General features: G+C 34.9%; 17 protein-coding genes and 1 non-coding gene across 45 annotated transcripts; 7 read left to right on the forward strand and 11 right to left on the reverse strand.

The window, feature by feature from the left end:
* Positions 1-8,682: 8,682 nt before the first annotated feature.
* On the reverse strand, positions 8,683-121,641 carry LOC118272940 (mitochondrial cardiolipin hydrolase). 5 transcript variants are annotated; one of them, XM_050693373.1, is made up of 9 exons: positions 121,057-121,641; positions 120,660-120,979; positions 120,237-120,337; positions 118,090-118,362; positions 79,835-79,886; positions 62,342-62,376; positions 33,739-33,772; positions 17,254-17,291; positions 8,683-9,675 (listed from the first exon to the last, which is right to left on the reverse strand). In XM_050693373.1, exons 1-3 carry the CDS (start codon positions 121,508-121,510, stop codon positions 120,308-120,310), a joined length of 804 nt encoding a protein of 267 aa, XP_050549330.1. In that variant the 5' UTR covers positions 121,511-121,641; the 3' UTR covers positions 8,683-9,675; positions 17,254-17,291; positions 33,739-33,772; positions 62,342-62,376; positions 79,835-79,886; positions 118,090-118,362; positions 120,237-120,307. The 5 variants fall into 5 exon arrangements, with proteins under 5 accessions (XP_050549330.1, XP_050549329.1, XP_050549333.1 ...); XM_050693372.1 differs by lacking the exon at positions 79,835-79,886; XM_050693376.1 differs by lacking the exon at positions 33,739-33,772.
* A 231-nt stretch (positions 121,642-121,872) lies between these two features.
* On the forward strand, positions 121,873-171,890 carry LOC118272939 (uncharacterized). The gene is made up of 36 exons (XM_050693377.1): positions 121,873-122,508; positions 124,160-124,327; positions 125,484-125,550; positions 125,629-125,857; positions 127,907-128,115; positions 130,585-130,733; positions 131,668-131,842; positions 132,518-132,608; positions 133,160-133,328; positions 133,885-133,954; positions 134,476-134,608; positions 135,299-135,408; positions 136,339-136,455; positions 144,916-145,112; positions 145,704-145,837; positions 146,232-146,383; positions 146,905-147,053; positions 149,516-149,723; positions 150,206-150,356; positions 150,878-151,080; positions 156,521-156,532; positions 158,976-159,077; positions 161,159-161,290; positions 162,651-162,859; positions 163,838-163,991; positions 164,519-164,693; positions 165,300-165,474; positions 166,008-166,101; positions 166,201-166,262; positions 166,634-166,877; positions 167,787-167,980; positions 168,577-168,861; positions 169,310-169,560; positions 169,985-170,149; positions 170,628-170,797; positions 171,483-171,890. Exons 1-36 carry the CDS (start codon positions 122,123-122,125, stop codon positions 171,573-171,575), a joined length of 5,784 nt encoding a protein of 1,927 aa, XP_050549334.1. The 5' UTR covers positions 121,873-122,122; the 3' UTR covers positions 171,576-171,890.
* LOC118271403 (uncharacterized) lies at positions 137,096-143,353 on the reverse strand. 4 transcript variants are annotated; one of them, XM_050693370.1, is made up of 10 exons: positions 142,725-143,353; positions 142,383-142,460; positions 141,239-141,947; positions 140,636-140,977; positions 139,931-140,357; positions 139,426-139,802; positions 139,111-139,318; positions 138,411-138,574; positions 138,118-138,331; positions 137,096-137,978 (listed from the first exon to the last, which is right to left on the reverse strand). In XM_050693370.1, exons 1-9 carry the CDS (start codon positions 142,832-142,834, stop codon positions 138,326-138,328), a joined length of 2,421 nt encoding a protein of 806 aa, XP_050549327.1. In that variant the 5' UTR covers positions 142,835-143,353; the 3' UTR covers positions 137,096-137,978; positions 138,118-138,325. The 4 variants fall into 4 exon arrangements, with proteins under 4 accessions (XP_050549327.1, XP_050549326.1, XP_050549325.1 ...); XM_050693369.1 differs by having other exon boundaries at positions 137,096-137,975; positions 138,118-138,574; XM_050693368.1 differs by having other exon boundaries at positions 138,118-138,574.
* Positions 154,339-155,920, reverse strand: LOC118272938 (glycine cleavage system H protein, mitochondrial). The gene is made up of 2 exons (XM_035589678.2): positions 155,634-155,920; positions 154,339-155,010 (listed from the first exon to the last, which is right to left on the reverse strand). Exon 2 carries the CDS (start codon positions 155,003-155,005, stop codon positions 154,466-154,468), a length of 540 nt encoding a protein of 179 aa, XP_035445571.1. The 5' UTR covers positions 155,006-155,010; positions 155,634-155,920; the 3' UTR covers positions 154,339-154,465.
* Positions 171,891-172,710: 820 nt separating the features above from the next.
* On the forward strand, positions 172,711-219,237 carry LOC118272389 (TBC1 domain family member 12). The gene is made up of 7 exons (XM_035588862.2): positions 172,711-173,575; positions 200,943-201,200; positions 207,636-207,842; positions 209,887-210,454; positions 211,667-211,795; positions 213,156-213,348; positions 213,647-219,237. The coding sequence occupies exons 1-7, from the start codon at positions 173,142-173,144 to the stop codon at positions 213,859-213,861; spliced, it is 2,004 nt and encodes a 667-aa protein (XP_035444755.2). The 5' UTR covers positions 172,711-173,141; the 3' UTR covers positions 213,862-219,237.
* On the reverse strand, positions 174,778-193,999 carry LOC118272390 (dehydrogenase/reductase SDR family member on chromosome X). Of its 3 annotated transcripts, none has more exons than XM_035588866.2 (3): positions 193,912-193,999; positions 175,406-176,294; positions 174,778-175,283 (listed from the first exon to the last, which is right to left on the reverse strand). In XM_035588866.2, exons 2-3 carry the CDS (start codon positions 176,111-176,113, stop codon positions 174,933-174,935), a joined length of 1,059 nt encoding a protein of 352 aa, XP_035444759.2. In that variant the 5' UTR covers positions 176,114-176,294; positions 193,912-193,999; the 3' UTR covers positions 174,778-174,932. The 3 variants fall into 3 exon arrangements, with proteins under 3 accessions (XP_035444759.2, XP_035444758.2, XP_035444756.2); XM_035588865.2 differs by lacking the exon at positions 193,912-193,999 and adding an exon at positions 183,389-183,494; XM_035588863.2 differs by lacking the exon at positions 193,912-193,999 and adding an exon at positions 176,530-176,692.
* A 3,794-nt stretch (positions 219,238-223,031) lies between the features above and the next one.
* LOC118272416 (facilitated trehalose transporter Tret1) lies at positions 223,032-280,341 on the forward strand. Of its 7 annotated transcripts, none has more exons than XM_035588919.2 (3): positions 223,032-223,200; positions 275,994-276,105; positions 277,569-280,341. In XM_035588919.2, the coding sequence occupies exons 1-3, from the start codon at positions 223,138-223,140 to the stop codon at positions 278,924-278,926; spliced, it is 1,533 nt and encodes a 510-aa protein (XP_035444812.1). In that variant the 5' UTR covers positions 223,032-223,137; the 3' UTR covers positions 278,927-280,341. The 7 variants fall into 7 exon arrangements, with proteins under 7 accessions (XP_035444812.1, XP_035444811.1, XP_035444813.1 ...); XM_035588918.2 differs by lacking the exon at positions 223,032-223,200 and adding an exon at positions 236,301-236,584; XM_035588920.2 differs by lacking the exon at positions 223,032-223,200 and adding an exon at positions 250,380-250,534.
* Positions 280,342-281,257: 916 nt separating this feature from the next.
* LOC118272925 (facilitated trehalose transporter Tret1-like) lies at positions 281,258-285,114 on the forward strand. Its single transcript, XM_035589653.2, has 3 exons — positions 281,258-281,451; positions 282,655-282,793; positions 283,265-285,114. Exons 1-3 carry the CDS (start codon positions 281,374-281,376, stop codon positions 284,659-284,661), a joined length of 1,614 nt encoding a protein of 537 aa, XP_035445546.1. The 5' UTR covers positions 281,258-281,373; the 3' UTR covers positions 284,662-285,114.
* A 3,356-nt stretch (positions 285,115-288,470) lies between these two features.
* Positions 288,471-291,625, reverse strand: LOC118272493 (mucolipin-3). Its single transcript, XM_035589037.2, has one exon. The coding sequence runs from the start codon at positions 291,329-291,331 to the stop codon at positions 289,523-289,525; it is 1,809 nt and encodes a 602-aa protein (XP_035444930.1). The 5' UTR covers positions 291,332-291,625; the 3' UTR covers positions 288,471-289,522.
* Positions 291,626-292,050: 425 nt separating this feature from the next.
* Positions 292,051-306,915, forward strand: LOC118272570 (lipid droplet-regulating VLDL assembly factor AUP1). The gene is made up of 8 exons (XM_035589155.2): positions 292,051-292,223; positions 295,041-295,207; positions 295,718-295,830; positions 301,354-301,427; positions 303,382-303,515; positions 304,100-304,299; positions 304,663-304,816; positions 305,163-306,915. The coding sequence occupies exons 1-8, from the start codon at positions 292,186-292,188 to the stop codon at positions 305,429-305,431; spliced, it is 1,149 nt and encodes a 382-aa protein (XP_035445048.2). The 5' UTR covers positions 292,051-292,185; the 3' UTR covers positions 305,432-306,915.
* Positions 306,916-308,214: 1,299 nt separating this feature from the next.
* LOC118272343 (pre-mRNA-splicing factor ATP-dependent RNA helicase PRP16) lies at positions 308,215-423,102 on the reverse strand. 4 transcript variants are annotated; one of them, XM_050693258.1, is made up of 21 exons: positions 422,616-423,102; positions 421,890-422,189; positions 421,164-421,373; positions 420,872-420,966; positions 420,177-420,379; positions 419,614-419,712; positions 418,992-419,121; positions 418,605-418,694; positions 417,904-418,041; positions 417,214-417,366; positions 416,543-416,736; positions 326,339-326,518; positions 313,926-314,009; positions 313,209-313,359; positions 311,623-311,720; positions 311,138-311,365; positions 310,548-310,719; positions 310,047-310,188; positions 309,660-309,820; positions 309,076-309,316; positions 308,215-308,457 (listed from the first exon to the last, which is right to left on the reverse strand). In XM_050693258.1, exons 1-21 carry the CDS (start codon positions 422,945-422,947, stop codon positions 308,271-308,273), a joined length of 3,588 nt encoding a protein of 1,195 aa, XP_050549215.1. In that variant the 5' UTR covers positions 422,948-423,102; the 3' UTR covers positions 308,215-308,270. The 4 variants fall into 4 exon arrangements, with proteins under 4 accessions (XP_050549215.1, XP_050549214.1, XP_035444638.1 ...); XM_050693257.1 differs by lacking the exon at positions 308,215-308,457 and adding an exon at positions 308,589-308,832 and having other exon boundaries at positions 422,616-423,101; XM_035588745.2 differs by lacking the exons at positions 308,215-308,457; positions 416,543-416,736; positions 417,214-417,366; ... (7 more) ...; positions 421,890-422,189; positions 422,616-423,102 and adding exons at positions 308,589-308,832; positions 416,427-416,467.
* LOC118272344 (uncharacterized) lies at positions 407,849-414,175 on the forward strand. Of its 3 annotated transcripts, XR_004783356.2 has the most exons (5): positions 407,850-408,404; positions 408,840-409,015; positions 409,803-409,910; positions 410,388-410,486; positions 412,989-413,135. XR_004783356.2 is itself a non-coding variant. In XM_035588749.2 (4 exons), the coding sequence occupies exons 1-4, from the start codon at positions 408,065-408,067 to the stop codon at positions 413,082-413,084; spliced, it is 720 nt and encodes a 239-aa protein (XP_035444642.1). In that variant the 5' UTR covers positions 407,849-408,064; the 3' UTR covers positions 413,085-414,175. The 3 variants fall into 3 exon arrangements, 2 of the variants coding, with proteins under 2 accessions (XP_035444642.1, XP_035444643.1); XM_035588749.2 differs by lacking the exon at positions 410,388-410,486 and having other exon boundaries at positions 407,849-408,404; positions 412,989-414,175; XM_035588750.2 differs by having other exon boundaries at positions 407,849-408,404; positions 409,710-414,175.
* Positions 423,103-424,723: 1,621 nt separating the features above from the next.
* LOC118272456 (adenylate cyclase type 2) lies at positions 424,724-635,630 on the forward strand. Of its 4 annotated transcripts, none has more exons than XM_050693259.1 (26): positions 424,735-425,053; positions 488,398-488,543; positions 506,072-506,278; positions 517,401-517,529; positions 522,101-522,295; positions 603,994-604,206; positions 614,473-614,600; positions 614,897-615,055; positions 616,759-616,891; positions 624,200-624,395; positions 624,695-624,853; positions 625,293-625,388; positions 625,813-625,940; positions 626,288-626,346; positions 626,586-626,747; positions 627,632-627,791; positions 628,188-628,271; positions 628,378-628,512; positions 630,370-630,536; positions 631,852-632,023; positions 632,285-632,350; positions 632,571-632,720; positions 633,053-633,154; positions 633,478-633,595; positions 634,152-634,296; positions 634,700-635,099. In XM_050693259.1, the coding sequence occupies exons 1-26, from the start codon at positions 425,005-425,007 to the stop codon at positions 634,812-634,814; spliced, it is 3,573 nt and encodes a 1,190-aa protein (XP_050549216.1). In that variant the 5' UTR covers positions 424,735-425,004; the 3' UTR covers positions 634,815-635,099. The 4 variants fall into 4 exon arrangements, with proteins under 4 accessions (XP_050549218.1, XP_050549216.1, XP_050549219.1 ...); XM_050693260.1 differs by lacking the exon at positions 424,735-425,053 and adding an exon at positions 455,465-455,659; XM_050693261.1 differs by lacking the exon at positions 625,293-625,388 and having other exon boundaries at positions 424,724-425,053; positions 634,700-635,630.
* Positions 531,605-578,513, reverse strand: LOC118272457 (probable E3 ubiquitin-protein ligase sinah). Of its 3 annotated transcripts, none has more exons than XM_035588985.2 (5): positions 578,297-578,513; positions 549,841-549,970; positions 538,871-539,004; positions 535,937-536,106; positions 531,605-532,780 (listed from the first exon to the last, which is right to left on the reverse strand). In XM_035588985.2, the coding sequence occupies exons 1-5, from the start codon at positions 578,318-578,320 to the stop codon at positions 532,204-532,206; spliced, it is 1,035 nt and encodes a 344-aa protein (XP_035444878.1). In that variant the 5' UTR covers positions 578,321-578,513; the 3' UTR covers positions 531,605-532,203. The 3 variants fall into 3 exon arrangements, with proteins under 3 accessions (XP_035444878.1, XP_035444877.1, XP_035444876.1); XM_035588984.2 differs by having other exon boundaries at positions 578,285-578,513; XM_035588983.2 differs by lacking the exon at positions 578,297-578,513 and adding an exon at positions 556,009-556,337.
* Positions 635,631-666,684: 31,054 nt separating the features above from the next.
* Positions 666,685-666,757, reverse strand: Trnar-ccu (transfer RNA arginine (anticodon CCU)). Its single transcript has one exon. It is a non-coding gene; the product is annotated as a tRNA-Arg (tRNA).
* An 18,473-nt stretch (positions 666,758-685,230) lies between these two features.
* Positions 685,231-689,574, reverse strand: LOC118281074 (osteocalcin 2-like). Of its 2 annotated transcripts, XM_050693264.1 has the most exons (3): positions 689,308-689,574; positions 687,611-688,493; positions 685,231-687,346 (listed from the first exon to the last, which is right to left on the reverse strand). In XM_050693264.1, exons 1-3 carry the CDS (start codon positions 689,395-689,397, stop codon positions 685,686-685,688), a joined length of 2,634 nt encoding a protein of 877 aa, XP_050549221.1. In that variant the 5' UTR covers positions 689,398-689,574; the 3' UTR covers positions 685,231-685,685. The 2 variants fall into 2 exon arrangements, with proteins under 2 accessions (XP_050549221.1, XP_035457418.2); XM_035601525.2 differs by having other exon boundaries at positions 687,204-688,493.
* Positions 689,575-729,682: 40,108 nt separating this feature from the next.
* On the reverse strand, positions 729,683-734,491 carry LOC118265261 (formin-like protein). 2 transcript variants are annotated; one of them, XM_035578067.2, is made up of 3 exons: positions 734,025-734,491; positions 732,687-733,629; positions 729,683-730,882 (listed from the first exon to the last, which is right to left on the reverse strand). In XM_035578067.2, exons 1-2 carry the CDS (start codon positions 734,263-734,265, stop codon positions 732,692-732,694), a joined length of 1,179 nt encoding a protein of 392 aa, XP_035433960.2. In that variant the 5' UTR covers positions 734,266-734,491; the 3' UTR covers positions 729,683-730,882; positions 732,687-732,691. The 2 variants fall into 2 exon arrangements, with proteins under 2 accessions (XP_035433960.2, XP_050549222.1); XM_050693265.1 differs by having other exon boundaries at positions 729,683-733,629.
* Positions 734,492-776,227: 41,736 nt separating this feature from the next.
* On the reverse strand, positions 776,228-893,657 carry LOC118272783 (protein embryonic gonad). Its single transcript, XM_035589460.2, has 3 exons — positions 893,031-893,657; positions 833,593-833,670; positions 776,228-778,916 (listed from the first exon to the last, which is right to left on the reverse strand). Exons 2-3 carry the CDS (start codon positions 833,668-833,670, stop codon positions 777,996-777,998), a joined length of 999 nt encoding a protein of 332 aa, XP_035445353.2. The 5' UTR covers positions 893,031-893,657; the 3' UTR covers positions 776,228-777,995.
* Positions 893,658-1,100,426: the final 206,769 nt, after the last annotated feature.

The following is a 1,100,426-nucleotide window of genomic DNA, read 5'->3' on the forward strand; positions in this document are numbered from 1 at the left end:
TCGTTGTAAACATTTCCTGCTTAGTTTTGTAAACAAAAACGTAAATTGATTGTTAATTATTGTATAAATCTAGCAGTTAATCCATGGCCCAAATACCCTCCTTCCCAATCTTGCCAATCTCCGATTCCCCAACAACCCTTAAATTCCTAACCTCCAAAATGCCGGCAACGCACTTGTAACGCCTCTGGTGTTTCAAGTGTCCATGGGCGGCGACGATTGCTTACCATTAGATGATCCGACGGTTCGTTTACCGACTTATTAGATAAAAAATGCATCGCAAAGTCTTCTACATATATTATATTTGGGAATAATTCAAACATTCCATAAGATACATATATACCTATTTTTTAATGATTCTTAAAACTAATCTTAGTACCCGAAGTAATGTCACGTGCTTAAACCATTTCAAACACCACGAAGTCTCCAGCCGATGTCCAATGTCCACAAACATTTACTTTGATAGTTAAACAAACAATGTTTTCTCATATACTTGTTTAATAAGACAGCTCAGTAAGTACTTAACAGAGAAAAGCATTATAATTAAAGCTTTGAATGCCGCTAGTGAAAGCATCACTTAAGTAGATTAGGCGACAATCGACATGCAATGTAAACAATCAAGTTTATTTATTACAATATTGAAGAAATTGCTCAACCAAAAATGGTAAGTTTTCACCATCTGGCAGTGTCAATCATGCCTTATTTGAGGGCAAAAAGTCGTAAAGTCAGCCATATCTAGCATTGTTGTATGTCCGTGTACGAAAAGGCAGTATGTATGAGTAGTGAGTCAGTCATGATCGATGGGAATGAGTCGGTGATCGAATGCTGGGCAGTTTCATTCATGAGCCGGTCAGACAATGGGTTTTTTCCTTAATAAGTTGTTCTGATTATGATTGAATGTATTTGTGATTTGAATGCGATTATTGAAATGATACTTACATAAGTAACTGTTTTTCTAAGTACGCGAAAGAATTCTGGAGCCTCATATTTCTTACTATGATTTGTGCGAAAGTTCGAAAATTCTCCTCGTGTTTTTTCAAGATAAGTAATTTATTTAGAAAACATTCAGGTATTTCAGTAAAAGCTTTTCAACATAGAAGTTAGGCAGAGCGCAAAACCGTGTTAAACTTAACACGAGCACCATCGTATTAAACATTCTCTGTTCATAAAAACTACACAAGTTTTCCATTTATATAGGCTACAATAATGGCTGAAATATGTCGAAAAGAATCTCTTTCTAACGAATTTACGTATCAAGTAACAATTACTATTAATTTCCTATTGAGTACTGAAAGCAGCCGTCCAATTTTCATAACAAAACTTTTCTAAGAATACAAACTCTTACTCACGCACCCAAACTGCAAATAAGAGTGATCCAAAACAAATGCGAGAGCAAAAATAAAAACATAAACAAACGGCATAATGTGTCTCTCGTGTACAAACTACAAACATACTCACCAAACAGCACATTAACGGAATTACATCAACTGACTTATCATGCACTCGTGATAATTCGGCCGATATATCACCTGATCACCATTTCGGATGCCCACAGGTCAACCACCCCGCTGCATCGCGCCACAATCGTGACACTGATTACCATACACGGTGCAGATAACGAGACCATTTACTTGCCCTCTGGATTGCTCAATTGGAGGTTATTCTTGGATGAAAGAACCTTAAGGAATGGAGCGTGGAGCTTTGAAGGTCAAACGAATGATGACGGTGTTCGAAGTGACTATGAGTCATGACGTCACGTCTTCTGGGGTAGTTTTGGTGAGTCATCAAGGACTTTATTTTTATATTAGACACACAGGTTTATTCCAACTTCGTGGTACGATGAATCATCCACCAAATTCGTTCTCTTCTAGCGAACAGTCAACTTAGATTTTTGGCCTTTATCAACCGGACAATGGAGGTCACAGTAAAAACAAAAGTATCTTCCAGACTACACCAGAAACCAGATTATGGTTAGGTAGACATTTCTGAGAAGTCTAGACTTTAATCCAGACTCAAGGCTATGCAATTTGGTGTTTGAAGGCAAGGTATTAGTGATCGGAGGTCAGCTCAGGCTGTTCTCAGTACCTATTAACTTATCACAGATAAATACCTATGTTAAAAGGCTATCGAAGATAATTAATCATGTATAGTTCATGTAGGTGTTTAGGTTTCGAAATTATAAATATACAGTTAGATACATGTTCAGTGGTTTTAATTTAATTTGACCTTGCTTACGAAAATGCTTATTGCCGTAGATCGTATTTTTATTTCACATGTCACCTTTGCATTTATTAATTTGTTTGGCGGTGGAATTTGTTTGGAGTTCTACGTTGCATAGTTTGGCAACATAAATAAAAAGTGCCTTGGTTACTTGATCTACATGTTGTTTTATTTTACTTACCGAAACGCGATCTTTATTTTCTAGCTCTTCAAGTAGCCAGCTTTATTTCTTCCTCCTTCTGCGAAGCATGCTAACTAAGAAGGAGGCGGGACGCGTAGAGGGAACGCACCTCCTCACATCCCAGCTGTGGCAAGAGATTGTTGCAGTGGGGCTGATGTCTGACCTAGAGCTGTGGACTACCTAGAGGGTTTACCGGGGCTCCGGCTCAAACAGCAGGAGTAGGAACCGGGTGGTTTTTAATCAGTAAGAGTCTGACACTCCCTCTCGCCTCACCCAAAGCGCGAGAAGTCATTAGGTGATTTTCCCCCTTAAAAAAAGCTTCATTTCTTATTAAACTAAATACTCTTTCCAATTAATTACCTATCAAATAAAGCCATATTAATAGATCCATCAGCTGATCTATTACAATGTTGTCAGCCAATGAATGCAGCGGTATACCTACTTATATAATTAAGTTGCACGCGTTACCACCGTTTCGTGCTTTCTCTTGCACCTTGCACAGTTTTGAAACCAGTGTCAGGTCTAATATAAACACTAGTTAACTACAAAATAAAGTATCTTTTTCATTGATTTATGCACTGAATACAAGAATATTACCAGTTTTAAACCTATCGTGAGACATACTAAATTAACGAAATCACGGTTTACTCACGTAAATTAATAGAGAAAAGCTCTACTAGTTTCGAGTCACAGAGGGACTCTTCATGATGAGCAGCGTGCGCAGACGCGGCGACGTCATGCAGCCTACTGATGAATAGTCCTTTTTAACTTGGTAGTAAGGATGCAGCACTTCAAAGTACTCCAATCTGTAAAAATCTTTAGGCAATTCTTAACTTTGTTCTGAAATAATAAGGTTGACAATCAATCAAATATGTTTTATTGAAAAGGATAGCTTGACGTGCGATTGTCTGTATATTGCAGTTAGGTTAGCGTGACTGCGTCCGCGTGACCATGTAGGTTAAAAATGTATTATTTGTTTATGTGTGTCATGGTCCATCTGTATGACTTAAATGCTTTCAGTGATTTCATCGTCAAATAGTAGGTACCTAGTACCGGGGGTGAACCTTTTTGCTAATAGTTATACTAACCACAATTTTTTTTGAAATCCAACTCCTTGCTACTACTGCGAAGTATTCGAACAATCCGAAATTCGAATAGTAGAGAAAATCTTTGAAATCCTATAAAACATTCGTAATATAATGATAACTGTGTTTGACAAGATTACGACTATCCAACCAGCAATTGATCCGGCGAACCTCCGAATATTCGCCACCAATGACCTCAGGGCTATTTAGGAAATTCCTGTTTTCCTACCTTTTCTTAATGTTTTCTCTGAATTTTCTTCATGCTATAAACCTCACGTATCTTTTTCATTGAGCCCGAAGATCAGTTTTTTTTTATAAAAACTTTCTAACAAATGCTAAAAACCAGTGGAAATCGAAATGTTCGTTTGCGTACATGGAGTTATAGCGCCTATTTAGGAAGGAAGGAACCATGACTCCTTATTTTTCAATAATTATGAAAGATTACCTTAATTTAAATTGTCAAAAATAGTGACATCTACAATATCGTACTTGACCATGTAGGTTAAAAATGTATTATTTGTTTTTGTCATGGTTATCCATCATAATGTCAAAACAAAACTCACAATCATATGAGAAAAATATCAAATCCCAATTCGTGGATCTACTAGAAAATGAACTCAAGTTTGTCTGACCCACCTATAACTCAAAATCTATTTTATTACAGGTACCAACTCTGAAATCACTCATCAAAAAATCTCGTATTAACTTGAAAAGGTCTTTAGGTCAAGGTAAAGGAAAAAATCTGAAAACTATGAAAGCAATTTTGATGACTAAAATTGGTTACGAAGGTTTGTATAGATTCCATTTAGTACCTCATTTATCATTACTTTACATTTGTCGAAGTTATAATACTTACCTATAAATATAAAACTTAATAAAAAGGCTAAAACGCCGACATGTTTCCTAACGGTTTAAAGTTATTTGCTAACAAATGGAAATAGTAGCCTGTAAACTGATAGGTGTCGAGTTCTTTGAATGAACTTTGTGCCATATAGCACTCCTGGGTAAGTGCAAATATGTGCATTTCAGTAACTATATTGAATCTATGTATTTTTATAATTTTGTTTTATATACTAGGTAAATGTAAAGTGAAATATGCTTATCAATTCGTCTTCATGTATAATATTAATGTCCATCTGGTATATTATTTGAAAACGTTAGACACGTATTTTTTATTTTCTGACGGAAATGAATACTTTCCACGACATATTAATTTAAAACCCATGACTTCACTTTTGTATTCGTTCAAAATGGAACAAATACGTTTCCAATATTTTTTCATTATCTAACTGACGGACTAAATAATTTTTAATTTTCATACCCCTTCATCATCCCTAAATGAAGAGCCAGTCTATTGCAGTGAAGTTGAGACCTAATACTAAAAATGTAAGTCTTGAATTTCTATAAACCAATGTAATTTACATAGTAAGTAAAACTCGCAATCAAAACTGAACTCTTTTTAACACTTCACTTAAAATCAACGATTACACTCAAAATGTAAAACTACCACTTACCCACAACCTCTGCTTACGACACTACGGATGAGATCACTCTCCAGTGTGATGTGCACATCAACGGGACAGTTATCTTAATTGACAACTTGATTGAAGGATAGCCGTACTCTGAAAACTTGTAAATAATAGTGCTACAGGACTTTGAGGACATCCATTTAAGTACATGAGAACTTTAAGTTAAGTAAGATGGTTAATTCTTGAACAACTTTCCCATTTTTATGGCTATTTTTTATTATGTACGATTTAAGTGCAACTGCTAAACACCCGATATACGAATGAGTTTCAATACCCATTCGACATTTTGTCGAATAGCAAACTTAATTATGGCTAATTTTTTATTTTTTCACTAATTAGCAAATATCAATCTTCATAAAAGAGCGTATTCCTTTTTATAGGCCGGCACCACACCTGTGACTCCTCTGGTGTTACTGGTGTCCATAGACGGCGCTCATCGCTTACCATCAGGTGATCCGTCTGCTAGTTTACTTCCTATTTCATCATAAAAGCAATAAATTGATTCATTGTCTTTCAACATTTCTTTTCTCACTCCAATACATACAGTTCACAGTTTTCAATAATTTAAGCTCGAAATACTTTACACATACTTACTCTTTTCCAATAGATAACCCATCCATTAAATTCCAACCTCCTTACCTTAACACCAAGATAGTACAGCACATAAAACTTCAAATAACAGTCTGCAGCTGCATTAAATCAGAATAAAAGTAAATTGTTTGTTTGAACGTCATAATGGATCCGGTTTCCTCCAAATCCTAGTTGCTATGACCTCATTTCCCTCACATTCTCCGTAGTCCATCTGCAGTGCGGTTGGAAAGTCCAAACTTCCCTCTTTTGCGATTATATCACCTGCAGTTCTGGCCAAATTCTATAATCGTTAACTTTATAAAAAGGAAACACATGTATGGGGATTCGTTTATGTTGAGAATATAATGGAAGCTCGAGGTTCAGATCATCAAAAGTAAGCAGGAATCGTAGTGGATGGAACTCTTTAGTAGATATACTGTCCATCTCCATGGTTTCAAGATTTGTATAGATATGTATGTAACTTAACAGCAACGATTTAATTCCTATAGGTACCTACTTAGATACATTTGTTGAGTTTCCATAACGATTATAATGGCTTGCCTAAGATTCTTAATGTCATCCATCTTTCGCCATCCCATAACAAAAGGCAATAAAAAGAGACAGTTTTTTAAACAAAAACAGTAACTTAATATAGTCGTTGACCTGTCCAGTACAATGTAATCGTTCAATCGTAAGTATATTTATCTTGGTGAAAAAACATCACACGAATACCGGGACCCGTGTTCGATGTCTGTGGTTGTAATGTAGCGCAAGATTCGCGAGGAAGAAAGCCTTGAGTATTGTGATTCGATAATGGAGAAATCGATTTAATCGTGATCAGTTTCTGTACCAAATCAAGTCAAATTGTCACTAAACTTGCAAAGATATTCTTAGTTGAATATATTGCGTCTGAATTGGAAATTAATCACAAAATATCTGCTCCAATAAATCATGCATCGCCTCGCACTGTACTGGACGTAACCCTAACATTCCATAACTGACAGGCAACCCAATTAAGTGAACAAATTTCGTAAGCATGAAAGTCACTGGTGGGACAACTTTTATTCATCGGCACAAACTTTCGACGGCCATATGCAACTGTGAAATGTCACTATGGCCAAGAATTGACCAGTTTGGCGAAATATTTGCTAGCGGGCCTGCTTGCCTGACATGTAACGTTTATGTAATAATAGTGATTCACGTGTCGCTGCAGTAATTAGTATGTTGCTACTTCCTGCAATTTCACGTCGGGTTGCGTTATTCGGTGTCAATTTACTGATACTACCTAATACTGCTGTGATTGCTGCCATAGATACTAACTTACCACGATTTATTTACACGCATTCCTGTGCAAAGACGATTTAGCAAATACACTTTGAAGTCTGTTAAAACGCCAAAAAGGTTGCGTTTTAGACTACAGACGCAAAAAAACAGTTCAAAAAAGTTGCCAAATCATGGGGCAAGGAACTGAGAGCACGACTGCTAATCAGACTCCACACAGCTGACTCGAGAAAAGAAAATAAAAACTATAGAGAACTCAGACGTTATTGCTCAAATTATCATTTCAATTAACATATTCCAGTGTCTGACACCTTAATTTACGGTGGATAAAAAGCCTTACACATCTCAGACGTCGCAACGAATTCCTCTTAAGATTAGTCATCGTCCCGAAGATCCACTAAGACTTAAGACTAGAGACCGCGGTCAATGTCCGAACAGATTGGTCAGATAAGATCCGATCCAAGATTACTACGGACGAATTAATTTTCACTCATCGTTACGTTAGGTGGTTCGTTAAAATTTTTCAGACATTTTTTTCTTTCTAGATCGTTCTTTTGAATATTGTGCTTTTTGCATATGATTGCATGACGTCCATTTCACACATTTGAGACCTGTAGTAGTAGCTCGCAACTAATTATTGTTGTTTTGCATTTTGGACTTTGGTCAGGCGTTTATAGAAGCCTGTAGAAGGATGTGCGTAAGTTTTGTAAACGCAATACCAAAGTTGCAGCGTCATGTTATTTGGAACAAAACACACATAGCCTACGTGTGATCGGTTTTGAAATGCTGACAAACACACAAGTTGTTATTGACTATCATTTAACTGTGTCCGCGAAAAATATTGAATTGTTTTATTGTAATGACTGATTTAGCAAATACTTGTGCGTTGAAGTACGTACTTGCTGATTGACCAAGCGTATCTATTACATCATTGTCATCATTTCATTCATGTCGTATGATAGTTTTGTGTAATGTTCTAGTTATTTCAGTAACACGATTCACAGCTCTCCCCCTATTTGTACCAGCAATGGCCCATTCACTGAAATTAATGTCTCTAAATCTTATAATCTCAGTTCGACGCCCGAAATAAACATCTCATAAGAAGTTAATATTTCCTTCAAGTCTTATGACAGTCATAAAACTAAAAATGCACGTCTTAAACTTGTAAATCATTCAGTCCATCAAAACATAGAAGATTTATAGAAGACGTAAAGAAATAAAACGGGTCAAAGAACGATGCTGGTGATACTTCAACGTGTAGAATTCATTTAACACCTGCATTTAAGCACTTGGATAGACCAACAAACAACAATACAGACGTATATTACAGAAGATGTGGTTTAGTGAAGCATAAACGAAGAGTACATCAGCTGGTGCGCCACTGACACACCAAGTGTGACCTATTTAATACAGAAATACTCGCAGCCAGTAATCTACTGAGCAATGCTCGCACATTTCCCGCGGCCACGAACACCTTTCCATGATCTCATACTCATTATTTAACCTGCCTTTACACAAGTTTGCCATAGTAAGGAAACAACTGTACAAATTTATATAAAGTCTATATTGACCTCGCTTGTGTAAGAAGAGGAATTCATCATTAATATTATACGTATAAAGTTTATTATCGTAAAGGAATTGTATGCCGAACATAGGTACTTAGCCGGTTCGGTGCAGAGGTCGCGTCGTCCTGATGACATTGGATTAATTGAAAAATGACTTTATGTCCGACCTCCAAACGTGCCATTCAACGTTCACAAGACATGCGAAATAATCGTGGGAACAGATGGAGCCACATGGAGACGCAATGAAACCAACATTCATGCCGAAATGTTTATTAAAATCTGTTCTTAAATCAATACAAATAAAACAATAACTTCGATATAACATAATTGAGTGATTAATTTAATTAACAGATTGCATAATCAAATTTTTCTTATCAAAAAAACTAGAAAGCAACCCCGGGTATTGCCATGCATGAACTAAAACTCGAATTTAAGCGATGAAAATTAAACGTAAAATCAAGTTTTATGGAGCAAGGCTAACATATACGATTGATCTCATACTGGTATAGAATTCAATAAACTTTACAAATTGTTGAAGTAAACACAATCAATAAATATAAACAATCAAATAAATTAAAATAATATAAACATGTCAGTGTAGCAGGTTGTCTAAGTGTTTAACAAAAAAATAATAAAATTAAGCTAAATTAACAACATTATTTGACGTCATGCATACTCGCGAGTTGATATAGTAAAAATAAGGAGTCATGCGTTAGAATTTTTTAGTATTTGTTAGTCAATATAATTCAAAACACGTATAGACAACACGAACATAAAATAGAGTAACAAAACAATAAAAATGCGTGAACTTAGAGGATCGCGGAGGAAAACAGAAAAACGTAATAAAGATCACAAAGTGTTTCAAAGTCACAGAACTTATAAACTAAAGGAGCATTTTTGTATTTTCCTCCGAGATCTTACCATAAAGTATGGTAAATGTATAAAATGTATAGCTAGCATTACTTAAGTAACAATATTGGACTTCAAAATGTTCTGAATCAACATATCCTAAGAACGTACGAAATTGCAATGTAGCGTCATCATGTATTGAATGTATAAGAACAATGAGACAAGTCCAGTGATGAGTGCTGACTGCACATTTCGTAATATTCCAGATGTAACTAGGATTGTAGAATGGAATTTACACAATGTGATTGCAACATAAAGAGTCTAATATAATGGTGGACTGCTAATATGCTAAACGCTAGATGGAACAAGGTCTCGGCATCGGACTGGTCGCGTTTGATCTGAAACAAGAATATTTAACGGATTTAAAATTTTGAAAAGTAAAGTAAAGTAATACACATAAATTAAGACATTATAAATATGTACGCAAAGAATAAGGATCACAAAATAAATATACAGATAAATGGAGCAACACAGAAAGTGAAGTCTCAAGAGGATTACATTTGACGATGTCGTTTCACTAGGTTTATTCAATATCAAATGCACAATAGTTGACAATGATTCGAAAGTCAATAATAATGAGATCCGTAGGGAGCATGTTCATAAAAGCGAGACATCTGCAACTCTCGACGAAAGGTAAGAGTAAGTAAACCGACGTCAATCATATTAAAATGTAGATACAAAATTGGCAAGTCACTGGAACTATTCCACAAGTCCACACCCTCGTACTTCAAAAGAAAATGATGACGTATCATAAGCTATTAAATTTAATAATCCAAGTTCCATTGTTATTTGCAGTAATAAAAACTTTTGCGATACGGAGAAGTGCATTGCCATTCTAAATTGGCTACATTACGCTGTGACGAATCCAGTAATAAATCCAGGAAGGGGTGAAGAAAGATTAATATAGAATGCATGAGTCAGCGTTTCGGTACATTTTGGATCAATAAGTGCACCCCGGGACGTGTGAATAGCCCAGTGAATATTTCCAGATTCATTTTGCGATCAATGATGACCCTGTTCAAATTTTTTATAGTTGCCATGTTGATACGAACTAAGTGATGCAAGAAACCGACAGTTTGCGTTTATAATACGTTGATAAATAATCACTATAATAAGTTTTAATTATGTCTCCGTACGTCAGAATTAAAATTAGGAATACAATCGCAGACGATCGCATGGAACTTACAAAAAATAGATTTTAGGTATATTAGTTCAAGGCGATTTGTTAAGACATTAACGTGTGAGTTAACTGTTTCAAAAATAATATATAGACAAGATTTCAGCGTCAGCCGACGTCGGTTATCACACCGCCGAAGACGTGGGTGACATTTTTTTAGTTCAGATAATTTGGCAGCCAGAAATAGATGGCGGGAAGCCGTTGACACTTATGGAAAACTTCGTTCTGAACGATTTGGAACCGCTTCATTCGTGACAATTAATGTAAACGAACTTAAAAGTATTTCATGGTGGAGATTTTGGCATTGTTCTCTTCTCATGAACCAGTATCGAACAAAAACTACAGATAAAGCGTCACGTTGTAACTAGTGTTTAGATGTTAAAATGTTTAATGATGACTGACGCAGGGCCTGGTGTTGGTGAACCGACATCGTATATACCGCCTAGAAATAACACTTTTAATATATCCTACACAAAAGTCCACCCACTGGCGATGGGCTCACCGACAGTCGTGCGTCCTATTTTAACATTAGAATACAATGAACAAAAAAAAACCGTAGACTCATATTATCGCATAGCAACAAGAAGCGAAGTTATCAGAATACGTATAGTGGAACGTTATCAATCAGAGTTTCGTCATGGCCTCGATTTCGCCCACGCCCCGTCGTAATCTTGACTATTTACCCCGTTTCTTAATCCTACATTGGCTCCAAACTAACCAGACCCTTACGCAGTACGGGTTTATACAAAGCTGGGGACCACACTAATTTGCTACTGCGTCCAGTTAGCGAAGACCTCGTTTTCTTTGGAATACTGTATACGGACGGTGTCACTGTCCTTGGTCCTGATATATAAAGCTTGTCCAGAATATCCCTTTTCCTGATTACGGTTCCCATTGAGTTAGACTCTGATTACCGCATGCCCTCAATAGTCGATAATATTTATAAATAGTAAAGCTGTTGCCACAATAAATACTTCCGATTTTATCTGTATGGTAATTCTATGAAGCGTTTCTTGAATGCTCTCTTGGTGGAAGCATGGGAATGTGGTTATCGTCCTTATAATCAGGTTGAGGTAAACTTTAAGGGATGGTCAACAGTAATTAGTGTGAATTAGCATTATGAAGGGGACCAGGAACAATAATACACCATTGACGTTATAGGCAGCTTGGGAACCATATCGGCTTTATTAAAGAAGTAACAGAACTATTTTCTATTTTTTTTTAATTCATCCTTGTCTTTCTTTTACATCTCTTTTACTATCTAAATTTTCATTGAGGGAATATTTTTTGTTTGTAGATTTTGCATGAATAAATATTCTGATGTTTGTATTGACTCCAGAAACTAATTTTAATAAGTCTGATTCAAGATACAAAATCTATCACAGGGTCATTGCGGTCTGGTGTGATTTGTAATTACACACGGGGTTCCGTATTCTTTGTATATGAGGAAAATTTTATTTTATAATCAACAAGTTTTATTAACTACAAGATAAATTAAAGAAAATAGTTTCTAGTTGTTTAAAAGACTTTTGAATTCGCAAAGCATAAGGGCGAACCTTTCCGAATGAAATGAATTTAATTTTAATCCAATTTTCATTATTGCTGATATAATACGATTATCATTAAAATGATTGTAATCTGATATTATTTTTGTTACATACTGTTATTAATTTAATTTAATACGATAAGAGATTATTGTATTTGGCTTATGTTAATTATGACAAATTAGAATGTTGGTTAAAATATTTTATTATTGGAAAGTATTGAAAGTTTTTTCTATCTATATTAAAATGTATTGCATGTAGGATTTACATTCAGTAGATGTCAATCAGGCTTTACTATTCTCATAAACAGATCTCTAATGTAACAAATGACTTGTGATTATTGTTATCAATACTCACATAATATTGTAGGTCATGTTCCAATTCAATAGTAAATATTATTCTCTAGTTTCCTAGCGTACATAAATATCAGCCGTATATTTATAGAGATAGATTTCATTATTTATTACACGCTTCCTATACGCTAATGTTTTATAACCTATACAATCTATTTGTAACTCAGCAACGTATGCCAAAATCGCCAGACAGTTTAATTACAATTTTATATCCGCAAACCAGTCTGGAACTTATTTACTTACACATTAAGTACATTTCGTAACGAACGTCCGATTTCATATTATAATCTAACATTTTTTTTCTTTCTTTTATATATACAGCGTGTATTTTATACGATTCCAAGTAAAAATTGGACCCAATTATTTTTTTTAGACTTATTGTAACATTATACAATTAAAATTAATGAACTGAGTAATGGCGGTTATAATTAAAAATGTTTCCTGCACGAATTAAGGCGCCTGCGCACTGAGACGAATACGTACATTATGTAGGAATTTTATCAGTAAGTTGGTACAATATTTGAAGGTTTATATATGTCACTAGCTACTTCCGCGCGGTTTCACCCGCACTGCTCGGTCCCTATTGATCGTGGCGTGATGATTTATAGCCTATAACCTTCCTCGATAAATGCGCTATCCAACACAAAAAGAATTATTCAAATCAGATCAGTAGTTCCGGAGATTAGCGCGTTCAAACAAACTAACAAACAAACTCTTCAGCTTTATAATATTAGTATAGATGTTAAAAGAACTATACCATTTCCATAGTAATTATATCTTTCTTTTGAATAAGCATTCTTAAATTTAATACATATAATAAAATGAAATCTATAATCGGATTGAAATAAAGAGACATACCGATACTGTTTAATTGACGTCATTACACAATCGTAGTTCATTAAATCCGTGGAGTGCGACCCGTTGACACACATTCATACATTTAGTATTATTTCAATGTAGAAACAATGGCTAGTACTTAGCAACAGTGGGGCAGCCGCAGCTGAACAAATCGTTTACAATGCCTGTACAAAACCTTTCAGTAATATAGCGAGTAGTGTGACGCAAATAAATATTATTCTTATTATTAAAATGGTCGCTCGCTGAATCCAAGGTGAATGTGGGGCATTAAGACAATTCAAACATTTTAGAAAATGTTAAAGGCAAATCCTGAGATAGTGCCGGTCATTTTTGCTCCCCAAGTCGTTTAATGTACTAAAGATTATATCACTTTTATAATTTTAGGTATGTTTTAGAAGCTTCGGTTTGCTAAAATCAATGAACCCTCATTGATTTTAGCAAACTAAGATGTCCCAGAAGAATGACTCTTATTATTTTGATAATTGTTGATTTTAAGTTTGGTAATACATTAGTGGATTGTAATATGATTTATTGTCTATGTCTCACCTGAACGTTATTGAATATTAATATGAATATCCACATTACACTATCCTTAGTACGAGTTTGCTTTACGTTAAACGAAAAAGAAACGAGAGCGCGTTCGGCGCTCTGATTGGCCGACTTGAATGAACCAACCAATCAGAGCACCGAACTTGCTCTCATTTCGATCCCGTTAAACATAAAACAAATTCGTACTAAGCCTTCAGGACATCACTTAAGGCATTTAGCGATTCAGTTTAATTTATTTTTACATAACCGCTGCATATACGTTATTTATTACTTTTTAGGTAATTAAACTAATCACTTACATTTTATACATAACACCTAGCGCCATTAACTAAACATTTTTGTAATAGTTATCATGCAATATTTCTTGTCCTTGTAAAATTATCAAGCGAATACGACACGGCGACATGGCGTTGCAGATATCGTAATTCGTAATTGAAGTAAAAAGTGTATTTAAGTATTTCTTTATCATTTTATCAGTTACAGCAAAGATCTGCAGTTTCACGTGCTTCGTGTGTACATTATCTTATGTAATACACACGTGCTTATTTATCAGTACATAGGTATTTACTGATTGTATCGTACCATTTTGGAAAATTTCGTATGTAGGTCGGGTATGTGCAATGTCAAAATAGAGGTATGAATTACCCGACTGCACGGTTGGTGCGGTGGCTGGGCAACCGGCTGCCGTGCAACGTGTTGTGAGTTCGATTCGCGGACTCACAACACTTTATGAAATGTTATATCTAGATCGGTCACCCGAATACTGAAATGTTACTCAATTTCAAGTTGTACTTAAATATTGTGCTATCTCTGTCATTTTATAGAGAATTGATAGGGATAGAACTAGTTTTGAGACCGTCTTAAAATTGAGTAGCGTTTGGACATTAGTTACTTATTTGTTAAGATTTTGCTACGAGAAATAGAAATATGTGAAAGGAAAGGAAAAAGACAACAGAATTCTATCTCTAGAAGTGACAGATCCAGAGTTTTTCTACGCTGTCTATTAATGCAATTTACAATCTGATTTACCGCAGTAAATATGTATGTGTATGTACCTACTACCTACTATGATATCAAACACCAAAAAATTACGAAATGATGACTGTACAAACTGACAAAATACCGCCTGAACATAACATTGTGCAATCATTGAGTAATTCAAACTCGTATTTATAAAACTGCTCCATCATTACGAGACGATTCTATTTTCCTCATTTATCTACAAGAACTTGTTCTTACTTATACACCAGTGTTTTCTTGCCACTTATTGGCCCTTTCAGTACCGACACCATGAAATCGAATTTTAATGAAACTTTAAATCGAATAAAAAATCGATCAATACGATTATCCGATTTAAAGTACCGATTCTAGTCCGAATGATTCATTCGTAAAGCGATTCTGTTAATCTGTTGAACGGTTTATGATATTTAACAATAGTAAACATTGGCTAGTGAAATAGTTGTAGTACACGGGTAATTGTTTAACTGTGAGGCTACTGCGGCCCCTTTTATCGATGCGTTATCTATCGATAAACCGGGACCACATCGAAGGCCGGGGGAAATTATCGATAATCGCGTGCGCCGGACAGCTCATTGGTCGATAAGATTAAAAAGATTTATTTTGGGATACGTGTCAATGTATAGGTTTTTCGACGGATTAGGTAGTATTTAATTAATTAGGTGTATGATATTAGGGCATAAGCTTTTAATTACTGGTTTGAATTAGTCCGTATTATTATCGCCTGATAAAGTAATCAATTCCTGTTTCGCTACGCTAAAACTGTATGACGGAAAATTTTATAAAACCAAGTAGTGGCTCACACCGTGACATCGGGACTGTAATGATATTGAAATATAATAAATAGTAATATGTTTATAGTACACGACACCGACATGCTTGTTGCCTGTAATAAATGCCGTTGCAAATCTTACTAGCCATGTACTAAACATAATCAATTGCAAATGGAATCAATAATAACTATATTTCATACATTAACTTGATTGAAAAATAAATGTAGAAACCACTAAAACATTAACAAGGTTGACAGCACTTGGTTCTCTATTAAACCTAATTACAAGTGTGAATAATTAACATAATTAGTTGCATCACACAACACTTCCACCAGAGATGTACTATGCTACGTTGCTATGGACGCGTTTGGCTTCCACCAATCATATTCATTGGTACACATAGCTTAGCACTGGTGGAAACGGACTCAGCTAAGCTATGTTTTTTACATGGAAAGATTAGTGCTATGGATGGCTTCCCTACTATCGATGCATATGCATGACATACTCGATCTGCACCTCTTGCTCGTGCAGCCTTTATAGCTTAGTATCAATGGAAACGCTCACATAGTTTTAAAGCTTAGCTATTACATCCTTACAGCATAGCTACATAGCATCTCTGTTGGAAAAGCACCCCAAATCACATAGAATCTGCCTACATTATAGCCTATCGCACAAAGTCTGTAACTCTATGTACTCGTAATTATGTACTAACAATATTAAATAACAGTTTTCATTGTGCATATATGAGAGAAAATGAAAAAGTATCGTGGTAGCACACGTGTTGAATGCAATCAATGTTGGACGTGGCGTTACTAAGGCCACTGATAACGACTAGAAATAGAAACAATCATATAATTAGAGTTCCGTCTGTTATAATGGAAACTAGACGAAAAGTATCAGTTTACATACTTTTCGTCTACATGAGAAGAAGGTAGGACTTTTGAAAATAATAGTTAGATGTTATAACGGGACTTTTTTATTATTGGGACAACCTCCCATACTGCAGCAACTCCTGTAAGCCAGGATCTACAGTAGATACAACCATCAAAACACCGGATCATTGATATTTCGGCTTCCCAGGGACATGAAGTTATAACAGGACTATAGAACCTTGCTTTTATAATGTTTGATTGGCCACTATCTCGCCTGATGCGGCCTACGATGGAGTACGTCTGCCCACAAGCAACCTATTTACTCGGGCCTTCAAGACACCCAGGTTAAACCCTTCTTTGGAGATCTTTTCCCCTACTCTCTTTTTTGGCATGTTTATATACTGACATGAAATTCCGTAGCCGTTACATAATACGTAATTCAATAAAGATTGTATAACTAGTAACTACTGATTTTAATTAATGGTTTAATGAATAGTTTTCAATTTATGATAACGAAATAAAAACGTTTTACTTTTTATTTCTTTCTACCAATATTGCAATGTACGGAACTAAGCGACGACGGCCGTCGAGATTTTTAAATCCTGATAATGAAAAATATGAATAATTTTATATTATTGGTGCAACATGTAAACATAGGTTACATCACTGGAGGTTATCGCGATTACTATTCGTGTCGCTATTATTACTGAATTATTAATAATTATTTATTTACAGTAGGTACGTGTAATCAATAAATGTATGAATATATTTACCGTTGCTGCAAGTGGTGATTGGTGGCGATGGTAAGTACCTGTAAATTGGAAAAATATGGAAATTAGTCATGAATGTAGGTAATACATGACAGACAAACTTAGGTATTTTGAAGAGAAGCACTCTTTAGTTCTTATACGTATTAAGCATCTGCACTAAATGTTCATAAAGACGAGAGAATTTTATACATTCAGATCAGAATACACTAAAATGTGAATGCACTAAAACAGTTACGACCTGCATCTGTTTATAAACTAGGGCTCATTAGACAACTGCGCAAAACTTCCATCTATTCTAAATACCACACGGTCACACACACACGCAGACCGGGCGCACACTACCTCGATTCATTCTACAACCCCCATTTTCCCTGCAGTAACGCGGCCCACTAAAACGTATTAAAAAAGTATAGGTACGTCAAACTGACAAGCAACTACTATTCCATTACTATTTCCCCATTCCCTTGCATCTGACGCGGAGCTAAAACGGAGCGTAATGAAAAAAAAATCAATAAAGCCGCAGTCCGACCTCAGACAGGGAAACATAAATACAATCTCCATTCACAGAGTATAAGCACACGGCACGCACACATGCAGCCGCTGCACTCCGATGCAGCACACACACGCGCCCCGTGCCGCCGCCGCACTCACACACTCGCACAATACTACGATAGTACTATAATGAGTACTATAAACGGCGCTTCATTTTCCGACCTAACTTGCAGCCTACGTAGCCGAGCGCTAACTGCCAAAACAAATCGAAGCGAACCTTGTCACGTTTGTTTACGATGCAAAATCGCTTAGCAACATCTCGCCTATGAAAACTGTATTTTATATTTTACAAGCTAGCGCAGGCATTGCAGAGTGAGTTCTAGAGTTGGTAGATAAGGTTGATTCTCGTTTGTGTAGAAGTTGTAGATAGGATGTTAGTATCCGTTTGTAGTGTAGTGAGACGTCTGCCGAGTCAGACGTGTCTATTTATAGATAGCGATTAAGTTTAGCGCTCGGTGCAGTTAATGGCTGCAGGGAGGCTCGACAGTTGTGAAGTTGTGCATCGACTGTTGGTTTCAGTTTAATCGATTGTTTATGTAGTGGTTAGATGGGTCCCCGATGGAGTTGTATGAGTTGTTAACTCATTTTTGTTGTACTGCGTGTGGCGGTTTTGACGCTAAACATTGAACTGGATTTGCTGGATAGACTTCGTTCTAAGGAAGTTGGGTTGAACCAAATGATTCGCTAGACAGATATAGACATCTGCTTACACACTTTGTAGCCAGTAATTGAGCGGTATTTGAATACGTGACTGTACTTATACCGTATACTTTATCGATCCACTGTAGACACCTGAAGTTGGCTCTAATGCAAAATCGGCGGCGTACTCCATACATTTATCAAAAAAGATACATAGCAATCAAACAGAATTTTAATTAAAATTAGACAACATAGCCAAACAAACAAAGTTGTTATCAGTTTAAATATAGATACTTCGGTAAACTTGAAACTCGAGTAAACAATAACAAAAATAAGGTTACAAACACATCGGCCTACATTCGATAACCCGTAATCACGGTTGCGCAAGCGCAGAGCGCGATGACAAAGATATCGCGATCATTATCGTACAACTATAGAACAGTTAGTTATGAAAACATTGTGCTAGCGTAGAAAATCAAGGATTTTATATACTTACTCCTATGAGACATTTAATGATTACTTGAACTATTCCTTAAGCAAAGATTTTGTTCCGAAAACAATTGCTAAGGATCAGGTTAACTAATCATTTAATGACTTTGAGTACTTCAGTAGTCTAACCTGATATTTACTTTCAAAACTTTACTTGGAAGAAATTCGATCAGTTTTCATTGGTCATGCCATAAGTTATTTATAGGAAGCAAGTTGGTTTACTTTATACACTTTTTAATATTATTTAAAATATTTCCAACATGATATTGCTACCAATACAGAACATAAAGTTTAAAATGAAAAACCGCAAATTGAAGCCCAGTTATTTGTGGTCTGGTATTTGTATCGTATCAAGGTAAAATGCACCATAAGGAAACACGTTGAAAGTGTATAGTAACCCTCAAAAATCAAAAGGAAAAAGAGGACTTTAAAAAAGTCGGTCAAAGTAAGGGTACTTGTGTGATTATATTCATTTCTTTGTGGGAACAACCCTCAATTTTGTCTCTTCATACTTATAACCCCCATTCTTAAATTAAAGGCGCTTTGCCCAAGGCTTAGTTTTCGAGGAATTCCCGCATCCCCTTTCTCATGGAATGTTCGAGATTTTCTTTCTTATTGTCATGTCAATACTGGCGTAATTTTCTTGTTTTATGGAAAGTTCTTATGGGGCCAATTTTTATGTAGTTTTTCGAGGATAACTACAACTATTATACGTTTTCTTACTACTATTTTTGTCGTGCTCCCACTGTCTTTACAAACACAAAGTCTGCAAGTCATACAAGTACTATTTAAGCCTGTCATCAAACCATTACGTAAACCATACATTCAACTTGAACCCAAAAATTATGTTCAAAAGATAGCTTTACTTAAACGATCTCAAAAGAGGCCAACGCCCATGGGAGAATGTAGCAACATTACATATTCATGTCAAGTCCGAAGGCCTTAAAATTGCAATAGTGCAGAAATAATGATGGGTTGTTGGACCACCGTTTACCGACGTCAAGTTTTTTCATTTCCCTCCATTATAAGTACAAATTGTGCGGAAAGATAAGCACTTAGTTCGCACTGTTTTTATTCAATCTAAAGGCGTCTATTGAATAATTTCTCACGAAAATTTATCGTGGAAATTGTTGAGGCGTTTTCTTATCTACGGCGGAGGGTAATTTTTCTCTTTATAGTGCTTTGAATAAGCTTATTAATTGATAAGATTAAGGATGATTTAATATCATTTATTCTAAAATCATTTTGGCAACAACGGAGACATGATGTAATAAAACTTTTTTATTTGCGTTTGTCTGATGTAACCATCGTTAGTATTACAGCACCCACTGATCTCTCCCGAATTATAATAATTAATTCTGTCTGGAAACTTAGTTTAGACAAATATTAGCACATTATAGTTGTTTCATGTGTTGAAGAATTTTCCGATTAACTGTAGCCTCGAGGGCCCAATGGATATCAACGCATTACCGCGCATACATCAGTTACAGTGTAAAATACCTGTACCATTAAGAATAACATGAAAAGCGAAATCAACTTAAATCATACAAGTTGATTATACTCGTATAAACGTTTTATTTGTTTCATTTTAGAGTTTAAAAGATGGATGGATGTGAATGGAGTGGATTTAAGATTTAGGATTTCGAATATTTGCTTTGGATGGACATCCTTCTGCATTTATCAACAATTTTCTTTGGGTCTATTAAAGAGCTTCGAATATTACCGCATATTGTCTCTTTGTTGATAGACCAGAACGAGACATTTTTAATGACGACACATAGTTTATATAAAGAACAAACACACAACCAATAAAACAAACAGGAAAGAACTCGATAACCTAAATAACACCATACCTAAGTAACATTTGCAGTAGTTTCAGGAGGGAAAATCCGTCACAAAGTTAAAAACATTTATAACTGTAAAACGCACTAGGCACCATTATCTTCCGACCGCAACCTAGACCCATGGGCAATACAACTACACAATAAACCTTTGTTCCACACCACTCATATAAAACAATATTGAAAATTGTCCTATCACAAATACTGCTCGCCCTACTTGCCGTACTAATGATATCCGTTAGCATTGTGAACAAATATATGACAATTGAGGAGTCAAAGCCTGCTATTAAGTCATACGAGGACATGGAGGATTGCTTGTAGACACTGCATTGTAGGAGAGCTAAGTATCACGTGGTCGATAATAATAAGAGAGAAGAAAAGTTGGCAACCATCTTTAATACTGTATTGCTTTTATCTTCTTTTAGAAGTTCTCTTGAACTCTCCAAGTGCTATCCTCTTCCCTCAGGCATTTCAGTTACATCTACGATCATTGCATATCTCCCAAAATGACCCATTAATTATAATTTCCTTTTAATGTTTTAAGGCGACGGAATAATCACCGCAGCGCAGAACTAGGAATCGTTGGAAATCCGAAGAGTTCAGCATAAGTTTATAGTCTATTTTAAGATATAGTCTGTAGCCGCTATTCCTATCCTATCTCCGTTAGGAATGTTAATAAACAATGGTACCTAGTCTCAAGAACAATATAAACCTGTTATACCGGAACAGAGGAGCGGGCTCAGAACGAGCAAACGTGATGAATCTCGACATCCAATCAGGAGACTCCATAACAATGTGTGAAACATGTCCGCACATAGTACACACGGTCGTCGACGTCAGCAAGCCCTTCATAAATTCGCAGTACACAGCAATCTGTCACGTCATCGCCATTTTTAATAGTTTTATGCAACTCTGACGTGCCCAAGGCAATCTAGATAAGGGAGATTAAAATGTCCAAGTGGTACTACGTCAGCGACTGGTCATGCTATGAGCACTATGAGCAGTGGAGCAGTCCGCTTCACTGGTTTTACGATATTTTGTTTTTCAAGAGCTCGCTAATTACCTACTGCATGTAAAGACCCATCACACTAGAGACTGCAGACTATAAGGTGCAGTGGAGTCATGTTTTGCAATATTTCGTGACTTTGTTGCAAGTTTTACGAGTAGTTTACGACTCCTGATTAAGTACTAGCACCGATAAAGTACTAGTGAGACTTAACTACTTTTTTAGTGTTTTCTGCATTTTTCATAATTAAAATGGTATAATTAAAGTTAAAAGCTATTCAAGGGCATTCGAGTCGGGTTTCGTTTGATGCGGGTCAAATAGCAACGGCAAATTAGAGACGCTGCCCGCATCCCGCGTCCTTCATAGAACGGTTCAGAAATATACAATACATTCCACGCTCAATCCTTATCAATAGTTGTGTGTGTGGTCAAATTCAGTAGAAACATATTATGTGAGTAGTATCAAACTTCCTGATAGCACAGGCAGAATTACAATGCGGTGCCTATGATCAACGGATGCTTGTTGATAACGAGCAGGAATAACATTTTGACCTTACAATATTGCTCAATTAGTTTAGTCTGGCGGTCGATCGTGGTGGGATCGTCACCGGATTCTGCGGTCACAGCCCACTACTGTTCCCTCGATGCGATACTACGTACTACCCTTTCGGATTTCAGTCGGATATGTCGAAATTATCCGTTGATGGGTGATATACTATCAGAGGCCATATCCGGTTCTTTATATCGATATCTGATACGAATGACGTTTAATTACTCTCATCTTATCGTAATTTATTTTCGTAGCTGACATTAAAATTTTTATCTTCTGGGTAAATACGATGATACGGCACATTCTTCCCGGAAAATTCGACGTCAAACAAAAATAGAAGATTAAATGATATTTCGAGGCCATTTCCACTGTCAAAAAGGATCTCGATATTCGATTCGTTTATCAAATACAAATACAGATTTCGCATATTTTGTTTATTGCAGTATGTTTGGTAGGTGAAATTCGAAATAATAAAAAATGTATCGCGCGTTCCGGCGGGAGCCTTAAATATTATAGTCGGGGAGGCATGAATGCGCAGTGCGGCGCTATCGTCGCATTGTGACACAGATAACGGCGGCACGTACGTCAGCTCTCTGACTAGATACTGCACAGATTAGTGACGCTGAGATTTTACTTCTGTACTACAACTTGTCTTTTTTATGGGATAGAGTGATAAACAAATAGACGAATCATCTGATGGTTAGCAATCAGCCCTACTCTTTAGTAGGTCCAAAGTGGATTTCTTTGGCGTCTAAAGGTTTTAGTAGCAGATTAAAATCACGCTCTTAAAACATTTTTACACCATTACAGAGTATATAGCATCATTCAGTTCCAACTACACCCTCACCACGACAACACATACAAGACAAACTAAACCAAAACAAACCGTAAACCACCCAACTTACTATACATGTCTACATCAATCAATATGCGAGACAAACAATGATCAATACAATGCAGCATCATAAACGGTCTAGTACTAAAGTACTAGTACTTCAAGTGCAATGACGATCATTAGTTGAGCACTAATGATATCCGTTGACCTTCCGCATACTGCACCTTCGGTTAATAGTTTTCCTTGTATAACTGGTTATTTTGTTAATAGAGGGACTGTCTGGGTTATATGAATTCCTTGATTAGATTTATTGAAAAGGTTAACAGACAGCTTCAGACGGATAACTTAGTACGAATGGGATAGGTTGACCGGAGTACCATGGCCTCACAGAAAACCGACGTGAAACAACGCTTGCGTTATGTTTCGTCGTGTGTGGTTACTGGAAGCCCAATTATGCCCCTCCCCAATGTCCCCAATCTCCCAATCGGTTTAAATCCCCCAAGAGTTTAAAGTCGCCAATGATGAAAGCTGGGAGAAACGCACAAATTATCACTAAAACCCTCTAACATGACTCAAAACCAAAAGAAATCGGTGAAGGCCTTAAATTAATCAAAGCTTCTAAGAGCCAAATATAACCCAGAAACAATATAAATACGTACTAAGTAGTAAGGCCCAGCAAAACAATCTCTCCACATAAAAGAACAGTTCCATTACACGACAATCGCGTCCATCAAACCACGTCACGGCACCGACTCAATTAACTACAGTATCCCCTTATCCATCACTAACAAGGACCACAACACATAATACCTACTTAACCAACACAACACCTACGACCTTTATTTCCATAACCATAAGATTGAATTTCGCAATACTTTTATTATGTAGGTAGTTGGAAATCCAGTATAATTGGAGCTTTTGTGAAGTGAGATATTGATATTGGGAGAGGTCAGGTTATATTGGTTGTTTCAGTACATGTCACGCCGTCATGATCCGAATAATACACAAGTGTGTATTATTGTTATTATTTTTTTGTATAGTATAATAAGTTAATTTTGGTGACCATGTTTATATTAAGGGCGTAAAGGACCGGCCCTTAATTTTTATACAATTATTGTCAGTTTCCATTTGTCGTTCTCACACTATGGAGTTATTTTTTCATTTACAAATAATAGGTTTGTGTTGTTGAAACAAATTGACTATCAATTTTGTTGGATTTTTAATAGTTTTATGAATATAGGTAATAGTGATTTTATTATTTTTTATGGTATAAGCCGGTAACGAACAGACGTATCGCCTGATGGTAAGCAATCGCCACTGCCCATAGACACGTGAAACACCAGAGGCGTTACAAGTACGTTGCCGGCATTTTTGGGGATTAGAATTTAAGGGTTGGTGGGGAATCGAGAAATGGTAATATTGGGAAGGAGGTAACTGGGCCTCCGGTAACCTCACTCACACAACGAAACACAACGCAAGCGTTGTTTCACGTTGGATTTCTGTACGGCCGTGGTATCACGCCGGTAGAGCCGGTCCATTCGTGCCAAAGCATGGCTCTCCCACCCTTAACAAAATTCAATATTCTTCTCCCTACCCTTACCGCTTGGGGTCAGTACGATATGTCATCTTTTTCCATTTTCCCCTGTCAAACATCATCTTATCACAAACTCCGCTTATCTTTCAGCTAGTTTTTATATCAAACCGACTACACTAACGTAAAAAAAAAAGAAACAAAATGACCCGAGACGTAATTCAAAGAGATCCTTTGAAACATTTATTTTCTTTAATATTAATAAAATATTTCAATATTGCTATATAAAAATGCCAGTGAGCCACTTACGTAATTATGTCGCCGTACAAAACCAAGAGAAAACGAAATTAAAAAGATTTCATTTTTTACAATAAAAAATAATAACTTTAAAATATCAAGTCCATAACTTTTTAATCTACTCAGCATGCAGTAGCTACAGTACAGAACTACAGTTCCTTAAATATATTATTAAACAAAAAATCCGTTTCAAAAAAAAAACACAATATATTTTTATTTTCAGATAGTTATGATAATGTTAATTCAACACCTCAAGAGAAATAAGATACATGTCCAACAGATTCATAAAAGAAAAATGAAATTGAAATTTAAACAACAATAACAGAATAAAATCCATATTTTAGGGTCAATTCTTTAGGTTTACGGTGACATTGATTTCATTGGTCCATATTCGTAATGACGTTTTCTCTTATTCAATCTAAAATGACGACTTCACTGACACCTTGTAATTTTACTGACCATCGTAACAATTTCGTTTTGGATACTTTTTAATAAAATAAAATAGTTACGAGTATCGCTTTAATAAAAACTTCTGTATACAATACCCAAAATAATCATACCGTACTTACTTAAACCAAAACTTTTTGTAATATATCACATTGTTGTTGACTAAAAATCTCTCAAAACTAATTAAGTAAACTCCAATATGAGACTAATCACTTTCTCTACCACAAAAAGCTTAGATTTTTTGTCCAAAAAACACCATTCTCACGAAACCTACCCCGATATTTCGTCGAAAAAAATTTACATTCACAACACATGCTCGTCTGCGCAACCCTTAATCATCAAAATGTCATCTGCGAGGTGGTCCAAAAAAAGTAAAATAAATCTTCGAACATATAAAAAAAAATCACTTAGCACTTTATACATTCAGAAAAGTGTACGAAGAACAAAAGTGTATCTACAAAATGACGGTATTGCTAAGTTCAACGTCCAACGCTGCGTCAGTATGTGTTAATTTGAAGATGCTTCCTTTTAAAGGATGGGTGTAATGTGAACTATTCATGTCTTCCGTGATTGGTGATGGAAGATGGTAGGGTGCAGGTCACTAACGGGGTCTCGTTGAAAAAACTAAACTCACGACTCCCGAGTGATTGGTGGCTAAGAAAAAATGTGCTAAGACAGAAGCGGAGAACGCCAAGGGTTCCGTAATTACCGACGCTATGAATATTCAGCGACGTTTATGTAGTCGTTCCAAAGAATTATTCGGATGCTCACAATTTAATTGGAACTTTGTTTCAAATTAAAATGCAAGGGACGCTAATTAGGAAGAGGAAACTGCATCAGTGGACTGCTAATAAAGATTATGTTTGTAGTGCTTATAAATTACTGCAAGTGGATGATTAAATCTAATGACTTTATTAGAGACGTTTAAGTTATAGTACACAAGCGTTTAAAAAGTAAAGAAAATAATGATCCATTAGTAAATGCATAACAATATCTGGAGCATCCTTTTAATATGAAAAATGGAACATATTGCTTTCCCATGCTACCATTACACATAGCGATTCACATAACAACAAAAGGAACCCTAAAACCTATTGAACTTTAGCGAAAAAACAAACCGGGCTTCTAAGAAGCGTCTCGCTTCGTGATTGAATCTTTCATCTAAGACCATCAGACATAGATAGATGTATACTTACTTAATATTTTTTATACGTTTATGACGGTTTATTACTTTTTTTATGTACAATATTTAGCAGCAGGCGAATCATCGATCCATTTTAAATCATCGCTGTGAATTATAGTAATTTTCCATTGATTTCATCGTTAGTTTTAATTAAAGAAACTGTCATGACATGATCCAGTATTAAGTTAAAAAGCAACGAAACTTGAAACGTAAACAGGTTTCATCTTAAATGCATTGCACCCGTGGAAAGAGGTTAAAACACCTTAAATGTAAAAGGAGTCTTTCCGTCTTCCGATACCTGTTTCAAAAGATGTTCTCAAAAATGTACAAGAACAGTTTTTTATTGTTACAATTCAATCACATGAAAATTGAGAACCGTAAGGAAGGGTGCACTGTATAAAAAGCTAGATTATACAAATTATACAGTATCTTTTAATCCCATTGAATTAAAAGGATAAAGGGTATTATTTCCATAACATTATACGTATACATTAATACTAAGCACTAGAGGATATCCGGTTTTTTTAATCGATCCTTTGGTCCCACGCCCACAACACAAGGAAAGTAAAATATTTTTTATCGATAACATTACAAAATTAAACCCCATGTTACGTTTATCTTTTGAAGAGTGTAGACAGTCGGAAACAGATCTTATCGAATTGAGCTTCGTTCACAATTGATTTTTTTCTAGTAAAAAATACTTCCACATTTCTACCTGGGTTTGCGCAAACAGCCTTCGGAGCTCGTCCTTTCACGTCATACCGTTGGTGGATAGCTCATTGCTGGCACCGGACATAGCAGTAAATCAATGGCGAGAAAAGCATTTATCTAACACCGATTGTCAAAACATGCACACAAATCAAATACGTTAGTGACCACACGACAGGCTCGACAATGGGACTTCCGCTCCTAAAAACCGACAAAAGCATTAATCGCTCCGGTCGGAGCAAATGAACCGTATGTTGTGGTAGGACCTCCATTGTCATCGTGACACATTGTTTTTTTATCTACGACTCGTATTAGGTGTGAAACGACTCCTAATCCCTTATTAAGTAAACGAACATGAACATACAAAAAGTTCTTGTCAATTTAAAAGCAATAAAATTGTCGGTGCACGAGTTATCTCGAGTGTCGAGCGGTAAAGAAAGCCGATATATCTAAAATGCGTAAAACTGGTTCTGATAACACAACTCGGTCCGGTAACGAGTGGCCCTTTCGAACTTTCACACGGAGTGCACATGTATGTACATCTCGTACAACGGATGTCGTCGCAATTACGAACGGCTGCGATTATTATTGCGCGGTATTGTGCGGCCAAATTACAGCATCTCGGCTTCCCATCCGGTCTAACGCTACCAGCATGACACGCGAGACTCGGTCTTAACACAAAAATGACAGATACCAAATTGTAATGTCGAACATTGGCACCGTTTGAGATGATGCGGCGACGGCTACAGGACGCGAGGACGTCGCGATAGACAGGCTAATAAGGGCCGGACAAATCGCAGGTGAATGAAATGGAACAATCGCGGCGCGCTCACAATGCAGTCTCGGCGCGATGATACTGCGTGGACACCTGCGGCGGTAGCGTGAAAAGGTAAACTTCTGATTTATGGGCTCAAACATAAATGCTACGCTTTAGCGATATGCACCGGAGAAAATCGCGCCTTTCTACATTCACAAAAGCGTGTTCGAACTTGTTCAGCGATCAATGCATCCATCCGACTGTGAGGACGAGATTTTGTTTTCATATCTCTGGAATAATGCAGCTGCATTCAAAAGCGACACCCAGAGATGGCAAATGTATGATATATTATTGTCTGAATGGGACGGATTTCTAGGATTTCTCTTTTACTTTGGACGTTGGTTCCTGTAATTTGCACAATGAATGTTGATTTAGCGCACCTGCATGGTGAGTGTATTTTTTGCATAGTAAGTGCAACAAAAGTGTCAGTTGCATAGTGGGACTGGGAGAGCAATCACCCCTGCAATGCAAGGTAGAGACTGGGGACTGAGTCAGAGCCCTCGGTGACCCGGTTCGCACGCAGCGTCGCCGCGCGCGCGCTAAGCTGCGTCTTATATGACGCGGAATTTATTGGCTTCATACAAGGAACGGGCACGTAACGTCTTTCAGATATACTCGCGCAGCATCGACTTCTTATCTGTCATTCCGTGACATAAATCGTACGCGAGGAACGATTCGTATAGAATTCTAGGATGATGTGGCATAAAATCTAGGCTTTTGTGTATGTATTGGTAGGATGGCTCATTAGTCTCAGGCGGAGTACTCCGAGATATTTGTACAACCAGTGATGGATGGCTAGTGCCGCAATAATAAGCTGCTATTGCCTTGGCAACTAATATTCGGTTAGGAAAGAACTATCACAATGATTCTCTTCTCGTGAATTGTGTATTGAGTGGTGCCAAGTATTTGACACGAATATGGGCTCTGGTGATTAATAGGTATCATTGACATTTCCTAGCCTATTGAATCAGTATTGCATTTTTGATTAAACTCAATATAAAAGAATGTAATGAAACATGATTGTTTTAGCTACCATAGTAAAATTGTCATGGGTATCGTCATGTAAACGTCGCAGAAGTGGAACACAGCCGGCGTCCGGTCGGGCCGGTACAGCAGATGCCGCGCCGACCTTGCGCGCACGCATACTCATACAACCATATATCACACGATAGGAGGCTCTATAGGAATGTAATGTAGGCTATGTTGTACCTGTTTTGACACTAGAACTGGTGAAGAAACACACAAAAACGTGTAAACACGAGGATAGCTAGTTTAATTTCCTTGTGTTAATCAAAAATAGTCCAGTTTTTGCTCTCATAACTTCACAAAACCAATCTACATCAAATAAACATTGTACACTACTTCAATGGCTCGAAAGCGATAAAGTATAAACACAAAACCTCGAATCGATATCCTTTAATCAATATTTTGACGATAAAAACACAAAACGACGTATCATTTACTCCTTTCTCGTTTGTAAATGTCATAATAAACTCCATAGTGGTATAATAACAAGGCGTTGCACGGGTTAAGGTCACAATATCCCGTAAAATATTAACTATAATTGGAAAAAATGAATTCTAAAAGTAAATGTCAGGCCGCAAGAGTAATCTTCGGCGGTGGAAATGCGTGCGGTTTTATGATAGTAAAAAAATTATTATTGTGAACGAAACTAGTAGTACCTGTAGCTATGGGGTTATTTTGAAAACAAGTGCATCGATTTTTGTTATTATTAAGTTATTTAAGATCGTTGTGGAAGAATGGGATATGACCTACAAGACAACATGATAACTAGCCCCATTTCGCCGCAGACTTGGGGCACACGTATAAAATCAAATCTTTGTACAAACTGTACATATCACTTGCTGTTTTAACGCGAGAACTAATTGTATTTCCTTCTTTTTGTTTCAATGTTATCAAAAGTGATAATTTAGAAGCTAAAGAGCTTCTTAAAAGTCTAGTTCTTTTCGTACATTCAACTATAATTCACATCAAAAATATCTTGACCAAAACTGTCCAATGTTTAGGTAAGTAATACAAAGGTGTTATGTATGCATGAGATGGCGTATGACCAGGGCTTTCATCAGGTGACTAACGTGCACTAATATTTTAGTAAACACGCGTAGTCAGGCTCAGCTTACCGTCCAATTTCCACAAAACCGTGACGTCACAGTCTGTGAATAACTTGGATTTTCGGCTGGTTCATATCGTGACTCATTCATACAACACAGCTGTATTATTTTGATAAAGATACTATAGTTTTTATTGGGTTCCAAAGTCTTGCCTTATCTCGGTAGTGGATCACGAATTGAGTGGCTCCGAACACGATGATAATGGTTTATTTAACTTTACAAGATCATTTTGTTAACACTGTGTGTCCATTTAGAGTGATACTCACGTGATTGTGTTCTTATGTATGTTAATAATCAGGTCTTAGAGTTCCCACTGTCGATATTGAGACCTCTCGAGAGGTTAGAAGTCAAGTAGGTCCAGTGCAATCAATTAGGCCCAGCGCAGCGACCTACATGATTGATTGAACAATGCGAAAGAAATATGCAAGGATTGGTACCTAAGTGAGATAGGCGTGACTATATTAAATTGGTTCTAGAACGTACCGGTTGCAGCATGTTTCAATTAGACCAGTCCAAGAAATCATTAAAGAATCTGTAATGATATCGGGTACTACAATTTCTGCGGTGGCCAAATACTTCTATAGTGAGTCACAATTCCATGAACACCGAAATACTAGCGCCATATTAGTTCTTGAATCACTTCCTTCTAATGAGCTACCAACGGATATTTTAAAACAGTATTAATCAGGAGTTAATGTATTTATCATTGCCCACAACGACCGCCCATTTGGGGCTAATCATCCGTAATTATTATCACGCAACGAAACAATCTTATGAAACAAAACGACTGAGTATTTTGTACGTTTAGAAAAAAATCTATCAGCCGGTAATGATTACGAGGCGTATAAATAAAAACTGGAGTACTGTGATGACTTTTTAATTCATTTTGGGATGAAACGACAGGGCTGTGTAATGACGAGAAGGTTGAAAAAACGCGGATGACGATGCTGTTATAGAAACCGAAGGGCCAATGTTGTGGGTAGATGAAAAAACTGTGGTGAGAATACTGATGTGGCTACTGCACGGGGCAGATGACGGATTCAAACTGATTTGCCTCAATCACGAGTCAAAGGAAGGGCCGAATACACAATCAATATCATCTACAAAAGCAACTAGAAATATTTATTACTTTCTAAGAATGGAGCCACTTAAACTAAACTGTCTGATTTGAAAAATGTCTCTTTTCTATATAAATAAGAATGGCGTTAAAGTTGTTATGATTTTTTGTTTTGCAACCTCAGTCCTCACCCCAAAACGTTCAAAGGCAACTTTTTATATGAGAACAAATATTTCAATGCCGCCAAACTGACATAGGCGCCCTCTCACCTCAACCCAAAATAAATCCCCATAAAGTTATCAACGAAAATCGTAAAAAAATCCGAAAAGTAGATACAAAACGGTACACAAATATACATATTTATGAATCGACATCCTCTGGCTATGTTGTTGGGTTTCATTCACCAAATGTCGCTATCTATTTACATTGTTATCGCCAGTTATCGAGGGTCGCCCTTCGAGGAAGACAGGGTTATCGATACAAATGCCGGCTCTTGTGATAAACCAATCATGAGAAGGGATTTCTGAGGATTCCGTGACGATTGTCAGATGGAAACTATAACGTGGGCTCCATGATAAATGTATTTACTTCAACAATTGAACTGAAATTCTCAGTTCAGATGCTGATTCGCGATAATAATTCAAATGGCATTATTTACTATTTACACCGTAATCAAAGAGAGAGCTAGTCATCCGTGTCTGGGTCAATATTCTTGTTGATAAATACAGCACCCCGTTAGCTGAAGACGCACAACCGTGACGACGTATCTACTAAACAGCATCGCCATTAGTGTACAATATCAAATATCCTATTTATCTGCCGCAAGTGTAATTAAGACGCGCGTTTTATTAACGTACTGCACTCGGGTCGTAAAGTCAACAGCAAAATAATTCACCTACGCACATTCTTCCGGGATCAAGGAGAAACATTACAACAGAGGTATAATTGGGAGTGCGATAAACCTCCCATTTCGCCCTCTAGACATTAGCCAGTTGTTCTAAATCTGCCCACACACTGTCTTTACGTTTATTTGCTGTTCAATTGAGATAAAGACGAGCAATAAAATGGTGGATGTGAACCCTTTATCCTCCCACCCGGTACATAACAATGGCCTGAGGTAATCGTACAATTTTTGAGAACCAGTCATATGAACACAGAACAAACCGAGGCTATAAACAAATGTTTCAATGGAACTGGATCATAAGGACGTAGGAACTTGTTTTCTAAGTCATTTGACTCCTTAAAAGGAAGCTTATTGGACCTACCGAACATTTGGAGGTGATGTGTAGCAGGAAAACGATATGTTAAAGCCGGAGGCAGAAAATAATACAATGGAAAAAATAAACAGTGTTGTAAATAAAGCAAACCGTTTTACTTAACAAACGTTACCGCAAATTATCTACACAAAAGAAGTAAATGAGATTAAATTGGACCCCTTCACCGTTTAGATACGTAGAGACTAATGCTTTCGTTTTAATTTCTGTAACTGTAAAACCTAATTGACAATTCGCAGAATTCGTTAGGCAATTCTATTAGGTCTTATTCTAGACCAAAAAACTTCTGTAATTATCTATTTCGCAGCGATAGTTGCTCCATATTTTGCATAAGAAATGGAAGGTAGTTAGTAACTAGGCAGCAAATTCTATGTAACTACTTTTTAGTACTTTTCCATAAATATTCTTATCGACACAATGAAAGTTAATTACGAGTAACATAGCACCATAAATCCACCGGTAACACCAAAATTAGCATCCGACTGAACTAGACCAACTACAAAATACACCGAAAACGTATCTCTTTGATCAAGTTTATATCTTTAAACAACGGTGTAAATACTTTAACTAACTTCCTAAACCGTTTAAAACACCAACAGACCGGGTTTTACAAATGGCGTCGCGTCGAGCGTCGAATTCAAAAACCGTGAATGAATCAACAACTGTTATTTAATTGCCAATATAAATTTGTCACCAAACATTTCGCGGTGTTTTGGCGAGAACAAACTTCAAACCGACATTTCTTGGTAAAGAAATTTTCGCTTTGAAACAGGAAAAGGAGAATTTAATTCTGCTTACGACTTTTTTGATGTTAGTGTGAATGAACGTGATAAAGTTTAATATCTTGTTAGTAACAAGGCATTACGCGAACAAGCACCTTAAAGTATACTGGTATAAAGTATTGTTGATCAAATTAGAAATGTAATTAAAAGTCACCAAGTGCTCGTGATAGCAGAAATACTCAACAAAGGAAAAATACAATAACAACTTCAAAAACCCAATCAGCTAATTAATCAACATCAACACAGATAAACAATTAACCCTACAGACTCAAATAAAAGCATACACCATATCTGTCATAGGATAAACAAAAGTAAAATGTTTGTAATGAAAAAAAAAAACATAACTCACCATGGTGTTATCAAGGGGCCGCCGTCAACCTCATCTGGAACCAAAAACAAACATGATTTCAAATTAAGGGATAATGAAGTGTCGGCGTTTTAGAGTTCTTTGGGGTAGGAGTCAAATCTGTTTCAATTGAAGTGTAAAAATAAATCTGAAAAGATATAGGTGAATTACAGGTAAATAAGTATAGTAGGTACATATAGAATGACAAATTAGAGGTTTCAAAGTCGCAATGAAGATTAATATTCATAGGTGGGTAAATAAATCAATACTTAGAAATATATGATATAGGTAACCTTCCAAATGTTTATTTTTTTTCCTATTTCGCTTTTCTTAGAAACTACCAAACCAATTTGGGTAGTTTTGGTATCTGTTGACGAGATTGAGCACCGAGCAGCAACTACAGTTTTTAATTGTATGATTTCTATCAAAATTGACCAGAACTTTTATTCAAAACGGATTGTTTATATGATAGCAAGAACCCTAAGCATAAGCGGTACATATCACAGATGACTATATTTTTTTTTCACAGCAGCGTGTCCACAGTTCACCGCCTTACTACCGTACCGTAACGATATAACTAGCTGTGTGCTTCCATCTTGATGCCGGTCATCATCACTCGACTAACTAGTTTACACTGGAACAGAACCACTACTCTATAATTGAAAATCATCAGACTAAAGGTGCACGATAAATCTTCAGACAAGACTTTTATTTACAAACAAAAAGGAGCACCCGAGACGCGGTCAACGAGGCATTTAAAAACGTCAACAAGATCGAAATAATATTTCATCATAATAAAAATATTTCGTCCGTAAAACACCGCAAGACTCACAAGTCGGAGGTAACAATTATAGGCAACCATACTACCGATAACTATAATCATAGGAACGTTCGAATTAATGAAACTCCGGGCTAAATCGTTGCAACGGTCATAAAACATAGTCGTAAAATAATATACAGAAATGCCATCACCGACGGTTCTCACGCTGTATAGATATAAAACCCATATTATGTATGAGCAATTAAGAGGTACATAATATAAAAATGATTGCCAGACAACACGATCCTTTTATAGACGAACACGTCGATGTGCCGCTAGTGCCAAAAAAATTATAAAAAAATAAGCGATCATTGATCTGCAGCATCACTAATCGGTAATGTATACATGCACGCGTTCAATATATTATCACGTCCAAACTGGGAACGTCAAATATATGAGATGTGATAATGATTACACAAAAAAGCCATCAGGACTGAGTCGTCAGGCTTGTGCATTGAGAACATTCAGATTGTTATGTGCAAAGAAGCAATAATGTTCTTGAAGACGTATCTTTTGAAAGGTTTCAATTCTCCTGAACATAATCGACATTCAATGAAGTAAATACATTAGAGTACAGTACCGTCAATACGTTTAAAGTAATCGAAACAAAATGCACTCTGATTGGTTAGTTTAAACCAAGGGTACAGTAATTAACTCCACCAAAAACACAAGTAAACATACAAAAGACGTTGTAGAAAGACTAGACAGAACCCCAAAACATTGAAATATAATGTCGCTGCTAATATGAATACATTACGTCAATAAATTCTAATTTATTACACAAACAGTCAAACAGCCTGCATCTGCATTTCATGCTCAGATCAAACGGATTCTGATGGTGATTTCATACATCATCGGAATTAAGAACCTTGTTAAAAGGAGCTATAACTCAAATTTGTGTAGCAACGCATATTATTAAACATTATTAATGAATTATCACTTGTTAGCGTTAAAGAAATATCATTTATCATATTTTATTTATGTATCTGTTTAACTAATATCAATAACATCACAAATAATATTTTCTCTACATGTGGGGACTTTCGAAAAGTCCTATACTCATACACGTTATGTCTGTTATGTTACAGAGAACATATCTAAAACTAGCATTTAATTTATAAGCGCCATGTTTTATGAAACGTCATCGATATATTCGCGGAAATAATAAAATGATGTATTTCTCAAAGGACAAGTTATTAACTGATTAGTCAGCCACATGCTAACATCCATAACACCATGCATTTGCATATGTTAGCAGAAACAATAAAATTCCATTTAATAGCCGTTTAAAAAACCCGAGATCACAGAAGACGCTTGTCTTGATTCATTTAAAGACTAAATAAATGTGTCATACGTTATCACGTTTAAAAATAACATAATTATTGGTATCAATTAGTATCAGACAAGTGTTTCAATGAGTCATGTCATGCGCACTAGAGTCCAAATGTCGAGGCAATGGGCTGCATATTAATGCTTCGCGGAAAACTGAATTTACCTGGACAAAAATATTGAATACCTATTGAGGAAAAAACATTTAGGACAACAGAACTCGTTTTGGCAAATATTGTGAAATGAGCTAATCTTACGTGACACGTCTTTTTTTATCATGTAAAGCAAATAGTTCTTAGGAGTTTATAATTAAATCCTCTCACATTCAACCCAGCAGCATTAGCTTCGAAATTCCTTCCACTTACGAACTCACGAACTGGACAGCCTGAGTCAGCAACGGCATTTGAAAACGGCTTCTAACTGGCTTCTCAAGTAACTGGGCAAATAGAGCAATTACTAAACTGGTACCCCAATGTCGATTGGACAAAAAACTAATTTTCAAAGACCACCAATTACTGACACATCAGCCTCCTTCCTAGATACAAAGAAAACAGTGAATGTGGAGTGTAACGGAAGCGAGAGGTCACGGCCGTCCGAGAGCGAGCTTGTTCCCTTCTTGTTTAATTAATTTATCAGGAAAGAGTCGACGAAATGTTCGAGGTATTTCTTCCTGGTGTACCACAACGGCATTTAATAACAGCTGATTCTGTACTTTTTATTGCGAAGCCGGAATTCGAAATGTTTATTGTTTTACAAGGTGATTATTGTTGGTGGCATTTATTGGAAAGTCTTCGAACCCTCTGAAGGGTAAATGAACTATTATCTATCTAGATTTCTTTCTCACAGCATCTGTCAGCAGCTTTCCTAAGGTCGACGGTCAATCTGGTCAACGAACTAAGAAGTGTAATTACTGGTATGTAATTAAAAACCAATTGGTAAACGGTGCTCATACGTCAAGCAATCAAGATCATAATTCGTGACACGATGCCTTCTAATTAAATTTCGGCCGTCTTCGGTCGTCGGCATAGTTTTGGTAAACCGATATGAACCTATGACCCTCACTTCCGCAGCCAAGCTTGAGGGTAGATACTACTTGGCTATGCGAGCTCCGACCTATGAACCGTGAGTCAAGCAATACAAAACAGTACGGATGTCAGAGACTCCCAGTTCGCAGAAAGGATGTAGCATGAACCGTCAAAGTCGTTATGATTCATTTGCAAACGAACAGTTGGTATGCATTCATGAATGATGATGTGATCTTAGATTTTTTTAAATAGACTTCTGTCAACTGTATCGGAGTAGATTCCTTATCGCAGGAAACAATTTTGCAAATTGAGTCAAAAATGCAAAAATGTTAGGGTCAAGTATAATTTAGAAGTCTGGGTATTTTATCTTAATTACAAAAAGTACATAAGACTCGACTTAGCGACTCTACTCTTGAAATAAAACGCCAGTAACTGCGAATTTATACTACACCAACGCCACTGAGGAACCTTCTAGAATTCGCTAAATGAGGACCACAACAAAAATAAAACAATCCGATTTTGAAAAATGCGGAAGCCATAACATTAGCAAAATTGTAAAACAAACAATATTAAAAGGACGAACAAAGTAAACCCCTAAAAAGGCCTCGCTCACCATGCCCATTAACTATATTTAGAGATACGGGCGAGTACGAAGCACCATAAAATTTTGATAGCCGCGTAGGTCTCGAGACGACCTTGACTTGAGTACTTATAGTGGCCGAGTGATTCACACGCCCACACTCCTCATAGTTTGGAGTTTTCAACCAGTTCGTCACCAAATATGCAGAACCGAGCGTTTGATACTGTACGTGTTAGAATTTCGATGTTTCACCAAAACGCCAAGTCATTCAATGTAAATTAAGCTGAGCGTATTTACGGTCCTTTCCTTGATCAAGGACAGGTGGTTAACATTGTTTATATCCATAATACCTTAGCTCTTGAAGGATAAGCAGATACACTGCCAAAGATCAGAGTTATACAAAGGTACTTCCATACCCAAAATCAAAAATCCGTTTACTAACTCAAGGCCGCATCCAATACCAGACCACTATTACATTCATAGACAAACACAATTACTACACATTCCTGATAGTTACCCAATAACAAGATACAAACACAAGGCGTTAAATAAAGGAACGCTTTCAAATCCTAATCCAAAATGGAAACAATTTCACCTGTACATGTACTCCTTTACAAAAAGGTGAGAAAGACGTAATAAGAGGCTACTGTTCTGTGTTTTTTAAATTAGAGCACGTCCATGTATTTTCTCTTTTTGGGACGTCGGTATCCCGGGACCAAGGAAACTGGTTACGATCTTATGAGAGCCGATTTGATTCGGAAGCCAACGAAGCTCATGTTTGTGTGTAATAAACATTGTAGTCGACGGCAGGGGGCGACACCAGCGGCGCCGGGAACTAAGGTGAGAACAAATAAAATGGTTTTGACAAACAAATTGCATACGTATTTATTCAAATAGAAGTAGTCGCCGAGCCACTTAGACATAATACTGCTGTGCGACTTCATAAAGTTTACATCGGCCAATAATTTTGACGCGAATAAACAGTTTCTTATAAACGATGACATAATTGTATGTGAATGGAAAAATAAGACGTTTGTAACGATTTTATAGGATGTTTTAGAAAGTCAATGTCTTTATGAAGCCGGCGATATAATGAATTAAACAACGACTGCCTAGTTACGTTCCTCGTTTATCTAGTTGCTAGTTGCTACGCACGTATAAATAATTGTATCGATACTAAGATATCTAAAAAAGAGTAGAACTGCCATACAAGACTTTTTTTTTGTTCAAAGCAATCTTGGAAATTGGGATAAGATTTCATGGTATGGATAAGATAAGACGATCCAGATCGATAGTAGACCGGGTATCATGCCCTTACTAATTAAAACCACACGTTTCTTCCTGTCTCTCGCCAGATTAAGAACCCTTTCCTTTATCTCCCAAAGATGAAATAAAGTGAATAAACATTATGTAACTCATTCGTATCGTTGTGCGTCTGATCCGGATGCCAAGATTCGTTCCGAACATGTCACAGCCACGATGTCATGTTTACATGGTTTACTCATCAATCTATGTGTCTGCTGAGGTATAGTTACGCAAACGCGCAAAAACCGAAGTGTAACGACCGGAGAACACGCCCTTGAACCTCACAACACGTGCACGGACAGACAGACATGACGACAATATTTAACATTCAATACATAAACTTACTTCTAGTGAGAGGAAACTCCACCACCGGCCGGTACACTGTTCGCTACGGAATGCATTATTATTAGATGAAATGTTGCTCGTTTCCATCCTACGATTAGAACCATTTGCGATGGACTCACAATGAGATTCTCGAAATTTATGCTTTACATTACTTCGGCACTAAACAGTCCTAGAGCAAAAAACTTCATTTAGCCGAGCAAAAAATGCAATGTACGGCGCCGAAGTTATATTGTTATTCTAGATTCGTTTGATATCTGCGAAAGATCACCAAAAGGACTCGTGCAGAATAAATGAGATACTAGAGCAAATTCCGAATGCATAGAACAACTGTAACGAGCCTTTAAGAGCACATTCGTTGTCCTCGGCACGACTGCACTGTTAGACATTTTTGGAATCCATTTTACGGTCCGCAATAATATAATCTAGCAAGCCATAACGCCCGAATGGACTAGGATACGACTCACTGGGAGGGATCGGAATATATCCTGGATCAGCACTTTATCTCGGAAGCCTGGGTATTTTCCAAGTAAGGAAGGGATATGATAGGATAGCATAGGACATATGAAGTACCTAGATTGTTCTAGTTCAAATTCTATACTGAAGTTATCTTACTCCGAGCATAATGATTGAAATGTGCGCATTTATAATATCAATAAGATAGTCCCCGATCCAGTAGTTACATCAGCTGAATGTTTTGACACGACCGACCTTGAACTGGGATGATGGACAGTTGGCAAGGCATCCGACGCGATAAACCGGCGCTTTCGGAAGAAACGATCGTTTTTCATGGATTTTCTCATAAAAACACGATGGATTAGCGACCGGAACGAAGTAATGGTTTTTGACATTACGCAATATTTTTCTGCGTATAATGGGTGGTCGTTTGACTGAGGTAATGTGTAACTAATAACTTTGTTGGGTGATAAAAACCGAAATGGTATTAGAACAAAATGGTTTCGTATAGTTATTGTATTTAAAATTTAACAAACTGCAATTTGTATAGAACCTCACTTTATTAACGAACGATAAGTCCAATGAACTTAACTTAAAACACGAGTTAAGATTCCGAATTACTTAATAAAATATATTATCAGACACTCTGGTATCGGAATCGAACGCTTTACTAAAATCTATTTTACGATCCTGTACAACTCGTTTGTGGATTTTTCCAAAGTCTTATATCATTTGGACATGACGTAAGCCCTGTTCAGTTCACCTTGGATCTGTCAAGGAATTTCTAACTCACATCGGAATTTTGGTGAAAATTCGCTATGAAATTCCCTTGAAGACGGAAGCCATCCTTCGTCACATTTCGTCTTAGTGTCGCTAAACTGATATGTCCTTAGTGGCATCAACGTGTAAACTATTAGTTTTGTCAACGAACTCTACAAGGCCAGGTACACTTAGACAATTATTATATAAGTAAACATGTAAATGGTATTGATGTAGGGTTTTCCAGAATTTGCGGTCAATCTAAAGTTTTCTTTGATCACGGATGTAACATTAATAGAATGAAAGAACGTATAAGCAGATTCAGTCACGATATAGTTATGCAAAACCTAAACCACAAACAAACTTCCTTAAATCGTGTTTCAAAGGATGGTTTCTATGAACTAAAACATGGATTATGAACATTCTGTGGAGAATAGAATTTATAAACAATAAACGCAAAAGCAATCTTGTGTTATTCGAAGCAACGCCCACGGGTAACATCAAATCTCTGATACTGAATAAAACATTCTGCAAATATCCATCAAAATGTTCAAAGACTTTAGACCAAGGCATGTCTAAATATCAATCTTGACGAGTAGGCACACTCAGCCAGATAGCAAAACGACAAATGAGAAATTCATCAGTGGAGTTGAAAAATTTGCGAATTTTCCAAGCGACGTAATGCCGCGCACCGGATTTTATACGAACGATGAAAGCGATTATTATTCAAAGAGAATAAGTACAAAGAAGACGGAGGAGGCGAGTACGGCCTACCTTGAACCCCGAGGGATCGATACAGTGCCATAATAACCGTATTTATAATAGCCGATCGATCCCCGTGAAGCCACTAACATTTTTCACGACCAAGGCCGCGGTGAAAACAGATTGATGGATTCCTTTAGCCGGAATTAAAGTACTATGTTCTCTGATCATCAATTTAAAATGGAACATTGATGCACAAATGTAACGGTTCTTGTTTATTTTTTACGCAGGAGAGCGGTTAAGGTTTTGATAAACTTCCAACGTACAAAAAGGGGTTCGGTAGTATTTTTGGATCGTGTGCTAATCTAAAAATAATGGAATAATGTAGTATCGCCAGCTGCCTCGTTTTCCACGCCAAGTTGAATGAACTTATTAGGTAATGAATGGATACGAACTATTGACGGTCTTCTCTTCTTTAGGGTTTCATTTAAGCTCTGTGTGGAGTTTTGAATTGGGTTTGGAAACGTTTACGCCAGGATTAGTGAAACTAGGTAGTTTACACGAGCCCTGCGGTCTGAACACATTAGGCGTCCACTCCCTACCGCATTTACTCAACAAGGTCCAGAAATATCTTACTAAAACGAGCTCGACAAATGACGACACGCAAGCCATTATTTCTGCTTCTTTATCAAATTTTGCATACCTCCGTAGATGGCTACCATTCATATCTACTTGTACGAGATACTATCTCAGTGAGTTTTCTATGTCGAGTTGTGCAATACAGACATAATAGTATCATCACATTTAAGCGATATGTATCTGTGACTTCCACATTGTAGCGACAATTGCCCGCAAATTATAACGCGATATTAAAATATGGGTTTGTTCTTGTAATTATGGTGTGTTGATTACATCCATTATGAAATGTTACATAGTAGCTTTGTGAATCATTGTTTATGTTTTTTTCGTAAGGATTTTCCCTGCATAAGTGAGTTTACGAAATAGCTATGAAATGTTTGACGTACATTTCTGGGTGAAAATTACCAGCTGTGTCCATTTTTATCATATCAACAGTGTTATATTTAAAGTTCTTGGGTCATAGTGGTGTCTGAATAATGGCTGCATCTCATAAAATTGTGCTTTATGTGGAACAATTGCTGGATTCCAGGCAGACATTACACTTAACGCTGAGATGACGCATTAATCTCTGGTGGGCCATATTTCACAGACATCAAGGATAAGGATCTAAAGGAAACGGTCGTCAGCGCGTGTTTTTCCCAGAACTTTGGGGGACAAACAGGGTCTCGGTCAGAAACGTGACCTTCGCAGGACGACGGACGTCGGAGTGACCTTGACCGCGTGTGTCAGTCTACCCACGTCCACGTACGTCGCACACGCCATAAACCACTCATTATGGTAAGCCAAATGTACTGGCACACAAAATTGTATTTGCCGCCGTCGGATATGCTAATGTAACTCCTGACACCGCCCGAATGGGTTAGATTTCGGTTGCGAACTGTATAATTAAGTTTGCGTCGGGACGTATACTGCGCTTTTGTATTCAATTTTGACCTTTATGCGAAGGGCGTTAAAGTTAGTGTTGTGTGTGGCTACTGTGTGTAGGTAGGTTATTCGGAGGACGGAAACTAACTTCCCTAACGTAATAGTGAAGTGTTTGATATGTCGGAAGTTATGACTAACTCACTAGAACTATGTAGGAGTACGGGTAGTCTGGCTGGATGTAACGACCTCTTTTGTGTCGCCGCCACGTTCTGGAAACGTGCATTATTTTGATAATTCCATATTCAGGCGAATTGCGAAACACGAACAAACTGCATTCTCTATTTAAATTGCGAATAAAACCGCTGACGATATGGAATGAAGAACTTTTTTGTAATTAAAGGATTATAAAGCACTTTAACGTGCATTATCATTAATGGACTTATACGATAACAATTCAGACACACTTTAATGGTAAATACATTGTAACTGTATAATTGAATCGTACCCTTGATATTTAAATAGAATAATTAACTAGTCCAAAACAGAATGGGGACGTAATCAACACTTAAAAATGGATCATGTTTTAATACATAACTTTGATTCGAATTCTAATCTTTTGTTACTTTTTTATATTAGAGTAGGAAGATAGCATTATCATCCAATTTCTCACCATTTTTAGTACCCGAGATAATATTATCTTTCTGTGCTCTCAAAATAAAAGACTAGCACCACTAATCACGGTCCCCCGGGCTTCCGACATCAAACGCATCACACGCGTTTACACCAGATTATGGAAATGCACTAAACCTGATCTCTCGCGGCGTCCTCAAACAATATTGACTCTCAGATCTAAAGAGGTCTGTCATTATTATCTTACAATACATTCTCTTCTTAATGGAGGTTCGGACAAGCGGATGCAGGAGCCAAACACAGCGACATCTACCGCCCGTCCCGACCGCCCGTCGTGTTTTTGCATTTGCCCCGTTACTAGGGTTGCCAGTTGCCACCTTCATTTATTTTATACCTTCACGTGCACGTAACCACGTCGCACGTCAAAACAAAAGGTCGTCAGTTAATTGTTTTGTCAATGTAAACGCAACCTACCATTATCGCTAAAGGAGTGAAAGTTCTGTCATTGACGTGTGTGATTCCACATCGAGTAAGGGCATTATTTCCATAAAATTAATTCAGTAGACGGCAATTACATTAAAGGCTTTAGATACAAAAACAAAATATAATTTTACTGCGCGTTCCACCTCAATCATTTTATTTCTAACTCCAGACTAAAGGCGGCTATAAATTGTTAAGTACATAACTTACGGCGCTATCATAAAGCTATCTTTATTAACGACTCACAAACGAAGTTAAACAATACTTTGATACTTGGGGCCATATATTGCGAGGTACTAAACATGTAAGTAAACGAGGAGGCCGATCAAAACAGCCATCTTCTGAACGCCCTTCAAACTTTTTATGACAACGTTAGTGTAAGTTATTTAATCTTTTGCCGTAGTGTGGCAGCCCTGGGTGAAGTTAAGCTTTTATTTCTGCGTTATTGTCCGTCGGATATCTATCGAATCAATCGGAAAGGTCAATGCCATCGCTTTGATAGCCAAAACTTTGCACGTGCTCAACTTTTTATAACACCAACAAAACTCATATCCATCAAGATCTTTTTGCCAAGAATTTTTGTACAGGTATAGTCGGTATAGTCTACATTCACCGGCTCGGCGGAGGATCTAAAGTGTTTTTGTCACTGTTGCTTAGAATAAAGGTGTAAGTAGAGCAGTTTCGTGTAAATATTTTGGGTAGAAAGCCATTCATTGCTTTAAAGTTTGTTATAGAAAAAGGTGTCTTGTATTTCGCTTGATATTAAAACTGCGATAATGTATGGCATATGTAAAGAGTTCAATGATCACAATGAATAACCACAAGCCAACGTTCAAATAAAGACTAATAAAAACTTCAATTAATTTACAGGTGAAGATGAACACTACCATAAAGTACGGCTCACAAAGTCTCTTCGATTACATGGCCGCTGATAATTTTATATTAGAGGTTTTCCCAAAAAACTTCTTACTTCAACAAAAACCGTACCTACGTTCCAACAAGACAATAATAAAATAGAACATAAAGATAACCCGACCGACTCGAAAACCGGAAACAATAAAAAAACGTAATATCATAACCGCATAAAAACCGACATTTAAACATATCACTGGAGGGAATCGTAAAATACCATCTTAATATCGGTACGTGTAGTTCTTAACTAGCGAAAAAACTAAACTTTATGTTAGTGAGAATTTAAAGGCATAGCAATAAACCCTCAGCGGAGAAACGATCGTAATTAAACTGATCATACAATTTTAATTACATAGTAGTTCCATACTTTGCGAATTTATCGTCTATTTTTATGATTTATTTATATTGACTTCTTATTCAAATGTGGGAGAAGATTTATTGAATTTCTGAAATGGAGTCGACGACTTCACACAAAAAACACAACATCAAATTATAAAACATTAGAAAATTAACAAACCAGTTCGGGACAAAAAGGCATCTTCTTATCTCATCGCTATAAGCGTTTAAAGTTTCATTTATATTGTAGAAATTAGAATTGCAATAATGTTTATTGCATTTCCTAGTGGGATCGCGTTCATTTACCGCACGTGCGGCCGCGAAAAACCTGCGCTCCCGCAACGATCTCGACAAAAACGCGTCTGCTCGCTAATGAAGAGTTGGAAGGGCATGTATTAATTAGTTGGCGCTCACCGGCGCGTGCGCCAGCCAACATGGCCGACCGGCATTCCTTGTCAACTATTCTAGTCTTGATACGGTTCGAGTAGCTACAGATATCTATTGTGGGCACAAAGGAATTAACTTAATGGACACTTCAGTAGCGTATTTATAACATGTTGTTGCACTTTGTGTGGATTCAAACTGTGCGCTGTCAAAGCTCTGATGGGGCTGATAATACTCGTAAAAGTCAAATAGATTGTCTCTTTTTAGATTGTCTTTTTAAGCTGCTGGCTCGGTTGTATCCATAAATTATCCTCCGAGCCATTGTCTTTTAATTACGCTTTGAGAATTCAAATGTTGAACACGGCACTTTACGTGGCCCATTCACAAAAGTACCATAAAACGCATAATGGGTGTACACACGTCGACATCCTACATTATATTTAATTTGTATTCACGCGATCGGATACAGCGGGAAGCGGTGGTGTCGGCGTTATGGTCACAATTACACGCCGAATCTAATCTCAAAATCTGTGTAACAAAAAGAGCTATCACACGTCGACTAAACACACCTACATCCTCTAATGTTGCCACCAACTCCCGTCTAGCAACATGACTAATACCACTTTCCAACTAGACGTAACGTTTCGTAATGAAACGTGCACAGTGCATGCAGCGTCGCGCGTCGTGTCACCGGAGCGTGCACTGTGTCTCATATTCGCTAAACGCTATCAATTGTATCGGCATTACGCAATAGGAAGTCGCAGTAGTATATAGTATGGGCGGCGTGGATAGCACGGAATTAGACCGGCAACGACCCGGCCCGATTTAGAATTGTCCCGGGGACAAAAAGTACATAGGAACCGGCGCGCCTAAACGTGTTTCTCTGTCACACCGAACTAAATTCAGACACCTGCGATAGGTACACTTAATAAGGTAACCCAAACACTAAAAACCCTTTATCAATCACACGTAATTCCGACCTTAACCCAGATATAAATAAGCTTAGAAAAAATTCTATTCTAAAGCCAGACTATTTATCGTATTTTCATCATATTCATTACCCAAACAAAAATGCTTTTAAAAATATAGCAAGATTTAACACTAAAAAAATACATAAATAAACGTAGCAAAATATTTACAAGAAAAAATAGCGAAAAGTTTAAAGGTAGGCAAGTAGGTAGATTTAATCAAATCTTTGTTTTAGCTTACTAAAATAACGAGGGAAAAGCCGCAAAGAGTAAACAAACGATACCCGAAGTCATTATTGTAAATGGAAACGGTTTCGTTTACAATAAACAGCGTACACATAATTATAATCGATTGTAAACCATTTTCCTATTCAAACTAAAGAGCTTTACGAGAACGGTGTTTTATGTTACGTATTTCAATTTGAACTTTTAAACTTTTTCTTTTTAACTCTTTTGTAGATCTTGTCAAAAGCGAGTTGGACGTAATGTCTTAAGTTTAAAGTCCTTTGTGTGTTAATGACGCGCACTTACCATTAGTCCTTTAGTAAACGAGTTTCAACTTTTCCTTTTCGCATACGGTTTTTTGTATTGACCTGTTAATTGTGGGAATGATGTGGGGTGATTGAACTCGCTAAATTACGCGTCGGTGTGAACGCGTCCAACGCTAAATAGCCAGATATTTCTGGACACACGACACCCTCCGCTCACACCGTAATAGACACCGCTACAATGTCTCTAACACATGACATATATGGTGTAGAAAGTTATGTCATCCGATCGTAACCCGAGCTTGCGGAAGCAACGTAAATCATTGTCGGCGAGGGAATACGTTTGAATCAATTTTAAGGTAGGAGTTATACGAGGATTTTCTTGTGTTGATTTATGAAGTAAGACTATTCGTCTTGTAAGCTCAGTAGCTCGCTCATACGTAGGTTGTAGCTCGTTCCAGTGTCGACTGAAAGCAGTAATTAATTATGGTGTTTTTAGATTTTTGTGGAGACGGTTCAGAAGAGCAATCATTGAGGATATTAATCAGTCTATCCAAAACAAACAACGACATAATATTACTCTCCGAAAATAGATCAGGTTAAGCTGAGTTGGACATAGACAAGTAGTGACGTTCATCACGAAACTAGGGCTCGTATAAAATCGGGATTTATTTTGACAAGCGACGAGAAATAATTGCTGGTGGGAAGCAATATACTGAGAGTAGCGGGAAACATTTTTGTATAAATATAACTTAAATAGATTTCATAACAAAATGTTTTAGGAGAAGATGCAAGAAGTTTCTAGGTCTTTAGTATTGTAGAGAGAAGAGAATAAAGACAAATGACGATGACGGTCTTGATAGAGATGTAAATTGTCATATAGACGAAGACTATCGACATCCAACTAGAACATACGCACTAGTACAGCTTAATACGAAGTGACAACACGAATGCACCGATGAATCATGACCCGAGAAATAACGTTCACATTTCACAGCGTTTCACAATTAGAACCATGTCATCCGTACCGCCTTTCTCCGTTGTCAGCCGTATCACTATCGCCGACCCTAATACCAACATTATCATAACTCGTTCATTACATAATTGCTTTGTATTTAGAATTAGAGAATGCAATCAAAGATAACTTAGTCCAACAGTATTAGATATTGAGATTAACTAACGGTACATGCATATCTCTTTGAAATGTTTTCCGTTCCGGGTTCACAATTGACAATCTTGTTTGTCCGAATAAATGTCTCGTTAAGTTTAATAAGTAATTCTGTTACGAAATGTATTATAGATTTTACGGCTGTCTTTATTCAATTATGCTTTCGAAACTTTCTTTAGTTTCAAATGGATAGTAAACAACACTTGTTTTTCGCCCGTCTACCTCTCGATATTCCTTGAAATCAACAAGTATCATTAACCCTTCACAAACTAATGCCTTAGCAATGGGCCCCAATCGTTCCAGAACGGTTCTAATTGATCCCGATCCAATTCCCCGCATCGCTTGTTAAATTGTCATATTAACCTTCAGACCGGACGTCGCCTAATCTGTGCAAGAGGCCTCTCAGATGTTTTAGTTAATTAATGCAACCCGGCTTCACCTTGACACGATCTAAACGAGCACGTAGACTGTGAACGACCGACCTTTGCATTGGCAATGAAATGTGTTGCTGTCTGTCAATTTGGAACGTTATTACCGCATAGCTCGAGCGTCAACGCCCGCCACTATACTCTGATGTCGCATAATATTATTATAAATACCATTAAAATGATAACCATATATCTCAATGATATCATGCTTTAATCTTTAACTCAAACGCTTTAGTGCATAAATTACGGTGGTAAGTCCCAAAAGCTGTTACAAAGTTAAGCTTCTAAATCGCAAAAAAATTAAGTTAGATTTAAATTACCACTAATAGGCTCAATAAAAAACTTAAGCGAAAAATCGCGAGCGGTGAAACGTAAGATTTCTGAGCGTATAACGACCTCCGCTATCAAAACATCGTAACAACGGAGGAGTAATTCTATCGTTTAAAAGGGAGCGAGCCTGGCCTAAGGGTTGCTAATCATCTTATTGTTCCAAACTTGGGTCAAAGGCACGCGATTTTTGTACCGCAGGAATAATCGCTTTCAAAAATGTTTTTTTTTTTTCTTTCCCGAAATATCTTAAGGGGATAACAATCGGAGAAAATTATACAGTAAATAAATATAGAGAGGAATGTTCGACGTTGGGAGTATTGAAAACAAATCGGTGTGCAAACGAACATGTTAAGAAAAAAAAGTATGGCAAATGAATCTTATGGGAATACACAGGAAGAAAGCTAAAGATACATACTTCACTTTCCAAGAATTACTTAATAATGATATTTCGGTAATTAAGTACCGAAACCTTTGAGGTACCGCGGATTGACACAAACAAATGATGTCCAGGTGCATAGGTTGCAAAAATTCGTACTTCAACCGCACCATACAATTATTATGCCATCAATTTTCGATCAAAGAATCTTGTCGAAATTTGTTCAACACTCACGTTATTAATCAAAGTAATGAATGAATACAAATGAAAACGCAATGCTCCAAACTTGTACCAACGATGTGAACAAACTCAATTTAATATGGGAAGGTATGGCCCAAGTTTGCAAGGAGATTAGATTAGAATTTTCGGCAAAGGCTTCATAGGAAGCGATATTTTATTTAAATTATCATCCTGAACTTACTTATAATGACAGGTCTTTTAAAATACACACAGACGCAGTTGTTTAATTTATTGATATACTTAATGGTATTTTAGTAGCAAAATCAATGTTCAGTGAAAATTTAGCCAAAAGTGTCTAAAATCGAATTAAACTAGCAAATCGCGGGCAGTGTAACCTCGGTCGTACCCGACAAAGCAATAAGAACAATAGTTATAATACACCCTCTCTAGTTTATAAGTAGCCACAGAAGGATTCCCAAGGCACCGTCAGACGTCGCGGTAGACCACAAAGGAAATGGCGAAATAATCTTACGACTTCCCAAAGGAGTGCCCGGATGATGTGATGAAGATGAGAACGGATCCCCACAATACGGTAATGTAATAGACTGTGGACTGCGTGGCCATGATATAAACTCTTTTGATACTTATGACATTGAATTTAAACAGCATTGAACATTTTGCAGTGACAATACTTTATTGGAACAAAGACATGCCGCAATGTATTGTCAAAAAAACTTTTCTTGTACAACGATATAAGCTTTCTTCCTGACAGCCTTCGGTACCTTTCAACTTACACAATAACCTGGCTGTTATCGCCATTTTGTGCAATCTCATATTTTCGCTATTTGCACCGAAGCCATTAAACACCAAACCGACATAAGATTCCTGTAATTAAAGTGTTTCTAATCGCTACACTGATCCATTCAGTCGGACAGATACAGCACGCACAAAAACGGACCAATACTTCGTTTATCGTTAAATTGTTAACCATCGGAGGGTTTTGTTCTTTGGTGCATCGGCACGTGAAGCCGTTTGTCGGTGAGGCGCAACTTTAGTTTATGGTTTTTTTCATTCATTCCCGTTCTGAGAACTGGCGGCTTTTTGGCGCCTACCTCTAAAGCCCTCAATTTTTTTGGAAGGAAAAAAATTTGGCGCGAATGCGGTATCAGATTGAGAGAACTCGTTTCTATTAGCTGTTGGTGCAATACTGTTTCTTTTTAAATTCCTTGAAATCATTGCCGATTTATGGGAATGCAATGTTGCGTGTCTTTGTTGCGTCTCTTATACTTTGAATACTATTCAACTTCAAGCACTTGGAATACTAAATGTGTTCAATGATATTTATTACCAACCAGTCAATTCATTTCGAACGGGAAAACCATAGTTCTTTAGTAAATGTTGTAAGAAAGCAATTCAAAAACTGTTGGTACTTGAAAAACAATTGGACGAACACACCGGGACTGACTTTTGTCGGCGTTGACATTGTTCCCTGGAGGTAAATAAAAATTTATTCATCAGTAACAACAAAAACGAATCCTCTTACCGGGAAGACAGGACCATTTCACCATCTACCCTTGACAACAAAAGATGAACGGAATCCATTGTGCTGGAGTCTTTTATGGTACTGGCGCACATGAATCGGAATCTATGGGTGGTATGTTGGCAGAGCTTATTTTTGTGTGTAATAACATTTTGTAGAAAGATTCCAAGTATTGTCTTGTCATTGGCTATTGTAAAACAAATATTATCCAAGGCGTCATTTATGACACTTCCCTTTTTAATGATGGCAGCTGGTGGGTTTGGAAAGGTGTTGGTAAGGTGGTCCGGTTTAATGTGGAGCTTTGTTTCATCCTCCATCTGTATCTATCAGTAATTGCCAGCACCTGCTCCACGTTTCCTTGTTACACGTAATTTTATAGCTTTGTGTGTTGGGAGTTTATTTCTTGCGGTGGACTCAATATCAAATTAGCGTTTGTAATTAAACGATTGATTCGCATCCGGTATTAGGCAATTTTGGACGATTTCAAAGTCCGAAATTTATGGGTTCCTAATGCACAATATAATCGGATACCCCACAATTAGTGGTTTTATGATGGATTAAAGAATTATTTGAAATTGAATTTATAATGATGGATATTTGTTAATCAATTGTGGGTATTTTGGATCTTGGATATTACTTTTGTAAATACAGATATTAGTTGTGGAGATGTTTATTGTTGGAAGCGCTTTCGAGTTGGGGGAGTAAAGCCTGCCGCAAACTTGAATGGTGTAGACGATAATGAAACAAATGCATTGCCACTCAATGTAAGTACAGTCAACAGTGTAGCGACAACTTATTCCAGTTGATAATTAGATGAAACTTCGCAGACGTCTAGAAAATTTGGTTTCAACAGTTTCAGCCAATCCGCGTCTCTGTTTAATTGTGTATTATGGTTCGGTTGAGTCTTTAATACTTTTGATTGTTTGAGGCTTTTCGTATATGGTTTAGGTTCTATAGAAAACAGTATGACAGTAGAGTATTGTTGGAGTGAAGAAATAAATACATGGTGTTATTTTCTTTGTCTCTTGTTGAAGTGTGAACTCACTCAAGGACTATCTAGACATGTTTAGTGCAGTATACAGGAATTATAACCTATAAACCCATGAAAAAAAGCCTTACACTAGACATAAACTTATCGAACTATACTTATTTCACTCCTTTGTGTCACTGATACACACTACAACATAAAACAGTCAGTAGAAAGTGCAATGTGCAATCTAAAAATACATGCAACTATCGTATTTCTCTAGAAAGTCATCATGATAGGTGGACAGTCTGTCCTTTGTATAAATGATAGGGTTTTTTACAATTGGACAGGTGTCGTGGCGTTGATCCTTATCATATGCAACCCTGGAGTCACCCTACTTTCCCGCCTCCACCCGTAATGAGCCCTTAAAACTCCTAAACATTTGTTAATATCCCTTCCGATGGCTTTTTAATGTAGGTCCTCGGATTGTTAAAGGTTTTTTGCTGAATTCGTGTTTTTGTGAGCGTTGTAAATCAGCGGCAGGTGCGTCTGCGTCACGTTGTCGATCAATTAATAGATCCTTGTGCTACATTTCTACTGATTACTCCGTGCCGATAGGGGTTTAAAATTTAAGGGTACAAATATAAATCAAGTTTACAAATATTTAATTTCTTCCTGATACATATTGGACAAACTATTTTATCTACATCTCTTTTCCATTTACAATATAATTACGTGCATAGTTCAACGTTTTCTTTTGTTTAATTCAGGTAGCCATTGTTTTTTTATACATCATTAAAATATATTCCACCTTCACGAGCCCACTTATTTGAACAAATTAAGATCATTACACTGTTCATACACGTTTCCTTTCATTACAAACAATTACGAATGGTGTAAGGCTGTAAGCAATTATTGTCTGTTTTCATAATGTTTATAAAAAAGTAAATAAAAAAATAATAATCGACCACCCAACGGCTCCGTAATGACCAATTCAGTGAGTTCCGATCACTCAAACATCAATTGTTCCTACACTAATTTAAACATGTTCACTGTGTTTGTACACTGTGCGCGTGCCCTTAGGTAATTGACCTGTCGATCAAGACATTTGTTGCTGCCCACACGCTACATCCTCAACCTTATTCCCATCACAATTAGACTCAGATTTCGACTCAACTTCGTAAAGGACGATAAACATAATTTTGTTTAGAATTAATTTCTGATCAAAATTGCTGTACTTTTTATCAAAGGTCAGTTTTTTCATCCTTATTTTGTATAGAGGAAAGTTTACTTTCGTGTGTTTTATTTATATAGGGCAAGATAATAACTTTTTCCAGGAACTATTTCCCGGGACATAGAACGGGCATAATGATAAGTCCGGGAGGCAATACAACTAGTAATTTTGTATAATTCGGTGCTTGTTTTAGTGAAAAAAAGTAACGCCTTTAATTATAAGCAATTCTTGTAATTACGTCAGTTAACGCACGTTAACTTTCAATTATGACAATTTGTGCGCCCTTTGTAGGGCCGAATATTTTTAGGGGCACGCAGATAAACACGGAAACCTTTGCAACACGAAGACTTTTATTAAAGTCTAAACTCACCGTCTTAATTGAGGGGATTAATTAGGTGGCGCGCGTTAATTATGTTTAACGAAACAAGACAGTCTCGTGATTAATTGGAGAAATATTATGCTAAATCTTTGTTTACACTTGTCGGCTTCTCATTTCTATGCAAGAAGCAAATAGATTACTGTTTTATGGGAGACACTGTTTACTGTTGATATTGATTACAAATTATCTCCGATGACATTGTGGACTATATTACAAAAATGAAAAGAACGACTTTTTAGACTACAAAGTTGCCAATAGAAGGATGATAAAAAAGACCGATATATGGCAACCAGTTTACCGCCCTAATCACATCACACATCAGTGGCCACTGCTGACCATGTTCTCACATGGAGAAGGTTTGAGAATAGCATCACCACGCTTGCTCAATGCGGGCTGGCGATTTCAAACTTATTATAAGAAATTATAAGACTATAAACTATAGTAAAAAGAACTAATATATAGGGTATACGAGAAAAATCACTCTTGATCAACCCACAGGAATAAAGCATTCGTACTTTGTAGTACAAAGTATCTTGAAACCAAGCATAGCAAGCACTCTAGATAAAATCAAGCAAAAATAATGAGCAACATACGGATCCCACACACAGAGTCTCCCCCACCTAATCGTTCAATTACTTCGACTACTAGAATTAAAACCAACGTTTGGGTAAAGAAAACCTGGCATTAGGAACGATCCTTGCTTTTAATAATAAGGGATAGTAATCACGAATCATAGCTAATAACATATCATGTAAGTTTAACTAATTCATACACGATTATTTCTGGAACTTTATGCTGAAGGGGGCTTACGCATGCGTGCGAGAAATGTAAATAGAAACCGGGATGGATTTAATTAGGTGCATCGTAGAACTTGGAAGTGTGTTATGTGTTGTCGCACTTATTTTGATACTTCCGGTTATGACGCACTTAAAAAGAAATGTCATCAGATGTTAGGTGGGGAGCGCCATGGCAGCCATTTTGACACACCACTGAGGACTTCACTTGACCACGCGCCGTCGCCGAAGCAACACTGGTGTACAGGTAGTCAGAAATAATGTTGTAAAACATTATTTCCTGACTTTTGGTTTATTTTTCTAAATATTCTAAATATTTTACTGTATTTTATTGTATTCTAAAATTAACATTAACGGAACTGATTTGTTGATATTGTAAAATGAAAATGTAACGGTTGATGCTTACTTGCTATATGTGTTTGTATGCTATCTTCATGCAATAAAGGCTTTTTATGATTTACTGACCTTGTTTCTTTTCTAATATATGATTATGCATTTATTTGTTGCGTATAAACAACCAAAACCATACATATATAACCTCACGCTAGTCTCCCATGGGGGTAGATAAAGAGGTACCTCTTTTACTTCATCAACCAAAACCACAATAAAACCTTCTTGTACTACCCTACTTACTGTAGATCCTGACTTAAAGAAGTTGCAGCGGTTTTGGGAGGTTGATTAGTTTAGATTTAGATTTTTAACAGAAACAAAATAGAACGATTTTTCTAACTTTGTATTGATATCGGCATATTAATTTCTTAATAAATCCACAAAAAAATCCACCAATCGCTAAAACCTTAATGTCAAAAGCTTGTCGAAAACAAAACGCGATACGATTAGGTAAACACGCAAAACAAAGCTCGTTTTATTTACAAAGATGGCGCCGGTGTAGATACCACACGTATCAACATATGATATAACATACAGAAAGATAGGACACGATCACAAATGACGAGGAATGCAGTAGAACAAACTTTTTTAAAACATACTGTAGTTTGTCGTATTGTATCGTCAAGCTTTTTATCCCCGAAGGGGTAGGCAGAGGTGCACATTACGACATGTAATATCACTGTAAAATGTACACTAACTTTTCACCATCTGTGTTATAAGTTCCATGTTATAGGGAATGAGCCTATTGCCATATACCGGACACAACTTCAGGCTCTACTGCTTTCGAACTTTCGAAAAACTGAAAAAGCCTTATAATACTTTGAATCGAATCCGAGACCCCTTGCCCAGCAGTTACGTTTGCAACTATTGGAGCCTAGTGGTTGCAATAGAAAGTATAAGAACGATCTAAGTTTATTACGTAATACGTAATACAACACTTATTACACCATCTATTTAAATGAATTGTTTTCCTTAATCAACAACGACTGTACTTTAAATTTTTAAAGACGCCACGCTATATGGAACCTTTTAAATTAAACTTAAAACATTTATTTAAGTATCAACTTTAATTTATTTTAAAAATAAAACATGGCTGCTCACTGCACACACGCGATCAAGAGCATGCAAGAATGACGGAAATCCAATGCACGCTGACCTTTAAGAAAGATATATAAAAAAGAAGGAATCGCTACCACCCAAAGCTAGCAAAAGATATAAATCTTGTTCCCTCCCCATTGTCAGCACGGCATCGAACCGGCGACCTTAAGGACCGCGAATTAATCATTCATTTATTCATAGTGTACTCGCATTAACATATTTTAATGCGTTCATTTGTTTTTCTATTTTTCCGAAGACAAACAAAAACAGGAGAATGTCCCGCGGGAGGAAATCGTAATTTCGGGAAACTCTGATTTAGTCATAATATGGAAATGTGGATAATGGAATATGGACCCCTACCCTACATAACAACTACTCGATGACAAAGACAATAATAAACTGCGTTTAAAAACCCCAATTGAACACTTTTTGAAGTCGGTTTAGTATATTAACCTGCTCCTAAAGTAACTATAACAAACACTTTTCTGAAAACCGCATCAAAATCGGTTCGACCAATCGTGAGATCATCGTCAATAAACAGAAATACACGTCAAACAGAGAACCTCCTTTTTTTAAGTCGGTTTCAAATTGGGTCGGCTTGCCTAGCGGGTTTGTCGGGGATCCGGCTCGAAAAGCAGGAGTAGGAACCTGGTGGTTTTTAGGCAGTAAGAGTCTGACACTTCCCTCTCGCCTCATCTAAAGCGGGTGATGGTCAATCATTAAAAAAATGTCCTCCTTCTAAAAAAACGTCCACACAAGAAAATGCTCACCACATATAAACATGCTCGAGTACCTCCAGTGTTCATACCCAAGTACCGTTCAAAACAGACATTAACTAGCTTCTAGATTTCTAGAACATAACATAACTAATATAATAACAGCAAAACTTAAAATATCCCAACGTAAATAACAAGGAAACCAGTAGTTTACTGATTGGCATACATATACGACTAATAAACTAAAGCGAAACGATCGGTAGTACCGACTGTATGACCATGGCATTGTTTTATGGATGCCAGCATAGTAACTCCACATCAAGTTATGCAAAACCAGTGTAAACTGACCGTCGAATGTAAAGCAATATCGTACAAAGCGAGACCATGATAGACTGGTTTTGATAGGTCAATGTGTAGTGTTTACATTGGAGCTCACTTGCATCATGCACAGTTACTGTAGGTTAAAATTGCTGCTAAACAGAGGTTCATGCAAATTGCTCCATCTTTAAGTAATGTCAAATAATGGAATTCGTGGTTGCCATGTGTTCTTGGGAGTAAATTGATACTGTAACATTAGAATATTCTTATTTCTAGTCGAATACACATCGTTTAATAGGATCAAGTTAGTGGACGAGACAAAAATTCAGTCGCTTCTCCCTCTATGGTATAAATGCGTATTAAACAAACCAGGATTACTATACCAATATCACTACAGTCTACTGATAATTTAGCTTATGTTATGCTTTACTTAAAGCATTAAACACCGAAAGAAAACTGTTGAAGGCAAATCCTCCGCTAAGCGTCGGTCACCAGTGTCCGACGTGGCGGTTAACATGTTAAACCTAAGAAAAAGTCATTATATTTTTCGCCATATCTTCATTCAAAGTAACCGTCATATACAAGCGTAACGTAACAATCGGCCGGCCACCACACTTGTTGTAGTACTACTCTATCGTGTGGCTACACGTGTTCCAAACTGATTTACACACGTAGTTTATACTACGGTAACAATGTAAATGTATTTGTAAATACAGATAAGGTTACTACAGTTGCCATGCGTCATTACGTTAATGGTTTGTTTCACGGCTAATACTATTCTTCCTAGACGCTGAAAAACTATAGGAAACAAATGAAAAGCCAGAAACCAATAACTTTTTCTTATAAAAAAATCCAAGTCTAAAAGAGATTTCAATAATATTCCGATTCCGATCGCAGCGCAAGGTAACTGAATAATACAAAAAGATTAGCACACTGTTCGAACATAATCTTAATTATACCGCAGACGTACACAAGAAAAGACAGAAAAACGAAGCTGAACGAGATCAAGCGAGTTCAGTTGTCAAAACCTCTGTGCTTCACTGAACAGCTGTTTATAGATTGCCTAGATATCGGCTTACCAGATTTATTGCCTAGCTAAATCTTACATATTAATGGATCTCAGTGTACGTTTCCGTGGAGACGTAAAAACAGTGCTATTTCTTTAACAATAGACACGCAAGAATGTTTACGATGTTTTTACTACGGACCACGGCATTTGTAAATAAATAAATATTGTACTGGCCGGCGGGTGTACATTTTTATCTGTGTGTTAGTACATCGAGTGGGGTACTAAAATAGCGCACGTACAAGGGAGCCACAGCCGGACCCCTCTCACGTCACATGCCTCAGATCAAAGTAGATGAGCAATGTGTGGACAGAGGTATGTGTATATCCTACTATGTGTAATGACCCTTAATGAACCCGAGCCTACTTGATGACAATCTAGGCACTACAGATAAAATACCCCACTAAGTAGATATATCAGATATCGAGAATCGAGAGTATCTCACAGCCCTAAATATAAACGAAAACAGAGCTCGTACTTCAAGCGCCTACTTAAACCTTATTGTATTGGCCAAGACTATAAATAGCTCAACCATAAACTTCCCCATTGAACTAGTGAAAGCCTCAATTATAATTTAACAAAAAAACTTAGCCCACAAACAATTCAAAGCTCACCCAGAAAAATAACTCATACACATCATTTTCATAACAAAAACACGCAATAATACTTAGGGAACCGTTAAAAGTACGTTGGCCAAAGATCTATGGAATTTATTCACCCCATGGAAGGAGATCGCATTTCCATTCACACACGACAAAGTGAACAAGGGGAAAATTGTAAGTACTTGAAGTAAATTGTAATAGGGCTGGCAGCATATGATTTGATGGTGCTATATATCACCAAATAAACGTCATTTGCCCGAACACAATCAGCTATCGATATGGCGGGAATAATAAGTGTTTTGCCAATTTGTTTGATGTTTGCATCGATAAGCGCCCCACTCTTGTTTAGGGCGTTTTAAAATATGCATGTCAATTTCGATATAAATCCGCATGCAGACACAAAATTAAATCCTATTACGAGCTGAGGTGAATAATTAAACAACAAAAGTCATTAGTGCCTAACCAATCTATCAAAGCTGACAAAGTGCGATCAATAACCATAATAACAGAGAATTTATCGACATAACATTGTAATTTGTGTAGCCACGAGGTAATTCTCCCATCACCAATCAATGGAAACATAGAAATTAAACAGTGGGCGATGACGCGAGGAATTCTTGGAAGGCGGGTGAGCTTCGAGCAATAAGCAATAGGCTTTTATATCATCAATGAATACATTATTCATTACCTTGTCAAAGAAAAATAAGGTACGATAGTGCTGACAGTGATGTTTTACAAATACTTAATGATGACATAACGCTGCGTGTTGCCAAGCGAACGTACTCACATAGCAGTCAGCTGGCGGTAGTTCAGTCACGTATTTTTTGTAAGTCCTAGGAATACATTCACTTGGTTGGCATAGCATGACGTAGAAGGCAGTAGTGAGTAGATACGATAAAGTAGTTTTAAAAGTTTTTGCAAATATTTCGCACATAAAGCAAACGATATAATGCAAAAACCGTTAGTGCTACCCCTATGTGACAGCAACGAAGGGAAACAATGCATTTGATACTTATCTGCGGCCCTCCCCACGCATGCCGCACCTAGCCAGCGTCCGGATAACCGCGGCTTGACAATATTGTGCTGGCGGAATATCTCAGATACAACGCATGCTATCGATTGGAAAGCTGCTTTATTTATTTTGCTCTTTTTTTTCAAGGGTGACTTTGCATTTCCGTTCTGTCAATTCCTTTTGGCTTATTGGTTTTTGCCATAGATTATGTTTGTAGAACTGGTCAAATACGATAGGTAGTCCGAGATGGATGAGAATGAGGACCTTACACGCTTTTAGCAAACCGAAAGACATCAGTTTACAGACAACAGGTTTAAAATAAATTCGCAACACACATGTGAGTCCTAAAAAAATTCAAAGTCGTTAACCCACTTGCTCAAAAAACTGAACATTCCACCCTCGAGTGGAGGGTCCTTATAAATTGGCACGTCCACAAAGGCAGACGTGCGGTGGTATCATGTAGAGGCTATTAGCCATGTACCCGTTATCCGGCCACCAGCTAGGTACGGCACGCTGCTAGGGTGACACTTGATAAAATCTGCTGCATTGTTTGAATTTTTACTTGAATCGAGGGAGGGTGTTATAAGGCAGCCTATAGTGTAGGACTAATCTTGCAACCATTATTTTCAACATATCATTGAATGTCATTGTTGCACTTGGAAAGTGCATATTGTACTCGTTGCTAAAAGGTTTGATAACTTGATTTTATAATACATTAATACTATACTACATTATACGCCATTCGCTAATTCTAAGACCTTCAAGTAATTACTCCAAAGGCAAAAATTTCTCCAATATTCACAACATTACCGTCATAACTGTAACCAATAAAACCGGGACAAATATGTTGACTTTATCAAGAGTACTTAAGAAAACGAGCTCAAACAACTTGATTAGGTGTTCGGGAAAGCCAGCACGGCTGCACGGAGCCAGTTCCTTGTAGCCCCACGGTAGTCATCGATCATCCACCACAATGGGTAGTTCTGCGAACGGCTAAATTTGCAGCCCCGGCTGATTTATGGCACGCCGAGATAACGGATCCAGATACCATCGGACTATTATTACTGAGAAAAAAGGCAATAATGCCAATTAATTTTATGGAATTTACGTGAAGGTATTTTTCGAAACTGTGGTAGGTTTGTCGTGTATCAGATTTCTGAATTTTTCCTTTAGTAAGTAGTACAAAAATATTGAACTGTAAAGATTTTTTTCGTATCTAAAGAAGAGTTCATTAAGAATACATTATACGATCTAGATTCTTTTTGATACTAAACGTAGGTTTTGAAATACACCAACCGCCTGGGAGTACTAAAATAATGACAGTATCAAATAAACGAATGTTCTGTTAACTCAGTAAATATCGGTTGAGACCTAATTTCTCAAAAAGGTTTTCCCATTGGGAATCGCTTTTGAATCATAGCAAAATCCATTTCATTATTAATTAAAATGAAGTTAGAAGTAAAATTTAGAGAGATTATTAATGGTGTTACCATAGCAACCGGTTGTTAGTGGAAACGTGACGGTAACTTCATCCTTTATTTGTCATAGTTTTAGATTGGCTTATCTTTAGCGGAAATTAACACCCAAGCTGTGGTTTTAGCATGCGTCCCCATCCCCATATTATATTTCCCACGACTTTTATACCATTCCATACATTTTATTTAACCTTTATAAATATTGTACCTCCAGTAAAAGATAAACAAACGAATTATTTTAAGAAGCGGCGGCTCAAGAATTTGGCCAAATTCAAACATCGCAGTTGGCATCAATCATGTTTCTAAAAATGTATGAGAAATAGAAATATGTGGTTTTAAAGTACTTACATTATTTATTACATGAAAAATGATTTGTAGTTGTCTCACAAAAATTACAAAGAAAGATAAATAATGGGACAATAACAAGAACTCATCATTTGTTAAATGGGTGATTAGAAAAACAGAAAAACGAGACCTTTATTAGTTTTGCTTACAGGAAATTCCCAAAAACCCATGAGTTTCTAAGATATCCTACAAAAACCATGCTCCTCGTCAAACCCAGCAATGTATTATCGTGCTTTGTCCGTCCGTCTGTCTGTCAATGAAAGTTTTTTTTATTACAAAGACAGTTTACAACGAAAACATTGTGTACAGTCTCGGATGGGCGATCTAATGGCAGGTTTTTTCAACAAATATGATATAATTTTATGAGTGAAATTATAGAGTACGAGTACATTGTTGTGGGTCTACCGTTTAAGTATCATTTAGTTTTTATAAGGAAAAGGGTTATGACGACACATGCTAGGTATGGCCCTATGTTTTGTTATTAATGCAAACTTTTTTTGAAGCCCATTTCTTTTGTAGAGTGACCTTATTTTTGGACTTAAGTTTGACTATAGCTGAGCCCTAACAAATGTGCGAACTGTCACGTAGAAGGAATGCGACAATGCCACACAACTCACATAAGTGTGAGCGAGAGATCTGATAAAAATGACTTATGACAGTTCGCACGTTTGTAATGGTCCAACTATAGTTTGGTATCTAAGCACTATAGATGGAAAATACTTTATAAAGGCGTGGTTCTGATGTTACACGAGTTACGTTTCTTTACCTTTTGTATATACAAGCATAAACATATTGACAAGCATTATCACAATACATAGCATACGCTAGCAAAGGGTAAGGCACTTTTTTTAAGAGGGGAAAATTATCCAATGACTTCTCCCGCCTTGGGCGAGGCGAGAGGGAGTATCAGACTCTTACTGCCTAAAAACCACCCCGTTCCTACTCCTGCTTTTCGAGCTGGAGCCCCGGTAAACCCGCTAGGTAGTCTGCAGCTCCGGACATAGCATGCCCCAGCAAAGACTAAATCACTTGAGAGTCAATCTCATCCCAATGCACCAAAGCATCACACAAAACCAAAAACGCTCTCACTCGACCAAACTTCCACATAGCAACAGATCGCCAAAAAATATATCAATAGGTACAAACAGTAAAATATGTTAAAAACTCACGTTATCACGAAGCTTATCGTTCACTCAACTCGAATCTGAAACAACCGAATGGAATATTACTGATCGATTACGGATAGTTACCGTTTGCTTATCAACTTGGCAACTGAAACTACTGGACTGTAGACAGACAATAGATTAAGAGGTTTACGTGCTTAGACAATGAGTCTAATTCTGTTTGTATTTGATTCGTACGATTATGATGAACAATACAATTCTGTAATACATATTATTTTGGTAAGTAAAGTACATTCAAAAATCAGTCGAACCAACATGAAAATAGGGCGTAAATCATCATCAACAGTCCGCGACAGTCCACTGCTGGAGTGTAAGACATGGGAGATGAGAGAGGTTCAGGTTTATCAGAACGTAGGTACTACTGGTGAGTCTCAGTCAAATGTGTAGACCCTTAAGTCAGTTCATACGGCACCCACGAAAGGAGATGAAACCAGCCATCGATTGGTTACCAAGAGCTCAGTACGAGTTTGTTTTACGAACGCGTTCGGCGCTCTGATTGGTGGATTCATTTGTGCTGACCAATCAGAGCGCCAAACGCGCTCTCGTTTCGTTTTCTTTCAACGTAAAGCAAACTCGTACTAAGGGTACTGATACTTTTAACTACTTGCCATAAAACTATCAACCTGTTTTTGCCATCAAAATTAAACCGAAAATAACGATGTAAATAAAATCCATTGATAAATGTGATACAATGTACCCTAATTTAATATTCAAAACGCGTAATTAAAGAACTTGGAATTCCTTCGAGGAGCGATGCCACGGGAACATTCCCAGTCGAAGAATTTATTCCAAAAATTACTCATAACTATTTATAAGTGACAATTATTTATTATACGACGTTAAAATAATACTTGGCTAGTTAATTTTAATCACTCATTACATTAATTATATAGGAACCTGTGAACATGGTATAAAAACCATTAGTTAATGTGTTTGAATATAATTTTGAGACGTAATCCCAGGTAAGTATATTATTTATTTTTCTTATTTACTGACAAGCCGCGTGTAAGAAAGGTAAATATTTACTCTTGAGATAAAAAGGAGCATTGCGAATCATTATGCAAGAAATTCAACAAAAAAATATACATAATCGGTTATTGAAATTCCGTTCGGTAACCGACCGATAGATACGTTATCTCGAAATAATCCGTTCACACAGTTCCATGCCGACATGATGGATGGATGGAGTTTCCACGTATTTGAACACCAGAGACGTTGGACCCGCGCCACTAAAGCGGAACATAAACATTTGTATGTGGACTAATAGGTCAACTTACACCAGTAAGCTAATGACGAAATCAAAGCTCAAGTGATGGGTAAACATCAAGTACGGCAACACCTACCACTCTCTGTGACGAGGCATTACATGCAAGATTCAACTTTAATCAATTAAAATTTGAGTTCAAAATTCCATTAAGCTTTTTACAGAGTTGTTCAATTAGGGTTCTCCGTGCGTTCGTGAGGCAGTTTTCCGTCATGTGACACGGGTGTTAAGGCTTAATTGGGCATTAGACGACGGGTGGATAAAATGATAATTAGAAATACATAATAAATTAAAGAAGGTACTCATTAGCATAAGAACTCGTCATAATGTTATTCTCTGAGGAGGTATGCAAAGGTGTAGTGCAGAGTACTCCTTCAAACACTGATTTGTAAAAACCCGAACTAGAAAACTCAATAATACATTTCAAATCAAAAGAAATTACAGTAAAACCTGCTAGTATGATGCTTCATATCCATATTATAATATTATAAATTGTAAAATGTGTTTGTTTGTCTTTTCTTCACGTCGCAACGGAGCGAGTTCATAACATGACTTTTTTTGGTAACTAGAATTAGGGGGCTGGAGAATGACATAGGCTACTTTTAGTCTCTTTCTAATCCCCCAAATTCTTAAAATGGGGGGTGGAAGTTTGTAAGGAACATTCGGCAATTTCAAGACAGAAAACAATTAGTACATGGATTACTTGTGAGTAACAAAACAATCGTGCATAAATATTTTTTGGAAATCTGCCCTCCAACTCTTCAAAAAAAGCAGGTGCGAAACCACGAGCGGAAAGCTAGTTAAAAATATAATAGAGATATGAAAAGAGAGTAACGAACTTTGTAGTATTTCCTTGTGTGCATAGTACACAGACAGAAACACGTCATAATGTGTGTGTACAGACTAGGTGTGTCTACATACGTCACACAGCTACAATATTTATAATCTGTTAACTCATGTACTTATAATTCTAATGGGCGTTGCATCATGCATGGTGATGTATCCTGTTTATTACGATTTATTATTTACTACTCGTATTTTAACGGCATAGATAAAGATTTATTTGTTTTATTGTCATTGCATTTGTTTTGATATTAGTCACGGTCATCTTAGACTTAAATTGGGTGAGAATGTGCCTGTGAGTTGTTTTTGTTGACGGGGGGGAAACCTTCAAAAGGTGCCTAGGTTTTAGGAACATTATTTATGTAATCTTTCTGTGGAAAGAAAAAAGTATTTAATTCATACCAAAACAACGTCCAGAATACAACAACTATGTTTACAGACGAATATTCTAATCACCATAGCATTCCTCAAAATAAAGTCTACAAACAAAACCTCAACATTAAACTCATATACAACACAATAAACAAACAATATTAAAAACAGCCCTATCAATGTTAGCGATTCAGTAAACAGTGCAGGTAATGCATCGTGATATAATTTCAGTAATGGCCGGCTGGGGCGCATAAAGAACAATTTTGCAACGGCCAACCACCCACAAGCACAGCTGCATTGCAGAATGCGGCTAGATTTTTAACCGAATGCGGGTTTTAGCGGTACGTGCCTAACTTCAAGTTAAGTGTTAGACGCCAGATTTTCGTTTTGATAATGTTCGGACATATAATTTTATGTGTATTGTGGAGAATAATGTGGTGTTTGTTATACGGTTTACGGTCTTTATTGCTTGTTTAATACAGTGCGGTTGTTTTTTTTTTATGGTATAAGCCGGTAAACGAGCATACGGATCACCTGATGGTAAGCAATCGCTACCGCTCATGGACACCCGAAACACCAAAGGCGTTCCAAGTGCGTTGCCGGCCTTTTGAGGATTAGGAATTTAAGTGTTGATGGGGAATTGTTAGAGGGGGCCTCCGGTAACACACAACGCAAGCGTTATTTCACGTCGGTTTTCTGTGTTTGTTGTACGATTATGATTTGTAATTGGTTAAATTTTTAGGCTCGGGTACAGAACGAAGTATAGTTAAAGGTTTAAAAACTAGACTGACATACGTAGCGTGCTAAGTGCAACTAAAACAAAATAATAAAATTAATTATCAACGAACCTAATCTAGCCCTCACAACTGGAACTTTGTTAATTAAAAACAACAGACGAATGATAAATAAATAAAAAAAAAAATGCGAACAGGTTGAAAGTCAGTCGCATGCAAAGTGTAATAACAGACAATTGAGAAACACCTAAAACGTAAAGCCGCATCAAGTCACGAACGTAGACTAGATAGACTACTTTATTTATATCGTGAAAAGTTGAAAAATCTAATTTTCTACGCAGAGGGCACCCCAGCAGGGTGCAGTGAACTTACTTTCTCAGAATACTAGACAAAAACAGTTTTGGCAAAGCTTGCGTGGCTGAAATTAGCGTGAGAAAATTGCGCCTAAAGTGGATTTGGGGACTTGGCTAGACCTGAGGTGCAAAGAAAACATTTCAAACTTATTTTCGTATGATAATATAAACCGTAACAAGTTTATTCATAGAGCTGAAGAAAATGTACATAAAAATACAATGAGCCATTTCGAGATGCAAAACGAATTTTTTGGGAAATTTAAATCAAAATTCTGTCTGTGTAATGAATAAACATAGTTGTGTTTTTAAGTCTATAAAGTTATATTTATTAAGCCTATAAATTAATTAAAGTTATTCATAAACAGTAATAAAACTAGTTAATAATATAAATTGTTTAAACTTTCATATTTTTGAGAAATCTCACAGTAATATTGTTTTAAATAGTAGCGTGCACCAGGAAGTATCCGCAGCCTAGAGTTCTAAAACAAAACATGATAAATTACGGTATAAATATGAATGTAGCAATACATTACAATGTTTAGGTGCACCATGACAATAAACTACGGAATAGATAAGGCGGCATTAATGAAGGTTAACTTTATGGAGGTCGAGGTGCAGTTATCCTAGTGGTTACAATATAGCAAATGTCTGACATTGTAGCCGACTGCCGACTGCCGACTTAAACATTCAGGTGTAGGGCCTCAGCCGGCGCCATCCGTATTAATCCCAGCATAATCGTGGCAAAAATCTCCATCAACATAACAAAGTGCGTCCGTTTCAACTTGAATGTTATTAACATTTTAAATTCAAATGGGAATCGTTTTGTGGTGTCGAAATATTCACGCATTGACGCACGGAGCCATACATTTTACACACCAATTTCCTTTTCAGATATCTGCGGAGACGTGGCAACGTGATAGCGAAACACTTATCCCACATTCTTATACTTTAGATACCCATTTTGCCGACGTCCAATCATCACGCACAAAACATATAATTTTGCATTGTCATTCAGCCCGACCAGTTTCAACTTTAAATATTTTGCCAGAAAATGAGATAGCAGTTTGAAGATTAACACATTATATGGCGTCGTATGTTGTAATTAATTGTCAATATGGGTACAACAATGGTCACACTGACTTTGCATATCAACATCTCATAAACTGAATGACGTTCAAGGTTCAATAGAGACGGAGTAGTTGCCTCACACCGCGACAATTGAATGATCATTGATATTGCTCTCACAGAGTAAATTATTACATTTCTATTGACAGTTTTATGCGTCTTGTTACACAGTGTACAAACAGCCTAAAGGTCAATCGTATGCAGTAGGCCGAGACTTGTGGGAACATGACTATGGAACGAGCCGTCGAATACATAACAATTACATGTCAGATGAACATGTCAAACGGAATCATGTCAATGTCAAGTTCATGTTGCGTACGACGTTCGTTTTCACAAACATTTAAATATTGTTTTGAATGGACCAGCTTTTGATATTGTCTCTGTAGTGGCAATTTGGAGATGACGTCAAACACCGGTCGGGCACAAATCACAATCCTCCCACTGATATTACTCACTGCCATACAAGGAGGTTCTGTGCAAATTCCTGAATATATATTTCCATGTTTGGGTCTACATTTTGAAATTTGCACAAAGTAATGAACAACCAGATTTCAGCGAATTGGGTGGTTTGTTTTTCTATTTGTTTTGGCGGCGACAACGTGCAAACAAGTTTTTCTGTATGTAGAGAACAGCATACGTTTTAATCGAGTGCCTCTTTCACATAACAAACCGCACTCCATTTAGCAATACGAGTATTTAGTTTATTTACCTCCCTCAGCCCAAAGGCAAATAGAAGTGACATTGTCTGTTGCCCTTGGCATCGACCCGCCAACTTCAGACAAACCTGTTCATTTAGGAGATTTAAGAGATCAGAGGGCTCATACAACACGGTCGGTTTATCTTAAAGAGATTCAATGTAAATCTCTTTACTTTATCGTGATTACTCTTCCGCCGAAGGAAGGTGAACATAAATTCGGCCCCTCACTTTAGAATGCCGGTTCAATTCTGTTAATAAATGACAGGTTGTTCGCGGCTCTTGTAGTATTCATCGCTCGTCAAACGCTGCGTTCGTTAGTCCTTCTACACATCGGTACGTTTGTGTGAACCACGCGATTACGTAGCAGACATGTTTTACAATTAAAGATAAGTACCCAATTTAGGGAGTCAGTGTTTGCTGTTCGATGACGTTGACAAGCTATTCTTTCTTAACTGCTTATCAAGTTCATTACTCTGTGACCAAACATCGAGTTATGAGTACTTGTGAGCGATGTCGTCAACGTTCCGACTGCGAATCTCGTCTCGTTTTATTAAGAACTTTTTACTGTAGGCCGTGATGTGGGAAATCGTTCGCAATTACTTTGAAAACACATTCGACCGGTCATCTTTTGAAGTCTTTACGTGTCACCCATTTTCGCCAGTCCAGCGTGTTGAAGCGGATAAATGTACCTAATAGATTCGAAGAAATATGCTTCGGACGAAATCTTCGTAATTTAGTTGAACAAATTCACAGAAACGAATAATGTCTTGAAACATTCTCCTGATGAAATACTTTTACAGGTTTACAGCGAGGACTCTCATTTTGATCTCAAAATTGAAAATTTAATAAGGCTCGTCAGTTTGCGCAAGTTATACCTATTACGAAGCAATTACGTAAACCCGAGAACAATTTGTTAGTTTAGAACATATTTTCTTATCAAGCTACGATTTTTTTTATGCAAATGAAAGATGAAAATTAAGAAAATGGAGATTTTCATAAATGTTTAAAACTGTTTTTACAACACTTTCGTTTTCATTTCATTAATAAATAGGTGCTTGTAAAGATAATTATGAATAACATACGCATTTAATCGCCTCATTCGAAAACAAACTTACTATATAAAAGATCTTACACACTAAGCACTAACACGCACAAACTTCTTACTTAATCAGTTGGTCCTTTAGCCAAACAACACAAAGTTAATAGAAACTTAACAAGTTGAAAATAAAGGCCATCTGGACGAGCCTTAGCCCAGTTATTACACGGAATAATAAAGGCAGACTGGCGGCAGAGGGAAAATATGCAAAGCCTGATAGACCACTTGTACTAAAACACTAATTCACTAAAAACAGGGTTTCGTTACAAAGTGATAGCGACCGTCCGCCTACTAAAGTATCAGTATCCATTTCTAAATTAGAAACAGTATAAATTTATTGGTTGTTACACAACGCCACCGAGCCTCATCATTTTCTGTTTTATCTCTAAGTCAATCACGCAAATGGTACCTACATAAAGCTCCCTATACGCCGTATTATTACAGGACCACCATTGAATAAGTCATGCATAGCTTTTATTACAGTTATGCGTTATACTGTCAATGAAATGTACATTTTTTATCATTTACAAGTGTGTTTTTAGAATGTCTATCTAGTATCTATCTTGTAGATTATTGAAGTGATGTAAGTAATCTGTAAATCGAATGATACTAATTTAAATATTTTCTTTACACTACGCGCAAACAACTTCATTTATTTCTGTTGTTACCTAATGTCAAATTCATTTCTTCGCGTATTATTATTTAATACAAGGACTTCGCAGATGAATCGTAATGTGGAACCATTACAAAATAGCAGCACCAAGACAGACAAAATGAAAATAGACGACATCGTTGCTCATCAAACACACAATATAGTAACAAAAACGCGTCTGTGCAACACAAACAAAATAGTGTAAATATCTCAAGTTTGTTCAAGCATGTCTTCCTAAATAAAACGGTCTAGACGCAACCAGGAAAAACCTAGTTTTTATCACCCAAAGTTGTGAAGGCGCCTAGAGATGGACCGTTAAAAATCATAAATCGTGATGAGGAGTCGAGTGACGCCCAGTTATCGGTCGTTGTCACATAACGCTATCGTTCAAGATAACAGTTATGGGAGGTCGCGACACTTCACCGTTTCGTCAGCGAACGCGATGGAAACTTTACGTACCTCCTTATCAGGCAAGAATGTGAGACTGACAAAAAAAGTGATATTAGTATTTGAATTTTGTAACTCCGTGTTGGTAATTCACAACACTTTGGGTACTCTGCTCGATAAATTTGTTTGGACTCGTGATAATGGAATTCGTTAAACGGGACATTACTCAACTGTTCACATTAAAAAAAGTATAACAAAACAAATCGATTTCAAACATTCTAGATTCTAGACTTTCTAGCACAACTAAATAAAAGCACTATAGATCGTATTCCTAGAAAAGTCGTTTGAATACTGAATAATAAGTAAAAGAAAAACTAAATTTATATCTGGCAACTTTTAATAAAAAGCGCCACCTCTAATAAATCTCTTTACAAAACACACTAAACTCAATTACGGGAACGTAAAGTTTAAAATTGAATAAACAAGATGTCAGGAGCGGTAAACCTTTTTCGGTGTTGTTTTTTCAATGATTATATTTACATAAAATGAAGTTTTTGTTGGCTAGCTAATTGCAGTTTCGCAGAAGGACTATGTTGACACTGGCTCTATAGTTTCCGGTTTAAATTTTATATTTTAGGGTTTGTTTACATACGTCAGAAACGTTTTGGCACGGTCCCGTTGAGTGATTCCCATGAGGGGCATAAATTCCCCATGGTTCGAATAAAAAACATATAAACGTCTGATACAAGAAATGTATCGTTTTAGAAATACTCTCAGTTGGTTTTAAGATGCGATAAAAATAATACTGAATGGATTGGAAGTGGGGAGCCGTTCGTGTCATTTGAAATAAACATTTCATAATATATTGTGTCAATTTACGTTATATAATGTCAGGATAAACAGCATTAGCGTGAAATAAACGTCAATTACAAATTAAATTAAGCAATGGCCCTACGGAAGCATATCTCTCCTGCTAACTGTGAGTAACATTTTCATTAAGTCGGAAAAAATACGACTCCGTATCGGAGACGCGATTGGGACAGATTTAAAGTGTCAACATCTTTTAGAACTGATGGAAATAAACAATTCTGTATACAAGTATCAAAACCATAAGAATAAATTCCTCACTAATTACATTACTGACATGAAATAAAAAAAAATATGAATAGCTGTGAGTTAATCTGTAGCTAAGGCGTGCCCACACGCAGTCAATAACAAAACGTCAGAAAAAAGAAATACAATATGGGGTCCGATTCCAAAATTCATTAGAGGCGCGTGCGCACCATGCGGGTACCATTTTACAGGCATACGTTACTGTGTATATTAATGACTTAATAATAATATTCGTCCACTCATTCTGTTTGGAATGATCCCGTATTGGCCCAGCAATGGGATTTGAAAAATTTCAATTGCCTGCGACTTTTTTTGTTTACACAAGTAAAAGATTAAAATGTGTATTGAACTACCCGCATGGCAACATTAACTCCGGACTTAAATACTCTCCGAATCCATAAAGTCAGCGCTTAATGAAGATACTTTTAGTTCTAAAGCCCCATAGTGACAAGGTGCTGTATTTTATTCTCATTTTATTAGAGATGGTTAAGACTGACCATCTTCTGCCATAAACAAACATGTGTAACCTTATTAACATACTGAGGGAATTAAACAGGAAGCGAATTAGACATTAATTTTATGGGAAGTTGAAAATATTTTAATTAGTAAGTAATGGTCAACATACTAGAAGACGATAGAATATTACGATTACATACGAACACATATTCTGATTTAAAGTATGACTATTAAAAGTAAATTAATTACTAAAGGAAACCTGATATTAATTCGGACTTTGAAGACCCCAACTGGTTAAGAAAACCATGTCAGCTGTACACATAAGATTCAATAACAAAGGAACACAAACTGTATCACGGGCTAAGAATAATACAAGAGGAGGAAATTAAGGCAGCATTGTGGATATAAGTCGACCTACATTTACTCAAGTGATATGAAATGAAAGAAAACAGTGTCAAACGCTTATCTCGCGAAATAGAAGGGAGAGACGTGTTGCTACGCGGCGACCAACGACCAAATGTTATTTATCTATGATGACGCTACCAACAACGACATAGGTTTACGAGCCCAACATTAGATTTATTACAATGATTACGATGAACTCTCAGATAAAAATAGACTTATTTAAACAGTAGTTTAAGATAACCTAATAATGTTCACAAGAATTTGATGTTCCACTTGAAATACGCCATTAGGTTGGTTACAACCATTAAAACACCATCGCAAAAACATATCGCACACCGGCCTTATACTGATACCATCTTCATTGTTAGCCTTATCATCGGACTCAATTTTGACATCATTAAAATCATTTGAGTCGGCAGCCACAATTATACATGAGTCAGAGAGCCGGAGCCCTTATGACAAAATTGGCAACGAGTACGTTGCATGCAACCGCAAAATGTGGGTTCAAATTGCTAACATATCATTATGTAGGGGCTGGGGGTAAGATTCCAGATAACATTTTAAATTATATTGACGACCCCACGCGTAAATGTAAATAGCCACAATTAAAATTATCACTAAGAATTAATGTCATTATTACTTTTTTCATCCAATTTACTTTGTTGTTCGAATGCGGTGAAATAGTTCGTTGACGAATAACGGATAGTAAAGAGGACCAGTCGTTACCTGCGCGTTGTCCTAATATCTTGACATTTTCCGCATCAACTATCAGCCTGAAAGCAAATAGCTGTTCACACGCATCCCTTCTATAATTGATCTCAAAAAAACTGAACAGGTCAGACAACATTTTGGCCGCAATATCACGGTCGCTGCCTCGGCTAATGATTCCAAAAATCGCATAAACAAATAGCTGACACACACATATTTTGAAAATAGGCTCTGTCAAGCTTGCACAGTTAAAGTACAACTATTAATCACGAAACCAAAGGACAATGTGTATGGTAATAGCGTCGGTCTTTCTGTACGGCCTGTGAGGGTCACAAAAGACCTTCTCTCATAATAAATTCATTTCGGCTTCAAAACAAAACTACAAAAAGAACTTTTTTGGACGCATCTTTGACAGAACGTTGGTTTTTGTTCGTTTGAGGTAAGTAGTCGTTGTTTGTAATGTGCGTGCTACCAGCGCCGTGTGTGTTTGTGTGCGTTCTGTGTATGTAGTCCCTGCTACCTCGTGGATACCATATTCCAATGTTTGTACGTGTCACTATCCTACAATCTGACCAAATATTATCAAGTGTTCCGTAATATTTCATTTTCAATCGGGTAGGCCGTAGAATGGACCGGAAGCAATGTTTTTAATGAAACATGTGTCAATTTGAGTAAGTAATAGCGCTTCCACCATTATTTACTTTATATCAGATAGGTATTATTATGGAATCATTTTACACGGTTCGACATTTCGATTAATATTTTAGGGTTCTTTAAATAGCTATTCGGGCTAAAGCTGCTATTTTAAAATATACTATGGCATGCTCCAATTAAAGTTTATTTATTTTTATTATATGGGAGAAAATAAACGCTGATATTCTCTATTCATAAATATAATATATTGTAATATCAATTCATAACACTAATAGGATTTAAATGGAACGAATCGCATTTAATTTCACACAATGAATGTTAAATAGTTGTGAGGTTGCCATACCTACACACATTTTATTATTTATTTTTATAAACAGTTAATGCCATGTGACGGGGTATTCATAACCACATGAAAACAAATAAAGAGCAAGCGCTAAACCACATATTTGCTTCTTGAATAAAGCGCTACGTTCTATGTGCTAGTAAAATAAAAAGCTAAACTCTATTTACATTGTGTCTATCTCCTCTGTCTAGAGGAAATACAATTCAAATATACGAGGAGATAATGTTGGCTTGCATTAATGTGAGAAGTCTTCTACTACTTATATACTCCATCTTTTTATTGAGGACTTTGATAATTAAACTCTCATCAAAATTTTGTTTGACTTAAGATTTCATGTCATCTCACTTGATTACGTAATTACAGAAACATGAGACATTTTTAAAACTATTTACTTAACACATCACAATAAAAACCAACTAGTAAAATAAAAAAAAAATATAGATGAGTTCTAATTCTAATATTATTTCTCCACAAAGCTTAGCCGCCGAAATAAACGCACAGATTATAAGTAAAGCCATTGTTAAACCAAAATGGCGGACCATGAAAGAGCCTGTATTCTGTATCTCCGATCTTTTGCACTCGTTTGCAAAAATAACCGTTAAACTATTAAAGAACAAACAAGTTATATTCGATTACGGCGACAATGGCTGGGGTGTTTTTTTCCAATATTGTACATCATTTGTCACTGGTCCTCTTTTGAGGGTCGCAACTGGAATAAAGAATGATGGTGTGTGGTGCAAGGTTAAAGAAAACGTTGCTATAACAGTTGTATTGTATGAGCGATTTAGATATTTTGAAGACGGGCCATTACTATTGTTATTAATTAAGTGAAACTATCCGTATTGTCTAAACTGAAATGCTAAGAAAATATTATTAACTAACGCTCTTAAAGCGACGTCAATAACTAGCGTGGATGTTTCAATATCTAATTTTATTCGAAATCAAACTTTGCCACACTATAGTATGTATAGCCACTATAACGTGAGTGCGTTTACAAACATACAAGTTTATATGACACCCAGATCCCAAAGAAAAATTTATGGATCTCAGAAAGAGTCGTTTCGTGCGGGAATCCGAACTCACTAGACGTTGCGTCGCAGCCTGTTGCCCAGCCACCGCATCAACCGTCATCTAGTGCAACAGACTACATAATCCGTAGTTAGCTGGGTTACTTTACTATACCATGATAACAATAAGGCCATTTCCCTTTAACAAATAACAGATACTTTACCTCCATATAAGTATGTATTTAATTGTAATAACAGCACAGTGCACATCCCACGCATTTGTTTGTCTGTGTAATAAAATTACGTCTGCATTATCGGACAGATCATTTATTGACGTTTTTATTGCCTACACGTTACTTTGTATTCACGCAAGGATCTTATAAAGGCGTAATTGATTTAATATTAAAGCCTTATTGACATACATGTATTACCTACGTATAATTATTTATTAACCCAAGATAACGTTAGTATGACTGCATTGTTGATCTGAGAAATAACATAACTCTTTACGAGTTCATTTGACATTCAATAACTTGGTTTTTCCTCAAAAACTGACAATAAATAACATAGATAAGTAAAATCTGATTCAATTTATATGTTTTTAACAAGGAAAGGGGTATGGGGATGTTACTATACAACAGCACTCGTATCATAAAATGACAATTTTAATAAATCTCCATAAGTGCGATACGATAAATGCATATTTTTGTAAAGCACTGAAAGCTAATCGCTCCCGCTCCCGCTCGGCGCTCGACGCTTGCACCACACAAAACTAGAGCAGCCGCCGACAAACCGACCGCCGATAAGTAGTGGATTTAGCAACCATTATACCATTTTCCCGACGTTTACAATGATTAATGTGGCCGCAGCACACTACACGACAATCTGCCGCAATTTGTACCGAGTCCGCCACGCGTGAAAACTAAACAAAACACCGTGTGTGAACCGCCGTCTACCATTGTCATACCCGATATTACGATTGTAAACTTTTTAATGACAATCATGAATAATCGGTGGTTGCGTATGAACATTTGTTACGATGATTCCTGTGCAGTCATTAAAATATTATGTTTATATACGGCATCTTCGTGTGTACACAACGGGCGGTAATTACGCGTTCTAAGAGATTATCATCATTGTTTATGTAATACAAGTTGAGCTGTTGATATGGTAGCTAAATAAATCTGCGGCTTCATTTGTAACGCTTATTATTTTATTTCGACTAATTGTATTGCATGTCTGGAAGACGGTTGTGTCGATTAGATGAAATTAAACGAAGCTCGTAAAAAATAATTAGTAAGAGATTTCTGGGAAACTGATATGGTATATAAATACATTAATAGACAATAACATGAATTTTCCACTTTAATACTAATTATTATTATAAATAACTTGTGTCGTCAATGAGTGTATTGAGAGCAATGAGTAACCGGTCTACTTAAGCAGTGGTACTTTATAAGGATGTGGACAATTTTCCTTACCGCGTGTGTGGTATTGGTTTTATTGATGTTTTAATGTGGCCCTTGGATATGAACATTTATTGGAAATGAATACCACCCATCAAGTTTAATACTAAACGTTAACTTAGGAAATCGGACAATCAGACAGGTTTGTGAAGGCCGTAAGAAGAAGGATTTTTCAATAAATATAGAAAAAAAAAAGGAAAAACAAACAAATAGATAGTAAATAAACGATAGGTGCCGCCTCAATCATGGCAAAAACTTCAAAGCTTTCCTAACGATCGAAAAACCACACACATAATCCCCTTTTCTTCACATTTTCCATCAGCTATTCAAAAAGCCGTGGTTAGTTTAAATCAAATATTGATGCACACACAATATGGAGCACATGAAGGGAAAGCCAGGCTTGCATGTTTCATGAGAACCCGTGGTGGTTTAAAATCAAAAGTTTACTTATTCATCAGGGTCACAGCGTGTTTACAGCGGACCAATTGGATGAATAGGACTCATCCCATGTTTGGGGAAAAACAAACGACAATTTGTATTGTTCGGAACGATCGCCTGCCAATTTAGGGGATCCACTGAAAGGTGAAATGATTCTTGTTTCGTTGAGTAAATAAATAGCTTTGACATTGGCTGTAAGCTTTATTAATTTATGAGCAGATTTTGCGATGAAAGAAAGCACCAGACTGGAATATTTGGGTGACGATACGCAATTACAAACACACGTAGACGCCTATATAACAACAGGAGTTTATCAAACTCTGGTGAAATATTGAACAGATTTATTTAGTGCTAAACTTGTAATCATTCTACATCTTACATCAATTACCGTGGACGAGTAAATAAAACATCGGCTACAGACAAATGAACAAGAATGATAGCCGATACAACGCTAAACAAAGAGAAATAAGACTAAAACAATGTAAGTCTGTTTAGGGATAAACAAAACATCTATCACATGCATCGTAATTTCATCAGTGAAGTCAAATAGTTAAACAGAACACGTGGATCCTGCGATTAATTCTGGACATGCACAATGACCTAAGGAGTAATGATAGCCAGAAACAGTTACCACAATATTAGTTGGCCTGCCAAGAATCTGAGTCTATTGACAGTTGGTAACACATTGCTACTTTCACTGCAAAGGACACGCTTACTCTTACTTATTCATTCTCATGTACCGGCCCTTTGCCAAGATCCGCTTTGGTTAAGACACTGATCATGTTTCTTGTGGTAACCGTATAAAAAGATCCGTTATCTAGGATTTCGTAAGAATTTCTACTGCACGTGAGAAGGCCGCAAAATATCTCGAACTATGGTATGCATGCCAAAACCAACAATTTATGTATGCATTTGGCATGACGTTCTACTGAACTTTGGATCACCCTACCACATACAGGAAAACATAATCATACTGTATACACAATGAGCTTATGGTAAAACCTTTATAAACAATACAATACAAGGATACCTCAAAAATATAACTTACAATGGATATGAAAACTAAAAGCAAACTGAATCCTCTCAACCCCAAACTGACCATTTCAAGTTCTTCAGCCATTTGATATCCAAAGCCACAAGTATACATACAAACGTCCCGGGGCCACGTTAAGAGGGTTCAGTTTGCAAATTTTCCCGGACGTAAGCCATTTTCCATGTGTTTATCCACATTTAACCCCGCTGGTGAATCAACAGGGTGTAGTTTGACCGGGAAGGGTATCAGTTATGGTATTATAAGGACCGAGGACATGGTCAGCATGTAATTTGCGGATCCCTGTTCATACTATCGCGAATAGCTTCAATTAAATGGAGGTTATACACACAAATCATTTCTAGTTATATCCAATGGGGTATTTTAGAGACTATTAGGGCAACAATGACGATAGATAGAAATTGAGAGTCAAGGTAAGTACGTTGCAAAATCAGTACTTTGGAAGTTTACATTAATTATGACGTAGGTTACTTGTCTATTTCAAAGACAGCACTTTTAGAAATCATATGCAATTCGTTTCATTATAAGATGGATGAATGCAAACATTTCTGTTACTACCCACGATATCCTGTATGAGTAAAAAAGCAATCCAAATACACCTTGGAACGCAATAATGCCAAGTAAACAAACGGCAAACGGTTGTAAATCAAACAGTTCAACACATTTCATGAATGATTTGTACTTGTTCTACAAAACTTTGGTTATTACTATCCTATACTATTACCAGAAAAACAAGGAAATATGAGTCATCACCTGATGGAAATAAGATTGAAGACAGCTGTACCGTTAGTTTTGCTTTGCACTGAACAGTTGCATGTCAAGGTCTGAATGATCGTAGATTTCAAGTGAAGAGCTAAAAGCGACGGTTTGAAATATTGTTTCAAGAAGAAAAATATATCTCTTTTTGTTTACGATTTTTATTTATAAATTGCATACTAACTAACCGTAAGTGTGAACCGTGTGTTAGTTTAACGAACGGAGTAATATGATTGTTTCGTAAGCAGAACAACTATTCTTCTGGCTATCGTCTTTTAATAATGTTCCCGCGCGCCTGACAAAACGCTTGTCTGCAGACCGCAATATATTTCACTAGTTTTATTTCGCCAATGAAATTTATTCGACAAACAATTCTGAATATTTTCTTTGCGAAAAAGAAATACAGGAATCTAGGTCAATAGTAGTAAACTTAAATGATTGTTTGAAAATGTTGGGAACAGTTTCAAAATATTTACTATAGCTGTTGCTATGTGTAGTCTACACGCGAACATTTTCCCGGGTCCGCGGCGACGGGCGTCGTATAACGAAAGACAAACAAAGCATCGGGTAATTTCCATTGATAACGTAACATTAACATTGAACCGATGATGACTGCTCATTATTATCACCTCCTACGCTAACCCAAAGTAGCTTTTAACATTCTTTACGACAAAGGCAATAAATAAATATCATAGCAGACATAATTGATACCGACTCCTGCCCTGTGGAGTGCCTTGTGCTAAAACTAGAACAACTCATGCGGACGAAACCGAAAGACATATTTATTTTACGACTTAGCGAAATACTACCGCGTTGTAAAGCACACGTGATCTTGTACCTTGCGTCGGGGCCAAGAATAGTGCGCATCCGAGTAAATCATAGGATACCGTCGCAATCATGTGGAGCGAGATACTCTTTACTAGTACGCGAGTCTTTGAACCTCGCGCTAACAACTGCATATAAACTAGGCGATAGTAAAATTTACGCTCAAAACACAAATAAACCAACCGTCCAATAGCTTGAAAGCCAACAAAACGTTTTCCAATTAGCTTCTGTTGTATCTCATACCGACAACGACTAATGCCTGCTCTAACATTTCTGTTAATGCAACCGATTTATGTAAATATTCGGACACATTAAACAAATACATAAAATTTCATGACCTAATTTAATTAACATAATTATAACATAGAATGAAGTATCTCTGAACTGGATTTCCCATATAAGTATGTATCTGAGACATAACTGAGGTAAAATATTATAATTGGTCGTATTAATAGGTTTACCGGGAACATCGAATGCACTCTGACTAAAGAGGGTCATACGATGACTCAATAAATGTAATGGCTGTTCTAATTTTAGCTACTTTCCCGCAAACGGTAATGGACTAATCATCATTTATTTACAAGTTTAATAAACCTGTCAATTAAACATGTCATTAGCTTTCAAATGAAAGAGATTGTAAATCTACCGAGACTGCGTTAGCCTTATGAGATAACTCAATTTGTACAGAATTACTGTCGGAAGAAACCATAGTTACGTAACAAGGATTACTTACAGAAACACCTCGGGCAAAGCGGAAATTCGCAAGCTTCGTAATGGTACTCACCCTGTAACAAAAAGAAAAACATCGTGAAAACTAGGTACACTAATTACTTACGAAGAAATACATTAATTACCACAAGTATACGGACAGAGAGCGCAAATAGGGGACCAAGTTAACGTCCACTTGAATTTCCCCAAGTGCCCCAAAAGTCTAGACCGGACGCTTGTTGGACAATTAATTGTCCTAGGGGTAAAGTCCCCTTACCATCACCAAGTATGTGCCATCGTAGGAGACTCATAACTGCATTATGGCAGCCATTTGGGGCTGGGTCATTTACTTGTTTGGAATACGTGTAGGGGTTTTATGATATTTCGTATATGGTCCATTACTTTAAGTTATTCAGAAGCACGTACTTCAACTATTGTTTAGTCAATTCAAACTTTGCTTTCATTACTTTCTCTTTAGCGTGATGTTTTAATCTAACTTAGCCCTCAAGTTTGGATCCCGAGACAATACATAAGATCAATAATCTAATTTCCGAAACATTAACATCATTAATTACCGCGCCTCGTTCGGAACCTTTTAACACAAAGTCAAATACTACAATGCAAACTTTTGGGAACAATGTCGACTTATCGGGCTCCGCACAAAATACGCATTAGAAAACTTGCAAGGACAAGTTGATCCAAGTTTCGGAGACCAGATAAAGTATAACAAGAACCGATAGGTATTAAGCTTTAAGTTGAGAATTTCGGATATTACGTTAAGCTATAACGGATGTTGTCCGGATCAGGATGTTTAATGTTGTAAACGTTTATTTCTGGACAAATTGCGGATGATCGGTTCCGAAGTTAATGACGACTGATTTGGCCGTTCATTCATAAGCACTGTTTAATATTCGGTAAGTTATGGTTTTTATTAGAATTCTAAATACATGTGCCGGTTGTGGCTACGCGTTTGCATTCTTTTTACACTACAGGAAAGCTACCAGGATAAGTTTAAAGAAGTGCTGCTTTAAGACGTACATAAATATACCTTTAACTACCGTTAATCATAAAACAAAACAAACGTAATCAACATGCAAATCTCGGCAACTTCATGACTTGCATTTCATCAGAACCGTGCGTCAATACACATCACAACGTATGAGTAACTAATTAATAACAATTAGTCTCATTAGCACACCAATGTGTATTTAAAAACAATGTCCTTCGACCGCATTTTTACTTGATGCGGGCCAGAATCGTAATGGAACCAGTAAAACTGACATAACTATAAAATCTGGCGTTCCACTTGACTGCAATTTGTATGATGTAATCGCAGTTGTAAAACCAAACTATGTTTAATAATGTGGGTTATCGTAAAAAATGTTTACGAATAAAAAGGGGACGAGATAAACCAATATTAAAATTCTGGCAACATAATTCCGTGATGGGGAAGCTTGGGTTACCGAATCAACTAAAAAATCTCAGATATTTTTCTATCAAATTGAAATTGGCGGACAAATCAATCCTCTATACGAGAACGCCATTTTATACCGAAGAAAAGGGTTTATCTTGTTGATGATATAAATAAACTTGTCAATAGCACCAAAAACTTAAAATAAATTGAAACAACTAAAATTTAACAACAAACACATTCAATGAAAAAAAAATGAGTCATGAACTCATTACTCACAGCACTAATTAAACCATGAAGGTAAGTAAATAAGTCAATAGTTACAACACGACAATACTGTTCATTGCTTATCGTATAAATAAATACTTCATGAATTTTTCATGACATCTGTTAGGACATGAGTCCTTGCGTCAGTACTTGGAGATGAGTCAGCAGAAACAGTAGCAACTGGTCAGAATTATGATCATATTGTCATTGATATAGAGATCCAGTCATTTGTAGACGATATCAAAGAGAATCACGTAAATTGCCATCAAGAAGTTAGACGCCAAAGCGATTGACATAATTCACGAGAAACTATGACAGAAATAAAATATCATGACCTAGCTAAACAGATTACAACAAATAAAATAAAATCAGATGATAAACATGAGGAATTTACCCAAACAGGATTAAAAACAGAAAAAAATACAGATAGGGATGAATTGGAAGAAATATTTTCTAAGCACAGTGAGTGCGCCCATGGCCATTAACTAAAGGGTATTATCGATGGCATAAAGCAATTTGTAGTAGATTTATCAATAGGAGGTATCTTGGTATCGCCTGCTAATGACAGTGGGGGACCAGACGGTACGATACAGATTATTGGAAATTGCTATCAGTTTAAAATATTGTGAGGGACGATTCTATCTTTTAACTAAACGAAGATATCGAAGATGTTTGGACTTGAAAGTAAAAGTTATAACTTCATTGATATCTGATTCCATAGGATGATTATGGAATCTTACATACAAAGGAATGTACATTTTTAGCTTCACTAGAGGATTGACCGACAGAATGACACTTAAAAATTTTTTGTTTGACAAAAAGTGCCAAAGTGCCAAAAGTGACTTCCTTTTCTAACTGATTTTGACATTGACATTGATTTTTGAAATTTTGGTGTAGTTTTCACGATACTAGGTTTTGTTACGTTATTAACTACGAAACATAACTTTCACTCACATTAATCTTAAGAACTTAGAACTAACTACTTAAGATGAAGGGCGTTCTTATTATCAATAGCATAGTTATTCCACCCGTCGCGTCGGTAGATTTAAAGTGCATTTATTACGATATGATTCCATTATTCTGCTCTCACATAAAGCATGATCTGTCTATGGTGTTAAGCCTACGCACTTTCTTGTCTGTAGGTGCGACATGAAAGTGAGTGGGGTCTGTCCCGTAGGCAGCATCCAACTAGTTGATACGCCCATATACAACAAAAAGCAGCACAATCTAGCAACGTTTCGAAACCTACACAAAACATTTCCGATTATGATTATTATAGTACTTAGTTGCGCATCCGAAAAATACAGTTACAATAAGAATGAAAGTTTTGTGTTTCATACATCTACATCCGACCCGATTTCCCAGCACCAAAAATTGAGTTTAGATATTTTTACCAATAACTAACTGTCTGGACATTCAAAAAATTCCAACGTTCTATCTCGTAAAACCAATTGGCAGGTAGATACGGAAGCTTGAAACACCTACCTCTAATTTAAAAATAAGAAGCGACCATAGAATTCCGTTGAAACAAATAAATACGTCTAGCCATAAAGAAGACAAAACACCACATTCACACCCACACGACTCCACAAATTAATATCATCTCACCACAACGATAAGTCAGAGAGGACGCCATTTTTCTCTATTAACTATATTAATATAAAAGCAAGGGAATCCACAACACGTCATAAAGCCGGCCCATACGGATCACTCATGGTGCCCTATCCCGTGGCCGAGTATAATTTGGGACCACGGATATTAGATCTGCAAATTGGTCGTGTTATCTGCCGCCCTACCCGAGGGTGACCATTAGGAAACAGGGACATTAGGGAAGTCAGTACCGGTAATAAAAATTTTCTTTCGCTATAAATAACCGCGTTTTAAGATTAAGCGTAGGTATATTTGATCTATTTTTCATTTGCTTGGCTTCATGCGAGTGAAAATGACCGGTTAATTCAAGCATGTAACACCGGATTTCTCGTATGATTTATCAAAGATCTTGTATTCATAGATACAAACAAATTGGGCCACACATGTTGAGTAACTAGTTATTGAACTAAATATGAAAATGCTAAGCTTAATAAAAATAATGGCAACAATAAGAGAAAATGGCTGCACTAATTCCTGCATTAGGATTTAGAAACTGCTTAGATTTATTTAAATGGTAAAATAAAATAATACTTATGTAGATGACCAGGCGTCTGATCTTGTATGTGGAGACACAGACAATTAACATTCACGTCAGCGCCACATAGGTTGTTGGAAAGTCAAAGTATAAACGGTCGTTTAGAACGAATACTTTACCTATTCTTATATTACTGCTATTGTTCCCACTCATGATATATTAGATACATATACTCCTAAAGCTTCTAGAAATATTCTAATTTCGCTGACGAAATGTCTCGCACGTGAGACTGGCGTGTGTACAGTGCAATTAACAGGATTTAAAGTCAACAATGAATCAAATCAGTCTAATGTTGGACGATCCAGACTAAACCTTGTCAGAGAGTTATTTTTAGTTTCAAATCTAAAATGCATACCCACATTTCAGTTACGAAATCCTTCTTAAAAACCATTCAATGCATGAAGACAGTCTTAACACCTATCGTACCGAAGCCTGTCTGTTAAAAGGTCAACATAAAATATTGGAAGATGTAGACAGCAAGTCATTCCCAATACATTAAAGCCATGGTCACTATACACCGCTCCCTTCTTGGCGGTCTGTAATGGCGAACACAACGCCATCTAATGGCTATATTGACCTACGGCCTATCCACGGAGCATTACTTAGGACGATATTTATTTATATCAAGCTGTCGTGATAGCCGGAGGTTACGAAACATGTTCCCGGTATTAAAGACAGGAGTTCAAAACCTAGGATGAACTATCAGAGAGAGAGAAAAGATAATAATTTGTGAAATACCTAATGACAATGAAGAAAGCCCATTAAATAATAGAACACACACTAGCAACGGAAATGCCATGCATGCTACGAAAAACTAAAAGCGAGTAAATGACTAACATTCAGAGAACTATTAAACATGTGGTGTAATTAATAATAATTACGGTCGACTGAGGCCACCACGGAGTGCATTTTTGACAGAGACTGATGCAAGACACGTCTTTTCTAAATCTAAACTGCATAACAACGTCTGCACCCAGAAGTTTCATAGAAAACAGAGTCTCATCGGACACAGATAATTATGAAGTATTGCAACAAGAGTGTCAACATATGATTTTTTTTATCGAAAAAACACAGCGTTGGATTCACTCCAATCTATACATTGTCACATAAATAATAAAGAATTGCGTTTCCTCGTACTAAAATAAATGTCTTACAGATAACTCCAGTCACCTTGGAAATCATAGAAAAGTATAGAATTGCAACATTTCGCAACAGGCGTTCGCACATAATGAATGTGACATTTGAAGTGAAAATAATGGTCTATAAATATAAGTAAAAATCAAGCTTCCAGTTACTGACTGCCGTTAATAAATAAGCATAATATAAACTTGTAAAATATTACTATGTGTAGCGAGCTGTAAATCTTTAGACAGGTTGTAAAATTCGGTGCTCTATAAAATAGAAACGACACGGGAGGATGCAACAGCGTTAAATTGCAAACATAAATTGCGAAGTAATAAAACTAATTGATTAGTCTTCTAGGCTGTTTAACAACTGTGAAACAAGGCCTAAAGTATTCCACCCAGTTCTCATTTATGTATTTTGTAACTATTGTCGAAAACCGTAATAAATGTTAAGTACAATAAGCGTGATTATAATAACAAATGATAGACAAAGTCAATAACACTTTGAGCCATTTAAATACAGCAAAGATCACCACAATGACCCTGCCGGTGACAATGAGGAAGTATTACGAACAAGTGTAAGTATTTGCAAATTTATTTCTAGATGATAAGAATTCCAACAAAAGTGACAGTGTTATAAAAGTGGCTATTATCTCAAACAACGTGTAAAATCTTCGTGAAAATGCGTAATCTGGTGTGAATCTGTGTGCGCGTGACTAGGTGCGTGCGCGCGTGGCACACTGACCGAGATGCGCGCTAGCGCCGCCGCCGGCGCCTACGACCGTATGACGCAACCATGTAGGGCACCCACTACGCTATCCGCAACTATATCTATCGCTGATGTCTAAAACGAGATAAATGCCGCGTAGCAACAGCATTTCAATTTGCATATTCCATTCATTATACGCCACACCGTTTTAGAATAGTTGAGAATTATAATAGCGCATTCATAAGCGTGACAACAGGTTAATATCTGTTAAAACAGACAGCAGAACATAAACACTTGGCGGACAGAAGCTCATATCGTAATGCAAAAGAGCATTTACGATGACACAGATGTCGGAAAATCTTGGAAAAATGATCACACGACATGCAAATGTTGCGTGAACGAGTATTCTAGGATTTTTGTTGCGACACTTTTCAGTTTGTAAAACTGTCTGGATTAGCATAACACAAAATGCAATTATCTGTAATGAGTACGAGCGGTTTGAGCATTGATTATGTACATATACATACACTAGTCTTTGCATACAACATTGTTGGTGTTTGAATAGAACAAGCATCTTGACCTATGGTTACGTTATCTAGTGACTCGGGCGCAGGCGATGGGTGCTAGGTCACCGATACATTGCAACTGTTGCAGCGGTCACGTGGATACAATGCGGTGGGACAGAGGTATCGTCGTTAATTACCTTCGACCGTATATAATTCACAATGGACGAGGAAAATCACCGTTTGAATATTAACTAAGTAATTAGCAAATGGAATTTGTAGTAGGGCGTAAATCCCTACGTACTGGTATAGCGTCTTCATGTATAATTTAAAAGGAATATTGTTGATTTTGTTGCCGATATCAGTTGCTTCTATTTTGTTAACAGATTTGCTATAGAGAACAAAACGATTTCAAGTTATTTTTAGGTTGAACTAGAAATTCAAAACTTTACCGCATACCATGAATAATTTTCTAGACTTCGAGGAAAAATACAAACAGATCATTTATTCAGAAAACAATTGTTTGTTGTAGTTATCTGTTGCCAAGCGGAACTCCGTACTGGCCACTGGCACACTGGATGGATCGCCTACGCCCTATGACTGGCAGTTCACTGACATTTTCACTCTTTTCCTTCAAAGCGAAAATATTTATGCACATCTCATTTCAATTACTTTGTCCCATTTAACAAATAGTTCCATGTTACAAAAATACCTCTACGGACGCGGATGCCGAGTATCAACTGTATAAGATCAAACCAAATAAATTCTTTGTAAGGTTCAATTACAATTCCTTTGATATCGTTCCGTATGAGAAATGAGCTGAAGCAAAAGAAGAAATATCAAGTTTAGCTTACATTTGAACAACAATTGGAGTAGCTACCATTGATTCTAGAAAATTCAACCGGAAAATTTTGACAAAATGTAGGTAATGACGACAAACTAGAATGTACCAAGATAGACAAACCTAAAGGGACAAGAATCGACTTACCAGATTTCACAAATTCAGAAACTGACAAACAAACCAAAATAGTTTCTCTAACTCCTTAAGACAAGATAACAATCCAACCGAACATAATAAGCCTAAAACAAAACGATAATGCCTATACAAATACGAAAAAGGCAAGCCTGTATCTAAACTAGTCTGCATAAGGAGAATGAATGCAATTGCAGCACTACCAATGAATCAAGAGTTATTTTGATCTATTGGAGTCCCGCATACATATCTTGGCACACGTAAGAATGCACTACATTGTATGATTGTCAATTTATTTATAGAGTTTACCGTTTCAAATTGAACGTGTGCTGCATTTACTGGTGCAGTTAGGTGTCTGGTTTAATCGGAGGCTTGGGATTGTTTCTGCAACTGCAATTTGATGTCAGGTGGTTTTATAACTAAGTTTTGCTTCAGTACTTTCGATGTCTAGTAGTTACGTAATGGGCGGATGGCCCAGGACGACAAATTCTGGGGGGCGCCAAAAAAATTACAAACTACTACTAACACTTGATATTGCTTTCCTCAAGTGGGCGTCACAATATTTTCGCCCGGAGTGTCAGTGGCCCTTACGCCGGCACTGGACAAAGTCTCTAACAAGTTATTATAGTCTCTAACATGTTTCTGCTTTTAGGCTTATCATTTAGGTCTAACGCAAATGCACCGAATACCGACCGGTGATCGGCGCGGCGAACAAAATCCTCCAAAAGATAAACAAAATATTCAAGATCGTATAATAAAAAATGCTTTTCCAAAAGTTTATTAACTATGAATTAGAAATATGTTCATTATTTTGCCCTTTTACGACTATTTTGTACCTATATTTCGATTTAAACTCTTACGCTTGGAAAAATACTAAAGTCCCCGTATACCGACCGACTGCCGACAGATGTCCGTGATACCGACTCCTCAGGAACCTGATTCCGTTCGACCCAAACGCACATTGTAAAATCAACTCTATATCTTAGCAATAGAGTAGAAATTCGTAAAACAACAATCTTTTTAAAACTATTCACGCATTGTTTTTGGATTCGATACTGATATTACGATAATGATTTTTAAATTTAACATAACATTACGTTTTTTAACACTCGGAGATGTAAGCAGAGAACATACAATGTGACGTCTACTTTTCAACCTACCGTGTAGATAGTTATTTATTTTTTAATTAAGTTTCCTAGTATTTCAGCATACGATTTACCTACATCATGTCGATCTTAATTTATTATGCCTAATAAAGAAATTGTTCGTATTGGTTAAATGCGAATGGTCTTTAAGTACCTATAGGTAGATACCTATTGTTAAGATACGTAATTAGGTAAATTCGTGACTAAACTTTTCTATGTATCTACCTATACATTACATACTATGTACTTATCGTACATATGGTAGATACTTATTTTATTTACTTTACTACTTGTAGGTTGTAGGTACAATAAACTTCCGTAGTTATTTTCGGAACATTATGTGTCGTAGGTATTACGTGCAAGTACTATACCTATTACTAACGTTTTTGTCGTTCATCCCGATGACTTACCGATGATGTGCTTATCATGTAATTTAAAAAAAACACCAAAACCTATATTCCCTTAGTTAGTCGGAACAAGGGACAGGGAAACAAATCGTATCCAGACTACGACCAAACCTGTATTTGTATAATAAAACGTCTTAACTGAGATTTATACCATTTTTTTAGTTACTTTCTACTCTACTATTACTTATTAAGTTGTAACAATATCGTATTCATGAAATTCTTCGAAATAAACATAAAATATAAAGGTTTACTTCTAGCAAAGTCTTTGTGAAGGAATCGTAAATATATCTGAAATATGTCAATTTGAAACGCAAATTACAAAGAATCCATTATAGTTAGCATAGGTCGGATACCGGTCTAATATCTAAGGATAGCTTTAAGAATAAGAAACTAATCACAAAACACTCCTAAAACAACCCACGTTACAGAAAATTAGTGTCATTCATAAACCTTAAAATTCCGTTTACCGACCAATTTGGTCGGTATTCGGTACGTCGTCATTTTGTAGGGCTCCTTATTCCGTCCAACATTAATTTATTGATAAATCTATAAAAACATGGAATTTCTGTATGCATATTGAAATTATAAGGACTCAATGAACCAATAAATCACATAAAGTAAATACATTCTTAGTTTACCCGAGTGATCATCGTTAAAATCGAGATCTTTTATTTCACTGATTTATGTTTTTTTCGCATGAAAATTTACGCAAACTGCACCTTTTTTATATTTCGCAGGACAGTCGGAATGTGCGTTAACCCCACAAACCCAAGTTTTGACTGAAGGTGAATGATGAATTAATGTATTGAATAAGGCGTATTTCAAGACTTTCGCGCGATAAATACACAAATTAGCGTAAATAAACTAAAATGGTCGGATAGAGGAGGCCGGTCGGTAACCGGTACCTTTGCGTTACTACATTTTCACTCTCATCAATAGAAATAAATTTGACATTATCATCAACCAAACTTCAACGTTTACTAACAGTGCCTCAACTCTATGCTACAATTAACACAATTTTCGCAGATATTTTTAACTCCTGTCGCTATGGCAAACCCGGGAAGAAAAATGAGCAAGTGGGCAGACCTAGGTTACTAGATCATGGCTTACCACCGCATTAACACTATTAACCCATTTCTCTAGCAATTTTACAACACGCGTGGGCACACCAGCAGCTGATTCGTTCAATTTACATAATAATTCTTTCGTCTCCACTTCCACAAAGTGCGAAATCTTTTTTTCTCCACCAATATTTATATCAGCAGCGTCCCACCTGATTTCGCGCGCGATTCTTGTATCATTTGATGACGCAAAATGTCAATAATAGAAACCAGAAGTATGAAATATAATTATACAATTCAATTGCATCAAAAGTAAAAGTAATATGATTTCAATATCTCTTTATTTAATAGATTATATCAATAGCATATAATGAAGATTAAATAGATACAGGATTGCAGATGAACAAACTTTCTATAGTGATGTCATTCTGAGAATATCAGAGCTATGCGTCGTTTTCTGTGTAATAATCCGATATTAGAGGCTTACATTAAGATGGTAATTAGGTATCTAGTAGATCTAGATACCTATTACCAGATACTCCACTACACACAGTCTAGAGACTAATAAATAAAATTGGAGTATCTATTTGTAATATTAATATAGTTAACCGTTTATTACTAAATAACATTTTTTTAAAGTTTTGTTTGTCTGTCTGTCTGTTTCTTCCGGATAAAATAAAAAAATCGGATAATAAATAAAATGAAATGATTGGAGCGAGCGAAGTCGCAAACATCAACTAGTTAAGAAATCTGAATGACATTTTCATTCGTTATTTAAGCCATATAAATTACATTAAGTATATAGATGACGATTAAGATAATGTTTTACGCAAGATCTATTCTCGATACTTAAATGGTAGGAATTCCCCTTGAACAGGACAACTACTATTTGTACATCACTTAGTACCTAAATAAATATACATATAATATATCTATCCTCTGTCTTTCTATGTATTAAGGAAAGACGTCCATGTACAATGTTTATGTTTTATCAGTCAAAGATGAATCTACTCGTAGAATATATTCGTTCAAGGTATTTATAAATATTTACGCTTCCTCATTAGTTCTTGGTATTTTAAATTGTTTGATTATGTGATCGGTTTCCGTGAACTGAGCTTGCAACTGAATTATTAGGAAAGTAATTCCGATGTGTTAATTTGTCTAAAACTATATTACGTCAGTAATTTATGATGTATTTGCTTTGGCAGAAATCAGGACAACTTGTGTTTAATTCGTAGCTGATTTCAATTAAAGACCTAAGTCCGGTACCGTAATGAAACGTGCCATCTTATCGGAAGATAGGCATGCCCTCCAATCACTCCATATCTCGTAGGCACACAAAGGCGACTGTAATCAAAACCAATAGCTTCCCAGAGCACACAATGCGATATCTTCCGACGATCCTACTAACCTATATACGCCCACTTATCAACGAACCTTGGAGCAAACTGAAGAAATTGGCACGTCCAACCTAAATACACGAGGCGTGACATTGAAATTCGTAATTTGTGAATCCCATTCATTTTTATAAGAGAATAATGTTGGAATTAAGTACGAAATGTCGTCTGGCCGGATAATTTACATTATGTATATGAATGTCGCACGAGTGTCGGAAAAAAACCGCAATATTTTACAATGTATTTAAGGAACTGGTTACGGCGTAGTAAGATGGATTCCGCAGAGCCTACGGCTGCGTAGTAACACATGCTTTATACATTTATAGTAGTGCCAAACGAGTATTGTTTCCGCGATTCTAACGCGTATAAATAGTAGTTTTTATGCGAAATGTTTCAAGAATAGTGTTGTGACGTCCTCAGGGTGGTACATACGAGCCTACGAGCTTCAACAATGTGTCACCTACCTACATAATCTGACCTTTGTATACTTGACAACATTTTGTTGGCCCCCTATTGTAGTTTAACATATTTATCCATTACGTGTTTACGATTTCCGTCTTTCCTCATTAAAATTAAATAATTCTAAGGTTAAGGTCGGTTTAATGCGTTGTTAGGGTGGATCTATAAAAAAGTCTATTGCGAGCCGTGAGTAATTGAAATCTATAATTATCTGAGGCAGAGAGCTCATGGTGTAGCGAACTAAATATATTTTTATTAACGTTTGGCCTTTAATCATACAATGAATAACCTTGCGAACATCAAAGATATTGCCATTTATTTAGCCTTGGATCTGGGTGATTAAACATTGAAATTAATTTTCTTTTTATGATAGAGTATGCCAGAAAAGTGGCATCTTCTATCACTTCTTATTATCTTTATGTCACTAATATTTACTACTTCTAATTCAATCGATTACTGTAATGGTAACAAGACCAATTTTACAATAAGTATGTAATTACAATATGACGCTAGCGAAGTCGCAAGTACCCAATGGAGATACATAATATACCATAGCTACCATAAACACATGATTCTCATCATACTTAATCAAGATTTGATGGGTGTGGCCAAACGTCTTCGTCATCAGAATATTAGTCACTTTTTATACCATATATCTCAACGCCATATTGTTTTGACGGTCTACCACAGACGTAGCACATCGACCTACACCAATCTACTAATTTTCGTCAATGAAATATCTACTTTAAAGCAGTAGGATAAAGTTTAAAGTTCATAACCATGTTGAAGTTGATTGACCTGCATCTGTGCTATGGTGAATTGGATGATGACAAGGAAAATTAAAGGAGGAAACCTAAACAATCCGTCTTGAATATCTTAAGTGATTATTAGAGGGTTATCCTGCTGATACTGGTTATAACTAGCATAGATTATCTTAATATTACAGGAAGACGTAGAACATACGTAATTTGGCTATTAAATTCTGCAACTAGATATAAACTAACATGTGATATTAATAAGCAAGTCCCAAAATCTTAGATCTCAATATGTACTTCACATCAACAGCCTATAAGTGGCCACTGCTGACCAAAGGCCTCTTTTCACACGGAGAAGATTTGAGCATTAATCACCACGCTTGCTCAATACGGGTTGGCAATATGTAGTTACTTACACTAAACAAATCATCGATATCAGTCGGTCATACTACAATACACTAGCGAAAGTTTTCAATGACTTTAGGCTAACCCATTAAAACCCTAAGAGCCCCGATAATTAAATGCCAATTAACAACTATTCTAAGTAAATTTCTCTCAACACTTTTACCAAAAATCGCAATGAAATGCAATAGCAGATGAGCAGTGGAGAAATAGTCGAATCTATCAGCTGTGTTCACATTGTAGGCGAGCTGAAAGTGGGCGTAGTCACGAGATTGTATGAATCAGCCGGTTATTCCCGACATCCTGGCCCAATTACATATAACGCTGGTTAAGGAGTAGACTGTGCTGGAGCGCACTGGATTTTATTGGTTCGTGTCTTCCCTTTTTTGTAATGAGGAACATTATCTGCGCGTTAGTGGCGCTAGTGTCGTTTTAGGACATCCTTAAGTAGAGTTTCTTAAACTGTTATAATAAATGTGCCTATATTGATTTGGGTAAGAATTTGATTTAGTTATTATTATAGCTGCAGGTATTGTAACCGATATTTGCCTGACCAATACATTGACCAATTTTGATAGTACAAAAATTTGAGTGAGCAAACGACTTACATCTCAATGGTCCAATCTAGTGAGATAAATACCAAAACTCTTATTGAGTAAGCTTTGATCTTAAGTTTACAAACAAAAAACCCTATTAGGAACACTAGAAACAATACGAAATTCAACAGTTTTTACCGAATGTTACCGAAATTTTAATACCTGACTATGTCTAGGTCGACCTAAACTGTCTATCATTGTTATGGCTTCATTCATAAGCCTGTGTTTAAGGTTACTAAACCTAGACATTGTTTAGGCACTAATTCGGTGTAAGCTAATTTAAATATTAATAGGTTTGCGGTTAGACAATGCTTAGAAAACTTACGTAAGACTAAAGGCGTAAGTTGTAATTAGTAATGAGTTACCTGAAGCATAAATTCCTCCCTCAAGCCGGACTACAAAGACCTACAAAAATTGCGTTAAAGCAAAAAAAGAAAAAGACCACCTGGCCGCATCATAATCTGCTCAGCCCAACGCGAGATAACCACGCACAAACATACATACATACAACAAAGAACCTCATATTTTTATGTCGGTTAAAATTACGTGCATTTTCCTTGAACATAATATGGAAAGGAAAATACCTAGATAAATAAGTTCTTTCTTAACTATTTATATAAGTAATTATTAGCATTATCATCTCTGTTTATATGTAATGTAAGAGTGATCTTTGAACAAAACTTCTATGAGTAAGTACCTAGTTAGTATTAGTAAGTACATAATGTTCTTGATAATATTCTAATACCGTCACACGTGGACCGATCGCCATTTTATATTCTAATTAATTCTCAATGATACAAAGTATATACTGAACAAGTAGAATACTAAGCAATTAACTAATTAAATTACCTAATTAGATTTGCTGTAAAATGAGAACTAAGTACACGGTACTTGGTAATAAACAAATTGTTTTAAGCATTTCGATTGCGACTGTGTTTGTTCAATTAGCAATTACATTGTACATACCAATCTCAAATGGTTAGGTAGTAAAGAATAACTCTAACTTGTAAACTCTTAATTCTAATAAGAAACTGATAACAGACTCAAAAAAGAATGGAGACAGTGTATAGAAAATTAATTAACCAACGCAATAAATAAACGACATACAACAACGACAGCAAATATGTATGCGTGTCATTATTTTTCTTTTCGCAAAAAAAGTTGACAAAAAATCTAAGATGCTTCGCCTTAAGTCGATGGCACGTGGGACGAAATGTAGACGATTAACTGAATCTTTATAGAGCCAATCTCTAGGAATGCGGAATACCAAGTTGATGATAATCCACTTAGCAACAGCTGAGTATAATACAATTATTGAATTAATCCAGTGCGACTGCGCAAACGGTTCACGGCGGCGTCGCCGACCGATGTCTCGAATTCCGTGTCATTGATGAAAGTCTGTAATTATACGGTTTTTGAGACGGTTGCCAACGTAAATAAATATGCTTTCGCTATCTATTGGAGGAAGTAAGGCCCGTTTTTTAGCAATCTCTTTTAAATTTTAAGGAACGCCTAAATTAGATATGTCACACATAACGTCATTTTAATGACACCTGTAAGTGACACATAAGTGTATAAGTACGATTTTTTTAAGTTTAGTATATTCTTATAGTTTTTAATTTAACTAATACTGTTGACAAGTTTTTAAAATGTCAAAGGTTCAATGAGTAATCTAACCCTGTATAATATACTAAGGTTCAACCAAATCAAACGCTTAAAATTCAACTTTAAACACAACAATGTAAATGTTACGTAAGAAACGTATAAAAACAATTGATACAACAACCACCAATTTCCCGATTATACTTTGACCTAATAAATTATTTGTTTGATTTATATCGATACTCGATACCGAATAACTCGATAATCGTGAAACACGCACTCACATTTAAGAAAAAGAAAAGTCAATCTATGAAATAATCAGTTTGTAATTTACTTTTACGAATGAATGTTTGTTATTTAATATTTACCATGGGTCTCCCCTATGGTACCCTATAAACAAATACTATAAAAATCAAGCACGTGCGTCTATTTACTACTTTTATTGTAGTGTGCAAGTTTATTGGGAGAGTACACGCACTTCCGCGGCCATTTTTATAAACAAACAATAAATTATTCAATAAACTTTCGATTGACTTGTGACCGGTAGAGAAATACATAGATGTGTCTCAAATGGAACACTTCTTAGCTCGTTCCAAAATTTAGATCCATCGACTCAATCTTTGACTTATCCAAATACACTGAGATAAGCCTCCGAAAACAGCTGCAACTCCTGTAAGCTAGGATCTACAGCAGATACAACCATTAAAAAACACCGGAACACTGAAGTCCGGCGCGTCTAAGGGACGTGAATAACTGTCTTGGATCCCGCAACGAAATAAATCAGAAGACATAGATATCAAAATAATGATGTAGCTACCACCAATCTCGTCTATCCCTCGAGAAAACCAGAGTCTAGACTTATAAATTAGTTATTCTATTACCTAGTCCAATATCATAAACACATGACTAATACCTAGTCTATTATTGTCGCATAACAACTCGATTAAAATTATCGGAATCGTTACTCGAGTAGTTATGATACCTAACTATTTGTTTGTATCTAGACTTGAAGAGCATGACTGTCAACTGTCTATCGATTGTTTATTAGAATCGAATGAGGAAAAACCTATAGTACCTTCTTAGATGTTAAGTGATGATCTTTATGTAGGTAGATATCATGTCATAATGTAATATCATTCCATTTAAATGAACACACATAATCATATAACAGAAGCATATAAAATAAGTCTTATGAATCTGGTAACTATTATTATGAATTGATCAACCAATGTCAAAATGTTGATCAGTCCAATTAGAATTATAGTAGGATTCGCTCAAAAACTGCTAATAAGATTGATCATAATTATGACAATTTTTCCTACCAATGGGAAGGTTTTTGTAATACAAAACAGAATAGTAAATCTATGATAGTTACGAGAATTTTCTTTTTAATCGTAAAAGAAAACAAAATAACACGTAGAGAACAATAACCAGCATCATAAAGAATAAAATAAATATAAAAAAAAAACAAAACAACAAACAGAACAAAGCATTGTTCTAAATTTAAATCCAGCCGGAATTAGTGTTTAAAACGTTCTGGTACGGAATGGCGGAAACAGGAGCAGCTGTTAATCTTCCCGCGCAAATTGTTAGTGTCAACTGAGGGCAACGAGGTCGGTACATAGTACATACTTATACAGCCAGAAGTACTGGCATTTAGTCATCGTCGTATAGGCCATATGATGTAAGACTAAAAGATTTGCTGGTATGTAATGTTTCACTTTGATTAAGGCAATTTAACTAGTGTAACGCCCGAATACTCAAATGCTACTCAATTTTAAGTTAATACTTAAATATCGTGCTATCTCTATCATTTTATGAAGAACTGATAGTGACAGAACTACACTAGTATTCGGGCATAAAGTTTCAAGACTTTAAAGTGTGGCTTCCTTTCGCCATAGAACATGAATCGAAATAGGATTGGTGAATGAAATGATGAGAAAGAACCAGTATGATTATAAAAATCCAGTTTTAAATGTCCACTAAAATGAGACCTCGTATCTCAAGCAAGAGGACATAATATGAAACATTATAAAGCAAAAAAACTTAATAACATAGACAGAAGAGACCCGTTTCTCACCGCAACATGGCTTTTAGTTCTTAATTAAAGCTATACGGAACATAACAGGCGATTAAAGTCCCGTGTACACCTATAAAAGGCGTCGGCTACATCAGCCGGCATACAAAAGAACATTCTCAAAACGATAACCACTTCAACGATCGCAATCACACGGCGATTCATTTAAAATTTATTGCCATTTCGAAAAAGATAACATACGGAGTCGAGCGCCCCCCTCTAAAGTCGAACAATAACGTGCCCATCGACAATAACCAATAACTCTTTTGAATACGACGCGAAAACGGCGCGCGAACAATAAATTCGTAAAGAAATCGCCTCCCGTTTACTCCATACGTTCTATATTCGAAATAATAGTGTTCGAGTGTAAGTAAAGCATTATGGCGACACCCAATTTATTTTTGAGTTTATCGCTCGGTTTGCCGTAATAAATTTCTTGCCGCATTAAAGATGGGGCGCATTGTATTGCAATATATTTCGCGTGATAGTTTAACCGTCTCTAGCCGACTGTTTATTATAGTTTAAAAGTTCGCATTGAATATTTAAAAGGTGTATAATATTACAAGAATTATTATCAATTAAATATAAAAATATTATATTAGTTAATTGGAAAACGTGCGGGCACGTGCAGTTTTTATTTTTATAAGTTTCATAACTATTAAAAAGAGTAAAAGTGAGCTTTAATTACAGCGCCGCAAGCGTTCTTTCGTACTAGGTGGGTAGTTATAGTTATTAATTTATCCGAGCCATTAATTGCAAGAGTACGCAGCGTTACGGTGACGTCACTTGTATATTTACAATATTACACGGCAATATGATTTTTACAACGTTTTATATTATGTTTTATTTGTGTGATCTGTAGCATAGAGCCTAAATGCGTCATAAAAGTCATTACAGGGTCGAAGGAGTATTAAAGCGATATCAGTATGCAGTCGAAAATAATTTCAAAACACGTATTACAGCAGTGCAGCCAATAAAAACACTTAATTCGTATTCATACTCCTTTACGATGGGAAATTGTAATTTATTCAAAATATTACCGTGTGCACGGTCTAGCGGGCTGGGCCACGGGCTGTAGACTTTCTTTAATGCGCAGACAACTTTGTTAAAACTTATTAACATACATCGCGATGCACATTTGATTTTAATGTTCGAAATTGCAAAAATCCATGTCAGCTTCACGCTTCGAGTGTTTACAAACAGTAAGCCTTTAAATGTTAATCGTAATATAGTAAATGGATATATTATTCCGCGATATGTTTTATACAAACTATATTGTATTAAATAAGTATCAGTATCCATTGTATAATGTATCAGATAATGACTTGTTTTTCTTACAAAACAAATGAATCAACGTCAAAGTGAAATAGAGAAGATTATTGTAGACCGACAGACAGACAGCTCACTATTTTAATAATAACACCGTAGTGTTTAACTCATAAAACCAAGTCTTACCTACAATCATTTTCTACCAACAACACACAAAATCCCCTAAACAACAGAAAAACCCATAGCAATAATCCATCACACACAGACATCGTGATGATCAGACGATCACAAACTGGACATCACATCACACACCTGCACAGTCAGCCCCTAACTGCCGGAACACACTGACGTCATAAAATTGATAAGCAAAAGGTTAACGATACTATAAAACTGTACAAAGACACCGCTAACCTTTGGAAACGTTTTATTAAACATGCACCTTGTGAAGATATTGTCAATTAATATACTCTTTTTCTCTTATTGCAACTAGTCTTGTCTCGTTTCATTAAATTTCTCTACGATTTTTCAACGTCATTATAAAAACACTGGACTTCCAAAACCAATCAAATCTTATGACTACTGGTACATTAACTAAAAATCACGGTTTACTCACGTAAATTAATGGAGAAAAGCTCTACTAGTTTCGAGTCACAGAGGGACTCTTCATCATGAGCAGCGTGCTTTGACTACTTAATTTAGTATGTTACATGATAGTTATTATAAAAATATTGGTATATGATTTTATTGTAACTTTCGTGAGACATACTAAATTAATTATTATGTTATCGGCTTACTCAGGAGTAGCAGTGCGACAATCGCCGCGTCGTGTGTCGCGTAATGCTGCTCATGAATATGAGCCTCTAGCATGGCTTGAAACTAGTCGAGTTCCTCGTCAAAACACTACGTGAGTAAGCCGATAACATAATAATTAATATTGGTATAGTATCAATATCGGAACAAAACAATAAAAAAATGGGTACGTTATCTACTACATGATCAAAATCATTCGCAACAGCTGACCAGCCAATACAAAACAAACAAATAAAATAAACAAAATAAAAAACAGATCAACCTGATCAAAATGTTAAAAAACGTACCCAATCACCAGAACGTAGTACTCATTAAAAAGCAATAAAACAATGTCATGTCAATAGCAATAGCAATAGAATATGCGACAATAAAAACGGAGAATACGTTTAATAACATTGTAGTGGGGTTCGTTTTACGATCGCCGCAGTAACGTTGCACCGCCGCTGTCGGCTCGTTGCAGTTATCAAATCATTGGATGTATGGGTTTGCGTGTCTGGTCTGACGGGCGACGCTACGTACCCAGTACACAGATCATAAAGCTCCAGTAATTGTGTGTAACGTGTACACATGTACAGGTATCCGTGTCTGCTACATGCATGTTTTTTGAAGCCCGTCTGTCGGTTACTCATTGTCGGCGAGGGAGGATTTGATGTATTTACTCTACTGTTATCAGTGAACAGTATCTCTGCAGTGAATTTAATTCAGAGCAATTACTTGCTAAATTATGATGACTTTAATGACCAAGATTCCGAGATAACTAACCCTGAATAGAAAGCACCGCATTCAAAAGCCAGTAAAATCAATAATATGTGACATTGTCACCATCCCACTTTCAAGCAACAATAGATATGCAATTTTGCTTTCTTTGGACAAAAAGTTGGAAAGTTTCCGAAATAGGAGACGCTTCTAAACATTTCTGTAGCATCCTAAAAACATTGTTCAAAGAAGGAAGGTTTAAAACGAAATAACAACAATAACACAGGCGGTCAGGTAAACGGCAGGTAGTGACCATCGGCAGAATATCGGAACCAATATCCAAACAATATGGCCGAACGGGCAGAACAGACGGACAAACAAAATTAATAAGGTTTTTTGTGAATCACTGATACGGAAAAGCTGAAGTAAAGCTGTATCACAACAACAAAAGACGTTTGAGATTTATAAACTGCCGAAAAGCAGATGAATAAAGAATAAAATAAATTGTTATTTGGTAAACCTGGGATTTAGTTGGTACACCATACAAACGAAAAAGATTTTTCACATAAATATTTCGCCAGTTAATTCAATTGTCCCATGAAATTGACAAGTGTATTTGGCCATAAATATTGGGTCTGAACAACTAAGAACTTCACTGGAACCCTGATCAATGAGGAGTTGTAAACTCAAACAATGATCACATAATATCAGGTCGGGCTTCGACCTTCTATGGCATGTTTACATTTGGTTTAAACGGTAAGCTTGTTTACTAATATTAACACAAAAACAAAACCGAATAATCTCCGGATATCATTAAATAGAAATAAAAGAGTACATTAATTAAACAGCACACCATACCCCGAACCGTATCCAATCCTACACCCTTTAAATATTTAAGCGAGCCTCCCTTCGCACGTCGTTTTACTGCGTCCAAATTCTCGGTATGCGCCGAACCAATATTTACTTGGAACATTAGATAAGCATGATCGACCGGTCGGTACGTTCACGATCGATAATCTGTCACATTCATTCATATCTCAAGAGACCTTGGCTTTAGAGAGGAGGACGCTAAAAATAGAACAGCCGTGTGGTATTTCAGATTTGAGAGTTTAAATCGGTTTTATAGTGTGCAAATAGAGCAATAAATGTGAAATGTTTCCATTTGCGTTCTGGAAAGCAAATATTTCTACTATACTAGGTCGCATACTAGTTAAATTGTATTGGTGTATTCCAACGTATCCAGAACATAAAACAGAAAGACCTTAAAAATACGATGTAAATCCATCCCTAAAATTGAGAACCATGTAGGTAGCAAAGCAATGTGTTCTGAGACATACTGTCTCTTCCACCCTGTGTACTTTTAGTGCAGAATGTAGACAGGATTACCATAACGATAAATCTGTCTCCGTCCAGTAATTTCCGGAACACATACGCGACTGCCATTAAAGAGTTAGGTACAAATAACATTAGTGCATCCCCCATGACGTAAGAAGCAATTGTAGCTAGAAAATAAGTTATAAAACAAAACACATAAAGGCAAACAACGCCATTAAATTTGAATCCCCTATACCTAGACCTCTGATATATTTATACAGTCTAGACGAAAATATTGTTTATTGCACATTAATAGAAAAGATTTAGAATACCCCTAGAGTCCTTGAGAGAGGGGGCGAAGGTGAAAAATGCTATTTGCAATTCAGTTCTGTATTAAAGCACTTAATACCATAAAACAAGGGGAAACTGAAATAAGTCACTGAATAACGGATGACAAACAAGCAATTAAGGTTTTCTGTACTTCTACAACAAAACAAAATAGACAAGCAACCTTACATATTGTCATAAAAGTTAAAATATGACCTGTTGTTAAGCAATTCATTCAAATAAGAATTGCTAGCCATTACAAGGAATGTTTAGTTGTACGGACGGAGAATATTTGTAGATGATACTTAGACATAACACAAAAGATTTCTAAGAAACATTGTCTGACTATTGTGTAATTGTAAAAGAAGATAATTCCTGTACTCGCTGTCAAAGAATGCGATTCTTGATGAAAATTTCAATTGAAACTCAGTTTCGTCTTATAGAAGCAGACAATTCGCACAATCTCTGTGCAATATCCACCTTAAAGCAAAACATTTTTTTTAATCCCATAAGGACGCTTTAAATTACTTGAATTATCGGCAAAAAGTGGCGTAAAATTAGATCGTACTACGGTCTACCTAGTTTACTAAAAAGGCAGTCTGGTAAAAATTAAAGCTTTAACTACGGTAAAATATAATTGCTCATACATCAACCAACCAACCGTTCACTGACGCTCGACCGGCGCATTTCGTCTGACCGCGGTTAGTTTGACACTAACAAACATTTTATAGCCAGTTACTACGTGACCATGGTGCTTCTATTGTCACCGATCCGCAAGTCAGACTTCCCAGAAATGTAATATAACCTCAATGGCCTTTCATTCCCAAAATATATTTTAATCTAGGTGTATCAGCGTATAAAAACAATAATCAAACCGAAAATGCTTTTTTAAAGAAGCAATTTTGTTTTTTGGCACAAACTCAATCTCAAGGAAAAATACATAAAATAGAATCTTTTGACAAAGAAAAAGAAAAGTCAACATGAGGACTACTGACTGACTTGAGATGGTTTAACTAATTCAAATAAAATAATAACATTCATTTCAGGCAGATGACGGAGCGTAGGAGAGAATGCAAATAGCTGTTCCGAATATCTGACTAGACTATAGCGACTTCCTAATTTCAAGTCTCCGGAAGGATCCATCTAGGCATGTACCTCATCAGGAAGGGGTTGACGCCGTCTCGTCGCGTAGTATTCAAATCCGTCGCGTTTATCGGCCCATAACTCAGAACTGGCGTTGTTATGAGCGTCCGACATTCCTCCGAGATTAAACTCAGCCCTCGAATGCTGAGATGCGCCTTAACTGTCCATACGTGACTCGAATCTAACGGGGGGACTAAAAAGTGCCCGCTAATTTTGTTAGGCACCAAATGGACAACTGATGAATTTAAAATAAAGACGTTGAGCAAGATTTATAACTCAATTGGGACATTTGGGCGATGCTTACGTCATGTTATGGGCGGAAATTGCCAGTGGAGCTTTCTATGAAATGGACTCGATATTGACATTCCGAGACATATGGCGAATAGTCATGGCAGTTTGAACACGTAATAAAATGGGACTTTAAAGAGATTATAGACTGATTTAATGATGAGCATTTTATGTGCTGTTTATGGAGCTCGCTGCCATTAGTGTCCAGTGAGGAAATGTCGTTGGCGACTGCGTTCTTATTACACGCATTAGGCGAGCGATCGATACTTTTACTTAGATCCCTTCGACTCTCTGAAATTGAGGACTAACAAAATTAACTTAAATCCTTTAAGACCCAAATAGGGCAAAATAGCAGCGAGCGAAGGTCACAAAATTGTGAGGCAAGGCACTCGGGTCGTTACTACGTGATCTGCTTGTTCGATACACTGAAATTTTAAAACACGCAGACGTAAGACCTTTTTACGGTCGACTTTTTGGAAGCACGGCTATAAAAATGTAGCACAAGAAGCACAAGTTTTTGCGGCGAACTGGCACAAGTAGGCCACTTGATTCTGAGTGTTTAACTCAGACACTTGAAACGCCAGGAGGGCTGCCGATGACTATTCAAAGGGTAGGAGTCCCTTTGAAGAAAAATAGAGCCGACGAATTTGTAATATTTAGCGTCGGACTATCTAAATAATGTTCAAGTGTTTCTAGGAGTAGCTATAAAAAGTCGTAAGATGGAAAGAAAATAAAACTTCAAATGAATGAATCATTTTGTTAAGAATTAAAATGCCGCAGTTCACCGTTGTTAACAAATGTTCTATTCACCATAAGTCAAACCGCAAAAACGATTATTTATTGCAACAGTTATTCAATAAATCAATATTAGAACAGATGTTGAATAAATACCATGGAACGTTTTCCAGTAATGTTAATTTATATTATGTACCCTCACAATGTCGTTGCCATTAGAGCAAAACGGGAGCTTTTAAAACTGTAACACAATACATCAAAATCAATGCTGCAATCGACATCTCACGATCGCAATCCCCATACTTTACCTGCATTACCCTCAATTCTAATCCAAAATCGCAAAAAGGTTCCCACCGATTCATAGAATTTGCAGAAAAAGAAAATTTGCAATATGCCTTAGAAAAGCCGAGAACCTAAGAATTTCTCCGTAACAATGCTGCGTGGTACAATGGATGTTACAATAGTAGTGATCACAATCAGTTTGGGGGCAAAAAATGGGTGCTTGCTGGAGATGGGCAATTGAAAAGGGAACGTCTGAGCCGAGCCATCTGCCGCACCCGGCGCTGCCTGCTCATGTATAATGTGACCAAACGATCCCATTACCGTGGACTGTGCCGTTACAAACGCTAATTCGAACAATCGCTCAACAAGGAGGACTGTCGTAAAAATTTAAGACTTACAAGGGGAAGGGTTATGATTAAAGCAAGTTCGCTCATAAATATGGCCATAAAGCGCAGGGTGAAAGTGAGACTTGTCTGCCCGCTCTCAGACTTACGTACCTTGGACAGACCTTATTGTTACCTATTCGAAACTTTCAAGGTGATAGTCAATGACACGAGTTCAACGAAAGTTAATTAAATAATTGGCTATGACGGAATCGTTGCATACCTATTTAAAATAACTACCTAAACAACAATGAAAGTGTCACTCCTATTCAAAACGAACATATTGAAATCGATTTATCCCTTGTCTAATTGTACAACACTTGGATGTATCCCACGAACGCCCATAAAACTGATGGCCACCGTACCACATACACACCCTACTCCGTGTCTAACTAAACTATACCGTACGTCTCCCCAAAACCCGTAATTTCTTGAAGACAGCACGTGTTCTGATTCTATAGCGCAATTTGATGGTAAAAAAAAAAACAAAAGCGTCCCCGTACGGATAAATAAGGGGATTAAATACGATTTTATTTTTTTAAACACAATGATTTGTGTCATAACAGCTCAGGGAAGTTTTATTAATAGTGATTTCGTTGAAGAAGTTAATTCTAAAGGTGTAAGAATACGTAATTGAAGCAAACGGGTTATGATACCGGGGCTTGCACCTTGGATGCGTTCACTTCGACAGAAGGCACTAAAGAGCATTGACATTTGATCTTCAACTTCTTACTCATAGTTCGTTTTATATTATAGACTTTATTTACCCATAGAACAGAACTATTTTGTAAGTTTCCTTATAATTTGTAAGTAAGCTAACAACCCTGCCGTTTATACCGTTCCACAGGAAGTTTGCCTGTAAAAAGCTATGTCCTAATGAAACCTCTTTGCTAAAATTATCACAAGTAATTTCTTACCGCACACAACATCCGTCAAGCGTGCTAAGAGCAGTTCGTCGACACAAGAGTCGGCTAGCCAGACCGCAAACATACTCTAATGTAGGTTCTTGACATGTACAATGACTTATAAATTGATTTACCTAACTACAAGGTAAATTTTTGTGCAAATTTTCCTTATCATGGCGGACCTAGAAAGTTTTTACTCCTATAACTACTTAACAAGCAAAAAGTTCTGAGTACTTTTTTTCTTTTTTTTTAGAGGCGTTCATTCACATTCCGAACGTCGTAATTCAAGACGGGCCGCGAGCGTTTTCTCACGCATTCTCATTTCAAATTTAGGCGCGAAGTTGCTGCCAGACTTGTAGAGATGGGCCGCCATGATGACTAATAACTCGTAATGGATTTATTTACCTCATAATTGTTTGGTTAATTATTCTGTTAGTGTTAATTGCTGCTTTGTAAAATACGTTAAAAGATTTGTGAGGTCACAATTAAGACGTATCTATCTACATATTTCATTCGATGACAAAATCAATGTTTACACATTATACAAATTGAAAAGGTCTTATGCCAACATGATCATAATAGTTACTTCATACCTAACAACTTAGACTTTGATCAAGACTCGATTAAACCATAAAAGTAAGTTAAACTAACACCATAAACATACGTTTAATAAAATCGACCATTTTAATCGATAATAGCTATTCGGAACTGCATAGTAGATTAGTCGATTATGCAAATCTTTCGTAATGGTTCATCAGTAACTCGTCAGTGATTGCACGACGCGCGTCGTTTCTTAACGCTTAACGAAGACCAGTTTATTAACACATTTGTGTTAATTTGATACCGAATCCAATATTTAGGTACCAGCACGTCAACGTACACCAACCTGAAGAAAATCTTCAATTGAAATTCAACCTTAATTCATTGCAATGAAGTTGAAAATGTGTTTAACAAGTGGTGGTCAGGTTGATGTGGTATTGTCAGTTTAGTATTTGTTGAGGTCCGTGCAGACCTCACGCAGTCTGCCAGAGATCACCGCCCACGCTATAATTGCGGATGCAAAATGAATTCCGAGCAAAAAATGTGGCTTGTAAATTCATTTCATTTGTAAATTGAGTTAGGCATCGTAATGGAGTGGAAGTTAGGTATTGTATGATTAAATACGTTAGCATTTGAAATGATGGAGTACTTTTAACAACATTTGTTAGGTACTAGGTATCTGTGTGATAACTTTCGTGAGAAATACTAACCGCCGTACTTAGTCATTTAATGGTTACTTAATCCAATCCTTAGCAATCGTTTTCGATACAAAATCGTTACTTAGGAATGGTTTAAGTAATCAATAAATATCTCTGCGTGCGGCTGTAAGATAAAAGTTGATTAAGTTTTTCGACTTAATCTCGTAACTGTTTGAGTAGCAGCCCGACAGTACTACTCATGAATATGAGCCTCTATTATGGCTTGAAACTAGTTGAGTTCCTCATCCAAGTGAATAAGGCGAAAAACATAATAGTTAGTTACATAATTTTGTTACGCTATCAAAGAAAACCAAACGTATATGGATCGAAAAGTATTTGGTGTTTTCAATAAAACTAAATTACGACAACGCTTATTTATAGAATCAAGACGTTTCTATAAAATAAAACAACTAAAAGACTTCTAGCTAAGTAGGTATTTAGCATAACATGTAGTTTTTAAATTTTCCTCAAAGGAAAACAACACCAAATATCGGTTAAGGGAATTTCCCTAAGTCAGATAAGTGCAGGTTCTAACTGATTAAGCATTAATTTTAGAACAACATCATGAGGATTTTCCTGTGCCTAACCTCATTGATATTCAACATAGGTATTACATGTTTGTTATTTAATATTGTAACTATTGGGGTCACATTTAGTACGAGTTTGCTTAACGTTGAAGAAAACAAAACGTTCGGCGCTCTGATTAGTTGGTCCATTCGTGCCGGCCAATCAGAGCGCCGAACTCTCGTTTCGTTTTCGTTCAACGTAATGCAAACTTGTAGTAAGGCTACCTACTGATTATGGTAACGAACGGGAAAAGTAATAACTATTTAATGAAATAAATACTCATCACGTGATTATTAGCAACGATATAAGGATAATACGTGTACACATGTAAATAAAATTGTAGTAAGTATAAGTATGCGGCATTTACTGCCGTACTGAGAAATATTGAATGATTGAGTATGTACTTTAAACTATTCCTTCGTAGCGATTTTGTATCAAAAACAATTGCTAATGATTGAGTAAAGTAATCAATAAATGACTGAGTACGGTGGTTAGTTTCGCTTGTACATACTTTAACACATTAAACGCGATAGGGGTTAATAGTGACCGACGCTAACGGAGGATTTGCCTTCAACAAATTTTTGTTGGCAGTCACAGTCTTAAGTTCTCAGTGGTAGCACGGAGTCTGGAAATGTGCCCAGTATATGGCAATAGGCTCACCACCTATTTACATGGGACTTACAACATAAATTGTGAAATGTGACTGTACATTGTACAGTGGCATTACGTGCCATAATGTGCACCTCTGCCTACCCCTTCGGGGATAAAAGGCGTCACGTTGCGTTCACAATCTTAAGTTTGGAAACCAAGCTGTAACCCTCAAAATTCGCGCATTGCAGAAGGGGCCGAGCCAGATTTTACTCAGTCCATAAAAAGCGGCTTTACAACCTACGTCCCGGCTAGACGCGGTCGCGTGTGAGCTAACGATCTCCCATTAATATTTAATACTACACTGGTTAGTTACATACATATTTGAGCTAACACGAGCCGACTCCCCCCCAATATCCCGTAAGACTAACGTATAGTTAATGCAAGCAGACGCCGCGCACGCGAACTTAATGCGCAGAAACATTAAAAAAGTTTTTATTCCTTAAATAAAGACGTTATATTTGAAATTCATTTTTACTATCTCAATCAACGGATTTCAATGAATGTTTTTCTTTAAAGAAAATTTTAACTAACTAGACATTTTTTCATCTTGTCTGTAACTATCTAAATTACGTAAAGTAATTTTCCGGAGCAGACTATCAGATGTAAATAAAAAAGCTAATCGTAATACCAATTATGTATATTGGTCGGAAATTAATCAGAGATGAGATAAGATCCCGCATTAATTAATTAAGTACTAAGAGATAAGTTTAAGATTACGCTAGAGCTAAAGCAGTAAGATAATTAGGTAGTCTGCGGCAAAGTTAAGACCTAAACTTTAGATTTTCTAGAAAAATACACACATAATTAATACTCTATTTACTTAATCTGTTCGCTAACCTAATCGAGATGAATTCCACTAAAATTAAAGTTTACTTGAGAACTACAATTAATTTAAAGCTTGTCTAACAGACATACAATCGATTACTAAAGTTTTAAGACCTAAAATACTTGTCCTAACTTTGAAATCGACTTAAGAAATTAGTCTAGACTGTAGACACTATAAAACACTGTAAAGACACCCAGGGTTGAAAACTAGGTTTAATATCCGTAGAAATGGTACTTTTTCAAAGTTTCTCAGCCAAGGGGCCTGTCCAAACAAGATGGGAGACAAGGGGAGATGAAATAAAAAAAAGTGAAAATATTGGAAAATTGTCGTGAACCGTTATTCTGTCCCTCGCGAACTCAGCGACTGTAGTGATTGATTTTATAGATCCCCTCCGATATACGAACATGGACAGTTCACTATTTGAAATTAAATGTTTTTGATTGACATATAAAAGGCTCATTTATCAATAACTTCATGTGACCCTAGTAACTGCACATGGGAAACATTGTGGGACGAATGATCAGAAAACGATTGAAGGGATTTAGATTAAATTTATAATGGTTTCCGGATGAAATATGACCTGGATTAACAGGTACAATATACAGGGATGTAAACGGAACGCTCCCGAAAAACATTTATTTTTCTTTTTTTTGGGTTCGTGTTATTTATATGCAACATCAGCCTTAAGCAATTGCTTAACTACAACTATTAATACATAATAGTTGACATTGGATTCATTTCTTTTTAATAACTATATCACTTTTTTTACTATCACTTGTTTGCGCCGTTTGGGGGCGTTCCGTTTACACCCTGTATTGTAAGCCCAGTGAGAAACAAAGTCGTGCAACACAAGTAGGTTCGATGCCAGTAACTGGAAAAGCAAGTACCGTGTGTACTCCAATGTTAATTACCCGTAAAGTCTAATACAATGTTTACATCCAGATGATTTTGAGGCAGCCGGCTAATTTCTACGAAACAACGTATTAACAAAAACTAATAATAGACCGGCAGACATTTCGCAATGTGCAATTACAACGTTTTTCTTTGATATACATTACAGTGTTAAAAAGATGGTGAATTTCATCGTGAATTGTTCGAGTAACCGCGCGTGCCGACCAGAGACCATACGTCTAAAATATCCGGAGATCGCGCGCTTGCATCAATAGAATAACGGACTTGCATTCCGGGCGAGGCTTTCTATGAAAAAAGGCTACTCGCATTTCTTCTTGTAACTAATACTATGTTAAAACTATGAACTAGTTACTAATAATAAGGTAACTATAAATTATCTACATTATTACTTAGTAGTTTTGTTACAACTATAAAATCTGAATTGAAAGTAACAAATTATATGAAATGATGACTAAGACTTTGCAGTTAATATCATTAAAATGCACCCTGTAAGACATCCCACATAAAATATATGTTCGAAATGCTCGACTAGCTAACTCCTTAATAGATTCAAAGGAGGAACTGTTATTATTAGACGTAATTTTTCATCAGCGGAAGCTACCACAGTATAATGAAGCGAATGATAATTATTATGCAAAATTTTACATTTAGATTCAGGTATGCATTCGCCAGTATGCAACTGAATAGAAAATAACATTTTAATGCACGAACAGCTGCAATAACAGGCTCATTATGGAAATCCTTACATAATTCCACATAATTACGATATTATTTTTGTCTGAAATTGTAGATAGGTACTGTTCGCTATCTAGATCTAATAGGTTCAATTTGTACATCTCGTGTTCTTAAAATAAGTACTTAATATCCGATTTCTCCATACAATAAATGAGGGTCCATTTATGTTGCAAACATCAAAGCTTACACCACAAAGACTCAATATTACATCATCATTTAAAAAGCAGCCAATCAAAAAATCATCAATAACCGTTTACCGAAGCACAACAAATAAATACAAAACTTTTTACGAACCACATCATTCAAAATCACACACTACAATAAAATATTTATTTAATTTAGTCATACACACAAGTACAAAGTCAGTCATCAACCGCCCGCAGTGATCCATTCATTCGTTCAATCATTCATCCCGTAAAAGCGCGGGAACCATTGTTGGGGGTATCAAACCGATTGACAGACTGTGTCAATTTTATTATGCTGTGTGAGGCGGCACAACTATAAACATACTCCCACACGTTCAGGAACTCGGTGCAATATTTAAACGTAAAATTCAAACCGTGTAACGCTTAGACGACTAATCAATTTAAGTATTTTTAGTGCCTCTCGTGTCAAGGAGTGTTTGAGAAAGAATAACACGCATTAGTCTCGAGATCCCGAGGCAACGAACTTTGGAATACGAATCGTCTTCACTGACTAATTGTTGCCTACGGAAATAGATAAGATTTTAAAGAATTTTACAGGATGACATTTAAACAGCAATCAATTTACTTTTGTCAGCTATAAAAAACAACAAAGACGTGTAATTCGAGTTAGTTTATAAAACAATATAAGGAATTAATCGAGTTGATTCGTGATCACGGAGACCGCGTCAAGCTGCGCCTTCACCTGGGTCTGGCGCAAAAAAAAACTATTAAATATAAAGCTCGCGGCACGCGACTACAGTCCAACGAACTAACGTTTGGACATTCTGCATAACCATAGTTTTTTCAACTACCCCCCTTTTTACGGCGCGTTTTTGTGCAAATCTCGCATCCATTGTAGTTTGAAACGAAACCGTCCACAATGCTATCAAGGAAAAAAGTACGAGTCGCACCTGGCGGGAAGACGCCGCCGCCGACAACTACAAAACGTCGCAACCGACAAAACGGAACACTCGTAAATCAATACTGCCCCACTATAAATAAGGGCTTAATTGCTTAATACGGAACTGGGGTCGCCCGCGGCAAAATTCGCGTCAGACAATAGTCTTGAGCACACAAAGGCACAAGACATTGAGTAACGAGACGCCAAATATATGGGGATGGGGATCCATTTTTTCACATAGACCAAATGCAGGTGATGCCAAACTCATAGAAGAAGGTAAAATTCAATTATTCGTGTATTGACAATGAGAATCTGGAGCGTTCCTAATCCTGTTGCCATGCGAAGCGGAGGAGCTCATTCAAAGTTTGGAAAGCTGCAACGCCCTGAGGCTGTGCCAACCGACGCGTTAACGTCAGCCCATTATATCCCGTGAAAAGTTATAATAACATCATCTGTATGATAATACGCACACGTAATAATTAAGTTCTATTCTCGAACCTAGTCTCCGCAAAAAATGGCGGACTTTATTCGATACTGGCTGTAGTGGCTGTGTGCGGGATAATAATTTGTTCTTTGTGTCCGTATGAATAAAACTAAAAATATAATTTCTTGTGTAATGAACACAGCATAGCAGAGTCAGTAGCGGAACAGAGCAAGTCATCATATTCACGCGACTTGCGTATAAAACTTAATTAATTAATAAAATTATGATATCAGCCGCGAAAATTAATTTTACTCGCGTTACATGACATTTTTACGTTCACTCTGATGTTTTTATCCGCAGATTACCGCTTTTGATATTAGAACAGTATTGTATGAATGTTATAGAACACACTTATTCATTAACTTTATTGATACTGTTAACTACAAGAAGAAATATTATCTAAAGCATCTCAGACAATGATTGTATTTACTGGCCACAATCTGTGTGCCTCCCCTTCACGTCTAACTATGCAGTATAAACAACACCCCTACATTATGTCCCTTTAAGAGCGTCGTAAACTAGCACTTTTGCAAATTGCTCGTAAATTATATATTTATATAGGTACTGGTGTATAATATGCAAGTATTTAAACAACATGTCTATTATGATGTGTGTTCAAAGGCAATAAACTTTATAGTAAGTGGTTACACAAAAGTTTTGTCAATTGTTATATTTTTATAGTTGTTTATAGTGTCGTTGAAGTGAATTAAGTGGTAATTTGAGTCGGAACGGTGGTGATGTGCTGGTGTGGTGATGCGGGGTAATAGGACGGATTATCTGTCGGATTTGTAACTGAATAATGTCGTTGTAGGACATGCATTGATCCTGTGTTGCGCCGTCCAGGATAAACACTCCCGTATCGATTTTAGACAACTTGTTGTTACTTTGGCTAGGTATTTGTTACTGTAATCACAAGGGCAACTAGGTAAAGTATAGAAAACTTAGCACCTAAGCCCTTATTAAGACTCTAAATAGGTAGTACGAAATAAAGACTGATAGCCTATTTTTTCAGTAGACATCTTCAATACACAACATTTAGTTTATAACTAACTACACAAAATATTGAGATATTTCACTAAAATCCAACAAACCGATGCACGAAATGAGATGTATTATCAAGCTGTCAATTTTACCGCCGCAGGGCAGATGGTAAGGATGAAACGGGACTTAATTAAATCTGTCAGTAACTATGATTTAAAATCAGGGATACATTGAATTATGTATTTATATTCGTTGATTTCTAATAGCAGTTGCCAGTTGCAATTTAGGTACATTTAGCTTAAAAATAAGGTAAAGACCAGTTTTGCGGTAAACGACGTCTTTAGTTTTAACTAGGTATTAAAATTACCGAATAACTGATTTGAAAACCATTGCCTGTATTTCTAAAATCTATATCATGGTATAAGCTAGTAATAGCTAATAAAACTAATAATGCTCAATAAACATCACATTAATCGATTTCCCGATCGCATTATCTAAATTTAGACTCTGTAATGATATGAAAATAAAGATCAAATTATAATATATGATATATCATAGCTGTAACATGTAAACAACCCGAAGGCAACGCGTTTAACAAGTCCACAACAAGGAAACATAAACATTGTTTTCGAAACAAACTTAAACAAAACAATGTGTTTGTAATATGTAACATAATATATTGCAGCATACAATCATTGTGTGTTCCTTAGTTACACATAAAATTATGTAATTAACAACAAAATGTTTACATGAAATGTAAACAATCTTTTTAATAAGGAAAAACACAATAAGGAAACTTTAAGCAGTTCCCCAACTGATACTGATACTGCTACTGCTAACTAAATAGTATACAGATTTTAATATTAAAATGAGTACGTATTTCAACATATTTACACATCCACGATAGTAAAACTACATAGTTACTACAGAAGACAAAAAAATATTTGCATAAACCTTGCCCTTGTCGGAGTCTGTGTTTCCTACAAAATATAACTTGGGTGTCTTTAAGTCCTGAGTGAACAGGTTGCTCATAGGTAGACGTGCTCCATCATCGGCCACATCATCGCTTACCACCAGGCGAAATGGTGGCCAAACGCCATCCTATTAAGTATATAAAAAAACCTGCATAGATAAGCTTCGGAATAACGCACAATAACCAAAACAAACGTAGATAGTGAACTCAACGATTAAATAATGACCTGTTAAGTGTTACCTCAAGTAACATTCGCCTCCATTAATTAGGTGGGTAGTTATAAAAAAGATTGATGATGTTACAACGTCATTACCGTATCGCGGACTCGAGCATGACCTGTTCAACTGGCAAGACGTGCGCCAAACAGTGCGTATAATAATTAATGAGCTTTACTTACTTACTGTTTATTTATTCGATTGCAAAAATACGTAGTTAATTTTTATTTAATTAAAAACTAGCGAAGTTCTGTGTAAACGTTATCAAGGTCATGGTTTGGTATCTGATCGAGTTATGTTAGGTAACTAATGCTAAATAGTTACCATCTGAAAGCAGCAAAACATAAAGATATACTATAATACTCCAGATAGCACCTATTACCTACTGGTTTGAGAATTATAGTTCGTTCAAATCTGTTAAGTAACTAATAAATCATTTTACCATGAACAACAAAGACCCTAAACACCATCATAATCGCACAAACTTTTGCGCATTTACGATCCTGGTTATTCCCAAAACGCTTTAATTAAGTGCTTCAGAGATTTGAAACACGGAATCCATTACAGCAACAAATTAACAATGCAGGCTCCATTCAGGTAATGCCAATTAAACGTAACAGATACAATGTGAACGATTCTCTTCGAATAACAGATGGACAAAATGGACAGGTAAACTGAGGCTGATTCCTTCATAACTGCATTCTATTTGTCAATATTCAATTGTTATGTCTCGAGTTATTGGACAGAGAATCGGCGTAATGAAACAACGGGCTATCCAGATCTACGGAGAATTCACGTCAGTCTGCCAGACGTTACTAACTCCCTCAATTCTTATAAGCGAGCTAATAGGATTGTGGATTGATCCAATTGTGAGCCTCCAACGCACACAAGAATGCGACAACAAGCCTCGATTATCAACACAATACAACATTTAAGTAATCGAAAAGTCAACAACACATTAATCGTATGCCCGGATCGACTATACGATTATATCGATTATGAGTTCCGATTCACCCGCCCTTTTTATTTTATCCACTTCCTTTAAAAGCGTTATATTCCATATCTGGACAAAACATCCGGTGCTGTTAACCCTTCAGTAGCTTTGTTTGTAAATATAAAAACATTTAAAATGTTAAACGTTACGTGAGTCACACGGCCGGGATTAGGACGTAAATACACGGCCAGCTAAGCGACAGAAAGCGAAACGAATACTATTTTTAAAGCGCACGGTTTCACAAACATAGGGAAGTTTCGTCCCACACCCGTAACGTAGGCGACCGGCGACTGGCGACTTTCTAACTGAAAACACGACACTGTTTTCAGATCATCGAACTTTCGTTTGATGTCGCTAATATTAGACTATACGAAATAAACGCTTTAAAATGTATCCTGATTGACTTTAGCGCAGCTGAAACTACGTTAATGACATAAGTGTTTGGTACTATTTTAGAGAAAGTGTATTTTGAGACAGTGACAATTTTATTGCGTTTTTAAAGGCTTTGGTTCTAATTTAACTTAACAAACATTTGATTTTGTCAATCTGTACTGTGTAGGTACTTTGATATAGTTACGGAACGCCTAAATTTCAATGTGTGTGGGTCTTAAAACGATACACGGGTCAAAGTGTCCCAAAAAAACAAATAAAAGCTAATAAATTAAGCACTTTGTATTCTCTTAATACGTTAGAAATGTGGCACTTGTAAGATCGTAGATAAGTTTTTTTAGCAGTTCGTATAGTTAGGACGTGTTTTATGAATTATTTATAGTGCATAACAAATGTATTCAGTCTTTAATGTTAAGTACTTAAGGACGAGATTTCAGGGCAGTTTTTATTGCTACATAAAATAACTAAGTCTACGACATTATATAAAATTTTATGTTTATCGTAACTACTAAAATCTTTATCAAGATTCTGAGGTTATTTAAAGAACACAGGTGTCACTTAATTGATGAATAAATGACTATGATTAAATTGGCAGACAATGTCAAACAGATTGGGTTACATTTATTAATTTATCTGGCTAATTATCTAATAAGCCATAAAGGAATCTTCTGTAACAAGCAAAGCTTTAGTTCCTGTACTTAATAGTTATAACACATCTTTAATATTGTAATATTTGCTTTGACGTTCAAAAGTGCCTTCCCGATCTAACTATATGAAATAAATAATTTTGACTTTGACTTGGACATGATTAAATGGTAACCAAAACTACCGATTAATCGTAAAACCAGTGTTGCTAAGCAACAGTATAAACTATAAAATGCTTAGACGTACCGTCTTCTTGGAACAAGACGTAGGTAAATGCAAAAATGTGACGTATAGGTAGGTACTATACTAAGTTTAATTAATTCTAAAGAATGTCATGTCCTCACGACTTCTGGGCAGGAAACGAACCAGGTACCATGGATGACGAACACAGACTTCCAGTTTGTGAATATATTTTCTATTTCATAGAAAAGGTGTACTTTTGTATGCCGCAGACATTTTAAAATACTTAATTTCTATGTTAAGAAGGTAGCAAGATAGTTCCTGGATAATATGTAGGTAGATTCAGATTCATTAGAAATAGTGGGTAGATAGATAATTTTACCTGCTTTCTTATTAGATTTTTTAATCCAAGAAGCATTAACTACTTTAGAGGGTGATTGAAAGATGTATATTAATTTATTTGTTAATCATGTGTCGTCATGTCATCATCATAGAATGTGTTGCTAAGTGCAAATCTCGAGAACAGCTGAACCGATTTCGCTACTTAATTATATTTTCGTTGTGTTTGTTATTGTTAGGAAAAAGTTGTTATAAAGCAAAATGCGCAGAAATATTGCCAATGCGAAACAAAGTTCGCGGAGTCCGTTAGTTTAAAATAATAATATTACGCATTAAAAGTATTTACCTACTCATTTCGGTGTACTTATTGAAGTCATCATACCAAACTAGGTACATATTACCTAAATAATAATTACCTATTACCTATGTTTGAAATAAAATCGGGAATAAGTAGGTACATCGACGATGGTCCGTCTGGGTGAGATAAATCCTACATATTTATGTCAATGATGACTACCAGTCATAAAATGTGTTTATAATTAATTAATTACACATTAATTATACCTAACCTAGCTGTTAATTTAATTTATAATACCTAATTTAATATTCAATTTCAAGTTATCATATTCTCGCCTCTACCTACATTCTTTCATAATTAAAAATCATTCTGTGATTCGTATTTTTTTAATTGAAAATTGACGGTAGAAGTTCCAAAACCCGAATAAGATTATCTAAACAGTCATTTTAACTAAAAACCGAAAGAATCTACCCATTAATAAGATGTGTGTGAAAGTACCAACCCAAGTCAAGTCAACGGTTGCGCCGAGAAACGTATTCAAATTTGAAAATAAGAATGGAATACTAAATAGTGATGCGTTCAAGCCTCAATGGAGTACGGACGCATTCGAATCGAATCAGTTTTCGGAAAGCCGAATACCGAGTATCCGACTAGTTTGTCTACATTACTACGTGTAAGGTTCAAGGCTATTTTATTCAAATTGCATATAACTGGTTATTTCACAACATTTCACATGCCACGGCTTGAAGCCAGACTGGCCTTGACCGTTGAAAGTGTTTGAAGCAGATGGATTAAATACGTCAAACGGACAGAAATTACCTATGTTAATCATGTATTATTTTCAAAAGATGTTAGATATCTCAGTAGCTGTTAAAACTAGTTATTTTAATGAAAAAATCTTTATGTTCCTGTCCTTTCTACCTACTTTATAACGAAACGTAGGTACTCTGTAACACATACCTGCTATCCTGATAGCTTAATCCATTATAAAATTAAAATAAATGCGGTTATAATAATTTGATTGCGGTTTTGATTTGCTAAATAGATACCTAGGTAATGTTACGAAATCAATCTAACGATTTCGTTTCGGAAAGAAGCGAAGGTAGGCGAATATTTAATTAATAAATGTAAAAGTAGGTTATTTGTCTTATTAGTGCAATTACATTTTAAAACTTTATCTTAAACTCTTAACTATTGTTGTCTAATATTTTTATCTATTTAAGTATAATAATATCATTCAACTATTACTAAACGTAAATTACCAATCGAATAAAAAAATCCGATTCATAAGTAACTCGCAATAATAGTAATTCTAATCAATTATATGAATTTAGACGTAAAAGAAAACATATTTACATATTAAAAAAAAAACAAATATACATAAAATAAACAATATTCCAAGTTGGACTTGAATTACTTTTGGTACTAGTAACGCCATCTACATATTTCGCAAACAATTTTAACTAACGCTACTCGCCACTAGATGGCACTGTTACACAAGCGCCATCTGGTGTCTTAATACAAAATGAAATTAAACTCACCGTTAACGCCACCTAGCGGCGAATAGCTGAACAAGTATCTCACTTGCTAAGCAACAATCCAAACAGCGCCATCTAGCGAAAGAACACTGCATCCAATGTGCACTTTATAAACACAACTGAAAACTGTTGACTTTCACACATTTCAATAATATTATTAATTTTTCACGTTTTATATTGGTCGTTGGCACAATTTTTGTTTAATTCGTTCACTTCATGAATATTTTTAACACATATTTTACACTGGCACATGTGGTATTTTTTTATCATATTTATCTGAAACAAAAAGAAAACATATTGTTAATATTCATATTTAAAACTTATTTATAACAAAACTAAAGAAGTTTAGTAGACAAAGACTATCAAAATCATATTGGTAAAGCATTCAGACTACAGTCCCGTACCAACCCTACAAGAATGTGTGACCTAAATACTCAATATACATTTTTAATCCTTCAACACCACACATTTTCAGGAATTACTATACACAATACATAGTGAACAAAGAAGAGTAACCTTATCAATATACACCACGGGACTTCTCAAATCTGATGTAATATAAGATTAATATCGGAAATGTGAAAACAAGCACATGGCAGAAACACTAATTAGACATTCATAAACTAAGCTTATAGGACTTAATACATATAATCATAGACTTTCTATAAGTATTATAATTACTATAAAAACCTTAGAAGCATGCAGTATGACAATAATTTTGATGACGAAACACTCAATATCTGATTGCAATGCCAAAAGTATCAAGATAAACGCCATCAATAATTGTTTTTAATCTTTCAATTTGAATTTAATTATATAACATAATATATTTATTTATGTCAGTACCACAATATAAAATACTGGTATATTGTTGTTAATTATTTATAATTATAAATTAATATTACGGATCACATTTTAAGTATTCTAAGCATAAAGAATGATTTTTCTTACTCCAAAATAAGTGATTTTGTTGTGTTAATGAATTAAGAAGTTGCCAAACATAATATTGCCTATGTGGCATATCCACATGTCTGTTAAATATTTCAGTAGTGAATGCTATTTATGTTAGAGGATGAATATGTAATTCCAAACCACACATCATGGTCATTTGGCATCCAAAACACCAACCAATAATCGATAATCAATATAATTGTTTATATTTATTTCATTAGTTTTATCACATTACCAGTTCTGTAAACTATTGTCCCGCAAGGTGCCATTGTAAATACAGATGGTTTATAAATAGAAAAAATAAATATAAACATTATGACCTTTCTAGAATGTCCTTCAAAATTAACTTGTTTTTTTCATGAGTACACTACAGTTTTTATAGCGAAAAAAAATTTAATACATACCACAAACACTTCATCCAGTGAAATACTAATCCAGGATACGAAATTCATGATGACACAGAGATGTAATAAAACAACCAAAGTATTTTCCAACCTAAGATTTGAAACTTATTCTAACACTCTTGTACACACGTTTTAAATAGGATACACCGAAAAACTGGGCTTGGGCGGTGACTGTTGCGTAAATAAGACAGCTCTTATGAATCTAAGGTCACCTTGCAACACACTTTTAAACTGAAACTTTACAATTAGCCTGAAAAATGCAAGCACGTGCACATAGAAATGCACCTATTATGCACTAAGTAATTTTGTCCCAAAATTTTACTAATTCACACAGTAGAGGGGCCTAATGAGCGTCTATATAGCACAACGAGCCGGTAATTAAGGGTTTACAGGCAATTTAACACGTGAACTTTATAACCAATTCGAATTACAGCGGCTGAAAAAACTACACAAAGAAAACATATGATCGATCGAAATTGAAGTGCACATGGACTTGTCTATGGTCGACCTCCTGTCAACTTTGAGGAACGGGAAATGAATAGACTATAGAGGACCACTCGAAAGATTGAAATCGTATTAAAAAATATTATTCGATAAGTAATAAATATTAAATTACTCTGTTTGATTTTATTAAACGTATAAATTTACTTTTGTACAAATACTTCTCCTTTTGAGTTCACGACTACACCGCAATCGGGTTATAAAAAATTCAACTAGTAAGTACAATAAGTATGGGAAATTACAGATAGCAAAACAACGAATGATATTCAGTAAAAATCTAATGCAGGTACTTACCATCAAGTTGTTAAAAGCATATGTGAGGTTGTAACACTTTACTTGTGCAGTGTAAAATACATGTAGGATAATCACGACGCATTCAACGACGACTTCAATATCTACAAAAATCGTAAAGTTTTACTTGGATTGAATAAGAATATAATTATTTTAAATAATAGGGCCTATTTCACAATGTTTTATAGATAGTATCATCAGCTTTATTATCGGGTAGAACAGAATAGAAACACTCTTTGTTGTACACGATAAAAAAACATAGGACAAACATTAAGAAAACTATAGTATGCAATGGACGATCTTATCAATAAAAAGTCATATCTTACAGACAAGCTTTAGATGGATAAGCAGTAAAGGAAAACGTGGACAAAATGAATACTCTTTCAATAGTGGTAAAATGGGCCCTCAAAGATTTTAAAAACTTACCGGGTCATTGTCCACCCACAAACTCGCAAACTCAGTTTCGAATTTATCAACAATTTTCGGATGTGATGTTACAATAACGCTTTCATGATTTGAAACCATTGCATGGGAGGACCAATTCAAAGAACCAGACATTACAAAACCTGTGACTTTGACCTTAGGCGGGACTTTCACTGGTTTTTTTGGATCTTTCGCATGAGAATTTAACTTTTCGGCTTGAGCTTTTAATAGTTTTTTACGATGAATGGCCTTTGGCCCGTCAACAATGCAAAATTTGTGGTGCATTAAAACAGTCTTTTTGCTGGGCTGCACTTGGATGAAACCTGGAATAAACACATTGATTTCAAATCATTATTTTAATACCCTTTAATGTGAAATTAAATAATAATATTCAACTTACTGTATTCTTTTAACTTTTTAATTTGTGATGGTGGTTTGAATGCCGTATCACTGTCAACTACTATTCTAATTATGACATGTCTTTGTCCTAATCGTATAATTGCTTCTGATATTTCTTTGCTAGTTATTAGATACATACAAACGTCCAAGGTCTCACGTGTAGCATTTATGTATGTGAGTAGTTTATAGCAATTTAAATCTCTACTTTCACATATCAAGATATCTTTCGTTGGCGGTACTCTTATTGCATGTTGAGTCGCGTCGTTTGAGAACACTATCACATCATTTATATCACGGTTTCTAAGATTTTGTGTAACTTCGCACATGTCGTCAACAGATATCGCAGGTTCATTTCTTGGTTTAAAAAAATAGTTGTAAGCTTTTTTTACTATTTGTGTCGCGACAATCACAGTAGCAGTTGACAAAACAACAAATTGTGCTTTTCTCCAATCCATCGTAGTTAACTTACAAGGTACTTTAAAACTAACAAATTAAAAAGAAGTTTTTAGAATATCAATAGTCCACCATATCGTCCACGCATGTAACGTAACTAATTTTGCTGGTCACAAACTGATTCGGTTTTTTTCTGGTACCCTCAAAATCAAAACAAGTATTTTAGAATATTTGAAATGTTTCTAACATTGTGTCCGCCTTTGACTTTTTTTCAAATAAGACTAATTTTATTAATTTAAATAACTGATTATTTATTGTTTAAGTTAAAATCAAAAAGGTTTTAAAACTTTCAGATTTTTGTATTACTTTGACATTATGGTATAGTTTATTCTTGAGGCAGAATGGTGTAATGTCCTTGGCCAGTCTGTTATCTTTGATTTAAAAAATAAATATACCAACAACAACAAACGGAGCAATTTGATATTTTTACGATAATATATTACAAATAAAACTGCCTCTGCAGTGTTCTATTCTTCTGTTCGACAGATTTTTGTGGAAATAAAGTGCTTTTATGTATAATTTATCTTGAAGTTTAAGTATAATATTAAATAACAAGTTCTAAAATTAGCTATGTGTTACACGGGTTCTGTGCGTCGCATTTAAGAAAAACTAAGATGCCAAAAATACCGTATAAACCTGAAAAAACACATGAGGACGACGATGATTACGAAATTGTGTCTTTCGAAGACTTCTGTGACAAGTCTCCTGGTTCTAAAACCGATCTATTGACGTTGAATGATAATATAAACTATCGTCTTTGTTACGAAAGTGATAAGAATTCAAAATTGAATGAATTGGAAGGCGAGAGCTCCAGAGCTGCAGATAGGCAGACGGAGACCTCTTTAAATGGCCCCACCAAAGGTGTCACATTTAAGAGGAAGCTTTCAAATTCGTTTGCCCCCTTTGGGCGGTACAACAACAAAGCAGGCAGGGCTCCACTGTTCAGCGGAGTTATTCCTAAGCCAAGAAATGAAGGAGAGTCAGGAGCCAGGGAGCATAGGTAAGTTAAAACAATTAAATTCATACACAGAATCCTTTGGTCCATGGATGGGTTAACCCCAGAATGCGAGCTAGTACAATATTTATATAATTTTCAATCTTCTTCATCCTGTTATCCATATTCAATCATCTTTTCAATGTAAGTGTACTCTACACCTAGTCTCTTTTCTAGGTACTTTATTTTTGGTATAAGTCAATTTTAAAGCAACTTCTCTAGTCTTAATTATTTAATCAGTTCAAAATGTACAACATTGAAATAACCATTGTTATCTTCTGCATAAATTATTATTTGATTTATTACAATAGTTGTCCAATGTTTATGTTCTACAAATTCCAACTAGAACCAAGAATGTTCTTATCTTAACTAGTTATAGAAATTATATATAAACCTACATTTCTATTGTGTCAGTTTACTATATGAAGAGAAGTGTAGTACATACTATGTGAAGAGTATGTTAATTTAGTACTTTCTGCACTACCACACACTAATATGTTTTATTCTTTGATTATATAAGTACATATAATCAAAGGATTCACAGGTAGGTTGAGTTTATTATTAGACCGCACGGTTGGTGCGTCAGCTGGGCAAATGGCTACCGTGCAATGGGTAGTGGGTTCGATTCCCGTACGGAGCAACTTTTGTGTGATCCACAAATTGGTATTCTGGGTCTGGGTGTCATGTGTATGTGAACTTTTATGTTTGTAAACGCACCCACGACACAGGAGAAATCCTAATGTGGAGCAATGTTTAAGGCGGTAAAACTTTTGTCTGTTGAATCACTTAGAATTAATTTAATTCTAAACACTTTAATTCTAAGTGATTCAGAGCATCAGAGCTGATATAAAAATGATTGCTGTTCGTTAGTCTCACTAAAACTCAAGAATGGCTTGATCAATTTGGCAAATTTTTGTCTTGATTTATTTGCCGAAGTCTACAGTTGGTACACTGGATCAGCTAGTGTGTGATAAAGACAAAGAACTTCAGTATTATTTACAACAAATATTCTTTGTCCATCACTATAATTTTTTTTTAATTAAGGCTATTTTTAACACAAAGTAATCACTAACTCACTGCAACTAGATTGAAAATTGAATAGCAAAATTAAGTCAGTGGGTCATTTTAAGTGCGGATTCAGTTAAGACTTTGTCACATGATTAATCATTCTTTGTCCTTTACTATTCAATACTTTTAATCTTTGATTGTCTAATAAATTGTCTAATCAACGTGATATAAATAGCAACATTATTCCCATTTTGTGCGATACTCTGTATAGCTCTGCTTGTTGGTTCTTGTTAGATATATTTTGTTCACTTAAGGAAGGAAATATGGAAAAGTTAGTGGGTGTTAATTTGGAATTTGAACCTACTTATTTGAGTGTTAATGTGTGATTTTGTGTGGCAACATATTTTACTTAGTTATTGATATTTATTTTACTACAAGCATTTTCTACCATTGTATGTGTGCAATGAACTAATGTATTCATTATTAACTATAAAAATGTAATGTCGTTTGCTGACTCTTTACTCTTCATCTACTCTACTCAACAAATCTTTTTAAGGAGGAAGTCGAAGGCTACTCTTCAATTATAAGAGGATGAAGTATTTACTTTTTATAATTGTTAAATATTTAAATCAAATTTTATTGTTCACAGATACCAGCGCTTTTCGGAGCGTCGCAACATATTCCAGCGAGTCTGGGAGCACTTGCCCGGGCTAGGGTCAGGCATGCTGGGCGTGGCACTGGTCTGTGCGCTGTGTGTGGGCGCCTGGTGGGCTGTCGGCGGCGCTGTGGGTGGTTCCTGGGGAGAAGAGCATTACAGGTTTGTGGTGAAAGAAAGAGAAACTTTTATTGCATTTGCTGCTACCGCGGAAGACCTGACGGGCTGCTGGGGTTACTGCTTTAAGAGCAGGAGTAGGATCGGGGTGGTTTTTAGTCAGTAAGAGTCTGACACTCACTCTCGCTTCACCTAAGATGGAAGAAGTAATTAGATGATTTCCCCCTCCCCTCCCCAAAGTGCAATCATTGGTAATACGGTCAATGTCGATCAATGCTGAAGATTTGCCTTCAACAATTACCTGTTTTTTTAAGCAGGGGGGGGGAAGGGGAATCATCCAATGGCTTTTCCCGCCTTGAGGAAGGCGAGAGGGTCAGACTTTTACTGACTAAAAACCACTCCGTTCCCACTAGTGCTTTCCGAGTCGGAGAAAATGTAAAGAGTAAATGACGAAAAGACACTAGGCAGCAGCACTCAAGTATATCATTGCCTTTTAAATTACCTACGACCTCCTATCCGGCCTGTCAAGCGTGTAAAATATATCAAACGCTTAAACCTTTGTTATACAGGAGAAGCTCATAGTTCAGCAGGGTAGGCTGACTGGGATGTTATTGTAGGGAAAGTAAACAGTTTTGAAAGTCAAGAGATAAAGTGTTTTTAATCCTTTGGTGCAGGACCGTTTTATCTAAGATAAGAGGCTTTTCACATTGTAGGTATGTAGCAAGATATAATGGACTTTACACATAATTATTTAGAAATTATTACTGATAATAGGTAATTGGTTTTGTATTATATTTTGAAAACTTATTAGAAGATTAATAGATATAGATAAGGACATCTCATATACTCTTGCAGAGTTTTTTTTTGCTGTTTGTATTATGCGATTTATTTATTTAAAGAATCCTTACAGAGAATACACACACATCTATACACATATTCATAAACACACTCAAATAGACTTGTGCTCAGTGCCGGCGTAAGGGCCACTGACACCCCGGGCGAAAATATTATGGCGCCCACTTGAGGGAAGCAATATCAAGTGTTAGTAGTAGTTTTTCATTTTATTGGCGCCCCCCAGACTTTGTCGCCCTGGGCCATCGGCCCATGTAGACCCCCCTAACGCCGGCACTGCTTGTGCTTCTTCAATTACAAGAAATCACAGCTAAAATATATTCTCACAACATTCATCATGTAATTACAGAAAACTCTGGGAAAGAACACATCCAGATGCGATTAAGAAACCCTTATCACCGATGCCATATGAAAAGGTACTTTATTTCAATTTACATACCAATCAAAATACAATACCTCAACACAAAAGCGATAGATATACAACTAATAAGTAGTTTCCTATACAGCAAGCTCCGGAGTACCGGTACCACGATCACAATAACTTGAGTACAAAGAACAAAAGTAATGCTACGGAGAGGAAGAAGACAGATCTCAATAAGAAGAATGTGTACCCTGAGAGGACAGTGGAAGTACTCCAGGATATGTGTTCGAAGGTAGATGAGAAGATGAAGTTCGATTGCTTTTGGCTCCCTGATGCCAATGAAAAGGATTGCGTTAAACGAGGTAAGTTTTCGTTGTGTTTATTACAGTATATTTTAAGTATTCAAGTATTTATTGCATCCATAATGTACACAGGTGTTAGAAAATACAGTATTTAGTCACTATTATGGACCCTGTCGGGCACAGCAAAATATAAAATTCGTAGTAGAGAGGAAAGACAAGTAGGTAAGCAAGGACTATTCACTTGAGTTGTCGTGGTTGGGGTATAAGTAGTGCGCTCGGAACTAATTGACCGTTCTTAGGTGGTGAACAGGGGTGAGGGGTTTGCCTGCTGCTTGCAACGCATATGAGATTAAACAATGATGATTGGTGACCAATCTCCAATTGAGATATCGTCAATAATAATTGTTCAATTATTGAAACAGTTTAATGCGGTCGACCAACTATGTAGTTCCATGCACAATATGATCGATAGCAACACGACTCTGATCATATTCAGTCATATGCTATTGCCTCGCATGAGGTGATTGGACAGGGCAAGTGTACTTTTGATTGATTGATTCTCAATAATATCTCGGAGTCCAGAATAAAATTCGGATTTTCGCTATACAAAGCTTTATTAATAAAAAAAGCAACATCACGCCTTATATCCCCGAAGGGGTAGGCAGAGGTGCTCATTACGACACGTAATGCCGCTTTATTAATAATAAAGCTTTTTCAAATCTTAATCATTGCAAAGGTGTTAATTACCGGCTAGATTAAACCAACCAATCAGAGCGCCGAACGCGCTCTCGTTTCTTTTACTTTATCCGTAAAGCAAACTTATACTAAGGACAATTGATAGTGAACCTCGTTTTAACTAGGATTGGTTTTCACTCTTAACCTTCTGCACGTTTTATGAACGTAAAATATAAATACCTCACATCCACTTTAATTAATTCTGTTGTATGATTTTTATTTAATTGGTTTTATAATTTATACCGCAATACACTCGCGTGTTTAAACGACCTTCATGTAAAGCGTGTTGAGTCTGTGTTGTTTCATGATAAATAAGATTTCGAATATATTTTGTTTTATTATAAAAAAATTAAATCAAATGTAGCTTTCTAATTATCTCTACCGAAAGACTGACCAAGTGATCAACCGCGCTCCTTATGTGCATCAGCATTTCTATTTTAAGATTAGAAAAATCAAATATTTCTTTTTATTATCCATTTCGGAATAGTAATAATTCAGTAATACTAGTAGTAATAGTTCGACACCTTCCATTACTTTAGGAAACTTAACTTACAATTATTGAAAGTCGAATTATACATAGACAATATAGGTATTTTAAATGGTACTGTACCCTACTGTATGTGGTACTTCTGGTCTATATCTAAAATATGTATGTATATATACTATACAATATACATAATTATCTACCTCTACCCTACTACCAAACGAATATGAAACCACAATCTAATAGCACTTAGGGAATGTCTACCTTCTAAACGTAACGATATGTATGTATGTAAACGTTCAAAAGTGCCTTCCCGGATTTGAAATATTTTTTTTGTCTTTGACTTTGAAACAATACATTTCCATTATCACAATTGCAGGATGCTGTTGGAAAACAACAGAGACGCAAGGAGTGCCGAGCTACTTCCATTCGACTCGTTTCTTCCTCCATACGGAAGATCACGGAATGGTGGCCTACGAGCAAGTAGCGCCACCAGAGGGCTGACTGACAGACAGACATTTTGTTTTTTCTAATTAAGGTGATATTTGCTGGAAATTTAATGCCCAGTTGTATATGGTAATAGGCTTATCACCACCATTACAAGGGATATAACCAACATATTAAATTTATATAAACTGCGGCGGTTGGGTTAATTAGTTTCCAAACCGATATGACCTTACAGTGAGCATACTACTTTGGCAAAGGCCGGCAACGCACTTGTGATTCCCTTCGGGTGTCCATAGGCGGCGCTATCGCGTGACATATGTATGTTTTAACACCTTGCTTTGATGTTCAAAAGTTGCCTTCCCGGTCTATTTGAAATTAAAAAAAACTACTTTGACCGTGTTGTGTCGAATACATTTCGAGGAAATTGTCACAATTTATTGCAGGATGCTGTTGGAAAACAACAGAGACTCAAGGAGTGCCGCACTGCTACTATCCATCCCACTTCGACTCGTTTCGCTTCCTCAACATAACTGAAGATAAGCACGGTATGGTGGCCTACATGGAGAAAGTCCGTCCGTCAGGATATCCAGGGGACTTCGACATCGCCAGGATGGACTTCAAATATTTGTCTGATGATGCTTTGCAAATTAAGGTATGGAGCGTGTTATGCTTTAACCCTTTAACCGCCGCAGTTGTATATAACTTAATATTTTATAGTTGCTTATATACAACTGCGGCGGGTGTATATAAGCAACTTAATATTCTATAATTATTATATACAACTGCGGCGGTTCAATTTTTTTTTTCACACTTTAAAATGATAAATGATAAATGATATTTATTTTGCAAATAGGTTATAAAATAACACTTTTACACGTCAATCTCTTAAATAACTAGATGAGGCCGGCATTTCCTATCCGACTACTCTGAGAAGAAATGCCGAAACAAACTCAGAGGTCATAGTCTCTTTTAAAGTCCAGACAAAATCAATTAAAGATGTCGGAGAACCGTGCAAGTTGATTCTGTAGTGGTCTTTTGAGGAAAGAACCACAGCAGTTTGAGCGGACCTGTTCAGATGGCAGCACGCATGTGTCAGTTTACAATCAGCTCAGCTGACGGCTGTTGCTGAATGATCCGACGAACAACACCAACCAAAAGAACATTTGGGTAGGCCACACAAATGCTCAAACTGTCAGAATATAATTTACTAAAAATAAAATGACTAGCAAAAGTCTCACACGGTCCTCAAACTAACAATTTTAAAAGGAAATATAAAAATATAAAAGGAAAAAAATATAAAACAATGTCAAATTAAGTTTATGTCAAATTGTATAAAAAATGTAACTATATGTTACAAACATGTCAGCAAGACCTGTGTGGACATTATAGCAGTTCATTCCCAAGCCTGACTATCCTCCAAGTAGTCTTTTATTTTATAAAAAGCTTTACTACAAAGTTTTTCTTTAATAACATTTTTAAATTTACCTAGGTTTAAACTTTGAATATGGCTGGGAACTTTATTGTAAAAGCGTATACATTGACATCTAAACGAACCGCTTATTTTCTTAAGTCTAGTAGTAGGAACAACATATTTATTTTTATTTCTAGTGTTGATATTGTGTATATCACTGTACTTTTTAAATAACTTTATGTTTTTATGAGCATACACTATATTTTCATAGATATATTGAGAGGCAACAGTCATTATATTAATTTCTTTAAATAGTTCCCTGAGAGAATGCCTCGGACTAAGATTATAAATTGATCGAATGGCTCGCTTCTGCAGCACAAAGACAGACTGAATGTCAGCAGCATTCCCCCACAGGAGAATACCATATGACATGATACTATGGAAATAACTAAAGTATACTAGACGCGCTGTATTTACATCAGTTAAATTTCTAATTTTTTTAACGGCATATGCTGCTGAGCTGAGCCTTTTCGACAACTTATCTATATGTGGGGCCCACTGTAGCTTAGCGTCTAGAGTTATACCTAAAAAGATAGCTGAATCTACAGGGTCCAACTCCCCGCCCTTGATTAGCACGCTGGTTTTGACATGCCTAACATTTGGTGTTGTGAATTTAATGCATTTAGTTTTTGATTCATTAAGTAGCAAGTTATTGGCACTAAACCAGCGTACTATTTTTGAGAGAGCACTATTTACATGATCACTGACTAATTGTCCACGTTTGAGTTTAAATAATAAAGAGGTATCATCAGCAAACAGTACTATCCCATGGTTATCCTTCTACAAGGTAAGGTAAGTCATTAATATAAATAAGAAATAAAAACGGACCGAGAATTGACCCCTGCGGAACACCCATCCTAACAACAGACCCGGCAGAAATTTTCCCGTTAATCTCAACTCTCTGAATTCTATTACTCAAGTAAGAGATAAGTAGGTCCAGAGAGTTGCCCCGCATTCCATAATGGGATAGCTTCCTGATCAGTGTTTCATGAAGGACACAATCGAACGCCTTGGATAAGTCACAAAAAACACCCAATGCGTCCCCTGAGTCCTCCCACGCGTCATATATTGATTAAGAAGTTCAACACCGGCATCAGTTGTTGAAAGGTTAATTAGTTTCCGAACCGATATGACCTTCAAACCTTCAAGGAAAGAGCATATTCCTTTTTAAAAGGCCGGCAACGCACTTGTGATTCCTCTGGTGTTGCGGGTGTCCATAGGCGGCGCTGATCGCTTACCATCAGATGACTCGTCTGCTCGTTTGCCACCTATTTCATAAAAAAAGTTAAGTCAATTGGTGGTGTTTAACTGTTAGGGTGCTTTTCCATCAGTGATGTGCTATGTAGCTATGCTACAAAGATGTAATAGTTAAGCTGTGAAACTATGTGACCGTTTCCACTGATACTAAGCTATGTAGCTGTGCGAGGAAAATGCGCAGCTCGAGTATACGTATATCGATAGTTCCATATAAAAACATAGCTGAGTCCGTTTCCACCAGTGCTAAGCTATGTGTGCCAATGAATATGATTGGTGGAAGCCAAACGCATCCACAGCAACGTAGCATACCACATCTCTGATGGAAAAGCACCCATACTCTCTTCTTGAGTCTTTCTAGCTCTGTCCAATCATCAATGCTATTTTGATTTCCAGATCTACGACGCGGAACACAAGAGGTTTGAGCCGATGCAGCCCGAAACATCGATAGTGTCGAAGCCTCTCTCTCAGAAAAAGTACAGGGTGGAAGTCGACGGGTCCCTTATGGGATTCAAAGTCATCAGGAACTCTGATAATGTTACTATGTAAGTTCATTAATGATATATTATATATCTGTTTCATTGCTTGTGTAAAATACGGGATAAATGCTGCGAAATATCGACTGCCAAGTTTTTTTGTTTTGTTTTGAAAGAACGTTGGGATTAGGATTTTCTCCTGTGTCGTGGGTGCGTTTACAAACATATAATTTCACATGCACATGACACCCAGACCCGAAACAACAATTTGTAGATCACACAAAGAGTTGCTCCGTGCGAGGATCGAACCCGCTACACGTTGCACGGCAGCCAGTTGCCCAACCACCGCGCCAACCGTGATTTATTATTGACAATGTTTAGTTAAAGAATGTTTGTCCGAATGGAATGGATTTTGATGAAATGAGTATATGGGTATGAGCTGACTTGGGTGATAGGATATTTTTATTCCATGGAAACGCGGGAGAAGCCGTTGGCAGAAGCTAGGTTTGTATATGAAGTGCACCATTGTATTCTAGTACAGCGTATAGGTCAATTAGGTCAGCTGGTATTTGATAACTCGATAAACGTATCTATAAGCAAAAACAAATATCCTGTTGCCCTACATACATATTCGTAACCAATATATTAGTATTTGTAACAATAGGAATGATGACGTGGTATGAAAATTAAAAACCTAACTAGTCCGTCAAAATATTATAGCCGCATTTTTTAATTTTATCATATAAGATAACAATACCTAGATACAACGAATCAAGGTTTAGGAGAGGGAGCAAATACGTAATTTCTGCGTATAAAATGTACCTAGAAGTGACGTCACGCGATATTTCTTCAAATCGATATTACCTTCGAAACTATTTGTTTCCTTTAGAAAAATAAAAAATACGTATCTAATGTTTTAAAACAATTTACAAGACGGGCATTCAAATAAAAATTAGTCATCTACCCTATTCAAATTGATATACCTTTTGTTCCCATTTTGCAGTGTAAACACCCAAGACATAGGCGGTTTGATCCTATCAGACAAGTTCCTGCAAATGTCGGCTGTGCTACCAACGAGCCATATATTCGGACTCGGAGAGAAGCGGGCGCGCTTCATGAATAACGTCAACTGGAATACTTTCGCACTGTTTAATAGAGACAGGGCGCCTACTGAGGGGGTTAGTATACTCTCAAGGTTCCACACTTAACAATAACCAACCCAGCAATTAACATTTCATTTAAATTTGAACTTTAAATCATATGTCGTATGATATATTTCATAACGTCAATAAAAAATAGCCTAAAACAGCGGTGGGCGCGCTTGCAGCTAGCTGTCGGCGCGCTGTAAGTGCGCGTTGTGTGAGTGAGGTTACCGGAGGCCCAATTTCCCCTTCCCAATCTTCCCAATCCCCGATTCCCTAACAACCCTTAAATTTCTAACCCCTCTAACACCTCTGGCGTTTCAAGTGTCCATGGGCGGTGGCGATTGTTTACCATCAGGTGATACGTCTGCTCGTTTAATGTGGTCCATAAAAAAAACTAATTTCCTCACATGTCGTCGCCCTCTCCGCTAACTGTCGTATCTCACAAACTGACGTATCTGCACTGACATTAAATAGATACCTTAGGGCTTTAGGGCGACTACAAAATTAAAGAATAAGCCAAGACCTATATAAAAAACATTTTAATTCATTGATAAAGCCACAAATAACGCATCTACAGTAATTTAACTGTAACGCCCGATCGAAAAACGGTTCCCTGGAAAAACATCAATTGGTAGTTGGGACAATTAGCCGGGAGGGTGACGATGTATCTCCTACTTATCTTTGTAAATAGTATCCCGATTATTCTAGGTGAACCTATACGGCACGCAGCCGTTCTACTTGGCCGTGGAACACGACGGGAACAGTCACGGCATGCTACTGCTCAATTCTAACGCTATGGGTATGGTACACCCTGTGTATATATTGCACTTTTGTTTGTAGTTGTAGTTGTAAAGTCGATCTTATGGTTGTGTTGTAAAGGTTTAGTTTTGTTTGTATAGTGTACAATGATAATAGTTTTGTTTCAAAGAGGAACTTATTTCAACATGTAAATTCATGGAAATTCCTAATTGTTTGTCGATTTCTATTTTAATATTAAACTTAACAAACAAATGTGTATAAATGTTATCATTGCAAACCTTAATCTATGAACTTAATCACTATAGCGTTCTTAAGTCTATGCAAAATACAATTCGAGGTTTAACAACAAGATTTGCGCAACATTCAAAGCTTCTGCTTTAGAAAACATCATTAACAGCTTCACTCTAGCAGTCATTTACCGGATATACTTAAACCAGATCCTTATAAAATAATTCATAACGAAAACAATTGCATGAGAATTTTTTACTAAGTAACCATTAATTGACTTTGAGTGTGGCAGTAAGTATATTATTATTTTTGACCTACAAACAACTTAAAAAATTCTCAAATAATACTAAAAACATCTTCCAGACGTGGTCCTCCAGCCGACGCCAGGCATAACATACAGAACTACGGGTGGTATACTGAACTTCTTCATCTTCCTCGGACCCTCGCCCAAGGAAGTAGTGGCCCAGTACACTGAGTTAGTCGGACGACCATTCATGCCGCCTTACTGGTCGCTTGGATTCCATTTGTGCAGGTAAGATTATGATGGTCATCGTTAGCGCGTTTCTGTCACACATCTAAAGTCAGCGAGAGTCCACTGCTTGACTGTGGCCTCTTGTTTGTACATAAGATTGGTTTGATATACATAATCTCCACGCTTGGATTGGAGATTTTTTTTTACGTTTGATGGGTCGACGTTTGGCCGCTATCTCGCCTGATGGTAAGTGATGATGCGGCCTACGATGGAGCACGTCTGCCCATAAGCAACCTATTCACTCGGGCCTTGAAGACACCCAGGTTATACCCATCAGGAAACACAGACTCCGACAAAGAATTCCACTCCCTAGCAGTTCGCTTAAGGAAGCTTGAAGCGAAGCACGAAGTGTCTACCATGAAGCGGTGACGCCTCGCCGATTGTCTTGTGGTTCGATGATGGAAAGGACTAGGGGGAATCAAGTTGTGCAATTCCACAAGATTGCAGTTATGTACTCACAAACTCAACAAAGTCACACTCGAATAAAAAATAATCTATAGACAATCGAGTAGCATCTGAATTTGAACTAAAAAAAAAAAATTTATTCTGATTCCAGGTTCAACTACAACACAGTGAATGCTACTAGGAGTGTGTGGAAAGCGAATAGAGATGCTGGCATACCCTTTGTAAGTATTTTAACTAGCTCATTCCTCTTATTTATAGACACTGATCTACAAATCTAAATCATACATTGTATTTATTCTACTAATACAATGCAGTAAAATCTATTATTTATTTAAATATCAATTGCTGTTCGGTAATTTCGTTGGACTGATTTGTCAAATTTTAGTCTTGAATTATTTGTGGAAGAACGAGGTTTAAAAGGTGAGTAAAAAAATGTTTAAGGCAGTACGATGTTTGTAGGGCCAGCTAGTTAACTTACAATTGGGTACTATCCTCGGTCAAAAATAAATTATTACTTCTTTCAAAAACTTATGACGTCATAACGCACTATTTCATCCAAAGTTCATAGAAAATATCGATTTTGACGTTTCGAAAAAAGTATTGAATTTGACTAGTAGGAAAGTAGCCTATTATTCGATATTGATAAGTTTGACATAATGATATAAGTTAGTCTTTCCGAACTAAGAAATAGCTCAAAAAGAACCAATCGTTTTTAAAAATCTTCTATATTTCTTATCGGTAGGACGTGCAATGGAACGACATCGACTACATGCAGGACCACAACGACTTCACATACGACACCAAGCGGTTCGCTGGACTACCGGACTTCGTGAAGGAAGTGCACTCCGAGGGAATGCACTATATGATTATTATTGGTGAGTCTTATTACTTTTTCGGGTCATTATAGCTATCAACAGACCTCGACAGTCCATTGCTGGACTATGGGCCTCGTTAGAAGAGGGTTTGCCATAATACATTTTTTTTTTTATGAATCGCGCCTGTCATCGATTATTGTCTAGACGTATTACCTGATGGTAAGCAATCGCCGCCGCCCATGGACACTTGAAACACAAGAGGCGTTACAAGTGCGTTACCGGCTTTTTGGTGTTAGGAATTTAAGGGAAGAATCGGGGATTGGGAAAATTGGCGAAAATTGGGCCTCCGGTAACCTCACTCACACAACGAAACACAACGCAAGCGTTGTTTCACGTCGGTTTTCTGTGAGGCCCTGGTATCACTCCGGTCGAGCCGGCCCATTTGTGCCGAAGCATGGCTCTCCAACACTTGAAAAATTTCGTTTTTGTTTAAATTTATTTATATTCTGATAACTGCAAATAGCTTTCGCTTACTATGACTTCAAACTCATGGTAGAGGTACTGTACACCAACTTCAAATATCACTTTTAATATCATTGAATACTTGAATAGTATGCACAATAAAATACAACAAATATACTTAACACGTTAAACGCCATGGGGGACACCAGGTGACCGACGTTAGCGGAGGATTTGCCTTCAACAGTTTTCTATTGGCAGTCAAAGACTTAATATTATAAATTGTTTCAGATCCAGGCGTAGGTGCGTCAGAGAAGCCTGGTACGTACCCGCCATACGACCGAGGCGTGGAGATGGACATATTCATCAAGAACTCCACCAATCACATTCTTATTGGACAGGCAAGTCATTATACAATTACAACTAAATCTAAACTAATATAGTATAGATATAAGCTGAACAGTTTATTTGTTTGAACGCGCTAATCTCCGGAACTACTGATCCGATTTGAATAAGTCGAGGAAGGTTATAGGCTATAAAACGCCACCCTTCGATCAATAGGAACCGAGCACAGCTGGTGACACCGCGCGGAAGCAGCTAGTATTACATACTAAGAAATACTTTTAACAAAGCTATACCTGACGTGCGAACCGCGAGAAAATACTTTATATATATAATTCTTCTGTAAGTGTGTATGTCACTGAACTCCTTTTAAACGACTGGACCGATTATGATGAAATTTTTTGTGTGTGTTCAAGGGGATCTGAGAATGGTTTAGATTCACAATTTTGTCCGCTGGACAATGTTTTTTTAAATAATTTTTAATTTATTAGTAGTTGTTGATTTTGGAATGTTTTACATTGGATCGGACAGACGGCGCTACCATCGCAGTGTCAAATATTAATGACGTTAGATATTGTCATAACATTTGAATAATAATTTTCATCAAAATGGTCCAGAATGTTGTAGCTTATTAAAAAAAGTTTAAAATTTTCAAATTAAAGACGTGTAGACAGGACAACGTCTGTCGGGTCCGCTAGTACTTTATAGATCTCTAATGCTTACAAATGTACTTCGATTATGCATGTCCTCATAATTTTGTAACTTTCGGTTCCCTTACTCTCGTAGTTTTTCATACATACATATATAACCTCACGCCTGTCTCCCATGGGGGTAGGCAGAAAAAATGGAATGCCAATTGCTACGATTCTTACATACCTCTTTCGCTTCATCAACAGTCATCAGTCTTTTCATGCATGCTCGTCGGTTAAAGGTATTTTTAATTTGGCCCTTCTTTAATATAGTTTTACAATAATAGTATTTGATTCCAGGTATGGAACACGGGACAGACAGTGTACCCAGACTTCACTCATCCGAACTCAAGCAGCTACTGGCTCGAGATGATGGCCAACTTCCACAAACACGTTCCTTATGACGGCGCTTGGATTGTAAGTAACTACTTAAGACTTAAGGTGAATGTTCCGAGCTCTTCATGGCTCGTTTCCCGATAGATGGCGCTGAATTGAACATTTTCAGTTTTATGTTGTTTTGAGTGTCATTGGAACAATATTAAGTAACAGAAATAGAAATGCGAAAATCAGGCATCCCACTTTATCGGAATAAGTCAAATTATCGCCTCAAAACCCATCCGATTTGCCATATGAGCGAAATATTAAAATCCAACTCTGTTTACAGTCATTTATACACACATAGACATAGCGCCTACTTTAAAATCAACCTTTCTTCAAAATTATCCACTAGATGGCGTGCATTTAAAAGTTAATAGGCTGGTACCTGTAGAAATTATGTCTTGGGGATTAGGAACTAAAGAACACCATCTGATGCTATTATGTTCTAAAAATAAAAGGTATAAGTAGTGTTATATTTAGGTACTTATTATCACTAAATAGCATAAAACAAAGTCGTTTTCTCTGTCCCTATATCCATATGTATGCTTATGGATTTTAATGCGGTTTTTTGATTCAAGAGGAAGGTTTATATGTGTATTATAGTAGGGAAACTGATAAGTGCTGACCCGTGCGAAACCGGGGCGGTTCACTAGTTTGGGAATAAAATGAATCTCAAGAATGCAATGTAAGACAGTTTTATTTTATTACCCTATATATGATAAAAATGTTTATTTCTGTAAGTAGGTTATAAAATAACACTTTTACACGTCAATATTTGAAATAGCTAGATGAGGCCGGCATTTCCTATCCGACTACTCTGAGAAGAAATGCCGAAACAAACTCAGAGGTCATAGTCTCTTTTAAAGTCCAGACAATGAAATAATGGAAAATAAATTATTACAAGTATTTATAGTGACATGAATGCTTGATACGTGACTGATTATTAAATAATAATCTCATTCAAAATATTTAGTCTCAATGCAATTTTGAAGTAATTCAAGGTAAAGGTACATTATTTACAACAATTTCACACCAGTACAAGGCAAACGCAAGAAACTATAATTTATAAACTAGGCAACAAATACACAGAATAATAGATTGCAATCAAAGCGGAAAAATGTTTGACAATATTTAAGCATCCATAATCACTTATTTAAATAAGGAAATAAAAAAAAAAAATAAGGTTTCTGACAACAAAAAAAAAATATGAATGTAAACATTGATAATGTAGGGGGCCATCCATTAATTACGTCACATTTCAATTATTATAATCTAATTGTTAAAACACGACCTTGAAACTATTTATGAAAAACTCAAGAAATTCTAGATGTAAAATTATAAAATGTGACGTCACACTAGGGAGGGGGAGATCCTACAAATGTGACCAATTGTGACAAGGACGGGGGAGGGGGTCAAAAATCACGAAATTCGTGTGACGTAATATATGGATGGCCCCTAGATTCTAAACACACTACTACAATAGTACAATAAAAAAAACAATTGTCGTGTTGTTTTCTCTCTTCCTTCTTCATTCTTGCCTGGAAACTACCGCTACACAGCTGCTGCGAAAGAAAATTACTATAAATAGTATATCTTGTGTGTAACTTTTGATGTGGATGTTAAAAAACAATATCCCACAAAAAAATATAATATAGACTGTAATTAATGGAAATTATGAAGTATATAAAAAAAATTGTGTACCTTTCATATCTATACATTTCGCATTTTTTTGAACACGTCTCAAAATTATTTCTGGCAGAATACATTCTTTAAAAAAGTGTATTAACTTTGGCATCATATTGCTGATAAAGTCATTATCTCGACAAACTTCTATAACAATCAAAGGTTCATTGACTGAAATAAAATATATGAAGTAGCATTTATCCATGTTACTGACACGCATTTGTCCTTAAACCTGAAATAGATTTAATATCATAGTAAGAAGATGCTAAAATAAATTATAGAGTGGACATGCAATAGAATTATTAATTTACTTGATAGTAATAATCATGCTTTTTATTCATAACTAGTGCATTATTATCCAATGTTAGAGCAAAATTTTTCTTCTCTACCGCAGCTGCCTCTAGACTTAGGTTTTTCCTCGCCAATGATGGAAAACATTTGATCTCAATTAAGGCTCTCTCATTTTCAATTACACCTATAGCAAATTTATACAAGATTATAAATCAATAAAATGGAGCTCTTTATGAAATTTGAAACAACTAATGTAATTGCCTATTGTAATTGTAATCCTTGGTCCCTTGTGCTTATAATTGTGTTATAATTTTCCTAAGTTGGATCTTACCTATTCTACTAATATTACCGGGCTGAAGCTAGTAACATCTAATTTATACACATAAAATACATGTATATTGATAAAGGACTGCCTCGTTGCTCAAGTGGTCGCAAGTGCGACTGCCGAACAAGGGGTCTCAGGTTCGATTCCCGGGTCAGGCAAAGTATTACTGGGCTTTTTTCGTATTTTAGAAAAATATCTCAGTAGTAGCACGGAGTCTGGAATTGTGTCCAGTATATGGCAATAGGCTCACCCCCTATTACATGGGACTAACACAAAATGGTGAAAAGTGGGTGTACATTGTATAGCGGCATTACATGCCGTAATGTGCACCTCTGCCTACCCCTTCGGGGATAAAAGGCGTGACGTTGTGTGTGTATTGATAAAGAAAAGCTTACCATCTGGACTGCCAGCTAAACAACCAAATTCTTCATCAATGAAAAGACCTGAGGGCCTTACAGTTTTATTATACTGCTGCATAAACATACTTTTTGCCACATTTTCATTTTGCTGTCCATATAACATATCTGTTGTACAAATATTCTTTTTATATAGAATATCCTTGACATGATTGTGACATGGTGTTGTAATACGGCGTTTGCAAACCTGTAAAAGGCAAAACAATTGTGTTGTCAATATAATAATACTGCATTACCTGCATAGGTGTTCTATAAAATACAGAAATTACACAAGCACATTTCTGATAACATTACCATTCCAAATTGACTTGCAGTCAGACGGTCACGCCTATGAGTAGTATATAAATCATTTTCATGCTGCCCTACTGTAGACATTTCAATGAAAGCTATATCTTCGGGTGACTTTTGGAATTCTGCTAACCGTTCTTCACACCATATTCTCAGTTGTGCTTCATCAATTTCAATTGGATCACTTGCTTCAGGTCCATAGTTCTTGTCTGGTTTGGTTTTTTCTCGTGGAACAAACAATCGTTTGCGTGTTGACGATTGCTGTCGTATTCGGCTCTGTTCCTTCCGCTTTATGTATTTTTTAAAATGTGTTCCTGGGCTCTGTGTGGTCTGCTTTTTCCATGCAGTCTCATGCCATTGGTGTCCAGTGGCAAGCGATAGCCCTGAAAACAAAATATAATTTTAACAGAAAATATAAAAAAAACCTTGTCCAAAAAAAAATTATAAAAAGCACTTCTTTTTGGTTCCAATTTCTGTATAATAGAAAACTAAATGGTTAAATATTATTTACCTGCCACATGAACACGGCGCTGGTACGATCCCGCTTTACCTAAACTAATTCGTTTTCCGCAGTTGAACTTATTTATTACACTCATAAAGTTTTCTGCCACATTTGTCGTCTCATTTGACAAACGACCTGCCTTCAATGCTATTTTTTCATTGGCAGCATAAATCAGAGCCCACACTTCTGGAGCATTCTTTTTTAGATCTTCTACGAGGTTTTCTTTCTTCTTTTCACTTCCATTGATATTGCAGTAATAGTCCTTGCAGTTTCCGTGAACTCCAAATACATGAAGTGGGCCATTTCTCAAATCTGCAGCCATAACAGTATTATCACTGCTATACATTATGATTTTCCGTGCCACTAATGTAAGCTTTAATACTTTTGGTTTCAAAATATTTCTCCCACGAAGTGGGAGCTTAGTGTTGGCCAAAACCTGAAAGTGTACAAATATAAATATAGAATATGATTTTGTGTTTACAAATATATAAATTCACATACACCCAGAACAACTAACTGAAGGCCATACAAATATTTGATCCTTGCGGGGATCAGACCCGCGACACCAACCAGATTAAAGGTATATTATTTATTCTGCACTTCTATTATGATGCATGTAAAATTTCATGGTAATCAGTTCAGTAGGATGTGAAAGCTAAACAAACAAACTAACGCACTTTTGCATTTACAAGTACAATATTAGTGAAGATTTACCTTGTAGAGTGCACTGGTATAGTTTTTGATTACATGATTCTTGCATTCAATTTTTTTTATTTTGTTTCCATAAGACACTTTTTCCTTCAAGTTTGCAAACACAGAAGAATCTCCGTCACCAATAAAATTCAAATAGCGAAGTTGATGTGTTTCTTCACTCTTTTGGAAACCCTCCACAATAATGTCCGATTCCATTCCTGTAGACGCTCCAGTAAAATTTTTGCAACAATTATGTGGTTTTATATCAATATTTCTTCTATCATAATATTGACAAGTATAACAATATTTATTTCGAACGCCAAGAAATAGACATTTCTTAGTTTCTTTCCCAATAATACAGGCCTGGAAGTGAAAAATATCAGTAGAAATATTGCACATAAGTGATTGTATACAATTCAATTACAGAAAACTAGCTTCTACCCGCGACTTCGACTATGTGGGCTTCAGAAAAAAAAGTCAAAGGCCATATGCATGCCAAATTTCATCCAAATCCGTTCAACCGTTTTCGCGTGATTGAGTACATAACAAACATCCACACTTTCACATTTATAATGTTTTGAAAATAAATTAAGTTGTGTTAATAAATAATATAATGTATCTTACCATACCAGATGATGAATCAAAGTTATGCCCATAGGATCTCTTCAACCATCCTCCATCTACATAAACAGTAACAAATGGAACACCATCAGAAGACACATGGCCTTTTTTAATAGCAATAGATTTTTCTTGTTCACCAGCAATCTTAATTTCCTCTGTCAAATGTTCTAACCAAACATTGCCTAATTTTTTTTCAATTCGTCGAAATTTATTAGGTGACATTGTTGGAATATCCATCACACTTGTTATATGAGCTGCTTGAGTGTAGTAGCTACCAGAAGTCACAGTTGCCCACACAAATGCAGTATTTATTTTGTCTTTGCTCTCGGTGCAGTGTTCCCAAACTTTTTCACACATGCTGCACTTGAAGGTTAATACACTTCGAAATCCATCATGTCTTTCATGAACAAATTCAATTTGTGATGATTCACAGATATTTCTGTGTCTTTCCATAAGGAAGGCCCACTCAATAACATGCCTAAGCTCTACAATGCGATACCCAGATATTTCAGATAAACATGTATTTGGAACACTTTCCACAGTCAACTGAAACGACTCAATTTCGGGATCTGCTTGCGGCCAATTAATGTCTACTACAGGTTCAACCGCAGGTTCAGCCGTCACTGTGCTAGTACTAGAAATACTGTAGGTGGCCTCTAAGTGAATTTTCGGTTTTACACGAGCATATGTTCTTGGTTGTGTATTCGAGGTACTGTAAGAAATAAATCAATAATTTACAGAGGGTTCCATACAGGTTATTTCAGATAAAGAGGTGTGATTCCTGAATAAGACTATGTGTTATGTGTACATTGTAATTGAACAAGAATAAGTAAGTAGGCAAACAAAAGGATGTATCTCAGTTACTGAGGTTTATGTATTAAATATTCATTTGCTGTCTCAGTTATAAAGGTAACTACGATGATAAATCGAAAGAACGAATCCGACATAAAGAGAATTGTTTTTCCCACTAATAGAGGTAATTCAGTGCCAATATGTTGGGTAACTCAGTATGAGTTCCAGTTGTGGAGGTTTCTCACTTATCTAGATCCCACCAAGTTTCAATGTATGTAATAAATAACATAACCGTTATGTACTTTTAAGATCGGCGATCAAAATAAATAATTATTATTTGATAGGACATACATACATTATAGAATTATCACGGATGATTTGGTCATTCATTAACTTTTTCTTAATTTCTTCAGAACGCCATATTCTCACGCGGCTGTAATACGATACGGATATAAATTTTTGTGAATAATAAAATGGCGCCAGTGACAGGAAAATTGAAAGGAAATCGTTGGTCTTGGTATTATCATGTGAAGAGGAGGGATGAAACGCATGTTACTAAAAGAATTCTAAGTTAACCTACACGGGAAATCCGTTGAGCCATCTACGTAGGTACTATACGTACTTACTTGAAAACTAAAGTTTGAGAATTTATTTACTATGAAGCTGGCAAGTTATAATTTACAGGTTTACTACTAACTTGTCGTGCCCATGTATCCGTCTGAATGCGCTTTTCACTCGTTTTGACGATTTATGGGCGCCTGAATATTCGTGGCGTTGATACGCCAGCTTTCTCGCAGGACCCGACATAGTAGGTACCTAGATGTAAACGGAATCTGAAACACATAAAAACAAATTATATACAAGACAAAGGAAATGAAATTATAACAAAACCAGATCAAATCGCTTGTAATTGCAGCAATATGCAGTCTCATGTCATGCAAATTATTGCAAAGTGAATATCCATAGATAAAACAGAATTTATTAAAAAATGACGTTCCGAATTACAGAAAAATTATAGCAGGAAAATTTTACTTACCCAAAATATGATATAACATCAATTGACAAATCGCTGCAGAACAACCATAAAAAAACATATTACATAATTATACTTTATTTACTATAAGATTAGAAATTTAAAGAAACTTGTTTTACCGTCCGTTCAACGATGTAACTGTATCGGAACGCGCGGTGCATTCCATAAATTCATGTATGAGACGTAATATAATGTGACAAATAAAACTATTTGTATTACTAATCAAGAAAACAATATAATATCGATCGGTGATTTCTACTATGAGGATTTAAGTTTGTAATAGCCAGCTAAACTCACGGGCTGGTCAGCCCGTGAGTTTAGTGTTCAGTGCTAATATTTATTAGTTGGTAGATATTTTTCTTTTAAAATAAAATTACTTATAAGCAACATATACTACAATACTTTGCAATAATCTTATTAAATTGGAAAGAAATACATACAAGAAATATTAGTTCGAATCAATGAATTTTCATTGATCAAAAACATACAAGAAATTCCGCGCATAAAACGAAACGTAATGCACGTAATGCTTCAAAATGTATTTTTTATTTCAAGTCAACCATCTGATGGTACTAAATAAGTTTGGCAACGTGTCAAAGGTCATGTTCGACGGAACGGCAACATCGTATTTTGTCTACGAACGAATTTAAATTTTTTTATTGTTGCCAGTGACAATAATAATAACTAACGCTAACATTTTTTTCACACACGACCACAATGTTTTATATTTTCGTTTACGATAGTTAGTTTTAAATTATTGTAATGTTTTTTAATGAAAACCATTGTTATAAAATTAGTAATGATTCTTCAAATTTACATTATCGGGTGCACGCCATCTAGCGTTTAATATTATAACCTATCCAGACATTTCGATATGTTTGATTGTCAAATTGCACTAACACAAGTAAAAGAAATGCCAAATTTTTCACGGTTTTCAAGACTGTTTTTCTCCATGTATAATGCGAATTATTTACCAAAAAGTTATATGCAGATTCTTGACCGTACAAAAGTGATAAAGTGATTAGTTTTGTGCAAAAAGTGTCTATGTACGGAGAGTATACCGCGAACGAAAAATGTATGAAAAGGCGATCGGAACATTCACCTTAAACTCGCCCTTTTGAGGACATTTTCAACTCTATTATTAGTTTAGGAAGTCTTATTTTGGATGAAAATAAAAAAATATTATAATTATCACAGTAACAGTTTGGCAGTAAGTTACGATGTAACATTTGAACTAGATTTCGACAAATTGGCACAGAGGTAGATTGGATTTTAGAGGTTTAGAATTGCTGGGCCGGCTCGACAAACCGACGTGAAACAACGCTTGTGTTTCGTTGTGTGAGTAAGGTTACCGGAAACCCAATTACCCCCCTTCCCAATCTTCCCAAAGCCTGATTCCCTAACAACCCTTAAATTTCTAATCCCCAAAAGAAACGACGCACTTGTTCATGGTCGCCGGGGATTGCTTACCATCAGGTGATCCGCCGACTCGTTTACCGGCTTATACCATAAAAAAAAGAATTATGTGAAGGTTTTAATCAAAAACTAAATGTTTATTTTTATATTAAATGTAATGTAGAAATAGAAATATATTTATTTTCTCGAAAACATGGTATACAAAGATCTTACAATTTAAATGGGATTCACATGTTTTGCTTAAATTATAAGCATGCAAATATTTAAAATTATCACAGAAATTTGAGTTTGTATCTACGGTAATACAACATGCAAAATACTGCCTAATTAAAAAACTAAAACTTATAGTCTAAATATTCCTTAAGACTATAAAAATTATGTTGGTGTTGAGCCATTTGTATACACTATACTATAAGTTAATATAACTCCCTACCTCCAGGACATGAACGAGCCGTCCAACTTCCGCGACGGTACCGCAGTAGGTTGGTGCGCCCCGGAGGACCTGCCGTACAAGCCGCGGACCAAGGACCCCGACCTCAAGACCCACACCATCTGTATGGACGCCAGGCAATACGCCGGCTCGCACTACGACCTACATAACCTGTACTCCTTCACTGAGGCAGTCGCTACTTATTTGTAAGTTATTTTTGTTATTTATACATACTTTTTTTTTGGGACAAGCCCGTCACAACCTCCCAAACCGCTGCAACTCCCGTAAGCCGGATCTACAGTAGATACAACCATGAAAAAACCGGAACACTGACGTCCGGCACGTCCCAGGGAAATGAATGACTGTTTTGGATCCCGCAACGAAACAAATCAGAAGATGTTATTAGAGGAGAAGAAAAAGAAGTTGTTATCTATACTGTAGAACATCCATTTATTTGAGCAGGGACACGGAAATAACAGGCGGTTAAACGTGTCTTACAAACCACAGAATAGTTGATTAAGTGATTGACAAAGTTTTTCGCAATATATACTTATTTTATATGTATACTTTATTTTAAGCTCCATATTTTTTCAAATACTGCACTGGAAACTGAAATGAAATGATTTGAAATGATTTTATTTTTCTGTAAATAGGCTACTAAAGAGCACTTTTACATGTCAAAAAAGATAACTTTCAGTGATAATGGCCATCTCTTTTGTACCCATTATAACAACAAAATTTTAGATAAGTTCAAAAAATGTAAAACAGTTTAACCAAACACCTTGTTTCCCCCACAGCTCGCTAGCAGAGATCCGCGGCAAGCGTCCGTTCATAATATCGCGGTCCACGTTCGTGGGCATGGGCAAGTACTCCGGACACTGGAGCGGAGACATCGCCAGCGACTGGCACGATATGAGGATGACTATTCCTGGTCAGTTATACGCACAACTTATTTGAATTTCTTATTAAGGCTTTCAGATTGTTAAGAGTTACGAATGTTACGTAAAACCTACGCTTTTGCAACGGCTCTGGTGCTTTGGGTGTCCATGGACGACAGCGATTGCTTATCATCAGATAATCCGTCAGCTCTTTTACCGGTTTATACCATAAAAAAAGTCTGGAAAATTGAGTGAGGACGTTTTTGTCAGAGAAAAACCTTCGTTAAACCTTCATTAGTGAACCAAACTAGACCACTTAGTTTTGCATATTAAAAAAAAAATCTTGTTGGAATTATGTACCGAATTTTTAATGTTATCTTAATACCAAACTTCCACATTCAGACAAAATTACCATTCTAACACATATTTCCTTCTCCCAACCCACAGAGCTACTAAGCTTCAGCCTATTCGGTATCCCGATGATGGGCGCGGACATATGTGGGTTCCGCGGCGACACGTCCACGGAGCTCTGCAAGCGATGGATGCAGCTCGGCGCCTTCTACCCCTTCTCCAGGAACCATAACGATGACACCTCCAAGGTAATTATTATTACTAGTGGTCGCCTAGTGGTCGAAATTCGACCATATACGATTTAATTTACAATACCACTTAACATACGTTCAAGGATAATTTTTATTTAACGGATTGCTTATTAGTTTTGTCAAATTAAAATTAATATATTTTGGCGCATCATAAACAGGAAAACTCTATCGATCTAAAGGCGATGTGAATATCATAGCAATATTGGTCGTTTTTTACTGTAGTGTGTGTAATGTTTTATTTATTCATGTAATGTATTTTATAAGTTATATATTATTGAAAAATTAACGTTCTGCACTTCTCCTACACATAAACTATAAGTGTGCCAAATTTTATGCTCCTGCGTCCGCGCAATTGGAGTCATACATACATATTGTATGCATGATAACAGCGTGCATGCTGCTCATGATATATGAGTCCAATAGAAGCTCTATTGGACTCATATCGATGAGCTCATTCTCGAATAATCCACATGAGTACCCCACAAAGTTGAATGTATAAAGACATGTTCCCCCCTTAGCCCCAGGACCCGGTATCCCTGGGCCCGGAGGTGGTGTCAGCGTCTCGTGCGGCGCTGCGGCTGCGGTACGCGCTGCTGCCGTACTACTACACGCTGTTCTGGAGGGCGCACGTCCAGGGGGACACCGTCGTCAGGCCGCTGTTCTTCGAGTGAGTTCTTCAAACGCTACTCAATTTTAAGTTGCACTTAAATATCGTGCTATCTCTGTCATTTTACAAAGAATTGATAGTGACAGTACTACATTTGAGAGCGTCTTAAAATTGAGCAGCGTTTGAGTATTCGGGCATTACTATTGTATTTGTGTGCTATGTATCTTGAACTGGTGACTGTTATTTGTTTGATTAGAGCCAGTTTTTATTGTTATTATGTGATTTTAGTGAAATTCTGTTGTGTGCGATGTCATCCATTAGACCTGTTTTTGAAGAAGGAACAATATGACTATGATTTGCTCCCTTAAAAATACATTACAATAAGTAATTTGATGAAGCTATTAATAAATATTTAAGGCGAGGAATCATTTCTACAATAAACAGAATCTCACACTTCACATAATTTTAGCTACATTCAACAAAACCTTGTAATACTAACATTAGAACTTAAGACGAGATATTTACCATGTTTATTAATGTCTATGAGTTTCCGATATTTCGGCATTGTTGCAAGCGCCATGATCACGGATGAACTCAAAGTCAAAGTCAAAATCATTTATTTCAAATAGACCAGGAAGGCACTTTTGAACGTCAAAGCAAATATAATAATATTAATAACGTCTGTCCTACACATACACAGCCCTCTAGTGAAGCTATTTGCTCATTCCAAAGTGTAGATTCCTATGGAGAAGAACGAGCAAGAAACTCCATAGGTTGGTAACTCCACTTGGTTACATTGTTTCGATTACTTCAACAATGTGAGAACAATGTAAAACTAATATACAGTCCAAGCGACAGAAAAAGAATTTATTTAAATACACTCACCGGCACGGAAACTTGGCCACGTAAGAATTTGACGATATTTCTAGATTAGAACTTATATTGACACTAAATTAAAGGTAGATAAGACTATTGACTGTTTTTCATGATTTTAAACGTCAGTTTTCACAAGTACACTACACCGAAAATACTGTTTTTAAAAAAAACACAGTTTTACAGAAAACGAAGAACTTTACACTATCAGTTTCAATACACTATGGAATTAAAAGTAACTGTATTTTTGTTGTGTTTTTTGTGTTTTTAATATCGGGTGTTCCCTCCTCTAGCTCTAATAACCGCCTGCATGCGCTCTGGCATGCTTTGGATGATGTTTCGGATATCCACTTGCTGTATGCTATCCCAAGCGACCAGTGCTGCACTGCGAAGCTGATTTAGAGTATCGGGGCGGTTGGAGTTCGTCTTAATTTTTCTTTTAAGCATGTCCCAGATATGCTCTATTGGATTTAAGTCCGGGCTACGAGCTGGCCACTGTAATTTTCTAATACCGACCTCCTCAAGGTATTCCTCGACACAACGTGCAACGTGCGGAAGAGCGTTATCATGCATTACGAGAAATTCGTTTTCTCCTATGAAGCCTGTGTAAAGCAAAACATGTTCCTGAAGGATTTCTTCAATGTATCGGGCTGCAGTCAAGCGGTTATCGACGATAACCAGCTCTGTGCGAGCGTCGGAACTTATTCCTCCCCAAACCATTATTGAGCCGCCATGAAAACTCTCAGTTTGTGTGGTGGTAATTGGTAAAAATCGCTCTCCTCTTCTTCTCCACACTCTTTCTCGACCGTCTGGAGCACGCAAAGCGATTCTACACTCGTCAGTAAACAGTACTTTAGCCCATTGCTCGTGGGTCCAGTTCACGTGTTCTCTAGCAAATTGAAGTCGGGCTACTCGGTGCTGTCTGAGAAGTAGTGGGCCACGTGCTGGTCTACGGGCTTTTAAATTTACTTCCTCCATTCGTCTTCTCACTGTACGCTCGCTTACATTGACACCCCTCGTGATTTGGAGCCTGTGGCGTATCTCAACCGCTGTAAGGTAGCGATTTCTTAGAATTGCTAACGTTATAAAGCGACCGTCCTGGACAGATGTGCATCTGACGCCGCCACTTTCTGGCCTACGTGAGTAGCGACCTGTCTCCTGATATCGTTTTAGTGCATACTGCATCGAAGAACGTGGTACATTAAGTACTGTAGCGACTTCACGCTGTGTTAACCCTTGGTCGATTAGTGCTACGGCTTGTGCAACCTGTGCTGGTGTTAGTGGCATTTTTATTGCTTTTAAAACACGGCTAGTTATTGAATTCAACACACAATATCACAAAATTGACACAACCGAACGGAAAAGCTTCACAAAACACGATTTTAAAACTTGAACTTATTCGCTTAAATGACCCGATTCGACTAAAACTTAAACTATCGTACAGAATGCACTCAAACATAATGAATTACCCTCTTGAACTATGGGTAAACATTTTTTGTACCCACCTTCATAAGAAATAAACACTAGAAACACTTAAAGCTCTTGTTATCGCAGAATACGCGCTTGGCCAAGATTCCGTGCCGCTGAGTGTATTTGTAGTCTCCTGTCTGTGCCTAATAAACGTATTTTCTTTCTTTCTTACTCGTCAGAGCGCCCGAGCAGAACAACCTGCACTCGATAGACAGCCAGTTCATGGTGGGTCCGTGGGTGATGGTGGCGCCCATACTGTCGCAGGGCGCCGCCACGGTCCGCGCCGAGTTCCCCGGCCCCCATGGATGGTACAACATCCTCGACGGACAGTTCATTGCTAGTGACAAGTCTTATGAGGTCATGGAGAACGAAACTGTTTCGGTTAAGGTATGGTTGGTGTTTTGATTTAGGATAAGTGTGTCTTTAAGTGGAGATGGGAGTGCAATTTTTAACTGAGAGTGCTGTACGTGCGTTCATTTCGATCTCGTTAAACTTAGAACTCTGACAGTCTTAATAGATTTGCGCAAGATAATTAAAATTGCACATTAATAGCCTGTATGCAGTACTATATTTTCTGCAAAAGAGGTTGGTAGGAGTTCGCGGTTTATCCGGAGTTGTGGACAACGTAAACGGTTGCCGGGGCTCCAGCCTAAAGCAGGAGAAGGAACGGGGTGGTTTTTAGTCAGTAAGAGTCTGACACTCCCTCTCGCTTCACCCACGGCGAGGGAAGTCGTCGGATGATTTTTCTCCCTCAAAAAAAGTAGTTCGCAGTTTTTATCTTGGTGGTGACAATGTATACTACTATCAGGCCATCACAAAGCAAATAGCGCATTATATCAATAAAATCAACGTTAATTTTCCTTCATCAGGGCGGAGGTATAATCCCGATGCAGGAGCCGCCGGTACAAGGCCCGGTGACCACGACCAACACGCGAAGCTCTCCGCTACAACTGCTCGTGGTGCCTGATAGAGATAACCAGGCTAGAGGAGAACTCTACTGGGACGATGGTGATAGCCTGAGTGAGTATTTAATTAGAGGCTTGATTTACTTAGTAGTAGGTTTTTAAATTGGTTGATAAACTCTGGAATGGATGGTTAATGTTTGAAGTTATTTACGTTTGCTTTACGTTTAACGAAATTAAACGAAAAAACGCTCTGATTGGCCAGCTGCGCATTCGTTTCAATCACGTTCAACGTAAAAAAATTACGTTTATTGAATAAACTCGTACTAAGCCCTTTGTAAATGAATAGATAGCAATGTGCGGAAATATTGATGAGAGTCAGAAATTAATATATGACTATTGTAGTTAGTTTGTCTAGTAGAGAAATTTTTTTTGTGAATTCATTAAACCTTAATTTTTTTTATAGTAAATCAATGGATATTGATTACATAAACAAGACCTCACTTTAGATTAGTGCCACCTGAGCATAAAACATTAGCCATCATAGAATAAAGATCAAACATGCTACAATTTTTTCTAGTACATTCGTAACTGTTGTTTAGTATTCGATTCTAATTAACTATGTATTTTCTTCCACAGACACCTACGAAGAACAGAAATACAGTCACATAGAATTTACACTAAACATAACGGAGATTCGAAGCACGGTGCAGTGGTGGGGGTACGGCGTGCCATCGCTCAACAAGATCTCAGTTCTAAACCAACCGCCGATCAAGATGGTCGCCATCAACTACCAGCCGTGCGTCAAGCCCTGCGAGTTCACGTACAACACGCAGACTAAGGTACTCCAAATTACTGCTAATCTGTCCCTAGACAAACCTTTCAACGTTAAATGGTATGAAAAGTTAAAGACACCCAGCCCTAATTGGAGAAGTTGGATGGGTAGTAAGAATAATCCTTAAGCTTGAAGTATACTGTAATTTTACGGGGATAATATTTTGGTACTTTGTGTGTGCGGTATGAGGATTTGACTAGTTTCGTTGTGTTGTAAAGGCCTTTCTGATGAGATAGATGGCCCATTAAAAATGGCAAGAATGATGTATAGGGAGTTTTACCAAAAGGAGGTTTTAAAGTAGTAATTTTGTTAGTCCAATTATAATGTCTCTTGTCAGACGGGCTTTTCCAACATGTATAAAGTACAGGCATCGTATGTCAAGGTGTAATGTACCCTTAGGTGTTTTTATAAGGATACTCCGATATAAGTAAGCTGAGATAGTAATGTACAATTTATAAACAATGGTTAATGCAAATACCTAGTCGAAATCCAATCAGGGAATTGGGATTTAGGAAAAGACATGTGTTTTCTAGTTGAATTGAGACTACTTACGTAAGTATTGAGAAAATATGCTAAATATATTTTACATAATATACATTGTATTAAGCCAATTATTCTCATACGAGTGGGCTTAGCTGTATTTAAAGTACACTTAAATTAAACCAGTAATTTCGATAAAAATACGCCATTTTTGCGTGTTTAGTATCCTCTACGTGTCTACTCAAATACATACGTTTGTATGTCTGTACATATTTAACAATACTCTGCTTCGCGAAGCATCTTAAAAATCTCAATTTTATATCATTTGGAAAGCTTAAGAGGCCATGCAAATTAGGTTTTTTAACAAACCTATAAGATTGAATATTGATTGTCAGTTTTTTGTACTCGAAGAGAATCTTAGATGTGGAAAGCAAAGATCTTATGAGAAAAGGCTATTATAAAAAGAGATCGGCTTGTGAATTGCCTAGTGGTAAGCTATGACCCAAAGATTGTAACTCTGATTTAACATTTATATTTTGTAAACTTCTGTACAGCATTATTCTTCCAATGTCATTTATTTTAACAATAATATAATTTTATGTTAACGTGTTAAACATTGTATTCCATGTATAATTGATATTAGTAATAATAATCTCTACTCAAGCTTTTTACCAGACATATTTCTAGTTTGTAAGGTTTTATTGTAACTTTAACATATTCAATACTGTTATATTAACCCTGGGCACAGTCCAATTACGTTAATCTATTGTCTATGATGTTAAAACTATTAAAATCTATTCTATTACTATGTTATGGGTGAAGTTAATATTGTAGGTTTTATGAAAAATTCCAAAATGTGTGTTTACTATTTGTGTTTAGTGTAGAAGTACTTATCACATTTTTCCTAGCTAAATTTTTATTTAAAGTTTCTCTCTCATTATAACTATCTGATTTTGTTATACTCATTTATTTTCATATTAACTGCCGCACTCGAATATTTAATTATTACTTTACCTAATCTTAAGTAACGATTTTGTTCCGAAAACGATTGCTAAGTACTGGGTTAAGTAATCATTATATGACTGAGTACAGCGGTAAGTCTTCTTATTTATGAAATCTACCTTCATTTCAATATTTCGTTAATGTTCTATTTTTAAAAGCCATTGTATTTGACTACATATTGGAATAAGTTTTTTTTATTTACGGTATTATTTAACAGTATCGTGGAAATAAGTATTGTAATTGATATTATAAAAAGGATTCAAAATGCTTCTAATCTACTTCAAAACGATATTATTGTATCAAAAACCAAATGTGTGGGTAAAGTTCAAAATTCAGTACTTAGGATTGATTGTTTACAGAAAATTATGTTTTAAACTATAATAAATTAGTCCTAATATCCTATGTGTACCCTAATATTTTGAATTTATCCACACATTTATCTATAGATAAAGTCTATGTGTATGTCTAGTCATAAGGTATATATTTACACGTAAATAAAAGCTCAAATCGCATTGTATTCAGTGGTACCCAATGTTCAACCACATTATAAATAATATTCTCTATAAAATTGTCCTTCAAAATAATTATGATGTAGATCTGTATGCATTTTTAATTCACAGATCTTTTTGGTCGTATTGTCAATGTAGGTAGTTTTATTTATGTCCATAAGGATTGAGGAGCCACATCAGATTTTTAAAATCTGATTTTACCATTATTTAGCAGCAAGGAAGCTGATTTTGCAGCACGAATTCTAGATTTAGCAGCAAGATATATAACTAGATATATTAATGCAAAAGTGGCTCCTCGATCTAAACGTTTAAATTGAGGAGCCACCTATAACTCGTTAAGTAATAGATGAATATTTTTGAAAATTTTGTATCATTTAGCAGCAATTTTGCATATTTCTACAAATTTCGCTTCTGTGGCGCTAAAATGTAAGAAAATACAATACTTTTAGTATGGCTCCTCTATCTAAATTTAACTACTGGATATGAGCGATCAATTATTATATTCGACATAATGATCATTTAGTAGGTGTTGTGTTTGTTTTTGCAGTATAGGAATAAAATAGTAAAACAGAGTAAATTTTGTAGATGAACGCATTTTCTTTGGCTCCTCAATCCTGACGTTCTAATTAAAATACAGTACTTAGGATTGATTGTTTACAGAAAATTGTTTTAAACTATAATAAATTAGTCCTAATATCCCCTATCTACATGTTAATGGGAGTGCCCTAAAATTTTGAATTTATCCACACATTTATCTATAGATAAAGTCTATGTGTATGTCTAGTCATAAGGTATATATTTACACGTAAATAAAAGCTCAAATCGCATTGTATTCAGTGGTACCCAATGTTCAACCACATTATAAATAATATTCTCTATAAAATTGTCCTTCAAAATAATTATGATGTAGATCTGTATGCATTTTTAATTCACAGATCTTTTTGGTCGTATTGTCAATGTAGGTAGTTTTATTTATATTCAAAAATGTACTAGCACCAATGACAATGTATTACAGCATTTATTTTTATCTGTAAACTTTAATTGGTCTAGTATTTTATAAGGAATTTCACATAGTACACATTTGTTTTGCCATATTTACTAATTTGTGATAGATTTTGTAAATTTTTGTGATAATTATGTTACTTTTTTGGCATACAAAAAGTCATTGTGATAAATATTAATTGCACTATTCGTGTGATTGATGCCAAAGTAGACATGTGTTTACCATTGATTTTTGTAGTTAAGATTGCACGAATAAAAATGATAACGCACAATATTGGTTTGTTGTTTTCATTTAAATCTTAAAATTGTAACAAAATTTGTTATTGCACTAAAATAACACAACATACTATCTCTAGTAACAGTTAATAAATTAAACAAATAAAGATTTTAAATGTACAACTATGCGTCCACACCCTTTTCTTTTTCATCTTTCTCTTTATTTTCAGAATCCATTTCAAGGAATTTATTATATTGTTCTTCTGTCATTAAGTTTTGTATTTCCTCAGCGTTAGTCATTTCTACTTTGAATAACCAGCCTTTGTCATAGTAGTTAGTGTTTATAAGTCCTGGTTTACTTTCTACTTCGACATTCTTTTCCCTGATGATACCACTGATGGGTGAGTATATTTCACTAGCTGCTTTCACACTCTCGAGGGTTCCACATTCTTCTCCTTCATGCACCATAGATTCTGGTTCAGGTAACTGTGCGAAGACGATGTCACCTAGAGATTCTTGTGCGTATTTGCTAATGCCTACAGTTCCAATATCTTTGTCAATTATAACCCATTCATGTCTGTCGGAGAACAATCTTGGCTGTTTAGTACTATATTGTTGGTTGAATTGAGTGCTAGTGTATTTCTGTTTGTTTGCCGACTGCAGTAAGCAATTCTTTGTTATGTATTGTCTTGATAGGTGTAGCACGCATCTTTGGAATGCCATTTTATCTGTAAATGTAAGTACAATAAGTATTAATAGAGGCTTTGCTAGATAAATCGTAAAACAACCTCAACTCATATCTATAAAAGTTATTTGAAATATTCTGATAACATAGTAAACAATTTGATAAGTGAATGTAAACAATGGTAATTATTTAGATAATTTGTTTACATTGTAAATGGGCAAAAGGTCAGCTTATCTTAAAATTTGACATCTATTTCAGACTATTTAAAATAAAGATGAGGTTAATTAAAACTGAATACTTTGCTTCAATATGAAACTGTAAAATTTCGATTTGAAATTTCACAATTATACTAATATTATATATGTGAAAGTTGATTGTTTGGATGTTAATCCGTCAAACACTCTGAAACTACTAAACGGATTTTGATGAAATTTAGTATAGTTACAGACAGGGTATGAGCTGACTAGTAGAATATTTTTTATCTCACTGCAAAGCGGGCGAAGCCGCTGGCATATAATATAGTACACTTTCTTGTACCCGTAGGTACCCGACACTAATATAACTAGAGAAGTTGTGTAAGCTGATTTTTACTTGAATGAAACCTCGATCTTATTCTATAGTTGTAATAACAAACTTATTGTGTGAAAATTATAGGATTTTATTTACCTGGCTAGAACTTGCTTTGGATCTAAAGCTTGTAAAATATTGTTCTGGCTGTTATATTTAACAACCGGCTGTCTGACTCAAGTATCTACTAAGATGTTAAGGTTATATTTTAAATATTTGAGAAATTATAAATGAATAAGAAATGAAATTGTGTAAACAGATGTACGTTAATTTTTATTCACAATTTTAAAACAAAAATGATTTTATATTATTTTTTTGATAAGATTTTTGTATTTTTCGGGAAACAGACAAATTGACAATCTGTCACAATTCCAGAATCAGAATTGACGTTTATTTGATTAGGTTTACTTTTTTCAATGATTTTAACAAAAATGCTAATTTAAATTGCATGCAAAGAAATAGTTGACGTATTTTTATGTAAATAACTGCTATTTGTGCACAGGAAATAGGTTTATTAATTGTTTCTGTTTAAAATTTTATTGTGTATTTCTAAATTACAAAAATATTTCTGAACGATTTTCTTGTTGCCAGTAAAATGGTAAGTGATCACTTGATCATTAACTAATTTGGTAAACAACGAGTTTATCAGGAACAATAATTACTTGCATCGTATAAAAGATCCCCGTTTTTTGATTCTTCAACAGCACCCATCAGACAAATTAAGTGGCGTTTATTTTATTTTAGAGACCACCAGTCTTTTTTCTACATTCAAGGCAACACTGCAGCTGTCAAATGATCACAAATTATACGTCACACAAACGTCATTATTCGCTTAGCCATGAGTGAAAGATGTCAAACGAAGCTTTCAGAGAAATTTGATAATAAAAATTATATTATTTATTTCGGTATTCTATGTACGTCGATCGCAGTTTTATATTTTTACAGGTAGTATTAATACTTTTCAATTTATTTGTGTACTCTGTGAGTTATATTGCAATGTTTGTTAACTTTATTTTCAGATTTCACTTTGCCACAATAGCATTTAGCTATGTGTTGGGATGTCTGGCTTGTTATTACGGGCTCAACTCGAGTATTTTACACGATTATATTGAAAAGTTAAAGTGCCATTTCGTCGGTGAGACGAGGAAGGATGAGGGGAAAGCGCCTGTCAAAGTGAGTGAACATACCTTTTGTTTACTGTTTACTTGTTTCTACTAGGAAACTCGTTATTCACTATTGAGGTCATGTACGCCTCCTTGTTCATCATTTTAAATGTTTGATAAGCAATTATCTTGAAAACAATTATTGGAAGCTAACAAGAAAACAACTAACTATTGTTTTATATTTTCTTTGAAGTTATGGAACTTTATTGATCGTAGTTATTGACTTATTAATTGATTAAGTCGTTGCTCGGTGTCTGTTTTCTAGTAGTATATCAAGTAATGTATTAAGTATGTAGGTGAAGCATAAAACTAGTACTATCTTCTAACTTTCTCAGTTAATCTGCTTATCAGTTAACTATCTAGCTAGACCTTATCTATAAGTATCTGTGTACAGATAGAAGCCAGTTTAAAGATACTGGTTACTGTAGAAGTAGTGCAAAATACAGTAGGGAGAAAAACTCAGAGCCACTGGCATTTTTTTCTTTGTATAATTCTAAAAAAATTATTTGCTTTAAAACTAAATGCTTTTAAAGTTTATTAAATGACCTTTCATATAACATAACCAGTATTTTCTTAATGAAAATACTTGTTTCAGAAAATATTTATCAAGTAAATGTAAAAGTAAAAATGCTAGAGGTTCTGTTTCTTTGCTCCCAAGTGTAGTTTAAGGACCTTTAGCATAAGACACAGATAACTTTGGTCTGAGTCACAATATTATTTTAGTTATTCAAAGTAATTAATTGGAAATGTCTTTCAGTCTGTTACAATACAAAGGACCTATAATAGTTTGTTTTGAGAACAAGTTAACTATAATAGTTTTTATTTAATAACATAACATGTGCCTTGCAGTCAGTTGTTTAAAAGTACTTATAATTACTTTTGGTAGGTTGTAGGTCTAAGCACTTGTTTCACAATGTCTGGATAGCCGCTATGTATCAGATAACTTTGAATTAAGAATGTAATTTGTATGCACTATCTGTCACATAAGTTTATCAGGCACTTATATGAAGGTGTTGAAACAGGTGCTAAGTATACTATCAATATACCTACTATAATATATTGTTTTACAACACATATCTGATTTTTAATAACAATAACATTATCTACATAATATGTGAAAGATTAGATAGCTGGTATGGCATTCTTCTCTATGGCCAAATTCATTAACATTAAATGCAGCAGTAGCTAAAAGATGAATATCTAGGTAAGATAATACAATGATAAATGTAATGAATAGGACAATAAATAAAAATGTTGAAAAGTTACATGACCCCTTTGTGGTAAGCAAAATTATTTAAACAATTTTTTAAATTGTATTATAACTTCCATGAGACATACTAAATTATTTAATATAGTTTTTCGGCTTAGTCACATCATAACTATTTGAGTTGGATCTCGTTTAGTTTCAAGCCATGTTAGAGGCTCATATTCACGAGCTGTATTCTGCGACATTTGTATGCAGCAACTGTTTGCTGCTACTGATAAATTAATGCTGCATTTTTTTAAATACATTAACAAACAAGGATATTTTACCCACAAGCCATTGAATAACTTCTACTAATAATAAAACATACATAACTTCACGCCTGTCTCCCATGGGGGTAGGCAGAGACAATGGACCGCCATATTCGTTATACTTTCCTCACATTCATCATTCATCTCAAAATACAGTATTATTCAATTGAATGCTTAACACCATGAGTCATAATTTCTTGAATAAATCGTAATTGACAGTTTCTTGAAATTACGAGGGGGAGGTATGACTCATGTCATATTCGAATTATTGAAACATCTTATTAGTCACTACCAAGTTTGTTTATTTTACATGACTAATCCTATTTTGGTTATTCTTAAGACTTTTGACTACCTATAGAAAATAGAATAGCATTTGTTTTTCTATTTGTTTCATTGACTATGAGGTTTGACTTGCTTACTATGTTATATTATGTGTTATAAAGTGATTGGACAACTAATATAATAATGACTGTACAAACTCTCTTCAGCACGGTTTTACCTACTCTGCTCGGCTCCTGTTGGTCATAGTGTAATGTGTTATAGCCTATAGACTTCATCAATAAATGCGCTATCCAACACAAAAATAATCATTAAAATCGGACCAGTAGTTTCGGAGATTAGCGCGTTCAAACAAACTCTTCAACTTCATATTGATATTAGTATAGATTACATATTTAATTTTCAGTGTATGACAACATTATAATGTTTTCTTTGGAGTTTTCCTAATTTAATAGTAATTTACTTGTATTTGCAGGGTTGCGAGACGTGTGGGTCGAAGGACTGTGAAAGACATGACTCCAGTGTGGGCACGGACCCCTGGGTGGGGTTACAAATACACAAACAGTTGGATCAAGCGATAGAGGATGTGAGTACTTTTAGATAATTTTATTTGAAGATGTTGTAATCGTATTCAGATAACAGTTCTTTAAATATTTATTTACTCTAATGTAATGTCATTACCAGAAAGTGACTTAAGTCCAAGTCGAAAGACGTTTTGGTTTTTTAATGACATTTATCAGTTTATGCCTCGCTTCGAGAAAATTACTAGCTACCCAAAACATATTAAGACGACGATCGAGAGCCTTAAAACTAGTTAACCTCATACTAGTTTTGTGTATGATTGAATTTACACTACCTTTAATATCAATGTGCCTTCAGTCCCAAGTTAAAAAAAAAACACCGAAATTGATTTAAAACTAACAATCTTCACCGTACCGTTCTTTGAATTGTAGCTTTCAGCAACACTTGTTTTTTATTTGAGGGGGAAAATCATCTAATGACTTCTCCTGTCTCTTGCGAGGTGAAAGGGAGTGTCATGCAGACTCTTACTCACTAAAAACCAACCCGTTCCTACTCCTGCTTTTCGAACCGGAGCCCCGGTAAACCCGCTAAATAGTCCGCAGCTCCAATCTCAGCATCGCTAGACTTACCTAACATGATTTCAACATCCAAATTTCAAATGCAACCACGCGCTACTAAGAATCTAGTATTATTTAACTCTAAAGACTAACTATGAAGGTCAAGTTGAATTAAATAGTAGATAAGCGAAACAATAGCGAGTCCAAACCAAAACAATTGAGTGCGAGCAGGTGAGGTCATCTCTAATTCTGAATGCGATGACACTTGCTTGTAATGAAATGTAATGATGGATTATGTAATTTGTGAAGTGGAGATTCATTCCTCAAATTTTTTAAGAGATTGATATTGAGTTAATAAGAATATGCAGAATATAAATAGGTAACTGTTTCTTACGAGATTACTCGACTAGTTTCAAGCTATCGCAAGGGCCCATAAATATGAGTGGCATGCCTGTCAATCGACGCGGCGAGTGTTGCGCACATTTACAAGTTTTTTTTTATTTTATGTACCTTACGATATTTCTATTACGAGAGTAAAAACTCTTTAATAATTATATTGGAAAGTGAATTTACTGAAAGAATACTTACTATGTACTCTTTCAGCAAGTTATATAATAGTTATTTTAAAATAACACGGTTTATGTAACAGCGACGTTTCTATACTTTAATATTTCCTTTGAAACGAATGACCGTGCATAATATGGCTATCAGAATAATGTATTGTAATATTCATAGTTACACTCGAACAAACTAAAGTATATTGTTGACATCATATTCACGGTAGAAATTACCGCGCTATTATAAACATTTTAGAAAGAAACTGACATTCTATCGCGGGACGATCTTCGGCTATCGCCAGTGGTTCTGTAAAGCGAGCAAGGGTAGCTCGCCGCCGTGCCGATTGTGATGAGGGACGGAGCTATACAACATACATAGCGCGCGCCTCAAACAGCCATTAGACCACCACAGATGGGGCTCCGTCAGACCACTACAGATGGGACTCAGTAGGGCTGATATCTGATCCGGAGCTGCGGACTACATAAACTTAATGATTATCGCCCTAAAAAAAAGACCGAGTGACTGACAGACTGACAAATAATGCACAGACGAAACTACTGGATTTAGAAAACCACCGAGCTAGTACTTCTTTCTTGCACTTAGCATTCAACCAGTTAGAGTCATTGAGCTAGATATTTATAAACTTACTAGCTACTTCCGCGCGGCTTCACCCGCTCTGCTTGGCTCCTATTGGTCATAACGTGATGTTTCATAGCCTATAGGCTATGATCACGCATTTATCGAGGAAGGCTATATTCATAAAGGCTTCCTCGATAAATGCAGTATCAACACAATTATTCAAATCGGACCAGTAGTTCTGAAGATTAGCGCGTTCAAACAAACAAACAAACAAACTCTTCAGCTTTATAATATTAGTATAGATTATAAAAAAAAATCTGCTCTCAGCATTCAACCCAAAAGAAAACCTGTCAGACAAAAATTCACTGAGAAGCAGTTCTATTACAATATCCCCATTTCAGTTTCTCCCAACTTTTGTCTAAAACTAACCCCTTTTGTTCGTCTATTCCAGTTCTACAACACGATCCTGGATCAGTTTATAAACTCGTGGTACAGTAAGGTGACGCTGCAGCCGTTCTTCGTGGACGAGCTGCGGTACCAGCTGAGATATGCCTCCGCTTGTTTGCTGCAGAGAGCTGTTAAGGTAAGCTATTCAATTCATTCACTGTAATAAAATTATTACGTGTAATAAACTTTATTAAATATCATTTAGGACAATTAGTTAAACGCTATCAGTTTGGTTTACCTCTTCGTTTACATTCACTGCCACCTATTTGAATAGGATTTGTTTTTAAATACAGTAGAACATAAGAAACCAACTCTAGTCCTTTTATTTTTATAATAACTATCGTGAGAATCACGGTTTACCTAGTCACGTAGGTACATTAATAGAGAAAAGCTCTATTAGTTTCGAGTCACGGAGAGACTCTTCATCGCGCAGTCTACTTTCAAGCCTCAAGTTGTTTTTATGTAAAAACTATCATTAGAACTTGAGACGGGATATTTACCATGTTTATTTATGTCTATGAGATTACGATATTTCGGCACTGTTGCAAGCACCATGATCACGGATGAACTCAATTCATGATGATAGTGTTAGTGACCATGTCAGTTTAAAAACTTTATGTAATAAAAATAAATAAATTAAAAAAATTAAAAAACCCGACTGCATAAAAAACACTTTAAATAAAAACTGAAAAGTAAAAAACAAGCTTAGTCTAAAAGTGTAGATAGCAATGCTATTAGACCCATTAAATAAACTAGACTAAAATCATTCAATATGGGTCCCGACTGTTGCACTCAATTATGTTTCGCATAAGATTATTATTTTTTGTGTATTGATTATGAAATTATTTAATTTTGTGGTAATAGCATTGCTATCTACACTTTTAGACTAAGCTTGTTTTTTACTTTTCAGTTTTTATTTAAAGTGTTTTTTATGCAGTCGGGTTTTTTAATTTTTTTAATTAATTTATTTTTATTTAACACTTTTTAGTTAGTTATAATACGGCTATGTGTTTCTCAAGATTTCACCCGCGACACGAAACGACAGTTCAGAAACCGCTAGTCAATCGCGTCGCGTAGTACCTATACGAGTATTTAGTTTGGATAATAAAGAACCTAATTGCACATAGTATTTTTTTTTCTATATATCAGTGATATACCATTTTGGAATCCTCATGATGAGCTCTTTAATTTGATACCCATATTGTAGCAAATTTTTTTTTTTACTTCTATCTAGGGCGCCTCACGGCCGCCATGTTGGTTTTTTTTTACGTCACATATCTAAGAACACTTGGGTAATTAAGACGAATCTAACGATGCCCTGATTGTCGAAATCCATCAAGCCGTTTCGAAGAAATGAGGTAATAAAGAATATTAGGCTCATACATACAAGATACGCGCGAAAAACATAACCCTTCCTTGGCAGTCGGGTAAAAAGGCAAATCTATATGTATTTTTAAATCTTTTTTCTATTTTAATGTCTAAATCTTCTCTTCCAGATAAACTACGCAAAATTCATAACGTCCCGGTTAGTACCGTGCGCGTTACGTCACTACTCAGTATGCGCGTCACGTCCGGGGGTGGCGCTGGATTCCAAGATGGCGCTCCATCCGGCCGCCGCCAATAGGAACGCAGAGCTAAAGTATTTAAGATGTATCACGAACGCCATAATGCCGTATTTATTGAAGAATAATGAGTTGCAGAATTCGTGAGTATTTTATCACTTACTTACATATTTATTTTACAGTTTATAGTTGGGCCATTACAAACGTGCGAACTATCTTAAGTAATTTTTATCAGATCTCTCGCTCACACTTATGCGAGTTGTATAGCATTGTCGCATTCCTTTGACGTGACAGTTCGCACGTTTGTAATTACCCAAGTATAAATCATAGATTAGAATAGGACTGGTAACTTTTCTTATACTAATCCACCTTTGGATACCACCTCTGTATAACTTATACTATTTAAATTACATCAAAATGTTTCACGGTCCTTTAGCCATATTCTTTAAATCTTTCCTAAGTGTAGACAGCAGATACCCGTAAATAAGAAAAAGCAAGTAACTCCATGATTACTCTTTAAATAGTAATTTAAAAAGTCTTTATTGATAGCACAGGTCGTTACACACTCGTTTAGCCAGCTGTAGCCTTATTAGCACACTTATATTACCTTTACAAGGTGCAAATTATCACTGCTTAGTAGCTGCGAGTGGTTACAATGTGATAATTGCATTCAAAATCTCTATATCTTTTTGTGAATAGTAGTTTATTGCATTTTATACCTTATGTTTATATGAGTAAGGTGCAATTTACATTTAGTATGTTTGTAAGTTAGGTTTTGATGTGACTTTTTAAACGATATAGTCGATACACTTTTATATAATTTAGTACTAAAAGGTGCCATGACTGCACGGTTGCTGTGGTGGCTGGGCAACTAGCTGCCGCGCAACGGGTAGCGGGTTCGATTCCCGCATGGAGCAATTTACTAGACAACATATACTAGATTAATCTGAAATCAACAACTTATTTGTTCTAGTCTACAACAAAGTCGAGTTCGATACAAAGAAAAATCGACTTTAACACCCTTTATCTAAAGTTGACATTCCCTTGTTCCAGTACATTTCGCGTGTAAAGAAAACTCAACTTTAACCTCTTTATCTAAAGTTCACATTCCCTTGTTCCAGTGTGTTTCGCGTGTTAATAAGAGAGATATTCGCGGGTTGGGTGCTATTGTCTCTAACAGACGTACTAGCCGAGCCTTATATACTGAACACTCTCATTATATTAGCCACGGGAGACGAAACTATGGCACAGTTGCCTACTACGCCTAATTATAAGGTAAGATTAATTTACTAAGCTACTTTTTATATTTTGTGTAGTTGAAATTACATTTTCACAGAGACTGGGTAGCAAAGCAATGCTCTCTAATAAACTTGGGCTTTTAATCACCTTCCACCAGAGATGTGCCATGCTACGTTACTGTGAATGCGTTTGGCTTCTACCAATCATATTCTTTGGTACAAATAGAAGAACGAACGAAAACAAACTCAACAAAAATACGTACTATGTATGGTTTCCCTACTAAACCTATCATCATATGCTCGAGCTGCACATCTTTCTCGCACAGCTACATAGCTAAGTATCTGTGGAAACGGTCACATAGTTTACAGCTTAGCTCTTACATCTTCCTAGCATGACTACATAGCACATCTCTGGTGGAAAAACACCCGTATTGTCCATATACCTGGGATGCGCTGGACTTGTAATGTTTCGGTGTTTTCATGATTATATCTAATTTACCTAAAATCTCCTGGTTTTGGGAGTTTTGTACCTATCAATAAAAATACATTAATCAATTTTTACAGGTAGAATTCCTAGAAACGTTCGTCCGTCAGACGGAGTCGATGTACAGCCAGCGCTGCAGGCTGCTGCGGCTGGAGCTGGACCTGGTCATCGGCGAGCAGGAGCTGCTGTACGCCTTCATGCAGTACATGAAGACCACCAGCCATCTGCATCTGCTGCAGTTCTATAATGACATTAGTGAGTCTTTATTACGCGACGTCTTGCGCGAGCGATTTAGACGCGAAGGCGATGCCGTGCGGCGCGAAAACAGCAAACTGTCATAATCTGTTGATGTGGGCTACGTCACCAATCGGAGTGGGATGCGGTGAACGATCAACTCGCTTGGTCACACCACATCGCGTTTAATTCGCGTGTCACCGCACCGCTTCGCGTTCGCTTCTAGATCGCTCACACAAGACGTCGCGTTAAAAAGATTGTATTATAAGCATCTAAAATTAACTTTGTGAAGTTGACAGTCGATAACTGAGAGTTTCGGGCGTGATTCCTAAACCCAATCCTTCTCCCGATCCCCAATTCTCAAATATCCAATCTATTTGTAACTCCTCTATTGTTGTATATTTCCAAGGGAGTGGCCGATGGCGTACCATCAGATAATCCGTCTTATCGTTTTTCGCCTTATTTCATAAAAAATACATGAATGTGATGAAAGCTATCGCTAAGCTATTAAGCTGTATAGCTAACAATTATCATAAACGAGTATCTACCACCGATTAGGACAAAGACTTGCGTTTTACCATATATAAACTATTTATAATTAATGAATCCCACCTTATATTATTACAGAATCATTCCAAACCAAGATCCTGAACCCCGAGCTGACGAGTTCGGAGGAGGAGTCCCTGCAGGCGGCGGCGCGCGCCATGTACTCCACGTACCTGGCGGCCGGGACTCCGCCGCTCGCCGCCGACCTCGCCGCCGAGCTGCAGGCCTTGATGCTGCAGGATAATAGTATTAACAAGTATGTAGTCTACAACAAAAACAACTACAAATTACCTATATTATTCTTTAATACTAACTTTTCTTTTTGCCCCATAAATATCTGTGTAAAGTCTGCACGTTATTTTTTAGTTTATGTCAGTATTGCTAGTCAGCGTAGTCCGTTATTTTTTCGTTTTTTTTTTTTAATTTTGACGTTTAAAAGTACTCTATTGTAGCCGTTATTGGGAAAATAACTTCACTGTTTCATTGTTTATAGGGCAAACGGAATGGTAAACAGTCAGTGACTTCCATAGATGAGTAGATGGTTCACAAGTGCGTTAAAGACCTTTTTTTATCGGTATTCTTAAGCGCTGTTTCACTCCGGTTGAACCGGCCACTTTGAACAGAAGCATAACTCTTCCACGTAAATAAACTTACTATATTGGACCTAGTTGGTCCAATAGTATTTTTGTCCTAAATAATGGGAGATATTACGGATACTCTATGTCGATCTCTAGTCTAAACTCTTTTAATAGTTTAACTAAAGCTTAACAAATGTACCTTTGTCTTCAGATTCCAAACCAGTCGAGCGCTGTACCAGGCGGCGCGACAATCTCATTCTTTATTAGAAAAAATATGGCTGCCTAAGTTTCTGCATAGTGAAGAGGTAAGTAACGATTAAAATTATCTTCTGGCTGAAATAACTTGAGATTTGTTAAATATCTCCATAGTAAAATATGTTTATAATTGTCATTATGTTTCACAGTTTTACAAATTACTTATCGGGAGCAGATTGCCTACGGGGTATCAGAAGCAAATGGTCAAAAAGTAAGTTGAATTTAATTTTATTTATAGCAAAAATGGTTGTTAAATTTCTCTGTTTAAACTTATTGAATTAGACTTTTACTTTGTGACGACATATGACAAGTGATAGATGACAGAAGTCTAATCATAAATATAGTAAAATTCAGTCTAATCATAAATATAGACCGTTCTTGAAGGCGGTCTCCGTTTGGGGTGACGCCAACTTGTTCAGGTTCAACGCTACCAAAATCCAGGCGGGTCTATTCTCTGCCAAACGGAGTCACTTTCCGAAATGTATCCGCTCCAATATCTCAAAGAAACCTTAAAAAATACTTTATAATTATTTAAAAAAACATTTTAGATCCTGGATATTTATGTTAATTTTTTTCTTCTAGACCCCACGAGAGACTTCTCAACCAAGCTTTAAAGTTAGGGCATCGTTTGAAAGGTGCCCTGAAGCCCCAGACGGTCGACGGGCAAGTCCTGGATTGTTACACAAACTGTGATGAGTCGGAGGGCGATGGAGTGGACAATATGGACATATTGAAGTATTTGGATAATCTGGCCGTTGAGGAGTCGCTGAGAGGACACGATCTGAGCACTTATAAGGTCGTGTTGACTAATGTTGAGACTAAGTTGGTGAGTATTAGTTTAAATATTATACAAACCTAAACAGTTACCACAATAAATATTATACAAACCTAAACAGGTTTGTATAATATTTATTGTGGTGTGGTGTTGGGTATATTGATTTGTGTGAACACAAATGTGTACTTAATTACGTCTCTAGACAAAGCAAAGAGTTAGATTTGAGTAGAGTTTTAATGAATTTATTGGACTGCGTAAAATGGCAATAGAATGATACAGGTTAGTCGGTTACCATAAACCTTTCATCATTCATGTCATTTTCTTTCACATTGATGAAGATTGATCACAGTTTTTGACACAAACTTCATACAAATGATGTCAGAAATCGATCATTTTAACCTACATCAAAAGAAGAGCTTCGGGACCATCCATAAATTACATCACACGTTAAGGAGGGGGAAGGGGTCGACGAAGTGTGACTTTATGTGACAAGGGGGCGGGAGGGGTCTGAAATTTTGTGACGTCACATTTCAATTATTATAATCTAACTGTTAAAACACGAACTTGAAACTATTATCTAAAAACTCTTATCTAGAAAATCTAGATGTAAAATTATAAAATGTGACGTCACACTAGAGAGGGTCTCACAAATGTGATCAACTGTGACAAGGACGGGGGAGGGGGTCAAAAATAATGAAATTCGTGTGTCGTAATTTATGGATGGCCCCTTCTCAGTTTGACCTGTATGTACGTACTTATGTGCGTGATTATCTCGAGTTTGGTTGAACCGATTTTGATGTGGTTTTCAGAATAGTATTTTTGGTTTTTAGCATAGTATTAATGGGTTGGCGTTTAATCGCTATCTATCAAACATTTTGGATTGAGATTAATTGCGCCGTAAAGCTTATCTTATAGAGTAGACATATCCCTCTTAGTAATATGTCTGGTCGTACCCTGTAGCAAGTCCCCCCTCGTCGCGGCGCGGTGCGCGTGTTCACGGTGACGGTGCACCGCGCGGGGGGCGTGGACGGGGCGGCCCCCGCCGAGCTGTGGGCGCTGCAGCGCTCGGAGCACGACTTCCACCTGTTGAGGAGCAAGCTGCACGAGTTCCACGGGGACGCGCTGCTGCACGACCTCTCGCTGCCTTCGCGCAGGTATGGATTTCTGAAATACATTATCAAGGCAATCTTTTCTTCTCCTCTAATAATATCTTCTGATTTATTTCGTTGCGGGATCCAAGACAGTCATTCATGTCCCTGGGACGCGCCGGACTTCAATGTTCCGGTGTTTTCATGGTTATATCTACTGTAGATCCTGGCTTACAGGAGTTGCAGCGGTATGGGAGGTTGTGGCGGGCTTGTCCCAATCCAAATATCAAGGCTAAACCTGTTCAGTTTAGTTTGTGTTATTTGATTCCCCAACAACCATAAATTCCTATCCCCCAAAAGGCTTGCAACACACTTGTAACGCCTCTGGTGTTTCGGCGGCGATTGCTTACCATTAGGTGACAACAAGTCTGTTCGTTTACCGACTTACACCAAAAAGAATCAAACTTTGTTATGTTTAAAAACTGTCCACTAGTGTCCAAACCACCTACTTTATGGAAATTATGACTAAAGCCACTCACGTTTGCATGCCACATACTTTTGTTTAGCAGTATACTTAATCTTACTGATATTGTCTCTTACCATCGTATAGTCCAAAATTCAAATAACTCCAGAACTAAAACCACATCTTTCCTCCTTTACAGAGACAACAGTCCCCTAGAAACTCTACGGTATAAATACGAGGACTTCCTCCAGAGACTACTGCAGAAGAGTCTCCTCCAAACCAGTGAATTACTTCGGATATTCCTCACAGAAGACGGAGACTTCTCAATAGTAGTCCAAGCGTCCACGTTGAATGCGACCAGCTCGGACCTGGGCAATATTTACCAAAGTGTTGCTTTGAGGCTGAGGAAGGAGAAAGGACAACATTTGGAGAGTTTTCTCAGGAATCTGCTGGTGTCTTCTGATATTGAGCGGTATCAGGCTTTGTGAGTATTTTTTATATTATATTATGGTGATTGGTTTTAAGGAGTTTTTGGTTTGAGCAGGTGTATTTGTGCTGTTGAATGCTGCAGGATGAATTAATAACGAATACGTAATTTCGGTATTATGCTTCATGACGTTTAGTATGAGTTTGATTTACGTTTAAAGTAATCGAATCGATCGAAAGTAATCGTTTGGTTGGTTTATTCGTGCCGGCCAATCAGAGCGCCGAACGGGCTTTCGTTTCGATTACGTTAAACGTAAATCAAACTTATACTAAGGGTATAGGAAATAGAGATTATTTCATTACAACATACATGCCATACTTATCCGTTAAAATAACCCGTTTCACATTAAATCAACGAAATGAAACAAACACAGTCAACAAAGGCTACTCTCACATAATTAAGATTAGATTTTTCTCAATTGAATGTATTTTATTCAAATCGCCAGTTTATCACAGAAGCAACCTGATCCCGTCCCTTCTGTCTCCAGGAAGCATGGAACAGCTCGTGACGTGGAGGAAGCACAAGAGATGAGTGAGGATGTGGCAGTAGAAGTCCAGTACAAACGACAGCGCCGCGTCCGCAACATTCATGCATCCGTGTTCCAGAATAACTTCGATGTTGAACCTACGTTCAGTAATGTTGATAAAGAGTATCAGACGTGTGTTGTTGGGTTTACGCAGTGTCTTATGTATTTGTGTGAGTATACACAAAAATACTTAAATATTATGTTCCTTACAGATTTTTTAACCAAAAATTAAGTATAAATCATGGTTTACTCACGTAAATTCATAGAGAAAAGCTGTACTAGTTTCGAGACACAGAGGGACTGACAGACGTGGCGACGCGTCGCGAAGCCTACTGGGTAGACCATGATTTTGAGTTAATTTAGTATGTCCCACGATAGTTATTATAAAAATATTTAACCAAAAAGTCCGAAAAGTCTTAAGATCACCAAAAACACTTTGCGTCAGTAGATTAACCTGTTTGTCGACCAAGGGATTTCTTCGGAAGTCCAGAAGCTAAAACCAAAATTTCTTCAGTAGCCTGTGATGAAATAGGTAACCTAAAAATCTCAGTGTAATATTATATGCTAAAAAATTTTTATTACATTAATTTCCAGTAATAAAAGTGATAAAAGTAAGCAGTGTGATCACCCGCGTGGTTGGTTCGATAGCGGCGCTGGCCCGGACGTTGGTCGACGATGTGTTCAATAGCTTGCTGGACAGGACGCTGCGCAACTTGCTGAACGAGAGGAGACTGGCGCATCTCATTAGGTTAGGACATGGTGGGTATTAGTTTTGTTGTGTTTACCTATCAATAGTATATGTATGTTATGTATGAGTTATTAGATTTTACTGACGACACTAACAATACGTTAGAAATAATAATATATATAATATACTCGACATATGTTTCGCTCCTCCATTTTCCAGGATGCTCTGTTTTATGTCATGTGTGTGTTTGTATGTTGCATCTCATGGTGCATTTAATTGCGGGTGGTGCTGCACACCGCATGTAAAAAAATACACGTAAAAGTGAAAATGAAACTAAAAATCAAATGTATTGTTAGTGTAGCATAGATTTCCGCAAAGTAACGCCTGATTCTATTCTAGTTCTCCTTAACTTTATATTATCCTTTTGTCAGTTTTATTTTAGTGAAGTTTTTGATCATATTGATTTCTAACTGACGACTTAACTTCCTCTTAGTTTTCTCCTACACAGTCAAAGAAATCCTAAATTTCAATTTCTAATATAAATTCCAGGCCTATTATTCGGCAAGCGTGGCTCAGTCCCCCGCGTGGAGGCGTCGGTGCAGCGCGTGCAGGCGCGCGGCCAGCTGCAGCGAGCCATCCCGCGCGCCGCGCCGCCCGCGCTACGGACCGCTGTACTACACGCCTTCGACATTATACAGGCGCCGCAGCTTAACAAGCAGGTACACACTCTTCATTCTTCATTATCACCATCATCATCATCATCATCCATCATCCATCATCATCCAACATCCATCATCATCCAACATCCATCATCATCCAACATCCATCATCATCCAACATCCATCATCATCATCAGCCGAGAGACGTCCACTGCTGAACAAAGGCCTCCCCCTTAGTCCTCCACGTGGAACGAACGAATTCATATGAACCGATAAATTAATAACTATTTGGTTTCGCCATGTAAATGAAGTCATCAAACCCCAATCTCCCCACCCCTGCCTTTTTTTGGGACTAGCCTGCCGCAACCTGCCTAAACCGATGCAACTCCTGTAAGCCAGGATCTACAATAGATACAACCATGAAAACACCGGAACACTGAGTCGCACCATCATCTTTATGCAACGCAAAACATCTAATTTTACTACATATTACTCATACATCTCAAGGATATGAAAATCCCATTATAACAAGTATATCAGTACTTGCCGAAAATGAATCATTCAAAATCTGTTATCTATATCTGATAAATCGTATCGCTATGTATTTAAATTGAAGATTACATTTTTGTATAATCTTGAAATGACTCAGTAGGAAGGTAATTTAATAAGGATGCAAGTTCGTATCACATTTCAATAATCATCATGATATGCATAATATAATTATTATTCTCCATTTTTGTTTCAGCTTGTTTACAACTTACTAGATTTATGCGTAATGGAGCTATTTCCCGAACTCGGCGCCACAGACAAGAGTCCATCCAAAGAACCAAAGAGTTGAGGATGTATATTAATCGTTTCCCGGCAAGACGTAATTTATTTTATAAATAAAAACTCAAATAGGCATTTTTTATTTTTGTAAATCGCCAAAAATACGCACGGTTGTCTGATGTAATGATGTTTAGTTAATTTATACGCAACTTATTGTGTAATTGTAAATATTTGTATTGTATAATAATGAATCTATTTTTATAATATTAGTTATTGAAGCAATATTCGTTCACTTGACCCTTCGAGGTTGTAATCGAAAGACCACAGAGTATTTTTAAATGTTTTCAGTGTAGACAAATACCAGAAATAAATTATTTTGATAATTTGTGATTGTTTTACTCTTATTTATGTACCTATTTGATGCCCTTTATTCCAAAAGCTAACAGACCAGTGCTCGTCACGTAGCGTTTGACTATTAAGCTGATTGCTTCTATAGTACTCTCCCTTTACAAGAAAAATAAGTCTCATCAGCTGCATATGAGAGAGATTTTTCACATCAAAGAATAAAAAATAATATTAAATAACACGTTTCCGAACGTTACGTCACATCCAAAAGCGTCATCAGTTTCTGAACGCCAGACGTAAACAACCCAATGTTGCCAGTTTATCAAATTTTGCAAATATCATGGGATTTTTTACCCTTAATCTCTAGAGATAATAAAAACAGATTTTTCCAAAAATATTACGGCCGTAAATTACGTTTACAATCGGAATATTTATACGATATTATAAAATGAACGAAATAAAAATGAGAAAATCGCTTATTAGGAAACCGAATCATTTAAATCCCGTAAAATCGGGTTTGTTTGACCCTTACTAGGTGTATTTTTGACCCAAACTTTTGAATAAGTATTATACAATTTGTTTTAGATTACTGTTGGTTATAGGATGTGGATCAAGATCACCCAAATGGGTCAAAATTACCCGAACTTACCCGAAATGCCTAGAACAGAGTACACACATACAGTAGTTATAGTCAATTATCGTTATTTATTCATTCAAGTCTTTTTTTTCGTGTTGTAATAGAGGTTTGTTGTGTTACCAATAAATGACGTTTTTAAAGCAAACGTTTCATAAGCTTACAACACTCCACTGATTTTAAGTAGGGTGGGAAAACAAAAAAATGTGCTAGCAATACTGGTTGTTATGTCAGTCTTAATTTACAGTGGAAAGTAAAAGGCGATGGGTGTGTTGCTTTGTGTTTATTTCTTGTTTTAGATAGAAACGAATGAATAAGTTAAAAACAAATTTAGTGTTAAGTTTATCTAAAATAATTTAAATACTTCAGTTTGATATTCACACCATTGTAAATATCTGCAAACAAATTCTTGTTTTGATTTGGTCAATGGTTGTGTTACTGATTGTAGTTAAAACAAAATATGAAACAATTGAATAAATTAGTTAGTGTAATGTTTGTGTTAAGTGATGTCCCATGTTTAGAAGTGTACAATAGTAAACACGCGTGTGCTTGATTGACTGATTAAAGTTTACAATAATGGCTTTCGTAAATAATTATTGTGTACATAAACATGGATATGAACTTTGATTGTGTTGGTGTTCGAATTTCGAAATCACGATGTCGTCGTCGCCGTGCCAAAAAGGCGGGATGCGCCTCAGTGAAGCGTTGGATAACATGCAGCTTGCGTACAACCCGATAACTAAGCAGTTGCATTTTGTGAGTCCTAAAGTGGAGAAACAGGTTGAGGATACGTCTGATGACATTGATAAGCTGTCAAAGAAGAGCAGTTTCAGTGATGAGGGTAACTTCTCCATATCAACTTGTGAGAAAAGTGATACAAGTGATTCCCCGAAGAGTACTCTGCAGTGGGGCAGTGTGAGTGGTCACCACCGAGGCAAGGATGGTGGGTCATTCTCAAGTACAGTCTCCAGTCTGTCTGAGTGTTCTCTCGGCTCTGCTGCCTCTAAAGACGATGAAGTTTCCGATGTGACTTCGCATGACCAGGAGCAGGCTAAACTGAAGAAGAAAGGATTGTCCGGGTTTTTCAGCAGGTAAGCCTATGTTATTACTAGATAATTATAATTAAACAGTTTTATTGTTATACCTAGTGGGAAATTTTCCTCTTTCCAAATAGAAAACATGTTATGTTTGTTTTAATTTACCAAACTAGTTATTATTATTTTGTGACAATGTTTAAATCATAAACATACTATTAATTCCTTGTTCGCACATGTGATAACACTCGTTTGAAGGAAATTAGACTCAAAATTCTTTGCAAGAAAGTTCAATATCCAATATTATTGTTATTGTCCTTTTTTTTATTCATTTTCCTAATGGTATTTGTAGCAGCCAGAGGTAATTCTTTTTTTAAATGCATTCTTTTCATGCCAGTATTGTTTATATGGAAAGTATTGCTTGACAAGCACTTTATACAACTATGTCATACCTACATAACATTAGGAAGTGTTTAGTTGCATTTAATTAAAATAAATTATAACATGGCTACTAGAAATATGTAATTACTGGGTTTAAAATAAAAACTTTACATAATATAGATATCTCTTTGAATACTTATGGCTTACAAATGTTTAAAATTAGTTTCCAATACTAATAGGTAATTATAAATTGAGTAGGTCATTTCAATTATCCCTAATATTTATATTTCAAATTGGTACCTAAATGTTAACAATAAACATATTATAAATATAACAATTAATAAATTAGGTATTAATGATATACAAGGAAAACAAACATGACTATAAATTAGTTACCTATCCTTGTCAAATCATGTTCATGTCAAGTTGCCAGTACTAATAATGTAGTTAAAATGTTGCCAGACAACATAAATATGCACATCATACTACATTATCATAGTAAAGATATCCAAATGAGGTAAAAGACAGACAAACAAAGCCTGTCAATGTAGACATGTCCATTATTTCCTTCCTCGAAAAAAAAACAGGTTTAGAAAATAGGTACCTACTCCATTGTCTACTATTTTTAGTAATACCAGGTTAAAGAAACTATCAAATTCCTACAATCTTAGCTTGCCAGTATTTCTTTGTTTATTGTCCATTGTGTTCTCCGATCAAATATCAAACAAAAAATATCTCATTTTAATATTCACCTCTCGGCATCACCTATGAATACCAATTGAGGACAATGAGGTTTTATGTATGTAGTCTGTATACTGTGTTCATAGTCATCGTAGATGGGATTAAAATTTACATAAACACAAAATAAAACAACCAACTAGTATGAGAATCATTTATTTTGAATCATATTCAAAGACAGTCATATAATTTAATATTATATATCATAAATAGTCTTTATATTGTACTTATATATCTAAAGTCTTTTGTTTTCCTCCCAGCGGGATTGTTTGTTTCATTAATATCGAAACTAGCCTCATGCTCTACCAAAATTTGCCTTATCGATGCCAACTAACTGGCATGAAAGATCATAAAGCTTTTCTTGATAATCTAATTTCTTTGAGAAACTATTGCTAATACCTTCAATACAGTTACTTATGTATAATCCTCCTTTTTTCTCTATATCTTGGTCGAAACAAGCATGAAGTATAGAAACTGCCCCTTTAGCCGGGGTTTTGAAGAATACTTTCATGAGCCAAGGGAAAGCTTTTTTGAACATGGTGTGTTCAAACAGATCTGTGTCCACAATGCCGGGGTGAACCGCATAACATTTCACCGGATATCCTTCTTCTTCCATCATCTTGTTGATGTAACGAGCACTCATTAACTGTAACAAACGGAACACTTGCTTAAAATATAACTTTTTATAACTAATTTAAATAACAAATCTCCTGCTATGAGAAACCAGTTAGAATACAGTTGTTAGATGAAAGTAGAACATTTCTTTACCTGTGCCAGTTTAGCCTGCGCATACGCCGCCGTCGTGTCGTAGTGCTCCTTCATATTGATGTCATCAAAGAATATCTTCCCAGGGTAATGAGCACACGATGTCACATTCACCACCCTGGCCGCCTCGCCGAGAGCGCCACCCTTTTTTAGTGCTGGCAACAACAAATGTGTCAAATAAAAGTGACCCAGATGATTGACCGCTAATTGATTCTCAAATCCGTCTTCAGTAACATGATAGTCTCCGTACATTATCCCAGCATTGTTGACAAGTAGATGAATAGTCGGGAATTTTTCCATAACAGTCTGTGCAAAATTCTTGACCGATTTCAACGACTGCAAATCCAATGGAAAGGCTATGATGTTATCACCATTCTCCATGTTATCAGCTAGCTTCTTCATAGCTTCCGGTTTCCTGACACCAGCGATGACCATCATATTTGCCTTTAACAGTCCTCGCACGACTTCGACCCCTATTCCGCGAGCTCCGCCCGTAATGACCGCAATTTTCCTCTTCGCGTCTGGCAACACAATTTTGTTTCTCCTGATATTAACCCAGTCATCAATAAGGCCACCGGCGCCTGCGCCCTGCATGTCTAGCGCGTACTTCAGTTCACTGAGGATGTGCTTCAAGGGTTTATGCCTGTTTATGTACCAATAAACAGCTGCGGCACTTGTCAGAATTACCGCTGAAGCGATTGCGAGAGACATGTTGAGGTTATGTTTTCGTCCGCTCGTCGCGACGCTACGGTTGCACTGGCAGTCGATGCTTTCACTCCGCTGGAAATCCTCAACGCTTTCTCTCGATCCGGTGTTTGTTTGGGTTTATACCGTTAGTCCTGAGGTCGCGCTACTCATTTATCATTAAATGATAGCGAATCCCCAATATTATCTGTAACAAAACAGAGAATTAAACGTAAACACATAATTAAATACAATGCGAGCAAAAAACGTTCCGAGGCGTGTTATCGTTGCGTGGCCTCCAGCTGTACTGAAAAGGATGACGCAACGCTACTACTATTGATATTAGAACAGACGGAAGTTATTGAAGTGTTAAAACATAAAACCTTAGATATCTTATTGATTTTTTTTATGTTCTGCAGAAGAATAGAGCTTGAGCCAAATACCTGACTATCTCGTGCACTCCACTGGTTCACAATAATATTTACGGAATGAAATACCATCTGTTATGCGATATGCACGGTGCACCTGACGGTACTGACTTGTTTGTTTTGCAAATTCAATCGGGGCGCATGCGCTGTACGTGCTGGTATTTATCGTTGTACCGTCCGATTTCTAATTATGGCATTAACAGGTTGCGGTGCAGTGGTTATCGCGGTTTCGTTAATATTCTTTATACTGTTGTGCTAATTTTGGCAACTCGTTGAAGAATGATATCCGATCGACGCTTCCGATTTCCTATCGGAGTGGTTTTTCTGCAGATTTCTTCGATTGTTGTGTTTGGTCTTAGAGTATTATAACCGGTCGATCATGAAATATCGCTTTATGAGCGCTTAGTACAACAGCCTTATTTAAATATTTTACGACTTCGGCCAGATGCCTTTACAACTCAACGTTTTATGGCTATTCTACAGGGCTGGATGATTGAGCTTCAGGGATGAGATATTATAAAAAATGTGTTCTCGTTATAATAGGATTAAGGGCTACCAATTTTTTTCAATACTTCTTCACTTAAGGAATTTCTTTTGTAGTCCCTATTGGTCGAGTTCTAAGCGACGCGAACGCGCAACGAATCTACTCCAAATAAATCGGGGTTGAGAATGTAAAGCGACCTGTTTATGTGCTCCCCTTATCCAACATCAATGTTTGACGCAGATAGAGATGGCGGTATATCGTCATCTTTTTCTAACATTCTAGCGGTACGGACTAGTTCCCGCTTCGAGATTTTAATTAAGGGTCTTTGAACTACTGAATGCTGATGGTGCGTGTCGTCTGTGCTATGACGCAACACGAAAACGATGTAAAAACGCAAATGCTTAATGTCTACTTAGTCGGAGTAGACTATGACGTCATTTACCGTTAGAGATTGATCCAAACAATATGGATCGTGATAATGAAGATGAATATAATAGTTCTTGTAAAGTAATTTAAGACGTCAAAGGACTGTTACGAAATTAAACGCTCTATCTCAACTCTATCTACGGATAACTCAACAATTTTGATTCCTCTGATAACTTAAGGCATTTTTGTGATAAGTACTTCAGTCCAATGAATGAAGGAACTAAGATTTAGAGACATTCAATCTTATTGTGCCAAAATATGACATCTGTTATCTCAAAATTGGCTGAAATAATTTACTAAGCACAATAGACAAAAAATAAACAAGGACATATAAAACATCAGCAGTGAGCTAATGGCGTTATGGACAGTTACGGTTATTCGATGACAAAATGCATTCAGGTCAAATTCCTGGACAACCGCAACACAAAGACTTTGAGGGATTTTTGAGCTGCCCACAACACCTCGTGGTTGTTGGGTTTCATAAGCCCTTCAAACGAATTGACGTTAAATAAACGTAGCTTTACTCACGCCTTTAGACTAAAGATCATTGATTTCAGAACATTATTGCAAGCGGAACGTAAAACAATAAATAGTCCTGCCAAGTTGATGCAATTAATAACGAATCTTTCGCTGAAGTCACTGTAGCAGATAAAATCGATGTGTTTACAACCTGTATAAATAAAACAAGGCTTTCAAACAACTCGCAAGAAAGCAGAAAATAAATTAAAAACAAAATACAAGCCCTTCGAGATCCGGTTGGAGAAACAATACGGCATTAAGCTAAAGCAAACTTGCTGCATACGTAATAACGTACAATGACCAATTCCATGCACTCGAGACTTGACCGGGGAAACCTGTTTTCAAAGGCGCTGTGCCCATGGACTTTGACTACCACTACGCTGTTTGACCTTGGATGCTTTAAAACTTACCCTCATCATCGCTGGCTATGCACATCGCGAATTAAAGACGTTCTACCTCGGAGCAGCGATGAAAACAACGTATTTGGTCATTAACGAAAGCTCGTCGGTTTTGTTGTTGCGGTTTTAAAGTTCCTATTAGCAGGCTGCATTCAGCGCGGCGAAGCGTTTGTGCGAAAGACTATGTAGGGAGATTTAAAAGTGTTTTCGAATTAGCACTTGGTTGAAAGCATGTGCTAATGTTACAGGTTTATCGAGCAGTGAGCTCTAAGGACACACGCTTAGCATATGCCGCAAGATACTCGATACGTCAGATGAAGCGAAAATAGAAAAAAGGGACAGGTTCCCTGAGAGCTGACATTTAAGACAAAGTAAATAAGCTTTATCGAAAGTGCCTATTCTGGGAAAAGTTTTAAAGTAACAATAAAATGGATTTAGGAGATCCTTTTACTGCCATGGTAGCTAAAACAAAATTGGCACTTGGGAATCGTTTCACCTTTTGAACAATATAAAGAGAATATCCACCTAATAAAGTGCTTTATGTATGGTGATGATAAAGTAACTGTTCATTGTACAGCTGGTGTTTCTAACCGGTTTTCCGGGTCATCCCTCATTAGTCGCAAGGCCCTCAAATTAACAAACTGCTAAATACGGAGACCAGTTATCGTCTGTACCGTGCACAGTATTGTCGTTTCGCCTTGGAGTTTTAATGGCAATGTCGTATGTATAAAAAAGTTGACATCAGCTGTTTAACCAAGGTTTCATTCATGAGCTGGTTTTTCACTTGTAGAGAAGTCACAATGTGTTAATTTTCTACGCTTTTGCTGTTAAAGTGAGAGTAGATTTTACCATCGTTAGCTTAGTAGCACCTTATACAACATGGTTTCTTCCCAAACCTATCATATTTGGTTGGGGAGTTCAAATCCGGTTTCCGCGCTTTATATGAACTAGGTGTTATAAAGATATTGTAAGAGCAAAGCACTTTGAAATGGCCATTGGCCACCAAATAGTTAAAGGTTACTGTTTTTCAAACTAACTATTATGCAAATGATTTATTATCTCAGACTGGTTTTTTTTTACGTTTTATGGATCGGTGTTTTCCTGGTGTTTGTCCTATGTTGTTTTTGTCGTAACTTATACTTAATCTTCTACGAATTTTATTTGATCTTACTTTGCTTTTGATTTTGCATTTATTAATGCTAAGTTGGGATTTATGAGTCTAAAATATTTGCAAAACTGCTTATTAAATTTTTATACAAATATGTTTCGAAATGCCAATATTGCTAAACCTCAAATGAGATCATGTGAAAGGTTTCTTACTTAGGAATATTTTTTAAAGGTTATTAAATATTTGTATGGCTTCTTCGACTCGGGTGTTATCAGGAAAGTTGTTTAGCTCAGCGCACCGTAGGAATGTTATAAGCACCAACCAAGCTAGTTCCCTATACACTAAACAACTAGCATGGTTCACTGATTTGAAAGAATACCTTTCTGTTCTTTTTTTAACTTAAATACGCACATCCTTACCACAGGCTTACCAGAAAGAAATTTCATGGTTGAGGTAACATTGACAATGTTCTATTACGAGCCGGTCAAGTTTGTAGTTAGTTATATTTGGACTCACTGACGTCAGGACAATTTTATCGACCATTCGTACCATTAGTTAATTACGTTCTTCTAATGACTAGCGTGGATTACCGGAATTCCATTGTCACCTGTATAATTGGCATATAATTCCACATTGTCCGTCGAGCCAGCTTTAGTGACGCCTTTGATTACGTCATTCTCTTACTCACATTTAAATGCACGTTGCAATTATGTCACCGGTAGTTTCAACGTATTTATCATCTTTTTAAACACACCGGAAATGGACTATTTAATGATAAAATATGAATTTTAAGTGTTCGTATTTAAAACTGGGCTAATCTATTTGTTTAGTTGTGAAACGAAACTAAACATTGATAAGTTTTGTAGAACAAACATATAGAGCAATTGTAAGCGGTCAAGAGATGGCTTGAATACTCGTAGATTAGATAAATGTTACGCCCAAAATTCTTTCCGTATCGTTACCACATCACTTATGGTTATTGCACAGCCCCCTCTGTCTAGCCATAGGGGAGATTAATCTCCCCTCAATTCAAAGCCAACGAAACCACTCGAAAAACAATAGGAACAAAAACAGGGATAAATATAGCTGTTGCCAACGCCTTGTGAAAATAGTTTGTTATGGGGAAAACATTCACATTCGAACTACGTGCCCCCAATATTTCGAAGAGAATAAAGGAAATAAATACCTCATTCCATTTATTGTTTGCCTTAATAGCAAAACAGTACCTTATCACATAGAAGAGAAAGATAAAAATTGCCGTAATTACGGTGATGAAGTAAAGCGTGATAAAGGCAGCGTAAACTTTCATAATGACTCAACAGATATTTATTTAGCTGGGTTTGCAGTGCAATGTTTCTTTGTGGACCCTGATTACGGCATGAAGAAAATATTTTTGAAACGGTTTAGTATTCAGCATGCAGTGTTCTTGGAATTTTAAAATGTGCAGTTTGAATTTCAAATCAGAAACCGAATAGCACGAGACACAAAGGCTTCGCAATTCTTTTTTATTGAATCATAAACTTTGAGAATGGTAATCGAAAATATTTCATATCCATAGTCCTGGGCCAAACAGTTTTAGACTTTAGTACGACTGAGCTATGATCTTTTCAGCAATAAAACTCTGAAGCAGATAAAATTCAATCTCAATATTTTCTCCAGCTGGCATTACCGAATCTGTATTTATGAGGATACGAGAGAAATGGCAATAAATCATCTCCTCTATGTTGAATAGTTACATAACATAAAATGATTTAGGTACTATCATCATAAGGTTTCCTATAATCATTTCTTGTAAGTACTAAAGCTTTTAAATTTTATTTATTCCCATTTGTCCTTTTCTTTGTTACCATAGCTTGAAAACTTGCATTATACAAGATTTTCTAAAGACTGGTTCAAAGCAAGGTCTTAATAGAGACTTAGTAAACAGTTTTTAATCCCATTAAGAAGTCCCAATTCAAGATGGAGTCCAATAATTTAATTAAAGTCTTTAGAATTTTCAGCTACGTTGAAATAGATTAATCAGGTAATTTCGTAATCTTTTCGATCGACATTTAGTGATTTTTGACTGTGGTCTTACTGTTAGACATCCAATCATCTGAATCATCATAGAGAAAGATCGCCAATGCGCAATTTATTGCTCTGCTCGCCCGGAAATAAAGAAAAAACTATCGATATTCTCAAACAAGTGAATCCAATATTCGCTCAGAGTATTATTTCGGAATGATTTTTTGGCTAGCATTTTTATTTCCGTGTTCTCGGAACTTGATGATTCATGTGCTCTAATGGTTGATATAAAATATCGTCTTGAAGGCAACATGACTAATATTACAATTTAATATGGAAACAAAGATGATACATACGACAATGCGCTAATGTTTTTAATTTTGCCAACTTTGTGTCACAAAGTTTACATTACAATGACTAGTGAGAAACGAACACTTTGTACCGAGTGACAAATGGTCTGTTGTTGAACTTTGCACGGCAATTGATGAAGATATTTTCTTTGTGTTTGTGAAAGATGGTCTTACAGTGTATTTTAAACAAATTGAACGATCTCATCTGAGTCATTTAACTTCGGGAAATATCTGAATGATACATTTTAAGCTGCAAATACACGTAACTTGACTTCAAATTTAGTTTAAAACGTCAGTGATGTAGACTTGTTTGCTTCAGTATTTCCATAATTAGATACGATCTTGAACTATAAACATGGTATCAGTGCACTGTTTTCAAGACCGCTAGTCTGCGTAGGAAGGTAAAGTCAGGCTGACGTCATCGCCTTTCACTGCACCGATGCCTATTTGAGGACTGCCTTTGAGGAACTTGCAAACCAGTGGGGGTGGTGTGCAAAGGTTAGATACTATTATAAATATTGACAAACACGTGCAATTACTATCTTTGAAGGCAAAGGTCGCTATCTGATGTTCAGAACATTTCACTATTAAAGATAACGGCACTAATGAACTCTGATTATCCTTGGTGTGTGTTTATGAAAACATATTACAATAATTTGAAGGGAACCTCACCTCCATTTAATATAAACTTATCGTTAAATTGAAGAGCTGTTGGTAAATACTAAAGAGTACGCTAAAGAAGATCGTTGATGAGTTTATGATTAAAATTGATGCAAGATTACCTCACCTTGGGGTCAGTGACTTTTTTATATAGTTACTCAGTGATTGTCTGGCTAGTGTTTTTCTCACATGATTATTAGAATTATATTTATAGAGTTCATAGCGGTTCGTTGTTCACTTTGTGTTCGAAAATAAAATCGGTGAAATGAACTTTAAAATATCCCCAGCATCGAAATAATTGGCTTGCTGCTGCAGGGGCTTAGGGTATAATTTTAGAACGATTGTTTTTACAGTAGCTTCTATTGTACTTAATTCTGTGATTAATAAGTGCTTACATATCAATTAGGTTAAACTCAACTAATTATATCCTACTTGGTGCTTACTCATGTTTATTCACAGTTTAGTAAACTAAAGCTTAGTTTGCTGGCTGACTTGGTTACTAAACAACTCTTTTACTTTCAGCAAACCTAAATCATCTGTTACTAAGTAAACTATATGGACATTCTCTTATTTGCTAATGAATTGGATCATTAATCATGCCTTAAAAGTCTAACAAAAAACGAATGACTAAGAAAACAAGCGGCATCATGAACAATCCTATCTTCTTCCGATTGGGAGTTAAACTTACTTATCCGATTCCGTTAGTAGCTCAATACCTCAATAATCTCATAAATAACCTACAACGATCCTTATCTATCGATGGACATACTCTTATCTTCAAAGATTACGTAAAAGATATGTGATGGTTGTTGTATTACCAAATAGAGATCCATCGTCTTCAAATCGCGTGAGAAGTACGAAATATGTATTGTTGCACGTAAACATTTTTGAAGTCCGTAACAAAATAGTGATTAAAATGATTTACCTGAAGTTGTTAGACGCGTTAGATTAATTATTGTTCTTTGTTCGTTCCAAAATGTACACACGAGGTAAAATTTTGATAGGAACAGTAAGTGACAGATGACAATTTTGACAGATATGGATAGTGGATAAGTACAACCTCTTTGCTCGAAAATTATTGGAATCTCTTTGTACAAAATGCTGTTTAGATAAATCTTTGAAACATAAAACAAGTTTAAAAGATTAATTTACTGCAAGATATTAATTGAACAAGTCATTACAACATTCCAATGCATCACAAGTTAGTATGGTCGTGTATAGCATTTCGATTTGATGATTCGTTCCGTAATGCGCGCCACACACTATTTACTTGGTATTACATATTTCTGGTGTCACAACATACCTGTAATCCGAAGAAACTGTTACAATTATGGCAATTTAGTTATGCGTATTGCAGAATATGCATATACATTGCCATGTAGGTTCACGCTTACCGATTCCATGAACAAACCTTGATGGTATATCTGTCTGTGAAACTTACTAAATTCGTTCAGTGAAAGTACCACACGGACCATAGTAGCGCTTACATACACCACTTACTTAATAATTACGGAAGTCAGTTCATATACTTTCTTTACGGTCCACAATAAAATCCGAGATTTATGTATTTTCTTTGGATTGAGAATAGCTGCGATTGTTTGGTCGTTTTATTGCTGTTCGATTTACTTCAGTTTTATAGAGAGAAATTAGATTTTATTGCCCTTAAAATTTGTTAGATGTCTTGCTGTCAATAGATATATATAAATTCAGAATAACATCTAACGTTTGTCCTATTATAAGTGGAGAATATTATATTTACGTAATGAAATGCTACATAAATTCTCCTTGGCAACAGAAATATGGACTAACATTAGTAATATTAAGAATACACTCCAAATAGAAAGCAATTTATGTATAAGAATAAATATTAATAGCTTCGGAGTTCCTCAAGGGTCTATTTAAGGACCGATGCCTACGTCATGTCAGTAGAGTGCTTGTCATTTCCACTCAATACTGTCGGTTTCTGTAATGGAAGTATATCTGAATTCGATAACCTTTTAGATGGTTTCTTTAGGCGACATTGGCTGTCATATTGTGGAAGAAATCATATTTCATTGTGTAGGTAAGTTGGGTGTGTATTGGGTTTATTTAATTCTGCGCGACGAAATCATTCTTCTTATTCCTATAATTGCGTAAAATGCAAGAAAGATACTTATATGCGTACATGAAGTGAAACTGGATATTTTTCTAGGCAGATGTTAAATGTTCAAGACTGTATATCAGTCATCATATCCGTTAAAACTACTGGTTCGTCTTCCTATGATGCTAACGATAGTGTTGATACGTTGATTGCTATCATTCACAACACATAATGAAAGAAAGTTAAGTTTCACATAAATGATCGATCGTGTACGAACAGCTCTATCCACACTTAATCTGGCATGACTGTAATCTTTTACTGTCGACAGGAAATTGTTACAATACGTAACCACTCACGTTTTTATGGTTTAACTTTAATTGTCAGTAAATGCAGCTGTTACTTGTGCAGTAAAAATTAAAATAATTACCTAGTATACCTTGCAGCTGTCAACAAAATCTAGGTACTTACTAAAAATAAAGTTGAAATGGAATTCGAAAAGAACCAAGCCGGATGGGGTATAAAAGTTATGATCTGAAAGAAATGTCTGCCACTTAGATATGACCCATTTCTGTCTGTGGCACCCAAACATGATTAATCTGTTCCCAACGATGTGTGTGCTCGCAAATTATACTCCGAATGCCTTGAGCATTCTCAAAGAGTCTTCAAACCATCAAAGAACACCTTTGTATAACAAATTCAATGCAAATATGGGTCATTCAACATCTTAACACAGACTCTTATTTAACTAACAAAGTACCCTTATACCACGTCGTGACAATTAAACCATTCAATTGATAAGGCCACAAGAATACATGGACTATGAATGAATGTCGACTATTTATAGAGATTAAATAGGCTTGATTGACACCATTACTTTTGGTCGTACTTTATATAATAATGGTGAATGTCGTAGAGGACATTTTGATTCTACCAATTATAGCTTTATTGCTAGCAATTGATCTTTGATCAGATTAAATATTTCTGGAATTGAAAAAGTTCGACGTATTGGAGTGTGAAGAAGAAATGTGTCCCCAAAACGAATTCAGACGCAAAGGTCGGATGTCACCGCGGTTTTAGTAAAAACATCTGGTTTTTTGTAGAATATTTTTGATGAAGCGGAAACAGGTTTGGGTCTCTAAAATGCTTGTGAACTTATATGGAATTTTCATCTGAATGTAACTTACGTGTATTCTCGAAGCATTTGGAATTTGTGAACGATACAACTTTCGAAAAAATATACAATGTGGTATTTAAATGCCTGCTTCATTGAACCGACTCTGCCCTTTAGCAACAACTAACTACTTTGAAGAAAACCTTAGTCATAGTTAAGTGTTTGAGTCATAGCCCTATAAAGAGCTCACCGGTCTTTTTATTGGTTAATCAACTGTAATATAGTCCGCTTTCATGCATGACCTACAAAACAAGAAGCCAGACAAAGGCAATATCGATTTGGTTACATATTATGCAAACGATTGATAAGTAAATTACTTTGGACTTTAAATTCTATTACTACCTATTATTGAAGGTAAGGTCACAGAGCAAAACGTCGCAGATATAATCGTGATGTAAGATTTTATTGTAGTAGATAGAAACGCTTGTGTAATTCTAATTCATGATAAAAATATTTAGGACAAGGTATGTATTGAATGATATACTAAGACCACGTATAAGCAAGAATGAAGATAAATCTCTCAATCTTTGTGAACCGAACTCAAAAACCGGTCTGAGATATTTATAAATTGTTCCATTTAAGCCAAAGGGGTCGGAACATTAAGTGATGTCATGACACCATTTCCAACACCATCTGATTGCTCACAACATTCAACGAAACAGTTCAATAATACCGGAATAATTTAAGCGTACGACGACGTCACTCCGACCTCTCTACTTATAAATAAATACTAGCATATATTGACGAGGCACCTACGTCACACGGCATTGACAAATTTAATGTCGATACAATTTCCAAACTCAAGAACCTGATCGTAGAACTGAAGGCCGGAATCAAGAATACGATTATTTTCGGAAAGAAATCCGGTACAAAATTCATACCGATGCAAATGTTTGGTGCAATATGTACACACATACTTATCAATACTTCGAAAGCGAAGACAGGTTTCCGTTTAATCGATTGCCAATTACGTAACGAGATCATCGTTCCTAATCGTGATTTAATTAATTCGATTCGTACGACTCGTTTGGCTAGTAATGCACCTTTGAATAAGCATGATGTCATCAGATTGCAGTAATGCCTGATTTAGTTCAGCTCTGTATGGTCAGTTTGGTTTGCTACGGATGTGTCAACAATAGTTGAACTGACTTTTTTTTCTTTTGATTTATGAATTTTAATTTACTGACAGGCGATAAAAACTTAACTACAATTGATTGGAAAACACTAGAAAGGCATATGCATCCAACAGTGTCTTCTCTTCACAATCGATTGGAGAGAAACCAAGTCACAATGGAAAAGCACTAGAAGACTAAAGTCATGTCGATTATGACGAAGCACGTCATTTCTTATGAGAAGTGAAACCAGAGCTAATTCAGATTGTGATGCTAAATGTGATTCTAAATCTTGGCAATGGACGCTGTTTAAAATTTCAACAAATGCTGGTGTTATACGTTTCTCAAAACATTTAGACTATAAAATTAGTATTGCACTCGTATGTGCATGAACCATGTAAAAGTCTATTGTCGGTCGAATTTTTGCGTGTATTACGTAAACAGATTTCTCGTATTCTTTCACAACTTTCATTCATTGCGACACATTATTTGCTATTGTGCGTGCTGTGGTGATGTTTAAAAAAACGTATTTCGATTGTTCGTAACCGCACGTGGACGATGCTGGCTTACATCTTCACATTTATGTAATGTGCATTATTTTGTTTATAAAACCATACCTATTCAATTTGAATATGGGGTTTTGAGCAAATCTGATATTTCAGCAGACTTAACTAACATCCCTCCTGCAGGCGATGGATTTCTTGAAATTATTTCCCGTTTTTCTATGTGTTTTTAACGAAATTCATCATTCAGTAACCCTAACCGGAGGTCCGAGTTTACATAAAACGTCCTTTGTTGCGTATACTTTGTGTTATAGCAGCTAATAGCCTTCTCTTCTCGCCATTGTCTAGAGAATTACTGACAATGTATCACCGGAAATTAATTTTCTGCTGGTGCTCCCTTTTTTGGCTTCTCAGTCACATTTAATTAAAACATCCTATTGAATTATCCCAACAAACTGATTTGCAGTCTTATACAAGTAACTTTGATCAGTGTTATTTTTATCATTTAGCAGAACGCTCGCGTCACTAAGAAATATGTTCGTAGCAAGATAATATCAGCCAACAAGTAGGAGCTCACCATTCGTTAGCTCTGGATAAAATCTTTTAAAGTTTCTTTGAGAACTGTTGACCTCATAATGGATCTTGATTCGAAGTTGCCGTTACAATAAGTAGCTGTCTTATCATTTTCAGATCATTTTGTATCGAAGAACAAATAACTTTCGCGTATTAGGTACTTTTAAGTTGAAGAAATAATCTAGTGTTGTTCATTAGAGTTTGATTGATTGCGTCTTACAGCTTGTGTTTATGTTTCGTGTTTATGTCGTCTTTAACTGAAATATGTGTTTCTTTATTACCTAAACCAAGAATGTTGAGATGCTTGGCAAGGTACTCGGAGTTCGTAACGAGTCACGATTCTACCGTATCCAATCGCAATGTTTGATGCTAACTGGTTCCAACATTGGTATGTAACTATGTAGCCGATGCACGTATCGATATCGCTCTCATTTCTGCTCATCCCGGAAACGAACAAACTTGCAGATAAAGCGACATTTGTAAATATAAAATGTTTTAAAAACTTATTACTATGTATTGTATTGATAACCCCATCTGGTTTCAGTCGGAATGTGTATTTGTCTGGAAACAGTGTGTCGTGTGGAATATATTTATTTCTACGTTTTGTTTGTTCATGTTTAATGTTTAATACGTAGTGTCTAGTTATGTGTGCTAAAGCTGTGTGAGTACTAAACATTGGTTTGTTTAAAACGTCATAGTAATAATATGCGTTTAACTATATTAAATATTTTATTATTGTTAAAGATATTCAGTATTAGTCACAATACTTCATTTTCCGTGTAAAAATGCTTCAGGCATTCATGTTTCCGCATGCTTCTCATAATCTTCAGAATAAGTTAAATTACTGTATACACATATTTTATTGATCAAAGTCATTAATCATAATGCTACGTGTAATGGTTCTTAAACATCCGTTGCGTCAATGATAAGGAAGTGCATTTAGATTTTCATTTCATTATCAGTACAAAATACACTACATGAGTAGAGTGCACAGAATAAATGATGTAGTAACAATGTGTGCTGAGCACAATACCGAAAAGGTTTTAGTAAGTTTTTTGTTAAATAATGTTAGAAATTGCATTACAGTTGACGCAATAACCAGCCTTTTCAGAATTCCAAGAGGTCATTTGCGAAATATTACGGCAACAATCCCTTGTCAGTGGCTTGTGAGAGTATTGTAATATGTCCAAACTTTCTTTTTTTATAATAGCAAACTCATTCAAATGAACGAGCAAATGTTTTTTGTTCCGTTCCCGTGACACGCATCCGTCTCCCATTAGGGTTACACCAGCTAGTGCGAAATAGGTCTCGGCCATCTATCCTCGCTGCCAAGCCAAGGCTACAATGACTAGCATTGCCAAATTTTAGGTTAATGCTCGCTTTATAGTTGCTTTTTGTACTATTATTTGGGTTAAGGATGTTTTATGGCATTTGGCATTAGTCTGTTATCCTCCAATAGCATTTAATTTGTTTTGGGGCCATGTGTTTGTACAACTCTAGCCAATATTTTAATATCAACATCCATTTGATTGTTACTCTACAGTTATTATCTTTGTTATACATAGTAGATTGTCACAAAGACCATCCCATTTTGCCCTTGGAAATGATATTGAGCAATTAAGGAATGGTTTCCATTAAAGTATCCTAACATTTATTATTGTGTCTAGTTCCATAATATCGTCTGATTGTCTGGATGACGGAAATTACTAGAGAATGAGACGTGGGCGCTACATCTGTCACTATTAATACACAGATGTGTTTTTATGGACTGGCACGTTGTGCCTCCACGTGTATCCAATTGGGACTAGTTCTTATTGTTTAATGTTTTCATTGCTGTCTGGAGTTTCTTGCTCACTGAGAAATTCATTGGATTGATTTTGTGGTTCAGAATACTCAAATCTTTCATTTTCTATTTTGTTCTGGATGCTTCCATCATTTACTTATTTTCTAAGCGTATTAGGATATTTGTATTGTTACGTGTATCTATCGTAATTGTAACACACAATATTTATACAAAGGCTGTTGGTTTATGCTTCATGTTAGTCGATTCGCTCGTGTAGTCATGAGATCTTTTATTTTCCTTATCAATCTTCCATTCTCTAACCTATGGCATGAACATTATTATTGTTACCTATGTGATTGTAATCATCTCGCTTTTTTATTTTACTTCTCGTTAATTGACTGGTCAGGTATTATTATAAGTTTTTCGTAACCTTGACATTAAATATTACTTTAACTATAATAACACTACTGTATAATTAAAATCCTTAGCTTTGTGTTCATAAAACCATTAATGGACGTTGTTACATGTTGCGCACAATTTTCGAGACTGCGGCAAAAATTCGGACCTGCTTATTTACGCTATTAGCTATTAAAGCAAACACGTTTCGGGTTTTTTATTTTCCTAGATTTTATGTTCGGCCTTGACTTGTATTGTAACGCAATGTACTAACTTTGTACTGATATGATCGCTAAATGAGAAGTTTCTACTGTTGATGGATGTAATTGTAGCAGCCTAACAGCATCACGCAATTATAATTGTGATATAACTATTAAGATAGATCTCATCATAGAGCTAGCATACAATAATGTAGGCAATGATAGCTATCCATGAATGTAATAACTATAGACGTGTAGAAATATTGGGAATACCCATAAATCATAATTATGAATATATTTTTTTATGATACGATATGATGAAAATATACATACAATGTGAACATGAAACCAATGCGTGTTTTTTATTATGACGATAGATTAGGTACAACAACGTAGTTCCTAGATTTTGACGCAGGTCAAGCAAGATAACAACAAATAAATGATACGCTAATGACATAATTAACAGATATTTAAATAATCTTATCTAAATAGTAAGCAACGATAATGGAGATTAAATCTACATCTTTATCAATGACGTTAAATTCACTGGAACGATGAACATACAAATATTTTCCTCGACCATTGCAATTTTAATTATTTTAAACTACTTCTAATTATGCGCTAGAAATACAAACTTGCCATTAGACTTATGGCATGAACGAATTAACTCGTCAATTAGTAACTAGACCTCCATACTAGCCTTTGCTGCTTAAGCAGAGGAAAGTGTACCTTATTAGCTTACAAGAAGGGCGTTAGCATATACGCCATGAGGTTGGTTTACTATCGTCACTCACGTCTTCTTGCAACAGGCCTTGCCGTTTCTCACGGTTCATGTCGCGGTGTCGTCTTGAGATTCGAACCGGAGGTTGGGCAAACTGTTGCAAAACTGTTATGGTATGGTGAACGGCTTGATACATACCCAGTGACACTATGGGAACCGATAGAAAATTTATTACTAAGTACGTGAAATTGAGGTTTGAGTTTGCGAGTAGTGACATCTCTGAACAGAATGATGTAATTAGACTGCTGCATTTTTTGAACTTGGCTTATCTTTGATTATCGCTTGCTTATATGTATGCATGTATGTATTCCGCATCAAAGTCCATTAAACGTCCATGACATGCCTACTGACTTGATTGTTAACAAGATTATCCTTTACAAGGGTTTTGTGTCATTACCTTATTACCTACCCAAGAACAACTCGAGGAAAATTGATAATATGTTAATCATAAGGAAAGGAAATAATACTTCTTGCACGAAAGCAGTGGTTTAATAAATGAAATCGCATTATCTGAATCCAAAGCGCTACTAATCTGGCCGACACGATCTGATGCGAACAATTTGTCTAGCCTAGATTGCAAGGAGATTAGCCATCCGAATGCAACTAATATATTCATTTAGGTAACAGAAGACTTTAGAAGAGAAAATAGACTCAAAGAAATAATGTTATGGTTGAAATGATATAGAAAACAGCCTTTGTTGAGAATTTAACTAAGACCAAAGATTTTATTAAACAAAAACTAAATAAACTTGAAGAACATTTTCCTCCTAAATCTCTTGATCCACAAAAGAATAAGATTGAACGAAATCCGAAACCAATCAACGTAACTTGCATTGCATAACTGTAGCTGGCACTGCAGGGAAGCCAAAAGTAAATTAATTAAATTATTTTGTAGAATGCACTTTAATTATTGAAATTGAATGAAACTTTCCGGGTAGAGGAAAATGACTGGGAAAAGAGAATAAAGACATAGTTTGACTAACTCCGTTCAGACACGACAGTTTGAAGTTGTCTTTTAGTGAGAAACGGAAAAGTTTAAGGAACTTTGTTAGTGAAGCATTTTGAATTCGTAGAAATAACTCCAATGTTTAGTCAAAGCTGAAGATTTGGGTTCGTTTTTTATGAAAGTCCTTTGGTCCTAAGCAATGCTAAAAGCATTAACTGTTCCCTTAGTGAGACACATACATACAGAATATAATACTGATGTAAATATGTTAGCCGTCAGAATAATGACATGGGTAGTAATAGAAGATAAAGATATAATTATACCTTTGACATGGAACCTGCTCAGGACCATGAAGGTTGACGCTCACCGTGTGAACTCAGACGCGGCCCTCCATCTTTAATTCATAAGCAATGTTTAACAATAAACCAAATCACTTATCTTCATTCTTGATACAGAAGTTCCTGTTACAAGCCACTATATAGTTACAAATTGTAGCTTTGTGATTTTTTCATGTTGTTTTCCATTTATTTTATCAAAGTTAAAGGACAGATTGGCAAATATACATATTATCATACTTATACAAACGTGTCACCGATAGTGCCATTTGGATTGTTATCATTGTCTATTTGTCCAGCATCATTATTAGCGTCAAGTACTTCTGAGTGTCAGAAAATTCTAATTTTAGCAATGAGTAATTCTACAATAATTGTTTTATCAATATGATACATATGTTTATTATGCTATTTATAGAACATGATTGATAATGCTGTAAATACGCACATGTATGTATGTATAAACATCATTAAATTGAAACAGCACATAATAAGGCAGCAAGCTATAATTGAGAATACCAGAGCAAACAGCTTCCTACATGAGACGTACTATTAAGTGTTTAACTAATCATGAGATACTGAGCCATCACGACTAGAAGTACACGAGCAAATTGACGCAAGTAATACATGTAAGAGGAACATTAAATAAGTAAAAAGAAGACTAGACATGGCATGCAAAGCTACTGTCATTAAACAGAGGCATTACCAAGGGAAGTACCCGTTTAAGTCGGCTTCTACACCACACTATGACAAAATATGGACGTCTCAAGTCAAACATCGATGTCAAGGCAAAAACAATTGCAAATATCGGCACACTATGTCGAGATCTCTAAACATGTGAACAAATGGTAGGTAAATCTAATTGCGGATGTAATTTCGTCAAGTGCTCCAATGATTGTTGCTGCAGATATAATATTTTACAGCATCGAAGGCCAATCCGGTAATCTCATCCTGCACATTGGAGCGTTACATTTAGTTTTAAAAGTTTGTATCTGGTTACAACATTCATTCTAAGAAGTGCCAAGCTATAAAAAATAAAACGACTACCATTTTCTTGATCGTGTGCCCCTTTGTGGGGAACTAAGCATTTTGCCGCAGTAGAAATCCATTTTATGACTGCTCCGTATTTTGGTCTTTCGGTACGGATTGCAGGATCTGCAGAATTATCTTGATTTAGGTCACGCAAACTGTTATAGCTTTGAATTTCTTTGAGGATATGACGCCTAAAGCTATTAATCATTATTCATGAATGAAACGAAATGATCGTCTAGACCACCTAGTCGTTAGAGCTTTTCCGGAGTATTATTTTGGGAAAATAATATCTCTTAAGTCTATTCTGAATTACGTACACACAAGCAGTTGATGGGCATAACACGTGCCTCTCGTCTTAAATAGAAATTACGCCTGCTGTAGCAAATTAAATTAGGATCGTGTTTAAATTTTAACGAAGGTAATTTCTATATTTGCTATTATGATCCGCACGTGATTATTAAATACTGCATGGTTATATGAACATGTTATAAAAAAAACTGGTATTGGTTTAAAAAAATAATGACTTCATTGCGACTTACTTGCAATATCGCAATCCATTCATTCACAAACTGTAGGATCTAGCACAAAAACTGAGTGAACAGGTACGTCTGTCTGTAGTCGCCCACTCGCAGCCAGTAATCTGTCCAGCATTCTATGATGCGAAGGTCACGACCACACAATGGAATGTTGCGATCGCAACAATGGATGGGCAGGCCGTGCCTCGAATAAATTAGTTTTGTGATTCGCTATTGATATTATTAGTATTATCATCGATTGCATTTGCACGTGAGTGTCGAAAATGTTTCGACATTTCAATGACGGCTGTAGCTTCCCAGGCATTGTTAGTTCCTGGTTTGTTTACGATACTTTGGTGTGGGATTTCATTAGCATATCGTTCCTATATTCAAATTAACTCTAATTTAATACTCAACTATGCAGTATGTAAATACTGTACTTCCATGTCATTCTGGTTTCCTGGGAATCTTTATAAGATGTCTTCTAATTATCATATCCCATATTTATTCATTTTATGATTATAGGTAATTGGCATTTAAACTCTTAGTATCAAGTGCTTTGAAATTATAGCCTAATCACTAGACATGATCAACTTGCTTTCTAAACAGACATTAAAAATATTTCTCTGTAGACTTAGATGCATTTATTTTATCTACATCTAGTGATATGTCTATTTCTTTACATTGAAGTACATACAATACCTGCTTCGGTATCATAAGGGTCACATCGTGCTCCCTGACCTCAAATAATTGTAGCTCGCACCTCGCGCCACATACCGCGCCTGATGTGAGATTCTTGCTCACATATACAACTTCGAAGAAGGTTACATATTTCTTATACACCTTATGCCCCGGATTGTGAGCAGAAATGCTCGCGTGTGGGAGTTAAAGATTAGCTTTGATTTATTGCTCCTGTTATTTCTCAGAAGGATGATACGAAAATAGGTGCTATTAATTCCAGTTTGCTTTTTTGTTTCTGCTCAATTCCATACATGGTCTGGTCTGAATTGTGACCCGTTATTTTGTGTAGGTATCTAACGGGAGTTTTATAAAATTAATCTAAGTTTTCGTTGCGATGCAATAACTAACATTCTACAAAACAATGCTCAGATTGGTAGACGTAGCAGTGCAGAAAGCAATTTAACCCAACTCACAATCAATTCGCCGTCCGTAATCAGAAACGTTGTGAACATTCGCTTCAGTTTCAATTTAATAAGGAATTGGGAATTCACTGAAATTGCTTTGGCATTTCCAATTTTGCATGTAACCTATAGTTTACATTTCAATACTGACATTTACGCGTTTTCTACTAGCTATTACTGACACTAGAAAAGATTTAGTTCGGCTTTCCATTTCTACTTTATTGGCTAGGTACATATAATTATATGTCGTTAGTGTAACAACATCAACCGATTTTCTGAAGTCTAGCGAAGCTAAATAAGATTTTTGCTAAACATTTAAAGACTGCGCTCTAGTTTTGCAGACTCGTTATTTTTAAGTTTCGGTATTTCGGACTTGTGTATTCCCGTTGGTGCAAAAGAAGGTTGGTAACTGTAGCCTATTGTATCTCGCCTGCACTTTTCTTTGTCTTCGATTTCTTTAGATGGAAGCTGCTGACTTTTAGTATTTGCTATAGAAGTTTACACGTTCGTCCCCAAAGACCAAAAATGTACTTTTCATCGTCACGTTGTTTAGCTTTTCACAGTGTTTTTATTTAACTGGCAGGTCAGTAAAGCAACGTATTATAATGAACGCTATTGTTTCCATATTTTCCATTGTCGCGTTGAAAGATAAATATGAATTTAAACAAACCTTGCCGGTCTGTACACAGCGTGTTTGCTAAAGTTATCCGTAATGTGCGCGAGCTCTCACGTCATTGTTACGTAGATGCTTCTACACAAGTGTATTTGGTATACCTATATTAACATTCAATATAATTCTTGTTCAATTATTGATATTATTTATCACGTCACAAGTTTTGTCTATAAATAACAGAGGCTCTAGTAAAAGTGCCCCACAATCAATAGAGTAAAAGAGAAGTGATTTGAAAGTGTCTAGGTACCGGCAAGAAGTTCTCACATATTTCCTTAATTACTCGACTTCCGTTGTCTACGCTTGTAATTGATTTACAAAATTGCTCATGGAGAAGCCCATGTTAATTATAATCTACACGTGTATACTTTACAACAGTTCTCAAGCATTAAATGTTGCTTCCAATTGTTTGTGGGATCTTCAAGATCTTCAGAAGTGTACTTTGTTATAAACTTTGTAATTTATATTACTTGTTACGTAACCATTATTATATTTTAATGGATGGTGACGGTGAGAAACTGCTTCGATAGTCTGCTGTTGTAGGGTCTTTGCTGAGTTAGGTAACTTGACTATTCTGAACATTAATTTCTTAGTTTTATTAGTTAGTTCACTCACAGAATTACTCTGGAATGTAGCGCAGTTTCCGTTTACACCATGACAGATGTGCGGTTCATTTTTGTGTCATTTTATTTGATGACATAACTACCGGTTTTGTAGTAAATTGCCATTTTGTTTAACACCGTTGTTTTGAACAGGATGTAATATTTTTGGACCTATTACACTTGATTAAGCCTTTATCATCCTTTAGTGTTATAAATAAAATACCTTATCTTGATTGTCGCCTATTCTAATGTCCCAAAATATTGCATTCATATGATACCTACTTAAGTCACAATTTTCATTAATATATGTCCTGCATGTATGTGGTATAAGTATACACAAAGTCTCGATTCGTCTACTAACAAGTGCGCCGGGTCGTCGTGATAATGTGTCGGCGCGAGCGCACGTTTCGTACCACGGTGTACCAAGCGCCGCCCGGCACCGCGCGCGCACCACAGCTGTTTTTATTCTGCACAACTAACAGATTAGCCGTAAAACAATTGTAGGAAACTTGCATTTCTATGGTTGCATAAGCTTTTGTTGTGGCGTTATGATTTCAAGTAGTTTGTCTAGTTCGCTGCGTGTCCAAGGTTTGACAGAAATATTGTAACTGCTTAAAAAAATATTACGCACTTCAATAACGTTCTACAGACCTTACAATGTGTTTTATAAAAATATAAATACTTACCATGTTTTATTTATTCGGCAAGGCCCTAACTAAGTGAGTACTAATACCTTCAGACAACAAAACGTGTCTTTATTTAAAAATTTTCCGTAAGAAAATCCAATTCTATTTCTGTATAATCCGTCCTTTATCCGTATTGAATGTAAGCTCAGCCAGTGGACTATGATAGTGATAGCGCTTTCTTGTCCGAGGTCGACGTGTATGTGTGTTTGCGGTGATTCAATGTTTGCCCTGAATGGTGGACGTAATCTCCTTTATGGTGTTTATTTTACGACGGCCCATTCTTACACACGCCCGGATTTTTGTCCAGAAATAAAACATGAGAGCTCTAAGAAGAATTTTGAAGACGTAATAAAATGCTTGTTACTAACCTCGTAAACTCACTGTCTGTGATTTTAGTATCCGCGTTTTTACGATTACTTTTATTAAGGATGAAAATCCTAATGGACTTCTCGATTATCCCTTCTGAAACTGTGTGTGGCTCAGATATTAAATCATCCATAATTCCGTGAGCAGCTGAAACATCAACTTTATTTCCTGGTCATTAAGTCGGGTTTTGATTGCTAATGTTGTACTATTTGATATTAATGTACTACGCAAATTGTATGAAGGCCGTACATGTGTTTGACGTTGATGCATGTTCATGCTTCGAATAATATATATTTTTTGTGCTCCATTAGTTTGTTTTCCTCTTTTTGCATATTGAAATATTGTTTAATTAGCTGTCGTATCACGAACAAATGAAGTTATTATTTTATTTATATACGTACGATGGATTTATTAATACTGCGTGTGTTTCTACACTTAATATTAATTGCAGTCAACAGTTTGAGTGTCATAACAATTAGTGCGGTTACATAAATCTGCCTGGTTGCGTTCCTTCTTAGATTTCTTGGTATACAGTTGATCCATATTAGCAGTTTGTAGCTAGCTGGTAACATTAGCAACTTTTCCATTACTTAAGAGGTTAGATAAGTAGTTTTACTAGAACCGCCACTACCACTCATTTTCGTTTTCCGTTCCATAAGTTCTCAAGTTTTCCAGTAAGTTACTTTTCTCTTTGAACCCATTCGTTCGAAGTTAAAAATGACTTTTGGAAGCAAATGGTACTTTATCTTCTGCGCAGTGTGTAGAGGCTATTTGCTCATTGTATCGACACAAAATACCCAAAATTGTGATTTGATTGCAACAAAAAGCCAAACAATACCCAGCTTCACCATCAATACCATATAGAGTGACCCAATTTATGATCAGTACCTGCCTGATCTATGGATCAAAACGTACCATGTACCGTCCCACACTGGTATAGCGAATTATCACACAATGACATTCCGTTCTGCGTATACGCCGGTTTGATGATTGATGTGTATTGTCAGACAGTATTTGTTATTGCTTACTGAGAAATTGGAAAGGTGAGAGAATGGCTCGATCTTGATACGGAATACCTGTTTATATCAGTTTCAATGGCCTATGTTCCGTGTTTGGTAAATAAAGCGCATTGGTTCGGGATTAATTCGTGCCTAAGTATCCATTTGTCCCGGTTGTTATACTCCAAGTATGATCATTATGGCAATAAATCATTCCCTAATGGATCGCGGAGGACAGATGACAGTTTCACATAAAACACTGGTATTCAACCGAATTTGCTTGCTGAGTAAAGCTTGACCTATTTGGGATAAAGCCAGGCAGGAGAAAGAAATTAATAAATCTTGCCTCTCTTTAGATAGGTCAACGTCCCGGTTTTGAGATTATAACAAAAGATACGCTACAGCTACAGAGTATCTACAGAGTTGTAAAAAGACCGTCGGGAGTGTTATTCAACTCCCAGACTTGGGTCTGCCTAGTTTGAAATTCTGTGCACTTAACTCCGTCCTTTTGTGCGCGCAAAAAGGCGGGCCGCTTTGTAAAAGCAATTCTCGTTAAAAAGGAACATTGAATTCTCAAACATTCTCGTATATTTTCTTACATTGTTTGTAATTCAGAATACGGTTTGGGAACACAGTTTAATGAACGTAAATTATGTGTTTGTTTTGTAACGAAAATTGATGACAATTAACTCCCCTTTGGTGCAGACTATTATAATTCCTTTGACGTTGTGTTTCACGGAGAAAGTAGAGCGAAATGGTTTAATATTTTGATTTATTTATAATAACTTTATGACGAAGTTAAGAGATTATTAATTTCCATCAATGTCTTATATTGACAAAAAGTATACGGCATATGAGAAATTCTCGCGACCGCGGCTCAATACGATTGAATTTCATATCAATTTCTTTTCGAATACATACTACATGCGGTTTCTTGTTAGTCTCTATGTATGTACATAATTTTACTGTCACAGCGAGTGGTCCGTACATTATTAAATGAATGGCAAATGATGTCCATATAAGTTACGTAAGTAATTATGTATAGTAATTGGCATCATTTGCTACACAGAATACTGGAATAAAATATGAAGCACTTAACATTTGGTAGTGTGTGTATTTCTGGGCCTTTTTGATGACGTGGGGAAACCTTCAATAGGCGCCTAGGTTTTTTGTAAAGAAAAACTAGGGAGTGTAGGCTTTTTGCCTCTCTAAAACCACCCCGGTGACCAACGTCATCACCTAAAGAAGCGACTGAGTCCTAAGATATTCAAAAACCACGTTTTGCCTTTCATGTTGTATTTCAATTATAATCGCGTCATCGATTATGTATTTTAAACAGGTTATGTAATTGTCTTGTACAACTGCTTGGCTAATGACAACCTCATTTCACTACAACACTACTCATCTTTTATTTACTTTACTATCGATTAAATATTCTCTCCACGATTTTGTGGTTTCTATTTTGATTCATGATATTGCCAGCATTGCACAATCATTTCATTCAATTATTCTATTGATTTAACTAGTTAGTATTATCTTCAAACATTATGATTATAACTTAGTTCTAAGTAACAGGTACTTCTATAGCCTGTTAGTCTGTCTCTCATGCACTGCAAACTAAATACATCCCACGATCCTTTGTACTAGCTAAACGAGCCATAAATATGAGACAGCACTGGCGGAGAGTCGCACAATTAATGCACTTGCAACATTAGCTGTGTTTATTTTTTTTTTTTTTATTTATTCATTTATTTCAGGCTTCATAGGCCCATATAAAATACTATAAACTAATACATTAAAATTTATAAATACTATTATACCAACATAGTCCATGTTTACAATCATAACTTATAGTTTGTCTTAATTGACAGCTACTATCTGCAATTATAATATAACCAGTCGGACACTTCCTCTTATATACTTTTACTTCTCAAATTAAACTCATTTAAACTAATTTGATTTAAGGTGTTAAATAAGCATAATTAATTTAAATTTAATGTGGTTGGTCATCCCTCGTTAATTACTTGGAAAGAAAGTTTAACCATAATTCGTTCATAAAGTCTTTACTTTAGTTGTTATGTAAAATATAATTTCGTAACGGTACTTCAGTATGATAATGCCTAATTGTAATAAGAAAGTCTGATTTGTTTAGATATGAAGCCATGACAATACGATTATGAAATATAATTATGATAATGCCACTTTCAACGGACCTATCATTCAAGTCTTAAGATTAAGTTAAAAGATTATTTTGAATGGACCCTCCATTCAACGTAATCTTTCGAAAGGAAATCCTAGATGTAATTTTCGAACCATTTCATAATAAAAACTTTCATCATGACTATGATTTAATTAATCGAGCGACAAAGTCGAAGTGGGTGTCCAACGTCCATTACAAACTTCCTTTTACCCATAAAGGAAGCGTCTGTCTACTCGCATTAATCACGGCTTTTATTGGAACTTTCAATGAGACGTTTTCTTGCTACGATAAAAGCGAAAGAGGATTAGTTTCGAATAGAAACTTTAATCATAACTTACTGGACATTTATTGCATCTGCACGTATTAAATCAATCTTTTTCTCTTGTTACAGAGGCGTATTTCCATGGAAAAGCAATTCATCGAAAAATCACGACTCGCCATCTTCAGTGGTGTCATGGCGGCTCTTTGGAAGCAAGTCCAGTGGGAACTTGGCTGCGAAGACTATAAATTCGGAAGCTCAGAAGACTTTGACTCCAGCGTCGTCTGTAGCTAACACCCCTCATCATCATAAGAGACAAGGGAGTTCTGCCAGTGAAAAGCAGTTTGAAGACTTGGTGGCTAGTTCAATAGCTCTTATACAGCATGACAGGTTAGTTAATTTTGACACTTAGGACTAAGTAAATAGATCCACGAATTATGAGATGTAATGTCAGTTTGTCCCTAAATCAAATTTTTACAATTAATCATCAAGAGCAATCTAATGGATTGCAAATACTCGTCTGTGGTCGTCAGACAAACTTTACTGACATTTTGAACTAGCTACAGAAAGAACACAGACATAATAAAGTAAGAAATAGTCTGTCGTAACTGTGTAGTACAGTTGACCTGACATCTGTTTACCTACGCGTAGGCAGTATCACGTCGTCTGATGACGTCTCCAGCTCGTAAATGTTATTGTTTTGTCCCAGTTACACGGAAAATAGTCGCTTAGCCGTAGTATCGTATGCGTGTACTAATTATCTTGGAAGCACAATGTACAATGTGGATGTATTTAGAATTCTTGGTCATTTACATCGACATTTTCAAACGATTCATCCTAGATTAGAAGTGCTACCACCATTAATCATCAAGGTTCAAAAGACGCATGAACTCATCAACCTGATGAACCCAAGCTTTCTTCATAAAGTTCAAAGTAATTTTTAAGTTCATCAACATCGTGCTACTTATCTACTACCGGGTTAATAGCCCTTTTGCCTACTTATGAACTTGATAAAGGTTCCACACCTTATATTTATAGTTTATGGGAACACGGTTCAGTGTTCGGAATTTTGGAATCAATTATGTTTGGATCTTGTAAAGGTTGCTCAAGAAGGTCTAGTTTCAAGCCATTGACTTTGCCCATTATATCTTCTTTGAAGATAATTTCTGCTCTGTTGTCGTACTCATTGTTCTTTCTTTCTCCTTCAAATGTGATAAGTTATCAATAAACAAGTTTCTTAATTATCAATACCGCACGTTGTTTATAAACAAGGCATTGATAATGTTCTTCAAGTTTATAAGTTTTGTTTATTCAAAGTTACTTCAAAAATAGATTCAATATCTTTGCGGTCAAGTTCTATGACCGGATTTATGACTTGACCAGTCAAATTCAGAGTTCATTTCATTGTAAAAAGCTCTCGACTACACCAAAAAACGTTAATCCGTCAATTTCGTTCAACAATTTCCAGTCGCGGATTTGGACAAAAGGCCATACAAATTGTCGTAGCTATCCATAACTCCACCACAATGGGCGCCGCTAGCCGGTGACATTTCCGAGGTTACACACAGGTGCTATTTGACCGACATTGCTTGTCCCAATAAACTGTTTTCACGTTTTCGCGTCACGGTTCGCTGAAACTGTTGGCTAATTAACATTCGCACTGAATTACTGAAATATGCTAGCTTAGGCCTCCATTCTATACAACAGCAATTTCCCCAAAATTCTTGGGTAGGCTAATGAAGCTTTATTATCAAAATTATTAAAGAGATTCATTTGTGTGACTGTAATTAGATTACAAGCTCTAAAAAGAACTCTGTAATGTGGTCTTTTGTATTAATGTTCTCAATTATATTTGTCATTATTTCAAATTACATACTTTTCTCTTAGTCTTACAATTTGGTCCTTTTGTACGCTCGTAATTATTTCCAGTTTTCGTGTACGTTTTTCTGTGAACGAAAGCCTTTACTAGTGCTTTATTATTACCTCTACTTTCTTAAGTACTTTTAGTTCAAAACCTTTTTGATTGCTATCGTGATTGATGCTAATACTTAAATAAAAACTGCGTATGTGGGTGCGTCGACATGCTCCAATAGTTTTCGACCCACCTTTCCTGTGCGTGCCAGGATATGCTAATCCTCCGAATTATGATACCATAATGGCGGACCTGCTAAATTCCTACGCAGCTGAACATATTATTTAGTTCAATAGTTTGATAGTTGGTCCTTGTTGGCACAAAATGAAGATGAGTTTATTACACCGGAATATTGATTATAAGTGTAATGTTCTCGTTGATCGCTTATATTAATTTTGTTGATAAACTATATTAAGTAGATAATCGTTCATTGAAACGTTGCGATATAGTTGTCCATTCGATATTTGGCAATTCATAATTTTATCATATCCGTTTATGCAATCTCTAATCGTATTAGTTGGTAATCAATTCTTGCATCGGGTTTTACCAAATGGCCAAGTAAAAAATCACATTTGAAATGACTAACAGCAGGTCATATTTTCCTTGTTAATGAAAAAACCTGAGACGTTTTTATATTTGACGTCAATGCATAAGGATGGGACCTGAGTAAAATGTATTTAAACAAGTTATTTCCATCACAAAATAAACAAAAAGTACTAAACGTTCACAAAAAGGATTATTTTACTTTGAAGGTTATAATCAATGAGCCCAATTACTGTTAATTGAAGCCATTTTGACTCCATAGTCCACTCAAACCTTTGAGTGCTTCTGTCCTCCTAGTTAACTAATCCCTATGCCCATGACCTGTTAGAAATCTACAAGCAAGTTTAGAACATTGACACTTGTAACAAGATTAGGTGCTTGAGTCGAAGGCCTAGCAGCTACTCTGCACTGATAAGAACCTTCCAATGTATCACGCATGAAGCCATTGTTATAAATCGTATTAACACGTGTAAACAGCTTCTGTTTTATTTCATTTTTAAATTATATTCTATGAAATAAACGTGACATGTACCTTATTACTTTCATAGTTTCTATTGATATAATAAAATTAGAATTATAGACTATTAAATCTAGAGAGTTGTTGTGAGTCTTGCGTGGACGAACTGGTTATGCACGTGTAAGAGTCACGTCTAGATTAATGAGACAAAGGGTTGTTACATTGTCAAGTACACAACAGGATTTTACCCACTGTCCCTCCAAGGAAGGAAAAGTTTAAAAGGAAAAGGAAGGAAAACATGCATGCACATAAATTATCCTCCAAAAGTCCTCACACTCTAATACAATCAATACACATAATCAATCGCATTGAAGTTACCTCTTCAAGCATAAACCCACAATAAATAAATATTTAATCGCCGTATTGGAACAAGCATTCCAACCATACCGTGCGTTTGAAAAACATACCTGCTTGCATTGCAAACAACACGTGTTATTGAGTGACGCACTAATATAAACGGGAAATACCTAAAAGCGTATAGATTGTTTGCAAGATCTATCTAACATTATCTAGAAGTAATCTTCATTAGAGAATAGAAAAACATTTTTGTAAAAACTGCATGTTTTCATCAGCGCATGTGTAAAAGAAAATTCAATTATGTGTGCTGCATCGTGGTATGTAGTTATTCTGCCAAAATTCCCAGACAGTTGTTCACTTCAACCATTTTGTCTCAATATTAGATAACAAAGGACGTGTTTCACGAAACATCTTCGCGAAATTCTAATTTCCTTTTTATTGCCAATTACACAAGATCTAAAGTTCTGTTTGGCAATCAAAAAGAGCTTTACAAGCTTCCTTGCAGACATTATCCTGGATATAAGCGTAATCCGAACGGAATGCCGCATTTAATTTTGAGCGGCTAGAAATAAATGTGTAGATATTTTAATATTCATTTTCGATGATCCTCTATATATCCTTCATAGCGTGAGGGTTTGACACTATCGTGCTTTATCTATCCACCGACCTCATTACTTGTCCGTGCTTTAGAATTTAAATGGCCAAATTAATATTCACAACACAACGCGAAAATTACCGGATTCACGCAATATCGTTGGCACTTGTGCTAAATTTTCATAATATCCGGGGGAATTTGGAGCGTTAGCCCTAATACATTAGTCATAAACAATATTGTTTAGTACCTGGTCTTCCCCTATGGGTGCAGAGTGGGAGCCGATCGATTATAGGCCACGTGCGGACATTACTCAAACTAGAACTTCAAACAACAACGCCTACCTTTTATAATATTACAAAATTATGTACAAACTTGGTATTAATTTCAATGTAATTAGTAAGTTTTGCCGTGACTGACGTGGAAAGCCTACACCGGAGCCGTAGTATCTAATTACATTCCTTGTTAGAGCCAACAATAGTCTATAGTTTGAAGTTTACCCAACATTATTATAGGAAAATGGCAGAGAACAGTTATGGGAGTCGTGCTTGAAGGTAGCTGTTTTACTTTTTCCAAGCACTACAGAGGCACAGAAGCGGAAATACCAGCGTAATGACAGACTTGCCCTCCGCAATTTGCTCGTTCGTGACCGCTCTAGGGCCTGGTGTAATAGCGAACTTTATTTAATCTGTGCTGCTCATCACGCTCCGGTTCACGGCACTCGGAATATTTTTCAAGTGCTCTCCAAATATCCCCGCATTCGCAAAGCAATTTTATATTTTTCAATATTCGCTGCTGCTATCGAATTTCCGTTCTGCTTCGGATTTGAAACGGATTGAAATTTGTAATATCTACACGGTTTTTTCTAGTGTAAAGTATTTCACATTGTTACTGCGCAATGTTGAGTAAAGAAACCTAGCCAACAATTGTCTGTTATTATAATAATTTAGAGAATTGCCCTTTGCTGCACTGTGTCGTCAGACTTATTTAAGTAAATGATGGTTTAGTGAGATCTCATTTTGGTCTTCCAGACGATTTCGTTACCTCACAGATAAATTCAAAGATATTAATGTTTTCACAATTCATCATTATGGATTTGGCGTATTTATGTAGATTGTCGGTCCATACGGTGCGTGCGTAGCTTATAAGCTAATACACTTAAGATTTAAATGCATGCATAATGTAACACACTCATACGTGCATTAAAAACGGAGACGCTTTTAACGGAATGTGACGATGAATTAAACATTATTCGCAATTCGCTTTCTTAATTCAATGTGCGCATTTAAATAAATTATCTTCTCTTTATTTGATTGAATGGCTGCAGAGGTTGTAAAGGTAAAAAATACAAGGAGCGTGGAACACGCAACTGGCCATGTTTTTATTTTAATTGCAATTTTGTAAGCTGATTATCAAACGAAGATTAGCGTGGCCGTTGTTTAAAGGTTGATTAGGCTCGTAATTTTTAACTCGTTTTTATTCGTTCGTGCTTGTCTTTAAAATGCTAATGGCTTTGGTATTTTGGCGTGTAGCTGTGCAAAATTAGGCATGTCCAAGGTGCAACCGTGGTTTTCGAAAGGTGCACCCGAAGTGTTTTTGGAAGTATTTGGTTCCAAAGATAATCAACATGCATCTGCGAGCTGCATTAATGAATATGTTATTTATAACAGTCAATTAAAGTTTATAGTTAAGATAATCGGTATGCCCCTGTCTTATTATTTTACATTGAAGTAATAACAGCATTATTCAAATGTTATCTCAAGTACCATATTTATGAAGGTGGAAACGTTTTACGATTGTTTGAATGTGAAGATACATACTGCTGACATTTTCCAAAGCAATGCTCATTTTTAGGAAAGGCCAAGGCTGAATTATTAGAAAAAGAGGTAGCTTTGTTTATTACTAGAAAAGGTTGTAGCAGATTTGAATTTATAATATGACATAGTTTGAAAATTCTTAGAAATTTTTGTTTGTGTTTTGCTGTGAAACGAACGTTTGGTCCTTCTGTACGAATCTGAATAGCGAGTTAGAATATTTGATTCTGTTGATAACGTTGGTAAATATAAATTTTTTTGAAAGTTCCCTTTAATGTAGATATAGACGTATAAGTAATTCTGTTTACGTTTGTAAAATACACTTACTCCAACTTCGCTTACTTTTCTCAAGTAATCTGTTTTGTATACATAAGTAGACGTATTTGGGTTTCTTAATATGGAGAAGGTTTTAGGTAAAGTCAAAGCTGCGGGTTGATACTAGTAAGTATTTCAATAAAATCAACAGTCAAGTCACCTACATACATTTAAAATACGTTTGTAAAACTTCTCCGAATTCTGATAGTAAACAACAATGTAACTTTACTCGTTCTAGATTCATAAGCGTGCACCTTTGATGCGTGCATACATAATGTAGCGCACGCGAGCCCTGCACGATAACATTTGAATATTCAATCGCAGCGCGATGCACGATGGACCGATCCTTTGTTATCTAATTGTATAATACTGCATAATTAATATAATCATTGGGAATTATAATTTTAGGTGCGTTTTTTGACTAGGTGTTATTAGCAATCAAGCTTGTTTGGTGATTCTGTACCCTTAGTACGAGTTTGACTCACGTTTAAAGTAACTGAAATGTGAGCGCGTTTGGCGCTCTGATTGGTTGGTTCAATCGAGCCGGCCAATCAGAGCGCAAAAAACGTTATGCAAATTCGTACTAAGGGTACAGAATTGTGGTTGTCGTATCACAAAACTGTTTGAATATTATTTCTACCTGGTTTCTCTACCTGATCACTTTCATGATTTTAAGTAAGACTTTCTAAGTATTTTATTTCTACCTTTCAGAGCATCTAATCTCTGAAGTAGCACGCCTACTTTAACCAGTTTAAATTTTTCAATTGAACCGTCTTTTAGGAGATTATAGCATGTATGTACTTATAAAACTAACCAACATTTTTTACATTTCCAGGCCATCAAATCTCCCAGCGAAATGTACGGAAGAAGCTCTCAGACATAAAGCTGAACACGCTCGGATGGTGGAAGCAGCGAGGCGGAGAGTGGAGCGGGAGGCGGCAGCCAGGCACGCCAGGATGCAGGAGTCGTTGAGGCTGGAGGAGAGGCTCGCCAGGCACGCTAAGGAGTGGACACAGAACATACTGCCGGAATGGAATAACACGTGAGTCAGCTTTATCAGTTTTAATGACTAATGAGATCTATAGTATGAGTTTATCTCTTAGTATGAGTTTACTACACGCTGAATTAAAACGAAACGTGAGCGCGTTTGGCGCTATAATTGGTTGGTTCATTCGAGCTAGCCAATCAGAGTGTCGAACGTGCTGACGTTTCGATTAATTTAAAAGTAAAGCAAACTCATACCAACAGAACTCGTTGTATGTCGGAATGCAGATCTACGTAAGACTATTGTGTCTCACATGGTGTAGGCTCAGCTCGCCCCTTGGATCTCGCCCCTGATTGCCTAAGTGCATCAACTCGCCCCTTAAATTATTAGATACTCCAACTCGCCCCCGATTGTTGGTTAGTTAAAAGGGTGTAGTATCAGCTCGCCCCCTGGATCTTGCCCCTTCCGATTAAAATGTTCCACTCGCCCCGTTTTTATTAATTTGGAGTTGTGGTTCGCCCCTTACGAAAACCCTTACGGGGAAAAAATTTAACAATTAAATAATTATTTTGATGCATCGACTCGCCCCTTGCGGCATTCCATTTGAAATTTAACTAAAAAATCGTATCCTTTTTCTTTATATGTCAATATTTCACTTTCAAAGATTTCTTGAATTGATGTGCTTGCATCTTCTGCTATCTTATTTTTACAAGTATTTATAATACTTTTGATTTCAGTTTGTTCAAAATTTGGGATACATGAATGTCGTGTTTCTTTTAAAATTGTTTCACCAGTAATGGTAAGTGTACCTTTACAAGTAGGCCTGTTAATACAATGCCAGTTAGAAGCACCGCTCTTGTAATTTCTTTTTTTATGGTTATTCAAACATTGAAAAGATTAGTATGCGTGATTTACATTATATATATTACACTTTTTTAACTCCACATGCAGTTTTATTTCAATTTTCACTATTAAATCCCAAGGCATTATTGAAGTTTTAAGAAAAAATATTCATTTAAATATTTTATAAACTTAGAGTGCTGACAGTACTTTTAACTAACCAACAATCGGGGGCGAGTTGGAGTATCTAATAATTTAAGGGGCGAGCTGATGCACTTAGGCAATCAGGGGCGAGATCCAAGGGGCGAGCTGAGCCTACACCAGATCCAGGGGGCGAGCTGATACTACCTCTCACATACCGACAGACAAGAGGTTAAGGAAAAAAACTGAGTAAACTTCCTTCGTTACGAATGACACTACTGAATTAGAATAATAGCATGGTTTCCTAGAAAATATCGCTTGCCTAGGCCAAAGTCTGCAACGCTTGATTATTGAAATCCACCTGCTCGTTTTGTCCTTTTATCGAAATATACTATAATGAACGAAAATAATATTTGGTGGTTTTAAAGAGAAAATGTTTTCAAGTGTCCTTAAGTATTGGAGCATTGTAGACGTACGTACTCGAAGACACGAAGGGAACAATAAAAGCGTTGTAGAAACTTCCCCACAAGTACTCAATTTGTGCGAACTTATTATTTTTATCCAAAGATTTATTGAAAGGGAGCGATGAGAGCTCTCAGCACCCCTCAGTACGAAATGAAAATACAAATAGACCTTTTATTACCAATCCTATTTGATATGAGAAAAAACCTGGTATTGTAAGTATATTTAGAACCGAAATTGTGGAAAAACGATTCTACTACTGTACATTTCTACTACAAAATTAAAAGGTTTTTTTGTATACTTTCCGCATCGTCATACGAACAGTGCTACTGGCCTTAATTCGTTGATTGCGGTTTACGCGTGAAATACCAATCAAATGCATTAATTACCGATAGTGGTTTACGTAGTACATATGTTGTCACACCAATCAAAATATTCACCATTAATTTACAATCATTTAAAGACCATTAAAGTTATCTCCGAGTTTGTACGGAGATATTTGAGGTAAAGGAATGAAAACAGTAATCTGTTAAAAGGTATTTTAATTTAACTTGTGATTAGTAGAAATGATCAAAGTCATAATATCTCACGATACCAGGTTAAAGGTTGAAAATACACGTTGAAGATTTAATTATTAATCAATGAATTTCTTCTACAGGAAAAATTCAAAACGCACTCTAGAACTGTGGTGGAGCGGGCTTCCTCCAGCGGTTCGCGGCAAAGTATGGCAGCTGGCGATCGAGAACAAACTCAAGATCACACACGACATGTACCAAGACTACGTAGCGAAAGCCAAACAGAGGTTACACGAGGCACAACTCAGGAGAAAGCGGTTAAAAGTCAACAGAAACGACACATGTAGCTGCCAAAAGGAAAAAGTCACTGAACAAAAGGAAAAACTTGGCAAACTAGACGACATACTAGCTAAAACGGACGACAGAATAAAAACCGACGAAGACAAACCACGTTTAGGCATACCACGGAATTACAGCGAACAGAATCTCAAGTCCCAAGCCAGTGATGCAGGGCCACAGAAGTGCTGTTCGAAATCCAACCCTAACCTGTTAGACTATAGTGACGAATGTTCCATGGAGTTGATCCAGTTGGACATTGCACGGACTTTCCCCCACTTGTGTATCTTCCAGCCCGGAGGACCGTATTTCGATGTGTTACATGAACTGTTGGCGGCGTACGTGTGCTATAGACCCGATATTGGATATGTTCAGGTGTGTATTATTAGTAATCATACTAATATTATAAACGTGAAAGTTTGTTTTGTTTGCGTGTTCCACAAATACGCTGAAACTCCTAAACGGATTTCAATGAAATTTGGTAAACACATAGGGTATGAGCTGATTTGGGTGAAAGGATACGTTTTATCTCAATGGAATGCGGGCGAAGCCGTTGCCAGAAGCTAATTTCCTATTAATTATCATCTGAATTGAAAATAATTAAGTAGATCTAGGATTTTCATATAATAATTTCTGAAAGAAATGGTGTGATAATTCCGGATGCAACTTGGCTCTAGCTTTTAAAAACATGATAATCATGAATGATCTTTTTGTGAGGAAATTCAGAGTCTTGACCATAATTTCACACTTCGCGCAAATATCCAAACAAACACAAACAATTATAATATTTAACGGTAAGTAGCGTGACCCATCGTCCCGCATGCACGGCTAGGTAATGATTACGTGATAACAATGCATGTGATACGCGTGATACTATGTGCGGGTAGCGGGACTTTGTATTATGTTGTGGATCAACTGCTCATATACTTTGTTTACATCTTTGTATTGAAAGGCTGTCTTTTTTAAGCCAAATTATGGCGGAATCGTGAAATCCTTTACTATATATTTATTTTTTATTGTAACGAGGTGATCTGACAGAGAACTAAATTATAGCCCAAAGGATTAGCAAGCCTAAGTGGCTATGGGCCGGTCACATTTGTCTAAGAACCGATGACCGTTGAGGTAAAAATGTTCTAGAATAGAAACCGCGTCTGGGCAAGCATAGTGTAGGCTGTGTAGGGCGCCCCTCCAGCTATGTGGAGTGGCGATATCCACAAGGTGCCTGGTAGTGATTGGATGCGTAGAGCTGAAGATCGAACTCAGTAGAGTGCCATTGGAGAGGCCTTTGTCCAGCAGTGGACGAGAACTGGCTGATGTTAAAATTGTTTGATATTCTCTGTGTTAACATTCCACATGAAGTATACGATCTACGTTCGCATCTATTACATTGAGCTTATAACTAGGGAAAAATGGGTGTGCCTCATCTCATGTAATCACGACGAATGTTTTCGATTTCCAAGCTGGTAGGCAATTTCTATGGTCAAATTGATCTTGGAATCAGTATTATTGATTTTTTGTTCCTTAGTAATTAACACAGAGTTTAGAACGATAGTTTCAATAATTAAAATTCTTTCTTTACTATTACAGGGCATGTCATTCATAGCAGCGGTGCTGATCTTGAACATGGAGGCGCCGCAAGCGTTCGTCTGCTTCGCCAACCTGTTGGACGGGCCTGTGCTCAGGGCTGCCTTCACTAGGGACGGAGCTACCATGCAGGTATGTTGTACCATGGTAGATATGTTCTGGAGTCTAGACACACGGCAGTGTGTCCGCCAAGTTCGAGCAAAAAAACCGACACACCGGCCGTGGGTTATATTACACGAACCATTTCAGGCCAAGTTCGACCCACCTATAACTCAAAATCTATTTTATCTACGCATATGAAATTTCTAGTATCTGTCGAAATCTACTTACTTATCTAAAATACAAAATTTCATTAATGTACCTATTGTAGGTCTTGAGATATTGACGTCAGAAAATCGCTATTTTTACTATACACTCACTGACTGACTGACTGACTGACTCACTCACTCACTCATCAAAAACCTAGACCACTTCCAATGGTCGTATTGACTTGAAATTTGGCATGGAGGTAGGGCTTTAGGTCAAGGTAAAGGAAAAAATCTGAAAATGGCCAAGTGTGAGTCGGTTTTAAAAATAATGAAGGTGTAAATTCATACCCCTATGGAACTAAAACAAAAAAATTATCTATATCTTCCAATGGTCGTACCGACCTAAAATTCGTTACGAAGGTTTGTATTTAGTCAAAGTAAAGTAAAATAAGAAAAAAAGAAAATAAACCTTACAAAAATAAATGAAATCCCACCCAAAACATAAATGTGAAAGGCTGCCAAGTTCGATAATATTGGAATGCTTGGCCTATAAAAGTGAGATCTAAATAAGTACCAAGTTCCATACACAGACCTCAGTTAAAAATGATATAACTTGGCAAGTTTTTATAGAAAATTATATACTTGACTCATTGCGTTTATTGGTTTATAATATAACAAAGTGTGTGAAAACTTGCCAACTTGTTATATCATTTTTAACTGAGGTCTGTGTATGGAACTTGGTACTTATTTAGATCTCACTTCTTTTATAGGCCAAGCATTCCAATATTATCGAACTTGGCAGCCTTTCACATTTATGTTTTGGGTGGGATTATTGTAAAACCAGGTGCATCGGTGGTTGAACAAGATATCTTGAGGAAACTTGAAGCTAACAATTAAAATATAAATCTGAAAATGAAACTTTCACTTACAGTTAAAATACATATTATGAAATATTTTTGTTGTGATCAATGCTCATTCTTCATATGAAAAAAGGCCTTTGCCAGTAGGACAGTTTTCAAGCCAATTTACTTAGGACTTGCTGAATAAAGCTCATATTATATTCTGAGGTTATTGTTAGTACCAATTTAGTTCCGAGATAATGATTAAGAATATTGTAATCCTGTTTGGCAAATATGTCTGCAATATGACAACCTAAGTCATTTTCCATTTTGAACTTACATAAAACCAAATATCAAAATCAATTATTCATCCTCATAAATTACATAAAACTTATAATATTCCAGCGACTATGGAAAGCGTACACAACACTACTGCGCCACAACCTACCATCACTAGCGGACATTGTAGCCCCCGAGCTATATCTCCTAGAGTGGCTATACACAGCCTTCGCTAAAGCTATGCCACTGGACGCCGCCTGCAGGGTCTGGGACGTCTTCCTACGAGATGGAGACACTTTCCTCTTTAACACTGCTCTGGGTAAGTTTATTTTGAACTTTATGGTAGGAGTTTTAATGTTCAATATTGACTAAATAGCGGCCCCAGAGTTATACCTTCTTGAATGGTTTTACACGGGCTTCGCTAAAGCAATTTCAATACTTTGATGGGTATTACTAACGTGATATTCATCGAAAGATGCAATCTCCTCCTCCCTAGTTGGTAGTTTTCTACAATTAAGAAAGCTACTGAGCAATAACAGTCACGTAAAAATCGAGTAACCTGTAAGACTCCACCTTAATAATTAAAGTTTATCTAATTAAACCATTTAACTTTCCAGGCGTCCTCCACCTATACCAAGAAGAGTTAAAAGACATGGACTTTATATCCGCCGCCCAATTTTTAACAAAACTACCAGAAGATTTGGACACAGAAGCCCTTTTCAAGAGCATATCTGCCGTGTCCTTGACCTTGGACGGAATGTCCTTTGAGGAGCTCGCGTCTTGCTGCGAGGTCGACACGACCCTTGATGATGACGTCACGGTAAGGTTATGATACAAAAGGTCATTTGATTTTACACTTTTAAGGGATTTCGTTGAAGTTCTGTCCTTTAAAGTAGGTTTATAGTGCTGTTAAGTGGCAACACTGAAAGTATTTTTGTAGATTTTTTTTTGTTGTTAGCAACATTATTCTGATCATGTAATAATATATTGGGTTTTGTTGTATATTTAGATTTTAGTATTCGCATTTTTTTTATATTGAGAAGCTAATCGATTTTAACTTGTCTTTCTATTTCTATCATTATTATGATGATAAAAATGGTTCTAAGAACATCTTAAAGTTCGATAGCTTATAATGCAGAGGATAAATAAACTGTTTGATTCTATTTCAATGTTTTATGAGAAAAAATCTATAAAAATACTTTTAGTGTTAGGAAAGTTAACTCTTGCTCATTGTGGTATAAAGTGGTGTTTAAGAAAACGAAGAGCTATAAGTATCATCTCGTAAATAAATATTTAATTAATAATTTCGTAGCGATTTTTCATGGATTTATTATAATTAAAACTAAAATAAAATCGTGTTGTACTGTGACGTGTCATTATTTATAAACTATCGTTTTTGAATAAGTTATTTCTATAATTTCCAACTGTAAATAAAATTAGATATTATTTTCATTAATTACATGTTTTTTTTATAATTTAATATTTTGAATGATTTATGTGAAATATTCGAATTTATACATAATAATTATTGAAACACGCGACTGGCAGTCAAAATGAAATCTCATACAAGATTTAAAACAATCAAGTAATGAGACTTAGTACCTCGTCTCCGAATTTATTCGATATAACACGAACTTCTGTGATTATATTATTAATTACATTTAAATAATATTAATAGCTTACTAATTACAATTTTCGAGTACGCTCGACTAATTTCGAACCACACCGGGGCTCATAACAGCACAGCTTGTAACTAGTCGAGGGTACTCGAAGAAGTCACGTTATATGAACTAGCTATTAATGTTATTTAAACCTAGTATGTCTCATGATAATTATTGTAAAGAAAAATAACATAAAATTCAATGTAAATAAGACCGGGGCGTGTAACGAACATATCATAATGTACGTTAGTTCTAATTAGTCACTTGAAGTTCTGATCTTGAGGTTGTGGGACTTTAGATGAGTAATTATACAAAAGAAAGGCTCTATTTTGCTGATAGACTTTATCTTTGTCAAAAAAAGTACAGACAGACGATTTTGATCCTTATTCTCAGTCTTTAAGTATGCAGTTTTCTTTGCAGCATTATCTGTAAGTTTGTAAAGAAAAAACATTTCATATTTCGGACTAAGCTCTCTATATTTAACACAAACTACTTACCGCCGTACTCAGAGTCAATAAATGGTTACTTTACCTAGACCTTAGCAATTGTTTTCGGAACAATATCGTTCCAAAAAACAGATACAAAACTACCGGTCACCGGAGTTTCTTTCAATAGCTTTTTGATGGCAGTCGAAGGCTTAATTAATCGTTAAATTTTTCTTGGTATGTCAGTCTATCAGCAAAATAAAGCACAATTCTATAATTATTTTTCGTATCAGCGACAATTTTACATCATTATTTATTATTGTTAATAATATAAAAATAAATAAATGTTGCAAATATAGTGTTGATATTACCGCTGCGACTACACGCGTCCAAAGTTACGCAACACACCCAATTACGGTTAAATTGTAGTGAAATCCTTTTAATTAAGTATTTTTGTTCATCTTTCGTTTGGTAAACGCGTGTGTAGTCGCAGCCTTATCCATTCCAGTACCTGTTTCTTCGATCTAGAATTGTCTAAGTACTAAAATTAAAACAGTTTTATTCCAATAAAATTTGAAAAATGTTTAACGGACTGTCTGGCTTACCGATTTCATACAAAAAACTATTTTTATGTTATCTGTTATAACTATCAAATGTTTGAAAAAATCCTTTTAAAAACACTATAGCTAAAAAAGTAAATGTTTTAAGAATAAGACTGTATTCTATTCGATATTCGTAATTATTCTCATGAAAGGAAATTCTCCAAGTTAATTACCTTTTTTTATTTGAAACATAATTTCATGTCCATAAAAAAACGTTTCTCAGATAAAATTAAATTTCGCTAAAGTTTTTGTCGATAGAAAAGGATGTTAGGATATTATACATAGATGTATAGTATTTATTATGTTTATAATTTGATTCATATTATATATACATAATTATATACAATGTATAATGTAATGTTATTTGTGTGTTTAGAATGTAATAAAATTATTGTAACTATAAAATGAAACTACGCGTATTCAAGCAATACGGTATCACATATTTATTATGTGATATGTTGTAGATTCCTAGATTTTTAATGTATTTAATTATAAAATATCATCTAATAATATTATTCCGTTGAAACATAATACCATAAAATTGTTATACGTCATTTTTACAGGATATTTACAACTGAATCCAAAATAATTAATTTTACAAGCTTTTGAGAAAGTTACTAAACTAAATTAATTATTATGTTATCTGCTTTCTCACGTAACTGTTTGATCAAGTACTCGCCTAGTTTTAATCTAGCTAGAGGCTCATATTCATGAGCAGCATTCGGCGAGGTACGATGCGACGACTATCGCGCTACTACTGCGTGCTAGAAGTTCGAGTCCATCACGCGTGTTCCTCTTAAATAGTTATGTGAGTAAGCCGATAACATAATAATTAATTTAGTATGTCTCACGACAGTTACAATAAACTAATTGACCATGTATACTTTTGGCTAATGCAAACACATTATCCAATATTGAAATTCAAATGCAAACAATAGGCAATAACTCAAATTATCTAACGAATATAAAAATAAAATTGTATATAAAATAAATAATTAATATTAATCAATTAATTATAATTATTATGATAGTCTATGTCAATTATATCTTAATAAATTAATATTGTAGTGGCGAGCTGATAAAATAATTCTCTTTTACCATCATAGATTTATATTTTTATATTATGTATACTGTATAATTTTATATTGCAGGAATACTAAGTTATACAAGTATTTATCTTGAAACGATCTTGAATTCTTTAGTGATTAATTGAAATGTTGTATGACTTATTCACAAAACAAGGTTCAACAATGTTACTCGACTAGCGTCAAGTTGTCGCGCATACTACTTATGATTATGGGCTCCTAGCGCAGCTTGAAACTGGACGAGTAACCTCGAAGAACGGTTTCGTGAAAAAACTGTACAAAATATTCAATTTTATATATACCATGATAGTTGCATTCTTTATATTTATTTTTTCTGCAAGCCACTACAATATTGTACTACTTATACATATTATTATCATTAAACTATTATCTATGAATAACAAACAACGAGTAGTAAACCGGCCTAATAGTTAGTGAACAAGTATCGAAACATTCGAGAAATTATATCTAATATTATATTATTATTAATTATTGTTACTGACTTGCCTTGTCATGCGAGGTCGGACAAAGTATAATTAAGTTTTGCGATTTTCGAAAATCTCAGTAAATAGCAAGTAACATGGTTTTATAACCATGTTTATAAAACCATACTTGGGCGTGCTTATGCACGCCCTCACATAATTGGGTGTTAATATTAAATAATAATTGTATATATGAAAAAAAAAATGGATGCAGAGAGTATGCTTCAGTATAAATAAATTAGTTTTTAATGATCTACTGATCTGTTATTTTGTCAGAGCACATGCGCGCGCGCAGATTCAGTTGTATAGTTATAAAGAGATAGATAGTGCAGTCACGTTGGCAATCATGCGTTCTACTGTTTATATCAAGTCATTGCAGAAAATAAACTATAATTATGTGTAAATCGTTCCATTTAAAATACTTCTACAACTTTTCTCAATTTTGTCAAAAACCTGTTTTACTCAAATGTTTTTCTGATTGATGTTTTTGTTAACGAATTTTCGGAAGACTAAATATTTAAAAAACTACGAGCACCTAACTTCACTGACAGACTATAAATTATTCCTTTATTAAGTTAACTTTTTAAAAGTACCATTTATGGTTGAATTGAAATAAATGCTTTGACTTTGATTGTTCAATTTCTATCAACACGATAATGCAAATATTGTTTATAGATTATAAAACACAATTACAAACGGTATATATAAATGTTATATGTATATAGTATAACTTAATGTAATTTTGTCTTGCCACGTGAATATAAATAAAATTAGTCAGTAAATGTGTAAATAAAATATCTAAAATATTATAATGGGAATCTGTGATTATTAGATTCCATGTTTTCTGTAAAATTTTTGTTTGATATTGTATAAAAGTGTTATTTCTAATGAACATAAAATATACTATAGATAAGATACATATAAAATAATTATTTTCTTTTCAAATGTTACTTTTTATACATATATTTATCGGTATAAAGTATGATATTTATGAAAATAACAATAATATTTATTTATAAATATAATAAAAAAAAACAATTTAACATCCTTTTCTATCGATTTATAAATGCAAGAATCTCGCTGAAAATTTTGAAATGAAGTAAATTCTAATAATACGAAATGAAAAATGAATCTTTTTGTATCTGATTTGATTAATTTGTAGGTAATTTAATAATAATTATGTAATTAAAATATCAATCATAATTTTAAATTAACGTTGGCGTACTCTAGTATTGTTTATTACAGTTTCGCTATGTCAAAAATTGCCAAAATGTTACTATTCTCTCTTCTATATAAAATACTGCTTGTTATGTATTATAAATAACGATAATACTAAAAATAATATAAATAAACACTACTAGAGTATGCCTTCATTATTTGTAAGAGTCGACACTGTTTTGTGACTAGAATTTTATTTCCTAAACTTCATTTATAAATATGAAAAAAATACTTATACTTGTTTCAAACTACTTATGACTATTGTTCAATATGTTTTCTGTAATTTTATGATTATATACATGAAACATAAGTATCTGTTATGAAGGTTTTCGATGTTATGCACCCTAGGTGGCGCTAGTGAGGTTTTAAGTCCTCCATAATAGACTTAAGCGCCACAATAATGCCTTTATTAACTCGAAATTCTTCAATATGATTATCAAAATGCTTCTAAATTGTCTTAAATTATTATATCCAGTATTTATTTAAACTTCTACTTAAAAATTCTTATTTCTTATGTATTTTATTTCTGGTCTCAATCATTGTCGACTCTAGAAAGCAGTTGTGATGAGGACTGATATTACTAATGATAAATAATGCCATCTCAATAGAATGTAATATAGTTATTCATTGTAAATAAATTGTTTAGTAAGTAGTTATTGTAATATTCGGCCCCAATACAGTACGAAAGTAATTATCATGTAATTTAATTGTAAAATAAATATTATATGAATCGAATCTTGGTTTTTATTGTTTATTACCTATAGACCTACCTAAAGATTGAGATTGAAGATGAGTCGTGGTGGCCCGGAGGTCTAAGACCTACCAACGGCAAGTACTAATGTGACTTTTTCCAAGTTATACATACTATCTAAGATTATTTCGACACCACTGACAAACGGTACAGTGATAAGTTTGAATGGATGAATCGCTAAACCGTATTAAGCAGGCATGGTGGTTAATGCTCAAACCGTCTCCCTGTGAGGAGAGGCTTTTGGTCAGCAGTGGGCGCTTATAGGCTGTTTATTTGTGTGATGTGACTTTTGACTAATAAAACAATGCAAAGGAAAACAGATAGATTTTAAATTGGATATCTATTAATGAAAAGCTAATTTGTAGTGCTGAGATATACCTATACCTAATTGCTTAACATTCAGCCTCGGTCACAAGCGTGACTGTAAGTACTCTAAACTGAAACTATGTCTCGATTACAGACAATGTAAAAACTTGAACAACAGAAACATTTGCAGTCAACAATGTTGCTTGTTGTAGGTAGATTTAACAACCTATCTAAGTAGATATGCTTTACTAACAAAAATGCTTTATTACTTATCTTTTTTTGAGGGGCAAAATCATCCAATGACTACTTCCGTCTTGGGCGGGGCGAGAGGGCGTGTCAAACTCTTACTGACTAAAAACCACCCCGTTCCTACTTCTTCTTTTCGAGCCGGAACCCTGGTAACCCGCTAGGCAGTCCGCAGCAAATGTAATTTGCCTAGATTTCTATCTGCTCTGTTAAGTTTTGAACCTAGATTTAGGTAAGACCAACAAAGAACGGTGGATTCAGTTCCAAACCCCCATTTTCTCAAGCCGATACCGAGATATTTTAGGAACCTAAATGACTAGTTTGACCATGAACTACTACTATTGATAATAAGTTATATAAGTACATATAATTACAATAATTCATATTATAACATAATAACTCATAATTTTGGTGCTTAAGTACCTAATTATATGATAATGTCGTAAAATAAGATTCGATTGTTTGTCGCTGTGTCGCGTCGACTGCGGGGCTCTCGATAAAGATTCAATGTCGTAAGGTTATCGTCAAACACACGCAAAATAATGGATAAGGCAGTATACTATAGTATAGATATTAGAATGCGTGCAGGGATCCGCAAACTATTACAAAAGACCACGACAAGTACCGCTGTTTGTATCATCAAAAGGAAGGTCCATGTTTTAGTCATGTTAGACGGGTATCAGGATTAACTAAATCGAGGGCAAATTTCGCAAGCATGACTTGTAATTTAAAAAGTAGATATTCCCTAGGAACTTTACAATTTTCATTTTGCAATTATTCACTCTCAATACTTATTTTAAATTTTGTCCCATATTATGATAATGTTTTTATTTACTCAGCCGCTATTGGGCTAGTGACGTAGCTCTATATTAAAAAATCAAAACATAGTGATCCTATCTTGAACTTTTTCTTGTATTACTCTAAACTCTGTAAACCTCCATAAAACTTCGCCTACTACTTCATTGATAGCAATTTTAAACAAAGCAACGCTGCACAATATCGACTGTCTGAATACTGATCGCTTCCTCTGGAAACAAATCTCTGACATTGCAATTTCAATCCAATAAAATCCCAGTAATTGTTCTATGATGTGAAAACTATACAACCCCAATCTTAGCTGTTAAAATACTAGCTTACACAATACGGAACATAAAGCTAAACTCAATAGCATTTAGTTGATTCAATATCCACGCAATACGGATGCAATGAGCAGGGTTGCAAGTCAAGAGTACGAAATTTAACAATATCAATGTCGATCAATCGGAATTGCATACAAGAGCCTCCTGGTGTCTATATACTTAAAAATTTGATGATAACTATTTTTATAAATCTGACTTGTGTCTATCCTATTAGTATTCTATCAGTATTGTCCTAGATTTAAATGTAAACTGCGTCATAATAGGGGGCGTGTCATTAGTCACTCGTTGCCGACTGCGTTCTCAAGTGGACCTAGTTAGGTCAGTGATTCTTAGTACCTATTTATTCCAACACGCAAACTGCGAAATATTAACAAACGGTTTCTAGCTAATAATATGGGTACAATGGGACCTATCTGCCTGCTATTATGACCCCCATTACAATAAGTTTAATCTAGAATTAATCTTAAGCAACATAGGTAGTTAACAGAACTAAAAATAACAGTTTACTCAAGTAAATATATCGAGAAAAGTTCTACTAGTTTCGAGTCACAGAGGCTGCGCGACGTCGTAGCGTCTGCGTACGTTGCTCATGATGAAGAGTCCCTCTGTGACTCGAAACTAGTAGAGCTTTTCTCAATAAATTCACGTGAGTAAACCGTATAAAATAAGACATACCAAGTCTTGAGGTAGTTATTATAAAAGTATAGGTAGTATTTTTTTGATTTAATAAATTTAATGCCTAGTAGGTACAATTTAGTATATTCAAATACCAAGTGAAGGTTGCACATCCTCGGGGGTGTGATAAAATACCTTTCTGGTTGGCACTGAACGTAAAATAAAAATACACCATCACAGACAAGTTAAAACAAAGGATAACGAAACACGAAACAAGATAAAATGTCCTAAAACCCATCTACTAAACACAAACATAATGTTTTTTCATGAGATAAAGCTAGTTCCCTAAAACGATCGCTTTCACCATCCTGCGCGTAGCTGATAACGCGCTGATATTGTTTGTTCTGCTCAGATTAACATTACAATTATGTACTTACTATACAATATTTAGGATTCCGTAAACAAACCTGTGAGGATGAAGAGGAGTGTCAAACTCTTACTGATTAATTTTTCGGTGTCCCGTCTCATAGGTACATGGGTAAGGGCCAAACTGGATCAATGTGAAAAAATATAAATAATACAAAGATGATTCATAGAAAATATTACGTGTACTTTTAAGATACGTTTCGTAGGGTGTCCTATAACTAGGTAGGTAGAGTGATGATATTCCTAAAGTATTACATAGTTAAATCTAGTTTGTTTTATGGTATAAGCCGGTCAACGAGCAGACGGATCGCCTGATGGTAAGCAATCGCCGCCGCCCATGGACACCCAAAACACCAGAGGCGTTACAAGTGCCTTGCTGGCCTTTTGGGGGTTACGAATTTAAGGGTTGTTGGGGAAGCAGGGATTGGGAAGATTGGTAACTGGGCCTCCGGTAACCTCACTCACACAACGCAAGCGTTGTTTCACGTCGGTTTTCTATGAGGCCGTGGTATGACTCCGGTCGAGCCAGCCTATTCGTGCCGAAGCATGGATTTCCCACACATTGGTTGAACTGAAGATCGAGCTTAGTAGCATGTGACTAGCTGTGGATGAAAACGAGGCTAATGACTTAGAAATCTACCTTAGGACTAAGTACCTTTACTTACGTGATTCATGTCGCAGACAAGCACCCAATGACGTCATACACCCAAGACTTGCATCAGAAAATTGTCCAATGATTACTCAAAAATATTGTGAAATTGTCTACTAACAAAATCTCTGAAGCATCTGTATTAACAAAAGTTTCATAGAGATTGAAATCCTAAAGAAGAATTAAGCTGTTCAAACGTGATGTGCGTCACGTATTTTTAGATGAATGAACGTACTATAAATCTGTTCCACCCAAAACATACAAGATAAACTGAACCCTATAACAAACACTGAAAGTTATAATTTGAGCGGAACCCGCGTCACTCCGGCCCGTAGACAGTGACCACGCGAAATAGGGGTCCGGGAGCTAATCGCAATCGCGCATGCGTCAACTGTGGGGTAACTGACAGTCTTTATTCATCCACGCGACCGGCAACCAAACATTCCCGGGAACGAATCGTAAAATAAATAATTTTCGTAAATTCCTGTGAGAAAATAATAAAAATGGCTGACGAGAAGAAAGTGAACGAAGCAGGGGAGAACATCGGTCTTCTAGATAAGAAAAAAGTAAGTGAGAATTAAGTAATGTCAAGTTAAGGTCAAAGGTTTTGGGGTGGTCGTGTGACGCAAGTTGCTTTTAAGGTTGAATTTCGTCTGTTTTTGTCAGCGTAAGCATGGCCGTAGTACTATTACTAGGATATTTGGAACTTCTAATTCGTAGTAAAAAATAAAATGATAATCGGTGAAATTTAGTCGAAATTACTAAATGAAGACACCCATTTAAGACGTAAATAAAATTGGTAGAAATTGGAAAAGATATACTAATCTGTCTACTTATTTACATTCCAAAAATACTACTCATAAATATTAGAATAGATTATTGAAGCTATTCTTAACAAACTGTATTTATTTTGTTGTTTACGCGTTTTCTATCAAAATATGGCGTGTCATTGTTATTTACTCGTGTTTATATAATAATTTGTTGCTTGTCAACGTAGAATAATCACTATTTGATACTAAATAATAATATCTTGTTTTGTCATTCAGTAATTTTAAAACTCATGACTAGTGAAAATTACATGAAGGATTCTTGTCATGTCATTCATAAAGTCAAATCATTTATTCCAATTAAACCATAAGTACTAGGTATTTTTGAAACGTTTATAGCACTATGATATATACTATTTACACATCAGCCACTATACCCTCAGAGAATAAAAGAAGAATACATTATTTATCAGTGTAGATATTTATAATTACATAATGCACAAGGTTTACACAGAAGCCATTCAGTGGTTCACAAGAATTAAGGGCAAATCGGACGTGTTTCTATTCTGTGGAACTGACACATAGGTTATTATCAATAGAAAACTGTTTATACCCACGGGGATAGGAACTTAAATATAATACAGATTATTCCCAGGTCCCAGACTAACTACTTAGTAGTTACTCAACGAATCATTGTCAAAAGGCACAACAGCCTGTCATTCTGCTGCTAGAAGAGTTGAGTTGATGAAAATTGTATTCTATCCTGACGGCTCCAAACGGCCTCAAATCTATTTGGTCAAGATCAGGCCAGCTGTGTTATGAAACATAAGGGTGTCACATCATTTTATCATTAATTCTTTGGCCATACTCTTCCTTTACATGCACCTATATTTAAGCGTCCCGGAGCTGCGGACTATCTAGCATGTTACCGGGGCTCCGACGCGAAAAGCAGGAGTACTAACGGGGTGGCTTTAAGTCAGTAAGAGTCTGACACTACCTCTCGCCTCGCCCAAGGCTGGAGAAGTCATTGGATGATATTCCCCTCTCAAAAAAACTTAGTCACGTGGTGTTTCTCCTTCTCTCATATGGAAGTGAATTCATAATGTACGTAGAAAAATGTTGCGGTTGGCGCAGTGTCTAGGTTCGTTGCTCTGTTACACAATATGTCGCTAAACTTGTTCCGAATTTCGTTCCAGCAAATTTTGTACGTGTATAAGCTACAGGTGGTTGCTTCCAGTTTGAGTTACACGTGTACGTGACATTTTGTAGCTTTGGGGTCAAACTCGCAACCTTTATTACTTGCGTACTTATTCCGAAAATAAGGCTATATTTCATTAGCCGCTAGCCCCGGTATTGTTCCGATCCTTTCGCCGATTGTCCAATACTAGGGTGGAAGACTCCGGCTTTGAAACGGCCTCTTAAAATCCTGACAATAATGCTCAGTGCTCACACCAAAAATAAAATTCCAAATTCGGTGCAGTCGTTCAAGAGTTATGCGCCGTACACACATACATTTCGGCGAATTTTGGTAAATATCGCACTTTAGTTAAAATCAACACAAGTTTAACCGAAACGATACCATACTTAAACACATTTATTTGCTAATCATATTTATACGCCATTTTTGTGAACTCCGCAATGGGAAAATACCGTCAAAATATTGTAAAAAAGTAATTTGCATTCAAAACAATTTGCGTATTAATTAACACGGGTATAGGAAAACTGGGTGGATCCGCTTCGAGACTAAATAATATATGATTTTTAGTAAACATAATATTTATCTATGAAGGTATGTAGTATGTTGTATAGTATACCTATCTACGTATAAACAATCTAACGCTACGAGATAAAAGCTTTCTATTTATGTAAAGAATATTTTATTAATATTCATAATTATCGTCTTCTTCGTAATCAATTATCCTTAACACATTAAACGCCACGGGGTCTAAAGTGACCGGTGCTAGCGGAGGATTTGACTTCAATAGATTTTTGTTGGCAGTCAAAGTCTTAAAATCATTTTAAGAATATTTCCTTATTTTATTTTCGTCGCGTTTATCACCAGAATGCTGACGTTCAGAATGATATTTATTTGTGAACTTAATTTTACTATTTATCCATTCAATTGATTAAATAGGTACAAAATAGTTTTAAAACTAGCTCTCTCCTAATTTTTCATTAAGCTTTAGTAAAGTCATTTAAGCCTATATCATACAAAAACTACAATATCGAACTTCTCCCAAATTCTCAATATCGCAGTCTTTATCATATTATTTAAGTAAGTACAGCTGCGAAACAGCACGCGGAAAGTTCACTCAAATTACGAAACCATGTCATTATCATTATCGTATCGTATCTTGGAAGGCAGTAGGTACAGTGGTACAGTCCCTTCATACCTCGTGCGAAGGCCCGGAGGTGTGTCCGACCAGTCCTCACCACATTCTGCAAGGAATGACGTCAAAACACGTTTGACCTCCTTCCAGACAGGCCTTTAATGTTAGCAGTTTTCTGATCGACGCAGATTCGCAGTTTTCGCATGTCGCTTGCGTTGCTAGTTGCGACGTGTTTCATCATCATTTGGTTTGCGATAGAAGGCACTTTATAATGTCTTTTTAACGTTGGCCCTCACTTGAGTTTCGTTATGTGTCGTGGGTGCGTTTACAAACTTATAAGTTCACATACATATGACACCTAGATTCGAAACAACGATTTGTGAAACACACAGAGTTGTTGCGAGTGGAAATGCAACCCGCTATACGTTGCACAGGAGCCCAGTGACCAGACCGACCCTGTAGTCGAAATTGAAATATTATTCATTATGTATGAAAATGTCTTAAAAACTAGTTACTAAAAACCTCAGGCTGCCTTGGACCAAAAATTTAATTTCAATTATTTTCAAATAATGTCCTAGTTTTCGATGTAACACTGATAGCTTGTCACAAAAAATCATTTTTGTCTGCCTTTTTGGGAAATACTGGCAATGTAGGAAATATCAGGATCATCATTTGAAGCAACAATTACCTATTTATCAGAATATCACAGCTTTCGAAGGTACAGAGCCACAAACTTTCTTATCTCAAGTGTTTTGACCGCGCCTCCGTCCGATTTTTATAGAGTCATTGTTTTATTACGTAATTTTGGACTTTGTCTCACTGATATTAAAGTTCGTTTTGGCATAAGGTTAGTGCTGACGTCATAGATAAAACTCCTGATTTAGTACAGCCACGTGTATTTTGTGTTTGCGTGGGTGTGTGTGGGTGTGTGTGTGTGTGGGGTGAACTGTTTTGCTTTGAAGGTTGAATTACGTTGCAAATTATTTTAATTATAGTCTCTACTAAAATTGCTGTGATACTTCATCTTAATTAACATTATAAAAATGATTTTTTATTATGAACTGATTTATTTCATTCTTTTATCATTGAAAAGTGTGAAAATGGCTGTGTTCAGGGTACAATAAGGGCTTTTTTAATCCTATTGCAATATTTCTACAGCATCGCAACTTTCCTAGAGGAACTTATTGAATACGTGGCAAAACCGCTGAAATATTATACTTAGATATTTAATAAAATCTTCCTGCAAGCTGAAAAACTCTAACTGATAAAGGCATGGTAGAACACAAATTATCCCCCTTTTTTCTTTTATAATGAAATCTAACTAAGTATATAATTATAATGACGCGATAAAAATCAAAGTTTATGAAAACTAATTAATTACAGCTAGATAAGATAAGATAAGTAACAAATGCAATAAAATTATAATTTACGACTTATTTTCAAATCAATTTAAACAAAAACTTGCCTACAATGAAAACTAGCCGCTATCTCTCAGGTCCTAAGGTCTACAATCTTTGATAAACAATTTTATCGGTGATTAGTATAATCATTGACCCTTTAAAGATGATCTTGAGGTTAAGTAATCGTGTCATCAGTTTAATGATTATTGGTTATTGATATCGAAAGGGGTAGTACCGTGCGCTACGTGATATTGTAGATTGTTTGTTTGTATGACATTACTTTACCGCAAAGAAAAAAGAAAATTTACTTTATAATTCAGTCTTTTATGGTTATTTTCATTAATCTAGAAGTTAACTAAAAATCTCGGTTTACTCACGTTCATTAATTGAGAAAAGCTCTACTACTTTTTAGTTAACCGTGATTTTTAGTTAATTTAGGTAGTTAGTAGATAGTTATTATAACTACTCCATTCAACCCCAAGATAGTAAAGGTCTCACGAATTCAGCTCCTAAAAGAAAGGCCTACTGCATGGTTGGCGCGGTGGCTGGGCAACCACCTGCCGGATATCGTGTAGCGCCATACCCACGGAGCAACTCTTTGGACGATCCACAAATTGTTCTGGGTGTCATGTGTATGTGAACTTGTATGTTGATAAACCCATTCACGACACAGGAAGAAATCCTAGAGTGGGACAAAGTATTTAAAAAAAGGCAGCAGCTCTTTGTGAAACCAAATAAATTGTTACATCAGTTACATTACAAAAGCAAGCAAGATCAATAAAGCAATGTATGAGCTAACTGCTAATGTAACCACTGAACGCATAACACAAATACCTGCACTGTATTGAATTGTGTTGTATTGATTTTTAATTACCTGCCTGTAGGTATGTGCAGTATGTGCTGCATTCATTAGGCTTGTTTCAACGGTAGTTGCTAGGCATTCTTTACTTAGATAACTGAACATAACATCATAAGGAAATCTTTAAATTAATTTGTAAGTGTGGGAGAGCCATGCTTCGGCACGAATGAGCCGGATCGATTTAAGTCTCGGCCGGAGGACTATGGCCTTATAGAACACACTTTCGTTGTGTTTTATTGTATAATTGAGATTACTGGTGGCCAAATTACGGCTGTAATTTCTCCAATCAATCTCCAATCTCTCCAATCCCTCAATACCCAAAAAATATCAAATTCTCTATCAGAGTGTGTTTTTGGTGGGTTGGAGATCACAGTTTATGATGGAGAGTTAATGCTTGGTCTGTTTCATACTATGTAGTCCATTAGATACATATTCACCTCTTACAACACCTGCAGGAAGACCAGTGGTGACAAATGTGTTTGCCCCATCGTCACTTGACTGACTCTGAACTTAAAACAATAACCCAATTACATAAAACAAAGAAATTCCTATCCGGACTTCTTTTTATCGCCTAGTGTACGTATGTACGGTACGCACACAATACGATGATCTTTAGTAAACATTGGGATAATTGTACGACACTTGTATGCTTATTGCTTGTATGCCATCTCAATGGTAACAATGATGCATTTTATTCTGCAGAATTGCCAACATCCGGACTTGGTAAGGTTGCTACGTTATTTATGAATTGTGGCTAACTTTTTATGGTCATGGTAGGAAGGAACTTAATTTTATTTAAACTGTCGGTCGACCTTCAAAGTTCAGAAACTTAACTGAATAAAAAAATATTTGTAAAGTTGAATTCAACTTATGTCTGACTAAAACTCTTGGTTCTTTTTTTCATATAACTCCAGACTTTCAAACCTTTAGGAAAAGAGCACACTCCTTTGTAAAAGGCCTGTTACGTACCTTTTCTGGTGTTTCATGTGTTCATGCGCCAGGCGATCAAAGGCACGTACGCCACTTGCCCTTTAAAAAAGATAATTTTAGTTCACACCATGAAAAACCCTTTGGCCCTTCGGTTCGGATTTATAAAATTAGACATTTTCTACCAATCTCTTATACAGCTTCTTTTAACTAAATACAACAGTAATAACATTTTAGATACACATAAAATTGGCTTTTGAGGAAAACATCTGCATTCTGCACCGTCGTGTCGCGTCGGCGTTGCAGTTGGCAGTCATTGAACTCGCCGCGGTGAATTACCCTGTACTTACTTGAAAAACCCGACAGCTTAGGATTATTACCATATCAATATAGGCCTGGTTGAGCCAACCTTTTACGTATTTCTTAGTAGGTATTACAGTTATACGGAAAATTCAGTGACGTTCCTTAAATCAATTAAATTAACGCTTGATTCAAAGCTAGAATCACTGGATTCAGTCACAGAAAACGAGAAGGAGTATCTAGTGTACAAATTAATTGGAATTGACACTCACCTTTTCATCAATCAGTGCTATCATAGTTTAACCACTTGTCTGCCGATATATGAGACACAATAGAAAGCTGATCGCTTACCATCAAGCGAACTGTCTTCTCGTTTGCCACCTATTCCATAAAAACCTATTGTGTCTCGTGTAGATCTGCGTAAACATTAGAATAATGCCTATCCTAAACCGGAGAATTTTATCAGTGCACAGGTTCGTTGTCTGATCCTAGAATAAACCCTGAGCCTCAGGGTTGGTAGAGAATACTCTTGTCTAACCTTACCTATCTCAAAAACCTACAGCTAACCAGTGACAGCCCTAACCACTGTTTGCAAGATCTGATGATTACAAGAAGAACGCGACGTATTGTAAAATATTGATCTGGTGGGGCGTCTCATAATTCCCGTGTTTTTACTCTCTGCCCATTCTCCGTTAGGCATAGCGTAAACATACTAAACTTGCCATACTTTGCCACTGGTAAACATCAATTGTTTACGAATATCCCTAAGTTGCTTGCTTGTAGAGGCCATAATATTGGCAATGGAATGTTTGGACAATTTGAAATTGATCGAAGGCCTTTTTTATGGGATAGGCTGGCAAACAAGCAGATGGATTGCCTGGTAGTAAGCAAACGGGCCATGGACATCCATAACAACAGAGAGGCTACAAGTTGTTGTTGTCATTCTTTTGGAGATTGAGGATTTAGTTAAGAGTTTCTGTAATTAGGCTGCCCGATTGATCCGGTCGCAAGTGCGACAAAAATTAGATGGGTTATTTATCAGTTACTGGTATAATTTTAATAATATTGGACTATATACAACCGTAGAATAGTGATTTGCAACACTCAATCAGACACACATTGCTAATGTATAGTCGTTCGTAGTTTGAAAAATATTTCAGATATTTCATTACCTAATAGGTTACATGTCTCAGACCCAAAGCTCAGCTCTCAAAAAATATGAAATCACAAGAATTAATTAATATTCATTATATATTAACGTAGTATTAATGCTTTTTGCAACTGATTAAGGGCACATAGCGGTAGGTTTAACAAATTCAAAAGGAAAGGTTACATAGGGAAAATGGAAAATACTTTTGACGATAGTTTTATCCTGTCTATCCAAGCAAATACTGCAAATCTAATATAAATGTTAATGTATGTCGTTCGTAACATTGTTATCCATCCATAGTTGATATAAGTAGGTTGTAAAATGGGTTGTAAAATGATTATCTCAGTACAAATCCTATGCAAGTGTAAATAACAGCTTAATGGAGCACTTGATTGGCTTCAGTTTGTTTGATGTACAATGTAGGTCGTAAGTGCATTTTATTTACCTACACTTGTTTAGAGATTTTTTATTGCTTGGTATGTGTGATTTTTCTATATTGTCTTAGGTACCCATATAAGTAGGGAATATGTAAGTTTGAAGGAGTGTATACAGGGTTACACACAAGGGTTATAAATTATAGCCAGTATCTACCTAAGTATTGGCTATAATTTCAAACTGTATACTATATTAACTTGATCCGGAGCTGCGGACTACCTAGCGGGTTTACCGGCTCGAAAAGCAGGAGAAGGAACGGGGTGGTTTTTAGTCAGTAAGAGTCTGACACTCCCTCTCGCCTCGCCCAAGGTGGGAGAAGTCATTGGATGATTTTTCCCCTGAAAAAAAAATACTATATTAACTGTCGAATTCTTTCATCCTAAAGGAATAAAGAAATTAAGAATTCTTATCCACTAGTTACATTATAAATCGGGAAAACACAAAATAAGTCCAAATGGATTACTGATAATTTCAAAATCGATAACCCCAATATCCACTACACTTACGAAGTATTTTTAAAGCAAAATAATTACAGAATTTCCATAGAAATGAGATATATCTAGTACGAAGGCCTGGAGCGAAGCTACCCACGCGATTGTATGAAAAATGCAAATATACGGCAACTTGTCCCGTGGTGGACAGAGATGGACTCGACAAGCTACATATTATGTTTATCGATTACTTGACAATTATTATTTAGATTTACATAAGTTTTTTTTAATATTTGCTTTGTCAACTATTTAAGTTTATTGTTCATATCTATTACCTATAGAGAATTCGTAGTTAGTCTGCAGAATCTCAAAACGGTACCTAGTAGTGTCCGCGAAAGACTGTCAAGCAGGAAGACCTGCTGCGGACTGCCTAGCATGTTACCGGGGCTCCGGCTCAAAAAGCAGGAGTGGGAACGGGGCGGTTTTTAGTCAGTAAGAGTCTGACACTCCTTCTCGCCTCATCCAAGAGTGAGAGAAGTCATTGGATTATTTTTTCCCCTCAAAAAAAGCAGGAAGACCTGCATGACAGTCTTAAAACAGTAACACTGTTTTTAGAAACTATTAGACATTGTTCACATTCAAATTCTGAGCACATAAGTACAGCAATTTCTTTATGTAAATATTTTTAAAGTACAAATTTTGAGGACATTCTATTGTCTAGAATTAAATCCAGTTACATTGGAATTCGTAGGTAAAATAACAACAGTTTTATAACGGATAGCTTTCTTTTTTCGAATCGAAAGCCTGAGGCGATAATTTTAATTCTAAATTCAAATGTTTAAATTTAAATATGTGCGAAGAATAGAACACTAGAGAAAAATATTATGTTCGATGTTTGCTTTATAATTTTGGTGCTAATAAAACGGGATTTTCGTTTTTGCGATGTAGCTATGTATATAGGTAATTGAACCGATTATTACAATAACGGTTTTACTTTATAGTAGGCACTTATAGCTTTTTCTGGTTGCCATCTAAACTTATTATGTAGCGATAAAATCTCAATAGGGCTGATGCCTGATCCGGAGCTGCGGACTACATAGGGGGTTTACCGGATTTTTCTCTCTAAAAGTAGAAGTAAGAACGGGGTGGTTTTTAGTCAGTAAGAGTCTCACACTCCCTCTTGCCTCGCCCAAGGCGGTAGAAGTCATTGGATGTCTTACACCCCTTAAAAAAGCGGTAATCAAATGTTTTTCTGATGTCATTTGTAACATGCACCTACTGATTATAAATAATTGTAATTTCCAGTTTCTAAAGCTCTACTTCATTTATCTCATTTACCTGAGTTATCCCAAGTACACCCCTGTAATAACAAAAGTGCATCGACCATTTAGTGTCGTGGAGTAGTAAAATCCCACTTTCCCGAGCGTTGCACTCGACCGGTCGAGATGTACTGTATCTGTCTTCGCTATTCTAGTAGATATATCTCATTTATTCTCGAAAATAGTAGGAGTTTTGTTCAATTACTTGAGCCTATTACCCAAGACTGTACTATAAAATAATAAATGTATGTAGTAAGTAATTTTGTAACTTCTTTATGCTATATCTACTCGAAACCCACTAATGGCAAGTACCAATGTGACTTTTCCTGAGTTATATGTACTTTCTAAGATTATTTCGACACCACTGACAACGACACTGACAACTGAAGGAAAAACAATTTCTAATTATTAGTTTGAAATCGCCAACCCACATTGAGCAAGCGTGGTGATTAATGCTCAAACTCACCGTGAGAGAAGAGGCCTTTGGCCAATTATACGCTGTTGATGATAATATCTACTCAACCAATCTTGAAATTTGCGCTCATAGGTATGGTTGGAAGTAAAGAACATAACCCTCCTTCTGGCGCAGTCGGGTAAAAATGACATAGGCTTGACATGGGCAATGTGGCTGGCTGATGTTCGTTTTCACAATTAGTACTCTGCGGACAAATTGAAATTTGGTTGGTTGAAAACTTATAGGTATGGTTGGGTGCACAGAAAATTATATAGGATTGACACGGGCATAGTAGCTGGCTGATGTAGTTTTTTTTTTCAATAGGCCTCTGCGGACAAAACTTCGGGTAAAAGTTAGTACTTACTGTTTTAATGCTTGCTTGCACGGCTAATCAGTTCAGTGATTAAGGACAGTAAGTCATTAAAAGATTAGTATGTAATTAATCGAGTTTGTTAGTTGATAGCGACGTGGAAACAACTGGTAACCTTATGTAGTTTTGTTTTGTGATTAACTACTAAATTAATCTTAAGTTTTCCTTTATCGTAGTTTTAAGAGAATACTTTCTATTAACCTAACTCCAGAAATCTAGCCTAACTTGATTCTTATCCACATCACATCATCACACATCAACAGCCTATAAGTAGCCACTGATGCTGACCAAAGGCTTCTTCTCATTCGGAAGGTTTGACCATTAATCACCATCGATTCATAATTATGCAGCACTTAATTCATCCGTACATTGCATTGTGAAGGTTTTCTATTTTAATATCTAGATCTATTGTAGCTTTTTTTTAGAGGGGAAAATCATCCAATGACCCGCCTTGGGCGAGGCGACTCTTACTGACTAAAAGCCATCCCGTTCCTACTCCTGCATTTCGAATCGGAGCCCCGGTAAACCCATTAGGTAGTCCACAGCTCATCTATTGTAACTTAGGTACTAAATAATATAGGAACTAGCAAAATTGCATAAAATCAAGTAAAAAAAGGAGTAAATATTAAAATCATAATGTCAAATGAATGCGACAAAACGTAATGTGCTTGGCATGTGCAAATATTATGAATGAAACTGGCTGATGTCATGTAATAAAACGTTTTTTTTGGTTTCCTGAGATTACAGTTAATGGCACTTAGTCACGTGTTTATTCATTGCTTTGTCAATTTTACGAACATACTATAAATAACCTCACGCCTGTTAGAGTTAAAATTATTTATTTCAAATAGACCAGTAAGGCACTTTAGAATGTCAAAGTAAATATTAAAGTACTAGCTTCTGCTTGCGGCTTCGCTCGGTCGGGCCAGTGGGATAAAAAGTGTCCTACGTGTTATTCCCGACCATAACTTACACTTGTTCCAAATTTCATCCCGATTCCTTCAGCCATTTTAACGTGATTGAGTAACAAACACACAAACTCACAAACATTCGCATTTATAATATTACTAGTAGAAAGATTTAAAACGTCTCTGTCGGCCAGTCCTCTAGTAGAGCTACTTACTCGTTCCAAAGTGTAGATTCGTATAGAGAAGAACGAGCAAGAAACTCTATAGGTTACTCTTTTTCAATCAGGTTCACAATACAATCTTTGGTTACATTGTCTACCATTGTGGTAGGCCTCTGCCTACCATGGGAGATATAATAGAACGCCAATTGGTACGACAATATTACTTTTTTTAATCTAGGGAGTTATAAGTGATAAGGTCATCTATTTAGGTCCTTAATTGAACGAATGATTGGGATTTTTAAACTACTTTTACGACCCAGTTTTGCGGTCCACATTTCCATTTCTTGACAAACTACGTAAGGCATTTCAAGTTTGATAATTTCTTGTAAATTTATGCATTTAGAATGCACTAATCCATGGTCTTATCTGGGTTGGCTGTACTTAATAATCACAGTACTTAAAATATTTATACGTTATCTGTTTAAGTAGGTAAACTTAAAGATTTTAAGTGCATTTTGGTTACGAGAAACCGGAGCTAACGTATTTTGCTTTCGAAAATGAAAATGCATTCATGAAAAGACTGATGACTGTTGAAGCGAAATAGGTATGTAAGGATCGTAGCAATTGGCGTTCCATTGACTCTGCCTAACCCAATAGGACACAGGCGTTTATGTATGTATGTATAAATTATTTTCAAAATGTATTGAACGACACATTTTAATAAGTACATAAATTATACTTATTCCATATTAATAAAGGACAAATATACTTGCATCGTTCTTCCTTTTAAAAATAATGCAAAATAAACAATTATCTCTACTCTAAAATCAGCATTAAGATAATACGTTCACTAACTTAACCTATATTTAAATCTAAGTTAATTTCTAAAGTAAACTACGTAAATCGTTTCCAAGGTTAGAACAACTGAGATCAATTTGTGTGAGCTGACGTAACGTGATAACAAATCAGCCATTATTGTATTTCATACTATCAATAGGCAATAGGAGTGCCGTTGTTAAAAAAACGGTTTAAATTCCGTATTTTATTTGTTGCGGATTTTTTTCTGGCAATGAGGTAATAATAGGTAGGTTTTACAGTTAGGTAGGTTGTTTAAGATGTGTAATCGTGATTTTGTTTTAGTTAGTTACTTTGGTATTTGCAGAAATGGAAGGATAAATCGGAAATTCAAATAGACCTACGTTAAAAATGAGTAATTATTTTTATCTTGAATGGCAACCGATTCAATGTTTATTTGTTTGTTTGTGAAATAGAAAAGGCTCTCTCTTGAACTATAAACGTAAAAGATTAACTCGGAGACTAGACTATTCCTTTAAAACGATTTTGTACTGAGAACAATTGCTAACGAATTCGTTAAGTAATCATTAAATGTCTCCGAGTGCGACGGTTAAACTATCATCCTATTGCAAACTCAACTCACAACACGAGTGTTCATTGTAGTTTTGTAATCAATCACAGGCAAACATTAAATACGAACCTAAATGCCACATATCGATTAGACATTAATTGCTCCCATAACAATTGACATTTTAGTAGGTTTCATCTTCGTTTAAACAAGTCAATTGTGAGACAAAAACAAAATAACGTAAACTTTGGTAATATACACAAAAACGCCTAAATATGATTGCACCGAAAGATCATTAAATAAAACGTTTTATAATAATTTTCCGTCGGAAAATTTTATTCGGACATTAGGGATTGTACGTATTTAGTTTGTGTTATAACAATCACAAAAATAACTGGAGAAATCCGGTGTGTGCATTTTTATTATTCTGTTTATTAGGCAGAACGTTTCAGCGCCGCGGTCAGTTTACGTCGAGAGTTTCCCGCGCGGTGATCTGTCAACGTTTGACAGCGGTTTCGGCGGGAAAGCATTTCTTCTTAACCCTGCCTCGCGTGTCACGAATGGATGTTGCGCTTTACAATCCAGTTACTTTCTTAAACGCATCGCGTTCAAGGTTTTCAACGCACGTATGTTCAGTAGTTTTCATTTGATTCAAGACTTTGTGTAAACTGATTAACTAAATGCCTCTCGCGAGTGGAAAAATGGATAAGGAAAAGTGTTGTTATGACAATTCTGCGTTTGTGTTGACTGAGAAAAATATTTGGATGCAAAATGAGGTACGTTATTATGTTGTATTTTGTAAAACCGAAGCAAGATTATTTTTATTCGTGTTCTGTTTATTACGTACCTTATTCACACACCATTTTTCATTTACAATACCAACCGACATTTACAAACAACTTTAATAGGTGAAGAAAAATTAATTTGAATTTGAGCTGACCATAAACAACGATGCAACTATTTTTTTAATTAAAGTAATGCAAGGATGGCCTAATCATTTCATTCTTACAGCCTTGTAGTTAGTGGAGTTACCGAGGCGTAAAGAGGTTCGGACGTAAAATACTTTATCGAGAGTTTATTATGTGAAAATGTATAATTTCCTCGCACGTCGTAAAATAATGGAGTGTGCAGTTTTTGTTGCTATTATCGCCATCTTGCGACGTGCAACGTTAGGATCATAAAAAGTAATGTTTACTAAGATTACTGGAACTGCCAGTCTTTCCTGCTATTGATAAGAAAATCGGAAATTGTTAACTGAAATTAAGACTAATTTTCTTCAATAGTTTCACTAGTCTTTCAGTATTAATTTCTCACGCGTTCGATCTTCATTAAATGATCATAAAATGCTAATGAAATAAAAGTAGAAATTCGTATCTAATTAATGTGTTTTTTTTTTGAAGGGGTGGAATTTATATCTCATTATTGATTATGTAATATAATACATAGAAACATTAATAGAAACCGTGTGAATAAAACAATTCAATTAAAAATTGCGTAATTTATGTAAACATAAATTACGTTTTGTAAACCTCATTTTTTTCACACCAAGAATAAATATGAAAGTATTAATTAAAAAATAAAATTGCGATGTTATAATACATATTATGTACTAATGAAATAGAATTCCTCATTTTCTTTTCAAAATTCTGATCTAGAATGTAAATGCCTGAAAGAAAGAGAAAAAGGACAGCGTTTCTTTTTAACATTCCATTCTGTATTTCCTGCTAAATACAACTTGGGTGTCTTCAAGTCCCGAGTGAGTGAACAGGTTGCTTATAGGTAGGCGTGCTCCATCGTCGACCACATCATCGCTTACTACCAGGCGTGATGGTGGGCCAAACGCCAGCCTATTAAGTATATAAAAAGAAAATCTCCCATTCTTTTCATTCTTTTATAGCTTAGTATTTTCTAGTAAGTTGTAAGTATAGGTCTATTAAGTAAATAATATTATTCTATAAAACTCTAAACAATGCAAATGATTGGACAATACACCTCATTGTTCCAGTAATTAATTATACTTACTTTGCATCTCAAGTTATTGCTAGTTCTTGAGAAAATATTCTACAATTCGTGTTGAAGTTACTTTTATTAGCAATAAATTATTCATTTCAGACTTAGTTCTATGTTATTGTGCTAGATTCTAACCCTGACGCGCTTTCCTGTTTTCTATGGGAAAAACGTGATTTCGAACCAAATCGATTAATTAATAATTGTCTATTATATTGACTTTTGAAAAAAATAATCTTCTTTTCCTATTTGCAATCGCTTTTTTTGACGGAGAAAATCATCCTGTTCCTGCTCTTTAAGCCGGAGCTGCTATGCGACCCAGGTCTTCCGTGGGGGTAGAGGTTATTTTAACATTTGCAAATCAACATAAGGGTACAATATAAAATCTCTGTTACGAGTAAAATAAATCGTTGAATGTAAAATACTAAAAAGCTAGATGATATTTTGGCATATAACGAACGTTCCACAAGAAATTCCTTAGATTACAAATGATAAATTGGGTATATTTAGGTATTTTTATTTTATACGGTTACAAAGCCGGAGAGCTATTGTATAAGAAGAATAAAAAAATGTAAGAACTTGCGTCATAGAACTAATAAAACAAAACTCTTAACTCATCTTTTTTATATCAACAAACGTCTTCAATGAATTTCATAAGAGTATCCCACGGGAATGCCCCGGGACTGTCATTAAAGCCCGGTTTTATTCTTGTTTTATACTTACAACATGCGCAAGCGACGAGCTGTCTCGTTCACTTTTCAAATATGGCCTGAAAAATGTGGTTACACTTGTTTTGTGATTGTACATGTTTATGAGTTTGTAGGGACTTAGGAATATGGTAGATACTATAAGGTTTTTTCCTACTAGTCATATTCAATACGTTTTAAAACTATATTTTCTTTGAATTTTGTATTAAATAGTGCGTTATGACGTCATCAGATTTTTACGTCAAATAGCAGAGTTATTTCTGGAAAATATGCTAGTAAATTGAAAAGATTATCAAATCTGTAAATGAAAAGTCGAGAAAATTTATTTTTGACTGAGGAATCTACCCAATTCAATCGTATACTTTTACATAGATCCTAGAACAGTCTCACTTATATACCTGCGTAGATAGGTATATGATTGTGGTTGCAAGCGGCTGTCTCGAGTCTCGAGAGTCAACCGGGTCAATGACTGCGGGTAAGCAAAAAGTATAATACATATTATTATTGTGAACTATAAAAAGTCCCCAGTTCTCAGATATCTAAAGACGTTTGTCCTTGATGATAAAATGAGGATCAGTGTTTACGAGTACTAGGATCAATTCCAGTCATTTTTTGTTGAAAACGCAATTTATTCATCATTGAACCACAAGACAACTCACTCCTTCCTTGTGCGCACTGCTAGGGAGTGGAATCCTATACCGGAATCTGTGTTTCCTGATGGGTATAACCTGGGTGTCTTCAAAGCCCGAGTGAATAGGTTGCTTATGGGCAGACGTGCTCCATTGTAGGCCGCATCATCACTTACCATCAGGCGAGATAGTGGCCAAATGTCGACCCATCAAATGTATAAAAAAACGATTTTCTGATACGACTATAGGTAATTGACTACATCAAATAAAAATACATAAACTGAGGTCGTTAATTTGACAAAAAAATCTGTTCTTCTATTAAAACAACAAAGTTGCAATAAAGTTTCGTGCTTAGGACAATTAGCTTAGTAAGTAGTCGATGGTGGTATTCGTGGCGATGGATCACCATTCCACCTACCCATAATTCTTAAGAAAAGGAAAACAAAAAAGAAACGTACTTTATTTAATGATCACTATGATCAGTATTACTGTCATATTTAATTATTGTATTGAGAACATGATAAGTTTTTAGTATCTGAGGTAAATCTATAGCGACATTATAACTTGACGGCCCATAATTTTATTACATTAATTTAATTCATACGTAAGTAATTCATTGCTTGAATAAAAGTCAATAGTTAACCTTTAATTTATTTACTGTATTTTCTTTTATCTCATGCAGACATGGAGGTAAGGAATGTTAACATAACATGTAACCATGGTCCCCAAACTATTCACAGCCTGTATCTTGGGTTTTATCCCGGACATGTCCTAAACTTGTGACCAGTTAACTAAGCCTCCTATGACAACCTCTAACTGCCGCACTCAGATACATTTAATGATTACTTAAACTATTCCTTAGTAACGATTTTGTATCGAAAACAATTGCTAAAGACTGGGTTTAAGTAACTATTACATAAATGACTTCGAGTACGGCGGTAAGCTCTTGGTGACTGAGTACCGGCTATTCCTGAGTGGTCTGCCAAGCGTGGGGATTATAACAAATTACCTTTGACCTCCCGTATATAAGACACAATAGAATATTTATTGTATCTCGCGTGGATCCGCATTTCGACACGCGACGTTTGGAAAGAGCAAGACCTTTGTTCACTAATAATGTTCATATTCCGACTGACTATGTTTATGATGAGTCATTTCGACCCATGTATGACTGAAAACATTTTAAATATATTATGTACTTCTGACAGGTAACTATTTAAATGACAGTTGATTACGGTTAAAGCGAGTGTGAAAAGAACATAATTCACTTAATTCGTTGGCTTTCAATCACAATGATCAGTCACAAACTATACAGTCTAGACTAGCCAAATATGCAATGATTTTCTATTATGGTAAATTGTAACAATTTTTTTTTTGTCTGTGGAAAATCATCCTATGACTTCTCCCGCTTTGGGCGAGGCGAGAGGGAGTGTCAGACTCTTACTGACTAAATCCACCCCGTTCCTACTCCTGCTTTTCGAGCCGGAGCCCCGGTAAACCCGCTAGGTAGTCCGCAGCTCCGGATAAAATATTGATGCACTATTTTTTCTATGACACTGTCATCAAACGATTTGAAATGACCTTGGGACACGATCGGTAAGAAGTCAAGCGCAGGGGCAACGGCATTACAAGCCCGAGGTACGGAGCTGAAAAGTTAAAATAAGTATATTTTAAGATATCCATTATCACTTTTAAAATTCGTGTACCTGGTGAATCATATCAGTGTACTGTAGGTTTTTTGTGGTATAAGGCGATAAACGAGCAGACGGCTCGGGCACCCGAAACACCAGAGGCGTTACAAGTGCGTTGTCGGCTTTTTGGGGTTTAGGACTTTAAGGGCTGTTGGGAAATCCGGGATTTGGGAAGGGGGTAATTAGGCCTCCGGTAACCTCACTCACACAACGCAAACGTTGTTTCACGTCGGTTTTCTGTGAATACATTACATATCACTCCGATCAAGCCGTCCCATTCGTGCCCAAGCATGGCTCTCCCACACTTGCAACATACCTACCGTATTACGTATTGTAGGTACCTATATAAAAAAAAAACTACAACAAATAGTTACATATTTAACTTTAAACTCACCTATTGTATGACTATACAAATACTATATACAAAATAGACCGTATTCACAGTTATGGCGGATCATTATAGCAACAATACATATAACTTTAAACAAACATACATTTAAGTATGTGGAAAACTACCGGTATCTAGGTGATCATGTAAATTAGAGTACCTAAGTACATTATACATATAGCTATATTCCTATGTACGTACATATTATAATGTATGTACGCTAAACGTTTAAGTAATTATTTGAAGTAAGATGATGAATGACTCATATTATGTTATATATACAGTACCTAAGGAAAATTTAAATAATCTTCCTAAGTGCTCAGCTATTGTGTTGAGAAGTAAATGTATTAGCAGCACTCCTTTATTTCTTCAAGGGTTAGGTTGAACGTCAACTTAGGTGTATCAAGTTCCGTATATTCTTTATTCTTTGAAATTAAAAAAACATTATGGGACTAAACTTTTCTTCTCTAGAGGAATTTACAGGTTAGACAAACCCATGCACGCTCGAAATACGAGAGGCTTTACAAATTCGTTGCCGGCCTTTTAGGGGTTAGGAATTTATGGGTTGTCGCCAAATCTGGGATTGGTAAGATTCGGAAGGCCCCTTCTAGGCTAGCTTAATTGGGTCTATATATATATATAGAATTATCATTTAAAAAGCATGTAGACGATTTTGTGGAAAACGTAAAATAAACTAATAGATAAATACTTTCTTTTCAAATTACTTTTATTAATCAATCAATCAGTAGACATCTCCAAACCACAATATAATAACCACTCCTCATTTTTAAACCATTCACAATCACGATCTAATTCACAAACCCTATCTAAATATATCTCTAACCTATTAAGTATTCGCAAACATATTATAAGACACATCGTATGTTTTTTATATATGTTTCCAATTATATGCTTGAAAGCATAACAAGGTTTTTGTTAGCGGGACACTGTGAACAAAGTTGATTTTTATGGCATTGTTAATGTGCTTTTCCACGCAGAGATGTGCTATGTAGTTATGCTACGAAGATGTAATAGTTAAGCTTTGAAACTATGTGACCGTTTCCACTGATATACCAAGCTATGTAGCTGTGCGAGTAAGATGTGCTATGTAGATGTGTCGCCGCAATGTAACCGTGCGAGAACGACGCGTAGCTCGAGTATCTATAGCACACATCCATTACATCCATCTTTTCATATAAAAACATAGCTTAGCTGAGTCAGTTTCCACCAGTGCTAAGCTATATGTATCAATGAATATGATTGGTAGAAGCCAAACGCATCCACAGCAACGTAGCATAGCACATTTCTGGTGGAATAAGCACCTTTAAGTTTAACAGATGAATGATCTAATTGACGGAAAATTATCATGAAAACGCCTCCATGTTGGCTGATAAATGCAGCAGTGCGATTGTTTTGAAGAATCGTTGACAAGATAATGGAGATTCATGTCCGTTTCTTGCTATTAGTACATTGTTAGAAATTGTACCGGTTTTTGTAATCTCAGTTACTAGGTATTTAATGGTATTGTTCGTGTTGTCTGTTGTCTAGGGCGTTTATTTATTGTTGAGATGATTACAAATTGCAATGTAAACTGAACTTCTTGTTCATTTATTATGTAATGTTTTTATATGTATTCAGTTGTAAAATACTTGTTTTAATAAACAATGTATCTTGCACTAGCGACTTCACCCACTCTGCTCGGCTTCTGTTGGTCAAAGTGTGATGTTTTATAACTTATAGTCTCCCTCGATAAATGCACTATCTAACACAAAAAATATATTTGAAATCGGACCAGTAGTTCCGGAGATTAGCGCGTTCAAACAAACAAACTGTTCAGCTAACCATACCTACTAAACTTGGGAAAATATCAGTAGACATTGAGCAAGTTTTCTACTGTTTCAAAGGTGTAAATACGTGTAAACAATCTTTACAACATATTTGAACTTAATGCTACTCCAAACAACGGAATACTTCGTCTATTGCTTAACCACTACTCATAGTGTCCATTAGCTACATATTAAACACTAGCTACTCCCGCGCAGTTTCACTCGCTTTGCTCGGCTCCTATTGGTCATAGCGTAATGTTTTAGCCTATAGCCTTCCTCGATAAATGCACTATCCAATACAAAAATAATTATTCAATTCGGACCAGTAGTTTCGGAGATTAGCGCGTTCAAACAAACAAACAAACTCTTCAGCTTTATTATATTAAGTTGTACTAGCTACTACCGCGCGGTTTAAGTCGCTTTGGACGGCTCCTATTGGTCATAGCGTAATGTTTTATAGCCTATAGCCTTCATCTATAAATGCACTAACCAACACAAAAAAATATTCAATTCGGACCAGGAGTGTCGGAGATTAGCGCGTTCAAACAAACAAACAAACTATTCAGCTAACCAAACTTACTCAATTAAGCAAGTTTTCTAGTGTTTCAAAAGGTGTAAATACGTATAAACAATCTTTACAACAGATTTTAACTTAATGTCACTCCAAACAAGTGAATACTTCGTCTATTGCTCAACCATTGCCTATAGTGTCCATTAGCTACATACGTAGTACTACATACTGTCTATTACTACATAGCACAGTAGCCATGTTTATCTAGGCTAGTTGTGAAAACAAACAGAAGCCACAAGCGGCTCACATTTCTATTTTCTATCGATACTTAGATTGATTGTGAAGCTTTACTTTAATCTCCTCTCTTCAAATGTCGATAGTGTTTGAAGAACACTGATTGGAACAGCGCAAGCTACAATATTGTGTAAGAATAGGATAGATGATAGGGTATGAAAATTAAAAATCTAATTGGTCCGTCAGTTAGGTAATGAGAAAATATTAGACACGTATTTTTTATTTGGTCATATAAGATAACAATACTACTATTGACTTTGATTTCGAAAGTCGATGTTTCTCATTATTGTTTGTATCTTATTTAACACTGACCTCCGAAATAAAAGTTATTTTGATTGAACATTATAGTGTTCTTTTTAACCGATTTTCTTCAGTGAAGTCGGTTATATTTTTTTAAATGTTTGAATGATACCCAGCTCTCAGAAAAAAAGGCCTGGTGAAAAAAAATCAGGCTGTATAGAACATTTTGTTCATCAAACAAGCTCAACATCTTAACTTAATTTTTCACACTACTTCAAACAGTAGACATGTGTATCACATACCGTACCTGGGTGACAAAATAACAGCGCAATTGTAAAAACGTGCACGTTACAACAATGTGACGTCATCTGCACTCGCGCCGCTGCGCACACGCAACCTTGACATAGACACTGCGACGACGACTGGATTGGTTCATGGACATGGACATATTTACCTAGTTATAAAGATATTTCTATATGTCCGATTTGTAAAAAAAAAAACAAAAATTAAAATGGCGTCAAACTGTCGCACTCATGAGACATTGAATGATTATTTAACCTATTCCTTAGTAGGGATTTTGTATCGAAAACAATTGCTAAGGACTAGGTTAAGTAACTATTAAATGACTCTGAATAATATGATAAATGCTCTTTTTCAAATAAGTAATCTGGTATTTATATAGTTAAAGTATAATGTTATAAAAGATAACTTTGACCGAATCCGAGTTATCAGGGTTCAAAGTCATTGATAATATTATTTTTATTCGAATTCAAGGTTAAAAAGTATAACTTCCTAGCGCTTAAGAACAACAGTTAAATTCTTACCCTCTCACCTAGTCTGATAAACTTATCTATAATATAGTTTATTCACCAATTAATTAAAAAAAAATTTCAACGTCTAATCATTTAAGTTTAAGAAAATTATAATCGAAGGCTGAATACAAGAACTGTCAGTTGCAATTTCCTGCGTAAACATCGGGCGTACTTTTTAAACCCCAACCGCGATCGCTAAGCAAACAGAAGTTAGGTTAGGTGCTGTGAAAAAAATTGAATTTTATCTACAAATATTACTTTTTATGAATTGTTTACTGACTAATATCAATCATATTATATTATTGTTTTTTCTGATGCCTTTCTGTAAAATGTTATATTTTTTTCACAGCACATCTTTTTTTCTCAGGTCGCTATATTCTTTCCTTAATCATTCAGCCATTCAAAAAACTATAATTTTAATATAGTTTTTTGAGTGAGTGAGTTCACGGTCAACGTATAAAAGTTCACATTTTTTGTTATTTATTTCTTAAAATTAAAACCAGTTCACGCTGCGTTTGTTCGAATGACTTTGTAATTACGCGAACGAAAGTTCTTTTCTTCCTGTATGACAAGTTTTGCGTCATTCCTGTACCTACCTACCTTAATTCTTATGAATGGTATGAATTACTCGATGACTCGTATCGACCAAAGAGTAAAGGCTGTGATTAATTTAATCGATGGACTGGACAAAGTGCTTTATTCGATAAAAGTATAACAGCATAGTGGAATAAATAATGAACTTTTGTTTAAAAAAGGAATTAATCGTCATATGTGTTTGCAATGCTTTGTAATTATTTCTTAGGTAACCAGTTAATTCCGGAGTTGCGGACTCGTAAGAGGTTACCAGGGCCCCGGTAAAGCAGGAAAAGAATCGGGGTGGTTTTTAGTCAGTAAGAGTCTGACACTCCCTGTCGCCTCACCCAAGGCGGGAAAAAACATCGGTTAATTTTCCCCCTTCAAAAAAAAAGGAACCATGATGACAGCATAGATAAAATAAATAAGTTTTAAATTTCTACATAAGTTATAATAAGACAACACTGTAGTGGAGTTCGGTTGCTATTCAAGAAAGAAAGAAAACGTTTCTTATAAATACTTCTGTGGATGACAGTCTTATAATTAGGTGCCTGCCAAAACTACTAGAGATAAAATAAGAGAAAGGCTGCCGAAACACCTGGTATAATAAACATATGGATATTAAGGGATATAATATTATAAAACAAATGCGAATTTACCTGTAATAATACCTAATAAATAATAACTCGGTCCTGTTTTGTATTTTAAAACTGGTTTAGTTTTAATAATTGTATTGTTTTCCTCACAGGCTAATTTTCAATTGCAGACAACTAGATGATGTCATTTGTTTTTAAATAGGTACATATTTATACCTGTGTTAAACATTTATGTATTTTATGGTGTATTTATGTACCACACCTTGCATCTAAATCATTATAGAATTCTGAAAACATTACTTTTTTTAAACAATATCATATATAGGTATTGATTTGTCTCTTTGTCATCATACTGCAAGAGAGCAAGATTATACTGTAACTATTAAACAAGCTGCGGACTACCTAGCGGGTTTACCGGGACTCCGGTTCAAAAAGCAGGAGTAAGAACGGGGTGGGTTTTAGCCACTAAGAGTCTGACACTCCCTCCCGCCTCGCCCAAGGCGAGAGAAGTCAATGGATGATTTTCCCCCCTCAAAAAAAAATTAAACAAAGAAAAAAAACGCAGTTTTATGACCAGTAAAAGAAATTGTTTATTCATCACCTGTTCAGTTGGGAATGTCCAGGTAATTTAAAAAAATGTATAAGATGCAAATTTTCCTTTTGGAGCTCGTAATCTTTGAGGAAAATGTATAGATTATGCAGTGCGCGTACGCACCAAGACTTGTCACTGAAACAGCTACATGGGTGCAATCACGTAGCTAACGTACGGTACAGGAGAGCCGTTTACGGGTTAGAATTTGATGAATGAAAACAAAACTAATAATCAGAGACCAATAATATAACCAATCAATTGAATAATCTGTTTTTCGGTTCAGAAAGAAACTTAATGACAATGCAATACTATTCTCCCCAAGAAAATGAATACATTATACTTATGATAATATATAATTACTATTGATATATTTAATGGAATTGATATATACATATATCTTTATGTTTTACTTAAGTCATGCTAATATCTGTTCAGCTATTTTCACGTAACTGAGTAACATACTTAGATCCATTTTTTTTGAGGGGGAAAATCATCCAATGACTTCTCCCGCCTTGGGCGAGGCGAGAGGGAGTGTCAGACTCTTACTGACTAAAAACCACCCTGTTCCTTCTCCTGCTTTTCGAGCCGGAACCCCGGTAAACCCGCTAGGTAGTTCGCAGCTCCGGATATACTTACATCCAAACAAGCAAACGTAGCTATTACATAGATAGAGATACAGATTCACCTAACTACCTACTATTATACAAATTATAGGAATTATGTATAAGTAAATTATAGGTTTACATACATAGCTATATATTTTTTACATAAGGTAGTTTACAATCCGGTTCTAAGATCTCGGATGGGTCACCTTAGATCAGTTGACCTGACTCACATACTTAATGTTGTCATCGAGGATTTGTTTACAATTTAGGATACGTTTTTGTTTTTAAAATTCTCATCTGAACGAATGTTAGTAACATTCTGTATGTTTATTTACTTTTACGTGCTTTTACCCTTAGGTTTTAGACCTTTATCTTCAAGCTTACGGTTGTTTTAAACAACCATTCTTATACCGTTTCTAAGCTAAAAATTGGTCGATGGTCATGTGGGTGTGCGACTGCCGGACAAGGGGTCTCGGATTCGATTCCCGGGTCGGGCAAAGTATTACTGGGCTTTTTTTCGGTAGTAACACGGAGTCTGGAATTATGCCCAGTATAAATATGGCAGTTTCCAGTATATAGTTTCACCCTCTATTATGTACATGGGACTTATTACACAAATGGTGAAAAGAGGGTGTACTTTGTACAGAGGCATTACGAGCCGTAATATGCAGGTGTACCTCTGCCTACCCCTTCGAGGATAAAAGGCGTGACGTTGCATAGTAGGTTAGTGAAAACGAAAATGTCGTTAGGTAAATGCCACCTATTTTAGCTTAGGCACTAGACTATCTGAAAACAAAAGCTATCGCTGAAATACATGTAAGCATAGTTTAAATTCTGTTAATACCATAGCGATTTAAAGTGTAGATAAATCGTCTAGCCCGCTTCTTGGAATCGTGCCAAACACGTTTATGCTACGTGCAGGTTTTCACTTATTAGGTTGAAGATGGATATAATAATCTTCTTCTTTGTTTAGTGAACATTTAAATATCCTTTTCTTACAATGTTAAATGACACTCGTTTTGGGAAATACCTGGGTTACTGTTAACAAAAAACAATGTCGATGGTGGTAAGGAGGTTTAAGATTTAACGTTTCAAAAGTGCCTAATTTAGGATTAATTTAAATAAATGCTTTGACTTTGATGCCCGGTACTCATCCAAGACGAGGGGTTCGAAACCTACCAACGACAAGTTACCAATGAAACGTTTACTGTGTTATATGATGTACTTTCTAATCTATAATATAAAAATAAGTCGGGTTTTCCTTCCTGACGCTATAACTCCAGAACGCACGAACCGATTTCCACGGTTTTGCATTCGTTGGAAAGGTCTCGAGCTCCGTGAGGTTTATAGCAAAGAAAATTCAGGAAAAAAAATTAAAATAAAGCAGGAAAACAGGGAAAATCATTAGTGGCGAAACGGAGTTCGCCGGGTTTGCTAGTATTATTTAGACACCACTGACAAAAAGCCGAGGAAAACATCGTGATGAAAGCTGAACTTTTAATTTCTAATTATAAGTTTAAAATCGCCAACGCACATCGAACAATCGTGGTGATTAATGCTCAAACCTTCTCTATGTGAGAAGATTAATGCTCAAACCTTCTCTATGTGAGAAGTCAGCAGTGGCCACAATAGCCTGTAATTGTAACTAACTAAAAGCTACAACCCCTTTTTGATGATGAGTCCATCGACCTTTCATATTTTATTATAAGGAAAAGTATACGGAAATAATTATCAGACGCCTCTCTTTAAATCCAGAGATAAAATAAAGTAAAATGGGAGGTCCGTACGTTAGTTTAGAGACGTCATTCGCGAGAGTTGACGTCATCGTTCATTACTTGAGTAACCAATCTACGTAGGTGCATAACTATTGAGTTATCAGCAAAAATCTTCAGTTAGTAAAGTAAAATGCACTTTCGCAATCTGCCATTTCTGTCGGACTCTCGTTATTATAATCTATCTTTATCGACTTTCTAGTTCTTGACCAATTAATTACTTTTTTAATGAGATAAGCCGGTAAACGACGCTGACGATTCACCTGATGGTAACTAATCAACGCCGCCCATAGACACCCGAAACAGCCCACTCACGCGAAGAACCACAAGCGTTATTTCACGTCCCTTTTCTGTGTTAATAAAACTAATGAAACATGATAATATGACAATGTTTCAATCGACTTCTAAGTTATTGTAATCTATACTAATCTATACTAATCTATACTAATACTAATATTATAAAGCTGAAGAGTTTGTTTGTCTGTTTGTTTGTTTGTTTGAACGCGCTAATTTCCGGAACTACTGGTCCGAATTAAATAATTCTTTTTGTGTTTATCGAGGAAGGCTATAGGCTATAAAACATCACGCTATGACCAATAGGAGCCGAGCAGAGCGGGTGAAACCGCGCGGAAGTAGTCTGTTATATGTAACGTACAATTGGATACGAAATAAATCTTATGTTATCCTTGTATAAGTGTAAGATCGATTTGCTCTCCTACGCATATGGTAAAACCAAGATTACTTTATATACCAACTTCGGATACTCTTTCCTGCTTACAAAAACTTTATCTATGTTTGTTTTATTACTAACTTTGTATATTCTATGTAAACACGTTTTATTTTGTTTGTTGTTTTGTTTTTGCAAAGTAGTTAACTGTAATGTACGTTTTTTAAATTACATAAATATTTCAAAGTGAGAATCAAGACGGAATAATGTGAAGCTATTATTAAGATGCTAGACGCTAGAATGACTTTTGTCAAACTATAAACATAGTCATATAATAATATCAAGTCTAACCTGTTTCCGAAAAATAAGTTTCGACGAAGAGACGACACAATCTAAGAAAAACATTCACCATTTAAGTATAAATTATAAATTGTTATATAAAACACGAATATTGTTGCCTATCTAGCCAAACCAGATTCTAAGATCAGTTGAATCTTATATCTTATAAAATTTGTTTACAAATTAACAGCTCAAGGAAAATGTCGGTTTATCCCTGAGACCATATATATGAGTAAACTCTTTGAAGGAAACCATTGTATTGCGGTCAGCCTTCAAGATACGCAAGGATTTCGAATTTTGAATTTGAATTTCGAAAATTCGATTACTCGAGCCATTCTGCATTTTTTAAGTGTTGTGTTTTTGTGCCTGATGTATTTTGAATATTTAAATTTGGAACTGTGATTTAAAAATAGAACAATGGTTGTGGAAAATGTTGTGTTGTTGTCTATTAAACGGCTTTCGTCTTTATATCAAGGGGTAAGCTTATTTATTAATTAAATTCTTATAAGATAAAGAAATATGTGACCTTCCGCTTATAATACCGAAGCCATAAGTCTTCTTAAAAATATCTTAATATAGTAATAAATAATCCTTTATAGTAATTAACCTACTCAACGTTATTTCTCGATTGATAACGTGATTCATTTAGATACATTATCTGGCTTTCTTCGTTAATATGGAAGCACTTTACCTACATTCAACGTGTCCTTGGAAAAAAGGGAATTTACCACGATATGTAAACAATATAATGTAAGTAAGCAGTCATTGTGCATATTCAGATGGCAGATATGAGACGAAGGCAAAATAATAACAGCAATTAGCTTGAAATTACGATAAGCGTATCTACCTATCAGGATATATTCTTAAACTAGCTTCCGCCCGCGACTCCGACCGCGCGGATGTCGGCCTTCGCGTGGAAGTTTTATTTCTCCATTTTGAGTAACTCTGACAATGACATCTTATAAATATCTATTGATTGGACCCAAATACGGCGAGGCCCATAATAATTAAGGAGAACCCTCTATTGAGCTACTGCTGTTGAGCTCGCGTTCTGTAGAATAAAACTGAAAAATAAAGATTTTTTTCTACGTATTTTTCCACGATAAAAAGTATTCTATTTTATGACCAGGATAATAAGGTAGATGCCTGAACGTACAGACAGACAGACAGAGAGACAACAATTTTTTTTATCACATATTTCAGTTTGGTATCGATCCAGTAACACCCCCTGTTATTTATTCTTTCAATATTTTCAATGTACAGAATTGACCCTTCTACAGATTTCTTATAATATGAATGAATGAATGAATGAATGAGAGTGTTCTACTCTTACGTTTATAATTATAAACGTAAGAGTAGACAAATATAATCAGAAAGCTCCGAACTGCTAAGCTATCGGGAGTTATACGTGTTATTGTGAGTCAACCATAAAAGATAGACATTTGCTGTCGTGGAATATTTTTTAAACAATTTTAAGAAGAACATTTCCGTCATACATGATTTCTGTGTAGCTTTAACCATTAAGGCTGCACACGCGACGGAAGCTTAAAAAATGGAGTAAATTCTCCTGTTTTCCCAACATTTCCCTTCACTGCTCTGCTCCTATTGATCGTAGCGTGATGAAAAGTATACTATAACCTGCCCAGGAGTATGAAGAACAATTGTACCAAGTTTCGTTGAAATCTGTCGAGTAGTTTTTATTTCTATAAAGAACATACAGACAGACAGACAGACAGACAGACAGACAGACAAAAAAAAATCTGATTGCATTTTTGGCGTCAGTATCGATCACTAATCACCCGCTGATAGTTATTTTGGAAATATATTTCATGTACAGAATTGACCTCTCTACAGATTTATTATAAGTATAGATTACGCTTATACAGAAAAATTCAACCATTTTATATTGTGCACATCGCATGATGATGTAGTTTACGTAGGTAATTATTTGTTAATATTTAATTTTACATTTTGTTCTCAAAATGTAACCTTTTTCTTAATTTTAATTTAGTTAAAAATTATAGACCTGTTAAGAAAAATATCAGATTTTTTATTCTGTTATTGTTTATGGTATTCGGAATTTAAAATATAGAGGAAAATGTAGGTACAGGTAAAACATTTTACTATCGTAAAACATTTTACGCGCCATATTTTCTCAGCAATAAAAAATGTGACGTCCAACAAAAAAAATGTAGGTAGGAAATAGGAAAAAACACAGATTATGTAAATATGAGTACCTAAGTAAGTAGTTATTTGTCTATTACCTACTAGTAGACAAAGTTAAGGAAAATTTCCCAGTTTATACACGTACGTAGACGTTAACATCATTGTTCGACATTGAAGATAAAATGAATCAGTTTTCGAAAGAAGCCGCACCTAAGACTTCAACAAACATTGGTCACCAACATTCGTCACCAAGTGTTTGACCAATATACAATGAGCACCTAGTATTTTTTTTGATGGGGGAAAATCATCCAATGACTTCTCCCGCCTTGGATGAGGCGGGAGTGAGTGTCAGACTCTCACTGACAAAAACCACCCCGTTCCTTCTCCTGCTTTGAGCCGGAGCCCCGGTAACCTTTTACGTTGTCCGCAGCTCCGGATAGCACCTAAAGTCTTCGTCAAAATTGGTACAATACATTTGGTGACCACTATTGGCCCAAAACTGGGGTAGGAAAGTATTTGTAGAGGACAAGGAGATGCTAGTTTCATGAGCCATTTGGTACAAGGTTTATGGGCAGGGTAAACGTCGTAATTTCTTTTTCATAACCGGATAGGGCAGACAGCTGTTTGGTAATTTGTGACTGATTGTTCCTTTGGTTCCTAAAAAAGATTTTTTTAGGTAGGTATAAGTTTTTAAACTGACGTGGTCACTAACAATATCATTAGAACCTAGTGAGTACATTAGGATATATCGTAAACTCATAGGCATAAATAATCATGGTAACGAAAAACAATATGATACTAATTATTGTTTTTTTTTAGGTTTTTAACAAGTTGTAATTTAGTTTTACCTGTCCCGATATTTGTCTGTCTGTCTGCATGGAATAGTATTTTAATTTATTTCAGTTACCTCATTACTTTATACTGATGATGCTGATATAAACATTAATAGCATAATGTGATATTGAGTAAAATTATTTTGAATTTTTAAATGCTTTTTAGTTAATTGGTAAATCATACTTACATAATCACATACATATCTACACATCAACAACTTATTAATGGCTTTTACTGACCGAAGCTTAATTCTTCTCGCTCGAAGAAGGTTTGAGCATTAATCACCACGCTTGCTCAATAGGGCTTGACATAAAAATCATACATACTTGGTTTTGTTTACGACAATTTTTTTCGTATCACAATAGTGTCCTCAATCCATTTTCATGAATGCAGCTGATGAAAACTGCATAGCAACTATAGTAGATAATTAAATGAGGTTTATCCACGTATTTATCTTTATTAGCACGTATTATGATATTGAAGGAATTTACTAGATATTGTGCACTACATTATAAGTTATCAAACGATATAAACCTAGGTCGTAATGACATTTCAGTTAAATCAGCAGATTTTTTAAACTACCTTTAATCTTATAAATTTAACTAGATAACCCAGCAAATGATGTTTTGCCTCCTTAACAGTGCCATGATAAAATAAAAAAAAATAAGTTTGAACAACTCGTAATCAGTTAATAGTTCGGAAAATAGATAAGCTTATTCTCAGACTGAATACACATATAAAATTTGGTAAAAATCGGTAAAGCTGTTTCGAAGGTGTCCGGTAACTAACATTGTGACAAGGAGATTTCATATAGATATTAGATTATAAAGATTTACGTGACGTGCTAATAAATATTTTACGTAATTGTAAAGTTGGAATGGGTAGTTATTGATTCTGAATCTGATGCAGTATGTAAAACCTTCACCCTGAATGCTGACAGCCAATCTGAACTCATACCTAGGTACTTATAGTTGTTAAAGCACGTGGCGACTCACATGAAATGGGTACCTTACATGTATATATACTTATATATTGTACTTATACAAATATATACATAACACATATGCATCTAGTAACTACCTATATAAAATGTAAATGCATCTGTACAATACATTGCATTGTGCCGGAAGCAATCTATCAATCTGATCTGAGGTGTGGCCTACATACAAAACTGAACTTATAGTTTAACATTATACGGCTTATAATAAGTATCTATTTATTTTACATTTATTTTAGATCCCAAAATAGGACTACATGGAAAGAATTGAAGGAGGCCTACACCAAATTGGTTAAAAATGGTTTTAGATGATTTTTGACGTACGTACCTAATAGATAATGTAACTGTATAGGTAAATACATACACCCTCCACTCCACCCCTTTTTTAAGGGGGAAAAATCATTTAATGACTTCTCCCGCCTTGGGCGAGACGAGAGGGAGTGTCAGACTCTTACTGACTAAAAACCTACTTCTGCCGGAGCCCCGGTAAACCTGCTAGGTAGTCCACGGCTCCGGATCAGGGATCAACCCAAGCTCCATCTGTAGTGGCCTGTCTGTCTGATGGCTCTTAACGCGACGTGCCGTACTATGTAGTTTTGGTTGGGCTGCGAGCTACCCTTACCGCCGTCCGCATACCCAATCTATCTACTAGTCTAGTTTATTATTTTTAAACTAGTTTATCAACGACCTGTAATAAAAAGAACTTTGTTTCAGTACTCTCTTTGTGCCAGTTAGACACATGCCTTGAAACAAGGTAGTACACAATAGTATCGATGTTTTGGTTCCTTTCATAACTAGACCATAAATATTTTACTATCCTCGTGATTGACTGTTCATGTACTTTTTACAACTTTACTGGCTACATATTATTTTGTAGTTCTTACCTGATTTATATGTGAACGTAATAGGTGGACTAACTAGTGTAGTCCGATATTAAGTCTAGTCTAGTTTTACAAGACTCTTTCATACTTCTATCACATCATGGATTTGATGTGATATGTGCACACATAATATCCATGAACCTGTTCCTAAGTGTAACAAACTTATTTCTAACAACTACATCAATCGCTTCAGCCAATGGCAAGATGATCGCGGACACAATATAAACCTACATTGAATTTATAGGTGGGAAAATCATCCAATGACTTCTCCCGCTTTGGGCGAGGCGAGAGGGTGTGTTAGACTCTTACTGACTAAAAACCACCCCGTTCCTATTCCTGCTTTCGAGCGGGAGCCCCAGTAATATCACTAGGTAATCCGTAGCTCCGTAACTCCATACTAGTCAAACTGAAAACCTCCTTAGTTGTTTTTATGTTAGTAAAAAAGGTACAAATGAGTGATAAAGTCTTAATTTTAATCACTTTGTACTCGCATCTAATCTGTTAGATAAATCACGCCGTGATTATAAGTTAAGTCCAGTTTGATTTATTGTATAACATTTTTATTATTACCTAATTGAAATATTATTACATTGAAGTATTATTTTTGGTTTTTTAAACTGTTACCATGGCGAATTTAGCTCCTTTGTTTTTTTGTGAGCTACGAACAACGTAACCGATTACCAGGGCTCCGGCTCAGAGCAGGAGAAGGAACGGGGCGGTTTTTAGTAGGATAAATAGTCAGATCACATACCCTGCCTGTATACAAAATTTCCTGTGATTGACGGACAAACATCCAAACAAACAAACTTTGTCATTTATTATATTAGTGTGATAGTGTGATGTCACTAGAAAATACTTATTGGCTAGGTTATGGCTTACCTAAGCACAGTTTTATCCCCATCGATACAGCAGATTTTGAGTTATTGAGCCATAAATTACCTTACAAACAGATTCAGGAAGTATTCAGGTCCTGTACTTGCTTACCTTAACCTTAGACAAAGTTGTTCTCGTACGGCTGAAGGAAAACATTACTATAAGTAGGAAAAAGTAATTAAATTGGCAACTAATTGTCTATTCCTACTCATAAATTATAATTATTTACTGTCATCACTGACATAAATTACTAAGATAAAAACATAGTTGAGAAAGTATGTTTGTCATACTTTTACTCCTAAACAGCTGAACCGATTTTAATAAAATTTAGTTACAGAGATAGTTTACGTGCGGCCCATGTTCATGAGCTAGTTACAAATGTAATATCGAACTTATTTGTATCGATAAAATTATATTAATATTATCGTTACATGTCTTATCTCTACGACTAATTAAAATACCTATAAATTATTGTAATGTATCGATAGTGCGCGTCCCTCTAAAGGAAATTTACTAGGCTGTAAACTCGATGATTTAAATCGGAAAATATTATCTGTGGTTGTTTTTACCTGATTATGTAGAATATTTACTTTAAAATTACGGCAATTAATATTTTTCAGCGCCTTTTTTCTCCTTGAGGAATTGAGTATCCAGTAGTCAGTTATTTAACGAAAGGTTGATATTTTGAAACTTAAAATTGTGAAACGCTTATTTTATTAATTACTAGTTTCTGCCAGCGGCTTCGCCCGCGTTCCTGTAGGATAAAAAGTATCCTATCATCCAAGTCAGCTCATACCCTGTCTGTATACCAAATTTCATCAAAATCCGTTCAGTAGTTTCAGCAGGATTGACAGCGCAAACAAACCAAACGTTCACATTTATAATATTATACGGAAAAATCAAAGTTCCACACTTAAAATTAATTTCAGTCCTAATTGGAACCCTAGACTACTAACCAGTAGGTTACCTAAAGTGTAACGTGCTAGATTCAAATAGATTTAGTATTTCAGTCCAATTATACCAAATAACTTGTAAACTAGGTACAGGTCACTGAAACCGGCCCTTTCCTAAGAATTCCTTTGGTCACGCAATTATAAAATACACCACAAAGCATTTTCTATGTTACCGTTAATTTTCTAACATAACATGAACATTGTTTTAAGTGAAATACCAACTATGTTTTGGAGAAGGAAAATGTAAACAAAAACTTCGGGCGAAACCGGCGGCGAAACCACGCATAGTTGTAAAACGCATGCGTCAGAATCGTACCTCTATAACATATTCGCATATTTCCTGTAAGTGCAGCTTTGTGCGAGTAGACACTCGGCCGAGTCGACGTGAGTCCCGCACTAGCCGTCAGTGCCGTACCGATACTCAGAAAAATAGGCCGTTGACAAAGTGACACGTGCGTGAAAAAAAAAATCGAAAGTAATCCTCTATTAGTTCGATTTTTGAAAAAAGCGCGCGTTATTTTCGGCGGTTTATTTTTGAATTTTGGAATATTGTGCCCGCAAGAGACGCTGCTTTTTCTATTTTCTCGTGATATTTAGGTAAGCAAAAGTTTTATTACTTTTTATAAATTAATTTTCACTAAATTATATATTTTTTATAATAAAATACGTATTTAAAATAAAATAATAATAGTATTTAACATACCAATGCACTGAAAGTCAGCACTGAACAATCACAAATAGCATTTAAAATGGAAAGTACCTTTGTTTTCACTTTCTTAATCAGTTAGTAAACACAGACAATAATTTATGAATCACAAACAGTAATTGTTTTCTCAATGAACGTATCTTTTCAAATACTTTATATATAATGTTACTCTTCAATGTAATTTAATTGTTAAATGTTAAATAATAGACTTATCGTAAATACGATACTTCTGACGCGTGGAATGTTAGTAATCTAATCGGTCAAATAAATACTATTGTTTTCATGAACAGTGTGAAAGACCTATTCACGTTAAAATATACTAGTTTATAATGTTTATTAAAACCGTAACTTTTAAATATAGACTTTAAATAGTTATCTATAGAATTCAAAGTATATTTATTCGTAAACCATGAGACATCATGTCAGGAAAATCAATTCCTAGATTTTTTTATTTGATACTTATGAATCAATTTCTTATACTTTTGATAGTCACATATACCTACCTAGATACCTAGCTAGGACTTACGTATGTATAACGTAATACTGCTTATGCAGTTTATTGGATTGATTACTAAATCATAATAATTATTATGTTATGGTCATTAAATACTGCTTTTACGCACCTCGTAAATTCAATTTACAACATTTGAAATTGTTGTTTTCTTCATATATTATAATGACTAGCTTCTGCCAGCGGCTTCATCCGCGTTCCCATGGGATAAAAAGTCCTATCACCCAAGTTAGCTCATACCCTGTCTGTATACCAAATTTCATTAAAATCCGTTCAGTAGTTTCAGCATGGTTGACGGACAAACATCCAAACAAACAAACAAACTTTCATTTTTATAATATTAGTGTAATTCTACTTACTTCCACGCTATAAGACTTCCAACCAGCTCATCTGGAATTCATTGGGGGAGGCCTATGTTTTGGCTATGAATATCTTATGCCTGATATATGATTATTCCTTAAAGTCTTTGACTGCCAATAGAAAACTGTTGAAGGCAAATCCTCCGCTAACGTCGGTCACCGGTCCGGACCACCACGGCGTTCAATGTGTTAAAACCTTAGCTCAAAAAAAATCCTTTGGTCTTTGATTAAGTTAGCCAATTAGGTCGACTAAACTGTAAAATAATTTAATGTTTTATTAGGTATTTGCCCTATTAGCCGAAATTATTATTGATAAATGATAAATAAGGGCTTAAGAAGATTATGAGTAAGCTAAAATATAGCCGATAAGAAACTGTAGGTGATAGGTTGATTAGCAAACACGTACTTATATCCTTTGTCATACAATATTAATATAAACGGTCCAAAGATTTGTTAGTAGGAGAATTCTCTAGTAACTGCGTCGTATCCTCGTGATTGGTAGTAAAAGTTAGTTTTAAAATGTCACGTTGTCTATTGCCTAAGTAGTATTTAAATCTGATGTCCAAAACCTAGAAAGTTTCTACATAGTGTAGTAGTATTTAAGTCTGATGTCTAAAACCTAGAGTTTCTAAATCGTGTAGAAACAAGAACATGTCATAAAATATGAATTTTAAATCAGAAGTGGTTTGAGCAACCCGTCTAGTGATACTAATCTGTAGATATCTAGCGAAGACTAGTAAATGTCAGTAAAAAAACTTAATTTTGCTACAAAATATACAAGGAAAGAAACAGAAAATAAACTAAAATATGTCGCTGACATTTCAAATTTAAAACACCTAATGCAACCGTCGCGCATTGCATAAGCAGACCACTTAACCTATTTCAGTCAAAAAACCTTGGTAGCTACTTAAATTATTTCAAAAATAAGTAATGCTCTTTTTGAAGCAAAAATCGACAAACACTTGAATGTTAGTATCAAAGAGATGACACAAGATGAGATAAATAAGATTATGTTTACAAAGATGTTGCCATGAATTCACTGTAGTTAAATAAAACCCTGCTTTAACCACTCGACGTGGCACGAGGATTAAATACCTGATGTTTATCTCAATGGCTTACTGATAAGGAATTTACGAGTTCTTTAGATACTAGATAGACAAGTAATCTTCAACTGTTATGAAATCTTTGACGGCTGGTGTGAGGAGGAGTTAATATTTTCTTGAGATGAGCTACAAAATCTCTTTGGTTGCCTAGAGATAGGAGTCATTTTGATCATAATCATCAGCATCCATCAAAACTTCCATTCTTGAATGACCCCTATATTTACTGGCTGGAAGCCATCAGCATCCTCATCTAATCATCCAAAGACTCCCGCCATATATTAGGCGAGAAGGAGTTTCAGACTCTTACTGATTCAAAACCACTCTGTTCCTACTTCTGCCTCTAGCAGGCGCCCCGGTAACCCGCTAGGTCATCCGATGCTGTGAGTCAAGCATCAGCCTTTCTTTGCCCCATCTGTGATGAATCCATCGGCTCCTGGCTACCTTAATTAGGTTGTCTGTTCACCTTGTAGGATTTCGATATTTCCCTCAAACTGCCTCACTGTTACTCAAAGGTTGTGTCGCATACGCAAAAGGAATGAGGAAAGGAATGATAAAGGAATTCAATGGAAATACTTCACGATGGTGTAAATGGCATATCTGTGCCGTAAGTCAAAACAATTGCGTCCATGTTTACATTAGTCCACACGTCTGATGTACACGAAGCTATACTGCCTGGACTATCACGGGTATTTAATTCTATAGTCACTTTTACTACTTACCTTAATGGTCAGGTCTAAAAATAGCGTGCATTAAGTATGTAATAATTTTGGCGATTTGCTATTAGATTGTCCTTATATCTTGCAGTGGACAGAGATGAGCTGATGATGCTTTATGTACACTTTTTTGTGGTATAAGCTGGTAAACGAGCAGACGGATCACTTGATGGTAAGCGATCGCTGCCGCCCATGGACACCTGAAATACCAGAGTCGTTACAAGTGCGTTGCCGGCATTTAAGGGTTATTGGGGAATCGGTAATAGGGCTTTAACCAGATAATTATGTATGTTAGTAACTAATTATGACATTATAACAATCAGGACCTGTAGGTTCGTATCTTTTATTGATTATTCTAAGCTCTTCAATATAGGAAGACTAAATTCAATAAAGTCTACTTTCAAGTATTGTAAGGTGACCTTACAGCCTTGCGTTGCCTAGGAAACGATTTCTTCAACATGATTATGATATGAAATATTTATTTCTTCTGGTAGGTAATACGATGACCTCTTCATTGTCATAATAAGGATAACAACTAAGTATAATAAACAGCATCAAAATGTAGTTGTCGGTAAAACTATTTGTCTTCTAAACGGACGTCTGTAAGGCTTCAAAAATCCTTTTAATATTTTAAAACTTTCTTTTTAATTCAGTGAATCTATTAAAACAATTTACATATGTAGATTGTAGATACCTTGCGGTGGCTGTGTGACTGGCTACAGCGCAACGTGGAGGAGGTTCGATTCCCGCACGTAACAACTCTTTGTGTGATCCACAAATTATTGTTTCGAGTCTGGGTGTCATGTGTATGTGAACTTGTATGTTTGTAAACGTACCCACGACACAGGAGAAAACCCTACAGTGGGGCAATATTAAAAAAAATGGTTCACTTTTAAAAACAATGGTTTAATATCGCTTTAAATTTTGACTAAACCTTTCCCAATCATACCTAGACATCAATCAATGTGGTCTTTATTTCATTTCCCAACAAAGAAAGCCTACAAACCAGTAATCATAGTAAACCTACCAAATAAATCTAGATCGTGATTATCGGTCAAGAGAAAAAAACTGCCTACAAGTCCTGTCAAGAGGTCATTGACCCGACACAGAAGGTCGCTGTACATAGGCATAGTAACTACGTAGGTAGAACATACGCATATACTAATTACTTAGTTATAGACACTCTGTAAAGGAAAAACTGTTGGGTTTTACTAAAACTAGTACAATATTAATTAAAATAAATGTGTTTATAATAAATCTGTAGCAAACAATGGAATAATAATAAATGTTTGCTTTGGACTGTGTTTTATAACTCTTCACTTATTTTAATTCCCAAATTGTATTGAAATTAACTTAATATTTATGTAGTTAATCTAATATGGACTTTATCAGCATTTATTTAAAATTCCTATTCATTTATTTCACGGTTTTCACAAAATCTTAGTACTTCCATACTTCACGCATCATTGCAATTTCTTTTTCTACCAATGACCAATCATCAACGTTTATTTATTGTTGCTCAAGTCATAATAAAAGTCATATTAAATCACTTAAACTAGCTTCGGTTTCGCCTGAGTTCCTATAGGACAAAATATAGCCAGACCATAATCTACCTCTGTTCCAAATTTCATCTCGATCCCTTCAGCCGTTTTGACGTGAAGGAGTTACAAAGACACAAACAAACATACAAACTTTCGCATTCATAATGTTAGTAGGATTAATAATTAAATCTTCAATTTCTAATATTTTATTACAAATCTTCTCATAAATTTCCTTTATTTATTAACCTAACAACTTTCCAAGACAGTAGTAGAGATATAAAACATTTTCCCATAAACTATCATTACGAGATGACGCAGACAACTTTGAAATGTATTTCCTATTACATAAAACTGTAAATCGCCAAATGATTACCATCCGCATTCTTAAGGTAAATAGCACTGTAAAGTACAATCGTTGTCATGTATGGCTGTCGTAGGCAGTCACTTGTTTTTTAGGCAATCACAATTTAAAATGTATTAGTCGGTAGTCGATAAACTTTTTAAACTAATTGGATGACTCTGTGAACATTGTGAGCTAAAATCTGCTACGGGATTTTAATGAAAAATCATTTGAACAATTTATCTGAAATAGTTCATTTATTAATGTAGGTAATTGAGTAAAAAATGTAGTAAACTTGCTACCAGGCTTACTAAAACGTTAGATGTCAAAATAGATATAAGTATTAAATTAATTATCATAATAATATCTCCTACATGTGTTAAATATCACGGTTAATATCGCGATTAGAAGATAATTAGAGAATAACATTGATAGCATTCGTTTTTAATCAAAATAATCAAATTCTTAAGAAGTATGTCAAGTGTAAAGCACGTAAATTACTTATCGAACTGTAATATTCAATGAATTTGCGAAAATTACTTTTACAATCAGCCAGTTCGGGTTTCATTTTAATATTTCTTACACCTCACAATAAAACTCCTCTGGTGTTACGGGTGTCCATGGGCGGCGCTGATCGCTTACCATCAGGTTACCCGTCTGCTCGTTTGCTCGCTATTCCATAAAAAGGCATGTCTTAATATCAACTGGCACACTATCAGAATCGTAATCAGTTAGAATACGTCCACTGCTGAAGAATAGCATCCTTCTTAAATCCTTCTTTAATCCCCACGCATGGCGGGAGCGACTTGGGGATCTTAGTTTAAGTCAATGACAGTTTTGAGAATGCTAAGTGTCAACTGCCCATCTTTTTATTGGCTGGCTATACCTGCATATAAAAATTCAGCTCCAAAAGTCATTGAATTCTCATTCTGTCATCTGAATTTCAGGCTTATAATAAAGAGGAAAATTACTTCACTTCTATCGAAACCGAATATTTCTCGACGCTGATGGAATCAACCGGTTCTGATATAATCAGCTTTTCGTAGGTAATTAGCGAAGAATTTGATAATAACATTCTTGAATGCTCACTTGTAAACATGTTCGTAAAGTGTTTTTACTTAATTAGATACCTAGTTACTTCGTTTTACTTCTGTTTTTTGCGCGCGCCTCAACTATGATATTGTACTTACACAGCCTTTGAGAGCAGGCAGACCAAGTTCTTTCATTGGCCGAGATGCCATATTTTGTATAATATGTTCCCAAACTGATCGATTTTTCGAAACTATGAAACCTCTTGACTTCTTGTAAACCCTATCCCACAAAAACATTTCATGTTAAATGTTGCCAAGACGAGACCATATAGCTCGCACTGTCAAAAAGTAATCAGATCCCGTGTAGAGAAGTTTCTAACCCTACATGCCCAGACCTAAATCGATAAGCCCTAATTTCACACTCAAGTTGGGGAAATTCTACAGCCATAGCTCGTACTGCGTAGTTCGTAGCGCGTAGCAGAGTTTTTACGCTATAATCTCGTAGGCGTGCAAACCTTGGACGTAACTGGCGAGTCGGCCGCACGGACTTTTTGCTATTCGTCATATATGGGCTTGAGCTTAAAAATCTATTCAATCTTCTAAACTCTTTCCGTGCGGCCAACTCGCCAGTTACGTCCAAGGTTTGCACGCCTACGAGATTATAGCGTAAAAACTCTGCTATGCGCTACGAACTACGCAGTACGAGCTATGGCTGTAGAATTTCCCCGTAACTTGAGTGTGAAATTAGGGCTTATCGATTTAGGTCTGGGCATGTAGGGTTAGAAACTTCTCTACACGGGATCTGATTACTTTTTGACAGTGCGAGCTATATGGTCTCGTCTTGGCAACATTTAACATGAAATGTTTTTGTGGGATTTCATTTCTTTTTGTAGGTTGCTTATGATAGAAAGATAAAATGAGCGACAAATACAAGTATTTTTTGTCGCTCATTTTTTCTTTCTTTTTTTTTGGGGTTCAAATTATTCTCACTAAGTCGTACCTACATAAACAACTATAAACATATTATACCTACTAACCTATACTACTTAATTGCAAATACCTACTTATTCAATCTTTGAATTTCTTAATTAAATTTGTGAGAAAATTGCAAACGTAATGCTAATACTTTTTATCAATGAAAATTAAAACACTAGTACCTAACTAAACCTTCACCTACTAAACTACTAAATTTATAAGAAAATTGCAAACGTAATCCTAATACTTTTTATCAATGAAAATTAAAACACTAGTATCTAAACCTTTACCTACTAAACTACTACAATTAAATATTAGGCAAATGGTTTTTTTCTCCGCGATAGCAAACTTTTAAATCACCGAAATATTCCGAAAATTTTTCATTCAACGAGACAACCGTCAACGACGTCTGCCCTCGCGCGTCTGCCCGCGTTCGGGTGCCGCGCTCGCTGACGGGCCGATTATTTTTAGCTACTGCGCGGGGACGAGGGGGCAGGCGGCGGGCGTTGGCGCATACTATACTTACGATGCTTATGTTCAAAAGTATAGGTTGATTAATAAACACTTACCGAAGTGAAGTGTAGTAATATTATTCATATCTAAGTACTTATGGGTAGGAAAATGTTTTGATTTGATGAAAAGTTTGTGTTCTATGTACTTGTGTATAATTTTCAGATCTCAAGCGGGAAATAGGGAATTAAGTTTCCCTATTTCAGATTTTTACCCCTCCGCGGCCGCATTCAGACCTCTAGCGTCAAAAGTTGCGGAAGTCTCGAACAAACTTTCACCCCTAGTTGAAGGGGTTGGGGGTAAAAATTCCAAGTTTTAGTATTTTTTTGTTGTTTGGGTATTAATTCTAGCTTACATACCAAATTTCAGTTTTCTAGGACTTCAGGAAGTACCTTAAGAATTTTGTTGATCATCAGTGAGTGAGTGAGTGACGAAATCGGGGTATTTTAGATATCAATAAAATCTAAAGTATAAGAGCTATGCAATTGAAACTTTAGAGGTTTATTAAGTCTACCACTGACATTATATCCTGAAAATTTTGTTTATCTGGTATAACCCAAACTCAAGTTATGAAGGTTCAAAAATACGACGAAGCGCTTCGAGAAAAGGTAGGTAGTGCCCCTGCGCTTGCGCTTCGCTTGGCTCGTCTTGGCGGGGGCACTACCGTCAGATAACTCGAAGTGGCAACCATTGGGAGCCAAACCATTGGACCATACGGCCGACCCGAAGAGTAACCGCCTAAGATTTATCTTAGGCAGTTACTCTTCTAAATAATAATATCTACCTATATTGCAAGTGCTTAACCCGGCTGGTGAATTTTCAATATTTTTCTTTCATGAACAATCAGGCAGGCATTTAAGAAACAATGAAAAAATCGATTTATCGAATTTTTTGCAGCCGTTCGGAAGTAATGCACATACATGCACACACTCATCGGCAATACACTTTTATTCAGGGCATTAACCGCTTAATCCTGCTCATCAGACATACGTGAGACATCATAGCCAAAAAAATATGGAAAAACATGGAAAAATAACTATACCTAATATAGATATTATATCAAAAATATCATAAATAACGGTGTATAGGATTATAGAGAATAATCCACAATACAATAGTTCGTGCGTTGGTCCCGAAGTTATCTCCTAGATGTAAAGATAAGGCGATAATGATAAACTTTGTTATCTGTATCTTTTGACAATCGCATTGTAATTGGACAGCGTGAAAAGTACTAGAATTGTTTGATTATCGTACCTATGTACCTACGCTACGTGTGTCGAATCTTGTCTATATTATTATATTCTCTTTTTTTATTTTTATTAGCTGTTTTATTGTTTATTGAGTCAATAAATTACTAATCAACTTTTTAAAGAATTCTGTATTAGTAGTAGTATTAGCATATGATCCGGAGCTGTGGATCACCTAGCGGGTTTACCGGGGCTCCGGCTCGAAAAGCAGGAGTAGGACCGAGGTGGTTTTTAGTCAGTAAGAGTCTCTTGCCTCGCCAAAGGCAGGAGAAGTCATTGGATGATTTTCCCTCCTCAAAAAAGCATTGTCATATACATTACACACTGACTGTGGTGTGGATACATAAATGAATTTAGGAAAATATTTGCTGTTTTTTTTTTTTGTAGAAGACAACATTTGATAGTTTGACACCTGTTTTAAAGCAGGTCAGTTCAAGTATTGTGTAGATTAATCTGACGATCTAAAGTATCATAAAATTTCTAAATACCTAAGTAATCACCAGAGTTTATGCTTCAATTATTACTAACAAATCTATAACTCAACATATTAAAAATAATAATTAAAAAACAATACACAATTTCACGCTGCACAAAGACTTGCCTCATATCCGTACGGAACCGGACATCGGGAAAGGTCGACTGCTACAATTACACTGCAGAATACGGGCAAAACATTAATTCTACCATCAACTTACACAACATATGCAAATTAACATAAATTACATATTTTCTATAGCTTTTCTAATTTTACTTTAAATCTTCTTTAATAATCCACCCAAATTTTTCCTCAAAAATCACCCCATCCATTGTTGAAAATCACAACAAAATATGCGCAGCAGTTTTTGAGATTTTCGCAAACAGACGCGTTGGAAATCTTTTTATTTTTATAACATGTAAGGAAGTAGCACTTCCTAACACTATGTAGGGAATTTATGTAGCTATTCTTTACTTATTAGTACTTAGTACTAAATAGGTTTCCATTAGTGTACCTAATTAGTACCTAGTACTAGTTTTTCCTTATTATAGGTAGCATGAATAAGGCATTATGCAAATAATCTAATCAGTGGTGATGGACTGGAATGTCCTTGGCTTTCTTTGTTTTGATTAACTTTCGAAGTGACAGACGCCATGTTGTTTTGTTTTTAATTTTGCTTTTTACAGATTGATTGATTTTTTCAAACAATTAATGTTAAGAGATAGGAGATTTGGAATTGCAGTCTAGGTTTTGTATTAATTTTATAGGTTACACTGAATTTTGTTGAGACCAATAATCTAAAAATACAAAATACCTTATCCGAAGTGTGTATTTATCCAACAAGAAAATTATCAAGAATATTCGTAGGTACTATTACACCTTGGCTTGACCTGACATGCCACAAAAAACACCTATAAATATTTCTTATGGCTCATGATGCACTTATAAAGTGACAGATCATAAAAATTTTAAAGAAAGGCCTTAAACGATTACCAGTAAAAATTAAATTTAAAAACCTCGTTTCAATCTTAATTATCGAGGAATAAATACAGGAACAGGACATACTCGATAGGAAGAACAGACAGTAATCTTGTTCATATGAAATTAACGGAACAAACGATAAGTTATCTTCTCATCTAACTGTGAAGGTAAAATGTAGAATGTACCTAGATAGACAATGCCGGGAGCCAATGTAACTTAGTTTTAATTTAAGTCTTAATCTAGATCAGGGATGGCGAACCACTGGCACGGATTTAGCTGCCTGTGGTGTGTGCCACCTTACGATTTAACCTGTACAGTTCGACTGTACAGTTAAAACTGCAACTTACGATTTAACTGTACAGTTTAACAGTACGATCCGACTGTACAGTTAAAACCGCAACTTATGATTTAACTGTACAGTTCGACTATACAATCCAACTGTACAATCCGACTGTAAAGTTTAAACTGCACCTTACAACAAAACTGTACAGTTCGACTGTACAGTTCGACTGTACGGTTCGACTGTACAGTTCGACTGTACAGTTAATGCATTATTGCACAACAATCGTAAGGTATGTAGCATTCATTAGGCCAACAAGGAAAATTATCTGACTCAAGTATGCTAACTCTGCATGACTTTCATCCATAACAAGTGACATATAGAATTGATCTGAAAAACAATGATAACACAATCACTATCTCAAAAAGATTTCTCTCCTAAGCTAAAACAAAGATAATAAATAATGTATTACTATTGCCAAATCCTTGTTGAAAAACGCGTCAAGATTGTTTTCACTTAAAAAACAATAGTTCAATTTTTAAAATAAATTATTATTATTTTAAATACTTAAATTAACATGTTTGGTTCCGGTTTCGGTTCGAATGTGTTCACTGTGATGGCGGTCCCAGTACTAGGACCTCAGATAGTGACGGGAGTGGTTTTAGCTAGGACTGTGACGTCAGTGACCTGTGCCGCCGGCCAGCCCTCAAGCTATGGAAGTAACTTTCGTTATAAGGTATACTAACACGAATGTGGTGCTCGGCGACTGGGCTTCTCCCAGTTGTGCAGTCTCTTTTGTGCCTTAAGGTTTAAGTCATTCTGTCTCCTGCATTTTCAAGTGGAAACTATCGTTTTCTTTGTTTGAGCTCTAATAACATCTAGCTGATTTGTTTCGTTCTCCAAGACAGTCATTCATTTCCCTGGTGACGCGCCGGACTTCAGTGTTCCGGTGTTTTCATGTTTGTATCTACTGTAGTTACTAGAGTTGCAAGTACGGGAGGTCGTGGCGGGCTTCTCCCATTAAAAAAAATACTAACACGACTAGTTTAATATAGAATAGCTCCGGCAATTTGTAAAAGTTGCCTGGTATTGTTTATGAGTTTCGTGTTTGTTTGAGTGTATGTTTGTTACTCAATCGCGTCAAAATGACTAAAGGATTTGGAACAGTGGTAAATTAAGGTCTAGAATAAAACATTGGACACTTTTTATCCTACGGGATCACGAGCGAAGTCACTGGCAGAAGCTAAGTAGTTCTGCATATAAACAAATTGTTTTCAGTGTGCTAATCGATACTTCTTTTGTCATGTATTTTATATGCAAAAGGATATGCATATATGTATCTACCTACTTATACATATACGAGTATACAGATAATGATTGCATAATCGTTAAGTTTCTGCATGCCATCATGAGATAAAAACGTGATTGGTGTATAATATATTTGTGCATTATTTCGATAAATTATATAAGTAGTGCTTAAAAGTGTATTTGATAATTGCAATTGGTACCCTCTATCTGATAGAATTTTAATGCTCCGAAATTTGTTTGGCATAACACACCTGCAGAATTTCTTTAAACGAATATACATATGGTAAAAATTGTTTAATATAATTATTGTTTGCCGAATGTTTATATGTCCGAATTTACAAAGGCATACTTTTAAGAGTAGAATTTTATTTGTAATTGTTTGGCAAAGCTTAATTTTCATAATTTTGTTTCACAAACGTTTATTTAGAGCGACGATTGTTTGGCATAATTTCACTTGGCATATTAAGAAGATGGTAGAATAAAAGTTAGTAAAGTGACAGAACCGAATGGCAAAACCGACTGCACGTAGTCTTGTTGCCCTACCCCTAGAGTGCAATTTAAAATCGCGTAGGCGCGGAGAGGCGGCCCGCGGGCTAGCAGGCGGCTATGAGCGAGCCGCCGCGGCTGAGGCTGGCCGGCGAAGCCGGCCAACAAAAGCTCAAAATAGCGAAAGCCGTTGCGACGATTAGCGTGCCATGCTTGCTTGCATGCTGTGTCTGCTTGTTGCATGCTTGCATGCTTACTTGCATGTGCATGCTTGGCATGCTGCATGCTTGCTTGCATGTGAAATTGTTGCTTGCATGCTGCATGCTTGCTTGCATGCTAAAAATGCTTGCTTGCATGCTGCATGCTTTTATGTGCTGTATCTATGCTAATCATAATGCATGCATTGCTTGCGTTAGACTGCTTGCTTGCTTGCTTGCTTATTGCTTGCTTTTGTTGCAAGCCTGCTTGGCATGATGCATGCTTACCTGATAGATGAGTCTTTCAATTATTATGGATATTATAAAGTATGCCAAAAGACGATTCTAACTGTGAACATTCTGAGATATGATGGTTCTACTTTTTAATTATTCTGGTTATGAAATTTATGCCAAAAGACGATTCTGACAGTGAACATTCTGCAATATGATGGTTAACCTTTCAATTATTATGCGTATCAATTTATGCCTAAAGATTATTCTGACTTATAAAATTATGCGTATTTAATGTATTGCAAGTGATGGTATACCACTTGATTTTCTGCGAAATGAAGTTTCTGCCATGCGTTGTTATGCAAATTAAAATTATGACCAAAAAAATTCTACTAATAAAGGTAGACCCAATTGCAATTGGTACCTACTTACTTTAATATCTGATAAAAATTATACTTGCACTGATTAACTTGACGATAATGAACTAAAAAACATCCTGAATTCCTTTTATTGATCCGAAATAATATCTATATGTATAATCCATTTGGCAATTATAGGTACATAATAGTGTTCGATGGCTAGGCAAGTGAGCAACTCTTTGTCCAATGACACCCAGACCCGAAATTTGTAAAATTTGTAAAAACAATTTGTAATTGTTGTTTGTAGAATTTGTAACTACAAATTGTTGTTAAGGGTCCGGGTCTCATAGGTATCAGTGTACGAGTATATGTGATATTGTATGTTTGTAAACGCACCCACATCGTAAGCCACGATACAGGAGAAAATTCTTTGACAACCTGTGCCATTAAACGTATACCATACTTATTTCTAAAATACAATAGGTATTTTATATTTTTTTCTATTTCGATAAGTAGATGGTACTCTGTAGTTTAAATTCCAAGATATAAGGTAGGTATAGTATGGACTATATCTACATAAGTACAAGCAGTAGTATCTAATCTTTACTGCACATCCAAAACTCGGCAAGTGTTGAATTTTATCTTGGCCGGGGCGGTAGGTGAAATTGCTATCAAAATATCTAAAATCTTTTTGAGTGTTACGATAACCAAGTATATCCATAGATATGTTTATATTATATCTGTGTCTCAGGTTAAATTATCTTACTAAGTACTTACGCGTATGTATTATGTCTTAGGTAATGTTTTTCCCCGAAGCATCATCATCATCATGATTTTATGAAAAAGTTATCAATACATAAATTGTAGGAAATTTTTTCTAGTTTAATTTTGTAGATAAATATTTTTTCGTAAAATGCGTCGGAACGGAGATATTAATAAAAAACCGTTTTTAGGCGCCATTTTTTCAATATGGCGGCGCGAGCGGCGGTTGTACGAGGTGGCAAAGTTGAAATTCGAAAAGAGCATACCCAAATCTATAAATTCACCAATTTTCAAAACTCCCGGAAAACTTTCCAGGTAAAACTACCAAATGACTGGACTATTTCGGCGACATAAAATGTTTATATGGTAACGAGACGAAACGACGTCCCACTCCTAAACTTAACTTCGTTTTATCTACTTCATGACAAAATAAAAAGTACGTATCTAAAATAATTTTAATTATCTAACTGACAGACTAATTAGATTGTTAGTTTGTATAAACTGTCAGCTACTTTATTGTATTTATTTAGAATAGGATATCTTAAAAAAAACTGAAATGTTGATAAAATCACACCATCATGCCCTATGTTCATCACGGTTATGGTTAATTAAACGCAACTAATTCAGTTTACATCTAGAACGAGAATAATTAATTATCTATTCTTTAAACCGGTGACATTAATTACTAGGACCTCTAATAGTTTATTTATTACTTTGACCGATTTTTACTCTATGAATATTTACTGGTTATTAGGATTTAATCTAATACTACTTTGACTAGATATTATAAAAACCCACCACCGGCCACATCTGTTGATTCTAAATGCGATAATCTCAAAAACGGCTAAACAAATTTTCATGACTTCGAACCGGAGTCCCGATTACACGTTAGGTTGTCCACAGCTCTGCAATTATTATATACCTAGGTTGTTAAATCGATACCTATAATATACTGTATACAGCTATTATTGTAATAATAATGTCATTATTAAATAATAACTTGGTGATAAGCCGGTCAAGCATAACAGTGTAGATACCCACAGCATATGGGAAATGAAAAAAAAATATCTGAAATAAACTTTTATAGTTTATCCCTACCTAGGTAAGGTACCTACTCCCGCGCAGTTTCACACGCTCTGTTCAGTTCCTATTAATCGTAGCGTGATGTTTTATAGCCACTTGAATACATAATTCCAATTAGACATTCTACATAAATCACTGAATGAGGACATTTGAAACGTATAAAAAATCGATTAGCCGTTTATGAGATCTACAGAGCCTGTATCCAAATGCTAGTATTATGTTATACATATAGCATGTATGTATAACCTTTCTCAATAAATGGACTATCTAACTTAAAAAGAATTATTTAATTCGGTCCAGGAAATCTGAAAATGAGCACGTTCAAAAAAATCTCTTCAGCTTTATGTATTAAAAAAAGTATAGATTTAAATTCATACGGACTACCTTCACGGTCACTTGTCGGTCTGATGTGTAACGAATATACACATAATAAAAGAAAGACATACGATCAATTGTTTTGCAAATATCTTTCAGAGTTTCAGCTACCGAATTGTCTGAAATTCGTCATAATATTGTTTCTTTCAAGAAAAAGATACGTGTCTTCAATGGGAAAATCCTTAACGATATGTTTTTTCTATGATACTTCTACCTTTACTGTCTGACTGACAAAATTACTACACTTAAATTACTTTGTTCTCCGTAGTCATACGATACATACACCAAAATATTTGTTTTTACGAATTGTAAATCTACGTGTGTGTTTATTTCGGCTAATCTCTGAAATAGCTGGACCGATTTTGACGGGACTTTTATTGGCAGGTAGTTGATGTACTAAGGAAGGAGTAACTTGGGCTATTTTTATTTTCGATAAAATATTTATAACAAATACCGAAATTCTGTCAATAGTCATGATACAAAATAAGAAAGTAAAAATGAGTAATGGAGTTCTGTAATACAGTAGAAATGTATAAAAAAAAAACTAAAAGAAAAAAAAACCAAATTCATCCGTGTCTCATTTTACATTTGCTACAATTTAACACTGATTAGGTACTAGGCATTAAGCGTTCGGTATTTCTATCTACTCAAAATACTTTATTATGATAAATCGAATTACGTTTCTACAATGCGATAACACCTATTTATTTATTAAGTAATTTCTAAGGAAATGTTTATGGCTTTATTTGCGTGTGATTATGTGATAGATTAATTTCATCGCCGCATTTTTATTACTAGTGGTTATTTATTACATAATAGTTGATATCATGATATGAAGTTAATGCCAAGTATTTCTTTTTTCATTTCTTATATTATTATTATCTATTTTGACAACTGAAACGTCTTTTATTGTCATAATTCACCTCGTTTAAAAAACCTACAAATCCTTTAAGTATAATTTTAACTCACATCACCAGTATACACGTGTAGACTACTTTAAGGCCAATAAGGCCCTAAAACCAAAATATGGACAAGAAAATCGTATAGAGAAATGGAAACTATAAGGACTTACTAGGTAACTCAAAATGGAGAAAAAAACTGAATTATTATTTTCCTCGAAAATACTCTAAACTTATGAACCACTTTATCATAATTTTCTCTCTCATTTTACGCCAGTGTCCCAATGTCAATTGAAAATCATGTCGAAACGCATTAAAATATTTCACAGCGCTTTTTGTTGGAGGAAAAAATAAATATTTTCGTACTTAATTCATTCGGAATAAAATAATTGTCGAGTCAAGGTCGGATACCAATGCAAAGTCATTGCTAACTGCGGTCGTACACCTATCCTCTACTGCAATGCATATGTAGGTAAATACGACTGCATAAAAACGTTTTGATAACTTTATAAAAGTATTATATTATTTGGAACAATAAAAAAAGACATTTAGGTACCTAACATACGAAAAGCAAAATGGCCTGATGCTCCTGACTATCAAAAAAAAGTATTGCTACCATAGACCAAAATAAGAATGTTTCCCGCCATTTAAGTAGGTATTTATAGTATTATAGGTTGTTCCGTGGTCATTAATCAAATCATCACAGCATAACATAAAATCATCAAACAAAGAGCCATAATAACGTCAAATGTAGGTAAACAATAAGAAATCATTACAAATGTATGGTAAGGTAGTGCTTAGGTAGGGAGGTATAATAAAAATGCACTCAATTATGTTCTTAATCGGTTGTCTCATCAAAACAATTCTGCAGGTCATTACGCATGACATGTGATTAATGACCTGTCCAAGAACCTATTATATTGTCTCGCTAAGTGGATTAAATTGAGAAAATTATTAACCAACAAAGACGCCTGATAATTTCTTACAAGCAACAAGTTACTAAACTAAACCTTGCTAAATTATTTAAGATGTTTTACATTAATGATTTGAACTTCTTATTTAATTATGTATATTATTGTACCTATTTTACACAAAAACACTTAATAATTTTGTATTAATTTAACTCGTTTAAAATAAAAAAGAAATCAAATATTATCCAAAAAGTAGAAAACCATATTTGTACACTAGCAACATCGATGTCATTTGTCACTGTCAGTTTGCGTTGTCAAATCACAATGTAACCGCAGCTGTTTTGCTGAGTGTTTGCGTACACTCTGTAAATAAACAAAGTATTTCATATTAGAAAGGCATGATAAGTGGTTGTGTTTGTGTTCAATAATAAATAAATTCCGTCCAAAATGAGGTCGTCACTGTATAGGCGTAGGGGAAGTGATTCCGAACGCGAACCTTTGTTAGCAGCTATTCCCGCCTCTGGATTGGGACATAGCTTTCGAGATGAGGTATTATTTACTTCTTTTTTTAAATACTAGTGGGCCATGCATATTTTAAAACCTTTTTCGAATTTCCCTTTGCTATCTGTAATAATTCTGCGTTCCATTAACTTGAATTAGTTTGATATTCCGTTTACGTAGCTATAATTTTTTTATAACTTGTTAAACACCGCGTACCGTTTCATAAACAGTGCAATTACTGAGCTGAGAATCAAGGTTTTGCGTTGTCATGCGGGTGATGAATGCTATTTATAATTTCATTTCAGAAATAATTTTGAGATTTTGTAGCTTATATTATTACCCTGGTATTTTGTGCAAATAGTCTTGAAATGATATGACTAGAAATGTCTATTTATTATTAATCTAGGTATATTATTTTACATGGTCTCTCATTTCAATTACTTTAAACATAAAGCAAACACCTACTAAGGGAGAGTGCTGCTGCCTGGTCTCTGTCAAATGAAAATGAAAATCATAATGTATTGTGTACATTACCTATTTATTACTTGAATAAGGCATCCTTCTTGGCCAAAAAACACCTAATAAACCTACTAACAATGTCTCCTCTAAATAAATAAAGATAATGACAAGAACACAATACTGTTAAGAGATTCAAATCTTGTTAATCAGTAAAAGCTTGACTGATAATGTGATAAGACAATGTAATACTGTCAAATTGTATTAAAGACAATACAGGTATTATGACTTAATGTTTACCACAAAAGTAATGGCTGACTCTCTATTGTGAGCAATCAGGTATCTTGGGAATGGATAAATGGGCATTGTTTGTGTTCAATTGGTCAAATAATTAGACCATAATAACAAAGGAATTAATTTGGTAACTTAATAAATGAATGCCTAAATGCCTAGAATTGACCACCAAAATCCACATATCCTACAAAAATTCTTTACACTTAAAATATGTTTGCTAAACAAAGACAATATTAACAACAAGATTGAAATTAATAAATTAGAAAACTTTCCTTTCTTAAGTCTTTGACTGCCAATAGAAAACTGTTGAAGGCAAATCCTCCGCTAACCTCGGTCACCGGTGAGCCCCGTGGCGTTTAAAGTGTTAAACCTGGAAAATAACTACCTCAATATCCTTAAACCTTAATAAAGATTAAGATTTTCATGGATAGCCCATTGGCTCGAAGACAGGCTGCTGCCATGGAACTATATGAGGGACTGACAAATAGTAGTTCCTCTGGCACAGGTCAAAATTATTCTTTGTCGGAGATTAGAAATCTTGAAAAGTTGTAAGAAATTGTGTTCAAGATATTTATTTGCCATATTTCTTTGTTTCCAGCGTCCAGAGGGCAACGGCACAATGGCGGACATGGGAGTGTCACAGGCAGAGCTGGTGGAGCCCCGGGGAGACAACGGGCGCAAGCTGCCGCAGTACCTTGCTGCCCTTGCAGGTATACAACTACACAATATGTTTATTAAACTATAAAGCAATCGGCACAGCCCATGCCCACCCGCGACACCAGTGAATTTAGAATTATATTATTTTATATTTATTTATTTTTAGCCATGGTCATCCCACTGCAGGGCAAAGGCCTCCCTACCCTCCTTCCACTCCTCTCTGTTCAGAGCTTTCTGCGGCCAATCCTTGTCGTATGTGTCAAGTTCGTCCCGCCATCTCCTTCTGGGCCTGCCACAAATATTATTTTGCCAATCCCTATTAAAATATCCCAATAGGACTCATATGTAGCAAAAATTGTGTGTCATGAAACTAAAAACGTGATGATAAATTCACATAAAAATGCACTTGGTAGATATAAATAACTAGCTACTTCCGCGCGGTTTCACCCGCCCTGCTTGGCTCCTATTGGTCATAGCGTGATGTTTTATAGCCTATAACCTTCCGCGATAAATGTACTATCCAACACAAAAAGAATTGCTCAAATCGGACCAGTAGTTCCGCAGATTAGCTCGTTCAAACAAACAAAATCTTTAACTTTATAATATTAGTATAGATTTGTCCTGTCGAAATCATGCACCAGAATAAAAATGGTCAATATTGTTATCAAAGCATGCTTGATAAGTATGACATTAAAGGGTTATTGTCCATTATTCTTTGTTGCAATATAGATATGTACAAAATATTGGACATATCATAAAAAATACAATATGGTCTCCAATATACTTAAGTATTATGAATAGTTGTCACTAAACTTTATTGCCACTGTAAAAATGAGGTTGATTAGATGCACAGAATGACGTATAAAGCGGTAAAACACGGAATAAAGTTAGATAAGTATTATATACTTAGGTAAAGAATTAAACTGCTAGTTACAAAGAATACATAGTGCTAAAACACCTGTCAGTGTTAGCTCCCAGTACTATTATACAAAAATAAACTTTGAGTTCATGCTCATTAAGTTCTTATTTGACTAAACTGGTACTGTAAAAACAGTCGTAAAAATAGTTTTAATGCATACTAAACTTTGACACTACATTCTAAAGTACATTTTGCATTATCACATGAATTTAGGTAGCTTAGTAGAAAAAATCAACAAACTGGATGGATTACTAAGTACCTAAGTGTATAGAACTGCGCAGTTTTGTATTAAATTGTTAGTTTAAACAGTTATAGCTATGCTAATTAGTCGAGTAGTGGTATTATTATCACGTAAGGCCTCCTACGTGTGGGCGACTGATGTTTCTATTTGAATGTCTATTTATTTTAGCACAACAAGGCTACGAATGCTACAATTACTGATAGAAATAAAGTACAAGGGTTTTCTAATTGACTTACCTTGTTCTTTTATTACAAAATGCTAGAGTTCGATTTGCAGAACTTTCCATTATACTGAATACTGTCTTCTAATGTTTTTGTAACAATACAAAGCTAATTACTTGAAATGTTTATTTCCAGCTACCCTGGGAGCGCTAGCGGCCGGTTCCATGCTGGGTTGGTCAGCCCCCGTGATGGTCAAGCTGACAGACCCCAACAGTACCGACTACGACTTCGCCGTGACAAAAGGCCAAGGAGACTGGATATCCTCCGTCATCAACCTTGGAGCTGCCTTCATATGCTTCCCCATCGGTCTCGTTATGGACGCTATAGGACGTAAAAAGACCATGTTGCTCCTCGTACTACCCTTCACTTTAGGCTGGCTACTCATCACCTTCGGCACCAGTGTGGGCATGCTCATCGCAGGTAGGCTCATCACTGGTATCGCCGGAGGAGCCTTCTGTGTCACCGCCCCCGCCTACACCAGTGAAATAGCACAAGACTCCATCAGAGGAACACTAGGAAGCTACTTCCAGCTGATGATAACCATCGGTATCCTGTTCGCGTACGTCGTCGGTGGATACGCCTCGGTGTTCGTCTTCAACATCCTCTGTACTTGCATTCCTATCATCTTCGGTGTCGTATTCTTCTTCATGCCTGAGAGTCCCAACTTCTTGGTGGTTAAAGGCAAACACGACGAGGCGAGAGAAGCGTTGGTCCGACTCCGTGGCAGCGCTTATGACGTAGACTATGAGCTCAACAACTTGAAGGCGAGGACGGAAGAAAACGAAAGGAACAAAGTGTCTTACATCGCCGCTCTCAAGAAAAAGACCGCTCTGAAAGCTCTCCTCATTTGCTACGCCCTGATGGTGTTCCAGCAACTGTCTGGTATCAACGCCGTCATCTTCAACACCTCTCAGATCTTCTCGGACGCCGGCGCCACAATCCCGCCCACTATTTCCACCATTATTATCGGAGTGATCCAGGTGATCGCGACTTTCATCTCCAGTTTGGTAGTGGACAAGCTCGGCAGACGTATCTTGTTGCTCCTGTCTGCGCTGGTGATGTGCGTGTGTTCGACTGCGCTGGGAGTGTACTTCTTCCTGCAACAGACGCACGGCGGCGACGCGGACATCGTGCAGGCCATCACCTGGCTGCCGCTGGTGTCTCTGTCTCTGTTCATCATCGCGTTCTCTCTCGGTTTCGGTCCCATCCCCTGGATGATGGCGGGCGACCTCTGCCAGATTGACATCAAGGCTTTCGTCGGCTCCACTGCGGGAACCCTGAACTGGCTGCTGAGTTTCACGGTGACGAGTACATTCAACTCCTTGAACTCGGCGATAGGCGCCGGCCAGGTGTTCTGGATGTTCGCTGGTATCATGTTGGTGGGCTTCGTGTTCATCTTCTTCGTGATCCCCGAGACCAAGGGCAAGAGTGTGGACGAGATCCAAGTGTTGCTGGGCGGCGAGCCCCAGCAGAGGTCCGAGGAGAAGAAATAAACGCCACGAACAGACTGACAGACATCACATAGTATTTTTGTACTGAGACTTACACTTAAAGGTTTCTTTGGTGTCGCAGTGCTTCGGTTTAAGCAATATTATAATTTTATAGAACCAAAGAGTTACGATGTATCATTTAGATGTACCGTAGGGTTTACCGCTGCGCTGTAATTATTTATTTGTTAAACTTTACGACATCCAGTCACTGGCAGCTTGTTATATTATAGGCGCGTGATGTGCATATTGTAACGAATTCAGTTGTAGCTAGAACGAATTTCCTTGAAGGATTTATTGCGAGTAACATGGTAACAATAATAATTGTAATGTTTAGGCTAAATATGTGGTTCATGTAATGTATGTACCGATATCAATTTGTGGGGGTTTGTGCCCCATTGGTCCACACACTCGTCCCTAAGAATGAGATTTTGTAGACAAAAAGATCGAAATATCAACTTTTGTAACTTTATATGGAAATTGAGTAATCTGTTTGGATATGTCTTGCAATATTGGATTGAAAACTGGTTTCAACGCAATGGTTTGGAACTCTCATGTTACATGAGTACTTTCTGTTTCAAGGAGTCGAGTGTCATTGCATAAGATGACTTTTCATTACAAAATAACAGTTGAGATGTTAGTACTTCATTGCATCGATATTTCGAGAGATTTCACAATAATTATATTCTTTAAGAAATATTCGATAATTGAAGTTTTAAATGACTAGATCTGTTTATTTGTGATGAAAAGTTGTCTTATGTATAAAATAGGTTTTGTAAAGGACCCAGTTGCCTATTTATGTAGGATTTTACTTAATTACATGTTAGGTATTGATAGTAGATTTGCTACAGAACTTTTGGCTCGACCTCAAAGACGTCTCTCATATCGAAATGCCATAATGTTGATATTATTATATTATACAAGTTTATATAGAAATTCATATATTTGCTAATGTTATATAAAAAATATTTATAATTATTATTTAATACCTGTTAAAACAATAACGAGAGTAGCGCAAATATTGTGAGATTTTTAATATAAATTAATTATTTAATAATATAATTTATTTATTGAAATAATTTATTGTAAATTTTTGCTCAAATGTCATCTGGATTTTTGGAATATGAAATATTATGTTTAATTGTAAGTGAATTATGAATGCATTTATTTATTGGCTTATGATTAATTAAATTATTTATATAAATAAGTGCACTATGCCAATGCAATTGCCACCTTATGCCATTAAGTAATTGGGCACTTATAAGAAAAACAAATTATTTTAAATGTTCCTGAAATTGTTTTCAAAATGGATATCAAGTATAAAAGACCTGTCTCGCATATTTTAAGAAAAATAATATTATGGTTGTATATATTGTTATTAGAATAAGTTTTATAGTGATAATAAATGTGGAAAATATTTATATTTTGTTTTTTTTTTTTATTATATCATCCTGACAGTTCGATAATATTGCCCGACCCTAGAATCGAACCTTGGCTTCTGATAAGTACCTATAGGGACACACCAGCTATTACATATTAACTTCAAATCTCCTCAGCGCTAGTTCAATATGTATTTATTTATATTTTACTAAAATAACAAATCTATAAATAGATTACAATACCTTTTAAAAAAATTGATTGGTAGTTTGCATTTGCATTGACTGCACGGTTGGTGCGGTGGCTGGGCAACTAGCTGCCGCGCAACGTGTAGCGAGTTCGATTCGGAGAAACTCTGTGTAATCCACAAATTGTTTCGGGTCTGGGTGTCATGTATATGTGAGCTTTTATGTTTGTAAACGTACCCATTTGCTGATAAGGAGAAAATCCTAACTTTCTAATATTTGCATTTGCCTGCTCTTTGAAAGCTGGTAAACAGAAATGCACCATCAAATCCATTGATTTATTCATGTAAACTTAAATGAATTGCCTTTCCAATGATACCTTACAGTCATATGTCTGCCATTGATTAATAGGGTTAAAATCTATGAAGGGAACTTTCAAGAGGTGCGATTTTTGTGACGCCTAGTGTATTTTACTAAAATAATAAATCAGTAAGCGGATAGCACTACACCTTTTAAAAAATATATTGGTAGTTTGCAGTTGCAAAACAGTTGAAGCGGTGGCTGGGCAAGTGGCTGCCAGCGCAATATGTAGCGAGTTCATTCTACAAACTCTTTGTGTAATCCACAAATTGTTTCGGGTCTGGGTGTCATGTGTATGTGAGCTTGTATGTTTGTAAACGCACCCACGACGACACAGGAGAAAATCATAGTGTAATATGTCCTTCTTTGAAAGCAGAAAAAGAAATGCACCATCAAATCATTATAACATGTCACTGCTAATATTTATTCTGTCACAAACATGGTGACAAACGGCAGGTTAAAATCAATTATTTCATAGATTACTTTTTTTAGTAATGCCTACCTAATACACTAGAAAGCATTTTAAATAAAATGCCGCGAATTGGAGCCCTATTTAAATTCAGTGCGATATTTCAAAAACAGGAAACGACTTGGAGACCCGGCCAGGACGTATGTAGACTCATTATACGCTTTGTTAGGGTGATTTTCCACCAGAGATGTGCTACGTAGCTGTGCTGCGAGGATGTAACAGCTAAGCTGTGAAACTAAGTGACCGTTTCGAACGAACCTGTGCGAATAAGATGTGGTATGAAGATGCGTTGCCGCACCAACACACAGAGTACCATAGTAGTTACTTACAGCTGTAGGTACTCTGCTCTGCACATAGCTGCATCACTCCCGACCATCTATAGCGCACAACGTCATCTCTCCATATAAAAAAAATAGTTGAACCCGTTTCCACCATTGCTAAGCTATGTGTACCAATGAATATGATTGGTGGACGCCAAACGCATGCACAGCAACGTAGTATAGCTGGTATAGCACATCTCTGATGGAAAATTTACCCCAAATAATTCCAATTTGCCTAAATTAGCATCCTTAAATGAGGTTGTCGCAGTGACTAGGCAACCGAATGCTGCGCAACGTGTCGCAGGTCCGATTCCCGCGCGAAACAACTCTGTATGATCCACAGATTGTTGTTTCAAGTCTGGGATAGCAGCGGTAAGTACCCTATTTGAGGAGTGGCTAGAGAGGAGTTACGGCGTCCTCACCTACCGCCTGATGCAGGTGTTACTTAAGTTTCGGTAGGTAACCTGTTTCGGATTCGGCGAAAGGAAAAGCCCGGGTGTCGTCATTGCGAGGACCACCCGGAGGACACGGTGAAGCATACAGTAGCATTATGTCCTGCACCACCGCGTCCTTAGGGATGTGATCGGCGACGGTGACCTCGCGCGTACGGCACTGGTTCCTTTTGCGAAACAGTCATGCTAGCTAAAGAGGAGGCGGAGCGTGTGAGGAAACGATCCTTCTCACGCCCCAGCCGCCGCAGAAGACACTCCGGGCGTCTGGGATCGCGTGATGATCTCCGGCCACCGTAAGTGCGGGTCTGCGGACGGCGAACAAGGGTGTAGGAGGTATATTTGTGTGTGTGGAGCAATGTTTAAACAAAGACATTGCAGTAATTAAGTTCGTAATCTGGTTTATTGCATTGGTATGAGTTTTCTTAGAATTTGGGTATCTTCTTATTCGGTAATATTTAAAACAGTAATATTCGAGAGGTAAAACAGTAGGGAAATTCTTCTAGGTCCCTATTCACCTCTTGATCCCTATTCACCCCGTTTTACTGTACCTAACGTTTTTGGTACATTTTAGGCAAATGACGACATAGAGGACTATGACGAACAAGAACTAGAAGAAATTCGGAAAATTCGAGAGGCCCAAAAGGCTGCTAAACAAGAGTCCATTATTTATTACGATGGAGCAGTGAGACAATATGCTGCTGGACTGGCAGGTAAGTGTTACCGTAAACTAGTGTTACTGTAAACACTAATAGCTACTTAAATAATAATACCTAAGAAGGCCCAATATCCTTACCTAATCCCATAAAAGGTTTTCATGGGTGGCGACGGCGCTGACTGCTTACCATCAGGTGATGTGTTGCACGTGTCGCCCTATGCAATAATAAAAATTAATAATTAAGTATTTCTAGTCAGAAAGACAGCCGCCAGTTCTGAAGCAAAGGCTGAAGATTATCGTACATAAAATAAGTGATATAATAATTGAGCAGGTTAAATAGGTAGGTATTTATCTTTTAAACCCTGAGGAAGACACTCGTAGAACTTTGTTTGAAAAGTGGATTAAAATACATGTACTTATCTAAATGCTGAGCGTTCAGATGAAGGTATCTACATATTACTTAGCCAGCGCAATTATTATAAACCTCTCCTTTAAGCAGATCTTTTAAGCTTTAATTTCGTTGCAGGTGGAATTGGCGCGCTGTCAGCAGGATCAAATTTGGGTTGGTCGGCTCCAATAATGGTGAAACTAGATGCTCATTATGGAGGTTACAGTTTCCCAATGACGAAGGCTCAGGGATATTGGATGGCTGCAGTGATAGCTCTCGGAGCCGCCTGCGCATGCTACCCGATAGGTTTCGTTATGGATGCTATAGGTCGTAAAAAGACATTGTTGAGTCTCACCGTGCCATTCCTAGTAGGTTGGGTATTTGTTACCAGCGCGAATAGTGTAAGAACGCTGCTTATTGGCAGGTTTATCACGGGGTTAGGCGGAGGAGGCTTAAGCGTTACAGGGCCTGTCTACGCCAGTGAAGTTTCTCAGAAAAAGATGAGAGGATCTATGGGAAGTCTCTTCCAATTGTTGCTGAGTATGGGAATTCTTATATCAGTTTCTGTACGCGGGCGTGCGAATATCTTCGTCTTTAACTGTTTGTGCACTTGCATACCGTTATTATTTTGTAGCATTTTTATCTTTATGCCCGAAAGCCCCAAGTACTTAGTTATGAAGGGCAGATACGCAGATGCAAGAGCAGCTTTAGTTAAACTTCGCAGCTCGAAGCACGATGTTGATGCGGAACTAAACGACATTATAGAGAAGCAGTATACTATGAGGAAAAAAATAGCAAAACATCCAACTTTCTGCAGCCGTCTAATGCACAAACCAGCTCGTAGGACTATGCTCATATGCTTTACACTGATGCTCTTCCAGCAGCTCGCAGGCTTCGGCATCGTGGTTATAAGCGCGCCACGGGTGTTTAAATTAGTAGGCTTTCCACTGCCTTGGACCATTACGACGCTCATTCTGGTCTTTAATCATTTGTTGGCAACGCTTTTGTTCACTTTGGTCATCGATCACGTTGGCAGACGTTTTCTTTTGCTTCTCTCTGCGAGTTTGATGTGTACTTGTGGCACTATTATAGGAACAATCTTTTGGCTGCAGGAAGTCTTAGACATTCAAAATACTGTTTTTAAGTACGTCACGTTTTTGCCTGTTATTTGTACTTTCGTGTTTGTTTATGCATATGCTTTAGGTTTTGGTTCGGTCCCATGGCTAATGGCCAGTGAGCTGTGTCGGATGGATATCAAAGCCTTCGTGATGGCTACGGCTGCCACCATATCTTGGTTCCTTGTATTCGTTTCAAATAACACAGTTTTCAGGCTGATCCGCATAATAGCGATATATCAAATGTTTTGGATATACGCCAGTTTTCAATTTACTGCATTCTTCTTTGTATATTTCGTTGTCCCTGAAACTAAAGACTTGAGCATATATGATGTTCAGCATCTTTTACGCCTTCCACTTGGACACGTACAGACTCGGAAAGGACCAAAATGGTCTGTGACGGTACGTCAGAAACATTAAGGAGCGTCAAGTCATAGCAGATGGCACCCAGTAACGGCGCCGCTCCAACCTAGCTATAGACTGACTGACAAACCACTGCGCGCCGTTGGCTTTTCCAAAGCAAAAAACCCTGTGCCGTTACTGAGTGCCATGACTTTAAGGCATTCTTTTTTTGTCAGTCAAGTCCATTCGTTGGTGCTCCGTAATTGTACAACTGTGTAATCTTCCATACAAGTACCTACTCTTACATAGTTACCTACTTAAGTACCTTCCTATCAACTGATCTTACTAAATTATAAATGCGAAAGTTCGTTGTTTGTGTGTAGATTTGTTTGTTACTCAATTGCGTCAAAATGGCTGAAGGGATCGGGATGGAAATTGGAACAGGGGTAGATTATGGTCTAGAATAACACATAGGTAGACTTTTTAGCGCACGGGAGCGCGAACGAAGCCGCTTGCAGAAGTTAGTAAAAATAATATTGGGCACCTACCTACATAAATATAATCACGGGCAAATTGTTTGGTGTCATAGTCACTATATTGAACTTCACTATAGCGATTTTCAGTCTTGACAGTTGTAACTACCTACCTATACATACCTACATGAAGAAGTTTTGTACTAATGTATACTGTAAAAAATCCGTAATTAACGTGTATAGGTATTTTCATAGCCCTAAAAAATTATTCAGCATGTGTAATTAATATGGTAGCTACTTACGTGTGTAGGTAATCCAAAATTTGTTATGGTCGACATTGTTGTTTTTTTAATAAACTTTTGTGTCTACGTACACATAACATCACGTGTTTTATTCATCCTAAGGTTAGATAAAGGTGGAATTAAAAGGTTAATTTCCTTCTTCACCTATACTTAGGTATTAGACTGGGCATAATTTTAAATCCTAATTATTAAGCTTCTACGAGAACTTTCGAACAACCAAATACCTACTTAAAACAACCACAACAACCTGGGAATCGAACCCAAGACCCTCGATCAATGAAGCGAGGCAATTATAGTTTATCCTAAGTACCTATGAAATAAAAATGATTTTGTGATGAATCGGTGCTATAAAAATATACAATACTCAAACGTCAACTTGCACATTACGGCACGAAATGCCACTGTATAATGTACACTCACTTTTCACCATTTGTGTTATAAGTCCCAAGTAATAGAAGGTGAGGCTATTGCCATATAAGTAGGTACTAAGCAAGACCTTCGACTAAGGCAGTCCTATATACTTACCTACTACCTAGTTTAAAATAGAATTGGCTGTACAGAGAGCTGTATGTGTTATTGCTAAAGCAAATAAGGCAAGTGTCTAGAGTGCTAGGTTACACAGGAGCGCCGCGAGACACGCGTGGCCAACTGCCCATAGAGTGGCGGCGACGCAAATAACAATAAGAGGCACCTAACTATGAGTGCGCGTGGCCAACTGCCCATAGAGATGTCAGTATGGAATGAGGAGCCACATCGGTTCACCTTTTAAATCTGATTTTACCAATTAGTTACCATTATTTAGCAGCAGGTTAGCTGATTTTGCAGCACGAATTCTAGATTTAGCAGCAAGATATATAAAAAGATAATAATATATTAATGCAAAAGTGGCTCCTCAATCCAAATGGGCTGACGACAATGAAGGGCTTGGGCACCTAACCCAACCTAACTATGAGTGCTTGCCTAGGCGCTCTCTATATTGGCTTAATCCACACCTGAATTTGAAGGAGTACATTGTAGGATGTTTTTATTATATGTACATACTAAGCCGGTAAGTACAAGCATTGACGGTTCACCTGATGGATTGAAGCCAATCAGATTTTTTAAATCTGCCATTATTTAGCAGCTAAGGAAGCTGATTTTGCAGCACGAATTCTAGATTTACCAAGATATATAACTAGATATATTACAAGTGCGTTCCTCAAGCTTTTAAATTGGGAGCCATCTAGGAACTCGTTAAGTAATAGATGAATATTTTTGAAAATGTTGTATCATTTAGCAGCAATTTTGGATTAGTCTACAAATTTCGCTTCTGTGGCGCTAAAATGTAAGAAAATACAATACTTTTAGTATGGCTCCTCTATCTAAATTTAACAGGTGAATTTCTACTGGATATGAGCGATCAATTATTATATTCGACATAATGATCATTTAGTAGGTGTTGTGTTTGTTTTTGCAGTATAGGAATAAAATAGTAAAACAGAGTAAATTTTGTAGATGAACGCATTTTCTTTGGCTCCTCAATCCTGACGTTCTAATTATATATGTTTGACTGTACCCACCTGAGATGACAACGGAATCTAAAGCCAGAGATACTAGCATTTAGCAGAAATGTCTGCTAAATATATCTGCACAGTTCAGCAATGTATTTAATTTAGATTCTGAAAAAACAATACTTAACTATTTTCTTGTAAATTCAGCGTGTAGGGTGACCATATACTCGTAAATGAAACCAAGATAAGTAATTTGTTAAATTTATATTTTCATAACTGGTTATATCTATTGTACCTACGATTTAATTATTTAGCAATCAATGTGGCTATAAGTTATAGAATGAATGAATATTGGTTGATCAGTGCTTATATGAATTTTAGAATCGTAATCATCGTAACAGAATATCTCATCTTTCGGTGTAAGATAGTGACATTTATAGTGGCCTGTGCCAGTTTCGATAATTGCTACTTAGATAATTATTACTTATCTTGGTTTCATTTACGAGTATATGGTCACCCTACACGCTGAATTTACAAGAAAATAGTTAAGTATTGTTTTTTCAGAATCTAAATTAAATACATTGCTGAACTGTGCAGATATATTTAGCAGACATTTCTGCTAAATGCTAGTATCTCTGGCTTTAGATTCCGTTGTCATCTCAGGTGGGTACAGTCAAACATATATAATTAGAACGTCAGGATTGAGGAGCCAAAGAAAATGCGTTCATCTACAAAATTTACTCTGTTTTACTATTTTATTCCTATACTGCAAAAACAAACACAACACCTACTAAATGATCATTATGTCGAATATAATAATTGATCGCTCATATCCAGTAGAAATTCACCTGTTAAATTTAGATAGAGGAGCCATACTAAAAGTATTGTATTTTCTTACATTTTAGCGCCACAGAAGCGAAATTTGTAGACGGTAATATGCAAAATTGCTGCTAAATGATACAAAATTTTCAAAAATATTCATCTATTACTTAACGAGTTATAGATGGCTCCTCAATTTAAACGTTTAGATTGAGGAGCCACTTTTGCATTAATATATCTAGTTATATATCTTGCTGCTAAATCTAGAATTCGTGCTGCAAAATCAGCTTCCTTGCTGCTAAATAATGGTAAAATCAGATTTAAAAAATCTGATGTGGCTCCTCAATCCTTACGGACATGGCTTGTTATATTGTTTTCTGTGGTTAAGATAAAAGGTAGGTAGGTACTAGGTAATGTACCAAGTACAATAATAAATTAGTTATTCGCTTTATATTCACTAACTAACAATGGGGCTACCATTCAAGTAATTATCTCGCAAACAGCAAACAACATAATAAAATATTGATGATGATGAGTAATCGCGTTCTTCGTAGCGAAACAAAACTACAATAGGTTCAACGCGACACAATAGTCATGATCACATTACATTGCTGGTTGTCTTCTCAACACTAATTACTTATTTCTTAACAAACGAGTAGTGTATTCTGACCAACTTAAGTTACTCTGTGCGATATGGTTTCAGTTATCTGAGCCCACGTGTCCTCGTAATAAAATACTGACTGCAAATAAATCGCTGCATTGCCATTCCCGTCCCGATTGTGGTGAAATATGATCAAAACAACTTTTAGTTACAAAAATAATGTATTCATTACATTTTATACAAGGTGTACTAAAATATACATTAAAAAATCACACTGGTCGTGTGATTGATTTGCAATTAGCTACTATAACTAAGCTAATTTATTGCCAATTTTTAAACAAAATTTATAAATTAATTGAGGCAATAGTGACAAACTTATGGATTAATCTCCAATTTTTTTTCGATTTTATTTGTTTGGTGATTTATCTTTGGTGACTTAGGTAACGTGGGCGTAAACAAACTTAGGTACTTACATGATTGCTTTAACATACAAAAATATAATAGGTATGTAAGTACTTAGACATCTATTGTGCTTATATGCGTGCCCATTTCATTATGTAGAAGAAATATTAATTAGGTAAAGTTAGTGAAGATCTATTATCATGAAAAAATATTGAATGTTTACTGATCAAACTATTCTAATTCATAATGTAATATCCCAGATATGTACCCTAATTGAGTCACATTTATAAAATTACTCTAATTCTTCATTTGACACACAAATATTTTAAATAATTATTTAACAAACTATTGAGGAACTTGACATTATTATTTATATTTATATCAATGGGTTTTAGATATAAAAATGTTGTTAAAACATGACAATAGGAAATAAAAAAACTGGATAACACGATTTGCGATATTGAACATTGAGTTTAAAAAGTCAAATCAAACTTTAGACGTCAAACCATTTCAAGACTATTTTTTTATATCAAAGGTGTGTCTCTAAAATAACTGTAAACAACCTATGTGATACACAATTAGGGTGCAGCGTGCCAGTTACCTTGCCCTAAAAATGGGACACACAATCAGACCTTGTTACACCCACAATTTCACTATAAAAATAAAACAGACAATACCAAACTCTAAACCAATAGCAATAGGGACCATGCTGCTGTAACATAGCTGCCTATCATATATTAAAATACATAGATAAATAAAATTTATCTAATACACTCTTAAGATAATAATATGAACTGATTAAATATTTACAGCATGGTGTATTTACTTTACACCATTAGACGAAGAATGAGTTTATAAGTTTAAGTTTGAACTGCCTCCGCCTATCTTTGAGTATGCACTTCTGTAGAAATTGCAACAGAAGAGAGAATTCATAATTGCGTTCAGGGACGTTGAACTTTGGGTCCTGTAAAGACCTGAGGAAACCTCCTCCAAGTTCGCTTCCCCAATAAACTGCTGCAAGTCACTCTTAGGGAACCCATCCTTATAATACTGCTTAATAGTATCATAAGCATCCATAATAACAGATATGAACAAACTGAGCACTACGTAAATATACAAACTTATAAAAGAATATAAGTACACACGGCTAAACCACCAAAGCATTGGTGATTTCTTTGACATTATCGAGAATGTCGCAAACATGTCATCTCCGTTTATCAAGGAGAAAAGACACTCGGAGGTTGTTGCTAAAGACCTGAATTTCATGTGGTACGGACCTAAGATTAGCCAACCGCAGAACATGAATCCAGCATACAGCAGCAACGCACAAACTGAGAATCTGAAGATCTTCGGAGCTGCTTTCTTCAATGTAAGTATCACTACGTTATAAGTCTTGAAGAATCCAAGATATCTCAATACTCCAAACCATACAAGGAGGTTACCAGTACCGAGGAAGAGGGAACAGACATTCCACTGGTCATTTGTAAACTGGTTTCGTTCAATCTGTTCCTTTATTGCTGATCCCATAATGATAAGTATGTCATTGACTATGATCATGATGTACCAGATATTGAGGAACTCCAGTCTGCCTTCCATACTCAAATCCCTGTTGTAAGCTCTCCTAAAGAACTGCACAGTTAACTCCTTCAATAACTGAGCTCTATAGATGGCTCTGCTGCACAAAATAAAAGATATAGCACATATCAGGATAACTAGAATATTCAGTATACTTCTCAGGACTTGATCTATTTTGTTATCCGTAATGTATGCGGTGTCTCCTTTGCAAGTCAATTTGTATGGCTCTGCCTCCAAAATTAGAGACATTTGTCCATCATGGTCTTCATTATCGAAAATGATTTCAATATCAAATCTGTAACAATCTGGAGGAGTGATCGGTCCTGCCGCTCTAAAGTTAATTGTTTTCAGTGAAAACATTAGTTTAGCCCGGACCAATGATGCAAAACTTATGTTTAAGCCTGCTTTCTCAATAAATGATTGGGAACGAAACACTTCATTGTCCTTTTTCGTAAAGTTCACGCAGTTTTCAACTATTTCTGAGTTGAATTCGTAACTCTCATTAAAGCCATTGATTATACCTTGTTTGTAGTTGTACTGACAAAATACTGGAGGAGGTTTGATGTTGCTTTCATCATTATAGGAGTATGGACCTATAGCATTTGTTAAATTGCTGTACCCATCATAAGCGTAGTCTAAGGTGTTATAGAACTCTTCAATTTTGTATACTGCGAGAGGTCCAGCACCTGGAGGGTAGGCGTTAATTTCTCTTGTGGAGTCCCAACCAAGGAGGAATAGATGTGAAAACGTGATCCTGTTGTCCCACGTGTAGTTGACGTGATTATATCTGTTGTGTGCAAACAAACAAAGCTGAAACGTAACTAGGACAATCTTTATGACCTGCACAACAAACTTGTAAGGGAACTTCCTCTTGGCCTTCCATTTCTCGATCGGGTTCATGAAGAAAAACTGTAGCTTACGTCGCATTTTTTCTTCCATTTGATTGAGCTCGTTGAAGGAAGTCGGTCGCTGTGGGGAATTACCTTGGTGATGGTTTACAAGGTTAATTTCACTGGTTCCCGCAATTTTTGGCTCATCTTCGCCCTCCGAGCACGTCGTCTCCTCCGTGGACGTGATGTTATCCATCGATAAAGCTTCTATAATAATTTTCGTTGATAATAAACAAAGGTCAGGTGATATACAAACATTTATTTTCGCGTTAAAACAACTCTACCTTTGCGTATGTGATTTCTATTGAACACTTATTATGAAAACTATTCAACGACTATCCTTACGTCGTCAAATATGTAAAGAATTTAATTATTCTTGATTCTTTTGTTCCAAGGTATTTTGTTGGATACCCATTTATTTTATTTGTCACTGACACAACATGACACCATCACAGATTCGAGTACGAAAATAAAATATGACTTGACTTGATAAGTTGACAGTAGTCAGTACTGTCATGCAACAGCAGGCTTTTTATTTTATTTTTGTTCAGTATATTAATTTCTTGATACTAAATATTTAATTATTCTTTAGCTAGTTCTTTAGAATGTGAGGTTTAGTAATGATAAAAAAACATAGAACTACATAAAACAGAAATACTACTTCTACCCAACTTTTACCTTGGACATTTTGATATTATTTTATTTAGTTAAATCATTGATCTATATCAAAAATAAACCATGTAAAACGTACTATGAAAGCCTCAGTTTGGTTTTTGTTTCAGTGAAAAAGGGGTACTGAGGATTTTGCTTGATTTTTGTTGAGTCTTTCTAAAAATTTTAAGGCGAGTTTACAATAGCGGTTCTCTATGATAGTGTTGACAGATGTGGCTGCTATCGAGTTGTCAAAATTTTCTGATGCAGTCCGTAGTCTATGGTCAATGTCGTAGATACACATCACGATATTGGAGAAAAGTTCGAAATTTTTAATTTTATGCAGTCAAAAATAGCACAGGAAGCAATATAGTAGTTTGTTTTGCTACACAAACAGCTATGGCTTTAACAGTGGACAAATTGATGAACGACGAAAGGTATAAAGTGCATTTTATTATCGCATACCTACGTGTTTGCTATTTTTTCAAGGGAAAGTTTGCAGTATAATCTGAAAAGTATTACATGTAAAATCCAATGAAATTTCGCAGTGTTCGTAGTTAGCATGTGAGGAAAATGTCGTGACGTAACTGAATAATGAAGCTAATGTGTTGTGCGAATATTATAGAGTGGTAAATTGGAGGAAATTGCAAGTGAAATGTAAATAATGTAAACTTTTGTAATGTTTACACATTCATTCTTTATCCAAGCATCACGCAGTGTTAGTGCCAGTATTGTGTTGTAACGCCTGATTTGTAACCACTGAAACACATTGCAGTGAGGATCGAAAATATTTTCATGAAAAATGTCATTTTTATTACTGTGACCATGACCTGGGTGTCATACTCTAATAATTTATATCAAGGATTGAATTAAAATGTAGTAGTAACTTGGCCAACAATACTATTATAATTAATTTACTGAATTTATTTTCTGTTTCCTATGTATTGTTTAATTTATATTTAAAATTGCTATTTACTAACAAAGACTTCATAATTGCATGCATTATAGACTAAACTTGCTGATTATAATTACAAATGAATTCATTAAGATTCAAATATAATCATATTTTTTTATAATTATTGACAATGACTTGCTTGCAATAGATATAAAAGTAAGATTACCTATTTTGTTCATTGTTATCATGAAATATTTCTTACTTGTTGTTTATCACTACATAATATGCCTATATAATGTTAGTGAAATTTCTAGAAAAATGCCATTTTTCTGCAGATTAATTTGTTTTTATGTCTGTATATCTTAGGAAACAATGAAAACAATGTCTTATTTTGTATCAGCTTCTGCCAGTGGCTTCACTCGCCTTCCCATGGGATAAAAGTATCCTATCACTCAACTCAGCTCATACCCTGTCTGTATACCAAATTTCATCAAAATCCATTCACTGGTTTTAGTGTGATTGATGGACAAACATCCAAACAAACAAACTTTCACATTTGTAATATTTGTGTGATACCATGATTGAATATTTTACAACAAACACTGCCAAACATCTGTGGATATCTTGTGGCTGATATGATAAATGATAATCAAGATGCTGTTTGGGGTTTAGTTAAAATATAAATAATTCTCTTTGTCAATAGTTTGATTATTCATGCATAGTTAGCTGTAAATGTTGTTGTCATATTGTTTTAAAAAATGAGATTTTGGGATGACTGTTAATTTAGTTGATAATCATGATAAACTAAAGTCATATTTAATAGCTTCACAAAGAACTAGGTAGAAGTATCAGGAAGGTTAATCAGGTGACATCATGGTCAAATGCCTGTCTAGTTTTAGAAAAAAAAAACAATGTTATTAGTTCATCATAGACAGGTTTTAAGGCTAACACAGGATAAACACACACCATCCTATTAAGTATAAAAAAAAACATTCTATGTTCAGCAGTGAATGTCTTGTGGTTAATATGATGATAATGATGATGACAGATTTTATTTTAATATGATAAAGTTTGTATGTATGTTTGTTTATTTATTACTCCTTCACTCAAAATCTGCTGTAGGTATTGGGATGAAAGGGGTTTGAGTAACTTTGTATGGACTTGTGGCGTCATTTTTTTTTTCAGCGGCCACCAATAATTTTCATGTTACTTTGTTCTGCTGTGTTCATTACACATATATGTTCAATTATTTTTATCCTAAGTTATATCGAAGCTGAGATATTTGAGTTTGAAGAATTTAAAAATATAGTCTATAAATACTTCAATTACCGTCCTGTGTGAAAAAAATCTTAGTTATTGTGTATATTATTAGAAGATTGATATTAGTTATTGGCTTTACTGTTTCTCGACCTCTCGTCTGTCAATGTGACGTTAGTATATGCCCGTTGGGCCCTAGGAAATAATAAAAACACAGTTTTATACCTAATTGCATTTTTTTACATGATTTTTAAAAACACATTTACATATTAACTTTCTTCGTCCATTTCGTTCTCAATGTCATGTCGAATAATGGTATCTAAAAATTGTGCCGGCTGAGTCAGATTATTTTGATATCTGCCCCATGCCATGTACCATATAATAGACATTATATGCGAACAGCAGCCTGTCAAATTATACGATCTACGACGAGTGCCGCCAACACGATTTAAGCTGCGTCGGCAATAGATACAAAATGCATCGTTAAGTACATCCATGGCGTTATACTAAATCGTAAGAATATCAGAGTCCAAAGAGCTATGCTGGGTCAGTCAATGAAATGTCAATGAAATGTCCAATGAAATGCCAAGTCGTTATAATTATCCACAAGTCCACGAGAGATTAGAAGCGTAAAAAGTAACACACAACAGTAAGGGACGAGCTGTTACTGTTACTACACACCATCGGCCCATAGATTTTGGGGGTCCGTTCGGTTCATCTACGTCACTGTATTTGAATTATTTTATTTAGCATTCCTAAAAAAATATGGCAGACACCCAAAAGAGTGCAATAACATATAATAACTTCTTCGATTTCAATGACCAATATAAAACCAAATATCTCAGTTCCGATATGGTTTAGAGAAATATGGCCATAATAGCTTTTGATCGCTGTATTCTGTTCATTCATAATATTTAAGTTTCATTACTGGCCGCTCAATTTCAAAACGACGCCAACTTTACCCAAACCCCATAGGGGTAGATTATGATCTGGAATAACATATAGGCTACTTTTTATTCCTTGGGAATGTGGGCAAAGCCACTGGGAGAAGATAGGTTTTTATAGGAATTTTTTCTAACAATTTTTTTCTTTTTGTTTTTAGATTTAGCGGTGACAGTGTCCTACATTTCCTCCTGTATCTACCGTTTGGTATATTACTATTGTCATTCAGAGTGTTCTTGGCGCTGGTACTATGGATCGCGTCAATTATATTGCCGAACAAATCGGCAGTCAGGCAAATGCTGTCTACACTTGCATGCTGGACATTTGGTATGAAACCTTTTTTTTATTTTTTTGTATTCTGTCTGTATAAAATTCTCTCATTCGAGAGGTAATTTCTCGTTACATTGCCTAAGAATTACCTATATTTGCGTTTTAAATCAATTAAAACTAAAACTTTAATATGCAAATCAGATAAATATATAATACAAATTAATCCAGTAATGTTGACCTCAATACACTAATGAACTTGGTGTGATATTGAAAATCAAAACATGATGTTGTATTTTTATTTTTTGTAAATAATGTTTTTACAAATTACAACATACAAATAGATATTAGATATTATTTATAAAGCAGATGAAAAGACCCAGAAATTTGTCTGAAGTATATTCAGTACATTCTACTCGACGACGACGACTCGACGACGGGCAGCGACGATTGCTTACCATCAGGTGATTCGGCTGCTCGTTTACCGGCTTATTCCATAAAAAATAAATTAAAATAAGTACTTGTATGTTTACAGTTCTATGGTATGAGTTAATTTTCTTTGTATTACAGGTGTTTATGTGAAACTAAAGGGTACCCGTGACCCGCGCTGTAGTGTTCTGGTGGCCAACTACGTGTCTTGTCTAGATTCTCTAGCTGCCTCCCATGTGCTTGGTACAATCAGCGTAAGTTTGCAAAATATACTTTTATTCAACTATGCATGAAGCAAGTACAAAGAGGAGATGCCATAATGTTATTGTGCACTGTGACTAAACAATGGGCCCTGCCCAAATGATATTATAAATCAAAAGGTGTAGATAGGTATTAGGTAATAAGCAAGTAAAAAGTAGTACATTAAAATATGAATAATTGGCAACATGTTTGTATTATGGGACTGTATGTTGGAAAATAATAATATAAACTTTATTGTACACCTTTTACAATTCAGACAATAAATATAAATAGCGCTAAGTGGATGGTAGGGTACAAAGGCGGCCTTATCGCTTACAGCGATCTCTTCCAGGCAACCTTTGGGTGGACGGAGATGGTGAATGTTAGTGGAGGTGGTTCTGGGTGTACTTACAACTTAAATATATGAATATACAATTACATACATACACAAATACATACATATACATACATTCATACATACATACATACAAACATACATACATACATACATACATACATACATACAAACATATATACACAAGAAATAATAATTATGTTACAAATGACAAGAAGATGTGACAGCAGAAAGAAAACGACTGCGACTGAAGGAAATAATGACGCTGTGTTACAGCTTGGAAAGATAGTGATCCTTCACGAGCACCTTAAACGAAGCGAGCGACTGTGCCTGCCTCACCAAAAGCGGTAGCGCATTCCACAGCCGCACGGCTCGAACCGTAAAAGATTGGTCAAAGGCTCTGCTTTCATGTTGAGGCATCTCAAGCTTGAGTCTCTCCGATGACCGTACTGGTCTAGAATGTGTGTCATGACAGAACCTGAAACGTTCCTTGAGGTAATGGGGGGTAGCAGGATTGAACAGTATATTGTATAGAAGAGATAAGATATGAGTATTCCGGCGAAGGCGAATCGGCAGCCACTTGAGTTTCGTGCGATATTCGGAAATGTGGTCATATTTGCGTAATCCAAATATGAACCATATACAAAAATTTTGGAGTCGCTCAAGTTTATCTAACTGCGCTTCGGTAAGATCCGGATAGCTGACATCGGCATAATCGAGAATGGGAAGGAGAAGTGATTGAGCTAGCGCAATTTTAGTAGCAGTTGGAAGAAAGTTACGAAGTCTGCACATAGACTTCGCAGATGCAAACATTTTTCGACTGACTTGTCCTAGTTGAGGTCCCCAGGAAAAGTCTTGGTCCAAAACAATACCCAAGTCCTTTACAGTATCACTGTATGGTATTGTAGTACCGTCGAAAACTATGGGTGGCATCTGTGTCCACGCGATCTTGCATCGTAAACGAGGGCTACCGACAACAATGACCTGGGTCTTCGTGGGATTCACCTTTAGGCCGTAGGCCGTACTCCATTCAGATATACGAGCCAAGTCAGTGTTGACCATCTTGACTGCTTCGGAAAATTCATCAGGAGGTGCTTGTGAGTAAATTTGCAGGTCGTCGGCATACAGGTGGTAGGAAGAGAGAAGTTCATTAGAGATAGAATTTATAAAAATTGCGAAGAGTAAAGGAGAAAGAACGCCCCCCTGCGGTACGCCAGCAGCCGTATCAGACCAGGAAGAGTATGAACCCTCAACGGCAACACGCTGCCGGCGGCCACACAGGTAACTACGAAAGAAATCAATCACAGTTGGAGATATGTTGAGAGAGCTCAGTATTCCAAGCAGTATGTCGAAATCGACGGTATTGAAGGCGTTGCTGAAATCCAGCAAGGTGAGGAGAGTTAAATTACCGTTTTCAATACCGGATCGTATGTCATCGGTGATGTGGACTAGAGCCGTAGTGGTACTATGTCCCGGACGAAACCCGGATTGGTAGGGATTAAGGAGACGGTGTTTGGTAAGGAAAGCACTAAGCTGGTTATAGATTAGACGTTCAAGGACTTTGGAAAGGAAAGGTAAAATAGAAATTGGACGGTAGTCGGAAAAGGATTCAGGGTTTGGTTTTTGGGTAGTGGTGTGATTTGCGCCTCCTTCCATGCAGAAGGAAAAACGCAACTGGATAAGGAATAGTTAAGGATATGGCAGATGACAGGAAGGATCTCGTCCAGGACAGGGAGTGTCATCTTACGGCTGACACTGTCACTCCCTACTGCATTGGAACTGATGGATACAATGCTCTTTCTAACATCACAAGCTGTGACTTGACTAAAGAAGAATGGTGAGTAGTCGGGAGAGGGAAGAGAAGAAAGATAGTGTAAAGTCTTAGACTTTATAGACCCATTAATATAGGGTGAAGAGGAGAAGTGTTTATTTAAGGATTCGATATCTAGATTGTTGGTGATAGGAGTTTGACGCTGTTTGCCAACTCCCATCGACCTTAGAAATGCCCAAACCTTGGCTGGGTTACCATTTTCTACGGACTCATGAATATGGCGGCGTTGAGCATCCCTACACATCCTGTTGCTCCGATTACGAGCTGCAATGTACTCATTACGGTTCAATGGATTCGGTTGACGTTTAAATTTGGCTTTCGCTGCTGCCTTTCTGCGAATCGCAACTCTGATCTCGTCTGTCAGCCACGGCGCTGGTACATGCTTCATTTTTACAGGTCGGATTGGGGCATGAACGTCATACAATTCATTGAGTTTTTTGCTAAACACCTTGATTTTGTCATCAATTCCCTCAGCAGCAAGGAGCTCAGACCAGTCAATGCTGCCGGCATCCTCACGAAGCCTGTCATGGTCCATGCCACCAAAATTGCGCTGAAGGAGAGTTTTAGGTTTAAATTTAGGAGGAGAGAGTTTGTAGGAAAGGAAGATAAGGTCATGGTAGGAAAAGTTGTCAGCAGAACATTGTCCGTGCTTTACAACGTGCTGGTCAGACGAGACAAGGATAAGGTCAAGAAGAGAAGGTGAACAGTTAGGAAAGTGGTGAGTGGCACTTAGTGGAAGAAGAGACAAGTTGAAGGATTGAGCGATGGATTGAAGGGAAGAGGAGCGAGAATCCTGTTTCAGGAGACAGGTGTTAAAGTCACCCATAATTATGCTATGACTGTAAGAGGGAGTTAATTTTAGAAGTAAATTTTCGAATGAGGAGAAATAATCGACGCGTAAAGAAGGACAGTAATAGACACCGAGCAATACTCTGGTATGTCGCAGAGTTAGCTCCAGGAAAAGATGTTCGCCAGCGTTCTGCGGCGGGGGCTGCGGTGACATATCAATTATTTTAAAGGAAATGTTTGCTCGAAGGTATATGGCAACACCGCCGCCGCCGCAGCTCGTACGATCATTTCTTACTAACTGGTATCCAGGTAGAGAGTAGGAAGTAGAGGGAAGACAGGGTTTTAACCAGGATTCAGAAACTAGGATTGCATGGATACTCTTACAGTCAAGATTTGCCAGCATATCGTGGTAATGAGCCGGAATACTCTGTGCGTTTATATGGACTACATTTAGATTTTTCGGTACATCGGAGAAATGTGATTCAAGTGTGTCAGAAAGTGAAGGAAAACTGGTAAAGCTGTAAAAATAGAGAGGGACGTGGTTTGTAACGTCACACGCTCCCCGTAAAGGGTTACGCATTATGTTGAAGGGAAATCCAGTTATGACATCTCGTAGGATTTGCTTCATAAATGTATGTAATACCATATTTGTTACAGTTTATAGGTTTAGGACAATCTATTTACTTTACGTTACACATATTTTTTGTCCATTATTAAATTCCGTATTTCTATACATTTAGCATAATTTCTAAACTCTATGCAATTTTTGATAATTTCCTAGTCGAAAAGTTTAGTTTTCCTTTCACGCGGGAAGTGGACATGAGTCCCCCCACTATGTAATTTCGTTATCAGCCATTCAATTGACGTGACCGGCAATTTATATTCAAGTTTAAATCAAAATGCTCAATCATTTGTTGCTTGGAGTTATCATTCAGCAATAAAATTCAATTAATGGGTCATTCAATTACATTCAACTTAATAACTGACCACATATTTGATTCAAACCAGTTTTAGTTTCATAAGTACTCAACTCTTTTATACAATGTTTGTTACTGTTGGTCATTGTATTATACGTACCATACCATTGGGTACACTGGGAATGTCACCTTTGTAAAAAAGTGCATACAAAAAAACTTTCAAAGGACAAACGCTGTCCAAATCTACCTTAGCCGAACATGATTTGACTAAAATGGCAGCATTTTATTTAAATTTTATCCTTATGCATTAAATATGTATAAGTTTGGTGTATGGAATATATGCATTTGTATACTTTTTTTGAGGAAAGAAAATACAAATAACTCCTATGTTAGGCGTGGCTTGCGCTCATGGAATTTAGATTTGTGTTTAGACTCTCTAGTAAATTTTATAATATAGGGATAAACAGCATTTTTGTGTTGTTCTCTGCAATTTTGTTCTTATCAATAGTAAAAGAATTTCTCAAATCTGTCTTTTAGTTAAGGAGCCTATGCAATGCAACAAAACAAGAAATAAAATCTATCTTCTTTATAATATTATTCTAGACTAACGACCGGCCTCAGCTTCGCATGGGTGCAATGGTGATATATTAAGCATCTATTATACATAAAAATCTTACTCTTGAATCACTTTATTTATTAAAAAAACCGCATCAAAATCTTTGCGTAGTTTTAAAGATTTAAGCATACAAAGAGACATAGGGACAGAGAAAGCAACTTTGTTTTATACTATGTAGTGATAATTATGTTTTATTACGATGCGCTTTTTACGATTTCTCTCGGTAAATATGACTAAACGATATTAAAAGTCAATGAACCACTATTTACATATGTTTATGTTTTTATTAGTGCAGATGTCCTTACACTTATATGCTGATATTCTTATATCTGTATATAATTATCATACATATGTTTTATACGCTTGTTTGTATGCCTTTCAAGTTTTTTTATAAAAGGAATTTCGAGTTGTCATTGACCTTTGGGACGTGAACAGTTAACGGTAAAATATCGCTGAATTAAAAAAAGAATTGATAAATATAATAACCCATAAATATTATTTTAATGGCGTTATAAAAATAGAAAAATGGGAGTAAATCTCTACTCTTTGATTCTTGTTATGGAGTCTATCTATAGAAACAGTTATTTTTCTTTTATATATTACTTATGATAATGGTCTGAAGGTCAATCCATGAAGCAAATACAAAGGGAAGATGTCATAACTAAATTAATTTTTAACACAATGCGTGACACTTACGGGGAGCGCGGGACGTTACAAACACACTCTATTTTCCATCTAGCGATTCCATACTACAAAAACGTTTTCAATTATCCACATTTCAGTGAGCCACTTTCTGAGCACTTATAACCTACCTTTTTACTTATAATATCATTGGGTAGTGCACAAACACATTATGGCATCTCCTCTTTGTACTCGGTTCACGGATGAAATGCATTTTGAGGGAATTAACTTCGTTCTACCTTTTGGAGTATTTCCAGTTCTGTTGAGGTAGCGCTTATTGATAGCCCGACTTTCACTTTAGTGTTTTTAATATTGTAATGTACTAAAGTTATATCTTTTTGTTTACAGCTCAGAAAATGGAAAGTACCGCCATTTTTTGCATCTACTCTGGGCATAAAGAATGCTGCACAATTTGTGAGGAAGTAAGTCTTTTTTATAGATTATATGGCCTATAAACCCTCTTTTAACACGTTCCCTGCGACACTGTTTTTCCTCGCCGCACTACAAGCGCTGCATAGATGAGGTGTTATAGGCCCTGTTCCGCACTTAACGTGTTAAAGAAGAAGTCTCATAGTCCAGCACAAAAAATATACTGAGAAATTATCGAAATTCTTTTTTGGCCGACCCTGGAATCGAACCGGGATAAGGGTATCCCCAATCGAAGACCCCTTGTCCGGCAGTCGCACTTGCGACCACTCGACCAACGAGTTTTTAGTAATTTACCACAACTATAATTATTACAACAAGAATACTTAAATATTAACACATATCTTTTACCTTTGGCATCGTCCTTATTCCTCGACATCATTGATTGTTTGACAACCATTGTAAAAATACTCCTATTGTTATCTGAAGTTGAGATGTAAAAACATCCGACTCTGATACTTCGGGTACGATAGTTGCATTTTAAACATTGTTATTATTATATTCGATTGTTTATTCTCAATAACATAATTTGTTCATATTCATACAAATGTAGTCTCTAAACATCGGAAATAAGGTTCATAATGGAGTGTCTTCTCGGGGATTTAGAAGGGCAAGACAGAAAGTCACAATATACTATCGCGAGATACCTAATAAAATGAGTTGACTGAATCAGAAATGCGAAATATGCAATTGATCCAGTTCTTTATTCGTAGTCTGTACGCTTAATACGAGCTTGTTTTGAAACTCGTACTAAGGGTACTTATTTGTACCATTATGTGATACCATGAAAGTTGTATTGAGCTTTTAAAATAAAATATTATTATGTAAGTCATCCCATTCCTTTCTGTAAAAATCCTTTATTCGATTTTTAAACTTAATAATATTAATATAAAGTCGAATATCTAATGAAACAAATCGTTGTCCTGCTACAATATTTTTACTTATGTAAAAAATACCTTTGTTCATTTTGTTTTGGAGATGGTATCGTGATTCACATTTGTTTGCCTGCTCATGTTTCCAAAATGTAATCCAAAACCGTTGTCATTAGTTCATTGAACTCGATTGATAAATGCTTCTTTGCTTGTTTACGTATCGTAAGTGATGATTGCTTACGTCAGTATTTTTTGATAGGTTTCTTATAAAAGATCCGTGAATCATTCGCCATTTTCTACATAAAAGAGAATTATTAAAAATTCTATGCAGAATTGCTGAATCAGTTTTGATTAATATTGGTGCAAAAATAGAGAGATATTAAAGGAACCCTTTTTGCTTTATAATAAGTTATAAACTTGGATATGTAGTACTTAGTACAATATTTATTTATTTCCAGATACAAGGCTTATACACTAGATTTGACAAATTAAATTTTTTCACCAATTTGCTATGAATTTATCACTTATAGGTGTATACAGCTAGTGATGAATGTCTTATTCATGCACGCAACTTTCCATATAAAAACATAGCTTAACTGAGTCCGTTTCCAGCAGTGCTAAGCCACATGTACCAATGAATATGATTGGTGGAAGCCAAACGCACCCAAGGCAACATAGTTACATATCACATCTCTGGTGGAAAAGCAACCTAAAGATTGAGTTTCTTAAAAGTCTTATTACACACTAGCTACTTCCGCGCGGTTTCACCCGCTCTGCTTGGCTCCTTTTGGCCATAGCGTGATGTTTTATAGCCTATAGCCTTCCTCGATAAATGGACTATCCATCACAAAAAGAATTACTCAAATCGGACCAGCAGTTCCAGAGATTAGCGCGTTCAAACAAACAATCAAACAAACTCTTTAGCTTTATAGTATTAGTATAGAAGTATATGATTGATGCAAGCCAAACGCATCCACAGCAACGTAGCATAGCACATTTCTGGTGGAAAAGCACCCTGAAGATTGATTTTCTTGAAAAATTTTAGTACACATGTTAATAATGGCGTTGTTTATTCCAGACAACACTTTGCCGAGAGTCCCAGTAAGCCGGTGCTGCTGCAGCCCGAGGGAGGCCCGACCAACGGCAAGGGCCTGCTCAAGTTCTCCGAGTGGCCCTTCCCGGTCGGCAACAAGGTGCAACCTGTCGCTATCAGTACGTATATATTTTTCTTGATAATATTTTTGGTTGATAAAGTTTGTACTGAAAAGGATTATAAAACGTTACATTTTGGCAACATTTGTGTGATAAATTAAGTTAATAAATAAAATAGGTATTATACATACTATATTGCCACTTTTTAATTTCTGACAGTCCTATATAAGTATATACAATATGTTTTTGGAGAGAGACATTACTAATATAAATGTGAATGTTTGTGAGTTTGTGTGTGTGTTTGTTACTCAATCTCGTCAAAATGGTTGAAAGGATCGGAATGAAATTTAGAACAGGGGTAGATTATGGTCTGGAATAACACATAGGATACTTTTTATCCTACGGGACCGCGGGCGAAGCTGCTGGCAGAAGCTAGTATATAGGGAGCGATATATGGCTCTAAATTTTGTACAGGGTCCCTGGAGTCAACTAAACAGCGTTGGAAGGGTAATTACAAACTTTAAACTCGTAGGACCAGTATGTTGCACCTTTAAGTCAAAGATAAGTTTGGTCACCTACAGGGCCCATACGAAAATTATATGTCACTTTTCCTACGTTATTAATCGGGGATTCATATATTGTAGGCGTGGAGCGCATGTTCACCAAGGTGACGGTGCACGGGTCGGGCGACAGCGTGTGTGTGTTCCCGTGGTGGGACGCGCTGTGGTTCCTGTGGTCGCCGCTGACCGTGTACACGCTGCGCCTGCTGGCGCCGCTGCCGCCGCAGCGGGACGACGCCGCGCTCGCCGTCAACGCCGCCGACGCCATCGCTGACGCTCTACAGGTATGTTTGTTAATGTCTGTCTTATCTGCGCATTTAAGGCTTTTCGAGGATATGATCATATTTAAGGGTTTTGACAAAACTGAGTAAAGAAACAACTAACAAAAACAACTATACTATCGCATGTCGATTTAGACAAGCAAATTAAATCTATTTTATATTGTCAGGTTTTATATGGCTTTATTCATCGAAAACTTGACTTCCTTGGTGTAGTGTAACCTTACTTTGCACTTTCAACTACACTTTATATTTAAAAAAAACTATAAGTAATAGACTAGTAAAATATTATATTTTACATACCATAATTAAAGCTTCTCACGTCAAATCAGTTCCACATAATTACACCTGTAACATTTTTACCAACAGATTGAAAAGACAGATTTCAAATGGGAGGAGTTGTGTCGCGGGCGGCGCCGGGCCCCGCGGCGGCGCGAGGTCCCGGCCGACGTGTCGCGCCTCGCCAGGCAGGTCAAGGAAGTCTTGCCACGCGTGCCCATCAATGACATACTCCGGGATCTCGGTAAGTTAAGGTTTATTTAGTTTTTAAACAAGTTGTTGGTTTTTGCAATCGGTAGATGGCGTTGTTGTAGTGTTAAGTCTTGTTGGATTAGCAAAGCTGTTAAAAGTTGTGTCCAATTGTTGTCAATTCAACTTGGTAAATCAATTGAATAAAAACTTGTAATTGGCAGATATTAGGGGGAAATAAAACTTGATATTCGACTAACTCGTGCATTTTCGTCGAAAATTATAGCAAACACTTAAAATAGCAGAGCAGTACCAACGACGTTCTACCTCAGATGATTTGTATTTGCAGTATAAATCAATTTTAAAATTAGGAACTAATCAACTCAATCTCTTTCCAACAGCATCAACACGTAGCGTAGACGTTACAATAACGAACTTCCTGGAGGGTGTGACTCCTTACACGCCGGAGCCCGAGCCGGCAGCGGAGCCCCAGGCCTCCACGTCGCAAGCACAGCCTCGCTACGTCATCCCCACTCCCACAGGCGTCTTCCCAAAGAGTGCGAAGGAGAGACAGCTTAGCTTCCAAGAGCGGAAGGCTCAAATGATTGCCGAAGCCAGAAAAAGATATATTGAGAAGAATGGGCTCAATGTGGCTTTGAATAACTGTTGAATGTAATTGTAAGTAGTTTGGTTGTTTATTGGGAGACTTTCAATTCATTTTAGGTGTAAATTCGCCATATTTTGGGGGAGAAATCATTTCTGTAGACGCAATCCAAGACAGTATACACAATGCCCATGGGTTAAAGTTCCAAATTATGTGAAAAAAATAGATCTCATTATTCAAAACTGTTTTGTGGGCAGCAGTTGAAAAATATGTGTAAAATCACGAAATAAACACGCTAAATCCACGTGGTATTGTAAAAAAGACTTACAGCATTAAGAAAATAAGGTCTTAAATCCAAAGAGGACGAACATACGTAGGACTTGATCCCAAATAAACAACTGAACTACATCAAAGGGTAGCAGAAAGGAAGGATAATGTTAATGAAAGGGAAACATAGGATAGTTTGTGCCTAAATAGGTTGATTAACGATAAAACTTAAATTGATCTAACTGCCCGTCTACATTACACTTATATAACTTTTTAAATCACAAACAATTAGTAAAAAATGTTACTCGATAATATATTTTTAATTAAATGTTAACGGGATAATTGTAATGTAGATGACGTATTAGTTGTGACGTCATAATTACGAGTCCTTCCAAAGTGATGACGTACTTGAAGTTTTAGTTTTATAGTGAAATGTATGGTAGATCCAATAATCATATTATTTTTAACATTTAAATATAGCTATTGACAGTTGTATGGAAATTATTTTATATTATTTTGTGGTAACATTGAAGGTTGTTCGATATTCTTTTTTTCTGGCAACATTAGCCATTTTTTTTAATAGTAAGACATTGTCTGCATATTGACGTGTGCTAGGTTTTTGATAACTTATCAACTAATGTTCCTGAAATTTTATTGCTATATTATTTTCATGCGACGTACCTAGGGCAAGTCAATGTAGTAGAATTTATATTTCCTTTGTTATTCTTATAAGTAATTAATTACATTTTGATTCGGGCTCAGTCGGAGTTGGGTCGCGGTAAAACAAGAAAAAGTAGATCGGTAATTTTTCTAATTTATTATTCGCAAACGTATTAAATTCATGACTGATATTACTTATTGAAATGTTGAATAATACTCTTTTTATTGAAGTTGGTAAATAAATTAACATTTTTTTACCTAGTCCTGTCTTGAAGAGGCTTTCGACCAGATTCTCAAACTATTTAAATACGATATTAATTTAAAAGTTAATACTATATTGTGACTTGAGAGTTTGGTAGTAAAATTATATAATTTTAATATTTATGCTCCGACTGAAGCCTTATTTAGGACGGAATTGAATATTTTGCGAAATATATAATTATATAATAGAAAAATCAAAGATTATTTTTCTTATGGTAATCGTATTAAACTTCCGTGTGTACATACTTCTTTATATATATGAATTATTATATAAATTATAAAATCACGCCTGAATGTAAGTTCAAACGTTATAGAACTGATTTTGATTGTGTTCTGTTAGAATAAAATACATTAAATAAAAACGGTTTGTTTTATTTTTCGAGTTGTTTAGTTTCCTTTACTTTGTGAAGTAAACCCGCAGGGCATAAATGCTTGTTTCATTCACTCATTAAGGAATGAACAGGAGAATTATGAGCTTGGTCCAGTCAACCATTTTGTTGGGAACGGAACAACCCAACACACAGCGCCACCGACTGTAGGACATTTATGTGTGCATGACGCCTCAACCCTTGTCGGGTGGGCTGACTTTAACAGAGTTTACAGAAGTCAAAGAGTTAACAATTATATAATTATGTATATAACAGTTATGTTATTATTGATGCTTTCCGCATACACATTACCTCCTGCTATATAAATTTTTATTTTAGTCCGAGGAACATTTCTCACCCAAAAGGGCAATCCCACAACTGCCGCGTCTCTGTGTTTGATGGCCATTTTAAGGTTGTAGTCCATAATCCTATGGTCGCTCTCTTCCGCAGCCCTTCTGATCAATTTGCTTATCGCGTCATCACAGCTGTCCGTGTAGTAGATGCAACTATGTGTGTGACGCGATATTGCAACTACTGCATGTGGTACGCTATCATGAATTTTAACCTAATGGTTTGGTACGTGATGATGGCAAGAGACCAGATGGTATGTAATTGCTGTCTTAAAAGATAGGTAGGCCGTTGGTGTGGGACGCTACGTGTGTAGACACCCTTGCGCCATCTCACCTTCTAAGTACTGCTGCATGGCTGGTGCGACTGCTTCCGCGGCAGAGGACCTCAAGCGGCGTAAATATTCAAACCTAGTTGGCAATTGAGCCGTTTGGGTTCGAAACATTTGGGCCACGGGGTCCTGGTGCCCATTATGTTTTTAAAGAGATTGCACGTAAGCTATTCGATTCTACACGACCAGAAGGCTGGCTATTTCTTCGGTCAGAAGATAAGCCATTCAACGCGGCAATGCGGCCAGTTTTCTGGGAACGTTGCCCAGTGACAGCGATGCGGACGAGTACTTCGATGCCTAACAAGATTTTTTTTCGTTATGTTACTTTTTATTTCCATTTTAGGTATTTTTATGTTGTAAGTAAAGATTAATCATATCTCTGGGTCCAAACAATGTGGGAATTTAAAACAAATCTAGCGTATACCTAAATTGTGCCGATACCTACCTATAAACTTACGCTTTTCCACATATGTTTGGTGGGTTTGACCCTGTCAATCAATGGGTGACAAGGACTTAGACTTTTTCAAGATATTTGAGGTTTTATGATATGTACCAAAATTTTCATTTATTTTCGGGGTTTAGAATTTAATGTAGAAACAATTAAAACACATGCGTATTTAAAAAAAGTACATTTATTGATTTAAAAAATACAAAATATCGACACTCGAAGTTACAGTCCCAGTCTATGCGGAGTTCTGCGCGGAGTGTTGAGCCCCGGTGTAGCTATCTCCTGCTTCACTGGTACATCTTCTTCTTTCTTCTTTCTCTCTTCTGCCATCTTCTGTTCAGCTTGCTTCATCTCTTCCTCCATACGCTGCAGATGTACGGCTGCTTCTTTACGTTTGTCGCGGTTTGATCTGGATCCGATCGCGTTTGTCGATATTTAATATTTTATGATACGAACAAAAATATACATTTTCTTTATTTTCGGGAGAGAGGATATTTATATCGGGACTTGGAATTTAATGTAGAAGCAATAAAACACATGCTTATTAAAAAAACTTTATTTATTGATTTAAAAAATACAAAACATCGACACTCGAAGTTACAGTCCCAGTCTATGCGGAGTTCTGCGCGGAGTGTTGAGTCCTGGTGTAGCAATCTCCTGCTTCACTGGTACATCTTCTTCTTTCTTCTTTCTCTCTTCTGCCATCTTCTGTTCAGCTTGCTTCATCTCTTCCTCCATGCGCTGCAGATGTACGGCTGCTTCTTTACGTTTGTCGCGGTTTGATCTGGGAATAAGAGGATAGAAATGCTTGTATGATAATTATTCTTATGAATTAGATAAGAGAGTACAGCTAACTCTACTTCTAGTTCGTCTCTAAAGACGAATTTGTTTCTGATCACCGCAATACATCACAATAATACTTTTGCCAACAAGGATTAGCGATAATGATAATATTTGCCACTTACTGTAAAACAACTTATATACATACAATACATAAAAAATACTATAAAACAAAACATCAACTCACTTCCCAGTTTCCTTGACCGAAAAGAACATAGGTCCCAGTTCAGCGAGCCACCTCCCGTCCACAGCAGTGACGCAGTGCATGTACTCCTTGGTGGTCATCATCAGCTCGTAGTAGACCACGTAGTCGGGCGAGTTGCCCAGCCCGAACAGTGCCGATGTGGGGTGCAAGTGACACGGCATACCCGTACGACAGTTCACGTACTCCCCTATACCTTTAAGACGAGCTGCTTGCTGGAAGTATGCTGTGGAGATGAAAAACGTGGTTAAAATTTATGGACCAAGAATGGAACCCTGTGGCATTCCTGACTTGTATACAGATTTATGCTACATTTGTATGAAAATGTAAATTGTTTCTACGTAATAACTTGAATTGGAAGAAAGTACAGTAGCTAAACTAATACTAGTTCTAGTCTATTGCATATTAGTAAAGTTTTATGGTTTGTTTTAACAGAGAAGGTTATCGAAAGCCTTAGACAAGTCGCAACAACACTCAACAAAAACTTTCTCAATCGAAAAAATACCCAATTCCTTCTAAGATAAGTCATATAATAAGAAATAAACCTCACAATAATATAGTTCACTTACCAGAGCAGATACATTTGCGTACAAGATCCCAGTCAGTCCCGCAGGAGACGAGTGGCAGTCTCTGTTGTTGCATGATGTCCTTCAGTTGTTGTCTCACCTCGCGTACTTTGCGCATCGCCTTACCATGCACGAAGTGCTCTGTGCACCACTGGCCCGAGTAACTGGAACAAAAATATTTTGTTAAGCACGATTTCTTGGTGTATTGATTACTTTTTTGTAGCAGCTAAATAACTCTTTGTCTGATCCACATATCGTTGTTTCGGGTCTGGGTGTCATGTGTCAGTGAAATTGTATGTTCGAAATCGCACACACGACAGAGGAGAAAATCCTAGTGTATCCAATCCTTCTGAAACGTTTAAAAAAAGGAAATCTATTACCACGACTTACTTGTTAGCCTTCCACTGGTTGTACAAATGCAGCAGTGTGAGGTGGTCAGACTCGGGCACCTGGAACTTCTCCTTCACAGAGTCAGCCTCCTCCTCGCGACCCTGGGGCCGGTAGAACACTGACGGTACTGACAGCATTGACACTGGAAGAAAGATCAAATGGATTTGAATTATGTAGTTGTATTACATACATAATATAACATATAAAAATGATAATTCCCCTCAAGCTTTGAGCAATTGTTAAAGTTTCAATGTGCCATGTAAGATGTACAAATTAAATAGAACAATAGTTTTGTTCACAGCGATATCCGTTGGTCGAATCGATCTTTACGCAGAATTATCGAAGAGAAAACCATGCAAAGTTGGCCAAGCTACTTATGTAATAACTACTGCTGATAAATCTTGTCACATTAGATGCTATTTTGTTACGCTCAATATATTTTCCTACTTTAACATATCAAAAAGAATAAACAATTACTAAGTTCCTAAGTATATAACTCACCAATAATAAGCACTTCTACACTGCATCCCATCTTGGCGCTGACAATGAGCATGTGACACTGCGGCGGGTCTAGAGGGAACTCTGCCATCTGTCGGCCGAGCGGAGTGAGGGCGCCCGTGCCGTCCAGTGCGCCCAGGATCCACAGCTGGTACATCGAGTTCAGGATCGTGTCCTAGACGTGAGAAAAAATACACATTATATATCTAGTATCTACCTATATATGTTTTAAGCCGAATGTTCAACGGCAGTTCAAATATTTTAATTTAGTCCGCATAGTTGAGTCAGTTTGGCTGTCATAGTTTGGGGTAGACAAAAAAGAAAAACAGAATCAATTTAAAAATAAGTATTGTGTATAGGGCGATTCTACATTAAGGACTTTTGCTTCGTTGAATGCGGCTCTTGAGCCTGCTGAGCTACTAGAGACCTATTACCATAGGTCTCTTTTGTGGAATCCAGACAAAGTATCATCATGGCATTTTCAGAAATTAAGCTTTGAATCGCACTTGGAGTGCGGTAACTTTGTTTTCTATTTACTGAGTCTCACAATCAGCAAAAGTTTACCTTACCTACGCACTTAAAACCATACTAACCTGTGGCGGTGGATCCATAAAATGGAAAGCAAGGAGATCTTCGACTCCCAAACTCTTCAGCAACAGTACAGTATTGGCCAGATTAGTTCTCTGTATCTCTGGCACTGTGGAGGCCAACAGTTCGTGTTGGTACTGTCTCTGGGTGTAGAGACAGAACGCCTTGCCCGGACCGGTACGGCCGGCGCGACCTGCGCGCTGGCGGGCGTTCGCTTGACTTACTGGGTAGATCTGGAAAGAATGTAGAAGTTGCAGTTATTTCTTGGGTAGTTATTTTTGAAAAAGAAATGAAAGAATCCTATTAAGGTTATAACAGATACCTAGCTTGGCTTCGGCACGGCGTTTTTTGTTTTGAAAACAATACAAAAAGGTTGCAAGCGCGCTGGCAGCGCACTTACCACCTTTTTGTATTGACGTTAAGAAATATATCATACCACATACGATTTAAAGTTCAATTTTTAATAAAATATTGCCGTGTGAATTCTTACCTGTAGGGCATCCATACCAATCCTTGGGTTGTACACCTTGAGCTTGCAGTACCCGCTGTCTATCACGTACATGATACCGTCCACCGTCAGGGACGTCTCTGTAAATATGACATTCAATTAGTAAATAGGAAATAAACTAGCATTTTCGATGCAGTTGGCATTTGTTAAACGATGCTTGAAGGAAGAAACAAAACTGCAGTTTTTTAAAGTCATGCGTAAGTATTTTTGTAATAATAATTATATTTGCGGTTAATTGTAGTGTGTAACATAGGTACTATAAAAATTGATTACACTTATTGTAAAAAAAATGTACGACAAGTGCACGAACCAAGAGTTCGTGGATAACTAATATAAATGGAATTAAAAAAAAGTCCGTGTTCATTTCCAAAGACTGTCTAACTGTTGCTGTATCACTCATAATGAGACCTCAGCTTCGGACCCGACTCCTGCGTACGGCGCGTCGCGTTCCGCAAGCGCCACAAAGAGCCATCTGACCACCACAGATGTGGCCCAGTAGGGCTGATGCCTGATCCGCAACTGCGGACTACCTAGCGGGTTTACTGGGCCTCCAGCTTGAAAAGCCAGTAGTAGGAACGGGGTGGTTTTTAGTCAGTAAGAGTCTGACACCCCTCTCGCCTCGCCCAGGGCGTGAGAAGACATTGGATGATTATCCCCCTTAAAAAAATCTTCGGATCCGGGGTTACGTTAGAAGGTAATTTTGTTTTGCTATCATGGTTTCTTCTGCCTTCCAATCCAAGGAAACTGGGTGTTCTTTTTCGAACTTCAAATCGAACACATGAAGCTCTTTAAATAATTCATTTTTTTCTGCTTTAACTATCGATTCATAAATCAATTATCGATCACTAAACCAACAAGACAGTACAACTGCCCCATATAACACAGCCATAACATTACGCCGACATTATAGTGCCGCTCACATTACCACGTTACCTGTATTTGTGGCAATAGGAGCATAATGCATCATTATATGTTGTGGCGAGACTGCGGTCGTCGTATTGTGTGTACTGATATGTTTTATTATAGCTTTATCAATGGTTGGGTAGTGAATTGTGGTTTTATTGTGCTATTAATATTATTGATAATTAATTGTAGACACGTAAAAGCGCCCTCTGTGGTGGAGCATGCATGAAGACATTAACGAATGTACACTTGGGAGCAAAAAAATTATCTTTTTAATTTTTTGATAAATATGTTTGTTTCTGATACTAGTATTTCATTAATTGGTAACACGCAAGAAAGATATTTTTATTAAACATAAAATTTTATTTTAAGCCTTTCACTGCCAACAAAAAACTGTTAAAGGCTATTCCTCCACAAGTGTCGGACAACGTTGTCCGACATGGCGTCTAATGTAGCTTTTTTTTAAAGCTATAGAGAAAAAAGGAAAATGCTAGTGCAGCTAGTAGGTCCGTTTCTTTACTACCACTAAGTATAGATGAAGCAAAATAGATTCGTGTCATTTGGAGCTTCATATTCCCTGCCGTAATATGAGCCAGCCGTAAAATTAGCTTAGTAAATGAGATACTAAAAGCTGTGGATAAATAAATAATGAAGCTACTACTTACCAGCAATATTAGTAGCGACGATGCACTTCCTCTGTCCAGGTGGGGCGCGCTGGAAGATCTTGGCCTGCAAGTCTGCGGGCAGCTGGGAGTATATGGGGAGCACGGTGAGCGGGGGCGCGCTGTCCAAGTCCGCTAGACGCTCTGTTAGTACCTGTAAAGAATAGAAAATGAAAGGTTGCTTCTCGTGCTATTTGCTACTGATTGACAAAGGAATAAAGTGAGGATGAACTGTCATGAGGTGCTTTATGGTAACAGACGAAGTAAAATACTTTTGTTGCCATGGCTCACTCTCTTCTCCACAATACGTAAGAGGCGTAAAGAACTACATATTTAATAGAGACCGGGCAGCAGCGATCTCTTATAAACTATGATCTTCAACCTACATGCCGAACTTGGCGAACATAGTAAATCTTTCTGATTAAGCCCAGTAGGCTCATGAGTCGTTGTGTCTCTTGCCCTAAGATGACCCACTGACCATGAGTCTCAATTTTTTTATGGGGCAATCCCGTCATGCCTCTCCAAAACCGCTGCAACTCCTGTAAGCCAGGATCAGATACAGTAGATAAAACAATGGTACGTCCCAGGAACATAAATGACTGTCTTGGATCCCGCAACGAAACAAATCAAAGATGTTATTAGAGGAGAAGAAAATGAGTCTCAAATTGTGAAAAACAATAATAGAAAATATATTATAGAAAAGATGTATTATGGTTTTACCTCACAAGTAACTTCAATGTCTTCTTGACCCGGCATGAAGATTAGGATGTCTCCTTCCTCCGGCTGCAGATGGATTTGGAGAGCCTGAAACGAAACATTTTTATTAAAATTGTTTGATTAGGTACCTATTGCTTAAGTAGTGGAAAGCTAACATTCCTCGGGGGATAAAACCCAGAATGCAGATGTAGATTTTGACACAATGTGTAAGACTATTAGGGACAAAATTTTTATAAAACTGTCATACCTTTTACCCCCGAAGAGGTAGGCAGAGTTGCACGTTACTTCCATGTAATAGGGGGTGAGCCTATTGCCATATACTGGACATAATTACTGAGAAAATTCTGGAAATTGAACCCGACACCTCTAGCCTGACAGTCGCACCTCCAACGAGGCATTTTCATAAAATCTACCAATTAATTGATAAATTAGGTGTTTTAACATTTTTTATACCATTTTCCTTCCAATAAAAATATGCCTCATCCTTTCCCTTTGCTTTATGTTTAAAATAGATATGTTTAAGAACTAATTATAACCATGAGTCGGTTCTATGGGAAAATATGTTCTATTTATGGAGTGAAGTTCATTGAACTCGTAAGCTTGACCCTTTTTATTTTTAGACGCATACCTATGATAAAATGTTTTGTTTGTTTATAAAACTGAATGAATAGGGTAGATGACTTATTTCAATGTCTCTCTTGTAGATTATTTTAAAACATTAGACACGTATTTTTAATTTTCTTACGCAAACAAATACTTTCGACGATATATTGATTTGAAATATCACATGACGTCACTTCTAGGTACGTTTTCTACGTAGAAATGACGTATTTGATCCCACACCTTTTCCATACACCTTTTTACTTATAATATCATTGCTGTTTTTTCAGTCACATTGCACAATCACATTATGGCATTTCCTCTTAATACTTTCAGTCGATAGTCATAGAATGATAAATAATGCAATGTATCTTAAAAAAAACAATCAAAAACGTACATTATGTAGGTATGTATAACCGTATAGATTTCACAATGACTTAGCAGCTAATACAGTTTCTACACATCACAGTACGGTGAGTAGCCGTGAAGATTTCCATATATCTCATGCATATTTAGCTGTGCGATGATGATCAGGCAATCACTATAAATCATGGTAACGTCCCGTCAGTTGATCCATTATGTGAGTGAAGATATTGAGGTATGCTGTTGTATCTTCTTGTAACGGGATTGTATAAATACAGTATGAAATGAACACATTTCTACGTATTTTATGCTTTTAAGGAGTAGGTAAACTGTAGGTACCATCTGATGGTAAGCAATCGCCACCGCCTATGGACATCTGAAACACCAGAGGCGTTACAAGTGCGTTGCCAGCCTTTAAGAGTGGCTGGGGAATCAGGGATTGGAAAGATTGGTAGTACTTTTCGCCCAGTTTTATTACACGTTTTATTTAAGGCTTAGGGACACCACGGATTCTTTAATTAAACGTTCATTAGCGTGTGTCTATTCGTGCGTCTTTTAGACCATTTGACATAAAAAATGGCAGCAATATCGGAAAAATGAGATTTGTTTATTTTAAATCACGATATCCAGCCATGAAAGCTGATCTGGAGTTGCAGATTATCTAGCGGGTTTACCGGGTCCCCGGCTCGAAAAGTAGGGAGCAGGAACGGGGTGGTTTTTAGTCCGACACTCCCTCTCGCCTCGCCCAAGGCAAGAGAAGTCATAGGATGATTTTCTCACTTTAAAAAAAAGCTGTGGAAAAGTGTGGAAAATATGACAAACTGTTACGTGAAAGAGGCCTTTATCGCAGTAGTGGACGGTCACGGGCTTTTGGTGTAAATGTAATAGCAAATAATTTAGTTCAATGGACACCTTTTGTAGAGGGCGCAGTGACCTAGCTACGACTTGTCTATAAATAACCTTTTAGGAAATTAATGCGTCTACACTTCTATAGGTCAGCCATTAGCCGATCGTATCAGCTAAGTAAATAAGTGCGTAATAAAAGGCTTTATATAAATACATGAGTTTAATTGGCATCGTGACGCCGTAAAATTACTATTATAATGCCTATGTGACAGTTCATGGTTATATTTTCAAAAGGTCAATGTTTGCAGGTAACCTATCATGTGAAAAATGTATTAGGTATTGAAAATGTACATTAATAATGTACAATTGGTCTGAGAGGTTTGGCATAGCGGTGAATCCACTGAAATGCCAAGCCATTATCCTGGGAAGCACCCGTACGCTGAGCGGGATTGACAGGGCCAACCTACCGGCTGTATCCTTTAACGATGTGGCTATCCCTTTGAGTAGTGAGGTTAAGGACTTGGGGCTGTGCATTGACACAAATTTGAAGTGGCATGCACAGGTCGCTCACGTATGCAAAAGGGTCACCGGATCACTACGGGTGCTTTACAGACTAAAGAATTTGCTTCCTTCCGCTACGAAAGCTATGCTGGTGCAGGCCTTGGTTTTTCCTATTATCGATTATGCTGATGTTTGTTACTACGACCTGAATGCAGATCTCCTCAATAAACTTGACCGACTTCTGAATAACTGCATTCGATTCGTATTCAACCTGCGTAAATATGATCATATTTCTGCACATAGGTTGCAATTAAAGTGGTTGCCCATTCGCCAGCGCAGGGAGCAAAGGGCGCTAACCACTCTATTCTCCTTTCTCAATACTCCTTCTTCACCTAGTTATTTATCCCCCCATTTCCAGTACATCTGCGCAAACCACAATAAACAACTCCGTTCGTCCCATAATCGTCTTCTCCAATGTCCCACTCATCGCACTGACTTTCTCCATTCTTCCTTTTTCGTGCAAGGCATTTTTCTGTGGAATGCGCTCCCCCAGGATATCAGGATGGTGTCAAGTCGTTTAACATTTAAGAGGAAGATTCGCGAGCTTTTGCTAAAGAGGTTGGCTGATTCATCACACTGACTATTCTCTATATGTAGTATGTGTTATTTATGAGTATATATATATTTATATAATATGTATCTATATAATATATATATATATATAATATATATATATATGTACTGGTATGTATTATTGTGTATATGTCAGAAATATATGTTATCATTTCCCATCGTAATGGTCTATCATGTTCCATGCACCCGCCTGTTATGTTCTCTGCACCACCCAAGGGTCAGACAGGTAGAAAATGCCAACGGCATTATGTCCGCCCATGTACCTACTTGTGCATAAAGCTTTTTAAATAAATAAATAAATGACGGAATTTTCTGCTTTGTGATATTTTACTCATGTTAAGTCATATCATAGTTTAAGTTAAACTAGTAGCAACTTCATCAGACATTTTGAAATCTTGGAGAGATGAGGCCCTTGGACAAATTATTTACTTGCCTTAAATAAATTATTACTTGGCAAGCAATCAGTACTGCCACTGGACACCCGCAACCCCGGAGGAGATCCCAGTTCGTTGCCGACCTTTAAAGGGGAGGGCGAGGAACTATTTTTATTATTATTTATAAAATAAACTTTCTAGAAGTAAAACCTCCGAAAAAATAATTAAGCGTACCTACCTACCTAAATTTCGGCGCCGCACAGACTAACGACTCGTAGTAATTACGTAAATGGTTGGTAAAATTAGTTACGTGCTACACGTACTAATTAGTAGGGGACTGTTCACGTTCATTTCTTATCGATATATTTATGGAATGTGTTAGATAAGGTTTATATTAATATTATGGAATTTCATATTTATGGGCACTGTAGGACTCAGGTATGGTACGTACACTTTGAAAAAGAAAAAATCAATAACACGGTTATATTATCTGACGGGTATGGACTACATTAAATACTTTATGCATTGGTTGCAGAAATCAGCTAGGTGCACGTACAGATCATGGGCCTATGTTCAATAGTGATGTTTGATTGAGCTTTTACATTCCTTAGTCAGGGTATAGAATACGGAACGTTTGATTCATTAACTATCTTGACCTTTTCTTTTAAACAGGTTATCATTCTCCAAACCTATCACATCCAGAAGGGGCGGACTGCCTAACGGGATACCGGCAACGGCTCAAAAGATAGGAGTAGGAACGGGGTGGTTCTTATAGTCAGTAAGAGTCTGATACTCCCTCTCGTCTCGCTGAATGCGGGAGAAATAATTGGATGATTATCCCCCTCTTAAAAAAAACCTATCACATAGATTATTTCACTCAAACTACCAAAGTAATCACTATAAGTACTAATGGTGACAAAATGGTCACGCCACTAGAGTTCAACGCTCGAAACTGTCCGTAACACTAGAATGTACAAATTCAATTAGCAGGCCAATCGATACGTGTCCGCCGCACCTTGCCAGAGATCATTCGGTATATGTCACTATGATTTACTTACAATCATTGAAATGGACTGTGTAAAGACTCCGAAATAGCTGTGCTAGACAGTATTTTCATAGCGGTTCGCATATCAAGCCACACTAAACGTTACAAAGATTTTCTGTATTTTCAACTTATATTTTAGTAAAGTCGTTGATTTATAATAGAGGCTAAAATAACTCGCTTCTACCAGTTATTTTCATAGATTATTAAATAAAATGTTATCAATCCTTTCAACTTTGTTTTGACATTGATCGAATAAAAAATCCCTTTAAAAATTAATAAAAAAACTAGTAAAATAATATTATACTCTGTTCGAATTCTAATTAAAACTTATTCAAAAAGAAATAAAATACCAAAAACGTTTCAATAGCCTCTAATAATTTGCATACTGGCCATAACGAAGGTGACACTACAGAAAAATAAAAAGATAAAAATAAATAAATTTAAAAAATTAAAAAACCCGACTGCATAAAAAACACTTTAAATAAAAACTGAAAAGTAAAAAACAAGCTTAGTCTAAACGTAATTGAGTGCAACAGTCGGGACCCATATTGAATGATTTTAGTCTAGTTTATTTAATGGGTCCCGACTGTTACACTCAATTATGTTTACCTAAGGCTTTGGTTAAGGTTTGATTAAGCTTGTTTTTTACTTTTCAGTTTTTATTTAAAGTGTTTTTTATGCAGTCGGGTTTTTTAATTTTTTAAATTTATTTATTTTTATTTAACACTTTTTAGTTAGTTATAATACGGCTATGTGTTTCTCAAGATTTCACCCGCGACACGAGAGAACTACTTCCAATACCAAGATAATAAAAAAATAAAACACGTCGATCCAGTTATTTTAGATTGATTGCGTAACACAAAGAGAGTAAAGGAATTAGAAAAAGAAGAAGGATTAAGGGCAGTAAAATTTACTATTTACAAATTTCGTAAACGCTCTAATTCTTTAAAAGAATTTTCGTTGTGTGGACTATTTAATATTTTATTTTTTTGATCTTTTATTGTGAGGGTTTTTGTCCGTAATAGTATTAATCCTTATCCTTTTAAATAGTCTATTAATTTTCTACATTAAATGAAGATAAAATTTGCTCTTTACGCTGTTTCAAAATTTCTACTAGTTTTAGACAAAAAACGGTCTTTACAGTTGACGCGTCGCATGGGCTATAGGTAAACGACTATGTAGATAGATTCCTTATTTAACGTTCAGCAAAGCGAGGGCGGGTCGCTAGTCCTTTATTTATAAATAAATTCATTGTAAATAATTTAGTTAAGACGTACTTTTATCATCACTTTTCACTTTTAAGTTCAGACACCGCTAGTCAATGGCGTCGCGTAGTACCTATACGAGTATTTAGTTTGGATAATAAAGAACATAATTGCACATAGTATTTTTTTTCTATATGTCAGTGATATACCATTTTGGAATCCTCATGATGAGCTCTTTAATTTGATACCCATATTGTAGCAAATAAAAAAATTTTTTTTTTTACTCCTATCTAGGGCGCCTCACGGCCGCCATGTTGGTTTTTGTTTTACGTCACATATCTAAGAACACTTGGGTAATTAAGACGAATCCAACGATACCCTGATTGTCGAAATCCATCAAGCCGTTTCGAAGAAATGAGGTAATAAAGAATATTAGGCTCATACATACAAGATACGCGCGAAAAACATAACCCTTCCTTGGCAGTCGGGTAAAAATTCTAATTACGAATTTGGAACTCGTTCATTTGTCTTTGAAATGTGCTTCGTGTTCTGTGTCAACTTCTGTCAATAAAAAAAATGGTGGAATTGAATCAATATGCTACTAAATTCTGTTAATTCACCATTTCGATTCCCGTAAAGAACAAATATTAGTTTGGCCTACTAGAATCGTGACAAGATTGGTTCACTAGTGCTGGGTCCGGCTGTTTGTGATTGTCAAATATGTGTGTGCAAACGCGCCCGCAAAATGTCGCCTGGAACGATTGATAAGTCGTAAGTTAGTAACCCCTAAGTATTTGGTAGTTTTGTTAGATGAAAGGTAGCTGTTTATAGATGTGTTTAGGGTAGTGTTTATTTAATTAGTGCTTAGTTAATTTGATAATAAATAAGTTATTTTCCAATATGTATAATTAAACTCTCTTTGTAGATGTTGTAAAAATATATTTTAATTCCATTTTACCTAACATTGGACAAATGGTAAAAGTCGATTTAAAAAATCTCAATCAAATTAATTATATACACACGATCCTTACGTGTGGATGAAACATTGTTGTTTTTTATACAAACAATGTTATTGCATAATCGTACTGCATTATGTAACTCACAGTACATAAACTAATTTATCTTTATTATTTTCCTAACTATAATTACTATCAATAATCCTAATGTATCTTAGCGCTGTATAATATCAACTGATGTAATGATGGTCAATTAATTCAACCACTTCATAAATAACTTTGTTATCGATACAGTTTCCGTGCGATCGCCACTAGATTGCGCTACTGGTCTTATTTAATTGATATCGATCAATATGGAAATGGCGTTTAGATTAATTTCTTCCCTTTTAACACTGGGTTAAGATAATAATTTTAATTGATTGCCGATTCAGTATTCGCATTTTACATTTGATTAATTTCTCAATGATTGAGTCAGATTTGAACTCAAACGTAACATTACCAACCTTTTGACAGATTTGATTTTATTTGTTTGCATCAAATATGCTCCAAAATTATTGGACCAAATAGAGTTTGTAACGAGAGAAACTAGGCCGTAATTTTCTCAATTTAAGGAACAATCCAGGATTTAGCGTTGGCGTAGTAATCACGACGACAGATCTCGGAACTCTTTGATCTGTCGTCTCTACCAATCGTTTAAAATGATAGTAAGCAAAATGTATAAATAGGACCACCACAGACAGGGCACAGTAGGACCGATACACGACCCGGGGCTGCGGACTACCTAGCTGGTTTACCGGGGCCAAGGCTCGAAGAGCAAGAGTAGGAACGGGGTGGTTTTTAGTCACACTCCATCTTGCTTTACCCAAGGCGGGAGAAGTCATTGGATGATTTCCCCCCCTCAAAAAAAGTAGTATAAAATACTTATCGCTCATGATTAGGTACGACGGTATTTATTTAGCTTAATTTACAATCTCAATTATCTCACACACCGACCGCTTAACATTAGATATCGGCATTAATTGCAAAAGCAAGTTTATCCGCGCATTCTTGCACCGTGCGGGAATCGAAGTTGTAACGCGGTCGGGGTCTGTAGTTCGTTGACACCGGCTCGTAGGATTACCACGCGAAAGGTGTATTTAGGAATTACTATCTGAATACCGTGGTGGTCCAGAGCTTGAGACGCTTCTCATGCATGAGGGTGCAAGTTTGAAACCTACCAATGGTATAAATATATTAATTTGTCCTCAAGGTTATCTTATTTTTCTATTTCTTTGAATGAATATTGGTGTTACATTGTTCTCACATAATTGAACCAACGAAACAAGGTATTCAAGAATTGTATAGTGAACCTGATTGAAAAAAGAGTAACCTATGAAGTTTCTTGCGTTCATAGGAATCTACACTTTGGAACGAGCAATTAACTTCACTAGAGGACACGACACGACAGACAGAAAAGTAATATTTTAATATTTGCTTTGACGTTCAAAAGTGCTTTCCTGGTCTAATCAAAATAAATGGTTTTGACTTGACTTTGACTTGAATAAATATTTATTAATATATGTTACTCTAGTAACACATAGGGACTATTACTAGTAAAGTAAACAAGTATCGTATGTAAATAAACATCATGAACCAAGGGTACGGTTATATCACGAACAATAATAAGTGATATCTACCAGACAGCCTTGCATGGGCAGGAAAGACAGATCACAGGATTTATAGCGTATTTGTTTATTTATTGTATAATATAATACATATAGCATTTTATAGGAACAATCAATTATGCTGTGTGATGTTTAGTCGTTTTTAACCGTGGGAGAGCCATGCTTCGGCTCGACCGGAGTGATACCACTGCCTCACCGAAAACCGACGTGAAACAACGCTTGCGTTGTGTTTCGTTGTGTGAGTGAGGTTACCGGAGACCCGATTCCCCCTTCCAATCTTCCCAATCCCCGATTCCCCAACAACCATTAAAATCCTAACCCCCAAAATGTCGGCAACGCACTTGTAACGCCTCTGGTGTTTCAAGTGTTCATGGGCGGCGGCGATTACTTATCATCAGGTGATACGTCTGCTCGTTTACCGGCGTGTAAAAAAAAGGCGTGGAGTAAATACAAATGTATTCGATTAAGGGACTACTTAATTGACAAAGACTGGACTGCCGTGGTTTCTGATTAAGAAGACACCCTCTTAATGCTCAGGCCACATTAACGGGAAATGCCATTAATTATCGCGATAATGGACGTGAACCGTAGGTGTAGCCACCACTTAACGGGATAATTTGACAATGGCATTAACAATGGCGTTTGGCGTTAGGCGATAGCTCAGGGGCGGTATAAGACAAAAAGCATATCTGTAAGTCCAGTAGTGCTGACAATGATGGCCTACTTGATGAAATATATATAGACTTTATATTTTGTAGTTGAGGAAATATTCTACAAAAAAACGTATTAATCCCAATTTTAGTGTCATATCAGGCGTAGTATTAATGTTTTTAAAGATCCCTGTGAGGTAAGGGAGACACCATGGAATTTTCGTGATCCGGTTCACTAATAGCATTTTCTAAAAGAATCCATTAGCACCTTTTTGTCATTAATGGGCTATCGCAAAGTGACGCCTAATTCTAAAGAACCAATTTGTAATCAATCTTCATTAATTCATTATTAATTCCTTGTGAGGAGGGAGCAGATGATTGGAACAAGGATGGCGAATCATTGGGGCTCAATACAAAATTTGGACACTACTGTATAATTGACTATCAACGGCTCCGACTAGGCTTTATCGTTTCTTTCTCTTAAGGCACCACTGCAGGGCAAAGGCCTCCCTACCCTCCTTCCACTCGTCTCTTCGTAGAGCTTTCTGTGGCCAATCCTTTTATAGGCATCGAGTTCATCCCGCCATCTCCTTCTGGGCCTATTTTTTTTATACATAATTTCTTTTTTACTGCTAATGATTAAAAAAATTTTTTATGACACCTTTAAGACGGCAGTAAACAATTTTTATACGTAAAGGTTAACCATACCATGCTTGAACTAGAAAATAGTTCAACAGTAACTTCAATAGATATTAATAAATAAAGACGGGTAGCGGACAGCCTTGTAACCTAGTTTCATGTATTTAATGTCAAGGGTCAACTTTACTGTTACAAATGGAACATTCATTTAGGGGTTGGTTTTTGACCTGAAGTTAAGCATTATTTATTCAAACGTTTCAAACTCGGCCTAAAACTGTATCTGTTTGCTGTAGCCACGTTAGACGACAAAGGAATTCTAGATTGACTTAAAATAACGGTGTCGACCGTTCGACGGCGACAACGCGCAGCGTTTTAGGCAGGCGCTGTTCATGATGTAAAGTCCCTCTGTGACTCGAAACTAGTAGAGCTTTTCTCAATATATTTAGGTAAGTAAACCGTTATTTTTAAGTTAATCTATGTAGTATGTCTCACAATAGTTATTATAAGAATTGTGAGTTTTTGCGCTTTTCATTCTTAACTTGTCGTAATGTTAAGTGAGATCTAGGGAGTAGTTTTCGTTAACATTCAAAGGGTTTTCTAATAGAGTAGGACATGCACCTATATTATAACAGTAGGTTCAGCTTTAATAAGCTTTTATCAGAGTGTGTACATATATCTTCTCTTGAAAAACTAAAATGTGTCACCTAACAATCTAACCGACTTCGCAGTCGCCGTTTTTTTTATTCAAAGATTTGTCACTAGAACTTACAGAAATAATAGTACGTTGCTTCAAAACCTGTTACACGATTTTACAAACATGTTCAAAATTGTAAAAACGTATGGTAACACTAGGCAGCGCGGGCGCAGTCTCAGTGAGCGGCATTCTAACAATTCGCAACGCTCGTGATAAGCTAGTTTGTGAACTATTTGCATTTAGGACGATTTTATTTACTTGTAATCTTTTAATGGATATGACCTAGTTCGTACGAGTATTGTTTACGCATTATATGATGTAGACCGTGAAGTCTTTGGTCTTAACGATTTTCACATTAATATGTACTTATTTTTATCCAGCTAGAGTGAGAGTCCATTCGGTTACCACTAATGAGATTCCGAAATCAATATTTTTACTTCTCTAAAAGCAATCACCAAATTTTTTTTGAGTGATATCATCCGATTACTTCTCCCGCTTTAGGGCAGGCGAGGGGGAGTGTCAGACTCTTACTGACTAAAAACTACTCCGTTCCTTCTCCTGCTTTTCGAGCCGGAGCCTTGGTAAACCCGCTAGGTAGTCCGCAGCTCCAGATCAGGCATCAGCCCTACTGAGCCCCATCTGCGGCCGTTTGTCCGTCTGATGACTTCTGGTCGTAACAATTACCAACTAGACTATAAAGCTATTTAGAATTGTCCCTCATCTATTTCATCTTGCAATGGTAACAATAAATCGAAGAATTATGAAATTAAAACGCTCATTATCTGTTTCCTTACAATTACGAGCTACAATTGCCAATGTTCACCAATTACAGTATTTGATTGTGTTAGTTTTTGCCGCAGTTTCATTATAGGAAGTCAGCGTTACTTAAGTTTACGAATAATTATTGTAATTGATTAAACGACGTCTAATTGTTATACTTACGGACTATGGACGGCTGTTATTAGTGGTTACTGGTAGCAGACGGTTATTGTTGGAATAATAGAGTTATTAACTGGTAATGTTTATGTATCTCTTGATTAATGGTCAGCTTATTTGATGGTGTTGTATAACATAACTATGAACTACTTATTATGCATGCTTTCAAGTAGAAATACTAATGTATTTCTCAAGATATCTGTAAGTTAACTTTAACTTTTTAGAAGGATATTGGTGGAATATCATACATATTATGTCAGAGGTCCCGTAATATGTCTCCAATCTCGTTACAAGTAACAATTGTATAAGTAATTCGCACAGCCAAATATAATGGCTTGGCAACAGACGTATTTAGACGTTCGCAACCTCGATAGCCAATTTCCAATCAAGTCAATTTGAAATATTTAAAGGGTTAACTAATGTGACTTCTGTCAACGACCATCCATTTTTTGCAAGCATTTGTAATGCTATGTTTTATCGACTTTGTATTTTGTATGTAAATTATAAGGTTATAATACAGTAACCAAAGAGGTTAAAAAACCCATAAACGTATGAACATTGAACCATCAATTTGGAAATTACCCTTACTTGTACGTTTTTGTTGCGTCAATTAAATACATTTCCACAATGAAAAATAATTTGGAAAAATACTAAAAGGTCGATTAAAAATGGCATGCCGATGTGGCAATTTATGGTAATAGCCGATTGCCTGGTCACGCGATGCGACATTGCCACCTTATTTATTAAGGAAAAGGCAGACAGAGGTGACAAGAAGTAAACATTTTCCACAATACCAAAGGCCAAGACCAGACCAGTTAATGAAGAAAGTATCGGTTTTGCCTCTATTATAAATTCATTATCTTGTTGACAAAGTGGTTGCAAGTCCGACTGCGGAATTAGAATAGAACACTTGATTAAAATCCCGAACTTGGAACCTAAAATTGTGGTTTTAGGATGCTCATGAATGCTTATTTTAAAAAGCAGATCTAATTCTATTCACATGGCTACATCGGTTTATTAAGATACTATGCATAATCACACTACCTATGTGAAAATGGTAATGTGAAAATGCGAAAATTATGAATGTGAAAATTTTTTTGTTTGTTTCTCCATCAATCACGTTGAAACTACTGAACGGATTTTGATGAATTTAGTATACAGACATTGTATGAGTTGACTTGGGTGGTAGGATACTTCTATACCACCATATTTCAATCAACAAACACGAATACTCAGCAAGTTCACAATACGATCAGGAACAAGATAAGGAGGCCCCTAATTATATAACTAGAAGAGTTTCATCAACATACCTGTTTAACAGCGCCATCAACATAATCTTCGCAGACGTTTTTAGCGAAGAATGTCTCGACCGGGAACGTTCTGCCGGGGATGGTGAAGGTAGGCACGTTGCCGAAGAACGTGGAGAACTTTGTGGAGTCCATCGTAGCTGATGTCACTATGAGCTTCAAGTCTGATCGACGGGCCACCACCTGAGGAGGAAAGAAGATTGTTTTTATTTAAAGATCTGCTTGATTTTAGTTTGTAATGACAAATGGAAGTAAAGTTGACACTTCTGACCTGCAGTCAGATTTAGTTAAAGGTTTTTTTTTGAGGGCAGAAAATCATCCAATGACTTCTCTCGCCTTCAGTGAGAGGGAGTGTCAAACTCTTACTGACTAAAAACCACCCCATTCCGACTCCTGCTCTTCGAGTCGCAGTCCTGGTAACCCGCTAGGTAGTCCAAAGTTTATTATGAGCCAGCGAAGTCAAAACTAATTTGTATAAATTGAAGATCCGACACAAATTATATTTTAGTTCCAGGGCTACTAAAAGGGTTTTTATGCAGTTTTTACAAATAGGTAGTAACTAACGAACTACCGATTTTACTATAAAAGAGATCGTCGACTGCCAACCGATACAACGAAAAAAAAGCAAAGAAAAATGCCACATCAATTAATCATTGCCTTTATCGACATAAACTGAAATATTTTCAGTCATTTCAGCATTTTCAGCGATCCAATAACTCAATTACAACACAATTATATTGTCAGTTACGAATATTACATAATTATTCATGTTCGCATTGTTCCGACTAATTATGGACTCGCAATTAATTTTTGATAGCTACAGAAAGTGACTAAAATATCCTAGTTTTTAGGTAATCGATTAAAAATTAACATTCGATAATTTCACGGTCGAATGGATGCGCGTGGGCAAGCTTGCGCAACAAATTGTATTCAGCGAAAAAAATATGCGAATGTTACAAGCAGTCTATTTGTGGATACTTGGGTAACAATAGTAGTTTTAGAAAAAATAAATAAGACATTCCTTGGAGTTAATTTATTTCTGCCAATGTTTAGAATTCAAAAGATTTTTTATTGTTTGGTATGTCCTTGCGTTAGTAAAAGTCGGGAAAAACTTGTATTAATAAAAACGGTTGCTATTGTGGTGTAACCTGATAGGCTTTTTGTGAATTATTTCTTATTTAAGTTTCTTACAACTTTAAAAAAATGAAGTATTTATATGCTTCCTAACAATTTTCTCTTTCATAAAATTAAAAATCAAAGTGTATCTTTATAATGGCAACAGCTATTTTACGAAATGGTAACCAAAAATAAAAGGTTTTCGAAATCCAAAAACCTATTTTTTATAAAGACCTGTGACCTATCAGACATTTCTCAATTTATTTTTTATTATAAAAAGTCAGTCATTCGTAAAATTGCGCCTTATATTTTCACAAGTGGCTCTGGATTTTATTCTGGCTAGATTTTGTGCGGCTATAAAATGTGAGAATATTTTATAATGGAATTTTCAGGCTTAAAGGTATGTCCTTTGAGGCAAGGTTAAAGGTTTGATGTCAATGAATGCTGGCAATTTTACAAACAATTTGTTACGTAACTTAAAACCGTTTTTATCTCCCAAATTATAGGCGAAGAGGTGTGTTTGCAGTAAAATAAAATTGTTCTATAGTAATTTTGTTAGTCTCATTATACTAATGAACATTGTTAGCATACATTAACATATAAATTTAATACAATATCTGCTTGTTTCAACATTTCTTTATGATGTTGTTGAAGCCTTTATTACGCGCTATTGTTTACGATGCGTACCTTTATCTACATTAAATTAATCGCATGTTTCTGCTCGAATAATTTTCAGTTAACAAATCGATTTATCTACGCGTTAACATTTCAAGTAGTTTCTTTATCTCGTTTCTCCAAAACAACATAATCTATTATCTAGGTACATTCAACTTCTATCAGTTGAGTTGAGTCCCTTCCCAATTCATTTAAGAGATAGTTTTGAACAAAGCGAGTGGGGTACACAACATACAGAATACGTCATTCGGATGACGTCAGAGCCAGAGCCCGGGGCCCGGGAGACATGTTAGGGTGTGACGTTTTAGGGGGGAGACAGAAATAGCCAAACATGTCTAGACTACACAGTTACATGGGATGGTTTTAAATGTATGTATGCAGTAAAGATACGAGATAATATTAAACACTAGCTACTTCCGCGCGGTTTCACCCGCTGTTCTCGGTTCCTATTGATCGAAGCGTGATGATTTATAGCTTATAACCTTCCTCGATAAATGCGCAATCCAACACAAAAAGAATTATTCAAATCGGACCAGTAGTTCCTGAGATTAGCGCGTTCAAACAAACAAACAAACAAACTCTTCAGCTTTATAAGTAAGTAAGTATAGTATAAATTTTAACTGCAGTCATATAAAGGTGCTGGTGTATGAATAGAAGTAATAAAAATGTCTGCAGAGAATACTTGTAGTGAATATTACGATTGTTTAAATGTTAATGGCTTAAGCAGATGTTAATTTTAGCCAGTGTTGGATCCGGTGATTTCATTGATATTGTATCGCGTTTTGGCGAGTTCCGCTGTTCTATCGTGTTTCAATGACTGGTTTGAAACGTTGAAATTAAAAGCAGTAATGTTACAGAATTGTTTTAATTTGTAATCTCAGAACACACGACTATATATGGATGCTTTAATTACAAGGCATATAATAGGATGATCATAATTTGTAATATGGAATAATTATTTTAATAACATACAGTAAAGGAAGCTACGATTTAATATTAACTAGTGGTCGCCTAGTGGCCGAAATTCGACCATATATGATTTAATTTACAATACCACTTAACGTACGTTGAAGGATAATTTTTATATAACTCAACTCTTTTATAAAACTCTTTTCATATGAGACGTGAAAATATCATCGCAATGTCTATCGATTTTGACGTTTTGTCAAATACGATCAGATACTATGCAAATGTTTTATTTATTGATTTAATGTTTATAAGCATTATTTTTGAAAAATATTAGCGCTATGCACTTCTCCTACACATAAACTATAAGTGTACCAAATTTTATGCTCCTACGTCCGCGCAATTATCGTAAAAAGAGGTCCAAAGCTTTTGCATCACGTATTAATATATAGATTTCGAAGACTTTTCCTTACATTACATATACATAGTATAAAATCGATATGTTTTGTACTTCAATTTGTGTAGTATAAAACATTGTAACACATAGTTGTGTTGTGTATAGTTAGTTAACTAACAATTTAGGACGTTACGCCTAAATAGAGCTACATTCGTATTGAGGTCGACCCAGAATTTTGAATGTAAATAGGAAAATTTAATTCGGTTGGTTGAAATTCAGTCTAAAATGGGAAGCACGAACGGTGAATATTCAAAATTCCACTTCACATGTATTTTTTTTTGAAGTGGGAAAGTTATCGAAATACTTCTCCCGTCTTGGGCGAGGCGAGAGTGAGTGTCAGACTCTTACGCCCGTACCTATACTCAATTTTAAGTTGTGCTTAAATATCATGCTATCTCTGTAATATTATAAAGAATTGATAGTGACAGTACTACATTGGAGTGTTGGAGTATTCGTGCATTACTGACTAAAAACTACTCCGTTCCCACTCCTACTTTTCGAGCAGCAGTCCCGGTAACCCGCAGTCCGCAGCTCCAGATCTTCACATGAATGAAGTTGAAAATAGAACTTTTAAAATCTATTTTCATACACCATTGAAGAGCATTCAAGCGATGGGAATTCCATCAAAAATGTATGAATAACAAACAAACGTACACAATGTTCTTACGTTACTCGTCCGTCAGTTTCACACTGACGCCATTCAAATCACGAGGTTTCCCGTCACTCACACAATATGTGTTTGCCAAATAATTTTCTTTTTTTTTTTCAAGTTTTCACTAATAATGAGCGTGATATGGTTCATTGGCGTTTCTGGGCTAAGGGACAGTTCAGACAATTGTTTTGTTTGTTATAATTGTACAGAAATAAGTAACGTTTTGAGTAGTAATTATTTTGTGGGGCATGTACACGTTATTGGCATCGACTGTGTGAAAATTGATGGATATAATGTTAATTGGAACTTGTAGACGTAGTTTTAAAAGCTCGAAGATGTTTGGTTATGACGCCAAAACAGTTACTTATAGACATCGTTAAGAACCTTGAAAAAATAAGTAGTCGTATCATCAGATAATAAGTTATTTGAAATGTTTCCATAGTCTGTGCCTACCCCCACAGGGGACAGGCGTGAGGTTATGTATATTATCATGAGATTACGTAGTCACAGCCGCAGTGTTAATTCTAAATCAATACCACGTACACGGCTAAATAAATAGACGTGTATAACATAAAGTTAACCCAACAATCCGCAACAAAGTATCATCGCTTTAAATACATAAATATAATAATGTACCTATGTATTACATGACTGATTACACGAAATTCCAGTATCTCAACAATTTCCTTGACGTCATTATTTACCTAGTCTAAACAATAGTTTGTAGTAAATAGCCAGGGTAGAGAATTACGCCGCTTAACACATCAACAGCTGTACTCTTATGTATGTACTGTAAATCTTTCACAAATAGCTTGCACTGAGCTCGCGGTGATAAAACCCGAACATATTAACTGAGATAGCGGTTTTAAATAGATTTCATGTAGTGGAAATGGGAAGAAGTCCCACTGTTATTTAATTCAACTGACAGGATCTTAAACGCTAGTGGCGCCATCTTGTAATTGCAATTAAGACAGCTTGTACTGTGACAAACTTACTTAAAAGTTTGATTGATTTATGAACAGATTATTGGAAGTCTTCGTCATTTGTGTATTTTCAATGTGGTGTTTGATTTAATCAAAGTAGATTTTATAGTGTTAGTGACCATGTCAGTTTAAAAACTTATAAAGTAGATTTTGTTTACACACTCTGTTCAATCAAATCAATGCAACTAAACAAACAATCGTTTGTCTGTCTAGACGTCAAAGACGAAACAGAAGCTATAAAAGAGATTACAGCAATTTGCGTGAACAATAAAATTAACATATTTGGCAACACCTTACCTTACCTTGTAAGTCATACAATTCGCACGCAGTAGTATTTCTGCGTGTGTTTACACAGTGACGTTTGTATTTCAAATGGCCAAGCCCCCGGCCACGTGACAATTTAAAATTAGAACTATCAGCCGTTTAAAATACGAATCATACGCGCTGGTTGGTCGATTTTGAATGTGTTCGTGATTATTGCAACGTCTGCCTGAGAGATTTTAAAATTATAACGGTTTTTTTAGTGTCAGTGAGCAATTCATATTTGCAGCTGAAATAAAAACTACTTTATGAATTTCAATCGAAAATCTTTCTGATTTATGTAGATTTTAATATTGGCCTTGATGGATTTCTGTCAATAAATCGATTTGCATAGAGATCGTTCTTTAATCTCGCCCGCTAAAGCAAAAGTTACATTGCATCTGTTTATTAGTTCACTTAAGTCTTCTATCTACTGATTCTGATGAAATTCATATTCATATGGAGATAGTTTGAAGAATGCGGAAGGTTATAAGGCTACCTACTTCAATTTAAATTGATTATGTGGCTGACAGATAGCCAGTTGCGTAAGACTGTAATTGAACCCATAAGTTGATAAATGGTACTTTGTTAAAGATTGGTACTATCTCTCTAAAACTCGAAAACATCTGGACCGATTTGGCTAATTTTGGTCTTGAATTGTTTGTGGAAGTCCAGGGTAGGTTTAGAAAGGGTGAAAAAAATGTTTGAGGCGATACGAAGTTTGCTGGGTCAGCTAGTTTCCTTATAAAAGTCGATAAAGGCAATATTTACGTATAAAGACTTGTCAAAAATGTACCTATTACATGATAGATTTTGAAACACATCGTCATATGCGCAACGTATAAAATATTTGTTTTAACAGCAATGTTTGATCGGTTCGAGATTAACATTGAGATTTTTTGTAATTCTTACACCATAACGAGTGTATGTGACTTTTGCCTTGGTACATGCAATATTCATTTGAAATACATTGCTTTGGTCTATTGGTCTCAATATATTGCTGTGTGTGATAATGCGAAGTGTTTCTTTCCAGTATTTTGCTCCAGTCCCCTTTATATTTTGATCCAGAGCTGTGGTCTACCTAGCGGGGTTATCGGGGCTGCAGCTTGATGACTTCTCATATTCCCCTTAAAAAAAGTTCCCTTTCTATTAAAAAAAAGAAATAATCATTTGAAATGTTTAAATGCTCATGTAAGATCAGATATAAGATTATCTTAGACGTGTCGAGAGAGAATTTTCCTTAGCAAGATAGATATTATCTGCACTTCTACAAGCACTTAAACAATAACCTCATAATAATCTTGATGCATCGTTTAATTTGACGCAGGTTCGTGATTCTACGTCAATATGCACAAATTGGAAAGATAAAAGATAGCTTATCTTATTTTATTCAATGGTTTCACGTCACGGATGGAGCTCATACAAATGAGTCATTTCGTTAATTAATATTAAGTACGTGTTTGTTAATTAGTTGTTTGAATTTATTATGTAATTTTATTAATAAAGGGAAATAAACATGTAAGTAAATGTAAATTTATTTTATTTATTTATTTTTAGCCGTGATTTTCCCACTGCTGGGTAAAGGCCATCCTACCCGCCTCTATACAGAGCTTTCTGCGAGCAATCCTTATCATAGGTGTCAAGTCGGTTGGCGTTGAGTGGGCTCCACTCAGTTGTGAGTTTTGCCCACCGCTTGCCCGTCTGTAAATATGTAAGTAAAATTAATTATGTATATCTTATCCGTTTTCTTCCCTCTTCCTTTTACCTAAAATTCTGTTCAGTGGATAGTTTTTGCGATTTACAAGAAAAACAGTTCAAAACATTTATATAGGGTTGCGGACAACCTGGTAGGTTACCAGAACTTCGGCTCGAAGCAAGAGTAAGAACGGTGTGGTTTTTAGTCTTCTCACTCAAGGTGTCATTGAATGATTTTATCCCCTCAAAAAAAGAACGTCTATAGGTACATCCGCGTTCGGAATATTTTTCTGGATCAATTCTATTAAGACAATTGTTTTTATAATCTAGTTTAAAAGATTCATGGACACATAAAATACACACATTGCGTGTTATACATGATCTAGTTAGTGTTAAAATAATTACTTTTCTTTTTTAGAGGTCACAAAAAGATTTATTGTACACACAACGTCTTGCTGCGTATGCGCACGTACGCGTGACGTAGAACAATTAAACCGTCTGCCGCTATTTCAGGACAACAATAAAAAACGATACAGACGGAAAATGCGAAAAACAAGGTAATTACAATACATATATAAAATAAAAACTTTTACACTGTAAAAATCGACAGTGCTTTTCAAGTTTTATTTTTTATGCTTCTATTGTCATACAAATAGGTTGTATAAAGGTTTCTATGAATATTTTTATTTATTTTTCCTGCTTTATAACTTAGGCACGTCTCCATTAAAGTTCTGAGAACAGTAATAAAATGGTGAGTAGCTTTACTTATGGTACTTGTTTTAGAATTATGACGTCGGTCGGTGTGTCTGTGTGCGTCAAACGGATTTATAACATTTATCATTTCTATTCTAGTTACTGACTTACTGCTGGTGGTTACTTTATTTTTCAAGATTTACATAAAATTTTAGATTTTACTGTTTCGTGGTTTTAACCATTAACAATAAACATGTCGTGGTGGCCCGGAGGTTTAAGACGCCCGCTCCTCATGCATGAGGATGCGGGTTCGAAACCTACCCACGGCAAGTACTCGTACCAATGTGATTTTTTTAGTTATATGTACCTTCTAAAATTATTTAGACACTACTGACAAACGGTGTAGGAAAACATCGTGAGGAAACCTGAGCTTATAATTTATAATTATATTAAAACTCAATCCTTCTTCATGCGAGAAGAGCCTTTGGTTAGCAGTGGCCACTTATAGGCAGTTGGTGTGTGTGTGAAGTAACACAGCATCTATTATTATATGTATGATAAATAGACAATAAGATAAGTATACATATTAATACGTAGGTAGATTTGCTCATGTTTGTTTATGAAACCATAAAACAATATTACTTTGTCATATTTTTATCTAATTCCTAGTCTGCAATGCGTCACTCGTCACTTTCGACGTCGCCAGTGGTGATCGAATCGAGAGAAACGAAGGAGTATAGAAAAACTATCAGATTTTGAATATGAGGGAAAAGTTGAGAATCAAAATCAAAACATCTTTTATAAGAAGAAATAGAAATGACTTTCAAATATTTATGTAGATATCCAAAACAATGGTTTGGGTTATCTAACAACACACGGGACTACATTCCGAAACGAAACGATAAATGTCAACATAATTTGAGGAATACGACAGTCATTACAGCACTTTTAGTCTGCCAAAATAGCTCTAACAACTGCATTCAATAACGTCTCCGTGAGTCCTTGAAAATTCCGCGTCGAATGTCTATCAACCAAGTTTCAGTTTAAAAATAATTCAATACGGATTTCTATTTATATGAAGCAGTCACGTGAACTAGATATAAACGAAAGGATAAGTTCAAGAACCGAATCCGTCTAAAATGAGAACTATTTTCTTTATTTTATGGCTAGTTTTTTTATTTTATAACCTAAATGAAGGTTAAGTTCAGTTTTTATTATGATATTAACGATTTTGAATGCTAAAAATGTATAGGATTTTAATCTCATTGTCTTTTATTTGCTCTCGTATAGATTTTCTTGGTACTAGCATGAAATAGGAGCTGTTTTGAATCATAGTGTGCTTATTTAGGAACGTATATATATAAAGTTTGTGTTTGTAAACAAATCAATCATCTAGTTGGTGAAAAATGATTGTGAAAAGCAACCCTCGATTTTAAATTCGCAAGGTACGTATGACTTCTAGTACAACAAACACCGTACCGTTCAACTTTTCTAGAAGTTGGTCAGACATGAGTCACCACTGATGATGTACAGACTACACTAGATAACTCGAGTGGAGTGGTATAAGCACGTACATACATAATTAGTGAACATTCCCAAACTTACGCTGTTGACGTGCAGCAGCTAAAATTCTTTAGTACTGAGTAATTTGGACGCGAGCCAGGTGTAGTAATTGTTTTTTATAAGTAAGTACCTATTAGCCCATAACGTGAGAATTTAGTATGGATTGATTTAAATGTATGGAAAAACAATTTTAGTAGATTTATTTGGTTGTAAAATGTCGATACCTATTTTTGAAAGGAATTTTATTACACTTCAAAGAGAACTAACATTGAATTTAACCGCAAAACAGATTACCAGTTCACCGTAGAATTTTATTTGACGTTTAACGTTAATAGTTGCGAGCATGAAAAATATGATTTAGAAAACTGACAGCTTTATTACTACAGACAAAGTTCCTGGCAGCACTTGAATAAATTACCGCGAAATCCTTTGCACAACAATTACCGAGGTGGCTTGTTCAAACGTCCCACGCAAAGTGTCACTGTAACAAGACTAGTTTCCTTAATCGTGGGCTGGGTAAAAGCACCGCTTTCGCCATTATTTATGACCGTAATACCTGGCTAAGGGTGCTTTTCCATCAGAGATTTGCTATGTAGCTATGCTACGAAGATGTAATAGCTAAGCTGTGAAACTATGTGACCGTTTCCACCGATACTAAGCTATGTAGCTGTGCATCTTCCATGCGCAACTCGAGTATGCGATGTAGCGATAGTAGAATGGCTTCTATGCCATTCATAGCACTCATCTTTCCACATAAAAAAAAAAGCTTAGCTTTAGTTAAGTCCGTTTTCACCAATACTCAGCTATATGTACCGATGAATATGATTGATGGAAGCCAAACGCATCCACAGCAACGTAGCATAGCACATCTATGGTGAAAAAGCACCCAAAGACCCCATAAACTACAGCAATGATTATAAAGTATGGTGACGTCAACAGTTCATTCTGTAATGGCAATGGAAATAGCATTTATTTATTTTAATGGAAATGGAAAAGTTTCAGCGTAATTGTGTAATATACTCCCAGGCTACATTGTTACGACAATACAAATGAAATGGCGACGGTTTTAGTAAGTAATTACGAAATGTGTTCACGAAGAATTAATAATAGGAAAAATTTGTTTAGAAAGTTGCGCAAAGTAAGTTGTATAAGTAAAGGTTTTAGGACATTTCTGCTATTTTTGTGTGTTATGAAAAATTGTATTAAAATAAATATCGCAACTTCAATGGGGGAAAATAATTTGGAAACTTTAACTTTCTGAAGCCTGTAATAGCAACATTGAGAGCTCACGGTTTCGATAACACGCAATCTTTTTTTTTAAACGTTGCCTCACACGAGGCTTTTCTCCTGTATCGTGGGTGCGTTTACAGACATACAATTTCACATGCACATGACACCCAGACTCCCAGACCCGAAACAACAATTGTGGATCACACAAAGAGTTGCTCCGTGCGGGAATCGAACCCGCTACACGTTGGCCCAGCCACCGCGCCAACCGTGCAGTCAAATCACAATCTATGATCGATCTTACGCTGTCAAACGTTGAGCAGAGATTGATGACTTATCAATTCACATGTAAATGGTGGATCGTATTGCAGTTTATGCAAATTTGATTACTCAGTACAACATTGAGTGCATCGCCCACGGGACATTGTTTAGCAATGACGGAGAAAGTGGCCCATGTGTTGCGAGACCCGTTGACTCGATAACTTGCTATTTAAGTTAAAATGTAATTTAGAGGATAAGGCACGAATGTATGTACCATCCTGGTTGTTTGCTCGGCCACCTTCTTGTGTATTGTTTAGTGTTGCAATCACGTTTCTATATGGACTTCTTTTATTCTTTGAAGCATTTTGGGCTGAGAAATTTTAATATTTTGCACTGGTCCACTGATCCAGCTCATTTTAGCATTCTGTATTGCTATTTTATTGTCCTGCAGTGGAGAATTATTGTCTTCAACAGAAAGATAAACAATTATGTGCAATATAAGTTTTTAAACTGGCATGGTCATTGACACTTATATTAGAACTAGATAAACATGGTAAATATCCCGTCTCAAGTTCTAATATTAGAATTATGTGGAAGTCTTAAGCCAAATTTTAAAGGTTCTCTGTGACTTTTACCAAATTACGTTTCACTCTATTTACGGAAGTAAATGCTAATAATTCTTGATTAGACCTGAAGCTTTTCATACCTTGTTACAAATTGTTTCATCACAATCGGCGCGTGCGGTGATGTTTAATACATGGTTGTCAATTGATTGATGGATTCATAAAAACAATACGATTCGTTTTTGATCATAGTTTCCTCACAAGGACAAGTAAAGTAGCTGATTTTATACATGATTGTCAATTGATTGATGGATTCATAAAAACAATAGCAATTATGTTTTCGATACAAAATAGTTACTAAAGAATAGTTTAAGTAATCAATAAATGTCTCTGAGTTGGCAGTTAAAGTGAAAAAGGCAGGTGTTCCGTGTTAGGAAGTAAAGAATAAAATATATACATCGTGTCTATCCATAATTGGACATATATCTCCGTTAAAAGGAGTGGCTTTGATATACGCTCGCTGAGGGCTTTTCCTTTATAATTGACGCAAAGAATTATTGTTTGTTTCCGCAGTTAATGTACTTGCTTCCTATTTATTTTTAGCTTCAACTTATGTAATGATCGTGGAGGAAGTTATTGTAGGAATTTAATTATTGATTTATTGTTTCAGTGTATAGTTGTTATCTTGTTATTTTTTTATTTATAGTTTGTAATTTCAAAGTAAGTACTAGAGTTAATAAAGGTAAATCTTCCGCTCTCTTGCTTGTTTGTTGAAATTGGTACTTTTACTTTAACACATTTAACGCCATGGGGGCAAAGGTGAACGGCGCTAACGGAGAGTCAACAGATTTTTGTTGGCAGTCAAAGTTTTAAAGATATAGAAGAAAATTATCTAGCATTCATAAACTCTATATGACAGTCTTCTTGATCTAATCGTGACCTAGTCAATATGCGCTGTTTATCCGCAAATACGTTGAGATATTTTGCCAAGAATAAAATTAGTTCCAAGTACTTAAAATATAGCATGTTCGTTACTTTCCACCATTTTATGAACAATTATGATAGAACTCAACAGTATATTACCCTAGTCAATAAATAAATCAATTTGAGTGTCAGATTGTAATACAAAAACGATTATATTTAGGTTTTATTAAACTTCATTGGGGGAGGGCCAGGTTAAAACACGTCGTTTGAACTTCTAAACATATAAAGTTTATTCATACATAGATAATAGTGCCAAAATGAATAAATATGTCTTCATTAGGGTAGTACGAGTAAGTGCTGAGCACGTGCTTTCCCCACGTTTCTAAACACATGCTAGAGAACGTGCTTTTGAAAGCACGTACGTAAAAATTAAGATAGTCACAGAACATATGCATTTCTACGCTTCATTTTTATATTACTTTGTTGTTGCATATGTTAAAAACAGGTGTTAAATCTATTGTAATATTGTAAAGAGAAAATGTTTCAATTGTTTGTTTGTATTCAATAGGTTCCTAAATTACTGGATTGATTAGAAAAATAATTTCATGATAGGAAAGCTTACTTTTTTTTATATAGGCTACCTTTTATACCGATTTCCTATAGGATTGGTAGAATATCTCTACCATGAGTTTGAAACAATAGTATTTGGACAGTCGCTAGTGACGAAGTAAATTTTTAAATTGGTAATTTTAGTATCCCAGGTGACCGGTAGAGGCTTTGTAAAATTTTAGTTCCACAGGTGATCGTTAGAGGCGTTCTAAAATTTTTGTTCCACAGGTAGAGGTACTAAATCCTGAGAGATAATTTTATAATTCCACGCGAGTCAAGCCACGGGTGGAGAGCTAGTAATTGTATCTATTTTAACTGTTGTTCTAAGAAGTCGGTCAGATGGATACTTAAAGTAGAATAACTTTTTGAGTGTTATTAGCAGTTGTGAGAGTATAATTGCGTATTGTTTAGTCTTCATAGTCTTAGTACATAGTATGTACTATATTTCTTACATTATTACATAGAATTATCAGAAACAATGTTGTAATTATGAAGTATGCATGATATTTCTAAAAATAGATTTGCTTATGATATTGTTGCACCGATTTCACTGAATCGATTGTTGAATACAATGCATTTATTTTTACGATGATTGTTAATTTGTATGTATCCGATTAATCGCTTGTTTGGTGTTACAATGTAAGGTTACATGTAGAGTGGATGCCACGTGTTCATAATGCAAATGAAGATTGACTTATGATGCTACTGAATAACGTAGAGACTTATCCTTCTTATATGAAACTAGCTTTTATCTGAAACTTAACCTGTGTGTTGATGAGCCTATTTCTTATCCACTCTTCCAACAATATGCAATATTAACGTATAATTTCAAGAAGATTAACTGACTATATAAATCATACAAACAAACAAACAAACAGACGTACTTTCATATTTACAACGATTGAACAATGTAAGCTGCATTTATAATATTTCATTATTTTTAATTGACTTTGAAAATACAATAGAAGATATTTTCACGCGTTTCAAGATATTATTATAAGTGAAACTTATAGACTTTCAACAAAGTGATGTCTTGACTTAGAAATTATTTGGAAAATGGTGCCAAACATGAGTTTACCAGTTAGTGTTCTCGGTTTTAATTGGAAAGTCCAAGTAAGTAAGTAAGTAAGTAAGTAGTGTACTACTTACTTACTTTAAGTAAGTTTAAGTTTAAGTTGGAAAACTAGTATTCGATATAAGTATGTATGGTCATCGATTTAGATTTCAGTCGAAGTAGATTTGTAGGTTGGAGTCAAACTCATTGTAGGCGCATAGGAACTTAGTTTATCATCAGATGTTTAAGTAATTTAATTAGTAATCGAATAATTATGTAGGCATGTTTGTCTGTCTAACAATTATTTAGTGACGAAAGTTGTAAAGAGGAAATTTCTATTACGTTTCTTTAAGTTTATGCTCATAATAGTATTATCACCAGTCATACTAAAACATCATTTCACAAACTGCATAGCATTACGTAAATGCCAATTTTCGCATGCCAGTGTTACACCTTTTTCTATTTGCAGATGGACTTGGAGCGATTGCGTGGGCGCCATCTTGGATCAGCACAGCAGGTGCAGATGACGTCATAACACGTCAGCGGATACTGTGACACTACCCTCCTCCAATTTTGTAAACAATGGATCCGATTACTTATAAGGCTGGGTGTTTGTGTAAGAAATATAGATTACTATGTTAGTCCGTTTTGGACATACAGATGTGCGGAAATTGAATTTAGGCGGATATAAAAGGATAAGTAGGGGTCTTTGTTCAGAACAAATGGGCTTTTAATAAGTGTCTTCTGGAAATGTTATATATAAAACTTCTTTTTTTAAATGGGAACCGCCTTCAAAATTGAAACTTTCGTGTGCGGACCTAATGAAACTAAATCAAAATCGGTTCAGCCAAATACAAGATGATTGCGCACAAACACACATACAGGTCAAAGTGAGAACCTCCTTTGTTTAAGTCGGTTAAAAAGGATAGAATTGGAGGATATCAAGAGTTCTATCTAAATGCAAAAGGTCTATAAAGAAATGAAACATCTAGTATAAAATTGTTTAGGTCAAATTGGGACGGATAGGATTCTAGTTTTGGATCAATATGAATGATGTCATTTCAAGATATTTTTTATTTAGTTTAGCTATTACCAAAATAAACGTTATCCTAAGAAACTTCATTTTCTGTTTCAGAAAACCCAAAGTAAGTCAAGTTTGAAATATTCGAAATTAAGTACTGGAATGAACAATTTCCAGAAGCACAATTTGTGCTCTTTCGACTATGAAACGTAACGTAATGGCCAATTCTTAGGGTAATTTGTATTTATCGTACTAAGTACGAACATTAATGCTGTAATGGGCAATTCGATGTTCATTTCGAGATTATCATCTAATCTTGGTTTCACGTCTCACCGAAATTCGAACTGGGTCTTAATTAAGCCATTAACTAGATTTGGCAGACCTTCTCCACTTCTCTAGTAATTGTATTATATTAATTTCGATCCAAAGCGAGTTAGGGATATAAAATTAAGACCTCGGCTCCAATTGTCCGTTGCGATGCGCGCATGTGCTCAACGCAGCGCAAAGGATAATTGGAGCCTCATTCGAAGCCATCTTGCAATTCCTCTAGTGTTGCAGGTATCTATGAGCTGTTCGCTTTTATTATCATCAGGTGATCCGTCTGTTCGTTTGCTCCCTATTTCATATAGGACTGTAAAAATATTTCCTTATCAGAGGGCTTAGTACGAGTTTCTTTTACGTTTAACGAGATCGAAACGATAATGCCATCAGCGCTCTGATTAGTTGGTACATTCGCGCCGGAAGAACGCAGAACGCAGAGTGCGTTTTGTTTTCGTTCAACATAAAACAAACTGGTACTAAGTATACCTAATTGATTTTTACATCACAATACTTTTAGTAAGAAGCTTATAAGTCTGGAAAAATATCAGATTATCTCTTAAAGACTCCGTGTAATTTGTCACCAGGCCTATGTAAGGTGGTTTAATTACCACAAAGCGTGTGTATGAGCATGTGCACCTCTACGTGTTTATAATGTTACTCCTCATTATGTGACGATGCTTATCCTTAATGGCAGCCATAGACGACATAACTACCAACTTAATTATAAGGCAGTTAAAATAACTATTATTACAATTACCAGCACCATGGTTATAATTATTATTGTGAATGTCTCGCACGGGTGTCGTATCTTAGTACCTTGATGTGTCAGTGTCAAGGCGACTTGTTTAAGTAAGGGATATGGTGAGTGAGCGAGTGTGACATTGCAAGGTAATTGTATGTATTTATGTCAGTTTGTGTATCAAATATCATAAGATAATTGTTTTTTTTTTTATCTTATAGATTTCTATCTTGAAAAATAGTCAATTCTCTTTAAGTTGAAAAGTTCTTGTGCAATTGGCTATCAGAGGGCTTAGTATGAGTTTGTTTTACGTTTAACAAGAGTGTGTTCGGCGCTTTCATTGGTTAGTTCATTCGCACCGGCCTAATAATGCAACTTCGTACTAAGGGCCCAGTACACTTTAGTTTCTTAAGGGTGATTTGTTGCTTTACCGTCAAATTGTTACTGACTAAAAACCATCCCGTTTCAACTTCTGCTCGCCAGCAAGTATCTCCTATGCTGCTGCGTCCTTTCATTCAGGTCAAACTAAGCAAAGGAAGCTTACAATCGTTGTCATAAACGTTTTTCAGGAAAAAATAGGTTGTCATTGAAAACATTCCTTATAAGTTTGTAAAGAATCAATTTTAAATTAAAACACGGATACAAGTACTTCCGAAATGTATCAAAAATATAGTTTTAACCTTTATGAAATGTTCAGATAACTTCGATCAGAGGTCGAACTATTTCAATCAGGAGATAATAAGTTCAAGAACTTTAAGTTCAAGCGAAATTGATGTGGTTTTAACCGTCAAGTTATGACTACAAGACTTAAGTTTGATTGTACTAAGTTTTACAATTTAAAGTTAGTTATGTTGGCGTTGAGGATATTAGAAATATAGTACTATGAATAATCTGCCAATCAATCTATGTATATTGAGTTTCAACTATGTGGTGTTATATCTACCCTGCTTAACTTCATTAAGTTCATAACTTAAGTTTCTGCGATCTCCAACCCGCATCACAAGTGTAGAAATTATGAGATAACTCTCTTATGTCGAGTAGAAGATAAGAAAACAGCCGAGTATTATACTATAAAGGACTTCAGTTAAAAAAAATATCAACAATAACTAAGTATCTTTGATTTGAAACTATACAAATATTTAAAAATAGATTAACAGAACATTAAAGTCACATAGTTCCGCATAGTTAAGCCCGCAGAGGTACATATGTAGTTAAAATAATTAAGGTAGATAACTACTTGCCCTTGAAAAGGGATGTCTACATGTACTGCTGTTGTTTACAACATGGATGACCTTAAAAAGACGGTGTTTCCTATGTGCAACACTATAATTATACGGTTATAGCTTAAGTTTCTTAAAATTTTGTGTGTAGGGAAATGGTAGTTTAGGGACCAGAGAGAATCGGTTTAAACCTCAACCTTTCCAAGCTCTACAAAATGTATTATTCAGCAAAATTAATGTAGATATCTTTAATAACAATATTATACTGCTGTCGACTGGGTAAACTGCCATGTTACGTATTAAAGTGTCAAAATGTCTCACAAACACGTTTTAGTAGCAATCTAACCGGCACGAAGACGATAGTAACTTTTCTTAAGATAACTTTCACACTTGTAAATGCTCTAATTATGTATTGTTTTCAAAGTTAAAATGCACTTTTGGACGTCAACCAAACGTCTGTCGGTCAGTCTAGTGAAGCTAATTGCTCGTTCTTAAGTGAACATTCCTATGGAGAAGAACGAGAAAGAAACTCCATGGTTACTCTTTTTCAATCAGTTTTACATACCAATATTGGTTATTTATCGGGTATTTATACTATAAATTATAGTAACATAGCGTGAGATACTTGTATTAATATTTAAGCTTATCCAGAGACCAATACCGACTAACAAAACCAAACTACATATAACAATACAAGAAAGAACTATACCACAAACATAATCTTGAGAGAGGTTTTACGTAATACTTGAATAGCTATAGATTACGATGGCCATAAACATCCAAGGAAGTTAGAAGCAATCAATTTACTATTTACATAATAACAAACGACAAATGGCGGAACACTGGGTGGTCCGCTGGTTAGCTGACTCGTAATCAACATGAGATTATAGTGGGCGATGTAATTTACTAGTAACATAATCAGCTGTACTTAGTAGTAGGTAGTAAAAAGTATGTTTTAGTATCTTGTTTAGAGGAGTAGAATGTTTTGTAACTCATGTATGTAGTCTTGAGAGATTTGTGATAGATCGATGACAAAGTTTCAATATTTTATTATAAAATTCTAAACAATAGATACCAGAGTCTAATGACGTAGTTGAACTGTTAATTGTTTTAGGTATAGCTAGATGGTATTAAGAAGAATAGCTAATATCTATATACCTAGATTTTTTGAGGGAAAAACTAAGCATCTCGCTTAAGGTGAGGCGAGAGACTGTTACTGCCTAAAACCACCCCGTTCCTGCTACTGCTCTTCAAGTCGGAAAAATTGAGGTAAAGGAGTCTTTTAAAATTACTTAGAAAGCTATTCTATATTACGACTTAATAATTCTAAAACTTATACTCAAACAATACCGAATAAAGATCTAAACGATTTATAAATTCCAAATGATAAATAAGACAGCAGATGTTTTCAATTCTATTAAGATATTGGATTTTAAATTGAATCCTGCCAATCCAATTCCAATTGAGATTTCTCCTGATTGTGAGCCTTCATTTTCAATTGGAATTTTAAATGTCATTTTGCTATTCGATACTGATGTGTTTTAAGATGATAGTTGTGTTCAAATTGATATTGCCAATTTTTTAAATTCATTGTTTTTCCTTTTTGTGAGCTATATAAGGACAATTATTTGGTTTTGATGCCTTAAAAAATGGTTAATCTTGAAGTTTACCTTATAATGTACATCGTCACTGAGTGAAATACTAATGAGTTTTTTTGAAACCCAGCGATATTTTATTTTTGCTATAAAAAATGACCTTGAATTATAAAATTCTCCGTAAGCAGAAAGGTGATCTCTCGTATCCTTTGAAGCCACAAAATTAACATCTTTAGACTTCCTCAAAAGTTTATTAGCCCAATCGTTTTAATAGAATTTCATCAAAGATATTGAGTAACGACAAAGAATTAGGGTTCTTTTTCCAGAATTTTAGACATTGTTAAGAACAATTCGCTCAGAATCCGTCAGTCCCAATTAGAAGACCATAAAAAAGTCAATCGTTTAGATAAAACATCATTGTATTTCAGGTCATCATCGTTGATAAATCGATTTATAATCTTTTGTCTACATTTACTATGTCAAGGTTGTGTGCCGATTACTATAGCCGATAGTGCACCGTTTATGGCATATGGGACACGGTCGGATAATCAGCGGTAGGACATGAAAGTATACTGGGTTTAGCACTTTTAGTAGGGTTATTATTAGCCAAATGAGGGTTTCATAAAGGAAAATTGTGTCACTGGTTTTTGATAATAGAAGTACTTTGATACAGAATTTGCGCACAAAATCGCAGTGACTATGAATGTAAAGGGTTTGTTACTTAAACATAAACAGATATATCCTTTTCGTTCTTTCATCTAAATAGACAATTTCAAACTTCAGATTGATTTCATTCGGAAACACCCGCTTTGCTATAAAACTACATACAAAAAGCCGAATTTAGGGTTCAGTCAAACTGCGGACTAATTAGCAGGTTACCGGAGCTCCGGCTTAAACCAGAAGTAGGAACAGGGTGGTTTTTAGTCAGTAAGAATCTGACACTCCCTCTCGCAGGCAGGAGAAGTCATTGGATGATTTTCCTCCCTCAAAAAAAGGACTCATCAATGGCGTGCTATTAATGTGGTCTATATCCAGTCATGGGTGGTAAAGACTTCAAAATATTGACCTACACAAAAGTGTAACAACTCTTGATTTTCGTGGAAGCAAATCTTCAATTGTCATTTGTCTTTATCCAGTAGGTACTGCTATTATAAAAATTCGCTGTCATCATGACTGGGACCTTATATGAGTCCAGTATGATGTCATCTGTCGCCGCCCGTCATAACATGCGCGAGTAGCACCACGATTTACAATTGAGGGAATCTGGCTTGAGAAACGAATGGCGACGGTTAGACATAACATCTCTTCATAACACGTAATGGTTGAGTAAATTCTGAAATAATAGATGTTTATTGTTAAATGTTTACTAAATCATCATTGTTAGATGAGAAATGATTGGATTTTTGATAAATTATAACGATTTCCTGATTGTACATTTGGATGGTGTAATCATCACAACATGTCTATTAGTCCAATTTGAAAAAAAGGTTTTGAAATTATCTTGATAGCTAAAAACGAGGTTCTGGACTTGTCTGGTCAAAGAAAAATAAAACAGTACAACTTAAGGAGACAGTATTTTGTGGAAATAACAGAACCAACTAAGGACACAGAATTTTATAGAATAAGGGTTGGTTCCGAATCAATGAACCTATAAAGAAACATATAGAAAGCAAAACTGGTCTATACCATAACAATAAATATTTAGGTGTTTGCTATAACCACAGAAGTCTGTTGCGTCTACAGAAGTATTACTATGACCTTACGCAATCAGAAACAGTAATAAGAAAAGATTTCTTTAACGATAATCTCAACAGATTTCTCTGTGTACGAGTATTACCTGATGATGAGGAGCATTGCGAATTACAACCGTAAATAAATCTTTTACTACCGTTTCTATTGTGCATCGTTATTATTACTGCTGACCCACTTCTAATAGAGGCCAGGCGACATTAATGCGGCGACACTGTGATTAGAGACAAACCGGCCAGACGAACTATTTTCAAGTGATTCGCATTTGCATAAATTATTATGTACGATCAGTATGTAAAATCGAAAGTGATCTTTGTGAAGGTTTTGTTATTAAAATGTATTGGGATATGTTTATTTTAAAGATTAGAATCTAAAGCACCTTTATAAATTGAATAATGTAAATAGAAACAAATAAATAAAAACTTAAGTATTAAGATTCATGAGCATGAATGATGAATTATTAAAACGCGATTGGACAATCCTCAATAGTCATGTCATCAGAATAAAATCTTAACACTTTTTCATAATATTATTATGTGATGCTGGATGCAGGTCACTTCTAAAAGGAATATTTGGAAGTCATGGCCCATCAGTAGTAGCGTCTTGTGGCTGATATGATATACACACCAACACAAGAAGAAGAAGTATAAAGTTCTGTATGTTCTCCAAAAACAGAAACAGTGAAAACCTCTGCATAGGTTAAATCTGAGGAATAGTAATAGATTATATTCTAAAAGAAAATAATGCACCCCGTGATTTGAAGTGAGCACATTTTAACAAGTATTATAAACAACAGCTTGATGTTATCACTACATCTACAAACTGTTACGATACGATCCATTGTCAAACAATACACAGAAGAAAAAAATGCTTCCGCGTAAAATGTCATTTCCTATAGAAAAAAAAGATAAAGTGTTTACTGCCTACACGTCTGTATTCAAAGCAGGCAATCAATTTAAATATGTATTCATCTTAAACGCTACTTCCTTAATAAATATTGTATGAAGTTCATAGAATTTAAAAACATCTGACTAAGATACATGATCTCCTTTGGAAATATGTATCAGTAACCTAGTTTTTCTATCTAGATCTCTGCCATTATTTAGTTCAGGCTTAGTTCTTGCACTGGGTTTATAAGGATCTAGTGCTACAGTTCTATTTGCCTTGCAAAGCTGTTTAGCATACATTATGGAATTATTAGCATCTAGAACTGTGTCGCGGTGAGCTAAATATTTTGCTATATTATGCTTTGTTAGATTAATCTTTAGTATGAGTCTACGACATGAGTGTGGAAAGTAATTATTGTGGCGCTGTGGTGTAAAAAAATGGAGTTTATTTGTTGTAAAACTTTATTCTTTAAATTATACGAACTAAAATCTTTATCGAAGTGGGCGGATGAGCTTAGAGGACAATATTACAGCAACAAAAATCTCAATTAACAACATGTCATATTTAGTTAATTATTTATTCAAGTGAAAGGAGGGTAGGGAGGCCTTTGCCCTGCAATGAGACAATCACGGCTAAAAATAAAAATAAATTTGTTCATGTAGTTAGTACAGTATTAGTCTTAAGCAAGGCGGTTGACATATGAGACATCGTGACGAAGCTGGAGTGGCCATGCGCCGGCGCCACCGCCTGGCGCCTGTGACCACGTGCGTGACCGCCACGCCATGTGTAACTAAGACAATATAGAATAAAGACTTGAGATTTAAAATACACATTCCAAGGAAAAAGTTGCCCAAATAAAAGAACCTGTCTCACTCTTTTTCGGATCAAATATCTTTGTAATCTTTTCCTTTCTACAATAAATTAAGTTGACAAGATAATGCTATGTGGCTTCGAAAAGAAAGTTCCAATCCCCTCATTCTCCTTGGTGCTACTTTCTTAGCGATCTTATGATAACGGGCACGTTATCATTTAATCTCTATTTACTTCGTCGATTTCTGCGCGAGTGGTTATCTTAAGTGGCGTGTAAATTGAGTCGTAAAAAGATAATGTTTATGAATCATAGTTAGGGTATCTGAACATGTTTCGACTTGTTGAGGTTCTTTTAGGGGCTTGGTTATTCTGACCTCTTCATTGGTGGAGGGAGTTAAGCTCAATGAGTCAGCGCCTCGGCGCTTGCGCACCGTATGTGGTCACGCACGTGTTAGCATGCGTGGGCGCCAGGCTACAGGTGATGCTGCAATCGATATCACAGCTGATACTGTTGTTGTTGTGTTCATTGTATTATTGGACTTTTCTGAATTTTACTCTTTTATACCAGTTAACAAGCTTTATTAGAAAAAAGGACAACAAATCAGCTTTTTCTTTATACGGAATTTCTTTGTTTCATTGTGTTTTCAAATGCAGACAAATTAAAACTCGAATGACGTCAATCTCATAGGAATAACAAAATAGAAGGACAGAAAACTGGTTTTTAATTGTTAAAATATTAATTAAAATTATGCTTAAGTATTAGATAACCTCAGATAAGTTTAGATGACCTGGCAAGTTTCTAACGTCAGAAATCATTCTGAATAACTTAGCAAAATCTAAGCTTTGGGTACAAAAAGAAATACGGTTGATCATATTTCAACGCCCGGTCCGCTTTTAATAACAGAATAAAGGGAAGATTATTGACAAGGATAAGGTAAGGTTTGATATTAAAAATAAAGATGCTGATTACGCAGCATTTCTTATCACGAATCGGCGTTAGTCCAGGTGCATAACAAAATTTAATTAAAGCCATGTTATAAATTTTATACTGACTTTTACGTCTAAAAGAAATCGTACAAGCTCCTTACGTAAAGGCTTGAGCACGTGTGCTCCAATGTGGCCACGGAGTCTTACGTTACAATGGACAAGTTGATTCTATTACTCTTACAAACAGAGATAGGGTTGATACTCAGGTATAAATTATGGAAAAAGAAGATATTCGATTCGACAGACATTGATATCGACTCTAGAAGCTTGGGATAAAGGCAGACAGATGAAGACTTTGACTTTGAGCATCATAGTAGACAAGTAATTCTAATTAGTAGTATTTAAGCTTGGCAGAGTCATGGTTCGGTACAAATGGGCCAGCTCGACGGGAGTAATAACACGGCCTCACAGAAAACCGACGTGAAACAACGCTTGCGTTGTGTTTCGTCGTGTGAATGAGGTTACCGGAGGCGCAATTATCCCCAATCTTTCCAATCCCCGATTCCTCCAGCACTCTTAAATTCCAAACCCCCAAAAGGCCGGCAACGGACTTGTAACACCTGTGGTGTTTTAGGCGTCTATAGGCCGCGGCGATTGCTTACTTGTCAGGTGATCCGTTTGCTAGTTTACCGGCTTATATTATAAAAAAAACAGAACAAAACATTACAAGATTACTTGACTGGTCAAATACTGGCTGAAGCATTAATTCTTGTAGTCAAATAAACGTAAGATACCAAATAAAGTTCTTTAAATGCAACATATAAAATGAAAACACACAGTTGAGCCGTCTCTGCATACTATAAAATGCAAAGACCATAAAATTCTGCAGAGCAAACAAGTTTATCTAAATTGCTTTAATCTCTAGAGACCGCAAATTGTGAAGGACTTTACTAGAAGTTTTAACATTTAGCGAGGATCTGGAAAAACTTGAACATTTTATTTTAAAATACTACTAAATATTATAGGAACAACCCTAACAAACTATTTCTTGGAATTCCGTAACTTCGATGAAATGTTATTTTCAGCTTCTGCTATAACAGGGAACTTAATCAAGTTTAGATTTTAATTAGAAATCCTATTTTCAATTTACATTGAGGTTCAAAAGCACGAGACGTGATTGAAGGTCTTGCCCTTGAAATCCAAGGCGAGTTTCGTAAGGTCTTAATCGGTTTGCACGTGACGATTCACTTTTAAAACAAGAGCTTCTACTTAAGTTTTCAAGGCTTCATTTTGTAGTAATTTGCAAAATGTACTTTATTGTGGATCCATGAGAGACCAAAGTTTTATTTCTTTTGGATGGTGTGCACAAGAATATAGGCAGTAATTTTATTATAACTATCGTGAGACATACTAAATTAAGTATTATGTTATCGGCTTATTCACGTAACTGTTTGACGAGGAACTCGACTAGTTTCAAACCATGCTAGAGGCTCATATTCATGAGCAGCATTCCGCGACAATCGCCGTGTCGTATGTCTCGGAATGCTGCTCATGTAATAGAAGAATTAAACTACGACCAGTATTGAGTAGCCAAATCACTTGGAGTTCTACTATACTCGAAGAAATATCGAAACAAACTCAGAGACGGCAAGATTCACTTAACATGGGCCTCAATTGTTGACATACACCAACAGATGAGATAAACAAACAAACGTAAGATAGTCAGAGCCGTTTAAATCGTACTCCAAGTTTACGATGAGGGCATTCCGTAGCACATACTAATTCTATAATGACATTATATAAATATTACGTAAAGGCCGTACGTACTAAGCACGTGTTTAGAAGTGTGCGCGTAAAAGGTTGCACGTTTCATTGAACTGCTCAATTGGTATGGCGTTTTCTTCCAAGTCTGGCAGGGCTGGTAGTTGTTGGTTGAGATTTCTTATTTATATTTGATATGGACTTTTAGAAATGTTTGCTTTACTATCAATGAAGTTTGTTCTACCAACATCATCCACTGGTTTTCGAATCATTTATAAATCGTTTTTTTTATATAATATGATGGGTCGACGTTTGGCCACTATCTGACCTGGTGATAAACGATGATGCGGTCTACAATGGAGCACGTCTGCCCATGAGCAACCTATTCACTCGGGCCTTGAAGACACCCAGGTTATACCCATCAAGAAACACAGACTCCGGCAAAGAATTCCACTCCTTAGCAGTTCGCACAAGGAAGTTTGTCGTCATACATTTCAAATTATTTTATTTCATAAGCTTGTTTAACCTTATCACCAGTTTGTAAAGCAAAAAGTTCATTACTAGCAATCAAGTTTTCGTTCGGCCTTTATGCGACCTTAAAATCAGATTCCAATCAGTAATTTGCTTTACCTTTGAATAAATGTACAGTTGTACACCGCAATTTACAAAGGCATGTTTTAAAACGGTTTTACCATGAGCACGCCAAAACATGGTTCACAAATTGCTTCAGAGTCAAGGTTAGGTTTTCTAAACACGTGCTGTATGTACCTGTGTCGCGTTATTTTATGTATCAGCCCTACCACGGCAATTTAGTTCGAATTCGATTCATACAATTGAGACATTCGAGCTAATTTAGAACGAATGAATTTATGAATGTCTTCTCAATTTACACTTATTGATATTTTTTAAATATTTTCTATGAAATTGTACGTTTATAGTTGATGCAGTCTGCTAAATGATTAATAAATGTTGCCTAATTATCGTACGATGTGGGCGTAACTTTCAGTTTAATTTTTAGCGAGTAAGTTGAGAGTTTGAAATCATAATATGACCCAGTCTTCATTATTCCGAGCTAGGCAGTTTTGAATATTAAAAAGTTTACTTTGACAATGAATCATCTAAAGGAAAACCCAATTCTCAAGCTTTAGTCTAAATAAAATACCGTTACATAACCGATAAACCCGAGGAAGTAAATGAAATTTTCGAAGGAAATACAAATGAAGTATGAGTAACAAAGTTAGGAGTAATAAAATTTATCGAACAACGGTTTTAGATAAGCTTCGTGCGAGTACGAGAGAGTCTGACATGTTATTGAGGCCGAGTATACAGACTTACGTACATATATTGTTTTATTACTATTCCAAGTCTTAGGATAAGGGAATGGCTGGTTAGACTTTGTGGAACCGTTTTATGGTAGCAATATTATTGAGATTGGGTATATGAATGTAGAACTTCTATCTCAGGGATGTAAGAAATCGATTTTCCTTTGAAGTTAGTTATGTGTAGGAATTATCTTTATTGGCACTGTGAGGCTTCTGTGTGGCTGTGAGAAAATTCACATTATTTAATAGGAATCTGTTTTTGATATCAAACGTGATTGATTATTATGAATTGTCTGCATCAGTGATGTTATTGGAGGATGTCAATTTTTGAGTCGTAGAGTTGTAGGTTCTCTATTGGACGTAGAAGTATGAGTCTCAAAATAATTTGAGTGAATTCGTCCTTGTTATGAAACTCAATACATTTAAAAAAGTATGAGAATAATCTACGTCTCTATTTCTCAACAACGATACAGTCATTGTGTAGTACGTTTCTAGAACTGCAATAAAATGTACCATTTTTTCTCACAATTATTCTCAACCCGAAGCGAAGTAAAAAATATCGTTGAAGTGTTAAATTACTTCATGTACTACAATAGTCACTCTTATTGAATTCAGTTATAAATACACTATTCTGGAACAATCCACGGCCATTTAAAAATACGCAGTGAGTGGTTAGTTCTTTCCGTCAGTTTTGTGGTTTTAATGCTTTATGTCTGTGTTCCTGTCACTTTTTTCTTTTTCTTTAAGATTGTACTCACATTTTCTTGTCATGTTTTTTTTTAGGAATACTAGACATTTGATGTATTGGCATAGTAAGGCTAATTCAGTGTGGAATGGGTTTATTCAATAAAAGCGATTAAACATTGATTAATCTAATAATTGTACAACGAAAGTTGTTTACCTCTCTCCTACAGTGTTGGTTTTATACTATCTATAGAAACGACTAAAAATCATAAAGCTGAAATGTCTCCAATAAAATTTTCTTCTCTAACAAAACAAACATGCATTTTTTTACTACTTTTTTTCTTGCACGATTTAGCAATCTTTTGTCTTTGCCAAGTTGACGCTAAAATGAAAAATTTATTATTTTCTAGTTGGCAGAAATATGTGTAGTATCTAAGTTACATAATATTTTTTGTACATGTATGACTATTTTTTATTTACTACCGAATATAGGGGTTTTCAATTCACACCTAAACAGCGAATACAATATAATTCTATCGGATTATTGTTAAGTAAAAGAAGTATTTTGTAACATTACTCACTCATTTTTAGCGCGTCAAAACTCACATATCAAAGTGATTAACAGTTCTAACATTATTTAACTTTCATAAATCGAAAAATAATTGTTTAAAACATGACGTGTGTGACCTTTACCTTCGATGTAATAAAAAATAAACTCTGACATGCGACCTTGCGTGTCGAAATGTGAAGCTCAACTGAGCATTTAGCGATTTGAAAATAGAATACGACGGTTAATTTAAAAATAAAAGTCAATCTACCTACACATGTAGTACTAGGTACTTACTATACGCATTTGACATGCATACGTTGTAGAACTCGGATAAGGCGTTAAAAATAGAACGAGTATGCGTGCACGCAATTTAAATTACAATTGTAATGTGTTGTTTTTACGTTAAAGAGGAAATTCTTTCCTCTAGCAAAATGGAGTAAAGTAGATCAAGTATTTCACTTATAGATATAGAGTAAGAAACGCATAGTTTGGCGTCAGTATTGGTATGTCTGAACCGCACCTTAAATTGTTGGTCACGATCTTCGGCTCTGTGGAATTCGATTAATGTGAAAGGAGATGGATGAATATGCATTGACACCTAAGCTTGTTTGAATTAATGACTACGGAGTAATTTAACTGTTTATTTGATGTACGTATTCTTCTAAGTGTAATGTAAATTAATGATTTTTTAAGGGGGCAATTCATCCAATTACTTCTCCCAACTTGGGCGAGGCGAGAGAGTGAGAGTGTCACTCTTACTGACTAAAAACCATTCCGTTCCTACTCCTGCTTTGAGCCAGAACTCAGGTAAGGCAATCAGCAATTCAGGAAAATAAATAATGATTTGACATTTTGTTTTAAAACTGACTATTTGCACTAGACCAAGTTAACTGGTATTCATTGAATCTAAATATTTTTTATTTACCCCTAGGGCTTCTATGGAGTCATTCACGAAAATATAAGTCATTCATGATCATGATATCAGGCCAAGATCACATCACGATACCAAAATAAATACCAGTAAAGTCTTTTGTCCTAAATCTAATTCAAACCTCATAGAAATAGTGAACATTTGTGAAGAAAATAAATAACAAACTTAATTTTGCATTATTCGGTTCGAGTATTTAAAAACTTCGCCAATTGTACTGACCTGGGAAGATTGCCAAAAATTACCCGAAAGATTTGTTGTCGTGTTCCAAAAAAAAAGAAACAATAAGAAAACTTCTTTTGTTTAGTTTTGGGTCTTGTTATTGCTTTTTTTATTAACGTTTTTAATTGGATTTTGGTAATGAAAATGTTGTACGTTTGGAACGTGGAAATAAATGTCTGTTATTATACCATCGTCGATCTGTTTACTGTATATTAAGGGATACATTTCTTGCTAATATTTCATTATTTGAGCCTTTATTAAGGCTTTGGCCATGTAATATCAGATTTGAAAATTGTTAAAAGTAAGAGCACGACATAGGGAGATTGTCAATAATAAAGCATTTTTATTTATACATAAGTGTCGGGAGGGACCCATTTTGCTTTAGATTAGCAAATGTTATTTCTTTATTAAACACAGTCTAACAATCCTAGTCGCTGTCGACTCATTAATTTAGAAACATATAAACTCCATAATTCTCTCAACAATGAAACAAACAGTGAATTAGTTATGTGTCTATTTCTTAATTTGTGCCAAATAGCTGGCAATAAAGTATTTATTATACCAACTGCCGCCCTTGACACAGTCCACAACACTTCTTCAGAGAACGTTGAACTTTTGCTAGTATTTGTATACACGACCTATTATTTTCCTCCATTCTGTGGTAAGTGTGAATTAAACAGACTTTGAGGAGTAATTTATGATCAAATGTACTAAGTGCATATCAAGCTATGCAAAACCACTATAAACTGTCTGTTTTATGTGCGAAAAGTTCATACAAAGCGAGACCATGATAAACTGGTTTTGTATAGCTACAAGTGCAGCCGTATGTTTTGAAAAAAAAAGTGTATATCAAACAGCATATTAGAAGATATGGGTTAATAGCAACATATTATTAAAATGTATAACATTTAACAAGAACTCTTAAACTAGAACAGTCCTAATTTACTTCTGCGATCATATTTATGTTTTTAGCAAAAAAAGTAACCCAATTACTTTGAAATTAGTCCATATATACATGTATTAAAATATCAAAACTCATTAGCAAGTTTTAAGTATCCGATTTCGGTAATTATTTTTAGGTCCCTACGTATTATTACGTATTTGAGTAAATACGTATGATTGTTTTTAAAAATACAGAACATTTATCATTCAATGAGAAACTCAGTTTGCAATAAATCAAAACTGTCAGAAACCATTTATTTTAATAACGAACAAGCAGAGTGCACACTTTGGCGCCCACCAAAGGAGCAATGGTTTAAGACATTGAACATTTTATGTAGATTTTTGGCTTGTACCAGTAAGTCAAAGGATGATGATGATGGTCATAGGATGATTCATGCTACACCATGATGTCGCGACATGGTACTGTTTAACAGCATCCTCTTTTCATGTTTTCCAAGCCTCCTCGGCTAAACGTGGGAATTATGGCAAACTTGGTCTTAAATCTTTAGAGAGAGGTTTTTGTTTAGCAGTGGACGTATTCTATTCTAAACTGATGATGGCACATTTTTGTTCATGTTTTCACCTCGTCTGTTGGCGCTCTGTATCCTATCATTACCTACTCATGTTTTTCGCATTTACATATCGAGTGTGGATTTTATGTAAAAGGTTAATGAACCAAATTATTTATTTAAAGTACGTTACAAGCTGTTAAATTGACTTCATTTAATATAATGAATACATCTATCGTTTTATTATGAAATGTAAAAAACTTATAGCACTTACTGAAAAAGTAAGTGCTATAAGGGAAAAAATTATGTAATTTTCTTCGGTGGAACTTTAAAATTATTTTCAACAATATATTGCAAAACAAAGGAGATAGGAAATGCATAAAATAACGATGTTATCGCGAGCGTGTGGTTGTTATGTTACAAATATGAACTGCCTTCCGTTCAGTGTGCTGATAGACCAGTGTTTATTAGGCTGGTAGAAATGTTTCAATAATATTATAGAAAAGGTATTTTTTATTTAAAATACACATATATTAAAATTGATATTCGAATGACTGGATCTGCAAGAAATTGGATAATATTTTTCGTAGTGCAAAATATTGACAAGGACAAAAGATGATAACCATATCTCTATTAGGTACATTACTGATTACGCATCAGTCATATGATTTGGTTTAACAGTCAGTCTAAGATTTTACAGTCAAACTGGAACATATCGGTACTCAAGTTTCTATGACAAGAGGATGCAAACTAGTCATGTCATAACTGTGTTTATTTAAGTTGCAGAGTTAAATATGAAAAAACTTAAGACTAACTGTCCAATTTTTTGCAATAATCCAACTCACATGACATTCACTTTAAACCGTCTTATCTCAAGTTGTTCTTAAGACAACAATTTAAGATCTTCCTAAAACAAACTGTACCAGGAAATAGGAAGTCTGTAGCAATCGACATAATAGATTACAAACATAATGTAATGGCAATAAAAAAACGTAATAAAACATTAAACGTCACTTCTCTTGCTTCATCTTCTAAGTACCTATGTATGTCCTTGTGGCTAGCTCATCATAAACTACCTAGATATGTATATAAAGGAACATACATGTGCATTCGTATCTACTAATATAAAACTGACATTTAAAACGTTTTTTGTTAAGTGAAAGAGATGTATGCAGCCCTGAAAGTCATTAGGGGAAGTCTATGTTCAAAGGAGATCGTCTTGTGCTTGATATATTATGACTGCGATGTATCTAACCCTGTAGTTCCCAAAGCGGTCTAGACTACGGCCTACGTAAATTAAGTTCCTGAACTCAGGAACCACCTTCAGGGAATTAAACCATTACCAATATGAAAAATACAATACAAAACGGTTGGTTAGTGTGTCTCTACAGACAATAAAAATTCTCTTGCGACCCACAAATGGGTTGTGACCCATAGTTTAGGAAACCCTGATCTAACCAGTGATTCTCCAGTCGCTAGTATATTCTGTGCTTAATAGTTTTAACGTGATGATAAATAGCATACACCTGATAAATATACACTCACAGGCACATTTAACCGCCCACCTTGATTTTCTTGATTTTCTCATACACTACTTAAATCTGGGAAAGTTTGATATTTTTTTTTTTAAACTAGACACATTTTGTTAATTAAATACTGTGTAGTCATGTTACAAACTGAATTTATTCATCACTTAAATAAAAAAAAGCATTTTTAGAGGTTTATGTAGAAAACTCTTGTTTTACAATATTTGTTATTTTTCAGTTTCTGGGCTCATTTATTGAATTTTAATAATGGGTGTTACCCCCCGGGCTCCAATGACTTCTTGCAGTCGGTTTGGAAGGCTATAAATGACATCTTGGATTTCAGGTTGAGGAAAGTTGTGTCACTCCTGAACTGCAGCAATCTTGAGCTCCCCAATCGTCGTTGGTGCGGGAACCCTTGCTCGAACTCATCTTTTAAGGTTGTCCCAGATGTGTTCAATTGGATTGAGGCCAGGGCTGCGTGCTGGCCACGGTAATATTCGTATACCGACCTCGTCCAGGTACTGGGTCACTATTCTAGCGACATGACATCGTGCATTGTCATGCATTGATTGAAAATTTTCACCAATAAATGGTGCAAATGTCACGATATGGTCTTGAAGACCCTCTTCCAGATCCCTGTATGCAATAACACTACACCTATCAAACCCTACAAGATCGGTAGGAGCGTCGTAACTGATGCCGTCTCAAATCATTATTGAACCTCCCTGATAACCCACAGTTTCCATATCGTACACGGAGCAAACCTCCCATTTGGTCGTCTATACACTCGCCTACGCCCATCTGGACCTCATAGGGCTATTCTGCTTTCGTCTGAAAACAGAACGTCCTTCCATTGGTCTGTAGACCAGTTTGCGTATTCTGGGGCAAATTGAATTCGCGCTCTACGGTGCTGTGTGGGCAATTCTGGGGCACGTGCTGGACGAAACGCAGTTAGGTTCCTCTCTGCCAACCTTCTTCTCGCTGTTCGTTCACTTACGCTGAGATTTCTCATTTCAAATAGGCGAGTTCTAACCTCGGGAGCTGTGGTAAAGCGATTTCTCAATACATTGTTCACAATGAAACGATCGTCCTGAGCCGATGTGCACCGATGACGGCCTTGTCTTGGTCTCCGCGTGTAGGAACCCGTCTCCCGAAAGGGTCTGATAGCATCCCGTACAGTGATTCGAGGTACACCAAGCATCCGAGCAATGCGACGTTGGCTGTACCCAGCATCGGCAAAAACTACGGCTCTTGCAGCTCCAGTTGCATCCAGTGGCACTTTTATTCGATTACAATAATCAAAGGAGTGCAGGAAGTTAAGCAAAATGGTAATCACACCAAAAAGAGCAAGATAATCAGGTTAAAACTCAAACTGTAAATTTTCGACTAAATTACAAAAATGCATCTGAATGCAGGAACTTCTAAAAAAAACAAGGGTCAGAGTGTTTAATTTATTGCCAAAGTAGCCACTTGAAACATAACAGCCATCGGGATAAACATTCCTTATCGCAAACTAACGCGGTGACGTATTTCTAAGGTGGGCGGTTAAATGTGCCTGTGAGTGTATATACCTGTTATTCTGATATTCACATATGACATGTATTTTTGGGTAATAAGTACGTGAATAATGCACCAAAATCTTTCTCGTTTCCGCTTAAAGATAAAGATAAAAACAAAGGCTTGCTTAACAAGTGTAAGCATTTCCTGAATAAGTAAATCGCTGAGTCAAACTCTTAAAATAAATACTGACACAAAAAATACTGCAAGTGGACAATTTTTGTTCGTAACCTCGTTTCTGCAATGGAGAATAGTGGTACACTGCAAAACTAGAAATGTAGGTGACATGATAGCTGACTGTTCATAGTATGAGTATGTATAGTGACATGCAGGTTGATGTAGTGGCTGTATGACTGGTCGAAAAGTGATAATGGCATTTACTTGGTAAATAACCATTAGTAGATCAGATCTAGTAAAGGTTATGGATCATCAGACATTGTGCTGTGTTAATAGTACCTATTGGAAGATTCGTGTATTCTCTGCAATTTTATCATTCTGCAGCCCAATGAGCATACATGGTGCATTATACAATATTCATATAGCAACCAAGTCAACAGTACCGAGCAACGAAATCTTAAAATAACTCAGAAAACAAGAATAAAAAAATGCATCTGAATAATTTCGCTTCCGCACCGCTTCGTGCAACCACACAGTTGTGCATAGGTGCATGTTTATGTATAAACACATAGCAACACAGCAACCTATACAAAACCAGTTTATCATGAGCTCGCTTTGTATAATCTTTCCGCATATTCTACGGTCAGTTTATACTGGTGATAGTCTGATGTGCAGTGTGTGCATACATGTACGTGCTTCCTTAGTTTCCGCGTCCCGTGTCAGGGCATTGTTTTATGTTGTACACAAGCGATGTATAACCAGTATAAACTGACCGTTGACTGTCCAGTAAGGGCGTACAAAGCGAGATCATGATAGATTGGTTTTGTATAGCTTGATGTGTGGCCGTGTACACAATACGTGCTGGTAGTGTTGACAAATTGCGAATTGTTCCGCCTGGCGAAATGATAGCGTTTCACGGTCGACTGTGCGGTTGAACGACTTTATACGGATTTGTTTTGTTTGACGTTTAGGCCAATCTCGGCCCGATAATAATTTATGTGTCCACTCGGCCTTTAATTATGGCGTATTCCCACCCCCTAAGGGCCTAGAGTGGATTTTTATTATCAGCAAAATTTAAGTTTCCTCTCGGCCCTTAAAGTACAGTTGCTAGAAAAATAGTTCCAACCTAGATGAGAACTCAAAACAAAAGTTCGAAGAAATCTGGGTATCGTTATCACGAAACTGTATGGTTCTAAATAAACCATATTAGAGACGACTAAACTCTCGTCTGCAGAAGCACTGATTACAGGTTACAATATCTTCGATGGACACCCACCTTTTCTTAATCAGTGAATACAAAATCGCCCATAAGCCTATCATCATAAGGTAATTAATCCCGTTGTCAAGTCAAACAATAATGATATCAACGCTAACAATTTTAATTACCGTATTTACGCCGACGTTGCGTACTACTGGCAGCACTGGCGCAAGGCCAATAACCACCACGAGACATTTTTAAAACTGCATTACCATACAATCACACATATACTTTGTTTTGTATATTTTGGCAAAAACAGCTTTTTGCATGGTTATCTTTAAGTTTATATTTGTTTGATTCTATAATATTTGGTTTGATAATGACAATGAATTTCAGATTACTGATATTTGATTTGCACTTGATATGATTTCTCGTTTCATTTTTAAGCAAATTTTTTATACAGATTTATTTTTGGACTAGCTTTTGCCAGCGATTTCGTACGCATAAATAGGTGATTCCAGCTTTTCCCGTTGCCATGGAAATTTAATGAAATTCTCTCTCAGTGACACGCTCCTTAAGAACATGCATTCAGCTGCCTAGTTCCAGTAGTTTTCTGATCCGGAGCTGCGGAATACCTAACGGGTTACCGGGGCTCCTGCTCGAAAAGCAGGAGTAGGAACGGGGTGGTTTTTAGTCAGTAAGAGTCTGACACTCCCTCTCGCCTCGCCCAAGGCGGGAGAAGTAATTTGATGATTTACTTCCCTTAAAAAAACTCCAGTTGTTTTGGTTGTGCGTTGTTTGTCAGTCAGTCAGTAACAGAAGAATTTTATATATGTATATACAGATTAAATAATATTTAACAACATGTCAGTAGACGATAGATTACACAAATACACACATCCATCAAAGCAAATCATGTTCATATTGAATTCCCAATCATGCATGAAATTAGAGACCACAAATACTATGCAATGTAACGCTGTTTATAGTTCCATTACCACATACTTCAGATTTAATAGAAAAAAAATGTGACCACTATAAAGCTCTTCTTACAAAAGTACACATAAAATTATACATAACCAGTTTATCATAGTCTTTCTTTATATGATCTTCTTGCTATATTAATATCAAAACTTATGTTTTTGTAGCTCTTGCCAAATAGTTATGTATTTTTACAAAAGGGTATATATTTTTCTTGATGATAACAATTGTTAATTGTTTTTTTGTTATCTATTACTGCTGTATTTACACGATATAGGAATGTGTATTGGTATTATAAAAACCAGGTATGTAGAAGTCTATATCTAAAGAGTTATAATTGGATATTGTTCCGAGATTTTTCTCCGATCGCGTAATACAGTCAGTTGGTACCATTTGTCATAGAAATATGATTGTAATTACCCTCATTATACTCTACTAAAAGGCTAACAAATTCGCAAATGATTCATTAAAGTCATAACACCCGAGACTATGACACACAAGAAAATAAATTTTACAAATGTGAGAAGTCCAATTTTTCTTTAGTTTACGTTACAATCAATCTTAGGAGTCGTTCATCCGCCCTTGAACGCCCAATGGACCTGTACCCTTAGTACGAGTTTCCTTTACTTTGAACGAAAATGAAACAAGAGTGCGTCCGGCTCTTTGATTGGACGGCGCGAATGAACCAACCAATCAGAGCGCCGAACGCGCTCTCGTTTCGTTTAACGTCAAACAAAGTCGTACTAATCCCTCTGTTATCGTTCTTAAAATATACTCAAGAAGTTGGATAATTATATTATTGGACGCCACAATTGATTGGTACACAATGCCGCATGATTTATATTGTTTACAAGATCATTTGTTAAGGAACGTATAATTAGTTGAATAGAGTTCAATTTCATTCGTGTTGTCAAACTTTTTGAGTACGTGATCCATAAGTCTGGTGATGTTTTTTCAAATGAAGGTGTGAATAATTGTTTTTGTTATTGGGTTTAATAAGACTGAGTCAGGAAATTTTCTTGCGGTCACGTATTTTGTTCAAGAATGCTTATTTTTTTAAAACTTTATGTATAAAAACTGGTACGTGGTTAAACTTAACGTGTGAACATCAAAGTAAAAGTCAAAATATTTATTCTAATTAAACCATATATAAGCACTTTTGAAATGTCAACAAATAAATAAGTCTGTCAGTCTTTCCGTCAATGAAACTAGGTGCTTGTTCCAAAGTGTAGCTTCGAATGGAGAAGAACGAGGAAGAAACTTCATTCGTTACTCTTTTAAAAAATACATGTTTACAATTTCTCTGATACATTTTTCCAATCAATAACTGTCCATATATGTGTGAGAATCATCATCTACTAGTTTACTTAGGGAGATGCAATAGAAGTATATTATGCATTTTAAGTGTTTTAAAAACACACACACTATTAGGAGCAATTCTATCAGTATTTTCTTCATCATTACCTTCCAAGTTAAATCTACCAGTCACAATATCAGTTACAAGCATTATCTATTTCTGTCCTTACACAACTAGTCTTGCTATTTTAAAGCCACATTGACTAGCGCCTTAAAAGGAGACCAGAAACTTGAATGCAGGCGATGACTGCATAGGTACGGGGCTATAAATGGAGACTTGTCCAAACGCCTAACTATAAACTAATGAAATTCATGTACTAGATACTGAACGAGACAGAGTCTATGAGAATGTCCGTTTAATTGAATGAGGTGGAATGAATTTAAGAATTTGGGGCGACGATGATGTGGTGACTGGTGATGTGCGGTATAAAGTAGGTTTTAATGAAGAAGGATGTGACTGGTTGAAGAAATTAACAAGTATTGTAATAGGTAATGCTGTAGCTGGATGTATTATTACTAACTGGCTGATTATTCATGGTGTAGATGATATTAGTATTAAAGATGTAAAATTAAAACTTTTCAAACTAAAATTGCACTTATTAGGTTTCTTTCTAAAGATACACACAATATTTATTTGAGTTCGTTAGTTTGAAAGAAAATTATTTTCCACGGTACAGTTTTCTTGGGAATATTCCTATTGAATATTCAATAAACTTGGCAGTCATGCAAGTGGAAAAATAGGTTTGTAAACATAGTATTGTTTTATATGAAGCGTCAGGGTGCTTTGCCACCAGAGATGTGCTATGTAGCTGTGCTACGAAGATGTAATAGCTAAGCTGTGAAAATATGTAACCGTTTCCACTGATACTAAGCTATGTAGCTGTGCGAGTAAGATGCGCAGCACGATTATGCAATGTATCTAAAGTAGTAACCTAATGTTAAAATGACTGAACTGTGATACACTAAGAAATTAACACTGAAAGAATAAATCCAACAACAGGACTGAACGAGTTTTGATGCAACTTGAATCTAAAAAAATCTTTCAAACTACGTCAAGAATCTTTTCATCTTAATTATTTTTTTCTAATAATGTAAAAATCCAACAACTTGCAAGCAAATTACAAACTCAGCTTATCTGCTTAATTGCAATTTAGGGAGATCGACCTCACCCATTTGTTTTCATGTTCTAACTCGTTAACTTCATTTGAATATACTCCTACAGACAATGCAATAGATTTGAATTTAATTTAAAGTTGTTCTTCAATTACATGTACACATCAAACTATACAAACCAGTATAAACTGACCGTCGAATGTGCGGAAAGATCATACAAAGCGAGACCAAGATAAATTGGTTTTGTATAGCTCAATATGTAACCGTTTGTACTCTGATTAGACTTGATTGTTATTGAACCGTTTTACAAGTTCGTAATTATCATTTTGAATGCAAATGTCTGGAGTTTAATTAGCGTTTAAAGGTTTTAGGATTAAAGGTTCATTAGAATAGAGCTGCATCTCTTAGAGGGATTTTAGTTTCATTAATGACACAAGTTCATTGCCATTGGGTGGCCATGAAATAGATGAGTTAATTGTGGATTTGCAAATCACAATTCTTGTCTAATAGAAAGAAGAAGAAAATATACAGAGAATGCCTGCCAGCCTGATAAGCGAATAAAGAGTATGAAAATGCAGATTTGAAACTGATATTGTTTTAAACAAAATATTCACCTAAATGAATATTAATTTCTACATGTAACTTTATACGAAAGTGCTTATCATTTAAAAATTTCATCAAAAACTTTTATACCGTTTTTATATCTCAATCTACGTGTTCCATAGTAGAAAGTGCCGGGGTAAATGCATGGGAGTCACGATCACGACTGAAACCACCATGGCAAAAGGTCGTGGGTTAATGTTGGAATATTAATCTTTTGAGGATAACACTGCATGGGTTATTATGCAGACAGAATTGTTTATGGGAACTAATGGAGTAGTCAATGATGATTATGGGTTCGGTTGAAGAACTGATGTCTTTCGAATGGAATGGTAGGAATGGATAAATTGCATTATTATTTGTTTTAGTTCAAAACAATACTGGAACTGCCGTCATTTTCTCAGCAATATTCCCTTATTGTGATTGTATATCAGATTCAATCAAACAATTAATACAAAGATTATGATACTCATGATGTGGTCATTGGCTTTTAATGAGGGAATGGTTATTAGAATTTCTTAGTAGGTAAATTTCATTCATCAGATCATAAAGCCACTGCGATTGCAGAGAAAATAAGAGGAAAAGAGTGACCAAACATAATAACAATGAACAAAGAGACAAGATTGTCATTTACTAATTTTCTGATACTGAACAGAAAACGACAGTTCATTGTAAAGACTAAGGAAACCACACTTTAGAATAAACAATTGGTTTCAATGAATGAAAGCGATAGACAGAAAAATAAATTTTCATTACATTCTTGACTTTCAAAAGCCTTTGTGAGTTTAATTGAAATAAATGCTTTGGCTTTGGCTGTAGAAATTAAAATAGATACAAATTATCTCTCACTACTTTCGCTCGCAGCTAAATAGGGATTCTGTGATGACGTGACGACAGCATTCATGTCGGAGCTCGCTAGTTCCTAGGCACATGTCTAAAGTAAAACCGTTAGTATGAGTCATATTGAAGTATCTAGTCGTGCCGTACTTACATTTCAGTCTCCTTATAATTAAGAATTTGAAGAAAATTAGTACCTGGAACAAGATAATAAATGTAATTAGTTAATTGTTTTGTAACATATGAACAATGCTTTGGTAAGCTGGTGGCTGCAAATGCTTCTTCAGCAATGTTTTTTACATTTGACGGGTCAAGGTTTGGCCGCTATCTCGCCTAAAGGTAAGCGATGATGCGGCCTACAATGTACCACGCCTGTCCATAAGCAACCTATTCTCTTCGGTTTTATGGTTAGTTTTTAGTTCTGTATGCGATTATTTATATTATTTTTTATTCTCAATAAGTTCGAATTTCATTTAGTGTATGTAATATTGCATTTGTAATCGGATCACGGTTATGAAGCTTATGCGTTCTTTGGCCTATGAGGAAAATACTGGGGGATTTTCTGTTCTTAACGTAAGAATTGTATTAATTCAATGCATATTGATTAGATTACCTATAATTCTAATGATTAAGAGGTTGACTTCATCATTGTGCATCAAGCTATGTGCGGTCATGCGTAACGGTAAACATATAGACTAATTAATGACGCATTACAAATGATTTCAAGAAATCCTTTTATCCTCGAAGGGTAGGCAGAGGTGCACATTACGGCACGTAATGCCACTGTACAACGTACACCCACTTTTCACCAATTGTTTTATAAGTCCCATGTAATAGGGAGTAAGTCTATTGCCATATACATCAGAAGTTTTCGAAAAACCGAAAAAAGCCTGTAATAATTTGGTCCGACTCAAAAATCGAACCTGAGACCCCTTGTCCGGTAGTCACATTTACGACAACACGACCAACAAGGCAGTCTGTCTGTCTGTTAAATCAACACAACTTATAAGAATTTTCCAAACTATTGCGTTTACGAAAAACTAATCACGATCTTATACGTAAACAAGATAATGAAGTTTACTAGTTTGAAACACCAAAATTTTCCGAGCACATAATTTGTTGACTGGGATCACGGCCCGTCGTAAATAACAATCTTATTCCTGCTGGACTAGATTTGATTGATAAAACGAGTGATACACAGCATGGTTCAATGGACGACCTTCTCGTCTAATCCTGGGTATATAGTAGTCTCGTGTTTAGAGATACAGATCAGACGAATGATGTGCATATGGAGATGTTTACCAGTCAATATCTATGTAAACGATTTGACTGGGTTGACAGTTCTGGACTCTTCTACACAATGATAGTAGGAGTGTTTGATATTGACTTTGTGTGAGTTAATATTGTCAAATATTGTTAAATTAATGTTTACTGTAATTATTAACTTCTTTATTTTGACAACGATTTCGAAGAAAGAGGTGAATATATGGTATCAAATGCTTAAGTGAAATCTAAAATATATTGCCTGAATTTTATCAGGGATAAAATTTCAAGTTAAATGTGACGACTCTTTCTGAGGACGATTAAATAAATTTAAATTAAGCCAGATATTGTCGACGAAAGTATTCTACACTTTATGATTATCAATCGGTTATCTTTGAAAGGTGTATTATCACTCTTAAGCAACCCAGTGACAAAATTATACAAAGCTGAAGTTGTTTACTCAACAAAGTAATAAATTCTCACGAGATTAGTTGTTTTAATTAGTATAAGTAGTCTGCGAGCGTTCCAATTTAATTAAAATAAGTCGACCTTCACGGTGACTAGACTGTTTTGTGATCTTTTGGGGCTAATATTTCAAAATAACATGAATATTTTGAAGACAGATATATTTTTGAAGTTAGTAAACTTGTTTTTAGGAACAGTATTAATTTGATCGAATTAACACTGTGCGTTCTACATAAATAAAGGCACGTTTATTTAATTTAGAAATGAGTATTATTGTTCTAGGTCAGGCGTGGTGTATTGATATTTATTAAGTATCTCATAGAGTAGAAGTCAAGAACGACCATGGAATAGATCATAACGATTAAAGTAATAGTTCGTAGTCCACAGTCCAAGCGGACTTTGGTCTGACTGATGGTGGAGGTGTAACAGTCCAGCACTGGACTTATACAGGCTCTTGATGATAATGAAGGTGGTGACGACGCAAAGGTTAAATTATAAATAGAGAGAACAATGACACAGGTACACCAGTTTCATATGAACGAAAATGCACTGTAACGCTTCAAAATTAAACCTAAAGCTTTAGATAAGAGGTTTTTCCCTAAATAACAAGATATTGCGGTTTTGTATAAAAACTCATGTCTCCAATATCAAAAGGACTAAATGATAGTAAAATATTATGATAGGTAGATACCAAAGCTTTATCGTTTCCTGACTCATCAGACTTTATTTATGACAAAAACGGATGGTATTGGTGCATGATACGGTACGACTGACGGGTTTTACTACTCTGACCTTTGAAATTTTGTTTTATATCGATTTTTCTATAAATACTTTACTTCATTACATTCATCCGGTGTTTTATTTCTGATAACAGTTATGAAGTAGAAAACCGTTCTTGCATAGGCGTTCGATACATTTTTCAATTTACGTTATTATAAAAGAAAATTCATGTCGAATAGGCAGAGATATAGACAGAGGTGCACATCACGGCATAATGCTGCTATACAATGTACACCCACTTTTCAATAGTCCTATGTTATAGGGGGTGAGCCTATTGCCATATACTGGGCAAAATTCCGGACTCGATGATAATATACTAGAATTTTTCGAAAACCGAAAAAAAGCTAGTATTGCATAACCCCTTGACGGCAGTCGCACTTACGACCAATCGACAAACAAGGCAATTTAATAAAGATAACTTGATATTCAATCCGGCTAATAAAATAGTAATAAATAGCTATAATAAAGTCATTATTAATCCAGGAAGCAATGCTACACCCATTTATAATTCCTGCGTGTGCAATAATCGTACAACACGTATAATGCAAATGATTTATGTTCAAGACATCATATGAAATATTTTCTTTAAATTATCCACATAACGATATTTGAGCTTGCTACTATATAATTTTTTGAGAAACTTTTCAGGTTTATGGACTTTCCATACATATTTTGAGAGATTTTGGTAAAATTGTACTAGCAGTCTGAATTTGATTATAAGCTTGCTTGCAAATGGAATTTACCTTCTTTGTCTAATCGTTCGACGAATAATAATATACATCTATAGTATTATCTTCTTAGTTCACAATGTTACTTATCATATCGTGTTTATATTCATCTATTTTTAACCCTATTGCAATAACATCTGCATATTTATTTACACTCGCGTTGTCTAACACTTATGTCATACAAAAGCCACTTAAGACGTTTGCATCACTACTAGAATATGTCGACTTTATTAAACGCATCTGAATAGCATTATTGTCACATGGAGATGAAGATGAACAACCGTATTTGTAACTAGTTAGAGTTCAAATTGACACAGCAGATGTTAATGAATAAGATTAATTAAGCGACAAGTCCGTTATCATATGAATAAAATAAATATTTGACCTCATGTTATTAATTGTTGTTATAAATAGAAATGTTTGTGATAACAAAAAGCGTGTTTTGTTCGAACAAATTTTCCAAAGTTCGTTACGGAACAAAACTTCATTACAATGTAGATTGAGTTTAACAATAAACAGATGGTCTTAATGTAAATATGTTTGGAAAGTTTTGGAACTATTTTGTTTATTGATGAACCACGTGAGTTTGGTTTTGATGCAGTTTTGTGGAACAGTCCTAATTACTACATAAAAGTTTGAAAGATACAGTTATGTGATTGAATCAGAAACAAGTAAAGCATTTAAAAACGGATAGTCAAAGTAAAAATAGCAATAGCATAGTATGAATGGCTATAAACACAAGTGAGTGAAAAGACGCAACGTCACGCCTTTTGTCCCAGAAGGGGTAGGCAGAGGTGCACATGACGGTATACAAAGTACACCCACTTTTACACTATTTGTGTTTTAAGTCCCATGTAATAGGGGATGAGCCTAATGCCAGCCTATTATAGTGAGTGAAAAGACAGACAAAATTGGGAAAGTTAATTTAAAAAAAATTAACTAAAGGCGAAAATTTAATATTGTAAATTGGAGTTAAAGATCTTTATTACGAAGGCGTCTGGTTCTACACCTTAATTAAATTAACAAGATTTTGTATACCCTAGTTTACTGATTGCGTTTATTATAATAGACTGCAACATCGAATCATAATTCAATTCTTAATTGTGCACCGCCACATCGACTGTTTATTTCTTAATTGGCATTAGGCAATTTGTCGACTGTCAAAATAACACTTGAACGCAAATAAAACAATGCGTACATACAATAGATAACAATCAATAAAATAAATCAAACGTGTTTACTATTGAACATTTCCTTGTGTAAACAGATGGTACTTTCTAAACTACCGATGCATTAGTAAATATTATTAGCAATAGGTAATGTCTATTGTAGAATTATTTCCTTGAAGACATTTACCAAGTGAATTTGAATATTTGTAGTATAGCACGGATTGAACTTGATATTCAACAGTCGAAAAGTTCACTCGGTTGATGGCTGTATACCAATGTGTTACCAGTGGCTTCACCAGCTTGTTTCCCATGAGATATAATCGTATCACCTAAGTCAGTTCATGCCCTATCTGTACAAAATTTTATCAAAATCCATTCAGTACTTTCAGCGTGACTGACGGCCAAACATCCAAACAAACAAACTTTCACACATGTGTGATGTAGTCCCTTTACATTTTTTTTATTTCTTAACAGTCCGGAAGTCTGATAATACAAACCAAAAATTTCAGAATAAAAATAAACAAATCGATACTATATTGGCACAAAACTGAAGTCATTAAAATATTGTTTAATCATAGTTCAGGCGCCAAGGCCACAGAGAGCTTTAATCATCCCCTGCCTACAAAACATAGTAGGGATATCGAAAACATTCAGTCAATGCCAACTGCGTACAACACAATGATAATGTACCACTATTAAGTATCTATTGTTATAACACGAATATGTGCGAAGATTGCCAAGCTTCGTGGCACAATTCCCTAGAATATTATTGAACCTAGGTCATAGTTTGTTTACTAGTTGATGACAATGAGGCTTGAGATTCTAGACAAGTATTTGAACGAGTCTTCTATACTAATCGTCGGTTTGAAGGTTGAAAAACATTCTGTGAAAAGAATATATGCATTGAACATAATGCAAATAAAATACATAGAAGAGATGAACCTAGTGATCTAATGATATGAGATGCTAACCAACACATTTAAAAAATACAATAACGTTTCAACTGATACTAAGCTAAGTAGCTGAGCGAGGAAGATGCACAGCTCGAGTATGCGATGTCTCGATAGTAAGAAAGCCATGCATAGCACATATCCATAGCACGCATCTTTCTATATAAAAAATATAGTTTACCACCAGTATTTGTACTAATGAATATGATTGGTGGAAGTCAAACGCATCCACAGCAAATTAGCATAGCACACCTCTGGTAGAAAAGCACCCTTTGGTTTAGTTACTAATAAGAGCAGTTGCTGTTCAGCACGATAAAAATAAAAGTGATACAAGACACGTCCTTGGTAAACTAATAGACTAAGCCAAGGGATACTTCAAATTAGAACCACAGAAACTTGATATCAGTTTGTAAAGACTGGGACTTCAATATAAGATACACGAAACAATTTAAAAGGAAGAAATGACGTAAAGAATAGACATTAACGATTCGAAATTCAAATAGATGAATGTAAGCGTCAACACAATGATTGTTATTTATATGGGACACCTACTTGTGGATGTAAATGTTTGATCAATGCATTGTACTGCGCTGTTGCATCTGTGACACGGAAATAATTGTATGACAAATTGCTGTTAGATGATACTCGTACGTTGGTTCAGGGCATGTGCAATTGTGCAAGACGACAACGATAGATTGGAAAAATATACCCACCCAAAACATAAATGTGAAAGGCTGCCAAGTTCGATAATATTGGAATGCTTCGCCTATAAAAGAAGTGAGATCTAAATAAGTACCAAGTTCCATACACAGACCTCAGTTAAAAATGATATAACAAGTTGGCAAGTTTTCACACACTTTGTTATAAACCTACTAAACGCAATGAGTCAAGTATATAATTTTCTATTAAAACTTGCCAAGTTATATCATTTTTAACTGAGGTCTGTGTATGGAACTTGGTACTTATTTAGATCTCACTTCTTTTATAGGCGAAGCATTGAAATATCGAACTTGGCAGCCTTTCACATTTATTGGGTGGGATTTCATTTATTTTTGTAAGGTTTATTTTCTTTTTTTCTTATTTTACTTTACTTTGACTAAATACAAACCTTCGTAACGAATTTTAGGTCGGTACGACCATTGGAAGATATAGATAACCTTCATTATTTTTAAAACCGACTCACACTTGGCCATTTTCAGATTTTTTCCTTTACCTTGACCTAAAGACCTACCTCCATGCCAAATTTCAAGTCAATACGACCATTGGAAGTGGTCTAGGTTTTTGATGAGTGAGTGAGTCAGTCAGTCAGTGAGTGTATAGTAAAAATAGCGATTTTCTGACGTCAATATCTCAAGATCTACAATAGGTACATTAATGAAATTTTGTATTTTAGATAAGTAAGTAGATCTCAACAGATACTAGAAATTTCATATGCGTAGATAAAATAGATTTTGAGTTATAGGTGGGTCGAACTTGGCCCGAAATGGTTCGTGTAATATAACCCACGGCCGGTGTGTCGGATTTTTTGCTCGAACTTGGCGGACACACTGCCGTGTGTCTAGATTATTTATTGACTATCTCGTTGGCAAATGTGACTGCCAGGCAAGGGGTCTTGGGTTCGGGTCGGGCGAAGTTTTGCTGGACTTATTTTTGGTTTTTCGAAAATTTCTCAACATGGAGTCTGGAAATGTGCAGGTATATGGCAATAGGCTCACCAATTACATCCACCTATTACATGGGACTTACAACATAATTGCAAAAAATGGGTGTACATTGTACAGTAGCATAACGTGCCATAATGTGCACTTCTGCCTACCCCTTCGGGGATATAAGACGTGACGATATAAAATAATGAATATCTTTTATTGATTTCGGATAGCATTTACTGTCTTAAGTAAGTTGTGTGTACAGTAGTAAAATGCTGGTGGAACAAAGCACGAGATATAGAATTTGAACAAACATTTTTATCATACTTTATCAGATACCGCGAAATAAATTCATTTGGGTCTGTCTTTCTTTCAGTTCTCTCTGTCGGCCTTTGTCGACCCCAATAACTTCAGATAAGTACTAAATTACTTGGGGTCGGTACGGTTTTCTTCTCCAATTCTTTCCTATCAATACAAAGCTAGTTTTCTAATATGTTTGTTTTTGTGTTTAGCACATTATACAATCATGTTTGTTATTCCAAATCAAAGTAATATAGATCTTCAAATAAATATAGGTTCCGATTTTCTCAAGTGTTTACTACTGGCGTATTCTTTTAGAGGTGACCTTCGATATGCCACAAATGATATGTTCACGTTTATAAAAACGTAAACAGATAAAATGCAGTCGTATCTAATGGGTTTCTCTAAATGGTTGGTAAAATATTTACTAAGTAATATAATGTTGCTATCAGGCTGTTGGTTTGGGAGATTAGTTGCTAATTAAAGTATTTTACTTTATAAGAAGACTAGCTTCTGGGATAAAAAATATCCTATCACCCAAGTCAGCTCATGCTGTCTATATACCAAATTTCATCAAAATCCGTTTAGTAGTGTTAGCGTGGTTGATAGACAGACAAACAAACTTTCACATTTATAATGTGAATGTGTGATTCAGATTCTTAACTTTAAAAATCAATGCTATATGTAGGTATAGTATAGCACCCAATTTTTTAGTGTTTTATGTTATTTTTATTGAGTTTTACTACGGATCAGAATTATTCGTAGGCTAGACTGACTGACACAGTCATCGTTGCATCAATCTGTATATTTTGGCATTAGCCATAGATCTCATTCAAAGTTTAACTAGTCAAAGCAATGTGACTCGTAAAATTAACGATTTCCTTTACTTTCTGCCAGAATTTGGTTCCTTCCTTAAGAATCAAGATCGTGATATTTTGTGAAGCACATTCGGACGAGGACATGACGTCTTTGAAAAAAAGTATCTCCACATTTTTATTTCATAAATACGCGTTTGAGTAGCAACAGCACAATAATATCAATTATCAATATAGGTTTAAAATTAGGAGAGAGGAAGGACAGTTTAAATAATAATTAATCTAAGGAAATATGTAAGATTCGTAGTAGTTGGCGTTCCATAGTCTCTGCCTACTCCCACAGGAGACAGGCGTGGGGATATGTATGTATGCAATCTAAAGAAGACATTACTAACCAGTTCAGTCTTGAGGAAGACAAACATTTTTATGAGTAAACAATCGTCCATGCCATTCACTATTGCATTTGATGCGACTAGCTGCAATATTTGGCATCTGCAAACAGTTCTGAGTGCCGGCAGACATTCCTTCGCACTTTACCTGCAAGGCTACCTTTGCAACAACATTGTTGGATTTTTATTTAACTTTGCTATTTCACAACTATGGCTAGTGTACTATGAACTAACTAGTACTTTAAAGTCTAGCATATGTGAATTACTTCGAAGTAAAATTTATAATTCCACTCAGCTTCTGCCGGCTTCTTCTCGCCCGGTGTTTTCGTGAGATAAAAAGTAGCCTGTGTATCATTCCAGACCATAATCTATCCTTATTCCAAATTTCATTCTAATCCCTTCAGTAGTTTTTGCGTGAAAGAATAACAGACTTCCATACTCATTAACTTTTGCATTTATAATATAAGTAGGATTACACTTTTTAGGCATAGCAATGTATGATATGGGATTTATAAGATAACTGGTGGAGGCTATTAAAATAATTAGGCTGTGCATTGTGCAGCTGCCCTTACCCTTGGGAATGAAAGCCCACCATTAACACATTGACAAAATTAATATTAACATCTCATCTATGAGGAAGGTGACGAACAATAGCCAATGTTTACGAAACGCAATTCCTAAGTGACAATACTGACAAATTATTTCCTCAATGACGAAGTTATCGGGAAATTAGTGATGCGAAACCTTGGTACGGAGGCAAACTGCGCTCGATAGAGTTCATCGACCTCCATTGAACTTATGCAGTAATGTGCTAATGCTATTGTGGATGAAGAAATAAATGTGTTGGAGATAACACCATATTTATTAATAGAGCAATAATAAAACAATTTATGTAACTCATGTCACGTTTTCAATTAATTGTTTGATAAATTCATTGAATTGTTTGTATGCCTGTTTTCTCGCTATCGCCGAACAAATTGGATGTCAATCAGAAACGTATGTGTAATCAAAAATTCTTGAACCACTTTTACTGACAATGCTCGGAATTTCAAAATGAAATACTTTCGATCGATCCGACTAAGGGTTTTTTTTTTGAAGAGGGAAGATTATCCTTTGTCTTCTCCCGCTCTGTGCAAGGAGAGAGGGAGTGTTAGATTCTTATTGACTAGAAACAACCCCGTTCCTACCGCTTTACGAGCCGAAGCGGCAGTCCGATTGGACTAAGGCTAGATTTGGTTTTCTCCAATTAGACTTATGACTTTTTAGACCAAATTCGAATTCATTTTAGATCATATTTAGGTACATAATATAGTTGTTATCATAAAGAATTAGTTTACGAAATAGATTAGCTTGTCCTTATTTAAGTTTACAGACATATTGATCCTCTGTACAATTCATATAACCTATATCAGGAGCTCGATATTTTATTCATACGCATTACGGCAGGCCAACCCTCATCGAGCTACTGAATTGAATTTTTCCGACATACTTACTCCAATATTTCATCTACATACATAATTTACTTGGTTGCTTTCATAAATCAGAGATGTTGTCATATCATAAATATATATTGCGACATACAGCGAGATTAACGCTGTATATGTGATATATTTGGTCCCGAAAATATATAGATACGTACATTTTGCTCAGGTTGACATTTTCGAAATGTATGAGAATTTAATTTCGGTATTTCTAAAGCGAGTTTCGTACCAAAAGAGGCTGCTTTGAAGTCGTATATCACTAAATTACTTTTGCTAAAATGGAATTTCGAACATCAATATTTTCTCTTATTAAGCTAGGTAGACAACATTTTAACTTTTTTATGGTATAAGGGTGTAAACGAGTAGACGGATCACCTGATGGTATGCAATCGCCGTCGTCCATGGACAACCGAAACACCAAAGGCGTTACAAGTGTGTTGCCGGCCTTTTGGGAGTTAGTATTTTAAGAGTTGTTAGAGAATCGGGGATTTGGAAGAGGGGTAATTGTGCCTCTGGTAACTTCATTCACACAACGAAATCCTTGTTTCACATCGATTTTCTGTGAGGCCGTGATATTACTGTGGTCGAGCCGGCACGTTTGTGCCGAAGCATGGCTCTCCCGCTCATAACTTCAAATTGCTAGACATTTTACGAACTCTTTTCACTTTTGTATCTTTCTCAGGTTGCTACCATATTACAACTGCCATAATCATTCGATAATAATTATAAACGAGTTATACATCTTTAAAACACGTGTTTAGACCACCCACCCCGCTCCCATTTTCCGAACAAACCCAGCTTTCATATCAAAGTTAAAACGCATTATATTGGACAATACTATTTGTTCTATTAATAAGGAAACGGAAAGTTACTGGACACGATAAGATTATACTGGACCCGGCTTATTGACATTTGTATTAGATTAGGTAGCATCGTTTATTATTAGGTCTATTTGTGTCTTTTTTGAAGGACAGATGGAGTTTGTCTAACTAATATTTGCATTACCGACAGTAATTACAACATCCTATCCGAGTGGTCTTTGTATTTGTCCCCAGTGGTATTAATCACGTGATTTTTTTTGAGGGGGTAATTATCACATGACTTGACCACCTTGGGCGAGATCAGAGGGAGTGTCAGACTCTTACTGACTAAGAACCACCCCTTTCCTACTCCTGCTTTGAACCGAAGCCCCGATGACCTGTTACGTTGTCCGCAGCTTCGGATATGTAATGTTACAGGCTAATTTACACTTTGGTTCACAGAGTATTTACAGAGTTTTGTCTATAGTGAAGTAGGATACTACATGTTATAACCTAACATATTTATATAGTTGTACAATATAACCGATCTTCTTTTTGTGACTAGACCTACAAAAACAAACAGCTCAAATTGAAAACATATCCCGTCATACATGCATTTAATTTTCGACATTTTATCTAGAAATTGGAAATCCAGACTGCGCTCACAATCAGTGTCAATAAAATCTAGAACATATTGTTGTACAAGCTGTCGAAACTAGGAAATCCAACGTCGAAGCCAATCTGATTGGAAATAAGCCAGGAGAGAATATAGAAGATCTTACAGTTACAGTGCTACCAAGTGAAGCTGTTATCTAGCTATGTTTCCTCTAAGATAAACAATTCATTCACAATACTTAAACTGTTTGTCAATTAGCCTAATTTGGATAAATAATTATAATTGTTTTATCGTCGTGTGGGTCATTCTATCAAATATTTCCGTAAGTATTAGAAGTTTCGAGAGTAGTAAAGTCATTATGGTTTGGTTTAATGAAGTTGATAAGGTTATTAATAATATTTTTCATTGTGAGCGTGACAATGGCTAGTCAGCTATATCTTTGAACGAAAACTGACTCAATTTACATAACCTATAAGAACATTTTGCAATACCCCAGGATCAAGAAGAAAGTCAAACATTTCCACCACATTATCATCTCTTCCTTGACAACATTATCAGAGTAGGAATGTTTTATACTTTTTATCAGTGGTAATAATAGTGACTTTGAAATCGAAAGGGTCAATGCAATGCCCTTTGCCACTGGTATTGGCATTGAACCTGTGCCGACCTTGAGTGCGTATATCGTTCGTTGTTGTTCTCAAGTGTATTATTATACTGAGTTCTTTATCTATGTTACTATAGTTAAGTGTAAAGTATAGTGGATCCCGAAGGCTTTTGGTAAATGGATGAGCTTGATGAAAGGTTTATAAGACACGAATGACACATGCTTCAAAATTTTTTAAAACATGTTCATAATTAAGACCAATAATAGTATTTATTTCATTATAGCACGATTCGTTTTTGACTACCACTATAATTATTTCTCTCCTCTTATTACGACTTTTAGCACCTTATCAACAAACGAAATACAAGAATAAATATTTGGCTCTTTTATCAATACTGAATACTGCCTAAAAAACTCGACGGGAGGCAAAACATGTAGGTCACTCGATAACCCTAAAATATGAAATCTGTGTCGCAAAAATAACTAAGTCAATATGAGATACGACATACAAGCATACATAATATTATGATGGATAGGAAAACATAAACACATAGTGGGCGGGACTTTTACGTAATATTACGTCACAACCATAATATTCTGATAGTAGATAGACGCGACAATAATAAACATCAATCTTATACGGTAGACGATAAAGTATAAAATGATTTGCACGTTGACAAAACCATGAGTCGTGCCAGAGATTCCCACGTGGGTAGGTTTGTATCGATGCTAGGAATGTATCGAATGGGCCGCGATAACGATTATGCAACTCGATTATGGCGTTGGTGGACAGGCTGTGATCTGGTGAAGGTGTATTAATACATTGTGTATTTTTATAACAATGTCAATTTTGTCTTAGTAGATACACCACTTAGTACATAAAGTAAAATTTCTGAGAATTCTATAATAAGGAGGCTTAATCAAACACGTAGCATTAAACCAGGTAGTTTAATTTGGCAATCTAGTGAATGCGTGCTGACACGTATTGGTCCACTCTCATTTATACAAGAAAGAATGTCTGCAAGCGATAAGTTTTACACAAACAAGACCACTTCTCAGAGAACGTGCAGTTTTAGCCAGTAACGTTGTTTCTACTACACAATGGAAGCCAAGCCTATTGTCATCACCATAAACCGGCAAACATTGTGAGTTCTACGTAGACGAAAAGATAGACATTTTCGTTGGATGAAGGGATACATATTTGACATTACAAGATCACAAAAAACGTAAGATGTTTTTACAAATTTACTTCTAACATGTGTTCGTTGATAAATTCTTGTCAAAATATGTAATGAAACAATGAATTAATTTATTTTTGCAAATGGGCTACAAAAGAGCTCATTTACACGTCAAAATTATTAAAATAATCTGGCTCAGAGAGCTAGAACATGGATTACTCTTAGACCCAAAACTCATCAGAATTAGTTCATAGAATTAGGTGTAGCAGCATTGCAAAATCACATACAAAATCATAATTACGAAATTAGGATACCGCAAAAACATAAAATAAACAAAGAAGGTGATCATAAAACTATAACAAACGACACCATTTATAAGTAGCCATCATAGCATTTATAAGTAGCGTTAATAGTGAGGTATGTATTGCGCAGGATTAGTTGCCTCATCTAGGATCGAATTGCGATGCCCGGCTGATGAATGACGAACTTACATTGACGAAATAGAAAAAATAAATAAAAATAAAATAAAAATAAAAATAAAAATAAAATAAAAATAAAATAAAAATAAAATAAAAATAAAATAAAAATAAAATAAAAATAAAAATAAAATAAAAATAAAATAAAAATAAAATAAAATAAAAATAAAATAAAAATAAAAATAAAAATAAAAATAAAAATAAAATAAAAATAAAATAAAAATAAAAATAAAATAAAAATAAAATAAAAATAAAATAAAAATAAAATAAAAATAAAATAAAAATAAAATAAAAATAAAATAAAAATAAAATAAAAATAAAATAAAAATAAAATAAAAATAAAATAAAAATAAAATAAAAATAAAATAAAAATAAAATAAAAATAAAATAAAAATAAAATAAAAATAAAATAAAAATAAAATAAAAATAAAAATAAAAATAAAAATAAAAATAAAAATAAAATAAAAATAAAATAAAAATAAAATAAAAATAAAATAAAATAAAAATAAAATAAAATAAAAATAAAAATAAAATAAAAATAAAATAAAAATAAAAATAAAATAAAAATAAAATAAAAATAAAATAAAAATAAAATAAAAATAAAATAAAAATAAAATAAAAATAAAATAAAAATAAAATAAAAATAAAATAAAAATAAAATAAAAATAAAATAAAAATAAAATAAAAATAAATTTATGGTGCCACGAATGGACTTTGGTGTCTCATTTACGTATCGTTAAGATAAATTAATCTCGTCGCTTTGACTGATAATGTTCATATTATTATGTTGTTAAGATGTAACGTTTTTCTGATAAAGTAGTTAGGAATAGTTTACTTGTGTTTAGTAATTTTATTTATGATAATAGACTGTTAGGTAATAACCATTTTAAAGATAGTTTATCTAATTTGTCAATTCAAGAAATATAATATTGTGAATATCTTACTAAGAGGAAAATAAAAACAGTGTTCCTAATTATTATTATTTAGTATTACGGTGAACTTTAGGAGGAAAGGTAAATTGCATTTTGATAAACGAAGAAGTCAATGACCGAAGTGTTTCAGAATAATATGCTGGAACAGTGATTCACGATACCAGGAATCCGAATGACGACAAAGCAAAAGAACATCACGTAGAAGTCAAAATCCAAATTGGTGAAGAGTGCAATCATCTTATAATAAACTATTATCATATCAGACGGATCTGTCTATCATCACCAGAGAGCAATTGGCACCAAGTCTATCTACGCGGCAAGTACATTATAAGTACACATGTGCCAACCACAGGGCGTTATGATTACGAATTATTTTTAATGTCTGCTTTATCTTGACAAGACATCACGAGTTGAGAATTAATAGAAGAGTAATTAAGTCATAATGATGAGAAAATATAATACAATGGTACTCGTGGTGCAAATAATTTGGAATGTTGATGAAGTTATAAATTCAATTGCAATGTTGCAGACTGTTCTGATATTAGCAAGTCTATAGACAAAGGAGAATAATAGAAATCATTATCAAAAATTAATTGACTAAGAATTGGAGTTGTTCTTCACTTTAATAGTTTGAAGCAATGATATTTAGCAGTTTTGAATATTCAAAAGATTTAAAACAAGAGATACGAAACTTAATAAACAAGGTTCTCAAAAACAGGCGGTGATGAGAGAAAAAGAAAAAGATATCATAAAACACAAGAAATCAATTACTTTATCAATCAATAATACTATCTACCTTACAGGGGAAGAAGATTTCGTACTAACTATACCTATAGTTTTCCTTATACAAGACATAGATGTAGATAAGGCAGTGTTTGTTACAATAACTAAAAACAATACGTCACATCAGATCGATATAATCCAAATCGATATGGGACATCAAATATTTGGTGATCTAAGTGTTCTAAGAATCTGTACGTGATGCTTAGAAACTAGATAACTTAGAAACAAAACAACCGAACCGAAATAGAGGTAGAAATATCGATGACTTCCAAGAATTGAGTAAACAAAATGGATTATGACAATACATTTATACATATATTCGACACGCGTATGAACCATTTCTAGTGACATCCATACACGATGAGCTAATGAATGATAAATCTAATGACACTTAAAGCAAAATTAGGTAAGTGGGACATATCGATACCAAATCAAACGTAGACAGAAATACGTCAATATTTAATTTGAAGACGATGATGAAGTAATTAATATTGCAAACCACATAGACACGATAAGGTATATTGAGACGGATAGTGATAACAATGCTATTGATACCATCAGTCCTGGTAAAGACGGACAGAGCAATGCGGTATTGCGTATTAATTTGGGAATTACCCAAAAGATAAGCAGAGTCCGATTTAATTTATACTTAATCAATATTTTTAAATGCATGTACAGACGAAACAACTATAACAAACCAAACAGCATAAATAAAACAAAATGAAATCATAAAATTGGTGCAAACTCCATTAACATTTGTAAACGGGTCCCAAACATTTACTGTAGCAAACCACAAATGACTAAGTTTAATATTCTTGTGAATTTTGATTTCTTCAGTATAAAAACATGATTAAATTAAAATATCCTCAATTAATTATAATGTTATCGGTTTCCTCACGTAACATTGACGAGGAACTGGACTAGTTTCAAGCAATGCTAGTAGAGGCTCATATTTTAATAAATTAATTTAGTATGTCTTACGAAAGTGACTCGTATGATAAAATTATAAAATATCCTCATTAATTGATACGTATATTTAATTTTAGGTGACGTAATTAACATAAAATTAATTTGATTCATCATCAACTTATCGCTTTGGATTGATATTGATTGGCTCATTATAGCACTTTTGATGTTGAAGATATCGCAAGAGAAATTCTCAAAGCTATTTTAGATGGACCTATTCATTACAGTGATGAGTCACTATCTCTCAACGACCTTCACCTAGTCTAATCGGATATCGCACTGGATACTTGAACAGTATAGACCGTAGTGGAAAAATTACACATTTTATCGCGCTCGTGCTGCAATACCCGAGTATGTGTAGATTTGTATCACGTGATTACCCCTTTCCAAGATAGCTGGTCTGATATGAAATATAATAAGACTTTCACACGTTTACCAGCATTTTTCGAGAAATTTCCTGCTACCGTGTTTTTGTGTTGCATTACTTCCTAAATGATAAATAAGTAGATTATTTTTTGATCACATGATAAAGCGCATGCAAAAAACATCGTCAAAGATAAGAGAGAAAAAAAATCGAAAGCAAAGGCGACCATTTCAGACAAGTGTAGGAACAATGATCAGACAAAAGTATAATAAAGAATTTGGAAGAAGCATTAAAAGCCGAAAACATCGTAATGATGCAATAAAACCTTACAGTATCGAATATAAAAAATCTTCACGTAAGCCACTAGATATAGAAACAGCTAACAAATGATGACTAGTTTCTTCTTCTTATCTTGATACCAATAACAACTTCTATAGTAAGATATGGAAGATTAATGTGGGAGAGCCATGCTTCGGCACGAATAGGCCGACTTAACTGGAATGATACTACGGCGTCACAGAAAACCACCAACGTGAAACAACGTATGCGTTGTTTCGTTGTTGTGAGTGACGTTACCAATTTACCCCTTCCCAATCCCCGATTCCCCAAGAACCCTTAAATTCCTAACCCCCTGGTAAAACTTGGCTGGTGCAACGCAGCGGCGACGATTGCTTACCATCAGGTGATCCGTCTGCTCGTTTACCGGATTATTTCATAAAAACAAAAGATTTCTGCTGGTGATACTTAAGAAACGTTCTGAGATGAAGAATAGTACAAAGACTCGTTTTATGCAAGTCTTTCAAGATTTGCATATTGTCTTTAAGGAAAAATGGTAATGTTTCCTTTAGCAATACTATTACATGGTCATTATCTATATCTTGAGGTTCATTTACCTATTCAGAGTCGTTTTAGTTACATCATTTGTAATTTGAAAGCAACTATATTTTAAAGATTTTCTTTATTGCATTTATCTTAACTTCAATAGATGATTTTTCCGAGCTGTCTTGTATTGTGACGATGAGCAAAAAAGCAGTACTAATAAAAATAATTCTACAATAAATTATTACGATTTAAGTTCCGTCATTTTTAACTGATTTATGATTACCTGTTTTATTCTGGAATTTATTGGTTATTCTTATTAGAACATCTCAACATGTATTATTGTCATTTTCTAGATCATTTTCTTCAGATATTCCAATTTTTTGTCATTTTACACGTTTTAATCTAGAGCCACGTGTTCTGTCTTACTGAATTGACGTGTTATCTACTAATAACATAAGCTCTGATAATTATGTTATTGGGTTTTTATAAACTAAACCGGTTATTAAAATTCCTTCATCGTGGGTATTTACTTGTGACAATATGGTAATTTATTGAAATAACGCCATCCATTATTGCTATAGCTTGACCTCCATGGGTTTTTACTTCCTCTTCATATATTTAATAATACACTTTCTCGATTTTAGTTCTTATCTTAACCAGATTAGATGTCACATTCATTAATATAGATGCTTACAACTGTTGATTCTCAAGTAGGCACTACTATCACTGTTTTACGATCTACGGTTGATTCATGGTTGACCCCTTGGTAGCTATTTGGTCCTTTACGCTTCGTAACGATGTCATTAAAGTTAGAATGTCTTCTGAAACGGACAGCTTTATGTCAAGATTTGTGTGTGAAGGTGACTGTTACATGATGTAGGATATCTTATAAACATTTACTTGCAGTTTTATATAAGCTACAATTTCTTTAGGGTGGTTTGCATCATTATTATCAACAAATTAGTCTATTTAGAAAGACCAGAATGCTTAAAGTGATGGATTGTATGGAGTGAGTCGCTTTCTATTCACTCATGTAAGAAATTATGTGTCATTCCATGTAATATTTCAGATATGCTCATTCCTTTACATAATTATCAATAACCACTTGATGAGACCCCCACACTTAAGTATTTAATCATTTTGCATGTAGGTTATGTTCCAAGTCCTTCAACAAAGAATTTTACTTTATCAATTAAGATACCTTTTTAAGTCTGTTCAATTATTTCTTTATCGGTTTCATATCTTATCGAATAGTACATGTTCAATAGCAATATACTAATATTTTAAAGTACTTTTAATTTATATGGTAAGTATGACTTTAGATAATCTAGGAATGTGAAGTTTCAGCTAGATAAAATGAATTGTATTGGAAAAAACAATAGTCTGGTACTTGTGTCTCGTAAGATTGATAATATTGGCGCCTTACACGATAGTAAATTCCAATTAATACGAGATTAGAGAGTATCTAGTTTATCACATTATTGATGGAGAAATGTTTACAATTCCATTACGTAAGATTTCAAACTTTAAGAGCTTAATAATAACGTAGAAAATGTAAAAAAAAAATATCACAAGGATGGGGTAGCTTGTAATGGAAATTATCCTTAAAACAATACTTATGCGTTGTATTTTGTATCGTATACACATTAATTTACAAATCAATAGGTGGAAGTTGATTCCATACATCTATAATTGTCGGTCAACAGTGGCTATAATTAATTGCATCATGAGAACTAGGGTAGTAGAGCGAAGCACCATAAGTTCCTAGATTTGATTGGAATATTTACGTTATGTCGATTGCAGTTATCTTTATGGAATTGAGGCTTAACTTAACCTACGAAAAGAGTTTTTTACGTTTGATGTTGATGGGTCGAAGTTTGTCCGCTATCTCGCCCGATGGTAAGTGATAATGCGGCCTACGATGGAGCACGTCTTCCCATAAGTTAACTTGTTACATGGGCTTTGAAGACACCCAGCTTATACCTATCAGGAAACACAGTATTTTATATTATCTGCAGTATTTTCCCTTGCCATATTTAATTCAGTTAATCGGTTTACAAACAGCAACAATCTTCCAGGAACGCTACATTGTGTGAACACCAAAAATAATCTTGAGAGCACACGAGTAAAGTTGACATAACAAATAAGTATAAATATTTGCTATTTGTTCCTCTCACTGCAAGGCCTGTTGAGGAAGGTCGCATTAACGGACAAATGGAAATTAACAAACGATGCACTGATTACATTGTTGTACTTTATAAAACCCCGTGTTTACTAGGCAACATTTGTCGCGCTACATCTTACACCAAATGTTGCTCAAAAGGTACAAACTGTTGACTACTACACACAATTTTGTTCGCAGCAGTTGTTGACCGCATAAGGGTGCTTTTTCACTAAAGATGTGTGATGTGTTGCTGTGGAAGTATTTGTATCCACCAATCATATTCATATTTTCACAGCTTAGCTATTATACATAGCACCTTTCCGGTGGAAACGCATCCTAATGTTGCGCGACGCTGCATAGTGCGTGATGAATGATAGGTACTTAAATAAATAACGATCGTTCTTCTAAGAGAAAAACAACGTAAGTCTGCGCAAAAATGCATCAAGCTGGATGCAGCTCTGTCGTACGTGGCTAATCTTTCAATCTCGTTCAATGGTATCTGACACTACAGTCAGTCATTTCTACTTAAAAACCTGTTTAATCTGAGAGCAATCAGTTTTCCAGTGCATACATATCAGAGCAGTACACTTAGTACGAGAAAACGAAACGAGTGCGCGTTCGGCGCTTTGATGGCCGACGCGAATGCAATCAGAGTGCCGAACGAACTCTCTTTTCGTATTCGTTGAACGTAAAGCAAACTCGTACTAAGCACTATACATAGCTCTTGTTAATCTTGAAACTAGGCATTGCTTTCAAAATGTCTAGACTAATACTACATTCAACAAACATAGTATAGAAACCACCCAGTCATTATTCCATTATTCTGGTCATCAGAACTGACGTCATCGTGAAAGCGTTGTCAAATAGCTGCATATTAATTTGGACAGCGATTCGGAATTCCACAATTGGTCCGACCTTGACGGACTACGGGTCAAGGATTCCAGTCTCGTGATGGCTAGTAAATTAAACGTACGTATTTTGAGGTGTAATTTTACTACTGTTACGTAGTCGGCTTATGTTTTCATCACCTTAGAATGCACGGTATGCAATTTTTAGACATTGTTTTTAGTTTGTTTCCGTTCGGTGCTATAGTATGGCTAGCGTTCGGTGATGCCGGCTTAAGAATTAAAATTAAGCAGTTTAAATATTTCAGTATTGAGGTGGAGTCCAGACTGGACTTAGAAGGTATGGACGATTTTTTAACGGGGAAAATCATCCAATGTCTTCTCCCGCCTTGGGCGAGGCGAGAGGGAGTGTCAGACTTACTGATTAAAAACCACCCCGTTCCTACTTCTGCTCTTTGAGCCGGATCCCCGGTAAACCCACTAGGTAGTCCGCAGCTCCGGAAGGTATGGACGAGGGAAGGGAAACAATTGGCATACAATCATCGAACCTCGACTTAGGAGGAGAAGCCTTAATGAAATGAGATACATAGCTTCTACCATGGACACTTCTAATAAATGAACTATGCTCTCATAACAAAAACAATAATATAACATTTAATTTCACATTGTTTACTACATACAACGTCAGTATCGGTTAAGGTGTAATCAAAGACATGTGCCGACATGACGCATGACAAGCGCTGTTTATGATACATTATGTACGTCAAAGATTAGGTATACTTGTGTATTAGCACATGATTATCGTTACATAGATATAAGTACGTTCAACTATGGGACTGAGATGAAGGATCGATGCAGTTTGTGAGATACTTATGGGTGTAAAATTATGAATTAGCTGTGAACAATGCTCTCTTTGGATGATGATCTGGTGGGTTTGAAACCTACCAATGGCAGGTACCGATCTGAGTTTTCCAAATTATTCCGATTATTTTTTTTTGCCAAGCTTTCTCCGTGTGAATTTGGCCTTTGGTCTGCAGTGGCCACTAATAATATAAGACTGTTGATAATGATAATGAGGATGGTTTATTCACGAAACTGTAACTGTTCGAAGACGTTTGTCTAGTTTCAAACCACGACTGGGGCTCATAACATAGCCATGTTGGTCGCATCGGACCATTGCTATAACCAATACTAGGTACAGAGGGTTGGACCTAAATACTTCTTCATAATTGATCACAATATCTCCAACGGCGATGTGCGCAAATGCTAATATTTATTGTTACACCTGTTCATATTTCATTTATTTTCTTTCAAGACCAGACTTTCAATAATACTTTTTTCATTGCTATTCAATAGGTATTTCATTATCATCCACGTGTACGTAGACATTTTTCATATTCTTTTAGCGACTTAAACCTTCAACTACTATCTGATTTATAGTTGATAGATAAAACCAATGGATAAAATTGTTGTTACCAGTTTCAAATCAGTTTACCGGTATTTTTGTTAGTCACTTTAAAACTGCTAAATTGGATGTAGACGTTTTGGCAGATTATATTTATATTTACCAATAATTATCATAATCTAGTCAGACAACTTGGAAGTCAGTTAGGGGAGACTTATGTTCAGCAGTGACTGTATTGTGGCTGAAATGATGACGATGATAGATATGAGTGTCCACACGACACGAGTGAACTTGTGAGCGACAACTAGTCTTCAACAATACCTGCAAACTGCAATCAGATCTTCCACATGACAAATAAGATTACATAGCATAAGATAACACCATGTAAACAACAAGCAACTAGTTCGATCCGGTTTTATCGTCTTTTATTACAAAACCGGTCCATATTCGGCCTTGATGCGTTATTGCAATTTAATGCTAATACATGATACAACTTGGGATAGTATCGTGAGTCAGTAGACTATTCTCGTTTGAACGAGGCATAGAGAGATAATAGGTATTACATTTCATAAATAATGAGTATTTTTTTTTAATATTATTTGGAGGTGTGTTCTATTTTCCTTTAACGAGTTTTGTTTGAACATTTTTGGAATATCTAGTTCGTTTGTTGCTGGGGAAATCTCACGGGATTATTATGTAGGTATGATAAATAGAGCTGTATTATTTAATAAGCAGACAGTAAATTATATTTTTTTTTATGATCTTGATTCTGGTTTTAGATTTTATTCAGTATTGCTAGAAGAAAACCTTACAAAAACGAATTGTGTGAAGAAAATTAATCTTTTTTCACATAAAATGGCTACTTATACAGCTTTTTACAAAGATTAGTTACGCTTCTAAGGTTGGACATTAAAGAGAAACTGCGCCAGACAGCTAATCTGGCTGGTTGGACAGTTTAACATGGATCGAGATGCGTGGCTCTCTAACCTCGTTTTAATAAATACCATAAAACGGTTATCTTGAGACCGTAAGACCCCGATTAGGAATTTCTCTGCGTTTTTTCTATGAGGTAATTTTCTTTACTGACGTTGCTAAAGAATTTAGTCTAACCACCGTATTAAAGAGTCATTTAATGATTACTTAACCCAGTCCTTAGCAATTGTTTTTGGTACATAATCGTTACTAAGGAATAGTTTAAGTATGTTAGTGATTACTAAATGTCTTTGGGTAGGGCAATAAATGAAACTCACAGAAAAGAATTCATGACAAATAATCCTATGGAGAAAACTAGACACAGATATATTCAAGTAACAATTTTCAATACGATCTAGATGTTATGTAAGTATGTTTGGACAATGTAAATTTGACGATTTGACCAGACTTGGTATAGGTACTAAGAAAACTTTATACGAAACATACAAAAGGTTACCATTGAATTGAAATAACTCCAAAGCCATATCGAACAAATAAAGAAAACCAATAACAAAATAAATATACAATTCAAACAAGACTTGATAAAAAAAATAAACAAAAGTACTGAGTTTATTTGAATAGACACTCAAGGATATATAGGCAATGAAATTACACCAAATTCTATTCTATTTATTGATGTAGATATAGAATCAAAAGAACACAACAAAAGCAACAAACACGAACCAAATTCCATAACCTGAGTAAATAAACAAGTTGAAGAAATATACAAAAGCAATGAGATTAATTAGAGATCTCAGGGATATAAGATGGAGAAGATTACAATCCTGAGACACTCCACGGTCACAAGGGGATCGGGAACGTAAGGCCACAAATTGCTTCACGTCTGGATTCGTAAACAAACAAATCGAGTCTAGGAAGATTCTAGATTGAATAAAATATTCTGAACACATAAAAGATGAATCGAATAGTTGTTTGAATATATGCAGACATCGTTTTATTGGGTTTTTTAAGTTAACATTTTTAGCATGAGATCGGGAATTCCGTTTGGCATTTGGTAATAATGAACCTCTTTATTATTTTGGGAATAATGACTTATTACTATTGCAGAAACTGATACTTAATCTACCTCTTTACTGATCTGGAGCTGCGGACTACCTAGCTCCTAGGGTTTACTGCGGCTCCGGCCCGAAAAACAGGAGTAAGAACGGGGTGGTTTTTAATCAGTAAGAGTTTGACACTCCCTCTCGCTTCAAAAAAAAATCTACCTCTTTAAGATATGACTTTGATGTACCGTTAATCAACAGATCCAAAAACTTCTTGGAAATAAAATTCATTTGGAAGTTATTCCAAATGGGACCAAACAGCAATATTAAATGAAACCTACATTTCATGTTTATATGAGTATTGGCAAAAGTTGTAAAATATGTTGAACATGAACAGTGCTGATTTCCCCAGGGGCTGAGATATTGCGTCAGGCCTGCGGCTGTCGATAAGGGTGATTTACTTGAGGACTATGAGAGATTTAAGGCTAAATCTAGTGGATTATGAGAATGTGGTTGCACGATAGGAGCTCAATTAGACGCTTCATTGGATATTTATGTTGATAGACGATATATTTCAAGTAATAGAGTCTAAAACTGAATTTCTAATTTGACTTGTAAATGACATTGTACTTTTTTGAAAAAATATATAGCTGAGGATTTTATTTGCTAAAGATATCATAAAATAAACAAGAATAAGCTTCATTTGAATAAAAGACCAGAATTTTATATTAGAAAAACTGACTAAAGCTTTGAATGACAATCAAATACAATAAAAAGAAAACATTTGAAGGACAATAAACACAACAAATAAAAACAAGATAGACGATTCCAATAAATCAACAACAGATATAATGAATTAAATGGAAGTGCAAGAGGGCAATTATCTAGACTAGATATAGGAGTACCTAGGGTAAAAATAGACTGTGACAAACTAGCCAAGGCTGCACAACTTATAGATAGATATCTAGAAACTGCCTTATACAGTAAGGACTAACTGAACGTACACTTGAGTGTGACTAATTAATTAATACATTGTTTTCTGTGCGTATCTGGATTTTCTATAATGAAGGAAAAAGTGAAGGAACTACGATTTACGTAGTGGTAATAATAGCTTATTAACTAGTCTCAATATTAATGCTTTCAATGGTATTTTGAAGATAAACATTCTATAATTAAAATTGGTTTCTATTTTTTAACGAATAAGGAAGATTATTGATTCTCATTTGTGATTCTGTACCTATCTTTTTTTAGTTAGAGGCAAATAATTTATGGATAAGACCTAGAAGATAATGAATTAAGGACAAGGTTTGGGTTCATAAAAACTTGTTCTATGAAGTACTGAAAGGTAAATGAATATTTATAGTTTGAGTATTACTACACATTCTGTGAAAGAATCCATTAAATTGGCTACATTAATTTGTTAATTTACAATAACTATCGTGTGACATACTAACGAAACGTAGGCTGCGCGACGTCGCCGCGGCTGGACACCTTGCTCATGATGAAGAGTCCCTCTGTGACTCGAAACTAGTAGAGCTTTTCTTCATCAATTTACGTGAGTAAACCGTGCATTTAAAGTTAATTTACGTTTAAATTCCAACATTGGTAACTGGCAAAATCACGAAACTTTACGCATTTACCAACATGATCAAAATTCATGAACGAATCCCAACAAAGTTTGCTAACGAAATTCATAAATCTCCTACAAAGCAACTTCGTTAGCTTTGCAGTACAAAATCTACTCGTATTTCATACAGACAAGAAACCAGCTTTCTTTAGCGAACCAGTTCAAGTATATCAGCGAAATATTCACTAATATAATAAATGTGTAAGTATGTCTGTTTGTATGTTACCTCTTTACACCAAGAGCCTGTTTCATAATGTCTGGATAGCTATTATATGCCAGATAAAATAGAATTAAGGACTTAATTGGTATAAACTATCGTCACATACGTTTATTGAGAATATGAAGGTGAAAGTCAAAGTTAAATCATTTATTCCAATTAAATCATATATATATATATATATATATACTAAGTACTTTTTGAAACGTCAACAAAGAAAGAAATAAACAATAGTCTGTCAGTCTGTCCGTCAGTGAAGCTAGCTGCTCGTTCCAAAGTGTAGCTTCGAAAGGTAGTGAAATAGGCGCTTAAACTACTCGATCCATCTTTGCATACACATGGGAGTACGGAGAAGAACATAGGCTACTTCACGCAGGCAAAACCGCGGTTAGAAGCTAGTACAACTATAAAAAGTATTTTACGATTGTTTAAAAGTTTAGCTCACGTGCTTTTTACGAGTTATTCTGCAGTTTCAACTTGAATCTAACTGCTTAGGTATGTGGGGTGAAAGATCGTGAGTCACGAGATGCTGTTTACATGTAACTGTATAAGTGTATACACGTTATGCAAGTTCAATATTATATTTATACCTAGTCAATATTTCGCCCACATCATAACGTGCTATTTTCGACATACATCTATATTTTACAACGGAATCTGTATTCGATAAACAATTTTATGGCATGAATAATGGAACTTTTAGGATTCAGGAAGCTCACTACAGGGATGATGTCGAGGTATGAAAATTAAAAATCTATTTAGTCCGTCAGGTAACGAAAAAATATTAGACACTATTTTTTATATTGTCATGTAAGATAACATTGCTTAGATAAAACGAATCAAAGTTTAGAAGTGGGAGCAAATACGTCATTTCTACGTGTTAAACGCACTAAGAAGTGACGTAAGCAATATATACCCGATTGCGCCAGAAGGAGGGTTATGTTTTTCAAATCAATGTCTTCGACAGAATATATTTGCGTAAGAAATACGCGTCTAATATTTTAAAATTATCTACAAGCCGGGCATTAAAATAAAAGTCATCTACCCTATTGTAGCGAGGCAACACATTATACTAAGTATCCTGTTTACCGACCCTGGCGAATACCGAGTACCACAGCATCACAAAACAACAGCTATACATTCAAATATACATTTTCAAAAAGGTCAATCAGCACCCCACCAGCCTTCAAAAGAACATTACTCTTAACAAAGCAACATAGAAATTACAACCATAGCACTTTTAAAATAGAGATGAAATTTAGATGAAAACAATGGACGAAGGGATCCGCTCCATAGACTGGGTTACGTGACCAAACGCACGGAGTGTCTACGCAGTTGGTTCAATATTTTTTTTGGCACAGAACTGATTAGGCAAATGTTAGTTAAATGTTTTACGGGACACGTACATAGTTTTATGAATCAAGACGATTCAGCTATCTAAAGAAAGTTACGAAAAGTGAATAAATTCAATAAAAAGTGGTTGAAGAGAATTTTCGATGCAGGTCAAATTGAAATAAAAAATCGGTACTTTATTTGGTTTAGTTTTTAGATTTAGATTTCAGCCATGATCGTCCCACTGCAGGGCAAAGGCCTCCCTACTCTCCTTCCACTCCTCTCTGTGTAAAGCTTTTTGCGGTCAATCCTTGTCATAGACGTCGATTTCGTCGAGCCATCTCCTTTTAATTTACTTTTTAGGAGGAAACAACACAGATGAGACGATTTTATTTTTAAAAAGGTGTTTATTGTTTTTCATTCTTTTTCCTTAACTTACTTTAAATGGCGTGGTTTGAATGAAGTAAACAAAATACTATGACTGGCCTTCGCATTGCGGCATTCACAGATAAGGTATGTAATACCATACTCATGCACACCTTTAATGTCGTGTAATTACTTGAATTGCATAGCAAATAACTTTAAAAAAATAGTAAATTTATTTCAATTTTCAAATCACAGTCTGATAGCAATCATGCCCCCTTTTTTAATCTCTCTTAAATAAAGGAACCTCTTAAGTTAAGGTAGCTGACATTTAAAGCAATTTTTGTCGACATCTAATGGTTCTTTGGTAAAGTGTTTTTTTTTGACGGGGGTAAATCATTTAATGATTTCTCTCGCTTTGGGCGAGGCAGGATCCGGGAGTGTTAGACTCTTACTGACTAAAAACCACCCTGTTCCTACTCATGCTTTTCGAGCCGGCAACTCCGGGTCGGAACATCTAAGTACAAGTAAAGTGGCAGTTTAGGCGTAAATAGTGAAAACGGCCATAAAGTTCCCAGCTGGGCACCTATGTATAAGATAAGCATGATCTATCATCTCGCGGTATATTTCATTCATGAGCGTCATATGTTTTTTTAGTTTGTAGGACATGGCCGGTTTCACGGCATTTTCCTTAGCCATATCAAGATTTATGATAAAATGATTTGAGCGAAAAGTGCTCGAAGTACTTATATAAACAAATTGGGAAAGAATTGGCTTAGTTTGCTAGGTTACTAAATCTCTACGTTTTATTGAAATTCCAGTAAATTTTAAATTTTTATTAGCTTGCTCAATCGTAATATGATTATTTTTGTTAAGATTCTTACCGCCGTACTCAGTCATTGTCATTTAATGGTTACTTAATCCAGTCCTTAACAATCGTTTTCGATAAAAAATCGTTACTAAGGAATAGTTAAATAATCATTAAATGACTCTGAGTGTGGCAGTAAGAAAGAGAGAGAGAAGAGTCTGTAAAAGTTCGGCTGTAGGCACAGCACAATGTCTTATTACTTCGAAATCTCTTTCGTTATACATTTCGGTACACAGGCGTTTGTGTGTGTGTGAACCGCTAATACGACCGAAACTGCAAAATACAGTTCCACAATAAAAATGACGCTAAAGAAGCCCATTTGGTTTAAAACATTAAAATAACAAGTCATACAACCTGTACAAACATTACAAAGTATGCCAGACAATCGTATTTAGCTACACATGAAGTTATACGAAACCAGTATAAACTGACCGTCGAATGTGCCAAAAGATCATACAAAGCGAGACCAAGATAAAATGGTAAGTATGTACAAGTGGCAACCGGTATGAAATATTAATTCTCGTGAGTACGGTGTCAATGATACTCTACTTCCTTAGCGTCACGAACCAGATGGAACTCGATCAAACATTGAAACACTGGAGAACGTTGTTTATAGGCTCGAAGAATGTAAGTCTTATTTGTGTGGTACATAAGTGTCATTTTTAGTCTTGTCTTGTGGCAGCATTTTTGATACTTTTTTGTAATATTTTAAATAAAGATATTCAATGACTGCAATTTCCAGGAGTGTGGTCTTTTTATCATGTATATTGTTCCTAAAGATATGGCGTCTGTCGGTTGTTGTGGATAGTCAGGAGCCTGAGGTATGATATCTAAACATGTCTTAGAATACCAAGCGAATAAATAAATACTACCAACCGAGAAATAAAGCCATTCTTTACTGTTCCTAAGAACGATAACGCTACCAATTTTATACTAAACCAAGTACTTGTTACATAGTAATGAGCATGGAACCAAACAGAATGAGAATAACGAGCGTATAATGAGTCTCGAATTGCCAATACAAATTAAATTCATACACAAAACTAATAGCCAAGAAATTTCAACTAAACTTTAATACTGAGTTCGATATTTCCAGCTTAAATCATGAAGCTAATAAAATCGTAGTAATAGGAGCATAAATTGGTGCTCCAAATGCCGTTGTGGAAACTGATCGTAAAATGTGGAATAGCTTTCTTGGGATAATGTAAAATAGCGTATTAGTAGTCTTATTTTTTATGGAATGAAAGACCCCGCAACACCAGAGGAGTTGCAGATGTGTTACCTTATTTAGAGATTAAAGGAGTTACTGCAGAGAAATGATCATCAACGTCTACTTAAAACTGCACTATCATAATGACAGCTACCTTTCAAGCACTATAGTCTTTACACAAGTGCTTGATAGCTATGAACTAGTTTCAATTGTATGTCAAACAAACAATAATATAGATGCCGCTACACGATAAGACGCAACTGGTTTTTCTACAATAAACCCTATGACGTGGAAAACTAATAAACTTCTGAGAATGAAAAGGGAAATCAATGCAGTTATGAGTCAGATTGGAAATGCGTTGTAACTAGATAAGGTGTTATGAAACACAATAAATAACACTAGAAAACTAGAAACGATAAGGATTGTTCAGAAGTAGTTAGCAATCTTAAAGATGTAAGCACGAACACTGGACGAACAAACAACAAGTTTGGTGATTCTAGAAAAATTGATGACACTCGATATTTATAAGTCACTGTTGGTTCATACCTGACTGAATTCAATATTCAATTTTAAATTCAAATCTTTATTGACGTCAATTAGATAGAGAAGTGGAAAATTTTAAAGTTGTAACGGACAAATCAAAGTGAAAGATTATTTTCAAAGAAAATAGGCTAAGGGGAATTTATGGACATCAGAGTATTATTTTATTGAAAATTGGCAAGTAGGTTTTGTGTAACAAGAACATAACAGACCGCTAGATAAAGATTTTGACAAATTTAATGAATGAGTAAATACGTGAGAGAATCCATAGAGATTGTCGATTACAAAGTTCATTTTATATATCCTATTTATCAAACCCCCAAGCAATACTTGCACCAAGGTCAAAAAGTGTCGGTTTATCAACAACAGCATAATTTCATACAACTTTATCTATATCAAAAAAGAAATTATCGGGAGATAATTGTAAACTCAGACTTAGTCCATATCTGTCACGTTTATCATTCGTGATTGATGATCAAATTTTTAGGTTTCACTTCAGTAACTTTCCTAGTGTTTTCAATGATTCTGTCTACCGAGGATTATTTATGAAGTGTTTGTATCAGAGCCTTGAGAACAGATAATTTTTCCTTCCCATATATTTTGCGATAAAGGGCGAAATTGTTTGTCACTCCATACATTGCATAGTAACTGTACTTGTCTCGCCCTTCAAAGAATGTTATTGTTAAAAGAAAATAACATTTAACAAAGAAGCCTTATGTGCTAAAATTAAACGTCCATAATCATCTGTTTCTTTCTTATTTATTTTACACTTATCACTTTCGCCAACAGTGCTCCCGTTGTTCCCACACTTGTCACGTTTATTTTTGTCCAAAGTACGCACATTTTTGCATTGGTGAACTGACTTCTATCATAATAAACATGTAGGCATATGGTTGTGCTGATTCTGTCTTTTTTTCAACCAGCATATTGTATGCTTTATACAAAGAAAATATTGTTTTTGTATTAATGGTAACAATGAAGGCAACCAAGCACTTATATCTACGTACGAAAATGTATACACTCACGCATGTGTACTTGTATCATTATCCTTAACAACATAAATAAAAGACAACTAGACTGAGTAAATTATACGAAATGGATAAATAATGAGCCAACAAAACGAATCAAAATTGTATCAACATTACTCTATATTCTAGTCGGTAGAATGGCTCTGTAGAAAATTCTAGACTACTAAATTGAAAATATGTAGTCACAAAAAACATTGAAATTTCATCCAAACGACCTTTCGATGTTCTCGACTTCATCATGTGTAGCTAATAGAGAACATTTGTTTTTCTTCATCGATAAGAGATACAATTTCATTTTTTATTGCATTAATTAAGGATCAAATTCGGAGCTGTGAGTTCACATGCATATTCTTTTATTCTTCTTTTTAGAATTGGGCAAATGCTTGTTTTTTCAAGTAATAGCATGTAATGAAAAGTTAAGCTATTCAAAAGTTGGAATGTTTTTAGTAAGAAGAGCGTGTTTGTGTAAAGTGCTTTAATTTTATTACCATCTCAACCTTTCAAGCCCTCTGCGTGATTATATGGTGCGTGTTTGATACAAACTTAACTAAAGTGTAAATAATATAAACATTTCTACCACATAATTTGTTCACGATTTACTTTCATTATCAAACTTTTACGTGACATTATTCCCTTTATTGTTTTCACACGAACATTGTAAGTAAAGATTAGAATCGTGTAATGGTAACAATTTTATAATTGCTAATTAAAACTTGCGTCGGCTACACTGTACTTTGGCCTTCGAAATACGCAACCTCATTAGAAAACGTTTACTGTAGGTCAATGTTTAAATTAGTTCAAATATTGGAGGCAAAGTCCCCTTAGCAACTGTCGAGGCAATGTCCGGACAGTGCCAACAAATTACGTATATTGGTTCATTACTTTGACAGACCCTTGTGTGCAATGCAGGTAGGCCATTTTTCAGACGTGGGTTGGCCGGTATAACACGGCCGATTTACGATGGCATGAAGTACGTGCCAAGTGGTATGTAATGTCGGTATTCATGTGAACATTTGCACCGATGTGGGTGTACGTCGGTATGTGGTAATTATGTTACGTAGCAGCTAAGTGTCTGGTACGTTAGCACCAGTTTGTTTTTGATTCGAAGATAGACGCGAACTGAAAGGAGTGGTACAATAAAATAACACAATTTATGCAGCTGTGTTATAAATATCATATAGAATAACAAAAATGCAACACTGGTTTTACGAGGACCTGATAAAAATAACAATCACATGATTCAACATTATTTTAGAAGATCCAAATTAAGAAGTCGCGTTATAGCTTTTAGCATTAATTAAATGAGTTGGGAATCACGAGTGATCAGATGAGTAAACAATGATCAAGAAATATTTGCTCTGGTTGTGTGAAGGTCAGTGTAGTGCAGTGAGGTCGCCAACTTCGCTTCCGATGTGAACCTCGGAAGTGATGGCGCAGTGCCGTGGGACAATAAATAGATTAAAGCCATTGTTCCTACATGTGACCAAGAAACTGTAACAGCTGATAATTATAACAAAAGAATAGTTGACACAACAATAGATAATAAGGAATTAGGGGTTCTAGTCTACTTTCTAACGAAAATATAAAATGACCATTTGACAGTTACAGAAGTTGATGAAAAGCTTATTACTTTGTCTTAAAATTCTATATAATTTGACGGCAAGATGCTAAGGTAAATGGTGGTGGCAGGAACTACGGATAGAGGAAGAAATATTTAAAATACAACATTCAGCAAGACACGGTACAAACAAACACCCACGAAATTGGCAAAATACCAAGAATAAGAAAGGTCAATAGTAATCCTATAATACAGGACTAACTTGTTTCAGAAATTAGGTTAATTTACAAAAGAGACAGTGTTACAAGATTACATGGATATGAGATTATCAAGGAATTTGTATGTTTTCACAATTCTGTGGCTTCCAACGCCTTCTCAATGTCAGAGCTGCAATTTATTAAACTTTTGATGACCGACTTTGGCTAAATTTAGAACAATCAATTGTTGACTTGACAGATAAATAATTATGAAATCGATTATAACATAGCATTTATTTTCAAAATTAATGCTGATTTGCTTGATGTCGATTAAGAAAATATATATTAACCTTTAGAGCGCCACGTTTGTCATCGGTGCCTGACTTTAGTGGAGGTTTGACTTTCACCATTTTAACGTTGGCAGTTAAAGTGTTAAATTCAGTAGACATATTCATTGGACGCAACGAATTTACTAATAAATTGGTTCGGGTGAACGCTCTCAAGAAAAATAGACGATAATGGATGTGGACTCGAATTTCATATTCAAATAACAAGATTTATTGTACATCATATATTTGCACATTTATGATAAATAGATAAGTTGTTCTCTTATTATTTTCTGAAGGTCCTTTCTATAATTTGTTATGTCCCATGTGGCCTTCTCAAGTTTTTGTGGGCAAGTCACGAGACGAAAGACGAGACTAATAATGTTTTTTGTAGGTTTTTTTATCTACATTAACGTATGTATGGGTTTTATTTGGTACTGATGAATGAACATGTTGTCATAAAAACTTTAGTATGTAGTTACTTTGTAGTAATGCTGATGAAACTTTGTGAAATCGTGAGTACAAGTGATGATTATTCTGTACTGGTAACCTATAGTTCTTTTAAAGTTCACAATTACAAAAGCGACTGCAATATCTACAATTTTATTGCTTACGTGACTTTATAAGAAAATGAATATTAATTCTAACGGGAAAACAGGAGAGCATAAAATACCTACGTGGTTTATACAAAATTAATGTACCACAAGACTCGAGACACAGCGTGTGACGTCAAAGAAAAGAATTCACAATTTACACCTGGAAAAGGGGAATTATTCGAGTAACATTTTCATACAGAAATGTTGTAATAAACAAACCACAATGTTGTTATTGTCCTTGGAAGTTATGTAAGTATCTAGATATTTTAAAGGTAAAACCTTTTAATTTAAGAGTTTTCAGAGAGAAACATATTTGGAGGCACAGCGTGGGAGGTAGTAAGTACATTTTATCTTTATGTTTTATATTAAAATCTGTAACAGAGGCAGTATAAACGTAATTTCTATGGTCTTATGAGATCTATGGTAAATGGTCTGAGAGGCAAAAGTAACTTTATTCTGGTCTGTGATGAGAAGGAGAGTATAACGGGAATGATATCTGTCATATCAAAGCGTGGATCATATAAGTAGAGGATCTATCTAAAATGTATCCAATAAAAGGTATAAACTAGAAAAAGAATGAAGATATAATGATAGAAAAGAGCCAGGTCAAGAAGAAAATATTACCTGATCATGAGCATGTTTACTTTGAACAAGACAATGCTTAGAAAAAACGAGGCGACGATTATAAACCAATCACAATCGGCTTAGTTTTCTAAACGCCAATCGTCTATGATTCACATAACGTAGTGCGGGTGGCATGTAGGTGATGTAGGACATCCTATTGGAAGTACTGACGTGGGTAACAATGCAACGGCTGAATGAGGTGAATCATTTTAATTCATCAATGTTAGTATATTTAGTCCTCCGGTTGAATTTGCGCAGTAGAAATAAGGTTTGTTGATCGCAAGGGCGAGTTCTGAGATAAGTTACGCTTGAATCCTATAAATATGTTTATTTTTCTGGAGCTACGAGCCACGTGAAAGATACCGAATTTTTTGATCTCGATATTTTTGTAGCATATTAGGTCTGTATTTTTAATATGGCATGTGTAGGTCCAACTACACAAATAAAAACAACTGATCATAATGAGTACCCTTTTCTAGGCTTGCTCAAGAACTGGGATATTATCACTCTTTTTACATTATATTGGAAGTTGTTTGACGGACTTTGACGGTTTATTGAGTTAAAGGTGTGTTATGATATTGCATTACTAAATTACTTTACGCATTCCAATACCGAACAATGTAACCTTCTTGCGTCACAATGTTTTTATCTTCGATTAATGCACTGACTGACTCATTTGTGTCAAAAATGTGACGTCCATTACAGTTCCATTCACCTCATAACAATAAGTCATGCCTCTTTTCTGAGAAGGGGCAGGTAGAGGTGTGGATTGATTGATGAATGTAGTATGTATTATTTGCTATGTTAGTAGGTATGTTTATCTTTTTAAACATCACTTTACCCCAGACTGTATAGTGTATGTAGCCATGTGGTTCGAACTATAGACTTTGTCGGTCAGCAATCGTATTTGTAACTAATTAAATATCTCTTAAATGTCGTGCTTCTCATGTATGAGAGTGTGGGTTCGCCCTAACCTAACCTACAAACGGCAAGTACCAATGTGACGTTTTCCGAGTCATATGTACTTTCTTAGATTATTAAGACACCACTGACAAACGGTGAAGGAAAACGTGAGGAAACATAGGTTTATAATTATTTGTAATTATAAGTTTGACATTGACAACCCGCATTGAACAAGCGTGGCGATTAATGTTCAAATCTTCTCCGTGTGAGAAGAGGCATTTGGCCAGCAATGGCCACTTATAGGTTGTGAATGTGAATGTGAAATATCTCATAACGATACACAATAAGTAATTGATAGATATAATTCAGGTGTTTATGTGGGTAATGTTTCTTTAATATATGCATAAGTTTTTCCATATCATTTATAATAAATGCAATACTACGAGGTGATAAATTCGTCATGGTATAAGTGATCACTTCAAATCCATTACATATTCACTTTATTATTCATGTATTACCCATGTTTTTCCATGCAAGTTTTCCAAGTGGAATTACGGATTGGAAATTCCATTTTCTTCTATTCTTCACTTCATCATTTTCATCATCAACATATCAGTCACAAGACGTCCACTGCTGAACATATGCATTCTTTTATTCTATGTTTTAGTTTTTTATTTTTAAGTATTCAGTCATCAATATGTTTCTCAGTGAGTAATCAGATAAAAAATGAATGGTGACTTCAGCGAATTAAATATTGATCCTATTTTCTAATTAATATGAGTCAATCTTGAACAAATTAGGAAAAGAACAAAAAAAAAAACTACCCAAGAATCTTACCAATATTATAAATAGAAACGTTTGTGAGTTCATGTGTTAAATCAAAACGACTGAAAGGATCGGGATGAACTTTAGAACAGGGGTAGGTTATGGCCTGGAATAATACTTAGGGTACTTTTTAACTCACGGGAATGCAAGCAAAGCTGGTGGCAGAAGCTAGTTAAAATTATGATGATTAAATTCTAAATAAACGATTTGAAGGCTTATATTCGTTTGTAAATAATCCTTAAGGTTCATAACCCTTAAAGTCTAATTTGCATTGAATATTGATTATAAGGACATTGAACCAGTGATACAGCTGAGTCCTTCGTGTTTAAGTGTCAAAGCCGTTCGACAAACTGTCTATAGCATGGCAGGGTTATGTCACTTTGTATTAGACTTAAATGGGGATTTGAAGATAAACAGAATGGAATTAATGAGGGCGAGGAAATTGTTGAAGGAAGTTAAGAATCTTTACCATTTGATTCTGATGAATCACCCGTAGACCAATGGCATTCTAACGGTATTTGAACGTGTGAATAGTAAGTACAATGCTTAGACTACAATGACAATTAAAGTCTAGAATAAAAAAGCAATGCAGCAATTTGATTATTTTTTTAGCATTGATTATTATTCTGTGTTTGGCGACCAACCCGCTTACTGCCAGAACGGCGAAGTGAAGATGTGACCAAAGAAGGAGCACACAGACTCATTGAGAAAGCCACAATAAAATAGAATGAAGTGATCTCTAGGCAACAAAATAATAAGAAAGAAAATATGATCAGTTCAACAAATAATTTAAGCAACATAGACAAAGAGTGTAAACAAATTACTAGCAATTGTTCAAATAAAACTACAAAGTCCAAAATGTACCTACATCAGACTGACACCCGATAGCAACAGACCCGTTCATATTAACATAGTAAGTACTTCAAATATATCAATTTTCTTTTACAGACGATATAAAGTAGTTGTCATAACAAGACAAAGGAAAAAGTGCTTCTATATAGTCGTTCATGTGTTCACGGCTGAGCAAATTCAAAGTACAGCAACTTTAAATATTTATTATCACTGGCCTTGATGCCATTTGTTCGCAGTTTTGTTATAAGAAAATCCAATTAAGTTGAAAAGCAAATACGAGTTTGATTTTGTCTTTGTTGCGATACAGATTTTCTTCTTTGTGATGTTTTTTAAGGAATTCGGTCGTGTAGTGTAATAAATCTTTAGGAATTTATTTAAGAAAGTGGTTTTATTTTTATATTTAAATTGCTCAGAATAACTTAAGCTAAAATATAGGGCCGTATTTCAGACGAAAATTTTTGGTCGACATAAAGTTTCTAATGCCGTTTAGGGTTGCTTTTCCACTAGAGATGTACTATGTAATTGTACTGCGAGAATATAATAATTAAATTGTGAAACTATGTGGCCGTATCCTGCGCCAGTGGGTGCAGGTGGCGGCTTGTCGTTCTACGTGGAGGACCAAGGGGGAGGCCTTTGTTCAGCAGTGGACGTCTCTCGGCTGATGATGATGATGTGGCCGTTTCCACTGATACTAAGCTTTGTAGCGGTCCGTGTAAGATGTGCTATGAAGATGCACCATTGCAAATTAGCTGTGCTAAGAAAATACGCAGCTCGATTATACTATGTATGATTAGTAGGAAAACCACCAGCATAGATTCACAACACACATCCATAGTACACATTAATAGAAGGCACATTTCCCTATAAAATTATATCTTAGTTGAATCCGTTTCCACCAGTGCTAAGCTATGTGTACCAATGAATACGATTTGTGGAAGCCAAACGCATCCACAGTATGTTAGCGTAGCACATCTCTGTTGGAAAAACCCTTATGATAATATTGGTGGATATTCTATCCTATTTCTGTCTATTAATATTAAAATACATAAATAATATAAAAATAGAACACCAAACACAACATAAACAGGTAAAAACCTAATAACCTCATGATATAAATAAATTGCGCATTAAAATAATAATGCATATTTTATTTATCTGCACAAATCGTTATGCAGACAACTTTGAGTGCAAAAGAACATTCTGGAATGAGCAAAGAAAAAAAAAGACGTTGCATTCAAAAGACGTAATTTGAATTTAAACTTGTATGTAATAACTGAGAGACTATAATTTGAGACAGGTTTCAAAACGTGCCGTTTCTTTCGGTCAACTGCGACTTCGCAGGTACTCGTGTATTTTTGTAAAAGTTTCGTTCTTATGTACGTTGTTTTTGCTCGCTCTTATATAGCCTCTTGGGTAGCATGAAGATAATCGATTTCTATGTTAGGCAGATTATAATGGACTTCATGTGCCATTTTTATGTCTAGCTATTACTCTGCCCTATTGAAACCTTTTTATTTTTGGACTTTTAAATTTATCTTTAGATTTGCCCCCTATTTGTGAGACATTCATAAGACTAGCTTGAGTGCTTTTTATTCCATTTTATAAAGCGTGTCCTTTCTGACCCGTGACTGAATGCAAATATTGCAGAAAATGGCCGTTGCTTTAACCCGTGCCTGTCGTAAATAGCGATGCAAAGTAAAGGGCAGTGTAGTATTAATAGACAGACAGATATCTGATATCTTACCACAGCTTTGGAATAAAATAACTCATCCTGTGAGATGCCACCATGATTATGCTTGTGACTTACGAAGACGAGCTTATTATTAGGGATCAAAACGAGAAACTAGAGCTAATTTAAGAAATAAAGTTCTTTGAGCTATATCATGACTAGTCATGGCACTCCCAAAGAATATAGTAATGATGAAGTCATACAAATTGCATATTAGTGCATGCTGCAGTAAGTAATCATAAGTATGATCTCAAACTAAAATCAAAACAAGCATAAACAAGTGCTGAATCGAATTCAAGGAACCAACTGACTCAAAAGTTTTAAGTAAAGAAGATTAAAAAACATAAATAAATGTGTAAATCTACATACAATCGAAGTAATCCTTATGATTTTGTGAAAAACTGATAAGGTGTTCCAATAGACTGATTTCGAAGATAAAGACGTGACAAATGTTTTGTTAAAGGAATATGACAAAGATTCTGATGCAATTGCAGTCTTCCAATAATATAGATAAGGGAGAACTATTAGAGGAGTAGATAACACGAACATCAATAATTATAATAATTCTACTACAGAAACTCTGATTCGCAGCAACATTAATTTAGAAAAAAAAGAAATAAAAATGTGGATGGTACATTATAGCGTTTATTTCATTTGGTGACGAATAATTTTGCACACATGTAGATATCAAGTCTAAAATCATTCAAATTACAACCGAATTGCTACACAGAATTTTAGACTTTAAATGACCAATTAAATACCTAATCCAACCAAGGACAAGGTAGGGCAGTCTGCTATAAGACATGATCAAAGCAAAGAAAATAAAGTAAAAAGAAAATCCTTTAAAAACTTTGCAATAAATAAAGATGAAATACAACACAAATTGTTCCACAAAGTTCTCTAAAAGTTTTAAAGCGTCACATAAACGGATAAACGATGTAGGGTGAATTTGGGTCAAGGGCGGATTGAAGGGCACCCCACTCGAAGGCGCATTCAAAGGACGTCAGCGGATTTGCTATTTACATTTGCTAGAGCAAATACATCGGATTACATTATCGTGTCCTGGTTGGTTTAGCTGTGAGATTTGGGATTTTCTTCACGGATTATTTGGTTTTGGGGTTAAATCTTCTTGTATCTTTAGGCATTAACATGCACTGCCGCTTCCGCAAAATTGAATCCGTTGATCTTTTTGGTTTTCCGGCATTATCAAAATACCCGTTGAGCTGTTTTGTAAATGTAGTGGAGGTCGTTTCTTTTGATAAGAAGTGTTTTAAGCATCCCTAGCTTAAGGATTGTGTTTGGAAAGTTACACAGTTTCTAGATATTAACGTAGTATTCGAGTGGTGCATTACTTTACTATCCTTGTTTTTATTTCCTTTACCGTGTATTACCTATAATTTGGCTCGCATTATTCGTGACTAAGCCAGAACACACAACTCAATACAGAATATCAATATTGTACTCACTCATTTATAGCCAAACAACCGAAAAATCCGTAACATTTATTAGTTTTTCCAGAATCTTGAGTAGGTCTAAAGGTGAAATGTATTTATAGCGATAAGTATCTGTCGGGAGTCTATTGAGTTACTCTGTTACGTACCTTAAATAGGATTCTCGTTTGTTTCAGCATTCACCTTGAACTTAGGGGAGGTTTGGAGGTCAAAAGTGATTATTGTATTCTTTTGAAGTTACTCTTTGGCTTTATCGAGTTCTGCTGTGTATTTCTTTATCTTCGCTTGATAGAATTTTCTATCATTTGATGCAAATAAATGACAAGGTACACTTATTTTATTTTCAATAAAATCCCACGTAAATTCTTTATATTGAAAAGTTCTCTCAGAATGAAAAGGTTTGATCATTCCATATTAGCTTCAATCAAGCCATAATAAAAACCACTCTACAATCAAACAGCGTTCTTTAACACCATTTTAGGTTAAATTATCAATTGTCCTTCAAGCAATTAAAACCTTTATCGTTATCTGGACATAAGATCTCATGTCGCTCCACAATGATAATAATATTTACGACACGCGTTTAAATCAATGGTTTCCTTGACATTGTTTTGCGTAATTTTGGCATCATTTACCTTGTTTATGCGTTTGTTTGTAAATAATAATGTATGCGTGCGTACGTGGCTTCGTTCATGTCTCCGCTGGAAATGAGTCGGCAGGACAACTGGGCCGCGTCGCGCGACACCGCTCTAATTCGGCTCATACAAGTAATTACATGAATTTCGGCCATAGAAATGATTTAGCATTTATTTGGACAAACATGTTTCATAACATGAAGTAACATTTAATGATTTGTGAGAAGTAAACTCACAAATAGGCGGTAAAAGGTCATTTGACACATTGATATACTAATACAATAAAAATAACAGGAAAGAGTGTGTTTACAATAATATAGAGAACTAACGTTACCGCATACCGCGATAATGAATAGCTCAATTAAATAACAGTTATTTTAAACTGATAGTGTAAAAATAAAGTGAAAAAGTTATACCTGACGGTTGGCGCCGGTTTGTCGGGGCGCGGGTAGAGGGGGGCGCGGTGCGCGCGGGGGGTGTCACAACTAGCAGCGAGTGAGGTCAAGTCGGTGCATCGCCGAGAGATGGGACGACAGTGTCGCTTTTTTATCGATGTTTTATCGACATTACGTTTGGTCACTTCCGATTCAGTTCCGGGTGTTTTCTCGGAAATGTTTTATTGGGTGATTATTTCAATTATTGTATGGTATTGGTGATAAGTAAAGGATGTAATTAGGGAGTATTGAAATAATTTAACATAGAGTCTTGGCCTTTCTCAAAATGTGGTTGTATTCATTTAATTGATTTTAATTCTTAATTACAAAAGTTTACGGGTTAATTACCCATGTAATAGTTAATTTTATGGTGATAAAGATTAGGATATAATGGTATTTTTACTATATTAGTAGAAATAAATATATGAAAATAAATTATGGCTAGCAAGACGAATACGATGAGATGGCACAGCATATGTGTTTATTTATTTGCATTTATTATTGTTAACGGGTAATCCCGCTTCGATGTGGGCACGGCAGGAAAATCCGTAAACATTAATTGTAAATTGTTTCGCCTACTCCGATTTACGTAATTTTGTATAATATTATTATAATAATATGAGTTGTAGAGATAAGGAAACAATTTGAAAACGTGTGTGCGCCCTTAGGGATGCATTTAAACCAAATACCAGGCAACAATGTCTTTTGATCTGTGTTTTTCAACCAGTCTGCTAAGCGTGGAGTCTGGCAAACCTCTCTTTTGTAGAGGAGGCCTATTCGACATCTTTGGCGGTTTCTACACTTTCGATTTTAAAACTTACGTAAGATAACAATCCTTGGAAAATAATTTCTTATAAAGTATTAAAACATTAACAAATAACTGACTGATTACTGCCATGTCGAAATTATCGCACTTTAGGAATTCTAAAAAATGTTAAAGTGCACGGAATTCCATAAAGAAGTTAAAAACAATAGGTGCATTGAAATAACAATGAAAACTACAAACATGTGTGTTATCGCACAATACCCAACACTAGTGAGGTCAGAGAGACCGGAGTAGAGGGGCTCCCCCCGCGGCCCGCGCGCCGCCGCCCCCCCGCCGGCCGTATATACCGTGCCCCCACACGCGCGCCGCGTCTAACGTTACTGCGCCACCGTATAGCTCGGTTGTCCTACGATCGCGATACCACGCGCTACATAAATTGTGAAAGTGTTGCTTATAAAACGTGATTTCTCGAGTGAGAGTATATTGCCGCGCCTAAGAACCAAGAAGACGTGACGCCCTCGCAACGTAATATCAGTGGAAGGGGAATTGTCTCGTGTATTTGAGCTTGGAGAGGGGTTCAATGGAAGCGAGGTTCGTGACCTGCCGGAGTTTCCAGCAGATCAAGCCGCCTGAGAAGAGCCTCGCGCCGTCCCCACCGACGGTGAAGGGGCTCCTGTCTCGCTTTGGGAGTCAGGCACAGGCTTTGTTCGCGCCCAAGAAACCCCGCTTTGGATCATCAGTCGCCATACATAAGCTCCGTGAGACCAAGTGGTTCAAGCATGACGAACAGAATATATTGTGCGCCGTCTGCGAAACGGGATTCATCCTCGAGGTGCGCGCCGAGGACCCACTGCCCCCGGACTCAGTACTGTCGCCAGACTATCACATGTATGCAGTCGCCATGTGGAAGAAGGGTAAAGGTGTGTACCATATGTGTTGTATACTAGCATTAGCTCCTTATCGGTAAATGTAAAACATAAAAGGAATTTAAAGTTGTCGCGGTCGTCACGAAATACATTGTAATTAGGACGCGTTGATAACGTTCGCTTCGTGTGAGCCTCACATCGAGACTAAATAAAGTTGGCACAATTCATCCACGGTCACACGTAACAAGACGAATTCACAATAGCGTTTGTAAATAATTCATGTGCATGCGCGATTCGCTTTAATGAGATTAACGAATGGATTGTTGATGCGTTTAAGCTCGTAAAGCAGTCGGCAATGCGAGAGGTGTAGTTTCGAAAGGGCAAAGGCCTTGTAGTTTTTTTCTCACAAAAATATCCGAGACGTCTGAGGAATTTCCGAACGCGACTTGGCGATCCGGTTTTAACGAAAAAATGTTGTTCTTCCGACAGAAAAAACAAAGAACCCGGAACAGATAGAAGTGTACACAGTTCAACAGAAAGGTGTGAGAAAACGTGTCGTGAAGACCACACTCGGTGCCTTTTGGAAGAAGGACTCCGTGATACGCATCAACAACGTGGACGATAAACAGGAGACGCCGAACAACGAGAAAGATATCAGAGCAAAGGTAATTACACAACGAAACTTTCGGAAGTCCACGTTTCCAATTCCAATATTTACTAAAACACGTTAGCGTATGCTCCGACTCTATCCCCTCTAACTACAAGTTATAGTTGCAAATCATGATATCTGTGAGTTGTTTTACAGTTGCACAGTATACGTGCTTCTGATAAATTAAATTCACGAAACAATATCGAAACACATTCAACTTGATATTTTGTACTAGTGACATAATCACGGCCTTCAATGATCCACGATACATTTAATGCCGAGGCTAAAGTTTCATACGAACCCAAGTTTTGTAACGTAAGATTGCTAAAACCAGACAGACTGTCTTGTAAACGATTACGACATCACACTAATGACAAGACGGCAAACAATTCGAGCAAATTGTAATCGTGTGATAATACTTTCGCGGACATGATTTGTAATCTATATAATAATTGGACTTTAGATTTTCATGAGTAATAAAAATTCACGAAAACATAAATTTATCTTTAAAACAAAGCCCCGTGTCAATGTAACATTAGCGTTATCTTGAAAGTACTGTAAATATTCCGTTTTCCTCTCCAACTAATCTTTTAGTTTAATGCATGATATAATTCCAACCGTCAGTGGTTTATCTTAACTCTCGATCGAACTTAGACGTTCTTCCTTCAATACCGTAGGCTTGCGTCAGAATTGGAAACCTCTCGTTTCAGATAGCGAAAACCTCAAGGGGTCTTTCGTTTATTGGAAACTGTGGGCACACTCGAACAGTGGAACAGCTACTAAGGAGCTTCTACTGATTGCAGCTGGATATGGCAACTAAATCAAGGTTCGAGAGGAATTGGCACAATACCCTGCACTTCGTCCACTGGTGCAGATACGGAGAAACTCCGCAGGAGGCTCGCATGAGACAGGTAAATTACACACCACTATACAATATACACAGAAGTGTACGATTCTAGAAACGAATAAACGCGTTGATCGAGCTCGCGATTTCAGTAACAATACCGTGTATTCTGTACGCGCTTCATTACCTTTTCATATTCCGTATACAACACGTATTTGTTTCTAGAATATGTTTTTTTTTTTTTTATATTACTGCATGCGAATGCATAGTCGCAAAAAGTAAGGCCGCCTTTACAACGTTCCGAGCACGTTCTAACGGCAGTGTTACTCCACCCCTGTACATTTCTACCTTCAGTCAAGCATTGTAAATGCTTCTTTATACTTAGCTTATTGTGAATGTCTATGCTGACTGATTGTTTACTATGGACTGACTGAGGAACCGAGTCAATGGCACATCAAGACTGGCGATCATCCATCATGCATGGGGCATAAACTGGGTCCGGAAAGTAAAAAAGAGATCGCACAAAGCAGAAATTTTGTTACAGATCAGCTTAACGACGTCGAAAACACCTATGATTATCATCTTTTGATGGTAATCGTTGAGGCGCTTTGGACACTTACAGCTGGCAAGAATAACAATACCGGTGAGGTTTTGAATTTTACAGATTGTAAGATGTAGGAGTCAGTGTGCCTTCTATGTTTTCTAACTCTATGTTCATGTGCGTCGTCTGTGATAAAGGAGATATTATTCAAATGTGTCCTACAATAGTTTTATAGTTCTAAACTACTCACTAATACGGTTTAAAAGTAATCTTTCATATAAGTGAGAGTCAAATTAAAAATACAAGTTTCGTATAAACACGCAAATAGCGAATTAGGCAATCGATTGGCAAAAATTGTTCAATTTAACATCCAATCGTGCGTACAAAATATGATGATTATCGATTATTAAGTAATTGAAATCGATTTGAATATTTAATTGCTCTATTATATAATACTAATCTAATTATAAATAATTTTACGGATCAAACTCAAATGACATTTATTTTAATCGAGTACCTACTCAATCTTTTCTACGAAAAATTAAAATAATCTTTACAAAGTGTAAACTACACGATAAAATGTATAAAACAAATCGAGTATGTTTTGCATAGCGACTGTTTAAAAAGTGAAAGCGATTCAACATTAAGTGTCGATCAAATCGATACATATAACAATGTTATACATCTTTATAAACACTGGTATCATACAATTCTTACTATGGAACGAGCATTTACATAATATGTTACATTTTATTTTCCTTTATAGTAGTAGAATACCCGTTAATATGTCTCTAAACTTATAAACCAATCAGGTAAATGCGTATTTAACTATATAAACCTCTATTTAACAAGTCAAGTCTAAATAAATCCAGTTTAAAATGTAAAAACTATAAACACACTTACAAATTAAAGAAACTTGTAGCTATAGACACTTGAGAAAGTGACACAAGTATAAATCGAGTGCATTAATGTTATCTACAGGTCCTCATAATACATATTACATGTAATTACTCATTCAAAACATATTACATAATGCTAGGAGGTAATTTAATGTAATAAATTATAATTGCATTGCAGTGTTATAATTGATAGCATTCTGCATTCATTAGAATTCAGTCTATCGATTAATAGACACGTTCCGTAATGTATAAAGGGTGTCCCTTTAAACACATATGTACAATATACTTTGTATACAATTAAAACATGTATAAATAGGTATTTATGGCTGTAAAGTACATAAATAATATAGATATACCAAAACGGAGTTTAATGAGCTGTGTTCAATGGTTTGTTTATTTTCAAATACGTCAATGAAGCAAACCTTTTGTTGAACACACGTCAAAGTCAAGGAAAACCGCATAGACGGGACGTAAAAGACAATTTAGTATTGTATTCCGGAAAATTAGGAGGAAGCTTTTAAATTGACAATCATATTTTAGGTATTCTATGCATTAAATACATAAAATGTTTAAAATGACACAGATAACATACTTAATATCAACTATATACCAGTTATATTTAACTGCGTCATTCATATAGTTATGTACGTTTGTGGGTTGAGTTATGTACCAGTAACGTAATATATAAAGCCGCCCACAAACTTCCGAGGTCGTTGTTAAAACGATGAAACCTTATACAAGACAATAACGACTATTTTGACACATTTGACAGTTGTCATAATTGACACCATACGTCAAAATGTGTACTTAAAAAAAATATTGTTTAAAAATTAATATCAAATTAAACGTTAACTTCTGACACGCGAAATGATAAACTTTAAGTAACTACTATGCGAAGTTTTTAACATTAAAAATGAAATTTAATGTAAACATTTTATCTGTACACGCCCTAAAACAATTGTTCGAGTATAAAGCAGTTATAACCAGTCGTTTCAATAGATAATTACTCAAGACTGCGGACCGTAGGACTATTTCGCTTTACTTAAATGGTATTGAAGTTTTATTATCACCGTTAAAAAACATAAATAACTCGATTATTTAAAGTCAAAGAGACAATTACAAGAATACCATTATTTTCTTTTTCTATACTTTCCGAATCTATGCACGGATTGTCAATATTTTTCATTAATTGTTTGATCACTTGTCAAATTATGCACAGATGTCGCTTCTCAATGACTTGTTAAACTATTGTGTAGAATCGTTGAAACGCTCATTCATGTCTAATGAATATTAAGTGGAACCACACCTTCAATTATGTAATGTTGCATAGCACGTTAGTTTTACTAGCAGTGTATTATAGTATCATTTGTAGTCGTTATGATAGTCACGACACACGACACGAACCGACCTTTCGCACCTTCGAGTTAAAATGCAGATAAAATTTTATGAGCCATTTAACATGTTGAGATACGGATACAAAAAGAATTTTCCACCAAAACTTTTAAACAAAACGGTTATAATTGTGTTCTAACAAAAAATGTGTAAGTCCGTTTGTGATAGTCAAGTCCCTAACTCTATGTTCACAGTTCATTAATGCTTTAAATGTGTTATACAAGTTTTAGACTAATCTGCGATGACGTCTATACTAAAATCCCTGTGACTTAGAAATTTTCTTAAGACTAATTTCCCAATGTATTTGTTGCAGATAAGCGAGTCGTTCAAGTGGGGTAACGTCGGCATGAATATGGGTGTGATGCTTGTCAGTCAGAACTACGCTAGGGAGAAGGCTAAGTCCGTCTGAGTGTCATCCACCAGCGGCACCCACTCCGCTGGTAAATACTCCTGCTACGCCTGCTTCTGGCCATCGCCCAAGAAAATCGACCACGTCTAATATGTTCAGGAACTTTTATCTTATGTTCCCAGTTTCAACATGAAACGTCATGCGTTACTATCGGTTTACGTTTGAATTTGGAATTGCATTTCTGATTTAAATGTAGAATTTAGAATCCGATTTGAATAGGTTCGCAATTCGGATACACATCCGTGTTGGAATCGCTTTCACTTCGGAGCTATTCGTGATGAGATCGGATATTTTTTTAACGGATTTATGTATTTGAATGTTCCTTTTCTTATGAATTTCATTAAGTGTACTCTTTTTGTTTCGTTGTCTTTCCTGCCAGTATTTACTTTGACAACTTAGCTAGTAATACTGTCTCTCTTTGGAACTTGCTAAATTCTAGGGGCATCTTTCACAAATTTTAATAAATTTGGACCAAATTCAATACATTTTAGATCCTGTTATACTTTAAAAAGTTTAAAAGTAGATAGCTTTATAGATAGCGAATGTAGTCTTCGAAAAAAATCTAGCTATAAACCGCCTATACGTATGTTAAAGAGGAAATTGTGAAAGTGGCCCTCTGTAGCTTTAATTCGGACTTAAAAATATATGAAGAAAACATTCCTGTTGTTAAAACAAAAAGACGCCCCTCGGCTCGTATGCTAAATAATAATAAATAACTATAATGCTAATATTAAAGCTATTTAATATTTAATCTTTATCTATCTGAGAGTGGTAACCCTAGTCTTATGAGTATTTGTATCACTCCTTCTGATTTAATAAGACTGTTTTATTTTTTTCCAATTTGGAAAACGATTTTTCGTTCGAAATCGCTCAATGTGAATTGAATTAGTCAAAAGAAAGTATTGTTATGTTGGCCAACCCTGCCGTTGGGTTGGCACTCTTGAAAGTATTTTTAATCTGTGTAGTTTATGCGAGATAATAATGTAATGTTAATTGTGACAGATTGACTGTTGTGAGAGTTGTACTCGTGTATGTTTAAACGTTCTATTTATAATGAAGCATTTTTATGAATAAATGATTACTTTATAATATTTGGTTTGTTTTATTTTTCTCTATTTGTTTGTCTATGCACATTTATAACATAGTTTAGAAAATTAGGAAAGAGGTAAAACCTTTTACACATATTTACATCATCCTGTATTCGTGTACATTAAAGATAAATAAAGAAAAATAAGAAGGATGTCTAATACCTTTATAATACATAAGCAATAAGCAAATGCAAAGATACTTAGCACCAGAATACTAATTTAAAATGTAAAGTTTTGCACATCTGCCTGCCAAATGCAAACTTATACAAAATTAAGTCGAATCCTACTGAGGATCTATTTGAAAAACTTGGCAATAAATATACATATAGTGCATTCCAGAAATAAGGAAAAATCTAAATTACATTAAGCATTGACGCAATTGGCGCCCTCTATCGTTCCATTCTTAATGTTACTGAGGAATGTGTTTCTCAACCTCTCAAGGATAAAACTTTAAAAACAAGGTTTTCATATAATTGAATACAACGCCATCTCTTATCCACTCCATGTACTAATATGACAAAACACTACCAAAGAATTCAAATGAAGAATAAAGCCGTTGTTTCATGCCAAGAGCATTCATAATAATATCATGAGTTTAGTATGAAAATAGACATGGACTTTAGTCTTTTAAAAATAATTTGGAAATAAAATGTAAAGGTTGCTTCGTCATGTCGTGTGCACTTAAAATACGCAAGTTGGGGAGTCATGTGTATAAATACATTTAGTTACACTTCATATGTTATTAAAAATAAAAATCAAATCATTTATTGTAATTAAACCATAAATAGGTATTTTTGACATGTCAACAAATAAAGAAATAAATAATAGTCTGTCAGTCTGTCTGTCAGTAAAGCTAGGTTATATCTTAAGTACTATATATACTCGTACATAAATTCACGCCTTTGTCCCAAAAGGGTAGGCTGCTTATGGTGAATTATCGATAACGTCATTGACAAGGACAGCCAATCAGTGATCGGGTTAGATCCCAGAGATGCATAAGATAATGTATTAGATTTTTGATCAGAAGGGCCCTTGGTTTTCAATTCAAGCGGGGAGGGGGGAAATCGTTGAATAACTAACTATTCCCGCCCTGTCTCTCACGCCTCAAAGAAGGGACTTACCGGTGCTATAACAGCGAGCCCATATTTGGGAGCCCTTCTGATGACGTTAATTTTGCTAACTTGCTGCCAACTTTTGAACGCTTTACGCGGAAAAAACGGATTGATTATACGGAGCCCTCGTAGCCCGGAGGCCCCATATAATTGATACGTCCCTGTAAACTAACTTAGCTCGTGGTTTGCAACGGGCTTTGTAGCTAGGGAAAAGTTCATACCAACATTGTAACTATCTACTCCTTTGTAAAAATAGACTTATTGTTTAAATTTCATATCATGTATGTATCAGTCATTGGAGTTATGATAATATTCATTAATCAGCTACAGTTACATTATTTAACCTTACAATTAACTTTGTTTTAATTATTCCAAAGTCCAGATCACAGTGTTAATTTTTAGGTGATTTTCAATCAGGTTATTGCTATCTCTTACATTTATTAAGCGAAGAGAGAGACAGAAAATATGTCACGCTACTAAGATTTAACAGTGTTAATTAGGCACCGTTAATTTGTGTTTACAAAACGTTTCTTATCGTTTTTATTTAATTATTATTTTATCAAAGCAAATTTTTACCCAATTCTAGATATATTCAGACAAAACTTGATCCGATAAGTTTTGTTTTGTTTTAAAAACCTTATGCCACACTATAATTTTCTCCTGTGTCGTGTGTGCGTATACAAATATACAATTTCACATACACATTGTGGCGACACTCTGACAAGTGACAGATGACAGTAGTCGCACATAGACTATCGACGAGCAAATCAACGGATGACGTCACAAATATCCTGCATCGCACATATGAAATTTGCATGCGAATTAACACGGATAGAAAATCCCAACGAACAACAGTTGGGCAGAAAGCCCGCCAGGCTGATCACCTCGCCTGGTCGGAGGATCCTCCTTTGCTTAGGGAACTTTACTCTCTGTTCCCTAAAATATCAATAAGTTTCAGGTTTCAGCAGGAAGCCGTTTGCTGCACAACGTGTTATGGGTGCAAACGCATACGACTAATTTAAAAAATCACCAGAAAGACCAAACGTTTTTACAGCAACTAACTACCCACAGTCCATAATAGACTTTATAGACTTTATCACTTTCTAATAAAGTCGAAAACCAATAAACAAGAAGTGACTAACCTCTCGGAGCAGTCCGAACAGCATGTCGGTGGAGAGCGAGCGCTACAGCAATTACCATTATAGACTTTATTACTTTCTAATAAAGTCGAAAATCGAACAAACAACAAGTAACTAACCTCTCTAAGTAGTCCAAACAGCATGTCTGTGGAGAGCGATCGCTCGTGTGCCTCGTCCATGATGATGGCGCAGTAGTTGTCCAGGTCGGGCTCGCGGAGACCCTCGCGCAGTAGTATGCCGTCCGTCATGTACTTGATCACCGTCTGCGGGGACGAACAGTCCTCGAAACGGATCGCGTAGCCTACTTCGTCACCTGGGTGAAGGAGATGTTGATTTATTTATTAATTAATTTATGTACAACACAAGAATAGAGTATAGGAGAACATTACTACATAGTATAATACAAAGTCGCTTTCGCTGTCCCTATGTACCTTTGTATGCTTAATTTTTTAAAACTACGCAACGGATTTTGATGCGGTTACAATCACCGCCGTCCATGGACACTCGAAACATCAGAGGCGTTACAAATGTATTGCCGGCCTTTTGGGGGTTAGGAATTTAAGGGTTGTTGGGGAATCGGGGATTGGAAAAATCGGGAAGGAATCGAAAGAGAACGCAAGTGTTGTTTCACGTCGGTTTTCCGTGAGGCTGTGGTATCACTCCTGTGGAGTCGACCCATTCATGCCGAAGCATGGCTCTCCCACACTTACTTGTGTTATCTTGTATCAGCTTTAGATAACTGAACTACCGGAGTAAATAAGTATATAAAAAAGGTAAATATAATACGTACCAAGTTTAGTATTCATTTCATCGGAGACTCGCTTGGCGACGGACATGGCGGCGACACGTCGCGGCTGGGTGCAGCCGATAGTCCCGAGCCGACTGAACCCTTCCTCGTGCAGGTACTGGGTCAGCTGGGTCGTTTTACCACTGCCCGTCTCACCTGTGGGGGGAAAGGTTATAAGTATTTATTATTTATACACTAGAAACTTAAAGAAAAGTAAGTTAAAAGACTATAATCGTAAAAACGTCATTAAATCTCTTGTGATTTAATAACGTTTAAATGCTTACAAAAAGGCATCACTTAACACATTAAACATATTTGTTTTCAACAGATTTTTGTTGGCAGTCAAAATCTTAAGCAGAAATGTCAAATGCTGCAAAACTTGGTCCTCTTTAAAAGGAGTAGGGGGATTTACTATAACTCCTTCGTCGGGAATCGCAATTAAGTCGCCTAACGTTTCATAGAATGTCTCTAGCCGTACTTCAGCGGCTGGATATAATTTAAGGATATTTTCCATTTTTCACTAATACTATAAATTAATCTAATTCCCAAACAAATATAGTACAATATAACTCACCAACAAAAATGACAAATATTCTCTAAGAAAATACATATTAGATTAACTGATCACCCTTTAACTACCGTCAAACAAAACTCAACCTAATCCTCAAACAAATAGAGTCCAATATAACTCACCAACAATGATGACGACACTGTTCTCCCGGATGACCTGCATGAGTTCCTCCCGGACCGCGAACACGGGCAGGAACCGGCGCTGCTCGCCTATCGTCATCTTCTTCACGAAGTCCGACTTCGATTCCACTTCGGGAGCGTCTGAAGAGAAAAAAAATAATTATTATATTTCTAGTATTAGTAACCATTTGTGATTCCTCCTTCATTGGTGATTCCTCAGACGTATCATAACATAAACATAGCGTAAGACAGCCCTGCACTCTGATTGGTTGGTTTATTCGAACCGGCCGATCAGAGCGCCGAACGCGCTCTCGTTTCGATTACTTTAAACGTAAAGTTAAGTCGTACTAAGGATACTGATTGTTCACCATTACGTGGTCTGTCTACTTGTTTGCCACCCTACACCATAAGAAAAAAACTATGAAGCAAGTACAAAGAGGATATGCTATAATGTAATTGTGCACTATGACAAAACAAATCGGCCCTGCCCAATGAGTAAAATGGTATGGATAGGTTATAAGCCCTCAGAAAGTGGCACATTACAATGTGGACAATTGGCAACGTTTTTGTAGTATACTGCTAGATGGAAAATATGTAGAGAGTGGCGTAGTATGTAACGTCTCACGTTTCCGGTATACCCTTCAGAATAGATATGTCAAATTTATCTTCTATTCTTAAGTTTCTACAAGTTATGTTAAACTTACCTTTGTCCATATGTTCAGCGTACTTGTAAGCATCCTTGGTAGGCCCGTCCTCCATTTCCTCCTCTTTCTTCTGTATACCCATGATGTTACCTGGAAACGAATGCATATTATTATTATTTAAACAAATAAATATAGATCAAGACCAAGCACTTTGTTTATTTATAGACGTATTTGATTTTTGACTAGTTGGCATTGGGCATTACATTTTCAACGTATTTTTTGAGGGGGAAAATCAATCAATGACTTCTCCCGCCTTAGGTGAGGCAAGAGATCTTACTCCTGCTTTTCTAGCCGGAGCCCCGGTAACCTACTATGTAATCTGCAGCTAACGCTGTGAGACTAAACACAAGTTCTAATAAAACTGAAAAAAAAAGATAAATTTTATACCAATTTTAGTTCCCTCCAGCTTCCAATGTTTCTTCTGCGCCTTCCTTCGTTCCTTTTGTTCCCTGAATGCCTTCACGAGTGCCGAGCCTTTGCGGGCGTTCATTGCCATGTCTGACGTCGGATCTTTCACCTAGAAGCGAGATAATTGATAAAATATTAATAATGATCCCACAAAAACATTTCATGTTAAATGTTGCCAAGACGAGACCATATAGCTCGCACTGTCAAAAAGTAATCAGATCCCGTGTAGAGCCAAGTTTCTAACCCTATACTTTTGAACTGGCGAGTCGGCCGCACGGACTTTTTGCTATTCGTCATATGGGCTTGAGCTTAAAAATCTATTCAATCTTCTAAACTCTTTCCGTGTTTTGAAATCGTTTAATAGCCTGTTATTACAATGTGATATGCTATGTTGAACCAGGAAATCGAACAAAAGACATATTCTCTAACATATTATGATTAATTTGCTGATACAAACTGTTTTCTTCTAATGAAAAACTTCAGTCTTCTTTCAGATGGATTGAACAAATCAGTTATAGGTAGTGTTCCTTGTAGCTAGATGGAACATGTTTAACAGAATATTATAAAAGTAAGATCAATAGTAATAACTGCATGTACTCACGGGTATGACGGGCTCGGGCTGCTTGGTGAAGACGATCCTGCCGTCGAGGAACGGAGGCACGATGTTGTGGACCAACAGGTGCACGCGGTCCACGTTCTCCTGTACAGCAGAAATGAACAATTTGTTAAATATGTGTAAAAATATTGTTTATTGTCGCCAATAGAGTAGGACAGAACAGGGTATTAAATATTTAAAATCGAATTAGTTTGTCAGTTACTTACACAAATAAAAAAATATGAGACACGGTTTTTATTTCGTCATATAAGGTTAAAAAACTTTGATAAAAGGGAGTTAAGTTTAGGAGTGGCGGGTCGTTTTGGCAAGTTATTATATAAAATAAAAATGAGCACTACTCTTTGTTAAGTCAAAACTCCTCTTTTTTAGTTCACCGGATTGGAGAACTACCTTGCTCCGCTTCAGTGGACAGACAGCCTTATGCCGAAGATGCTTATGGACTGACGGACTGTTAATGTGTCATTTACCCTACACAACCCAGAAAGAGACAACAAAATAATAACAAACACAACTACATACTTTAGCAATAAAAAAGAACGTGTACATACCTCATCCAAGTCATTATTAACATTGATAGCATGTACGACACCACTGGTGAGCATTCTATTCCTCTCCCACAGCTCATTATCTTTGTCAATCTGTTGTCTCTGAGCGGACACCTTCCTGTTTCTGCGTTTCTCTATTTGTTCCTCCTTGCGAGCTACGTAGTCTGCTGATGTACCAGCGAAGGGATCTGACTCGTCTGCTTCACCTGGAGATGTGAAATTGATCTTTATTGTGATGTTAGTTAGGTTTGTTATTGTCTGGTGTGGGAGAGTATTCATTTACTGATTTTTGTTTGTGAGTCATATGTTTTTTTTTTTTTTTTTAAAAACTTTGCCCCACACTAGGATTTTCTCCTGTGTCGTGGGTGCGTTTACAAACATACAAGTTCACATACACATGACACCCAGACCCGAAACAACAATTTGTGGATCACACAAAGAGTTGCTCCGTGCGGGAATCGAACCCGCTACCCGTTACGCTGCAGCCAGTTGCCCAGCTACCGCACTAACCGTGCAGTCGTATATTATTAAATTAGTTTCGAGTGTAAAGCTCAATATTACGAAGTTGATTCCCATGCTTCACATGTGAAACGAGATATATTTATAAAGTAAAATCAACCTTATTGTTATTAAAAATAAACTTCATTATTGTATGTTACATTTACTGTTGTGTTACTTCCTCTCTGTATATTATTTACCTTCACCCATATTGTACCAAGCTCGGTCCAGTTTCTTCTCAGCCTCCTCCCACTCAGGGTCATCAATATCCACACCACGCCTTGAACTGGCGAATCTGGAAAAAATTACAAATTACTTAAAATAAACAGAACACTATTACAAGATTCATTCTCACATCCAGAAACTTAAGGACAACCTATATTATTAACTAACAACAATAACGACTAACAACCAATCTATTATTTCATATCTTCAAAGTCTAATTTCACATAAGTGTACACTTTAAACTTATAATAAAAACATTAAACATACTTATGAGGTGAAGCTCTCGGTGTATTCTCATACAATCTTCCTTTATAATCCCTCAGTGGCTTTCCACTCCTCTCACTCCTCTGTGACCGGTCACCACCGTCCCGAGTCAGTGGAGTTGGGAAGTCCCAACTAGATTTGCGCAGTGGAGCCTTAGGGTCATCGTCATCATCATCCCAGGCTGTCTTGTCAGTTGGTTTTAGGACCTTCATGCTGAAAAGATAAGGTTCATATTTGCATGACATTTATAAGAAGAAGTCAGTATTTTTAAGAAATGAGAAATAATTGTCATTAATATCACATTTAAAGGTCATATAGCTTAATTTCTAAAGGGTTGAGTATGGTTTTAATATTTGTTCACAATTCTAAGTGTAGTATACTTATTAATTGAGCAGTTGCTGATATCTGCCCATAAAGACATGCTCAATCTAATAAGAATCATGTAAAACTAGGAAAAAAATTTGCAATGCAATAATGCACTTTGTGTCAAGTATAAAATTTTGTATAGGGTTTTAATACAACCGCTTTAGTATGTTACAATTGTTATTGATAAACACCTAGTACACTTAACCTATCATATGCTATAAGAATGACATTTGTTCTTGTAGAATGTTCCGTGCTGAAATGTGGATAGACATAAGACAAAATGTGTTTTCTATTGAATCTCATATACAGACAGACAAGAGGTCGACCATTTTAGTAATAAAACACTAATCAATATACACCTACCTAGGAGTCCGAGGTTCATCTTTAAACCTAGGTTCATAACTACTTCTCCTAGAACTTTCCCCTCTCCTCTCACTATCTCTATAACTCCGTTCCGAGTCTCTTCCATCTCTCCGTCTATCTTTATCACGGTCTCTGTCCCTCCTATCATCTCTCCGGTCATCCCTCCTACGATCACGATCACAGTCCCTCCTGTCGTAACGATACCGGTAGTAACGATCATCCTCATCGTCTTTAGACCGTGATTTCTTCTCTTCTTGTGTCGAATGATGTACTCCTTTTTCTTTTGCTTCCTTTTCTCTTCTATAAACAAAGTTATACATAGATTAGTTTTACCTGTTGCATGTATGACCTTGGCAAATGTACTGTTTTATGGGCCGAAGTTTGTGCATAAGATACTCAACGAGTCAGTTAGCTGGCTTGCATTGTACTACTCAATTTGGTTTTTCAATTTCAAATTTATTTAAATATTTTATGTCTAGTAAAAATTGCACAATATTTATCTTTGAAATCTTACTCTGAAGAGACTTTAAAGATTTTAAGATAATTTTAGAAATAAACGTTGGGAGCAAAGCAAAGTCAATCATATTAATGTGATTATGGACTACTACCTTCGATTCTGGACCGTTAAATTGGTCATTGACCGTAAGAACTAAAATTGCTTTCAGTTGTTACCACTGAAAACAAAACAACAGCTTAAAAACTATGTTAATAAACAACTTTTCTTACTTCTGCAGCCTTTCAAGCATGCGTTCTCGTGCTTGTTCTGATATACCACCCGTGTAAGTAGGTGTTTCTTCATTATGCTTCCTGTATTTACGTTCTTTCGAACTACTGGCTTCAGATTTACTGTCTTCACCATCATCCTCGTTCGTATCGTCCTGGAACGATATTAGGCGGTTCTGCTTGCGTTTGGCTGCTGCCAGCTTATCTAGCCCTAACAACGAAGGCTTGGCAAACTGAAATTCCGCCGGAGGATCCTTCTTTTTAATAATAAGCCCGCCCGGAGCATCCCCAGAAGATCCCGCCAAACGATGCAAGTTTTCATCCTCTTCTGACATTGTTAACCCACTTATCACTTACTAACACTTATTCCTTAACTTATATAATTGATTATTTAATACTTATTTAGGTTATTAACTGGTTATTTATCAAGTAAATAAATTACAAAAACATTGCGCTCGCGTGAATCGAGTTTTTGACATTAATGACAATTTGACAGATCAGGTGAGAAAAGTTTGACAGTGACAGTTCGAATGTGGTAAGAGCTAAAAAAACAACTATGCGTTCCATTTTAACAATTTTAAGTATATAAAACTTTTTTTTCTTTGATTTGTAATTATTAATTTTAATGAATCTTTTAGACATATTTGGATTTTAAATAAAATGTTTTAAACAATCCTTTGTCACGTATCAATTATTTCGATTCCAAGGTCAATTACCCAAGGACACCAAGGTTTTTCAGCAATAAATAGCAGGGATACCGTAACGGAGCTTGGTGTGTACAGAAGTGTTCCCTTCAATTGGGGTAACCTATAACTACAGTAAAATAAATTTAATGTCGAATCTTATGTGGCATATATTATAGCTGCCAGTTTTCCAACTACTGTGTCTACTGTGCATTATATTTAGGTACTTGACACTTTTGAGTACTGAAAAAGTGTCATATTAAATAAATTAGGCACATCTGCCTATCCATTCAGAGATCAGAATGTGAAATGTTATTTTATGTTACTCTCTATTTTATACATATCTGAAACAATAAAGAACAAATCCAGCTTCATGGACACAAATATTTATTCAAACCCGGAGCATTCCATATGCAACAATATTCAAGAGCTGCCAGCATTTCTCCAAGATTAAGGAAGGCAAAGTTGCAAGCGAACACGTCGCCCCATTAAATATTTCACAATCACTAGAAATACGTCTCAGTGAAGGATTTATATTGAAACAGTTTCTTGGTGGCGCACTTCGACTTGTTGAATCAATTCCCAGATGAACGTACGAAGTCTATAACAAACAAATACATACTTTAAACTGTGATCCGGAATTATTCTGAAAAAGTGCACTGCCAAGAACAACTTTAATATAAATTCCTATCTATATTGTTGATGTAAAGACTACAAAGTAGATATGGTTAGTACAATATTGCGGAAGACACAACGGGTTACCGGGGCTCCGGTTCGAAGGAAGGAATTTTTAGTCAGTAAGAGTCTGACACTCTCTCTTGCCTCAATCAAGGTGGAAGTAGTAATGGGATGATTTTCATAAAAGTACAATTTACAAGTAAAGTATAAATAGTTCAGTAAGGTTTCACTGTGTTACTTAAATTCATAAAATAGACAATAAAGAATTTATTCCGTAAGGTGAAGGCCCTAAACTAATTTCTTTTATACATTTTATTACACGGCAAAACAAGCCTTGTTTCACGGCAGCGTTGTTTCACGGCAGGTTTTTGTGAGACCTTGATATTACTCCGGTCACTGTCGAGTTCTCGCGATAATTGTATTTTTAGGTATCTAACAAAAACTGTTAGATAAACATACAAAAAGTTAAATAAAACTTTGTAACACCCTTAACCATTTAATTTTCAATTATGAAAAATTAATTTTATTCTTATTTCGTAATAATTATTAGCGGCCTGAAAACCTTCACATTACAATGGATAGTACTGATGTCATTGAAATGAATAAGATATGGCCTCAAGTGTTATTTACATTACAATTTATTAATAAAAAATCTGATACACAAACAACCGCTAAAGTAGGTATTTTCCGCAAATTATTCTTGCTTTATAAATCTTTCAATTTGTTCCATCTACCAAAATAGAACAGTTTGTGATCATCTCTTGAGGCATAGGGACGTGTATGCCAAGACTAAAAAAATCGGTTACTGGCGGGAAAGTTTTACGCGCGAACTTACTTTATTTTATAAACATTTTTGACAGTTTTATTTTTAATAAAATAAAATTATACTTAAATAAACAGAAGTGTTTATGGATATTCTTATTATTTTTGTTGGTGTAATGAAAGAAAAATCATTAAATTACGTGTGACAAGTTGGTTTATATTAAAATTGTTTTGGATTTCATGAGTGTTGTGTCTGTGTTTTAAAAAATATGGCTGATGTGGAGAATACCGGCGGGAAAGACGCCATTAAAGAAGATGGTAAGTTGTCTATCGGATTAATTTTGTAATTTATTATAATATTAAAATAGAAAAAAATGTCTAAATAATAATTCATTCTAGATTCCAACGAATAGAAGACAGTTATTGTTATTTATATATACTTACCTACATACTACATAGTCTAAACAATAATAACATATTTATTTTTAATACTAGGTAAACTTTAAAAAAAATATTGAGTACATTTTTTTTGTCACCCTGTTTTCGTCGTTGTCGTTGTTACATTTTTTTTCAATGTTCTGATTATGATTTAATTATAAATAATAATGATATATGTTTGTACTATACATAGATACTTATTACCTACATAAATATGTAAATATTTATTTAATTTAGTACCTATCCATTGAAGTCAATAATAGCCAACTTGTTTACAGGTCTTTATTTTTTTCCTTTTCTGTGCTTATTATGTTATTTACTGTAGGTAAGCCATTTCGCAAATAGGTCCGTCATCTGTCAATTTGCAATTTACATAATTTTCAAATTACCTACCACAAAACCTTTTGTTGTTTCCATGAACGTATTGTTTTTAATTCTGTCCTTTGTTTGAATTCAAAGGTACTGTATTAATATTAATAGAAGGCACTATCAACACTTTTAGTTTTATTTATGGTGTTAATGATCCCATTATGAATGGAAGTATTTTGAGTACGTAATGTGCCCATTAAAATACCTAATTAGAATCATATAGGTAATAACTTCGTGTGTATGCTTCATCATTATCAGCCTATTTCCTACCTCTACCTAGAAGATAAAGGATATCTAATAGCTTGTAACTGAGGTCAATCTCAAAGGTTCCTTTTTTGTTAAACGTTGCCCCACACTAGGATTTTCTCCTCTCCTGTGTCGTGGGTGCGTTTACAAACATATAATTTACCTAGACCCGAAACAACAATTTGTGGATCATACGTAGTTGCTCCGTGCGGGAATCGAACCCACTACACGGTGTGCGCCAACCGTGCAGTCGTTGTTATATCCAGCCAATGTTTGGTATTTTACAAATATCATAATTTTATCCAGTTTAAGGAAATGTGCATCTTCATTTTAGTATACGTAATGTACTCTAACCCTAACAGGTTTTCTACGTCAAAAGTAATTAGATCGGCCCCCCGAACTACCCATTTTCTTTCCCGAACTTTAATTTTATTTGAAAAACAAACCAGATTTACAATATTCATTAAGATTTCTCTATTACCCGAAATAAAATCACTTAAAAAGTTTATTTACAACAAAAACAAATTAGCATTAACAAACAGAATCATTAATAGATCTATTATATTAGAATATTTTAGCATGGCAACATTGTGTTGAATCTTAATTTGAATTTAAGGAGCGCGGCATTGAATCAGTCGGCCAATTGTTCAGGATAATTGAGTTTATGGTTTCTTAGTACTATTTTACTTATTTGAATCTTAATGTATTATGTAAATAACTGTGAAGTGCTTTATGTAATACCCTGGATTAATTTGGGACAAAATGATTTTGTTGTTTCTTATTTATTGCTATAAATAAGAAAGTATGTACTTAAACTGTTGTAATGGCTTAGTAGACTAGATCTGTAGCCTTAGTACGAATTAGCTTTACGTTTAATAATCGAAACGAGAGCGCGTTCGGGGCTCTGATTTTTTGATTTATTCGAGCCGGCCAATCAGAGCGCCGAGCGCGTTCTTATTTCGTTTTCGTTCAACTAAAGCAAACTTAAGGGTACAGTAATGTTCTTCTTTGAATTAAAGTAATCAAAATCTTAATGTGATCTTTTGTTAGGGAATAAAGTGTCCTATAAATATCAGTGTCAGTTTGATGCTGGATAATACCAAAATAGAGAACAATGACACTACCCACACCAAATTTTATCAACAAATCCAAAAAGGCTACTTTGGTTTATTTAATTGTGTATAATGTAAATTAGGACTGAAGATTTTTTCCTCTCGTATTGCCTGGCTCGGATATCAAAACCAAAGTAAGATACTTACCTACTTTTTTTTGAAAAGGGGAAAATTATCTACGGCGCATTCCAATAACCTACCTATCGGTAGATTTGCCTACCAGAGGTAGAATTTTGACATAAGCTCCATACAAAATGTGTCAAAATTCTACCTCTGGTAGGCAAATTTACCGATAGGTAGGTTATTGGAATGCGCCGTAGATAATTTTCCCCTTCCTACTCCTGCTTTTCGAGCCGGAGTCTCGGTAAACCCTAGGTAGTCCGCAGCTCCGAAAATGTCTACCTAGGTTTATTTATTACTAGCTACTTCCGCGCGGTTTCACCAGCTCTGCTTGGCTCCTATTGGTCATAGCGTGATGTTTTATAGCCTATAGCCTTCCTCGATAAATGCACTATTCAATACAAAAAGAATTATTCTAATCGGAACAGTAGTTCTGGAGATTAGCGCGTTCAAACAAACAAACTCTTCAGCTTTATAATATTAGTATAGATGTGTGTGATGTAAATTTCAACTGAAGAATTTTCCTCTCGTATTGCCTGGCTCTGAAATCAAACCCAAAGTACTTACTAATGACTCGCTCAATGACAAGATAACAACAACAAAACTTCAGGTAAATATAACTATTTTTATCAACATGAACTGTTTTTCCGTAAGATATTTACAAATACTGACTTTATATGAAGCGTAGCAAGGTTCAATGCTGAACGACGACCTTTAGCTATGTGTTGATGGCAAGTGGTACTAGGATTGAGTAATGAGTAAGTATATAAATGTAGTAGAATTACAAAATTTCAGGTGAGATTTTTAAATGAAACGTTGAACACGTCAGCACTATCGCCTTGTCGCGTAGAAAATGTTGGGTAGGGCTCTAATATCAGTGTCTAGGTGTTTTCATGGTTATAGGTATTCCATGAAGACATAGGCCGCGAAAATAACGTACCTATGCCATAAAAAAGTACCTAGTTGTTTTGTTTATTACTTAATTATAATTAAATACGTTTAATAGTGGCTTAAGATTAGGTACTGCATGACGCAAGATAATCTACTACTGAAAAACACCATTAAAAAAATTCAAATAGTAATCTGAGAAAACATCTTTTATATGAACTGATTCTGAAATCCCATAAAATTAAATCATCAGATACTCCAAAGATTAAATAGAATGCAGAAAATTCTTCGTAGAAACGTGTTCCTTGTAGGTAACAACATTCCTCGTTCATACCACGGTAAATAAGCGCTTTGAAGCATATAAGTTAGGTAAATAGACGTAGATCAAAGGCGAAGATGTGACTGGAGAAACTCTTATGTGTTTATACTGTATACTTGTACTTTTAGCTTTAGGTACTTGGTTAAATTTCACATCACTACATACTGGGGGAAAATCATCCAATGACTTCACTCACGTCACTCGGAGGGAGTGTCACTCTTACCGACTAAAAAGCACTCCGTTCCCACTCCTGCTGTTCAAGCCGGAGCCTCGGTAACTCGCTAGGTAGTCCGCAACTCCGGAGGTAGTCCGCGCCGGACCGGACTACGTTCTTTGATTGAATGTTTGTCCGTCAATCACGCTGAAACTACTGAACGGATTTTGATGAACTTTTGCAAACAGATAGGGTATGAGCTGACTTGGGTGATAGGACTTTTTAACCCACGAGAACGGAGGCGACGCCGCTGGCAGAAGCTAGTAATTACAATAATAAATACCAAATTGAATAAATATTATGAAACATGGGAACAATCGTTAAAACATTGAGTAATTACTTATATACATATAAGACTTGTTACAAACGTGAGATTTGACGCAGCTGACACGTATCCTTAATTATTATTAAACACGGTTACACAAAACCAGTTTACCATGGTCTCCCTTTGTATGATCTTTCCGCACATTCGACGGTCAGTTTATAATGGTTTTGTATAGCTTGATGTGTCGCCGTTTCAGTACAGAAACTTGTACCTCCACAAAATATGTAATTAATCGCATAATTTTGAAGTAATTTGAATGTATTTTGCGTAAAGGTGAACGTATGTTTTTCATAATAGGGAATTTTATTAAAGTTTGTGAGCTGGGCTATTTATAGGACACTTTAAATATCATTGCCGTTTAAAATATTTTTTGGGTGCAAAGAAGTGTCTTACATGTGATCGGTTATTCATTCAAGGAGAAAATCCTAGTATAGTATCAATACTACAATATTATTTTGTAGCAAAAAAATGTTTTACTATTTCGATTCTGCTGGGCTTTGCAGTTGAAATAATTATTAAAAGTAGAAGCAAAAAGCATCAGTAAGGACATCAACACACATGTGCGTTAACAACAATGTATACAAAAAAATAAAAGATTTCATAGAAAAACATATTCGCAAATACAGTCGACATAAAATACAGAAATAACATATCCTTCAAAAACAACAATGACAAATAAAAAAGCAAACAAAAAAAAGACAGAAAACCATCATTATTTCTAGAACATTCATTCGTGTCAAATTAAAATAGCCCACGTACATTCATGGTGGTCTGATTTCAAAGCTTCTCACACAATAGTTACTTGTCATAATTTAATTCTGTACGCAGCACCTACCGACTGGATCACACCACTTTACGTAAATTAATATGATCCTGGCAGTGATCCAACTGTCACTATGATCTATTGTTGCTACTTCCAGCGATATTTTGATATGATTTAATAAGCTATTAATTTGGTAATTTAGGGAGAATTGCATTAAATTTTATGTTGGATATGTTTTTGGTTGAAAGGGCTATTGATACTTAGATAGTTACTGTGTTCAAATTATTCTATTCGTATATTCGCAACTCCGTATGACATGTATCAAAACAGAAAATAAACGGTGAGTTTTTTTCGGTTATTCTGTAAATCAGATCGGAGACGAATCTCACAAAGCAAAAATAATTAAACTTAGAGATGCCTAAGGATTTAAAGTACCTACCTAATTAACTTTTTAGTTAATCACGGTATTCAGCCTATTGCGCGTCTGCGCACTTTGCTCATGATGAAGAGTCCCTCTGTAAGTAACTCGAAACTAGTAGAGCTTTTCTCCATTAATATACGTGAGTAAACCGTGATTAATTTAGTAAGTTGTTTTAAAATACTTGTTGAAACTACTTAAATCAACTGATTTACTATACGACTAGTAAATTAAAAGACTAACATTTCCTCTATCGATCGCTCAATCTGAAAAATATTAATCTAGTAGATTAATGAGTAATATTGAACTATTTAATACTACAGTATGCAAACAAACAAGCATTACGTCTTGATCTGTTTATATGTTTTGATCTAATACAAATTCTCCTTGGAATATAAATCCCGTTGATTGGCCGTAATCGTGAATTTCTCATTGTGTGGCCATTCTTGATGAGTTGTGGGCACCTATTACTCATTTTCCTGAATGATGTTAAACAGATGCCCTGACTGTAATGTGTGAGGTTCATAGTTTGTTCTACTCGTATTTTATAAATGAACTTTTATAACGTTTGTGGTGTGTATATTCTATAGATTCATTTTAAGTTTAGTTTGCATGCGGTAAAGGTTGTCTTAGGTTCGATTTACAGTTAAGGCGAATGATCGAGGCATACATCAAACCGTACCTGGAGCTGCGGACTGCCTAGCGGGTCACCTAGGCTCCAGCTCAAAAAGGAGGAGTAGGAATAGGAAGGTTTTTAGTCAGTAAGAGTCTGAAACTCTGTCTCGCGTCGCTCAAGGCAAGAGAATCTATTGGATGATTTTCCTTATTAGCTAAAAGATACATCAAACCGTACAGGGGCCTTAGTTCGAGTTTGCTTTAGGATTTAGTTTTTTGAATAAGATCGAAACGACAGCGCGTTCGGCAATTTGATTGGTTCGTCCATTGGCCATCATCCAATCACGATCTAGTTAAACGTAAATCAAACTTGTACTAAGTCAAAGTCCCTTGAAATACTTACTGCGTTTATTACACATCAACAATAATTATGATTTCACAGCTAACATTTGGCAGTCCGCTATATCTACATAATTACGGTATATATTGAAATAGTCCAGTGAATAAAATGTTTTCCATTCAGATGACAGCTGTCGCGTGAATATTTTTTGTTGGCAAATTGATAATCGGAATTTTCTAGCCACTATCATTTTAAAGTGTTCTGCTAAGTAATAAGAATTATCGTTTTTTTTCTTAAGAGGAGATGCCCTTTTTGTAATTTTACTGCACTACAATTTTCTTCTATGTAGGTAGGTAACGTTTTATTATAAGGGTCGGTTCATATCTGACGTAAAATACGTCGAGCGTATCATCAGTTGCACTAACATATCATCGGTTGAGTGTGAACGGTCAAGTGTTTTTATATACATTTGTATGTCCTGGTGTTACGTGACCGATAATACACAACGCATGTTCCATCAGATATAAATCGACCCTAAGTCATGTAAATACAGCGAAACCTTGTTGTGAGACATCAAGGGACCTGCAAATTGGTATCACTTATAGAGGTATTCCACTAACCCAGTGTCTCAGATAACTAGGTATAAATAAAAAATTGTCTCATTTACAGAGGGTTCCATTAATAGAGATAAGATTATAGGTTATTACAGATAGTAATTTGTTACAGATGGGTATTAGCCTTTATAACACATTTCATTCTTACCGATCTTCAAGACATTGGTTTTAGTAAAGACATAGGCTGTATGTATATGTCTTTAACTCTAAAGGTCGATTTATACTAGCGTAGAGTCGAAGCGCATCGAAGCGTCTATCCAAAATTGCACATAATAAATTGAAACTTAACTCCACAGTGTAAGGGTCAATTTATACTAGCGCAGAGTCGAAGCGTTGTTCGCGCGCAGACGCGCGAATTCTGACGAATGCGCGCGCCTTTTTAAAATCTCAGATATAATGTGTGCGTTACGCTGTATTTGTTATATTCAGTTTTGGAAAGATGCTTCGATGCGCTTCGACTCTGCGCTAATATAAATTGACCCTAAGAAACAATAAGGATTCCTTGTCTTTGAATTAAGTACTGTAATCTATTTTCAAGAACATTCCAGAATTTCCGTATCGTAAATATAGCTTCCTTTTTACTGCGTCACCGTCTAACTGAAATCAGAAATCTATTGATATACGTTCAATGAAATAGCTAGCTGACGTTTACAGTATCCGCCCGCATAAATTTCCTTTATAACGAGTCATACAGGAATAGTTTGCTGGTTAAAAATAAATTGTCTTGTTGCTGTCCAGTACCTACCTTTCAGTAATGTTTTTGGGTATTTTTTTATGGAATAGGTTGCAAACGAGCAAACGATGGTAAACGATCAGCGCCGCCCATGGACACCCACAACACCAGAGGAGTACTATGTTCTTTATACTTATTTTTACGAATTTAAGTTTTCTGTTCTACATAGTTAATTAATATTTATAACACCCAGGATAGTTGTACAGTTACAGAACTAACTTTAAACCGTTTTAGATTCTAAACCATGACTGTACTATAATAGAAGTTCTAAATCAAAAGGCAGTTAATACTTTAAGCAGTATCTATGAAATATGTAAGACAATGAAATTCACAAGTAATTTAATTTGATGATAATTAACTTTCTTAGAGTTAATGAACTCGTTAAGCGATTGTTTACTAGAAATTGTTTACATCGTACAAATTCATAATTATTACTGCTTTGACTTTGAGTTTTCAAGGACTGACGTTTCGTTGCAGAAAACAAAGTAAAATATTTAATTAATAAAAAGAAAGGATCTGATTAAATATATCGTGAAGATGACTTGATTACTTCTTTGGTAGTATCGTCACGGTCAAGCAGGAAATCGGACGAATCCGGGAATCTTAATATTCCTAAAACACGAAATAGCTCTATTTTTTAGGTTTTTACGGAAGTTCCATTACTTTAGGCTTAAGATGCCCGGTTTGAAAACCTATGGCAAAGTGCCAATGTAACTTTTCCAAGTTATATGTACTTTCTAAGCATATTTAGACACCACTCACTAATGGTGAAGTTATATTATGATTTGACTAGAATTTCCAAGCTATCCTCTTAAAACATTGTACCAAAATCGTGCCAGTAATTTATGAGTTGGAAGCGAACAAACGATAATGTTTCAATTCAATTAATATTACTATAGAAATGTACGGGATGGTGGGCGGATGCATTCGCCTTGAGAATATTTAGTCTGTGGTATATTACAGTGTATGTATATTATTTATGAAAATTATGCGGCTGCAAAAGTAAATAATCTGTGGCCGTGAATTTCTATTTGTTTATTTATTTTAAAATTTTATTGCGATACTCGAAAGTACTATCGATAGAAGTGGTTTTTTTTATATCGAAGAAATAAATATTTTGGTTTTAGGAAATGTAGGAGTTCCTCTTGTTTTTGATAAAATTATTTCTAATTTTTGTTTGCATAATATGGTAATTGATGTTAAATTGACTGCACGGTAAAATAAATAATGGAGACGGTTGGTGCGGTGGCTGGGCAACCGACTGCCGCGCAACGTGTAGCGGGTTCGATTTCTGCACGGAGCAACTCTTTGTGCGATCTATAAATTGTTTTTTCAGGTCTGGGTGTCATATACTACTTACGTGAATATGTTTGTAAACGCACCACCGACATTGGAGAAAACACTAGTGTGAGGCAACGTTCAAAAATAAATATGAAAGGATCCTGATTGGTTGAGCTCTCTGTTTTTACCCATCCACATAAGAGAAAGGTGTGAGTTTGTGTGCGTATTGAAGTTGAAAATATATTGAAGGAACATAAAAATTTCGATTACATAGTTCAATGAGCTTATTTTCGCAAATTCACAACCTCAATGTCTGCACTTGTCTTCGCAAAAAGATAATAAAATCCATATCAGTATATTATAAGCCTTGTTGAAGTTTTTACAACGTGCAAATGAACTATAAAAGCTCAATGTGGAGTTTACACCTATCGACATTGCAGACAGATACTTCAATCTAATTTTTATGTTTAGAATTACATTTTGATCGTCTTTTTATAATGCACTATATACTTATTATTATTCCAGTACATACCTATTATAGATACACTGTCTATAGCAATTCAATTTTTTTTAAAACGTTCATCCAGTACCTACACTATCAACATCAGCTACCTGGAACCAACCCCTGTTTTTTTTTTTTGAGGGCGGAAAAAGCATCCAGTGACTTCTCCCGCCTTGGTGAGGCGGGAGGGAGTGTCAGACTCTTACTGACTAAAAACCACCCCGTTCCTACTCCTGCTTTTCGAACCGGAGCCCCGGTAAACCCTGTCCGCAGCTCCGGATCAGGCATCAGCCCTACTGGGCCCCATCTGTGGTGGTCTGATGGCTCTTTGAGGCGCGCGCGGAACGCAACGCGCCGCACGCACGGGTCTGGTTCTGTTCGGGCGGTGAACTACCCTTGCTCGCCGACCGCAGCACGCACTTACGGTGGCCGGAGATCGTCTCGCGAGCCGGAGGCCCTAAAGATGAAATTTTTACAAAAGCGCATTTCAAAATTGACATTGTCCTCCAGACCGCTATTAAAATCCATATCATGACATTTTTCACTGCAAATAACACGGGTGTACGTTACAAGAATAACAACGTTCCAAGTTCAAATCTCGGTGACATTTGGCGTTGCGCCAGCGCATACGCGTGGCTGGACTCGCGCTAATATACCGGTAAATGGGAACGGTAAAAATTTTATGTAGCGTGCCGTATAAAAATACTAATGGGGTGATAGCCAGTACCTATGGTGTTTTTTATGGGTTTCCATGGTGTATGTTAGGATTGGGTTTCATGGGGAATGGGTGGGATGATGTTGGTAGGTAGACATGTGGTGTGGTTGTTTTGATTAAGTTTTTATATTTAGTCAATTGTCAGTCGCTGGATTTTATTGTTTCAGATTATACCAAATTGATTTCTTATGTTTAAAATATACGAGGTAAGGTCATCAAAAGACTTGCAAACCAATCTCTGTTTGTCTAGACAAAAACTAATGCTTGACTACAATCCCACCTGATGGTAAGTATGGTAATTGCACATAAACTGTTTTACAACTGGCTGAATAAAACCATTTAATATTAAATGCATATTAAGCAATGACCACATTCAAAAATAAAAGTTGCACATCATATAAATCGCTGGCTTCAACAGTATTCTCTAACAAAGATATATTCATATTCTTTACAAATCCCACGCTGATCTCAATGTAACATATCTGTGAGAACAAAATTGCACTTTTGAATATAAAAATATCGATATCTCTCGAGGTTTGATGCCAATTTGTAATACTATGTTAGATAGGAGCTTCGGTTGCATATAAAGAGGTCACAGCTCCCTGGACACTCATAGATCCGAAATTATTAGATCTACATCGTTTGAATTTGAACATTCTTTTAAAGTTACTTTACGAGTTTAGGTACAAGTATGTGTTGTTGGATAATATTACATCATATTCATGATTTTTATTTTATAAGTAAGATTTTCATTTATAATTGCCCCGCACTAGGATTTTCAACTATGTCGTAGGTACGTTGTACAAACATACAAGTGCACATTCACATACCACCCAGACCCGAAACAACAATTTGTGGATCACACAAAGATTTGCTCCGCTGTCTTGCTGCTACTGAAATCCTATTCAAACAGTGACAGTGACTGAGTTAGTAAGCCGAAAAGATTGAATTAATAATGAAAAGTTTAAAGATTTGGATACCGTATATACATATACATTTCGATACGGTATATTGAAATGTTTTACAATTTGATCAAGATTTGAAACTACTTAGTAGCAACAAATCTTAAATGTCATCTCATGGTAATGTTTGCATTTTTCTATATTCAGTGAAGGTTAAATCTCTGAAAAAGAATTGTAAAAATTTTCATTGCTGTTTGCCTTATCTTCACTGCACAATAAAATATTATTATCATCCTCTATGAGATTGCCAGACTATAAAAATGTCTCGGGTTTTGACTAGTTTTATTTCTTAAGCTGGTTAAAGTTAAAAGGTCTTGGAACTAATAAAAAGTAGAAGGGAATTCAAACTTAGGAGGTTATGGTCAGTACAACCACAAGCAAGTATGTCTCGTTTAATATTTTTATGTTCCTATACTTATTCTATAGCAAATACTATGGTTTTTATTATAACTATCGTGAGATATACCAATTTAAATAAAAGCACGGTTTGATAAAAAAAAAAAACGTAAAAAGAAAATCAAGGTATGCGCACGCTGCTCATGATGAAGAGTCCCTGTGTGCCTCGAAACTAATAGAGCTTTTCTTCATTAACATACGTGAGTCAACTGGTCCTCTACGAACCGTTCATCCCTTCATTTTGCTCGACCAGATTTATATCATGAATTGTCTATACTCGTACATCATTCTTCTTGCAATTTCTATAATCTCCTTCTTGATCATTTCAGTCAGAAGACCACAAGACGTTCCACTATTGAACAATACCATCCAGATCCCCCAACTGGAAGTTGCAAGCGACCTCCAACCAAATCTTCCTCTTGCTTCCTAGTGCTATTAACAATGACTCGACAAAACTGACTTGTCTTACATTAAAACTGAACTCATTCAAAGAATGAACGAATGAATGAATAGAAGGATTGCAGTACCAATCTGCGCGTCCGTTTCCTTGTTAACCGAATGAGAAATTGTTTTATAATTCGAACATTGTAGCATTGAATATGAATGTCAAGTCTGGCTTCAATTGGCTGCAAATGTACGAGTAAGAAAATTGTGCGTGCACGCATCTTGTTCAACAACTTATTATCAACTTATTATTTATGTTTGGAATATGCTCTGCCATTACCTATTGATGTTTATCCTAATTTGGTAATGTTTCTCAACGTTGTGTTGAGAATAATGGATTTAAATGGTACATAATAGACAAACCTATCATTAGATTGTGAAACTCAATATATCTTATTTTTCAAAAACTTATGATCTCCTGGCGTGAGCAACAAATACTTACGAATGGCGAAAAGTGGGTGTAAAGCTATATACAGTTGGGAATCAGCAGTCGTGATATTATCGATATTAATATGGCTACGTAATAATGCGCATTTATTACGAATATAACAATAAACATATCCGTGTATTTGAGTACTTCGAATAATTTCCTGACACTGCGACACGATTAACTATAATAAATGTTGTTCCAAACTATTAGCACATGCCGTGACAAATTCCGTGTGCCATATTTATGTTTACATGTCTTTAAACATGTGCTAAATAGTCGTAATATTTAATATATAACCTGTGTACTCATCAATCTTTCAGACGTACACAAATGCGCATTATAAGTAGGTACAATCGACAAAGTTGGCGGTTGACCATCATTAGGCGATATTCACATACACTCCGCGTGAGCATCCATAGGGAAAACAGCGAGTTTGCCTCAGAATTTTGTTCAAACAGTGTCCTGCACACTTTGCCGATACATGTGTTTTAGCTACTTATGCATCTAATATTTTAAGTACTTATGATAAATCGTAATCTATACTTTTCGCCATTTATATTAAGGTGAATCTAATGTGGTTAGTTATATCTAATGCCAAACAGTAGACAGCATTTTAGATTTGCCCATTCGCAGGAAAACAACACAAACGTGTTGTGTATTAACCTCTTGTTTGCCGGTATAAGAGACACAATAGAAAATACATTGCCTCTCTGTAGGTCTACATTTCGGCACACTATGGGGTAAAGTGTTAAGCGCGCCAAAACGAATCGAAACTTCAACACCACACCACGCTTCACATCGTCATCACGCCGCCACACTCCACGATTCACATTATACCTATTATACAACGTGTAACAAAAAGGGGGTATACATACATATCAATTGCACGGTTTCTAGATAGCATAACAAACGATACGGGAAGGGTTTTTTGAACTCATGTTTTCATGGTACCAAGTTATGAATTTTTCAAATCGCGCCGACGCGTGAATCAACATTAGGTAGACAGGTACAAGGCAGATTGACAGAAGAAATGTTTCGTAATATTAGCGAGTGATCCCTGTAGTGTTATGACACGTTTGTATGATTTGAAATCAAGAACTATGCGATACCAAGTATTTTCTACAATTTTTTTTTAAAACGTATTAGCTGAAACTTTGTTTAGAGATTCTATTCAACGTGTATTCATCAGGGCTTCTTGACGTATATGGGTATTTTGTTACAAGTTGTATATGATTGAAACTCGAAGATCGAAACTAAAACAGCTAGTTCTATACGAGTCACATTTGCAAAATAAGTTTCCTTGTCAAAACTTAGATCTGCAAGTCGTCCAATCTATTGTAAATGTTTAGATCACAGATATAGTAATGCTGTTTGTATAACTCAATGCAATTTCGAAGTCCTTCACCGTACGATCCAAGTCTCAAGGGATGTCTGTCGGGCCAGACCCAATTTCGGAAGGCAGGCCATAAAATGTATTCAGCGGCCGCGGCCATTTTGATGAACCTTGTGTTTCCAATGTGATTCATATTGTCTGTCTATTATAATTTGCTTACATTTTACGATTGTGTCTGAGTTGAGAGTCTTCTTTGGGATAAACACATTAAAAGTGCTGTATTAATTTCTATAAGTAATGCACTGAAGATCAATCTAGACCATGTTTTCCAATAAAAATCACGGTTTAATCACGTGTAAAAAATTATGGAGAAAAGCTCTACTAGTTTTGATTGACAGTAGATGATGAAGAGTCCTGATTTTTAGTTAATTTAGTATGTCTCCCGATATTTATTATAAAAAAATGTTTTCCACTTTTCTCTGTTCAACGTCAGTTCTATTTTTTAGAAGACATAATAGTTCAGCAGTTTCTATGGCGGACTTAGTGCCTTAAGACATTTTCTAACAGTGAACCATAGGTTAGTGCAGAGAAATGATATCTGCTATCTTACTTGAATATCACCGAAATTATGTACTTACACCGAAACATGACTTTATCATTACTGACAGCTCAAACATAAATTCTAGTCTAATTGAAGTGTTGCCGTCTAGGTAACAGACTAATAGACAGTGCTAGGTCTAGACTGATATTTTAATTAGCTGTCTCATAGACTGAAGTATTTATTATGTGATGCCCGTTATTTAGTTAAATTAAACCCCGAGCTGCTAACTGCCTCGTGAGTTACCGGGGCTCCGGCTCGAAATACAGTAGTAGGAATGGGGTGGTTTTTAGTCAGTAAGAGTCTGACACTCCCTCTCGCCTCGCCCAAGGCGGGAGAAGTCATTAGATGATTTTCCCCCTCAAAAAAAAGGGTGAGTTTTCACAGAATGATGAATGCGCAGAGTTCAGCGGAACTGAGCCGTGTAAATAGGTAGGTGTTTCCACTAAAGCTGTGCAGAGACGAGCAATGCAGACCTGAGCTGTGTAGCTGGGTGAAGTGACGCCGAGCGGAGTCGAACGGTTCTGAGTGGAGCCGAATGGAACCAGTCCAGTAGTGGACTATCACGCGCTACTGATATTGATATTGAAATATCATACAATTTCAACATATCATACATACAAAGATTTAAGATATTCCTGATCGAAGTATTTCAGCACCTACGAATATTTACTAAAGAAACAATTCCGATTATTTTCCCAATAACTCTCGGCAATGACTGATACACTAGAGTTTGTTTATTTTCATACACAAATTCAATATGTTGTTGTGAATTCTTCTCTAATTTTAAAATTGTATCGTTTTTGAAGGTCGTTTCCACAATGTTGGTATTTGTAATGTTTTGTTTGAGCCCATTGTGGTACTTTTCGGGTATTTTTATCAATTCATTGCTACTCATCAACGGTACTCATCACTAGAATTGCGCAGAAGTATGCATAGCTACAACGCCTTACATTTTTGTAGCTTTTCCTTTCCTGTACTTTTTGCCACCAACAAATAATATTACTATAGGTACACAAGAATTTTAGTACTGTTTAACAAATTATCAACGAACCATAATTAATTAATAGGTACATTCTAATCACCATTCATTTTTATAATTACCACTTTTTAAAAGGTTCAGGTTTATCATAGAGCACTGTTGTATATGTCGTTTCTTACTACAGACGACAATCTCAGAATGTGCGTGTTAAATGAATTGAACACTACTGTTACTACCTGGTTTTTAGGTATACTTATCTAATGTTATATAATCATCATCCTCGTTGACCTTGAAGTACCTAACCAGTGTTTAGTTCTACCAAACACGAAGTACCAAGAAATGAAGTATTTTCCTGTTCCAAAATTCTTAGTAATAATTCATAGTATGAAGGTTGGATTTGTGCTACGAATTCATCACTTATTGTAGTATTTCCTATATTATGAGAATAACTCGTCATAATATAAAAAGCTAAAAGTATATTTTATTACACCTATGTACCTACTGGGTATAGATATAGTTAGTAGTCATGTATCTTGTTTTTTTTTAATCTTCTCTGCCCTTTTATTTCATATTTCTCTCATCTGAAGTTATTTGGAGACGGCCAAATTAGTATGATGCTGTTATGTCGTGATTTATGAGTTAAACAACAGATGATACGTTCAATGTATTTTACGTCAGATATGAACCGACCCTAAACTATGGAAAATAAAAAGTCATAATATAAAATAGTTTAGTTAGGTCAGTGTTATTATGATATTGCGTATCTAGCTAATGACAATGAAGCATGTTGACAAGTATTTCCACTATTGCAACTAGACATTTCTTTTATATTTTTGGCACATGCAAACATTAACTAAACTGAAGGATGACGGACGAAAATTGTCACAACAATTAAAGCTGTCTTCGTGATTTATGAGTAGAAAGATTTACATGCAAAATACATACAGTAGTAACACAAACATTTTCAAGGAAGATGTTTTTTACTTGCAGGAAGTTAGTACAATATCTACATATTATGAACAAGTTCTTTTACTGGCATTGGTGGAAAAAAAAATCTTTTGTATGTAGAGGATGATTTGAAAGGACAAGAAATTGTCAGAAACTGTAATAAAATAGGGATGATGACGGGGTATGAAAATTTAAAATCTGTTTCTTCCGTTAGTTAGGTAATGAAAAAATATTAGACACGTATTATTTTATTTTTTCAATATAAGCTAACGATATTTAGATAAAACGAATCAAATTTTAGGAGTGCAAACAAATACGCCATTTCTACGTCTAAAATGTACATAGAAGTCACGTTACGTGACATTCCAAATCATCATATTATTATCTTCAAAAGTATTTGTTTCTGTAAGAAAGTAAAAAATACGTGTCTAATATTTTAAAATAATCAACAAGACGGATTCATATACCCTATTAGCATTGCGTTATGCCATAAAACACCTGCCCACAAATAAATCAAAATAAATATTCTCCTAATTAATTTAGTCACATCCCGTATAACTTACTCATACTATATCCAAAATAACTCCCAAATATTATGAGACCTTGTTTCAACCTCGATCATGACCTATTTATATCAAAGTCCTCCGTTACTCTCAGATCTCACGACATTTTCTACAATGTCACGGCTATTACGTCACTTAAACGGGTGTTGCTAGTATAAAAAAACATTCGATCTATTTTTCACGCTGGCAAAACCGTTGTGGTGTTAATTAAAAATATAAATTTATTACTCATTAGGGATATGCTAAATATAATATGTTGTTTGTAACTGTTTTAAAAACATATTTTTTATGACAGTTTAAAATGTGGCGTAACTTTTGTTGAAATGTATTTCCTTCATAAAATACATTGATATTGGAGTGTTTTTGACAGGATTATTAATACTATGGTTGTTTTTACAAGCTTTACCTACGGCTGCGCCTGTGCGGTAGGAAGAGCATAAGTACCTAGTAATGCTTTATAAGTTTTTTTTAAGAGCTAAGCTGGTAAACGGGTATACAGGTCACCTGATGGTAAGCAATAGAATTTGAGGATTTTTGGGGATTCGGGGATTGGGGACCGGGGTAATTTGGCCTCCGCACAAAACACAAAGCAAGTAAGTTGTTTCATGTCGACTTTCTGTAAGGCCACTAAGTCTGGCCGAACCGGCCCATTCACTTCGCCGCCTTCTTCACTTAGTTGGTGCTTACTACGACAAATTCCTCTGTCTTTAATTACTAAGCCAAAACAAAGATGTATGCCAATATTTCAACTACTGTATATGGTAGTGGAAATATTAACATACACCATCGCTACAATATTGTAGTTGTTTAAACAGAAATTAGTTTTAATTTTGGTTAGGGATTCAGTTAGTAATATCATAATATATATCAAAATCCATTTCGTAAGTGATAAATCATACAAATTACAAATTGATTTTATATCTAATGGTCTACAGTAGTGAAATCGAAAGGAAGTGCTTATTATTTTCTCATTATTTTAAAAGTAGCTTCCTTTTAATGATGTGTGGCTAACGTACGATAATACTTTTATAATTAGGATTTATGTTGGTAATAATATGAATCACTGGTGATAACTGGGTTAATAGTCTGCTATCCTTAAAAATAAAAATCACTAAGTATTTATATTCTATGTACCATTGTTGTTATTTATTTAACACTTTATATACAAAACGAACATAGGCGGGCTTATTGGTGAATGGCATTCTTTACCAGCCAACTAATGTAAGGTGGTACCGAGAAGTGTTATCAAGGTTTAAAGAGAAGTACGTACCTAGTTATTTTATATCTTCCTTGAAGTGAAAAACCCATGAATTTTTTTTTGCTTTATATGACTAAAGAAAAAAGTACGCGTATAATATTTTTTCATTTCATATTTGACGTACTAAATAGATTTTTAATTTTCATACCCCGTCATCATCCTTATTCTCTTAGAAAAGCAACCAAATATCAAAATCTTATCTATGGCACTTACAGTCATTCAAATCTCTTAAAACATCTGTTATTAGTCATGAGACACACAGAACAAATTATTATCAATATATTTTTTTGATATCGTTATAATGAAACAGCACCTGGTGTTAATAAATCACCGTGAATGTTCTACTGTCGATATCAATCATATCGACTGTTTTGGATTACACCACATCCCTATAAGTTGGGCATTCCATGTATTACGTGTATATCACTCGTAATTATACATAATATGTTAGATATTGTTAGTATCAGAAATTGCTTTTATGTATGTTTTTAAGAGGGGAAATCATCCAATGACTTTTCTCGCCTTGGGTGAGGTGAGAGGGAAACGAATGTCAAAATCTTTATAAACAAGGTTTGGTTTCCTTGGTTTCCTTGGTTTCCTTCTGGTTTCCTTTTAAAAGTGAGTGTTTTTCCACCAGGGATGTGCTATCCTACGTTATGCAATAAAATTAATTGGTACACATAGCTTAGCACTGGTGGAAACAGACTCAGCTAAGCTATGTTTCGTATATGGAATGATGCGTGCTATGGTTCGCTTCTCTACTATTGATACATCGCATACTCGAGCTGCGCATCTTCCTCGCACAGCTACTTTGCGGTGACGCATCTTACTTGCACAGCTTCATAGCTTAGTATCAGTGGAAACAGTCACATAGTTTCACAGCTTAGCTATACATATCCGTAGCATAGCACATCTGTGGTGGAAAAGCACTCTTAACCGAAAGTAATTATCAAAAATTGTATAAGAATGGTGTGTTAAAAATAAATATGCCTACAACAATTATAAAAATGTAACATTTCAATTAGTCGCAGTAATGTTCTAATTAACGAGGCGCGTGACTGTGTGTACGTAACACTAATGTATGTTTGTACGTATGTATGTAATTACACATAGCTTTTAATATATGGGTATGGATGGATACTAATTTATTCATGCTGTGTTATGCAAAGCTATGGTGGTACTTAGTTCCTACGCTATAATATTATGTTCTTTATACAGGACTTCAAACTTTTGACATAGAGATTAGGACACACAATTGGATAATTTTATTGTGAAAATCAACACAGTATTTTTTCTATGTGATGGCGATCCCACAAGACGTTGGACATCAACCAATAAAATAATGAGTCAAAAAAGAAAAATAAAACTATTCATCATATTATATTTCTACAATTCATATAGACTTAACGGTTAGGTTTGTCTATCTTCTTTACGTTTGCAACAGACGATCACAAATCCACATTTACATAGATACAAATAGGTTCAGGCCTGTCTCCCTTGGGGGTAGGCAGAAAATGGAACACCAATTGCTACGAAACTTACACACTTTTTTCGCTTCATTATCAGTCATCAGTTTTTTCATGTATGCTCGTCGGTTTATAAATCCACATTTTACTATTATTACTCGGATTTTCTCAGCAATAAACTTTGCATCCACGAAATATACTTAAGTAGTGTAAATAAACATATTTTACCACACATCCCCTTATAAATTCTACTTACATTTTATTACAGTGAATTACCAAGTCAGAAATCATGTTATAAATCCTTTTACCTTTTATATTTAACTGGCTTTTAGCCTCGTATAGTAAAAGAAAGTATACATATATCACAAATAGTCCCTTAATTTATCTACAGACAATAAAATTAATTTTAATAGCCTCTCACCCTAGAATAGGAGGCAAACGAACAGACCGATCACCATATGGTAGGTAACCATCGGCGCCCAGGCACAAAACCAAAGGAGTAACAAGTGCGTTGTTAATATGAAAGAAAGACAAACAAACTAAGTCTTGTATCTATATACTTTAGTAAGGATTTTTTGTGACATTTTTTTATTGTCGGTAAACGAACAGATTCCCACCCAAAAGCGTTACAAGTACGTTGCCGGCCTTTTAGGGATTAAGAATTTAAAGGTTGTTGGAGATTTCTGGGATTGGGAAGATTGAGAAGTAAGGACTCCGGTAATCTCACCTTTTCTGTGAGATTGTGGTATCACTCCGGTCGAGCCGATCCAATCGTGCCGAAGCATGGCTCTCCCAAACTTATAAGACTAATATAGACTAATGTAATAATAATAAAGACATGTAGACTAATATATTCATCAAGCTACCTCAATTTGTGTTTCTCAAAATAATGTTTATCATATTCTAAGTAGGTGAGTAGGTAATTTCTTCGATTCCATGAAATACCTTCAATGTGTTCATTTTATGAGAATTCCTAACTATGATACAAATAGATGGTTGATGATGATTTTGAATAGACAGCTAATCAATGGATATGATTTAGATGATAAGCAATTGTCGACTGTAATGATACGAGTCCTACTTTAGTCCATTCAAGCTGATTTATAGAATTCATGTTCTAAGAAACCATTTTGCCCATTTGCTAATTTATAGGATTCATGTTCTAACAAAGCCGATTTTTCTCGAAACAATAATTTTTTCTCTCAGTAGTGTTGGATACAAAACCCTACACCCACACTAAGATTTTATCCTATGATTTTATCCTATGTCGTAGGTGCCTTAAAAAACAAACATACAAGTTGTTTACCATACACATGAAGCCAGACGTCCCCGACACAACAATTTGTGAACATAGTTGCGCCTCGCGGGAATCGAGCCCGCTACACGATGTGCGTGACCGCGCCAACAATACAACAACCATAAATGAATAGACCTAGGAATCTTACCTCTTCCTTCTGTAGTTACCCCTAGGACTAATTAGATCACATAGTATTGTAGTTTCACCTTAAAAAAGGCATGACGTTATTCAATGTGACCCTTTGCGAGTTGTGAAAGTTACCATAGACAATGAAGCCAGACGTCCACTAATAACAAGATGGCCGCCGGGAATTTTACGACTTCCCAAATGTTTATGGTAGCAATTACTTTTTGCACGAGATTGATATTTGTCTACGAAATTAATTAGGCGTCTTTTGATTAGGTGTGATGTAATTGGCCTAGTCTTTGTTTCCATGGGCTGAATGGCTGAATCCTTAGTGTGATCCTGAATTATATTAAGTCCATTATAATAAACGATGTTTTTAATAGTTAGGGTCAAGCTGTATTTGGCAGAAATTGTCCCATAATTTTCACATGGTTGGGAACTACAATGATTTAGAACCTTGACAGACATATACTGAGAGTCCAAAATTATAATTGTCTGTGTTAGAAGTTTAACATTATATATTTAATCATTATGCAGTTGTAAACTTCAATTTAAACTTCAGACCACAATGGTCCCATGTTGGGCGGCAATAGCGAATAGTACTTTCTACATATAACTTAACGTTATAAAATGACGATAACTTTATTCAGTAGAATATGAGCGAGACTTCACCTTATTGATTGGTCAAATGACACTTATAAATAGTCCATACTTTATTACGAAAGCCGCAATTAAATTGATCGAGTCTATTACGAATGGCCGGGACAGGATAGGTGGGGGTGAAACGAAACAATGGTTTAAAACCGGCCTGTTATGTCCCCAGTTATATTGGGCCCGACTGTGTGTGACGGATGAACAGATTCATTAATATATTTATTTATAGTCCACTTTGGTTATTTAAATCTGTGTTATTTACTTCGTCTATTATTGGTTGTTGGTTAGATGATAGGGTTAAAATTAGGTGAAATATTTATTTTATAAATGGAAGACTGTTTGGTTTTTACAGTGCCTGGGCAACCAGCAGCTAATCGACGTGTAGCGGTTTCGATTCTCTCACGGAGCAACTCTTTATGTGATCCACAAATAGTTGTTTCGGGTCTGGGTGTCTTGTGTATGTGAACTTGTATGTTTGTAAATGCACCCACGACACAGGAGAACATTCTAGTGGGGCAATGTTTAAAAAAAGTAACAACCTCTTTTCCATCTACTTCACACTTTGACAACCATTTACTACTTATTCTTCTTAAAAATCCTTAAAATCAATGTTGGTTTCTACGAATACAATAGTAAGATAGATAGATAGATAGAAGATTTATGATATAGATGATTATGCAAGTAAATCCATGGGGAAACCCATATTGATACAACTGCATAAGCAATTTTTCAACCACTCTTGCTCACCCCTTCTTGATTAGTTATAGATAGATATATAATAAAGTTATTATATATATTAACACATTACACAGCATATAGAAGTCATATTAGTCAGCACAGCTGTTCCGTCACGTAGTGCTGAGCTCAGTGGACGGGCGAGTGTAATTACCGATGTGAACAATACGTCTTGTTGTGGTTACGTCACATTCGCCTCGTGTGATTTACTGTACTAACTGGTTAGTGATACTAGAAAAATGTATTGTATTGTATAAAATGTTGAAGAACGAAATGGTAAATGATGTCGTTGTTGTAGTGTGAGCTAAAAGTCTGGTCGTGGTGCTGAAAATTTGCATAAAGTTAAATGTTAGAGAGAGAAAGAAAGACAGAGTTCATCTATGCATCGCAAACTGTGTTATTAATTCCATGTCTTTTTTTTAAAACGTTGGCCCACGCTAAGATTTACTCTTGTATCGTCAAGGCTTTACAAATTAACTGAAAATCACGAAAGGCTTAGTATTTTCGAGTCACAGAGGGACTCTTCATCATGAGCAGCGTGCAGTCGAATTTAATATTATAAATTCGTGATAAAGAACCCGATATCTACACTATGTTGTGTACAACAATCTGCTTATGAACTCGACCTGTGCAACCTAAACCAACTAATATTTCAGTAATTTCTATAGGTCAAGATACTATTCGAACTAAACAAATAGCATTTTAAGCAAAAGTGACTTAGGCAATGGTCAAGAGTTTTATTGATCCAAGAATCGAACGTAGGTACTTCTAAAAACTGCCCACCAACGTCCGAGGCAGTCACAAGTAGGCCAGCAATAAATAATCCAATAAGGACGTGATACGCCATTTCATTGCTGCAAATGTGTTTATTGTGATATTAATGGCCCCCCTTTAAGGGAGCCCACAATGGGATCACTCCCATTAAGTGCCCTATCATGAGAGCTGGCGTGGTTAATGAGTTCAGCTCTGAAGATTAGTGGTAATTAATAATCAGTATAGAAGTATTTAGTATATATTATCGGTACTATGTTAGTTTGTTTAAACATTTTAACTATAACTATATGAGATAAAACTTTGAAGCCAAAATGCTGGTATTTTCGAGCAAGTGCAGAAATTGGAGTCAATAATATTTTACTTCAACTATAAGGGTGTTTTGCCACCAGAAATGTGCTATGCTAAGTTGCTGTGGATGCGTTTCGCTTCCACCAATCATATTCATTGGTCCACATAGCTTAGCACTGGTGGAAATGGGTTCAACTAAAATATGTTTTTTATATGGAAAGATGCGTGCTATGGATGCGTGCTACGGATGGCTTCCATACTATCGATACATCGCATACTCGAGCTGCGTATCTTCCTCACACTGATACTTTGCGGCAGTCATTATCAGTGGAAACGGTAACATAGTTTCACAGCTTACCGTTTACATCTTCGTAGCATAGCTATAGCACATCTCTGGTGGAAAAGGACCTACAGACTACTATAATAGATTATTAATCCTATGGGGATAAAATGAGTAATTTAAAATGTACTCAGACACATAAAAATGTTAGCATACTTAGCTAAAAGTTAATATTTCTAGTTAACAAACTTCAATTATTAACTCACGTAGCTCCCAAAGTATACGCAATATTACACGACACGAATACAGTTAGTTTTCAATATAAATCCCACGAGATATGGAAGTTTTTTCAATCATATTATTAGGGGAAAGTTTTGTACGCGTCCAGAATCTAATTTTGTTACAACTAGTCTGTGGGTGAAATGTTATATTAGATAATAATACGCGTTCCTAACATGTTTGGGATGCTCCCTTAGATATGGAGATAGGAATATTTCTGGTATATGCTAAAGAAACAATGTTTTATTATGCTATCAACTAATCTTTATTATTTTCCCTACAAAGTGTAGTAAATCGGTCACTTTTCGCTAGTTCAATGTGATGAGATCGTACATTACTATTCTTGATTCCAACTTTCATGACGCTGAAACTTAAGAATTATGTTCCGTGTTTACTTGACTTTACGACATAAGATAAAATTGTAGCGTGTTTCTTACTACCTAGTGGGTTTGCCGGGCCTCCGGCTGGAAAAGAAGGAGTAGGAATGGGGTGGTTTTATTCAGTAAGAGTCTGACACTCCCTCTCGCCTCGCTCAAGGTGCAAGTAGCAATATGATGATTTCTCCCCCTTAAAAAAGTGTATTATATTATATTTTATTCTACAAAATGTATCTATCTACCTACATATGTATGATACATAAACTGTAAACAATAGCACACGCGCAATGTACCTATAACAGAAAATTTCTGTTTAAAAAAGTTAATCTCACTCAAGTCTTAAGATGCTACAAACTATTATCTTAAGTACGTACCGTAGTTACTGCGCTTCGTTAACCAACCGAGAGCGCAGTTAATTGAGTTGAGAGCAAAGATTCAGATAGATTGTTGCTGTAATCTGGATGCTGTGCAATCCCATTTTGCTAGCACGGTGTAATAAGCCAGTTGCAATCTGGTTTTCGACCGGGCCACAGTGCTTTTGTTTTTATTTAGGGCTGGCTACTGGAGGATACCAAAGTGACAGTCTTGGTATTGGAAAATTGTGTCCAACGGTATTTATGGTCAGTCACGATATCCTTTCGGCAATCCTGTCCCATCTTGCGATCTCCGGCAAATCACTGGAATGGATTTTCATATCTTCGGGGGCGCAGCTGTAGTGCATGATGTATTTATGTGGTGTGATGTGACGGCAGGCGTTCCTCAGGCGGGATTCTTTTCCACTTCTTTTCTCTATTTTGACTTAACTTCATTACTCCTGAACTGCGGTTTGCGTACCATTTGTATGCGGACGACTTGCAGCTGTACCGTCAATCTGGGGTGGACGATTTACCTGATGCTATCAACAAACTTAATGGTGACTTGGCAGCTGTTCGAAGTTGGTCTAACAGGTTCGGTATAGCTGTCAATCCAAACAAGTGCCAAGCCATAATTATAGGTAGCTCTTGGAGCCTCAGATCGATTGACGGTGCGACACTGCCTCCCATCTCCTACAATGGTGTGACTATCCCATTCAGCCAGGACGTCAAAGACTTGGGCTTAATTATTGATAGCACATTGAGCTGGCGTGCACAGGTTGCTAGTGTTTGCCAAAAAGTAACTGGGTCATTGAGGGTGCTGTATCGTTTGAAGAATTTCCTTCCATCCTCCGTAAGGGCACAGCTGGTGCAGAGCTTAATTTTCCCCATTATTGATTACGCTGATGTTTGTTACTACGACCTGAATGTAGATCTGCTCAAAAAACTGGACCGACTTCTAAATAACTGCATTCGATTCGTTTTCAACTTACGTAAATATGATCATGTTTCTGCATATAGAGTGCAACTAAAGTGGCTGCCTATACGCTTGCGCAGGCAGCAGAGGGCATTAACCACTTTATTCTCTTACCTTGACTCTCCTTCTTCACCTAATTACCTTGCTTCTTACTTCCAATATTCTTGCCCCAACCACACTAAATTTCTTCGTTCATCTCAAAATCGACACCTTCAGTGTGTCTCTCATCGCACTGACTTCCTTCACTCTTCTTTTTTCATTCAAGCTGTTCTTCTGTAGAATGCGCTCCCCAAGGAGATCAGAGTGGCAAAGAGTCGCAGTTCCTTCAAATTTAAAGTCCGCGAGCATATAACTAAGGATTGGCAGAATCAAAACAATTGAGGATACTTAGGCCTCGGCCTCGAATTTTGCGGGCAGCGGGGCGGCGGCGGCGGCGGCGCGGCAGCGGCAGGATCTTATGCGTATAATCAAATGGACCGGTTTTCGAAAACAGCGGCGGCGGAGCGGCGCGGGAGCGGGCAACGAGCGGTGCACTCCAGTCAAGCGGTGACCGCCCGCGTTGCGCGTCTGCATTGTAGTATAGTGTTGTGTACCTACATTTTTTTGTGACGTATCAAAATGTCCTCGGACGTGCAAGAGCAAATGATTTCGGCAATCTTTGAGAGGACACCCATACGGAACAGCAAAGATGTGAACCATAAAAATAGAAGAAAAATTAACCAATTATGGGAAGAAATAAAAAACGAACTGAATATTGAAGACTAAAGCAAAAACTGAAATCACTCTTGATAGTTTCAAGAATATAGTCAAAAGTTTCTACACTCATTCTAGTGTAGTCGTAGAATTTGTCGGGATTTTGTCTCTGTTCTTCATAATTTCGATAAAACTCGCCATTTATTTTCCTTGCCCTATAGTAGGTCTTCTTCTTTTGCCCACAGTAAATCGAGCGTTAGGAATAAATTTGAATCAAAAAGATTTCGTTCGCTAATAAAAACAAATATCTCGACAACACAACCACGAACACAACACTTCACCGCTGTAGTGCCGCGCGATCTGCCCGCTAGTTTCGAGAACGGGTCCGCCGCCGCCGCCCCGCTCCCGCGCCGCCGCCGCCGCCGCCCCGCTGCCCGCAAAATTCGAGGCCGAGGCCTTATTTCTCCATATCACTATTTTCACTATTTATGTTATTATATATGTAGTCGTTTAACAGTGGATATATATTGTATTATATGTATATGTTTATGTGTATATATGTATATAAGTATATAATATGTATCTTCATATATATATTATGTATGTATAAGATATATTGTATTCATATATTTAATTCTTTTGTGCTTGTGTTATGACTTAGCATCAATCCGCTTCATTTCTCTGCACTACCCTATGGTTGACTGTTAGAGAATGCCTTAAGGCATTAAGTCCGCCATTCACTGTATTTGTGATGAAGTTTAAATAAATAAAATAAATAAATATTTGATGTGTATAAACTGTAAACAAGCACATGCGCAATGTATAACAGAAAATAAAAAAAGTTAATCTCACTCAAGTCCTAAGATGCTACAAACTATTTATCTTAAGTACGTACCGTAGTTACTGCGCTTCGTTAACCAACCGAGAGCGCAGTTAATTGAGTTGAGAGCAAAGATTCAGATAGATTGTTGCTGTAATCTGGATGCTGTGCAATCTGCTAACTGTTCAGTGAATTGTTCGGATGCTTTTGTTTTTATTTAGGTGTCTTATGTTTCGATGCATTTATCTTTTCAGCTGACTTCAAAAACAGGAGGTTCTCAGTTGGACCAGTATGTATGTATGTATGAAAGCATTAGACAGAAACGATTATAGAGGCGTTAAAGAAAAATTGACGGCGCTATTCTTTTCTTTCCTTTTTAAAGTTATATTCTTTATGAATTATTAAGACTTTAGACATAAAATATTTAAGACATAATAATATCTGGCTACTTTCGAAGCTTACTTAAACCAAGAAATATTGATTATTTGTTTGTTTGCATTGAATAGGCTCCGGAAATAAGAGTTGAGAAAATATTTGATGTTCTTATTGAGCTATATACAATTACATATACTGACTATGGATGTGGGACTTATTCGAGTGGAATTTTAATTCTAATAGATATTATGATAATTTTACTATAATGCAATGTGATAAAGTGTTGTAGAGAAGAAAACAACGTAAACCAAATCGAAACAAATGACTAGCGAATTCTAAAACCATTTACAAAAGGTGGAAATTGTCAGGAAAATATGAAACTTAAAGCTAATATGGCAGACCAGACTCAGAAGATACCTGGGTAGACAGACGTGGGTGTAACAAATATTTGATATTCAGCAAAACAAGGGGTCAACGACACTGGTTCTCAAGTTATTTTCGTGAAACAAATTGCAAGTTGCATTATGTGAATAGGGTGTTGCTCCTTTTATATTGATATTAATTGTTGTTTGGTTCTTTGAAATTCTAGGTGTCAGTTCCTAATGCTGAAATTCTTAGTAGAGGCATTGAAACTTGAGGAGGTCTTGACGTAATTTTACTATATATATAATGCTACGTTACTGTGGATGTGTTTGGCTTCCACCAATCATATTAATTGGTACACATAGCTTAGTGGTTGTGGAAACGGACTCAGCTGAGCTATATTTTTTATATTGAACGATGCATGCTAAAGATGCGTACTATGGATGGCTACCCTACTATCAATACATGGCATACTCGAGCTGCGCATCTTCCTCGCTGACTACTTTGCGATGAAACCTTAGATAGCCTTTTAACCATTGAACCGAAGACCTATTGTGTTTGTTGTCACTCAACCAACGAGGCAGAAAGGGAAATAAAACATGTGGGATATATTTGCGCCCAGAAGGCGCCTTTGATCTAATCCTGTAAAGAATTTATTGTTGGCTTACCAAATGTTACCAAACATCCTTGCACTGCTTACAAAACAATTCTAAACTATTTAATTCATGTTCGGAAGTCGTGTTTTGTTTTTTTTTTGTATTATTCTTCTGGCATTCTGCCCATTGTAATTGATATGTAGCACACTAAATGTAACTTATTGTATTTTTGTGGGAGGACGGTCATTTATTTAACTAAATTGTTCAATGCAAATTCTGATTGATATATGTTAGCACACTTAATACATAGGCCGAATCCACCTCTTTCAAAAACGACAACGCATCTGTAACTCCTTAGTTGTTGAGGGTGTACTTGGCCTTGACAAATGATGATTTGTCATATGTCTTTAGTATGATTTTGCTTTATATTTAAGTCGAAACGAAAGTGCGTTCGGCGCTCTGATTAGGCTTGAATTAACCAACTAATCAGAGCGCCGAAAGTGCTTTCGATTACATTTCTTTAACGTAAAGCAAAGTCATATTAGTATGGACACTGTTGATGAGCGTGTCATTTTGCTATTGATTGTCTATTTAACGAGCGAGGCTGGTGTGACTATAGTATGAATAGGATAAGATATGAATACTTAGCCCAAAGGGTATGTCCAGGAGGCTACATAAACTTAAAAGCATTGTACTTCCAACACACGTCTTCCTACCATCCATTTTCGAAATAGACGTTGTATTTATGCAGACAAAATAGCTACAAAGCCTTCAAGTCATGTGCACTCGTCCTCCACAACGAAAGATTTCCTTGAGAGATGTCAAACGCATAGCTTGCAAGGAGAGATGGTGCATCTCAGCTTTTCGTGACGACTATCGTATTTTATGTTTCTATCTTATTCCAAAAAGGTTTGCAATGAAACTGTTTGTGATATTATTAGGATTTTTTCAGTGATAGGGCGATATACGAGTAGACGGACCACCTGGTGGTAAGCAATCGGCACTATCTATAGACAGCCACAACAACAGAAGAATTACGAAGTGCATTGCCGGTATTTTAGGGGTTAGGGCTGAATTTCTCAAAATAGGGCTTCTAATAAACTTACAGGCAGGCGAAAAACGTTACGCCGGTTTTCACCAGACGGCGATTCACTATTCGGAATTGTGAATCAGTCGAACCCAAACCAGTCATCAAGCCACTGCACTAATCACGCAGTCATAATAATAAAAACATAGTTAATAAATCGATATAATGTGAAGCCAAGACTTTAAATATTTATAATGTGTGAACAACAGATGTGGTGAAAATAAAACGCGTCGGTGATAAAACATACCCACGTATATATTGTAAAAATAGCTCTAATATTCCAGTGCTGTGCGATTATAATGTCTCCTCTGAGACTTTTCAGATTATTTTTAGAAATTATAGTTGACACAGCATCGTATTTAAGAGTTCTCTAACGGGTGTATAAGACCCACATATATAAGTACATACATTCATTTTATGAGCTTCGTGTAAATGGTAGGAGGTTAGGTTTATGAACTTCACATAAATAGTAGGTACGTATGTGTAGATTCAGAATTTATTTTCTTAATTATGCTTTTTTGTTTCATGTTTTGTCTTTTTTTCAAAGTGAAAGTCAAATAATTTATTCCAATTAAACCATAAATAGGTTCTTTCGAAACGTCAATGTTTCGAGTCTAGATCAACTCTTTCGTTTTGTTGTGAAAGTTTTAGTTAAAATTGAGTAGTGGCACGACTTCAGACAGCAGCTGCTATATGTAAGAATAATAAGTTTGGAGCTGTTATTCTACACACGTTTTATATTGACAATACTGAAATGTTAGATTTTCTTTATTATAAACTTTTAAACAAAACGTGGTATATTGTAACAAAGAAAGAAGAGAAAACTGTTTGACAGAGTACTACGTAGTAATTTTATGTGTGTATCAAATCCACTCTTATATTTAAAAAAAACTGTAATAAGTCAAATAAATATTCCAACTAATAAAGTCATCCAAAGGAAACTGTTTACATTTATAAACAACCCGACAACACAGAACATGGAAATTAATGCTAAATGGACGTGTTAATTTTCCCGTCAATATTTTTACACCATAGAACAATAATTGTGCATATAAATCTTTTTATATAAACTCTTTGCTCGTATTACCGCAAATAAAAGAAATATAAACTTTTTATTTGAATCCGGCCACATACAGATGCCATACATTAACAAAGCAATAAAAAAAACAACAGCAACTGTTCGAATTACAAAATTACAGGAGCACAGTTTTCCCGCGCACTACTGTTTATTTTTCTTTCATTCATAGCGTCAGTTCGCATCTGACCGTCGCGAGGGGAGGTCGCTCGCTTTCCCGAATTTCCTTACGTGAACTTAGTGACTTCGGAAAGTGTGTTTCATATCTGTTATTTGTTGAATTTGTTCTGTGTTGTGTTGTTTATGATGTTTTTAGTTCTATTTTAATTGTTTTGTTGAGTTTTCATTAAATCATGGCTGATACGGACGAAGAAAACATTGAGGGTAAGTTTTAAAAAATGTTTTGTTTTGTTTCTCTAATATTTTGCGTTTGAAGTAGTTAGTTGTTGAGTGTTAAAGAAAATTTGATATGTTTATTTTTGTAGAACGTTATTGGTCAGGAAATACCTACAATGATATAATTATAGCGTGGTGTTGAATTATTAATTGCATCGGTTGACGTCTGTGGACGTTTTAATACATTAACTATGTTGATTAATACCTATAGTGTTCTTACTTATCGGAGATATAGTATGCAAATGATGTTTTGTTTTTATTACCCATCAATCATGTATATTGTCCAAAGATAATTACAGAAATACCCATTTAAGATATTACAAAATATAAACAATAAGTTGTAACTACTCATGTAATATTTATTATTGGGTTTTTTGTGTTTCTCTTTTGTCATAGTAATTATGCCTATAAATTATTATGATAAATGTAAAATCATGCTTTTTGTACTCGCGAATAAATTGGCGGTATAGGAAACATATTATATGTGCATAATAATATGTATTTGAAATGGTTGTCTATTAATTTAAAGTGTTAATACAATGAGATTTTATTAAAAAAATGTCCCAAGTTTGCGATAAAATGGACAATTTCAGCACATGTAAGATATAGGTATCATTCCTCGATAAATGCACTATCCAACACAACAATAATTATTCAAATTGGACCAGTAGTTTCGGAGATTAGCGCGTTCAAACAAACAAACTCTTCCACTTTATTTTGTACTAGTATTTTTATATAGTAGATTTAAACCAGGAAAACCCGGAAGGTCTCTTTATAGCCATAGCCTTAAGGTCTAGTGTCGAAATTCCTTTTAATTAAACAAGTTCGTCAATCTAAACTTCTGAACTAGTGGTAGGTACTGCTTGTACGTGACTGGGTCCTTTTGAAAGCCCTCGGTTTTAGAAGTTATCCTAAATACGAGACACTTGCTTCAATGTGGGGGAGACAAGTTTCATTGTCGAGTGGGGATTTTGTAGTTTATACGATAAAGAGCACTACATACATCTTAACAAGCTTACGATTATCGTATTAAGCATAAGCATAATGCCGCAATCAGAGACCTGTAGATAATGGTTACTTAAACTATTCCTTAGTAATAATTTTGTTCTGAAAACAGTTGCTAAGGACTGGGTTAAGTAGCCATTAAATGATTTTGTCGTACTTTATACCACTGTTCTAAATTTCTTCCCGGTCCCCTCAGCCGTTTTGATGTGAAGGAGTAACAAACTAACCAACAATCAAAGAAACAAAAATTTTTCACATCTATACTAATATTATAAAGCTGAAGAGTTTGTTTGTTTGTTTGAACGCGCTAATCTCCAGAACTACTGATCCGATTTAAATAATTCTTTTTGTGTTAAATAGTGCATTTATCGAGGAAGGTTATAGGCTATAAAACATCACGCTATGGCTAATACGAGCCAAACAGAGCGGGTGAAACCGCGCGGAAGTAGCTAGTTTATCCTACGGTTTACTTGACTAGTTAGGCGATAAAATTTCTGATCGCAGTGAAATCCCTAGAGGGCAGTGAAATCTACCAGTTTCTCTGTAGCTGGTTACAGCTCATAAATAATAACACACAATGTGTAAATAGGTATATAACATATAACAATAAACCATTATTAGGTGTAACGAAAATTAGTTGCTTATGAGAATCGTGTGCCAGACACGTAACGTAGTAGTTAATCCCGTAAGCATGATATTAATCATAAATATTGCTTTGTCTGAGCCTTTTTCTAACTGGGTCTGTTCAGTCTTAGCCTGTATCCTTTGTACGAATTTGCTTTGCGTTGAAGGAAAACGAAACGAGAGCTCATCCTCATAACTGTTTTCTGTATGGAATTATCATCATATAATATGGTTTCTATAATAACATAAAAATAAATAGTACTTTTTTAAGGGGGATCATCATAAAATTACTTTTCCTGCCTTGGACGAGGCGAGAGGTAGTGTCAGACTCTTACTGACTAAAGACCACTCCGTTTCTACTTCTGCTCTTCAAGCCGGAACACCGGTAAACCCGCTAGGTAGTTCGAAGCTCCGGAACAGGCATCAGCCTTACTGGGCAAATAAATGGTACTATGTAGATATACGAAACGTAAGCACTTGATGAGTACAATCAAAGAAAATCAATGTTCAAAAATCTATTGTTTGGTTATGAACACAAACAGATGCAAAGAGTAAATAAGTTATAACAAGAAAGTGAAGATGAACCATCAATTTGAAGATTAGTAGTAAGATGATTCTTACTAATAAGACTGCCTTTAATCAAAGAAAATAGCAACACTATAGTTTAATGATCTGGATATTATATTACAAGCTGTACTTACGGAACGACTTGCGACACAGAGTGGTAATAACTTTAATTACAACTAATTAATATTGTAATAATATCTTTATGACTTATTATAAGTATCTTAATATGAAGTCTTCATAATTCATACTCAAATGTCATTTGTACAGTATTATGTTTTTATTTCCTGAAAAGGGACATTGATTAATCAGTATCTATTGCCTACCCTATATTTGTATACATACTTTAAAAGATGTTATGCATACTTAAATAATTTGAAGATATTAAAAGTTCAATTGAATCACAAGGTTTTTTAGAGAAAATGTTTGAACTCAGAACCTTGTATTCTGCGATTGTTATTACAATCACTCAACCCGTCATCTGTGAAAGATTTAGTAATCTGCAAAATGCATTTTAAAAGCAGACATTACGCAATTCTTTGCATCAATGTTTTCAAACGTCTTTGTGAAACCGAAACACATAAGAAATCCCATAACTCACACATGTAAACACAAAACATTATAAAAAAGTGACAATATCGATTCCTTCAAGGTCATCTGAAGGTCGGATATTCGGGCACCGTTGAACTAAGGAAGCATTAAAATTAATTTGTGTTGGAGGGTAGACGCGAACACGTGGTCTCAGGGCTAACAATAGACACATCTACCCTCTTTCCTAGATGTCAGAAAGTGTGTGATTATTTCAGCATTTGACAGCTGATTGAGGTTAGGAATAGTTACACGTGTAAGTTACTAAGGTGGGATGTCTATGCTTATGTTTGAAAGAAAATAATTAATGAATTAGTTGGCGATCGTCAGTTATAACTGGGTGGACGGATCATGAACCGTTGTTGGTACAGAAGTACTTTTATAACACATGGAAAGTGATGAAAATGAAAATTTTAATTGTCTCATGATATTTCAAAATCATGATCAATATTTTTCAGGCTATGTAGTACCTATGGTATTATGGAATGTCGCTGCGAAAGCTAATAAGGCTTTTTTATAAAGAATTAACAAAAAAGATTTATATTCGTAAACAATAATTTGGAATAATAAGTAAGTGTTGCTCTGTCAAAAAATTACGCATAGGTATAACATAAACTGTGTTTATTTATCTCTTCATTCTGTTGTTCAAAAATCCAAGAAATGCAAGAATCCAAGACTGCGAAAAGTAGTGAAATGTTATTGAACACAAATAAGTAACAACGCACTTAAATAATTTGAAAAATTTATTGCATAATATTCCGTCACACAAATTGCGCGGGAAAACATACAGCTGGTACCGCCATCTTGATTTTTTATTAACCATAATGTAAAATTTACGGGGTGTTAAAATCAAAATGAAGGCGTCTAGCGTTTTAGTTTTTAAGTTATTGTCTATTTTAATTTATTATAAGCTCTTTGCAGAAACGATGGATTTGCATTCTTTTAAAATTGTTAGCTACACTAAAGAGATAGAATTCTACTTTTTCTTTTATATGTTTTTTTGTTTAATATTCTTTATTGATTTTTTCTATTTCCATAAAATTAAGGTCCTTTGTTAGTTGGTATCTGAGTTGGTACATTGTTGGTTTATAGAATTTCAGTATTCTCAGTAGAATAACACTCACGTATATAATTTAGGTATAAATAAATATGATATCAGGTATTCTTGTATTTCATAACATATTATTGTGGGCTTTCCCTAAAAGCGGTGTTCATACATCGCCACCTACTCACAAACGACTAATAATAAAAAGCTGGTAATCCTTCGTGTCATAAAATTAGCGACAGACTATATTGTTGTAAAAAAGTAATCCCCGTCTCATAATTAGTAAAATTATTCTCATAATAGAGAAGAGAAGATTACCATAAAACGTAACGATGTTGTGGTGAGACTATTTATAATAAAAGAAATAGGTACCTAATTTTATTAAGTACCTTTTTAATAGGCTATGAATTATGAAGACTGTAATGTGCCATCTGAATAAATTGACTGAATTAATTTTATGAGTATTATAAGTATTATAGCTTTAACTAAAATCATAAATAAAAAAATTCCGATCCATTTTGATCACGGTTGCCAGTCTGTCTAAATATGCTAGCTTACTATGCAATAGATATTATTTTGCAAAAGCATGTGTGCAAACAGGTGCACTCTCTGTTCCCTCACTCTCTAAACTCGATAGAACGATAGACCGACACGACCGGAGAAAGATCAGGCACAGGATCAACGGCTATACGTGCTTTCAGAGGCACGGGGGTGAACCAACACCGTTCCTGACTTCGGGCTAATAATGGTAATTTTACTCAGAAAATACCGCGACACGTTGGGCAGCAGCCGGTCACCCAACCACTACGCCAACCGAGCAGTCTACCTAGTTTTACACTACACACTATACATTCTAAGATAGTATTTCGAAATTACGATTCCACTCTAATGCTTGTTTAGGAATGTGGTCGGGGCCTCTTCGGAGAGTATGGCCAATCCATCCCCACTTGCGGCGTTTTATTTGGCGATCGATAGGACTTTCGTGGCATTTCTCCAACAGGTCTAAGTTGGAGATGGTCTCGGGCCAGTAAATACCGAGAATGCGACGCAAACATCGGTTAACGAAGACCTGGATTTGGCGGGAGATGTCCTTCGTTACCTTCCACGTCTCGCACCCGTATAGCAGTACCGATTTGACATTGGACCCGAAGATCTTAAGCTTGATCCTTCGGGTCAGTTTTCAAGATCTGCAGACCGGTCTCAATGCTCGAAAGTTACTCGAGCTTTGGCGATCCGTGAGATGCGATGTCATTTCACTTCATCCAGTTATCTTGACACGACGCTCCCGAGGTATGCGAATTTGTGGACGCGCTCCACTGCCTCTGTGCCAATCAGCAACGGTGAATTATTCTTCACGCCAGATCTTATTTCTTTGGTCTTCAAAGCGGGTGTTAATTTTAAGCCCTGTTTTTGCTAGCTCCTGATTTGCAAATCGTACAACTATAGCTTGCATGGTACATATTGATAATGATATCAATGTACTGATTTTGTAGCAGTGTTTTGTTTAAAGTAATGACATTTTGTTATTTATTTTTGATCGAAATTGTTTTGTAGGTGAATATATTTTGAGTTTGTATTTAGATGTAGTTTGTGGAAAGATTATTTTGTAATCGCTATGTTTTTAAGAAGATACCATAATAAAAAGATTTCCAAAAGTAAGTTATGTTAAAAAGGATAAATCTCAACTTAGATAAATATTATGTAATTTCCCTAGTAGCATATAACACCATACTAGTTTCTACAAGCGGATTCGCCCGCATTCCCGTAGCATAAAAAGTCACCCAAGTCAGTTCATACTCTGTCTGTATACCAAATTTCGAAAAAAACCCGTTCATTAGTTTCAATTCTGCGTAATTGACGGACAAACGTCCAAACAAAAAAAAAAACACATTTATTAGGTATATTAGTGTAATATTAAACTATAAAACAATCAATGAAACATGCTATTAAATCCTAGATAAGATCTTACTAGAGATAAATTATATTATCTATATATAAAAAATAGACCCTGTGTAATACAATAAGGAATAATAAATAATACTTACACAACCAACACCAAACCATCACACTCTTCCTAATACTCTAATACCTTGGCGCCTAATACACATATATATTTATCGTCCCTGTCAATATTACTTACAGACAAACAATAGCCTTATCCAGTTTGCTATTAAGCTTAGAATTAATTAACACTCTCAATGGTGATATATTAGGATTATGTGCACACCTTGCTCCTATATAATGGTCCAAACAAGGTGTAGAACAAAAGCCATTCCAAATAGGATGATGGCACCTGGAGATAGGTTCGTTTGTGCGGTGTTATTTGTGTGTAGTTGAGTATTAATAGTGCAAGGTATAGATGTAAAACTGTGTTTTGTTAAGGTTATGTAAGTAAGTGATTGTGTTTTGGTAGTTATACTGTAGCTGCTTATTAAGAATTTTAAAACGGGACAGAAAATCTAATAAAGTTTGCAGACAGCCGTCAAGTGGCTGATTTGGAAGTCTTTTCGGAAGGCCTATGTGTAGCAGTATAAATGACTAGCTTCTACCAGCGGCTTCGCTCACGTTCCCGTGGGATATTACGTATCCTATCACCGAAGGTGGGCACAGACAGGGTTGCCTGTATACCAAATTTCATCTAAATCCGTTCAGTAGGTTAAGCATAATTGACGGAAAAACATCCAAATATCCAAACAAATAACTTTCACATTTAAGATATTAGTGTGATAAATAGATAGGCTCAGTTAGATTAGGTTAAAGTCAAATAGTTTGACCTGTTTAATTAACAACATGGTCTTTTTTTGTAATATTAAACTGAACATACAAACCTAACTGGTTAAATTAAAAGTAAGTACAGAAGTACAGAAGATAACACAGTTGTATTCTGAAAATATACCTTTGGCCATTTTTATTTCAAAACGAGCATGCCATTCCGTTTTATATCAGTAAATATTTCCCATTCAGTTACAAAATACGACAACTCTGTGACAACCTAGCAAATCTTCTCAAGCGCTCTACATCCTTCATACTCCAGTACCGCGAACAATTTATAACGTGTGAGACCAGGTCCATTGTTTGACGAATCCAATTTCAAGGAGGACACTTCATAGTGAGGACTGAGGTACCATTAATTTGTACAAAATCCAATTTTGAACATTACGGCGGTACGGTACTGTCTGCCTGTCTGTTTGTACACTTTGAACGGTTTATTCTAGTTAATTGTATGATGGTAATGTAATTAAGTTTAAATTGATTAACATTGAGGAAGAATCGATTAGATTACGCGTTTTGGTAACGGAAATGTTATTGAGACGAAAATTAATTAATTAAAAGTTGTTGGGAATCTCTTGGTTCTTATTTCTGGAACTATGTTCATCCCTGGAACTATATTTTTTGGAAAAAATATTTTGTATTGGATAGTCCATTTATCGAGGAAGATTATAAGCTATAAAACATTACGCTACGATCAATAGGAGCTAAGTAGAGCGGGTGAACCCGTGCCCGTGTCGCTATTTGAATCTCCCATTTTGAATAGAAATTCTCCGTGATATGGATATTAAACTTGAGACAAAATGCTCGGTTCATCGTTTTATGATAAATCATGATTATTTAGTTAAGATTAGAGATGCATACACACTTAGCAAGCAATTATTTAAATACCAAAATAAACTCATACATGACAAGGCCACGAACTCTTATTTTGCGGAAAATTAATTCTATGTCACGAACGGATAATATACTAATATGTTTATCATTTTCCTTATTATTACAAAGCAAATAATTAGTAATAGCTAATGCTTTAACATGTCTTTGAATGTGTAGTAAACGTTGAACAATAGATATATATAGTGTATTACAGAAATAATATATCATTCAATCCCTTTATTTTAGTTATCCCTCAAATATAGTGGAATTAAAATGTGAACCTTATAAGGGACCTCGAGGTCGCTCACCGCGCTATGGAAAGGACTATGCTCGAAGTTTCTATGCGAGACTGACTATAAAACGAGGAGAACCACAAACGAACAAAACTCGCCGACATAGCTCATCGGATTGGCAAACTGAAGTCGCAGTAAGCAGGGCAAATAGCGCGGAGAGCCGACGACGGTCGCTGGGGCAGCGCAGCGTAGGACCTCCACCCATGAGGTGGACAGACGACCTGATTAAGGTCGCAAGGAACACTGGATGCAGGTTGCTTCCAACCGGCTTATCTAGAAATCATTAGGGGAGTCCTATGTTCAGCAGTGGACGTCCGTGGCTGATGTGATAATGACTATAGTAAAATTGATCACAATAATTTTAAAATATATGATTTTAAATATAATATAATTTTATTTTACACTTAGGTTCGGAATAACAATATGTCGATGATACAAACAATATACTATTGTTTCGTGTCAGAATCGGACCCGTGACACGTTACTCAGCAGCCGGTTGCCCAGTCACTGCGCCAATTTTATAGTCAAAACTACAATTCATTTTCCTCCCATTATGTACAGGTATGGGCGTATTTCCTTGTATAGTCTGTCTTTCCAATTATTGTGTCATATACATGGCTATAGACCATAATTTTCAGTTTTGGTAAAGTGCTCGTTTATGGTGTTTCAATGGAATCGCTGTCAGTTTAAATTATAAACCGTTTTCACTATGTCAAGCTGTCAGAAGAAGGAAGTAGGAAATGATAAATTAAATTAGAAAACCGGACAGTTCTATATTTTGAATGAATGTTAAGTTAAAACTGTCATGGAGTTGAAATTATTATGACGTTTCACATCATCAACAGCCTATAAAGTGGCCACTGCTGACTAAAGGCCTCTTCTCACATGGAGAAGGTTTGATCATTAATCACCACGATTGCTCAGTGCGGGTTGGCAATTGCAAACTTATAATTAGAAAAACATCTTGATCTCAAAAATCCTCGCGATGTTTTTCCTTCACCGTTTGTCAGTGGTGTCTAAATAATTTTAGAAAGTACATATAATTCGGAAAAAGTCACATTGGTACTTGCCGTTGGTAGGTTTTGAACCTGCACTCTCATGCATGAGAAGCGGGCGTTTTAAACCGCCGTTAAACGTTTGATCAACTACAGTTTTAATGAAATGGTTCGACATGTCACACGACTTGCGCAAGGAAAATTATAATTATTCAATTGAAAAAGTTAGACGTAGAAACCAGCATTACGTGATCAGACATTTAAGAATAACAATCATACTTCCAAAATAACAGAGGTGCATACCATCCATGATCCTATCTCGTCCCCTCAGTATGACGGGAAGTAATAGATCACAGTACATAACGAAAAATATACACTCCAATTTATCCATGAACTGTATCTAAACCACTTAAAATAAATACCATAATTGCGTAGCAACGAAACAGTTACTACGCCCACATAAATGTGAAAGGCTACTCAAAAATTTCGTAGCATTTTCTCGTAGCACTTTCGTAGTCAGTTACTACGAAACGTGTAATCAATGTAATTTTAGTAGTTTGTTATTTAATATCTGATCATACAAGTATATAGTTAGTTTAATATTATAATACGGTCATGTAAGTATGTAGTTAGTTATGCTATGAAGTCGTCTTATAGTTATATTACATTGAACAAAACTTTGCTACGTACTAGGATTTTCTACTGTTTCATGGGTGCGTTTACAAACATACAAGTTTATATACACATGACACCCAAGTACGAAATAACAATTTGTGGATCACACAAAGAGTTGCTCTATGCAGCAATTGAACCCACTACACTTTACACGGCAGCCAGTTGCCCGCAACCACCGACTAACCGTGCAGTCAAATTATTTATTGTTTGTAACTCAATATCCAAAGATTAAAAGTAGTTACCTCTAGCTAGATTACTATTCAGATTTTAAACAAAATTCTTTTATATATTATACTATCAACTACAGTAAAAAGAAATAGTTAGGTACTAGAACTTTGCTCAGAAACCTTTGCACCTCGCGCTATAAGATAGGAAATGGCTGACCGCGTCATCTCGTGTCAATCAAAGTCCATCTGAGCTGAAACCGCACAATACCTTCTGTGTAGTATATGAAATATATGAAAGTGTGTGTGTGTGTCTGTATGTTTGTCTGTCTTTTACGGCAAAACGGAATGATGAATTGACGTGATTTTAAGTTGAGATAGTCGAAAGGATAGAGAGGGATATGATAGGCTACGTTTTATCGCTTTCTAACCCCCCAATTCTGAAAAATGAGGAGTAAAATTGTGTATGGAATGGTATGGTATTGTCAAGGTAGAAATCTTTAGCTTTCTAATTTGGTTTTAAAATATCCAATTCTTAAAAACTTTAATTTTAAATATCATACGTGGACTATTTGTAACTAATAAAAAATCGTACATCAAATCTTGTTTTGTTAGCTAGCGGCTCCAACTTTTCGAAATCGCGGTATGAATACGCAGTAGTGGTTATGTATACCATGTAATTACATTGTTTATATAATGTTATATTTATTTTCCTTATAATTGTATCACTTATATGACATAATACGTGCTGTAAATACAAACAATAATAAAGATCAGGGTTTAAACGGTGTCGTGCCCTTTGCGTAAACAATACAAACTGGTTAGGTGTTATCATATACCGGAAAAATATTATAAACACGCTACGTTACAAAGAATTTTATTTGTGGTTTTGGTTCATTCATTACGTTCCATAAAAGGATTTGAACCCAGGGTCATAAGATATACTGGGTTTGGGGTAAACCACAATGGTTACCAGGGCTCTGGGAGACCAGAGCCCTGGTAAACACTTTTCCCACCCTCGGCGAGAGTCGAGGGTGGGAAAAGTCATGGGATGAATTTTCACCTCAAAAATAGGTAAAAGAACGTTTATTTTTACTAGTGTTGCCCAGCAAGAGTCTTGCAAATCTCGCATTTACCAATTAGCCAACTTAATTTTTTTATACGATTATGATTTAACTGTAGTATTAACTGTATTATGCAGATTTAACTATACAGTTATATTGTAAGTTGTGGTTGCTATTAAACAACTTCAAAATATAGTATACTAGCTACTCTGTTTAGTCATTGTAAGATCAAAAGCACCTAACGTATAAAAAATAGCATTAGACTAATAGGTATTTGTGAGACTAGCAAGACTCTTACCGGGTTAATACAATTAAATCATAATCGTATAAAAAAATAAAGTTGATAGTTGGCTAATTGGTAAATGCGAGACTTACAAGACTCTTGCTGGGCAACACTAATTTTTACTTTAACAAAAACTCTCTGACTCTGTATTTCTGTTAAAATTATAATTTTACACAATTTCAAATCGAATAGATTACGATAGACTTCTACCAAAAACTGAACTTCAACTGAATCAGGTACAAAAGTTTTTGCGTGAGAGAGACAAACATCCGAACGTAGTTATACAGTTTTATATTTATATGCAAAATGACTCGAAATGCTACAGTCATGACAATATCGTGTCAAAAGTTTTACCATCAACCAAAAATATGGCATGAAACGATGAAATGTCAGGGTAAAGTTTGCCTTTTTGGTTTGTAATAAAAGTGTAATAACAGTTTATGTAAACTAGCTCCCGTTGCTAAGCAACATTGTTATTGTAGTAGCAAACTGAATCTCAAAATAAAGCGATTTATAAAGTATGTAAAACGATTTATATAATGTTTATTAAAGAAAATGACAACATTCGATATACGGTATAGATTATATATTCGCCCTTTTTATGTGGACCTAGTGATGTAATGGTTGGTATAATATGTATTACTTATTCAAACAAGCAACAGGTGTCACAGATGATACCATAATTAACTAAACTTTGCTCTTCTTCACACAAATCGGGTAAAATAAAATTAGAGCACTCTTGGCAACCTCATCGTGTCAGCAATTCGACATATCATGCAAACTGCTGTCAAAATGTCGTCTGCATACATCGGTGGGTCGCAACTGTCCCGCAATTGTCGTTCAAGGAGAAAACAGTTAATGTATCACGAACGGTCATTGGCCTTGACTCGGCTTTGGCATTGTACCAAGAACTTCCTGCGGGCAATAAAACTGATTATACTCTTTGATGTTTCGTGGTTAGAGTTCAAATTTCATTGCTTTTCGTTTTATGAAGTGAATGATATCCGTGGTCGGGAGTTTATTTGGCATCTTTATGAGGAACTGGTGGAATAGATTGTGTCTATTAATGTTTTTAATTCACCGACTTTGACCATTCGTGAGGCTATGCGGACTACACTAATGTATTACTTGTAGTACTTACATCATCGGGGCTGATTATAAGTGTAATAAACATAACATCATGTCTGGCTTTTTTGTGAGCGAGCACGAGCAGACATGGTGTTCGTAGATATGGATTATGAGTAATGGTTATGGTTTTACATCAAAAGAGTTGTGTTACGCTAATAGCATCTATGTCACTCACTTTGGACAGCAAGACTATTCTGGAACCTTTAAATTTAAAGATAGAAGTGAACTCGATCTCGATTCGTCATGTCATTGGTTGTGAGAATGATCTCGACCAATGACGGACGAGAACGCGATCGAGTTCACTTCCAAAGTTCCAATTGATAGTTACAGAACAGCCTAGCAGTTCGGTAAATCTACACAAGGTTGTGCCGTACTTAGGGTTAGTAAGTAGCATTACATATATAAGTTTGAATTTTGGAAATATTTTATCTGATTTTTTGCATACTGGATGCACTTGATTGCACTGGGATTTTTTTTATTAAGCTGTTGAGTAGTAGAGTGAATCGAAGCTATAAGTGTCTTAGAGTAAAGGCCTCTTCTCATACGGAGAAGGTGTGAACATTAATCAGCATGCTTACTCAAGGCGGATGGGCGATTTCCAACGTATAATTAGCAAAATATCAAGTTTCACCAGTTCATCCACGATTCACTATTACGGAAGAGCATAGCGTTACTGTATAATATTTTACGATAGACACCGGTAATACAATGTAGCCATTTTATGAGTGGAATAGTGCTCTTGCCTTTCAGTGCTATGAAATGGGCTTTCAAGCTGACACTACCCTCCGATTTTATGACCAAGCACTACTTCTATTATGACTGAACTTTCACGTGGAAAATAGGATTCATATACATATAGGTTATTTTTCTATTCAAAGTGAAAAGGTTTGGGGTTTTCTGACTTAGTCCTTTTTTATTGTAATGGAGTAGGGTAATATACAATACATCCCACGAACACATTCTCTCAGTCTCGATGGAGTTCACGACGCTGCGGACTGCCTAGTGGGTTACCGGGACTCAGACTCGAAAAGCAGGACTAGGAAAGGGGGTGGTTTTTCAGTTAGCCTGATATTCCCTCTCGCCTCGCCCATGGTAGGAGAAACCATAGGAGGATTTTCTCCCCTTTAAAGAAAAGCCTCCATGGACCTGCTTGTTTATCTCTAACAAGTAATGAAATCTAGACAATGTCGTCAATGAAGTCAAGGGTTCTTTACTGCGGTTTCTTTATTGTTATAGTAAATTTTGTATGACTGACCGTTGAATAATCTTTATACGTTAGTGGATACAACTCAATAACAAAAATAGTGTACAAAGTTTATTGAAGTATTAGGTACTTACTAAGTGTTACTTTTTATAAGTATTACTTTTCAAATACACAATATGTAGGAGGGACGTGGAGTGAATTATAGTGTTCAACAATATAATCGCCTCCTACATTACGTGATTTTCAAGACTTTTTTCATCATTTATTAGGTACAATGACATTTAGGTATAATATAAAAGTAATAACATGTGAAGGTAAGCCTTACCCACTACTTCAATGAATGAAAAGCGACATATTAACTTTCATAATATAAAAGACATTATAATCTTTGTTGCTTTAATAACGTTTTACAAGAAAACACAATAAAGTTAATTTATGAAAGTTTTCATAAACTAGAATGATATTGTCAACTAAATTATTATTACGTTGAAAATATGACTATCTAAGGGCCCTGTACAGGTGGCACAGATTGACACAGGCTGTTCTTTTTCGTTAATCACTATAATTTAAAACTGTATTTTTTTTTTTATATTTTTCTGATAGCAGTTGGAACCTTGTCGATTACTTGGTGCCATTTGGACGTCAACTGCAGGGACACGATACAGACTTCGGCACGAATAGGTCGGCTTGAAGCCTCTAGTGTTATGCAGGTGTCCATGGACGAGGCTGATGACTTACCATCAGATGATCCGTCTGTTTATTTAAAACGAATATAATTTTCATAATCTTGATTTGATTTGTGTACTCAACGAACTAAAAGGGACTTTTAGTCGATTACGTAGTTATGAGAAACACAGCACATGTTGCAGTATTTAGATATCACTTTATGCTTATATTGTGCGTTATATCATTATCTATACACGATCGCGGCTTCTATTGTAGTTTTATGTAATAGACTTGTATGTAGGTACTCTAATACTGTGAAAATAATGACTGGTGAAATGTGAGTGGTTTAGTTCAGTTCCGCCTACATTTTCCAGGAATATGACGTAAGATTTTTTTGTGTTACATGTTAATAGTTGTGAGTGCATTTTATGATAAACGTAGAACCTGTAGTGTGAGAGAGCCATGTTACGGCACGAATGGGCCGGCTCGGTACCGAAGAGATATCACGGCCTCACAGAAAACCGACGTGAAACAATGCTTGCGTTGTGACAGTGAGGTTACCGGAGGACCCCTTCGTATCCTCGATTCCCCAACAAACATAAAAAATTTCACATTTATAATATTTAGTAGGATAGAAGAAAAGAAAAAGATATAAGATTACTGGAATTCAATTTTATCTTTCCTATATCAGTTTATCTTGATAAAGAAAATCGCTGAAATATTTATCTAGACATTTCATGTCACAAGTTGTTATTACCTATTAGGTATGTTTACTATGTAGTAGTTATATTCTAGTAAATATATAAGGAAAAGTAGAAACTATTACACTAGCTTATGTTACGCTACCAAGATAACATCACACGTCATTATCATTAACAGCCTATTAGTGCCCACTGCTGACCAAAGGTCTCTTTTCACACGGAGAAGGTTTGAGCATTAATCACCACGCTTGCTCAATGCAGGTTGCCGATTTCAAACTTATAATTACAAATTAAGCCCAGGTTTCCTCACGATGTTTTCATTTACCGTTTGTCAGTGGTGATTAATTAATTTTAGAAATTATATATAAATCGGAAAACCTCATATTGGTACTTGGCGTTGGGAGAAGAAACGGGCGCCTTAAACCATAGGTGAATTCGGTGATGGTGGCCCCAATAGAGATTACTAGTATAAAATTACCAAAAACTGAAAAAAAAAGTTCATCAAAGTATTGTCCTTTCAAAAATGGGATGGCGCTATGTTTTATCTCTCTCTCTATTTTTGTCATTAAAACCAACCATGTCATAAAATATCCTTACGGTAATCTGATGTAATAAAATGCCTTGAACTTGACATTGAACGACACGCTGTCATGTTTTGGCTAAATGTTTTTGTTTTTATAAGGAAGTACGGAAATAATATGACTTACATTAAGGATGTTAATAAATAGTACAATTTACTCGGGATTTAATGTGTAGTGACGACAGAGAGGAATACATTTCTTACCATTTCATCTCGTCTGTGTCAGAGATGGTCAAGCCACTACATATTTATGACATGAGCAGCGCTCTCATGAACTCAATTCTTTTACACTGCAATCTCCAACCTGTACCCTTAGTATAAGATTGCTTTATGTATATAGTAATCGAAACGAGAACTCGTTCGGCGCTCTGATTGGCCGGCTCGAATAAACCAACGCGCTATCGTTTCGATTACTTTAAACGCTGCCAAGGGTGAAGATTATGGCTCGTCTCTCTCTTGTATAGAAGATCCTTAGTTCAGCAGTGGACTCTCATGTAGTAGCTCGAGTCAATATAGACCTAAACAACATAATTATTTTCAGAATTTCAGCAATATTTTACGGATTTAAAGTTAAATAGAGGTATACTAAACTTATTAAACAGGGCCCTTATTAAACAAAACACCTACTTTCGACCAGTTACGATATATCGATAAAAATATTAGGATATATTTCAGTAGAAAGTACAAAAACATATCGAACTCGATATAAACATGAGATAAGTTTAATGGGACATGAGCCGCGAAGCCTGACAAATTAGAACTTGTACAGGATATAGGCACTGATATAAATAAAAGTAGGCTGTATGTAATGATATATCTAAACGTTAAAAAATGGTTTCTCTTTTGTTTTGGAACAACAATTTGTTGGTGATGTTGATTCATGGAACACGTTGCGCAGCAAAAAGTTTGTGAACTAATGATCAACTGCTCAGTTTTTGGGATAGGGCAGCAAATAAGCAGGTGGATCACCTGGTAAGCAATCAGGGCTTCGGATCAGAGGTAAGGAAATTATAAGTGCGTTGCCAAATTAACTAAAAATTACGGTTTACTCACGTACATTAATGGAGAAAAGCTCTACTAGTTTCAAGTTACAGAAGGACTCTTTCAAACTACGTGTTACGGAATTTAATGTAGCTTGCCCCAGACCCTTATTTGACAGTGGCTCTTAACAAATACCATAAGTTTTTTTATGCAAATTATCTGATGGAATACAGTTAACAATTAGTGATGTGTCTATTAGTTACCGTTCAGTTCTTACATGTCAGTGCCTTCTCTGATTCAACCTCCGTCATCCCAGTGAGTGTGATATATCTGAGTCAGTCTTTGTAAATGATTCCAATGTTACGTCGTAACATACAGTTTTATTGAATGAATGAGTTTATTATATTGTGTGGTCTGTTTGACTTACTTTGTTATATTCAATGCTCTATGACGTGTAACACGTAGGTAGAATAGAAGCTATGGATTCTAGAGACTAATATTGTTTTAAATAGGCACCTACGTATGGATATCTTTCTTAGTATAAAACAGGAAAATCTGTTTTCTGCAAAAATTTGCATTAGTAAAACATATCCGGGATTCTTTTCCTTATACTTAAACAAATAAAGATCAAATTTAAATGGAACTGTCATTACACATAAGATTAAGATCTGATTTACAACTACAATCGTGAGTTCTTTGTCATGGACGTATGGCCAATAGCCATATCTGGCGTATTTTTATATCCAAAGGCAACAATGAAACCATTCAAATGGTCTAATTATGGCTTAGTTATGGTCTAATTGTCTTATGACTTGTGGATGTAACCATTTAGGGTACAACATAAAGTTGTAAACGAGCGAAAGTACAATGGAGCAGATTTTTTGTGAACAGGAAAAACTAAAAAATTGAGGCCTTAGTACGAGTTTGTTTTACGTTTAACGAGATCGGAACGACAGCGCGTCTGACGCTCTGATTGGTTGGTTCATTCGAGCCGGCCAATCAGAGTCGCGGCAGGCCCAGAAGGAGATGGCGGGACGAACTTGACACCTACGATAAGGATTGGCCATAGAAAGCTCTGCACAGAGAGGAGTGGAAGGAGGGTAGAGAGGCCTTTGCCCTGCAGTGGGACGACCATGGCTAAAAATAAAATAAATGAATAAATAACGCCTACCTAGGCCATTAGTGCGCATGCAATGTATCTTTAGCAAAACACTTACTTTAAGTAGCCTTAAAACATGGTATTATACTTTAGAAATAATTTCAAGTATCATATAAATAGCACCTTCATTAACATACATATATTGTACTATTTTCTATTAATTCGGGATTCAAGTGAGAAGTGATGAGGGTTGGGTCAATCGTACCGTGTATGTTCAATGTTCAACCCTGTGGAAAATATGAGTTCAAGGCGATTATCATAAAAGGGGTCTTAAAGGAATGTTTTTCGTACACGTATCCATGATTTTTGCGAACCCAAAATGTTGTTTATTTAATCTTATCATAATATTACGTCTGTAGGGAATTACGGCCGACAAATATTTGCTATTAGTCATCACATGTAATTGGGTAAATGTTACAAGTCCTAATCCCAAGAAACGGTTTTTGTTTGTTTTGTTCTAAACTGGGTAAGGTGTAGAATTGTCTTCGAAAGTAACGATTGTTACTATTTTGGTCTACTAAATTCTCTACCATCACGAATTTCATGAAGTCTACCAATTGTTCTCGATGAATAAATTATTCTTGGTTCATCTTCTATTAAAATAGAATTAGTATTTTGTAGTTTTTTTATGGGGTATGCATAACAATAAGCTCTAAAAACGTGTTAAAAATAATTGTGAAACCACTATTTTCTACTTAATTGATTGAAGAAAAGAGTCTTCAAGTATTTTTACGTCACATGACATCTTTTTACACATTTTATTTAGTATACTATACATAGAAATAAATTTAGGTTTTAGGTACCGTCACATGTTTCCCATTAGATTGCAAACAGTTTCATAGTTTATTTACATTAGTACGCTGCGGATCAACACATAATTAATTACTCGTGCATTTAATTATAATAAATAAACTTCCAGTCGTGAGAAAATTTAATTTAATTATTTTATCCTTACCAGTATTGTTAATATGATCGATTTAATTGGGACTACTAATTTGTCAAAACTACGGGACAAATTTGTCAAAAACTACGGGACCAATTTGAAACAATTCTTTCACTTTTAAAATGTATTTATATTTAGGAAGTGACACCTTTTGTCCTAGTATTCTTATAGTATTGGGACCCATGTACTTGAGAGTAATTTGAAGCGGGAGGAGCCGCAGGTGGGCTACTACTACTAACATACCGTACTTACTTATAATGTGTAGGAAACAGCAACCTTACTTATGTTACCGAAATCAGTAAGGAGGACTACAAGCCTGATAGTATTAGGGTGTAAACCAATGTCAAAACATCGCCAAAAAACCACCAATCAAATACCCAATCCTTAAATCCCAAATCGTGCTACCAGATTGCGTCAAAATCCTTTAAGATTCAACCATAACATCACAGATTTTATCTCAAAAAGATTGACAGTAAAGAATGTAATACCACTAAATCGATGTCCAACATTCTCGATTCTCTTTTATCGATAAGTTCGACGTGTTAACAGCTATATCGATAGAGATACCGATTGACTGATAGCCTTGTCGATGCCGATATTGAGATGTCGATGATGACTTTCGACGTGTTCGTAATTTTTCATTCCAATGCGTACAGGAAAATGTACCGTAAGTCGATTTTGAAGGGTTGATATTATATTTGGATAATATTTATTCTAATCTAAGAATCTTGTAACTAAGAAGCGTTGATATTAATATGGATGAATTTGCGTGTGATTGAACAGCGATCTAATAACGGAATCTGAGGTTTGATATTACATCGATGTTGAAAATTGTAGGTAATAATATCCTTTCCAATTACCTTCATCGATGGAGACTTTACAACAGATTAAATAAATAGAAGATTTGAAATACTTAATGAGACTTTTGTACCGTTGCGTTAGATCAAGAGACTAATACTATATTATTACTAGCTTCTGCCAGCGATTTCACCCCCATTCTCGTGGGATAAAAAGTTTCCTATCACTCAAAACAACTGCCATGCCCTACCTGTATTCCAAATTTCATCAAAATCCATTTTTTTTCACCGTGATTGACGGATAATCATCGAAACATTTGAATATCCAAACAAACATCACGTTTATAATATTATTAGCGCGACTGTGCGAGCACGAGTAGTACGTAGTTGCTAAGTCTAATTAAGATTTGTTACCGTTATCAAAATCATTCACAATGCTGAACATTCCCAAAAAAATGTCCTCAAAACTATAATTCTCACTCACATAACCAACGAACAAGAATTAGTACGAATGTAGAACTATTAGGAAATTGGTTAGACATTGTCTTAATAGCCAGCCATAATTGCCAAATGGTGGTGATTAGCTGGGTTGTATGTAACTGTCAAGTCACACAGTCGGACATTGGATTAATACGCATACACGTGTGAACTTTCATATTGGACCTTGAACTTAGATGACCCTTTTTGTAATAGAAGTTTTATTGCCCTTATTTGAGAGTGAGAGTTCTATTTAATTTACAAAGCAATAAAAAACTAACTTAAAGCGTCGGAGAAACAATCCTCATCGGTGCCGTCAGGTAGGGTGCCTAAAAGACTGACAGCATTGCCACATTGAATGGCAATGCCTAACCTTTGAGCATGTTAGATAGCTTTTCGGTTACCTGAAGTATGAACCATCAACTTAATATCTTTGTAAAGGAGATGTGCATTTGGACTCCACGGCCCTAAAGTTTCAACCCTAATATAATTGCCAATAGAAGTTAGATGTAAGTAGCTAGGTGTGACTGGTAATCATGAAATCTTTGGTCCAAGTTTCGTAAAGGGGTTTTAGATTTTGATGCGTGCGTGTGGTACCAAGGTCTCTTCAAGATAGGAAGGATATCGAAGTTATTGGGGAAGGTCTATGTTCAATAGTGAATGTCTTGTAGCTGATATTACTATGACGGTGGTGAGGACACTTATATTCTAAGTTATTGCTTTCAGTTCGGAATTATGTCTCGTGTTTGGTAATGGACTTACCTAAGTACTTTATGATAATTGGTCTGAAATGTTCGTAGACATATTTATTATTCCTATGGGAGTAATAGGCGTGTTTAAATTTATGGATGTCTATGTTTACTAGCCAGGTAAAATATTAAACCGTTATTTGTATAAATTTTACTAGGTATGTATCTTCAAATTCTTTACTGTAACTTTTGAAACAATAAATAAATAGTCTCTCAGCCTGAGAAAAATAGTTTATTTGCACCGATTACAAATATTAATAAACAATAATATGTTCATTACATTTCCATTGCATTGTTATCAAAACAAGAAAAATGCTTATGACTTCTTAACATAAATCTAATAAAAAAAATATAAGTATGTATTACCTACTCTTATTTTACAAAGGAATGATATTTTATGATAATTAAATTGGATTACCAACAAACTTTTCTTTAAACTTTATACTAAAGTTTGTTCAGACGTTTACGTTTTGTTTTCGTGTACATAAACAAGTTAATTGAATGGAATGAATTGAGAAACTTTGTTAGCATTTACTTCTAATTTTATCGATCGACGTTCATTCAGAAAGATTGATCTATTGTGTATGTAGTAGCATAGCATTAAGATTCTGTCAATTTGTAGTTCATTGTATTTGTTTATCATTTTCAAAAGTTTAATAGACGGATTTTTTTTGAGTTTACTTGTTTGATAAGTGGCTTATATGAATCGATCGATCTATCGATCATGGTGTTTTAGGCTCTTAGACTTTGTAAGATATTATGTGTATTGAGTTTGGCATCTAGGTTTTATGAATATAGGTAACCTCTTTACAATAGTAATGGTAGCGTAAGTACCGATGCTACGGACTGCCGAACGGGGTGGTTTTTAGTCAGTAAGAGTCTGACACTCCCTCTCGCCTTGCTCAAGGCCGGAGAACTAATTGGGTGATTTCCGACCCTTTAAAAAATCTGCCGAAAAATAAATGGTTTCTTATAGCGCCTAGCTTCACTGACAGACAGACTGACGGACAATTCAATTTGACGTTTCAAAAGTGCCTTATTTAGGATTAATTGAAATAAATGCTTTGACTTTGACTATAATGGTGATTTAATTTTAGTATTTTTTTAAGGATTAGGTAGTAAGTATGATGTTGACATTGAGAAATATGTAAGACAAATGGTGTAATGGTCCAGATAAAAATAGAAAAATGCTTTATTTTCAAACAAGATATTTCACAGAAACTAAAATCTAGTACAAAATAACCGACTCTCCCCTAGCCTAAAAATAGTATGGTTCATAACTGCAACCTTTTTATTATTATTTCTGTTTATATTAGTTCTCCACGGACTCTTGGTCCGTACCCTTGTCATATATTTTTCTTACAATAAGTCTAATCAATATTCATAGTACCTGCAACGCTACAATATTGCATCTTAAATTCAGGAACAGTTATAATACATAGTGCATATTAAATGGCCATTATCAATATTGTTATGTAAATGATCCCACAATTTACATGTGTTCGATATTGTATTGTATATGCACTGTATATTAATGAATATAACACAGAGGTAGGATTATGCGGTTTTGTATACCAATTACCTACATTGCTATGAATAAATTTTTAATCTATACCTATAAATACAAATTGGATTGTCTGTTTGTTATATTGAAATAACCACTTTTAACTAAAATATGAAAAACTTCATAATAAATATAATATAAACAATGATCGTGTAGTTCCTGGGTCTTAAAACGAAATTTGAAAAGGTAAATGGTCAAATATGGTTTTTTAAACTCATTAGAAATATATTAGGTTTTAAAACCATTAAAAAAAAAATAGTTTCATATGAGGCTTTTTAAGCACATTAGAAATATATTTATAATTTTTCTTGACAATGGAATAATGTTTTAGTACTAGCTTAATTAAAAACAAAGTTAAGCCGATGATAGCACGCAAGCCATATAATTCCAATTTTAGTACAATCAATGTAAAAAAGAAGTTTTTAATGGACAAAGTGGGACGATGTCTATTCTTTAACGTTTTTAATTCGAAATCGATAACAGACCACTTAGCATTTAATTGGATGAGAATAAAAAGTAATTTATAGGTAACGTTTTATTTTAAGATTTTATTGTTGGTTGTCATATTAGCTACTATCATCGTGACTTGCTTAACATAAATATTTCAAAGTATACCTATTCAATTGATTAAGATGCCGTTAGGGTAATTGGTACACGGTTAAGGTGACAAACTAGGGGTTTCGGTGGGGATTACTGGCCGAAGTATTTTTGAAATTATTTCGATTTTCCTCAATACCAACACTAGGAGACTAGGCGGTTGGCCGGTGCTCGACTGTACGGTTGATGCGGTGGCTGGGCAACTAGTTGCCGTGCAATGTGTAGCGTGTTTGATTCCCGTGTTTGAGTTGCTCTTTGTGTGATCCACAACTTGTTGTTTCGGGTCTGGGTATCATGTGTATGTTAACTTGTATGTTTTGTGAGCCAAATATATAAAAAAGAATTGTTACATGGCATTTATATACTACCTAACAGTTGTGTGAAAAATTTGTGTTACAAATGTACCTTTATGTCTGCATTAATATGAAAGTAGGCAATGCGTTAGTACACCTAGGTCCTAATAAATATGGTGATCGAAATAACCTAACAGAAACAAGCTCCATTTCCAAACACGTGCCGAGCTCAATGTTCAAACAATGGAAATTACATGTCCGGACTGATCACGACGAGGGATGCATTCAGTTTATTTAGCTGCTGTTTATCAAGTAGCCTGTATATGTAGTTGATATAGTGGTTTGTGTATACACGAATTCTGATAATGCGGTTTCAATTCCTGCATAGGAGTATCATTTTAATTTTTGTTGCTAGGATAAACTGTACAGACTAAAGAAAACATCGAAGCAATTGAGTCCGTCGTCTTCAAGGACATAAAGTATTGGATTTTATAGCGAAACAAATTAGAAGACATCATAATCACGACTTTCCACTTTCACACATCCATTTCATAACAATAAGGTATTTTTTGAGGGGAACATCATTGAATGGCTTCTCCCGTCTTGGGCGAGGCGAGATGGAGTGTCAGACTCTTACTGACTAAAAACCACCCCTTTCTTACTCTTGCTTTTTAAGCCGGAGCCCTGGTAAACCAGCTAGGTAGCCCGCAGCTCAGAATTAGGATTACAATTAGGCAGGGTCTTTAACCTGCCAATTGGAAAAAGGCTCAATTAAAAAAAAGCCACTAAAACTATTCTATAATGTCATTTTCCTATTTTACTACATGATCGACAGTCGCATCCAACGCTCAGTGAACGAGCTGCGATCAGTCTTGGTGCAATAAATGAGTCAGTCAGTTTATCTTGTCATAAAGATTACATCATGTCTTGATTGACGTTCGCTGTAGCACCGATAGTGACCATTAAAGCTAATCGATATTTCTATGCAGTTAGCTGTAAGTAGGTGTGACGGGTTGTGTGTGGTTTGTACGTGGGTTAAGTAAAGGTGTGCATGATGATGATGAAAAGGTTCGCAGTTCGCGAGCATTCAGCTAATCTGGATGATTACAAACATATACTGTTATTAGCTGTGGTTAGTCTGTTGGAAAAGTTAGCTAAGTAATTAGATTTTGAAACGCCTAGTCACAATACTTACAGGCAGAGTCAGGTATTATGTGCCGTGTAATTGTAATATATCATAAAAATGTGGTGAAAAGGACGAGGAGTTTGCTTTCAATGTATACTTATGGAAGTTTGAGATCCAATCTCCCCAATCCTCAATTCCCCAACAACCTTAAAATTCCTAACCCCTCAACAGGCCAGCAACATACTTGTAACGCCTCTGGTGTTTTGGGTGTACATACATAGATGGGCGGCGGCGATTGCTTATCATTAGGTGAGCCGTCTATTCGTATACCGGCTTATACCAGAAACAATGCTATTTTTGTCACAAAATAATGTATTTTTTTTTGTTACTTTTAATGCTGCTGCTACACTTTTACATTGCAAATATAATTTCTACCAATAACCTTACTCTAACTAGGACACACAATCTTCTTGTACAATTCTTACAGCATCCTTATCTCGTGTAGATCGAGAGAGCGCCCAGTTTATCGCATAGAAACGGCTTCATTTGCCGGAGCTAAGTGCATCCCTAAGATCGGATTCCTATAAAAGTATTGGAACATAACGACCTGTGGGTAGTCGGTCTGAATCGCTGACTATGCAACCGTGGGGCAATTTGCGACAATTTCCAAGTTGTAGTTGTGAGATAAGGTACATGCTCTCTTAACTTTTTCGTACGTTTAGAAGTTGATGTTTTAAACGATTGTGTGTTGTAACTGATGAAATATGGCAAATGATATAATGTCTTTAAATTGCAGAAATAATCTATAACAATAGAAGTGAGCTATTTCAAATTGTAGATATTTCCAATATTCTTATTTCTTAGCGCAATTTATGGAAATAAATTAATAGATAGAGAAGATTATAAATAAATAAATAAAATTTATTTAGAAACTTGTTCATCACAATCATATTCTTATTACGATATTACAAATTGTTTAAATTTTAGTTTTAACATTAAGTGTATCGTTAGCTCCCAAACCAGGATAACGTCTTTCTGTATTCCTAATATATTATTATATGTTGAATAAATGATTTACATGCTATCCGCCACCCAGTTATATGTGTATGTACAACTTTCATCTATTCAACCAGAATTAAAATGGAACAATTTAAAAATCTAGACTACAACTTTATTCCCAGATTACATAGAACAAAACTATTACAAAACACGAGATACAGACACGAGTAGCGCAGATGTTCCGTCCTTATTCGCGGGACCTTTTAAAAGAGGTCAATTGTCCAACTAACTCAATATTGACTTAGCGGTCAATTTGAGACGATTTCTGTTTATCTAAAATACTAGAGTTATCTCTGCGCTTAGATAGTTTTCGGGATAGTTTGTGTAGAAAGTCGTTTTGTGTGTTTTAGTGGAGTTTTACTTCATAAAGTTGGACAGTCTTATGTTATTATTTCGGTAAATTATGCCAGATGTATGATGTAAGATCACGTTTATTATTTTGCTGAAAGGATGTGTAAAAGTACTTACTTATAAGTACTTACCCAAAATCTGGAGACGATCAAATAGAATGAAGCCTTTGAGACTTACATTTCATTTTTTGATAAGATAATAACTTTTCTAAATTACCCTCCTTTACTAAACTCATTCAGATTACCTGCAGTGAATATTTTTTTGGAAATACATTGGTTTAACTCAATCCGAAGTTTTACTTTATAACTGTCCAACGATTTGTGTTTATATCTAATAATCTATTTATTAAATAAAAACTATGCTTAGTCTATACAATATCTGATTGTTATCTTACGTACTCTCTCTCTCTCTCTTTCTCTCTATTACTCTTATAGAAAACTTGATTTTAGGATAGTAAATATCTCAGAAAGTTCCTCTAAATATTAGGTCTTACATAAATACCTCCGAAACGGATTCCATAAATATTAGTTGTTCTAATATAGGCCAAAGTTATCTCAAATATTTACTTTGTACCAACTTAAAAGGAGAAAATTATCTCGTTTGAAGTTGCTTAGTATGTATTCACGAGTTTTATTGGGTAAAAAGATGATTCGATGAGACATTGATTTGCAAATGGAAATCAGGCAAATGCATTCGGTTTTGCACGTGACCACAAAATTAATGAGGTATTCAGTTACACCTAGTGGGTACATACTTAGGCATTATTGTGTACTACTTACTTCGGCGCGGTTTTACCCGCTCTGCTCAGCTCGTTTTGATCGTAGCGTAATGTTTTATAGCCTCATTTCCTCGATAAATGGACTATCCAACACAAAAATATTTTTTCAAATCGAATCTGTAGATCCGGAGTATAGCGCCTTCAAAACTCTTTAGTTTTATATTATAATAGTATAAGGTATAACATTACCTAAACTAAAGAATATTCCAATTTTGATATTAATAAAAACAAAACAGTTCCAATTAAAAATAACTCCACAGTAACCACGTTTAAAGTTCAAATTGTAATGTGAAGGGTCACCATTAAAAACCTCGAACAACTTTACAAACACCATTTATTTGAAGGGTTGGGTAATGGCAAAATATATGTGACCTAACCTTTTTGGTGATACGAGTCGAAACTGTCAAACGCACGTCACCGGAGCTTATTAACCAAAATTACCCTTATGTAAATGGTATTAAAGGTTAATTTAGCGTAGCTGTATACCTATTTGGTATTAAAATATTATATTTGTGTGATTTATTTATTGTTTGTTATACTTTTTTCTTTGATCATTATAATAAAATATGAGGACTCGATTTTGGTTTTATTTTAGTAATTGGGTGGAGGTTTTTGTATTCCTTTAGTTTATTATGTTACTGTTTAGCCTACAATTGGTAAGATTTTTCGATGGTGGAAAATCATATAATTACTTCTCTTACCTTGACCCGCACGCGAGAGGGAGTGTCAGACTCTTACTGACTAAAAACCACCCCGTTTTTACTCCTGCTTTTCGAGCCGGAGCCCCAGCCAACTTCTTCTTCAGTCCACAGCTTCGGGTATAATTGGTCCTATGCCTTCTAAACTGAAGAAAAATTTCTCAAAAAATCAACAACATATTTTGTAAAATAAATTTTATGTTGTGTTTTGTCTGAAATTAATTTGAAACTAACATTTATGCCAAGTTTTTTCAAAGAAATAAAAAGAAAGGTCACTAACTTGATAAAACCTTTGCAGCGTTTCTTAGGGAGAAATTAAATGCACTGCTCTATTGTGTGATGTCAAAAATGCGAGTTCTCATTCTTAACAAAAGAAATCAAAATATTTTCCTCAAGAACGTTCAAAGCGGAGGATTTTTGCTGCAAATTCATTAAGAGATGACATTATCTTATTCCGCGTCTCGGTAAAAAACCTGACCCAATTTACCCCAACAATAAAAGACGGTAATTTTTTAAGTCTCTCTTCAAATTACTCACAAATTGGGCTAATTGTTATCAAATGACTTTGTCGACCTTAATACTGACTTTTTCCGTTAGTCGTCCGTGTTCCCGTCAGCTCATACTCTGTCTGTATACCAAATTTCATCAAAATCTGTGATTAACGGACAAACATCCAAACAAACAAACAATCTTTCATGTTTATTACATTAAGTGTGATATGATTTAAACTTTTATAAACATGGTTTTAATTTTAAGTACAATCTAACATTCCATTTCACAAGAAAGCGACGTTATCGACATGGAAAATCAACAAAAATATGAATAACAGGCAGCAATAAACACGTATATACATAATATTTATATCTTATTTTATAATTTTAATTTGACATTTGCATTATTATTTAAAATTCAATACCTAGTAATGGTATGCATGTATGTAGCAGCAATGTGGGACAAAATGAGGATCTCTTTACTTACCTTTTGAATCCCTTGTTGGTTGCGGTGGCTGCTGGTGTGTCGACCTGTGTCACGCCAATACTTTCAATACTTTCTACACTCACTCCTCCACGCACTATTATCTAGACACCTACATAAATTTGTTCAGTAGTTTCAGCGTGATTAACGGACCCCGCGACCACCCGCCTACCCACAATATTATTTTTATTTTTCTTCCCTGACTTGTCGTAGAAACACGATAATTTACAACTTATTTATGTAATTAAAATATGTATATGTATGATTGATTATTTTAATATTTGCCTTTTTATTTTATTTAATTTATTTTATTGTATTACCCTGTGTCGCCATATTTTATGTTGTCTCCGTCCGTGGGTCACTGCAAAGGGTGCCAACTGAAAACCAGTGCTGGGTACTTCGGTGCCCAGCTCATACTGAGGTGGCAACCCTTTTGGATTGGGCACGTTGCCACTTTGTTTTTTGTTTTAGTTGTTTTTAGTTTTACTTTTATGTTATTTTTTATGTTATTTTTATTCTTTTTTCTTATTTTCTCATATTGTGTAGTACTTTTCTTTTTTTTTCCCTGTGTTTTTTTTTAGATAAGAATCATTTGTGAATGTTTTTATTACTTTTATATTTGTTTTAATTTTCGCTTTGTTTTTTTTTTGGTGCATCGTGCCCGGTGCAAAATAAATTTTTTTTCTTTCTTTCTTTCTTTCTAATACATAACAAAAAAGCAGATGTTGCTATATAGCTCTTTTTTATTCTCGCCCGTCATTGGTCGAGATTATCCTCACAATTAATGTGTGTTTCCTGATGTTATAAGCTGGGTGTCTTCAAGGCCCGAGTGAATAGGTTGCTTGTGAGCAGACGTGCTCCATCGTAGGCCGCATCATCACTTACCACCAGGCAAGATAGCGGCCAAACGTCGACCCATCAAATATTTAAAAAAGAACAAGGTAGACCGCGATTGAGGTCACTTCTACCATTCGAATTAAAAGTTATAGAATAGACTAGCTTTCTTAGGTCGATATTTCCCGAATTATTTAGTCGGCCAAAGATTTGTTGGTGGTCAGAAAATAATTAAGTCTGTCTGTGGCGAACACAATTTAAGGATCCTCAGACCAACTGAGAAATTCTTAGTTGTTCCAGTAATTATTCATGTTGGTTTTCAAAATGTTTCGTAATGTTTTATCTATAGTTGTGGTATTTATAAATAATTTTAATACCCAATTTTGACAATCTTCAAAGGGGAGGGCTGTGTCCAGCAGCTGAAAGTCTTTCAGTTTTTGATGGTGATAATGATGATTTTAATATCTTGTTTAGGATAATCTACAAAAAAATTAAAGAATTTGGCCAAAGTCTAAACATTGTTCAACTACGGAGGCAAATGATAAATCTATGTGATTAATTTCAAGTATTTTACTGTAGTGAAAAGTCAAAATAATTTATTTTTGACTGACGAGCCTACGCAATTATATTTTACAGACACTGAATATAATGTGTATTTTAACGCACCTGATTACCTGTAAGTATATGCCTTCGAGTCAGAATTGTACAGAATTATAGATAATTTATTTAATTACTAGGTACTATAGGTACCTAATAATTAGTAATTCCAATGAAGCCTCCAGCCAAAACCATTATTTTAAACAAAACGGTCTTTTGTAGTCAACCTGTCTCTGACAAACTTTGGAACCTTTGAATGAACTAAAAACAAAATACCCATTATTTTATTTTTTACATAATTATTTGTTCTAGAGCTAGTATTAATTACCAGTTATCGGTTAATTGTTGAATTAGAATCACCCCTAAAGAAATCGGTTTACCTACGAAATTATCGACAGTATGGTCTTTAAAATAGGATTAAGGATTTAGAATCACACTAATATTATAAATGTGAAAGTTTGTTTGTCCGTCAATCACGGTGAAACTGCTAAACAGAATTTGATGAAATTTGATAAACAGACAGGGTATGAACTGACTTGGGAAGATGGTTTACTTCGTTTTTCTGTGAGACTATGGTATCACTTTGATCGAGTCTGCCTTTCATTATTGTTTACTGCTGGACATAGGCTTCTCTTAGAACAAGTCAATGAGCTCGATCTTCAGCTCTTCAACCACAATCAAACTTGCTATCATCTATTTGTCAACCACAAATTCCTCTTTCGCACTTAATTAAAACAAGTATGTCAGGAGTTTCTACCTACACAGGGTTACGTAATCAAAGGTAATATTGTTAACAGGTACATATAAACAGTACAAATTATGGCGGTTCGATATATTATGTGTATCGCTGGGTTCATTGTCAAATTAATAATTTTAATTAGCAACACACATACTCGTAGATTACTTACGCAATGTAATGTTTCCCGTGGCGATTGTGCTGTATCAGTAATTAATTAGAATTTTATATTAAAGCAACATTTGTTTTGTAATGATTTGTAATAGATGAAAACTTTTACCTACTCGAATAATTATATTTAGCAGATTCAGTACCAGTAGATAAAAAAACAATACAAGCGCCTCAAGACAAAACACTACGTATAATATCAGCGATGAACTGAAATGTGGTCCCTCACTATGGACCGTATAAAGAAGTTCAAGGTCGTTCAGCGCTATAGAAAGGGCTATGCTCGGAGTTATGGCTGATATGATGATGATGATGATGAGATATAAAAATATCTGAAAAGAGATAAAGAGTGTGTCTCAATTAACAGATCGGTCAGTCGTCAGGAAGAGGGTAAAATTCTAACGACTAAAGACCCGAACAAACAATTTAGTCAAGCTAAATAAGACCGTTTATTAAAAAGAAAATTGCATAAACCAGCTTTCGAATACGATACAATACACCTACCTGCCAGTCCTACTTACAAACATCGAACCACCATGGGAATAAAAAAGAAAAAAGTCTAAAGATCAAAGGAAACCGCTTCACAAATACTTTTCCTTAAAAGTTAACAAGAACTGATTAAGACAACTATTTAGTTTAGTTAGATATAAATTTAAAGTAATAGTTCTCAGTAAAAGAACAAAGCTGAACTCATCAGTAACTCGATAAAATGCCTGATTGATTGTCAGGAATGGTTTATTAGGGTTAGCTTTTGAAGTTAGTGTGGGAGAACTATGCTTTGGTACGAATGGACCGGCTCGACCGGAGTGATATCACGGCCTTACAGTATGTAATTCGACGTGAAAAAAAGAGTAAGTGATGAGTTTTTGGTGAGTAAATAAAATTAAAACTTTCTATTTTATCAGGTATTTAGAAATTATGTCCAGTGTATGGCACTAGGTTCTTCTTTTATTACAACGCCACGAGTTTGAAAAGCAGCATTTTTTACTTATTTATTTAATCAATCATGCTAGTAGGTAATCAATTGCAATAATTTATGGGGTGCTCTAAAAATATCAAAACGAATATTACAATTTATGTGGTGCATAATTCTGAAAAGTAGGTGCACTTAAAACTGCTGCTGTACCTATGTGTAAGAAAAGCACTCATTCATAATAACGTTGTTATTTCTTAAAATACTACGTTTTAAAATAGCATGAAAAGCATTTTATACCACGAACTCGAATTTCGAATTCATACCTATGTGTTATTTTTGTCAGAAACTGCGTGTATTTTTGGTACTGCTCTCTTTGGGATTTTTGGAAAACGAAGTTTCCGTTATTGAGTTTTTTTTATGATATAATCCGGTAAACGAACAGACGGATCATCTAATGGTAATCAATCGTCGCCGCCCATGGGCATCCGAAACACCAAAAGCGTTAAAGGTGCGTTATCGGCATTTTGGGGGTTAGGCATTTAAGAGTTGTTGGGGAATCGGGGATTGGGAAGATTGGGAAGGGGGGTAATTGAGCTCCCGGTAACCTCACTCACACAACGAAACAACGCAATCATTGTTTCATGTCGCATCGGTTTTCTGAGAGGTATTTCCAAACTTGTTAACTTTATTTTTAAACGATAATGATGAATTAACTAATAATGAGTAAGTAATATAGCACTCAGAACAGCACATTATTTTGTTTTACAAAAAAAAAAAAAATCCAAAGAAATCTGACACTTACTATATTCTTCTTGGCTTCAGCCTACATTGTAAATAGAAAACTAGCATGTCACCTGATGTGCAACAAACTGAATGGTTGCCAACCCAAACATCAGGGTGCCGATCAAATGCCAAGCACAGACTTTTGTATGCCAGTCACTGGCAACTCACTGGCAGCGACAACAAAGCGCTTTGTTGTGTGGGTACTCTACACTGATACGGTTCAACTGCTTTTTTAATACTTCTATGATTAAAACGAGGAGGAGTTGAATAGTTATGGAACCAATATTGTGTAAAAATATTGATGGATGCCTATATACATTTTTGTATGAGCCATAGTTAGTTGGAAAATGAAAAATATTTGCATAATATAAAAAATATTCACATAGGTACAATTATGCGTTGGTATTTTAGGATGCAATAGCTCGTTATTGTTTGTTTGTACTATTTTGTTAATTTAGTGGTACATAGATAACGTGACTGTAAAGTGAATTTAGCTTAAGTGCTCATTATGGTACTTCTAAACGTGTGTTACCTTTAATTTTTTTAAATCGTTACCCCACTCTAGGATTTTCTTCTTTGTCGTAGGTGCGTTTACAAACATACAAGTTCACATACACATGACACCCAGCCCTGAAACAACAATTTGTGGATCACACAAAGAGTTGCTCCGTGCGGCAGACACGCTGTTCGGCAGCCGGCTGCCCAGCCACCGCACTAACTGTGCAGTCAAATACTTTTTAAAATAACAAATAATTTATAATATTTATTAATATTGTGGCGGCTTGTCGTTCTACGTGGAGGACCAAGGGGGAGGCCTTTGTTCAGCAGTGGACGTCTCTCGGCTGATGATGATGATGATTAATATTGTGTGTTTAAAAATTGAGATGAAATATTCTAAGAGCCTTTATCTTTTGTCCACAGAGGAGGAAGGTACAGAGCTAGAGCTGGAGGCGCTGTACAGAAGATACTGCGTGCGACTGAAACACGCGCTGTTCGTGTCGGCTCTCTGTGTCACACTGTTCTGTTGTGTGTTCCTATTGTGCGCAGTCTTCATTCTGCATTCACATGTAAGTTATACACAGCGAGTAACAAAATACCCATATACATCAAGAAGTACTGAAGAATACAGGTTGAATAGAATCTCTAAACAAAGTTTCAGCTCAAAATACGTTTTAAAAAAAAAATGGTACCAAATACTTGGTGTCGCATGATTCTTGATTTTAAATCATACAAACGTATCACAACACTACGGGGGTCACCCGCTAAAATTACGAAACATTTCTTATGTAAATCTGATCGTCTAGTACCAGTATCCACCTAATTTTGATGGTCAAAATTAAGATGTCGAAAAATTCATAACTTCGTTCCATGAAAACATGAGTTTAAAAAACCCTTCCCGTATCGTTTGTTATGTTATCTAGAAACCGTGCACTTGATATGTATAGCCCCTTTTTGTTACACCGTGTATATGTTTATATTTTTTTCCATGTCGTATCGTCACGCCTTTTTATCCCCGAACGGGCCTTTCCTTCGGGGATTAAGAAGATAAAGGTGCAACTTACGGCACGTAATGCCACTGTATATGTATAGTACACCCACTTTTCACCATTTCTTTTATACGTTCCATATAATAGAGGGTGAGCCTATTGCCATAATTATACTGAGCACAATAATAATTTCGTACTCCGTGTTACCACTTAGAAATTTTCTATAATAACAGATTTTTCTATTTATGGTTTTGTAAACGTTGCTCTATACTAGAATTATACAATAACATGTAAATTACAAGTTCTTAATTAATTTTTACCTACGTGTGGTTTTCAAACGTCCCATAAGAAAATTTTCTCCTGCGTCGTGGATGCGTTCACAAACTAGCAATTTCGCAAATCAAAACCACATTTTTTGGATCACAGAAATCGAGTCCACCATTCATTGTGAAGGGCGCACATGTATCGTGTCATACAGCCCAAATTTTACATTACCTTTTAATAAAAACACACGTAATATTTTCCAACTACAATGATATAAAAACATAGCAAAGCAAAAGTACACTCAATTCCCTCGACGTAACATAAATCTGTGCGCTTTCTTTATCTCTACTCATTTAAATAATCGCGCTATTATCATGGCGCACGTAGAAAAACTTCTACTCGCTTAAGATATAAAATCATAGAGTTGTATTCCCAGTAGGAATAACAAAAAGTGTATTTTACTAAGATAGTCACATTATACATAATAATCATTTCGACAGTTTTGTTGTACGATTCGGGAGCAGAGAAGGGAACGACAGAGGTGTACTAAGTGTGAAATTAGGCGCGTTTAACACATGCTGACAGTATGCGAACCCGCTAGGTGGTTCTGTACTTATAATACTGTCAGCATTTTCCCGGAGCAGCAGCTTTACCGGGACTCGGTCTCGAAGAGCAGGAATAGTAACGAGGTGGTTTTTAGTCAGTAAGAGTCTGACAGTCCTTCTCGACTCGCCTAGGGTGGAAGAAGTCATTGGATGATTTTCCCTTCTCAACAAAAGGGTACCAGTCTGTTACAATTGCACTCTATACAATGTGATAGGCGTGGGACTTCTAACCTGTTAAGGCTGATTACTACGTCTAATTTTATCGACAAAAATAATAATATGAGGGGTTGAACCCCTAATTGAAAATATTGAAAAATAGTGATTTTTTCGGTAAAAATAATTCACAGATGATTTTTTTTCTCACCAAAACATTATCAAACATATGAAAAAAGTAATGAATTAGTTAGCCAAGGTTATTAGGTACCGTTTGTCGTTTTTTTTTGTTTCTACGACGCATACAACCTTTGATATCAAAAAAAGTAAAAAAATATTAAAGTAGCCATAACTTTTAGGGGGAGGGGATTCGACCACTTCGACCCCCGACTTTTGTCGATAAAATTAGGTGTAGAACTCAGCCTTAACGGGTTAGAAGTCTCGCCCCTATCACATTGTATAATATGTGTGTTGGTAAAAAAATCACAAATATAATACCTAAATTTAACTCATATTTTGACTATTATAATATTATGTAAAACGAATGCTTTTCTGCTTTATTACTTTGGCACTTTACTGGTCTCTAAATTAGCTGGAACAAATTTTATTGGATTGAAAAAAAATCTACGTTGTTTACATTTTCTTATAACAAATGTGCTACGACAATTCATCTCTGTGTTTGTTCTTTGAAGTCGTTGCATACTTTAGTGTCAGGAATTAATGGCAACGGGAATATGCCGTCATAGTTTTGAATGGAAGAGTGTGATAATATTCTGAGAGTTTGTTGAGACAGACTCTCAGGTAGATTTGTAAATCTTATAATGCAAAATTCCTGTTGCATAATTTAAAATACAACTTGTATGTGTTGCTGAAACTCAGGCTCTCGGAAAATCTGATACAATAATTTACCAAGTTTTTTAGTAGTATGAAAATCTTGTTTGCTCCAGTAGGAAACATACGGATAATTGAATGTTTGCAGATACCTTAGGTTATACTATCAAGCCCAAATCCTCATAAATCACGATCCTGTTGTTAAAAAAGGCAAACAAATTATTGGAAAATCTAATATAACTAAAACTGTTTTCAAGTTAAATTAAAAAATATTCATTCACTTCGTTTCAAATAGCTTTGTTTACAGAAAATATTTAGATGGAATGAATGGGAAGCTCAAACAGAATAGTGAATGAAAGAACGGAGAATGAAATAATAGAGCTCGGGCACTTCTGTGGTTTAATCTGTCGTCCGTTTGAATATAAAATGGACGAATTCCATAAAGGTTTTCAATTTGAAGTTTGGCTATGAAAGATTCCAAGTGTGGATTACTTCCTGGATGAAATTGATGAAAGATCGTGATTTTAAGGCCATACAGATTTTTGGTGACATGTTTTTGGCTGTAGATAACATTTTATTGTTATTTCTATATTAAAATCTTATGAAAAAGAGAAGTTAGAATTACCCTATGTGAGATAAGAAAGTTAGGAACAAATCTACTACCTCACTCGCATAACGAAACGCAACGTAAGCGGTGTTTCAGGTAAGTTTTCGGTGATGCCATGGTATCACTCCGGTCGAGTCAGCCCATTCGTGTCCAAGCATGGCTCTTAAACTTATACCTATACAGAAAAACAACATGCTCCATAATCCATAAACCATGTTACTGTGTCACACATGACAATCATCAGCCCCTACCCCCAGTCATCAGGCTCCCAAAACCTGATTATCTTAGTACCAGCACTCCATCAGTATGTACCTACCCTAATGTATGCACGGAATTGCATTAGCTTGCCACTCCACTGCTAACTCGATTGAGGGTCAAGAGATTAGACCTTAGCGTTCAGCAATTAAGCCTATATTCCTATGTATGTGGTTTAGCTTGGGTTATGTATAAGGTTAATTAATAGGTGCTCTGGTATAGTAGTGTAGTTTAGTGGTACAGTGATTGTAAGAGATGGTGGTGTGTTTGGTTCGATTTCAGGGTAGGTTGATATTTTAATATCAGTAGATACTAGTTTTGGTTATTCCCTTTTGAAACATACATACATACATAACCTCAAGTCTGTCTCCCATGGGGGTAGACAGACACTATGGAATGTCAACAGACACTAGTCTTTAAATGCATGCCCGTCGCCAGCTCGAAAAGTTAACTAATAACGAATTATTAATTATTTTGCGTACAAATCAAATACAGAAATATACTTTAATTTAATCGGTCTAATAAACAATACTACAAATAAAAAAAACACGTCTTGTTAGCTTATATTGTCGTCACAATTATTTTGTAAGTCCTTACAATCAACAATACTTACATTGCAGTAATCCAATTAAATAAACTACAAAGACTAATCAACGAAATTACAACTTTGTTTCAAGTGTACTTAAGTTCAATTTTCCAGTTTCTAGTTTTACAAGTAGGTAACTCGTAAATACCTAACGTTACAGACTTGGAACCATTTAGTAGAGTGCTCTAAAACTTGTCAGTAGCCAACTTATGACAGATTAGCGTCACATTTATGTGAAAACCTCCCTTTAATGGAGATTATTTTGGACACATTTATTTGTAAAATTCTTTTTTTTTAGATACATTTTTTGTTTTGGATTTGTGTTTTTTTTTTATACGGAAGCCAGTAACAATATAGGGAAACGTCAAAAATAGAATGAGTGGTCTGTCTGTCTGTCTGTAGCTGTTGTTCGTTTCAAAGCGTAAAAAGAACAACCGAACTTGTTATATTGAATTCCATTTTTATCTCGTAGTAGAAAATGTATTTGCGATTTCATATTTGTGGTCTATCTACATTTTAGAAAGCCAAAAAGTTTTGTAAACACTACGACTTAGGTTATTTTTGAGTTCATTAACATGTTTTGTGTAAATTAAAACAATAAATTGTGCTCTTTACGCCATTTATAACCAAAGTTTAGTATAATATATTGTGTATAATAATTAATTATAAATGAATGAATGAATAAATGAAATTTTAAAAACATATCATACTTTTTGTCAATTTTCTCATAAGTACGTAATTATCTGTGAAGTTTTCCAGGATAACTAATTTCATGTTATGATAAAAACATTACGACATTGCTTCGAGCAACTATTTACCAATCCTCGTACAAAATGGGAACGTTCTCTAGACTGCATAAATGGATAAATGTTCACTCAGCCTAACAGCACCCATTAAAAAGGAAACATCAATCTTAATAAAACACAATCAAAACTCTTCCCTATGCCCCAAGGCTTAAGATTTATTTTTATCTCAAGATCGAGATCATATTTTAATTGAAGTAACTAAATACTGTCAAGGTAAAATATCTAAAAGTTTATTTTGAGCTATTAATTTAGGATTTTCATTCTTATTCTTGCTTTGTTAGGGTACATTTTCCTGGAACTGTCGAAATTTTTCCTTTTTGTGGGAGTGGTTGTCAAATTTTATGAAAGTTTTTGTACTTTGATCGTTTAATGGAGATATGAAGGATTTGATACTAATTTTAGTTGAAGACTTAGAGTTAGTTTAGTTTGAAGGGATTTTGGTTAAACATTCTTACCTAATCTGTATCCTTAGTACAAGTTTGCTTTACGTTTAAATTAGTCAAAACGAGAACGCGTTCAGCACTTTGATTGGTTGATTGACGCATTGATTGACGCGGCCAATCAGAGCGAATAGTTAAATTTTGAATTTGTACGTCTTTAAGTGCAAAACATGGAATGGACATGAAATCGAAAATATGTAATGGATCTAAACAATAACATCTTGCATGCTTTCTGTATTATTAAAAAAATATATATATGTTATATTTTTTCATTAATATTTTTTATACAGAAGCTGTTGGTAAACCTTTATTAATAAATAAATAAATAAATAAAAATAAAATTATCTAACTGACAGACTAGATTTATAATTTTTATACCATTCCCTATAGTATTTATAAATTAATAGTTTTGTTTAACTACTGTCCCATTATAGTAGAACCTCCTTAAAACATAATGAACGTTAATGACCAACAGAACAGAATCCTGACTTCCACTTTGTGGCGAGTTAGCTCTCTTGTCGTCTACAGTATACACTATAATCTCAGCACTAGATTAGATTGTAAACTTGGATTGTAGTTCCAGTCGTAATATTACGACAATAACCCAGAATAATGGAGTAGTTGGTGAGCTTCTCTTGCCTTCTAAGCTATCTAGGCTTCTTCAGTGTGTAATTTTGGTAAATAATTTGGCTAGTCACATTGCAATAGAAATAAGACGTAGCGCCCTATAAGTCCCTCGTATGCAATTTACAGCAATTATTTTATGAGTCCTATACATAATTATAATAGAGGTGATCCCGTTGCCATGTGTACTAACATGATATCTAGAGAATGTTCGAAAATCTTTAAAATATCCCTTATAATAATCCTGCTATATTGAATGCGAAAGTTTGTATGTTTGTTGAATTGTTATTCCTCTGCGTCAAAACGGCAGAAGAGATTATGGTCTGGAATTATACACTTTTTATTTCAAGGGAACGCGGGCGAAGCCGCTGGCAGAAGCTAGCATATAATATAGGGTTATCTACATGTAAATATAGCAAACAAAAAAACAAGGTTTAACAACCTCATAACACCCTGGAGGCCTAGTAATTTACAACACTGAAACAAAACGTCCAGAAATGAAACAACATGGCTGAAAATAAATTATTTTTGAAATGTAACGTATGGGGTCAATTTATAAAAGTCAAGGGGTGTATTGTGTTGGACCCTGACGTTCACAATAATGTCGGGAATCTTTTATATTGGGGGTACGCAAACTGGGCTTGGGATATACATAACTTTAAAGAAAAGAGCGTATTCCTTTTTAAAAAGCCGGCTACTCTTCTGTGACTTCTCGGATGTTGCAGGTGTCCATGGGTGGCGCTGATCGCTTACCATTAGGTGACACGTATGATCGTTTGCCCATTATGAGAGTGCCCTTATTATGAGAGTTCCCCCCTCTTGAGACGAGATTTGCTATAATATATGCTTTCCAGGTGGCTTTATGGTCGCAATTTTGTCATATTTAGATCAGCCTCTATGGTCGAACTGAGCTCCATCTGTCGTTAAAAGACATACCCGGGTCACAATACTACAGGTATAGTCGGGTATTTTTATCCAACAAACAAGTATTGGAGTCCCTTGCGGGTTAGTCAATAAGTAATCGAGTGGCTCAGGATTCTATTAGTACTGATTCCTGATAATAATATTATGTGGTATTTTTTGTGTGATGTAATATACAGCTCTCTTTCTGTCGTGTCTCTGGAGATTGTTTTGTTAGGATCTGGGGGCACGGTAGTGCAAGGGCATATTTTTCTTTGTGTATATTTAAACCTTATGTTCTTTGGTACCAGATAAACAAAAAGTTTTCGAAAATAACACTAGGATTTTCTCCTGTGTCTACGAACAATACAAGTTCTGAATACACTGAAATTTGGTATGTAAGCAGTATGAGTACCCGAAACAACAATTTTGGAACACACAAAGTTTGTTCGAGCTCCGTGACGCTAATCGAATGCCTAGCCCAGGGTAAAAATCTGAAATAGGGAAACTTAATTCCCTATTTCCTTTATCTGTTCTCAATTAGAACACAAACTTTTCATCAAATCAAAACATTATCACATAAAAGATATGAAAATTTTATAAGGATCAACCTATAGTTTTGATAAGAAAGTATCATAACGCCCGCCGCCTGTTCCCCGCGCAGTAGCTAAAAATAATTCAGCGAGCGCGGCACAAACGCGCGAGGGCATATTTTAAGAGTATAGAATATCGGTGATTTTTTACTATCACGGAAAAAACCATTTGCCTAATATTTAATTGTTAGTAGTTTAGAGGTAAAGGTCTTAGATCACTAGTGTTTTAATTTTCATTGATCAAACGTATTCAGGATTACGTTTGCAATTTTCAAGTAGTTTAGTAAATTAGTTAGGTAAGTGTTTTCTTTTGATAGTATTAGCAAAATTTTCTCACAAATTTAATTGAAATTCAAAACTTGAATAAGTCTGTATTTGCAATTGAGTATATTAGGTACAACAAAGTTGTTTATGTATACAGTGAGAATAATAATACGTAATTGTTTAATTTTCATTGTTAAAACTTAAGTAGTTTAGGATTACACTGTACTATAAAACAATTAAAATAAAACCGTAATCTTACATTTCATGTTAAATCGACGAGACCATATTCCCTGTGCAACTCAATTCTCTAAATCGATAAGCCCTAATTTCACACTCAAGTTATTCTTCATAGCTCGTACTGCGTAGTTCGTGCGGAGCAATTATAAAAGGCGTGCAAAAGACGTAAAACTATTCGTCATATTGAGCTTAAAAATCTATTCAATCTTCTACTCTTTCCGTGCAACTCGCCAGTTACGTCCAAGGTTTGCACGCCTCGAGATTATAGCGTAAAAACTCTGCTAACGAACTACGCAGTACACTATGGCTGTAGAATTTCCCCGTACTTGATGTGAAAACTTATCGATTTAGGTCTGGGCATGTAGGGTTAGAAACTTGGCTCTACAAGGGATCTGATTACTTTTTGACAATGCAGCTAATGGTCTCGTCTTGGCAACATTTAACCGGATGAGATACATGTTCTTTGGTGAAAGTTTTCGAAAATAACACTAGGATTTTCTCCTGTGTCTACGAACAATACCACATATACAAGAAACTTGATACCTAAAACAACAATTTGTGGATTAGGGAATCGAACCCAGCACCCACTAATTATCTGTGCTCTCTAGATCACAAAAGATATTAAATTTTTTTAGGTGATCCGTTTTGACGAAAGTACATAATATTACAAAGTCTAATTTAAGAGTATAGGATCTTTTTTTCACGGAAACTCGGGCGGTGACAGAAGCTAGTGTATAAAAATTTTATCGGATTATACATAAAACCATAAAATAATGACACTGTACCACAAAACAATTAAAATAAAACCGTAATCTTACATACTTATATCGCGAACAATAACTTTTAATACCCTTATACATACAACCTTTTTACCAATTTAATACTAATATTGCTTTCATAATATTTTCCATGCAATTCCCTTCTCTTTCAACAAAAAGAGCACTATGATTAATTAACAATTAGCCTGATGACTTATTCCTCTTGCAATGCACGATTGATTACAAACCGGTTCACTCCAGTCGTATAGAGCGGTATGTTCTTAATCTAAAATGTTTGAAGTATATTTTCTAAGAACGTTATTGGAATATTTAAGGTAATATATTAAAAAATATCGGCCTGACTTCGTTTGTTTCCAAATTACCTAATATTTGAATAACTTTGATTTTATAATTTATTTGTTTGTATTTTATTTGCACTTAAGATAATATTATATTGCTTTTTTATTTATTTGTAATACTTGTTATTGTGATTATCTAATATTCGCCGTGTCTTAATTATATTTATTTAACCTTAGGTTTCTCCATTAGGAAATGGTAAGTTATGGTATTTAAAAGACTAAAAGGCTTGAATTAAAGTAAATCAAATATTTTCAAGTAAAACTACTAATTAACCACTCCCTACTCTTTCAAGCATGACGCCATTAAACCAACAGAAATTAATTAAAATTACAAGTAACAACCCCAACAGCTTTACCCATAAAACTGAACCTGAACGTCTGAATACCATTAAACGTTATTATTATCCTTATGCTGTAAAAGATAAGGCATAAAATTGTGTGGCCGCAAGTTTATTGCTAATCAAGCTGTAGTGGCCATGTCTTCGTTTGATTAGACTACTAATTGCTAGGGATGGGATGTGCCTTCTAGGAACATTGTAGTTTGTAGGTTTTTTATGACATTTTTTTATATATTTTTTAGTTAAAAACATCTCGATTTCTCTGTCTCTGTATTTGTATAATCTAGTTTTATACTGCGCATAAAATCATCATAGAATTACTGAGAATTGAGTCTCAAGAATTGGAATCTAAATGTCGAATTACTACGAAGATGAACTCCACCTTTCACTTTTCGCGTAGACGCCTACGCTCGTAGCCGCGTAGCAGCGTAGTAGCAGAGTCGTCGTACTCGAAACTCTCGTAGCCAACTACAAACAGTGATGTGCGTAGCGATGTTGCTATGCGCGTATATTAGAAAGTATGTTTTTAAATTTTTTTATAGGTTTAGTTTTAATAAGTCATGTTTGGCAGTATCGTTATGAAGTTTACTGAAGACCAAAATTCAAAATAAGTAGTCTTAAAAGGGTAGGCAGTTTCCAACAAGCTAATCTAGAGGTCTATTATTCCCGTGCGTGCGGCGCGTCGCGTTCTGCGCGCGCCTCAAAGAGCCATCAGACCACCATAGATGGGGCCCAGTAGGGCTGATGCCTAATCCGGAGCTGCGGACTACCTAGCGGGTTTACCGGGGCTCCGGCTCGACGGGCAGGAGTAGGAACGGGGTGGTTTTTAGTCAGTAAGAGTCTGACACTCCCTCTCGCCTCGCCCAAGGCGGGAGAAGTCATTGGATGATTTTCCACCCTCAAAAAAAAAAGAGGTCTATTATTAGTGGCGGACATTGTAATTAAGGTCTTGGTGAGGATTAATATGTGGCTACAGAATACAATAATTATACAGAGGATATTAAAACAAACATAGAAATTCAAATATAATTAATATACTTATGAATTCATTAGACCGTTTTCCAACAAAAATTAACCCTCAAATTCTTATCCAAACCTAAAATATTCCACTTTTTGTAAAAGGGTAAAAATATGTTTGTTATTTTTAATATAACTCACACACGTAAACGTAGTCTTTGTTTATTTTTGTAATATTTGATCAGGATTTTGTAAATAAATACTTAAGCACATATAATCTACTGGGACTAATATTATAACGCGAGTAATTAAAATATTGTTTATCCTAATGTACGTACTTACTTTATAAATTATTTATTTATTTACTAGCTTCTGCCAGCAGCTTCACCCGCATTTCCATGGTATATATATCACCCAAGTCAGCTTATACCCCTGTCTATTATCAAATTTCATCAAAATCTTTTCTATAGTTTCAGCGTGATTGACGGACAAAAATTAAACATCCAAACAAACAAACTCTCAGATTTATTATACTTAATGAGATCTTCATTGTCTCACTACAGAGCAAAGGCTTCCCTACCCGCCATTTACTCTCTCTATGCAAAAATAAAGCTTTTAACTATATAATACAAAATCATTTTTGCAGTTAGCCAATATGAGTCAATGGTAAAAACAATATTTCCTTTCAAATAGAATAAACACATATTATACTAGTTCCATTATACAAAAATAAAAAACAAAAGTCAACAGAATACAAAACAAACAGACGAAACAAATCTACATTAAAACTTTCACAAAGATTAAAAAGAGTAATTTCAAAATTACATTTTTCTTTCCTCGTTACAAAAGTAATTAAGGTATTGTCATTTTTGTTTTACATCACATGGCTTGAGGTGCACCCGGCCCCAGTGGAATTATTCAAACATAATCCTTGCATGAACTCACGGCACATCGAGCTATACTAACCAGTATAAACTGATCGTCGAATGTGAGAAAAGATCATACAAAGTGAGGTCATGATAAACTGGAATGTATAGATTGATGTAACCGTGTGAACAACATACGACCTTGAAAGTGGAATTTAACAAGGACTTGTAATCGCAAAAATGAAAATACAACAAAGTATACAAATACAATGTAAATCATAAATGGCTGTTCATCTGAACCGTACGTTGCAACGTCAGGAATACCTCAGGGATCTCATTTGGGTCCGCCGATGTTCATTCTTTTCATTAATGACATCTACAAATGTTTCCAGAACTCGGATATATTTCTGTTTGCCGATGACCTAAAAGCTATAAAGTGCATAAGAAATCCAGCAGACTCGATACTGTTCCAAGGCGACCTGGACCGGCTGACGGAGTGGTGTGTCCACAATAAAATGTCCTTGAATGTGGAGAAATGCCATCACATCAAATTCACAAAAAAGAATAATGTTATGCAGTCAGCTTACGCATTGAATGGTGAACGGCTTGAGGAGGTCGAAACTATACGTGACCTGGGCGTTCAGTTGGATAAAAAGCTAGGTTTTGTTGAACATATCGATAGAATCATATTGAAATCATCGAAGATGCTGGGCTTTGTCACGAGGGAGTGTAAACAATTTAAAAAACCCAACTTAAAAAAGACTATGTACAACTCATTGGTCAGAAGCCATCTTGAGTATTGTAGTGTGGTTTGGTCGCCTAAGTATGAGGTCCACATCAAGCGTAAATGATAAATGATAAATGATATTTATTTCTGTAAATAGATTATAAAATAACACTTTTACACGTCAATATTTCAAATAGCTAGATGAGGCCGGCATTTCCTATCTGACTACTCTGAGAAGAAATGCCGAAACAAACTCAGAGGTCATAGTCTCTTTTAAAGTCCAGACAAAATCAATTAGAGATGTCGGAGAACCGTGCAAGTTTATTCTGTAGTGGTCTTTTGAGGAAAGAACCACAGCAGTTTGAGCGGACCTGTTCAGATGGCAGCACGCATGTGTCAGTTTACAATTAGCTCAGCTGACGGCTGTTGCTGAATGATCCGACGAACAATACTAACCAAAAGAACATTTGGGTAGGCCACACAAATGCTCACACTGTCAGAATATAATTAACTAAAAGTGAAATGACTAGGCAAACTCTCGCACGGTCCTCAAACTAACAATTTTAAAAACAATATGTAAAAAAAAAAAAAAAAATATCGAATGATATTAATGTATATCATGTCAAATTGTATAAAAATGTAACTTGTGTTACAAACATGTCAACATGACCTGTGTGGACATTATAGCGGCTCACTCCCAAGCCTGACTATCATCTAAGTAGTCTTTAATTTTATAAAAAGCTTTACTATACAGTTTTTCTTTAATAACATTTTTAAATTTATTCAGGCTCAAACTTTGAATATCGCTGGGAATTTTATTGTAAATATTGAACGGCTGCAGAAACGGTTCCTTTGGCATCTTACTTATACCAATAATATGGGTAATAAGCTTAAGTCGTACCGTGAGAGGCTGAATTATTTTAAAATGGACTCGTTGGAGAATCGCAGAAACATGCTGGACTTGATTTTTCTTAAGAAGCTAGTAACTGGTTCTCTAAACTGTCCTGATTTGCTCGGTAGGGTACTATTCCATGTGCCGCATAATCTGCCAAGAAGTACTAATAGGAGACTCTTCTGTTTACCAAGATCACATTCCAATTTGAGACGTCACTGTCCACTCTCTAGAATGTGTGCTGCGTATAATGAGCTGGATGTTGACATTGACCTCTTTATTTCATCGGTTCCAGCTTTAAAAAAGGTCATACTTACTGCTAACTATTAATAATTGAGTCCTAGTCAAAAATTTTATTATAATTTTAATTTTAATTTAAGTTTAATTTACATCATTATATTTTTGAATTTTATTATTTCAATTTTATTATAACATACTAGCTTTTGCCCGCGACTTCGTTCGCGTGGAATAGTGACTTCCGGCAAATTTTTGGTTTTAACCACATAGTTCCCGATCTCGCGGGATCTCTTCAAAAATGAGATGTGGAAGATATTCCAGGGAACTCTTCAAAAATCAACATAATGAGCTCTGCGTTTGATTTTAATAGATGTATACTCACTTAGGGCATTGAAAAAATAGTTTAAAAACGGACTTTAACTAAAGAAATATTATAATCTTTCCGAACTTAAGATGAAAACTAACTTAAAACTAAAGAAAGCTACGAATTACGAATTTATAACAATTAAAAAAGAAATTATATTAGAACCTATCCTTTATGCTATAATAACCAAGCTTAAACTAAATAATTTAAAAGAAACGACTTAAATCTAATCTAAATACAATTTTATTAAAAAAAAACTAACTATAGTAACTACTAATAATCGATATCAAACTAAACCTACGTTAAAAAGTTTAACCAGAAAACCAGGAAAACCCAACAAATAAACTTATTAATTGACAAATACAACAAAACCAATTTAGAATATACGAAACAGCAGGACCACTACAGACAAATAATCATACGACTGATAATACACATTTTCTACAATAGTACCGAAGCGCTCGGCCGATACCCAACCAAATAATTGTAACAAAACCATAGCGCAATCTATTTCGATCCCAACGCCATCTATCGAGGATAAAGACAACTTGGATTATTTATTTATACTCCGTTCGGGCACACCATTGCGCGATCAACGCCATCTATCTACGGAGTATAGGAACAGCCCGACATTGTTCAATTCCGTACTATAAGTACGAAATTGAACAATAGATGGCGCTGTATGTCCGGAATAAATTTATTTTTTATTTTATTTTTTTTTATTTTTATTTTATTTTTATTTTATTTTTATTTTTATTTTATTTTTATTTTATTTTTATTTTATTTTTATTTTATTTTTATTTTATTTTTATTTTATTTTTATTTTATTTTTATTTTATTTTTATTTTATTTTTATTTTATTTTTATTTTATTTTTATTTTATTTTTATTTTATTTTTATTTTATTTTTATTTTATTTTATTTTTATTTTATTTTTATTTTATTTTATTTTTATTTTATTTTTATTTTATTTTATTTTTATTTTTATTTTTATTTTTATTTTTATTTTTATTTTTATTTTTATTTTTATTTTTATTTTTATTTTTATTTTTATTTTTATTTTTATTTTTATTTTTATTTTATTTTATTTTATTTTTTGATTTTTGAAATAAAAATATATTTATGTCCTTTCTAAGGTTCTAAACTATATCTGTACCAAATTTCAACCAAATCCGTCAAATAGTTGCGACGTGATTCTTTAATTTGTCATAACTTTTTTATTTATGAACCGATTGACATGAAACAAACACTAAATGTAAATTTAAGCATCCCACAATATATTCGTGAAAACCGCATCCAACTCGGATCAGCCGTTTCTGAGATTAGCGCGCACAGACGAACAGACAAACAGACAAACAGACAAACAGACAAACAGACAAACAGACAAAAAAAAAGTTAATTACATTTTTGGGTTCGACATCGACATAACAATAACCCCTGCTGCTTAAGTAATTATAAATGTATTTTTTATGTAATTTATTGCAATAGTTTTTATATTATTTTTTATTAATTATGAATGCATCGTATTGTAATCAAATTTAATTTAATAATTTTAATTAATCATTTAATTTGGTTAGGTTATTATTTGCGCATAAGATAGTGCATGCTGTGCTTTTCTTTAAGTGATGAGGCGCTTAGACGTAAGTTATTAATGTATAATTATAATGTAATAGCGTACTTATTGTTGAAAAGCCTAAAATAAATAAATAAATAAATAAATCATTAACTGTGTTGTGAAGCGCAAATCTCGATGCGGACTGCCTGGACGATTACCGGGGTTCTGACTCGAAAAGCAGGGAAAGGAGTGGTGTAATTTTTAGGCAGTAAGAGTCTGGCACTCCCTCTCGCCTCACTCAAGGTGGCAAAAAAAAGCGCAAATCTCGAGAATAGCTGAACCGATTTTGCAAATTATTTTTTGTATTAGAATTAATAACAAAGATGCGCAGAAAAATTTCCACGATGATGTAACAAAGTTCCAAGCTCCGCTAGTTTTCTATAAAAAGCAAATGTTGTCTCAGCTATTTGACATAATTGGAAATTGATTGCCGTAGGTCAATTTTGCCATTAAATAGAAACACAAATTATACCAATTTTCTATTTCTGTTTTACTACGGTAAAAGTCAAAGTTGAAATCACGATAAACGTACTTTACCTGTCATCTATTCAGCAATTTTAAAATGTTCGTATATTAAATGTGATATTCAAGTGTAGAATTTTATTAAATAACTACCTACCTTATCATTATTGTCACTAACCAGTGCAGTTCAGCAATGGATGACAAGGAGAGATCAAACCTCTCCAATGACTACCTTCAGCTCTTTGATGTGAAGGTCGCCACAATATATGTATACTATTTACTTACAAAATACGCACCTGTGTCTCCTCTGATATTGCGTGGGTGGCACTGATCGCTTATCATCAGGTGACGCGTATCCTTGTTTGCCCTCGATTATTAAAAAAAAATCGAGCCTGGTAGATAATATCCACGACTGATCTAAAATCACCCCCGTTTTTGCAAGGTGGAAGCACAATGGGTTTTTGAAATCTATCAGAAAATAACATGGTTCTCAAAGTATATGCATATTATTTCCCATTACCAATAAATGTGTTTACTAAAATATTTACTAAATACCTGCCTTTAAATCCGTCTTCTGTAACCCGTGGTTTCCCGTTAATTATAAAATATTCTCGCTCTATTGTTGTTTGTAGCTCTGAATGCACTCGTTATATTTTCATTTTGGATGACGGAACTGGCCCGCCACGAATAATGGCTGCGATTATTAAAAACAAAGTTCTCTCAAGAACTCTGAAAAAAAATCATTTATTATGGAACCTTTATTAAAGGAGAATACATAAGGGGGTTGCAAATTGTGAGTAATATAAGTGGGTAGTCACTTGTTTCTGGTTACCATCTCCGGGAACTAACTTATTGAATTGAAATGATAGGGTGTTTTATTTTTTAATGCAGTGATTCTCAACTGATGGTCGGAGGACCACTAGTGGTCCGATGAAGTCATAAAATGGTCCACAAAATAAAGAAAATACACAAGACGACACCTCTATCCTTTAACTACCACACACGGTCAAGCTCAAATCAAAGTTATCGTAACAATAGTGGTCCCTAACTTAACAAGAATTATAAAAATGGCCCTTGATCAGGAAAAGGTTGGGAATCCCAGTTCTAATGTTACATTCATAGAGTTTTGTTTATTCGGTTGCGTCAGCTAGTCAATTTATCGAAGAAAGCTAGAAGGTATAACATCCGAACCTAGAATCCGAGTGAACCGAACAGGACCGCGCGGGAATCACTTCAATAAAAAACAAGTCAAAACAAAACATCACACGAAATAAAATTCTTAATATATAACACTAAGAAAAACATCACTAGTTGCTCCCTCATCACTTATAAAAATAATACTAAAATCCCGGTACGGTCACAACACTACTAACCGTAATTCCGGACTGTCCAATAAAGTCGCTAGGGTTGTTCACGTCTAGTTTTGAAGTGGTTACCGTGGATAGTTCCCGACATCTGTGGACCAGACTCAAACTGTTATTGGCTACATTAATACTGGACCCTTCAGGTACATTGGCTGATTATGGTAATTGTTTTCATTGGATTTTGGGCTTTATTTTAATATGTTAAAGTTGAAATTTGATTAAACAACAGTGGCTAATTTGGTAATCATTGGATTTTGGACTTTATTTCACAATTGTAAAGTTGAAATTCGATTTAACAATATTGACAACGGTGTAGGACGTAGGTAGATCTCTATACAAAGTGATGCTTGATGTTTGACTTTTGTTTTTAAAGAACTTTGCTTAAATACCTGTGTTATATTGTTCTGATTGATCCTCCTTTTCTATATGTATTGTACACGTAGTATCGCAGGAAAAGGTAATTGAGTGATTTCTTTTCTTTCGGAAAATATCTCAATATCACCCTTCATAAAAACCTTCTCCGGCCTTTATTGAATATTTGACAAAAAAGGTAACCAAATTGATTTTGTCGCTTTGGAGATCTGCACTTTGCAACACATTTGGTGGGAGATATGAAAATACAAAGGTGCTGTAGCTACTACTATTACTACGTTGTAAGAAAGGCCTTTTTATATGTAAAGGAGGTAAACAGAACGCTCCCGAACGCCGCAAACAGGTGATTTATTTTCCAAAAATTAAGGAATTCAGTGTTTAGCGTTTTTTGGGAGTGTTCCGTTTACACTATGTGTTATACAAAAACCTTTTAGGTTTTATAACATAGCACCATCATTTTATTTTTCAAAAGAAAAAAAAAGAATGCAAAAAAGGAATTCGACATTATATCTAACACCTTCCTCAACCAAAGAATCCCAAACCTTTTCTAATCTACTATTAATTACGCTTACAATACGACTTCATAGTTAGATTTTTTTAAATAAATACTAACATGTTTTTTGTTTGTTCCAGGAACTGTACATGCAAACCAAAGCGATCGCTTCACTATCGGTTATAACGTTCGTGCTATCGATAGTGTTGTGCCTCGCTTTGTTACCGGCGGCTCCAGAATGGGAGGCTCTGGCTCTAGCTGGCTCTCTACTGGTCACTGTGAGCCTCGGCGCTGGTACGCTGATGGCTACTCACCATGCGCCGTTGCCGCTCTTCGCGCTTATTTTGGTAAGTTTTCTTGCTTTTTATAATCTAGACTGGAAAAGTTAAATTATTAGCCGATTATATAAATCTATTTATTTAGTCGTGGTGGCCCGGAGGTTTATGATCTCTATACATGAGGGTGCGGGTTTGAAACCTACCAACAGCAAGTACCAATGTGACATTTTCCGAGTTATACGTACTTTCTAAGGTTATTTAAGACACCACTGACAAACGGCGAAGAAAAAAGAAAAACATCGTGAGGAAACGTTAGAAGAGGCTTTGGTTAGCAGGGTTAATGATGATTCGTTTAGTATTTTATGAGAGACGTGGTGTTATAACTCACAAGGGTGAAGTTATAATGACCGCACATTCACATGCACATGACACCCAGACCCGAAACAACAATTTGTGGATCACACCAAGAGTTGCTCCGTGCGGGAATCGAACCCGCTACCCGTTGCGCGGCAGCAAGTTACCCAGCCACCGCACCAACGGTGCAGTCAACACAACAAACTGTTCTTTTTTAAGTCAAAACACAATTTATCTTCTGAATATCAAGTATTTAAGATGTAGCTATTTTAAGCGAGAACTAATCACATATTTATCGCAAGTACCTCAATCGTAACATAAAAATTCTAAGCACCTCTAAAAGTACTTTTCAAATGGTCATGCCCTTTCAATAACATAAAAAATGTAAGCATTACTACACTGGACAGCAAATAAACCGAGCCACCCGCTGACTTGGAACTCTAATCCGATTTTCTCAAAAAGTATAAAACTTACAAATATCTAAGTTATACCTATAGAAAGAGCATTTATTAAGGATTAAAATGACTACAAATTTCATTTAAAGGACCATCAATTCACACTGTTATCAAGCAACAAACACAATACTAACAATTTTCTCTGTTTTGATTAGAGTTTGCGCTTAGCTTTATTTTCTTCTATACTGATATTTCTTCACATTTCTTTAGTTTTTATCCATCGTTTGCTTAGACGCGTGTATTTTTGCTACGTTGATTGGTAAATAATGGATACGACACCTCAGGAAGCAGCGCAAGCTGTAGCACTACTTCAAGCAGGCCTTGGGCAACGTGAAGTCGCTCGACGACTTCGAATCAGCAGATCTTCGGTGCAACGAGTTTACAGACGATACTTGGAGACTGGAGCATTCGATCGCCGTCCAGGAACGGGCAGACCTAGGGCTACATCAGCGGCAGATGATCGTTATATCCAACTTTCTGTTCTGCGAAATCGTCGCCTCAACGCAGTTCAAGTCCAACGAAGTCTGCGTGATGAACGCCAAGTCGTCATAAATTCAGATACCGTCAGAAGGAGACTTGCTGAACAGAACCTGATGCCAAAAAGAGCTGCAACAGGCCCCACATTAACAGTAGCTCACCGTAGAGCACGACTTGAATATGCTCGAGAACATAGGGATTGGACATTAGAGCAGTGGGGTTATGTACTCTTCACTGATGAGACCAGGGTGAGTCTACATGGCACTGATCGACGTCAGAGAGTATATCGTCGCCCTGGAGAACGTTACTCTCAGTGTTGTATCGAGGAAACTGTTGTTTACGGAGGAGGATCTCGACACCAGCAATTTATACTGCGCTAACTCAAAAAAGCGTACTTTACAGTAGAGGCGTTTAAAGGGAAAAACGTGATAACTTTTACATTAATTAAGATACTTTTTTGAAATTTGGTATGCTTAATATTTAATTTATTCATTGTAATATCTCATATTTATATTTCCTTAATTATTTATATTTTTTGATTTAGCGCAAGTTAGCCGTATATAAACGTAATTCATCAAAAAAATGTTACATCTTATACACGTCTAACTAATGTTAGCGTAGTGTAGTACGGGAGGTCGTAGTGCATGATCAATCATCTGATGCATATTTCAATATTTTTATAAAGAATATGTACTTACTTACAAAAAGAATAGTCAACGTACCATTAATAAACTAATTAATACGTTAACACATAAGTATTTGCTATGTAAAAGTCGCTAAGTAGTTCATTTTACAAACGAACAAGTATACATACGAACGCACTAAACTACGCTAAGTATGAGTTAGAGCAGTGTTGCACGGATTTTGACCAAAGTGATCCCCGCGCACACTCCGCTAATAATAGTTGGCGTAATATAAATCGAGTGATTTCAAAAAGTACCTTTACTTAGCGTTTTATAAGATTTGTAACTTTCTTATTTTGGCATATTTCCTCTCAATTTTTTTATGACGTATGTAAAGACACATTTTAAGCAACTTGGCATAAAAAAACGTTTTTACCAAATTTCGAGTTAGCGCAGTATAAATTGCTGGTGTCGATCTGTAATGGTCTGGGGCGGCATATCGTTAACCGCACATACAGCGTTAGTTTTCATCGAACCGACGGGCCGTACCCGTGGATTGACTTCTCATCGCTACATCACAGAAATCCTCGCAGACCATGGGGTACCTTACTCAGGTTATATCGGTCCAGATATGCAATTGATGCATGATAATGCACGGCCTCATGTTGCTCATGTGGTAACCCAATATCTACACGACATCGGCATTCGTACAATGGTGTGGCCAGCTCGTAGCCCGGACTTGAATCCGATAGAGCACTTATGGGATGAGCTGAAACGTCGGGTTCGAGCCCGGGTACCTGCTCCGACAAGGCTTCAAGAGCTGAAAATCGCGATTGAAGAGGAGTGGGATGCGATTCCACAAGATTTCATCGTCAGGCTTGTTAGATCGATGAATACGAGGATGCTAGCAGTTATTCGAGCAAGAGGAGGAAACACTCAATACTGAAGAAAAACGTTTTTTCCATTTTTTCTTTGTTTTCGGCTTAATTTTTTGTTTTTACTGGGTGATTGTCAATGGTGTTCACGGCTGTAAAATGACTCTTCTTGATAAATTGATCAATATACGCTTAATAAATCGATAAATCCCAATGTGTTTCCATTTATTTTAATCCTCATAAAACGTACTTTCTGTAGGTATACTTTTGATATTTGTAAGTTTTTTAGTTTTTGAGAAAATCGGATTAGAATTCCAATGTAGCGGGTGGCTCGGTTTATTTGCTGTCCAGTGTACTTACTGTAGAACATTAAAGTAACTAGAAAACTACTGCTAAAGTATTAAGGATTGTGTCTAACATTCTAAACGTCAGTTTACTGTCCACCCAGGTGTCATCCAAGTTTATATGAAACAACCTCTTAGAGCTTAGCAATGTTTTCTTAAATTTTTGATGACAAAACGAGCTGCTACTCCGAAATGGACTTTGCCGTCTTTTATTTAAGATTGGCTATTCTAATGGACATTGTTGTATTTCTGTAATTGATTTTATGTCAGACAATAAGGGATTAAGGGATGAGTAGGATTACTTATTTTGTTGATTGTTTTAGATTTTTATCAATATCTTGTTAATATTTCTGCTGTTTGGAATTTTTTTTTTTGAGGGTGGAATGTCATCTAATGTCTTCTTCCGCCTTGGACAAGAGGGAGTATCAGACTCTTACTGTTAAAAAAACTACCCCGTTCCTTCCTGCCTTTCGAGCCGGAACCCTGGTAACTTACAAGGCAGTCCGCAGCTCCGTGTTTGCAGCTATTGGGAATATATTTTTCCACTTTGTTCTTTCTGACAATTCTACACTTGAACCACAATATTTTTTTTAATGTATACTAATTACATATACCCTTGCTGTACCCGACGAATAAAGGATGTATTAAAATTACATATTCCCTTGCTATACCCGACAGGCCCACAATGATCTATACACTAGCTTAAGATATCATCTAAGACAAACATTGTGGTTTGCAATGAATAATTTAAATTTGAAAAATACTTATCATAATTCAGAAATATAATTCATGACCTCTAAACGAAGCAGGAAGTCAAAAGACAGTCCCAAAATAATAATAAGGAAATTTTGAAAAGCCTCTTAGCTATTCCCTTTCTCGGGAATATTTGGGTGTTAATGAATTCTGTCGAAATTTAATCAACTGGGCTTATCGCAGGGTGAAATACCTACGTCCGGTGTTGGCCGGACAGTCCCCTTGATTGATCATTTTCGAAAACACGTAAACCCCAAAATATGGATGAGTGTCTGTTGTACCTTTGCCGTTTTAAAGTTTAAAAATTTGTATACATTGTACTTGGAGTTTAAGAGTCTGGGTCACTACACTACACTACACTCGTAAGGTGGACAGGGGAAGATAAAAATCAATAGAGGAAGCCTATATGACGTCTTACTAACATAGTATACATATAAGTCAAATTGTTGCTAATAAACCCTATGAGTCATATTACTTAAAAATAAATAAATAAAATATAGTATGTTGACTTTTTCTGACTGATATGGTGATGATACTACGTAAAAAAGGCTAAGGTCTTTTGTACATACATAATCTCACGCCTGTCTCCCTTGGGAGTAGGCAGAGACAATATAATACATAATTGCTACGAATATTACCCACCTCTTGCTTCGTTAACAGTCCTGATGACTGTGTTTATAAACATGTAGGCTCATCGGTATTAACATTGAAATATGGAAAAGTCATGATAGCATTAAATATGAATATTTTTGATCGAAATTAGACCGAAACAAAAGAATATTAGCTAAGTTTAAAAATGTAAAAATAAATAATCTACTGTTCTACTTAATTAAAATCTGTAAAGTTTAGTTCGGTTAACAATTTTGAAGTGTCAACATAATTAAGAGTCGTAGTCCCTAATCTACTTAGCCAATCTTTTTGACCTTTTCAAATTTTATTTGGCAAACTTACAAAGAGCTCGCTTAAAAATAACTCTGTTTCACAGCTGTACAAAGACTAGTCTCCCCTCATTTTCCTCCACGCCTATTACCTCCCCTTTCATAGGTCCACCTAGTAGAAGCTGTGCCCATGCTTCGTCTTCAGGTCCATAGTCTCTACTTGATCACTTCCATCAATCCTTCTAGCGATGTGGCCTGCCTATTGCTACTTCAGCCTGCAGATTTTGCGAGCTATGTCGGTAACTCTAGTTCTTTGACGAATTTCCATATTTCGGATTTTGTCGCGCAAAGAAACCCCGTTCCCTATTCATTCATTAGGTACATGTTTGTTGTAATGAAAATCACGATTCGAGAAAATTGTGCTCGACGGTAGCTTTCATGACTGTCATGAACAATTTGTACCTCTATTTAATATTGTTTTGTTGTGGAAACCATTAAATATAAGATCTAAGTATTAAAGTAGCCAGATGAAATAATCACTCCTTTATTTAATCCAAACTTCATTGACGAAAGTTTAAATTAGTATAGTTTTAATCCAATCGCATAGTTAGTTGAAAAATTTTATATCGTTTCCTAACTTCAACATTTTGTTAGGCGGACATCGTAATTTCAAACTATCTTTTAGTTTCAAACTGTTAGGTAACTTATACATAGTTTAGCTGTAGGTTATTGATTTATTACAGTTATTTTTGCATTACTATTGTCTTAAATAATTATTAGAATACAAAATGCGAGCAATCATAACATCAAACTATTTTGATAATTGCAATCCCTAAGGCGCATTACAAACATGAGGATTATAGCAACCCGTTAAGAGAAAGGGAGAAACAGAGAGAGAGAAAGAGAAAGAGAAAGAGAAAGAGTAAGAGTAAGATTAAGAGTAAGAGAAAGAGAAAGAGAAAGAGAAAGAGAAAGAGAAAGAGAAAGAGAAAGAGAAAGAGAAAGAGAAAGAGAAAGAGAAAGAGAAAGAGAAAGAGAAAGAGAAAGAGAAAGAGAAAGAGAAAGAGAAAGAGAAAGAGAAAGAGAAAGAGAATTTTTTTCTTATTCTAATCCTTGTTACAGAAATATTCAATTCTGGAGTACTGAATGATGGTATTTGTCATAGAAATGACTACTAGTACTTGATTTGCCTCATATAACAATCACTTTAAACAATTTACCGTCTTCTACACCTCCGCCTAATTCGAAGAAAACTATAGGCATCGATAATGTTTTACTAAGTTTAACATACAATAACAAAGACAATGTTTTTGTTAAACTCCGTAAGCGTTTACCTAACACCCATTGAAACTTATCTAACGATTAACTTGGGAACTGTCGGCTTAGCAACAGAGCCTGTGGTTAGTTTATTTTACCTACCTCACCTTGACTAAAACATACATCTAACAAGCACCCTGTTTGAATAAGTCTTGCTACATCCTGTACAGAGGAAGGGTCGGAGGAAATTATGTATATTAAGTTTGTGGACCGGATAGTTGAGTGCGCTAGTGAGGCTACAAAATTCATGGTCTTAAATTCCACAATATTCTCATATCCTGTCATTTTTATGAACTGGTTTACATGTCAGATAAAAGCATATATAGCCTCATCGCCTGACTCCAATGGATGTGGGCAAAGACAATGGGACGCCAATTGCTACAAATCTTAGATACAAAATTGTTTTCGGTCAGTTTTGTACGTTTGAGTACGTTTGAGATGTTTATCATTCATGATGTGCGTATGTATGAACAGGCTGACGAGAATGCTGCATTTTAAATGATGATGTACTTGGTCTACCCTTTTGGAAAATAACAAGCCAATGTTACATTATTGCCACTGCCATGCCAACCCGCATTGGGCAAGGTGATTAATGCTTAAATCTGTTCCGTGTGAGAAGAGGCCTTTGGTCAGCAGTTACCACTAATAGGCTGATGATGTGATGTTACATTACTATTTAATAGCTAGGTACTGTTGCACCTAATAGGAATACATTATACGTAATGTATCGCAGCCGTATGTTAGAGATTTTCCATTTCAAATAAACAATAAGTATCTTTTATGTAATAGGCGAACAAACGAACAGACGGATCAGCGATGACGAGTAACGCAAAAGGTCAAGACTCCTTTACTGTCCTTAAATATATTAGGTACGATATTCCAATTACAAGATTGTTATTCGTCCTTAAATACCCTTAGCAGTATTTTGCGTAACTTGGCACGTCCATTAATCTCCGCCATGGTTTACCTTGAATTCTCTGCCTACCCCATGTCGTGACGAGGCATAATTAATTTGAAGTTCCCATCAACGCCAGTGATCGATATGGCTTAAAGACAGTATCTGTCACCAAGTTTATTTATTAAAATTGAGATTTTAGGTAAATTATTTTGTTGCGAAATTAACAACTTTTTTTTAGACTGTGTGGCACAGAAATATAATTGTATGTAAATAAATCTTCTTCTAAATAAAAATGTTTGACTTATGATGAATGATCATAAAAATAATTCATTTATTATCTCGAGAATAGTTGAATCGATTTCGTTAATTCTTCTTTTTTGACAAGTTTGGTGCAAGAAAAAACTATGCGTCGTTTCTAAGCTGAAACTAAGTTTGCAGGATTCGGCTAGTAACTAAATATCGCCAAATAATTTGCTGATTCAGAGATAGAAAACCGGACCACTTGCTTACTTGCGAACACTCCACTAGTAAACAAAATGGTAAAAGCATCCTCCATTTTACATAGACTCTGTTTATTTAGGCCAAAAGAAGTGTCTTCAAATCCGATTTTGAAACTGTTGACAAAACTTGTTTCATCAGCTTGTCTCAGCAAAATAGGTTACTGTGACATCAAGGTAACACTTTGATCAAAAGTACGAAATACCAACTAACATTATTAAACTTCCTTCATTTAGTTCTCTTTATTACATTTTATTTATCCCCACATCTGTCCAAGTCCACCATCCACCGTAACTGACTGTGCATAATTGGGTTACATTAACATATTTTAACTCTTTAACCTCACTCCGTCCAGTTTAATAAAACCTGGAGATTTTCAAGTGTCGGTACAATTTTCGTCTTCCAACGGCTCAGGGGTTTCTTAATTCAGGGTTTGTTATGTTAATTTTTGAGGAAGTTTGCATTTGTTCATTTTTGTGAATTTATTTTCTTCCTTGGCTTGTCATCCTCTTTCCTCATAAAGTTATTGGTGAGGTATATTTTCTTAATTTCTTTTTTGTTTCATGTCTTTTACTTACTTTGTATTTTTTGTCTGTTCTATTAGAACTCGGATTGCGGGAATTGTTAATTGAAATCTGTCCGTTTTCTTTGCATTTGTCTTTTTTATTGACTTTAAGGAAGACGAGAATTTGCTTTTTAAAAAAGATTTTCGTGATTTGGGATTGGTTTTTACCCCCAGACGAATACCAATTGCAATTCATTGATGCAGAAAATAACATAAAAGGAGATAAATCTAAATTGTCATATAATAAAGTGAAATATCTCAAATATAAACTTCATTTTTTTACCCCTTCATATGAAAAAACTGCTATGAAAACATTCCGGCGCTGTTATGAACTAAATTTATGGACCGATATCAAAAATTCTTCATTGCACAACCCCTCAAAAAAAAAAATGCTTTGAACCAGAAATCGAATAAATCCTTTTAAAAACAATTAAAAACATTGATCACCACTTAAACACTAAGCCAATAAAACCACAAATCGTATTAGAAGCACTGCGGTCACGACATTTGAAATAAAAGTCGTTGGCGGCCTCCTCCACTCTAGTGCCGCCACAATCACAGACCGATGCAATTTATCTAACAACGGCTTTAAGAGAAAAACGAATGCGTCGTGCGAAATTCAATTTGCCATGCAGGTCGAGTGGGCCTGCATCACACGGATGGACTTTATGAGGCCATTAAATTGAACTTGGAATTTTCTTTTATTTTGTTGAACTCGTTATTGCTGGTTAACTGCTTAATTATTGAGGTTTTAAATAGGTCTAAGATAGATGAAGTATTGAATTTATAGAGTTAAAATTCTGCTGAACCTTTTGCATAGTATTTCTGATTTAAAACTGTTAACTGTCATTTACTGCAATCATGTAACCACGGATGGGGCAATATCAAACTCTTTTGATGTCTAAATTCTTGCTTACTTACACAATGTCTTAACAATCGTAATTGATATTTTCTAATTTGCCATAACAAAACTAATACACATTAATTTCTTAAGCAACATATCCAACACATGTGCCTCCTGCAATCTTATGACGTCACAACACATAATTTCCACAAGTGCATAGTATTAACACGGCCATGTTACCCTCAACACACCCTTGCCTTCATTGCGTGTGCCATGTGTTTACACCCCCATATGCCAACATCGTTTAACCTCAGACCTATCATGGATGCAATCTCCACTGGATAGGGTACAGAATTCAATTTCCTGTGAGCCACACGTGTTGCGCTACAAACCATTATGATATGAAAATCTGATATAAATCACGGAGTATAGGAATTATGGATGAAAAAATGTATGGGTTTGTAGTAATGGGATATTTGGTTTTAATGTTTGTGAATGTTTTTTGAGTGTTCATACATTAATCGTGTGTTCGTAATTGAAATTTCTGATTGCTATATTTGGGAATAACAATGCCTGAAGCCATCATACAACAACTCTCAATTTTCTATAATTCGATAATGCTAATGAGAATATATAAGTATTTATAGAAAAACTATGCAGAACACAATAATTTCATGCTAATCTTAAAAACAGCCTATTGACATATAACTAGATATAATTCTAGACTCCGTGCTACTAATGAGAAATTTTGGAAAAATCTAAAAATGCCCAGCAATACTACGCTCGACCTGGGAATCAAACCCTAGACCCCATGTCCGCCAATCGCACTCGCTACCCGACCAACGAGGCAGTCAAACAATTAAGCTAATGACATAATAGGCTAATTAACATGATGATATATCGAGTACTACTAATAGAATATCGGACTAATAGAAACTGATTGGAATTAACGACTAATGATTGAATTGCATTATCCGTTGGCTGCGTGGCTACTATACATTACATCATTTATTACAATGGAAGTAAGAACAAATTGGTGGCAAATGGTTATGTTCGAAGTTGAGCATTATAACACAAACAGTAAAAAGTGGGTGTACACTGTACAGCCTTGTACACTTCTGCCTACCCATTCCTACCTGTCTAAGGAATATACTATACCATCTCAAGATGTAGTAACTCATATAATTTCTAGACACTATTATTCAATCATTCATAAGCAATTTCTGTTGTTGTCTACAAAATAAAAACCCAAACTCAAAAGAACGAACGCACAGTGAAGTTTCAACCAATGAGAAACTTTATAGTGTTGCAATCAAATAAAAGTAACAGTGGACAGTAGAAAATATTACTGGACACAATGTTGCTAGTTCAAATTAATGTTCCCGTGAATAAACTTCTTTGAAAGTTTTAGTTAGAGACAAAATTGTGTTTGAAATGAATTTAAAACTTTCAGTTTCTTCGTATGAGGTTAGTGTTAGAGGAAAACTCTGTCTGTCAATAATAATAATAAATGTATATACCTATGTATGTTCTTTGAAAAATTCGAAGTAGTAGTTTAATATTTTTTATTGGGGAAAACGAGTAGATGGATAATTTGGGATAAGAAATGTAATAAGCGCCTTCTATAGATATTTATTATCAAACCAGATATAATGTTGAAATAATGTCCATGTATATAATATCTACCATACTGTTTAAAGTCGCTCCCGCTCCGCTTACCACTAGCCAAATAGTAATCGCTTTTTATTCTTTGTCCAACAAGATTAAAAAATGTAGGGCCGTTGACAGTTTCGATTCAACATTAAAATTATATTTATTTAGGTTTCTTTTTGTGTAACTTTCGGTAACCTGTATTATTATGGTTGAGATTTGAATTTAAGTTTGATATTTGAATTTTTCTTGGTATTGTATTTTTAAGGTCGTGTAGCGACGACCAAGTTGGCCACCGTGGCGACACTATCTTGACTCTTTTCGAGGTTATTTTAAGAGCTGACTAAAGAAACATACATTTGACTTAAATCAGGCAACAGTACTTTCAGATAAGCCTAAACTTTTTAAACTGTTTTTTAGGGGAATAATCATGGACTGCATAGCGGGCTATGCAGTCTACGACATCGCCAAATATCTTACTGATAAAATGTCCTTATCTAGACGAGGTTTATACCTAGTGGGTTACCAGAGCTCCGGGCCGAAAAGTAGGAGTAGGTATTTTGCAGTGCAATATTGCGGACTGTTGACGACTGAATATTATAGCGTCTATATTACTCACGCTAATAATGTTACTAATAATTTCTTCTCTTTCATTCACAGATGGTGCACACAATGATGCCTATAGCTAGACCCATAGCCCTGGCCATGTCGGCTGTCCTCACGTTGGCCTACATTGGCCTGGCTTTGGGAGTCCGGCCTGAGGGCGAAGAAACACAGTTTTATCAGCAGGTATGGTAAAACGATGTGAATGAATTATCTAAAGGTTCTTCTTAAATCTTTGCAAAGTTAATGCAGTGCCTGGGCAACTTGTTGCTGCGTAATATGTAATGAGAGTAGACTGGCTGCCGTGCAACGTATAGCATTGCCGGAACAACAATTTGTGTGATCCACTAATAATAAATGATGTTTCGGGTCTGGGTATCATAATTATGTATGTAAACTTGTATGTATGTAATCGTACCATGACACAGGACAAAATCCTGGAGTGAGGCAACGATAAAACATGCCGATGCCGTGGGTTTGATTTCCGCGGAAATGGTTCACAATATTTTTCCATGTCTTAATGTGAAGAAAATACTAGTACAAGGCCACGTTTGAAAAATTAAGTACGTATACAAAATTGTAACAAAATAATTAAATACTTAGAATTTTCTCCTGTCTCATAATTAATTGAACACCAGCTTCTACTAAAGTATATGAGATCTGAATTTCTCGTGAAATTGGATCATACTACCGCCTTGTTATTGACGTGACAGTACAGAGCAGCCTGTAACTCCATACATACAAAGTCTTTAATATGAATGTAATGATTTTAAGTTAATTTAGTATGTCTCACGATAAAGTAATTACCGAACGACTTTGAATTTTATTTCATCTACAAAAATCAGAAATGTACCTAATAAATTCACTAGATACTTTAAATATAACTTAAAACTTTTAATCCTCTAATATGCACATTGCACAATGTTCATATATTTGAAATACTGTAATATAATATGGTATCAAATAATTCAGCTACATTTTAAGACATTGTCGGCAACGAAAAGTAACATGTTACTTAAGTAAGTTACATGCTACTGTTCATTCCGATACTCAGAAAAAATCGAACTTACCACCTGCAGGTAATATTAACAAGTTTCACGCAAGCGAAGCCACGACAAACGCAGTAGTATACGTAGACACTTAAGTGTAGCACATATTACGTGAAGTTTGCTTACATCGCATAGAGCACGTGTTTCAACTCATCAGTTTTAAGCCTCTCACAAAATTGGAGAGCAGTCGAGATTAATGCGATTAACTGATGTTTACAGCCAACCCGATGAGGCTTCAAATTGTGCTAGATATTTTTTTTATAAGGATTTGTATCGCAAATTCATTATAAGCCGTCTTCGGATTAAGTTGTTTTCGAATTTGTTTTTTTTTTGATCGTCTTAAATGTTTATATTTAGATTGTTTTTGTAAAAATATACTTAGGTATTCGCACTTATATTAATCTTTATTTGGAGATGACTGTTGATGAAACGAAAGAGGTATGTAAGATTCATAGCAATTGGCGTTCGATTGTCTCTATCTATCCCTATAGTAGACAGGCATGAGGTTATGTATGTATAATTTTCTAACAACTATAGACAGAACAGATAAAAGCTGTTCTGTGTGCATAACCATCACACGCCATTTAGCCAACGATACACTCGAGAAATAAACGTCAGAACTTTCTCCAATGGTTAAGTTAATAAGTTTAAAATATTCCACAACTCTGTCAACCCTTCAGCGATTATAATATAAACGACACATATACTTAGCATGTCAAACAAAATATCGATACCAATTCATGCTCGAAGTTTCGTGGTGTCACACAACTTATGCTGAGAGCATGTATCTACACGATTGAGTATCTATTTACATATATCATTTATCCGCCCGATAGTTGCCAACTTAGGTATCACCTAACTAGTTCATTACGAACACGAACTTGTGTAGTATCGTGCTAGTTGTCAATTCTGTCGATGCTGTATTTAACTGCAAACTTACTGTGACTTGATTGGAATACGTCTTGTAACAGTTTCATTTCAGCTTTCATTGTTGATAGTTTTAGATATATTTTATTGAACTAATAGATAAATAGAATTTCGGTGTATGTATCTTATATTCATGTGCTTGTAGTAAAAAGCTGTTATTTCAATATTACAAAACGACCACTTCAATTTTATTTATTAGTCTACATTCATCCCTGAACATACATGTTTCGCGCGTCGATCTAAATTCCCGGTTCCAAAATTTTATTGACGTTTTTTTTTGGTTATCAAGAATTTCGAATTTCATTATAAAAGCACGGATTACCCTTCATGGGATTCATAAAACAACTGGTGAAACGTGGATTCTGCATTATACATAGTGCAACTCTGTCCACGGATTAAAATGAATAAAAACAAACGTACTTGCAATTAACATAAAATATCATCGTGTTGTTTTGTTATAATTTTTACTGAAAAAGTGTTAATTAAAATGGCGAAGTTTTCAATTAAAAAACCAATGGAGTAAACTTTGAACTTGCAACAACAGACAATAGTTACTACTTCTTTTGTTTCGTTCCTCTATTCATTTCATTGAAGTCTGTTTTCAAGGCAAAACGTTCTTTTTCCACAGCAGTTGACAGAACGCGCCTGACAGTTTGAGATAAGCAATAACTCCCGTTTGCTAATTGTGCGCGTTGCTATATATATTATTGCAGGCGTTTTAAATATTGATTGTACGTTTCAAGAGTAAGAAAATAAATATCCGATATGGTTAGCAGGAAAATAATTTTGGTCACGAAATTATTAGCCGTAAGCGCAATTTTCTGCTGATCGTAGCATACCTACATTGTTATTGTGAGCATTGTTTGCCAAGCCTGGCTACTAAGTAACCAATTTAATTAATAAGTTAATAATAATTATTATCGACAAAAGTACTGGTGAAAGTAAACTGTAAATAAGCACGTCTTTGCATACCCTTTAATTTAATAATACAATTTTATTACAAAAGACCAAAACAGAAATCTTTAATCAAATAATTCACAGCACCCTACCAAAACACAAAGCCACATTATATTAAAAGCATAAACAATTTTGAAGGCATACGAAGTTTTCACACCCTGCATTAATAGATATCCAAAATTTTCGAGGAAGCTTGTATGTCTTCGAGTATATGAGAAAACTTCGCTCATTCTCTTCCTGAGGTATGGCACTGAGGATTTGAGTTTAAAATTTAAGACGGAGGACACCTGAGAGTTGGAACCCTCTGTCGCTTAGTTAATTTGGAATGTATAGATGAGTAAGTTAGTAACTTTGTTTTATCTGTTTATAACAGGAGTCGCACATAGATGGTCAATTGTTGAATTTGTAGCGACACATGACATGCCAAGTGGCAAATGACAGCATATAGATGATCAACGAACAAATTTACACATGACGTCATAAATTTACATGCACACGGATAGAAAATCCCTACGACTAACAGTTGGGCAAAAAGCTTCAGCAGGGAGATGAAGTGATCATGCCTAGGCTTTATTTTAACTTACTTTTTGTTCCTTAAAGACGTTATGATTCGTTTTGTGATGTCCGGTGCAACTGACACGACGGTATTGTGATCGAGGGGATAATAATTACGAAAATTACCAATGAATAGAAAATTAAATCCAAATCTGTTCTATCCACAAAAATTCAACAAGAAAAATTAAACCACAAAAATGACCATAACAAAAATAATCTCGTGTAAACCGTTTTCGTGTCTATCCTCAATAACAGTTATATTATTTGTGTCCATGAGCATTACAACCTTGACACCCGGCGCTGTCTAATAAAACGCTACTGTACCCTTGACTGTAACCAACCTAGCCTGAGTAATAAACATTGAAGATTTACTCAACCAAAATATACCCTACCAAGAATTACATCGTTATGAACAATATCGCTGTACTTACATTTTTTTGGGAATATTAAACGGTAATGGTTGAGGATAACCAGATATTTTGAGGGTGAAAATGGAAGCCTATATTTTCTTTTAGCTGTGTGAATTGGTTTATTTTATGTGTCCATTACTACAAATCTAGATAATGTAATCAGACTATGATACTAGACTTTATAATAACTATCGTGAGACATACTAAATTAAGTAAAAATAACGGTTTATTTACGTAAATATATTCGACGAAGAGTCCTTCTGTGACTTGAAAGAAATTGAGCAATATTTTTTGCTAATAGTACTTTCTGTAAATGTTGTAAAAGAACCACGCCTAAATTGTGTTACACGTTAAATAAATTACCAATTTATTCATTCATTATGCGCTGTGCAATCTATGCAAAACCCGAAGATTTATGTTGTACCTGGATTTTTAAAACGTCGTAAAGGTTTCGTGCCTCTTTTTCACCAAAAAGTCAGACAAACTTGTCGCAATAGTATAATCTAGGTTAGAATACAGTAAAAATATCCCATTTATCATAAATATTGTGGAAACCTTTTTACGCAACGTCAGGCCTTTTATCCCCGAAGGGTTAGGCAGAGGTGTACATTACGTGCACAAAATTCAAAGTACATAAAAAAACCGAAAAAAGCCCAGGTAATACTTTGCCCGACCCGGACAAAGAATTTTTATCGAACCCACGACCTCTTGTTCGGCAGTCGCAATTGCAACATACAAGGCAGTCAGTAATTCCCAAAAAACAAAAAAACATTATTGTCTTCCTCTCAAACTTTGGCGATGTTAGCCCCTTAGCATATTATATCTATCCAACAACTAAACAGGTCCTCTTTGTCCACAGCTGGTCTGCGAGCTAGCCCTCTTAATATCAGCCAGTGGCATCGGCCTGTACTACCGAGCTTTAACAGAAAGGGCACATAGGAACACCTTCGCTGGCACCAGGACCTGCCTGGAACAGCGAGTGAAGCTGGAGTGTGAGAGAGAGCAACAGGAACGATTGCTTCTCTCTGTCATACCTGCGTATATTGCTGCTGAGGTAAGTGATGTTAATAATTGTGGATGATGATTATAATTTGGTATTGCAGGACTGTCTCCAGAATGGAAATTGTTTAAACGTTTGGAGGTGTGTAGTGATCTTTGTTAGGCGTTTGGTGAAAAAGAACTTAAAGAGTTCCGAAGGGAGATTATTTTGACTTGCCTCCTCTGTGGACACGGTTGATGCTTGTGAAAAAACATCTTTAATGGTTATAAAACAATTTAGTAAACCGCCACTTTGGTCACTGGTGACCGACGCTTAGCAGAGGATTTGCCTTCAACAGTCTGCTTTCGGCAGTTAATGCTTTAAGTATTAAATAAAATTATTTGTTTGTATTTGTATTTTAAAGGAGTTTGACTAAAATTTGATTAAAGTTTGAGTCTAGTAGTTGTAAGTATACAAAAAAGTTGATTAAAATTCTAGGCCTTAAAATTAAACTTTTCTTTAAACGTAGGCTTTGATGTAACTCAAATACACGAATTTTAGTTCTAGCTCGTAGAAATTGTTTCTCTAACAATCAGTTACCTAGGAGAAATATGAGTAAATCCGTAAGCCATTTAACTTGATAATCCTTTCTTGTTGGATAAAGCTACATTAAAATTGTACTATATATTATACCAAATAGCCTAAAAAAACCCAATCAAGATTATTATCAACTGAATTGATTCTCAAATTACTTCATCCAAAAAATCCAATTCCTTTATTTCTGTCCCACCTTTCAAAAACCTCATTACAAGTTTTAAAGGCTTTCCTTACTGTTGGATGGTACCTAGTGGATCTGATGGAAGCCGAACTTCATTGATGCTCAATTGTGTGGAAACGCAAATCTATTGATTATCGATAAGTGTGAGGTTGGCTGTGGGCTGTGGGCGAGTGTCATAGGAATTTTACACAATAGGCGAGGAGATGGTCTTTTTGCTTAGTTAGCGATGATGATGGTGTGATATTTTTATCAGCATTTCATTGGAAGAATCTTGTATGTTGTGCAGAAAAACTGCTATCCGAAAGGAGTGTGAAATGTTAGTGTATAATGTGCATGTCTGCTTATGTCGTCAATTATAGCCAATGTTGACAGTAAACTTCCTTTTTTATGATAGAAAATAAATGATATGACTAAAATCGTAATATTACAATTCAATCCAAGGATTGATTCAAATCACTAAAATCTTGTACCTGATGCAAATGATCGCATTTTGCTAAGTCGCAAAATGCGATCATTTTGTGTTTTACGTTAGAGCATGTATTGTGTGCCCATAAGCACCTATACACTCAGGTTTTGAAGATACCCAGGCTATACCCACTAGGAAACACAGACTTCGGCAAAGAATTCCAAGCGAAGCGCTGCGTGCGAGTGGGTGGGATATCTGCCATGAACCGGTGGCGCTTCGCCGATCGTTTTGTAGTTCGATGATGGAAAGGACTAGGGGGAATCAAGTTGTGCTATTCCCGTTAAATGTACTACTATTGTTTATAACAAAGACTATCACGTCCTGCTTTTCGCTTAATCCAACGTAAAACCATAAAGATGTCACAGGAAAATCGCATCACATGTATAATAAACATACATATTACCTTGATATCTTATACATATTAAGTACAGTAATGATTACTCCGTGCAAGCCACCGCTCGCATCTTAATAAGCTAGTTTAATCTCTTAAGAGGTCGTATACTGACGGGATTTCATTTGCACGTTGCAACAAGTTAATTATGCCTTGAGGCATGTGTTATATGAAGTACCTGTGTAAGAGGACTCCGGATGGTAATCTTGTGAGGACTTGTAAATGTGGGTACATGTTTATATTATTGGACATGGACTTATGTATGTAGTTGTGTAGACATTTTTATTTACGTCTAGTATTGTGACTGTTAGTAGCTGAAATAGTTTATTTATAATTACATACATATGGTTTTGAACGTACGATACGTTTTTAGATATACGGTACATTATTTTATCGTTGTTTTCTTTTACTAATATTATCAGTTGGAGAAAGAGTTGCTGAAATGCTAAATATTATTTTTTTATGCCAAAAATTTTCTGGTTTATAAATATACCTCTGTATCAATTTATGTGCATTATTGTTTTATTACATAATAACATCACATACTAGTCAAAACATACAAGCCTCATATGACATTGACCTTACAATTTAAATTAAAATAAGTTCATTACCAATAGTTCATAATTGTGACAGGTCACACCTGTCTGACCTTACCCTTGCCACGTCATCATGACAGAGTGTAAACTAAGGATGTTCCTACAAACTGTCTAACTTTTATTACGAACTCAGTCGGGTAGTATCCGATATAATAAAAATGACCGATAATCAGATTCATCATGTACATTTTACACACATACGTAACTCACGCCATTCGCTATAGGGATGGATGGGTAGAAACTATAGAGCAGACCACACACGATCCTGACATATTTTACTAGTAATTTATTTTCTTTATTTATATGTAATCAATCCAAAAGTGATATTTCGATATCATTTTTTATCCGCAACCGAAACTTATATAATAAAATAATATTATTATTTGTAGCTAAATCCAAAATATCATCCTTAAACATCCCTAGTGTGTACATTTTTATGGGATCGTTGGGAAAATGTTCCGGACAAAAATAATGGAGTTATTTTAAGGTCGATGTGTGGTAAACCCAGGCCTGTGGGAGGAGGTGCAGATAGGTATATATATTTTTAGAACCGAATCTGTCCATTGACGGTAATTTTTGATTGTGAGGTGGAATTTACGTTGGCTAGCATATTTTTGGCAATTTACGTCATTGTGGTTATTATAAAAAATACAAATAGGCCTATTATAAAATAAGCCTGCTATAATAAGCATGCTTGATTGTTCGGTTAGTACGGTGGCTGGGCAACTAACTGCCACGCGACGTGTAGCGGGTTCGATTCCCGCACGAAGCAACTATTTGTGTAATCCACAAATTGTTGTTTCGGGTCTGGGTATAATGTGTATGTGACATTGTATGTTTTTAAACGCACCGACGATACAGGAGAAAATCCTAGTGTGGGGTAAAGTTAAAAAATTAAACAATTATAAATTGTAATTAAAAATCGTAATACACATTCGAAACAGAAGAAGCCAAGCTTTGAAATAAATCTGGACATTTTAAATTGTTATATCCAACCCTTGGCAAGTACACTCCTGAAAACCGTGGCACACTCTCTTACGAAAAGGAGGTTTATAGTCCACTAGTGGCCTATCACAGGCTGTTGATAATGTTGATGAAAGTCTGACCCACATATACATATATTTTATTGTGAATCAATGCATAAAAAGGTACTCAGTCGTGACTCGAACTGCAACCAGCTCACTTAGTCACTTAATTTAAAAAACTGAGTAAATATTTTACCACTTGAAAATATAGACATCACGACATACAAACATCCTTTTGATGTGCAATGTCAAACAGTCAATTTGTAACCTTATTTGACAATTGTTAGAGTAGCAATTTGAGTGAAAACGTTTTAACTATTTGTTGACTGGACTAATTATTTAGTTTTTTTTTTTTGATAAATGAACAGGTATATAGCATTATAACCTTTAAGTGAGAAAGTTTAAAGTCTAAAATCGAATTTTGGTAGAATTCAGACCGCTTAATCTTTGTCGAAAAGCTTTTGTTTTAAATATAGTGCATGACGTGTCTTTTTGTAGTGTCAATCTTATGTGACCGCGTAAAAGGTTTATAATTCAATGAGTGACGGTTTTGTGCATGACACGCAATCCTGTGGCCTACGTCAGCACTTGTTGCTACAAAAATCTGTTTAAACTACGAAGTTTCATTGATTTTTCTATTTAAACTTGACCTATACCTAGTAAATTATCATTTTCTTTTATAAATATAACTTATGTCATCGTATTTCCATTTTCAGTCATAAATATGTGGACAAACATTAACTTTCACTGGTGCGCATCAGCGTTACCACCAGGAAACGGACTCAGATAAGCTATGTTTTTTTGTATGGAAAGATGCGTGCTATGGTTGGCCTCCTTATTATCGACACATCGCATACTCGAACTGCGCATCTTCCTCGCTCAGCTATTTTGCGGCGGTGTATGTTCACAGCACATTTTATTCGCACAGCTACATAGGAGATTCCGAGGAAGGCTACGCGACACCACGCAGCGTAACACGACGCCGACGCTTCGTGTGCATTAGTTTTTAAGTTATTTTTATATAAAATATGTATTAGTATATAATTCAATTGTATGTAATATCTATGTATAGTATTTTTCTATGGGCCTTTGATGCCTGAAGTAAATAAATAAATAAAAAAAAAAAATAGCACATGCCTGGTAGAAAAACACCCTTACATAAATAAAATTTATTACCTAGAAAGGTTATTGTTCGGTGTCTATCAAATGTGTAGACCATTAATCAACTCATGACATTAGCCGGAAGCGAACTAGTGTTGACAAATATCCCTATTCTACTCAACTTGACGACAAATATGGCATTTAAACAATACACGATTTGATCTTCAAAAATTATTTACATCCGACCATACGATTCAATATTTATTTATCAAATGCCGATACATCTCCCAGTACCTACATAATTTATATAATTACTAGAGACTCTGACGCTGTTTACCCGGCCTGCTCAGCTTCTATTGATCGTAGCGTGATGTTATATAACCTACCTCGATACATGGACTATCCAACACAAAAATAATTATTCATATTGGTACAGTGGTTACATCCGTACATATTTAATGTATCATCGACACGACGTGATGTAGGATATAATTAGGATTTTACAAATCGGACATAGTTCTAGAGATTAGCGCATTCAAACATACTCTTCAATAAATCTACTAGTTTATATAGATTAAAGCAGCGTAGTTATGTACTTAAATTGATTACAGATTCAAAGAAAATTCTGTATTTAATGTAGGAATTAAATGAAGTAACAATTTTAATAGAAAGTGCGCCATTAATACTAAATTTTGGAAATCTTAGACTCTTAGCTTAGACTAATAATTACTTACTTTTCGCTGAAAATGAGAAATGTATTGACCTTGGCTCTTAATAACGGAAAGAAAAACTTTTTGTTTTATAAAATGTAATAATTTGTTAAAGAAAAATATAATAGTGAACGTTTTCCTTTGTAAATATTCATCTATGTGTTTGTTTTCGTTGTTGTACGAAACGTTAGAATATTTTAGTTTAGAAACTACAATAAATGGTTTGATATTGTAAATTAAAACATAATAATATGATTTTTTATTTCACACTATGACATTTTCCCGTGCCATTTTAGGTTACTTAAATACGAAACATTCATATATATCCATGATCTTGATTATGGGTAGTTCTTCGGAATTTGATTCTTCGACTGATTCATATGGCCAAAATTTAATTCCACTTTAAGATCTGTAACACGTGTTCATATGAAAATAGATATACCAAATAACGTATATTCGAACGAGGGACTCGTTTTTAAAAAATAGTTTTCGAGATATCGACGTTCGAATATTTTCTGCCCAGATGAATCAGAAATTGTTACAGATGAATCTGTTGAACAATTGAAAATTGTATGTAAATGAGCTCTGTATTTATTTTAATTTTACATTCTTTTAATTTCTTTTTAGAATACCATTTTCGAGTACTTTCGCACAGAGAAATCACGAGCATTCTTCATCACGCTTGCTCAGGGCGGATTAGCAATTTCGGACTCATATTAATTACATTCCTCAAAAAAAAGTTTTTAAATTATAGCTATAACCTGTATAGCTAAGTTAATTTAAAAATAAGACTAGTAAAAAAATGGACAACGCAACTTTCATGATTCATATGCGGTTTTGACCATACGAATCAGGCACAGATGAATCAGGATTTTGCTTACAATCATGTATAACTCATCGTATATACAGACTTCATTCTTGTCATTTTTCTACACGAATGTATAACCAAAAAGCTTCACACGAAACATAGATTAAAGTTTTAAAACTGTAGAGTAAATTTTATAAAATAGGCATTGTAATCAGGATGCCATGTAAACCAAACACAGATGAATCAGATATTTACCTTAGTAAGACCTGAATCTAAGCCAACCAGCCGCACGTCCGCCTCCTAGCTTGTCCGTTAAGGTCTCAGCACACATATGGGATCGGAAAGGGATCGTAACCGTAACGCCTTTCGCCTCGCTGTCAACCAGGCGTCAACCTACCGTATGCACGTAACGAAAGCGTATCAGCAGCGCCTGTACGTCAACTCGGCTACGGCTAGGCGACACCGACTAGACTAACACGATAGTTAGTCGGTACGGAGAGACGTAAGCGCGGGGACGGAGAAACGTAAGCGCGGGGACGATGAGCCGTAAGCGCGGGAATTCAAGTTCGGAGCCTGTTCCGAGGCGAGGCGATTACGTTATTATTCCGATTAGTGTGCGTTGCAGTAGGGAGTTTAATACAAACCATTCTGAACGGCTCGAGGCGATACGGTGACGATCCCTTTCCGATCCCATATGTGTGCTGAGACCCTTACACGCCTGGCTTCCCTCCGCACAGGAAGCCAGACTCTCATTATTAATACCCGACCAAGTATGGTCATTCGCAGCTTACGCCATATTAATCAGTATTATACGCCGGACACTTCTTATTTATTTATTTATAATCATACTGACATAGTTATAACGAATGCATATTTTTTTTGAAGAGGACAACTCATCTCCTTTCGATGTAATTATAATTTATATTGAAGTATCAAAGGGAAAATGCGAAATCGACTACTTTGTTCCGGAAAATGGCAAACGGACACGCCATATGAATCAGAAGAACAAGCTTTAAAAAATATATTTTGTACCTAGACTGGAATTATTTAAAAAATATTATTTGTCCTAGTAACTGATATAGCTAAACTATACTAAAAAAAATATTACATGCCTTTTTGTTAGTTGGTTTCAAAAATATTCTCATAGACATCGAAAATTTTGTCTCTGAAGAACTACCCTTATGTATTAGCAAGACGGCGATATTATTACTACAGTAATTATCATCAGATCACAGCAAACTAAACTCGAAAACATAAAAATTATTTTAACTTTACAAATTACCTACTTTCTCCTATATATTTTTCTCGTACCGTATCGTACATCCTTGCACCATGGAGCCACACACTACTCCGTGCGTGGAATTTCAAGCATGTGACTGTTATTCCGTTCGCATTAAGGCCAACATGTTAATATCCTGCCCTACTCTACATACTTATAATTGTTTAGAAATTTCACCAATATTATTGTGTTACTTCTAAGATGTTAAAAAGTGAAAATCTGGTGACAGTCGGTGAAAAATTATAACAGTAAAACTTATATGTTCTTTGACTACGTATAAAAAGCTTTGACTACGTATAAAAAGCATTTTTTTTTAATTAAATTTTTTTAATTAAAAAGCATTTTTTTTTTAATTAAGAAAAAAATGCTTTTTATACGAAGTCAGACGTTGCCCCGTATTAGAAATTTCTCCTGCGCCGTGAGTGTGTTTACAAACATGCAATTTCACATACACCCAGATAAAATAATCTGTGGATCACAGAAAGAGTTGCTACGTGCGGGAATCGAACCCCCTACACGTCACGTAGCAGTACTCTAGCTACTTACTCAGCCACGTCACTTAATTATTATTAATTTGAGTTTATAATCAAACTTTCTCCCCTATAATAGGTACACATTTACATTACTTGTGTGAAATTTGATCATGATGATTTAGAGCTCAAAATATAGAGATTGGTATATACCAATCTCTCGATATATTTTAAAAGCAATCCATACATCTTTAATATCTTAAGACCCTTAAACCTAACATGACCACTCTTGTAACTAGCATAAAGCAAAGTCATGCACTTAATACTTAAAGAGTCTTACTCACTTTCTGAACCTTAAGAATTCATATTTTTAGAAATATCGCCAATCCTTCTCAAGCACAGACTAACAAGAGGTAACCTTTGTTTCATCCTTTAATGATGTGTTCTACTCAATTGAATGGGATAATAAGCGTGAGGGACATATAGACAAAATATGTATTCTTTTGTCCATCTCTTGAAGTAAATCTGATTTTTTGACAAGAGGTTTTTGAACTTGAGTACTGATTGGCCTTTGGGTCGGTCTATGAATTAGAGTATTATTGGACTACAATGTTTTGAAAGAGTAACTACGTCTTTTATTTGATAACTTTAGTCATAGATGTGAAGTGAAGTGTGGGAGAGCGATGCTACGGCTCGAATGGGCCGGCTCGATCGGAGTGATACAACGGCCTCACAGAAGACCGAAGTAAAACAACTCTCGCATTGTATTTCGTTGTGTAAGTGAGGTTACGGGGGCCCAATTAACCCCCTTCCCAATCTTTCCAATCCCCGATTCCTCAACAACCCTTAAATTCCAACGCACTTGTAATGCCTCTGGTGTTTCAAGAGTCCATGGGCGGCGGCGCGGCGATTGTTTACATTCAGATGATCCGTCTGCTCGTTCACCGGCTTATTCCATAAAAAATAGATCTAAAACTACACCAGCGCCATCTGGCAAGCGCGAAAATGACAGTCTTCATTAATATGATATATCTAATGCTACGTGACATTTAACTATAAAATGATATCATTAAACATATCATTCGGAACCATTAAAAATATTATGATAAACACTAAATAATGCCGATTCCAGTATTTGTCGAGGACATTACTGACGTCAATGCTATAAACTCTTTATTTTTATGGAAAGAAATAATTGTCATAATAATATTTATATGACATTTCAATTACAATAACTAATCAACAGGTAAAATGTCATCTTAAACTCTGAGTTTTTTATTTTGTTTTTGTTAGATTTGTTTTTGTTACCTTTGGCCACACCTGTATAGAAGAGTATACGGATAGAATATACGGTAGAATACGGCTTCACAGAAAACCGATGTGAAACAAAGCTTGCGTTGTGTTTCGATGTGTGAATAAGGTTACCTGAGGCCCATTTATCGACTTTCCAATCCCCGATTTTCTAATAACCCTTAAAAAAACGCTAACGCTAATATGGGCATTTGAATGTGAAAAACAATTCATTAACTTGTTTCAGTCCACTAAGCCCTTGTAGGCACAAAAACTAACCGTTTGTGGCATAATACACAAACATGAACATACACATACGTAGCCTCACGCCAGTCTCCCATGGGGTAGACAGAGAGATACCTCTTTCGCTTCATTAATAGTTATCAGTCTTTTGAGGCGTGCTCGTCAATTAATAATATAAAAAAATAATTCAACATACTACAGAGGGAAGTTAGAAATAAAAATGCATATTTAAAAAAGCTTACTGATATAATATATTATTATCTTACATATCCGTATGCTTAAATATTAAAATTATTCTAATGTTAAGGCTACATCAGTCGCAATTGGCGTTGATTCGTGAACTCAAGGATTTGGACTGGTCCAACGAATCAAATTATCTTTCAAATATTTTGGAGGTAACATTCGAAGTTATCATTAAAATCTTTTATAATGATGAATTTACCTTCAGTATTCTTATTAGTAATGTTAATACTAGCTTTATTTTAATAAATAACAGCTGCAACATTACCGCAATTGCTTTTATTCAGCAACATTTTTCCTTATACATTCATCACTCCATCACTTGAATCCACGAATTCCACCAACAACATAACTTAATCAAAACTTCTAAAATCCACATCATTATTAAATACAAATGATTCTACTTTAACATTTAAATGCATATCTACATAATCGGAATGATATTGTGATTTATTTAATATTGTCTTTACTTCATTGAGCACGATGTTTTACACTCGACTTTCTTGGCTCCATCGCTTGCCCTTCCCTCGGTAAGCGAAGCCATTAGAAATTGGAGAACATCACTAACACATTTTCAATTCATCGTTCAAGATTCTGCATAGTCTTTTCTCATTAGATCAGCGTCTGATTTGCCGATATTTACATGGATTGTGATAGCTTCATCGGTATCAGATTTCATTACAACGTCGTTCCACTGTACTTCGGCTTTCTTGCCATAAGCCTCGTTTTCTATGAGAATAGCTGATTTTGTGCAAAGAGCTTTACTCTGGAATTCGATTAAAGCGCAGTATTCGCTCTTCTTTGTCTCTGACTTGACATCAGCGATGTATCCGAGTTTCCTCCTCATGACTTCTACTCTGACGTGGTAGTTGTAGATGCATACTTTGATGATGAAGGCGCTCTTTTGGTGCAGTAATATGATCTTGTACTTTGTCCTGCAGCACGCTGTCTTCTTCAGTTTCGTTTGGAAGTTTTCTATGAGAATCTTGATCTTTTGCGAGTAGACCGCGATGATGTTGTGGGTCTTTTGTAAATGTGATGAGAGTTCTTCGAAAGGAACTGTGCAGCAGCCGGCTGTGATGGGGCAGACCATGGTGTCGAATTTGCAGTCTTCTTCGTGCTTGACTCTGGTCACAGCAGTCAGGAGCTCTGTGCATCCGCGTCTGTGGACAACGGAATAGGTTTATTATTCTCTGAATATTTATTAGTAGGTAATGTTTTCATAAACATTTACATCTGCATTAATGACTTCAATTTATTATCAAGTTTATTTATTGCGTTCAGATTCTTATGTAAATCGATGACAACATTTGCAACTACAAGATGTACTTCGGCAATAAATTAGGTATGCGTGGATGGCATATTTATGTTCACTGATTGCATATTATTTCTTATTTAAAAATGTTTATGTTGCATTGAAATATTTATTTTAATCGAATCGGTTCTTGGCAGTGCCAGAACATATATTATGGGCATTAACATTTCCTTTTCAAGAAAAATAATAACGCTTTATGAGCGTTAAATTACAGCACGAAATAACGTAATGTGAAGTTATAATAAGAAAAACAAAAGTACCGAGCATGCGTTTGTACGTATTTTTTGCGATCTAAATTAAATCACGTGCTTTTAATTAATGTAAATACTTTATTTACATCATAGTTTGAAATCACGTTTATGCATCTACTTGTGTATAATTGCATAGGTAATAATAACTCCTTTGACCGCTGGCAGCAGCATAAATACTGCTTTATGTCTATCAAAATAGATCACACAATCAAAATGACACTAATATCACCTAGACAAAGTAATAAAATGGATGTAGGAAAGACTGTGTTGGCATGACATCACTATAAAAATAAATAGAGGGAAGCATTAGGGTGTTAGCAACCTCAACTAACATAATGTTTCTCTATTGTAAAACTTTTCGATAGTTGTTTGACTTATTTGAAAATCGATCTCATACGAAATAATGACTACGTAAGTCTCCAATTACTGTAGTGAACAAACTATGTTAGATGTTGTAGTGAATTCCGAAATGTTTTCAAAAAAATCTCAGAAAATATGTTATCTGTCCCGGTGATTGTGCTCAAAACATCCATAAGTACCTTTAGTATGAGTTTGCTTTGATAAAAGTAATTGCACTTATAATAATCGCTAATAACGTTCAGCACTCTGATTGGCCGGCTCAATTAAACCAACCAATCAGTACCCTTAGTACGAGTTTACTTCACGTTGAACGGAAACGAAACAAGAGCGCGTTCGGCGTTCTGATTGCTTGGTTCATTTACGCCGGCCAATCAGAGCTCCGAACGCGCTCTCGTTTAGCAAACTCGTGCTAAGGTTTAAAGACTTTTTAATAAAGCTTCTGTCTAGACTAATCTATAGAATAAAATCGTCATATTGTAAGCTACCCTTAGCAATAAAACCGTGACTTTAATCTGCCAGTTACTATCAGGTTTACGTCCAAAAGTTGCGGTTTATTCAGCAAACAACTGTTCTTATTGGTTACATTTATTTGGTGCTTTTTATGAGCCGTTTACGATGTTACCGGTAAAGTGATAGGGCTTTAAATTGATTGATTGTTTTTAGTATTTTAAGGAATTACTTTTGTATTTTATTGTTTTTAGTGCTAGAATAAACTGTATTTTGGTGTGGTTTTCATTCAAACTGCCGCACTCTCAGTCATTTAATGATTACTAAAACTATTCCTTAGAAACGATTTTGTTCTGAAAGCAATTGCTAAGGACTGGGTTAAGCAAACATTAAATGACTCTGAGTACGGCAGTAAGACTTTAAACGTAACTGTTAATTCATGTTTCCAAAAAAATAACAGAACGATATGAGCTCAAGCTAAGAGTAAATATTTGTATGACCTATAGATAAGTTCCGGATTTAGCTGTTTGTGTCGACATGTGTTTGTAAACTTTGTCAATGAATCGATGAACTCATAAAGAGCTTAGAAGGCCACAATAACTAAAGGTTCACTATACTCTGTTTAGATAAACCTAATAAAATAATTGATATCTCAGTTTAAAGACAGCAATATTATTATTTTCTATTCTCATTTAGAAATGTCTATCTTTTTACAAAACATCATCAAATTCGATTCAGTAGTTTAGACGTAAAGACGGTATAATATTACTATATCAATTTTATACATCAGAAATTTAATTCTCAATATATATTATACTTCATTGGAATACATAATAATATCAAGTATCTGATTACATTCAAAGAATTTCAATTCCCCTTGAGACACTACCGTCACTGATACCGATGCGACACAAGACGTTGTATATAAAGGAAATGCTATCAAGATTATTACGAACTATTTCCTAGGAAATGTGGATAGCATTCCTAGACTAATACGCAGTAACATGTCAGTAAGATTGAAAGTAGTGTTGGTATTGAGTAAACATAAGACGAAATTAATTATTTGGAAAGGAATAGGTATAATAACAATTATTTGTCTTTTAACATAAAACAACGCTTACGTTGTGTTTTGTTGTGTGAGGTTACCAGAGGCTCATTCACCGTCTTTTCCAAACCCCGATTCCCTAACAGCCCTTAAATTCCTAACCTCCAAAAGGCCGGCAGCGTATTTGTAACGCCTCCGGTGTTTCGAGTGTCCATGGACGACGGCGATTGCTTACCACCAGATGATCTATCTGCTCGTTTACCGGCTTATACCATAAAAAAAAAACTTTGTCTTTTGTCTGATTTGCATTACTGCCGAACAAAGAGTGGTAAGATTAATTTTTAAGTGAAATCCAGACCGGTAGTCAACAATTTTAACTACTGAATAATCAATGACTTATTATACCTATACAAGGTTTTGGGAAGAACATGAGTACTACCTAATAGTTAGGAGTCACAGTTGCTTCAAATATATAATGGGGTTTCCCCGTCATTATGTGGTCGCGAGGTTATTTTGTTAGTCGAGTCGGTTTAAATGCAACTGAGCCTCACGTTTGAGATTGAGAATAATGCTTACTTGGTTAAAGTAACCCTTTTGTTACAAAGGGAACAGTAATATGTATATTTTGTTGATTACATTATCAGACATGCTAAAGAGAGACTATTTTGCAATTTACAATACTAAGTACGGTGTCTATGCAACCTATTTATTTCGTAGAAGATAAAAATACAATTTTAAAATCAATAACTAGTCTCTATCTACCTTTGCATTATGTGCCATGATGTGCACCTCTGCCTACCCCTTCAGGGATAAAAGGCGTGACGTTAAAAAAAACTATACTACCTAATACTGCAAAATATAAAAGACAGTTAAACAAAACCGAATATATTATGAAACCTACCTATAGTTCCGACACGGGAGCATCAGTTCATTGATGAGTCGTTGCAGCGCCAGACAGGGTAGTGCTGGCGATCTGAGAGCTCCTCTGCACCAGGCACAGCGGGACATGCGCCGGGAACACCTGCCGCACCAGACACCTCCACACCACGGACAGACGCAGGGTCCACAGCACTGGAAAGTCAGGAAAAGTTATATTAGTCTTTGATAAGTGAACCTATAAGTGATTGTTACACTGTAATATTATGATTAAGCATGTGTTTTATAATTGAAATTGTGTAAACAATTGTTGGTGAACCTATTATAATAAAACAAAAAATAAATAAAATAAAGATAAAATGGGTAGAAGAATAGAATGAAATAAAATGGTATAGCTAATTTGATTATTGAACTTGAAGTTAGGAGTTTGGTAATACGTTTTTTTTTTTTTTCAAATTCTCAGTGGCTGGTTGTTTGGAATGGCTACTTAATTGAACCGTTATTCCTATAACACAATTAACGATAATTATCTGTCTTATATGTATGTGCAATTTGCAGATAGATAGATGTAAATGATTTTCATTTGCGTGAAGAGAATTCTTGATCATGTGAGTTGCATAAAGTTAAAATATTTAAAATTTTAACCGATCTTTCAAGTAATTAAGCGGTTTAATATTAAAATACTTCTACATGCAGTACACTCAAGTATATCGAAGAACTTTGAAAGAATTTTCATAGTTTACTCGTACTAGGAAACAACACACCTACTGCAATAGTTAGAAAATCAAGTTAGAAGTATAAATTAGCAATTAACGTGCTTAGTTAAGTTATACATAATGAAATATTAAAGCACCCATGTGCATTATAATCACCCTATATTTACTAGGTAACTTGTGTAATATGTAGGTAAAGTGCCAGTTGGAAACGACGAATATTCTCGAAAGAGGGATTGACTAGTGAATGAAACATATGACGCTGGACTTTACGTTGCACAATAAATTATTACTTTTTCCTTATTATTTGTTATTTTCCTTATTCATGTATCTATCACAGAAATGTTATTAAACAAATGCAATTTGATGACCTTTTCGTTGCATATGGGATTATCCAAGTTGATAATTAATGAATAAAATCTTTTTTTTTATTCGCTGAGTCAAAGTTGAAATCAGTTTATTTCTTTTATAAGAAAATGTGTATTAAATATGGTCTTTATTTGCCTTTATTGGTTATTACAAAAGATTAAAAATTCAATCTCCTCTCAAAGATTGCGCTTTATCTATTGTTCATACATAAAATGATATAAAACACATTTGATGTGTGTTTTATGACGGAAACAACTATATAATTTGCTATAAAATATCGTTATTGCTTTTATTGACATAAAACAAAATATATGTTTACTTATCTGAGCATTATAATATATTAGTATATGATATTCATGTGTAAGTGTGTGGTTTTTAAAGGACGTTATTTCAAGTGGCCTATCTAATGATAATAATTGGTAAATTTTTATATTTCTTTGTCCGGTAGTCGCATTTGCAGCCACTCGCCCAACGAGGCAATTTCTGTTTAATTTAGTTTGAATTGCCAACCACAGCAAAACAATATCCTGTTTTTCAGATTTAGGAGAAGGTTTTAGGTATATTATCAGAATTAAAAAACAGGGAATTATTAAAGAGAATTTTTGAAACTCTACAAATATTTTGTACAAAATCTGAAAATTTCATTAAAAAACCTTTGCTTAGTAATAAATCCCCACTGGATACGAGATGGATTTCAATTGATTGATAAATCATTGGCAGATGCCTTTAATCAACAGTACACGTCAAGACGTCTACAAGTAGCTGACACAATGATGTATATTGTCTAAGATACCTAATCCAAGAGGCTTAATCAACGAGGGTGCATAGAACAAGATGGAATTACATTTTAAGGAAAGGGTTTTAAACGAAGCCTTTTGCCCCATTTCCATGGAGGGTAACGTAAGTACAGATGGTCTTATAATCCTTACGCTGAATATTAAATGAATGAGATTTAACTTGGATGTAAGGGTTTGAGATATCTGCGTGTATTTTTTGCTTGTTGAACATGGAACGAGCATTACTTTTTTTATAATAATTATTTAAGAGTGGTGTCGATTTTTTTCTTTTAATAAAGCTCTACACTAGCGTTTTCTCCTGTGTGGGTGCGTTTACAAATTTTCAATTTTACATGCACATGACACGCAGACCCCAAACTACAGTTTGTGGATCACACAAAAAGATGTTCCACGCGGGTATCGAACCCACTACACGTTGCACGGCACCCAGTTGCCTAGACACCGCGCCAAGCAAAGCATGATTTAAGGTAGTTTTGTAAGTGATTTTAGAGTAATATAAGCATAAAATAATACGATTTGGCTTTAAAAGATTCATTAGAACTCATTTTCATGCAAAAATAAATGATTATAAGGAAACCACAAAATTTTGACATTGGTATAAGAATCGTTTAGCGTTGGAAATAAGATTTCTTTCCTTCAATTACATTTCGACAGATCCAGTGATTGCTTCATGACATGGCGTGATTTTGCTGACAACTTCTCTCTCTATAAATATTCTGAGTATTCTGTCACCAGTTTAATTATTTTTCGATGAATTCTAATTTCGATATCATTTTGCTTGACTTTAATTTTTTGGTGAAAATTTCACACGACAATTCACTGGCTGGATTTTTTTGAGAAAAATCTTGACTAGTGCGAGTATCAGTACATAATTATGATAAATTGAAAAAAACTTTTATAACGACTTCGTAAATCAATAATGTTTGCCCGTTTTTACGTATCTGGCGATTAACTTACGCGGTTTTGGTGTAGTTATTCCAATTGTCTAGACATTTTTAACTACGAGATACTAGCACATCAAATTTTAACCTTATTACCAGACAATGAAGGTATAGTTTAAATAAAAATTAAACTACTTACTTGTAAAGGTTCCAAGCATATACTGCACTCTGAGAAACGTGAGATCAGTTCATCACAGTTGGGGCAGGAACATTGAGCTGCGTGGCCTTCCTCTGAGGATACCAACGCGGGCTGGACTAGCGGGAGGGATTTATCTGGAAACAATAGAAAATATTTGTTAATTACATTAGCACAATCAACAAAAGTCTATGACAGTGTTCTTCTGGAGTATGCCTGTCTGAGCCTTCTCAACATAAAATAATTTGGCAATAATGAAAGAAATACAAAGAGGATATGTTATACTAAATTTCCCTTTAACACAATGCGTGACGCTTTACGGGGAGCGCGGGATGTTACAAACCACGCCCTTCTCTATTTTCCATCTAGCGGTCCCATACTACAAAATGTTGCCAATTGTCTTTTGTATTTGCTTCATCATCGGATTAACGTTATCTTACTTCCACTCCCCAAAGAGTTTGTTGAGTCAACGACGTATCAAAGTTTTAATGTTACAAAGCGTGATATTTTTGCTAAACACTAATTAAAATTCTAAATCGTAAGCTGTTACTGACAATTCATTATTAATTTAATTTCACCAAAATATTATAATGACACTTCGACTAAGTAAAATGCCTCAGTAGTGATTAAGGAAGCAAAATTAATAATTATTTCATGAATCTTAAATGTTCCAGTGTTTTGATCTATTGAAAGGTTTCCTTTAGGCCAGTCTTATCCTCGTTTGTTGAATAATTTACCACAATTGTCATTAATATTGAACATTATTAATTATTATTGATTACTTATTTAAGTGATTGGAAACGCTTTTGTAGTATTACTTCAATCTTGATTTAACTTATATCGAACTAGCTTTTACCAGATATTACGACAGCTCAAATAAGTCATTCCCGTTTTTCATGTTTCCGTGAAAATTTAGGGAAATCATCTCTTAGTGCTCCCCTACACTCTTTAAGGAACATACATCCCAAGTTTCAGCTTCCTAGGTCTAACAGTTTTCACTGTGGGTGGTCTGTCAGTTGGTCAGTATAGGAAGAGTTTTTTTTTATGTACAGATAATTTATTTGTACAATAAGATTCTAAGATCTGTGTTCGTCATTGCTATGGTTATGTGGGTGTGACTCCGCTATGACGCGTCATTTCTCGGAAGATTTTGTCATTGTTGATTAAACGGTAAAATATCCAAAAAAGGCAATGTGATGTGACTGCAAAGTTTCAAATAACGAGTTAAATAATAATTGTGAGGAAAAAGTTTTAAAATGTTATAAGGATAACCTTCACATTTTGTAATACTTAATTCTGATTTTTTAAATCAAAATTACCTCATTAGGATTTTTCCTGTGAATACTTTAGTATACCGATAGGTATACGTCCTAATTGGTGAATATTAACATTGAACCTTCTCCGTGTGAGAAGAGGCCTTTGGCTTTGGTCAGCCATGGCCACTTATAGGCTGTTGATGTTGTTGATTAACATCATACCCAGAAAGGAAACCATATTACGACTATTTGGTTCACCTGATTTGTTATTTTGGGCAGGAATCAAATCTTCAATACTATACTACTTAAACCAACTAGATGCGTTTGATCATAGATCAAACTAGTGATACGATTATTTAGTGCAGTTTATTAAAATCTATTAATTACGTCATAAATATTATACTTAATTACCTTACTTAGGACCGACAGAACTGTTCTAGAATAGTACTTGGAATATTTCCAAACGTAATGAACTTGGTTGTTTATTGACCAGACCAACAGACGACTATTATCTATATTGATATTCGAGGAAATAATTGTTTGGCTGTCTGTTTGTCTAGTGGTATACCTACCTATAGCATATAAATTTAAAAATTATTGGAAAATTCTTTTAGCGTCGTTTTTGCCTTCGTGATGCTCATAAGTATGGGTCCCTGGTGTGGCTTGAAACTAGTTGAGTAAACTATTTAATAAATGAATAACTAAGATTATCTACTGTTTTATATCGATATTGTTTCAGGGTAAGGATCTCTTCAAGAGGAACCTTTTATATTCTACATGAGCGAAACCATATGCAAAATAGTAATGTATAAAACAGTTGATAAGTACAATATTCCATTTATATGGACTGATATCATTATTATTATTGCAAGTTTAATTATAGTTATCGGCTTATATAATATTATTGGTTGTTGTGTTGCAATTTTACTGCCAAGTAATGTATTGCGAGTAATGAGACGGATAAATAAACAAACTGTTTATTGTATGAATGTAACATTGTATTGGGATTTATGAATGAGATTTGTTTTTGTCTACTTTGAATGCACGTTATAACATTCTATCAATACTTTTAATTGATATTCTACATTATTAAAAAAATATAATTATTATAAGGCAAAAAATCTATTGAAGTCTACACAGCAAGTACAGATGGGTGCTAACAATTTTAAACTGTTTATAGGGCTTAGTACGAGTTTGTTTTACGTTGAACGAAAACTAAACGAAGGTGCTCTGATTGGTTGATTCATTCGCGCTCTCATTTCGACCTACCTACGAAGGGTACGTATACTACGTATTTAGTTTCACCCCGAATATAAAACGCAAACGTCGCAAAATTTCTGCTCTATAGAAACTTTGAAGTAACAAGTCTATTATTATTATCTAATATCTACAAACTGAACCTTGAATACTTGTTCGTTGTACGTTTAATCATTCGATAGTCTGATAATATTTCAAGTGCACTACATAATGTTACGTCACAACAGACAATATTATACTGAAGTATATTATCTAAAGTGTTTCTTATAATTTCAAGTTTTAACCTTAAGTGCAGATAACATTGAGTGTATATTTGCACTGCATTTGGCATTGATAACTGTTATCGACACTTTAATTCGATTAAGAGTTATGATAAAAATAACAATAGTACTTGTTGTTAGTATCGTTATGTAAGTTTTTTTGAGATTATTTTTAGAAATATTTTATAATTATAGGTATGTATTAAATTATGTTTTACTCGTTTTAAGGGACTTATAAATTGAATGAGATTTCAAAGACCCTGATAAGCAAAAAGTAAGTACATAAGTGTTATAGTAACTACAAATCTATTTACTGATTACTTGGTATATACCTTATGTTTATTTATTAGTTAATCGTTTTCATTGGCTAACTACTGTTGTAGTGCCTTCTATTTATTAACTAGTGTTCGTAGGTACTTAACCTAAGTGGTCTTTAACTAATAGAAATCTAAGCTAATTGGGAAATACTAGATGTTTCTGAAGAAATGTAGCACCATTTTACTTAACTAGGATGTATGACTGAAACAAAACTATTTTTCAATTTGTCCTAGGGCATACTCTTGATATACTCTTATTCTTGTATAAAGTACCGTAATAGGTCAATGTGTCTACCTTATAGATTAATGAAAACATGTAGATCTTTATTTGAGAAATAGAAGTCAGAGACATAGTTTTTTTGCTATACAAATATATCTTGGTTTGGATAATAAAGCGATACCTGTGCACTTGTTTTACCTGTAGCAGCTATAGCACGAAATTATAACCCCGATTCTATCGGTACATTGCTAGATTTCTAACTTAAAACTGTGACAATGTATAAAGTCTTTGACATAAGCCAGTTTATAATACACATTCAACCTATGGACGCACGTTCAAGAAACGGTGTCCACCGTCCGCGTATTTATAAATTCACTTTTTAAACATAAACTTCCACTAGCGTTTGTCGATTGTGTTCTTAAGAGCATCGTGTAAAGTGATTCACAGTACTCGATGTCAATGAGCTCATAATCTTCAGTACTGTTGATAAATTGCTGAAGATACTGACGTCATAAGGTCACAATATTATATAATAATATGCGACGCACGTCAGATAACGTCCAAAAAAGATTTTTCGCAATACAACTGGCCTTGAACAGCGTATTATAAAATGATTCGCTAATTCTTAAGACTTAGATATGGTCATTTTGCGTCGTATTTGTATCTTTTAAATAGCAACATTTGATTCGGTATGTACCTATTGGGGGTTTTATGGGTGAAAAATGTCGTATTTGTAAGTTTTAGAAACAGATAATAAAATCCTTGACATTCATCGTTCTTTTCGCTAACCTACGTAGTATCCTAATCAAAGGAGGAAGGAAAACAAAATGTATGCAATTTACCGGGTAACAAATTAATGTAGAAAAATCCATGATTTCATTCGTAAAATTTGCGGATAAATATAATATTAAAACGTGAAGCAATAGTTTAATGGCTCCGTTGAAAGAGAAAGGACATTTACGAAGTCTTGTCGAAAATCTAGACGGTTAAGAAACACTGAAGGTCTGTCTGAGATATTTTGTTATTGAAATTTTTGACAAGGTCAGATCCATCTTTTTATATGCAAAGTAGAAAACTGACAACGTGCTCTATGTTCAAGAACATAAAATTCAATTTAAAGTAATAATGGAAATAGATGACGATGAGTAATGAGAAAATTGTTTTGATTCATTATAAGATCTAGAGTCTAATGATAAAACAGTAGAAATGATATAGTTTTTGTTAAGGAAAGATAATAGAATTCTCTTTAGCAAGAATACTAAAGCTGACGTAACCAAATAGAAAGAAGAATTGAACAACGGTAACAATTGTGACGTAAAAGCATAATACAAACAAAATGGCGGTACTTAAGGTATAATGAAATATAATACTCCCGCTGATCAAGGAAGAATCGACAATGATGTAACTTCACATATAATAAAAGATAACAAAAGAATATGTTTTGGAAAATCACGGAAGATTGTATGGGTGAACAATGTGTGAATGTTAATTGATCAAACACAAGCATTAGCATTGTCACACTCGTGTACTTTATCTCATTTTATTTGAGTTGACTTAGTATGAGTGAATTCTAAATAGGCTCAATCTTCATCTAAGTTTATAATGACATCTTCTAATTATATTAAGTGTTTTATGGTATAAGCCGGTAATATGACAATTTTTAAATCAGTCCTGCAAGATTTCGGTATTAATATAAAATCTGCTTCTAATATTGTGATCGCGAGACTTTTTAATTTCAGTCAAGTATTGTTAAGATTATTTTTCCATTCGCAGCAATCTCAATTTTAGAATGAATTCTGAATTACAATACATTTTAGTTTTATTCGATGTTTTGGGAATATTTATTTGTATCGTTAACATTATAATTATTAAAAGAAACACGTTCGATAGCACTCTATGTAGCTCCTACACTAATATTTTACTTATTCTCACACAATTTAAAATTCTTCAAATGTACAGCATCGGATGTATTAAAAGTTTAATGGCGTCCTTAGTTCCAAAGGCGTGTGTATGTAATTATGTATTAAAGTATCCGTCTGACATATTATTATGTGAAGGTTACAAAATGATATAATGGTACTAATGCATGATTTGAATGTTGGTGCATTGTGAATTTAGAAGGTGTTAAAGACCCAAGGGTCTTTTTTTGGTCTTTGGTCTTTGGTCCAAGGACCAAAGAACTACAGTAAACCGCGATCTGTTGCTGAGTTCTAAGAGATGAAATTTGTTTTCTTTTTTAGAAAAGACTATGCCCCACACCAGGATTTTCTCCTGTGTCGTGGGTTCGTTAACAAACATACAAGTTCACATTCAGACTAGAAGCAACAATTTGTGGATCACGCAAAGAGTGGCTCCGTGCGGGAATCGAACACGCTAAACGTTGCGCGTTACCCAGCCACGGTGCCAACCGTGCAGTCAAAATTATTTATTAATCATTATACTAAAAACCTAACCTCAATAATCTCAAAAACTACTCTAAAAACCATTAACAAATCCGTAATTACCTCTATAATTTATTGAATTACGATATCACAAAAGGAGGTAAGCACTTTAATACGAGCTGTAATCAAAACCGTATTCATTACATAATGTTATAACACTGCAAGTCAAGGCTACGAATTACTTCACATGACTATGCATCGCTATTCATTACTGGGTCAACATTAAAACGCGATTTGCCGCTATATTATGTACGAATGGGCCGGCTCGACTGGAGTGATACCACGGCCTCATATAAAAGTGACGTGAAACAACGCTTACGTTGTGTGAGTGAGGTTACCGGAGGCCCAATACCCTCATCCCAATCTTCCTAATGCCTGATTTTCTAATAACCCTTACATTTTTCACCCCCAAAAGGCCGGCAACGCACTTGTAACGCCTCTGATGTTTCGGGTGTCTATGGGCGGCGGCGATTGCTTACCATCAGGTGATCCGTATGCTCGTTTACCATAAAAAATGCAATGGAATTTGGTTCGAAAATAACCGTTACGTTTCAAATTCTTTGGTTCTAAAAAGTATTGGATAGTGTTGCGAATTGAATGTTAACTGTTGTTCTATGACGTACAATGGAAAGAACGATATTTTTGATAAGTTATATTTGTGTCTGAATGATAGAATATCAAGAACTACTTGACGATTTTTCATGAGAATATAGTTTTTATAATAAACTTATTTTTTGAGTGGGGGATAATCATCCAATGTCTTCTTTCGCCAGGGCGAGGCAAGAGGGAGTGTCAGACTCTTACTGACTAAAACCTCCCCGTTCCTACTCCTGCTTTTCGAGCCGGAGCCCCGGTAAGCCCGCTAGGTAGTCCGCAGCTCCGGAACATTTTATAATAGACTAGATTAGGTATAGTGTATTCAAGTTTTATGCAATTAAAGGCAGTAAGTTGGAAGTCAGAGCAGGTCAACCAATTGACCAACGTGTTTGGACATGTGTACAAAGACAAAAAAAACCACGTGACTTTGATCATGAAATCACACGTGACTTGTAAACTTTAATCTCAAGCCACGTGATTAAAGTTGCAGTATTTTTTGTATACATGACTGCACATCGACCTGCACATAACCACTTTATCATGGTCTCGCTTTGTATAATCTTTCCGCATATTCATCGGTCAGTTTATACTGGTTGTGCATAGCTCGATGTGTGCCAATGTCTTGGTAGTTTGTCCTCATTTAAAAACTAAAGGTCAAAGCCCAGATTAACATAGTTTTTGATCTTAACAAAGAATGATTATAAATCATACACATGCGATGTAGCATGTAATTTTGTATTGAGATTACAGACATAATATAAGTAGTGATCTTGATTTATGCACCTTGGTATCAATTCAAATCATATTTAGTTTTTGTTCATCACATCACACTAATATTATAATGTGAAGATTTGTTTGGATTTTTGTCCGTCAATCACGATGAAACTACTGAATGAATTTTGATGATACTTGGTATACAGAGCAGCAGTCAGAGAGCAGCATTGAGCCTATTTAGAAAGTTATACCTAAAACATAATGTTTTCCTTTAATTATGTGGGATGATGTGGGCGAAACTGGGGGCATTACCTCATTCAGTATTTTACAAATACTTAAGTAGTGTACTCTCGGTTTTTAAGAAGCGGCACAAATAAGTTAAAGTTCTAAGTATTTTACATGTAAATTCTAAGAAATTGACTAGCAATGGTATTTCAATACAATACGGTAACCATTCATTAACACATTGTAGTTTCATAAATCTTTATATTGCCATAAACGTTTAATATAATATTAGGTATATAAGTTAAATGGCATTATATATGTCATTTTTCCTGTTGTTATGTACTAATGCGACATTCATGTGAATGAATATTCACTCTTTAATACATAAAACTACACAATAGATATAGAATACCTAATTTAGTATTAACTTAATTAACAGTTATATAGATAATGGACTAAATAAAATGACAATATGTTAAAATGGATAGGTTAAATAAAGCCGGTAAATTAATTAGCATCGAAATAGGTAGACGTATTGTTACCTAGTTGTTACAAATTATCAGTAAAAGGGAATGCGTAGGTTGTGCCACAATTTATTGTATTGTTTATTTATCTCTCTGTTTGCCATGTAATTAGGTATATAAACTATATATTTTTGGCTTCTGCCAGTGGCCTCGCTTGTATTCCCGTGGGTTAAAAAGTAGCCTAGGTGTTATTTCAAACGATATTCCATCCCTGTTCCAAATTTTATCCCGTTCCCTTCAGCCATTTTGACGTGAAGGAGTAACAAACAAACAAATATAAAAACATTTGCACTTACACTACTAGTAAGATTTTGTAAGTAGCTATATAGCTATTACAATATGTTGTAAATAGACTAGTATGAATTAAGTATATATGTATAAGGTATATTGCACTTTTCCATGCAATTAGCGTATGCTACTAGAATGCATCGGGCATTGACTCGGTCAAATATGTCAATTACTTTTGGTACTAAGCGATCTCACTGCATGAAATAAAATATTTATGATCGTGGAAACAGTTTTATTCATATTCGCAATTGGTTAATTGAGAATGCGATAAGAACTGTTTAGGTTTAGGTGATTACCTACATAACTGAAGTAGTTTACTGTTCCAAGGAAAATCAGAATATTAAAAGTTAACCCAGTTTTATGTCAGTAAATAAATAATTAAGAATCACCAGAAAAATTATAGTACTTGTGTACAGCCATTACGCGTGTTTAGCTTTTCTTTACTTTCTGACGAGCCTTTAAACACCTGTCAACCGGGATTACCCACAATCTTTAAAAAATGTGTGACGTCTACACCTCATTATTTAATTTTATCAAAAAATCTCTAACGTCACAACCATGAACCATATCTTACTCACCCATATAAAATTTATCGTCATAATTATTATGCGGAAAAACTAATGAATTAAGACAAAGTTATCTTTTAATGTAAATAAATATAAGTGCAAATAAACTTAGTCATTAAATAAACAAGTGAAAAATCTTAGATTTCGTTTGAAACAGTGACGTATGAAATTCTTTGAACAAAACGCCAAGATGGAGTCATTGATAAAATCTCTACGTTGATTCATTATCAAGAAATGACGCTTGGTGTTTGATTTTAAATCTTATTAGTTAATAATTGAGGTTGGAATTTGATATTTATGGAATGTCCTGTTTGTAATGTAACGGATTTTTATGGTTAATGTTTATTATAGAGGATAATCTTGTTTGTTTAGGCTAATGATTTCAGTGTTCTGTATTCGATTTCGAGATTACGTTATAAAAAAATAATCAATAATTAAATCTTATTTATACTGCGTTTATACTACTGTAAGCGGTATTAAAATGGCTAAACGTTTTATCTTTCTCTTGGGAAATCATAGTATTATAGCACTAGCTAGCGTAGGATTAAAAGTATCCTATCACTTAAGTCAGCTCATTCCCTGTCTGTATACCGAATTTCATGAAAATCCGTTCAGTAGTTTCAGCGTGATTGACGAACAAACATCAAAACAAAATTTCACACGTATATTGGTCTGATAATGTGTGATTCCCAAATTATTTGCTAATTACACTTAGATATTGTGAAAATCATTACATAAACACATGCTTCAGAGAAAAAAATATATGATAGGTATTTACAAAAAATATTAAAATAGATTCTTGAGTAAATTAATTAAATACACTGAATAAGTCAATGTATGAATAAGTTTATGACGAATTTAGAATGACATAATGAATCTGACATATCATTAATTCAACATTGTTATTCAATTCTTAAAATGTCGCGTGTCGTAATTATGTTAACAATGCGATTCGATTGTTTTGGCTAATTAATTGTTTCAATACTATCTTTCATTATTTAGGCCATAAATTAACAAGATCACCTTTGGTATTATTTCAGTATTTAATATATAGAAAAAATACTAATTAGTACTAATATTATAATGCGTACAATCCTATACAATAAAATCTATACTACTACATAAAGCTGAAGAGTTTGTTTAAACGCGCTAATCTTCGTAACTACTGGTCCGATTTGAATAACTCTTCTTGAGTTGGATATGTAGTAACGAAGAAATTTATAGGCTATAGAGCGGGTGAAACCGCACGAAAGTAGCTAGTTTACCAAGTTATATTATTGTTAGGGTACTACATTACCTACTCGGAATATCTCTAATGAGTAGTTAAATTTTCAGACATTCAGTCAAAATAAAACTAAGAAAAACAACAACGTGGAAACCTAGAACAGCAACAGCGAATAATAATACCTATATACATGAAATTTTACGTACGTACCTACTATCTATATTATGTATATACCGTTATACATACCGTTTAGTACGTATCGATCGTGCAATATGTCAATTAATAAAATATTTCTAAACTGCGTGTAATATTTGTACCGGTGTGCCTATCGATCGATTGGAGAAAATCGTTCAATGACCTCTGGTCTTGGCCGCAAAGACTCATAAGTAGTGAAATGTAGACCTTCATCGGTTCATCCTTTATTTGTCTGTATGTGATTAAAATTAATGGAGTACTGAACTGTATTTTTATAGATTTTGCCGATTGATAAATTGCCTTAACAGATACAGGAACTCGACTAGTTTCAAGCCATGCTAGAGCCTTATATTCATGAGCAGCGGTACGCGAAATTAGTCGTGCGTAAGTTGAAAAACATAATAATTAATTTAGTAAGTAATATTAATAAGTAAATTAATTTCCATTCTATTGGTTTAAATGTGGCTACGTGCTTCACAGTACGTGCGTACCAAAGGACCAATTTGAATAGATAAATATTATCTTACGTAGGTACTGGCAATTTGCTTAGCAATTGACGATCGTGATATAGTATAAATAATATCGTTTTCTAGCATCTTCCATGTGTTTCGTTACGAAAAAATATTACGTTGCTTTACAGTTTATGTTAGGTTTAAGTTTCAAAATTGCTGGCTTGCTAGAAGTAGATAAAGATTTGTCTAATTTAACTGCGGGAATATAAGTTTAACCGCCGTACTCAGAGTCACTGAATGGTTACTTAAACCAGTCCTTAAAAATTGTTTTTGATTTAAAATCATTACTAAGGAATAGTTTAAGTAATCGTTAAATGTCTTTGATTGCGGCTGTAAGTGTTAAGTTAAATAGAAGTGAACAATTAATAATATGTACCTTCAATCTCAACATTTTCTCCACTGGAGGAGTCTGAGGAGTCATCTTCTATCTTCTTCTCGGTGACTATTGTGACGCTGTTCTCTCCGCACTCGTTGTTGTGTGACCTCTTGTCCGTCACCGAGTGGAACTGGAAATAAAAAGAAAAATATTATTAATTAAATGATATAATATGAAAAATCTATGTTTTTATAGTTCTAAAACTACGACTAGATCAGACAGCTCAGGTATTGGCAACAACGGCCTCTATACTTTTGATGCCTTGATTGGAAGTTTTTAGCTACCTCTTAAGCATAGAATATATGGAAATCCTCCCTACTTTTGCCTGCTCCCACAATAAGGTGCGTTTATTTAGTAGTCTACGTACTCGAACTGATCATAATGATGAATGATAGGACCATATCTTACTCTCAGGACTAGAGCAGGATGTAGGTATATGTACACTATAATACATAATTCTACTCACGCATATAAAGAAACAACAATTCTATGCGGTGTAATTTGTTACGTTATAAAAACGTAAACGATCGTTTAACCGTTAATTACGTTCTGTGTTTATTACTCATAAAGACGTCAATAGTAAGTAGGTATTTGAACATAATTCAAACAACTAATCATAACTAGTTACCATAAAAGTATACAAAACAAACATTTATCGTCAAACACTTTCGAAGGAAAATAAAACTTAATACCATGACGTAATTGAGTTAAAAATCCTACAGACATTTAATGAGGATAAATTCCAAAGTGACGTCTAAATTTCCCACTTACGAACATAAGGATTAGAATTTTTCTTGTAGATCTTTGTTTAAGTAATGACTATTTTGTAACACTTGATTTCCTCATTACGTTCAATTACGTGATTTCGTAATTAGACGTCATTAATTACGGGTAACTGAGATGAGTCTATCTGAAAATCGGTTTACACGTGGAACTACTTAGTACAATTACTATGTACTTCTATATTTTTGATATTGATCATGTGTGTATTTTCTATTACAACATTTAACTTTCTGTGATGGTTTATGCTGTAATATATCTCCAATATCACCGTGAAGTGTAATGATACTAGGTTTTTCATCATCTAGATGCCTATTACACAAATAACCAGCTAAATTCAACTTTCTAATTAATTCTAGCCATACACGTATTACTTTACAATTAGCATCGACAACCTAATCGTTACGAGCTATTACACTAGTTTTAACAATCAACGTTCAACGTGTTTTCAAAATAATCGTTGGAATATTCCTAATAACCAGTTGTGTTGGTATTGTGAGCCGGCTCTTGCACCTGCGTTGTGCGTACGTGATTGCTATTTTACTCGTTTTAAAACCAACTTTACACGAGTTTGTGACTAAAGTATGACTAGGTAAAGTTAAAATTTGGCTGTATTTAAGCACTGCATAAAATATTGTCCCTTTTTCTAAGAGGACGTGATACGCATTTGTAGACTATTTGGACTCCGCTAGAGAAGAATACTTAAATAGTCAAATAAATTGATAAAACTAGTTTCAAGTTCAAAAAAGAAAGATGGTCAGGCATACTATGAAATTAATATTTTTGTCACGACAACATCTCTACACGGAAAAGATATAAAATCACCATGACCCACAAGGAACTATAAATTCTGATGTCATTCTTAGGTCATGCCCCAGACCTGAAAATGCCATGGTTCATATTAAATGTCTTTATACCTTTATAAGTCACATGATCTGACTTTAAAGGTACAAGTTATGTCACGAACGTTTTTACAATAAGTCAAGTTTCAAAACGGCAACTTTTCTTAACTTGGCGACCATGACATACATCACAAAAGGCTTAAACCGCAGTTGTGAATCAATACGTTTTCCTTAGTGCTCGAGGCGAGAAGTGAACCGCGAATATCATGTATAGCAGTCAATGAACTGTTGCGTAGTAGTGTTAGGTGGGGTATTTAGTGTTAGAGAGGCTTATGATGTTGTAGGCAATAGTTTTCTGTGTTTGTAGACAAAGGACCAAATTGTTTTGAACTTGGTCCTTTGAGACGAAAATTGTTTAATATATTTTATTTATGCCTTTGAACTAATATACGACGTAATAATTATATATATTTATTGTTTATTTGTTTGTTTATAAACTTGATATGTTTTTCCCCGTAAAACTAGGCGTAGGTATATTGGACCCACACTTTACTCGATATGCTTTTAATACCACGTAGTAGTCGAATATATTATTGCATAAAATTAGGTATTATAAATCCAAACTAAGAAATACTAAGAATAACAAAACGTTTTGCGTGAATCAGAAATACTTAGAAATGCAAACGAGTTTCTATAACCAAAAAACTGTTGATGATTTCACGTTAAACAGTCATATTATTAAAATACAGTACTTATAAGGCGATTTAACGATACCTCCTATATTTCACGTTAAAGACTAAAACAAGTTCCCCTGATCTGAAAACTAAATTATTTACACATTTTCAACCTTATTCATCAAGCAGTAAAGATAAAAATAATTTCCACAGTAAGGGATAGTTTGATGTGCTGGTCGTGCTAACCTCTCACTATGTTTTGAAACATCTGAGAGTGAAATGAGAACGGTTCAATAATTCTGGTTTTTGCGTCCCGTGGTGTAACAGTTTTACTAGCAGTTTCAATAAACTATATCTGTTGATTTGCTTCATCATGTCAGTGGCAATGCTTAACTATACGCCTTCTCTATATAAAAGACTCTGATCTTTTTTGCCATATCTTCACAGACGCAAGAGGGTTTACGCTATACACCTCCTCTACACAGACCTTTTCTACGCTTGGCAAGAGGGTTGGTAAAGCCTGTTTTTAAAGTTCAGGTTTATTATCATAAACAGCTGCACTTAGTCCTTTAGTCTCCTATAACACTTGTGGGAAGACTATGAGCGGTCACAAATTAAATGTGGTCTATTTAATTCTCCGATCACCATACAGCTTATTTAACACTGCATTAATTGAAGAATACCGTTTGCGCATGTGAACCATTCGAGCCTTTAGAGGAAATGTACGGTGCACATCCGAGTTGATTATGGTGGTAATATAACTCTATATTACTTACGGTATTTTGACGGTTTTGAATAAGAAAGATGCAGGAAGTCTTTATTCTCTGATGATGATGACTGTGGAGTTAGTTAAACTTAATAATGTACTGTTTTAAAGATTACTATTGTTTAGTTTGATGTTTTGACTGGACGAAGTATTAAAAAATATGCATATCAAAAGCTTGAAAGATAAATAGAAAAAATTTGGAATGAAAAAATCGAACTCAATCAATTTAACAACCACGTAAAGGCGTGGGAGATGATGTTTTGTGTCACAAGAACTCGTGACCTAATAAAAAGTTATCGGTTAATTAATATGTAACAGTTTAGTCATTAGGTAAAAAGAAAAATTATGCAGATTTATCACAAAAACTATATGACACGTGTATAACGACCTTCACACAGAGAAAAATTCAGCCTATACCGGTTACCGTCAGAATGGTAAAGAACAAACAATTATAATATTTAAATAAGTGATAATACGTGACATTATCGCACGAATTATTAAGATTACTCTAATCTGTTCACGGTAGTACTTAGTGGTATGTACAAAGGCCAGCAGTTGAACATACACCTTCTTGACATATTTCTTTAACAGATTTTCAGCTTAACACTGTTACGGTAAGATCTAAAATCCATTGAAGATTAGTATAATTTGATGTGCGTGATGAGTTACTTAGACTTTACAGAAGATTCTCCCTGTGTCACAATGTTTGAGCGTGATAGTACCGCATGTTTTAGTACTGAGTAAGTTTGCTAAACACACTTAATGCTTACTAATAAGGATAATAAAGTTGAAGTTTGTTTAAATAACTCTTGAATTAGCTGACTGGTATTTTTTTGTTGATAATGGGGACTTTCCTTGGGGAAGGTTGACTTGTTGAATGATATCATGAGAATGTGGCAATAAAACTGAGATTATGAGAAAAAGTTATTTTTATCAAAAACAACTAAGCTAACAGCAGGTAGAACAAAACAATAGCTTATTTTTTTGTAATATATTTTTTTCTTTTTTTCAATTTTCATTAAAATAGTGACTGATTGTTAGTATCAGATTGATATTTTTGTCAACATTTTCTTTGAAATTATGGATTTTGAAACTACTACGGAACCAAGGACCAAAATGTTTTTAAACCACTACTACAATGTCAATTTTCACCTGCTAATTTTTGTAACAGATCAATCAATTATTAACCTTCTGCTATATCAATACAAAGTACAATTTACTGGTTCCATTGAATATCCACGCGATGAAGGCATGAAACCTTCGGCGTGTTGAGTTACTTAGAGTTAATTTACTATATGTAATGTATCAGTTACATAGAATACAATATATTGAATTATATACCCGTATGTTTGTTAATTATTATCCATATACAAATGTGCTGATACATGAGTTCATGAATGATAGGTTTGATTAGCAAAAAAAACATCTTTACTAATTAAATCAATAACTCCAAAAAACTGAATGAATTTTGATAAAATTTTGCTATGAATAGATTATGCATTTTTTTATAAGAGCACTAGAATAAACCAATAAGCATTCATTTCTTTGTAATTCTGTTCTTTATGCAAAAAACTCAACAAAGAGGCTTTAACTGTTTTCTAAAACTGGTTTAGTGCAAAAAATAGCTACTTTTGTCCACAAATTTTATGCTCAAGTAGAAATACAATGAGACCGGTGTTATAAACAGTTTCGTTACAAAATAAGACGATATTGTAACCGGCCATAAGACGCAAGGTCGGCTTACATTCACTTTACATGGTACCGGTCCGGTTTGCTACCGATTTTTAAAGCACGTCGCGTTTTTGTATGGAAAAAATATAAGTCGCAATGTTTTTACCATTGATTATTCTGCAATGTGTATTGTACATTTTGATTTCAATTATACGGTTGTAGACATTTTGATTGTGGATTTAAATAAGTCATGGAAGGGTTAATACACTTTAGTTTTAATTTAAAATGTATAATTGGTTTTGCATTTTAAGACATTTTTTATTATTTTAATCAACTTCAAATGTTTTTGATTTTATCGAAATCTCTAGAAAAAAGCAATGTATGTCAATTATATTTAGAGAAGTATTAAAATACATATTATACATATAATGACTTAAATACGCACGTTCTTTCACTGCAATATAATTTAATATAATAATTAGGTTTACTGTCTGTGTTCTAGAAATAACTAAGTAATGACACACAATATAAATAATTTCAGCCTGCACATTGTAAACTGTAACAATTCCATTATTTAAAATAAGATTAGAGACTCTACTTCTTTAAGTAAGCACGGTATACACAGATAAACACACATAAGCCTTATTTGGAGAATAACTTTTTCACATATTTGTTGCCAATATATTTTTGAGAACAAATTGACTGTCCTGCCAGTCACCTGTCAATTTTCTTGACAGATTTTGTAACAGATAGCGGGTCTGTCCCATATAACATTGAAAGCGGGAAATATATCGTTTCTCCCATTCCTGTCAACCCATTTCTTCTATACGAATAATTATGATTGTATTAGAGGAGTATTTTATGTAAAGCAAATGTGAAAAAAAATATTTTTTTTAATATTAATGTCGGTAATTCCATCGTTTGCAACTTGATACAAAATATTTTTTATTGATTCAAGAAACATTGTGTTATAAGTTTTTTTAATGAAATAATATATAGAGAAAAAACAGTTACAAATACATTAATATATTAGGCCACTGCCTCACCGGTATTTAGTTACGTCAATTGTTTATTGCACATAAAATTATACACTAAACATGTTCTTTTTTATTGAAAAAATATAAAAATCATGTCAATAACATGTTGAGATTTACATAAATAAACAGGACTGTGATACATTGATACATATTAATGAATAATTAATTCAATTCATAAAATGTGGGATAAGACTAAGACTAACTAATTTGGTCTTTCTTTTGGTCCTTTTTATAATATAAATGTTTTTTTTATTATTATTTTTATTCACGCATTTTTATTTCAATGTCGTGTGTGAACCGAAATTAATGATTAATTACACTATTTTTTTGTTAGACAGGAGAAATTCGCAGTACATACGAAGTTAATTATGAAAGTTCAAGATAGAAAATAAACTTACCGAAGGTTTAAATAAAATAATTTTTGATTCGCGTCTCAACCGCCTATAGTCTCTGATATCGTAAAAACAATCTTCCTCATTGTCCGAGCACGTTGTGTAGCCGTGTCTACGCATTTTAATCACAATCCTCTATAATAAATCAAAATACGACTTCTAACACTTCACCCTTCAATAAATTTGAAATGAAATTTAAGAAATAACAAAATAACCAGACGGTAAAAAATAACTTAAAAAAGTTCGTAAAAATTTGAATAAATTTTTAAATAAGTTATTTCGGAATAACCGAGTGGCGTAATAATCCTAATTCGACGTCTAACCAATTGTCACATTCGCGGTGGACTGACAATGAATAGTTTGTAAAAGTATCAGATAGAGTATCTCAAGTCATGCGTTACTGTTACGATTTTTTACTTCCTTAGTTTACTCAGTTTATTTCGGAGGTTTACATCACGTGGTTGGTGGAAACTCGAACAATAGTGTGCCGTTTCCTGACATAATTAGTTCAACAACTTTTTTGTTTATATGGGACTTAGTAAATGTAGTGTGTAGTACAAGCGTTAGTAGTAAGTCCACGGCCACTATAAGTTTTATACGGCATAAAAAGTTCCAATTATAATTATTATTAAAATATACTGGCTGTAAACGGAATGCTCTTGGATGCCACAAGCAATTGAAGGTTAAAAAACTAAATTTATTTTCAAAAAATTAAAGAGTTTAGGAGATATTTGAATTCAACAGCTTTAGGCTGATGTTGCATGAATAAAATGAGAGCAAAAACGATTAAAATTATAAAAACAAAAGATTATTGTAGCGCTTTTCGAGTGTTCCGTTTACACCCTGTAGGTATTTATCACATTTAAAACAAAAAAAAATATTTTATGCATCTGTATAGGAATATACAGGTATATCAAAAAAATGTTGACCCAATAAAATAAAATCAAACAAAAAATATGTGAGACCAAAAAACAAATAAAAAATTACCAGTTTTTGTAATAGCTGTTACCACCATTGACGTCATAAGAGTGCAATGGCACGGTCTTGAGATCATTCTTGTTGGATAAAAATGGTCCTTTTTCAAGTTCAAATGTTTACGATTATTTTATTGTGGGACAAACAAACATAATTGTCACGAATAACGAAATTAACACTCTATTTTAAATAATTTAAAGTTTAATTTACTATGAAACTCGTAGTGAGAACTTTACAATATTTTTGACACGTGTTTGCTCTATATAAATAAGATATATGTATGTATAAGGTAATATGTAAGATAAGTAACTAATACTTAATTAATAAAAACATTTTTACCTACTATCAAATTAGAGCAAGATAGTGGGTTGAATGACCTCAATAATAATAAATATAAAAAGTGAATAAATTAGTCTTACTATATTAGAAAATCTTTTTATTTATATAAGTATTGTTTTTTACACTATCCCTTAAAAGAGTATATGGTTGTATTAAACTAAAAATACTGCAAGCCATTACTGTATAACTGTTATATGGCCCTAACTATATACCAATTATATTTTCTTATGAACATTAATATCGGGGTTGGCTGCCTAAGACCAAATGCTAAAATAAAAAAAATACATTCTGCCGATCGATTAGATAATTCTAATAAAAATAAAAGCCATCTATTATTAGATGTATACATAGATACACTTATTTCACCTCGAACAAGGCCCTAAATGCAAGCACAAAGATTATACATATACTTATATATGTATGTAGATAGGCATATAAGCTTATCGATAAAAGTCATTAACCCTTTTATCCACGGCGTTATCATTTCAATGTGTGTCAATATGACTAGTCACTTTAATGCCATGTTTATATACTATATATATTTTAGTATATCTTAGCTTTAGATAAGATTAGCTATGTTAAACTATGTTGTATATTATGTATTGCTAATAAAATGTCTGTAGTATACTGTCATAATGCGGTGGTTATAATATAATGAGTGTTTTATATGTTTTTAAACTGTTTATCTGATTATGTTTATTTTTAGGTTTGTTTAGTTTTTTGTGCGGTGATAAAAAAATTGTTGTTTGATATTTTTATGTTTGATTATTTTAACTATATATTTTAGGTATATACGCATCTAAATACATTTATTTATAATATATTAAACTTATTAGTACAATGTGTGTTTCACCTGTTTGTTTTAACATTGAAATATATTTTTTAAACTATGCTTTACTATTAAATGTATCCTATATGTGACACATTAAAATAAAAAAAAAATACACTAATAATTAATTAAACAGTACTAACTGAGACTTCGAACTAGGCAGTTGTTTTTAGAACCAAAAGACAGTTAATTCATATTTAGATAATATAATAAAATTGTATATATTTCTCCGCCGTAAGCACAGTTTAACTCTATCATATATATTTCACTAGCGAATAAACTATGACACAGTTGCGTATAGATATGACATTTAATATATTTCGTAAAAGTTTTAGAGAGAGTATAATATATGGCAATAGTTCTCAAATGTTGTAAGATGTGGCTATACCAATAGGGCAAGAGGGATTCTGTTTGATGGAATATCAGCCTTTATTATGTTGGTGATAGTGGTTATTATTATGTGGCACACGTGAAGGGCCTCGTTGGTTCTTTCGTAGTAGGAAGTAATGTGCTTGCTGAGACTGTTACGTTAGTAAAGTGTATTATAATGTTAGGTTATTATTTATCACACAATGTATTGGTGAGTTACTAAATAAGTTCATAGTCTTTTTATATTAACCAGATAACAAAATATACAAAAAATATGTTCGTAAGATTTCAACTAAATCTATTATCAAAGAAAGCTTAAAACTTCAATTTACAAAACAAACAAAAAGCCTTTCCAAACTAAACAGGAAAAACACACTATCAGTACCCTTAGTATGAGTTTGCTTTCGAAGAGAAAAGAGAGCACGTTCGGCGCTATGATTGGCCGGCGACAATAACCAACCAATCAGAGCTCCGAACGTGCTCTCGTTTTATTTAAGTTCAACGGTAAGCAAACTTGTACTAAGGTACTGACCAATCACATTGTGATAACCATCATTGTCCTCTTTCTTTTATCACACGTATCACACATAGGTAATCCATTACAACAACTAGGTTACATGATAACCACGTCTGGCAGACAATGTGGTACATAAGATAAATATTTTATACGTCTAAGATAAAAGTTATCAATAAAGGAACTGTTATTTTCTTATCGTGGGAAAATGAACTGCGCATTTCTGTAAGATCTAGAAGTTGCATGTGAATTGTGCAACTGATTAGTAATAATAGAGTAGAATGAATTTCATGCCAAATGCTATTAATTCAAAACCACATAAAAATCTTTGTTATCTTTATGTATATAAAAATAATAATAAAAAATGATTGTATTACAGTAAGATATCTTTCTAGAACTCCAAAGTTGCATTGACATCTATCGAAATGAATACAGCAATTTAGGTGTTGAAGTGCAACTAACGCAGAAACGGCATTTGTTTCGCATATTTTTGTTTTATCAGAACAATTCGATTACAATAATTAATTTGGCTGGTGAATAAATAAATGTACCTATTACATAATAGATATGTTTATATATAATAATTATAATATATCGCCTTACGAGGCTAAATGCCTAAATGGTCTGATGTAATACACATAATCAGGTTTCTATATCATTGCGTCTTTTGAATGTGTTAGGTTTGAAACGTAATAGCGGTTTTCCTTGAAAATACGAGTATCTGGTTACTATAAAATAGGTATTAGATATTGCAACTAGTACACGTGCGTAGATCTAGGTATTACTTAAGTTGTGTGAAGTTTTACCTGTATATAGTAAAAATAGAATTATACAATAAACAACATTATTAGGGTAATATTGTGTACCTAATTTGCGTAATTCGCTTGTTTATTTTTCCTCTATACCTAAGTTGTCTGCCAAATCATTTGAATGTTATTGAAAAAAGATATTTAGTTCTATGAATATATTTTTATGATAACTTTTACATGTCAGAATTTATTAAATACTGACTTCTGTCAGCGGCCTCACTCGTAGGTTAAAAAACCACCCAAGTCAACTCATAGCCTGCCTGTATGCCAAACTACATCAAAATCCGTTCAGTAGTTTCAGCGTGATTGACGGACAAACATCCAACAAACTAACTTTCTCATTTATAATATTAGTGTGATTTCTTAGATATTCAGAAATAAACTATTACTACAGTTAAAACTATTATCTCTGTAAATAAAATATTATGGCCCAGACAATATTATTATGTATAGGTAACATTTCAACTTTCAAGAATTATTGCAAATTCTTTCATAATATCCTTATTCATTGCAACCGCTTCGGTTTTTACGTTACCCAACAAAACAAAGGGAAAACCATTTCTTTGTACCTCACATGCGTGACACACTTAGATAACAATTGTCCTTTAAAAGGACACAAACGTACACTGACCATTATTCCGTCCCCCATAGAGGTCATTTTACAACGCAATACATGACTCAGTAATATAAAAATAAACCTTAAACGTATTAAAAAGAAAGGTATTCTGGAAAATTCTTGCTTGTATCGCGTGTTCGACTATCGCTCAATAGGTAATGCACTTTACTTCCTTCTAGCGTATTATGCAATGTTTTATGTGCATTGACGTTCATATGCGTCAGTGTTTCATGGCGTGTGTAGTTTATGATCATGTGGGGGAATAAAATTAATTATCATAACTAGCCATTTATGATATCCTTTAACGTCAATAGCATGTGACAGTTTACTGCTGGACTATACGCTTCCTGTACTTAAAGGAGTAACCATAACCAACCATAATCTACACTTTGGTGACCTTAGTTTAGAAACTTCAGGTTTGTCAATGAGAACTTTTTTTATGATATAAGCCGGTAAACGAGCTGACGAATAACCTGATGGTAATCAATCATCACCGTCTCTGGATACTCGTTTAAGGGTTGTTGAGGAATCGGGGATTGGAAAGATTTAGAAGATTGGAAAGGGGGTAATTGGATCTCCAGTAACTTCACCCACATACGTGGGTTTTCTGTGAGGCTATCACTTCGGTAGAGCCATTCCATTTCTGCCGTGATGCATGGCTCTGTCACACTTAAATAATTACTGCCCAGTCTCTCAATTAGGAGAGCCTAATTTAACCAAAATAAAGTTCAAATAAGGGTTAAACCTAAGTCTAAATCAGATTCAGCTGAATGACAATTACTATCTGTCATTCTCAACCTCAACATAATTGTTTAGACCCTCATCTAGACCTTTACAATTCAAAGTACCTATAAAAACAAGAGGGACTGACAGCCCTCCAAGTCTCCAAGCTATACCTCTTTTGAACGTCATGTAATAAGTCTGAGTGTAATTATATCAGTGCTCCATATTAATTATCACGATAACGATAAAGCTTTTCAAGTAAATAGTAATCATTTTCGAAGTCAGTCTGTCTCCAAATACTCAAGTAATTAACCTAATACAATATTTAAGTAGAGTAATATTATAAAATCTTATCAAACACTTGATTTGAAGGGTGAAGGAGTTTCTATTGCTATCAGTAACGAGTTCAAGTGCGTCAATACTATTGCACACTGTTTTATAACACTCAGTAATAATAATGTCTATTATTAATAATATCAGTCAGTAGTCTTCCATACTTCAACAATGTACTGACATTTGATAACACTCAAAATAACATTCGTTATGTATAACATAACACGCTGTATAGTATGAAACTTTGATTCATATTTATAAATAGGTACCTATAGATACACTAAAAAAATTCATATCTATAATTTTGCAAAATTTCATCGAAATTTGTCAAGCCGTTTAGGTGTAAGAGTGCAACAAACATTTTGAAACACACATTTTAAACATTTAATATCGATTTTAATAAAACTAAATTATTACTTACACGCATAAATACTTATCTGAATTTTCCTAATAACGTAGGTTTTAAAAAAACAGGTTGCTTTTACGTCAATGGGTTGTAATAAAAACAGAATTTTAATGCAAATATAATTCTGTATCCTTAAGTAATGTCTTTTTGCAAAGTTTTTTGCTCGTCCCTAACGGGTCTTGGAAAAGGTTGACTGGGTTTAGGATTCTTGACTCTAAATAGACCTTAATTAAGTTATTTTTAGATAATTTAATTCGACAATTATACTTTGAAAAGTGGTTTTGATGGTTATTTTTAGATCTTACCTTTGCAGGTATATGTAGAGTGCTTTATGCTTTAATATTTTTTTCCTTATGCTGTGGAAATATTTTATTGTATTAATCTGTATGGTTTAATACATAGATTTTGATAAGGCATTTTATTTGACTAGGTAAGCAGATAATCACTCCTTTGGCTTCAAGCCCTGTAAGTAGGTAAGTTTTTTATTTACATTAACCTATTTTCGTTAAAAACAATATTCTTTGAACTCGACACTAAATCGATAAATCAAGACCACGTGCTTGGCATCACAAAAAAACAAAACTAATTAGTCATAAAATCGTAATAAACTCTCAGTTCTGTATATAGAGACGCACAGACAGACGAACTATTTGTGGAACAAACGCTCGACGCGTGAGTCACTCCGGATGACTGTGTCATCACATGCGTTTACCTATAACCGAGTATTTTAAATGTTACTGCTGGGCTGCCGGACTAGTTGGTTCATCTTGAAGGGTTATTTCTAGACGATTGAAATGTCTACCTTTATAGGTAGTAATTTTGTCTAAAACATCTCATTTCTTTACTATAATTATGAATGTATTGTATTACGAAAGACAAAATAGCGATTTTGAAAGATGATGAATAAAATATTTATCTAATAATGTAGGTGTGTCCGTTCAGACCTCTAGTGAAGCTACTTACTTATATGATAGAAGAACTGAAGTGAAAAACTTCATATAATATTAGGTAGAAAGCTTACGGACGCTTTAGCCTTGGTATGTCGGAACGCAGATCTACGCGAGACATAATGTGTTTTCTATTGTGTCTTATATACCGACAGGCAAGAGGTTAAAGATACGTAAAGTAGGTTTTTAAGTATTTAAACATGCGTGAAGATCGAATGGGTTTTTGTTCAGACGGTGTATTTTGTTATGGTAAGAACTGGTTTTTAGTTGATTCAAAGTTACCAACACTTAAACCTTTAAATTGCAAAATACTTATCAGTTGCTTAAAAACCCGTAAAGGTTACCAGCATAAAATATAAATATTAGAAGTAGGCCCTTAGAGGAATGCAAGCAACGAAGTTATTCATCTAGAGATTACAATCTTTGTTCCAATACCTTTATGACGCGCCGCTGCAGCTAGCAATCAGTCTCGCAACCAACACAATGGAGTCTCTGAAGGATTTCTTTCATGATTCAACAACAAGGAATCTATACATAGCCTTTGTTATATTATACTGCCTTGCTATGTTAATTACGTAACGTAACAAAAGGGTTTTTGATTACCCGAGGGGTGTGATATACCCGTACCAACAGGTATATAAAGGAATATGTCAGACAGGGTTTATACCAATATACCTAGAATATAAGCTATATAACAAAGACTTTACATCATACATTGAGTATAATTTTATTCCGCGCTCTGTGCTACAACTGTAATTTTTGGAGATGCCAAAAAATACCCTAGGAATGTGTCTTGCTTAGGAATCACAACCAAGATCTTTAGCTTAGCAGTCGCACTTTTGACGACTTGTACAATAAGGCAGTCATGTTAATAACTTAGCATTTTTATATTAATTTTGACCAAAGCTTCATAAATATTTTCTGACCTTTTATTCTCCTTGAAACTTCATAAATAGCCGAGTGTTTGTCAAGATTTTAATATAAAATTTTTGGTCTTAAGAACGATGGTTATTTTTGAGAAATAATTGCATTTTTTATTAAGTGAAATTAAAAAAGAATATTATTTAATTAGTTGTATTTTAATGATAGATATTAGCTATATTTCTGAAGGGACAAAGACCTTAGTTTAAAAAGGACGATACATGCGACCTACGATTTGTCCAATAGCACTGATCAGTATACAAGTGCGGTTAATAGCTGCCCTTAAATATTCAGTGCAGAGTAGTTCCCGCAGCCCCGCAATAAAGGAGGTAAATTTTAAAAAACTAGCTATTCTTTACAAGTATAGAAATTAATCTAGCTAATACCTAGACTGAGTGACGCAAAACATAATCGTACAGGTCGAGGAAACTTGTTTCAAACGGACCAAATGACGCAAGTGAAGTGAAGTAATATTTTTCCTTTCTACTTACTATAACTGCATAGTTTTAAGTTTCATACAATTTTCCAATATTTAAACTTATTCAGGAATAATATTCACACTAATATTATAAATGTGAAAAATTGTTTTGATGTTTGTCCCTCAATCGCGCTGAAAATACTGAACGAATCTTGATGGAAATTGGTATACAGACGGTATGAACAGACTTGGATGATATTTTTTATCCCATGGTGAGAGAGGCGAATTATAATTTAAAAACAATTGTGACATTTCCAATTTGTTATAATTCTAAATTTAATATCGTAACCTTCTCTCACTTCTAGTATTTGACTGTAAAACCTTCAACTTTACCTAAAAATAACTAAATTAATAATTAATTGAAAATGTCAGGTCATTTTATCTTAGTCATAAATTAATGATATTTTAATAGCATTTTTTCTTTTCTATCTCACGCCACAGAGAGGGAAATACGATAATAATTCATAATGTACTCGTACTATTATATTTTTATTATCAATTTATTATGTAGTTGACTCTGTTATCAGAATTCGTATGTATTGTCATTTGTTTGTTTGAATTCCGCGATGTTCCAGAAATGTTATGACTTGTGGTGAAGTTTTTGGGTGAACGGAGATAATTAAACTGCAAATTAAATTATCTGTACACGTCACTGGTTTTTTAGCATCTGAAATAAAATGTCTTTTTTTCTTTCTTTCTTTTTTTAACCCACTTAAAAATGAATGTTCTCAGTTTGCCCTGTATGTTTGTACGCGATTATCTTGCGTTTGGCTGAACCGATTATGATACGGTTTTCAGCATAGTATTTTTCAGACTTAGGACTAGGTTTTAGGTATATTACCTAACTAATAAAATAGAGTTTCGCAATTTAAGTTTTGAGGATAATTAATTGTCCATAGCAGCTTTGATTACAATATTATAGGCTCGCTTTTCTTTACAATAGAAGAATTTTCTAAAACATACTAGATTAAATACAATGCATGTAAAAACCTGCTTACGAACTTAGCACATTTATATCTTTTAAAGTAAAAACGTTTAAAAACAACTACGAGTATTGAATTTCAAGGCGAACACTTTCGACTTAAATGACTTGCCTTCAACTCGAGTCTTATTGTCAAGGATTGTTTAGTTCTTTCCGTTTTGTTTTTAGGGAATTCTATTGTAATTACTAGTCTAGGTAACTACTCGTACGTGAAATGGTTTATTTACAATTAAAAACAATTGTATGTAGGTTTAAATTTTCCGTCAGTATTTATTTGTGGAATGCATATCATCATGCTTGATTACATGGTGATGGAACTAATAGATTTATGCAGATTTGAATAGAATTCATGGTATTGTATCATGAATTCTAGTGTAATAATCTATATTATTACTGTTATATAACGTTGAAGAGTATTTTTGTTTATTTAAACGCGCTAATGTCTGAAACTACTGATTCGATTTGAATAATTTGTTTGTGTTGGATAGTGCATGTATCGAGGAAGGCTAGATTCTCTTATAGGTAATAGAGAATGAACCTATAATAGGTATGTACCTATATTAACAAAAAAATCACGGTTTACTCATGAATATTAATGCATGACGCGCGACGTCGTCGCATTTGTGCACGCGGCTCAAGATGAGGACTCCCTCTGTGATTCGAAACTAATAGAGCTTTTCTTCATTAATATACGTGAGTAAACCGTGATTTTTTTAGTCAATAGGGAATGAGTCTATTTCCATATACCAAACAGCAAGATTCACAGCTGTCTTCAGCTCTTAATATAATAATTATTATAATATCATAAACGTTCTTTACTGACTGACTGCTTTGTATTTTAACTGTGGTAGCACACAGGAGGACACAAAGGATTACTTAGCATGTCTCCGAGGACCACACTCGAACAAAGAGACACACGATATAATATTATTATTAAATAAACCGTTCGCTCTGTCTGTTTGTCGTGTCCTTATTTTATACATATTAGACTCGGTTTAGATTAAAGGTATGTTTGTTTGTTTAAGTTAATGTGTTTGTGCATTTTATTTACTGATGCTGTTTTTGATACCAAATGTGTCATGTAACGTATTGAATACCAAAGAGATGATTAGTTTACTTATTTAGGTATTGACTTAATAAAGTGTATTTAAGGATTGTCTTTTACCTAATCAATTAAATGCAATTAAAAATAAATACTTATTATACATCTAAATTGCCATTAAGAATCTCAGCACCAAAAAGTCAAAAAAAGAAAAATTAGTTTTTTCTGTATTTTTCTCATCGATATTTTTTTTCAGTGTACACAGATAATAGAACCGACTGCGAATAAATTGAAGGTTCCTTTGTTTGGTCGTTATGTACAGTGTTATAAGTTATAAGACCTCAATGCCATTGGCAAGGTTGTTAGACCGAGTCTCACACTAGGAAGTGTTACGAAATATAACCGCGTACATGCATTCGTTTATCGAATCATAATTAATGGAACGTAGTGAAGGTTAACGAACCTTATTTTTTGTAGTGTAAGGTTAGATTTAGATTAGCAAGGACCAATCCTTATTATTAAATGAGGGATAAATAAAATGGTGGCGACATAAAGGATAATGAGACTTGCTTTCAGTAAAGTAAAGTCGGTTTTAGATTAGCAAGAATTTGAATCTGGGCTAGAATAGCAGCATTTCAATTGTTTTATGAATTTTTGAGATTAATGCTTGTGTTAGGTAATTTTGTATTCTGTTTTAATGGGCATAGAGTATTTATTACTCTGTGAAAATCTCACGTGCTTTTTAGGTTATTGTTTTTTTGTTTATTTATTAAAATAAAGTAGGTGTCCTAGAATTGGTTGAGTTAACCGACATACATTTTATCTTATCAACTCGGTTTCTTAGTAAAAAGACATAGAAAAGAAGCCTACAGTAAAACTTATTTATTTTCTCTCATCACGACTTTTAGCATAATTAGATAAATTTTCAAAGAAAATTTGACTGAAGTGCTTAGGTAGGGAAACATAAATATATAAATAAAAATATTATTATATAGAAATTCGTCCCTAATTTGTATTCATGCCCGTATTAATCTGATAAGTTATATATTTCCTACATATTTTTCATTGCTTTGATATTAAAATGTATTTACATTGACTGAGAGGCACCGGAATGTAAATTAGATGGTTTTATTTATATTTTTTTCTTAAGATATGTTGATGTTATGGGATTAAACATATAAAGATGTAACGCTTCTTATTTCGCAAAGGGATAAGCAGGTAAGGTACTTGAGCCTACCGCCTTATTGAATTTTTGACGAGTTATATTGTTAGCACATCAATGTGACATTTTAATTTGAGAATTTATTGCAAAACTAGCAAACTCGTTTCGCCACCAATGATTCACCCGGTTTTCCTGCTTTTCTTTTCTTTTTTCCTGAAATCGGTTGGTGCGTTCTGGAGCTATAGCGTCAAGAAGAAAAACCCGACTTATTTTTATATTATAGAATCACAATATTACCTACTTTGCCTGACTTGAGATTTGATCAGTTTTACCACGCAACAAAGATTTTTTTAAAAGATTACTAATCACAATGACTTCCCCATCACTACAATCTTTAAAATTAGGTAGCTTACAAAACAAAAATCATCAAATTGTCATCAGAAATTGTCAAGGTCAGACGACAAACATATTTTATGAAATATTTACAAAAAGTTTCGAAAAATATTAGATTACATTTCTTTGTCTCATGACTATTATTTTAAACAAACCACATTGCTCAAGTTAGTAATGCTTACATTTTGAATATCACCTGATATTGTTTTGAAATTGATGTACAAATGCACAATAGCTATCCTAAGTTTGATCGATATTTAACTTTAGTTTCATAGGTAGGAAGGTTAAGAATTGACTGGGAAATCTGACATGTTGGGTAGGTTGTTGTCTTAAATGTTTTGTAAATTTAATGTCGTAAAATGCATGTGAAATTCATTTTGTCTGTTTGCTATGAAAGCGTAAATTTAGTGGACCGATTTGATGAATTACGAAACAAAGTATTAGGTATAAGACAGATAGGATTCTAAGCTTTGTGTTGTGTAAAGCAAAATAAGTTAATATAATACAATACAATTACGTTCTGAAACCTTTTAATAAACACGATGAAACCCACAAACCATCAATTAACAATTAACTTAAAACAAAAAGATAACCAACAAAAACAGTAACATATGGCAAGCCAGCAATTCTCATTGAAACGTGACATATTTGACGTTCTTTTAAAAGCAAAATAAATAAACTTGCCATAGACCACCTGTCCTCGTATCCTTTACTAAGTATTAATACCAAGCCAATGCATTCGCTTCACATATGGAGTGAAACAAAAAACTTGTTGACTGACCCTTATGGAGTATGAGAAGAACAGGATTTATTAATAAAAAATATGAAGAAGTTTTTTAGTTTAGAAGCTGGTAGTAGTTCTCACACATATACAACGTCACGCCTTTTGTCCCTGAAGGGGTAGGTTGAGGTGAACATTACGGCATGTAATGCCGCTATACAATGTACACCCAATTTTCACTATTTGTGTTATAAGTCCCATGTAATAGGGGGTGAGCCTATTGCCATATCCTGGACACAAATCCAGACACTGGAATAATGGAACAATTTTCGAAAATTCGATACAGCCCAGTAATATTTTGCCCGACCCGGGAATCGAACCCGAGACCCCTTATTTGGCAGTCGCACTTGCGACCACTCGACTAACGTAGCAGTCTGCTGGTAGTAGTTCTTTTTTAAAGTAATCTTCTTTGCATTGTAGATCTAGTTTGATTCAGTATAGAAACAGGTATCATTCATTGGTTCCTTAGCTGACGAATAATGGTTGCAGTAGCAACTGTTTTTATACTTACTCAATCTATTTTTATTTTCTTACCAACATATATTACAACTGGTTGTACAAAACTCATACAAAAATGAATCAATTTGAATATTACTCGTATGTATTTTCATATCAAAATAAAGACAAGGCTTTAAAATCAAGGTCTGTAATATTAAGTAACTTGTAACAAGCACTTGTGACATTTTTACCTTAACAACTCGTTGCTACGCAACCGTCTAGATAAACAGATGACCTCTGTCTGTTTCATTGGTCGTCGTCGCAAGGCGACTGTGAGTAAGTGACTCAAATCTCTGGCTGGTTAAAGTATTATTGAATTATTGGTAAATTTTTTGACTGCATGGTTGACGCGGTGGCTGGGCAATTGTAGCAGGTTCGATGCCCGCAAGGCGCAACTGTTTGGTAGGTGTCATGTGTATGTAAAATTGTATGTTTTTAAAGGCACCCATAACACAAGAAAAAATCCTAGTACCTATGGGGCAAAAAAATCTTAGTAATAGCGTGAGTCTAAAATGGGGCGTGAGTATAAAAAGCCTATTACATAGGTAGGAACCTATGTAATAGGCTTGACCCACATTAATGGAATTCCTGATTTATCAATGTCCTAAATTAAAGGAATTCTTGATTAATCTAACAAAAATGAGTGTTAAAATAATGTAATTTGTACAACTACGTCAACCATTTCGATGAATTAAAGTTGTCATTGTTATGATGAATGATGATGACAAATAATATAACTTTAAATGACCTTTCGGCTAGACTTTACGATATATCTAGATACCAGACTAATTACTTCAGCAGTCTAGATTATTTTATGACTTATCATCACTATTATCAGTAATTCATTTAGTATATGCATTCTTACTATCAACTAGTGACCTTTACACTTCGATGTAGAAATATGTTCGTTTGTGTGTATATTAATTTAAACACATTTAAACACAACACACACTGTGTAGCGGAAAATTCTAGCATGTGATGCTTAATTGAATGTAATATTTTTAATTACTTCATAGTATACTAAACAAATTTCACAACAAAAACTAAATTAATTACTATGTTATCGGCTTACCCACGTAACTGTTTAACGAGGAACTCGACTAGTTTCAAGCCATGCTAGAGGCCCATAATCATGAGTAGCATTCATGAGTAGCGTTCATTCATACTAGGGGTATTAATTTAGTATGTCTCACGAAAAGTAATAATACAACGAAAAACAACCAAACCCTATTACAATATTTACTCAAACTTATGTCATTGATTCATTAAATTTCTTGCTAAATGAAGAAGATTAAATTATCTTTATTCTACATTAAAAACGTAAAATAAATAAAATTGAATATGTCAATAAGAGAACGGATTAATTGAAAACATGCCCGTTCATTTATCATTCATCTGTTCAATTTAATTGTTTGTTATGTTGGTACACAACATGCAATGTTCGGTTGTAAATGTTGGCAGCACTGTCGAATTCAATTTGAATGCAACTCTGATGGCTCTATTTTATTGGTTTTCATTTGTTATTTTTGTGACTGATAATATGATATGACTGATTTTATATTTGTTTGTTTTGTAAAACATTCAAAATTTTATGTATACAAATGTTACTTTATTTTTTGTTTTTGTTACTTTATTTTTTTGATAAAATAGACGTAACTAAAGAAACTACTAGTTGTTCTAAACGCTCTTATTTATGAGATTCCAAAGTATACTTTTTGTATACTTACTGCGAAATATATAATGAGGCTAACAACATACTTCAACATCTACAAATCCGAAAGAAAATGTCAGAGTTATCCAAAACAAAAACAATATACAAAATAATACACAAAGGAAAAAGCAACTAAAAACCAACCTATAGGTATGTATTGGTGAATGTATAGAAGCCCTTTAGAGGATGTGGTTACCACACATCCTCTTACGTTATTGGTCACCGGTTCAGGTTGTATTACACTGTGGGACATGCCTAGAAAAGGTTGTATATTATTATGACTTCATCCGGGAATTTTAACCAAAGATGGCTATGAGTAGGTTTATGAGAAATCAGCAATTCATATTGTCAACTCATTTTTACAGTCATAATTTTGTTTTATAGTACCTAATTGGTGTCATGGTAATATTGAATTCTGAGTGGCCTGTACCCTTAGTATGAGTCTGCTTTACTTTTAAAGCAATGGAAACAAGAGCGTGTTCGGCGCTCTGATTGGTTGGTTCATTCGTGCTTGCCAATCAGAACGCCAAACGCGCTCTCGTTTCGATTACTTTTAACTTCAAGCAAACTCGTACTAAGGGTACTGAAGCCTAAATATTTAAAGCTTTGACGGGAGAATTGTCCAATTTGAATTTTGAAAAACTGTTTCGCTGGTAGAGTGGCTGTATCCAAGATAGTAAAGTAAAGGCTTAAAATTATCTAATTTGAACCTTATAAAACTTTTTCGGTTTTAGTAGAACAAACGTGAGATTGATTTTCAACGATGAGTTTTTGAATTGATAGGGTTCTTAGTCAAAATATAGGTCCTGGATCCACGGTATATGGTAATTGTCGCCTCTCTATTAACAGTGTTATAATTCTAACAACGATTCCTTTTGATAAAATAACTTGAATCCAAGTATGAGTTCAAAATAATAAATTTTCCACTGGTCGTAAAGTATCTTACTTATACTCAATGTTAAGAAACTTGTGTTTTTCATTTAAAACTTTTATCTTAACTTCGTTGGTGTTTCAAAGTTCAGAGACGTCGAACACGTGACAAGAATTCTTTTATGAACATATTTTACACACAAATATGTATAGTTAGTAATTTTGTTTTATAAATTGTGTTGTAACATGAAAGGTTCAATGTATTGTACGTATAGGTTTTAAAAGCCGAAAGATAAAGGATTGGTATGCGTTTGAAATTTTTTACTTACTTTAATCATAGCTGTTTTTGTAGACATAGTAACATGTCGCTAATAAATAAAAATATGTATTATACAACAATGACATAAAAATAGTAATTTTTCTCTTTAGTACTAGGCAATAAAGTACAATTCCAACACGTATTAACTTTATAACTTTTTATTGAAAACAAAAAAGGTATAAAAAGGAAAATAAAATAAAAAAATGCATGAGTCGACCGACCACTATCGAAGCCTATTAACCGAACAAGGTCGGGAATGACGCACGAGTGCAGTCACACGATACACAGTTTTATTTTCTCCCTATTAAGATTTTATTTTGATTGCATTATTATTTTATTTTATGGGGGCATAACATAACATCGTATACACGACTATAACTTACTGATAGGTAGGATAGGTTGTTATGTTATATGATACTCTTATTACTCATATTTAATGCTGCAATGCTAGGTGCAATTTTATTAATTTACTACGTTCTGTAACTAAATTTTAAACAATCTAATAATAAAAATTAATACTTCATTTTCATTTATTTATACTTCTATTACGTCTATGTTAGCAATTTTTAAATATCGAAGGTAAGGCTCTGATTTTTGACCTTAATAATAAAGTAATAAACTTCAAAATCAATTAAAATTTGACATTTCATAATAACTTAATCTGGTATCGCCTCTGCTAATATAATACAAATACTAATACAAAGTTATAACTAAACATTATAACATTCTATTGACAATTTAAATATCTACACATAAATCACATCAATATAACTTACGACACAAGTATCTACAGAAGATCATAGATTGACATCACATGACAAAGTGGAAAACTATGTAGATATGTTGTTATCGGCACTTTATTATGCATTGATAGTAATCATTATACAACACTATAGTTTCCTCATAGCAAATAGGGAAGCTCATGCATGCTAAATAAAGTTTTTGGTTCGGTTGACTCGCTTAACTGTTTGACAAAAAACTCGATTAGTTTCAAGTCATGCTAGAGGCTCATATTCATGAGCAGTATTCCGCGATATACGAAGCAGCGACAGTCGTGAACAGTCGCAAGTAAACCGATAACAAAATAATTAATTGAGTATGTCTCATGAAAGGTATAATAAAGTTACCATTTTTTGTAGTGAAGTGAAATACTCATTATAAAGGTTTATACCAAACCATTATTGTATAAATTGATAATATCCGAATGTTAAGCAAGATGTTATAAGTTCAATTCGCCCTACAACTCTACAGTACTTTGATTTATATTACAACACATACACATTACACACAGTCTGCGTACACGCATGTCATTGCATGATCTCTTATGATCCTTTACAACTCAAATAGCAATAACTATAATTATAATAATGGCGTCTAATCTACTTTACACAGTGAACAGCTGATTTTGTCTGATGCCTCGTTCACACACACGATGCTCTGTTTACATAACGTGACTCGACTTGCGCACTTACTTGAACTGGGTCGATTAATTACTAGTTTCTGTTGTTTCTTGTACTGTGTAATGTAAGTAGTTGTGTGTAATTTTAATTGGTTTTGTTAAATAATACCTAATACGTGGTTTCCTATGTTATTTTTTGATTTTAGTCGACTACAGCGAAATTCATATTGGTTGTGATATTTGTTTAAGATTTTTGGTCATAAATTATATGAAATAACTACAAATTTACTACTTACTAAGCATTACATCATAAACTATAAATCATTGTAAACCTAAAATTCACAAATGTTAAAGTCGTTTTAGTGTTATATACAAAAAGAGACATAAAAATATTACAATAGGTAGGTAATTCACAATCTATTCTTAGTCATCGATAAGTTAAAATATTATGTAGTTGCAGTTGCATAATATAACACAAATAAATAACAAAGTCATAAAAATAAATAAACAAATAATGTATAAATATTGCAACACTAACATTGTGTTCATGACATTGGCAGTTAAAAATATAAGTAGGTATGAACTGGACAATAGGCAACGATAAATAAATAGGTTTTCTTTTACAACCAAATAGAGTCATGAAAAAATCAATCTCTTACAATTTATGTACAAGTATGTTTATGTGGTAGCCATTTTTTAAAGAAAACAATGTAATGATATCGACACATAACTTTAATTTTTTGTATACTAAAGAAAAACTACTAAGTATATAAGCACCGTCACGCCTTTTATCCCCGAAGGGATAGGCAGACGTGCACATTACGGCACGCAATGCCGCTATATAATGTGCATATCTACTTTTCACCACTTATGTTATAAGTCCCATGTAATAGGGGGTGAGCCTATTGCCAGATACTGATCACAATTCCAGACTCCGTGCTACTACTAGAAATTTTCGAAAAACCGAAAAAAATACTATATGTAGTATTTATTTATGCAAAAATTCTAAATGGAAGCTGTTGATATTTACATTATACGAGTATCGTTGTATAACATAAACATGGCTACTTTATAAAACAAAAACAAACATACAAATACATATTGAACATTCATTATAATAAGTATTTGCTTACAAAAAAATATTTACATATCTACAGTAAATAAAAACTGCATAGGAAGTATTTACATTGAACTCAAAAGAATCCAATGACATGTCTTGTATAAAATTATTTGTTTATACATCTTTGACATTCGTAATGCCATCGAAATGGTTTTAACTGAATAATCATTTGTACATTATTCATTTATTTGGAAAATACAGGAGTTGGTACGATGGTAGGACAACCAACCACTTGTTGTTTCGAGCCTGGGTGTCATATGTATGTGAACACAAGAGAAAATTCTAATGTGAGGCAACGATTTCAGTAAAAAATTATAATTTCGTACCTACTTTACTAGCAATTTGTTTAATTTCTCCCTTAATTTGTTCTTAATTTTGAGAATCATTACTGAATGATCAATTAATATTCAATTTACTTTCCAATCATAACTCACTAAGCACTTTGTAATTAAAAACCAGTTCATTAAAATCTATCATTATATAGTTATTGAAACCATTTTGTGTGCCTAACCTTCGAAAACTGGTGACAACTACGTTTCTAGTATGGAAAACAAATATTATGTATAAACAGGTCTTAGACCAAACTTTATAATATCATCAAAACATCATTAATGTCATTTTCTGACCTTTCAAAGTACGGTATTTGTTTACATCAAAAACTGTATTCTATTTATTAGTCTAGTAATAATTATTTGGCTGCTCATCAAAGTACCCTATAATTGACAAGACATTTTCAGTCTCATCCCAAAACAAAATAAGTTTAGAATTGATCGGAGAGTCTTAATGGAAAAGGATAGCTTGAACTGCTGGCATTTGTAGTATAAGTTTTAAACATTTTGAGAAAAATATCTCGTGCTATCTCTACCACGTGACTTTAGTCACGTCTTTCTAAGGGTCATAGTGTGATGGCAGATAACCTTTCATATAAGATAGATCGATGCTCGATAGCCTTCCACCTTGTTCAAGGTTAGAATTATCGGATGTAGAAAGAAATGTTGCAATTGAACTGGCATTTTATAAAATCACTCTTCTGATAATATTGATAAAGATGTAAGTTGATTGACAATACATTTTGTAATAACTACACACTATTAATACCTTTTACCTAAAGTATAATGTCTGAAGAATGTTTAACATTTCCTTTGTCACAAATCTCAATATACCTAACAACTTAAAGGCCATATTTATCATAAACACAAAGGGAATACTTCTTTGTCGTCTCCAGACTAGTGACCCACATTTTGTATTGACATGTATCTAGATTTCAATAAGCCGCCGCTTGAAAATTAATGTCAGATGTAACAAAGATGATCCTAACCACTCTAAGGAAAATACTAGAAGGATTAACCATGACAGATCTGGGTTAGACACAAACAGTAATTTAAATGACAAAACAGTGACTCAAAATGCTAAATTGACATTGAATGCCCCAAATATATTCAAAACACATAATAGATAAAGCGTTCGAGAATATTTTTTACAACATGCTAATACAAATTTTAAACAGAATCGATAATTTGACGATACAAGGAAGTAAACTTAAGGTGATTTTAAATTTGACATTAATGTGCAGATCTAAAAGTTAAACCGTTTATCGAGTTGGCAGTATAATCGATAACATCATCAATTTGGAGGCTATGGCTTCAAAAGAGGAAAAAATGATAATCTTTTAAATGGAGATGGTTAAGTTAATTGCGACGACATCCGATTAATAACCTTTTCTCATAAAGCAAGAAGATACTTGAGTCACTGAAACAGTGAGTCAAAACGATGTGACTAATCTGAGAGCAATCCTTAAATTGTCTCAACAGATTCCATTGAAGTTCAAACCATCTCATACGATACTGTCTTCATATTCGCGCATGATGAGAGAACTGGTATTTTTAATTGAAGTGCCCATGTAGCGTGTTTTAAGTTACTCGTTTTATCCTTTGTGCAAACACGTGAATTAATTACATCCTTTGATGTAGGTATTTGAGATGTTACTTACTGTTGCTGCAGATTCTTGAATCTTTGTAGTATTTATTGAATTTAGATTATTGTTCTTATTTCCTCTTATTTTTGTTCTAGACTTTAGTTAATTTATACCTTGATAAAAAGGATAATTATCTTTGTGTCTATCCAGATTAGCAAAAAAGATGAAATAAATTATACACCATTTAATATCAACTACAGGAAAACTGTCATCTATGATTTCTTACTTATTTTCTTCAAGATTACTTGTGTGGGGATTTTTCTATTTTATAGTAGGAACAAAGGAGATGATTATCTTCTGTAATTAAATGTTCATAAATGATTTATAAACTATCGAGTGTGTAGGTGTCATCTTAGCCATTGGAATTAAATTTATCGTCAGGTTTTTCTAAATGTCAATGTTATGAATTTGCCTTGATTTGTCTATTACGTTTAAAAACAAGTCTAAAAACATTTTGCCATAAACAGGAAAAATGGTATTTTACGATGGACTTGTCGCACTTCAATTACAATTATTATGATTTACCTTATACTCCAAAACATCTCACACATAGATTACAGTATCAAACGAGCCAATACCATGTGTTACTCCACCAGCTTCTTTTAAATGATTGGTCTTAATATCTATATTTATGATTCCAACCACGAATTTCTTAATTAACGCATTTCTTCAGAAGTTATCATGAGAATTCGAAGTGAGTGTGGTATTATTATGAATGTCTACGTGCGAGCCGGCCGCACGTGTTATTTTACACGATCGTTCGCAGAGGTGAAATCGTTTGTACGTGATCGAAATTCCTAGATGCTAATTCGAAAGATCAATGTTAATAAATAGGTCAGACTATTATCCATATGATTCATTAGGGTTTTCGTTTTCACTTCTACTTATTTGGCGTATCCTTTCTTTTTATTGAGGTTGCGCTGTGGCAATGGATAGTTAAACAGTTTCATTGGAAGCGTTACTGATATTTGTGTCACGAGATTAGGGTTTTTAGTGACATTTTCCTTTTGAGTTTGCACAGCTTCGTTCATTAACGAACGTCTGTATGTGTTAGTATTTTTTGTTCTATCTTTCAACTGAACGACAGCTAAAAATACCACGACATGTTGTCTCTACAAATAAAAATGTCCTTTTTTTCTTTACCATAAAAGTGCTTTTTACATTGTAACTATTACAAGCTTGTTTAATCAACTGAATGGATTGCATGTGCATCCCGTCTGCCATATGGCTTTACCACAACCACAAGTTATCTGGTTCATTGACCTTGCCAGTACCTTTAGTGTTTTTGTCTATAATTTTTAAGTAAACGTTGAATGAGTGGCTGGTGATATAGAGGTTATTGACATGTTCCTCGTAGAGATTGAAACTCGTTCGGGAAGATAAAGTTGTCTGGACGTGTTTTAGGTTCCCGGAAATCCGTGGTTAAAAAAATGGTTCAGGTAACTTGACGGTGAGTAAGTAAGTGCTCATGTTGTGGTATTAACGTTACAAAATTTTATTACGTATTTGTAATTATTAAATTCAACACAAAATATTACGTTGCACTGTATTTATTTATTATATAAACTAGCATTCCATTGTATAAATAAAAACAGGCATCGATTTACAATAATAAACAAACAGAACATCGATTGGTTTCACCGAATTACATGTGTATTGACAGCGAATTTAATACTTAATATCAAGGTATAATAAAATTCAAAATATCTTCGACTCGAACCAAAACAAGTTTACATTTAGCCTCCACCGAAAAAAAAAGATTCAAACTTACAATATTACTCACCAAGCCCTGAATCCGGGGAAACATTTTGGAAACTTATTTATCACAACACTTCACAGTAAAAAACACAATTCATAAATATATCACCCACTATCACAAACAGAATGCTTGTAATATCATTCTATAGAAAAAGGACGAAATATATTTATCGGAGTTTGACACTCTGTATATAGCGACGTGCGCACGAGTGGATGCGTCGAGCGATCGCGAGTTTGTGAGTTGTGACGGCGACCTAGTGTTGCGTACGATGGATGATTCACATGTGTGTGTGTGTGTGTGTGTGTGTGTGTAGTGGAGAGGGGGCTCGCTATCTTTGTTTACCTGTCCGAGTTAATTGGTGATATATTTTAATGTATACATTTATATATATATATGAATGTAGATATTTACTTACTTTTCAGTACTTACCATTAATGGTCCGTTCAATATTTTTTTCCTTTGTTGCAACATTCTGTTTTAATGAGATCTGGTTTTAATGATTGTGTGTGGTCAAGTTCAGATCAAGCTATGGAAGAGCATTTTGAAAAAAATATTCCCTGCTTATATTGAGCTGGTTAAGATTAAAGTAGCCAAAAAGAGAATTGGTAGAGTTTCTTCCGAGAAAGTTATACAATCAGCTAAATATCTAACTTTGAAAATAATATGACATCACTGTTTTAATTGATTATCTATGTAATACCTAATTTAACAATCTACTAAAACAATAGGCGTGTTCCTTACAAATCTGATAATTATACATTGATTGAGAACAATGACTATAGTAAAATTATAATTGGAAACATTGCAGTTTAAAATAATATATTTTAATCCTATAATCATCTTTGTTATGTTTCACATCTTTCTGGCTTGACAAACATTTAGTTTCGATCAAAACATTTGGTAATATCAAGTGATATTTGTCTATTAATAGTCATCCTTAGGTCATCACCACCCAATGTTGTTATTATCGAATCGTCTAGAACGTATTTACTTCTCGTTTTGCCAAAAACAAACTTGCAATCTTAATAAAATTTAATAATCACACTTTTATGTCTTTATCTTTTCTCTGGCTTTTCGCTTTGTCCTTCAATTGATTTTTTAACATCCTCATCAGTTGCATTACTTTATAACCCATTTGGGGTGGTATTTATTGTTTGTTAAGTGGTTTTTTGATGGTTACTACACCAAAATTTTAGAGTATGTCACTGCCTCTACCTTTGTAACTGGTTGTATTGATACATGCCCAGACAAGGAATTTCATTTGACTCCTCTTCCATCCAATGTCTTTACCCGTCTTGGACAAGGTGAGAGGGAATGTCAGACTCACACTGACTAAAAACCACCCCGTTTCTACTCTTGTTCTTAGAGCCGGAGCCCCGGTAACCCGCGAAGTAGTCCGCAACATATCGGTTATACTGGGAGTGATAATTCTTTGTGTTGGTATTATAGAGAACAAAGAGATACTATGTGTGAGAAATGATATGAAAGAATAGGGTGTGATGTGATAACGTCTGATATGGGAGAGTGGAAAATGATGACATAGATATTGCGCTGGCCATAAGTAACTTCGGACAAAGGCTATAAAAGAAAGAAATGGTTATAGTCCCTTTTTTCATTCTCTTACTAAGGCTACCAATGTGTGGGGATTATTATTATCCTCAGCCTCTTGTTATAAATCATTATTAACCTAATTTTTAGGTAAACTCCCGATTAGCTTATCAGATAGCATAATGTATTAACCTAAATCGAAACCAAGTTCGTTGGGATTGACACACCTACACAAAGTATTGCCTACATTTTGTGATTTTTAAAATAATGTTACAAATGGTCATGGCCACATTTAGCTCTTAGTAGAAATAATACTTACCTCTAGCTCTATTAATTAAACTTTTCCATCTTTTCTAACTTCAAGAAAAATGTCCCAGTCGACTGCCAGTGACACCTATTACAAAGTCAAACATTTTTCTTCCCAATAATTACTTATTCTTACCCACTTAGGAAACCTGCATTGAATAGTAAAAAGCTAATTAGAATTTGTTAAACCTATACAGGCGTCTTTTAAGGGAACTTTTATGAGGTCGACAGTATTAAAAACAGCGGAAATGTTCACCTTTGTGGAATATTAATGTTGAGGTTTCGGGCGTAGATGTTTTTATAAAGGTCTTAAGAATGAGGGTCGATTGCTGCTCTTAGGTGAAAAGTACATTTATCTAAGCTGAAATGGCTATGCAATTTATTTAATGGAGTTGTCCAGACTCAGTATGGTAGATTTCTGGTCTTAGTATGAACTCGATCTGATAGTATGAGACGGAGACTGGACTTTCAAAAGGGGCACACTACCTAATTTATTTATAAATCAAATACTCTCCTTTACATCAATTATTAAGACTAATCTAAAACTTTTTGATTTTGTCAAGATTTCAAAAACATTGTTTAGATTCTTTCAAACAATTTTTTCATGGAAAGTAGATATTTCTTGTTAAACCAGCTCAAAATTATCTGTAACACTAACATAGCGACGTTTTGACTACCAGCACGTCAAGCTACCTCACTTTTAAGAAACTTCCTCGATCGATTTAGAACTTTATCACTAAAGGCTAAAGTTAAAAATACATCTGATGATGAGCGAACCGCTCGCTGCCTGGTGTCACGTAGGCAAGTCAGCTGGGTATGAAAACGTTGAACCGACAACTGTTTAAACTGTAAACTATACATCACGATGTTATACACATATTCCCAGTAATTTTTCAAGGATTTTTAGCGGTCAATGTTATATGTGATCTCTTTTGTTTTCATCATTTCTTCGTATTTTTTTTATAATATTTTTTTCCAAACTAATTTTCTACTTTATGATGACGAAATAGAGATAATATTTGCTGGTGTGTATTTGCTTTGGCTAGTACGTCATTGGAATAAATGTCTAGAAAAGGATAATAAAAAGAAAAAGAACTTTAATGCAGAAAAATGATTTACAGTAATTGCATTCATTTGAAACGTATTTCTTCTTGATGCTTTCCTATTTCCTCAAACGTGCTTGCCATTTTTTCCTAGTATTTTGACGCAATTTCTTCGTCTCAGTCATATTAGAAGATCCTCTGTAGTATCATGAACTCTGAAATTGTACTACTATTAGACCACCACAGATGGGGCCCAGTAGAGCAGATGATCTGGAGCTACGCACTACCTGGGTTTACCAAGCTCCGGTTCGAAAAGCAGGGTATGAACGGGGTCGTTTTTAGTCAGTAATAGTCTGACATTCCTTGTCGCCTCGCCCAAAGCGGGAGAAGTAATTGGATGATTTTGCCCCCTCAAAAAAAAAAAAATCTTAATATGATAGATATATAAAACGACTTATAAACAGTGTATACTGCAACTAGTGCTCCTCTGCCTACACCTGCACGAAGCTAAAAGTATAATGATAACATTACGTTTAGTATAAATCAGCTGACAGACGACCATACAACTACACAAAAGCACCGTTATTCTAATATCGTCACTAACCGTAACACCTTAATGTCTCTATTTGCATACACGGATGACGCCGTCGACGCCATCACACTCAAATGTTTACATTCTATCAATAACGATTTCCTCAATTTGAAATCTATTGCAGTTCTTACCGCAGAATTTCACGAGCCATTTCTGGAAATTGCGTGAGTCATAATATTATTACGGTTAACTATCTATTCAGTCATTAAACAAACAAATGTTTTATCTAAGATGAAGTCTATTTCGTGATGTGAGGCAATCAAAATTACAAGGAACTGGTATTGTTGAGAATTTTGATTCCAGTGAAATCATAGTGTCAATACTTCGTAGGGGTTCTTTGTTGGTATCGCAAGTACGTCTGTTGTGGGGTTTTAAGCCGATACGTTGGGTCAAAGTGTTTTGGTATTTCCTTTTCTGAATTATAGGGATTGTCATTTATATATATTTTTGAAACTTTGGGATTTTCGTTGCGGTGCGTTTACAAACATACAAGGTCACGTAAACATGACACGCAGACCCGAAACAACAATTTGTAGATCACCCAAAGAATTGCTCCGTGCGAGAATGGAACCCGCTACACGTTACGCGACAGCCGATAGCCCAGCCACCGCACCAACAGTTCAGTTAAAAAAAAAACTCTTAATAAGACCATGAACTTTGGAGTTGTTATTGGTCGTTTTACAACAGACAAAAACCCAGCGTTAATACTGCTATTCTATCTTTCTTTTCAAGGAAAACCAGGCGTAATATTACATCCACTTGTTTTATACAAAAAAAAAAAAACAAAGGAAACAAGTAAACCATATCACTTTATTTCATTTCGGAACTTCCAGAAATCTGAGTCATTGTTTGCAATTTTGATAATAAAGGACAAAAAACCAAGAGTTCAATTTCAATACTCCAATACAGCAACATATTTTTAACTTTATTGTGTTATGGTAAAGTTGAAATTCTTTCGGAGAAAAACGGATTGGATTAGACTCATGTGATTCCTGTAGATACCCTCATAACCATATAACTATGGCTCGGTATACCATCCTTATATCCACAAGAATATGGTTTGGTATACCAGTCAGTAGTGCTAATTAGATTTATCTGAGAATTTATTATTATAGAGTTAAGAGTCAGACAGTCTCTTTTGTCTTTCCAGACGAGGTGGCTCCAATAAGTAATTTTTATATGTGCTAAAAAAAAGCTTAAGAAGGTTGGTATGCTACCAGTCTTTACACCACGGCTACATATCAACCTATACTAAAACCAGTTTATCATGGTCCCACTTTATACAATCTTTCCGTACATATTACGGTCAGTTTATACTGGATTTTAATAGCTCGTCGTAGGCAGTAGGCTGGTACGAAAGTCATCTCGTCACTTGGAAGGCATGTCGTAACAAGTGACTAAGGCGTTGTTTCAGGTGGATGCATTGTAGAATTTTCTAGAAATCAAAACATTAACTGTTATTATAAGGTAAATTCGTATTTGATACGTAGGTAAGTCAAGTTTGTTAAGAAGTTGGTCATTAGTCTCTTTGACATCAATATAGTATGAGTGTGTTGTAAAATAACGGGGTAAAATTCCTAATTTATTAATAAGAATGAAATTTTCCGAGGAAAGAGTTTGTGGCTTGAATCTTAAGTCAGGTATCTTCAGGAGGTTTTGACTTGGCGGCTCTCGTATCTCGAATTAACACCCCCTGAAAATGCTCCGTGGAGGAGTGAAACGTACGCCGAATGTTTTATTTTTTAAAACGTAGTCTCACTCTTGTATTTTCTCCTGTGTCGTTCGTACGTTTACAAACATACAAGTTTACACATACATACACACCTCTACTTTGTCCTCTAGTTATTTATTGGTAGTAAAAGCCCATGCTCTTTTCAGGATTTGTAGAAAAATTAGTATGTATTTAGTAACAAAATGTTTAGCTAACTTACTTTATCAACAAACTTTTTCTAATAAAGTACAAAATAAGAAACAAAAGCACGTCTGGCGCTCTGATTGGTTGGGTTTTTTTGGTATCTCATTCAATGTAAAGCAAATTTGTACTAGGGGTACAATACGAGAGGAGAAAAAGTAAGTCAAACAAAATAGTTAATACAAAATAATACAATTTATAAATAAACAGCCAATAACAGGGAAATATAGTCACTGGTATGCTATTGAAATAGCGTCTATTGTTGTGTGAACTAGGAAATAATAATATTATAATTTCATTCATTTTCTGTCATTAAATGTTTAGAAATGATTTGTTAATCATTTGTAAAGAAGTAATCAATCTAATCGTAGCACTTTTAATAACCCATTGTTATAGAAATCAGATCTGTGTTGATAAACTACATACGAGTATATTATGTTTAATTTCGATGAACAGTTATTTTATTAATAACTGCACGGTTCATGCGGTGACTGGGCAACTGTAGTGGGTTCGATTCCTGCACGGAGCAACTCTTTATGTGATTCACAAATTGTTGTTTTACGTCAAAATGACCAAAGGGATCGGCACACATTTTATCCAACGGTAACGAGAGCGAAGCCGCTGGCAGAAGCTAGTAATATAAAAAAGAAAACTCGACAACGATTGAATCATAAAATTAAACCGCGCCTCATCTGTACTCAAAAGAAAGTTTCTTAGGAAAACAGTCAGGGGCCGAGGTTCCGATAGTGGACTAAACGTAAAACAGTCACAAAAATGATTCAGTTTCAGGACAATCAAAATGAAAAGGTAACTAGGTCAATATCTAACCACTAGTTAACTAAAACTACGTCATTTGTTATTGTTGATGGACTTAGTAATATTTTCCTTAATGCGTCAGTGGAGTGTGAGGATCAATAGGTATCTGTATATGAATGGAATATTCAAGCAATGGGTGGGTTCTTACGTATTTTTCTTATGGGGTTTTCTAAATATTTGTTTAATGTCTAGACTATGACTAAGATGTGTCTCTTGGTTATTGAATTTAAATGGCAAATACGTCACAATATTAGATTTTTCCTGCTACAAATGTATTATGTATGCCACAGTGTCATATAATAGGTTTAGTTTTATACCTGCTTTTCCCTGATCGTGCAATTAATGCTCAATGAAGAATTATTCTTTTCAAGAAGGGAGTATCACCCGCGACGGCAAAGAAGTACATTCTAATGATTAAATCTTCTTTTTTTTTCTTCCGTCTTTATGAGTCTTTTTCACTCATTCTCCCTTATGACACTGATTATTGTCAAATAATTAAGAAAATGCTTGATTTTTCGAAATCAAAATCTCATAGCTCACCACATAGGATTCGATTATAAAATAATATAAATCATTCGTCAATAATTTATGGTTTGAAAATAATACTAAGTATTTAAAAATAGCCAAATATAACGGCAATAAAAGATATTTTTACTTTATCTACCCAACCTCATTCTTCACCCAGGCTTAAAGGATCAGTATCATAGTCACACAACGCAGTAATGCTGTCAGTCTTTAGGCACGTATTCTGTTGGTTGCGATATTTTTAGACACATATTTTTTTTTTTACTTACAATAGTAGTGTAATATTCAATATTAATTTAAGTTTTTTTATGCAAGCGCGTAAACCAGCAGACCTATCACCTTATGATAAGCAATCGGCGCTGCCCAAGGACACTCGAAACAGCAGAGGCGTTACAAGTGTGTTGCCAGCTTTTTGGGCGTGAGGTTTGAGGATTGGGAAGCCCCCTCCCCTACTGGTAACTGGGCCTCTGGTAATTACATAACAAAACACAATACAAATGTTGCTTCACGTCGGTTTTCTCTGAGAACGTGGTATAACTCCAGTCGAGCCACCCCATTTGAGCCAAAGCATAGCTCTCCCATACTTGAAGTAATTCAAAATATTACTTAATTCTTTTTTTTACATTGAACTTTATTACTTTAAAATAAGGCAGAGAGCCTTTCAATCTATTATATAATTTTAACAACTCAAGGTATCTTAGTGAGATCGGAATTTGTTTATGAATGCTAATAGTTTATATTATGCTCTCATACTGAACAAAAAAATATTCAATACATTTAAAATATGTAAACAGCGTTTTAAAGAATGCGTAATAGTATGAAATGAAAACGTAATGCGTAATATAAATATAAAAGTGACGACAAACAATTCAATATTCTAGTTATCACATAATTGAAAATGTCGTACGATTTCCATAATTATCTAGACAATGAAACACGTTTGCAAAATATTGTCTTACTATATTAAACTATTTCTTGTTTGCGGTTCCGCCCGCATAGTATGTATGTAAAGAAATAATCACAAGTAAGTTTTATTGCTTTAGGAATATCAGGTTAAAAAGTAGTGTATTATTTTAAACTGGCTCAGTAGTTTTAGATTACTGCTAGGTTTCCGCCCGCGATCTGCGATCCACATCATCAAAAAAAAACTTTGCCCTACCCGGCAATCAAACCCGAGACCAAGAGGTCAAAAATCGAAGAAATAAAAAAATAAAGTACCCTTATGCCACTCACCAGCCTCTTAACTATCCACAAACACAAAAATCATACGACAAAAATGTCCCGTTGCAACACGGAAGATAAACAAACAAACAAAGCAACAAACATACTTACAATATTAAACACCGTCTGTCACCCCCAACATATTATTTAGGTAACTCTTATCATAATATACTTAAAGTGAATCCAGTGTAACCCGGTCAGAAACTGTTATCTTTCAGATAGCATATCAGACTTAATGATTTAGATATTTATGTGTTAACGTCATTCATATTTATTAGGACATTTTAAAGAAAGTCTAAATTTTATTGTAACTTTCGTGAGACATACTAAAGTAATTATTATGTTATCGGCTTACTCACGCAACTGTTTGACGAGGAACTCGACTAGTTTCAAGCCGTGCTAGAGGCTCATATTAATGAACAGCATTCCGGAAAAACGCGGCGTCGTGTGGCATCGTCGTGTAATAATTAAAGTCAAAATTGTGTTGATAATCTTACTTACATATTTTATTTAAGGATGAGTTGGAGTAAGTAGCTTAGGTAATATACCTGGAGCTGCGGACCACCTAACAGGAATAGGAGTTTTATGTATGGCAAATTTTAGTTCCGACGTTGACCGGTAGAGGCGTTGTATAATTTGACATAAAAAATGTACATCGTCGCTAGCGACTATCAACAAATACTATTGCTTCAAACTCATGGTAGAAGTACAGATGTCTACTGAGTAAAAACAACCACCGCTCTTTAGGTACAAAGCCTTGAGTGAACGTAGAAAATACAGCATTTCATTCAACTTCAGTCGAACACTGAAAATACTGATTTAGCATATTACCGCTACTACTACTACATGCATCTGACATACTTGTGAAAGTAATTGTCCTCATTCATCTTTTATCTTTTATCTTTATCTCTACCATCTTTTATTGCAGACGGCAAACAATAAACAATCGAATTCTTCACAATTTTGATGTGTGATATCTTTCACGTTCAGACGATAGATGTCGATTTCGATATCCGAGTCGATAACATTATTTTCTATGTTACGTATTCATTTATAAGGAAATAATTTGTTATAACTCGTAAAAAATATTTTGCACTAGTCTTCTTTAGCATGGTATCTGTACTATCCCGGAGCTGCGGACTACCTAGCGGGTTATCGGAGGTCCGGCTCAAAGAGCAGGAGTAGGAACGGAGTGTTTTTAGTCAGTAAGAGTAACAGTCCTCGCCTCATTCAAGGCGGGAAAAGTCATTGGATGATTTTCCCACCTCAAAAAAGTAGTAGTATGACGATGGATGAACTCGATACCTATGAAAATGATTGGCCACAGAAAGTTCTACGAAGTGACGGGTGGAAGGAAGGTAGGGAAGCCTTTGCCCTGCAGTGGGACGACCATGGCTGACAATAAATAAATAAATTACTAATATCATATCTTAACGTCTCATGCAATGCATTAAAGCCTTTAAATACTACACAATACATGAAAGTCTTAAAAACAGTAAATAAAATCCAGTTTGATATAATTAGAATCTTGTTTATCCCTCGTTTAAAACTATATCTCTGCGAACTTGCATATCGTCACGTAGGTACGATTATGAATAGATTTAGAAACGGAAAGTTTTATGGCATACCCAAATTTTAATTGTATCAAATTACTAATTCTTTGGTCTCGTGGATTTTGAAAAAAAAAACACTAGTGGAGTCCAAGTGAACGAGTCAAAGGCCAAGTGTACCTATTATGCAAAATTTGGCAATTGGAAATTGAAATACCTCTAAACTCTTTCTGAAAAAAGCAATACGTGGTCTGACGCGGAAATCGAAACCGAGAACCTTTGCCCGGCAGTCACACTTGTAAACACTAAACCGTAAATTGATTCTATAGCAGTTAATAGTATCGCGTTTTAGTAATCGCGTTTTTGGTTTTACTAGATGTTTCAGTTAGGTCATTGTCCTACCACTTGTGTATCGACCTAGTTGTATCTATAAACAATTTTACATACAAAGTGACGCCCTACAAAAACAATGTAATTTACTCTAAAGCCGAAACGTCAATCAAAACTAAAATATTATGATTAACTACGTATCCAAACTAGGTACATGTGTACGAACATTCGTATGACGAACTATACGAAATGAGGTTACTTATCTACACACAAATATACACAAACACATAATCCTTTATCTCCATGTAATCTTATAAATATCTACTTTTAAACAACACATGAAATCATTATCTTATCGACGGTCGATTGGTGAAACAGAAATAACACAGTAATCTATTTCAGGAAATGCATAAATAAACAGTGATGTATAAATTAAAATAAATAAATAATTTATTAGTCAAATGGTTCTTTGAAAATTACTCACTTTTAGCTTTAGTAATATATTTTTTATGATATAAGCCGATAAATGAGCAGACGTATCCCGGATAGTAAGCAATCGTGACCGGCCATTGACACCCGAAACTCCGGAGGCGTTACGAGTGCGTTACTGGCCTTTTGAAGGTATGGAATTTAAGGGTTGTTGGGGAAATGGTGATTGGGAATTGGGAAGGGGGGGTAATTGGGTATCTGGTAACCTCAATCAAACAACGAAACACAACGCAAGCGTTATTTCACGTCGGTTTTCGGTGAACTACAACTTCTAAGAACATCATTCACAAACTGCCCCACTATTCCAAAGACATAATACTCGTACACCTAAATATCACCAAAATGGGCACATAAACAGAGAAATTATCACGTTTTTTTATCTCGTCGCGTCGTGACCTTAAATTCTGTAATTTCTCCTAAGTAAACATGAAAAGATGCGCTTGCTTTGATACAGTTATCGGAACTAGGTCGGCTACGTGACATGCTTACATGTTAACACGAAAAACTGTCGCTTCCAGACAAAGATACTCTTTTATGATATTTAAATAATGAAGCTGAGATACAATAGCACGTGAATTTTGGCAAATAAGTTCGTTAGCGTTGGGACTTTACCAGAATCTGCTGCATATCATTCTGCACTCTATAATGTTTAAAATCCATTTTTGAAAGCTTCTGGTCAATTAAGGGTGTAATAACTAAAAACATAGCTTAGCTGAGTCCATTTCCATCAATGCTTAGCGACGCATACCAATGAATATAATTGGTGAAAGCCAAACGCATCCACAGCATCGTAGCATAGCACAACTCTGGTGGAAAAACAGCCTTTTGACAACGAAAAGAGAGAGTGAATTCAGGTACTTAAATGTATAAGTTCAGAAAAAAATGTGTTTTTTTTTTATTTCACTTAAAAAAGGAGATTGTCCAAATCTGGCTATTTTTGAACAGGCTGCTCAACAAAAATGTAATTTACCAATAATTTTATTTATATTTTAGTAAATGTCTGACGCTAATAACATTGTATCAATTTGTACTTTAAAAAAATTGATTTTTATTGGTATTTGTTATGATAAGACCAAGTATTTGTAGTAGTTTGCTTTGAATTTGACTTTAGTGCTGCCAATCTGCTGTCAATCTGTTGTGTTTTTCGTCAAAATGACAGATATTATTCGCTTTGTTCTTTTGCATTGTGAGTGTTGAAACTTCAATTTATTGCGTGGGAAAATACAAAGTAGACACATTAGTAGGAAAACATATTTTGTATATATATTATATGAAAATAACACTAAAGGCAGGACAGCCATAAAACATTATTGCTGCAACTGCATGGTGGGTCATAGAACAGTAGGTTGATGTGCACATATAATAACTATTATTTGGTTTTTAAGCTGGGCAAGTTACCAGAAAATTATTAATCCACCTGCCGAGTTCCTTGACCATATTTTAATTATATATGAATCGGATTAATAATGCAATTTAATAGAAAAAAAATTTTTTATTTCATGCATAATCAGTTTCAATAAAATGTAAAAAAATATCTAAATATAAATCTTGATACAAAACTAAGCTTGTATCTTCATTCTTACTGATATGAACTAATAAATCAAACATATATTATTAGCTGAAGTGCTTGTTCAAAAATAGCCAAAGTCCCATTCAAGTTGGTCAATCCCCTTTGTACTGTTTATAAACGTTGTAATTCAGGACACAAGTTATCACTATTGTCATAACATGTTATGTTATACGACAAAGTTAATCGTCAAGTTTGTCTGACATCATTTGACGTCATATCTTTACTTCGTCAAATAAGAAATGATATACATATTATTTCAAACGTTATTTTTTTCGGGTGTATTATTTTGTATAATACACTATTCAACACAAAAAAAATATCTGACCCAGTTCGTATTATTTCATAATGAGGTTGCCTAATTATAAATAACTATAGGCATTTTATTTTGATATCACATCTAGAAGTGGAGATATAGGGCTTTTTATTTTTTTACCGACCTTCAATAGTAAAATTACGGCTAGTCGTGAAATTTGTAACTATTGCGAATGGAACTTAGTGCATTCGTTAGTTTAATAACTGTTTTCTAAAATGTCGCGAGTGTCTGTTAATAGTCCTGATTTATTTTGCTATGTTTGTGGAGAATTTACGCCAAAATCGAAAAAAAAGCCTATGACTGACTTAATTAAACAGGCCTATCGAGCTTATTTTAACCGTGACGTAAGAAATCAAGACAAGCCGTGGATGCCTAAAGTATGCTGTTTAAGATGCTATACGAATCTGAATGGTTGGTCTAAGGGAACTACAAAAAAAATGCCATTTGGTACGCCAAGCCGAGCGCGATCACTACATTTTATGAAAAAAAGATTGGCCATCACGTCACTCTATAGTTGTGGGACAACAAAACATTAAATTTGATCCTTTGGTTGAGCCAGATTAAACTCATTTTACCGGCATTGCACATCAAATTAGGACTTATAAAAAAAAAGTCAAAAAATTAAGCAAAGACGTTTCTGTATTCCAGTTTCTCAAGCAAAAGTTTCCTAAACTTAGTGACGCGTAAATCAAAAAGGGTGTTTTCGTAGGTCCAGACATAAATAAACTAATTCGAGACTCGTCTTTTACTCTCTCTCAACAATATTGAAAAACAAGCATGGCAAGCAAGCTTTTGTCGATGTCACGAAGAATTTCTTTGGTAACAAGAAAGCAGATGATTTTCGCAAAAAAATAAATATATTATTGGACTGCTACCATAAAATGGGATGCGATATGTCATTAAACTGCATTTTCTTCATGCATATTTGGATTTTTTCCCTGCCAATATGGGGTCAGTCAGTGACGAACACTGAGAACGCTTTCATCAAGATTTTGCTGCATTTGAGATACGTTTTCAAGGTCGATGGGAGCCTGCTATGCTCGCAGATTACTGCTGGAGCCTTCTTAGACGTACCCCAGCATCTGAGTACAAGAGGACAGCCAGTCACTCCAAAAAAACCACACCATTTCAATTAAAACAAGAATAAAATCATGACAACTTTGTCATTTCGGACATAGCTGTATATCTGGAAATTGAGATGTGATGGAAAGTGCTTCTTTATATATTTTTATAATAGCAGTGGCAAGGAATAATAATCACATAATGAAAACTCAGATAAAATTAAAAGTTGAAAATTTGTTGAGTAGTGATATCTATCTACATTATATAAAAATCAATTGCTATTCTTATTGTCGTTAAAACTCAAGAACGGTTTGACCGATTTGGCAAATGTTGGTCTTTAGATAAGAAAAAAATATTGAGGCAGTACGAAGTTTGCTGGGTCAGCTAGTATGGAATAAAACTTTTGCCATTCATCAGGTGCAATTCCATTCCGGTACGTGTTCATCAACCACACGTAATTTATTACTCATCCACACAATAATAAATCCTAACACTAACTTAGAAACAATTATAGGAAACCTAGTGACGTTTCTTGGGGTGCGGTGCCAGAAGACCTCCCCGTGGTGCACCCTGGGTACAGGCAATAGTCCCCCTAACGGGGGTGATAGGGTTGGAGAGGCTATTGCCTGTAGCGAACTTTTGGACGGGGCGGAAGAACCCGAGATGGGTTCTGGGGGCGGCGGGCTTTGTGCTGACACATGGCCTGCGCCTCCGAGGGGCGTCACTCCGCACGTCTCTCTGACTTAGCAGAGAGCGTGGCGGAGAGGCAAGGACGGTGCTCGTTGTGCACTCACCCTGCCAACGAGCAGCATCGGGGCACAAGTTGTCCTCGATTGCAACCGTTGATATCGTAACCCGGGAAGAGGTCATGGTCATGTTTTATGACTCTGAACGGGACGAGGGTCTTGGCTTGATCGCCCGGACCGCGAGGAAGATAACCTCTATAAAAAATTCCTCCAATACCAAGTTCTGGTGCGCGGCGAGGGTATGCGTGGCTGAGGAGTAGAGTCAGTCGCGAGCGCACCCCCAGCTAGGGGACCGGTGGACCCTCTAGTTGGGTTACAAATATACACTTACCCAGGTACAGGGGGCACTGCCTGGGTGGACTGCATGTTTCCCCCATTCTCGTGGGAACTATATGGAGAAAAGAAATTTAAAAAACAAAAAACAACCACCAGAGAAGGAGAGGGCAGGTGAGCTTAGCTCACCTGCAGTTGTTGTGGCAGAGAGCCCCAGTGGCTCTGGTGCCCGTGGGGAGGCGCTGGTCTCGTCCGGCAAGTCCCACACACGGGTCCCAAGTCGGGAGGGGTCGGACTCGGAGTCCGACTCGTCATCTGTGTCTGGCGTGAGCGTCATTTCAATGCGCCAGACAAGATCGACTTTTAAGCGTCCCAGGACGGAGGAGGTTCGAGGACTGTCCTCGTCCTCAAATACGCAGGAGGCCCCGGCCCCTCCTAAAATCCCCACGACTGCGCGGGGTAGAGGCAGGGGAAGGCCCAAGAGGCTGTCAGCCACTGCACGGTCCAAGCCGGCTAAGCGTCTGGCCGCGGAGGATACCCTGAGAAGTGGCGCCCTCTCAGACTCCTCTATAAAGGAGGTCTCAGACGCCGACGGTATGGAAGGCGAGCGCGGCACTGGGACGCTGCGCCAAACCATCAAAGAAGCGCTCCGCCAGGTAGCTGGGAAGAAATTCCAGTCTACTAAAGCTGCTCAGCTAAAGTCGGTGGAGGCTGAAATAATGGCGGCGGTCTTTGATGTGTGCAGAGTCCCCTCAGCGGGAAAAGTGCACAAGGAGTTGGCCGAAATGCGGCAGGAGCTGGCGCGCTTATCCGCCTCCAACGCGGCTCTGGAGACCGAGCTCCGGTCCACCAAGGCGGAGCTTGCCGCTTGCCGAGGAAGCCATCCTCAACCCTCGGCGGAGCCCGATATGCTCGGGCTAATGCGCAGAGAGATGGCTGCCTTCCAGCAGCGTTTTAATGTGCTGGAGGGCAGACTTCTTCGTCCCTCGCTAGCGGCCTCGAGCTTAGCGACCTCGAGGTCATACGCGGCTGTTGCGGCCAGGTCCTCGACCTCCTCTGGTCAGACTGGCTGCGGTGCCCAACAGGTGGCGAGACCACGAGCGGCTCCTCCAACGAGGACCCCAGCACCCCCAGCGGTGCAGGCACAAGCTACACCGGCGGCGAACGCGTCTTCAGGACGCAAAAGAAGGAGCAAGGGTGCTGCGGTTCAGCAGGCTGAAGCCCTAGCCACAGGTGCGCCTACCCCGACAGCAAGGGGTCCAGACGGTAGTGAGTGGCAGGTCGTCGGCGAGGCGAGGAGAGTCGCCAAAGAAGCAAGAAAGCGCCGCAAGAAAGCGCAGCGGCAGCGGCGGCAGCAGGAGCGCAAAGAAAAGCGCGCTGCGGCCTTGCTTCTCGCCCCCAAAACCGCGGCTGTAGTGATTACATTACAGCCCGATGCGGTGAAAAGGGGCATGACATATGGCGACGTCCTCGCCAAATTGAAGGGGGCGGTGACTCCCGCGGAGTTCGGGGCCCCTAACGGGTTCGCTATTAAAGCGACCGCTACAGGAGCCCGTTTATTGGAGGTCCCCGGCGCAGCCAGCGGCCCGTCCGCTGACGCCTTAGCCGAAAGGCTTCGGGCGTGTCTCGGTGCGGACGAGGTTCGCGTGTCCAGGCCCACTAAGTGCTTGGATCTGCGAATAATGGGCCTGGATGACTCCGTGACGGAGCATGAGGTGGTGGCCGCTGTCGCCAGGACGGGAGGGTGCCCTGCTGATCAGGTCAAAGCAGGCACCATCCGTCCGGACAACTCGGGTCTGCGAACGGTGGTCGTGAGTTGCCCCGTCACAGCGGCCCAAAAAATTAAGGAGGGCAAAAGGCTCCTGGTAGGCTGGGTCTCGGCGCAGGTCAAGCTGCTCGAGGTCCGGCCTCTGAGGTGCTACCGCTGCCACGTGGGCCACCACGTAAGCGTTAAATGCACCTCGGAGGTTGACCGCAGCGACCGCTGCTTCCGCTGCGGTCAGCCCGGTCACAAGGCCGGCACGTGCACCGCCCCGCTGCACTGCGACGCATGTGCGGCGGCTGGCAAGCCGGCCAATCACCGGGCCGGGAGCAAGGCCTGCTCCCCGCCTACCAAACCCAGGGGCAAGGGCAGGCCCTCCGCCGCCCCCGTCGTTTCCACCGCCGCCACCGTGGCAGTCGCCACTGCCACCGCCGCCGCGGTCAGCGCCGGCTGTAATGCCGCCAGGGAGGAGGTTGTAATGGATTGCCATTAATGAATCCATTCCGCCTCCTCCAGGCGAACATCAACCACTGCGCCGCTGCTCAGGATCTCCTGCTCCAGAGCATGGCGCAGTGGTCGATCAATGTCGCCGTAGTCTCCGAGCCGTATTTCGTCCCGCCCAGGGATCACTGGGTGGCGGACTTGGACGGCTCGGTGACCATCATCTCGTCGGCCGCCGCCGGTACCCCGACTCTCGAGAGCGCTCGAAGAGGCCGGGGTTGTGTTGCAGCACGGTTCGGAGAGATCGCTGTGGTGGGCGTGTATTTCTCTCCGAACCGAACTCTCGTCGAGTTCCACAACTCCCTTAGGGAGTTGGTCGCCGTCGTCGTCGGGTTCCGTTCCCTCCCCGTACTTGTCCTCGGGGACTTCAATGCCAAAAACTTGGCTTGGGGTTCCCGGTTCACTGACGTTCGGGGTAGGATGGTGGAAGACTGGGCTCTGGAGACAGGCCTAGTCGTCCTGAACCGGGGTTCTGTCCCCACGTGTGTGCGGATGCAGGGTGAGTCGGTGGTGGATATCTCGTTCGCCAGCCCCGCTCTGTCACCCCGTGTTGTTGACTGGCGCGTTATGGAGGAGGTGGAGACGTTTTCTGACCACCGGTATATCCGGTTCAACGTCTCCGCCGAGTCCGCGGACCCGCCAGTCAGACAGGCCCCATGTGGCCCGCGTTGGGCGCTAAGACAGTTGGACCGGGAGCTTTTCCTGGAAGCCGCAATCGTGCAGGCCTGGGTGATACCACCGGACAGGCCTGCCGACATCGACGAAGAGGCAAGATGGCTCCAGGACGCCATGTCCAGAATATGTGACGTGGCGATGCCCCGGGTCCGTCCAGGTCAGCGCAAGCGCCAGGTGTACTGGTGGTCGCAAGAGCTGGCTGCTCTGCGCAATGCGTGCGTAGCTGCGCGCCGCCGGTACACGAGGCACCGCAGGCTCCGTATCCGCGCTCCAGACGCGGAGGTAAGAGAGGCGGAGTTGTACGAGGGGTACAAGGTGGCGAAGGCCGCCCTCAAAGCGGAGATTTGGCGGGCTAAGGAGGAAGCCCGCCGGGAGATGCTGGAGACTCTGAACAGAGATCCATGGGGGCGCCCCTATCGGATGGTGCGTGATAAGCTCCGCACGTGGGCTCCCCCACTGACTCAGAGTCTCCGGCCAGAGGTCGTAGAGGAAGTAGTCGGCACCTTGTTTCCCCGACTACGGAGGGGTTTCACCCCTCCATCCATGACTCCGCCCCCTGCGGTGCCCAATGCGGGCCACAGTGACGACGACGACGACATCGTTCCGGAGGTGACCGAGGCAGAACTGAGAGCGGCGGTGCGCCGGATGGGCGCCAAGAACACCGCCCCAGGACCCGATGGCCTACATGGCAAGGCGTGGGTCCTGGCCTCGGAGGCTCTCGGGCCTCGATTAATAGGTCTCTATAGCGCATGCTTGGAGAGGGGCCAGTTCCCGCTTCAGTGGAAGACGGGAAAACTGGTCCTCGTGAAGAAGCCGGGGCGCCCTGCGGACTCTCCATCCGCATACCGGCCCATTGTGCTGCTCGACGAGGTGGGAAAAGTCTTCGAAAGGATAATTTCGAACCGCCTCGTCGCGCACTTGTCCGGATCTGGGCCGGACCTCGCGGATGGCCAGTTCGGCTTCCGCAGAGGGCGCTCCACGGTGGACGCCATCATGCGCGTAAGGGACCTCACGACGGGGACTGCAGTGTCCAGGGGTAAGGTCGTTGTAGCGGTGTCTCTGGACATTGCCAACGCCTTCAACTCCCTACCCTGGAGCTGTATACTGGAGGCACTTCGGTATCATCGGGTGCCTACCTACCTCCGTCATATAATCGAGGCCTACCTGACAGACAGGTATGTCATATACCCCGGTCACCAGGGCGAATGGAAACGGCGAGAGATGTCGCGCGGTGTTCCACAGGGTTCGGTTTTGGGACCGCTCCTGTGGGATATCGGTTACGACTGGGTGCTGCGCACCGACCTCCCGAACGGCGTCGACGTAATATGTTACGCCGACGATACGCTAGTGTTAGCGCACGGGAGGTCGCACCAGGCGGCGGCCAACTTAATGGCGAGAGCGGTTGCGACAGTTGTTGATAGGATCCGGCAATTGGGACTCGAGGTGGCGCTCCACAAGTCCGAGGCCATGTGTTTTCATGGCCGCGGGAACGCGCCACCTCCGGGTGGGTCCCAAATAACGGCAGGAGGGGTTACCATCGGCGTCGAGACGACGATGAAGTATCTAGGACTCGTCCTCGACAGTCGATGGAACTTCGTGGAGCACTTCCGACGTTTGGCTCCTAAGTTGGAACGGACGGGGGCTGCGCTTAAGCGGCTCCTGCCAAACCTCGGGGGGCCAAATGCCTCCTGCCGGAGGTTGTACGCGGGGATCGTGCGGTCCATGGCCCTCTATGGCGCCCCTGTGTGGGCGCCGAATCTGATGCGGCGGCCAGCTCGGACGCTGCTCACGTCTCAGAGGGTCATGGCCATCCGAGTGATCCGTGGATATCGCACGATCTCCGGGGAGGCGGCGAACTTCCTTGCCGGATTACCGCCGTGGGATTTGGAGGCGAAGGTGCTCGCGCATGTGTTCAGTTTGCGCGCCGACGCGTGCCGCCGGGGCGAAACTCCACTGCCGCGCCAGATCAGTGCGTGGCGGGACGAGCTCCGGCGCGATCTCATGGCGGAATGGCAGCAACGACTGTCGCAACCGAGGGCTGGGCTCGCTGTCATCGCAGCGGTAAGTCCCCTCTTTGAGGAGTGGCTAGAGAGGCGCCACGGCGTCCTCACCTACCGCCTGACGCAGGTGCTTACCGGACATGGGAGTTTCGGTAGGTTCCTGTTCCTTATTGGGCGGGAGGAAACGCCCGGGTGTCATCACTGTGAGGACCGCCCGGAGGACACGGTAGAACATACGGTGGCGGTGTGCCCTGCGTGGGCTGAGCACCGCCAAGTCCTCAGGGATGTGGTCGGCGACGGCGACCTCTCGCGCCCGGCACTGGTTCAGGCCATGGTGCGGAGCGAGAGGGACTGGGATGCCGTCTCCTCCTTCTGCGAAGCAGTCATGCTAGCTAAGGAGGAGGCGGAGCGCGTGAGAGAACAAACCTCCTCACGCCCCAGCCGTCGCGAGAGACAGTCCGGGCGTCGGGGATCGCGAGACGATCTCCGGCCACCGTAAGTGCGGGCCTGCGGACGGCGAGCAAGGGTAGCTCACCGCCCGAACAGAACCAGACCCGTGCGTGCGGCGCGTCGCGTTCCGCGCGCGCCTCAAAGAGCCATCAGACCACCACAGATGGGGCCCAGCAGGGCTGATGCCTGACCCGGAGCTGCGGACTACCTAGCGGGTTTACCGGGGCTCCGGCTCGAAAAGCAGGAGAAGGAACGGGGTGGTTTTTAGTCAGTAAGAGTCTGACACTCCCTCTCGCCTCACCCAAGGCGAGAAAAGTCATTGGATGATTTTCCCCCTCAAAAAAAAAAAAAAAAAAAAAAAGTGACGTTTCTTGAAAAACCCTAAATGTGTTAGTTCCTGTGTCCTAAAACGTATGACTTAGTTTAAACAGTTGGATGACGTTTTACACTACACGCAAACAATAGGAACCAGACATTCATTCATTGTTAATTCTTGGCACTCAAGTTTAAGCGAATACGTCAGCGAACCGAATTTGAGTTTGAGCCTTTTTTAGCACTAACCGCACCGGTGTCTCACGTGGGTGCAAGCACGTAGGTCAGTTTTAAAACTGGTTAACATTATGTAGAGGACTGCTAAGTAAATATATAAATTATCAATAGTCAGTGTTACAAAAATTGAAGTTGTTTCTGTGTGTGAACAAAGACTTTTTGTTATAAACAAATGTTTGTGGAAGGATACATTTTGTCATTAGTCCGTTTATAACTGAATTTAAGTGTGGAAGAACCATGCCGGTTCGACCGGAGTGATACTACAGCCTCACAGAAAACTGACGTAAAAACAACGCTTGCGTTGTGTTTCATTGTGTGAGGGAGGTTACCAGAGGCCCAATTACTCACCTTCTCAATCTTAATAACCCCTATTCCCCAACAACCATTAAAATTCCTAACCCCAAAAGGTCGGTAACGCACTTGTAGTGTTTCAAGTGTCCATGGGCGGTGGCGATTGCTTACCATCAGATGAGCCGTCTGCTCGTTTACCGGCTTATTCCATAATAATACAGATTTCATTCCTATTCTGGGAATTACAAGCCGAAAACCCAATAATAAAAAAACCCATATAAACCCAAACGTTTTTCCAAAGCGTAATTACAGTCTCTTGATCAACGCGGAATGCAACAAACAACGTATTAAAAAATTACACACGCACAAGAAATTGCATTACGCCACAAAAAAAAGTAATTCCAATGACTCACTTTGAAACGAGTGAAAACATGCCTTATAATTATTATGTCCTTCGGTCTAAATTCGGAAATATTATTCCAATTATCACTCAAGCTATGAGGATGTGAAAGTGGTACGTTTCATGGTGACCTACACTTGTGACGTCATCACAGTTCCGTTACTAGTTTGACAAACAAATATATTATATTGAGGTGTTATACTTATGTCCTGTTTTGGTGTTAAAGAAAGATATATGCTTTGAGGTAGGAAAATGGAAAGTGCAACATTGCCATCTAGAGAGTACGGCGGGTCGAGTTCCGTGCGCGCCTGAAAGAGGCTGTCAGACCACCATAGATGGGGTCCAGTAAGGCTGATGACCGATTAACGAACAGATTACCGGGGATTCGACTTGAAGAGCAGGAGTAGGAATGGGAGTCGCTAATCAGTAAGAGCCTGACACTCTCTCTCACCTCACGGGAGAAGTCATTGAATGATTTTCCCCCCATATAAAAACATCATTATTAGGTACCACAGATAGTGAACTGACTTCTTTACTTTAGGCTTAACGTGATGTCTGTCTCTGAATGATCTATTTATAGAAGTTAAGAATGACACAATAGAATAGAAGATATACTATATAGAAATATATTTTAGTATAACTTACCTCTAATCCAATAACCAGACAGTACAGATTAACTCTTCTAGTCTAGACTTCTAGACTTACAAATAATATTGAAGTGTCTGTTTGTAATATTAAAATAACCGCTTTTACTACAAGCATATGAATACGATACATATACCAAAATAATAGTTTTTACAAATTATTGTCTGTCTATCTGTTTGTTGTAGTTAATCTTTGAAACGGCAGTGCCAATTTTGACTGGACTTTTATTGGCAGGTAGCTGATGTGCTGAGGAGTAACATAGGCTACTTTTATTAGTCACAAAGCTCGTAATTCACGCAAGCAAACCCGCTGGCGTCAGCTGTTTCAAAAATATAAACAAGCAAACAAGCTCTACTTTTAGTACAAATAACACTTTAATAATATTATTACAGAATATTTTCTATACATTTTCCCCCATACATTACTTATTCTAAATCAAAAAAACTTTCCTCAAAACACTTGATTGCCCTCATTCATGCTGTGCTGTGACGTCACAACTACGTCAGAACATCTAATGAGTACGTATGTAAGTATTACGTACCCCTAGTAATTCCCTCTTTACAGCTTATTCATGTATTTCCGTAAAAAACAACGAAAATGTTAGAAGTTATTGCGTGAATCAGATTTTTTTGTTGGTTTTTCCTTGATGGTACTTATGTGACAATTATGGTTGTATATCGAAGAAACGTTTAGATATTCTAACGTTTACATATATCGATAGTAAATAGGCAAAGCGTATACTAATATTATTTATCTTTAACCGACGAGCATGCATGAAAAATCTGATGACTGTTGATAAAGCGAAAGAGGTGTGTAAGAATCGTAGCAATTGGCGTTCTGCCTAGCCCCATGGAAGACAGGCGTGGGGCTATGTATATATGTATTTAATATTATTTATTTGTTTGCATTAAATAGGTATAATCTGAAACTAGGTACTGGAATGATTTGGAACATGCTATCAGTGATATATAGGCTATTCTTGTATCGATTTTCTTAAGGAGAATTAGGTATACCAAAAATTGTTAGTTGGAAAGCTAGCTAAGTAAAATTATTTTGAAGGATAACTTCTGATGACAGATACGATACGCTTATTGTTTTTCCAAATGACATCTATCGCTTTGGAAATAAGGAAACAATTTAATTCAAATTAATTGCACTTACGTCATACTTTTCCTTCAACGCAGTTTCCGTTCATTTAGAAAAATATTTTCCTTATACGGTGTTTCACAATAAAATATACTTTCCTTGTTTATTTTATGACTAGTCGATGCCCACGGTTTCGCTCGTATAGACTACGGAATTTGTGATGTCATTTTCTAAAATAATTTACTTCTTAGTAAGCCGGCTATCTGAATTACCTGCCAACTAAAGTTCCGTCAAAATCAGTCCAGCCATTTCAGAGATTAGTCAGAATCAACAGACAGACCGACAAAAAATGTAAAAAACATCATTTTGTTGTACTCGTATGTATCGTACATTCGTATATTCATTCATAAATGGAATAAAAAGCGGTTATTTCAATATTACAGACAGACACTCCAATTTTATTACCAAAAAAAGTCTTCATTTAGGTAAAGTCTGTCTGCTGACCTTGAAATCTCAGATACCAATTTTATGAATCAGATGTAAAAATAACAGATTTTTATTTCGAAAGACTCTTGTATAACATCACCGTTACCGTGATATTTTTCCTTTTATTCTCTTAAATCATAGTGTGCACTACATTGAGCATAGTATCCCACTGTGTAGGTACTCATTTAATGCAACACTCACTTATCGCCAATCGTGTTGCTAGCCCCATGTAACAAAAAAGGAGTCGAGATATCTGTAGTTACTTTTTTAAGAGTGGAAAATCATTCAATGACTTTTCCCGTCTTGAACGAGGCGACAGGGAGTGTCAGACTCTTACTGAATAAAAACTACCTCGTTCCTACTTCTGTCCTTCGAGCCGGAACCCCGGTAAACCGGATATCTGCAGTTCCTAGAGTTCTTACAAATCAAAATTAGGAAAAGGAACAAATCTTTACCTCATACTATAGTATATTACATATTTTTCCAACGACTCAGACCTGAGACTCAACAGTTGAACTTGCAACCACTTGTTCAATATGATAATATTTAATTGTAAGTTAATATTACCTACAGAAAACTTAGGCTTACACAATTCAGGGTTAAATAAAGATTTCAAAGCATTCCAAAGGTTTTTAACCGAACAATTTTTTCCCCTAAATCTTCCTCTAAGTCTTGCAATATGTTCAATGACATTTTTCCTTTAATTCGTATTATTTTACGTTCGTCATTGCAAAATCCCCGACCTGTGTGACATGACAGACGGCTAATGTCATTCGTGTCATGACCCGAGGAGTCATAATATTGTGACACTGCGCATGAGTTGACTTTAGTACAATATTTGTGTTTATATGTAGGTACTGTGTTCTAGGAAGATGTTACATTGTAGATTAATATTATCTGAACAGTATGATTATGTAGTAGTTAGTTACTATGTTGTTAAACTGATCATTTTATTTTTGTTAATGACAATTTTTTCTCAATTTTTCTTATTATGCTACAATCATAAGCTTGTTACAATTTAAGTTAGTAAAACAGTAGGTTTGTGGCAATGCCTGGTAAATTTTAATAATCTGTTGAGAGGAGAAACGATTTATTGCTATAATATATTCGACAGGCGCTATGTAAATATAATCAGTGAATTGGGAGTCCCACAATAAGTTACATAATCTCTATGAATATATTTTGTATAACATTAAATTAATCATGAATCTGCAAATGATGGCAGTAACTTGACAAATTTAGCTCGTCTCTCTTCAAAACGCACTTGTAGGTAACAGCTCTAGTGTAACGAACTGTCTGTGGACTGTAATGTATCCTTAGTACGATACGGATTTTAAATGATCTGTGCTCCTAGTATGAGTTTGCTTTACGTTTAAAGTAATCGAAACGAGAGTGCGTCTGGCGCTCTGAATGGTTGGTTTATTCGAGCCGATTACTCCCTGTTCTACGAAAAAAGCCGATAGTTTTACAAAAACAGCAAAAAATAAATTCAATTACACAGCGCCAGACGACGACACAGTGATGGCTTTGACGGCTGTCTATTTGTTCAACCAGAAAAACCTAATTTGACGACCCGATTACCGGAGTGGATAATCGAATGGGCTCCAGAATTACTGAGAGCAGATACGGTCTCCGTACAAAATCGAATAAGAATTTTGCGGTCCAAATATAATTTGTGTTGAGCCTAGATAGTACGTGTTGTTCAAATGTTTGTCGGGTAGGTCTTGTAATTTCATTTTTTAAATAAGAGGCTAGTTACTTTGTCAGGTTATAGTTGTAAGTAACAATATTGTTTATTTATAAGCATTGTGAAAATGTATATTATATATTTATTTTCTTGGACCGTAGCATCTATACAGATATATGTGACAAAGGTAAATTATAAGTCAGACCAGACGACCAACTGACTATTGGCTTCTTATCCATTCCTTCTTTTGCGGTAATTTCAACCGATACGACCATCAAAGAAAAAGCACTCCTTTTTAACAAGTTACTTACTTAACTATTCTTGTACTGCAGATAACCATGAATAGGTATTATTAATAGTTTCATATTCATATTCATATTCATATTCATTTATTTGCTTTCCACAATGTATGTACATAGATGTTCTTAAAGGTAAAAGTAACAATTATGGACCCAGTTTGGGCACAGCAATTTTAAAGATATAAAATTTCAGGCTTAGTAATTATATAATTTTATATTATTATAGTTTATCTTAGTTTAAAATGCTTACATAATTATAATTATTGAGATCTTAAAATTATACTTTGTAGGTGATTATGTATGTGTGTGTGTGTGTGTGCGCGTGTGTGTGTGTGTGTGTGTGTGTGTGTGTGTGTACGTTATTTTTTTATTGATTTATCGTCCATAAACTCTTTTATTGAATTGTAGCATTTGGAGTGTAAGAAAGTAATTAATTTATTTATAAACACAGAGGTTTTAGTTTCGTCTTTGAGCATTCTAGGCATTACTACCAGATAGTCTATATACTTCTAAATATCTCTATATAATAGTAATTAACGTTCTAATAAATGCGCCGATAACAATATTCCTAACATTTAACTCTCCTTGTTCCAGGTAAAACGCTCAATAATGCTCAAAATGGCAGACGCCTGTGCTGACAGCTCTAAGCAGACGAGGTTCCACGAGATGCACGTGCAGAGACACAACAACGTCAGCATATTGTACGCAGACATCGTCAACTTCACGCCCCTGTCGGAGCGACTCAGTGCTTCAGATCTTGTGAAGACCCTCAACGAACTGTTTGGAAGATTCGACCAGATCGCTCAGGTAAGTGATATTAGAAGAACCACATAAAATATGGCTGTAAGGCAAACTAAGAGTTGTAAGATTAGACATTAAAACGTTCGTTCGTAGGGTGCTTTTCCAACAAAGATGTGCTATGCTACGTTGATATACACTATTGTACCAGTAATATTCATGGGTACACATAGCTTAGCACTAGTGGAAACGTAAGTTACACCAGTTCCAATATCTCGCTTATTGGAGCAAGCGAAAACAAACAAACAGGCCAACAGACAGACAAAAAATATAACAGACATAAAAAGTTATTGTTACGGTTATTTTAATATAATAAAGAGACACGCCAATTTTATTTATTAGTCTAGATGTAACTGAAATCAAAAGAACACCAAGATAGTTATTTTCTTTTCAAAATAAATATATAGTGTACTCAAGAGTTTCGTGTTACCAATATTGTCAGTTCAACTTACTATTCATGAAGAGAACTGCAAAGGGTAACGACCTGTCTTACCTGTCTGCTTCTGTCTAAACAACATTTTCTTTTCTTACCTTTTCAAGATGCATTCGATTTTCTTTTAACGAAGTTGTCTTGTCGTGTCTATGTTGGTGATGTTTCTTTCATTCTGTATTGAAACTGTTGAAGTTTACATTGTATTTTTTTTTCATTCTGTATTGAAAATGTTAAAGTTAAATATACATTGTATTTTTTTTTTTTTAATAAGACAGCTTGTTTTTTTTTTTACTTTTTGTTTTGTCTTAGAGCTTTTCTTGGGTAGTCTGAACACAGTTTTTTTTTTATTTATTAGAAAACTAAGTTTTCAGCTTCAAACTTCAAATTTTATTGCGAGTACCTATCCATATTATAACACACTTAACATAATTATAAAAAAACAATATATGAGGTACAGATAACCACCCTCGTTCTTTCATCAAAAAACAGTAGCAGCACGACAGTCGCCGCGTTGTGTGTTGAGAAATGCTGGTCATGCATATGAGCCTCTATTATGATTTAAAACTAGTCGAGTTCCTCGTCAAACAATTACGCGAGTAAACCGATAACATAATAATTAATTTAGTTTGTCTCACGAAAGTTATATTAAAAATAACAGGTTTTGAAAATTTTGTATATCATAAATTCAAAACAACGTCGGTTGACAATATTGTTTGAAACCTAGTTTCAGTTAGTTCCTGACTAGTTAGTTGTTTAATCCAAACTTTGGTAATTAGGTTTGGTAACATTTTACACTGTAATTTTGGTGCAGTTAAGTTGCAATTGTTGTGTGGATGTGTGTCGAGTTTTTTATTTTGACATCGTTTTTACTGAGTTAGCTTGAGAAAACCTCAGCCTTTGGGTTAAATGACACTAAAATAATCATCATTCAAGTTTATTTTAAATAAGGCAAAGCTTGCCAGAGAGAAAAAAATATTGTAGTTAATTTTTAACTGAATAACAATAAAAATATGTTTTGTGTGATTACGTCAAAATGGCTGAAGGGATCCGGATTCACATATTCACATATCTGCCGCCGTGGCTCACAGCAGTATACGCTCATAAGGACCTCCCCGGGTGGATAGTTGACCTATACAAAACAAAACCTTATAATATTATTATCGATAAATTTTCACACCCCAGATTTATTCAAAACACTCCTAATTTATTCAAAATACACTAACTAAAATCTCTTGAACATTCTTGAACCACCTTAAAATAAAATAAAATTACCTCAGATACAAATATGTTTATTCTATTCTATTCGGAAAGGCCGTCACAATTCGAGGGCATTACTAACGGTGTAGAAAATTGAATTTCCCGGCCACGTGGACGGTAACAATGTATATTTTATGCGCACACTCCTTGATTCGCTTTCTTTGTGTACTTGCGTAATGTGTTGTACAGATAGAGGGTGTTAGAGTTAAAATATGGGTTTTTTAGGTTGTGAAAATCATGTAATGACTTCTCTCGCCTTGGCGAGGATAGAGGAGTGTCAGACTCTTACTGACTAAAAACCGCCCCGTTCCTACTCCTGCTTTTCTAGCCAGAGCCCCGGTAAGCCCGCTAGGAAGTCCGCAGCTCATTCATATTAATTAAAAAATCACGGTTTACTCACGAACATTAAGAAAGAAGCTGCTCTACTAGTTTCGAGTCACAAAGGGACTTTTCATCATGAGCAGCGTGCGCAGACGTGGCGACGTCGTGCACCCAATTGATTTCTCCATTAATGTACGTGAATAAGACTTTTAAATAAAATAGTATGTCTAACGAAAGTTATAATAACTTTCGTAAAAAATGTATTCTTATTTTTTGTTACCAACCGTATGTTAGTTTACTGGCTAAAAAGTAAACAAGTAAGTAAATAACAAAGAAATTGAGAAAAATAAAAACAATTAAACCAAATTCTTGATGTGACAAACCAATAAATCGCATTGTAGGTTCTAAAGTTTTATTTGTCTGAAATAGGCAAAATCTTTATGTTACATTTTAATTTTAGACTTAGATAATTTTCACATGCTTTATTAGATGTGTATTAGTTTTTTTTTAATTTTTTCACTGTGACACACTATCTATTCCATTTTATTTAGCATCCTGTATCAAATGTGTGTGTAGTACTTTTTGTGATATCTTTTCTGAACGGCAATAGTCATAACTCCCTTGGGTACGTACTTTCGTTCAAAGGAGAATACAGGCGTGATTCCTATGTCATCTGATTAAATTGTTCATGCTTCGGATATAGGCACATCTTTTCTTTTTATGTTCTTTCTCTGTAATACAAAAGTGTACTAGTGTTATTTTCTTATGTGTGTTATGGGTGTTATTATAGCATTCACACTTTGACGGAATAAGCGAGACCGATTGTAAATATTTGTTGAGATGACTCAAAGACTAAGCTGCTACGGTCTCGGATAAATCCGTACCTTTTATTTAACTGCGTTCCCTACCCGCTAACCGAGTGTGTAGTTTATGGCAAAACATTATCTGTAGAGAAGGACCACAGTCAAGGGACTGTCACGGGCTGCTAATGATCATGGACATAATTTCTATCTGGTATAAGCTGATAAACCAGCAGACGGATTACTTGATGGTAAGCAATCGCCGCCGCCCATGGACACCCGAACCACCAAAGGCGTAACAAGTGCGTTGCCGACCTTTTGGGGGTTAGGAATTTGAGGGTTGTTGGGAAATCGGGGATTAGGAAGGGGGTAATTGGACCGCCGCGCCGGTAATCTCACTCATACAACGAAACACAACGCAAGCGTGGCTTCACGTCGGTTTTCTGTAAGGCCATGGTATCACTCCGGTCGAGCCGGCCTATTCGTGCCGAACCCTTGACAAATTTTTTTGCTTGAAAGATATTGCTTATAGATATTTTGAGATATATTTCCAAGTGACTACCAGTCAATTCATCATAAAGTATCCCATAAATCTTAAGTGAAAGGACATTTTAAAACAATCTCATAACAGTTCACTGAAGTGGAAATCATTTGTAATATATGGTGATAAAAGATACTGCGAATAGACCGTAGAAACAGAAGCTCAAGTTCAGCTGTTCATATTGTTCATAATAAAATAATAGTCACTTTATTATATTATGAGCACTAGAAGTAGCTTTTTATTGTCCAAGGCGTTCTTCGCACGTCCCCTTGTCTACACTAATTCTTTTCTTTTTTACGTGCTGCTAGTGTAATGTATATTATTTGTCATAGGTGCCCTCTGTTGATACTTCTTATTGTTCTCATTAGCTAGACTTTTACAAATAGCTTACTAGGTTTCATTGTGTGAGTGTGATTAGCGGAGACCTGTAGCAGAGACCCAATCCCCCATAAGCCCGTAATGCACTTGTAGTTCCTCTGGTATTACGCATATTTATGGGTCACGCTAATTAGTTCAGCATGGTAACCAATGAGCTGTCGAATTCGATCTCAGGTCGAACTTGAGACTATGACTAACGATGATTTGAGTCAAAATGACAATAAGAGCACAAGATTATACCTTCTATTTCTCAATAAATGAACCCAGTATTTATCCGTATTCTCATACAATATAATAAGACAGTATTACATTTGATTTTCTAAGTTCCCTATCCTATCTTCCGATGCGCCGCCAGACACTGAATTCAATTTATCGCTATAGAGTGTCGGGTGCGCTTAGAAAACAATCGCTGTCGAATACTGGCAGCTTGCAGACACTACAGCACTGTTTCTTGTTTTGTTCACAAATGTTTGAACAGGGTTTCATTTTGTAGTCGATGCAATGCGTTGAAGTGTGTGTGGTGTGGATGGGAGTTTTTATTTGTGTTGATAATGTCAGTATTGGTTCAGATTAGACTTTCGAGAGTAATTTAATTACTATGTTGAAAATATTCTGTAGCTGAACGATGTTACAAGCTGAACTTCATCATCATTATCATCATCATCATCAGCCGAAAGACGTTCACTATTGAACAAAGGCCTGCACTTAAGTCATTTTAATTTTGATTTATTAATGCAGGCGAGAAATGTCCTTGGATGATTAATTTCCCCCCTCAAAAAAAGCTTAGATTGTACAGAATATGAGTCACCTAAAGGGCCAGTAGAATACCAGCGCAAGGCCTGGCGCAAGAATTTCACCGCAAACTCGGGAGATTTCTTTTTATCAAATCTCATTACCGTTACATATATTTGTGTAGACTATACCTATATATGTCACTTGTTTATTAACCATGTAGCATAAATGATTTTTTCCTTCTTATGAGTGAACCAGTAAATATTTCCGGATACTTTATAATTAGTATAAAATGTAGACGCGAACGTTTTGTCTGTAGATGTTGGGTTCGAATTTCACTAAGTTCATTCTCACTTCACAATTCTAAGCGACATTACGCTACCATTTGAAATTATCGATTTTTATTAACCTTGTCGTTGATAGTCAACGTCCGAATGAGAAGGCTTTTACACAACTAATGCACTGAGCTGATAAACCAAGATTAGATAATGAACAGTGAGGATTATGTCCCATTGTCCTACCTTTGTAGGAATAAAAACAGTATATCTATTGCACAAGATTGCATTAAATACGAGTATGTGCATTTTTATATCAGCCATGTCAATCAGTTTATTAAGCAACTTCTAATTCGATGATAATATTGCTTCAATGTTTTTGCGTTGTATGGGAGTAGGTATAAAAATGTCTATTGCGCATATGCACTTAATAATCGAATTGAAAAAAATATTTAGGTAATTCTCTTTCACTGTTTCTGTCGAAGCGACGCTTCATGCGTATTTGGGAACCACTTCATGCAGAGTTGTGTCAATGTTTATTTAACACTAACTTCTTTATGTTCTCAAATTAAATTAACTGATCCGGGGTATAAAATTTCTTCACTATTGTTATCTTCAAACACAACACCTTTCATCTACCTAGTGAAATCTGTGATTCGAAGTAAAAAGATATATAACTATACTATACATTGTATAAGTTTATCAGCTGTTGCCCAACCTGTGGAAGCAAATCCAGATGTATTTGAGCGTGGGATTGGAATAAACCCGACACCTGATTGGATGGATTTTTTACTCAATGCCTTGTTTGTTAGTACCTATTGAAGATATTGTATTTCGTATACAATTGTTTTTTACTTGAGAAGGCTGTTGCTAGGTTATTTGTTGTGTCTATTGACTGTTGCTTTATACGACTGTCTTGTTGGTCGAGCGGTCATAAGGGTGACGGGTCTCGGCATCAATTCCCGAATTGGGTAAATGTTACCGGGCATTTTTCGGTTTTCCTAAAATTCATAGTAGGAGCACAGAGTCTGGAATTGTGCTCAGTACATGGCAATAGGCGCACCCCTATTACATTTGACAATAAATGTGTAAAGTTGATGTACATTTTATGGGCACAATAAAACTAAAAATAAAATTATCTTTTAATCCACCCGTTGTTACTAAATTAAAGATTTGTTATTTCAAGAGACAACATAACTAAAAAGCGTAATAAATCATTTTGCTCCTACATATTTTTATTATTATGATTATAGAAAACCAAACAAAGACATTGTTTCAACAAGTAATTAAAATTTAAACCTTATTAATATAAAACTAAGTACTAAAAATCTCTGCAATGAAAATACATTAAATATTTTTCCAACAGACTGGGGTTATTGTACTCGACTACTCGTAAAAACACAATATTACTGTAAAATTCGTAGCACGGTAGCACTAAATATGTCATTTCGGTATCTAGATACGAGTAGTAGGAATTGTCAGAGTGTAATTGCATATTTGATATGCAATCAAAAGTGTGAGAGAAGAGCCCCACAGAAAACCGATGTGAAAAACGCTTGCGTTGTGTGAGTGAGATTACGGGTGGTCCAATTAATCCCCTTTTCCAATCTTTCTAACCCCCGATTCTCCAACAACCCTTAAACTTCTAATCCCCTAAAGGCCGGCAACGCACTTGTAAAGTCTCCGTCCATATCCATGGACGCATCGCCGCCCAGTGACGATTGCTTACCATCAGGTGATCCGGACTGTTGCTGATGAATAAAATGAAAACGAACCAGTTATGAACTCATACCTTAAACTTTTATACCTACATATATCACAGACATACTCTATAACACACTTTTTTACTTTTATTATCTTAATAAGTACCAGTTACAAATTACATTTTATCGGAATTCGATGTTTTCGGCTTCAGTTCCGTAACTGAACATTTTAGAGCTCCGTAGCTCTAAAATATCCCTATTTTATTCGTATAGCAAAGATTGTTTGCGAAAACTATTTTCATTTTGTTTGATGAACGAGGTAGGGTGAAAACATGTTTGCAAAAGGTATTACAGATTATTTTGTTTTTATGAGTCTAGGTTTATACGTAGGTAGTTCCAAGTAGCTTTAAGTTTTAATAAAAATGTTTACTTTCAACTGAGTGGTTGTGAATTGCCAATTTTTTGTTTATTTGCTAAGAAGTACTTTTTATTATTTTATAACGGGTTGGTTTTTAGTCGGTAAGAGTCTGACACCCCCTCACGTCTCACCCTAGACAGAAAAAGTCATTGGAAGATCCCCCTCCCCCAAACTTATAGGCTAACTGATAGGCTTTCGCTGTGAGTTCATTTCCACCAGTGCTAAGCTATATGTACTAATGATATGATAGATGAAAGCCAAACGCATCCACAGTAACGTAGCATAGCACATCTCTGGTAGAAAAGCTCCCTAAACCAACAATACCATTATAATGTTATAATTTTCTTACACAAAATGCTGCTCAGATTTACTTCGCTAAGTATCCACGAAGCAAGTTCTCATCTTAAAACAAACAAAGGTTTAAACCGCTAACTACTCTTAACAAGCAAACTTAAACTTTGAAAAGTAGACATAAGCGTTAAAACTGTTAGTCAAACAGACAGGTTAACTAAAACATATGTACCGCACTTAACTGCGCTGTGGTTTTAATTATAATAATACCACAATTCAGTTCATTTACTTTGGAATAATGTTATTTGGATCTTTAATTAAAAATTACATTTCATTGTATATTTTTTGCGTATGTCTGCGTCTGATAAGTAGTGGTTTCTGATAGATCTATGCAATCTCCAACGTGTCTGCGAAGCGTGTCACGAATGGGCCGGCTCGATTGGAGTGATACCACGGCCTCACAGAAAACAACGGTCGTGTTGTGTTTCGTTGTGTCAGTGAAGTTACCGGAGGCCCAATTACCCCCTTCCTAATCTTTCTAATTCCCGATTCCCTAACAACCCTAAAATAACTAAATACCTAAAAGCCGGCAACGCACTTGTAACGCTTTTGGTGTTTCGGGTGACCATGGGCGGCGGTGATTACTTACCATCAGGCGATCCGTGTGCTCGTTTACCGGATTATACCATAAAAAATCCTCTCATCTCGTGGATGCCCATAGTCCAGAAGTGGGCTCTCATTTTGGGCTGTTAATGTTTGTGTATTTCTCTGCCTATCCCTTTATGACATAAAAGGTATAAGTTTACATTATACGTCATATTTTCCGAGGCGACATATATGTCATATTCGGTAGTCTGCACTTTACTTGGGAATTTACATCTATGTTTGTGCTACAACTATGTAGTAAAACAAGCAGTTTGCATACGTAATCAGTCATTTATGTGTGAATTTGTTACACTAGTGATGTTAACGTGGCTATGTCTGTTAAAATAAAGTCATTTTCATAGAATGAGTCAATTGAATACAATTTTTAACCAAGTTCAAATAAAAGACGGAGGTTCTCAATCATTGGGAAGAATTTGATGTCTTGTAACTGAATTTGATAATTGAGAAGCAAATTCAGCATGACAGCATAGTAGTTTCACAAAATTAAAAAAGTAGTATTTCAGAATTAAGAATTCTAATTTTGAGAGTGATCTCTAAATTACAAATGAAAACGTAAGTTATTTTATTTATTTTATGAAAACGTTACGTGAAAACGTGTTTAATTGAAACGCGAAATTTTTATTTGTTATTAATTAGCTATATTCTACAAAATTATTTTATGTTTTTTTTTTATTTCGATCGTTTAAAAATTAGAGTTGTGTTTTTTATTCAGTAAGAGTATCATTATGCACACAATAAACAAACACACATACAAATCCACTGCTATGGTAGGAAACATCAATTTGTATGTTTGTCCATGTACAAACCATTAAGGAGTTATGATCCAGTTTACTGTGAAGTAGTGTTCAGTTTATGAAACATTAATATGTAGTAAATACTCCCCGTTTATAGTCTAGCTACATAAAATACGAATGTGAATGTTTGTCTGTCATAATTATAAAGATAAATGGTCAATTAACGCAAGTCATCAAAACATTGCCATAATATTTTCCAACTCATTGTTTTTCTGGTCGAAGCTGTAATTAATCTATATTAAAACTCAAAACAAGGAAGGTTTCCTGAAGATTTTCTACATAATTTTTCATTTTTCAACATTAGGGGTACTTTTCTATAGACGATCTTCAAAGTGATGCGCCGACAGCCTTTTACAACAAACTGCCAATTTAACCAATATTTCTTTAAATAATTTAAATATCTTTAGACTTACTTCTGTACTTTGTCTGTACTCTTTATTCTTTAGGCTTTTTTTCTTCTTGTACGGCAACCGAGTCTCCAATACAGTGTTGTCGACTATACTGCCAGTGTCGAGTACTCTTTAGACTAACTTCAGTACTATGACTTCAACCTCTATAGGTATGTAGTAATGCAATATAATCTGTATGTCATAACATTTTCCACTTACTTGAAAAGAGTATTATCTTCATTGCAATCTGTGTCCTCGCGTTAAGAGATTGATGACGTGATGCAGTGGTTCTCAATCTTTTTATCTACGTCATCACACACGTGTGATATGACCTGCTTAAGAAATGACTATGATATATCAATTTCTATCCAGTTGGCATTCGGTGTGCAATCGTTTGAATGCAACTTTTTTTGAGGGACCTTTGCGTTACCCGTTATAGTTATTTTAATTTAAGTAAGTTCTTATTCATATTGCTCCGGTGATTGTGCCCGTGTGAGTAGGGTGAAATACAACGTAAGTTTATTTCATGCTTGTTTTCTTTTGTACCAAAATATTGCGCACAAATGAAAAGTTACATTTGAAAATAAAATTCGTATCTATATAGAAAATAGTAGATAGTATTTTAATTTCCGCAAAATGCTCAACTACCCACCCACTTAAGTTATCGCTCCGTCACAAGCGTTGAGAAACCTTGACTGAACATAATCGATGGATAGTTTTAAAGTAAGTTGAAGTGGTTTAGTGATTGATGGAGTGCTGCCAAGGCCCTTATCGATTGTTGCCGTTATGTTACAGTGCAGCCTTTACATAGGTATGTGAAATATCAGTTTTCAGTCGGAAATTAACTAACTTTCTTTGACTTGAACTACACGGTTTAGTGGTTATAACAATCAACACGAGTTTCTGAGTTTAAGCATCTTGTGATGACAAATTGGGAAATTAAATAACGGGGAATTTTCTCTTAAATTTCTTTTCATTTTTTCTTTGGGTTGTATCGCCAGGTACTTAGCAGTGTGTACGCGTGCACTTTCTACTTTGGAGTCTCATTTTGTTACACAAAATTTCGTTTTTTTTACCAAGATATACAGGGAATCTAGATTAACGCGAGACATAACGTATTTTTTTCTATTGTATCTCATATACCGGTGGACAAGCTCGTTTTCCAATACATACACCTACAAGTATTTCAATGTAATAGGTAGATTTATAACCTAATCGGCGCATTTCTTACACGAAGGAAACAATATTTTTTTTTATAATGTATTAATTTGTTACAGGAGAACCAGTGCATGCGTATCAAGATCCTGGGTGACTGCTACTACTGCGTGTCTGGCCTGCCGGTCTCCAGGCCCAACCACGCGTACAACTGCGTCAATATGGGCTTGCAGATGATTGATGCTATACGGTAAGATTTGATGCGGCCTACGATGGAGCACGTCTGCCCATAAGCAACCTATTCAATCAGGCCTTAAAGACGCCCAGGTTATACCCTTTAGCAAAGAATTCTACTCCCTAGGAGTTCACACAAGGAAGCTTGAAGCGAAGTATTACGTGCAAGTGGGTGGGATATCTACCATGAAGCGGTGGCGCTTCGCCGATTGCCTTATGGTTCGATGATGGAAAGGACTTGGGGGAATCAAGTTGTGTATTCCCCCGCAGACTCACCAAATTAATACTTGAAATTATTCTACATTTCTCCAGGTTTGTAAGAGAAGCAACGGGCTTCAACGTGGACATGCGCATAGGCATACACACTGGTAACGTGTTGTGCGGCGTGCTCGGGCTGCGCAAGTGGCAGTTTGATGTCTGGAGCGATGACGTCACGCTGGCCAATCACATGGAGTCTGGCGGTATTGCTGGGTAAGTGAATCTGGAACATAAGTTAGAATTAATTTAAATCAGTAAGTAGTAAGTAGAAGTATTGTGAAACAATCGCAAACTGTTTTGAAAAAAGCTAATAAAATGAGTTAGGTGTCGAATCCCGCGACATTATATGTGGGGGCTTCGCCCAATTAAGCTACCGTGGCAAAATATAAAAAAAAATTAGGTTACGTAACTCATTTCAGATTTTTATGTAACCTTCACAGCATACAAGCAAATAAATCAATTCACTAATATTATTCAGGGTGTCAATCGTTTCAAACAAAGTTACCTTTAATATAAGTTTTCATCGTTCCATCCATAAAAAAATACCACCATTTCCTAATTCAATTGTATGCCACAAACTACTTTCACTCCACTTTTTATGAGCCACTGAATGCATTTAAGCTTTTACCGCGCTCCAAACAAAGCTGGACAGTTATATAATAAAATGGCAGCACTATGCAGTAATTACGCTTTCAGCGCTGTTTTTCAGCCCTTTTTAAAGTTTTAATCAAGTTAGAGGAAGCAGAGCATTTTAATATGGAGTAAACCTCCTTTAATGTTAATGCATGTTCTGGTACAGAATTTTGTTTTAATATTGTTTTATACTGTTTTTCACAGTCGAAAATATTTAAACCAAGCTTGGATTTGAACCTGAATCTTACCACTGACAATATTATAGGGATTACTATCGATAATATAGGTATCATATTTAATGTAACATATTGTAACATTAAATATGATACCATATAAATATAGGTACATATATATATATAATATAAATATAATAACATATCATAACCTCCATATTGTAACATTTAAGGCAGATTCCATAGCACGGTTCTAAACCTTAGTGGTTTTTTGGCTGCTATTTGTTATTTATTGTATTATTGTGTATTTTGTATAAATAATAAATAAAAAAAAAAAAAAATGTAGATACTCTTAAGTAGACAAGGACAATGGCTTAAAAGTTTTCAATATAGGGCCAAAGAAACACACTATTTTACGAAAAATACGCCATTTAGTTGATTTAGCCTGACATTGAAAAAGGACACTAATCTAACTTGGAACAAAGTCCAAACTAGACTGAAAGTTAAACAAGAGTGATCATAATATCTTTGTAGTAAAGTTTAAGCTGTATCAGTGTTGGAATAGGTCCAGTCTTGTGTAACTTAGTACTTTTGAGCGACCTGCGTAGATCCTAGATACATAAATACTCGGTGAACTTAGTTCTTGTAGTAAAAGTTATAAGAGAATGAAAAAAAACGTGATATCGATGATGTTTATAGCAGTATTCTTCGTGTCACTATTCTTGGATTTATCACGGAGTGGTTTTATCACAAAAAAATACTAGTACGTAATCATAATATTGTATTAATGCAGGACCCTGTATTATTTGTTGTTGAATATACGATATTATGAAAGTACAATTTATAAATCGATCAAAAACACAGAATTATCATACAAATCAAACATTCTGTAGTCAATATTTCACTATTTGATATTCCATTAATTGGCATTCGATTTGGCGTTTTACACTCGTGTGTACATGATTATTTTAACAAACCTCTTAAAAATCACAATTATTGTATTGTCTTAAACAGTACCTTAAATATTTCTTTAAACTTACTGCAATAGACTAAGCTTTAGTTTTTATTATGTTGCAAAATTTAAGCCACCATTTATATATTTTCTTTCAGACGCGTCCACATAACCAAAGCGACTCTTCTCCAACTGGGAGGCAGGTTTGACGTGGAGCCTGGAGACGGCGCTTCCAGGGAAGGATACTTAGCTGACCACAAAGTGGAGACATACCTCATAGTTCCTCCGAAGGTAAGTCACACAGATTCTTCTATGTGAAGATTATAAGTAGTAATTACATAGTTTTTCTGCAAATTGAATAGTGTTTCTCATGTGTCCCGGAGGTTTAAGACGTCCGCTTCTCATGCATGAGGGTGTGGACTCGAATCGTACCAACGCGAAGTACCAGTGTGTAATTTTTCGAGTTATATGTAATTTCTAAGATTATTTAAACACCACTGACAAACGGTGAGAGGAAACTTCATGAAGAAACATGGGCTTATAAATTCTAACTACGAGTTTGAAATCGCCAAACCGCATTGAGTAAGCGTGGTGGTTAATGCTCACACTTAATCCATGTGAGAAAAGGCCTTTGGTTGGCAGTGGCCACTTAAAGGCGGTTAATGTGATGTAAACAGTGCTTAATCTCACTCCCGGCTTACCCTACAAGAAATGCCAACACATCTATAGTAATATTCATCATCTTAATAATTTTACACCAAACTACAAACTAAGGTACGAGTATTGTTCCTGAAACACAAATGATATAATTAATCTACATAATCTTACTTCACAAACACATTACTGAAAATGTCTTTCAGCTTTCCTGAAAGCTCTTTGTCTAAGATTGATGGTGGTGGAACAAGGCTGTATGGTGTGTTATGATGAGATGCTTTTGAAGAGATGATTAATTGGCTCATTCAAATGTCCTAGCTGTTTGTACCTGTCACCTTTATCTGATTATTTTTTTTCCGATAAGGGATTTTTTCATATTAAACACTAGCTGACCCGGCAAATGTTGTTTTGCCTTATAAACTATTTCGTCAAAAAAAAATTAAGGGTGAACAACCCTTATCACTTAGGGGTATGGAAAATAGATAGTAGCCGATTCTAAGACCTACTGAATACATCTCTCTCTCTAGTCGATTTCCTCACTGCTGAGGATCGTGACTCCGTTTGATTTTTTCGACCAGCTGCCTCCATCGGTTGCGTTCCGTTGCTTGGTGAAGAGCAGCGCTGATAGGCATCTCAAGCTGTTTGGAGATTTGGTCCGACCACCGATTGGGGCTTCTTCCTCTAGGCCTTTTTCCCTCCACCTACCCCGTTACTGAATACATACGCATGTAAAATTTGGTAAAAATCGGTAAAGCCATTGATAGGTTTTGAGCCCGCACTCTCATAAGAAGCGAGCGTCTTAAACCACCGGACCATTGCGACATACTTTCTCTACGGGCGAAAAATATTATTCTTTAACATAATGTCCCATTCGTTTTCCTTAAACAAATAGATTTACAGTCACTCCAAGAAAGGAGGAAGAATTTATTCTTGCCAATGAAGATTTATAACATCCTTCCCTTCTTATTATAAATTAACGAGAAACCGCGTCTAAAGATATCTGATATTTCCCGCTTCGACAAAAATTGTTCAATTTGATCGAGTGACAGATGATTCGAGCTCAAGTATCGTATCAGATTTTCCCGTGTTATTTGTTGAGATAATATTTATTTTATCTTATTCCTTGGTTTTGGGTTGTTTATGTTTAATTTTGTGTTTTACATACGTAAACGATGTCGTTAAGAGCGTACCTACAAATATTTCTAAATACTCAAAATGATAAATTGTATTCAGTGTTCAGAAAACCGACTAAACTAAACTTTAACCGCCTGTGTCATATATGCGATATATTTCCGTGTCCCTACTGCTGTGTTGTATTGCAGCGACAAATAGCATGCACTATTTTTACGGTCTATTCAGACGAATGCTCCTCCTTATATATTTTTTTCGATTTGTGCCGCGCGCTGGGGGCGCAGTAATTGATATTTGACCGGGAGCTTAAAAGGTTGAAAGGACTTTCAAAAATTAAAAAGTAACCACCAAGAATCTTTAAATATAAAAAAGAATCTTTGATTAAAAACGATGTCAACCGAAAATAATCCACCCGTATCTACAAAATCGTTCCGAAAAATCTATTTTCCTAAATCAATCAAACGGAAATTCAGTTTCGATTGATCACTCGCTACACCCATCGGGGGTGTGCAATTAAGGTACAAATTCATACTTCATCAAAACAGTTTGAAAAATGATTGGATCCAAAACGAACTATTCATAGACCGCCTCCATCATGCAAACGCAACTAGTCGCAGTTTTATTGAATTGCAAATCAGTTGCTTTCGGCTCACTGGGCAAAATAAAATGAAGATGATCTTATTACGCTTGTATTGACAACAAATTGCTTTTGAAACTGCAATCGTAAAGTAATAAGAACTATGAAATATTAAAGATATTACTCTTAATATCTTTTTTTCTACATTGGGTATTTTTCAAGTCTAGTGGAACTTTTATTCAATATTGGTTTTCATTATTGGAAAAATTACTTGTAGTAATTTAGTTTTAATAATATTTTTACGTGTTTTATAACAACAAAGGAAACATCCTGAAAGATTATTTTAAAACTAATAACAAAATATAAGGGCATAAAGTTTACCATAGTAATTAAAAAAATCCCTGTTCGTATTTACACACAACTATATTGTAAACAACTGATCGCAGTTGTTTTAGCAATTGCCACTTTATCTATGTACATAATAGGTTCAGTATCGTGTGTGTAGTTCAATCATGCACGGTGCGATGTCATTGGTGTCAAATATTGCCAATATCCGTGTATCAGGAATCGAATTGACTAGATACATGAATGTATTATAGTCTCATGTTATATGGGAATGAGATAATAGATGGGGTGGACGCCATTGTGACGTAGGTTTAGTTATTTTACGACTTAACAGATGACATTTTTGAGTTTTATGCGTAAGTATCAGGTTCTTTTTTTAATGTCTTGATCAATTTCCCAGTTCTAAATCCGTGTATAAAATGGGAAACATAGTAGGTATATTATAATATTATTGTAATTAGAAGACTGTCTCATTAATCGAGTAGTTAGTAAGTGGAAGTTGATTCGGATTTTATTCCCTTGTCGGAAAATTTTATGTTTTTTCTTTTTACTTTTTTAGGTCTTCTCCGCAGTAGTAGTTTTTATTATTTATTAATTACATACTAAGAAATCACTGAACACAGAAGCTTGTTTGGTACCTTCACTAGAACTTTGTGTAGAAGTAATTCAATTTCTTCATAAAATATTTGTAGGTTCGATATAGGTACCGGTAGAGGATACGTGTCTGTTTGAACTGAGATCTCTTCGCAAATACACCGAACAAACATACAAACAAATCCGTCTATTTGTCCCTCTCAATGTAACATGGTTTGCGATTGAAAATATTTTAGAAGAGAAATGGGGGAGAGACATGCTTTGGCACGAATGGGCCGGCTCGACCGGAGTGATATTACGAGCTCACAGCAAACGGACGTGAAACAACGCTTGCGTTGTGTTTCGTTGTGTGAACGAGGTTACCGGAGGCACTATTACCCCATCTTCTTTGATTCCCTAAACTTGTAACGCCTCTGGTGTTTCGGGTGTCGGTAGGCGGCGGCGATTGCTTACTATCAGCTGATCCGTCAGTTTGATTTATCGGCGACTGGAGAATACGCATAAAAAACATCTAGATTTTAAAGAAGTACATCCAATAGTAATCTAAGACACAGCTCAAAAGAGAAAATTAGTATTTTAGAAAGACAGACATCTACTTATATTAAAGTTTCCAATTTACCTAAACAGTGTTGCTGGGTAACGCCGAATGAAAGATTCCACAGATCTATCTCCAAACTGTTTGTTCTACCGACATAATTGACTGGCCCCAGGCACGTGTTGGGGATTTATTATTGTTTTTACAAGTAATTACTTTGACGCCCATATTCTTTGATCCCTAAAATTACTATTTTCATTCCACTGTTGACCTTGAAACGTATTATCTCTTGATAATTGAGTGAGGGGTAATGTTTCAGGTATTTTTTGTAAATAAGGTTGACTTTTCTTTACAATGTATTTTTATTTTATTTTAGTGTTTGTTTAGTTTACCAATTTTTACCGGATTTTAATTTCTTTAAGACTAATTTCACCAATGGGTAGTACTCATGCAGGTCTTTATGCACTCACTGTATTTAATACTACAATTACGCTATGTCGTCAAGTCTTCGACTTTTTCTTAACCAATAATTTATAATATCGAAAATTAATAATCGTCTCCCTAAATATCAAACCTAAACTCATACAGGAAAGACAAATAACCAGAAATAGCAGATTTATTACGTTCGCATACAAATATAGGTTAATTGTGCAAATATATAAAATCGTTTGGCTGCCGGCAATCACTTGAGATGTCTCCTGAGATAATATTAAGCGGGGAACTTGAGCCACTAACCAAATTATTGAAAACGCTAAGCCTCAGGCATCGTCAGGGTTATATGTGCCTACATACGTAGATATAATATTGAGTGGGTATGAGAGCCTATGTAAGGAATGGTCTTGATAGGTGTTGAAGGTTAATTATTTGGGGTTGAAATAACTTTTTGTAACATAACCTGTTTTATTTTAATATTCTGGAAGATGATCAACTAGACGAAAGTTGACCAGTAAGTTATATTGAACTTTTCAATTTGTTAAATTTAGTAAGTATCAAATATCTTACTTGCACATACTTTGCTACATAGTTTAGTATTAGTAGAAACGGTCACATAGTTTCGCAGCTTAGCTTAATAGCTAAGCTACAGCTCAGTTACATAGCACAAATCTGATGGAAAAAGCACCATTAGGGAATTAAAAGGCAAGGCTTCACTAATTATTGAATGACATATTTTGTAACTTTGTGTTTGAGGAAACATCCCCTTTGCTTTATGCTTCGTTGATCTATTAGTTCTTAATGAGATTCCCGATCATTGGCTCGAAAACTCAATTTCTGCCATAGCGCTACTAGGCTTTCATGTCAAAGCATTAACGGTGATATTAGGTAATCTATTATTTATTTAAACTTGATACAAGTATAGGCAGGAAAGATACAATATTTCATATAATTCAAAGTAATCGCTCCTTTGGTGCAATCCGTGTATAACTGTCAAGCAAAAACTTAAAAAGTTACAGCCGTTACAGTGCGACAATTGCTGCGTAGTGTGTCGCGAATATGAGCTCCTAGCGTGGTTTGAAACTAGTCGCGGTCATCGTCCTCAAATAATCAAGCGAGTAAGGCGAAAAACATAATAATGAATTTAGTATGTCTCACGAATGTTATAATATAAAAAAGGAACATAAGGGTTTTTATTTTGAAATTATCAATCTTGTTATGTTTTCAAATTCATGTGTGAATTATGATTAATGAAAGGATGTATTGTTTAGACCAATTTTATATCTTAGAAGAATACTTTTTAATCTTTAGTTAAAGATAATAATTATTATGATCTAGTTAGACAATAATAAAACTTATTCAATACCTGAAAGAAAAACTAAACAAATTTAGTTTCTTTTAATCAACTGAAGAAGGCTACTGTAACAAACTCAGTAGAAACTTCAATTGTTTCATCATCAACAATTACTGTGAAGTTTCTCTGTAGCAGTCCCAACTGAGTTAGTCAGTCAGTCAGTAACAGTTGTAAAGTTAATTACTAGATACTTCTTACAGTTTTAGGTACAAGTATAGTTGAACGGTCGTTTGGGTTGAAATTGATACTAGGTATTTTGAAAGTATGCAGACTTAGTTAGTAAGTTTTCTTGAGTGGTAATGTGAGATGCCATTGACTTTCAGTATAGAACAATTAATTAAACCTAGATCAATTAATGTCTATGTAGATATGAACGATGGCTTTGCATAAAAATCTAAAAAGAAAAATGAGCAGACGACTACAGGTTGGTTTTCTTTGGCAAAATTGCCGGCTTTCGGGTTTCATTCCTTACACTCCACATTGACATAATAAATTGTTGAAATTATATTTAGTTACCAGATTTTAAAGTAGTAAAACAAAATACAGAAAATAGAAATTGTTCAAACTAAAACCAAGATCCCAGAATATGGCAATAGGCTCACTCCCTATTACGTGGGACTTATAACATAAATGGCGAAAGTGGATGTACTTTGTATAGCAGCATTTGATTACATGCCGTAATGTGCACCTCTACCTACCCTTTCAGGGATAAAAGGCATGACGATACGAAGAACAAGAATTCTAGAAGACAATTAAAATAAAATCTAGAAGATTTCTCTGTCTTTGTGTTAAATCGGAAAGTTGGTAGCAAATAGGGATTGGATCTCGAGACAAGATCACAACTCGGATTGAGGGATTACATTTGATTGCAGTTTGTAATCTCTGTAGTATTTGTGTTTGTGGTGAACTCTCCGATTGCTTGGACATTTATTTGTCTTTCTTCAATTGTTTTTCAAAGAGATTTTCGATTTAAGAAGTGGTTTGTTGATCTTGTATCGAACTGGTATCTTTGTTTTTAATAGGAAATAGTAAAACGTTTTGTGATGTGTCTTGTCTTTCTGTGAGTTCTGTTCGGTTTACAAAACCCATTTCTTTTTTCATCATAATCATCATCAGCCAGAAGACGTCGACGACGACCTTAGTCTTCCACGTTGAATGACAGTTCGCCACTAGCATTCACTGGCTCCCCGCGACTCTGGTGATGTCATCAGTCCACCTAGCTATTTTTCTTCTTTTTATCGTGCTCTCACTGAAAATTACCCTCTCATCTGCCGGTATATAAGACACAATAGAAAGCACATTATGTCTCGCGTGGATCTGCATACCCAGGGTTAAAATCCAATAACCCGATTTAACCGATGACAAGAGAATTTTCTCGTACAGTACAAAAATTTGTTTATCCAAAAAAATAAAGCAAATATTTTCATAGTAACCTCGTACTTAGTACCCGTCGTTTGCGATGTCAATAACAATTTGTTACAGCCTGTCCGCTGTCAAGTTACAAGTTACCTCGGTTTGTCACACGTTGAATGCTTTCGCCAGAATACTAAGTTTTTCAATAACGACGACAAGTTATTTTTCTTGGTTTCTTTAAGTTTTTCTCCGTCGTCTCGAGAAGTAGATTTTGTGTCCAGTATTGCTTCGATTCTGTTTTATATTTGTACTTCTTATGTTAAATATATGTTATTATCACATTGAACGCCGTGGTGGTCACTGGTGACCGAAGTAAGCCTTCAACAGTTTTCTATTGACAGTCAATTACTTATTAGAATAGTTCCAAATTTCGAAAAAATCTGAGCATTGCATCTCGAAATGAGCCCTGTGTAACCCTTTAAATGATTATTGACTAAATCATAACAATTAGTACTCTAAGAACTTAGAGATAAGATCATGTTCACAATAAAACAAACTCCCAAAATATTTCTTACATCATGTTCACAGTAAAACTAACTTCCATAATTTACCTTTGAATTACAGAAAGTATCAGAAAATGGTCGCCTCTCCGTCTGCACCGTGGATCGGAAAGCAAGCATTGTATCTTCACTGTACCAGGACATTTCTCCCACGAAACCAAGAGACAACATCAGTCCAGCTCCTTCGCAGAACAGTTTCAATGAAATGGAGACTTTCCCCCACAGGGTTCTAAGGACCGAGTCGCTTAGGACTACTGGAGGTAAGAAAATAAATTAATATTGAGAATTTTCAAACTCAAGGCTATTTAAAAACATCACAGTCATGTATGTGATAAATCATGTGACATTGTACCACGACATTGTACTTGTTGAAATGTTTCTGGCTATGAACCCCTAGCTTGGTATTTTTTTATGATATAAGCCAGAACATTAGTATGTCATACAATGCTCACCAATCTAATTATTTTCATGATTAGGGTTAAAAAAGTGACAACGATGCAATCGAATCATGATACGACATTTTACAGATCATTCATTAAATCCATTTTCCATATTCCAGACCTCAGCAGACGAGCATCAGTAAAGGTGGTAGCTTTCGACAACAATCAGGCGACAAGTCCTGGTGATGGACTTGGTAATGGCAGCGTGGTCACTGCTCATAAACCGAAGAGCCGGAGCGGGTCTATCATTGGAGCGATTAGTCCTATTATGGGAACAGGTGAGGAACAGTCTTTTAAGTTGCTGAAATCGGGCTCTAGAGTATAAGCACGACGTCCAGTAATAGGGACGATGACGGGGTATAATAATTAAAAATCTCAAGTCTATTTAGTCCGTCAGTTAGGTAATGAAAAATATTAGACACATATTTTTTTATTTTGTCGTTTTAGCTAATAATACTTCGATAAAACGAATCAAAGTTTAAAAGTCGGAGCTAACCACGTCATTTCTACGTATAAAACGTACTTTGAAGTGGCTTCACGCGATATTGCAAATCAATATCATTTCCTCAAAAATTTTTGTTAAATAAAACATTGTCATCTACCCCATTGGCGCCGCTTGTTACACTAAAGGAGTTACAAATGCGTTGCCATTATTAGTATTACTGGGGGTTAAATCTTTCAAAAAATATAAAGTAATGATCACAATGTGTTATACAGAAAGTTCTAGTGAGCACAGTGAGCAACCGACCCCAACAGACACACTGACGCCCCTATTCCTTAGGATGATAAGTACTATGTCGACTGAATCGTTATGTTAGTGTCTAAGTTTATTTGTGACCTAGTATCTAACAATGTGAGTCGTTTCGAACCTAATTATAGCCTAAATAGTCTTAAGTCAGTCTCTAATTTTGTGTCTCCAGAAAAAGAACATTGTTTTTGTTTGTGTCTTTCCAGTTCATTCCATCTTGATTGTTGACATGTTTAGTATCACTTTTTTAGTTCACATGTTTAGTTTGTTTTACTTCCTATTTTACTAAGAAAATCATCTTTAAAAAAACGGTTTTAGGTCCATTACGCATGATTATCTCTGAGATTAGTGATAGCAGTTATTAGGTGTTTTTTTTTTTAGCAAACCTGAGAATGACGTGTTCCTCTTGACTGTTCCATTACCGTATTCATTTTGATGACATTCTCACAATGTTCATCAGAATTAAATCACTGTTGGCATATTTTCCAGCGACTCCTGGTGTCCCCACGCGATCCCGTCCATCCAGCAAGATGACCAAGTACGTGGAGTGCTGGGGCGCAGACAAACCCTTCGCGAACATCACTGACTCCACGCTTGCCAAGAATATTGGAATATCTGTAAGTGGAACAAAACAATACAATGATTTTTTCATTCAATTGTTATTTACATAATCAAATAGCATCATAAAGCTGTACCCGTAGTAGAAGTTTACTTTACGTTTAACCTCAAGCGTGTTCACTTGTTCAGTACTCTGCTGATTGGTCGGTTCATTTACGCCGACCAATAAGAGTGCCAAACGCGCTGTCGTTTCGTTTTCGTTCAACGTCAAGCAAACTCATACTAAGGGTAGTGGTACTGGTCTATTGTCGAGTTTCAGTTCCAGACGTCGCTTCTTGCTATTAGCATTCTGTATTTTCTTATTTTCAATAAATTATCTCATGATGTTAATTTTAATTTGTTTCAGAGTTTAGCGATGATAGAACAGAATCTACTTCCACAGAGGACAACTTGTTGTGACTGCAGGTAGCTATCGCTCTTTCAATGTCATCTTATCTTTAATTATGTATTATCGCTTGTTTAATTGTACCCTTAGTACGAACAGGCTCGAATAAAACAACAAATCAGAGCGCCAAACGCGCTCTCGTTTCGATTACTTTAAACGTAAAGAAACTCGGACTAAGAGTATTGAGCCCTTGTACACATGGTTTTGCATAGTTCAATGTTTAGTCATGTATGATAATTTTAATTTTTAATGATTCCAGTACTAATTCTGAAGGCATGAATCGTGTCACATTGTGGTTCAAGAGCAGTACCCAAGAGCGTCAGTACCGCAACCAATCAGACGCGCAGTTTAAGTACAACGTCGCCTGCGCAGCTGCACTATTCGCTGTACTGGCATTCATACAACTTCTCACTGTGCCTAAGTAAGTGCGTGTTTAAATATTAAGGCCCAATAACCCAGTGGAGTTATATGTTATATGGGGTTATTGGGTACCAAAGTGACCCAAACTAGCATCACACTTATGTTTGCTCTAGTGTTTCAAGTATAAAAAAATAGGTACATACTTATAATTTAACTTAAACTCCCTTAAAAAAAAAGAAAGAGTGAACGAAATGTACGGCAGCCGATTTGTTTTCTCTAACAAGTTGGTAAATAAGTACATTCCTTGCAATAGGTTACAAAAAACATTAGAATTTCACAATAAGCCAATGCTTCAGTACGAATGGATCGGCTCAGCCTAAGTGCGTGCTACCTAATGAATAGCCCCTAACCGACGCGAAAGACACTCCCGGCGTCGGGGATCGTGTGACGATCTCCGGCCACCGTAAGTGCGGGTCTGCGGACGGCGAGCAAGGGTAGCTCGCCGCCCGACCAGATCCAGACCCGTGCGTGCGGCGCGCGCGGAACGCAACGGTGTTCCGCGCGCGCCTCAAAGAGCCATCAGACCACCACAGATGGGCCCAGTAGGGCTGATGCTTAATCCGGAGCTGCGGACTACCTAGCGGGTTTACCGGGGCTCCGGCTCAACAAGCAGGAGTAGGAATGGGGTGGTTTTTAGTCAGTAAGAGTCTGACACTCCCTCTCGCTTTGCCCTGGCGAGAGAAGTCATTGGATGATTTTCCCCCCTGAAAAAAAAACCTAATGAATAGCGCTGATTGCTTACGACCGGGTGATCCGTTTGCTCATTTATCGAAATGAAAATGGGCACTGGCTAATCACTAAAATATATTAAATAAAAAAACTTAAAATTATCAAAATTAGTAGTAGTTTCTCTCTCTTAATGTCTAAATTGTATCATTATTACAGAGGCGTTGTTCTGTACGCATCGTTTGGTCCGACCTTCTTCACGTTGATGGTGTTCGTGTACCTATCCTGGTACGATGGCAGAATGCTAACCCGAGGATTGAGGCCGATATCCGATGTACCGGACGATTTATATGCTGATAACTGCACGAAACCTGGACAGGTGCGTTTTTTAACAGTAATAGATTTATAGCTAGTACCTAGAGATACCAAAAACTAAACCAGTGAATGTAATATGGACATCCTACATGTTTTCGGAAACCTTCTTGAGAAGTTTTCTTTAGAAAGACCTAACTAAAAATCACGACTCACTCACGTAAATTAATGGAGGAAAGCTCTACTAGTTTCGAGTCACAGATGGATACTTTAGCATGAGCAGCTACTTGTTTACTAGATTTTTAGTTAACTTATTATGTCTCACGATAGTTCTTATATAAATATCTAGAAATAGAAGGACTTAGTTTACTTATGACGTTTCCAGGCTACTGATTTATTACTTTTACTTTGACAATAATGTACTGCATTTAACTTCTTTACCCATAATTATTTCTTGTTACAGGTGGTCGCCAATAATAGATTCATTAGGCTAACAATGTTCGTAGTGTCGGTTCTTTTAATAGGCGCGTGCGCAGTCATTAATTTGGTAAGACCCTTTTTCTTATATCTAACTTTAACAGTGTGTTACTTATAATTTCTTTTCTATTAGTTTATTGCCCATTAAAATAAATTCCTTTATTCTAATTTTCCAGTTCCAGTCGTTCGTGATAGTAGACTACCCGATGTACCTCCGCAGTAACGCGTCAAACCTTTCCGAGTATAATAACCTCACTGATGACGTGTCCATGAGCGGGATGCATATCTACAACGATGTCGATTCTGCACCTGTAAGTACAGGGTGTCCGGTGGCAGAATTAGGATTTTAAAATTAAATAATAAAAAAACGGCAGAATATTTTTTTTTATTTCAATGACTATAACAAAGAAGGGAATTGCGGATTTTATTTGTTAATTTTTTTTTTGTCTAAATGTTGACCATCGCGTCGGACACACTCTTGGAATCTGGCTTCAGTATTCCGCGCCACTCGCTGGAGAAGGGCCGTCGGGATGTCATTAACCTCGCGAACGATATTTTCTTTTAATGCTGAGATGGTCGGTGGGGTGGTTTCATAAACTATACTTTTGAGGTACCCCCACAGAAAAAAGTCCATGGGGGTAAGATCCGGCGACCTGGGTGGCCAGGGGATGTCAGCAAAACGACTTATTAATTTGTTAGGGAACAAATCACGAAGAAGCGCTATGGTCTCTCTAGCAGTGTGAGGCGTGGCGCCATCTTGATGGAACCATGTCTGTGAACTGTAGGCAGGATGTTCTCTTAATTTTGGCAGAAAAAAATCGGTAAGCATTCGCTGATAAGAAACGGCGGTCACAGTAATGACTTGTCCTTGACGATTTTCAAAAAAATAGGGGCCGATTATTCCTCTGCTTGACAATGCACACCAAACCGTCACTTTGGGACTGTGAAGTGGCTGTTGATGTTTCAATCGTGGGTTCTGTCCTATAGGTGACCAAAAATGACAGTTCCGTTTATTTACACTTCCATTTAAATGAAAATGGGCTTCATCACTTCAAAAGATTGTGTTCACCGTACGAAATCGCTGCAACATTGTTTCGCAGAAACTTTTGCGCAAATTGTAATCACTAGGCTTAAGCGCTAGCACAATTTGAATTTTAAAGGGATGAAGTTTAAGGTCCTTTTTCAATATTTCGTGCACAATCGTTTTTGGGAGCCCTAGAGCAGCCGCTCTCTTACGCACGGACTGTCGCGGGTTATCACGAAAACTGTTTGCGACAAGTGCTGTTGTCATCAGTCCTCGACCTTCGACTAGGTGCCGGCCGCGGATTATTTGCTGCTGAACTGGTTGCTCTGAACCTCCGCACCCACAATCGAATCAAATCTTCGCTTGACGCATCACGTAACCGTCGGATATTGTACCGCGAACAAAATCTTCGACGAGCAATAGCACAGGAATCGTTTGCTTTAAAACAAGCTTCGATTGCGAACGCACGTTGTTCACCCGTCCACTGCGATATCGTGGCTAAGGAATCCGCACGAATGATGAATCGAACGAGACCACCCCGTCCGTCCCTCCGCTAACGGTTCGAAAATAGTTTGAAATTTAAATCCTAATTCTGCCACCGGACACCCATTCTATGATAAAGTGGTTAGTTTTATGTCACGTTTTGCCAAACTTTACTACGCTTATTTTTTGAGGGAGGAAAATCATCCAATGATTTCTCCCAACCTTAAGCGAGGCAAGAAGGAGTATCAGACTCTTGCTGACTAAAAATCAACCTTTTATTACTCCTGCTTTTCGAGTTGAAGCCCCGGTTAACCTGCTAGGTAGAATTTTACCAAGCTACGTGGTGAACTAGTAATGAAAGAGTTAGAATATTATTGTTGCCATCTCTGTTCATCCCATGTACATGTGTCGAATGACCGTACAAGACCTAATGGGGTGTAATCTTTTAATGGAAAAGACTACATATTTGATAGGGACTAAGTAGCAGTATTCTCTGATAAACCTTAGACTAATAAAGGAAAACTGTCTCAAAAGAAGGAGGATGAGCCTCCTCTTGATGTAGTTTCCTCAACTTCGATTCGATTTCTACTCACACTGGCAACCACCAACGAACGATGCAGTTATTAACATTACTTAAAAACTTTTCTTTTCTGATTTCCAGAGCTATCTATACAGTTCAGTTCTGACCCTGGCTTCGATATCAGTGTTCCTTCGAGTGGGGTTCGTGCTGAAACTAGCTCTAATGTTACTGACGTTGGTCTCACACATCACGCTGTTTGCCTCCGCTGAGCTCTTCTACGAGTACCAGAAGAAGGATTTGGAGAATGAGTAAGTATTTTATTTTATTATCTTACACTAGGATTTTCTTAGGTATCTTTTTTTTTTTTTTTTTTTATTTCAAATAGACCAGGAAGGCACTTTTGAACGTCAAAGCAAATATAATAATATTAATAACGTCTGTCTGTCGGTCAGTCCTCTAGTGAAGCTATTTGCTCGTTCCAAAGTGTAGATTCCTATGGAGAAGAACGAGCAAGAAACTCCATAGGTTACTCTTTTTCAATCAGATTTACAATACATTTCTTGGTTACATTGTTTCGATTACTTCAACTATGTGAGAACAATGTAAAACCAATATACAGTCCAAGCGACAGAAAAAGAAAATAACCTAGAGGACAATAAAAAATAATGCAGTCCGGAGCTGACCAGTCCCAGTTGACAGCGCCCGTTCACGAACATGACACGTACACCAGCACCGCCCAACTCAACCATGTTGCAGGGAATCGAGCGATCCAATGCCCGTGCCACCGCCAATGAGACATTTGAGTGAGCATGACAACTCCAAGCTGACATAAATGCATTCTACTAGTCTAATTTGATTTCAGTTAATTACAGGGCTCTCACATTTACAATAATTGTATAACGTACAGAACACATCGAAAATTAAATAACATGGTTATATTACTACATTTTTTTCGTTCTCCTGTGGAGCCGGACCAGCTTGCCTGCAAGCATTTTTATCTTCTATATAATCGTTTACTTTGTAGTATGCTTGTCTACATAACGTTTTTTTAATACATAGTTTAAATTTTGATTCATTTAGATTCTGTATTTCCATTGGAACTCTATTATAACATTTAACACAGAATCCCATAAATGACTTACTTATTTTTGACAATCTAAAAAATGGTTGACTTAATCTATCCTTATGTCTAGTTTGATAGTTGTGTCTATCAGATACTTTTGCAAACAAATGTAGGTTTTTCCTAACATACATAATATTTTCGACAGAGTGGTAGCAAAAAAAGCACATTATACACAAAAAAAATACTTATGCAAATTAAACCCATTAATTATACGCATATGCAACCGCTGCACCAACAAGATAAAAATATATACATACTTTAAAACATTTAAGAAGTAACATAAGAACTTTGTTAGGGAAAATTGGAGAAGAGACTAGAATATTATAGTGGATTCAAACATATAAAGATATTAAATTTGTGCTTTGAAAAAGCATTTCAAAATTACTTCAGTTCTCCAAAAATGCACCATTAAATAAAATTTGGTGATTTCATCAAAAGACCCTTTAGCTAATATGCCTTACTTTCTTCTTTCTTCTTATAATCCATTTCCACTATTCCAGGTTCACAATGCTAGCATACGCCACTAAAGCCGGCATGGTCCTGGTATTCCTGGCGGCTCTCCTGCACATCCTGGACAGGCAGATAGAGTTCACGTCGAGGACCGACTTCCTATGGAAAGACAAGCTGAAGTTCGAACAGGAAGAAGTGGAAACTATGAGGGGAATTAATAAAGTAAGTGGGATGGTGTATTGAACTTTGATGCGTAGGGTGTAGGGTTTAAAATTGATTGAATGGCAAATTAGCTGTACTTAGAGAAGTATTTAATAGTTGGATACTGAATTGCTATATCTATATAGCGCTATCTCTGTCATTTAATTGTCTGTTTATAGAGATAGAAAGATTGGAATGATTTAAAAATGAGAGGCATTTGAGTATTGGAACATTAGTTTTTAGCGTTTGTTATTAAGAAAAGTATATTATTTTCTATTCCAGATTCTTCTAGAAAACATACTCCCTGCTCACGTGGCAGAGCATTTCCTAACATTTGTGGCATCAGAGGTGAGTATAACAAGATATACTAAATTAATTAAAAAATCACGGCTTAGTCACGTACATTAATGGAGAAGAGCTCTACTAGTATCGAGTCACAGAGGGTCTCTTCATCATGATCAATTTATATGCGCGAGTAAACTGTGTTTTTTTTTTGTATTTATTATAAAATATTTAAAATGCATTCGTTTTAGTGCAAATTTTTAAATCTTAAATGCTTATTTTTCAGGCAGAGTTATACCACGAGAGGTATTCTACTATAGCTGTGATGTTTGCGTCGATACCGAATTATAAAGAGTTCTACGATGAGAATGACGTCAACAAGCAAGGGTTGGAGTGCTTGAGGTTGCTCAATGAAATTATATGCGATTTTGATAAGGTAAGACATGTTTTTACTTGAATCTTTCTACCTCACACAGCAAAACTGTGGAAGGAGTTATGTATTTCCGAATAGATACAAATCCGCTAAATCTTCAGGAAAAGAGCGTATTCCTTTTTAAAATGCCAGCAACTCACCCGTGACTCCTCTGGTGTTGCGGGTGTCCATGGGCTGCGCTGATCACTTACCATTAGATGATCCGTCTGCTCTTTTGCCTTTTATCCAATAAAAAATGTAATTTACTGAGTCGAATTCCATTGAATAACTCACACTGAATATACATGTTGTGAAATTATATTTTTATTTAGTAAAATGTTTATAATCTGTTTCAGTTACTATTGAAGCCTAAATTTAGTTGTATAGAGAAGATAAAGACGATAGGAAGCACATACATGATTGCTTCTGGTTTGAGGCCAGGGAAGGAGGAGCAGAATGTAAGTATTAAAATAGTAACCATCATCGTCATCATCATCAGCCTATTAGAGGCCACTGCTGACCAAAGGCCTGTTCTCACGCGGGGAAGGTTAGGGCATTAATCACTACGCCTGCTCAATGCAGGTTGGCGATTTAAAAACTTATAAGCCCAGGCTTTCCCACGATGTTTACCTTCACTGTCAGTGGTGTTAAAATATTTTTTGAAAGTACATATAACTCGGAAAAAGTCACATGGTAAAGACCAAAAAATTGGCTCAAAGGACCAAAATAAATATGACATTTCAACTTCGATATTTTAAAGCTTATTTTTATGATATTCCAGGATGTGACGAGTAAAGAGGAGCACACGGTAGCTATACTGGTGGAGTTCGCGATAGCTCTCATGACGATACTCGACCAGATCAACAGGGAGTCCTTCCAGAGATTCAAACTTAGGATAGGTAAGCATCATATTTTTATAATAATACTAGCGACCCGCCACAGCTCCGCATGGGTGCAATGGTGATATATTATGCAAAAACCTTCCTCTTGAATCACTTACTTAATATCCGTTGCATAGTTTTAATGAATTAGGTATACGGGTACAAAGGGACATAGGGACATAAAGCGACTTTATTTTATACTATGTACTATGTACATACATCTTTGAACATTAAATCGAATTTCTTATTAACAGCTCAGTCAGAAACTACATATGTCCAATGTGTGACTATAAGCTCCTACATCCTACATTACATGGAACTAAACACAGGCTCCACACAACGTTTACATTTCCAACTACCTACTCAAGAGCCTTCCTCAAATTCCGTTACTTTCTCTCGAAGAACGACAGATGGCGCTTATTTCAAAACACATTTTCTTTTGTATGTAAACGTATAGATGGCGTTGAAAACAATTTCACGTTAAAATACTTTTATTATACTCCCTGTAGGTGAAGGCAGCTTTTTTTTTACTAATTTCATGCACGTTTCTTTAGTCTTATGTTTCATGATTCAGGTCTGAACCACGGCCCAGTGATAGCGGGTGTGGTGGGAGCTCAGAAGCCCCAGTACGATATCTGGGGCAACACTGTCAATGTGGCGTCCAGGATGGACTCCACTGGCATCATGGGCAGGATACAGGTCACTGAGGATACTGCTAAGTTAGTATTATTATTTATTTCTTAAGCTACATTTAGTACTTTATAAAGCATCTTAAGTCTTTAAAGTACAGGTAATGTAAGTCAACTCAAGAATGGATTTTAAAAATAAAATAAAAAAAATACTGCGTTTTCCAAGCGGGAACTTAAATAATGTCTACAATTTATGCTTAGCTGATTATCATCCAATAAAGCAGATTAGTTAAACTGCTATGAAGTTATTTTAAGGAGAAAGTGCTTGGTATTACAGTAGACAATTATTTATTGTTAAAAACATGGACAGATTAAAGATAATATTACATTTCTAGCGTGAGAATTCAGATACAATGAAAGTTAATAATTAAATTAATAAATGAAATGAATGTGTGAAATGTGTCATTTAACAATACTTTTTCCCATTTTCCAGGGTCCTAATGAACGCAGGCTACACCTGTGAATGTCGAGGCCCAACCTATGTGAAGGGCAAAGGCACTCTAACAACATACTTCGTGAAAACACCCAATGTCGGTGGAGGACAATAAGCAGGGTCATTAGGACCATCGACCTCAATGACTCTTGGGATATTTGAAAACCAAGGAACGTCTTTGAGGATGATCATAGTAGGAGGATGGTTGCATCGAAGAAGGAATGATGAATATTGAGAAACAACACGAAGAGAATCAGGGTCTAGAAGAGTGTATTGAGATAAAGGAACATCGATAGATAGTGATTTCAACTGAATAAAATTATGAGTGTTCGACAATGAAATTAAAATATGAAAATGAAATTAGTCAACATAATCCGATGGAATAATAGTAAAAAATAAAGTGAAGCGAAAGATAAAATAATAAGTTTACAAAACTAGTATGATTAATAATTTATTTGTGTAGAAAATGAAATTAATATTTTGTAAGTAAATATGGTTTGAAAAGTGATATCGTCAATATTGTAACTGTTGATGTAGGTATTTTATTGTAACACATACCGTAACTACATACTTACTTAGAGTGTCAAACCAACTTTAATTCTCCACGTAGGTACATGTACATCTACTACTAGTTACTTAGGACAGTATTAAAATTAATGCAATACCTTCGACTTTAGAATCAATGTTAAAATAACTAGTACATTTTAGTGTTAGGCCTAACTAAATCGATACTCAATTTTGTAAAATATAAGTATGGCCAACACTCACACCTAAAATATGTCATTGTATAGTTGTATCTATTTATTTTTGACAAACATTATAATATATGTAAATATACGTATTATTTATATAGAATACATTTATTATTTACTTCACTAGTGCATAATAACTTATGTTCTGGTATACGTAGCTACGATTACTGCTATAAAAATAAGAAGCGCCTTGTGTAATAAATTAGCAAAGTTGTCAGTTTGTGATTTAGTGTGTGGAATTATGAAGTGTTATATTTTCGCTTATAATTTAAATTAAAAAGCTATAGTGATGTTTGCTAGATTAATTTCGCATAATATTATGTTATAAATTGCCAAAAATATTCTGTAGCAACTAATAGCAAAGTGTAGGTGTAAGATTATTAGCTTTAGAGATTTGTAAATAGATATTTAATAATAAGATTTTATTTTATTTTTAGTTTAAAGTGTGATACATTAGATTTATAATTATTTTTAATTAACATGACATACACGCATGACTCCTAATAGTTTATAATTTGCATTTAATAAGAATACCATTATTATTTTATTTTTCATACAAAAAATGTATTGATTTTGATACTCTTTAGTGTTTATGGTGCTAAAAATATAAAATATTGTAATAAAATAAAAAAGTCAAAAGCATATCCCAATAATTTTGGCGAATATTAAAATTTTTGGTACCTAATACGAATTTTGTAAAATATATTTTCTACCTGTAAAATGAATTTGTCCCTTTTTGAGTATTTTTAAAATAATATAATATTTTTGACGGCCTCTATATATTTGTAATGGAAATAAATATTAAAAAATAATATAAATATAGCTTGCTCATTAAAATACTTGTGGTTTAGTCCCAAAATAAAATTGAATAGTTAATCTAATTATAAAAAAATAATACAATCACTATTATTTGGTTTAGGCAAGTAGGTATGCCTCTCAGATTATAGACACAGTAGGTACCTTTCATGTTGTTCGCAAAGGGTTTTTCAAATACTATCGATAAGAATAAAATTAAATGCTACACATACAGTAAAATATCAATTACCTAATGTTTAATCATTACTAGAAATCGTTATTGACACCATTGACAGTACTCACTGTGTATATTGCTATATATATATTGTATATTGCTAAGTTGCAGATTACAACTATTATTACTTAAAATAGATATTTGATACCTGTTTCACGTTTGGGAGCGTTCTGCTTACATCCTGTATTGCTAAGTTGCAGTAGATATTTGATATTCATCTAGACTTCTAGTTTATGGAAGTATAGTCTTTCAAAAGACCTAAATGATAAAGGGCAGTATATTATGTAATTTCATCTAGTTTCACTTGGTAGTTATTGTGGAAATTGAGCCTAAAATGTATAGACATCGTTTTAGAAAATAAATATTTATTTAATTAAAACATAGTGTAAGAAATATGCAGAATTGTAAATTTATTTTTAGGTCTGAGATTTTATTTTGAAAAAATATAGTTAAGATTTTAAATAAAAAGTATCTAAGTACCGTTGGATCAATATTTTGTTTTATTTCAAAAAATAATTAAGTACCAAAAAATTGTTTTATAAATTCAACATCACCATTTAAGACGTGTGTCTCGCACGGAGTGGTATGACCGAATGAATTTGAATTTTGAATTTCGAACATGAATATAACGCGAGGTTAATTGGTAATTGCGGGTTGCGCTTGCGCCGGCCACCTACACATCGGGTTTGATTTATTTCGAGTGCAACGCCCAGGAATATAGAGTATTGCTTGTCTATATGTTTTAATAATGATACAGTCATGCGGTACATTCGCTTAATTGTAGTGGGGTAAAAAATCGTGGATATTTTTCAAAGGGAACTTTCCTGTTTGGAATGTTTGAAAAGACTGAAAGACTTGGTGAAAGTTGGCCATGTTATTTATCGAGAGGTGTTCGTATACTGGCAAAGAAATGCTAATCAAAATATTGCAGTGCATTTCAATATAGCTGGGAATATTTAAAGCAATAAATACTGCCTCTGAATATTTGTTATTTGTACGTGACAAGTATTGATTTTTCAATTAATTCCTTTTGGCATGTTGAGATTATCTTTGCATAGTAAATATGCTGTATTTTATCGTGTGTGGCTATCTTCCACCTGGGAGGTAGGCTGTCGAAAATTATGAGCCAATCAAATAACCGAACACTACATCAGACAAAGGCGCCTCATCACTCTAATATATCTATGAGGGGGTAATTATCATTTGACAGTTCGGCACATTCAAATGACATAAATCACCTAGTCTCTACTACCGTCTGCCTGGTTAGATAATAGAATAAAGTACTGTAGCAGGAGTTGGAATAGTCCTCTCGTCATACCCGGGGTTGGAAGTCATTTGATTAATTGAAAATAAAATTCTCGAAAAAAAGTGTCTAATACCGTACCGTAACATAGTATTTTTTTTAGCCGTGACCATCCCACTGCAGAGCAAAGGCATCCAGGAGTGAAAGGAGGTTTCCTTTCACTCCTCTCTGTGCAGAGCTTTCTGCCGCCAATCCTTATATAGATGTCAAGTTCGTCCCGCCATCATCTGGGCCTGCCGCGAAGTCTGATAATATTATATAAAAAAAATTAAGACCACAGCACTAACAAAAGGCTTAGGAATATCCTTCCTTATCTAGCAAAAGCTTTCTCCACCCGCCTATACCACCATATCTCACAAACGAGTCTACCTGTCAGAATGTAGATTAATCACAACAATTAAAAATTTAACGTGAGAACGTTCACATTGAATTTAATCATAGCCCGTGCTTACTAATTAGGTGTTCGTAATTATTGGTTCCAGTTATAGAAAGATTTGATTTGATATACAAGTTGTTTTGGTTGTCTTAAAAACTATTATTAAATTATAGTTTATGGTATAAGCTGATAAACGAGTAGACGAATCACCTGATGGTAAGCAATTGCTGCTGCTCATGGACACCCATAACATCAAAGGCCAGTTATCAGCCTTTTGGGGGTTACTAATTTAAGGGTTTTGGGGAATAGGGGATTGGGAAGATTGGGATTGGGCCTCCGGTATTTAACATAGTGTTCGATGGTGTGTTGATAGTGTTAGATCGAAATGAGGTTTTGGAAGTACGATGTATTTTTGACGGTAGAGTATAATGTATTTGTTACCCTTTTTACTCATATATCAAGAGTCAAGAGCAAGCTAAGATGCTCATTCCACAGAAACCGAGCACTCAAAAACTTAGAAAAAATAAATTTGCCGTGCTCAAAGAGAAAGTGCATAGTCCAGCAGCGGCGCTTAATTTCAGTAGGTATGTGTGACCAACTACCTAAATATAATATTTACACTAATAAGGTACTTCATCAAAACTCCGAACACTTCAAGGAAAAGCTTCCAAGTAGCGTGTAATGCAAAATCGCCCCAAGGCAGAACAGAGACCTCCACAAAGCAAAATAAGGTGACCGGCCCGAAGGACCAGATGACATATTTCACGTCACAAAGGACCAAGGCTCATTCCAGAGCATTCTAAATGTTCCCACAGTAAAATGGAGATAACAATAGTAATATCTCATCTTGAGATAAGCCGTACGACAGAGTTCGCCGCCATATTGGCCGGAAGTCGTAAGTTTAGCGACACAATACTCACTATAAAATATTACCAAGTACTTATTCGGTTAAGATAAATCGTCTCATATATTATTTAGCGTAATAATGGACAGAGATTATTTTTTTACGGTGTTTTTTGGTGTAGATGCGACAGTTCTCTCATTTGGATAGTATTGGAGCAGTTACTTTAACAGCTTGGAACTGTCTACCGCTATGGGCTTCTTCTATATATAAGAGGATTTTTTTTATATGTGATGGGTTTGGCCACGATAATATCTATTGGTGGTAAGCGAGTTGTTACAATCTTTTAACGATTGGCAAGCGGGCTGAATATCTAGTGAGTTTAGAGAGCAATGCTGCCCGGTCTTCGTCAATTCCGACACTCACAATAAAAATGTGTGAAGTGAACAATTTTATGTCGTTCTCTGTGCACTTCATCATTTCTTGTATATTTTTTCATAAACTTGATTTGAAGTGGATCACTGTTTATCTGACAGTTATTGTTCTAATAAATAAAACATACTGCAGTTCCGTTGCCTGCTCTATGAAACCAAACACCAATAGGCATAAAACCACCATCTACACTAGCATCCATACTCTTTGCCCCTCGCTGGGAGTCCAGGACAAAGAGATAGTGCATCTAAGCTCGCAGTAATCTGTGATTAATGTAGCGCCTCTACCGGCTACCAGTGTTGCTTATGACTTTATTATACACTGCCACTACAACCAGCCACCGTGACTTGCTAATTGGATTATATAGTTTACCGCTTCGAGCTTAGAAGGTAAACCTCTGAGTGGGAGAAATTTCTTTAGGGTTATTGATGTTTAATGAGATTTGTTAAATGAGAAAAGGTACTTGGTGTTTTGAGATGTTTTGTGTCTAAATTTTGGCTATTATTCGCCATCGGTGCGGGGCGGGACGAGAATACGATCGAGCTCACTACTAATATTTTGAATTATTGAAACTCATACTCGAATTTTATCGTAGAAAAATACTTATGAATTCGAAACTAGAGGATTCTAAAGTCCCTTAAGACACCCTACAAGTCCTTATAAATGTAATTGAGAAATATACTTCTCTGATTAGATTCTAGAATCCAGGAACATGTAAACAATTGGGTTGTAGTGATTTTATCATGATTGTAATTAAGCAACAGTTTCTTTCACTCGTTTATGAATAAAAATCTCTCATCTTCTTAAGAAAATAAGTATTGGTATTTTGTAACGCTCATAATTTTAAGAACAAACAAACATACTTCAATGTTTATGTCAAAATATTCCCGATTTCCCGGTAGTTAAATCAATTGGTATTGCCATACGAATAATTTGTGGGTGTTTCCGAAAATTCACATATAACCGATTCGGTTTCGCTCGTAAATACAATTTGCGAGGTTATCAATATTATTTATTGTTGTTGTTTGTCTGTATGTATGTAAGAGCTGTCTGTTTGTATGATATGTGGGGATATGGTTGTGTTGTGCATAATGTCTTGCTTAAGTTGGTACCGAAAAATTGCTTGGTTCTGGTAAGTACTGAGATCGGTGTCGTTGAATAATGTTGTGAAATTGTTGCTTACTAGCTTCTGCCAGCGGCTTTGCTCTCGTTCCCGAAGGATAAAAAGTATCTTATCACCGTAGTCAGCTCATACCCTACCAGTACGCAAAATTTCATTAAAATCCGCTCAGTAGTTTCAGCGTGATTGCCGAACAAATATGTAAAAATCCAAACAAAAAAACTTTCACATTTTAATATTTATGTGATTAATTTCTTAAGTAGATATTACTTATACCTATGTTAACACACTAATATTGCTTAGGTAACTTTTATATTTTAATCATAACTAAGGGCACAACAGTCGCATATTCAATGAAATTACATTAGTGCATAGCATATCCTGAGTAACTACCATACTCGAAAAACATTTACGACCAAATTAATAATTTCAAAAATTCACTAAAGATATAAGTACATGGGATCATAATTGAAAGAGTACCACAACTACAGTTAATGTGTACCGCATTGGACCACAAATTATTTCAGGGAACCGTTTCAACCAGATCAAGCGTTTATAATTTTATTGCTTTGCCTCCATTTTTACCGTTTAAGAGCTCTTTAGGCAAATCATGGTCGAATTTATCGTCCTTTCCGGGAGTAAGTATGATCAATGGGAATTTTACCCTGTAATTAGGTGTATTCTAGACTTCGTAAAATTCCTTAAATAAAAAAAAATGTTTAGATAAACAGAGCATGGTAATGTATTATAATCTATGTAGCAGAAAAAAAAGAAGAAAAACTAATAACGAATGGAGTTTCTTGCTCGTTCTTCTCCATTCGAAGCTACGTTTTGGGACGAGTACATACTTATTATACTCTTTGACAAGCACCGAGCTTCTTTGACAGACAGACTGGCAGACTATTATTTATTTCTTTATTTGTCAAACTTACAAAAGTACCTTTATTAAATTTAATTGGAATAAATGGATTGGCTTTGATTTTGAGAGCGAGTCTATGTACCTAGTTTAGATATGCGTCAAAAATATATTCCAAAACTACTAAGTTCGATACTTCAAGAATCAAAAAATGGCCCACAAACACGCCATACGATATAATTATTATTTATAAACAGTAAGAGGAAATATGCATCGTCCTTCCATATCATTAACAAACGTTGGGCGACTAATAAATAAAAAACGTTCGACATAACACCTTCGGCAGAAGACATACGGTCGGTATTTCCTAGTAATCTGGATTTTGACACGATTTAACTTCTTCCGCGAAAGTACAAGATAAAGATGTATGGAAGAGATGTTGGGAGACTGCGTATAGTGTGAACTTGGACTAAAAAAATGTAGTTTTAAATTAGCATTGCATTTTCGGGTTTATAATTCTGTGCTTTTCTAACAGAGATATGCTATTCTACGTCGCTGTGGATGCGTTTTGTCTTCCACCAATCATATTCATTAATACACATAGCTTAGCACTGATGGAAATGGAATCAGCTAAGTTATGATGATTTTAATATGGAAAGATGCGTGCTATTGGTGCTTTGCAAACACGTGCTGCGGATCTCACATAGTTTTACAGCTTTGCTATTACATGTTCGTAGCATTGCTACATAGCACATTTCTAGCCCAAAAAAACTATAAAATTAACACTGCCATTTAACAATACGGTATGTCAAAACTTATGAGATGTTAATCCCATCCATTGAATATTTTGTGTTTACTTCATCCCTGTGAAGGAGTCTAAAGGGACAAGAAAAATATAAATATTCCAATAAAAGTGTTTAAAAAATATGCCAAGTCCATCGTGTACGTAATGCACATACCTCTGATTTGTTATCATCCCCGGTACAATTATTACAAATTAGTCCGGGTGATACTGTAGCACTCGTAAATAAAGGCACAGAGTGTTTTAATTCGTATCTATAGGGTGTGATACAATCGAACAGTGATGTACAGTCTGAGAAAGTTTTGAGTTCAGTCCCAATTTGAGGTCACTAAAATATTTTAAAGGTAAGATTACTTAGGTTTTATATGACAGATGAAACACAAATCACACTTTTTATTCTAGGTACCAAAAGATCGACAGAAACACACTCATTACTCGCATACTTATATGTTTGAAATGAAACACCCACTTATAGTCAACTACACCAAGTAAAGTTCCAGAACGAACTTACTTGACTTAAGGTCCTATGTGCCCTAGATAGGGCAAGGGTCGGTCTTGAGCTTCCCACTTCAGCTCGCTCCAAGTCATATAGGTATCCTTATACCATTACAGAGCAAAATTCGGAATGGGAAACTCGAAAAATATAATTTCCCGATACGGAAATCAAACCCAAAAACCCTCTTGCTGTGTAGACGCCGCAGTAATTCAAAGCAACAATAAGTACAGATAAATATATTCTTTGTTTCTTTTTTAATCTTTGTCGGTAACTGTTACATTTGTAAAGGCGTCAATTTGTTCGTGATAAATGTCCGTAACAAGACTCATAAATAACAATAAGTTTAACTTTTTAACGCTCCAATAAGTGGTTAAACCTTACTTTACAGTTTTATAGGTAGGTGTTGTTTACCGTTGATTTGTGGGTATAAAAGTACGTAGTATTTATTGTGGGGCTAGTGGTTATGGATTGTCTGTTAAGTATTGGGCAGAAAATGTTGGGTTTGTATACACTACTTACTACTTTAGTGTGGGAGAGCCATGCTTCAGCACAAATATAGACTGGAGTGATACCACGGCCACGGTACGGCCGGCTAGACTGGAGTGATACCACGGCCTCACAGAAAACCGGCGTGAAACCCAAAATACGCTTGGGTTGTGTGAGTAAGGTTACCGGAGACGCAGTTACCCCTTTCTCAATTTTCCCAATACTCGATTAGACTATCACGGGATGCAGTTCATGATATAGATGTTAATGATTGGCTGGCTCTTATAAACCAACCAATCAAGGCGCAGAACGCGCTCTCGTTGCGGTTACTTAAAACGTAAAGCAAACTTATACTAAGGATACAGAAAATAAACCGTCTTAAATCAAGGATAGGCATCATCTAGATAAGAATCTACCCACCCAATATTAATTAATGAGCTATCAGAAAGAGCATCATACTCGTCACTTATTAATTATTTTCTCGGTTTCCGTCCATGGGTACAAAGGAATTTCAAAAAATGAAGCTGTGACCCTCATGTATACAGGGTGTCCCTGAAGTCGACGTCCAACGGGCACTAGATGATCAGCAAGGTTCCAAATGTTATCAGAAAAATATAAAAAAAATTCTAAGTCCTACAGTTTTTAAATTACAGTGACTTATGCACACTAAATCCACGAAAATGTACACCCTGTGTACAATCTTTTGACTCTTGTTGCTACAAATCTTTATTTTTTCGTCTGCAGTCTTCCTTACATTATCCTGAATAGTGCTGCAGTAATATGGAATCATAAATTCTGTAGCCAACTGCTTTAGATTGAAAAACATTGTTAGTTTTAGAGGAACCAAATATGTCTGAATTAATTTGTCATACTTTAAGTGACTGTACTGAATAAATTATGTATGGCGCTAGTAGTGGCAAATTTCACCAAAGTTGGCGCATTTAATAAGGATTATAAAATGGTATAGCACTTTGCAAATTATTTCTTAAATTCGACACAAAAAAAGATTTTTCAACGAAACTCCGTTTCGATGAATTTATTTGAACTTATTAAAAATTCTTCTAGTGTACTCAAATCATACGTTACAACCTCGTATGCACTAGACAGCACTTTGCACGCTATTAGTTATCATCATGTTGAAAATCAGCGAGGATCTCTTGTCAAATAATATTGCCTGTTCACCCGTGATTTCGCTTGCAGCATTCGTCGGCTATATTATCGCTAGACGAAGTGGTGTTGTGCATCTCGAGCCATCGTACTCGGGCTTCGGCATTTTAGCTGAGCACTGGCTTTTTTGCGCCATGTTGATTATTTATTTTTTAAATTATTTTTTGCTTTACCTGCAATTCCTTGTAACGGTGCAAATAACTCTTTCTCGACAAACTAAAGAATATTTGATGCTTCATCTCGCATTTGATCACAAGGCATGAACACGTAACTTAATCGAAGGATTCACCCATTTCTTTTTTTTGTTTTTTGATGGGGATATGACGAGTAATTGTGCGTAAGGGCTCATGTACACCATACCACTACCGCGTCGATATGCTGTATACATGACGCTGCCGCGTCCGTTCCTTTTGATTTTACTACACATTTGATAATGTGTTTGATGTACTATGAACATCATATTGCAATCATTCAATATTATTTAGTGAAACATGATACACAACATCAGTTCCTCTAGTAAGTCTAGAAATATTGCCGACGAAAGCTGCAAGCGAAATCATGAGTAGACAGACAATGTTGTTTGACAAGAGATCCTCGCTGATTTTTAACATGATGATAACAAATCGCGTGCAAAGTGTTGTCTAGTGCATACGAGGTTGTAACGTATGATTTGAGTACACTAGAAGAAATATTAGTAAGTTCAAATAAATTCATCGAAACGGATTTTCGTTGAAAAATCTTTTTTTGTGTCGAATTTAAGAAATAATTTGCAAAGTGCTATATCATTTCATAATCCTTATTAAATGCGCCAACTTTAGTGAAATTTGCCACTACAAGCGCCATACATAATTTATTCAGTACAGTCACTTAAAGTAAGGTGAAAATTTTATTCAGAGTATTTGGTTCCTCTAAAACTAACAATGTTTTCCAATCTAAAGCAGTTGGCTAAGAATTTATGATTCCATATTACTGGAGCACTATTTAGGATAATGTAAGGAAGACTGCAGACGAAAAAATAAAGATTTGTAGCAACAAGAGTCAAAAGACTGGCATAGGGTGTACTTTTTCGTGGATAACACATAAGTCACTGTAATTTAAAAACTGTAGGACTTAGAATTTTTTTTATATTTTTCTGATAACAGTTGGAACCTTGCTGATCATCTAGTGCCTGTTGGACGTCGATTTCAGGGACACCCTGTATATTGAGACCTTATTTAAAAGTACAAAAGAAGAATTAAAAATATTATTTATTGGCTACGTAATGTCAGTAGACTGTATAAATCATTACAAAGGTCGACATATCGGCAGCCTTAAACAAAAAATAATAATTTTTGTTTTAATTTTTAAGGTGAATGCATATTGCGTGTGAACGTCATGTCATTGTAGTAGTAGGCTAAAGATCGTTAACAATTAATTTGTATGTTAAGTTACGGTTTTATTAGATTATCGAACTAAATTTCAAATTCTGATCCAAAAAAATACGCATGCCCGCGGCTTCGCCCGCGTGCATTACGTATTTTGAAACTAACAAAATTAACTTAACTTACTCCTTAGTAAATAAGTCACCTGCAATTAAAAGACCCGTCAAATTCGATCCAATCATTTCAGAGATTAGCTAGAACAAATAGACGAATAGTAAGACAAAAATTGAAAAAAGATGTTATCGTATAGGTTCATATGCATATAAAAAATATAAAGCAGTTATTTTAATATTAAAAACAGACACTAAAATTTTTTTGTATGTGTATTTTATACAATAACCTATAAAAAATTGCATAACAATGTCATTAAATGAGCTACATACAATAATCTACTTCTTAAACACCTACTTAATGTCTCCCAAGTTATTTACCCGACATTATTAAAAAGGACAATCGTGTCTTTCGGTCCATATATTGTTCTTTCCACAATTTAAACAAGTAACGTTATTATCTCGTATGAGGTTCGACTGAACAGAATTTATTTGTCCATTCAGTTATAAAGTATGTTACTCTTCGTTTTTCTTATTCTAAAATATTGGGTCGAGTTTCGTAAGTGTAGCGGCGAGGATACGAAGCACTGGATGTGTACTTGTAAGACTTTTTTAACGAATTATTTTGGTTATTTTTACGGTTGAAAGTATTATTGTCTGGATATATTTTTTTTAATTTTATTCACTTTGATTTGTGTTTATGTTATTTATTTAATTGATTTTTACTTCACAATTATAGCACGGTCGACATTAGAAAACCATACCTATGGTTTTTTAATGTCGACCGTGCCGTAACTGGTAATGAAAAAGAAATAACGTTGCTCTATAACAGGAGCTAAGTGTAATTAAACGAAGTACATTCATTACTCGTAAAGATTTTGATACTATATAATTACCGATTGGAAATCACATTAAATTGAGGAATGAAATAAAAATGAAAAATAAAATAAGATCAGTTACAATATTTTTCAAGAAAAATTATTTATTCTTTTTTTTTAAATAGTTGGTTTTAATATTAAATTTTTATACCCCATCCAGTCTCAATGAATCCATGAAAACTAAAGGTCTGCACTGATCTCGTTCAGTCCTTAACATAATGTTGCTGATCACGATCATATTTACGATGTTCGATGCGTATGCGCACTTAAAAAGCAGCGACTTATCTGTTTCGACGCTACAAATAATTGGGAGGCGAAAAAATGTTCGGGAAAAATTATGATCACGTGGTCTTTTGTTATTGAAAAAGGGATTTTTGGAGATTTTTGGGCTTGGGTAGGTATTACTAACAATACTATAGTGAATTAACTAAAAATACGGTTTACTCACGTAAATTAATGGAGAAAAGCTCTACCAGTTTCTTTTCACAGAAGGACTCTTCATCATGAGCAGCATGCGCAGACATGGCGACGTCGCCGCGACTAAACCGTCTTTATGTTACTTTAGTATGTCCCAGGATAGTTATTGTAAAAATATTAGGGTAGTGTAGGATGAAAGATACTTACGATTTGAAGTTCAGCAGCAATAATAATAGATACAATAGCTAATCATACACTAAGCAAAGTGTTAGTGTTACTCAGAGCTGCGGACTATCTACTGGGGCTCCGGCTCGTAAAATAGGAGTAAGAACTGGATGCTTTTTAGTCAGTAATGTCTGACACTCCCTTTCGCCTCATCCCAGGCGGGAGAAATCATTGGATGATTGATCTTAAAAAAAAATAAGGATTTAGTCAGTATGTTAAGCTTAAAATTCAGGACTTATTTTTTTTAGACTTTAGATTATTTTAACTTTTAGGAATTTTTAACCAAATCAAGAGTCAAAACAGGATGCCCCAAATTAGTAACTTAACCAATAAAATCTGGGGCTTGCACAATGGTATTGCCCACTCTTAGCACATACATATATATCATTTTATAACAACCATAAATCATTTGGAATAAGGTTCAAAATTGAGACATCGTTTTTTATTGCTGACAGAAACGAACTTGTTCCTTTATATCTACTAATAATAAGGGCATCTGTGTTCTTTTGTTTTTTGGCTTATTGTTTTCTGGTCATATTATTTTATTTTATTTGTTTAATTTTGTATTGGAAAATTGCAAGCTGACTTATTATGATTTAGATTTACTAATTACTGCAAAGGATGTAACCATTTCTATGATAATTTTAATAATTTTCTAGAGCAAATTGAATTGCAAAAAGCAGTGTTTTCGTGGATCTGCTCGTTTTCCTGAGCATTGAACTGCTATTAAGCGTATCATTACTACCATTATTTTAACTAAACGGTTTACTCACGTACACGAAAAGAGAAAAGCTCTACAAATTCGAGCCACAGAGGGACTCTTCATCATAAATGAGCAGGGTGCACAGATGATTTTTGATAAATAAATACATTAAAATTTCAAAAGTATCTATTTAAAATGGTTTATTTGGAATAAATGAAATGAACGACTTAGACTTTAAAATACTTCGTAATAAGATGACACTGTAACAGTAAAAAAATAAAATATTATGTAAAATCTCAATAAACACCAAACAAGGAACTTCCACGGCCAAACATTAGTATTAGTCCAATTAATAAGACAATGATTTACGATTTCAAGCCATACTTAGTCAATGGCCGCTCTTAGAATGGTAAGGCGTGATACGATAATAATAAAAATTGTACCAAAACAGCCATATTGTTAAGGATGACAGTAAATCAATCCCTTATAATCGGATTTGGTTTTATATTTTATCCGGTTGATATAAAACTTGGTACACATTGGGATGAAACGGATAATCGATGCATGGGTTTATATTTTATTTTTGTTACTAATAAACAGCTTCATAAATCGACTAACCACCGTACTCCTAGTCATTAAATGGTTTACTTAACCCAGTACTTAGCAAATTTTCAATGTAGGAGAACCATGCTTTGGCACGATTGAGCCAGCTCGACCGGAGTGATAACATGGCTTCACGGAAAATCGTCGTAAAACAACGCTTGCGTTGTGTAAGTGAGGTAACCGGAGGCCCAATTACCTCATTCCCTTATATTTTTTATTCTTAAAATCTTATAACTTCAATATTGTGAACCCAGCCTTACACGCATAATGAGATTAGTGATGTGAATAAATTAATCGATTAATCGAAGAACTCGATTAGGACGCTACTGTAATTTGTAATGGTTTTGTTAAAGCATAATATTTTAATACGGTTAGTGGTCTGTGTTGACAAGCCATTGTTACTTAAGCCATTGAGTGATTTAGTTGAACTGCATGATTGGAGCGGTGGCTAGGCAACCGGCTGCCGTGAAACGTGTAGTGGGTTCAATTGCCGCACGGAGCAACTCTTTAAATGATCCACAAATTGTTGTTTCAGGTCTAGGTGTCATGTGTATATGAAATTGTATGTTTGTAAATGCACCCACGACATAGGAGAAAATCCTAGTGTAAGGCAACGTTTAAAAATGTTTGGTATTTACTTGTTACCTATACGCCAGATAATAACGTCATAACAACTTACGTCAAACCACATCTTGTTAATAGAAAGAGTGTCTTAATCTAGTGCAAATAAACTTTCATTTCCTGTGTGATATGTAACACTATAAATTAATCAGTTCACATCAGGATATTATATGGCATCCTGTGTTTAGTTACAAACGTGCTATAAAGTAATTTCCTATGTAAAATAATAAATATAATTATTTATGTCTTAACATCTTAATTAGAGTTGGGTTAAACAAACGTGCGAACTATCACGTCATTAGAATATGTCTATCCCGCACAACTTGTATAAGTGTGAGCGAGAGATCTGATAAAAATTACTTATGACAGTTCGCACATCTGTAATGGCCTAACTATACATAGAAAGTGCAATGTTTCTGTTTTATGTTTAATTTTGAAGATTGTAAAATTAGTGGTTGGGATGGGTTAAGTAGTCAGTAATGCGACTGTCGGATATTAAGTTTGGGCTTCGATTCTAGTAGTTATGTGGTTGTGATAGCACGAATACTGAACTTGAGGTTTTAGTCCCAAATTGGATAAAGGATCTTAATAATTTTTTAGCTGAACTACAAAATAATTGTTTCGAATCTGTATTTTTACACCTACTAATTTACAGCAATGTTATGTAATATGAAGACGATCTTCAGAATCATTAGGTTATACATATGTAGTTGTAATTTTTCAGTACAAAATAAAATTCCCAAATAGCTAGATTTAATTTCTGAACAAATTCATACATTTCATACTAAATAAAAAGCCCCAATCAATAACTTTAGCCAATTTTATTACATAAACCGTATTAAGGTGTGGTCCCATTAAAAATGACGAGCGAACATTAAATCGAGAGTTTCGTGTCTATCAAGCCAGTGGGATCGCCCTTTATTATTTTTTTAAAGTGAACCCATAAATATAAAACCTTTTTGGTGCAACTGAAAGTTGTATCGAAATAAGGTGATGATACATTTATGTTGGTGCAACTTGACTTCGGATATCGAAATTGCATAATACATCACACTTAATAAAATATTATAAATGTGAAAGTTTGTTTGTTTGGATGTTTGTCCGTCAATTACGTTGAAACTACTGAACGGATTTTGATAAAATTTGGTATACACATACAGACAAGGTATGAGCTGACTTGGGTGATAGGATATTTGATACTTTTTATCCCACGGGAACGTGGGAGAAACCGCTGGCAGAAGTTAGTTTATTATAATTTTATAATACCGATTATGCTTATGGTTTACTCTGAAGGTGAGAAAAATTTATATTATTGGAAAAGCTAACATTGAACACTATGAACTTTGAACACAGGATTAACAGTTAACCGACTTAAGGATTAATATTAACGTTTATTAATACAATTACTTTAATCCTAAAATAACCAAATTCAAGTGTAGTGAACAAAATACAAACAAATAAAATTATTACGTAGTAACACAGAGAAAATTATTAACAGTCGACGCCAGGTTGAGATATTTGAACTGGATTTCATTTAGAGATCCGTATCAAGTGAGGTAGTAGCTCACTCCTTGACTATGTATTATTATACGTATAAGGCATTTGGCTTCCACCAATCATATTCATTGGTACACATAGCTTAGCACTGGTGGAAACGAACTTAACTAAGCCATGTTTTTTTATATGGAAAGATGAATGCTATGGATGTTTGTTATGTATGGCTTTCCTACAGTGTATCATCAATCCAATACATTGCATATTCGAGCTGTGCATCTTCCTCGCACAGTTACATAGCTTAGTTTCAGTGGAAACGGTCACATAGTTTCACAGCTTAGCTATTACATTTTCGCAGCAAAGCTACATATCACATGTCTGGTGAAAAAGCACCCTAAGAGAGGTTGTAATAATCTCCAATCTATTCTAAAATGTGTGTTATACTAATTCTATGCTATAACGATCTAATTAGCCTTTTTAGGTATACAGTGACTCACGGAACCTCTACACTAAAACACAGATACCACACCACGACCAGTTAAAAGACAAAGTCGGCCGCATCGCCGTTTAATTGCAGGAGAAATGTAGTAATTAGTCGAAATGATTGCTTTTTGCAATTGACGGGTTTATTTCGTCGCTATGTCAATGTTCACGCCGTGCCATTTTGTGGATAAGCTGGGTTAATGACTTGCCAGTTTGTTTTTTTGATAGCCAACTTCATTACTGTGAGAAAATATCGAAGGTTGAAGCTGAATGTTTGTTGGTATTTCTGTAATTGTAATTACTCATCAATCTCACTTGAAAGTAAGTACTAAGTTAGATTCTGGAATTTTTATCACAATCCCTGGTAATATAATAAAGTGGTAATATAATAAAATAGCATAGATTTTAATAATAAACCTGAGTAGGTAACTTTCTACTACGGTAAGTCAAACAAGAACTCCACAGATAGGACTAATACCTGATCCGGAGCTGCAGACCACCAGGCGGGAGTAGGGACGGTGGTTTTTAGTCGGTAAGAGTTTGACACTGCACCTCTCGCCTCACACAAGGTGGCAGATGTCATTGGATGATTATTCCCTTTTAAAAATAAGGGCGAACAAGAAAGTCACGTAAGACTAGTAAAAGGTCAATGAATGTGTAGTTGTTTAGTTTTTCAAGTGTTTCAAAATCAGGTTTAAAAAAATAATAAAATAATCTTATGAGGCCTTTGCTCTGTAGTAGGACGACCATGGCTGAAAATAAATAAATAAGAACAAATAAAAAGCCCACAACAAGTTATGGGTAGCCTATTTCTCTGTAATAACCACTTCCTTATTTTACACCGGACAAAGATACCTTTATATAGACGCTCTCAATGGCTTGATACCGTGAAATATCCCAGGATACTATACTATTAAATAAGGCAGATCCACCATGCTGTCTACCAACATGAATTCTTGTCCGTAATGAGATATTATTTTTAAGCCAAGGATACATTAGCGGAAAAGTATTCCGCGATACGCTTTATTAGGGACACGTAGCAACACTCTGTGAGGCGCTAGCATAGGTCGCTACTTATTTTAAAAATGATTTTGGCAGAAATCTAAAGACTGCTTTCTTTAGTTGAGTGGTCGCAAGTGCGACGGACGGACAAGTGACATTGTAAATATAAACTAAAGCAACCTTGTGTCGCTTCACCGATGTGCCCAATGACACATTTCAATAAATTGTTGTTAAAAATGTCGAAACCATTTATATGTTTTCCCTCTAGTGTATCCTTAGCTTTACTTGTCAAATACCGATCTCAGTTTAGTATCAAAATCTGAGAAACAGTAACATAAAAATTATAGAAAATTTTTGCTATACTTTTTGTAAGTAAAGCTCTCTCAGTGATGAACGTTAGTGATATCATAGAAAAAGCACGCGGTAACTAAGTACCTACATCTTTATCACTAATTATAATTACTGTGGAAATGGCAAAAAATATAAATCTGTAACGATACTAATATTTATGTGACGTAGGGACGTCGCTTGTAGAAAGTTGGGTGTTTTTAGTTTGTTTGTTTTTTTTTAAGTAATGGTTAATTTTGATGTGGGTTTTAGTTGTAATGTGACCTATCGTTATTCGTGATGCAAAATAACTTAATTATTTCCATACCATAAAGATAAAAACTAATAAAAGGATACCGCTTTAAATTTTTTGTGCACGCACCTCCATTTTTAAGTCGGGTAATATATCTAAAATCCTTCTCTCAGGTCTGAAAAATAATTTGCTGAATACCACATTAAAATTGGTTCGGCCAAACGCGAGTAATCGTGCATAAACAGATACAGATCAAACTGAGAACCTCCTTTTTTAAAGCCGGTTAAAATTTTGACAAAAAGATCTAACTTTATTTTATTTGAAGCCTTAATTATCACTTTTATTTTTCTTTTAAGAAATAATCATACAAAACCAAACAATTGATGCGATGCGAGAATCAAATTCGAACTACATTTTTGTGAACATTCTTAACTCACATAAAATTTACAATAAAACACAAACTTCAACCTATTTGCCATTAATTTAAGTAAGAACTCCATAGCGCACGATTCCATGCATTCTACCACATTTTATACCAGACCAAAAATATTCCTTTTAATTAAAATGTTACCATGTATTCAAAGAATGACAAGTAGCGCCCCCTGTTACGCTTAACGTGAACTACAGCTGTGAATGGCTGTGACGTAGTATTTTATGTCGAATTGCTAGCAGGTTTGATACCCGTCTTTCGACTGTGGGGGGTGATCTGTTTACTATTTTGCATTTGGCCAGGAGTGTCAAATTGGGTAAAAGTAATTTAATATTACTTACGTAGGTATAACTATATCCTATTGGGCCATAATTTAAGTCCTCTGAATGATATTTATTACTCTTAATAACGGTTAAATTATTTAATTTAAGATCATTAATTATTTATTAATTTGCTGACTGCACAGTTGGTGCGGTGGCTGGGCGCAATGTGTAGCGGGTTCGATTCCCGCACGGGCCAACTCTTTGTATCTTTGTAATAAAGCAGTGTTAAATGAATAAAAATTAAGTTAGGTAATTTACCAAAATTTTCAGTCAAAAGTATATCAAACCGCTGACAATTAGTCGAGTTTAATCAAATCTTTAAAAGTAGTAGGAGGTAATTCTTGTCCTTTAATTCTACAAACAATACACCAAAACAGTTTCATACTGGCAGCCCTTACCACAAAATACCTTCACGACTAGTCATCTGGTCACAGCCAGTGTAATAGGCAACGTGCGCGCGCGCAGGACGCACTAATGAGCTGTTTAATTAGACGTCTGTCTAATAACTAGATATCTTTAATATCGATAATTTGATATAGAAACTGTGATGATCTGGAACCAAAGACTGCAGGAAATTAGAAGTACTGCCATAGACCATGATCTTACATTTTTTTTAATGTTACACCGTGGTTGCGTTAACAAAACTCAATTTCACATTTCATCTAAATTTCATTACACTTAAAAAATAAAGCAAAATTCTGCTAATGTGAACAAAGATAATATCGTGGTGGCCCAAAGGTTTAAGACGCCCGCTCCTCGTGCATGAGCATGTACCTAGATCTTCCTAATCCCTGATTCCCCAACAACCTTTAAATTTCTAACCCCCACAAGGCCGGCAACGCACTTGTAACGCCTCTGTTGTTTCGGGTGTCCATGAGCAGCGGCGATTGCTTACCATCAGGTGATCTGTCTGCTCGTGTACTATAAAAAATCTAATAAACAAAAACCTCTCTCGACATGAAACAACAACAAGAAAACAGGCAAAGCAACGTCGAACCCATAGTTGATTACAAAGCCTAAGGATCCAATATTATCTGCGGGAATCTAGTTCATTCGGAGATGACTGATCTAATACAGCCAAAGGCCAGATTGGAGCGTAATAACCTGTAATCAATTATCGTTATGTAATTTTGTATGCAGTTGTAGTGGGATTTTGTTTGTTTGTCTGTCTGTTTGTGAATCGAATTTATCTTTGGACTGATGATGAGATATTTTTAGAAATTAGTTTTATTGAATTACTAGCTAACGCAGTAAACTTCGTAATGCTTCAAACAATATTTTTCTGCCCTGGACTTTAATTCAAGACCAAAATTAGCCAAACCGGTGTGCAACTTATCTTTTCAGGTACGGTATATATTTATTAAAACAAAATAATTAAAATAGGTAGTTTTAAGAGTGCCAAATCCGTAGAAAAGGGAATGGTAGGGAAATTGAAGAAATAGTATCTAATTGTACTTTCTTATTCAAAGATTGAATACTTGACCAAGTGCAACCAAATACCATTGTTATGAAATCACACTTAAATATCATAATTTTAATCCCAACCAACGCCAGGAGAAAACCATAGTATCCAACAAAATGTGCATCAGACAAAAATAAATGATATTCTCATGGGAACGTCCATTATAGTGGAGTTAATTCAAAGAGCTGTGCAAATTGAATCAACCGACATTAATATTAACGACAGATACAGTTCACGGGGTGAGCAGCGAACTCACACACTAGTTTAGTAATCAATCTAATTTATTCTAGGTAATAGTGTAGTCTATAGATGTGTTATTTTTTATGGTTATAGAAGTTTTAAAAATATTGCATTAGTGCCTTTTTTGAGGAAAATCATCCAATGACTTCTCTCGCCTTGGGCGAGGCGAGTGGCAGTGTCAGACTCTTATTGAATAGGAGCCGGAGTTGCAGACTACCTAACGGGTTTACCGGGGCTCCGGCTCGAAAAGCAGGAGTAGGAATGGGGTGATTTTTAGTCAGTAAGAGTTTGGCACTCCAAGGCGCACTCGCCCAAGACGGGAGAAGGCATTGGATGATTTTCCTCCCTTAAAAAAAAGTTTTACAATTTGAAGATAAATGCTATAAACGTTTATATAAAATTAATGTAATCCATCCATCGTAATACCTAATCCTAGTACCATTCATTTCGTAAATGTATTGAATAATACGAAGATTAATGAATTTCTTCAGACCTACATTGACGATGCATTCAAATCAGCATTCATGTAAGATTGGTTCCATTGAAAACGATCTGAGACATCGATTACGTACCTAATAGAATATCAATTGATTAGACCTCTTTAGTTGAGTGGTAAAGTGTAGAGTATTTCTAGTTCGATTCTTGCATTTTGTAGATACAATTGACAGAAGCTGTGTACTGATGGCAAAGTAAAAAACGTTTCATTCCTGCAGTTTCGGCTCGCAGTTGTCGTAAGAACTGAGCTACGTACGAAGACCTAAGAGAATTTTTATAATAAATATTGTGAGACATATTAAATTGACTAAAAATCACGGTTTACTCGTACGTACATTACTGAAAAAAAGCTCAAAGACGAGGTGGAAACTAGTAGAGCTTTTCTCCATTAAACTTACAAATGAGAACAACGAGTTAATAATAAGGCACATAGTTCAGCGGTGGACTATCCTAAAATCATGAGACATACTAGGCTAGGCATAAGCTTCTCAACATCGCCACATCTGTGTACGAGGCTCATGATGAAGAGTCCCTCTGTGACTCGAAATTAAGAGCTTTGCTCAATATATTTACGTGATTAAACTATTGTTTATAGATGCTACCCACCTAAAACATTCCTTAAAACCTTTAAAGCAAATCATTAGCCAAAAAAATTGCTTTGCAACAAGACTGATGAGCAAGCATTACTTTTTGAAAACAAGTGCATTACATGAAGTATGCAGGATTTAACTATAACATTCTGTTCTGTTAATTTAACTCCATACATCATATGGATGGATGCCGCACAATATATTTCATGCTCGTTATGAATTCGGGTGCAATAACCGTTAAAGTTGGAAATTATGTTGAAAAAATGGCCGCGGATTTATTGGATTTTCTTCTTTCAGTTGTGGTTCTGTAGGATTTTAAGTTATTTTGATAAGAGGAATATGAATTTAGTAAATACAATGATGCAAATAATATAAAGTTGAAGAACTTTATTTACGAAATAGATTCATATTTAAATTAAGAATTCTGTAGTCAATTTGTATCATAGAAATAGGTTAGTTTTCCGAATCGATACGACCTTCAAACCTTCAAGAATAAAGCGTACTCCTCTGGCGTTGCGGGTGTCCAAGGGTGGCGGTGATCGCTTACCATCAACTGAACCGTATGCTTGTTTGCCCCTTATTCCTTAAAAAATCATCTTAAACAGGTGAACCAATGGCAGGGATTTGTACAAGTTTTGTAAAAACCTATTGAATTCTGAAATAAACTTCAAGTAACTTCGGACCAAAATAATGTTTTATTCCTTAATCGATACCCCTTTGACCTTTACGAACGGGCTCCTAAAAACTGCGCCTGCACTGATGATGTTAACAATCAAGGCTAATGCAGTTCCCGTGGTTATCACGCATCTTGCGCAAACGCATTCATCCTTGCATTTTAAATACTAGCCGGTACTTTTAGTGTAGGTAATGATTTAAGTACTTTCCACTTTCCACCAGTTATGGTATTGGTCTCTTTGTTATAGTAACGAATTCTTTACTAACATTTGAGATATATTATAAAGTTCATCAATAGCCTATTAATGGTCGCTGCTGACCACAGGCCTCTTCTCGCATGGAGAAGGTAGAGTCACGAAGGTAGAATCACCAAGCTTGTTCAGTTGCGCACATTATAAGTCGAGGCTTCCTCACGGTGTTTTGTTTCAGCGGTGTCTAAATAATGTTAGAAAGTACATACCTACAACTTGGAAAAGTCACATTTGTATTTGCCGTTGGTAGGTTTCAAACCCGTGCCTTTGTGCGTGAACGGGCTTAATCCAATCCACCACGACAGACGAAAGTTTATACTGTAGGTAATTTTTTTAAGATTTTATGAAGTCGTCATGTGCTAAGAATTAAGTTCAAATTTCAATATGGGGTAACAGTGTATGGTGTGTCTCGAATAAACCAACCAATCAGTTTGCGGTCTCGTTGCGATTATTTTAAAATTAAAGCAAACTCATACTACTTCTCATACTGCTAGCTTACTATGTAACTTTAATTTAAAATATATGTACATCTCAGTTTACTTCAAAGAATTTACCACAATAAACTCAACCATATGTGGTATTTATAAAACATTTTCACCTATTCTTTCGATGTGGGTCAAAATTCAAACAAAACATCTCAAAAACGTTTCTCAGACAATTCTGTGGCTGGAAACCGCATAAAGTGGGGACTGGCAGTCATAAGGTCAAATGCATAAGTCTCGCCACCTCGAGCGCCAGCGCATGTAAATAAGGGCATATTTCAAACGTACTAACGCCAAGCGCTGTGTTATGTTGCTTCTCCAAACTGTTAAGGTGAATTGTTGGTTTACGCGAGTTTTATAATTTTATGGAGAAATTAGTTTATTTTTTTTATATTACATTTGTCGAAGAAAATTTTTAAATGTGTGTTTGTGTACCAAATAATAATGAAAATAAACACTAAAATACTTAGTTATAATCACAGAGGCAATCACTATCTAATTTAAAACGACCAAAGAAAAAATAAGTAGTTAGGGAAACAAGCATTGATTGAGTTTTAATTTGTAATTCCTAAGTACGTTCTGAGTATTAATTTTTTTTTTCACTTTCATAATGGCACAGAAATTGTAGCATGGACCACGTGGATATCTGCACCACCATAATTATTTGTGTCGTTATACTTAAAATTTTACGTAGTTATTACCTCTACGTAATCAACTAAAAATCACGGTTTACTCACGTATTATTAATGGAGAGTTAGTAGGCTGCGCGACGTCGACGCGTCTTATCATGAAAAGTCCCTCCGGGACTCGAAACAAGTACGGTACAGATTTTGTCCATTAATAATACGTAAGTAAACCGTGATTTTTAGTTAATATGTCTCACTATAGTTATTATAAAAATACCTCTACCTCTAATATTTACAACGTATTTTTTTTTTAATTTTGCATTTCACTTTTAACGTAACGCAAACACCTACATTACCATCGCTCCCTAGTATCGGCGTGAAACAAACTGCCGCCCTAACAATCACCATACACGTTGAGCAGGAATGTGTGAATGCGATTCATAAATAAATCGATCCAAACAACGTCAGAGCTTCCGCGCACTTATTGATATGGTAATAGTTTAGCACAGTATTGTACCTACTATACTATCCACACTAGTTTCAATTTTATAATTAGCACAATTAAGTTCAAATCTGTTTGATTTCAGTTGGGACAGTATTGTACTTACCATACTGGCCATACTGATTTGAACTTTAAAGTCAACAAGATTAAGTTCAAATTCGTTTGAGTTAAGTCGTATATTCAATTTAACGTAATATTGTAGTTGGTACAGTATTGTACCTATCATTACTACTGTTCACACAAGTTTAAACTTTATGATTAGCTTAATTAAGTTCAGATTTCGTACCTTGAGTTCTGTCATTAATTGATTTTATAGTAATGGTATCATACTGTCCACTATCATATATCGTAAACCTAGCATTTAGACTTTATAATAAGCATGATTAAATTCAAAATGCTTAGCTTGAGTTCAGTTGTAAATTAATTTGTGTTGGATATTTGTATCGGAAGAAGGAAGAATGAGAGAAAGGAAATTGTGCAAAAAATTTTCGTATCGGATTTAAAGTTTTATGGCTGCGAAAACATTATGAAGAGCCTCTGGCCAAATCAGTCAAAATTCCAGACCAGACCAGATTTACGATTTTGAAACCGAAAACCCAGCTATGGTTAATTAAACTTTTTTATATTTGATGGGTTGACGTTTGACCGTTATCTCGCCTATACTTCTATTCTATTCAAAGAAATTGATCCCAATATTTCAATTTAAATGTAATGCTGCACGCATTACATTTCAATTGAAATATACATATAGAAAAATAATCCAAATATTCGTTTCAAATACATAGATTTACATACAGTAACGTGAGTTACTCTGTAGGACTAGTAGTAGAACCCCGGGTATTCTCACAGTAACATACAACACTAATGTAGTTTACGATCGGCCAAGAATCGAGTACTTCAATCGATGTCTCCGATTATCGATTTAATTCGAATCGATGTGCACTGCCCCTCTTTACGTCAAATAAATTTCAAGTTTTAGTTCCAAATAACGACACCGGTATGTCAATGGCGCTAGTAGACGTTATTTATGACTGATCTCGATAATCTGTATGCGTCAAATGGTTTTGTAACAAGAGTTATAAAGTTTACAATGTTAGGTTTAGTACTGATCCGGGAATTTTACATAATATAGCTTGGAAAAAGCCAAAACATTTAATTTTGTTGTGGTCTAGTGTATTTTTCTTTAGCACCCTATGAGTAATCTCCTAATCCCATCAGTAATTCAGAGTAACCAATGGAGTTTCCTGCTCGTTCTTCTCCATAGGAATCTACTTCTCTTATAGGCCATGGTAACCACTTACCATCAGGTGGGCCGTGTGCCTTATTGCCATCGTCGTGGTATGAAAAATATGTACAATTTTGAATAAGCAAATAACTTCACTAGACAGATAGATATTTTTTAATATTATATTTTTTGCTTTGTTAAAATTATTTTGACTTTGATTTTACCTACGGGAGATACAAGCCTCGTTCTCAATCAGGGAGATGAATAGGTGTAAGAAGATCACAAAAGAGTTCATATTTTCCTTTCTAGGCACAAACCCTTAATAAAATGTAGTGGCATGTGCATAGGCTTAGTTTATTTGTATCTACCACAACATTAATTTTAAATGCTAACCCTTAAAATGCCACAAACCATACCAGGAAAGCAAACTCCATCAACATCTTCAATCCATCAAACTGACTGACTCAATCACCACTGCCTACCCTACAAAGAATGATTTAAACACTACCAATAAAAGTCTTACCATACCATAATCCAATTTATATCTCCAACATTTTTTCATACGGAATTGCAATAGCATTTGACAAAAAGCCCCATCATTGACTTGTCAGTATTTTTTCGCATCAGTCAAAACTGACAAGCCACGACTGACAAATGACTGACGAAGCAGGTGGATGCTGGATGGAAACTGATGTTTATCTTGAAGATCGGTATCCTATCCCACGTGTATTAGAATTTCAGATGGTCGCCATGTTTAATAATGTATTGAGTGAATGTATGATGTGATTACAACAATAGTTCTGTTGGAGATACACAGGCTGCCGACTCGTGTCGTTTCGGTTTGTGAATGAAATTGTTGTTGATTAATTGGGCGGATAGAATTTAAGGTACTGTCTGTTAGTCCTGTCTTATATATACTTTGATTTGTTCAGAATTTTGAAGTTGTGAGCATATTATAGGAAAAGGATGAGATTACACCTATACATAATTATAAGGAGCTTTAAAAGTATCTGCTACGGCATTAATGGGAGATAGTGTTGTGTTTGAAGATTACAATAGTAAATGTAATTAATGATTATGAGTATTTTTTTCATACAAAAAATCTACTTATACTCTGTTATTGTTTTCATAGACGATGCCATACGTAGTGCGTATTTGTAAAACACTTTATGCAGAGTAGAGACAATGTTTATTTAACTTCTTTATATTCTCAAATTGAATTACCTGTTCCGGGGTACGAAATTTCTTCACTATTGTAATCTTCAAACACACCACTATCTCCAATTAAAACCGTGGCAGATAATTTTAGAACACCTTATATTATACAATGTATCTATATGTTACATTAAAAAGGGGACTTTTGCCTCCTTCAAGTGAAACATAAGTGAAGAGAGATTATTCAAAAGATATCAACACCGCAATCTATGACGCATATGCGCAGTCGCCACAATTTTACGAACAACTTTATTGTTTCTGCTAACAAATAAAAAATATCTTACGTGACTGTTTGTAGGTCTGCCGTCAACTATAAAACAAAGAAACCTAGTCAGTTACCTGTACTCATAATGTCGACCTTATTATTCTTTTGTTACTTCTTTTATTCTTCCAAAATTTAGTTTCGTAACGTGTAACTCAAGTTCAATAGATACGTATTTTCTTTTTGACTACCACGGTTGGCGATCCATAGGTGGACTACTAACCGACAATGGCAGATTGGCCTAAAGTGTTTTTGCTGAATATAGCCGACTATGGCACTCAAAAGTTACAATTTTAAGGCATGCTATTGAAAACAGCTATGTCTATCAGAAGACCGATACAGACTGATGGTGATGATGACATCTATTCACTTTAGTGTCCGTGTATTACTAATTCATAAACCCTTTGCCTAACACCCTAAAGCAAAGACAACAAAAACTTATGCTCTACATACTTACAGACTGGAGCTGCGGACTACACCGGAGCTGCGGACTACCTAGCGGGTTTACCGGGGCTCCGGCTCGACAAGCAGGAGTAGGAACCACCCCGGTTTTTGGTCAGTAAGAGTCTGACACTCCATCTTGCCCAGGGCCGGGAGAAAAAACATACCTACTTACAGAACCTCCTCGTTTTGAAGTCGGTTAAAAAGGTGTAACCGCAGTACTGAGTGTACTCGTGTGTCATAAGGAAAAGATGTATGTTACATCTTTTAACACACATAATGTTGATTGGCATCAGTATTCGGGATTTACTTGTACGTGCGAAGGGAAATGTAATTTCTACAGCGTGCATACAAGCACGTAGGATTTTGGTGACAATCGTTTTGAAATCAATGACACATTTTTGAATGATTCGGCGTGATGATTTTGTGTGCCAGTTCTGAACATATCTGAATTTTTGTGTTTTCTATAGATTCTAACATACACACATAGTTCCAGTTGATACGCAACCATCGTAATTTTTTTAACGTCACGCCTCTTGTCCCTTTTCGGGCAAAGCATTACTACGCCTTTTTCGATTTTTCGATAATTTCTCAGCAGTAGTACAGAGTCTGGAATTGTGCCCAGTATATGGCAATAGGCTCACCCTCTATTACATAACACTTATAAAACTGCTGCGAGAGACGCAGTATCCTTTAAATTGTCTGGAATTCAACTGCGTTTCTTATTTTTGAGGAAAAATCTTCCTTTGTCTTCTCCCGCCTTGGGCGAGGCGAGACGGAGTGGCAGACTCGTACTAAAACCCACCCCGTTCCTACACCAGCTTTCCTAGCCTTCGAAACTGCGATCTCTGAACCGCCTTTAAGGACTAGTTCAACAGTAGATGGTGTACTGTGTACTAGAACCGGTGTGTGATGGTGATTATGATTTATCACTTTGAAATACGAAAAACCCTTGACAATTGCTTGTGGACAAAAAATCTTGTACAAATGTACAATACAAAACTCGTTCAATCATACACATACCTTGACGTTACATCTCAATAACTCGATAATGATTGGATGTCTAAAAAATATTTTATAAAAAACTGTACTATATACAGGGTCAGATTCGGATTAAAGGAACAAAATATGAATAAGAATAAAAAAGTAAATAAACTTTTTTTGATTCTGCTTAGTAGCTATAATTGCTACGTGTGTCAATAAGGCTTTTTAGATCACATTTATACTTAGATCTTCAAAGAAGATTTAGCTTTAATATGGAAATGTTCAATATTTTGGAACTTATGTAAAGGTGACAAAACTAAACTAAAACTACACCACGTAGAATTACAGTGTAGTATTTAAAAAAAATCTCAATAGGTATCATTAAACCACATAACATACAAACCTTCAATAAAAGAGCGTATTCCTTCTTAAAAGGCCGGCAACGTACCTGTGACTCCTCTGGTGTTGCGGGTATCCATGGGCGGCGATGATCGCTTACCATTAGGTGACCTGTACGCTTGTATACCCCTATTCCATAAAAAAAAACATTGACAGATTACTACTATTTAAAATTCACACTTCTAAATCCCAAGTCCATCTCTGTGAACCGCAACAAGAACGCACAGTCACGGTTCCTAACTGATTTAATTACGAAACTCTTGATCCCCTTATAATGGTCCATGTTTGATGCGTACAGTATACAGTGCTGACTGCGTCCAGTATTTTGTTGCTTGTATCGCTCGTTTCAAGCTAACCAGTGTATCATTAGTATTAACTGTGTGGATTGTGGGATATCTGCAAGTTCTTCTAGCTATTTTTATTAGTTATAGGATGAGAGCGTCACGTATTTCCAACCGCTTGTCTAGCGAGGAGAATATTATGGCGAATCCAATAGTTCATGAAAGGTAATGGCAGAGTATGAGACAATTTCAGACTTAGATAGACCCTGTCATTCTCTGTCGTAATTTGACATTTCGGAAACCGTCTTGTGCAAAAGTAGAAAACCGTTTTTTTTTTGAGGAGGAATATCATCCAATGTTTTCGTGATGATTTTTTGTGCTACTTCTGAACATATTCCAATTTTTGTGTTTTCTATAGGTAGGTATATTTATTTATTTTTTTGACGGGGGAAAATCATCCAATGGCTTCTCCCGCTTTGGGCGAGGCATAAAGGAGTGTCAAACTCTAACTGAGTAAAATCCACCCCGTTCCTACTCCAGTTTTTCGTCGCCCAGTCGGAGCCCCGGTAAACCCGCTAGGTAGTCCGCAGCGCCAGATCAAAGTAGTAAACCGCTGGACGGAGGGTGCTTGCAACTGGTTAATCTGGACTTCCAGGTCGGCCATCGGGGAGGCCTATCTTCAGCACATATTTAGTTGCACACCTAAAAAAATTCACGAACAAAACCATTTATACCAAAAAAAAATAATTAACGACACAGCCGACAATTTCCACCCAACCTAAGTTGACAAAAAACGGACATCTTGAATCGAAAGGATATTACCATATTCAGATGTAGCTAGTTAGCAATTAATATTTTTTACTTATTACCCACATATTTCCCCAGATGCTCGACTATGTTCAATGATCAATTTACTTAAGATCACGTACCGAATGAAACGGGAGTGAGATAATTCTCACCTTTATTTTATTCGCGCAATAAATTCTTTTAGTTAAGGTGAAGTTTGTTTTTGAAAAAGAAAAGCTATATTTCTTTCAAAATTTAAGTATAGTATAAGTCCACGGATGCCAATCAGGAAAAAAATAATATAAGTCACAGTCCTTTCTTGCATCACTTCTTAGTTAAATTCTTTAATAAATCAGCATACATATATTCTAAAATAGAATTATCCATATAGCTTATACCAGACATAATCAGTGAAGAAGAAGGTTTTACCAAAAAATTCATGAGGAAGTTACATTTAACTATTTTCATTTAAAATTATTATCTAATAGACAAACCGTTTGCACACACAATACTACTACTATAGTGATGTAAAACTCCGTATCTTATTTCGGGAACAGTAGGTCTTACTCAGGAACACCAGATATGTGTTCGTATAAATTAAAATAAAAGTAAAGACTCACTCGCATCTATCCCTTAAAGTCATTAGAAGCTGTGCCCTATATCTATCGCTATAAGGTAGTAATTACGAGGAAACACTTAACACTTATTAGTTTAGAGGCCATTTCTCACCTTGCACAGAAACCGACATTTTTACCTTAGAATTCACTTATAAAAACGTTACCTAGAATTGGATGTAGAGCTTCGAAAAATTGATGTGGCATTTCCAGCAAAACATTATTGAGGACCCATTAAAAATGGTTAAGTAAATGAATTAAACACTAATAAAAAGTTTTAAAATATACTAATTTTGTTTCAGATTAAAATAAAATATCTCATTAATCAATATTCTATCCGCATGCCATTGTACACTACATTACTTTTACTACACACTTTTTTTTCAATTTTTTTATAAACAAATAAGTTAATAATCGTGCTCAACTAATATAATAATATATTTCCTTCTTCCCCGAGCTATCCGTTCAGACACCGCATCCATCCTATTTACTAGCACAATAGAACATAGTCACTCGATGGTACTTCACATATATTTAAGAATCATTCAATTGCCCATTATATACAATTGAGGTGTCAGTGTTTTGTGCTCGTTAAGAACTGGAAGAAAAAGCTGAGTTATTCCACATATTTGATTGTAATAAATAATTTTAATTAAATAATAATATCTTTTTATTATTATTTTACAATTCAAATTATGAAAGCATTAAAGCATGGAACAGTTAAAAATGAGAATTTTGAAATGTGTTTTTTTATGTAAAATAAATACTGAGGGCTCTTATTTCGTTTTTTTAAGAGCGAAACGAGAGCGTTCGGTGCTCTGATTGGTTGGTTAATTCGCGCCCTTAAAAGGTCAGCAACGAATTGGTAACGCCTTTGGTGTTTCAGGTGTCCATAGGTGGCGGCAATTGTTTGCCATCAGCTAATCCGCCTGGCTTACCGATTTATATTAAAAAAATATATATACTGGACTATGTATTATATATCACGTATATTCTATTTTGCACAACAAGTCCGATTAATTAATTTAATATATATTACGAACCAGCTACACATCTCTTACCGTACCAAAAATTATTCTCTAGAAATTATTAAGTACAATGAAAGTGACAACAGAAGTTATGTTCGTGAACAATAACATTTTGCAATCAATGTCTCGATTCAATCGATACTTTTTTGGTACCGATTCGATTCGGTACGATTTACGATATGAAATCCAATGAATGATGATAAATATTGTGTGCGTATACGAATTTTTAATTTAATGTTTGTACTTGGAATTGGCAGAAGTGAAAATAAATGTTATGTGGACCTTGTAATGTCTAGGGAAGTTTATTTTGATAATTAATTAATATTTTGGATCATAATAAGAGATTTTTAGATTCATCCCGTTAGAAGATTTTAGATTATTTATGAGAAAACATCGAAAGAAGTTAAATTTTAAAGGAATGCTTTGGAGCTTAATATAAGTATTATTTTATTAAAAAAATTAAAAAAGAAAACATAAAATTGTTAAAAAGTCGAAAAATGTTAAAAAAAATCAATACAAAAAAGTTTTTTCATTTGTACCCCTGGTGGGACTCGAACCCACAATCCCCGGCTTAGGAGGCCGATGCCTTATCCATTAGGCCACAGGGGCTCGTTGACTAAGTTGCGAAATTGATCATTAAACTACCCCCAGGGTTGAAATGTACAGAAAAAATATGGGTCAGAGTTTTATATGATAGTCATTTGTTTTTGGTTCGATATTTTAGATTCTAGTTCTCAATTTCTTCATTGTTTTCAAAAATAGGTTATTTGACTGAACAATTTTCAACTTACCGAGGTAGTCTGAAAAAAAAAAAAAAAAAAAATGAAACAAGGATGTAAAATGCTATATAAAAAACGATGCGAAGCGCACTGCATCAGATTAAAGTACCCCAAGACCATATTATTATGGTACAAACGTTTGGCCATACTGGCTGTATAAGATTCATAAGAAAGGGTATTTACTTGCCACTACAGATTGATACGATAGTGAAATTAAGCAATAACACTTATGAAAACACCAACAGTATGAGAGACGGCCGTTTGCGGTGGAGTTCATAAAATTTTATATTTTTTCGTGTGGTGTATGGCTTAGGGGAGACGATGAAGCGATTTGGATCGAAGTTTACAATGGTATGGCAGATTCAAATAGTCATTGAGCATTATTTGCTAGTAAAGTGGTAATTTAAAAAGTGACCAGGCTAAATGTTAAATATGGACTAAATTCTATATTATGTTTGTAAAACAAGTTAACAAAATGTTATTAACTACACACTTCGCCTTTGCTTTTATGGCCGTAGGCAGAGACTAAGAAATACTAATAGCGTTACCTTTGTATAATAATGTTCATAATAGTAGTTCAATGTAGTTATAGTAAAATATTTTTTAAGTGTAATTTTTCAAGTTGGATGTAACATTTCACCGTTCAAAATCGCCATCACTAAACCGCTCCGCTAACCGCTTATCCCAGAACCACAACCAACCCACGAAGCGTATCGTTACACGATTTTATTATTACGCTACCGATGTATCGCATATTATCCGACAAAATTAAGTGTCATAAAGGTTAACTGGAGCCGTAACATTTAAGAGGACATTATATTCGGCCAAATAACTACTCGGGAACCCATATAGGTTTTGGTAAACGGAGTTATTGTTACTAATAATTGTCTTGAATCGTCTCCGTAAGAACATTTTACAAATTAAGTTAACTCTTTCAAGTACGCCAGTTAAGTTTCACGGCTTAATTTTGAAATTGGGTTTGCTTGTAAAAGGTATTAATGTATTCGTTATTATTATTGCTAGGATGTGATCGAAATATAAATTGGATGGAAATCGAAATATTAAACGGTTCCGCGGATACATGTGCTTGTTTTTTTTTTATTGGAAAGTTCCTTCTTGTAGAATTATGTGAACTTTAAACACGTTAAAGATAACTAAATAAGCACTAAAGTCAATTGTGATAAGGTGTTGAGGTTATTTAATAGTTTACTAATACGTCTTAGTTTAGCTTACCAATATACCATATATGCTTATGCCTCAACCAAAATACAGTACCCTTAGTATGAGTTTGTTTTATGTTTAAAGTAATCGAAACGAGAGCGCGTTCGGCGCTCTGATTAGTTGGTTTATTCGAGCCGGCCAATCAGTTTCGTCTCGGTTCGATTAATTTCACAAATTAAGTTAACTCTTTCAAGTACGCCAGTTAAGTTTCACGGCTTAATTTTGAAATTGGGTTTGCTTGTAAAAGGTATTAATGTATTCGTTATTATTATTGCTAGGATGTGATCGAAATATAAATTGGATGGAAATCGAAATGTTAAACGGTTTCGCGGATACATGTACTTGATTTTTATTGGAAAGTTCCTTCTTGTAGAATTATGAGAACTTTATGCCATAAAAGCAACTAAATACGCACTAAAGTCCATTGTGATAAGGTATTGAGGATATTCAATAGTTTACTAATACGTCTTAGTTTAGCTTACTAATAGAGTAGAATATATATAACCAAAATACAGTACCCTTAGTACGAGTATTTATGTGTAATGTAATCGAAACGAGAGCGCGATCGGCTCTCTAATTGATTGGTTTATTCTAGCCGGCCAATCAGTTTCGTCTCGGTTTAACGTAAAGCAAACTCATACTAAGGCTACACGACTGAAACTGAATATAGTTTATATGTGTAAGCAAAATAATCTTTAAAGCAATTATCTCACCCATTATTAAAAAGGCTGGTATAGCTGGCTTTATCGATCAAATTCCTATGGAAATAATGGCCAAAATGTCGCATATAATCTCAGAATGCAAGAAAATGCACTAAATCTCAAAAAACAATGTCGTGCTTCGGAATCACGGCATTCGTGAGACATTGGCGGCGATCGAGAATAAATCAACGATCGGCAGATTGGCGATCATAAGCGTTTGAGCGATATCGCGCGATTCACTAAACTGGATGGGACGGACCACGAACGCGCTATTTCTCACGGCTGTTACAAGGATCGTGGAAGAGAGGACATGTCTAATATATATATATATATATATATTTATAAATAGCTTTCTTAACTTTAATAGGACTCACCTTTTTTGAGGACTGAAAATCATCCAATTGCTTCTCCCGCCTTGGGTGAGGCGAGAAGGAGAGTTAGACTAAAGTAGAGTAAATCACTCTGTTGCTACTCCTACTTTTCGAGGTGGAGGCCCTGTAACCCACTGGGTTTGTCACCTGGAATTTTATTAAAGTACAGTAAAATTGCGACTTTAATGATTCACAGTTAAATCATGCATATGCGGACGGTCCTATTAACTGCTGTATTAGTAGTTGATACTGTGGTACTGGTGTTCGTACTGGTGATAACAGTTGGTAATATAAACAACCTTATTGCTACACAAAACAATTAACTGCAGCCAAAAAAAAATTGTCAATGAATACCTATTGAGTAAGACACTACATAATTGAAAATTAAAACAAAGCTAATTTAATCATAGAAGTCACATCTCCTTCCCTTCTTACCTCCACGTAACATCCGCTATCCTTTTGTACCGCTCAGAGGTCAAAGTGTAGATCAGGCCAGTCCTAGACTAGGACTGACCTATATCTAATTTGTACCGTTTGAACCTCGCCTTGTAGGGTACAGGCAGATTATATCGTCATACCTTCCTAGGAAACTGTAATTGGTGATAATGAGAGTATATTTATTTAAAAGTGGGGTCTCTTGGTGTGTTTTACTGTTTTAGGATGGATTTTTTTTTATTTGTATGAATTGTACGTAAGTCAACTACAAATTCGCGACGGTTAAAATGCCACTAGCTTGCACAAAAGGTTTGCTCTATCAGTCAAGGTATGGACACACTAGAGACATGATTTATTAAAGATCAGGAAATATATTTTTTAAGACATTCAGATGTTTGATAGATACCTATGGTATATTGATATGTCAACAAACATGATCATGAACATGAAGGAAAAAAACGAATCAGAATTTAGTCTTTGATTACTAGTTTGATAAAATTATTTTAGAAAAAAGAAAATTTGTAAATGACGATGTATTTGCAAAAATGTTACGTTTGTTAGATTTTCTGCTGCTATTGAATGGCTACATATTTCAAAATTCTATGAAGCGTTAATTGTCATGATAAACATTTCAAATTTGTAAACTACATTAATCAAATCAAACCAAAACATATTTTTCAAGTCAATGGAAAATAACCCAACACAAATAAAGAAAATAATAAACATGAAAATACGTCATATTTCTTTATTAGGTGCCAGTCAACTGTTTGGTGACGCAAAATAATCTCATTCAATAGATGTTCTGACGATAGTAACACCTACGGATTTCCGTCATTTTTCAATTAGATCGGTTTTATTATTCTGTTTGTTTGGTTTAGCTTATTATATGTGAAATCTTAGACATGCTATATAATTGGAAGACAAAACAATGTTTTAGGTCAGTAGTTATATAGATGAAAGGGGTTATTGACTTCTCCCGAGAGGGAGACTCTTACTGACTAAAAATCAAACTGCTTTTTGAACCGGCGATTGCCCGATAGCGGATCGATCACCTCATGGATATCAGCGTTATTTGATTGGGCAACTAACTCCAGTGTAGTTTTTAAAATACATCTTTTAATTTAATCCTTATTCAAGTGATATTTTGAACACCTTTTTTTGAGGGAGACAATAATCCAAATTGCCTTCGGTAAGGCGAGATGAAGTGTTACTCTTATTTACTAAAAACCACCCCGGTCCCTGTCCTGTTTTGAGACTGCTTTGCTGTCGCAGCACTGGATTGGGCATCAGCTCTAATCTGGTGCTCTCTACTGGGCCCCATCTGTGGTTTTGAACACCTAAAGTGTACACTTGAAATAGGTATACATATATTTCATAGTTTATGCGATTGTAAAATGCTGACTAACATACGGAAGACAAAAACTTCCTGCATATTGACCTTTGATCTAGTTTCTATTGTAATTGTAACAAAAAAAAAACAACTCATCCATAAATTACGTACGCTTCATTAGAGTTGAAATAAAAAAACAAACAGAGTAGTATTTTATGTTTTATTACTTTTTAATTGACGGTAGCACAGTAATGGCGTCTGTGTGATGTAAAAAATTATAATTGACATTTAAATAGAGCATGTTCGGATTGTGAGAGTCGAGTATTTAAATAACAATAATATTCAAAATGTTATGTTATGTTAAGATGTGTATAACATAACATTACGTTCTTACCGCCGTATTCAGACTCATGTAATGGTTACTCAATCCAGTGCATAGTAATTGTTTTTGATATAAAATCGTTACTAAGAAATTGTTTAAGTGTTCATTAAATGTCTCTGAGTGGGGTAGTTAGGCTGCAATAAAATAAGTAAAGGTTGCATCGATCGTAATTGACTTTTATATGGAAAGAATTCTCAGATAAAGATTTAAATTAAGAAAAAAATTAAGCCCTTATTTTATAAAGAATAGAATAGAGAGCCAGGCATTGTTTTGAGGAAATTCATGATACACTAAGAATATAATAAATTTTTAGTTTATAATCGTTTTTTTTACATTTGTTTCAAATTAACTTATTTTAGTTTCCAAGTGTGCTTTCTCATCTGTCCCATAATTAGAGCACGGGATTTAAAATTACATTTCCACGATCATTCATCATGAAATCCTGTTTTTATATCATCAATCACAATATAGATCATCTCGGTAGTCTTTGTTGATATTAGCTTCTCCGTAATCTATTGTAAAGCTGGTTTGCCATTGTTTGCTGAGGCAGGGCGAGGCGAAGAGGAAAACATCAGATAATTTCATAGGAATACTTTTAGCCTTATTAATATTGCATCACTAAGATGCAAAAAAACCGCTACTTATTTTTATCTGTAGACGTAGATTTATTACCTATTACCTACAACAAAAAATACAACCGAACAAAAAATATATCGAAATACAACAACTTTGAGCTAAAAAAATATGTTATAATTTTCTTTTGTAATCAAGCTAGGGGAAAAGGTAATTCTCAATATAAGGTTATACCAAACTCACCTTTAACGGGAATACCAAAACCTAACATAGAATAATCACTCTCATTTCTGCGTACTTAATTAAACACGTCGCCTTGCCGTCAATGGAGGCACACCTCAACATTTTAATTGAAACGATTTATTATTGTTTTAATTTACTTGACGGTTGCAGTCCGTTCTACGACAGTAAATCATAGTCCTGTGATTTATTATACAGCCTTCAAGTTTTCACTTATACACCGAAACATGGATGACTATAAATGCCAATTTTGACATCCTTGCTGTTCAGTACTCATCTTAGATGAAGCAAAGTGAAACGGGGTCCGGCACGAAGTCAATTCTCAGGAAATATGTTCTAATCGATGTAAATGTCAAACTATTGTAGAGTAGAGTAAATTATATTGGCTTTTGTAATTAAACATAATATCGTGAAATATCAAAGATCAGTTTGAGAATTTCAGGTGATGATTTTCAATAGAAATCTACTTTAAAGATATATTTTAACGGTTTCTTCACGTTATTGTTTGACGATGTAATAATTAGGGGCTCATATTACCATATGGAAGAGCCACAACATTTTAAGGCGATTTATCAGTTTTAATTTCTGGGGTTGGTCTTCCAATAGAACATAGTCCGGTGTCTCAGCTTTCAAGTTTTGCAGATGGATGGCTATACCGGGGAATTTTACTGAGGTAAAAATCCCCTTAGATCCAAAGTTTATTCCCCAAAATTCTAGGCGCCTAATTGAAGTAAATTCCCCACTATTGTAAAGAGAGCGGCTCATATGTAATAAAATAGTTGGAAATGTGCAACACGGATCAGTTTATCAGGTGAAACCAAGAATTAAAACTCAGTTTAATGAATGTACGTGACGAGTAAGATGTTAGGTATTTATTATATGAGCAAATGAAATAAATTAGAAAGCTTATCAAATAAACACATCCGTAGCCAGCAAGCAAGTTCACAAAGCAAGCAATTTGTCATAATTCATCAAAGACATTTTCTAACCTAAAAAATGGTTGATACAACCGCTTTTCCTGCATAATTGAGATCAGTAATTGCAAGCACAATTACACACTATTACATGAGTGTTATAATTAGTAATAAAAGCTAGTTAAATACTGCAATTACGGCATTTAGTCGCGTGCGGTTAGAAAAAACTGGTTTCAACCGGTAATTATCAGTTTTTACGAGTTTTCACCGGTTCCTGTTTGATTTATTTATGAGTGCACTATGAATTGTAGCGTTTATGTCACTTACTCGTACCTCAGTCATTAAATAGTACAGTATAGTAGCCACTTCTCTTTAAATAAATAATCTGTTTAATAATATTTACTCGTATTATTATTATTGGTTGCAGAAAGCTGTGGAAGGAGGGTAGAGGGGCCTTTGCCCGACAACGGGGACTTTGGGACGCACCACAGCCAAATTAAACAAAAATGATTATTTCATAGGTTTTAATTGTAAATGTAAATGTGTTTTATGTATGTGTGCAATAAAGTATAAAATAAATAGATAAATAATTTGTCGGTTTCGACTATAGGTACATTTCTTTATCAAGCTTTTTTATTTCATTTTCTTTTAGTTTTATTATTTCTATAGTCACTCTCACAGTAAATACGAATCTAACGACCCCTATCAAGCTGAAATCCATCGAGTCGTTCAGACTAGAGGGTGAGCAATATTCGAATTTGGCGCCAAAAATCCGCCATTTTGATTTTTTATTATTTTGATGTATCCAGTGTCACTCTCACAGTAAATACGAATCTAACGACACCTAACATAACCCTCCTTCTGGCGCAGTCGGGTAAATATAATGTAGATATTTTGTCATTTATCTTATGGTGACACCAGAAGTATATTTGCCATAGCTTTCCACCATACCAATTAATAATAAATTAAAATAGTTGTTAATTAGTAATTACTCAAGAAAAACTGTCCTCATATGTGACTAATTAGACCACGCGTAACACTTAACCAATCTTAGTTAAAGATATAGAAAATCAATCATATAATTATGTCATTAAGATTTAAATTTGCTTAATTAATAAGTTAAGTGGATCTTCTATAGGAACCTACGCAATTTCGTGCCATAAAGTTATAGTTTTTTATCTTTCAATTACTTTATGGCTGAGAAAGTATTGCTGTTTGGTTTTGATGAAATATGGTAGGTGTATGTACTTAGTTGTCAGTAGGTGTATTAAACATGATGTATGTGTAACTATCACATATTGTAAAATATATAATATATATTTTTAGTTCTGTCTGTCTGTCTGCGGTTTTATATCTGGGAGATTATAAGTGGTAGAAAGCTGTAATTTGGTACGAGTATGATATCAATAATTGCAAAAAAGGGCTTACCATAGTAGCTCCTTTGCAGGTCTATTTAGAGGACTCGGTGCCCCTTATCGGTGCTGAAGGCGGCCTCCAGGATCGTTTTAGTGAGGTAAAAATCCCACACTCCCTATAGTCCCTTTTCCCAAAAAGCTAGGCCTATGTGTCCAGATCATAATCTACTCCTGTTCCAAATTATATCGCGATCCCTTCAGCCGTTTTGGCGTGAAAAAGTAAAGCAATTATACACACTTTCATAATATATCAGTACGTTATGATTTTCTTCCTACAAGCAAAACCACACTAAAACGTAGTTTAACATATTAATTAATCTTCCGTCAACATCTGTTAAACTCAGGTGATGTAATTAAAAGTTAATTGCTGGTAGAAATTTGTTACATTATGTTAAACTGGCCAATTAAATGGTAAAGCTTTTAACTAGAAGGTTATACTTACTGAAAACGAGCCTCAAATTGGACACAAATAGAGTAAAATAATTAGACGGATTCAATGCTTTTATGAGTAGGATAAATTAAAGGTGTTAATAGTTTTGGCCAATTTAGGTGGAAAGTGTTTTAAGTGGTTACATTAAGGGCTTGAAGGCAATGCCTCTATTTAAATATTTTTTTTAAAATAACGTTTTTTATGGTGTAAGCCCGTAAACGAACAATCGGATAACCTGATGGTAAGCAATCGCCGCGTTCCAAGTGCGTGCTGGTCTGTTGGGGCCATTAAAGGGTTGTTGGGGAATCGGGTATTGGGAAGGTTGGGAAGGGGCTAATTGGGCCTCCGGTGACCTCAGTCACACAACTAAAGACAATGCGTGAATTATTTCAAGTCTATTTTCTGTGAGGTCGTAGTATCATTTCAGTCGACCCGGCACATTTGTACCGAAGCATAGGTCTCCTATAGTTGATGAGGGTGTACCACTACGTGTGCACTAAGTTCTCTCATTACAGTATTTTCTCCAGTGGAGTGGGTATGTTTACAAACATATTTAGTATTACTTAATAATTATCACACCCAGGTCAATATGTTGCGCAGTAGCTGTGTGTAGTCAGTGCGGCCTCATCTAGTTATTTAAGTGATTGACGTGTAAAAAAGTTACATTGTAACCTATTTGCAAAATAAATATCATTTATCATTTAGCTGATACAAAAATAAGTTACCATCCTTCGATGCATACATTTTCTTCGCAAATATGAAGCTATACATAAATCAGTTTAACATGGTCTGACTTTGTATAATCCTTCCCCATATTTAACGGTCAGTTTATACTGGATATGCATAGATTGGCATGTAACCGTTATTTTTGACATCATAAAATTCTCTCAATTAATATTAAAACAGAGCGAAATGTTATCGAAATAAAATTACGTAGGTACATAGGTACATATATCTTAATTTACTTAATTAAAATTAGAAACTCTATGTACTCGAATAAATCATGTTTGATCGACTTTCCTGTAAGTAATTGGCGAGTACCCACGTTTAATTAATTGATACACTTTTATAATGGTAGTAAAATTACGCGTGTAATTGGTCTGTGATCATATTAACTGGATTGTGAATCTTGTATGTGTATCACAAATTATAAAGAAGAAATTTGTTTGTTTGGTACAAATATCAAATGTTTCTATGTTATTTACTAATTTCATTTATAATAAATTAATTGGAAACATTTTGTTGCAGTCGAGAAATAAATAAATAATCGAGTCGAGAAAGAAATAAATAATAAATAAATTAATTGGAAACATTTTGTTGCAGACGGAGTAATTTTTGCTTTGACTTTCAAAAGTGCCTTCCCGGTCTATTTGAAATAAATAAATTTGACTTTGACACAGTATGTCTTTCCTATGTAGAAAAAAACATTTGAAGTCTTGAGACATCTGTCAAATAAATATATCATATATTTCCCCCTTTTTAATGCATCAAATTATTTTTTTAACATCGTATTTTTGATTCCATTACATCCTGTATAGTGAACGATCTCTTTTCAGAAGGCGTGTCGAATCACCGAAAATCGTGATAGCAATAATTTATGACTTTTTAAACGCGTCATTAAGTAAAATTCTTACGTAACTGCGGCTTTAAGGACATAATCGATAAGATTCGATACTTTCATCGATACATTTAAATCGAGATTCATTCAAAATTTGATATTAACCTTAATGAGCCTTGATGACCGTCCTACGCGGCGATCAATTTGGTTTATTCTGCTATGCTCTGATTTAAGATCTGAATTTATTTTCAGATTTAACAATGTATTGTGCTATTAAAAATTAAGTTATCGAGGAAAAATTGAGTATCACTGTTCTATGTGTCTTGAATCGTTATTAATCAAGAACTCGAAATGTTTATTTACTTTATTAATTGGTGCTAATTTTCTGTCCTAGTGAATCTGATACATCTTTAATTAGTCTTCGTAATCAACTAAATGAAAATACAATATCGAAATAAGCCAAATATTAAAATGAACAAAAAGAGTCGTAGCGTCAATGCTAAAGCGACAATAAGAACAAACCAGGCTACTCCTGCTTCCTGACGTATGCGAATCTGTATCGTTATGCATTTACAAGTGTGACGTGTTATTTCACTGGGACCGTTACATATAGGATTCATCATTATATTGCTGGGTATGAACAACGCTTTAGTTTCAATTAGACACCTGTAAATGTGTAGGTACAGTTAGGGTTGCAGTTGAACTTTAGACCTGATAGAAATAAAATAAAATTAAACTAGGTATCGATGCCTTGGTATTTTTGAGTACAAATATACCTAAATCATCGCAATTAACATGTACCTACAAAACGTAACGTTAAGATTTAAAAAAATCGCACGGTCATTTGAATTACTTACCACCTAATATTTAAAACTAAGGATTTTATTTTAAAATAATATATTATGACACAGTAATATCTGAAATTTATAAAAATAATAATTGTTGTCTTATGACATCAATAATTGATGTCTTATGACATCAATAATTATTTTTTACAGTTGATAAAATTTTGACGCTATAATAATTTCAAAGCATTTATTTCAATTAGACACTTTTGAAACATCAAATTGAATTGTTCGTCAGTCTGTCCATCAGTGAAGCTAGATACTTGTTCTAAAGTGTAGCTTCCGATGGAGAAGAACAAGCAAAAAACTCCATTATTAATTTTTCATAAAAAAAACAAAATCAAAATAATCACTATATTACCAGAACATCACCCTATAACTTGTGACCGCGAGGTGTCAGAGTCACGTTTCGGTATCGCATTAAAATTATGAAGTTTTTAAGTGAAACCTCTTTCGTCGGTTCCCGCTCTCGCCAATAATGACAGCTGTCAAAGTACAGAGGTACACACGCCGTCGAATTTATGGCGGGATTCTCTACTCTGTGGTTTGATTTCTTTTTTACAGTTACTTGTCAGTTATTGGGTTATTGGAAGTGTGATATTAGATGAGATTGCTGAGATAAACGCGTAATTTTAGTTGTAATGGTCTTAATTATGATATGGGATGGATATATATTAAAGTACACGGAAAGGATGCATTTGATATCAAATTACAAAAAAAAAGTGAAGATACTCACGTCGATAAGAGTATGCTAAAAATATTTGTTAATTCACTATATTTATTTAAAATTCTCTAAATTTACATTTTTAAATAATATTTAAAACACACAATATAAAATAATATTTAAAAATATAAAAATAGGAGCCGACCAGTAGCGGAAACATGGTCCAAGCTACCAGTGGTTAGGGCTCCAGAGACAGAAACCTCCTCACAATACGTGCCGTTTCGAGGAGTACTGCCTTCTGCATCAGGCCCTTGATCCATCCGCCCAACCCCAGCCTCCTAAGGTGATTGTCGAGGCTGTTGGGTATTAATCCGTTGGCCGACACGACTATCGGCACAATGATAGCCGAATCCACACTCCACATGTCGACAACCTCGTGAGCCAAGTCAAGATATTTTATTTGTTTATCTTTTTCAGCTTTCACGAGGTTCTCGTCATGAGGAATGGTGATATCGACTATCATCGCGCGGCGCGCTTGCCGATCTATCACCACTATATCAGGTTTATTGGCTACAATAGTCCTGTCAGTGATGATAGATCGATCCCAGTACAACGTGATATGGCCGTTTTCGAGAACTGGATCGGGCACATACTTGTAGTATGGAACCTCAAACTCAACAAGTTGGTAGTGCAAAGCAAGTTGCTGGTGGATAATCTTGGCCACCTGATTATGTCTATGCAAATATTCACCATTAGCCAAACGACCACAACCAGAAATTATATGTCTTATGGATTCACCAGGACTATGACATGCCCGACATATGTCAACGGTCCCATCCTTAATAATATATTTCCGGTAGTTATTCGTAAGGATAATTAATTATTATGTTCGTTTGTTAATTAATTATTATGTTATTGGCTTACGTAACTTTTTGATGAGGAACTCAACTAGTTTCAAGTCATGCTCATATTTATGAGCATTCCGTGACGCGGCGGCTGAAAAATTTTAATAAAATGATTTGTTAATTGTGCCAAAAATTAGTAAGTACAGATCAATTGATTTTTTACAAATTAAAAATAATAATTTATGCAAATAAACAGCAACATTCCAGTTCACATGTTTCTGATAAAACCAGACGTGAAATTTTAAAATTGGAACAAAAGAAATTATGGCGGTCCTTTTGAACGTAGAACTTGCGGTGACAATATATTTAGACAGTTCGAAAATACAAAATCAATGCACTTTTATCTTTATTTGAATGTGATTAAGGATCAATTTTGAAGAACAAGTGTGGTTATGAACAGCAAAATTAAGTTTGATTTTGTGAAAAATAAACGCATCTGATTGGTCATCAGTGGTGACAGCGATTCATTTTTAATTTTCATGTCATTTCTTTTTTTAAAACGTCCTTCGTAATTATGTTGTTACTTACCTTTTAGGACATTTATCCGACATTTTGAATATTTTAGTCTTCTTAAATCGATTAATTGGGGTATCAATTAATTGGTTTGAAAGGATCAAATTAAATTTTGAGAGCCAAAATAAAGTTTCTGAGCAAATTGATTTTTTATTTAATTAATAATTGGGTGGGGTCGTTGTCATTTTGTAGTAATTATTAATATTGTTACGATATTTTTCAGTTATGTTGGAGTCTTATTTTTATAATAACGTTGGGCTTTGGTGGCTTAGTGAACAATTTGAAAAGTCTATACATGGTTATAAACCACCTCATAATTTGTCTCTTACCGCCGTACTCAGAGTTATTCAATGGGTACTAAACCCAGTCCTTAGCAATTGTTTTGTGAACAAAATCATTTCTAAAGCATAGTTTAAGTAATCATTAAAAGACTCTGAGTGCGGCAGTTACTAGTTGACGTTAGACAACTTCATTATAAAGCTAAGTTATGTACTTGTAAAGTCAAACTAGACCCATTTCCCCTAGTTTCCGCACTATTTAACTTAGGCCAAACGACACAGTTCTTCACTTAACTGTCTAACGTACTCTAAGTACTAACACTTGTACTCTTCACCTTTTGACTCGGTTTGTCACTGTCCATTTAGTTAAAAAAAGAATTTATGGAGCATAACACAGACAACATACTAGGCATACCTACATATAACATTCAACGCATAGGTTCATATACCGTACTAGCATTAATAGTAAAACTCACTTTCTCAATTCGGATTTTTACCAAATTTACTTAACATGAACAACGACCTCAGATAGCCCAATTTATTTAGATTCTAACATGTCACATACAGAGAACCTTTTCACACGAAGAAGGTTCTAATCTAGGGTATAACGTTGCTTAATACGTATAATTTGGCACATGATCACAAAAGAACTTTTTAAATATGTGGAAACAGATATTATAAATCCATCGTTTCCCGTTAAATTGGAAACCACCACGAAGTAGTTATATATCTGTCAACAAAGTCACTAACTAGCTTAAAAACAACCCTATCATTCAACAATAATCATTATTTTTTGTTGCCCACCCAATAAGGCTAAATCACCGAGTTAATTTGCGAAAAATCTGACAAAAGTTAAAGAAAAACGTGCGCAAGATCAGCACGACGCGACGTCCTTAAAAATCGAAATCTCGAAATTTAAAATCGTATTCGATTAACGGATCGAATGTTAACTTCACAATAATTTAGTTCGGTCAACAATGGCGTAATGTCTCCTACTTTTTGTCATAACCAACTTTATTTTGCTGGTGTAAACAACTTTATTTTCTTAACACTAAAGTTGATTCTCCCTTAAATTAGGTGTAAGGTGAACTTGCAGATATCAGTATTTATAGTCTTTTGTGACTATAAGAGTGCTCGATAATGCTCATTGAGTGTAAGTTATTTTGTTCGTCGAAAAAAAGTCGCATCATATGAATAATGCTTTTGTCTCATTAAGCTTAAAAGGTGGTTGGGGTGATTTAATATCCCGTCAGATGTCGCTGTGGGCGTTTTATGGGTTAAACTGCTGACAATTCATTAAGAGACGAAAGTCTTAAATATGTATCTAGTTAACGCTTTCCGTATACATTGATGTCATTGGTGATTTACTTATAGTGATGTATAGTTATCAGTGTCGATAAAATGTGGGCTGTGGGTGTCGGTAATTAGTTGTGGCGACAATCGATAGACGGACACATTTGCATACCGCTGTCTATAATGTGGATTGATTGTTAAAAGCTTTTATTTTGTTTTATAATAGCTAATTTATTTGTTTGTTTTATTTAAGATGTGACTGTGTTTTATTGATGATCTTTGGTATTGTGATTGCCTCAACGAAATTCTTAAAATTCTTTAGATTCTTGGACATAATATCTCTCATGATTTAGAGTCCCTCTGAATATCGAAACTTGTAGAGATTATATCCAGTAATGTACGTTAGTATACCGTGATTTTTAGAAATTTAGTATGTGTCATGATAGTTAATTATTATAAGAACATAAATATTTTTATTATACGTAAAATCGTTACTAAGGAATAGTTAAAGTAATCATTAAATATCTCTGAGTGCGGCAGTTAGTCACAAAATTCAATATGGAAATAGCCTTTAACACTGGACAAACTCTCACCTTGTTCCTTCAAACCCCATACATCAACCTCAACCAATTTACGCCTATCTATCACCTTCAGGACATTAATAGGCCTCCGAGCTACAAGCAACAATATAAATATCTTTACAGCTCCCCAAAAGGGGGTAAACAAACCGTTTGCAACAATTCTGGCCGCCATTAACACGTAATGTCAATCACGGAGGTACCAGGTGACTATTCTGCCCCATTTCATGTCAATCTTCAGGGCTCCAGTATCTAACTGAAGGCAGGATGCTGATCTAAGATTTTTATCGTTCAATACAATTATGTGAACTTTTGCTAAACGAGGGACGAATGCAAAACACCGGATTTGGTGTTTGGTTGTTTTTCTTTTTTGGAAAGAACTAAAGCTTGCTTTAAGGTTAAAACACACATAACAAACACGGCTCCGGCATGATGTGGTTTTGAATTGTGGCTATCACTAGCTTCCACCGTGCTTGCGGTGCGCCGACAGTTAGCTGCAAGCACGCGATGCGACGATGTTTCACTAGCGCCTTGCGGGTTCGGCTCTACGATTCAAGAGGACCGCGCACTGGACACCCACCATCAGCTTTTATGTATTGATGTTATGATATATATGTCTAAATTTTAATGACAAGTTAATCACTGGGATAAATGTGTTATTTATTTCCTTTATGATACAATTTTAATCTGAAGTTGGAATAGGGGTGGTCTTAAATCTATCTTACTTTGTCGTCACCATAATACCCTTAAAATATCTCTCCTCCAAAAGGCCCATTAGTATAAAAAAATATATAAATCTGACGGTCATTTCCAATGATCATGCATTGAAACAAACTCATACCTTCATAATACTTCTACGAATTAGTTCAAAACAAACAACAAACAACGAGACCAATACAAACAGTTACCATTAAAACAGTTTTCCTTAACAAGTTTATCTTTAAAACTATTCGACACTACTCCGATCAGTTATTACTCTCAACCATATTCAAACAAGCACGTTCACATCCAGTGATCAGATTATACAACCCCTTTAAGGGATATCAATCCACTAAGCAATTACTTAACGAATTAATTAATCGGTAAGTAAATAGCCTACGCTTACTTGCAAAAATAACTTTTAGCACTCAATCGGGTATAAAAAAACATGAAACTGATAGTCTATGTGAATGTAGCATCTGCATTTCAAATCAATTGGATACATGTCCAGCTGTGCCCGGGTTTGTCTGTCTGTTCGTGTGTTTTTTCCTTCATTTGCATGTATTTGAAAGTAAGATCATTCGATTCAATTATACTTACAAGTACTATTGAGACTGGTGTGTAAAATATATTTTATTAAAGTTTTACATGACATAATTTGATGCTTGTTTTTTTTGCAACTGGTTTGGTGAAGTTGAATGTGATGTTAAATTAAGAATTCTAGTCAGAATTAAGGATTAATAAAAAAATTATCAGAGTACTTCACATAACTCGAAGACCAATACCATTAAAATTAGTTATTCTTTAATATTTCGTAGGGGATTAATGTACCTACTGAATTAGGCCCCATACGCTCTAGAACAATTTTAACACTCGTTTAAAATGTGTTTAAATTAGGCACCTCCAATATAATGGTTATGCACTAAAGAAAAAGAAAGAGATCAAAAAGCCTATTGTCTTTTAAGTATAAAACACACGTAAAATAATACCACAACAACAACTCCGACACACAACCAATCCTCCTCATATCAATTCTTAATACCCATGACTATATGCATCGATCAATTACTCGTTCGATATTTTTTCTCTCGCGCCATATCCAATGCGAATTCGAGTCCGCTGCCGTGTGGCTAACTTGACTGTACACTAATTGTTTCTGAGGCTATAATTGCCTTTTCTAGTTCTAATAGGGCCATTAAAGTTCCCCAAGAAGCCACCTTCCCTTATAAGAAAGTAAGAAGTACGAAGCCAACTTCGTCACCTCATTGAGTTTAAAAAAATAGAAAATTTATCGACATTTTCATATGGTTTTATGGGATATAGTTGGTTTTTTAACGTTGATATCCTATTGTGATTGTTGAGCGAAGTTAGGTATTATTTACTTAAACTTTTTCTAAATAAAATCTGAAGGCTATTCAGAAGATTAATCTTCGTGAAAAAATTGGTGGAAAATCGTCAAAAGATTCTGTAAAGGTTAATTTGGTCTTCAAAACCATTTAAAAAAGACACATAATGACATTAGATTTTAACTTTCAATAACGAATCACTCCAAATCTAGACCAAACCACTCCCATGATAAAACATACAATCGCTGCAAAAATCACAATTTAATAACTTCAAAAAAGAAAGACTACCAAAAACTTTTCCAAAAGAGATCCTTCACAGAACAACCCGCCTATCTGATGGAACACTGAGATCAATCTCTTTAGTTTTTTAACAAGAATTTATGTATTTCGCGTATTAACCGCGATTGTTAAGAGCGATTGTGTGCAGAGGTCAACACTGCATAATATGGCTGTTGACAACTATAATGAGCATCTAAATGTAAAGTAAACGACTTCATGAATGCTTTATTGTGTTGTAAATTTTTTTTCATCGATACTTTTTGAGCTATCTAGATTGGTAAGCAAGGTTCGGTGATAAAATATGTTTTACATGATATTTTGTTGTACATCTGGTGTTTATGAAAAGGGATGTGTCGTATCACGATTTTCAATTAAAATACTCTTTTAGACTCTCATTATAATACGAATAAAAAACGCGTTTCTACATTAAATCTTTTTATAATGAATATTATAAATCATTACATAATCTTGATATAAGAGGATTTAACTAAATATGTATGTATGGGAGAGCCATGCTTCGGCACGAATGGACCAGCTCGACCGGAGTTTTCACTCTGGTCACTCCAAAAGCCGTGGTATCCCACAGCCTCACAGAAAACTGACTTGAAACAACGCTTGCGTTGTGTCACGTTTTGTTAGTGATGTGACCGAAAGCCCAATTACCACCTTAAACCTTCTATCAACGCACAAGTACCTAACGCCTCTGGTGTTTCGGGTGTCCATAGGCGGCGACCATTGTTTACCATCAGACGGTCCGTCTGGTCGTTTACTGGCTTACATCATAAAAAAATGCAACTTATACACCTTTTTTTCAGGGGGGAAAGTCATCCAATGACTTCTCTCGCCAGAACAAAGCGAGAGGGAGTGTCAGACTCTTACTGACTAAAAACCACCCCGTTCCTACTTCTGCTTGTCGAGCCGGAGCCCCGAAAAACCCGCTAGGTAGTCCGCAACACCTACAACGTAAATAAGATGTTTAGTCTCCAGTCTCATACTCAATAACATACATTACATGTCGCACCTTCGGTGCAACAAAGTCACAACAACCCATTTTGTAATTTTACAGGAGAAGACTTTTAATATATTTTTCGCATGTAATGCCTCATTTCTGGATTACTATTTGTAGTAGGTTCAAAATATTTATAAAATAAAATGTTTATTTAGTTGGCTATAGTTTTACATAAAAATCTTATATTTCATTACCAAAAAATCCTAATAAAACACATAACAATAAAAAGTGTCCTGAATTGTGACTTTGTTGCACCAGAAGTTATTTAGTTTTATGACTTAAGCAAGGTTTTTTACATAGGGTTTTAAATGAAATAAAGTGTCATAATCAAACATAATTCTATATTTTCCTCTCTAAAAATCAACTACTAACAAAAAGGTAACGAAAAACAATTAAATTCTTATAACTACAACATTAATTGGCATCATTTTCATACTTTGAGTTACAATCAAATTGTATAAAATGCAGACTTACATAATAAACAGTCTTTTACACTAAGGAATTCACGAGCAGTCTCATAATAAGTCTTAATGGTTTCATAATACTCTTCAAAATTATAAACAATAAAATTCTTAGAAAAATAAAAACAATAGAAAGCTTTTTATCAAAAAAGGTAGGTCAAAATCAACATTACTTTTTGTTGTCATTACAGTAGACAGCAAACGATACTTATTAAGAAATAATTAACAATAAATGAATACTATTAAGAACATTGTTCGTTCCTATTATTAAAAGTTATTTATATTTTTTATTATAATATAAATATCAAAAAGATGTTATTATTCAAATAAACTATTAAATGTGTTTTCATAATATTTTGGAACTATATTAGCAGTTATTAGTTGTTGAATATCTTGCTTTTTATTGTTCGCAATTGGTAACTTAGAGCTGTATGCCGCACACAATTGAATATCTGAGATATTTTTTTTGCCTGCACGACTAATTTTAATTTTAGCTTCTTTCCAACGTTCACTTTTATACGTGGTTTTGTACAAATAGGTATCAGAATCTTTAATGAATTTCACGACTTTGACATCAGAAATCCTGATTGTTTCGCCGTCAATATTCTTGCCCGTGTTCAAGTTAATATCGTTAGAAAGTAACTTTAAATCGTAGAAACTATCAAAACTCATTTCATTAACAGTAAAACTGTTACCGGTTTTTTTAGCATTACGAATTAGAGCCACATATTGATCTGGGGTGTAAATTGGCCCTGATTTTTTTGCTCGACGAATATTTTTCTCTATTACAGAGTGGACGCTATCAGCTTCGTTCTGCGTGTGTCCACGAATTAGAAACTTGTGTGTAATGGATTTAATTGGCAAGGTTGAAACGGCATAATAATACAAACTAAGAATAAATTTGTTTTTTTGTTGGCCACAACAGTTATCCGAGAAAAAAGTTATGTCTGAATTTGGTTTAGTCGAAGAACATTCTTTTAAAAAATTGTACAAACAAGAACCTATTTCATTGGCTCCTCGTTTACCCAGACCCTCATGCCAAAAGAAGCAGAATGTTTTATTAATCTTAATATCTGATACTGTGAAATTATAGCAATTAAGTTTACTTTTATAAAAAAATGCCGACGATTGACCTATAGGACAAGGCAATACGGCTTGAAGATCAAATATAGCCACAATGCTATTGCTATCAGGCTTTTTACACTCGTCTATATCTTGTTTTTTTTCTATTCTACTAAGACTCTTTTCCTCTTGATGTAGTTTATAGCTGGACATCAACGGTTCTTTATCTACAGCATTCTTAAAGGCCTCACACACGTCACATTGGTCTTTACGCGGAATAAAAAAGCTGATATTAAATTCGGTATTGAAAATCCGATGGTATGCGTCGTAATTTGCTGGTGCCTTGTTGTCAGCTATACGTTTTTGACTATAGTTACGGTGAAGTTCGGCTACAGTCAAACCTCCATCTATATACTCTCTTGATGAATTAGCTCTGATGTAATGGCTTTCCATTCTAGGAATTGAATTAATGTGGTCACGTACAGATTGTATTGTTTCAGCATCCAACTTTGACTGTTTTCCGTGCTTACCGCGTTTATCCGTTGGAATTACACTTGTGCTTGCAAATTTATTTTCAGTTACAGTGCGTAGTGGTTTATTACTTATAGCCAATGTATTCAATAGGAACGTTTTACAAACCCTTATTTCACTACCTCTATTTACTAGAAAGTACGATGTGTTTGGTTTTCTACATTTTCTATTCACGTCGCCACCTTTTCGAATCTTGATGGTACGGAATTCAGGTTCAACTTGCTTTACACAAGAAGCAAGGAAGTCACGCTGTCTTTGAAAAGAATTAAGGCCCCAGTATGTCTTAAATATTACATCCCTATCTTCTGTGGTGAACTTATTTGAACAAGACAATCGGCAGGTACTCGTACAAGGTGGTCGAATACTTTTTTGCGGCATGGATTTACCTGAAAAAAGAAAGAAAGAAAATACGTTTATTCAAACTAGGCTGAAGATCAGCACTTTTTGAAAGTCAATAATTACATTAGACAGCCACCAAAGCGCCCCCTTTCGCCAGTTCCTAGGTGTTATAGCTGATGAAAAGAATAGGCGAAGAACAAACTCACCAGCAACACATCTGTCTGTGTTGTCGGAAGGACTAAGATTCTATATAATAGAATAAAAATTAAAAAGATATTTCATTATTAGTAATACCACTTATTACTAGTTACCTCTAGATGATGTGTATGCTTGACCAGTGTTTTTTAATTGCTTTCTCTGGTTCTTTTGCCACTGACTTGGGTTTCTGGTTCTTTTTTTAGCCTTTGTTACAATACTTGCTTGTTCAATGCTTGGTTGAATATTCTCAGAAGCTGCATTATGATGTACAATTGACACATTAGAAGGATGTTCGGAGCGAGATGTAGATTTAGAGTGCTTGGAACGACTGCCAGAGCTAGATGAACTTGAGCTAGATGATCCGGTACTTGAGCTGGAAGAACCACTGCTAGAGGTAGAGGAATCACTGCTAGAACTGGATGTTCTACGAATTGGCTGAAAAACTTTTTTTTGTGCCTTTTTTTGCGGTGGTTCATATTCAGATCCATCACTTGCGGAAAAATCTTCATTGTTATCTGAGTTCATTTCATTCGAGACAGTATCTGGCCTTAGCATACTTTTTGCTAATGTGGTTTCTGGCACTACATCTGCGATAACAACATTGGATGAAACTATTTCTTCATCATCAGAAAGGTTAAATGTTTTGCTATCTGTAGTAATGACTGCGTTTTCTATATCTTTCGATGTGACATTCTCTGTTACGGTATTTAGTAAAATTAAATCAGCATTTACTTCTTGAATTACTGTATCCACGGCATTATCACATACTGTGCTCCTGTCAGTAGCTGACAGTTCATTTTTTGCTTCGCAGGAAGTACTGGTGATATTATTTACGGAAAAACGAGAGGATTCTAACTTGGAATCATGATCATTGTCCTGATCTTCCGGATGACAGTTCGCTAACCAGTTTTCAACGAATGTATTGTTTTTCTTTAAATTATTGTCGGGAATGGGAACCATAGAAAGAATTTTTTTACTTCGGGAACCCATTGCTCTCTGAAATAAAAATATTAATAAATCAGATTTACAATTATTGTTATTTTATACTATTATTATTATATTTTTTTATTTATATTTCTATTTATTTATTTTTTATTATGCAAAGGCCTGAACTGAGAAACAACAGAAGAGCAATAACGAAAGGTTCATGAATTTGATTAACTAAAATTTAAGAAGAAAATGATTAGGTCCCCGACGTCGAGCGTCAATGGATTTTCAACCTTATGTTCTGGAGCATTAAGTTGAAAATTTATTGACGCTATACTAGTTTCGCCGACGAGATCGTCATACAGTCTTTTAGAAAATAACATTGTTGACTATCGCTGTCATCATCGAAGCAGCATTTAAATAAAAACAATATTGATTATCATACATTTAGGTGCAACTTTGACAAAAAAAATGAATAAGTAAATGATTATGGGGTAACAAAGTCACAATTTTGTTTATGAACTAAACAGCGGGTACCTATGATACAAAAACTGGAATTAAAAAGTCATAAGTCTTTTTGTTATCACATTCTTAATACTAATTTTGAACCTATATAGCACTTTCATAGTTTAAGACTTTGTAAATCCAGCAGATTAGTTGAAAAAATTCCATTAATGGACCTATAAAAACACTTTTTAGTTAGTGACTTTGTAGTTCCAATTATGTAGTAAATATATCAAAACTTTGGATCTACAAAAACGCTTTATGAGAAAATGCCTTTGTAGCTCCAAAAGTTTTGTAATATATTTAACAAAAATGAGGTCTTAAAAACAAATACGTTTTTGTCGCTCCAATAAGTGAGAATAAAAAAGGTCATAAATACCTTTGTGTGGCTGTAGCTCCAACGTACGTCAAACACTCGCGGGCGCGGGGGCACTACTGTCCAATGAAGCGTTGTCGGCCCAAAGCGCATGGAAAAACCGCCAATAACCACAAAGGCACTCGCGCCATCTAGTAGAATTTTGAGATACCTCCGCGGATGTTTTTGTTGCCCCAAGTAAAGGCATGATTCAGAAACAGTTTGGCATACTTAGTTCGATTTTGCAGATTTGGCTATTTGTGACTTTGTTGCACCGAAGGTGCGATGTGTTTTAAAAATATCACCGTTGATTTAAATCTTATACAATATCCCAATTCTAATTAGGTCTGATTATATGATATTAACCCTCCTGATTATGTGTCTCATCATATTAATATCCATCTTCATACCACCATCTTCCAAATATGACCATCTTCAGCACACTGTCAACCGACAACCGTGAGAACCAAAGAAAACGTGAAACAGTAAAATTCCCAGATATTTATCAATTCCTCACTGACGCCGTTTATGAGCTACGATCCGTTCTACTGCCGATTTATTCATAAATACGGTGAGATATCGAGATCTCGGTAGGTCACGATCGATTGTTAAAATCGTTTAAATTGAATATGTATTGAGTATGGATTGGTGGTTTCGTGTATTGGGTACTATTCCTGGTCTCGTTTCGAAGTGACAGTATTTTGAATTTTATGAAGTTTCTCTTTGAAAGTGGTGATATAGAGGTCAGAAGTGTAGTTGGTAATATCTTTTTAACTAAAAACTAACAATTACAGTTTTCTCACGTATTATATTAATGGAAAAAAGCTCTACTAGTTTCATGATTAATGATATTTTAGTATATCTCACGATAGTTATTATCTATTTTATCCTCCGTAATAGATATGAAAGGTGTTTATATCGAGTAACAAATTCGAATTCCATGCTGGATATTTCACATCCTTTTATTTTGAATGGGGAAAATCATCAGATGAGTGATGAGTGGAGTGTTAGACTCTTACTGTCTAAAAACCACCCCGTTCCTACTCCTGCTTTTCGAGCCGGAGCCATGGTAACCCACTAGGCAGTCCACAGCTCCGCAATATTCTGCATCCTAGGAATAGAAATCGGTTGCATTAGGAACCAATAGTAACAGTATTAGAGTATTAGCAAAAATACTTCTAAACTAACTATTAATCAAAACCAACTATAATAAGAAGTAACGGACCAATGAAACATAATTAAATCAATGTAACGGACCAATCAAGTATAATTAAATCACAGTCCTGCCCATCCGTCAATGGTCACAGAAATCGTATATTTAGAACTAATCTAGCATCAGCCGGCTCATAAATTTGTTGGTCGTATTTGCATGCGTGCAGGTATGTGTGTATGGCCACTAACTCAGAAACCTAACGAGTCTCGCCTATCAGTCTAAATCTACTTGTGCTTCTAAACACACAATGCATAATTGTCCATTAAGGTGTATCGGAGGTGGGAAAATTAGTGTGAATTTGGATGTGGTATTTTGTGAGTGATACATTGTTTTGATATTTTAATAAATTGTTCGTTGATATTGTAAGAAATTGGAGTATATAACCCCAATTACTTATATAGTATTACATAAGAGGGTTTTTTCTCGTTAGTCAAAATGTGCACCTTTGTTTTGGGATAATGATAGAGACTATCGAATTCTTTCTGACTTTTTTTGAGGGAGGAATTCATCTAATAACTTCTCCCGGCTTGAGCGAGGCGAGAGGGAGTGTCAGACTCCTGCTTTTCGAGCTGGAGCTCCGGTAACCCACTAGACAGTCTGCAACTCCGGGAATTCTTGCTGACTAGAAACCTCTTTTTAATTAAGTTTTGTGGACATTAATGTTTTAAATCATAATTTTTCGCACCACGGTCCATTTAAGCAAATTTTATTTGAAAAATTCAAATATCAAACAGCTCAACTTACGAATCTTTACACAGTTTGTAATTTATCCATCAACCTACCACATCCATCTCATTCAAACATCCGCCCAATATTCCAATTGTTAAGGCCAACAATTTTATGGTCCGACCTGAGTCGCTTAATGATATGATTGTTTTCATTATAATTGGACCTTACAGTCATACGTCCAAAGAAATTATTGGACGTCCAACACCCTTGATTTGTTGGAGTACTTTTAATGAGTCCACTCAAACTGCCCATTGTTCGGCCAAGATTGATTTTAGCTAAGGATGAAGGAAGTGTCACTGTATCAATCTATTTACGGACCTACTTGGATGTTAATTTCTTTTTTTTAAGTGGGAGTTTTATGACGTTGATTTTTGTAATAACTATGGTGAGAATTTAATAATACTTTGTGCCGCGGATAGTAACGGGAGCGCCAATGTACGGTCTAACCAGTAGGCTGCGCGACGTCGCTACGTTTGCGTATGCTGCTCATGATGAAGAGTCCCTCTGCTACACCAAATTAGTAAAGCTTTCCTCCATTAATGTACGTGAGTAAACCGTGACTTTTTAGTTAATAATTATGAGGTTGATTATTGTTTTTTTCTAAAACTTTCTGAAATAGACAACTTAGTATATCAGCTCTGACTGGCTACTGGGGACTCATTACCAAAGTCTTCAATTATACCTTGGGAAATATAAATCTTTACGTAAAAATCTTTTCAGTTTAGTGAATTTTAAACTAAAAATGATTGTAATAACTTAAATAAGTACCTAGCTGACTAAATATTAATTTTGTCGAAAGAACCGAATCCCAGATCTGAAGCTTCGGCCAAAAAATAAAAGACCCCTTGCTCAGTAGTTGCACTTGCAACCATTCCCCTAGTGATTCAGTCAAGATAACACCAATAACAATTTGACATTGACCCCACAATTTCACACATCGAACCCACACAAAGAAACAAAAAGAACGCCTTTAATAACATACAATAAAATCGGATCGATTTCTCATTTGTCATTTTAATACATTTATTCGCCCCTGCCGGTGGTCTCAGGTTCAATCTGAGGCGTTACGGACTTTATCGCTGCAATTAAATACCATTTATTAAAACTTATAGATTAATTGCAACTTGCAAGCGAATTTGGTGTTCTGATTAAGAGGATTCGATTGCTTGATATTGCTAAGGTTATAAAAATGTTGGGTTTTTTATGGATTGACCTGAGGAGATGGCCTCCTTGGTCGAAGCATCACAAAAATTACTGTCGATCAAGAGGTCTCGGATTTAGTTCTTGGATCAATAATATAAAAAAACCCGACTGCGTTTCTTTATAATATTAAAATGAAAAAACCCTAAAACAAGAAAGTCATCGTAAAATTTAAGCAGTCGGGACCCATTCTAGAAAGCCAGCCGTATGTACCCATATTTAGAATGGGTCCCGACTGCTTAAATTTTACGATGACTTTCTTGTTTTAGGGTTTTTTCATTTTAATATTATAAAGAAACGCAGTCGGGTTTTTTAGTTTTTTAAATTACCTTTTTTATTATTTTTTTTTTTAGTTTTATTATTTTTGTATTTTGATATATCTAGTGTCACTCTCACAGTCAATACGAATCAAACGACCCCTATCAAGCGGAAATCCATCCAAGCTAGAGAGTGAGAAATATTCGAATTTGGCGTCAAAAATCCGCCATTTTGTTTTTTTATTATTTTGATATATTCAGTGTCACTTTCACAGTAAATACGAATCTAACGACACCTCTCAAGTCAAAATCCATCAAGTCGTTTAGGCTAGAGAGTGAGAAATATTCGAATTTGGCGCCAAAAATCCGCCATTTTGTTTTTTTATTATTTTGATATACCCAGTGTCACTCTCACAGTAAATACGAATCTAACGACACCTCTCAAGTCAAAATCCATCAAGCCGTTTAGGCTGTAGAGCGTGCCAAACAATTATACATACATACATACATACATACATACATACATACACTCGAAAAACATAACCCTCCTTCTGGCGCAGTCGGGTAAAAATGCTAGTTTTTCAAAAAAATCGCCGTAATTTTTGGGAAAGAGTCTGGAATGGAGATATAATTAATTCAGAATGGGTCTCACACTTCGTGTTTTCACCTCTGCCTACCCTTCTTTGTGTAAGAACATAGTATTACATAACTATGTGTAACGTATAAATAATTGACCGACTCAATTACCTGTCGAGATACTTGCTGATAGGTATCGTTACATTTTGTTATACATACAGTAATAGTATATAAGACCTAAAAAGAATTTCAGTATAAAACCAACCATGGACAATTTTAATTTAAACCTTACCAAATTAACCAAATAAATTAATTTATTTTTAATTGTTGGATAGTGACTATCAAGAAATCTTGCAAAGAACTGCAGGTCTCATTCAAATGAGATTAAACAAACAATAATTTCTCTTGCAACAAAAAAGTAAATTCTTCGAAATTTAAACAACGATTTTTTCTTAAAATATGACCGAACTTCATGACGAACTTTTTTTTTAATTGCGACCCTCCTGTCTCAGAGAATCGACTCGTACAGCCTACGGTCTTAACTGAAATAAATGTTTCCGTGAACTTGTGAGGCCATATTAACTCGCTTTGGTTCTTTCAAAATCAATTTTCTTGTTTACACTGACCACTAAAAGGGGGTATTCGGGGGCCATTACTTAGACAGGATGGTTACTTGCGCCTCAGGGCTGACACAGCCGCCATATTGTAAACTTGAGCCTGTCAATTTTTTGTTGTGTACCTATTTATCTTTATGTAAATTGTTTTGAGCTGGGTATGCAAATAGGTTCTTTAATATAGTATTGTGTCATGTATAGTGAATGTAATGAAGTATATAGGTAAGAAATAGAGTCAGAATTTGTCAATTATTAATATATCATGTGTGTGTTTTTATGTTGCACCTCTGCTGCATAACCGTTTAATTGCGGGCAGGAGAGCAGTGCTTCACACCACACGCATCTTAAAAAATACACCTGCGAGCAGAATTAAAACTTAAAATCATATGTATTATTAATATACCATGGATTTTCGCGAAGTAACGTCTGATACTATTCTATGTAAACTAAATAACTCATTTAAAATAGTATTAAATAGTCTACTTGACAAAAAAAATATGTCCAAAATATGAAATACTGGCCACACCACAATAACCTGTATTCTTAATTTAAAAAATCGAACACGTCAACCCTACAACCGCGCGAGTTTTTCTACGAAAGCACTTAAAACAGATCCCGATAACTGAATTTTTCAATTAAGTGTCATAATCGTACCAAACCTGATAATTTCACGTGAAATTTATTATTTTAACATACAATTTTGGACGTGCAATCCTTCATTACACACATTACTGTCCGCCAAGGGACTTGATTCCCAATGTACTTATACCTTTGGATTACTGAGAAAGTAAATTCAGTATAATTTCGTTCAAGTTGTTTTTCTTTGTTATAATTTAATCGAAATCAATGTCTTTGGTATTATTCGTCATCTTAATTTGGGGTACTGTCAGTTTTAAATGAGATCAATTTGAAATTATTCCTACCCTATATTAAAACCTTTTCAAAGCTCACGTGTCTCAGTTTTGTAAGTTGTTTCGTGAATGAAAAGTTCGTTGTTTTATATTGATACTAACTACTGCGGTGCCGTTACACTCTGCTCGGTTCCTATGGGTCGTAGTAAATCGAACCAGTAGTGCCAGAGATCAGCGCATTCAAACCACCAAACAAACTCTTCAGCTTTATATAATAAGTATAAGGTAATAATAATATAAGTATGAATATCTTGTTGTTCACCGAATGCTATTTTAGAATCAACAATTATTAAGCACAAGTCTGGACAATTTCTGAGGATCAAAGAATATCACACCCAACACGTTGAGGTCTGCAGTGATGCGTCCAACGACACTATCATCGGGGCAGTCTACCTTATTACCATTTAATAAGGTAACACCCGCAACACAATCAAGATAAAGTAATGAGAATCGACATATTCCGCATACTTTGACACCTATAAAAATGCGGAGACGAAAATTGCTAAAAGCTGCCACTTACACCGAAGCGTGTGTGATCTGGAATGGATTTCATTCCATTAAAATAAAAACTGCATTAAAAAGGCATTACTTATTAGGTCTTTCTAGACTGCGTTTCGACGCTGTAATTTTAAGTAAAAGGTAAATTTAGAAGATGCAAAGAAATATGCCTCTAATTTCAATAAACATGGGACATGGAAGAACATAAAAAAATTTACTCTGTATAAATTCATAGCGATAACTTTAAAAATTTTGATTGGCCAAACATCTAGTTTTGGGGCCAGGTTGTTTTAGAGCAAGACCCCACTTGTCTGTTGCACTGCACTGCGTCGTCGCGGTGTCTTAAATGGGCCCGAGGTCGCCGAAATCGTTACTCGTGAAAATAATACTACAGTTTGGTGTGACAAGTAGTCCAAAAGGAAGATTCACAATAAAAAATGTCCTCACTTCGCTCGCTGCCACCAATTTGCCTACAATTATCTGCAAAAGGTGGCAAGCCGATGTTTTGATTAAAACGAAATTTTAAACGCTAAAAAGGAAATTCGCTTTTTACGCGCAATTATATTTTTGGCGATAATTTATTGGGTTACTGGTGACAGTTTTCATGGTTGACACTTTTTTGTTTTGGGAACATTACACAATTTAAATTGAATGTTTGTTACTTCGTTAAATGTACACTGTTTTGTACTGTTTGATACCAAACACATGATATTAAAATTTTTGAGAATATTTGTATAAGTAATTTTAATATAACGCCTCGTTTTTTTTTTTGAGGGGGTAAGTTATCCGGTGACTTTTCCCAGTACGGGCGAGGTGAGAGGGAGTGTCAGACTCTTACTGACTAGATATCCCGTTCCTACTCCTGCTCTTTGAGCCGGAGTCCCGGTAAATCCGCTAGATAGTCCGTAGGTCCGAATAGAATACTTCTTATATTTAAATTAGAAGCTGTGACTTCGTTACAATAATCATGGGTAATTAATAAATAGCAATCAATTAGAAAATACTAAGATTTCCCTAACATTGCACTTCTATATCCATATTTCACTACAATCTTAACTCGTTCATTGAAATTATTATTATACGCAGTGCGAGTGAGCCATGTTGAGTTTAAGTTAGGACCATTGTTAGCAACAGGGACTAATGTTTATATGCCATGAATACGGCATGCTCATGAACAGAGCTATGACCGAATTTGAACGGCTTTGTTCGAAAATTAGATATGTATATATAGAAATGATATGATTGTAGTAATGCATCGCCTTGTTAAATTAATATGTAGATACACCTCATTTAATTTACAAACAGTCTAATTTCTTAAAACTAATGCTGAGGATTATATTTTAAATCGCACCGTTCTTAAAAAAGTTGTTAGTAGTAATTTGTAAGTATTCAGAAAGCGCAGACTTAATTTTAGGGCTTTACAATTAAAACCTGGTTTGGAATTGTATAATTTACACACAGTTGGTGCCCATTGCTAATAACAAATACAAAAAGACCCAAAATAATTAGAAATTCAAAATTTAATTCACATCACCATCCTTGTAAACGGCAGAAAGAACTTCAGTAACATGCTAACCAACATCCACATTCCCAGGGTGCGCAGTAGAACAACATGGACATCCATATCAGCACACGTAACGACATAAAGCAACCAACCTTAAACCTAGACCTTCAGAGCATCCATATTCAACACCAACATACGCATGTTTTGGTCCAGCTTACATGGGAAGTACTATCGGGGAGTTTTGTTGGTGACCAGTTAGCATTGAAAATTAATAAATGTGTAAATTACTGAGTTGTTGAAAATAATGATAATTGCATACTAAATAAACAGAATATATAGTAATAACTACTTTAGTTTAGTTCTATAAAATAGTAAGTAACATTTAAACTAAACGATACACGGTACAGTGTGAATACTAATATATTAAACTCGATAAATTGTTTTTCCTTCTGACCGACAAGATAACAAAAGTTTATCAGGGCGAGCTACGAGATACGAATATTAAAATTATAATAGAAGCCTATGTGCAAATTTTTGCTTGACAAAATGACTTGTTCATTTAATAAATCGTATCATACAATTTGCACATAGATCGATTTGCACATAGGCTTCTATTATAATTTTAATGTTTATTCAACCAAAAAGTAACTCAACAAAGCGTTACAAATATACAAACGGCTCAACCTAACCTGGTCAACCAAAACCAACAGCGATAGTACAAAACCCATGGTGAACATATTTGCAATTAATATTAAGACCAATAAATAAGGGCTCGGATAACCACAACGATAATATCACACATGCGACGTCGTCCGTCGTCACTTATGTATGGGACTCTTATTTATGTCAATATCGGATTTCAATTTATGACCGTACGTTCATGCTTCTCCAAGTTATGCTAACCTTCCTACATGGCTCTAGTAATATTAATGAAGTGTTTTTAATATTCAAATGGATTAAAAATAAATGAGTACGGTAATGTTTGTTTTTTCATGTCACCATCTGTTTGCTGTTTCTTTAAAGGGTTGACTATGATGTATGTGTGTATTTATTGTGAATTTATTTTTTGCCTGTACTGACATAAAGCCTGGGCCTTAGTCTGATATTACAATTGTGTCAGAATGGTCGATCATTGAGCAGTGCAAGAGGGACGGAGCTATGTAGGTTGTATAGCTACAACTGACAACTTCAAGATTGGGATAGTTTTGAGTCGAAACTCTTAGTGGACTCTTAACTATTATTATTATTATACTATTAATCATTCTAATATTACGTTAGTTGATATTTGACCAATGCAAACGCGTCATTATGCCGTATAATAACTGCAAAAATCTAATAGAACTAATACGGATCAAACAAAAAAACAAGGTGATTTAATATTTTCATAAAATACGTGCAGTAATGTAAGTGGCTAATACCATCACAGCAATTATAAAACTAAGTAAATATATAGTTTGTAATTTAATCCGTCCAAGAGTGGTTGAACGTAATATTATTCTTTCTCGCATTCGCAGAAACTCATATTTATCAAGTAGTGTGTAATTGGCAAACAACAAATATCTCATATAGGTAATAGCAGGAGCTATTGGTCTCTGTAAATTTATTAGCCACACTGGATATTTGATTCCCAGCGCACTCCAGTAATATGCAATCATTTGAACAAATACGCAGAGGTGGATGTAGGTAGAATACGATTACAGTTATTAAGTTCATTTGTTCATGTTCGAGTACTTTTGATGCCTTGAATAGGTAATATTTTGCGTAGTATACAGGTTAATTAATAGTATTTGCATTTGAGAAATGATTTCAAAATGACCTGCCAAGCAATGATTGCCTGAAGCTGCGGACAGCGCACCCCTGGTGCTTGAGTTCAAAAAGTAGAAGTAGGAACGGGGTGGTTTTTAGTCAGTAAGAGTCTGACACTCCCTCTCGACTCGCCCGGGTGGGAGAAGATATTGGACGATTTTCCTCTCTTCGAAAAGCATGGATATTGTGAAAATCCCTTTAACGAAGAGGAGGCCAATGACATGCAGCAGAAAGTATTACATTTGTTTGATTAAATTTAACAGAAATATCTCGATTTAAAACCAAAGTAGTTACATGTGCATGTAAATTTGTTGATACAAGTAAAAAATCTTGCGGTCAGCACCTTCTAAAGACAGATAATGGTTTCCATTGAACACAAAAATTCTTAAAGAGAAAACAAATTAATTTACAATGTAACGCCATTAATTTGAGAACCATAAGAAATGGGTCCTTTCTTGTCCGAGGATGGCACGCTACAATTTATTCTTTACCATAATTTTCAATTAGCATAAAGAACAGGACTAAAGGCTATAGTGTCACATAATAGGTGGACAATTTGCTTAGATAGGAATAGAATTTTTAAACAGTTCATAAGTACATTTTGTTTTTAAAGAAATTTATTGACCAATTTTCTAACACCAGTACAATTCTCAGAAGAAAGCATTAGATGGCTGACTTATTTAGTATTAGCAATTAGTATGATTTATGGAGTTAATACCATGCTTTCGAGGATAAAGAACTTAACAAATTTCAGTTAGTCTCATGTCTGATGAAGCTTCTGTTAGCTTAACCTGCTTAACTGATACATATTTTGAACACTATTCACATAGAAAATACGTCAAATCAGTACCATTCGTAGGACCACCAAAAACATTCGACATTGTAAAACAAGCCCTAACAGTAGGTAAATAAAATCTCAGATTAAAAACGTCCAGTCTTCACGATTTTAATCTCGGCCACAATCGCAGCGGTAGGAACAAATACAAATGGATCTCTCACGGCTTTGCTTATTGATATCAACATGGGAGGTGCCAGTTTATTCGCATTTAATTGGACGCATAAACCGGGCCCAAGATTGCTTTGGTTACTAGTTAAAGTTTTGTCATCGCTGTGTAACTAATATTTTATCTTTTGCTTAGTGCGATTTTGGTGACTTAGTGGTTAACTTATGTCCAATAATGAGTTTGGTTATGATTGACGTAAAAATCATTTCGAATTACGTCAATGTTGACGTTGAAAGTCATAATGTAACGACATAGCGATCATATCAAACAAACTGACGATCCAATAGATAACCATACTAGAGACCCTAAGGTAATAATCAAACACCATTTACACCTAACACTTAACAAAAAAGACGAAAATTAAAATACCAATCCATAAAACAAAGAAACCATAAATGGCAACGTCGATCACGAAGAAATTAGTAACAAAAAACTGAAGCGTCAACTTAACAAGACAGAATAATAGTTCATCATAATCAATTAAAAACAATACTGTACTAATACGCCAATTAACAACAAAAACAAACGGAAACATTAAACAAAAGGAAATAGTATAAAAAGAGGTTGATAATGAACTGGTTTTAGATGTGACCATTTATATGGAAGCTGGGGATCGTACAAATAGATGAACAAATCGTAATAGTTTATATTGAACGGGCGTCAAGGAATCTCACACCATTTTGTATCGAAACGGTAATATCGACACATGGAACTTACTAATATCTTACGCTGCTTCCAATGTGGGTGGGGCAAGTGATTTGAGTGTGGCGATTTTGGAAAGAAAATTTTGTATCAAATTAAGCAGTAATTCTTTCATCTTTTTAGAACGTCACGTATCTAAGTTTTGTCATTATAAAAAAATGTGTATTTATGCATATGTGTCTAATGTAATCGAAGTACTTAGAGGTAGAAGTGTATTTATCAAACATTCTGTGGGTAATTGGGAACATATCGAGCCGATACGACCTTGAAATCTTCAAGAAAAGAGCGTATTCCTTTTTAAAAGGTCAGTAACACATCTGTGTCTCCTCTGGTGATGAGGGTGTCCAGGGGTGGTGCTGATTGTTTACCACCAGGTGAACCGTCTGCTCATTTGCCCCCAATTAAAAAAAATCCAAAGATTTCTCTCTTTAGCTTAAGTGATAAGATCATCATTTTGTTCATAGTCAGACAGATTCGTGTTATCCATATTATCACCTTTCTTTTATCAAATACTCTCAAATCTTCCATCTCAGCCCACACAACATTCACTAAGATGAATGGTACACATAAAGGTATGCGTTTTTCTCACATGCCTCCCCACAAGTTATGTGTCCAGGCAAAAAAGATTCCAATTAAAAAGATATAGAGACCATTACGTTCAGATCTTCGGACGATATCTGTCGATTAAATTCATATCTCACGTATTCTTTGAAATTCAAGAATCTTGTGACAAACTTGAAGTGTCTTGAATGCCGTCTTTATTAGTGTTTTATGATTTTAGCGTCAATTGTTGGTAAGAAAAGAATTTTATTCTATAGGCGACTATGGCTGAAGTTATTAAGACTTTTATGGTATAAGCCGGTATACGAGTAGACGGATCACCTGATGGTAAGCAATCGCCGCCGCCCATGGATACCCGAAACACCAGAGGTGTTGCCGGCCAATTGGGCGTTAGGAATTTAAGGGTTGTTGGAGAATCGGGGATTGGGTCTCCTGTAACCTCACTCACACAACGCAAGTATTGTTTCACGTCCAACACTTATTTTGTTTAATTAGAAAAATAATTAGACTCACCTCTCGTATTTACCTGCTTTTAATCATTAATTATATGCTTTGCTCTATATTCAGTACAAATAAAAATTGAATATAAAAATAAAAATAAGTATCAAAAAACACGGTCCGCATTGAGTTGTATTTGGTCCTAATGAATAAACAAGCCAGTGATTTACAGCTGCATTTGAATTAAAGCCACTAATCTGTATGCATCTAATAAGGCAAACGGACAGAGGTGATCTAAAAAATGGACTCCATATTTTCCCATAACGGGATCGAAAAAAGTATCATCTATTCCAACTCGATCATAATTTCAAATTGCGACACTATTATCCGAGTTAAACCAACTATGTAAGTTTATAATTTACATAATCCGATAAATTATCTCATTAAGTACATAACCAATAATTCCTTTTAATCCGACGTGGACTTTCAAAATATCATTAAAAATGATCTTGAATTTCCCTTGGGGTCATATAATATTTGTGCTTATTGAGAGGCTAATATGGAATCGATAAATAACTCGATACTAGAACATGCAATCGAGTAATAAATAAATGTTCGGTATAACGTATAAGTAACGATATTTTTACGATTATTTAATTGGTGTCATTAACGTCTGTTGTATTGATTACAATTTATTAGTTTCATAGTTTTTGGTATTATGATTTAGGATCTTATTTTTCGTTAATTGTGGACTATATTTCTTTGTTCATATCGGTCTTTCATCGATACCGACTCCTTGCTTGTTAGAAAAACTGAAGTATGGAAGACAGAAAAGGTTGCAGTGTAAAATTATCACCTTGGCAGTTGTCTTTAACGTGTATGGTTGTTCATATATAGTGTTCCAGTAGTTTATGATGGTTATAAAGATTAAATGGATGATCTGGTTGAGTGAATGTTGACAATGATTGTGGTTTGTGTGAGTAGTCGACTTGCTCGCTAAAGTTTACTGGTAAGTCAAGATTTTGTTCACATACGTAAGAAATGGAACGGAAAAATATAAAATGATTATCTCATTATTTTTACCTCATGAACCCCCATTGAAAAATTAGCTTGTCTTATTATGAAACATGGATTTTAACTTAATAATACAAGAGGAGGAGCTTACCTCATTTTTAGAAATCACACTCGTAATTTTGTTCTCTAGTTACATACATTTTTTGTATCATCAAAACCTAAATGCAGTCATCAGTATTTGCTGCCTATAACACTGATTATTTTTGTTAAACATTACGTAATTTTACAATTATCTAAACCAAGCTTAGAATAAGAAAGTAATTTAGCAAGAAACACATAAAAATCAACTAAATGAAGTATTTCTACGCTCAGACCTCCGTTAATGGAACACAGATCTATAAAATCTAAGCTGCAATCACGTTTACTATCTGTGAGAAGAGCAAAACAATTTCGCCTTTAATCTCTTTTAGTATTGGATCATCAAATTGGTTTGTCATGTTTCTAAAATCAATTAAATACGTGTTTAGACCATCTAGCACGGTCTGATCGAATGAGTTTTAAATTGAAGCCATCTTGAAGAGATAGCGGGATGTACTATGTAGTATGTAGATTATGTTTATTTTTCCCACAGAGATCGAACGAACTTTGGCTATATAAATTCTTAGTTTGTTGATTGAATAATTAATTAATCAGTACACTTTGGTAGGTGCTTGCTTAGGAAAGGTTCAATAACTTAATCGTGATCTAATTATTTGTGTGTTATGATATACGCTACTGCCACTGCAGATAATGACTACTGATGAGACTGAAGTTTATGATTCGCGCCTTTTTTTTTTATATAATCGGTTCGAACTGAAAAATAATGTGTTAGATTTGGGTTCAAAATAAAGTAATTAGTATGAAGTTAAAATTAAATCGTCCACGTTCACAAAAATATAGATTATTATTAGAGGATTTTTTAACAAATTAGCATAGGAATAAGTCATCATTATTAGCATTATCATCATCTTAGCTTTATCCTGGTTGCTTTTTTTCGGGTTCCACAGTCCGCTTGGGGCATAGAGTCCACAGTAAATTAATTAACGTTAAATTTTCTGCATCATTATTTATTGTTTTAATACCCTTTTCAACACTCTGAATATCTTTCCGAAGGTATACCGCATCTTACAAGTCACCTGTCAGTGTATATAACGTGAAAATAGTTCAGAAATATCTTTCACAACAAAACTGCTGTTTGAAACATCACATTTGTCTGTAAATATATCACTCAATACTAGTAAATAAAGTCTGTAGACAGTTAAATTACTCTAGCTTCCGTACCGCACTCAGTATCAAAAACAACCTCTATAACTTTACCCATTTCATTTACCACCTTAAACGCATCGTTTTAGGTTTTAATATTGAATGCAGTGTCCACATTATAAAAAATCAAATCGTCCGATTCATTTTCAATTCTATCGCCTGCTGTTAAGTTAGAAATTTTATTAAAAGCAACTTCTGCATCAGTTGTGCCGCTCACACCATTTCCAACTTTATCCTTCTCAATACTTGGTTCAAGATTGCTTGTATTTAAATTCTAAAGTTGTTCTGCTACAATTATTTAGTGGCAACGTAAGATAACTAACGAGGTATCAGAACTCTCCGTGTGGACCTTTGGAAATGTCTGAATTTCTAAAGCAGACTACTAAAGGGTGGACCGACAAATTGTTCCTATTGAATTGGATATGCGCGTCTAAATGCAGCGAGCAATTATTTGAACGGCTTCTTACTTTGGTATTCCTTTAATGAACATTGTTTTCTGGTTTCCTTTGGTGCAGCATGAATGGTAGGAGATAATGTGGGGACAATGATTTGTTCCTATTTGTGGGACTCGGAGTTTGTTTGTGCGTTTTATACTTCAGTGTTTTTGCATTGGGAATTGGATCTATTTAATGGTGGTTTCGTATTTAGAACTGTTTTGGTGAAGATGGGTGCATTGTTTTTAAAAGAGGGGTTTTCTTTTTTTATTTAGTTTTGTTTCTATAATATTTAATTTTATATTATTTCTTAATATTTGTATAAACTGTACATGTCATTTGTTCATTTAGCTGGTGGAGTAAATCTGATTTCTTTCTTTCTTCTCTCTTTTTCTTTCTGAAACACATTGTTAAGCTCATAATGTATGGTTTGTTATCTGTCTCTTTAGAGAAAAAATGGCGTTTATTTTTTTTTTCATTTATGAATACTTTGTATACTCGAGTCCTTAGTTATTGTGCAATCACCATGGCCTTCATTACCCCCCAGTGTATGGTAAAATGATTTTAGTAATTTGATGTTTGGCAATAAATGCTTACGATCAAACAAAACATATTATTATTATAATAACTGTATTTTATAACCACTTATTGTCAATATTAATATAATACTATATTCTCAAAACCGCTTAAATTCAAAACAAAAACAATTTAAAATTAAATTTTAAAAACAACAAATAATCACATAAAATTCGAATCGATTTAAAAAGAAAAATAAAGGCGACCTCACCGCGATTTTAGATGTACCTACACAATTAAAAATCGTAAGATAATGTAAATCGAGAACATTTAGTATCGATTTTATAATCGATCGAATTGACGTGTACGAAATTGAGTTTCACACCGAAATAAGATAATTTAAAAAATATATCGCGAACAGGATTCATTTTGAATGTATCGCGATAAAATATGCAAAGAATCGATCGAATTTAAATTTTATCGATTTAAATACAAATGAGTCTTGTACCGGGAATTATATGTGGAGCGTAAATTTTGATGAAGACGATATCAATAACTTGGCATGAAGTCGTATGGTCGGCTGGCTTTTGAATGTTTAAATATTCGCCATTTGACCAATTTGTTTTTGTAGTAGGCACGTACTAGTTGAATCCATAGCTTTTAAAACTTTTTGTAGGAACTAGTTTCTTCATACTATTCAATTGTTAAATAAGAACAATTTCGGAATTCTAACAACTATTCGCTACAAGTCGTCCAGTTCCCGTATCTATTTCAAGGTATTTTGGGACTAATCACTATTAGTCCCAAAGTAACCTGAAACTAGTCGAGCTTTTGTCAAAAATGTCAGTAGAACGAAAGTAGTAGAATATTTCAACCAATTTTTGAATTTCATGTCCATATCTTTGGGATTACCTACAACTTGATTTTTTTATAACGTTAATCTACCGATTTATAGCCAATGACGTCAATACAATGAAGGAAAAGACAATAAACATTGGAAATAAAAATCTTAATACGAATAGCCACAGAGTAGGTACAGGTGTAAAAAACAATAATTTACTAAGCCACAAATCAAGTTGTACTTCCCGAAAATCCAAAATGGATCCGTCCAATTTAAATCCAACCCTTTAAATGCTACTGACTCATCAAGGATCTTTGTGTTAATGATAATCGAAACATGATTTAAATTGACGTAAACATTGACCACTCATTACTGATTCTTTTGATTTTTTGATCATTGTGGAGTTTGTGGGCAGAAGTTTTGTTTTAATAAAACAGATTCTGGTAGAATTAAATCACTGAAGATATTGTTTCGCTAATACGCTCACTTCTCATGCACGAGGATGGCTCGAAAGCTATCAACGGTACCAATGTGTATTTTAGACACCACTCACAAACCGTGAAAGAAAACATCGTGAGCAAAGCTGGCCTTACAATTTCTAATTATAAGTCATACTTTTTATTTATTTTTTAGGAAGCGTGGCCCAACACTGGGATTGTCTCCTGTATCGTGGGTACCTTTTTAAATATACAATTACACATGACACCTAGTACCGAAACAATAATTTGTAGATCACACAAAGGGTTGCTCCGTGCGGGACTCGAACTCGCTACACGTTCCACGGCAGCCGGTTGGCCACTCCGCGCCTACCGTGCAGTCAAAGTTAACCATTTATTGTGATTATTCGATTGTTGGGCCTTCTGCTCTTTTTTAACATTACGTTACGATAGGTACAGGGATTCCACATCTTTATAACACACACGACACCAGGTGACGCTAATTGTGTAAAAGTTTGTTTTAAGAGAAAAACTCAACAAAATTATGTTTAACATTACAAGTGTTAAACGATAATTGTTTTGTTTTAACTTCTGTTATTTAATATTGATTAAATGTGTTCCCTTGTATTTATTAAAATTGTTCTGTAATTGTTGTGATCTTTAAAATCTTTAAATTATTACTGTGCTGGGTTGTGGGTTGGGCAATTTTTGTATACAAAGTTGTAAGTTGTTGTCCAAGGTGCCGAATAGACCGGCGATGAACAGAGGTATCATGAAAAGAGAAAAAAGCTTCTTGATACACTTTGTTGGGTATAATTTTTTGACTTTCTTGACCAAAATAATCCTATTAAAAAAACTTACTTCTATTAATACCTACATATAAAAAAGAAGTCCGTTAAAAATTGCCAGAATTTATATTTTTTCTTCGTCAGTTTTGCGTTTAGGAATAAACTTATATTTTACAATGTCGTGCTAGCCTTGACCCGGAGGTTTAAGACAACTGCTTCTCATACATTGGGGTACGGGTTCGAAACCTAACAACAGCAAAATACCCATGTGACTTTACATAGTGGTGTCAGTGGACTAACGATGAACGAAAACATCGTGAGGAAACCTGGGCTTATACATTTCTGATTATAAGTTTAAAATCGCCAACTCGTATTGAGGTAGCGTGTTGATTAATATTGAAACCTTCTCGGTATGAGAAGATGCTTTTGGTCAGCAGTGCCCACTTATAGGCTGATGATGATGATGATGATGATAGTTTAAACCAGAACCAGACACACATTAAACCAGAAGTTTTCTTGATAATTATCTCGTAACGTTAACATGTAACAACTCAACTACAACAAACTGCATATTTATGAACAACATCATTCTCAATTCATATCTTTTCGTCTATCTTTAACCGAAACACCATCACATCTCCAAACCGATGGCTATCAAAAACTTTTACACCAACTCAACTCACAATGGCGTTCGTTGTAATTTTTTTACAACTTTCGGCTCCCAATTTTACGTATTTTATTGTAAAACGATTCGTAAGACCATTCCTTGAATACTTATGTTATTGGTTGTTTAATACATAATGTTTGTTTTGCCACGAACATCGTGTTACTTGGTGAAAACGACTTGTGTTTATTGTCAAGAAATTTTATGATACAACTGATTTTTTATTTATGTTGTATATAAGTGGTTTTCTTTGTTTTTTTTTATACGGAATTGTTTAAGTTTGTGCGTTATGTAGTTTATTGTGTAATTTGTTTGTTAATTGATTTATTTTACTTTTAATTACTATTGAGTGTGGGAGAGCAATGCTTCGGCACAAATGGACCGGCTCGACTGGAGTGATACCACGGCCTTAATGTAAACCGACGTGAAACAACGTGTTTCGTTATGTAAGTGAGTTACCAATTACTTCCTTTCCCAATCTTCCAAATTTCCGATTTCCCAACAACAATCCTCAAATTCTTAACCTCCAAAAGGCTGACAACGTACATGTAATAATGCCTTTGGTGTTTTGGGGTGTCCATAGGCGGCGGCGAATGCTTACCATCAGGTGATCCGTCTGCTCGTTTAGCGACTTATACTATAAAAAAGGTATTGATTTTGAAGACATACCTAATTATTGTAAACAAAAGAAATTTTTTATGAAACTCCTTATCTAATAACAGTTGTTACAGCCATATTTTCGAAAAATACTTTGTAATGCATAGGTATCATAGATATCCCGTACTCTCTCCAAAAACCAAAGACCCTCTGAAACAGTGTAACAGTCAAAGCGCGCCGCAAATTCTCAGTTACATCAGAGTGCGATAACATCCGAACACAGCCTCTAATACAATCAGCTTAAATATAAACATGTCACTCTGGGGCAGGGCTGGCGATGTTAGGAAGGTTCCAGAGCATTCCAGGCTGAATATGGTTGTGGTTAGTAATGTGGTGAGGACGAAATTTGTGGATGTATCAGTGTAGATTAGCATGAAGTTTTAATATGTGGATTTCCTTGTTAAAAATGTGAGGACCACAAGTTTTTCATTGTATAAGCTGGTAAACTATCAGACGGATCACCTGATGGTAAGCAATAGCCGCCTAAATAATATACTCGAAACACAAGTGCGTTGCCGGCCTTTTGTTAGCAATTTAAGGGTTTTTGGGGATTCGGAAAGTTTGAGGCCCTCACTCACAAAACGAAATATAATGCATACATTGTTTCTTGTCGGTTATCTGTGAGACCATGGTATCACTCCTACTTACTTATTATTGGGCAATTCAATTCTACTTTTGAAACTGAGTTTGTAAATGTGTGCAATTTCAGATATTATTGTGTACAATCGTACGCTCATCAGGTGCCAAACGAAACTATGAAACCAAAATACGCCATGGAATATAATTTTCATCATACTGCTTCTCAATTTAATCCTAAACTTCTAAATTTCAATACAGATAAAAGAAACATTCCAATATGAACCTAGATTTCCGGCTCTTCTACACAACCACTTAAAGCAACTGACTGAATTCGCGACCGCTCTACCAGCCCTACATAGCGCAGGTCTTCCGCCTCCCCGGGACATACCGATCTCCACCGAATGGGCCGGTGCGTACGTTTGCGGGACATAGCCCATTGAAGATAGCTATCGACCGCCCGATGAATAGGCCGTGTAGCCACACAGCCGAGAGATGGTTGGCTGAAGTGATTTAGATACTGAAGTGATTTTAGGAGGGTATTAAATATTGTAACAGGTTGGAAACACTACTATTTGTGTACAATAATTGTAACTGTTATCAAAATCAAAATTATCGATAAATAAAGATAAAAAAAGTTTAAAATATTAAGACCTGCGTTAAGTACCTCCGGAAGTAAGATGAAATATTTTTTTTCCTTTCTATACAATTTTTTTTTTTATATTTCTGATAACGCAGAAAAATGTTGTTTACGATAAACAATATCTAAATCGAATATACTTATGATTGAAAGCCTCATTATGACTGTACTCGTGTATTTTTCAAACAGAATACGCAGGTAACGTTTTTTACCAAAAGGTAAAAAAATACTGAAGAACACTACTATGATATTGAAAATAGATGAGCAAGAGAAATATTTCACCGAGCTACAAAAAAAAGTAACAAAAATACTATGTAATTTTACCATCTCCACACCTGCGCGACTAACAAAACTTAAGCTGAATGTTGAGTGACGACTGAATGGCTGCCGTGATGTGACGCTGCGCGCGCGCATAGTTTCGCACTGCCACTATACCCGCCTATGTATTTAGGCTAAGGAATTTCACATGAACTTGTTGAATACTCGAGTTTACTCTTCACTATTATCGTTCCTATATTTTCTTGCCCTTTATGTGTGCGCGTACGCATGCGTCAAACAGAAATGAAAATATTAGTTTGTGATAACTTCACGTGTATCGGAATGTAATGGGTAAACGATGACTTTTCATTTTAAGTTTCGTATGAAATGTATTGTTGGTCAAAGTAGGTAACAATTGTCTGTCAATCATGATGAAGATTTTAGGTGCTATTCGTATGGATTTTTTTGGAAAATCATTATTAGGATTAATGACTGCACGGTTGCTGCGTTGGTGCGGTGGCTGGACATGTCATGTCTGTGTCATGTGTATATCTTGTATGCTTGTTAGCGCACCCATGACACAGGAGTAAATCCTATTGCGGTCCAATAAAAAAATACATTATGCTCATAGCGATATAAATTATCGGAAAACAGATAGGTGTAGCACATAGGTGAACATAATTCCATATGTCGGAGCTCCCGTGTATTAAATACAGTTGCCACAAACTGCTCAAGTAAAACTGATCGAATACAACTACACAATTTTTCACGTTTTGCACCCTATTTCTCACATCACCGCCATACTTTATAATAGGTATATGTATACTATCATAATATCAGTAAAAGAATTGAACTTTAAAACTATAGTTTGCCATAAAAACGTACCGCGAAGGTGTTGGAAGATAACCATCAATCCCCATAGCGCGGGCCGTAGCAATTAATAACACCATGGTGAGTTTCTGTCGAACTGTAGGGGAGCCATGGTTGTGGGGAAAATTTTTGAGACTATTTGGAACATAACATCAGTTATTTTATTTACAGAAGAGTTATTTTAAGGTATACTATTATAATAGGTAAAAATATAAGAATTTTCTACTTAACTACAAAGTATATTAAGTTTATGGCAGTTAATTATGACTTAAGCAAAATTTTGTTTTATACTTAAAATTTATTTAACTGATTCGATTTTTATATTATATTATGTTTTTTATATGGAAAGTTGTGTGCTATGCATGGGTGCTGTCGATACATCGCATACTAGAACTGCGCACCTTACTCGTACAGCTGCATAGCTTAGTATTAGTGATAACGGTCTTATAGTTACCAACTTAACTATTACATCTTCGTAGCACTGCCACATCTTAGCACATTTCTGGTGGAAAAATCATCCTATAAGTTGTGCTTGTTCTAAAGCAGGCAAATCCTTGTAATTTTCATTTTATACCACTGTCTTGGTATTAATTTTTAGATTTTAGATTTTTCTGCCACCAATACTTTTATCCCACAAAATACACCAAACATAGCCTCCCTACCGACCACACTGGTGTCGGTCGAAGCGTGAAACCTAATGAGCACTAGAATTAATAGTACATCTCATTCGAATTGAATCGACTGCACGTTGTTAATTCAAACTGCAGGAGATCTATAGATAACAATGATTATTTGTTGGTTTGTTTGTTTCTGTTTAGTTGCAGAGGTCAGGTGTTTGTTTACGGTGTAAGGCAGGTGTGATGGTATTGTGTTTGTACTACATAGTTTTGTTCATAAAATGGTTTGAAATTACAATTGCACCAATCTTAAATGTCCTGTCATTTTAATAATGAAAGCGAATTCTATCGCTTCATTTTCCACATACGTACACTACATACATTTAAGTGTGAGAGAGTACTTATTATTACGCGAATGGGCCGGCTCAACCGGAGTGACACCATGAACTCATAGAAAACTGACATGAAACAAATTTTGCGTTGTGTTACGTTTGTTTTGTGAGTGAGATTACCGAGGTTCCCATTCCCTTAAAAACTCTTAAATTCCTAACCCCAAAAGGTTTCAAACGCGGTTATGGCGACTTTGGTGTTTCGGGTGTCCATGGGTGGCGGCAATTGCTTACCATCAGGTGATCCGTCTGGCTTATACCAAAAAGAAAAAAGGCTGCAACGAAGGAAATACCTCAAACATTCCTTCTTAAACATAACGAAGAACATTTCCAAGCGAAACCTTAGGCTAGCACTAGTCACAACGGTCACCACGAATCCTTATAAATCAGTTCAATTTCTCCATAAAAGAAAAGGCCAAGTGATTGAAGAAGCGTCTCTGTATGGTAGTCACAATTTGTGGTGGTAGCTGACGGCAGGTGGTGGCTGAGGTGGTGACAGCCTCTATTTATAGTATAGGAGCTGATGATTGCTTTTATGGAGTAATTATTTTACGATAGTGTTTTTTTCTTCGACTACAATTACGGCTGAAGGATTGAGGTAGGTTACTAATATACTTTTGATATATTACATATTCGAGCTGCGCATCTTCCTCGCGCAGTTACATAGCTTAGTATCAGTGGAAACGGTCTCATAGATTCACAGCTTAGCTATTACATCTTTGTAGCAAAGCAACATAGCAAATTGTTGGTGAAAAAGCACCCTTATGTTTCAGAAGTCAATATTAAAAATCCATTAACACACAATATTTATGTAAAACCATCTAATAAATATTCTAACAACCCCTAAACTTATTAAGTGTATTAAACGAAATTTCATTTAGCAAAGCATAATAAATCGTATACCCTACATAATAAGGTGCAAAAACACTCGGATTACACTCCATAAAACCTACAGTATTCTCGACATGCGATGCACCTTTGATCACATTTTCTTCATCACACACTAATATATAACGACAGGTGGTATTTTACAACAAAATGTCGCTATTATAACGACAATCAATGGTCCAGGGATATGGATCGGTAATGACCTTAGCGTTATTTTAATCACTTACTCCTTTGCTCCAGTAAATAATTTATGTTTTTGTTTGGGTTGAGTTATGAAAGACGAGCGGTTGTATAAAAGGCAGCGTTTTTGCAATTTCACCTTATACCTTTTATTTTATCGTTACTGATATTGATTTACTCCACTGGTTAATTGGTCAATCCGCGGTACTTTTTAACCACGAGAGTTTATGACACTATTAAACGAGATCAAGCGGTCACACTTGCAGTGATACCACAGCATCCCAGAAAACCGACGTGAAACAACGCTTGTATTGTGTTTTGTTGTGTGAGTGAGGTTACCGGAGGCCCATTTATCCCCCTTCCTTGTTTTCTAAATCCCCAATTTCCACAACATTCCTGACCCAAAATAGGCCAGCAACGCTTTTGTAATGCTTTGTGTTTCAGGTGTCCATCAGGTGATTCGTCTGCTCGTTTGCCAGCTTATACAAATAAAAAGAAACATATTGGTAGATCATACGTTTAAAAATATTTTGGGCCTTTTTACGGTTTATAGCCGTAGTGTGTGAACGTCACTGGTTTAGTGGTCAGGAAAATTTAACCTTAGTCAATATCTCTACGGTAACAAAACGCTCTCGCAACCGCTTATGTATAACACCACCTCGATAATGAGACTAGATCAAGTGGACAGTTAAATTACTAAATTGTAAGCGTCAGCATACCTACGTTGATTTATACTGCACCTACCTCTTTCACAACTTTCAACCTTACCTCTCATCAATAAGAACCATATTCGGCTAAACATTTCGCATGTAAGGGTAATTTAAAAGTGTAACCATCACACTGATGTTGATATATTTTCCACTTTTCACTTCGATATTTGTGGTATTTGAAAATGAACGCAATTAATTGTGTGATAAGGTAATAAATTAAACGTTTGATTTTTTATAGTGTGATTCTATGTGGGAATGTAATGGAATGGTAAATACGGGTGACGTGTGACATCATTATAGTATTATTTATGTATTTTTGGCACATAAAACGATTTATAAAATACATATACGTAAAATTAAATAAACTTATGAAGGTACTTTTATATACTACTAGCTTTCCTCTAAGAATTTTCTTATAAAAATTAATATTATGGTATGCTTAATGTATAGACTCGGATTTTCGAAAAAATCTCAGTAGTAGGATGGAGTCTGAAATTGTGCCCAGTTTATAACAATAGGCTCACCCCCTATTACATGGTCATTACAGCATAAATTGGGAAACGTGGATGTACATTGTATAATGCCATAATGTGCACCTCTGGCTACCCCTTCGGGGATGAAAGGCGTGACGTTGCTGAAAAAGTAAATATATAATATGCTTTCAATTCCAATGTGAGCAACACATTCTTATTTACTCAACTTTGAACCCAAATACAAACGTCATCACACGACCCCTACACCTCATAAAAGGAAACCTTTAATGCAAATAGAAAAGAAAGGTTCATTTATCTTTCGCCCATTTTTGCGCACCCTACATGGCACAGGCGCATGCGCAGGTTCTCATAAAAAGCGCCCTCAGGCCCACACCCTAATAAGACGAGGAGATAGTTTCATATTAATACGACTTCCTAAAAAGTGCAACAACCTGATTTTAAAATTGATTAACTGAAATTGAGAAACTTTAACCCAAGGACATAAGGTCGGGTTTCCTTTAGCAAAGGTATCGCACAAAACAGATTATTTAATTACCATGGAATTTTGCATGGTTAGTGAGCTTTGTGGGTTCGGTTTTAAGGTTGATTTTTGCTTGTATTTGGTGTGTGTTTATAGTGGTGAGCATTAAGGCTTGGCAAGTGAAAGTAGGCTCATCTTCGACCGGAGATAACCTTTGGCCGTAACCTGTCGCTGTTATTGTAAAGTACACCCTATTAGTATTTATGAAGATTGCATAGTTTTGTATGAATTGCGAAGAATTTTATATCTTCACTGATAGCAGTATGGGAAAGTAGTTTGTTGAGGATTATCTGTTATTAGATACTGCACTTACTTTAAATTAAGATATTTTTGTAAAGGGTCAAGAAATAAGGAGTTAAATACGCGACGTGTTCTAGTGGACATTACATTACACAGTGACTTCTATCAAGTTGTTAGAATAAATTAAATATGCATTTCATAGTATGTCTAACACAATACCTACCTTATGTCCTACTAGCTGTTGTCCACGACATCGTCCGAATCCGCTTGTAATAAAAACTTCTATAAGAATATTAATCCTTAGTATTTCAGCTACCTGCCAATAAAATTCCTGTAAAAATTGGTCCTGCTATTTCAGAAAATAGCTTAAAGCACTAACTTTTTTTAAGGGCATATCATTCAATTACTTCTCCCCTTGGGCGAGGCGAAAGTGAGTGTCAGACTCGTACTGATTAAAAACCATCTCTTCTCTTTGGAAAAAAATGATAAAAACTTACTTTTATAATTCCAAAACTATACGAACCATTGCTCCTTGTTTAAAACAAAATTAAATCGAACCGAAGTACGAAACAAACCACAAAACAGTGCACATAATGTCACGTACGGTCGTAAATAAAATATTTATTGCAAATCATCCACCTTTGTACGGTCAACCGCCTTTATACAGACTCTACTTCAAAAATCAACCTTATTGCCTAAAGAATAAAGGCGAGGAAGTTATATAATGGAAGGGTAATTAAAAACAGTTTTTCTGACACCGACAGTGATTGTTCGGGTAACAGTTAATTGTTTGGTCGTCAGGTATGTAACATGTTTTGGTAGTTTCAAAGAGAATATTGTGTAGAATACTAGCCGACCCCGCAAATTCTGTTTCACCTAGGAATATTTTCTGGACATTTTTGTTAATTTACATTAAAACTTTTTCCCAAAAATAACAAACCAAATAAAAATATATTATATATATATATATTGCGAAATCGGTTTAACTTTTCGCGAGATTTGCGCTTAGCAACACATTTAGCTATTCATTTTTATATCATAGGTATTCCCTTTGAAATACACACATACGTAGATACATAACCTTAAGAGTGTCTTGTGACCCGGCAAACTTCGTACCACCTCAAACATATATTTCTCACTTTTAAAACATTCCTTGGACTTCTACAAATAATTCAATACCAAAATTTGCCAAATCGGTCCAAAGGTTTTCAAGTTTTAGCTAGACAAACGAACAGCAATTGAATTTTATATACAATATAGATATAGATTAATCACACAAGTACGCCACTCACTAAGAAATGTATCCAACTTACTCAATACTAATTACTATTCATTTCAATAATACATGTTGTACAAGTTATTGAACAAATTTAATTCCTGTAAAGCGGAGAATTTACTGGTAGAAGCAAGCTAATAATATAAAATGGAATCACCAATTAAATATCACTATAGACTTTTTCCTTAGTTCTGATTGGCTGGTTTTCTACACCATTCATCACTGAATGCTTTATTGTAATTGTAATATTCTAATTATTTCTCATTAATTATATTGGTTTACTTAATTACTCACTCTAATATACGAGGTAAATTATAATAAATAAATATATATTTTATACCCTGATGTAAATATTTGAATAATACATAAGATTATTTACAAGAACATGCATTAATTCTATCACAAATCACGTTTTTTCCTTTTAGCGTTTCAAGTTATATTTATTTCACTGTTAATTGTTTATTACTTTGAATTAATTTATTTATTGAATCACCTCTTTATGACTAACAGCCGCACTCAGAAACCTTTAATGATTACCTAAACTATTCCTTAGTAACGATTTTGTCCCGAAAACAATTGCTTAAAACTGAGTTAAGTAACCATTAAACGACTTTGAGTACAGAGGTGACTGATGTTTTTTAATTATGCGTAAAATTCCTGGTGTTATTAGAGTCTATAAAGTACCTAACATACACTGATAACATTTTCAAGCGATAGTCACTGAAAATAAGACTTTAAATACATCCCTCACAAATCATAAAAATAATTTAAAATCACTAATTATTATGACCACAAAAGCAAAAAATCACCAACATAACGAAAAATGTTTCTCCAAAAAACGTAATGAGAATACTCGTATAAGTTGTTAAGATTCGGGTGTAGATAAAAATAAGCAGTATTATCTATCACTGCAACTGCAAGAGAGTGCACCCTGAAGCGAGTCAAGCAGTCGGTGGTTAATTAACAAAATTCTCTTTGTCTGGGACACATAAAATTTTACGAGTATCAAGATCTGTGAGCCGTTGTCCGAACCGCCCCGCGCGAAACAGAGATGTTGTCTCACTGGAAGGGTTTGGTAAAATAAGTATTTAAGAACTTTGAACAAAAATATTGTAAAACATATTAGTTATTTTTGTAACTTTAATTGATTTGATTAAACTATTTTGATTAAATAAAATAAATTTTATTTAGGGTCCCTAATTTACAAGAAAATCCAAAAAAAATTAATGTCCAACAGTTTCATTATTAAGATCCTACATGGTTGCCAGCATCTATTTGAAAATGTTAAAGTCTGAGGATTGATCTTAATGCAACAGACTTAAATTCGTTATATTTGCTTATTCACTATTATTTAAAAATGCAACTACAATATTATCAAAATGAAATGCAAAATAATATATGTGACTATGTTATAATAATCTATGTGATTTCAAGCAGAATTCGATCTTATAAGCCACGTGCCACATCCAGTATCCCTACGCATCAAACACGCGAACACACAAAAAATTGGAGCAGGGCAAGTATGGAAAAGACTCATAAAATTTAATAGGTTTTCCTTCAAAAAGTACTTACGTGAGCCGAGTAGTTATGTGCCATCATATTTTTTTGAACACCATGTTAATGAACGGTCGTGTAAAATGGTCGCAGTTTCGGGAGCCGCGGTCGCAACGTAAATCATTTAAAATGATGTTCCTTTTTTTAATTCAATAGATATTTAGCCGTTCTTGTGGTTTGATAATTGGCTGGTTAGTGGCCGTTGGTGGATGGATATTGCGACAATTATTATTATATTAATGCCTGTATTTTTGAGTTAGTAGTCGTGAGTATAATGAAGATTGTGTGAAGTAATATGACTAGTAGTTATATGATACATGTATAATTTGTCCTCATTTTCATTTAGACAAGTAGAGGATAATTTGAACTGATTCTTGCTCAGTTATTATTTTTTTTTTCTAATAGCGCGGGTATTAATAAGTTTTTATTACGATAAGTTATGTATTTCAAGTTTCCTTTCGTCATTTCATTTGATTATTTTAATATGTCATATTAAAATAATCAATCTTTTTCTTAGCCTATACACCACACAAATCTAGACAATTTTCATAGATATAATGAATAAGTTTCCGTGATTAATTTACATCAAAATGTAGGCATGATTCCTTTCCCATAATTACACATTACAAAATTCATCCGGAACATTGAACACTATAAAGTTTCGGACAAAAAAGGCAACACGCACAATTAGTACTTTCCAGTGCATACCAATAGCGTCGCGTCTTCAGAGGGCCTTTTATGGGGAATTTGGTCCACAGGAGATTGGTCAGATTGGCAAGACTAACGATTTGGACAAAATGGACGACATACTTTATTGATATTGTTCGGTTAATGTCCACTGTACCCGGAACAAAGTGATTAAAGATAATTAGGTGATGATTTTTTTTTTTTTTTTTAGTTTCTACTCGAAGTTTTTGGTGGATCTTTATATGTTTTGTAAGAATGTTTCGTAATTAAAGAGATTTGTGTTTTACATGTAATGGTCTGTTACGTTTGATTCTTTAAATATTTAAATATATTTTTATATTCATTTAAAAAAAAAACTCACTACTGTTTTTACTTTTGCATTATTTTTCACTTGTTTACTGAATTGCACTGAAGTTTATTGATAATTTATTAATACACATTAATCTTTCAGATACTACTAATAATACATAGTTTTGAACATAATATTGTTATTATTTCCAACCCTACATTTTTGCATATCCCTCTAAACATAAAAAAATACCACCACCAGCACCACCAAAGACACCATAAAAGATTATCGCAAAAATATTTCTTAAAACATGGTTTCGCAAAGGGCAAGATCCGTTGTCTTATTTCATTGAATAAAGCACACGAGATTGGGACGTCCAGATAACTGCATCCCACGATGAATGAATGAATACCTTCTTTTCATCTAGATTAGGTTTAAAGTTCATTCAAAGAGCATAAAACTTCCGTGCTTTAACTCTTTAACCATTATCGGCAATAAATAAAAAATGAGTCAATTTTTTGTATGTTATCGCCAATGTTAATGGATTCTGATTTTAAAGGGTGGTGGCATTTAGTTGTGTGTGTGGGTGCTATTTTTGAACATAATATTATTATGTGTATAAAATTAAATGACTGGTTCTTAGGGTTGAGTTTGTAATTATTCTCTTGGTTTGTGGGCTATTATTCACATATGTAAGTTTGTTTGTTTGTCTATTTTTTTGGGGTCTGGTGTCAACTAGTCACAGAATCTTTATGAAATTTTGCATAAATATTTTAAATTTTCTCACAAGCAAAGGAGCTAGCAAAAGCTACCTAAAAGATTTATTAGCATAGAATTAGCCAAATAGTCAAAACACATCTTTCTAAAAACCTTAAAGATAATTAAGCTTCTATAAGCCTTATTAATAAATAAATAAATAATGATTACAAAAACACCGTAATACTTAATTTGTTAAATCTTAATCCTATTTTGACAAAGGATCAGCTTTCACATTTTTGCAAATCTCATAATCTTAAGATATATCGCAGGACCGCACGCGCGTCCAAGCACTTATAAATCAATAGTGGGCGCGGTCTCTTTGACCGTATTCATTGATGGTGCAATGAAGAAAGTTGACAGAAGGGTCCAATGTACCCAGGCTTTTTTATTGTGACACTAGACGGTTAAGGAAGATGTATTGTTGCAGGCCATTTGTGAAATTTTGAGTAGTAAATATGATATTGAAATTGATTAAGAAAATCTAGCTACTAATTAAAAAAAATCTATGGCGAAGATATTATATAATTTTCAGTTTTAAAGTAATAAAATTCATTGAAATCTATACAACAAATATTTTCATCGAAAATGTCACCTCATCTTCCGAAACCTGCATATCTAACTTGAAATTTGTGACCGTTAAGTTCCGACCACATTGTGTAGAAGATCCTACCGAAATAGAACTCGTATTGCAAGATATAAACCTCTAAACCTATTTTTATAGATTTGTGATTAATTAAGAACTATGTACCTTCCTAATATTTGTATACTAGTTAATCTTTTTTTTTATTATAACTTAGAACAAAGATATCTGTAATACAGATTCTGTATAGGTAACTTACACACATTGGCCATAATATTGGTCTGTATAACTTAAACTTAACACCCTGGTCATGTACAACACCTTAGCAAAAAAATTTATTTGATTTGAAATTCATAATGACACTTCGGTTATACGAAAAACTCCAAACATTACTAAAATACATAAAATGACAAGAAAATCGTTGAGTATCAATAACCATGGCCACTGCTTACCCTCCCATGTACAAGCCCACATTAAGGTCACATTAAAATCAGAATGTGTTTTTGTTAACGCCTCGTGATACAAACATCATGTTTAATTAATTTCGTCCAAACATTGAATACTTAAAGGCATTTCAAGCGACGTTTATACCCTCGCTATCTTAATGTTAACACTCTCTTTTAAACTCGTAAACTTTAAGCAATAAACTTTGGGCAAGATATAATTTGCATCAACTTAAAGGCAAGTGTTTTGGGGTTCTTGTTTTTGTTTTAACACCATATTATAATATTTTTCGTTCGTTTTTCATGTGTAATGTACTACAGAAATGTAATATCAAAAAATAACTACTATTTAAAACGATATAGGTAATAAATATTTGTACAAAGGTATCTATTTAATGTAACTACACAAAACTTAACTTATATTGACAAAAATTAAGTATCATGAACACCGATCGTTACAAAAATAACGCGTTGATGTCTTTTGTATTAAATATAACTTGACACAAATTATTTATTACAATATTGTAAACGTCGATGTAGAAAGATTCCAGATCGTTTTAATTTAGTAAAAATACTTCAGATAAAACACTCTTTTAAATTTATTTTCGTTCAGAGATCTCAAAATTTTAAGACATTAAACGTCGCCTTAACTAAATCTGTCCGAAAACGATCCAAAAATAATACGAAAAACGTTAATGCCCGCATAAAACACGGCTGTCCTTTATTTAGATAATGAAGTGTAAATTTGCACGTAATACTGTTAAATAAAATGACAAATAACAAGCACCTCGTGCTTTCCGCTTTTGGAAGAACACCAAGAAGAAACATTTTGACTTTAAACAGGATACACTTTTGAAAGTATTATTTTTAACTTTGGTTTTGCTTTATTGAATAAGATTTTTATTAGTTAAAGATGCTTGGTTAAATTGTTATCGATTCTTCAAACTTTGGCTCCCGTACTTAATGAAACCTATACCATACATATACATATATACAACTTCACCCCACATTCACATATTATACATAACCTTATCGCCCATCTAATACCGGGGCTGCAGACAATCTTGCGAGTTACCAAGGATCCGGCTCGAAACAGGGTAGTTTTCAGTCGGCAAGAGTCTGACACTCCCTGACACTCCCTCTCACCACAATCAAGACAGGAAAAGTCATTGGAAGATTTTCCTCTTCAAACAATATCACCCACCCAGCAAACAACCTAACAACCAAACTGAACACAATTCAACAAACATTCAATTACTACAACAAGGTCTAAGTAACGAGCCGAAATCGTTATATTTCTAAATTAATTTGTAACCAGTCGATATTATCAGCAGAAACAATGAACACAGAGCTGGTCGGCATCCAATGGCGGCCATATAAAGAGCGTCCAATTTAATTGTAACTGTTTGAAACTGTTCAGTGCAGTTAGTAGCGCACGCGATGTTTGTGGTTGGTGTACACTAGATCGTGTTTAGACGCGCGTGTTAATAGTTTGCCTACTAAATTAACCAATATTTTTTGTTAAGCAACAAATTGACTGCATGGTTGGGCGGTGGTAAGGCAATCGGCTGTTGCGTAACGTGTAGCGGGTTCGATTCCCGTACGGAGCGACGCTAGTGTTAGTGTGATATACAAATTGTTGTTTTGAGTTTGGTCATAATAAGTTAAAAAGAAATAGTTTAAAGCGATCTACTGTCCACTGATATTGAAATTGTGCATAGTAAAATATTGCACGAAGCAATATTTTAGTTAAGACTATATTGCAGGAAACATATATGAACAATTACAGAAAATTACTATAAAAGAAATTTCATTTTGTTGCACACCACAACAAATTTTGACATTGTAAAACTATAAACGATAAAAACCGTAACCGCATAACCGCGCGTTTATCTCAAACAGTCAGTGTGCAACAGTCCTAATCTAAGCAAACTAGGCTATCAAAGTGAATCTCCTGCGCCGCGCCAGGCACAGCACCCCATTAATTACCATGTCCATTATTAACGTTAAATAAATTGATTTCCCTTTAATAAGGTCCAACTAATAAGCAAACGTGGATACTTTTAATTAGATACCGAAGTTATGTTGGGAGGGGCTCGCGGCTTGTGGCTTAGCAAGTGTCGTTTATGTGATTGTTCTTTAAGGCTTGTGCTTGCAAGTAAGACCAACTGCGCCTAATACTAATAGACATTTTTTATTTCGAGTACCTAGTCAAAGCATTTATTTCAATGAATCCTTAACTTTGAAACGTCACTTTTGAAACGTGAAATTGAATTGTCTGTCAGTCTATCTATCAATGAAGTTAGGTGCTCGTTCCAAAGTGAGTGTATGAGTACAGTATCTGTAATCTACACGATGCTGTAATAAGAAGGAAGGTAATTTCCAGAGATAAGGAAAATCCTATGTTTAACATTAATGCATAGAAATATTTCTAAGAACATACCTCTTCTGAGTCAGTTGGAGAGCCGAGATGTATGCTTTGAAAGTAAAATCAGAACAAGCTCCAGTCATAACTATGAGTAATTTCTGTTCAATCTCCGTGTTATAGAATTATGTAAATACTTATATTTTCCTCTTTCTCAATGCAATAAATTAAATACATTTCTTTATTTATAAAAAAAAATAAAAATATTCTGCCAGCGACTTCGTCCGCATTTGTGGAATAAAAAGTTACCTCGTACTCTCTCTGTATACCAAATTCCATCAAAATCAGTTCAGTTGCTTCAGCGTGATTGACGGACAAACATCCAAACAAATAAACTTTCACATTAATATACACTCACAGGCACATTTAACCGCCCACCTTGATTTTCTTGATTTTCTCATACACTACTTAAATCTGGGAAAGTTTGATATTTTTTTTAAAAACTAGACACATTTTGTTAATTAAATACTGTGTAGTCATGTTAAAAACTGAATTTATTCATCACTTAAATAAAAAAAAAGCATTTTTAGAGGTTTCTGTAGAAAACTCTTGTTTTACAATATTTGTTATTTTTCAGTTTCTGGGCTCATTTATTGAATTTTAATAATGGGTGTTACCCCCCCGGGCTCTGATGACTTCTTGCAGTCGGTTTGGAAGGCCACCAATGACATCTTGGATGTCAGATTGAGGGAAGTTGTGTCACTCCTGAACTGCAGCAATCTTGAGCTCCCCAATCGTCGTTGGTGCGGGAACCCTTGCTCGAACTCATCGTTTAAGGTTGTCCCAGATGTGTTCAATTGGATTGAGGCCAGGGCTGCGTGCTGGCCACGGGAATATTCGTATACCGACCTCGTCCAGGTACTGGGCCACTATTCTAGCGACATGAAATCGTGCATTGTCGTGCATTAATTGAAAATTTTCACCAATAAATGGTGCAAATGTCACGATATGGTCTTGAAGACCCTCTTCCAGATCCCTGTATGCAATAACACTACACCTATCAAACCCTACAAGATCGGTACGAGCGTCGTAACTGATGCCGCCTCAAATCATTATTGAACCCCATGATAACCCACAGTTTCCAATATCGTACACGGGGCAAACCTCCCATTTGGTCGTGTATACACTCGCTGACGCCTATCTGGACCTCATAGGGCTATTCTGCTTTCGTCTGAAAACAGAACGTCCTTCCATTGGTCTGTAGACCAGTTTGCGTATTCTGGCGCAAATTGAATTCGCGCTCTACGGTGCTGTGTGAGCAATTCTGGGGCACGTGCTAGACGAAACGCAGTTAGGTTCCTCTCTGCCAACCTTCTTCTCGCTGTTCGTTCACTTACACTGAGATTTCTCACTTCAAATAGGCGAGTTCTAACCTCGGGAGCTGTGGTAAAGCGATTTCTCAATACATTGTTCACAATGAAACGATCGTCCCGAGCCGATGTGCACCGATGACGGCCTTGTCTCGGTCTCCGCGTGTAGGAACCCGTCTCCCGAAAGCGTCTGATAGCATCCCGTACAGTGATTCGAGGTACACCAAGCATCCGAGCAATGCGACGTTGGCTGTACCCAGCATTGGCAAAAACTACGGCTCTTGCAGCTCCAGTTGCATCCAGTGGCACTTTTATTCGATTACAATAATCAAGGGGGTGCAGGAAGTTAAGCAAAATGGTAATCACACCAAAAAGAGCAGGATAATCGGGTTAAAACTCACACTAACCCGATCGCTGAGAATGTAAAATTTCGACTAAGTTACAAAAATGCATCTGAATGCACGAACTTCTAAAACAATAAGGGTCAAAGTGTTTAATTTATTGCCAAAATAGCCACTTGAAACATAACAGCCATCGGGATAAACATTCCTTATCGCAAACTAACGCGGTGACGTATTTCTAAGGTGGGCGGTTAAATGTGCCTGTGAGTGTATTAGTGTAATATGATTAGCTTCTGCTCGCGATTTTTTACATCCAAAGTGAAAAATCTTCTGGGAACGGAAAGTTCCCGGAAGATTTTTGGGAAATCCTTGGATAAAGAAATTAACTCTCGTACGAACAACTATTTCATGATCCACAAATAGATTATATTTGTAGATAGTGAAATAGTTGTTCCTTACAGAAATGTAGTGTGATTCGCATGTGTATTAGTATGTTTACACAACTTTTACAGGAGAAATTCCTAGTGAAAGACCAAGCTTTTTAAAAACAAAAAAAATATCATTTCTTGCTAAAAATCATATCATAGCAAAACTCTCTCTGGATCATGTACGAATTTCAAAAAAAAAAAATTAAGCTCTTAAATACAGCTTTGTATTGCCAAGCGCCCACATATATACATACATACGCACACACGTTTGTCTGTCTCCAGCAAATATTTATTTTGAAAGTATTGTACCAATGTCGCGTGTGTGTGCTTAGCCCCGATGTGAGACCAAATATTGTTATATTTAGTTAAACGTTTGACGTTACAAAAATGGAAAGATTTTTAGCTAAATAGAGTTAAATGCTACTGTTTTCGCGGGAGTTTGTCGTTGACAAATGTATGATGTTGTTGCTAATACTCAGAGAAGTAAATGATTTTATTTAAAGCTTTTAACTTGAATATTTTTATTTTCTGCAAAACGTCACGTAATTTCGTCGAAAATTTTGAGCTAGCTGTAACATAGCTTGTGGGTTGAAGTAATTTAGGGATCTAGCCTACTAAACTGCTGAAACATCAATTCAAACTCGGAGTATTTACTGGGAAGGCATTTATGAACGTCAAAGCAAACATAATATTTAAAAAAAAATGTCTGTCTGTTGCTCAGTTTTCTAGTAATGCTATTATAATTTAATTCTAGACCTATAAAATTTTACATTGCAAGAAAATTAAAATTAAGTGGGTTTTCTATTAAAAAAAATAACAGTAAATTAAATATTAGTTACCTACCGACGACTGAACTACTACCAGTTTCCATCTTTCACCCACCACCCGCCATCGCCTAATATACATAAAGAAAAAAACAACGATAATTAACTTTATTACCATGTCTCTTATCTTAATTATTACTGGCACTAATAAAACATTATTTATCTATGTGTGACAACGGAGACGTTTATATTATCTGTGATTGATTTATACTCTGTGTTTGTTTATCTCGTGGGCTGTATGCGGTAGCTGAGTTGAGTCAAAATTGTTATGTAATTGTTATGTATGAAAAGTATGTGCGTTCTATTTGGTTGAATCCCTTCAACTATTGGATTGAATTCGATTTCTGAATCGATTTAAGTAGTAATGGTGTTTATGTTGTTTTTTTTTTCGATTTTCAAACAGTGTTCCTAACTAAATAGTTAAACTATACAACCGGTGGCGCTGTGCGTTGGGTTGTGTAGTTCCCAACAAAATAGTTGATCGGACCAATTGCTGACACACACTTCATACTTGTGAACGGGTGTCTTTTGGTGGGATACTGCGCTGGTGGGTAGATTTGGCAAAGCCGTCAAATAAATGGAAGTACAAAATTGTGTAAATATTTTCGTGTAGTAATAATTATAATTTGCAGTTGGTAGTAGTGTGTAACATACGTATTAGATTTATTGTAAAAAAAATATGATAAAGGCACGGACCAAAAGTCCGTGGAAAACTACCAAGAAAAGGCCTTTGGTGAAAGATGATGATCCGTTAGCTTTTAAAAAAATACATTGTAATTATAAACAAAATCGAATATCATCACACAGCGTAAAGCAAGTCGTTTAAACCCAATGACAAAATACAAACTAAAAGAGACATTCCATGAAACATCTCAAGTTGAACTATTGATGATATTTCACTAAACTTACGGTACATTTGCAATTTAAATACAATGCGTACGAACAAAATATATACCAAAAAATTCCAACCTTTTGCTCTGAAGAGAAAGTTCGAACTAAATAAATATGTTTGCCGTACATTCCCGGTTTCGATACACCGAGAGAAGTATGGGTGTAATGTTATCGTTGCACAGTGTGCTTTTCTTTTAAATCGTGGCCAAAAATCGGACTCGTTAATTTTGTCGTCTGATTTGGTAGTGCAGTTTGCAACGGTGTGACTTTTTGTTTATTATCTTTATTTATTTTGTTCTTTGACAATTTGTATAGTGTTGCATTTTATTTTGCTTTTTTTTAGTTTCAAATTACGTTTGTATTTTAGTGCTTGACTGTACTACTTTACTACTTTAGTAGGAACGGGATGTTATGTTTCTGTACCTTATTGTCTCAATATGCTGATGGATTAAGTTTGATTCCCAGGTTGGGTAAATTTCGAAAATTTTCATCGTACTATGGAGTTTGAAATTGTGTCCGATGATTAATAATGAATTCAGACTTTAAAAAATAAAAAATGTTGAAATTATAGCAATTTATCATAATTGTGCATTTCATGCATATGACCTTAATTTTCACAATAGTAGTACATCTTACTTACGGCTGTGTAGATATTCAATCTCAATTACCACAATAATCAAAAACCCTTCAACAAACATCAAGACAAACGATTTCACGCACATCCACACTGACTGACGATACATTAAAGCAAATTAATCATCTTCAATCTTCTCTCAACGTCAGAGAACATAAAAACATAACTCCCTGATCTTTATCAGACTTTATCTACACGGTAAATGCCAGTCACTTTATTAAATCTTCATAAATTTGTCGTATATAGTCACTAGTCGTTATTGAGAATGCTTTTTTCAATTTATTGTGGATAAAATGGCTGTGGCATCGGTTGAGGTAGGTTAATTGACTAGCGAGTAATACGTTACAGGTTGAATTTATTGGTTTACGAAATTGTTAGTGATACAAAACTAGCGAAAATTTTAAAACTGTTTGATACAAGCTTCTGCCAGTAGCTTCGCCTGTGTTCCCGTGGGATAAAAACTCTTATCATCTAAGTCAATTGCAGTCATGTATTGTGAAATTTGGTAACTTCATCAAAATGCGTTCATTGAAGGACAAACATCAAAACAAGCTTTCATATTTACAATATGAGTGTGATTTCTATATTTTACCTTATAATGTAAAATGCATATCACGGAAAATAATTTTTTGAACTATACATGGTACAAAACTAGAAATTATATTATAGAAAATTAATTACTTACCTAACTGCCGACAGTAAACTTAAGATCTTTGAAGAAAGCGACCCAACTTGTCAACACACCTATTTACACTGCATAAAATAAACCTATAGAATTTCATTAGTCGAAACCATGTTTTATAAAGCCTTTTCAATCAATCAGGAAAGTCACTAATTACCTCTTCAATCATTGATTGATGTCAACTCATTAACCGTTTAAAACGCATCAGAACCTTAAAAGGGAAGCGCTATAAAAGACACGTTGTAAGCAATAATTTTGTCTGCAAATGGATACATTTTAAACACTATGCGCGAATCTACTGTTTGAACGCCACCGCTTTATTGACACTATATTTTTACGACGCAGCCGCACAATGGGCTAAAAAATATCAATTAATACGTAGAAAGCTTTCGCTTACACGACACCATTCATCTTCTTGCCATTTATATCACATCAACAGGCTATATGTGGCCACTACTGACCAGGCTTCTTCTCGCATGGAGAAGGTTTAAGAATTAATCACCACGGTTGCTTAGTGCGAGTTAGGGATTAGAAATTCCTTCACCGTTCGTGTGTGGGGTCTAAATAATTCAGATGTCAGATTAGTACTTGCCGTTGGTAGGTTTTGAACTTACACCCTCATACATGAGAAGCGTGAATAATGAATTTTGTAAAAAAAAAAAACAATTCTGCCAACATGTTAACGATAAGAGAACATGTTCTGATTAAAATTAATCGTTCTTGTCAGTTTTTTTGCGATGAGAAATGGGATTGAAAACTTGAGGGTAAGTGTAGGTGTATAGACGATAACAGTTTTTCAGTGTACCTACTTTATGGTGAAATAATGATAGATTTCAAAAGTGCTATAATTGGTTCATGTTATTATTATTTCGGTAAAGAAGTGAAAGCTAAGTTGTAGACGCATGATTTTGTCAATGTTTTGCATCAATTTAAGTAAATGTTTTCAACTAGCGGCACTACGTGCCGTAATGTCTGCTCGACGCTGACTGGGTAGTCATCGTCAGAGTCAGCTCTGCCTACCCCTACGGAGATAAAAGGCGTGACTTTGTGTGTATGTGTGTGTGTTTTGTATTCTACTACAAGATGACGGATCAGTGTATTCGGAATTTAATGAGCATAGGTCTAAACTAGTGACTCGAAACTGCGGACCGAGACTTCAGACCGAAAACCAGGAGTAGGAACAGGGTGGTTTTTAGTCAGTTAGAGTCTGACACTTCCTAGCCTCGCCCAAGGCGGGAGAAGTCATTGATTCATATTTGTACACAAGTGAAATTGTTAATGAAATTTTAGTATGTAGTTAGTCTCTGAATAGGCTGTCTGGGAAATATAAGGTGCATTTCTTCGAAACAATGTACGTAAGTAACTTTGTTCCGGGATGTTTAATATTCTCCGAACTTGCACTTAGTCATTACTGAACGTCCTCTATAAGTAGGAAAAATACGAAGTAAACTTCCCGTTCTTTAAACTTAAACTATTTTATTTAAAAATCCAAAAATATTGCGTATACATTTTTTTGCTTAAAAAGCTTTACACTGCAAAAATTGTAATTTTAAATTAATACACTACTTACTCATTTAAGTGTTTTTTCGCCCTCATCAAAATGCGCATATATCGGTGCGTCGCGTTGCGTCTTTAAGGCGCATTTCAATTATGTCCCATCCTTGATATTAAGATAATTTTAGTTAAATTTTGTACCTACAAGGTGTCATCGAAATTTTACACTGTCCAAAGGTGTTGGAATCGATGGTTAAAAGGTAAGAAAGTTAATTATAGATTAAACGAACTTACCTGTAAGTGAAGTTCTATCCTAATTATACGAAGAGCTTTGTCCGAAGAGATTAGCATAAGGTATACATGTAGTAACACATACGGTGTCGCCTATTCGCACTGATTTTTGAGGTAGTTAGAAAAAACAGCTTTCTGGTTTTTTTTTTTTTGTGTGAGGGTACCTACTGTCTCTGACTTATCCTGCCCGGGCGCAGTAATCGTCATTTAGTTTGGAGCACATATAATACTAATGTTGATATTTGCATGGTCAGGGGATAGGGCCTATGGCCCGGGAGGGTGGGTTGCTAATCTCTTCGGACAAAGCTCTTCGTATAATTAGGATAGAACTTCACTTACAGGTAAGTTCGTTTAATCTATAATTATACTCGAGCTTTGTCCTCGAGATTAGCATAAGGTATACATGTAGATGTTGAGATTTAGGAAATGAAAATATCAACACATTAGGATTTACGCCAATTTATTTAATTACTTAAGTATTTACAAATAAGCATACTTAAATTATATCAACAAAAAAGAATCAAGTTATATAAACAAAATGGGTACCATACTTTGGTAAACAATTTGGTAAATCAGGTACAAGTTCTACAAGTTTATTAATTTAAACTCAATTATTAATTAATGAACAGCTCTTAATCAGACAAAATGCTATTGGCAAAAGAGTTTTGACCCTCCTGTTGCTCTCCAACTATGCACCTATTATAGAACCGACCGAAAGTATTGGAACTGCCGCTCCAACCAGCTGTCTTCCTAATTAAGTCCACATTGATGCCCATTTTGTGAGCTCTTGAAGTGGCTGCGTGTCTAGTACTGTGCGCGGTAAACACAGAAATATCTATACCACAGCTGCAAAGTACACTCTTTATCCACCTACTGAGAGTTTGTGACGTAATAGCCTTATGTGGTTTTTTAAGGCCGATAAATAAGTGATCTTCACTACCACGCAGTGGGTTCGTCATCAGTAGATAAGAATTCAGTGTGGTAGCTGGACAAATGGCCAGTTGCTCTCTAAAAAACGGGAGGATGAGGGTAGGCTGAGTAGCGCCAATACGGGAAGTTTTTATTAAATCGGGAATTTTGACTTGAATTTCATTTGGAAGAACTTCTATGTTATTAATATTTATTTTTGAAATTGTTTGTACTCTATGTGCAGTAGTCAAAGCAAGGAGCGTTGCAAGTTTTTTAGAGATTTTTTCTAAGTTTAAATTTTCATTAGGATACCAGGATTTTATATAATTAAGAACTAGGGAGGTATCCCAAGTAGTATTGTACTTGGGCAGAGGAGGTCTTAATCGGTAAATCCCTTTGAAGAACCGTTTAATGCGGTTATCATTTAGGTCTAGATCTAAAATTAAAGAAAGGGCAGACCTACAGCTATTTAAAGTTCCATATTGAGCACCAGATTCGTATTGCTGAGTGAGAAAATGTATGACAGTCGGAACGGAAGTTACGTATAAGTCGGTATAATTTGTTTTACAGAACAAAAACCATTTTTTAAGACAGGTGTCATACTGCTTTATGGAATTTTCTGATAGGGAGGCCATCAAAATGGGAACTGAGTTTGAAGGTACACTTCTTCTCAGGAGCGATTTCCGGATAATATTCCGGCAACCAGGGTAGTCTTCTGATGAACATCTCGGTTGCTGGAATGGGAATTTATTAAGTTTTTATTCGGTTTAAAGATTAAAGTGTCAGACACAAGTAACTTATTAAACAAGGGAAACCATGGTTGTGTTGGCCAGTGGGGAACCACAATAATGCCTTCTGCATGGTCATTCTCAATTTTCCTAAGTGTTTTTAATATAATGGAAAAAGGTGGGAATCCATAAAAAAAAACTTTTTCCAAGAGATAGTAAATGCATCTACTACATAGGCATCGGGATCCCGATGCCAGGATATGTATTTTTTACATTTTGTATTTAATCTACTGGCAAAAATATCTATCTCAGGGATACCAAAATGCTTTGTTATGCGATTAAAGGCGTGATCTGACAGTTCCCACTCGATATCTGGGTGAACGCGACGAGACTCGGCATCCGCGATATTGTTATCTGCGGAGCTTATGTATGAAGCGGAAAGTATTATTTTTCTTCTTTCGCACCACTGCCAAATTTGTTTTGTAACTTCAGTTAGGTGAGGAAATTGAATACCACCCATACGATTTATATAGGATATGGCTGTGGTATTATCAATTCGTAATAAAATTTGGCAGTTGTAACAAGATTTAGCAAAGATTTTTAGTCCAAAGAAGGCAGCGAGGATTTCTAAATAATTGATATGTCGCGAGCGTTCGCTGTCAGACCACATCCCACTAGCCCGTTTCTCCTCGCAGGCCGCCCCCCACCCCGTTGTTGAGGCGTCACTGTAAATAACCAAACAATACTCGTTTTGTTTGATTTTGTTTACAGAGTTACTTATTACTCGTGACCACCAAGCTAGATCTGGCAATATTGACGGAGGTATAGTCATATATTTATCATAATTATTATCTTCTTTTATGTTAAGATATTTACAGCGTTCGAGTTCTTTTGTATAAAGCCAGCCGTATTCGACGGCAGGGCAGGCCGAGGTAAGTAAGCCTACGAGGCGGGCAAATTCTCTGACTTTACATCGTGTAAGTATTTTAAATTTATCTATTTCTTTTTTAATTTTATGAATTTTTTCATTAGGTAAGGAAATTTGTAATTTCTCAGTATCAATAATAAAACCCAAGAATTTACAATTTGTGTTAGGATGTAGTGCGCTTTTTTCTTTGTTGATAATAAAACCTAAAGATTGTAATAAGCTTACTGTGTAAGAGACTTCTCTCACGCATGACTCATATGTATTTGATATTAGCAAAATGTCATCTAAATAGATAGTAGATAAGAAACCACATGACCGCAGTAAACTAATAACCGGTTTCATTAACTTTGTAAAAACAAACGGAGCTGTATTGAGGCCGAACGGCAAGACATTAAATTGAAATAATTTTCCATTAAATTCAAATCTCAGGTATTTTTTATGATCACTATGTATAGGGATCAAAAAATAGGCATCTTTCAGATCAACAGTGCTCATAAAACAACCCTTGTTTATAAGATTAATAGCTGTACGCAAGTCTTCAAGTTTAAAATGTGCTGTTGAAATAAATTTATTTAAAGATTTAAGATTTAGAATAAATCTAGTCCTGCCGTTCGGTTTAGGTACTAGAAACGTAGGTGATATGAATTGACCATCACTGGGATCGCATTCTTCGATCGCACCAATCGATAATAGGTCTTTTATTGATTGATTAGTTTGTACTTTCTCTGCAAGAGGAAGTGCTTTTGCTATAGGCGGTGAGCATTGAATCACAGGTTGCGAGAAAGGAATGCGATATCCTGTGACCCAAGACAGTATTGTCTTATCATGAGTGATAAGGGACCACTTGTCAAGAAAATTTGATAGCCGGCCGGCGTACCTTACCGTATTTAGCGGCGGCTGCGGCTCGCTGCTGGACGCGATGATTGTCTCGAGGAGGTCTCGTGCTGATTCCTGAGTGCAGGTTCCTTTCTCCTCTGGGTTCCCTTCGACCTGTGGCTCTGGGGAGGAGCTCGCCAGTTTAAATGATTTTTCTGTACTTTGGGGTTAATTACTTTTTTAGCAGGCTGTTTGGGAGGCATGGGCTTCATATCGTCTCCCGTTTTAGTTATAGCTTTTGCAGCTTTGAGCGTTTCTGCTAACTCTGCACCAAAGAGAAACTTATCAATTTTTGTCGCCTGAAGCTGATCTTTAATTTCTTTTTTCATATTGAAAAGTATGAAATTCCTTCTCACAAGCGAATCGGAGTTTTGGCAATCGCATAATATTTTTTGTGCGTCCATTAAAAGCTTAATAAGCTCTGTAGGAGAGGCGTTCTGCTCATGTGATATAAGCAAGGTGAGAGCTTCGGCAATACAGGTAATGGCGGATGCGATTTGCTTCTGCTTATGTTCAATACCCTTGTCCCTCTTGTGGACCGTTTCGGAGACGGCAGCCTTTATCTCTGGATTTAGTAAGGGTGCGTCAATCAGGGTGCAGTTGGCGGGAATCAGGAATTTATCCGATAGTTCCTTACGGGTTTCCTTAGACAGACCCGAAGTAGCCATATGCTGGAGACGTACGGCCAAATCAGGCTGGATATCATTTCCATAGACTCTTTTCTGGGTGGGATCCTCACCAAGCAGTTGCATAACCTCATCAGTAATTTGCGGTATCACCTGTGAGTCTGGGATAGCATCAGCGACTGTGGAACCCGGCGGAGGTGTCGGCGGCGGCGATGGTACGGCGGGTGGCGGCGCCACGACGCACTGCGGGGGCTGCGGTGGCGGAGCGACGTGAGGAGCGGCACTCGTCGACGGTTGAGGTACGTAATCGATCGTAGGCACACCTGGATCGAAATAACACGTGGTAATATATTCGTCCACACATTGCGTCATATGGGTTAAGTGACAGCCCCATAGACTGCCCGCAGAACCCTGACGAGGTAGGTATAGCGATGTCATCAGTATTTATAAAGTACAATAAAGTGACAGTCCCAAAAACTGACCGCATTATTTGGGCTACGTATGTAGTAGAGTGACATTCCCATAGAATGCCCGCAACACCACATCTTTGTAGCATAACAATACTTGATAGGAAATTTTTGTGAAGTGATAGTCTTCAGACTACCCACAACACTTATTATTTACGCGTGAAATGAAATATGTATTCGGTAAAGTGTTAACCCCACAGGTTGACCGCAGTACCACACAAATTTAACACGCATCAGATACACCTACTAACCTTCAATACAGAATTGTTCCTGATAGGGCTGTGAGCGAGCGGCGGGGCTGCGCCTCGGGCCGGCGGAGCTGCCGCTCGACGAGCACGAGGTGCACGACGATGATGACGACGTGGAGGACAGGCGGCGGCGCGGCGTGTGTCGATCTTTCCGGCGGGCGCGCAACAATTTTTCTTCTAGCTTTTTAAACTTTTTAGCTAACGACTCATATTCGCTAGGCTCGGTACGAGAACGTTTTCCCATTTTGGGGCGCGACTTGAGTTCACGTGCGAAGCGGCGGAGCACTGAACTGTGAATGACGATTACTGCGCCCGGGCAGGATAAGTCAGAGACAGTAGGTACCCTCACACAAAAAAAAAAAAACCAGAAAGCTGTTTTTTCTAACTACCTCAAAAATCAGTGCGAATAGGCGACACCGTATGTGTTACTACATGTATACCTTATGCTAATCTCGAGGACAAAGCTCGAGTATAATTGATTATTAATTGATAAAGATCGATCATTTTTCTGGCTTCAGGTTGGGCGTGTTGTATCACTGTGCAGCAATTACTACCGCAACCAGAAGGCTGTTTTTATTTCCTCTGACCGTGAAAATATGACAAAATATTTTAAGTCTTTTAATTCCTTTCTAATAAGTTACAACTTAAGAAATTCAGAAAGTAATTAGAATTTGAATAACAGTGATATTTATTGCATTATTATTCGTACGATGATAATAAATCTTACTTAGATTAAAGTGTGTATGTTTGTCACTCAAGCACATCAAAACGGCTGAAGGGATCTGGATGAAATTTGGAACAAGTGTAGATTATGGTCTGGAATAGCAGTCTGGATAGGATACATATTTTCCCACAAGAACGTAAATATTAACGACATGTATAGTATTTATGCCTGAAACCATAATCAAGCATTTAAATAAAACAGACTCGACCAATGAGGTAATAATACCTACTACCAATAAGTCTAATACCCCACTGAGTTTATAATCAACACACCCATACATAGTCCACACACAATAGAAACAAACAAAAACAAACCTAATCGATAAGGATCTTGATAATAAAACCGTTGTTTATCTCAAATATCATGATTATAATAACATTTTTTGTACTAATCATGCGATTTCCCATATCAATGGTCACCCCCCGTAGTTGTGGGCAATAACCGTATATCTTGGTACTATGTAGTGTATGGGTAACCTGTGGTTGCGGTGCATCACCCCATATAAAGAGACTGGCCCGGTCTTAATTAGGCACCGTTTTAGTGTAATGAGCTTAGTTGTGTGGTTAGGAGAGTAGCGGGGTTTGGTGCGTTGAGAGTATATGCGAAGCTTAGTGTGTAATTTTTTGGTATCTTTTTTTATAAGTGAATGAGTGATTAAGCCGATAACATATAATAATTAATTTAGTATGTCTCACTAAAGTTACAATAAGATTATCTTTTTTTTTATTTGGACAAAGTTAGTGGTATGAATTTACATGTTAGCAACAAGTTCATAATATTATGTACTCAATGCACTCATAATAATATATCATTTTATAATCGTAATACCTACGATTTTAGTTTTAATGCTTTTGATATTTACGCGTTATTAATCCTATAATTGATGGTTATTTCATTCGTTCTTCTTAATTTCATTAAAATCATGTATGTAAAATATAATACCTACATCTTATTAATTTAATATAATACATTTTACAATACTTATCGCCTTCTTCCAAACATGTACTTCGCCATTCAAAAACACGACCTTCCTATTTAATCATTAAAATCAACAAATTTAAAGATAACGTCCACCTGTCCATCATATCTCCATCTCATCACAGTTCTTAGTAACAGAATTGTGTCAAATAAACGAGAGTCGAACAATTAGCCGACCGTACTAAAAACGTGATATTTACACATTCATACGTGCGTTCCATACAAAGCCGACAAATGTTAGAGAAGAAAAAATAGCTGAATATGGTAGAAATGTGAAGGGTTCCGTTATTAATAAAGTTATTATGAGTTTGTTCAGGTTTCCCTATTATGGTTACGGGTCTGTAAATAGTTTGATAATATACGTCTTGTGAAGTAATCTAATTTCATATCAGACTAATATTGATGAAATCATTCTTGTGACGAATTTAAAGTATTTAAAAAATTAAGATGTTTGCGATTTTTTTTCTGTTTTTTAGTTAAAATATTATGGGATGAGATAATAATAAATAATTTTCTCTACACACGCGTTCGTCCCATTAGGATTAAGAGAAACTACTATAGTGCGCGCGGAACTAGTTGACCATTCCTTAGGTGACGGACAGGGGCGCGGGAGTTTGCCTACTGCTTGCAACACATATGAGATTAGAAAATAATCTCGAGATATCGTGAATTATAGTGGTTGGATTATTGAAACAAAAGGCAAATTCACTTTTAGAAGTTTAACGAAGCCGACCAACTTGTTGCGTGGGCACTATCAGCAGCATTTTTTATGACATGTACTTTTTTAATGATACAAAATGTCTCATTTAAATAAAGGTTTCAATAACACTGGACCCTAGACGAACTGTTCTATTTGACATTTTATTGTTTATTGAATGAATATCGGTCGTTTGATCTTTGTCGGGACGATGGTATTTGCACTCGTCCGATATATTTTATTACTTTTTTTAATTGAATATTTACTATTCGTCTTAATTTATTATAAGTCTTTGTTTAACTTCATTGTTGATACCTTTGGTAGGTTTTTGCAATTTTACAACATTTATTTAAAATGTATGCCATTTTTTATTAGCTTTTCATATTTTATCGTGATTGTTAAATTAATACCTAAACTACACTCTTCAGCGCCATTAATGCAGGTTGGCGATTTGAATTATAAGCCCAGGTTCTCTCATGATATTTTCCTTGAATGTTTGTCTTTTCAGAAAGTACATTTAACTTAGGAAAAGTCACATCTCAAAATCATGAGCAGGTTTCGCAACGTCGCCGATGAAGAGTCCATCTGTGACTCGAAAGTAGTCAAAGTAGAGCTTTTCTCCATTAATGTACGTATGTAAACCGTTATTTTAGTTGATTTAGTATGTCTCACGATAGTTATTTTAAAAATCAATTAACAGCAATCTGACATTTCAACCACCAAGCCCTCTAACCTCATAGCCCCACGTAAACGGTTTATTTACGTCGCTAGTGAGTTTCTCGTGCGAAAGTTCATGCCATGTGTCCTAAGCTTTAATTATCCGTCTAAATTAGTTTCTGTCTACTTAAAAGCCTATTTAAGCACCAACATAGATAATTGGATTACTTTTAGTTGTATCTTGTATAGTTGTAGGCTGCGCGGTATCTTCCTTGTTTTGTTGAGGTAATTGTGGTTGTATGTGATTCTATATTTCTGTACATGTAAATGTACTGGGTAAGGGATCTCAAGAGAAGGAACGGGGTGGTTTTAGTCAGTAAGAGTCTAATCTCTCGCCTCATCCAAGGCGGCCGCTGAGAAAATTAAAAGGGGTCTCGGGTTTGATTCCCAGGTCGGATAAAATAACAAACATTACGATTTTTTTAACTAGAAATATACCGTACGGTACCCATATTTCAGCAATATTCTTTAGTATGATTATGAATAATTAACTAAAGTCATAATGACAAATTAACCATCCTTCATAAAAATCATAATCACGATGAAATACATTGATAAAACAAACCCTCCGATTCACAACTAACAGTAAAAAAAAATCTAGCAACTTTTTAAAATTATAATATGTAGTAAAAAAAGGACATTGTAGCCCACTGAGCTGTCACTGGGCGGACGACATAAAGATCGCCTCGTGACTTGAATGCATCATTCCCTAGTGGTTTGGAGTCCTTTTTACAAAGAACACACGTTTAATTTGTCTCCTATTTGCCGCCAGGCGGCGCTTTGTGGTGATGCTAGCCGTTGCGCGATGTAGCGGTATAGGCATGCAGCCAGGAGATGTTTTACTTCAAGGATTCTGAGATGTTGATTGACAAAAGTTTTAACAGTATTTTTTTTAATATGATAAATTAATTGCAGTTATATAATTATATTTGAGGTATGCATGTGTGTTTAGCAAATAATGATTCTTATAGATTGATATCATGTCTAGTGTTTTATTTATTAAGTAAACATAATTTGTCACATTCTAAGTTTCATGCTATAAAGAGCATGATAAATAAATATTTTCATACACAGTGCTAAACTTTGATTTAATTCTAAAAACTTATTAGTTAGTCAGAACTGAAACTAAGACTGCTGTGAAAATTGTCTTTAAACAAACAGTCACTCGATAAACAAACGCTATCTAATATTCACCAAACAAAATCCCACACGAGTAAACCATCTCAATGGATGCACCAACATTATGGATGTATTTATACTAGTTTTTGCGTCGGTTTTCATTCGATCAGTGTGCGCAGGCGCGGCTTCGTTTGCTAGATCATTAATTAGGGATATGTCCCGATGTCCAGCCGTCTGTCCAACAGACCGACCGACGGATTGTTTCAAACGTTCAAAAAACGTCCCATTCAATGCTTTATAAATGGTATGTACCTTTTTCTTATTTCGTTAATGCTGTGGGAATTAATTTCAATCTTGGTCTAGTATTTATTTTAATAGGGAGTGAAATGGCACGGTTACTCTTTGATCCTTCCATTAATACATATTTATAATACACATTAGGTATCCGTGGTTACGTATAATAAAATTGAAGATGCATTGTGTTGAACATGTAATGTAATGTACTATGTTTAATGTTCGTGATCCTAAATAAATAAAATAAAATATCGGTGACCGACGTTAGCGGAGGATTTGCCTTCAACAGTTTTCTATTGGCAGTCAAAGACTTAAACAGTTCAGTGAAATCTTAGCAATTTAAATCTAATGAATTAGCACTAAGTCAGTAGACCGTTCAACTTATAAGTGACAAAAAAGTCTAAATTAAATTACTGACCAACCATTCACTGGAAGCAAAGCCACAATTCATTAACCAAACCACACTTTAAGAAAACACTTGAAAATTCCACACACACACACAACATTATACACAATTATCATGAACAAACATCAAAAACATCACCATACTACTAAGTAATTGATCAAACTGTGACCTAAAGCCTTACTCCAAGTTTATTTTTACGTCAACACAACCGAAACGTCACCGCGTTCAACCCTCTGATTGGTTGGTCAATTTGGAACAGCCAATCAGAGCAGCGATCGTTGTAGAAGGTGACGTAAAAAAATACTCACACTAGGCCTTTCTGTTCAATATTAATTCGTTGGCTACTTAAGAAGTTATATGGTTGGTCTAAAAAATTAAACACGGGCTTGTAGGAATTTAATTTATGTTTACACGATGGGCTGGTGTCTTACGACAGTTTTTGTTGTTCGGACCACACACGATGGGTGTCGATTAGTGTGGATGTAAGGGTGTGTGGAGATGGTACTGTAGTAGCAGGTTGATGGTCATTTGTGGGGAATTAGACATTGATTTTTGGATTTTATGTGATTTTGTGAGTAAGTTAAATTGAACTAGTTATTTGTTTATTATTTAGAAAAATAAGTAAGTCATTTAGATTTTTGATTAGACCTTTTTGAATTCTGCTTTGAAGTCGGCAGTTACTAAGTCTTTACAAGATTTTGGGCGAATATCAGTATTTTACACGAAACGATTGCCACCTGTCCTCTCATGGTAATGAATACTAAATTTTTGGCTAGTAGTAAAAATTTTAACTGACTTCAAAAATAGGAGGTTCTCAATTTGACCTGTATGTATCCAATGTATGTAAGTATGTGCATTATTATCTTACGTTTGCCTGGACCGAATTTAACCAAACTTAGGAGAAGGTTTTCGGGATAGTACTGAAGAAAAAGCGGCTCCCTTTTAAAAAAATATTGAAGTCAGTATTTCTAAGCCAACTTTACGAAACGAGTGGGGTTGTGACAAACGACCTACTAAAATTTTTACTTTTTTTAAAATGAAATTATGATTTCAAAATTCAATTTCTATGAACATGTTCTATAACACACACCATGTATATAGTGCAGTGTACACACACAGTAATGACTGCATTATAATGATGTTGCCTCATATCGGGAGCTAGGGACATTTTTGTCGATTTCATTCCGACCGCTCCTGCTTACGTGATTGATGACAGACATACAACTAGTTCTACTAATATGTAGTAAATTGTTTACATTGTTTTATGTACATTACTAGTACTTTATTAATACGTATCAAATGGAGTACTGAAGTAGCTTGATGGTAAGGGATTGATTTATACATATTTGACTTGGATGTTAAACGTTTAGGTAATATTTTTCTTACACTTCATAAAAAAGGAGGTTTACAACTTGACTTGTATGTTTGTGCGCGATTATCTCGTGTTTGGCTGAACCCGAATTAAAAAAAGTTGAAGTTCACACCACTGAAGGGCGTTCCCATTTGCAAAAAAAAAAAAATACTGAGTTAAGTAAAGTTACAAAAGCGAATGTTTATAGTTCCCTTCACTGTTGGGTAGTTTTATGATCAATTTTATCCATTTGAACTCTATATAAAAGAGTCACAATGTTGATTACTTAAACATATAGCCCTTATGTTTACTATTTTAAATCAATATAAAAAACTCCAAGCACGTTTTATTAGACTCTAACATACATTTGATGTTGGATAATAACCCCAAACGACAATTTCAACAACACATACACTCAACTAACAGAACTGCGAGATAGCGGCCAAACGTCGGCCCATTTAACATAAAAAAAACTGCAATTCGATACCCTGTATATTATATTATTATTACACAATAAGTAATAATCTACCCAAGTATACAAAACTCATAAACGATAGAACTAAAGCTAAGTCTAACATTAATCTAAGTTCTGATTGTAATACTGCAATTAATAGACCATTTGGGTGGAACAGGCTACATCTATTTAATGGCTACTTATTCACTTTATGAGGTGTTAGGTTAGTCTGTGTGGTCTAGGGCTTGGAACGAGAACTAACTTTCCTTTGATGTTGGTGTAAATATCTTATTATTATGCTGGGGGTATTGACCTTTCGTTGTTTGTTTATGGTCTAGTATTTGTAAGGAGTTAGGTTGAATAGGGATGGTGACAAGTTGTGAAAATTAAAATCTATTTAGTTGGTCAGTTAGGTAATGAAAAACTATTAGACATGTATTTCTTTTTTATATTAACGTATAAGAAAACAATACTTATTTAAAACGAATTAAATATTAGGAGTGGGTAATTTCTACGTATAAAACGTACGTAGAAGTTTTTGTGTTGAGTACAGTATTGATGTGATTTTCAAAATGTTAATCAGAGTCAAAGTCAATGTCAAATTGATTCGTCAGTCAGTCATGCTGCTGACTGCCCAGCGGGTTTACCGGGGTTCCAGCTCGAAAAGCAAGAGTAGGAACGGGCTGGTTTTTAGTCAGTAAGAGTCTGATAGTCCCTAGCAGTCATGGAAAGATTTTCCCCATCCTAAACAAAAAAAAAAAAATGGTTGTGAAAATTGTCTGTATTGTTAATGTTAAGCATTGGTTGTAAGTGCGATTACTGAGCCAAGGGTCCCGATTTAAAATCTTCATTTATATGGTCACAGACTCATAGGACATGGCAACTCATAACATAAAAATTATGTTACATAAATATAACGCTTCTGTACTTATCTGTTCAGGGAAATAAAATACATTAGACCACCATAAACCAAACGACAGTCGCTCCAGATTACATCAGCGACTAAGGTGACCATAATAAACCAAGCAAATACTTTAGAAGTGTCGAGATTGTAAATTTTATAGTTTATAAGTACAATCTAGTTTTTATTGAGAACTAACAGACAACCGCACATCAAGCTACCCTTTACAACCCACTTTCTACAAACGATTTTTGCTTTTATTGCCTAGGATATAAAGTTGAGATTTCTTTAAAGGTTTTTTTTGGTTAGGGGTATCTTGAAGTGCTGTATACTTAATATAATCTTCCTTGCAGAACTGGCGCATGAGTATCATACTGTTAGATCTGTTTTTATTTATCGCGATGATGGAATACTGATTACTTGATACTGCAATAGAATATTTTACACTAATCGGGTTAGTATGAGAGGAGATCTGGTTTCAAAGATTTTTTATTTTATTTTGTGGTATTTCCAACCCGCATTGAGCAAGCGCGGTGATAAATGCTCAAACCTTCTCCGTGCGGAAATGGGCTTTGGTCAGCAGCACTTATAGGCTGGTGGTATTAGAAGTTGAAGTCGAGTTCGAGTCTTGAGTTTTAGGGATCCGGGTATATTTTAACATTACGATTAATCATCAAACGTGGAGTGGTCAATATCACCCTCTAAAGTTTCGTGCTAACTACAATTCTCGAAACACCTGCCAAATTATCCTCTCGCCTCGCCCAAAGCGAGAGAAGCATCCAATGGGATGATGATAGACCCTTACAAAAAAATCGTAAGGATTATACCATTCAATATACCATAACAATTATGATGAATTTATTGGAATTAATTTATTTATTGGAAATAAACTTTACTTCATACAAAACTAAGCACAAATCCAAATAACATTCAACGAACAAATCAAGACGTTACAACAAGAAAATCGAATCTAGTAGTGACACAAACAACTAGATATAAGCCCCCACAGGTAAAGTAACGCAATAATCATGAAACGGCGACACCAACAATATTGTAAGCAAATAACATTCACAATAACACGAGAAACCGCATCAACTAAATGTCATCAATACACCCACTACTCGTAAGATGACTTCATTAAAATTATTCATATTGACAAAACAATACAAATGCCTTAGGAACATTATGTACATCGACGGTTAAAGGGAAATAGGGTATAAGCGACATTTTGGTCAAAAATGAGTTTATTATGCTATCCCACGTAAAATTTTCCACTCTTCCGAATGCGCTCACTTTCATGACTCTACGAAGACATTTTTGGCGTATATATCCTTGCAAAAAAAAAAAATAAACATTTTCCTAGTATTCTTTCGACGACCGACGAGTTTAAACGCCTCTCCTGAACCTTTCATTTTTTGTCGCTTATACCCTATTTCCTTTTAACCGTCGACATGATACCCAAGCCAAAGAATATTATTTTCATTTCACGTAAACCGATTCCGGTTAAATCTTGAACGAAAAAAAAAAGATTTTCGTTTCAAATTTATGCGCAGGAGTCGCCATGTCTCAGAAAGCGCGCGCGCAACCCAAAAACGTGCCTTTAAATAAGAACATCGGATGAAATAAGTTACGATCACATGGAGATAATTTATTGCTTTCTTTGTGGTTCAATGGGTAGCTGGATTCCAGGTTCTATCGGAATTTGCTGAAATCCGTGTTTCGGCGCCGGTTGTAAAAACGTTTTTGGGAGATTTAAAATGGGAAAAACGTTTGTGATTCGTTATTGGAATGTGTGATACTATTTTTTAATTAAGCTTGACTATATTAAAAACAAAAATTCGCACAATACTTATGTTTCTCATGAAGCAAGTACGCACACAAAATATCAAATTATAGTAAAAATAAGTATTTTTACATACTGGAGAGCCATGCTTCGGCACGAATGAGCCGACTCGACCTGAGTACCAATCGACTGACGTGAAACAACGGTTGCGTTTTGTAAGTGAGGTTACTGGAGGTCCAATTACCCCCTTTCTTAACCTAAACGAATCTGGGAAAAAAATTTCTTAACATTTCTCAATACAATATTCTAACAACAGTTATCAGCTTACAGCAATTCCTTGAACATTAACAACAACAGCAATAATAATAGCGTGTACCCACAAGTAGGTAGTATATCACGTGAGTAAGGCGCGCGACACACTCCCGTCTAGTGCCGGCGAGATACCGGCGCGCACGTACGCGACCCGCGGACACATCTGCCGCCGCCCTTAGTACTAATGTGTACAGTGATGAGCTTAGCGATTTAATTTAGCTACATTAAATATTTCCCGCTGCTTAATTTGATGAACTGACTGCACCGTGGATGCGATGGTTAGGTAACCGGCTGCCACGCAACGTGTTGCGGGTTCTATTTCCGCACGGATCAAATCTGCAGGACGGCATCAATATCTATCACAATATATTCAGGTAACTAGAAATTAGAGCCTTTGTTAGTCGTATAAAATAGTACAGGCTTTAATAATTTAATCTTCATGTTTCGCAGGCGGTTTGGAGATCTTAATTTTTTATTGGACAAACCTGCCATAACCTCCCAAAACCGCTGCAACATCTGTAAACCAGGATCTACAGTAGATACAACTCTGAAAACACCGAAACACTAAAGACCTGCGCGTCTTAGTGACATGAATGACTATCTTGGATCCTGCAACGAAATAAATCAAAAGATATTATTTGAGGAGAAGAAAAATAATCTTAATTTTATTACTTAACTTACTAGAAATTAAATGAATGCAGCTATTGTCTCTCGACAGTTCAGACATAGTTCTAGGACACACCGCGGCTCACTACCCACCACAGTACTAGTACGCTAGCTAGCATAGATACGCCAGCATCAAATCCCCATAACATCACGTTTAATATTGCTACCACTCCGCTCCTCTCAACACCACAACCGCGGCCTGCACACGTGATCACGTACCAAACAGGGAGCGTTACAAATCATACGTAAGACAGCACCCTGTACAGCACGTATACATCGCTCACTGTGCGAACAACTTTGCCGACTGCTGCCTTATCGTTACCTAACTCTTGGTTCTTATGGGAATTGAAAATGAATTCATGTTTTAAGTTTAAACGGTTATCTTACGCATTGTTAGGACAATTTTAAAGATGCTGGGGTAGAAGATTTTACACATCATTCATTCACATATTTGGTGATTTTTGGTCGTTACATTTTTTGAGGGGGAAAATCATCCGATGATTTCTCTCAATTTAGGCGAGGCGAGAGTGTCAGTTTCTTACGGATTAAAAACCACCCCGTTACTACTCCTGCCTTTCGAACTGAAGCCCCGATAATCCGCTAGGCAGGTAGAAACAAATACCCTAGTAGTTAAAGTTTAATTTCGATCCTTATTCTGGATTTATTTTAAAACATGTCTAGAGTTATAATTCGATCGTCATGTATGTAAGCAATCGATTTAAAAAATTCAAAGCCATATTTTCCCAAAATCACATCACTAACACCGCTCAATTCCACACAATTATTCACAAACTTCTACAACCATGTTATGACAGTACCACCTACACGAAAAATTCTTCAACTTTCCATAACAAATGCGAACATTTTTCAAGACTTAAACCAACATCGATTTATATTTAAAGCAATTAATCGTCGCATTTAATACACGAATGATTGATTACAGTATTAAATGTTCGGGTTTGCGAATTAAAATGCAATTGGGGCACCTCTTCGCTAAATATGGTGAAGATTTTGTAACGTGACTTGTAAGCCTGTGGGGTCTTGCCATGTTTTTTGATTAAGTTATGGGGATAATATTATAGGGATATAATTTTTTTTATTTAATTTTAAAATGTAATTAGGATTTTGGAAGTTATGCCTGTTTTATGACTCTAAAATTGCTACGTACTTTAAAGTCTGATGATCTGAGAAGGTCCTTTTTCTCACAAAAAATCGATCTAAACCAAATAAGCATTAGAGATTTAAACCTTAAGCAACAAACAGACTATTTTAAGTCACTAATGCAAGCGAGGTCGCGAGCTAACACTAGTGGATCTACAATAATGTCTAAGTACTAAGTAGGGAGTGATATTTTCCGTAGGGCATTATTACTGTGCTAACAGATAAAATATGCGCGGCTTTTATTAATGTGTTCCTGCAATAAAGCCGCGTACGAGTTGCGCTGCTGACCATACCGCTCATAAATACTGTTGTATTGTTCGGGCGCACCGCTCTTGAAACTTACGCTTTGGTACGGTCAGCAAATTTGTTCGGTACCGTAATAATTTTTAGTTTTTTGTAGATATTCTAATTTTTGACTCTCATACTTACAATTTTTCAGTCATAGCAGATGCTAGGAATGAATCCTTTGAATTTTGTTACTTTAGATTTTTTTAGATGTATTTATAACATAATCGATATCAATCCTATTAAGTTTAGTAAAGACATAATAAAAGTCCAATAATACTTTGATAGACTCAAAACTGAGGCCTCACATGACAAATACAGTTACAATCACTCATCGTTGGCAAACAGCAACGTAGTCTAAATGACATTTAACAAATGGTTTAAAACATGGCTTGGCTTTACAATCGGCGAAACGCCACCGATTCATCCCTCCTCTTCACCCTTCACTCAATCGCACGAACTGCTAGGGAGTAGAATTCTTTGCCGGAATCTGTATTTTTTAATATATAACTTTAGTGTTTTCAAGGCATGGGCAGTCGTGCCTGCATCGCTGACCACCTAGCGAGATAACGGCTAAACGTCTATAGACGAAAAATAATCTTAATCAATTTCCATTGAATTTAATAATATTAAGAACAATAGGTATTATGTAAACCGTACTCACTAAACTACAATAGAGTGGCCAGTCAATAACACTCAGTGGTATCGTCAAGATAGGGAATTGGTTTATCCAACCATGCAACGATGCAACCATCCTACTGTTACATTCCTTTAGCATTACATACTGAACTAGAAGCTCGAATTACTAAAGGTGTGGGATTATATATTTATTGTTATGTATCAATTTCTTATGAAGGCTTGGTAGAAATAATATTCTGTATATTATGGTGATGTAATTGGGAAAATTCTGTATAAGACGAATCTCCATTAGAAAGGGCTTAGTACGATTTTGTTTTACGTTTGAACGTAAAGCTTATCTCTCTCATGTGGAGAGGAGGTCCATGGTGCAACAGTGGACTATCACGGGCTGATGATGATGTTGAGAGCTGCACAGTCGGCGTAGAGCTGGGCAACCGGTTGCCGCGCAACGGTTTCGATTCGCACGGAGTAATACTTAGTTTGATGCACAAATTGTTGTTTCGGGTCTTGGTGTCATGTGTTTGTAAACTTGTATGTTTGTAAACGCACCCACGACACAAGAGAAAACATTACAGCTACTTTTAGTTATAATTCTAGTTAAAAAAAAAAGAATCAAAATAAAGAGACTATCTTCACCTTTTAACTCCAAATCCGGGTTGAATACACAAACAGTTACATTCTTACTATCCAACCAATAAAATCGAAAATATATTGTCTTAATTCACATCACAAATGTTTATCCCACATATAGTCGAAATTGAAACATTTTCACAATAAAATTACAAGAGAAATAATTGGCCTTGCCATTTGATGTCATAAGAGAATCTTTTTGTAATAATACATACTAGTTAATTTGAATGAAACGTATTTAAGTTAATTTAGGATGACTTGAGTGTCAGGGATACAATAAAAAATGGTTTTTAATAGTACTGTGTGAAAAGATCTTGTTTTGAAGTAATTGTGCTATATGTATTTTATAGGTTTTCGTTTATTTCTTTGTGTGATATAATTGAGTTTATATGCCAATATGATTAAAATATAGATTAATTCGGTCACATGGTTTAACATAACACGGACTTGTAATAAGTTGTAATGGTGGTTTTTACTCAGTAAGAGTCTGACACTTCGTTTCGCCTGGCTCTGGGAGTCATAGGATGTTTAGCCCTGCCTGTGGTGGTCTGATGACTCTTTGAGTTAATTCTGATTAACTTTAAAGCCTCAATGAGGATCTAAGTAATAGACAATATGTTTTTTTTCAGTATATCACAGGGACAACATTATTACGAGAGCTGCGAAATCTCCTCTAATAAATAAAACTATCGAAAAATGACTTCACTTTAACCTACTACCTACCTCAGGTAGAAGTACAAGCGTGATGAATGTGATATATGTTTTTGTATCACGTTTCATCACGCTATCACGGTGTAACAGTGCGCCCAACATGGGCCGGCCTCTATTTGGCACGCGCTGATTTATTGCCACCGACTGATCTGGATGCTTGGAATTGATTTGATATTAGCTGCTGTGGTGTGATCCTGTTTGATCTGAGATTGAGGTTCGATGCTGGTTTAAAAATGTTTGTTTTGGAATTGTAGGAGATTACTAGCATATTGTTGTTGAAGTGGTTTTTATGGCAACTGTCGGTTTGGAATGTTATTTAGGGTGATTTCTCGATAGAAATTATCAGAATGTAAGGGAAACATATTCATAAATTTTATTCTATTATAAAGCCTTAAAATGTTATATCTCCCACTCTCTCTTAATAGATCCAAGTACTTATAATAATATAGGGTTTCATTTTCAAAATCTACCATAAAAAAGGTTTAAAATAAAATTACTTCCCACTTCATCCCAACAAGAATTCAACTCAAATATAATAAACATAACTTAAATTCCTCACTTAAACAGCTGACAAATTACATTGAACTTATCATTATAACAATTAGTCCAATGACCCAATAACTTCGGAAATAAGGAAACTGACTCAAAATTCCAAAATGGGTCATTTCCAAGAAGCCTTGCGCCTGAATTATTTCACCGGAAGACGAGAGCCTTGACCTGAGGATAGCAAGCCCTTAAACTTTGCGGAAAGAATCGAAGGTAAGCAGAGTTACGAGTCTCGTTAAGTATAATAACCTTAGGTTTTACCGAGTTACAGGTACTTCTATAAATGTAGCATAACATTAAAATAGTTAGGGTTCTTTTTCCATCAGCCATGTGCTATGCTACGTTGCCACTATCACACATAAAATTTCGTGCTACCAGGAGACCAACTTACCGACCTCAATGGGAACAGGCGTGATGATATTAATGCTTGAATAAAAACATCTGTGCAAACATTCTGAAAACATTTATTTGGAAAAAGCCTGTCAAATAAAATAGTCGGCATACAACCCACGCCGGCAGACGTGCTCCAAGTAGAATACGGTGACGTCATTAAGTAACCATAACTTAACGTAACTGTGTTGACAATAACTTAGACACATGTCGCCAAATATTACTCGAGATAAGCTTTTGTTTGTTGCTGAAATTTTTTGTTTGGTTTTCTAAATAAATATAAATATTATGATGAGTAGGTAAAATACCACCTTGGTTATAAAAGGTTTGTTAAGTTTAGTATAAACCGAAATGTCGTAAATAAAAATGCTGAGCAAAGGGTGATGAGGTCGATTCCTTGGTTGGGCAAAATTAAATGGTTGTAGATTTTGAGAGAAAATGGAATTGTTCTATATGTGTGGTATATTAGTTGCTCAATGTTTTAAAGTATTTACTGTTAAAATAGCTCGTGATAAAATGAATATTAAATCTAGAAGTGCACTTCTACCTATCTGTCAAGGTATAAATAGTCTGATGATAATTTTATGTTGCAGTAAAATTTTAAGCTAAGCTTTTGAAATTGAACTTAACACAAGATATTAAATGAAATATAACAATTAAGACAAGACTCCAAAATTGTTTATAACTTTTTAATTTAAAAAAGAAAAGGTTTAAAATTGCGTGTACAATAATTCAGATACAAAATCTAGCTACCTTTTATAAAGGCTTGTTATTAAAATGATATATTGCCCGACATTTTGTGCAGTTTTAATTAAAAATAAGGACAGACACGCGAAAGTGTCCGTGCAGATGACCGCATATCAAGTTATACCGACCAATATACTTTAAACTCGGTCTTAATAAACTTGTCGTTAAAGAAAGGGTCAATTTATGAAGGGTTATTGCAAAAGGATCTGCCGCTCTATACATGGAGATCGGCATCGAATCGACACGAATTATGACTAGATGTGTGATGACAGTGTACACATAACTACACATAAAGCTATGCAAAACCAATATAAACTGACCGTGGAATGTGAAGAAAGTTCTTACAAAATGAGACCAAGATAATCTGGTTTTGTATAGTTCGATCTGCTAGCAGCCGTGTGTACTAAAAATGTCTCCCAAAGATATTAAATTATGCAAGTCACCCTTTTATGCAGTAATATATTGTGCTATTTAATTTATCGACGAAAATTTTCGGGCGTGGTGTGTATGTGTCGTAATTTAAATGAGAAATTAATGAGATGTATAAATCTGATCTGATATACTCTTACTTTTTTAATTGTTCAGCAAATTACGGTTATTAATCCCGAAGTTAATGCCGAGTGGACCGGGGCGCCTTCTCTTTAAACCAATCTCAAGGTCAATGCAATTTCAGTCCAATAAAATCTCAAAAATTATTCAATGTCAAAACTATAGCAAAGGTACAAATAGCATTCAGAGATCGGAATATAAAGCCAAACTCAATACCATTTAGTTCATTTAATATCCACGCATCACGGCTGCAATGGGCTGCGGCTCGAAAATCGAGTGGGGTGGTTTTTAATCAGCAAGAGTCTGCTACTACCTGTCGCCTCGCCTAAGACGGGAAAAGTCATTGGATGATTTTCCTCCCATAAATAAACCTGGATACCATGGCATACCCTCTTAATATTTTGAGAAAGTACAGCAATTGTAACGGACTGTTGATAATTATAAAACAAAACACAGGAACCATTCTCCAAGTCCTAAACGAACTGCACCACTTCGCCGGTCTAACACGTATTTTTTCTAACAGAGCTAATACGCGAACCTCTTAAGGAGCAATGGTTCGCATTTGTACCATTCTATATCCATAACCTTAGGAGTAATTGAAACATGTATCGAGCTTTACTTAGGCGTGGTACACATGGTTACACATCAAGTTATACACAACCAGTATAATCTGACCGTCGAATGTGAGGCCAAGTCATACAAAGCGAGATTAAGATAAACTAGTTATGTATATTCCGATATGTAAGCCCTATGTACATTTAAATAGATAAACAGAAAGGTGGTTGTAATTTGTCGTTATTAAGTTTTAATAAGGCTTAGTTCAGGATGTTGGGTAATGCCTCGTATAAGAGTGATAATGTCCTGTTTGTGTCGTGTTACCCCATGGCTTAGAAAGTTTTTTGTAGAATGTTTTTTTACGTAAACCTCGTGTTTTCAACCTTTTCCTAGCCAAGAACCACTTCTATATAATTTTTGTTAGGTTAGATACCGCTCAAAAATATTAAAAACTATTATTATACTATTACTTTTTTTCCTTTGGTCCTGTATAAGATTTTCTACAGAGTCGAGATGTTTGTTCTAATAAAACTAGCGACTTTCTGATTATTGAAATCAGTTGATCTTTTCAGTTGTGACATAATTTTTGCTGTCATGTATATACGTCTTATACTTTGCGGACCATATTTTGCCTTCTGTGGACCACTGGCCGTCCACAGACCTTCGATTGGGAAGCACTGACGGTAACTAATCTCGTTAGTCTAGTTGCTGTGAGAGCTGAGAATAGTCTTTTTCTGAAATTTAAGAAAATCTGAGATAATTTTTCCACCGCGGCATCCAAAAATTGAGGCGTTTCTTAAAACAAAAGACTGGCATCAAATATCTAACATTTAACATAAATAGACATTTGGGCATGACTGCTTCACTACAATATAGTTTTTAAAACTTAACTCTAGAGCATCTAAATATGCATCCATAATTACTTCTATTTCTAGAAGGATTTAAGTATAATCAGATCTTTTATTAACCTAGTATAGAACACAAGAAGCACTTGACTTTAACGCCATCAAATTTAATACCCTACTTACGACCAACTACTTACCCTATACCGACCATCACACGATCAAACGTCAAGGAATAATGTCGTAACTGCCACATACTCGCATTTACATTTATAACATCATGTTATTTATGTAAATAAGACACAGATTGATGGGTTCGTGTATATAAGTGGTTTTTGCTATGTACGGATAATTGACTTTTTTATACCGACAATTACTTGATGCGTTGTCAATGACAAGAGTCGGGCGTCAAAGACTTGTGTGTGTGAATTATTCATTAATTACCCATTTTTACTCTAAGTAGGGTAAATTGCTAATGTTTTTTTTTTCTTTAATTACGATGTTTTTTCCTATGGCTGTCTGACTTTGATCTAGTTTGTCTCGGTTTGTTTTAGAATTACTCCAAGGAAAATTGTTTATTTATCTTTATTTGATTTGCAATTTACTAAAGAAGTTAATTACTAGTACTCTTTCATTACCTAGTCAATAGTTGTGACATACGGGAATATTGTAATGTTTTTTTCGTGTCTAACAAACATTTTTTATTTACACTTGAATTACTCTCTCATTATTTCTCAACAACCCTTAAATTCCTAGCCCCTAAAACGTAATTGTCGCGTTTCAAGTGCTTCGATGTCTATGGGCGGCGGCGATTGTTTACCATCAGGTGATCCGTCTGCTCGTTAACTGACTTAATATATTTTTTAATTCTAATAGATTCGCTTGTTTTTATTGTACCTTAAAATAAAGAAAACCTTCGTCAAAAATCATCAGTTCTATGTTTATCTTTCATAACACATTCAGTTCCGGGTAGATACATTTTTGCAAGAGAGAGATTTTTGTTTGTAATCTCAGGTTCCTTGCTCGCTTAAATGTCAAATGTGGGTGTGGGTGGCTGTGTTCAAAATTATTTTATTTTCAACCAATTGCAATACATGGAATATCCATATAAATAAGAATAAGATAACATCACGATTGCATTATTTAAAGGGATTGGTAAAAGGTAGGCCAACCTCTGCTGGCAGATTGCTTCATATTTTTAGTCTACTTACTTTTTATATGACTAATAGGTACAAGAGTAATTATTTAAAATAAATATATGTCAATAAGTGTAATCCAATTATTGAATCAACATATTATACATAAGTTGCTTCTGCTGACCAAAGACCTCTTCTCATACGAAGAAGGTTTGAGCATTAACCACTACGCTTGCTCAATTCGAGTTAGCGATTTCAAACTTATAGTTCGAAGTTCTAAGCTCAGGTTTCCTCGTGATATTTTCCTTGATGAATTCTCAGTAGTCTCTAAGTAATCTTAGAAAGTACATATGACTCAGAAAAAGTTGCATTGGTAGGTTTCGAACCCTCACTCCCATGCATCCGATGATGACACTGAAACGGGCGTCTTAAACCTTAAGACATTAATTATTGAATAAAAAAGTATAATTTAAGAACATAGCATTAATTACAACAGTAGGGAAAGAACCTACTACACTACACTACTCAACAGGAAATATCACCTTCCTCAGCAACAGATGTAGGTACACGAACGGACACCGGCACTCATCCATTTTACATTTAAAGGACATAATAAAGATGCCTTATCCACACAAACAACATAAAATTACAGGTAAAACGTCACTTCAATGCATTTTCACGTTGTTGACAACAGAAAATACCATAAAATTCACATAATGACCCCATTGAGACGAACGTTCAAAACCGATAAGTTTATTTTTGGTAAAAAATGCCGCCATTTGTCAAAGGTCACACGAACGCTGAACGTTTTTGATGTGGCATCGTAAAAAAATGCGAATTAAGTGATTACCATCGCTGACTTACTGAAAACCATAACCTGGTGTCGTAAACACTGAGCTTTAGTTAAGGGGGAGGTCGGTACGTGAGAGAAATATAATTTTTGGGCATGGCTTTTGATCTTTGTCATCAATGTCAAACATTTTTATGTACGGTATCTATAGTTTTTCTTCCATTTGTAACTTGGTAAAATTTTGTGTGCACTGCGAACATTTGTCTATGATTACAACTAAATTATATCTTAGTTTATTCTATGATTGGACATTTCATTTTGTGTTAATTATCAAAATTGTGTTATTTAATGAAATCAAAAAATATTTTATTTTGTATAGGACACATTCCTACACGAGGTGGATAGACGACCTGATAATGGTCACAGGAAGCTGTTGGATACAGATTCCTTCATATGCGCCGGTTGTGAAGTCACTGGGAAGACCCCAGCAGTGAACTTATTGTGGCTGATGTGATACTCAGTGTGGCTAAAATCGAATTTACCTAAGAAATATGTATATTTAGGTGATATCAAACCGATACGACCTTGAAACCTTCAAAAAAAAAGAGCATACTCCTTTTTAAACGGCCGGCAACGCACCTGTGACTCCTCTGGTGCTGCGGGTGTCAATAGGCGGCACTGATCGCTTACCATCAGATGACAAATATGCATTTTTGCCACCTATTCCATAAAAAAAAAACAGTAAAATTGTGTCACATTTTTGACTGGACTCAAATTCGCACTCGACATCCCCCTTAACTCAACACCGCACTTAAAACAATATTCATCATAAACGTTTAGGTTCAGTCATATTGTTATTATTAAACTTATCTTTATTAACACTCAAAATGTCGTAAACTCATCCAAAATTACACACACGACGTACCCACGTAATTTTTATTTTTATTAATATAATATAATAATATATTATATCTGCATACTTTTTGACATTTACGCACGGCACGGTAACACTTGTCAATTTTTTTTATTTTTTTTTTTATCGTCAATTGAGTTTGTTTAACGATGGCAGTATATTTTTTTGTATTGCTGTAATTTGTGCAAATAAAGTTCATACATACTTAATTTTACATCGAACAAGTTCTTTTTTATGTGTTTTTGATGGTGTGTTTTATGTTGACTTTTTGTCCAAATTGTGTATGTGTAAGGCCCAATGCTCACTAGCGGAGGCATGCCGTTTTCATCCGTCTGTCGATCAGTCCTCTAGTTAAGCTATTTCTCTCGGTCTTGGTCCTTATATTTGATCAAATTATGGAACATCATTTGTTAAAGTCCTGTATTTTTTAATATAAAAAACTAGTTTAGCTGGCATCCATTCTTAGACATGCTAATTTTATTTTGGTAATAATTTCGAAATCTTTTCCAAAAAAAAAAAAAAATACAAAAAAATCTCTTCAAACATTTAAAAAATAGCAGCCCATAAAACCACAATCCATTCATTTGAAACAATAATTTAGCATGCCTACAGCCTCCCAATAAATCCGGGTCACTCTCTAACCGTACAGTAATTAATAAACACTTAAAAGCCTTAAACGACTAGTATTAGTATGTAAATATCTCAATTTGAAGCCATCAATTAGTTAGGAGGCGTGCACGAGCGCAGCCGGGGGCGAAACATAGCTCAGTGACTACTGTTCTTGTTACTCAGTCGTGGGAACCAGAATAGATCAGTGGCTACTGGCTACTGAGAAAGTTTAGCTTAGGCTGGTTATTTTTAGTTTTATTCTGAATTTTATTGTGGTAAGATTTGTTTACACATATAAAGTACTGTAGTAGTACTTTCTATGAGATGATTTAAATCAATCAAGTAGATTTTATAATGGTGTTTTGAGTGGCAAAATTCTATCCCAATTAATGAAGCGTACACTTAATTTTTTTAAGCCAGTTTATTAAAATTTAAGGAATACCAAGCCTTTTGATTCCTCGAGAGCCGACTTCTTTAATAACAAAAAAGTTTGAAATACATTTCTCACACATTATTATAATTTATACCAAACCCATTTATATGAATTGATATAATCTAACAAAGTATTGGGACACACACGATATATTTACTTGTAATACAAATAGCTACACTATTTGTAGCGAACTGTGGCGTGTCTAGAAGCAATTGGAAGGGCACAAGGGAACAGCTATCGGGTTACCACTTAATGCGATATATGTGGGAATAGGCGAGGAAAGCCGTAGGATGTTATGTAGTGTGTAAGCCCTAATTTAGTTTATTGGAGCTGTGGAAGAAATTATTGAGTGTAATCGAACTCTCGTTGTATTATTGTGTAAAGAAGAGCAATGTGCTTAGCAAAAAATGTTTCGTTTCATAAAAACTTAAATAATTACAATATTTTTAGAGCTGAAGTAAATTATGATGCGTGAAATAGCGGCCAATAAGGCTCTAACATAATCAGTCACCATTTTATTTAATTCAAATGAAATAGTTAAGTTGTACCGTTATTTAATTCGTTCTACTATGTGAAGGAATAATTTTAGAATTTTGCATCGGTTTTATGAAAAGTGCCTTCCAAATAGACAGCTATTTAAAATAAATAATTTTTACTTTGACTTTGAGAGACAATCACCGATAATTTTTGACCAAAGCGACAGAACAACGTGGAAACAAATTAGATCTTTCAAAATCAAAGTCTTTGACTTTGGTCTTTTATATAATAAAACCTATTGAAAACATGACAAATGTCTATGTTTACGAGAAACCTAATACTGAGGTATTATTCATAATAACACATGACTGAATGACTAATAAGAAGAATGACACCAATACAAAATACTTAGAAATAAACCTAACATGAACATCAATTAGTTATCTACTCAAATGCCTGCGCATCAAACTCACCTATTCTGTCAATATTGTTCAATCGATTATCAAGTTTAACCTTAAATACATAAGGTAGAAATTCCAGTAACTGATTCTAAAGATTGGTATACGATAATGAGCTGTCTGCACAATTATTTCAAATAATGTATCATTATGTTGTCCGACCGGTCAACTGTAAAGGAGCCCGCTAATCACCTTTAAGTTAGACATATTAGTTAATTTTTAACGCCTAGTCTACTGGTTGAACATATTGTTGTAATATTTCATGGAGTTATTAGTAAGGTTGGTTAACTGTTTATTTGTTGGTAGGGCTATAAAAGGTATGGGTGGAAGCAGGAATAGGTTAGTCTGATGTAGGAATGTAGCGAGTAGTGTTGGCTTTTTTTGAGGGTTGAAAATCATTCAATGAGTTCTCCCGCCTTTGGTGAGTCGAGAGGGAGTGACAGATGCTTATTGACTAAATAAAAACCACCCTGTTCCTACTCCTGCTTTGAGCTGGAACCCCGGTAACCAGTCAAGTAGTCCGTAGTTAGCCTGAGGAGTATAACCTGTGTTTTTCTGATTGATTACTGTATCTTATGTTTTGGTAAACGTTACCGTAAAATATGAGTAATTAACGGGTTTAAATTAATAGTCAAGTAAGATTATGATTAGAGAATTTTTAGATGATCTACTGAAAACACTTCTTCCAATCACTTTGGGGGATAAAAATGCTATGTTACCATAATACTGATATTTCAATTGCACGTACACGTACGTGGAAATTTGCAAAAAATACGGTAAATAAAAACGTTGAATTATTTCACTCTCGAATAAATATTTACTTTGCACTCAAAAGTCAAAACCGATAAAATGGGTTACAAAAACATTGAAGTTCCATCGAACTTACAAAAGCGCACACAATGCCCACGGTGACACACTGTCCAAACTACAAACCTTTACATCCCAGTGGTTCGATATGCAAATATTCTGGCCAAAATTTCGCAATCGAAAATTACGTGTAGAATATTTATGGCTCAATTTTGTTAAGAGGACAATGCCGTGAATTTCGGTTGTCGGGTACCGAGGCATGCGTGGTATGAAGCACCACTGTGGGACTACTTCTTTAATTACTGACGCACTTTTTTCAGCTCAACCGGTGCATCTTGCACCGTTTAAGCGAGTACATTTGTTATTTACGAGCTGCAGTTTTTGGGGTGTCACCTTTTATAGCGAGAGAACGGTTTGCAACTCCAATATGTATTAAGTTGAACGATTCTTTGCTTTTCGATTTATTTTTTTAAATTACAATTGGTTTATTTGGTACATATCTGTGTTATTGCAGTCATTATTTTATAGGTACGATTTCTAAAAATAGTTAGAATTTATGTGGTGTAATGTTTTTTTTTTGTGTGCATTAAATTCAACTTTTATGTGAGTAAATACATACCTACATTTATTGCTAAATAATTTGACATGACATTTTTATGCAACAAAAATAAATGTCATTCAATGAAATATTTTAAGCTTACAGCTATTGAAATAGATGGCGTGTTTGTATATATTTTCTCGAAACAGAAACATACTAAGTACTTATATTTAAATACCAGGTGGTTAATATATTAGACTTAGCCTAGAAAAAAAAACAGGATTTTTGTGAAAAAAACCAGCTTATTGTTATAAAAACTACAAGAAACAGCTTAAAATTGATGACAGCGGAATTATTTATATACGGAGCTATAATGTGTATGTATACAGATGATTACCATACATTATCGTTACTATAAAGTTCCCCATATTATGGTAATTGTGGTCATATTTATGAGATACATTACCAAAGGTAACAAAGGTTGGTCGACTTCCACCTGATTCAAAATGTCGTTATAAATTCACGAGTGATGTAAATTTTGAATGAAACTTCGTGTTGTCGTGAAATGTGTCTATAAATTGTAATGGAAACTAACATCAATGAGCATCACACCTTTTAATCCCCGAAGAGTAAGGCAGAAATAGTGTTTACACATACTTTTCACCAGTTTTATTAACGTCAAAATAACAAGGATGGACCTATTCACATAAACCGGGCTAATTTTCAAACATCGTGTTGTCACTGAGATTTTTCTAAACAATAGGACTTTCATATTTTAATCCAAAAAACCCTTATTCACATAGACTACTGAGTTTTTTTTTTGCCATAAATCAAAGGACACTTAGGACTTCTACACTTCAACCAACCTGGTAATTGAATCCGAAACTAGGTTCAGCAATCGCATTTAAGGCTATATTTTAAATAATTATATTGACAACGGTAATTAAGTACCTAGTTTAAACAGTTCAATTTACAAAACCCATCCCAATAGTTTAAAACTCCGTTAAATTTTCCACAACGCGCGGCATGCCCTTTTACATCGAAAAAAAATAAAGCTTTCAAAAGCGATTTAACACAAAAAGTCGCCGACGACATTCTTCCTTACAACTCTCTCTATAAACACAACATGTAATCGTCGCATCGGCAATCGAATCGTTCATTTATTCGAGTAAACTCGAGTCGCCATCGAATGATTTATTGCTTCGACACGTGGTTTTTGCCCTCTACACTGCTTACGGAAACAATTTCGAATCATTTATACCGACCGCCCGAACGGACGCCCAAAATGGCGACGGCTCCTTCTGGTTTTCTTGTTTCACCTTAATTTCGGGAAAAATGGTCGGTTTTTTTTTATAAATTTGGAACTGAAGATGAGAAATTGAAATCGACGAGGTTTTTTGAGGCGTCCCGCTTGTCGCTTCGTAACGGTACTTTGTTATAATTGATAATTCCATTTTTTTTTCGGCTTGCGCTGGTCGAATTTGTACGTGGCCGGTTTTGGGTTCGGGATGTGTAATGTAATGTAGTTTTATGGCTTTGGAGTTGGCATTATTTTGGAGCGTCGAAATTATGTTACTAGTGTTTAATGTTTATTTTATGCCTTGTAATAAGAATTTATTTAATTCAATGTTAAAAAGTATTCCAAATATTCCGTAAGAATCATGTGGAACAAATTTTGGGCAATTTCCCCCAATTCGCAAAGGTAAATGAACTGAGAATTTTAAATTACTCAAGTTAATACCTGCCAAAATGGACCAGAAAATTCTCACCACCCCAATTTTTATCCATAACTATAAAGCAAACGGAACACTGTGCGAATACCTATCATAACTTATCTCTGCCGCGCACGTTTAGCGCTGACTGACTGCGTCATAAAACTTTACGAGGATCGAACTGCACAGTGGGTCGCCCGTTTGGTCCGGCCAAAAAAAATTGGAGCACGGAACCTCATGAAAATTAATAAGCGTTTCGGCAGAAACCTTCGGTTCAACGTTTTTGGTTTTAAGTTATTTTTTCGCGACAGCAATTTGTCTTGTTTTAATTGGATATTTTGGTGGACTTTATTATAAGAGAATAACTAGTTTGTCGCGAGTTTACTGAGCATAATGTCGAGTATATTTTTTTATGATGGTAAGGTGCTCTAAAATGATAAGACTTTATAATTGAAAATGCTTCAAGAAAATTATATTTCAATTAGCGTGTGATAATCAGAACGGAGATTAGAAATACCGATAGTAATAGCATTATAAATATAAATTACGACAAAGCTTTTCACTTGATAATAATTAATATTTTCTTTCAAATATTTGGCACTGTCATAAACTACTACATTCCACAACCATAGATACAGATAGTGTAGCACAAAGTTGTCCAACAATAACTCAGGTTGCGCTCACGACACATAAATACGCGGTTTACTGACATCCTACCAACATTTTGTAGGATAATCCAACTTTATATTGTAAATCTGGACCGGACTACCGTGAGACCACGCCAGGTCTGCCGGTCTTGGGACCTGTGCCTTAATCTTTGATAACTTATAAGAATAAGCATGTTATGCTTCAATGGTGAGGTTGAAATTATCTTACTGTACATAGACTTTTCACTAGATTTGATAGATCGATTTCATTAGACGGTGAGGCTTTTCATACAAATTATTTGCTATCGATAAAATAAAGTCTCACAATATTTAGTTCGATTTGCGATCGAATTAAGTTTGGGCGAGCGATTCGAAATTGTGCAACGTAAACTACTTACTCGTCAGAATCGAGCCTAATAATTGTGAGAAAAGTCTACCTATTCTCAATACTAGGAAAGATAACATAACATTACAGAGAAAGAAGATTAAACCCAACAATGCAACACACCCAAAAATCTGTGCAAATTGCAACGCTGAATAAAAAAAGCAAAATTTTGTGCCACAAGCAAAAACCTTGGACCGGACAATGCAACGGAGCGGACACAATTAATTAAACAATTAATTTACTAATTGCCATATGATTTGCTTTTTGTACCGTTTATGTCAATTTGTACGTATCTGGATCGCCCGGCCGCTTTATACCATATAAGATTAATTTGAACGTGCCTAAGGAACGTGTTTCGTAAGGTAAATGCCTTTGCGACTGTTTTAAGGTGAGCCGAGTCAGTTTTTGAACTAATTTATGTTATGTAAGGTGAAGTTGGATTGGAGGTAATTTGTTTTTTGTTTTAGAATTATTTGGATGATGTTTTTGGGATAAAAATACCAACGTGAATACTTGAGTTGCTAAGTCTTGTGCTAAATTTAGTTTAATTGTTTCATTTTCCAAAACCATTATCTTGAGTTATTATGTTATCAGTTTACACACGTAACTGTTTGACAAGGAACTCGAAGCGTCGTGTGTCGCGAAATACTGTTCATGAATATGAGCCTCTTGTATGGCTTGAAACTAGTCGAGTTCCTCATCAATCAATACCTTGAGTAAGCCGATAACATAATAATTAATTTAGTACGTTTCAAGAAAGTTACAATTTAAATAACCAATCCTTCTTTTTCTATCTCAGGTAGTGATCATTCCCTATGATCTTCGAAACCTAAGAATAATGGACAATATAAAATGTACACAGTTGCAATTACAACCTCTTGTAGACACACATCAGAACACGCCAGCCATAAAAATACACAGAACCGATCAATTTCATAACAGCAGCAACGATGACAATCATTTTGGCGTCCGAAGTGACCTTAATCAGTAAGTTGCGAATATCTGCCGAATCATAAAGGGTATTTTATCATCGATCTGCCCTGCGCCAGCGCCCAAATATCGTTGAGATCCTGTATTGATTGTAATCAGTCATCTCCTGTAAGTACTGGTAATAACAAAATGTATTTTTTGAAGAAATTAATTTTGGTATTTTTTTCTGAGATTTTTGGACTGTCTCAGTAATTTAAGTTCGGTTTAACAAAACATCTATTTTTTGGATCCTTATTTTGCGCATACGCGCTAACTTATATGCATACAAAAGACTAAGTATATCAAAAAGATAATATCGTCATCATCACCATTGACCTGTGGCCACTGATGATCAAAGGCTTTTTCTCGCACGAAGAAGGTTATTTTTTTTAATCCGTTGCCTCACACTAAGGATTTCTCCTGGGTCGTGGGTGCATTTACAAGCACAAAAGTTCCCATAAACATGCACCCCCCAGACCCGAAAAAAGAGATGCTCTCAGCGGGATTCGAACCCGTTACACGTTGCACGGCAGCCAGTTTCCCAGCCACTGCGCCAACCGTGCAGTAATTTTTTATATCGGAACAAATTTAAGGGGGAAGAAGGAAGGTTATTAAAGTACGGCAGATACAGAGAATACAGTAATTAAAATTTCAAAAAATATCTAAATAAGACGGCAATCACTTAAAAAAATTGCAAAATTCTTAAGGGCGTTCGTCGCACCAGTACCGTACATCATCATTTTTCGGTTGCAAATCATGAACGAAATTGATGAGAGTCCGCCATCAGATAGCACTAACAAGCAGTAGCAGATGAGCACGTGTGATATGCACCGTGACGTCACTGGGCGAGGCTTAGAAATGAGAGTACGAATGCTTGAACATCTTATGTGAATGTCTTTTGGATTCTGAAGAAGATTATCAAAAAATTTTCGGTCACCAAAATTAGCATTATCGAAAAACAAAATGTGATCGAAATGTCATTTACCTTTACATAACAGCTATTAAAATATGCATAAGTTGCTTATCCCTTGTAAAAATAAAGGTTTAGTATAAAACACTCTGCGATCAAAATAATACTTTTCTCTAAGTTGATACTTAATTTCCAGACAAAATTCAATGAATGTTTAGTTTCTAGTTTAGTGCATTTTCTTCGGCACATATTTTCCATGCATTACACAATAAACAGCTGAGCAGCTCAGACTAAACATAGGCAACACGGCATTGTAACATTGCGTGCTTGTATCAATATAGCAGCGCTCGCGCCGCGAAAATTAAGTCGGCAGCGAGCGTGCGCCCGCGCAGCAGGGGTTGGCAACATTTTTACGTATTTAGCAACGTAGGAATGAAATGATATCCATACATTTATGGTAATAGTCCTTGCTTTGATTCTGTGCGACAACTGGATTGGTGTATAATTTGTAACTTAAGTATTGGTGAGGCCGATAATTATTTTTTTGTCGAAATGTTTGTCGTATTCTACTTTTTGTTTACGCATTTAATAGTTTGAGCTATTCAGCAAAACTTAGTATATCCTATATTATAAAGTCATTGGTTTCACATACAATTGAAAATAATGAAGCACTGTTTTAAAAAATCTAGTTGAGATATTTGGACATACTAGCTACTGCCACATACCATCTCATACCCTGTCTATATACCAATTATCATAAGAATCCGTTCAGTAATTTCAGCGCAATTTCAGAGTGATTATGTCCAAATAACTCAACTAAATTTTAAAACTCCAAGAACATGTAACAAATTATATATCTATAGCAGTGACATCTATCTCTACAGGTTACTACTACAGGATTTGCTGTTAGTCATAGAAATGAGGAAGTAAATTACAAAATGTTGTGCATCCCTTCGTCCGTAGCACAGGAGCGGCGATCAAGAAAGGGCACGAAGTGAGCACGACTTGACTCCACACAACCCGTGTTTTTATTTCTTGTTTATTGTTTTTATTACTATTAAGGTAGTGTTATGTAATTATTGTATAACTACCTATATTTTGCAAGGATTCAATTTATTATATCGTTGGTACGAAGTAACGAACATGCGTGTGGAAAGCATCTTCAGTGGTGGTCATTCCAAAAAACTGATCAGATTATCAGGATGATCACGAAGATGAAGAAATAAACCTATAATGTATTTATGGAATCCAAGTGCGTGATTCTTGGTGTCTTTTTTACTGTATTTCGTATGCCAAAATGTATCTAATATTATGTAAAAAAAACTAATCGTTAGTATTAAAATTCTAATTTTTCCTATCAACGAAAATCTGAGTTTTAAAAATGTGTAAAACGACGAGAATGTCTAAAGCAATATCGCATTTACATTTGTGTTTGCAATGTCTACCTATGAACCACATTCATATTGTATCAACAAAAACACAATAACGTTTCTAAACCAAGTCATTACATTCGAATGTGAAAGTACGAATAAACATCTAATCGAATCCTTGCTTTAGGAAATCCCATTCGATTGCAAATATCAATTAGCACCGAATAACCATTACAGCCCTCAATTCACAATAATAATTACGTGTGTATTCTAAGTTCGCCATGCCAAATCGATAATTCGAATCCGATAATCGATTAATAAATTACTTCAAATGAATTCGATTACGATTCCCGTTGTGTTGTAATTTCTCGATTGACTCAAATAATGATGGTTGTATGAAAAGGGATATTGCGTAGAAAATCGACCTGCAATACGTTAGTGCATCAAGCCATTCATAGATTCCCGGAACTTTTAGTTTTCCGTAAAGCGTAAAGGTCGGCTTTCACTTACGCGTTTAGTTTATGTTTGGTCATTTAATCTTGCTTAATGGATGGGTTTAGTATCTAATTGTGTTGTTACCAATGGCAACTAATAGCGTAATAATAGTGTGTTTGATTTCTTTCTTTGATTAAACCTATACTGTTATTTTGTTGACTCCTATATTTACCTTATCTTGTCCACAAACTTAATTAATTTCTTAAATACGTATGTAACTTACGAACACAAAAGCTATCTAAATGTATTTGCATTACATACAAAACAATATTGTGTCTAATAGACAGTCAAACTTAACCCATATTAACAGTAACTAATCACCAAAAACGATCGATAATTTAAAAACAAAACACAGTATTAACTCCAAAAAAATCATCACACAAAACCGCGTAAACCAAACCACATCTTACCAACGCAACTCAACAACACAATTACAAAGTACTGTAACGTTTAATCTCAAGCAATTATCGTTGCTATTTTCATAGCACTATGATCTAGAACAGCATGTGCAATATTGCTCGTAATTTAATGCGTTAGCACGGGTGTACCATCACTCAATACCTGTAATGAAGACATACGCGATGACAATACAATAATTAAGTCCTTTCTTCTCCTTTAGATACATTTGATTGGTTCGCCATAGATTCATTTTATTGTTCGTATAGATTAGAGAATAGTTTTATGCCTATATTTTTGGTAGCTTTTTGAGGTGTGAAAGTATGGGAGAGCCATGCTTTAGCACGAATGGGCCGGCTCGACCGGAGTGGATACCACAGCCTTACAGAAAACCGACGTGAAATAACGCATGTATGTTTCGTTGTGTGAATGCCATATTCTCGATTTCCCAATAACCCTTAAATTCCTAACCCCAAAAGGCCGGCAACGCACTTGTAACGCCTCTGGTGTTTTGGATGTCCATGGGTGATGGCGATTGCTTACCTGATGATCTGACTTGGTGATCTACCTGCTCGTTTCCTGGTTTACAGAATAAAATACTACAAAATAGTGTTTTATATTATACTATAATACAGTGTTTATTTATACTTCTACAAGTCTAGGAGTTTGATTCCCAAGTCATAAAAACTGTGAGAAAGTATGACTAATTTGTAAAAATACCAGCTTTCAGCTTAGAATATTGTTAAACAAATATTTACACCTATCAAACCATAAATTATAGGTTAAAATACAAACTAACAAGAAGCTCACACAAAAAAAAACTATACTTAACAAAACGCGTCATTTATAAAAGCAAACAGATCGACAATCAAACATCTATTACAGTCGCATTAAAGCAAAAATAATCCATTTAAATATTCGTCACCTTAGAAAATATTCAATACAGTGCCGATTTACATACAAAATATTTACTGTCTATTAGTCTGGCTTAGATATTTTAAATAGCATTTTTATTAATACTCTTGTCGCCATTTTATGTTAATTTTGTGTCCATATTTCAGCTTTTGTATGAACTGTGACGTCGTCAATACCATTATATGACCTTAGTATGACCTAACTAATCTATGGGTTGAAGTAATTAATCTTTGGCGGTGCTCTTCCGTATGAAACTGGTTTCGTGTTGTAATGCCACTGTAAATGTTTTTAACAGTAGGTTCATTAGAAAATATAGCGCAACTAAAATAATACATAGGTACGTTTTGTGTGATTACTCGGATTAATGTATCGGATTTGTTTATAATATATTAGACCTACTTGAAATTTTACCAATTTTATGCAAGACTGATACGCACACATTACTTTTCCAAAAAAAAGTCTCTAAATATCAACAGATTTTTTTTTAAGTTGCCCCACACTAGTATTTGCTCATGTATCGTAGGTTATTTACAAATATACAAGTTCACATACAACACATGACACCTAGACCCGAAACAACAATTTGTGGATCACACAAAAAGTCGCTCCGTACGGGAATTGAACGCTAGGTTACCTAGCCACGGCACCCACCGTGAAGTCTTAAAAACCGTACAATTTAGTACGGGTAAATGATCATCAAAACAATAGAAGATAAAATTACATTCCCTCACTCAGTTCTCAACGGTTGCTCAAATTGAACCTTCTGCGTCAACTGTACACCACGAAAATCTCGCACAACCAATACATTAGACGGAGAGCATTACCAAAAACACATACATATATAATGAAGTACACATCCATACATGAATAACATACATACATAATAATCAACGTTATTGATTACATGTACTTAAGTAAATGACAGAACATCGCGTTACATCTATATTCGGAGATATTTTTAGAGTTCCCTGTGTGACGGCGATGAAAACCGACGTCGAGGAAGTTCGATCTTAAAATAATTGATAGGTATTTCATTTATTTATATTATTTAATGTACACAATACAATTTAATAGTGGTACATAAGGTATCTAGTTTTGTAGCCTACTTCATTATTTTATTTATTTATTTATTTAAAAAGCTTTATGCACATGTACATGGGTGGACATAATGCCGTTGGCATTTTCTACCTGTCTGACCCTTGGGTGGTGCAGAGAACATACCAGGCGGGTGCATGGAACATGATAGATATCTAAAATGTGAAAAATAAGATGTATTTCGGACATATACACAATAATACATACCAGTACAATACATATATATATATATATATATATATACATATATATATTTATAATAGTGATATAATATAATACGATACACACACATAAACACATACATACATAAATACATACATATACATACTCATACATAACACATACTACATACAGAGAATAGTCAGTGTGATGAATCAGCCAACCTCTTTAGTAAAAGCTCGCGAATCTTCCTCTTAAAAGCTAAACGACTTGACAGCATCCTGATATCCCGGGGGAGCGCATTCCACAGAAAAATGCCTTGCACAAAAAAGGAAGAGTGGAGAAAGTCAGTGCGATGAGTGGGACATTGAAGAAGACGGTTATGGGATGAACGGAGTTGTTTGTTGTGGTTTGCGCAGATGTATTGGAAATAGGGGGACAGATAACTAGGTGAAGAAGGAGTATCAAGAAAGGAGAATAGAGTGGTTAGCGCCCTTTGCTCCCTGCGCTGGCGAATGGGCAACCACTTTAATTGCAACCTATGTGCAGAAATATGATCATATTTACGCAGGTTGAATACGAATCGAATGCAGTTATTCAGAAGTCGGTCAAGTTTATTGAGGAGATCTGCATTCAGGTCGTAGTAACAAACATCAGCATAATCGATAATAGGAAAAACCAAGGCCTGCACCAGCATAGCTTTCGTAGCGGAAGGAAGCAAGTTCTTCAGCCTGTATAGCACCCGTAGTGATCCGGTGACCCTTTTGCATACGTTAGTGACCTGTGCATGCCACTTCAAATTTGTATCAATGCACAGCCCCAGATCCCTAACTTCGCTACTCAGAGGGATAGCCACATCATTAAATGATACAGCCGGTAGATTGGTCCTGTCAATCCCGCTCAGCGTACGCGTGCTTCCCAGGATAATGGCCTGGCATTTCAGTGGATTCACCGCTATGCCAAACCTCTCAGACCAATTTTTAATGGCTGCCAAGTCCCCGTTGACCTTCCAGATGGCGTCAGACAAACCGTCAACGCCAGCCTGACAATAAAGTTGCAAGTCATCAGCGTATAGATGGTACGCACACTGAAGTTCGGAAGTTATGAGATTGATGAAGACGGAAAATAAAAGAGGAGATAGAATGCCGCCTTGAGGAACGCCAGTTTTTAGTTCGCACCAGCTAGATGAAGCCTCATCCAGCTTGATCGACTGCTGACGCTCTTGAAGATAGGAAGAGAACCATTCAAGTGATTTGCCAGAGATCGCAAGATGGGATAGGATGGCTAGAAGGATATCGTGACTGACCATATTGAAGGCGTTAGAGAAATCTACTAAAACCAGAACCGTGGCCTTAGTGTCCTCAAGGCCAGTTCTAATATCGCCAGTCACTTTGAGGAGGGCAGAAACAGTACTGTGTCCTGGCCTGAATCCAGATTGGAGAGGGCTGATGAGTCCATTGCAGTAAATGTACTTAGACAGTTGTTTGTGGACACAGGCTTCAAGGACTTTGGATAGGAAAGGGAGTATTGAAATAGGCCGGAAATGAGAGGGTATAGTGGGAGCAGGGACTTTCGGGAGAGGACGAACAAAGGCATTACGCCATAGGGATGGGAAAGTTCCGGAATAGAGGGAAAAATTTATAATGTGGGTAATCGCTGGCAGGACGTGATCCAAGATTGTGATGATCATGTGGCGAGAAATATTGTCACACCCTACCGCTTTAGATTTAATGGACAGGATTATCTTACTGACCTCTGACGACTCAACAGGTATGAAGTGAAAAGGAATAGAAATGTTGGGACGCACCAGACCAGCAATATGGGACAACGTATGTTCTTTGACTAGATGATCCATAAGAGGGACTGTGGAGAAATGCTTATTGAGATCATCTAAGCCAATTGTACTGGGAAGGTCCGGATATTGTGTTTTGCCGATACCTAGAGTTCCAAGGAATTTCCAGATATCGGTAGAAGAAGAATGAGAGATATTTTCGAGAACATGGCGGCGTTTAGCGTTACGTACCATCAGGTTACACCTGTTTCTTGCAATTTTACGAACAGATAGACTTATGACATTTACTCCCGCAGTCAGTGTCATTTAATGATTACTTAAAACTATTCCTTAGTAAAGATTTTGTATCCAAAACAATTGCTAAGGACTGAGTTAAGAAACCTTTAAACATCTCTGAGTACGGAACCAAACCAAGCCTACGAACACAAACTTCCAACCGGTTTCTAATAAAGGCATTTTGTTTTCGCATACATACGAAAAGATACCAACACAACGATAGGTTGGACATTAATAAATACATTAACTTTGTACTATGTCGGCTGTTGACTAGTGAAAACTCACCAACTTTGAATATTGTAGCAATTAGTTATAAGGGATTTATATGTAGATATGAAACAACAAATACCTACGTCTGCTTGCTATGTGAGATATAAATGATGGTCATATATTTTTCCAACACTTTCAACAAGCTCTTACTTTGTTATATTGTGTTATGATATATTATAAGTTCGCTGACATATCTGAGAAACACCCTTCTCTTTATCTTGCATAGTTTTGTTGATTCTCGTGTGATTTTTGACTGTTAGCTGTAAGTGTCACAATCAAATATAAAGAAAACGAACTTCGGAACGTTTAGATTAAGTGTTACTGATTTTTTTTACAATAGGTATACACATACCAAAATCACACATCAACAAATCCTTACAATCTAGTGCTATCCTGTGGGCCTAAGGATGAGAGGATTTGTTAAAACCTCAAATCAGTTCAATATCAAAGATAAGATAAAGAGTATATAATTATTATTTGCTAAAATATAAAATAAATATAAATCAGTAAGAACCTTTAATAGTATGAAAATATTATGTTGCGAAAATTTCAAATTTATGGGAGAGCGTTGCTGCCCAAACTATAAAATGTTTAGACCCGAAGATCGCGCTTTCGACAATCCTCGGCAAGAATACAGGGGGTGACAAAAGTTTCTGTTCTGCTGTAAAACGGTGTAAAGTAAACGGATTACCTGATGGTAAGCAATCGCCGCCGCCCTAAAGCTCCACTGACGTTATAAGTGCGTTGCCGGCCTTTTGGGAGTTAGGAATTTTAAGGTTGTTGGGGAATCGGGAATTGAGAAGATTGGGTAATTGCACCTCCAGTACCGAAAGACAACGCAAGCGTTGTCCGTTTTCTATGAGATCGTGGTATCACTTCGGTTGAGCCGCACCTTTCGTGACGAACCATGACTTTCACACACTTAAAACACACCAATAAGACAGACTTGTTTCCTTCTCAATTCAACCATGTAAATAAATATTTATTCCTATAAATAGAACAATAGCGAATCTAAGCATTCAGATCACTATTGCGACACGCGGCGTAATGTCAAGTCCTTAATATAAAAAACAAATGAACGTCGGATTGAATTCTCTCCCAGTGCAAATATCAGATCGTCGCAGATTGCGCCTGACCTTTTTATAGGTATATCCGGAATGGTATCTGTACCATCGGTGGATCCTTTTGTCTGTTATTTGATCTAGTTTTAGAATTGTTTGAAATTATTTGTTGTAAAGGAATATTGTTTTTATAGGCAATGAAGTAAGCTGCGGACTAACGGGTTTATCGGGGCTTGGGGTCGAAATCAGAAGTAGGAACGGGGTGGTTTCTAGTCAGTAAGAGTCTGACACTCCCTCTCGCCTCGCCCAAGGCAGGACAAGTCATTGGAAGTTTTTCCCCCCTTTTAAAAGAAGGCAAAGGTTATAACGATTTTGTACCGAAAATAATTATTGTACTGGGTTAAGACTCTGAGTGCGGCGATAAGACAGTTTTATTTTAGCATGTAGTTTTAAAATATCTCAATTTAGAAGTTTTAAAAATCTTGAACTAATTTGATATTTGTTGATGCATTATTATTATACACACACACGCTATCTTAGCAAGTATTTGTACATAAAAGTTTTTTTTTAATATTCAATGGATTTTGTTTCCTTTTCCTATTTTCTAAACCTTTATTTTCTTTAAAACCACTATTGATACTATGCTATTTAATCAAACAGATAAATCAACGCAGTTGTAACTATCTACGTATAACGTTAAACCCATAAAATAAGAGGACATCTAAAGATCTTACAAAACCAAAATTAGACGCAACAAAACACCTAAGCGTGTGCGCCAAATAAATCTTAGCGATAACTCTACGCTAGGTGGCGCTAGGATCGCGATAGGCGTGTTTAGTTGCGCGCGCGCATCTCACCGCTATCTGATCGGCGTTGGGCGATTGCTCTTTATAGGCCGGTTGGCTATGGAAATATAGTGTGGGTGTAAATTATTTATGGTCAATGTTTTAATAATATATTTTATTTTCATTAATTTGTCGCAGAGAAAGATCAAGAAGAATCCGCTATGATGACCACTTTGAGCGGTCAAAAAGGTAACATTATTTTTGTATCAATAAGTCAAGATCAAGAACCTAGTCAGAGCCAACCAAATAAAACATGGCAGCAGTGAAGTCTGGTGGGCTTCAAAATCATTGGAAGAAAATGTCAAGAAATCATACCTACCACCACCCAAGCATTTTTAGGCAGAAAGACTATTAAGCGTGTCACGGCACAAAGCAGGAATTCCGATTTGTTTAGAGTTTTGATACATTAAAATAAACTAATTTATTTATTATGATATGATGATAATAATCAATCCAAAATGTTCAAATTGAGACCGTTTATTAATATCGCCCGCTATAATCTGTCATAAAAAACAACACATTAAAAATTCTCCAATGACGTCACCAATCATAATCTCAATAATCTTCATATCAAGTATTTATTTCTACATTCCAATACTTCCTTCATAGTCGAGCTAACTAAAATATTTCGTATTTAAAATACTAAGGACGATACGGCATTGTTTCCCTATCTGGAACCTATGTCAGTCTCCATATATCTAGAACCTGTGGGATTCCCTAAATTCCACTCCTTTACCACCTTAGATCAAATTTCTGATAGTTTTGTTAAAACATTCCTTTTTAGTACTAAGTTTTATGGAATTAGATGGGCGTTTGTGAACTTATGTGTAGTACGATTTGGAAGAAATTTTCGAATAATATACTTAGTTTAGTATTGAGTAAAGATAATTTTTGAAAAATGTTTTCAAGTAGGTAATTTGATGCATAGTCAACTTAACATTCGATGAACAATGATTTCGAGATAATGATATTTCATTATAACATCACCGACTTATTATAATCAAGTAAGTACATACCAATGATATCAAATTATAAATTATGCACCGATAGTCATTCATGTAAAGTAATAAAACGCCTAGAAAAATTAAGAACAAAGAATTTATGAGACACCCAGTGGTGCGATCACGCAACTTCTTTAGAAAAAATAATAATAAAACGAAATGTAATAAAAAACGAATTTCATAAATCGATTAAAAAATTATCGCCTATCACACAGCGTCGCCACGGGGAAGGTAATTATTTGGAACTCCGTTACTTATACTATTCACAAATTAAATATCGATATAATATAAAACAAAATAAGATTCATATAATTAATTCACACTTAACGGTGAAAATTTTTAAAAGTAGCTTCTTTAAATTAGAATATCATAAAATACCTTTGGTCAGATTTCAATCGAAACCATGGGTGTAATATAAATTCTTTAGTTTACAACGTTCAAAAGCCGTGAATTTTATTAATTGTCTTAGTATTATGTTGACCTTTGGCGTAATGGGTGACGCTACGAACACTTTTAGCTTTTAATCTATTTAATATACGATCAACCTACTTAAAATCCTCCATTTTTATACATTCAATAACTTTATTGGCAGACGGTAATTTGTCTAGTTGTATAAAGCGATTTGTTTATCAATAACAATCGCCCCCCGTAGACAATATTATGACATTTAAATAAATTATGCTAAAATTATGCACGCCGAATATTATGATTGTCCAATTTTTGTATTTTATGCATCGATTGAACTTTAATTTTTTAACGTATCGATTATAATGTGCAATAAAATTTTTGTCCTCAAATCGGGTGGGATGACTCAATGTGTGTTTTTAATTTTTATAGTTGCCGCCTGAGATAAAAGAAAATCAAATAGTAGTTATTTTTTATGTTTATGTATTTAAGGCACCAATGGGTATTAAAAGCTAATAAAATAATGCATTTGTGATAATAATGTATGAAAATAAAAATGATAATAATCTTAGGTGTCGCTAAATTTGTTTCTTATACGAAAATTTAAAACGATATTCCTTTATATGGTATTCTTTATATCGATTTATCTACATAACAATCGGTTTTTTCTAGTGATACTTTCGTATTTTAAATATATAGATGTAGTTTGAATACTAATTTGAAAATATATATAATATGGATTTTAAGATCATAAGAAAGAATTGTTAATTTGAACCTGTTTAGAAGTTGCAAAGAATTTTATATAATGCCGACAATTTGCTTCTTACTAGATTTTTACTAAAATTTTACGTCCATATAAATCGTGTCCTAGTTATTCAAAGTAGCAAGTACCGTACTACTAAATAATAAACACGTTTTTTTAAAAAGCAAACACCTTTAATTTTCTTCTTTTTTCTGAATACCCCTAAAACCTTTTCCTGAATCTGAAAAATAGTATGCTGAAAACCGCATCAAAATCGGTTTAAACAAACACATACTTACATACATACATATAGGTTAAACGGAGAACCTCCTTTTTTAGTCAGTAAAAAATGTTAATTAATCAATGAATAAATTGAATCGGAATGTAGTACACCATTCACTGTTTTCTACACCAACATAAGAGAAAAATATAGTGTCAACTTTAATTTAACCGCAAAGCAACAACTCAATCTCTTTACTCCAGATCAATCTGATTACAATAACAAATATACAAAAAAAAAAAAAAACACCAACCAATCACCAACCCGATCGAAGATTCGGCAGTACACTCGATGAAAAAAGTGTTGACTTGCTCTCATTTCGTGACGTCTATTTTACTGACGTGCAAATATATCATTCCCATCTTTGGATATAATGATGTGATTTTTTGAGACACTCTCTGGTGCAATCTCAATTAGTGCGATGTGTTTCCTCGTTAAAATTGGCAACTGACTGCCGCGTACAGTTGCGTACACTCGACCAATACTTTCTTGATTTGTATGTGAATTTTTTGGAAGGAATTTCTTAAGGGTGTTTTTGGAAGTTGGCGGTATTTGCTGTTTTGTTTGTGTTGAGTGTGGAATGAAATTTGTGTTTGTTTTGTTCGGCTAATTTGTAGGATTTTTCTACATTACTTCTAACTACAGTTTAAGTTAAATATGCATGAGTTTATAGAAAATGCAAAGTAAAATAGTGACTACTGTAAGACACTAGGTACAATGCATCTACGCAGGTCTATAGACGAGTTTCTAACTACCCAATAAACGGTCATATTCTGTTCATTTCAGAACTTCAGTGCCCTTAGTACGAGTTTGCTATACGGTGACAGAAAATAAAATGAGAGTGTTTTCGGTTCATTCGCACTGGCCAATCAGAGCATCGAACGCGCTCTCGTTTCATTTTTGTTCAACGTATAGAAAACTCATACTAAGTTTACAGAACAGAAAAGATCATAAGTATCGTCAACTAAATTAACTTAACTCTTCAATCACTCTAAATGTCATTCCCATCACCACAAAACACATTTTGTTGCGACCAGTACAATTCAGTAACACAAAACTGTCATTATCCGACTAACGAGGTACATTTCAAGCCGCGTAAACACCCAGCTATATCGGGAAATGGCCGGGCATTGCGAAAAAATTTGATTTGTTACTTTGACCGACATCACTTCAATTAAATTGAGTGACAAAAATCATGTCGAAATTATTGTTATGCACATCTTAAAGTCATTTCCTTCCCTATTACTTGAGTAATAAGGTTGCTTTTGCATTTTATGAGGTGTAAAGGGTCGGTGTGATAATAAGAACGGGTGGAGTTAATAATATCAATTAAATCAGTTAAGGCTTTATTTTGTTGAACCATTTTAAGTGGTTGTACTGTTATTTACAAATTAATATTGTGTTTGTTTTCTTTTAATGTCGGATTATGTCCCATTGTTGTTGATGATTACTGTAATTATCACTGGCTGTTTTTGATTGACAGTTGCTCCAATAAAGTATTCCAAATCTTGAAAAAAAAAACTGAAATTGAGTCTCTTTATTCTGTGTTTGCAAGATACCTACAACGTGAGTAAAAAGATAAATAATTGTAGATAGCACATTAAAATGCAGGATTTCTTTTTCATTTGCTAACTAAATCAATCAAAGTTTATATTAGTTATTATGTTTTTCAGCTTATTCACGAAACTATTTGATAAGAAATTAGACTAGTTTCAAGTCATGCTAGACGCTCATATTCATGAGCGGCATTCCGCGACACACGACGCTGCGACTGTCACGATGCTTCTGAGTAAGCCAAAAAACATAATAATTAATTTAGTATGTCTTACGAAAGTTATAATATAATCAAATATTGTGGTAGAAATATAAGCATTAATTGTAAAATAGGTATATAATACCGACATACAAGAAATGTAAGGTAATGATAATTCGATTTCAAATCCACACAACAACACAATTAGAATCATTCTATTGTTGACTCGAAGAGGTGTCGACATAAAGTAAACAAACTACTTCATCTGTATCAAAGCGTTACTTTATTTAAAGTAGTCATCATTACCATACCGACATCCTGACTTACCAACAGTAAACAGCGTCTCACCAAACACCCTGTGTAATCACACATTTTCCTAGAAGCTTGTCAACTCATTTGACTAATTAAAAAGAAAACAGTAGTTCACAGTAGCCGCTCAAATTCATCTATATACAGGATCGACGTACAACTGAAAATGTACCATATTTACTCAGTTTTTGAGTTCAAGTTTCAATGTTTGTGAAACGAATTCATCCCAGTGGGTACACTCATGAATAGTTATGGAAAAAAAATCATGAGAAAATATCAAGAAATGTCTTGAGTTCATGAATATTTAGCTTGTCTGTTTGCTTGTAAACACTATTTGTTCGTTTGTCATGTTTTGTTCTGTGCCCATGGTATAATTTTGGATTTTTATTCCCTTGTTGCTCTGTGAATGATTCTGATATGTCCCACCCATGTTAAATTATAGTTTGTTGAAAGGTGTTCTTATGTGAATGTGTGAATTTGTTTTATCCCAATGTGTGTCTTAAGAAATCAATGGAAAATGGTGTAGGTAGAAAAACATATTCTACTACTAATACTAGTGGAAAACTAAAATTTGATTGCTCGGTTAGCGCGGTGGCTGGGAACTGACTTTGCAGCAACTCTTTGTGAAAAAAAATTACTTGATATTGACGTTTCTATGTATTTAGGATATTGTACTCGCCAATCCATCTGCAGAAGCGTGATACATTCCTGTGTAAAAAAAGAGGTATTTGCCCAGCAGTGGGACATTTGTAGACTAAAGGTTTTTCTATCAATATCAGACAAAAAATGAAACTACACAAATAAAGGCACTCGCTTTTTATTATTTTTTTCTTTCAAATATATTAAAAATTTACTTAAAACGTAAAAAAAATGTAAACTAGTACATTAAAATATCGTATCACACTGATAACAACAATTTACGTCCCAAAATTGATACTCATAACTCAGTACTACAGGCTTACTCATTATTTAATGATAATAAGATATTTTCTTTACATTGGAAAATAATATAAAGAAAAAACATAGAACACAGTATCACGCCTTCTTTCCAATCACTTTTCGCCAGTTAGGTTTATTATTTTCATGTAATTAGGAAACTGCAATATATCTGATACAATTTCAAATTTTATATATAAATGAGGAAAAAACCCATAATTTTTACTTTGCCCGACCCAATATTCGAATTGAGACCATGCGACCAGCGACATGTAAAAAAAACTCAATTTTTTTATTTATAATCATGTCAGGTTTTGCTCAATAAAATTTGTCAAATAATTCGGTAATTCATTTTTAATATATTTTTAGAAATAAATGTAATAATAAGTAAGCCTGTTGCTTGTATTGTATTATACTGAACAATTCATTCTAATTTGTACCTATTTTGGCCAAAGTCATTTCAACATTTTCTATAAAAAATATTTATTTACAAATATTGTGACATTTTCACGACTTAAATTATTATGCTCGTTATTGTCATGGCACCATTTTTTAATTAAATGCTTTATTTATTTAATATTTTCTCAATATTTCCTTGTAAAAAATTATACGTATTACAGTTTGTTTTAATAAATTGTAGACAAATATATAATTATTCTAAAATGACACGTTTATTCCATACAATTAAAGCACAAATCGTAAAAAAAATCTAGAAAAATACTGGCACCAGAAATACACTAATTCTAACAAAGTAATGGAATGAAATGAGCATTGGAATGTCTATTTCCTTAAAAAAACATCTTTAACAAAACAACAAAAAATAATAACACAAGCATAATTATGAAAATAAAAAAAAAATAAGTACGCTAAAATTAAAAACTAATATCTTAGAAAATTACGTCAAAAATTAAAAAAAAGTGACTCAATACAAACTGGCCTAAAAACTAAAGAAATAAATACTTAAATTAATAAGTACATACAACGAATTATTTTTTACAAAGACTCTTAATTTGTACATTATAATTTTGAGCTTCATTTTTACTGGCCTTTAATCCCATAAAACATTATATAAATGGTAAAACATACACTGGCACTTGCTAATAGTGGAATGTGCCTAGACATAGCCTTTTGACAAAACAAATAACTCAGGAATCAAAGCTTTAATCTTGAGCTCAACAAAATATTGTATTAGACCCAAAATATGTTATCAAACTCAAGACTAGGGCTGTTATATCTTAGTTGTTTACAGTTAATTTATCAGCCTCCTTGAACAATAGTATTAGAAGGTACTTTTGAGGAAAAATCTAGAATTTTCAAGAAGTTTCTAGTTTCCCTTTATCTAGGCTATATCTATAACACGTTCAGTAACATTGATCAACTCCTATCTACCATATACAATAACAATGTCGTCTATCGTATTTTGCTTCACTACTTAAGTCTAGAAGTCCATGACTTGAATTTATTCTACACTAACGCTAATTATGGTAAATAAGGTCAGGTAATCAAGAAGAAAGGAATGCAACCAGCTAAATACTGTATGGCGTGAAAGAGTATTGACAAGAACACTACAATAACTATGTACACATAAATAGTAAAACGCGACGTACCAAATTGTACAAAAAATACTAAAAATTCAACCAGTCATTGGTACCTCTTCTGATCTTTTCGGGACAAGAGACAGGTCTAAAGGATTCTTCATAACTTCTTTACTGTTTTCCTCACTCAAATCAATTGACAATTCTGGCTCGGAATCACTAACTTCGTCGTTCTTAGGACTTCGAAAAATAACTGCCGTGGATTTTATGGAAAGGTCTATCGGCTGGTCTTGGTCTATCGCCACTCCGGCTACGGCTGGTGAGTGCAGGAGCAAGTCTCCACCGTTTCTGTTCTGCCAAGTTGCTAGTCCTGGAGGTGCTGCTCTCAAAGATTGTAGTTGAACAGGTAAGTACGGAGCACTTCTAGGCGAGAAACTTGGTGGAGCAGAAACAGTTCCAAATGGCGATGGGGGCAAAGTAGGTTTCCGTCTTCTATCTTTATTATGGTTTTTTAAAGCTTGTAACCGTACATCCTTGTCACTGCACGGAGACGACGCTGGTCGGAAGATACTGAGTCCACTAGTACTTCTGGAACTGTTGTCGTCCTCAGGATCTGCTGATGAAGCTCCTGAGTCAGAAGGTGATACGCTCTGCCGCGTCACGTCTTCCGTGAACGGACTCTTTTCCGAGTTTTTATAATATTCTGCTAAAGCCGCGGCTGGGAGAAGGTTCGTCGGTAAGTACGACGGGTTCAGTGAAGGATTGAAAGTGGGTGGAGATTTACTTGAGTTTATGTGCATATTATGCTGTTGTTGTTGCTCTTGAAGCAAGCAGTGGATTTTGAACCAGTTGGACCGTCTTCCGTATCGTGAGCCAGACTTTGACATGCCGACTAGGAGACATTTCCGTAACCTGCAAGCTTTGCAAGCCGTCCTGTTCTTCTTGTTGATCACACATTCTCCGTTGTTCTTGCACTCCGAAATCGAAGACAAGTTGTTGTACGTCCGCCCGAAGAACGACTGAAACAAAAGAAAGCACAATATTAATTAAACAAGCTTGTTGAGGTCATCTTTATAACGATTTAAGAGAATATGATATATATGCAAAAAATGGAAATTAAAAAGGGCATTCGATTTTCTCGCGAAAACGACCACGGCCAATTTTGGCGAACACGGTCGCATTAATTTAGTTTAAAATATCGACAGACTTCCGTCGGCATCGCATAAGAAACAACAATTTATAAACGATACAGTTAAAACGAATCATCCGTGGGCCCATTCAATTCGGTTCGTCCCTGCACGGAATTAAAAATTACATTTTTCAAAAAGTCATCATAAAGAGCAGTGCAAGGCGTATTAAAATCTGGGTCAACGCGAGTAAGGTCGTATCTCACACTTAATATTACGGAGGAGAGCATCGCTACGGGTTGTGTTGCGTCTCGCGGCATAAGTAATGGGGGTCTTTTGCGAATTTTTTGTAAATAAATTTGGAAGTTACCCCGCTGTGAGCGGTCTCGGGTCTCTTCTTACTCAATTAAACTCGTACAAAAGCGTAAAATATGTGATTGTGCTACAGTTTCACTGTGCGCCGCCGTGTGGTCGGTGCACTTTCAACAGTAAATAACGATGTGCCTCATTATTTTGGATTATAACAATATTTTGGAATGCAATATGCGATTATTGGTACCCATATCGTGGACATCATACACTCGTGAGAATTTGAATTTTAATATAACTTAACTTTCTAATTAGGATCAGCAAAAATTATGGGTTTTAATTAAAACTGCGGAAAATATGTTGGTCCTGTGAAATAATTTTATAAAAATACGACCGATCGGATGATAAGAACGCATTTGAATGTCTATGACAAAATAGGAGGCAAGGTCGTAACAAATTACGTTAATCAAGATGTCTTAGAAACTGTAACGAGACATTTTCGACACCCAAAGATAAACATTTATGGCTGCCGAGTACCGGTTTGGTCTCGACAAAAATTTTGTGAACACGTATTTCACCTTAGTGGAAAAGTGAGGTAACTAGCAGTAGCATTGTTAGTCACGGCTGTGCACTGTGCCCTTTTTGACTCGGCCGGGAGAGTAGCGGGTAAATTGAGGTAATTTCGCGAACGCATGTATGTGAGTCACTAGATTAGAAATTTCTGATAAGTCCGTCTTCCTTATGGGCGAGCCGCGTTACAGATTGTGCTCTCTAATTGAGGCTCGTTGCTTAGTACGTGATGTGATTCTCTTAAGTTATTATGCGAAATAATCTTGCAATAATGGGCAATGTCCATTTTTTCTCAAAGTAATTGGAGTTTATGTTGATATGGAGTTAGTATTCTTTTTTATGTTCTTTTTACTGTTATAGAAATTTTTGGATCATTAAAATGGTATCAGATATTATTTAGAGTTCAGTTGGTATCAGATTTATAAGAAAATGCTTTTTTTACACAAACATTACATTTTAAAGCTTTCTTAAGTCAAGAGTAACACGTCCGATAACAACAAGCAAGAAGTCTCGAATTTGAGACCAGACTAAGAACCCAACACAATCAAAATTTGTTACAGAAAAGGCTAACAAAAAGTGACCTACATCAATATTATTAGCAACCAATAATTCACCCACTTAGAAACTCAAGATTCTACTTTTGGCGATGACTATAATATAAAGAAAAACATGTTACATCCATATAAAACCTATTTGATCCAAAAAAGTATAGTACTAAAAGGTGTAAGAAAACATAGCGAATCCCACACACGTGTTATAAATTTTTTAAATGTCGCAAGATGCCCAGTGGCGCCATCCGCCACATTAGTCATGAGCTACTAGAGCGATTAACATAATATCGTAAAGCAATGTCATCGATTGATAATCGATTTGTACTACTCGGAGGTCTGCGATACCCCTCGGGAAATAAGCGTGAAGATTTATTTGAATGACTTAAATGTATGAAAGTAGTGGTTTATGCAGTTAAATTACTCGCAATGAGGTCTTTGACATTTTTGATGAAGATGGAACATCTTTTACAAACGCAATCTTAATAAAATTTAGTGTTTTTATTTAGAACCTACGGTCCCATGTGTTTGGCATTAAGGTTGCCTCTAGCAAAGAGGACATACTAGATTTTTCTTTTTGAGGGGGGAAAATCATCCGATGACTTCTCCCGTTTTGGGTGCTTTGGGTGAGGCGAGAGGGAGTGTCAGCCTCTTACTGACTAAAAACCATCCTGTTCCTACTCCTGCTTTTCGAGCCGGAGCCACGGTAACCCGCCAGACAGTCCGCAGTTCCGGGTTGGCATCAGCCCTACAGTCAGATGGCTCTTTTCGTGTGCACGGATACTACACTACTACAACATTTTACATATCTTTAAAAACACGAAATCACGATCAGCACCTAAATCAAAACACGGTATCAAGAAGAAGCAACAATTCATATAACATAACATTACACTAAGCTATGCCCACGGCTCAGATTACTACAAGAATGCAGCATCGAATGACAATATCACTGACTTTTATATCGCCCAAGCATAATTTATAGTCACCATACACACGTCAAAATGCACAAATTAACTGGCCAGTATGCAAATAAGTTGTTAAATCACCAAATTGAGTAATCTCTTTGATTTATTTACGATTTACTGGCGGTTTCTGAATACGTTTGTGGAATTGTTTAATGAATTTGGGCGGCTTTGTCTCTTTGGTGGTGAGGGTTTTTAAATTGTCATCTTTAGAAAAACTTTTTGCTGTTGAGCGCATCCTTTGCAGATAGAAATGGAAATGTATTAAATAAATATGACTGCCTTGTTGGTTGCAAGTGCGACTGTCGGACAAGTGTTTTCGATTTGAAAATTTCTCAATTGTGCACTCTACGTTATAAGTTTCATGTAATAGGCTCTCCCCCTATTACGTGGAACTTATAATATAAATGGTGAAAAGTGGCTGTACATTGTGTAGCAGCATTACGTGTCCAAAAATATTTAACACCGACGCTTTAACTTGTCTCTATCCCATTTCTTATCAGTTATTTATGTCCTATAATTAAAAACTGCAGAGCTAACAATATTTACTTTTAAAATGGACTTAAAAGAAGAACATTACAAGCATAATAGGCTGGCTGGAAACACCTTGTTACTATTACACAAAAAGTATGAACACCATAAAGTTTAACCGATGCTCGCCGATAAACACAGCTCCATGTCTAATTAAAAATGTTCCTCAATAGACAAGCCTGAATGGATAAAGTTCATTACAAAGAAAATTCAGAAGGGCAAAGTACAAATAATATATTATATTAGTAACTCCAAAAGAGAAAACTCCTTTTTATGTTATCGTGTATATTTTATTTATTTATTGAGTACAATAATTAGAAACAACTATTTGTTCTGCTTAGGCTGTTTTTTTTACTTTTCTGTTGTCCAAGGAATATCTTTTCAGTAAAACGCTTTGCAATATGGTTTTTAAATTGGTCTATCTTTTGTGAAATATATCCTTGACAAAAGATAAATCACTTGACAAAAGATAGATAGTTGTGATTGCTTTATTAAATGATAGTAGTAACAAGTAAATATTACAAATTGTTTTAGTAAATTATATAATAATTATAGTGTACATTATTAAAATTATAACTTTGTATATTTTGAGTGGATTTTCTGATCTACTTCCATTGCACAATATAATAAGATCCTACTTAGTCTCTTATTTACGATAATACGTTTGAACCATATCTGGTTTAATAGATGAGGTGTACGCCGTACTTACAAACAAATTGTTTGTTCCTCGCTTGCATTTAATGATTGGACGCACAATGTGATCAAAATCTTGCTATGTATTTAGCTCAATTAGTCTTAATGACTTGTTATAAAAATAGTGCTAATTGTGTGTGTAAAAGAATATTACAGAGATTTGAACATTATCTTCGCAGTTTTCAGCAAGGATATTGTTTTTGATTAGGAGATGAATGACCATTTCTTCCCAAATGATAGTAAAATTTTACTCTTAGAGTATGATTATTCTTTTACCATTAATCAACATAAATCTTTTTAAGTTGGTAAAGACCAAGGAATTGACTGCACAGTTGGCGCGGTGACTGGGCAACTGGCTGCCGTGCAATGTGTGGTGGGTTCGAATCCCGCTCGGAACACGTCTTTGTACGATCCATAGACGATTGCTTCGTGTCTGGGTGTCAAATGTTTGTAAAATTGTATGGTTGTAAACGCACCCACGACACAGGAGAAAATCTTAATATGGGTTTAAAAAATAAATAAATAAATAAAAAGGATCAATTTTAAGTCCAAAAATTTTTGAGCCTTTAACAGAGACAATTCATTACTAACTGTACCTAACATAAAAAAAGAACACGCACGTCTACTTCCTAACCGCCATTTCCTCAAAGCTTCCAAATATGAATGAATTTCTCATAACATCACAATGCAAATCTAAGAATGACAAATGTACCAAGAATTTTGATTCTTGTGTGGGCGGGTCTCAGGTTCCCACGGCCTATGAATACTTATTACATATAAAATATATATATGTACTTTCCTACAACAATGTTACGTTGAGTAGCAGTCATTTTGTAAGAGATTATATTAGATTTATAGGTGAAAGAAATTATTTATAATATAATTCTTTAAGAGATTTATTTCGTTGGTGTCTTTGTGTGTTGTCGTTTATCATAGATATTATTGGTGTTTGCTTTTTATTTTTATCGTCATTATGTTTTTTATTGTTAGCGAATGACATATGAACACACATAATATAAACAAAAAAATACTTAGTGTATTACAGAATGAACCTATTAATATAATCCTGACAAGATACTTAGAAATATACTACACACTTTACGTTAGTAATCTTGTTTAAATGAATTAACTTAATTAGATGATAAACCTCAGTAGGTCATATTATAGGTACTTAATATTCTAAACCTTCTCTAACGGAAAACTCATAATAAAGCAATTGAAAAAATTAGCTTAGTGTATGCCTAACTCAAGGCAGTAGTTACAATCACTGAGCCAGCAAATCTGTTGAAACTTTCCTTTACCCAACTACTCCACTTTAGGCAAATCTTGTAAACATATACCACACAAGTTATATCCCAAACACCAATAACATACACCACAATATTGCATTCAGTAAGCAAAAGCATATTTTGTACATGTAACCCTACAAAGCCGATGCGGTTTCAGTAAGTATTGTGTTACAAAATGACGATATTCTGACCCCAAAAATTGTGTAACGTGTGGTTTTAAATGTGATTCATGTTTTTGCCCTAGCGTTTCTCCGTATGCAATGTAATAATATTAAGATATTTGTTACTGACAAATCGGGGATTTTGGTATACGTTTTTGCAACGAAAGGAAAATCATCGTCAAAGTGACATCTTGATTTTGAGGTTAGTTTGTATGCAGCTTTTGTAAAGTTATGAAACAATGAAGGAGAAAATATAAAATAATTTTGCACTGCAATTTTGACGTAGAAATCTTACACATGTAGCATCGTATTTGTGTCACACACTACATTAAATAAATCCAAAACAAAATTCAAAAGATACAAATCAACACAATAGTTTAGTCACCCAAAATCATCGTGATCTTTGAACTGAAACATATCAAACTAAATCAGAATATCCAGGTCACTGTCCACCAAACAACACGGAGCCATTGTCGCAAAACTGTTACAATCCATACTCAGACTCACCTTATTTTTTATCAGACAAATATAAATGAGCAGCAACATCTGCCGTTGAAATACAACATGGTTCGACCTAGAAAACGTTCTTATCAATTTGCTGAACAAAAACGGTGTTAGTAATAAATCTCTAGAGTATATTTTTAGAGGGGATATCCGAGACGTTTGAACGACCGCAAACAATAGTTCACGATCGATAATGACCGATCGGTGGCAAGTGCCATGGTCACTTGTGTTCTCACGGCATACTGGTCTGTGGGACCGGGGGTCGCGGGGACGGGTTCAACGGTGAACGGGATTATTTTTTGTATTGGGAAAAGTTATAAATTATGTTATGGTTGAACACCTACTATAAAACTTAAAAATATGAAATAATTGGGAGTTTCTGGCTAAAGCTTTTCCTTAACCAAAACTCAAAGCTAAGAATTTTGACCGAAATATCGAAACTAATATATTTTTTTCACTGTATAGTTATCTATACCATGCAGTTTATGATTTTAGTTTCCAACGATCGAATGCGTAAGTATGACTATCGAATTAAAATATTGTGAATTTTCAATCCTGTAAAGCGCCAATGAACGTTTTATAATTTAATTTTGTTACAAAAAAAAAATTAATAATAAATTATGAATAATTTCTAACCCGCTGCCGCTTCTAACTCCGACCAAAGCCCATCAAACGAACGACCCAAGCCGCAGGCGGTGCGTGCATTTGGTAGCAAGAGCTCATCTGATAGCCGCGACCTATATCCAGAACAAATTACACGGATTATGTAATTATTGTCTCTACAATGTACTGAGATTCGTACAAGGATTTTGGTTATATTCCATTTTATATTATTTGTTGGGAGTATATAATAATATTCGATCAATCACGATTCTAGTCAACTTAGCTACAACGTCGATCGACTCAGTCATTTGGAAAAAAGGGAGACAATTTGTATCAAACATTATTTTATTTTGATGTGATTTATGAGATTGATATTCAACGTGGAGACGAAGTGAACCAATTATAATCTGGACTATCGATACAAATTGTTCACTACAGTAAAAAAATAAACGAAAGTCTTGACATAATTATTCTATTAGTGAAATATGTACAACAACAAGGGAACACATGCATTTTATTATCAGATCAAATTAATTCAACGTTTTCTCTAATTACAGCAAACTAAAACGGCATATATCAAACAATATAATATAAGCCCTAAGGCGATACCAGCGACCTCTACGCTGCAGTGTCGGGTTGCGAAACTAAGGAGCGTCCTGACGTATAGCCCGCGATTTCTGTACGCGATTACAACTCAAACTTATTACACACTTATATAACTTAAAGATACGCATAAAGATATGGAATTTATATATTTTTAAGTTATATTCTTGTAACTTGAGTGTATTATAAGGTGTGATAATTTATAACTGGACTGTCTTAGAGATCTTAGGTTCGATTCCTAGGTGTTACATAGTTAGATTCGGCTTATGTGGGAATTAGCATATTATTATTGTACAGAATACTCTTATTATGCATCCCATTTATGGACTGGCATGGAGGTATCATTATAAAAACATTTTCAAAATTAAATTATTTTCTGTAATAGCTCACATTACTACTCAATCAACATAAAAATTCAACTCCACATATCTTAAATTCATAGTAGCGCTGACGCGACAATACATCTAATTATTTCCACAGCTACCAAGCACCATTTCATTCCATTCCCAAATCAGCATAAATAAATTATAAAGAAACACACTCAATAAAAATAACAATAAACTTGCATTATTCTAATTCAAAGTCAGCTTTCGCCATCACGAAAATTAATTCGCTTATCACAACCTATCACGCTTATCACAGTCAGCATAATTCAATCACATTTCAATGGTGATAGAACCGACGTTCACGCATTAGCTTTTAATATTGATCTATAAACAATCTGGATGCTTTTTAAGATGCCCACGCGCAAGTAAATTTGTATCGGCGTTTTTGGTTGGTTTTTCTTTGACCTGCGCCTACGCATATGACCTGTGACTATGCAAATTATGTGATGTAAGGCGTAGTATGTATGTTTTGGCTTTAAATGATAAGTTTTTGATACGGAGTTGTTTGTGTTTACGGTGGTTTTATTAATGGTTATCGCTGCAGACATTAATTATTGATCAAATCACTGATTTGTATGGTATAAGCCGGTAAAAGAGCAGACGGATCACCTGACGGTAAGCAATAACATCCGAAACACTAGAGGCGTTACATATTATGCGTTGCCGGCTATTTGGCCGGCAACCCCCAAATGGGGGTTAGGAATTTAAGGGTTGTTGGGGAATCGGAGATAAGGAAGATTGGAAAGGGGGGTAATTGTTTTGCCTTTGTATTAGTTCAGAATCATGAGTATAGTTCCTAAATGCAAAGTTGCACTCTGTACTGTTTTTCCAAAGTATTTATAATTAGTAGTAATTAATTTTCAACTCAAATGTCATCGTATTTTAATTGAATTTACAACTTGAAGTTTATTTCGGAAACTGATAGCCTATTGAAATGCAAAGCTGACAGACAGCAATTAAGTAAGATGTTTTGTGCATTGATTAGTTTTAAGATAAAAACAACTGAATAATGTATAACATGACTAATTTATTTGGCGATAATGTTATGTTTCGATAATTCCTGTTTATTTATATGTGTTTATATCGTTATTCTCTATTTATTTACATTTAAATAGTTAAGCTTTAAAAGCAAATTTTAGTTTTTAAATGTGTCTATATTTGTTTACATTTTAACCTCCGTAGTCATTTAATGGTTATACTTAACCTTAGCAGTTGTTTTCGGAACAAAATCGGTACTAAGGAAGTTTAAGTAATTATTAAATATCTCTGAGTTCGGCAGTAAGTATTTTAATTGTGGTAAACTTTGAATTTTCTAACAGTCAAAACAAAATCTTAAAATTAAAGAATATTCGAATTAAATCAAAAAGCGCTGTGCTGGTGTAAATCAAAAAGTGCTGAAAATCGAGTAAAAAAATAAAACCTTCCCTGAGACTAACATTGCTTAACGTCCTAACCTAAATATATAATTCTAAATTACTCAAACCTCCGCATAAATCGTAATAGGCATCTCAATATACCACAAAAAAACAAACATGTCGTTTTGTCTAACGATATCATTAATCAGATTGAACGCAACATATTTTTTATTCATACAAATACACAGCTATTATGACGAAATCTGTCACCTTAGCACGCACGATACACTTTCAATTTCCGAGAAAATATAGAAACAGAAACTAGTTTTACTCATATAACGCATAATTTCGAAACGTCTGACATTTTGAATTCATTGATGAAGTCTTAGAAAGAAAGTATGGTGGTATGCGTCATAGTACGGTTTGGGTGTTTCGCGATAAATCACACTTTGTAATGTGCAATTAGGCAATTAATAATAGGATAGAGATGAAGATTGTGTTATATGGTGAAGATTGTTGTTTCCCTATAAGATTTGTTGGAAATATGTTTAATTAGATAGAAAAAAATATTTGATATGTTTGCAATTTTTTTATGACAAATTTACGGAAAAATTGTATCGCCTTGCTTTTTATTCCCGAAAGGGTAGACAGAGGTAACATAATGCCACTGTACAATGCACACTCAGTTTTCACCATTTATGTTGTAAGTCCCATGTAATAGGGGGTGAGCCTATTGTTCAGCATATAGATACTTTATACAACTGCGAACTCCGTATTACTACTGACAAAATTTTCGAAAACCTGGAATCGAATCCGAGATCTCTTGCCCAACAGTCGCGCTTGGAACAATTTGACCAACAAAACAGTGAACCTACTAAGTTTAGTTACTTAATATAAATAGTTCGTATGACATACACAGGGAAAGTCAAGAACCTAATGCCTGACCCAAAAGATATGTTTGATACCTACATTTGCAATAACTTCAACAATTAGTCAGTCCAGTTTCTTAGTAACTTAGTAATTAAATCACCAACGCATTAAATAAACACCTTAAAAAAAACTAAAGCAAAAAATAATAAATGCATAGTCCGTGATAAACATTGCATCACCTACCACGTTTAGTCCTAACACCTAATTGAATTAATATCTTTAAATCTGAGTCATTTCACTAAGAAATAAACATGAACTACATTAGTAAAAACCGCAGATCGTTAACTTACACATTGCAATGCGGGTTTTCCTCAAATATTCTCCGATTTTGATGAGATCAGAGCATCTGTCAAGATATTCTTTGAATTCTGTTTCTATTTATTGATGCTGACTAATATAAAGTGGGTTAATGTCTAAGTGCTAATCTGTGGTTGATTTGTTGATATGTGAGTAAAATAGAAGGTTTATATGTGAATATATGAAGTGTTTGTGAGATCTACTTTTGTTTATTGTTACTTTGTTGATAGAAGTGATTCTGTTGTGTGGTTTCTAAGATGATTATGGTTAGATTGTGGTTTAACTTTGTGTATTGTATGGTGTGTTATTCAACTAGGTACTTATAAATGTTATTTCAAGTAAATGAAAGGAGGATTACAACATTTGGACGTTTTTTTTTTAAATTGCCCCAAAATATGATTTTCTTCAATATCGTGGGTGCGTTTACAAACATAAAATTTCATATACACATGACACCAAGACGCGGAACAACAATCTGTCAATCACACATAGAGTGGTTCCGTGCGAGAATCGAACACGCGACTAGTTGCACGACAGCCAGTTGCCCAGCTACTGCGTCAACCGTGCAGTTTGTTATGTTGTTTTTGTTAACAGTTACGTCAAACTTGTTAAGCAGTTACATATTAGTTTGTTCTTGAAAATAAATAAATCTAAAAGACGTATATAAAATATATAGAAAATTAGATGTAGGTACTTATTTACTCCACGTGTCCAAAATTTAGTGCCGTTTTCTATATACGTATGTATAAAAAAAGTTCTAATACTAATAAAAGAATACTATCTCTATCTATAAATAGTATGGTGTGTCATGCAAATAACATTCAAAGATTTATGACTACCCAGGTTTGGAAATTAAGATTTTATTATTATATTAAAAGATTTGAATAGCTACAGTAGGTTACTATAGAGACTTATGATTTTATTTGCACAATAAAAACAACTGTGCCGGTGTGAGCTTTGATTAGAATTTATATAATAGAAACGCCTCGCGGTTTCGGTTGTCTAATTAAAAAAAAACTATTTACATTTTAGTTTATTTCAGATTCGTATTTTCATATTGGCAGCTTATTTACTTTTGTCTCAATTCAAATATTTTCCTGTTTAAAATAAATCTAAAAAATAAGTCACATGACAAATAAAAATATTTTTTCGCATCAAAATAGCTACTAAATTACAAATATCCATTTGTAGCAAGTATTATAGAACCTAAGTATAGAATTTTTAAATAGACACGTGATATGGAAGATACAAAATGATATACGAGTCAAAACTAAATAACGATATTTCCTCTAGTAATCTAATAATTTTGAAGTAACTTCTTAAAATTCGTGCTGCATTTAATATTGTTAATCTGACCATAATTACATTAGATTTCGTATATAAATGAATACTAAACACTATTTTAATCTCTACTCATACGAAAACACAAATCATGCAAGATTTATATAAACGCGACTAATTTATGACCAACATCTACTAGGCCATACAGAATCCCCTATACGGAAATCGAACTCTTGACCCTGGGTTCACAATTCTAATTTACCAGAAGATCACATTCAAATAGGTACTGCACAGATTTCATATTTAATTAAAATTCAACAAACAGACGGCTTTGTTGACATATTTATAATATTATAAATGGTAAGCATTGAAAACTCGATCTTAAGTCAAATTCAGAGCCAATAAAATATTTTAAATTATGCATAAAGCCACATATAGAGGTTGTATTGTAACTGTACACAATTAATTTAGGAGATTTTTAGTTCATTTAGTCTAGACTTCCTCATTATTCGTCTATCGATTTCAATAAATAATTAATTTGTTTCATTTCTTATAATTTTGGTAAATTAATTATATGTTTCAGTTCTTCGTTCATGTCTAAATGTTGTACATAAGTGCTTATTAAAAATTATCGAAGTTTATTTATTGATATCATAAATTCTTGAATTAGCAGGTCAGACATTAGATGTCATCACCTCATTATTGTTTTTGTTTGAAAATCTCACAAACAGACACGAACAACAAACCTTTGTAATACGATATTGAAGATGAAGTCAAGAAATTATTTTTTTAAACTTTCAAATATACAGTTGTTCTCCATAATACGAAAATAAGAAAAATAAAACAACAAAAATTCTAATTAAAACCAAATATGATATCTAACAAAATCTTTAACTTCATTAAACAAAAATCTTAGAAACGTCAAAGTGTCATTGACCTAGCCACACCTATTAAATTTTAGTGCACATGGCATTCCAAGCGTGGTGATAAGTCCCAATAAATATATCACCACGCTTCACCCCGGCACTAAATCTCCACAATACGGCACCAAACCTATCTAACAATAAAAAATGACCACCATAAGTGACGGTTACGAAATCGGTGAAAGATTTCAGTTATAAGCGATAGCGATTTGTGGTTTTAGCTGGGAAATTTGTATTTTGAAGAATTTAGATCAAAACTGGTGAAATTAAATAAAATTATTGAATGACAACTAAGAATAATGGTTAAAAATTTGTAAACAACAAAATTATGTGAAGATAACATAGGTATTATGTCAAAAGATAACAAAATAGTGTTAACAAGGATTTTTGCTACGTTTTAATATTTTCGCGTTAGAATTAAAAAAAACGTACAAAGGATTAAGAGAACAGAGAAAGAGGGATATAAGAGTGAGAGAGATTCAAAATATTTATTAAAAAATGGTTAAAATTCAAAATTTTAGAAATCCAACTAGAAACGCCACCTTTTCAACTCTCAAACCGCTCCAAACTTGAACCACAAACGAACAGGTATTTTATCGACTCGTGCGCACGGGTGATAAAAAAGCATATAAATATAAACGCTAGAGGTATAAAGGAGCTGAATTAATTAACAGAATTTTGATGTGGATGACGTCACATTTCTCTAGTACATGACAAATTCTTTACGAGTGTTTGTGAATGGAGTCGCCCATATTAGATGGAAGCCACAAATATGTTTTGATAGTGGCAAAGGTTTCTCGAGTATAGGTAAACGTTGGTATTAACATGTTCTATTACATAGTTAGCTAATGAGTTCATAAAAAAGTAGAAAAATATACAAAATACGATTGATAGAGTCACATGTATAATTATGAGTTTTTAAACTGACATGATCACTAGCACTGTGCTATCATTAGAACTTGAGATGGGATATTTATGTCTATGAGTTTCCGATATTTCGGCACTGTTGTATTGTTGTAAGTACCATGATCACGAATGAACTGAAATAAACATGGTAAATATCCTGTCTCAAGTTCAAATGTAAATCTATAATTATGTACAATTTAATTGTGCATTAACGAAAAAAAATGCCTTTGCTAACTTTCATCACGAAATGTTTACGTGACGATAAAATTAATTTGTTTAAAAATAGCATCACCAAGCTACGACATAATATATCACTCCGTAGTCTACGGCTGGACATGGAACTAACAATTATGACATTAATATGAATTTGACTATAAATTATACCAATAACAAACCTAACGCAAAACATAGAAATTCGATATCCAATAGCAAACCAAGGACCCAACCCAAAAAGTTCTACTTAAAATTGTCCACATTAAAGTGTCCAATTTCTCAGCCACTTCTAAATTTAAAAAAATACTTCACAAGTAGCTCTTTCGATATTTGGTTACACGTGACACCTGTCACAGATCTGCGCCCACGCATACACTCACCGTATACTAAATGACATTAATTATATTTATAGCTGTTTATTCTGTCCGGCATGTCAGTCATAAACCTATAGATTTCGTCAAACATATTATAAAACCTGTTCTTTCTAATGAATGGAGACTCAGATTCATAAACCTTTGAATGGACATCCACCTGACGAAATTTTAACACTATTATGCGAAAATTTTCGTTTCTTTGGTTCAACAGGGGTCATATAACAGTCTTCTTAAATCTGTAATGAATCAAGTATTTGATGTACTGTAATTCAATATGGGTGCAGGAATATATTGTGATGTCATACCTACTTTTAAAATATAAGTCATGTCATATTTGTAACAATAATAGAATTATAAATTGGATTATAGTTAGTTCACATTGGTAGGTTTTACATTGTTCTTAGGTACTTAGTTGAACCAATCAAAACAATGTAACTAAGAATTGTATTGTGAACCTGAAGCTATGGAGCTTATTGCGTTCTTTTTCGGATAGGAACGAGCAAGCTATTTAATAGCTTCACGAGAGGACTGACTGACAGACAGACATTTTTAATATTATTCTATTTGCTTTAACGTTCAAAAGTGTCTTCCTGGTAAATTTGAAAAAAATAATTGTGACTTTTGATTTTTGACTTGGCTTCCGCAACACCAGAGGAGACACAAGTGCGTTGCCGACCTTTTAAAAATGAATACATTATTTTCTTAAAGGTTCAAAATCTCGCCATGGGCTGGCAATGTTGATAAGTGATCATATTAATATCCAACATTATTAAACGTTCTACAATTATGACCACATAAGCTTGTACGGTATTAGATTCTAAAGCGATCTTTGCAAGCCATAATGTAACAAGAGTCGTTTACACCATTTCACATACTAAAAATTTCGCTAACCCCCATCAGAATACCATTCTTTTCCCTTAGAATCGTTACAAGGTGAACACAAAAAGCCAACTAGACATTATGGTCATAAATATGCGCGGTCGCCCAGCGATGGGTAATCACAGCCATAAGCATACCATAAGTAAGGTGTTATCTTAATGTTAAGCTTGGCGGCCGTGTGTGGGTGGTGAGGTTGGTGATAGGAGACGCGAGAGCGATTTTAAAGATATTAAGGAGTTGTAATTTGCGAGATTATTTGGGTAGTAGCTGGACAACAGTTATAGAAAGAAGTAAGGCTGGATTGTTTTTTTTATCTTAGAAATAATTAAAGTCTTAAAGTAAACCATAAATAGGTAATCTTGAAACGTCAACAAATACAGAAATAAATAAAAGTCTGTCAGTCTGTCCGTCAGTGAAGCTAGCTGGTCGTTTAATTACATCATTTCCAAATATATTTTATGGTTGAAGTATACTTGAACAGCAGCAAGCATAACAGCAAACATAACATACGTTGGTCAATATCACACATAAATGCATTTATTATTTTTCATACCTATCATTAAACTTAGATATTACGTAGTGTAGTTAAATTATTCATATTTTTTATTTAATCACCACTTTACGATTATCGTAACACGAGCCCGCTCCCGCTCCCCGCTCCGCGCCTCTAAGCGCACACTCGTTACCTTTGACCGTTGCAGTGCGCTGTCTCACAAGTTAATGTCCGATATTCGAGCCCAGATAGCGGCCATCGCCTGTTTCCGACCAGATATTTAATTAGATAACTTTAGCTCTTCTTCGCGTTTTCTCTTGTTTATTTTTAGCTTTAATTTGGTTTACTTTGCTTAGATTAGATGATAGTGCGACATGGTTTTCTTAGGGAATGTGCGGTTGTGGTGAAAAATGGTATTGATTTCTACGTACTACGTATCTACGTACGTATAGTAAAACAATATTATATGGAATTGTTAAAGTTATGTCTACTTTTCACTGACCTCGCAACTACCGGATCAGTAACTAGTACTAAAACAATTAGTATTTTTATCACTCTGTAATGAATATGTACATAAGTTTTATCAGCTATCTTTATATTAACACATCTAATGATAATCATTACATAGAAGTACTTATGTACAACGATTATCTCATCATCAATTTTCTTATAAAAATGCCTGCATTATTATTAAAGAGTAATTATAATTAGACTACCATTCTGATTGCTCCGTATTCATAATTCAACCTCAATTCACAAAATAAAAACGTATGCATTTATTGTGCAATTAAAATATTCAGAGCAAAATTTAATATCGAGAACATTCCACCTAGACTTTTAATTAGGGACTACTAAAAAAATAGCAAGCATCCAATCAAAAGCTATTTCACGGACTAATTCAAACTGTACCACAAATAGACTCTAGAACTAAATATCGCTATAAAAATCATTCACACGTTAAAATATAGCATCTAGCTCTATTAAAGGGTGATCAAATTTTATCACTCTTTATAAAGGATGTTCCGAAATTGAGCGAATGACCGACACTTGTTTCTGGCGGCTTTAAATATCAGATGTCAGAATCACTTTTCAATTCGTTACGATTTCAATATCAATCATGTATATGTACTGGTGTACAAAATAAGCATGGTGTGGAAAAAAGAGCCACTGGGTATATTTCTATTCTTTGAGGCACAGGCGGTAGCGATTTAATGCAAAGTTTATTGTATAGCATTATAGTGAGATGCAGAGAAGAGCTAATTTTGTTAAGTATCGTGGTTATAGCCATTCAACGTCAACATTTTTAGCCTGATTAATATACTTAAGCAAACAATTTTACTATAATATAATAAATAGAAAAGGTTATGAATGTACTCGTATATGTATGTTTGTTATTCAATCACGTCAAAACGGCTGAACGTTTCGGGATGAAATTTGTAACAGGAGTAGATTATGCAGGTGAAGCTGTCAGAAGCTATATAGCTGTAGTATATATTATAAATCTTGTAGTGTTACGCAGAAACTTCATCAGCGTTTTTAAAAAATGCCAATGTTAGGTTATATTAAATCTCACGTTGACACTGTACATATTTTTAATTTGAAGTTCTCCATTGTTTAGTTTAGGATAATTCCGCTCTATCCTTGTGAATTGTACCACACAACCGCTCCCAAGTAATTGTTTCCACCGCGTATTATAAAATAAAACATTTATTATAATTTTCGGCTTGTCAGTCTGTCCATTGAAATGCGAGCGTGTCTCATTTTTAATTGGATAATATCACTCGTCTTAGAAATAATGACGAACTATGTATATAAATTAACCTTTTTTTAAAGTAGGTATAGATATTGAATTTGTAACAAGTGATATATGGTTTCATCTATTTCTGATTAGAGGGTTATTATTATTTTAATGATGGTATGAAGTACCAATTCAATGGTGTCTTGTTGTTCGTTGATGAGCTACCGATCACTTGTAAGTTGGTTTGAAGAACACAAAAGAAATGTAATGGTAGTCGGAAGCTACTGAATTTTTCATTTATCAAAACGTTTTTTTTATTGTCAGGTTGCAATTGAATACTTTTTGGAATTTGAACATGATAAATTATCACTGCCATTTTTATCAGACAAGTAGCTATATAACTGGCTGCCGCGGAACGTGTAGCGAGCAGAGCAACACTTTGTGTGATCCACATATTGTTGTTTCGGATCTGGATGTGATGTACATGTGAAATTGTATATTTATAAACGCTCCCACGACCCAGGAGAAAATCTTAAGGCCCTCACGGTGCAACACCTGTTACGGCCTATCTGATACAAACCTAAGTATTCGGAGTTCAGTCATCATCGAACTTACATTAAATACCTCTAAACACGCGTCCACTTTAAACGAACTGTACCAAAGTACTTACAAACCCATAAACCGATAGGAATGTCTGCAAAGAATGTAATTAAACATTTAAAAACGTCTAAACGGTATCGAAATTAATAGGATTTCGCGCTAAACTTCTTAGGAAAACCTGTAAATAGAATCAGAGGAGGATTCTCTTTTCTGCTAAAGTCGTAAAGGTAAGATAAGTGATAGACGCGAGCCGCCAAAGGCAATGGTTTTATGTCTTAATACGAACAAAACTGCGAAGGAACTATGAAACTGCTATGGTTTCATAGTTAACTGATTTGAATGTCCGCGTAGAATCAGTAATCAATTTAAGGTCAGAATGTGTTTGCTTTCGTTATAATAACAAGGCAAAACACCAGCTAATAACTTTCTAACTTCAATCATCAAAGATTTTAGCACTAGTATATTTCCAGGCGAGACAAGAAAGAGAAGTTGCTAGACGCACAGAAAACGCCTGGAAGAGCTGTCGGTCCATACGAGATTTAATGAAAGGAAACCATCCATTAGCACTTAAGAAGAAACTCATGGACGTGTGCATTCTGCCCATCCTCATCTATGGCGCTCAAACTTGGTCTTTGACACAACATTAGAAGTCCAAACAGAGTTAGCTAACGGACCATGGAGATCAGAATCTTAGGAGTTCGACTATCGGTAATTAAGAAAACATTTTAAACATTAAAGACTAGTCTAGAATTTTATATATCTACCAATCATTAGAAAGCCAAAAAGTACAATCTTTCCAAAAACCAAAATCTAAACTTTAAAAAAACATTTAGCTCTCACAAAAATATCTAAATACCTAAATAGTTTTGCGTAAAAAATCTCAGCTCGAATCGGGCCCCGTTCTCACTGGCGATCGACAGACAGATATGACGTCACGTTATCAGCTACCAATCAATAACAATAAAAGTTGATCGTCTATTCAGAAAAAAAAAGTAAGTATTGCTTGAGGCGCTAACCAGTAGCGGGTTCTATCGTTATTAAAATACTAAGATCGTAATCACATCGAGATACAAGAATGATAAATTGTTAAGTATCGACTATCGACGGTTAGTGTTGGACTCGCGATGGTTTTTGCATCGATAGTGTAGGGATGGCGTTTATTTGGAATTTAGATTTATTTTTTATATTTCGATTTTAGAATACTATGTAGTAGAATTAATCTCGTGCGCGTAATTATGTGTAGTTTGAAAGCCAGACCACAAATTGATTTGTGTACCTGTAATGATAGTTATTATGAAATACAGTACAATATTGGTTGCATCTGAAAATAAGCTGAATTCTAAGAGCTGAGGATGATTGATGATCATAATAATGCAGTTTCTTTAGATGATAATGCAATATTTAAGTCAATGATTTTTAATAACCTAAATTGTATCTAATGATTTCAGTATAAAGCATTGAATTGATAGAAGGTATTTAATTGTATCAAAAGTATTAATTCCTAAAAAAATACTAGTAACATGAGTAACAAATTCATAACAGTATATTACTCTGTAAAAAAATACTAGTAACATGAGTAACAAATTCATAACAGTATATTACTCTGCAAAAATAATTTTGCTATAATGCACACGGAGTTTGTTGGCCATTCCTGGTCGGGTGGTCACAGGAGTGTGACGTTTTGCCTAACGCTGGCAACTTATATGAGAAATGACAATGTGTTATGGGTAATCAATATCGAGATATCGTGAACAGTAATCGTTTAAATATTGACAAGAATGAATAAAAAACAAATGAAAATTTAAAAGTTTAACGCGAGCAGTCAACTAGTACCGCGCAAACTATAGCAAAAAGGTGACAGACCGCAGTGTTGTCTTATCTCACCCTTATTAAAAAAAGATGACCTGGAGCTGCAGATTGCCTAGCGGTTTCAGGGCTCCGGCTCAAAAAGCAGGATTAGGAACGGGGTGGTATTTTTTCAGTAAGAATCTGACTTTCTCTCACCTCACCCAAGACGAGAGAAGTTACTGGATGATATTCTCTCCCAAAAAAACCTTATACATTTTTTTTTCATTTATCTTCATTCTTTCTTCACACATATCGATAACACACACCGTATCGCCAAACATCACATCACCGTAACATCGCAAAACAGTATCACTTATTCATTACACCGATACCCATCTCATTTCAACTTAATGATAATTATTGTTCGCAGTGTTAATCATAGAGGCGACGTGTTATTATTTTTTTTATACCATTCATTTAATAAAAAAGGTCTTCTTTTCTATTCGTTTTGTGTGATTGAATTTGATGTATGATTGAGTTGATGTTTTGTTGCGTTCGTAGGTACTTGGGAGTCGTTTGCTGGTAGCTGAGATTTTGGGTGTAAATTAGGTATTCGGGTAAGTAGGTTTTTGGTTATGATAACCATGAGGGTTTTTATTTTCAACTGGGATATGAAAGTGGAAAAATTATTATATAAAAATGATGTGTCAAAGTCAAAATTATTTATTACATATAGACCGGGAAGGTATTTTAAAACGTCAAAGTTGAATACATTTAATTAAGAACATTCAAGATACTAGATACTACATAATATTTACAACTAAACTGGAAAACTTATACCTAAAAAAATTAATAAATCTAAAAATTATTTACTATCACTATTATTTATGTGAGGTAATACAGTTCATCTAATATTTATTTACTATTAATTTTATCGATTTGTTAATATGATATCCTTTTAAAAAACCTTGTATATTTTTGTTCTACTCATCTAAGTACTTCAAAAGACTTCAATTTATACAATACTTTATGAATAAAAACAACAAACTACACTATGAAGATCATCAAACTACTTAAAAAAAACGTTAACCCTATAAACGGCACAGCACATTTTCTCTACAAGAGAGTAACAGTAATAATGTTATTTTTTACCGCCTACATTATTATATTATATTGGGCATATAATTGTGGGTTGTATTATATTATAATAGTGTATAATTACGATACGTTCATTAACGTGTTACTATAATTTAGTTTTAATATGAGACTAATTGAGCTATCGTTACTTGGGGCTTTGATCGACATGTGAACCGATCTCTTTGATTGTGATGTTTGGTCTAATTAAATACTTGTTTTTTTTTTCATGTTGGGTAACCACGCTTTTAGTTAGTGGTAAGTGATTTGTTTTGTAAAAGTATTTTGTTACAAAAATGCATTAACTGTAAGATTAAATAAAATTAACTGTAAGTTTAATAAATGGTTGTTGAAGTAGATTAGTCCCTTTAATATTAATTATACTAAAATAAAAATATGGGTAATTTACTAGTACGAATACCACATCAGTAGCCTATAAGTTAAGAGATGGTTTGAGCATTAATCACCACATTTTCAAACATATAATTATTAGGCCATGTTTTTCACCACGACATTACATGATCCTCGATAACTTATATAGCAAACAGAAAATCAAATATTCCACAAATACTTCACACAACGGTATATCTACTAAACCTACTGAGTCTTAAGTTATTTTTAGTAACTAATGTGAATATTCATCCACTATGAGTCAGGCCATCACATAGATGTTACAAAAAGTGTAATAAAGTGCACGTAACAACCTCACCGACAAACCGACAAACATAATTAGACGCCGACACTAAACTCACGAACTATCACTCCACATAACACACTCTTAATATCAGATTCACACACTAGATTTTATACTAAAAAACATAACAATTTTAATCGACGAAGAAAAGGTAGGCTGAGGTTCACATTTAAAACGTGATATCAATCTTTTACCAGTTTCTTTTTTACGGTGAACGAGCAGACAGATTACCTGATGGTTAGCAACCACCGCTGCCCATATGCACCCAAAACCCAGAGGAGAAATTTAAGGGTTGTTGAGGAATCAGTAATGAATAGATTGGGAAGGGGGATAATTGGGTCTCCGAAAACCTCACTCCCAGCCCAATTATGCCGCTTCCCACACTTCAAATTAGTCCCATATAACAGGCGATTATTTTATATAGTCATATATCAAAAACAAATCCAAAATATGTACCAATTACGAGATTTTCTTCACAAAACGCTAATAATACTTTGCATGACCAAAAATGCAACATCTTTCTTGATAGACGCACTTGAGACCAGACGAAGCAATCATAATAGTCACACTCATTTAATAACAATAATAAAAAAGAGAATTTAAAATCTAATGCAAATTAATAATGTGCATAGAAAAAACCGCATAATGATTTGGATCGTGAGAACATGCAAGTGAAAGTGCTATGTATTTCAGTATTACGATTACTGATGTGTGATGTGGAAGAATAAAAATAAAAAAAGAACTGGTGCCATATTGAATGTATCGGGTTCCGCAGTTACATAAAATTTTATTGTTATTTTTACGCTCGCATTTTGATCGCTCGATCAAAGGTGAACGATACTTTATTACGCTTCTTTATATGTTTATTTGGTTTAATAATCGCTGTGAGTATGTAATTTGTAATATACACATGAATTGTATGATCGTTATTGTGTTTGGGAGTATTTGTGGTTACGTAATGAAATGTTATTTCCTCTAAATCTGGTGCACGGAGCAAATAGTGTTCGCTTCGTGCTGAGATTATAAGAAGGTTTTTTAAGGGGAGATAATCATCCGATGCCTTCTCCCGCCTTGGGCGAGGTGAGAGAGAGTATGAGACTCTTACTGGCTAAAAACCAAAACGTTCCTACTCCTGTTTTTGAGCTGAAGGCCCGGTAATCCCTCTAGGTAGTCCACAGCTCCAGATAACATAAGAAGTTACTTCTTGATTTTGAGTTCTACGTTCAAGGTCAAATTCTGGCCTTGTAGTCAAATTTTGACAATCATATCTTTTCAGTATGGAGCATCCATACTTTTATTAATATAATACATGATTTTCTATACTTAAGTATATTACGATCATGCATAAGAGCACAGTAATATTGTACGAAGGAAGTAGTAACTGGATATTTTATACTGCAGGAGAGGTCAGACTAGTGATCTGCGTAAAACCAGTAGATACTTACTCGTAATAGAACAACTAAGTGAGGTTAACGAATCTTTAGCTCATTACCGTTTCCTTGGCCTTTTGAAAGTGAAAACTTGTACCTGGGTGGTGTTAAGAGAGAATATACGTGTATATTTCTTATGAATATAGAGTTAAAAGACTTTTTTAAAATAGTATTCTTTCCTTCAAATTCCTTCTTTAGTGTTAAATGTGTCTACGGACGGTGGTCTTAGACGCTTAGGGAGCCCCTATTGCATAAAAGAACTCTTTACTCTCCACTGACAAAAAATACCATCTTCACAATAAATTAAAACGAAACTGACCACAGCACACAAACAAAACGCAACGATCTCCAAAACTGCTGAACATATAATAATATAATATCCGAAAGCAATCACAGATCATGAGCGGTAATCAGCAACCTGTCGCGGCGCAAAGGTGAGGACAGAACAATGTAACGTGTTGCATAAAGTGATATCATGGGTACTAAAGGGCACATGTTCTGCTGTATTTTTATGTGAGGCAGTTAAAGGGTTAATTAGGGTAAAATATATTATGGTTTTGGAAATAGTTCCAGGTCATTCTCAAAAAAATATTTTTTGGTGGGTTATCTATAGGTTTTAAGTGTGGGAGAGCCATGCTTCGGCACGAATGGGCCGGCTCGACCGGAGTGATACCACGGTCACACAGAAAACCGTCGTGAAACAACGCTTGCGTTGTATGAGTAAGGTTACTAAGCTCAATTACCCCCTTCCCAATCTTGGCAATCCCCGGTTCCCCAACAACCCTTAAATTCCTAACCCCCAAAAGGCCATTGCAACGCCATCAAGTGTCCATGGGCGGCGGCGATCGCTTACCATCAGGTGATCCGTCTGCTCGTTTACTGGCTTATACCATAAAAAGGGTACATCTTACATGGTAACTAAGCAATTACATAATACTTCTGAGATCCACTGAAAATATAAATATGTATTCATGAAATAATATAATGTACCTATCTATTTAGTAATAACAGGTATACTGACTCATATAATAACAGTTCTGGAAAAAGATATGTTATGTACTCGTGATGTTTAAATTGAATTTAATTGTAATAATTATTAATAATTTAATAACGGAAACAGGTAAGTAACATTTATGACTATTATTATTACCTTTACAGGATATATTAAACGCTAGATCGTGTAAACTGTAATAAAACTATTACTAGAACTGTGACTAATAAATTAGATAAACAATAAAAAATAATCGTCTTTAAATTATAATGTCGTAGATAACGGGTAATATTATGTGATTTACATATCTTCACCCTTAGTACGAGTTTGCTTTACGTTTACGAAACGAGAGCGAGTTCGGCGCTCTGATTGGCCGCCTCGAATAAACCAACCAATCAGACCTATTTTTCGACTTTACGTACAATACAAAATGGTATATTGTATACAGGATCAGAATTACCAAACTAAAATATCAGGAAATATTTCATCGTTATCAAGTTGTATTATTTTCAGCAGCTCTGGAGTAGTGAAGGTGTAACAATACGTAACATAGTTTTATACATTTTTTTTGTGCAAATAAAACAGATTAATATAAAATTAATGAAAGGATAAAATATAATTAATGGAATTATAATAATTTTGTTTAATTCTAATGTGCAAAGCTTTTGCATTAAAAATAATTTGGTATCAGTCAGAATCTAGCTTTAGAAGAGATCGTCTTCCCTTATGCAGCACACATGCGCAAGTTTATCGTGTAGCGACGCGGTGACCTCACGCACACAACGATACGTTCACCTGCAGCGATCCACTCGTGCGCACTGTCACATGTAAGGCTGCGGATACACTGGGCGAAATATTTTACTAACAATTTTATAAATAAATATTTTGCAACCTTTTTTATTTGACATTTGTCATAATTTTATTAAGATTTTTAATTTTAGTATCTTTTAGTGATCATTTAGCGGTGCATATAAATTTTAACTGTCAATAGATATGCAATAAAATCGCAAAGTTGGCAATAAACTGTTTTATAATAAAACATTTTATCGTGCACTAATTAAATGCAATGCAATAAAAACAATAAAAGTCTCCAGTGTAGCAACAATCTAAGCTAAACTCTGACATTCCACTCACACACGCACACAGCCGCACGAGTATCGCAACACATCACCTGTCGACTCGACCGCGACCTCCCAACCAGCCAGTACATTATTAATATTGGTCAATACACTCACACCAACCCAACCAACTTCTTATAATCCCAACCGTATCAATTCAAACACAGAATTCAAATTCAAACGCACTCGATTTTCATTCAATATGATTCTACACGCACACGTACGAGCCAAAGGTGTTGGCTGTGCATGTGTGCTCGAGACATCGCTTTTGAATGGATGCTGTAAGTGCTGGGATAGTTTTGAGCTCTATTTTATTGAAATTAGGGTTCGTATTAGTTCGTACTAGGAAGTAAGATTGGATAGAGCACAGCGAAATGTAGCTCTGAGGTCGTGGGAGCCCGGCCGACCGGCGATTCGGTTAGTTATGTTATTTTCGAAGACGTAACGGTACGAAATTTTTGATAACATATTCGGGTACAATATATTTTGACGTATATTATTGTTTATGGTAGCTATTGTTATTAATATAGCTAAAATATCAATATAATATTTTGATATGCGATTTTTGATACTTAATGTTCTATTTCTAGCTATTGCATAGGTCATTTTGTAATGCATTAGGATGCTAATTTTGAATTTGCTAATCGTTAAATGTTACATTTTGTTTTTGATTTTCGAAAAATATATTAATTAATGACATTAACAGGATAATGTTTTGTATAATGATGTTACAAATTGGAGCAAACTGTTTTTATTCTGTGGTCATCAATTAGGTGTAAAGATTAATTAAGACTTTAAAACTAGTATTCAGATCTATCTAGAATAAAGATAAATGTAATGATATTAATCACCTCAGAATGTTACAAATCAGCGTAGTCTAATAGGAGATCGTCTCTGTGTAACAAAATATTATATAAAGCCGTCGTTTAGACTTAGGAACAATTTCTATGTTTGTATATATATATAACAGCTTTAAAATGTATGTAGAATTAGTTTTATGACATTAAATTGATTTTATTGTTTTAGAGTAGTAGCGTGACAGTCGCCGCATCGTGTCGCGGAATGTTACTATATAATATAAGCCTCTATCTTGACTTGAAACTAGTTGAGTTCCTCGTTAAATAGATACGTAAGTCGGAAAACATGGTTATTATTTTTTTTAGATATTATCAAAAAATCTCTTGGCAATAAAAGGCTGAAAATTCTACAGTAAAGTACAACTGGTTTGCATGGGCTGTAGAGGAAATAAATGTGATTTATCAATAGCTAAAAAGATTAAACTAGACATAACGGATTTAAGATTCATCTTACATCACTTTTTGTTCATCCTAATAATAGAATTATGCCCAAATCGCTCACAAAATCCGGTAGTAGTCTATTTATCAATATCTATGATATCATTCTATACCGAATTTAATCAATCTAGTTTAAAGCCTTTTGATCAGACCGCAAAACTTTCGCCGTAATCATACTTAAAAATTAACTATATAATACAATTTTTACGTACATTGATTAATTTAAAAAATATTAATTAACGTTATAAATCATGATTGACTACGCGAAATAATTACTTTAATTGTATCATGATTATATTTTGATTAAGTTGTTAGTCTGACGTGCGCTGTATCGGCAACTTGAAAGATCTTTTTGGAGCATTTTCAAACGGATGTTGGATCAGTATTTTTTTTTTATATATTAATTGATTCCAAACGAGCATACGGCACACCCGATATTTTTTCCTATGAAATGCAGTTTATTTTTTAATTTTACTTATTAGGTTTTTTAGTTTTAGTTTTAATTTTATGATTTTAATTTTGATATGATCGTTGGGTGTGTTTGTATATATTTGTTGATTAGTGGTAGTTAGTGTAGTTATTACTAGTGTGGTATACAGTTATTGGATTTAATAGGGTTATAATATAACAGTTACTGCGAACCTGCTATTTTGTGGTGATGTATGTGATTTAAGAATATATTAAGTGAAATATTGGTTATTATCTATGATGTTAATTTGGAGAAAATTTTACAATTTTAATTTAGAATAAATAATTGACAGTATTTACATAATTATTCTCAGTAATTAAACACTGATTATATTATATGTACGTATCAGTAGTAACACTGATTTAATTTTAGTGTCACGATTTTGGGCCAATCAGTGCAATTTGAAAGTGAGAAGTAATTTAAAAAAATATTGAAAATTCAATAGTTACGTCAGGATTTAAAACATATTTTATTTGAAAGTAAGACATATTTAAAAAAGATAGTAAATGTACCATAATTACTGCAGAATATTATCATGATATATGATATCTAATTTATTCATACTTAGGTGTATTAAATCGTAGTAATTGTTTAAATTTCTCCACAAACATCCATCATCCAATTTGTTTCGAAATTAAACGAAATGATGAAACTGTGACGAATGTATGATTGATTTGACATTTGACATCATTGACAAAACTATTGCGAACATCCATCATCAACAGTTTGGACGCAGTCAAATATTTGCAGTTGAAAAGGTCGCAAGTACAATTCCTGGTTGAGTTGATATGACATAATAATAATAATTATGTGTTAAAGAATATATTTTGCAATTTGTTTTTGTAAGAAAAAATAATATGGTTCATTTTAACGTTGATTCGTTGGTAAAATCAATTTTTAATTTACAATTAGATTAGGATAAAAAGATTAATATTATAACTATTATTTAAAAACTTTACCATACATAGCCTATATTTATAAGAAATTAGATCAAAAAAAAAACATTCAGCAGTTTTCAGTTTACAAGAGTAACAAATAAAGAAAACCTTTCGCATTTAAAATAGTAGCAAATACACACATATATACTACAACTTGAATTATTCGATCCGATAGTCAAGAAATCACCTTCAAATATTTTGCAATACAAATAATTAGGAACCGCTATCACTATTTAACTGAGATTCGGATATGTAATTAACACTTTGCAATTATTAATTATAATTATTGATAATATTAGTATTCAGTAATTATGAGCAATTAATAATTATATTAGAACCTTGGGCCAACACTATTTGCTTAATGATCGTGCTTTAAATGCAAAATATATTTTAGTTTTATTAGTAGAGAGTGTAAAGGTAGTTTTTGATTTCTGTGGTTTATTTGTAATACCTTACAAATTACAAATTACTATGTTGAGTGTTATTTTATTCAATGTATGTTTTTTTAAGTGTTTTTGGTTGATTACATTGATTTTATTTTTTTAGTATCTAAATAGTATATAAAAGCCTTTGACTTTCAGTGGTACAATGATGGCTGAAATATAAATTTAAATAATATTCGAATTTTGGATACCTTTCATTAGTTGGAAATTTTTAATATGGACACCTTTGAATAGAAAAGAAGGAGTAGGAACGACCACCCGTCTTCATTAAGTAAGAGTCTGAGACTCCCTCTCGCCTCGCCCAAGGCGGTAGACGTCATAGGATGATTTTCCCGGCTTAAAAAAGTCTTAACGTTCCTCTTTATGTACCACTATTTCATTATAACTAAGTGTACATTAAAGATTAAATAAACACATAAATAAAATGCATAAGTATATCACCAATCCGACCTAACAAAACCGGACACAATTTGCTCATCCAATCAAAGAGTTCAAGACTAACCCGCGCCCCGATTGAAAATCGGTTACCACCAGTTACCACCGGTTACCACCAGTTACACAGTAACGGTATTAAAGTGCTGTATATTTAACAAATAGTTAACATTACTGTCCGTTTGTTTACCCAGCTAATGACTGGAAAGCCGGTTGTTAAACTCTTTATGTTATGAGTAGATTAGTTTGTTACTGCGTGCTAATCGTTTGAGGATTGTGTGGTTTAAGAATGGGTTTTTTGGTGTCGGGTTGAGTCTTTTATGATGTGGTAAATATACATTTTTCATCGTGATTCTAAGGACAAAGACTTTAGGTTAAAAACTAAAGAACCCTTTATCCCGAAGGTATTAATAAAAAATGTGACTCCTACATAACTAGTAACCTACGCTAGTTGAGTTTTAATGGGCACTGAGTACTATTTCGTACTTATTGCTTGTACTGAAAACGTAGCTAACGTAACTTTCTAGCAATTCTACTAATCAAAAAGAACGTATTTTTTATACAACTAAAAGTTTTATAATTCTTGTGTAAATAGAGCTAGTAAATCTATACTAATCAGATATGACTCTCAATGTCAATGGATAAATAAATAGGTTTGCAATCGAAATATTATAATAATGTTGATTACAGTACTTATTGAGTAATATCATATAAATTGCTGTCAATATTAAATACTAATTCACACGGGAAATAACACTATGTACCAAAGTAAAGTAAATTAAGTTTGAATGCCAACGTCACTTATAGAATATTTCAAAATACATACTTTAGGCCTAATGACGAATTTAATGCCAAACCTTCGCTTAGAATCAAATTAATAACCTCTCATTTATCACCTTGCAAATTCAACATATTTAAGAAAAAAAAACTTAATAAGATACCCTTGATGTACTAGATTGAACTCTGACATTAAAAAGTTAAGGTTTATATTAGATTGTCCCAATTATATAGTCGTTGGTCTTGACAAATTTAATGTTAAGTTGCCGGCGATTCGAGCACCGAGTGATTTGATTATTGATCGATGTATCGATTTGTATAGAGTTGGTATAACCATGAGTAAATAAAATTAACTTTATTTTACTTAGGGAATTTTGCTACTTTTGCTCGCATTATTTCTACAAGTTAGTTTCATTTAAGAATGATTCTGAATATAAACACTGTGTATTTACTCATTATTTAATTACGTTTTCTTTTCAGATCGTATGACACGTCAATATAATAATTTTAATAATATTTATCAGGCGATAAATCTTGATTAAAAGTACTTAAAAAAACTATATAAACAGTTATAACTACATGTAAATTGAACGAAAAAAGTATTTAAGAAACAAAAAATACCATCTAACAATATTCCATTAAATTATTTAAATAAAATATCTACTATTTAACAACAACTCCAGATAATTCCCAGCACAGTTGCGATACACGGGTGACGTTCGTGAAATGCGAAATCAGATAGTTAAAGCTTTTTGCTCGAGTGTACTGGCTCGTGTGCACTTTTTACCGTGACTGTACAAGTGTTGCTTGCGCAGTGCCGACCTACAACAGATTTTGTTTATAGATGTACTTTAAACAGGAATTTGTAGACGCAAAATGGGGAATGAAAACTAAACTAATGTCGTTTGTTGCATTTTTAGTGACGAAAATGGGGCGTGAAATTAATTTTCATGTAGGTAAGTATAGCTTGTTTATATTAAACACACATTTTTTTTCAAAGTTTTTAGTTAGCTGATGTACAACAATTAACACCGAAACTGTTGAATGATCAGCTGAAAAATACTTTTTAATTTTGAAAAATTTTGAATTCTCTCTCCTTATATTTATTTTTTTCAGCATGATGCCAAAGTCCACTGTAGTCTGAAATAATATTTCATTATGAAGAACTTGTAAACTTATAAATTAAAAAAATATGTTTTTTTATCTGGGTACTAAAAGCCCTGTCTCCGGATGAAAACAAACCACGAAAACAAAATCTTGTTGACAACACAAAAAATAAACCTAAACCCAAACGTTTCCCATCAACCCTAGACAAGACAATGCGAATAGATACATAAAACGACCTCTACGGCTCCACAGACCGACGACTTTTTGTCGCACAGCGGGACACAGGAAAAAAGATCAAAACTACACAAAGCAAAGCAATTTTCACTGATCATTCGATGCGGTGTTAGACAAACAGTTGTTAAACAAAAAAGTCGCAAGTCTACTAGAGACCTTTTCTTCGGTTTTCTTTGAAAAAGTAAGGGTTTTTTATTTGGAAAACGTTTACATGGATTCTTGACGGGTAACTTGTGTTAGTTCGGGTGGAGAAAGGCACCTCATACTGTCTGCTGTTAGAGAGGATCAAAGAAAAAAAAAATCTCATATAAACATTCAATTTTGGTTTGTAGGTCTTTGATTTCATTTAAAAATAGCTTTGAGTTTTTAACATTGGCATTAAAAAGTACTTATAAATAAAAAGGATTCGCTCTCTATGAATGAAACTAATTTAAGGAGTGCACTAGTATGATTCGTACCAATTGGCGTTCCATTGTCTCTGCCTACCCCAATAGAAGACAGGTGTGAGGTTATGTATGTACGTAAAAGAACAAACATTAGCAATGCAATTTCTCATAATCGATAGCAGATCACTAGTTCCTTTGTTTCCCACTATCATCTTCGTTATCGATAAGCCATCCGATATTAATACGCCATACAACTCTAAATCACTCGATTTAAACATACGATTCGTCTAAATTTATACTAAATGTCGCAATGGTAATTCACGACCATCCCTAGCTATAATTCTTCGTTCATGTTACCTTGAAACGTTGTCACCTCTGTTAGAAGGGGTATAAAGTTCAGAATTGCGTAAATCTTGTAAAAGAAGTGCTTATTTGAAAATTCCTAACACGGCAGAAATTAAAATACAATGCTGACTTCGTATAGTTGAATGTGTGACGTCGGCGGAGTTGAAAGCTGGTGGACGGCGATATATCCTTCAATGTATGGATTAGGGTTGCCAAGTATATTGTTTGTTAACGCATCATTTGTTAGTAGTATATTTCACATTATCTGATATTTTGTTAGGTATTTCAAAAATGATCTTTAGATCCAGGTCTTTGCCACATTTTTGTGGAATAAGGCAGCAAACTAGCGGTCGGATCCCCTGGTTTTAAATTATTGGCGCTGAACACTAGTGGAGTCACAAGTGCGTTGCCAATCCTTTTAGGGTATAAGGAATTGAGGGATGAGGAATGGGGTAAAGAATTGAGCCTCTGTTAACCTCACTTACTGAAATCTCTGTTTGAGCTTATTGCCTAGAATTTGATACTAAATCTCAATGACTTTGACTTCGGTAAGCGAATAGTAACAAATATCATTTTAACTTTCAACAAAGGATTTATTTAATAACCTAATTACTTTTGTATTAGTTCAATTAGTCTAAATTTTCTAATTCAAACAGAGCACAATATAAAGCACCTTGATATAATTATCTCTTATTATAACTTATTAATGCTCTAAAACCGCTTAGAGGTCGACACTATCGAATTAATTTCAATTGTGTTCTGATGCATTGAAATTGATTGCTTAACTTTATATAGGTATAGTCTTTTCAATTTTATGTAACCGCAAATCAAGGTTTTGAACAAGGAAATTATGATATTTATAATAAGTTAATTGTTTTGCTTTATTGTTTTACATAAGATAACTATTTAAAATGTTTATGTAAATGAGAATATCATCAATATTATGGGCTTAAGATATTAAATGTCATGTGTTCCATCAATCAACAGAAAAATATTTGGGAAAGAATAAGAATTTATTTTCATTCAGATTACCAACTAATATCAATACAAATAATCATAAACAGATACACTAGAAAAAGTATAGTACCTCAATATCCACACCAAAATCTTTTTTGGGCCAAGAGTCTCACTTCCAGCTTACACACGAGACTTATCTAGTTCTACTAAAATCTGCCAAAACCATTGAAAGTCCAGGCGATGGACGACTATGTCTATCTAAGGATGATGACCAGCCATTACTATCAGTCTCCCGAGGCCAGTGAGGGGTCAAACGTATCAAATTAATTCTACGTGTCCGCAAACACTTCTCAATGGGTCAGCATAATTTATTATAAACACCTATCATTGAATTTGTCCACAAAATAATAGGACTTCAGGAGTTTTAGTTAAAATAAATTTTGCGATAAGGGGACATGTAGGTAGATACTTTCTTCATCAATATTGTTGTGAGCCTGTCTCCGTCCACTGCTGGACATAAATCAATACAATAGCACGCCATATACTATTGCTTGATTTGAAAGATATCAATGAATATCAGTGGCTGACATCTGCATTCGTATATTCGTGTCATTGACGTCACAGTACTTCACCTATCCTCCTTGTTACCTAGTATGTATATAGTTAACTAATTTCAACTAAAAAAAACATTTAATTATGGCATTAGACTCACCCCTTATTACATGGGACTTATAACACAAATAGTGAAAAGTGGGTGTACATTGTACAGTGACATTACGTGCCGTAATGTGTACCTCTGCCTAATCCTTCGGGGAAAATAGAAGTGACGTTAAGTAAAAAACAATTTAAAATATGCAATGTATTTAAATTACCTATTAAGTAGTGGTAAAAGGTTGCAGTTAGATACTATTAACTGCTAAGAGTAACCTATCGATATGTTTACGTGGAGAGCACCATAAAACAGTGAAAGTTTATTACTCCAATTGGGAGCCAAATTTAAATAAAATGTAGCAAGTGGCTCTTAATTATGTTGATTGCCTTAATTATGTGGCATATGTAATAGAGAATAAAGACCGTTTTCTTTTACGACTTACGCGGAAAACTAAGTGGTGGTACAAGATTATTTTGTGTGGTCCCGTCTTCTTGATTGAGACGAGTTTGTTTGATAGTTCTGCAGAATTTTATTAGAACTTGAAGATGGCTTGTTTGATTGTCGATCTATAATTTTGGATGTTAAGGGTGTTGGGATGTACAGAGATGTGCTATGTAGCTAAGCTGCGAAAATGTAATAGCTCAGCTGTGAAACTATGTGACCACAGATGCTAACAAACGCATCCACAGCAACGTGGCATAGCACATCTCTGGTGGAATATCAAATTATATAGTCTTTAAATGACACTTTTGACGGTTTTAACTTATTATTTTTGCATAGTTATATATTGTGTACCGTACATTGCTACTTAAAAAAGCATGTCCTGATAATATGCGGGTTTATGATAAGCGAGCCCAATCCGATGTTACCAACCTCATATAAAATCCTATCTCATTACTACGACCTAAAAAGTTTAACTTCAAATAACCCAATAATAACTTCAAGCTAAACCTCAACACTTCCAAACCAACAAACCAATAAACTAACTCCAAATGATCTTGATGACATAAAACAGAATCATCGCTCATAACCTTACCTCCGATAGTCATCTAGTTTGAATGCCATAAATATTTCTTGCATACCTAATACATTAACAATAATATATTGCGGCTCGCCATATTACATTAGTTTCCTACATAAGAATGTGAGGTTATCAGCACAATTTATGTGTTATATGCTACTAAACGGTTAGAGTTTCCGTAAGGCACATATAGTTTAATTATGGTGTACTTGTTAGTATAAGTGGTTAAGTGGCTCTTGTGTGTAGTGAATAGGTTGTATTTTGAACCTTATTGCAATGATTTTTTGTTTTTGTTTTGTGTAATTTTGATATCTGTTTCGTTATTAAGTAACATTTACATTGAATAAATGAAATGAATTATAAACAATATGTAAGCTTATTTGTTATTTATTGAATCGGGAACCACTAAAATAATTGAGGTATTCCTCGAAGCGCAACTGTTTTGAAGCGCACCTCTCCAAGCGCACCTATTTTATTCCTCGAAGCGCACCCGTTAGTTGCGCTTCAAGGAACTATTAAAAATATTATTTTTTATTTCCTCGAAGCGCACCTATGTTTTATTTTCGACTAGAGAGGGGATGCTAACTGAAACTATCGATAATAAGATATCGATAATCTGATACACGTAGCGCTGTATATGAGCAAATAAGGTTAAACCTTTAAAAATAGTATCTTGTCGATGTATGACATCGCAAAATGAAATTTTCCGCTTGAAACCGCCAATCAACGACTTTTATTAGTTATTTTATACAATATTCAAGAACTCTGTGCTCGTCGACCATAGATTGTTATTTTTTTACCCGACTGCGCCAGAAAGAGGGTTATGTTTTTAGAGAGTATGTATAATTGTTTGGCACGCTCTGCAGCCTAAACGGCTCGATGGATTTTGGCTTAAGAGGTCTCGTTAGATTCGTATTTACTGTGAGAGTGACACTGGATATATCAAAATAATGAAAAAAACAAAATGGCGGATTTTTGGCGCCAGATTCGAATATTGTTCACTTTATAGCCTGAACGACTCGATGGCGATCAGCTTGATAGGAGTCGTTTGATTTGTATTACTGTGAGAGTCACACTAGATATATCAAAATATAAAAATAATAACACTAAAAGAAAATAAAAGAAAAAAGGTAATTTAAAAAACTTAATATTCAAGAACTCTGTACTCGTCGACCATAGATTGTTATTTTTTTTTTAATAATGATCCTAATAAGTGGACGACCCCAACCGAAAGTATTAGTATAATACGTACACTTTTTAATTTGTGACAATATATGCACGTGGCGCGGGAGCAGTGTACACATATGCGCGCACGCACACACATACACACACACAGACAAATAGACAGACAGACAAGCCGTAGCCATTTTGTGCGGGAACTGGTGGATGATATTCATGAAGAATCCATGTCTACCTTGGACCCTCTTCCCGAGCTTTATAAAAGAAAATTGAACAATTTACTTGACCAAGGAATTAAAATATGAAATACCAGGATTTAAAAATATTAAAACTGGACTGTATAATTCTATATCTGAAAACTTAGTGAGGGCACGTGCTTCAGTTTTACGATGACTTCCTTGTTTTAGGGTTTTTCTTCTTTCTTTCTTTCTTTTCTTTCAATTTGGCGCCAAAAATCCGCCATTTTGTTTTTTTTATTGTTTTGATATATCCAGTGTCACTCTCACAGTAAATACGAATCTAACGAGACCTCTTAAGCCAAAATCCATCGAGCCGTTTAGGCTGCAGAGCGTGCCAAACAATTATACATACTCTCTAAAAACATAACCCTCTTTCTGGCGCAGTCGGGTAAAAAAATAACAATCTATGGTCGACGAGCACAGAGTTCTTGAATATTGTATAAAATAACTAATAAAAGTCGTTGATTGGCGGTTTCAAGCGGAAAATTTCATTTTGCGATGTCATACATCGACAAGATACTATTTTTAAAGGTTTAACCTTATTTGCTCATAGACAGCGCTACGTGTATCAGATTATCGATATCTTATTATCGATAGTTTCAGTTAGCATCCCCTCTCTAGTCGAAAATAAAACATAGGTGCGCTTCGAGGAAATAAAAATTAATATTTTTAATAGTTCCTTGAAGCGCAACTAACGGGTGCGCTTCGAGGAATAAAATAGGTGCGCTTGGAGAGGTGCGCTTCAAAACAGTTGCGCTTCGAGGAATACCTCAAATAATTTTGATTGAGTTTGATACTAAGTAATTACGTGATTATTTGCTATTTTTTTCGTTTAACTTTTTAATTGGTGTTTTACAATTTTTGTATAGGTTTTTCGAATTAGAAAAATCCTCTTTTTTTTGGATGAAGCACTATTCGTAGGTATCAACCCTAAGGACGCGCGTGCGCACACGCGGCAATTTGTAAGCGGCGTCCGCGCAGCTTTCCCGATGCGAGCCAACGAGGATCAATCTACTCCACATCGATGTGTATCGGCTATCGGCCATTGTGGCCGGTGCGAGACCTGTATTTATGATGTGTGGCATATCTATGGAAACACATTCATTCATCTATATACTTGTATATTATACTTTTTTCGGTATATAATTATTTGTAGAATGCTTTTACTAGAGAAGGGAATTACCAGATTTTTCTGAGATCATTTCCAGTGAACCATACATTTAGGTAAATACAATTTAGTGACAATATGCAACCTAATATAACTTTAACGTAACAAAAATGTGTGATATAACTTCAAATTAAGTACCTTCGACAAAAATATGTTGTTTTATGACTACGATTTATTGGTATTCTCCCTGCCTCTCGTGTACAATATGCAAAATAATTACATAACAATACAAACACTACGCACAAACCGTTAACACTCAAGTGCTACTTTTATAACACTCAACACCACAAATGTTAACAACTGGCCAAGAGACTACATTACATAACATTACACAAAATAAAATACACACAATTATTAAAATTTGTTTCAAACAAGAATGATTGACGTAAAACGAAGAATAATGGCTTGGTCAGAGGTGTTTAGTTGTTTAGGCAATAGTGGGTACTGGACGTGTCTGTACCTGGCATTACAAAGCGAACTATGTATGTAAGTGTACTGACCTATTAATCTAGTTAAACCACTTACATAACAAGTCGCATGGGGCATAATAAATGTCGATTTATTTATTTGAAGCGCGCATTCTGCCGTCATCGTATTCCTTAATTATCACACCTTCGTCATCTACCAATCAAATACTAACTTTATACCCAAGCAAATTAAGTAGCTTTTTGTTTAATGTTAACTTGCTTTAGTATCGTTCGAAATATACATTTAAATGGTGGCGTTTATACGGATTTGCCAGTTGAATCATCAATGCGTCTGTTTGATACGTACGCCGAGTATTAAGTCGAACGAAACAGATATAAAATGTAAATGTTTAGCAACACGAATGTAGAATAAGGTTCTATATATATTTTTTGTAAACAAACTTCGGTATTTCACGATCATTTATAAACATGACACCGACTCTGTTTTTCTTGAACGCCGTAAGTTCGTAGACTGGTTTTATTTTTCAACTTAGCTATTACTTTGTACATTGTAATGTCATTTACTTGAAACCAGTACGTTTGATAATCTATAAGAATGTACTAGTAATCTTTTCTATGCTGATTCTTGAGAAAGAAACGTAGGAATGTATTGGCTTTACTGCGTATCGTTAAAGTCTGCGGTTTTTATAGGGTCGAACAAATCTTAGATCTAAAAGTACTGCAAGTATATGGTGTAGTGTAATTGTTTAACGCATCGCTGTTACTGTTCTCAGAAGTATTCAGATTAAAGGATAACAATTTAAATACTGATCGTAATTACCTACTGGGTTGTAAAAAATTGTAGCGTAACTATTAATGGACATTACCTATTTTTTCAATAAAGACATAATGGCTTAGAATGAAAAGTATCAATGAAATCGTCTATTTTGTTAGAGCATAAACCAGGTGATCATAGAAAAATATATTCTTTACCTATTTAATAAACTGTCACTAATAACTGTCATTCTTACCAATAAACTGTTGCTTCTATAAATATAGAACAGAAATATAAAACGAAATACTATTAAAAATATAGTTGAACATATTTTTTTTAACTGTTAATAAAATAAAATATTTTTCTCGCTCAACTATTTTCGTTTAAACACAGCATCTAATTTGTTTACATACCAGGTTCTACTCGCCGAGTATGTGCGAAACGTTAGCGATTATAATCGAATAGCTTTGCATATCGATTCTCGCTCGAACTGATACTATTTTGCGACCGAGTAAGGATATTTGTTGTGCTTACTAACGATGATGTCCATGGTAATGTTTCCATAAACGAGCACTGTTCGAAACTAGTAGGTACTGGCGCTGGAATCGATTTGAAAATCGAGTTGGCAATCGTAAATTGATTCAAATATTTGATCGGTTCAAACGTGTATGGAAATTGTTGGCAAATTGAATTGAATTTTAACTCTACGCAGGGTTTGCTGTTGGTTTTTTATTTAGAACAAGTACGATTGGTATTATTGTCAGTTCTTTTCTAATTATAATTTAACGGTAATGTTACATTTAATCAGATTCGTGCTTAAACAGATCGATTTAAAATCGAATTACAGTTTTTAAAAATATCGACATATTTTATCATCATAAATTAAAATCAAAATCCACTTTCTATCCTAATTTCATCTAACAAAAACCATCAAAACCATTAAGAAAAAAATTAAAAAACATTAACCACGTTTTACCATCCTCATTTCAATATTAGATTAAACCGATGCGTCAAGTGCTGGCGTTAAAAAATAAATTGTCATCGAAGATATCAAAATAATCGACTATGCGTGTTCATTTTGAGCGAGCATTGCACTAGAACGCACTCCATATCATTCTAACTTTATTTACGACTATAAACCGATAAAGCTCAATAAACTAAAAGATAAAATAGGTCCCCACCGTCATATACACTTTGAACTGTGAAAAAAGGGTACATTACAAATAGATTTCTTAGCCAGCCGTTTGAAGGCGTCCAACCGAGGATTGAAATCGACTAAACGATTTAGGCGAGCGTAGTTATCGATAGAATGTATCGAATGATTACCGTAATGACAATTTATGCGCGAGTCAAGTGGAATATGTAAACGAGGCATGGACAAGTGTGGCAGTCGGCTCATTTTAATGGGACCACCCGTGTGAACTTGGGCTTATACGTGTCGTGATTTGTTGAATACGTATTTCTATGTTTATTGTTTGGTTATGAATGTACCTTGATAGGGTTACCTAAATCTTTCATTATGTCGATACGGTTATAATCGTTTTTATAGAATTTCTAAAACTGTGATCTAGTGTGATGTTTCTCGAAGGTATTATTAATGTTAATTTATTTGAATCGTTGTTAAGTTCGCCTTGTTGAAGTGTATTTTATCGGTCTGGAGATTTTTGGACACATATTTACTGGTATGTCATAGAATTTAAATTTGAATTAGAGAATAGACTACCTATTTTAATCGCTTTATCAATACTAGGCTTTTGCCAATTTCCCATTCATAGCGTTACGGGGACTTAAAAACTTAATAAAACTCTTTCCCGCAGTGGAATCGAATACAAAGGCATTTACATTAGCGACTCGACCACAATTACACAGCACCTAGTGAACTACAGTAAAGAATCATATACATACATATGACGTACAAACTGACCACAACCTTCAAGTTATCACGATTCTTAATCAACGTTAATAAATAAAAACATTGATTAACCCTTGAAATATCAACTCACAAACACGAAGGTAAAAATAAAAATTAATTGCAATCATTAATTATAATAAGATTGACAAAGTGATTGATTCCAATCAATCATTATCACTTCGAATCGAACCGTGAAATTGTGAGTCACAAATCATATAATTGTTTTAACACGAACTTATTATTATTCATCATTTCTTGTTTTACTCATATGTTTTTAGAGTTCTGTACAAGATGCTTAATAAAATAGGTCCAATACTAAGATTGCAGTCTACTCGTCTGTCTGTTAGCAGGCTGTATCTCTCGAACTATTAAAGAAGCAAGCAGTTGAAATATTATGACAACACACACGCTTGAAATGTTCATAATGTATATTTACAAATAGAGAATACACTAAAAAGTATAGTATACTAGCTTCTATCAGCGTATTCGCCTAGGTTCCCATGGGATAAAAAGTATCACCCAAGGCAGCTCATACCCTGTTTGTACGGCAAATTAAGTCAAGTCATTCAGCAGTGTCAGCGTGATTAACAGACAATTAACATCCAAACAAACTAACTTTCACATTTATAATATTAGTCTGATTTACATTAAAAACAAATGGTTAAATTTTTAATTTAACCATTTGTTTTAGATAAATTTGTTTATAGATAAATTTGGAGTATGGACTTTGTGCGTGAGTCCAACTCGCACTTGGCCGGTTATATACTATTCTATATTGTAATAATTTATATTTTGAAATACAATTTTAATTGTTATATGAAGAAGATTTATCAATCACTTTCGTCACGATTGTCAATCAGTTTTTAGTTCAGAGGTTAAACGTGGACAGGTGGATGTTAAATAGTTTTTAATTTGTTATAAATTAACGTTTTCTGTGTTGTAAAAAAATGGTTCCGGTATTATGCATTATGTAGATTGTATTTTTTCTATAGCTTTGTATAATTACATACTATAAAAAAGTGCTTAATTTTTTCTATTATATCTGGTGGACGATGACATCAAAATTGTAGAAAACGAATAATGACACTGGTGATATTATTATACTTTTACGATTTTAAGAGCTACAGTAAATCTTCGGCATATTTTGAACATTTCGCATTATGGCCATTCTTCAGACATTTAACTATAGTTTAATGTGTAAATTAATAGTTATTTTTGTATTTATTTATTGAACAGTTCCCACAATAATCTAATTAACCTACAACTAATAGTTATGACAGTAGCTAGCACCACAACATTGTGTCCTGTGCACCGAAGCGTTGCGTCTGCGCAGCTTTCACGCTACGCCAACTCAAAATATTATGATATAGATCTTTGTAATTAATATGTAACAAAATGGTTGTTACACTGGTTGTTTGTTTGTTGGTTTTATATTCTTTAATCATGTATATCATGGTACATAGATATTACATTAACAGATTAGTTTCAACATGAAAGCAAATATTGCATTTTTTCATACAAAACATATTGATGATTTTAAGAATATAAAACTTACTTTTAAACTGATATTTACAAACAAAACACAGCATAATTTATCATGGCTTTCAGGCCACAAATTTTCACTTTAACAACAAAACTCTTGTAAATTAAGTAGAAAAACATCCTGAAATCTTAAAAAATGTGACACCAAAGCGGATGGACGCCTACGACGCATGCGCTGCGGGCACCAGCGCGTGCGCACCCGTAGCGGTATAAATCAACAGGAAAAGAAGTCGTTTCGATTGAAGTTTTTACTGCCTTTTGATTTGGGAAGAAAACTTGATACGTTTATATCAAAGGTTTATTTAGAGAAAAACTATACAATTGACTCCCCCGACCCCTTCCAATTTACTACTTTATAGGAAAAACGTTTTGTTTGATTTATTTGCAAATTCTATTATTATTTATGTCTCAAATATCGAAAAGACACAAAAGAGGCAACAAAAAAGTTTTCTATAATATTGCACAGCTTCGTTCAAATATTTTTAACGAATTAAAACCCTAGATACTCTTATTAAAAGGAGAAAGTAAACTAACTCCTTTAGGTAGTTTATACCACCTTCTTCGAACTTGGGCAATTTCGTCTACTTCTACACGAAAACTCAATTACTAGGCGATTTTATTTAAAATAATATTTTCCTGTTCACCTGTTTAGTACATAAAACCTATGACTTAGCAATATAATTATTATGATAATATAGAAATAGGTTCCATAATGCAATGCAAAGCGGAAAGCATCGCATGTCGTCTCGTCCAGTTCATAGGTTAAATTGTATATTTGAATATTACGAACGTAAAAGTTTGTATAAGTGTGTGTCATCCATTGAGAGATAAACGATTAATATATTTCGCTATAAAAAACGCATAGTGCCTTTGGTCTTCTAAAGATAATCACGTAATATTGTATCTGGAATATATTGTTCTCTGGATTAAGTAATATATTTATTTGTAAGAAAACATCATCAAACCATCATATTATTACAAACCGTATGTTGTGATATATTTTTGGCATATCAAAATTTACCCTTTAGAAATTAAATGATGAGAATATGGCTTACATAATTATAATATTTCTGTTAATTAGCTACGGTACTAATATAACGTCATGTGAGCAATACTAAAAGTAGGGCCTTTACTCACAGAAACCACACCAAGTTGTCTAAGATACATTTGTCTGCAAAATAAATTAGACGCACTAGCTAGCTTAGCATAGCTTTCAGTACAGCACAACCTAGTCTCATAAAGCACAGTTTTGTAACGAACGCCGTGTGTGCGTTAAGAATTTTAATAGTGTGTTTTTTGCATGAGTCTGTGCCGTTAAAAAGGTCATGCACGGCTGTGTCATCTATTTGCATGATCTAGGTTAATAATTTACATTCGCCAATTTATTTTGTTTCTTATTTTTATTACTTTTAGAATTGTTTCTCGTTTACAACATTTCTAGATGGTAATTTAATTTAATTTCAAATAGTTTTATTTATTTTTTATTTTCTCTCTCGACGTTTGTGGATTATTTTGTGTTTTATAGTACGAGGAAGTTATAAATTTTAGTTGACTCGTCTGATTGGAGGAAATTGTTTATAGCTGTGGATACACTTAATATACTCATTTACGACATAAATTGGATCACCTCAGGCTGTTGGAGAGTGCTTAAATCTCTTCGATTTGAGTGCATTGCAGATGAATTGAATGACTTATAAATATTCAGCCCAAATGATTAAATTTTTCTTCGTAATATCGTGACGATTTTGTAAGCTATTAATTAAGTTTTCATTACAAGCTACCAAACGACCTTGAACATCAACCGTCATACCAAAATCAGTAGCTAATTAGGTGAACTACAATATTAAGTTCCATTTATAATTATTCCATATTATTTAAGTATTCATATATCTACTCTAAGTTATGAAGAGCATAAGACGTATAAATAAAGTATACTCACTTGTGTTTAATTAAAGTTTATCGTCGAACATCTACTCGGAAAAAGGCCGAGAAAATACACGTTTAATAATCCGTATGTCATTTATAATAAGTTAGAATACGCTGTCGATACGATATTAATGAAAACCTATATCATAAATTATGGCCGTATCGATAAAACTAACATCGGAAACTCGGTTACAAGTTGAAATAATTCCCATAATTCGATCACGCACGACATTTTTTGTGATCCATTAATTTCTAATGTCGTTATTAAAACCAGTCCTTAATTAGAAAATACCATAGGAAATTATACAGTTGTCGCCATACATCAAGTCTCTCTCCATACTTTGCTTGCTAAAGATGTCTAACCTAAAGAATGTTGTTTCCTTAAAAGCAGTTCGAAAATTTTGTATTAAAATGTTAACGCTGTGATTTATTTGTTAGATTTACATAAAAACAAGATTTATTAAGTGCTAATGCTGTTTTGTCATTTGCTGATTAGGTTTTTAAAAAGAAAAATTGTTACATTTTTTTAGCATATTGGTTTTCTTTTTGGGCTTGGGTGAGAACCTTTTTGGTGGTGATGTGTTGGGTTTCCATATTGGGAACTATATGAGTCACTCATAAACTTTTTTAAAATATAGTGCAAAACAATAAATTACTTTTAAAATTAACCTTCTTTTGTACTAGCATTGGGTGAAATAAGCATAAAAAATGGAGCACAAAAAACACAACTTTTTGCTGCTCCACGTAAAAGTCCAACAAAATAAATCTTCTTAACTTTCTTAGCCACAACACCTCTCAATTTACTACACAGTATAACATTAAGGTAATATTATTAAATAAACTCATCGTTGAATTATGGAAAAGTCTATTAAAGTTGTTCCGACATTTTGAGTGATGTGCTTCTAAACTGTTGCTTTGACCTGACCCTTAATAGATGCTAATTATACCCACACGGATATTAATATACCATAAATATTCTTACGTACATAGATTATACTAGTATGTACAAAAAACGTGCAATGAATGAGAGCAATCGATTTCATTACACGTTGGGGGCGTGAACAAATCGATTCCGATGAACTGCAAGCTCGAATATAGAGTGATAACTTTGGACCACCAGCCGAGTAACCAAACATTTTGCCACATAAACCAAATTTTGATTGCACACAATTTGATATCGATTGCAATTACATTCGAACATCCGAATGTTTTCTACGAAAATCGATTTTATTATGGTGTATTCGTACCGAGCCTTACTCCAATTAATGATGCATATTTTGCATATAAAATTCAAGATAATTGACAAAAATCTCTAGTAGAATCAATTTAAATACATTTTGACATTTTATTATTGACTTTTACGAGTTACATATCGATAAATTAGCGCCAATCAGATCAATAAAGATCGATCAAGACGATTTAATCGATTCAAGTTTTTTTTTTTTGCTATTTTAATCGATTACTTGTTATGCCTTCGAATGCATTCGGAATGTTCTAGTTCAGTCACCTATATGTCAAAGGTAGCAATTTTGATTAGATCCTTAAATCGTTGTGATAAAAATGTATTTCGCATACCAATTAATTTTATATCTCGTTATTTTAATTTGAAAATAACGCATATTAAATATGTATAAAACATTTCGAATAATCTAAATTAATATGAACTTATCAACATCTCGGTATTTTGAAATAAAATAATATTCAATTGCTACCTGAAGTCCTTGCGAAATCACTGTAATAAGTGTTCGTAATCAACTTGAAAATAAAGCTCTTCAATTCCCAGACATTGACTGTTACGGTCAAAAGTCAAGTTTCAAAAAACCGACTACCGTATTCATCTTATACTTTATTAACACATCTTGTTATCTAAGTCATCTAACCGCTGATATTTCGCTCATTCTCATACATATCTTGAACTTTTAATGAGCACTCTATTTGATACCAAAAAGCTCAACAATAGACCCAATCAAGTCAAAAAATCACAAAACTCACTACCGTTACCGATTCAATATTCGTAACCGATAGAATCGATTATAATCACGTTCGATTCAGTATCGATACAATGATCGACATAGTGACGCCTTGTCCAGCACTAAGACGGTTTTACAATAGAAAAGAAAGTGTTGAGTCTGCTAACGATGTTTAAATTTGGAATATGCGTTAGATGTTACGAATAATAACTGTTATAGTCTGTGGCGAATTTTTTTTTATGTCAACCTTCCTGCTTTCTCTTGGCGCGAATGTTTTGACAGTTCGAGCTGTCAGTGTCAGATGGGAACAATGTATTGTGAATTTAGTGTAGTGACAGTGTTACAAATATTTGTAGATCGTTTATCAAAAAAAGCTTGAGGTCTCGTTAAGAAGCATGATTTAGTTGTTTGACTTTTGAATCGTATCAGAAAAAACGATATAATATTATTATTTGATTCTTTTTCCTGTTTCGTTGTATCGCACTTTTTGTCAAATGTGTTATTGGAGCATAAGGTCTGATGTTAAATTAATGATCATAAATCTTAGTTTTTTCTAACATTTGGTTTTACTTTGAAATAAAACTACATACTTATGAACCAACAAAATATATTAGGCAAGTTATTTAGTCAAATTATCTTCTCGTTTTATTTAAACATCTACAGAACACAACATGTATTAAATCCAATCTTGCACAAGCTCAATAGTCTATTAACCAAAAACTATAATCGAAAAATCATCTACAAATGTAGATACTTATCGAAAATTCGATCAAAACCGATAATGTCAATACCCTACATAAAATAACCTCGTCGTTTTACAAAAGTTTGACCTTCGTTGTCAATATAACCGCGGTTGGTAAGCGGGAGCGTCGGTTCTATAATTTATAGGCGCGAACCGCCGACCAACGGTTTAACAAGTACAGGTGCACATCAAGCTATGCAAACCAGTATAAACTGACCAGCGAACGTGTGGAAAGATGATACAAAGCGAGACCAAGATAAACTGGTAAGTGTAGTTCCATCTGTAGTCGTGTGTAATACACCATAATCAGAGCAGTATACCGGCTCATTACGTGTTTAATATCGTCGGTTTTAGAGATCGGTGAAACCAATATGGTTTGAAGTTTTTAGTTTACCAAGCTGTCGTTGATTATTTTGGTAATGCAACTTTTGCTTGGTAGTGTAGAATATATATACTATACCGTTGACTTTCCAAATAGGACAAAATATTAGTTACTAAAAAAGGTTTTAGAAAAAGATTTATCATGTGAGATTACATACTCTATCATTACAATACGACTCAGTAATCACAAGATAATGGTGTTCCAAAATTTGTAAATGTTATTTGCACTTAGAGAAAAATGCTCAAGTATTAAGGTGCTGTACCTAAGTTACTATAAATATTCTCTGGTAATTTTAATATTAATGTTTAGTAAATATTTATGCTCATGATTACACTTCAAACTTCTTGTAACTAAAATCACGTACAAAAAAACAAGGAATATCAAATCTTTATTTATCAGAACAAACGGTAATACACGTACTTTTCGACTCTAAAAAAATAATCGTATATACTAATTATTTAAGACTATTACGAGCACTAAAGCGGATGTTTGCTTCAACGGTTAATTAACAAATTCAACAAAAGCTTTCAAAATACCTCACAAGCAATAACCTTATTTACGATACCTGGGACCACAAAAAGTCAACCTCATAAAGAATTCAGACTAAATACCAGTTCACATTTTAGTATTTATTTTTAAATGATCTTTATTTGATGTCTACATATACTATTCAAACAATTTACTCTAAAATTTCTCCACGTACATTCATCTGATATATTTGCATATACAATTCATACATGTACCAAAATATCAATGAATTATTCATGGTGCGTACGCGCATTATAAGTCATTACGATATCTGCGCAAGCGACGCCGCTGTCTTTAAATTTCAATTTCTTGTTACTTTTGATTTTAAAACATGCTTTTTCTGAATATTAATGCAAAATCGAGTTTAATGTAACTTATTATGGTCTAAAATTTATTTTTTAATATTAAATTACATCTTACAAAACGGTGCTTGTGGTATGACATCATTTAAAAAATTGTATTGCGACTTAAGTTGTCTTTTTTCAAAAGTTTTATTTTTATTTTTTGCAAACCTTGTTGAACTATTTATGATAAAAAATTGTCTGTACCAACGTGTAGCTATAAATTACGTAGATCTTTGAATAAAAAATTGGTACAATTTTAAATTATTTATTTTTTACCAAATGTCAAGTCGGTATGACTTCAAGTTCATCTGTAGGTAATACTTAAATAATTTAATTTATACATAAATTATTGTAAATATTTACAGATGGAGTATTTATGTTTGTGTGTTATATTACACGTATGGTCATAGTATCATTGTTAGACATACGTATATTTTATGTCAATAAAGTTTAAGTTAAATTTATACAAACGTTTTTTTGATCATATCGATATCATATCATATTTTAACTTATGGAATGAGAAGATAATGTTGTGGTAGCCTGCAGGTTTAAGACGTCTGCTCCTTATGCATAAGGATGTTTAAGGGTTCGAAACCTACCAACGGCAAGTACCAATGTCACTTTTTAAGAGTATTTAGACACCACTGACAAATAATGAAGGAAAATATCCTGAAGAAGCCTGAGCTTACAATTTCTAATTATAAGTTTGAAATCGCAAACCCGCATTGAGCAAGCGTGGTGATTAATGCTCAAACCTTCTCCGTGTGAGAAGAGGCCTTTGGTCAGCAGTGGCCACTTATAGGCTATTGATGTGATGGAACGATAATTATGGTGCATTTACAAAGACATTTAACAAAATACCACAAAAATCCTGAACATCTTGTTTTAAAACCTCACCTCTTCAAAAATAAACCTTTTATTCAACAGTACTCATACTTGTTCTGTCAACCATCTTCAATTTAAAACTGAACTCATAAACAATAATCAAGCGCCTCCAATATTTTGCACAACCAGTTTTGAAATTTAATTTCCCTCCGTACCCATGGTATTGGGTTCGATGTCGATTATTGAAAAGTGTGCAAATTATAGGGTCATCGATATTATTCGTCCATAATGACCGTTCGAATTACTGACCTCAAACGCCGTACTACGGTTAAAATCTTTATAATTTATAATGCCCCACATATTTCGTACGTCAAGTGTTACTATTAATGTAATGTATAAGTATTTATTTTATTACATTTTAATAGTGTGTGCTTTGATTTATTTTAGTTTTTTTAATGCGAGTTTTTGTTTAGTGTGGAGTACTTTATCTTGTTTATTACGCATTCCGCGCGTTTATGTCTTTTGTACTGAAAATTTGAACTAAGTTTTGGTTACTTTCCCATTAATTTAAGTTACTAATCACAAGTAATGATAAAAACGTGCATTAACTAAAACTGTAACTTATTTCTATAAAAGTGACAAAGCAACGGAAAATATTCAAATCATTTTATTACTCATGCATAAAAACAATATGCCTTAGTTTTCTTAGCCCACTGGAAAATCTAATAACACTTTTCTTCACCAAACAACCTAAAGCCTCATATCCATTCGCCCTTGATAACACTACTCCAACAGCACAGTTCCTTTCATTTACTCACATATTCAAGGCTGAACAAAAACGAAGTAAATTAGTTATCTACTTAGCAAGTTTAATACCAACGAGAAACATTAGGTAAATTTAATTTGACTTGTGCAAATATAATATGTTTTACAAAAAGCGTATTAATATCATAAATGTCACCGGAGCCTTTGGTACAAAACCTTTACGTATATTTTGAAATAGAATTTTAGCTTTGATGGTTAGATTAAACAGGAGTTATGTTATGAAGAAACACCATATTCTGTCTGTTTATAGAATTTTCAACCTTAATATTGAAACACTAAAAATCAAAACGACTTATCACACGTTGAAGCTTAATATAGGTGACTTATAAAACTCACTTGAAAACATTTGTTCAGTAACAGTTTTGTAATTTTTATATTTTAACCAAATAAATATACTAGGAGAATACAAGACACGGGACTTTACATTCTATAGTAAACCAGATAGAGTCTATCTTCGATAAAACAACAATAATGTCACACATCACCATAATAAATCGTTTACTAACGATCGGAAAACCAAAGAAACACCCACTAACAATTATAAATACATGATTAACTAAATCAACATTATTAAATCGATGAATTATGGCCCTTATATCCATTGACTCAAGGGTGTAATTAGCATACGAAATCATTGGTAACATCCACTCCTTTGTTTTTATTTTCTAATTTAAATAAATTATGTGTTTATTATAAAATTTTGTATACATGTATAAAAAGGGAAAAGTTTGTTTGTTTGTATGTCACAATTCTTCTGCTTGTAGTTTTACTTAACGAGTTCTAACATCATAATCTTATAAAAAAGATTTAGTGTTGGCTATAATCGAGTAAAAATTAAAATTTTGGTTGCTATATCCGAGTTAATTTTATAGTAAAATATTATTTTTATAGTTACTTTTACATTTCCTTTCTAAAATAATTTTAATATCCTGAACTTACTCAAAATCCCGGTTTACTCACGTACATAAATGGAGAAAAAAGCTCTACTAGTTTCGCAGACGCGGGGACGTTGCGCAGGCTACCGTGATTTTTAGTTAAATTAGTATCTCACGATAGTTATAGTAAAAAAATAACATCCTACATTCCACAGAAAAAAAATATAACCTACATTTGTAACATTCCATCAAAATTGAAATACGTATAATAATTCACACTACTCGTATCACAAAAACCATAATCACAGAGTTGGACAACAATTATAAAATGCCATTCAGTCAGTAACCGTTTATCTTAAGTTATAACTGTGTTATTTTCCTAACAATTAATGAATTTATATATTGATTTATTACATCGAAAATTATAATTATCTTTCTCTGAGTTTTATGTTCTCCTAGCCTACTGGATTGTATTGGTATAGTTCTGGAGCTAGCGTATATTTTTTAATTGTCATCTTGAATTAAACTTAGGTTTTTAGTAATGGATTGTAAGTTATTGTAAGTAGACGGTTTAAAGCGTTGTGATTAATAAATATTCCTATCCAAACTGTCCTATTATTTCTGAGTGTCGCATTCATAGATACTGTACATTTTATTGTAATTTTGCAAAAACTACAGATATAATATAATTATGTTATATAATGCAATGACTGCTGATGATGAATTGAAAGAGGTATGGAAGATTCCTAGCAATAGGCATTCCATTATCTCTGCCTTTCCCCATGGGAGACAGGCGTGTGGTTATGTATGTATGTGTAAAGTAATCACGAATATCATTTTCCTTATTAATATTATCAACTAGAAATCACTTTCAAATCATGTCAACAGTTTCATATTTTTTTATATTTTAGTAACTTAGCATACATATCTAACTAGTGTTCAATATCACTTACACAAATAGTACTTAATTTCATAAAATTTCAATAGAAAGCTAATATATCCTCTCCTCTATATATATATTTACCGTCCAGTCCAACTTCCTAATATACTAAAACCTAGTAATATTGCATGAACACGCTAAATAAACAAAGTGTGCACTCATCATTGAAGAACTTTCATTTGCAAAGACAACTTGAGTATTTTTTTTCCAAATTCGATTACCCACATTTCTATTATACGTTCTCACTTTTTTAAAATCTAAATGACATGTTTGCTTAACTATCTATATGTCTAATTGACTGACTGTAAAGGTCAATTTATTTTTGGATAAGTTTACCTATTTGCTTGCTTGTTTGTATAAGTTCAGAGTTCATAGTTTGAGTGTTGTTAGATAATATAATACACATGATAAAACAGCTACAAACTGCCTTGTTGGACAAACGGTTACAAGTGCGACAACTGGATAAGGTGTCTCGGGTTCGATATCCGGGTCGAGCAAAGTATTACTGCGCTTGTAACCTGGTCTGGAATTTTGCCTAGTATATGGCAATAGGCTCACCCTCTAATACACAATTGGACTTATAACACAATTGGTGAAAAATGGGTGTAGATTGTGTAGCGGCATTACGTGTCGTAATGTGCACCGCCTACCCTTTCGGGGTTAAAAGACGTGACGTTGCAAAAAGACATTATCTAAATGAGTTTAAAATAAATACAACTGTCATTCTTAATAAATGACCTGATTTCAACTAGCGTGCCAAAGGTACTTAGTATAAGACTTTTTAATATCAACTGATGATAAATACGCAATATTTATTGATTCTCAACAAATTACAATATCAAGAAAATTAAACACCGAGATAAATATCAAAAAAGCCGCATCGCCTCCCCAACTACATCATACTCGTACTATCGTCGGCGTTTCCTTATCAATAAGCAATTGTTAAAGACTGATAAATTGGTCAATTTGTTACCTTATACGTCGCTTAAAGTCCGCGGGAGATATGTAATTAAGTATAGGCAGGCAATCCTTTCAAAGATGCCTACTTTATATCGTCAGTCATCGCGCGTAATATGACTTTTAATTTGAGGTTCCTTTCCCAAGCTATTACTTATTTCCGACTACCTTGTTGCATTGTTCGAGATGTAGCAGTGATTTCCAAATAAAGAGCCTTCAGTTTTGAACCTGGATTGGTGGATATTGCTGAATTTATATTGAAACTGTACCTTACGTTGCGTTTGGTCCAATGTGTGGTGAGAAATTCACCTTTTTGCGTGGTACCTATATTATAACTGGCTAAAAGTGAATTTAAGCATCACAATTATTGATAGGTCTTAGTGTAATTAACATGATATGTTACCATTTTAACAATTTCTTGATGATGATCAAGATTTACAATTTGGGACATTTTATACCTTTCTATTGTAATTAAGACCATCCTAAACCACGAATTACAAACGAGACAATCTAAAAACAACTTTATTACAAATATATTATAGCTTATTAATGAGCGAGGCTTTACATCATATTGGTGACATATACAGTCGCCTTGCAAGCGGGTGGTCCGTAATCGATCGTAATGAATCTACGACTCATGGGCGGGACACGGTTTTAAGGCCAAATTATATATTTTAAACTAATGAAAATATTGGATTTTTGAGTAGGAGTGAGATTGTGTTAATTACTATTGTAGGCTTGCTTTTTTGTGTAATTTTAAATTGGTCATGGTTTCGTAAATAGTATCTTTATTTCAGTTTACTTTTCTAAAGGTCTTAGGGGTAGGTAAAACTCTACATTTACCAATATATTTTTTTTACTTCGAAAAATAAAAACAGGCCTTCAGTTTCTTAAAAAAAAAAAAGTAGACGAAATAGTTCAAACAAACACTATATAAAATACATATTAAGGATTACAAAGAAATTCCCTAAAAATCTTTAATATTAATAATATTACTATAATATAAAAAAAAAAACTAGCACAAATCGTAAAACAAAAAAAGACAAACCAGTTACCCACTAAAATACCGCCTTAATACGAAATGCAATTACGAAATCAGAATATGTTTCTTCACGTCCATAATTCAGTTGCGTGGCAACAAAACAACGACGCAGTAAACAGAAAATTGAATCGAGCGACATTACGTGCGACAAAAACGTCGCAAATTGATTCGGAGTAGCAAATTGCGACCGGCAACACAACGGGCGCGACAATTTGTGATTGGCTGTCGCACTCGCTCTTATTACGTGTCGCTGTGGGAATTTCTATTTTTTTGCATTTTATTTGTGAAATGGGAGTGAGTGTGTGGTGTTTTGATTAAAAATTTGTTGGTGAATTAATTTTGGAAAGTTGGTTTTAATTTTCAGAAGATAGTGCACACTTGGTTAAGTTCTTAAGCCTTTAACTACCATCAGAAAACTGTTGAAGGCAAATCCTCCACTAACGTAGGTCACCGGTGACCTAAGTGGCAATTAACGAGTTAACAATAATATTCTTATTTTTAGTAATTGTGTGATGTCTTTATTATCGGTGCATAGAAGAAGTGAACATATTAAACGCAAAATTTTATTATAAAATACAAATGCAGGTTTTCTAAAGGTCTTCTCTAGAATCTATATAATATGAATTAACATGAAAAATTCAAACATTCCTTAGCTGAACCATATTTTATACTTTAATCACAATCACAAGAATTCAACAATAAGTAAGTACAAGTAAGATAAAAATTCAATGGAAAGATCACCAGTTCCATTTCGCTGACATTTAAAAACAATTTACAATAGCAAGTGCGTCAGTTGCCTTCGAGGCCGACACGTAATACCGGCGCCGCTGTCATTAATCATTTGACATAACATGTGACCGATAGCAATGATATTAACGTCGGCTACCTGTACGCTGTTTTGTGCTTGTAGGGTAGGCAGGGAGGTAAGTGAGGTAAACTATTTCTAGTATACCTACAAACAAGCTGTGCAGTATAAAAGATTATAGCTAGTTTGTTACGAGTTTGCCTCTACTCGAGTTATGGATCATTTCATGAAACTCAGTTTTTGATAATTTTTTCAGAAAACTCAGTTTTTGATAATTTTTTACAATAAAATAGTAAGATATTGTTAAAATTTATAAATTTCGGTGATAGTGAAAAATGAATATTGTTCATTTCAATGAAACAGTTAAAAACTAAAAAATTCATACCATTTCTGGTTCTATTCGTGTGACTTTTTACCATTATTTGGTTCCTATTTCTAACAGCTGTTTGGCTCCCCTTGATTGGTTATTAAATAAATAGATAAAAACAAACATAAACCTATCTCTCCTACATCACCATCACCATATCAATCACATGACGTCAATTGATCAATTGAAAGAAGCCTCCTCCAATGACTTCTTATAGTCAATAAAAAACAATATTCAAATACCAAGTCCTTTGCAAGTCTTCCGCATCTAAATAGTAAATACTGGATCTGACCATAAAACCAATACGCAGCAACAATCAGACAATTTTGTATATATCGTGATTTATTCCGGTACACGGACCACCGGCCCTGCTGACGACTATTCACGCGTCAATCTATTGCGTACTGCAGGCACTATGTTGTAAAATATCCAGGTTTCGATTCCTGTCTGTGGTAGCATTCATGTTGAATGAAGACTAGATAGGATAGGTGCTGTGTGTTTTTGTTTTTGAGATAGGGTAATGTGCGATTGGTTTTTGTTATTTGAAGGGATATAGTTTTTGCAAGATTTTGTCGCTTCTTCTGTTTATCTTTTACCAAATTTAATAACTATGTAGATATGGTGGCTAGGCTAACTAAATATTTTGTATAGATAACCATTTTCCAATGCTCAACCATTCTAGATAATTTATTCAAATACTTAGAACTAATTTTGAATAGACTTAAATAAAATTTAGTTAGATTTTATTGTATTATATATATTTACCTAGTTTCTATCAATAATAAAAAAAATTATTATGATGTCGATGTAATAATACTTGTGTTATTTATTGTACGTATAACAAAATAAATTAGTACAACGTGTTTATCAAAGTTCGAATATGAAATCGTTTCTTGATAACATCTCTATAACAGTTAATAAATGCGTCTTAATCTAATTAATTGCAATATGCAAATTGTAGTATACATTAAATTAAAATATATTTCTTTTAATTCTAAAACGGTATCAATATTACAGAATTTATTTCGTTATTTAAAATAACCACAGTCAATAAATCTGGTCTAGGTGATAGAGATACGGGTTATTATAAAAAAAAACCAAGCAAGATTATAACTGATATTTTAGGTAGCAATGCTTTATTTAAAAATATTACGGTACTGTAATTTTGTTTCTAAATAGTAAGGTCATCTAACAAGAGAATATCACTACAATAATTCTGTACTGTAAACACTACTTTTATGAAAAATGTAATGAGAAGGTACTGCCTCCTTGAGATACAGGCATTGCCTAGTTCAGGAGCCACAACTTGATTTAATTTGGATATTGGTGAAATAATTTAAATTTCAAAAGAAAATCGATGCCCTTTTCAGATACCAAAACCATGTTCTTATTAATAGTGCCATATAATATTAAAAACCATATTTTTACTATTATAATAAAATAAATTAATAAATACCTTGCAACCCTCACAGGTGAACGCGCCAAAATGGAATCCAGCCGCTGGTTCTCCACAGACTTTGCACTGTTGATTCATCTGTAATGAAAGGAAATTATCTATTAGATATTTAATGTAAATGAATCAAATAATTACACGAGTAAACAGAAAAACATAGATAATAAATAATTTAGTATGTCTCACGAAAGGTACTCGTATAATATAAATAAAGTAAATGATAATATTTTCAGTGTGGGAGAGCCATGCTTCGGCACAAATGAGCTAGTTCAACCGGAGTGATACCACGATTCCCAAACAACTTTTACATTCCTAAACCCCAAAAGGCCGACAACGCAGTTGTAACGCCTCTGGTGTTTCGGGTGTCCATGGGCGGCGGTGATTGCTGACAATCAGGTGATGCATCTGCTTGTTTACCGGCTTATACCAGATAAAAGTGACAAATACCTTATATACTCCTGTTACCTCGTGGCATTAAGAATTACCTATAAATATTGCTACTTACGTATACAAGGATAGCTATTATTTACCTATTCTATTAAATAGTCGGCAATGAATTACTTGGCTAAGCTCATTAATTATACTAACACCTGGTTTTCCTTGCAGTATGTTAATAAGACTACATAAACACTGCACTTTGAAGTGAACATCTTCATTGCATCAATAATTACTTAAAACTATTTAAAACTGTCCATCACGAAACAAAACTATAAACAACAATTCAATTACAGCTTGTACGTTATCCATTGCTTGTCGACAACTAAGACTTATATGTTGATCGGTACAATAACAGCAATGGTTTGAAAACAAAATGACATTTCCTGTTTACGTCAATTATTTGCATTCTTTTGCAAAGTTTATTATTTTTTTATTTTAAACAAGGAAACGATGGCATAATTTATTCAGCCTAGTAAACCCTTTAAAGCCATGTCATTGGCAATAAAATGCATACTTTAAATTCTTGGAGAAATTTTTCATTGAACAGGTAAATTACCATGTATACAATATTTTTGTCTGAATGAATATTTCTGGACGAATTCTAGTTGTTTACTCTTAATATATGCTATATAGGGTAAAATTTTATTCATTGGGAGAACTTTTGTGTTTAGTAAAATTTAACTCTAACAATGACTAAGCAAATACATTACTTAGAAGTTTATTTACCACAGTTTGTTTTTGTTTTTCTTTTTACGGCTGTCAATTGATTATGATATAATCCAGTGTAAGAAAACATTAACTTCAATAAAGAATTACTTAAATCTAAATCATTAGTTCGGCAATTTTATGGCTGTCATTGAAGTGAATAAGGGATTGCATTAGTACAAAATGGATGAATGAACACTAAAAGTTGATCTTTTCAATATTCATACTAATGACTATTTAGTAATAATTTAATAATAATCAATCTTATTCAATCAATCCATTTTATAAATTGATTTGATGTGAATCAACAGTCCGCCAACACCACTTCATTTTATAATAAATTTAATTTAATTAGGTATATATAAAGCAGAACATAAAAATAAGTTCTAAGCAGACTAGAGCAACTATTTTAAAAACCACTTTTCTCAATTCTAGAAATACTAGATCTTAAAACTGCTAATTAAAGACATGATATCACACTAACTGTTATTTATATTATTATATTAGAAAGAAATAAAAAATTCACATCGATAACCCACTTTCACACAAAAGAAAGAATCTTATTCAAAGTAAACATTACCTAACACAAGGAATCGAATTCTGATCTTGAAGTGGTTAAAATTCTCAAAAGTAAAGCTACATAATTTATTGAACGGCAGTCGAGTGTTATGACGGTCAAGTGGTTTGATGAGCCAAAAAATTGGATGTCCAACTCCTACTGAACAAACACTGTGGTCACGATCTGAAGTGTCATTGAGAAGGTCAGACCAACTTGGTAAGTGGTACAGACAGAACTGTTAGTATTGAATCGGATGCAGCCACGGGTGTTATCTTGAAAACTGTAGTGTTTTGCATTTCAAAAAGAAAGTTTTGAGCAATGGAATCGTGGTGCGAAGAAGAATTTCGCATTGTTAAAGTCTTTAGCAGGTGTCAATACACAATGATGTACGAAGTACTAATAATTCGACAGATCAATTCCAGAATTGTTTTTGTTATAAATTCATGGAATTCCAACGTGTGTTTCATTGTGAAATCTTCACTCGGAAACGCCACAATAAATACACAAAAGTGACACGCCACTTTTGTATGCCAACGACAGGACACGACAGCGAAAATTTTCCAAAAAATCACTTTTGCAGCATCGCGTGCGCAATTGTGTATTTTGTTAAACCGATTCCCCCGTTCTCGTAACAAACGGACGCAGGTTTAAAAAAAATTAAATAAATGTTGTATAATAACATGTTTTGGGCCTGTGCTAACAAGTTGGCGTGACTGGGCACTGTTAACATATCCGAAATGTTATTTTTTTTGTGCCTTTTTTGGGCTTCGCGAACGAGCGATGAAGGATTGTGCACGTCTGTAAGACAAGGGGTCCAAAGTAATGGATTTAACTCTTATGAATAATCTTTGATGTTTTTGGGTGAAGATACTCCATCAGAGGCTGACGGGAATGAATTGGTTGTTCTGATTTCGATATTTTTATAAGTATTGCCGGTAATAAAAGTTGATAAATGAAAGGTGGAGCGTAATATTTTCAAAGTAAGTACATGCTTAATCAAAGTAATCAGCGAACGGAATTTTGAACAGTGCACAAGTGCTTCGTTTCATGTGATTACGAAGTAATTCATTATGCAACTTAAGTGCACTAACAATGAATTTTAATTTAATATTCTTTGCAATGTAGTTTTTGTGTTCACCTATCAATAATTATGTGCATTCATAGGTCATTAAACTTTGTAAATTTCCAGTCAATTCGTTTTCGATTTGCCAAAATAAATATGAACTCATTAATGTGCATCTGCAAACAGTTTCTCTTATAATAAAGACACGATATTAATATCACATAATATTTCTTGGCTTAATTTGTACGAGGATCGATTTACCGCGCCGGCGAATATTTTATAAAACACCCAGATTTTATCGTCCGGAATCGCCGGAATCGGCAAATGAATGATATATCAAAGTCCGATATTTGGGTTGCAATCCCAAAAATGTTATCAGATCCTTTAAAATTACGGTTTAATTAAGTAATTCTTGCAAAGTTTGAACATTGTTGATTTTTATCGTTTTCCTTTCCGTGCCTGCAGTTCCATTTTGGGTATAAATACAAATTGTTGCTATTTATCATACGCGTGTAATACCATAATCTTTGTCTTGAGAAATATCTTTGATGCCAAAATGTTGTTTTTAATATGGATGCAACCGATTGCCGGTGAACGTGAAACTTGACTTGTCGATTTTAAACCGTGGGCTTTCGTATTAAATGTATGAATATGTAATTATTGTTTCATTTTGATATTAATCCGTTTTAAAAGGTGAAAATAACTTGAATTTAATTTTGCAATTACCTAATTATATTATTTCTATTTCAGAATCACAACTTTCTACTCAATTAACAGAAGTCATAAAATCACCGCAAATAACGCAACGAACCCTACCTTTGACCTCACAAACTATCTAAACACATACTCCTATTGAATTAAGGTCCATTTTCTCTAAAACAATACGATTACCGTATAGTTTGAACACCAGAAGTCGTTAAGAAGTCGCTTGGGGCTAATCGCAACACTGATTGACGAAAACTGTATACAATTTACTACAGGCGAAGATGTAGCGCCGACGTTGAGTTGTAAAACATGTCGGTGTGTGGTATAAGGTTAAGGGAAAAGCGATTTTATTTTGGTAGAAGTAAATTTTGAAATGGTAATGATCATTTTAGAAGATGATGATATTGATGAAGAAGATGATAGAGAGGTTATAGTTGTAGAGAATGAACTGGTATTAATTATAAGTTAAATAGTTGATGATTTTTTGCATATTGTCACTAATTTCATTTCAGAGCTATTGCTGATCAAGTAGTATTGGAAGATCCATGGAGAAAGAAAGGGATGAAGACTAAAATGCTCATTAAATTGAGAAGAATATAAACACCATTGACGCCATAAGTCCCATGATAACAGGAGCCAACGTAAACAAAGACATAAAACACAATCCCCAAACAAACGAAGACAGACATCAGATAGACGCAACTCTCTCCACTTAAAACCCTGACCAAACATTCACACGAACGACAAAAACAGAATCGTATTGGCCTCTTAAACCAAAGCACATCATTGCAGGAAAGGTGTTCACCCCCATTTATGGCTCTCTGACTATACTTGGTGCTCAGTCTATTTTGCATACACCAATCGGATTTACAATTGCCAGCCATCAAAAACGGGAAAGGAAATTGTCGCACGTATGTGTGATACAGACAGACTTTCAATGCTTGGGGTGTTTTCTCCAACGCTGGTGATTTTTCTTGCTAAGTACGGTGCTATTAGATTTATAGTGTCTAGTGTTAGGCTTTAGTTAGCTGTGTCTGCTTTTTTATTTGTTTCATCGTGTGCTGCTGTAGTGTCGTCAGCTTGATTGCTTAGATCTTCGTTTCGATTAAGTGAGTCTAATAAATACTGGGCCTAGTATGTATCGGGTAGAAGAATTTCCGCTGTACGTGTAAGTTAACATTCTAACATGTTTAACATAACGCGCAACATCTATACATTTTACATCTGCGATTTATGTTATACTGTAAAAATGCATGCATTACTTAATTTCTTCGTTAGTCATATGAATTGTGCAATGAAACTATTATTTGTAGAGTAATACACCTTAAATTCCAAATAACCGATATTAAACAACCAACATCACTTTCTCCCGTAAAAAACTATACCACAATCACACATGGATTACGATCCTGCTGATCTGATATCAACATACACAAGGTTACTAAGAAACAATTGTAATAAATCAACAAAAAATCGTTTAATGCAATCTAGATGTAGCGTTCAGTTGTTAATTATTATGGGCCTACCAAATAAGTGCGAAGTAGTCTCGGTCGACACGCCTGCCTGTAATATATTGTGCTACACGACTGCACATGGAGCTATACTCACCAGTTTAACTTGGTTCTACTTTGTATGATCGTTCTACACTTTCCACGGTCAATTTATTTTGGTTTGTATAGCTTGAAGTAAAGGCACTTGGTCGCGGTTTGCGACAAGTGAACGCATTCGAGGTATTTTGTTATTTATGTGAATTTCTTTTAAGAATTTGGAGCAGATTTTTTTAAGATCAGGAAAATAGAAGTAATGTTTACGTGAATAGTTTTTATGTGACTCATGTTAATTTTTCTTTATATAAAAGTAGTGCTGAGTGATGATTCGTCAAGTTAGAATGAAATTTTATTGGCCTAAACTCCCAGAAGTCAAAGTCAAATTTATTTATGTGTTTTTTTATTCCTATTCCAATTAAACCATAAAACGGTACTTTCAAAATAGCAACAGTTTTACGTCAGAAATTGAGCTAGATGTAGATAAGTATGCAATGAGCTTATTGCGATGTTAAGAACACAAATAAACTTATTAATGACATAATTTACATGTACATTAAAGACATCTACATAAAAGTAATAAAAAACCACTTCCCTAACTAAGAACTTGGTACAATTAAAAATGTAAATTGAGACCCTTTATAACTTATACATAAGAAAACATTAATTAAATTACTCCTATATATAGCCTCTTATATCTCAAAGTACCTATTGTCGATCACCAGCAGCTCTGCTCACCCCATTTCTGGAGCTTCATACATTATGAAGTCAGTAGATTAAATACTCTTTTATTATGTGCATTCGTTTAAAATTGCTGAAACAAATAGGATGAAATAAAATCGATCTGTATCAACTCCGAAAATGGAAGTCCACGTTGGCACAGAGTAAATAGTGTTGTAGAAGGTTCAGTTAGAATTAAATAAATAAACTGATATTTGATATTATGGTGTATTTATGGAGTATATATTTTATGGAGTGTCTGTTTAGAGCAGTACCCTCATGTACCTACAATTTAGCAAATCTGGAAATCTACAATTCAGATTTTGTATCAGTCGATGATTTCAAAACACCATGTCTTTGGCATGTTGTTTTAATGTACATAATAGTTTTATTTCAGCGACAATTTGCTTTTATTCTTTATCAAAACAATAAGCTTATTAATAAGCTACATTTCATTTTTGTAATACCAATAAACAATAATAACCCAATAAAATAAATGATCTGTCTCCTGTCATAAATAATCTTACAAGTCTTCCCTATACAATAATCTTAAAAGAAACAGCTATAAGCTTAATACAGTACAGCCATCCATTAAATTTACCAAGATAACGTTTTTCAAGCGGAAAGATTGATCGATTTGTTCACTAGAAATTAGCCACGAGCCACACAAAACAGGACATAGCATACTTTATTTTTATATCATCTTAAAAGGAATACTAGGGTCCCTTACTGCTTACTTAAAGCAACGATTAAAAAGAGATTATATTAGACTCGTAAGGTTAGGCACGCACTTGCGACTTGTCGCACAACTTGATCACTTCTGACTTCATAATTGACGCCATGTCTAACGACGTTTATGAAGGGAATTAATAATCTGTGTTATGTTAACTGCGATGTTTTGTGTTGATTAAGAAATCTGTATTATACGTGCAATGTGCATGTTGCTGATTTATTCCTAACTTGTTGCTGGTATGTCGAAAATGATGTCTGTGATAAATGTCATTATTATTATTATAATCGTTGTTTACTGTTAAGGGGCTTTAAATAATTTGTGTTAGACAAATCTAAAATCTAGAGTCTGGGAATGTGCTCGGTATATGGCAATAGGCTCACCCCCTATAAAATGGGACTTATAACAAAATTGTGAAAGTGCATTGTATAGGGACATTACGTGCTGTAATGTACACCTTTGCCTACCCCTTCGTCAATAAAACGCGTGACAATTTATCTTTAAATCTAAATTATAAATGTAGTATTGACCATTTCTATTTTACTTTTTAAAAACTACACACAACAATTTTAATTTTATTTGAACATTGTTTTTAGATTAGTAGCTATAAAAATACACTAACCAAATCCACAGACAAAACACGCTCAATGTGTACTAAACCTTAACAAATAGAATCATATCAATACTGATCAAGTTTTTCCAATAGTCGCAGAAAAAAGTCGCGGAACCACTAATACCCATCAATCAATCGAACCCTGCGACAATATGTCTAGATGTCGACGTGGAACATAAATTACGAACCTACGGAACCCTAAAAGGTAAAATGCCTTAGGAAATACTAATTAGTGGTAGTAAGAGTTATGTTGAGATTTTCTTTTTGTTTTTTAAAACTAATTTTATGTGAAACAGCGGGAAAGATTAAAAGGTTGTTTTTTCTTTACATGTTTGCTTACCTAATACGGTGTAAAGGGAACAACTTTTTTTCTTATGATTGTTTAGAAATGGTTGTTAAGTTGTGACTGAGTTATTCATTTATTAAAAACATATCTTATTTACGTTTGATGGGTCGATGTTTGGCCGCTATCTCGCCTGATGTTAAGTGATGATGCGGCCTACGATGAAGCACGTCAAATAAGCAACATTTATATTCACTCGGGCTCTGAAGACACCCAGTTTATACCCATCAGGAAACACAGACTCCGGCAACAATATAGCAATATCAATTCGAAATAAATTCTTAAAGGTTTCTATTGTTGAAATATTATAAACGATTATTGTAAAAAATAAACTATTGAATAAAATATCACATGAATTACACAACGAACCAAAAAATATGACCCACATATTATTTCACCTTGTTTTAAAAATAAACATTGCCATTTCACATTCATATCCTTTACTGGAAATATCACGTTCATAATTTAAAATTATCTTCTCACCACGCCCTAGTCTACGTAACAATTAATAGCAGAATTTATGTGATGGCCTGTGATATTTTTTTAATATAAAAAAACATGGCGGCGACATCTCAATCAGGCAATTTTACGTAAAATAAATAACCTGACACCAATTAAACCAATTTCCTTCGTGTTTTTAATGAATTTCTTGTTGCTTTTCGTCATAAAAGGATGTTCTTATAAACTTGTTACAACAATTTTCGAGTGAAATAAATTAAATCGTGTAATAACGATTGTTATCGGTAATTGAGTGGTGAACAGTGGGAGACATAATTAAATGGCCATCTTGAAAATAAAATATATTTTCGAAAATTTCACTACGTATGGTTAAAAAAATGAGGAAGTGTCAGAAAATTTTAATTGAGAATTATTTATAACATGCCTGTTGTTTAAAAAAGGGCTAGGCAGATATTTACTTACATGTGCTACTCTATTCTAGTCATATTTTATCGTTCATATTATTAAATGAACGAGTATATCACCAATAAAGATCATAAATAACAGATTCTGTGCATTTAAAGTAATATTATTTAAATAAATAAGATTTAAAATGACAACTTTTAAAACTAGATCAGAAACGATTAATTCCACATACTTAACCAAATTAAGCTACCTTCAAATGTTCACCAGCCGTTATATATACTTCATCATTCAAAAATATCTGCTTCCGACTCATCTATTAAGCATAATTAATGAGTTTTGACATTTAGACAAAAAAAAACTATAACCAATCATCGTCATAAATAAAAATCAGAGATGTCTCACAATAATTTCGACGACTAAAATATGTGACAGAAACAATAAATTTATTTCTGCAATAAATATCAATAATTAGCTATTCAGGTCACATCAATATTTTAAATTTGGGAGCTCACAAATTAAGTGGGTAAGCTCGATTTTCAAAATGTCACCTGTCGTAGAATAATTAATACATTTCCAGTCTTACATTTAGTTCAGAATGAATATGGTGATTTTAAATGTTCTAAATATTAATACTATTAATGGTAGAGTAAATCACTGTAACGGAAAAATGATTCATAGCAAATTAATCTACATAAATTATGAGAAACAGAAACTTAACAAACTTCACTAAACGTATTTTTGTTTAAAAAAATCAGCTTCTAGTTTTTAGTACGAGTTAGTTAACATTTTTGTTTTATTTGACAGACTTGCATGATTTTTACATAATTATGTCCATGTCATAATTAAATGAAAATGTCTACCGATAAATTTTATCATATAATAATATAACTGTTACTGACCCACTATTACATGGGACTTATAACAAAATGGTGAACATTAGGTATACATTGTTCAGTGACATATATTGATATAATGTGCACCTCTGCCTACCACTTCGGGAATAAAATTTGTGAGGATACGATACGATATAACTGTTAAAACCCACCGTTCCAAAGAAAAACACACATGAAGTCATAAATCAACAACTGCCCCAATTGTAAACAGAATACAAATTACAGTACAACACTTTAAAATGTAATTACAAATAATTGTTTTAAAACGCCAGTCCGCTTGGCAACAGTAAAAACAATCGCAAACAAAAAGGTTTATCCAAATTAACGAATACCTCACGAGGTAACCCGAATATATCCGAAGTCACTGGGGAAAGTGCTGACAGCTAAATATTACCACGCCTTAAGACCTGAGAGCTATCAAAATGTAATTACATACCGTATTACAAGTGAATAAAAATATTTTTTACTTAAAGGAATCAATGAGGCGTTACAGGCTTGTTACCAGAAAAAAGGACTAACTGTGTTTGTTTAATATTTAAATTAATTTTCTGCGTCAGTTTGCGTGGCTCGCAGTGTACAGCTGAAGGGCGCGAGACAGTTTTAATTGGATACGTTGATGTGCAAAATTTATGCTGATATATTTTGTGGCCACGATTGTAGAGGCCGAAATTGGTCGGTGTAGTTTATGGCTGCCAGTAGTTATATTTTTAATTGCAGACTGATGAGTTTTCACGCCTTTTATTTAATTTATGACATGAACAATACCATTAATGGAATGTAACTATTTAAGACTGTTTCGAATTTGACCTACATTTTCAACGTGTTACTAAAAGGAGTGTAGATTACAAAATCAATGATGATTATTTACTACTTATAATAGTATGATATTCATCATCATCATTATCATCAGCCTGTTTTAGTCCACAGCTGGAAACAGGCCTCGCCAATGGCTCGACTCTGAGCTCGATATTCAGCTCTAGTCATAATATAATACATATAATGCATAAACAGTATGATGTTACTAATAATTAATATCGTGAAAATGAAATAGATCCTTAATAATTCTACTATCTTTACAGTAACCATATCTTGACAATACAACCAAATAACAAATATTCAAAAACAAAATCATGACAGCCACATGCTACTGACCTCGTAAGACAAATAAGTTGAAACGTCAAAACATTAGAAAAACATACACATGTTACAGTTTTCCACGGTTACAAGCGAATAGAAGTGAAATTATCACGCTCTGGATTCTAACGTGGAACCATTTGTATTCCTCATGTACTTGTATTGTTTAGAAAACAAAAATTTACGCTAAAATTCGACAAAAACAATACTGATTAGGAATTCTTTTCTTACACAATGTTGGGACCGTTAAAATAAGAGGTCAACGCCCAAAACCGAAGACGATTTTATGCACCAATTTTCAGATATATTGTCTTAAATATTTTTGCAGTGGGTTTAAGCGATTTTAAACTTTATTGTTCAATAGTTAAAGGTTTCAAGAGAAGTTGGTGAACTTGTTTTTTGTAGAAAATATTTGCATGGTAACAAATTTTAAAAATTCGCAACAGTCAACATTTCTAATTTCAAGGTTCCAATTAGTTGCAGTCTTAATTGTGTATATTTTTATACCTATTTTCAAAACCATTTCGTATTTAAAACAGTTAACCTTTTGATGGTTTTATTTTCAAAAGATATAGAGTATAAAATGCATAGACGAGAACCAAAAATTCAATTTCTCGCCACATCAAAATCTGTCATTAACGTTCAACGATGCAACGTATACAAGAAAATAGATTACCTCGGGATCACAAGAAAACAATGCAATTAACCCCTCAAAAACCTGTCAAAACATTATATTCAATAACCACTAATTACCACCGGCTACCCTAAAAAGAGTTCAAGCACCTTCAGGGTAAAGATTAAAAAAAACAGCCCAAATTTTTGGATACGGAAATCCATTAATCAAACGCCATGGCAGCGCCCGAGGGAAGACGACGGCCCGCGGAAACACCCGACGTCTCACGAACCCACCCGATTGGTTACGAACGAAAACGATTAATAAGCGAAAGTCGCCCTTTTTAATTTATAGACCTTATTGAAAATTAATTTTAATTATTATTAATAATGGTACGTCGGTATATTGTGAGATTCGTCTCGGTCATTCAGCTGTCAGAGGGGTCCACTCAATTCCTGACTTAATTACCTCGCAGTTGAGTTCAGAATCATTTATTGATAAGTATCGTTTGCCCAATCTAGCTAGTCGATCGTTACAGACCATTAGCTGTCAACATTGAATGCTTCAGGCGAAAGGAGACATCGACGTAAGCTATGGCTTGTTACAGAAGTCTTAATGGATATTCAAAAGGCTTTATATCAAACATACGACATAATTATTAATTAACGAATACTCGATTCTTGATTAATCGATATTAAATCATTCTATTCGTAGGTTTTGCCTTTAGGGCTATATATGGGCGGTCGGTATAGTTTAAAGTGCGGTACCGTTGAAACTTACGTCAGACAGATGTCAGACGCGATGGTAAGCAATCGCCGTCGTCCATAGACACTCGAATCACCAGAGGCTTTCCCGGCTTTTTGTGGGTTAGGAATTTGTGGGTTGTTGGAGATCCGGAGTTCAGGAAGAAAAAAGGGTATTTAAATTACATTAATGATTATCAACATCGCTCTTTATAGACTTATAGTAACATTAAAACAAAATAGTTAAATTAAATAGTTCCATTTATGTAAAATGCAAACTAAGCAACAGCAACATTGTTGTAGGAATCTATAATTACATAATTATCTTTACAACAAGTGCGCAAGACTATAACATTAAATATAACATGTTATATATGCTATAATATAAGATTATATAACATGTGCAAAGCTATAACTTATAGCAAATAAGTTAAAACTTAATGAATATTGAAACTTAAGTATTATTTTCTATGAATATTTAGTATTTAGTTCGTAATAAAATTTAACACAAAGTGTTTATGGAGTTATTTGAATAATATTAGTACTTGTACTTGTGGATTTAAAGGCAGCTGTTTATGAGTTTGGTTATCAAAAGGTAATTTTACCTTAGTGCTATTTATTATTATTATAGGAACAATTGAATAAAGATTTCTCAAAATTATCACGCGTTCTCTTCTGCAGCCCTATTCCCACATATATATTATATATGTGCAGAGTATGACTTATAATCTAGCGTGATGACCAACAAAACTTATAAATAAATTCTTAGTAGTAGCACGGAATCTGGAATTGTGCCCAGTATATGGCAATAGGTTCACCCCCCTATTACATGGGACTTTTGATACAAATGTTGAAAAACGAGTGTACATTGTATAGTGGCATTACGTGCCGTAATGTACTGGTGCACCGCTGCCTACCCCTGGTGAATCTGGAGTGCTTTTCGAGTGAGTTAAACACCAAGTAGTTCCTAGACTCCATAATAATAAATTTTCCATTTCCCTGGTCTTTAATCAAATAAGTTAGGAAAACTATCTACACGACTGCATATCACTACTAGGAATTTCTTACCAGAAAAACCCAGTAGCACTTCTAACTTGACCCGGTTAAACCCGTATCGATCTAAGTACATTATTATATTAACAAGTGATCGGTAATAGCAGTACATAATGATTATAACAAAGATAATTACTATGCAATAGGTGATGATACCATCGCACAAAGCGCTAAAGTAGATTATGTTAGCATAGTAAAAGAGCAATTATTGCTATAATACATTGAATTCATTTTGGCAAGTCATTAAATAATAGGCCTGTCAATTATATTGAAGATGATCTGATGAGTTAAAGCAGGTGTAGAAATTATTTTTTGATCTCATTCTTATGGAATGGTTTAAGAATGTTTGACTGTGAAGAATAAAAAAATATGGATGCTTTGTTCTTATGGGTTTTAAGTTGGTTGAAGTAGTCTTACTAGAAAAAATTCTAATTAGAATTTCATCTATTTAGCAACACAATAAAATAAGCACAGTGCAAATAATTTCAAAGTCAAAGTTAAAATTATTTATATCAAATTGACCGGAAACGCACATTTGAACGTCAATGCAAATATTATAATATTAAAAAAAAAATATCTGTCGGTCAGTCCTCTAGTGAAGCTATTGGCTCGTTTCAAAGTGTAGATACCTATGGAGAAGAACGAGAAACTTCATAAGTTAATTCTATTGTCAGTTCAAAAAGAAATAAAAAAAAAATTAAAAAAAAATAAAACATAATTGAAATTAGAACCGATTCGAATTAGAATTTCTTTGAACAAAAAAACTATGAAATAGAAAGCACTAAATCACATCATTGGAAACAGAATCTTCTTCACAAACACAATGAGTCTAAAATGCAATGACGCAATCGGACATTGGCAACAGTTTTGCTTAGTTCGCCACATCGATTTATCGGGTCATAGATTAATTATCGGAGCTGTCAATTACGGGCTTAATTAAATCATAATGTTAAATAATGACATTTTGATCTTTTGAACTTTTATGTTTGTCCATATTTTAAAGTAACCTTTAGCAGAATTATGTAAATATTTCATGAGTGTCATGATTTTGAGGTTTTATTAACAATATCGTGATTATTGCTATTGATATTTAGTGTAGACGTCGATTAAGTGGATAGAATGATAGTGATTGTTTTTAAATTGACGTAAAAAAAATTATTTGGTTTTCGTCGAAATGTCCTTGTGATTAGAATATCTTGAGTCTTATTGGCAGATTAATATGACAGATTCTTAAAAGATTTTCTTATTGGAAAGCTCTTTCTATAAATACTAACAAAATAGTTAGCAAATATTTACTAAACTTATCTATAAAGTTAACCTTTATCTATAGTAATAAACCTCGTTATATTTATGGCGACAGCGTTCCAATATACACAATCTTATTAGACGACTCCAACAAGAATCTAAACGACAAAATCAACATTCACAAGTTTCCCAATTCACAATAACACTTTAAATTTCATTCAAGCAACCAGTTAAATTAACCGCGAAAACAAACCGATTCAATGGCCGCCATAAAAATATTGAAAGTCCAAAGAAACATTTATTATTCTAATTTCAAACGTCCGTAATAGTATGTCAAACAATGAACGCAACCTTACGATCCCATTTCTAAAAAGCTAACACATGTAAATTTAGTAGCCAGTGTAACTAGACCCCTCTTCTCCCTTTCACTGGAAAGTTTTCAAACTAAACTAGGTGTGTGAAGTGGTCATCGTAGGTCTAGTTACGCTAGTCGCGAAGCTTGTAGTTCGTCAACACGAAGGCAGCAATAAGCAATGTTTGTTGAGGCGCGTTCTTTATTCAAATTGTTTATATAGACGGGCTGTTTATGGTTTTTAGAACGTTTTTGTTTTTCAAATTGATTCGATTTAAATAAAATTATTTTGTTTTTCTTTCTTTTCTTTATTGTGAAATGAGATTTCTTCACAAATAAACAGCGTCGATCTGTTTGTTTAAACTGATTTGAATGTTTTATACATAACTAGTTCAAATTCGTGACTCGTGTTGTATTTCCTAAATGTAATGTTTATTCATTAATTCAAAATTCGTATAAGATTATCTCTGCCGAAAGAAAACAAGTATCATATTTCCCATTGCCTTACGAATATTTTTTGTTCCGATCGAAAAAATAAGGCCACAAAATCTTACTAGCATATCACTTAATTACGAACTAATTTCCAAACAATTCCCGACCGCCCGTCTACGTAGTTCAAAGCTGGGCCCGCGAGCGAACTTGTGTGAAAAGCCAACACTGCATAACGGGCATTTGGCCATAGAACCGCGTCTTACAAGCTGGCTAGTCTCGGTAAATTTGCTGATACGCAATTTGCTCTACAAACACAAACGTTTAGTATTAGTTACTAGAGAAATCTAGTTGTGGCCATATGGGATGTTCTTTTCGGTCTTCGGGAGGGTCTAGTTATACTGAATGAGGTAAATTGGGGGTTGATGGCTAGTGAGAACCAATAACCAATAAGAAAACTCTAGTATAAATAAATACCTATTCCTATAAACATTGCATACTTTTTCTAATAAGTTATTTATAAAAGACATTGGCTGGTAACAGCATTCGAAAACCGAATCACGCATTCAAAATCAACGCTCAATGCAGAAAAAGAAAAAAAACAAAGCAAAAAAAGAACACAGCGTGACACAACCGAAAAAGCGATCTCGATCGATCAAATTGTGCAGAATCATCGATTCATTGCGTATCGATTTAAAAATATCGATGCTGCACCGACCACCTGCATATTGCAAGTAACGGACCCTATATCTTGTTACATCGACACCTCCGCTCGGTATTTCGGATTATTACCGACAATTACTCGTCGGATCGATTCAGGAAAATCGATTTTAATATCGGTAGACATTGGTAAATGGGTTTGGCGCGCCCGTTATTCTTAAGGCGCCTTTTGTCCATATCAGTAATTAATACACGTTGATCTGTTTGAAGGGAACCACGGTTACATTGCAACAAGGAATTAAAGTGGAGCTGCATTTTTCTTTTAAGAATAAAAAGGTTAAATCTCTGTTCAATGTGAAACGGTAGAGTAATATGTTGCTTCCGTGTAGGTGATATTGAACATTATGAAAGATAAATAAGATTACTATCAGCTACTGTTCGAGAGACTTTAAAAAATTGTGAAAAAAATATCTGATTTTTTCATTCTTATTGGTATTTTTACAGCCCTATTAAGAGCCATGTACAGTATTATTAGAATTATAAATTACAGTAAATCATTTTTTAACAATTATTTTTGAAATAGACTATCATAGCGTCAAAATCTATTTAGAAAGACAATTGATCAGACATTTGCACGGGTTTCAGCTCTACTGAATGTAAACTAACTATGAATCAGAATTACCAAGAAATTGGTTCAAAGAGTTACAATAAAATACTCTGATACCTGCCGCGGAAAATCACACGCAATACGAAACGGTAGACACATCCTTACGCAATTACAAAAACATATCTAATTACCACTCGATCTTTTACACCGATCTTATAATATCGATTAACAACTCGATAGTCGAATCCCAACTCGGTGTGACTCGGCGATTTTTCTTAAAACATCGATACTCGGATACAATTACGGGTCATTTATCACTGGTACCAGAATCGATGATTTTGAATAATGCATGCAGCATTTAAAGTGTTGAATCGATTTTGATCGGATTTTGGTGATAGTGGATTTTTGGTTGTTTTGAATTATTGTCTCTATTCAGTTACGGTGTAATGAAGACTCGTAAATCAAAAGTGAGTAAATTAACAGTGCGATCACACTACGTAGACGTTATGTAGTGTCCTTGAATTGTATCACATCACAGATGGGGCCCACTAAGGCTGATGCCTGATCCGGAGCTACGGACTACCTAGCGGATTTACCGGGGTTCCTGCTCGAAAAGCAGGAGTAGGAACAGGTTAGTTTTTAGTCAGTAAGAGTCTGACACTCTGAGTCTCGCCCAAAGCGCGAGAAGTCATTTTCCCATATTAGAAAAAAGGAACAAGTTAAGACAGACGGAGGAGTTATCCAAAAATCACGCGAGTATAGTCACGGGCAAAAACCAGTTAAAACTAAATAACTTACACAAAGTACAGAGAATAAACTTTTGTAACTTAAAAACGACTAATTAGTAAAACTACAATGTCAAACATTTATATTATCATGAAAGCAAGACCCGACTAAATAGCGTCCGCTTTCCACTAGCCTATAATAAATTTAAAACTAAAAATGCCTACTAATTGAACTTCCAAACAAATTCAATTAGTTCCCGTTTACTTCAGTTTTAGTGCCATCAATTATTTATTTTACTTCTAACAAAGTTGTAATAGTGTCAATTTGTCGTGTAATAAACGTGTAAGTCCGAGGTTAGATTCCGGAGTAGAATATAAAATCTGGTTTATTTCTGTTGTTGATGTGTTCTAGATTATTTACATGGTGGTGTAATATTTTACTTGTGTCATCTGGCATCAATTCTGTTATTTACCTTGCTAGAAAATGTAAAAGAATTTAAATGTTGAAAAGCTTTATGAGTAGGTAATACCTCCCTGGATTCAACTCTGCAATTTTGTCGAACTTCTTAATTTTACTATTGACATAATTATGTATCTATGTAGTAAATTCTATTGGTGTGGTTTTAATTCCTTACTTATTACAAACCGCACACTAGGATTTTCTCCTGTGTCGTGTTTGCGGTTACAAACATTCAAATTCACATACACATGACGCACCTACCAGACCTAAACCCGGAATAACAATTTGTGTATAACACAGAGTTGTTCCGTGCGGGAAACGGACCCGCGATACATTGCGCGGCACCCAGCAGTGCAGTCAAAGTAATTTTCCTAACGTAGAAATTGAATCAACAAAACCAGCCACTCGCGTACCCATCACTTGAATATCTACTAGACCAGAAGTGTGTACATAAATTTCTTCGCAAATAATGTTATGAAGAACATCTGCATTAAAATGTCGGCGTTGACGCACTAATTGAGAAATTGACTGCCGTGCTACGTACACTAGTTTCGATTCCCACGCAAAATAAATATTTGAACGACCTACAGATACGTATGGCATCTGGCCGTATGTTTGTTTGTCAATACACCTACACTTGAGATTTTCTTTGGATTTTTAAATGAGCAAAGAAAATGGGTTTTCAAACATATACGTAGCTAGACATCTGTTATTTTAGGATTTTGGAAATAAAGACCTTATTTTGGTGGTCATAGCGATTACATTTAAATAATAAGTATAACCTTTGATCAAACCGACAATTTCAAAACAATCTTTTCATTCGATAGCAGAATAGCTAAAATCTAGTAATAAACTTTTATTAATTCTTTCAAAGACTTCATTTAATATTTAAATCACGTCTAACCTATTTAACCTAACTTACCTTACCTTACCTTTACCCACCAAAGATCACAGGAATTTTCAATAAAACATCCTTTTTATAAAAGTGAATATGAAATGAAATATCGTTATGATACAGTACGGTGTGACAAAAGGCCACATTGAGCGCTAACCGCGTATTCTGAGCGTTTACGAGCGTCTAATCCGTCGTCAAGTTGCAACCAATTAGGTCGCGGCTTAGGTGGTCGCCAGCTTTTAGAGACCCGCAGTAAGTTAGGAAGGAAGAAGATTTGTATAAAAATTTAAATTAATAACCTATTCTGTCAAACTGTCTTGGTTGTTGGTCGTTGGGTACCTATTAAATTTTACGAGTATCTGCCCATTCCATATCCCATTTTAAATTAACAAATACAGCTATTATCTATCTACAGCTGTTTCATACGTATAAGCACATATAATTATATCGGATTGTTATTAGGAATTAGAATTAAAATAGAGGATGGAAAATCACGTTTGAAACATTATTACCATAAAAATAGATATAGAACAGGTGAAACGTGCTTATATTAATATCTTTTCCGATGATAACTTGACTTACTTACTTGAATTAAGGTCCTATGTCCCCTAGATGGGGCAGAGGGCGTCTACAGAGGTCCTCCATTTCGATAAGTCTTGGGTTTCCCGCTTTTCCGATGATAATTTTATTTATTTAATTTCATTTGTTAAAACTACAGAACCCTAAACTAAATACGTTTCTTTCCAGACACCTCTCAACACCAGACCACTGTGTATAGGTATATAAACATGCTTTTAGTTAATAAAACTATGAAATTGATTCTATATCGCTAATAATTCTACATTTAAGTGTTTATTAAAAGACATTTTATATTCCATGATCTAGAAAAACGACTTTACGGGTCCTGATGAAAATAAATATGATTCTATGATATTAATAAATATGAATAATTTTGTCGCATAATGGGTGTCCATTTTACCACAATGAATGGTCTTAAATTATTTCCTTTGAACGCTAAACGACATTAGATTGAACTAGAAACTGTAAAATATTTGCTTAAGTTTACTTTTACTGTTACAATATTCAACTTTTAATCGCATTTATTCAAAGTAGATATTGAACTCATACTTCTGAATAGCTAGTTCAAATGGAAGGTCCATAAGTTAGTTAATCTACGAAGCTAAAGGATAGTAATGATTTTTGCCTTCGTCATAGGAATATGCTCTGATCTGAATATAAATCAATTAATCGATATTTTCTTATAATTATAGTAGTGTTAGACTATCTAAAAATCACGGTTTATTTGCGTAAATTAGTGAGTATAGTAGGCTTCGCGATGTCGCTGCGTTTGCATACGCTGTTTATGATGATGAGTCCCTCTGTGACTCAAAACTAGTAGAGCTTTTCTCCATTAATGTACGTGAGTAGTGATTTTTAGTTAAATTAGAATGTCTCAAAATAGTTACTAAAATGGTGTTTAGATGTTGGAAGAAACCTAAATTCATACTCAAGAACTATCCTCGGCAGTATCCACGTCCATCATAGAACTAAGAATTTCTTTTCAATTTCATTCATAACTACAATCGCCTCCAAGATTCCTTTCACAAATATCTTCAAAGGGCCCAAAAAGTACAAAAACCCACAATGACACAGCACTTCTCAGTCCGCAGAACAATTTTTCACATCCACTTAAGCTTCAACGAAATCATTAATAAGTATTTACGATGCATCTGTCCTTATGTCACAATTTTATAATAAACAATACTTGTGCAAACCCTGATCTTTATGAAAAAAAAAGTTCCCGTCACAAGGGAGTTTAAACTTTATGTTTGACGGGGTAAGGTTTGATATTGAACAGTGGTTGTATTTCATAATCGTGTGTGGCAGTTACAATTTAGGTCGGGAGCTAAGGATTGATAAATGATGTGATTTGACACGGTACAGTCAAAATGCTTGGGAATTCTGCTGATTAAAAATGTATGTTTCCGTTTCATCTTTTACTCACACATTTAAGTGAGATATTCCTGTGGGTAAATAAAAATAAAAGAAATACTCATTATTTTTACACACTTTGCATAATAACGTAGCTATAGGTATGTTATATTTAATGTCTAGAAAAATATATGCATGCTTTGGTACTTTAAACAATGTCCCATGAATTTTTCCCAGCTAACATCTAGTACATACTTAATTTAACAACACACAATTGACATTCAACCCTATCTAGGTAAATTTTATGGTCGAATATACAAACGATGTTAACAAACCGTTCATACATCGGTAGGTTTTATAACCTAAAACTCTATAAAACGTTCGGTATTTGCTGAATAAGGCGTTTATTCACTAGTTTTTGCCATCAATGGGCCAGCATTAAAAATATAACAGCATAATATACCTATTGTGAATTTTACGAGAATATAAACAGTATATGATTCTTGATCGTAATCTGACTCATAATACTCGATACGCATCGGTAATTTCTTCTATGAGAGTAGTTTTTATTGGATCGAAGGACCAAATCGATAAAATTGTCGTACTTTATTCTGTGGCTGATGAAAAAACTAGCTTAAACACATTTTGTTAAATAAAATGCAGCTTTTTAATAGGGATGATGACGGGGTATGAAAATTAAAAATTTAATTAGTCTGATAGGTAATAAAAAAATATTAGACACGTTTTTTTTTTCGTTTATAGCCCAGTAATACTTTGCTAGTTCTACAAGTAATTAACATTTTCTTCAACAATGTAACATAATTATTCTTGCGTAGACCTATGAGTTAAATAGAATATCAATTTACAGTTTCAAATTATGCAAATGGGGGACCACCAAGGAATTTTCCAGAACTTCTCACAATATGAAGTAAAACAGTTTGAAAAGCTATAAAGCCAAGATGTTTCACAAAGGACCAAAGTTATTGTGTTAGCTCGTAAATACCACTATAAAAACCATTTCCATACTTATTTAAACATTTATATATTAAATTATAATTATAACGTCTTTTATATAATATGTACCTAAAATACAATATATGTATAAGTGGGTGGGGTTTTATTATATTCTAATTAGAATTATTCTTCAGAATCTGAATTAATTATATTTTTATGTATTTAGTTAATGTTAGCCTTTTGTTTTTACCGCTTTTCTTGTATAATCTTATTGTAATATCTATAAAGTTTTTATGTAAAAATACCAGTCTTAATTTTTTCTTTATATTGAAACACAATTTATTTCTTTTAAAACATTTTAGTGTTTTAAAATCGAAGCTACATAAATATTTACTCATATGGTATCTTAAACCCAATTTACAAATAAATTAAGGAAATTCGACAACTCAAACCAACAGTTTGTACTTATTTTACGTTAGAGTTCCACCAACATTGCACCATCCCTTTCCTTATTACACAGCCCAATCAATCTCCGGGAAAAATCCTTGAAGTAGGTTAATATTATATAAGTTTGTTTTTGTTTTTCACTTCGCCTCTTAATGATGAACTAAACTACTTCGTCGTGAAATATCACTATGAAATACTTACTACAAGGTACTACTTACTTTAATGCAATACTTAGCCAAATTATCCCAAGACCGTGTAAGTAGATCACGTAATTATTCCTTAGATCATAGTTACCTATTATTCAAAACCATTTCATTATCTGCTAATAAAGTATCGAACAGATTATAATGTCCCGTGAGAGTCAATATCATAATCACACACGAGTACGTAAAGTAACTCTCCTATTATGATTACACATTATTTACAACTTAAAAATACCTAAAAAGGAAAAAAAACTAACTGAAAACTAAAATAAAGAAAAAAATAAAAATTATCTTCTTTAGGCGTCGAAGTACTCGTCCCCATCGATGTCACTTGGGAATGTTCCCAGAAGACTGGACGCATTGCCAAGTTGAATAGCAATGCTTATCTTTTTACCGAAGATATAGCCTCTCCTAAATTAAAATCAATTTTCTTGGAGCATATTTTAAATTGCCTTTCTCAATAAATATTCGTAATCCCTTTCAACTGACGTAAGTGTGGGAAGTCAGATTAGATTCGTAAGCATCACATCGCATAGCGTGTGGAAATCGTCATAAAATTCCTAATTCGAATTCGGAGCACGATTGAATAATATCATAATGCTTAATAAGCTAACTTATTCACACTTTCGCTTGCAACTCTTTGATGGTTATGGGCGCCTAGTACTTTTTGTCAAAATACTGTGAGAAACTAATAACGTTACTTGATTTGTTATCTTGCTGATGTTATGAGGTAAACTGTAATGTGTTAAGATCTCCTTTATTTGTATTGGTATCGTCATAACTGGTTGTTAGTTTAATATTTATTCGTGTAATAATCATAGAGGCTTTTATATATCTATGAGAATGTCTGTTACTGATGATGTTCATGTTTATTTTTAAATCCAACTTTGTGTCCACTTGGCATAAATTAGAAATTATTTTTCAAGAGCAACCTGCTCTTATACGCATATCGCTTCTATTATTGCAATGGTTTCTGATTTTCAAGTCTTACTTTTCTACTATATCAAAATTATAAATTATTTAATTGACTTTATACTATCTACCAAATATTTTTGTAGTATTCACTTCTTCTTTCAATCTATAAATACCCCAATGAAAAACAGCTCCAAATCAAATCAAAACACGCAACAAATCGAATTCACAACTAAATGACCTAACCGAACATCTTCACAGACCTTTGCTTGGCACATAAGTTATCAAGGCGAGCGAGCTCCATCCATCCCATCTGATTACAAGAAAAGACATACAAACTAGTGTTATTTACGTAAGATATCAACTGGTTCGTTAGTGCACCCGTAGGTGCAAAAGTGCACCCATAAATATCGCACAAATTGTAGCTATAACTGGTAGTACTAAATCGAGGATCGTGGTAACTGGGCTCCTAATACATAGTGATACCCTGGTAGCTAGAACTGCTTATTTGAGGAGTTAGTTGTTAAGTTATAGATGTGGGAAGGACTGTTTAAGGTCAACCTGTGTCTGCTATAATGACTACTTCAGACTTCCAAATTGAGATGCGATTATTAAATTCTTAACCAACATTCTAATAAAGCTGCTTTGTAAAAGTACTTCCAAACATTATCACACTTTTGACGACATCTAAGTATTTGAGGCAACGTTTATTGCAAACGACAATGCTCCTTACAATTTTCTAAAGACACAATAGACATGAACGGTAAACACAAACAAACATAATAAAAAAATAATGTCATCAACAGATGCTCCTATAAAAAGCGTTAAGTGGAACAAAACAAGTCAGATCGCTGAAAAAAATGCATGAATATTTGATCCCAAACCAGAATCATTAGTCAACTTTTTTATTAGAACCCGATTCTTAACGAAAGCTGCTCTGCATTACATTGTTGTTACTGCAAACTGTATCTTATTACCCTCCTTTAAAGTAGCATTCTATTTAAGGATGTAACCATAGATGTATTAACAATTTGGCCATCTTTTTGTCGTGATCTTACATTGACAATTGTCCCGCTTCCTCTACTGGTGATAATAGTTCAGTAGTTACATCATTAATCATTGAGAACACATGTGGATTTAGCCTTTTTACTGCATCACACAACATTTTGTTCTGATTGTGAACTTTAACGCCGTCTTCCTTAACGATAGTTTCATCATTACGTTCCATTTTAGCTTCTGTAATCTTCACTTTATGGTTTAAATCACCTTGAACTGTAACAAGATCATTTATTACAATTTTCGATCCCGTATTTGCCCTTGGATTTTCACCTTCGTATGTGGGAATATTCAATTTGTTTACTTCGTCTGTTTTTGTTCAATTGACGTTTAAATTCTTTGAGTGACTAATGATGCAGATTTTTGACGGGGGCTTAAGCCAACTTGGGGTTTAATCGTTTTATGAGAGTTTGACTAAAATGTCTTGGATTTGGGGTGAATAACATCAGCATAAACAACAAATATGACAATTTAGTATCCATAAGGAGACGTGTGACTAGCCATAATTTTCAATTATCTACCATTAGCACTAAACACTCAATTATATCAATTATCCTTAATAGATTTAAAGCCTCCAACACTCGCTAGCCATTAGTTTCCTTAACGCTCTTTGACATAAAATCAATCAAAGCAAACTAATTCAAGAAGTCGATTACAAAAACTATTTCATTAGAATTGAACGTACCTTCCATATTGAACGAAGTAGCATTAATCACATCTTCTTCGTCGACTCTCTTTATAAAATCAATGAATTGTATCAGATTTGAATCAGTCACGATCGATTCAATAGGTACAATGAAGTATAACTCAATCTAAAGTGTACCGTTGGTAATGTTTATTTATGATTATTTCTTTGTGGAGTAAGTGGAGTTAAAAAACGGTTAATATGTTGCAATGGACGGTGAAATGTATGTGCGTGTGGATCTATGTCTGTCTGTTATTGTGCCGGTCGTAGGCTAAGCAGCTAATGACTCAATTCGGTTCTTGGTTTGTTTAAATTGCTTTGCTATGGTCTGATATATGAATCCGATTTTTATTTATCTCGGTTTATTTTTAACGGTAACGATGCTTGTTGATGATGAGTTTACGGGAAGTTTTTGCAAATTGTTTTATAATTGCTGGTACTTACTGCGAGACGATTTAGGACATACAGGGCTCAAACGAATTTCTTTATAAATTCACTTACTCGACGAAGCTACTAAAAGAGAGAATTATAAAATAAGAAGAAATCGCTAATTTCATTGCACTAAAATATAACTTAATTACCTCAACCATTACTATTGTTTACATTTTCGAAAGAATCCAAGCCCAAAACAGTTTAAGCACTTCAGTTATCAACAAAACGAATAATCGCTGAACCGTATTCATGATCAAGATTTAAAAAGGGAGCACTTACCCATACCACTGGTATTAATCACGCGACATGTTGGTAAACTTCTAACAATGCCATTGTGATACTATTGTTGGGCAAAATAATAAATTGTTACGAACACCCGACCCTATTATGTTGGGTTTCTCAAATAAATTCGGCCAAAGGATTGATGGGTACATCTTTTTTATCGCCATCGAGATTGGAGCGATACTGGAGCATGTGGTTGGGGTGTTTTGTTTGATGTTATGAATTTGTATTATTTTGTGGTGTGTCGTAATTTTGGAAAACATTAGGGGGAATAGTATGAATATTTGTCAGTTTTTCATCTAGGAAACAGCTATTCTAATTATTTCTTGAATATCAAAACTAAGAAATATTAAAAGAAATATAATTATAATATGGGGCTCGATTCCCGGGTCGGGCAAAGTATTGCTGGGCTTTTTTCGATTTTTCAAAGTTTTTTTAGTAGCACGGAGTCTGGAATTGTGCCCAGTGTATGGTAAAAAGCTGTACATTCTACAGTGGCATTATGTGCCATATTATGGACCTCTGTGTAGAGAGAGGTGCACCTCAAAGGAGAAGCCCTTCGAGGAGTAAAAGGCGTGACGATATTTTTTTAACATTAATTTTAGTCTCATGATATCTGGTTACCTATGACACAAAGTGGAATCGAACCCAAAACTCTAGCAGTTCTTGCAGTTACTCAATCATACCACATAAACACGATTTCTATCAAAACCGAACCGCCATATCTATCCGTCCGAAACGTAATTCTCATAAAAAAAGAACTATAATAAAACTGACCAATACGAGTTGTAACGCCTAAAGCATATCATTACGGCAATCGGTTGGGAACTGAGCACCTCATTAGAGATCATCATCACGCTGCTCTATTATAATGTCATTACCTGAACGGGTCAAGATTTCACTTATAAGTCAACGGAACGAAATTTTTGAAATACGTGCTTGAATTTACTTGATCTGAACACGTTTTTCGTAAATGCAGTTTTGATTTTTTTTTAGTGTCGATTGTTTTTTTTTTTTGGTTGGGTTATATCATACATTTATACATTACAAATCACAATCATACATTTGTATGATTGTGATTTGGGATTAGAGAAAGGTAGGAATGCATTTAGTAATGCAATGTATTTATTACTAGATTTTACTAGTGGCTTTGTTCGCTTTATATAAATATTATATCACCCAAGTCAATGTTGTTGTATCGTGCGGACTACTTAGCGGGTTACCGGGGCTCCAGATCGAAGAGCAGGAGTAATAACGGGTTGGTTTTTAGTCAGTAAGAGTCTGACACTCCTTTTCGTCTCGCCCAAGGCGAGAGAACACATTGAATGATTTTTCCCAAAAATAAAATGTTTAGTTAAATATTTTACCTATACCTTGTTAGTTATTAATATAGTAATTAAGTTGGTTTAAAAAATAATACGTACGGTACTGTTACTTCTTTTATCGTTATCTATTATCATAAAATGTTTATTCTCTTTCATTACCAAATATAAAATAAAACAAAAGAATGTTTTAAATATTTGTATTGATTAAAAGGAATAACTTAGCATAATTTACATAATACATTTTTATTAATAAAAATAACTAATTATTCAACATGAATATTCATTTGGAACTATAAAAAATAATTTGAATTTAACCGTATTAAGTTTCAAAGAAGGTAGATTAGAGAAAGTTTATTTATTGATGTAAACAAAACAATATAGATAGATAATATGTGCGATAAGGAAATAGCACTTATGGAGTTTGATATTAAATTCAAATTGGTTTGAAATTACAATTTTAATTCAATCGCACACATAGATTAAATACTAAAGATTATTGGGATGTATAACATCAATTTATACATGTTATATAGATCCAAATAAATTTTGGCGTACCTACAGATTCGTTATAGTCTGCAGTAGCACATAGGTTTTTTTAAGGGAGGAAAATCTTCCAAAGACTTCTCTTGCCTTGAATAAGGCGAGTGACAGACTCTTACCGACTAAAAACCACCCCGTTGCTGCTCCTGTCCTTCAAGCTGGAGCCCCGGTAAACGCTAAATAAGCTGCTTTTTAATCTGGCACCAAAGCGAAACCCGCAAAAGTTACTATGAAACATATAGCTAGACAAAAAAAAATGTTACAAAACCTAATATTATTGACACATACTAAATAGCATGGCGTAATAGCAAAAAAGTTGATGCCTACAAAAGCAGATAATACTGACTGCCCGTCAAACCTAACCCAATCACATAAACAAACCGTTACAAATGGCCGTCACACGGCGATCAAAACTTACAAAATATAACAACAGATTGGATGAAAAATACCAACAAAAGCCAAGTCACAACATGTCAAGGATCACTTACATTCAGACACGCACTTTTGATTTTTCAAACGACTCTTTGTGATTTTAACAAAATGTCATTCGGTTAAAAAGTTTTGTTTGTCATCGCGAGTGTACGTTTTGCAGTCATGATGGAACTTAACATCGTTTTATTGATTCGAAGTACTTTCGAGAACAGAGAGGTAAAGTGGGAGATGTCAAATAATATGAAAGCGCGTCGCTTTTTCCTTGAAAGGGAAGCTATCGAGTATGTCATCCGTTACGAATTTGTGATACAAAAATAACAAAGACATTGAATTTATAAGTGATTGAAACCAAACCATCATAATCGGTACGGTACATCTTTAAAACATATAGAGCGTTGTTGGATCGTTAAAACACTAAAATACGTATATAAGGTAAACTGACGGTGTCAAACAACTGAACAAAATAAAATTTTCGTGTTATTTTAAATAATCACGACAATTTGAAAGCAAAAAACTAATCAGACACATTTAGCTTTAAAAAGTTGCGGCACCAACATCGATAAATCGATTAATCGTTCGAAACGAAATTTGATACTGCCCGATATTCGTAAGCGGGATAGACGAAATATTGGTTTTTTAATTGTTACTTCAGCTAATCGCGTTTCGATATCGATCCATACATACATAATATACGAAATTATTTCGATGATTTCGTGTCATTGTCTGCGCCATACGATCGAACGCCAAAATCTGGGAGTTTCAAACATTTATAAGAATGCAAATTGCCACTTTACCACTATTTTAAGTATTTTAATTAGTTACAAACGCATAATATAGTGATAGATACATTGTATTTTTTGTATAAATTATATTTTATATAAATATTATTCATAGATTTATAATGTCGATGATATCGTTTAAGCTTGATGTGTAAAAATCTGTGTTAATTAAAGACAAATGTTTTTAATCTTCGTGCGAAATATTTCGACAGGAATTATCAAGATTATTAGTTGAAATATATCGATGTTGGCAGCCATATTTCAGCATAACCTTTGACAATAATTTGCGTGTTAGGCAGCTATATATAAAGTTGATGAATATTAAGTAGATGCTTTTATTAAAACTAGTTCACGATCCACGAACATGGAGGCCATACCCTATGTTTATTGAAACGACTTTTTAATACAATGCAAACCAAAACAAGATAAAAAAATGATTTCCCATATCTTAAAAAATCTGTCATAAATCATGACTATTGTCTCAAGCATAATTTATGACATTTTTAAACCAGTTTTATGATATTGACTTCTGGTATGTACTTCATTGTTGTATAAGTGGCGTAATATTATAATAATGGACTTAATTCTTTGAAAAAAAAGTACTTAACCCTTCTTTTTGTGAAACCGGTTAAGTGTCGCATGGGTTTGTGTATTGTTCAGTAAGTAGGGATAATTGTATGAATGTAGATCAAAATGTATGGAAATAATGTAGGGTGATGACTGTATTAAAAGTGACTTACATGAAGGGTTGTTTGTGAAGTGGTTTAAAGTATTAATGCTGATACGATTATCTTGTTGATTTTGTAATCAGATGCAACCATGGAATTAAAATTTAAAGTATAAAATTAAGATTGAGAATCTTTGAGATAAAACCTAGGTCAGTTCAGTCACCCGGAGCTGCGGAGTACCTAGCGGATCCGGCTCAAAAATCAGTTATAAGAACAAGGTTTTTAATCAATAAGAGTCTTCTTAATGACTTCAGTAAGAGTTTGAGTGAGAGATGATAATGATCCGGGTGTGGAGGAGAGTTACACGATTCTCTCTCTTGCCTCAACCAAGATGAAAGAAGTGATTGGATGATTTTCGAAAAAATAGCGGTCAGTTCAATCGCCGTATTAAGCTTATTAGACGTTGCTCGTTATAATGTCATTAGTTAATTGGGTGTATGATAATAGAAAAACTCCCGTTCAAAAACATCCTTTCAAGTTAAAAATGACGTGATAATTAGTGTTCTGATATAGATTTCCTAAACAAAATATACCTAATAACAACTAACTAATTCGTTCCCAATAACTACTTAATACTTATCAAAGTTCCCAAATCAGTTAGGAAATTAAAATCTCCAAAGTGTACGGTATCATAAGAGCCCGATCACATTAATGTCCAAATTAAACACCGTATGCTACGTAGGTGAGTAACCCAATATCTTAATGGCTACTGACTCAACAACCGAATATAGAAATTCCTCTTTATAACTAGATCAATTGACATTTCAAATTCTATCATTAGCTAATTATTAAAATTTACATATTATGTGCACTATTGAGGATTTTAAATTACTATTTAATTAATGATTTAAGTGGGATGATTAGGTGTCTAAGCTAATATGAGTTTGGTACCATGTCTGGTATTTTTATCGGAAGCGGTTGATAATGCGAATATTATTGAAATTAGTAAAATATTATTAGGTTTGTGGTGATTATAATACGTGTCTTGACATGGGCAATACTAATTTAGAGTAAACGCGAATATTCCTTTAGTAAAGTGTGGAATTAGTCTTGATTAAATTCTGGAAATGACCCTACCATTACTATCTTCTACCAAACTACTAAAATTGTTGAACTATGCTTAACTATTCAAAATATCACAACCAGACGAACAAGATTATTAAATAACAAAACATAATATCAGCATCATTTTAACAATAAATTTAGATAAAAATCAAGTGAAGTGCTCAAAATGAAATGTTCTAATTAATATTTAGCCGTTATACTTAATTTTCTGTCACATTTAAAGTAAAATGTGTTGTTTTCATATGAATTTAAAGTAGTATTTTGTATGGATATCAATTTCTTGTGATCTTTTAAGATTTTTATGTTTAATTATGATAATACAGAGGTAATGACCTCACTGTGTATTGGTGTGTTTATTCATTGAACAGTTTGGAATAGTGAATGAGTGTTATTTTGTTTGGTGTCATTTTGCTTATTAGAATTGTTTTAGCATCACTCTTTAATATAACGACTAAGCTTTTGGTATCTGAAGACGGACGTAGAATACAATTCATCTTGGTCCACTGGTACTGTACCAAACCACTGATACAATTAGTCCACTTTTCACTGAGTACAATTATAATCTCCGTGCTGTCACTGAGAATTTTTCCATTTTGAGAGGACTTTTTTTCCCAGTTACTGAAAAGTCGCCATTTTAGTTAGCCCGATCCAAGAATCGAACTTGAAACCTCCTAATAAACAGATGCACTTACGACCAATCGGCCAAGAAAGTGCTCTAGACAAAAGTTCAACAACGCATCATAAATCAAACAAAATCAATTTTACCAAATTACAATAGTTCAACCTATAACATCATGACCCATAATGAATAGCAAATTAATACTCATTTCAACATTATTATAGTTCATCAGATTAACCCGACAACCGAATCGAACCTGCACCAAATAAGTCCTCCCAACATGATTCAAACAACACGACACGATAATGAACGCTAAATAGCCTTAAAACGTGATTATTGGACGTAACTAAATCACTAACCACAACATTAATTAACAAACTTTAGTACTTAAGGAATAAGGTTTAAAATTGTATAGCAAAGGAACTAAGATTGGATTTAAACTGTCACGACTTTTACAAATCCGATTATAGTATCGGAATGAAAATTTGAATTTGAATAATAGAATACTCTTCTGTGATGGTGAGTAAGCCGTGCGTTTGCAATCGACGGAATCGCGGGTTGTCGTAAAATCGATAATGTGTTGTGAAACTTATGTCAATTTAGAATAATTTTGTGTTGTGTGTTATTATTTTTGTTTTTACTTAACTTTTTTTTTACTTTTTTTCAGGGGGAACATCATCCAATGACTTCTCTCGCCAGGGCAAGGCGAGAGCGAGTGTCAGACTCTTACTGACTAAAAAACACCCCGTTTCCCGCTAGGTAGTCCACGGCTCCGGATTAGGAAGTTATTTCAACTTACTATACAATTTAAACGTCTTTAAAAACCAACCAAACCTAGGTTTATTTTAAATACCTTCGAATAATTGTACACCATATATTTCTTGGTGTTTCTCAAATATATCCAATGCGTAAAACCATACATAACAGCCGAACTTATCGTAAGCAAGTAAACTAATTAAAAGATAAACGGTACAACATAAACCAACGATTTCTATTCAAGAAGAGAACATTACATTATTTCACTGAACTAAATGAGGAGCATAGCACACATTCTCGACATTTTTGTCGCAGACGACTGCGATCGTTCGTTAGTCGCGCGCTCACTTACAAATTGTAATTCCATGTTAATTTTATATCTATTTATGACTTGGCTTTTTATGAAACGTATGTCAGTATGAAAATTAGCTTAAGTTTTCTGTTACAAAAAGGAATGCTGGGCCCTTTATGACGGCAGGATCGTAAATATGTATTAGTTTGTAATTTCCATACTAAATATGTTTTGATTGGTACAATTCTTGATGTTTTGTTGTAGATTTTTCTAAGAGGATTAATTAATTTATGTTAAGTACACCCTGTGTGGTGTATGATTTATTGGGTTTGAAATTAGGTAGTAAATAGATAGGCTACGAAATAGTTCTTGTTTTGATTTATAGAATATTTTTTTAAAGTGTGAAAATAAGCACGATTGTGTTGGCTCGACCGGAGTGATACCATGGGATCGCAGAAAACCGACATGAAACAACGCTTGCGTTGTGTAAGTTTTGTTACTAAAGGCCTAATTACCCTTAAATTCCTTACTCTCAAAAGGCCGCAACGCACTTGTAACGCCTCTGGGGTTACGGATGCCCATGGGCGGCGGCGATTGCATACCATTAGGTGATCCATCTGCTCGTTTACCGGCTTACAACATAAAAATGTACTAATAGTTTGATAAAATATAAGTATACAATGAAATAACTAGCAACAATGAACCAAGACCTAGGTGTTCACAAATAAGTTTGCCCTTTAAGCCCTAAAACCCTCCGTAAACATATAAAGCTGGTCATTCACAATTCCCTATAACAACTTTATACCATTTTTAATATCTCACCAAAAGACATTCAAGAACATTTTTAAAACTTAGAACCATAATTAAAAATATATTAAAACCTCCACCTATTGACTGTATTGTAACTTTACACTTAAATAAAAGCTGAAGTAGGCAGTTGGATATTTATCTCAAAATCTTTACTACTTACACATTATTTTTTAAGCCCAATCAAGTCTTAATAAAAATGTTTACACGACTAGGAGCTAAACAAACCAGTTTATCATGATCTCGCTTTGTATGATCTTTTCACACATTCAAAGGTCAGTTTACACTGGTTTTGCATAGCTTGATGTGAAATCACATGTACTCTAGGTTACTATTCTCAATCGACATCATACTAGATCTTTAAAAAGATAAACACTAAAATAAGACGTTACAGTTTTGAAATAGTTCCACTATTTTTATATGGCAATACTAAATTAAAAAAGAATGTCCAATTTGCTGACATTTAATGACCGCGTCATAAAATGTCAGTCAGTATTGTCACATCACTAGTGCAATAAAATCGAACCCCGATACACTGGTATCGGGTTTCAAATATCTACTAATGATGTTATCACTACATTTTTATTTACGTTTCAACGGTATTTATTTAGTTGTAAATAGTTTTGTGTTTATTGAGGTGGATTGATCTAACGAATGTGCCTATAAATAGGTATCAGGTATTTCGTAGATATTTTTAATCGACTTTTAATATAGGTATCTGATTCTTTACTTTCCTTTTTATGTTTCATAGGGTCATAGCGTATTATATTAAATGTAGGTTATATTGGCGCAAATTCAGTCTTATTAATAATAAATATAAATTACTAGCTGATCTCAATAACATTAAAACCGTCCCAATAAACCTTTCCTTTTCTTCTCACAAATAATTAAGCTAAAATTTCCAAATGGGTCCAACCGTTTTCGAGTTTATGGCGCGACTAACGAACAAAAATTCATTTTTATTTACAAGGAGAAGGTCCTTTTTCAGAGCTGTTCGAAATATGGTATTATTAGAAATATTATAAATGTATCAAAATTAATTTGACATATTTCGTAGGAAAACATAGTCATAAATTATTAATAGGATCTTATATGAACTAGTCATTGAGCTCCCCCAATATGTCTATGTTCAGCAGTGAATGTCTTATAATTATGAATATGATGATGATACGAACGTTTTAAAATAGACCTTTACAATAGTTAAAAGTTTACTTTAGCAAGTACAAACAAACTCTCAAAAGGAAAATTAGTGAATAGAAATGATTGAAAGCTGTAAAAACATGAACATAGTTAATAGTTCAACTATTTTATTATTATGAATTCTTTTCAGCTTTCCCACACTGCATTCTATATGCAAATTAAAACAAAGACATAAAATGCAAGAAACAACAACGATTTACTATCAGAATAACATAAAAAATGATAAAACAAACTGCATCAAAGTTTTATGGTTGAAATATAAAAATTCCGTAAAATACATAACATTCATTGTTTATCAATTTATTTACGACTGAAGTAACTGATCTATTATAATAAAACTATTTATTACAATGAAACTGTTTTATTGAATTATAATGTAAACCTGCTGGGTTGGTTACTGGGTTACATGTCGAAGGTTCCGTATTTTGTTTTATAATTTGAAAAGTATTGAAGTTTAGATTAGATCTTATATTTTTTTATTTGCATCCCAAACTTATCTTATTGTGTATTGGATATACTCAATGTAAAAAGTTAAATCTGTAATATTAGTATCAACTTATCTACAATGATTTTATTATTTAAAAAAGTTTGAGGCATAATAATTGTAACATTTTCCTGCTAGACTGAGGCGAGAGAGTGTCAGGTTCTCACTGACTAAAACCACCCTGTTCCTACTCCTTCTACAGTCCGGGTCATAATATATATCTAAAATAAATTAGGTTAACTTTGGAATACAGCTGAATCATAGCATAAAATGAGAACTACAATATATTTTTCGAGGATAAAAGGCAATGACACTATGTTTTTGACATGAGATTAAGGTTCTCCTTACTGCCATGCGTAACCCTAACAAAGTAACACGTAGAATGGTAGGCAGCTTTTAATTCGAATACGTCGTTTACGAGCGGCCGCGTCTCTCAAAAGATTACAAATATTACGATCAAAATGCACGATTCCTATGATAATCAATTTTATTAGACTTCCTTAGTATTACGAAATGCTACTTCATTGAATAGGTACGAGTAGTAAAATGTTTTAGTGGACCAGTCGTGTTTTATTATTTTTATGGACATAACAATGAAAGTCCATAAATGTTATCGTTTGATAACAAAAGGTTTTTATATCAAACGATGTATTTAAATAAAACTTTTTTTTAAAAAAGGGTACCGCCTCCACTTGGTAACGTGCGATACTCCATTTTTAATTCGGTTAATATACCTTAAAACTCTTTCCAAGTCTGAAAAATATTATTCTGAAAACCGCAACAAAGTCGGTTTAGCTAAACGCGAGATAATCGCGCACAAACATACATACATAGTTACGTAGACGTCAAACTGAGAATCTCTTTTTTGAAATTGGTTAAATAGAAAATAAATAATAATACTTACCTGCCTTCTTAAAAAATCTAACTTCAATAACATAAACCTAACTTAAGTTTAACTTAGAAAGTGATCATAAGGTCAGGTGGATCTTCATTAAGTCCGAGGCCTATGCGTATAGCAATTAGCCATTATTCTTGCTGGACCTTCCACTTTCAATACCTAGTAGAAATATTTATGAGCTGATTGTCTGAGATAAGGTAACCAGTAAGGTCAACCGTTGAAGTGATAAATAGTTATTTTATAGTGATAATTTTTTGATCCAATTTGGTTGGTTAAGGTTAGCTTAGGATCCGGAGCTGCGGACTGCCTAGCAGGTTTACTGGGGCTCCGGCTCGAAAAGAAGGACTAGGAACGCAATGGTTTTTAGTTAGTAAGAATCTTATACCTCTTGCCTCACCCAATGCAGGAAAAGTCATTGGATGATTATGAAAAAAATAAAAATTGTAGATTGGAATTGGTTTATGTAATCATAAATTGTTGATACCTAATTATAAAGGTCATGTCGATCTATATCAAATAACTAGGTAAAAATAGTTGACTGTCAGAAATATACGATTCAAGTTTCATTGTAAAAGTATTTTAAATAAAACATAATAATGCCTAACAGAGGAAACATTAACAAAACGAAGTCACCATACAAGTACTGAAAGCCGACTACTACCTTTATACAATCATCAAATAAACGCATTACGAGTATGATACAAGTCGACTGAGGACAAAACACGCAGTTGGTACAAACGGTCGATAACTTTCAAACGTTATTATTATCATGTATAGGAAAGGAAAGTGTTTATACGTTATTGAATCGTGTGCAATCTTTAGTGTCTTATTATTTGTTTAAGGTTTAATATGATCACAAGTATTATATTAGTATTAAATCGACATTTCAAGGTGCGGTAGACGTTTCGGAAAATTGAAATCATGTTTTACTGTTTGTGTTAATATTGAAACGAAGATTGCATTTGTCACTAAGTTGCATGGTGACTTCTGTACGTGCAGGTGTCAGATGCAGCGGGAAAATTATGGGAATTGACTAACTAAAACATTGTCATAGGTGACGTGGGTGCGTTTACAAACATACACATGACACCCAGACCCGAAACAACAATTTGTGGATCACACAAAGATTTGGTCTGTGCGGGAATCAAACCCACTAACCGTTACCTACCATAGCACTAACTGTGCATCCAAATGCGTCCAGCGATCACAAAAACCAGCCAGTTAATGAGAGCATAAACATAATTTTAGGGAAATATAAAAATATTTGACATATATTTTTGTCATAGACTAAGTTGCATCAAACACCAAACTGGGTTAATTTTATTGTAGGACAGTAAAGTACTATTATAATTTTATGATAATTGTTAATTATAGATGCGAGCTTTTAATTATATGGCCTACTAATTAAACTGTGGCCACGATACGCTGATTAAGAGTTCCAATTTCATATATTTTGTTTATGCTCAATATATTTTGACCGAAATTGCCATTAGAGGTTGACATTATTTAAGGAATTTAATTAAATCTGTTAATTAACTTCTACTACTGCTATTATAAACTGTCCCATTGCTGAATTAAAGCCTCTTCTCATATAGAGAAGGAATGATGTTAAAAAATATATCAAAATGTATGTATGAATGTGAGGTGTGGATTACGGATTTTGTTATAAAAAAATAATTCCAAAACAAAATAATGGATTTTTTGAATATTTGTTTTATAAACTAACCTTTTTTTCTTCCAATTCTCTTAAATCATAGTAGCCTCAGTTACTCGTTAGTACATTAGCTACCTGCCCAATAAAAGCCCTATCTAAATCAGTCCAGCCATTTTAAAGTTTAGTCGAAACAAAAGTGAAAAAAAAATATTATTTTGGTGTATATTCATATACAAGTAGTAAAAAGTAGTTATTTCAATATTACAAACAGACACTTAAATTTTATTAATTAATCTAGTCTAGACTGAACTAGATCTAGATAACTTATTTAGCTTAACTTTCACTATCCACATATTTACGCGAAATGAACAAAATAAAAGTAGTAGGGAAGTCAGCTCAAAGCGGCCACCTTAACTTTGAGTTTAAAAAAAGCCATTAAACGAAAGATTTTTAAAGATAATTTTATACTAGCTAGTCGAGAATTTATCGAATTTTTGTAATGGCCAATTGAAATTTGCGTAAGTTGAATAATAATCATATGATTTGCAGTTTACGAAAACTTGTCATAAAACCGCTTTGCCCGAGTGGTCGCCCAAAGCGGCCACGGGGGTAAGGGCAACGTGGCCACCCCAAAAGTTTTCAAGCAATAAATTGTTTTTTGTTGGTAAATACCGTTATTGACAAAATAAAAATGCAAAATCAAAAATCAACACATATAATTCACATAAAAAAAAATCAACAATATTTTACCTATTTTAATCACAGTCAGTCATAAAAGTAATTTATAAAAATCGATATTCTTGGGATTTGTTGAAGCCTCGAGCTCTGGCTATGGATGTGGGTTCTGGGTGTCGCAAGGTCAAATTAGGATGACGCATGATGAAGCCTTTATAAAAATCGTGTCCAGCCGTTTCATTTTTAAAAGGATGTGGAATATGGTTTGATTCAGCATATTGAAACACAAGCTGCAAAAAATCTTCCTTTGTGAGGCCAAAAAAGAGGTTGTCCATATAAAACAAGTACTCTAAGACGCCTTCTTCCTGATGTGGTGTAAACAAAATAAATAAGAATTATATCTATGCAGCGATAATATGAAAGTAAGGGTAAAGCGGTCAGTTGACCGCTTTGCCCGAGCCGCTTTGCCTTTTTCAACCATTTTATTAAAAAAAATATTTTCACTCACATTATTTACTATATTTCGAAGCAAATACCACACAAATAAGGCAAAATAGATAAGTAACGTTAAACGTGCAATAAAAGCATTTTAATATAAATAGTTTTGACCAAAACAGGTTGAACTTACCTCGTATTATTTTAACAAAACGCACAAAAATATATTTGTCGTTACTAGAACCATGCGTTTGTTCTCATCGCTTTAAATGATTGACTGGCGCGGGGCGAGAGGTTTGGTTATACGTACAGAAAGGCATCGTTGCGCTATCTTATCAAATAACCGAAAAATTAAGAGTGGCCGCTTTGCCTCCTATGGTCGCTTTGAGCTGACTTCCCCTACTTACAATGTTGAACCAATGACGATGTTATCTTGGAAATATTTAAACACTTACCTGAAAAGAAAAATAGCTGATTAATAAAAAAGCAATTATGAAGACAACTGTAAGTAAAATAATATCAATAAAAGTTAACGAGTGCAGTAGCACTCGCTACTTCCTTACGATTCTTTAAAATTAATTAAGTTTACTAACTTAATTACGTGTTGAAATGTCAACTTAATAATTTCAATGGCCGATACTACCTATAATGTGAACTGCTACCTTATATTCTGAACTTTTAATTATTATAATTTGACACTTATAAGGTTTAATTTCCATTTTATTAAATTAGGTGTCAACAACCAATTTACTATATTACGTTCATAATTTCTGTAAAGAAAATGACTTTTTAATGTTAAAAATTTAAGCATAGCTTAGTAATTTTGTTCATGAGTGATACATGAAAAATAAAACAAAATTTTATCTGAGGCTATAGTTATTGAAATTTAAAACTTTAAAGGAAAATTAATTTGTAAGTCTATTAATTTACTCAGGTAATTTTGATTGGCAATAAGCTCATTTTTTATTACATGAGAATCATAATAAACCAATAATACCCTTAGAATAAGTTTGCTTTACGTTTAAAATAATTGCAACGAGAGCACGTTTTCGTTCAACGTAAAGTAAACTCATACTAAGGGTACTAATTATTAGCCGGCTCGAATACATCGAAAATGAAAAAGACTAAGTATCGTTACGTTACTTTATAAATAAATCACAATATTTAATCTGTGCATTCTTTCCTCCTATCCATTCTAGCAAGATAGACAACACAAACAAATTGACCTTTGTCTTACGAAGACGACTTTCGAACTTCAAAACTTTTTCCTCAATGTCTGTCACAATATTATGATTTAGTTGCGCACACGCCTGCCATACAATGTCGCAGTCTTAGGGAAACTCGCTAACAATGGTGTTTCTATGGTGTGTTGCTCAGTTATAACTTGAAACCACTAACTTTCCTTTGACATAAAATGCAGGAAAAGTACTGTTTCGCTACATTTCGTTTCTATAAGGAAATATGTATCTTTGTTTTGTTCTGTTTTATAGTTTGTTTGTTGAAAATGTGTTATGATTTACTTTTCACATAGTATGTAATTTGCAGATTATTTAAAATACCTATCCATTTGTAACCGGGAGTAAAAAGAATCGTATAGATTGATATAGGTTAACCTTAATGATCATAGGGAAAGCGTTCAGAGGTCCTGAAAAAAAAAAAACATATTTCTCCAATTAGTTAAACAAAAATTTACTTGTTCTGAAATGATACATAGATATGTTAAATATAATTTATCGCTAAAAGTAAAAATACTAATGTATTTTTTCTCATAAGTGCCTACCTAACAAAAATAATCCATATTTGAACCAGAATCCAGTATAATATACTTGTCCGCCATGCTTTATTTATTATCATTAGAATAACAACGCTAAAGTTGCTTTCAGTAATTAAACGACTAAATAACTTTTACTTTCATGTTGTCCTACTAGTTTTACAACCATCATAAAATCTAAGACGACCTACCACGGAGTCGAACCGGTGACCTTTACAGTCATGATTCAATCGATAATATTACTGTTTCGCACAAAAATGTGGATTTATTTGGTCCAGTGTCAATGACCTCGACGATGGCTTGAAATTTCTCCATGAAGTGCACATCAGGTCATTCACCTTTAATGGTGACAGATTTTGGGTCATTGGGTGGGATTAAAACACAGGTGGGGTATTGGACATAGCCTAATAAGACTAGTGTTTTCGAGTGACTTTGTTCAGGTAGATTTCCGATTTCGTCAAAAGATGGAAAGAAAAAGAAGAAGGCAGTATAGGTTTGCTTAACATCTGTTTTAAGGAGCAAGCTTACCTATAGTATAACTATATCCATCGCAATATGGCCTTTCCATAACAGGTCGTAAACTTGTAGTCATTCTTCATTTTAACTACATCATAGATAGTAAATTGAGTCCATCGCCACAATCTAGATTTAATTATTCACACCATGAAAAAAAAACATTAAACTACACAACAATTTCCTTCCCACATCAAAAGCAGCGAGAAATCAATTTAATGGAAACCAGATTAATTTGCACCAGCAAAAAGCAACAGCCGAGAACCGAACAGTGGACATTAACATGCCACACGCAGGAGGCTTTTTTCGCTTTTCCATCAGCTGAAGCAAGTTTAGGGGTCACATCGTGGGTGGCCCTTGGGCGGAGATCGGTTTGACCCAATTGTGGGTCAGTGGAGGTTGTCACCATAGTGAAAACTACGGGCTGTCGGTTATTGAAGAGTTATGACCTTGATAACACCGCAGAGATGAAGGGATTGTTTTGGACAATATACTTGTAAGAGGTTCGCGATGGCAGAATACTAAATATCCCAATCATCTTTAGTTTTATCCTCGAGCCATAGGAAGGAATCCTATAATACTCTCGTGTTGTAGGATTCCTTTAATTTTTCATGGCCTGGCGTAATTGACTATTCTCCTAAAACCGGTACAAAGAAGAAACATTTTCGAATCGTGCCCTTTCCTGTACAGTAACCTCACTTCTTTTTCCATAAAATGCCGTAGAAAAAAGAGCGAAAAGTAAATTAGTATAAATGCATATTAAAATAAACACGAAACATAATAATATTCTCTAACATGAACAGCTTCAAAAGACCTCTAGAACCAAACTCTAGAACACCTTAAAGTGCATTGGCTCCAACTAAAATTTCGCAGTTATGTGTGACTTCACAATTACACTCAAATGGCTCCAAACCTATAAACACTAGAGTAACTTATTTCTCAGCTATTTTATGACGTGAGAGGTCTTCCATTGATATTGGTCCAGTAATTGATGAGTGTACACCATCAATGTGACTATGTTGAACAAAATAAATGGGAGTAAAGGCTGTAGGAAAGGAAACATTGTGGTCCATAAACTGTTTAAAGCATGAACTGTGAATGTTAATGTGAAATGTAGAAATGTTGGTTTTAGAATGAAAAATTTTGGACTGATAGAATTTGATTCGAAAAGATATTAAAAGCACTTCTGTGGAAATTCTTTGACTTTGACATTCCACTTTATAAATTGAGTTCAAAATTATAAAGAGCTCAAATAACAAGATTATTCCACCAAAAGATGAATCTACAGTAAGTATGACACTGTGAATAGTTCTTCAAAGAGGATGACAAATAGGAAGTTATGCGAAAAAAAACATTCCTTTATTTACCTTTAAAGTCAAAGATAATTAATACGATCTCGTTACAAATACACACTCATTCATTAAAATGATTCATGCCATTGATAAGAAGGGCTTGGCAAGGAACTGTATAGTTTACCCATGCGTGAGAATCAGGATCTCTTAAGGATGATATCATACTGACATCATCATCATTCATCAGCATCCACTCAGATCAGTAAAAAAACATACTTTATTAAGAGGCGATAAAGTTGAAAATTAAAGTGACAGATTAAGGTGGCTCGCCGTAGAGGTACCAGGCGCTCATAAATGAATGAAGCTTCGTTTACGTTAATAATTTCCAAGACATTTTGAATGTTTTCTGAGAACATTCCAGAATGCTATGTAGGTGAGAGTCAACGCACACAATGCACTGTGAAGACGCTGTCAACGTTCGTTCCGATTCAACTTCCAAATTTATTTTGTAAACATTTATATGAACTCATTATTTGGGCTGACAAACATAACATGGTGGGCCAGTGGGCAATACACATTCTCCAATTATGATTTGTAGTGAAATGTCTTGATGATTTTGTAAGAAAATATCACTGATTATATTTACAGAGATATTAAAGCCATTAGTATCGTTTCTATAATATTTTCTTCTTCCTACTCATCAGACCAAGGACTGCACGGCAACTGATTGCCACACAAGGTGTAGCGGTTTTGAATCCCGCCCGGAGCAACCCATTGTGTGATCTACAAATTGTTGATTCAGGTCTGGGTGTCATATCTGTGGTCATATAAGTGAATTTAAATTGACTTATCTCCTTTTTCTCAATTTAAATTGACTTATCTCCTTTTTACCGTAAAACTAATTCATTTATTTTATCCAACTGTGTCATTAACTCATTTTTCAAAATTTATGACTTATCCCCTTTTACCTTGACACCACAGATATGTATGTGAACTAGTATGTTTGTAAACACACCCAGGACACAGCAAAAAGTCCTACAGTGGGGTCCTCTTCATCGATTTTCTACGACTTTTCCTTATCAGAAGTCACAAACTTCTTTCATCACAAACTTCTTTCTATCATAATTATCATGCCTCTCACCACATGGTGGAAGATAGATATGTATCTATCTTTGGTTGTCCACTTATTTTACATAAATTAATTCATGTCTTACATTCTAGTTCATTTAATATAATTGACATGATTTTAAACACAGATAACCATCAGTACAAATATTTTCAACCATAAATGTGGTTGAGTCAGAGACAGTAAAAAACCAAAATTTAAATGATATTTAACCGCACGAGAACTGAACCCTAACCCATCAGTTAAAGTGTTGGGTTCAAATTAACTCGTCTGTCACTACTTCGTTGATTTTGACGTGCGGTGTCAACTTGCGCGTGCGCACTCCACGATGACAGCCGAAACGATCGCTCGTTAAGATTTCGTCACAATGAAGCACAATTTAAATTGGATCACGATTCTTTTTGGTAATTTTAAAGAGCTGTCACTCCTTTTTTATTTTGAAAATCATTTTAATTTTGATGTAAAGTTATTAGTAAAAATATGTGGATTTAAACTTCTTAATGCATTATTAACAACATGTTTTTTAGGCTTTAAGAAGTAATATTTAGAAAGAATAATCCTATGCTTAATACGATTAATCATATTCAATCCAAATAACCATATAGATAGTGCTACATTACATCAAACATATTTATTTTAGTAGGAGTCGCGAAAGATCTGATTACCGGGGATCCGGCTCGAAAAGCAGGAGTAGGAACGGGGTGGTTTTTAGTCAGTAAGAGTCTTATACTCCCTGTCGCCTCACCCAAAGTGGGAGAGAGAAGTCGTAGGCTGATTCCCCGCCGCCCTATTTTTTTTTTTCATAAATTCTCACGCTCTACAACCATTCATCAAAAACACTATCAAATCGCAAAACATCAAAGCCAACTGCAATACAAATCAAATTAAACATCCAACAATACAACAATACTATCACAATCAATTTAATTTTATTGCATCGACAAAACGATTATCGATTTTTATCGAATATCGATCACTCGGTTCCGGTTTACGAAGCCAATAAATCTCGATACTAGCTAATGAATCACTCATAGCAATAAATAAATAATTTCGCAACGTTGTCATCGACTAATTGCTATACCCACACCTCTAGAATGCTTTAATTATTATTTTTTTGTTTTATCTTATCTGGCTTACTGGTCTAGTCTCGTTTTAAATGCGTCAATCTATGATCAATACTCTTGGCTTGGTTAAATCAAAATTATGTAATCTATGACCGATATTACGAGTGTATTTATCCATTATTTGACTATCTCTAAAATAGGACTAATGTTTAAGCACGCTTATTGTAATACCAAAGTATGCATAACTCAAAGAAAGATTTTTTTTTGCTAATAATATAGGTATAAGATGGAATGGTAGTAAATTGACCCTATACATTTTACCTTTCGGCATGCAAAATAATATTTACATTATACAATCCATAAATGAGGAACTGAATCTAGTGATATTAGAAAAATCCAAAAAAAAATCAAGCCACACTTATATCGGTCCACGAATTGACTCCACATAAAAATAAAATATACACATACACTTAAGATGTAGGTATGATATTACAAATGTAATAATTTTCGTGTTATACCGGTAACGGTCATAGGTTAGTCATATTCGTGATATTTGTGTAAATGATATTTTTGTTCAGTAATTATAGGAACCAGAGTGACGTTGAGTGATGTTATTGCAATTATCATAGCGTGCTGTAATTAGGTCTAGATTCTGTGTACTTTTATATTTGTTTCAATTGCGGTTTAATGTGTAAGCGATTAGCGATTTGGCATTTATTTTTGAAGGACTTTGGTGAGGCCTATATTTTTCTAATATTGTGTGCAAGAATTGATTCTATAAAATTGCTGTTAAATCACAAAAAATAAATAAAATGAAAGTGAATTAAATGAAGTTGGTAAACTTTTTACAATCGCTATCGTTCATTCTAAATGCTTATTTATTGTATAAATATTAAGATTGCATTTTAAATTATGACTTTTTTTACATTTAATGGGTCGACGTTTGGCCGCTATCTCACCTGATGGTAAGTGATGCCCGATAAAAACACGCTGTTTTCTCATCACTCAGCCCACATACACCAATCCGCTCCGCTCATCACAGCGTCCTTTCCCAGATGAACTCGTGCGCTTTAAGTCCGATGGCTCACGAAATATCCCGAAGTTTGACGAGCCCGTCATCGTCACGTCAGGCGTGTGAGCGTGACCGATTGTTTGACTTACTTGTAATCAGTTCAAAACCTCTTGAGTAATGGATACTGATGATTTTTGTTGATGATACACTTTTATGTGTTTAGGTTTCGTGGTCAAATTTTGGGTTGGGTAAAGTATTATTGGAATTTTTCGGATTTTTTTTTAATACAAAGTAACGTTTCGGTATACGAGGAGACAGATCACCTGGTGTTAAGCAACCGTCGCCACCCATGGACAGCCAAGGAGTTACAAGTGCGTTGCCGGTTTTTTTGGGGATTAGGAATTTAATGGTTGTTGGGGAATTGGGAATTAAGAACATTGGGAAGGAAAGTAATTGCCCGTCCGATAACCTCACTCACTCAAGAATCAAGTAAGTCAAACTAAATGCAAAAACTCCTGTGATGAGGTTGAAGTTGAGTTTATCACAAAAGAAGTAGTTGCAAATCTATATCACTAAATCTTCGAAAATTAAATATCACAATAATATTTCTCGTAACACTAATTCAACTCAAAATATCATGACACGTTTGCCCACTCAATTAACACGCGTCATTGGTTACTTTATCACTCACCATCTCAAAAACCTTTGAACCAATTCCGATGAATCACAAACCAGGAAAACAAGACACATTTTCTTCAAACTAGTTTCTGACGCATATCTATTTAAAGGCAAAAGCAGAAATATAATAATTATGATACAATTTTATAACAGAACATTTATACTTCATTAATCTAGCGTCTTATGGATATTAATTGCGATATTATAATAAAACTAGTTGATCTACGCGGTTTCACTTCCATATTGTACAGTATTTTGATGTGAGATTGACATACTGATTTTTATAAGTATCTATGTAGATTCTAGAAGTGTTTTGATGATTTCTTGTCATTTCATATTAGTTAGGCTTTAAACTACCTCTAGGTTTATCTGCAATGTTGTATCATGAATAGATGATCAATACATAATGATGAATTAATAATATCAAAAGGAGGAGTAGGATTAGGGTGTTTTTTACTCAGTAAGAGTCTGACACTCCCTCTCGCGTCGCTTAAGGCGGAAGAAGACATTGGATGATTATCCCCCCTCAAAAAAATGGTATGATAATTCTCATTACCAAAATTGTATGTTCAGTGAAACAAACAAACATTTCAACTGTATTACATTAAGTACATATAAAAAGCAGACGTCGCTCTCTTCATTAAAATTATAATACGATTAACATTTTTAATTATTTACACCACCATTGACCCAAAATAATCGATATAATTATACGGTACGGTATTTTATCGATATTGTTATTCGATACCGTTGCCATTTGTACCTAACATTTTTGTTACGGTATGACACGAATGCTATTTATAGGGTAAACGACTTGTAGACACATCGATCCCGGATTCAATGTACGAATTGAGGAAAATGGTATTTTTTTTAATAGGTACTGAGCGATTGTGTCATGAGCAAATTCGGACTAAGTTATTTATAATCTACTTCCGAATACCTCAATAGTTGAATAATTCAAGAAATATCTCAAATTAGAATGTAGGTAATCAATTAATGTGTCATACATTGTGAACAAGTGAGTTGATACTCATTTCTGCTATTTAATAATAATAAATGTTTGTGAGCAACCATTTTATTAGGAAATAAAAAATAATCAATGCATTTTATTACCTTTTTGTCTTCTTATCATTGTCTTAAATCATAATTAAAATACAATTCTAATTTTATTACTCTTTTATTCAACTAGATATTATTTAAATTTCAAGTATTTAATTGAATTAATTAGTCAGGTTTATGTTGAACAATGTCAGGTCAGAATGCTTAAATATTTATTTACAATGTACGTGGATATTTTGTTTCTAGAAATTAATTGAATAATATTACCTATTTATATTTCATTTGTCATAATTTCCTTAGTTCTTTGTCATTGAAAAATAATATGATTTTATTAATTTTCAATTTGTTAATCCAATATAATCTAATTTATGTTGTGACCGATATTGATTTATTAATCCTTCTTAGTCTAATCCTTTATGAGCGTCATTATATTAATTGAAATTGGAGATACATTATTTTTTATTCCGAATTTGTTTCAACGAATTAAATAAAAACAATACTTGCAAGTTGCATATTATATTAGAATTTTTTTATGGTATCAGCCGGTAAACGACCTGAGGGTGATCCCTCAGGTCGCTTAGGTACTATCAGGTGATCCTGATAATACCTAAGCAATTGTTGCCGCCCATGGATGCCCGAAACATAAGAAGCGTTAAAGTGTGTTGACGGCCTTTTGAGTGTTAGGAATTTAAGGTAGAAACAAAGCAAGCGTTGTTTCACGTCGGTTTTCAGTGAGGCCGTGGTATCACTCCGGTCGAGCCGGCCCATTCGTAACGAAACATGGCTTTCCCACACTAACTTACTATATGAAAATCAAGGGATAAAATGAACTTTATGTGTATTACAATAAAACAACACAAACATATCACAAAAAGGTACACGCAGCGAAGCTTAATAAAGATTACAGACCAACGACATTCTTCTAAGATCTCATACGTATGTAGATATTTGCATTGATAACATCATATCGATAATTAAGTCTAAAAGAAGCCAGTGGTATGGTCTCATTCAAACATTGCTCGATCTCCGGACCCACTCCATATCGAACTGAGGCAATCGTTTGAACCAGTAATTACTAGGCAAATGAGGCGATCTTTCTTTAAAGGAAAACTAAGATAATCAAGTAACTTTTGCTCAGCAAACAGTATGTGTTCCTAGAAGTAAAACAGTTACGCATTAAGTTAGTTAACACTATTCACTGGACGTAATTACAAAACTAGGCCCGTCGTGCCGCGTTTGCACTACTCGCCTGTTATTACTCGACTATTATTTGCTAAAGACTACAGTTATGGTTATGTGATGATACTTATGATTGCTCGCTTATATTATTTTCTGGAAAAAGATGAATTCGCTAGTTATTTAAGATAGTAATTGGAACGAGGCATTTGCCATAAAGTGGTAGAAAACACTCATCTAGTTTTACTCGACTTAATGAAACTGCTGGTAGGATGTTGTGCTTAACACGTATAGCTAGTCAACTACCTATTAGATATAAAAGAAAAATAGTGATGGAGTTGTATAATGACAAATCAATTTTAGGAATGTAGTTTTTAAAATGAATAGTTATCGATTTTGGAATAGGTATCGATTTGCTTATATCGATTCTAGTGAGTAGATGATTATTGTACATATATGGATAAATGGTCCCAAGTTAAGTATTCCAAAATTCACAAATATTAGCGAGATGAATCTTTATGTCTTGTTTATGTCGGTATATAATGTATGTACAATAAAAAATGCAGTCAAGGACGTTTGTTGATGAACGCGGGCTTCCCCGTTATAACACTTTTTTAATGACCTTTGGAGTAATAAACCAAAACGACCAAGAAGGCTGATTTGCGGTCATTCAATGATCTCATGACTTACAAACCAATCATTCTAATTAAATGAATAATAATGATTTCACACCTTTTGCACCACTTTAAAGTTACGTATTTTTCTCGTTTCGATTTCGTAGTTTACGATTTTGTTATGTGACAAGCCCAACGTCTCAGGGCAAACATTTTAATATTTTATTGCCAACACATTAAAAAACTTCACGGAAAATGTTATGATAATTAAAATAACAGTTTTGGACGAAATATGTCGTCTTAATTATGTTTTTTATGATTATTACCGCATTATAGCGTGCGGGGGTATTCAGTTTTGTACCATAAAATATTTTTTAAATAAAATCTAATGATTCACAAAGGACAATATCTACGTTTGGTAATGATTGGAGAAGAATTTGTAGATCAAACTCATTAATATTTTAATAGCTTATGTTAATTAATTTTTAATGTGCCACCAAAGCTTCTGCGTGTAGGTGTGCCAATATTTGCTTTTGTATAGTTTTTTATACGATGAGAAATATTTTATTTTAATATCTATATTTTCCATTCTCTTAGGGGCATCCCATTATAATACGAAATTTGAATTTTACTACTCTAAAAACTGAGGTTATACTTGAGATAGCGGTTACATAAGGTTCAACCATTAAAAGTATCTAGAATACACACAAAGTATCGTCACACTATTTTTCCCCGGAAGGGTAGACCGAGGTGCACCCAATTTTCACCATTGTGGTATAGTGTTCAAGTAATGGGGACGAACGCGAGACCCCTTGTCCAGCAGTGGAACTTGCGACCACTCGACCAACGAGGCAGAGCAATTCTAGTTTACACATCTGATAACAATTTATGATTATAAAGTAGATATACCACAAATAATTTTATGCCACATGCCAGTAATTACTAGCGCAAGTACTGTCATCGTTCTAAACGCGTCTCCGACACAGAATGCGTCTAGTGCGCGAGGCATGCGAACCAGTGCCTTTATAGTGCACGCTAGAACAACGTGCGAAATGTAGAACTGCGCTTATAGCTTGCATCTTATGTAAAGCTCATTAGTTCATATAACATATTAGTGTGTGATGGTACTTCTGACGTCTGGTGCTGCGTTTAAACTGCTTTGTTGAGACAGTAACTACTGAATGTAGGTACTTTACGTTAATATGCCTACAGAGACTTTTATATTTTGTACAAAACCATTTAATTTTGTAATAGTTACCATCTAATTGTTTATTTTTATAAAAATGCGGTTTATATGAATAATAAACTAATTAAGTAAGATTGACTTGGCCAGTAAGACAGACAGATATACTGTCTTACAAAAATTAGGGCGCTGTCATGTCATATTTTACATTATGAAGAAGTTAGGTTTAGTTTTCTATCCACAACCCAATAACACATTAAATTATAAAATTGTCAATTAACTTTGGTATAAATTTTAATGTCGTTACAAATTATTATAATAACATTAATCTTGCGTTACGGATATGACACCTAGAGATTGCTCTGTAATAGCTATCACAGCTTAGCTAGGTAGTTAACTGAAGCTATACTTTACTGAATAATTGCACTTGCCATTTTATTGCATATAACTTTAATTAAACTATGCCATTACTTTATATTTATACGGAAATAAAACTTTTTACTGTTCCATACACTTTATCATAAAATCTCTTAATGACTGTTTAATGCTACATATAATCTATTTTCAGTATTTATTTATTATAAGTACTGGCTCTGGTTTAGTAGAATTATCGTTAAAAATGTAGGTGCTGATGTAAAATTGTCGATAAACTATCGACGCGAATGACTCGTGTCGATACTGTTCCCACGATTTTTAGTGTCGCGCCGCAGTGTCGACGATTTAGTTTTATCGATAACGTGTGTATAATGAGGTAGTTAATAATATTGTAATTTTGTGTATTGGAATATGATCTAAAGGCCGACAAAGTTTATTTATCTTCGATCGATAAATTACAATATAATTTCTTATCATCACGTAGCATGAAATATAATTGTAGGTAAATTAATCATACATATGGGATACATATTATCTAACTAACTACCGTAGTCAGCGACATTTAAGGATTGCTTAAACTATTCCTTAGTAATGATTTTATTCCAAAAACTATTTCTTAAAAACGAGATTAACCCGGAGACGCGATCTGCCTAGCAGGATACCGGGGCTCCGACTCGAAAAGTAGAAGTAGGAACAGGGTGGTTTTTAGTCAGTAAGAGTCTGACATTCTCTCTTGCCTCGCCTAAGGCGGGAGAAATCATTGGATGATTTTTCCCTTAAAAAAAAACGACAAGGATAATTAACAATTAAACGAATACAAGTACAGCGGTAAGTAACTAAATAAATGAATTGTAAAGACTATACTATACATATTATTAAGAAAGAAAAGATATAATTTATATTTTTTTCTATGAATACACAACACAGTAATACGTGAACTATAGCACATACGTTAAATTATAAAGCTTTCACTAAGATAAGCAGTAAAGTAAAAGAATAAGGTTAAATAAATCTTAGCCGGCCACTCATTAACTGACCGGGGCAGATGGCGCATTCCTTGTACTTTACCGGCTTGTAAGAGAGAATACACATTAGATACTTCAAGTATTTTATCGTGAAGATACTCTTTTTTATATATAACAGGCATTTATTTAATAAAGGGCTAAGATATGATTTATATTTTATTTAAATGTCTTTTTCTAGATATATTATAAGTTAAGTAAAGTCTTAGTATGAACTAAACTAAAGTGAATTTATTGCACCAAATTAATTGACCCAGAAGTAAACTAAGCCTCGCACTTGTAAGTAACATTATGACCGATTGACTAAAGAAGCAGTATTGGCCAGTAAGCCTAATTGATTTTGTTATGCAAGGATAATTAGGTAAATACTTTATCTTGTTTTATGTATTAGGAGTGTAATGTATTATGTTTTAATAGATAAATATTACAGAATACATAATTAACTTATTTAAAACATGCATTACAAAATTTTGAAACTTACGCTCGATGCTCGTGCAATGTATGGGAATCAAATGAGGGTACCTCACAGTTAGTTGTAGTCGCACTATACACTACACATGCTGTGTGACCTGATTACCTTTATATACTATTTTATTTGATTATTGTAGAAATACAACTGAACCACATCGTCAAAATATAATTAAATATTAATTACATTACGTATTTTTGCCTTCTTAAGGCGTAATTTCAATGCCTTAATTTGCCAAAAGATTAGATAAAGGTGCAAGTAGCACGTATATCAAAAGATTGGGTGAAATATATAATGATGCAATTTAAAGTTATTTTTTTATAGAAGTGATATACGGCGTGTATTTAACGGTATGTAAAAATAAATATTTTTATCACAACCAGCAATTAAAACCGAGACTTTGCGTCACACTAAACAGTTAATGAATTAATTTAGATAAATTGTACAAATTCACAATGCAAAAAAAATATCTAAAAATTGTATCATCAAATTCTCCGACACATATAAATGACATTGATTGACCAAAACATTACGAATAATTAATAAATGTGCAGAAATAAAATCGATTCCTACTAATTTGTATTTTATTAGCCTGTTCTACATCGCTTATTTTGTTTTATTTTTCTCACCTCCAAATGTCAATTTTAGAATCGACTGGCAGACATTTTTTTTTTTATTTTGTCGATAGCCAATTAGCTTCTACACTTGTTCCTATTTCAAATCAAGTGTGACGACCATTTATTACTTTTAATGGCAAAAATATATAAGAATTCGTTTCGCGTTCATTTAGGAAGCCATTCGCAGTAGTTTTATATGAAATTCGAAAATTACTTTATTATTATGTCGATATCGATATTATATCCGCAATTTATTACTGTTATTGACAACACTAATGTTTTGGAACAAATGTGAAAATATTTTTATACTAAATCTTAAATAAAATGCTAATTTGAGGCTCGTGTAATAAAATATCTTATAGAAAATGACACTAATCACATTAAATCATAAACCAAAGCACCTAGTTTCACTGACGGACAGACTGACAGACTATTATTTATTTCTGTATTGGCTGACATTTCAAAATTACCTATTAATGGTTTAAAAAAAAATTTATTTTGACGTAAAAAAAAATCTACTAAAACATTGGGGAAAAATAATTATTTTCCAAGTTTACACAAGTATGTAAGTTCCCTAACACATCGATACGGTCCCACCTCATTTTAATTCTAACCTCAAAATCTATTAATCACGGAGCGTGTTGACATCGTACTACAAGATGAAATCTAAAGTGTACGGTGAATCCCGATACATAAGTTACGAAATAAATTTATTTGTACACTGCAATACCGTTACACAGATGACAGAAGTCGGACATGCAGTTGAATGCGTGTGTAAAGAAGTTTTTGGGAGAAAGGACCACAAATTGTTTAATAAAAAGTAGGATTGTATTTGCTGAATGCATAAAGATGACAATGGAAGTTATGGGAAGTGGTGTAACGGTACCTGAAGGTATGAGTTCAGTTGTAATGTGATAGTGTTATGTAAAAGCTTTTCAAGTTTCAAGTTGTGTAAGCAAAATGGTACACGATATTTTGGGCAATCAAGTTTTTGGTCTTATTTATAGTATACTTAGCATATAACAAAATTAAAACTACTTATAACTCTTCAACATTGTGATGTTGTAGCAAAATAATGCCACTGTTTTTTGTACAGTAGCCATTAGCAACTGCAATAACTAACTACGCACTCGAATCAAAATAAATACCGTTTTATCAATATTCGACAACTAGGTACATTACCCATCCCTAAAAATAAAATAATATAAAAATCAGCAGGAACAAAAAGACATATAAACTGTGAACCTAATAGAACCCTATTTAAGTATTTCTTGGATAAATTATTATCTTCAAAGATCACAATCAAGCCAGACCTGCAGACGGCCAGACGTTAACCAGACAATTGCAAGACACAGACGTTTTGCCATGAAATGAGGAGAGGTGAAAATCGCTTGTCTACTTGACCGCAGACACACCCTGTTGTAAAAACCATACTTGTTTCCTAACTTTCTACTCTAACCGAAGATGAGTTTTAAGTTAAAAGAAGTAAGCGATTTAACACGTTTTTATTATGTTTTGGTGTCACCGTCATTTTATTTTTATAACAAATCATTGATACAGCCAATTGACCGAGATCGATTAACAAGTGCTCTCTTGAAATCATGAATCTTATATAAACTACAATCTCTAACTTGTCTATCACCTATGGAGATTTAAATTTACTATAATTCTCATCATTATAATTTTTCTCCGATGAACAAGAACAATAAATACGTGAGAATCAAGACGATGATATTTGTCAAGAGTACATTCAAAGCAATATGATTAATAAAAAAGTAAATTTAATTAAGTCCAAAAGTAAATTAAGAATACAAAACTCATTGAATTTAATCGCCAAAAATATTATTGAATTCCCATGACGGGGCTTATTTTTCGTCTCATTGGCAAACTGTCATGGCGTTGAAAACTGTCATGTCATAATGACAAGTAATGTTATTATTTGTTGTTATAAAACTATGTTAGGAGTTAATCGGCTATTTATATTTAACTTTTACCATTAAATGGTCAATCTTATTGACTCTTTTGTTTTCGATCTCTTGTGTTTTGAAAAGGCTTTATTTTCTTTGTTTGTTATGATTTTTAAATTTATTCTTATTATAATTATTTTTATATTGCGGAGGACTTAGGGGGAGGCCTTTGTTCAGCAGTGGACGTCTCTCAGCTGATGATGATGATGATGATATTTCTTTTTCAATTTATTTATCCATGGATCCAAAATAGATATTTTACAGCTTACGAAGATTTTTAAATATAAGATCAATAATGAAATCGCTATAATCTTATGACTCGCACTCAACAATAGCGGCATAAAACTGTGTGCGGTCTGAAAGACTAGCGTATACTATTGACATCTAATTATAGTTTTGTTGTTTGAAGGGCATTAGCTACTTACCAATGTGAGGTAGATATAATTTTACAAACTATATGAAATTGTAATATTTTCTTTATATTAGTTTTTCGCGTAATTAAAATAGTTGGTTTGGGGCTTATAGTCAATTGAAAATAGGCCTTATTATTTATATATTATTAATAGATTCTACCAGCGACTTTACCCGCGTTCTCGGGAAAAATGACCCTATATGTAATTCCAGACCCTAAATTATATCCATACAAAAATTCATATAAATCTATCCAATGGTTTTTCGTGATAAAATAATTAGACCAGACATTCTCACAAACTTTCGCATTAATAAAATTAGTAAGATAGGATTATAATATTATGGCTGTTCTCCTGATATGATATCTTTTCGTCAATTACTAAAGCTGGACTTTAAGGCTATAAAACTTAACTATACTGTTTGAGAACTGGAGTGAAAGCCGCTTAACTAAGATTTTAACGAGCAGTGCGTGTTGATAAGTGACAAACTTTCATTAAACTCAGGAATAAATTTACTCTAGGTTTGAGATAACAAGGAAAACGTTACTTTGTAAGAAAGTGAAGTAGGATTTAGGTGAAAATCGGTGGCTAGTGTGAGTTTTTCTACGAAGTAGTCCGTCGTTGGCCAAAACATCGCTTTTCGCTTACTATCAGACGAGTTGCTAGCCAAACGCAATAAAAAAAAACAACCATTTTTTGGAAGATTAAGTGTAGCAGTTTGGGCTCTAAAACTTACGGTACCTGCTGAATTTGATTCTCTAGAATCAGAACAAGTGTTATTAGGTTATTAACAGATTTCAAAATTAAGGTTCTCAGTTTGTCCTGTATTTATGTATGTATGTTTGTGCGCGATTATCTATTTATCTGGCGTTTAACTGACCCAATTTTGATGCGGTTTTCAGCATAGTATTTTTTAGACTTAATAGAAGGTTTTAGGCATATTACCTGACTTAAAAAATGAGGTTCGATTTAAAGTTAAGAAGGCGGTTCCCGTTTATAAAAAAGTTTTTCTTTTTGTAATACAGCTACCTCTTTGACTTAAACTTTACACTTACTCAGTTTCCTATTCTAAATCAACATCCCAATAACAAAATTTTCCCAGTCTACCTTACTAGAAAAACGTCATAACTAACAACAATAAAATAAACAAAACAGAACTTTATTTCAAAATAATAAAAAATCAGAGTTCCTCACATCCGTGACACGAACACATGAATGTGATCTCTAACATGTGTCAGATATATCACAGTATGTATGATTGATTACCTAACAACACACTACATAGACACACACACATCAATATTGCCCAATACTATAAAATACTAGTGTTGTCCATTGTGATTATATCGATAATGTACAACCATATCGATAAACATGGTAAATATCCCGTTTCAAGTTCTAATACTAGTGCTAGTGACTATGTCAGTTTAAAAACTTACATATCGATAAAGTGTCCCGAGGAAAGTAGTATGTTTTTATATTTTAAATTAATAGCATAACATGTGTGATTAGATAGGCTTAATCTTATATAGAAATTACAAGTTAATTAGACTAAAAGTTATTTTGACATTCAATTTGTAACATTCTTATCTCTTTCAGAAATAAATGGCGCAGTATGTATTGTTTGTATGCATATATAAAATTTAATATGATTATCAATTACTTTATCAATAGGTAAACGAGTAAGTAATTTAGTGAAATGATGCAATATTAGTTAGATATAGTGTCATAATTCATAATCAAATCGCATAAATTGGTGTAGTGCCTTGGCGATCGGTTCTGTGCACGCACGATTTTTTTATTCCGATATTGCCAAATTGTGATTTATATGTTAAGTTTTTGTTTGCTAATGTTCCTACAACAAAAGAGAAAATTCAAGTGACGAGCCTATGTAAAACAAAATATGTATTTAAAAAATTGTGTTCATAAGTTTTTAGTATAGTTGTTTTAATCAATAACCAGTACTATCGATATCCGAATTATCGATAAACCACCATCACTACACAACACTACATCTAGTACACGATGATTTTAATAATCAAGATATTTCAAACCTTGAGTTGTTTTATTATTGTACATACTTGAATAAAATCATGATCATCATCGACATACAATTGCTAAGGCAGTTTATGTAATATTAATATTAAATAAAAATATATCTTATATCTATCTATACATAGAACTGAGTATTCAAAAAATCTTTCATAGATGTTGCTTCTTTATTTTTTTGTAACGTTTTGTATTTTGACATCAAAAAGATGATTTGATGGTCAATTGATATCTAATTAGCGGACGCCTAGCTTAGTAAAAGATTTCTGGTTTTTGATTTTTTTGAATAGGTTTTGTATCTAGTTTATGCCTTTTTTGATTAAGTAATCGTTGATTTTTTCTTTATGTACTTTATCCAATTTTTTTTCTACAACTAATGTTAAAAAATTATGGATACTTTTTGCTGATTGACAGTTATTTCGACATTGCCTTTTATCATAGACATTGCGTTTTTTTAAAGTTAATGCTTTTTCTTAACATCTGTTACTAAAGGTTTAATATTATTTTTCATGTACAACACACAATTCTATCTTACTTTAGAGGTGCAAATTGGAAATTTAATTTAGGTACTATAAAAGTTAACAATAATTTTAATATCTATTCGTAAACCGTGGCTAAGGATAAATAAATTACTCAATAAATAAATAATTATCAAGAGAATCGTTGTTAAATTAAGTGTTACCGTTCTAATCAAGATTAAACATAAAACAAGGAGCTTCAATGTTAATTACAACAATTAATTAGTTTGTTACTCGTTCATAAAATGTAAAAACTAGTGGTTAAATCAGGAAATTAATGTTTCTGTGATACCCGTGAGCAGTGATTAATTATCATTGATTTTATTGTACTTTCTTTATATACTTATGTCGGTACCTAGTTAAGCTAAATGTAGATATTCGGATTACTTAAACTAAGCTGCAAATTGTATTAGTTCCTCCATTTCGTAATAACTATTTGGCGAATATTCGCGATTGTCATTTTTCATCGACTTCAACCCTTACAGGTAACTAACTAGCTTCTGTCACACAAGTCACCTCATGCCTCATACCCTGTCTGTATACTTACCAATTTTCAAAAAAGCCTTTCAGTCATTTCAACATGATTGACGGAGAAACAAACAAACTTTCACCTATATAATATAAGAGTATGATAGTCGATAACTTTATTACGACAGAAGTAATAGGTATTGAATGTCTTATGAAAATCGAACACTAAAATTTAAATCTGAAAACAGCCCACTGTAATTTCTCTCAACCCGAAATCAACACCTTGCTCAATAGTTACGCTTGCGACTACTCGATAAACGAGACAATCATATAGATTTAAAGTTCTGAAGGCAGTAAATAGGAATAGCTACAAGATACATTGAAAATATTTACACTTACACAAGTATCTATCGACATATCTGCGGAAAATAGAATAACCTACCTATTTGACTTTGAAGTGTTTGAATATAAAACACGAAGGAAGGTTGTATGCATAAGGAAGCTAATGGATGGACTTCACCTATAAAATGTTAGTATTTTTAGATTTGTAGCGGTCATGAAGTGGACAGGTATTTTTTACTATATATTTATACTATGGAGGAGGATTTTAGGATAGTACTTGATTTTTTAACCACTCGTATGCCGTATGTAAGATATAAGACAACAATAGAAAACACATTGTGTCTCGCGTGGATCCACGTTCCAAACATACGAAGGGTTAAGGCTTGTCCCATATCAGAATTACCACAAATAATGTGTTTTTTAATTTTAGTTAATAAATATAATAATTTATTTGCACATATTTTCTATACATATATAGAAAAGATTTAAACTTGACTGAAATTCGTCTGGTTTAAACCGCCGTAGTTAAATAAAGCCTGTATATCACATCATATAAATAACAGTAAACAAAATAAATAGAACAATCAAATCAAAACGCAAACAGCACAATCAACCTTAATCACAACGACATAAGACAACAATTCACAAAACACTCCCAACTACAGCGCCACAGAACAAAAAAACTAGAATCGTCATTAAAAAGAATTCCCCACTTCTTTGACAAGTACGTACGTACTGTACTGGTAAAAACAATAAGTATTGACTAGGTGTGAACTTTGATCTCCTATCTTATCTCGATCGGAATGCGTGGCCGTTCCAGATGAATAAGATTAATGATCTCTGGTTAGAAAGATTTGGCGCCAAACTTTAGTAGACATGCATGTAGTTATGACTAGGTACTAGGTAGATAGTTTATTGTGTTTATTTATTTCTTGGTATTGAACATACATCTGTACATACAAATCCATTTTTAATATTGTATAGTTTACTACGGTAAAAGACAGTTAGAGTTGAAAAACAAATCAAACCCAAAAACAATAGGTTTAATGTATAACATAATCATGATTGATTCGTAAATTCCGTTTAGGTACTACTTCTGCAATTAACGCAAATATCACAAAGTTAAACTGTTAAGTAAAATGTTCATATCTACTTTATATTTTGTTTAAAAAAAAATGTTATTAATATTTTCAGCAAATCAACAGAAAATAAACTACTTACTCTCAAATACAATCACAACCCTTATAAAACAGTAGATATCTAAATTATCCCTTATCCTTTCTTCCTTTCTTTCCTTTAAGTTAACCCGTCTAAAATGTTGTCATTATCAGTCAATCAGATTAGCCGCAAATGCATCAATGAAATAAAAAAAACTACCACTAACTATTTATAATTATAAAATAAGTAGAATCAATTGATAAAAATATATTAATTAATTTTTAATTGCTTCCCAATCAAACCAATAATTAATCCGTATGTTTTTACTTTAATCAATCAATTACTTTAACACCTAATAACTATGTAGTAATTAGGTATAACTCTGCTTAATATCTTTTTTCAAATAGCATTTAGCATATAATAGGTACCTACGTATCTATTTAAATGACTTAACATTTTTCTTCGAATAAAATAAAAATGATGAGATCATATTTTTCACAATCTAACCTATAAATATATTTGAATAATGTTTTCTTTTTTTATCCAATCATTTAATCATATTTCACAATAATATCCTACACCTAATTCATAATTTTACGAATCCATGAAAATGCTATAAAACATACAGATGTTATCTAGTAACTAGCTAATAATCGTAAAAAATAAACATTTAATAAACATTAAAAAACATGATCGTAAAAAATAATGATGAAAAAATTCTACCACTACCTTAAAAAAAAGATCAAATAAAAATTACTATGCGAAACGTATAGTAAAATAAATGGATGAAATTTATGAGTATTTAATGTTATCGTAAAATTGTACAAGGGAATATATGCTGTAAAATGCCGTAAAAACAATTTTCAAACATACCTTGACAGTTGACACCTGTTTCTTGACACAGCTGATGTCTTTACTTCCTTAATTTTTGCAAAAAAAGTAAAAAGTCCTCCACTAAACAGCTACTTCTCGTATCTCATATTTACACTTGAAAAAACGACACAAAAATATGCACAATCAATCCACTATGTACAGTTCAAAACGTCATAATTTAAAAAAGTTTTTCATAAATTCGCAAATCCGAATTCGTCCGCGCGTCCGTGCGTACGCGCACCGCGGATCGCGCGTTTCGTTTTTTAAAAACCGAAGCCGGGCCTCACTCGGATGTGGTCCGTATGTGACTGTGTGACTGTGTACTCATCTTGCACTTCACGATCACCGAAGAAGATACTTCTCGCGTCCCGCTCGCACGCGGCAGCGGCGAGTATTGCTGTCCCGCTTTCTTATTATCAGAGGTTAAGCTTCGCCCATCAGTCAGTTAGCGGTCGGACATCGGGTGGGAAGGCCGTGCTCCCTGTACCGTTACTTTCTCTATGTTGTAGGACCATAAAACACGTACCGTATGGCAGTGTGAGCAGCTATTTTGTCGTCTCGTCGCTGCTCGAGTAATTTATTTGTTTGGTGCGCATGCACAGGTGCTGCACCCTCAATTTATTGATGCACCGTTCTTTTGTAATCATGATTTATATCATGCATTAACACGCCGTCTCGCTTGTTCAACATTTTTAATATATCCTTTTGAATGAAAATTAACTAGGTCAAAGTTTATTTATGTCGTAAAAATGTCAATCGTCGCAAGACATTTACGATCAATAAAAAATAAGATAACGCGCAAGCGAAACTAGATCGCGCCGAATCGTGATCGCGTAACGAAATATTTTATCACGGACCAATCCGGTGCTCGCGAAATGACAAGCACGCTAGATCATTCGCTTAGATCATCGGCGTGCGCGCGCGCCGCATTTGCGCCGATTGGCGTGTCCCGCGCAGGCCCCGCCTGTACCGTTATAGGGGGGCAATGACTGCCCCCCTAAAAGTGGGGATTTGTGGATCATCGCGTAATTGGTGGAGACTTGTGACATATGGCATGTGCTGGTTAATTAAAACTGCTCACGGCCCTTTCATAATGTGTCGTTAATATATTTACATATAACGTTGATCTGTCGTGACCTACTTTTGTAAGATTTCAAGAAAACTTAAGGAATTTTTAGCAAATGTAACACAAGGAAAACGTGTTACGGGTACCGTTGAACGCAAATACAATTGAGTTATTTATTTTGTCTACGGACGACATGGTACGCCGTACATACTAATTAGTTCGGGCAAATATTGATTGAAATGACCGTAGTTTTTGGTTCAAAGTAAAGTTGAATAATCTCTAAACATGCACTAGGTAAATATTCCACATGTTCTACCTTATAAAAATAATACGGATAATATAATTACGTGGAAATATCTTTAGTTTGAACAACAATAAATCTCAGGTTTCATAATTATGTTCTGCGGGCGGTTACCGGGGCTCCGGCTCTAAAATCAGGGGTATGAACGGGGTAGTTTTTAGTCAGTGAGAGTCTTAACACTTCTTCTTGCCTCGCCCACGGCGGCAAAAGCCATTGGTAAATTTTTCCCTTAAAAAAATTTTCATATGTTCGTGAAACGATAAAAGTATTCAGAAGTTATTACAAAAATCATTTCATTAAAATAAATAGAAAAATATATAACCTATACTTTATAAGTATGTAAATATTAGGCAATAATTTCCTAATACTTAAACTAATTATAATTAATGCTCAATAGACTCCCTAATACGCAATTCACATTAATTAACTGCACAAGTTAAGTATCTACTAAGAAATATAAATTAAATTATTTTAATTAATTTGCCTAACTGTTCAGTTTTAGTTACTCTAACATAATCTAGAGATATCGCCTTAGGTATAATATACCTGAGTACCGGGTAAATAATATTTACCTACTAAAAAGTATTTATATAAAATAACTACGGTTTGTTAATTGAAGCAAAATTTTAAACTACATCCCTTTTCCCACCCTGTAGTACTTTTTTTTTTTTTTTTTAGTGGGGAAAATCATCCAATGACTTTTCTCGCCTTGGGCGAGGCGAGAGGGAGTGTCAGACTCTTACTGAAAAACCACCCCGTTCCTTCTCCTAATTCGAGCCGGAGCCCCGGTAAACCCGCTAGGTAGTCCGCAGCTCCGGATCAGGCATCAGCCCTGCTGGGCCCCATCTGTGGTGGTCTGATGGCTCTTTGAGGCACCCTGTAGTACCTAGTGTACAAAAATCTTTAGTATAATTCACATAAATACCAGATACCTAATACAATACGATTTAATGAATTGTTTTTCTTATTTTTTTACAGATCTCTTTACGACAAGTGCGGGATTTGTTTTAAGTGTATGAGAGCCATGCCTCTGCTCGATCGGAGTGATATCACGTCACAGAAAATCGACGTGAAACAACGCTTGCGTTGTGTTTCGTTGTGTTACTAGAAGCCCAATTTAACCCTTCCCAATCTTCTCAATCCCCGATTCCCCAACAACCCTTAAATTCCTAACCTACAAATGGCCGGTAACGCCATAAGTGTTTCCGTGTTTCGGGCATCCATGGGGGCGGCGATTACTTACCATCAGGTGATCCGTCTGTTCGTTTATCGGCTTATACCATAAATAAAGAAGACAATTAGAACTGAAAAATTGTAGTCTTTTTGTTTACAGCACAGTGAAGGATCAAGAAGTTAACCAAATCACCAGACAACCAACCACACCAAGCATAACGCAATGAGCAACAAGACACCATCACACCTAGAAAACAGGCGATTTAAAGGGTTTTTAATATCGTCACTCAATTACAACACGACACTAAGTCCAAACTGCACCAGCAAAAGGTCACAAAGTATGTAACATTCTAGAACGTGTTTTAAAACAAGCCTAATGCCATTCGCGTTGAATTTTACTGCCCCATTGCATCGATGTGTGTCAAAGGTCGTTTCTAGGTTTTATGTTCAATGGCCATTTCGCATAACATTAAGTTAGGTAATGGCCTGATGTAACCTGATATTTAGAGGTGTTACCGTACGTGCCTCAGAAGAGTGAGGAAGAACAATTGATTTATATTTTATGATGCGACATCAACGTGGTGATGGTACAGTGATATCGTAAAATGCGTTATGCTTATTGAAACGGTTTTGTAACTAATTTCGATGCTAACTGCCGCACTCAGAGACATTTGATGGTTACTTAAACTATTCTTTAGCAATAATTTTGTATCGAAATTAATTGCTAAGTAATCATTAAATGACTCTGAGTACGGCGGTAAATGTTTCTGATCATTGCTTTTGATTATTTTTGAGATTTGTTTCTTTAGAATGACATACTTCGTAATTTTTTTTCTATGAAGCAATATCTAAATAAATAATACTTATATGCAAAATCACATAGGTACCTAAATAATAGCTGTTCTTAAAGTTAGTTTAAATCTAATTAGTCTTCATAATTGACTCTAAATGACCGAAACACAGCTAAGCTATTACATTCCGAAGCTGCGGACTACCTAGCGGGTTTACTGGGGCTCTGGCTTGAAAAGCAGGAGTAGAAACAGGGTGGTTTTTAGTCAGTAAGAGTTTGACACTCTCTCTCGCCTCGCCCAAGGCAGGAGTTTTCTTCACCAGGTTACATCAGAAAAGAGCCATAAATAACTAACTTCTTATCTCCTTTTTAGTTTAACCTACATTTAAAGTAATCTAAGCATTCTATTATTGAACCAATCACTATTCATAATTCTTCCAAATCGTCTAAAACCTTCCTTCCCCCTATTTTCTTCTTATCGATAAACAATAAACTACTTATCGATAATCGTAGCCCGGCTCTAAAAATTCTAGTTGACACAAAATTATATGTTTCATAAGCAGGTGCATAAAACTTTAAACTAGTAATGCGCATGCGCGATACTGGCGCACAAGGAGATTCCGATTCGAAGAGTATGCCTCTGTAATTTTATGAAGAAACCGTTTTAATAGAATTAGAATATGAAAATTTCTTGTTTGCTTATCTTAGTTGGAATTTATTATTCTTATTGGAAGTCAGAATTTTAGATGGCGGTCAACATTGTTTGATGAAATGTCAAGAAATTATAAAATCACATTATTATTTGGCATTTTTTTCGTCACATTTAAGTATTTTTAAATTCATAGCATTAGCCGCCCCAGCCTCTAATTCCATAATTCAACATTTCGACCCTCAACCTCTAACAAGAACAGCATATAAAAACAGTTTTAGCTGCGAACTACTTAGCAGGGCTCCAGCTCGAAGTGCAAAAGTAGGAACGGGGTGGTTTTTAGTCAGTAAGAGTCTGACACTCCCTCTCGCCTCGCCCAAGGCGGGAGAAGTCAAAGGATGATTTTCCCCTTTAAAAAAACCAATAAAATAAAATCAATTTCTATTCCCTAAAAAGCATTCACTTAGAAATGACCAATCATTTAGTTCCTAGTTCAGAAACTAGCATCTATCCGAACCAATCCGATCCAATCCAATCTCGGCAATTTCCAAAGAGAAAAGTTCTACACAAAGGAGGCTACTTTATAATCGGATTTCAAACATGGAACGCAATCTGTCGCGAGGAGCATTTAAGGCTTTATCGTTGGGCCGGCCGCTGCAACAAATTGCAGACTAGCCAGTGCGTTTTTTTTTTGTCGCAAGCCCAGTTTGGGATGCGAGCGAGCGGCAGGAAGTTTAAAACTGAGTTGAGCGTCTTAAATAGCGGGATTTTGTGAGGTTATTTAATTGTTGGGGCTTTTTATTTTTCATTTGTTTATTAATTTTCTGTTGGTCGATATAGGATTAGTGTTTCTACAACTGTCGCCTTTTCAACTGCTCATATTTTTTTGCAAATAAATTATTTGTATTAGAATGAGTTTTTTTAGTAGTAGGACTGGACGATTGGCATAATGGCTGCGGTTTCGATTCTTTGCACGTAGAAACTTTGTGTGATCCACAAATTATTTGCACCCACGATACTGGTGTAAATCCTAGTGTGGAGCAACGTTTTTTAAGAAGATTAAAGAAGAAGAAGTTTGATACATGTGCTTTTTATTTAATACCCATTAATTCCCCTTAAAAACTTAGTTTTTTACAGAATCTTTTTCGTTTAACTAGTTATTATACAACTACAAATTCTTATAAGAAAAATGCACTATGACACTATAAAAAAGGTTTTCCAACACCAAAATTATCCCAAAAATATACATTAAATTAATTCCATTCCACACATACACTAACAACACAAACCAAAACAGCAGATAACACACACACAAACACATTTAGTTCACAAGCTTCCAATACAAACATTAGTAAATATTCTAATCAGTTTACGTAACAGTTAAACTTAACATTCAAATTAGAATAATTAAGATTTCCAATTCGAAATAATTTTAACTTTATCTCGATACGTAAAATACAATTTCTTGTAATCACGCGTCCATAATTTATGGGTTCAAGAGCGTTTGGTAATCAGGGTGTGGGTCATAAATGGATGTAAATCATTTGTATGTGTTAAGGTTATGGTGTTAAATTTTACTGGTACTCTATACATATAGTAGATAATTAGTATTGAAATATTATTTAAAACTTAAATTCTATATTTATCACTTTTTAGATCAACTATGAAACAAGTACAAATAAAAAAAACATTTATTAAAAATCGCATTTAAAAGTTAATGAGCGGCCCCGCAATATTTTTAAGTCAGGTAATAGGTATATCTAAAGCCCTTTCCTAAGCCTGAAAACCGCATCAAAATCCGTTCAGTTACATGCATGCAGGTCAAACTGAGAACGTCCTGTTTTTTAAGTCTTTGACAGCCAATAGAAAACTATTGAAGGCAAATCCTCCGCTAACGTCGGTCACCGGTGACCACCACGGCGTTTAATGTGTTAAAAATTGTTTACTGACTCAAATTACGAATGCATATCGATATGTTTTTTACCAAAATAATGCTTTAATCAAACTACATTTTTTGCCTAAAATTATTTTATTGTTATAAATTATTAATATTTAATAAACTTAATTATTACACTCGATCGTTGTAATATTGAAATTGATAATTCTACTTAGGTAACCATTATATTAACGAAATCAAAACATCAGATATGCACAAATACAATAAGAAAATTCATTACAACCAAATATACAGACTTCGCATAAATAAAATAAACATACTACCTAATTACATAGTTTCTACGCATAACTCACAGGTTCGCTGGTGGGATGCGCGCGCACGTCAACTTGTCACTCAAGTACGCGTGCTGTCGACGCAGTTCGACCCAATGTCGACAGATGGCGTTACGGGTATCGTTTATTTATCGAGTGTTGATAGTGACAATTTTTGAGATAATATTATATTTTTATAAGTTTTATTCTTATGTTAGTAGTATGTTTTGTAAAGTATGTTATCATAAGATACTAGATTAACTGATAAAATATTACTGTTGAAGGTACTTTTATAAAAATATAACAACATCCCGCTTTGTTTCGAAAAAAGTGGACAGAGTGAGCCAGAAGTTACTGAAAACATAACTCTACATAGCACATACTTACTTAAATTGGCAGAAACCTAATAGTAAATACTTAATTAAGTTACTTTCTCAAGAAGTGGACAAAGTGAGGCAGGAATTACTGAAAAAAAAAAACTGACAAATAATTCATCGTTCGTGAGTCAGGCCACTCAGTGTGATAAGAAATTGGATAAAAATAAAGCTTAAAGTATCTAACTACTGTTTAAAACATAACATTCTAATGAAGCTACCGCTACAAACTTTCACTAAGTTACACATCAACTCCATAAAAGAACTTCAGGGAAGCAAAACATTAAAATTATCGCGACAAACAACCCTACAGTTTATACGTATAGAGATAATTTTTACTGCACTATTTCTGCCCACGCGCATATAAAACTGCGACTTACTGTCATAAACAACCATTATATTTGTAAGCAGGAATATGCATGAACTTGTTTAAGTTATGTGCTGATGACAGTTTGTGGGATAGTCGACGTGGTTGAGTTTCAAGGGTTTGGGAAAATATGTGGATTTTCTTTGAACATATGTGAAAGGGTTTACCATAATCTCTGCAATAGCTATGGAATCGAATGTCGAAGATCGCAGTTTAAAAGGTTCATGTATATCAGTGCTGGTGCCTCAACCCGGAGCTGCGGACTACCTGGCGGGTTACGCTTGAAGAGCAGGAGTACGAACAGAGTGGTTTTTAGTCAGTAAGAGTCTGACACTCCTTTTGCCTGACTTAAGGCGGAAGAAGCAAAAGGATGATATTCCGCTTCAAAAAAATAACATACCTATATATCAGTGAGGAATCTCTGTTAAATACGTAATCCTTTAGTCCGTTCTTACAACTCCTTTTTAGAAGGCCGGTCAACACATCTATAATTTGGGCTTTAAATCCTTTCCATCAAGCGATCTATTTGCTTGTTTGACCCCTATTTCATACAAAAGACCATGAAAAATAGGAATGTCGATAGACGTATGAATCATAGGATGAAGTTAGGTATTATGCCATCCGCTCATCCCTTGAGCCAACAGCCGGCTCTCAGCAACGACAAAGTTAGTCATAGTTTTAATGTTTCTTGTAAACACGGTTAATACTCATCATGTTTATATTAGCAAGATGATTACATGTTTATTGTACTTTTACAGCGCAATAAACTTTCATTGTTTACATATGTAAGCCCGCGATCTGGATAAGAGCACTAAACAAAATAAACTTACGACCATAATTTCCATTTCTGAATATAATTTTACAAAGTATGCTCATGTTTAGGTGTAATTAAAATGACTGGAACATTTCTAGTTTTGTTACGTACTAAATTTTATCCAGCTATATCGTAGTTTAAAGTTTTATATTTTATGCAAAACATCTGTTGGTAGTCACCAAGATCGCCATTATGAGGAATTCGATTAATGACAGTCATTTTATTTTTTATAATATAAGTTTTTTTTGGCGATTTTTCAGCTCTAGTAACTGGAAAATCACCAAAATACTAGTAGTAAAAATTGTAGATACGGATTTTAAATTTTTCCTTGCGTCTCATCGTTTAGTGCTTATGACTTAAGACTTAAGGTATAAAATGTTTGTCTATAAAACGTGTCATATGCCAGACTATGTGAAACTAGAAACATCTAATAATATTATTTTTGAATAATGGTGCACGTTACCAAGTCCTTTATATTTTTATTTTATTACACGAAATTCTTAAAAAACCTTTATAGACGTTATGGCTCTGCAAGACACGCCATTCTTTATGGAACTAATATTTTGCTCTATATTTTATTGTTGTCCCAATTCAAAGTATTGGGATAAAAAAAAACGCGGGCAACGGACGACGTGAATGCAAAAAAATAAGTCAGATATTATTTAGGGATCCCTCTTCGAAATATAGTTAGATGTGTAAGAAATATTATTTCTTAAGAATTGATATAGAGCAAGACGAAGGACAAAATATCAGTCCACGATTCTGACGAACATAACAGGTTACCGGGACTCCAGCTCGAAACAGGAATAAGAACGGGGTAGTTTTTAGTCAGGAAGAGTCTTAAGTACACTCTCTCTCACCTCACCCAAAGCGGGAGAAGTCATTGGATGATTTTGTCCCCTCAAAAATAATAAAAAGGATTCTGAAGAAGATTCACCGAGAACTAGACTCAACTGGATAAGGGGTATCTCTCAATTCTCTTTACAAGTTATTAAAATACTTTACAAGTTTTTAAGGGATCTATTGACAAAGAGCTCGATAATCCCTGGTCTTTTAAGCAGATTAAAAACTATCGCATTAGTAAAAAGTGAAATTAGGCAGGCCCATTCCTTCATGACCTCCTAAAGTCATATTTACAGAAATCCTACAGAACCCATCATTATATCCCAAATGTACAATTAACCTTTTTCGGTTACATCGAAGTTCGCCCACACGACACAACATTTTTTTGCGATCCACATTTTGATTAATGTGCGCGCGCGCATCGGTTGAATTTTTATCGTTTTTGGGCCATCCTTTTTCAATGTGGTGCAATTTTTTTGTGTCACTTCTGAGATTCACTGTCATTCATTTTTGTGTTTGTGATATTTTATTGAAGCGCCGATTGCTTTGGGAACCGTAATGCAATTACAGAATTTAATTTAATATTATGTTTTTAAAAACACCTTATTGTAACTTACTCTATTATTTTTTGTAAAATCTTGTTAAGACTTGACTTAGCAAACTGATCAGGCATACAAAGTTGCTGTTGAGCTTTACGACATAAATACTTAGACCATTTTAGGTTATTATTATTTTTACTACAGCCAACTGCTCAACATACAAAAATATTTTGACTTTGCTAAGTAGCAGAAGCTTCAAATCAATATTAGTGTTGATCGCATGTAAGGCTTTAAAGAGACCTAAATCTAAACTAAAACTTATTCACAAAAAATATTTCGAAGATAATTTCTCAAGCAGTATTCCCGATACCGATACCATAGTAAGTAGCGCCACCTGTCCCATAAAACAGCTGCTCTGCAACCACGTGGTAGTCACCACCATGACATATCATTAACAAATCCCCAGAAATCACCACCATGGAGAAATAATCACAAAACACTGACATTTTTCAAAACAGCAGGATATTAATACTCCTTCCATTCAGTACACAACTGGCTGAAAAGAAAAAAAAATAACAAAGAAATCAAGTACCTTGACGAATGATTCCAAATTCAAATACAATTTACGTTCAATATTCTATTGAAGTACTCTATAATACTTTGTTTTAGATCAAGCGAAATTGGCCTCTATGTCCTTGTGGGTAGGGGTGGTATTTGTATAGTGTGAGTTTGGAATGGGATTTAGTGTAAACCAATAGGGACAGATACAATCATTTGACATGATCTTTCATAATATTGTGGAGTTAAATGCGCAATGTATAGCGATTTGAGTCATAAGCGGTAGCGGGTTTAAATGCTGGTACTGCTTAATTATTAAGTGACGTTACTGAAGGCCCAATTAGGCCCCCCCTTATCAATATTCCCGATTCCCCAACAACTCTTAAATTCCTAACCCCAAAAGCCGGCAACGCACTTGTAACGCCTCTGGTGTTTCAAGTATCTATGGGCGGCGGCGATTGCTTACCATCAGGTGATCCATCTGCTCATTTACCGGCTTATTCCATAAAAAAGACTAATAAACCAACATTCAGAACTTTAGGACAGTTATTCCCATAATTTCAAACGACATGTTTGCTTTCCCTAACTTTTCTCATAACATTGTAATACCTATAAGTATTTATCTCGTTCACTAGGCAACAAGAAAACAGTCCCATTAACACTGCACCGCAGCATTTGGACAGACAATGTGTAATATTAAGTGAGGGTCTATACGACCCTTGACAATATTTTTGAACAAAAACGTGTCAATATTTTGAACAATATTGTCGTTACTATTGTGGTCGGTGAAGATAAATTTTTTTACTGACATGTATATTAAAAAAACATTAAATACCTTAAACCTAAAGTAAAAAAAGCATAAATATCTGACAAAAATTTGTTCCCTTTTAAACTAAATTAAGTTCTAAATTTTAAGTATTTATGTTTAAAATTGTAAAAAAAGGCTACAAAATAATGTTTATCTTTTGACTTTTTAATTTTTTGACTTCACTAATAGCTAATTTTATTACTTTCGTATATATATTGTCTGCTCCGAGTTTTCTGCGGTTTTGTTTCATGTGAGCCATTTTGGCTCTAAAACAAAAGGTATTATTAAATACATTATAACTTATCATCCAGGATATTCACTATTATGCTGGGAAATTTAGGTATTCGAAAATGGTTACATACACACAAACAAGGAAAAAAACATTTATTGCCAACCCTAACTGTAGGCAAAGTTGCCACAAAGCAGGCCGTAGCAACTTTACCTAACCTGTGTCAACATTACCGAAGCGATTATTTATCAATAAATTAAAGAAAAAGCAATTGCTGACATTACAAATACAAGTAATCCCAATATATTATACATACAAGATCAAAATTTCACTCACCTGTGACATATAATTTAGGCTCTGTGAGCACAATTTAGGAACTACTAACTTTTAGCACATTTTCACGCACTACACTGTAACGGCCATTACTGGCATAATAGCAGTCTTACGTCTACGCAAAATATAGTAAATATTTTCTTTTAAAGTCTAAAAAATAATACTATTACAAAACAGAATTCTAGTGGGTAGATTTTTAGATAAATGAGTTTATACCGAATACCTATAGTATGGTAAAGTTGCCAAGGGTCTGGTAAAGTTGCCATAGTTTACCGGTACCTATAAATATTTATCTCGTTCACTAGGCAACAAGAAAGCACTCCCATTAACACTGCACCGCAGCATTTGGACAGACAATGTGTAATATTAAGTGAGGGTCTATACGACCCTTGACAATATTTTTGAACAAAAACGTGTCAATATTTTGAACAATATTGTCGTTACTATTGTGGTCGGTGAAGATAAATTACTGCTGCTGTTCACATATATAATATAGTATAATTTGTTACGATTAGTTAAGTGCGTTGGTTTTGTGTGGATGTGCCTTGCTAGAGACGTTGATTTTGTTTCATTTTTAAAAAGCGTTGCTGATATCTGCTGCTCCTGATAATGTTGTTTGATATTAGGATTCCTAATTTATCTAAGTACGTATATAAAGCACAAATGCGATTATACCGTAAAAATAGCATTACTTCGCTACTGATAAAACTACCATGTTTAATAAAAATCAACTCTGAACGAATTAAGATTTGGAACTTGGCACCTTAGTAACTTTTATTCAGGTCAAAATCCAATGATGAAACACTCATAGCGAAGGTGGGATCAGATTTCATAGAAACTTTACAATATAAATCTGCTCCCCGAAAGACATCTTGTAAAGGTTTAAATTGTGTCTAAACCAAAAATTTAAAACTAAAGACAAGATTTTCCAAAAATCAGATCCATACATTTCCAACAGAGACAGTGCAAGCACATTTGTAACGCAGTTCACCCGTCACCGCCTACCGAATATTCGTCTATTGTGGCCGGAGCATCTGTTTACAAACCGAGTGGGTACTAACGACCCGCCGCAGCAGCCGCACGGTTGATTCTTATCAATTTATTGATTTACGCGCGATTTCCAATCACTTTACTGATGTGTGATAATATTATAGTTTTTCTTCTTTTTTTTTTTGTATAAATGGCATCAATGTTTGCAATAGTTTTTGTGTGTCCAAATGTGTTAACAGAATTTTGATATGTTATGTTTTTTTTGGCTGTTTTGCGGTTTTTGTTGAGCTGTATGTGATTGCAGATTGGATGATGGTTATTCTAAGAATTTGTTTTGATTTTGGTTGTTAAAGGTGTGATGTGTGATTTGTGGAGTGGTATTTCCTATGTTAAGTAGCAATAGGTAGGATAACATGGAATATTGTCACATCTAACTGTGGAAGAGCCATGCTTTGCCACGAATGGGCCAATAGGACCGGAATGTCACCACGGGTTCACAGAAAACCGACGTGAAACAACTCTTGCGTTGTGTGAGTGAGGGTACCGGAGGTCCATTACCCTCTAATCTAATTTAATCGATCCCTAATACTTCCAATCCCCGATTCTCCAATAACCCTTAAATTCACCCTGAAAAGGCCGACAACTCACTTGTAACGCCTATTGTATTTCGCCTTGAAACTAGTTGAGTTCCTCGTCAAACCGCCGTAATAATTAATTAAGTATGTCTCACTAAACTTAAATCATCATTCTAAAAATTATAATTACAAAATCGTATTTTAAAGAATACAAACTCTTCATAACCAAAACTATACGTTCCACATTAATACCTATTACAGTAAAACCCCGACTTACAGTACAGTACACCGATAAAACCATTTCTCTGTACAAAAAGGTCACATAAGCCGACTCTTTATTCTTCATCTTACAATGAGCCATTGGTACAGAGTATACATCAAGCTATACAAACCAGTATAAACTGACCGTCAAAAGTGTGGAAAGATCATATAAAGCGAGACCATGATAAACTGGTAATGTATAGCTCTATGTGTCGCCGTCTGTACAATGAGCCACTGGTACTTGTACAAGCGTCGTTTTTCAACAATTTAGTCACAGTGTATTTGACAGTGTTTTGCAAAACACAGAAGGTGATAAATTTGCTGCAGCTCACTCCAGCTATTGTCAATTTTGTATTGAGGACGGCCTATTGTTGTTTGGCAGTTCGATTTTGCTCGGATTTGTAGATGTGGTGCGTGGTGTGAGAGGTAGCGAGTTTGGTAGCGGAGCGATTGGGAGTTGATGGTTTTGTACCAAAACTAATTAATATTTTTGGACTATAACTTAGAATATGTTTTTATTTTGATTTATTTATAGTTTCAAATAGATTGATTCGTAGTAAATCATAAGTTTTCTCATAGTTCATCAAGCAAGCTATCAAGTAAAGCTATGTTTCGATATAAATGGGTCACCTCAACCGGAGTGCTACCACGGCCTCAGAAAACCGACGTAGAACAACGTTTGCATTGTGTTTGGTTGTGTGGAGGCAAAATTATCCCCCTTTCCTATCTTCCCAATCCCTGATTACCCAAGAACCCTTAAATTAGCCTTAAACACCTAAAAGGCCGGCAATCCACTTGTAACGCCTCTGGTGTCGATGGGCAGTGGCGATTGCTTATGCTTACCCAGGTGATCCGTATGCTCATGTATGGCGTATACCAAAAAAACCTAAACATCAGTCACAAGACTTCCACTACTGATCATAGGCCTCGTCCAATGCGCATAACTCTTATAAGAATAGATCGAATTAATATAAAAAGGAAATGTTACAGCTGCAACAGAATTAAGCGATCATCTTTTTAACTCGCTATTCGTTCACAAATTGCACCAACCGACCCCAGCGTTCGATTTTACCACGGATCCATATCACACAATACAGGTTCGTTAGCTGAAACATCTTAGTTTTTACTAGCACTAGATTATCTTGTACTCTGCTAGTCCCCATTCATCACGGGGTCGTGTGGTTATTGGTCACTGGTGTTTTTGCTACCATTGTGTTACTGTAATAAAATGGAAGTTACACTTCGTTACTGGTCGTTTCAGTTTTTGTATGAAAGAGCAGAATCAAATGATTGGTTTATTTCTTATTTGGTTTGTATAAAAGAAGTACAGATAAAGATCGAGGTTGATTTAGAATATATTATGATCAAAATGTATTATTACACTTTTACAGATTGCAGATTATCTGTCATTACAGATTACTCCATTTAATATTTTGAAAACTAAAAAGCAGAGAGTGAGATAAATGTGAATGTATGTGAATTTATGTGTTTGTTTGTTACTGAATCACGTCAAAACGGCTGAAAGTAAAAGCATAAAATTCGGAACATCCGTAGATTACAGTATGATTGACCGTGGACCGTGGACCATGGACCGTAGCCGAAACCGCTGACAGAATGCAATTTTGGACACCTAACTACTAATGTGAATTAATTCTTAAATATTTAGCCCTCCATCGTCTACTCTCTGCTTTACTAAAAAGGCAGTCGATTATAGTTACTGCAATCTACTTAAAATTAGTCGCTAGTACCAACAGAACCAAGTAAATATAGGCTACATAAACTGTACAGACTACATCAATAAAACTCTTAACTCCAATAAACAACTCTTATCTCATTGAAACAGATCTTTATTCCACAGTTTCCCAGCCAATTCACACGTTGTCTATCAAGCCGCAAGCGGTTATAAGACAATGCTACTTTCCGGCGCTCGCGCACTGATCTAGGTGTCAACGGTTGCGTAACGCGGCGCGCGCATATCGGGCGAGAAATGACGCGTGGGCGCTGCGCCTGAGCCGATAATGATGTTGGCAACTTATAGGGTTAGTACTCTTAATTTTGGTGTGAATTTTGTTAGAGGAAATCTGTATTTAATTTTTATGGTTTTTGGTTTGGCCTATAGATGGCGTTAGTACTCAGAATGTTATCGTTGTGAAAAATCTAATGAACAAGTGGATATTATTGTATTACAACTTCTCCAAAGGTATTTACTGTAAGTAGATTTATGCCCATATTGAACAATTTTATGCCCATATTGAAAATTCTGTTTTTTTTTTTGGAAAGGACCACTCGTTGTACGGCACGCTAAGGCTGTTGAATACTTAACTGGACTATCCCTAGGGTGGCCACTAACCATAAGTTAAGGCCCTCAGCCAGCGGGAAAATTCTGTAATTCAAAACTTATATTAGTACAACAAGAGAGAAAAGCATTATTAAGCTTTGTGTACAGAAGGAAAAAGTAATTTCCAATAGAGTTAAGAATTTTAAAACACTTTTACCAAACAATACTATTCTGTATATATCCTAAAAAAATCCTGTCTATTTTGCTATCTAACTATGTAATCTAACTGCCAGCTAGATGCGCTCGAACACATTGAAAGGCGTGCCAAGAAGCTCATCAACGATGATGCGCTTGTGGAGGCCCGGCTTCAAAGCCTTGAACACAGGCGCAAGGTCGCAAGCCTTTCCGTTTTTTACCGGATACATTTCGGAGAGTGTGCAATTGCACAACTTGATTTCCCCTAGTCCTTTTCATCATCGAACCACAAGACAATCGGCGAGGCGTCACCGCTTCATGGTAGATATCCCACCAACTCGCACGAAGCGCTTCGCTTCAAGCTTCCTTGTGCGAACTGCTAGGGAGTGGAACTCCTTGCCGGAGTCTGTGTTTCCTGATGGGTATAACCTGGGTGTCTTCAAGGCCCGAGTGAATAGGTTGCTTATGGGCAGACGTGCTCCACCGTAGGCCGCATCATCACTTACCATCAGGTGAGATAGCGGTCAAACGTCGACCCATTAAATGTAAAAAAAAAAAAAAAAAAAAAAAAAACTACTTCTCCCAAACTACACCAAAGCCCCTGAACACTACAATCTCCAAGCTCTATACACCAACCTTGGCCCAACCATGATTTACTCGCGTCTACCCTCATTACCATAATATTATCTGTACCGTTCCAGTGACTAATGTGCTAAACACTCAGCTTGTCTGTTTGTTTATATGTGCCAATCACGTCAACTATTAAGATTTGAACTGAATTGTGGTGTAAATTGCTATTTCGTTGGTCCAAGTTTGGTCAGCGGTAGGCCATTATTATTTAGGAGCTTAAATTAGGTAAAACCTAAGTTATTAACTATTGTTAGCCATTGTACTAGTCATCGGTTGATGACTAGTGAAAACTTAGCGCTGTTTTATGAATAGATGTTTCCAGCTTTTGTTTATGATGATGATTAATTTCATGGCACTAAATCGTAATTACATTTTTCTTTTAATATCTAATGACATAGGTATCTGATAGCAACCGCCTGCCGCATAACGTGTAGCGAGTTCGATTTCCGCACAAAAAATGTTTTCAGTAGACTCTGGCAACTTCGTTTCTGGTTGTTTAAATCAACAGCACGATATGTGCTACTGCCTCCTGCCTTTCCAGGCCTTCCAAAATGTAATAAGAGCTGTAATCATGTTCTTGATTGTATTCTATCATCCTTTACTATCGAATGTTTCTTTAAGACATGCATCATCGCATTAGGTTATCTAAAATGAATTATTTACCAATGGAAAGCAGCTGCTTGCATTATTTCTCAATTGCTACAAACTTGACTTTAAAGAGAGTCCCATATTTTTTTCACTATCAAAGTAAGAGCATATTAAATTCTTATTTAGGGGCCTGAACAAATTGTCAATACATTGGACGCGCCCTCTAACTTACAATAAGTAGTTTTTAAATCTATTGATTGTTACACTTCTGTTCTCAAAGCGAAAATTTATGGACATTCTCTTGAACGGGAACCAACAAAGACTTGCTCTCGTAATATAGTCCCTCAACCTTATTACAAAAGAATAAGGTTAAAATTGGAATGGCAAGCAATTCTGTAGTCGCAATAATAAGTTTGTTGAACAGTCTATAAAGTGTATTATGTTTTTAAAATCGAGAGATCACGGTACATAAATAAAATTAGACCCGATGGCCTACAAATGGCTGGCACCCTAGTTAACCCGAAATGGCGAGGGGCAATATTTTGACATTTATGAAGTTCACCGACAAAGCGCTTCAGAATTATAAGAAACGTTATTATACACATCTTTGGCTATAGATTTTATTGTATTAACCGTTTTTTCTTAGTCAAATTACCTACGTAATTTCATATTGTAAAAAATAATTGTCATATCGACTAAATCATAAAGAATCTTAAATATGGCAGCAGTATTTTTCAGAAGCTTAGGATTTTAAAGTAAGTTGCAGGTACTCTCGGTAACCTTATGAACTAAAATACTAATGTATACATACCACAGATAAGTCCCGGAGCTGTGGACTACCTAGCGGGTTTACCGGGGCTCCGGCTCGAAAAGCAGGAGTAGGAACGGGGTGGCTTTTAGTCAGCAAGAGTCTGACACTCCCTCTGCATTGGATGATTTTCTCCCCTTAAAAAAAGACACAGTTAGGTAAATCAAGTAGCACAAAACCGCTACGCTCTTCATATTGCCTTTTCCACAACCCCAAACACACCTCATACAAAAACAAGAGTATAAATCTACACACATCGTCAACTCTCAATCCCCATACATAAGTTACAATGCCATGATTTGTTAGCAAGCGCCCCATAAATACATGGGATTTCTAAACAACACTAGAAAAAATCTTTATTTATTACTCACTTTATGGGTTATTGATAGTAATCTCAGCCGTTTGTTATAGATTCAAAATGTCTACATTTTTGGTCTTGCGAAATAAAAGATTTAAGTGGCATTTCGAGAATGTTGAATATAAAGAATATTATTTAGATGAGACTGATGCTATGCTATGGTATTGAGACTTACCTATTTTATTAGGTTGCTGAATGTCAATAGAAAAAAAAGGATTGAAATTATTATGTTTATATGACTTAGCTGGTAATTGCTAAATGCGTGTAGCTGAAGAACTTTTTTTTGAGGAGGGGAAATCATCCGATGACTTCTCCCACCTTTGGCGAGGTGAGAGGAAGTGTCTGATTAAACAGCCCCGTTCCTAGTCCTGCTACTTTTGAGCCGGAGCCCCGGTAACCTGGTAAACTAAAAAAATACAAGTAAAACTCATAAACATTTTCGTCTGCAAACATTACAATACAAATTACCCAACGCCAAATATCCCGAAACCATTGCCCATAAACATTTACTAAAGCTCACAAATACACCAAATACTTAGAAAAGGTATATTTAACCAGTATCGGACTAAATACTTGATACTCTCGATATCTCAGACAGTATATTGTTACTAGCGCCGCCATTGTAAAGCAGTGACTAACCATTCTCGCTAGACAAACGCATAGACTAATTAGTACAGACTTGCTTCGCTTGGCTTTTGATTAATCTTGTAGTGGTTAGATTGTAATTAAATGTTTGGTGTTGTGAGTATTTGTTATAGGAAAAATGTACTGAGGTGATTTCTGTTGCATTTTGTGATTAGTTCCTATGTTTTGAATGCTGATAAATAATGAAATTCAAAAAATGATGTTATTTTTTACTGTAAAAATGTTTGAGTTCGAATTTGCCCAAGAGAGTCAATTGTCTACTACGGGCCTAATATACAAAAGAGGACTTTGTCATAATCTCTTGGTACTGAACAATTATTATTAACTTGCTTCTGCCAGTGGCTTTACCAGCGTTCTTCTAGGTTAAAACGTATCCCATCACCCAAGTCCAACCTAAGTACCAAATTTTATAAACATTAATTCAGTAGTTTCAGCGTGATTGACGGACAAACATCCAAACATCCAAATAAACTTTCACATTTATAATATTATTTATTATTTATTTAATTAATAGTGTGAACTGTGTTTAAACAGTTAAACAATAAATAAAATAAATTAACAATTAAATACATTAATAGTAAGTGATAAATGTATCAAACCTGCTCACACTAGAGTTGATCACACACTTACATAAAGTAAATAAAATTTCACTTTATTTACAAAACAAAATGAAAACAAGAAACAGTGTCCTGTCTTCCAACACTTGATCTTCAATTCATTACAAATTCACTATTAATAATTTATCTGGAGCTGCGTAGGCGCAAGTAGACAATGGACGCACGCACTAACAATACTGATTCTTTTTTATTAATTCTCTGTGCTTATAATGGAGTTAAATGTACAGGCGTACAGGATTATATTGTTATGTAGACTAAGTTTAAAGTAGAAAGAATATTACAAACATGCTCCTATTCTTCTAAACATACTCCTATTCGAAGGTACGCTTCTATTCTTCTAGGGAGAAGGGTAGATCACATTTTGTTATTCAACCGTACATAATTGGAGTAGACGTGTTTGAAAGTGGAGAATTATGCGCATTGCCCTCCAGCTAGTTGAACTGACTATATCCGAAAACTGGCAAAGGTTGAATACTAAGAGCTAAAGATCGAGCTCAGTAGCATACTATTGAAGAGACCTTTCAGTTAGTGGAGCGAATCAGCATGATGTCTTGTGCTCAGTGGCTTACTATTAAAGAAGCTGTTGAAGAGTGGATGGAAACGGTATAATGTTGATGTTTTTTCCTACTTACAGATGTCCTTTTGCTGCTCTTCATGGTAGAATATGAAGGGGACTATTGTTCAGCAATTGGCCCGGGAAGATAATTAAGTGTCACTAGTTACCGACGTTAAAACTATTACATAGAGGTATTTGAGTACTGATATTATAAAATGTTATTTCAGACAAAACTTGGTAATTGTTCACATAACCCAGTTGGACAGTCATATTACCGTCCATATAACTAACGAGGTAATCACACAAACAAACACAATACCAATATTAGCATTTACAACCCACAATTCTACTTTGGACAATTTAATATAACGTAATTCAAATTTAGCCCTCTTATACATGCAGACGTATACCCAATTACCTGTACAACTAGCCGGCAATACACAGGCATAAATCATTCAATTATTATCATACGCGAATTATTCATAAACGCTCTATACTTACGATAGTTTCGCACCGATTTCAATCGAGAGATGAATCGAATGGGATCGATGATATGAATTGATTGATTTATTGTGTTCAACTCGAATGATTTATTTGTTTTAAAGTCGAGCGCTGATCGATACGATTTGTTAGTTCGACTAATTTATTCTGAGAGAGAGCGGAACTTTTTGTTGAATCATATGTTTCGTCAATCATAGTATCGCGCCTGTGCTTTATTGAAGGAGTTGGTAGAAGTGTATGTGTCAATATTTAGAAATTAGTTATGTTCTTTTCGTTTATTAGTCCCTTACAGTATTATGACGATCGCCAGTATTTTTCATATTGTTATATTAGTAACTTTCATATTTTTGTAATATTAGTGTGACAGTTTTGTAACATTACAAAAATATAAAAGTTTGTTTGTTTGAATGTTTGTCCGTCAATCTCGTTAAAACTACTCCACGGATTTTGATGAAATTTGGTATACTGGAACTTTTAATCCTACGGAAACGCGGGCGAAGCCACTGACAGAAGCTAGATTATTATAAAACTTAACTCGATCCTTTTTACACTCTGACCTTCAGTAATGAATTCTAATAAGACAGTATATGAGTGAGATGTAGAATGCTTTACGTCTAGAAAATATTTAAAAAACGAGTCCTAATTGAGAGGTTTCTCTTTAATAGTAATAAATGATCGTCTGAAACGAGTAATTAATTTTTAAATTCACAAATTTCTTTCGAACCATATAAGCAAATAATCGTTTATGAATCGATGCAAAAATCGATTTGTTAAATTAAATGGCATCGATTATTTGAATGGATTCTTGATTGGTATTTAAATTAACTTAGTGTTTGATTTAAGATGTGTATCTAAAAATATATTTAGCCTTTTTAATGTTTCTTTTGAGCTATTTTAGTTTAAATGCATTTATAATCAAATGTGATTTATTCGTTTTGTCTCAAATCGATACTCTATTCATATTTTAGAATCAAATTAGAAAAACTACCTAACCTATCCTATTTGAAAAAACAAAACGCTTAAACACGTTAAAAACTATAATAAAATATAAAATAAAAATTACTGAAAAACAACGTACGGTAACAGTTGTTTCACGCTGATTTTTTACAAGGTCGCGGCCTGATATTACGGCCTGCCGCAATATCACTCGTCTCTCCGATATGAAAACTATATAATTATAATTATATCCACATTACATTTAATACACGAAATTAACAACAATTATAACAATAAAAATTAATTTTAAACAACCAATAAGCCCGTCAGTTACAGCGAGAAAGTCAAACAATTCGATATTAATAAAACAAAAAAGGATCGATTACAATTATTCGGAAAGATAAGAATCTAGAGATACCGAATCTGCACTGGAGTGAAATATCAATGACTAACTTTTTGCTTACGGTTTCACCCGTGTAGAATTCAATTTATAGCTTTTGATTCTATAGGAATATCAGAAGCGGGATTGAAAATAGCTTATGTTACTAATTGGAAAGTAAGCTTTCTAATGCAGAAAGAATTTTCAAAATCATTCCAGTAATTTTTCACCTTGTCCGAAGCAAACAAACACACAATCAAATCTTTTCTTTTTTATATTATTAAGCATGGACACCGAGTTACATAACAGATGATGAAGATGGTACTCGATTATGTTAATATCGAGTGAGAGTATCGATTTTTTTCACTCGAATAATTACCATAAAAATTCTTACGGATGATATTTTTTATAAATTACTGTGTACTCTTTCGGGTAATGAATATTGCTTGATATTTATAATGTGTGCTGTTTACATAAGTTGACATTTACATGATATAAGACTGGCTCGTTGGTTGAGTGGATGCAAGGGTTGCTGCTAAACGTCTAGCCTTTGATTTTATTATTATTATTTTAATTATGATAGTTTTGGAAATAAAATAGAGATATTTAATGGATACACCAGTATGATTTACAAAATCTATATCGAATGGATTTTGACGTTTCAAAAGTGGCTAATTTAAGATTAATTGAAATAAATGCTTTGACTTTGACTTCAGAGACGAAAGCTATGCATAACCGTGAGCTAGTAGTTTAAACTGTAAAGAGATCAAATCCAAACTTTTAGTAATTTGTGAATGTAGTCACACAATTTTGCACTTTTACCAAAGGAAATATGTTTTCAAATTGTTTAAAAGTAGGTACAGATGCGATCAAAACTCGAAAAATCCTTTTTAAGACCTTCAATAAAAAAGCGATGTTTATACAAAAAAAAAACACGACAAGAGACCTTAAATCATCGAACTAGGTCACCGGCCAGGAACCGAAGCGGCACCAAAATTACAGAACACCATAATAATGAGAGTATAAAGTGCCAACTTAACCATAAAGAAAGCTCTTAATTCATACAATCAAGTTGGACGCTCGAAAACTTTAATATCGAAATTTATGACGTGATCTGAAGTCCAATTTCGCAAAATTTATACCCAGTGGGCCAACCGTGTTTTTGTAATGCGCACAAATTGTATATTGGGTAAAAATTGAGCGGTAGGTGCAAGTTAGCTCTGATTGGGCAACGCTCCATGATTAGTTTGTAAGTAGATGAATTTACGAGCTCCGAATCCGATGTAATTGGTGGTCGTGTGAAACTTGATTTTAATAAGGTAAACTTGACTTTTGTATTATTTTTTGTGGGTATACGTGTGATGTGGAAGCATTTTTGGCAGTAAATTATATCATTGAAACATCAGCGAAATCTCCAGTATATTTAAATTGATCTAATTAAATATTTTGAACATGGTAACGTTTAGTTTTCCAAATATATGTGTATGTATAATTATGTAAGTTATGTTTATGAAAAAAATTTAAGAATAATATTACAGTTTATCCAAAAAAACAATGAAATCTTTTACTCGAATTAAAAGCACTTAGTAAAACTAACATACTGAGATAAATCTCTAAAAAAAGAGAGTAATTCGAAACACACAACTTTCCAAAAAAAGTAACGTACACCAAAAAGCCAGATAAATGAATCCACATCAGACAACATGGTGACAGACACAAGCCCATACATCACACGATCGTTACATTTATTTCTCTCGCCCAAAACGCGGTTCAAACATAATCCGTCCATTACGACTTACATTCACTCACTTCACTCACAACGCCACTATCTATATGAATAATTGAACCACATTAGCTTATTAGCACAGCAGTTCCGTAGCATTGGGCAGACAGACGGACAAACAAGAACAATGGCCGACAGGAAACAATGACAGAAAAAAAAAAACGAATCGTTTAATCCAATTACAATGATATACATGGGAGCTAGATAGACTAGCGTGGATGTGAATAAGGATTACATTTTTAAACATTGATGACCAAACAAGTTACAAAAAGTAGGCCAAACTGGTTTACCTATTAATAATGTTATTTTTTTTATTTTGTTACTTTGTCTTTCTTTAGCATCGTAACGGAGTGACTTTTTATTAACTAGAGATAATTAGGAGGTTGGAAAGTTCACTTTCCACGTATCAACATAGGCTACTTTTTCCTTTGACCATTCTGTTTAACCTTGAAGACATAGAAATAGATCGAGAAAGTTTTTAACTAGTAATAAATACCTCGCACAGCAAAACTATGGAATGAGTTGCCGTTGGCTGTATTTTCGAACCGATACGACCTTTAAACCTTCAAGAACAAAGCCTATTCCTTTTTAAAAGGCCGCACCTGTGACTCCTCTTGTGTTGCAGGTGTCCATGGGCGGCGCTGATCGCTTACCAGCGGGTGTCTCGTCTGCTCGTTTGCCACAAATTCCATAATAACATAAAAAATAAATGTAAAGATTTTGTTTTAGAAAAGCTAATTTGCCAATTGATATGTAGCTTTGCTAATATTCCTATTAGTGCTACTATATAAAACCCTTTCCATAATTACTTTTTTGACATCGATATTATCCATATTAAACTAACACCAAGTCTACAGTCCAAACCAATACGCGTTCCGTTTGGGTGGTCTACATGACCATTTTATCATAAGACGTGTGCTCACTAAGTAGATCGGATAGTAGGTAACTATGAATGGATTAAACAATGCCTCTAACATGTGTACCTACCATCGGTCATGGTGAATGACAGGCTTTAAATAGACTACATTATAGGAAGATCGATCGGTGAGGTGGTATAATGGGGTGGTTTAAAAATGGATAGTATTGCTTCTTTTTATTATTAATATTTTATTTATATATAATACGTAATGTCATTAAGGAGTGTAGAAAAAAATATGTCTAAACAAATCACACCTTACTTATATAATTACATGCAGTGACTGCTTAGGAAACTTAGGAAAGCCCAGGGTCAGTGTTTTTTTTTTTGGTCTTTAAAATGGTATTTTTTATATTAATGTCGGGGTACACATCCATAAAGGTTGTCTGAACTAGAAATCACTATCAGAGACCGCCTTTTTGTATTATTATCACTAGTGTACAATAAAGAATAATCTATCTAATCAATTTGAGTCAAATTGCGTCATTCCTCTAATAAACTAAAAATTTACTACTAAAGTCTAATTTTTATCTTATTCTATTTAATTAATCTCTAAAACTATTTCGTCCACGCACTGACCCACATAGTAACACTATGCAATGACGTCAAACTGGCGAGCATTTTTCTCTAGAAGTGAAATTCCGGAATGGTAATGTAAACTAATCGGAAGGTCATGTATATACATGTGTATTGACAGTTTCTGTCACGAATTGTTTGTCCTAGGAACATCTAGGTTTCGTGTCTAGTGTACTAGAGTACTAAGTACCTAGAATTAGGTTTGTAGAAGTAATAGTATAGAACGTGATGTCTGAACAAATGTTGAGTACATATTAGGTATAGCTTTTGCCCGCGACTTCGTTCGCTTGGAATAGTGACTTCCGGCAAATTTTTGGTTTTAACCACATTTCCCGATCTCGCGGGATCTCTTCAAAAATGAGATGTGGAAGATATTCCAGGGAACTCTTCAAAAATCAACATAATGAGCTCTGCGTTTGAATTTAATAGAAGTATACTCACTTAGGGCATTGAAAAAATAGTTTAAAAACGGACTTAAACTAACTTAAAACTAAAGAAAGCTACGAATTACGAATTTATAACAATTAAAAAAGAAACTATATTACAACCTATCCTCTATGCTATAATAACCAAGCTTAAACTAAATAATTTAAAAGAAACGACTTAAATCTAATCTAATTAATTTATAAATTAGACTTACAATTTTATTAAAAAAACTAACTGCAGTAACTACTAATAATCGATATCAAACTAAACCTACGTTAAATAGTTTAACCAAAAAACCAGGAAAACCCAACAAATAAACTTATTAATTGACAAATACAACGAAACCAATTTAGAATATACGAAACAGCAGGACCACTACAGACAAATAATCATACGACTGATAATACACTTTTTCTACGATAGTACCGAAGCGCTCGGCCGATACCCAACCAAATGAATGTAACGAAACCATAGCGCGATCTATTTCGATCCCAACGCCATCTATCGAGGATAAAGACAACTTGGATTATTTATTTATACTCCGTTTGTACTAAAAGTTTAATTATATTGATATTATTTTTTTTTTCATACCTTTTTACTATTTATTTACTTTTTTTCGATGAATTAAAACAATAACATGAACCGAAGTCGTGTAACGATCGACATAGAATTATCTATACTCCGTTAGAGCATTTTCTTTGTACTAAATGTTTTATTATATTGATATTATTTTTTTCATACCTTTTTACTATTTATTTACTTTTTTTCGATAAATTAAAACAATAACATGAACCGAAGTCGTGTAACGATCGACATAGAATTATTTATAAATAATTTATTTCTTATTTTTATTTTTTGATTTTTGAAATAAAAATATATCTATGTCCTTTCTAAGGTTCTAAACTATAACTGTACCAAATTTCAACCGAATCCGTCAAATAGTTGCGGAGAAAAATAGCATAGAATGTTCGACGTGATTCTTTAATTTGACATAACTTTTTTATTTATGAACCGATTGACATGAAACAAACACTAAATGTAAATTTAAGCATCCCACAATATATTCGTGAAAACCGCATCCAACTCGGATCAGCCGTTTCTGAGATTAGCGCGCACAGACGAATAGACAAACAGACAAAAAAAAAATTAATTACATTTTTGGGTTCAACATCGACATAACAATAACCCCTGCTATTTTTTTTATTTTTATTTTCAATGTACAGACAGCACTTTTCTACGATTTTATTATATGTATAGATATAGATAGATAATTTATTTCTTATTTTTATTTTTTGATTTTTGAAATAAAAATATATCTATGTCCTTTCTAAGGTTCTAAACTATAACTGTACCAAATTTCAACCGAATCCGTCAAATAGTTGCGGAGATTAATAGCATAGAATGTTCGACGTGATTCTTTAATTTGACATAACTTTTTTATTTATGAACCGATTGACATGAAACAAACACTAAATGTAAATTTAAGCATCCCACAATATATTCGTGAAAACCGCATCCAACTCGGATCAGCCGTTTCTGAGATTAGCGCGCACAGACGAATAGACAAACAGACAAAAAAAAAATTAATTACATTTTTGGGTTCAACATCGACATAACAATAACCCCTGCTATTTTTTTTATTTTTATTTTCAATGTACAGACAGCACTTTTCTACGATTTTATTATATGTATAGATATAGATAGATAATTTATTTCTTATTTTTATTTTTTGATTTTTGAAATAAAAATATATCTATGTCCTTTCTAAGGTTCTAAACTATATCTGTACCAAATTTCAACCAAATCCGTCAAATAGTTGCGGAGATTAATGGTATAAGCATAGAATGTTCGACGTGATTCTTTAATTTGACATAACTTTTTTATTTATGAACCGATTGACATGAAACAAACACTAAATGTAAATTTAAGCATCCCACAATATATTCGTGAAAACCGCATCCAAGTTCCTCGGATCAGCCGTTTCTGAGATTAGCGCGCACAGACGAACAGACAAACAGACAAAAAACAAGTTAATTACATTTTTGGGTTCGACATCGACATAACAATAACCTTTGCTATTTTTTTTATTTTTATTTTCAATGTACAGACAGCACTTTTCTACGATTTTATTATATGTATAGATAGATATAGATGAAAAGAGGTTGTTTTATTTGCCTAAGTAAGTTAATTAAAATGACAATACTTAGACATTGTTGCATATTTTTTGTAGGAAAATAGGTTCTAGGTCTAAATCAACGGCGAATATCATAAAAAAATCAGAAACAATTTGCATGTGAATGTACACAAACATACATTTACATACAAATTGTCACCCATACCCGAAACAACAATTTGCGGATCACGCAAAAAGTTGCTCTGTGCAGGACTCGAACCCGCTACACGTTGCGCGGCAGCCAGTTACACTACACCAACGCCGCAGTCGTGAATGATTATTATGTTTGTTTACATATATGCTACACTTCTGTTCTTTAATAGATAAACATATTTTTATAATATTACAAAAAGGAGAGTTTTTACAAAATATAATAAAAGGCAGCCACAACAGAAGGTGTTGATTTGATTGACAACACCTACCTAAACAAAAATATACATATGATAAAATACCGACTAAAAGTACATAGTCATAAAACTGCGTCTCATACAAATCCACTACAACAAAATTAAATATGCATGAAAAAACCCGAGACTTGCAGATCAATCCTTGATTTTCCTCATGATTAAAATCATTTAGCTAATAATAAAGTTTATAAAATCATTATGTACACACATAAGTCATCAATTGTGGAGTTGATTAGGTTTTTATAGCCTCTAAGTATGTACTGGGTTTGTGTAAAAAGTAAAGAATTGGAAGTAACAAAAAACTCGATCGAATTGATATAATAATGTGGTTATTCGAGCGTGGTTTATTAATTAATGAAGATACGTAATAATATTTCATAGGTACTTATTATTCTCCGAAGGGCTCTTTTTGTACTACTTTTTTTAAATTCAAAACACCTTATAAATGGTTTATAAAGCACTTTACCACTTTACCATCAGGTGACTCGTTTGATCGTTTGCCACCTATTCCACAAAAAAATATATGCCGGGAATAAAACCTTAAACTTTGTTGCTATGATCACACTCATTTTTGAGCAAGAAATCAGTTATGATGTAAACAATAGCTAATAGTTTTATAGATTAAATAAAAATAAACGGCTTGATTAAGCCGTTTATTTTTAAATGTATTGAGAAATGCTGTACTATTTTCGTGTCACGGAGTTTTTTCAGTATATTTTCGTTATTTTTGTTAATTTAGTATGTCTCATGATAGTTATTATAATAATTTTATAGGTTGATCAAAATCCGTAAATTAGGTTAGTCAAATAATAATTGAGAATAGTAACAGTGACATACATTCTGTTCTTCTGTCTACACCTTTGGCTAAACAGGCGTGATTTTATAGTATAATAAGCCGACTTTTATTGAATGTATCCAAAAGTATTATGGTTATACAGACAATTTTCTCCTATCTTATTACAATTTGCTTTTAAAAAAACGTGTTTACTGATAATATACATAAATATTTTAGTTCCTGACTCATAAACCGTTGAACGACACATTATTAATTTTTATTTAAAAGGTCTAAATAGAATTTTAAAGTTCATCGAACCGATTGCTAGAACGATTTACTTTATATCGATTCTATATGAGGATTTATTAATTTTGAGGCGTGGTTCTAGTGATCGCGATTATGTGAAGAAGATAGAATTATAATTATTATAGTGCTTTTTGACGTAAATGCATATATAACTAACTGTGTTGCTTTTTATGTTAATTTAACCGTTTTTGTGATAACTTTTCTAGTGGAACAACGCTTGCGATGTGTGAGTAACGTTACCGGAGGCCTAATAACCCCCTTTTCAATCCCTATTTCCCCAACAAACCTAGCCCAGAAAAGACCGGTAACGCACTTGTAACGCTACTGGTGTTTTGTGGTGTCTATGAGCGGCGGTTGTTTACCATCAGGTGATACGTTTAACAGCTTCACTTCAAATATGACCATCAACTAATCAAACTCGCTACCCGCTCTCACAAGCGCCCAACACCAACGTGGGCGATCCTTTCTAAGTCTAACGCGCTCTTTATCTTAAGTGCACTATTTGGAACATATTTTATATGCGCATGAGCAGTAAAATAAATGTCACCACTCACAATACAAAACCTATATTTAAAGACAATTATTGATCTAGTTTTAGTGGCTATTAGCATAGGAATTGTTGCATTAGTTATTCAGATAGATACGTAATTAGAGAATTTGATTTAGAATTTCAATGTATGAGACTTATACACATTTGAACTGTGATATGTTTCTGTTTGTTTCATAAATATGTAGTATTGATTGGATACTTTGGATTTTATTTATACCTATATGTGACTGTGTTGTTGTATACTGAACCCGATAGGACGGTAGACTGATAAGACCAGAGAAAGATTAAGCATAGGACCGGTTGAAACACGGTCGAACTTGGGCTAATAATGGTCATTTTACTCAGAAAATGCCATCATCACTTTTGGCCGGCGCGGGAATCAAACCCGTGACACGTTGCACAGCAGCCAATCACCCATCCACGGCGCAAACACATACCAAGATACAGAAATAAGACGTCAAAAATCCATCGATACTAACAAATGAAGCTATCATTGAAACTAACTTACCTATCGAAAGTAAGAGCAGAATATTTGAACTTTAGCACCGAGCGGCTGGGGCTAAGCATTAACGAACACTTTTCACTACCAACTCTAAATGTATTAATCATTCAAATGATCGGCGTTAACGTGTGCATTATGCTCGTTTTTTTTTACTTTTATTTTTGTGTAGGGCTGTGTGAAGATGGTAGACGGTTTTTTGATTTAATTTCAAAAGATTCCAGCTTCGTAATTTTATCTTTTTTGGTGGTGCTTTTTGCAGTTTACCATCGTTTTTAGGGGGAAAATCATAGCCAGACTCTTACTAAAACCACACCATTCCTACTCCTGCTATTCGAACCGGAGCCCCAGTAAACTCGCTAGGTAGTCCGCATCTCCGGGATAGTCCGCAGCTCCGGCAGTTTATCCCCTAGTTTATTAAACATGTGTGATCTATTTTTGGGTTATAGACAGTTTCATAAAATTTGTATGAAAGAAGAATCTTATCATTTCGCATTTAATTTTTTATCTTTGTCTCTTAAGTCTGTTACTAACAGAAGTTTATTTACAGTATAACCATTTTTACACCAATATTTTCTTCACCACCGCAAAAGCCTTCTCTTATTCTAATACTTCTTATTTGAATACGGTACCAAGAATTATGAAAATTATACTTTTCCCGACTCCTTCTTCAAAAATCTTACGAAAAATAAAATTTAAATAGTGAAACAAGTAACATTAGGCAACCCTAGTTCGACCTGATATCGACGTATTATTTGTAAAGCGCTATCAACTAGCACGTAATGAAAGTATATTCAAGAATCATCCATTTAATTAGCCATCCATTTTTAGGATCGATCCGATATGAAAAATGTGTTCACTAGTTACAGCTGACAACATTTGGATATTTTGCTCTCTCCGCGTTCAAAGGTCATTCACATCGTGTGAACTATTGAAATCAAAATCTTTGATTCCGATACGAAAATTGATCGTTCCCGAAAATTATCACCAATCAAAGAACACAATTGTCCAAAAGTACAGTTACACACAAAAGTGTTAGACAATAAATAAATAATTCACGATACAAAAATAAAGTACGACTTTCACAAAAGTTTAAAAAAAAAACAATCGCCCTACAGTGACAAATTGATTCAAATCGGATATGGACAATCAATGTAAAAGTTTTGAGCAATTATTTTTTTAACCCTTCACAGCCGACTCGCACGCAGCGTACGCGACATGTACGTAGGTACGTAAGACCATAATGACAGGTGTTATTAACTCCATAACACAATAGTGAGATTTTATCGTCATTTTTGAAAGATATTCGCCATTTCACACTTGCATAGGTGTTAATATCTTAATAAAATCATTGTTAGAAGCAACGGTAATAAACGTTATCTTAGCGATGAAAATGGGCGTGTCTAGGAATGACATTAGCTTCGTACGTCAAATGAGATTTATTATCTTTCAATGTTTTATTGCGAAAGCTATTTGCTGCTTGCGTTTTGTTGTCGATATTATCATTGTTTAAAAGGATTTGTTAATGTTTATTTTATTCGTGTCGATCTTTTATTATATTTGGTTTGATGATATTTAATTGCAGGTCTGTATAGGCTTCGGCTGTTATATTATTAGGTATATTAAAATACATTTGGAAATTACCGGTTCATGACGACAGTCTAGGGTCGTATTGTTTGAGAAAATACACTTTCGGTGTAAATATATATGGTACCTATGTATCTTAAATTTGAACTCTTTGGCACTTTTGTAGCTACATAATATAGGTAGTTTAAGCTCTTTCTTAAGTACTTCAAGCTTGAAAACAAAAACCTATGAACTTTGTACAGACACTAACAAAAATATATCCAAAAAAATATCCTCTTTTTTTGAAGATGGTAGAATTGAGTTTATTGGCCTCAGGCGATAGGTAGCACCAATCACCATGAACTACCGTTTACTAAAGTGACACGCTTACCGTGATAACTGGTTATTAACAATTACTGTCTACACTCCAACGCCGAGATTACCGTGAACATATTCGCTTCCACACATGTTATCCTTACACGAACAGGCGTGACTGATTCTATGTTTACTTAGGTTTTGTATATTTTTTTATTATCACTTGAAGTGCGTATTCGTAAAGTTGAAATTTTAAAGTTTTTGAAAATTAATATAGTATCTGTCTCACCTCCCTTTACATTGGGTTTCAACCAAACTTTGTGTCGCAATGTTCATGTTATGATGACGAAAAAATTGAGGGCGTTATGTCATCTTTATGTATGTTTTTGATTTAATTAACAATCACGGTTTATTCGCGTATTAAAAGTTACGTCGCCGCATCTGCGCACGCTGCTCATGATGAAGAGTCTCTCTGTGACTCGAAACTAACAGAGCTTTTAGTATATCTCACGATAGTTTTTGATTTATTTCTTAAGTTAAGTCTGAAATTTCTATTACGTTGTAGGTAATGCATTATTTGATGTAGATTTAATTTTGTAATCAAAATAGCTGACCTGTAACCACAAAATACGGAAACAACCTTCACCTTAACACTAAATCAATTCCTAAAACACTAGCTAAACTAAAGTGCATAAACCAGAAGTAAGATGCCCGAAACTATCGTATCTCCAATAGATTCTTAACTTTATATAAAAAAGAACAGAGTTGAAAATACAATTTCACGAAAACTGCCAAAAAATTTCAAGAGAATATCGACTTTATCCAAAAAAATTAAGACTCAAATTCTTAAAAATTACCTATTGTAGTAGTTTTATACACAAATTAAAGGCTGCATTAGTAGCACAGCGCATCAGTAATGGCGGCAGTGTAATGATTGACGTTGTTTTATGTCAAATTATTTTACACCGATCGGGAAAAGTCAAGGTGACCGATCGTGGAGCGAGCGACGTAATGATATCGACGACTGGGATGATCTAAGAGATGTTCGGTTGATACGGCACTTGATATCTTGTCGATCACTATTTTACTGAATAATATTTTACTATAACAGTAACTAATCAGCCGGATCGCTTGATAATATTGCAATCAGCAGCTGCATATGGACAAGTGGATATCCACAACCACAGTCTTCTGGATAGGAGAGGAAGATTGGGTCTTTGTTATGAATATTGAATAAGTGTAACAATGGAGAGATGGAGGAATGAGCAAGAGCTCATTCTTCTCATTTGAAGCTACACTTTGGGACGAGCACCTAGCTTTACAGGCAGACAGACTGACGAACAATTCAATTTGACGTTTTAAAGTGCCTAATTAGAGATTAATTGAAATAAAATGCTTTGACTTTAATGTTAATTTATATTGATACTTTTGATAGTGAAATGAAATGAATTTATATTCTGTAAATAGGTTACAAAAGAGCAGCATTACACGTCAAAAATTATTATATAAAAGATCTAGTAATGTTACTTTTTGACACGTTGAGTACCACGACGAATTTGTCTTCAATAGGTGCGTTTACCGATACCAAAATGATACATCACACCCAGACCCAGTACGATAATAAATTAGTGGATCAAACAAAAATATTTTTTAAGTACGTGCGATAAGACTTTTTACAATTCTGGATTGCCACATCCATTTCTAAACTGCTTGCAATGTAATCCATTGAAATTATAATAGTGTTGTGAAAAAACACGAGCTCGGGTAAAGAGTGGATACGTCCTTAATCTTAATGCTTTGACATTAGTGGTGTCGATGTCATACATTCTGGTGACCATCTAGTGAGATTATACGAAGACTAGGTTAGCTATTTTTATTATGTATTGAAATTGTTTAATTTTTTTTTTTATTATTTGATGGGTCGAAGAATGTACATCTAGTGAATTTTTAAACTGTGAACTCCAATCGGCCTGCTTTTATGGAGGCGCCACGGCTTTTTAATGGTAGTGCAAAAATAACCATATTAATTAGGTATTATGTATTAAATTAAGTTTATTAAATTAGATATTAAAATTATCTCAGTTATTTCCCCAAAAAACTTCAAGAACGCTCTCAATCATTTCAATTTCAAATTTGATAAATCACACACGAAAAAATTACACGCAAAAAACCTTATAAGTACATATACATCAACCTTGTCTCACAGATTGAAGAGCAGAATAAAAACTAAACTAATTAATTAATTACGAAATTACTGGACCAGTATTTGTACGTACCTAGTTCAAGAAGAAACAGGAATTGTCCTCTTGTGTCCTTTAGTATGGTCCCTGTAGTCATTTCATTGACATCGACTACTCGGTCTCAGGCGTCAATCAGTTGACAAATGAACAATTTTAACACTAGTGCAGGAATTGCGTTATTATTTTCCGATCTTGTAATGATATTTGACCATGATCTGTTATAATGATTGTCGGTTATCATAAGATGTGTAATGTGTGAGGATTTTTGTTCGATAATGTTATTGGTTTATGTAATTTCTTGTTGTATTTGATGTAATTTTGTTAATTAACAATTTTGTCGCTAATTGGCGTGAACTTCATCAGACAAGGAAAAAAGTATAAAACAAATCTTACTTTTATTACGTAATAATGATCAAAAAAATCATTTAGTTTTTAATGAATCTTAGAAACTTGCACACGATATTCGATCCAATTACACTTAAAATCCAAAAATTTGACCTCTGTAGGAACCCAAATAGCAACTAACTGCCGCAGTCAGAGACATTTCATGATGACTGACACCATTACTTAGTAACGATTTTATCCAGAAAACAAAGATAGAGAAAGATTGGGTTAAGGTACCATTAAATGACAGATTATTATACAATGTGATAGGGGTGAGACTTCTAACCCGTTAAGGCTGAGTACTACATCTAATTTTATCGACAAAAGTCGGGGGTCGAAGGGGTCGAATCCCCTCCCCCTAAAAATTATGGCTATTTTAATATTTTTTTTACTTTTTTTGATATCAAAGATTGTATGCGTCGTAGAAACAAAAAAAAAACGACAAACGGTAGCTAATAACCTTGGCTAACTAATTCATTACTTTTTTCATATGTTTGATAATGTTTTGGTGAGAAAAAAAAACATTTGTGAATTATTTTTACCGAAAAAATCACAATTTTTCAATATTTTCAATTAGGGGTTTAACCCCCCATATTATTGTTTTTGTCGATAAAATTAGATGTAGTACTCAGCCTTAACGGGTTAGAAGTCCCACCCCTATCACATTGTATATATATTATTGATAATACTATTGACAATACAAACAGACTATTGATTTTTGATGACATTTTAAAAGTACCTATTTATGTGTTAATTGGAACAAATGATTTGACTTTGACTTTAACTCTGAGTATGGCAGTAAGTCCAACGCCAAAAAACTAAGAAGTACCGATACCACCTACACACATACATACAAAAACTTCTGCATTTTCTTGTCAGCGACCGTAATAGCGTACTTACAGACTAGCCTTGTGTTTATTAACAATAATGTAGCGATTTAAAACACAGGATAATGAACATTATTACTCATATACTTTATAATGAATTTACCGTGTTTCTGCTAATGTTGAGGTCTACATAATTGTGCTGTATTCATGTTCAATATGTTTGCTTTGACCTTTCAGAGTACTGGCTGCCTGATGGGTAACATAGTATATAGTATAATATTGTACCTAATTAATAATTGATACAAAACATACCATAACTACAGGTATACATATTTGCCTAATATGAAAAAAGGTACACAAATTAAGGGTGCACACTTTTCGTTAGTTTCAGTTAATTTGAGCTCAATATAAAAGGAGGTGATCCTATTACCATATACAGAGCAACCAGCCACTACTCACTGATGTTTAGCTACATAAGCAACTAAGCAGAGACATCATACTTGACTGCAAGGCATGCATTTTGCAACTGTAAAGGACATTAAGGAACATCATTTGTCCTGAATTAGGCTTATCATTATTTACAAAAATAAAGTACAAGCGACCAACATCTTGGTGGCAAGCGAAGCACAACAAATTACATGACCCTGCTGACCCCAATTTTGTATATAATGCAAGTCACAACTTTTTGTCGGCTCGTAATATCCGTTTGCGAAGCCACAAGGTTCGTCCGACCTTGCTATCGAATTCTTATGTCGCTAATGCGTTAATTTTGTCGCACGCGATCTAACGCGCGATTGTTTTTTTTTAAGCTGGCAAACGATCTCACGGATCACCTGATGGTAAGCTATCGGCGCCGCCCATGGACACCTGCAACACTAGAGGCTATACAAGTGTATTGCTGGCCTTTTGGGAGTTAGGGATTTGACATGATTTGGGATCGATTGGGGCGATTGACACTCACATAGTGAAACACAACGCAAGCGTTATTTCACGCCGGTTTTCTGTTAGGCCGTGGTATCTCGTCGGTCGACCCGGTCCATTCGAGTCGAAGCATGGCTCTCCCACACTTAAAACACGTCACTCGCAGTCTCGCAGAAATTGATATGTAATTTAAACACAATTTTGATATTACAAAGTGTTTTATGATTTCCTTTGGTTAATTTTCAGTAGTTTGTAATGGATTACGAGTTGTTTTCGAGGTGATTTCAGCATAGTTTGTAAATAATGTAATTTTGAATGTTAGCACCAATTTCTTCATTGTTCAGCTGTTTCTTGCTTAACTAGCTAAAATGGTCAAATTATGTGATTTTTTGCTTTGATCTTCGTCTGAGGAAATATGTGTTAAATTATTATATTTGTGTAGTTTTTTTAGTGTGCCTCGTGTTCAGTAGCTGTTGTTGAATTGGCTTCAGGTAGGTAAGCAGTGAAATATGAGATAAGAATTTACTCCTAATTTATCTATTAAGAGTATTTATACTAAAAGCCTACAAGGCTTTAGTATAAATAAATTATTTACAAAATATTTTCTCATAATCTTTATTCTCTAAAAAAATATTCTAGAATTAAGTACCAGTTTTCATCAATAAGACCTTTCCTAATTACACAAGGACAACGTAACTAGCAAAAATCATCTGACATCTTTATGAAGACCCATCGTGAACACAATACCCAAGACATGTTGGAAGTTATACCTTCATTATAACTTAATATATATCCGAACAAAACCACAGATACTAATACACCATACAATATACCCATGGCTACATATCAAGTTACACAAAACCAATATAAACTGACCGTTGAAACTGTAGAAAAGACATACAAAGCGAGACAAAGATAAACTGGTTTTGTATAACTTCATGTGTAGTTAGTATACACACGTGATTGTAGGATGATTGATGCATCTGATTTCATTTGCCCACGTGAACCCAGAGGTCAGGGGACCGTGAGAGGCGAGTGGAGAATAACCAACAATGTTCGACCTTCGAACCATCGCCAGTGTAAGTTGAGCTCTAGGAGAATACTTTTGGAGTAATTAAATTGTTAATTGCTTTACATGTGTGGTTGTGGTTTGTGGGTGGCTATTGTGATGTAATGGTTGTTGTACCGAGAGATTAGTTACGTCACATCAAACGCTTATTTTCTTTCGAAGGCTGGTAAAGTCAATAACTTCAATTTTGGATTCCATAATTAATGTTAGACCTATCTTCAGTGACAAATCGAAGGAAAAACTATTAGTCAATGCTTGGCCAATATCACGGCTGGTGGCAAACGACAATGTAGTTAAGCAACTAATTCACTTGGGCTTGAAGATGTTCAGGTGCAGCCTTGTGGAGACACTTTTTTTGAGGGGGAAATTCATCCAATGTCTTCTCCCGCCTTGGGCGAGGCGAGAGGGAGTGTCAGATTCCTACTGACTAAAAACCACCCCATTCCTACTCCTGCTTTTCGAGCCGGAGCCCCGGTAAATCCGCTAAGTAGTCCGTAGCTCCAGATCAGGCATCAGCCCTACTGAGCGCCATCTGTGGTGGTCTGATGACTCTTGGAGCCGCACTAGAACGAGAATAAAAGAAAACGATTGTATCCACTTTTCTCGGTGAAATTTAACGCAGAAGATAGAACAACTGAACTGGCACAAAAAGAGATTGCACAACTGAAAAAACCCTTGATGACAGTATCACAAATCGAGAATCAAAATCTATACAAATGCTTGACAGTTTCACTGACGACATTAATTTCAAGGATCCAGTCCCAAATGTAAAATTTAAGACCATAATTTTCTCAAATCCCGTAGCCTGATTTCCTTACAAATTCCTCTGTACATGGAACGAATCTGGGCCATAACATTAGAAGCCGTGGAGTTATTATCGGCACAGTTCGGAGGGGCGTGAGTTCGACGATCATCTGTGCCCTTTTCCGAGCGTGGGCCGGACGAGGCGCATCGCTAATACGTGCACACGAGTCGCGAATTAAGGGACGTTCTTTGATTTTCTATGATTATTTTGGTTAGTCTAATTATTGCTATTCTAGGTATAATTATGCAATTTAAAGAACGTACGTATATTATGATTGTTTAAGGAAGTTTGTGTCAGGTTGTTTTACTTATTTTATCCCTTATAAAACTTATTCTTATAAAGATCAATTCCATTACCATGTAATGGATGCAGAAATATCTTATTGCTAAAACGTTTATTGGAATCCATTTAAATTAAACTGTACTTTTCTTCAATATTGATAAAAATGCGACCTAAACTATGTAGGTACCCGGAGCTGCGGACTGCCGGGTTACCGGGGCTCCGGCTCGAAAAGCAGGGGATTTTAGTCAGTAAGAGTCTGACTATCCCTCTCGCCTCGCCCAAGGCGGAAGATGACATTGGATGATTTTCCTCAAAACTGTGTTGGTATATGAAGGTAGATAATAATTTTCTTAGCAATTAAATTGATTACTTCAGAATATCCGGTATCTATTTCAATCAAATTTATGAGACGTATCCTCTTTCCTTCATAGCTCCTACATTCAGATATACGTGAACTTGTAACAAATTCGAAGCAGCCCAGATACGAACTATACAGTACCTATACAGTATATAAATATATATAATATATCTGTATACAGGCTAAATGTATGATAACCTCCGCTTAGATACGGAGCGTTATAATTTACTTCATAGATCTGATCTTAGGCGAGGATGGGATTGTTGAGTTGAGTTTTCTTTTACAACATTTACTTTATTTCAAGTCGTATAGTGACGAAGTAGAATATCTTCATCTGATATTAGGGGCATCATCTACTTTTCTGTATACCATGGCTCTTTACTACTCATTTTCTTACCGCGAGTTTCGTAACAGTAGACTAAGATTTGACTCATGGACTACACATTTGATAGGGCAGTAGCTATATCTATGATATACAAATTACTTAAACTGCGATCGCCAACACGTCTGAAAGAATCTCTCTGCAAGCAGATTTTATTGCAGACAAAATATTTATTTGCACGTTAAGGTAGGTATTACAGGTCTTAATTTAAATACATCTTAACTGCCTTTTCCTTTATTTGAGGGATAACTTATCCTATGTAGAGGAAGAGGAAGTCTAAATAGTATCTGTAGAGGAAGTGTCTAGCAGTGGACTAAGAAGCCTTTGAACTTTAAACATTTTTGATAAGCAAGAAAAAGTAATATTTAGTCCAATACACTTATGCAATGCTTATATTTGCTGTAGTATTAATAATAATACATAGACGTAGTATTTTCCAGAACCTTCTATAGTTTCAGAGAAGATACCCCACACATCGAACAATTGCGAATCTAATCTGACGCTAAATATTACAAAATGGAGGCTCGTTAAATTCTCCATGGCTAGACTTAAACCTAGTTTTATGTAACATAAATGGGTTACTTCAAACTCGGAACTAAATTGTTATTTACGAGGTAAAGTAATGAGTTCAGGCTACAACTAAAATGTTTTGTTGTGTTCATTTTATCTTAGGTAATTATGTGAATTAAGTTTTATGTATGAATCATTAAGTTCTAAATTTGTTTGTGTTATTGCTTAGGTCTGTTTAGTGTTTAGGCAATTGAGAGTAGAATTGGTTGGGTATGAAAATCTCAATCGTTTTTGAAAAGCCATTAAATAATTTACGCGTTCATCTACTAAAATAATAATAACTCAACTTTTCTTAATTATTATGTTATCGGCTTACTCACGAAACTGTTTGACGAGGAACTCGACTAGTTTCAAGCTATGCTAGGGGCTCATATTCATGAGCAGCATTTCGCGACACACATCTGCGCTGCTACTGATTTTTTCAACATTTCTTTTCAAAATGTTCTTCACTATTTCCAACGTATCGCTTATAACTTAAACCAACAGACAAACGGACAAACAAAACGACATAGCGTGTAGTGAGAGACGGGTGTGCACTGAATGGAACATCGCCCATTCACCGGGAATCGAACCCTGATACCATCCATACAGGGAGCAGAGACACGCTCCGTGCTATGTGCAAGAATTGTTCACAATTTCTTCGATTTATTTAAGAATTTATTTTGAAGATAGGATTATTTTCGTATTTTCTTTAAGTTTTTATAAAACTATTTTATTAGGGACAGAAATATAAATTCCTAAAAGATATTAATTTCGAATATCGCGAAACAACTCTTGTGTTAAGTCTCGTTGTGTGAGTGAGGTTACTAATTATCCCCCTTCCCAAACCCCGATTTCCCAACAATCTTTAAATTCCTAACCCCCAAAAGGCCGGCAACGTACTTGTAATGCCTCTAGGTAGGCGGCGGCGATTGCTTATCATCAGGTAATCCGTCTATTTTAATTTCAGTATTTATCAATCATCGTTAGTCACACTTACCTAAGAGCCTCGCTATAATCAGACCTTAACAAAACCAATACCTTGAATGAAAATAGTAAAAATAAAACCAACCTTATTTACCTCCACATAAATAGGTTTAATGATGCCTAGTTGAGTATTAATGGTATCGATACTTTGTCGATAAGAAGGTACTATACTATATTATACTAAAGGTACTCCAAGATTAGAATTTACCTGGCGCTGATTAAATACTGGGTATTAAAATTTTATTACACTACAGCACTAATTATAACTACTAGTTAATTAGACTGTCTCGTTGGACGAGTGATTGCAAGTTCGACTGCTGAGTAAAAAGTCTCGGATTTGATTGTGAGTCAAAGTTTTGTTGGGGTATTTTTAACTGACGTCCCAAAAACCATTTTAGCTCTTTTGATTCTTAATTAGGAACTGACTTCTTTACTTTCAGTTGGTACCTACAGGGTAGGTACTTAGGTACCTCGATACAATAATAATTTACCTCGATACAATAATTTTCTGGTTTTCATTGTGTGTTTGATTTTTAGTATTTAGTTTTAGAAGTAGATTTTTTGTATTTACGAAATTTTTTTGAATTTGAATTTGAATTCTCCCTGTCACGGCAATACGCCGACGTCATAATTCCTACCAACATTAAATATGAAACAATTTTTCAGTCATTTTTAGACTTAAAGTTCATAAAGTTAAAGTTAAGTGCAGCGCACTTTTCACCAATTTGAACTCGAAATTTCATACTAGACTCTTACTAGTCTTCCTTCATTTATTCATAGTACCTAATTTTATTATGAACTTTGATATGAGACATCCTTGTCTATTTACTTGACCGTACTTAATCCTTAATTTGCTAATAAAGCTCTAGAAAGTCGACTTTGATCTAGAGGCAGGCGATTGTTGTAACATAAACAAGTTCTTTAAAACGGTAGTTGGCGCCTTCAGTGCGCAGGCGCCGTCTTGCATTACTTCGGATAAAAGGACCAATTTTTCCTTAAACGGTCCTAATTCACATAATCATGTGTCGGTGCTGGAATAATGACCTTATACGGACTGGTTACTTTCCATCACTTGCCTTCGTTATAGCTGGGGAATTTTGTTGTATGCGGAATGCCAAATGCATCATTATTATTCTTGAACCTGACATTCTTCGAGTAGAAAACCCTTTTACTAAACTAAATAAACTAAATAAAAATGTCCATTTAATGATAAAAAATGTAAGCTCGCATTGGAAGCTTCAAACAAATCCCACAATAATAGTATATACAATAAAATGAAAATGGCAAACATAGATACATACTAACAATAACAGTCATACAAACATAAAACCGTTCCTTACAAAGCCATGTTCAAGTTCATGACATTAGCTCCATCCGAAATCAAAACGTGAGACACAGAAAACTTGAAATTTAAAACGCAAACAAAGCTTCCCGTTTTATTTAAAATAGCTGAGGAGCATAATAAATTATCGGGATCGGATGCGGACTTGGGGTATTAAAACATTCATGAGTTATAACGCTTTAGTAGCGGAATGTCGCACGATTGTTGCCGAGGAGCGTGTTATCGTTGTGCAGGCGCACGACACCCGCCAAATGGAGGCTGGACGGTCGCGGGCTAGACGTGCGGCTGAAACGCTGACTGATGACTTCACTGTGAGTCTATGTCAATAGTAACCCTCACCAGTTGTGACCTGCAGTTAATAGAAGACTTACGAAGTAAATAATAATTAATATTGGAGGCCTAAAACAATCTTAAACCGAAGAAAAACAAAGGATTTCATTCGTAGAATTGATTTTCATAACTCTTACTTAAATCTATGATTTATGATAGTTTGCGATAGACAGATTGAACGCTATGTAATTAGTAATAAATGATCACTGGCTGGATATAGATCTAATATCCATTCTGAAAATTTAAGAAGACCAGTTACATTTGCTGCCAATAAATAATCACAGCGTTTAAAACGCAAAGTTTGTAGCAATTTGAACGAGTAACGTTGACAGAGCGTCTTTCAAATATTGTATTAGAATTACGATGGGAGTCCAAGGGACGTTTGAAAACCGCTCCACACAAGGCCATGTTCACAATGACCTTGTTAATTGAATTAATGACATTGTAAAAATATTGGTCCTTTGTACTTAGTCAATTTGGTCCTAAATAGGAACTTAGGACCAACACGAGCGACTATCTAAATAGCTCTTGATATAGGTATTTTACAAAAGCTATAGTACACTTTTAGAAATAATTAATTTCTAAACAATATTTACTAAAATTAGACATACCTATTTCATCTTACAATTACATGAAACCAAAATATATGTTGAATATTTTCCACCTCAACCTTCACCACTGTTCAATTCAAGCACACGCCACAACATTTACCATAAATATTTAAATCACATTTCTGTCCTCACCTTAACATTGTCGTGATAGTACCTTCTTATGGTTCACGACGTCTTATTAAGGCTATATTGTTATTATATTGAAAAATTTCATAATATTAGTCGTATCGTCAAAGGCTTCACAACAGTTCAGCTTGATTGGCTCCATTTCACGATTCTCATGTTGTTTGAATTATTTATGGTGTCCCATGGTGTTTCGGTGCGAATCGTTTTATGGGAGACTTGTGTGATGATGGTGTTTTATTAGTAAACAGTTATGGGGTTTTAGAGTCATGATGTTATAATCATCGTTACTGGTTTTAGTGGTTGTATTTGGTGGTGGGGCTACTGAATTTATTTTTGATAGAACATTGCTTTTGTGTAAATAATTAAACTGTTTTCATAAGAACTAAGTCTTTATAAGAACCTGTGTAGTTATTACTTTTTTAAACTTATCTAGAGTTTTGATGTCCTAAATATAAGTTATGATAATGAGTGTATGTTAATAATGTTCCTTTAAAGACATAATTATGCACACACAATTGTTAAAGACTAGCTGCCCTTTAGAGATAAAACAAACATGACGCTATATTATGCCTAATAACTAACAGTAATTGATGAAAAACATCAACATTGCATCTGCCAATTAAAATTAAAATTTCTCGACTCCGGACCAATTAATTGTAACTACTTAACACGTCAAAGGAAATAAGTGATACTTAACTAGCATATAACTAGCATACCTGCGTCTATAAACATGAAACACACTCCCTTGATTCACATCATACTGATAACAAACCCATTACCATACATTAAGAGGGAAAATTAAAAACTAGTAGCTCCATAACGAATCGAAATGTCAACTCGGTCGAGATGCTCTCATTAAATCGATAAGCGTGTGTTAATAAAAACGATTTTATGCGAATTGTGGCGCACAAATCGAGTAGATAGGAATATCAGGTAACGCATTAGTATTGCACTTTAACTTATTATTTTTTGCTGTGGTTAGTTGGATATACTGGCTTGTGAGACGGCCAACTTGTTGGTTGGTTGGATGAATGGGATGCCATAATATAGTTAGTCTTTAATCATACTAGAAGTTGTCCCGTAAGGTTTAGGGAAACTGATTAGGAAATAGAGTAGTTTATTAGTTTATAGATTCTTTTGTCGAATAGTGTTATAATTTTGGTCTTTAATTTTATTATGGGAAATTCTCAGAGCCACAATTTGTATTTAGAATAGCGCCTGGCTCATTTACTTTTTTGAAATAAAGCTTTTAGGTGCTTGCTTTGAAATAAATTTAGTTAGCGACTATTAAAAGCCGAATGTCCCACATACAGGTGGTTGATTATCTACTAGCCTAACATTGGTACCATTTGCTACATCCATCGACACGACCACTACAACATTCTAGAACCGTAACACCAAGCAATAAGGTCGAATTTTCAACGATTTTCACTTCTAGATATGGCTAGAAAACATAGTATCTAAAATGGCTTGTATTTTTCATACATAGTAATTACGCAATGGCGTTCACTATCGCATATAGGTATTTAAATAACTATCATTATAGTTAATTAGTGAGACAATTTTCGTACACGATAATATTAATTTGTACTCTATTTTATATTATTTTTAGACATATTTTTCAAGATACTGAGCTAGACGCCATTAACGTTTGTGTTTCAATATATTTATTTAAACTAATATGGTTAATGTGTTATAAATAGCTGTTCAGGAATATGCTACAAATAAGATGAGTCTAATGGAGCAATTTAGATTTAAGGTCGTTTTGTTTCCTGGACTACTTAATAGAATATTATTTGTTTAAAATTAGTTCAGACTTTCGAAAACTAGACCTCTAGTTCCGCAGCCATACCAATGTCACAGCTTTCTGTAAATTAAGAAAATTAGTTCACAACCAAACAAAAATGTCTAAATTGTAAAAGAAAAACACCTCAATCACCCTGGGAACCAAACGATATACTAACATCGCAATCTTATTATTTCCCAAACCTTAGTTCCGCATTTCGTACAAAAATACCAAAAAATACATTCCCACCTTTACAACCCTAGATCTGTAATAAGCAAATAATAGCAGTAGTCAACACATCGTAAAATAATTCAGTTCCGATGGCGTTTATTAAAAAGTCATCAGATATTGGTTGATGGTGTGAAAAAGTTAAAAATGCCGGAAAGAGGACACTCACCGGTACCTATCACTTCCTTAACTTACACCTGGTTCATTAGGGGCCCGTGGATGAAATAAAGCTGTTATTTTGAATGAAAAATGGCAAAAAGTCAGTGTTAACATTTAATAAGTGAATTTCTTTAAACGTGTGACGTGATGTTACTTTTCAAAACTTTTCTTTGTGGTAAATCATGCAGGATAATGTAAAATTCTATATTTGAATGAGTTTTCTATTTGAGACTAATTAGGGCTTATAGTTATTTGAAGTAAGAAAAACCAAATAATTAATTATTTAAAGTGTCCGAACGGAACTTTGTTACCGTATTGATATTTTACAAGTTATGAGACAGATATGAAAATGATGAACGTCTTATTAAACTGATTTCGATATTCGAATATCTTCAAAATAAAAAAAAAACAAAGTCGTCGACACGCTCACCCTTGACAGTGTTACATAAAAAAGTTGTCAAAGTCATTAGCACCGTCACGGGAAAGATCACACGAAAACTACCATAATTCGGTTAGAACAAACAATTGAAACGTTATAATATTCCAGTTACGGTAACAGCACTGGATATTAGCCGGTAGATTTTGATATTGCATTATATGAGTACCTCTAATGTAATTTTACGAAACATATTTTGAGTAGCCTCAAACAAGCAATGGCTAATTTAACAAGATACTGAAATATTTTTCTCGCAACATAAATGTAATAGCAACTATGCCCGTTGCCCACAATAAATAAATAAAGTTCATAGTTTTGGAAACTTTCTCTACTATATTTTTTTTTATCTATTGCAGGGTCTAGCAATTTCTACAGAAGACCCAGAATCGACAAACAAGAACTACTAAACACCATCAATATACCAACTATGAGCCATCCGCTGCTGAACACACCCATCCCCAAAAGATTTTATACTACACCCAGCAAAACCAGTTAATTAAAAGGAAATTTAGCAAAAGACAAAACTTTCCCACGAAAAATCTATACTCATAATCATCAAGACAAGGGTGGTTTTCAACCAGCGAATTATGAATGAAGAATAAACAGTTTTGCTGTGGAGACAGACCGGATGTGTCGCTGTTCCCATGACAATAGTATCAGTGAGGAGCAGGAGCCGGCGAGTCGTGCCAGATGTGCTAACGTGGCGTATCGCAGCCCACGCAATGTGAGGCGGTGGATTTGTAAGGACCTTGGGTGTATAAAAGTGATTAGTATTGTAATAATTTTGTAAAGCTTTTTGTGTTTTAATTTATAAATAAGTATATAAAGAATATTTTTTCAACAGATTAATTTAGTGAAGTTTTGCTTCAATGCATATTAAAGCTATGCCTTAACTTTATTTAGTAATAAGAAGGTACTTTAATTTTATCGAATACATTGTCAATTTCTATAATTTTATATGTATATAATAATTTAACGGCGCATCCACTTTCCTCTAGTTATGATTCTAGCTTCATTGTAAGTAATAACATTCGTAAATCACTACTAAATATTTTTATATAATGTGACTAATCACATATTTAATAATAAGCACTATGACGTTCAAGTCAAAGTATGAGTCAGGTCCATACAAATCCAACAGTTCGCATAAACCGTGAGTTCTGATAGAGATCTATCTGAGCCCGTTTGCTCATGCTCGTCCCGCGAACATTTTATTACGATTCACATTAGCTATTATACGAGACTACCTATTTATACGTAATACCTACTATAAATATACTAAGCCTTCAACTTGTGGATTTGCTTGTGTGATTTTAAAGCGATTTTTTTTAGAATAGGAAAAGGGAAGTACAGTGATTCCTACACATACCGAACCTGTCCCACTGGCCGTAGCAACTTTCACGGAAATGCATCCTAACTTCACGGTTGTTTTTCTACGAAATACAAGAACGTCATTAGAACCTAAAACGGTATATTTACCATGATTATTTCTAATGATATTGTTAGTAACTATGTCAGTTTACAAGAAATAAAGAAATGTATTTTTAATAATATTTATATCCCATAGAAGCAGCACATTTTAGAAAAAAAGCCTATGTTACTCCCTACTCTATAATACTATTTTTTGCTTTATCATAGTAAAAACAATTAAAGGCTCCAGCAGGTAAGTAAAAAATATTACTATTCGCTACAATTTACTCGTAACACTACATTTATTTATACCTATACACATACACATAGCTGTAATCATGAATGGACCATTTGCCTGCACAAGGTTAATATACTCATGGAACGATTTAATATGAATAGTGCATTTGCTATTTTATTCTAAGTATGTTCATGTTATAAGTATTTACCGTATTTAGAATAACACGATTTCAAAACTAGACCAGTTTGCTACTAGAATTTATTTTACTGTGAACCAAGACTGACATAATTTTGGCGCCTTTAAGTATCCTATTTTCGTTTTATTGGACATCAATCTCGTGACTTTTAGTAGTTCAGCCATAAATCACACAAAACGACATGACTTTACTTTAAATATCAAGATTATGTGGTTCCAAGAACATTATACTACTTTAAAGTATTCCATGCACGATTTAGTTTAAAATTATAAATCGGTTGAAATATATTACGTTTTAGGTGCAGGTAGAAGACAAAAGACCAAGATAATTAATCATATCTAAGCCTATATCTTAGTAAAATATACCATCTCCGACCACAATCAAATATAACAAAAAACAAAAGCTTATTTTATTACAAACTTTCAACACATTGACACATCTATTATTCTTTACAATCAACTTATTTTTCTAAATCAGAGATAGGCCTACACCTTGTCTAAATTGACCTTCGAGTTTCTTACTAACGCGTACCAAAGGACCACATTTTGAGAGTTCAACGTATTTTGGTCCTTAGTTCATTTTTGATATCCGAAATCATAGTTTCAAATTGCTTGCTATTACTTTGTGATAAGCGATAGAATTTAATGGATTATGGCGTATCATTCCGTGTGAACTTCTTGCCTTTATGTTTGTTTTATCTGACAGATTAGGCTGGTATCTGTTACATGCGTTAAAAAATTGTAGAGCAGAGATGATACTTTTTGTTTTTATTTTACCTAGTAACTTTCACGTTGTCCCGAATTTTCTAAAGTAAAAAATATACCAATTTGATTGAATAGACTTTTTAATTTTTTTATCGTAAAAATAGTTTATGACATTAAGTAATTAGGAATTAAGTCCGTAATGGGAAATGGTTTTCTATAAGTTGGTGACTCAACGGCAGATTGATAATGATGCACGGTTGGTGCGGTGGCTGAGCAACCAGCTGCGGTGCAACGGGTAGCGGGTTTCATACCCGCACGGAGTAACTTTTGTGTGATCCACAAATTGTTGTTTCGAGTCTGGTGTCATGTATATGTGAAATTGTATGTTTGTTAAAGCACCCACGAGACAGCAGAAAGAAAATCCTATAATGTAAAGCAACGTTGTAAAAAAAAACATTCAAATATGTTCACAGTTATAAAGGTACAAAATAAACTCGATGATGACATGGACCACCACACACACGCCTAACCTCTGTCGTTAAACATATAAAAACAATAGTTACACGTTTATTGTACAATCTAGATATAGTTGGTCGTCAAAACAATTCTAGAAGCACTAACAATTCTTTAACAATGACGTAACCCCGTGATATTTATCAAACAAATGTCTCCCACAGTGGATGCGCAAGCGCATTGGCGGAATACCTCATAATACTGCGCACGATTTGATCGCGGCCAAGTTTAACGTAATCAAAGTCTTGGTATTAGAAGACCTATTCTGTATTTTTCGATTGATTTCATTAATATTGATCTTATTAATTTATGATAAGTATATTCACAATTTTTATATGCGACAACTAATTTAATCTCAGAACATATTCCAGTAAATACTGCTGTTGAATGAAAATATTTGAACTAAGCTCATAAATACACGTTTTGTAATATTTCCTTGCAATACGTGCAATAAAAAGTAAAATGCAAAAAGTATCTTTAAAAAAAATCTTGGTCCTAAGGTCCAAATCCTCCAATTTAGCGAAGACAGAAGAAATCACCACAAAACTATTACATTCTAAAGAATTTTTAAGGCATTATAATGAACAGTAAAATAATAAGCTAGTATCAGAATAACACCTAGGTAGTCTAGATTGGGCATGGCGCACAGTTCGCGTCGCGCACACGCCTACGCGCGCAAGATTCATTGTTACCTTAATATTCGGTTACACTTTGGGAATTACTAAGTGTGTCGTCGCTGTATTTCTGTTTAAAAGGGCGATAACTTAAGGTTACATTGTAAAACTATGTTGATGTTAATTTTGTGTTGAGATTCTGAAGTGATAAGTTTAAACATGCTTCAGTAGAGATGTATAAACATCGAGAATAGTCACGGTTGTTAAAATCTTTAGAAATCTGTCAATAGTGAACCGAAAGGTTTATCTTGTGGATTATGTAATTATTGGTATCAGGTTTTTTATGGTATAAGCCGGTAAACGAGCATACGGATCACCTGATGGTAAGCAATCGCTGCCGCCCATGAATAACCGAAACACCAGAAGCATTAGAAGTGCGTTGCCGGCCTTTTAAAAAGGAATACGCTCTTTTCTTGAAGCTTTGAAGGTCGTATCAGTTCGGAAATACTGCCGATTTTTACCAAAGATTCATAACAACAATCAAACAATAAAATCGAATTGCGTGTGAAGTTAATTCTCAAATGAGTCACTTGTATTAACGATATTATTAACCCTGAACTACATAACATTCGGTCGTACGCCCACGTCGGAACATGAAACGTTTGTATTAGCAACTATTGATTCTGTAAATTGAAATGTGAGAACGGATTTAAGCTATTGTAGTGTTTAAGTATTGCTCACTATATGCAACAAATTAATCACACATAATAAGATTATGTCAGGCAGTAGTGAAATTTACCGTTCTTCTATTTTGAATTTTGACTATGATCCTGATTGCCTGATATCTTAATCTAAAAAATAACTATCTATGAACGTAATTCATAAATAGATAAATATCGACTTTTAACATCCAGTTCTGAATATATTTAATAGTGGGTGTCGATACCGAAAGAAAAAACCAATCAACCCCTTCCTAAACTTCCCAATCCCCGATTCCCCAACCACCCCTTCAATTCCTAACCCCAAAAAGGCCGGCAACGCACTTGTATTGCCTCTGGCGTTTCAAGTGTCTATGGGCGGCGCTGATCGCTTAAATAATAAGGTGATCCCTACACCATAAAAAAGATAACTGCTGGGTCCTTTGGCATTTAGCAATTTCCGTAAGTAGCAATATTATTTGTGTAATCCAAAATTGTGTTCCCTTCATTGGACACTGCTCACACTGTAGGTTTAAAACCTGAATAACATAAAGTCACGCCTTATGATATCCGAAAAGGTAAGCAGAGGATACCAATATAGTGGGATCCCGTAAAAATATAATATTTAAATAAGCGCAATATATAAAAAAAATGCTATTACTGAGAACTTAACTGAGACTGAAAAGTTGAAAAATCCTGATGATACTCTGTCGAGACTCCTGACGGTCAGCAGTCGTGGCCACTCGATCAAGAAAGCAATCTATGACTATCATGAATAATAAATATGGTTCATGAAAAGAAATTCTCCGTAATAAGTAGAAACAATACACGAACATTAGAAGATGACTGAAAGCAGGGTTAAAGTGGTCAGCAAGTTCATCTCTACCCACCCCCAGAGGAAGCATAAATAACCCCTTCCCACAAACAAACAGACAAGCAATCACAACACACCATCTTCCAATAAATCCAAATTATTACATTCAGTAAGAAGCACATTAAACACTCGTAGAATTAATTCGTGATCTATGCGTTAGTATGAGTCATGCGCGCGCGCACTCGATCTCACGGTATTCACGTCGACATGACATAATAATAGTAATGTTGCTTATCAAATATGATTGATTTTCTGTCCGTTCGTCCTTATTTGAGGTTGAAACGTGATTGTTTAATTGTGATGTCATGTTGCGTTCTGGATTTGATGTAATGGGAGCATTCGGATGTTTGTATGTTATTATAATGACCTCTGCCTCATATGTCTTCCTGGTCCAGTTTGCGATTGAAGTGTCCGATTCTTTAGTTGGCAAAATAGGTGCGTTTGAAATTCAACATCTTTGCCTAACTTTTTTTATGTTATAAGCTGGTAAACGAGCTGACGGATCACCTGATGGTAAGCAATTGCTGCCGCCTATGGACGCTCAAAACATAAGAGGCTTTACAAGTGCGTTGATAGCCTTTTGGGGGTTAGCAATTTAGATCGGGAAGGGGGAGGGTAATTGAGCCTCCGGAACCTCACAACTAAAGGCTTGAAAATGATTTTCAGGCCTGCTTGCATACTTCCTATTAAGCATTGAGATTTTTTACTCAAATCATAAGTAAACTCCAAAACCATTTCACGCCTAAACATCGATTCATTCACAACAACAAAATTATGCAACAACCGCACTCACTCGTAATTACACACAAGTACAACACAACAGCCCACAAAACAATAAAAAAGAAATCAACGCAAGGTCATGTACGCGAAAACAATGCTAAATCAAAAGGATCCACCCACTAACACTCATTAGTACTAAACAGTTCAACCTTGATTTTCCATAATCGTACCTTTTGTGCATCAGATTGGAAAGTAATTACCGCTTGCCAGACCCACACTTGACGAGATTCACACCCACGTGAAGTCAAAGCTTAGCTTCAAGTTGTTTAAGTATCTTTTGAGTGCTCTTTATAAAGTGGGGTTATAAGGTTCTGGAGGCGATTGTCGAATGTCGACAATAGGAATGTGTTTGTGTCGAATGAATGTGTTTTTTGGAAAATGAGAGTGAGAATTTTGTCGTAGACTTAGCAGGATAATGGAATAGCTAACTAGATTAAGTAAGAAGATAGTACGATTTGACATTTTCTAAAATTTTATTTATGTGATTGACAGTAAAGTTGAAATTAATATTGATTGAACTGAAATAGTTGCAAAAATAGATTATTCATAAATCTTATAAAATTCTTGTAGTTTTAGAGGCAACCTTCATAAACTTCCTAAAAATACTAACATTTATCGATAAATCCTTTCGCTAGCGAAAACGAACGCCACAACCGCACCCGATAACAACACAAAAATCATGCTCTTGCGCACTGACAAGCGCGTCCGACGAGCATTTTGTTATTGGATTAAACTATTACCACATTACTACTACATATCCACAAGTAATTATAACTCTTATCACGTAAGCACAGAGTATAATTTGCATTTTTTGAGTTGAGTTTTTAATTTTGTATTGATGTGTTCTAGGTACAATAGGAATAATTAATCTCGAGTTAAGCGAATGAAGGTCATCTCTTTAGTAATCGTTTAATTGGTACAGATGCTGGGTCGGCGGTTTGATGCCGGAAGAGTGGGCGGTCGCGGTGTTGGGAAAGAAGATTTTTTTTTAATGAAACTGTTGCAGAAAACTTAATAAGTTTATTTATAAGGTCCTGTGGGACTGGCATATACTTTGTATAAAAATCCCTAATTTAAATAAAGAGTAAAAAAATCTTAAAACAGTGTAAACATTTTAAAAGCTCAAAAATAAATGAACGCCCTTTACTATTTTTTTCACTGGTAATATCAGCTAAATTTCGTTAGAAAAGACGTCACAACTTAAACCAACTCAGAAGTAGATTTACACAAAAGATTTTATTATACTTAAAAACTGGAGAATTAGCTCTACTCTTTTCGAGTTACAAAGGGGCTCTTCATCTTAACAGCTTGCGCAGATGCGGTGACGAGTTTTTCTCCATTAGGTAATGTATGTACGTGAGCAAACCGTGATTTTGAGTAAATTTAGTACGTCTCACGATAATTATTACAGAAACTCTACCTATTACCTATTATTATATTATTTTTCTTTGATTTTCCATGATATTTGATCCTATCACATAGGTACCACGGAAAAAGATACGCAAAACCGAACCCTCTTAAATAGTACCTACACATATCTATGGCTAAAAATTTGCACATAGACATCCATTAGAATATACTAGAAAATATGTTCGATTCTTACACACAAGAAAATCACAAAAGCCCATAAAATATTGCAAGAACAGTTATTAAAACAACGCAACATCACATAAGGGTTTAGTGGGTCGACTGCGAGGCCAGGGGTCACAGATTCGAATCTCGTGATGGGCGTAATGTGATGTTTATTATACTGAGTTTCATCCTAGGCTGTAGGTTAGACATTTGAGCGATGGCTAGACTTGTGTTCCGGTGTTTAGGTTATCTAAGTTTGTGATTGACTGGTTTAAAAGTAATGTTATGTTATTTTTTTATGTAATGTAGATCGTTCACTGCTCGATTTGTAGAAGCAATTATTGGTTATGGTTGTATAAATTTGTTTCAAATTCAGTTGTTTTAGATCATTGAACGTTTATTTATGTATTTTGTAAATTAATTTAAATAAAATTTATAGGTAGTTAATAAACCTAATTATTTTTTAACACTCCTTCTTGCCTCGCTGAAGGTGGGAGAAGACACTAGATTTTCCCACCTGAAAAAAAAACACATATTTAGTATTTTAACCTTTATAATATCTTAGCGCTTTTCACTTATTTTGCAGAACTAGATTAATACTCCAAATACTAAACTTAATACATAAAATATCTTAGACGACAATAACAACTAGATGCATACCTCTTTATATATTATTATTTACTCTTCCTTTAGCCTTCCACAACCGAAGAAAATTTTCATATTTCTACAAACAATAACACATTTTAATTAGCCCCAGAGAATGTAAGTACCATCGCGGCTGAAATAATAGTACTGGTTTTAATATACATGTAAATATCGTGGCATCTAAATAATGCCATAGCTCATCGCGATAGGTTTGTGCGTTAATTGCTGCGCCTGCGCCAGACGGGACCTGTTATTACTGGGGTCGCTGTTAAGGAGGATGTAGCATGAAGTTTTAAGTTTCAATATTTTCGTTTAATATGAAAAATTAACCTATTTATTAAACATCGGATACAGTTTCATGCTCTGTGCCAATAATCAGTGGCAATGATACAATACGTCTACTCATTCTGTTAAGCAGTCATGCTAGCTAAGGAGGAGGCGGATTGTGTGACGGAACGATCCTCCGCACGCCCCAGCCGCCGCAGAAGACATTCCGGGCATCAGGGATCACGTGCCGATCTCCGGCCACCCTAAGTGTGGGTCTGCGAATGGCGAGCAAGGGTAGCTCGCCGCCCGACCAGAACCAGACCCATGCGTGCGGCGCGTCGCGTTCTGTGCGCGCCTCAAAGGGCCAGACTGCCACAGATGGGGCCCAGAAGGGTTGATGTCCGATCCGGAGCTGCGGACAACGTAACAAATTACCGGGGCTCTGGCTCATAGCGGGACAAGGAACGGGGTGGTTTTTAGTCAGTAAGAGTCTGACACTCCCTCCTACCTCACCCAAGGCGGTAGAAGTCACTGGATGATTTTCACCCATGATATAGGAATAAATTCTACGTAACATCCTCGCCTTAACAGCAAACACTCTAATAGCTAAGCTCGACCATTGTGCGGTACAGTTCGCGATATTTTGTAATACACACGAGCTGACCGTCTTCAGTAATAAGATACCTGGATTTATTTCACTATACCTAGCTACAAAGCAGTGCCGGATTAACTACGTAGTAAGGGTAGCATTTGCTATGGGTCCCGAAAGAATGAAGGCCTCTTGCGTAGCCAAACTCTCCTTGACTTTAGGTTTTTGTTATTGAGACTACACATACTTTACAGGCTTTGAATTAAAAACTGTGGGAATGACATAACTCACATCCCTAATCAGTTGAATCAATGGGCGATTCTTAAAAAAAATATAATAAAAAATAGTTAATGGCGTCATTATCCTTAACCAAAAGTTAACAATTCTCCCGATTGAAACACAAAAATAGGTTTCAATATAAATCAGGAAGATAATAAGCCACGACGATGCTTTATAACGCGGGAGAATAATGATTTGTTAAATAAAAGTTACTGTTTTTTAAGAAACACCCCCATGCTTCCACAATATTTAAAATCAAGGACTCTTTTACAAAATTTGCTACGGGCCCCGCGCTACATTAATCCGCCCCTGAGCTACAAATTACTTTTGTTCTAAACTACTAATAACTGTATATTGATATATGTTTTACTACGCATTGTTTAGGAATTCCAAGTGTTTGTTTGATAGTATTACCTTAGTTTAATTGTTCTCGGTCAAAGTTCTAAGATAAGTTTAAGCACTGTTAGTTTAACACTGGTTAACCGCAACAGTTATTAGTGTTAGTAACGTTTTTAATGTTAATGCTGTGCGTTCTTTACTCGATTCGTAGTAACGTCTTACGTTACTACGAATAAAATAAGGTGACATTCTTTTCCTACTGATTTTGTTTAAAAAAACGTATGGCAGTGTGTATATACCTAATGTACATAGTTTTTAACACCATATTAAAACATCTTATAATCTGTGACAGAAAACTTGAGGCCGGCAACGCACTAGTAACGCCTCTGGTATTTCAGGTGTCCATAGACGGCGGTGATTGCTTACCATCCTTGATCCGTCAGCTCGATTACCAGCTTATACGATAAAAAAATCTATGTCTGGTCGAATTTTTTTAAATTACTAAATCAAGCAAAAGTTGTTTCTCCTTCTCCTTTTGTTTTACTACTACTACAGACGTGTATAGTAACCAACTATGTACCTTTATACTCACTCTCCAGAAATTTACGAGTATTATCCCTTGTAGACTAAGTTAATTGTGTCTCGACTCTAGACATCCTCAGCACAAATCTATCTGGCCATAAAACCTTAAAGATCAAAATCTCCCATTCTCTACGAGAAGGCACTTGGGCCTACATTTATACCGTACCCGAAACACGAACATTTTTACTAAAAACGTGACTACAGTATTTGTTATATGTAAATAGCGATTTTCCAATGCCGCACGCGAAACTTCTCAGGCTACCTTTGATGTTCAAGTTTTTTAAAGCTTCAGCCACTGAAGTAGTCTAAATGGGACTTTATAACGTTTTCTTAGGGTTAATTTTCAGTTTCTCTTTGAATGTATGAGGATGCTTGAGAGAGACTAAAAATTATAGAAGGCGACTTTGAACTGTGACAATTATTATTTTAGTGTGACAATTAATTGCACCTTTTTTAATTAATTATACTGTTTTGCATTATAATCTTATATAGCTTTTGCCCGCGACTTCGTTCGCGTGGAATAGTGACTTCCGGCAAATTTTTGGTTTTAACCACATAGTTCCCGATCTCGCGGGATCTCTTCAAAAATGAGATGTGCAAGATATTCCAGGGAACTCTTCAAAAATCAACATAATGAGCTCTGCGTTTGAATTTAATAGATGTATACTGCACTTAGGGCATTGAAAAAATAGTTTAAAAACGGACTGTAAACTAACTTAAAACTAAAGAAAGCTACGAATTACGAATTTATAACAATTAAAAAAGAAACTATATTACAACCTGATCCTCTATGCTATAATAACCAAGCTTAAACTAAATAATTTAAAAGAAACGACTTAAATCTAATCTAATTAAAAAAAAAATTAGACTTACAATTTTATTAAATCAAACTAACTACAGTAACTACTAATAATCGATATCAAACTAAACCTACGTTAAATAGTTTAACCAAAAACTAGGAAAACCCAGACAAATAAACTTATTAATTGACAAATACAACGAAACCAATTTAGAATATACGAAACAGCAGGACCACTACAGACAAATAATCATACGACTGATAATACACTTTTTCTACGATAGTACCGAAGCGCTCGGCCGATACCCAACCAAATGAATACGAAACCATATTGTGTCTCGACTCTAGACATCCTCAGCACAAATCTATCTGGCCATAAAACCTTAAAGATCAAAATCTCCCATTCTCTACGAGAAGGCACTTGGGCCTACATTTATACCGTACCCGAAACACGAACATTTTTACTAAAAACGTGACTACAGTATTTGTTATATGTAAATTAGCGATTTGTCCAATGGCCGCACGCGAAACTTCTCAGGCTACCTTTGATGTTCAAGTTTTTTAAAGCTTCAGCCACTGAAGTAGTCTAAATGGGACTTTATAACGTTTTCTTAGGGTTAATTTTCAGTTTCTCTTTGAATGTATGAGGATGCTTGAGAGAGACTAAAAATTACAGACAAACAGACAAACAGACAAACAGACAAACAGACAAACAGACAAAAAAAAAGTTAATTACATTTTTGGGTTCGACATCGACATAACAATAACCCCTGCTATTTTTTTTATTTTTATTTTCAATGTACAGACAGCACTTTTCTACGATTTTATTATATGTATAGATGTATAAATTAAAAATTTTATTATTTTTACTATGTAGCTTAATTTTATTGAAATTAATTCATAAATTCAAAATAACAGCCTATATCACATCGTAAAAGTATAGATTCAAATGACATCACGTAGAAACGGTTATTATAGAATAGAATCAATCAAACAAATGTTACTGTTTTATAGCATCATAAACTTAGGCTTTAATGTTAATATGTTATCCATCAGTTTTTTTATAGTTTATGGAAAATTATGTCGATTTTACATTAGTTTAGTTCCAAAATCAATATTAATAAAACTTAAATAGTAGTTTTAATAGAATTACATATGATTAAAAATTGTTTAACTTAAACTGCCATGTATTTTATAGTTGGTGACCTCATGAGAAGACCAGATGATTTTTCACAAATATTTTGTAAATAAATGTCAAGAATGCTATCTGGCATTAAGTTCGCCCTTGTACATTTTATACATGAAATGTACACACAAAACAAATTAATAAATTTGTAGTTTTTGCTGCCTGACTACCAATTTACTAGCTTAGTTAGGATAAAAGTATGGCTGCTTAAAAATATATTCTATTTTGCCGGCACCAATATAAAATTCAAGTGAGTTTTATTTATGTAGTAGGGGTATTAAAACTCTATAGATTTCTTCCTGTGTGGGTAGTTTAAACACTACGCTTAGGTAGACAATACGCACCGGGCAATATGCACTATTGAGAATGCAAACACAACTGCAGCGATGTCGGCAATTAAAAAAATATAAGCACTGGTATGGTACTTGCAGCTCCGGTCATATGCATCAGCTACAAACGATTTCCAACCCTGTACTAAAGTACGAAAAGTTCAATTTACCATTTGCTTGGATTAAGTGATCAGGGTTGCGGGTGTCCATGGGCGGCGCTGATCGCTTACCATCAGGTGACTCGTTTGCTCGTTTGCCTCCTATTCCATAAAAAAAAAAAAAATAAAAAAAAAAGTCGATTTTAGAGTCTGTTCGCAGAGCTATAGGGTTGTGTTTGGATTGTAATGGCAAAGTAATATGTTTAATCTTATCTTTTAGTTTTATATGAAAGTAATACTCTATTAGCTGTAATAAATGTAATTTTTAGATCATTTTACTATCAGGAAACGTGTTTTAGAATATTCCTAACTACTGCTATCTTAACATACACTCTGCTTTCAAGTATCATTATAATTATGGTGTAATAATACTAAATGTTTCTATGAATTTAAATATTTGAAACGAATATTAATAACGAAATATCATCCTAGGTTTAATTGCAAAATACGATATAATTCAGTAATATTAGACCTAACGTAATGTATACTTCGTTCTAGATTAAATGATTATCAAAAACATAACAGACAAAAAGAAGAAAAACAACTTTATTGGTATATTTATGCCTATCTATAAATGACGCACATTATTCAATACATAAACACCTGGTAAACTTTACATCATCCTTTTCTTCAAATCATCGCTACGCCCACAAGCCAACATATAACATGATAACCCGCTATTTAAAATTAATTAAAACAGCAAAAAGTATCTAAATCTTTATTTATGAATATTCTAAACTGTTAACACTATAATTAGTATAGCAACACTGTATAAATAACTCCGGAAAGAATTGCCAACGAACAAATTAGTTTGAATTTTAAATTTCGAATGTTTCCTAAACGTTTGCATATCTACATACATGGTGTTTTTTTTAGTCGTGACTTGTTCATAAGCAAGTGGAATTGTTTAATTGATTCCAAAGTTAATATGTTGGGGTCAATATTGAGATAGCACGATCAACTTATTAATAGTATCACGAGTAACTTATTAATAGAAGAAGAAAATTGGTGATGTTTCAGTTTACATTAGTTTATCTAATTAGCCTTCTAATAAGTTTTTGCTGCAACTAAGCCTTGTCCCAGCAATTCTGGACTTCAATAAACATTGGTAATTAAGAAATTTCCTAATACAAAATATTTGTGGCAAATTACAAATTAGTTTTCAATTTTGAACAATCGCATCGACTTGAGGATAAGAATGTCGCTCTCACTGCATTAACTAATGGCTAGAGATACAAACGACATTAAAAAATATGCAAAAAATGATTTTCCAAGACTTCACACAGAGTGAACTAAAAAAACCATTATTACTGTTAAAAAAAAAAGAAAATACAAATAACAGAATCATCAGAACGCACCCGCAAGGAAAGTTTATTATTTAAATATTTGAGCGTGTTCGAAATACAAATCATTATCTTTTGGCCAGTGCAGAAAAAGCATCCCAATTAGCAAACAGAATTCAACTCTGTTTACCACTGAATAAAGTTTATTTTAACTTTTATTAATTAGCAAACATAAAAAGCAGTTGCATTGAGCTTAATTACTATAGACTTAAGGTTCATTTTAGTTAATTTAATGTTTAAAGTAAGTTCGTAATTGAAGGCGCCATTTTTTGCAAGCATGTAACTGTAACATCAATTGGATTTTTGACGAAATTTCGTTGATTGCTTAATTGTTTAAGAAAGACTGTTATTTCTTACATTTCTGACATGTGAACAGTATTCAAGTATGTGTTCCTAGTACTTACGATGAGTTCTTGTTAAGTAAAAGCTTCCGTGACTTAAATGAAACGATTTTTCAATTACCAACTCAGCTTGGTACATCGTTTATTAGGACCTACGTGGACATGACTGATGAAGTATACATGAATATGCAGATACAAGAAAAAGAAAGAAAAAAACTGCCTTGTTGATCGAGTCGTCGCAAATGCGACTGCCGGACAAAGGGTTTTGGATTCGATTCCCGCATTCTTCGTGGCCCAGTGTATAGCAACAGGCTCACCCCCTATTATGTACAAGAGACTTAGAACACAAATGGTGACAAATGGATTGTACATTATATAGCGGCATTACGTGCCGCAATGTGCACCTCTGCCTACCCCTCTGGGGATAAAACGTGTGACTTACAAAAAAAGCTAAAAAGTATTTAATAAATCTCAACTATTTTACTTCATCTAGAGATTGAACCGCAAGACATTTTTTTGGCAATAACATTTACACCTTTGGACCCAAAGTGTTGTCAACACAGCAGGCAACACAAAACGAATTATATGTGTAGACCAATTTAATAATTCCTATTTAAAAAATATGTTGCCATCCTCAACGACCATAGAGAAAGCATTATAACCTTTGCTCTATGGTCCCACCTATTAATAAGACCTCATTGGTTATAGAGTATCAATCGAAGCAGATAATTATAGTTTCCGGTCCACGAATTTAATAATAAAAAGATTTGAATAATGGTATTTTGATCTTATTAATTCTTTTAATGTTGGTACAAGATTTGGGCGTAGATATCAGCAATGGAAGATGGAATGGCTTCATGGTGGCATATATCAACATGTGAAGGTCAATGAACTACACCGTTTGATGACAGTAGAGTCAAATATATTTTGTCACAATTCCTACATATATTTCCTGGAGATGTCGCCGGGAACCGCTGAGTTTGGCAGATTCTGGGCAAAAGCACTCTCTGGTGAACCTTTTTAAACTGCGTATTTTTAAATCTCCGCTTCTCTTTAGTGGACAGATTTTGTGGAACCCTATTTGTTAATATTTCTCCGGTACCACGCTCCGCTCCGGTAGACAGGTTGCCTAAATGTGAAAATAATGGCAAATCCTTTCATCCGAACTGATACGACCTTCAAACCTTTAAGAAAAGGGCGTATTCCGTTTTAAAACAGACTCCTCTTGAGTTGCGGGTGTATATGGGCGGCGCTGATCGCTTACCACCAGGTGTCCCATCTGCTCGTTTACCCCTATTCCATAAAAAAACCAGCATCTATGATTGCCTTTCTCAAGCAATATACATACATTTCCACGTGACCCAATCACCAAATCCAAGGTTAAATCCACATCTACTCCTGCCCTGCCTACCACGTAGAGTTAAAGAATGGTGGTACTTGTATAAGTGGCGATTACCGCGCATTACCGTGCGGTCGTCAGATCGCGCGCTCGCTGCCATTACTAATGTGCGCTGTTTGAGCTCTGTGGTTGCGAGGGTCGAGGGTTTGTGGAGCTATGAAGGTTGGTAGATGTTCTTGTGGGTTTGGAAATGTTTATTATAGCCTTGTTATTTCCCAAAGGTGCAGTAAGTCTATCAGCACTGCAATGCAATTATACAATTTATAAATACCTATAAATAAATTAATAACCCATGGTATCAGAATCAGGTTTGGGGGAAAAGTCCTCAGAAGTAGTAGGGCGTGGTTATGAGCGTCGTTGTTTCCTTATCACCAGGCCAGAGCAATCCGCTTACCTGAAAAAAGGAGAGACAATTTTTATTACAACAATTAATTCCCACTTAAACGCTCATCGTACTTAAACCCACTTAAAGTACAAGCAGATAACAGTATTGCAATTTTGTTACAATTTTAATTAAATTATGCTATTGGAAAAACTCTTATAAAACTGCACACTTGATTGCTTCGTAACTCCTAGTAGCCAAGTTTTTGTAACCCCGAACAGTATTGCCATCTTCACGCATAAACTTTGTGGCAAAGCGAAGTGGTCAAAACGTTCAGTTGGTTTTTGCGCGCTACAACGTTCGATTCCATGTTCACTTATTGTCAGTTTATTGAGCAAAAACCCGTGTGTTCGTTTGAAAAAGTAAGGAATTCATGTTTCTAGAGTTGTTGCTTTTTGCGTGTTCCTGTGGCGTGTTTGTGTGTTTTTATTTACATAGGCTGTGATTTTTTCTAATACTTGTAAAAATGTATTGTACTCATACTTTATAATTCGTAACAGTTATTCTGTTTATTTTCAGATTACATATTATTCCCTATCCATTACGAAATACCGGAACTAACAGAAGTCTCAATATTAAATAAAAACTAATAACTTAAGATATAAAAAAAATGCAAGACGTTACCGGAAGATGAAAGCCAATACCATACTTGATTTTAAGCCATACTTGATTTTACTGTCAATAGTACGACCTATATGACACAAAATAAAATTATATACAACCAATTAGTATTAAAATGTGTTCCACTCCACATTGGTCAATACTTCATTACCGTTATTAAAACAGAAACAAAGACACACGCACACACAATAAAATTAATATACAAACATTTATATCGAGCACACACGATTTCGAGCACAATTTCAAATGTCGAAACATTTGACAAATTGCTCGTAATGCTCGAACCAGAGCATCATCGGTTGACCGGTCAATATAAACAACCAATTACATCGCTTGATTTATAACGAGTAATTTTTTATTGTCCGAGCTTATTCGCGTTTTAATTGTTGGTATTGATGCAATACTTTTAAGGTAAAGGTGCCTGTTGTTGGCTTAGTAACTTACGTTGAGTGGCGATAAATTTTGTATCGGCTTATGATAATCTGATTCAATGGTGCATTATTTATAATTTCCTTGCAATTTGAATCAGTAACATTATTTGTTTGAATTAATTATTATTTATTATTAAATCACAAGCATTTTTTTAACGTTACCGGGTGCGTTTACAAACATTTAATTTCACATACACGTGACACCCAGAACCAAAACAGTAAGTTGTATCCACAACTTACTTACACATAAACTTGCGTGTTATCACATTATTAGTAAGTTTCTATGTATATTCCATTAATCTAGAAAAAAAAAAAACTATTGTAGTTAATTAAAATGAATGAGTTAAGTCAATATCTAATCACAATAATGTACATAAATTACCGTGAAAAGTCTTTTCACTGACACTGACTTAACAAAAATCATACCAATCGATGGCTGATTACAAGTACTTTTACCCGAGTAGGCGATATATTTTTCTCAATATTAATAAGACCACCCGTTGAGACGGCTCGTACCGCATTAGTCGAGTTCGACATTAGTTTATTTATTTGCCGATAGATCACGCCGTCCCATGTGCCTCCTTGTACTTAATTACAGTAATTGTGAGAAAAAAATATTAACAAATATTAACATGTTAAATTAGAAAAAGGACTGGTTTTTTGTTGAACTTTGTAGAATTAGGTTTATGTATATGTCGGAGATAGGAGATCTCTCACTTTCGATATGTCGGTGAAAGGAGAATCTCACTACTCATGTCAGGAATACTTGTGGGCGTTATGACGAAGGTAGCAGTAAAATAATAAAGTCTTCGATATGGAACTATTGTTTAATTCTGTACATTGCACTGTTACTTTACTTAAGCTACTGATGGGGCCGGCATTTCCTACCGACTACTCTGAGAAGAAATGCCGAAACAAACTCAGAGGTCTCAGTCACTCCCCAAGTGCAAACATGGTTACAAAGTACATGAAAGATTATTAACTGTTACAATATCAAACTAACAGGTTACAGACTCAGTATACAATTGAAACACACGACGGTTCAATATTCGACCGCACTGGTCGGCTGCTGCACGAAGTGATCAACACGCCGCTCAGCCGATGAATCCTTGACTCCGTCGAGCGCCGAGGGTGGACGCCTGTGTTTCAATTCTACCCTCGATCCCGACATATATAATATTTAATTTATGTATAATTTATATCTTTAGAAGTTGATTTTGTTAATTTATAATATACGTTTAGTCAATTAACTCAACACTCACTCCTTCATCTTTAAAGTTGTTTATTATGCACTGACACTTTTGTAGATCGGCCTTAAGCTAAACCTAAAATTTATCTAGAGCACTAGTTTACTAATTTATTTAGCTCTGTGCTCTTTAGAATTAAGTTATCCTCTGCATACCTAGACATACACTTAGTGATTCACATTTTTATCTTTAAAAGCAAACGCTACTTTAAATACTTACTTACCACTCCTTTCTGAAAACAGCCTTAATATTACACTATCTAAAGAAATTGTACATATTAGCTAAAAAATCGTAGTAACAACAATACACGAACATTATTGTCCATGAAACAAATAGCAGTTTTCCTCTAATATCTATCAAAGTCGCCTCTCATTACAGCTCATGTTTAAACATCTGAACTGCGGCGCAGAAAAATGACATACATTAAGTTCGACGTACATAATGGTCGGTTATGGCTTGGTAACAAATAGTGCTAATTTTATATAATAGTAATATTTATACGCACATCGGAAGCGAGGGAGGTCAGCTGGCGGAGGTCGGACGGACCTCTGGGTTGAGGACTGTCCACACTGGTATGAAGGTACAAAAGGACAATATGACTGTTACGATGGAGTGCCAGTAGTGCCACAGTAGTGCCTCCTCTCTAACTTTTAGCGCAGTATATATTTTTTAAAGTCAAATCATTAATTCCAATTTAAAACAAAACGTATTATATTTTACCTCGTTCTATACTCAAAACTTATAACATATTTCGAACACATAACATAATAATAGGTACTTAGGCTATCCATTTTTCCACCTTCACAAAACCAAGCTAAGCAAAAACGACAGAGATCCTGGAGATGAAACTGTACCTTATTTTTTTTTACTATACCGACTTGAAAATCCGCTTTCGTTATGTAAGTGAGGTTAGCGGAGGCCAATTACTCCCCTTCCCAATCTTCCCAAGCCACGATTCCCCAACAACCCTTAAATTCCTTACGCCCAAAAGGTCGGAAACGCATTTATAACGCCTCTAGTGTTTCGGGTATCCATGGGCGGCAGCAATTGCTTACCATCAGGTCATCCGTCTGCTCTTTTACCGGTTTATACCATAACAAAAGTTAAACACATTTTTCACTGCAGCATATAAGCACATTATACTCCATCCTACACACAGCCTAAAGTAATAGGCTGTGAAATCTTAAATCAATTTAAAAACAGCTATTAGGTTTAGCTGGGCTATAGCCCTTATTGTTTTTAATAGGTCTTTCGGGTCGTCCAGCGAAATTCCCTTAATATTATGTGCTAGGCTTATATTTATGCAGTTTATGGGATTAAATGGTATTTTGTAGTGTGGACTATGGGATTAGACTAATAGCTTCGGTAAGTATGTTATTGGATAGCTTGAGGGTAAAGAGTATTTGTCAGTTGTGTCTGTAAAGGTGAGTATTAAAGTTCAAACGGTAATGCGAAAGTAGTTAAAAGACATTCAAGATATTAAGTTGTTTGTGTTTTATATAGGTATAGATTCAAGTACTATTTAGGTACTTTTTTTGTTATTTAATTGTCTCTCTTTTGTTGAATTGTATTAGTTCTATTTTTTTTTATTCTTCTTTTGTTAAACAATATTGGCTGTATAACGTAATGGCGTAAGCTGTAATGTTGTATATATGAATTTGTAAATAAATAAATATAAGACCAGTTTATAGTTTCATTGTTACTTTTTTTGCTGAATCAACATTAAAATACAACTATTAAAACCAAGAGTCTAACCTAAAACTACAGACAAAAAAGTGTTAGTTATAGCAATGACTTCGCTAAAAGCTATATCAGCGACCACAAGCAAAGAATGTGTAGTCAATCTAAAACTATACCTCGTTTCTTTAATGACTTCATTTTTTATTTTAAAATAAACATGCCTCACACTAGGTTTTTCTCCAGTGGGTCATGGGTGCCTTTACAAACATTCAAGTTCACTTACATGACACCCAGACCTGAAACAACTATTTGTGGATCACACAAAGAGTTGTTGAGTGCGGAAATCGGTTGCTCATCACCGCGCCAACCGTGCAGAAATTTAACTTTAACGGTTTTTATAGAGTGTATTTTTGTTACAATGCCAATAGATATTTTCAATTGCAGGCTAATTGAAAGAGAGCTGGTACTGGGATTGTTCTCGGTCCCTGGCTGGTGTTAATAAGTATCGTGCGAACCCGCCGTATCATCTCGGGTACTGCGCGATCCTCTGTGTAATCTAATAACGATTAGTTAAGGAGAAGATGGATTTTATCATTGGATTAAGTTGTTTAAATTCATTGCATCATATTTTTAATGTTCTAATTATTTTTTGAATGAACGGATGAAAATGCATTCTAAGGATTTTGAGCGTGTAATTTCTTTCAGACTTATTTAGACTATATAAGATACGTCTTACTACATAAAGTTCCGAGTGCAATCCCTAGAAAAAATAGCGATCGTGCTACTAAAGAGGTCGATTCTTTTATATAATGTATAATTTTTGTCTGTCTTTATACGCGGTAACTAAAGAGGAAATATATATCTGAAAATCTTACAAAATTAAGTAATTTAATTCATTTTTTTTTTTTTTTATTTGTTTAACATTCTCTAGATTTACATTTTTAAATACTACACATATAAAATAAAATAATATTTAAAAATATAAAAATAGGAGCCGACCAGTAGCGGGAGCATGGTCCAAGCCACCGGTGGTTAGGGCTCCAGAGACAGAAACCTCCTCACAATACGTGCCGTTTCGAGGAGTACTGCCTTCTGCATCAGGCCCTTGATCCATCCGCCCAAGCCCAGCCTCCTAAGGTGGTTGTCGAGGCTGTTGGGAATTAATCCATTGGCCGACACGACTATCGGCACAACGATAGCCGAATCCACATTCCACATGTCGACAACCTCGCGAGCCAAGTCAAGATATTTTATTTGTTTATCTTTTTCAGCTTTCACGAGGTTCTCGTCATGAGGGATGGTGATATCGATTATCATCGTGCGGCGCGCTTGTCGGTCTATCACCACTATATCAGGTTTATTGGCTACAATAGTCCTGTCAGTGATGATAGATCGATCCCAGTACAACGTGATATGGCCGTTTTCGAGAACTGGATCGGGCACATACTTGTAGTATGGAACCTCAAACTCAACAAGTTGGTACTGCAAAGCAAGTTGCTGGTGAATAATCTTGGCCACCTGATTATGTCTATGCAAATATTCACCATTAGCCAAACGACCACAACCAGAAATAATATGTCTTATGGATTCACCAGGACTATGACATGCCCGACATATGTCAACGGTCCCATCCTTAATAATATATTTCCGGTAGTTATTCGTAAGGATAACTTCGTCCATAATTGCACAGACAAATCCTTCAGTTTCTCCAAAGAGATTACTGAATCGTAGCCAAGATACGGACGCTAGAAAATCTACACTGGGTCCATGAAGGGCCCGGAAGAAGCGTCCGTGGAGCTCCTTGCTATGCCATACCTCCTTGCGGTCATTGACGCTTAGTACCACAGGTTTGCGCCAGTTCTCTTTTGCTAAAGATAGTGGAGTGAATCCATTGTCCACTGCCGCTACTTCTCGATGCATACCCTCGTTTACTTTCAGGAAATATTCCCTGAGGTTGCACACCTCACGGTTATGAAGGGTCTTAGCATTTAATAAGCCTCGACCTCCACATTTCCGCGGGATGTACAACCTCATGATCGATGAACGAGGGTGATGCATACGATTTGCAGTCAGCAGTGTTCGGACTCGCCTATCCAGGGTGTCAAGTTCAGTCTGAGTCCACTTGAGTATACCAAAAGAATACATCAGAACCGGCATGACCCAACCGTTATAGGCTCGCACCTTGTTTCCGCCTGATAATGAACTTTTCAGCACTTTATTCAGGCGGCCAAAGAAGCGTTCCCGTAACGATTGCTTCATGTCCGGTCCATTAATGCCTAATCCCTCTGACATACCCAGGTACTTGTAAGTATCATTTGCGGAGAGCGCTCTTAGTTTTGTGAAATCTGAGAGTTCTAGACCCTCAGATTCCACAATCCCTCCTCGCTTCACATGCATGACAGCACATTTATCTACTCCAAATTCCATTCTGATGGAACTACTAAATTTTTCAGTTATTTTCAGTAATTCCATCAGTTGTTTGTTATTTGGAGCAAACAACTTGAGGTCATCCATGTAAAGCAAGTGGGATATGACTAGACCCCTTCTCCGCAAAGGATAGCCTAGCCCTGAAGCCTCCAATAAAGTACTGAGAGGATTCAAGGCCAAGCAGAACCATAGTGGGCTCAGACTGTCACCCTGGAATATTCCTCGCACTATCCTTACAGGTTCTTCACTCCCTTGGATTTGTCTACAACCCGGATAGCAAAGCACAGTACTCCATTGCCTCATACATGACTGCAAGAAGGCGCGTAGAGTTGCATCTATTTTATACAACTCCAGCACCCTCATGAGCCATGTATGTGGCACAGAGTCATATGCCTTTTTATAATCTATCCAGCATGTAGACAAATTCTTTCGGGACCGACGAACCTGTTGGCTTACAACCATATCAATGAGGAGTAGCTCCTTAGTTCCACGAGACCCCCTCCTACATCCATTTTGAGATACAGACATAATGGAATATTTTTCAATATGATTTGTTATTTTTGTTCTCAAAATAGATGTAAGAAGTTTATAGACCGTTGGTAAACATGTAATTGGTCTATAATTTTTGGGTTCAGTGGAACTACCTGATTTATGGAGCAGATGGGTAACGCCTGTTGTTAGAAATTGGGGCAACGATCCAGCTTCTAAAGCTGCCTGGAACTGCGATGCTAAGCGAGCGTGTGAACTGGTGAACCATTTGAGCCAGAAGTTGTGCAGCCCGTCTGGCCCCGGTGATTTCCAATTTGGGACCGAACAGGCTGCACTGCTCACATCAGAGGAGGTGATTATCACCTCCTCCATCTCTGGCACAGTTTCACACCTCCGCTCAACATCACAGATCCAGTCATCCTCTGTGTGGCTAACAGGCACCGACCAGATGTTGCGCCAAAATGTGTTAGTGGCTTCATCATCCGGTCGCCGCCCATCAGTCACATCTTGGTTGGATCGTTCCCAATTTCTATATACCCACCTCTGATCTCTTTGGAACATGCGATTCTGAGTATATCGCTCAACTCGTATTTTGTACCGTCTGATACGATTTGCCCATGCGTAGATTTTCTGCTTCAGGAAGTCGATGCGCTCTGTAACACGTGACATGTATTCATGAGGACTGGTTTCAGTCCCCGCAAATGCACGTCTTACAAAGCGCATCACTCTAGGACGAGTATTGCCCTCCCTGAAGCAGGATAGTTTGCCGATAAGCACCCTGGCCTCACTGATACGACGTTCAATCCTGCACTGCCAGGCTGGTACTGCTGGTTTTGGTCGGACTGCTGCGTCAAGATTCGAGAATCTGACGTTAGCCACTCGACAAGCTGCTACCGCCCCACAGTACAGAATCGAGTGTGTATCATAGAGGTTTTCGCTACTTTCAAAATATGTTTTTAGTAGCGTAATTAATTAATTAATTATTAATTCATTTAATTATTATGTTATCGACTACTACTCACGGCACGGCTGTTTGTCGAGGAACTCGATTTGATTCAAGCCATACTGGAGGTTCATATTCATGCGCACTGATAATTAATTAATTAAGTATGTGTCACAAAAGTTATAATAAAATTAATATATTTACTTAAAAGGTTTACTTACAAAATGTTTAACGAAATACTAATATACACAATTACACATTCATCATATAAAAATCTACTCCCCCTTAACAAAGATGATTCGAATAAGCGCAGTGCAATGAATGTAGCTAGAACAGAAGCCTTCCACCGACAACCTTCAATTATAGCCGGCATCATTATTTAATAATAAAAAAATAATAATATAATTCAGTTTAGTCAAGTAGACAAATGATTACTTTGTGCGGAATATACCGAACTCTAGTGATGGGGTGCGAGCGAACGTTAGTTATCGACCGTCGATAACTCTTGTGAAATCCTAGAGGTAAGTGTATGTTAAACATAAAACCTAATCAATGTATTTAACGAGTCACTTATTTCATTTATCTGGTCAGAATTTAAAAATTGTTGATCAACATCTTGTCACTAAGAAACTGCAGCTTTTTGAATGAACAATTAAATGGGAACAGGCATCTGGTATTACTGACAGATAAACTAAAAGACATTTCTCATTTTCATCTTTTGATTTATTTCGTTGCGGGATCCAAGACAGTAATTCAAGTCCGTGTGAAGCACCGAACTTCATTCTTCCGGTATTATCATTGTTGTATCTACTGTAGATCCGGGCTTACAGCGTTGCAGTGGTTTCGGGAGGTTGTGGCAGGCTTGTCCCAAAAAAACTGAAAGGCACTATTTTATCATTTTTATGAAATTTAATTCAAATTAACGCTTTAGCTTTCACTTTATTGTAAGTACTGTCGGAATTATATTTCCTACAAGTAATACGGAAAATATACCTTAATACCCCTAAGTTACACCTATTTAATTACAGCTTATAATAAGCCATCTCTAACCCCATTAGCAAGTAGGAGCTGGTAATCGGAGCTTTATGTTCAAATTATCTATCATAAAATCTAAGTAAACCGTTTTTTCTAGTATTAATAAAACAGTTTGATTTGATTAGATTTGATGTTGACCTTTATGATAGAAGAAGTATAATATCGATCTAAGACATTTTATTAGTAAAACATAAAGAAAATAAAGCGAGAGTTTTTTTATTTAAAAAACGTTGCCTCACACTAGAATTTTCTCCTGTGTCGTGGGTGCTTTTACAAATATACATGTTTACATGCACAAGGCATTTATGGATCACATAAAGAATTGCTATGTGCGGGATCAAACCCGCTACACGTTGCACGGCTGTCAATTGCCTAGTCACCACGCCAACCGTACAGTCAAATTGCATTTGCCTTTCTGTTTATTTGTATATATTTTTCTGTGCTGGTGATTTTTTTTGCACTACCACTTAATTTGCTAACTGCGCCTTGTAAAATTGAACTATACGAAAAGTTATGTACCAAAATTTTTTCATAAATAAAGTGGAGTAAAAAGTTTTTTTTTTATATTATTTTAATTCTGTTCGACATAAAGTGCTAAAAATATCTCAGTTTTGAACTCTTTTGTATAAAAGAGATTAATAACCAATGCCTAAAGGCATAAATTGAAGCTTACCATAAATACCAAGCGGTAAATATGTATTATCGAAAATGTGTAAATGGTTAGCGGCTATGGGTAAAAAATTAGGAGGTTGTCCAAACTTATTTGTCTAATTCTTAAACGATTGTAATTTGCTGGTACACTTTGTATTCAGTTGAAGTATATAATATTTATGTATTATTCATAATTTTGTGCTGGTTCTATGTTTCATTTTAAATATAGGTATTGCTACACTTTTTGATTCCTAACAGAAAGAATTCACGTACTATCTACTTATTTATATCAAAAACAAACCATTAAAACAATAAGTACTCAATTCCTAGGTTTGTTTTGATTCTTCAGGTTTAATATCACATTCCCGCTAACTTTTGACTTGAGTATCAAACACATCACATCAGACGACTTTATCGATAATTTCCCTCTAATCCCAACACTATTCCATTACCCGGCGCCGTCTGTAATCCTCGGTCGTTTTATTTTCGCAAATCAGTGTTGCGGTCGAGGTTAGATTGTGCGCCTGCGCACAGTAGCGAACATGCCCCGACCTTTGTATGCTACAGGTTTTTATATAGCTTTGAACTTATATTAAGTTTTTTTACTTAGTAATTAGGAAATATATGGATCACATTAGCTATAAAAAAGGGCTCAAAAACATATAATCTGTCAGTAGTAGCAAATTACTGTAATCATCTTTTCGTTCCTCTAAAGTATCTGGTTTTTCTCAGTAGCAAATTTTAAAGGTTAGATTGATTACTTGGTTATAATTTAGAAGATTACTGGTGTTGATTGATTAGAGTTGGGCTAGGGAGCTAAGCTTTGTAGTATCATGGACTGCTATAAAGTTTTAAGTTTTAATTTTAGTTGGAGCCTTTTTCTCTTTTCGATTTCTTTTCAGGATATGTTTCTACCTTTTTTTGACCATTTTGAAGGACTTTATACAGTTGATGGTGTCTTTATTTTTTAGTTAGCCTTGAAGTAAGTTTTGGCCTCTATTAAAAGACTACAGGATCAATAAATACAATTCATACTTATATGAAAATATCGGGAAAACGCATGATCGCACCATTCGGTTTTCGCTCGGAAACACATAAGGAAATATAGTCACAATAACCTATACAATATTTCTTCCCCCATACCTCTAGTCCTCAAACCACTATTAATTAAAATAAGAGTATTACTTAAATAACTTTTATATCTCAATAAAATGTTAGCCATTAAAATAGACTGCAATAAAAACCACAGGCTAACTGTGGCGGCTAGTTAAATTAAATAAATACGTATGTAATGTGGTATATAATGTGTACAGTATAGTATGTTGGGGTAAGATCGGCGCAGGGGTAAGAACGTACAAATCAAATATCTCACTCCGTGTTGACCGGAGCGAGTGGTGGTCACCGCGGGACGGAGCTGAACTTAATGACGTGCCACGCAATGTGATCAGCATTATAAAATATAACCAAATAAGTGAGATATTTGATTTGTACGTTCTTACCCCTGGGCCGATCTTACCCCAACGCACCTTATATGTAATTGATAAAATAAAAGGTAAGATAAGGTTCAACTAGATTCTTCACTAAGGTAAAGACGGTAGTAAACCTATCTTGTGACGTGACGGGAAGCAAATAAACTTGAAACATGAAATATCGAATTATTTCAGCACAAACAAGTGTGGGAGTGCTATACTTCGGCACGAATGGACTGGCTCTACCGGAGTGATACCAGTCTAGTGGAGTTCGTCGCGGGACGCCAACAAGGCAACATCGCGGTTGTTTTACTCCGTCATTATTTCGCGATAAAAGTAGTAAAAAGTTATAATAACCTGGTGAAACTCGAATAATAGTGTGACTAACAAAAAGAACTGTACAGTGAAATTTAGTTAATTAAATTCGATGAACTATTACCAAAGTTATTAGTGAAAAACATTCAAATTTTGTTTAATAACGACTGCACCCAATCGCCCGCTTGCCTGTGTTTGCCGCGCTTCCAGCGCTGCCCTACAACCTGCTTCACTAGACGCCAGCGTCCGCTTGGCGCTGCGCTAGCCGCTGCGCTGCAAATTGCCCACCGTGTGCCGTACGTTACTGCGCTTGCCTGTGTTTGCCGCGCTTACAGCGCTGCCCTACAACCTGCTTCACTAGACGTCAGCGTTCACTTAGCGCTGCGCTAGCCGCTGCGCTGCCAACTGCCCACCGTGTGTCGTACGTTGCTGCGCTTCCATCGCTGCTTTATATTCAGCTAGACTAAACGCTCATTTTTACTTTGCGCTGCAATGACCGCTTTTTTTTTGTAAACTGCATGACCAAAGGTACGCATGTTTTTTGCTTGATCGTTGCTATAAAATATCAGGTGAGAACACAAACACTGTGTATTGAAAGAAACACCGATTAAATGCTTAATACCCGTCAAACATCTATCTATCTAAGTTCAAATAAGCAACTTATAAATCACGCCGCAACTCCGCCGTTTATTGCTCCCAAAAGTTGCAAATCGATATACCTATTGCACAAAATAAATTTCCGCTACAAAAATGGTTCAGTGTGCAGGCTGCTACCAAGAAACTCCACATGAAGAGTTTCTCAAATGTGCTCAATGCAATGCTTATTATGATTTACCATGCACGAATATCCCAGAAAGCCACTTTTACTCCACTATGACAGCACACCACAAGTCAAATTGGAAATGTCAGGCCTGCGTCTGCAAAATGCCTAAAGGAAATAATATGAACACACCTTTAAAGGAACTGATTCAAAGTAGCACCCAAATTGATACAAATGTTACACTGAGGAAAAAATCCACCGCTAATCTGAGCTTAGGAGAATACGATTTACATAGTCCCAATGATGCCAGTCAGTCGGTGGATGAAATTATTGGCGACACTATAAATGATTATATCAAGTCTGGTAATGGCTGCATAAACATTGATACAAATATTGAGGGAAATGAGCATCTAACATTGAATAACATCAGCTTGCTACTAGATGCTAAATTAGATAAGATTAAACTAACAATACTGGAAGATTTAAAGCAAATAATTCAAGCTGAAATTAAAAATTCTATGAAGAATTTTCATTACGAGTGTGGCGTTGACCATGCATTTCAAACAGCTCATAAAGATTACCAAGAAGAAATAAATAAAGTCGATAAAAAAATAGAAAATATTCAAGAAAAGCTTCAAAACCTAGAAAATACCAAGAAAATTGTAATCTACGGATTAACTGAAGAATATCGTGAAACAGAAACAAACCTGTACGAACGTGCGTCTACACTATTCTACGAAGTTATGGGTGTAAATATAGATCCTTATATAGAAGATATTAAACGCATAGGAAAAACCGGGAAAAAAAGGCCTGTTGCTATTGAACTCATAAGCAAGAGAATGACTAACTATATCCTGGAAAATGTAGGTCTGTTTAGGAATACCGGAATAAATATCGAAAAGTATATGGACAGGAAAGCACTTGAAGAACGGAACGAACTAAGACAAAACCTCATAAAGGCACGTAAAAATGGAGATTATGCGATTATAAGAAACAACAAATTGTTTATAAATGGAAAAGAATTTACCAGTCACCATGAAGCTATAACGGAAACGCCGCCAATAAAAAGCCCCATCAAAAATAAAGTGATAGAAGACATACTACCTTCCATGGAGAGCGAAAACACACCGACCAACCACTCGTACTCACAACCTACCCCCAGTATCTCATCTACTAAAGTAAATTATAAGTCAAAAACTGTAATAAATAAGACATTTCTCTAATGATGTAACAATAACTTATCAAAACATTCAAAGTATAGGAAATAAGATAGATTTAATTGAACATTTGTTACTAGAAAAAAGTATCGATATTCTATCCTTATCAGAAGTATGGAGAAATGAACATTTTTGTAATTCTGTATCCCTTCAAGGTTATAAAATTGTATCCCAATTCTGTAGAAAAACTGGAGAGGGTGGAGGTGTTTGTCTTATTATAAGAGAAAATATAAAATGTATAGAAAGAATAGACATAGTAAAGTATTCCAAAGAATTTATAATAGAAATTTGTGCAATTGAAATTCCTGAATTAAACTGTATATTCATAGGACTATACCGTCCAGACCGTCATATAAATGTATTTTACGAGCAAATGGAAAAACTATTAAATAGATTAAATACTAGAGATAGAAATAGATATATCGTGCTAGGAGGCGATTTTAACATTAATATACTCGAAAAAAACAAACAAACAGAAAACCTTCTTACCTTCATGCACTCACATAATCTTAAACAAATAATTCGTGAACCCACACGAGTAATAAAAACTACTTCTACTTGTATAGATTTAATTTTTATAAACCATAAACCCTTAATAAAGAAAGTATATGTCGAAGATTACGGACTTTCAGATCACAAATCTATTAACTTAAAACTAAATGCAAATGATTTATATAAAAATAATAACAGAATATGGTATAAACAAAAAAGACTATTTACAGATAAAAACATGATAAATTATAAACACGCGTTAAAGGAAATTGATTGGGTTAACATAATAAATACAAACAAAAACATTAACGAAAACTATAACATATTTATCAAAAATATAACAGAGCTTTTAGATAAAATAATACCAAAACAAAGAGTGAAATTAAAGTCTAAAAAAGGTAAGGGATGGATGACAACAGGACTAAAAATATCATGCAAACACAAGAGAGCACTAAGAATATTACTTAATGAATCCAAATCTAAGGTCATAAAAACATATCACAGCAACTTTAGCAAAATATTAAAACGTAGCATAACACTATCAAAAAAAATAGAATACACCAGACAAATGAAAAACTCTGATAATAAAACTAAAACTATGTGGAACATTATAAATAGTAAAACAGGTAAATCTATGACAAAGCAATATGACAATATAACATTAAAAACAAACAGCACTACCATTTCATGTCCTAAACACATATCAAATATATTTAATGACTTTTTTGCAACAGTTGGTGAAACAACAGATACAAACATTCCTGTAAAAACCGGACGTCCAGTCATGAACCCACCTACCACATCAATGTACCTTCGCCCAGTAAACCAAAAAGAAATATATACTATTATAAAACTAATAAAAAACAAACATAGCTGCGGAATAGACGACATACCCCCTATCTTAGTTAAAAAATGTGCAGAAGAATTGTCAGTCCCCCTCACATTCTTGATTAATCAGAGCTTTGAGCTTGGAGAATTTCCCGATTCACTAAAAATTTCCCTGGTAAAACCACTACATAAAAAAGATGATATCCATACTCCAAGCAATTACAGACCCATAGCGTTGTTGCCGACCTTCGCAAAGATCTTTGAAAAGGCTATGTGCAACAGACTAAATTTTTCCTAGAAAAATACAACATTCTAGATGACTGTCAAAATGGTTTCAGGAAAACTAGATCCACAACATCTGCAGTTTACAAATATATCCAAACCGCTCTCCAACAAATAAATGACAAAAGATATGCATTGGGCCTGCTTCTCGACATGACGAAAGCCTATGATAAAGTGTCATATAGCATACTACTCACAAAACTTCACGGTTCTGGTGTACGTGGGCCGGCTTATAATTGGTTTAAATCATATTTAAGCAACAGAAAGCAAATAGTTCAAGTCGAGTATCATAGCGTTGAAGATAGGGAGACAACAACAGTGCGGTCTGAGGTGAGAAATCTCACATGCTCGATCCCCCAGGGCAGTGTCCTGGGTTGCATATTATTCCTAATATACATTAATGACCTGCCAAAAATCCTAAATAAACAAACTACATTGCCAGTACTGTTCGCCGATGATATTTCCATACTTATAAAATGTGACAAAACTTCTAACCCAAATGTAATCTTACAAAATACCCTTGAGACAGTGACACGCTGGTTACATGAACATAATTTGGAAATTAACTGCACAAAAACTAAAATGATACAATTTAGATCGTATAAAGCCCCTCCCCTAAATAACATTTTATTTTTTAATAACACCCCTATAGAATCAGTAACTACATTTAATTTGCTCGGTATAAACATAGACACACATCTCAATTGGAAAAATCACATAGAAATAGTTAAATCTAAATTATCAAAATTTACTTACGCCCTGTTTCAGCTTAAGAACTGCACAAATACAGAAACAGCACTATCGGCATACTACGCCTATGCATACTCATGGTTAAAATATGGTGTGATGTTATGGGGAAATAGCGTTAATGCAAGTGAAATATTTGTAATGCAAAAAAAATGTGTTAGAATACTGGCCCATATTGATAATACCGAGAGCTGTAGGCCATACTTTGTCAAATTAAAACTGTTAACTTTATCATCTATATACATACATGACCTTTGCATATTTGTATTTAAAAATAGTAACATTTTCCCTAAAATAAGAGATACCCACAACGTAAACACACGTCATAAAAATAGACTGTATCTGCCACCTTCTCGGATTAAAATGCTACACCATAGCCCATACTACATGGCGGTAAAAATATTTAATAAATTACCAGAACAAATTAAAGAAGAACCCAAATTCAATACATTTAACAGAAAACTAAAAGAATATCTAATACAGAAGTGCTTTTACACTGTCGCAGAATATTTAGAATATAAAAATGGTAAATAAGATACTAGTTATGCAGATAATCATAACCACAGTATTAATACTTATATATAGTTAAATAACATAATAACACAAGTACATACACCTTAAACAACAAAACAAATTACTAAAATGACAATAACATAATACTTATATAAAATGATAAAATACAATACTTATTTACTACTAATAAAATAAATACTAATGTGTAAATTGCAAGGACTAATAGAAGTAAATAATTAGTCTAACAATATATTGATATTAATTAAAGAAAGAAAATATTATTAATTGATGTATACTGATATTACAATAATAAAAAAGATATTAATATATAAAATAGTGATAACATATTGATAGATATTAATTACAATAATAATAATATTTGTTAGTTTTTTGTTATAATGTCACATTATTGTTAAGATATAATAAGTACTAAGTGACTGGATACTAAATGTGTCGAAATGTACATATGTTGCCGTACCCTAACCGGGTTTCATGTTGAGACAAATGCTTCTAATTATGTATCATCTAAATGTACACATGAATGCAATAAATGATTTGAGTTTGAGTTTGAGTTTACCACGGCCTCACGGAACACCGACGTGTATCAACACTTGCGTCGTGTGATTGAGGTTACCAACGGCCCAATTACTAATACCCAAGAACCCTTAAAGTCCTTACCCCCAAAAGCCCGGCAACGCACTTATAACGACTTTGTGTTTCGGGTGGCGACGGCGATTGCTTACCATCAGGTGATCTGTCTGTTCGTTTACCGGCTTATACCATAAAAAATCAAATGAAAATGATTAAAAAATATTTTATAATAATGATCCTCAAACCAAAAGTCAGTAGCACCACAATTGCCCTTACAACATCTCAACCTGGACAGAAAACAGAAACAAACCTACATAATTTCTTATTAGATATCTAGAATTGCATTACAGAAAAAGATTACACGTAATTACATGTGGTACTCCACATTCATACGTGGGCGGTGCCGGGGCGCGCACCAGTGCACTGTTAATTGAAAATGTACGCGGACATTCACTAATGAATTCTCTTGTAATATTGCAATTATGTTCCTGTGTTGTTTTGTGTGAAATTTAATTAAGTTTTAAGTGGTATTATGTAGTTTTAATTTAATTACTAAAGTACCAAGTACTATACTTATATAAGCCTATGTGGATTAAATACGTATGTTGATTATGATTTTTTAATTTAATACTGTGATTTTTTAAAGTCATAAAAATAAACTATATTTTAAAGTCTGGGCTTATAATGAGCGTAAGTAATAATGAGTTATAGAAAATTAAGTTTTCTGTTGAAGTTGAGGCACAAAATCATTTAAAAATCAAGGAAATCCCAACCAACAACTGTTCGGCAGAACGCCCACCAGCCACGATCACCTAGCCTGGTCGGAGGATCCTCCTGTTCTATTTCCTATAACTGATATTGATTTTAATAAAAAGGGCCCTGTTATTCAAACAAACAGAAACCTAACCTAACTTCTACTCAATCCAAGCACCAAATAAAGATTCAAAAACAATTTTATAAGAAATCAAAATTCGAAATCAAAACATAAACAGTTCCAATTCACCAATGAACAAAATCCAAAACATTATAAAATAAATCAACTTCTCATACAAAAAGAATGTACAACTGTGTACATCTATGGGGTACGGTGGGCGTTTATTAATTATGCTCGTACCTCCCCATAGGTCCATGGGAATCGAACTGTGGACCGGATTGTACAGAGAATTTCTCGCAAAATTCTATGGCATGTGTAATTAAGTTACATTAAGGTGATAATTAAGGTGTAAAGGTTTATCGTTACGGGTTATTCCATTTGTGGGTGAACTCATAAAGTACTAGGTACAATTTTGTAAAATGATTTTTATATAGACATATATATTATAAGATTTTCCTTATTTACAATCACTATTTTTTATTGCTTTAGACAGATTTAGTTTTATTGGAACTGATATTTTTTTCTTGGCACTTGCTTGACCATTTAAATTTCTTGATTGGTTTTCTGTATTTAATATCTAATTATACTTATTACCATAAATATTAAACGTCTTTTATTTCTTGAGTTCCTTACCAATTTTCTTTAGGCCAGGCCACAGGTCGATCAGATCAATGAGGCCATTATAAGCCACAAGCCAATTGAAGAAGTACACCCAGTACATCCACATGACTCAACTGAGCCTTTCATTCATAACATCCGTTTCATACACACAAAAAAATATGTATAACAAAAAAGATGTAACATTATAACCGGGCAAACAAATCCATGCGCTCTCAAAAGTTTAATTAAATATTTATTCGTGTAGGGCGGGGCGAACCGCCCTCCGATATCGATATTGTTTTATAGATTTAAGATTAAATGTATGGCTCTGAAAATAGCGGTGGTGTTGTATGTTGATCTAGTTTTGTTCTTATGTAAAATACTTACAGATGGTCTCGTTAGTTGATATATCTCTTTTCTTCTCTGACGCTTTTGCTCTTGGCTAAGTGGTCACGAAGCTGAATCCTGGGTAAAGATGAATTAAACAGGGACACTGCTCTCCCTATTGACTGTCTGCAGTTTTTCTGATGTCAAACAACATATCCAGCCCTGTTACAACTATTTGCACGTATCACAAATAAATGTTCTATGTTACGAATCCAACCCTTAAAATGTTACGCTCCAGCCATCACACAGGGTCGTACCGGGACTCCAGCTCGAAAAGCAGGAGTAGGAACGGGGTGGTTTTTAGTCAGTAAGAGTCTGACACTCCCTAAAAAAAGAAAGATATTCCCCTCTTAAAAAAAGAAAGCCATCGTTTAATAACAGTAATGCGCAACAATGCCATCACGTTTAAAATTCAATACGTATCTAAAATACAGAGTCCAATAACATACATTCGCAAATAAATTCAATAAAAATAAATCGATAACAATTAAATCAGTACGTACGTCAGAAATAGTGTTGTAAACACGTTTTACATAAAATTCATATAAATAAGCCTCTCAACTTGTTAACACGGAAGCACTTGGTTTCAACAAAAGGACATTCGGTTATCGAATCTAGAACCTAATGGCCCGACCCGACCTCTGTACTCAAACGCATTTATCATACTATAAAGGTCAGGTTCCGATACTTATCGATATTTTTATGATGTCAGTTACACTGACTCACCTCTATTTTTGATAGCTCTTTGGATTTATTAATGTCATAATACTAAGTTATAAAATATTCTAATATCTTCGTTGATAAATTGGAATGCATACTATAATCATACTAATTATGATCGTGTTCGCGATTTTCATTATGTTTTGGTCAAAATATTAAGTATTTCGAGTGATATATATAGTAAAGGATTATGTTTCTTTAATATAAGTCGATAAGGTTATTTTTTGTTTCATTATCTAATATGTTTAATCCGATTGGTTTTAGAATAATGTTTTTATTGACATATTTTTAATTCTGGAGTATTTATTAATTGGACTGGTTTTTAATCTATACTTCGTTAATCCAATGAACTTGAGATAATATTTAGTAGGCTCGACGAAATAAGTATAGTATAGTAGGTAGGTTCAACTAGGTTTAGTATTAATATGTAGGTTACTATGATGGTAGCAACGGTTTTTGCTCTATCCTCGAAGAAGTAGGCAGAGGTGCATATTTATAATAATTATCTTAAGACAATCAGTCATCAGTGCATATATACAAACCCTAAAGAAAATAATACTCCAATAAAAAAAAATCTACTCATTCCAGTCTCCATTTTACATACGATATTTTACATTTAATTTTTACATAGTTCCATTATTAATCATTTTGGCAGAACATGGCAAAGATAATTACATACATAGACAAACGATTCTTTTTTCCTTATCCAACTTCAAGTCCAGTAGCGCTTTACGTCATGCGCGAAAAAAAAGAACTAGCCTGTTTTTTTTACTATGATAAAAAGCACTGATATACAGATATATACGAACAAAAAACACGACACGCCACATTAGTATTCTAAATTACATTTTTCTCAACATTTCATACACATTATTTAAAGTATGAATTATGTTAATAAAAGTATATTTATAAAACAAGAAAAAATGCCACTAGACCTTCAATATATAATATTAGGTAACATATTTTCCGCATTAAAAACGTTAAGAGGTCACATTGGTACAATAAAAATTTCTCAAATCGATCGATACTTCATTATAGCAAATAAAACTTCGATCGACACATTAGACATGTGTCAATATTGTAATGAACACGATATATTTTATCGATATATTTTTTAACGTAAGTGGCCAACACTAGCAATAAAAAATAAGCGTGTTATTTTCGAATGTTAGAGCAAAACTTCTTTGACGTGTATCGATGTATTATTTCGTTTGTTCTTTACAATAGTTGCGTTTAATTTGAACCTTTTTCTCATATAAAAATACCGTAAGCGGTATTATCGAAACATGCGAAGTCACAGAATGCAGTTAATCTAAGTGTGACGTCAGCGATTGTCGATAAATCACCGACGATATGTCGTGTCGATGTCGATATGCTACACCTGTTGCCAGGGCTGTGCCGAGTATTTTATAGTGGTATAAGTACTAAGTTTAATAGTAAGCAGGTATTTATTAAATTAATAAAGACTCTACAAAATAGGAGGTAACCTATTGCGTACACATTTTTGAAAATTATTGTTAGTGTAACATGTCATTACCAAAAGAAAAATGGTGAGCTATAAAACAAAAAAATATACGTTTTACGGGATAATTCAACTCATAGTAAAATTTATTTCGTTCTAATTATTTTTGAACAACAAAATTACTGTACAATATATTTTTTAATTTCTTATACTCGTAAAAATGTTTGGTGGCTCTTTCTTATATGTACAAAATTATATAAACGAATGGACAACCCTAACATTTTAAGAAAAATTAACAAGTCATATTGTTTCGGTCCACGATACTTTCTCTGATAAAAGTTGCCGACAATAAAAATTGGTAATAAAATCTTTTGTACACAACTTAATAAGTATGAACACTTCTCACGATGTATTCAAATATGCAAAAGCATCAGTGTGTTAAAGTCATTTCAGATAATATGCCTAATGTGCCTATTTTATTGACCATTCAAATAAAAATATACTATTCTTCGGCTTTCAAAGACTCATTCATCCTACTAATATTATAAATGCGAAAATTTGATTATTTGTTTGTTACTCATTCACGTCAAAACGGCTGAAGGGAAATATATAGAATATTTTTTTCCCCAAAGGAAAGTGGGCAAAAGCTATAGCACAATATGTCAAAAGTGAATGTGTAAAGATTCTATATAAGTAATTAAAAAAAGTCCTTCTGTTATTTGTTACTGTACACACCTACCCATCTGTCCTACCTATCAAATGAATCCTCTTTTAGTTTTAATGTTTATTTCAAAGACGATATTCTTTTAAACAAACAAATTGGCGATATTACTTTATTCAAGACAATATTTCTGGTCACTGTTTGTATTGTGGCTTTCAATTGTTTTTACGCATAATTAAAACCGTAGAGTGCGTGCGCGATGCGTTTAAGTTTATTTCTTAATTATTTATTGTCATGTCTAATCGTTATTTTGTAGGATTTTGAAAATATTTGGTCACGCAAAAGAGAAAGAAAATATTTAATAGTTTTGTTACCACTTACTTTTATATTACTGTAGTTTATTCCATTTTACAATTCAAGTTGAAATTTACATGTTTTAAGAAAACCATAATTAAAATGATGGTGACATTGTGCTACATTTTTTTGAGCGGGGAAATACTTCTTTAAAATTCCAACTTCCATCTTAAACAAACACCACAAATACCGAACTTGTTTTTCTTCTCACTGCATCCCTGACATCAGACATTAAATTAGTACTTCATCGCTCTTTAAAACTTAATCCGTCGATAAACACACTTAACCTTAGTTTAAAATACCAAATCTCGTGACGATAACAAACCAAACATTGGACAATGTTGGACACAACATTTGTACAGCTCTCGACATGCAGCTATCGATAGTATTGTAATGTAAATTAGTGAAACCATCCGTATCGATAGATTTCGATTGAGTTGCGACATCACTATGTTGTAATTTTTCACTATGTTGTGATGTTTAATATTTTTTTATTGGAATTTTGTTAATGAGATGTTTTATTAGGAAAGATCATTTTGCAACGTTTAAATAACAATTAAGTGGGTAAAAGTAAACGATGGCTGTTTCGTGTGAAAATATGCAGAAAGCACAAATTATCTGCTAATATATTCTACAAATACATCGATTTAAAGTACTCCAGACTTAGCTTTTATTAGACTCTAGACTCCTGAATTAGCACATTAAGTCTTTAGTTAATACGAATTTCTTATGTACCCTTGCAAACTACACCAGCTATTTTAAAATTTATTGTTCACTAGCTTCTGCCAGCGTTTTCCTGTGGAATAAAAAGTATTCTATCACCTTAAATCGGTACCAAATTTCATCAAAATCCATTCAGTAATTACAGCGTGGTTGACGGACATTTATCCAAACATCGAAACAAAAAACTTTCACATTTACAACATTAGTGTGATAAGACTAACACAATTAAACCTAGTCACTATTACCATTAACTTAAACACCAAAGTTAATATATCAAAAGTCAAACTCCCCATTAATAAAGCTAACAATGGTTCCAATTTGTCAGTAATTGAGTTATGTTATACAGTGACTGTGTAAGGTATGGGGCTCGGCAGCTGTCCTGCTGGTACGAATTATGGGCTTTATACTACGACTTGTGAATATTGTACTTAGTACTTTTCCACCAGAGATGTTCTATGCTACGTTGCTGTGGATGCGTTTGGCTTCCACCAATCATATTCATTAGTACACATAGCTTAGCACTGGTGGAAACTGACTTAGCTTTTTTAAGGGTGAAAATCATCATTAAAAATAAAAAAATTACAAAGATATAGATTAGTGTTTACATCACATGATGGACAAACATAGGAAATTTAATGTAAGCATAGCACATCATAGAGTTGATTTTTCCTATGTGTTTACCAGTTAGTCCCAGATCGGGCACAATATTGCTGGGATTTTTTCGGTTTTTCGAAAATTTCTTAATAGTAGCAGGGAGTCTGGCATTGTCCAGTATATGCCAATATACTCACCCCCTATTACATGGGACTTATTACACAAGTGGGTGTCCATTGTACAGTGGCATTAAGTGCCATGTTGTACACCTCTGCTTACCTCTTTGTAGATAAAAGGCGTGACGATCCTTTACTTTGAGTCAAACTTAAACATAAGACAATGACTCTATAACAGGTGCCATTGTGATAGCCATTTACATGAACAAGACGTAATAGTATTATCATAAAACTTAATACTTAACGAAATTAATTACTATGCAAACAAAAATTAATAGGCCTCATTATATATGACAAAAAAAGTAATAAGAAAGTACTAACACATACAAAGCAATTTATGACTAATTACCAATGCAACAAAGCTGCAAATTAAATCGCAATATGGGCAAGCGATCATTTCGTTCGTTGCCCTAGCAATGTGTACACTACATAGCACATTGGCCGCTTCATGTAATACATATTACACATCCTCTCATCGGTTTCAAATTACATAACACATAAATACAATGGGCGAGCTTATTTACTGCAGGTTTTAAAGTAAAAGCTAACGTAGCAATTACTGGGGGTAAAATGCTGCTGTGGGTAGTGGTGGACAAAATATATTTCAATAGGTACTTCTGCGCGGTTTCACCCGCTCTTGTTGGCTCTTATTGATCGTAATGTGATATTATAACCCATAACTTTTGTCGATACATGGACTATTCAACAAAAAAAGGATAATTCAAATCGGACCAGTAATTCAGGAGATTAGAGCGTTGTAACAAATACAGTTTTCAGCAAATAGTAAGTTAAAGTTATCATATATTTATTTATTACAATGTCTTTCTTGCTGAATGTTGATGGTATGGTGGCTACAAGGGACACACTGTTAAAATATTATAAAGTCTCACTTTTATTCATATTTCAGTATGCAAGTACTTAAAAATTATGTATTCTTTGTATTACTTGCTTCTTGACTTGTCGTACTTCTCCGAAACTAATTCTCCAATAAATTAAAAATCATTTTATGTTATTGCATTCAGAAAATTATACAAACCTTTCATCAAATTAAATAATAATCAAAATGCTGTATGATACTTTTCTAAAACTGATACGTGAATATTTTTTAAATAATAACCTATGACAATATTACCTACCACCTAACTCAAGGTAATCGTAATAACACAGCATTTTAGCGCTCCTAACTGACACCGGCAATACTAATGAGTTGGGATGCGCGCGCGCAGGTCGCGCATGTGACCCGCGATGCGCGATATATTGCGCGAACAGCGAACCAATGAGTGGACACTCAGGATAACTGTACCTGGGCTAGGGTAATAGGACTTACTTACTTGAGTACTATTTTGAAATATACAAATATTATAATAATAATTGTACCGAGTTTGAAGGTCGCTTCGAATATTCACTGCCTCATTGGCCGAGTGGTTTCAAGTACGGCTGCCGGGCAAGGTGTCTCGGGTTCGAATCCCGGGTCGGGCAAAGTATTGTTACGCTTTTTTCGGTATTTCGAAAATTTCTCAGTAGTAGCACGGAGTCTGGAAATGTGCCCGGTATATGGCAATAGGCTCACCACCTATATTACATGGGACTTACAACATAAATTGTGAAAAGTGGGTATACATTGTACAGTGGCATTACGTGCCGTAATGTGCACTTCTGCCTACTCCTTCGGGGAATAAAGACGTGATGATGTTAAAAAAAGGAATTTCTAGACCGAACCTTCCGATTGTGAAATGAGCTCCGTGTCGAGGTTTTCACAGTAGGCTTTAATATGGGATTCTTCAAGTAGGGAGTAAATAGGTTTCTTAAGGGTTGGCCAAGCGCATGTTGCAAGCGTTCATAGGCCACGATAATCACTTATCATCAGATAGGCCGTGTGCTCTCTTGCCAACGTTGTGGTATAAAAAAAACATTACGTTTATTAAACCCCTACCCAACACTAACCTCTAAGAACCATCTCGATCCATTCTACGATCATAACACTACTAATTACTTCTTAAACATAAGAAGCTTAAAAAGCAGTCGTTCATAGCTTCAGCTTAGCGAAATGGTTCTTCTATTTTATAACCTCATATTATATAAACCGGGCGAAGTTGAAGGACTTTTACACTCGACGATTTATTGAAGATGGAGATGACGTAAAAGTTGGTAGTGTTTTGTGACACGGATATTTCTTTAGTTGTAAATATTCAATTGTTTTTAAAACATAAGAGTTGGATTTCTTTTAATATAAAGACAGTATAGAGTATACATTAATCACTTGTGCTGATTTATTTAATATATCTCGCACAAACTAATATATAATGTAAATACATAAAGACTAGGACAGACAAACTTGATATACATAGAATATCTTAGAAAGCTCATAAAAAATAAATCAAAATCTGTACATAGTTATACTGTTGCTATTATTACACATTTTAAATTGCCATTGTGAACCGATACGTTTGTTTGATCTTCTCAAAACCGCTTATTTAGGAAGAATGCCTTATGATTAAAAACCGATTAAAATGCCCCTGGAAATCAGGACAACGAAACGAAATTAGTCTTCAGTACAATATAACACTGAAGCCTTAGAATTACTAACACCTGTAGGCACTTTTTAACAAAAAGATACTTAACCATATGTCAATCAAATACTTGACAAGAAATAACTATTTTATTGTTGTTATTGTTCGCACTTCAATACCCACTTGTAAGGTTAAATTGAACTGTTATAAACTCATTATCAAACAGTTTATTTCTAGCACTAAAAAAACGTTTTATTCCCATTATAAGTTCGTGAAAGTTTATAAAAATAAAATTTGTCTAACGTTGAAAGGAGCTGTGTCTATGTGATTAGCTCGGAAGCGATTTAATGGGCCTATTGAGTATCAAAGAGATGTTTTTGCGAACATTGTAATTTGAACTTAGTGTTGTGTTGTGTGTGGTTTCATTTTGATATTCACATAAGTGTTTTCTTTTACATTTGTTGCTTTTGAAATATGTGTTTGTCACTAGGTATTGAGACGAATTTTCTATAAAAAAAACTAATGTCGTTGGTTATTTCATTTGAGTACAGTCCTTAAGGTATATTTACCTTTAATTTATTTTAATAGTCACACTTGTTAGTCTCAACACTCATTTAAATAGTCGTGTCGTAGTCGTATCGTCTACTCTAAAAGTCTTTCACCCTATGAACAGTAAAACTTGCTCTGTAAAACTAAAGGAACGCTCATAACAGTTTTATGTTATACGGAACGACCAACAATATGGTTAGCATTGAATATATTCTGCCCAGCTTGAAATACCACCAGTTTACGTCAGGTTAGCTAAACGTTTGCATGAGAAATGAGGAAATTGTACACCTCTAGTGGAGAACTTTGTTGGAGGTATTTTTAATTTTAAGTGCATTCGTTGGTCGTCTGGTTTCGGAGTAGGAGGGATTTTTGGATTTCCAGGTCGATTAAATTACCGAAAATCTTTAGTAATAGCAAAAGCATTTTGGACGGACGTTAGCGCTTGGGACTTATAACATAATTAGGTCAAAAATGTTGTTACATTTTATTATGTCCCCACCGTCAGCTATTAACCACCTTTTTGGGCTACGTCTGTGACCAGTGATGGTGATAAGTTCTTTCATAGATTACTAACCTTAATTTTACTGATGATAAAGTTGAGAATCTGTTGGCATGTAATACAAGACCCAAATCAATACATACGGTACCATCACAACAACATTCCGCTCCTTCATTTAAAACAAAAGACTACCTTCTGACACCAATCACACACCTTTACATACATGTACTAGAACCTAAGTAACTACTTAATCTTAATCCGGAAGCTAGAGAGCTAAATACCTTAGCACGGACATCGAACTGGGCACAGCATCCCATGGGCAGGTATCTGCGTATCTAAGCTTTCGTCGAATGATCTCTCATTGTTCGTTCGCTTATAAAAATGTTAGACAATGGCCCGATGAGTGTGTAGTTGACCGCCGTTGGGCGCATCGCGAGTTTCAGTGTAGTTCTGCATCCGATAGATTGTTTGGTTGTGTGGTTTAAGTAGTGGTTGCGTAGAGAATATGCATGGAATTTTAAAATGTGTCTACTGTCTAAAATATTTTGAAACCAATTTAGGCAATTAGCAGTCTGATTACACTGTCTGCGCAGTGGCTGGGTAACCGGCTGCGGCGCAACATGTAGCGAATTCGATTCCCGCACAAATCCTAACTTGTGGATTTTTTCAGGTCTGCGTGTGATGTGTATGTGAACTTGTATGTTTGTAAACGTACCTATGATACAGGAGAAAACCTTTGTGTGGGGCAACATTTACCTAAAAAAGTCTTTTGAGACTTTTTGACTACAATTTTCTGTTTTGATTTGTTCATTCGTTCGTTTACAATTTTCGATCATGAAACTAATGTGCAACATTTCCCTACACCATGATAACCTTACTCAAAAGACCGAAGCAGACCATACTAGCAGATGGCAGAGTACCCGCGCTTAAGGCACCACTCTGCCATTGTGGCCACTATTCAAGTTTGTGACTATGCATATTTCTCGCTACATTTATCATACATTATGCCGGCTATGAATATTCCTCTGTTAGCGGACTAAACCGTGCACCTTAATTTATTAATTGTGCCTCGTGACCTCGACCTATGGTGCGATTTATGGTGCAAACTTATTATTGTGGGATATTGATGTATGTGAATATTATCAGGGTGTTTGTGCGAGATTGTTAAGTGGTTATGAGGTAGGAGTGTTGGGAATTATGTTTTCATTGCCGGACGTTTACGAGAAGTGGGGTGGGAAAGTGTTGGGCGGACTTGTATTGTATTGACAATTTGTACTGTGTGTCTTACCTTGGAGAAAATGTTCTAGTTAGTGAATGTACTAAATAAGCTAATTCGTTTAAAAACTATAATATTTGGTCATATTAATTTGCTTGAGTTTACAAAAATATAATAGTTATGAATAGATTGTACTTTACATAATTATTATTATATAAGAAAACCAACAAATTTATATACAATATATTTTCAGTCACTTTTACAATAACGTTACAGATAACCTAATAAAAATTAGAGCACCATCTATAACAAAAAATATTATGGGGAATACCTTGGGCAATTTTTTTTAATTATAATCGTGACGACACTCACGCACTATGCGTAATAATTCTACGAAATACAATTCATTAATTACCTTTTGGTTCTTAGAAAATGTATTTTAAAACTGTAACAAATAAATAAGATAGTTTTCCTTGTTTGATATTTGGTCATTACAAAACGTTGTGAAACATTATGAAATATTAGATGATAAATACTAAAGACAAGAAATTGTGGGCTAAAATGGCTTACATTAATTATTATTTACATAGTTAAACAATGAGCAAATATTTGACAGTCTATTTCCCAAAAGAGATTCTAGTCAAAAGCTAGTTATGTGCTTTCTAGCTTTTTTCAAGGGAGGATAAATCCTCCAGAGTTTCAGATTCTTAATGACTAAAAACCACCCCGTTCCTACTTCTGCTATTCGAGCCGGAGCCCCGGTAATCTTGCTAGGTAATCCGCAGCTCCGGATGCACTTTCTGCTAGTGACACAATGAAAACATATTTTTCTGCAATATTCAAATGTTTAATGTCTATTAAAATGAACACAAGCAAGTACTACAAGCCTACTAATCTTCATACTGTTTGTATTTGGTTTCAAAATCACGCCTTTCTTTGCACTCATATTATTAAAAAAATAAAGAAGAAAAAAGATGTCGATCGTTCCACTTCACCCGTTATCTAATCTCGTTTAAATTCCCAGCCTATTAGAAATCAAGCCAAATATACACTTGTCAAATAATTATCTTGGACAAAATAAACGTGACGTACAAACAGACAGACTGGCGAACGCAATTCCATGTTTATTATTAGAATTCCGGTATTACACGGTACACTTGAATCTGCTTTCTATGATAACAACGTGCCCACGCGCATGTGACGAATTTATTCGGCCGTTTTATATGATATCCGAAGAAATTGATGTGGTATTTAACAAATTAAGTCTAGTACTTCTTGAATAATTATATAAAAAGTTTACTTCAGGTTGTTTCAAAATAATCTCTACAAACCTGAATTACACGATTGTATCATAATAGAATTGAATGCTGAATACTTAAACATCTTAAAGTACCTTTATCAAGCATGTTTTCTGGAGCTGCGGACTACCTAGCGGCTTTACTGAGGCTCCAACTCGAAAAGCAGGAGTAGGAATGGGGTGGTTTTTAGTCAATAAAAGTCTGCCACTCACTCTCGCCTCAATGGGGGAAATAAATCAAGCGTGTTTATTATCAATGTAAATATGGAACTTTGGCATCAATGTCATTTCACAACGCCTTACAAAAACCTGAAAGGTTTTTGTATATTCACACAGTAATCAAAATCATTTTTTCTCAAACAGGCAAAAGTACCACATCCAAACTTTCCACGCTCCACAACCGAATTCAAAACCATATTGACCCACGGCCATACGACATTCTATTTAAGCAACGCATCGTAAGAGCCCTTCACAACCAACTGGACTGCACGCTTCATTTCCGAAAAATAGTCTCAAGTTCTTAAGTTGATCTCGAGATCACTCAATATGATTGTGGACACAAAGCCTTATAAAGGCTGTTTGTCCTCCTCAAGTGTGGGAGCAATTAATGAAGGCTTGTTATTTCCGGAGATTAAAGAATGAAGTCATTTCGTCGTTCGAAGAATTTGTTGGGATTACGGGATTTGATGGTTTAGAAAAATTGCTGATGTGTATGAGAAGTTATGTCACAGCTATGGGTCATTGTGTACTAATTAATGTTAGGTCTTTATGAGTTTATTGTTCTGTTATGTTGAAAAATTCCGTTGATCAGCTATTAATGTTCTATAGCGACCTTGGTAGACAGGATTTTTATCGATAGAATTGATAACATCTGGTGACAGAAAAATCAGTAGCATTTTAGTATGTACATAATTTCATTCTGAACTCTTTTAAAAGACTAAAAACAGCGCATTTCATCTAAATCAACTAAAATATCATAATCTATTAATGACATTACATACGACGTACCGCAACAAAACCAATCGAAACCACCGTCCTAAACAAAATTTCTCCAACGAAAAAAAAAGAAAAACAATTAAATCTAAAAATACAAGATAAAAACTAATTATACATCAATATTGACATTTTAATACGGCACACTACACCGCAGTGATAAAGCAAAACTTTTTCCACGAGGCTTTCACTCACCATCTTGAGGAGCCCTCCGTGACCTCTCGACTTAACAATAAATAATATGTTAATGATCTTGTAAATAAATAAACTCCATGGTGAATGAATTGATATAACCATGTACCACCACGACACAGATTGCTATGGGTAAGGTTATGGATAGATTTGCTGATCTTGACTATACAGGCTGAAGACGTAACGTTCCTAAAAACTGAAAACAAGTGATAGTAAAATACGGAGATTTTAAAAGTTTATTTTATGAAATAACAGTTGTCAATCAACTGCTTAAGGCTTATGTTGCATAAACGACACGTAAACAAAAACGATTAAAATTTAAAAAATATTGTAGCGTTTTTCGGGAGCGTACCGTTTAGACCCTGTATATTCTTATGTTGGAAAAGTGAATACCTAGTTAATCGAGTATTCATAAATAGGAATACCGACCAAGAAATCTCATTTGTCTCTATAATTATGGACTAATATTTGACCAAGTTTTTAACGAAGCCTAGATTATGCCCAGAAAGCTAATAGGCATTGATTTGATAGGAGAGATTCATTTTACTGAATTTTGAACGATCAAATTCACAATCTCATCCTCGTGTGTTAATTTGAGATTCACATTGTGTCTTACGCAGTTGCCAATGATCACCACACCTTATCTTCAGTTTTATTACATGAGAACCAAAATTATGTAAATATTTAAGGAAAAATATCACACATAAAATAAGAACCAAAATTATGTAAATATTTAAGGAAAAATATCACACATAAACTAAAAATACACTTTTGCAAATATAGACCTTCGTAATAAAAACACAGCGTTATTTTTGCAATAATAAAATATTTTTTACCAATATGACCGACACCTAACACATCAGTCGTGAACCGGCGCGCGCCGATCCTCGGATGTAACCTCCAAATTGATTTATTAGATTTCAATTTTTTACTACCAAACCATCGATTGAACACCTCTTCCGCTATCTGCTATACACAACGTTCAGGTGGTTTTAATACTTTAATGTTTGTGTTGAATTAGTTATAATGCTTTAGTAGTAAATTATGTACTAATGTCCCAACACTATTGAATCGGATGGCAGCATTGTCATATTTTGGTGTGTGTAATCGGACGTTATGTCTATCAGAATAAATGTAAAATAGACAAATAAATATCAGTTATAATACCTACAAGTGGTTTAACTGATAAATCACGACATAACAGAATTAGTATGTGGATTAAATAAAATGTAAAGTTTTTATTTGCCGCTGCGTTTTTCACGTGACTTTTCGCGGTAAAGGGTACATCTATGTCCTTATCTATACTCCCAACTAAAATAATAAGTACGTGTTACAAGCTCACTTTCACATTTTAATGTTGAATTAATAAAGTTTAAGTCTCAAAAAAATAATTTTTCTCTTCTTTTTTATGTTCCTTAGCAAGTACCAAAACCACCAAATCCACACACAAATAAAATAAGATCGCACAAAGTTATAATTCAATAAATTCCTAAGAGTGAACACGAAGTTATTATTTATTTTATAACATTGCCAATAACATTGGCTGAATTAATAATTTTATCGTTTTGATGTTCATCTACACGACGTAGGATAACTATGGCAGTTTTATTCTTAATCGTGATACACTTTGACCGTGTTCCATGATCTATAGGCTTATTTTTGAATGAAGATCACGGTTGGTTAAAGTTAGGGTGGGCTTAAATTGCTAGGCGATCTGATTATTAGTATATTTTCTGTATTACATGTTGATGAAAATGCAAAATCTAAATGTTACGGACCTCTGACTCCTAAGCTTAATCGACCTACTCCATTACAGTATAAGTAGTCCTTGGCTATATCTGTTGTTTGAAAAGAGCAAATATTTTGGAAATTTTATACGAATGCCTAACTGATGACAATGTAAGGTACACATGTCTGGTCCCCGCTGCCTTATGTGGAATATTAAATAATGCACTTTTTCGGAAACCTCTTGTCTCCCGATATAAGACACAATAGGAAACACATTGTGTCTCGCGTAGATCTGCGTTCCAGCACACCGACCGAGGGCACAGTCTACGTTATTTAATCTAATTCCACCTCCAAAACTCATCACGAGCCCATAAGTAGTGGGCACTCCTGAGCAAAGGCTTTCTCACACGGCGAAGTAACTTCCTGCCCATAACTCTTAAATCAATTACCAAACGCGATAATTTCATTACAAATCATCGACAGTCTAAATAAAAAATCGAACACCTATAATATGATAAAACACAAAACATTAATATTGAGAATCACCTTGCTCCGGCATTAATTGCAGCTCTGTGTGCGAAACTGTGAGTTCGTAGCGATTCAAGGAAATAGTCTGACGTTAATAATTATAATATCTAATGATTTAAATGGCGATCGTGATTATTCGTGATGACCTATATCTTGAGCTTCCTTTTATTGCTGTAGAGTTAGGAATGCGGTAGACGTCACCGAAGGTACAGAATTTTATTTTTTTCAAAAATGGTAACTTTTTACGTACATAATGGAATTTTAACTTTTTTTTGTTAGAAGACGGTAACCGAGCTGACGGATCACCTGATGGTAAGCAATCGCCGCTGCTCATGGACACCCAAACATTAGAGGCGTTACAAGTGCGTTGAGGCCTTTTGGAAGTTAGGAATGTAAGGGTTGTTGGTAATCGGAAATTTTGAATATTGGGAAGGGCCTCCGGTAACCTCACTCACATAAGGAAACACAGCCCAAACGTTGTTTCACGTCGCGTCGGTTTTCGGTGCCCATTCTTGCCGAAGCAAGACTCTCCCACACTTAGAAGGGTTTTTTGTAGTGTAGTACGTCATCTCTCCCACGTCATATCATATAGGATGTCAGATTATAGGATACAATAATATATGACATTCCAGAATGATGTGTGGGAATTACCAAGGACACTATGCACGATGGATATCCTAAAACTCAACCAGACAGCAGACAGTACACAATTAAAACCAAATTTAACCACAATTAAAACAATATTATCTAAAGCCACATCTACACCAACAAAAACTCTACGCCAAACATTCGTCACGCCCGCCGTAAAATTAGATCATCGTTACGAAGTTCATTCAATAAATAAATCGATATAAAGGTATCGTCATAGAATCGATTCTTAATTTATCCGAGTGATAACATTCTGGCCGACCTCAAGTCCATGAGCCGTCACGAATTTTGCCTTTATGATCACGATTGAAGACTATGACCTCTTTCGAGTGGTCATTTTTGATTGTGATGTGTAAATAGAATTAGGTTTTGTTTATATTTAGATTAGACAGCACTTATTACATTGCGGATATGTTTGATAGGTGATGATCGTGATGTGATGTGTTATGTATGGAGTTAAGTGATGGGTCAGGTGTTGATAATTGTTGGTTGGTTTTATTTTTGGCACAATTCTAGACTAGATTATATTGCTTTATTCATAGTATTAAATTGTTATACGTTGGGAGAAAAAGATTTTTAATATATGTTGTACTTCATGCAGAACGTAATTAACTGTAAATAAATTGACACTATTTGTCAAAAAGGTAACCTATATGTTTTCAGAACAAAAAGTTTCTAATAATTATCATATAATATATACTAATTAAAAAGAGAGTAACCTACAATTCAACAAACAAATCAGAAGAATCAGCTTTACATTATCTACTACGAAACGAGCCAAAGCTTATATTAAATATAAACATATTTTTCTTTCTTCAGATTCTAAATAATGTCATATGAAGTAGTAGATCGCCTAGAACGCTAAGCACTCAATTAATTAAACTAATTACTTCACGACATAATTACAAGCAGTTTTAAACTACATCTAGTGATGGTACTCCATTTAATTGCGTCATCGAGTACGACACTATACTAATTTCACGATAGGAATCGATTACAATCGATACGAATGCGCGCTCACGTCCCAATGGCGCCCACGCGCATCGTACAGATGATCCATAATACAATTATAGATCAATTTACTTTTATCAAGTTAGTGGATTGAGTTTTTTGGGTAAGAAGGTGTTGCATCTGGGAGGCAATGTTGTTATGTTGGTGGATTGATGAAGGGGTCTTAAATAAATTCCGATATGCATTATGTAGTGATTTGCTTATACTTGTTTTAACTGACAAAATGTTTTAACTGAAACATGGCAGTTTTATATTTTTAAACGTCATGGCAGCCGCAAGGTCTGCCATTAGCAAAAGCTGCTGAACAATTTTCTGTTGACACACGGTACAGTCAGGCACATTGTTAATTTAAATAAATAAATTAATTAATTAATGTTACTATATTTTTGGTGATTGAGAGATTTATTTCGTTACTCCAGTTCATTAATTTATCGGCAACCAATTTTCACCAAAAGCGCCCTCTATGAATCGCCAAAATCACACCAAACTATTCACAAACCTGTTAATACCTAACCACACCATCTACAACGACCCGCCTACTCTACTCTGTGCCTCATTGTTTAAACTATGACTCCATGACACGTTTCTGAGAATAGACCACGTCGATCCAAATCAAACGTTCAAGTAACGAAGTTAACTTGTAGATTGAATACACGACACTGCCTAACCGTAATACTAAACAGGTGATTTCGATCACATAGTGGTTTGATGCTGTATAATTGACTACTAAATTGTCTGGATTAAGAGTTTGGTTAACATATTTAAGGTGGCTGATGTCCAGTGACTCACTGCATCTACTCGTACCTTCACGATCTTGGTGAGGTGAATTTTAAATGGATGGGGTTTCTTCTAGTCAAGTGTTGTCTTTATGACCTCGTCACGGTATTGGTGTTAAAGGTTGATGGTGTTTCATTAGAAACTTTTATTTGCTGTTAACTGTCACACGGTCGTAAGGAACATACATAATTAATATACTATTCTACAAAGCAGTACTTCGATGGGTCCGTTATTGTATACTACATACTATACTACAGCACGTCACGTTTTTTAATCCTCAATCATGAAATTCAATGTAACACCCACTTTTCACCAGTTACCTATGCTATGAACCCTCTGTAACAGTCCCGCCTATAAATTACTGGATCACTTTTTGGCTCCTCTATTTAGGTCAGTATAAATTAAAACATGGCGTTGTTCTGTCACTTGAAGTTCAAAAGGGATAAGTACCTACTTGACACGCAGATAACCACTCAAAATCTAAAATCAAGAGAGGATTTTTCTTCAACAGTTTTCACGATTAAGATATTAATGGTTTTTGCCACTTAATGTTACACTAATAAGTTTTGTATTTGATTTTATAGGTGGTAATATTTTTGCCACCTAAAAGCTACACAATTTTGGCACGCCGTGCTACCTATAGGAAATCCAAAAAAATACAATACATATAATTTCAACCTTCAATACAAAACCAAAGAATGACGGAATTAAGCAATTGTAGCAGTTATTTTTAGCTGCATTACAAGCTATAATCCCTTAAACGTGTTTTGGACAGGACATGTGACGGTGGCCATACTAAATAGGCAGACCACACACGTGTGTTTACGTTCCCAATAACATTGGCAAACCTTCAACACATTACTCCACAAGTACTTATGTTCGACAGATAACTTTATTATTGAAATTTAAAAGAATTATCTTTTGTTTTGAATCGAGTCATTGTTGGAGTTTCTGATATTACCTTCTTTAGTTCTTCCCTCAAGGAATATAACCGTTCACCATTTCATGTTAAAAAACTTTAGTTAGTCTTGTGATGGGCCCTCAAAACGACCTTGTGGAGAGAGATAGCAAAAATTAAAAAGGCAGACCACCAGCAACCTAGATGATAGAAAAATGGAATTATGAAAATTGCAAACCGATTTTTATTTCAGGCATATTTTATGATTCCAAGCAGCCTAAAATAAGAAATTTTGGGCATCCTGAGAAACAGCAACTCCATCATAATTTATCAACCACAAAACGTCCACTGCTGTAACTTACCCAGACTTATGATTAAAGTTAATTAGTTGATTTAGTAAGAAATACATTTTCAATTTGACTCATCATTATGATAACTAAGTCAAAAACGTCCAGTCTAGCATAAAACACATACATACATACATAGATACAAACAGTCTAGAACCAACTTTCAAATGCACTAGCACTCTATTTAAAGAAAAGGAGAAAAATCGTAGTAAATGGTGAAAGTAGAGTCAGGTGGTCGTGACTGGGCTCTGCATATTCATAGGGATCAACATCAACCGCTGCCTGTCAACTAACTTAATGAGATCACAATTAACCTGAGCCGGTAACGTACATGTGTACCTATACGCATACATGTATGTATGTATACACGGTGTAACAAAAAGGGGTATACATACCAAGTGCACGGTTTCTAGATAACATAACAAACGATACGGGAAGGGTTTTTTAAATTCATGTTTTCATGGAACGAAGTTATGAATTTTTCCAATATATAACATTTCAGGAAACGAACATCAAAATTAGATAGATACTGGTACTAGGCGATCATATTTACAGAAGAAATGTTTCGTAATTAGCGAGTGACCCCTGTACCCTAGTGTTGTGATACGTTTGTATGATTTAAAATCAAGAACATGAATCATGCGACATCAAGTATTTGGTACCATTTTTTTTAAACGTAAACTTTGTGTAGAGATTCTATTAAACCTATATTCTTCACTGCTTCTTGATGTATATGGGTATTTTGTTACACCCTGTATATGTACGCCTGACACGAATCGCTTCGTAGTAATGTGGTTGTAATGCGTGTGTGGCTTTTTACTTGTAGTATGTATTATACAATTTATTATTCTCTCAATACTACCCTATAATGGTCGTAAAATGACTTGTAAATCTCTTGTACTGCACGACAGTAATTTTATTTTAAACTTACTACCGTACTTAGACTTATTTAATGATTGCATAAACTATTCTTTAGTAATGATTTTGTTCTGAAATAATTGCTAAGGACTGAATTAGGTAATCATTAAATGATACTGAGTACGGCTGTTTAAAGACTATTCTAATAAAAGTATCACGGTATATACCCTATGAATGTGTATTAGTCTTAAAACAATATCATCACCAAACCACACCAAATCCACACATATACAAAAATTCACTTGGTACCACAAATAGGCGTGAAAACAACTTTAAAAACTAAAAATTCATGGAGTGATCACAACATTTTTTTCTAAATTTCCGCTGAACGCGTCCAGATAGCATTCTAGGCATACAAAGCATACAATTTAGGGTTCCTCAGGCCATAGATCGATATAAAACGTGAATCAGGGTTCCGTAGAAATTAGCGACAAGCCCGACAGTGGACAGACGCCGGAAATCCCGTATATAAAGATAAGTATCTCTTACTTGTGATACGACATTTAAATATGTTTTAGAATTTATTGGCAGAGATCAAGTAGAAACAGATAGGACATTTAGTTACTTGTGTAGTATTGTGCCTACTGGTTTGTAAATACAAAGCCTCTATGAAGCGAGTCGACATACACACTAATGATATTTTCCCAAAGTTTTCCCAATTTATTTTAGGGTCAACACTAATTACTAATTATAATTACATAAGGGTTATTTTTACCCAATTTTTGGATAAAACTGCCTACGTACTTTGACATTAGGATGACATTAGCATTAAAAAACTACAATATAATATTTATAACTAAACTAAAAGCTTTAGTTTTTAATCGATTAAAAATTAAAGAAAACTAAAAATTGTTCACTATTTACAAAGAATAAAAAAAATCGTACTAAAATTTCAGATGTAAAATATTGTGATGTCATACATGGCAACACAGTTTTCCACAACTCGCTAAAGCACCTGGTGGTTTATATGACATTTTTAATTTTCCTTACAATCATTATTTTCTCTTTTCAATTTATTCATTTAAGATAAAATAGTATTTTATTAAATACCTTAGCTTAACTTATGCATACTTTACAAGTTAGGCACAAACACCCCTACCCAAAGCTACCTACTCTATGTCCCTGCACGACATTACTTAACTATTCAATATACATCCCTGCGCTCGTGTACACCTCGTATATAGATCATCATATTGTTCTGTATTAAACATACGACCTGTATCGTCAACGGTCGCCACGCTACTGGCATATTAAACGGTAGTATTACTTGAATTAGAATTAGACTGTTCATATTACGTCGGCTCAGTAGCGCCATATTTGATGTAGTGGCGTGCGTGTGTATGTGTGTGTGTATGTGTGACCATTGTGGATTATTGTGTCTGATTGTTATTGGATTATGGGTGGCATTAAACTGTCTGGTCTATTTTTAACGGTTATGAGTTTTAATGGTACAGGAAAATCGTGTAGATTATTTTTGTTGGTTAGTTCTTGTAGAAATATACATTTGCGTAGTAATTTTTAAAGGTTAGTAGAATTATTTATCAATCTGAAAAAAAGCTGAAACTTACAAAAAGAAAGAATGTGTGTTTGAAGTCAATGTACTTCTCTGAGTAAATTTGATTTGTTAGTACTTTTCTATCAACTATTAATTAAACTAAGGAATAATCGAATTGTACCCTTGACCCATAGTATTCGGATGTGTCAGAAGAAATTTTGTTCTTATTCATTTTTGTCGTAAATAACAGTTTTCAAATCAATATACATAACAGGAAAAGCCACCCAAACTTCAAAGAAAATACTCGAATATAATTAAATAAGCAACTAAAATTCAAGTTTGCAACCGCACCGGCGGCGGCGCGTACGTCGATGACGTCACCTGTCAACGACCAATCACGGACGTGATACATATTAACTAGCGGAGACATAAGTCAGCGTCCAGCTATCGCGTTCTATTTGAATAATTTAATATTAATAGCTGATTTACGTATAGTTTTGCAATGTATATTTGACGGAGTATTAAGATCACGATTTGTTGCTTACACTTCGTTATTTATTGCCGAGTGTAACGAACAAATTGCTCACTTAAAAATTCAAGTTAAATACAGAGCAATAAAATTCTAAAGTACGGCCTTAGTACCGAAATATTTACAAAAACAATAACAACAACAAAATTATGTTAATAATTTCCTACCAAAACAACTTTATTAATACTCTAAGATACATTTATAGTCAATTTTCTTTAACACCTTCCTATACAACCAAAAAATCATCCATTTAAATTTCGAAAACAAAACCACATCGGGGAACCAATTGCGAACATGACCGGTGCGCACACGCAGCGAATACAAGCAACCAATTTATCAACGGGACCCTATGAGGCTCGACTGGTAATGGTCTTTGCCTATCTCCGCGCCATCAATCAAAACACAGGATACATATAGTTGGAGTGAAAAAAAAAGAAAAAAAAAACATTTCTGAATGTAAAAGCGCGATTACTGATTCGTTGTGCGCGTGCGCGCCGGAAACTGCACGTAGCGGAAACGTCAGGACGCGATACGATTTCGAATTTCGAATTTGGATTCGAACAAGTTTGAATGGGTGACATGGCGTCTAGACCGTTTTTTTCGTTAATAGGTGTCTCTAGTGAGGTTTTATTGGCCCTTTGTCATGGGTTTATGGTATTTAAATTTAATATTTTTATTAGCGTAAGTAGATGGGACTTTTGGATTTGTTTTACAAATGTTTTGAATCTTAACATGCTAATGAAGCTAGTAATATTCATTATTGTGTTTCCTTTATTTTGGATAAATATTTTAAAACTAGATAAGTACTAATAAATTAGTACCAACTTAGGGTACGTTCGTTTCTCTTGAGTAGGTACCTGTCCTGTAAGAACTGGATCCGTAATTGTTACTTAAAATTGTGTTTCTTACCACCTGTATATGTACATTACGGATGCAATAAATACTATGAATACTTAAATATCAGAAAAACATTATACGTTAATTTTCCTGAAACACAAGAAAAAAAACATCGTTTGAAAAGTTTTCAGTCCACTCCAAATATTATACAAAAATACACCTTACAGCTAAAATATTAAGGTGTTATCAAAATCATAGATATAATACATAGACTAGTATGGGTACTAGCAACTCTCACGGTGGCCACAACAAAGACAGGGTGGCTCATTGCAGTCCACGACGCGCTCTAATTAAAGCTAATTATACGGGATCGTGAACGCAATACGTGTCACCTTAATGGATCACCATGTTTTATATATGTGACTAACTGTTCTATGTTCCGATATAGTAGAGTTAGAACTATTTTGTTCATAAAATTATGTAGAATCCTCGGTGCAGGTGCGGTGATTATTCTATAAATGGATTGTGTATTGTTTATCCTTTAAAAAAATATTTTATAAAATGTTTTTAAAACTTAATATACATATTGAACACACTACTAATAAAAATATAAGATTAGAGTTCATAGTCTTATTTCAGTAAATCTTACATCTTACTATATACATATAATACCAGGTTCAACCCTGATCCTTTCAGTCATTTAAACACGCAAATTCATTTGTGAGTTTCAGCAACATGTCAAAATAACAATCTGAAAGGACATAGGACATATTTTATCCCACAGGACTACGCATGAAGCCGCTGGCAAAAGCTTGGCTTGTCTACTTTTTTTAAAAAGAAATAAATTTAAATTTTAGAAATATTACTTTGAAGTATTTCCTTGAAATAATTAAAAACATTCCCACACGTTGAATATTGGCTGCCATCCTGGAAACACAGACGTCAGTAACGAAGCTGGTTTCTTAGCATTTCTCATAATAAATGAAGTGAACTGCTAAGCTAAGGTAAGTATAACAAAGTTCCCTACAACGTAATTACAAACGGTACATGTGCAGTACGCTAGTTCGGTACAGGCTGTTCTGTGTTCGTCTTCAGACGTTACAGTTTCTTTGGGAACTTTGAAGATGATTTTGTTTTGTTTTCAGATTCCGTCGTTGGATGCATGTAGGACTGTCGAGAAAAAGGTTTCAGGTTTGATTTGATATGAAAAATTATTGGAGTGTAATCACTATTTCAAAAAAATTGCTTGTATTGCCCCAAGTATTGCGAGCGTTCGTAGGGCGCGGTAACCATTTACCATAAGATGGGTCGTGTGCTATCTTGCCATGCATTGGGCCCAATATTACTTATTTTTCGTTTTTTTTATCACGTTATCTCATACCTGTATTGTCTTCTGTGTCATAGGTGTGTTAACAAATAGACAAGTTTACATACACATTAGCATTTAATGTGTTTGAAACTGGTCACATGGACATTATTTTCAGCAACTGAAAATCTTTTCAAACTGCTCCAAGATCCCTTCCTCAGTAAACATCGAAGCACTGAATATTACGAAATTGTACATTTAGACAGACATTATGGAAAGCTAAACCTCATCTTTAGGTCAAGTGGGTCAAGGCTGATATAATCTAGATAAAATGTAAATCTTATCCTTGATTGATGGCTGATTGACAGAGTGCCTCCTTGAGGGGCTCTCGAAGCCAATCAGTGAATTCTAAAAGAGACATAAAATGTAATAATTTTCGAGATAAGTTTTTATGTGCATTATCGCTAGTAAAGTAAAAATTTAAAATACAGCATTTCAAAAGTACTTAAGTAAGTTTATGGTTTAATTGGAATAAATGATTTGACTTTGACTCTGAAAGTCCTGACGCCAAACCTATCGTTTTGGGGTTGCTTGAACCTACATGATCAGCAAGGCACTTAACTGTGATGCATCTAAAAGAAATAAAGAAATCCGCAGCAGTGGAAATGAGTTAAATCACGAACTAGAGTATAGCTAGATTTTTTTATACTTCATGCAGTTTTATTTCAATTTTCACTATTAAATCCCAAGGCATTATTGAAGTTTTAAGAAAAAATATTCATTTAAATATTTTATAAACTTAGAGTGCTGACAGTACTTTTAATTAAAATGCATTTATTTCAGACAACAGGAGTCCATAAAGTACAACCCGTTTACTGTACCCACAATATACTAGAAACAATTAATAGAATTTACAAACATAACCTTACTTAACAAATCCACCATTAAATCCTTCCTGATTAAAACAAATGACGCAATATTAGTACACACCATGTTATCAATATCAAACCTGTACTAACACACCCTGTGCACAGGGCCTGGTGCATCAATAATATGTTCAAGCTGTGCCGACGGAGGGCAGGCAGCATGTCAGCGACTCACACTCAATAACGTATGTAAATCGGTTCGCGTATCATAATTTAGATAGTATGGCTATGGTTTAATTGGGTTGTGGGATAGTGTAATGTGATAGTTTTTAATTGAAAAGTCCATTGAAGCCCACATTTTAACACGTATCTATATATTTCATAGTTAAAATTAGGTCCTTTTTGATACCTAATATTCGGATAATTTCATACATGCATGGTTGGCATACTGGCTTTTTTTAAGCGGGATAAATCATCCAATGACTTCTCTCGCCTTGGGTGAGGCAAGAGGCAGTGACAGACCCTTACTGACTAAAAACCACCCCATCCCTGTGGTCTGCAGCGGATCAGGCAGAGTGATAGGCTATATACTATGTTATATACTATTTCTTATTTTACCCTAAATAATTGAGGGCTAATTTTAAAATGAGTTCTTTATAAGATGATTGACAAAAATATCCGCTGTTAGTCTCTTACAGTGCTATATTCAACATTTAAGGAATAACTTCAAATTCAAACATTTTACCTTATACTTTAGAAATACGATGAACCTGCGCATGGGCACCCTACAAGCAGTGAAGTTATGATAAATGATAGCAACGAATGAGCTATGGTCGTTCGCACGTTGTGCCTCGCGAAACGTTAACATTATTGAAGTTGAAATGTGCGCGCTTGGGATACGCGCACAGATTTATTGCGCACAATTAGTAGCAGTCATTACGTGCGCGCTGATAGCTATTATCAGTTGGATTTTACTACTGATTGCTTTAGGAGTCTAGTGGTTGTAAAGATAGTATCCTATAAGGTCTCAGGTTCGATTTCTGCGTCAAATAAAGTCATGAAACCGTCAGCTTCGAATATTGCAAGCCATATTAAAGCAGTAGAATCTTTTCCTATTACAGACTATAATAAGTCATAATAGGTGAATATTTATTATAAGATGACCTCATTCTTAGTCATTATATCATGAAAAAATATAGGTGTGGAGATAAATTGCACAAAAAACTAAGAAAAATAGTTTTGGCTACTAATAATAACCCTAAAACGCCCGAGTAGTTTTATTATATCAATTTATTCTCACTCAGGAGTCGACCCGGGACCAACTAATGGGAGTCTTCCTACGCTAATCGGTGTTGTAGATTGCTTATTGTCTTAACAAATTGTGAAGAATTAAGAGGAGCACACACTTAAAGGACTACTAAGGTAGTATAGCGAGAGTAAATAGGGTATATATTAGGTACATTTAAAAAGATAGAATTGATATTCTTTAGAAAGTAACTAACAAAAGAAACTACTACGAAATTTTCTAAAAACCGAAAAAAGCTCATCAATACTTTGCCCGACCTAGGAATCGAACCCGAGACCCCTTGTCCGGCAGTCGCACTTGCGAACACTCGACCTATGAGGCAGTCAATATTAAAAATATATATAAAAATAATTATACCTATCTGTACAGTAACTACTTTTTGCTTTCAATAGTCCCATTGGACAGGATGTTAATCAGCAGGACTTCAAATATGCATCTAGTAACAGACAGTACCTACATCAGTTGTCTATCAAATAGCTAAATGGTAACATTCAAATATGTATTAAAAATAGAAGTAGACACATAATCAACAAAAAGGTTAACTCACTTATAGTCACTAAGAGCATAGCTGATGATTTTATAAATGAAAAAAATAAAATAAAAAAGCAAGCGACCGGTAGCGGCGTTTGTGAAAACCCTAATGACGCGAAAAATTAAAAACAAATTTTTGGTAACAACGCAATTACTTGATCGAGTTTTTAATTTTTTTGGGACGCAACAGGACATGGAGTTAATTTGACTCCATACTTCCTTTGATTCGCAATATATTTTTGGGTTTTATATTGTACTGAGTCATTGTTGTTCATGTATTGTAATATCACGCCAGTTACCTGTAGAGATATGCTAAGGGTAGGTGCATATGACAATTTTAAGTTCATTAAGTGCCTACCTAGTCTAGCCTAAGCCAAATAACAATCATACTGCCACACTCAGAGTCATTTAATGGTTACTTAGTCCAGTTCAGCAATGGTTTTCCATACAAATTCTTTACTAAGGAATAGTTTAAGTAATCATTAAATGTCTCTGAGTACGGCAGATAGAGTAGAATTTAGAGGCAAATACATAACATTTTTTTATATTGAGGTGCATTGAAGACGTAATATTGTTTTGTTGCAACTAATTTATTATGCAATGGCAAGTAATAAAATCCTATTGATAACTCAATCAACTGAGTAATCCAATAAGAGTTCAACTTACGTATAAAGTTAGTATCTAATGCGTTTAGATGAAGATCTTCTCTGATGAACTATAAACTTTGTTCTGTAACGAATCTAATGAAATTAGAAATTTTAGTACTATTTGAGGTAGTCGTAATTATTAGAATTCTGGTTCTAAACCTTTATTAGAATTGTTAGGTTGAAGTTTATGATACAGATTATTAGGAAATCATTAAGCTTAATATCTATTAAAAAGTTTTACAGTTTGAGATGTATTTGTTTAACCTATACAAACTCTATATGTGTTTCGTCTAGAGTCCATTAAAGTGATACCGCGGTGAAAGGGTTTAATGATTTTCAAAATTATACTCCACTTTAGTCCTAGTCTGAAATTGATATGACTAACTTCACTAGGACTAGGACTGCTAAGAAAAAAAATTAAATATATCTCTCAGTAACACAACATATTACACAGCAAGTAATTTGATATACCTACCAACTGCACTGAGAGTAAAATCAAATCATTTTAAACAAAAGATAAGTACAAGTAACATACCTGAAAGGAAACAAATTAAAAATACTTAAAAATAATTTTGACGAAGTATTACAAGGCGATTTGGCACGAGACCGAACCAAATTGATTTTTTCGCTCAAAAAGTGCTTCAATCACAAAAAACTAATTACATTAGGTATTTTATGTGAGACCTTTTTATAATTAGGGCAACATTTTATTCGTGATTCCAAAATGACGGCTCCAATGTTTTCTTGGTAATTTTCGTTCCTAATTGGATGATCTCAGTGTAAATAGAACAAAATAAAAAATGACCTTTTCGATGTTTAGAAAAACAAATGTGCAGTTGCATAGAGGTAAAAACTTCTTAATTGGTGTATGAGTTGATGGACAGGTTACTCGGTAATGTATAGTTTTTGTCTGTGTCTAAATATATTCACGTTTTCGCTTTTATTTGTCAGAATCAGATTGTGAAGCTAATTAAATCTTGCATTCTGTTTTGACTGACAAGGGTGATTCGTTAGTCTGTAATGGAAAAAACTAGTGTGCAATTTTAAATATTTAAATTATTTCATTGATGTTTATCCTTGATTTCATTCCCAATCTTTAATGCCAGCAGATTTTTTGAAGATTTGTTATATTAAATATTACTTTAGAAAACAACGAGTACAAAAGTTGCGCTTAAAAACTTCGATGACATTCCTTAAAATACATTAACCCCATGATGTGTCATCTTCACACGGGAAAATCATGGTGTTAACCAAATTAATGACTGATAGAACTTGATATTACTTTGTTTAGCACCAGAATCGAAAACCAATATAACTTGACCCTCCTAGACAACTTACAGTTCCCAAACTGACGAACAAAGTAAAACTTAGTTCGTGGGTGAGAGGTTAATGTATAATGGTGGTTTAGTGGGTAGAAAAGGAGGAAGTTATAAAGTTTTTAGCATATAGCACTGTGTGTGAAGATGGAACGGTTTATGATAAGTTAATTGTAGTAATGAAATATCTGGTATTGAGATGTCAGGAGGAAAGCTGGAGCAACCGTTGGAATTGATGCTGGGAAAGAGTTACGTAATCAGATATTTAGAATTCGTATTTTCTACAAGACAAATGAATTGAGAAGGTGTATATTCAGCAGTGAACGTCTTGGTATTAATATAGTAATATCATTAATCTCATTTAATAAAAATGGTAGTATTACTGCTATTTAACAATAATGGCGCTTTTTGTTGATAATGGGTAGGCTATGGCCGCTATCTTACACACTACTGTACTACTACTGCACGCTTGTCCATAAGCAACATGTCCAAATCAATATTGATTGTCTAAAATTCCCAACCACATTCAACAATCAGAGTTTAGCAATAGATCAAGTAGTGCTTACAACAAACATATACATCTTAACTTAACATTAAGTATCAAACAGACAAACAAACAAGAAAACATAACTCCAAGACTAAGTACAAGTGAAACCACGAAACCGTAATAAGCCACAGCCTAGTTCAGCATATCATTACGCCGACGGCACAGGGAGGTGAGCACCACGACAAATGTTTAAAATAGATTACATTTTTACACTTCCGCGGTAACTGCTAATGTTATTGTAACCGCAGTGACATTTGTTTTGTAGTACGAATTATGGTTTTGATACTTGATGGCAATTTGTAATGGTTGTTCAGTTTTTTATTCATATTGTGACATGTAATCTATAAAATAACATTATGAACTTTTTAATTGCTAGGAACAATATGGATTATGTAATTATGTAGAGTGCGTGTTAATAATTTCATTTTAATTATAAAGAATTTAGGAGTGGGTTTTGTATCAACAAATATGATTTTTGTTGCAAAGATTCATTATGTTTTTATGTTCAGTTTAAAGTTATTTTAAAATTCAATCATTTATCCACAAAAGGTATCTCCTTGAAACCAAATATTAATGATTTTAGACCACTATTAAAAAATTACAAGTATCAAAACCACTTCTTTTGACACGAGACTCAAACAATTTGTTTCTCCGTACAGTTGTGACACCGCAGACTAGTTATACAAATAAACTCGGCGATACTATGTTGAGTTTCATCTTATTAAAATATAAATTATTTTTCGCACCAGCTCGGTTCCAAGTTAACTGACTCCCATTTCACTTAGCGGTTATTTTGTACAATCAACCGCATGGTACACTGTTGGAATGAGACACTGGTTTTGTAAGAGATGTAAGAATGTTTAGTCTAGATGGTCGAATTGTGACCGTATGAAAATGATTGCTAGGGTTTCTGGAGCTAAAGTGTTTGAATATTTGTCCATTAATCACGCATTTAGTATACAAACAGAAAATGATTTGACTTGGGTGATAGGACACTTTTTATCCCACGGAAATGTGGATGAAGCCGCTGGTAGAAGCTACTGCTAAAGTGCTAGCTAAAAAGATCTCTTTTCATCATTGTTCAACCCTAAAATCAAAGCAAGAAATGAATTTATAGCGCTGTATGAAACTGTTTTAGCTTTATTTTAGTATGGGTGATCCTGTTGTCATAATTTGATTATAGATGGTTCTAAACGCCTGTATTATAATCACACCTATCATGGGTTAAAAAGGTATCCATAAAAGTACTCAATGCTGATCAAAGCCTGCTTAACCTCCTTTTCCTAATTTACGTTTCAGTCCCATTATTTGCATTAAGTCAAAAGCCAAACAATATACCAATGTCCGCCAAACAGCATAACTAAATCGTCAGCAGTAGCTTACAAGACATCACAATCGAGATTTATCGATAACACTTCGATACTCGCATTAGTATTGATAAAGCGATAATTTAGAGCATCGAGGGGCAATAACTCGAGCGGATTAGACCTTGTTATTGCTGTAAGTAGCGACAAGTCTCAGCTCGCCCACTGACATTGTTCAGCTTGACTATAGGTACAGTGGTTATTGAATCAGACCGTGGTGAGTATTTGATCTGGGTCCAAGTGTTTAAGTTTGTGTGCGACACTTAGATAAACACTAAATAAAAATATGTTTAGGCAGTTTTCTTTTAAATTGATTGCACGGTATAGAAGGCCAATTAGAAGGTTCTAGTATACAAATGTTAAGTACAACTTATTGCCTTAATCTGGGGTGGAAAATGACAGTAGATAGAAAAAGAAGAAACACGTCAGAAAAAATGATACACAGTTAATACCTACTTTATCCCTGATACAAATATAAAATGATAGTTTGACCATCTTACTATCGTTGTTTATACCCCCATATTTAAAGGAGGACTACAACTAATCTAACAAAATGTGGGTGTGTGAACATCTCTAGCTCCGATAGCATAACATGTTCAACTGCACCAACCATGAAGAAAAAAAATATTCGGTCGTACCCAAATACCTTTAACTGCCAACAATATTATACAGAGTTTCGCTATCGCCCACGCAGGACTTAAAATCACTACCAGTCAGCTTACAAGCACAAGTAGATTATCCCCAAATATACTTGACTTCTGTCATTCAAATGGGACCACTACGGAAACAGAATAACGGCACCAAACTTTACACAGATTGAAATATCAAAATAAACAGATTTCACACAAAAATTGAGTGGACTACAATGATTTCATTCATAGAAGCTAATCCGTCCAAATATATTCACCAACTGATATGAGACTTTAAAATAATGGCGATAAGGTTCAAAATCGATTCTTTGATTTCTGCAACCTAGAAAACTCCTTACGTAACCTCTATTGCAAGTGTCGTAAGGTTTAAAATACTTTGTAAGTTTTTTTCGGTAAAAGGATTGTATTCTCATGAGACACCTTCATGATAGTCTAAAAACTCATTCTTGACAGATTACGGAATATTTATGACACATTATGAGGTTTTTTTAGACCAGCAGGGGCGCAGGCGCAAGACGTTTAGCATTTGAATTTGACAGGAAATAAGATACAGCGTGTTTCGATTTTGGTGATGTTGGGATACAGTTATTTGTAGATTACCAGCGATGTTAATTTTAGTTGTAGGCAATGAATTTGGGACTGCGTTATTTTAACTAAGTATCAAAATCATGTTTTCTGAAATACAACTAGTTTCGCATGAAGTTTCTCAATTCGTTTACAACATGCAAAAATAAACTAATTTTAAACTTATTTTAATAGGCATTTAGAAACTAACGATAAGAAGACAATTCCGAAACTGCATAGCTGAACGCATCCCACACAAAATAAATTTTATTTAAGACTTAGTAGATTAACAGACAAACTCAAAAATGTATTCACAAAACTCAACCACCCCATATAAAAACCTCAAAAATTAAGAGTCCTCGAGACAATACGCCCCATAGTTTCCAAGAACCTTTGTTTTGGTAACCAAGGAGTTTTTATACCAAAACTTTTTGTATCATGCCTTCACCTTTTGTCATAGTGATAATTACTGTTTACCGAATCTGTGGTACGTTTGACAGATAGGATGGATACAGCATGTTTATTTGTTTTCCTTTAAAACGTTCGTTTGAGTGACACCTCTTTTTCTATATTCGGGTTAGTGGAATGATCATTGAGACGTGATTTGGCAATTTTTCGTCGTATGGTGTTAACTGAACGTGTTATGGGTTACGATTTCATGGTAATTTTTGAGAAAAAGGGATTTAGAAGTTATTGTTGTTTTGGAGAATTGTCTTGTTGTTGTTTGTGTATGATTTTCAATGTAAATATTTTGGAGTTTATATTACAATGACAAATTGAAGTAACAATTTTATCACTGATTTTATTTTCCCGTTAACTTTTGTTAACTACAGACTAACAGATGACAGCTACTAATAGATGTAAATATGTATGTTCGTAGGAAAAAAAAAATTATGGTATAAACTGGTAAACGGACAGACGGATCTGATGGTAAGCAATCGCCGCCGCCCATGGACACCCATAACACCAAAGACGTTATAATTGCGTTGCCGGCCTTTTGAGGGTTATGAATTTAAGGGTTGTTAATAATAAATTCTTTAAAACATTTCACACGAAGCCCAACTCACTCCAACAAACATCAAACACCAACCAAATAAATAAATACGCGTCATATATTCATTAATTACCAAATCTCAGTAAAAAAGGTTGATCTCCCATTGCGGCGGTCGCGTTGGGCCCTAACAAAATAGACTCGTTAAACGGCACGTCAATCAAAACATCAGTACCATTCAATTGGATTAATATAAACGTTACAAATAGTAATCAAATGGTCTCGACTCGACTCGACTTACATCGCCAAACGATTTTTTTTTTCTCTAAAATTTAAGATTATGACCTTATGAGGGATGTAGAGTTAGGAATGTTTTGGTGTTATGTAAATTATAATATTTGTGAATGTTATTATAAATGTAAATAATCATAAGTATTTGAATTTGAAATAATCATAATCTCGATTAATGTTAATGTACATGATATTATGAAAGCGAATGCATTTAGAAATAAGGTCTATGCTATAATTTGTAAATATTTTTACACACATTTTGACATAAAGAATATAACGTCTCTCATCGACTTATAAGACGCTTTTAATCAGGAATGCATTTATTTATTAAAGAGAACTTACAAAAAAAAACCTCAAATGTAGGACTGTGTTTATACACAGTTTTCAAAGTATAATTCATTTTAATGTTTCATAATGATCAATTGTAATCATAATCATTATAATTATAACTATTTAATTTATATTTTTTAAATTATTCCATTTATATTTATAGTATTAATATTAGTTTAATTAGGTATAATTTCAAATCGTAAAACTTCTAAATATATTCTCAACAATTCCCAGCTCACGTCTATATCTTCATAAGACTATGGAGAACAAACGCCAGCCGCCTGTCAATATTCCAAGTACGAGTGATGTATGGAATATTTGGCATTTTTCCGACAACGCGCAGCATCATTGATCATTATTAGAGTGAGCTGCGCGCGCAGCCTATCCGGATGACGCGATTACAGAGCGTATGTACTTGAAATGTGATTTATAAGCTTAGACACCTACTGGAATTGTGCCTAGTATATGGCAATAGGCTCACCCCCTATTACTAGTAACACAAATGGTGAAAAGTGAGTGTACACTGCCCACATTATGGCACGTAAGAACGTGCCATAATGTGGGCCTCTGCCTACCCCTTCGGGGATAAAAGGCGTGACGTTGCGCCGCGACACCCACTAACTACTAATATTGAGTAGTAGTAATATAATATTCAGCGACATATCCATCTATTGTGTCTTTCCCAAGGATCTGTTAGACAAGCTCTTAGGAAGCAAGTCTCTTTAGCCTTTTAAATGTATTTCTGGGCTGTTTTTCCATAAAATGGTTTGGGTGGTTACTTAGTAAGGATTCATTAATTTCTTCCGTAATACTTTTTACGAAGTTTTACGCCTAAATAAGCAACGTTCAGATTCAGTGTTATGTGTTGTATTATTGTGAATTTGTAATAGTACTCGAGTCTGAGAATTTTTTTTTTTTTCTACATATGACTGTGTAATCTAATATTACAAAATATCTCTACGACAGTTATCAATCCAACATAAGTTGACACTTCCACCTGTTTCACCACAGAAACAAACACAGCTACTACACTCAACAATTAATCACAATCATACTTATATCTAATGTGGATAATCTTGGTAAATCTAACCGTATATGTTCAGCCATCACCGCCGTCAGCGGGGTAGGCAGGAGTATAAATAATTGCCTAAGTACTGCGACAACCATCTGTGGCAAAGTTCAACGATACCGCAATGAGCGGACAGTAAGTGGAAGATAATTATCTTCACGCCTTTACCTAGAATCTGGAAGTTCCTGCAGCTCTGCAGGTTGTTTGATGAAACCAAATTAATCTTTGTGTTGTTGATTTTAGTTGATTTGTTAGGTAAGTCTAAGAGGATTTTCTTTTGAATTGAAATGGGACCTGTATAACGTGTCTATAGGATAGTCTTATGATATTATACACGACTTAGGTCTTACGATATCATTGTTAAAAGTTATTTTTGTTTAAAGTTTATTTTAATAAAATTAACTGGTGTATCATAAATGCAACAAAAGATTCATAAATTGACTACCTAGTCGTAGTAAATTAAAACAAAATATTTTCAAATTGTGCACAAAAATTACATTCCACACTATGTGATTAAAAAAACATGAAATATAACTTTAAACCACCTTTCACACCAAACGACAAAAAAAAACAATCGCGTTCTAAAATTCAAATAAATCTAACTCGAATGTCTAAGCAACAATTACGAGCAGAAAACTAATGAACTATCTCCTGCGGTCCCGGGCTAATGAGCTGCGACTCTGTGACTATTTGCTTACGGAAGCCGTCTGTTGCGTGCGCGCAGTTGTCGCGACCACGTACCGTGTGAAAGGGCCTTAACTGTATTATTGATAGTGTTGATTTATTGCGACCAATGATAGGTCCAGTTAGTAATTCAGATTAATTCTGTTATGGCCTAGCTTTGTTTGTGTAAATATTTGTTTTTGTAGTTTGAAGTAAATTTTAGAGTAACAATCGGCATTGAGCAAGCGTGGTGATTAATGCCCAAACCTACCATTTTTAGTTAGTGACGGTTATTGTGGCTAAAACTAGCATGGATAATTTTTATTTTGACAAAAATAGTTATTGATAGAAGACATAAAATACGTGTATATTTTGAAATTGATTAAAGAACAATCTGAAGGAAAAGTACTTCCATGGCTTAAGTAGAAATCCAATCGTATCCACGTAAGAAATTTTCACCTAGCTCTTACGAAAAAAAAAAATTAAATAAAGCTATTCTTCAAATATAAAATATTACAAATCTAAACAACATAACCTTAAAACCAACAAGCACATGAACCTCAAACCGCAGTCATTGACTCCTTGACTTCATGTGCAACATCATTAAAGAACAAACATATATTTTAGAACATACAACACGAACACCAACAACTGTCCTTGCATTAATCAACGCATTACTGAAATAAAGCCATCAATTCGCGAGTATCATGTCAGTGCGATTGGACACAGGTACCTTTTGTTGTCGGTCCATCGAAAAATATAAATGACATTAGAGAACAAGCAAATACACTCGCGTTGACCTCGACATTATAGAGGTGTCGATAGATTGCTTACAGGGTGGTGTTGTTTGAAATAATTTGGTTGATTTAATGGTGGAATAAATAGTAAAGATCCTAAATGATAAAGGTTCCATAAATTAAATCCTTAAAACCCTAAAGTTGACTGGTAGAGAGTGCCAGATAGCATTAAGTTCGCGTTATGTACTACTATTCTATTGTATTGTGTACATAAATTAAATAAATACAGGAAGATTCAAACTGAGGATAGCTAAAGAATCAATAGGCGGCATTACGTCGCCGCATTTGCGCACGCTTCTCAACATGAAGAGTCCTTGTAACTTTGTAACTTGAAACTTGTAGAGCTTTTCTCCATTAATGTGAAAAGCTACATTTCTCTACTTTTTTCCATTAAAGTACTGTGATTTTTAATTTATAGCTAAAGAACATGAACTAGAAAATTAGGAAAGCTAGCAAAGAAACAAAAAATTGTGTAATTGTAAATTATTACTTACTCGCTGTACAATAAAGTTTATATTTGTATATATGTTTGAAAAATATTATTATTTAAATTCCAGTTTTGTATGCAGACTTAATTAATAATCATTTTTCAACATAATCAACTCCCAATACGATCCCATTTAAAACGGGCAACACAAAGAATTATTACTGCAAAAAAGTTAACAAGAAATATAGTCATAATTGAGAATACATAATAACAATAATTGCAGCAATAATATCGTTATTTTGTGAAGTTAATTATTGAACATCCTGTATGACCGACGCAATCGTCCCGTCAACAAGTCGATGGAACACTTAGATAACTCGATTCGTCACACATTTAGTGCCTTTTGACTCAATTTGGTCGCATTATTACAACATCAAACGTTCGCCGACACTCGCCATCAAACACACCGACCCATCTTTTTTTAATGTGGCAATGATGAACAACTATCCTTTTTTTAATCTGGCAATGATTTTATTGATTTTGTCTTATCGATGTATATCGATTCGATCTGCTCTCCCTTCAACGCTTAGTCGAATAATTAGTCGATCGTTTTGTTTTCATATCGATTTGTTTTTGTGTAGTTTTTTTATTAAATGTTAAGGTCGAATGATGGTGAACCTAAGTTTTGATTGAATGGCCTAATATATAAGGTTTTTATGCAAAATGTTCTTCATTAAAGGTTATTAGTGCTGTCAAATAAAACTAAGCTTAATTAATTTTAGCGAATATTTTTATTCGGAAAGATGATGGATTTTAAACTTTTTTATCGAAATCGATCTTTTTACGTAGGTTATAATCATCGATAATCGCTCACCTCTCATTAATAGACAATGCATCGATTGCTTTGTTTGAAGTCGATAAAAACCCTTGTAGTTTTGAGACTGCAACAAATTATTGTTTCTTAGTTTTTCTTATTTTCCCTTTGATGTTTGCCGATAAAGTTGTTGCTATGAATGGTTTGAATAGATCTATAGATGCTATAGGTCGTATGAATTGAGACATGTATGGTAAATAACACTTATATAAAACAAACCATAATGGGACACAGAATTCGCCATCAGGTCATATGTATGTCCGTTTGTTTGCTTCCTATTCTGTAAAAAATTGCACCATCTATCGCCTAAAACCTTGGAAGCAATTAATTGAGATGAGCAAAAAAAATACATCTAAAACAAACACATAAGAAATAACCATATATTGTGTATCCCATGTATTATAACAAATCATTTGAAACCGAAAATCTCCCATTCAGCGAACCAATGAATCTCTACGTGTCCATTTAAAATCTAAAATCACGATTAAAACAGCGGTGAGGGCGCTAGCGTCGCCAATACTCGCCCCCGACTACTGTGCCCATGTCCGAGACATTGTTGTAGAATATAAATTTTTAATATTAGAGCAAACTTTGTAAGAATAGGTAAAGGTTAAAGTTTTATCGCTTGATTGTAAAAATATCACAATTTTTATCAACGTTTAGGGTTTTTGTATAAAAAGTCTTTGTAAGAAATTTCTACCATAAATATAAAAAAATAACTTGGCTACAGATTTTGAACTAGAATTTTCAGCTAACCATTTTCTTTTGAAAATGTTGTGATTGTATCCGTAATTATCAGCGCGTTGAAGTCTTTTGAACTGACGTTCCAACAAAGAAAGTTATTACTTTGATTTTGAATTAATTTTGAAATATATATTTGTAATTCTGCCTGGTTATTTATACTTATGTAAATTAATGTATTTATCTGAACATTTAACATTAATAAAGCTCAAAATATTTTTACCTGGCGCATAAATCACCTTAAACCTCAACCAAGACCTATCTCCATTTCACTTGAGAACATAGTCACCTGGCCCAGCACCGACTCGTGCGCAGATCGTGCCAGATAACTCCGCTATCAGATGAGATCGCGCGAGATAATGCGCGCGCGCACCTCACATTCCCACGGCCGCGGTCGCGGTCGCTTGCGATCGAAATTGTTCACCAACCGATGATTAGATAACAACTTTTGTGATAGCTAAATGATTTGCAAGTTTTACGTGTCGCGATACTTGTGTCTTGTGGCTGAGTGTTGCGGAAAATGTTTCAGAAAAGGTACAAGTCGGTAGAAGCAGGCGACATGACCAGCGGACGACGTGTTGTCGCTTCATGTCGCCACGACACGTCGTTATGACCTGTCACTGCAGTCATGATTTCGAACTATAACAGCAGCACTACTGATCCGCGGTAATTTCATAATAACACGTTGGTAATTTCATAGAAATACACAGAAATCGTTCTACGCAGAGGACTAAGGGGAAGGCCTTTGTTCAGCAGTGGATGTCTCTCGGCTGATGATGATGATGACACAGAAACCTGTAGTGTCGCTGTGACACGTCGTACGCTGCTGCCTCATGTCATCCGTTCCCAACCTATAAATTTATTCTAAAATATTCTTCTTTTGTCATTGCTGGTGGTGACATGAGCATTTGCCATGAGTAATTGTAAAAACTGACTGAAAGACCAGGCAGTAACATCCTGAAATACACTTATATCTTTTAAAACTACGATCTCTAGTGGGTCTTCAATCTTTCTTACCCTGCTTAAGTAGATGAAGCCCGTAATCTAAGCGGTAGACTTTCAAGGGCTGTTGATATACGAGCATAAGGATTGTATAGGATTTTCAGTCACATACACGTCAGGATTCTACTTTTACTGTATCATTTTAAGTTGTACAAAAATATCTCGCTGGCAACAGGCTCACCCCCTATTATATAAAACTTATTATACAAATGGTGAATAATATACAATGTACAGTGACAAACATACCGTAATGTGCAACTCCGCATACTCCTTCAAGGATAAAAAGCGTGGATACGAGAGATCTAGCAGTAACATTAAAAGTGTCGGTACATTTAACCATCCACGAGCAGTGTCGGCAAGTAACTACGCTATAAAATATACAATTTGCTCAAACAACAGTGAGCCGACTATTTTTAGTGGCAGTGCGCTTATCGATCGACATTCCGTGCGTTTGCGCATATACATGTCAAACGGTGGCGCGTGCGCGATTGATTTGTTGTCAATGTGTGTCGTTGTTGGGAGCGGGCTAAGTGTAAGAGAGGAGCGATTATTGAAGGATCAATAAATGTTGATGTGAGTGTGTGGTATGCTTACATGGAGCTTGTAGAATAATGTATATTTTATTTTAGAATTATAGAGGAAGGTATAACAATTTAATATTGATAGTTAAGCAACCAAAAGAATTGGATAAGAAATTAAAAATTCTGTGGATATACGAATAATAACTCTGCATTTTTGCGTAGAATGATTATAAAACATTTCCGTCTGTCAAGAGGACAATATATCTTACACTTATGAATGATTTCGCTCTATTACCTTTAGTTTATTACTATTGTCGTTAAAATAATATGATCACAATAAATTATCCACTAACATACAAGATGTAAACGAAACGCTCCCGAAAAACTATACGAAATATTTTTGTTTTTATATTTTTTATAGCATATCTTAAGCAGTTGATTATAACTATTATTACATAAAATCAACATTGAATTCCTTTTTTTTTGAAAATAAATCTAGGTTTATTAATTTCTATAAGTTTCCAATATTTTGGCACTGTTGCAAGCACCATGATCAAGGATGAACTGATGAACAGTGTTATAATGATACAGTCAGTGCACATGTCAGTTAAAAAAAAACTTGTTTTTCATCATCACCTGTTTTCAACGTATGGGAGCGTTCCGTTTACACATTGTATAAGGCAAAACGCTCCACGCTTCTATTTTCCACCACTCACTGCCATACGACATCTGAATTCAAAGAGTATCGGTCCAGTGTGTGACATCATTGTGCGTCGTATAAAGATTTAGTGCTAGGCAGACGCTAGGTGCCTACACAAACTAGGTTACACCATGTAACCGGGGACAGTAGACCCACTGGTTGTGAACAAATAATTGTATTAACCTTCGTCTTAAGGCTAATAAGGATCAATAAAACCTAAAGCATATTTTTTCCCTTAAAATTTGTTTTTATTATTAACTCATATCCGATTCTTAAACGATATTCCTCCCTTATATCCCTATAAGAATGGAGACACTTAACTACATTTTACTTTTACAAACCTATACATTTTTATACTAAAAAGTACAAGTACGAGCTTAGCAGAAGTGCTCCCGCTAAGTAATTCTTAGTTAACAGATAGTTAAGGGGTGGTTGCTGAAAATTGCCATAAGCCATTTTGTGCCTTTCTGAGTTTTAGCATAACATTAGCACATGAGACTAATTTTTATGTTATCCTCATTACCAACAGCCCGCGATCGTCTACTGCTGGTTTATGTCCCTTCTCTACATAGGAGGGTTTAGGTAGGATTATTTTATTTAATCTCATACTTATAAGCTACTTATAAAATTTAAAGTTAGACTTCTACATGATTTTGCACAACACACTAAGTAAGCAACGTACAAATCGGTATGACTCACGCACTAACCGCTTTTAACATTCTAATTCGCTTTTTTAATAAAAAAAATCTGTCGGTTGTGCGTTTCCCGAAAATTTGGACTCAGTGTGTACTGGCATACTGATTGACTGAATACACAGGAAATTGTAATGTTGGTAATTCGTGAACACTTAATGTTAATACTTATTACATTTATTTTGTAGTCATAAAAATCACTTAGTTTGGGTAAATAACAGATTAACGATACGTTAATTTATTACGCTGTTATATGTAGAAAAGATGGGGTACTTGTCAAGCTTAGTGGTTGGATTTTTTTAAAGGAGGTGCTGGATTTGAATCCAGTCTAGAATCTAATTAATGGTTCGATTTTTAAGTAAACTTTAAATTCTGTTATTGATCTTTCAATATGGCTGTGGTTAATTGAATATGGAAAAAGAAAATTCATGCAAAATGATTGTGTGCTTGCGATGGACTGTCTCGTTGCTGGAGTGGGCGCAAGTGCGACTGCTGGGCAAGGGATCTCGGTTTCGAATTCCGGGTCGGGCAAGGTATTGTTGAACTTATTTCGGTTTTTTGACAATTACTCAGTAGTAGCACGGAGTCTGGAATTGTGCATGGTATATCGCAATAGATTCACTCTTATTACATGGGACTTATAACACAAATGGTGGGTGGCCATTATACAGTGGCATCAAGTGCCGTAATGTGCGCTTCTACCTATATAAAAAAAACGTCAGGGATAAAAGGCATGACGATAGGTAGCAGGTATGATTTTGTGTTGTTCATAATTTAGTGATATATGCTCTTGCCTTTAGCTGATATTGAATATTTTTTTATCATAAGTGATGAAGAACAGATTTACTGTCTACTTTTTCTTAGAAAATTTAACGAAGGCATAAAGTCTACTCTGATTTCATACCATAACGCGATCGATATTATTTATACGCCTCACAGCCAAACAATGAAAATGTTCCAGTACGCACGACGTCAACGTCAACGTGTTATTGATTTTATTGACATGACGTGTAAACAATAGAGCTACGGTACAATACCGCTAGCTTTGCCAATTATATGATTAACGACATTGATACAGTATTTTTAGAGTTCATTTTAATATATCAAACTATCCTATGAACTAAGAAAACTCTTCTAAAAGTACCATGACAACAAAACTAAGATACTAGGAAACCATAATCAGTATCAATAAATGTTATTGAACGAATTTCAAGGAATACACTTTATTATTAAAATATAGCAAAAGGAGAGAGCGAGACAGCAAAAAATTTAAAAGGACAAATAAGAAAAAATATTCTCCATCCTTTTTACTCGTTTAATGCAACCGCAGACACTCTAAATCAAGGCACAATCGTTTGAATACTTAGCACTCCTACGGTTACCTAGAAACTAAACGTTACTAAATCCACATAAACATTTCAGATCACGACTCAAATGAAGCCATTATAATAAAGTAAAAATAATGGAAAAATCCGGGCGACGTCGGGCCTAAAGCTTAGTTATTAATATACAATGTAGTAGGAAGGTGTTAGCAGAAGGTGAATTCTGTACACAACTCATCTGTTTCTTCTTGTCACACTATGAGCCAGAATATAATGTGTGAGTGATGACTGAGTGGTTTTATACCGACTTTAAAAAAGGAGGTTCTCAGTTTAACCTGTATGTATGTATGTATGTTTGTGCACGATTATCTCGCGTTTGGTTGAACCGATTTTGATGCAGTTTTCAGCATAGTATTTTTTAGACTTAAGAGAAGGGTTAGGCTAGATAGCTTAATATTTTAATATTAAAGAGTTTATAGTCTGATATCTGTTTCATTTATAATATTTATACAGACACCAAAAAACTGGTCTTTATAAACGCTTACATTAGTAATCTGAGACTTTAACTGCCGTACTCAGAGACACTTAATGAATACTTAAACTATTCATTAGGACACTAATTGCTAGGGACTAGGTTAAATAACCATTATATGTTTCTGACTTCGTACTCATATAAGTAGTAGTTGCAGTATAACTCTTAATACCACATTATTAAGTAAATAATATGCTGAACAATATTTGTCAAAAAAAAAATTCTTAAATAGTCACAATTCAAATTCAATAAATTTTCCACTACAAATATAGTACATAACTATTTAGGTGAACAATGAAACTTCTGCACCTTTCTACACAATCTATCAGTTCATCATTAAGGCTTCGTGTCACGATTTGCAAAGTGGCGATGATCTTTGTTGTTGAAAATAATATTATTATTGGTCTTTCGACACGTGTGTAGGACCATTATAGAATCGCTGCGTTTTACATATATTATCCTATATATAATATATGTATATACATATACAGCGTGTAACAAAATACCCATATACATCAAGAAGCACTGAAGAATACAGGTTGAATAGTATCTCTACACAAAGTTTCAGCTTAAAATACGTTTAAAAAAATTGGTGCCAAATACTTGGCGCATGGTTTTTGATTTTATAAATGATACAAACGTGTCACAACACTACAGGGATCACTCGCTAATTACTAAACTTTTCTTCTGTAAATTTGATCGCCTAGTACCTATCTACCCAATTTTGATTGGCATAAAAATTTGGAAAAAATCATAAATTCGTTTCATGAAAACATGAGTTTAAAAAACCCTTCCCGTATCGTTTGTTATGCTATCTAGAAACCGTGCAATTGATATGTATACCCCCTTTTTGTTACACCGTGTATAATAAATGTTGGTTAACGGTGGCATTGTTGTATAAACTTGGTATTTGAATTGCTCAACTCCTATGAACTTTGTGTCATTCACATCATATTGTCAATGAACGGATCATGGTGATGCATTGCCAGGATTCTATTGTTTTTATTTAAATTATTAGTTTCTTTATGTACCTAGTATGTCAATGTGTTTGTAAAATTATAATGCGGATTGATATTATCAGAAAATTCTTTGGCTCAGTTCTTCAATATTTTATAGTTTGAATACATATACCTAAGCTGTTTTTTACTGATGATAATGATAAAATGAAACACAAACCTTACCTCAAGACTTCAAGCTCAGTAGATTCAAAATCAATTCAAAATTTAGTGAGCACATTTAGTTATTAATCAACGTCAAAGTCAAAATTATTTATTTTACATAGACCAGAAAGCTCTTTTGAACTTTTAAATATAATAATATTAACAATGTCTGTTTGTCGATCCGTCCTCTAGTGAAGCTATTTATTTGCTCGTTTCTAAGTGGAAGTTCTCTCAAGTAACTCTATAGGATAGTCTTTTTCCAGGTAACTCCATATGTTAATCTGATCCAGGAGTCAATCATAATCAATATTTTAATATCAAAATTGCCATTTCAGTATCGATATAGTAATTATTTATTACTAAAATGTGAACTTAAAGTACTTTCATAAACTCTGCTTCTGATTGCAATTCCCGGTGCGTGTAGTATCATTAATTAAGATGTTAATTACGATATGAATGGGAAGACGAAAAGTTGAAGGTTCAAGTTATTTGTCTTAACTATGCAACACTGCATCTCACGTCTGAAAGTTAATCAAAATCAAAACCTTTTCCCACGAACTTAACATACTTCAGGAGCAGCTAGGCTATTCTGTGATTGTCAATTCAAAACTTTTGAAGTGAGCTCGATCGTGGTTCACATTGTCATTGGTTGTGAGAATAATTTCGACTAATGAAGGGGTGAATGCGATGGAGCTCACTTCGAATGTTTCGCAATTTACAATTTCAGAATAGCCTAGCATATTGTATATTTAGCAACAATAGGCAAATTGTTTTTAGTAGGTTTAACACGGACCCTCTTTTTCTTACGTAAATAAACTATTAAGTCGATAACATTACATTATATCCCCGTAAAGCAGGTGGTGATAGTTTTACCATTTTCCGGGCAAATTTTAAAATTAAGATACTGTATATAGACGTGGGTGAATCCAAAAGTCACTTTTCCATATAATAAACAAAATGACTATGCCCTTTCAATGACACTAACTTATTCTTAAATCAGTGCGTAAATTTAAGGTAACGTTCCAAAGATTTAATTTGATGCTCATCACCATTAGGTGAATCTAAATGTTGGTGTTTAAGATAAGATAGCGGCGTCACTTAGTGGAACCACGTATTAATTGTTATTTACGATGGAGTGGTATAACACCCACTCTTTGCTGAGACCAATGGATTGAGAAATGAGATGGTTTTGGTGGAGGTATGGATGGGATTGTTTAAACAAACAATGATTCTTTGTTTCTAGATGTCTTTTAAAAGGATTTGACATGATTTTAGAACAATAATAGTAATATTTAAACAGAATAAACTTTACGCTATAATAGTAGGATCTCCTTAATTTCTATACTAATAAAGCGTCATGGAAAACTGAAAAACAAGATTTACGCATTCATATTTTCTTTCTCCTATTCCCTACAATTTTTTTCTTTAACTTCACAAAATGTCGTACTGTATGATGCACCTACATGTTTCTACATTTAAATATTATTCTATATTAGTACCTATGAGACATGCAGCCATATATAATCAAGTACGCTCTAAATAAATAACAGTTTGTATTCATCTACCACATCTTTCATTTCTCTATCCTTATAAAATTTCAAAATTTTACCTACAGCCAAAATCACAATTACCTTAAACAAATCATCAAGCTAAAGTGTGACTGCTTACTAGACAAGTCTCGGGCACACCTCACCCTGCAAGTACATTAAGTACCGACCGACAGCTACTTAAGTATAATGCAGTTAGTCGCCGGCTACTGTCCTGCGTGTGCGCAGACTAATTACGATGCGAGTGAATGTGGGCCAGCCGATGTATGATGGGGGTGATGTGGTAATTTTTTAATTAGGTCGTTGTTAAGATGGTGTTTTAAAATTTTCTTGTTTGATTTGAATTAATATTTACTTAATTTTGACTATAGCAATTGTATTGATGTACCCAAATTTTCCAATTCTATAGAATTTTCTTTAGTTTAAACTCGTATAGAGTTTAGTTATTTACTTAAGAATATACTAAATAGTAGTTACTATTAATATAGTTGTATTTTTTTTTTAATTCATTACTTTCTTGATGATACTTTGCAAATCTAATATTATCTATAAAACTATGGTCACTAGATATCCGTGTCTTCCTTCAAACGTCAGGAAACTTACTCATCCATCGCTTTCCTACTTAACTTTCCTACATTCACGTCTAAACTATATTTATGTGTACCGACTCATTGTCTCCACTTGGCAAAGTCACAAACTCACTCATTTGCCAACTTACACTTGCGGCCACGAAAACTGACAACACACCAACTTTATTCCCGAACCAAAATTATGCAACTGCAAAATTAACTTTGTCGCGTTTAGGAGTAATGTTTTGAATACAATATTAAGGAGTAGATTAGGTATACTTTATGTCAAGGTGTTAAGGTTGTATTTTAAGTGAATGGGGTGTAAAATATAAGTTGGTAAAGTGACAAACTAATGTTTCTTTATGCATTGTATGCAAGACTGACGAGTGAAGCGCGGTTTCAATACGATTGTTATTTTTTTGGTTGTCCTATTATGGTGCACAGATTTGTAAGTCTGTCTGTCATAATATATGTTGGATGTTTTTTAAGTAGCACTAGTTTTTTTGTTGTTGCTCTTTTTGAATGTATAATTTTTAAGGCTCTATCGTTGGTGACAAATCAGAATTAAACAAGTAGTGTGTTATTGTTTGAGCTGTGAGATGCGTGTTTTAATTTTTTGTGGGACTATTAGAATGAGCTATACTGAAATGGTACTACAGTCAGGTGCGGCTTTAGGTTATTCTAAATAAATATTAATTACCATTTATATTGTATCTCATTAACTCAAATCGTTAATAATGTCGCCCGCTTGTCATGCATGAGGGTGCGGGTTAAAACATAGCAACGGTAAAGAACCAATGTGACTTTTTCCGACTTATATGTACGTTCTAAGACTATTTATATACCAATGACTAACGGTGAAGGAAAACATCATGAGGAAACCTGAGCTTATAATATCTAATTAATTAAGTTTGAAATCGCAACCCGCATTGAAGCAAGCATGGTGGTTAATACTCAAACCTTCTCCGTGTGAGAAGAAGCCTTTGGCCTGTTGATGCTTTTATTGTTGAACCCCAATCTATCACAACTACATTGCAATATAACGGGATAAAACAAATATTACATACAATGATACGTAGCCAATAAATTACCTTAATTGAGTACCAAAGATTTTCCAACCAAATTCCTGAACCAAAGTTCCAAACTAACATAATTGACTTCAATTAAAAACTAATATAACGTTAACAGGTGTAACTTAATCCTGTAGTCATTAATATCGAATATCACTTAATTACCGAACCGATGACTATCACAGATTCTTAGTATTACAGCAATAAATAATTTACTATCAAAATATTTGAGGTGTCTCATCAAAAGTAATAAAGTTTGTGTCGTAATGCGTTTTATCTTTAATACTTGCGATTAATATTTTGTAGGCTGGTATACGTGGGGACAGAAGTGGAGACGATGCTTGTTTAATTTATTTTATTATAATTAAATATTTTATTGTTTCTGAAGGTTCTCTATAAATGAGTTTTAGGTTTTTGTTTAACATTTTCAGTATAACTATTGAATTATACCTATATACAGTAAAACCTATCTGACTGACTGCCTAGCGAGCTACCCGGGCTCTGACTCGAAAAGCAGGAGTAGGAACGAGAAGATTTTTAGTCAGTAACAGTCTGACTCTCCCTCTCGCCTTGCCTAAGAAGTCAACAGATGATTTTCCCACCTCAAACAAAACACATCTATAGAAAATGTAGCTTAAGAAAGTTTTTTTTCTCAATCATTAGGTAGGTGAAATAAAACCGTATGTGTAATACATAGTATTTAACAAAAATTAAGTAAATAACTTGTCAAGTCACGTCTTTTTTTTGTTTCACCATGACAATTCAAACCAAAAGTAGTCCACACTCCTCAAACATAATAAGCACTTAACAAAATTTTTAACAAAATCACAAATGTACACATTGCGCCGATACTTTTGTCCGCAAGTGTACTTGCGTCCCACGCGCCCTTACACCACGGCACGGGGGCGTACTTATTATTTCACCAAATTATCCGTAACTTGATAATCTGTGCGCATGCGCCTACGCTAGGGTTACCATAAATCATCTTTGTTTCATTAACGCCTTGCACTAGTTTAGGATGGTTTTGAAAAATGAGGTCGGAGGTTAAGTAATGGGCTGTGCTTGTATTGTTTGCTTTGTGCCGTTTGATGTGGCAACATTTGAGGTATTAGGGACATTTGACTTTAATTTCTGTCGCGTTTAAAAAACATTATTGAGCACGGCGTTAATGGCCACCATCTCATCTGGTGGTATAATGATGTGACCGACGATAGAGCACGTTTATCTATAAACAACCTGTTTTCTCGGGACTTGAGGACACCCCAAGTTATATTTTGCAGGAAACACAAGCTCCAGTATAGAGTTCCACCGCTTAGCGGTCCGCATCGTGCAAATTGGTGGAATATCAACCATATACAGGACTACATATGTGATTTCTAACAACAAGATATTTGCCAGATAATTATGTAGATGAATAAGTAAGGATAGCACTGCCAAATACAGAAATATGATTCATAACACCTCCTTTTATTCTCTAAACCCACATTTCATATTTACATGGACGACGTATAAGATAAAGGTAAACACCAATGTATTAGCATGCCTCGCTGCTCCTGCGCACCACCTGTCGCTACTAGCGACACCTATGTTTAATCTGGGCACGTCATGTCAATACGTGGTTGGCTGGGACTGTTGACAGTTGTTACCATTGCACTCATAAAAGATACGTTTGGCATAATTACATCACTATTAACTTAGTTAAGTATTGTGTTACGTCGGAAAATTCCAACTAATTGTGAATACTAGATAATTTTATTTCTATGCAACTTAAAATATTTATATTTATTTAAAATTCTCTAAATTAACGTTTTTAAATACTATACATACAAAATAAAATAATATTTTGATTGCAACTTAATTATTATGTTATCGGCTTACACACGTAACTGTTTGACGAGAAACTTGACTAGTTTCAAGTCATGCTAGAGGCTCATATTTATGAATAGCATTCGACTACACACGACGCGGCGATTGTCGTGCTACTACGCTGCTGCTCAGTAGTAGCGCGATTGATGTCTTACGAAAGTTATAATAAAATTGCATGCAACTTGCCAATGCAGTGACTAGAGTTCATATATCAAAATCATTCACCTTCTTAAATCATCATATAACCCTCATGCGTCTCTCATTTAAACTGTTAATAAATAAATCAGTAATTATATATACCTCTAGATGCGCCCATTTAAAGAATAATAGAGAAAGTAATGTTTTAAAGAAAACCTCAAACATACCAAGACAAAAAACCAAAAATCACCTAAACACCGAAACGCAACCACAAAAGCTTCCACAAAACATCGCTGTACTTAATCCGATTTAAATTCATATCGATATCGCCGGAGCGCGTGCGCGGTTGGCGCTGCGGTTTGGCAGTCTGTGCACGCGCAACGCCACGGTGACCACATGTTGCGGTCACACCGATACAAACCTAAACACCGATTTGTTGAAAATATATAGCTAATAAAATATGTGCGTTTGTCTGTTTAGTAGTGATAGTGAAAAATGGTTTGGAATTGGCAATAGTCCTACTAATGTCTTGTCTAATACTACTTTAGTTCCTGGCGACGCCGATGCCAAGATCTGGTTTAGATGTTGCCAAGTTTAAGCCACACACTTTGCTTTCTCCAGATTTATAAGGATACGTGACTGAACAAGATATATTTTCCTATTGTTACTGTATTGGCAATTGCGACTGTAAAAGTTAGCTGTTAAATTTGACTTTCCTTTTTATATATTTTTATGAATTACTAATCACTCCCTCGCAGTTTCACTCGCTGCTCGGCTCCTATATATTGATCGTAGCATGATGTATTATAGCCTGTGTAACTCTTTATCCCTTCAATTATCTCTACTTAAAAAGTCACGTCAATTTATCGCTCCATTTTGCCCTAAAACATGGATAAACAAACAAACACACAATCTTTCGCAAAGTAAATGCCACCCTCATGCAATTTCTCTTGAAAGAGAACTCGAAATCTTAACAGCACAAATGATTGCAGAAATTCTAATGTGATGATTAAAGACCAATAAATAATACTAATGTCCAGCTTCAAGCAGTTTGTTCCAAGTGGCACAAACATCGCTTGAGGCAGCATCTGACACATTACCACTACACAAGTGCTAACTACACGATTTATTATCCATTAATTTAATTACGAACAACAATTATTGTGAAAGCGATGAAAGAAAATATGATTTGTCAATATATTGGCTCATTAATTATCTTACTTAGTTTTTAACTGAGTTTTTACTTGGAATTTGTTTTGTGTTATTGTGTGTATATTATACCTAAGTGTAGGAGGCCGATTTGACGTCAAACAACGCTGGCGGTTTGTTTTATCATTCGTAATATCCTTAAAACTTTCTCTGTTTGAAAAATACTATTCTGAAATCCACATCAAAATTGGTTCAACCAAACGTGCGATAATCGAGCACAAACATAGGAAACCTTCTTCTATCTGAAGTCGTTTAAAAAAATGTGATTAACACATGTTTACCATATTATTTTCTAGCTAATGTAATCATTATTTCCTTCTTTCATTTACCTGTATTTGTTTTATCCAAACCAAAAGCTTGGTGTCTCTACAGAATTATAGCACATTCCAAATGTGTAAGGCTTACTTTATTTGAGAGCACGTAGTGACGATACCCGCGCCCTGCGCCCCCGCGCCCCGCTACTTAACGCTACGTATTGTTAACAGGATACATACACTTCAAGTAATACTAACGGCTGCATATATTATTTTTATGATGATATCAGTTTAAATATAGCTTGAATAATGAAATCTAGTACTTACTATGTTGGTAGAGTCATAGGTACGAGACTGTCTCGTTGCTCAAATGGGCACTGCGCGTCTGTTATGCAAGGGGTTTTGGGTTCAACTCTTGTATTGATCATAGTGATAGTTGCAGGGATTGGAAGTATAAACAGCGTATGCGACTGAAAATTATGAAGAAAAACTCCAACCGATAATTTACTGTTTAATTATCGAACGCAGTTGTGCAATCTCTTTGGTGCCTTTAGGCTTAAGTCGTTTTGTCTCCTGCATTAAATTCACCGAGGGAAGTGAAAACTATCGTTTTGTTTTTTTCTCATCTAATAATTTCTTCTGATTTATTTCGTTGAGGAATCCAAGACAGTTTTTCAGGTCCCTGGGACATGCTGAACTTTAGTGATCTACTGATCCTGGCTTACAGAAGTTTCAGCGGTTTTGAAAGCAAGAAGCCCAATATCCCATTAAAAAATATAATCTAGCCTAAGTACCTTAAAATTATTTGTTGTTGACACTCGACCATACAGTCGTACATAACTCATAACAAGGAGAAAGTGAAACAACCTTAAACATCAGCTGTGTTTCAGCCACAAATAGAAAAAGTCAACACGAGCATCGAACTGGCACAAAACAGTTGACAGTAACGTAGGATGTGCTAACCACTGCCATTTGCGCATGCGTCACTTTTAACACTCAATGCTCTAATTTTTGACATGTGATTCGAATAGAAATTCAAAGAACAATAGAATGAGTTTGTTGATAATATGTAACTGCTAATTCTCTGAATTTGGGCCAAGGTCTAATATTTTGGTCTTCTTTCAAGAGTATCGCTACATTATAAGCATTATCTAAAATATTGAGCTAGTTAGATTTTGAGAGATTAATATGGAAGGAGGAGGAAGGAGGTGAATTAAAACGAGCAGATTTTCCAATATTTTTGATTTAGCAAAGGCTCTATCGTCACGCAGTTGACTCTTAGTGCATGAAATTCATTACCTAATGTAGATATATTACTCTAGTATCCTTTGTATAATTCTCTGAATAAAAATTGTGACAAATGTAGTAATTTTTTTAAGTACTTATACTTGAAATATTATGTAACTTGAACTAAATGTGTGGACTGTGTATCCTTCGTAATAATTATTTAGCAACAGTAAATAAGAGCATTATTTTAATTAATTTTTATCCTTTACCACACCGCGTTAACCAAGGGCGGAAAACTAATGTAGAAGTGTTTAACCAACATAAATAGCCAAAATTCGACCAGAATAAGTTTCCATATTCCCATGAACATTTGCTTAATAACAGATCGATTCGTGTAAGTTATGGAGCTTCCAAATATTATGGTAACGGCGATGTATTGAGACGGTCTAGTTTTGACAGCAAATGCTAAGCTTCTACAAATATATAACAATAGACCACTTTGCTGAGAGCCTCTTCAATCTGTGTGTACTATTTTCTTTTGGAAATTATTGCCACGCCCTAACATTAGGAGTATTTTGGTAAATATTACTTGCTGTGTCGGTTTTTATAGAGGTAGATTTACTTGCACTGCCTCGTTGGTCGAGTGGTCGCAAGTGCGACTGCAGAACAAAGGGTCTCGGGTTCGATTTCCGGTTCGGGTAAAGTATTACTGGGTTCTTTTCGGTTTTTCGAAAATTTCTTAGTGGCCGCACTGAATCTGGAAATGTGCCCGGTATATGGCAATAGGCTTACTCCCATTTACATTGGACTTATAACACAAATGGTGAAAAGTGGGTGTACATTGTATACGGGCATTAAGTTCGGTAATGTATATCTGTGCCTACCCCTTCGGGGATAAATGGCATGACGTTACGTTAAGATTTACTTGCACTGCATTTACAGCATATGAATGAGTTTTTAGAGGATATTCGACATCATAACTTATAACAATTTTGTATGGTGTCTTCTTGAAAAGGTCCATGAACATGGAGTTTGTATTGTTCGGTAGCAGAAATTTAAATTGCCAAGTTAGTTTACCATTAATGGCCACCTATCACTACTATCGAAAATATATTTTCCTTTGATCACTTTCCATCCAATCATTTCAATGGGAATTGATTAGAAATACAGACGTCACTTGCTGAGCTTAATTTTTACTTTTACTTTAACAGTTTTCTCTCAGTCTCTACACTGATCAGACAGCCTCCAACAATGAGTCACAGTGCGCACTGATTAACCGAGGTTACTAAACTCATGCGCATCTGTGGGTGTTCGTTGTGAAATGATGACACGGTGACTCAGTTACGATTGATGTGATCGAGGTAGGCCTGGATTGATTAATAATGTGAATTTGTTAAGTGTGAAGAGAAGACTGTTTTTAATTTTGATTGTCAAAGTCGGAGATGAAGTTATTCAATTTTTACGGGGTATAGGCCAAAATAGTAGACGGAATACCTAATAGTAAGTGATCAGGTCAAAGCGATGTCTTTAAAAACGTTCTCAACTCTTGTCCTGTGATAATTGCAAGACTAAGTAAGGGTAGGTCTCTATATCATAACCTTCCATCACATCAAAAGCAAGGGCTTTTGATAAGGAATTCACAGGTATTTTAAGATACAAATTAAATAATAATTATCACGGAAATTGCAAAAAAGGACTGACTTTTAAGACTAACCACCGCACTTAAAGTCATTTAATGGTAACTCAACCTAGTCCTTAGCATTGAATAGTAGTTTTCGAAATAAAATTGTTATTAAAGAATAGTTTAAGTAAGCATTGAATATCTCTGTGATCTGCAGTTAGTCTAATTACAAAATTCCCACTAGTCACTAAAACGACTTAATAAGTAAAACACAATAAGACATAAATAAATACACATAAGTGTATATGTACGAGTATTATGTATTTAGTATTGTAATGTCACAAACTGTAAATTGAGAAGCCTCAAGCCTTTTACATTAGTGAGTACAATAAGATGGAATTCTAAACAGGTGCTATATTATGTACTATATATTTATTTATTTACTTCTTGGAAGACAACTGTGACTAGTTTCTACTTTTAGATTAGCACTTTTCTTGGTTTTCTGGAAATTGACCCTGAAATTTTGTTTCATGGTCGTATCGCTGTCCTATTCGCCGATTACTGCAACAAACACGACTTGTTAATATGTGTTCCTTGGCTCATATGAAACTTAATAAAATTAACTCTTACTAATATTATAAATGCGCAAGTTTGTGAGTTCATGTGTTTGTGTGTTGGATCGGAATGAAATTTGGAATAGGGGTAGATTATTGTCTGGAATAACACATGGGATATTTTTCATTCCACGAGAACTTGGGCAAAGCCGCAGACAGAAGCTAGTATATCATAAAAATCCAACACCTAATTTAACCTTACCCTCAAAAGTCTCAAGTCCCTACACACCGTAGCCGAACTATCGTGGGTTCGATTCCGGAGGAGTGAACTGCCATTGTCTCATACGTTCAAGGTTCCTCAATGAATTAGTGAACGTACACACGTTTGTTTGAAAAGGTTAAGAAGTAACGATACTGATTTGTTTTGAGGACCTGTCGAGATGACCGCCAGCTCTAGCGATGTACCAATTTTATAATTAAAGGATATTTGCTCAAGTATTCGTGTGCTTACCTACGTCTACGTGTTTTATTTAAATTACTCACATAGAATGAAGCGATGTAAGAGAATTGGATTTAAGTAAATAATTTAATGGTATGGAAGATAATAATAAGAAGATATTTTTTCTTATTTTAGTATATGGCAATATGCTCACCCCCTATTACATGTGACTTATAACATAAATTTTACAGTGGGTAAAGATTGTATAGTGGCTATCTCTCTTTCTTCGGGGATAAAAGGCGTGACATTGAATTTGAATTTGTATTTGTATTTTTGTATGCTAGCTATTTTGGACAACGTACTCTAGTTGACAAGGCTTTTTAATCAGTAAAAATTTGCACTTATATAGAATTTTATATCTGCAATATTTCCCACAACTAAAAAACTAAGTCCTAAGATTTTTTCCAGAAGTTTTCCAAAACAGAATTTCCCTCACATTAACATCAACTAACAAATTACTTATACATTTTATACCAAATGTCATAAATCCGTGCACTTTCACTGGTGGTGTTTGCGCATGTGCTGTTGAACCCAGCCGGCGCAGGCGCAGGAGTCGCGCTCCATTCACACCGCAAACATCCACTGAGTCTGCTCTCTGATAGATGTACCACAGAGAAATGGTTTTGATGCTTAAATATCATATTTTAGTAATAAACATTAATTGTTTTTCTTCTTCAGACAGTGGAACGGCCTGCGATGGAAAACCTAAAAAAAAATTAGAAATTATGGTCGCGGTAAAAAGAAATCTTGAAAAATAAAAATGGTGGAATGAAAAAAAATAAAAAGATATAAAATAACAAGAATGAAAATGTATGATCAGACAACTAACTCCATTTTTCTAATCAAATTTTCTACAGAAATTACTTATATATTTTTAAAACTAAGTTATTATATCAACGTTAACCCTTGCATCTTATGCTAACTTTCTAAATGTTTAACTAGCAATATAAACAAAAACAAAACCTCCTAATAACACTAATTAATAATACTCTAAACAATCAAGTACCAAAACCACCTACACCAGCCTAATACAGCACGCAACCTAACCCGGCGCGGGCGCATGGCGTGTAAAGTTCACGAGAGCTAAATCTCTGCTGCGCGCGCAGATAAGGACACTTGACTACTGTCTGTCGGTCTATTTGTACGTGCTTCGTACAAACATGCGTTATTAGGTGTATTGAGGCCTTTAGTCCTTTATGTGGTATGTATACCTGGTTCCTTACATGCTTAGAAATATGGTCTTGTAGTATATTTCTTTTTAATTCAATTGGTAATATGGAGCAATTATTTTTATCGACTAATTATATGAAATGTAGCAAATACCATATCGTAGACTTGTCCGTATCTGAGGTTTTTTTTTTTTGAGAAGGTAAAATCATCCAATATCTTTTCAAGCCTTGGGCGAGGCGAGAGGAAATGTCAGGCTCTTACTGACTCAAAACCACCTCCTTCCTAGCCCTGTTTTTTGAGTCGGAGCCCCAGTAACGCGATAGGCAGTCCATTTTTTAAGTTTCATTAATATTTTCTATGGAACAAATAACTGCACCAACTGGTTAGGTAAGTGGAAAAACGAAAATCACACATTTTCATAGCCCAGATTTTTTTTTGCTACACTCAATAAAAGAAGTGATTTTCCTCTTTATTACTATAGCTATAACACCTATACCTAATACATGTACTTCGGACTTCACCCAGTTCCGTGCAGGGTTAAAAGATCGCCACTGTACTGCGTAAAGTGACAGGTGGTCGGGTGGTCGGTAATAGGTGCATCGTTATATCGGTCCTGTAACTCGGCCTGGGTGTCAGGAAGTTGATAGATGAGGTGTGAAAGCCTTCGAAATGGTCTGTTTTCGTGCCTAGACAGGCATAGTGAAGGCTGTGGGAAAATGTAGGCTTTGAAATTCTCAAGAGGAGTTGTACCTAGGTTAGGAATTGAGGGCAGGTTTAATTTCAACCCCTGAATTTGAATTTAATGTGTGCTGGTTTTTTTACTTTATTTATTATTTACACAAAACAATAATACAATAAATAACAAATAGCAACCAAAAAACCACTAAGGTTTAGAACCGTGATATGGAATCTATTTGTAAGCGTACTCCTGTTCAAAAGGCAGGCAACGCACCTGTGATTCCGCCGGTGTTGTGGGTGGGTGTCCATGGGGGGCGCTGATTGCTTACCATCAGGTGACCCCTCTGGTATTCCACAAAAAAAGCGCAACTGTTGAGCGAAAATTGTACTTAGGAGTTGCATTTAATTCACGTCTTGTAGTTTGTAGTGACTTGTAGTTTAGGTGACTTCAGGTCGCCTGACTACGTCTCCTGGGAACATCAGATGAGAAGTGACCGATGATGGCGTCCATTAGATAATGATGTCAATAAAAATGTTAAGTACTTAATAATAAATTATGTGAAATAAACTTTTATAGGTGCATTGATTAATGTCTGTTTTGCACGCAAACTGTGGGTAAAATGTGGATAAACTGTGGATACCTACAAATCTATTGTGAGAACTACAAAACCTCTGAATCGATACCTAATATTTAGGTCTAATATTTCAAGTTTAAGTAGAGAAATGGCAAATCTGGACTCAATATTGATCCCAAAATTAATTGGAAAATGGCCTAGAAAAAGATAGTATGTAAGAAAACACTGGTAAAAATGATGGTGTGATCTGAAAAGAACAGCAGAGAATTAGGAAAATAGATTCATTCAACCATATCCTTAGACCAAAAATAACGCTAAAGAAGAAAAATAAAAAAATCAATATTAAAAACCATAAACTAAAAACATGTGTTAAAGTGTGAACTTAATTTTTTTAAAGACCTTAATCATTTTCCTATATCTATAAAATACTATGCTGAAAACCGCATCACGCGAGATAATCGTGCACAAACATACAAACTGGTCAAATTGAAAACCTTTTTTTAAGTTGCTGAATAATATTAAAAATAGGTAGGTACAATAAAACATTTTAAAACTCCAACAAAAGACAATCACATTTTCGCTTACTACAGATTTCATTACCGTGTACAATGTACATCACTTATTGGAATTCAAATAATATTAAATCCACACAATAGTAGTTATGCAGAAATGTGATTCTGATATCTGATTGGTCCAATATTTGCGTTTACCGGGAGCCAATGCACTTTGTGTTTATGAGAGCAAACATCACTTTAAATGGTGTTTTGTGTGAAAATAAAACGTACGAAATATTTTTATGAGCGCTTTTGTTGAGGTCTCGTTTTTCTGATGTGTGAATATTTGTTGTCATTTTAGCACAGGTTATTTTTGGGCTTGATAAAATATTGATTTTAAAGGAAAAATAATGAAAAATTTTACGCAATTAAAAAAAATGTGGTCAGGAAGTTGTTAAGAAATAATACAGAATTTTTTGTACTACTCCTAACGAGTGTCGCAGAAAATTCATTTTATATAGTTTATGTTATCTCTTAGATGCGATTTCAAGATATAACGAAAATAATATTACATTATAAATTCAAATTACCATTACATTCGCAAATAAAATGGCTTATAAACTGCACTCAACTTCGCACAATACCCATAAAACCACAAAAAACAATAAATCTAAATAACTCGCAGTATTTACTTCAACTTTAGTCACAAAACCCATCCTAGTGTACAAACGGTGACACATCAAACTAAGCAAAACTAGTATAAACAGACCTTCGAATGTGCCGAACGATCATACATAGCGAGATCATGATAAATTGGTTTTGTATCGCTTGACGTGTGGCCGTGTGTTCGCGTATGAGCAAAAGTGTACGGCTCGGTCGCGCCCTCTAGTGAATTTGCATGTGACACATTGTGCTGTCAATCATGGACGCGCACGCGCCTGCAGATCACCGATAAATCTACATACAGATGGGTGAAGCGAGGAATTGGAAAACCCTAATGTTCTGGCACTAAACTAAATAATAATATTTTAATATAAACTTATGGGACGCGTATAAACTGTTGTAAAACGTTAGGATGTCGTAAACTGAAAAACATGGGTTTTATTAACCAGGCATTTTATTTTATTGACCATACAATTTTAGGTAGACATGCCACTTATAATACCTTAATTCACTTTCATCTGTTAAGTATGTTAACTATTCTTCATGTAATTGAGGTAGGCCCTGATAACAAAAAGACATACTAAGACTGAGTGTCACACCATTTTTTTTGTCATAATCATCAAAATCATCCAACGGCTTCTCCCGCCCAGGATGAGGCGAGGAGAGTCAGACACTTACAGACTAAAAACTACCCCGTTCTTACTCCTGCTCTTCGAGACAGCTCTGCTCGAGTTATGATTTATCCAAACCACGCACTCTCAGCCACTTTACGGATATCCCCACTCCACAAAATTGTAGGATGTCCTTTACACTACATTTATCAAGACGCTTTCTTCTTTCCAGAACACGTCTACCCACCCAATCATCAGCTTCTGATATCACAGCTGATGTGACCAGTCCAATGCCATTCCAACTTGGTAATCCGCTATGTCAGAATCAAGTTCAGTAATTAACTTCTAAACTAAAGAATGTGGAATGATTCTTTCTATTTGCTTTTATAATTGATATCGTTACGCCACTTATATTTCCCATAGCTCATGGGAATATCGACCTATTAGATAGAGATGTCCGCACAAAAATATTTTAATTTGCAAAACCATGTTGGTTTATTTAAATGTTTAATGGTTAAACCAGTTTCAAAAAATTTGATTAGCAAAAATCCAGTTTGTTTTATAGGAATGGAGGTAAACTACTTTTTTTACTAAGTTGTACTTGAATTATGTATGTAAAACATGGTCTGATTGATTGCACCATTTAAAACTTAGTAAACATACAAACTCAATCACGCCTAATCATTTTTCAAACGTAGCTTTCGAAAAAAAAAATCATTAATTTTAATCTGATTCTAAAAGGGTGTAAAAGCATTACAAGCTCTTCCACAATTCAAGACTCCTTAACATCAGAAGCAAGTAATACTTAATTTTTTTTACGTCAATCAGACTGCCTCGTTGGTCGAGTGGTCGCATTGTGCGACTCCCGAACGCAGTCTCGTGTTCAATTTCCTGTCGGGCAAAGTATTACGAAGTCTGGAAACCACCAAAGGCGCCTAACTAGAAACCTCTTACCCAAAACTAAAAAGTACATCTCAAACTAATGAAACATCGAATCAGTTCAGACCACGCAATTGCCTTTAAATTAATTGTTATACTTATAGATAGTACCGTGCGATAGTAACAATCAATATATTTCTCCACAGTTTCGCAAGCAAGCCTCCAAACTCATTGTGGTCTCATCATTTCAAACCTACGCGTTAACTAACCTTCGCTAAACGTTCACACTTTAATGTATGAAACAATTAAACTGTTTGTTTGTTATTGTAAGGCATATACTTATGTAGGTAAATTGTCGGTGAAAAAATTGATTGTTTTGTTTAGTACTAGAGTAGTTAGAGAACGTAGTTAGTAACGTAGAACCTGATTATATTTTCACATTTTAATACCCATTCAGATCTAATTTTCATTTCTTTACTAAACTGCTGAATCGATTCTGAAGAATTCTGGTTAGGCTAAGATTATTCAGACACCACTGATAAATGAAGGAAAATATAATTTCTAGTTTTTAGTGTTTTGTTTCTAATCTAAAATCGCCAACCCGCATGGTGCAAGCGTGGTGATTAATACTCAAACCTTCTCCGTGTGAAAATAAACCTCTAGTCAAGATTGGTTATATCTATTTGTCTAAGATTAAAATTCTTATAAAGAAAATGGAACAATGAAATTATTAAAAATCAAACATTTTAACGGTTGTCTTAATAAAAGGAGTCGGAACGATTGATCGCTTGCGTGAAATTCCTAAGAAATGTGTTGAGCTGTGGAACGAATAGCGGTGGAGTCGCTTTGTTAAATATATTTTATGTAGGTCGAATAAGAAAATGTTGATATGTATGACTAGCATTAAAATAGGAGAGACCCGAGCCAGTTTTACTTAGGTACCAACAATACGATCATGGACTAAATTACCTCAGGTTACAAGTTATTATACAACGGCATTTTAATGATGATATGGAAAATAAGGACGATGACGGAGTATGAAAACTAAAAATAACAGATTTTTAGTTTCGTTTAGTTTCGTCAGTTAGGTAATGAAAAATTATTAGACAGGATTTTTTTATTTTGTCAATTTAAACAACAATACTGAGATAAAACGAATCACAGTTTAGGATTGGAAGCAAATACGTAATTTCTATATATAAATAAAACGAACCTGAAAGTGACGTCACGTGTTATTTCAAATCGAAAGTATTTGTTCCTGAAAGAAAATAAAAAAATACGTACCGTATCAATTTTTTTTTTTTAAATGTACAAGATGAACATAAAGATAAAAATTTGACATCTACCTGTTTACATTATCATAACTAAATTGAGATTCAAGCGATTCTAGAAGAATATCTTATAATCACACAAAGGCAATCAACTAACAACACAAACGAACATGCAAACAAACAACAAGACACATAAAGAAAACTGTCTACCAATAAAATGATTGGTATTCCACAAATGTTAGCACAATAACTCAGTAACAAGAAGTGTAGGGAATCCCTATTTCGATGACAATTCCATAAATAAATCAAAAAGTGATTGTCCTGACGGCTGGCGACTCATCAGCCGGCTTTGTTCTAACCGCAGTGCATAGTGACTAACGATTCCATATCGACAGCCCACAACTGCCTAATGCGGTTATGGTACACAGGTATTTGTACTTAGGATAGGTCAGGTCAGTGGCATATGTTCTAAGTATTTTGGATGGGTGTTTAAGTGTGGGAGAGCCATGCTTCGGCACGAATGGGCTGGTTTGACCGGAGTGATACTACGGCCTCACAGAAAACCGACCGGAAACAACGCTTGCGTTGTGTTCCGTTGTGTGTGTGAGGTTACCGGAGGCCCAATTCCCAATCCCCGATTTCTCAACAACCCTTAAATTCCTACCCCAAAAGGCCGGCAACGCACTTGTAACACCTCTGGCGTTTCGGGTGTTCATAGGCGGCGGCGATTGTTTACCGTCATGTCCATCTGCTCGTTTACCGGCTTATTCGGGCATAGTTCGAGTTCACTTTTTCTTTACAGTACTTACAACATATTGGAAAGTGAATCTTTAACTGAAAAAAAAAAACATACAGATGACGAATGTACATTTATCATTACTAAGAAAAGAAACATTACTTACGCAATACAAATATAAACAATACCATCGCCATCACTCCAGCTTCATTAAATCGTAACAAGAAAATATTAATGAGTCGTCCTACTCAAACCGCTGAGCATTGAGCTTATTGGTCCAAGGGTAATGCTTATTGATCTTATGCAAAGGTCTTGCATTTCACAAGAGAACAGTTTCGCGAAATGATTCATAATTGACAGACAATCGCATCATGTCACTGTGTACGCCCTCCGATGCAGTATGCTAATGGGTTACTCATATTGGTTGAACCTTTACCCTTGATTTTGTTTTATATCTTATGAAGTTTCCTCGTATTATTGGGCTCAGATAACACTTTAAAAAAATGCCTTCAATTTTCTTTACCGTCTCAATTTTTCTAAAGGAAATATTTCTAAATCCTTATTCTAAGTTTGAAAAATACTATGATGAAACCGCATCAAAATCGGTTCAGACAAACTGAGAACCTAATTTTTTTGAAGTCGGTTAAAAATTATTTATTTCAGGTACCTTACCTTACCTACCTTAGTAAAAATTAGAGGCTCAATCTAACTTTTGTTTATTCAAGAAAGTAGTATTAAGCAGTGTAGAGTTAGGCACACTCGGCACTACAGGAGATCTGAAACTTTTTATAATACTGTAAATATTTCTCTTGGCAACATTTTAAATGAAAAGGTAAGCAATCCTTAGAGGTTAAATATCTGGAAAGGCTATTCTTAGAAATATGTACCTTACCGACCGACCCGGAGCTATGGACTGCCTAGAGGGTTACTGGGGATCCTACTCGAAAAGCAGGAGTAGGAACGGGGTGATTTTTAGTCAGTAAGAGTCTGACACTCTTGCACTGCCCAAGGAAGGAAGAGAGAAGTCATTGGATGATTTTCCTTCCTTAAAAAAAAATCCTTATTAGGTACATAATACGTCTTGCAAATATAAACTACACCAATCCCTCCACAAACAAAACGATAACAAAAAAGTGCACATCCTCATATTAATCTAAAGCGCGACGCTAGGGTTGCCACACACGACAATTACACGCGATCATCAGTCACCCGCTAACGTGTCGTCTCGCGAATGTTCAGCGTAAGGGTGACATTTGTTATACGCGGTGATGCATTGCGCGTGCGCTGCCGCTGACCGACGGCATTTATCGTCGACCAAACGCGACTCACCTTTACACTTTGGGAGAGTGTTATGTTAGAGTGAGACGTGAATGAGTGTGATCTAATAAATCCAAACCAGATTCAGGTATGTCCTAAAACTGTGATCAGCCTCTGAGGAACAGGCAGCCCAGTATCCTAATAACTGTAGTGTGTTATTTTATAACCTATATCCTGTCTCGATAAGTGCACTACAACACAAAAATAATTATTCAAATCGGACCAGTAGTACCGGAGAGTAGCGCATTCAGACAAATTCTTCAGCTTTATTAAATGAAAAAATGGTTTGAAACAAATGAAAAGTGATTATTATAATGGAAACGATTATAAAATACACAGTCATACATATTATGAGTCACTTTTTAAATATTTTATTTAAAAGTTTACTATGTTCATTTTACATAACACCGTCTAATCCGACCGCACGCACGCCAGTGCGCCCGCGCAGGTGTCACCGCTATCGACCGACCATTTTTACGCACACCCACCTTTGACACCGCTGTCTGCGCCTGGGAATCGAACCCACATACTTTACAAATGAAATGGGAAATTTATCTATCTTAACACTTGATTTTATTGAGAGAGTTAATTTGCACGTGTCGGTGTTCTTCTGTGCTCAATAACTTTTAATTTTTGAAGCTGTAGTACATAAAAATGTAAATATTAACCCCTTTTCTAACCCCTTTTTTTCAGGAGGGAAAATCATCCAATGACTTCTCTCGCCAGGGTAAGGCGAGAGGGAGTGTCAGACTGACTAAAGTCTCTTACTGACTAAAAACCACCCCATTCCTACTCCTGCTCGTCGCGCCGGAGCGCCAGTAAACCCGCTAGGTAGTCCGCAGTAATCCCATTTTCTGATTTGGACAACCAATTTAGGTGTTTAATTTTTATTTATCGACAACATTTGAATGAGTATTGCTTAAAAACATCTATAAATCGTATACAGCTAATCGACATCAGTACTAACAAAAACGACATTTAGTCCCTACACCCCCCCCCCCCACGTGTACGAAGAACAATTAACACTTACAGATAATTTACAGTTAAGTAATGATTAATAATTTTATTGTAGCTATCATGTTTGCAATAACTAAATATGGCGTACATTTAATAATTATCGTTTTTATCGTCCATGTTATGTTCAACTAAAACGTGTAAGGCTTGTTCTTAAGTGCACCTGGATTAGTTGCTTTGATATTGTCATTTTTTATTTAACCATTCCAGTTTTTGGTCATCGAAATCCCACTGCTGGCCTACGGATCGCCTCTACAACGGAAAAGCTAGCCATAATGTCATCAGATCGCAGTTTAAAAAGATCAAAATTTAACAGAGAACTCTGCTGCAAGGTATTCCTTAAATATAATTATGTATAATACTTCATGGACGACTCTTACGACACAGGGCTTAAAAGAGTTTGATTTACGTTTAACGAGATCGAAAATAGACCGCGTTTTTGAGCGTCTGATTGATGTCTTTTCGATCTCGTTAAACGAAAATCCTCTAAGCCCTCTGGTGGCGACACAAGTATTCTACACTCTACCATCACCACAAAACACATACAGTTTTTGGTCCTTTTGGGAACAACCCGTAGCGGGTGGGCAGAGGCATAAAGGTTCTAGGATAGATCGTAAAGTCAATTCCATTTTAAATGATGTTACTAGAAAAGGTATTTGATACGTTACTATATTTCGAAAATTATTGTTTCCTATGGAAAACAATACGATGCTGTAGTAATGGTGAGGTCTTAAAACTAACGGGTTCTCGTATTAGACAGTAATAAAGTATGTATTGTTCTGGAGGTAGAATCTGAAAGTGTGAGGCCGATGTTCATTGACTTTTTAAGGACTTAAGATATTAGATGTAGTGTCCACAAAAGGATTATCAAAGGTATTGGAAAAGGGACTGTTGCGGAAAATTGTGAAAGGTATTTTTCTTTTGTTTCATAACACATTTATGAAACAAAAGAAAATCATAATTGGACGCCTTAAAGGTGTTTTTAGAAAACCGTTTGAAAGCTATGTTGTATGTCTATGAGTTTGTATACTCGTACCTTATCTGATAAGAAATTACATTTACTTAGGTACAGGCAGTTTCGTAGCTTGAAAAGGAAAAAAATATAGTCGAGTTTTCTCTTTTCGTATCAATTGTTATTTAAAAAGAAGAAAGGACGAATTAGGTATCCGATCTCTTTATTTTTGTAATATTGTAGCCTTGTATTCATGGTGAACAGCTGTTCAATACCCTATGGACCTCTATAAACCCATAAAACAAAAAAGTATCTCCCACAATACCACAAATCATCTAATAACAAAAGACAAAGCCAAAAAGCAATTGATAAAAAACGTTCCCGTTCCGACCCACACGTCACTAAAGATCGGTACACCGAGATATCGATTATTTTAGATCGTGTTAACACGAATATCAATAATAATAACACGACAACGCTCGAGAATCGATTACAATCGAGAGAATCCATTCGAACGGATGTAACATTATATTCGTCGCGATAAACGATTGTTTCAATTTATCCGATTTTATAATCGATGGTGGTGCTCGATTCGGGTGTCCGCGGGGTTCTTGGAATTACTTCGTTTTTGACGTTTTAGGGTTAATTAAATTTATTCTCATGTCACTATCTTGACCTTTATATCTTGAGAAAAATTTAATCCTGCATTCCTTTTTATTGGTTCAGACATTTTTCATATTGAGGTGTCCCTTAATTTGTTCTTTTTTCTAAACTAGGAATTTACAAGGTCACATCTGAGGAGATGAAGTTATAAATTGTAACCGCATTAATTATTCCCTCATTTTATCAGTTAGAAAATCGACTTTTAACATTCTACAAAAAACTTTTTTAGGGGAAAAATTATCCAATGACTTTTCCCGCCTTGGGCGAGTCAAGAGAGAATGTCAGACTCTTACTAACTAAATACCACCCCGTTCCTGCCCTTACAAAAAACTTGGTTGCAGTAATTCATTCTGAACTTCTTTCTTTTTGTCATAAAAATATACAATTGCAAATAATTTAATTTAGGTATATTTTTTTACCAACCATTGTTTTTCAAAGTCACATTCAAGAAGACTTTGTTATGATTGGAGCTCACACCTGTACATAAACAATGACTTGTTGATACATCAGAACTGATATCAATATCAGAGGTCGATCAATAGGATGGAGGATAGAATTCTTCATCATCATCTTACACGCACAGCTACATAGCTTAATATCAGTGGAAACGGTCACATAATTTCACAGCTTAGCTACATAGCAAAGCTATATCGCACATCCCTGTTGGGAAAGCACCCTAGCAAGTCTATCTATATGACAATCATCGAACACACTCATAATACAGAAGATAATCCTGTTACAGAACAACATTTCTTTATCTCACAATTTGTCAATAAATAATTTTCGCAGTGAACACACACAAACAAATGATTAGTGCTCCAAATTCTAAACACAAATAATGATTATAATCCTTAACAATGACATTATTAACACATAGTATTCAACCACCATTCTACCATCTAAAGCTCACTTAAAGAATCCCTCAAACACCGAACAAAAAAACATTTAATAAAATAAAAACAAAATACATAACCACACACTCAAATCATCCGATTCCATTTAGTCACCGCCAATAAAATCAATACATACGCGAATTAATTATGTAAACGATACAAGCAATGAATGTATGATAAAAAAACATGAATTAACACCATTTTCTCATACAATATTTCATACAAATACGACCGACATTTGATCTGCGTGGCACATCACTGCAAAAACTTACGTTTCAAGTATGAAAAATTAATAAACAATGTAATTTCATAACCATATTGACTTCCGCGACCTGTTTACTTTCTACACTAAGTTAGAGTCATTGGTTTACTTGTATATTAACTTTTCTTTATTATTTTTTTATGAAAAAGGTAAATGAGCTGACGGATCACCATGGTACCATTATGGTAAGCAATCGCCGCCGCCTATGGACACTTGAAACACCAGAGGCGTTACAAGTGCTTTGCCGGCCTTTTGGGAGTTAGGAATTTAAGCGTTGTTGGGGAATCGGGGATTGGGAAGATTGGGAAGGGGGGTTGGTAATTCAATTTTCTGTGAGGTTTTTCACTCCGGTCGACTGGCCTATTCGTGCCGAAGCATTGGTCTCCCGCATTTATACGTTACAGAAAATAAAATTACAGAGTTTCTAAGCTATATTACAAGTTCTATGTATTATAATTTACAAAACTTGACAGAACTTTGTCTATGTATGACGACCTCTATGTTTTAAATTAACTTTGAGATAAAATATAAACTGGTGTATCATAGATTTTTCGACATGGCGCCATACTGCAAACCTAATAATAAATTAAACCTAAAATACAAGTTCCTACCAAAATCATACAATAATTAATACCCACTAATTATATACTAATCAAAACTCATAATTATAAACACACAAACAGACAGATTTTATATTGGAAACTTTATTAATATATCGATATCGTGTAATTTAATACGATGCAATAATTATCAAAAAATATGCATTAGTTTAGTTGGGCAGAGTCGCGAGGCGAGCCTGTCCATAAATTAGTTTATTTAATTATGAATTTCTTTAAGTACGATTGAAGATATATTTGTACAACCTGACTCGGTCTGCCCAGGTCATATGTAACACGTAACGATTTTATTTCTTTTATAGTTTGCATAGAGTAGTGTTAGTCGTAAGATGAATGGGCTTTTTAATCGAATTAAAGTCGATAATATAATAATAACTTGTATTTATATTTATTTTTAAGTATTGTTTATTAATTTTTAACTACCGTTCTTTGCATATTTTATCATTTTAAATAAAGTAGAATAGTATTTATAGCTATTCAAATATGATCCATACGAAAATTACTGCAAATTTTTCTTTATTTATTCAGCTCTTCTACGAGGATTGGCCACAAAGAGCTACACGCAGAGAAGAATGAAAGTAGGCTTTTACTCTGCAGTGAGACGATCATGTCTACAATAATTAAATAAATACAATTCTTATTAAAAGAGCACAAACAAAAACAAACCAATATGATAGAATTATTTTATCCTTTAACTCACGTTGTCTCTATCACCCCACATTACTCTGTGTGTAGCTGGACGATCGGTCGAAGTCGGGCGTCTCCGCGATCGTAGCTCGAGATAACTTCGTATAAACATTATAAATTATATTTATTGCATTATATTTGGGCACGGTCGATATTTGTTCGCCTCTATCAAAGCGTGCCCTCGGCGAAAGTTATCGATTCTCATTCGGAATCGATGAACGTAGGTATCGATTTCATTTGTATTAATTTGAACGTAATTGTGGTTTGATTCCTAGATAAAAGAATTTATTTATGTTCACTGTTAACAATTAATAAAACTGTTGAGCATTATCGCTTTGCAATTAGAGATCTGTTGAGATCAAATTAATAATTCCTAATTCAATAAAACCTGAAATTAAAAACCAGGTTAAACATAAATATTCTGATTACGCTATACACTGACCAAAATATGGAAATGTCAAATTTGTACCAGTCACTCTTATAAAGACGGTAATATTTAAAAATGGTAATCACATTGTCACCTCAAACTTGAACGGAGTAAAAAACAAAGATCTGCCAACTAAAGTTGACCGTCCAAAGCAAATAGCATCAAAAAAGCAATCCGTTTTGTTAAGGTAGCGCACATTAAGAGCACGGGGCAGTAGCTCAGTATAAACAACGACTGTTGACACAGCATTAAGTATCACGGTAGTGTATTTGCCCTGGCTTCTCAAAAACCCATCTTGAAAACCACACAGCACTAAGAAAAACCAACTCTAATTCTTCACGACAAAGTTTTAATTAGAATGGTAGATCGCTAAGAAGGGTTTCGTGTTAGTGAAATTAATTGCAATGTATTGAGTTCCCATTATGCCATTAAGATTGTAATGAAATGGTTTGCTGTGTGGCGCCTGTCTCGACGACTGTCGACTGTCTGACGTGATGTGAAAATGAGTACGATAGGTTGATGCCTGCCATTGACCCCGTGTTGTTTTAATGGAGATAAATAGGTATCTCAATCAGATTTGATGATGATTTGGAAATTACCACTTTCTTCTTATCTAAGCAAACGAGATTGTTAACAAGGGTTGACAAGACTAATGTTTCCACATTTTCCTGTCATGAAACCAATACAGTTTGGCTTTTTTAATTAGAAAGCAAATCGTCATTTGTATTCTTTTCTTCAAAAATTTTAGGTTTATCAGAAAGAGTTCTTCCATTAGCATCTTCTTCAACTCTAAACTCAACTTGAATCTCAAACTCATATCAAATTCCGCCGCCAAAACCGAACAATCCCATTGTTTTCCAACGCGCATATCTCCGGTGTAGCACCGTGACCCAGCAGTGTTGTGCTCACACCACACTAATCCCATCACTAGCTGACCCAATATCACCACACGTACGATCCATCAAAGATTTTCCCACAACGTCAACAAGGCGATAGTTCCGACACAGAAATTTGTACCGGCCGTTGGACAAACATTTGTCCAACATGTTTGTGGAGCGTGTTTGGTTCAGCTAAAAGGCGTGACGGTTCGCCCAACGCCCCGCTTTAGTTGGCCGCGAGAACTCATCATTAATGACACTTGTGGTTCAATGACCTGTCTTCGGTTTTGTTTAATGATCTTTCATGATCATCGTGCCGATGGTGTCTATTGTCTTCGAGATGTGAAATCATTCGATCGTAATAGTTGGACTGACCCAACTGTTTGTTCTTAATGAAAACTATCGGATGGTTATGGATTGACTAGATAGATTAAGGAATATTGAAATAAAAGGACGGAGCGTAGTTTGAACAGGGAACGGTTTAATCAAGAGAGACAGAGGTGACATTGACTGTCATAAATTGTAAAATAAGATGCGTTCACTAAAACATATATTTAATCAATAGGGACTGCGTTCATATTTCAACATCCTCTCTTGAACGTAGGCCCATGCCAATCAGGAGCTGGTGATGCTTAGGCTTCGCCAGGGCTTTGGTCAGGCAGTCAGCAAGCATCGAAGTTGTGGGAATGTACTCGATGCGGATGTCACCACATTTGACCTTGTCACGAATGTAGTGGTGCCTCACATCAATATGCTTGCTTCTAGCATGATAAGCAGAATTACCTGTAAGTTTAATGGCACTTTGATTATCACAGAACAAAGTAATAGTAGGGACCTTGGTTGCAGGCCACAACTCAATATGTAACTGTCTCAGCCATATAGCTTCTTGAGTAGCTGCTGAGATCCCCATATATTCAGCTTCAGTTGTCGATAACGCAATAGTTTGTTGCCTTTTAGAATTCCAAGATATGGCACCATCTTGAAACATGAATACATATCCCGTGCAAGACCTTCTTTCTTCAGTACATGATGCCCAGTCAGAATCACAATAACCTGTAATTTCCTGGTTCACATTACTTTTATATAATATTTGAAGATTTTTAGTTCCTTGTAGATACCGTAAAATCCTCTTTACAGCCATCCAGTGTTCTGATGTTGGAGTTTTATTGTACCTGCTGAGTGTGTTTACTGCATAGCAGATATCTGGACGTGTACCCTGTGAGATATATAATAAACAACCAATTGCTTCTTGGTAGGGTATTCCATCACATATATTATTATCCGAGGGTACAGAAAACTTAATGTCTGCTTCCATTGGAGTTCCCACGGCTTTGCAGTCCTCCATGTTAAATCTTTTCAATGTACTCTCTATGTATTTTGTTTGATCTATATATATTCCTTTTTCATCATATTTAATCCGTAGACCAATGTAATAGTTAGCTTTCCCTAATTCCTTCATTTTGAATTTTTGTGCTATTTTCCTTTTAATATCCATAGCATGTTCCACATTATTGTAAAACAACAACAAATCATCAACATATAGTGCCAAGTATAATATACTCGCCTCACTATGCATATAATACACACATGGATCCAAACGTGACTTCTTAAATCCAATTTCACATAAATAACCATCTAGTTTTTGATTCCATGTTCTACTCGCCTGTTTCAAACCATAAATACTTTTGTTAAGTTTACAGACTCTGTTTTCTCCATTTTCATAGCGCGATGGTTGTGTCATATACAACTCCACATCTATATCCCCTTGTAAGAATGCTGATAATGCATCCAGTTGCTCAATCTCTAATTGATGTTTAGCTGCCATTCCTAGTAAATATCTGATAGAAGTAAGACGTACCACAGGGGCGAAGACTTGATTATAATCAGTGCCATATATCTGTTCATATCCCTTGATAACTAGTCTTGCTTTATATTTAGCTATGTTTCCATCTGCATCCAATTTAGTTTTGAAAACCCACTTGCACGGAATGGCTTTCTTACCAGGTGGAAGGTCAGAGAGAGTCCAAGTATTATTTTCTATTAATGATTTAAATTCACAGTCCATTGCATTTATCCACTCTTGTGCATTTTCACTCTCTAAGGCTTCCTTTACAGACTGAGGATCATGCAGTAAAATACCATTCTTTGCTTCATTTTGACACAGGTAGATAGGCATTTTCCCATTCTTTCTAGGTCTTAGGTTCCGGGTGGAGAGTGGTGGACTCAGGTTGATGTTACCTCGAGGAACATACTCTTCATCTTCACTGGTTTGTAAACTATCATTTTCCTTCACTGTGCTTGTACTTTCACGTGAACTTTCTTCACTGTTAACAGTTTCATTTAAACTTTCATTTTCTTCTTTATTAGTAGAACTAGAAATCGGCATCAGTGTAAAGTTCTTCTTAATGTTTTCCTCTAAAAATACAACATCTCTGCTTCTAACTATTTTTCCTTCTCTTTTATCATATAATCTATATCCTTTAGATTCTGGGCAATATCCAACAAATATAAGCTCCTTAGATTTGCCAATCAACCTGTTGCTTTTACAATCATAGCTTTTTATATTTACCTTGCCACAACCCATTACAGGTAGCTGTTTGTTATCAGCTACAGTTATGTTATTTATAGAAGCAGGTTCAAAATCATAAAGCAAATTTTTATTATTAGTCATATGCATCGCGGCTCCTGAGTCAAGGTACCAACAACATGCATCCAGTGCAGGAGAAGCCGGAAAAGCAGCCACATAGCCAGAAGTCCCTTCACCCTTATCATCATGTTTGTTGTTTTGACTTGAGCCTTTATTTGAGCGACAAAATTTACCAATATGGCCATGCTTGTTACATTTATAACACCTGGGGCCTTTGCCTGAAGGTTTGTAAGCCTTTGCATTATTCTTGTGGAAATTAGAATAAAAAGCCGCTGAGTCATTTACATTCTTGACATCTTGTAGAATCTTAGTTTTAACTAAATCTGTACTTATGGTCACACCTGAGCTTTCCATCGCCATTATCATAGGTTTGTATGATTCTGGTAGCCCTGCGAGGAGAAGCGTACCCAGCCACTCATCGTCTACCTGAAATCCGATGTTCCGGAGCTTGTGTGCACAAGTAATAACCTTATTTATATAATTTTCTACACTTCCACAGCTCTCTAAATCTGTAGTTATCAATTCCCGCAGTAAACCAACCTTCCTGGTCAAGCCGGAGTCATCAAAAGCTTTGCGCAAATTATTCCATACCTGTTCAGAAGTTCTTGCTTCCTGTATGTGGATATAATTTATAGGATCTACCAATAATATAATTTTTGTCCTAGCTTTTGTGTCGTCGCTTTTGCTGAAGGCGGTTTCGTCATCCTGTTCCACGCATTTCCAAAGGTCTTCGTGTTCCAAGTATGTTTTTACAGCAAAACTCCAAGTACTGTAATTTTCGCGGCCTTTAAGTTTTTCAATGTTCATCATATTGCCATTTGACGTCATGATTACTTATCAACAATATGTATTTTGCTGAAAGAAAAAATCCTGAAAAATCGCGACCACGTAATTTGACGTAAGAAAAAAAAATTTGTTTTTTCAATGTCAACAAAATTTAAATTTTTGAAAATTTCAATAAAACTGTCCCTAATCTATTCTAATCGGGCGTCTGGGCCCATAACCTAATGAAAACTATCGGATGGTTATGGATTGACTAGATAGATTAAGGAATATTGAAATAAAAGGACGGAGCGTAGTTTGAACAGGGAACGGTTTAATCAAGAGAGACAGAGGTGACATTGACTGTCATAAATTGTAAAATAAGATGCGTTCACTAAAACATATATTTAATCAATAGGGACTGCGTTCATATTTCAACAGTTCTAAAAGTGTCGTCTTGTGTAAGCGATACAATGGAGTATAGACATTGGCTACTGTCAAGCTGGTGGTAATTCAAAGAATTGCCTCTTTTCTAGTAATTTGGACACTTCTGGTATTTTTCTTTTTGTCCGGCATACCTTCTACTTCTGAAACAACAAACACAAACTTAGATTCAAACTAATTTCCACCAAAAACATTCAAGCTCCCACAAATTTTACGATCCCTAATAAGTTGAAATTAAACAAAAACTAATATACACAAGCATTCATATTAACACTGAAAGCATTAGGCAGATATTTTCTAAGATTAGAAGTAACTAACTCTACTTAGTTTCTTGTAACCAACAATTATTCCTTACTGGCTTCACAAGTCGCAGAGGTATGTATAACATAAAGACTTGAAGTAAAATATTGTAGTGAACGCCGTAGTAAAGGCCGCCATCTATTTCCTGAACTATAATTAAATTCATTAGTACATGAACATAAGCTGGTCTCATGAGGCATTCAGACCAAAACAATTCCTTGCGAAATGGTGTTGGGCTGTGAAAGAAGCGGGAAATAGAGATTGGTTTTAAGCAAAAATAATTAAAAATAATTTTCTTTTAATTACATTTCACCCAGCTTGGGGATTGGAACGCGGAATAGGTACTGATCGTTCAACTAACTAAGCAAAAGTATTTTATGGCAACATTAGATAAATCAGTATTGAACTGACATGTAATGAATATTTATTAGGTAATCACAGAAAAAAACTTAACTCTAGTAAATACTCAACACTAATTCAAACACACTGTACATTGCTAGCCACTGTAAAATAAAATTAAAAATTAGGCATTTTCCTAACAAACAATTGCTAGCGGCAGTTACTTTCAACTACACCGCGCATTGTCTAGCTCAACCCATCAAAGTTGGAATGCAATATTTCAATACACGGCTCAGTATGAAAGATCTAATATTTCCTGAACTTTATAACTTTCATTGTTCGGATCCTGACACAAAGGACACCACTCTAGCTCAGCACAGTTTTTGCTACGATTCGCAAGTTCAAACTGCTTTAGACGAGGTTGCATAGGTTGCACTGCACTCGTCTTGTTCATGATATTTAGAATAGTAGTGCAAATTATACAGAGAGGTCAGTTATGGGAGCATTTTATGCCTAACTGTTAACAAATTATTTTTGGCGGCCAAAAAGCGGAGTAGTTTCAATGGAAGTTGGATGAGGTAACCAAATTCATCAATTGTTGAAATTATTCCAACTTATATATACTAACTTTTAACAGTCTTATTATTAAAAATATCGACAACATTTATATGATCATTACTACCTGAGCACCGATACATAGATACCAGTTCCATGATAAATATACTAGAGCTAATCTTGTATATTTTTATGTACTCGTACATAATACAATTTATCATATAACAAGATATCCCAAGCAATCCCAACAACATTGATATATGAATTACCTCGCTTTCTAACAATATTCATACGTCTCATCACTTCTGTGGCTCGCGTAATCTATGGCCAGCGTACACGCATACCCTCAGTACGGTACGCATGCGCAGTAAAACGTTATTTTACATAGTCGTAACATTCCCAGCGGCCGTAAAGTGGACGGAGCGGAGACGAACTGACATACGCTGGAATATTTTTTTATATGTACGAAAGGTTCGCTTAGGTTTGAACTAATATTATATGGCTCGATATCTAGCTTTGTTAATTATAGACTCGAAGTAACTTTGAGACTTACCGTCTTAGGGTGACCTAAACGAATATCAACGACTATCTCTTACTTAATTTTATCATCTAGCCACATTCCAATGTGTCGTACGATAACCAAAATAATATTTATTAAATTTTTTTGCCTGTCTGTAGATATGTCTGATTGTTTCTGAAATTACTGGACTGATTTTAACGGGACTTTTATTGGCAGGTAGCTGATGTGCTTAAGAAGTAACTAAGGCTACTTTTATTTTAGAAAAATATATCAAATACCCAAATGAGTTTCGACAATCTCATTATTCTACGCAGACGAAATCGCGGGCAGCAGTTAGTCCTTTATATAAATGAAACAGACATTACAAAATACAGACACACCCCACAGCATTGGGTATAGATATTCCCCAGAACTGATCTAGATAAAGATTAATGCTGGCTATTCATTTGATACAATCCCCTCGCACGCCACACGCCTACACCTGATGCGATCGGTCGGAAATAAGCTGCAGTAGGACTCCTTCATCTATTTCGGTTACTTTAAAGATAAAGGCTATATGGGTCATGAGATATTGTTTCGGCTTTGGATTAAAATATATTGCAATATTTTATCTGCGAAATACATCATCATTACTTAACCTGTGTAGATAATAAGCGATTATGTATTGTGTAATAAATTTGATCGTATAAATAAGTTTGATCGTAATACTAATAGAACTGTGTACAACATAGTTACAAACATAGTCACAACAAGAAGCCTTTTTTGAGCAGGGAAAATCATCCAGCAACATCTCCCGTCTAAGGTGAGGCAGGAGGGAATGTCTCTCTTGCTGACTAAAAACCATCCCGTTCCTACTCCTGCTCTTCAAGTCGGAGCCCCGGTAACTCGCTAGGTAGTCCGCAGCTTCAGAGAGGGAAAAGGGGCCTACCGTTGAGTAAAAGTCTGTTAGTAAGACATTGCTAAGTTCACTTTAAGATATGTCCACTAAAAACTATGAGGTCTACTTACAAGTCTTACCGCCGCACTCAGAAGCATTCAATGTTTCCTTAACTCAGTCCTTAGCATTTTTTTTCGAAACAAAATCGTTACTAAGGAATAGTTTAAATAGTAAGATCATTCAATGTCTCTGAGTACGACAATTAGTTTCATAAAATAAAAATAAATAATCGAAAATTCGAAAATCCTACTTTAAACTACGAAGGTGATCAAGCTTCGTGTCTCAACAACATTCAACCTAAGGATGCAAAGATACCATCTCTGTCTTTAAGTAAACAATTGTTATTTCAATTTTATAGCACTGTAACACATGGTAAAACGTATATAAATTACAATTTAACATTACAACAACGGTATAGGCACTAAAACAGCAATAGGCTGGGTTTTATTTCCTACCTAAATACTGTTGTTTCAATTCTTGTAAATCTAGATGGCGCCACTTGAGAAAGTAGTTTAATGGTGACGGGGTACAGACGAGCGGGTAGTGTAGTGTTTGGTAATTTTAATGGAAGTGATAGATTTTGACCTTATAAAGTTTCCTGAAGTATCAGTTAAGATCGGTGCTTACAGCTACAGCTTACAAACGGTGAAGAAAACATCATGAAAACACCGGGGCTTGTAATTTCTAATTATAAGTTTGAAATCACCGACCCGTAATGAGCAAACGTGGTGATTAATACTCAAACCTTCTACGTGCAAAAGAAAAGGGGCCTTTGGTACAAGTGGCCACTTATAGGCTGTTGATGATTAATATAATTAAATTAGGTACTAGGAAAAGTTTTTACTTCTCTCCTTACTTATTTCTTTCCAGAAGAAGCAATCATAATTAAGTTATTTCGTAACACAAACCTTTATACATATAGAGTCACCAAATACCCTAGTCCCCTGTACACAAAGAGGTGACATATCACAAGATCGTCCGCTCGTCTGCTCCATATATATCTGCCGGAAACGCCCGGGTATTATCGTAAAAGTGTCATCGATCTATGTGGGATGACCTCATAAACTGACTGATGGTAAGTGGGCGGTTATTTTGTTGCAAATACGAGCTATAGGCTGGAGTTTGTAGATCTCATATAGAGGGTACATCCGCTGTAAGACAGGCTACATGTATGGGAAATTGGAGTTCTAGTGGCCACAAAACAAAATAAAAGGTCACATAGGTTTTTTAATTTGATTCAACCAATGTTTTATAGTAGCGATATCTTTAAAGTTCAATAGTAGTGGATAATGACATATAACTCAACTATATTCAACAATTTTAACTCTCACATACTTCAAAGATAGTGACTGTCATATATACTTTACCACCTTTTAGCATTAAGTCAGAAAATTACAGTTGTAGTCTTCATTTCAGAAATTAATTATTACATGAAAACTCCTTAAACTCTCCTAAAAGTCAAAGTATTCGGTTTTTCGATTTCATCAAACAAAACCTTTACAGTTCACTTTTAACCAAATCGACTTTCTTGTACCTGTGACTCCTCTGGTGTTGCGGGTGTCCACGGGCAGCACTGGTCGCTTACCATCAGAAGACCTGTCAGATCATTTACCCCCCAATAAAAAAAACATCAATCAAAACAACTTAAAAACCGATTTAAATATTTATTTGGGCATTGTCCTACATTTACACATCTATGTATTTTCTTTTAATTCTATATTGACATTAATGCGAATTCCTCTATTGTCACGCCCTTAGTCCTTATAAAGTTAACTGTAAACTAAAACTATAATACGAGACTTTATTTATTGTGAATTTATTTAAACTGTGTAGTTAAGTAGTAATAAATTACGCTTGATTTGCCAAACTGCGATAAAACTGTTAGTTATTGTTGTTGTTGGGACCACGCCTTACCGCCATTTTGGGCTTCGTTGTGTAGTGTGAGGTTAATGAATTTTATTAGTGTCTTCTTTACAAGATTTGTTGGAGTCAAATTTGAATAACTTGACCTGTAACTTTATTTTTTTTTTTTAGGAAATTTAGGTTAGATTAAAGGTTAGAGGTTAATTTATTAATTACTGAGGACTTAGTACGAGTTAGTTTTATGTCGAACGAGATCGAAAAGAGAGCCGACCTGATTGGTTGGTTCATTTGCGCACGCTAATCAGAGAGTTAATGCGCTCTCGTTTCGTTTTCGTTCAACGTAAAGCAAACTCGTACTAAGGGTACAGTGCCTTTAACTGGTACTGAAGTATGTAATAAACCTCTGATGAGCTACAACTTGACTGCCTATTCCATAGCTAAAGTCACATGACAAAACAAGACATCAAAAGAAACACAACTTCAAAATATAATCGTAACACAAAATTCTATAAAACAGAACACAACTAAAACCACAGAATCATCCGATTATATTATTCCAAACACCCTATATTCAACATCGAAAAAAAGAAAAGCGCAACAAAAAACTTACACGTAAACCGTGACTTTGGCACCCGTATTTTTGTCGCGCGACAAAAAAACGCAGCGACATTTTGTCTCAGGCTCGTGTTATGTTTTTGAGATAATATAAAATAGAATGCGAGAGACGCGATTCCGTAAGACTTTTTTTTTCTCTAAATGAACACGTCCTGCACTTTGCATACAATGCGCAGGAGTGCAATATGCGCTCGATAATGTTTTTGCCTTTTGGAGATATATTTAAGTATTTGACGGGCACTGCTTACTGCTTAGCCTTTAAGGAAGGTTCGGTAGTGGAAAATACAATTTGCATAACCGTTGAAAATAAATACTTATGCAAAATACTTTAAACACACCAAATTAAAAATTAATAAATAAATTATGACAGTGCGTTTTAAAAATCAATCAAAGTGATAAAATCTTAAACCAGAGATTTTTGTGATTTCAAACCGTTTTCATTTAACCTCAGTGTCCTAAGCACAACAAAATCAAAGAAAATTCTTGAGATCTTCTCTTATCAACCTGTAGCTCAGATAAATTGTACCCTAATATGTATTATCTACAGAATAAAGAACATCACTACACAGTTTCCTTCTACAAACTGTCGACAACTATCTCTCAAACGAATAAAAAACAAAACTTATTCACTGATATCGAAAATCGATATTTTGTGAGCTTCTCAAGTAAAATACGAACATTATTTATGTGTGTAAATGTATGTTAAACAGATAAAATGGGACCGATTGAACAATACACATCGAAGTTGTGATTTTTCCCATCATGGAAACCAGCATACACATACCACTGAAATATAAGTTACAAGACTTTATTATCAAGGTTATAGAGATGAGTTTCGTTTGAGTTTTATTTTTCTAGCTGCATAACTAAATATGTAACATCAAAGTCACCTAAAAGCGGTGACCTCTGACCACGTGTCTCGGTATACAAATAATGTCAGGAAAATATTTTCTCTCCGACAGTTAAATGAACGTAGACTGATTTACATCCAGTTTGCATGTTAACGGAGTTTCAAACGTCAATAGGTCACGACAGCTTGCCACATAGCTACAAACGACACAAAAGTACGTATTTGTTAGAAATAAGAAAAGAAAACAATGTTCTACAGTTACTTATCTTAGTTTTGTATTAAGATTTTTTGTTTGGGTACATAGGTTTGTTACTGTCGTTGTGGTTTTAACCGACTTTCTGTGCAAAGATTGCCTCATTTTTGAGTGGCTGTCAGACAAAGGTCTTGTTTACACGATTCCTGGGTCAGATATTGTGTGGAATATGGAAAATTCCAGAAATGATTGGTACCCGTATGATTATGAGATCGCCCTCTGCAACATACTCGTAGATCGTACTCATAATATTCTGGCAAGGATGATCAAAATAGGTGTTGTTCCAGTAGAAGATTTTACCAAAACATAAATTACGACAACTAGAGGGTTTAGTACGAGGTTGCTTTAGGTTCGGTGGTGTGGCTGCCTGGCTCGAATGAACCAATCAATCAGATCTTAATCTCGTTAAAGTGTTGTTCGTTTAAGGATACAGTGCACCCTTAGTACGAGTTTGCTTTATGTTGGTAGTCAGTATGGTTGACATGAAACTCTATCCATTAAACTCTACGCCATATCATTTTGATAACCATTTGCATCTCTGGAATTGAATCATAATTCATCGATATTTGCCAATAAAAAAATAACACAACTCTCTCACAGCTACCGTGTAACAAATACACCGAACACAAACTCACATTAACAGATTTATGAATCTCCAACCAAACCGAACTAACACTTGAGCCATAAACTCATAATCCCACTTCTCCGTAATTGGTTAAAAACGTACGTAAGCGCACACCTACGCGATCTTTACGAAGTTACTCAAAGGTCCGTTTGCTTTGAACAAACGGAGTGAGTTGAATATTCATAAACGTCGCACGCAATGGCATTCGACAAATTGACATAAAATTTCACACAAACGTATAGGAAAAGATATTTTTTTTATAAACGTTGTGGTTGCTGGCGCCGCCACGAATTGATTTGGTTACATTTGAATAATATTACGAGATGGATGGTGAGCCCGATTATTTATGTTACGTCTTAAAGATATGTATTGTTGTCTGTATGTATGGGTTTTTCTGCGTTTTTACTCGTTTGTGTGTAAGGTTTTTTTTCTTCTAGGGTTTCAAAAGAAATGTTAAGTTGTAGTATTGATGGATTTAGGTGACATAATGACTTATGCTATATAAATTTTTTAATTTGAATTTTACAATAAGATCATTTTCTTAGATGCTCGCTCCTACATGGATATTACTTATAATACAATAATACTGTTTTTCTATTTCAGAGTTGTACCTCAGCAAATCCTACCCGTAATGGAAAAACCATTATAGGATATGGACTAAGCAAGCAGATGGATCACCTAATGGCAAGAGACCAGCACTGTGCTGAAGAAGAAGCTCGCTCTTTTCTTAAAGCTATCACACTAATATTAAAAATGTGAAAGTTGGTTTGTTTGCATGTTTGTCCGTCAATGACGTTGAAACTACTGAACGGATTTTGATGAAATTTGGTATACAAACAGAGTATAAACTGACTTGGGTGATAGGATACTTTATTATGCCCACATAAACGTGGGGGAAGCCACTGGCAGAAATTAGTATTTATTTCTTAATAGAATATTCAACCCCCGTGTATCTGTGTATCTATTTTATATTTTATTAAAAATCAATATCATTTCATACTTATTTCTTTTTCATTTTAACTGCATATTATTATCACCTCCCATCAAATTATCATCCCATAAACAGGGCCACCATACAATTTTATACCGAGACCCATATCCATCATAGTTATGTCACGAAGATTGGTTCCAGCACATAAAACATACGAAATTGAACCTTAAGGCTTTGGGATAAGATCTAAAAGTTTATAATAAAAACGGTAGCAGCGATCAATCATGTGATTAGTGAAACGACAATTTGTTAAAATCAGTGTAATGTTGATGGATTGGTATTGGTATTGTATTGTAGGTTAAACGGTTTGACAAAAACTTAATTGTTCGCATTGAATAAAAATCCCCTATTTAGTTAAGCAAAATTTTACTGCAGTTCCGATTTTCTATTTATCGTTCATATTTATTTAACCCACACAACCTCATAGAAGACGGACGTAAAAAATTGCGTTATGTTTCGTTGTGTGAGTGAGGTTACCGGAGGCTCAAATACCCATATTCCCAATATTCCTAATTTCCGATTCCCCAACAACCCCCAAAAGGCTGACAACGTGCTTGTAAAGCCTCTGGTGTTTCGGGTGACCATGGATGGCGGCGATTGCTTAGCATATAGATCACCTAATGGTGATCCGTATGCTCGTTTACTGGCTTATACATTTGACTTAAAAATGATTAAGGACAGAAAAATCATCAGTTCTAGTCGTTTTAAAAATAACAAAGATACAGAATTATAGACCATCACTAATTTCAATTACAATACAAAACAATCATACCACCGTCTCTAATACCCAAATATCCCAAAAAATGGAACTTAACAAACATAAAATAGTTTCCCAATCATGAATCACCATTTAACTTCGACATTCACTAATCAGGGTGTAGTTTATCACCATTATGGAAGTCGGTAATTATAACCAGTAAATTCAAATGGGCCACACACGTTTTATGTGACTTATAAACTCAGGATCCGTTGCAATGAATCAAATAGACAATACTAGACAATTTATTGATTGAGCTCCAAGCTTTCAATTGTCGTAACACCATATTTAGAAATTTTCCAGGATTGTCTCCCATTCCCGTTAGTTGCACTTCAAATAAGACCATACAAAAGTCGACCAAATAAGTAGAATTAATGTTAATGTATAGCTTTGGAAGAGGAATGATCCGTTTGTTCGTTGGTGTGGAGGAATGTGATTGATTCTTGTTGCTAATGTACAGTTTTGTCTTACTGATTTGGCAGTTTTCTTAACATTGAGAGTGTAGTGGTAAATCTTTTTAACAATGTTTTATGAGCTTCATTCTAAGACACAATAAACCTTCTTGACAAAAGTTATAAGAGATGACTTTTTTAGTTTCAAGAGCCATATACATTCTGAAATAATATTTAATGGTTAACTCTTTGCCGGAATCGACGGACTAAAATCAAGCTAAACATTCACGTCTGCAATAAAGTAACAGTGTGGTCATTATTGTAACTAACGATCTGTCATTCCTATTATTTGTGTAAAATTTCGCAAAATTGTTCTGTGTATGTCTATGTAAGTCTTCCGAATAAGGAAGCTATCGTGGTCACCATACACTTGTCACTTTATACAACACTTCAACGATTTTACGACCCGAATTCCGTTCGGAACTTAATTCTTATTTTTAAACTTTACGTCGCAGTAATAGTTCAAAATAGGTCCGTATTAAAAGTGTCCAGTTTATTTATGATTTGGATTCGTATGAATCAAGTTTTATTGTTCGAACAGCGATTTAGAGTGACTCCCAGACATTGATGAGCGGACATTTTATTTACGATAGCCTCTTGAACCCATTTTTTAGTTCGTTACACGTTTTATTTGTTTAGTCATAAAGTTTTTGAGGACGGCGCCACTGGACAATGAGTGTGATTCTAAAATCAATTGTAGCAAGGATTCGTTTTAGGAAGCTGTAAATCTAATCGGGCGTTTACGATCACTTTTTTACTTATTTCGACCCTGAATGACCTTCTAATATAGTTTACTACTGGTACGATGTTTCGATTTAATTCAATATTCTTGGCCTTTGAAGTGAGCTTACCGATTATTGTTATACGATACTAGCAGTTTTTTTTTTTTTTGTAAAACATATTTTTATGTAATTTTATCTATGACATAAGTAGATACTTATGTTAATTTATAGGAAGAATAGTTTTTACTCTTCTCATGTTATCTTTTGAATAATTACATTACAGAGCCCAAGGTAAATATTAGCAGATAAAGTTCAGTAGCTAGGTCTCAGATATATATCGCCATGGAAAAGGTGGCAGATTTTTGGCAAAAAAAGTGTAAAGGTACCGTACCTTATAAGGTAACCTTACCATATGATAAGGTAAAACAACAAGCACAAAGCACACAACAATTTTTCCAAAGCCCAGTTCCCAGCCCAAGTTCAGTTCACATTTATGCGTCGCAGGTTATCTAAGAGTAGCGCGTGCGCAGACGTGGGGCGATGCGCTCGTAAATCGGGCGGTTAACGCGCGTGTCGCGACCCGGGTGGTCCGCTCCGCTCCGTTTTATTTAGCGTGATGATATGCTGCTGCAATGAGCCAAGTAAAATATACTTATTGCTTTTGTGTGTTGTGGGAACAGGTGAGAAGTTAAAAAGTATATTTTTTTCTAATATGTGACTTATATGTGTCTGCTTTGGGTTGCATTTGGTGTAACTGTAAAGAATAGGTATGGTCTGTTATATGCTTTTGTTGTATTTATATGCGATTGTATATAAGTTATGTTCTATGACAATAGATATTAAACTACAGTTAGAATATGTTTAAGTTATTTTTATGTTACTGTTAAAATTCTAGTTCTGCCACCACATAATTTTCAATCATCATCATAATTACATTTTTTAACAAACATCTCTTTTTAAATACCCAAAATTAACGATGAAAATAGCACAAACAAGCTCCTTGAAATTGTATAATGTTAATATGCATAATGTTAGAACTTTTAAACCTTTCGTAGTAGGGTTTTCTCCTGTAGGTATTGTGTGTCACAAAGTTGTTCCAAGTTCTGAAATCAAACCAGTGGCATATACTGCAGTAGCCAGCTGCCCAACTACTGCACCAACCAATAATATAAGGATATAACCAATGATAATATTCAAAAGAATACTAGAAAGATAAAATTTATCTTCAGCACATCTCATTAGGATATTTATGCATGATTTACGAAATGGAGGAGTACTCGTACCCTGTACATTTTCTGCATACGACCATCCTACATGATGTGTCGTCGCTAACCACAACGGTGCTATAATTCTACGATATCGCATTGTTTAATGCTCCAGCATCGTTCGAGAGCCATCCCGTTAATCAGCACAGGTGCACGGACAAACATACCCGTGGTTTTTAGCATACATACTTACAGTACTTTATTGTAATGACCAAATTAAAAATGTGACTGCAGCACGATCATTTGAATATTTTATTTTATTTTATCAATAAATAAATTAAATAATTCACATTTATATTAACCTTATTGCAATATTAATATAACCCTATGAACTTCTAGCTCTTAGGTACTAAACCTTTGCTTATTGCATTAATAATGGGCTAATATTAATTTGGTGTTGGAAACATAGGTCAGGCCAATTCAGGACATTTAACTAGTGAAGATAGCAGTTACACCTGTGTGGGTAGTACATGTGTTATGTTTGTATCACTGCCGTATAAATCCCGGTTTCCTTATGGAACCCTAAGGTCAGGTGTCGGACGCCCTACACAAATCACACTGGTAAAGAAACGTGGGGTATAAATTGTAATATTTTCTTAAAGTGATACTTGTGTGTTAATTAAAAAATACTAATGTTTTAGCTTGGGAAATTATATTAAACTTGGTTAGGGTATTTTTTGCTGAGCTGTTATCTTGATTTCCGAGTGCAAGGCATGAAAATATTTTTTGTGCGTTTTACTTATATTAGGAAGGAAAATAAGTTAACTAAAGTCAAACACTAAAATAAGCAATTAAAACAAAGTCAAAAACTAAGTTGTATATAAACTAAGCAGTAATAAGCATAATTTTCTCTATATCAGTCTCAAAAATCTTCACACATTCACACCTCTAAAGTCTGAAGCTATTCGCCAAATGACCAATAAACTAGCTCCTATAATATTATCAATATATCCAATCGCAATTACCAACTCAACAGCACTGTTAGCATAAATAAAAAGCTGCACATTCATAACATTACAAGTGACTACAAATCAGCAGCCCCGGGTGTCGCGTCACTACTCATTAAAAAATAAACACATAAAATTAATTCCCGATCGTCAACAAATTATCGAAGTCCCGTGATGGTTATCGCGGGATCTCGCCGGGGCACGGTAGCGCGGGATTGCGTATCGGTCGGCTGACATCACTAAATATAAATTTAGTGCTGCGCCCGACCTAGGGTTAACAACGTAAGTTGTACCGCACTATTTCTCGCCGATTCGCCGATACCGTTTATGTAACAGCCTGTTAATGGTTTCGAAATACATGTAATTTTTTCCTTGTTTTCTATAAATGTGCTTTTATGTTAATGAATGCTCCAATTATGGGGTTCACCTGAAGCAAAAATTAATACTTCACATCAAAGCTATCGCCGGCAAAAATGTCAGCCATTCCATAATAACTTAAACTAAACAATATTACATTGTTGCAAAATAAATAAATGTATGACATTATAAAATTAAGTCGGTTAACAATACAACAGAAATTCTTTCCTCTTTGATTTATTCTTACACGCTATTTGGTCCTTTGATCCTCAAAACAATAATGTTTTAGAATTAACATTAAATCTAAAAAATCTAGAAAAAATCTTATTTTTAAAAGTAGCGTCCAAGCCTTAAGTCATATAAACATACTAACATTCTAAATCATATGCACGCCACATTTTATTACTAATTCTTCTTTTACACCACAAAAATGTCAAAGATTTACGATATCGACGCGCGGTATTTGTCCCTGCTATATAATATTTATACATACCATTCGAATGCTCGATACTCTGGTCGTAACTCGGATTTTTCGACCTGATCTCTCGATACGTTGACTCGATGTAATTTATATTTTTGATTTTCTCGATATTAATCGATATTTGAGACGTTTCTAAGATACGTTCCCGGGAGGTTTGATAAGAGGTTTCGCGGTTAAGCGCTGCGTGTTACTCGTATTGTGGTTTAGTGTGGTTTGTTCAGTATTTTTCGATATTTGTGGCTCTTGTTCTATTATATGAATTTGTATGATTTTAACATTACATGTCTCTGACTGACATTGTAACTAGTGTGTGTTAAAAGATGTTTATATCAAGTTCCATAATCGATATGGTATGATTTCCATTATAAATATATTTTCAAAGATATGTTTATCATAATTCTTAAACTGAACTCATCATTCAACAATCACTTTCTCAAATTCTACTACTAACAATAAATAATGCATAAAAATATCCAAACACAACAATTTAACAGCGCCTGCCATATTTTATTAAAACGTCGTCAAACACAATCTTATTTATATTTCTTTTCTCGATCTTAAAGCCGTAGCTTATCTAGAAGTATTAACTCTAACTAGATAACAAGGACATAGACTCCATGTTTTTTTCCAACTTAGTATGCGTAGATAAAATCAATTAGGAGTCCTAGTGGTGATTTGCTTAGTGGGGAGATCTGAACGAGTGGACACGTCCCGTGCGATGTCGGCCCGTATCGTCCCGGGATCGCGTGCAAGCGCATCACTAAATTATAGTGTGGCTTTTGTTTTATTGGATAATATTTATTTATTTACTTGTGCTGTGGTGTCGTGGAAAGTATTAGTGCGAATGGTTTTTTTGTATTGCTGTTATGTGATATAATATTTTTGACGTTTTAATAGGTAAAAAATAGGTGATTAATAATTCTAATTTAATGTACCAAAAATAGGTGATTAATATTCTCCTTTACTTTAGTGTATATTTTTTGTATTTCTTTGCCAAATTTGGTGCCTATGCCTATTCTTTTAACTTTCATGCCAGTTCTTCCTTGTGTATATTAATATCCATATTTATAAGTTTAATAACGAATTGTAACAATAAATATAAAGTAACCCACGCGAACATATGAAACGAGATCGGCTCAATAAAACAATAAAATCGATTGTTTATAACGCAAACGGTTTAGGAAACAGTTTTGCAGACTTCCTATCAATAACAGTTTTGTATAACGAGCTGATCGAATATAACATCTCAATGAGAAGCTGTTATTTAGTTACAAACAATAAAATATAAAAGTTATCTTTCCTAGTTACGCACTCGATTCAAATTCTGTAGCGTTCAAAGTGCTAAAAAAGCCAGAAGACAGATCTTCTTCAATATCACTATCATGATTATATCAGCCCTTAATAATCTACTGTTGAAAGTAGGGCTCCCAAACAACTCTTTAAGTAGGATTTACACCAATCTACCTAATTACTCTGTAACAAATTTAAAGTACTTTAATACAACATGAAATGAAATTCATGCATTAAAAAATATTATATGCGATTTTGGTCCTTGAGTACAAAGTCAAAAATCAGAAAACTATGTATTAAACGTCGCGTTTTTCATACGCAGTATATATTCGCTCCCAATGTTACGAATTCTCAGACAATCGAACCCATTAGAATTTCTACTAACATTATTTTAAATCGCTATACAAAATTTAACACTTTTCTAAATGGAGTCAGTCTACACACTTTATGATCGCTCGAGAAAAAACAATTGGGCCGTTCCAAATCTATCGATTCGATTCGAAACAGATGTATCTTTTACAATCGATATCGCTTTCTTATAAAATCGTTTTAGTATCGATTGAAAAATATTGGTAATAGAATCGATTGATCACTCCAATACGTCTGGTATCAAATTTAATTGTTTTATGTTTATGATTATTGTAATGATACAATTTACATATTTTATTATATGTTTCCTAGTTTATAACCTTAGTTCGTATAAACAAATTAATCGGAAATGTTGTTGTTATTGTACAAATAGTAATAACCTCGAGAAATAGATTTTTTATTTGCTGACAAATTAAGAAAATGTTTAATAGAATTAAACTATGAATACAGATTCATTCAACATAAATTTTCATGATATTTTCAATATCAATTGTATTTACGATGAACGGTATAAGTTTATATTTCGCACTATAAGCATAACATGGGTCTTTACTCAATCAGGTGAAAATTATACAAACAGAAATATTTTTTGCGATGAAGAGGTTGAACATTGATTCCTAGTTTTGAGAAATATTCAATCAAACAGTCCAAATTGCAATCTCTAACATACCGTAAAACCTAAATAATTTAATAAACAAAACAGCACATCGAGGGTTTGCGCACTATAATCGTATGCGCAGCCCGTGATTTACAGGCGAGCGGCGGCGATGCGCGATAGCGTTTTACTTATTGTTACACCGCATTGATCGGCTAACGACGTATGCAGATACCAACCATTTCGTATTTATACCCTGTCACTGACTTTTATTGCGATTAATTCCATTTTTGACCACCTGTTTTTTGGTCTGCGTGCCTTTTAGGTTAAGTGATGAGATGGTCTTTTGATACCGATTGTGGTCCTTTTGTATTTATGTTTGTTTTGTATATTGTTAGGTGTGGGGTATGGCTCATTGTTATCTAAATACTTTATTATGGCTTCAGTTTTTTAGTTTGTGTCTGCCTTTATGTCTGTCTGTCTTTATGTCATGTCTTGACTTTAGCTTGACTTTGATAACAAAAGATATAGATTAGGCTATGTGCCAATTTTCCTCCTTAACATTCAAAGACAATTGCTTATGCAAATATAATATGCCTTTGTCACAAGTATACTATAGCAGTATAGCAAAAAAGAATTAAGGCACGAACCGGTTAGTTTTAAATCCGCAAATCCCTGAACTATCATTAAGCGTATCATCCAACACGATCAATTCCTTTTTCAATTACTAGCCGGCCAATTAAACCGCAATAAAACAATACACAGAAGCCTATTCTATTTTTTAAATCGGAAACACCGTCGTTTCAAGGCAAAGGCATAGGCCTTGTGGTAACAAAGATGCATTGTGAGTGCATCGTTCTTTGGAACAAATCCAATATTGTTGACTGTCTACTGTTAAGACAATCGCGACCTCCAAATTCCACATTTGAATTTCTTAAATGCTACTTAGGACCTAAGGACCAAAGTTCGGGTCGATGTAAATTGAGCCTCATTGCTTTGGATTTAGAGGTGTCTTTTGCTTGTTGAATTGTTGGATTAAGTGCATCAAATATGCCAATTAGCTTTAAGCATTAAAAGGCCAGGATGGGCAGATCGACGCTATTGTTTTCCCGACCTCGACAAAGAAAGAGTTGATGACAAATCCCATGGTCTGGTCTGTCAAGGTTACTCTTGGTTGCTGTCCGCCATATTTGGTCGGTTGTAGTAAATTGTTTGATTAGTGTCTGGTGCGTACGTGGTGCTACCGTGTGTACTAAGTGGGGTCAAGTTTTTTGGAAGCATAATGTACCTACAACCTATTATCTTCACGCTTTGTTTGATTATGGCGGTTGTTAGTCCAATTTTGTTTTGTTTGTTTATTTGGACATGCATTTGTTTTCGTGGATCCACAAGAAGTTATAATTATGTATATTTCAAATATTCTTCAACTGGACAAATGTAATTCCTTATATGACCTATTTTCTGATCCGGACTAACTAGCGGGTTTACCGGGGTTCCGGCTCAATGGGTAGGAGCATTATGGGGTGGTTTTTAGTCAGTAAGAGTCTGACACTCCCTCTCACCTCGCCCAAGGTGGAAGAAATCATTGAATTATTTGCCTACCTTAAAAAATATGACCTATTTTCATAATGCTTTATGTTATGTCTAACATATTATAAGTAACTATAAGTAATAAGCTTACTCACACAATCCACCCTTAATAATAAAACCAGACACTTTAATTTTTAATTCAAATACAATCCCATATGACAAACCCTATGTCACTTAAAAAATATTCATCAATCCAAATTGCATAGTCTAAACAAGGTCTAGGAACAATGAAGGCCAAGTCCACACTATAGTGTGTCAAACCAGTGATGTATTAGATTACGGGTGTCGTTTGTATGACACGACATTACATTGTACGCCGTACGCCGTACAATCACCCTGCTAACAAAGGACTTTACAATGAAATCGAAAGTATACGAGTTGAATTTTAACACCTGCCATTTTGTTTTCACATCAAGCTATACAAACCAGTTTATCTTGGTCTCGTTTTGTATGATCTTTTTAAACATTAAAGGATCAAGTTATACTGGTATTGTTTAGCTTGATGTGCAGCGCATGTACTATCAGTACAAACTAAATTATGAAGATTAGTCAGAATTGGATGTGAAGACATAAGGATCTTCTTTGTTGGGATTTCGTTTATTGTTTTTTAATTTTAGTTTTTACGAGCGTGATTGATTATCTTGTCTTTACGCATGTAATTATTTTGTATGTGTTTAGTCACCAATTAGTAATCACAAACACCTAAGTACAATAATTAGTCATAAGTAAAAAAGGCATCTCGTAAAGGGATTGAATGGTTTGGATGAATAATAATAATTTTTGTGTGTTTATTTTCAGGGTTTCTTTGCTGTAACGTGATATGAGCCCCTAGCAGGCCTGAAACTAGTTGACTTTCTACTCAAAAAAATAATTTAAAAGGAAGTCTGACGTCTCTGATTTATATTAAAACAAAACTTTAAACCTCCAACAAAATTGCTTCCACATTTCCACTCTCAATACTTGACTCGGAGCACAAAGCCGATTAAGCACAAAAGTACAGTAGCAGCACCCAGCAAATAGATCACAGCAGAGCTCATTACCAAAAGGCGCTACTAGTTGCGCGCGCGCCGATAAGATCGCGCCGGCGCGCGTGCGCGTAAATCACGATACCTATCGCTGTGTCCCTACATGAGGACCAGACCTAATTGTAGACGAATTTATAGAGCTTTAGACTTTAAGCTCAGAGGAAATTTTAGCTTTTATTTTCATTTCGTAAAATAAAATATAATACATTTCTATTTCTGAATAGGTTGCTTATGGGCAGACGTGCTCCATCGTAATCATCACTTACATTAAAACTTACAAAAAAATATCTAATGTGGTATCTTTTTCTTTCTGTCTTTTTCATGACAACACGATGACATTACCATTTTGTAAGGTAACTGTATGCCAAATTTTAACTGGCAAAGGTTTAACTAAAGGGTAATAATTAAATATTCGTGTTGATTAACAAAAAGGTAAACGCGTGTAGGTCAAACAACTAATTCTTGTTAAAATTTCTTTTCCTGATTATTGTCACGATTCGACGACTAATAAATTGTGAGTTGTCATGTATAGGCATTTTAAACAAACATATTATTAACTGAAGTACAATATTAATTGTGTTCGACCTTCGATTTCTAAACCAGCGTGACCACGTACACCATTATTAATAAATCGAGCCTATTATAATAAAAACAACGGTCTTTCTAAATATATCTAATTTCTAAAAACACTTGTATCCACTATCAGTCAGATATCGTCACTGATATATTTCAATTTAATGCCTGACATTTGTCACAAGGACAGATGATTTTTAAAAGAGAATTAAACACTATAGGCTCGTAGGACCGACTTTCTACAATAAATTTGATTCACACCATATCACAATATATTGTTTATCTAATCACAAGAACAATATTTCCGAAAACTATAGATTGATATTTGGTTTCACTGATCAATAAAACATCTGGGATAGACATAAAGAAATGTCATAAATTGATTAACAAATCAATATATAATGTTCTTTTGGTGTGAAAAGAATACTTTTATGCAATTTTGAATCTTACTGTTAAGACAATAAACGTGTTATGTGTGGGTGTATCGATGTCAGCTTTATGAAATGAAATAATAAATAAAATATAGGTGTGAATAAAGAAAGCAATAAGGTACGTAAGGCTCTAATATGGTGACAAAACTGTCTTTGGCACTCAAACTCGGAAATGGAGGGCAGAGTACTAAAATCCAACTTTCTCTATACGTTTTTGGCATTATTTTTGATTTATAGTTGATACTTTATTATTTTTAAAAAGGTTTGATAAGATTTATGGCCTTATACCAGTCAGGTCATGTAGGTTCGCAACTTTGGAACTTGATTTGTGGAACTTTCGTTGTGCGAGTACATTGCGAAACTAAAGCTTGACAAAGCTCATTTTCTTTTACTTCCATATATGTGATACTTGATCCAAGTCATCGATCTAAGACAGATTAAGATTCATACAAATATTCGGTTTTGTCTGCTATGCAAAATTGGTAGTTAATCTTGACTAATAAGCCTGTACCGGTTTAGCAAAGCTTATTTGGATCTTAAACACTTGAATTGAAACAGCTGAACATTATTTTTCCTCCAAGATAATTTAATAATTAATTTATTAATCTAACTGTAATATGGTGGAATTAAATCCATTCTAAACATCACACAACAATGATTGAAATTAAACGCTATACTGTTACTTTTAGTACTTCAGGAGTTTCCTTCACGGAGTTCCAACATAATATTTTCGTCAGCATACTAAATGTTCAATGGCTACATACATATTTATTTTATTACCATTTATTAATAAAATCACGCTCACAGTATCGAATGATCGAAACGATATCATACCAAGTGTACTTACTTACTTTACAACACAAAGTTTCGTACAGAAGGACCACAAACAAATATAATTATGTGAACGAAGTAACAAATGTAAATAAAAAGTAATACTTAACGTACAACGTATAAGGAAAAACAATGTAAAGTAAAGTAAACTTTAAATTAATATTTGTTTCATTGCTGTTAATTTCTAGATTTTTTTGTAGAAGTGTGTAAGAAAACATCAAATAAGACTAAACATTTTATTTTTTAACCCATCCTGATAATAGTCTTACTTTCTGTCAGAATTCGAATTGTCTGCCATATTTTGTACAATATGGTCCTTCGGTACATACCAATTCAATACATTTTTATGTTGAACGCCTCTTCCATGTAACCGAGGCCAAGCCGGACATATTTCATAAAACAAATTGTGATACCCATTGTAATTTGAGAGCCATTTCACTAGTGTACCCTTAAACACCGATTTGTATTCGATAGAATCGATATAGCATCGATACTCTTGAGTTCTCGATTCAATTTCGATGTTCAATGTGAAATTTCGGACAATAATTTAGAATTAACTTCGTTAGTGATTGCTACTGAATTAATTTTGTAGTTCAATTTGTGTCACAGTGGTTTAAAATGCTATTGAGATTAGAAAAATACTTTCATCCAATTCAATAAAATTGTGAAATAGGTTTCCCACACATCAAATCATTCGTTACGCCTATTTTTCTCTGAACGCTTTTGGGACAGTCTATAGCGAGATACACTATTAACTTTTCATTAGACTTTTAGTTCTATTTGATATTGTAATTTTTTTACATTCTGTCCTATATGTATAATTGTATATTGTATATGTTACATATACCTAGGTAATATACCTTTCTTTCTCAATATAATAATTTCCACCAACTTTTCACCTTGCTTTGACGTTCAGTCAAATAAATGTTCTTTTTTTGAGTGTGTGTGTTTGTGCTCCAACTGTGAATTTATGAAAAACCAAGAAATACCAATCTATTTATTTAACATTAGGGTCTAACACATATGTATAACGGGTCTTTCGCCAATTAAACATTAATTTTTAAAATCACCTTTTTATCTATCCTGTATACAAATCATTTGAATCGATATCTAAACTCGATTCGAAGATAATAATCGATACTAATCTCCATTAGTTTTACAATAAGATGTTAATATACGAGTAATGGGTTTAATATGAATAGTTTATGGGATATCTACCACCATAGCATTCAGTGTGGTCATAGTATTGTTTTGACCATAACACAGGCAACAGCAGATCAACATATCCTAACTACGAAACATCTGTAATTGAATTTCAACCTTAATGCTTTCGTAATAAAGTCGAAAATCAGAATGGAGTATGTTGATGTGCGTTTTACCAATATATTTTTATAATTTATAAGTTGTTTATACTTATATTATATGGTATAAATGTCACGTGATTGTTGTTTAAGATGTTTTATAAACGATATTACTGGTCACTTTCCGTTGTTATGTTTAAATTGTTGTTGAAAGTTATAATAAATTGGTTAACTTATTGTTATTAAGTGAGTTTGAACAGTTGATGGGTGAGCAGTGGCGTTATGTCACTCTGTGTGACATCTCGCAGTAGGTATCGAGAGAAAAGTTGTGTAATATAAAAAATATAAGTGGTAAAACACTTCTACAGGTTTGGAGATTGACGTTACATCACCGAAAACATCGCAATGGCTGTCCGTTCCTCAATGGCTGGTCGCAATTTGAGGATACCTAAGCCCTCTACGCACAAAGCCCTTACCTTACCTTACTCAGAAACATTTAATGATTACTTAAAAACTATTCCTTAGTAACAATTTTGTATATAAAACCATTGTTAATGACTATGTTAAATAACCATTAAGTGACTCTGAATACGGCGGTTAATACTTTTTCTACCATTTTATTCCATTCCATCCATGTAGTTCAAAAAGCAAATAAGCCTAGTCCATATTCATACAATGTATTTTTAACCGACTTCAAAAAAGGAGGAGATTTTTTCACCATCCGATCACTCAACCCACACACAACCTGAACTAAATTGCTCACAAAAATCGAGTCACAAATCAAAACCACACACAAACGAGAAACGAAAAACAATCCGAAACTGATTCGAGACCAATTTTCTGTATCTAATTTGTCCGCCTTCCAATCCTTGTGTCCATCGATTAATCCAGACTGATTTCGTAAACAAACACCAGGATAACTTTACACCCAAAACTTCAAACACTAACCCTTATCCCCTTGGAATAAAGATGGTTTTATATTTAGTCAGGTGTAAAATTAAAGTGGTTTGATTCCCATGGATGTTGTCAACACAATATTTTTCAAATGTACGTATATATTTTGGTTTTATAACGTTCATGTTTCGACACGATCGCTAATGGTTGTAATCAATTTGATGGCCTCACACTTGACATTGGGTTTCGAATTGTTTTGATAACATTCGGCTCGAGGTACATAATGAGAGTATGGGACGTGTGTGAAATTATTCGTTTCATTTAGTTTACGTGGGAATTGTTGATTTATCTTAGTAAATGGTTAAGTTCTTAGCTGTCTAGTTTAGTATAAAGACTATTGAGTTGATTAAATCCTAAATTAGTTTTTCGTAGACAAAATTCCAAACTTATAGATTTATGCTATTATTCCTTTATTGGTTATTTCAGTCATATAGATAAAGCACTTATTCCTAAATAGCTAGTTCATTACGTATAATTTTAAGTGAAAATTTCAATAACATCTTTTATAATTATAGATCGACTCAAACCTTTATATTCATCAATCACTAGTACTAGATCATCTAACTTAATCTTATTTCCCATCAACAGTTCAAAATCAACAAGTACTAGAGATATCAATCACAAAGACATAATAAGCCTAATTAGACAAGCCGAAACTTCCACATATTCAAGGATTATCCACCATCTCAGGAGAGAGGACAAACCAACAGTAATTATGATGAAAAAATGTTCACAGCGGGGTTCTGGTGTAAAGCCGAGGGCCGAGAGCCGAGAGCACGGACGTGTATCGACACCGGCGCTAATTGAACCGCTCAATTGAACGCATTAGGCAGAGGATAGGCTGGATTCATGTGCGTCTTACGTGTGTCCATTGTCAAACGACACGAAATTTGTTATATTCAACATATCATTTATCGACGTATCAGATTCTGCAACCATATCTCGCTTTTTCCCATTACCTAAGGTTTGTAAGTGTGCATCGTTAATTTGTTTCAGTTCCTTTGTACCGTATGTCGAGGCTTGGCGTTGTGACGTGAGTGACGTGACGTTAGATTGGACACCATGGAAACCCACCACAAGAACCACGACTACAATTAGATATTTTTGTATTAATAACAATATTTTATAATAGTGATATCTCATGTTATCGCTTTCTTTAATTATGGTTTTATATGTGGTAATGTTATACATACTTAATAAGATATATTAAAAGCATAACCTTTGAATAATAACTTGTTTATCTTTTTAATTGTAGAACATTATTTGGAAACGATTATAACTTGGTAGATGCCGCGAAAACTACCCTCATGCCGTTGCAAAGAACCCAGAACAAAATTATTAAAACTTTATACCATTATAACTACCTCACTTCAACTAGAACAATATATGAAAAAACTAAACTATTAAATCTCACACAACTATATACATACGGTACCTGCATTCTTATTAAAAAAATCATCTCAAATAGCATCCAATCAAAGTTACAGTTTCACAATAAACACATATCGCACAACCTAAGAAACAAAAATAAATTACAACGACGACAAGCTCGGACTAACTACGGTGAAAAAACCATATTGTTCGAAGGAGCACAGCTGTATAACGACCTACCAAATGACATAAAGGATAGTAAATGTATTAACACGTTTAAACTAAAACTAAAAAAATATATTTATAAAAAGTATAAATAACTTTGAAATTTATTTGTATAGCTTCCGCAACCCGCGCCTGATGTAAAAATGTACTAACTTATTTATAAGTAATTATTTTGTATCTCATTTTAAGTGAACTATGTATATGTATTGTTCTTATGAGAATAAAATTCTTTAAACCTAGATACGTGTTGAGAATTTGTGGTGATATTTACTGGAGACAGTGTCTAAGGAATTTACAAATATATGACTGTGTTTTTATTCAGCTTATCAGAAATACAGCTTGAGAGCTCTATCCAAAACCAAAGCCAAATTGAAAACACAGTTTTTTTTAAAAGCAGATTAGAAATTCCCAACTATCGGAAAGGTTTATGCATTCTCTAAACTACTTCCTAAATGAATAATTTCTACACAATATCTTGTTTTTCAAGAACCAACAGCACACCTATAACTACATCAAAACCTCAACCACCCACAAAAATTCAAATAAAGCACTACGTCTGTCACTGGGCACACCAAACAATACGATTGCTCAAGATGACATTCGTACATGACCTTGTTTGAACCTTGCACTAAATTATAATCACGCCTTAATTACCTATTACAGTATTATGAACGTTATGTCACATACAATAATCTTCTCACGAGCAAGGCTTTGTTGAAAAACCTTCACTTATCTGATACAGTTTGAACAATGGACGAGATAAAGTTCACAATCGTTGACATTTGATTTGATTAACATTTTTTTGATTGTTATGTATATGTATGTTGTGTGGTTGATAGCTAAGGAGAGGTCGGACTGGTATATATTTAAGTAATCTACAGACAATGCATTCTGAATTAAATCTTTTAATTGATTTCTGTAAAAGACTATCATACAACTTCAACGAGCTGATACAAAAATGTTTAACTTACGACTTTTGACTTTGCAGATTAGAGCAAACCCAGCCAGATACAGTGCTGCAGATTGCCTGGCGGGCTACTGACGCTCCGGCTCGAAGATCCGGAGTAGGACCGTTCCTACTCCTGCTTGCTGATTGGATTAAGTAACCATTAAATGGACTTTCACACCGCTTATCATTAAAAACCTACCGTGACACTACTCTGCGCCACTTTGCGTTTGGCTGGTAGAGAATCCTTTTCGACATCAAGCCAGTCTATGTTTCTTTTTGTACATAAAGTGTTAAATTAGTATATAAATAAATGTATCTGAGTACGCCGGTTAGTAAGTATACGTATTTCTACTATCATATACCGTAACATATCTATCCTATTGTTTCTGTCCACCTTGAAAAACCATCTGAAAATACTTCTCCGTCTGAATTTAGGTTACAATCTTAGAATCCACATAATAAGTATAGACATTGTTAGTTCACACGTTAGCAAGATGGCTGTCGCTTAGACGTGTTTGTATTTAATTAAAATACTTTAGATTTCGATTTTGAATTCTAATTATAGTTACCTATGAGCTTGGAATAGCTTAGCAAAATATTTTCGTTTGAATTGTAGAGAGGTGATATTGGCCCTAGAAAATTCAGATTAAAAGCCCTATATATAAGCTTCTTAGAACATTTCTGATTACAGAGTACCTTTTTATAAAAGGAGAAAAATAATCAAATGGTTTCTCCCGCCTTGGATGAAGTGAGAGGTAGTGTCGGATTCTTATTGACTAAAAACCACCTCGTTCCTACTCTTGCTTTTCGTTTCGGAGCCCTGGTAACCCGCTAGGCAGCTCAGATTACACAGTTAACAGTCAACTATAATAACACAGTAATTATGAAGAATGGGTCCCATTAACAAGAACCAATTAAAAATCCTCTCCCAAAACTTTTACTTTCCATTTATACCTAATCAAAACATTAATCCAAATAACAATACGCGAACAACGCTCTAAATAATCCAAATTAAATCATCACCATCCATCCGTATTATAAACATGTTACCAACAAGCCGAAGCTTATACCGTGACGGTAACATTAACATTACGTAGTCAAGTACCAACGCAGCTCCCACGTACATTACAATAATAATGTGAACAAAAAACTATGCCTAGCGATCAAACAGATATCTTTATGACCTACATTAGTTTGCTAAGACCTTGAAACAGCTCTTAATAAACACTAACTTGTAATTATTTGTGTTTTACAAAGTGATTTTGTTAATTATTGGGTGGGTTTAGGGCTCCGTACTGTACAGAGGACGGTTTATCAAGATGTGGTTTTAAAAACTGTTTGATTGTATTTGTGAGAGAAAAAACAACCTTATTAGAATGGACTAAGAATGATAATTATGTAAATTATAATTGAGGTTAGAATAATATTTTTCGTCAGAATACTTATATAGAATAGCTTTTACGTAAATGGTATTTTCAACTCAATATCAGTTAGTTAGTGTTAAAAATTCAAGAACATTTACTATTACAAGATTCTTCTTCGAGAAAATGAAAAACCAAATGCTATGTCTCGATTAATCTAATAATATCAGCATATGAGTAGGTACGGGACACAAACTTCACAATAACAACTTGTGCATACCCAATCCTTTGTCGGAGTTTTCCGGGCAAAAATTCCCCCACAGTAAAATTATTAACCTTTATAATTGGGCGATCAAAACACAAGATCATTAATTATTACTTACTTACATTTTATGCACGAGTTTGTATATAATTAACAAATGATAACAATGGATTATGTGTCCGGATTCGAACTCTGAATCGACCTTTTTTTCGAAGCACGAATTGCGGAAGATTTTTTGGATGGGACCATTTGATTGTTGTTAGATGTTGAGCTACAATCACAAATGTTTTACTGTGTGGTTATAGCAGATTCTGTTACATGTAAATATTGAAAATCTTATATCTTATAATATGATATTAATATTTGCTTCCTAAAAGTGAAGGTAAACTGGACGCCGTATATTTTCTATCACACATTTTTCTTTAACACATAAAATATTCTTTAATTTTGAAAACAATCCCTCCTGATCAAGATCAGGAGGGATTGTTTGACTGACAAGTCAAAGTCAAATCATTTATTCCAATAAAACTATAAAGACGTACTTTTGAAACGTCAACAAATAAAGAAATAAATAATAGTCTGTCCGTCTGTGAAGCTAGGTGCTCGTATATTAGAATCGAATCTAGAACCTTCTACCACTATTGCAAGAAAAATCCAATGCTGACAAAAAATCGCTTAATTTTTCTGTTTTACTGTCAAGTTAAGAATATCAAGATACAAAAATTAAATAAGATTAAACTAATGTGCAATAAAGGTAAACGATGTCTCATTGTCCAGACAATGTCCAAATTATATAAAAACTAACAATGAAACTATGAATATTAATAGAGCACTAAGTAGAGTAAATTAGCACACACATACATACATACATTATGTAGGTATATACTGAAATGTAAAGCTGTGTGTGTGTCGAGAATTATTTGAATTATTTTAAGATTAGTAAGAAGGATATCGTGGCACGTGTATTTTAGGTACAGTTCGTGTCAAAATATTGTTGAGCATCAAGATCCTGAACAAATATTTTATTTATTATATTTACAAATATTATATTTAATTATTATGTTTTAATAGCATACTATGTGGATAGTAGTGAGTTTCGCAGTTTGGCGAGATTAGATTTAAGGCCACATTATTATTAACGTTATAAGATAAATAAATATAAAAAGTATTCAATTGATTGTAAAGACGCAGCTAAAAACCTAGCAATGAATTGTGAAAAGAGAATAAGTAAACAGATATAAAAAAAAATGTATGCGGCGAATATGTCAGGCGCTATAATAAATACATACATAAAAATATAAGTTTTGCAGGTTATTTTGAGAAAAATGCTTCTTAGTACTTCTTTTTTACTCAATTATTAATACATACTTTTTTTACCCAAGAGGAACTGGCATCAAAAAATTAATAAACCTTGAATGTAAGTCAGTGGGTAACAACAAATTAATGGAGCTGACTGTACATTTGCACGAGCGTAACGTAGTGACATTGCACCAATTCGTATTTAAATACAATCATATCATAATTTTAATAATCTACTCATTTATCTATTTCATAAATTCAGCTATTTTAATAAATATTATGTAATGTGGCTTTTTTACTATGTCATATTTAAATCGCGTTCATTTTAAATTAGTATTAAAACATAATATAATAAATAATTTACTTACGCAAATGTCTTAAGATTATTCATCAAGTGATTGCTTAGTTTAAACTTTTTGTGATAGTTTTGTATGAATAATAAATATAGGGAAATAAAACCACCGTCTTATTAAAAAAAATTGACCCCAGTTTCAACAATATGACTATTGAAATTGGGGTCTTACGACACAGGGGTCTCATGACACTAGACCCCATATAAAATTAAATTCGTACTAGTCAATATATCACGAGGCAGTCAAGCCAGGCTCCTAACAGTCAGCAATAAAGCTAGCTACACACGTTACGTCTAGTCGTGTGTCATCCAGGAAGCGGCGAGTGCGACCGACAATGTGTCTTTCTATTCACCTTTTGAACGGTTTATAGTTTTTCCTGCGATACCACTACTGGTGATGTGGACTTGACTTTATAATATTAAAAAAAGAAATTATTCAATATTTCTTCTTCTAGACTCAATCATATAAGGTCAGTGTATTTATTTTTTAAGTTTAATGTGTCGACGTTTGGTCGCTATCTCACCTGATTGTAAGTGATAATGCGGCCTACAATGGTGTAAGTCTGCCGATAAGCAACATATTCACTTTAGACTTTAAAGATACCCAGATTATACCCATCAGGAAACAAGGACTTCGGTAAAGAATCCCGCTCCCTAGCAGTTCGCACAAGGAAGCTTGAACCGAAGCACTTTGTGCGAGTGGGTGGGACATCCACCATGAAGCGGTGGTGCTTCGCCGATTGTCTTGTGATTCGATGATCGAAAGAACTAGGGAAATCAAATAGTATCTATTACGAGTTTTAACATTTTTTAGCATCAATGATAAGCACAATGTGTATCATTTAACAATTAAAAATACACCATATTCACACTTCCCACTTTACTAGACAAAAAAACATAATTAAAAAGCGCTTCATCACAAGGATCCTTTAAAATTTCTCCCCAAGTCCACAGGCACGGTGTAAAGGTTCACGTAAACTCGCAAAACTCGTAACGTTCGCAATAAACCATTTAGTGAGCAAACGTTAAGTCTCCCTTACAACCGCGCCCAGTACTGACACTTGCCTTAAGGATACCTGTTCACTGTCCGACAAATATGGACGACTAATAAAACGTAATTACTTCCTTACTAAGATTCTTTGTTAGAAAAATTGTTTTGCTGTTGCTGACGGGTTTAAGTTATTTGTAAAGGATTTGGGATAAGATAAGAAATAAATAAGTAAATCATTTTGATTTGAGGTGGTACACACATATATTATCACAATATATATCTCACTTACGAAATCCTTGAAATGTCTGCCAACAATTAAATACCGCTGAAATGAGCAGAAGTGATTTTAAAATTAAACTTTACATCAGACTATTAATATTTTGCAAATATAACAAGAAAGTATTCTATTTACTTTTTACACAGACAATTAAAGAAAATATGATTTAAATCAACAAAGAAATCAAAATGCTAGTGAGTACACGTCTTAAATAAAACTTCGCTAGAACAGCACTTATTTCGCTACACTTGCACAAGTTGTTAGTTGCTTAGCAACTAAATTGTGAGGAATTTACTTGTAAGCTATAGCAGTGTTAAGTTTTAATTTGCAGACTTAACGTTGCTTTTAAAGTTCTAAACTTAGGTTTTAACAGACCAGTATTGTTGATGCCTGATTCGTAGCTGCGGACTACCTAGCGGATTTACCGGGCTCTGGCTCGAAAAGTAGGAGTAGAAACGAGATGGTTTTTAGTCAGTAAGAGTTTGATACTCCTTCTCGCCTCGCACAAGGTGGAAAAGATAGGAAGATTATCCCCCTTCAAAAAAAAAAGGTTTTAGAAAGTAACCCTATTTGTATGATTTATAAATTGTTGTTCTAGGTTTAGAACTAACGAGTTAAGATATAAATGGTAGTGTGGAAAAAGGCTTTTGTGTATTGAAAAAATGTGTGAGTCTCACAACCACTACCGACTATGTCTATAATGTAAACACCAAGCGACGTGCGTGCGTTACACAAAGTTAAACTTCTGTATAAAACCGATAATTCGCCACAGTGTGAATGTTTGTTTACCAATTTGTTATACATTTGCTATTGCGAATTATAAATTTGATTAACGTGAGAACGATATATGGGAAACATTAGGAATTCATACTAGTTTTTTTAGTTTATAGTTTGTTTTATACGGTTCAAATCGGGTGTTGAACTGTGTGCTTGGCAAGCGGCAGTTGCTTCTTTCATTTAGCGTAACAGTGTAGGTTTTTGTTTAATTTATTGTTTGAGGTTGCTTTTGGTTTATCCGTGTAATGACTATTGGAAGTATGGGTTCTTTGGTGTGTTGGTAAAATATATCAAATTATTACCAATAGCTAGGTTCAAGAGATTTTTGAAATATATTAGGTACATGTATTTTAGATTAAACTGAATTAATTTAAATAAAACAAAAATTGTATTTTGAATTACTGAATACTTTCGTATTATCTGACTTTATTAGTATCTGCAATTAAAACTATAATTATATACTTACATACAATTTTAATCTTCTGAAGTATTCAAGCTTAATAGTAATACTACATCAGATTATTGCAGTACCAATAGAAAAACTATTTTAGATCACATTTTAGAAATGCTCTCTCACTCCCATATTATAAAGTTTAGACGAGAATCCATCCACTTCACAATTACATAACTATAGTTAATCCCTCCACACTTTACAAGATTGACATGATCGATGCGTGGGCGCAGCGGATGCGGATCTAAAGAGATTTGCGATTTTTGGCAATCAATGGTGGCGATGTTTATTTAACAAATTGATATGTCATAATCTGCTGCCAGTTATGGTTGTTTGTGAAATCGTATTACTTTTGTGAAATGTGGATTGACATGTTGCAAGTTTTTTACAAGCAAAAATAGACCCTATGTAATCGCTGATTATACAAAAACTGATTTAGTATGTAACAAAATTCGCGTGGACGTTAAGTTTTGAATGGCATATATGTATTATCAAATCACAACACCTATGTTCAGTGTTTTAATCATAATTTAATTTACTAGCATGAAACGTTTCACATTCAAATTAAAAACTCTACATTGTGGATTATAGGCTTGTACATAAATACCCTTTCGGCAAACAATAGTCATACACATAATCCTACTATGAGTAAGCACATTAAAAAAAACAGTAAAACATCTAAAATTGTCTTTGAAAATAATGTAACTATAGTCATATTGCTTCATATCGTAAAACCACTACAAGAACACTTTACTTTAAATACCGCTAGTAGGCACTCCTAAACAAAGTTACACTTCCAATTAAAAAAAAAACAGATCGCATATTAAAATCCAATAAACTGAATTATTCACTAACAAAGCCGCTCCACTGATTGATTCAATAACTAAAACCAATTGATTCTAGTTCTTACATACAATTGTATATGTTGTGTATGTAGTATACAATGTAGTGATTGATAACAAACGGACACAAAGGAAACTGATCGATAACCGTATTTATTACGAAGTAACGAGCAAACTAAAATTTTACTGAGGTTTGAAATATAAGGGTGTGAAGTTTGGACGGTAACGCTGAGGCTGAATAAGGTTGACTGGTAGAGAATGCCATATGGCATTAAGTTCGTCTTATGTACCACTATTTGATTGTATTATGTAAATTAAAGATTAAATAAATAAATAAAAATTAGAAACATTTATTTTGTACCCAAAAAAGTTGGTATTTTCTGTCCAGAGATCTTAGGCTTTATATACTTAATGGTAGCTTAAAATGAATATTGTACTAATTGTTGGGCCATGCACAACTTCCGAAGTGTATATTACTAGTTCCGGCCTCATCTAATTATTATAGAGATTGACGTGTAAAAGTGTTACCTTGTTATCTATTTGCAAAAATAAATATCATATCATTTCATCACTATTACGAAAGCATAATTAGTAATGAAGTGGTATACATCTTTACATCTATAACTAAAATTCCAAATGCAAAATCATCACCATTTTAAATTTCAAATAGTAAAATGGCGGACAGACAGATTCAAAATGTCTCCCCAAAAATCCACCCCATTTTTTCCCCTCACCAAAGCTCATCGGGCACGCCCATTGTACGCACGCCGTATATTCCAACTAATCGCGTTACGTTTCCACATTCGTCACAAAAAGGTCAAACCGACACAAGGTTCGCACGTAAGCATCACTAATTGGTCCAAATCAAATACGAATTATCTCATACACATCTTACTAATCACCACCATAACTTAACCCCTGCCCAGCAGAAAAAACCAAACAATTTCTAGTAGGAAACAAAAAAATAAGTGTCAAGTTACACTGGTTATCTAGTTCGTTATACAAATTGGTTTTTATTTTTTTCTATTTATAAGGCCATTGTGTCGTAGCCGGGTTCCGTCAAAATTGAACCGTCATAGAGGAATATTGAGCGGTTTGAATAAACAGCCGTTGAATGGCGGCGCGTTGAAAGCTTATAATCTCGTTCGTTATGTTCCGATGCGTGTACGCATGTGGCTCGCTTTGGTGAGAGTTGGAAATTAAAACGAGACAAGTAAATTATATGGTTTGTCTTGTATGTTATTTTTGCAAGAACATTGTAGTAGGTTTGTAATATTTAAAGAACAAGAATAGAACTTAGTTTATTGTTTCAGGAAGTAATGATAGAAATTGAACTGTTATGTTAATTGTGTTCAATGTTACACAAAATAAATTGAAAAATATGAAATTATGTCAAGACTATCATCACATTTATATGTGTGTATATAATAAAAATTTAATATGAAAAGATTATATTATATGCCTATGTAAATGAAAATCTGAAAACTGTTGATCGTTCTTATTTTCATACCATACCAGTCTTACTGAAACTCATTTAGCATTATTAGTTTATTTAATTAGTACTCTTTTTTACTACTACATTATTTTTTGGAAATATTCTAACTAATAGAAAATATTCCTAACCATCGCACTTCACCTTGTCAATATCTGTACGCGTAGTAATTCAATTCAGTAGCCGGAGTACGGCGTCGCGGCTAATTTGTTAGCCAACGTATCGCCGTAATTACGTGAGACTTTGAGACCGACCTGCGGCCATTGAGATGCGCTGCTTATACTTGCCCGTGTTAGGAGTAGCGTATTATGATATAGTAGCACTTGTCTTTAAGGAGAGATTAATGATGTTTTCGTCGCCTTTGAGTATTATGATAATCTTAATTATTCTGTAACGGCTAGGTATTGCTAAGCCCAGATACAATTACCGATCACTACCCAAATACATATATCAAATACAGTCGATTCTTTATAATTTTGAAACATTTGATAATTCGAACCTCTCGGTAATTCGAAGTTATCACGAGGTCCCTAGGAAATCTCTTTATATTTTTAACTAAATCAAATCATTTTTGTGTACTCGGTAATTAGAACAAAAAAATCATTGCTACATAACTAAATGACTCGTTGATTAGAAAATCAGTCAAACTCTCGATTTTCGAACTTACAAGGGTCGACTGTATTTACAACCCTTACAATTCTTACAGTATCAAAAAGCAAATATACGAAGCAAATTCTACATTACCGACGAGCATGCATGAAAAGACTGATGCTGATGCCTGTATAGAAGCAAAAAAAGAATATGTGATTCGTTAGCAATTGGTGTTTCATTGTCTCTGACAACCGCCATGGGAGACAAGCATGAGATTACGTATGTATGTAATTCTACATTTGAAGCTAATTAATTAAACGAGATCTAGGTACCGCAAGGCTATGAACATACTCATTTACATCAGATAGTATCATTGAAAGAGTAAGCAAACAAACACATTTGTTCACATCTGTATATCCAAAGGAATGGGTAAAAAATATGTTCTAGTAACATATGCAACTTTTTTTCCAAATAAAAATCTGTCATCTTCACTTTATCTCAAATCACAGAGTAAAAATAATAGGAGACCGTTACGCTCGTGCCCCCGTTGCATGGAACGGAATTGAACCCGCATCCGATCGTATCTACGTTCGTGGTGACGCATAAATATTACACTGAGATATGTCACAAAAAGTGTCAAGATGTACCCTTTGAGGGTCGTATGTTAGTGTCACGCGAGATGGAGTTTCGTGTGCGATATATTTTGACATCTGAAATGACAAATATTTGTTAAAATTGAAATAAAACTCAAAAATGGTATTCTCACTAGACCTTTCTATTTTTATTATCATTTGTTTTTTAATACATTTGCACATAATACAGCACAAGGCAGATATAATGCCTTTTTTAAGGGGGGAAATCATCTAATGATTACTCCCGCCTTGGGTGAGGCTAAAGGCAGTGTCAGACTGCTTTTCGAGCCGGAGTCCTGGTAAACCCGCTAGGTAGTTCTCAGCTCCGGATCAGGCATCAGCTCTACTGGGTGCGCTTCTGTGGTAGTCTTAGCGCTCTATGAGGCGCGCGCGGAACGCTAGGACATTCTCTCCCACTCTACCTTAGGGTGGTACAGAGACAAGACATGGCCATACACCTTTTTATGTATATCAATTTGATATCTCTAATGCAATGTCAATGTATAAATGTAGTAGGTACCCATCTTAATTTAAACGCATTGCATTTAACCAAGACGATCATAAAATTTTAATTCTCAAACTGCAGTTTCATTTTTCGCCAATTACTTAACAACACAACAAAAATATATAATCCTCAGTAAGTAATTTACACGAAAAATCCAAATTATAACAAATTCGTCTCACTGGTAATCCGTTTACCGACACCAAAAATGACACACGACATAAAAAACGAACATAATCCTTCAAATAGACCCCTATCAAGGTGCGAAACAGACAAACAGACAGACAGACAGTTACAGATTACGCGCAACCCTCCCATTATAACCATATTAAGATATTATCGTCATACAAAAACTTCCTTTTCAAACATTTTATAATCCTTTCATTCTGCACTTTAAACCCATTATTGCCAAGCAAAAAACGCCTTTATTACAATGAGATAAGAATTTTCTGATCTAAATTAAGATGTTTGTAAAGGGTTGATTTGAATGCAGTGGAAATGTAACTCTATTTGAAAGTGATATGGTTTATATTTCAGTGTTTACGTTTGAAAGGATTTATAAGTCAAAATCGTCTATTTAAGAAATATAAAAAGATGTTTATTCGCAGTAAGAACAATGGCGATTGGTGAAGGGAAGTGACTTGTAAGGGAATATGCGCACACGCACTGTGACTGTGAACCTCTGTATTGTGAACTTTTAACGGATATTAATCACTGCATACATAGCTAAATCTGATTTCTAGTATAATTATTCCTTGACTGCCTCGTATGTCTCGGGTTCGATTACCGGGTCGGGCAAAGTACAACTCGGCTTTTTTTTCGGTTTTTCGAAATTTTCTCAGAAGTGTGCTATTACTGTAGTTGCTTGAGAGGTCGTAAGTACAACGACCGCCAGGGGCCTCAGATTCGATTCCCGGGCCGAGAAAAGTATTACTGGACTTAAGGTTTCAAAATTTCTCAGTAATAACACGGAGTCATGAATTGTGTCCAGTATATAGCAATAAGCTCACACCTTTTACATAGGCCTTATAACACAAATGATGAAAAGTGGATACACATTGTAATGTGCACCTCTGCTTACCCCTTCGGTGACAACAAACGTGACGAATCATACCATAAAAACATCATCTTAATAAATAATTTAGTAAACTTAATAATTATTATTAAATCCTAAATATAAATTATCACATGCATTGTTTTATAATTAGTAAAAAAGGTTGTAATGCTTTTTACATTAAATCTTGAGCTGAATTCTAATTTTTCTTATCTGTACTCAATCTCACATAATATTTTAAAAACCAGATTATATATCTGGAAAAATCTCAACACACACAGGTAGGTAGAGAAACATATTATACAGTATAACCGTAACATTCACTTTGCAATAATTAAGTTATGACTCCCATATAAATTAAGATGAGCCTATTAATATATACTGGTCACAATACACAGAGATTGAAAAATCTCATATTAGGGATGCTTTTCCACTAGAGATGATGCTACGAAGATGTAATAGCTGTGAAACTATGTGACCGTTGCCACTGATACTAAGCTATGTAAGATTCGCTGCATTCCAAAAAATATAGGTTAGCTGAGTCCCTTTCCTACAGTGCTAAGCTATGGATACTAATGAATATGATTAGTGGAAGCCAAACATATCCACAACTACGTAGCATAGTACATATTATCTGATAGAAAAGCACCCCGAATAGGCCTCGTAATATAATTAATTAGCGTAAATAACCATTTAACCTATCAATAAATAAGAGGTAAATGGTCCACATTATAATATAACAGTTACACTGGAGGACATTTTTTCTGTTATAAAAAACTTTGACTTTGTTTATTTTAAAAGTCAAGAAGCCATTTTCATTTTTACGTTTTCTAAAAGTAGTATTCTCAAGTTCAAACTTTATGTGTGAATAAGATCGTTATAGATAATAATTAATCCACAGCGATAATTGCTGGTGTGATGATTATTATTATTTTCAGTAAAACAAAGGGTCTTTAGCGGGTTCAGATCGTATCTCAAGTGTAACAGGCGAACTGAAACATAGCTCGGTTAAGTGCTATGAATTCATACAAAAATATATCGAGGCTTACGACGTATTTTGTTTGGAATATTATAGTCTTTTTAATTAAGTAATCTAATTATGTGTGTGTGTAAAAGTTTTATTTATATACTTCTATATAGTAGTACTCCTACTACTTAAAAATATACAACGTATTTTTTCCTAATCCATAATAAACTCCAGATGTATGTCGTATTATAAGAATTGATTTTAAAAGTGACTTGATGTTTATGTGACCCGATAGAATAAATATGTGGCTAGTGTGTACTCCAGTGTATCCATAAACATAACAAACGTATTTTTTTAAGACTAAACAAGACCAATGTATATTTTAATTTTCAAAAAATGCATAAATTCTGTATGAATTATAAAAATAATACATGCATAATTTGCAAATCACACAGAAATCAAAATAAGGTTAAATAAAAACTAAAAATTCACTTAAACCAAAAACCTTAATTAAAAAAATAATCACACAAAAATTAATAATAAATTACTTGAAGTCAGAAATGACAAATTATCAGTCATCAAATTAGGTACAGACATTCAAAAGGATTCGAGTGAATTGCATCTTTATTAATTAACTTACTAAACAAAACTAAAGCTGTGAGCATAATTTGGTCCAGTTAACGAGGCACTCGCTTTATGCATATATGCAATAACAAAACCTCGGCGTAATCGGTGTACATACATAGAAAAAAAAATATACCGGCCGAATTGAGAACCTCCTTCTTTTTGGAAAGTCGGTTAAAAAGCAACTCAAGGAAATGCAATCTGCGAGAAGCTCGTAATAAAAAAGTGCTACGCTTATTGTTATTTCTGCGAATTAGGAAAAATACAACTTAAAAATTATGTAAACAAGTACTAAACAGTAAGAACAGTTCAGATAAAAAAAAAGGTTTTGTAGTTAAATCATCACACATCGTCATTATGAACACAGTCTTACGTAGTCGGAAAACACAGTGCACTTGCTTCGGTTCGCAGATCAAAAATAAAAAGACAAATATTCTGGACGTTTGAATAATGAATTTGGTTTATATGAATAAATGAAGATATCATACCAAAACCTTTTAAACGCTTTAAAATTCTGTTAATTGTAAGTAGGAGTGGAGTGTCTAGTCCCTATGAAACATAAATAAAAACTGGAAGTCTAGAATTGCCTAAAACCTATCTCTATACTAAAAGTACTGATCCGAAGCTGCGGACTACCTAGCGGCTTTACTGGGGCTCCAGCTAGAAAAGCAATAAAAAGAACGGAGTAGTTTTTAGTCAGTAAGAGTCTGACACTCCCTTGCGCCTCACTCAAGGCGAGAGAAGACATTCTGTGATCTTCTTCCCTTAAAAAAACTTCTTCAATTCATGACTTCAACCAAAGTACATACATATATAACATCGAAAGTTTAACCACTCCTCTATTTGTTGACCAACAAAACATGAAGCAATTAAACCAATCAAATTACAAATAGGTCGTCAACTTGCTCTCGAGTAATAAACTTTATTACAGTAACAATAAAGAACAATATCTCTTCCTGGGAAATTGTACGTGACAATACATTTATTAAGGTGATCTCGTAACTCCCATAGGTAGTAAACATCGCTTTGATTTATATTGAGTAGAAGGCAACTAAGAAACTTGATTGCAAGACTTATGAAATTGCTGAATGCGTGGCTCAGGCTATGAATGAAGATAACATAACATCCACGTTTTTTAATCTCCGAAGGAGTAGATAAAATTTACCTGCCAGTAGAGTAGTGGTGCCTGAATTGTGGGTGCAGTCACCATAAGATATACAGCCCGGGTTTGAATTTCCTCTCGCCTGTTCCAAATCGGGAGAATGCTTTTGATGTTTTTTCTCCCTCATAACAAAAGATTATGGATAGTGTGAAATATATTGTCCTCTATCGTCACTCTACAGATAGTAATGATTGAAATACAATATAAGCCTGTATAATTATTATAAAAAAAAAATCGCATGCTATTATTTTCACAAAAAAGAAAAATCGAATTTCACGAACATTTTGTTTGTCCTTTGTGATCTCGAACAAAATAATGTCCCTCGCATTTACCTTCCTTTACTCAAATCAATCCACGGCCATCAAGTACAGACGGTACTAGATCAATCTTTACAATACATTGTTCCAGTTGGGAACTGTTTACGTTCGCGTACAATTCACACTTGTTTTATTTCCTTTGCTTTTTCGAATTAACATTTTGCTTGTGTGAGCAGTGAGCATCTTGTGGTGACATGATGATGACCTTTATAAATTTTTCGACTGTAGAAATTTTAGTAATAAAGAGACACCATTAACCCGAGCCCGGAGTCTCACAGCGGGCGCAATTCCAGGTTCAAGGAAAATAAAAATAGCAATAAAATAGTTATATAAGAATAAATCATCTATTTATTCTTATTTAACTATTTATAATAAAAGATGGTGAACACGCCAACTTTTCTCCATTCATGTAATAGTATGAATGGAGATATCCAGCATATTACAGACTAAGATTCCAAGAACATACATCCATACATAACCTCACGCCAGTCTTCCCATGGGGGCAGGCACTAGGCAGAGACAATAGGACGCCAATTGCTACGAATCTTACATACCTCTTTCGCTTCATAAATAGTCATCAGTCTTTTTATTCAGTTGCTTAAGGGTACTTTTAATTCGGATACTTTTAATTTAAACATTAATATTTATCGACTACCCAAGCATTAAAATTTGAAGTCCCTAGCTCTATAGTAGTATTAACTGTCCGTCGACTTTTAGCACTAACCATTTAACTATTACTTAACCCAGTCCTTAGCAATTGTTTTCGATACAAAATCGTTACTAAGTAATATTTAAGTAATCATTAAATGTCTCTCAGTGCGGCAGAAACACGATTTATTTATGCAAAGGTCACACGTAGTTTTTGCATCGTCCAGTTATTTAATTGAAAGACCTCATGTTGTTCTCAAACAATTCTGTGACTTTTTGCCCTTGCTCTTGGTATAGGATGCTCATTGTGATGCAAAAACCAAGCCAAATAAAATTAAAACGAGTTGAAGGATTTGTCTAATGATTTATGTATTATTTTTTAATAATACGCGGAATGTTCTCGGTTTTACTAAGTTATGCGAAATCTTAGGTTTATACTCGTACCTAATTATTTTCGTCTCTTTTTCTGGAATAAGGTAAGCTAGATGCTAAAGTGTGAAATATTACTAGAAGTTGCATAATGCCTTAGCAGATATGTAACCTCACTCACACACAACACATTGTAACATATGTCTTTGCCTATGGATAAAAGATTTAGCCCCAACACTAGTCACATCTTCAGCAACTATACTAACGATAGTAGTTGGAATATTTTAAAAGCTCATTCTCCATTAGCACATCTCTGAGTCTTCAGCTCTTTTCTCACTACCACCAACTTTAAATCAACCATGATAGACGCCAGTAGTAGTAGTGGATTGTTATTCTTATTACCAGCAACTTTACGGATACCGTCATCCGCTGACCAATAATAATGCATGTTCTACAATACAACAAAGTGCAAGGGTGACTCACACCATAACACATGTAAGTACGGCCCAGGTAATCATAGGCTGTAGTTTTACTTAGCAAATCGCCTTGTTATCATCGCACGCAAATCGCTACATCAAGGGATAATTGTTTATTGAAGAGCTCTTGAGGTCACCAACCTGCTTGTGTGGCGGTGACATACGAATATGTGTTTTATGGGTTAGAAGTATTGTATTGTTGAGCTACAAAAACGGCGCTTGTTATATTTTCTTAGATCTTTTCAGAAAAATAGAATAAGTATTGCAATTCACTGTAAGCAGCTAAGACTTACTTATCTGAAGTTCCTATCTACAACATTATTTTTAAATAAGATTTTTTACAGCTACAGCAGCTACTACAACTATAGCTCCTGTGAAATGATTGTCGTCCAAATGGCTCTGTAACCAGACAATACGGTCTTTTAATGTTACGTTAATTAAATCTAAGTAGGTTTAACAATTTCCACTGGCCACCACACATGAAAAATCTGTCTAAAAGCCACTGTACAAAGTAAAACAATCGCACATACAGACAGACAATCTAAACGCTCACACGTCAGCGCTCAGCCTTGTGCTCCTTAGCCGAACAATGCGCAGATAAGGCGCAATTACGCTGCGCCCGGGCAACGGCGATTTGGCGTTAAATTCCTTGCGCACGCGCCCCCGATGCTGGAAACGCAGACTTGGCAATTTCAGAAAATCAAGTGGTCAATGGCGTTTAGACTGTTTAGTCTGTTTCAAAACGTTGTTTATTTTTACATGCCTATTGCGTCAAATGTGATTATATAATTTTTTAGTTAAAGATAAAGTCTGAATCCAATCCAAAACCGAAACCAAATTATTTTGATTAAATTAAAACTAAGACAGTAAAAATTTTTTTTTGCTATTTTCAAACTAACAAACAATTTCTTAAATAGCGACTAATCAAGTAAATAATTCTCAATATCACAACGTAATTTAAAAAAAAAACACCATCTTGGTCGCAAGCTTTTGCCACATCCACTTATTCATGTATCGAGGGTGGACAAGGGCTAGGTGCTCAGCGATAGCATCGCCGGCGGAACCCGCGGTCATCTCTGATCCACAGATTCCATTCACGCAGAATTTTAGCCCATGTTTGATTTAACACCAATTATGGACTTCCTTGTTCTAAGTTTTGGTTGTTTTGTCTTTTGAAAGTCTTTCGCTTTTGAATTTTATTTTATTAGTTAAATGTTATATTTAAAAGTTTTTCAAGAATTATCTCTTTATTTATATTCAATATAATTTATAAACTATTCTTCGTGTTTCATGAAATGGTTTATATAGTTGTTTATAAGGAATCCCATATAGCTAAATAGGATTTACAAGACGTACAACTACCTTTCGTGAGATGACAAACAACGTGGACACTAGAAATTTCACACAATTCCTGAGAAAAAGTCAAGAGAAACAAGTCGAACATCACAATCATCAATTGAACAATGAGTGACAAAAACAGCATCGGTCCTAACATTCATCCTTGAAGCACACCCGTTTCCCAATTCAATATTATGGCCAACAATAATCAATAAAGTGCATACAAACGTATGTAATCGATTGTCTTGTCCGGAGCCATGCGTGGCCGTGCTATTGTCGTGTTTTTTCCACATTTCCAACGGTGAAGGGACGGTGTGAACTATGGCACTGCAAGGTCGACGCTGTCAAAGGCTTTTGATAAATCTTGAACAACGTTATTTTACTACTCAAGAAAATCACTGCAGTCTTATTACAAGGCTGTAAAGCTCAAAACGGAATGCAACTCATTTAATGTCTTGATAAATAAATCTGATGATTCTGTGTCAACTAAGTTCATTGTTTTATTAAGCCTTTTCTGCGTTTACGTATAGTATTTTTTGCTTCAGTAATTTTTAAATCATTCTTTGAGAAACCTTTTAAACAAATAACATTAGCATATTATTACATAAAATTGTGGTTTCATGTTACATCGCTGTATATTTCCTTTCATAGCTGTGCCATTTAATATGTATTCATATTCATACCACTTAAAGTTACGATTCTACGAACAGCAATAACTTCTTTAAAGATCATTATTTTGCATAATTAGTTTCAGGTTATGAAGCTCATTCTCTACTGGTACCAGAGCATCGTAATCAATACCTGTAAATTGACTCTTACGACCTCACGTGGGAGGATAAGCTACTACTTTAACATATTTTTTAATATATTCTCAGATCACAGTTGAATTAATAGAGGCATATTTAATGGACTTTCCAAAACTATCAAATTCTACAGTAACTAGTAATCGATATGAAATACAACCGATGCATCGTAACCGTTAATTAATCATTCAGTTATTGAATCGACACTGGAACTCAATAAAACTCGAAATATAAATAGAATCGAGAATGTAGAAATCACATAGGGATGTGATGTGATCGTTGAAGATGTAGTGGGCGTAATGTGGTTACCGGCGTCGACTGGTGCTCATTCGGTATAAATTATCGATTTAAAAGTCGTCATAGAAGCATCGCTGCAACCTGACACGGGGTTAGAATGTTGACTGAACTTGTTGGCATTATGAACACACGCGAAAATGATAGGCAGGTACTGTCGGTAACAACACGCAGTTAACAACATTTTCTTTTTTAATTCAAAATATTGTATAAAATATAATAAAAAATCTTTATTAACAAAGTAATTCAATAGAGCAGACTAATTGAAATTTTAAATTACAGCTGAATTTGTTTATTTCGCAAAAACTGTGTTTTTATTTCATTTTACCAAATTGTCTCTAAGTCCTACTGTGACATTGAATACTCGCACGCGATTTACCGAAATTAACTTTGTCGGTAACATCAATTTTACAAGCGTTACAAAGTTCCTTGAACTCGGTAATGTAACTTAAATGAAATAAAACTATTTTTAGACTCATAAACATTTTTTACTAAGAACAATAGTAATTTTATTTTTAGTGTTTTATGATATGTATGTTAATAACATTAGGTAATCACCAGTTGCCTCGCTAATCCAGTGGCTTTGCCAAGCAAGAAGTTTTGGATTCGATTTTCTAATCAGAAAAATGATTATTTGGGTTTTATCAGTGCTTCTTAGTAGCAACAAGGAGTATTCGGGTTTTTATGGATAAAAAATAGCAAACGAGTAGCCGTTTCATCCGATGGTAAGCGATCATCCATGGACACCCGCAACATCAGAGGAGTAACAGGTGCATAGCCGCCTTTAAAAAAAGTAGGTACGCTCTTTTCTTAAGGTTTGAAGGTCGGTATAGGTCAATAGGCTCATTATCAGATTACTACATGGGACTCATAGCATAACTGGTAATAAAAAGTGGGTGTTACATTGTATTTATATTATTTCACTATATTATGACTTTTGTGTCTGTCAGTACATCCTAGACCTTTATTGCGAAGTACGTTCGAGGAAACGAGTGCGAGACCGGTGACTGGTGATAATTATTATCAGATGTGGACAGTCGCGACGTCGAGTGTCATCGCTATGCGCTGGCGCATCATTGCGGATCACGGGCTAATTATACTAGGGATGGGAGAAGGCTGATGCTGTTTTTTACTTTTCTTTTTAGAATTTTATAGAACTTTATTTTTGTTTTTTTAATGCAAAAAGCTGAAATTGTATTTTGAGAAAAGTATCATGTTAACATTATATTATGGAAAAATCCTTATTTTGTGATCAAATAAATAAATAAAATATTTTGTACAGATAGAGTAGTAGCAAAACAACTTTAGGTACATCGTTTAATGTATAGCTTAGCTAATATCAAGTGATAAGACCTTTATGTAACCGATAAACGTTCAACATTAAATCCTATAAATCTTCTACAGACTTCTAACTTCTTTTTAACCACTCTCCTCTTCAAGTCTGCACATCACTACCTCACCACAGTTCCCATAAACGCCACTACATTACTACGTCCATCACATATAAATATACAAACGAATTGGTTTGTTTGTCCGTCCGTAACGCAACGGCTAAATATAACCAGGCCAGCATCCTAGATATTTGCGTCAGATTAGAAGTTATTTCGTGTGATTTCCTTGAATTTAAATCCTGGTTTGACGGTAGTTACAGATGATCATAAACTAGATACATTGAAGTTAATATATGCGATGGTAAAAAGTTACTATGAGAATGTATTCTGCCTATACATGCACCTCTGCCTACCCCTTCGGGTATAAAAGACGTGACGTTGTGAAAATGTATTCAGAAAAGTTCATGTGTTAAGGACTAGATTTGTTAATCGTATGATTGTGATCGATATGATTGGGATCGTTGTGTTATTCATATGAATGTATAGTATAGTACTACTATTGCCAACGGCTTCGCCCGCGGTCCCGTGCGATAAAAAGTATCCTATCTCTCAAGTCAGCTAATACCCTATCTGTATAGTAAACTTCATTGAAATTCAGTTTCAGAAAATTTCTCACTTACAGCACGGAGTCTGGAATTGCGCCCGGTATATGGCAATAGCTCATCCCCTATTGCATTGGACTTAAACTAGTGAAAATTGAATGTCCATTATACAGTGATATTACATGTCGTAATGCCTATGCCTACCCCTTCGGGGTTGAAAGGCGTGACAATACATGTACGAATATCTTTGTTGTGAAAATTACTTGAGTAATATTAAGTTTTCTACAAAAGGCTCTTGAACAATTATATCTACAGTTCTTGCAACAAAGTAAAGCCACGCACACACACGCAACCCTTGCTTATCAACTTGCTTATCAATTATAACTATTACCTAAATCTAACACTAAGTCTTCGTGTCACACAATAGACACAAACATGATTATAAAAAGCCTGTATTATGGCATTACACACTACAATAAGTTAACAAAAACGCGCTAAACAGTGTACCGTCGCCTGCGCAGCGATTGTCGGCCCATGTGAACGAGGGCGCACCTTGACCGTCCACACAATGGACCAGCCTTGAGACTGCACTAGGATATCCGTAGTATCCGTTGGTGGTGGAATTGGTGATGGTTTGACAAAATTAATTGACATCTTTCGGGTTTTTTTTTCAAATTAGTCTCTGATCTTCTGTTCGTTCTATGGTGAAGTACGATTTTTTATCTAATTCAATAGTCATTATTCAATTGAAAAAAAAAAAAAACTATAACCGTACTTCATTTAAATTAGAAAAGAATTTTATAATTTTTTTATTATTATTAAAATCCACATTACCTAAAGGCAAAAATATTAAAAATTCATTCAAATTCTCAAAAGTAAATTAATGAAAAAGAGATACGAAAGTACCCAGTCTAATAAACTCCTAATTAGATAATATAATAAAAATCTTCTAATTAGAATGTGTGATTCAGTTATTGCAATATAGATTTAATAGTAAATAGCCTAAAGGTTCATACTCAATTAATATTATTATATATAATCTAACATTATTATTATTATACCTTACTTCTATATAGTATGAATGTAACAAAATAATAAAAGCACTCGGTACGTATATTACCATCCTCATAAATTATAAGTAATTAAAACTGTAACACTAATAGAATCCCAGGCCTTAATTAAACATAATAAAATTAAACTAAAACCCATAAAATAACATTCAACCATCTTCATAATCGATACGAGATATTATTAATTATTAATTTAATTATTAAAATAGTAATTAGCGGCTATTTCAAAGATGTTATAAAAGAAATAGCGGTTATTACGATTATGTTAAACTAGACTATATTTATATGGAACAAGACTCTAAGATTTCTATGAAGATATGACAAGTTGGGAGATTTCACTTAGTGCTCGCTAGATGGCGCCATTGAGTTTAATGATCTAGTTTATGCAATGTCATCAATATGAAAATTAAAAGTCTATTTAATTCGTCAGTTATTTTCTCATAATTATGTAAGCCTGTAAATAAGCAGACGGATCACCTGATGGTAAACAATCATCGAAGCCCATTGACACCAGAGTGCGTTACCGGCCTTTTGGGGGTTAGGAATTTAAGGTTTGTTGGGGAATCGGGGATTGCGAAAATTGGGGAAGGAGGTAATTCAAAAAGCTTTAACACTTTTCTCATCTTGGTCTTTCTCTTCAATTTATTTCGATCCTTAATTCCCAGAAGGCTTAAAGTAATGTTTAGACATTTAATATATTAGTTATCTGTCTGTTTGTCTCTTGAAGAGAAAGGGTGTTAGATTGATAAATGATAGCAAGTTGGCAATCTCTCAGCGCATATATTTACTACTCTTTGGCACCGACATCTCTGGAGAGATCAGTTGGGAATATGTTATACATGTAAAAGCTTTGGTATATGTAGTTTACTTTAGTATATAGCAATAGGCTCACCTCATATTACATGGGACTTATAACACAAATGGTGAAAAGTGGGTGTACATTGTATAGCAGCATTACGTGTCGTAATGTGCACCTCTATCTACCCTTTCGGGGATAAAAAGGCTTGACGTTGTGTGTGTATGTGTGTATATAAAAGCTTTGGTCGCTGAGGATTTTTGACTGCAACATATAGGATCCTATATTTAGTTCCCAGACCGTTGTTTCCATCAATATCTCTTAAATATAACTTGTATTTCTTTTAGATGTTTCACACATAATTCATTCACATTAAATGAGTCATTGCTAACAACTTAACTAACATTATCTTGATGACAAAAATTCATAGCGCCACCAAGAGGAAACCAGAATTTCCTTCAACTTTGTCACCAAGTACGTTGACCATACACACGTACCTACAAGTGTAGGCGATCCCACAGTGAACTAATTCGCCAGGAAAAAGGATATTCACATGAGAAAAAACTATTTTATTGGCTCCAGGCGCCAACCAAGTCGCGGAACATAGAAACTGTATTAACTGCGACACCAAACGACATCGTTCTGTGCTCCGATTGGTGGACGAAACTAAACCTACCACATATCTGTCTGCGGTACTCCAAGTACTGAGCTACGACTTCCTAAAACCATTCATTTTTTGTCACGAATTCCTCTAAACCAAATTGCCTTAATAAACTCAACTTTACCACGCTAAACTGGATCTTATCTGTGAATCGTTTAATTAAATATTGATATCGTAATTCATTAAGAAAATATTTTTTCAATTACCCACATATGTTATGACTCAAAAGCTATCTCGCGGTACAATCTCGTACAAAACCGTTCCATAAAGGATGTGAGAACAGCAGATAGTACCGAATATCGATCGGAACCGGTTATACGGAGATTCTATCGTGCAGTCACTGATTAATTGCAACACATTAGAATCGGATGAATTAAATAGCTAAAAATATATCGAAATAAAGACGTCGTGATAATCTTAAGATAAAGTAGCGTACGGGAATTATCAGAGCGATCGGAGGGTACGGCATTGAAGCGGGCGATTGATAAATTGACAACATTTATCTGTGTGCGATTGTATCAAAATATTTTAGACGATGTAAGGGATAAGTGTCAGTGTGTAATGGAGGATTAGATCGGACCTCTGAGGGAAGATCGCGTCTGCAGCTTTATTGTGACTCTTCTAATGGCTTTAAAAAATGTGAATGAATTTATATACTGGTATTATGATTCTAGGCGACATAGAAGAATTTATAAACGAGCTGACATTTTGTGTGTAAAACGTTTCTAACGTTTCTTTCGTCGTAGTCATATTTTTATGAAGCAAAAAATAAACTGTTATTGAGTACAGGTGACTTCATCCGCAGCTGTAACTGATGCAACAAATTAAATCAATGATCATTCAGTACATGTTACTAATATGTTTTTAAGTTTGTGTGTATGCTTGTTACTCAATTACGTCAAAATGGCTGACGGAATCTGGATGAAATAATTATGGAACAGGGGTAGATTATGGTCTGAAATAAAACATAGGATACTTTATATTCCACGGGACCGCGGGCGAAGCCATTGGCAGAAGCTAGTATTTCTTTATTCATTGAGCATTTTCGATTTAATCTACTTTTTATTGTTTTTAGATAAGATGACAGGAAAATAGCAACAGTATGGTTTTATTTATGAATACTATAAAATTATGCGAGCAATGATAATCGCTAACTCAAGCTGATGATAATTAAATCTTATTAATATGTAAAAAAAAGTAATAAAATATTTTACAGCATTTTAATCGTTGTTAGAATTAAATCGATATAAAATTAAGTCATAAAACAATTCTACTTAATGTATAATTGATAAAGATTGAAATATAAATACTAGTTTGATTGTTGATTAGATATAATTAACGTCTAGATAGAGATAGACTAAGATTAATTTATTATGTTAAAGAATAAGGTAAAAACTGAGTATGTTAAAGAAATTCAGAGAAGTAGAGAATTGGTAAAGAAAGGAAGAAAAAACATTTATTTGGTACAACACTAGGCACGAACAGTGGTTATATAAACTATAAAAACACAAAACAATAAAGGTAGAATGGTTTCGCCGATCTCTAGTGATAGAAATAAGAATAAGTTATATGGCTCATCAACCACCGACAAAATATTTTAATGAGTTAATAAGACAAAATAGACGTCACGATAATTCACACTAATACTATTAATAAAGAGAAAATTTGATTGTTTGGATGATTGTCCATCAATCACGCTGAATACTACTGAATGGATTTTGACACTAGGTACACAGACAGGATATGAGCTGACTTGGGTGATAGGATACAACGGGCAAAGCCACAGGCAGAAACTAGTCATAATTTATAAAGTTCATACAGTTGATATCATCACCAGCCTGTACACGTCCACTGCTGGACATAGGCCTCTCCAATGGCACGCCACTGAGCTCAATCTTCAGCTCTACGCATCCAACCGTACAGCTAATATAAGTTTCCCTAAGCATAAAAATATTACAGAGCATAGTGAACTTTACCAAGATAGAAGCGTCGAACACCAACCGCTCAGTCCATGGGAATTCAATAAAACTAACCGTACCCATTATCTAAATGAATAATTTAACCGCGTTGAAGATTTGCGCGCTTACTCATAACCCGGCTATAACTCCGAGGATATAAGTAGTCGTGTGTTACACAGGGTCACAGGTTCAAGTGCCGATAAAGCGTAGATTCCGTTAAATAAGGAAATTTGTTGTAGTAATACTAAATTTCGCGTCAGTGCTATAGTGTGGGTTAATGCTGAAATATATGTGCTATGTGTGAGCGAGGATGGCAGCGTTGAGTGAATTGAGATTGCGAAGGGAATTGGAATCGACAATGTTGCTCAGTGAAATGGCGTGGAAATAGTAATTCAATTGCGAACGAGATAGTTTGCATTTGGCGGAGAATCTATAAATGCGTCTAAAAGGTGTGAAGGTGATAAAAATTCAAAGCACTATGTTTAGAAGTACCTCGATGGTCATGGACTATGTTTAGAAGTAAGTTCATGTGAATATAAAACGACATATTGACGTTCAATTTTCAGGTCGGGCACAGCATTACTGGGTTTTTTTGGGGTTTTAGAAAATTTCTCAGTCTGGGATCATGCCCGGTATATGGCATTAGGCTCACCCACAATTACATGGGACTTAAAACGTGAATGATGAAAAATGTATGTGCATTGTTCAGCGGCTTTATGTGCCGTAATGTGTACTTCTACCTTCGGGGATGAAAGGTGTGACGATACATACGTATTGCCAAACATCCTACTATAATAAGTTCAGGATTTGGTGATAGGACATCTATGATTTTATTGTAACTTTCGTGAGACATACTAAATTAATTATTATGTTATCGGCTTACTCACGTATTGTTTTGACGAGGAACTCGACTAGTTTCAAGCCATGCTAGAGGCTCATATTCATGAGCAGCATTCCGCGACAATCGCCGCGTCGTGTGTGTAAGCCGATAACATAATAATTAATAGGACATCTAGTTACAATAGACTTACATTATTATTAAAACGTGTTAATTGATGACACAACTGAAAAAATTAACACGATATTCTCGTACTTGTGGTACTAAAGAACTAAAAAGATATTTCTAGAGCTGCTGAGCTAAAAAAAAGGATCTTTTACCCAGTAAAAAGGAGTGCAGATAACATTTTATAATGCCTTTAATTATTACCACAGATTATACTTTAGACAATAGTTATCCTAGCAACGATATAATAATATTCAGAAGCTTAAAATAAAGAACTATTTAAAACGTTATCAGTTTCAATTCTCAACCCCTTTCTTTTAAGGGATTAGACAAAACGGGTCTTCCTTGTTCTAAAGGATTATAACAAACAAAAGATCACCTAAATTTGTCACCTCCCCTATTGTTTAACGCCACTGATTAAAAGTCATTGTTCGTGGTTTCATTATGAATGCTAATCTCTTTTTTGCAAATTTTGATGTTTAAATCAAATATTTGGGTCAGGTAAAGAACGCGTGCTGTGTTCGTGAATAGTGTTGAACGGTTTTTGAAAAATGGTCCGACGACGCGACCGCGACGGGTTGCTGCGATCTCTTTTTTTTTGTTGTCGCGCAACTCCCAATGGGAATTAGTTTGGTTTTTGGAGTCACAATAACGGGATGAGCCCTGGGATTATTTTTTGTTAATTGCTGTCCAGGAATTGGTTTGTATTTGTACTCGGGATGGAGTCAACTAGCTTATCAATGAATGGTATTGTAGTATTTTGTCTTTCTATTATTTGCCAGAATTAGCTGTCTCAGTTTCAGCTTTGATTCAAGCATTTTGCTATAGTTAAAGTAAAAACCATTTTATAATTAATATTATTACTACATGGCCTTTTTCAGAGATATCACCTTCAATTATATAGTAAGGAACTTTTTTGTTCATATTTCTATACGACAAGCAACCGTATACCCTATACCTAATACCTTTAGATTGACTTTAACTTGTAGATAATCAGTTGGAAACTGTTATATTTCACTCTCTCCTTAATAGCCATTTCAGTCACAAAATTATAAAACTAAACCCACGTTGAATCTTCCATCCATCCTAATCATCATCCCAAAAACTCAAACCACAAACCTAAAAATAAAATATTTCAATATTTTGGAACCCTTCATCTTGGAAAAATCTCCGTATCTTCACGACCAGTACCAACATACGGAGTCGGTTGTCTCCATATATCACTATGGAGCTCATAAATCGCGGTGAGCTCCCTAAAGCATTGCATATCGGATTAACAACCAGTAACTGTCGTACGTATCGCTACAGAAATGTGTTAATACTAACTGGGAATGTATTGCTTGGGGATCCGTGGGCTTTTGGGTTCTGTTTTTTTTTTAGTTTTTATAGCTATTTAGTGGGTCTTAGATAGGTTTGAAACTTGGTTTTTATTTGTTTAATGTTTCAGTCATCTTTTAAAATACCTGTAGCTATTTATATTGTCATATTTTATTGATTACGATTTTAATTATTATACGATGGTTGTCGCGCTGTGCTAATCACGCGTCGCGTCGTGTGTCGCGGAATGCTGCTTATGAATATGAGCCTCTAGCATAGCTTGAAACTAGTCGAGGTCCTCGTCAAACAGTTACATGAGTAAGCCGATAACATAATTATTAATATAGTATGTCTCACGAAAGTTATAATAAGATTATGATTTTATATTCAATATTTCAAAAGTAAGAAGACGAAAGCATCTATGCTATATATAGCCACAAGCCACAGACCGTATCACAACTTAGCAACTTTTCTCTTTTTAAATTTTTGTTCATCCTTCGTCTGTATATTTTTTATATTTAGATTTCTTTGTCTTTCACGTGATTTTCTATTCTTAGATCCTTATTCCTTATCTTTAGAACATCCATAATTTAATATTTGTGGGACAACAACCTTTGCTCCGCGTCACTAATTTATTTATTAATATTCAATACATTTATCTAAATGTCGTGATATTGAAACTAGAAACTAGATTACGAACACCTAATCTGCTATAAGACATCAATAATTTTGCATAAAAGATACATCTTTTCTAAATAATTTGTCAATTTATTCCGTGAATTGTGTGACAAAATGTCGAATATTATAATTTGTGGCTACTTAGTCCTATCTCAAATGACTGTTTAGACTACCATTGTGATTTTATTGCCACTAAATGCACTCTAGTTTGGATTAATATAATATTATGACGGCGTTAATAAGCGTATATCGTTGGAACATCATTTAATAATAGATATTCGTTGACAATAATCTCAGAATTAAGTGGAATTAAATTTAATTTTGCGATAATCTACATATTTTGCGTACGTACTATTATCAATGACATTTGTAGTTTCTCCTCATTAATGCCTTTGAATACTTATCTTATACTAAGTGCTAAATATATAATTGAATAACATATATTATTTTTAACAAAACAATGAATTAATAATGACTGCTGATGACTATGAATGAAGCGAAAGAGGTATGTACGATTCGTAGCAATTGGCGTTCCATAATCTCTGCTTATCCCCATGGGAGACAGGCGTGAGGTTATGTATGTATGTATGAATTAATAACACACAGTAAGAACCCAAATTTTCTCAAAAAATCTTCCACTTAACCATCAAAAGATAAAGTACAAAAAATGTATACCGTTACAAAATACCTATAGAGACATTATCTCCTCTACCGACATATTAGGTACACCGCCACAATAAATATACAATGTACACCGACACCAATAAATTTCTACTAAAATTGAGATGTATAAAGATCTAATCTCGACCGTAAGATTTATATTCCCAATAGATTTATTAAAAAAATGTCTTGTAAGGATTTAGTTTAGGCTGCATGAGTTACTGTTATGGGTCAACATTGAAACTGGACTATCTTGAGGTTGTTTTTCTTTTTTTAGTTCAAAATGTAAGTGTATTTAGGGAATTGAGTTAGATAAGGGATTTTGTTATTTTGTGATGTATGTTTTAATCTGGTACCACATGTTAAAGTAGAAGTGGTACGATATTACCTATTATCTATATTAAGGATCGTTGGGACATTTTCGGCAAGTAATAACAAAAATTGGGACATTTTCGGCAAATAATAAGAAGAGTTATTAAATTATTACTTATATATGGTAATAAGCTCACATTACATGGAACTCAACATAAGTGGTGATAAAAATGCTACATGCTACTAATGCCCAGTTCACACTATGTTAATATTTCAGTCAAAAATCTAGCATTTCTATCTTGCTTCGATTTTGGGACAGAAGTGAGAGAGAGCTATTAAATACTCGATATTCAATAAAATACTAGCATAGTAAGAACTAAGTATTACAGTAAAAAGCAACAATAAAGTGTGAACAATACTGCATCAGTATCCCTCTACATGAGTATAGTTCACGGATGTGAGTGGCCCTCGTATTGGCGACCCGCCCGACCGGCAGCACACCATACATTATACATGAACACTCTAGGAAACAACACGAAATATGTCAATACATGTCGATACTACGCATTCATTATTTTAATACTCGATTATAAGGCTTTATGCTATGCTTATGATAGGCTCCATTGCCATTTGTGGTTAGGTATTATTTTTAGAATCTTTGAAGGCTTTACAATATTACTTGATCAATGTTAAGTGTGAGAGAGTCATGCTTCGGCACAAATAGGCCGGCTGGACCCGGATGATACCACGGCCTCACAGAAAACGGACGCGAAACAACGCTTGCGTTGTGCTCTCTTATCTCCTCAATCCCCAAATCCGTAACCCCAAAAGACCGGCAACACATTTGTAACTCCTCTGATGTTTCGAGTATCCATGAGCGGCGGCGATTGCTTACTACCAGGTGATTGGTTTGCTCGTTTGCCAGTCACAAAAAAATAATACAGCGACTACTGCGGTATCTAATAGTCTAATAAATTAATCTTTAGTATGTCTTTACTATAGGGGTAAAATGCAACTGTTGGTCTGAATTTAGATGTTCAAGTCATTGATAATGAACACAATCTAAAAGAACCTAAGCTAAACAAATAACATAACATAAATAACATTTCAAAAACAATCAATCGAAACCAATACTATTGTCTAATAAGTAAAAAAAGCATTGAAATCGGAAACGCCACGCTACTTCCAGCCTCCAACCCGTTTCTCAAAAAAAATAAGAAAAACATTCTGACGTCACAGGTCCGGTATAACGGGCCGCCCAATACCGAACACCGGACTACCCTTGGCCATAAAAAAACCTTCACCGTTTGTTAACTAACTGTCCGTTTTTAAAACAAAGTAATAAAACAATTATTATAAAACTCTCCCATTGTTACACATTTGTGCAAAATTTCTTTTCTGCGAATCGTTTGTCGGTGTTCTTTTTAATTTTTTAAATAAACTTTTTTATTGTACACCGTTAGAAATGTTAGGGTTGCAATTTTCGAAATGGATCATCTTGTTTGTGTTTTTGCAAACATTGGGTAACATTTTTATTAGTTGCAATTTCGTTAACTGTACCGACTGTTGCGTAATACAAAACTTTTTTATTTAATTACCTTTTAGGTAGATACCGTTCTCCTGTCTTAATTTTCAGGTTTTTAGCAATATATAAAATGTCTTTTGAGCAATATATTAATATGTTTTTTTAATGTAATAATAACTCTGTTCTTTCATGATCTTTGTAATCAGTCCTAATGTATAATTCTAAATCACAAATGAAGTATTAACCCAAAAAAATTATTACACTTAAAATAAAATTGTCTAAAAAACGATGTATTTTCAAAGAGTATATTCGCAGATATGAAAAAAATGTCTAAGTCACTTATAAAAACATTCAATAGACACAAACACACACATACACAAGTACTTTAGCTGCCATGCATCACTAATATCAAAGTATCTAAGAACAGTTTACTTCATGCGCTGACGCAAATTAAAGTTGACATTTTATAAGCTCATTATTTTAATATCTAATATTAATTGCATTAGTGATTAATTATTTCACCATGTGATTAATTTATCAGCACAACTGTGTATTATAAGGAAAAATATAAAATTCGATAATATCTTCACTATGATATCATATTATTTATTTTTACTTCGCTATAATAAGAATCAAAATATTTAACAAAAAATATTGATTTTTAACTTTAATGATAATAAATATTACTTGTCCGTCTCTAAACTAAACTACACCGTCATTAATAATTATTACTAATTAATTATCAATATTAACTAAACAAATACTAGTGAACTAGTAATTATTTGTTAGTCAATAACTGAATGACGTTACCACTCCAACTCAATTAAAAAAGAATATACCTACACCAACTAACAACACATGATTTTTTCGTAAAAAGTGGCATTT

The sequence above is a fragment of the Spodoptera frugiperda genome, chromosome 4 (assembly GCF_023101765.2).
Source record: "Spodoptera frugiperda isolate SF20-4 chromosome 4, AGI-APGP_CSIRO_Sfru_2.0, whole genome shotgun sequence".
Lineage (NCBI taxonomy): Eukaryota > Metazoa > Arthropoda > Insecta > Lepidoptera > Noctuidae > Spodoptera > Spodoptera frugiperda.

Coding starts and splice junctions, on each gene's coding strand:
- LOC118272940 (XM_035589680.2), bottom strand. CDS start 121,510: ATGGATTGGAGAAAAGCACAATTTGTTGTTTTGTCAACTGCTACTGTG. Junction 120,980..121,056: donor TAAAAAGTTAAAAGAATACA/GTAAGTTGAATA, acceptor TGTTTATTCCAG/GTTTCATCCAAGTGCAGCCC. Junction 120,338..120,659: donor TGTGGGTGGACAATGACCCG/GTAAGTTTTTAA, acceptor CGATTTTTGTAG/ATATTGAAGTCGTCGTTGAA.
- LOC118272939 (XM_050693377.1), top strand. CDS start 122,123: ATGCCAAAAATACCGTATAAACCTGAAAAAACACATGAGGACGACGAT. Junction 166,878..167,786: donor CTAATGTTGAGACTAAGTTG/GTGAGTATTAGT, acceptor CGTACCCTGTAG/CAAGTCCCCCCTCGTCGCGG. Junction 168,862..169,309: donor ATTGAGCGGTATCAGGCTTT/GTGAGTATTTTT, acceptor TCAAATCGCCAG/TTTATCACAGAAGCAACCTG.
- LOC118271403 (XM_050693369.1), bottom strand. CDS start 142,834: ATGTCGGGTCCTGCGAGAAAGCTGGCGTATCAACGCCACGAATATTCA. Junction 140,978..141,238: donor TTGATTCATCATCTGGTATG/GTAAGATACATT, acceptor TTTCACTTCCAG/GCCTGTATTATTGGGAAAGA. Junction 138,575..139,110: donor TTTAGCTGGCAGTCCAGATG/GTAAGCTTTTCT, acceptor AATTTGCTATAG/GTGTAATTGAAAATGAGAGA.
- LOC118272938 (XM_035589678.2), bottom strand. CDS start 155,005: ATGGCATTCCAAAGATGCGTGCTACACCTATCAAGACAATACATAACA.
- LOC118272389 (XM_035588862.2), top strand. CDS start 173,142: ATGTCGTCGTCGCCGTGCCAAAAAGGCGGGATGCGCCTCAGTGAAGCG. Junction 201,201..207,635: donor GCTCTTATACAGCATGACAG/GTTAGTTAATTT, acceptor TTACATTTCCAG/GCCATCAAATCTCCCAGCGA. Junction 207,843..209,886: donor CTGCCGGAATGGAATAACAC/GTGAGTCAGCTT, acceptor TTTCTTCTACAG/GAAAAATTCAAAACGCACTC.
- LOC118272390 (XM_035588866.2), bottom strand. CDS start 176,113: ATGTCTCTCGCAATCGCTTCAGCGGTAATTCTGACAAGTGCCGCAGCT. Junction 175,284..175,405: donor CGCAGGCTAAACTGGCACAG/GTAAAGAAATGT, acceptor CGTTTGTTACAG/TTAATGAGTGCTCGTTACAT.
- LOC118272416 (XM_035588915.2), top strand. CDS start 268,111: ATGTTTGGTTCCGGTTTCGGTTCGAATGTGTTCACTGTGATGGCGGTC. Junction 268,270..275,993: donor GAAGTAACTTTCGTTATAAG/GTATACTAACAC, acceptor CTTTGTTTCCAG/CGTCCAGAGGGCAACGGCAC. Junction 276,106..277,568: donor GTACCTTGCTGCCCTTGCAG/GTATACAACTAC, acceptor GTTTATTTCCAG/CTACCCTGGGAGCGCTAGCG.
- LOC118272925 (XM_035589653.2), top strand. CDS start 281,374: ATGCCGCGAATTGGAGCCCTATTTAAATTCAGTGCGATATTTCAAAAA. Junction 281,452..282,654: donor CTTGGAGACCCGGCCAGGAC/GTATGTAGACTC, acceptor GGTACATTTTAG/GCAAATGACGACATAGAGGA. Junction 282,794..283,264: donor ATATGCTGCTGGACTGGCAG/GTAAGTGTTACC, acceptor ATTTCGTTGCAG/GTGGAATTGGCGCGCTGTCA.
- LOC118272493 (XM_035589037.2), bottom strand. CDS start 291,331: ATGGATAACATCACGTCCACGGAGGAGACGACGTGCTCGGAGGGCGAA.
- LOC118272570 (XM_035589155.2), top strand. CDS start 292,186: ATGGCTTTAACAGTGGACAAATTGATGAACGACGAAAG. Junction 295,831..301,353: donor ATGTGCTTGGTACAATCAGC/GTAAGTTTGCAA, acceptor TTTTGTTTACAG/CTCAGAAAATGGAAAGTACC. Junction 303,516..304,099: donor GGTGCAACCTGTCGCTATCA/GTACGTATATAT, acceptor CATATATTGTAG/GCGTGGAGCGCATGTTCACC.
- LOC118272344 (XM_035588749.2), top strand. CDS start 408,065: ATGGAAGCGAGGTTCGTGACCTGCCGGAGTTTCCAGCAGATCAAGCCG. Junction 409,016..409,802: donor AGAAAGATATCAGAGCAAAG/GTAATTACACAA, acceptor TACTGATTGCAG/CTGGATATGGCAACTAAATC. Junction 409,911..412,988: donor AGGAGGCTCGCATGAGACAG/GTAAATTACACA, acceptor TATTTGTTGCAG/ATAAGCGAGTCGTTCAAGTG.
- LOC118272343 (XM_050693258.1), bottom strand. CDS start 422,947: ATGTCAGAAGAGGATGAAAACTTGCATCGTTTGGCGGGATCTTCTGGG. Junction 420,967..421,163: donor CCGAGAGCTTCACCTCATAA/GTATGTTTAATG, acceptor AATTTTTTCCAG/ATTCGCCAGTTCAAGGCGTG. Junction 418,695..418,991: donor GCTGGAGGGAACTAAAATTG/GTATAAAATTTA, acceptor ATTCGTTTCCAG/GTAACATCATGGGTATACAG.
- LOC118272456 (XM_050693259.1), top strand. CDS start 425,005: ATGGCTGATGTGGAGAATACCGGCGGGAAAGACGCCATTAAAGAAGAT. Junction 627,792..628,187: donor ACTGCACGAAACCTGGACAG/GTGCGTTTTTTA, acceptor TTCTTGTTACAG/GTGGTCGCCAATAATAGATT. Junction 634,297..634,699: donor GTCACTGAGGATACTGCTAA/GTTAGTATTATT, acceptor CCCATTTTCCAG/GGTCCTAATGAACGCAGGCT.
- LOC118272457 (XM_035588983.2), bottom strand. CDS start 556,122: ATGCGTAGACACGGCTACACAACGTGCTCGGACAATGAGGAAGATTGT. Junction 549,971..556,008: donor TTATTTTATTTAAACCTTCG/GTAAGTTTATTT, acceptor TTTTATTTCCAG/TTCCACTCGGTGACGGACAA. Junction 532,781..535,936: donor CTCCCGTGTCGGAACTATAG/GTAGGTTTCATA, acceptor CGTTGTCCACAG/ACGCGGATGCACAGAGCTCC.
- LOC118281074 (XM_050693264.1), bottom strand. CDS start 689,397: ATGCGCTTTGGGCCGACAACGCTTCATTGGACAGTAGTGCCCCCGCGC. Junction 688,494..689,307: donor GGAGCTACAGCCACACAAAG/GTATTTATGACC, acceptor TTTTTATTTCAG/AGAGCAATGGGTTCCCGAAG. Junction 687,347..687,610: donor AGCATACACATCATCTAGAG/GTAACTAGTAAT, acceptor TTCTTTTTTCAG/GTAAATCCATGCCGCAAAAA.
- LOC118265261 (XM_035578067.2), bottom strand. CDS start 734,265: ATGGGAAAACGTTCTCGTACCGAGCCTAGCGAATATGAGTCGTTAGCT. Junction 733,630..734,024: donor GGAACAATTCTGTATTGAAG/GTTAGTAGGTGT, acceptor ATTTCGATCCAG/GTGTGCCTACGATCGATTAC.
- LOC118272783 (XM_035589460.2), bottom strand. CDS start 833,670: ATGAATCAACAGTGCAAAGTCTGTGGAGAACCAGCGGCTGGATTCCAT. Junction 778,917..833,592: donor TCACCTGTGAGGGTTGCAAG/GTATTTATTAAT, acceptor CTTTTGTTTCAG/TCGTTCTTCGGGCGGACGTA.